At 41.7% G+C, this 1,111,875-nt stretch overlaps 6 protein-coding genes and 2 long non-coding RNA genes across 60 annotated transcripts in view; 5 read left to right on the top strand and 3 right to left on the bottom strand.

Annotated features, from left to right (window-relative positions):
• Positions 1–13,173: 13,173 nt before the first annotated feature.
• On the bottom strand, positions 13,174–56,159 carry LOC129025061 (uncharacterized). Its single transcript, XR_008497163.1, has 3 exons — positions 55,593–56,159; positions 17,436–17,562; positions 13,174–15,603 (listed from the first exon to the last, which is right to left on the bottom strand). It is a non-coding gene; the product is annotated as an uncharacterized LOC129025061 (long non-coding RNA).
• Positions 56,160–158,351: 102,192 nt separating this feature from the next.
• AFF3 (ALF transcription elongation factor 3) lies at positions 158,352–737,430 on the top strand. 11 transcript variants are annotated; one of them, XM_063649227.1, is made up of 25 exons: positions 158,352–158,576; positions 158,800–158,879; positions 159,865–159,984; positions 261,292–261,366; positions 263,937–264,057; positions 265,400–265,712; positions 265,842–266,227; positions 439,465–439,512; positions 527,319–527,399; positions 535,496–535,532; positions 550,830–550,881; positions 607,829–607,880; positions 630,781–630,818; positions 678,802–678,988; positions 686,126–687,220; positions 693,151–693,275; positions 697,426–697,627; positions 701,977–702,101; positions 711,466–711,529; positions 714,789–714,925; positions 720,010–720,081; positions 721,437–721,530; positions 725,693–725,742; positions 725,891–726,114; positions 730,058–737,430. In XM_063649227.1, exons 1-25 carry the CDS (start codon positions 158,361–158,363, stop codon positions 730,177–730,179), a joined length of 4,116 nt encoding a protein of 1,371 aa, XP_063505297.1. In that variant the 5' UTR covers positions 158,352–158,360; the 3' UTR covers positions 730,180–737,430. The 11 variants fall into 11 exon arrangements, with proteins under 11 accessions (XP_063505297.1, XP_063505298.1, XP_063505296.1 ...); XM_063649228.1 differs by having other exon boundaries at positions 630,778–630,818; positions 725,939–726,114; XM_063649226.1 differs by having other exon boundaries at positions 630,778–630,818.
• Positions 737,431–797,663: 60,233 nt separating this feature from the next.
• On the top strand, positions 797,664–887,162 carry REV1 (REV1 DNA directed polymerase). Of its 16 annotated transcripts, none has more exons than XM_054476668.2 (24): positions 797,670–797,878; positions 822,742–822,805; positions 825,107–825,233; positions 838,335–838,503; positions 845,383–845,535; positions 848,546–849,255; positions 851,969–852,076; positions 853,456–853,572; positions 857,982–858,090; positions 863,042–863,149; positions 863,661–863,789; positions 866,278–866,432; positions 869,013–869,132; positions 875,027–875,247; positions 877,088–877,260; positions 879,856–879,958; positions 881,500–881,665; positions 881,884–882,080; positions 882,982–883,215; positions 883,824–883,944; positions 884,535–884,752; positions 884,841–884,997; positions 885,298–885,400; positions 886,292–887,162. In XM_054476668.2, the coding sequence occupies exons 2-24, from the start codon at positions 822,752–822,754 to the stop codon at positions 886,401–886,403; spliced, it is 3,864 nt and encodes a 1,287-aa protein (XP_054332643.1). In that variant the 5' UTR covers positions 797,670–797,878; positions 822,742–822,751; the 3' UTR covers positions 886,404–887,162. The 16 variants fall into 16 exon arrangements, with proteins under 16 accessions (XP_054332645.1, XP_054332643.1, XP_054332647.1 ...); XM_063649138.1 differs by having other exon boundaries at positions 797,676–797,878; positions 857,985–858,090; XM_063649136.1 differs by lacking the exon at positions 797,670–797,878 and adding an exon at positions 807,218–807,331.
• A 644-nt stretch (positions 887,163–887,806) lies between these two features.
• EIF5B (eukaryotic translation initiation factor 5B) lies at positions 887,807–951,294 on the bottom strand. Of its 2 annotated transcripts, none has more exons than XM_054476677.2 (24): positions 949,808–951,294; positions 927,049–927,174; positions 926,861–926,945; positions 925,590–926,262; positions 923,544–923,761; positions 922,985–923,135; positions 918,800–918,898; positions 917,910–917,999; positions 915,686–915,760; positions 910,766–911,055; positions 908,273–908,380; positions 907,971–908,081; positions 905,156–905,223; positions 904,461–904,602; positions 897,798–897,929; positions 897,247–897,429; positions 896,946–897,107; positions 894,512–894,643; positions 893,201–893,332; positions 893,014–893,090; positions 892,716–892,880; positions 890,716–890,854; positions 888,679–888,840; positions 887,807–888,280 (listed from the first exon to the last, which is right to left on the bottom strand). In XM_054476677.2, the coding sequence occupies exons 1-24, from the start codon at positions 949,840–949,842 to the stop codon at positions 888,173–888,175; spliced, it is 3,663 nt and encodes a 1,220-aa protein (XP_054332652.1). In that variant the 5' UTR covers positions 949,843–951,294; the 3' UTR covers positions 887,807–888,172. The 2 variants fall into 2 exon arrangements, with proteins under 2 accessions (XP_054332652.1, XP_054332653.1); XM_054476678.2 differs by having other exon boundaries at positions 910,766–911,052.
• Positions 951,023–968,877, top strand: LOC129030885 (thioredoxin domain-containing protein 9). The gene is made up of 5 exons (XM_054476742.2): positions 951,023–951,173; positions 954,166–954,386; positions 959,728–959,846; positions 965,705–965,959; positions 968,102–968,877. The coding sequence occupies exons 2-5, from the start codon at positions 954,198–954,200 to the stop codon at positions 968,217–968,219; spliced, it is 681 nt and encodes a 226-aa protein (XP_054332717.1). The 5' UTR covers positions 951,023–951,173; positions 954,166–954,197; the 3' UTR covers positions 968,220–968,877.
• Positions 962,060–993,970, bottom strand: LOC129030888 (uncharacterized). 2 transcript variants are annotated; one of them, XR_008500793.2, is made up of 6 exons: positions 993,783–993,970; positions 984,412–984,470; positions 981,222–981,312; positions 967,757–967,874; positions 965,886–965,963; positions 962,060–965,405 (listed from the first exon to the last, which is right to left on the bottom strand). It is a non-coding gene; the product is annotated as an uncharacterized LOC129030888 (long non-coding RNA). The 2 variants fall into 2 exon arrangements; XR_008500792.2 differs by having other exon boundaries at positions 965,703–965,963; positions 993,783–993,942.
• On the top strand, positions 993,938–1,034,015 carry LOC129030866 (E3 SUMO-protein ligase RanBP2-like). Of its 3 annotated transcripts, XM_054476655.2 has the most exons (20): positions 993,938–994,131; positions 995,915–995,982; positions 997,561–997,672; positions 998,109–998,261; positions 1,002,321–1,002,551; positions 1,002,898–1,003,043; positions 1,007,298–1,007,490; positions 1,013,509–1,013,596; positions 1,015,700–1,015,909; positions 1,018,020–1,018,201; positions 1,018,286–1,018,461; positions 1,018,629–1,018,752; positions 1,019,751–1,019,912; positions 1,020,179–1,020,316; positions 1,020,577–1,020,723; positions 1,021,663–1,021,842; positions 1,021,937–1,022,020; positions 1,025,196–1,025,331; positions 1,028,891–1,028,985; positions 1,030,033–1,034,015. In XM_054476655.2, the coding sequence occupies exons 1-20, from the start codon at positions 994,060–994,062 to the stop codon at positions 1,033,384–1,033,386; spliced, it is 6,051 nt and encodes a 2,016-aa protein (XP_054332630.1). In that variant the 5' UTR covers positions 993,938–994,059; the 3' UTR covers positions 1,033,387–1,034,015. The 3 variants fall into 3 exon arrangements, with proteins under 3 accessions (XP_054332630.1, XP_054332631.1, XP_054332632.1); XM_054476656.2 differs by lacking the exon at positions 1,021,663–1,021,842 and having other exon boundaries at positions 993,977–994,131; XM_054476657.2 differs by lacking the exons at positions 1,028,891–1,028,985; positions 1,030,033–1,034,015 and adding an exon at positions 1,026,727–1,026,891 and having other exon boundaries at positions 993,977–994,131.
• LOC129030871 (DNA-binding protein RFX8-like) overlaps positions 1,033,885–1,111,875 on the top strand; it is a 103,048-nt gene continuing 25,057 nt past the window's right edge. For 11 of the 24 annotated variants that reach the window (XM_054476690.2, XM_063649150.1, XM_063649154.1 and 8 more), the window contains exons 1-13: positions 1,033,885–1,034,017; positions 1,042,450–1,042,556; positions 1,043,020–1,043,184; positions 1,043,841–1,043,945; positions 1,044,927–1,045,089; positions 1,045,550–1,045,650; positions 1,045,744–1,045,821; positions 1,046,427–1,046,564; positions 1,047,605–1,047,726; positions 1,068,088–1,068,211; positions 1,082,199–1,082,260; positions 1,083,944–1,084,030; positions 1,105,473–1,105,536. In XM_054476690.2, coding sequence (XP_054332665.1) covers positions 1,033,921–1,034,017; positions 1,042,450–1,042,556; positions 1,043,020–1,043,184; positions 1,043,841–1,043,945; positions 1,044,927–1,045,089; positions 1,045,550–1,045,650; positions 1,045,744–1,045,821; positions 1,046,427–1,046,564; positions 1,047,605–1,047,726; positions 1,068,088–1,068,211; positions 1,082,199–1,082,260; positions 1,083,944–1,084,030; positions 1,105,473–1,105,536 — 1,413 coding nt within the window. In that variant the 5' untranslated portion in view covers positions 1,033,885–1,033,920. Of the gene's footprint in view, positions 1,034,018–1,036,461; positions 1,036,967–1,042,436; positions 1,042,557–1,043,019; positions 1,043,185–1,043,840; positions 1,043,946–1,044,926; positions 1,045,090–1,045,549; positions 1,045,651–1,045,743; positions 1,045,822–1,046,426; positions 1,046,565–1,047,604; positions 1,047,727–1,059,452; positions 1,060,989–1,067,134; positions 1,067,313–1,067,445; positions 1,067,987–1,068,087; positions 1,068,212–1,082,198; positions 1,082,261–1,083,943; positions 1,084,031–1,105,472; positions 1,105,537–1,111,875 lie in introns of those variants that run through there. The other 13 variants (XM_054476692.2, XM_054476687.2, XM_054476686.2 and 10 more) reach the window with 13 other exon arrangements.

Raw genomic sequence — 1,111,875 nt, 5'->3', positions numbered from 1 at the left:
ATGCTTGTGGAAGGAAGGAGGGAGGGAAGAAGGAAGGGAAAGAGGGAGGCAGGAGGGAGGGGAGGAAGGAAGGGCAGATTCTAGTAGAGACCTTCTCTCACTCAGTGGTTCGATGCCACAGCCCACCATAAGGCTGTGCACACCCAATGTCTCGCTGGCTGCTCATAGCTCAAGGGGCACTTGGGGGTGCTCCGGCCTGGGCACCAGAAGCTCTGCCGGGGCTGCATCTGATTCACATAACTGCAGCCACTGCCCTTAACCTTCCTCAATCACCTTTGCCGAAGTCAGGATTCCAGTCGGGTCCCGTTCCTCCCTTGCTTCCCTCCCTGCCAAGGTTTGCCATGGGGGCCTCTGAGGGGGTGGAGGCCTGCACCCCGCTATCAGGGAGCTCGCAAAAGTGAGTTTCCATCTGCCGAAGACCACCATGCACCCCTCGGTCCGAAAAATGCGACTGACTGACATGACTGTAGAGCCTGGAGGTGCTGCACACTTGGTGGGGGAGGGGGAGAGAACCCCTTTCTAGAAGGTCTGGGCTCTCCCTGGAGACTCTGATAAGGGTCTTAGGAAGTGGGGTCTGTCCTGTGCTAGCTGCTGTTTCCAAGACAGTCTCAGGAGCAGCAGGATTGACTATGGTTTGGGTGCCAGCAAGAGCAAGGAGGGCTCAGCATTTGGGGATTCCTAGCAAAAGAGGGGTGCAGCAAAGCGGCTCTGGGGCATGATTGGTGAGGAAGCAGTACTCACTCAAGGGAGATCATCCTGGCATTTTCCAGCTGCAGATTGACCTCAGGAGAAATGGCATTTTCGGTGGATGCTGCAGCTGGCTTTATCAGAGTCTGTCCTGCCAGCCAGATTAACAGCTGGGCTGCTTTCTTCTCTTTTCAGTCCAGGCTGATTTTGACTGTCACAGAGAAAAGTGTTCAAGAAGATGTTGAAGAAATATTCACCCTGACTGCAAATCCCCACACACAGGAGTATTTGTTCTATTTACTTTGTACCTCCTATAATAACAAGGACAGCCTTCTTCTCATGGTTGTCATGCAAATGCCTGTAGAATAAATGGATGCATGCAAGAATGAATGAGTTATATGTTTTAAATAACGTTTTGGTTTTTAAAAAAATGTGCTAAATGTTTTAGGTATGTTAACTTCTTATGCCAACCTTATGAACACATCATAGGACAGTCTATTGTTATCCTCATTTTACAGATAAGGAAATTGAGGCTTTGAGGCATTAAGGTGCTTGCACAAGGTTGCAGCAAGTGTGGAATTGGGACCAGAAGACAGACAAGACAGGTTGGTCCGACTCCAGAACCTGCAGGCTGCGATGATACTGCTCAAGAGTGACACTGCTCCCTCAGAAGCCTGTGCCACCTCCTGTATTTCAGTTGTTTATTATTTTACTTTTTTATTATACTCCAGGTTCCTCAAATGCAAGGGGACCCTGTCCTAATTCATCCTCCCAGTGTCTTGCACAGAGCTCTGCTTGTAGTCTTTCATGGCTACTTGATGATTCAATGAATAAAGAAGAAAGAGAGGGACAGAAGAGAAGGAGAGGATGGAAGGAAGGAAAGGAGGGAGGGAAGGAAGGAGGGAGCTGTCATTTTGGTCAAATTTCCTTCATAAGGACAAGAGATGGGTAAGGCGAGCCCTTGTCTTTTGCGCCACCTGCTGGACATCTTGCAGTACTGCAGAGGACTGGAGTGCCCGGGTATGAGCTGCGAGCAGGATTTCCCTGCTTTCCAAAGATTTGGGATACATCAGCGACATTGACAAGGCTTGGCTGACATCCCAGGACGAATGACTTCAAGACGACAAACCATAGACCATATCATTGTGAAGCAGGACCACCCTAGATGTCTCTCCACTGTCACATGCCCTAGGCAGAGTTGGACGTCCCTCTGTCAAAGAGGCCAGTTGGAAGATCCTGTTGTCAACCAGCTCCATTTCCCCGTTGACCTACACAGCGACACTTCTTCATCTCTGCTTGATCTTCAGGTGACCCTGTGTCACACACTCTAGCTTTAAGTTTCTCTGTGCTCAGGCCTCTTTCTTGAGTGGCTAATACTTTAAAATATTTTATATATTTAAAGATACTGGAGACCTTCACTTAAAGGAGCCCTGGAATGAGTCCTTTTATGAAGCCAAGGACCTTTTCACAAAGCCAAAGGATTTATCTTTATTATACATTTAAAAGATTTTTTTTTACAAAATCCTGGACACAGCTGTACAAATAGTAAAAGAGGATGAACTCATTATCTTTTACTGATCATGGTGAAACCAAAATCACCTAGTTTCACGGTCATGTGGAAGGTTTCTCCTTGAGTCTGTAAGAGTGACAGCAGGTCAGAGAACGGATTAAGGGTCTGGGGAAATGAACTCTTAGGCAAACTTGCTTACTAGATACAAACCCAGTATAGTGCTCTGTCCTTCCCAACAATGGTGACAGCGGCCGCAGCTCCTTCCTCAAAAAGCATGTTTTCATGCTGCTTCCTCCATTTACAAGGAAGTATCAGTGGTTACCACGCCAAAGGAGAGCGGCTTTGTAACGTAGCATTGGAAGCCTGAGTCCTGTGTCTGCCCCTTTGTTAGGTGCTGTAAGGTGAAGACCGTAGGATTTGAGTCATATCTAGTTTCAGATTTTGTCCCCAGCCCTCACTAGGTGTGGTTCAGTTAACCTCAGCTCACTAAACTTCACTTTCCTCACCTGTGAAATGGGATAACAAACTCTATCTGCCAGGGTTATTGTGAGGATAGATAAATTCATGTAAACATAGTAAGCTCCAAAGAAATGGTAGCTGTTATTATCCCGAGTAGAGATGGGTAAGGCCTCTAGTAATCTATATCTTCATTCTCTCCTTCCTTCTAGGAATACGCTCAGCTTACAAACTGCAGTTCCATTGGCCAACACGATAGAAGGAAGTTATTGGGTGAAACCTCAGGAAATGCTATTGAAGGGGAAGCTTATGCTTCTGACAGTTGGCCTCTGAGCTTTCCTTCTTCTTTCTTTTCCCTGCCTGGGACTCAGGAGTCAGAGAGGAGCTGAAGCAGATGTCATGACCATGATGTAGGGTTGTGGAGAAATGCCATGTTTTAGGACTGGTGAAGCAGAAGACAGAGTTGGGGTCTCTCATGACATCGTGGGGCCTCTCTAGCAGCCCTGGACCACCTGCTTCTGAGAAATTTCAGATTACGTAAGAGAAAGACACCCCTACCTAGTTGAAGCCCCCGTGACTCGGCATATGTTGGTAGGAGCTACATGCGGTTCCTCACCTGCTCACACATATTAGTGGGCAGCTTTAAGGAGAGACCTTGTCACACTCTGGCCCTCGCTGTCTTTATGAAATGCGGCCATGACTTTGATAACCCCAGGGGCCCTCCCAGCTCTCACATGACAGCCCCCCATTTCCCCCTCCTGAGTCTGGGGGTGACTCAGTGCAGAGTTTCCTTGGTCTCATCTGTCTCTCTCTCTCCTTTCTCTATGATGCAGCAGCCTGGCTGGGGCCTAGAAGGCTTCAGATCACCTGTTGCTGCCCCTCCAATGCGGCCCGAAGGGGTCGCTCTCAGCCCACCTTCAGAGCTAGAGGGTCCTTGTGGGCAGCAGGCTTGGAGGACATTGTCCCTGCACGCTCAGTCCCACCCTTCCCGGTCCAAGCCGCCTGTTTCCTCTCCTCCTCAGTGGAATGAAAGCAAAACTTCCAGCAAAAGACAACAATTGGAGAATTGCTTAAATGACGAAGAAACAGCAGTCACAGCCCAATGTCCATCAAGTGGCTACATTTGGAATTGGCCACATGGGGTCACTGCACCCTCAGGAATGGAGGGACTTCGGCAGGGTGCCTCTGTCTCTGAAGCATGGACTGGAGAAAGCTGCTGCCTGTGGAAGGGATGGGAGATGCTCCTTTTCTGCAAAGTTGAGTTGCCTGGAACATGCTAAGTCCCTCCCCACAGCCAGGAGGGAAGGCGCTTAGTGTAAGGCCTTGAACCAGAGAACAGTCTTCCAAAATATTACTCTTACCGTGATTTTCATTGTTATTATAGGATTTTGGAATTCCTATGTACTCTTTTTGTTGTTGTCCACAGCTGATGAAATCTATAGATCCTCTCTGTAAAAAGGTGTGAATATCAAATGCAATAAATCCAGGTCCTGGATGGTGAGTGAGTTTCTGGCTCTGTCTGCTGGGTGCATGATGCCAGGTAGTGTGGTAGAGTCAAAGGACTGTCCTGCAGGCCCCAGACCTGGGTTTAAATCTTTGCTGGCTAGGTGACCTTGGGCAAAGTGCTTCACTTCTTGGAGCCTTGAAAACCTTATTTATAGAATGAGAATTCTAATATCTACCTTGGTTTGGAGTTAATGTATATGGAGCACTTATCAGTGCCAGGCACATAGTGATCAATTAGTAAATGACCATGCTCTTCTCAGGTTAGGGAGCCCAGGAAGAGGAGAGGCTGGGGAGAAGGTGCTGAGCTCAGCTATGTGTTTAGATGTAAGTTCTCAGTGGCCTGGGAAAGGCAGGTGCAGGTGGAGCTGGCTGTGAGCTCAGGAAACCTGAGGCTGCCACCTAGGGTGAGATACAGCTGCAGGTGTGGGCATCAGCAGGTAACTGAAGCCACTATAAGTGATATACACCAGTGCCTCTCAAGCCTTCACACACTCAGAAGCATCTGGGTTCACTGAAACACAGATTGCTGGGACACCCAATCCTGAATACTGTGTGGTTGTAACCAGTTCTTTTAAGATGCACAACACAAGACCTGGACTCACTGCTGTCTGATGCCTGGTCTAAAGCCAAGGGGGAACTTCAGAATTTCCATTTGGTTTGGAATTGTGCCTTAGGAAGCATCTGGCACTGCCAAGCCCTGTACCATCACCTTGTTTGTTGCTTTATTATTGTTTGGTTTGTTTTTGTTTGTTTGTTTCTTTGTTTGAGACGGAGGCTTGCTCTGTCTCCCAGGCTGGAGTGCAGTGGCACGATCTCAGCTCACTGCAACCTCTGCCTCCTGGGTTCAAGCGATTCTCCTGTCTGAGCCTCCCAAGTAGCTGGGACTACAGGCACGCACCACCACGCCCAGCTAATTTTTCTATTTTTAGTAAAGATGGGGTTTCACCATGTTGCCCGGGCTTGTCCCGAACTCTTGACCCCAAGTGATCCGCCCACCTCTGCCTCCCAAAGTGCTGGGATTACAGGTGTGAGCCGCCACGCCCGGCCTCATTGCTTTATTTTTGCCTCCAAAATATTTCATTTGACCAATCCCTGGCTTTGAAACACTTGAAGATTATGGGTTTAAACAGTGGTTCTCAAAGCTCATTCCTGAGACCAGCCATGTTTGCATTGCTTGGGAACTTGCCAGACATGCAGTCTTGGGCACCAATCCCAGATCTGCTAAATGAGAAGCTCTGTGGTGGGGACCAGCCAGCTGGGTTCTAACAAACCTGCAGCAGCCACACATGTGCTTGAGAGTCAGAAAAGCACTGCTCTAGAGGAAGGGTGGCTTGTGGCCATGCCTCAGCCATTCTCCTGTTGGTGGAGTCTGCCTCCAGCACCTCAGTGTTCCTGACCCCTACCTTTCCTGCTGCCCCTCATCAGACTCCAGGTGCTACTTGCTCATTCCTCCATCCCCTGCTCTGGCATCTAGCAGTGGGTAGCAATGAGTTCATCAGGTGTGCCGACTTTTACTGGTGGTGTAAGGGGAGTAATAACGTCCCATCCCAGATTCACCTGCAAAAAAAAAAAAAAAATGCATGCATTCTTAAGAACCTTAAAAAAGATAAAGTACCATAAGGATGGATGTAGATGTGGGGATATTCTGTACAAGGATGGATGTAGATGTGGAGATAGTACGTGGCCTTTGGACACCCCTCAGATGGCTAATGCACAGACCGCCATTGGTGGAGCCATCATAATGGCAGTCCTAATAATGATGATGACGAGGACAGCCACAGCATCTGACATCTGTGGGCTCCTCACTGCAAGCCCGTGGGCTCCACAACTATTATCCCATTTTACAGAGGAGGGAAAGCAGACTCGAGGAGCTTAGGTGACCCTGCTGCCATTCACACATCTGAGGACTGGGGGAGCAGGCTTTCCACCCCAGCCAGAGTTACCCCTGCCCTACACCAATGCTGTCCCCAGCTCTCTGTCCCCCAGACCCCGTGGGGTGTCTCTGAAGAGACAATGCTAGCAGGAAGACAGCTTATTTGGAAGACATTTTCTTTAGGCCAACCAAATCTATGCACCTTACATTATCTGGGCACATCTGTGGAAAGAGCATCCTCCAGGAGGATGCCTCCAGGATCGTGAGCATGGAGCCAGGAGTGGGAGGGGCAGGAGCGCTGTGCCCACAGGTGAACGATGGACCGTGAATGTCAAGTTCAAACTTCAGATGAGAAGGCGCTCCTCTCCTGGGGTGACAAAGGAGGGGAAATTCCTTCCTTCTGATCCATGAGAAGAGAGAAAAGGGCCCCACCCCCAGCACCCTGTATACAGTAGGTGCTCAGGAAATACAAATTGAACCCGTGACTGCTCATCCACCCAGGGCCGCCAGGTCTAGATTACTGGTTTGGTTTTTCCGGGAGTCGTGTTTTCTAAGGACTCTGTTTTCTCTTGCCTTGAAAATGTGCCTATTTTTAGCGTTGATTCGTGCAGGCTGCAGCATGAATCACCTAAAATGCCCTGCTAGAAAGAGCTGGGATTAGAGAGCAGGTAGTTGAATTGGACTCAGCATCCCTGCATGAATGCAGGACCCTGAAGACCCTGGCATCTGGAAGGTGCAGGGCAGGAGGAATGCCCATGCCTTGTAGAGGGACGGCTCTGGACCTCCTGGGTATCTGACCCTCCTGTGTGTATTTAGCCCAGAAAAAGCAGGTTTTCACACAGTTCTTCAATCTGATGAAATTCCACCTTCAAAAGGCTCTAAATCCAAAGGCTAAAATGCAATAAAAGAAAATAAGATGCAAGCCACGGGAGTGACTTTTTTAGTTTAATTGGGAGCCTTCCTGGCTCACTCCTCATTCTCCTTGCTCCAAATTTCCCCAGCTTCTCTGGCCAGGGTCCCAACCACACTATAAAACTACCAATGACACCACCCAGGGTGCCAGGGACAGCTCTGGGCCCTTTGCATGTGCTGCCTCCAAGGTGGGCACTGGCCTGGCCCCACTGCATAGATGGGGACACAGGCACAAAGAGACAAGTTGGCCTGCACAGGGTTGTACAGGGGGTGGTGGCACAGTTAAGGATCTGAGCCAGAAAATCAATGCCACTTATCGGTCTCTCTCATTGGCACGGGCCCTTCTTTTCCTTATCGCTCCCTGGCACCCACCTGGGAGGAGCTGTGGTGGCCAATCTTCTGTGTCAACTTGACTGGGCCACAGGGTGCCCAGATGTTTAGGCAGACATGATTCCAGGTGTTTCTGTGAGGTTGTTTTTGCATGAGATTTACATTTAAATCAATAGACAGAGTAAAGCAGATGGCCCTCCCTAATGTGAGGTGAGGGGATTCCAATCAACTGAGAGCCCAGTAGAACAAAAAGGCTGAGGAAGAGGGTGCCTCTCCTACCTGACTGCCTTCATTTGAATGGGGACATCAGCATTTCCTGGTTCTCCAATAAATTTCCATCTCTGGACTCTAACTGGAACATCAGGCCTGTGGATTTGGGCCTTGCCAGCCTCCACAATTGTGAGAGCCAATTCCCTAGAATAACTATCTTTCTGTGAATACAGATACACACTTTCTATTGGTTCTGTTTTTCCAGGGAACTCTCATCTAGGAGCTTTTCAATTCTATGCTTTTTGCAGCCCCAGGACACTTAGCGAAGCACCAAAGCCATGGAGCGGACAACAAAGGTCTTCTGAACCCAGAGGACCCCCTGCCCAGCGGACCCTCAGCCCTGAGAAGAGCATTTCCTCCTCCCTGTCCTCAGGAAGGGCTGTGGGAGGAAGTGCAGGCCCAGGAGTTGGGCAGGGTGCTGGGTGAGCGAGGTCAGGACTGGAGGTCAGGAGCGATTGGAGGCCGGTGATGGACCAGTGGGAGCAGAGGGGATGTCATCCTGCGGCCCCCAAGCAGAGGTCAGAATTCAGCCTCCCCGTCAGATGCCGCCCCGACACTGGGGGCACCAGCAGAGACCAGGTGGGGGCCAGGGGTGGCAGCCAACCCTAGTGTCTCAAGGGGGGCCCCAGGGCATAGCAGACTCGCTGCAACATCTGTTTCTTATCACTTAGTCAGAAAACAACATATTAACTCAGAAAATAACAATGAAGCGCCTCCTTTGCCCAGGCTCTGTGACGGGCCCCGGGTACAGGAAAGTGAGCAAAGCCTGGGCCTGCCCTCAAGGGAAGACAGAAACAGCATCGCCGCCAATATTAATATTAGCACCTTCCATGGTGCTCAGCACGCCACGCACTGTTCCTGGTATTATTCTAGCCCCATGTACAGTCGCCCCCTTATCCATGGGAGAAAAGTTCCAAGACCCCCACTGGATGCCTGAAACTGAGGTAGTACCAAATCCTGTAACACTGCTTTTTCCTAAATGTACATACCTAGGATAAAGTTCAATTTATAAATTAGGCAGAGAAAGAGATTAACAACTAATAATAATAATAAAATAAAACAATTCTAACGATATACTCTAATACAGTTATGTGAACGTGGCCTCTTTCTTTCTCAGAATATCTGATCAGAATATCTGCACTCCCCCTTCCTGCGATCAGCGAGATGGTGAAACGCAGGCATAATGAGACAAACTGAGGGAGTGGACAGAACAAGAGTCTAACATGCTGCTTGGAACGGCAGCAATGAAAAACTTACGAATTGCTTATTTCTGAAAATTTCCATTTCATATTTTTGAACCACCATTGATGACTGCTAACGGACACTGTGGAAAATGAAGCCATGGACAAGAGAGGCTACTGTATCACATTAATTCATTTCATCTTCCCAGCAGCCCCGTGGAGGAGGTACTATTACCCCATTTTATATATGAGGAAACTGAGGCACAGAGAGGTTAAGTGATTGGCCTAAGGTCACACAGCTCTCAAGGGCCAGAGCTAGGGTGTGTACCCAAGTAGTCTGGCTCTACTTAATGATAAAAAATTATAACACAATACTAAAGTGCAACCCTAAGGTGTGCAGCAGGCACAGTGGATGAACAGATGGGGCATTCTGTGTGGATGGGCAGTTATGGACCAAACGTTTGTGCCCCCCAGAGTCTCATGTTGAAGGCTTAACCCCACAGTGTAATGGCTTTGTACTGGGAGGTGGGTCTTTGGGAGGTAATTGAGGCATGAGGGTGGAGCCCCCATAAAAGACATTGGAGTCGTTATAAATGTGACCCCCGACAGCTCTCTCGCCCTCTTTCCACCATGTGAGGACACATGAGAAGCTGACAGAGTGCCATCGCCAGAGCCTGACCATGTGGCCCCTGACCTGAGACTTCCAGCCTCCAGAACTGTGAGCATCAGTGTTTGTGTTGAAGCCTCTCAGTCTATGGTAATTTGTTATTGCAGCCCCAGCTGACCAAGACGCTAAGGACTTCACCGAAGGGGAGAGGCCAGGCAGGGTCCTGAGGCCACAGAGTCCTGATTCAAAGCAGAGGCAAGAACTTCACGTTGGAGAGCGAGCCCAAGGCCGGGAGGCTGAGGGGAAATTGGGAGAAGTCAGGAAGGCTGGGTTGTAGGAAGCTAGCCATGGCCACTTGGATCCAGAGGGTCCCTCTACAGAGAGGAGAAAGGCCAAGAGTCACACCAAGGTACCACACAGCCACCTGACATGGCACATCTGGCCAGGCAGGGGCTGCAAGAGCCGCCCATCTGGGCAGGGAGCCATCATTCAGGACTGACATTGTTCACAACGGAGCTTGTGGTGGTGATGAAAAGAGGGCTAACCTTGAGTTGGTTTTCTTCTCATTTTAAATTCTCTATAGACAATGCACCTCCTGCCTCCTGCGTTCAGGCCAGCCACTCCCACCACCATTGGTTAAAAAATAATAAGGCTGGGTGCGGTGGCTCACGCCTGTAATCCCAGCACTCTGGGAGGCCGAGATGGGCAGATCACAAGGTCAGGAGATCAAGACCATCCTGGCTAACATGGTGAAACCCCATCTCTACTAAAAAAATATAGGCATGGTGGCAGGCACCTGTGGTCCCAGCTACTCAGGAGGCTGAGGCAGGAGAATGGCGTGAACCCTGGAGGCGGAGCTTGCAGTGAGCCGAGATCATGCCACTGCACTCCAGCCTCGGCGACAGAGCAAGACTCCATCTCAAAAAAAGAAGAAGAAGAGGAACCTTTGGAACAGCCGGGTCATCCGGGCAGAGTGTTTGGTTTGGTCGCTGCTTTTTTGGGTGTTTGTTTTTTGTTCATTTAAGCCTGGATTCCTTAGCATATATAAGGTAACACTCCCTTAAGACAACTTAAATACAATGTCAGCCACACATGCAAGCCACATGGGTAATCTAGTAGCCATATTTTTTAAAAGTGAAGAGAAACAGATGAAACCAATTTTAATATTACTTTATTTCACTTAATATATTAAATATCTAAAAATTAGCATTTCAACATGTAATCCATAGAAAAACTATTCATGAGCTATTTTCCTTTGTTTTGTCTTTGAAATCTGGTGTGGGTTTTCAACTCGTCATCCACCTCCGCTCGACTGTCCACCCCTCCAGCGCCCAACAGCTTTGTGCAGCAAGTGGCCTGGGACAGGACAGCACAGCCCGGCGCCTCTAAAATGAGCCCAAATCAAGCTGTGGCCACTCAGACCACATCAGTCACTTTGAGTTTTTGGTCTGCTTGTTTTTGTCATCCAATACGACCTTCACCGAGTCAGCAGGCATGTGCCAATGAGCCCTAAATATTAAGAACACATTGACATGATTCCCAGGGTAGCAACATCTCCTTACTTGAAAAGCATAACCCAAACGCAGGCCTTTCAAAGGTGGAGTAGCCGATGCTGAGAGAAGAGCTGCTTCCTCCGCTTTCATCAGCACCACAATCAAAAGGCAAGAGAGGCTGCAGCTGAAGGGAGGGGAGGGATGTGGTCAAGACCAGGAGTGATCAGCTGGGACCTCTGCACCCAGCATTCAGTGTGGACATGGGTCTCTCTGCTTTCCTGTTCTCTTTGGCTCCACTGTTCATTTTTAAAGCCATGCTGCATCATGTCGGTAAAGGAACTGGTCCTAAGGTCAGCCTAGGGAAAAGCATGTTAATAGATCCTCCAGACCTCAGGTTCTAAAGAACGGAGCAGCATTTTCCTAAGATGCCTCAGGAGCCACCTAAGCCACTGGGGGGGAAAGCCTGCCAAGTCTTCTTCAGGGCCAGGAGCAAGGTTTCACCACCCAGGCCCCTCCACCCTGGCCCAGGGACTCCCATTCTATGGAGCTGGGGCTCTGCTGAGCACAGCTCTCCCCTGGGCTGGAGCGCCCGTCTGGCAGCCTGCTCTGGCTCAGGAGGAGACGAGCCTGGGGGGTCATCCATGAAAACTCCACACTGCCTCCTGGGCACTCGGTTCTTTCTTCTGACCCCCAAAACATATATACACAGGACTCTTCTACTTTTAGAAGGGCTTTGATAATCCCTGCAAGGAGAGACCGGGTTACAGAAAGCACAAAAGTGGTCAATTTGCAAAGGTTCCCAAACCTTGGCAAGTTCTTCTAGTTCCTGACTTCTACCTGGGATGACAGATGGCAATTTGACAGGACCCAGGGACGGATTTTTGAAATGAAATGTTGCATACTACAGAAAAGCCCTGTGAATATAATCCCACCTTTGGCCTCATTGTTGACTCTATCAAATCCTAACATGTTTATGGATTTGATTCATATTTACTTTTAAGATGTGAACAATTATAGGTAGTATGATATAATAAAGTATAATAAAAATAATAGGTTTGTGAGTGCTAGTGTATCCTTCCCCCAGTGTCTGTGTATGTGCACACATGCACACACAGGCACATGCATTCATGTGCACGTGTGCGCGCGCACACACACACACACACACACACAGGCAGTGAGTGAGCCCTCAGATCCAGCCTCTAGCCTGGGAAACTCCTCATTCTGTACAGGCTATAGAGATCACTGACCATGGAGCTTGTTTGAGGAACTAAAGACGTAAAAAGGAATATAAGCCAGTGGAGTGCAGTGGCTCACACCTGTAATCCCAGCACTTTGGGAGGCCAAGGTGGGTGGATTGCCTGAGCTCAGGAGTTTGAGACCAGCCTGGGCAACACGGTGAAACCCCATCTCTACTAAAATACAAAAAATTAGCCAAACATGGCGGTGCGCACCTCTAATCCCAGCTATTCAGGAGGCTGAGACAGAAGAATCGCTTGAACCCGGGAGGTGGAGGTTGCAGTGAGCCGAGATCGCGCCACTGCACTCCAGCCTGGGTGACAGAGCAAGACTCCATCTCAGGAAAGAAAAAAAAAAGGAATCTAAGCCGTTTACTTTATCCTTAAACTTGGCTACAAGCTTTGTGCTATTTGTCTGCTGTTCCTCAGTAAAAAAGTGAAAATCACCTTAACCAAGCACGTGTTCTTACTCACCCCAGTCCTCAAACACTGGCCAACCTTCCACAGTGTCATATATATATATATCCTGTAACTTGTGGTTAGGCCCAGCTTTATCGGTAATTAACATTGTATAACTGTGCCTCAATTTACAGGTCTATCCTCTTTCCAGTGAACATTTAGGTTCTCTCCTTTTCCTGAACTAAACAAAGCTACAATTATTAACATTGTTTACGGCCAGGCACACTGGCTCACACCTGTAATCCCAACACTTTGGGAGGCCGAGGCAGGAGGATCACTTGAGGTCAGGAGTTTGAGACCAGCCTGACCAACGTGTAGACATGACCATGTCTCTATTGAAAATACAAAAATTAGCCAGGTGTGGTGGTGCGCACCTGTAATCCCAGCTACTAGGGAGGCTGCGGCAGGAGAATTGCTTGAACCTGGGAGGCAGAGGTTGCAGTGAGCCATGATGGTGCCACTGCACTCCAGCCTGGGTAACAGAGCAAGACTTCATCTCAAAAAACAAACAAACAAAAAACATTGTTAACCAGTGCTGTTGTGAAACACTTTTGATTTCAGGTGATCTGATGTAATTGAAAGGTGTCTCACTGTGGTTTTTATTTGCCTTCTGATTCTAGCACAGCTGAGGATTTTTTTTTTTTTTTTTTTTTTGACAGAGTCTCACTCTGTCACCCAGGCTGGAGTGCAGGGGTGCGATGGTGGCTCACTGCAGCCTCAACCTTCTGGGCTTAGATGATCTTCCCACCTCAGCCTCCTGAGTAGCTGGAACTCCAGGCACATGCCACCATACCCAGCTAAGTTTTTATAGAGATGGGGTTCTGCCATGTTTCCCATGCCAGTCTCAAACACCTGGGCTCAAGTGATCCTCTTGCCTTGGCCTCCCAAAGTGCTGGGATTACAGAGGTGAGCCACTGCGCCCAGCCACAGCTGAGGATCCTTTCATAGGCCATTGATCATCCTGCTTTCTTCTATGAATTGCCTGTCATGCCTTTGGTATGGACAGTTGTTTAACGTAGGAGTGTCATGCCTGACATGGTAAAGGAAAGGTCCAGTATCTTCCAATGGGAATGTCTTCCCAGCAGAATGACCCCAACGAAGGAGGCATTTGGTAAAGGCATGGATCACCCCAAGAGCCAGAGGATTTGTTCAGTCAGCACCTGAGCCTCCTCTTGCAGGTGTTCTAACAGAATGGGGCCAAATGTTGACTTCAGTTGCAGCGATCCCTCTGCACAGTCCCTTTTAGGAACCTAAAACCTTTGCAGGTGAAAATGACGTGTTTTCAAAGTGAACACACGCATCACCAGGTTGCACTGATGGAAAACTATTTCTATTCACTTTCTGTGGCAGCCAAGACAAATTACACAAAATGTTGACGTAAAACAACGGAAGTGTATTATCTCACAACTGTGGAAGCCAGAAGTCCAAAATCAAGGTACTGGCAGGGGCGTGCGCCCTCTAGAAACAGCGCGGGGAAGCTGCTCTTACCCCTTCCAGCTTCTGGTGGTTGTCGGCCTTCCTTGACTTGTGGCTGTGATGGTCCGATCTCTGCCTCCGTCTTCACAGGACCTTCTCCTCTGTGTGTCTCGTATAAGACACTTGCCATTGTGAGATTTTTATGAAGGGAGTGTGTGTGTGTGTGTGTGTGTGTGTGAGAGAGAGAGAGAGAGAGAGAAAGAGGCTGAAGGAGGCTGAAGGAAGGGCCAGTATTTTAAGCCATCCATGATCTTTTCACTGCTCTGCTGTGTGACCTGGGCCCGTTAGTTCACCTCTCTGAACCTCCTCTCCACCCTATGAACTGGAGCCAGTGACCGCCAGCTCTTGGAGTCAGGAGCATTGATGTGGGTGTGAAAGCACCTGGCATGTGGTCATTACTCAACACATAACTTTGAACTTTGCTCTTTTAAAGGAAAGATGCTTACAATCTTGAGGGAAGATAAGATTCAGTGCTTAAAATGATAGCAAACATTTCCATGTGTCCGAAGCTCTTCCCAGCACATTACACGTATTCATTCACTTTATCCTCTTCATGACTCTATGAGACAGGCATCATGACCCTCCTCATTTTGCATATGGGGAAACTGAGGCCCAAGTTCACAGAGCTGGTGCATGTTAGGCTGTCTCTCGGGAGAAGGAATGTGCTAAGGGAGGAGAAAGAAGCTCAGTGTGGACTTGAGGACTCAAAGAAAGAGAATTGCTCGATTGGAGAAATGCAGGAAGAAATTCAGGAAGGCTTCAGGACCTTGGTGACCACTGACATTCATAGAGATGGATGTGAAGTGAAAGCCTTTGAGGTCCCTGTCCATGGACAGAGGAATCTGCTCTTCGCAGCAGTTTCTACTCTCACACCTCCCTCACCTTCACTGGCCTTTCCAGAGCTTCAGGGAAGCAACCCTGATCCCTGACCCCCTCCAACAGGGAGGAGGTGATTCAGCCAGGCCAGATGTCAGAGCCCAAATGTCCTTTCCCAAGGATAATAACTGTGGTTATTGTCCAAACTGAGACACTTTGGTGGGGTGGGAGTTGTAACCATTAAGTCAGGATAAGAGGTGTCATCCGCGACTATCTCAGCAAACGAGGTCAGAGAGTCACCTTGTCACTTTAGCAGCAGCTGCCTGAACCTATAGAACATAAACTGCAGTTCAACAGGCCCCTCCTGGACAGACAATGTGTTCAAGAGGAGTTTCGGGATAGTGGGGATCCCTGGTAAATGTGGCCCCAACCAAATAGAATTGGGTGACAAGACAGCCTGGAGAAATCCTGTGCAGGGGCAGCAGGGAGAGGCAAAGGCACCCGCCTGCCCAGACATGCCTTCTTAACACAGCCTGCACCTCCCTCTGTGTTTTAGAGATAACAAAAGGCCAAAGGCAAAGATCTGAGCAGATGCCTCAAAGAAGATATATAGATGGCAAATGAGCAGATGAAAAGGTATTCCACATCATATGTCATCAGAGAAATGCAAATTAAAACAACAATGAGACACAGTTACTGGATACTACACACCTATCAGAATGGCCCAAATCCAGGGCACAGATAGCAGCAAATGCGATGAGGACGTGGAGCAATAGGAACTCTCATTCATTGCTGTTGGGAAGCAAAATAGGCAAACTGTGAAAAACAGCTTGATGGTTTCCTTCAAAACTAAACATCCCCTTACCACACAATCCAGCAATCATGCTCCTTGGTATTTGTGCAGATGAACCGAAAACTAATGTCTGCACAGAAACCTGGGCACACATGTTTATAGCAGCTGTGTTTATCATTGCCAAAACTTGGAAGTAATCAAGATGTCCTTCAGTAGGTGAAGGGATAAATAAACTGATACATCCCGGCCGGGCATGGTGGCTCACACCTGTAATCCCAGCCCTTTGGGAGGCCGAGGTGGGCAAATCACTTGAGGTCAGTTTGAGAGGCCAAGGCGGGCGAATCACTTGAGGTCAGGAGTTCGAGACCAGCCTGGCCAACATGATGAAATCCCATCTCTACTAAAAATACAAAAATTAGCCAGGCGTGTTGATGGGCACCTGTAATCCCAGCTACTCAGGAGGCTGAGGCAGGAGAATAGCTTGAGCCCGGAAGGCGGTAGTTGCAGTGAGCTGAGATCCCGCCACTGCACTCCAGCCTGGGCGACAGACTGAGACTGCATCAAAGTAAATAAATAAATAAATAAGGATATATCCAGACAATGGAATATTATTCAACACTAAAAACAACTGAGGTACCAAGCTCTGAAGTGAAATGGAGGAAATGTAAATGCTTCCAATTATGTGGCATTATGGGAAGGACAAAACAATGCAGACAGTAAAAAGATCAGTGGTTGCCTGGGATTGGAGGAAAGGACAGATGAACAGCAGGAGCATGGGGGATTTTAGGGCAGGCAAACTGTTCTGTTAAAATGGTGGACGCATGTCATTACCTGCTCTCCACACCCATAGAATGTACAACACCAAGAATGAACCCTAATGCTAACACTGAGCTTTGGGTGATGATGATGTACCCATGGGGGTTCATCAGTTGTCACAAATGGATAACCGATGGGGGATGTGAGTAGATGGGGAGGCTGTGCATGTGCTCGGGCAGGGGGGACGTGGGAAACCTCTGTACTTTCCTCTCAATTTTGCTGGAAACTAACACTTCTCTAAAAAAAAAAAAACTATTTTTTTTAAACTACCATCTTAAACAAAAAAAAGAGGCCCCAGGTAAAAGACCTCAACCCATAACTTTCCACTGAGAAGGGACTTTCTCACTGGTGGAAGGAGGACACACCGGGTCATTATTTGAGTAATCCAGGCAGGAGACCCTGCCTGGATTGAGTAATCCAGGCATCTGCTTCAGCCATGAGACCGCCTCAGGTGAAAATAGCTTTGCGGTTGTTTTTCTTCTTTACACCCGATGGGTCTTTGGGGGTTTGTGGCATACCCCACGTAACAATGAACTCTCAGTTCCCCTTTCTCATTCTCCCCAGGGAGCCTAGGTGCCCTGCAGGGAGAGTGGCCACCTGTACCAGGTGTGAGAGGAGCCGCACCCGGACCCAGGCCCTGCATCCTCATCCTGCCTCTGCATCCAGCATCCCTGCAGGAGGCCCTGCCTGCAGAAGGGCTGAAAAGTAGGCTTGCTGTGAAAGTGCTTGTATGTCCCTGAGGGGAGAAGCAAGTCACAGTCAGGGCACTGGTTCCTGTCATCCGGTGCAACACAAAGCAGGCGCCAGGACATGGGGTGCAGACGGGAGCACAGAGAGGGTGGGTGCTACTGGGGTGCACAGGCAGCTTGAGGAGGATGGAGATGGCAAACTTCCCTTCATCATTCCAGGGCCACATTTAGGGCTGGAGGACTAGCAGGTCCCCAAAGCCTCCAGTGCTTCTGGAGGCCAGTGGTGAGCAGTGTCCAAGGACCCCACAGCCACCACTGAGGCCCACCTACTCATCCCTCAGCTGGGTGTCCACTGGCAGCCACACTTCAGGTCTCCAGGACGTGGAGTTTGGGCTTCTCTCCCAAGCGGAAGTTATCCAAGTGCCCTCGGCATCCCACGGATTTGCTTTGTCTCTGAGGGAAGAATTAAGGAGTGTTAGTATGATATCAGAAAATTGCTAATTATGGTGAAGAGCTAACACGGCGATCTGGGAACTTGTGGAACTCTAGTTAGTGATGACAGAAGAGGAAAATATTTTACTGTTTTGTGCTGCACCCAGGTTCTCAGGAGGTGGCAAGAGACGAGACTTGGCGCTGTGCCATGCTCGGAGCCTCTGGTCCTAGAGACGCTGCTTTCCCCATGGGAGTTCGGAGCAGAGGCAATCAGCTGGGAAGCTCAGGATGGAGTGAGGAAGGAGAGCGACTTGGGGTGCTTGGGTTGCAGAGATCTAACGCCCCAAGAGAGACTGGCTGTGGCCTGTGCCCACCCCAAACTCACACACACTGTTGTGCTCACACACGTGTACACACTTACACACATTTCAACACTCACACCCCCAAGCTCACGCACCACACTCACACGCCTTAGTCACACACGCATACACACATTAACACACGTACACACTCACATTTGCACATCCACACACAGTTATGCACCACAGACGCTCCCAAGTTCACACACCACTATCACACACACACAATCACTCATATACACACTCTCACACATGGACACACCGACACACTCTCCATTACACACCTGCCCTCTCTCACACACACGCACAAACACACACACTTCAAGCCGAATTAGAGCTCTTTTTTTGGTCCCACAAAGAAAACGGTAACCTCAGCATCTTGGTCTCAACGAGAACTGGGTGCATGATCCCATCCAACCACAAGGGGGAAAATGAGGAGATGGGTTCTCCATGTCCTCAGACACTGGAGAACAAAAGTATATGCCAGATCTAACGGGCATCACACATGAACAGGAGGGATTGAAACAGAAAAGGGGTTCCTCCTGATGCGTGGCATTGACAGAGCCCAGTTCTGCCTCATGCCAAGCACCACCTCACCCCTTGATGAAGGAAAATGGTTGCATGTCTTGTTTCCTGGCCCCCATCTCTGTCTTGGTACAGAGTAAAGACTTGAGCCTCCCTTCTAAAGACCGGAGTCCCGCTGAGCTGACCCGCCAGCTGACAGATGAAGCCATGCCATCTGCTGACCAAGTTCCCCAAGACCCCTTGAGACTCAGTTTCTGAAGAGGGTCTGCTGGGAATTTCCTGTCTCCATGCTCTGCCCAGCTGTTGGGACACCTGCAGCCTCTGTGGAGCCTCTTGGCCTGACAGCGGGGCTGGATGACTGGCTACCTCTTGACTGTGCCAGCACCTCTACTGCCATGTTCTGCCTGGGGGACTGGAGTTCCTTCTAGCCCTGGCAGAGGGGACTACCCCTAGGATCTTTCCCACCCCACAGCTGGAGTCCTCCCAGTCTACAGGGGTCAGCCCATATGACCAGCAGGCTCCTAAAACATGAAGGCCTTTCATTTAGAGAGCTCAGTGAAGGATATGACCAGAGAAATGAGCATCAAGGCTGAGATGAGGGAGCCACACTGGGATACAGCCTAAATTAGTTTTGACCCCCCTCTGCAAATCCTTCCTTGTTCCTTCCCTCAGTTAACCAAAAACCCAATAGCAGTTCAGTTCAATTCAGAACACTGAGCCAGGTACTGTATAAATGCCTGGAACCAGCAGTGAGTAAAAGACTAAAAAACATGGCCTTTGCCCTGTGGGATTTGTAGTCTATGGGGAAGATGGATATTAAACAAGTGTGAAAGTATGAAAAACCTACGTGTGTGTGGGTGGGTGTATCAGAGCTCTATAGAAGCACATACAAAATGGAGAAATTATCTTAGTCTAGTGGCTCAGGAAAGAGCCTCCTAGGAAAATGGCATTTAATATGAAACCCAAAGTACGTAACAGTGCTTGGCCAGAGAAACAGGGTGTGTAGCTTAAAGATGGTCACAAGATTAAAGACACACATTAAAGGTCACACATTCTTTGCTCCTCCATTCTCTGCAAGAGTCAAATTCCTAGTCCTCTTCCCCTGGACTCTGGGCTGGCCCTAGCCTTGCATGTAGAATGAAGTAAAAGTGACTTTCTGGGTCTTCTGAGGCTGAGTCATGAGAAGCCTTGAGCTTCTGCTCAGACCTTTCAGAAAACATGCCCGGGGGAAACCAGAGGCTGTGTAAGGAGTACAGCTATCCGAGACCACCATGCTGCGAGGAAGCCCAAGCTAGCCTCGTGGAAAGGCAGCATGGAGAGAGAGATACCCAACTGGTCCCCTGTTTTTCCTGCCACCCCAGCAGAGCCCAGGCAAATGAGTAAGGAAGGCTTTGATGGTTCCAACCCCAGCCACCCTCTGACTATAACTGCGGGAGAAACCCTGAGTGGGAACCACCTATATAAGCCCAGTCAACCAACAGAATTGTGAGAAATAATAGTAAGTTATGCTTTAAACCACTGAGTTTTAGAATAATTTGTTCTACCGCTATAGATAACTGAATAAAGGAGTGGAAAAGAATTCCAAGTGGAGGAACAGCATGTACAAAGGCCAAGACTGCACCCTCAGACCTCCTTCAGAGAATATGACTTTTAAACCATCTTAGAACCAGCTCCTCAGGACCAGCTGCAGTACCTCATCCTCGGGCATAGGACAGAGAGATTTTTTTTTTTTTTTGAGACGGAGTCTCGCTCTGTCACCCAAGGTGGAGTGCAGTGATGCGATCTTGGCTCACTGCAACCTCCACCTCCCAGGTTCAAGAAATTCCCGTCTCAGCCTCCCAAGTCGCTGGGACTACTGGTGCATGCCACCATGCCTGGCTAATTTTTTTTTTTTTTGTATTTTTAGTAGAGACAGCATTTCACCTTTCCTAAAACGTGAAGGTATTTCTTTTAGAGAGCTCAAGGAAGGATATGACCAGACAAATGACCAGCAAGGCTGTGATGAGGGAGCCACCCTGGGATACAGCCTAAATTAGTTTTGATCCCCCTGCAAATCCTTCCTTGTTCCTTCCCTCAGTTAACTGAAAACCCAATAGCAATTCAGTTCAAGCTAGCCTCATGGAAAGGCAGCGTGGAGAGAGGGATACCCAACCAGTTCCCTGCTGTTCCTGCCACCCTAGCAGAACCCAGGCGAGTGAGTAAGGAAGCCTTTAATGGTTCCAGCCCCAGCCACTCTCTGACTGTAACTGTGTGAGAAGCCCTGAGTGGGAACTACCTTTATCCAGTTATCTGTAGTGGTGTAACAAATCATTCTAAAACTCAGTGGTTTAAAGCAATAATTTATTATTATTTCTCACAATTCTGTTGGTTGCCTGGGCTTATATAGGTGGTTCCCACTCAGGGCTTCTTACACAGTTACAGTCAGATGTCGGCCAGGCAGTTCTCGAACTCCTGACCTCAAATGATCTGGCTGCCTCGGCCTCCCAATGTGGTGGGATTACAGGCATGATCCACCATGCCCGCCTCAGAGAGAGACTTTTAATCCATCCACAGATGAACTGGGGAGAGGAATGATTTATCAACGTTTTGAAACTGTATTTAAGTTAGTTTGGAGATGGGTGCATTAAATTTCTCCTGGGGACAGGACCTATCGTATTTAGAAAGCACCTGAGAACACTTTAGGAACCAGGGATTCACAATCATGTTTTCTGAGCTGGCCATGATTATGCTGGGGAACTAACAACACAAGCATGTAGCTGGATACAATGTAGATTCCTCAAAAGAAGAACCAAGGGAGATCATAAGATTCGAGTTAAGAAATAGAGATTTCCTACTTACTCTGTGCTGATTTAGTTCATAAAAATAAGCATCTCCTCCTTGAGGTCTAAGAATGTGTGGGGCTGGGAAACATTTGGTAAGACTGTGAGGAAAAGAACTGAAAACAAAAGTTCAGAAAGAGTTGACAGAGCACAGGGCCTGCTGGGCTCTCCTTGCATCTAGGTGGTCCCTGGGCCCTCGCGGGTGAAGGGCCCTGGCCCCGCTGGACCCTGTCCAAGGCTGAAGGTGTGAGGTTGGGGTCTCCCAGGCCTCCTCAGAGCAGATGAATGAAGGTGGGGACAGAGGGCAGGACAGACCCTGTCCAGATAGGAATGTTCTGTCCCTGGGGCACCGGCGCCTGCATCTCTCTGCGTGTTTAGACCGCCTCTGCCTCCAGGTGGCACTCTGGGGCCACATCCTGCTTCTCCCGCTTTGAAACAGCCAGGCCACCCCCTCCGGCCTTCAGCCAGTGTCTTCCAGAGAGCCCAAGCCAGGCCTGTCCTTTGGGGGTGAGGAAACCCGACACAGTGCTTTCCAGAAGTGGGGGAGACAGTAGCATAGCCTCCTGCCTCCTCCGGGTCTTGGCATCTGGGTTTCTCTATTCCTGAAGAAACAGAATTCACAATTTACCCTCTTCAGCCCGTGAAACTGGAGTGTTTGTGGGAGGGCCAGGCCAGCACAGCTTTTTCTGTCTTCACCCCATCTGATATTCCAGCGTCCAGTGAAGGCTGTCTCCAGAGCCTGGGTGTGCAGGAGGCCGCCTGGAGGGATTTCCCCACTCTTGTTCCCCTCCACCGCCACCTCACGTTCTTTCCATGAGGCCTCATTCGCCTGTTCCTGGAGGTCTGAGCACACATCACCCACCTCAGACAGCTGCCTCATCTCCTGGGCAGCCCACACCACATTAGGCAGGAGGTGGCTGACCGTGCATCCCCAGCGCAGCCCGACGGAGGGAATTTGAGTGCATGAAGCAAGGGGACAGCTGTTCTTGCTCTGTGGGGAGTCCCTTTTCAGCTAGCACCCAGTCAGCAAATGACTCTTCTCTACAAAGAGACAGAGGATGAACCTCCTCTCTAGTTTTGGCAGCAGAGGCTGTGAGATCCACAGCAAGAGTCCAGAGCTGTGCAGGCTGCAAGGGGCACCAGATCAGGGATTCCGAACGGAGGAAGGTACTTTCCAGAGAGTACTGCAGGGGATCAAGCCTTCTCCACAGTCCCGCCAATAAAACCCCTGGGGCTCAGCCTAAACCCGATCCTAGAAATGACATCCCAACACAAGCTTTGCAAGATAAGTAAAATCTAGAGAGGAGGAAAGGCAGACCCACGCAACGAGAAATACAGGTGGTCTGGACCAGCTCAGGACAGACACAGCACCTTTTCCACGTGCAGTGAATGATGCTCTCATGTTTGCTGGTGTGAGGAATTGAACATTAATATCAGAAGCATTCTGTGTTACCTACAGCTGACTTTATGTTATGTTGAAGTCAACTGGATGACAAACTGTCTTTTGTCTTCATTCTAGAGCAAAGACACTAACTATTCCTTCCATTGTCTTTAGGGACACTCACGTTAATTAAAACTCTTCTGGGGTTCGTCATGAATATAGTTCTATTTCAAGCGCCCAGAGGACCCAAATGAAGCAACTTCCACACTTATGGAGCACTGCTCTGAGAAGCCACGTTCCTGCCTGGTTCTCCATGGCTATAAGCATATAGCAGAAAATGCATAGAAACACCCTGTCTCAGCCTGATTTCCCCTAAAGTACATCCCGAGACAAGGGCTGATGGGATTGACATTTATCCAGGGATGCAATCCCCAAGAGTAGGAGTGAGGGGTAGGAGAGAGGGCAGGGAGGAGAGGCATTATGGAATTGGGCACCACAACGGGTCATAGATGCTCTCAAGAATCTTCTGAACCTGCCAATTGAGAAACCAGGGAGCACATTGACTCCCCGCTCATGCCTCCCAGGTCAAGGGGCTCCTCCCAGGGTATGAACTCTGCTGCATTCCCAGGTGACAGGGATGTGAAGCAGTTTCAGGTGCCCCACACCTGGGCATCACAGGGAGGTCCTGAGGCAGGGTACTGTCGGTTCTTCACTCCGGGGTGAAGCTGATTGCCACCAGATGGGACCTGGTTCCTGCCCCAGTGGTGAGGCTGCAGAAGCTGGGTTGAGTTACAAGAGATGTCATCCACACAAGCACGGACCACCATGGGGAACGGGTCAGTGTTTAGACCACAATTCTCCATAGAAAGAGTGTTATGAATAAACAATGACTAGTGTAGCTTGTAGTCAAGTCCACAAACAACTTGAGACCCCTTCTGAGTAAACTGCCCTGGGAAAAACATCAAGGCTCTTGCGTTGAAAGTCAACAGAAAAGGAATCATCTGGAGTAGAATAGTATGTTTAATGTTCATTGTGGATGCTGGTGCTTGAGGAAAGCAGGCTTCCTTGGAGAAATGGAATGAGGTCGTTAGAGACAGCGCTGAGACTGAAAGGTGCTTCTGGGTCTCTTCCAGAGCTTTAGAAATGGAAGGCCCGGGAGCATCATTGCATTGACCTCCCCAGAAAAACACGGGCGTGTGCTTTTCCTCAATACGCTTTGATCACCAACACCACATCCACATTGTTTGCCCCTGAGTTTGGTTAGTATTTAGCTCCCAAACAGAAGGAAGAGAGGGATGGAAAATGGACAGAGAGTTTCCTGGAGAAACTCCTTTGAGTTGCAAGAGAATGAGAAGGAGGAAGAGATTAGAGAATAAAGATGGGCTTGTGTGAGGGAGGATGCCTGCTGGATGCCTGTGCGATGAACTAGCTCTGCACATCACTCACTGGTCACTAAAGACAAGAGGGCCATGGTGGAGGATGGGAGGTGCATGGCACAGACTGGCTCCTCTCAGAAGGATGGGCGGAGTAAGGAGGAAGCCAGCCATCAGGAGTTGGTAGGAGGGGACACCGTTGACCCCAGGAACTGGGTTGCTGCTGATGATGGGGCTAGCACGGCGCAGGGCCGAGGACCAGGGCAGCAATTGTTTGTGTGAATGGAAAACATGTATTTCTTAGGAAGGTGGTGCAGCCCTTGGGAACTCCAGTGGCTAGTTTGCATTTTTTAAAATGTTATGCTAATAATATGTCACTGCCACGGAGAAAAGTCTCTGGTCTTCCGTGGAGTCCAGATTCTATCCCTGAACTGTTCTTACAGGTAAAGATTTATATAAAATGCTCAGAGGAGGCTGTAATAGATTTCGAGACATATTTCATAATATTTTCTAGCATGCCACTTGATGTCACAGGCAGATTTATGAAAAGGCAGTATTTATTATACAATATTCATGTTTTATTAAATCTGATTACATTGCAGGAAAGACAGAGTAGTGACGGCAGCCTCCAGGCTGAGCTGGGGCTGAGTCCCCCGCCCCTACCTGACGCCAGGATGAGGACCCAGACATCGCATTGTGGGCTCTCAGCTCTGTCAGTGTCTCCCTCAGATAACCCGGGTGGAGAGAGGAGGGCATCCCTTGCCTCTTCTAACTCTCACTCTGTAGGAAAAGAACCGTGCTTGCCCGTCTTCCCACCTGGGCAGGCAGGCGGTAGCCTGAGCAGAGTATTGATAACACATGGGGAGACAGAGGACCTCTCTCTTACCTGCGGGAGAAAAGAGCCTGGCTGGCTATCCAGCCTGCAGCCTGAAGCTTCTCTAAGGAGCCACACAGTGCAGAATTTATCCCTGGGGCCCAGCGCTCCCAGCTCCCCAGCCAACCTGCCCTCCTTGGAAACCCGAGAAGATTCACTTAAAACAGGCCTCCCTGGGCTAAGAATCAAATTGGCCTGGCTCCCCTCTGATCTCCGGGAGTGTGAGCAGGGGGTCCCAGCAGCTGGAGTAACTCGACCCCTGCAAAACCGAGGTTCTTTTCTTTTCCTGGACAAGATTTATGCAGCAGGGTTTAGTCTTTAACGCAGATAGACATTCCCAGGAGAGGCCCTGAACTCCCGTGTACCACAGCCCCTCAGTCCCTGCAAGCTAACTGGAAGATGGGCTTTTAGATAAAGCTGGGTTGATACCCAAGGAAAAGAGAATTTGTATGAGATTGAGGAATCGCTTTGCACAACCTGATGGACCATGCTGACCCTTGGAGGGGAGGAAAACAAGGGGCTTTGTCAGCTGTGACAGTGTGAAGGAGTCAAGGCTTAGGCTCCGGAGATAAGAAAAAACAGATTTGAGCCCCGGCTACCTTGTGTACTGCTTGTGTGACCTTTGGCACCAACACTCTCTGTCTCAGTTTTCTTACCTGTATAACAAGGAGGGTAACAACCTAGTAGGGTTGCTGTGAAATAATGAATATTAAGCACTTCCCTGGCACAGAGAAAGAAGTCAATAACGGTTAGCCATTATTGAGAGGTCATTTAGTTAATTCATTTAAAGCCACAGAGCCAATGGCTTTGCTGTTGTTTGATACAGGTCATTACTGACCAGTGGACAGTGTTCCCATACAGAGGGGTGTCGCCGAGGAAATGATGGGGGAACAGAGAAGCAGGCCCTGGCTGTGATCAGTCCCCACCCAATGCTAGGTCCACACTGGCCAATGCTTGAGGGCTAAGGATGTTAGAGTTAGGAGGGGGTGCTAAGTGACGTGAAATAATGAAACATCTTGTGCACAAAGCATCCCTGTGTGTCTGGGGGCTGCAGACATTTGCCTCCCATGGGTGCACCTCTGCACTTCTCCACCGCGGGACCTAAGAACATGCTCAGGCTGCAGTGAATGCCCTTTTATTTACCTGGCGATGTCAGCTCCAGACAGCCTGGGCCTGGCTGCTGATCTGAATCCTAATCAGCTCCTCACGTCTCCCTCTCTTTAAGGACCCTGGGATGCTAATCACATCCCCAGGGAGGGGCTGCCGCTCTGCGAGCATCTGCAGTGGATGCAGGGCGGGCCTCATTCAGCCTTTAGGCAGTGGCCAGGGAGAAAAAGGATTTTTTAACTTTGCTGACAGTTTCAATTAAAAAACAAAACAGAATAAATACTTGTGTCTGTTGGCCATACTGCAGTGACATTTGTATTTTTTAAACAATTATTCAAAATTACTTTCTGTACAACCTCCATTTTAGTTTGTCTTTAAAGTTGCCCTTGTCTTTTGATGTGTAACTCAGTGCCCCCAAGAAATTGTGACAACAGCCCTACACCTCACTCTAGGTTTCCCATACACACTCTCAGGGGTTGTATTGGAGGAACTCCTTTTCTATACAGATACCCCAAGAAAGGACCAGGACTGTTATAAGAAGGGTTTTAATGTCCTTGGAATTGAATCCAGCCCTTCTTTCATTGAGTGTATATGTGCTACGGCACAGCTGGGTGGAAGAGGCCCTGCCCTCAGGGGCTTCCACTCAAAGTGAGATGCTAGATGGCTTCAGCCTTTCCTGCTGCCTGGAGCCCTGCTGGTCAGCTCTCCCTGTTGGACACCCACCCCCTTCCCCAGCAGGTAGTGTTGGAGTGCATCGTAAGAAAGGAGGTGACACATCTAGGGAGGAGGTTGTGGGAGGGGAGGCCCATGGCTCCATGACGCTCATGCCCCCAGTGGATGTCTGCCCTGCACTGCACCTGTCACCCGGCCCCGGGGAGATGGTAGATAATGACTGCAGGGACTCCTGGGGAGGTCTCCCTTCCCACCACTACATTTATTCCATCAGAGTTTCGTTTTGTTTTGTTTTTTTGTTTTGTGTCTGTGTGTGGGGGTGTTTTTTTCGCCTAAGTCTAATTAAGTCTAATTGGTGCAGTCATTATGTCAGAGTGAATGTTATTATTTTAGTCAAAAGCAGTAAACTAGAAAAAACAGTCTGTACGACAGCTTTCCTCTCTGTCTCAAGGCTAAGGATTTTAGGAGAGGCCCAACAAGACCTGACCGTTTACAGTTGTCATCAACTCAGATCTTCCACGCCCCCAGAGAACAAATAGAAAACGGACCTGTTGAGTTTTGCCTCCCATAATCTTAAGTGAAGCTATGAAGTTTCGCATATCTAGACTACGTCTACCTAGAGAGGGAAGATAGCGCTGCATTCCTTTCCTCCTAGGAGTTGCTTGTCTACCCAGTGGGATTCCTCACCATCGAGTGCTGAACGCAGTAACGGGAGGGCAGTAAGCGTTTGTTGAATGAATGAATGAAATATTCAGCATCTATGTGTGTGACACACTATACCATGTTAGTGCTGCACAAAGCAAATGAAACACAAGCCTCACCTTTGGTAAGCTCATGTCCTTCTCACCACCTGCTGGCTGCTGGGTTACATGAGAAAACATACAGAAAGGAATTTGTGTTTATACTTCCACCCAGCAAAATGCATATCTGATTACAGAAAAATCAGAAATGTCTGTGGATAGAGTGCGGGGTTTTATCACGTCATCAAAGTAAACCATGTTTTGCAAAATTGCCACAAAACTGTGCATGTTCTCATGGCCCTAATTTAGGATATGTTCCTTAAACAAAGAACATCTTTGTTTGATTCCATTTGTTTTGAAGCCTATATTCTACAGATACATTCTTTCCCAGTATGATACGAAAATGTAAGAATGCTAAGTGGAAAAGTTAGATCATTTTGTCAGATGCATAGATTTTCCAATTGGCAATTATATAGAAGACTAAAACATGGTTAAGTGTAATCAATATGCATTCAGTCTAATTATCATCTAATAGTTTGGGACCTTGTGCTTTGAGTATCATCTCCCTAAGGTGTTTGTTTGTGTGCTTATTTGAAATCTGTCAGTAAAGACAAGTATTTCCTACAGGACGCACAACACCGCTCTCCATGGATGGTTCTTGGAAGGTTTCCTGAGAAGTGACGGAAATGTCACAGAAAAGCCATGGTGATTTTGAGCTGAAATCACTAACTCTGCCCTTGCTTATTATATTGTGTAATAATTAGAAATAATTCTAGAAAGGCTGAAGCCATCTAGAATCTTGCCCTAACAGTTCTCTTACACCTGAGAACTGTTGTCCACGGCATAGGTTTATCTGAGAAGGACTTTGAAAATGATCTATTGCATTCATTTGCTAAGGCTGCCTTTACAAAGTACCACAAACTGAGCAACATAAACTACAGAGAGGTGTTCTCTTACAGCTCTGCAGGCTGGAAGCCCGAGACCAAGGCATCAGCAGGTGTCCTTCTGAGGGCTGTGATGGAGAATCTGCTCCAGGCCCTTCTCTTTGGCTTGTAGGTAGCAGTCTTCATGTTCACACGGCATTCCCTCTGTATGTGGGTCTGTGTCCAAATTTCCCCTTTGTATAAAGTCATACGGATTAGGGGCCCATCCTAATCCAGTGTGATCTCAATAGGCCTATTTCCAAATGTGGTCACATTCTGAGGTACAGGGGTTAGGACTTCAATCTGTGAATTTTGGGGGCCACACTTCAATTCATAACAGCTGTGGCAATAGCTGACTCTGATACATTGAGAGACTGAGGAAGGCCTCTCGTTCTCCCCCCACTCCTCTCCTCCCTGCCCCTCCGGGCTCTTTCCCTATCCTTCACCCACCAATTTCTGAAAACCCTTAGAGACTTGTCCCTTTGCATCTTAAAGTTGGCTTGGTCTCCTGGGATCTCACCCAGATTGCAGTTACGCCCAGGAGAGGCAGCGATAAGCCGTTTCCAGTGAGCTCCCGACCATCGTGGCTCTTAACCTCCATGTGTTAAGGTGTGTCCACACCTTTACTGCCAGGTCCATCTTTCTGACTGGAAGGCTCGCAGCATGCAAGAAAGCCATGGGGCACACTCAGTGGGATGGAGCAAGGGGTGGGAGATAGGTCTGGAAAGATCCAAAGGCAAAAACCAAAGGCAGCAATATCAGAGCAAGAGAAATCGAGTGGACCTGGGTTTGAGTCTTGGCTCTGTTACTTCTGGCTGGGTGACTTGGACAAGTCACCTGACCTCCCCGTCTGCTTGATGTGCTTATCGTCATACCTACCTGCAGGTAAGGCCACAAAATGCCCAGGAAATACGTTATGGTGGTTCTAATATCCTCGACGACTTCATCATTCTCCCTGGGCCCAGCCCCGACTGGCAGTAAAGGCGTAAGCTCTGCAATGCCTCAGAAGACTCTGCGGCTGTGAACATGCCTTTGCCACAAAAGCTGCTCTTACAGTGAGAACAGGGCCTGGAGCCCCCAGCTCCCCAGGCTCCTGACCCGTGGTTGAGTTCTGCATGCACAGCTAGGGCTGCACAGCTTCCTGAGCAGCGGGAAGGCTGTGGGCAGGAAGGGGAAATGAGAGTGGCCAAGGCTGTGCACACCTGGGCTGGATCAATGGCCACATTGTAGAGCCAGCCCTCTGGGACGGCCTGCCATGCCCGGATCTATAGCTGTGTTAGTCATCGCCTCGCCAGGCCTTCGTTTGTTTTTCAAAGTTTTGTTAGTGTGACTTGCACCTCCAGTAACTCATCTTTAACTGCTCTCCCTCCTATCTGACCCAGTTCGCACACCATTCATCTTTTCTTCTTCCTATTACATTTGATTTTCTTTACACTCTCCGTCTCAGTCTTGCTCTCTCTCTCTTTCTCTTTAATTTTCTTCAGTCAACTAGAGATGGGGAAGCAGACCACCTGGGATGAAGGAGAGAAAGTGCTGAAGGGGAAAAGGCCACCTAGCTACATTCAGCTGGGAAAGTCTGTTTAGCTGACTTTGAGGTCTGCTAGCTCTCGGGCACTCGTCCTAGCAGACATGAGCAGCACCTTCCATTGCTAAGCGTATCATTTACCTAAATTCCACTTACCTGCAGCCTGAGCCCATTTCAACTGGAGAAGTCCTTAAGAAGGTTGCCTTGCCCAACCACACGTTGCAGATGAGAAAACCAGGACTCTGGGAAACTTACAAATTAGTTGTTCAAATACACATAACCAATTGCAACTCTTGATTCGAGGATCTAAATAAACTTTGCCACATAGACTTCCCCATACCTTCGTTTGTTTGTTCACGTGGGAAATTTGTCTCTTAGAGCCTCTATGAAATATCACTTTGAATGCCCACATGTTTACAAATTTCATAAATAACACCTCCAGATAGCCATTGAATGGAAATGTGTTTCAGCCTACACTAAGATGGGCCCTGCCTTTTTCTTCTGATGACATGGTGCAAAGTTATGCAAAATTCCAAACCTTACAAGAATGTACGTAATCTCATTTCTAGGGACATGCTGCCAAAAATTGGTGCATAATTCTCTGTCTTCTTTTTTCACACTGATACTAACCCTCTTACTGCTGCTGTTCATTACTTTGGATGCGGACTCATACCACCAATGCTGTTCGGAGCTTGCGTGTTTCACTTTACATGTCAGTAGGGACCTGAAGGTCTAACCCATTCTTAAGATGTGTGCGGTATTTCATCGTTCAGTTGTACCAACATTTATTTAATCTTCCTCTTCAGAGTTCATTTGGGTTACTTTTACGTTTTTAATACTTTAAAGTCTTTAAACAAAGCCCCAAGGAACATTCTTGAGGCTTTAGAGGCTTAAATGTTAGAAGTAGAAATACAGAGTTAAAAGATTAGAACTTTAAACATTTCAGTAGATATTGCTAGGTTGCAAGCCAAGAAGGTGTACTGATTTACACTTGCACCAACAATATACCTGGGTGCCCATTTACTTCCTATACCCTCACCAATGCTGAACTTCATCAGCCCATTTTTACGTTGGTCAATTTGATAAATGGAACAATATGTCATTGCAGTTTAATGAGCACATCTTGATTAGCCCTCATTTCCTCTTCCTGGCCAGTCACTGCTTCTTGACTCTTCTCACGCCTTAATGCACATATACATGGGAAGTATCCACACATTTTTAGTCGATGTTTTAGTTAGCAAAACATAGCCAGAAGGCAATAAGTGGCAAATTCACACCCTAAAGTTCAGAGTGGAGAGAAAGTGACTTTCAGACAAGCGGTACCATCATGTGCCTCTATTAGCCCAGCTACGTGTCTGTAACCATATTCAAAACTCATAACCAAGACATTTTCTGGCTGCCTTGATACAACAGGGATGATATTAACTGGATGAGAGCACTGAAGAACAATTCTGTTTCACAAGCAGGTGTCTTCTCCAACCAATCAGGCAGCCACCTCTACAATCACTCCAAGGGTGATGCCTCATATCAAGTAAAATTTGCAGGACCAACAGTGAGAAATGAACCTCGGCCCTGCTGGCCTGCACCACCTCAGTCTTTAATCATTTTCCACTCTGGCCTGTTGAGCTATTTCTCGTCGCATCATGGGGCATATGCTGGCTGGTCTCCAATAGACCTCACGTATGGCAGGTGCCGATGGCCATGAGAAGGAAGTTGCTGGGTGGATAGGTTCTGACTCCACCCTGGATCTGATTGGCTCTCATGTTCATGGGGGTCCACTCTGTTTGGATTCCCCAGACAACTTGACCTGCGCTTCCTCCCACCCTTTCTATTTTAACCTCATCTAATGATACCTGGAAATGAGCCAGTTCCAGAACTGGCAAGAAACCTGACTTGTCCAGGTGGCCACAAGACCACCCCAAAGCCAGCTTGGACCTCTGCCCCTGAGTGGAGCTGCTCATAAAACATGTTCTGTGTTTCTCCTCTCAGACACGTATTTCTGAAATTAATATGTCACCACCTTCACTGGGGTCACTGCCTGATGGAGGGCAAGGCTATGTATACTCATGTACCTGGCAATGATATCTGATTTATTTTTTTAAGAAAAATGCTCACATTTGTAGCACTACATATGTTTCTTTAATTTCCCTAGATTAGTTTTTGAGTACCATGTTGCTTTCACAGTACTCGGCCTAAACACAATTAAGCCTACTTTAAGATTCACACTTCAAGAGTGTGAATAACATAACTCATTCAACCCCACTTATAAAAAGAGGAAACATGCGAGGCTCGTTAGGATTTCTTAGGTATTCATTTAAAAATTAATTACCAGTATTTTTATATCCCATCAGAACCTTCCCAGCTCTCTTTAGGAGACATTCCTAAAATCAGTTCTTTATTATTACTTTTGAGCACATTTGCTCCATGACACCGTCTATGAAAAGAAAAATTCTTTTCCTTGAATATTCAAACCTGCAGAATATTGTGGACTAAAGTATGAATGAAAACTTGTTGAGGGTTGTGATGAGTGAGAGAGATTCTGTTGCAAAGGGCCCAGAAGATGATTAAGAAGTAAGGAAATGAAATAGTTAAAAGACACTGGAATAATTCAGCCTGGGGAAAACCCCAGTAAGTAACTTAGGGGGGAAAAAAGCTCATTAAGTTCTCTCCATCATAAAATTATTTATGCCACTTTTTTTTTTCTTTGTAGAGACAGGGATGATGCCCAAGCTGGTCTCAAGCTCCTGGCCTCAATCCTCCTTTCTTAGCCTCCCAAAGTGCTGAGATTACAGATGTGAGCCACCATGCCTGGCCACATATTCATGCTAATCCTAGAGAATACAATTTTAGAGGAAAGACAAAAGAAAATCACTCATAAGCCCACCATCTAAAGAAAACGTTGTTGACATTTTTATTAATTTCCAGGCACTTTCTGTACACACATTATTTTTACATTATGGTGATCAGATTATATATGTGACTAACAGTCATCTCATTGTACATTGATACAGATTCCCAAAATAGTTTGTTTCATGATCCTGGCTGCTGCTGCCCTCCTCAAACCCTGTTTATTTATTTGTTTATTCAACAAATACTTATGGAATCTCTCATTAAGGGCCAGGTCCTGAGAGGACTGGAGTGACCCAGACAGAAAGGAATCAGCTCTGATGGAATACACATTCTTGGTGAAGGAAATACAATCAATGAATAAACAAGTGTTAAGTGTGATGGGAAGCTACTGGAAATTTGTAAGCAGGGAGTAGCGTCATCTGCTTTACATGTTTTAAAAGGTTTCCTTCTGTGTGGAGGGTGGATTGCAGGGGGAGGAGAGCAGCAGCAAGGAGGGCAGGTGGGAGGCTGCTGCGTTCCTGGAGACCAGAAAGATGGCGGTGTATTAGTCTGTTTTCACGCTGCTGATAAAGACGTACCCGAGACTGGGCAATTTACAAAAGAAAGAGGTTTAACTGGACTCACAGTTCCACTTGTCTGGGGAGGCCTCACAATTATGGCAGAAGGCAAGTAGGAGCAAGCCACATCCTACATAGATGGGGACAGGCAAAAAGAGAATGAGAGCCAGGCAAGACGGGTTTCCCCTTATCCAACCATCAGATCTCGTGAGACTTACTACCACCAGAACAGTTTGGGGAAAACCACCCCCATGATTCAATTATCTCCCATTGGGTCCCTCCCACAACACGTGGAAATTATGGGAGTAAAATTCAAGATGAGATTTGGGTGGGGACTCAGAGCCAAACAGTATCAGGCAGTTTGGCTGGAAGGGATGGAGGGAGGTGGAGAGGAGAGGAATGGACAGCAGTGGGGGCCGCAGACTTGCTGATATGTGCTATGGATATGAAACAGATATAAGGAAAAAGGAGGAATCTAGGATGGCTGCCAGGATTCTAGCTTGAATGACTGGCTAAATGAGGGAGATACAGGTTTGAGGTGAAATGGAGAGCCCTGCTGTGGGTGGGCGAGATGCCCATCCAGGAGGACACGTCAAGCTTGCAGTTGGATAAGTGCCTCTGGAGTCCAGAGCCAAAGTCATCTAATGGAGACTTGTTGACACATGGCAGCATTTAAAGCTGTGGAACTGGAGGAGACCTTGGGGAGAGGGTGTGAATGGAGAAGAGGAAGGCCCTGACTTTTAAAAGCTGAGCAGAGGAAAAGGAGCAACATGGCCTATACCCCAACCACATGCTCCCTGCCCGCCATCACGTCCCTGGGATATGTGAAATAAGAGATAGGCTCTTCTCAATAAATTAGGCCATTTTTATAAAGGAATATGTAGTATTCTATAACCTCTTAAAACTGTGGAAGTCAAAGCAGCATTCTGCAATTTTGATTTAAAAGATGACAAGCTGTGTATTGACAATCCAATATTTAAATCACATAATAAAATATATTTAAATTATTTTATAAGTCCACATTATAAAAACTTTTATTTTCCAAAACTTTTATTTATTTATTTTTACACAGTTCTGTGTATATTTTAAAATTTCCTTTGGAACTTACTTCTTGACCAATGGATTATTTAGAAGTGTGTTGTTTAATTTACAAGTGTTTAGAGATTTTCCTGACTTCCTTACCTTACTGAGTTCTGGTTTGATTTTATTATCGTCAGAGAACATAATCTGTATGATTTGAATCCTTTTACTTTTTTCTTTCTTTCTTTTTTTTTTTTTTTTTTGAGTTGGAGTCTAGCTCTGTCGCCAGGCTGGAGTGCAGTGGCATGATCTTGGCTCACTGCAACCTCCACCTCCCATGTTCAAGCGATCCTCCTGCCTCAGCCTCCTGAGTAGCCAGGACTACAGGCGCGCACCACCACGCCCAGCTAATTTTTTGTATTTTTAGTAGAGATGGGATTTCACCATATTGGCCAGGATGGTCTCGATCTCTTGACCTTTTGATCCACCCACCTCGGCCTCCCAAAGTGCTGGGATTACAGGTGTGAGCCACTGCACCTGGCCAAATCTCTTTAAATTTTTAAGGTTTGTTTTATGGTCCAGGATAGTGTATGTTTTCAGAACGCCCTTGAAAAAAATTGATATTCTGTTGTTGTGGGGTGGAATGTTCTATTTGTATCAATTAGATCCTATTGGCTAATTGCATTGTTTAGATCTTCTCTCTTCTAGCTAATTTTCTTTCTGGAAATTCTATCAGTTGCTGAGAGGAAGCTGATGAAATATCCAACTACAACTGTGGAATTGTTTATTTTTCCTTTCAGTTTTATTAGTTTTGCTTCATGGATTTTGAGGCTCCGTTACTTGGTGTGCACACATTTAGGATTGTTATTTTTCCTAGTGGATTGATTCTTTTATTATTATGTAACATCCCTGTTTGTCCCAAGTAATTTTCTTTGCTTTGAGATCCACTTAATCATATATTAATACAGCTACCTCTGTTTTTGTATTATTGCTTGCATCTATGTTTTTCTATACTTTTGCTTTCAATGTACCCGTCATTGAATTTGAAATAATTTATTAAAAGCAACATATAGTTGAGACACGTTTTTTAATCTACTAAACCAATCTCTGCCTTTTAATTAGTATATTTAGACTGCTTACATGTAAGGTAATTATTGATATGTTAGAGCTTAAGCCTGCCATTTTATTTTCTGTTTCTTGTAACTTTCCTATGATTCTCATTTCTGTTTCTTTTTTGTACCTATAGATTACTTACACAAGTTTTAGAATTCCATCTTGCTGTGTTTATAATGTGTTTGAGTGTATCTCTTTGAATAGCCTGTTCAGTGGTTGCTCTGGGTATTATAGTGAACCTATGTGACTTATTGCTGTCTACTACTATCAACATTTTACCACTGCAAGTGGCATGTGAAAACCTTACTGCCATTGAGGCCCCTTTACCTTCCCCTCATTGACTCAAGTGAGAACTGGTCTTGTAATTTTTATTCCCTCAATCAAATATGATTGATGACACCCATAAGGAATAGGATAGCCTATTGTATATACCCATATATGTTCTCTTTCCATTGTATTTGCTTCCTGATGCTCAAGATTCTTTCTTTCATCATTACCCTTCTTTTTGAAAACTTGCTCTAGCCATTCTCTGAAATTAGGTCTGTTAACTGCACAATCTTTTGGTGTCCTGTCATCTGACAACAGGTTTATTTACTATTTATTCCTGAAGGATAGTTTTGCCAGATGTAGAATTTGTGGCTGGCAGGTATTTTTTTTTCCTTTCAGAGCTTGAAAAATGTGTCACTTTCTTCTGGTCTCCAGGGTTTCAGAGGAACAGAAATCCACTGTCACGCAAACTGGTGTTTCCCCATAGGTAATGTGTCATTATCATCTGGCTGCTTTTATGAATTCTTTTTGGTCTTTATGTTTTCAGAACTTTAATATGATGTGTCTTGGCATGGATTATTTTGGCTGTATCCTGTTTGGGATTTGCTCAACTTCTTGAATTTGTAGGTTTATGTGTTTTTGCCAAATTTGAGAAGTTTTCAGCCATTCTTTCTTTGAATTCTCTTTCAGTCACAGAATCCTCTGGGACCCTGATGTTACAAATGTTGGATTTTTTTGTTGTTATTTTCACAAAGGTCCCTGAAGCTCTGTTCTTTTGTTTTTCAGTTTATTTTCTCTCTGTTGTTCAGATTGGGTGAAGCCTACGAGTCCTTCCTCAAGTTTATCAGTTCTAGCCTCACTCAACTCCACTGTACTATTGAGCCCATGGAATAGCTTTAAAATTTTTCAGTTATTGGATTTTTCAGTTCTATAATTTCTGATTGTTTCTTTTTTATACCTTCTATTTATTTTCTGAGATTTTAATTTTTCCATTTGTGTCAACAGAATTTGTAATTCATTGTTAAAGCAGTTTTACAGTGACTACTTTTAAATACTTGTTAAATACTTTCAACATCTGATTCGTGTCAGTATTGGCATCCATTGATGGTCTTTTTTCTTTCAAGTTGTGATTTTCCTGATTCTTGGTACAATGGGTAACTTTTTACATTATATCCTGAACAGCCTGGCTATTATGTTTGGAGATTATCTTTTTAGGTTTTGTTTGCATGCTAGTTTTGTGAGCTGTGGGTGCAATGCTAATTTCATTTTCACAGCCTTTGTGGTACTACTTTGGCCTTCCTGGTTTTTCTGGAGCTGCTGAGGCTCCCACTGGACCCTCCTGGTGCTACCTGAGGGGACATGAAGAATTTCCCTAGGCTGGTGCCTCTAAAGGTGGAAAGGGACCCTTCTATGCCTTGGAAATAAAGAGCGCTTCCTGGGCAGGATCCCTCTTGCTGGGGCCCCCCTGCCACCCATGTCTCTGGGTGGGAGAGAGGAATCTCACATCCATGGAGACTAGAAGACAGAGAAGACGGAGCTTCCCATGGCAAAACCCCCCTTGCCAGTACTGCCAAGCTTCTGGTGTCTCTCAGTAGAGGAGAAAGGTCTCAAGCCTGCAGAAAAGGAGAATACTTCCCTTGTAGATTTTTGCCAGTGGATCTCACGACCCATCCCTCTTGGCATTGTCCAGGGAACTCTTGTTTCTTCCAGCAGAGGAATGAGCCTTCCTGGGCCACTTCCTATTGCAAATTTGGTGTTGGGAATCACAGATGTGAGTCTCTTTCTTCAAGTGGGTGGAAGGTTGTACACACAGCATAGCCATGCTGCCATGGTATTCCTCCACTCCTTAGTTTCCAATCAGTTCACCTTCCTCTTTCCACCTTTCAGGGCACTCCTTTGGTTGCCTTTTACATTAAAGAGAAATTCTTTGGGACTTAGGGCCAGGCAAACAATTCTTAGGCTTGACACCAAAAGCACAATTCAATTGATAATTTGGACCTCATCAAAATTAAAAACTCCTCTATGAAAAATTCTATGAAGAAGATATAAAGGCAAGCTACAGACAGGGAGGAAATATTTCCAAGCCACATATCCAATGAAGGGGGTAGTATCTTAAAACTCAATAGAATCAAGAGAATGAGAAGACAAGCCACAGAATGGGAACAACATTTGCAAGAGACACATCTGATAAAGGACTGTTATCAAAAACATGCAAAGAACTCCTAAAACTCAACAGCGAAAAAACACACAACTCAATTTAAAAATGGGCAAAAGGCCCAAACAGACACCTAACCAAAGGAAATATTCAGATGGCGAATAAGCATATGACAAGATGTTCCACAAAGGTACATATTACATAATTCAATTTATGTAATTTAATTGAAGTAAAAATTATAGAAGTGGAAAACAGATGAGTGGTTGCCAGAGACTAGGGACAGACAGGAGTCTGGGGAAGGAAGTGTGTGGCTATAAAACATCAACAGGGGGATCCCAGTGGTGAGTGAACTGTTCTGTATTTTGACTGTGGTGGTGTGCATAAACACACACACCCTTACATATGTGATAAAATTGAGTAGAATACACACATGCACTCACGTGCATGCACACAGGCACACACACACACACACACAAGTACCAGTAAAACTGGAGCAATCTAAAATCAGTGGATTTTTATCAATGTGAATATTCTGGTTATGGTATTGTGCTGTAGTATTGCAAAACATTACCACAGGAGAAAACTGGATAAAGGTGTCTCTGTGTTATTCTGAACTTGAATCTATAACTATTTCAAAATTTTTAAATTGCTTTAAAAACAATCAGTGGGTAATTTACTTCTTTGGGTGAACTGAAGCTGGGGTGTGTGTGTGCAGGTGCACATGTATGCAACAGAGAACAGAGCCTCAGGTTTAGTATTTGTGATTTTGGGGTCCCATGGGGTTAACTGGCAACTCATTTGTTAGCCTCAACCCTTCCTGGATTCTGGAGAATGAGGACACTTAGAGGAAGTCCTCTTTGTCACTCCTCCCCTGCCAAACACTACTGATTCCGACATTTCACACAGCTATCTGCATCAATTCTAAAAAACGAGACGTGGTCTAGGTGAGGCTTTTCCTGTCAATAGCACTTTTCTGTTGTTCTTTGATTTGATTTCTGTTGTTCTTGCTTTTTAATGGGAAAAATGGCTACACTGTGGTAGAAAATTAAATAGTTTATGAGTTTCAATACTCGTTAATAGATGTTAAGTGCTGTGACTTATTAAAATGCTAATAATTCTTCAGCATGTAAAAATTAAGCATAAAACCTCTAACATGATCAACTTAATTGTGTGTGGTACTGATGCAGAAGGATGGTAACGGGGAATGCAGAGTGAAATCTTTATATTGTGTATTTGTAACAAAAAAGAGCTTGGCCAAAGCATTATCTGAAGAGAAACTTAATTAGACCATTGGAAACACAACAGAAAACATCGAGTCAGTAATTGTGAGCAGGAGTCCAAATTCTCCAGGCTCCTAAAGGAAATCTGTGATGTCTTTTGCTTCCTATGTGGATAACCTGGCATCCTCCCAGGGCTGATTTTTTTTTTAAACTTAGTATCAGATTATGGTATAAACATTTCTCCAAGTCAATAAAACTCTTAATACACATAATTTGAGTGCCTTTATAATACTTAATGGAGTAGATGTATCATTTTCTTCTTAACCATTAGATATGTAGGCTTTCTTATTTTGTTTTTTGTATTCATGGTGTTTATTATGTTCTTATGTGATAGTCCCAGGAGAAATACCAGATGAGAAAGAATGAACATCTTGATGTAATATGATGTATTTTTGTCTAGATTTTTTTTCCAAAGGTGTTGTGTAAATTTATATCCCTTAGGAGAGAGTTTACCCCAGGAAAGCCTTTCCAGAATCTAATGGTGTATGCTTAAAGAGAAACATGTGCTAATTCAGTAACAGGAATGTGATATCCCATAGTTCTTTTAATTTGCTTTTTCTTGTTTGTTAGGTGGGTAAAACTTTTGCCCTGTGCATCTGTTAACAATTTAAAGTCGTTTTTGAAAATTGTTTGTGTCCTTTAAGTAATACCTATGAATGATTTCATCTATTTTATTGACTCTAAAATTCCATTGAGGAGCCAAAATGTAATTTACTTTATCCTTTTTCTGCTTTTGGATACGGGTTGTTTATGAATTCCACTATTATAAATAGACTCTTGTATTCATGCAGTGGATTTTAAAAGGGTGGCTTTTGTGTGTCAGTCACTGTTCTTATAGCAGTGAACCGATTAGACAGAGGGACTGCCCTCAAGGAGTTCACACTCCCCTGTAGGCAGAAGAAACAGACCCTAAACAGAGAAGCACATGCTATGTCAGCAGGAGCTGTGAAGCTCCTAGCAGTGCTGTGAAGAAAAATAAACAGGCTAAGGGGAATCAAGGGTGGTGGGGAGGTGGAGTCCAAGCTATTTTACGGAGAGTATTTAGAGAGGGTCTGATTTATAGGAGACTAGAAAGATATAGGGGAGCAAGCCAGCAGATATCTGGGGAGAAAGTACTTTAGTCCGAGGATATAGACAGTGCAAAGGCCCTGAGGCAGATATTAGAGAAAGGACATGAGGCCCACGGGCTGGTATGCAGCAGGTTAGGATGAGGTCAGAGACATGGAAAGGATCCGATTTGACTGTAAGCAGATAGAAAGCCATCTTGGGGCTTAAGGCATGGAAGTGGTTGATACCAATGACGTGGCTTTTTGTAAAAGCCTCCTCTGGCTGCTGTGTAGGGAAAGATGATAGAGGGGCACAGGAGAAGCAGAGCCCAGTGAGGCCACTGCAGTATTCCTGGTGAGGTTATGCTGGAGGTGGTGAAAAATGGTTGGATTCTAGACATAGTTTGAAGAATTGGCCGATGGGTTGATTGTGACATGTGAGAGAAAAAGAGAAGCCAAGGATAACTCAAAATTTTTTTGGCTTAAAGTACTACCATGTAGAAGTAGAAAATGGCACGTTGGCTCCAGAACTCTATTTTTGGATATAGGAATTTTGAGACAATCCTTGAGCCAAGGGCAGATGTGAAGTGGGCAGTTGGTGGGAGCCTGCCACTCCTGTAAGAGGCCTGGGTTGCAAATCCAAACCCAGTGGTCACAAGCAACTGAAAGTCATAGTACGTCCTAGGGAGCGGGTTCAGAGGGAGGAAGAGCTGAGAGCTGAGAACCATGCCCTGGGCACTCCATCAACCTCCATGTAGGACTGATGAAGAGGAAGCAGGCTAGGAAGCAGCACTAAGGTAGGAGGAGAGCCAAGAGATGTGGTGCCCAGGAAGCCAGGTGAACAAAACTGTTCCAAGGAAGAGATGGTGCGTTGGAGGAGGGCTGCAAACCGAGCATGTGGCTAAGCATGGGGACCTTGACAGAAGCTCACGTAGATGCAAATGAAGGTCAGGTTGGAGTGAACTGAAAAGAGATTGGAAGAAAAAGTGGAGATGGAGACTACAGACCACCATTTCGAGGAGTTTTACCATAAAGAAGAGCTGACAAATGGGGCTGTAGTTCACAGGGAATGAATAACAAGAGGGTTTCTCTTCCTTTTTTGTAAATTGGGAGATATTTCATCATGTCTGCTTGCTCCTGTAGAGAGGGAAGAAATTATGATTTGAGAAAAAGAGGGGACAATTGCTGGTGTGAAGCCCTTGAATAGGCAAGAGGGGACAGGACCAATGCTCAAGTGGAAGTGTGGGCTACAGTAGGCATATGATCAATTCCTCCATGGTAAGCAAGAACAGGCAGAGTACCTAGGTCTAGATTTAGGTGAGTTCCTAGATTTGTTGGTGGAAGCTTGCAGAAATTCTTTTCTGATTGCTTCTGTCTTTTCACTGGAATAAGAAGCAAGTTCATTGGCTGAGAGGATGGTTGGAGGCAAGGAGGGTGAAAATAGCTGTCAAGGAGAGCAGAGCAGACACGTGAATGGATGAGGGGAGTTCAGGAGTGCTCAGGCACCACTTGAAACAAGTGGGCAGGATTTTTCATTCAGACCTGCTGGCTGGCTGTGTGGTTATAGTCAGCCCCATTCAGCTACTCAGTTGCAGGTGTGAAGAGGGTTAGGTTTCATCATGATTGGGGATTTGTAGGCAAGCGTAGTGCAGGGAAAGAGGGCCAGAAATTCTAAGGGATAAGCACAAGAATGATGGATCCCACTGGAATCTAAACCTGGACAAAAAGGAGGCTAAAATCTAAAGGATCTACTACGATGTTCTTCATGAACATAGCTTCTTTCATATTCCCATCTTTAGACAAAAGAGTGACAGCAATACCTATAGAAGCACAAATGTACAGTGCTAAAAGTCTAACAGAGATAAGTTGAAAAGTTAACTGCCTTATTAATTAGCTCCTAGTTAACTTCTTACTAACTTGATTCAGCCAAGTCTGAACTTTGCTAAGGCATCTTCTAGGAATAATGCATTTAAAAAGGAGGGTAATAAAACTCTGGCTTGGGGAAAGAAGAAGATACATTTTCTCATCAAGCTGCCTAACTAACATGGTGGCCTGGGCCTCACTCAGCCTATAAACTGGATCCAGGAGAGATTCTGTTATGCACTTAACGAGGTTTTTAGGTACCACTGGCAGCTGCTTGAGTGATGAGCTGTCAGGTGGTGTAAATGACATTCTTACTCAACCTCCAATCCCTTCAGTGAACAAATAGCAAAGCTCCTGCCCTCATGTAGCTTATAGTCTAGTGGGGAAGGAGGCAATAACAGAATTGAGAAGTAAGATACAAGGCAAGTAAGAGGATAGAGTGCTTTAGGGGTTGGGGTTGGGGATTACACTGTAAATGGAGTAGTCATGGACAGCCTCACTTTGAAAGTGACACTTATATAAATATCTGAAGAAAGTAAAGGGGTGAGCCTGTGAATATCTAGGGAAGAGTATTCCAGGCAGAAGGAACAGCAAATGCAAAGGGAGGAGTGTCCCTGGTGTGTTTAAGGAGACCACTGAAACCGGAGCAGGTGGAGAGGTGGAGCTCTCCTCTGGTCTGTGTGATGAGGATAAAGTTGGAGGTGAGGGAAGAAGCAGAGAGAGCTGCAAGGTGATCCCTGCAGTCACCCAGGTGAGAGGCTATGGGGACGTGGTCAGTGGGGGATGCCATCATGGACCTTCACTCTCAGTTCTCATTCTACCTTTGCAGACCCCCTCAGGGAAGAGACCTATAGGACTTTGAGACAAGGAAAGTCTAAATAATTGAGGAAGTTTGACAAGGCCTCCCTTGAGAACTAACTTGGAGAACAAGAAAACAACAACAACAACAACAACAACAGCAAAGAGTTTCTGGGTTCCAGGCAGGAAGGAAGTCAATAACCATAGTCCAAGAATGGGAGAACTTGGTTGGATTTCTTGATACTTGCAACTTCCCCATATTTATTAGCTTGGCACCCTCAGTGCATTTGTGGTGATTAGCAATAACAATGAAATGCCTCACAGAGATAGGAAGAGATCGGGAAGTCAAGCAAATGGAAACTTTCTTTGCAGCCAGGCTGGAATGGAAAATAACTCACAAGGAACTGGGACCATGGTGACAACTCTGGAAGGCTCTGATGCAATGGGGTGGGGAAGGTGCTTACTGTTGATGACAACTTTCTAGAGGCCTCTGAGCTATCCGAAAGTGATAGAAAACAAGGACGTTGTTTAATGCTTTTCCTGAAAGATGACTATCTCCAAGAGGCCACATAATATCACCTAGCCATCTCCATCTTCAGAGAAGTGCCACCAGCATCTGAATTAACACCTGTTGCATTTTGTGTTGGACTGCAAAATGATGGGAATTTAATTTCATCACACTTTTGCTCATTCCTTAGCTCATATTTTGGATCAAATGGTTCAGGGAGTTCACCTCACTCAAGAAAAGTTTCTAGATGACCCAACCACAATCTAGTTGCTTAGAAGAAGAAAAGACTCAGCCGCAGGTATCAACTCAATGGAGTTTTTGACTTTTACCTCCAACAGTGTTCACTCTTAAAGGTGACTTGATTCTCTTAAGAGCTTCCCAGTCAAGAAGAAATAGAAATATCTAAATAGACTAATAACAAGAAGAGAGACTGAGTTATTAATCAAAAAGCTACCCACTGAGAAATATCCAAGTCCAAACTCTTACTGGTGAATTCTACTGAACACTTGAAGAAAAATGAATGCCAATTCTTTAAAAACTTTTCCAAAAGACAGGAAAGGAGGGAACACTTCTCAACTCATACTGTGAGGCCAGTATAACCCTAATACTAAAGCCAGACAAAGACATGACAAGATAAAAAGCTACAGACCAATATCTCTTATGAATACAGATGCAAAAATTCTCGCAAAATACTAGCAAACTGAATCCAGCAACATGTAAAAAGGATTATAAACCATGATCAAGTAGTGTTGTATTAGTTGGTGTTCTCCAGAGAAACAGGGTCAATAGGATGTGTATATATACATCTGTATGTATACGTAAAAAGATATTTATTATAAGGAATTAACTCAGGTGGTTCTGGAGGCCGAGAAGCCCAGACCCAGGAAAGCTAATGGGATAGATCCAATTTGAGTCTTAGTCCAGATGTCCCAGCTCAAAGACAGTGAGGCAGAAGAGAGAATTCTCTGCTGGGCATGGTGCCTCGCACCTGTAATTCAAGCACTTTGGGAGGCTGAGGCAAGTGGGTCACTTGAGGCCAGGAGTTCAAGACCAGATTGGCCAACATGGTGAAGCCCTGTCTTTACTGAAAATACAAACATTAGCCGGGCATGGTGGTGTATGCCTGTAATCCCAGCTACTCAGGAGGCTGAGGCACAAAAATCACTTGAACCCAGGAGGTGAAAGTTGCAGTGAGCCAAGATTGCGCCACTGCACTCCAGCCTGTGCAACAGAGCAAGACTCTGTCTCAAAAAAAAGAAAGAGAGAATTCCCTCTTACTCAGCCTTTTGTTCTATTTAGGCCTTCAGCAGATTGGATGAGGCCCCCCACCGTGGGGAGGGCCATCTGCTTTAAGGAGAGGAGCCTCTGGTCAAGATTACAACTACAAGTGGCCCCATTAAAGATAGTGATGTGATTACTCCCAGCAGGTTCACAGATCCATGCAAGTTACCCTGGGTTCTTGTGGGAAACCGCTCCTTTCAGACCACATCCCTTTGTCACAGGGTTGTCCTTAAAGATCCACAAGCAAACAGCTACCTTTCAATTGAATTTGGGGAAACCAAAATGCCTCCCCAGCCTCAAATGAGTCCCCTAATCCCTTATTCAAAGAACTTTAGCAAATAAGATCAAAGTTTTGTTTCCCGTAACTAACAAAATGTCCCCACGAGAGACATTTACACTTTGGTAATGAATAAAGTTATACCCATTTCATGCTATACATGGATGAAAATGGAGAGAGGTTGGGTATCTCTGAGGACCTAAAGATAATCTAGGAAGCAAAGGGTGATGAAAAGGAACAATTTTTGATTCTCAGTGTTGGCTTTGTCCCCTCTAATAGCCAATCAAAAATAAAGGAAGATCCCTTATCCTTGGATAAAGCTTTTCAGTTGATAATGCATGTGCATGATCTCATTTGGTCTTTATAAGTAGCTCATAGAAGTAAACATGAACGTGATTCCCATTTTCAGGGAAAGAAAGTGGAACATAAATATAATGATCACCCAAGGCCAGTCTGCTATTAAACAGTAGAGCTAGGACCTAAGCCCAGGTCTCTAAATTCCAAATCATGGATTCTTTCAACTACCCTGATGTGGAAGGACTTTGTCTACTTTTTCCCAGATAGAGGTTTTAAATCACAGCTGGTACCCTTTAATATGAGACAACGATTCTTTAAAAAATAATTTTCAAGGAGTTTCTTAGATCAACTGAAAACTGAGGAGAAGAAGAGTGACAAGCACTCCTTTTATAAATTCATCATTAGAATGCTTAAGTTGATCTCTTGCCCCAAAAGACTGCACCCTATAGAGGACGTGTAAATTGCTACGCCATGAGCCTGTGTTTGAGAATTTGCTGTTTTAATTCAGGCCCTTGATGCAGCAATTGGGTTCTGACAAATGAATTAAGGAGAGTTTCAGAACTGGCCTTTGCTGGAGGGAGGAGGGGTTTGATTGAATTACTCTAAATCCTAGGAGACATGCTAATGATATTAGCATTTGTGCTGCTCGGAGTCAACAGGAATCTGCCTTACCCAAGAGTACCTGTGTTGGTGGCCTGAAAGTGGGTCAGAGATTTTTTTTTAAGATAAACATTCTTCTATTTCCATATTAAACACTATGTAGGTCATTGTGTACCAAAGGGCTCAGTTGATGTTGAAGCTGAAAGAATCAGAATTGTACATCTTTCTGCTACACAGGGTTGTGGTGGCTGAGCAAGTGGCTGTTTTTGATGCAGTAGGTGGGGTGCAGTGGAGATGAATGGGAAAAGAGAGGAAGGAAGAGCATGCCAGCCTCAGATCTTCTCTCTGAGAATCAGAGACCTTGGAAGGTAAAGCAGGACAAGCATGGGGTCTCCAAGGCAGGGCACTTTGATAAAAAAGAAACCTTCAACCCTCATGAGCAAACATGAACTGCACCCCCAGATCACAGGAGGCCTTGGTCACCCCTCTGTCCTTCTCCTCTGGCTAGCTAGGGGACCAGGAGCAGGCCTGCCTTGAGTCTGATGAGGTGTGCATTGAGTTGGGGGTGCAGCTGAGGCAGGAACTGCACATTGTTCAATCAGTTAATTAGCAATGAGATTTGGAATCTTTGCACCTTCTGTATCTTGTAGCCCTGACACAAAACCTGGGGTGCCCCACCCTGTTTAGGACTCTGGCACTGAGGACACCAGATGGGATTGAAGGATCACCTCCACCCTTGCTATTTAGGTTTTCTATGATATTGGGGTTTCTTGCCTGCTTCTATTAAAACACTCCAGTTAGAGAAAAGCCTTTCTGGGAAACAAAGAGAGGTGTGTCATCGTATTTTTATTGAGACATCTGGGGATGCCTTGAAACATACACCTTAAAGGAGTCATACTTCCAAGGCCTGAAAAAGAACAAGTATGTGAAGTGACCTTGACTATGCAACTTCTTTTCCCTGATCTCAATTTCTTTGTCAACTGATGAACTGTTGAACTCAACAAGGATATTTGGGCTTGCTGATATAATGACTGGAGGATCCCTTGAGGACACTATTCTGCTTATACTGCTTATACTGCTGATATACGACTGCAGTAAGGACTCTGCATCCCAGCAGGGCTGCTGATGCCCTGGCCACAGGGAGTGGGCTTTTCTAACACCAATTCCTAAAGAAGACCTTAGTTCACTACACCTGGTTTACCTTTCACCAATGGGACCAAGACCCAGCTCTCAAAGTGAATGTGTCTAACACTTGTGAGCAGCTCTTGGGGCAGAGCTGGCGTGGACACATCTGAGGGACCATCCCGGCTCCAGAGCTTCCTGCAAGGTTGGCTGAGGCCTTCGCTGGGCATCACAGCCCAACTTCTCACCCTCCCAATCCCACCTCCTTCTCCAGTGTTGATCCTGAGAGCCCAGAGGAACTCCAATGGTGGAGATGGGATTGGGGATCAGGCAAAAAGGAAGAGGTTGGACTGGATGACCACTGAGGTGTCCTAAGGCTGTGATGCTAAGTCTGTGTTCACAACCCCAAGGGGTCTGGGCTGCTAACTAATACGACAAATTCCTAAGCCCTGCCTTCGCCAGCTCCACTGACCTGCATTTTTAGCAAGCTCCAGGGCCATTCACCCAACCACTAAGTGAGAGCAGCTGCCTTAGAAGGGAATCCTTATGGTCTTGACTCCAGTATAGCTACAAGGCAGGTCAGTTCTTTGTTAATATTTTAATTTTATTTTTAAATTGTTATTTATTTATTTTCTTGAGTCTCGGTTACGAGACTGGCTAATCTTTGTATTTTTGATGGAGACAGGGTTTCACCATGTTGTCCAGGCTGGTCTTAAACTCCTGGCCTCAAGCAATCCACCTGCCTCGGCCTCCCAAAGTGCTGGGATTACAGGCATGAACCATCATTCCTGGCTGTGAAAGTTCTGAGTCATCTGAGGTCAGTGTGGAATTTGGCTGATGGTCTTCTGGGCGTAAGGAAGAGGGCTGGGGGCACTGGGGAGCTGTATCTTTCACAGAAGAAACTGTCATTTAAAGGAATATCAGCACCCACTGCCACCTCTTCTTGGTCCAGCACACTGTCCTCACTTCTCAGAGTGAAGTGACCTCCATGTTTGAATGGTTTTGCTATTCATGTTTCCTGCAAGGTATGTTACTCCAAACAGATTTTTCTGGAGAGGTAATTTACATAGGTTATATCGAAAAATACAAGGGTCAGAGATTATTTGCAACTTTCAAGTGCAATTATCCAAGGATGTTGATACTCATCCAAAAAAAGAGAAAAACCTCTAATCGGCTATTAAATATTTATAGGTCATTTTATTATTAATTTATTTCGGCAGGAACTCAGGAAAGCACCCACATTTTATAGCTGACCTAATCATTCAGAGCTAACCCTGGCCACACAAAATGAGCATGAATCATATCATGAAATTCTGCAGCAAAAAAACTCAAATCTCAGCTTTACAGTTTTCTTAATTACCATTTGAGCTGGCTTCCAGCTTTGCACCCAAACACACTTTCTCTCTGGTCAGTCCTTGCTTCAACAAGACCGTAGCTAGGGCAGCATGCTGCAGAGACAGGCATGAGGCTTTGCACACAGAGCTCCAGCACTGGGTAGCCCTGTGGCCTGGGCAAGCTACTTGACCTTTCTGAGCCTCACCTTCCTCATCTCTAAAATAGGGCCACTAAACTCCTTCCTTTGCAGGTTTCTTGTAGGGCTTAGATGAGACGGAGTATCCTAGCACATAAGACGGGCTGAAGCACCTATCCAGCGGGACTGGACGTGCCTGAGTGCACAGTAAACAGTCAGATACATCCTCCTGCTCACAGTTTTAGGCAGAATTAAATAAATGCCCAGAGCTGGGGCAATGGCAGAGGAGAGGCTGTGAGGGTCCTCACTGCCTAGTCAGTGAAGGAGAAACAGCAAATGACAGGACAAGGAGACAAGGCTAAGCACCAAATGAGCAGCAAAGATAAATACTCCAGAATTATTACTGCAGAAGCACATGATCTGGAAGGCCCAGAATGGCTTTCTAGAGCAGCGGCTCTCAACCTCGGCCGCACAGTAGCATCCTCTGAGCAACCTAAACAAGGTGCCAAGACCTGAGTCCTGCTCTCAGTGACTCTGATGGAATCTCTCTGGGGTAGAGCCCAGGCATTTGTGTTTCTGGAAGTCTCTCGCTTATTCTAGCGTGTAGCCGGGTGGGATCTGCTGCACTAGAGGAACGTGACCTGAAAACAGCACTTACTTACTCCAACATCTAAACAGCACTTGGCCATTTCCAAGCACTTTCACCTGCATGGCTCAGGAGACCCAGACTGGTGGGGGAAGGGGAGGAGTTTGGACCAAGGCCTGGAGGGCTATGTGACAGTGATGTTTCCCTTCCAGAGAATTCTGGGTCTATTCCTCGGGTTCTGTGGTCACAAAGCTATCAAAGTCACCATTTCACTTCTACCTTAGAGAGAAAAAATAGTTGTCCCTTAAAACAGGTAAATAGTCTTCAACAGTGGGTGGAAATAGCTCCAAGTCTTTGCAGCTCATACCATTTGAGGTGCTCCCTCAAGCAAAGGATACAGAATTACAAATACAAAAACCTTAAGCTTCATTAGCTTTAGGCTAGATCAACCCCTGAGAGGGGGGTCACACGCACTTCGCCCCTCACCAGGTTAGATAATATGCCCGAGGTCCCATGGCCAGTAGTGGGTAGGACTGGCATTGGAGTCCAGGTCTGACTCTGCAACCTCTTCATGGCTACTGGGAACCCCAGTATCAGTCCTATCAGATTCACTAAAATGTTTTTATTTGAATACTGATCCCACAGTGGAAGTTAAACTTGTCTGAGCCCTGACCAACTCTTCGTCTCCATCTGTAGGCACTGTCCCATAAGTGCTTCTCAGGAAGGGGCCAGGAAAAACTCTACCGCCAAGGCCCACCCTTGCACAGCAGCCCCCAGGCAAAGTGCCAAGGACTACAAGGGGAAACCTCTAGTGTGGCTCCAGCCAAAGGAAGGACGTTTATGGGCTGGCCCTGCCAGAACATTTTCTGGGATTTAAAAACAGAGCTGGAACTAAGTCCTTTTAGGGAGGCAGGAAGCCAGTGCAGGAGTTGCTGCTGGCAGAAGAGAGCCTGGGGCCACGAGGAGCCCGCCTGGGGCTGGCAGAGAGTGAGAGAGAGAAGCCCAGCGATGGGATGGGGTAGGGGAAGAGCCAAGGGGCCACCGCCATCCTGGGAACACAGGCCAACCCCAGTGGTGGGGAGCAGAATAATCAGTGTCCAGCCACCTCCACTCAGCCTGTTGGCCTTAAATGTCCTTTCATCCTTGCAGAGGGGAGGTACCTGCTCAGAGTTCATGGATCAGGGTTCACCTGACAGCTCACACTTCCACACCCTTACCCTGACTTTAGACAAGGTTGTTTGTCTCTTTTGGCCCAGGTTTTTCATCTGAAAAATGAGGAGATAATTATAGCTTCCTTGCATGGTGGTTGCGATGACCAGAGAGGAAGTATGCAACAGATTAGGCATGGATTAAGGCCTCAGTGAACCACAGCTATGCTTGCGACACTAGCTTTTTAGAACATTTTATTTATTTTGAATGAATGAGGAGTATCATTGCTTACTCTCACAGTGAAATAGACACAGAGAACTTCAGGGCGGAAATGGGGACCTTGAGACTCCCAGAATCACTGCAGCCTCTAGAATTTAGGGGCCTGCAGATGGTCAGTGGTGGAGAAAGCCTGATGGATTGGCTGGCCTCAGAACTCCAGAGAGCCCATGGTTGAGGGTGACTCTGTTAACTGAAGGCCTGCCTACTGGCAGCCTCCAGTTTGGATTTTAGTGACAGCCCATGAGCCTCAGGCTAGGATCGCTGGCTACAGTGGGCTTGGTCAGAATGCATGGCTCCCATGCTAAGCCACAGTAGACAAGTCATGGTGAGGCTTATGGGACCTTTTCTGCTCTTAAAAGGAGAGGATTCTTTCTGGCATCTCGTTATAGGCTGTACTGATGAGAGGTGCCGGAGTGAGCCGGGTGGGCTGGTGTCCAGACCTGGCTCTGCTGTCCGCCAAGTGTGTGACCTGGAGATGGCATTTCCCCCTGCTGAGGTCCAAGAGGCCTCATTAGCCAAATGGAGGTGTGGCCTGGGTGACCTCCAAGCTGCTCATGCACTTTATTGCACCTATTGCAATAGTCCATGAAAATACATCTAATAAACTAACTTTGGCTCTATTATCAAGCAATAAATACAGTCAACGAATAAATGAATCAATCAACCAGGCATGAAAAGAGGACCCATTAAGGGCTTAGTGTGGTTCTAAACACTTGGGGGCATTCAAGAAAACTTTGCTGACAGTTAACTCTCAGCCTCTCAAGAACCTACAGTACAGCTGGCATCCAATGTCCCACCCACTGCAGTGTCCTCTCCCAATTCTATCACCCATGTCTTTGTTTGAAACTCTCCCGTGCACACTGATCTTGGTCTCTAAATGCCATTTCCATATATAAGAAGTCTGGGCTGCTTGGAGAAATGGCTGATTCCGGGACTGGGACAGGAAAGAACAAGATTGACCTGGATCATCTTGTAATGCCAGAAAGTAAGGAAGTACTCAAAGAATGCTGGGGACATGTTCAAAGGACTCAGGAGACAGAAGCCAGCTTGAAAGGGCTCCCACTGACCAAACACGGGACAATTTAGAGCATCTAAACAAATCATGCCAATAATATATTTTAAGCCATTAAAATAATAAGATTCCTCAAGTCCATGCCTGCATAAATACATAGCCACCACTGGGAAAGCAGTCATGTGTGGTCTGTGCATCACTCTCAGCTGTGGAAGATGGGCCTTGGGCCTGGAACATTTTCTTATGGGAAGATAAAGAGCCTGCATAGCCTGTGCTGGGCTTATCACCTGGGAGGGGATATCGTTCCCTGTTACAAATTGCATGTACACTGCTGTGTTCTGCTTCAGTGTGTGATCTGATGGCTGTCAGATATATCCCCAGCTTTTCGCATTTCAGACCCTACGTGGGGAAGATTTGGGGTCCATGAAGCAGGTTGTGTGTGATCACACTGCCTACATCACCTGTGGAGTGGACCCACCAGCCATGGGGTCCAGTGCAATGCAAGGGGCTAGATCTTGTGTGCACGCTGCTTCTCCCCTGGCTGCAAGTCATCACTGGGCCACTCGAGCCAGGTGTGCATGTTGTCTTTTCCCAAAGACCTCAAATCCTGTCTGGTGTCTTCCCTGGGTGACACTTAGCTACTTTTTAACATCGGCCATATGCACATTATATTCTTTCTTGCAGCCCAGCCTGATGACCTACTGAACAGGGAAATACCCTCAGATAGACAGCAGAGGGAAAGCTCTTTCTTACAGTCAATCACCAACAATGGGACAAGCTGACATCAGGCACTGATACATTGAGAAGGATAATATCAACATGAATTCCTGAATTTGGTCATTATATAATGCTATGGCAGATACTTAAGGTGGTCCTCATGATCCCACCACCTGGTATTCTTTTTTGAGATGGAATCTCACTGTGTCACCCAGCCTGGAGTGCAGAGGCATGATGTCGGCTCACTGCAACTTCCGTCTCCTGGGCTCAAGCCTTCCAAGTAGCTGGGATTACAGGCACCCACCATCACGCCTGGCTAATTTTTGTATTTTTAGTAGAGATGGGGTTTCACCATGTTTGCCAGGCTGGTCTCAGACTCCTGGCCTCAAGTGATCTGCCAGCCTCAGCCTTCCAAAGTGCTGGGATTACAGGCATGAGCCACTGCACCTAGCCCATCTCGTGTTCTTGACTTGTGTGACACCCTTCCCTTGAGAAGGGGCAAGACCTATGACTTTTTTCTAACCAATAGATTATGGCAAAAGTAACTAGAGGTCTGCAGTTATGTGCACATCATTACATGATTGTGTTACGTAAGATTGTAGCCGCTTCCTGCTGGCGTCTCTCACTTTCTTGGTGGTTTTGAAGAGTCAAGCTTCCATGCTGTGGGTTATCTGTGATGGGAGGCACTGAGGGTGTCCTCTAGGAGCTGAAAGCAGCTTCCAGCAGAGATACCACAAGGAGCTGAAGCCCTCAGTCCTACAGCTGCAAGGACTGAACTCTGCTAAGACAGGCAGATTCTTCCCCAAGCAAGCCTTAGATGAGACCATAACCCTGACCCACCCTTGATTACAGCATTGTGCAACCCTATACAAAGAACCCAGCTAAGCCATACCCAGGCTACGGGATAATCCCACTGAAACTAAGGGATAATAAATGAGTGTTGTCTTGAGCTGCTAGGTTTGTGGTAATCTTTAATGCAGTAATGGAAAATGAGAGTGAATGTGTTCTGTAACAGAATGTCCTCACTTATGGAAGATGCATCCTGAAGTATGTAGGGAATCATCATACCTACAACTTTGAAAAGGCTCAGCAAAAAATAAATAAAATAACATAAAACTATATATGTTCACAGAGAGAGAGAGATAGAGCCTATGTGGCAAAATGTGAACATTCTGTGAATCCACATAAAGGATATATAAGAGTAATTACTGTAGTTTTTCTATGAGTTTGAAATTTTTCTAAGTAACAAGCTCACTCCTGTAATCGCAGAACTTTGGGAGGCTGAGGCAGGCGGATCGCCTGAGGTCAGGAGTTTGAGACCAGCCTAGATGGTATGGTGAAACCCTGTCTCTACTAAAAATACAAAAGTTAGCTGGGCATGGTGGTGGGCGCCTGTGATCCCAGCTACTCGGAAAGCTGAGGCATGAGAATCACTTGAACCCAGGAGGCGGAGTTTGCAGTGAGCCGAGGTTGTGCCATTGCACTCCAGCCTGGGCAACAGAGTGAGACTCCATCTCAAAAGAAAAGAAAAGTAAAAAGAAAAGCTCTGCCCCAATCACATGACAACCTATTGTCCTGAACACCATCACATTCTCAGACCAGTCCATATTCCACTGTGTTGGAAAGAGCAGACAGTGAGGAATCCATAATTTCTGATTTTTGATGTCTTCCCAACTACACTCTCCTCCAGCCTGACCTTGGGAATAACTGACACAATCATCATCTCGTTTGTTGACATTTTGTATGTATTGTTGTTTCTTTTGGTTTTGAAAACACGTACCTTTGATTTTATCATTTCCTACCTTTTCTTGCAAGTAAGAGGTAAATTAATCTTATGCCTGATATCCTGTGTTTTGGCATTTTGAACTTGAGCTTGCACTTGATTGTCCATGCTACTACTCATTTGTGTTTAAGGGTTGTGGGTTGGAAAGTTCATGTGAGGCACTTTAGTGAAACTAGGGCACCCCATTATTTGCAGTGTCCCCAAGAGAAGGAAGCATGACTTCAACATTTTTAAATGCACAATTCCTGTAAAAAGTCAGTTGGGTTTTGGAAGAAATGGTCTATTTGATGTGATGGCTCATGATTGTGGTGAAGGTTTAGATCACATATTGGCTCAGGTGCCCCAGGGGACTTGCTCTGAATGGTCCCCAGACCCTAATCAGATATTATGCAAATTTTGCTCTTGAAGACTTGGTCTGAGCAAAGATTTTTTGAGTAAGATTGCAAAAGCATAGGCAACAAAAGCAACGATAGACAAATGGGGTAACATCAAGCTAAAAATCTTCTGCACAACAAAGGAAGAAGCAGTCAAGAGAGTGAAGCAACAACCCACGGAATGGGAGAAAATATTTGCAAACTACCCGTCCTACAAGGGGTTAATCGCCAGAATATGTAAGGAACTGAAACAATTCAATAGCAAAAATATAATAAAAATAATCAGATTTTAAAATGAGCAAATGACCTGAAAAGACATTCCTCAAAAGAAGATATACAAGTGGCCAAGAGGCATATGAAAAAATGCTCAACATCACTAATCATTAGGGAAATGCAAATCAAAACCACAATGAGATATCATCTCACCTCCGTTAAAATGGCTACTATCAAAAGACAAAAAAATAACAGATGCTGGTGAAGATGTGAAGAACGGGCAATGTTTGCGCACTGTTGATGGATGAAATGAACATTTGCGCACCCACTGTGGATAACAGTATGAAGGTTCCTCAAAAACCTAAAAATAGAACTACCATATGATTCAGTAATCCCTCTGCTGGGTAGATATCCAAAGAAAAGGCAATCAGTATGTTGAAGAGATACCTGCACTTCCACGTTCATTGTAACACTGTTCACAATAGCCAAGATATGGAATCAACCTGTGTTCATCAATAGTTGAATGAATAAAGGAAATACAGTATGTTTATACAATAGAGTACTATTCAGCCACAAAAGAAGAATGAAATCCTGTCATTTGCAGCAGCATAGATGGAACTGAAGGTAATTATGGTAATTGAAATAAGCCAGGCACAGAAAGACAAATATAGCATGTTGTCACTCATATGTGCAAGCTAGAAAAAGTTGACCTCATGGAGGTAGAGAGTAGAATGATAGTTATTAGGGGCTGGAAGGGTACAGGGTAGAAGGGGATGAAGAGAGGTTGGTTAATGAATACAAACATACAGTTAGATAGAAGGAATATGTTCTAGGGTTCAATAGCACAGTAGGGTGACTACAGTTAACAATGACATATTGTATATTTCAAAATAGCTAGAAGAGAAGATTTGGAATGTTCCCAACACAAAGAACTGATACATGTTTGAGGTCTTGGATATCCCAATTACCTTGACTTAATACGCATTGCATGCATGTATCGAAATATTACATATAGTCCGTAAATATGTACAACTATTACTTATCAGTCTAAAAACAGATGACAGCTAAGGAAGAAGGGCCTCCAGAGAGCCCGATGGGCCAGGACTGTGTGAGTAAATGAGCTTCCTGAGATTACCTGAGCCTTGGTGTGTTCATCTGCGAGTAGGCCTCTTTCCTGAAGACAGAATAGAGACTGAAGGGTCTGTGCTGCTCCAGGTGATGCAGACAGACCCCGGCGGGGCAGTGCTGGACACTCTCCCCCCACTCTCTGCTGTGCACCATGCTGACTTAGCCACAGGTCTGTCCCCAGGACACTGGGCCCTTGGGAGTCTCTGAGAAGCAGTCATTGGTCTTTCAGCTCATTATGAGCCAATGGCTGGTGTGCTTGTCTCGCGGAAATAATTCCTTTATTCCCAATGCTCCAGTTTTCTGATAGCTTAACCACATGGATGGGTGTTCCTTTCTTTTCCTGGACAGACGATGGCATCGTAGCACTTCCTTAGCATACAAAGCACCCGCAACATCTTCCCTTGTTTGATTGAATCAGACATGCTGGAAGAGTCTGCGGTTTAGGGTTTTGCTTCGAGTTCTGGATGAAACAGATGAATGCCATAATCCCTATTTTTCCTAAAAGGGAGACATGAAAATCTTGCGTTTATACTAAAAAGTGTTTCCATCTCATTGAAATTCAGGCTTGAACTATCCACCCTGAACACGTCCAGAAGCCCTTTCTCTAATTCTGGAAGCAGTGATCTCGGGAGAGAAGTTTTCCATCTGTCTCCTTATGATGCTAAGCTGTTAGTGCAGTTCATTATTTATTACATCTCCTGCTTTATGTTAAGCCATGATTTTCTTTTTTACCATATATTAAGAATTCAGTCGGGTTGGTATAAAAATAGGGTTGTTATCCGTGTCTCCAGACTGACTTTTTGAACAGCATATTTTTTGGGGTAGGGGAGATGGTTATAATCATTCCCAAACTACTTTCATTCTTATCCAATACTTAATATTGACTCTGGCTATTCACAATAATACTGCTTCTTAACAGACATGTGTGTGGCTGGAGTGGCCATAAAGAGATACGTCTTCCGAGGCCCTGCATGTGTCTGTAGGGCTGGAGGACATTTGCTCCCAGCGGCAGAGAGATGACATGGGAGAATGTCAGCATATCAAGGCACAGCATCTCACAGTCACAGCAAATCCACAGTCTCTGAATAGGCAGTTTGTGGCATGTGCTTTTAAAATACAAACTAACAGACACCACAACTGGCATTCCAAACATCTCCTGGTCCTCCAGGGCAGATGGTGCCAAGGCAATGATGTATTTATCAGAGCTAAGCTCCCCAGGCTCATGTGGGGAAGGGAGCCGGGCTTTGGACTCTTAACTCCCTCTTTGCCATCAGGGTTCAGCTCCCCCTTTTCAGCCCTGGGCCGTCTGCGGCTAATGCGCAGAGGGAATCCTGGCCTACCAGCCTGCAGGGACATAGCTGAGTGCACCGCCATGGGGCAGGAAGGCAGTCCTGCACAAGACAGCCCCACGAGGGACAGAAGGAGGAAGGCACTGACACCATGGCCCCCTCTTTCCCCCAGTCCAGTCGTTATTGTCAACTCTCTTCTTGGTAACCCCTGGCCCCTCATGTCCTGCTAACAGAGGCTCAGGGGTGGTGAAGTTGCCTCAAAGGGTGGTTATTTTTTTGGAACAGAATCAGATCATTTTCCATCCAGCATCTTGTTTGTAGAAATATCCTATTAGACACAGAAAGGAAAAGATCAGTATCTTTTACACCATAATTAAAATATCACTTTTCTCAATGAAACATTATCTAGATTATCCCACAAAACAGCATTGCTTACAACAGTGACTATAAATGTGAGGCTGCCAGCTAGAACACTATAGAAAATGTTAGTTACTGCACCATCTCCCACAGTTGTTCTTTTGATGTGTTGGCTTGGAATAAACAGACTTATCTTTCCTGTCATACAACACTGTCCTTCATTTAATGGAGATGTTATTAAGATAAAATCTCTATTCAATTCCATATTGCACCATATTAACACACACAATTAGTAATGCTTTATCAGTTATGAAGAAAGATGATGACTGCTTTTAAGCTAAATTACCTTTATCATGGTAGCACATGAAAGAAGCGACAAATATTTATCCGAGTGTATGTTAATTCTTATTTAATTTTAATGCTGCTTTTATCAACCAAATTAACCAATGAATTTTATTAAAGGGAATGTTATTATAGAAAAGAGCTTCCAATACTCTCTTCCATCTGTTTTTATTTATATAATTTTGATGGTTTCTTTTTCTCTTTCATTTCATTTCTAATTAAGAGGAACACGTGGAAAATTGAACATTTGGGCTTAATTTTAACAGAATTTGGAATAATTAGAAGCGTGTTCTTGTTAATATAAAGATTGTGAGTGTTGGGATTGCAGGGCTTACATCTGTGCATTTAAACCCCCTCCCATAAGGCATCTTGCTCAGTAAATCTCAAGGGGTGATTGGGGCATTGTAACATGGAAAAATAATCTCACCTTAGTGATTTTACACTTAGGAAGCCAAGCAATTCCTTTTTACAGTTTTAGAAATGCAAGTAGAATGTGACAGCAAGATGCATCTTACAATTCAGGTTGGAGCATTCTCCTCAGCAGTATATAAACCTTGCTTCCCTTGGCCCTGGAATCACACAGGAACTTGTAATGTGTGATTCTCATTGTGGATGGCACATACAGAAGGGAGAGACTGAAATCAAGGAAAGCTCTCCTCCTTGGATTATGACTTTTTTTGACTTAAACTTTCTTGACCTTTTTTTTTCTCCCAAGGTGAGATATCAAGTATAGTAGCAATGTCATTGGGAATTCATACACCCTCAGGTAACAATCTGCAATCAGAAGGGACATACTTATTCTATCTTAGGGCATGTTCAAATTCGCTAGTTTTGAATTATGCTAGTTTTGTTTTTTTGTTGAATTACGCTAGTTTTGTTTTTTTGTTTTTGAGACAGGGTCTCACTCTGTCACCCAGGCTGGAATGCAGTGGCACAATCACGGCTCACTGGAGCCTTGACCTCCCAGGCACAAGCCCTCCTCCTGCCTCAGCCCCTTGACTAACTGGGACTACAGGCATGCAGCCATCATGCCTGGCTAATTTTTAAATTGTTTATAGACTTGGAGTCCCACTATGTTGCCCAGGCTGGTCTAGAACTCCTGGTCTCAAGTGATCCTCCCCCATCAGCCTCCCAAAGTGCTGCAATTACAGGTGTGAGTTATGACGCCCCAGCCTGTGCTAGGTTTCTTATTTGCTCTCTGGAAACCTTCAGGGAGCCAGAACTTATTCCCACCTTTCATTACTTTTAGGAAGGAAACCACAGTGACTGCGCAACTTGAGAGATGCCTCTAGGTGCAGTCAATGAGCCCTGAAGGCCCTTGGCAATGCTGTGGCACAGCTGGTGTCCCCGCAGCCACTTCACATGTGCCCCACTCTCCAAACATAGAGGCAGCCCAGTTTTGGCTGTCTCAGACACCTCTTCACATCGATCTGATGGCAAGTGTGCAAAACATAAAGACACCATCCCGTGAGCTTGACAGGCCCTCACATCGGCCCAAGCTGACCAGATCTCACACTAAAGATCACTTCCTTCTGTAAGAGCCATGCTCATGAAGATTGTGGTGAAAGTGCATTGTGGTTTAGTTAACAGTGAAAGGAGTGGTTTGCATTTCCTAGCATCCATATTTCATGTGCTACGGTTGAAAGCTGCAGAGCAGGACACCTGGAGCCTCCCAGTCTTCATGCTGACACTTACTTGATGCGTGACCTTGAGCAAGTCACTGGTCTCTCTAAGCCTCAGTTCCTTGTCTGTAAAATGGAGCGAATACCTGTTTAATCTATAAAGTGCAATAAATCACACAAATTCTCCTCACACTCAGGATCTTTTAAAGCGAGCAAAAAAACACAAAATTGTTTTTAAATAGTTGAAAACATGACACAGTGCAAACTATCATTATCATTATGTTTTTAATTGAAATCTGAGTCATTTTTTATTTCTTCTAAGCCAAAAAAATCTGAACACTTTACTGAAAAATGGATTGGAAAATGTCTGTGGCTGGCTGATAGGAAACCACTTTCAATTCCAGAAATACCAAAAATGGCATCTCTGAAAATCTAGCTCTGGTTTGGATGCGAAGGGCATTTATAATCTTATAAACCTGAAAACGGCCAAGGGGTGTTTTATCAAGTTGGAAACACTAGTTTGAATTTAGTCCGTATGTGTCAATCTTCAAGTTGCAACTTGCTAGTCATACTGGTAGTGTCATTATTACCGTTGAGCTATGATAACCATCTGAAAGCTGGGTTAGAATGGACAGGCTTACAAAATTTTATAGCAGCTCTAAATGACAATCTAATGCATCCAAAGCCTCTCCATCCCCTACTTAAACCAGCACTTCACAGCTATGGAAGACTCATAAAATTCCGAGCCTGGCAATTTATACTTAATCTCTGTAAAGAGCATGTGTTCAGGGCAGCCCCATACTCTGTGAGATGGCATTTGAGTACCAACACCTCTGCTATATAAAACACCTTATCAGTAGTAAATATATTAATTTGACCCCAAGGGAGAGAAGGTGAGAGCAAATCAGCCGCAGCAAGCCATTTACATTCTTTATTTCTGCAGATGAATTCTCCATCTATTTTCATCTTGTAATCAGGCACTTGCCAAATACACAAGAATTTCATTTTCTATCTCCACAGCATATGTGTCTCCTTACTTTGATATGTCCTGTTTTTAGGAAGTAGAGATGTTTTAAAATTATATTTCAAACAGGAAAAAAATCAGTCTCCATATAATTAGTGAATGTAACCAGATTATTTGCAATCAACATATACTTAATGCCTTATTACCCTAATGGAAGTTATTGTAAGTGATGATAAAATTGGCAGAAATAAGTTATGCTAAGTGATGATAAAATTGGTATTATTAAGTGATGAAAACCTTTTACCTTCCGCTGTTTTTTTTTCCCCATCTCTAATCTACCCAAATTCATCTTTAATGAGAGAACCTGGAGGACGCATTTATGGCACTTAGGCCAACAAGGAAAACACAGCAGTTTTTACCCACAGCCAGAACACATTTGCCAACCTCCAACCTCAGAGGGCAGAGGCAAGATGGACAGTTGGAAAAGCTCTCAACCTATTATTTGTAAGCTTTATATGTTCTTGCCCCTTAGTGCATTCCTCTTTGTTCCTAATCTGTGGTTTTCCTCTTGACCTGTGACTCCCAGTCTTAGTGTCAGAGAAGAAATCAGAAACAAAATGATTATTCTGAAGGCAGAAGAAAAACAAATAGAAAGGTATCTGCTGGGCAGGTGCGGTGGCTCACACCTGTAATCTTAGCACTTTGGGAAACCGAGGTGAGCAGATCACTTGAGGTCAGGAGTTCGAGACCAGCCTGGCGAACATGGCGAAACCCTGTCTCTACTAAAAATACAAAAAATTAGCTGGGCATGGTGCCATGCACCTGTAATCCCAGCTACTCGGGAGGCTGAGGTATGGGAATCCCTGGAACCTGGGAGGCGGAGGTTGCAGCGAGCCAAGATCGTGCCACTGCACTCCAGCCTGGGGGATACAGCAAGACTCTGTCTCCAAAAAAGTAAAATAAAAGAAAGAAAAAGAAAGAAAGGTATGCGCCATGTAAACGAGAGAGGCCTTTGGAGCTGGGAGGGTGGGCTTCTTAGCCTCGGTGCTAGGAATTAGGAATGGGTAACAACTGAAAAATCACTCTCTTTGGCAGGTAGCAGGTCACCCGCTCGCACTTGACTGATACTTGTGGGACACCTTGGCTTTCTTTAGGAACACGTCTTTGATAACCTGAAGGAGAAAAAATAAATAAACATGGATTTCTAAGTTGGCTATAACTGACTCCAGCTTTCCTGCTAAAAGCTCTAATGATATCTTCATGTCAGTGTGAGTGAGGTTGATGAAGCAGATGGGAACCTGTTTTCAGGGGTGAATGAATGGCAAATCACTGGAGAAGCACATGGTTGGCCTGCAGTTCCTAGGTCATAATGCTCTCGAAAGAAACAAAGTCGTGTATTTCCATTCCTTTCCCCCCCAGCCCCACCCCCAAGATATAAGCTCTGTGCAGATGGGCACTTTGGCTTGTCCATTCAACCACTTTCTCCTCAGCACCTAGGACAGGGCCTGAAGGAGCTCCGCACATACTTGGATGAGGACACACGTGATGATGACCATCACCCAGGTTTGAAAAGAGGAACTGAAGGAATTAATGATCCCTTACTTCCAAACCTTCTCATCTTTCCAGAACCTCCCTTTCTGCCTCAGTTTCCTCTCTCTTTCCAGAGGCTGGATTTGGAAGCCCTGGGTCATTTTGATTCTTCCTCCACTGCTCACCATATTCCATTCATTGGCAAATCATGTCCTTTCTGATCTACAGTGTCCTTTGGATTCCTTCTTCCAGGGACAGGACTGGACCCTCTTGCCTAGGCAGCTACCGCAGCCTCCTCTCTGGTCTCCCTGCCTCTAAAGTACATCTTACAGGTCGGTCTTCCTCAAGGACATCTGTGGTCATTGTCTGTATGCTCAGGAGTTTGCAGAAGCTTCCCATTGTCCCAGGCATGAAGTGCAGTTGCCTTGTGCAGGCATGTAAGGCCCCCAGGATGGAGCCCAAAGTCACTTTTTGGCCTTGCCCTCTCTGGATACATGACATTTTAATAGGGCTTCTTTGATGCTGGGTACATTTTGATGTGGCTGTTTTAAAATATAGGTTTTAGTATTGTTCCAATATGGTGAGGCCTAGAGATCAGGAGATGACAGCCATTGAAAAGACAGTTTGTTTCTCACAGGTCCCGAGAGGTGAGGACAGGCCATACCATGCAGGGCCACATGGGAAGCACCAGAGGCTATCAGGAGGTAGAGAGAATGAGGGGGAAACATGGGTGAGAGGCTTTATTGTGGCTTCTGCAGGAAGGAAAGGACAAGGCAGGGTAGGCAGGCTTAGGATTGGCTGGTCTGAATAATTTCAGCGGGCTCTGGGGTGTAGATGCCTTCCTGGGTTGTCTGGTACTTGGCCTTGGGTGATTACAGCCTACTGGCATAGTAAAGGCAAATCACTTACTATCTCTAGGATTTGGCCAGCCCTGGAAGGGGCAGTCTCTCCAGAGTCAAGCAGGGCCCCAAGATGTCAAAGCACCAGGAAATATGGACAAGAAAAAGCATGATTAATACAATGGTCTTAAAAACCCCTCGAATTACTAGACTGTTAAATAACTCCTAAAATAGTCTCACCCCATCCCTGGGCTTCCCCAACTCTAAGGCTCAGTCCAATGCAGATGCTCCCCACACTCCTACCTCCAGCTCCAGATTCACCCTTAATTTTCTGGAAAATGCTCAACAATGATAGGAAATTAGACTTGAGCTTTTCACATTTGCTCTCTGGGGAACTGCTGATCCTTACATTTAGATGTACCCCACGCCTCAGTCTCAGCACGGATGGCCACTTCCGTGTCGGAAAGCCTGTTGTGGTCCATTTCCTTTACAATTGGCTATTAAGAATCCAAACCAGTCATCTGTTCAGCTAGGCATTTGCCATTTGCCAATTCATAACGCTTAAAATAGTCATCTCAAACTATTTTGTTAATTTTTAATAGGCTCTGTCTGTGCAACTGGATGCTGATTCCTGAGAGCGGCCCCTCTGCTCAGCCTCCCAATTATTTAAGAACTTGGCCAAGCCCCTAAAGACTTTTTTCCATCTCATAGACTTTTATTCCGGCTTTAGGATAACATAAATTCCACCTGATTACTCACTTCCCTGTTTTGTCCACACTTAGTCATTAATCAGTTTTATTAAAAATGGTGGCTGACTCAACTTGCCATTATATGTAAAAGCAGTTAACCGTCAGTATTTGTTTGAGAAGGACTCTCTTTTGAAAATCATTTTATTTCATATTTCTTCCCAGAAAACACATGTGGGTAGTGAACACAGAGATGAGAATAGGAGACTATCATTTCTTATATATTTCTCAATATCTTTCTTTAAAAGAAATATGTTATTACCTTCTTAATCTATTGAGAATTATTTACTGTATTGTAGTAACTTTGAAAAACACTATATATATGCAACAGGTTAAGAATACTTATTAAAAACTATAATTAAGGTCTTTCCCCTAATCTGACAATAAATGAAATAGTAGGTGTAAAAAAAAATGCTTTTATAATTAAATTTTTCTCCTCCAAATTTCTTTTGTGCTGGAGGATTCAGAAAAAAAAAAGCTCTCAAGGAATAATTTTGTTGTCTGCTATTCATTATGGTAGTGTTTTTAGTACTCTACATTTTCGATCTATGCCTAAATGCATATATAAAAATAAAGGACATCCAACTTTGAGTGGTTAATTGCACGTGAAGTAGTGAATCCCATAGGACACAATCATTTGCAAAACTTGTAGGATCAGCTAATGCCCGTTAGTGAAGATGATTAACATGGAGCCGAGCTTGCCTGAGTGGGTGATAATACAACTTTGGACACTGTGCTAGCTAAATATTTTTATGTAGATTTTCTCATTCAATCTTTAGAATATGCTTAGGAGGCAGATACTCTGATGTTTTCCATTTGGCCAATGAGAAAACTGAGCAGAGGCTTAAGGAGCCGGGTCCCTGACTCTGCCTTGGGTTCAGGCTGCTCTCCGCTGGGCCACCTCCCTTACCACACCGAGGGCCCGTGTATTGATCCATTCTTTCACTGCTGCAAAGAAATACCTGAGACTGGGTAATTTATAAAGAAAAGAGGTTTAAGTGGCTCACCATTCTGCAGCCTGTACAGGAAGCATGGTGGCATCTGCTCAGCTTCTGCGGAGGCCTCAGGAAACTTACAATCATGGCAGAAGGCAAAGGGAAGCCAGCAATTCACATGGCCAGAGCAGGAGGAAGAGGGAGGAAGGAGGTACCACACACTTTTAAATGACCAGCCCTCATGAGAACTCGCTATCATGATGACAGCACCAAGCGGGGGATGGTGTTAAATCATGAGAAACCGCCCCCATGATCCAATCACCGCCCACCAGGCCCCACCTCCACACTAGAGATTACATTTCAACATGCGATTTGGGTGGGGACACAGATCCAAACCTTATCAGCCGGCCACCACTTTTCTCACAGTGGCCGGCTCGCCATCACAATATGCTCTTGAAGAAAATAAAATGATCACACATGCCCTGGAGATTTGAGGACTATGTCTTGGCGACCATTTGGGCCAGGAACTGCTGAACTTCGACTGTCTTTATGGAGACTGTAAGCTTCACGGGGGCAAGATCCGTGTGAACCTCGCTTCCATTAGTCCCTCCAAACCCCATCCCAGTGCCGGGCCCATGGCAGAGCCCTGCTAAGGACAATCTCATGGACAGAGCTCCTGCCTAGGAGGTCACTTGGGGAGTCAAGTGCCTGGTTTGGACTCTTGCCTCTGCTCTTTGCTGTGTGACATTAGGCAAGTCACCTCACCTCTTCGAGTCTCAGCTTTCTCATCTCTAAATATGAAGATGAAATCTGCTTCCTGGGGTGGTTGTGAAAACAAGTGAGAAAATTATTGTGAAAGTGTTTTGTAAACTGTAATTAATATAAATATAAGCAATTAACCAAGATCCAGTTGCCTTGCAAGGCACTGATGGTGAGGCCCAGGGACCTCCAGCCGCTTGCTCTCCAGGCAGCCTAGCCATCCCAGGGACCCCAATGCCTGAGTCCATATTGGGCAGGTTCCCTTGGAATGCTGAGAATAAAGGTGAATATACTTGGTCATGCCACAGGAACTTCAGGTCAAAACCCCATACAGCTGAGTTCCTCTGCTGGCCCTGCTCCAAGGTGGAAGAAGGGTGATCTCTGATACTCACCGTCATTCACTGTGTGCTGGCCATGTCCCATCACCAATGAGGCGAGCAGAGTGGCCTCGTTCACAGAGGGGAGAGGCTGAGACTGCAGCCTGGAGGGCGGGCACAGGCCCCTGCGAAGGGCAGAAGCCACGGCAGGCTGCCTTCCAGGGCTGCCATCCAACTCCAGAGCCCCCAACCGACCACGGGGGTGCACTGACAAGTTCTCGTCTGAGAACCTGAGGAGTTTTGAGGCTAGGATCTGTCTATCCCGCTCACTGGGGCCCAGTCCCCTCTGGGAGATAGTGCCACAGAAACTGCTGGCTCACTAAAAATTAAACCTTCCTCCAGCTAAGTCCAGGGCACAGACTGAAAGGACCACCCTTCACTGACTGCTTGTGAGGAGGCGTGACTGTGCCTGGCCAGGCCCTGAGTTGCTGAGCCTCTTGAGGGGTGGGTGACGGCAAATGGGGGTGCCCCAGGCAGAGCAGGGAGGACGAGAGGGAGAAGGGCTGTGCTCTACCGAGGGCAGGTTTGCAAGGAAAAGGTTCTAGTTTCTGTTTTTTATTAAGGTGAGATACATGTAAGATGAAGCATTTAAAATTATACAGCACAACTCAGGAGCATTTAGTGTCTCCCCAGAGGCACGCAGCCATCACCCTTTCCAGTCTTAAAACATGTCCATCACCGCTAAAGGAGAGCCTGTGGGGATTTTGCAGCTGTCACCCCAACCACCTCCTCCAGGTAAGTCCTCAGGGTGCCTCGTGCTGCCTCTGCATAAACGGATTTCAGAGGGAGAGCCTGGGGGAGTCCACATCTGACTCTTCCTTGGGACAGGCGACACAGGAGCTGAAGGCAGGTGGGACCCGCACCTAAAGTCAGTCTGGGGGTGGCAGGAGTCAGCAGGAGACCACTGAAAAGGGGGAGCTGGTGAAGCCACCTTTACCTTACAGGACAGCCTCTCCAGAGCTCTCCAAGGACAGAGAGGCCCCAGCTGACCTCTAGGTTATATAAGCCATTAGTGTGTCTAAAAGGCAGCTTCCCAAGCTCAGCACAGAAATTTCTAGTACATAAAATGCCTTCCTCCGACCTGTACCCATTGTGCCTTGCATTCCAGAAGCAACTGTGCTTCAGACAGCTGCTGTAAATTGTCCATGAAGCAAGGCTGTTCTCCTATTGGCTCTGTGATCATCTCCAAGGCAGCTTCCCATCTCTCACTGTTTCTGCCTTGGGCTGATAATGGTGCAAAGCAGGCGAGGAACGGAGAGGGCGGGGAAGAGGGGTCCGAGCTTCCTGCTGGCCTTCTGGGCAGCAGCCTCCCAGGAGCAGGCGGCGTCCAGCTTCCTGGAGCCACAGCCAGGCCCAGGCATGAGCTCTGCCCCTCCCCCAGGTTGCTGCTCCCCACACCCCAACCTCTTCTCTTGTCTGGAGTCAGAGCGACATTTTTTATTTCCCTCTGGTTCATTTCTGGTATTTCTTAGTTGTTTTACCGAAAAGCCACTTTGAAGAACATCTCTATTCTTTAAAGCAAGGTGTACCTATGTACTCCTGAGCTAAGATTTTATTTTATTGAGGATTTCCTTATATTGTGATTATTTAATGGACAATCTGCCCTGCTGGGAATGGCAGCAAATAAAACTATTGACAGGAAAAAAAAGATGCACTTTCTGAGACACACTTGGCAAAGCAAATCCAGCTTCTTACAAGAAAAGAATGTAATGAATTTTTCTCTATTTTTAGTCACACATAAATCCCTTTAATAGGTTTGAGCTCAAAACTCCATATTTGTCTTGGCCTGAAGTTCAATTTACAGGGTAAGTTTAAAGGACAGTGTGCTTGTCCGACTCTGCGCATCAAGTCTCCCCAAGCGGGCAGAGAGGCCTGCAGGATCCAGGGTGTCACGGCCACCCTGCAGCTGGGGCCCTCAGACATGTCCGGGGATAGAAAGGAAAGGGCCTTCTCTCGGCTTTTCTGGGAGGAGATCAGATGGGGATAAAATGCCCACCATGGGCCTGGGAACAGCAGTTATGATATCCCAGTCCCGACAGATGAGAGGGAACAATTTTGAAGTCCACCCTTAGGGAATTTAAATGAAGGCCCCAGTGGGAACGGAGTGGGATCACTACACTGAAATGAAAGATGGAGAAAAAGAAAAGCATTGCAGCAGCTGGGAGCAGTGGCTCACGCTTGTAATCCCAGTACTTTGGGAAGCCGAGGTGGGTGGATCACCTGAGGTTGGGAGTTTGAGACTAGCCTGACCAACATGGAGAAACCCCATTTCTACTAAAAATACAAAATCAGCTGGGGGTGGTGGCGCACACCTGTAATCCCAGCTACTCAGGAGGCTGAGGCAGGAGACTCGCTTGAATCCGAGAGGAGGAGGTTGCGGTGAGCCAAGATCACACCTTTGCACTCCAGCCTGGGCAACAAGAGCAAAACTCCATCTCAAAAAAAAAAAAAAGAAAAAGAAAAGTGTTGTAGCCTAGGGTCACTGTAAGACTCTAAGCCTCCCTGTTGGACAACTTAATTTTTTTTAGGTCTTAACACAGACAGAGAGCCTTTGCCCTGCACAAGGGATACGGCCAGGATTATGGTAGAGGGAGGCAGGCCCAGCATTGGCAATGAGAGGTGACTAAGTAGACAACATTAACAAGAGAGATCAAAGCCATGGCCAAACCAAAAGTTGCACAAGGGCCACGCCATGTCACCAGCCCCGTGGGAAGGCAGAGGCATTGGAGACTGCTGACAGTGAACAAGAAAGGGTGGTGTCTTGACTTCAGAGGCAAAGGACCCCAAAGGACCACATGGGACTAACCTGGGAGCCCTGCCAGGAAGCCAGAAGGACGTTGTGGGGTGGGGGAAAGAGGGTTTAGGGAGTCGTAAGCAAAGCAACTAGCAGACCCATACCTCCTTGACCACAGCCTCAGGTTGCCATGATTTGGGAGTCCCAACCCATATATGTTTACATCAGGGCAACACACTTGAGATGAAAGAAAAACACTGTAGCTCACGTTGCCTGTAGTCCGGAGATCGCCTCTGTTCTTACCACATGCCATGATTAGTGAAAAAAACAGGGCTTAGAGCTTCTGGGATCAGGGAGGGGCTGGCATCACTAGCCAGGGGTGTACCCACGGCTCACCTCCTTCAACATCTGCCCAAACCGGCTGCCATATGAGCAGCCAAGACGCACTGCATCCCTGCAGAACAGCCCATCCTTTCCATGCCCCCTCCTCCTTCCAACTCCCCTAGGAGTCAAACCAGGTGATAGCCCCATATGCCTGGCAAACTGCCTTTGTATGAGGCTCTGTGCTGCTTGAAGCACTTGAACATGCTTTCACTCTGTCCCCATCAGCCCTCAGTGAGACAAGCAAGGCAGGGAGGTGCATCATAGCTTAGTCATTGAGAGACTAAGCCACAAAGAGGCTCCGCCACTGCTCAGGGTCAAAAGCCCTGCACTAGAACCCAAGTCTCTCCACTCCAGTTCTGATGGATGCGCCATGGCCCCCCACAACCCATGGGATATCAACATCTTGCTGGGGTGATTTTTAAAGTATTCCTTTGAAATGCACATGGCATAGACATACATAACTCATTTTTTAAATCTACATAATCTTAAAAATTACAACATACAGAGAATAGCCTCCTTGAGACTGCCAGCATTGACAGCACAAAGCAATAGAGAATTGGAAATCAATCTGTTTTCCAGGTCAAAATCCTTTAGTATAAGCTCTCCTTAAAGCCTTTTAAAAGCACCTTTACTGCCTTCAAGTTCTTTGAATGTCTTTTGCCTTCTTACCGCCTTTTGTGTGTGTGGTAAGAACACTTAACATAAGCTCTACCCTCTTAATGTTCAAGTGCACAGAACTGCATAATTAACTAGAGGCACTGTGTTGCGCAGCAGAGCTCTGGAACTTGTTCTCTGCACTTTAAGCATAAACAGCACCACCTGAGCCCCTTCAATGTGGTCACCAGGTGTGTCTGTTATTCCAGTCATAGCTGGGAACCTGCACAGTGCCTGGCCCCTGGGTGTTTACTGGGGAGGCAACAGAGTGCACGCCTATTGTCCTGGTCTCATTTTTCAGAACTTCTGATGGAGAGACATAGGGTTTGAGATTTTTCTGACTAAATCATAGTAAGAAATCTACTCCAAACTTTACATTCTAAACTTGCATAGTTTGAATAACAATGGGATCTTAGTTCCTCTATGTCTATGCCCAGGTTCATTCCCCACAGTGCAGAAATCGAACCCCAGCCGTTCTCCCTACAGTGGTGGAGGAACCAAATCTACCAAATGTTCCTTCTGTCTCAGGAAACAGAAGGACCAAGCCAATCTAAATCTCATTTTTTAAGAGAATTATGTTTTGAAAGGAGGAGATTTATGCAAGTTTTCTGTTTAATTCAGAGCTACAGGGAAATCTAGATTGATCACAAAAGTAGTTTCCACCCTTCCCTGTGGCATTGGAAACAGCACGTGCTGCACATGCCGTTGTGGAGGTCTGACCATCAGCAAATGCACTCAGTCATTGAAAGAACAAGACAAAACCCCCACACTACTGAGCACCTCATTTTGATTTTTACTCCCAAGGCCAAGTGTTAAATAGAGCTCCTCTGCCTTGGTGAATGAAGACATTATCTGTGATTTACAAGGGGTAGCTGGCTCAGCAGACACATTTACATGTGCTAATAACTGCAAATCAGGCAGCAACTTCCCCATATATAAAATGATAACTGACAAATAAGCCAAACTAAACAACAACATCAACAGCAAAAAAGCTCTAAAGGAACAACAACAATAACAAAAAATCTTGAAAACAGGATTTCTTCCTCCATACTTTTCCTCCATACTTCTGCCTCAGCTCCAGGGTGAGCTCTTCTTGGAAGGACTTTGCATTGGTTGCTGTCTGCTTGCTCCCCACCCAGATCACTTCTCTCCCCTCCTCTGCTCTGTTCTGTGTGTGCCCCAGTAGTAGGCTGCCCTCTGCAAAATGCATTGTGCTGGCAGGACTTCTGGATGAGTTCAGCCAATGAGAGAGGCTGGCAAGAGATTGGAAGGCATGAAGAAAAAGAGGGAATTTCTTCTTCCTTCTTCCATATTTTGGGGCCAGGCCTCTAATTGTAACCAGGTCCACAACTCTGCCTCCTAGCTCCAACAGGACTGTTTCCTTTTCTTGTCCCTTAGCCCCAGGAGAAGCAATTGAGAAGGAACAAGGACCCATTCTTAGGCGCCTACTAGGCCTGTCCCTCCCAACTCCCTATCATACATGGAAATAAAGGAAAGTCTTGAGTTCCTTCAAGGGAAACTCTAGGAACCTAGCTAGCCCTGAGAAAGTAAATGAGCAACTTGGTAAGCAAGAAGGTGATAGCAGCTTAAAACAATAGCCAATGGAAGTTAAAAATCACAAGATGTTTGGTTCCCTGTGGAAACTAAAGATAACATCTTAACGTATGTCCCTGAGTTGTTCCTCAGAAACCCCACCCTCACCAAATGAATCTGCTGGCCTATAGACCTCAGATAAGAGGAAACTGCGGACTAAACTCTGACCACCGTTGTTTGTTCTAAATTTCTTCCTGAGGGGCCTGGAGGAAGTGACGCCCACAGGCCACACCCAACATTCTTTTCTGCTGACTCCAAGTCTCTAGACAAAGCTTCTCTTCCTTAGCCAATTGCAAATCAGAAAATGTTTGAATCCACCTATGATGTGTAAGGCCTTCCCCACCTTCAAGATATCCCACCTTTTTAGGCCAAACCAATGTGTAACCTGCATGCATTGATTTACGATTTTGCCCGTAACTTCTGCTTTCCTGAAATCTACCCCTGCCTTTAAAAACTTGCTTGCAAGCCATCAGGGAGGTCAAGTCTTAAGCGTGATCTGCCCAGTTCTCCTTGCTTGGCACCCTTCTTTCTCCTACTGCAAAACTGCAGTGTGAATGTTTGGTCTTACTGCACCAGGTGAGCAGACTCCGGGTCGGTCCAGTAACACAGTGGAGTGCTGAGACCATGTGGACCTGGTGTCTGTTCCCAATTTTCAAGAGACGTCCAAAACACTGGGTTTTTATTTTTAAATGTCCAGAACTAATCCAAAAATAGAAAAACACTGAGTAAACCAAATGCAATATGTCAAGAGACCAGAGGCTGCCAACTTCCCATTGCTGGCTTCCACTATAGACCTAAAGGCCAAGCAAGAGTTAGCCAGGTAGAGAGGTCAGTGTGTGTGTGTGTGTGTGTGTGTTAGTGTACACACACATATGTGAGTGTGTGTGGTGGGGGCTGGGGATAGGTACTTCAGTGGAAAGAGAATTCCTGGTAAAAAGAACAGCATGAGCAAACACTGCAAACAAAGTCAGAGCTGGCAGGTTGAGAAAAGAAGAGGAATTTTATTGGCTGAGGAACGGGACATGAAGGAGACATGGTCGTGGAGAGGCTGAGTGGGCAAGCAGGGCTGGTAGAGAAGGGCTTGCTGGGCCAGTGTGGGAGGCACTGCTGATTGCACTACCCCTGGCCATACTTCTTCACAACTGGAACCTAAGTTATTTAATTAGGAAGCAGCAAGTCACTGAGAGGAGGTGAGGCCCCTCCCCACTCCAAGATCTAAGCCAATCATGGTAATATCCCATGACCACTCCGGGGACTGGTTTCACACTGAAAAGAATGCAATGCTGTGCTTGCAGAGAAGACAATGGGGAAAACAGCTTTCTACAGAGGTTTTCCTGATGACTAAGAGTGGCACAGGAACAAAGGTCCCCTCCCTACCTTTTGCCTTTATTCCCCTGTGGGTATATTCTGGCTACGTCTTGGGATCAAAAGAAAAACCAACCTCAGAAGAAGAATCAATGTGCTGGAAGGCAGAGTGGCCAGATGCAGAGAATTTCGTCCATGATGGGATCCTTGGGCTGAAGAATTAAGTGGTTCTGAAGCTTCTCTTCCTTGGACTTCTTGTTCTGTGAGGTATGAAATTTTCTTATTGTTGACCCATTATGAGTTCTGTTGTCTGATAATTACTGCAGGAAATGTATGGAATAATCACCACTGGTTAGGAAGTTTGCACTTTATCCCGAGGGCACTGGGAAGCCATTGAAAAGCTTTAAGGACAGAAGTGTCCTAAATCTGAAGGATCACTCCCACTGTGGTGAAATAGAGGGACACTGACAGGCAAAATAAGAGTTGGGGAGGAAAATGTATCTTTTATTTTGTCCTAGAAACTCAGTTCCCTGAGGAAACTCTTCCTTAATCTGTCACAGCACCTTTCGTATGGTTGGCCCTTATGTTTGTTCAGTGACTGAGATGAATTGCTGAGTGGTCATCCCTTCCCTTACCGCCGAAATAGCTGGAGGTCTGCCTCCAGCTGGGTCAGTAGAAAATATCCACAGGTTTCCTTAACAAGAATTGCCAATTAACTTTTTTCTTTTCTTTTCTTCCTTCCTTTTTTATCTTTTCCTTCTTTTATTTTATTTTTATTTTTATTTTTTTGCAAAAAGTATTTCTATTGCCAGAACCAGCTCTGTAATCAATTGACAGAGCATAGTGCAAAATGAATACATGAAGCCCCTTGTCCAAAAAGAAGGAAAAAAGTGCCATTAAAGGTACTAAAATACAGCCAAGTGTGGTGGCTCACCACCACACCAAGCTGTAATCCCTGCACTTTGGGAGGCCAAGGTGGGAGCATCACTTGAGGTCAGGAGTTCGAGACCAGCCTGGCCAACATGCTGAAACCCCGTCTCTACTAAAAATACAAAAATTAGCCAGCCATGGTGGCATGCACCTGTAATTCCAGCTACTCAGGAGGCTGAGGCAGGAGAATCACTTGAACCCAGGAGGCGGAGGTTACAGAGAGCCGAGATTGTACCACTGCACTCCAGCCTGGGTGACAGTGAGACTTTGTCTCAAAAAAAGAAAAAGGTAGTAAAATAAAAAGGTTTTCACTTCCCTACGTACATTTCCTCTGTTCACACGCATGTTCCATTGCCACATTGGACTTGACTTGAAAAACACAAGTTCAAAGAACTATTAAGAATTTAAAGCTGGTGGGCCAGGCGAGGTGGCTGACGCCTGTAGTCCCAGCACTTTGGGAGGCTGAGGAGGGCAGATCACGAGGTCAGGAGATCAAGACCATCCTGGCTAACACAGTGAAACCCTGTCTCTACTAAAAAAAAATACGAAAAAATTAGCCGGGCGTGGTGGCAGGCGCCTGTAGTCCCAGCTACTTGGGAGGCTGAGGCAGGAGAATGGCATGAACCCAGGAGGCGGAGCTTGCAGTGAGCCGTGATCACGCCACTGCACTCCAGCCTGGCTGACAGAGCAAGACTCTGGCTCAAAAAAAAAAAAAAAAAAAAGGAATTTAAAGCTGGTGAGAGCAGAGCGTCAAATATCCAGCCTGGGACGCTTCCAAGAGTGGGGCCCCATGGGCCTGGGCAGGTTTTGCATCCATGAAGCCAGTCCTGCCTGGAGCCAAGAGCTTCAAGCTGTGAGGTACATGGGCAACAAGCAGGTGGGTAGGGCAGAGGGGCACGCAGGGCTGGGTTTCTAGGATGCTAACTGCATTCCAGTTATTGATCCGTGGGCTTTATAATTATGACTTACTGGAATGTCTGTTTTTAATACACTTCTTTCTATCTATATTATATTTTCCCATTATAAAAATGCAAACGAATGATAAAGATAAACTCATCATCATGGGTTTAACGAATTTTCTAAATTTTCCTCTCCTGGGATCTTTTTCTCTGTTTTCATGATTGTTTTGGGTGTTTCTACCTTGTCATTCATTTCCTTCAAATGTCCCAAGAGTAATCCAGATGCACAGGTTCCAGGTTGCACACTTCTTTATGATCCTGCGGCACAGTAAATAAACCCAGAACAGAGTTCAGGGACAAATTAAAGGGTTAACCTTTTCCAAAAGTATTGACAGAGATGAAAAAATTGTTTCACACATCAGAAAGAACAACTGACTCTCTTCAGTGCACAAATGATGTCCACTCCCCTGTCTCATGGCTGAAAAAAGCCTTCGTGTTTGTTCCATACAGGCCTTGTTCTTCTACAAAGGACCGGACTAACCTCTGTCTCCAAGAGTAGCAGGCTCCACACCCTGCAGGTCACCCAGTGTACCTTCTCCACCTGCCGTGACAGCACTGCTACTCCTGCTCATGTGTCTCCAGGAGGAAAGGGGCTCTAGTCTCATTCAATGAGGTGGGCTGTGCCCTCCTTGCCCTGCTCACCAAGTTATTAAATGGTAATTTTAAATGAGGGGCTGGGATACAGCAGAGGCTTCCTATCAAGTGATCCATGTACAAAATACAATACTTACCTATAATAGTTTATCAATATATGTCATCCTTTCTAAAACAAACATTCTTTTTTTACTTTAACCTTTCAGGAATTAAGACATGCCTTGCAATCAATGACATCGTATGTCTTTTGTCAACAGTCCTGGGCAGGCACTGACTTCTAAAATACCAGCATCAAAACCATGCAGAATAGAGATCAGCTGCTGGGACTAAACTCTCCAAGGTCAGAGTGGAGTGCTGTTTAAACTCCTGGGAGCTAAATGGTTACCAGGACATGGTAGGGAGATGGTATTTAGATGGTAAGCCAGGCATACTTAGCAACATTCTCAAAGCAGGAGCCACAAGTGGTCTGGCTGTACAGAAAGAACATTAGCTGAAGAGCCCAGCACCAGTGCTTTTAGGGCCTTCTTCAGAAAATGCTGCATCACCAGTGAGTTTGATGGTCTTACAGCACAGAGCATAACATTGGGCAGGAAAATGTCACCTTCTCTGAATCACGCAGTGCCTCAGGAAAGTCAGACTGGATGCAAAGAAGTTTTAGCAATGCCTGAAAGGATTAATTTCACTTATATTTTCATTTTTACAGAATTATAAGAGTGCTATGTGATAAAGATCTATGTCCAGTTAGGACGGCTATTATTTTAAAATGGTAAATTGTAAGTACTGGCAAGGGTGTGGGGAGAGGGAGACCGCCTGCACTGTGGGTGGGAATGTAAAATGGGGCAGCCAGTGTGGAAAACAGTAGGGAAGTTCCTCAGAAAATGAAATATAGAATTACATGATCCAGCAATTCCACTTCTGGCTATATATCAAAGTAACTGAAGGCAAGGATTCAAACAGATATTTGCACACGCATGCTCGTAGCGGTATTATTCACACTAGCCAGAAGCAGCCTGAGTGCCCATCCATGGATGAATGGACAACAAAATGTGCGTATACACAACGGAATATTATTATTCTGCCTTAAAATGGAAGGAAGCACTGACACGGGCTACAATGTGGATAAGCCTTGAAGACATTATGCTAAACAAAATAAGCAACTCACAAAAGGACCACTACTGTATGATTCCACTTACATGAGGTACCTGGAATAGTCAAATCCATAGAGACGCAAAATAGAGTAGTGGGTAATAGGGGCTCAGAGGAGGAGTTACTGGGGAATTGTTTAATGGGTACAGAATTTCAGTTTGAAGAGACGGAAAAGTTCTAGAGATAAAGTGTGATGGTTGCATAACAATGTAAATGTACTTAATGCCACTTAACTCTGCACTTAGAAAATGGTTGGAGGTCGGGTGTAGTGACTCATGCTTGTAATCCCAGCACTTTGGGAGGCCAACGTGGGAGGATTGCTTGAGCCCAGGAGCTTGACAGCAACCCTGGCAACACAGTGAGACCCTGTCTCTACAAAAATAAATTTTTTAAAATTAGCCAGGCATGGTGGTGTGTGTTTGTGGTCCCAACTACTTAAGAGGCTGAGGTGGGGAGGAACAGTTGAGCCTGGGAGTTCAAAGCTATCGTGAGCCATGATCACACCATTGCATGCCAGCCTGGGTGACAGAGAGACCCCCTCCCTCCCAAAAAAAGGTTGGAATGGTGAATTTTATGGATATGTAGCTCCAGTTTAACAAATCTATCTTATTAAACCTATATTAGCTCTATTACTAAGTATAAAATTATCATTAAAGTGATAAGAAAGCATTTTGCTACATTTAATTTACAGCATTTTTTTTCCTTGGTGGTAACTAAATTATGGTGCATCTTTCAGACATTGACATCCTAGATTTGTGAAATATGGCCATATGCCTTCTTTCACCCTCTCCCTCTGTATAAAAAAGGTCCACGTGAGAGTTTCAGCTTTGGAAAGGGAAACTTGTGCCCTGCAACTTCACTTCTGATCAATTATAGGATTTACTTCACACCCAGCACAAATCTAAGAGCTGGGATTAGAGACCTAATTCCCAACCTCAGTGAGTATATGGCTTCTTGGTCAGGTAAAAATAATGCAAAATGCTTAGGGGTGGAATTGTAAGTTCTGGGCCAGGAATCTGAAGAGGAATATTCTAGTCTAAACTGCACCTGGCAAGTCACCTTGCTTCTCTGGGCCTCATCTGCAAAATGAGATGTTTAAATTAAACTTCTGAGGCCCCTTAACACTTTTCTGCATCCATAAAGATAATTAGACAACGTATAATCAAAGTGAAGCATCAATAAATAGAGCAGAGACAGTGCTTATGTGCCCACAAAATGTGTCCCTTTTCCTCCTGGGCCGATAACTTCACTACATTACAGTGCCTCTGGCAGAGAGGCAGGGCCAGCTAGCTGAGTTCTGGCCAAAAGAACATGGTGAGAAATTACACCTGCCACCCTCAGACCTGGCCTCTGGAACATTCCAAGGAGATCCTCCACTCTCCATCCTTCTTTGGTACTGTAGGAGGTCATGGGTTGAAGATGCTTCTGCCACAATGGAAGGGACTTGGTTCCAGTGCCCAACCCATGTGGACCGTGACATGAGCAAGAATTACATTGTCATTCCTTTAAGCCACTCAGATTTTGTTTGTTTGTTTTTAATAACTAGCATACCCTGAATGAAACAAAAAGCAAAGTATGAGTTTAATAAGAGTTCTGGTCATGCGTGGTGGCTCATGTCTGTAATCCCAGCATTTTGGGAGGCCGAGGTGGGTGGACCACCTGAGGTCAGGAGTTCAAGACCAGCCTGGGCAACATGATGAAACCCTGTCTCCACTAGAAAATACAAAAAATTAGCCAGCTATGGTGGCACGTGCCTGTAGTCCCAGCTACTCATGAGGCTGAGGCAGGAGAATCGCTTGAACCCCGTAGGCAGAGGTTGCAGTGAGCCTGGATCTCACCAATGCACTCCAGCCTGGGCAAAAGAGCATGACTCTGTCTCAAAAAATAAAAAATAAAAATAAGAGTTCTTCAGATGTAGGAAAGGTCAGAGGGGAGGTCATTGACACAAGTCCTAAAGGTACAAACAAAATGGAAAAGGGAGATGTTCGGCCCTGGCAGAAGCAGAAACACTCAGAATGTGGATATTTGGCTTTGGTTTGTTCTGAGAGCTGGAGACGAATGTTTGATGTTATAATCCACCTCCATGCCCAACTCCCTTTGCCCACCTGTCCCCACACATATCCAGAGATTCTCCATCATCCAACAGTATCACTGGAAAAATCTTCAAAATGACTCTGGATGGATCCAGTAATGTGGAAACAAAATATGCCTGACCATAAAGAAGCCAAGGCACTGTGGAGCCTGAGTAGATGAACCGTGTGTGTGCTGAGCATTCCCGCGAGATCCCCTGAGATCCACCTTCAATAATAGAAGCCAGCAAACCCAAACCAAGAAGAGGAGTGAAGTAGCAACTGGACAGGGGTGGACGAAATCCCAAAGGTGGAGCTTGCTAGGGTCCTCCCAGGCAGGAGGCCAGGATGAACTCTAAGACCTCCACTGTGCAGGTAAAAGGCAGCATGGGGGCTATCAAGGAGGAGCCCCCTCCAGAAGTCCTTCAGGGAAGACCCACCAGCCCCAAGCTGCATCACTGCATTTCATCACAGAACACCAGGGGAGGTGTGGGGAGGGAGGATGGAGACAAGGGAGAAAAGCAGGTTGGGAGAGGGAAAGAGGTGGGGAGGAAGGAAGACAGGAATGAAGGGAGGAAAGAAGGACGGAGGGCAGGTTGGGGGGCAGGCTATAAGAATTGACATAACTTCGAGGGAAGCTTGCTAAGGATCTTAAATAAAAGGCAAAACCTTCCTAAATGGTTCAGGACCAAATATCCAAGAGGTCCGTTGACCCCTTCTCCATGACCAATTGATCTCCTTACATAAATAAGAAGGGTCAACATTTAGCCAGAAAGCAAAACAAGGGTTGTTTCATTTACCTACATCCAAGCCTCTGAATTCCTGCAGCTTCCAGGAGGGATTTCAGCCATTTAAACAAGACTTTGCAAGCACTTTATTGTAACTGCAAACTCAGAGACAAAGATGAGAATTATGCACGTGTGAACAATGATTGCCCTTGGTCAGGAGAGGAAAATGGGATGGGGCAGTAGATTGGAGCCAGGCTGGGGGACAAGGATGGCAAACAGATCTCAAGTGGGCAAGTGGGCTCCCACCCCAGGGCCTTTGAACTTGCTGTCCTCTGCCTCGAAGGCTCTACCCCTGGATGTTTGCAGGGCTGGTTCCCTCACTTCGATCAGTTCTCTATTCAAATACCATCCCTCAGAAGGCCGTTTTTGACTCCCATTAGCAAAATGACTCCCCAGGAAACTTCATCTCCTTAACCTGCTTTAGTTTTTCTTCATGATGTTATTTTCCCTATCTGACGCCCAGTTGTATACCTGCTTGTCTATCTCCTATGAGGGCACATGCTTTTCTGTGTTTTCTGCTTTGTCCTTAGGGCCCAGAAGGGTGCTTGGAGCATAGGAGCCACAAATAGTTACTTGCTGAGCAATCTTCCTTGCTAACTCACGCTTGTAGCTAGTGGCCATTTGGATGGCTGCTTTGAGAAAGATTTGGGAGAATCAGAATGTGGTCATCAATGACCGACATCCTCCTCAGCCCTTGGGAGGCAGAGCTACACTGTCTGGTAGGCTGGCAACACTGCTGCCTGGTAGAGAGGTTGAAATGGTACTGAACTGGGGCTTCACTAATATGGTAGCCAATGAGTTAGCACTACAGGTGTAGAGGTGAGAGGAGTATCATAATGAAAATGTGGCAGGGTAAGCAATTTCCCCGGGCAAGGTATACAGCTTCTGGCAGAATGGTGCTGATGTGGGATAAGCCTGGAGCTGGGAGACTGCTGTGGGAAGCAGCCCAGGTCTGGGGTGGTGAGGCCCTAGGCAGAGAGAGTGCTTTGAGCAGGCTGCACTGGATGGTGAGCCTTGTTTGAGATCTCACCCCTCAGGAGGCAGGGCTTGTTTGAGATATTGCCCAGGGTTAAAGGAAGGACAACTGAGATGAGGAGGGACCAATCTGTCCACTGCCACCACCCCCACCCCCACCTCAGCATCCCAGTATCCTCGCATTACCCACAGCTGTCGCCTCCTTCCCAGTTCAAAGCAGAGTTGAGAAGAGTCCATGAAAGAAGAGTCAGCAGTGAATAAGTAAGCCCACAAGTTAGTATGTCATTAGGCAATATCCTTTAAACGCTCTTTAAATTTGGACCTGTGACACAATTTCTCTTGATTCATGAAGCAAAACTTGACAGAAAGGAAACCTCCCTCCCCTTTTAAGCTTGAGGAGTCTGCCAGGCCAGACAACACCCGAAATCTTCTCCATCATATTTTTAATCATAAGTTGATTGTGAGCTCTTAAGCAATGTCCTCAGTGCCATGCCAGGGCCCAGCATAATAGTGCTGGCTTCCCAGATCTGAAACACCTTCCAACTCTCTCCCTCTCGTCTCTCTCCCGCTCTCTCTCTCTCCAAAGCAAATAAATGAGCATCGCTGAGCATCTTGGATCTGCATCACCCAATTTCTGGGATAGAACACAGAATGGATAGGCACATCTTTATTTCTCCCTACAATATGTATTCTTGTGTAATAATCTCCCTCCCATTTCCTAGAGTCTCTTCCAGCCAAATGATGACAAACATGATACAAACACCACTTGCAGAAGAGATGGTCTTTTATTAGTTCTTAGAAAGGGCTTCATTCCCTTCCAGGCTTGTCTTTGTAACTGGGAGCCGGCTGATGGTTGGGAGTAAAGCAAATAGATTAGAAGAGTAAACACCAGGTTTCGGAAAGATGATTATGCTTATAACGGTAAAATAATTATAAGCAGGAACCTCAAAGCAGACTTGAGTTTGCCCCCAGGAAGAACTGTACTATTAGAGTTTTATGATAGATTAAGATTGGGGTTTCAAACGGTTTAATTGCACCTCTTTTGAAGTGCTACCACTTGATTTCTAGAGATAGGGAGAAAATAATATTTAGTTTCATATTTATAATTTTTTTTTCTGAGGAGCTGTTTGGGTTTCAGAACTGATTTCTCATGCAGAGGAGATATGGAAATGTCAGGAAATTATTCAGAGTTCCATTTTAGCAATCACCACTTGGGATGATTTAGTCTGCTGCAGAAACTGGAGTTTCTGGTTCTGGTACATAGGTTCTTTTTATGCAAATAGAATTCTACACAAATGACTCCAAATCCCAGGTTATTCATTTCTCAATTATCATTCATTTTAAGCAAGAATTGAGTTTGAAAGTATCCCCATTACCGGCTATCTGTACAATTTGTCCCACCTGCATACTGCCTTTCTGACCAAGTGACTTAGTTGATGCCACTTGAAATTAGCAGCCATTAGGGCTTATTTCCGCAAATCTACATGCCTCAGCCCAGATATTGCAGATCATTAGTGAGCCCAAATGGGGGCGTAGGGAACGAGCACCCGCCAGCACTTGTCACTTCATTTTGACTGCTGCCTGGTCTGATAAAATGGAACCAGCCAGCAAGAGGGACTTTTCTCCCACCCAGGACGATTGAACTGTTGCATAAAATGAGATAGCGCATGGAGTGGAGACAGTATGATCTCTCTAGAGAGACTGGCATTAATGTGCGTCTCCCAAGTCACTCAAGTGGAGGGAAAGATTCCAGCAGATGGCAGGAGGCCAAGTGACAAAGAAAGCCAAGGGCACAATGGAAAAGACGCTCTGAGGCCGCACTGGGGAGAGGTGAGAGACACGGACAATGGCCCAATTACTGCGAAGAAATCAAAGGCGCACTGGCTGTGCACCAGGCACTGAATTTTCAAGTGACTCAAAGAATGGAAAGGCTAACCCGGTGTGCGTTTGTCTGACGGATGCAAGGTGGTGCTTGAGGGTGTCTGGGCCTTTACAGTGTGTCCTCGCCAGATAAGATCCTCTTTTAGGCCTGCCCAGGGACAGCTACGGTGCAAGGGGAGTTCCTGAAAGGTTAGAGAGGTCAGACCTCCTGGAAGGAAGAGTCCCCACAGCCCAGAAAATTTTTCATCCTCCCTAGAGGCCTTTCCCTTCGTGGGGGCCTCTCTCTCCACCCAGCTGTGCCTACGTCCCCCCACCTGCAGTGGCTTTAAAAGCCTGGGGATCCCCTTAGCCACCTCGTCCCTCTATTAAACAACAAAGCAAAATCATCCCAGGACGCCTGGGAAGAAAGCCACTGCTTAATGAAAAGCAAATGAGGGCCATTATAAACTAGAGTATTAGTTGTTGCCAGAGACAAAATATAAGAACTGCCCCGTGATGTTTTTGTTGCCAAAACAAAGTAAATCAGTGAGAGTCCATAGAGATATATTTGTTCCTTCTAAATGGCACACCTTTTTGGATGACCAACCATTCTGGTTTGCCTGGATGCTCCCTGTGTTAGTACAGAAAATCCCAAGAGAAACCTGCAGTCTCGGGGAAAACAGGGCAGTCGGTCACGCTGCTTTTAGCTAATATCAGGGTAGCTGATTTAGGGTACAGTAAGATAAATGACTCAGTATTTTCAGACCTGGGTAACAAAAATCAAACAGAAGATTCACTCTCTTTGCTTTATCTACACACATAAAAGTATTATGACAAATTCCACATGACTCAGTTTAGCAGGTAGACCCCAAAGTCTCTGGAGCCACACTAGCTGGACCGGGATCCCTGGCTCTACCACCCACCAACTGGATTAACTTTGGCAAGTTAGCTCTCAACTCCTCTGTGCCTCAGTTTCCTTCTCTGTGAAGTGGGGATGCTAATAGAATATGTCTCAGAGGGTTGTTTCAGAATTAAATGAACTGATAGGAGTGAGAGGTTTTTCTGTTACTTAGTTATCATCATCATTATTGCTGTTATTATCATTTCTCTTTTCATAAACTCCAAATTACCACCGGGTATAGCAAAAGTTAAAATAAATGTAACCCCTGAGTACAAATTAAGCCTCCTGTCACTACTTAACTGCTGTAATTCCTATGTCATTAAACATTGTCTTCTTCGAGACCTAAAAATGTGATTTTTTTTTCCTTCTTGACTCTGTACTGGCCTGGAACCTTCCCACGGCCCTGGCTGCAGCTGCTCCATCCTACTCAGGGAAAGGCACCCATTCGCTTCCTAACACCTCCGCTGCCAAAATTTTCTTCTGAACCTGTAGTTCAAAATCCTGAGCCCTGCTGTCTTCTTTGCTTTTTTTTTTTTTTTTGAGACAGAGTTTCGCTCTTGTTACCCAGGCTGGAGTGCAGTGGTGTGATCTCGGCTCACTGCAACTGCCACCTCCTGGGTTCAAGCAATTCTCCTGCCTCAGCCTCCCAAGTACCTGGGATTACAGGTGAGCATCATCATGCCTGGCTAGTTTTTTTTGTTTGTTTGTTTGTTTGTTTTTGTTTTTGTTTTTGTATTTTTAGTAGAAATGGGGTTTCACCATGTTGGTCAGGCTGGTCTCGAACTCCTGACCTCAAATGATTCACCCACCTCGGCCTCCCAAACTGCTAGGATTACTGGCTGCCCTGCTGTCTTCTGTCTCTACCTTGGGGCACTAACTGCCCCGACACACATACATACACACACACACAAACACACACCACACACACACACTGTTGTGCACCATTCCTGGTGGTCCATGGACTCCAGTTCACCCCTAGAGAGTGTGCCAGAATGTTTTCACCATTTCCACATGGATTCAAAGTTGGGCCTTTCCCTAATGAACCTTTAAGAAAGGGATTAAAAAAGACACTTATAAAAGACATTTATATGTGATTCTCTTCACTGTCACATTACAGACATCAGTTATGTAAAAGGCTATGTCAAATCTCAAAACTCTTGTGTACGTGCTGGTCCTTTGATATATTCAACAAATAATTAAAATCGCACCCTTTGTCTCTAGGACTGCACACAAGATGCCTCCCGACATGTTGTTTCGTGTATTGAGGAACCTCTGTGTGCAAGGCACGGCATTAGGAGCTGTGAAACTGTCTAGCCTTGGAGTATGTGTGTGTCTGGTTGGAGGCAGCTCCAATGTGAACTATTTGAGGTTAAGCAGAGGTCAAGAAATTTTGACCAGGAGTGGAGGGAATAGAGGCTGACCTGGCTCCAAAAGTGCAATTGGTGGTCAGGCACTGTGGCTGAGTGGGGACAATGGTTCTGATATGTGAAGTTATTAGTTCTAGGTGACCAGCTAGGCAGCTAGGACCAGAGAGGCTGAGTCCTGGTTCCTGGAGATTCATCCACTGCCTGTGGAAGAGATTCGGGATGCTGGAGCCATGGAGCTGGAGACAGAGATGGTGAGAGTATAATAGCCAGGTGGGCTGGATCTCAGGGAAGGACACCGTTGTTGAGGGAAACTGAGGAAAGAGAAGACCACAAGAAGCCTCAGGTGGGATGGGAGGTAGAAGATGCTGCAGGTGGGGAGGTATTCCTGGGATTCTGCGAATCCTTGTCTGATTGGAAGGACAGGAGACATAGAGGGGGCTCAAGGGCGTTTGTGGCTCTGACCCCCAACTACCTTATCTCGGGCCCAAGCATTGCCATGTGGGAACTGAAAATTATTAATGGGGGTTGAAACCATTCATCCATGTATCACTAAGGGTCCTGGCTGGACACAGAGAGCACCACAAACTGGGTAGTTGGATGATTTAATAAAGAAGCTATTTACAAAGGTACAGGCAGAGTTTAGGGAAATCAGCAGAAGCATTAGAAACAGTCATTACCACCTTGAGGTAATGGACTGGAGCCTGGAGAGAGAAGGGCTGCCTGATGGATGCCATGGCCTTCCTGGAGGGAGGCAACCAGCCCAAGACCATCCGTATGCAGGGAGCTGGCAGAATCAATCCCTCCACCTCACTCTCTCCCCACCCTCTAACCAGAAGGCAGAGGGCAGGGACGTCTGTTAGTGTGGTCCACACAGGCTAGCCTCCCCAGACAAGGGAACTAGCCAGCCAACTTCACCCTTCTGCCCCTTAGAGTCCTTTCTTTTATTCAGGAAATAATTGATATCTCCAACCAAGAGACACACGTCCCCTCAGCTACTGTATTAGGGTTAATTTGGTCATACTCTCTCCTGAAACCTCATACATTATCCATGACTTGTACTCTTCATGAGGGGGAGAAAACAGGAGGAACCACAATTCATTATCAGACACACAGATGCTACAGTCCCCTCTTCTGTACTAGGTCAAGGTCTGAGCCGATGACATCGCTTCCTTCTTTCACCTTTCCCTCTGCCACCACCTTGGACAGACAGATAGGGTGACTCAGCCATTTTTTTTTTTTTTTTTTTGAGACGGAGTCTTGCTCTGTCACCCAGGCTGGAGCGCAGTGGCCGATCTAGGCTCACTGCAAGCTCCGCCTCCTGGGTTCACGCCATTCTCCTGCCTCAGCCTCCCGAGCAGCTGGGACTACAGGCACCCGCCACCACGCCCGGCTAATTTTTTGTATTTTTAGTAGAGATCTGGTTTCACCGTGTTAGCCTGGATGGTCTCGATCTCCTGACCTTGTGACCTGCCCATCTCAGCCTCCCAAAGTGCTGGGAATACAGGCTTGAGCCACTGTGCCTGGCCGACTCAGATCTTTATTCCTGCAAAATCTCGGTCCTCAGTGGTCTTGCCTTCATCAAGTTGCCAAAGTTTTTTATTTGTCCAGGATTTCTGGCAAGTGAGTGCTAAAAGGCACCCTAGGGAACCCCCTGGTTAGGAACATAGTTCTTCCTTCCTCCATGCTGTAGTGGTCACCCATCTCCCCTTTGGTAATCAGATCAATCTGTGGATTTACTTCAATAATTATAGCGTAATCAGAACCATCACTGTAATCACTGTTACCCTCTGGTTAAGATTGTGATCTTGTTATTCTCCAGGAGCCATCTGGCTATTTCAACAGGTAATTGAAGCAGAGATGTGACTGGAGTCTCTGCTCTTGCTTATATCAGGTCTTTGATAGCAGCACTCATCTTTGCAAATTCCCAGGAACATGGCACATCTTTGGTTTACTTTCTTAATGATGGGTGCTGGGGAAATTCCAGAGACTTCTACTTGACTCTTCCTACTGTAGTAGTCTTCACTCCATGTCCAGGAACCAATGTTAAGATTGGACCAGTTACTAAGTATATCTATTGCCATTGTAATTCTGATAGTGGGGAAATTAACCACAGGATGGGTTCCCAGTCTCACTAGACCTTCTGTGACATAGTCTAGGGCAAAGACTTTATCTATCACTTATTTCAAAATGTCTCTACTGTGATGTGTGGCCCACAGCTGCTGCAAAATAGGTGAGTCCCAAAGTTGGGAAGGTTTTTGGCTTTCCCCAGGAAAGAACTTATGGATAAGCAGGTGATGTTGAACAGTACTGCTCTTCTGGGAGCAGAGCTACCTCATAGGCAATATATCCAGAGTGGTAAGGAGGGCTTTTGGCAAATCTACTTATACTCATGTAAACTCACTTACAATTATATACAAATTAAGGGGTGGGCCAATGCAAATTAAGGGGCAGGTTATTTAGAACGTTCTAGGAAGCGGGCAGTAAGTAACTTCCGGGTTGTTGCCATGGAAAGGGGTGGTAACTTTTGGGTCATTGCGATGGCATCTGTATAAACTGTCATGGCGCTGGTGGGAGTGTCTTATGTTAATGAGCGTAAGAGCAGCTAGGGATCACTTTCATCGCCACCTGCTGGTTTCTGCCGGTTTTTCACTTTATCCCATCTGGACCAGATTCTGTGTCAGTCAGCAGGGTTGTGACCAGAAAACAAGTCCTGCCAGTCTCTTAACCTTACAGTGGCTACTGGTTCTCCAGGGATTAGCACAAGTTCAGAGCCAGGGTCTAATAACGCCTGGAAAGTCTGGGTACCTCGGGACACAGTCTTGAAAAATGGCCTCAGGTCTCTCTGGGGAGGTTTGGAAGAGTCTTCACAGGATACTGTACCTCTGTGTACATAGTGCTGTATCCTTCTTCAAAAGAACCCAGTCACCCCTTCAATTAAGAAGTTCTTGGCCTGCAATCCCAGCACTTTGGGAGGCCAGGTGGATGGATCACTTGAGACCAGGAGTTTGAGACCAGCCTGGCCAACACGGTGAAACCTCATCTCTACTAAAAATACAACAATTAGCCAAGCGTGGTGGCACATGCCTGTAATCCCAGCTACCTGGGAGGCTGAGGCAGGAGAATCTCTTGAACCCGGGAGGTGGAAGTTGCAGTGAGCCAAGATCGAGCCACTGCACTCCAGCCTTGGCGAGAGAGCGAGACTCTGTTTCAAAAAAAAAAAAAAAAAAAAGATGCCCTTGAGCTACAAAATGGCTTGTGTCTTAGAATTGCATAAGAGACCTTGAATTCCCACTATGGCAACTCAAGTTAGGCTTCTATTAATCAGACCTCGAATTTTTGTACCTCCATAGATCAAGCAGCAACTTCTATTTCATTCTCAGGGACCCCAGGGACCCAGCTCTTTTTATACTCACATTAAAGCATTCTGATAACAGCCTTCTGTTGTTTATTGTGATATTTAAACCTGCCTTGTCCCTGAAGGTTAAACAGAATCACCTGGATTCAAAAATGTCAAGTCTCCATTTAGATAAGAAAATTCAATAAATTGCCACACCTACAAATATCTCCAACCTTCAGAAGACACCACCTCAGAGCTGCTGTTCAATAACTTTCAATAACTGCCCTGGGCAGTTGTAGCACAAGGCCCACTGCCAGCTCCCTTGTTGCCTCGAGGCCCTAAAGAGAGTTCGTTCCATTGCAGCCCTCATGCAGGGGCGCAAGGCCTGCTCTGGGAGGTGATATGCCATACCCTCAAAAGAGTTTCAGAACTTTGCTGAGTTTTGCTGAAATTCTCAAGGATTGCAGGCCCCACTTCTTTTCCAGTGCACTTCTTATGACCTGGTGATTCTTAGGCACACCAAAGCTTTCAAAGCATTACGAGGGGAGTTCAGCCTCGTTGACTATAGGCCACCATTTGAGTCCAGACCTCCATGAATCCTAACCAACTACTAATGCCACCGTCAAGTGCACAGACCAGTATTTTATTTTATTAATTAATTTTTTTTGAGACAGAGTCTCGCTCTGTTGCCCAGGCTGGAGTGCAGGGGCTTGATCCCAGCTCACTGCAACTTCCGCCTCCCGGGTTCAAGTGATTCTCCTGCCTCAGCCTCACGAGTAGCTGGGATTACAGGTGTATGAGACCACACCAGACTAATTTTCATATTTTTAGTAGAGACGGGGTTTCGCCATGTTGGCCAGGCTGATCTCAAACTTCTGACCTCAGGTGATCTGCCTGCCTCGGCCTCCTAAACTGCTGGGATTATAGGCGTGAGCCACAGCACCTGGCCTAGACCAGTATTTTAAATCCCAAACCCTGAGCAAGTACATCTATATTAATTAATTTGTCCCAATCTTGTTTTAGATTTTTCTTCCTTGGCTTTATGTCCAGAGAATTCACTTCCATAGATGCTTCCTAGACCCTTGCTGATAAAACTCAGCAAAGTTCTGAGACCCTGTAAGCGTGTGGGTTATCCCCTCACAGAGTAGTCCTGACACATCTCCATCCGGCTGGCAATGAGATGGAGCTCTCTTTAGGGCCCAGAGGCAGTGAGGGTGGTGGCAGTGAGTCTTCTGCTACAACTGCCAAGTGCAGTTACTGAAAGGCTGGAGGGAAGGTGTTTGGGGAAGGTTAAGTGTCTGCTTTCTGCCTCAAGGGATTAAGGGGGATTTGGTAATTCAAAACTCTCCTCTATTGTCTGCCCAAATGTCCCCATTTCATTTCTTAGGGTGCATCTTATTCTCTACAGTGTCCTAATGCAGTGACATAAGAAAACTTAGCGTAAGAGACCTAGTAGGGTTGAGCAATTAATGGATGTAGCAACACTGCAGTTGTTATAACCACACCCTGGCCTTGGTCTGTAGCTCCCCTACAGCTATACGATGTAAGGGACTCATTCAGTGCTTCCATAGAGGTTTTCTGATTGTCCAAGAATTCTGGGTTTTCTTTTGTCTTTTCCCTATGTTAACTCCGTTGGGCTATCAAAAGCAGTCATCTGAACCCACATCATTTATAATGACTATTATGCCTGCACTGGGTTGGATTAATGTCCCTTCAAAACTCATGTTTACCGGCCGGGAGCGGTGGCTAACGCCTGTAATCCCAGCACTTTGGGAGGCCAAGTTGGGCGGATCACGAGGTCAAGAGATTGAGACCATCCTGGCTAACACAGTGAAACCCCGTCTCTACTAAAAATACAAAAATATTAGCTGGGCGTGGTGGTGGGCACCTGTAGTCCCAGCTACTCGGGAGGCTGAGGCAGGAGAATGGCGTGAACCCAGGAGGCGGAGCTTGTAGTGAGCTGAGATGGCTCCACTGCACTCCAGCCTGGGCGACAGAGTGAGACTCTGTTTCAAAAAACAAAAAATAAAAAATAACTCATGTCTACCTAGAACCTGTACATGGAACCTTATTTGGAAATAGGGTCTTTGCAGATATTACTAAGTTAAGAGGAGGTCATAGAGATTTAGGAGGGCCTTGAATCCAATATGACCAGTGTCCTTATAAAAAGACGGACATCTGGATTCAGACATACAGGGAAAAAGACCAGAAGCAGATTGAAGTGATGCCTCTATAAGCCAAAAAACACCATGGATTTCTGACAGCCACCAGAAGCTAGAAGGGACAAAGAAGCATTCTTCCTGGAGCCTTTGGAGGGAGCACAGTTCCACTGCCATCTTGACTTTGGACTCCCAGCCTCCAGAACTCTGAGAGAATACATTTCTGTTGTTTTAAGCCACCTAGTTTGTAATACTAGAAACTAATACATTGTCATGACAGCTGATTGTCACAGCCACCCATCTCCTAGTACTTGTCCTGCCTCTCCCTCCACCCCCAGACACACACACTTCAGCCTATGCTGCCATGGGAAATCATTGAGTGGTGTTGCTGTGTTCGCCCCCACTCCCCCAGTCCAGATCTAATACTACTCAGGGCCTGGGAATCTTCTGTCATTGTTTGCACCCACCCATCTGATCATGCACACAGAAATTTGAGAACCATTGGCTTAAACCTTAAGGTGCTTAGGTAGGAGCTCTTTATGGTAGATCTTACTGGAATGAGCCTCCAATGGTAGAATAAGATAGGATAGCAGTCTTTTGGAAAAGACCTCCTAAGCAACTCATCAATTTTGGTGATTTTTAGAATATAAATTGTTTTGGAATATGAGGACCTAAAATCCCAACTACACCTCTACTGATTGGGTAGCCTTGGGCAGGCTATATAATATCCATGTCTTAGTTTCTCTGGAACTCTTACATGTTATTATTCTTACTTCTCCCCTTTCTGCCTCCAGAGTTCTTCCATTCACAGGCATAGGGTAATAAGGTGTAGGGAGGGGCTCAGATCACTTGGTCAAGGAGGGCTACTGTGTCCTTGGGGGCTAGTCATCAGTAGTTGAGTTATCCCATCACTTGCTGCTCCATGGGCCAGGAGGCAAAAGCAGGCAAGGTGTGCTAGCCCTGGGAGCTTCCCTGATGTCCTTTTACCTCTTTACCTGCTTTCTATCCTTTCACTTCATTTTCTCTGTATTTTTCTCTTTTCACATTGGACTTGCATTTTCTCTTCCTCCTGTTGCTGCCTACCCACACACTTTTGACACTCTGGCCTTTCTCTCCATTCTGATAGTTTTAAACACTCTCCTGTCCATCCTGGATCACAAGCCCCTGGATGCCATGCCCCCAGTTAATACCCTATACTTTTTCCCTTCCTCGGCTTTTAAAGCCACATTTTTTCAAGATGCTGAATCCTACTGCATATCCAGCTCAACTACTATTGAAAGAAAAGTCAGGATCCATTACTTTTTCCACCCAGAGTTCAGACACATCAGCATTTCCTAGCTTTGACCACTTTCTTTTTCTTTTTTCTTTCTTTTTTTTTTTTTTTGAGACAGTCTCTTATTCCGTTGCCCAGGCTGGAGTGCAGTGGCTCGATCTCGGTTCACTGCAACCTCTGCCTCCTGGGTTCAAGTGATTCTCCTGCCTCAGCCTCCTGAGTAGCTGGGACTACAGGCATGCACCACCATGCCCAGCTAATTTTTGTATTTTTAATAGAGACTGGGTTTCACCATGTTGGCCAGGCTGGTCTCGAACTCCTGAACTCGGGTGATCTGCCTGCCTCGGTCTCCCAAAGTGCTGGGATTACAGGCATGAGCCACTGTTCATGCCCACACCCTGGTGTTTGCCCTCCAATCCCATCCTGAGAGAATGCTGGTCTGAGAACACCAGGCTCAGAGAATCATCTTCTTGTCTGTCCTGTGGGTCACGATCTCGAGGTTTCACCAGGCGCCCTAAGAGGATGAAGTATCTTGGCTCTGTTGAAGCCTGGACACAAGAATGTCCTTGAGAAAGCATTTCTGAAATCTCTATTACTGGAATGTGGATTAAAAAGGCTTGCTGGGGTGAGCTGCTAAATCTTTACAAATGTTTAGGATAAAGTACAAATGAGAAAAATATGTTCAACTAGGCTTTTTGTTTCTAATGAGAGTGTTCTTAATTCTCTTCTACTGAAAATAGAAGTGTTGTGATCCAGCAGAATGACCGCAGGCCAGATTCTGGGGCCATTGTCCTCAAGGGCTATGCTCTTGTTGCTTTCCAACTCTGTCTTGCTTCCTCTTTCTTTCTCTCTCTTTCTCAGTCTCTCCCCCACTTCTCACGACAAGGAAAGCCAATATTTTGCTTTTATTTAACAACAGTCTATTGACTATGAGTCACAAACACATTCTTCTGGGCCACTGGCAATCATTTTAGATGGCGCTAGGTATTTTGGTGGACTAAGGTTTTACTGATTAGGACAGCTAAAAAGAAACTGGCATACAGTGGCAGTTAAGAATTGGCAAACTTTACTGGCAACAAAAAATTGCAGAGGAAACTGAACATCGGTGATTTTATAGAATTTTTAAGTAAAATTATTATGAAAGTATAATATACATTTAGAAAATTATACAAATCATATGTGTATAACTCTAAGTTTTCACTAAATGCATACATATATGATGATCACCCAGATCATGAAACAACTCTGCCAGCACCTCAGATTCTCTCTATGTGCCCTCTTTCATCACTACCATTATCCCCAAAGGTGACTGCTGTCAAGTCCTCTACCATCATCAGTTTTGCCTAGAATTATAAGTATGCACTCTCTTGTGAATGGGTTCTCTTAGGCAAAATTCTGTTTTTGACATTTATTTGCATTATTGCATGTAGCAGTAATACATTCATTGCTATTGATCTAGGGCAGGGACCGGCAGACTACAGCCCACCATGGCCTAGTGTTGTATGAGTCGCAAACTAACAATGGCATTTATTTTGTAAAGGATTGCAAAAAAATTAAGAATATGCAACAGAGGCAATCTGTTGTCTGCAAAACTTAAGATGTTTATTATCTGGCTCTTGACAAAAATTCTGCTGATCCCTACTGTAGAGTATTCTGTTGTAGGACTATACCACAATTTATTGATTCATTCCACTGCTGAAGAATGTTTGGGTTGTTTTTCGTTTCAGCGTCCATCAGTAATGCTGCTATAAATATTCTTGCATGTGCATTTTGGATATGTGTGTACACATTTCTGTTGGGGATATACCCAGGGGCATAAGTTATGCAGATATTTAGCATTAGTAGATTTTACTGCCAAAGAGTTGTATAAATTTACACACTCATCAATAGTGATTGGGAGTTCCAGTTGTTCCACATCTTTATCAACACTTGGTATTGTCTGTCTTTTTTATTTTAATCATTTTGGTGTATATGCAGTAGTATCTCCTTGTGATTTTGGTTTGTATTCATCTGATGCCTCATGATGTGAAACACTTTCATATTAATATTGAATATTTGTCTTCCCTTTGTGATATAGCTGCTTGCATGTCTTGTCCAAGGTTTGTCTGCATTTTCTTCATTTATTGGTATAATTTCTTTATCAAATTCTCTGTTAGATATGAATTGCAAATACTTTGTTCTATTCAATGATTTGCACCTTAACTCCCTAGCATTCTGTTCTTTTGAGGAACAGAAATTCTTAATTTTAACATAGTCTAATTTATCAATTTTCCTTTATAGTCAATGCTTTTTGTATCCTATTTAATAAGTCTTTGCTTAACCCTGTGTCACAAAGATATTCTCCAATGTTTTCTTCTGGAAGTTTTATGGTTTACCCTTCACAGGTAGATTTGCAATTCACCTGCAATTGGTATCTTTGTATGGTGTGACATAGATGTCAAGATTTTTGTCCCTTATGGGTATCCAATTGGCCCAGCACTGCCTTTGGAAAAAATGTCCCCACTGTGCTGCAGTGTCACCCTTGTCATAAATCAGTGACAACATACATGCCAGTGTGTTTCTGGACTCTATTGTTTCCATAGAAATTACACTGTGGGTATGGCCAGGCACAGTGGCTCACACCTGTAATCCCAGCACTTTAGGAGGCCAAGGTGGGAGATCACTTGAGGCCAGGAGTTCGAGACCAGCCTGGCCAACATGGCAAAACCCTGTCTCTACTAAGAATACAAAAATTAGCTGGGCGCAGGGGTGGACGGCTGTGGCCCCTGTGGACGCTTGAGCCCAGGAGGTGGAGGTTGCAGTAAGCCGTGATCACGCCACTGCACTCCAGCCTGTGTAACAGAGCAAGACCCTGTCTCAAAAATAAATAAATAAATAAGAAATTACTCTGTGGTTAGATAAGATCTTCATCTTTCTTCTTATTCTTCAAGGTTGTCTTGACTCTTCTTGGCCCTTTGCATTCCCGTATAAACTTACTGAATCAATAGGTCAACTTGAGGAGAAATGAGATTTTTATAGGATAAAAAATAAATATGGTATATCCTCCATTTATTTAGGTCTCCTTTAATTTCTCTGTGTACTATCTTGTAATTTTTCAGTGCAGAAGAATTACACAACTTTCATTAAGTTTATTCCTAGTTATATGATGTTTGTTGATTTTTTTAAAATTGTATCTTATTAAATATTTATTTTGTGATTGTTCCTCATATGTAGAAATACAATTACTTGCTGTATGTTGACTCTGTTTTCAGTGTTCTCACTACATTTATTATTAATTCTGAGTGTTTGTGGAATCTTTCCTACATAAACAATCATGCTGCTGTGAAGAATAACAGTTTTATTATTTCCTGTCAATTCTTGTAATTTTTTTCTAACCTTCTTGTACTGGCCATATTATACAGTATAATAGTGAACAGAAGCAGTGAGAGTGAGGCCAGGCACGGTGGCTCATCCCTCTAATCCCGGCACTTTGGGAGGCCAAGGTGACTGGATGACTTGAGGTCAGGAGTTCGAGACCAGCCTGGCCAACATGGTGAAACCCCGTCTCTACTGAAAAATACAAAATTTAGCTAGGTGTGGTGGCGGGTACCTGTAATCCCAGCTACTCGGGAGGCTGAGGCAGGAGAATCGCTTGAACCTGGGAGGCAGAGGTTGCAGTGAGCCAAGATCGCACCACTGCACTCCAGCCTGAGCGACAGAGACTCTGTCTCAAAAAAAAAAAAAAAAAAAAAAGAAGCAGTGAGAGTGAACACCTTTGTTTCATGCCTAATCACAGGGATAAAAGCTTTCACTAGCTTTTCTATCATGTTTCTATAAGAAACATTTTACTTAATGTTTCTTATAGACTATTTGTAAATATTTTGTCATTCTAAGGGCGTTCCCTTTTATTTCTAGTTTGCTGACTGTTTTTTAAAGTAAATAAATGTCTTGAATTTAATCAAATGCTTTTTATAAATCTGTTGAAATAATATGATTTTTCACATCTATTGTGAAATTACATCCATAACATGAATTACATTGAACTATTTTTTCAAATGTTACACTAACATTGCATTACTGAAAAAAACCAATTCCTTGTGATATGTTATACTCTTCATAAATTGCAGGATACAGTTTGTTAATATTTTCTTTAGGATTTTGCATCAGAAGAGAGATTAGCTGACTTTTTTTTGTATTGTCTTCTTGTGTCTGGTTTTGCTATCAAGAATATGCTGGGTTTATAGAACATGTTGGAAAGTATTTTCTTTTCATCTGTTCCCTAAAAGAGTTTGTGTAAGAATGGTATTATTTCTTCCTTAATGTTCAGAAGAATTCACCAGTGACTACATCTAGGTCAAAAGACATCTTTGCAGAAAAACTGTATTTAAATTTATTAACAGGTTTATTGAAACGAATTGACAGATGAGAATGCACACATACCTAAAGTAAATAATTTGATGAGTTTCAACATGTGTATACACCCATGAGACCATTACCAATCATCACAATCAAGATGATGGAAATCTCCAGCATTCCCACAAGACTGCTTGTGCTCCTTTGTGGTACCTCCCCCTGCCCTCCCTGTGCGTCATCCCTCAGCTTGATAGCACTTTCTATTATTTGCCTTTTCTTTAAATTTAATAGAGGTGAAATCGTAAGTCTATTCATTTTGTCAGTCTTCTTTCACTCAGCATAACTATTTTGAGATTCATTTGCATCACGCTGTGTATCGATAATTCTTTTTTATTTTTTTTTAGCTGGACGATACTTCCACTGTATGGACACACTGCAATTCATTTAACCAATCACCTCTTGATGTGTGTTAGTTTCCCATTTGAGGCTATTACAAATAAGGCTGCTAAAAAGATTTGCATACAATCTTGGCGTGGACATACGTTTTCTTTTCTTGTCTAGTCTATCTAGGAGTAGAATGGCTAGGCCATATGGTAGGTATGTGTTTAACTTTCTAAAAATCTGCCAAACTGTTTTTCAAAATAGTTGTGCCATTTACATTCCCACCAGCAATGTATGAGAATCGCAGTTGCTCCACATCCTCTCCAACACTTGGTACGTTTGGACATTTTAATCTTAGACATTCTAATCTATGTGTAGTGATATCTCATGGTGGTTTTAATTTGCATTTCTCATATTAATAGTATTGTGCATCTTTCATGTGTTTACTTGGCATCTGTGTATCATCTTGGTTGAAGTGTCAGTTCAAATCTTTGCCCGTTTTATATTGGGTTGTTTGTTTTCTTATTACTAAGTTTTAAGAGTTCTTTATATATTCCAGATTCAGGTCTTTAATGAGAAATAGGACTTGCAAATATTTTTTCCCAGTCTGTGGTTCACTTTTCATTGTCTTAAAAATATATTTTGAAAAATGAAACTTTTCAGCTTTGATGATGTACAATTTATCCATTTTTTGGTGTGTATCCTGATTTTGATATTGTATCTAATATGATACCTAACCTAAGTTCATGAATATCTTTATTTTGTTTTCCTCTAGAAATGTATGGTTTTAGGTTTTACATGTAGGTGTATGATTCATTTTGTGTTAATTTAGTTTGGCAGTTTCTTACAGAACTAAACATGTCACTGTCTTACAGCCCAGAAATTGCATGCTTGGGCATTTATCGCAGAGAAATGAAAACGTACGTCCACACAAAAATCTGTACAGAAGTGTTTGCAGCAGCTTTATTAGTAATAGTCAAAAAATGGAAACAACCCAAGTGTCCTCCAACAGGTAAGGTTTAAACAAACTGTGGTTCATCTATTCCATAGGATTCTATGGAACAATACATAGGAGTGAAGCATTAATAATGGTTCATTATTATTCTGTGCAACAACTTGGACAGATCTCCAGAAAATTATGCTGAGTGAGAAAATCCAATCTCTGTTTAATTCCGTTTATACAATTTTATTAAAATGATAAAATTATGGAGTAAAAGAAAGTAGTTGATGCCAAGGATTGGAGATGAAGCAGGAGATAGTAGTAAAAAGGAGGTGGCTCTCGATATGTGAAGGTAGTATAAGGGCTCTTTGCAACTGAACTGTTCTGTATTTGGCTTATGGTAGTGGTCACAGAAATTCACACATGTATAAAGAACTAAATACACACACACACACAACACACACACACACACGAGGGCTTGTAAAACTTATGAAATTTGAATAAGGTCAGTGGATTCTAGCAATGGAAATTTCCCAGCTATAAAATAAACTAGTTAAGCTACTTCAGTAAAAATCTTGATAATATGGACAAGAATGGGGGCAATAGAGTGAGAAAAAAAGCAACGTATGTAACACACATACTGTACAATAAAAGATAGTAACCTGGAAACTAATGTTCAGCAAAAATCACAGGAAAGCCATTTGACTAGATGTTCATCAGTTTTATTAATCTCAAAGAACCAGTTGTTTCATTGATATTTCTTTATTGTTTTGTTTTCTACTGTATGAATTTCTGATTTGATCTTTATTATTTTCTTTCTTACTGCTTACTTTAGGTTTCATTAGCTCCTCTTATTTTAGCTTTTTAATGTTTGGTCTTTGATTTGAATTTTTTTCTTTTCTAGAATAGGCATTTAGTGCTATAAATTTCCTTTTAAATATAATTTTAGCTGCATCTCATAGATTTTGATAGGTTGTGTTTTCATTTTCATTCAGTGCAAAATACTTTCTAATTTCCTTTTTGATTGTCTTTCTTAGATCCATAGGTTATTTAGAAGTCTGTTATCTAGTGTCAAAATATCTGAGGATTTTCTATGGATTTTTGTCATTTACTTCTGATTTAATGCCATTGTAGACAGCAGTGACTTTGTATGACTTGATCCCTTTTTAAATTATTGAGAATAGTTTTATGGCCCAAAATAGGGCCTGTTTTGGTCTATTTCTAAGTGCACCCAAAATATGGTCTGTTTTGGTCTATTTCTATGTGCTGTTATAGAGTGGAGTGTTCTATAAATGTCAATTATTTCAGGTACATTGATAGGGTTGATCATCTTCTTTATCCACTGATTCTCTGTATACTTGTTCTCTCAGTCATGGAGACATGGATGGTGAAATCTATCATAATTGTGAATTTCTCTATTTCTCCTCACAGTTCCTCACATTTTTGATTCATATATTTTGAAGACCTGTTTTAGATATATAAATGTTAGAATTGTATGTTTTCTTGATGAATTGATTTTTTATTATTATAGACGACCCTCTTTGTCCTTTTCCGAGGAAATTGACTTCACCTGATACTAATATACCCATTCAAGCTTTCTTTTGATTGGTGATACTGTGGTACTTCTTTTTCCATTCTTTTACTTTTAACCTATTTGTGTCTTTACATTTCTCTTACATTTCTTCTAGGCAGCATATACTTGGGTCTTGATTTTTTTATCCCATCTGTGAATCTGTGCCTTTAAAATTGAGGTAGTGGATCATTTCATGTGCTTTTTGATACAATTGGTTTCATTCCATCATCTTGCTATTTATTTTCTATTTGTTCACCTATTGTGTGTTCTCTTTCCTTCTTTCTCTGTCTTCTTTTGGATTAATTGAGTGTATTTTGTGATTTAATTTTATCTCTTTTATTGTTAGCTATAACTGTTTTGTTATTTTAATGGTCACTTTAGGATTTATGGTATACACATTTTACCTATCATAATCTATCTTCAAATGGTATTATAAGGCACTATACATATAGTTTAATAACATTACAATAGATTATATCCATTTATCCCCTCCTGGCCTTTGTGCTATTGCTGCCATGCCTTTTTCTTCTATATGCAGGTGTCCCCACTTATCTGTGGTTTTGCTTTCCACAGTTTCCATTACCCATGGTCAACCATGGTCCAAAAATGTTAAATGGAAAATTCTAGAAATAAACGGTTTATATATTTTAAATTGTATGCTTTTCTGAGTAGCAAGATGAAATCTCACACCGTCCTGCTCTGTCCCACCCAGGACATAAATCATCCCTTTGTCCAGTGTATCCATGCTGTATATGCTACCCAGCCATTAGTCACTTAGTAGACGTCTTTGTTATCAGCTTGACTGTCATGGAGTCATAGTGCTTGTGTTCGGGTCACTCTTATTTAATTTAATAATTCCCCCAAAGAACAAGAGTGGTGATGATGGCAATTCAGATATGGCAAGGAAGCTGTAAAGTGCTTCCTTTAAGTGAAGCGGTTAAAGTTATTGACAATCAGGAAAGAAAAAATGGCACGCTGAGGTTGCTAAGGCCTACAGTAAGAATGAATCTTCTGTCCATGAAATTGCAAAGAAGGAAAAAGGAATTTGTTTACAATATATTTAGGATTCAGTACTATCTGTGGTTTTGGAAAGTCACTGGGGGTCTTGACATATCACTCATGAATAAGGAGAGGATTATTGCATATTATAAACCTCAAAGTACATTATTATTTTTCTTTTACCCAGAAATTACCTTTGCAGAAATTCAAATAATAAGAAAAAGTTTTGTTTTTACCCATGTAATTGCCATTACTGCTGTTCCCTATTCCATTGTGTGGATTCAGGTTACCATCTTGTATCATTTTCCTTCAGCTTGAAGAATTTCCTTTTACATTTATTGAAGTGCAAGTTTGATTGTGACAAATTCCTCCAGCTTTTGTATGCCTGAAAATGTCTTCATTTTTGCTGAGTAAAGAATTCGTTGACAGATTTTTTTCTTTCAGTACTTTAAATATTTTGCTCCACTGTCTTCTAATTGGCATTGTTTCCATCAAGAGATCTGCTGGAATCTTCCTGTGTGCATAATTTGTCTTTTTCATCTGAAGCTTTTATAATTTTTTTCTTTTACTGGTTTTAAGCACTTGTATTATGACATGACTAATTTACAAATCGTCATTTGGTTTCATTGCTGCTGTTGTTCAGAGATTGTTAGCATTTTCCCCAGAGCTTACGGTTTTTATTTGTGAGTGAGTTAATCTAATACAGGCTCCTCCACCATTGCTGAAAACAGAGCCTCTTATCACTCATTTCAAAATATGTTCTAATTTTCATTCTGATTTCTTCTTTGACCCATGATTTGTTTAGAAATGTATTACGTAATTTCCAAGCATTTGGGGATTTGCTGGTTATATTTTATCACTGATTTATGGCCTAACTTCACTTTTAGGTAAGATGATCTGAATGATTTCACTGCTTGTGTTATGAACCACAATATGTTCAACTTAGGTAAATATGCAATGTAGATTTGAAAACACTGCATTTTGGGGTGGAGTTTTCTATATGTCAGGTCAAATTTCTTAGTCATGTTGTGCAAGTCAAGTCTCTTATGCCCTTACTGAATTTTTTTTTACCTTGTTCTGTCAGTTAATTAGAAATTCAGCTAAAATGTTCCAGTAAGGTTGTGGATTGGTTTATTTCTTTCAGTTTTGCTTTATATAGTTTGTAACCATGTAATTAAGTAAATACATATGCTTCTTGAGGCTTGAACCTTTTCATTATTAAAAAAGCCTCTCGTTAACTCTGGAGATGTTTCTTGCCTTAAAGTCTGCCTTGTCAGTTGACTAGTAGTCGGTAGATTAGTACAGCTGTATCAGCTTTCTTCTCCTTAGTGTTTGCAAGATACAGTTCACTTTATCGTTTGTCAGCCTTTCTATTTTGTCATTTGTTTAGCTGTGTCTCTTGTTAGCCATATATAATTGGGTTTGGGTTTTGTTTTGTTTTTTTTTCATCTAGCCTAAGTCTTTGTATTTTTTTTTTTTTTTTTCCTGAGATGGAGTTTCACTCTTGTTGCCCAGGCTGGAGTGGAATGGCACGATCTCAGCTTACTGCAACCTCTACCTCCCAGGTTCAAGTGATTCTCCTGCCTCAGCCTCCTGAGTAGCTGGGATTACAGGCACGTGCCACCACACCCAGCTAATTTTTGTATTTTTAGTAAAGATGGGGTTTTGCCATGTTGGCCAGCGTGGCCTCAAACTCCTGACCTCAGGTGATCTGCCCACCTCAGCCTCCCAAAGTGCTGGGATTACAGGTGTGAGCCACCACGCCTGGCCAAGTGGCCAAGTCTTTGTATTTTAAATAGGCCATTTTGTCTTAATGTAATCAGTAATTTGTTTGGGTAGCTGCCATTCTCCCTGTTATGTACACCTTTTATCTAGCCTTTAAAAAAAACTTCTTTTACATAACTAAAAATATATTATTATTCTACAATTTTTATGTATTTGCTTTTAGTTATTTTTTTATGATTTTTTAAATGGCTACCCTAGAGACTACCACCTGTGCTTTTTACTTTTTAAGGTTCAATATAAATTAGTTCTCTTACCAGTTCCCAGGCTAGGACTCTTAACTCTATTCCTTTTCTGCTTTTTGTGATATGCTTGTCGTGAACTTTAAATGTGCATACATTTTAAGATACATAAGTTGTTGTTCTTCTTCTTAATGTATTATTCATCTGTGCATGTGTGTCTCTCCTTTATTCTCCATTCACTTTTGTACTTCAGTCTGGGATCATTTTCCTCCTGCCTTAAAAGCCCAATTTAGTGTTTCTTGTGTGGGTACCCACGGTGATACATTCTCAGTGTTTATTCAAAAGTATTTTTATTTTTTCTTAATTTTAAAAAAGCATCCCTTTGAATATAAATTCCTAGTTTGGCTATCACTTCTTTTCAATGCCTAAAGACATCTTTCCATTGTCTTCAGGTGTCTGAAGTTTCTGTTGGGAAGTCAGCTGTTAGCCTTATCATTTGTTACTCATTTGAACGTGCTGCTCTGTCTTTTTTTTTTTTCTGCTTTTAAGATTTTTCTGTCTCTAAGATTCTTCATTTTACTATGATGTACCTAGGTATGTGGGGGTTTTTTTCCATCTTTGTTTATAATGTTTTAGGGTAAGAGTGATCCTTGAAGCTGTGGTGTCATGTCTTTCATCAGTTCTGGAAAACTCTCAGGTATTATCTTTTTAAATATTATTTCTGTATCCCAATCAATCTATCTCCTCCTGAAATTCTAGGTACATATTTTTAGACTTTTTCATTCTAATCCATTTCATTCTAATCCATATGTTGTTAACATTTTAAAAATATTTCCTGTTCTTTTTTTAATCTTTGTGTCAATGTGTAAATTTTCTGCTGACTTGCAAATATACTAGTCCTCTCCTTAGCTGTTTTCCATCTGTTGTGTTCATTAGGTCTTAATTTTAGTTGTATTTTTAATTTCTAGAATTTTCATAATACTTTAATATATTAGAGTTTTCTGTTGAAATTCTTTATCTTGGCTGGGTGCAGTGGCTCATGCCTGTAATCCCAACACTTTGGGAGGCCAAGGCAGGTAGATCACCTGAGGTCAGGAGGTCAAGACCAGCCTGGCCAACAAGGTGAAACCTCATCTCTACTAAAAATATAAAAATTAGCTGGGCATGGTGGTGCACGCCCGTAATCCCAGCTACTTGGGAGGCTGAGGCAGAAGAATCACTTGAACCTGGGAGGTGGAGGTTGCAATGAGCTGAGATCGCACCGCTGCACTCCAGCCTGGTGACAGAGCAAAACTCCATCTCAAAAAACAACAACAACAAAAAAGAAATCCTTTCTCTTGCCATCTTCTTTCAAAAAAAGGATATATGAATATCTGTGTCTAATAACTGAAATATCTTGATCATTTTTGGGTCTATTTTTACTGCCTGTTTCTATTAACTTTGTGTCATATATACCTGATACTTTAATTAAATGGCAAATATTATACGCAAAAATTGAAAAGTCTGAGAATGATTTATCTTCTTTCAGAGAGAATTAATCCTATTCTCTGCCAGACAGCTCAAATATGGGCAGTTTACTTAAATCCCTGGTTCAAAGCTATGTTGCAGCCTTTGTAAGACTGAATCTGTCTCTCATTCAAACCTACATTTAGTATATATACCCAAGACTCTAAACACAGATCTAGGGTGTTTACTAGAGCTTGGAAAGACTAGACTCCAATTTTTGTCTCCCCAGCTATGTAAGGCCACTAAAACCTCTGTTTTATTTTCCAGCTGTTTTGTCAGAGATTTCTGAGCCTTTTGCATTGCAAAAATTAAGAATCTCCAAATGTCTCAATGCAGAAACTAGTGTGGCATATTAGGCCCACTTTTATGAAATTCACTTCTCTTTGAATGCTTGGCCCTTCAGGTCTTGACTGCCTTGGCAACCCTAAGTTCCTGTTTGTCTTTCCACTCCTATTTGAGATTATTAAAAGTTCTTCAGACTTATCTGATTCTTGGCATCCTTTTTTTTTTCCCCCCCAGTTTAACCTTACTGTCTTTGGATCAGGAATCAGCAAATGTCCTAAGAGGATGAGTAGAATAAAAATGACTGAGTTCTCCTCAATGAACTTCCCTTTTCTCTAGGAGTTTGGCCCCTAAAATCCTGGCATCTATCCCAGCATCTCTCCAATGCCTTCAAACAAGCTTATCTTGTTTTTTCTCCAGCTTTTCTACTTGCTTTCAGCTGAAGCATTAGTCTACTGCAAGTCATTCCATCATAGCTTAAAGAGAAATACTCTGATGGATTTTAATAAAAACAAGTTGAATTATGAGCTCCTAATGTCAAAGATAGCATTTTTGTTTTTACCATAGTGGTTCACACTTGCTAATATGAGTATTCATGAGTGTTTTCATAATAATGTTTTCTGATGTACTCACAGTGATAAAATAACTAATGGTCGTGTGGATAGTAACAACAGTGGATTCTAGGAAAGGATAAAGTTCTGAGAGAAACCTCCCATTATTTCCACCTTTGTTTTTAGCCATTTGTACAGACAGTTTGCTCTGCGTCCATTTTCTTATGTGACAATATGTTAGAATAGAGAATCAAAGAGACTTGTGCGTTTCTGGCTTTGGTGTTTCCAATACTTAGTTTTGTTTTTTTTTTTTGACAGAGTTTCACTCTTGTTGCCCAGGCTGGCATGCACCATTATGCCTGGCTAATTTTTGTATTTTTAGTGGAGACGGGGTTTCACCATGTTGGACAGGCTGATCTCGAACTCCTGACCTTAGGTAATCTGACTGTCTCTGCCTCCCAAAGTGCTGGGATTACTGGCATGAGCCACCATGCCCAACCCAAAACTTAGTTCTTTAGAAGAACTTAGAGAATTTAAGAACTCCACAACATTTTTGAGAAAAATGGAGTAGAGAGAGTAGAGTTCTCCCCACTCCAAGACAAGAAAATAGCTTCCCTGAGTTGGTGGTGGGTGATAGGAAGAGAGCATACCTAGAGACAGTCATGATGGAGCAGATGCTGTGGATGTCTGCCCCATCCCCTGGCCCTCCAGACCTACCTTACAGTTGCCAGTCTGACTTCCAACTGCCACTACCTGGACCTCTTTGACTGAGAGTTTTCAATGGCCTCCAAATCCCACTTTGCCTTTGTCTATGGCAGACTGGAAGTAGAGAATTAATGCCTGTAGCAAGCAGCCTTCAACTGATAAGAGTTGGTTGAAATACTCAATATGAATACTCCAGCCCTCCACCCCTGAGCTGAGCTGTGTGTTCTACACTGGTTCCCAGGTCATTTCCCCAGAAGGTTAAGCTCCAGTTGGCCACAGTGTTTAATAGTACCCACTTTGGGCTGCTTTCTTTTCCCTGTCTCTCTCCCCAACTCTCCTACTGGTATGTCCGTTACCTCCCAAAGAAGCCATTTACCCTGGAATCCTTGTCTCAGAGTCCACTTCTGGAGCAACCCAAACTAAGACTTCTGGCTTGGACTAGCGCAGATATGCCAGGACCTGGCTCCCAGAGAGCAACCAGAGGAGACAAAGAGACTCCAGAGATGAAATGCTGGGGATGCATGAGGGCTTTGGGCTGTGTGGGTCATGGTCAGCCTTCCAGAGCGCCCTGTGACTGTTTGTTGAAGGGGTGATAAATTTAAAAGAATCCTTTACAGTACTGAGTGGTCTGTTTCCTATTTGGGTGGGTACTAATAAGATAGCATCTTGGAAATAAGTGGAAAAACACCAGCTACAAACCAGCACTTTTCTTTGAAAGCAGAGCCTGTACTAAGATTTTTATCAGGATGATGCGTTCTGCTTCCTTTGTCATTATTTGTCCCATATTAACCAGCAGAATGTTCAAAAAGAGGGAAATTACCCTGAATGTATAGAACCAAGTAGATTTTGATCATTATTCTACATGGCATTCATTTCAGATCTTCTGATAGACTTACAGAAGGAATCAGAAGTTAACTTTTTTTTCTTAATCCGTTGAAAGTATGATACAACAGGGAGAGATTTTCAACTTAATTCCTTTTTGAAACTTTCATTTTGCTCATTAGACCTTGTAAATCAGGTGATATTATGAAACTGGTGGTTAAGTTAAGGCTTAAAATCTTAAATTTTATTTTATTTAATTTTTTTTGAGATGGAGTCTTGATCTGTCAGCCAGGCTGGAGTGCAGTGGTGCAATCTTGGCTCACTGCAAGCTCCGCCTCCTGGTTCACACCATTCTCCTGCCTCAGCCTCCAGAGTAGCTGGGACTACAGGCGCCCGCCACCACGCCCGGCTAATTTTTTGTATTTTTAGTAGAGACGGGGTTTCACCGTGTTAGCCAGGATGGTCTCAATCTCCTGACCTCATGATCCGCCTGCCTTGGCCTCCCAAAGTGCTGGGATTACAGGGGTGAGCCACTGTGCCCGGCCTAAAATCTTAAATTTTAAACATGTCTTCATGCTTTAAAATGCCAGAAAGCATTTCTAGTGATCAAAATGCCCATCACTCCTAGTTAACTCAGTAAATTCACTCAGGTAATATAGATCACACTTTTCTGTATGTGTGTATGTGTATACAAATATATCCACCCCGCAACAGAAGTCCAATTTACCCTTGGTTCTGTTTCTACTCTCTTTTCAATAGAAGGGAAATCTTCTGCTTCCTTTAGAAGGGAAACTATAGGAGATTACATTAGCCTAGTAGTCATTATCCAAATCACCACAGTTATGAGGTAATGTAGCAAGGGCAACTTATAAAATGAGAAGGTCCATAACAAATTGACCACCTGTAAAGTTTGTTCCCATTCAGACCTCCCTCTCCACTTAACATCAGTCTACTGAGTCAACAAATCCACATGTTTTAAGTCTGTATAAGAGGTATTTTTGTTTGTCCCTCCTGATCCAATTTCTCCCTTTCTGTTTTTTTTGAGATGGAATCTCACTCTGTCACCCAGGCTGGAATGCAGTGGCATGATCTTGGCTCACTGCAACCTCCGCCTCCTGGGTTCAAGCAATTCTCCTGCCTCAGCCTCCTGAGTAGTTGGTATTACAGGCACCCACCACCATGCCCAGCTAATTTTTGTATTTTTAGTAGAGACAGGGTCTCGCCATGTTGGCCAGGCTGCTCTTGAACTCCTGACCTCAAGTGATCCACCTGCCTCGGCCTCCCAAAGTGTTGGGATTACAGGCATGAGCCACTGCACCCAGCCCAATTTCTCCCTTTCTACCCAACTTTTTGTCCTGGGAAGCTGAACTTTATCAGTGTAATCAAGGGACTCCTCTACTCTCTGGAATCCATTAGGTCTTGGCCAGTGGGAGTCAGTGGCAGGAGACCAGAAGACGGGAAGAGAGTGAAACCAGGGCAATTGCTCTCTCAGCTCCCTCTCAGCTGGGTTACTACGAATGACTGTGACTTAAGTCACAGCTCCTTTGAGGCAGCTCTCCCCTCTGGCTACAGCTCTCTGCGTCACAGGTAGGTAGGGGGAGGGGGGTGGTAATGGCTTCCTGCTGATGCTAACCCAGATATCCTTCAGCATCCTTTGTTTGTTTCCCCCAACCCTGCCCAACAACATTTTGTAAGTTTTCTTTATTAAACTCTCCTGAATTATGCAGTCTGGGTGAGCATGCCATCTATTTCTTGCAGGACCCAGGGCTGGTACAGTTTGCCCCACCTTGTTTGTCAGACAGTAGCACAAGGCCACACAATACAATGAAAGGGCAATGCAAGTGAATTGTGCAGTGAAATAACACCTCTTTCAAAAGATGGTGGGATTTCATGAAGGAGACAAAAGTGGTGTTGGAGAATTGTACAAATCACATGTAAAACTATTAATCTGTTTAGTTTGGCAATTTCTCCAGTTATAAATGGAAAGGAAAACCAATGCTTAGGCACTGCAAAAGAAAGTGATTTTAATGCCAAAGGATTAAGAGAGGCATCAGGGAAATATATGAATCCCTTGCATCTATTATTTTTTTTTAAATAAAACAGACACTTTCCTTATGCTTGTGATGTAACACTCTGTGTGAAGTAAAGGATGTCCTGATGAGCTACCCTACTCTTTTGTCAGGAATGTTAAACCCAAAAGCCACCCAAATACCACTCAGTTTGTTCCTTTTCTATCTTATGAATTAGCACATACATAATTATAATTATAATGTACATTTTAATAAATGTAAGATAACTTACTTTCATAATTTTCACTCTATTTTTCAAGATAAAGTCACAATTAAACCTATTATTCCTTTATTGAATGTCAAATTTTGGTCCTGCTTTAAGTGGATTTAAGTGGTGTTTTCCCAGGACCAGTTATCTTTGGCTAACGAGACCTTCTGAACATCCCTGGAGAAGCCACAGAAGGCCACCTTGGGAGAGGCTGTTCCTTCCAAGATTTCTGAGGGCCTTCCTTCTGAGTTGGGATTTGGCCTCCAGAATCACACAACCTGCAGTTCAGGATCCAGCTCCATCCCCTGCTACCTCTTTGGCCTAGCAAACTGTCATTGAGGTATTCTTTGAAACACTCAGCAAGATGGCCGAATAGGAACAGCTCCAGTCTATAGCCCTCAGCGTGAGCAACACAGAAGACAGGTGATTTCTGCATTTCCAAATGAGGTACCAGGATCATCTCACTGGGGAGTGTTGGAAAGTGGGTACAAGACAGTGGGTGCAGCACACCGACTGTGAGCTGAAGCAGGGCGAGGCATCACTTCACCCAGGAAGTGCAAGGGGTCAGGGAATTCCCTTTCCTAGTCAAAGAAAGGGGTGACAGATGGCACCTGGAAAACCGGGTCACTCCCACCCTAATACTGCGCTTTTCCAATGGTCTTAGCAAATGGCACACCAGGAGATTATATCCCACGCCTGGTTCAGAGGGTCCTACACCCACGGACCCCACTCATTGCTAGCACAGCAGTCTGAGATCAAGCTGCAAGGTGGCAGCAAGGCTGGGGGAGGGGCGCCCACCATTGCCGAGGCTTGAGTAGGTAAACAAAGTGGCCAGGAAGCTCGAACTGGGTGGAGACCACTGCAGCTCAAGGAGGCCTGCCTGCCTCTGTAGACTCCACCTCTGGGGGCAGGACACAGCCAAACAAAAGGCAGCAGAATCCTCTGCAGACTTAAATGTCCCTGTCTGACAGCTTTGAAGAGAGTAGTGGTTCTCCCAGCACGCAGCTGGAGATCTGAGAACAGACAGACTGCCTCCTCAAGGGGGTCCCTGATCCCTGAGTAGCCTAACTGGAAGGCACCCCCCAGTAGGGGCAGAATGACACCTCACACGGCCAGGTACTCCTCTGAGACAAAACTTCCAGAGGAACAATCAGGCAGCAGCATTTGCTATTCACCAATATCCGCTGTTCTGCAGCCTCCGCTGCTGATACCCAGGCAAAGGGGGTCTGGAGTGGACCTCCAGCAAACTCCAACAGACCTGCAGCTGAGGGTCCTGACTGTTAGAAGGAAAACTAACAAACAGAAAGGACATCCACACCAAAACCCCATCTGTACGTCACCATCATCAAAGACCAAAGGTAGATAAAACCACAAAGATGGGGAAAAAAACAGAGCAGAAAAACTGGAAATTCTAAAAATCAGAGTGCCTCTCCTCCTCCAAAGGAACGCAGCTCCTCACCAGCAATGGAACAAAGCTGGACAGAGAATGACTTTGACGAGCTGAGAGAAGAAGGCTTCAGACAATCAAACTACTCCAAGCTAAAGGAGGAAGTTTGAACCCATGGCAAAGAAGTTAAAAACCTTGAAAAAAAATTAGACGAATGGCTAACTAGAATAACAAATGCAGAGAAGTCCTTAAAGGATCTGATGGAGCTGAAAACCAAGGCACGAGAACTAAGTGATGAATGCACAAGCTTCAGTAGCCGATTCAAACAACTGGAAGAAAGGGTATCAGTGATGGAAGATCAAATGAATGAAATGAAGCGAGAAGAGAAGTTTAGAGAAAAAAGAATAAAAAGAAATGAATAAAGCCTTCAAGAAATATGGGACTATGTGAAAAGACCAAATCTACATCTGATTGGTGTACCTGAAAGTGATGGGGAGAATGGAACCAAGTTGGAAAACACTCTGCAGGATATTACCCAGGATAACTTCCCCAATCTAGCAAGGCAGGCCAACATTCAAATTCAGGAAATACAGAGAATGCCACAAAGATACTCCTTGAGAAGAGCAACTCCAAGACACATAAATGTTAGATTCACCAAAGTTGAAATGAAGGAAAAAATGTTAAGGGCAGCCAGAGAGAAAGGTCGGGTTGCCCACAAAGGGAAGCCCATCAGACTAACAGCTGATCTCTCAGCAGAAATTCTACAAGCCAGAAGAGAGTGGGGGCCAATATTCAACATTCTTAAATAAAAGAATTTTCAACCCAGAATTTCATATCCAGTCAAACTAAGCTTCTAAGTGAAGGAGAAATAAAATACTTTACAGACAAGCAAATGCTGAGAGATTTTGTCACCACCAGGCCTGCCCTAAAAGAGCTCCTGAAGGAAGCACTAAACATGGAAAGGAACAACCGGTACCAGCTACTGCAAAAACATGCCAAATTGTAAAGACCATCGAGGCTAGGAAGAAACTGCATCAACTAACGAGCAAAATAACCAGCTAACCAGCTAACATCATAATGACAGGATCAAATTCACACATAACAATATTAACCTTAAATGTAAATGGGCTAAATGCTCCAATTAAAAGACACAGACTGGCAAATTGGATAAAGAGTCAAGACCCATCAGTGTGCTGTATTCAGGACACCCATCTCACGTGCAGAGACACACATAGACTCAAAATAAAGGGATGGAGGAAGATCTACCAAGCAAATGGAAAACAAAAAAAGGCAGGGGTTTTAATTGTAGTCTCTGATAAAACAGACTTTAAACCAACAAAGATCAAAAGAGACAAAGAAGGCCATTACATAATGGTAAAGGGATTAATTCAACAAGAAGAGCTAACTATCTTAAATATATATGCACCCAATACAGGAGCACCCAGATTCATAAAGCAAGTCCTTAGAGATCTACAAAGAGACTTAGACTCCCACACAATAATAATGTGAGACTTTAACATCCCACTGTCAACAGTAGACAGATCAATGAGATAGAAAGTTAACAAGGATATCCAGGAATTGAATTCAGCTCTGCACCAAGCAGACCTGACAGACATCTACAGAACTCTCCACCCCAAATCAATAGAATATACATTCTTCTCAGCACCACACCACACTTATTCCAAAATCGACCACATAGTTGGAAGTAAAGCTCTCCTCAGCAAATGTAAAAGAACAGAAATTATAACAAACTGTCTCTCAGACCACAGTGCAATCAAACTAGAACTCAGGATTAAGAAACTCACTCAAAACCGTTCAACTACATGGAAACTGAACAGTCTGCTCCTGAATGACTACTGGGTACATAACGAAATGAAGGCAGAAATAAAGATGTTCTTTGAAACCAACGAGACAAAGACACTACCTACCAGAATCTCTGGGACACATTCAAAGCAGTGTGTAGAGGGAAATTTATAGCACTAAATGCCCACAAGAGAAAGCAGGAAAGATCTAAAATTGACACCCTAACATCACAATTAAAAGAACTAGAGAAGCAAGAGCAAACACATTCAAAAGCTAGCAGAAGGCAAGAAATAACTAAGATCAGAGCAGAACTGAAGGAAATAGAGACACAAAAAACCCTTCAAAAAATCAATGAATCCAGGAGCTGGTTTTTTGAAAAGATCAACAAAATTGATAGACCACTACCAAGACTAATAAAGAAAAGAGAGAAGAATCAAATAGAGGCAATAAAAAATGATAAAGAGGATATCACCACCAATCCCACAGAAATACAAACTACCATCAGAGAATACTATAAACACCTCTATGCAAATAAACTAGAAAATTTAGAAGAAATGGATAAATTCCTCGATACATACACCCTCCCAAGATTAAACCAGGAAGAAGTTGAATCTCTGAATAGACCAATAACAGGCTCTGAAATTGAGGCAATAATCAATAGCTTACCAACCAAAAAAAGTCCAGGACCAGGTGGATTCACAGCTGAATTCTACCAGAGGTACAAGGAGGAGCTGGTACCATTCCTTCTGAAACTATTCCAATCAATAGAAAAAGAGGGAATCCTCCCTAACTCATTTTATGAGGCCAGCATCATCCTGATACCAAAGCCTGGCAGAAACACAACAAAAAAAGAGAATTTTAGACCAATATCCCTGATGGACATCGATGCAAAAATCCTCAATAAAATACTGGCAAACCAAATCAGCAGCACATCAAAAAGCTTATCCACCATGATCAAGTGGGCTTCATCCTTGGGATGCAAGGCTGGTTCAACATACATAAATCAATAAACATAATCCAGCATATAAACAGAACCAAAGACAAAAACCACATGATTATCTCAATAGATGCAGAAAAGGCCTTTGACAAAATTCAACAACCCTTCATGCTAAAAACTCTCAATAAGTTAGGTATTGATGGGACGTAGTTCAAAATAATGAGAGCTATCTATGACAAACCCACAGCCAATATCATACTGAATGGGCAAAAACTGGAAGCATTCCCTTTGAAAACTGGCACAAGACAGGGATGCCCTCTCTCACCACTCCTATTCAACATAGTGTTGGAAGTTCTGGACAGGGCAATCAGGCAGGAAAAGGAAATAAAGGGTTTTCAATTAGGAAAAGAGGAAGTCAAATTGTCCCTGTTTGCAGATTACATGATTGTATATCTAGAAAACCCCATCATCTCAGCCCCAAATCTCCTTAAGCTGATAGGGAACTTCAGCAAAGTCTCAGCGTACAAAATCAATGTGCAAAAATCGCAAGCATTCTTATACACCAGTAACAGACAAACAGCCAAATCATGAGTGAACTCCCGTTCACAATTGCTTCAAAGAGAATAAAATATCTAGGAATCCAACTTACAAGGGATGTGAAGGACCTCTTCAAGGAGAACTACAAACCAATGCTCAATGAAATGAAAGAGGATACAAACAAATGGAAGAACATTCCATGTTCATGGGTAGGAAGAATCAATATCGTGAAAATGGCCATACTACCCAAGGTAATTTATAGATTCAATGCCACCTCCATCAAGCTACCAGTGACTTTCTTCACAGAATTGGAAAAAAACTATTTTAAAGTTCATATGGAACCAAAATAGCCCACATTGCCAAGTCAATCCTAAGCCAAAAGAACAAAGCTGGAGGCATCATGTTACCTGACTTCAAACTATACTACAAGGCTACAGTAACCAAAAAAGCATGGTACTCGTACCAAAACAGAGATATAGACCAATGGAACTGAACAGAGCCCTCAGAAATAATGCCGCATATCTACAACCATCTGATCTTTGACAAACCTGACAAAAACAAGCAATGGGGAAAGGATTCCCTATTTAATAAATGGTGCTGGGAAAACTGGCTAGCCATATGTAGAAAGCTGAAAATGGATCCCTTCCTTACACCTTACACAAAAATTAATTCAAGATGGATTAAAGACTTAAATGTTGGACCTAAAACCATAAAAACCCTAGAAGAAAACCTAGGCAATACCATTCAAGACATAGGCATGGGCAAGGACTTCATGTCTAAAACACCAAAAGCAATGGCGACAAAAGCCAAAATTGACAAACGGGATCTAATTAAACTAAAAAGCTTCTGCACAGCAAAAGAAACTACCATCAGAGTGAACAGGCAGCCTACAGAATGGGAGAAAATTTTTGCAATCTACTCATCTGACAAAGAGCTAACATCCAGAATCTACAATGAAATCAAACAAATTTACAAGAAAAAACAAACAACCCCATCAAAAAGTGGGCAAAGGATATGAACAGACACTTCTCAAAAGAAGACATTTATGCAGCCAAAAGACACATGAAAAAATGCTCATCATCACTGGCAATCAGAGAAATGCAAATAAAAACCACAATGAGATACCATCTCACACCAGTTAGAATGGCGATCATCAAAAAGTCAGGAAACAACAGGTGCTGGAGAGGATGTGGAGAAATAAGAACACTTTTACACTGTTGGTGGGACTGTAAACTAGTTCAACCATTGTGGAAGTCAGTGTGGCAATTCCTCAGGGATCTAGAACTAGAAATACCATTTGACCCAGCAATCCCATTACTGGGTATATACCCAAAGGATTATAAATCATGCTGCTATAAAGACACATGCACACGTATGTTTATTGTGGCACTATTTACAATAGCAAAGACTTGGAACCAACACAAATGTCCAACAATGATAGACTGGATTAAGAAAATGTGGCACATATATGCCATGGAACACTATGCAGTCATAAAAAATGATGAGTTCATGTCTTTTGTAGGGACATGGATGAAGCTGGAAACCATAATTTTCAGCAAACTATCGCAAGGATAAAGAAACAAACAGCGCATGTTCTCACTCGTAGGTGGGAATTGAACAATGAGAACACATGGACACAGGAAGGGGAACATCACACACCGAGGCCTGTTGTGGGGTGGGGGGAGGGGGGAGGGATAGCATTAGGAGATATACCTAATGTTAAATGAGGAGTTAATGGGTGCAGCACACCAACATGGCACATGTATACATATGTAACAAACCTGCACATTGTGCACATGTACCCTAAAACTTAAAGTATAAAAAAAAAAAAAAAAGAAACACTCAGCCCAGGTTTCAGGCATGTGGTAAACACTCAGCTTGCATTAGCTCCTACCAGAATTACTAGAATTATTGTAGTTGTGCCATTAGTAGTTCTACTTAACACGTGACTCTGTTCAACATAGTATCCATTTTACTAAGCTTCAACCCTTAAATATTGCTTGGTTTTTACCAGTTTCAGAATGATTAGATTTAGAGAATAAAAGATGAATGGGACTAAAACAGGATCTCTATCTTAAAGAAAGTTATACACAATTCAAATAGAAATATCAAAACAAGAAAAGTAGCAAGAAATATCATCAAAGAGAAGTCTTTAAAAATCAGAAAAGGCAAATAAACTAATTAAGACAATCAAAGTAAATGGGAAAATTTCTTTTCTAAAGGGCAAATACCAGGTAAAACATAAACTCTAAGTAAGTGTCTAGACTCCTAACATATAAATAAAAATGATAAAGAAATATTAAAATTTAAAGAATAAAGACTCTTGGGAAAATGCTAAACATAAAGGAAGCAGGGTTTATGGTATTTCTATTCAAACAAGTTCAAATTCAATGTAAAATACATTACAGTTATAAGGAGAAATTGAATCATTTTATAAGTTGGTTAATCAATATCAAAAGTAAAATTAGCAGGAACATTCCTGTGCCCAAATACATAGCATCAAAAGACAGAAAGCAAAAATTGTAAGACAAAAAGTACTTAACAAACCCCAAAGGAAGGGCTACAGTAACAAAGATGTATCAGCCAATGGCATATTGAGTTTGAAAATAATACCAAACTCTTAACTTCTGTTGTTTAGAACTGAGTTTCCCAAACAATAAGCACTCTTGTGCCAGAGGATCACCTGAGTCCTTAGGTCATCTACAGAGCTTACAGCTGCTGAAAACTTCAGGTTGGCCACCTGAAGGTTGAGCAGCTTTTTCTGAGACTCCTTAATGACAGCCTAAGCTGACTGGAGTCTGACCACATGGCCCACAGTATGTCAGAGACAGAATACAAGGAGCTACTCCCGGCTCTCTCCACTGGACTGCATACATTGAGCACAGGCCAGGAAGTGTCTACCGCCTGGGCATCTGATTCCACAGCCACCCAAAGAGATCTGCAGGGGCCCCTCACGGAGCAGGTAAATTCATTGAGGGGTGCCCAAGGAGCAAGTTACACAGCAGCGATGAGGCTGGGCATCAGGGACAGTGAGCAGAAACACGTCCAGGTCTCAGTCCTAAAACTCTATCATTTTATACTTTGGAAATTTTTGTCCAAAAGTTTGCTAGGAGCAGAGCAATCCTCCTAGCAATGCATGCACAAACTGCAAATGAAGGCTTCATTACTTTTTTTTTTTTTTTGAGACAGAGTCACGCTCTGTTACCCAGGCTAGAGTGCAGTGGCGCGATGTCAGCTCACTGCAACCTCAGCCTCCTGGGTTCAAGCAATTCTCCCATCTCAATCTCCCAAGTACTATTTTAAAACATTGATATGTAGCTTAGTTCAGTACAAAATCCATTCACAGTTCACAATTTCTTTCTTTCCTTTTTTTTGAAATACAGGGTCTCACTGTATTTGTACTCAAGCTGGAGTACATTGGTCTAATCACGGCTCACTGCAGCTTTAACCTCCTGGGTTCAAGGGATCCTCCCACCACAGCCTCCCAAGTAGCTGGAAATACAGGCATGCACCACCACACCCGGCAAATTTTTTAACTTCTTGTAGTGACAAAACCTCACCATGTTGCCCAGGCTGGCCTTGAACTCCCGGGCTCAAGTGATCCTCCAGTCTTGGCCTCCCAAAGTGCTGGGATTACAGGAGTGAGCCACAGTGCCTGGCCCACAATTTATTTCAACAATGCATTTTTCAAGAAAAGTAAAGAAACACTGTTAGATTCTTTAAACATAATTGTAACTTGTAACATTTTGAATGGTTATGTATAAGTTTATATTTTTCTGACCTATTTGTGTAAACAGAGTTTGTCAATGGTAAAGAAATATTTGAAGAAATTATTCTTAAAAAGTCTTGCCTAGGAATTGTATGCAGCCTATCACAAGAGAATTAAAAATAATGTTTATGAAAATTTGGCATTCATTTTAAAATATTATTTCCTAAAATAATATTTCAAATACATAAGGCCAACCAATAAAAATGAGACACACACCCCCCAAATATTGGCTAACATTGTGATTTGAAAGCCATGTACCTGTTTAAAGCTCAGTAAGCCATTTAAAATTTATTCTGGTGATGTAATATAGCTAACCCTACATGGTGTCAACTTAATGATTTTTTTTTTTTGCCTCCTGACATGCTTCAATACCGTGTATGAGGCCTTATCACTATCCTGTTCCTGTGCTTTCAGTATCTCATTTGTATGCAAATTCTCGTGTATGCAACTTATTCTTTGGTAAATGCTACCAGCAGATTGAGTGTCTCTGTAATTATGTTCCATCCCTGTCGGCCCTATTTGTGTCTTATTATATCACTGCTGCAGTCCGTGCTTCATGTTCCAGTCATGAATTACATACAGAGTGGCCCAGGCAGCAATTTTTCTTACTGGTGATGGGCTGCTCCACATCTCTCCCCTGAATGCATTCCCCACTTACACGATGTCTTTCTAAAATGCATGTGTGTGACTTGTGCCTCCTTTCCTTTTGTTTCTTTTTTTAATCTACTTTGAAAAAAATTTCTTTAAGAGTAGGAGTTGCAGCCTCTAACTTCTGGGCTCAAGCTATCCTCTTGCCTCAACCTCCTGAGTAGCTGGGACAACAAGCCTATGCCACCACGCTTGCCTAATTTTTAATTTTTTATAGAGATAGGGTCCCACTATGTTACCCAGGCTGGGCTTGAAGTCCTGGCTTCAAGCAGTCCTCCACTTCAGCCTCCCAGACCACTGAGATTACAGGCATGAGCCACTGTGCCCGGCCTTAATCTATTTTTAAAACTAGATGTCATTTGTTTCTAATAGGGATACGTTGTTCAACTAACTTAGCCTCTTCTCATTTTCTCCCCCATTTGATTTATGTGATTCTAACATATGAGGTAAAATCACTTTATATACACGCGTATGTTTTGGGTTGTTTATAGCAAGGCTGAGTAATCTAATGAAAATTTCATGTGGGACAGCCATGCCAGGAATGAACATTATGCATATAGATTTACATACAAATATAAACACAATGTGTACACCTGTCTTTACACATACATACAAGTGTATGTGAATGAAATGTGTGTATGTGTGTGTGTGTGTAGGGAGAGAGCGAAAGTGAGAGAGAGACAGAGACTGCATGCTCTGGAGCAGTCATGCCTGTATTTGAACCCTAAATCTATTATTTATTTATTTTTCTTTTTTGGAGATGGAGTCTAGCTCTGTCGCCCAGGCTGGAGTGCAGTGGCGCGATCTCAGCTCACTGCAACCTCCACCTCCCAGACTCAAGCAATTCTCCTGCCTTAGCCTCCCCAGTAGCTGGGATTGTGGGCACACGCCATCACACCTGGCTAATTTTGTATTTTAGTAGAGACGGTGAAACCATGTTGGCCAGGCTGGTCTCAAACCCCTGACCTCAGTGATCCCCCTGCCTTGGACTCCCAAAGTGCTGGGATTACAGAAATGAGCCACCACGCCCGGCCCCTAAATCTATTATTAATGATCTGTTTGACCTTGGGCAATTTCTTAAACATCTGTGCCTCATTTTCCTCATTGGTAAAATGAGGCTAAGATTAAATACATTTGTGTAATCATGAAGATTAAATACACTAATGCATAGAAGTGCTTCTCAGTGCATAGTAAGCTTCAATAAATGATAGCTTTTTTATTATCACATAGGATAAACAAGAGATATAAATATACACAGAACAGGCATTGATTAGATTCAATCCCCTGTTCACTCAGCCAAAATTCGTGGTACCTGCTGAGGGCAGCCACCCTGTCAGCTGTGACATGGGAGCCCGCAGGGTCAGTGAAGATGAAGTTGGCCTCTGATGAGCATTCACGACCCTTATCCCTCCTTGCCCATTTCTGTACCCAACCTAGCACCACGACAGAATGGGCCACCAACACCCAGCCTGGTTGGGAATTATGATAAATGGCCCCAGTCAGTTCTAACCAGTCCTCCCTCACCCACTACCACCTTAGCTGTCCCTTTGCTCAATGGGGATTCCCATACACGTCTCCGTCCCCTCCCAGCCTCACGAAGAGACTCACATAGGCCCTCTGTGTCCTTGCCATCCTCATGCCCATAGAGTGCAGGCTGTGTGGGCCTGTTTCCGGGGTCCTGGAGGACAGGACAGGGTGTGTTTCCTATGGTCTCATTCCCAATCACAGGGCATGCTTCGACTGCAAGATGCACTTCTTCCCTCCAGGAAAGCCAAAGGAACTTTGCATGGTAAACAGGGAAATGGCCCAGGGGAGCTACAGGCATAGACACAGCCCTTCCTGGGGGTGGTGGTGAAGTCCCGGCTTTCTCCTGCTGGAGAAGTGGGGCCTGCTTGGTGCACAGCATTCCTGCCTCCAACCTGCGTGGACACGGCATGGCCCAGAACCCTCCCACCATCCTTTAACATCACGCCTCACTCTGCTGGCTCTCCAGGCTGTCTGGGCATCCAAGAGACCAGGACCAAAGGCTCATCCTGTGTCAGGACTGTGACAAGTCTTCCAGGCCTTTCTAGAAGAAAGCTACACTAGGAAAGGAGAAGAGTCCAGATACACCTAGACGCATCACTTCTGTAAAAAGCTTTGCAGTTTATGACCTGCTTTGGCAGCAACCGTGCCCCTGTGGGAGGATGGGTATTGACTGGGCTTTCCATGTTACAGCTGAGGAAACTGAAGGTCCAGGATGTTACAACTTGCTCAAGGTCGCACAGTGACTATTTGACTGAATTGACACTCAAGCTTGTTTTCCCCCACTGCAGTCTAGTAAACATTTCATTCATTTATTCACTCAACAAATATTTATTGAGATCCTACTATGTGCAACAGGTCTTGCAGAGACAGGCATGGGCAGGGCCAGTACCACCTCGACTTCACAGCCTCCAGTCCCAGGCGGAAGACACACAAGTGACTAATTGATTATAATTAAGTGTGGTGGGTGTTGCAGCAGGAGAAGTACATTTATTAACCATCGTGCTAGATGTTCTGCCAGAGGCTGGAAATAATTTTAAATGAATGAATATTGTGACCAGTCCAGCCTCCAGGGACCTGTTGCTGCTCTCACTGGATGTCTGCCTTCAGCGTGTCTAGCTGCTGGCCATGGCAGGGATGTCTGCATGGAGCAGATGGTGGCAGGCAGGCTCCTCTGAGTCTTCCCAGGCAGCTCAGGGGCAGTGAGGACCTCATACAAATGCACAGTGGCCAGACACAGCCCAGAGAGGTTGGTTGGAGTTTGGGGGGCAGCAGGGGATAAGTGGAGGACAACGTGGATGTGGTGTGGCTAGAGATGTCCACACCTAAACAGCTCGCAGAAAGTGCATTCTCAGCACTTCTGTTTCAATTGTAAACTAAAAAATTAACTTTTTTTTTAGAGACAGAGTCTTGCTCTGTCACCCAGTCTGGAGTGCGGTGGTGTCATCATAGCTCTCTGCAGCATCAACCTCCCCAGCTCAAGTGATGATCCTCCCACCTCAGCTTCCTGAGTAGCGGGTACTATGGGTGTGTGCAACCATGCCCAGCTGATTTTTTACTTTTTGTAGAAACAGGGTCTCACTATGTTGCCTAGGTTGGTCTCAAACTTCTGGGCTCAAGCCATCCTTCCACCTCAGCCTCCAGAGTAATTGGGACTACAGGTGCATGCCACCATGCCTGGCTTTTTTTTTTTTTTTTTTTTTTTTTTTGAGACGGAGTCTCGCTCTGTCACCCTGGCTGGAGTGCAGCAGCGCAATCTTGGCTCACTGCAACCTCCGCCTCCCAGGCTCCAGTGGTTCTTCTGCCTCAGCTTCCCGAGTAGCTGGGATTACAGGTGTGCGCCACCATGCCCGGTTAATTTTTGTATTTTTAGGAGAGATAGGGTTTCACCTTGTTGGTCAGGTTCACCATGTTGGCCAGGCTGATCTCGAACTCCTGACCTCAAGCAATCTGCCTACATCAGCCTCCCAAAGTGCTGAGGTTACAGGCATGAGCCACCACGTCTAACCACCTAGCTATTTTTTTTTTAATTTTTAATTTTTTTGTGCAGACAAGGTCTCACTATGTTGCCTAGACTGGTCTCAGACTCCTGGCCTCAAGCAATCCTCCTGCCTCAGCCTCCCAAAGCACTGGGATTACAGGCATGAGCCACCAATCCTGGCCAACTTTTTAATTAAAATGAAGACATTCTGCCTTAGAAGTAGTAGTTCTCCTTGGTATGAAATTTATAAATTTTACAAGCAGTTTACAGAATAGTGAGGTAAACAAACAGAATAACCATCATGATAATCTCCACCACTTACTGAATACTTATGACATCCTGCACACACTATGCTGTTTAATTTATACAGTCCCTCTGTGAGTGGGTACTGTACACATGAGGAAGCTGAACCTAACATGCCCAAGGTACCCTTGCTAGTAAATGATAGAGGCCGAACCAAAACCCAGGTCTTTCTGGAGGCAGAGCCCACCCTCCTGACCATCAAATTGCCCATAGTGTCATCTAACACGAAGGCAATGGCTTCAGCCCGCACAGGTGAGGAATTCTGCTTTGAGAGGAGCAGGATGGAAGGGTTTTAATATCCATGGGGATCTGCCAGATAGCCAATGGAAGTGAAGGCACCCTGAAAGAGGAAATAGCATGTGCAAAGCTGTGACATAAAGCAGCCTGAAAGTTCAAGAAACCATGAGTGGTGGTGGGATTGTTGGGTGGTGAGGAAGGAAGTGGTATCAAGGATGGCAAGAGATGGTGTTGGGGAGTGGGCAGAGGCCACTGAATCCAACATCTCGCCTGCCCAGCCATGGAGCCTTGGGATTTTCCTGTGGGTGACAGGGAGCCATTGAAGGGTTTAAGGACTGGTTGTGGGGTGAGGGGAGTGTACTGTCATCATTTTTGTAGTCTTTTGCAGAGAAAATTTGGAGGCAGTTTGGAAAACACTCTAGAGCCTGACATGTGAGAGATGAGTTAGGAGGTCACGTGTCCCCACTTTTCTAATTTTGTATCTTCTTCAGCAAAAAAGTCTTTGCCGCCTATTCTGAGCAGATGTATGATTATTCACAAATGATATACAATACAACTGTATTCACACATTGCATGCCTTGAAACATACACAAAATGTAAACACTAAAAACATGACGTAAAAATAGATGTAAGTCTGGGAACTCAATGGAGGTGGTGGCTGCACAACATTGTGAGTGTACTCAATGCCACAGGATTCCCCATCTTAAAATGGCTCATTTTATGGTATGTGAGTCTTAATTAAATACAAAAACCAGACAAGTGTTGGTAGATAGACATTCAAGTCCTTTCTTCTCATCCTTCAGTGAACGGTCTGGTGTGCCCTGGCTGCATGTACCCCTTGGGGATTAGGTCACTGATGAGAGGCGATGGAGGGAGGGTGTGGCTGCGGAGATGGGGATGGGAAGAAGGATCTGAGGAGTGACTGAAGAGGTAGAATGGGCAGGGCTTGGTGATGGAAGGTTGAAGAGTATTCAGGAAAGAGAAGAACGCGGGAAGCCTCCCCATTTCTGGTTTGGGTATAGGACAAAGAAACGTTTTCCCCTTGCCAGGGACATGAGGCAGCCAATACTGGGATAATTTCCCAGGGCTTGGGATAGGATTGGGTGAGGAAGTTTCTAGGTATCCAGTCTCAGGATAAGGACGGGCCTGTTTGGATGAGGATAATGGAGGGTCAAACCTGAAGAAGCCAGATTAGCAGAGGCAAAGCGAGAGGTCAGAAGGTGGTAAACTCAGAAGGGGGTACAGACCTGAGGAGCAAGCTGGGACCAGGCAGGAGGGAATTCACAGGCCACGTGGTAAGCAATGAGTGGGGCAGAGGACAGAGCAGGGTTTCATTGGGCCAGTCCGATGGGAGGTGCTGGGGGATGTTCCGGGAGAACAGCAGAAACTTGTGATGCTATGGATGTGGGCTTGGCAAGTTGCATCTGGAGCTGGGAAGAGGCCACCCATGGAAAACAGGAACCACGAGGCGGAGAGTGGAGCTTGCAGGAGGGCAAAAATTAAGAGCAAAGAATGGAAGCCTGCCAGTGTGAGAGACCACCTGACAAAAACCGGGAGAGTACGGAGTCATGGTGGCCCAGGCAGAAGTTCTGGGAGGAAAGAAATGGTCAACACTACAGGGAAGTCAAACACTGCCAGTGGAAACAAATAGGACAGGAACTGAAAAAGCACCCATTAATGAATCCCTGGTGTCATTAGTGAAAATAATTCCAGGCATGAATGGGGAGAGGGAATGGGGAGAGGGATGGACTTCAGGCAGGAAGTCCAGCACCCGTGGGTTGACTGAATGTGAGATGTGGAGTAACACCCATCATGTAGGTCATGTAGAGCAGCCTTGGGACATCTGATTCCTTGCCTAAGACTCTTCTTTCCTGGTGTAGCTTTGTTCTAGAAAGGTCTGGAAGACTTGTCACAGTTCTGACGCGATGAGCCTTTGGTCCTGATCTCTTGGATGCCCAGACAGCCTGGGAAACCAGCAGAGCTTTGGACAAGTTAAGCAGCCCATTGAAATCAACATTCCTGATAATTGTATATCTAAGAGATTCCAAAATGTTCGTGGGATTCTTTTATGGAGTCCGCATAGGGTTAGAAAGCACAGGAGTCAAAGAGGCCTTCTCCCTTGGCCTCCATGGCCACCATCCTCTGCTTTTGTCAGTTGGTCCCCCCAGAGTAGAGTCCAGGTTCCTGCTTCCAGCCTTCTGGTAGACCAGGCCCTGCCACAAGTGAGAGTTGGCCGGTTGGGTATCTGGTTTAGTCACTCGCCTCCACACTTTCACATCCTCTATCAACACCTGCACACTTGGGTTGTGACCACACATGCTCTTCCTGTTTGTACAGAAAGTGCCATTCAGAAAGCTCACCAGCGAGAAGAGAGCTCCACGCTCAGCCTCAGAAGAAAGACGTTCAACGACTTACGGGGGAGAGAAATAAAAGAACGGGAGCTGAGAGGTAAGATCAAATTGGAGGGTGTGTGGGCCCTCTGGGATGCCTTGCATGGAAGAGAAGTAGCCCCGACTTTGTGTCCTGAAGGGTGGCACTCCAAGTAGCTGTGCCCATGCTCCGCTGGTCAGGGCAGTGGGGAACATTCTTGGTCAGCCTCACCGAGATGGTCCAGGCCCTGGTGAACAGCCAGAGGGATTGAGAAGGAAGAGATGGGATGTGACCAAAGTTGGTCACTGAAGCCGTGAGTGTGTGTATGTGTGCGTGTGCGTGTGTGTGTGTGAGTGTGGCGGAGGATGCACATAAAGAAGACATAACCTGGGTGTGAACATGCTCACACACACATTTATGATGCTAGCTGGGGCCTTATGAAAAGTGTGTCTTAACCTCATGTTGCTCATTAGCTATAACCTCAAAAATAGAAACCATGACATGGCCACAGACTGGATCCCAGTCAATGGCCCCAGTGAGTGAGCTTGCAAGGAGAGATCATGGGCAGTTCCACCTAAGGCCATCGTCACTTCTGCAGAAATGACTTGGAATAATGACCTCCTCACTGTTAGGGGCTAACAGCACTATATTTGCATTCCTTGGATGGAACATTTTATATGTGTGTATTTGTGTGTGTGTGTATGTGCATGCACACATCATGTATTTATACACATTACATTGTGTGTATGTGTGTTTATGTGTGTATATATATGTACACACACATGATATAATGCAATATACACAGTGACCAGATTTTTGAAACCAAAGAGAACTAATAGCAAGACAAAGGGGTTTTTTTCCTAATATGTGATTTCCTTGCTATTCAAGTCTCACGTATATAAAAATGAAATAATGTCTACACATGCATTTCATAATTCCTTTTATTCAAAGAGGGGATCACTCAGGTAGCTAAAGGTCAAGTGTTTACAATAACAAAGTGGTGGTAAACTCATTCTTTGAATGTTGATCGTGCAAACTAAATAATCCATCAAAAAATGTTGTCTCTGCCATTATTAAAAGCATGTGTTCCTTGGTGCAAAATTTAAGAATGTTCTAACTACAAGAGCCCCTTCCTTTACCTAGGGCTATCCCATCTCATTGTTAAAGTGAAGTGATTACAGTGAAAGTAATACAGACATTTAATATTCTTAGTTTTGGTTGTGTTTCTGTCAACTGCTATTCCCTTGTTCTAGGCGTAACTGCACTTCGTGTTTAGTGGTGTTATGCATATTTATATTTGATTTGCATTTAGAAAATAGAAAAATATATACATTGCTTATTTTCCAGATTTCAAGGTTTAAATTCCCACTGTAACATGATGGTTTTGGGCAAGTCACTACACATCTCTGCATCAGAGTTCCCACATCTGTAACACAGGTACAATAGTAGATAGTAATCCCTTCCTCTTAAGAATTAAATAAGCTAATACACGCAAAGTACTTAGACAAGTGCCTGGAACATTGAAAGGGCTCAGTAAGTATTAGCAGCTGTTATCATTGTCATCATCATCATCATTATCATCATCACTATCTTTTGTACAATTAAGCCATCAAACTTGAAGGGACATGGTAAGAATTTGGGAAAGGTGAAAGGTGGGAGACGGTGTGTGTAAAATGGGTTTGGGAGGTGACACTTAAGGCCAGAGCAGTGACATTACAGTCCTTACACTGCAGCTACAGACAAGTAGTGAGCAGGAAAGAGGAACAGCACAGAACACCCCTCCCTATGAGGCCTGCTTGTGAGAGGAACATGTTCTGGAGCTCTGTGGGCTCGATCACATGTACTCATACACATCTTGTACAGCAAACCAGGAAATAGGCACATGGAACGGTGACATCCAAACGATAGTATATAACATGCGTTCAGCGCCTCTCAGGTGTGAGACATGGTGCTCGGCATTTTACACACATTTTGTTATTGTATCTGAGCCATTGCAATTATGCTTATTTTAGAGGAGAGACTGGTAGGTAGCTTAAGAGTGCAGAGCAGGGAAATAGCAGCGTTGGGATCTGACCATCTCCAGATTCTGTGTCCCAATCCCCCACCCATCACACCCAGAATACAAAGCAAGTAGTAAGCAATTAGTAACAAAACGTGACCAGTGAGGACGTCCAGTTTCAGAGAGTTTAAGAAACAAGTTCAAAGTCACAGAGAAAGCTGAAGGCATGGTGAGGAGCTGGATGCTGGTTTCCAAATTCCAACCATTTTTTCTACACCACTACTCAGAGGAAGGACCTGATGTCTTGCCTATCAAGGTTGACAGCTATGGACCCTTCCATAAATAACTTTTATCTTCTGCACTTCCACGTCTTTTTCTGTGAAGTGGGTGTAATGTCCTGTCCTACAGAGTTCACAGGGTTTTATAAGGGCTCAGTGAGTCTACATATGTAAAATGCTGTTATATTATTTCCGAGTCATGTAAGGAAAACGTGTTGAAATCCACCTTCGGTAAAGGCAAGTTAAATGGAAATGAAAAGTATAAATAATGTTGGTTCTTAATGACATGTCATTAGGTATGATTTAACTTGTTCTTTCAAATGACCCATTTGCACCCTCTGGAGCTGATGTTCCATAATTTGTGCAACCATTTCCATATATGAAAATTTAGTTGATTTCTGGTTTTTGAATATTACAAGTTAAATTGCAATGACTGTTTTAGAAATCCTTTAGTGCAATCATCCTATCTGTTCTTTTAGTATTTCCAAGTCTGACAAACAAGTCATATCTCATTTCTGCTTTCATTTGCCTTTTTTTGGTTATTAGTGAGTTGATTCTCAATGTTTTAAAACATAGCTTTGCCAAAAACTAAAAACATTATTCTTCATCCAGAAAATAGCCAAAAATACATGCTCCTTTCAAAGTGAAATGGCACCATTGTTCTCATCATTAAAATACAAGCAGGTGTTTGTGTACAAATATAAACCTATTAAAAAGCATCTTGCACAGATATTCCTCTTTATAGTTTTTATCTGTGTTAAAAATAGGGGGTTATAATGAATACAAGAAAACTAGACTCCTGCAATAACTAATAAACATGACAATTTGATTTATTGATGTTCCTCCCCTATATCCTGTTGACAGATTTTTCTTTATGGAAAAATTACCATGGTTTAAATCTCTATCATATGGCACTTAATTCAATCGGCAATATGTTACCAATTAGATCCTGCTTAAACTACCATCAGCCAGCAGACCAGGGGACATATTAAATAGAATGACAATCAGATAACTAGTAAAATGCTTTGTGGCAGCTTTCTCAGGACCAAGGAACAATGTGGAGACCATGGATAATGAAGAGAGCAAGGGCAAATAGGGCTTTTACTTTTCCCCATCCTGAAAATTGAAATTGTTTCAAGTTCTCCTAAAAGCATGCAAAGAGTTTGTGTTTGAGTGGTGGTTGTATAAGTTGATATTCACCACTTCCTTTCCGCCCTTCATCCTCTTGCCCCTTTGATGATAAATTGGCAAACAGAAAGGCATTCTACCCCCAAATCCTCTCTAATGTGATGATGCATAACTTCAACTCAGTTGTTGTGTCCCATTTGGTGGTGTCTTTTTTTTTGAGACAGAGTCTTGCTCTGTCACCCAGGCTGGAGTGCAGTGCCATGATCTCGGCTCACTGAAACCTCTGCCTCCTGGGTTCAAGTGATTTTCCTGCTTCAGCCACCTGAGGAGCTGGGATTACAGGTGCCCACCATCACACCTGGCTAATTTTCGTATTTTTAGTAGAGATGGGGTTTCACCATATTGGCCAGGCTGGTCTCGAACTCCTGACCTCAGGTGATGCGCCCCCCCCCTCCCCTTGGCCTCCCAAACTGCTGGGATTACAGGCATGAACCACTGCGCCCGGTATCTTTTAAGATTTCACCTTTCTCCCAAGCCCTGGATGATGACCACAGTAAAGAGAAATCTTTTTAAGTGGTATGAGCTCCCTTTTTCTATTTTCCTCTTGGAGTCTGGTTGTATCAGACAGTGCTCCTGTTGCAAAAGACAGAAACCGAATCAGGCTATGCTGAACAAAATGTCAATCTAGCAGAACAATATTGGGGGCTGACTGACTTAAAATAGAGCAGCAAGCAAAGGTAAGAACACCATTAAGAACCACAGGAATGGAAACGTGGCAACAGTCTGGGCCACATTATGTGGCTGCCACAGTGACAGATATGACCTCAATTGTCCCCATATTGAGATGTCACTTATTTAAAATCCCAGAAAGAGGGGAGAGAGTGATGACCCCTGTTTAGATCACATGCCTGCCCCTTGAGGAAAGGTAGACCCTCCATTAGACTTCCGGCCTATCTCCCACATCTATGCATATTGAGGCATCCCCAGAAGGAAGACTGCGGTGGTAACAGGAAGGGAAGATAGTTGGTGGTGACAGCAAAAAAATCACAAATGTCTTCCACACAGTCATTGCACGGTGAGCTCTGAGTGGAGGCTGACTTGTTATCATGGGCAATCTAACCGTTGGTGGGTTTGTGTGCAGAGATAGGCATACAAAAGGGAGAACTGGCAGATGGCCACCTCATGCTTCCTGCATCCTCATTCTGATTGCTTTGCTTTCACAGCTGGGAGTGGAGTATGAAGACCAAGGAATTTTCTTAAAGACCTGAGCAGTTATCTGGAACTCCTCACAAAAGCACAGTAATGGGTATTATTTCCCAGCTCCTACTTTACTCTGGGCATAGATGTTATGGACATCTTCTGAGTCCCACAACACACCTGCAAGGCAGATATGGTAACACTCCTTTCACCAATGGAGAACGGAGGCTCAAAGAGGCTAGTCTGCCCAGCTCTGAAATCTTCCATGCCAGCTCCCTTAGGGCGATCCTGAGTCTAGGCTGCACAGGCAGTTCATGTGGTTGTATTTGAATAAAATCCCTTTCCTCCAGGATGCCAGTGTGTGTGTGTGTGTGTGTGTGTGTGTGTGTGTGTATGCACATGTGCACATGCACACATGCACACACCAGGCACACATAACCAGGAAGAGTACTGAGGGGAAAGTTAGGGGCTCAGAGGAAAAATATCCCATGTGTTACAACTTTGCCTGGGCTGTCCCTGTTTCTAAATACCATGGCAATATTTTTTGAAGCAAAGATCAAAGGACATATGGTCTGACTCATGGGTTAACAAAGGGAAAAATCTTTGAAATTGGGAATATCTGGGACATTCTGAGATGTGTGGCTACAGTCATTCCCAGAGCACCTGGAAATCATGAAGTTCTTTGGGAAACACCATGAAATCCTGTCATATTAAATCCCATCCTCCAAACTAGGAACGATTTTACTAGCAGAGATTAGGACAGCCTTATACATCGGTTATATAACTTCATACATGTGGGATCCCACGTGGTGAAAATAATAAAGGTGTTGCAATCTGTTTGTATCAGCAGTAAAATAATTCAAAATAATAGAATTCTTTATATATAAATAGATTCCTTATGGCAAAAAGAAAAAGGCCAGTAAGAAAATGCAATGGGGAAATGGGATGCAATTCATAAAAGGCATCAAAATTTAAATACCTAGAAAAGAAATTAAGAGGAAACACCACAAGACCTATATAAAAAGAATCTATAAAATCTACTTAGTGATGTAAAACACACATAAATGGAAACATATACCACGTAGAAAACTCAATATCAACTCTCAGGAAACCAATTTTTATTTTAAAAGATTAAATTAAAATTTCAATGCATTTGGGGAGGGAGAGGACTTGATAAAATTCAAATGTCAAATTTCAAATTAATTTTAGATAAGAATAACCAGGATACTTTTGAAAAAAAGATGAGAAAAACAGGAAGTGTGGTACTTGTTTTGTCAGATACAAAAGCTTCAGTGGTCACATAGCTCCAAATGGATAAACAGATCAATGGGGGAGAAGGGAAAGTGTGAAAGTGCACACACACTCCCACATGTGCCCATTTAGAATATGGGAAAAGCCCCTTTTCAAATCAGTAATTTCAAGAATGAGGACAGTCATAGTGAGAATTGTCAGTCTTCATTTGACTTGATTCTTCAGCTGATTTGACACATTCACTCCTTCCTTCTGGAAACCTTTCTCCTCTGCCTCCCAGATCATCATTGTCTTCCTCTCTTCCTACCTCACTGGCCTCGCCTTCTCGGCCTCCCTTTTGGGTGCCTTCTCCACCTCTCCCACATCTCCGGGTGGTGAAGCGCCCCAGTCCCCTGATGGCCCTGCTTTATCTGCATTCGCGCCCAGATGATCTGGTCTACTGTGACCACTGAAATACCAACGATGCCCAGACTTACATCTCCCAGCCCTGACTTCTTTCCCGACTACAGACCCAGCTCTCCCACAACACTCAGTCTCTCCTTTTGAATGTGTGTTCAACCTTACGTCTTAACATGTCCGAAGCAGAGTTGCTAATTTCTCTAACTCCAGCCCTGTTCCTCCCACAGTTTTCTCACATCCCCACAAAGCCCCTTCATTCTTCCAGTGTCAGCCTAGGATCTTGAAGCCATCCTTCACTTCTTTCCTTCACAACCCGTGGCTAATCCATCAGCAAATCCCATCTGTGTGTTCTTTGAAATCACCCAGAATTGAATTGCTTCTTAGCACTTTAGCTTCTACCTCCCTGGTCCTGGATCCTATGGTCTCTCCCCTGCTCTCCAAAGTAATCTTCTTTCCACACTCTCCCTCCTTCACACTGTTCTTAGCGCAGAGCCGGAGGAATTCTTATAACACTTAAGTCAAAATATATGACTGCTCAGAACTCTCCTGTGGGTCCCTACTTCACTGTTCCAGTTGTCCTTTGCTGCATAACCAACTACCCTAAACCATGGTGGCTCAAAACAACCTTCTGCATTTGCTCAAGATGTCATGGGTCATGAATCTGGGTCTTTGGTTGTCTGGGCTGGCTGAGCAGGAGGATCCCCTTCCACTCACATGTCTGGTGCCTTGGAGCTCCTTGGGCGCTCTCTCTCCTCATGTGGCATCTCATTCTCCCGGGCTCTCCCTGTGCCTTGGGCTTCTCACTGAATGGCCATCTTTTGGTGGTTGCACTTTTCACATTGTGATTGGTTTCTAAGAGGCAGGAAGCAGAAGCTGCCATCGCAGTTAAGAGTTGCTCCTAAAATACACAGCAGCCTTTATGCCATCTTCTATTGACCAAAGCAGTCACCAGGCCTGCTCAGACTCAACGAGGTTGAGGGATAGGTTCCACCTCCTGAGGGAGGCATGACAATGTCACATTGCAAAAGAGCTCACACGCACTGCTGTGGCCACCTTTGGGAAATACAATCCACTACCCTCACCCAGTGCAAAATCCAAGGTCTTCACTGTGACCTATCAGGGGCTACATGATCTGGTTCCTGTCACCCCTCTGAACCCTTCTAGCGCCCTCTCCCTTATTTGTGGTACTGCTCCAGTAGAGTGGTCTCTTCATCATTTCTTGAACACTCCTATGTCATGGCCTAGCACCTTGGAGCTCTTCCCCAGATGCATAGGTCACCTCTCACTCCCTTTAGGTCTCAGCCCAATGCCACCATTTCAGAGAGAGCTTCCCTGACCACCTTGTATAAAACAGCCAGCCTCTCCCTGTTCACTGCATTTAGCTGCATTTACCATATATATTTAGTTGCCATTATCTGCTGTTTCCATTAGAATGAAAGTTCCTTCTTGTATCCCAAGGACCTAGAACAATGCCTGCTCATATGGGTCTTAGATAAACTGCTTGCTGAATAAATGAATGATTGGATAACTTTTCAGTAAATGATATTGAGACGCTGTCTAACTGCTATGGGTGGTGGAGAGGAGAGTAAAAACTAGATGCAAACCTAGTGTATTAAATCAAAATAAATTCTAAAAGGATCGTCATGTGAGATAATAAAGCTGTAAAATTGCTAGGGAAAAATTCAGGTAAAGATTAAATGATCTTGGGATGAGAAAGTTTTTTGTAAGCCTGACACCAAATAAATAAAGTATAAATGAAAATAAAGATAGCTTTGACTCTGTCGAAAATGCCACAAAAACATAACAAGATGAACGGCAAACCTGGAAAAATACTTCAATATATAATGACAGCTTACTATCCTTCATATATAAGGAGCTCTGTCAAATAAATTCAGAAAAAAATACAGATGCCTAATAAGAAGTTGGGAAGAAAAATTTTACTTTATTAGTAAATCAAAGCTACACATTGAAACACAATAATATTGATGAAATTTTAATGCTAGTATTAGTGTTGGAAAATGCATATTTTTATACAAGGCTTATATGAATACATGTTGGTACAAACTTTCCTGTGGGTAATCCCCTGTAGTAGCTGTCAAAAGCCTTAAAAACTAGATATTTCTCCTGATGGGTGTATGTGCAAAGATATTTATCATAATGTGTTTCATCATAGCAAAAATGTGGAAACAAGCTACATTTCCAAAGATAGAGAGTGGCTTGAGCAAATTGTACCATATTAGTCCAGTGAAATACTATGCAGTCATGTAAAATCCTGATAGATATTTCTTTTGAAATATAAAGATGGCCCCTTTATATTATTATTTTATTTTATTTATTTATTTTTTTGAGACAGAGTCTTGCTCTGTCACCCAGGCTGGAGTGCAGTGGCGCGATCTCAGCTCACTACAAGCTCCGCCTCCCAGGTGCGTGCCATTCTCCTGCCTCAGCCTCCCCAGAAGCTGGGACTACAGGCGCACGCCACCACTCCTGGGTAATTTTTGTGTATGTTTAGTAGAGACAGGGTTTCACCGTGTTAGCCAGGATGGTCTCGATCTCCTGACCTCGTGATCTGGCCACCTCAGCCTTCCAAAGTGCTGGGATTACAGGCATGAGCCACCGTGCCCGGCCTATTTTATTAAGTGAAATAAAGTTGGATAAAAAGTAGTACATGAGAGCCAGGCACAGTGGCATGTGCCTGTAATTCCTGCTGCTGGGGAGGCTGAGAAAGGAAGATTGCTTGAGTCCAGGAGTTCCAGGCTGTAGGTCACTATGATCATGCCTGTGAGTGGCCACTGCACTCCAGCCTGAACTACACTGTGAAACCCTGCCACTAAAAGAAAAAAAAAAAGTAGTATGTATAGTATTACTGCACTCTGGTTAAAAAACAAACAACGAAACATACATACTAGGAGATACATTTTCAAACATTAAAGTGAATATTTCCAGTGATGGAATTGTGGATGAGTGCAGGGTTTTTTTTTTCTTATTGTTTTTACTTCTCATATTTTATTTTATTTTTTAGAGACAGGGTCTGGCTCTGTCACCCAGGCTGGAGTGCAGTGATGATCACAGTTCACTGCAGCCTCCAACTCCTGGGCTCAAGTGATCCTCCCGCCTCAACCTCCTAAAGTGCTGAGATTACAGGTGTGAGCCACCACACCCACACAGCAATGTAGTATTTTAAAATATGACAGCCAGGTATGGTACTGCATGCCTGTAATCCCAGCTATGGGAGGCTGACTTGGAAGGATCACTTGAGCCCCAAGAGTTCGAGGCTGCCGTGAGCTGATCACACCTCTCCACTCCAGCCTGCAAGACAAAGCGAAACCCCGTATCTAAAAAAAACAAAAACAAAAACAGAACATTGAGAAAACCTAACCCATTGACCTAATTTCTTCTTTCAAATTTGAAAAGGCCAGCATCATTGAATTTTTAAAAATTTTTAATAATATATTTTACTTAATCCAAAACAAGAAAAAATATTATCATTTCAATGTGTAATCAATATAAAAACAGGAAATGAGATATTTAACATTTTTTTGAGTACTAAGTCTTCAAATTAGATTAGCCATGATTCAAATGCTCAGCAGTCACATGTGGTTAGTGGTTACCATAGTGGACAGCGAGGGTCTGGTTATTCACTTGGCATTAGTGTATGTATACTGCCTCGATACTTCACTTAATTTTCAACTAAAGCTGAGGATGAAGAGGAAAAAAGATACCGCACCCTTTCTTTTTCAAGAAACCTTTCTAAATTTCTCTAGTCTTTTTCTTTTTTCTCTCTTCATTAAGTTATTATATCTTACTGATCTTTCTCTTGATTAAGCAGAAAAAAGACAACTACATTCTTTGTCTTTTTAGTAGTGTTGGCTTTGTTTTGTTGTTTCTGGAGTTATTTTCTGATTGACAAAAATGTGTATATTTATGGCACATAGCACGATGCTTTGATATAGGTATACATTGTGGGATGGCTAAATCAAGCCATTTAACATATGTATTCATATGTATTACTTGTCATTTACTTATTTTGTGTGTGTTGTGAGGATACTTAGAATCTACTGTCTAAGCAATTTTCAAGTATATAACACATTGTTATTAAGGATAGTCACCATGCTGTAAAATGGATCTCCTGAACTTCTTCCTCCTGTCTAACTGAGGCATCCTTCAATTTCAACAGCAGAATCCTAGGTACAACCTGTGGGTTTAGATGGGGAACCAATTCTCCAAGATGTGGAACTAAGAATGTTCTGCCAAAGGAGGTGGAGTGTGTGGTGGGCTGGTCCTCCCTCGGAGCTGGGAGCAATGTACCTCTCAAGGCAGGCGCTCCATCCCACCCTGACTCCTTTATGTCCTGGCTGAGTGAGGGTGAGCCAGTTACCTGTTCTGTAAAAGGGGATGGCAGATTCAATGAGCAAAGATATGAACGCTTCTTAGAACAAGGTCTAGGATATAGTGGGTGCTCAACAAACATTAGCTTTTAACATTACTATTATCTTCTAATGCCATGTATGACACACAGATGGAACTTTAAAAATGTTTATCCACACCTGTAATCCCAGCACTTTAGGAAGCTGAGGCAGGTGGATAACTTGAGGTCAGGAGTTCAAGACCAGCCTAGCCAACATGGTGAAACCCCATCTCTACTAAAAATACAAAAATTAGCCGGGTGTGGTGGTACATGCCTATAATCCCAGCTCCTCAGGAGGCTGAGGCAGGAGAATCACTTGAACCCGGGAGGCAGAGGTTGCAGTGAGCCAAGACTGCACCACTGCACTCCAGCCTGGGCAACAGAGCAAGACTCTGTCTCTAAAAATAAAAAATTAAAAAATTAAAAAAAGTTTATTCATTCTTTCACTGATTCATCCCTAGATCCCTGGGGTGTGTGGTAGTCTTTGGTGGCAACACTGCTTTATATCAACATTTGACTCATATATATAATGGAGAGGGTGCTGCAGAAGTTCTTTAATTCTTGAGAAACCTATATTAAAAGGCAGCCTTTCCCGGGAAAACTGCACTCACGTCATATCATTAATACTAACTTGAAAATCATACTCATTCAAGTAGCTTAAGGGATGAGAAAGTACTGTGGAGAAACTAAACCAACACTTTCTCAGTTTGGTTAAACCAATAATAAACTTTGTCCCCAGGTGTAAATTTCCCAGGATTAGTAAGCTGCCCTGTTCTTAAGCAGTGGCTGGAATGTTGAGTGCATCTTTTTTGTTGTTTTTTTAAGTAGGGTGTTTATAATCTGGGGCTAAAGAAACGTGGAGCTGAAAATATTGCTATGGAGTTTCTGACCATTAATTTTATGAGTCTATTATTCAATATTTATTGTTGTCTGGCCTGCAATTATATTTTTGTACTTTAAGAGATGCTTGACAATCTTTGTTTAGAAATGAAGAGTGAGTGGTTAACCTTCTGGCCTAGCAGGTGCCCTCTGTCATCTCAGTTGAGAAGCCTGCGGTACTGCTAGTGTCTCTGTCTCTGTGGGGCTGTCTCTGTGGGGCTGTCCCGGAGGTAGCTCATGCCCCAGGGACCTGCGATGGCAGCCCAGTGATCTCATCAACCCACACTGCAGCCAGTGATTTTGCTCACAAACCTCCTAAAAGAACTACAGGAAACTCCATACTCTGAAGCTTCCTGGAAATCAGTATTTGAAACTGCCCCTTTGGTGCCCAGGGGCTTTTATTTCTTAGGCAACGCACTGCTATAAGATTTGGGCAGGCAGTGATGTGCCTGTGGGCACACAGCTGAGCCCGTGGATGGAGACTAAAATCCAGCCTACACTCCACTTGCTCAGAGAATGGGAAACCTGTTTTCTAATTCTCACAAATGCACTGGCATCTCGTCGAGCCCTGTGTCCATGGGGTGCACTCTTCAGAGTGGGTGTCTCTTACTTTTGTGCAGAGGACAGGCCCAGGTGAGGCGAGTATCTGGTCTGGCAGAAACCTGGGGTGCAGAAACGTGGAGCTGGCATGGAGCCTTGCCTGCAGAGCATTCTCGGGCACATCAGTTTTTGGAAGGATGACATCTGCAAGCTATGAACCTAGCCATAGGTTGCACTAACACTGAATGTATTCATGAACTTCTGGAAACTTCATGCAACCTACCTGAGTTTGGAGACTCCTATCTCAATCATTCTGCTTTACGTGCCACACGCTGTCAACTGACAGGGAGCTACTGAAAGTGTGACATACACAATATGCCTCCCTTAGGACAGGGATTCCCACTGGCAGCACTTGGCCATGGCATGCCTCCTTTTCATGCACAATATGAATTGTATGAGGCAGGACTACATAGAGGCCAAGTGTAAAGGCTTCATCGAGTGTTAGACCTGGACTGAAATCCCCATTGTGCCTCCTACTATAAAATATTATTAATCATCATTCATTGTGTGCCTCTTACATGCCAGGCACTAGAAGCTATGTGACCATGAGCAAATTACTTTTCTCTTTGAGTCTCAATTTACTCTTCAGTTAAAATGGGGACAGTAATGGAACTCTCATCTGGGTTGTTGTGAGGATTTATTGAAGCTGTATCCAATTCATTTAGAGTGCCAGGAACATGCTAAGCACTCAGTAAAAATTAGCTGTTTTTATTATATAGACACTGGATCTGCATCAGCTTTAATGTGCCAATTACCTGAAGAACAAGTGAATTAGACGTATTGGGAAGAGGGTTAATTCCTCAGGCTGGTGGGGCATTTTGTGAAGCACAATAGTAATTTTCTAAATGGCTCTGAGTAACCTATAAAAAAGCATGCATGTAACACAGGCCCCATTGGTTTCCTAGAGAGTAAATTGCCCAGCAGAATGACCTGACCATTACTTGCTTGTAAAGCAAACTGTTTTATACATGAATATGTACACACACACACACACACACACACACACACACACACACACACAGTTATAGGACATTTGCCAGGGAAACTACTAAACTGATGTTTTTGCCTAAATATCCAATCGCTTTTGTTTTGTAGAAAGTTTCACACATTTGATTTAGACCTTACGATCAGCCATTGTTTACATCGGGAAGCATCAATCCAGAGTAACTGGCAAGCAGGTACACATTCAAGTGATACAGTGATATCTCTGCTGCAGTTTCCTATGATTCGAGGGGAAAAGTCATTTGGGATTTTTGTTCCAGAATCTCATCAAAATAGATATTTTAGTTACGTTAAGTGGTTGCTGCTGCTAAGCCAGTCAATGGTGACAATGTTGATGAAACCAGGGGAATTGAGAAGGTAGCCAGGCCTATGAGCTGTGGGCCTGTGTTGTGTCCAGAGACAGATGCTCTGCAGCCGCCTGACCGTTGGCCCTGACCTCTGACCCCACTCCCTCCCTCTGTACTCCAGGACACAGAAATGTGTCCACAGGAAGGATATACAAATTAAATATCTCCGTGCTGAGACCTTAGAGGTCATCTATTCTAACCATCCTCTCCCTTCCCAGCACACTTAGATATGTAGTCAACAACTCTTTAACTACTTCTGGCAATGAAACCTTTTGACAGGGCCATTCCTTTTTCATAGAGTTCTAATTACTTGAAAGTCCTTTATTTCAAACTGAAGTCAGCCTCTTTGTAATTTCTACCCTTGTGTCCCATTTCACCTTCTGGTGTCACAGTGGATCGATCTAAGGCTATGGGGTTGACTTAGGCATGCAGGTCGTAATTCTCCGCATTCAAAGCCTCCTTGGGGCCAAATAACAATCACCAACATTTATTAATCTCCAGTGGCATGAGTTTGAAGAGGCAGACTCTGGGAAAGTCATTGCTTGACCTCTGAAATTAACTTCCTTGAGTAGGTCACTCTGGTCTTCCTTAACCAACCACAGAAAAAATCAGAGGCCTCTGGAGACGTTTCCTCATGAGGCTGGGCTAGAGGAAAGAGAGAGAACTAGGGGTGGTATTATCCATACCTGTTTTAAAGAAGCCTCTGTTACAGGAAAGGGGTCCCGATCCAGACTCCAAGAGAGGGTTCTTAGATCTCACGCAAGAAAGAATTCAGGACGAGTCCATAAAGTCAAGTGAAAACAAGTTTATTGAAAACAAGTTTATTAAAAACATGAAGGAATAAAAGAATGGCTACTCCATAGACAGAGCAGCCCCGAGGGCTGCTGGTTGCCCATTTTTATGGTTATTTCTTGATGATACGCTAAATAAGGGGTGGATTATTCGTGTCTCCCATTTTTAGACGATATAGAGTAACTTTCTGACATTGCCATGGCATTTGTAAACTGTCATGGCGCTGGTGGAAGTGTAGCAGTGAGGACGACCAGAGGTCACTCTCATGGCCGTCTTGGTTTTGGTGGGATTTAGCTGGCTTCTTTACTGCAATCTGTTTTATCAGCAAGGTCTTTAGGACCTGTATATTGTGCTGACCTCCCATCTCAACCTGTGACTTAGAACGCCTTAAATGTCTGGGAATGCAGCCCAGTAGATTTCAGCCTCATTTTACCCAGCTCCTATTCAAGATGGAGTTGCTCTGGTTCACACACCTCTGACACCTCCAGCTTAGAAAGGGAGCTAGCCAGATAGGGTTGAAGATCTACCTGCTCTGTGAAGAACTGTTTTCTGACGAATGCCAACTCCTGCAGGCAGTGTCTGCCATCCTGGGAGCTCTCCAGGCCTCTGGGTAACTCATCAGTCTCTGGGCAGGGACCTCCTTGGGCTACTCTTCTCAGGGGTTGTTTATTCAAACATTCAGAGCATTTGTGCAGCAGTGGCATGGAAGAGCAATTGAACCTGAGAGGTCAGGCAAGACAGGATCAGAGGTCAGGGAGTCCACAGGAAGTGCTCGCAAGGAACCAGAAGACCCCGTTTCCCCACCCCAGGCTAGTTCTGACTCCGACACCAAGCAGCCTTGTGACCCTGGGCAAATGTCCTCAACCTTTCTGAACCTTGTGTTCCTTACCTATGAAAGGGGAATGACCTTCACCCTGACCCACACCACAGCAGAAATGTTAGAATCAGATGAGACAATGGAGGTACATGACAATGAGGGCCAGTTGACATGGGAGGGAGCAAGTGACAGAGGGAGGGAGCAGGACTGAACATCCAGATTAAAATGAGACAAATGCAGTCTGTAATCCTGGATTTTCTAAACAGCTGAGTCATGGGCACTAAACACCTAGGGGAGCCTCAGTCATTTTTTCTCTGACTGGATGAACTGTGATTGCAGAGTTACCTCCTAGAGATGATGGAATGATGCCTCTCGGAGGGCCACCACCAGGGACCTCCCAGAGAGGATGGAATGATGCACATAATAGTGCCACCACCCGGAACTGCCAATAATATTTCTGTAACCTCAGAGCGCAGCCGACAGCTCATTGAAGCAAATTTATATGCATCAGCACTGTTTCCATCTTAGACTTTAAACAAGTTTAATTAATAATACCCTCCTTTCCCAGTGTGTCAACACAACTCCACCTTTTCATTTTGAAAGAACTTAAATAAATATAGAAATAAAATATTCAATTATTGGAAACAGAAATGAGAAAATATAATTGATTTGAGAGGCTTTTGCTACAAAAATTCCCTGGGGCCACTGACTACATTTTATTAAAAAATATCACACTCTTATATTTCTACATTTCTTATGTAATAATTTTGAGTTTCTCAGGGGGGAAATAGTATTATTGAAAGAAAAATAATTATGACAAGTATTAAAGATTAGTGAGCCAGATTCCCCTGGTGTGCAACCAACATCCTGGGAGTAAGTTAAGTGCCTTAGAAAGCGATGTGAACTCTTGTCATTGAGTAAATTACTGCTTCGATGCACTAACAAGGACCCTAGTGGGTTGGAAGAGTTAATTCAGCTTCCCAGAGCACCAAGCCTAATCCCCGTGCAGCATTTGTGCTCTGTGAGAATCTGGATCTGTGTGCATCCACATCTATTTCTGTCTTCTAAGAATGGGCACTTCTTCAGAATACAGCCCATATCTTTACAATTATCCTTGGCAGCTGGCCCGGCCCCATGCTCCTGAGAGCCCAGTAAACACTCCTCTGGCTTCTCGAACAGAACATGCTTTGCCACTGATCAATGCCTAAATTGTCCTGATCGTGTTTCTCTGCCTCCGTGCTAAACCAGTGTCACAACTTCCTGACAAACAGCAACACCTTGATGAGGAGAAAATCCAGCCATTTCCCCGGCATTCCCAGCACATCTCATTCACCTCACGCAATAAGCACAGGATGGGTGTGAGAAGTTGGCCATGCTCTATTTATTCAGTTATCTAATAGGTAGCATTTTCTTCTCTTTTTTTGGTTGCTCAAAGTAATTAGATCCCATACATCAAATACAAAAGCCCAGGCCATTCCTGATCAGTTAAGAACAGAATGTCATGGCACCCTGGTCCCAAGTGTGTGCACAGAGCATTTCTTGAGCAATTCATCAGCATCCTGAATGTGGCCTACCATGCCTGTGTAGACCTGGCCCCTGCCTACCTCCCCAGGCTCACGCGGAGCCTGTCACCCACCCCCTGCTGTGCTCCAGCCAGCTGGATCTGTCTTCCTTCCACTTGGAATCTCCACACTATTTCCTCAGCTGGGAACACCTCCTCTCCTTCCCTGGCTGGCTCTTCCTCCAGAGCTCTTCCTGGTGAGCTCCCCAGGTGACCACCCCCTTCACAGCATGCCTCATCCTTCCATAGTTTTCACAATTACAGATTTTTTTTTTTTAACCAAAATAATACCTCCATCTGCAACTACTCAATGTTGGAAAGCAACAGCCCCTGGCCCTTCTCTTCACCTCCAATACCATTGCCCAGGGTGAACTTCTTTTCATGCATTCATTAAGCAGGTATTCCCGGCACCCAACTATTCTAGGCTCTAGGGATACAACGTTGAACAAATGAGACAGGCATGGGCCCCACTCTGCGAGCTTGTTTCCATTTTTCCATTCTCTATTCTTCTGGTCTTGCCTTCACATAGACAACATGCTTACACCTCTATTTTTTTTATTTGTCAATAATAGATGATATTTACAGACTCCACAATACGAAAGTTGAGGATATAGCTCCATAATACCATCCCTCTCCTCCCAGAATCTTGGACATTCCCAGGGTCTGACATTTGTATTTTTATCTTTGTTCTTCTTGTGTTTATTGTTGTAATGTAAGGTGTTATGCTAAATCTCCATTTCTCGTTTTATCGACTTTCAATAATATGTCTTTATTTCCCACTTTAAAAGATAAAGTTATTGATGCCCCTCTCCTCTTCTCCACGTTCTATCCCCACCATTCATGTCCCCTTTCCAGATACATGTTTACCTTTTGTTTTTGTGTTGAAATTGCAACCAAGTTGCTATGATTCTGTCATTGACGGATGAAGTCATGTATTAGGAATGTGTTCTTTTTAATATGTCTAAGGTCATGACCCCTGGGCTGATCAAGGTTCCCAGAATCATGATTCAGTGGAATTTCTCTCTGTCTTTATGCTCTAATTTTGCCACATTTTAGTTTGCTTCATATATGAATTATGACCTTATTATACATTCAGGTTTATTATACATTCATCCACCTGATTTTCAGAATTTCCAACTGATGTTGTTTTCTTGCATTAGTTGCCCTTGATTAATTTTCCCCAAGTCATTTTTTTAAGTCCCCCTTTTCCTGAAGACCTGATCCACCCCCCCATCTCCCCCTTTCTGCTCCATCTGTACTGGCTGCCCTCTATGTCAGCAATGCAATTGCCATGTTGTAAATTTCTTCTAACTGCTATCAGGGGTCTGGATTGGAACCACAATTTGCTGGAGCCCACAATTTCCTACTTCAGTCTTGTTTTTCTGGAATATGTCTATAATACCCTTTAAAAAAGGATGTATAAAAAATAAACTTTCTGAGATCTTTCTTTCTGAAAATACCATTATTCTGCCTTCACACTTGATTGATATCTGGCTGGGTATAAAAGCCTTTAGATGTTTGTTTTTATCCTTGGTACTCTGACACATCAAAGCTGTGCCTAGGCAAGCTTTCTTTTCACTAATTGTTCTGTGCACTCAGGAAACCCTTTAAAGTCTGAAGAATTTTGTCCTTCAGCTTTGGAAATTTTTTCTTTAAGTATTTCTTCGATAATTTTTTTCAACCCAGCCTTGTATGTTAAACCTCCTAGACTCATCTTCAAGGATCTCTCTCATAGTTTTCAATTCCTTTGTCTTTCTCTCCCTACATTCTGAGAGAGGAAAGAGAGTTCTTGGGCTTATTTTCCAAGTATTTTAAATTTTAAAAATGTAATTAGTCCTGTTTTTAAACCTATGAACACTCTCTTTTGTTCTTTGTTTCTTTTTCTTAGCATTTTGTTCTGATTTTAAGAGTGTAATATTTTCTCCCAAATCCCCTGGCATATTAATTAGAGCACTTTTAATGTTGTCTTCTGTTCCTCAGTTGTCATTTTTTTCAGGGGGGAAGGCATTCTTGTTTCTTCTTCTTTCATGCTTCCATTCTCTTTATATGCCTGGTGGTTCCTTGGCTTTGCATTTCTATCTAAGGGAGTGGCATTAAGTGACTGTGTTTCACGTGCTTACTGTTAGCAGGTCTATGTTTTGGCTCTGACCTCTCTCCTTTAGAACTGTGAGTAGCATGGGGTGGGGCATGTCTGCTAGGATACTTTGCTTTAGGGTAGGATGATGATGAGCTATGCTCTCCTGGAGATTTCTAAGTGTCGAAATGAGGAGGCCTTTATTCTACACTATTCAACACTATCGATGCCATTTTACAAATACAAAACGGAAGCACAGAGACATGATTACAGAGCTACAAGTAATGAAGCCAAAATTTGAACTGGAGTATGCCCGATGAACACATATATTCTCATTCTACAAACCCAACACATTTCAATGTAAAGTGAGAAATGGTGTTATATGAATCATTAGCTCTATTTTTTGTTAATATCGACATCCATATGCCTTGACGGTCATGTCACCAGGAGCACACCAGCACTCTGCATCCTTCCACCTATGTAACAAGACATTGTTTGTTCCTCTTAAACAATTTATCAACCCTCTGCTATTAAAGAAAATGAAATAATTAAGCTTCGCTTACAGTCAGAAGGCATCTAAGCAGAATTAGCAGTTTCAGAGGAACTACATTCTACAAAAATTGAGGGAATAATTTATCCCTGGGTTGGCCAAGCCAAATGGTAGACATTTTCGCATTATTTTAGTGGATGTTAGTAAAGCCATATTCCTCCTAATTCTAAGGTTTTCTTCTCATTCTGAAGGTCATGGCTACTTCACTTTTTTACATCCATTTTTGAACAACTGTTGACAACAGATACAGATTTCATTAGAAAATTACTCATAAAAATTCAAAAATAAGCATTTATTGATCATCTACCAAATTAAACATTCGTTTCTTAACTCAGTGTTTTCCACACCTTCCTGAGAGGTGGTAATAGATGTTCCATGAAAAATGCATTCCAAGGTCAAATTAGTTTGATCCACATTGGGTTAAATGAAGTTAAATAGTTTTCTTTGTGGCGGATATTCTCAGAGTCTTTCATTGCCAGTATGCATTGTGAATCTCTAAAGATTTAAAATTTGAAAAATGTACATTTTGGGAAATGCTCATTTTAGAAAACTCACATTTTGAGAAACATTGACTTCATTTATCAAAGAGCCATTTTGCTTTCCTCTCTTCTCTAGAGGCATACTTGTTCTCAATTACACGCACCTGGGCCATGACTCTCAGGCATGTCGTTTTCCAATTCAGGGTCTCATATGTTCAGTTTTTACAACTTTGGGTTGGACAAACTTATTATTATAGTCTTCACTCTCTGCCTCTCTGCTATGACCATCTCTTAATTTGCCCTGCACATCCTTGAGTGATGCTTTATTTTAATGCTTTTGTTTCTGCATCTACAAAATGTTGACACAATAACACATAGGTTTTAGCAAGAAATTAAATAAAGTGACAGCCTAGCTATTACAGGAAGGTGATAATAAATAAATTTGAAATAAAGTTTCTGATTTTGGATGGTTCTCTCATGATCATCTCAATCTTTAGTAAATAATACCCCATTGTGCTAAATGACAAAATTAAAAGATGAGCTCTAGGAAAGTCAAAGAATGCACCAATAAAAAAGATTGTAGAATGATGTAAGTTGTGTCAATATGGAGAAGGGCAACTTTAGACAGTAACACTTGTCATGATGTACCAGTCTCTTAAACATTAATTTCCCCAACTTGTGGCAAAATAGCATATGCTTGTTATTAATTTGACTGACACCTCCTCCTCCATCCACCATCTTTTTTTATCAATGGTACCACTGCCCACCTAACTGCCTGAACAAGAACTTGAAGGTCATCCTCACCCCAGGTGCCTTTGCATATGCTTTCTTTGATTTGAACCCATCCCCTCTCCACTGGCCAAGCTCATCCTTTAAGATTCAGCTGAAAAGCTTGGCCAGCTCAGACACTGTCAAAATCAATTTATTTACCTAGAAAGCATTCATTGAGCACTTCGTGTGCCAGGTATTATTGCCTGGCAGTGTACAGAGCTAGTTTATTGAGAATTTCACTTCCATATCTTCACTGTGGGAAGCCACTGCTTTAGCCTATATAACCACTGCTCCTTTATTGCCACTGTCTTTGTGAAGCAGGATATTCCCATCCCTGGCCAGACTCCTCTCCAAAGCTACACTGTCAAGCCGTCCCTCTGAAGTCAAACCACTTCTCTCCGATGTTCAACTACAGCCTCCGAAGCCCAGCTGCTTCTCCTCTCTCTGCCAGCTGAGCCTGAGGTTTTTATGGGCACTGGATGGTGGGCAGGGTGGGCCATGGGTGGTTTTGGAAAAGGCAACATTCAAGCAGGAAAACAGGGCTGTCAGTTCTCACTTTGGGCTGTGGTATCAGGCTTTTCAGCTTGAGAGTGGGGCCCTCACCAGAGACCTGCGCTCCCAGAATTTCTTTGCCTCCTGTCCCTATCATTTGTAATAAATATTTCAGACCTTTTCACCTTCACACCTAAACCTTGACATTAACAGTCCCTGAATCTATTTCTATCCTTACTTAGACTTTGGTGAGACTAGGATAAAAGGCAAAGGTGGCCAGGCATGGTGACTCATGCCTATAATCCCAGCTACTCATGGAGACTGAGGCAGGAGGTTCGCTTGAGGCCAGAAGTTTGAGACCAGCCTGAGCAACATAGGGAGACTCCCATCTCTAACAAAATTTAAAGGAAATATTAGCCAGGTATGGTGGCATGGAGGCATGGAGGATCGCTTGAGCCCAAGAGTTCAAGGCTACAGTGAGCTATGATCACATCACTGCACTCCAGCCTGGGTGATGGAGCTAGGCCCAATCTCTTAAAAAAAAAAAATGGCTAAGGTGGAGTGAAGGGACTCTTCAATCTCATAACAATTTTCTGAAGCTACATTTTAATTGCCTCAAAAAATTAAGGGGAGAATTTCTTCCCTTCCTCAGATACGTTAAGAATAACCAAAACTGTTTGGGTAAATGTGGATCTCAGCCTTTTGGCTACAGGCTTTTGGTTGGATAAGTATTCACAAGGCAGAGGGTGGGGGCGGGGGTGCAGAAGCAAAATAAAAAAGAAAACCTTTCCTAAAAAGGCAAGGCAACCAGACCACTAAGTAACTTACCAATTTTTTTTCTTATTTTAATTTCATTTTGCCTCCATAAAAGATACTCAAATACAATGATTTCTGTGGGAAGCCTCAGACTGAGCTGTTAGAATCCTTAATGGGGGTAAATTTTGTGACCACGGTTTCATGCTGAACGTGTCCAGTCAGAGATCCTGTGGAAATACATATTCTAGCTGGGCCTGGAAGGCTGATTTTTCACAGGCATACACTGGCAGGTGTGTCACCTTCCATTTTGTCAATTGTAAGCCTCTCTAAGAAGCTACTTTTCAAGACCTGATAATGCTTCTCGTATAGACTATGTATTAAACATCATCACTTATGTGACTAGATGATATCCCTTTGCTGCCAGACTTTTCTCCCCCTATTGTGATGAGTTGGTTTTGATGTTGCTAACCTGTTTGCTTTAATTTGGTCCTCAGGCTCTATCCCCACCAGGATAGTCTTTAGAAGCATAATCTACTCCATTCTAACAGAGCGATTCTGTTAATAACTATAGACCTAGTCACTTGTTAGACATTCCTTCAAAAACTTCACAGTGGCTTCCTCCATAATGCACTGAAGGTCTGCATTTCTCAGGCAAGTATTCTATGTGGGGGAGCACACAGACTCCGGGAATGGCTGACATGAACACTGTTGCTGGCTTGAGGCCTCAGATTAAATAGTTTGCCCCCTGTAAACCACACTTTCTTCCCTGTAAAACAGGGATAATGACAGTGCCTACCTCATTTGGTTGCTATGTGAATCAAATGAGAGAATGTGTGCACATTGCCTGACACTTTATTAACACTCAATACTTGTTAGCAACTATTAAGCCATAATCAACTATTGTTGAACTCTTTCATTGTTTTGCAAAGTCGGCCAAGAATAACGTACCATTGTTTGCTGCTTGTATTGACTTTTCACAGGGCTTTGACTCTGGGGTCAAGACCAGGTTAGGAATTAAGCAGCATGAGGCCAATGAAGACTCCTAGTTACTGATGTTTAAATGAGCATGCTTTCAAATGCCCAACAGTGGGAATTAGCAGGAATGGTCTCCTGAAGAGTGGATAATCTCTAGACATGTAAAACAGGGACAAGTGGCTTAAAGTAGGGCTGTAACAACAAAGCCCCTGAGGGTAATCGTAGGGACTTTACTACTGCACTTTTGGCCTTACCTGTGGGTAAAGAGGGAGCTAGTAAAGGCATTAAGACAACTGGAGCAATTGGAGAAACTGAGACACGTACGTAGGGGTCTCACACATCTCTGCATGAAGGTATGCATTAAGACTATGTGTATAGAAAGCCAGAATTAGAGCTAGGTGTGGTGGCTTACGCCTGTAATCCCAGCACTTTGGGGGACTGAGGTGTGCGGATCACCTGAGGTCAGGGATTCAAGACCACCCTGGCCAACATGGTGAAACCCTGTCTCTGCTAAAAATACAAAAATTAGCTGGGTGTGGTGGCACATGCCTGTAATCCCAGCTACTCGGAAGGCAGGAGATTCACTTGAACCTAGGAGGTGGAGGCTGCAGTGAGCCGGGATCACTGTACTCCAGCCTGGGCGACAGAGCAAGACTCTGTCTCAAAAAAAAAAAAAAAAAAAGTCAGAATTTTCCTTAGTTGGAATTTGTTATTGATCCAAGAATGCAAGGAAGTATTCCAAAGGGCTGAGTTCTACAGCATAAACAGTGCTAAGATTTGGCTATAGAAAAGTTATGAAGCAGGTATTCCCAGGGGCCAAAAATGATGACCTAAGAGTTCCTTCCTGAAATACAATGACCAGAAACAAAAATCCCATAATTATAACCATTTTCAATCTAAAATACTTATCCTTGGTAAATGTTACACTTAAATGGCTCATATCAAATAAGAATAGATGCCATTTGATGAGTGCTTACACTAGATGCTGACACTGCAATATACCTTTGCAATGTTATTTCATTGATTTATCAACAATGGAGCTATAATCATCAGCTCCCTTTACCAGTCAGGGAAGTGGTAATTAGAAAGTTTAAGTAAGTTGACTAAAATTGCACTGCTTCTAGGAGCATAACAGAGATTAGAACCAGATTTGCTCACTCTAAATCTTGTGCTCTTAGCCCATTCACAGGATAGTTTGCAGCCATCCTGTGAAAGTCAGTGGAAGAGCAAGTTACTCAAATCCCAATAAAACTTTATTTGGATAAATTTGCATATAAATGCAATATATGCATTTATTTAGTTCATCTAAAAGAAGTTTTCAAATAATTAGGATATAAGGGCATTAGGGATCTAACAATTGAGTAAAGAATTACAGCACCCTGCTCCAGAAAAGATAGAAATCAAAGGAAGTAAATGTGGTGTTTAGGATCACTTTTCCCCGGGTGGCCTTCCCTGGTTTTGGAGGCGGTGGAAGAGAGGCAAACTATGCTCTTGACAGTCTTCTGGAGCTCAGGTGGCAATGAAGTGAGGGTCCAACCAGGAAAACTAGAGTACAGTGAATCTCTATCATTTGGGTTGGAATACTGAAAGCATACACCAGAAGAAATGAGGTCTTGAAAGTACACATGTCCCTAAAGGGACTGCAATATATTTTAAAATCCCTGAACTTGTGAAATTATGTAAAGATAGTCTTGAATTGCTAATGCCCCCAAGTACTTGGCAGAATTGGACATGCTCTCTGGAGAAAAATAATATCACCCTAGGTCTCAAATGTTTTTGCGTATTATTATTTTTCAAATACAATGTTGATCACATAATTCGAAATAACTAGCTACAAGGAGATTAATGAAATGTCAGCAGAAACAACAGATAGGAGAAACAGACACCTATAGGCTCCACATAAAAGAGTCAGTAGAACCAAACTTTAAAACTGTGCTTACAATCTCCAAAAGGCAAAAAGATAAGGTTGAGAATTTGGCAGAGGCCTAGAAACAATAAAAAATAACCAAGTGGAAATTCTAGAATCAAAAAATCGTGATACCCCAAATTAAGAACTCAGTGGATGGGTTTAACAAGAGATGACATAACGCGGAAGAAGAAACTAGTTGACTGGAAGACACATTAGAATAAAATATTCAGAAAGCTTTCAAAAGACAAAAATGTAAAATTTCACAAGAGAAAGTAAAAGATAGAAAGACAGCTAAAAATTCTAACATGCATAAAATTGAAGTATCAGAAGAAGAGGAAAGAGAATGAATGGGCCAAAATAAATAATTAAAGAGATAATGGCTAAGAACTTCCCAAACTGATGAGGCTATCAAACTTAGATAAGAAGCCCTATGAATTCCAAATAGGATGAATAAAATGAAATCCACACCTAGGCACATTATGGTAAAACTGCTGATAATCAAAGACAAAAAGAAAATCTTAAAAGCAGACAGAGGAAAAAGGGGTTTTATTTTCATTGGAACAACAATAAAGTTGACAGCACTCAAAGTACTTAAGGAAAAGAACTGTTAATCTGTCATTTTAAACCTGGCAAAAATACTCTTCAATTATAAATGTAAAATTGATATTTCCAGACTGAAAGAAAAAAAGAAAAATTGATGTTCCCTTACTAAAAGAAACAGAGAATTGTTCACCAGTGGAAACATAGGAAATATTGGTATTCTTTAAGGAGAAGAAAAATTATCCTAAATGGAAGATCAGAGATGCAGGAATGAATGAAGGGCAAGCGAAATGCTAATGAAAATTAACTATATAAAATAATAATGTCTTTGGGGGTTTAATATATAGAAAATTAAATACATGACAACAATGATACACAAGTATGGAGAAGAGTAAATGGATTTAAAGAGTTCTAAGGTCCTTGAATTTTCCTGGAAGAAAATAAAAATAACAATAAATATTGGACTTTGATAAGTCAAGAATTCATGTTTTACTTTCAAGTTCAACAGTAAAGAATAGTAAAAAAAGCCATGTATGTTCCAAGGTAATAGAGAAGGAACATAGGATAATAAAAGTATACTCAAATAATCCAAATGAGGACAGCACAAAACTAGACAAAGGAACAGAACAATCAGAACAAATAGCTCCTTGCAAATGGTAGACTTACAGCCCAATATAAACATAATTACATTAACTGTAAATAGATTAATTTCTTTAATTAAAAGGCAAAGTTTGTCAGGCTGAGTTAAAAAAAGCAAACAGAGCTATATGTTGTTTACAAATGACACATATAAAACATAAGGATACAGAAAGACAAAAAGTAGAAGTATGGAAAGATACTTTTCCTACAAACATAAACCCAAGGAAAGCTGATGCAGTTATATCTGTATAAGACATGTAGATTTTTAAGGCAAAAATCATCATTAGAGATTAGGAGAGACCACTCATCATTGTAACAGGGCCAATTCAACAGGATGGTGTAATTATTCTAAATCTTAGGCACATAATAGCATGATTTCAAATATGTAAAGAAAAACTTGAAAAAAATTATAAGAAGAAATTTTAAAAACCTTCAATTATAGAGGAAAATGTTGACCAACATTTCATAGGAACAACAATAAAACTGACAGCACTCAAAGTACTTAAGGAAAAGAACCGTTTATCTGTCATTTTAAACCTGGCAAAAATACCCTTCAATTATAAACATAAAATTGATATTTCCAGACTGAAAGAAACAAAAGAAAAGTTGATGTTCCCACACTAGAAGACACAGAGAATTTTTCACCAGTGGAAACATAGGAAATACTGGTATTCTGACAAACCTCTTAGATAAGATAGACATAATACATCAGACATCATATCAGTAAGAATGGAAAGATCTGAAAAAAATGAGCTGAAAATATAACGGATGAACAAATAAGGAATACCATATCAACAATAGCAGAATACACTTTTTTTTATTTTTATTTTTTGAGACAGAGTCTCCCTCTGTCACCCAGGCTGGAGTACAGTGCATGATCTCAACCCACTGGAGCCTCCATCTCCTGGGTTCAAGAGATTCTCCTGCCTCAGCCTCCCAAGTACCTAGTAGCTGAAATTACAGGTGCCTATCACCATGCCCAGCTATTTTTTCTATTTTTAGTAGAAACGAGGTTTCACCATGTTGGCCAAACTGGTCTGGAACTCCTGACCTCAAAGTCATCCGCCCGCCTCAGCCTCCCAAAATGCTGGGATCACAGGTGTGAGCCACCACTCCTGGCTGGTATACACATATTTTTAAGCATGCATGGAAAACTTACAAAATTAGCTACAGGTGGGATCACAGAGCAAATCTCAACAAGTCTTAAAGTTTCCAAATGATAGATGAGAGTCTGCTCTGTGATTACAATGCAATTGAGCTATGAGCCAATTTCAGGAAGATCACCAGGAAATCCCACATGTTAATTTTGTACAACCATTTCCTCCTCCTCTCAGTTTCCCTAAGATTCATCTTGATCATCACCTTGCATAACAAACAAAAGTCTTTTTGAGGACTCTCTCATAGAAAGGGGAGAAAAAAATTGAAATACATACCTATAATTTGACATTTCCACCCCAATCACGTACTTACTGCTGTGCATGGCTTGAATTGTCTTCCTGTGTGTATATTATCAATACGATCAGGAACTAAAAGAAGCTTTTCATTTTGGAATGAACTCAACACGGGGGCTTGCATGATGTTATGAGTTCAGTGCTGAGCTCTCAATGTACTGCTCAACTAGTCCTTGTGACTCCAGGCTCCAGGGAGCCAGCACCCACCCATTCTGTTAGTGAAAGGATGCCTGATGGTGCAAAAATGCAGGGCTGGCCAGGCGCAGTGGCTCACGCCCGTAATCCCAACACTTTGGGAGGCCAAGGCGGGAGGATCACTTGAGGTCAGGAGTTTGAGACTGGCCTGGCCAACATGGTGAAACCCTGTCTCTACTAAAAATATCAAAATTAGCCAGGCTTGGTGGCAGGCCTCTGTAATCCCAGCTACTCGGGAGGCTGAGGCAGGAGAATCCCTTGAACTCGGGAGGCAGAGGTTGCAGTGAGCTGAGATCACACCACTGCACTCTAGCCTGGGTGGCAGAGCGAGACTCTGTCTCAGAAAAACACAGTGCAGGGCTGGCTTCATGAGCCTGTGACCTGTGCAGTCACACAGGGCCGTACCCTTAGAAGGGTGCTATCTTTGTCTAAAGCTCTGCTGTCAACATGTTGAATTCTTAATAATTGATGAACAAGGCACTTCACATTTTTACTGTGCTCTGGGCCAGCTCTGTGCAGAGGGAAGGGGTTTCCAGACTTGCTGGATTTTACAACTAAGAAAAGAAAAACCCCTGGGCTGAATCCTCTGTGAAATACTTTCTCTGGCTTCTCAGAAGACATTTCCTTTTTTCAACTCTCAGTTGTCTCCCTGGGTTTGGCAGCTGGGTGTTCACTAGCTGCTTTACTGAATCTCTGATCTTGGTTTCCTGCTTACTTGAAAATGTTTTTACAACATCAATACAGGCCTCTTCCCCATCTGGCCCCAATCTCTTGCCCTGGCCTTGGCTCCTTTTCCCTCTGCCTTCATTCTGCTTCTTCCTTCAACCCCCATTTGACCTACTGACTTCTACAACCCCCCACCTCAAGGCAACACTTTGACCACATAGAACCTTCTCTGCTAGGGGAACATGGCATGCTTCTTCTGGCCTCTGTGCTCTATTCTGTGGTTTTCCCTCTGCCTGGAATGCTCTTCCATCACTGCCACCTCACTCTCACTTTGACTTTCATTCCGTTAGACCCAACCCAATATTAGGGGCTGTATTAAGCCTTTTAGGAGTGCCTTGGTCATCATCCACTTTCTTTTGTTCCTTTAGCTCCACAGACATGCTTCTGTCATAGCAGGTAATACGTTACAGTACACGGCGTTTGTTCTATTCCATTCTCCCCTATTCACTTAGTCTTGATAATTCAGTTCTTGACTTGGAATGCAAATCAGTCGTTCTTTCTGGAAAGATCTCCCTGAGTACCTGCACTTCTCTCATCACAGCACTAAGCATATTAAAACATCATTGTATATGGCCTGTTTCATGAGACCATATCTGTTTCACTTTGGTAATAACCTCAGTACCTAGCATAGTTCTAAGCACCTAACTGAGTCAAGAAGTATTTGTTCAATTCAAGGATGAGTAAGTGCATTAAGATGTGTGTGCATTATCTTCTAGACAGTGGGCTTTTGGCCTTTCAAACTTCTCTTTCTCGTCTTCTTTCTTAGCTCACTGCTTGGCATGTAATAGGTGTTCAATAGTGTTTGTTCAGTAAATCGATATCTGAAATGACTTATGTGATCATTGAGATTATCCTCTTGAGGCCTGACCCCAAGATCCTGGTTTGGGAATGTATCCCCAATGACTTCAGCCCTGACTTGAGGTTGCATTCTTCAAGGGAAGATGACAGAGATGACAGCATGGGGATTTAGGCTGACACTCACTCAAGTCCAAGAGGATGAATTTCCCTTTATGTTGTAATAAACCTCATATTGTTGTCTAGAGAGTGACAGAAAGCAATGCTAAATTCATAAAATTGTAACTGTCTGTGCCAAGTATATGGAATTATAATAAGCATCACAGGTAAGTAGGAGCTTTGGAAAAACATTGGGAGCCATCCCCGGAAAGAGTTGCTCTCATTATTGATAGTGGTGGAGCACGGCAGGCCCTCGGGCCTGTAGCTCTAATCAGAGCCCCTTCCTTCACTCACTTTCCTCCTCTCACGACCTTAGGCTCCTGCTTTCTACTTCCCATTGTGCAGCTTCTTTTTTTCTTCCATTGGAGACAGGGTCTCACTCTTTCACCCAGGATGGAGTACAGCAGTGCGATCACAGCTCACTGCAGCCTTGACTTTCTGAGCTCAAGTGATCCTCCCACTTCAGCCTCTTGAGTAGCTGGGACTACAAGTGTATGCCACCATGGCCAGCTAATTCTTTATTTTTTGTAGGGACAGGGTCTCACCATGTCGCCCAGGCTTGTCTTGAACTCCTGGCTTAAGTGATCCTCCAGCCTCAGCCTCTCAAAGTACTGGGATTACGGCATGAGCCACCATGCCTGGCCCAGCCTCTTCCTTGAGAACTAGCAGAGAGGTATCTTTCTTTTCCAGGGGTTTCCTGCCTCCTATTATCTTGTAGTGGGCATTTTCCTTCTTGTGGCCAGCTCTAGCTTCTTTATGAAGCTCCCTTCTTCCAAGAAACCAACTACAAATTAGAAGAAGGTGGGGTTTCTCTCATCTCCATGGCCGTGTGCTCCTCTTAAGAGACTGACTCCCCCTCTCTGTATGGTATTCCACTGAGCAAAGACTTCTTTCTACTAAAGTGCTGAGGAAATACTTGAGCCCGTAAGTCTCAATATATGGAGGACCAATAGAAGGAATTCAGCAAAGCTGAGCTCTAATTGCATGCTTACTGCGAGCCTGTGATATGTTAAGAAGGTACAGGGAAATCAATTTAGGATCCATAAACGTAAGGAAGAATGTTGTTCCAGCTAGAGCTGAGCCCTTGAAAAGTAAAACAGGGAGGCTCTTCAGAGAGTGCACTCCTCATCACTGGAAACATTCATGTGGAGACTGCCCATAGCAGGGTTGATATGGAGGGAACTGCTGCAATGGGTAGGAGGTTAGCTAGAGAGAGACTTGATGGCTTCTCCTAACTTTCAAGCTTCTGCGATCTTATTATAGGGTTCTAACCCTGTAATGCAGTTTATATTTCAACATACTATACTTAATTAGTTGTTTTCCTAAACTTCTTCTGAAGTAAATCAGCTTCATACAGTGATAATTAGTTTATTGGTAGAAACAATGACACTCTGAAACATGCATATTTTTGTGTATGTGGCAAGGACACAAGAAAGGCTGACTATTATTATTCCTACACTGTTTTTCGTAAATGCCATCTGTTAGTATCCCTGTGAGGATGTCACAGCAACTTAACCAGCTTAACAAATAACATGAAAATAAAGAAACAATTAATAATGTGGAATATTCAAAAAATGCTGGAGCCAGATTAATCAGTCTTCAGACAGTTGAGCATGAGTTTCTTATTAATTAACTTGCTTACAACTGGAGTGAACTCAGAAGTCAAGATTACACGTAAGGAAGTAATCATAGGTTTTTGTAAATCACACTTAATTCTTTGGCAGTGCTGCCCCCATTGGGGCATATAGGCTGGGATATCTGGTAGACCTGACTACACATGACAATGTGCGGGCCACATTTAAAGGACTGTGACTTCTCTAATGGGTTAGCTGCAATATTCAAAACACTGCTAGAGTGGCTTAGCCACATAGGGTCTTATTTTGTTCCTAAAAGTCCAGATCTAGGTAGGATGGTCCAAAGATGGTAGGGTTATATGAAGCAGTCATCAAGGACCTAGCCTCCTTTTAACTTCGGACCTGCCAACTTTAGTCTGTGGCTTTTGCTCCTAAAATCCATGACGGCTTCTCCACCTTTCTGGACAGGAAGAAGAAAGTGACCTAGAGGAAGGGGTGGTGTCTACTGCAGGGAAGCAAAACATTCTGAGAAATCCTGACTGACATAAACAGGTGTCTTATTGGCCAGAACTGAGTCATATGCCCAGTTCTTGCAATAAAAGAGACTGGAAAATACAGTTATATGAGCTGGGCTTGTGACTTCCCCAAATCAGACTCAGGTTTTGCTATCAAGGACAAGTGCAGATGGATGTTGGGTGGGCAGCCAGACGTGTCTGCTGCATGAACTTGTTTATCTTAAGCTCCTGAAGAGGTGAACTCTGCTCTCTGTTTCTTCTTGTTTGGGACTTGGGGACCCCCAGCAGGACTCTGAGCAGTGGGAGATACCTGTACCTGAAGGACCTTGTGGGGATCTTCTGCTGCCCTTTCCCCACCAATGTTTTACCCATTAAGATGCAATTTTGGAATGTCACCATTTTCAGACTGTAAGCCATAATTGCTGCATTTGCAGCTTCGGTTTCCTCCGAGGGCTGCACGGGGACTACCAATCCATGCTTGAATACTCTCTGGTGCCCCAGAGAAAAGAGCCTGACACCCACAGTTGTGTTGTGACTTCTTCCCCATGCTTCCCCCAGACCTAAGCTAAGTGTCCTCTTCCTGAACACGTTCCTCTTGCCGTCTGCTAATACTTCACAGATAGCACAGCACTCCTGTTTGAAGCAGACCAACACCTTGAGATTTGTTTAAGCCAAGAAGGAGGTCCTACCTTTAAACAAGAAAAGGTTTATGACTCTCTTGACATACTCCAGGGATTCCTGTCTGACAGTGCTCAGGAAGAACAACTGAAAAAAACAGAACTCTAACATTTCAGAACTGTCAGAGACAAAAACTGACAGAGACAAAGAACACCCAATCCAGCCTTCTCATGTTGCAAAGGAAGACGTTGAGTCTAGAGACAAGGAGCGCCTCACTCCAGGCGCGGTTATGGCAGAACTCAAGGGGCAAAACTGGGTGGGAGGAGAATTGCAGAGAGGGGTAGAGGGCTCTCTCTCGCCTTCCGACTGGGACTGTATTACTTTCATTATTTCAGTGCCTGTGAGCATGAGAATGCGCCAATGCTATAGATAATTAAGGAAAAAGTTGTGGGAGGTGGAGTATGGTATCACAGCTACCAGTAATACCATACCAATTCCCGATCTGCCATGCTTGGGTTTATGACACTTACCTGTTCCTTAGCATAGTCACCTGCAAAATAAAAACAATGGCAACATACCTCATGTGCTTTTGGGAGGACTAAGTGGAGTTGATACTTTAGAACAGCACCCAGCTGATAGTAACATAGACATGTTTGCTAATGATAAGATTAGTTATGTCCTATTCTCAACAGGTTCAGAGTCCTTGAAACTTGCATGAATGGCCAGGGCACATCTTGAAGTAGCATGACAAAGAACCTGTGGGGATATTAAGATTTAAGTCAGGATGATTGGTTCTTGTTACCAGCATCAAAGGATCTTCTCATATCACAAAATAATGAGATTATCCCCCAACATAGGTCAGCATGGCATAAAATACATGATCTGTGATGGGAGATGCTTTTCTGATCCGCTTTTATGAAAAGTAAATGTCCGTCCTGCCTGCATTTTCAACTTTAGTATGTGTGCCTGCCTTTTTCTTTTTAAAATGTGGTAAGCTTCACCCACCAGCCTTTAGTACCGGCTGTATAAGGAGCAACTAACACCAAGACATACATGCTTATGTCCCATCCACTTTATTTTAAAGCACTCTTCAATTTGTCAGTACCTTAATTCTCTAAGCAGTGTTATAGTGGCTGACCACTTTTGAAATTATTTTTGTTTTGTTTGGTACTTGAAGGGCATGAAAAACTTCCCTCCACTTCCTTCCGCTCTCCCAGGGCTTATTTTCCCCTCTCTTTTCTCTGCCCTGCTTGCCCTCTGACCCTGCCGAGCTCTGCTGTTTCCACAGACTTCTGAATCTAATTAATGTCATAGTGACTATATAAGTGAATTATGTAGGCAGGAGGATGCGGGAAACTTTGGGGAAGGTGCATTCCTTAGGGAAAAACCTGGTTTTGTTAAAAAAAAAAAAGAAAGAAATGCACATTCCCAGGAACATTCATTCCTGGGGGTAGAATATCAGTGAAGCATAAAACCTCAGCAACTACTTACATTCAATAAATATCTGTTGTCTGATGAGCAGACGGAACCCTAGGAGCATCTCTTTTGACATCTGGGCAATAATCAGCTATTATGGAAGCTGGCTGCAGGGACAGATAGTCCAAATATGTTGTCTTCTAAAACAGGTCTCAGCCCTCGACTTGGGTATTGGCCCCCTTTCTACCCTCCCTCCTTTTCCCAGCCAGTTCACAACCATTTGCAGGGAGTATGTCCTTAGATGATCTCTGAAATGACCCTGGCTTCCAGGGCCCCAGAAAGGTCTCCAACTCCCTAGGACAGCGGACAGCCTTGGGGGAGGGGCACGAGTACTGAAGTTCTTCGCCAGAGGATACTGTCAGAGAACCCAAGGCGGAGATGGTCCCTATGCCCCATGTTTCCATGGAAACATAGGAGGAGTGATGACAGCCAGCACAGCCACACCATCTGCTCGGGACCTGGTGAATGACGAAAAAAATACAGAAAGAAAGGCACCTCGAATCCTAGGTTAGAACCACTCAGAGGTACCTGTGGAGAGAGAGGGAAAGGCCTGAAGACACAAGAACTCCTGAGTGGATCTAAAATCTATGCTGTCCTGGAGCTCAACATATTAGCATGTAATTTGCAAGGAGAAAGCCTAGAGGGTTTATCCCGCAATCCCTGGATACAGTTACAAACACCCAAGAAGCCTCTGGAAGGAGAAGCAGATGGAGTCATGCGTCTGCAGCGTTGCTGGAACAGGAAAGAATGGTGTCCTTAGGGACAAAGCTGGAGGAGATGCTGTAGGGGCTGAAGCAGCTTGATGATGCTCCTATCACCTTCCAGCAGTACCACCTGCAGAGCCAGCTTTTGGCCAGATGTATTTTTCTAGGGGAATGGTGGGATTACAAAGAGAGAAAAAAAATCCCACTTGGTTACAAAAACGACCTCTAAGTTGCAGCTGAGTCTTCAGAATAAGGCATGAATTAAAGCCATGCAAGGCTTCTCTTCTATCAAATAATATCTGAAGGAGGATCTTAGATGCCATAGGTTTGCTTCTGGGTTTATTTAAGAGGCTTCCAGCACTAGGTTGGCAGAATGTGAGTAGGGCCCCAGGCTGAGCAGGATTCATTTGTTAGTCCCTTTCTTTGGTACATTTAGTCTACACCAACCAACCAACCTGACCCGGGAAGCCAAGCAGCTCCTCTCATTTAGCAGCTTCCCCCAGCAGCCCTCCCCTTAGCTGGGTGGTTTGATTCAGTTCCCAGGAGTGTTGCTTGCATCCATGTGGGGAGAAAAGACCCTCAGGTCACAAGCACTATAGGATGAGCAAAAGCTAAGCAGCTTCATAGAAAACATCACTCTAAAATTTTTATTTTTAGAGAGTCTCTTTCTCTTTTACATAAAAAACTTCCCTTTTAGTTCTGACATTCTAATCCCCAAAAGTCCAAACCCTTTTTTTGCTTTGTATTAAGGAGTTAAAATTTTGACAACTAGATTAAGTGCTCGTTTCGGTTTGCATACCCAGAGGCTGGAGGATAATAGGAACATCTTCATAAACCAGATAAATAATAAAGATCTCCCATAAAGTCTCTCACTAACTGTTCTACATTTTACTTGTAAAAATTATTTTGGATTTATCTCCATGACAGCTTAGTAAAAAACAGGATCTGCAACTATTATTTGGGTTTCCTCAAAAGCCCTCATTCTCCAAGACACTATTACATGAAAACATAACACTGGAAATAATCAATCCAACTATCCCCATGTTAGAGGCCCCAAACAGAAAATCATGGCTATTCCTAAAGAAACATTTTTAAATACCCACCTTGCAATTGCTTTAGGTGCACACACTCTCATATATAAAACACAAGGCACCAGAGTTTAAATTCAAATGTAAATCTGCCCGTTACTACATGGCTTTTTGGGAGAGGCCTTTCATGAGTAAACCCCTCAACCAGCTCTATACCATCCCAGGGCCTTCCCTCTTTCCTTTTCTGGGATCATCTATTTATCTTCAGCCTCCATGGTGAGGGCAAATCTGTATCTGAGCTCCAAGCCCAGCATGGGACTCGCAGTAAACACGGTTATGTTTGTCCTTCAGCGGCCCTCCTTTGTATAAACAGATGTGGTGGGAAGGGAAGGAAAGCCAGATCCCGGTGAGGGCCGGGAGGTCTCCTTTCTGAAGAAGCTTCCCAGCTGCAGCCAGGAGCACGGGAACAGGACACATTTCTTGTTCAGGCCTCAGAACTTGCAGTTCTTCCAGACAGGGGCTGTTCCTGCTCCCTCCTCCACCCTCCACCCCCAGCCTTTGTTCCTGGGAATGCTGTCTCAATGTCTCGATCTCACTTTCGCCAAAGCAAACATTTCCAACAAGGCGTATGCTAAGGGGATATTAGAAAGACAGATTTTCTTTTTTTTTTCCTTTTTCCAAATACACTGTGCATTAGGATTTGGGCAGCCAGCCCTTCACACCTGTACTTTTTCCTATATTCATATTCTCTTATGTTTTTACCTAACCTTCTTGCTACCTTCAGCTGAGAGGGGTTTTTGAGGGCTGAGAGTTATCAGCTTGTAAAATAACAATTCCATTTTCTCAGACTATGTTGATGCCAACTCTGTCTTAATTTAGCGTTTTACATTTTGCACATTAGTTATGGATGCTAATGAAGAAAGGATTGATTCAGAGCTGGGGGAAGAAGGGAGCCAGGCTGAGCATTCTGAAATCCGATCTCAAATAGGAAAGAAGTCTCATTGGCCTTTTGGTCTTCTACGTGTGTCCTGAATTGAGTTTGTTAATCCTCATTCGGAGGTGGTGAGGTGAGAGGATGACTCTTCGGCTTGATGTTGGAGGGATCCCGTCACTTGCACCCAGGGTTTACATTTCTGGCAGCCCCAGTCAGCGGTTCCTGCCCAGAAAAAGGAACAAAGGGGAGAGTGCTGGAAGGGACTCCCTTTTGGCGGGGAGTGCGAGGTTTGGTTCGCGTGGTGAGGCACAACTGCAGGGCTCTGAGCCGCTCTCTAGGAATGCTGGGGAATCCCTGGTGAGAATCCGGAGCTGTGGCCAAGAGGTCAGGAGAGTCAGGGGGCCTTGGAGGGGCTTCCGGTTCTAGGCCAGCTGTGGAGAAGCAGAGGTAGGGCCCTGATGGAGACATGCGCTTCGCAGCATGTCTAAAAAAGTAAGCCAGGGGGAAGAGCTGTCTTTACAATGAGGGAGATTATTATTACTCTTTAGGAGCCACGATGATACTCTTATCACCCTTCTAGCTGATCACCTGCCTTCCCAGACCGGAGACGGGCGGCAAGTTTGAAGTCGACACCCGGAAGCCAGTTTGTCCCCCTTCCCCGTAAGAAATAAAAAGAAAGGAGGTTGGTTTCCAGGGCTGGCCAGCTAGAGGGTGGGTGGGACCACCACTGGAGGCCAAACCGCAACGGAGAGCAGGTCCGGGTGGAAGAGGTTTCCTCCGCGCCGCCGCTTTATTTCGCTGAACTTGCGGGCTCCAGAGACCTTAAACGGTTTGTGTGGGGCGCTGCTGCAGGCGGCACAGCTCACTCTCCCCGCGCCTGGGCGGCCGGGGAATTTCCCCGCACCCACCCGGGTCCGCCGCCCGCGGGAGCGCCCAGCAGGGTCAAGTGGATTCTGGGGCGCGGGAGAAGTGCGTGCAGCCCGGGCAAGGCCGGGCGCGGCCGGACGCGGGCGGGCGGCCGAGGGAAGCGGCAGGGCCGGGCACGGCTCCGCATCCCCCCGCACTCGGCGCCGCCGCCTCGCCGCTCTCTCCCGTTTGCAGTGCCGCCCCGGGCACCCCCGGGCTGCTGAGGAGCGGGCGGGCCGTAAGAGCTGCGAAACAGGGGCGGCGGGGCGGCGCGGCCTGCGAGCGCCGCGGGACCCCGAGGAGCGGCGCGGGGAGTGCAGGGGCGCGCGGGGCGGGCGCGGCGCGGGGCTCACGGTGCGCGCGCGCCTCGGCCTCGCCCGCGCACACGCGCCTCCCGGAGGAGAAAGAGGCGGGCGGGCGGGCGCAGAGCACCGCGGTGGCGGCAGCGGCGGCGGCGGCTGCAGCAGCGGGCCGGGCCGCCGCGAGGGAGGGGAGGAGGGGCGGGCGCAGGGCCGGGGGCGGGGGGCGGCGGCGGCGCGGCGAGCTCGCCGCTCTCTCTTGAGTGTGCCTGCGCGCAAGCCGGGGAGCGGGTGAGTGCGCCGGCCGCTGCAGCCAGCCCGGCCGGCCCGGAGTCGGGGGCGGGGGGCGTCGGGAGCCCCGACCTGGGGGCGGGCGGTGGGCGGGCGGCGGCCGCTCTGGCGCTGCTGGGATGCACCTTGAGCGGCGCCTTTCGTTGCAGCGCGCGGGCGGCCCGAGCCTCGGCGGCGGCGGTAGCGGCGGCGGCGGCGGCGCTGACACCTCCCACCATGGACAGCTTCGACTTAGCCCTGCTCCAGGAATGGGACCTCGAGTCACTGTGGTAAGTCCCCGTGCCGGCCGCTTCGGGCGGGCAGGAGCGGCGAGGGGCGGCCGCGGCGGCCCGCGCGTCCTCACCTGGGCTGGGGGCTCCGGGCGGCCGGCCGCCGTGGGGGTGGGGTGGGTCGGGGGCGCCTGCCTCGCCAGCCCTTTCCTGCCTCCCCGGGTGGGATGCGTGGCCGCCTGCCCGTCTGTTTCCCCCTCTCCCGTTCCCTTCCCTCGCGGCGGCCCGCCCCAACCCAGGGGCTGGTGATCTAGGTAGCCAGGGGCAGAGCGCAGCCGTGGGGAGGAAAAGAAGCGATTTGAAGACTGTGTCACTAATGCCTGGGGATCCACCCGTCGGCCCCCTGCTCCTCTCACTTCCTTTCCCTCCGACTGCGCCCCCTCCCTCCTCTGGCTGGCACCAGCGACCCCCTGGAGTTGGTGCTGCTGCGAAGTGCCCTTAGAGGATGCTCCAGCCTCCCCGCCTGCGCCCGGTCTCGGCTGCATCCTTTCTGTCTCTCCCACCCACTTCCACCGAGATGGAAAAGTGAACACCCAGGGCAGGAAACGAGTGTTTCTCCGTGCCGGTATTCCAGAGGCCTTAGCCCAGGGAGACTCCTTTCCTCGGGGTTCACAATTCCTCTGGGCCCTTTCTTCACACCTCGTCACAGTTGCACTCCTCCTCCCCACCCCACCCGGACGCCCCGGGTATCCCTTTATGCCACGCTCACAGCTCGAAGCCCGGGGGGCACTCCAGGTTCCGTTTCTCGGGGATCTCACACTGGGGAGCTGCTGTAGGTAAATCGCCGCTGAAAGCAGTTTAATTCCAGTTGCGGGTGTCTTAAAAATCCCATTGGCTGCTTTAGTATCTGTCTTATTCCCCCTTCGTTCTCTGTCCCCCCCAACCCCCCACTATCTCTTAAATGTTTCCAACCAGCACTATTCAGGTGGTAAAATTACTGCCTGCATATTCCTGGAGGAACTTGTGTTATGTTTAATATTTACGGGGATGAACATCTGCTGGAACAAGCATATTAACTGCACTCTGTTCTACCTCTGGTAATCGCTTATTGTAGAGCTGAGCTTTTTTTTTTCCTTTTGCTTTAATTCAGTAAAGAGTTCACATGTGTCTAAAACTGCAAGTGGTGTGCACATGAATATGCAATGTACGATTTTCAAGCTAAACTGCTTTATGATTTATAACTCATATAGATGATATGTGGATCTCTGTGTATTTTCTGTGATTTAGGTTTCCAGTGACTTTTATTTTCCTAAAGACAGGTGTAACAAAATAAACTGGACACAAAGCTAGCACATTATCGAACGGTTTCTTATAAAAGAGCCTATGATGAGTAAGTACAGCTTGCTCTGCATAATGTTGGTGCCTGTAAAACACACAAGGACCGGCCCTAACGTAATAAAACTTTTACATATTGCACTGGAAACTTCAAAGAGCCAGGGCAGAAAGAATATGAAACATGTTATGACTCTGTAAAAGTTGCTAATTACTGTGTTGCTGCTCCTGGGGTTATTTCAGCCTTTCATTTACAGATACCTATTATTTTATAGGTTTACATTTAGAAGTGTTGGTTTCTGGCGCAAATTCACTAGCTTTCCAGATAGCAACTGTACTTTTAAAATGCTGTTTGCTTTTAAAAGGCAGTTTTTCAGTCAAAGGGAAGAACTTACTGTTTCGGCATATTTTTATGCTGCTTGTCTGCTTGCTGACTCAAAGTGAACCCCCTTATGACTTTTATAAGTAATATTTTGAGATTATCAGCGTAATCTGTGGGGTCTTCCTGCACAGAGCCTGAGCTCTGTTTCCTTTTGCATCCTTAGTTCCCAGCTGAATTACCCGGGAGCAGCGTCACAGAATAAATATCTGTTGAATTGACTTGAAATTTACATTAGCAGTACATTTATTACTTTTAAAAAAGCAAAAAATTACACGTTTTTTAAAGAGTTGATGTACGTGCAATCACATTTTAATCAGTGCATCGAGTTTTGGCTTATGAAGGCATGTAGACTTTCTTGATCACAGTATAGTAGGACAGTTTGGCTTGACCGGGAGGGTTTCTAGTTTTGCAGATGTAGAATTACATTTTACAAAAGCTTATATGTTTCTGATAAGTTAAAGAAAAACCAAACTTGAGTATGCATTTCTAATATGTTTAGACATTTTCTCACAGATGAATTTTTGGATGCTATGTTCTCAGTTTTATGGTTTACGTAAATTTTTAAGTTTATGGTTACTTTTAAGCTTATAGATGGTTCAAAATAACTAATATTTGAGAACTTTCTGTGTGTCCAGTATTTTCATATCCATTGTTTTCTTATTTGAATCTCTTAATCCTGGACAAGGTAAGTGGTAGTAGTTCCATTTTATAGATGAGGAAATTACTTTACTGAGGTCATAAAACAGATGACAGCAGACTTTTTAAAACTAACATTTGCTGAACACTTATTATTTATCAGACACTGTTCTGGGTACATTACATGTTTTAGCTCTTTTAATTATAAAGCAAGTACTGTTATTAGTTCCATTTTACAGATAGGAAAATTGAAGATGGGGAGATAGGGTAACCTGCCCAGAGTCACATATCTAAAAATGGGGCAGCTATATTTCAACCAGAAATTAGCTTCAAAGCCCAATGATCTGACTTCAAATCCAGTCAGACAATTGCCATTTTCTAGAGTACTTCAAATGTCTCTCAGTTTATAAGGACAGCTCTGAAATTAATTACAAAACAAAATCCCCATGGACTGGAAGTTAAGGTCTTGCTAAAATATCAGAGAGTTAGAGCCCTAAATGGTATTAAAATTAAAAATTTGAAAATAAAATACCATAGTTAGGAAAGTATACCTGTTAATTATGAATTATTGTATTAGAGCAATATACATTTTAAAGACCATTGAAAACTTCTTCCTTTGATTCATCATAGAAAAACTTTTTTGAAGGGGGAAGGAGGAGGTACAGATTAATGGCAAAAGAGAATCTTACTTTAATCCCTAAGAACTTTTTCTAATTGATGGACATCATTTTCCAATTGAACAAATTGGAATTTATTAGTTGTGACTGTGGCTTTGAATCTGAGCTACTTTATTCTTGCAGTCACCGAAAGTGTCCTCAAATGACTGTATAGAAAATATAAAGGGAAAAGCTCAGTTCTGTTGAATATAATCAATATACACAATCAATTGATAATTCAAGAACTACCTCCTTTGCCTTCTTGCACACACTTCCTCCCGCTCAGAAACATCCATACTTATTCTTCAGGATGGGTTTTTTGAGCCTGAATTATCCAGCTGGCTGTTTCAACTTTTTCAGCCATACCTTAAAGTTGAAAAGGATAGCCCTAATTTCCACCTCTAATTCCACTTCCAATTTCTGGTTTGAAGCAAGACTGAAGAACTTGGAAAAAGGTGAAGGTGTTCATTCAGCACTTGACACTGTAGCTTTGTTCTGTAGAGTCTTGAAGAGTTGGGCATTCCGTGAGTTTACAGGGGCAGATAGGCAGAGGCACAAGGCTGCCCCCTCCACTCCCTGGTCTTCCTTCTGTGGTCCACCAGCTTTTGATTAGATGCTAGACATATAAGCCGTTCCTCAGGGCCTTTAAAATAATGACCATCCCTTTTAACAAGCTAAATGTTGCTTTCATTTAATTCATTTAACAAATATTTATTGATCATCTCTTAAGTAGAAGACCTTGTGCTGGTTTCTGTGGGGGATGCAAGGATGAGTAAGGCGTAGGTTGTACATATTAGTGTTATTGTCTAGTGAGGAAATTAAGAACACACATGAAAAAGGAAGTTTTCAACACGGGTGATTCAGAAAAGAGACCATATTTGGGACTTGGGTGGAGGATGGAAAGAGGAAAAATTGAGTTAAAAAAAAAAAAGAAGACTTCCATGAAATAGGTGGCCTTTGAACTAAGTCTTGGAAGACAGATGGTGTGGGTGGGGGTATTGAGAGTACATGGAGGCATCTTGGGCAAAGAAAACTTGAACAAGGGCTTTCATGGTGTCTCTGAAAGATCCTTTTATGCATCATGGTGGAATTACCTATACTGCCTATTTTAAAGATGCAGAACTTTGTAGTCATGAGGTAGTTTCAGTGAATGAGAAAAGTTTTCCAAAATGAACTTGTATTTCATCTTCCTTAAATGTTAACACATTTTAATCATCGGACAGAAAGTCTATCAACATACAATAGTATAATAAATATTCTGTTCTTCCCTACCACTCACCCCATTCCTCCATAGCTTCATATAAGCCAGAATCCACACACTTTTGTTCAGATAGGCATTATTCTTTATATTCCTGTAAGTTGGAGCCTTTGAAGTTATAATACATGGATCATTTCATACTCATCAACCTGTTCAATTCAATAAGCATTCACAGAGTATTAGACAGAGGAGAGGTACCCTCAGGGCAGTGACTTTCAAATGCTTCAGACTATGACCCCCAGTAACAAATACACATTTAATACTGCCACCCACCACCCCTTGCACATGCATACAAGTAAGTGAAACAAGAGCATCATGAAATAACGCTTATTACTATATGTGATACACTTGGATATTTCCTATCCTCTTTCTTTCTCTTTTTTCTTTTTTTTTTTTTAATTTCCCACTCATAGGCTGAAACCTACAGTTTAGGAAACCCTGCTGTACAGGATGCAAAGGGGAGTGTGTTTTTTGGGAACTTAATAGGAGAATAAGCCATACCCATAAATACCTGCAATCCAAGGCTGACACTGCCTGCTTGAGGGGGCACGGGCACATCCCATTGAAAGTAAGATATTCATGGTGGGGTGGCATTTGAAATGGGTCCTGGAGTAGAATTTCAGGAGGAAATGGAAAGGAGGAAAACCACGTGGTGGGAAGACTGTGAATAGAAACATGGAGGGAATAAAGTGTGGATCTTGTTTGGTGAAGGTAGACTCACACAGGCAGGGAGGGATGCAGAGGCACTAGCAGTTTAGTCTCCCTAAAGATACTGCCCAATAGTGCCCGCTGATGCTTTTGCTTGTCTTCAAATCAGCTGCCAGGGGACATGTGCAGGCCAGTGGGTGGCTTCCTTCAGGCCTTTTTAGACTTCCCTTCATAGTGCCAGAAAATGCTACAGATCACTGATCTTGACCTTCTGGTGCCTCTACCCTTTCCTCCAGCTGCAGTAAAGCAAACATTTTAAGGCCTATTCCTATCCTTTTGGTCAGTCCTTATGGGTCAAAGCAGAGTACAAAGAAAGGGCAGAAGGAGAGTGCACCTGTCTGAGCCCCAGGTGTCCTGGAGCTGATTGGTAGAGAGCAGCTCTGCAGAGCTGCGTGTACTCACACTGGCCAAAGGTCACTGTGTAGTTGACTGCATGGCTCTCATTGGCCCTCATCATGCGCCTGAAGGGGCCTCGGCAGGTACGAGGAGGCAAAGGCTTCTCAGAAGAGTGGCTTCCAGGGCTAGGGCTGTGGGCAGCAGTGGGGAAGGGGCTGCTCGTCAGCCTGGAGGAGGCAGGGGGCCTAGATGGGAAGCAGTGGAGTGTTGCATCCGCTGTGGAGGAGCTCAGCCCTTGTGTGGGGTGTGTTTTGGAGAAAGCTGGGTGGAGAGACTGGTTAGTTCAGGGCGCCGAGAACTTGGGGACTCCAGCTGGGCTGGGGCCCCAGAGGATACCAGGGAGGAGGAACCCAGGGAGGGTGCACCTTAATGTGCAGATGGGTTTTTAACCAAATATCTCTTGATGACAATGAAGATGAGTATTGTGTGTGGGGAAATGATTCCTTCCTGTGTTCCAGATTCTCTTTTGTGAAAATGTAGGAGGGTTTTAAAATGCTAAGAACCTATTTTGGGAGAATGTCCTTGTTAACCACAATGGGTCTAATCAATGACACTTGAGCAACTTGAACGAAGGCCTTTGGCTTAATACAGATTAATAGGCAAATTAAGAAAAAAGAAAACCTCTCAATATAGGATGCAAGAATTTGTGTGTAAGTGGAATTTTTAACCTGAAATAGATTTGCCTGTTTGATTTTTTTTTTATTTTAATTTTTGGGAATAAAGCCTTGGTGGCAAAATCGAGGCCCCATAAAAGACGATTTTAATATCATTTAATGGTAACATAATTTTTTTGTTGTTGTTTTATTTCAAAGTGAAATCCATAAAACTTATTTTCAATGTTGGCTGTTCCCTTTTGTCTTGGAATTTAATTGAGGTTTCTGAATTCAGCTGGCTCCAACCTTGCTTTCTGTTTGGCCCTGGGCAGCTCATGATTTTTCTCATTTCCTATTCTCAGTCTTGGTTTAATCACTTATAAAATGACAGCACTTAGACTGGCCTACCTCATAAGGTTGTGATGTTAAGTAATAAAAGTGTCAATTGCTCTGAATGCCACATGTAGCTCTTCTATACCCTTTGCTTTCTTAAAAATGTCTCTTTTTCATAAACAAGGAAGAATATAGAAAGGCCACATGAGGTCAGATTCAGCAGTCCATGTGGTGCAGCGTTCTGTCCCTGGCAACAGGACCCTGGGACGGTTTTGAGTAGAGGTTGGTAGCTTTTCTTAGTCGTGCATCATAGTCCAGCAGACAAATATGCTCTTACTTAACGGTTGTACTACTCACATATGTAGATCTATTAACCATTACATAATCTTTTATGTTTCACTGAGAATGTATTGCATTACCAACCATTACATCAAATGACTTCATTTGGCACTGTGGGTCTCATTAAATTATGTCAGGCTAATCATAATTTAGTTTCACTGGAAACAAAATACACAGTGTTTATATCAGAGCAAGGGGACACCACCCAATCCAAGAAACTAAATGGGTTGAATCTAAGGAAACTACCACCCGGGATATGATAGGGGCCTCAAGTGTTTGAAGGCATTTAGCTGGGAAGTGGGAATAGAGTTGTTCTGGGTTGCTCAAGGGCACGAGTAAGATCAGTGGGTGTGAGAGCATTTAACAGTGATGTGATGTGGGCTGTCTCAAAGGGTAACAATTACCTGACTTTGTAGAAAGACATTCCTGGGTAGGCAGAGCGGCAGCAATAGGCTATCTCCGAGATTCCTTCCAGCTTCAAAATTCTATGATCATTCCCCTCACAGGGTAGCAGGAATCAAAGAGTGCAGAAGTCATTAATTGTATTCACTTGTGTATTTTCCCTCTGCAATTTCCCCACTCACCTGTGGAGAAAGGCATAGAGGGTACTTCTTCACATAATTTCTTCCCAGGAGGCTCATTGTTAGCGGAGGTAAACAAAAATGACTGTAATTTGGAGACCACTTTAACATAGCAACTCCATTTAGAGAGTTATGTGCTTAACTTGATACTGGAAATAATTTTATTTTTCCTTTTATATGGGCAGGAAATTAGTTTCGAAAATCCCCTAGAGGACCATGATGTGAGTCTGTTGGTCTTAAATTTTTCTTCTCATGTCTGTACTGTTTACCTGCGTTATGAAGTGACAGAACAGAATTTCAGTCAGTGTTCATTGACATGTTAATTAGTTACCTGGCAGTTTAGATAGAAAGAGGCTTTAGTGGATCACCACCAGTTCTAGGAAATAATCTATTTTTGTTTTAAAATTTCAAAATATATTTGTTTTCACGTAGAATGCTTGTAGAAGAAGAAAAGACCCAGGGTGTAGAAAATTGTTTCGAGAGCATAGGTCAGTATGCTTAGCTGTCACTCGGGGAATGCTTCTCAAACTTCCATGTGCGTCCAAATAATCTAGAAGGCTTGTTAAAATACACATTCTAATATAATAGAAGCAGGAGTCGACATTTCTAACTGGCTCCCAAGTAATAGTTTTGGTCCACAGACCAAACTTTGACTTGTAAGGACTAAATGGACAAAAATTTCCTTTGAAAAGAAGCCCTTTCAAAATTTGCATTTGCTTCTCCCTGTTTTGGGGACAACTTTGTGTAATAACAGTACAGTTCCATAAAGCTTGACGGTTGCGTTTAGATGCAGTATTTATTTTATTTTTGTGATTCTTTCTAATACAATTCTGATGAGTGAGGGGGTGGTTAATTGTATTCTAGTGGAGGTATGGTGGGAAGTAAACATAAAAACCTAAGTAAACACAATTTGTAATAAATAGGCTAATCACTTTTTATAGCCTCTCAGTTCTTATCATTCCTTCAAAGCCCAGGACCTTCTGTTGTATCGGGCTCGAATGCTGAGAGTAACTGGATAGTCTTACAGACACTTTTGGATTGTGGAGAATCTCTTCAGTAACCCCTGTAGTTGCCCAGGATTCAGACCAAATGTCCCCATTCTCTCCTAGCCATTCTCTCTTTGGGAGGGCTGGGGTTGGGGGGATAGGAGTGTTGGGGGTGGGGTCAGCTATTTGCAGAATTATTGCACTACCCCATGGCCATAGCTGCAAATTGCAACTTTCCTAGTGTCCTACGAGAAATCACAATTGAAGACTCTATGTGGAACCCATAGTAGGTTTCAGATACTTCACTTGGGGACCTTGCATCCCCGCTTGGCTAACCACCTTCTTTCTGCGCCATTATCGGAGTACCCTGAGTCCATTAGTTGGCCAAACTCAGCTGCAGTTTCCGTGTGTAATTTCCAGTTCTATTTCATTAGAATGTTTGCATATAGGATGGATGATGCAAGGAAATATTGCACAATTGACTTTGCATGTTCTGTGATACTGACAGGAAGTTTATTGACTTTATCTTTCTAAGGAGGGTGTGTGCATGCACATAAGCACATGAGTGCACATACACACATTTTCATTCTCTGAAGTAGGCATTGAAGACTGCTACTGACAAGAGAAACCCAGATTGGATTTAAACAATGGGGGGTATTTCAGATTTGGAAAAGAAAGGTGAATTTTCATGAATAGTAGGGCAAATTTAAATCTTGCAGTCTTGAGACACGTGAACTGGTGGATGAAGTTCTTGCAATAGTGTTTAGCATTATTTGGGGCCATAGTTGGTATCTATACTCCTGGTAGCCGTGATACTGCCTTAATATGTCGTAGTCCATTATGTGGTCTGACTAATTGTGTTTAACCATTTCTTGTAATATGCAACATTACTTTCCACTGTTCTAGCTCTTCCTTCAGATTGTGGGGGAGGAGAGAGGAAAACAGTTGCCCTCAAGCCTGAAGGTAGGTCAGGCCCATAGTAAGATAAGCAAGTATTTGATTATTGCTTCAGTACTAGTGTCATCAAATTAATACAGTTTCTTCTACATTTAAGAAAATACAGTTTACTGACTATCAATAAATAGTACAAATAACAAGTGATTCAGACAACCCGCCCCACACCACACACCAAAAAAAAAAAGACTGTCAGACTCAGAGGTTTACTCTGTTGGGTCCCAAGAAGCAACATTCAGGAGTTCCTTAAGAACAGAAAAAGCTACTGATGATGGTCAGGTAGGTTCTGACCTTTAAATGCATTGTTTGGGCTTTCGCCCTGGGACCCTGCCTTGGTTGAGAAGATAGGTTGCCCACATGGCCCACTTGCTTCTTGTCCCACCAATCATATTCCATGGCAGGGAGGCTTCTGGTGTCCTTTTTCAGAACTGCTGAGGTAGAAACTGCAGTTGGAGGCCGAGGACTTTATCTCAGGTTGTGAAGTAGGTATGTTCACTGGCCATAGACTCTGTAGTTCACTAAAATAGAAGCTCAGAGCATCCTGGGAAGAAGCAGGTAGACTTTCCTTGCCAGGCCTTCTCAGTGTCCTAAGGATTCAAATGTTTACATCCTTCCACTTTCTGAAACATCCTGCCAGGTCCCTCTTCTGTTAAGGAGTGCAGGGGTCCCCAGCCCCTGGGCTGTGGATCAGTATTGGTCCAGGGCCTGTTAGGAACTGGGCTGCACAGCGGGAGGTGAGTAGACGGTGAGCAAGAGAAGCTTCATCTGTATTTACAGCTGCTCCCCATTGCTCACATTAGTGTCTGATCTCTGCCTCCTGTCAGATTAGCACTGGCATTAGATTCTCACAGAAGCATGAACCCTATTGTGAACCAAGCATGCGTGGGATCTAGGTTTCTCCTTATGAGAATCTAATGCCTGATGATCTGTAACTGTCTCCCATCACCCCCAGATGGGACTCTCTAGTTGCAGGAAAACAAACTCAGGGCTCCCACTGATTCTACATTATGGTGAGTTGTATAATTCTTTTATTATAGATTACAATGTGATAATAGAAATAAAGTCTACAATAAATGTAATGCACTTGAACCATCCTGAAACCATCCCTCCACCCCTGGTCCATGGAAAAAAAGTCTTCTACAAAACTGGTCCCTGGTGCCAAAGAGGTTGAGGACCACTGCTGTTGTGGGAGTAGAAATGAGGATTCACCTGAAAGGAGGATACAGCTCTAGCAACCCTTTGATCAAAATATATGAGCTGTCTGTCATCTCAAGGAAATAGATGGCAACATCAGAAATGGGAAGACCACACTACTCCAACTCACATCTATGTCTGTGTGCAGTAGTCCCTCTGTTTTGATGGATAATCAAATGGTCTCACGTTTTTACCATGGTGTGCCACCTGTGGCCCTAGCTGTATGACTGTCTAGGATGAAGCCCTTAACCTTGTCTGGACTCAGGTTACAGTGATGCGGATAAAGTCCATTCTGCCTGAGCACCAGTGATCATCAGGTGCGGTGGGATATTGTAGAGCCCAGGACAGAGTTTGACTTGGAGCCTGCTGAGTTTTTCACAGAAGCATGTCTACGTGCAGGAGAGGACAGCTCAGTGGGTACCACCAGGACTCTCTTATTTGCGTTCCTTTCATTGAAGGTAGTTCCTTCCCCAGAACATGGCATAGCTGCTTTTGAGAACCAATCCTTGTAAGTGACTTCCTTTAATTTTTTTCAATAAGTAGAGTTTAATTTTTTAATATGAACAGAACACCTGAGAAAATTCTTTGGAGTCTGAAAGGAAGTAGGGTATATTGGTTTCTAATAGTTAGGTAAATAATTAGTTACATAAATTGATTTCTTTTCCTTACTTTTATTCCTCAGCAGGACAAAAGTAATATTTTAGACCAGGTATGGTGGTACAGGCTGATCATGCCTATAATCCCAGCATTTTGGGAGGCCGAGGAAGGAGGATGGCTTGAGCCTAGGAGTTTGAGACCAGCCTGGGCAACATAGGGAGGAGACCCCATCTCTACAGAAATATTAGCTGGCCATCGTGGTGCATGCCTGTGGTTCCAGCTACTTGGGAGGGTGATGTGGGAGGATTCCTTGAGCCTGGAAGGTCAAGGCAGCTATGAGCCATGATTGCACCACTGCACTCCAGTCCGGGTGGCAGAGAGAGACCTTGTCTCAGAAAGAAAAAAAAGGTAATGTTTTAGAGCCCTAAAATATATAATAATGTAATGCAGTCTGTCTACAGTATAGAGGGCTTGAAGCTGCTCTTTGTAACTTTCTTCCTCTGGATTTCTAGGTTTCTGGGTTGAGATGAGCATCCTTTTATTGAGCCAGACACAGAACTGAAGAGACCACATTTCTAGCCCTTGATATGTTTATATTTTAGCCTAGTAATAAGAACAGATTGTTTCATTAGTCTAAGTAGACTTTTTACCTGTCCAAAATCCTGTGGAGTATATACAGGGGTACCCTACCCAGCATGGTGTTTCAGGGACAATTTCCTAGAGAAAGTGACATCTGATTGCAGTCTTAAAGGAAGGATAAGAGTTAGCCAGGCTGGGAGTGGGGTGGGGATATGGCAGGTACGATAATGTAAGGAAAGGCAAAGAGGTGAAAATTAGCAAGTTGTGAACAGTAGCAGTGACCAGTGCAGGTCAGTTTCAGGTCCCTGGCATTCAGGTCGGGAATGGCAGGATGGGAGGTTGGGCAGCGGAGCTGGGAGCAGCCCTCGGAGGGCCTTGCATGGCTTTCCAAGGAGCTTGAACATTTTCCAGTAGGTGATGGCCTGCATGAGGGCTTTAAGCAGGGGAGCAAAATGGTCACATTGGCATTTTATTATTATTTCTAGAAGGCGCTGTACGTGGATGAGTCTGGTGGCTGTGGGAGGCCATGTCTGAAGGTCAGGAGGTCAGTGAGGAGTGAGGGCTGACTGGCCTGGGCCGGTGAGGATGGAGAGGAAGAGAGGGAGTAGAGAGTTGTTGGGGGCATGACACAGGCAGTATTCACTCATTTTGTGGGTAGAAGGGGATGAGGGTGCTTTGAGGCTATCTAGCTTGTGTGATGAGGTAGGGAAAGTAGGAGGAAGAGCGAGTTGAGTGGGGAAAGAGGAACTCTTTGGATTTAAATGTATTGCATTTAAATGCCCGTGGACCATGAGGATAAAATTGCCTGTAGGAAGTTTACTGAAGATCCTGACATTTAGGGAAAAGGTCAGTATGGAAATAAGTGGGCATTATCAGCATACAGGTGCTGGTGAAAGCCTTGAGATTGGACAAGATTGTCTAGGGTGGAGGAGGAGAGAATGAGAAGTAGGCTGCAGGCACCACGGTGTAGTGGGGAGGGAAAGCAGCCGGTGAAGAGGGTTGAAAAGGAAAGATCAGCCAGGGTGAGGCCAAGAGCCAGTGGGGTCCGTGGCCAGCTGCTTTTTGGAGTTGGCAGTGGGGGTGAAAGAATGGATGGGAGGTGGGAGGGCGGCTATGCGTGTTCCCACTCTTGAGGGGAAAGATGGGCAAACTGATGGAGGAAGGCCTCAGAGGAGATGTGGGCAGGCCAGGCCCAGAATCAGAGGAAGAACGCGAGGGTGGAATCTGTGTAGATACTTTGGAATAAACCTTGTGGGTAGGGGCGATGTTTAACAAAATACCTATGAGAAATGGAAGTTTCACAGAATGGAACTACAAAGAAGAGGGTAATATGAAACATCAGATTGTAAAGGGAAACTAGTAGGTTCTTCCTAGTTATTTTTGAATATATAACTTAAAAGTCTGCATAAGCCCCTTTGGCATACATCTATGTCATACTATCTGTAATTTAAAGTAATTTTGATTGAGAAGTAATTTGGTGAAGGTACATAGCCAGGAAAAATTAGTGAGCTTGTCTAATTGTGGGCTGTTTTAAATGGATTTTTAAAAACTATTTTCAAATAGAGAAGACAGGAGTCCCATGATGTTGTCCTAACATTTGATGGCAGATTTTCCTTGGAAAGGCACCTAGGCCAGCTGGCCTCAGGGTGTTGTGTTTCTTACACATAAGAAGTGTCCTGAGCCCTTCGCAGGTATATATTATCTCTTTTAATCTCCATTACCTGTAGGGTGGATTCTACTATTCCCCATTTTATAGAGAAGGAAACAAAGGCACAGGGTAACTTGCCCAAGGTCCCATAGTTAGTAAGGCAGAGCTGGGAATTTAATGCAGGTAGCCTGGCTCCAGAGCCCCTACATGTCACCACCATCCTGTAATATGTATCTCTTAATGACAGAATCAGAGGGCATGAGTACCGAGGTCCCATGTGACCTTAAAGTATATGTGATATAGGCTGGGCGTGGTGGCTCATGCCTGTAATCCCAGCACTTTGGGAGGCTGAGGTGGGTGGATCACCTGAGGTCAGGAGTTCCAGACCAGCCTGGCCAATGTGGTGAAACCCTGTCTCTACTAAAAATACAAAAATAAGCCAGGCATGGTGGTGGATGCCTGTAATCCCAGCTCCTCGGGATGCTGAGGCAGGAGAATCACTTGAACCTGGGAGGCAGAGGTTGCAGTGAGCCTAGATCGCGCCATTGTACTCCAGCCTGGGTGTCACAGCGAGACTCCGTCTCAAAAACAAACAAATATATATATACACACACACACACACGTAAATGGTCTCCAGCAGGTATAGTGAGGTATATATGGAAAAACATCTTGAGATTTATTTTGAACTTTGAAACTCAGAATGAATAGTATATTGTGTTCAAGCTATTACAGATTTTAGACTAGTGGAATTCTAATTAAACAGGCTTCACTGTGCATGGATTGTCTGTAGTTCACTGTCATTAAGTCCTGCTCTTTTTGTTAGTATTGAAAATGTTAAAAATACACTGCCTATATATTTTCTCGTAATTAGTTGTATGTTCCATAAAACCTCTAATTTGACAAATTTTATGGATGAAGAAAATGGTAACAACTGTTTGCCACATCTGGTCAAATCTACCATAACACCTAAATGTAACTTTATTAATAACAATAATGATGGTACAGCAATACAATTTATAAAACTACCTCATGAAAGTCATCTGAAATTGTAAGGTGATTTTTTTTTTTCATGTAGATCATTTTGCTGTTTCTTCTTAGAAATGGAACTACAAATGGTGTACAAATGGTCTGTACAAAGTCAGACCATCTCTTCTAGTTGAATGACTAATTCTAGAAAGAAGCATTGCTTCAGTGACCTGGAAAGAGTAAACAGGCTTAATTTATATCACGAGATAGTTGGGTAAAGTAAAAATTATAAATTCTTAGCTTAAGGGATTGGGACATATTGAAACAGGTGACAAAAATAACTTTAAATGTCTTTTTAAAAAATCTTAGAGAATAGGACGTTAAATAACGTTAGTTATTTTTGAATATTTTAAGTTAGGTTAAAAAAAAAATCCACTTGGCTGGCAAAATTCCAGAAAGGCACGAATTAATGTTGGGAAGGGCAAAGGGTTCAGAGCCATCCAGCAATGGGTTCAGATTCTGACATGCCATTTACTAGCTGTGCCATCTTTAGTAACTCAGCATCTCTGAGCTTCAGGTTCCTTATATATAAATGAGATAATACTGCCACTGATTTGTTATGGGGATTAAATTAGATAATGTTCTTTTATGCTATCATAGATCTCTGCCTTACAGTGTGTGGTTTTCTTTTTACTGGAATTTATTATCTCGTGAATTTTTATGGCAAAAAAGGGGGACTGATGAAGAAAGTCAGTGAAATGTTTCCATCCAAAGGGCTAAAGTTTTCATGTGATAGGTTTAAAATATTAGGGAAATTGTCTTTGAAAGTGTTTGCCTTCACCATGTAGAGAGTGAGGTATACTTATATGTCTTGATTCTTTAATTAATAATTCGACTTTGCTTGCCACTTAAAAATTAGAATCAAATTCTGAATGGAGAGTAAAGCCCACATATATATTGGAAGGGAACCAGGCAATAAACTATCTGATTTACAGAAAACAAAGTGTTTCATGAATGCTTTCTTTAACCCAAGCTTTACTTGTAACTTGAGCCAGGTTTTAATTTTTGAAAAAATTTAAATGGCAAAAATGTGTGAACCTACAGATAAATAGGGAGTGATAATCAACTGTTGAGGCCAATGAGTGAACATGTATTTGATGTGGCCCTGAGATAGAGGCTGTGAAAGGAGTTTCCTGGAACTTATCAGGAGCCCCCAGAGCATAGATTCACACTTTTTTTTTTTTTTTTTTTTTAGGAGTTCATAAGTATATTTAATGAAATTGGTGGTTTTAGGAAGTCAACTTTAGTTTTGCTTTGTTTGCATGTTTACTAATTTTTTTATTTTGATATTTGTCTTTTTTTAAATTTTACAGTAGTCATTGAAAGTTATGTTTCTTTGCTTACTTCATTTTTTCCCTCTAATTATTCAAGACTGGAACAAAAGTATAAATATTATTTATTTCTTTTTTTAATTTTTTTTATTTATTATTATTAGTATTATTATACTTTAGGTTTTATGGTACATGTGCGCAATGTGCAGGTAAGTTACATATGTATACATGTGCCATGCTGGTGCGCTGCACCCACTAACTCGTCATCTAGCATTAGGTATATCTCCCAGTGCTATCCCTCCCCCCTCCCCCCACCCCACAACAGTCCCCAAAGTGTGATGTTCCCCTTCCTGTGTCTATGTGTTCTCATTGTTCAATTCCCACCTATGAGTGAGAATATGCGGTGTTTGGTTTTTTGTTCTTGCGATAGTTTACTGAGAATGATGATTTCCAGTTTCATCCATGTCCCTACAAAGGACATGAACTCATCATTTTTTATGGCTGCATAGTATTCCATGGTGTATATGTGCCACATTTTCTTAATCCAGTCTATCATTGTTGGACATTTGGGTTGGTTCCAAGTCTTTGCTACTGTGAATAATGCCGCAATAAACATACGTGTGCATGTGTCTTTACAGCAGCATGATTTATAGTCCTTTGGGTATATACCCAGTAATGGGATGGCTGGGTCAAATGGAATTTCTAGTTCTGGATCCCTGAGGAATCGCCACACTGACTTCCACAAGGGTTGAACTTGTTTACCCACCAACAGTGTAAAAGTGTTCCTATTTCTCCACATCCTCTCCAGCACCTGTTGTTTCCTGACTTTTTAATGATTGCCATTCTAACTGGTGTGAGATGGTATCTCATTGTGGTTTTGATTTGCATTTCTCTGATGGCCAGTGATGGTGAGCATTTTTTCATGTGTTTTTTGGCTGCATAAATGTCTTCTTTTGAGAAGTGTCTGTTCATGTCCTTTGCCCACTTTTTGATGGGGTTGTTTTTTTCTTGTAAATTTGTTGGAGTTCATTGTAGATTCTGGATATTAGCCCTTTGTCAGATGAGTAGGTTGCGAAAATTTTCTCCCATTTTGTAGGTTGCCTGTTCACTCTGATGGTAGTTTCTTTTGCTGTGCAGAAGCTCTTTAGTGTAATTAGATCCCATTTGTCAATTTTGGCTTTTGTTGCCATTGCTTTAGACATGAAGTGTTTTAGACATGAAGTCCTTGCCCATGCCTATGTCTTGAATGGTAATGCCTAGGTTTTCTTCTAGGGTTTTTATGGTTTTAGGTCTAACATTTAAGTCTTTAATCCATCTTGAATTGATTTTTGTATAAGGTGTAAGGAAGGGATCCAGTTTCAGCTTTCTCCATATGGCTAGCCAGTTTTCCCAGCACCATTTATTAAATAGGGAATCCTTTCCCCATTTCTTGTTTTTCTCAGGTTTGTCAAAGATCAGATAGTTGTAGATATGTGGCATTATTTCTGACGGCTCTGTTCTGTTCCATTGATCTATATCTCTGTTTTGGTACCAGTACCATGCTGTTTTGGTTACTGTAGCCTTGTAGTATAGTTTGAAGTCAGGTAGTGTGATGCCTCCAGCTTTGTTCTTTTGGCTTAGGATTGACTTGGCGATGTGGGCTCTTTTTTGGTTCCATATGAACTTTAAAGTAGTTTTTTCCAATTCTGTGAAGAAAGTCATTGGTAGCTTGATGGGGATGGCATTGAATCTGTAAATTACCTTGGGAAGGATGTCCGTTTTCACGATATTGATTCTTCCTACCCATGAGCATGGAATGTTCTTCCATTTGTTTGTATCCTCTTTTATTTCCTTGAGCATTGGTTTGTAGTTCTCCTTGAAGAGGTCCTTCACATCCCTTGTAAGTTGGATTCCTAGGTATTTTATTCTCTTTGAAGCAATTGTGAATGGGAGTTCACTCATGATTTGGCTCTCTGTTTGTCTGTTATTGATGTATAAGAATGCTTGTGATTTTTGTACATTGATTTTGTATCCTGAGACTTTGCTGAAGTTGCTTATCAGCTTAAGGAGATTTTGGGCTGAGACAGTGGGGTTTTCTAGATATACAATCATGTCATCTGCAAACAGGGACAATTTGACTTCCTCTTTTCCTAATTGAATACCCTTTATTTCCTTCTCTTGCCTAATTGCCCTGGCCAGAACTTCCAACACTATGTTGAATAGAAGTGGTGAGAGAGGGCATCCCTGTCTTGTGCCAGTTTTCAAAGGGAATGCTTCCAGTTTTTGCCCATTCAGTATGATATTGGCTGTGGGTTTGTCATAGATAGCTCTTATTATTTTGAGATATGTCCCATCAATACCTAATTTATTGAGAGTTTTTAGCATGAAGGGTTGTTGAATTTTGTCAAAGGCCTTTTCTGCATCTATTGAGATAATCATGTGGTTTTTGTCTTTGCTTCTGTTTATATGCTGGATTACATTTATTGATTTGCGTATATTGAACCAGCCTTGCATCCCAGGGATGAAGCCCACTTGATCATGGTGGATAAGCTTTTTGATGTGCTGCTGGATTCTGTTTGCCAGTATTTTATTGAGGATTTTTGCATCAATGTTCATCAAGGATATTGGGCTAAAATTCTCTTTTTTTGTTGTGTCTCTGCCAGGCTTTGGTATCAGGATGATGCTGGCCTCATAAAATGAGTTAGGGAGGATTCCCTCTTTTTCTGTTGATTGGAATAGTTTCAGAAGGAATGGTACCAGTTCCTCTTTGTACCTCTGGTAGAATTCGGCTGTGAACCCATCTGGTCCTGGACTTTTTTTGGTTGGTAAGCTATTGATTATTGCCACAATTTCAGCTCCTGTTATTGGTCTATTCAGAGATTCAACTTCTTCCTGGTTTAGTCTTGGGAGGGTGTATGTGTTGAGGAATTTATCTGTTTCTTCTAGATTTTCTAGTTTCTTTGCATAGAGGTGTTTGTAGTATTCTCTGATGGTAGTTTGTATTTCTGTGGGATCGGTGGTGATATCCCCTTTATCATTTTTTATTGCATCTATTTGATTCTTCTCTCTTTTTTTCTTTATTAATCTTGCTAGCGGTCTATCAATTTTGTTGATCCTTTCAAAAAACCAGCTCCTGGATTCATTAATTTTTTGAAGGGTTTTTTGTGTCTCTATTTCCTTTAGTTCTGCTCTGATTTTAGTTATTTCTTGCCTTCTGCTAGCTTTTGAATGTGTTTGCTCTTGCTTTTCTAGTTCTTTTAATTGTGATGTTAGGGTGTCAATTTTGGATCTTTCCTGCTTTCTCTTGTGGGCATTTAGTGCTATAAATTTCCCTCTACACACTGCTTTGAATGCATCCCAGAGATTCTGGTATGTTGTTTCTTGGTTCTCGTTGGTTTCAAAGAACATCTTTATTTCTGCCTTCATTTCGTTATGTACCCAGTAGTCATTCAGGAGCAGGTTGTTCAGTTTCCATGTAGTTGAGCGGTTTTGAGTGAGATTCTTAATCCTGAGTTCTAGCTTGATTGCACTCTGATCTGAGAGATAGTTTGTTATAATTTCTGTTCTTTTACATTTATTGAGGAGAGCTTTACTTCCAAGTATGTGGTCAATTTTGGAATAGGTGTGGTGTGGTGCTGAAAAAAATGTATATTCTGTTGATTTGGGGTGGAGAGTTCTGTAGATGTCTATTAGGTCCGCTTGGTGCAGAGCTGAGTTCAATTCCTGGGTATCCTTGTTGACTTTCTGTCTTGTTGATCTGTCTAATGTTGACAGTGGGGTGTTAAAGTCTCCCATTATTAATGTGTGGGAGTTTAAGTCTCTTTGTAGGTCACTCAGGACTTACTTTATGAATCTGGGTGCTCCTGTATTGGGTGCATATATATTTAGGATAGTTAGCTCTTCTTGTTGAATTGATCCCTTTACCATTATGTAATGGCCTTCTTTGTCTCTTTTGATCTTTGTTGGTTTAAAGTCTGTTTTATCAGAGACTAGGACTGCAACCCCTGCCTTTTTTTGTTTTCCATTTGCTTGGTAGATCTTCCTCCATGCTTTTATTTTGAGCCTATGTGTGTCTCTGCACGTGAGATGGGTTTCCTGAATACAGCACACCGATGGGTCTTGACTCTTTATCCAATTTGCCAGTCTGTGTCTTTTAATTGGAGCATTTAGTCCGTTTACATTTAAAGTTAATATTGTTGTGTGTGAATTTGATCCTGTCATTATGATGTTAGCTGGTTATTTTGCTCGTTAGTTGATGCAGTCTCTTCCTAGTCTCGATGGTCTTTACATTTTGGCATGATTTTGCAGTGGCTGGTACTGGTTGTGCCTTTCCATGTTTAGCGCTTCCTTCAGGAGCTCTTTTAGGGCAGGCCTGGTGGTGACAAAATCTCTCAGCATTTGCTTGTCTGTAAAGTATTTTATTTCTCCTTCACTTATGAAGCTTAGTTTGGCTGGATATGAAATTCTGGGTTGAAAATTCTTTTCTTTAAGAATGTTGAATATTGTCCCCCACTCTCTTCTGGCTTGTAGGGTTTCTGCCGAGAGATCTGCTGTTAGTCTGATGGGCTTCCCTTTGATGGTAACCCGACCTTTCTCTCTGGCTGCCCTTAACATTTTTTCCTTCATTTCAACTTTGGTGAATCTGACAATTATGTGTCTTGGAGTTGCTCTTCTCGAGGAGTATCTTTGTGGTGTTCTCTGTATTTCCTGAATCTGAATGTTGGCCTGCCTTGCTAGATTGGGGAAGTTCTCCTGGATAATATCCTGCAGAGTGTTTTCCAACTTGTTTCCATTCTCCCCGTCACTTTCAGGTACACCAATCAGACGTAGATTTGGTCTTTTCACATAGTCCCACATTTCTTGGAGGCTTTGCTTGTTTCTTTTTATTTTTTTTTCTCTAAACTTCCCTTCTCGCTTCTTTTCATTCATTTCATCTTCCAGGGCTGATACCCTTTCTTCCATTTGATCGCATCGGCTCCTGAGGCTTCTGCATTCTTCACGTAGTACTCGAGCCTTGCTTTTCAGCTCCATCAGCTCCTTTAAGCACTTCTCTGTATTGGTTATTCTAGTTATACATTCTTCTAAATTTTTTTCAAAGTTTTCAACTTCCTTTGCCTTTGGTTTGAATATCCTCCCGTAGCTCAGAGTAATTTGATCGTCTGAAGCCTTCTTCTCTCAGCTCGTCAAAGTCATTCTCCATCCAGCTTCGTTCCGTTGCTGGTGAGGAACTGCGTTCCTTTGGAGGAGGAGAGGTACTCTGCTTTTTAGAGTTTCCAGTTTTTCTGCTCTGTTTTTTCCCCATCTTTGTGGTGTTATGTACTTTTGGTCTTTGATGATGGTGATGTACAGATGGGTTTTTGATGTGGATGTCCTTTCTGTTAGTTTTCCTTCTAACAGACAGGACCCTCAGCTGCAGGTCTGTTGGAGTACCTGGCCGGCCGTGTGAGGTGTCAGTCTGCCCCTGCTGGGGGGTGCCTCCCAGTTAGGCTGCTCGGGGGTCAGGGGTCAGGGACCCACTTGAGGCAGTCTGCCCGTTCTCAGATCTTCAGCTGCGTGCTGGGAGAACCACTGCTCTCCTCAAAGCTGTCAGACAGGGACATTTAAGTCTGCAGAGGTTACTGCTGTCTTTTTTTTTGTCTGTGCCCTGCCCCCAGAGGTGGAGCCTACAGAGGCAGGCAGGCCTCCTTGAGCTGTGGTGGGCTCCACCCAGTTCGAGCTTCCTGGCTGCTTTGTTTACCTAAGTAAGCCTGGGCAATGGCGGGCGCCCCTCCCCCAGCCTCGCTGCCGACTTGCTGTTTGATCTCAGACGGCTGTGCTAGCAATCAGCGAGACTCCGTGGGCGTAGGACCCTCTGAGCCAGGTGCGGGCTATAATCTCCTGGGGCACCGTTTCCTAATCCCGTCGGAAAAGCGCAGTATTCGGGTGGGAGTGATCCGATTTTCCAGGTGCCGTCTGTCACTCCTTTCTTTGACTAGGAAAGGGAATTCCCTGACCCCTTGCGCTTCCCGAGTGAGGCAATGCCTTGCCCCTGCTTTGGCTGGCGCACGGTGCACTCACCCACTGACCTGCGCCCACTGTCTGGCACTCCCTAGTGAGATGAATACGGTACCTCAGATGGAAATGCAGAAATCACCCGTCTTCTGCGTCGCTCACGCTGGGAGCTGTAGACCGGAGCTGTTCCTATTCGTCCATCTTGGCTCCTCCTCGAGGTTCACACTTTATACCTCGTGACATTTAGAGCAGGCAGGGTCTGTATTCAGGCCTGCAGAAAAATAAATGTAATGCTTTTTTGAAATGTATAACAATGCTTCTTTCTATTTGTGTTTGGTTTATATTACCTAAGAAGCATGTTCTGTATTATTAGGATAGATACCACTTCTGTGTTTATTCTAATGAAAATGAAGAAGGAAACAGTCCCCACCAATATTGTGAAGTACTTAATGGTATTTAAAATCTCTACGAGACTAGGCCAAAGTAAAAATATAAATGAAATAAATGGAAATGTAGCCATTACTTTCCAGTTTATGTGAGTATCACGATGCAATATTTGGAACTGATTGCAACTGCTGTAAAGTACTTTGAGGAAACCCATTAGAAGAGAATTAAAACTTGAGCAGATTAGCTGATCTCTAATGGCCCTAGGAGAAGATCTTGTGTTGCTTCAAAATCTTTTCTGATTCTCATCACTCAACCTTCTTGGCTATGTAAACAAAGGAAGCTTTCCTTTTGTTTTCCAGACGTTTGAAAAACAAAATTTTCCAGAGCTGCGCATCTGCCAGGAAATGTTTCTTTTAACCCGATATCATAGATAGTTTTAAAAGCTAAAGTAAACTCTGGATTTTAGGTTTCTGTATCCCAGGTTGAGAGTGATAAAGCTAAAAGAGGAAGCTTTTTAGGTGCTAGTGATTATTTAGTGATGGTAACATGGATCGCTGATATTTTTACTTTCTTTTTTGTATATTGATTTTGTATCCTGTGACCTCGCTGAGTGTATTCATGAGTTCTAATAGTCCTGTGTGTATTTCTTAGGATTTTATATATATACACATGATCATGTCATCTGTGAATAGAGATAGTTTTGCTTTTTCCTTTCCAATCTGGTTGCTTTTAATTTTTTTTTCTTGCCCGATTGGCCTGGCTAGGACCTCCAGGAGAATGTTGAATAGTAGTGGAGTGAGTAGACATCTTTGGTTTGTTTCTCATTTTGAAAGGAAAGCTTTGTCGTTCACTATTGAGTATGATATTATCTGTTGTTTTTTCATAGATGCTCTTTATCAGGTTAAGGAAGTTTCCTTCTGTTCCTAGTTTGTTGAGTGTTTTTAAGCATAAAAGGATGTGTGATTTTTGTCAAAGGCTTTTCCACATCTATTGAGATGGTCATATGGGTTTTAATCTATTAATATACTTTAATACATTGACTGATTTTTATATGTTGAACCAACCTTGCATTCCTGGACTATGTCACTTGGTTATGGTATATAATCCTTTTATATATCACTGGATTTGTTTTGCTAGTATTTTGTTGAATGACTTCCGTTTTCAGAAACATAGTTGTCCATTTTCTTCTTTGATAATGAAAGTTCATGAACACTTGAGATAAAAATAAAGGAATATGACTTTCTCAGGACTTGCCCATGGAAACATGAAAACACTGTTTCTGCATATTCTCTGAATGATAGTCCTGTAAGTAAGAATAATCAAATCTCAAAAGAGATTTGAGTACTTGAGTACTCAAGTTCAGAAAGTTTTATGTAATGATTTTCTAAATAATTTTAACTTGACACCTGCTTAAGAAATTCTCACATAATGTAGTTTCTTATATGACACATTTAGATTTTAGGTCCTGACCTTGTGCAAGTCATTCAATTTTTTTTAGCTTAGTCCTCTAATGAGTAAACAGGATTATAAGGAAGAAGTAAAATATGGTGTGAATATGCTCATAAGATGTTACATGATGGGAAGATATAATTATTTATATAAGTATGTAAGTATAATTATTTAGCACAGGGGTCACAAATTCAAATACCTTCGGGGCCAAGTAGACCAAATAAATGTCTGAAACAGGATCACAGTTGGATGTGTTGGGGCTTGTGGTCCATTTGAAGCTCTGCTACCTTGCTTCAATAAGTTCAGATGACAAGCAAAACAAGCAAAATACAGTAAACAACACACACCCACACCTGTACTTTCTTGGCCAGACATCATACATCTGTCTCTATAGAATCCCTCATTCAGGGGGTCACTGATGAAGTGTAAGGCCCTAGGGTTGAGCTTCAGCTCCACTGTAGGGTAGGTTTTTACCTTCTTCAAAGCTTCATTTTCTCATTTGTAAAATGCAGATAATGTGTGTCTTGCCTAACTCTAAGGGCTGTTGTGAGAGGTTTAAATGGCATAACAGATAGAAATGATTCGAACTATTAAGTCCTTTATAAATGTGTGGAATGTTGTTTTTCTGTATAAATCTTAGCTTTTCTATTATCTCAACAAAGGTGTTTTTCTTGTTAAGAAGGATTAGTAGCCAGGCATTGGACAACTCCAGAAGACCAGCTAGAAACATCTTTTTTTCAATAGTAGAATAACCTTGGTAATAGATTCAAGCCCATTTAATATACTTCCTGGACTTGAATTGTTACCTGGATCACCCCACTGTCATTCCAGCAAAAAGATCCATGATATGTTCTTCTCACCATTAGGTTCTCTTAGATATGGGAATTCTTTTTTTCTTTTCTCTCTCTCTTTTTTTTTTTTTTTTTTTGAGATGGAGTCTCAGTCTGTCGCCAGGCTGGAGTTTAGTGGCGTGATCTTGGCTCACTGCAACCTCTGCCTCCCAGGTTCAAGTGATTCTCCTGCCTCAGCCTCCCGAGTAGCTGGGATTACAGGCATGTGCCACCACACCCAGCTAATTTTTGTATTTTTAGTAGAAACTGGGTTTCACCTTGTTGGCCAGGATGGTCTCAATCTCCTGACCTCATTATCTGCCCACTTTGGCCTCCCAAAGTGCTGGGATTACAGGCGTGAGCCACGGTGCCCTGCCAGATATGGGAATTGTTATGACACTACAGCAGTATGCATCATAATTCTTACAAACCAGATACATTATCTCTGAGGGCTTTCTGTGGTTTCCCTAACATATAAACAGAAAGTCAGAACTTGTTGTATCTTGGTATACTAGAATTTGAAAGAGTTTGATTTCTACAGTTTTCTGACCACAGTAAATCTAGTGTTGACATCTTGATGCCTTTGTGGGAGGTTCCTTTGGAGCAAGATGTAACTCAGCATCTGCACAAGATCTGCCAAGTAGCCCTGCCACAGCAGTGCCTGGCTCAGCTTACTAGTTACCCTCAATCAGTGGGCACAGTCATAGAAACCCACGAGTCACAAGTTTATTGAGCTCCTTCTATGCATAACACACCATGCTGGCTTGGGGACAGTGAAAAAGTAATGTGGCCCCTGCTCTGAAGAAGCATGGAGTCTGTGTGGAGAGAAACCAGTATCCATGAAATAGCTATAGAGTCTGGACTCTTGGACTGTTAGATCTGTCTGGAAGGAACCTTAGAGATCATCTTTGCAGCCCACCTCCCTCAATGTACAGCAGAGAAACGGATGCCTATAACTAAATGCTTATTTCTGTGGTGTAGTCCAGGGCTTATCAAATTTAGCTGCTTCCCAGAATCAGCTGGGGATCCAGAGTGCCTGGGGTAGGGAACCAGGTATTTATTTTGGAGTTCATAAGTCCTACAGTTTGCTTATTAGATTTGGGAATGGTAACAGGCTGAGAGTGGTTTTGGAATCTAGGATTTTGGGAGCTCAGTGAAAGACCAAGAAAGAGCCTCAGGGAGGAGATGATGTTGCATAAAGGGCAGGTAAGATCGAGGGAGACTGGAGCCTTTGGGGACAGGGGTGCAGTTAGGTGAGCATATGGAATTGGGAACTTGTGTGGCTGAGATGATGAGGAAGATGATTTACGTCACGTGACTCTCTTGGACAGCAAGGGGCTGTAGGAGATTTTGTACATTTGCTTTGAAAAAGAGCTGTGAGTATATTTCTGCTAAAGACATTTTGATAGTCAGTTTGACTTTTTTTTAGTTTTAAGAAAGTATGTAATTGCATCACAATTAATTCTTCAATCCCAAATTGATTATATTCGATAAAGCGTGATTTTTTTCTTTAGTTTATCATCAAGTCATAGTCTGTTCACTGCCATCTCAAAATAGTTCTGAGACAGACACTGATAATTTTGTATACTCAGTTTCCGAATTTCTTGGTAATAAAGTAATTTATATGCAATATGCTAATATATTTGGATAAAGAGGTGTACTATGGACAACCAATGAAAACACTTAACATCTATAAGCTATTCTTTTTGAAAATAATTTTACTCTCAAAGTGAATTCTCTTTATGGAACTTTTGATATTATAAAGATACACAAAATTGGACAATCTAGATAAATCCTTCATAATAAATTTTATTTCTCCAATGTGTATAATAAGACATCAAACAGAATTCCCCTTTTATGAAAAAACTATTTTATACCTATGCATATTTTATGGTTGTGTTCATTTTCTTTTTCTAAGAAATTTAATTCTATGATTTAACTTATTTTTAAACTTGATGCATAATATGTGCACATTTTTATGGGGTACGTATAATATTTTGTTACATGCATACGACGTGTAATGATCAAGTCTGGTTGTGTTCATTTCACTGTCGAACTGTCAAACACAAGCAGTGCTTTTTGGTACTGTTACATTTCTCCTTGTTGTGTGGGTTGGTTGAAGGCAGGAACCTTAATGATTAAGAACACAGACTGTGAACCAGATAGTCTGAGTTCTGATCCCCTGCTCTGCCACCTGCTAGCTGTGGATAGCTCTATTTTGTCTATTGTGAATAGTGGAAAAGAAAGAATAATACCTACCTCAAAGGATTGATGTGAGGATTAAATGAGTTAATATGTGTAAAGTGTTTAGTACAGTGCCCGACACATAGTTAAGTGCACAATGTGTTTAGCTATGATTACTTTTTAAGTTGTTATTAATTGTACCTGGCATATGACCTGACACATAGCATGTGGTCACCGAGTGTTTATTGACTAAATGAGGGACTGTACCAATTACTGTAAAGTTTTGTTAAATAGAATACTTTTTTTTCCTAAGCTGTTTCCATCCTGTATATGCCCAAAGGCATCAACAATTTATAGTAGAATAGTTTAATCAATGAGAGAGAATATTTGGTCAAAAAGATCGGTGTGGTCACGTGGAATAGCTAATGGCACTGTGGGCAAGGGAGCATTTTTGATGAAGTCATAGAACTTTGTGGCTTTCACTGGGAATCTCGAGCCTGAGCCAGAACCCAGACCGTCTGATTCCAGGCTGAGACAAGGGCAGCACTTTGTTCAGTGGCTGGTCCCTGGGGCTGGCTCACTCCGTACTCCCTTCTCTCCCTCTCTGCCTCTCCTTCCACCACCCCCTCCATTCTTCCTCCCTTAGCCTTGTAAAGCCGAGGATCCTTAACCTGGAGGTCAGGGAATCCCTCTCATCGTCTCTGCATTTCTGTTCCTTTCTTTCATTTTTGTCTTTCCTGAGAAGAGAGCCTACAGCTTTCATCAGACTCCCAAAGGCAGCCGTGACCCCGCTTCCGTGAGGGTGGAAGCGGCTCTGGCAGCAGCCGTTTTCCATTATGAGCAGACGCTGAGGTGGAGCTCAGAGAACTGTAAGAACTCTATTCTTTTGTGAGTGTTTCTAGCAGCAGAGGAAACGGTGGGAACGAAGAGGGTAGCTTGGCAAAGCCGTTGTGCCAGGCAGAAGTGCGGTGATTGTGAAGACACTGTGGAGTCCCTTCTTGACTGCCTGGACCAGCAGGGCCTTGCAGTGACCCGGCCAGGTCATAAGCACAATGCAGGCCATGGTTTGGAAGGTACTCCAGGAAAACCTCAGTGCCTGTAGGGTGTTCTCTTGTCTGTCATTTCCTCATGGCACAGTGGAGTCAGGTAGCTTAGATTTGCCTTAACTGCAAACTAGCTGATTGACATAGACTTTCTCGTAGCGAGGCACAACTGCTAAATGAAAAATACCATTGTTCTTTGCTTAAAATAAAATTAAGGGGACAATGTTGTATATAAATACTTAGGAATTCAAATGCATTATTTTAAGAGCCGTTTTATTTCATTTTATTTTATTTTATCTTTTTTTTGAGACGGAGTTTTGCTCTTGTTGCCCAGGCTGGAGTGCAGTGGCACAATCTGGCACGATCTTGGCTCACCACAGCCTCTGCCTCCCGGGTTCAAGTGATTCTCCTGCCTTAGCCTCCTGAGTAGCTGGGATTATAGGGATGCATCACCATGCCCAGCTAATTTTGTATTTTTAGTAGAGATGGGGTTTTTCCATGTTGGTCAGGCTGGTCTTGAACTTCCAACCGCAGGTTATCTGCCTGCCTTGGCCTCCCAAAGTTCTAGAATTACAGGCATGAGCCACCAAGCCCAGCCAAGAACCATTTGATAAGAATGCATATCACACTATGTCCCAAGGGCTTTTCAAGTATTAATTGGAATTTGAGTTGTCTAGGTCACTACTTCGTGACAAAATCATGACTAAATAGCTTCACATATCCCTTTTATAGCTGTAGTGTAAGTCCTTGATTTTTTCCCCTCCATTATGCAATATTCAAATTTATCACACAACAGCTTTAACATAACTGATGGCAGTGCACTTTTTGTTGCTGAGGCAGGATGAAGGACTTTTTAATGTAGTCTGGCTAGACACCAAGAGTGCAGAAGTGATCCATCTTCCCCTGGCAGCTAGGTGGAAGACAGTCCATGTTGGGACATTTACTTAAGCATGGCCAGACAGGAGGGCTTTATCAGGATAACATTCGTTTGCCAAGTATGTGTGATAAAGCCAGAGTTAGACTTTGGGAATTTGGACCTTGTCTATATTTAGCATCCAGAAACCACTATGGGGCTGTCATTGGTTAGGTGTTTCCAGTCCCAGTTCTTGCTGCAGTTAGATATTTGTTCTGAAGTTTGTCCATTCATTCATTCATTTGTTCGTATTTCAACATATCTCACTTTTTCCTGACACTGTTTACTTACAGGACATTTTTAGAACTATCTGAATTATTTTTGATGAGAAAATCTCATGATGAGAAATTAAAATTAAGAAAAACTAGAAATGCTTATGTAATTTGGCAAATCCTCTTAAAAAGCTTTTCAAGAAACCAGATATTAAAAAAATCCCTAAATCAAGGGAAGAACTATCAATATGAATTTTTCTTTAAAGGAATTTAAAAAACACACAAGAACTTTCTGTGAGATTACATCTCAATTTTATCCCTAAGAGACATAATTCCTCTACAGAGGCTGCCTACTGAGAACTATTGATCAACCAGAGGCCAAATGTGAGTTTACTTCTGACCATGCCACTCACTGGAATCTGATTTTTTTATTTTCATATCTATGAAGTGAGGATGGGGACACTATCCTATGTAACTCATGGGGTTGTGTGAGAATTAAATGAATTCTCACAGCTAACCTATGACAGTACCTTACAGTCAACCCTCAATAAATCAGAAGAGTTTTCCCCCAATGATTCTGTGTGTCAGAAAGTGTGAAGGGTGAATCAGAGTTAATTTTAGAGGCCCTGTGATCTAATCCACGTTCTCCCTATTCTTTTGTCTGTGAATATAGAACATAGGTGGGTCAGAGGCCAAATGGTTCCTAAGCCAGATGATGAGGGGGTGCAGGTCAGGGGACATTCAGGAAGGCTGGATGCAGGGTGGAGGCTCAACAGAAGGTCTTCTTTTGGAGGAAGTGCATGGGTGAGTAGGTGGTCACTGACGTGATGGCGATTTTCTCACTTGCCCAGCTCTGCTTGGCTTGGCTGCCCAGAGGCATCCTCTTCAGTCTCCAAATCTGAGTGAAGGAGAGAGAGGTGCTTTTAAAAAGAATTGACTTGTAGTTTGGAAACTCCTTCCTGGTTAGAGAAAATGGGCCTCTGTATGAAGACTTTTTCTTTTTTAAAATATTTGTATAAATGTATGGAGTACACGTGTAATTTTGTAACTTGCATAGATTGCATAGTGGTGAAGTCAGGGATTTTAGGGTTTCCATCACCTGAGTGACAGACATTGTACCCAGTGAGTAATTTCTAACCCTTGTCGTCCTACTTCCTGAGGACAGTGACTTGATTCCACTTGTGGACTGTGGGCTTGACTTACCTTGTGGATGGCTCCAGCCCCCAGCAGGAAACTTAGGAGCATCAGATCTTGGTGTTGCTGTGGCTTTCTGCCTGTGGTTCAGGCTGCATTGCTGGTTTCCTAACCTTGCTTTTCCTTGACCTCTGTGTGTATCCCAGATCTCTAGTGTGATCTGACTTCGTAGCCTCTTCCTTGATCCTGATTGCCAGCTACTGGGTACAACTTAGTCTGCTCCTAGCCCAATAAAGACCCCACCTCTGGTTCCAACCTTTTCCTGGCTGTCATCCTAGGTTTCCACCTTCTTGAGAGCCATCTTTTTTAGAGAAGTACAGAGTTCACTATCCAGGTCCTTTGGCAGCATCCTGGCCGGGGGTGGGGGCAACATACAGATCATTTCCCTCAAGGAAAACATTGAGGCACACTGGTTAGTGCTTGGTTCATGCCTGTGTTTTTTCTTTTTCTGGAGTCTTGCCTTAATTTTTTTTTTTTTTTTTTGCTAATATACAGACTGTTCTATCCTCCCTCCCTCCCTTTAGAAGAGATGGTAGGTTTCATTTTGCCTCTTGTCTCCAGGTTTCAGGAAAAAGAAAATGATTTATAAGAGAGGTGACAAATCTGCATAGAGTTTTTGTTTGTTTGTTTTTAGTTTCAGCTAAGGCCCCAGATAAAAATGTGAAGAAAAAGAAAATCTTCAAGATGAACTATATTAACGTTTTAATTAAAAGTAATATTTTTTGACAGAGCTAAACAAAATTATAATAAACATCTAACTACTAATAATAGCATCTTTACCTATATTCTCTCTAGTCCTCACAATAACCTAATGCAGCAGACATAGTGCCTCTATTGAACATGCAAGGAAACCAAGGCTAGTTAGGTTTCAGCCTGAATTTGACATCCGACCTGACGTCATTCTACCATGTCATTCTGATTTGCAGCAAAGCAGGTGTTCACTCTGGCTCTGGCTATTCTAAAGGATAGTACTGTTCTCTTAAAAAACTGTAAATTCTGGTTCTTATTCTTGGTTGGTTTGCAGTGTCTGAGCTAGGCCACTGGGGTGCTGCTGTGTGATGAACTCTGCTGAAGTGGTAGTGGCAAGAGTCACAGTGAAATGCATAGTAAGTTAAGAGCAAGGAAAATAAGATCAGGAGGTTCTGTCTTCATGGCCAGGCACTTGAGGAACATCAGATGTCAAGGAGGCTGAGTTACTCTTCTTTTTGTGTGGTGAGTCTGTTGACCCAGAACGCAGATATAGCATCTGCGGCATCAGACCTTTCGTGTACCCTGAGAAAAATAAGCTTCAGACCAAGGAGCAAACACTGATACAGGAATCTGGTGTTCGCTCGGGAATCTGGGCCATTAGGACAAATTTAAATTATGTCTGCAAGTGGTTATGAGCTGGGGAAGCGTGAGTTCTGTTGGGGGGCCACAAGAAAGTACAGTTCATGATATTGCTTCATATTTCTAGATTCCTAGAAAATGTATTTTAGATTCATTTCTGGGAGCTAAGCAGGAACTGTGTATACCAGTTGAATTCAGCCCATACTGATTGTGCACCTGTGGTTAAATAAGGTGCAGCAGGCAAGAGAGAGAAGCATGTTTAGACAGCGTCGCCCTCAAGGAGTTTGTAACCTAGTTGAGAATCTTGAAATCTGTTTTCTAGTTTGCTAGTTTCTAGTTACTTTAATTAATTAATTTTAGATTCAGGATACTACTGTGTAAGTAAAACTTAATTACATTTGACATGATACAGTTGGCCCTCCATATCTGCAGTTTCCACATCTGTGGATTCAACCAAACTTGGATTGAAAATATTCAGCAAAAGGCCAGGCGCTGTGGCTCACGCCTGTAATCCCAGCACTTTGGGAGGCCGAGGCAGGCGGCTTACGAGGTCAGGAGATCGAGACCATCCTGGCTAACACGGTGAAACCCCGTCTCTACTAAAAACACAAAAAAATTAGCTGGGCATGGTGGTGAGCACCTGTAGTCGAAGCTACTCTGGAGGCTGAGGCAGGAGAATGGCGTGAACCTGGGAGGCGGAGCTTGCAGTGAACCAAGATCATGCCACTGCACTCCATCCAGCCTGGGCGACAGAGCGAGACTCTGTCTCAAAAAAAAAAAAAAAAAGAAAAAGAAAATATTCAGCAAAAGAGCCCCAATAAAAAATACGACAATAAAAAATAATACAAATAAATAAACTATAGTATAACAGCTATTTACATAGCATTTACATTGTATTAAGTATTATAAGTAATCTATAGAGATGCTTTCAGGTATATGGGAGCGTGTGCTTAGATTATATTGAAATACTATGCCATTTTATATCAGGGACTTTAGCATCCTAGGATTTTGGTATCCTCAGAGGTCCTAGAACCAATCCCTTGAGGATACCAAGGGACGGCTGTATAATTCCTCATTTGACTTTTTAGTTCTTTCATTTAGGGATGTTTACAAGTCCGTTTAACTCAGTTCATTCCACAGCTGAATGAGTCTGTTCTCTGTGCCATAATTTACAACACTGATTATATTAAAAACAAGACCTGATGCTCTTGGCCAGGAGCATAGAGCCCTCTGAGACATTGTATGTGCTTGGGTCAAATCCAAGTCCTACATAGATATTCCTGCAGAGAGAATTCTCTGAAAGGATTGAAATAATGATCACAAAGGTCACTTCCAACTCTAAATCTATGATTTTGGTTCAAAAAAATAAATAAATAAAAACAAGCCCTGTAAAAGCTGTAAGTTTAGGGTAGTAAAAACTCTCCTTAGTATTTTGGATGAAATTCGTAGACCTTGAGAAACCTGTATATTCGCTTACAGTATCTTCTGCATTTCCGCAGAAGCTGAATTCACCAGGTTTCAAAATTTCAATCTTTGGTAATGTGGTACCTGGGCTGAGCCTGTGAACGGATGTTATCATATGAACTGAAGCTCTTTGAGCCAGTCTAGCTTGGCATGAATTTGCTGGCCAGTCTGTGCTACTTTCTAGTTGGAATGTGCAAAATATGCATAGTTTACTAATTGAAATATTCATTTTAAGGAAAATTTGCGAAGGGAACTGGCTTAGGGCAGGAAGAATGCTTCTGAAGGAGTGAGTTGTCGACAGTACTAGCAAGATATGAGAAATTTAGAGAACTGGATTAGAAAGTCAGCAAAATTCACCCATTAACTGGTGTCCAAGGGCATTCCTTGAACCCTTCTTTGTCCTTTTTTCTTTTTTTTCTTTCCCTCTTGGATAAAATTAGAGGCTTGGCTTAAATGGCCTCTAGTTTTATCCAGCCTTAAAAACTCTATGATGCTGAGTGGTTTCCAGATAAATAAACCATCACTTGGTTAGTTTCTGTTAATGGAACAGATACTTGGTAGTGGAAATAGTAGAGAAAGAGAATTTGGGTATTAGTTAGATTTCCCCCCTCCACTTCCCCAAACTCCTGGATTGGATTAGATCAGGAAAGAGGAAGTAACAGATAGTGTAGTTTCCCATTGCTGCTATAACAAATTACCATAAATTTAGCAGCTTAAAACAGCACACATTTATTATCTTAGAGTGCTGAAAATCAGAAGTCCACAGTGGGTTTCCCTGGGCTAACATGAAGGTGTTGGCAGGCCTGTGCTCCTTCTGGAGGATCTAGGGGAGAATCTGTTTCCTTGCTATTTCCAGCTTCTAGAGGAGCTCCACATTCTGACTCATGGCCCCATCCTCCATCTTCAAAGCCAACAACCTCCTCACTCTGGCCCTCACTTGTCTAACCTTCCTGCTCCCTCTTTTGCTTAGAAGGACCTTAGCGACTACATTGGGCCTGATCTTATTATTTTTAAAATTAATTTTAATTGTTTTATTTTCGTTTGAGACAGAGTCTCACTGTTGCCCAGGCTGGAGTGCAATGGTATGATCTCGGCTCATTGCAACCTCTGCCTCCTGGGTTCTAGCAATTCTCCTGCCACAACCCCCTGAGTAGCTGGGATTACAGGTGCCCGCCACCTGTACAGGCTACGTTTTGAATTTTTAGTAGAAACAGGGTTTCACCGTGTTCGCCAGGCTGGTCTCCAGCTCCTGGCCTCAAGTGATCCACCTGCCTTGGCCTTCCAAAGTGCTAGGATTACAGGTGTGAGCCACTGTGCCTGGCCAGGCCTGATCTTTAACTTATATCTGCACAGTCTCTTAAATCATAGAAGGGAACACATTCAGAGGTTCCAGGCATTAGGAGGTGGGCATCTTTGAGGGAGCCATTCTTCTACTTACTGCACATACATAACGTTGATAGCATTACAGAGCTGGGACACCACACTTCCCTCTCTGGAAATAAATATTTCCAGCAGATTAAATCATTTTTATCATTAATGAGAGACTTTCAGCTTTACTGTTCTGGTCCCTTGTACCACAGCAGGGAATTTATTAAAAGGAAAAAGGGGAGAAAATGGGAAAAGAACTACATGTTGGGGAGGCAGTTTTATCAACTCAAATGGAATCAACCTCAGTGTCCTCAGAAGCAGAGTGTGCTGTTTACTTGGACTCAGTGGTGCAGAGGAAAAGGCAAATGGGTTCCCAGGGCTGGAGCCGTAGGTGTTTTGAGACCTGTCTCTTAGGCAACTTGGTGAGGTGTTAGGTTTTACATTTTGAGAGTTCACCTGCAGTGGCCACATTGCCTTCCATGTTGAGGTGATGTGTATTTACTTTCAGGTATCAAGGCTTTTTCAAAGCCCTGGGAAGTTGTCACATCCTCTGTGGGGAAGAAATTCCTGCACACAGTCTGAATGTGATACTGACTGTCTTTAGAGTTCTCTGCAGCAGAAGCCCTACTCTTATTATCTCAAGGGTGACATTTTAATTGTCACTGCATTAGATAAGAAGATATCTCGGTTTGTAGTTAGACATAATTGAGGATAAGGCAGAATTCAGGAGAAGCAGTCAGTGGCACTTGAGTCACGTCTTTTTCACCATGAACACCAGCTGCTCTGCATCCATACCCTGATTTGACGTAGACATTCATGTCATCAGAGGAAACTCATTTAGTTCCTGAGACATTTACATGTCTGCAGCCCATGTTTGTATTCTAATTTGCTTTGCATGCTAACCTGTCCACAAACCAGATTTAACACTACCTGGAACGGCAGAGAGACACTGGCCAGGGTCTTAAAGGAGAATCTGAGCTGCCTTTGGGTGTGGCTGTGTATAAGTAGCCGGGTCACACCAAGCTCCATCCTACGGGCCCCAAAGCATTTGGACAGCACCATGCCTCCAAAGGCACAAAACATCTCATCGAGGGTGGGAACTATGGAGAAACAAGCAGTGCAAACAACTGAAATATAATATTCTGTGTTTGCCATCACTTGAGACATCATCAGATACATGCATTCTGGGAATGTGGCCAGAACCTATCAGAAAAAGTAAAAGCTGGAAACATAAAATACAGAATTTGAGATTTTCCCTAATTATAGTGGAATTTCCATAATTATTTCCCTAATAAACAATTTTTTTTTGGCCACTGTTGTTGCCGTTTCTAGAAATGGGATTATTCTGGTCTGACAGTTTCTAGGAAATATAAGTACTTATTCTCCAAGCTCTTGTCTGGTGCTGCTCTGTGGAAGGGCATTCTTTAGTGAAGAATCTTAATAGGATGTTCTGAGAAAGAGAAGCACACAGCCTGGACGATAATTTGTTGCACTTTCTGCATATTGTTTTTCTTTAATTCTCAGGGCTTTAATATAAAGAAATGCCCCCTCACTAGAGGGGGCAAAATGATTGCCCCAAACACGAGCTGTGGTTCTTGAAGACGTGTTTGCTAAATGAAGACACTGATCATGGCGTTTCTTAAGAGAGTTTTAGAAGAGGTGGATTGGGGAGTCAGGGATGTTGGCCCTGGTTTACCTGGGGGCCTTGAATTTTAACTTAGTTCATGGTCTGCTTCTGTTTGCCCATGGTCCCCCTAAATGGGTCTTCTGCAAACTTATCCCATCACCCACCTACAAACATGAGAAGTTAGCTCAGGTCCTTCTTGTGAAAGCTATAATACTCTTTGGAGCAGAGAGCTCCTGTCTTTTCTTTCTAGAGTGGTTGTATTTATACTCATTGTCATCTAAGTACATGCTCTGTTTGCTAGAAGGAATTAAGATCCTGTAATGGTCCTTTTAACATTTAAATTAGGATACTTTTACCTCTGCAGGCTTCCTGCCTCCTCTCCACCAGTGCTCAAAGGTGGACTTTCATTGACCTCCAAGTGGCAGTGACTGTTTCCAACATCCCTTAATTCTCCAGAGTCAGAGTTTGTGTTATTGGCATAAATTAAGGTCAATTAGCCCTCGGCTGGGGCTTTGTCCATTATCTCTAACTGGGTGTTGAGTCTTAGGAAGGACCTGCACATCCTCACCTTGGATGCAATTGAAAGCACTTTGCCTATTGTGTACCCTCTAATTTAGAATTCAGAGACAAACTGGGCTTTAACTTTTCACCAAGTAAAATGAGATAAAAGCCCTTGTTAAACCAAAGAATTCTGTAAACAAAGTGCTGGGATATGTTGACATTTTTAAAGAAACTAATCTATTAACAAACCATTTTTTAAGTTACCTTATTGCTTCATGCTGTATGGATCAACTGTAAAATCATAGTGTTCAGCACAGTATAAATATACGTAAGTGCAATCATATTATCATGATTATTAACATAGCTGCTCTCTTAGAGGACTGCTCTTGGTAGGCGAGAGGTCAGGGTTGGACATGCAGGCAGGGAAATAGTGGGCCAGCTCCCTTTGGGAGAACACAGAGAGTGGCAAGAACAAGAGGGTACTGAGGAGTACTTTGGACAGGTGGAGGAGGAACAGAGCAGGAGGAGGGAGGGCCAGGAGGCAGAAAAGTCCAGGAGCTCAGGAAGTGGGAAATTCCAAGGAGTGAGGGGTCAGCAGAGTAAAACGCAGCAAAGTCATTGAGCTCCGTTAGATTGGGAGACAGTGTAGCGGGCAGCCTTGCCTGAGACACCTGACAGATGCACACAAGGAAACCAAGGCTTGCAGCGATTCAGCATTGGGTCCGTGGCTGGGTTACAACAAGGGACTGGGGATGGTGGTCGTTCTGCAGTTTTCTACTCAGCCTCCTTCTGACTTGTGAGAGATTAGTTCCTCTGATATGACTGTGTTTATAGTACCCTATTATACAGATCACGTGTTCTTGTTTTTTGTAATTTAACAATTTCTCATTTCATTAGTCTCTTATTCAGGTCCGTAAAGTCATGGATGAAGTAAAATGTTGCATTTTGCACATTAGGTTCCTTATTTACAATTTTAAACTCAGGTGCAACACAAAATTTTCACAGGCAAAGAATAAACAGGATTCCTATGAAGAGGTCTTCTGAAAAGCCCTTGACAGCAACCTTTGAATTATAGACAGCGACAATTATTCTTTTAATTTTTAACTTCTATGATATATGAACTTGCCTTTATTTGAGAAAGAGTTTAGTGTCTTAGTTATGTGGTGCTCTGTGTTTCATTTTATTTGACCAAATAACACATTTTGTTGAATTTCAGGGTAGACCGAGAAAATGCATGGCATGTGTATTAATTTGATGAAGCTGCCCTATAAAGTCCCGAAGCCTGGACAGGCTCAACAGCAGGTGTGTGTCACCTCGCAGTCCTGGAGGCTGGAAGGCTGAGAGGAAGGTGGTGGCGAGGCTGTTTCCCTCTGAGGGTGGTGAGGGAGAATCCCTTCATGCCTCTCCGGCTTCTGGTGGATGCTGGCGATCTTTGGCGTTCCTTGGCTTGTGGATGTATCACCCGACACCTTCATGTTCGCTGGGCGTTCTGCCTGTGTGCATGCCTGTGTCCACGTGTCCTCATGAAAAGGGGGACACCCTTTCCATGAGGACACCAGTCACACAGGCTTGTGGTGCCCACCCTACTCCAGAGTGGCCTCCTCTTAACTAGGTCTGCAACAACCTCATTTTCAAATAAAGTCACATTCTGAAGCATTGGAGATTAGGATCTCAGCATCCGAATATTGTGGGGTCTGCAGGGACACAATTCAACCTGTAACAGCATGTTAGACTACAGCATGGGAAGATCCTCTGAGGCTGAAGTTAGGGAACCTGTCCTCAACATTCACACTCACAGTGTTAGCCTTTATCTTATTCTCCATCGAAAAAAGACATTGCAGTGAACAATGTCTCAGTCCAACAATAACTTCTTCGTATTTTAATCAACGAGTGAACTAGCCAAGTCATTTAATATGGAACAGAAATAGGAAACAAAAGAACTCAGTTAAGGTAAAAGAGATGGCAGGAAAGAGGGAAATGAAGGTGAAAAGGCAAAGATAAAGTACAAACGAGAAGAAACAGCAATGAGGTTATTTGGGAAACAGGTTGACCCAACAGGTCAATGTTTGTGATATGGTGGATTCCTAGCATTCATGGCATTAATCCTGCACTTAATATACAAGAGGAACAAGGGTGCAGCTGTTGGTGTGACTGCAGAGATGTTTCCGTTTGTTGTGAGCACCTCCCTTCTTGGTCTGAAATGGGCACTTTCTCTGGGGTTGCAGGCTTTACCAGTAGGACAGACAGCTCATGGTATGGCCTGGCCAGCAAGCCTGCCCCAGCCCAACTCAGGATCAGCTCTCCATGGGTCCAGCTCCAGGTGTGCAGCATGTACCCTTAAAGGCCAAGGATTCATTTAAAGCAGTGATCCCCAACCTCTTTGGCACCACGGACCGGTTTCGTGGAAGACAGTTGTTCCATGGACGAGGAGGTGAGGGTGGGGATGGTTTCAGGATGAAACTGTACCACCCCATATCCTCAGGCATTAGTTAGATTTTCATAAAGAGCGCACAACCCAGATTCCTTGCATGCACAGTTCACAATAGGGTTTACTCTCCTATGAGAATCTAATGCCGCTGTTGATCTGACAGGAGGTGGAGCTCAGGCTCGCTCACCCTCCACTCACCTCCTGCTGTGTGGCCCAGTTCCTAACAGGCCATGGACTGTTATGGCCTGGGGGTTGGGGACCCCTGATTTAGAGGACAGTCTGGGCATGGGCTGGACATGGGGAGAAGAAATGTCTCGTTCCGTGGTTAAAGTGCAGGTGATTTTACCAGCCACCACATCTCCTAGAGTAGAAATCTCCAGTTTTCGGAGATGCTTTCATTGTTTGTAGTTAGTAGCAGTTGTCAGAAGGCATAAAAATACATGATAAATGCTATTTAGTTGAGCAAGGTGGGTTTACAGGCTGTGCTACCTGTAGATAACCACGTATGCTGTACAGTAGGTGCCTTGAATAGATATCCCTTGAGACCCTGAAGTGGATGTCTTTGTTGGAAAAAGACAGTTGATTCACAGAGGAGAAACAAGCCACAGTCAAGGTTTTGTAAAGAAAGTAGCAGCCCCTTTATGTCATCATTTGGTATTTACGGTTTTGCTCAAAGAATTTTTAGGGGTACACCTTCTAGCTCCCGTTAATCCCCATGCCAACAATTTAAAGGTGCTAACCTTTAAAAGAAGACACTAATACGGAGCCAGCTCATTTGTGCAGCTTCAGGCAGGAGCCAGAGCGTGGTGGTTTCTTTCTACAGACCAGGGGCCTCACAGAACCACACTTCCTCTCTCCCAGCATGTTTCAGGGGTAAAGTGGATGCTTGCTTTGTGTGTTTTTCACACCTAAGTCCGTGTTCGTCAAGTATGGCATCATGGAGTCATCTCAGTCACAGATGGTCTACTGTATATTTCACAATTCATGTTTTATACGCTGTTCGCATAAAAAGCTCAGAAATTGGAGACTTGAACCCCTCCTGTTGCTTTTATACTTTCGTGTAAAAGGTACCTCGGATTTTTTCTAGTATTAGACATTTTTGTTTTAAAAATTTTTCTCTATTGTATATGATGACATTTCCAGAATTAAAAGCTTTTGCATACATTCTATTTCTTCTTAGAAACAGGTCATATACTGTTAGACCCTGGTTGACAAGAAGAAATTTAGCATTAAATTGCAGTGTGTTTCAAGTCAAATGTTTTAATGCCACGACTTCTGAAACGTAGAGTAATTTTAAACAAATATTTGAGTGTCTACACTGTGCTGGATAAGTATTTAGCTACAGTATTATTCTGTCACGTCCTTTTATATATTACAAAATGTTCGTTCCTATCAGCAATTTTAATACTGAAAACCAGAAACAATATATCTTACTATAAGAAAAATCTCATTTATTAAAATTAAAAATTATCACACAAGTTCACTAGAGATGGCAATTTGCAATACCAAAAAGGCTTTCGTGTAAAAAATGTCTTCAGGGAGTAGATCTTTTAGGTGTTAAAGATAATTACTTCATTCAGCAAATCTTGGTTGAGCATCTACCATGAGCTGACACTTGTAATTATGTGACAGAAATGAGCGTAGAGAAATGGAAGGGAAGAGAGAATCTTCAGGAGCCATGGCCAGTTAGGATCAGTTGGAAATGAAGCTAATGCCTTCCTAAAATTATCATGTACTGTTAAGAAAACTAAGTGTTTTAATGGAAAAAAAATTATCATGTATGAAACGGTGTGCAAATATAACTGATGATTAGAATTCAACTTATAACTTTCTAAGAGCATGTCTGTAGAATAAACTATGAACATCGTATAATAATTCAGGGGAATCACAGTGTGAAAGTAAATGAAAGGCTGTGATTGTATCCCAGTCATGAACAGGAAAATTGACCTGGAGCATAAACATGACTGCTCCAAAAAGTGTTGTATCTTCTAAAAATGCTCAGATTTCTACTTCTAACAATTATAGCAACGATGGTTTCACATCTGTTAGTCAGACGGTTTTAATCTGCAAAAGGTTAAATGTTTGACAGTTACTTGTTCTCACATGCAGATTAGCTGCTTGGAGTTTAACCTTTAGATGTGCTTACGCAACCACGTTTTACAATTTTTTTTGTATAAAACCACCCAAACAGAAACAGTCTAATAACTTGCAACTAGGAATACAGAAATCCAGGAGACACTTTTTTCACTTGATACAAATTACTCCAGTTACCTTCCCTCTTCCTTTCTGTCTGGGAGTATCTTAACACTCACCGTAATATGTAGAAGCAACTTCACAATTAAAGAACTGAAGCCATTTGTGGAGATATAAATGTCAGGACAGGATGATTCTTCCACTTCAATGCCTTGCAGGATTTTAAAGGAGTGAGTGTAACTGCGTGATACCGAGGAGAAGAGACATGGGATCTTTTATCTTTACCTGAGAATGGGGAGACATGTATGAATTTTAAACTTTGTCGAGTGAGGAGTTTATATCTGGAGCTTCTGATTATTATAAAAGAGCAAAAAATCATAGGCTTTCTATTACTGCATTCAACTTTTAAATGCATGTTGATGATACATTAATTTTAAGGCATTATTCACATAGGTAAGGCATTTGATTCAACTGATTCAAATTATATTGTATCAAATTTCTTTCTGATTTTGTGTTGCTTGAAGAACAAGACGGGATTAAAAAACAGGCAAGAAAATAGGAGATGGCTAAACATTAACTCTATGTAAGCCATTCTATCCTCATTTTTAATCAGTGAATGCTCTTAAGCTTGATCATATATTGCAGAAAACATTTTTTAAAGGGACTATGACTGTTTTCTAGGTAGAGGCATCATACTAGGTATTTTATGTGTTATTTAAATATCTCCACGACTCATTTAGGCAAAAACTATCATGTTTCCTATTTTACAAATGAATTCATAGGCTAAAAATGTCTATTGGTGGTTCCCAACATTGGACTGCTAGCAACTCATGAGAAAAAAATGGACATTCCTGGACCCCCCTCTGGAGGGTAAGATTTTGAAGTTCTGGGGTATAGATCTGAGTATCTTTAGAGTTAAGTAGTTTCCCCAGTTGATTCTAATAAACACCTTGATTTGGAAGTCACACTTGGTTGGAAGAGCCACTCAGTATCACACAGTTAAAAAAAATGATAGAAATCCATCCATGTTCCTGCAAAGGGCATGATCTTGTTCTTTTAGTGGCCTGTTGGAGGGTGGAGGTTGGGAGAAGGGAGAGGATAAAAAAAAAATTAACTAGAGAGTACTAGGCTTAACACCTGGGTAACAAGATAATCTGTTCAACACACCCGCATGATACAAGTTTACCTGTATAACAAACCTGCACATGTACCCCTGAACTTCAAATAAAACTTAAAAAATAAAAGGTTTGGTTACCATCTAAGGAGAAAAAAACACCCAAAGTGATAGAACTGAGGTTGGGACTCAGTTCTGTGTGACTCTCCATCTCATAATCTGGAAGTGACTGTCATGGGGACCTTGAAAATCACCCTCAAATCTTAACAGTTGAAAGAATCCTAGCGTTTTATCTTGTCCATCATCTTTACTAATGTGGGATTTCCCTCCCAGCATCCTTGATGGTGGGCCTCGGAGTCCCAGCTGGAAGTAGTTCGGAGGAGATGAGCCTCTGAGTGTTCCTTGCTATGGATGAGGCAGTCCTAATTATTAGCAAGCTCTGCTCTACTCTGAGTACGTGTGTTCCTGCTGACCACTTACTAGTTTTGCCCTCTGGAGCTATCTAGAATAAGTCAAGTCCTTTTTTACGCATGACAGCCTTTGGGCTATTTAAAGAAACTCATCCTCTTCCAACTGAGGCTTTCCTACTTTAGGATAATTGTGTTAGGTGCCAAGTTCAAATCTCCCTTCACCCTCTTGAAAGAGAAATCCCAACACAGCCTCAACAAACAGGTATGATCAACCACAAAATCTTCCTAGCTCATCAGAAGCTATGGCTGTTTCTCCCAGTGGCAGATTGTTTCTTAGCCTCCCTGGATCTCCTAGTTAATTTCCTTTGTTTTCTGTATTTCTTAGCACCCTGTATCAAAATTAGGACACTTGCTCCCTGTTTATAACACACATTTAAATTTTGTTTATCAAAAAGATCACTCATGGTTCAGGTCAAAGCTATGAAGAAGACAGGAACTTAGAGCATTAAGAGAGAAGTTAGTCGTGCTGAAGTGGGCTGGCGTCTCAATTCCACGTAGCTTGTGATCTTGTGGCCTTCGGCAGTACAACAAGGCCAGCCTTTACAGAAGAACAAACTGTTCCTGAACAGTTCCTCCACTGTATTAAAAGCAAACATATTTTTTCTCCTATATTGAACCCTTCAGCCTTTTGTGTTTAAACTATTTCTCATCTTGTTTGAACTATTTTTTCTGGAACAAACATTTATTGTAGGCAGTGTAAATAACAGCTGGCACTCTGTTTGTGTTGACTTTTGTATGTCTCTTCTGGGCCATTATTTAGTTAGCAGAGAGTTTGGAGACCCAAATTCATGTCTCCACCTTGTTACCAGTTTAGAGCTTAGACAAGTCTTTTAATTTTCTAGGCCATAGTTCTCTTGTGAAATAGGGATAATAAGTACCCTTGCCTTACCTCATGGAGAGGGATGATCAAAATATGGGCTACTGAGAGTCTTAAGATATCTACAAGGTCAGGAGATCGAGACCATCCTAGCTAACATGGTGAAACCCTGTCTCTACTAAAAATACAAAAAAAAAATAGCCGGGCGTGGCAACAGGCGCCTATAGTCCCAGCTACTCAGGAGGCTGAGGCAGGAGAATGGCATGAACCCAGGAGGCAGAGGTTGCAGTGAGCCGAGATCGCGCCACTGCACTCCAGCCTGGGTGACAGAGCGAGACTCCATCTCAAAAAAAAAAAAAAAAAAAAAAACTGTGAGATTGGTCACGTCAATGATTATAAAAGCTGCAATGTATATAAGGGGCTTCATTATACTATTCTCTCTATTATACTATTTGGCTATAAGGGGCTTCATTATACTATTCTCTGTCTATTATACTATTTGGAAATTTCAATATTAAAAATACTTTTTAACTCTTAAAAAAAAAAAAAAGATATCTAGAAAAATGTGCTACGGAAAACAACATCATGCTAGTGTGCATTATTAATTGCCATTATTATTAATGCCACTATTGGCGTATCGTTGGAATTTAGACTCTTCTTCAAGCATGCTTTTAGCTAAAATTTTTGTTGTTGTTGTTGCTGTTTAGACAGGGTGGAGTTATAAAAAATATTTACCAGAAAATTCTGACCTTTCAGGGAACAGACTGATCACTCAGAAAGGATTCTTTTAATTTACTTCAGATGCACTTTGAGAGGGGCACATGTGTGCACACATGTGTACACTCACATCTGTATGCTTGGTCCATTTGTTCTCAGGAAGGAAACAGGTAAGAGGCACTTTCCCTTGTAGATTATCGTGCTCCTTCCTTTGGCTGTAGATTGGACTGGAAAAAATAAGCTTTCTAAGTCCTGGGACGAAAGGGGTTTAGGATTATCTGTCTGTCTTTTGAACTACACCCTCCCCCTACTTTTTTTTTTTTTAACTATGTGGAAGCATGAACAGATCTTAAAGTGTGCTAGGTAAGGGGGAATGAATTATGGGTAAGATGGTTTAGATGAAGATACAAGTCCACGAATTGCAGTTCACATCATCATGAGTGCATTTCCTTCAGGGCATAACCCTGGAGTTGAAGATATGAATCAAGTGACATTTTCTGCAGGTTGTGTTTGTAGAAGCTCTCAGACTTTTGTCACGTTCTCCAAATATCTGTCCCTCCTGTTGTCCTCTCTAAAATGTTAGTACAGTATTGCACAGTTCTCTAGTTTTCCTTGCAGAGGGGCTGCATAGGGTAATTAACAGATTACTAGCAAATGCTTTGAAAATCAAAAGGTCCTTCAGAAATAATCAGCATTGTTTGGTTCTCCTTTTGAATGAGTAGAAAGGATATCTAATTTCTTCAAAGCAATATAACTAAGATGGAAGAGAGTGTTTCTCTTGCAGTGATACTAACTACTGTGTTCTGATGCACTACTTAGGTTGTATTATCATGCCGTTATTACAAGTGAAGAAATAAATGGGACCTCACTGGGTCTGCCAGAACCTCACTGCTGCAGAGCATTACAAACACATTAAAGTGTAATTGACATCTAGTAGCTGTATGTCTACAATGTGCCAATTAGAATATTTAGCTTTGCAATAAAAGAGGAGTTAATAAAACACATTTAAGAAATGGAAAATAAAATTAGAAGTGGCATTTTGGCCCTTATTCAAGTGGCAGGAAACAGAAGAGGATGTGGAAACAAAGCTCAGTTCAGTTCCCTGTGTCTTCATTCGTCACTGGTTCGTTCATTACCAAATATCTATAGATATTCAGATACCACCCCTTCCTCCAAAGTATTCTACTCTCCGTTTGATTCAGTACTATTTTATAGCTTAATGTCATATGGAAGTTTTAGAATTCAACTCCAAAGTAAACAGTAAAATGAGTTAAAATTACAGTTCATTGATTTCTTGCTGGCTTTTTAATTTATTTGTAAGACAAATTGCATAGAGTTTCTACTTTCTTCCCCTCAAAACTCACAACCCCAAAAATATCTGGCAGGGGGAGGGGGCTTTTATTTTAACCACGAGTGAACTACTGTTTAGCAACATTGACTACAAATGTGCTTCTTGGGAATTTCACCACTATATAATTGCCTTCTTCATTTCTTTTCTTGCTTAACTAGTGTATATAATCACTGATTTATAAGTGTGAGCTGTAATAATGTCAGCTGTCTGCTGGCATGATTGGAGAACTTATTATGAAATGAAGTTAATTTTATATCTTCTTTTCTTGGAAACTCTTTTATACTTAATTTTAAGCAGATAAGTGACATAAAAGACCAAACTACTTGAAGATAATGCATTTAGAAATTGCTGATTGATGAGCTTATGCTTATCTAATTTTGTTTTAAAAAGATTCTAATATATCTTTTGAGAATAGATTTTTGAGTGGAAGAACAAAACTAGTGTAGGTGGATAAGATACCAGCAAAAGAAAAATGGAAGGGTTGTGTTTCCCTCTGTCCCAAAATTATTTCAATGTTACTCCTAGAATTCATGTTTTAGTCATGGTTGTCAGTTGTGGAAAATATTATTTAGTTTAATAGTTTTACTTAAAATAAATGTTTGTGTTTTAAGCAAAACAGTTTATGTTGTAAAAGGGTAACAGCTACATTTTATGCATCTCTTTTTGCTGGATTTTCTTTTAGAGATAATGATCTTTAGGGCTGTTTTCTATAAATATGCATATCGTACTTGTGTTTCTGTTTAAATGCATGCATAAGAAGCACTGAATTTGATTAACTTTATTAACAATAAATAATGAAGTGTACTCTTTTATGTTAACCCTTATTTTATTGTGTATCAGCCTTTAGACATTTGGCTATCTAGACAAGCAGTCATTTATATCCTTTTAAAAATATTTATTGCTCTTTTGACTAATTGCTTTTTATATGACTTAAAGCCTTTTGCATTGATACCATTTGTTAAAACACAGCCAGAAGAAGGCAGAGCAGCCTCGTTTTTCAAAAATTTAGTGTCATTTTTATAGACAAATAACACTTGTAAATGATGGATAATAGCTAGCAGGATGCTGCGTGGTATAAAATGTGCATGAATTATATTTTCTGGGAGTTAGAAGGTTAACTTGTCTATGAACTAATTGAAAAGCTTTATGGTAAATGCAAAGTGCTGTGTGCACATTATCGGCATGACTTAAACCAGCAGAAAAAGGGATTTTCCTTCCCTTGGGTATTATTCATTATCTCCTCCCCTTTTCTGGCTAGCTGATGTATATGGAGAGTATCTAATCATAATGAATCTATAGAATTTATAAAAAAGAGAACAGCGTAGATGCTTTTCACAATGAGTTGGCAGTTAATACGTTGCATATTAGAAATGGGATGGAGGTGAGTGCAGGCATTGAAATTATCACTGCATGATGATGTATTTTTGTATTTACATAGGCCATGTTTATCAGGATGACTGTGGTTTCTGACCCTGGGAAAACAAATGGTGAGAGATAGACTTGGTTTCTTCTGCAACTTGCAATGCAGAGGTAACAGGAATTTATCACAAGCTTTTTGTTGAGGAAGGCTAACTCACATGTCTCTCTTCCTACACTGGGCAGTTGTGTTAAGTTGAAAACACACCATCTTAATTTAGTAGCAATTCAAATATTCAGTCAGGAATATTAATATGTTAATGAGAACTTCAGAAATTTTACTTATGCGAAAGACTTTTCTTGCCCATTGAAGACATGGCTGTAGGCATCCATCCAGATTATGTGGGAGGAGGTAGGTTTAGTGTCATATTGATACTCTCTCCACCCCCTCCAGCTACTCTTTCTCATTGAGTGAATGCTGGGGAGAAAAGGAGTAGAGGAGGGGTAGGTGATGGTAAGAAATAGAAGGGATTTCTCACTGGGTCTGGTCATATGCTGGCTTTGTGTTTTCTGGGCCTTGTTGCAATTTAACATCTCTTTTCTTTATCATTGTTGTTTATCAGTTTTATGACAATCACCTAGATTGAATTTCTTTTCTTTTTTCTTTTTTTTTTCGAGACAGAGTTTTGTTCTTGTTGCCCAGGCTGGAGTGCAATGGCACGATCTTGGCTCACTGCACCCTCCACCTCCCGGGTTCAAGTGATTCTCCTGCCTCAGCCTCCCGAGTAGCTGGGATTACAGGTGCATGCCACCATGCCTGGCTAATTTTGTATTTTTAGTAGAGATGGGGTTTCTCCATGTTGGTCAGGATGGTCTCGAACTCCCGACCTCAGGTGATCCACGTGACTCAGCCTCCCAAAGTTCTGGGATTAAAGGCATGAGCCACCGCGCCCAGCCTGAATTTCTTTTCATTTACCCTGATTAGTATATCTGTGGATTTATGTCTTTTAACACTCCTGGAAACATCTCAGTTATCATCTCCTTAAATATTCCCTTTCTTCCTTCCTTTCTATTCTTTTCTTCTAGGTCTCCGATGAGACATATTTTGGACCTTCTCCTTGTATTCTCCATCTAGGTTAACATTTCTTTATATTTTTCATTTCCTTGTCTTACTGTATTGCCTTTTAGGTAACTTCTTCATTTCTTCCTTCCAATTCACTAATTCTATTTTTAGCTTTGACTAAATGCTGTATAATCTGCTAGAAAATTTTTTTATTTCAATAATTACAGTTTTTATTTTAAAAAGTTTTAGTTGGTTCTTTTAAAATCTTCCTTGTCATTTAAAAAATTGTGGTAAAATACACATAACATAAAATTCACCATCTTCACTATTTTTAAGTGTACACAGTTCAGTTAATATTAAGTACATTCACATTGTTATGCAGCCAATCTCCACAGCTCTTTTCAGTTTGCAAAGCTGAAACTGCCTGGTCATTTTTTTTTTTTTTTTTTGAGATGGAGTTTCGCTCGTTGTTGCCCAGGCTGGAATGCAGTGGCGCGATCTTGGCTTACTGAAACCTCCGCCTCCCAGGTTCAAGTGATTCTCCTGCCTCAGCCTCCCGAGTACCTGGGATTACAGGCAGGTGCCACCATGCCTGGCTAATATTTGTATTTTTAGTAGAGACGGGGTTTCACGATGTTGGCCAGGCTGGTCTCGAACTCCTGGCCTCAGGTGATCCACCCGCCTCGGCCTCCCAAAGTGGGGGGATTACGGGCGTGAGCCACTGCACCCAGCCCTGCCTGGTCATTTTTGATAGTCACTTGTTGCTTATTTATTTTTGTGATTTTGTCTTTTACTTTAGCCTTTCATACGTAGTTATTTTGTAGTCAGTATTTGGTAACTGAAGCATCTGAAGTCCTTGGTACTTTGCATCTTTTCTTTCTCTCACTCCTGATGTTGTTTCGTTTCCCTGTCTGTTTAGTAAACCTTAATTGCTAGCTCATAATTGGTTGATCCTAATTGTAGAAAAAGTCTTGGGGCCTAAGTCAAGGATGCTTTTCTCAGAGTATTTGCTTTTGCTTTTGCCAGTAGTCATAGGGTACTGCTGTCCTGCGGGGGTACTGCGGTCCTGAGACAATTCCATTGCCTTCCAGATGCTGCCATGTAACCCCGGAATTTTAGTTTAGTTCCCCCACCCAGCTGCAGAGTTGAGGCCCAGCCTCCCAGAGATCACGTGAGATCACCACATGCCCTCACAGGACCGTTCCCGTTTTCTGAGGCTCACTGCCCAGGGATTTTTGGTGGTTACTATTTGTTCTTTCTCCTTTTTGCCCCTGTAGACTTTTTTTTTTCATTTCCTCTGAATCCAACAAAACAGTAATAATTGTTTTTCATTCATTCATTACTGGTAGACAGTAAAACAACAAGAGTATTAGTCTGCCATACTTCTGGAAGCTTGAGCTGGTTTTAAAGGGCCTTCCACATGGGCACTCCGTGTGCTCCTCTGCTGGGCCCCTCCAACTGCAGCCACCTTGCTCTGGCAGCCTTGCCTTCCCCTGCTCCCACATTGCTCACAGCTTCTGATTTTATGAAGTCTGCCTCATCCAGACCCTGCTGGGTCCATCTGACCCCTTGGAAGAAATCTCTTGGGCAGGATGACCTTGGTCGACATCCCCATCGTAAATTCTACATCTGGCTTCCCAAATTAAGGTGCCTTTCCTCCACTTCAGAGGGAGAATGGGGTGCAGGTCCTTCCCAGTGCAATTTTAGCTAGCCTCTATCTTTTAGCTGTGTACCAGCTGCCAGTCCAGCAGGCCTCCAAAAGTCTACGGAAATTATATCAAGTGCTGTGCATTTCTGCTTTGAAGCCTCTGTTAGTGGACATGAGAGTAGGCACCCCACCCCCACTGTGCTACTCAACTCTTTGGTGATGGTGGAGGGGATCACAACATAGCTCTTTTTTTCCCCCTCAAAGAAAAACAAAATTCTCTGTTGACTTCTGTTTCTCACTCAGAGTAGGTCTCTGAGTTAATGTGTTATGACACATTAACTTTGAAAAGCTCCTTTGGAGAGCCTGGCACCTCACTTTGAAAATTTATGTCTGTCATTGCTTGGAAACTTACTTGAAACTTCCAGTTTAATACCTGCCCATACAAACATACGCAGCATGTATTGCCTCCATCATGGGATAGTTTTTTCTCCTTTCTCTGACTCCTGTTGTTTGTTAAACATCATCTAGAATGGAATGGACTTCCCTCTTTCCATGCTGGCCAGTTGTTTTACTTTTTTGTCACCTTGGAGATAGTCCTTCTTACCCCCTGTGATTCTGAGACATAAAGATGATCAGGAAGCCATGACAGCTACCGCAGAGTCACCAACAATAGGGAAGGGCTGTACACTATCACTTGGCATGTTGTTTTATTTTTGTTAATGCCATACGGATTAACCATCATTAAAAATAAGGTTATATCTATATAGTTACTCCCCATTAAGGAGATGGAGCTTAACTCCTCATTCCTACAGCATGGGCTGCACTTTGGGACTTAGCTTCAAACATCACACTAGGGCAAGGAGAGAAAGTAACTTAGAGGTGGAGAAACCTGGCAAACAGTTTCTCATCCTGGTGATCAGTTCACATCGACTACGTCACACCTTTACAGGATGTGGTGAGAAGGACGTTTCATCTCGGTGACCTGAAAAACCCATAATCTGGGTCTAGTGATGAGTGAGAAAAGCATCAGTCAAACGCACATTGAGGGATATTTTACCAAATGCCTGACAGTGTTCCTCGAGACCATCAACGTCATCGAAAACAAGGGAAGTCAGAGCAAAGTGTCACTGACCAGGCCAGGCAAAGGAGCCATGAGCTCCAAACGTAATGGGATGGGATCCTGGGGCAGAAAAGGACATTAAGGGGAAAAGAGTTGTGAAATCCAAAGAAAGTGTAGCGTGTAGTTAATAGTATCATACCAGTGTTGCCTCCTTCATTGTGACAGATGTACATAGTAATGTCAATGGTAACAACAGAATAAACCAAGTGAGGGGTATACAGGGGGTGAGGGGTATACAAGGGTTCTCTGCACTATCTTTGTAAAGTTTCTGTACCCCTAAATCTAAAACTATTGTAGAATTCTATTTAAGTAGAATTTTAAAATATTTTTTAAATAAAAATAAATATTTAAATCATTTATCTAATAGCTCAGAGAGCTGATATATATCTATAGTGTTATCTGTATTTCAGCAACACCTGTGACTATCTTTCAGAAGGGATGAGAAATTGTGCTGGAAAAGGTAGCCCGGTTAAGCAGGCGGCGCTTAGCACAGTGGTTAAGGCATAGCCTTTGGAGGCAAAATGACTGGGTTTCAAGTCCTATTTTGTTCCTCCTAGCTTTGTGACCTTAGGCAAGTTGACATTCCTGTGCCTCAGTATCTCTTCCTGTCAGATGATCACCCTGTGTTGAGTGACTAATGAGGTAACACATGTAAAGCTTATCTGGCATGGGCTACACCTCTGTTGTAGCACCAGGACTTTCACTGTATTTTTCCAACTTCTTCAAGTGACTATAAAGGTGACAAGTTTGTGGATAACACAAAGCTGAGCAAGCTCCTATGAAATTACCTGTTCTCGGATGCTGGGGTTGAACCAAAGGAGGATGGAGGGTGTGTTTCCCTCATGGGTTGGGAGTGACCCCTTGACGTGTGTGTGTGGGATCCCTTGGGTGTTCTCTAACTGCACGAGTGGATCAGAAGGATACACTTAGTCATAGGCATTTTGTGTTTGTTGTTACACAGAACGTTATCTGTGATCTTAAACACACGCATCATGACTGACAATATCAAAGCCTGTTCTTTGGATCCTGCTATGTTTCGTGCCAGATACATTTTCATTGTCCTCTTTCAAAGGCACTTGTAGAGTCTCTCTGCCAGATCCTGGAAGTGGTCATCTTCCACTCCTGGCAGTTAGCTTCTTGGCTGACTCTTTGTCCAGATGGAGCACTGATGTGGCCTCTGAATGAAAATTAGACCTCTTTTTCCCATTATGCCTTTGCTAACTTGCCTTGGATTTGGAAGAAATGAGGACATACCATTTTCTTTAAAACAACAACAACACCGGCTATATTCAGATATAATTCACATACCATACACCTCATCTATATAAAGTGTACAATTCAATGGCTTTAGTATATTTACAGAGTTGTGCAGCCATCACTATAATTTTAGAATATCTTCACGACCCTACTAGTAAACTCCCACTAGTGGTGTATGAGGGTTCCAGTTTCTCCACAGCCTCACTAAGACTTTTTAACTATGTGTCTTTTTGATATAGGCATCCCAATGCTACATGTGTGGTGGTGTCTCATTGTGGTTTTGATTTGCATTTCCTTAAAGACTAAAGATGTTGAGCACCTTTTCCTGTGCTTATTTGCCATTTGTTTATCTTCTTTAGAGAAATGACTATTGAGATCCATTGCTTTTTTTATTTTTTTATTTTTTTTTGAGACGGAGTCTCACTTCTCTTGCCCAGGCTGGAATGCAGTGGCATGATCTTGGTTCACTGTAGCCTCTGCCTCCCAGGTTCAAGCTATTCTCCTGCCTCAGCCTCCCAAGTAGCTGAGATTACAGGCACCCACCACCAAGCCTGGCTAATTTTTGTATTTTTAATAGAGATGGGGTTTCACCATGTTGGCCAAGCTGGTCTTGAACTCCTGACCTCAAGTGATCCACCTCCTTTGGCCTCCCAAAGTGCTGGGATTACGTGCATAAGCCATTGCACCTGGCCAAGATAGTTTGCTCATTTTAAAATAGGTTTTCTTTTTATTATTGAGTTGTAAGAATTCAGTGTATATTTTAGGTACAAGTCCCTTATCAGATACATGATTTACAGATATTTTCTCCCATTCTGTGTGTATCTTTCCAATTTTTTGATAATGGTTTTAGTTTTGATGAAAACTTTTTTATACTTGTACTTTTGGTGTCATATCTAAGAAGGTTTTGCTAATCAAGGCCTATATTTTCTAAGAGTTTTATAGTTTTAGCTCTTACATTTAGGTTCATGATCTATTTTGAGTTAATTTTTGTTCATACTACAAGGAAAGGATCTCTTGCATTCATGCTAAGTGGTATGTAATTTTGATAGAGGCTATACAATGTGTATACATGGCTAGCCATCCAAAAAAAAGAAAGACTTCGGATACTGAGTCCCTAATGAGCTGCCCTGGCCAGAAGCATTGCACCTGTGTTGCTGTTTCATCATTCAAAATTGCTAATTAAAGGTCAGCTATCCACTTAACCAACAATGTTTATACATTTTTTTTCTAGAATGTGTGTAAATATTATTTTTGCTTTTTTCATGGTGGCCTTTTATTTTTAACTGCGTCTCAAAAACTAGTTTGGAGCACCTTCAGTAAGAAAATACACGTAGCATGGTATGTCTGAAAGAGCTTGAACTTAGAGTGCAGAAGACCTGTGGTAAGTGCTGTACCTGCCATTTACTAGTTATGTCCCTTGGGCAAGTGCTTCCTCTGAGCCTCAATTTCCAGCAAAATTCTTGAGAGGAATCCATGAAATCATGTTTATAAAATGCCTGGTATGCTATTTCTTGGCATATCTTAGTTACTCAGTAAATGGTTACTGTTTTTGTGGTTGATACTAAAACTGTAGCTATCACTCATTTTTCTCCTGTGTGGTCCCTTTTATGATGCCCCTATTTGAATATGCCTTGGGTCAGTCCTTTTCTCAGAAAGTTAATGTCATTTTATTTTCTAGCTGGGGTGATTTACTCAAGCTATTTGAGAGTTGCAGTCTCCTAAGTTTTCAGAGTGTGTTCCCAAGGGAACCATGAAGGATAATAGTTTATCTTGATTCCAGGAAAGACAGTTGCTGAGGGATTCATGGAATACATGTTTGCATTTCTTTCCAGAGCAGTTCACAAATTATGTTCGTTATAAATGCCAGTTGCTTCTTTGCCAGAGAAGAAACTTCTTTGGAGTATTCCAGATTTCTAGTGAAGACAAAGATTTCTTTGTCAAGATGAGGAAGACTTTACAAGATTGTGGGGAGGTAGCATTGAGTTTAAACCAGTAGCAAGAGATTGGTGAGAAAAAAAGATGTGATGTTCTGAAAAGGAAGGACAAACTGCACCAATAGAGAGTCACAGATACCATGTTGTTGTGGAGGGGTTGAGGGAGTTAATAACACTGATAGTAATACTGGTAATGATAATTGGTCTTGAGCATTTATCGTGTGATCTGTGTAAATGCTATGTGCTTTAATCATGCATTTAGTATTGAATAGGCGCAGAGATTCCAGTGAGTAGAGCTGAGAGTTAAAGAGATTGGATAACTTATCCTGTGGTCATATAACTAGTAAGTGGCAGGCCCAGGATATGAATCCAGTGTGGCTAGGGTTTTTTTTTGGTTTTTTTTTTGAGACAGAGTCTTTCTCTGTTGCCCAGGCTGGAGTGCAGTGGCATGATCTCAGCTCACTGCAACCTCTGCCTCCCGAGTTCCAGTGATTCTCCTGCCTCAGCCTCCTGAGTAGCTGGGATTACAGGTGCCCGCCACCATGCCTGGCTAATTTTTGTATTTTTGGTAGAGACGGAGTTTCGCCGTGTTGGCCACGCTGGTCTCGAACTCCTGATCTCAGGTGATCCGCCCGTCTTGGCTTCCCAAAGTTCTGGGATTACAGGCATGAGCCACCATGCCTGGCCCAGTGTGGCTAACGTTTTCAACCGAAATAGTTTTCTCTTTTTCTTGAGTGTGTGGAAGACCTGAGAGCCCATGAACCCTATGGAGTGCTTTACCATTTCTTCAGCTTTACCTATCGAACCAGCTGTTCAAAAAACCAGACACTTTTCAGAGTAAAGAGGCCTCTATTCGTATTTACCCCAGGGCAGACAGTATATACCAGAGTGCCCCAGGTGAACCAGAAAGTGTGGTTGCCTGTATATAAGAGTTTTAAAACAATACTATTTGGAGCACTCCCCACAAAAAAGGACATAGCCTTATTTAGAACAGATGGTATAGAGTAAACAAATGACATGGGGAAAACAGAACTGCTCAACTTCTATTTTGATTTTATCATCTTTATCAGGAAAAATGATCTTTAAGTTGGAAAGGGTAGAATAAACATGGTTAGGAGATATTAAAACCCAAGATAGAAGAGATAATGAGAATGACTAAAAAATGCCTTTACGCCTCGTGGACACGGAAGAAACTTGCAGATGTGATTGTGGAACCACTTTAGATAATATTTTGTGAATCAAGGAGAATAGGATGCCAGAAGATTGTAAATGATTTTGACAAACATGTCCCAGCTTTCAAGGGGGAAAGCATGGTTTAGAAACTACAGATGGGTGAGCTTAAGTCAGTTTCTGAGGAATTCTAGAAGCAATATTAAGCAGACATTTGTGAACATATAATAAGGCAGCAGTGAGTAATGGGAGACAGAAAGGATGCTCTAAGAACAAGTCTTTCTCTTGTTTAGAAGGGATCATTCGTCTGGTGCATGAAGGGAATGCCAGATAGAGAGTGAATATTGATTTCAGCCAGCCACTTTGAGAGTCTCTGGTGTCACAGACAAGATGGAGAAATGTGACTAGCGTGATAATACAGTTTGATGAGTTTATATTTGCTGCTATAACTGTTGTGTGTGTGTGTGTGTGTGTGTGTGTGTGTGTGTGATTTTTTTTTTTTTCCTAAGTGACAGGGTCTTACTCTGTTGCCCAGGCTACAGTGCATGATCATAGCTCATTGTAACCTTGATGTCCTGGCCTCAAGGACTCTGAAAACTCCTCTGACTCTGAAAGCTCCGGGATTACAGGTGTGAGCCACTGTGCTGGGCCCACAACCATTTTAAAACTGGGTGATGAACGGATTGATCAACTAATGAAATGGCTTCTGGGGCAAAATGGCCTGTTGCTTGTTTTTATAAATAAAGTTTTATTGGAACACAGTTGTGCCCATTTGTTTATTATGTATTGTTTAAGGCTGCTTTCGTGCTACAGTAGCAGAGCTGAGCAGTTGCTTTAGAGACCATTTGGCCCGCAAAGCCTATAATATTTGCTTTATGGCTCTTTAACAGACAAAGTTTGCTGACCTCTGGCCTAGACAGAACACTGGTTCTCAGCCTGCTGTACATTAGAATCACCTAAAGCATTCTTACTAATGCCCAAGCATCTTTCCTCCTCAGCCCCTCCAACTAAATCAGAATCAGAGGATGAGCCTGGCATTTTTCTTTCTTTTCTTTTTTTTTTTTTTCTTTTTTTTTTTTTTTTTTAAGATTTCTAGGTGATTGTAATGTGAAGTTGGAGCTGGAGACCACTGGCCAGGAGGGAGGGTGCTAGTGGGGAGTGCAGCTAGGGCGTGTGTGCCATCTCCTGTTTCCTATGAGGGTTAATGATGTACTGTGCAATCCGGTCTCTGGATGACACAGAGGGAGAGGTGGACATGGTTCTTTAGATGACAGGGTAAGAACTGCAAAATTTCTGGCCCTAAGGTAACAAGATGATGTTGGTATAGTAAAAAACATAAAGGCCTTCCCTATGTACTAAAAGTCTCTTGCAGAAGTGTCAGGTGGTGATTTGGCCACACCCAGTGAAATGCACGTGAAAATGAGTTAAGGGTTAACTGCAGACTCAATATGAGCCAACAAACAGTATATGATAACTAGGAAACCCAAAACGAGATAAAACCAACAATAACAACGAAGGCAATCTCAGCCTACATTGACATAATTACAGTGAAAGCAAGGATAAAATTTCTACTGTATCTGCTCAGGTCAAATCACACCTGTTGGAGAAACACTCTTTGTGGGTGGGAATGCAGCTGGTTCAGCTTTGGAGTCACCTGGGGTAGTGCTTCCCAAGAGGCTGACCTCCACTGCCCTTAGAGCAGAGTGAGGTGCCACAGGGAGCAGTGCAGTCTTGTCTCTAAGAGGTGTACAAGCAGATCAGGTGGCCATTTGGTAGGGGTTAGAAATGAAAGCTCATCTTTGGGGATTGTATTAGGATTTTCCAGGGAAATAGAACCAATAGGATGGATGGAAAACAATACATGTAAAGCCTTAGGATAAGGAATTGGCTCATGTGATTATGGAGGTGGACAAGTTCCAAGATCTGCAGAATGACTCAGCATGCTGGAGATGCAGGAGAGCCAGTGGTGTGAGTTCCAGTTCAAAGGTTGGCAGACTTAAGACCTAGGAAAACCCAGTGTTTCGAGTCCAAAGACAGGGAAAAACTGATGTCGCAGCTCAAGGCAGTCAAGCAGAAAGAGATTCCCCCTTATTCTAGGAGGGTCTGCCTTTTGATTCTGTTCTGGCTTTCAGCCGATTGTCTGGGGCCTACCCATGTTAGGGAGGGCAACCTGCTTTACTCAGATTGAAATGTTACTTCTATCCAGAAACAGCCAGAATAATGTTTGACTAAATGCCTGGCACCCCATGGCCCAACCAAGATGACACATAAAATCCGCTGTCACAGTGATCATCTAATGCAACTTCCTCATTCTGTGGATGAGAAAACAGAGTCTCAGAGGATGTAACTTTCCCAAGGTGCCCCCACTTGGTCAGTGGCCAAGGTAGCTCTTGGATTATTAGGTCTCCTCACTCCACAGCCCTGTGTTCTTTCTGCCACACTGTTCAGCAGGTATAGAGGTTGTGTAAATGACCTCTGTGGCCCTCTCCAGCCCTCAGGATTAGACTGACTGTTAAATGGAAGAAGTCATTCCTCAGAAGGAGAGGCCTTAACCAGGATGGAGAACTGCAGCCATTGGGAGTGTGGTGCTCGATTTTGAAGAGACCATTGCCTAGATACAGAGGAGGTCAATGTAAAGCCAAGTGATGTCCGTTGTCTTATGTACTTGGATTGTGAGCTCTTCCTTTTATACACAAACACTCTTCAGGCCCCTTCAGAGCCCCAAATACTACTTAATCCTTTAATGCTGTTGCTGTCAAGAGGATGAGGAAGAGGGATGTCAGGCAGATTTCATGCTGGCGTGAATAATTAAGTGAGTGCAGGGCCACCATCTGAAGCTCCATGGGGGAGTTCCCTTTGTACTCTCTGCATATGGCCTCCTCTTCTTGAATCAGCAGATGATTCAGCCAGAAAGATGAAGACAGTCAAAGGGACTCTTTTTCAGGGATATGGCTCATCATAATAGGCTGTGCCCCCACCCCATGTCAAAGACGATTCTAGGTGCTTCTTATACATTATCTGTCTTGGTCTAAAAGACGGCTATGAAAGGCAAGCTACACATTATTATCCCCATTCCATAAATGAGAAGACTGAGCTCTGGATGTGTTTTCTTCATGCTGGAGGAAAATTATATTAATTGACAGGTAGGTCCAGGTTTCTAATGTAATTTCCCCGTGTGTTTTCACAGTCTTGGCACTGAGCTAAAACATCTCATTTTAGGAACCAAAAATACAGTTATTAGAAGACCACTCTGAGTCAACTCTCGGGTACTGTCAAACGGCAGAATTTGAAATTCCACAGTGGCTAACACGCTGACACCCAACACAGTTCAAGTGTTGTATAAATAAAGTCAACAGGCTGACTTTTGAGTAAAACATAATTTTTCAACTGCTGCCAAGAGGAAGATAATTGATGATAAAAGGTAAACATAAATGACTTTTTGATTACCTGTTGTTTTAGATTACCTCAGCTTGTCTTCATCATTACTGCAAAGACTTCAAAGCTATGCAAAGTAAACTCTCAGGATCAATTTCCCCCTCTCCACTTCCCCTCTTGTCACATTTCCCCACACCTTTTAACAGAAGCCCTGCTCTTGGGGAAGTCAGGAATTAGTTGCTTCACTTTCTAATTATTACAAGTATGTTAAACAAATCACTGATAAGAGCCTCACATGTTGCACGTGCGCATGCTCGAGCTCGTACTGGGGAAGGCGGCTGGAGGAAGTGTGAGCAGGTGCAGCGCCTTGTCCTGCCCTGCCCCTGCAGGAGTCCTCATTAGTGAATGGACTGAGAGTGGCCTGGGCAGTGTTCTATCTGGACATACAGATACATTATTTTTAAGCTTTAAAACAGTATGATTTGGGAAATGGACCCACCAAGTTGAATCACAATCTCTAAACCCAGGAGCATTTCCTGGGTTCCTCTGGAGCAGTTCCTCTGTCTGGGTAAGGGAGGACTGGAGACAGACCCTGTACATAGAGTGGGGACAAGGAGTATAGGTGGTGTGAAAGTTTGCTGTTAACACGGGACTGTTAATGGATCCATTCTAAGCCAGGGTAGTTCTAGAAGGCAGGATATGGTCAGCTCCAGGTAGGTCCCAAGCATACTGGGTCATGGCCCTGGGTCCCAAGTATACCGGGTCATTGTCCTTCCCTAAATCCATGTTGTGGAAGGGATGGGATGGGGGACGAGGTAGAAGATCTGGAGCTACTTCTGCCTTTTTCTTCGTAACTTTGCAATGTAAGTTTTGTGGATTTTCAGAAACACAAATAGAAATCTTAATAGTATTCTTTATCCTATTAAATGAGTTTTAATGCTGCAATTTTAAAATGAATTGAGTGACATGGCTGCTCATCCCTAGATTAAGGTTCTTTGGTAAAACAAATTTAATTCATGCATGAACTACAAAATGAACATGAAAACAGCACACCAGTGAGGGAAGGAAATGAAGACTTCACACAGCAAGCTCAGGTCTGTTGTCTGTTTCCTTCTGCCCCCCCACCCTCTGCAGTCCTCCTCCCCAGCCTGTGATGAACATCCCGAGGCCCTTTGAAAATCCATTTGTGTTTTTTGTTGAATGCATCTCAGGTCTTGAAGACTCACAGCCTAGAGAAGTATTGATTGCATTTAAGGGTCCATTACTTAGGTAAACCAAATAATGTAACTGATCTTGGCTTTAATTGATCAAATCTCTCCCACAGTGTTGGAAAGGTTGTAATCTAATTACTCTGGTTCCTGGTTTCTAAGGTGAAGGTTACATTTTGCTGAAACTTAGCCTGCTTCAGTAACCTCCCTTTATCTGGGCTGTCTGTTCTTGAAACACACACACACACACAGTGTATGTTGTGCATCTGTGAACACACAGAGGCGGACACTTACAAGTCATCTGTCCATGTAGAGACCCCCTGAGTTTTAATTTAAACTCTATATTACCAGTAGATAAGAAATGTGAGCCCTGCTAGTTTTTTTCATCTTAACTTTTTACAGCTTGGGAAAGGGGGACTAGCAAGATGCTCCTGTCTAATCAGGTTCAATACCAGCCTCTCTTGTTTCTCCTAACAAGCTTGGCCTCATCCTAATTCTTTCCTTTTCTGGAGACAGAAGATCTATTTTCAGCCTCAGAACATTGAAAGAGCAGTATGTTTGAAGACTGAGTTGAAAGCTGCTGAGCTGCTGATTTAGCTGCAGATCGGCTCCCCCCTTAACTAGTTCTTCATGGAAGCCCCTCGACATCTTCCTGGGAGCCGTTGCGTGGGCTCAGCTCGTATTCTCCGGTTCTCTTTCAAAATACCTTTTTACCTCCCTTATTAGGGCTGGTCTACCCCAGGGGTTACTTCCAGGGCTGGGGTGGGAGTGGGTGCACATTTAAACAAAGGGGCTTGATGTCTGCCCTAACCAGCAGGATAACCACATTTAAAGAAGACTACCTGAATGACTATTTGAGGTGGAAGAAACGGGCTTTGCCATGGGGAGAAATCAGGACTCTTGTAAATAACTTCCCCAGCATTTCTAAAAATGACACAGGTTGCTGGAAAGCTTTGTGTCAGTCACAAGGATTAGCGGAGAGCATGTTGGGCAGTTTCTCTGTCTGGGCAGGAGAGGATGGGAGACAGGGAGCCTGGAATGTGGCATTCTTCTGGCAGGTCTTCTTTCCGCGGGACTGTTCCCTTGTTGGCTGTTACCCCACATTAGTCAATAGCAGCATCCCCAGAAGAGGTTGTCAGCATCAGCTGCTGCATGGAAATTGGTGCATCAGTCAAGCCCATCTGCATCTGCAGGGGCAGCGTGGAAATGTGGAAATGTGAAGCAGGGGCTGCTGGGAGATGAGGGGTAATAATCTGCCCTTTAGGGTGCTTGGGGATTTCTCTCGGTCAGATAAAATCCTACATGCACTGATGTTTACTTTCCTTTAAGAAAGTGTGTTTTTGCACACTGGTGTACAGTACTGTGTAGTGGACCTTATAGTAAGGATCTTAAAATTGAAACACACTCTGCAGTTACATCTTTTCTAGACAACAAGTACAGGAACTCTCACCTAAGCTGGCAAGATGCATGAGTCTTTATACAAGAAACATCTTGGCTGCTCTATGGCATGGATTCTTTCTGGGATCTAAAAACAAGAATATTCGATCCAGGAGTCTTGAACTGCAAGATGGCAGTGAGCTATGATCGTGCCACTGCACTCTAGCATGGGTGACAGAGCAAGACCCTATCCCAAAAATAAAAAATAAGTTAAATAAAACATAAGAATGTTTATGTGACAGTGTGAAGAATGTGCTTCATGGGATTGTTGTGACTAAATATTTTGAGAGACAACCATGAAGCCATTGGCAAGCGTAACTGCCTTTTTTTTCCCCCCCGAGATGAAGTCTTGCTCTGTCACCCAGGCTAGAGTGCAGTGGTGTGATCTCGGCTCACCCCTGGTTCAAGCAGTTCTCTCGTCTCAGCCTCCTAAGTAGCTGAGACTACAGGCGCATGCCATCACGCCTGGCTAATTTTTATATTTTTAGTAGAGACAGGGTTTCACCATGTTGGCCAGGCTGGTCTTGAACTCCTGACCTCGTGGTTTGTCTACCTCAGCCTCTCAAAGTGCTGGGATTACAGGCGTGAGCCACTGCGCCTGGCCGAGTAACTGCCAATTTAATGGGTTTAACATTTATGCTAGAAAGCTTACATTCAGAATAGGGCAGTAATGTTTCTTGAAGTTTGGGGTGTAAGATGTTGTATGAGGAGTACTCCTAGTTTGGCCTCCTGCTCTGCCCATTGGATTATTTATATTTTCCCAACTGTGATTTTTTAAAATTTCAAGTATATAGAAAAGTTGAAAAAATGGTGTCATGGAGACGGGAGAATACTCGTCACCCACATTCACTAGCCATTCTGCCACATTTTCTTGATAGCTCTCACTTTGTTTTCTGAACATTTAAAAGACTCTTTCAGGTCACTACAGTTAATCCCTAAACACTTCTAGTGTAACTCAGGAAATTTTAACCTGAATATAATAATATCTAGTGCACAGTTTATATTCAAATTTCCTTAATTGTCTTAGTAATTTTTCTTATGGCCATTATTTTCTAAAGTCCGAAATCTAGCCAGAGATCACACATTATGTTTAGTTGTCACACCTCATTAGCCTCATTTTGAATCTATAATAGTCTTCCAGCTTTTTCAAAGTCTTTTGTGACATGTAGCATCTTGAAAAGTCCAGGCTAGGTCTTGTGGAATGTCCCCCAGTCCCAATTGTTTCCTCCTACAAGATGTGAGAATATCCCATCAGGACAGAGTGGCCTTCCCCTGTGGCACCACAGGAAGTACACGGTGTCAGACTATCCCTTTGGTGGTGATGTGTGGTCACATGAATGAGGCAGTGGCCACCAGATTTCTCTGTGCTATAAGGTTCTTTCTTCCTTTTGTGATTAAGGAGCCTGTGGGGTGATCTTTTGAGACCAGGTGAATATCCCATTCCCCCCAGTCTTTCCCAGAATGATCTTTGCCTGAATTGGTTATTGCATTGGTAGTTACTGTGCCTCAATATTTGAGAAAAACAAAAGGCAGTTGTACTTTGGAAGCCAGAGAAATGACTTCAGAGAGGAAAAAAGCCATGTCTTTTTTATTTTAAAAAACCGAATTTGCTTTTTATATATTAAGGTGGGATTTTTAAATTTGTGAGTGCGACTGTCAGTAGGATTTGTTAAAGTAGGATTTGAAATTTGTGAGCATGAACATCAATAAAGAAATCCCGTGTTAATTTTGGTTATAGATTTTTAAAGATTGTACTCATACATTTCTACATTTTGCGCACCGTATATTAAGATTTGCATTAAAAATTTCTAGAGCTGAATTCTTGTTACTGGTAATTATTGCAGTATTTGGAACAAAAACAGGAAATGCTCTGAACTCACGAGTGAAAGATTTCCATGTGGATATCTCTTTGTAGAAATATCACCCAAGGAATTTATGAAACACTGAAAGAATCTGTTGTATTTTGTAAGCAGTACTCATTTGAGAAATTGCTCTTGATAAATGGGTTTCACTAATTAAATCATACACTTCCATAGTACATTACATATAAAACTAGACTAGGAAATAAATATAATTAAAGTAAACATGCCCTTCTAATTAGTAATTGTTTCTGCCATTTTAAGCAAATTTCAGAGTCACAGAGAGCTGCTCCACTATAAACCTAATAATGAAGCTTGTGATAACAGGTGTAAATTAACACAATGGAAAACATTTACACTGTAACATGCTAAATTAAAAATGACATTAGCAAGTCCCATTTTCGAATTCTCTATAATTAACATTTGTTCAATCCAGAGATGAGTAAGTGCAGTACAATGGTAAATGTCTTTATTTATAGCTTAGGATATTTGTCACGGCATTATCTTTCTTACATTGTAAACAACAGGGATGCATTCCTTCTTAAAATATGTCATGTTTAAGTAATCTTAGACAGTTCTGACAAAGGATGAGACGTGATATTTACTGGTGCCATTATTGTGGGTAATCTGCAGGTATGCCACCAGAACAGCTTTGGTTGGGCGTAGAGCTTGACATGAAATATCGAGAGTGGGTTGAGTATGGAGATACGCAGGTACAACGGCAGTAATATCCACGACATGATAAAATATTAGGATTCCCTCGAGTGTTCCCCTCATTGCACATATGTGCTTCTAAGTGCCTTGAATCAGTGTTTGTTTCTGCAAATAAATATCTTAAAGGCTTTCTTTTATGGCACTAGTTAATACAAGCTAGAAAGCAGAGAACAGAGGAAACAGCTTTGTAGCATAATTTGTCACAGAGGACATGATGTTTTACTCCTTACAGAGAATTTCATCAGTATACTAATGGTTGAATAAAGAACTTAAGCATTACTGCATTGCCTCAACGTTGGCTTAGAGCTAATCGCTGACTTTTTTTAACTCAAGATTTTAATCACTCCAACTGTATCTTGTTTAAAAAAATTGTTGAGAATGTGTACTACAGATTATTTTTTGAGTAATTAAAAATGTTTTCAAGTTGTATTCAGATTGTTTGGAGTTTATCCTCGCGGTGTAGGATGGTAATGTATAAGGACGGGGTCTGTGTTGTGCCTTTGAGAATTGTAAGACTCAGCATTTACCGAGTTCTGGAACTCACTGTCTCCTTGGGGAGATAGAAAAGTAAATCAGTAATTGTATTCACCTCTGTCATCACTATGAAAGAGCCAAGGAACAAAGGGAAGGACTATATAAATAATGGAATAATGTAGGAGTGACAAATATTATAAGAGTTCAGTGTTTTAAATAAAGTACACTGGGCACATGTTAAAGGAAAATTGACTTGTCCACGTAGCATGTGGCTCAGCACTGCTCAAAAGCGCTTTCAGCGATGGTGGAGAGGCCCTAGATCTGAGCTATCCAGCATGGGTGCCACTGGCTCCACATGGCCGTCAGGACCAAGAAACTGAGCTTATCATTTAACTTAATTTTAATTAATTTACATTTAAATGCCATATGTGGTTAGTGGCTGTTATAGTGGAAAGTGTAGATCTGTATTTTTAAAGTCTTACTCTTAAAATCATTATTTCAAGATTTTTTTTTTGGCTGTTAAGAGGAGCCATAGATTTGTTTTCACTCTGAGAAATTCTATTCTGAAATAGTTTCAAATCCACTGAGTTTAGACGGTTGAACTTTCTTTGTCAAGACGGATTCCTGCCCTCACTTTTTACACAGCCATTGGACAAGAGGGATGGTACCTGATCAAGATGCCTGGCTGAGAGTGTGTGGGAGTCTGGTTGGAGCCCAGATTTTATATATTTATATGTTTCATTTAGCTTTGACCAAAAAGTGAACATTAAAACTGAGTCATGGCAATTAAAACTAACAGATAGGTTATCTAAAATAAATCTTGATCTGACTCACATTGGTTGAACATGATGTGACTTTTTTACTCCTTAGAAGCACCTTGTGAGATAAATAGAATCCTTCCCTCGCATTTTATAGATGGGAAACCAGAAGCACCAGGAGATGAAGTGAGGGAACTCAGCAGTGGTAGGACCTAAACTGCAGCCCAGTCTGACATTGCCAGTCAAAACCTAGTTTTCCAATGAGGACTGCTTTCGTGTCCCTTCGTCTCCTCTTTTTCCCACAGCCTCACATCTACCACTTATTGACTATGTACTTGAGAGGCATCGTAGGTTAATGGTTTAAGAACATGGACTCTGGTACCAGACTTCTAGGTTTGAATCCTGATGTTACCGCTGACCAGCTGTGGGGCTGGACACATTACTGGGCCTCTCTTGTGCCTCATTCTGTTTGTGTGTGTAGCACTATAGAGTAGGTATAGGATAATGTAAACATTAGCTGTTATCAGGATCATTGTCTGCACCAGCTAAGTACATGCCTTACATTATTAATTCTGTTATTCCTGTTTTACAGGTCAAGAAAGGTTTTCTTTTGAAGGTTGAGTTACTTGCCTTAGATCATGTGATCAGCAAGTGGTAGACCATTCTTGGAACTCAGGAGTGCGTGCTGTTGACCCTTGAACAGCTCTGGGGTTAGAGGTGCCAACCCTCAGGCAGTCAAAAATTCACATATAACTTTTGACTTCCCAAAGGCTCAACTATGTTCAGCTTAATGTTGACTGGAACCCTTACTGATAACATAAACAGTTGATTAACATGTATTTTGTATGTTACATGTATTATATGTACTGTTAATATATGATAGATATTATTCTTACAATAAAGTAAGCTAGAGAAAAGAAAATGTTATTAAGAAAACCATAAGCAAGAGAAAATATGTTTACTATTCATTAAGTGGAAGTGGATCATCATAAAGGTCTTCATTCTTTCCGTCTTCCTGTGGAGTATACTGGCTGAGGAGGAAGAGGAAGGGTTGGGTTTGCTGTCTCAGGACTGACAGAGGTGGGAAAGGTGGAGGGAGGGGAAAGGGAGGCAGGAGAGGCAGGCACATTTGCTGTAACTTTTATCCAAAAAAAAAAAAAACGTACATATAAGTGGACCCGTGCAGTTTTTAAAATACATGTTGTTGAAGGATCAACTGTATTTTTGAAAGCCCTCACTTAAAATAATAAATATTCATTGGTAGCCTTAAAGGGGAAGACATAAAGCAGTTCTTAGCAGAGTGTCTGACATAGGGTGAGAATTCAGTCACGGCAGCTGCTGTTCTTATTAAGAAGTACATTTATCTGCAGTTGCTTGGCTGTTTTCTGTGCCTCTTAGAGGCAGAACAAGAATACAAGAGTGCTGGTGAACATGCAACTGTTGCTGGCGGGTAGTAACTGCGGCACTCAGCTGCTCCCTAGCTCAGTAGTCTTCTGACAACTAGCTCAGTAGTCTTCTGAGTGACCTCACCGTCTTCTCTACCACTGGCCACTTGATAAGGAAAACAGCCGGATCGTCACCCTCCTCCCCTTCCCCACCTCTGTTTCCATGGCCAGTCCCCCTCCCCTTCCTTTTGTTTCTCTTCCTGACCAGCCACAGCCCTGAGCTTTACCAGGGAGGGTGGTTGGGCTGAGGAGGTGCTTTGGAGCCTCTGTTTGAAAGATTGAAAAAGATGCTGTGGGCTGAGGCTCTTCTTCCCAAAGCAGATTGCCGTCTTGTCCACATCCCCCCTAGCTTGTTCCCATCTCTGTCTTCACGTCTGCTTGACGAGGTGGTCTGACTTGCTGGACAGCGAGGCTGCTGTGGAGTATCCCGCATGTTTAGAAATAGTACTGTCCATTTAGAGGCCCCATCAGACATCCCCCATGTTTGATGGGGCCTCTAAATGGACAGTACTGTTACAGTTTTCTTTGGCACATCCATAGATTATTTTAAGGACTATAAACCTATTAATTACTCCAAAGTAAATCTCAGAGGTTAACCTGGGGCCGTTGATATGTTTAGTGTTTTGAAGGCCCAGTCGAGTGCCAGGTCGATCATTATTGGCAAGTGAACCAGCAAGCATCTGTCTAGCCCACGAAGGAAAGAAGTGAGACAGTATGCCTTTCTATATATTGCCCAGGGAAATTCATTTTATTTTTAGCTGTTGGCTACTGCAGTGGGACAGGAAAGTCAACTTAGGTGTTGAGAATGAAAAACAGCTTGAAAAAAAAAGACATTGAGGTTCATTGCACTCTATGACTTGGGTAGACAGATGGAAGGGGGTTGTGAGACGGAGCTGTTCTGAATACGTTCAGTGTTTTCATTTAGAGATGCAGAGGTTTTCTCTTTATTTGTATCTTAGTGGACAGTGACAGATGGAAACAGAAAGAGCCACTTCCATCAAAATACACAGCTGTGCATGAATGCACGGGGTGAGCTGTTTTCCACGAGAGGGGATCCTGCTCGGTGCCAAGAGGGTAGAATGGAGGATGCGGGTCCTGCCCTTCAGGCACCCCTGGTGTAACTGAGAACCCTGCCATCCTGAAGTAGGGTAAGGTGCAGAAGAGGTCAGGACAGCCGCGTAGCACACTCATCACTCCTCCATGTGTTCATTCCTGGCCCCGTGGCCAGATCGGCTGGGAAGGAAACTGCCGCGGTGAGCTCTAATTACCAGAGATGGAGACGCTCAGGTGCAAGCTGCCTAATTACAAAAGCCCAGAACACACACGCTCTCAGGGGGCCCACCAGGGTTAAAGAGACTGAAAAAATAATTTTGGCTGCAAATTTAAATGAGGATGAACACCACGAGGAGCTTCATATGCAGAAATGAAGTCCTGGCTTTCTTAAAAAAATAAAAACAATGCCTCAACAACTACAACAGAAACCCTTTGGGTTTATTATTTCAAGCCAGGTCATGCTAGTTTCACAAGAGTTTGTGAAAATGGATGCACATGAATAGAGCCTTTTAAAAACTCATGATTAAAGAGAAAGATTTCACAGTTGATAGTTTGGTAGATGGCAGTCATAAAAACAATTGCTCTTTGTTGTATGTATTGGTTAAAAAAAGTTTTATTTTCTAATGTCCTGCATTATGAAACTTTTTTTTTAAATGCAGCTATTTTTTCCTTCATCTATGTTCAATTTCTTTGAAGATAAAAATTTCAAGTGCAGTGAAACTATTTTCATCTTTTTTGATATTACAGTCTCCCCATGTATGGAACTCATTTTGCATGGCCTCAGACCAAATATTTCCAAGTCCCGTCCTTATATATAGCAAAGCCATGTATTTTGCTCATGCCTTCAAGCCTGGGAGTAACACAGTTTTGCTGTCAGAAGAAGATGGTTGCTGAGGCAAGTGGGAACAGGCATCCCGCACCGTGCCATCCCACCTGCCCTTCCCGACTGGAGCTGAGGCCACAGGGTTTTTCACCGCCAAATTGATATGCTTTTGAAGGAAGCATCTGGTTCTTTGGCAGCTCCATAGGAGTAATCTTGGTGGTTGGAGAGTTTCTCCTGCATCTATCACATAGTCTAGTTATTGAAAGGGTTCCTGGCATTTTCACGTCCCAGTTTCTGGGCATAGGAATGTGAAAAAGCTGAAGTCTGTTTGCACTTGCAGAGCCTCTTTGAAATTTGTCAGGCTAAAAAAAAAATTCTCTGTGTTTAAAAAAAAAAAATTCTTCTGGGTTGTGTCTTACCTGCATCCATGGATGATTTTTCAACTATTTAAGTTTCATACTCATATATCTGGTATTTATGCCGAGAAAAACATCAGTACGAATTATAGACAAGTGGTCTTTAAAAATATTCACTAAGAAAGCTAAAATAATATTTTAACGTTTTCTTAGTTTAAGAATTGCAAAATTCAGCAGTATTTATTAAGTGACTCTGATGTTCTAGGCAGTTAGGTGCCATAGCAGGGACCATGTTAGAAACTTCATGAAGTTCCTCATTCTCAAACCTCAGAGAGCTTTCCCAGCCTAGGTCATTAGCATTTCCATATGACATGTCTTGACTTAATAATTTATTCATGTTTGATATGTTCAACTAACTTTGATTACTTAATCATAATTAAGTATGCAGCTGCCAAATTTTTTTTTCTGTGTTTCTTGGCTATTTGTCTACTTGTTTCTCAATCATTAGCACCCAGTGGGTAGGCTGCCATGTCTGTAACTTGCTTTATCCACCTTCTAGCACAGCATTCATCTGTGTAACAAATGCTTGTGGTGGACCTATTGTGTGCCAGACACAGTTCTAGACCCTGTAGTGGAAGCAAACTACTTTCTTATTGGAGCTTATATATTTGTGGTCTGGATAATCAGAAAAAAACAATATGTTTCAGATTGGAATATACTTATGCTCTAGAGAAAATGAAGTGAGTGCGGGGAGCATAATGGTGATTGCAGGTGAAAGGCAGCACTCGTTGGGGCGGCTGCGGAGGGCCCTCTGTAGGGTGACATTTGACCTGAGATCGGAGAGTTAACTACTACACGGAGGTTTCAGGAGAAAGCCTTTCAAACAAAGAAAACAGCAGGGACAAGGGCCTTTCTCTTAGCTTGTTCAAGCGACAAAGAACAAAGGAAGAAGGCCAGTGTGGCAGGGCAGAATGAGTGATGGTGGGGCCGGGCCAGGGGCTGGAGGGGTTGGGATGGTGTGGGGGTGGTAGAGATGGGCTCAGAGAGCCTTGGAGGCGATGTGAGGGGTTGGATAAACGTTTATAGTAAATGCATAGGGAAGCCATGTAGGGTTTAAAGCCGGGGGAAATATGATTTTATTAATGCTGCAGGTTTATTCAATAAATACCATTGTGATAGTAGTATTGAAAGTCTGCATGTAATTACGTGTAATAATAGCCTGTGTACTTGTGATGATGCAAATAGCCCTTCTATATGTTTGGTTGAAAGCTAAAAGAAATGTTTTGTGCAAAATGAGTCAATGAATTATATCTCCCTATGTTTCTAACAGTTTAATATTCATCATTTGGAGAAGATATTTGCAGTTTTATCTATGTGTGGGCATAAATTGTTCCTCCGAGTAGGGCATGCCAATTTTAGCTCAGGTCTCCTCTTAATTTTGACTGTATATCCCTTGTGGCTACATGTCAAAATATGACATATCAGCATTAGGCCAACCTGGATTTAATGACTAGGAAACTGTGGAATTTATATGATTTGGGGGCACGTGGGGACTTTTCTAATACCAATTCCAAGGATAAGTGGCATGGAGGTTATTTGATTAATTGGACAAGCATAAACTCTAGCTGAGCTTCCTGCCTGTCATCTGAACACAAAACATTGAAGATTAGGCGACTTAGCACTCCAGAATTAAAATCATGATATTTCTTTTCCTGTTAACAGACTATTTTGCTTAGCATTACACTGTCTTTTAGGCAAGCATTCACTGGGCCCCTGCATGTGTAATCTTTACTTATGAGTGATGAAATTTCCAAGGTATATGTTGAAAACACTGTGCTCCCTGAAGTCCAGCTATGGTTGAAGCCATGCCTTTGCAATAAGGGCCATTTAGTAGCTTCCGTGTGAACCCGTCTATCACTTTAGTAGAGCTGGAGAGTGTCATATGCTCACAAGGCTCTTACTGAACTCCTTTGCTGAGATTTTTTTGTGTAGAGCCATCAGTCACACACAACTCTCATCCTTGTGAGGTTATTCATTTGTGCATAGGCTTTGGCTCTGCATTGACTTGCTTGGGAAGACCCAGAGACCTGGATCATGGCTTAACTTTCACAGTGATGAAACAGAGGCAGTAACCTGATGATGGCTTGACTGTGAGCCCCAGTGCCACCTGACCCACCGGGATGATACGCCCTGTGGCCTCCTTGGAGGGTGCAGCCAAGTGGGGCTGTCTCCTCTAAAAGAGATCTGTCCTCTCGCTGCTCAGCGTGACTTTCCAGCCAGTCTAAAACAACGCTGCCTCCCCAAACCCTGAAGCTATGTTTTCTAACACTGCTTTCACTTGTGATGGTCTATGAGAAAATCTTTGAAAGAAATAGCAAGCCTGTCGGTAGCAGGGGAGCAAAGCAGGTGTGCCAGAGCCCTGGTTCTGCCTTGCTCTCATAGACAGGCGACCTGACATCAGCCCTGGTCGCTCCTTCAACATCCTGCTCTCATCAGGGATTCATGGTGGTCCTCTGATGTAACTGATAAAACCAGGACATTTTCGTTTCTCTTATTGCTCATGATTAGAAAAGGGATTCATGATCTTGTTTTCCCTCTGCCTCTTAACTGAGAAGAGGGTGGTCTCCAGGAACATTTGGAATGTTTGAAACTCAATGATGTCTGTTGGCCAAATTAGTAAAATAATTGCATCTCAGCTGTTTGGAACTCTTTCCTGGAGCAAAGTAGTGCTGCAGTTATTGGGTTGGAGGTCTTTCTTTGTGTGGAACACTGTATAGGGACTCAGGAGAGATGGAATTCCAGATAATGTGTCACATTTTCTTTCATGAAGGAGAATGCAGTCTAACAGGGTAGGTTGTAAGCAATAATCGTCATATTACTTAATAACACTGGTAAAGGAGGGGAGGCTTCTTGTGAAAGAGCGTGGAGGGTCGTGAAAAGGGGGCAAAGGTATGGGTCATTTAGGTTGATGAAATTCCAGTGAGGAAGCATGGCACATACAGTTACTGGGTTTGCAGTCGTCCTTAATGCTGAGGCAGATGATTGCAAGGCTGGAGGTAGTGAATCTGCATTGGAAATTTATAAGAAAGAATGATTAGGATGAAAACACAATTTGACAAACATTTATCCACTGAGGCTAGTCATTGAGCTCTGTGCTGGGGACAGCAAAGAGGAGTTCCTGTCCTAGAGAGAACAATGGAAAATTAGTCTGTACTGAGTGTGAGCACAAGGTGCCTGGAACAAGGAGGAAGCAACAGGCAGTCACCTCAGGGACTGTTTCCAAGAGGAGGGGACCTTTCACCAGAGCCAGCCAGTAAGTGGGATGTGGTGGGGAGAAGAGGAAGTTCAAGCAAAGTTAAAAAGTGAGCGAAGGCATATGGATGTAAAGGAACATGACCCATTAGGGAGCCAGCCCGGACATCAAGAATATGGACCCATGCAGAAGAGTAACGGGTAGAGCTAATAAGGGAGACAGGCTAGGTCATTGGCCATGGGGGAGGGCTTTTTTTTTTTTTTTTTTTTTTTTTTAGAGAGGCGTTCTCGTGCAGTGGTGCCATTGTAGCTCACTGCAGCCTTGACTCCTGGGCTCAAGTGATCTTCTTGCCTCAGCCTCGCAAGTAGCAGACACTAGAGGCACAAGCCACCACACCTGGCTAGTTTTTTAATTTTTGTAAAGATGGGGTCTCACTGTGTTGCCCAGGTTGATCTCGACCTCCTAGGCTCAAGCAATCCTCCTGTCTAGGTCTCCTAAAGCCCTGAGTCTATAGGCCAGAGCCACTGTGCCCTGCCCAAGGGGACCTTTTATGTTATGCCAAAAGTTCTGGACATCAGGTCTGGTAGAAAACACTTGAAGGACTGTGAATTCGATAGGATAGCTATTGGGGAAGCCATTGTAGATTTTTGAGGATGAAAGAGACATAGTGAAGGTGGTATTTCACTTAACTACAAAAATTTTAGACACGGCTGACCTTTTTCTCATTATAAAAGTAAAACAATTAATTTCAGAAAAATTCAAAAGTAGGAAAACTATAAAGAAGAAAATAGGCTGGGCACGGTGGGTCACACCTATAATCTCAGCACTTTGGGAGGCCAAGGCAGGTGGATCACCTGATGTCAGGAGTTCAAGGCCAGCCTGGCCAACATGGTGAAACCCCGTCTCTACTAAAAATACAAAAAATTAGCTGGGCGTGGTCGTGGGCGCCTGTAATCCCAGCTACTTGGGAGGCTGAGGCAGGAGAATCGCTTGAACCCGGAGGCAGAGGTTGCAGTGAGCCGAGATAGCGCCGTTGCACTCCAGCCTGGGCAACAAGAGCAAGGCTCTGTCTAAAAAAAAAAAAAAGAAGAAGAAAATAAATATGCTGCATAGTCCCATGACCCTTAGATACTAATTAAATTATTTAAATGCTTCGTTATGTGGCAGACTTTTTGTGCATGTATGTGTCACGGGTAACATCATGGGAGATTTTGGACTCGTGCCCAGCCTCTGTCCCCTCAACTGCAAGCCACATGATGTCTTTTACCCACCCTCTCCTGTGTTTATAAAATATATGAGAAATAAAATCAAAGCTCTCTTTGTGTTATTAGCTCACGAAATGGTTGAGATTGTTTACTCTTTGTCTTTCTGTAAAACACTTTTTGATCTGAGCAGCCTTTCTCTTTTTTATAAATGAGCCTTTTTTTTTTTTTTAATTTGCGGAAAATATAAGACAACTTGATTGTTGCTGGAAGGCTGGAATCCCAAAGAGAATGGGCTTGGGGTCCAGGTGGCTCATGTGGTTTTAATCTGCAGGAGTAAGACCAGACAGCGACTTTAGCCCTTAGAGTGGTGGGGAAGCGGGCGGGACTTAGATGTGCCAGCCCAGCCGAGGTGTCCTTGGGCGCCTCCTGCAGATCCTTCTGTCTTAGACTTCATTGCAGGGGACTGATGGCTGCAGTGTCTTCACCCTCTCCTCTTCCCTTAACGGCTTGATGAGGACTTCCCAGGTGCAAAGAAATAAAGCCTAGAGTTTTCTAATTTGAAATAATAAGTGACCTTGAAAATTTTTCTTTTACCCATCATCATTTCAGAGTCTGCAGAGATCCAAATCCAATAATTCCAAAACAAAACTAAAAACACAAAAACACTCAAGGTTGAAGTTGAGACTACTGTCCTTGACCTTCTCACTGATACATATATATACACACACACATATATATTTATATATTATATATATTTATATGTAAATAGATATATATTAATCTTTATATATCTTATATATTACATATTTTTATATAATATATAAAAAGAAATATATATTATATTTAATAAAATATATATTTTATATATTAATATAAATATACATTTATTTTATATATTTATATATAAATATATAAAATATATAAAACATAAATATATATTTATATATAAATATATAAAATATATAAAACATAAATATATATTTATATATAAATAAATATATATATAAAATAAATATGTATATATAAAATAAATATACCCCCCATACATGTATGTATAAAATATGTGTATTCCTATTTCGGCCTTTCACACATGTTCAGATCATACCCTGTATAGTTTTGAATCTTACATTTTCACTAGTATTTTAAACATTTATTATTAAATACCATATTTTTCTTGAAAACACATTTGTAAACTACATTACATAAATATACCATAACTTGTTTATTCTTCCATTGGACATTGAGATTTTTTTCTTCTAATATTTTGGCTGTTACATGAACATGTGCTGTGGTGAACATTCTTGTGCCAAAATCATTGCACACGTTGCTGTTAATTTTCTTAGTAACAGTTTTTAACAATAGAATTACTGATTAGAGGACGTGAGCTTTCAGAACGCTTTTGGTATGTTGCCAAGTTTCCCTTCAGAAGGATTTTACCTGTTTGGCTGTCACCAGGAGTGCATGAGACCTCCTGCCACTCTGCACAGCTGTCTGTAGGTTATTGAGGGTTACACTTTTTAGTTCTTTGCCTATTTGGTAGGTAAAAATGGTATTTTCTTATTTGTTTTTGTTTTTTTCTTTTCTTTTTTTTTTTTTGTTTGGAGTAGGCTGCTGCTTTTGTACTTGTTTGACTACTTTATCTCCCTCTTCACCCCCACCTCATGACTTACTATGCATGTCCCAACTCATTTCTCTGATTTTCAACCATTTTCATTTGTAAGAGCTCTTTATATATATCATGAGACTACTGCCCCTTCTCTTATATGTCACATATCTTTTTCCTAGTTTATCTTTAATTTTGTAACTTTGTGGTAGTTACAGATGCATAGAAGTGTATATGATTGCATGATCAAATATGTCCATTTTTTTTACATGCTCTCTCATTGCTTTAATGATTAGGAAATGCCAGCCCCTGCCTTTTCTTCTTGTTTTTTAATGCTTTATTTAAAAATAATTATTCTTTAATTTATTGGAATTCATTTTTTTAAATACCAGGTAGGAATAAAATGTATTTTTTCCCAAATATTTTACCTGTTATTCTAAAATCTAAAAGTAAGTTGATTGAAGCACCCAGTTTTCTTCATGGATTTGTAATTATATGAAGTTAGGTTTTAGAAAAGTTGGTAGGATACTAATGGGTGCTAGGGTAACGCGTGGGCAATGCTAGGATTATTAAGTAGAAGGACCTGGGGTGGCTGGGAAAGGGCTGGCACATTGTGAGCAGGGTAGTGCCATTGTGTTAGTGGGGAAATTCATGAGGGAGACTGTTGCCAGGAAAGACTTTAAGAAAGTTTTTTTCTTTTTTTTTAGCACTGTATTTTTCAGAGCTTGGCACACATTTTTGGTTTTGATTAGAACCATATCAATTTTCTCTCTCAGTGAGTTGAACAACCTTTTAAGCCAAGAGGTAGATTAAGGGATTCAAGGGACAGAGGAGAAATCTGGGCTTTTCAAGGCCATATTCCTTGAAGTAGCCTCATTGCTTCCACCACCCCCAATTCAAAGAATGCTTCTTTACTTGCAGTGTACCTTTGTAACAGACTTTATGGTTAACAGATAACTTTCATATCTGCTAGTTTGCTTGGTTCTTTCAGCAACCCAGTGTAAAAGGCATGCACTGCCTTACTATGTCCCCGTTTTTAAAGATTTGGAAACTTAAACCCAAAGATGTTAAGTGCTTAAGATCACATACGTCCTATATATTCTCTTGTTCTTTCATTGAACAGATAGATACTCATCGAGGGTTCACAGTTTTGCAAACACTGCTAGGTACTGAGGATATATAGATGAAAAGAAGGTTTTTGCTCTTCAAGTGCTTAAGTAAACTAAAAGGCAGAGCTGGAACTAAAGCCCATATCGTGGACTCCAAGTAATGCTCTTTCTGCTACACCATACTTTGTGGTGTCTGCTCCCATATGCTTCTCGGCTAAGGCTGATCAAAAAAGTTAGTAGGTTGCTTCAGCTATAAGAATTTGATGGTCATCCTTAGTTCACTGAAGAGTCATCATAGTCTGCAGCAATCATTTTTGTTCATCATTGGGATGTCTGCATACTCCTGTTGAGTAAATGTGATCTATTCACCCTTGGAAGCTCCTTGCACACCAACAGTATTCTTGGATAGGGAAAAGTGTTGTCTAATTCAATGACGATTTCTTTAGCATAATAAAAGGCTCCATGTAGGATGCTAATACTTGAGTGAAATATGCTTCATAAACAGCCTTGTTTTGACAGAGCTGGTGTAAAGTGAGGTTATGTCTTGGCCTGAGTGTCTTCAAAGCATGTGCCACTTTGTGCATCTGTGTGATTCCACAGGTGCCCAGAGACTAAAATTTAAATGGAGGCAGTTGATTGTAGCCATAGCAGAGAGATCCATGGTTGGCACACAGGTGTATTGTTTATGGTGTGGTGGTGTGAAGTGGTGTGCTGCCTCCTTGATGGCCTTGAGGATACAGGGAGCTGAAGTCTGGGGACATGAGGATCCCCAGGGGAATGGACACTGGGACAAAGATTTGACTCCTTTCCTAGGTCAGACTTCATATTTTACAACCAGGCCCTACAGTACTCATCCATTAAAACAAAGGAAAATTTACATGAGGCAGTTAATGTGAATGACATTGAATACTTCATGCATGTGAACTTGAGTGACCTTGATGGAACCGGGGGAACTTAGGTGATCATTAGATCTTGTGTATTATGTTGCTTTCTACCTTGGTATTCCATGTAGACCTTTCTGGGGCTCTTTTTATAGGCACTAGATCAAAAGCCAGGCATCTGTATTTCTTGGTTGTTATGTAAAGTGTAATTTAGAATCACTCAAAATCCTTGTTTTAAAGAGAAATGTTTTCTTCATTGATATTCTGATATAAATGTGCCAGCATTATCATCTGTCTAGAAAGCTTAGTTTTTGCAGACTAAAAAAAAAGGGAAAATTAGGTTTTTGTGGACTTTCATTGTGTTGGAAGAAGCTAGTCCTTCTAATGAGTTTTTAAAATTCTGAAATGAAAAGAGATTGGTGTATTTGAAAACTGAGGATTGGAATCAAGTCTATTCAACTGATTTTTATCCTTTAGGTTTAATTTCTATATTTAATTTTATTTTTGCATTTAAGTCTATATTTATGTTAATTCTGTTTACAGGCATGTTAATACTTCGGCATTTTATTTCTATTTCATCCTATATGATTCAGTGTACTTTTATGTGTTGCAATAAAATAATTGTTTCTACATGTGTTTTCTGATTGACAAGTTGAATAAAGAGATTGATTTTCTTTGGCATAAAACTAAGTATAGAGTCATGCGGGAAAGCCTTTGGAAAACAAATAGAGCAATCCTTTTGTCAATGCTAATATGTCAGTTTTTAAGCTACTTTCATGACTGGGGTGATAACCAATCTTAGAACAAGCATTTGCTATTGATTTGCCAGTCTAAAGTAACAAGTTACTGCTTCAGTTCTTATTGAGAATTAAATCAAAATAATTCTGTGCCCTATATAATATGTATTGTGAGAATTCGCCTGCATGATTTATGTACTGTCGTGTAGCAGTGGATAAATGTTGAAGAATCATATGACTTTAGATAGAGGTTGAAAGTTATTACTGCATAATTTTATTATATAGTAAATTTTAATTTGATATACACAAAAACTGTTGCAGAGGTTCTTATAAAGTTATGTGAAACATTGTATTATAAGAATTTGCATCTTTTTTATTAATCCTGATGAATTCTTAGCCCATATGGCTTTTATTGTCCAATAAAAACAGCAAGTGGAAAATGCTGATTTGTTAACAAAACATAGACCATTTTGCAAATCAGAATTATCATTCAAAGCTAATATTAGAAATAAAAATTCTATATTGTTTCCTCTTCCCAAAATTAAAATGTTAAGTTACAATTAGGTACTACTCTGTGTTTCATAGAAATGTCAGATAGCATTGTTTTGCATATTTTTAATTTATCTCCAGAATTTACCATCTAGTAAATGGTTTGAGTTAATTTCGGAGAGTTGCAAGTAACTCAGATGTTTCATATAGAAGTAATGATTCACGTATCCCACATTTGTGTTTATGAGTATATGTGTGCATATAAGCTTATCATAGCTCAGATACTTAAAATAAATCCACAGTTAATCTCAAATATTTCTCTTTTAATGCTTCATCTTACCTTAAGTTTTAGGGCCATATAATTTAATTTTTTTTAATAATGAGGTTTATTTCTTGCTAACCCTGTATGTTTGTAATGTGTTGATGGGGGTGAAGGCTCTTTGCAACACTGGCCTCACTCAGGGACCCAAGCAAAGGGAAACTCCATCTCCGTGCTTACACATTTGTCAAGGAAGGAAATATGGGTATGGCATATGCAAGGATATGACGTACTTGCTCCCAAACTAGTTTCCAACAGTTGTGTACAAAATTGTATGTGGAAATTGGCAAGCTGATTCCAAAACATGTATGAAAAGTATAGAGGATAAGGCATAACAAGCCAATCTTGAAAAAGAATAAGGTTGTTGGACTTACTCTACTGACATCAAGACTTAAATCTATAGTGATTATTACTTACTATTTATGGTAATTACTCATTACTTATAATAAATAATTTTTCTTATTACTTATAGTAAATAGGTAGATAAGCAAGCTATAAATTTATAGTAATTAAGACACACAGTGTTGATGCAGGGATAGGCAAATATGCACATGGAATTGAAAAGTCAGTCCAGGAACAGAACCAAGCATATATGAAGACATGAATTTTGACAAAAATTGGCACCGCAGAGCAGTGGGAAAATAATGATCTGTTTAACTGTTAGTAGGTCAGTTGGATCACCATGTGAAAAAAATTGTACTGGATCTCTTCATTACATCAAAATTAAATTCATATTTTCTTTTTCTGAACTGAAGTTGGTTTGTATACAGTGTGAGGTACACAATTCATTGAGTTGGTTATAACTTTGTGAACTTTGACAGAACTTAGATCAATGATCAAGTTTAACAGAGCACAGCTAGAATCCCAGAATCTCTCTTGGGCATACTTTTTTTTTTTTTTTGAGACAGAGTCTCACTCTGTCGCCCAGGCTGGAGTGCAGTGGCACAGTCTTGGCTCACTGCAGCCTCCGCCTCCTGGGTTCAAGTGATTTTCCTGCCTCAGCCTCCTGAGTAGCTGGGACTACAGGTGCCCGCCACCACACCTGGCTAATTTGTTTTGTATTTTTAGTAGAGACAGGGTTTCACCATGTTGGCTGGGATGGTCTTGATCTTCTGACCTCATGATCTGCCCGCCTTGTCCCACCCAAAGTGCTGGGATTACAGGCATGAGCCACCACACCTGGCCTCTCTCAGGCATAATTCTAATCATTACCCTTTCCCTTTTCTCTAGAGGTCACTATATGCTGAATCCCAAGACTATAAATTTACTTGTTTGGTACATTATAGACACAGAGTTATATAGTAGGTATTCTTCTCTGTATTGCTTCTTTCAATATAAATACTTTCAATATGTAACACTCAATATTATGTTTGTGAGATTGATGTTGTTGCATATAGCTGTAATTCTTAAAGAGTGCCGTGCTATGCTTCACTTCCTTAAGGTTGGAATATCTACATAATTATTTGGAATTCTTCCACATGGGTGATTCAGCTATTCCCCATTTATTTATTTACCGTGTGGACTCATGGATATTTGTTTTATACTTCAAGTGATAAGCCAATACTACTTTATTGTGTTGCTTAAATTACTCTAGCTTTAGCCACTGGAAACTCTTTCAATTGCCTCCTGTAACCCTTTGATACATAACCATTATTGTGTTGTTGTTGTGAGCATTTTCTTGCTTTCTGCACTACAAGGTGCCTCAGGCCTATTTTGTATATTTTTTGCCCCAGTCCTAGAATCAGCCATTTTTCCAAGTAGCCCTGGTTCTATTAGAAATGAAGATCAGGATGCTAGGTGTACTCATTGCTACTGGGTATAGGGTCACTCAGCTGACAGGGCAAGGAAATATATGTGTGTATACTGATCTCTCTGTGTGTATGTGTACATTTCTATATGTAACCCTCTATATCTACAGTAAGCTAATACATATGCTACTGAGTTCATCCTAATGTCTCCAGCTCTAATCCATTTATCACATGGATCATTCTAACTTCCTTCCCTTGCATATGTGTAATCCCACCCACTTCAACACTGAGAAATCTTGGTTCCATTATTCACCATCTATTTACTTACATCTTTAATTCCAGTATGCATGTATAGCAGTTTCAGCATTATCATCCTGTACTTCCATTGGGAAACAGCTTTATCAACTAGAGTATGATATTTATATGAAGTTCCTTTTGTCTTTTTCTTACAGACTCCACATATTTCTAAAGTTATTATTTGGGTCAGCATTTTATTTCCTCATACTGTTAAGTGAGGTTTTAAAAAATACATTTAAAATGCGTATATATTATCTCATTCTGCTTTTCTTCCTGGGATTTCCCTAAACTCCTGAATGAGATTTAAGGTTTACTCTTTCTGTTTATAAAGTTCTATGAATTTTGACCAATGCTTAATTTCTTGTATTCATCATTACAGTATCATACAGAATAGTTTCACTGCCCTAAAACGTCTCCTGTACTCTACATTCAACCTTCTCTACCTTCCTGTCCCCAACCTGAAAACTACTCTATATTTTGCTTTTCTCAGCATGTCATATAATTGGAATCATCCAATATGTAGCTTTATAGGCTGGCCTTTTTCATTTAACAATATGCATTTAAGATTCATCTATGTATTTTTGTGACTTGATACCTCATTTCTTTTCATTGTTGAATAATATTCCATTATGGATGTACCACCAATGGTTCATCTATTGAAGTGCATCTTGATTGCTTTCAGATTTTGGTGATTATGAATAAATCTCTATAAACATTTGCGTGTAGATTTTTGTATGGATGTACATTTTCAGATTAATTGGGTAGATATCTAGGAGCATGATTGCTGGATTGCATGGTGGGACTATGTTTAGTTACTAAGAAATTGCCAAACTATCTTCCTAAGCAGCCATATCAAGCTGCTTATATTCCAGCCAGCTCTGCATCTTTCCCAAAGTTGTACATTAGCTTTTTGGATTTTAGCCATCACAATCGGTGTGTAGCAGTATCTCGTTGTTTTATTTTGCAACTTCCTAATGACAAATCGTATTGTAAAATTGAGGTAAACTTCTAGAATACTGTCATTTTGCTATTGATAGCTAGTGAGGAAAATTACATGGTGTTTTATCTGAAATATTAATGAAATGTGTCAACATGTATAATTGTGAAACAATTTTTAAGGCTCAAATCTACTTTTAAAAAATTGTGGTAAAATATATATAACAAGAAGTTTATCATCTTATTATTATTATTATTATTTTGAGACTGTCTTGTTCTCTTGCCCAGGATGGCATGCAGTGGCATGATCTCAGCTCACTGCAGCCTCGACCACTCAGGCTCAGGTGATCTTCCCACCTCAGCCTACTGAGTAGCTGGGACTACAGGCACATACCACCATGCCTGGCTAATTATTCTGTATTTTTAGTAGAGTCAGGGTTTTGCCATGTTGCTCAGGCTGGTCTCAAACTCCCAGGCTCAAGCAGTTGGTCTCCCAACTGCCTTGGTCTCCTACCTGCCTTGGTCTCCCAAAGTACTCAGATTACAGGCATGAGCCACTGTGCCCAACCAGTTATTTTTTATTTTATTTTATTTTTTTTGAGACAGAGTCTTGCTCTGTCGCCCAGGCTGGAGTGCAGTGGCGCAATCTTGGCTCACTGCAAGCTCCGCCTCCCAGGCTCACGCCATTCTCCTGTCTCAGCCTCCCAAGTAGCTGGGACTACAGGTGCCTGCCACCATGCCCGGCTAATTTTTTGTATTTTTAGTAGAGACAGGGTTTCACCGTGTTAGCCAGGATGGTCTCGATCTCCTGATCTTGTGATCCATCAGTCTCGGCCTCCCAAAGTGCTGGGATTACAGGCGTGAGCGACTGCGCCCGGCCCAATCAGTTATTTTTAAGTATATAGTTCAGTAGCATTAAATATGTTCATATTGTTGTGCAACCAATCTCTTTTCATTTTGCAAAACTGAAATTATATCTGTTAAACAACAAATGTTGTTTTCCCACTCCCTGCATCCCCTAGTGGCCTTCCTTCTACTTTCTGTCTCAATGAATTTGACTACACTAGGTCCTCTTGTAAATGGAATCACACAGCATTTATCTCTTTGTGACTGGCTTATTTCACTCAGCATAATATCCTGAAGGCCCATCTGTGTTGTATGCATTAGTTTGCTAGGGATGCCCTCACAAAATGCCACCGACTGGGTGGCTTAGACAGCAGAAACTTACCTTCTCACCGTTCTGGAGGCTGGAATTCCATGATCAAGGTGGTGGCCAGTTTTCTCTGAGGCCTCTGTCTCTGGCTGCAGATGGCCTCCTGCTGCCTTTTCATGTGGCCTTTCTTCTCTGCCCAAGCATCCCTATTGCCCCTCTATGTCTGTCTCAGTTTCCTCCTCTTGTAAGGACACCAGTCAGATTGGGTTAGGGCCCACCATAATAACCCAATTTTAACTTAATCACCTCTTTAGGGACCCTGTCTCCAAATACAGTAGATACTGGGGGTTAGGGCTTCAACATACGGCTTTTGGGGGGACATAGTTCAGCCTGTCACATTGACCACATATTAGGATTTTCTTTCTCCTTAAGGTTGAATAATATTCCATTGTATGAGCGTGCACACTTTAAAAATCTGTTCATCCATTGATAAACGCTTGAGTTGTTTCCCCCTCTTGGTTATTGTGCATTATGCTGCTGTGAATGTGGGTGTGTAGTTTTCTCTCCAAGACCCCGCTCTCAGTTCTTTTGGATATATACCCAGAAGTAGGATTATTGAATCATATTATAATTCTACTTTTAATTTTTTGAAGAACCTCCCATACTATTTTGCACAGTAGTTGTGCCCACTTTGTATTTCCACCAGCAGTGCTCAAGGGTTTCTTTGCAGTATCTCCACATCCTCACCAATGCTTGTTATTTTCTGTTTTTTCAGAGTAGCCATCCTAATAGGTATAAAGAATAATAAATGTTTAATATAAAACGTTCAAAAATAGTAAGAACAGAAAATGGAAAAATAAAATTTTATTTCTTCTGTGTCTCAAGAATAGCCACTGTTAACATCTTAGTGGTCTTTTAGATTTTATTTTATGGATATATTCATATATATATATATATATATATATATGCACACAAATATCCATTTATATAATGTAAACATTTTATATTGTTATATGATTTTTCCCATTTAACATTATATTATGAGCCTTTCCTGTGTCATTAAATATTATTGAGGTCCATGAGTATTAATAGCTACATAATGATTTAATTATTTTCTGATTATTACATGTTAGGTTTCTTCTAGTTTGCCCCTCTTATATACAATTCTCTGATGGAAATGCATGCACATAAATCTGAGCATTTCTGACAGTTTTCTTTGGTCAGATTCCTAGGAGGAGATTATCGAGGTAAAGTGTTCTTTTTAAAGGTTCTGAAAATGTTCTACAAAATACAAAATTGTTTTTAGGAAGTTTCTTCTGATTTACTCTTCCTCCAGCTGCCTGGGAGACACCGCTGTCACCTAATACCACTGTCACTGGTATTGAATATTACCTTTCCAACTAATTGAAAAAAACTGTTTCAACTTTGCAGGTAAAAATGGTTTCACCTTGATTTGGTTTGTATTTCCCTGATGATTAATGAGGATATGCAGTTTTCAGATATTTATAATTCTTTTGTGAATTTAATGTGCCTGCTAAAATAATTCACATGGATAGTAAATGGACAGTGAATTTGCAGAATTACCAATGTTTTTATAGTAAAGTAATGAGATACTATTAGTTAACAACCTTTAATGTTTAAGAAAATATAATATGCTTAACATTAAGAAATGGTGTTACATTTATTAATGATGATTTCCTTGCTGTGTAAGACTGGTAAATACTAGTCCGAAAAAACTGCTTAAAATGTAAATATTTGGGAACAGGGAACACATTTTTATCTAAAGTTCTAATTTTATTACATACTAACTTGGGAAGAAATAATAACTCATGTTTATCAAACAGCAAAGTTTGACAAGATAGGAGTAAAGGATATAGTTTTATGCAAAAACTGAGAAGAGTACTGATGAAATTTTAAAGGTAGGAGAGATGTTGTTAGGGGGATGAATAAGGAAGAGGAATAGACGGTTAGCAAATCTGTAGCCAGGAGAGTAGAATTCAGACTTCCTGGAAGGCCTTGGCAGTTCAGTAAATTGTTATCTATCTATAAATTAAAAAGTTCTAGAAGCCTTGGTACCCAAGTTCAGTCTGGAGGTCCTATATCTCTTGGAAGGAGACAAGTTGAGTTTATAAAGAGAAGCCCCCAGACCTGGTGTCAGAAGACCTGCTATCTTCTGAGGTATCCTGGGGAATAATGCAGCTTATTTATCAGAGACCCCCATGATTCTGGAGCAGATGCAAATTAGGTGCTATCAGAATAGATACAGTGAGCTTGTTTTTGTTTTTTGCCTGCCTGAGTACAGAGGAATTACTTTGAGACTTGGAATGTCCTTAGTCAACCTGGAGTTTGGTTGGGATTAAAGCCTATAGGATAGGTTTGTGGAAACATTGGTCTAGTTCACTTTTTTCTCTCTTTATTTTTATTTTTCCATAGGTTATTGGGGTACAGGTGGTGTTTGGTTACATGAGTAAGTTCTTTAGTGGTGATTTGTGAGATTTTGTGCACTCATCACCTGAGCAGTATACACAGTACCCTATTTGTAGTCTTATCCCTTGCCACCCTCCCACCCTTCCCCCCGAGTCCCCAAAGTCTATTATATCATTCTTATGCCTTTTTGTCCTCATAGCTTAGCTTCCACGTATCAGTGAGAACGTATGGTGTTTGATTTTCCATTCCTAAGTTACTTCACTTAGAACAATAATCCCCAGTCTTATCCAGGTCACTGCAAATGTTGTTAATTCATTCCTTTTTAAGGCTGAGTAGTGTTCCATTATATATATATATATATTTATATATATAAAATATATAATATATAGTTATATATATAAATATATATATTTATATATATATCAATCACAGTTTCTTTATCCACTTGTTGATTGATGGGCACATTTGGGTTGGTTCCACGATTTTGCAGTTGTGAATTGTGCTGCTATAAACATGCATGTGCAAGTATCTTTTTCGTATAATTACTTCTTTTCCTCTGGGTAGATACCCAGTAGTGGGATTGCTGGATCAAATAGTAGTTCTACTTTTAGTTATTTAAGGAATCTCCACACTGTTTTCCATAGTGGCTGTACCAGTTTACATTCCCACCAGCAGCGTAGAAGTGTTCCCTGATCACCACATCCACGCCAACATCTACTGTTTTTTGATTTTTTGATTATGGCCATTCTTGTGGGAGTAAGATAGCATCACACTGTGGTTTTGATTTGCATTTCCCTGATCATTAGTGATGTTGAACATTTTTTCATATGTTTGTTGGCCATTTATATATCTTCTTTTGAGAATTGTCTATTCATGTCCTTAGCCCACTATTTTATGGGATTGTTTGTTTTTTTCTTACTGATTTGTTTGAGTTTGTTGTAGATTCTGGATATTAATCCTTTTGTCAGATGTATAGATTGTGAAGATTTTCTCTCACTCTGTGGGTTGTCTGTTTACTCTGCCGACTGTTCCTTTTGCTGTGCAAAAGCTCTTTGGTTTAATTAAGTCCCAGATATTTATCGTTGTTTTTATTACATTTGCTTTTGGGTTCTTGTTCATGAAATCCTTGCCTAAGCCAATGTCTAGAAGGGTTTTTCCAATGTTATCTTCTAGAATTTTTATAGTTTCAGGTCTTAGATTTAAGTCCTTAATCCATCTTGAGTTGATTTTTGTATAAGGCGAGAGATGAGGATCCAGTTTCATTCTCCTACATCTGGCTAGCCAGTTATCCCAGCACCACTTGTTGAAAAGGGGGTCTTTTCTGCATTTTATGTTTTTGTTTGCTTTGTCAAAGATCAGTTGGCTGTAAGTATTTGGGTTTATTTCTGGGTTCTCTATTCTGTTCCATTGGTCTATGTGCCTATTTTTATACCAGTACCATGCTGTTTTGGTGACTGTGGCCTTATAGTATAGTTTGAAATCAGGTAGTGTGATGCGTCCAGATTTGTTCTTTTTGCTTAGTCTTGCCTTGGCTCTGTGGGCTCTTTTTTGGTTCCATATGAATTTTAGAATTTTTTTTCCAATTCTGTGAAGAATGATGGTGGTATTTTGATGGGGATTGCGTTGAATTTGTAGATTGCTTTTGGCAGTGTGGTCATTTTCACAATATTGATGCTACCCATCCATGAGCATGGGATGTGTTTCCATTTGTTTGTGTCATCGATGATTTCTTTCAGCAGTGTTTTGTAGTTTTCCTTGTAGAGGTCTTTAGCCGCCTTGGTTAGGTATGTTCCTAAGTATTTTACTTTTTTTTGCAGCTATTGTAAAAGAGGTTGAGTTCCTGATTTGACTGTCTGCTTGGTTGCTGTTGGTGTACAGGAGAGCTACTGAATGGTCTAGTTCATTTTTGAGGAGTAAGGAAGGAAGGGGTTGGTTAGGAAGGAAGGAGAATGAAGAAAATAGGCCTAGCCTGGTAGGGAGAGCCAGGATCCTGGTATAGTGTAGCACATAATCCTGTGCTGTATTTGATAGTTACTACCTTAATTTTGCATTTTTCATGTTTATAGATAGTTTAAAGGGAAGGAACAAATTAAAACTTACATTGTCGATATTTTTAAAATGTAATGCTTTGTATTTAAAAAGTAGTATGTGCAGTAAAACCCCCAACTAAAGCAGAATATAAATTCTTCCCCACTCCTCACCACTCTATCCTTCACCTCAAGATAACTATTTTAAAATTTTCATGTGTCTATAAATGCACACACATTTTATGTACAAGAGATTATATAATCCATGCTTTTCTACAAATTATTCTTTTCACTTAATATTTGTATCTTGGATATTCCCCATATCTATACATTTAAATCCACTCCATTCAATGCAATGACTACAGTTTTCTATTGTATGAAGTGCTGTAATTTGCTAACCAGACTCCTAAGAATGGATATTTCATTGGTTTTACAATTATTTTTGTTTTATAATAATAATAATTATTATTATTTTTGAGACGGAGTTTCGCTCTTGTTGCCCAGGCTGGAGTGCAGTGGCGTGATCTTGGCTCACCGCAACCTCCGCCTCCCAGGTTCAGGCAATTCTCCTGCCTCAGACTGCCGAGTAGCTGGGATGACAGGCATTTTGCCACCATGCCCAGCTAACTTTGTATTTTTTTGTTAGTAGAGATGGGGTTTCTCCATGTTGGTGAGGCTGATCTCGAACTCCCAACCTCAGGTGATCTGCCCGCCTCGGCCTCCCAAAGTGCTGGGACTACAAGCATGAGCCACTGCACCCGGCCTGTTTTATAATATAAATAATTCTGTAATGAAATTCTAAATATGAAAGGTATATTCCTAAATATGCTATTGCTGGTTCAAAGTCAGTGTTTAATGACAGCCTACCCAGGCTACCTGTCTGAGATGGAGAAATAGTGTTTCTTTCTGAATGGTGGCTATGTTAGTCGTCTTTCATTTAGGTATTAATGATATTTTACCTTGGCAGAGCACTTTAGCATTGCCAACCACTGATCACAATGTATGGATTGATTTCTTAACCCTGCTTGAGATGAGGGTCTAAGGCACAGAGTCCTGACTTGTCTCTGCTTGGACCTTAGCTGAATCTTCTCATTTCTGGCACAATGTTAGTATCTTTGAAGGTAGAGGGAGCTCCTTGGAAACTATGGGTTCAGTGATAGGAAGTATTCTTCTTGTTTAATGGGAGGCCTTGCTGTTTCTCCCTCTTCTGTAATTCTAAGATGACCTGGAATCGTTTGCTTCTTGTTCAAGACATCTTCAAGTTTAGCAATTTTCTAGTATGTTTCCCAGAAAATATGTAGTATCTTCTGTTAATGCATATATAATTTTAATTCCAAAAGGACAATGTGACACTTCTATGTTTGTTTGTGCCAGTCATAAACAAAATTTGGTAAAAGCTAGCTTGATCAACTCCTTGAGGCTGCTGCTTCCAGAATGTACCTGAAGCAGCTTTATGTATTATATAGTATGCTCTTTACTGTCCGGGAAGACCAGACAAATCTCACGTATTGTTTATCCTTACTGGCTTAGTGAAGGGAGGGCTTCAGTGAGAAGGAACACCAGATATTTATTCCTCCATCCATTCAACAAATGGTAATTGAGTGCTTAAGGGGAGCCAGGCATTGTTCTCAGCTAAGCTGAGAGGTGTGTTCTCTGAAGTCCAGTGGATGGAGACCCCAGAGGGCCCAGACAGCTGGGAAACCCAGATGGAGGCCCACAGAATGGAGGCCTGCTAACTCGGCAGAGGACTAATTGATGTTGAGTTGGCAGAGATCAAGGATGGGGAGAAATGTGAGGTGTCTCCCCCTATCTCTTCCTGTGTATACAACTAAATGCCGAACCCCACCTACCCTAGCTTGTCTTTTGTTCTCTGCAGTGTTTCGAGGAAGAAGAGCCTTCTTCATGGGCTCTCTTCACATTAATAAATTTATCTCCATATCACAGAGCTAGCTGTCTGTATTGCCTGTGGCATTGGACTTGCTGTGTTGTATGTGGGTGTATATGGGAAACATAAAAAGAGACAGGGCCGGGTGCAGTGGCTCATGCCTGTAATCTTAGCACTTTGGGAGGCCAAGGCAGATGGATCACTTGTGGTCAGGAGTTCAAGACCAGCCTGGCTAACATGGCAAAACCCCATCTCTACTAAAAATAAAAAAATTGGCCAGGCATGGTGGCGCATGCCTGTAATCCCAGCTACTTGGGAGGCTGAGACATGAGAATCTCTCGAACCTGGAAGGCGGAGGTCGCAGTGAGCCAAGATCACACCACTGCACTCCAGCCTGGGTGATAGAGTGAGACTCTGTCTCCCTCTAGAAAAAAGTGGGGAAGGGAGGAAAAGATAAAAAGGGAAACATTTTAAGGTAAGAGGAAACAAACACATTGTTAGAGTAGACTTCATGTCCTCTTTGCAACATTTCTTAAAGATTTGTGATAATTATCATGCTTAGGCAGCCCCATGATATATAACATTCCTAATGTTCTAGGGAATCAAGTAAAATATTTGTATGATAGATTAGGTGTCTAACTGAAATTGGAAACTTGTGAGTGATGCCACAGCTATAGGAAGACCCCTTGGTTTTCTGACATTGTTATACGGATATTTAGAATTAATCGTCTTTAGTGTCACTAGCACAGAATGAATTATAGAACTGTGGAATTCAAATAATTCATAATTCTTAATGTCTTCCCTCTGAGTCAAGCTTAATTGACTACAGAGTTTTCACCAAAGGAAGTTACAGAAATGTCCTCCGCAGTACCTGTGTGGAAGTTGTGGTCACAGACATTTTTTGTCCTGTGTAGCTGGTACTTTGTGTATAATGAGCAGTAAATAATATTTTTTAAATTGAAAAGCATAAACTTTTTGGAACTTAAATTGTTTTTAATATCCACAATTTCCATGCAACTTAGAATCCCGATTCTAATACTTATTGTGTGACTTTTGCAAACTGTTTAAATTTTCTAAGCCCCACTTTATTCATTGATGAAAGGCCTTTATCTATAAAATGAGCATAATAATGTTCATGGCACAGATCTTGTATCATTTTTAGATTTATATGCTTTTATTAAAAGTTTGTGTTTTGTATAAATAAGGAGGTTTGTTGAGGGGGTAAATAAAATAAAAAATATAAACTTTCTTTACAAGCTTTCCAGCACCAGGCAGGTGCTCAATATTACTGTTATTATGATTCCCACTATTACTAAATTCTGTAACCATAAATAAAATGTAGGACTCAGGATCTGAATGGGGTTTAGTTCTGTGTGTTCAAATGGTGATATGCACACAGCCTAAATTTTGAAAAGGAAGGAAAAAGCATGAAACATTCATTTACCACATATTTTTAATGTATCTTATACTATTTTATTCAGTGCCCACTCTGTGCCAGTGTGTAAACAGGAGAACCAGATTGCGTGTTTCAGGAAACCAGGAGTTAAAGTGCCAGGCACTCTTCTATGTGCTGAGGATACAGTTTGATAGAAACTAGATGTAGACTTTCTTCTTATGGTACGGTTTAATAAAGGATTCAGATAATTAGCATAAGAAGTGCCATTATCAGGGAGAGTGGAGGGTTCTACGTAGGACTTACATAGGGCCCCGGGATTTGGTGAGGGGAATCTGAGAATGTTCCCAAGAGGGAAAAATCACTAAAGTGAGACCTTCAGGATCAGGAGGAAGAGGGCAGGTGGACAGCAGAGGTGTTCAAGGCACAGGAAGGAGCCATAACATAGAAACTGGGAAGACTGGGAGCTGACCTTGAGCAGATGAGCAGGGGCTGGGTCCTGCAAAGCCGTGGCTACCAGACTGGGACTCTATCCTGAGGGCAGGGCAGTGGCATAACCAAACTGCTCTTTTTTAAAGAAACACCACCCTGGCTTGATGGGGGAGGAGCGATTGGGCTGGGGTAGGAGCGATTGGGCTGGGATAGGAAGAATAGCCAGGAGATTTATTTTAGGAGGCTCTGCAGGGGGCTGGAAGGGAGCCTATGGTGGCCTGGGCCAAGGAGTTGGCAGTGCAGAAGGCGAGAGTTGGACAAGTATGAGCAGTCTTCAGGCAGTAGAGTTGACACATCTAGAGGGGGTTGACTGGATATGGGGGGTATGGGAAATCACACAGTCCAGATGATGCCCAGGTTTCTGACTCAGGCAACTAGGTGGGTAGTGCTGCAGTCTGCTGACACAGGCAACAAGTGGAGGCTGGGGTTGGGGTCGGCATGGTGGTGAGCTAAGTCTGGACATGCAGGCTGTCTGTGAGAAACCTGACTTGAGAAGGCCCCATAGGGAGTTGGATAATTGGTAGCTGAGAAGAGAGATTTGAGTGAGTCTTGGAGACTTGTACAACATCAACATAAAGATGGCACCTGAAGGCAAGGAATGAATGACATCTCCCATAAAGACTGTCACTTGAGAAGAGACCAGGTTTTGCACAGAGCCTGGAGTGTCACAGGAGGGGAAAAATGAAGCAAACTGAGGAGCAGCCAGAGAGGCAAGAGGGAGACCATGATCTCATGGTACCAGAGGGCCAGGGAAGGAGGCCTCTGAAGGGCAGTGCTAGCCAAGGGGAGGTAGGGGAGTGAAAAGCATCCACGGATTGCCCCATGAGGAAGTTGAAGCCTGGCTGTGAACAGGAGAACCAGATTGCATGTTTAGGGAAACCAGGAATTGGAGAGAGACAGCAAGTGTAGACAGCTTTGCAGAAAACTGTAGCTGATAAGAGAAGGTGTAATGGCAAGAAAGACGGTCAGGGAGGGCTTATCATTCTCTTTTTCTAAATATGGAGGGGCCTTGACTAGGTTTATTTGCTGATTCAAAAAAGCCAATTGAGACCAAGAGCAAACACAAGAAAGTGGCATCTATGGGAAGGTGGGGTTGGGGGGATAGGCCTCAGAGCCCAGGTGGGAGACTTAGCCTGTGGAGGAGAAAGGGCTCCCCCCAGAGAGGAGGAAAAGGTGTGAAGACTGAGGTGAGGGAAGGTTGGAGGAGGGAAATTGAGGCACATCTGACCACTGGTGACTGATGAACCGAGCCCCTGGTCTCACACCCCGATCCTGCTTTTGTGGTGACCACAGGGGCTGCTCTGTGTTCTCTTCCAGATTCTGATATTTTTATTGTCTTATTTCTCTCTTCTCTGTCCTCTTGACCCACTGAGACTTCTAGCTAAGCTGACAAACTGCCTGTGCCAAAACAGATCATTCTCCCTTCACACAGGGTGTCCTTCCCTCTCAGGTACATTAGTGAGTTTATTCTGTTGGTTTCCACCTGTGTTGTCTCCGTGGAGAACCGTGATGGTTGGCCTGTCAGGGTGATTAGCTATCATGAGGCATTTGGGGGCCATGCATCTCCTTTTAATTCTTCCTTTTTGAAAAGTCGGTTCTATTTATCTTCTTTCTAGCCTAGGGCTTGTTCTCTACCTCACAGGTAAGTTGATTCAGTTCAATGGATAGCAGTAGTTCAAGGTGACTCTTAGTCCTTTTCAGAAACCCCATTTCAACCACAGCCTATCTCCTTAGTAGTCCTGGGAGAAAAAGAAGTCGAGTTGGATTCGGGAAGAGCATGAGCCATTTTTTAAGGCTAATGTTGAGGGTCTCTGGGCTTTCTGGGTCCATGAGACTGACCAACCTGAAGTATGGGGATTGGATGAGAGGACTCAGACACCCTTCTCCCTTCTGACTTCAGGCACCAGCCCATGACCCTGAGTGGCCACAGCAAGGATTGCAGGGAAGGGCATCACGGTTAAAACATACGCATGTTATAAAATATGACTCATTGTGTAGATAACTTTTAAAATTCCTAGGAGCTGAAGTTCAGAAACTGGTGCTGTAAAGTGAAAATGAAATTTAACTGAGCATTTGGTGGAGGAAAAATAATTTATTGGCTCTCCCATGAAAAGCCCTGGGAGTCAGCATCCTTCTCATCGCAGACACCTGTGATTGATGACGGCCCTGTGCTGCTGCCGGGACGGGTGCCCTTTGAAATAGCATAGTAGGGACTTTGCAAGTGGGTCTCATTTGGTTAAGTTACTGCCTTTGTGAGGCTCTGCTGCATCTTTATATTCTACCAAGGAGAAGATGGTAAATCAGAGTAATTGCTTCATCCCAAGGCACTTTTATATTGTAAAGGAAAAAGGTCCTGTTAAGAAACTCAAATTAACTTCTGCTGTTTATACTATATAGAAAGACTCTGAAAGCTGCTTGTCATACAGCCTGACAGTTTATTTATCATGGAACAATTCCATTAGAGCCTGACACTTGTTCTCATGGCACCAAGACTTAGGATCCCTCAGGAAAAGCATTTAACCCTTGGAAATGCAAAGCTGTCATTTATCTGTCATCTCTCTAAAACCCACTGGAGTATATTTACGAGAGAGATTTGAAACAGTCATTGTTCCCCTGAACTAGAAATGGAGTTGGGACTCAGTAAATGATCAGTGAAAAACTGATGAGTGTCCAGTACCAGTTTGCAGCAACTCAATTGTGCTGGCTCTGTCATAAAATGAACTTACCGTGGCATTCTGTATTTCTTAAGGAATTCAGTATGCAGAATTCACACTTAAAAATCGGTAAAATGGGGGAGTCAGTTTACCTTACAGCTTCTGAAATCTTGTTTGAAAAAAGTAGGGACTAGAGTATTAGTTCACTGCTAGTGCTGTGTCATTTGAATTGCATATTCCGTTATATTTTATAGGTTTTAGAAGAATTCTTAAAATTAGCATATATATATATATATATATATATATCAACCAAGGAGGCTTAGCAGATCTTGGAAGAATGAACTGAAACAGTCATGATCTGTAAATTAATACCCTTTTGCCTAGCATTTACTAACAAAGGATGAAGGTACCATTTGTCAAAGCTTGTCAGTGAGCAGTTCCCCAGGGAGGCAGGGGAGCAGAGTCTAAGAATTTGGTCTCTGGTGCCAGACTGCCTGGCTTCACATCTAAGTGTGTCGCTTACTGGTTATGGGACTTGGACAAGTTAGTTAACCTCAGAGCCTCTTATTTCTTCATTGTAAATAGGGATAATGCCTCTTGGGGTTTTAAATGCAGTAATTCATGTAAAGTCCATGTAGAGTAGTTGTTACTAGCAACATTTAACATGGGCCAGATGGGCCTGGGAGGGTGACATAGACCCAGAAAATTATTTGGGATGACTGTGGTTTAAACTTGTCTATGGGTCTTTGTGACTTTGTGACTCCCTTAAATGTCATAGTTTCTCAATAGATATAGTACAGAAGTGGTTATGGCACAGACCACCCTCAGTCTCATTCCTGTTCTGGTAGAACAGGTCAGCATAGCTAAAGTAGAGATCTAGGAATGCTCCCAGAAAATATTTTCAAGATTGAATTAAGATTGAGATAACCTTTACTTGTTTGTGGTCAGAGACAAACAAGTAAAAGGGGACCGATATTTTTGAGGAGTCCATGGTAGAAATAATACACAGTGGGTGAAAGGAGTGCTGGTGAGCCAATGTTGTAGTGCTGTTGGGGGAAAGTAGAGTGAACATTCATGAGAACTGAAATTACTTGGCTCATAAGGAAAATCCAGTATAAGTGAGCAGGGGCATAGTCATGTTCTTTAGGATTTAAGAATTTGTTATATGCATTGTTGACTATTTCTCACTCCTCAACAGATTTTTAACCACTAGCACCTTCACTACCTCTTTCACCACCACCAACACCATTACCACCACCACCAGCATCGTCATCATCATCACCACCACCACCATCACTACTGTCACCACCATTATCATCACAACTACCACCATTACCGTTACCACCACTACCACCATCATCACCACCATCAACATCACTACTATCATAACAATCACCACCATATCATCACCACCACCACCACCATCACCATCAGTACCACCAGCACCATCACCACCTTCATCACCACCACCATCACCACCACCACTGTCAACATCACTACCATCACCATTATCATCACCATCACCACCACTACCACCACCATCACTATTACTATCACTAACATGTTCACCACCAATACTATCACCATCGCTACCACCATCACCACCACTACCGCCACCACCACCATCACCACCAGTACCATCACCACTTTCATCACCAACACCATTACCACCACCATCACCATCTCCACCACCACCATCACCACCACTGCTATCACCACCACCACCATCACCACCGCTACCATCACCATTATCACAACCACCACCACCACCATCACCATCACCATCACTATCACTACCACTACCACTAACACCGCCATCACCACCACCACCATCACCACCACCACCATCACCATCGCTCCCATCACCATTATCACAACCACCACCACCACCATCACCACCACTACCACTGCCACCACCACCATCACCACCACTACCATCACCATTATCACAACCACCACCATCACCATCACCATCACTATCACTACCACTAACATGTTCACCACCACTGTCAGCATCGCTGCCACCACCACCATCACCACCACTACCACTGCCACCATCACCACCACTGTCAGCATCGCTGCCACCACCACCATCACCACCACTACCATCACCACCACCACCATCACCACCGCTACCATCACCACCACCACCATCACCACCACTGCCATCACCACCACCACCATCACCACCGCTACCATCACCATTATCACAACCACCACCATCACCATCACCATCACTATCACTACCACTACCACTAACACCGCCATCACCACCACCACCATCACCACCACCACCATCACCATCGCTCCCATCACCATTATCACAACCACCACCATCACCATCACCATCACTATCACTACCACTAACATGTTCACCACCACTGTCAGCATCGCTGCCACCACCACCATCACCACCACTACCACTGCCACCACCACCACCACCACCACCATCACCATCACCATCACCATCACTACCACTGCCATCACCACCACCACCATCACCACCACCACCATCACCATCGCTCCCATCACCATTATCACAACCACCACCACCACCATCACCATCACTATCATCACCACCATATCACAATCATCACCATCACCACCATCACCACCACCACCACCACCACCACCATCACCATCACCATCACTACCACTGCCATCACCACCACCACCACCACCATCACCACCATCACCATCGCTCCCATCACCATTATCACAACCACCACCACCATCACCACCACTACCACTGCCACCACCACCACCATCACCACCGCTACCATCACCATTATCACAACCACCACCATCACCATCACCATCACTATCACTACCACTAACATGTTCACCACCACTGTCAGCATCGCTGCCACCACCACCACCACCACCACCACTACCACTGCCACCATCACCACCACTGTCAGCATCGCTGCCACCACCACCACCACGACCACCACTACCACTGCCACCATCACCACCACTGTCAGCATCGCTGCCACCACCACCACCACCACCACTACCACTGCCACCATCACCACCACCACCACCATCACCACCACTACCACTACCACTGCCATCACCACCACCACCATCACCATCGCTCCCATCACCATTATCACAACCACCACCACCACCATCACCACCACTACCACTGCCACCATCACCACCACTACCATCACCATTATCACAACCACCACCATCACCATCACCATCACTATCACTACCACTAACATGTTCACCACCACTGTCAGCATCGCTGCCACCACCACCATCACCACCACTACCACTGCCACCACCACCACCACCACCACCACCACCATCACCATCACCACCACTACCACTGCCATCACCACCACCACCATCACCACCACCACCATCACCATCGCTCCCATCACCATTATCACAACCACCACCACCATCACCACCACTACCACTGCCACCATCACCACCACCACCATCACCATCACCATCACCATCACTACCACTGCCATCACCACCACCACCATCACCACCACCACCATCACCACCGCTACCATCACCATTATCACAACCACCACCATCACCATCACCATCACTATCACTACCACTAACATGTTCACCACCACTGTCAGCATCGCTGCCACCACCACCATCACCACCACTACCACTGCCACCATCACCACCACTGTCAGCATCGCTGCCACCACCACCACCACCACCACTACCACTGCCACCATCACCACCACTGTCAGCATCGCTGCCACCACCACCACCACCACCACTACCACTGCCACCATCACCACCACTGTCAGCATCGCTGCCACCACCACCACCACCACCACTACCACTGCCACCATCACCACCATCACCACCATCACCATCACCATCACCATCACTACCACTGCCATCACCACCACCACCATCACCATCGCTCCCATCACCATTATCACAACCACCACCACCACCATCACCACCACTACCACTGCCATCACCACCACCACCACCATCACCACCACCACCATCACCACCACCACCATCACCATCACTATCATCACCACCATATCACAATCATCACCATCACCACCATCACCACTACCACCAACACCTTCAGCGCCACTACTGTCACCATTGCTACCACCATCACCACCACCATCACCATTGCTACCACCACCACCATCACTACCACTACCACCATCACCATCACTATCATCACCACCATATCACAATCATCACCATCACCACCACCACCAACACCATCACTATCATCACCACCATATCACAGTCATCACCATCACCACCATCACCACCACCACCAACACCTTCAGCGCCACTACTGTCACCATTGCTACCACAACCACCATCATCACCATCACCACCACCACCACCACCACCATCATAACCATCATCACCATCGCTACCACCAGCACTACTGCCAGTACTTCTGCTGCCACTATCACCGCCACCAGCACTATCACCACCATCGCACCTATAGCATCACAACCACAACAACTCAGAGCTTCAAAAGACTCCAGTTGGGAGATTCTTGCCTTTTTACCACGTTCTACCTTCAGCCTCACCTTCTCTATCTGAGTTGCCTCTGTCCCATGCTCACTCTCTTTCTGCCTTTCAGTCCACCAGCTATGTCTATAGATTAAGAAGGGAATTTGCAAGTACACTTCAACAACCTTGCTTTACTCTAATTTAAAAAACAATTTTTAATTTTTATCATTTGCTTTATAAATAACAAGAGATGTTAATTAGTTTGACTCATTAAATTTAAAACAATTGTTATAATTTTGGAGTGTTTGATTAAATTTCCTTAATTATACACAGTGCTTACGCTGCTGCTCTGGAGAGCAGGGGAGTTTCTGGGGAATGTTCTTCTCTCCTCCTTATGCCTTTTCTTCTTCCTCCTCACCCTCATGGCTCCAGGTCCATGCCCAGGGAGCATGTTAGCATGTTGTCAGGTCTCAAAGTATCTGAAAAGATCTTCTTCTCTGTGGCCAGGCTGCTTAGAGGCAGCCTGATGTAAACTGTAAAAAGGGGGAGAGTGTTTCTCTGTTTTCTCTGCAACCACTCTTCATGCATTTGCTCCAAACCAAATCTGCTCTTAGGAAGGGATCAAACAAACCTATTTAGAGTGAGGTAGCAATGATAGGTTAGCAGTGGGTAAACCACATAAATGAAACTTTAAATGAGGAATTCCACCTTGTTAAAGAAGTAAGGTAGGCCAGGCACAGTGGCTCACGCCTGTAATTCCAGCACTTTGGGAGGCCAAGGCAGGCGGATCATGAGGTCAGGAGATCGAGACCATCCTGGCTAACGCGCTAAAACCCTGTCTCTACTAAATATACAAAAAAAAAAAAAAAAAATTAGCTGGCTGGGTGTGGTGGCACGTGCCTGTAGTCCCAGCTACTCGGGAGGCTGAGGCAAAAGAATCACTTGAATCTGGGACACGGAGGTTGCAGTGAGCTGAGATCACCCTACTGCACTCCATCCTGGGCAACAGAGTGAGACTCCGTCTAAAAAAAAAAAAAAAAAGAAGAAGAAAAAAAAAAGGAAGCAAGGTGGTATGGAGAGAGTAACATAACCACCTCTGAATATACTCCCAAAGGCCACTTACTAGTAATCCATGTATTTTGTACCTCTAAGCCCTTCTTCCTTTTCATCTCCTTAACCTTCCCTTTTCTCAAGGGCTGATGAGAAGACTTTTGTCTTCTCATCAGCAGGATGGCTCAATCACGACCCTGTCTCCCCAGTATCTGACACAGTGGTATTCAGAAAATGCTTTTGGACAAAAGTGAATTGTGTTTTTGTTATTTGAAAAGGACTGTATTTTAAAAACATGCAAAACATGATAACTTTTTCCAAAAGATAGGTGAGAAGTGGTTCATTCTCTTCTCCTTGAATTCACTTATTTCTTAGACCCCCTACAACCCTGGAGACACATCAGTAGTTTGGATAGTTTTTTAAAAATAAGAATAAAACACTAGTCAAGGAATACAACTGGCTTCATATACCCTTGCCTAAAAGTCTCCTCCATGGGAAATGCAGTTTGCTTGAGTGCTCCAAGCAAACTGCATTTCATCAGATTTCATCAGGCTGCATGTGGATGAGTGCAGTGAGGAGGAGGTCATCCCCCCTGGCTGGCTGGGTCTGCTGAACCAACCTGTGGCTCAGCCAGAGGGCAGGCTGTCCTGGCCCCAGCACCTTTCTCACCAGTAGGGCAGCCTAGGGAGAGATTCGAACAGGCTAATGAATGGGTAGCATTTGATAAAAATAGTGACATCAGTAGCCCTCACTGGGCAACTTTAGAATCTTATCATTTTTTCTTTTTATATTCACTCCTCCATCTTCCATTCCACAATTCTAGGTTACATAGGTCTGCTTTGTGTGTGAGCTGTGGAAAGAGACTGATTTCTATCCTTTGTCAATTGGGGGCTGTAAAAAATTATAACAGCTGAGACTTTATTCCAGAATTTTCCTCATGGTTCTCTCTGTCTGACTGGGAAATAGCTTGCCTTATTTCATTTATTCCTGTGTTGCCTCTGTGGGGCTCATGTTAACTACTTCTCACTGCTGGGCTTGTAGACATCAGGGTTTAAGAGGTGCCACTGCTTCTTGGCTCTAGGATAGCTCCTGTTCTCTGGGCAGAGCTGAGTAAGGTACTTTGGACATTGCTGTTCCTTTTACACAGTGTGTCTTTATGACATTGTTTTGATGATCAAACTCTTATCCTAAGTTTCTTGATCTTTAAAAAAGTTAACCTAGTCATAATATTCACCATCACTGTCTTTCTCCAAGGGGCATTGTGAGGATAATTAAGGGACATATAGGTGAAATGTTTTGAGCTCAGTGGAAGAGAAAAGCCATCGGGCTCATAGATGTTACTTTTATTTAGTTTCATGCTGTTACCGTATGATCAAGAATAGATGAATTTTGGAAATGATGACAGTTTCGTGTTTAGACGTCTGTTTCTACTTAACCACCATAATTGGCCTTGGCTGGAGCTCTACAAGATACCGCAATTTATAGACAAATAATAAGTTTTTAAACAAATAATAAGTTTTAAAACAATTTAAAACAATTTAAAAGACAATAAGTTTTAAAACAATTTAAAACAAATAAGTGAGAAATGATCAAAAATGTTTTTACTACATTTTTTATTTCCTATTTTTTTTAAATTCTAAAAATAAATAGGCCCTTTAAAAGGAGTTGATTAAAAAGGTTTATTTTCTGGGAATGTTATGCATCTACAGCAAATAATAAATAATATTGAAGCAGTTGGCTACCTCCACTTTCATGCAAAATAAATAAATACATTTGGTGACATACATTTGAGGAATGTGATTTTTGTAACTTTTATGGAAATAGGAACAACTTTACAGATGATAGAAATTTTTACCATCTGCTAGTAACAAAGAAACATAACTCATAACGTGCGACACATTTTGAGTTTAATGTATGTGTTGGCATGCCGGGAATTGGAATTCTCTTAGACCTAAGTCAGCCATCCCAGGGGAAGCTGACCTGACTTTCAGCTTGTCAGGGGAAAGCTTTCTTTGCTTTTAAAGCATGATCTTCACATTGCTCAAATGGCAGGGGGACGAAGAGGGCTAAGCTTTCATGGCAAGAGATGAAGAGAAAGGCACTCTGCAGGCTGGTGAGCACCGACACGATTTTCACTTGTAATTAGTGGAATGAGGGCTCACTGTCGAGAAGCTACTGTCTTTATGAGTCAAAACATTTAGTATTGGTGGAAAGGTGAGAGTTCAGACACTTAGGGAGATACAGGGGGTGGGAAGCCCAGCCTTTCTCTTACAGTGACATCTGCTTTAAGCAAGTGACATTTTAGCTCCCTAGCCATGAAATGACATGTGGTGGGGGGCTTGTGCTTCTAGTTAAAGAGAGGGAAAGGGTGGGTTAGTTTTTAGAAGCAGCTCAGTGGAGGCTACAGAGCTACCCACCAAGGAAGGAGGAGAGAAACCAAAGGGAAGGCATTGCCTTTCTTTTTGAGTTTCCTTTCCTCTCCTTTGAAGAAGTGGGGACGTTGCCATTTTGAGTCATTCTGGCTTCATCTTATGGTGTGGAAGCATGGCACGAGCATGATGGCGGGCCCCTGAAAAGATGGCTAGTGGATTTCTATTAGTAGATTATGAGTAAGTGGTCCTGAGGGTGTTCACTCCTTCTTGGTATTAGGAGCTGTAGGCTGGTTATGCGGGTAGAACTTCATTAGTGGATTTTATCTAGCAATCTGGATGCTTTAGAAAGCATCTTGGAGTGCTTTGGGATATCTTTCAGCTTAAAGGGGTTGGGGGATGAGGCAGGTTTAGTTAAAGAGGAGCATCTTTTCTCTCACCTCAAACATTTTCAGAGTAGGACGTGACTCATAACTCCCAGACCCTGGAAATGTATTGGGTCTGATATCTGCCTAATTAATTTTGGTTTTTATCCTATTGCCTTTGTCTTAAACATTTAAGCCACACTGAAAAATAAGTGGAGTTTATGAATCTGTTTTCATGGCTGCATCTACTGTTGTCCCTTCCTTTGTTCAGCTTGCCTCCCGTTCTGACCCTCTGGGATCCTGGATCCTTTCCCCTTGGCTTCTGGAAAATATGCTGACAGACTCATGCACGCTAAGATACTCAAGGCTAATCAGGTTTAAAGCGTTTCTGCTTCTTGTGGTGTTTATATTTCTTGCAGGGGTGAAGACATCTTAAACCAGAGGAATGACTCTCTAGTTGTGGAATTTCAGTCATCAGCCAGCAGATGCAGGAGGTATTATTTTGGGCATGGGGGCCTTCTGAGAAGCCCAGAAATCATTCTCAATGACCACCTGCCTGCTCCATCTTACATAAGCCCACTTTGTGCATCACACCGGTCTTGTGTGTCTGGTTGGGTTGACCTGACTGAGGGCAGCAAGCATGTGTGTGGGAGTCCCTGCTATGTATGGGAAAAGGGGAGAGTTATGATGCATGCTCTGCAAGCTTTTTTTTCTTTTGAGATGGAGTCTCGCTCTGTTGCCCAGGCTGGAGTGCAGTGGTGCAATCTCAGGTCACTGCAAGCTCTGCCTCCCGGGTTCACACCATTCTCCTGCCTCAGCCTCCCAAGTAGCTGTGACTACAGGTGCCCACCACCGTGCCTGGCTAATTTTTTGTATTTTTAGTAGAAATGGGGTTTCACCGTGTTAGCCAGGATGGTCTTGATCTCCTGACCTCGTGATCCACCCATCTCGGCCTCCCAAAGTGCTGGGATTACAGGCGTGAGCCACAGAGCCCGGCCGCTTTTTGTTTTCTAACTGCAGGTGTCAATATTGTTCCAAAAGCTAGAAGTTCATAATGAAACTAGAATTCTCCTATTGATTAAAGACTACTTCATATCCATCCGCAGTGTGGGTCATATGTCCTCAGAGCAGTCTCCATTTGAAATCCATGGAATGTTTGTGAAAGCTGGGATTTCATATTACAAATGTCCACAAGCAGGGCAGGACCATCATACCCTCTACTGGGAACTGGAAGTCTGGTTCTGTGAATAAGAGTGTCTTTCCCATCTCCTGCTTTCCTTAGGCTGGTCACTGTCACCACAGCCACCCCAGAGAGTTCTTAGTGATCAGTGATCGTGATGTTAGTGCTGTGAGCCTCTCAGTTGGTAGAAGATTTTAGAGGCTGTAGTCCCCGTTATATGAAGGTCACTGGTTGGACTCCCAAATCTAATAACTGTGGGTAATATACTAAGGATGAATTAAAATGCTAATAGGCTCCATGTTCTGGATATCTTTACATTCCCTAATCTTAAATTTAAATTAAATGCCTTAGATGCTGCAGCAGCCTTGCCAAAAGCATGTCTAGGATCGCATCACCCCTTAGACGGCAAATTTAAAGTGTACCCCAGCCACACGGGCAGAGCTAGGATAAGCAATATTTATTTTACAATAATTTGTGTGTCCCCCTACAGCTACATGATACATATACTTTCTGTTTTACTAAAGATAGTTATTTAGCTTTTAAAAATGACAATTTTTATAAGTTCCTTTGAACCCACAGATCCTTTTATTATTAACAATATTTTATTAGCAATATGTTGGATTTTGTGGCACCTAAAGCTACTCCAAAGCCATTTTATAGATTACCTTCACATTTAAGCCTTATAACAGTGCCATGAAATGCCCGTGCTTTGTAATGAAGTCATTAAGGCGTAGAGAGACCAAGTGGCTTTTCCATCCCCATGTTGCTGATTTGGGGAGAACCACATTTTGCAGGTGAGTGTCCCGACTCCCAGCTCAGCATCTGCGCACTAGACCAAGTGGGAGCTGGTAGCAGAATGATGGCCAGGTCACTGAACCCACCTGCTTCTGCTGGGAAAGGAGGACAGAGCTCATCTTAAGGGCTCTGTAAGCTCTTTTTGATTGGTGGTGTTGATTCTGTTGTCTACACGGAGGCCAGATTTCTTTATCCAGGGAGCCAGAAAAACAAGTGCATTTCCTTCCTTCAGTAAACAGGTCACTTCCTCATCACTAGTTGAATTAGTCTCTTTGTTTTCTCCTTATTAGGGGGAAGGAACACTTTATTTCTTCCTCATTTCTTCCAGTTGTCTGGTGCCTGGCCACTTCATAATTGTATTTTGAGAGAATAGATATTAATTTTCTTCAACAAAAGGCCAAGTTCCTTGATGACACAACATAATTGAATTTCCGTTCTCTCCCCTCATTGCCTGCACCCCTTCCTCCTGGCTCATTTTTCATAGTTAGGAGGAGTGATAGTGTCAAATATATCAGAAGGAAGAATTGATTCAGTAGTCGTTTGACGACTTGACTGATTAACAGAGATCAGAAGAAGGCTCATAACTGTGAAAACCACTGCAGCATGGAGTTTTAACAGCTCTTTAGGGAGCTAGTTAATGAAAGAATCACTATAGAAACACAGCCATGCAAAAAGGGAAAAAAAAAAAAAAAAAAGAACAGGAGCATTCCCATATAACACTCAGAAGCCCTGTCATAGAGAAAATATGCTCATAATTTCTATTTACACATCACTGTAATTACCGTCTGCCTTAAGATTACTTTCAGTCTTCTCCTGTCAAAGTTGCTTAGACAGTTCCTCTTTCACGTACCAGGAAGAGAAACCTAGTACTGGTTGGAACTGGTCCTAAGGATTCTTTTTCCCCCGAAGAATGTAATTGTTAGACACCCCAGCACACTGCCTGATGACTCTGGCTTTTGTCTCATCCGTGTTCTTGTTATCATCACCATTTGTCCACGAACCAGACTTCTGCACTCACACAAGTGTTACATTGGGCTTTACAGTTTAATTTGTGTGTGTGGTTGTTCTCTCTTCTTTTTCCTGATGCAGTGTCTATGAACCGGATAGAAATGCATTACGGAGGAAGGAACGAGAAAGAAGAAATCAAGAAACTCAACAGGATGACGGCACGTTTAATTCTAGTTACTCTCTCTTCAGTGAGCCCTACAAGGTAGATGGTTTTCAGTTGTTCATCTCTACCTCTCACTTGTTCCTCTCACTCCTTGTGATGGTGGCCTTGACTAAAAGAATTGGCCGACCACACTTGACTGCATCTTGTCTGTTCAGCCCAGGGAAGACAGCTTAGCCACCAAGTACGGGGTCTTCCCCCAGAAATTGAGGTGTGTGGTTCACATGGCTTTACTGGCTACTCCCTCAGTAACCTGCAACTTTTGTTTCCTATTGAGATCTGCTTGCTGTGATTTTTATCAATAATACAGACTTCATCTCTGTGTTGACATATCAAGGTCAATCCCATTTGTTATGTTTTCTCAGATCGTAGGAAACAAACACTATTAGAAGGAGGTTGTGTTACATATTTGTCGTACATGGATCATGCTAGGATTAGAGTACCTGTTAGGGCTAATGAGAAAGAAAGTCTAAGATTGTTTCTCATTTTTACCAAAGGCCAGAAATATAACCTTGCTTCCAAAATGAAATGTCGTCCCAGATTTCACAAATACCTAGGCGGCGTGGAGCTCTGGGTCATTCCAGCTTCCTGCACATTTAGCCCCATGTTCCTTTAAGCTTCACATTGACATCTCTTGCCTGTCACTCTGGGTTTCTGGCAAGAATGATATTTAGACTAATCCCGAGCCAAATCTGAATTTTCAAGTAAAGCTTCTAACGGGGCTACAATTACAGGACAATCCAATCATAGGAAGACTTAATCCAGTTCATTTTTTAAAGTTGCAATAGTTAATTTTCCTGATTTCCAGGTAATCTGTTTTAGCTGCAACACACACAATACCAAGGATAGATCCCCCTGCTCCTTTTTATTTTTTGAGACAGAGTCTCCTTCTGTCGCCCAGGCTGGAGTGCAGTGGCGTGATCTTGGCTCACTGCAACCTCTGCCTCCCAGGTTCAAGTGATTCTCCTACCTCAGCCTCCTGAGTAGCTGGGACTACAGCAGCCCGACACCACACCCTGCTAATTTTTGTATTTTTATTAGAGACAGGGTTTTGCCGTGTTGGTCAGGCTGGTCTCAAACTCCTGACCTCAGGTGTTCCGCCCACCTCGGCCTCCCAAAGTGCTGGGATTCCAGGCATGAGCCACCGCGCCCGGCCAGATAGATCCCTTTTTATGCACCCCAAGGCCATTACAGGCTTCCTGTTCTGGTGCATCCCCAAGTGCTGACAGACATCTTCAGAGACGATAAGGATTTTGATTTCATCTCTCAAATCTCATTCCGCGTGTGACAACCCTGGCTCTGTGATTTTTAAGGGCACCTGTCGATTATCTCCGGTGTTTCTGTTGTCTCTAACAATAGCATGGATGTGTTTTTCTTTCTCCAGACTAACAAGGGGGATGAACTCTCCAACCGGATCCAGAACACTTTAGGCAATTATGATGAAATGAAAGACTTTTTAACTGATAGATCCAATCAGAGTCATCTCGTTGGAGTTCCCAAACCTGGGGTTCCTCAGACTCCTGTGAACAAGATCGATGAACATTTTGTTGCAGATTCAAGAGCCCAGACCCAGCCCTCATCTATCTGTAGCACTACAACTTCCACACCAGCAGCTGTCCCCGTGCAGCAGAGTAAGAGAGGCACTATGGGCTGGCAGAAGGCTGGGCACCCACCCTCCGACGGCCAACAGAGAGCAAGTAAGCACAGGCACAGGTTGCTTGATTTGCACAAATCTGCTAAAACCCAGAGAACTATAATGAAAAAAGAAAATCCCCATATATCGACCCCCTCATCCTTATCTTCCTCTTCTTCTTCTTCCAACTCAGCACAGCAGGGCTCTCTCAGGACCTTGCTTGGAGATGGTGTTGGCAGACAGCAGCCGCGGGCCAAACAAGTGTGCAATGTGGAGGTGGGCCTTCAGACCCAGGAGAGGCCACCTGCCATGGCGGCCAAGCACAGCAGCAGCGGACACTGTGTTCAGAACTTTCCTCCATCCCTAGCTTCAAAACCCAGCCTGGTCCAGCAGAAACCGACCGCGTACGTGCGGCCAATGGACGGCCAAGATCAGGCCCCTGATGAGTCTCCTAAGCTGAAGTCGTCTTCGGAAACTAGCGTGCACTGCACATCATACAGGGGAGTCCCTGCCAGCAAGCCGGAGCCTGCCAGAGCCAAGGCCAAGCTCTCCAAGTTCAGCATCCCCAAGCAGGGGGAGGTGAGTCTTTATCAGCACCATTCACGTGCAACTGCGTAGTTACAAGTGACAATTTGACCCTTGTGAATTCAGTTTCCATGTTTCTTTTTTTTTTCAGTGATGTGGTTGATTTCATGTGGTAGGATTTGTGGCAGTCACTAAAAGGGGAGGCAGACTTAAATAATGATTTCTTAAAATCTCAAATTTATTATAATTTGAATTTTTAGAGTTCCAGCAAATGCAGTTGTGTGTGTATGTATTAATGAGGAAAGGAATGTCCACTTCAGTATAGTTTGAGGATTTTCTTCTGAACAGCTAGTGTTCACTGAGGTGTAAATAAAATTAAGAAATAAGTGAATAAGTGATTCAGAAGTAAGAAAAGCACTTAAAAGCTATAATTTCAGTGTCTGTTTACCTATTTAAGGTAAATTTTTATGTAAAAGAGTTCCAAAACTCTTTTAACATTTTTGTGTTTTGAAATATTTTAACACAAACTTTACCAAATAAACCTCATAATAGTTTTTAAATTAATTGTTTAAATTATTCAACTTTGAATATGGTGAATTATTCAAATGTTTTGGAAATCCCGTCCTGTCTCAGACCATATTCCAAATTGATGATGGTTGTGAAGAGTACATGAAGAAAAAAATATGACCATGTATACATATTTTTTGCTGTGATATTGTATACTAACTAAAATTAAATGTGAGTTCTAGAACATTATACTTAGGAAATGTTCAGTTTTTTCTCTTTTTAACATATTCTTTAAAGACCGAGTAACAGTGTGGCCAGAATATTCTTTGTATCTTAATTTGATTTAATAACCAAATGGAAGCAATGATTTGACATTTGTTGTTGCATTTTTGACAAGGCTGAGCTTAAACATTTCTGAACTATCATCTCAGAGATCACCACGGACTGATAGGGAGATCAACATATCACCCTTAGAAAAGACCTCTTTTTTAATCTATGAGATGTTTACACTGGTTTTGTAGAGAAAATTAAGTGACAGGTATACTGTAACTTTTTTTGATTACACGTTTATGATAGAGTCTAGAAAATGTTCACTAGGAATTAATGGAAGCAAAATGTAATTTCTATAGGCATTTATGTTTTTAAAAATTTGTAGGAGACACACATAGATACCACCTTACAAAACTGAATTCATCAGGCTGTTTGATTCGTCATCATCAAATGACTGGTAGCAGCAAATAAATTCCGGTGTATCCTTGAGCAGTGGTGACTGACTTTTACAACCACCAGGAACCCCTTCATTATTTCAATCTCAATTGACTTCTTGTTAAAATGGTTTTTATCTACCAGAGAAACTTCAGATTTATTAGGTAATAATTTACATGTTTGTTTATTTTGGAATTCAGTGAGTTCATAAAACTCTAGTTAAAACAAAAAAGATGAACTTTTGATTGCCAGTAAAGCCTTAAGCAGATAACTGCAGTTTTTATGAGGCTTTTGGGTATGTCATTAATAACCTGGACACTTTCAGGATGCCCTTTGAGGACTCAGATTGGAAAGAACATGCTGTGTATGGTGTCTGGTTAGCAGAGAGAGAGGGGGATGCCTCAGACAGAGACTCATGCTGAGAGAAATCAGAGCTTTCTATGGGAAGTGTTCCATTTCCCCTATATGTAGTGCATTGAACAAGTGAGCCTGCCCTCTTCCTAACATTTTGTCCTGAATATTTCAAAAAGGCCAATCATGCTTTGATAGAGAAGAGATAAGAGGTGTTTGTAGAAGAAAGTTAAAAATTGGTGGGTGGGTCCTTTTTTTTTTTTGGTGAAGTGGGGGTGCAGTGTTTATCATAGTTAAAAGCACTGCATATTAGGAGAAATATTGTAATTTGAATCTTATAACACTTGTCTGTTTAATCAGTCCACTCCCACAATAAAAACATGACTAAATTTCACAGTCAGCAGCCAAGTAGTAAGTTACTTCTACCCTTCAAACTCAGAGATCTTTGTTGACAGTATTCCAAGAGAAGATTCAGACATACCCTTTTGCAGGTACATTGTTCAATATTTATAGGCTATTCTAATAAAATCCACAATCAGGCCAGGCACAGTGGCTCATTCCTGTAATCCCAGTACTTTGGGAGGCTGAGGTGGGAGGATTGCTTGAGGCCAGAGTTCAAGACCAGCCTGGGCAACATAGTGAGATCCCATCTCTACAAAAAATAAATAAAAATATAAAATTCACAATCATAACAGAGAAGCTGAAGAATTTTATCAACCAGATTTTACTCTTGAGGGAATAAATATTTTTATTTTTTGAAAGAGGTAAAACAATTTAATGTGACAATTTCAAAAATATTCATGCCAATATTTTTAAAAATAAAGATACTGCTGGTATGAAAATGTCCTCTCAGTAGTACAGACATTGATTTCCAGTGAGGTAGAGAAGGGTTTTTTAGGGAAATTTCCAAAGAAAATGACCTGTAAGGTTATTACTTGACTATGGTTTTTCAGGATGTTAGCTACAGAGCAAGACTTATCACAGTGTGAAGAATTTGGGGGCTGGAAGGGTTAGGTAAAAATGGCATAAAAACAAGGAGGGCCATGCAAAAATAGCTGTTTGGCATCGTATAGGTGCATTCCTCATAAGAAAATCAGATTAATAACTAGGTGCAATGCAATGAGAGAATTTTTTTTAAATGTAAGATGTAATCTCTGCCTCCAAGAAATTTACATTAACTGAATAAATTAGACTCCAGCACATAGCTTTTAATTTGCAGTTTCTCTCATTTACAGTCCAAATTAAGTTTAAAATTGGCCTTTTAGCCCTAGGAAAATTCCCTCACCTTCATCACCCTTGTAGTAGAAAAACAATTCTGTATTATTTTTTAAAAATTTGGAAATTTTGAATCCCTTTTGCCTGGTTTTACACTTCATAAACTCTTCATTCTTTCCCTTACAACATCTGCACCCTACCTGCTGCTATGGCAAATTATTTGCAATAATTCCTGAGTCTTCAATAATAGGTAATTAGTGCAGAAAAATCCAGTGCAATTTGATGTGGAAGTTAAAGACCTCAAGAGAATTCCTTAACTCGTACACCTGCTTCTTGGCTGGCTTTTTCTGACTCAGTTTTGTGTTTAATGAAAAACATATTTTTGTTGTTGTAGCTGAGTCTTTTATTCTGAACACCACTCCTCATTAAGTGAGCCTCCCTGGGAGTGCCCCTTGGAAAGGTGTCTACGGTTGGGTGAGAGACCAGGGACTAACGAATAGCCAAAGCATGCCCTCTAGAATGTTCTAGGGCACAGCACACTGAATTTTATTTCTGGCTGAAGTGAATTATTTTTTGTTCACACACACCACACAAATTAATATTTTGTGCTCAGCATGTAATTCCAGATTCAAACATTGGGGACTGTTAACCTAGAGAGGCAGATACAGTTTTGTGGGACCTCAAATTTGCAGTCTTGGGGATCTTCTTTAGGAATGAAGGAATAGAAAATATCTCACCCTTGCCATTATTTCAAAGACATGTAACTGTGTTAACACAGTACTACCCCCACCCCCGCCCCCGACCCCCAACTCCCCAGGGCCTTAGAGACGCTGAAGCTTAAGCATCATTAACTTCATAGTGTATCTGTCTTTGGCTCATGGAATAATATAAAATCATTACTAAGGTGATCATTTTAGATTTGAAAAAAGTTATATTAGCCTAAACTTGGTAGAATTTAAAAATACGTGTGTGTACGTTAGGTGATGGGGGCAGGGCACAAAATAGGACAGTGGTGTGAAAAACCTAACATGCAGAGCCCTTGAGACAACACAGGAGTGTCCTGGGCCTTTTGCAGTTGGTGGTTTGACAAGTTACAGCTTCAGCAGTATATTCCAAAACCTACACATTATAGTTTTCTGTTTGCAATTTAATAAGTAGTGATAATTTGCAACTGCTGTTGCAGAGGGCTCCAGTGGCTGGGAACAGAATTCATTTGATAAGCCAGGGAAGCAAAGGAAGCCAGGAGCTGGTGCCCATAGGTTAGTCAGTGGTAAGGAAAGAGACACCTGAATTTGAATATCAATCAATAGACTGTGGTATCCTAGATGTTTTCGTAGTGGTTGATAATTCGTCTATAAGAACAGAGAAACCATTTATGGTTGATCAGAATTTTATTTGTTAAAATAAGTAATTAAATAGTCTAAGATGTATTGATTAATCATAGAATTTTCATGAAGGGCATTTTAAAATTACCATTTATGCCATGAAAAAGCATAGAAAGATGAAGCACTGTGATTCCATAAAATAGCTTCCTAGAAAAGCAATTAACTGATTTTTTCTAAAGTTCACAGAAGATAAATGATGTAGGCTTCCTATTTCCTGTCACTCTTGGTTACCTTTGTATGAAAATGGATTTCTTCCAAATTAAAGTCGGCACCAGCCTGTCGGGCAAAAAAGGCATCTGTAAAGCAATGTGTACATTACATATTCATGCCAGTCGAATTTCTTAATTACATTTGAGATGTATAATGTTTTCAAATTGAAGTATGCTATCTGATTGCTCCTGGAAGAAATGAGGGTATGTGGCAAGCCTGGAGACTCAGTTTCCCCACCTGTCATGGTGTCATCTTTCTCATCACCCTCGCTCACCCATGGCAGTCGGAGGCCACGTCCCGCATGACAGCGTGGCATAGCAACAGCACGGATGGTTATGCTCTGCGCTTCCTCCTGTCTGCTCGATGGGCAGCTTCTGTCCTCTTAGAACATGGAGCGCCTGTACTGCGTCCCAAACCTTGATCTCAGATGCTGGAGGGAAGCCCTTGGTTTCTGTAGTTTAGATGGGTCGTTCCGAAGGTTGTAATGAAGACTGGCAAGTGGAAATATTTCCACATTTTCCAGTCCTTTTATGTTCGGCCAATGGGGTCTTAAAAGGTAAGGCACTTGGGCCGGGCGCGGTGGCTCACGCCTGCAATCCCTGCACTTTGGGAGGCCGAGGTGGGTGGATCACAAGGTCAGGAGATGGAGACCATCCTGGCCAACATGGTAAAACCTCATGTCTACTAAAAATACAAAAATTAGCTGGGCGTGGTGGCGCATGCCTGTAATCCCAGCTACTCAGGAGGCTGAGGCAGGAGAATTGCCTGAACTCGGGATGCAGAAATTGCAGTGAGACGAGATTGCGCCACTGCAGTCCAGTCTGGGCGACAGAGTGAGAGTCCGTCTCAAAAACACCAAAAACCAAAAAAACAAAACAGAAAAAAAGGTAAGGCATTTAACATGAAAAAACTTCAGTTTCAATTTCTATAGTCTTGTGATGAGAAATGTGAAGAAAGTGTGTTAAAATGTATCGTGTGTGTGAAGGTGCTAGAGACTTTTTGCTTTCTCTTTCCTCTCTGGGCTCCTTCAGACTTATATCATTAAGCTAAGTTTTCTAGCCTTAAGGGTGGGAAACTACCACTGACCAGGAAGTGTGGAGGGCGGGACCTGGAGGGAGATTATTAGCAAGCCCACTTTATTTTCCGTACTTTCTCAGTTCTCGTAAAGCTTTCTCCCCTGGAATGCGTCTGAACAGATTACAGGGCTGCTTTCCCTTCAGCTGTAGCCTCCGGGGCCTGAGCTCCGCACCTGGGGCTGCTCAAGAACCCCTGGGCCTCTGCGTTTGGAGTCAGTTGAAAGTGACGTGTGATCCTGCGTTTATTCCACCCAGAAAGGAGGTGTCACTCTTCCAGTTTCGTGAGAAAAGCTTGTGTCTTTCATCCTTTCTTTGGTCAGAAATCTTGTGCACTCTTTCAGATATAGAGGGAAGAGGTAGAATGCTGTGGAATGGGTGCAGCTATGGAGACCAGCAAGAACTGGGCCTGCCACCTGTCAGCCGTGTGACGGGGAGCAAGTGGTTTAATTCCTCAGAGCCTCAGTTTCCTTATGTGTGAGATGGAGAACATGATAATGATACCTGCTTGGCAGAGTTATTGCAGCAGCAGGGAGTGAATGAGACGTATGTAATGTGCTTAGCACAGTGACAATATAGTAAGCATTTGGCAAATATTGGCTACATTTCTGTTATTTAAACACCTTTGAAACGAAAGCAAACAAAATAGAAAAGCGAGTATATTGTTGAGAGTGATTTTATGTTTGTGTATGTGTGTGTGTGCGTGCTAGAGAGATGAAATTCTGCAATTTCCTTTGTATTAGAAATAACTGAAATCTTGAAAACCAAGATTATCCTGGATTAATATCACAAATCCTGAGTAGCGAGCGTAATTCTTCCTTATATGATGCCCCCTCCTGAGATTTTATTTTCAAGTCTGAGATCATCTTTTCTCTTTTTTTCTGTGTATTTGTTTTTTCTGAGCTATTATTATCTATAGTGGAACCTATCACATAGAGCTTTATTCCCACTTAAATGAAATACTAAATCAACAAGATTTGAGCTGAGGACAAGTATTAAAATGTTCACATAGTAAGCATTTAGAATGACTTGTTGAGACAGATCTGTTTGAAGCCACAGTGTATTAAATAGTGTGTTTAATTGGGCTGAGCAGTAGAATCACTTATCTCCACATGATTAACCAGCATTAGTAATACATTTACAGTAGATGAAAATGGAGTCTCCCTGGTGCTGTTTGCAGATCCTGTTCCATAGCTACTCATGTGGCAAGCACCAGTTGACCATGCCTGGACACTCCTGTTGCTGTTCTGACCAAAGGGTGGGCTGTGGGACCAAGAGATGCCTCCAGAAGTGATACTGACTGGGACCCCTCTCTCTGCTGTAATTGGCCCGGTTCTAGAGCAGAGCGAAGAGTGTGGGTTCTAGAGCTGGAATGTCTGAGTTTCTTCACTCCATTTGCTGGCCAGATGGCCTGGTGCCTCAGTTGCTTCATCTGTGACAGAATCATGGTAGAACTTCGTGATAGCATTTTTATGGCTGTTAGATGAGTTAGTACTACAGTGCTTAGCACAGTGGCTGGCACATAGTAAGCCCTCAGAAACAATTCACACTCATAATAATTCCCGTAGTTATTTATAGTGGCTCTATTTGCTTCGCATTTACCTGCTCATGTGTCCAACCCCGGATGAGTTGACAGCTCTGAATGTAGAAATTGAAGAGAGGTGGATGAATTTCACTAGATTATAAGTTCCACAAAACCAGGGATTTTTGTTCATTTCGTTCCATTTTCACGGTACTGCTTACTGAAGCATCTCTAATGGTTCCTGGCACATAGTTTGTGCTCAATAGATGCTTATTGGATGAGTTAATTAATATAAGGATATGGATGAAAGAAGGTGCTCCCCACCAATCCTGGGCCTCCCCATGTTGGGGCCTCCGTAATCCCTGCCAGACCTTTATGGGAAGAGAGGAGCCAAACACTTCCAACATATAATTTATAGCTGCTGTTACAAAGCGAAATGGAAACCGTATTTACTGATGTATGTAAACACAGCACATAGAAAATAAATCATAGAGCTAGATGCTGGCCTCAGAAACAAACGCTTAACAGGCAGTGCTCTGAGTGGGACGCTATGTTCTCTGCCTCTTTTTCCTTGTTCTCCTTTGTTTGATTTTCATGAGCAGAAGTCCTTCCCCGGGGGTAGTGTGTGCGGGTGTGCTGTGCGTGTGCTCCCACAGATGGTCGTGTTCTCTGGCCACAAGATGATGTGGGAATGAGGAGGGTGATGAGGGGAACAAAGCAATATAGGAGAGAGCCCACATTTCCAGCGTCTCTGCCACATGAACTAGGTTTTAATGTACGAAAGGCCTAAAATATGCAGAGTTCTTAGAAACACCCGTTGGCTCCATGGGGTGCTATTTCCCAGAATGTCTCTCAGCCTTTTTCTCTGCATGCCATTTAGTACTTTACCAATCCTGTTTCTGTCACGATTCCTCATTCAGTTATTCATGGGAATGCTGCATTGTTTCATAATTTAGGTGAACATAAGCCGTGTGTGTCTCCTGAGCTCTGTGTATTTGTTATCTGACAGACATAACCTTCAGGAATAGCATCTGTGTCCATACAGGCCTTGGCATGTCTTTAATACACACTAAACGGTTGACCCCTTATGTGTGTAACAAAAGGATTAACAGCAGGAAATAGGAAAATATATGCATTCAGCTATTTCTCTCTATAAGCCCTGACAAAAGGTATAGACAGGCCCTCTGCCCACCTTCCCCCCATTCTTGGATGTCTCCATCAGTGATGAAGGCCTCCTCCATCCCCAGAGGGATGCTCGATGCTCTCTGTGGCATCCCTGCTGAGGCTCATGCTACTACACTGAAACCCCCCAGCAGAAGGGGATGGTGCCCTCCTGGGGTGCCCTTTTCATCTTTGGGCAGCTCTGACCCTTATGCTGATGGACAAATCAACCCTTCTATAACTTAATGCTTCTTAGCTTTGGTCATGCCCCTGGGATTTCTTAATTGCTGGTGATTTCATTTTCATCCATCTTTGATGACTGATTCGTACCTACTAGGTCCTTACTGTGTCCCTCAGGACAGTCTCTCACACAGGGTCATGCCGCCCTTTACCAGACAGACCTGAAAGTCAGAGGAGCCTTCCTGTGTCACCATAGCCTACCTAAATTCCTGTTAGAATTTGGATTTTTAACCCTTTGGCAGTTGACAGTAAGTGGTACGGAGAGAGGAAAAAGCAGAGCAAGGGAAAGAGGGCTGGGGATGCTTATGGGGGTGGAGGGTGGGAGCTGGGTGCAGCATCGAGAGGGTGGCTGGGCCACTGCACTGAGACATTGAGATGTGAGCAGGAGAACAGTGAGGCTGGGACGTGGTAGAGTTAGCCAGGAAGACATGGCAGGGAGAAGGCACATGCCAGGTGGAGTGGGATGGAGAGCTGGAGCGAAGGCTGAGTGGGAATGTGCCTCCTCGCCCGGGGTGGCAACAAGACAGCATGCTGCAGCGGTGTGCATGGAGTGGGAGAAGTGGCAGGGGAGGCCATGTCTTGCAAGGCCTGCCAAGTCTCAGTAAGGACCGTGGCTTTACTGTGAAAATTGGGAGCCATTGAAGGGTTTGGAGCAGAGGAGTGTCATGATCTGACGTAGATACGAAAATGATCGGTTTGACTGTTGCACTGAGAATGAGACGTAATGGGTCAGGGGAGAAGTGGAACATGGCTTGGCAGGTTATTGTGCTAATCTAGGGGAGGTGATAGTTGCTGGGACCATGGGGACAGCAAAGATGGTAAGATTGAATTCTCTATATATTTTGAAGGAGAGCCATTAAGATTGGCTGACAGCTTGGATGACAGAGAGAGGAACTGAGGACAGATATTTGATCTGAGCAAATGAAAGAAAGAAGTCACTATCAACTGAGATGAGAAAAACTATGTGTGAGGCAGGTTTTGGGGGCAAGAGCAAGAGTTTACTTACTCACTTGGGCTGATTGAGTTTGAGTTGTCTCTTAGACATCCAAGTGGAGGTAACCCACAAGTCTGGAGTTTGGAGAACGAAATCTATATCTGGGCTGGAGGTGTAGATTTGGGAGTTGTGAGCATACACGTGGCATCTAATGCCTTGAGCCTGGATGTCGTAACGCAGGGAGTGAGGGCAGGTGACGAGGGCTGAGCTGTGGTGTATCCCTACCTAAAGGGGTCAGTCTGATGAGAAGGAACCAGCAAAAAATAGAAGAAGGGATCAGTAGGTAGGAAGAAAACATAGAGTATAGCATCGGGAAGCCATGAGGAAAGGGGGTCTCAAGAAGGGAAGAGAGTTATTACCAGTGTCATCTCTGCTGTGTTAGGCTTAGTAACATGGAGGTCAGCATTTCCCTTGATGAGAGTTTTTGGGGCCAACGTCTACTTGGGTTTGAGAGAGAAGCAAGAAGAGGAATTAGAGACATTACATAGTCTTTCTGGAAGTTTTGCTGCAAAGGACAGCAAAGATTTTCTAAGTAACAGGTCTTCGTTGTAAAAATTTAGATAACATTAAGAACATAAAGAAGGGCTGGGCGCGGTGGCTCACGCCCGTAATCCCAGCACTTTGGGAGGCTGAGGCGGGCGGATCACGAGGTCAGGAGATCGAGACCATCCTGGCTAACATGGCAAAACCCCGTCTCTACTAAAAATACAAAAAAAAAAAAAAAAAAAATTAGCTGGGTGTGGTGGCAGGTGCCTGTAGTCCCAGCTACTCATGAGCCGAGATCGCCCCACTGCATTCCAGCCTGGGCGACGGAGTGAGACTCCGTCTGAAAACAACAACAACAACAACTACAACAAAAACATAAGGAAGAAAAAAATCACCTGTGGTTCTATAATCTGGAAATAATCACAGTTAATGTTTTGGTTAAAGAGCAGCTCCTTCTGGTCTTTTTTTCTGTACTTTATCTTTCTGATTAAATTGGGATTAAAGCTATTATATTTGGTTATTATCTAATTTATTTTCCTTACTTATTGTAACCACTTTCCCACGTCGTTAATACAGTTTTTGGCAACATTCAGTGTGTGGTCTTTAGTGGTTCAGCATCTCATTTATTTGGACAACTTCAGTGATTTTATCCTATAATTTATTTGTATAATCCTTTTGTTGGTTATCTAAGCTATTTTAGGTTTTTTCAGTATTACAAATTATTCTGCAATGAGTGACCAAGTAAATTTTGTATATATATGTGATTTGTTCCTAAGAAAAATTCTTAGACATCCAACTTATAATTCCAAAATGAGCAAACAATTCTCATATATAAACCTTTGTGCATTTTTTGTTCATATCCTTTACCCATTTTTCTGTTGAAGTGTTTATATGTATTTTTTCTCACTGAGTTAAAAGAGTTGTTTAAATATTAAGAAAATCAATCTTTCCTAATTACATTGTAAACAGTTTTTCCAGTTTGTTGATTCCTTTGCTGTTAGTGGACAAATTAAATTTTGTATCTCTCTCTCTTCCTTTGTTAGTATGGTTACAAAGACTGTTACCAAAGATTAGAGTTAAATCTAACATAGGACACTATAAAAGAAATAGATGGGCCGGGCGCGGTGGCTCACGCCTGTAATCCCAGCACTTTGGGAGGCCGAGGTGGGTGGATCATGAGATCAGGAGATTGAGACCATCCTGGCTAACATGGTGAAACCCCATCTCTACTAAAAGTACAAAAAATTTGCCAGGCATGGTGGCAGGCGCCTGTAGTCCCAGCTACTCGGGAAGCTGAGGCAGGAGAATGGCATGAACCCGGGAGGCGGGGCTTGCAGTGAACAGAGATCGCGCTACTGCACTCTAGCCTGGGTGACAGAGCGAGACTCTGTCTCAAAAAAAAAAAAAAAAAAAAAAAAAGAAATAGATGAAAAGTTATCTATCTGGAATTTGTTTTGACATAAGATGAGGCTTTAGTTATTTAATTTTAAGTAGTCAAATCCCAGCATAATTGACTTATTAGTCCATCCTTTTTTTATAATTTCAGCAAGAAAAATACGCTTTCTTTTTATGGAATTATAGCCTTAGGTAGGAGTAACCTATGAAGACAATTTCTTGTGAAACTGGAAATCTTAAGTTAAAATGCTCTGTCCTTCCTTCAAGACCTAGTGCAAGTCTTACCTCTTCCACCACCTGCTCCAGCCACCAAAGTGCCCCTTCCTTTCTTCTCAATTCCTATAGTGTCCACATGTGTTAAATTACCATACATTATGATTTATTTTTATTTGGTGTCATCTGATCTCACATTTCCTGAAGACAGTTCCCTTCTTATTTGTCTTTGGGCTATCATCTTCTAGGATGGGGTCCTATTAGAGCTGGTACTCCAGCTCTAATAATTTTGTCCCTGATGTCTGGACTTGAGTTTCTGTACCTCAAACATAGGGTGAACCCTACTTTCACTGGTTCAAATGATGTTGGGCAGATCAGTGACAAAAATAAAGAATAGCACTAGAATGAGGCTCAAGCATTGCATATAATCTGACCCAGGCTTGATCTCCATCCACTTATCAGACCTCTTGCCATTTCCTTAAACCATCATTTTCTTTCATACCTTTCTGTCTTTGTGTATGCCTGGAGTAATATCCTTTTCTAGTTTTCCCACCAGATTATTCCTTCAAGGCCTGTTCCTCTTATTAAAAAATGATAATAATCTTTGGAAATTGGTCATTGGGATATTTGCATTCCATCTTATTTTTGATATTTTTCTGTCTAATTTCTAATTGTTTATATTGACAGGTTACATGCTCATTTAGATAATTTGGATAATGAAGAAAAATGAAGTTTAAAAATCAACTCAAATCCCACTATCTGGAAAAAAACTAACAAACATGAATTGAGCTTCATTTCAGATGACAGTGTCTCACTTTTTTACCTCTCTCTTTCTGTTTCTTTGGTTTCATCGAATTTGGAGCCTCTCTTGAGCTTTGATGTCTTTTAAGATGCCCACTCTGTTTGCTCTTATAGGTCATTCGTTCTATTTGAGTCCCTAAAGAATTATTGGGATTTCTGAAGCTTAACCAAAACATGTCTCATTATGCATTTCCTGAAACATGGAGTGTTCTTTCAGTCTGCGTATCAGTTTGTTCTAGCTCAGGGAATTTTTTTAAAAAAAGATTAAGTTTGGCTGGGAGCAGTGGCTCACTCCTGTAATCCCAGCACTTTGGGAGGCTGAGGCGGGCGGATCACCTGAGGTCAGGAGTTCAAGACCAGCCTGGCCAACATGGTGAAACCCCATCTCTACTAAAAATACAAAAATTAGCACGGCATGGTGGTGGGTGCCTGTAATCCCCACTGCTCAGGAGGCTGAGGCAGGAGAATTGCTTGAACCCAGGAGGTGGAGGTTGCAATGAGCCAAGATGGCACCATTGCACTCCAGCCTGGGCAGCAAGATGAAAACTCTGTCTCAAAAAAAAAAAAAAAAAAAGATTACGTGTTTGTACACATTATTTGCACAAACTTTTTGATTTGTCCCTTGCTGAAACTATCCTTATGCTTAATCATTTTTGTCTTTCTTTCATATCTATTAGTTTCTCTCTAATTGCTTTGATCTGTATTTTTAGCTACATTCACTCTTATTTTCCTAAGCCTTTCTTGTATTTTAAAGTGTCCATTTTGTTTCCAACTCTCTCTAGTTTTTGTATATTATTTTTATCTTTAGTTTTTGTATATTAGTTTTATCTTTAGTTTTTAGTTTTCTAATTTTTAAAATTAGTTCTAGCATGTGGTTATATAATTTTGTTTTTAAACTTATGCCCCCCAATGAGTACTTAAATTATTCTTTTCTGAGAATTTACAAGATTTTAATTATAATCTCTATTTTGTTATTTATGATTAATTTATTGTCATAATTAAAGGTGTTATTTTTCATGAAAAAGTTAGAAATTAAACTTTTCTTTGCTTATACTATTCAATTTTGGTTCTTTCTTTTAAGGGGGCATTTTTCAGAACCAAAAATCCCTAGAAAAAGAAGCACCTCTGTTATATATTAATTAGAGCATGGGGCTGTTTCATGGGATAGATTCCAAATAACAGTGGCTTAAATACAAGACAAGAGCTTATTTTTCTATCATTGTCAAACTGAGGCAGTGTGCTGGTTCTGCTCTGTGACATTGGACTCCCTTTATTCTGTTGCTCTGCCACCTACAGGAGTGTTAGTCTTATCCACATGATCAAAGATGGTCCATATTCCCTTCCAGCCATCAGGAAGAAGGAACAGAAAGGGGAGGGCATATCCTGCCCGTAGAGGTGCAGTCTGGAAGAGCAGGAACCACTTTTTCTCACACCCTACTGGCCAGAGATCACCTGGCTATAGCTTTCGTCTGGGACATGAGGTCTTTAAGCTGGGTCACCATGTGTCCAGACTAGACATTGGGGAGAAACAAACAACCCCTGCCTTACAGTTGTCATTACTTTATATCAGTGGTTATTTAAGGGTTTATCTCACTTATGACTTTCTGAGCCCTTCAGAGGAAGGAATCATTTTCTCCATCCTCATTTTCTTAACACCTGAGCCCAAGATCTAATAGGTGTTTAGTAGTTAGTTGTGGAATTGCTTTTCAGTTAAAATGACAGTCTAATTTTTTTAATTTCTGAAAGAGTGGGGTCTATAAACTCCCAAGTGTTTTAGAACATTCTAGAAATTTTTGATAAATACAGAAAGGCTCCCTATTATCTTATTCTGGTTTGATAATTGTGCCCCAAATCAGTGATAGCTACAAAGTGTATAAATTTGATTGAAGTAACTGTAAATATAGCTAGTAATATAGGCTCTCCTTACTTGATATGAAAACGTCTTTGGATAAAAAAGTGGATTCCTATCTAAATTCATGAGTTCTCTTATGACATTTGGGTTAAGCCTGAAATGGATTAATCTTTTTCTGATAAAGTTTCATAAGCTGTGATTTCTCTGGTGACCACATTTAATTAGATATTAAATAAACTGCTTATCTTTATGCCAACAGATTTTATGACTGCATTTTTTTTTCTGAGCTGTATTTCCTAGATTAAATAGCTAGCAGAAGTAAAAAAAATAAATAAAATTTTAAGTAAACCATTCTTTCCTTAGATTAGAAATTAAAGGATGCCTACTTTTTAAATAAAAAATAAATGTTTAAGCTTAAATTTAAAGGACGGAGATAGGGAAGATACTCTAAATGTATACATTCTAGTGAAAATAAATTCACTTTTCCAAGTTCCTTTTTTTTAATCTTTGAAATTGGCTATGCTTCTTGTAAGTGGAAAAGTTCCATTTAATCTGTCGAGACTGAAACTTTTTATGATAAGGTTTTTTGGGTTTTTTTGTTTGTTTGTTTTTTTTTTTGAGAAAAAATCTTGCTCTGTTGCCCAGGCTGTAGTGCAGTGTCGCAATCTCGGCTCCCTGCAACCTCTGCCTCCCGGGTTCAAGCAATTCTCCTGCCTCAGCCTCCTGAGTAGCCAGGGTTACAGGTATGCGCCACCATGCCTGGCTAATTTTTGTATTTTTAGTAGACACGGGGTTTCACCATGTTGGCCAGGCTGCTCTCGAACTCCTGACCTCAAATTATCCGCCCACCTTTGCCTCCCAAAGTGCTGGGATTACAGGCATGAGCCCCTGCGCCCGGCCCATTTTGTGATAAGGTTCTGAAGGTTTTAGTTAAAAACAGTTTTCTTTTTCTTCATCTCCTTTTTTAAAAAATGCTATACATCAGAGTAAGATTCTCCAACTTCAAATTATGACATTCTGACTCAGCTTTTTTCCCTCTAAGTCTGGCAACAGAGAGGAGACACTTGCAGGTCTTATGAATGTTGAACAGCAAGGATTAATTTAATTTGCTGTTTTATCGAGAGGAACACGGCAGAGATGGATCGGGATACACCAATGACCTTCTGCACAGATTACAAGAGAGTTTCTGAGTTTCCTGCAGTGCTAAGACCCAAACATGGAAAGAAGATCAACAATTGTCAGAATCTTGAAGAGCGTTAAGTGTGTGAAAGGCTTGACTCTTCTGTCTCCCTAGAGCCAGGGAAATTTTCAGAAGAGATCTGGCCCTCCAGAAATTTCTTTAGTCTCATCAAGTTTGAAGTGAAATTATTTTCACCCTTCTCTGTTAATCCCTTCTCTCCGTTGGATAAACCTCAGGTGGAGACTGGGTAGGGGCAGGTGAGCAGCGTGGTGTCTTTGGGAGAACATGATGGCTCCACTGGTAAAGATAAAGGTTGGTGAAGGTTGGATGCAGCGGGGCCTCATTTGAGCCTGTGGTTCTGGTACACACCACAGATTGGTATCTTTGGGGGCCATGGTGGTTCAACATCTAAACTGTGGTCTCCTTTTTCCAGCTACTCCTTGGGCATTTTCATTTTCTTGGTTTCAACTCAGGTTGACCATAACAATAAATACCATGTTCTTGCTGAAATTCGACATCCTGGAATCGTCTTGGATTCTTTTTCTGTATCCATACCATATCCACACCTTGTTGATTGCTCTTCTCAAAGGTCTCTCGTATTCTTCCAAATTTTACTGCTACCTTCCTATTTAAATATTTCACTTTCATGCCGGCTTTCCTAACTTCTGAGTGTCCACTGATTCAATTTCTCTTTCATAAACCCTGAGTAGCATTATCTGGTGAATCCTCCTAAAGATCCAGTTTCACCTCTTTCTTCCTCACCTCAAAAAAATTGGCAAGCTCCCAATCCTTGCAGGACGTAGAACAATTTATGGACGAACGTCAGTTATTTAAAGATATTTTAATTTCATAATATAAAAAATTTTTAGTTGCATGAAAATGATTAAGATGCTAAATTTTATGCTGTGTGTGTACACACAGCATAAAATTTACCATCTTGACTATTTAAAGTGAACAATTAGATCGTGTTAAGTCTGTTCACATTGTTGTGCAACAAAACTTCATAATTCTTGGGTTTACAAAATTCTTGGTTTTACAAAAGAGACTTGTAAATCCTATTACATTTAATGCAGGATTGTAAATATATATACTAAAGTGTTTAAGGACTTCATACTGGTCACTGAATGCATTATATTCAATTAAGTAGTGGCCAGTGGAAACCTCCTTGAACTCCGATGTGAGTGGGCTACTCCCTCATCCTTTTCCTGGATGTCTCCTCTATGAGTAAGGACTGTGCCTCACTCATGTAAGGCCCTTGATAATGTATGTTGAGTGGCTTCGTGAGCTGATAAGATCATTGTTGATCTAGAATACAGCTTTTCTTGACCACTCTTACAAGAATACAGGCTAATTCCCATGATACTCTGATGAAACACAACTCAACTACATCAAGAAAAAATAGCTAATATTGTTAGCACTCTCCTATCATAGCAATTAAAAATAAAAAGATAACGTGGGAAAGCAGCAAAATGCTTTTCTAATATCTGATAATGATCTTACTTTCAAGTGAATTATCTGATTTTATTTGCATCCTCAAATGCCTTAGAAACAAGTAAAATGAAAGAGAATATCATATTTTGAATTAATTTTCAACCTTTTTTCATAGAATTAAAAATACAATTTTGATGAAAATTCACAGATGGACCTCTCAGAGTCCTTTTCAGACTTGAGCCCATGATTCACTCTTTCTTTTTTTAAAAAAATCATTGTTGAACTAGTTGCAAATGAGACTAGCTGTAAGGCTTTGGTCAATTCTCTTAATTGCTCTGGCCTTCAGGTGTATTTAATTAGATCCTATTCTATTCCAAACATATTTTGATTCCTTTATACTATATACTGATGACAAATATTAAAAATATAATATTTAATTGTTGGGCTCAGCACTGTATTCTGTTCTGGATAATGTAAACACAGATCTAGGACTGCAGTATTAAAGAATGTTGTATGTCCATAAAGCTGATGGATTAACTTTTTATTTTATATGTTGAAATGTGGGTATCCTGGATTCTGGATTCTTTTGTCCTGTGTGTTTTCCTGGAAGGACTTTATTCAGATGGCTTCCTCTGTGGGCTCTATGATTACAGTGTGTATCTTTAGTCCTGACCTTCCTTGTAAGCTGAGGAACCATATTTCTAACTGCTATCTTGATTTGCCTATGTGGATATTTTTGCAACATTCCATACTTAAAATGACCAGCACTGACCATACTACCTTTTCTGTAGAGCAGGCTTCTCCTCTGTAATTCTGTTAGTTACAGGAGAGTCTTCCGCCTGGCTTCTAAGCTAGAACCTTTGAAGTTGTTCTTTGGTTTGCTTCCATCATTCTGTATCTAATCCATTGTGAATTCCTTTTAATTTTATCCTAGAAAGTCTCTTGAGTGGGCTCTCTCACTTCCGCGTTTAATCACCACCTGGCTTCTTGCCATTAATCTCTTCTAAACTTAGTTCAACCTCCATATCACTACCAGACATAGACTGCTAAATAAATATTTTTCTGTAGTAAGGAAAAGGAAAAAATAAATCAGATCATGTTACATTCATGCTCCAATAGCTCCTTTTGTCCTCTCTTTCCTAGAGCAGTGTTCAGTGTCCCCCGTGTGTTCTGCAGAACCCAGTGCTGAGGGATGTCAGGAGTTCTGCAAAAATGGTGTCCAAGTTAAACTGATTTCTTTCCTGCCACGCTTATCAGCCCCCTCGAGACCAAATATATGTTATTAATCTCTGAAAGGAGATTGTAGGAGGCAGCATTTCCCAAATGTACTTGGCCACAAAATGGTTTTTTGTTTTTGCTTTTGCAAAGCAACCCATAGAATTAGTATTCTGGGAAACTTATGCTAGAAAACACTAACCTAGAAGAGAAAAAGCTGGAGTTGTGGGTCCAGCATATAGGACCCTTTACATCAACTCATCCCTCCAGCTTTAATCTCAGGATGCTGTGCCAGGTACACTATACTTTAGCTACTCAGAGCTTGACTGTCGTCCCCCTAACATGCTATGCACTTTGCAGGCCTCCATGCTTTTAGCGTGAATTTCTCCATTCCAGAAATATGCATCTACTCACCCTGACCTGATGAAGTCAAGCTGGCACTAAATCTTCTTTATCATCGCCTCCAAGAAGGCTTTTCTACTCCTCATGGAATGAGTTGCTTTCTATGTTCCTTCATAGCACTTCTCCCCCTGCCTTCACTCCCTGGCTTCTCTGTTGTCTACCATCTATCTATCATCCTTCGTCCCTTTGTTCCTTCTTTCCTTCCTCCCATCCATTCATCCATCCATCATATTATATTTTCAGTCGGCTCACATAGCTGCCTCTTTTATTGTTCTGCATGCTCCTGGAGGGCTGGCACTCTCTCTTATTCATCTTTATATCCTTGGCACTGAGTACAGTGCTTAACATGCAGGTGCTTCATAAATTAATGTTGAATTAAATAAAAAAGCTTTAAAAATCACAGAGCAGTTCTTTTTCATAACAGGTTCATAGTGTTTTATAAGCAAGCATTATCTGAGGCTGGAGATTGAGAAAATAATACACTTTATTTCTTACATTCTGTCAGAGTTCTGCCTGGACATTAACTTCTTAAACAGCATAGAATACATTTTTAAAACATATGGGCATTGGAAGAGTAGGCTCACAGGTGAACCTTCCTTTGGGGTAGCAGATGATAGGTAGGAGAGTGTACACACTGTTAAGAATGAATGGGAATCTTAAATCTTGTAATTTCATTAAGGATGCAGAACTAGTTTTTTCAAATTGTGGCTACAGAAAAAGTGCTTGAAAACAAATGCCCCCAGCCAGGCATAAGGGGAAGTCCAGGTAGCACTGCTTATTTCAGCTAAAGTTCAGAGTAAATACAATTGAATGAGCTGTGGCACTGCCCTGGGCCCCCAGCTAGATCTCAGACTGGCATTACAGCAGGGTCTGTGGATGGATCTAAACTAACATTAGCTTAATGCACCAGCCCGGAGTATAGGTTCTGATTTCTGCAGTCATTGCAGTTGAGAGCTGAACACTCATCTGTGGAGTGCTTCATTGTACTAGGTACACATTGTCTATGACTTTCGCTTATAAACGAGGACCCCAAATTGATGAATGGAAAGACTGTGGATAAAGTTCTCCGTACCCCTGTCTTTTAGGTTTAATGGTTTAAACACTAATGACTTCAGCCTTTGCAACAATATTGAAATAGATGAACAAACCCAAAGGGTGAGGTCAGAGAGACCCTCCTTTTAGGGGAAAGAAAGTCTCTTTATGCCTTTGACCCCTGGTTCATGCATTGATGGTCACCAATTGAGAAGTGCAGCTGGGAAGCTACTTAAAGCAAAGTGTGTGTGATTATGTTTGTAACGATTGGCCTTTTCATTCACCAAAGACCTAACTAGGATGAAAGAGCCTGTAGAGCACCCTGCATGTTTTATCACCACCCTCGTCATTAACAACCACCACTTGTTTCCTAAGTTTACTTCTCTAGGCCCTCTAATGCCTTCATAGTTACTCCACAGCATAATTTCAACTTGGAAAAGTGCAATTCTGAATGAAAAACTCCACTATTTAAACTCCCAGTCAACCCTACTGAAATGTCATTTTAATTCAGGGTCTTAGAACATACTAGATCATCTTGAGTAGGTATTATCTTCCTTTTCTACTTTTGTATCAACTTATTTACATCTATGGATTTCTGTATGAATTATTGTTCTTCAGGTAAAACAGTATAATAAGTCATTTTAAAAATGCACTTAGAACCACATTTGACTGCAAATTACAGGTTTAAAACAGCTTCTTTGCTTTGAATATAGTACTAATAATGCAGTTCACAACAGAAAATTATGTAGCATTTGCACCTTTGGGGAGGAAAATCAGTTTAAAGTATTAAATAAGGGACTCTCTTAGAACATTGTGCTACTTAAGGTTCAGCATTTGGCCAGTTTATTCATTTAAAAAGTGAAACTTATGACTTGATAAAAATGGCTAATAAGGACACTGCTATTACAGTGTCATAAAGGTGTGTAAACACAGGATGGATTTTGCCGCTTGAAGAGGTTGTGGCTAAAAGTGGTGAGTAAGCGCTATGGTTGACACTGAAAATCAGAAAACACAGTGCATGTCCTACCTTATTATTATTTGAGATGGAGTCTCGCTCTGTCACCCAGGCTGGAGTGCAGTGTCATGACCCCAGCTCACGGCAAGCTCCGCCTCCTGGGTTCACGCCATTCTCCTGCTTCAGCATCCTGAATAGCTGGGACTATAGGCACCCACCACCACGCCCGGCTAATTTTTTTGTATTTTTAGTAGAGACGGGGTTTCACCGTGTTAGCCAGGATGGTCTCGATCTCCTGACCTCGTGATCCGCCCACCTCGGCCTCCCAAAGTGCTGGGATTACAGGCGTGAGCCACTGCGCCTGGCCCACCTTTTTATTTTTTTTCTTCTTATGAAAGTACGATTTCTATATAGAAAAGTAATCCTAAGTATACAACTTGAAGAATTTTTACAAACTGCACACACCTGTATAACCATCACTCAAATGAAGAAATGGAGTATGACCAGACCTGAAGAAGCTCTCCTGTGCCCCTCCTTGTGATGACCCTCCCCACCCAAGGGTGGCCACTGTCCTGACTTCTAATGATACAATTACTTTTGCTCATTTTTGTGCTGTATATTATTGGCCTTTTTGCGTAGCATTTTGTTTGTGAGGTTCATGCATGTTGTTGTGTGAATTTTAAATTGTTCTTTCTCATGGTAGTGGAGTGGTTCCATTAATTTATCCTTACCTCTCACTTTTTGCTGTAATTTTATCATTTCATTAATTTTATTTCTCTGATTTAACTCCACACCAATTTACCTTTAAAAAGGTCAAATGCGATTCCTTTTACTGCATGTGCCATGCAGCCTTTTAAAACATGGATAAATGAGGCAGCAATAAATTTAGCAAATTTTATGAGTAAAAGAAATGGGTAGCACATTTTCATTATTCAAAGGAGGTCATGTTCATAGCAGTCCATTGCAATTTTGAATATGTAAAAAGAAAGTGAATTTGGTAGAATGCCAAAATAAATTTAGTTGCAAGATGATGACAGAAATATAGTTGTACTTAGGTTTGGACATTGCCTTATACTTTATTATTGACTGGATATTTTTAAGGGAATATTTTAAAGCAGAAAAAGTAAATTTGGTTTGGTTATCCAGTACACAATTTCCAATATGCAAATGCCTCACATCTGTATATTTGTTTTGCTGCAGACATAACCAGGAAGAGTTTAGTGATGAAATCTGTTCTTAATTACGAGAGCAGCTGTTAGAGTGGTAGCCATTTTTTTTCCTCCTGATGTGAAGTTGCCCGATTTACTCATTTTTGCCTGCATTTTTCAGGCTTGCTAGTGCAGAAAGGGGCCGCTTTGTGAGAGGTTGCAATTTGTTTTCTGTCTGAGAGCCAGTGCAAATGGACTAAATCTACACAGCAGGGTGGTTTTATCTGTCCTCCTCACCCACTGTAAGCTGTCCTACCTCAGCGCAGCACCAGAGACCTATAAAACCACCCAACAAATGAGGGGGCTGTTAAGTGTTCTGGCAAGAATTTCAGGCAACAAGCAGTTCCTGTGAATTAACTAGATCCTTGTGATGGGTTTGGGGGGTTGGCGGGGTGGGCAGACTTGGACCATATAGAACTGGAACAGATGATATTAATACACTATTTTGTCTTTAGATTTGTAGATTTTTAATATGCATCTTTCCATTTCTATTCCATTATTTTTATGTTCATAGAGCTGTAGCATGTTTTTGATCCTATAGGTTACCCAAACAAAGCAAAAACACATTTAGATGATCTTTCAGGTTAGTTCTTAAGCAACCTTAATACTTGGTCCAGGCTGCCATAGAAGGGGACTGTATTTATTTCCTCTCAATATGTTTCCTAGCATACTAAAGTAAGGACTTTGCATAAAACTGAAAATGGAAGCTGAGTGAAGGTGATCTCTTTCACCGTTATAATTTTCTACTCAGGACTGGATTTAAAAGCTTCATGGATTCCTTTCCTGTAGAGAAGTCAATGAACTGTTTCATTGGAAGCAATTGATACCTACATATCAATCTTGGATACATTGTGTATTTCTTCACTCTCCATGTTATGTTCAGCTCTAGCCACAATTGCCTTAACACTTGAAGTTTCACATTTTAAATTTTAATTTACACTATGTTGTGAAATTAAAAAATAAAAGCCTAAAACAAATGCAAAAACAAAGCTTATTCTTACAATCTGGGGGGAAACCCTTCTATATTTTGTTTCATTTTATGTAAAAGATCTTTTTATTTAAAAGAGCTTTTTTATTTTATTTTTTGTCTTATGTAAAAGACATGTCTCATTCTTGAAAACCAGCGTTTTATAAAAGCTTTCTGAAGTTGATTTTTTTTCCAAAATGAGTGAAATTAAAACTAATGTTATTTATATTAATTTTTCTGCTCTGCTGGCACTTTTTGGAGCTCTGTAGTATGATTGCAAAACTCTAAACCTTCTGAAAACTGCTTCCCTGACAGCATTATCCTCTTTCTTCTTTTAATTAAACTCAGACCAATGCAGAACAATTACCTGAGTAACTCAGTCCGTTAAAGCCTCTTTACACAGAGAATTCAGGGAAGAGTGAATTTTTCTCACCTAGATTGCCCAGATCATTATGTTTTTTGCCTTCCGGCGTTTCTGAAGTCAGTAGATAAAAGGAGACTGGTCCTGTTGCCCTTGAGGTTCTCCCCTCAGATGGTAAACAACAGCAGACCCTTGAAGGTCAAGTCGCTGCCTGGTTAGCAGAGATGTTGTCAAGTATTTGATATTATTCCAGGCTATATTAATAACAATAATGATAAAAGTAATCACAAAGACATTGACAAATAATTCACAAGTAATGCACACAGAAAAAGAATTGAATCATCTTGGATTAACAAAAAAAAAAAAAACAGAGATAGGATCAAGATCTATTGGGGAACAGCCTTTATCTGAAGGATTGGTATGTTGTAAACCATTCAGAGCAGGACGGAGCAAATGGGCTAGATGAAGAGTAGGCTTCAGTCAGCTCTGCCACCTCTGCCATTGGATAGCTGGTAGCTGATGACTTGACGAGGCCATCCTCTTCAAGGAAAACTTTGAATTAATCACATACTTGTACCAGGTTCTTCTGATTAAGCAGAAGTTAGATTTCATTTAATACATTTCTAATCTCTTACAGTTGAGTTCCAATCAGCCACAGACACGTGGATAGTTCTTTAAGGGGCTGAGACTTTTGTCTTTATTAAACTATGTATGGATTATACTCTGTATGCCTGATTATGTACTTGAAGTATGAATGAGTACTTACAAATTGTGACTAAGATTACATCCTGTTCCTCAGGGGGGTTACCCGTATATGGCAATTACCTGGGTCATTATAGGTGAGCGAACCTAAGTCATAAAGCATAATGTTCTGTTTCCTCCACTGTTGAACTTTCCCATCTTTAATTTGGAATTATTTTTCTGTTCTGATTTTCTGTATTTTTTTAAAATCATAATTCCTTCCTTGATTGCCTGGTTTTTAGTTTCATTATGAGTTAAATACTCCATATTTAAAGTTTTCTGCAAATGTCTAGTCGATTCGGTATCCTGGGTCCATAGCATGAGGGGAGTTGGAAACTCAGACCTCGAGAGTCATAAGGAATGTTTCCAGTAGTGAGCATGCCAGAATGAAACTTGGAAATTCAGGTAACTTAGTGTCTGTGGTTGCCTAAGCTCCTAAGCTGGATTGCATTTTTCTGTTATGTTTATGTTCTTTTGGTTTGGTCACTGTATTAGTTTGTTTTCATGGTACTGATAAAGAAATACCCAAGACTGGGCAATTTCCAAAAACAAGGAGGTTTAATAGACTTACAGGTCCGCATGGCTGGGGAGGCCTCACAATCATGGTGGAAGGCAAGGCAAGAAGGAGCAAGTCACATCTTACGTGGATGGCAGCAGGCAAAGAGAGAGCTTGTGCAGGGAATCTCCCATTTTTAAAACCATCAGATCTTGTGAGACCCATGCACTATCACGAGAATGGCATGGGAAAGACCTGCCCTCATAATTCAGTCATCTCCCACCTGGTCTGTCCCACAACACATGGAAATTATGGAATCTACAAGATGAGATTTGGGTGGGGACACAGCCAAACCATATCAGTCACCTTGGAAGGCCAAACTGAACTCCAGAAGGTGGTAGATTCGTCCCACCCACCTTCGCTTGCTTGTGTGTGTCTTCTCCAGGCTGAGGAAGAGCCCTGTGCAGGAATAGCAGCTTTGAGGCATTGCCAGGTCCTGGCACTATGAATGGCAAAAAAGCAACAGAAGGTACTGGCTTCTTTTGTCTTCCCACAGTTGACAATTCAGGGCTCTCTTTTTTAAAAAAGATTCTAGTAGTTAACAGTCCATGGACAAGAACATAACATGCATCTGATTATTGTAAGTGGAGTAATTCTCAATGGCATTTTGAAGTTCATGTGAGAAACACTAAGTTCCTATTCGTTTGAATTTTTAAAAACATGATCTCAAATTCAAAGGCAGTTGACAAACTGGGAAAACATTTGCAGACAGTTTGTTAATATCCTTAAGATATAAAGTACTCTTATATATCAATTAGAAAAAGCCCCAGTGCTCTAAAAACAATAGGGAAAGGTCCTGAGCAGACAATTCACAAAAGAAGATTCCAGATATTCAAAAACATGTAGGAAAATGAATATGAAGACATGCAAATAAAAATATCATTGTCATAATGTGTTATCTAGCAAACTGGCAAAACTTGAAATCCTTCACTTGAAAAAGTGAAGGATTTGGAACCAAGATTCTAATCTAAACTTCTAGTATCCTTCTAGAAGTTTAAATAGTTGTTAACTTTATGAAGAGCAATTTGGAATATGAGTGAAGACAATTAAAAGATTGAGTACATGAATATGTATCATAGTTTCATTAAGCACTTCAAGGAATTGGAAAAAATCACTATGCCCTATTGTGATATTAAAACATGATTTTGGGCCGGGCACGGTGGCTTATGCCTGTAATCCCAGCACTTTGGGAGGCCGAGGCGGGCGGATCACCTGAGGTTGGGAGTTCGAGACCAGCCTGCCCAACATGGAGAAACCCCATCCCTACTAAAAATACAAAATTAGCTGAGCATGGTGGCGCATGCCTGTAATCCCAGCTACTTGGGAGGCTGAGGCAGGAGAATCGCTTGAACCCAGGAGGTGGAGGTTGCAGTGAGCCGAGATTGCGCCATTGCACTCCAGCCTGGGCAACAAGAGTGAAACTCCGTCTCAAACAAAACAAAACAAAAAACCACATAGTTCTGAAGAGGAGTTAATGTCATAAGAAAATTTTCATATGTTAACTGAAAAACAAGTATAAACAATATAGAGAGGATGATCCCAATTTTATAAATCCGCAGTCTGTTACTAGAGCTTATCTTGATTGGTGGCATTATGAGCTATTCATTTCTTTTTGCTCTTTTCCAGTTGTTACAATGAACCTGAATTACTTTTATAATCAGAAGTAACTCATATACTTTAAAAATAACTCTGTGACTTAAAGGTGCCTTAGATGAACTACAAGAGCATGTTGTACCAACAGATATTTTGGTTAAGTACAATATAGTGACTGAAAGGCATGTATTTTTAAGAGAATTAACCTGGATAAAAGAAAATTGATACAGATAATAACTGCCCAGGGAGCACTAAATAAGAAGAAAATACCTGGCTCTCCGCTTAAGGCCAAGAAACCTGGCATTAATGGAATCAGGAAAAGAAAAGCAGTTGCCACAAATCAAATCCTTTCATAGGGTGTATCTGTCTGCTATTCCTTTGACATCTGAAAATTGCCACATATTGGGAAAGAGAAATCATTGCTTTTCTTCATGTCCCTCCAGTACAGTTGTTTCTGAGCTGCACTGTCTCTAACTGCCAGCTCATGTATGCTCCTGCCAGAGAGTCATTCTGTCTGCACTTAGAGGAAAGAAAACATGGACTCCTTGACACCACGTCTCTGAGGACTTATCTTGTGTCTTCCATCCTGGCACAAGAACCAAGTGTACCAGACAGCCTTTGAGGCTGAAATGAGATCGAGGAACAGCAGGGGAAAGGCAAATAGCACATTTGTTTCCACAACGGATGTTACTACAATGAATATGAAACTCAGAATTTTCTGTTAAGTCAAGCAATAGCTGAGGTTGAATAGCATGCTCTGACAATAATGGTGCTATAAACCCAAGGACATTGTTATGAGTTTACACATTTTAAAAAAAATGGCTGGAAACTTAGATTTAATTAAGGGCACACAATTATGGCAAGAGGTGTGTAGCTGAAAACCATAAGAGAGTGAGAAATACAGGCAGTAAGATTCTCAGAGCCATGTTTGTGTATCTACATTGCCTGTACTTTATGGAATTCTGGTTCTTGGTGATATTTGGAGTTCAGATAGTGGATTTGTAGTGGGAAAGAGGATTTTGAATATAGAGATAGTAGAACTAGGGAATGATTTTTTAAAAATAAAAGGTAAAGAACAGAATAGGCCGGGTGCAGTGGCTCATGCCTGTAATCCCAGTGCTTTGGGAGGCCCAAGAGGGGGAATTGCTTGAGGCCAGGAGTTTGAGACAGCCTGGCCAACATAAAGAGACCCCATCTCTACAAAAGTTAAAATTAAAAAATCAGCTGGTCGTGGTGGTGCATGTCTGTAATCCCAGCAACTCAGAAGGCTGAAACAGGAGGATCACTTGACGCCAGGATTTCAAGGTTGCAGTGAGCTGTGATTACACCACTGCACTCCAGCCTGGGTGACAGAGCAAGACCCTGTCTCTAACTTAAAAGAAAAAAGAGATAAAGAATTAAAAAAAATTTCTAAAGGTGGGAAGCTGTTTATTCTCCTTTTCATGGAATCTGAATAGTCCTTTCTCATGGTTTATGAGACTTCTCTTTGAATCTAAATATTCTCAGCCTCAGAGCCAAAGCTGTTCTGAGCTTTGGATCAGCCTTCTTACCCCTTTTCTTCAAAAGCCCATCTCACAGGCTGCCTGTCACTAAGATGAGCTAGTTCTTAGGCACTGATTTTTCCCTTGGGAAAAAAAGCAGTGGAGTTCAGTATAAATCTTTGCTGTAAACCACACTGTATAACACACTGCAGGGTCTTTGTGCGATACAAGAACAACTTAGTCCCGGTCCTCATCTTTTGAGGATACTAGGGAGGCAAGCAAATATATCTATTAATACAATATGCCCTATTTATATACTTCCAGATCTTCAACAGACTATTCTATTCCGTCATTGCATTGATCTCTTCAGTTGGAGAGCCCATGTAGTCAGTCCTTCCACCACCTGCCTTTGATCCTGTTAGTTGTTGTCTTAGTTTATGTGGGCTGCTGTAACAAAAATACCATACGCTGAGTATGTGTGATGTGTAAACAATAAACATTTATTTCTCTCAGTTCTAGAGGCAGAGAAGCCCAAGATCAAGGTGGTGGCAGGTTCGTTATCTGGTGAGGGCCTGCCCCCATAGATAACATCTTATTGCTGTATCCTCACGTGGTGGGAGGGCAAGGCAGTTCTCTGGGGTCTCTTTTATAAGGGCACTATTCTCAGCTGGCTCTGCCCTTATGATCTAGTCATGTTCCAAAGGCCCCCCCTCTTGATATCATAACCTTGGGGGTTATGATATTCAACATGAGAATTTTGTGGGGACACAGAAAGTGAGATTATAGTGGTTGTTCATCTCTTCCCTGCCATGCCATGTACACACGTGGCGCCTTGGGTTTGTCTGAGGGGAGAATGATGTTCCCGTTATCCCGATGGTGTCCAGCTTTTGTATTTGTAACATCAGCTGCTGGGCCTGTCTTAGAAGTTGCTAATAACTTCTACTTTTATACTACTCTCATTGATGCATTGGGTTTTTTTATTGACCAATAAATAATTTAGGCATTGGCAATGTTAAGACCATAATATAAACCTTTTCTAAGTAATTTTTCCATATTGAGCTTATTAGCATCTTTTGGTATCTGCTGGGTTTTTAGCTTTACAACAGGCACTCACATATCAACATGTTTATCCTATTTAGATTTGTAGTTCCTGTGAGTCAGAGTTCTGTGAGCAGTCTTAACTTATAAAGCATGTTCAGACATGCTTTTCAGATGATTTTGTTTCATTTTAAAAGGGGAAATGGCATTAACCTAATAGGAATTCTCCTCCTGAACCTCAGGCAGCAGACGATACAGCTCTCTTTGAACTTTACTGCCCAGCTGAACGTTCTCTGCATTTAGATCTTCAGGAGTTTTACAGACTAGTGTGGAGTGGACATGTAAGGACAAGAGGAAGAGGCAGGTTTCAGCTGAGCTCTTCTCCTCCTTAGAGCAGGACAGTGTTGGGATGGGCTGATTGTGAGTATGGAGTTCTTTCTGGAGGAGCTCCAGCAGGAGCTGGGCAAATACTGGGAGCTTTGACTAAGGGGCATGCATTGCAGATAAGGTTTGACCAGAGGTTTTCCAGGATCCCTGAACAACTCAGCACCTCTAAGCCTGTGAGGACACAACAGGTGAGATGAAGGGGGAGTTGAACTTCCAGCTCCTTATGTGTCCCCTAGGGTTCCCCTTTTGAGTCCACGCAAAGGCTCTTGATCCCAATCTGAAGGTCTAACGCTATGGATATCTCCTCCATTTCTAAGTTGGGACAGGGTTGTCCAGCAAAAAGAAAAGCAAAGACTGGTCCAATCTTAGAGACGTTTGTTTTGGAAGCAGAGCTGGGCTATTAGCTTTCCTCAAGAAGGAAAAAGGAGTGCTACAAAGTTAAATACTGATTAAAAAAAAATTGGCATTCACACAATTTCTACTACCACACATGAGACCTCTTTTTGTTTTACTCAAAAACTTAGGCTCTCTGAGAGATTGGTGGAGGCTGCGGTACAGTGAGGGAGCAGAGTTCTCTGCCACATTGGAAATCAGCCTCAGACAGGAGCAGGCCTTGAGTTCCCTATGGTGGTGGAGGCGAGCTGAGAGATGTTGAGGCAGTGAGAGCGATTGATAGACTGCTACGCAGCATTGGAGAGATGACTCTCTAGATGTCCTGGGCTGGCATTCTAGCTTCTGACATGCCAGTCAAACCCATAGATTCACACGTCTGAAGGGACCATCAGTGGTAAGATTTATCCTCCTGACTTCAGACAAAGCCACATCCAAGCCATCTCAGGCATTTAAGGATCTATCCTATTTTTGAAGTCTCCAAAAAGGATCCCTTGGTCTCTCAGTTTAATGTCATAAACTATGTAAGTCAGGAAATTTAACTTTAGAGCAAGCTCAGATTCTTCATATGGTTCAAAGACCGTTTTCTTTGGCAATCATCCTCTCTCTGAGTACCCTTCATGTATTTGAAAACCAATACTAAATTGGCTTTCAGCTGTCTCTTCTCCCCAGGTGGAATAATTTCAGTTCTAGTCACTTGAATTCAGAAGAAAAAGCATGCTAGTAAAATTCAAATCAAATAAATATAAGCCTTTTTTAGGAAAAAAAAAAAAACAGGAACAAAAAGAAATGGTTTTTCTCCTGAAAATGTCAAATCTGAAGTTCAGGCTACCTGAAATGAAATTAAAGGTTTTATATTAAATTTTTATTACTGCAGAATTAATCAGTTGCTGCCCATTCCTGTTTTAGTGGGGGCTGGCGTTTGCTTTTCCTAGTAGGCCTTGTGGATTTCCTTTGTGAATTTAAAAGCAATTATGTGAGTTGAAGAGATTTAGGGGCTATTGAGAGAAACAGGATTCTTTAGTAAGGATTCCTTACCTTTGCCAAAACCTCAGCTTTATCTGGAACAGAACTTATTAATCTTTTGGAAGAGTTATAGATCCAGTTGAAAATCTGATAAATGCTACGAACCTTTTTCCTAGGAACATATGTATGTATATCTACGGGAACTATGCCATACAATTTCATTGAGTCCTTGGGCCTCAGCTTCTAATCTCAAAACCTAAAATAGGATGCGTTTTAATCAGAGATGAAAGTGACACATTTTACATAAAACTCTTAATTGATGACCAGAAAGAAAAAAAGTGAAATTTTTCTTTTGTAAAGGGGTAGCGTAAAAGAGATTCCTGTTAAAGTACAGTTCTCTGTGACTTAATTGGAAATTTAATTTAATTTAAATTGAAAATACTTTTTCATTTCTGAAGTATTCCCACCAGAAATCCTTAATATCTAATAGAATTTAATTTTGAATAAGAATTGGAGTTAACTCCTCCTTGCAATGCTGTGAGCATTGTAGAAAAAACCTGGGCAGGCACTAGGAAAATGAGCTCTTCTGGTGGTTCTGCCACTGGCTGGTTGTGGGGACCTGGGTACATCTGTCACCTTCTTGGGCCTTCTTAATTAGGAAATGCTGCTTTCAGAATCTGTTTCTTAGTTTCATTTTTTGTGTGTGTGGGTTTTCTCTTTCTTTTCTTTTTTTTTTTTTTTCATTTTAATTTTCTATCTCCATGGCTGTGCCTTTCCAGAATTAAATGAAATGTTTCTTGATGCAGACTGTTATAATCTGGTAGGGTGGTTTGGCAAAAAAAAAAAAAAAAGGGTGTGGGGGAGGGAAAAGGTAATGAGTGAGATGTTGGCAAAAAGGGCTGTGTCCACAATTGCTCATCAAAGCTCATGTGTTACTCACCCCATCTCAGCTGCTGAGCTCCAAACACTGGTGCAGTAAAATAAAAATGAAAATGCCTCCTGCCTCCTACTGCTTCTTCCTACATACACCTTAAGGAAACAAGATCCAGATTTTCTAAACAATTTTCTTCATTTTACTTTATTTTGATTGGCGAAATGTCATAGGAAATGACTTGTCAGTGTATCAAGTTTACATATGTATTTTCATGACCATACATAGAATGTTGGCACCCATAGATTTGAAATCAGACTTTCTTGCTGTCTTCATTAGTATTTCATAAGCAGGTATATCCTTTCCAAGTAAAATTGTTCAGTCTAGATAGTGAGATAATTTTGATAGATTGTTGGGTTTACTCTGCTTTGTATGATAATTCAAAATATCTAATTCTACCCCAATTCATTAGGGTTAAAAATGAGAGGTCAGTGATTCATTGGGTCTGGGTGGATTCCAGCTTCATGTCAACCGTGTATCCCTCACTTGCCCAATGTCTGTCAAGAGAAAAGACCCAGTGAGCTTTGGTGAAACACAAAATCAAGTTGACCTTGGCCTAACAGTAAGTTAATATGATTGCCAGGGTATGAATGCATTCCAGTTCAGCAGGCTTCTAGGATGGCGCACATAATCCTGATATTTCAAGTGGAAAATCTTAATATTCCCTTAGTGATTGAGCTACAGGTTTCAGGAAGTCCATTATTAACTACCACTGCCTTGAATTGAAACCTGATGGTGTTTTCTTCCTTTCACGACGCCACGGAGCTGCACTGCCATACCTTTCCCAGACCATCATTCACTCTGGTAGAGTTTGTCACACATGTCACAATTTGGGAAGGCAGTGTACATTCTCCATGGGCACCAGTGGGTGCACTGGGAGAAAGGACTCCAACAGATCTCATTAATTAGCCTTTTATTTCTGCCGTGGATGACAAATGTCAGCTTTTGCATTTGTTCTATACACAACTGCTGAACTAAATCTCCACACTTGGAAGAGACCCTTCACTGTTGCGGGAACAGTAGTGAAAAATCATTTCCATTTTCCATTGGTCAGAGAGACAAAAGGTTGTCAGACTGGGTAGAGACAGGTTTGAGATAAATGCCGCAGCACCCTGGTAGTAAAGGAGAGAGGGTTATCTGTGCATCACTGCAGCAATTACTCATGCTTTTAGTGGTGTGCCTTTCATCACTGCAATTAGCTTCTTGTCTGCGAGTGTTTGGATACAGAGTCTGTGGTTGTCATGCAGTCAGTGTCAGAATCGCTCAACACTGTGCTCACTTTTGTGCTTGAGTACACTTATTGATGAGCACACAGGTGTTAAATTAGATTGGTTTCAATCCATTGTATGAAGTCACCAGGCACCAACTAAGCCTCTTCTTGCTGAGGTTTCCGAAGTCTAGGTTACAGGAAAATGAGGAATAATCAGTTTCAATCAAATAGGAATTATTATAAAGATTCACTTAATTAAAAAAAATGATCACATTTCACTTAGGGGGAAAATAAAACAAGCCTTGGTAGAAAATAGACATTTAGAGAAGATGTCTACATTTTACATGACAACGCATTTGACTTTCATTTACCTCCGTTATATTAACATAATTTGTACATATTCAACATCTAAAGTCCCTTACCTTTACAGCTCAGAAAATCACAGGTGAAATTGTTCTTCAGAAGTTATGTTTAAATGCAAATTAGAAAGGCAGTTTCAGAAATTCATGAGCATTTCCGCTGCTTGGGGCGTCTCGGGTGCTCTGGCTCCTGGCTCAAGGCAGGACTCTTATTACTGAAATGGCTCATTAATGCCTGCGTTCCACAAGAAGAACCCTCCCCGGGCACCCCTGCCCCAGAGCGGGCCACAACAAAGGGACAGCGAACAAGCAGGCCCACTAATTAAAACAATAGCTGCAGAGACAAAATGTGCCTAAAAGACCTGTACCTGGAGCAATTATTTTCCATTAAACTGCTCATTAAAAAAAAAAAAAAAGGAAAAAAAACTGAAGATGGTATTTACCTAAAAAGGGGAAAACATTGAAAATTAGAATCAGGCAACTGGAGCTTATGCAGTATGGTTTTGTATACCCAAGATGAAATGGTGATTGGCAGGTATCAAACTTTGAAGGAATTTGAGTCCGATTTTAAGTGACTTTTACCCCTATGTGCACAAAACGGAATAAACCATAACCATCTGTCAGGGGTAATCTGAATCTATGGGTAAAAAATGTTCGGGAAATACTCTGAATTGACTTAGGTGGTGGGAAAGTGGAGCCAGTAGAACGACTTGCTTATCTGTTCTCTTTTCCCACCTTGCTTAAAATAATGTCAACACAATAGAAGTCCTGAGGTCTCTGTTTTCCCTCCGTATATCAAAGCTTAACAAAGAAGTCCTTTGCTAGGGAACAGGTGGAATGCTTTTTAGCTGCATCTGTGCCTTGATAAGGAGGCATAGACCAGAGTCAGAGAAGTAAGTGCGACTGGAGAACAGGAAGAAAAAGAAGAGCAACTTTCTCTACAGTGAGCACTCAGTGGAGAACAGCTGGGGGTCATGGGAATCTAAGCCTTAGAAATGACACAAGGTAAACCAGGGAAAACAATTACAGGTATCATGTATTGTTTTCAGGTTTATTTCTGATCAGATCAAGTATATCAAAAAGCCTACTATTATGCCCAGTAAAATCAGTAGAGGAGAAAAGCTTGCATGCCCATCTGTTCCTAACCATTTATAGGTGTTGAGGTGCCTCTTATGCTGGTGCCAGGTTTAACAAAGGAATAAAAAAAAGCAATGCAGCATACCTTTTGAGCAGAAGTGGCTGCAGAGCTGGAGCCAAGAGGCACCTCTCACCTCTGGGAGTTGGGCGAGGAGTTGGGAACATATCTTTGCCTCCTTCCTGTTCCTTCCTTGACCATGCTTAAAGTCCCTGACCACTCTACAGTCGCTCTCCATTCTTTGTAGACTTACAGATTCTTCATATCACTTAGCACCGTCTGCAATTATCTTATTCATTTGCTGACTTATTGCCTGCTTCCTTAACAAATTAAGGGCTGTGTCTGTCTTGTTTATTGCTATATCCTTGGCACCTAAAAATGCCTAGCATACTCTAAAGGCCCAATAACTGTGTGTCAGATGAATGAACTAATGAAGTAAAATACTATCTGTGATGAAAAGCAAAGCAATATGGACATTCCATGAAACTCTGTGTGTGATGTCACTCTTTGTCTTTTTCTAAACTTTCCCTTCTTCCCCTATGATTCCCTAAAATCACCCCTGTGGAGACCAGGGAGGGAAGAAGGACTTGCCTGAAACCTGCCTGAATCAAGAGTTAACCAACTGTAGCAGCTGTGAATGTAAAGAATTCTCTTGGACTTGCTTCTGTCCAAATGTTTCTGCTGGATAGATCTTTGGGTCTTCCTGTGACCTCTGAGATCTCAGGGTAGACACATGGATGACTGGGAAGCCAGCCTGTGTCTTCTGAGGCACTTCTTTTGATTTCTGTAGTAGACTATCAGTGACCCCAGCACCAGGATTTGGAATACATTTGTGTGATGCCTAATCTTATAGTCCCCTGCTTTTGGTCCCTAGTGGATTTCTTGGAACCACTAGCCATCTGGCAGATGGTCAGCTGGCCCTACATGAGATTTCTGTGACACTGGGAAGGACTCTGGCTTGATGTGGGTCCGTGTCAGTTGTTTCACCTGTTAATGGATTTAGCCTTCTTTTATTTTTAAAACAGACACATCAAGCTGTTTTGGTTTCCTGTTCATGATTTAGACAGTGGACATCAGTTCAAATTTTTCTTTTTTCTGCCATAAAGCTTTCTTAACCAGGCATCAGGATATGTTTCCAGATCAGTCATACTGAGCTGAAGCCTCTAACTAATGCATTGACTCTTGTCGCTCATTTTTTTTTGTTTGGCTCTGGGCCTGACTCCCCAGTGGAGGGCTCGATGGTGAGTCATTATTTAAACCAAAATGCCCTTCAGATTATATTTTATGATCATATTACCCTTCTTAGAGTTTAAAATACAAAATGGATCAAAACTACATGCTCAGTCAACAGTGGACTGCACAGTGTGAATTACGCAAAATAAATTTAAAATGTAGACACAGACATACACACGGAGCTGCAAACGGGGAGATATGACATTTACATTTAGGAGTAGTGGGTTGTGGGTTGTGGCTTTGGGATGACTTGGAAATAATTTTGGCTGGAGAGAAAAGGTTATATTGTAGAGAATATGCGAGTCAGCCAGAAAAGTTTGGATATTTTCCTGGCCATAGTGGGAACTATAATCATTTTAGGGAATGGGATGAGATGTGGTAGAAATTAAGTTTTAGGAAGATTATTCTGTGGGTAGCAGAATGGATCGAAGAGGGAAAATTGGAAATGTGTGAATTAGGCAACTGTTGCAGGAAGCAAGTCCTGGCGGACGGAGACCTGGGCAGAAAGAATGAGGAAAGAGGAACTGGACGGGCAAGAATGGGCTTGTGAGACATATCAGAGGAAAACCCTAGGACCTGGAGATTCACCATCCCACCGAGGTGAAGGGAGAACAAATTGGAGAGGATTTAGATGTTGTGGCTTAATGAAAAGAGTTATTTAGAGTCGGGGTTGGTAGGAGAATTGATATGCCAATACTTTAGGTGTTTATAAAGATTTAAAAACCATTCCATTATTCCAGCCACCCTCTGGATCAGGCAGGAAAGACATTTCAACGCTTATATTATAGACGTAGACACTTAGGAAACTTAGGGAGTGCAAGGCTTGTGAGCGTGGAGAAGCCAGGTTGACGGTCGAGGATCTCAAGCAGTGAGTGCTGAGGAAGCATGGGAGGTAGAGCAGAGCTGTGTGAGACGCGCCTCCCCCATGTCTTCATCCCCGCAGTGGTTCAGGCTCTTCAGGAAGGAGACGTAGAGAAGAAAGAGCAGGAGGCTGAGAACTCTACCTCAAAGCCCCTGCGTCACTAGGGGCAACGGTAGACCCCAATAGGAAAGGGAGGAGAAGGAGGGTTAGAGGCTTGGACGTGCAGGAAGGGGAGCATGTCCGGAAGGAGTGGGGCAGAGGGAAACTGTCCCATGCCTGGAGAGGCTATGAGGAAGGCTCGTTTCTGTGGTGAAGGGAAGCTTGTTGTTGACTTTTATGCAAGCAATAAAAATAGTTTAATAAAGAATTTGAGCCAGCTCATGAAGGATGTCAAAGTGTGTGGGTGGGTGATGATGAAATAGAGATTTTGATTCTAAACCAAACTTAGTAATGAAGAAAGGAAAGGGGAGGTGAGGGAGGGAGATGTTTTCTAGAAAAGCAGCAGCACTAATCAGTGGCTGTTTCAAGCTGTAGAAGATCTGTGATTGTTTGAAAGCAGAAGGGGAGAAAGAATGGTCAGGGGAGAGGGTCAGGATGATGATCTGGAAAGAGAAGAAATGTGTCTGGGTCACAGGTGGAGAAGATGGGGACACCTCTCCCTTCAGGATGGTACGCCGACAACCCCAGTCTGTTGTTAGCTATCGAGTAAATGCCCTAAAGAAAAACTAGAGAGCACAACTTTTTGCATCTGTGCTTTTTGCCATTTTCTTCCTTTATCCCTTATCAGAAAATGTCTTTACCTCTCACAGAGCAGATCGCCATTCGTCTGCTATTATGCGATATGCTGTTTCTTCTCCTGCAGCGTTCGGAGAGCAGCACAGAGAACTGCTATGAGACTGAGACAGAGAATGTCTGCAAGAGGAGAACATTATACAAATGTGGGACACTTTTCTGATAATTCTATGTAAAATTTCATAAGTTCTAATTATAAAAGATACTAAATGGATATTCAGACTTAGAAATATTAAAAATTATTTGTATTAGTAGGTGTTAATTTTAAAATTTGTGTCTAGATTTGGCCGGGCATAGTGGCTCACACCTGTAATCCCAGCACTTCAGGAGGCCAAGGTGGGTGGATCACTTGAGATCAGGAGGTAGAGACTAGCCTGGCCAACATGGTGAAACCCCATCTCTACTAAAACAACAACAACAACAACAACAACAACAACAACAATACCCGGGTGGGGTGGCAGGCACCTGTAATCCAAGCTACTAGGGAGGCTGAGGCAGGAGAATCTTTTGAGCATGGGAGGCAGAGGTTGCATTGAGCTGAGATTGTGCCATTGCACTCCAGCCCGGTCAACAAGAGTGAAACTCTGTCTCAAAAAATAAGTAAATAAATAAATAAATGAAAATAAGATAAAATTTGTGTCTAAATGATCTGGTAGATATGGTGCAGATTTTCAGGTTAATAACTTTCCATTAATAAGAAATAATCTGTCTTCATAGACAAAGGAGTTTACTCCATCCCATATATGAGAGGAGTTGTCCAAACATGGATCTTCATACCAGTGAGTACATTTTGTTCAAAGTGAACTGAGGTCACTAGTCACCCAAAGAGAACATGAAGTTATGTGTCACCTCTGAGGGTAGAAATGGAGTGACGCTGTGGCCTGACACCCATGGGGAATCGTGAACAAGAGAGGCGGAATGTGTGCTGGGGCAGTGCACCGCTGTCTTCTCCTCTCCCTTATACCCAAGCAACGGAGAGAAAGAAGCCAGAAAACTGCTCCCACACTCCATTGCTTCTTCTTGGATCTTATGAGGACAGCAGGAGTGTGGGGCAGAAGTCAGTTTGTTCCGCCTTTGTTCCGCCCGACTCCAGGGCCTGCTGTGCTCTTTCTGCAGCCACACACCCTCTTGCTGCTTTTTCATCTCATCTCACTTAGGACCCTGGAGCCTGTGGTTCTCTTTCTTTGCAGTGGCACATGGCTAAATTTTGGCACATAATGAAGAAGATGTCTCTTCAGTTGCTTAAGAAGTGGGGAGCAAAGAGAGGTAGAGGGAGGTGAAGCTTATAAAGGGAAAGGCAGGAGGAGGGTTGCCAATGCACCTTCTAGCCAGAAGCTGTCGTGGCTGCCCATGCCTTTTATGACAAACCAAACTTACCATGGGCCATTTGTCTCCTGTGGCTCCCTTTGTGTTTTTCCCGTTTCTCGTCTATGTTGATTGCACTCCTGCTCCTTGTTTCTTGATGTTCCTGCATGCTAAATTATTTCAGGGCAGTGAAAGCCATCTCAACTCCAAGTTGTACCAAAGCAGAAATGTCAACTAAATTATCTTTAATGAAATCATTTTCTTTTTTAATCATAGAGTCAACCAAAGTGGAGAAAAAAAAGATTTGCTTTAATTGCAGCCACTTGGAACACCCAGCCTGGGGTTAAACATCCTTTCATCTTGCATGATTGTGACAGACAGAGTAGACATCCTTAACTCAGTAGATGCTTATGGTTTGGGGATAATTGCAATTGGGTTAGGGAAGCAAAATGAAGAAAATACATGGTTGAGAGGAAGATAGAATCCACTTAAGGGCATAAGTATGTTTTAAAAATGGAAGGAAATGAAGTCAGTTGCTGACCAAGTTGAGCAAGTGGGAGGCACTAAAGCATGAGGCCAGAAGAACAGGATGGCACCAAGACAAAGGTCATGTAGGCATAGAGGAGGGACTAGTTCATTCTTACTGAGAGGAGCTGGGAAGGGGCTTCTCAGCTGAGTGGGCCTTGAGAGGAGGATGAGGGAACTCAGGGGACAAGGCAAAGATGGATGTGTGTAGGTGCATGTTTTTGTGTTCAGGGAACACAAAATGATCTACTGTTGCTGAGAAGATTTGGGGCTTTGTTCTTTAGAACATGGTGAGACATTAAAGCAGAATGGTATGTTGCAGGCTGTGTTGAAAGTGAGACAATCCTGTGGCTGTGTGAGGGATGGATTGTGTTATAAAAGATGGCAGTCAGGGAGACCAGCTAGGAAATTGTTGCAAGAGTGTAGGCACACACGGGTGACCTTGAGCTAAGGTGGTGGCATTGGTTCTGGAAAGAAAGTGGGTGTGTGAGAGTCATTTCAGAAGTAGAATACAAATAACTTGGTAATTAATTAAATGTGGAGGGTAAGGTGGGTGAGGTGCCTGAAATGGCTTCAAGTTTCTTTGCTGTTTAAGGATATGGTGGTACTGTATAAGCAAGGGTGTGCTTTTTTCTCTGGTGAACAAAGGGCTCTGCTTGTTGTGTTTGCCAGTTTCCATGGCGTAAATGCCCTCACCAAAGCCCATTTCAGCCTGCCCCCAGGATGGTGCCACTGAATGTGGAGGTAGGAAGAGATGGACACAGTTCACAAGCTGGTTTGAGCCAGTTCCAGCACACCCCTGTGTCTGGTAGGTTATGGAGAAAGATGCCAATCCAGTTTTGAATGGTTCAAATTTAATGCAACAGTGGAATGTCCATAGGAAAGAGTCAAGCAGGCATTGGAAACCTAGAACTGGCACTCAGGAGAAAGGACCAGGCAAGATGTGAAGCTGGAAGTCATCAGCATTAAAGTGCTTGGGGGCGGGGGGTGGGCAAGAGAGGCAGAGAAATTGGGAGAGGAAGGCGGGGAGGGAGTCAGGATTTACAGAGGTGGGCTGAAAATGGAACCTTGGGGTATACCTATGTGCCTGTGTATAAAGGTAAGAGACAGGGAAAAACACAGAAGTGAAGGACTGAGGGAAAGAGAGCAATGGAAGGGCTGGGGTGAGAATTGTGAGAAGGCAGAATTGCAGTATGGAAGACAGCAGAGTCCAAGAATCACAGTGATGGCATCAGGACATAGGATGTTTTGACTTCCAACTTATGAATATAAACATTTTAATCAGAACTGGCTCAGCATGAATTAATTTTCATGAAGTTCCTGAGGGAACATCATTAAGCCAATTTAATTCCTTCCCATAATCAATTTTCCATAGAGTGCTATTAATCTGTTTCCAATTTCTTCCCATTTTCATATGTATCTTAATGAAATTATTTAAATCAGAATCAATTATTTTCCTCATAAATATTATGAAAAAGATTTTATTTATCAATGACTTAAAAATATCTCTATTGAATTTTACTGATTATATCCTCTGTCATTCTTCATTTTCTTTTAAAACCATCTTTTCTGGGTTTAGTTTCCCTAGGTTATTATTATTATTTTTTGTCCATGAATAACAGATGACCCTTTAGGCAGTATTTCATCTGTGTAAATTGTAATCTTTGGCCATTATAGCCATGTGAGTTTTACTTTATCTTTAAATACAAACCTATTAAGTCCATCTAATTTAGTTGCTTTTTACCTGACAGGCTACTTGAGCACTGGGCATTAGGAAACTAGGTGGGAATCCTGATGGAGAAAGATGGATGTGGTTTGGAAAACTCAATATAAATTTATTAATAAAAGTCTATATCAAAATCTGGTATTGGAAGAAAATAATTTCATTGTCTATTATAATAATTTTAATATCTTGGATTTTTCATAGTGTTTTAAAGTAAACAAAAATGCGAAATTATTTGCTAGTCAAAATAAAAATCTCATGTATAGTGTATTTCTGCTCATCATGAGGCATTTGTGTTAATATATAGTCAAAGAACAAACCACCATGTCTAATTAGCTAGTTTTGGCAGAAATATGACTAGTAGGTTCGAAAGATCACACTGGACCACAAAACAAACGAAAGAATGTACGTCGTCTTGAGAGCTCACCCCACTTCTAACGGGTCACCTGTGGGTGGTGCCGTTTCAGTGGTGAATTTCTCATAGCCTGTAGGCTGGGCCTTGGGCTCAGAAGGCTAGTTTTGCCACCAAACTCTTAAGAGTGGACTCACATAAACTAAACTAATACGACAAACATGTGAAACCAGAATGTCAATTTATTCATTTAAACAGGAAAAGGACTAAAAAGCTTTGGAAAGAATATAGGATTGTGATCTTGGCGGGCTTAGAGGAAAAAAGCAAAGGCAGACGTGTGTACAACCATAAATTTCAGCTATTGTTCTCAGTTTTCCGATACAAGTTTAATGTGGATTTCTAAATATTTTCATTTATCTACTGTGCGCTCCAGGAGAAAGAGCAGGACTGGAATAATTGAAGTCCAATGAATACAATTCCGTATTTCTCCCTCCATGGTGCAGATGCCTTACCAACAGGGTATTAGTAATAGATTTGACTAAGGCTTCTTTTCCCCTGGAAGTAGTTGGGATGGATGCTGTGCACTTTCTTTGTTTCTTTGTTAGCATGGTTTCTTCAGCCACCCTTCTGAGCCACATGTCCTTTCTTTGAATAGGTGGGTTCTGTCAGCTTATAATCTAGTCTTATATGTCTAACAATCATAGTGATCATAGTGATTTTTTTTTTAATTTGTGTATTTCGTCTTCTGTTCATTTTGCGTGGTTTATAAAGTTGAAATCTCAGAGAACAATCTCAAATCCTAGTTTTGGGGAGTCTTACCTGTGAGTATCAACAACCGCGATACTGTCAGTCTTCTATAACATAACATTGCTTAAACATTGATGGCTGAGTTGAATTACAGTCAGCATCCACAGGTGCTTTAATTTTTGAGATCATTGTAGAGTCACATGCAGTTGTAAGAAAAAACACAAGGAGATTGTGTACCCTTCACCCATTTTCCTCCAGTGCTAACATCTTACAACACAATCATGAGCATATTGACAACACAGTCAGGATACAGAAGAGTTTCATGACCACAAAGATCTCTTACGTTGCCCTTGTGTCCTAGGAATAAATCCTAAATAAATCATGGTGCATAATTCTTTTTGTACATTGCTAGATTTAATTTGCTAATATTTTGTGGAGAATTTTTGCATGTAATACTTTAGATGTTCCTCATTCTGATGTAGGCATTTAGTACTGTAAATTTCCCTCTCAGCATTACTTTAGCTGCATGCTACATATTTTGATGTGTTGTATTTTTATATTTATTACATTCTATGGATTTTTAAATATACCTTTTGAGATGTTGTCTTTGAACCATTCAGTATTTAGAAATGAATGTTTAATTTTCAAGTATCTGGAGATTGTTCTGTTGTCTTTGTGTTATTGATTTCTAGTTTGATTTTGTTATGATCTAGAGAACATGCTCTGTGATTTTAGTTCTTTCAAATTTGTAGAATTTTGTTCTGTAGCACAGAATATGCTCTATCATGATGAACATTCGTTGCATGAACACTTGAAAAATGTGTATTCTGCTGTTGAGTAGAGTTTTAAAATATATGTCAATTATATCTTGTTGGTTGATTGTGGTGTACATTTCTTCTATATCCTTGCTGATTTTCTGTCTAGTAGTTCTAACTATTACTGAAAGTAGGGTATTTAAGTCCCCCGCTATAATTATGGATTTATCTGTTTCTCCTTTCAGCTCTATCAATTTTTGAGGCCCTGTTGTTTGGTGCATATACTTTTAGGATTGTTACACCTTCCTAGTCAATTGATTGTTTTATGATCATGTCACATTCTTCTTTGTCTTTAGTATTTTACTTTGCTCTTAAGTTTACTTTATCTGATATTAATATAGCCATTTCTGCCTTTTTTTATTTTTGTATGGTATATCTTTTTCTCTCCTTTTATTTTCAATCTACATATGAAGTTGTATGTGAAATCAGTTTCTAATAGACAGCATATTATTAGATCATGTTATTTTATCCACTCTGACAATCTCTGTCTTTTATTTGGTTAAGACTATTTACTTTTAAGGTAATTATTGATATATTTGGGCTAAGTCTTTTATTGTTTTTCTGACTCCTTCTCATTCTTCTGTTCCTATTTTCTTAATTGTCTGTGGGTTATTTGAACACTTAAAAAATGGTTCTGTGTTGATTTGTTTTCAGTGATTTTTGTTTTTTGGGGTTTTTTTGTTTGTTTTTTAGTACATCTGTTTGTATACTTTTCTTAGTGGTATCTCTAGGTATGATAATACACATAAAAAACGTATCACAGCCAGTATCAGTGTTTTACCACTTTGAATGAGTGTTAAACCTTGTGTAGAATGTAGAAACCTGACTGCCATTTGGGTATCTTTATCCTTTCCTCTCTTTAAATGTAATTGTCTTAAGTATTCCCTGTATACACATTGTGTACCACATCAGATGCTGCAATAATTTTTGCTTCAACCATGAATTTTACCCATTCTGATGTTCTTTTTCTTTCCTAAGTTTCAAACTTGGTTCTGTTTTTCTTTTCTGTTTAGAGAACTTTCTTTAGCCGTTTATTAAGGGTAGATTTGCTAGTACAGATGCTCTTTTCTTTCATTTAGGAATGTCTTTATTTACCCTTTCATTTTTTAGGAATATTGCTACCAAATATAGAATTCAGTTGATAGTTCTTTTCTTTCAGTATTTGACAAATGCCAAGGACATTTTTTCTGGCCACCATGGTTTCAGACAAAAAATCTACTATCATATGAATTGTTACTCCCCTACGGGTAATGCACCTTTTCTCTTTGGCTGCTTTTAAGGTTTTTTCTTCATCTTTAGGTCTTAGAAGTTGAATTATGATGTGTGTTGTTGTGGATTTGGTTGGGTTTGTTTATCCTATTTGGATTTTGTCAATCTGTGAGTTTATTTCTTTCACCAAATTTGAGAAATTTTCAGCCATTATTATTATTATTATTATTATTATTTGAATACTCTTTCATCCATACTTTCCTCTTCCCTTTTGGAACTCTAATGATTAAAAAAGAAGTTAAATATCAGTGTAGATGTTGCTAATATTTTTAAAAAAAGGAAAAGACAAATGAGATGTTTTTTTTCTCTACTGTTTAGATTGAGTAAATTCTGTTGATATGTCTTCAGGTTCACTGATTCTGTCCTCTGTCATCTCCACTTTACTGTTGAGCCCATCTAGTCAGTTTTTATTTCTGTTATAGTATTTTTTAATTATACAGTTTCAATATTGTTCATTTTTATAGCTTCTCTTTCAGCTGAGATTTTGGTTTTATTTGTTTCAAGATAGTTTATAGTTCATTGTTGAAGTATTTTTTTGATGACAGCTTTAAAGTTCTTATATCATCATTTTAACACTGATCATCTCAGTGTTGGCATCATCTAATTGTGTTTTCCCATTCAGGTTGTGATTTTCCTGGTTCTTGGTATGATAGGTGATTTTTTATCATCTCCTGACATTCTGGCTATTATTTTGAGTCTCCATTTTAACATTTAGCACACAGGCTACTTTTGTGGACTGTGGTTGTAGGGATGACTTAACATTCAGAGCCTTTGTAGTGCTACTTTGGTCTGCTTGGTTTATCTTGTGCTGCTGGTGCAGCTGCTTGAGGAGGAGGAGGAGGGAGTTTTTTTCGGGCTGGGTTCCCTACTGCATTATGTGGAGCAATGGAGTATGTAGCCTATAAGAAGGAAATGGATGAATAGTGCTTCATGGGCTGGGTGCTTTTCATGGTGAGATTCCCTTTTCTGGTGTGCCCAGCTGCCTCATGTTTCTGAGGCCTGGTAGGGAAGGAGAACCCTTCCTGGGCTGGGCGATCCCCCTTGCGTGGTGGTCTGAGTTGGGGAGGAGAATCTGAGGCCTAAGGAGGTAGGAGAGTGCTTCATCTGGCCACATTTTTTCAGTGGGGTGATTGATCTGTCCGCCTTGCAGGTTCTGCCCCTCTTGGTTTTGTTGGTGAGACTCTTTCAATTTGCAGAAGGAATGCACTTACCAGGACTGCCTTCTGTTGCTGTATATAGGCTGTGGGTTGGGAAATGCCAGGTCCTGGTTGCCTTCTTCTATTGGCAGGGCAGCGTCTCTGACCAGTTTGCCTTACTCTTTTCACCTTTCACATGGAACCTTTGGCTGCCCCTTGTTGAATTTTCAGGGTTTATCATTGTGCTTAGCAGGGAGGAGCAGGAAGAAATTTTCCAGACAAGAAGTCAGTCCAAAATACTTTTGAGACCCAGTTTGTGTAGGACTGTGGAAAACTCAGAGACAGATAATCTCTAAAACCTGTGTGCGTCAAGTGGACCAGCCAGTTGGGAACAAAGAGCTAAGGAAAATGGCAAAAGTGAAACCGCAGATGTCTCAAGGCAAAATATGATTAATTGCCAAGTGAGTGATATGGGCAAGAAACACCGGGGCCCCCGAGGGAGGAAAGATCAATGCATCTTCCAGCCTAACTTGAGCAATTAATAACCACAGTTTTTCAGCAGTTGTGATGCCCAAAGCATATGATCTTCACATGAAAGAGGCCTCTAGCTGGTAGAACGGAACAGAAAGCTGGAGATTAGCATCTTAAAACAAGACACCTTCCCCAAGTTGTCTTTTCCCTGCTTCACCATATGCTGGGGGAGTGGGAGGCAAGGTGGGGAGATGTTAGTGGGAGAAGAGTGATGGGAAGAACTCTGTGAGAATGAATGGCTTTTAAAATGCTGACACATGATGACTGAAGCTCCACAGGCAGTAGGACTGAAAGGCTGAAAGGGTATCTGGCTGGCTCAGTGTGAGTTCCAGTTTTGAGAAAACAGGTAGCAACTCCACCCTGTGGAAGGGCATTGCCTATGGGGAGCCAGGAGCACAGGGCTGCGTGAAAGTAGGTCACAGGTTTGGCAGCTACATCAGGGCAGCTCAGAAGGAACCGCACGTCATGGTGGTTGGCAAGTGTGGAGGCTGGGTCCTGATTAGCATATCACAGTGCTCTAGGAGTCCTGGAAGGCCCTCCTCTTCTATGTGCACTGCTGCTGACATCCAGGCCATTTTGGAACCTGCAAATGTCTCTTCCCCAGATGCAGCAAGCCCCAGGCTGAATTTGGAGGACCCATGTCCTAGCTAGCATGTAAGCAAGCACAAAGGATAGAACAGGAGAGGGAGGCAAAGAAGAAAGAGCAGAGAACGGAGAGAGCAAGCTTGACTTCTTAACGAAAGGTTGTAATATGAAGCAAAACACTTGTTAGAAGAGAAAGTGTTTGGGGGTTGTCATAAGGAGAGCAGCATTTAGCATATTGTTGATAAAGCATAGCATCTCAGCAGGATACCTCTGAGTTAGTCCATATGGTGCTAGTCATTCTCTCAGTAAACATAGAAAATAATTGTAAATAGTAATATTAAATGAAGTATCAGAATGACTACAGTACTTTTTTTTTAACGGTTAAGAATGTGTGACATTATTTATGACCAGAAAGTTCAGGTTGAGTCTAAAAATCACAGTAGAGGCTAACCCGTATTATTATTATTTAAACACAATTAAACATTTAAAGATGAGTTCTGGGGGAGTGACTACTCAGATGTTAACCCTAGTGCCCATCAAAGAAGGATTTTTAAAAGATACATTTTCACATTTCATTTGTTGTAAAATCTTGACTGTGCTACTCTATTAATATCATGAATAATCTTAAGTAGCAGGTAAGCAAATAAAATACATAATTGTATTTTGGCTTATTCTGTGTAAGTTTACAAATCTGTTTACCTTATTCAACAACAAAATATTTATTGATCAGCACACTCTGTGCCAGTTGCTGTTTTAGACACTGGAAATGTAACAGTAAACAACACACATACAAATCCCTGTCCTTGGTTATTCTGTTTAGGATACTGTTAAAATATCTGTGGTCCTTTGCTTAGGTGCAGATGTGATTGGTTGACGCAGGGGGAAGCCATAGGCTATGCTGGGTGTAGAGAGGAAGCTAACACGGGGTTAAAATGGGGAACATATTGTGAACATGGATTTAGCAAGAGTGGGCTGTGTTTACAAGCAGGTAGAAAGGGGAGAAACACGTGACTGATTTTTGGAGGAAAAATGCCAATAATCGCATATATATATATGCTATACACTATTTTTTAAAATGTAAGTTCATGTTTCCATTCAACTCGGCAATCTTTGAGCGCTTGCAATGTGCTGGACTAAAAGGATTATGTGTAACAGAGGGATTGTGAGGAAGACTTTTTTTGTGCTTCATTTTCCTAACTGTGATGAGAACATTATATTAATGTGATAAAAATTTTTTAAGTATAAATATGCCTTGGAAATATGTGTTAGGTGTGCTAATCTTCCTTTTCTTGTCAAGCCCTATTTTCCAGCCAAAACTAGACTATTTTTGATGTTTTTTCAGCCCCATACATTTTGTTTTATCTTTGTCCTATTCTTGATAATGTTCTTTTTTTTTTTTTTTTTTGGCAGAGTCTTGCTACAAAAAATACGAAAATTAGCTGGGCATGGATGGTGGCGCTCAAGACCCTATCTCTAATACAAACAACAACAAAAGCAATATTTTATTAGGATTCAAACTACTTAGGGCTTAGCCTTTTGACAGAAAGTAAGCTGATTAAATTGCTACCTCCTTTTTCTTCCCTAAGAGCATTTGGTCTTTGCCTGCTCAGCATCTACTCTTGCTCTCCTCTCCTTTATTTATTAGAGGCAGGGTCTCGCTCTGTCACCGAGACTGGAGTGCAGTGGTGTGATCACAGCTCGCTGCAGCCTCATACTCCTGGGCTCAATCGATCCTCCCACCTCAGCCTCCCAAGTAGCTGTGACCCACGCCTGGCTCATTTTTGTATTTTTTATAGAGATGGGCCCCCCCTATGTTGCCCAGGCTGGTCTCGAACTCCTGGGCCCAAGTGATCCTCCTGCCTCAACCTCCCAAAGTACTGGGATTACAGGTATGAACCACCGCACCCGGCCTTGATAATGTTCTTATTCCTTACCCTCCCCTCAAAAATCCTCTGGCTCCCAAAATCCTATCTGTTTCTCAGAAAGGTCCTCTAGTGAAACATGGTCTTTTCCACCCATAGGTCATAGTACTGTGTGTTTCCTCAGGCCTGTTTTGTGTTTATGACTTGCTTATTTTCAACCTCCCCTTCCCCTGTCCCCCATTTAGATTGCAGACTCCCTAAGGACAGAAGCTGTTTCTTATCGTTGCCTACATTTCCCACCACGGTGCTTAGCATAGGATTGTCCACCTGGAAGTTGCTCAGTAAATATTTATTGAATTGTGTCGCATTGTATCCTCCCTTTTTTTTTTTTTTTTCGAGACAGAGTCTTGCTCTGTCACCCAGGCTGGAGTGCAGTGACACGATCTCGGCTCCTTCACCTCCCAGGTTCAAGCGATTCTCCTGCCTCAGCCTCTCAAGTAGCTGAAATTACAGGTGTGTGCCACCATGTCCAGCTAATTTTTGTATTTTTAGTAGAGATGGGGTTTCATCATGTTGGCCAGGCTAGTCTCGAACTCCCGACCTCAAGTGATCTGCCCACTTCAGCTTCCCAAAGTGCTGGAATTACAGGCGTGAGCCACTGTTGCCCTGCCTGTATCCCCCAGTTTTTTGAGGTAACTAAGTTCCATCAATTTTTCCAGGCTTTGCATCTGTGGTTTCCCATCAACATTTCTGAAGCCTGTCTTTCTGTTTGGTCTTGTTTGGATCGTGTCCCTCTTGTAGGTGTGTCTAAAACTTAAAACAGTGTTCTCATTGGGGCAGGATGCATCACAATGACCAGTTTCCTCATTCTAGGGATAAAACTACCCAGGAGTTTGAAAACCATCCCATTTTAATTACTGTGGCAAAGTGAGGTCTACCAAGAATTCTTCAAGCATCTAAAAAGCGTGTCACACTGACCTCAGCCCCAGTGACTAAGTGTGACTGGGCCAGGCCTGCTGCCTGCTTTAGAAGTCCTGGCCTGCCATCCAGAGACCCCCTGCTCCCCTGCCTCAGATGCTGAGGGTTCCATAGGCAGAACAAGACCAAGCCTTTGTTTCCACACATTCAGTGAACTCCCCTCTGAAAAAGACTTAATGTGCAGACTTCTGTCTTCTACAGACCTTCGCAGCCTGACAGTGCTTTATTGTCTGTCACAGACAGCACTAGTGAAAGATCTTTCTAACCTGGATGGGCCAGTTGGTCCTTTTAAAACTTCATGCCATCTTTGGAGACTGTGCTGCCTCGTGAGTGCTCTGTAGGCCAACACCAAAGGGCTGGTGTCTTTGTGACTGCACCGTGTTGTTTTGATTCTGTAAAGAAATACAATGACTCCCTTCTGTGTTCTGTTTTCTCCCCCTTCCACAGCCCACACACATACATAAATGAATTTTCTAATTTGACAGGCTGTGGAGGTAAATTTAAGTGAAATATCATGCTGGATTATTGTCTTTAGATTTTAATTGATTTCTGCATGCAACCCTAAGGTGTTGAGCATTACTTCCTTTCCAGTAAGAGTGACAAATTGTTTAACAATAACAGGGGAATGACCTCCCAGATTTTCAGGGGTCTACGTTGAATTGAATAAGGTATCTAATTGGTCTCTACCTAAAAATGCGCGCACACACACACACACACACACAGCCTGTGAATGTGAGGGTGTCTTTGCAGTTCATGCAGTTACAGACCCCTTTCAGATTTCACAGGCAACAGAATGTATGTTATCTTCATAGCCCAAGGCTTTAGCACAGGGCCTGGGATTTATTAAGCACCACTCTCAGCTGTTTCTGCCGAATCTTCCATAAATTTTAATTTTTGTGGGTAGATGCTTATATTATTTTGTTTTATTCTTAACCTATTTTACATTGTGATTCTTATGGCATAGAACTCACATTGCCTCTTCAGTCACGGCAGCAACAGTGGTGAATTTCCATATAGTATCAATGACTTCCTTATTTCATTTTCTGTTCCTCTCTCAGAAACTCCTTGCCAGATTTGCCTAGTGCCGCACTCCAGGTATAAAAAATTGCCTCTTGCTCAGTTATGCTGAAATGTTCTGTCATGAATAGAGATGGATGATGAACACACATGTCTCTGGAATTTCTTTAGTGGTATAATTTTGAGTTGTCAAAATTTGGCATATTTAAGGAATGTTGCCAAATTATTTAAATTTATTTTAATGTAAAAACAAGGCTTTGCAGGTGAGGGATAACATTTTTAGTCATTTGAAATCAGGTCCTTAAACCATAACTTGCTTGTAAAAACTGGATGTTAGGCTTTGTGTCAGTCAGCTTATGCTAAGTTATGCTTCGGTAACAAACAGCACCCCCCCCCCCCCCACTGACTTCAGTGGCTTTTGATATCAGGGTTTATATTACATGTCCATCACAGTTCCATTTCAGCTCTGCTTCAGGAAATATTCATTCTGGGACTCAGACTTTTCCCCCACGTCAATAAAAGAGGGGCCCAGTGCTTGCTAATAGTGTCTTCCTCCTTTGTCCCCAGTTCCTCACCCTGTAGCTCTTCTCTCATAGACACATATCAGTTGGTTCTTTCCTTAATTTAATGTCCCTGTAGTATTATTGTCGCTTGTGCCAGGGGTATCTTTGGACTAAAACAATATATTTTTAAAGCATCTTTTGCAGCCAAAAAAAAAAAAAGACTAAATGAGGAGGAAAATGAAATACAATTGGATTTTTGAAGGCTGTTCTCCACACACAGTTCTCTGTTTTTCTGCTTTTATTTTGCCTTTCTGATGCCTGTACATGATAATTTTACCTACTAAAGTCATGTTCATTTTCCAGTGGTTAAAACATTTGTCAGTATAAAAATATATCCTATTCTCCTCTCACCTCCAGCAGCAGTGTAAAGAAGTTTATGTTTACAACTGCCTCTATGTAGAGAATTCTCAGTACTCTCTGAATATGCTAGAAAAAGGCCAAAAGGAGAGATTTTTGTACCCTTTTAAAAACATTATGCTTCCCATAAGACACTGGAATGATTTCATGGAACAGTGTCCTGCTTCCTTAAATGATGAAGAAACAAACTTGTATAAAAAATTTGGCCTGATAATTGTCCATAAAAATATCTTCTGTCACTCTTTCTGCAGAATGTTATTTTTGCCTTAACATTAAATTTTTCTTCAATATTAAACTGTGCTCAGATTTGGCTATAGAAGAATTAGACATTTTCAGCTGGAGCAAAAGTCAATCCTGTGGACACCAGAAATATGACAAATATAGCAGAGTCCTAAGCACCTTAAAATTCATCTTTTTTTGTATATAACACACATATTTGAATTTATGGCAGTACTTCTTATTAAGATGTTAAACAATCATAAGAATTTTTTGAGGTAATTCTCACTCAAAACATCTTGAGTTCACAGTAGTAAAGCGTCACAGAAGAAACTTAACAGTTTTCTATAAATTTAATTGCTGCCTTGGAATAATTATGTCTAGAGGACAGAATACTCTATGTATTTTATTATCCATCAGTTTCTTTTTAATAGGAGTGCTGTGCTTTGTACAAGTCAATTATTTTTGATAGTTTCTGTAATTAATGTTTAATTATATTTTATTATCCTCATTTAACTACATCACCTTGGTGATAATTGAAGCATTTCTAAACACTATACTTCCCTACAGTGTTTTGTATGTTATATAATTACCTTGGTAACGTTTCCACAAAGTTTCAGGATTTGTGTTATGTGTAAGTCGCCATTTATTGCAAAAATATATAAAATCTATCTTCTCTATACTTTTAAATCAGAATAGCTCTAAAATGTGACCAAAGATAGAAAAACCCAAACAATGCCTTCTGTGTATAATTATCAGAATGGCGAATTGTTAATTAAGTGGGGTTTTTTTTGTACCATGCATTTTTATATCCCTGCATTTAGATAATGCTAAAGGTGTACAAAAACACATCACTGACCCTCTGTTGGTAGTACTTATTCTTTGAGGTTTCTTATTTGTGTCCGGTAGTGGTAAAGGATCCATATCACTCCATTCACACATAGACAAAAAGTCCCTGGAATAAGTATACAAGGCAACTTAGGCCATGGCCTTGTCCAGCAATCAAACCTACCAGATACAGGCTCTCTGTGCTTACTCAGCATTTGCTATGTCTCCCAAGTCACTCACTCAGGTGCATGGGTGAGAGCTGAGTCTCTCCCTCTTTGGACCATTGATCAAAGGAACATGCCAGAGAAGCCTAGCAATGTGGAGGTCAAGGCAGGGGAAGCCCAGCTTCCTGCTTGGGTTCTTCCCACACCGTCCCTCACCGTCTCCCATGTGTCCAGCCCACTGATTTGGTTCTACAATTCTTGCCATTCCTCACTTCACCTCTCATTTTCACGTAATTTTCTTACCTATTTTTAGAAACTGTTATTTTTCTCTTCTTCTATATAAATCAGAGCCCCAGAATGGGTATTACAATATAACTTTCTTAGTTCCTTGGTAAGCCACTTCAGTACAGGATGAAAAAATAAATTTTGAGGAATTTGAGAAGTTATAGCTATTACTGATACACAATCTTCTAAGACTTGTAGTTTGGACATAGAAGTGATTTGGATTAAAATTAATCACAGATCACTTTTATTTAAATGGCACATCTTCTTCTAGGTATTTTCAAGTTACATTTATGGTCTTCTTTTAAAAAGAAAGGAAGGGAAATGCACATTTGTGAGTGTTGGGGTGAGTCTGTCCTAGACGCTTTCTCAAATGTGTCTTGTATGCCACACTCATTCCAAAGAACTTGTGAATTAAGGTGTATTGTCTCCATTTTTTTTCCAGTGGAGGAAAGTCTAAAGACATTAGAGATGCCCAATCTAGAGTCTTAGAGGTGCCAGGAGACACAGGTAGCACTGAATGTTCGTCCCAGTCCCCCATCCCCAAATTGCACAGCTTGTGAATGTGAGGATACCTTTGGAATTCTAAAATCTTAGAACCCTTTTCAGGCCTGAGGCATGTATATGATCTCTGTATTCCCAGGCCTTAGTGTGGGGCCTCGTGTTTGCTGAGCACCAGCTGGTGTTTGACGTTCCCAGTAAAGACTAGCACTTGGTGCTTAGTGGACCCCAGGCACCATGGAGCACTTTCCATGTATCATCTTATCACTTAAATCTTCTTACTCAGCGGAGTAAGTACGGCACTGTAATTACCTCCATTTTACAAGTAAGGAAACTGAAACACAGGATGATTCAACAACTCACCTGTGGTCACATAGTAAGTTCGAGAGGCAGGATTTGCACCCAGGCTGCCTGCCCTCCACACTCACATTCCTGACCAGGAGGGTGCAGGTGCCCTGCCTGAGTGAGTCAGTCCTTTGAATAAGGAGCAGAAGGACCCTTGTAAAGGAAAACATGACACATGAGACATGTGAGAGGGCTTCTGCAGGCTCAACCTTTTCGTCATAAATAGTATCGTTCAGATGAATTTTTAGTATAATTTTATATAAGTTATTTCTATTTTGATGTATTCATCTTTCTAATAAAGCCTAGAAATAGTAACACACAGGACTGGCAGTCATGGAAGGGAGAAAGGCAAGTCATGGGAGGTCAGCCAAGGCAGGGCGCTTTCATGGTGGGGGCAGTGGGACAGAGAGGGCTGCAAGAGGGTTTAGGAGCTTGGAAAGTGGATTAGTCCATTTTTGCATTGCTGTAAAGAAATGCCTGAGACTGGGTAAAGAAAAGAGGTTTAATTGGCTCACAGTTCTACAGGCTGTACAGGAAGCATAATGGCTTCTGGGGAGGCCTCAAGAAACTTACCATCATGGTGGAAGGCAAAGGGGAAGCTGACATGTCTTACATGGTCAGAGCAGGAGGAAGGGGTTTGGAGGAGGTGCTACACGCTTTTAGATAACCAGATCTTGCAATAACTCACTCACTGTCACAAGAACAGCAGCAAAGGGCAAATGCGCCCCCATGGTCCAGTCACCTCCCACCAGGCCCCACCTCCAACATTAGGAATTATAATTCGACGTGAGACTTGGTTGGGGACACAGATCCAAACCATACTAGAAAACAAAGGCCTTTCTGAAATAAAGGGAGAGTAACCAAACCTGTACCTCTTGCTCTCTAAGCAAGGCAGCTTAGCGCTTCTTTTTATGTCCTCCAAGCTGTTATTCTCAGAGATTTCAGTCAGTTCCAGGGTTGCAAAGACAAAAGTTATTGTAATGGGAGGCCAAGGCAGGCAGATCACCTGAGGCCAGCCTGGCCAACGTGGCAAAACCCTGTCTCTACTAAAAATATGAAAATTAGCCAGGCGTGGTGGCACACACCTGTAATCCCAGCTACTCGGGAGGCTGAGGCAGGAGAATTGCTTGAACCTGGGAGGCGGAGGTTGCAGTGAGCTGAGATTGCACCATTGCACTCCAGCCTGGGGGACAAGAGTGAAACTCCATCTCAAAATAAATAAATGAAAAGGTATTATAATATGACAGTACTTACTAATAAACTGACCATTTGTAAAACTGGTCCCTACTCAAACATCCCTCTTTCCTAACCTGCAGTCTCTTGTACCCTTCCATTCTACTTGTCCTTCGCTAATAGACTGTTGTAAACATCTTTCAAGAAACTGCATGTACAATGCAATTTGGAAATATGCAGTGTAAATCTTACAAAAATACGGGATTTCATGATGTCAGTGAAAGTGATGTTGGAGACCTGCTCGCATCGCAGGCAAAGCCACTGGCAAAAGAGCATTTGGCAGGGTTAGGCAAGTTAGTAATTAAAGAGAAAATCGAGTGGATGATGGCATAGGAGGAATCTTAAAAAAAGAGAAGCTCTTGCAAGAATTGCAGAAACCGTAAGTTATTTTTGCAAAAATGATCCTCTTTATGAATACAAAATCAGAAATATATTTTCAAGGGAAACCACATAATTTTTGTCAGAAAAATTATTTTGAAAAATAATTATGACTTGATTCCTTCTTTGCTTAAGGGTGAATGTATAGTTTCAATTAGAACATTCAAAAATGTTAAGCTATAAAATAAATTTTTCTTAGTCTTTAGACTAAATAAAAGCTTATTTCACTATTGAGTATAGAACTATGACGTCTATTTTCAGTGGATTCATATTATGCAGCCCCTTGTGGACACCAAATTAGATAAAGGGACATATGTGTATGTGTGTGCACACAGGCACGTGTGTTTGGATGTAGACATGTAGTCTCATTATCTTAATTTTTTTCAACTTCAGTTTTCTGTCTACAAATTGGATTTTATTTGTCATAGACAGGAAGTACGTTTTCAGCTTCTTAAGAGTTTGTCACAGTAAGGCAAGAAACATAAATAATACACAGTTTAAAATTCACATATTGATATGAGCCTGATTGTAATTATGTATAGTAGGTGTTTATGAAATATTTGCTAAATGGATGCATAAATTTTCAATCTATGAATTTGGAATGGTTAAATCTGTCCTTATTTTGAGGTTGTAAGATAAAATGATTTCATGGATATGACAATTTAGTGAAAGAGAAGAAAAATCCCTCTAAATTTTCATTCAGTCATATGATCTTCATTATTGGTAGTAGCAATGAATTATTGTGATCATTGATTCAGGAAACAAACATGACCCAGGCTCTGGTATACAGAATACAGTGACGTTATATGCCTTTCACCAGAGAAAGTTCAGATTCAACCCATATATTTTTATTCTTCCTCTCCTAGAACCTCTACCATATATTCACCCACATACTTACTCTTCTTTAACTTATTTCTCCCTTATTTTTTGACAGGTTAAAGTAAAATAAAACAAAAACCAGAATCCCAACCACACAGCCAGAAATACTTGGCTAAGGAAAAGAGTATAGAAACAATCCATTTAAGCTTACTATTATGTTACATTTAATGCTTCTGCACAATTAATTGTATAATTATTTGTCCAAACTGAGTTGATGCAGTGGCACATGTACGTAAGATTTAGCTAAAGTCACTTTGTTAGTAGTGTGTTGTTGCCTGTCTCTTATAAATCAAATAGCTAGTGTCAGAGATTGGATGTTTTAGAATTCCTTTGTTGTGGCTAGGGAAAATAGAAGAGTAGAAGTGATTTCAGTACCTGGACATCATTTCATGGTTATTGTGTGATGATGTGAAAAGACATTTTATTCCATTATTTGATATTTGAAATATTTATAAGAGTTATGAGTATTTAGAACATTCATATACCAAATGGAATCTACATATTTCCCTAAAGTTTATATTTTCTTCTGCCTTTAGAGCAAGAGTCCCCAACCCCTGGGCCGTGGACCGCTACTAGTCAGTGGCCTGTTAGTAACTGGGCAGCACAGTAGGAGGTGAGTAGCTGGCAAGTGAGCAAAGCTTCATCTCTGTGAAGCTCCCCATTGCTGGCATTACTGCCTGAGCTCACATTAGCAGCAGTATTAGATTCTTATAGAAGCATGAACCCTATTGTGAATTGCACATGTGAGGGATCTAGATTTCTCCTTATGAGAATCTAATGCCTGATGATCTGCCACTGTCTCCCATCAACCCCAGATTGGACCATCTAGTTGCAACAAAACAAGCTCTGGGCTCCCACTGATTCTACATTATGGTGAGTTGTATAATTATTTCATTATATATTACAATGTAATAATAATAGAAATAAGGTACATAATAAATGTTATGCACTTGAATCATCCCCAAACCATCCTCCCCTCTGCTCTGCAGTTTGTGGAAAAATTGTCTTCCACATAATTGGTCCGTACTGCCAAAAAGATTCGGGACTGCTGCATTAGGTGAACTAAAAAGAAACAAATATTTTACTTAAGGAGATAGAAATAGTTAAAACAGTTTAGATATATGAATGCTAGAAACAATAAAATATCCTAACTGGATGTGTGAAGTACTTTTATATGCGAGTATTTCACTTAATTCTTGACAGCCCCATTGGGTTGGTTGTATTATTTTTCCATTTCACAGATGAGGAATCCAAAGCCTAAGTTACTTGCTTAAGGTCACCCTTGAAAGTGGCAGAGCTAGGATTTAAATCTCGAGGTGTTCTGACCCCCAAATCCATGGATTTACCCCTTGTGCCCTGGTATAACCTCCTAACTGAAATAAACACTATGCCAAATATTGTCAGCTTAAACAAAGGCCCTCTGTTACGTATTTACCTTTATTTTTCCCAAATGAAATTTACTTTGGAGGAGGTAAATTGAGGATACTTCGGAGGTTTTCACGCATTTGTTTCCCACTATTCATATTGCTGTAATTGGGAAGATTGGATCTTCTTGTGAGCTCATGATACAGAAGACAGTTGGGGGTTTTTAGTCTGATTTCTTTTTTCTTTTATTTTTGTGTTATGAGACTGGTTTTAATTCTACATGGACTGGTGGTTTGGGATGAGAGGAGGATGCACACACTGCTTGTCCTGCTCTGGCCTTGCAGGCTGTCTGGAGAAGTTTTGTTCTTTTTGAGAATTAAGCAAGGGGGTTGATTTGGGGATAGCAGAGAATCTGCAAAAAGCTGATTTAAGTTAGAGCACCTTACGTGGAGGCGCTTGCTGCCCTCTTTTCTCATTCATCATCCTTCCTCCTTTGAGTTTCTCTGTTCCAAATGAAACACAATAGAATAAAACATCAAAGAAAATTATTCATGCTATTTGCATATAAAGCCAACCAGGGCCCTCAGACTGTGCTGCAGATATTAAAACGTGTAATGGGGCAGGGAGATGGAACCCGAGGCACTATGAGCAGTTGTTGCAGGATGTGTTGATGGTAGGAGTCTTCAAGACTTGGAGCTTCATAAAGGGGTGAGTTATGCAGGAACTGAGCACTGCAGATGGGGAGCAGTCAGGCCATCTTGGGAAAAAGGTGGACACAGGCAGTCACGACAGGCAGTGAACCTCAGCCACAGACCAGAGAGCTCCGAGTCCCACCCTAGATGGTGAACTGTACAGCAGCCTCTCATCAGCACAGACCCGCGTGGGAGAGAGGAGTCAGCCAGCCTGAAGGAGGCTCCCCTAAGTTATGGAGGACTGGAGAAGCAACTTGGTTTTATTGCTTTTAAATACAATTGTCACAACCTTCTTGGCTTAAAAGCATTCAGTGACTCACTCTGGACTGCCAAATCTGGATTCCTGATCTCGGCGGCAGGATGCTCTGTGCTGAGTCCATGTTTTCTTCTGATTCATCCCTTCAACCCCAGCCCTTCATTTATTCCAGCGCTGAGAAAAAGAAATGTCTCAGTGTTGCCCATGGCCCCCGTGCCATGCTTTCCATCTCTCTTGAGCTGGTGTCCAGCCCTCTTATCCCCACACACCAGAATCCTGTGCATTCCCCAAGCCAGTCCTGAATGCCTCCCTCTGATCTCCCTGGTCAGATGCCACCTCCACTTCCTGTGATGTATTCACTCAGTGTGCCTGTGGATTTTCTTTTTCTTTCTTTCTTTTCTTTTCTTTCTTTTCTTTCCTTCTTTCTTTTTCCTGTCTGTCTGTCTGTCTTTCTTTCTGCCTTTGGAGGGAGTCTCGCTCTGTCTCCCAGGCTGGAGTGCAATGGCATGACCTTGGGTTGCTGCAACCTCTGCCTCCCAGGTTCAAGTGATTCTCCTGCCTGAGCCTCTGGAGTAGCTGGGATTACAGGCGCCTGCAACCACAGTCGGCTAATTTTTTTGTATTTTTAGTAGAGACGGGGTTTTATCATGTTGGCCAGACTGGTCTCGAACTCCTGACCTCAAGTGATCTGCCCACCACAGCCTCCCAAAGTGCTAGGATTACAGGCGTGAGCCACTGCACCCAGCTGGATGTTCACTTTCTGACTTTATATCCCGTGTATTTGTTTTTTTTTTAAATGGATATTAACAAGGTGATTTATCAATCAAATCATACAAAATTTCTTCTTTTTTTTTCAGAATTACAGGAGTTTTATTTATTTATTTATTTATTATTATACTTTAAGTTTTAGGGTACATGTGCACAATGTGCAGGTTAGTTACATATGTATACATGTGCCATGCTGGTGTGCGCTGCACCCACTAACTCGTCATCTAGCATTAGGTATATCTCCCAATGCTATCCCTCCCCCCTCCCCCCACCCCACAACAGTCCCCAGAGTGTGATGTTCCCCTTCCTGTGTCTGTGTGTTCTCATTGTTCAATTCCCACCTATGAGTGAGAATATGCGGTGTTTGGTTTTTTGTCCTTGCAATAGTTTACTGAGAATGATGATTTCCAATTTCATCCATGTCCCTACAAAGGACATGAACTCTGTATATTTGTTTAGATGTGTTATGCGCCTTTATATTCAGTTACAGCACTTAATACAGAGCTTTGGACATAATAGATATTGAATAAATATTTACCTAATGAACGACTGAATCAAATAATATATCTGCTTGCAGGAGATGATCAACATGTTGCCAAGTAGAAGCCCATAAGTGACACATTTTAACAAGATCATTTTGTCTAGAGTGGAGGGCAAGGCCCTTTGAGTGACACACAAGTGAAAGACATAGTCACTGCCTTAATGGTTTGTAATTAGTTTGTTAGTTATTTGTATATAATTGCGGATGCAGAGATGTCTGAGATACTCCAGTCTCCTAAGTAGGTTAAGTGTGACTTATCCTACACAACAACTCTTGGTACTGTTGTTTCCTCCAACAGACCATTTTATATGTATAGTAAAAAACGTAAACTTTGGCCTAATTCCTATTTATTATTGATTTCAAATTAGGGTACCCCAAGTTAATTTGCTTTCCTGTATTTTGGTAACTGTCAGTCTGCTAGGGAAGCTCCATGTCTGAGTTTGGGGGTATGGGTAAATTCTGCAGACAGTGGGGTGTCCTGAACCCTCCGGCAGAAGTCAGAGCCTGCTTGTGTTCCATCCCCATCTTTTTTTTTTTTTTAGATGGCGTCTCACTCTGTCAACCAGGCTGGAGTGCAGTGGTGTGATCGCGGCTCACTGCAACCCCCACCTCCCAGGTTCAAGCAATTCTCCTGCCTCAGCCTCCCAAGTAGCTGGGATAACAGGCGCCCACCCATGCCCGGCTTGTTTTTGTATTTTTAGTAGAGATGGGGTTTACGCCATGTTGGCCAAGCTGGTTTCAAACTCCTGACCTCAAATGACCCGCCTGCCTCAGCCTCCCAAAGTGCTGGGATTACAGGCATGAGCCACCACACCCTGTCCCATCCGCATCTTTTTACCACTCTGTTGCTGCCTATGTGGTCTCTTTATAATCTGCCTCTTTGGGATAAGGGCTGTGTCTGGTAGAACCCAGGGGAGGACTGCATAAAAGATACATGTTTCTTGAATTTACTTTCCTATGAAATGTTTAGAAAATTGTTGAAATAGTTAGCCAAGGAATTTCTATTTGTCAAAATTTAGTTAACTGGCTTTGCACATACATAATCATTGATACTAATCATTCAACAGTTATATTTAGAGCATCATCCAGACTTCTGCTGGGTGTGCTGGATCTGTCACATCCTTCACAGGTTTTCTGATAAGTGCGGAGTGGCTGGGAGGGCTTTTATTGGCAGCCTTTGTTTTTAAACCCCAAGCATCTTCCATGAGCTTGGCTTACTTTCAGGGAGTATGGCTCCTATATCAATTATCTATCTCAGAGTTTAGAGCTGAGCCATCTATAACAATACTGGTAGACGAGGTTATAAAGTCCACAAGAAGCTGTTTGAAGGAAGAGTTGTTTACATAACCTGGATCACATACGGTTTCTCCAGTGAGGGTGAGGCTGATGGAGAGTTTCTCATTTTTCCCTGCTAGATAGCAGGAGGTAAAAATTGAGCAAGTAGAAAGCAGGAACTGTTGCTAACTGCCTTCCTGTTCATTGTCTTCATGAAAAGAAGAAAAGGGGCCAAACCTGATGACTCCCAGAGTGAGAGCTGCTGGGATGCCTGGGTGGGCAGTCTGCCCTCATAGGTGAGAAAGTGTGATGGGAACTGGGAGACCCAGGGAGGCTCTTTGACCTCAGCTCTTCACCCCATCAGCAGAAATAGGAGGTTCATATTTGCCATGAGTCTTCAAGGAAAGTGTAAAAACTTATTTCAGAGTCCCATTAGGCTACTGGCTTTACCTGGTCAAAGATCTGTTTTGCTGCTAGTTTTGCTAATTCTGTGTGTAAAGAAGACTTAAGCATCTGTTTGCTAACGTGGTCTTCCCACAACCAGCTAAAGGCTGTTTTGTGATTGATTGCCGGTTCCTGTGTGCTTGGTTTGCATCTCTCCACCAGCCTTATCATCCTCCATGAGTTACCTCTACACATGTGCTCATGTCTAAGGGCCAGGTCTCCCCAAGAGCAGGGTGCAGATTGTGCCTTTGTTACTTCAGCACTAACAGTGCCTACGTGCATAGGTGTCCAATGAGTGGGGAGTACTTAAATGGATGAATTCTACTCAAAGACTCACGTGAAGTCCTTATGACTGCATTTTCTCTACGTCTGTTTTTTTAAAAAATCCAATAATCAGCTTCTTATGGTTCATATCTTTTCTCTCAAGTGTAAGACAATAGATATTTTAGATTTTGGTTATTATGTTTTGCTGGAAAAAGAAAACTCTTTCTGGACATAGGTCCTGTTGACCCTTTACTATATGTCACTCTGGCTAGAGGTGAGCCCCCTGGCAGCTCTGTCACCCGATGCCTTGTCTTATCCTTCTTGTACCTTCCCCAAGCACGGTTCGTAGCATGTGCGTGCATGGTTCATAGTGTGTGAGTACTAAGGAATTAAAAAAACAAATAGTAGTAGAGCAGGTTGACTCTTCTTTATTTTTTTATTTTTTTATTTTTTATTTTATTTATTTTTTTTTTTTATTCTTTTTATTATTATTATTATTATTATTATTATTATTATTATACTTTAGGCTCTATGGTACATGTGCGCAACGTGCAGGTAAGTTACATATGTATACATGTGCCATGCTGGTGCGCTGCACCCACCAACTCGTCATCTAGCATTAGGTATATCTCCCAATGCTATCCCTCCCCCCTCCCCCCACCCCACAACAGTCCCCGAAGTGTGATGTTCCCCTTCCTGTGACCATGTGTTCTCATTGTTCAATTCCCACCTATGAGTGAGAATATGCGGTGTTTGGTTTTTTGTCCTTGCGATAGTTTACTGAGAATGATGATTTCCAATTTCATCCATGTCCCTACAAAGGACATGAACTCATCATTTTTTATGGCTGCATAGTATTCCATGGTGTATATGTGCCACATTTTCTTAATCCAGTCTATCATTGTTGGACATTTGGGTTGGTTCCAAGTCTTTGCTATTGTGAATAATGCTGCAATAAACATACATGTGCATGTGTTTGGGTATATACCCAGTAATGGGATGGCTGGGTCAAATGGAATTTCTAGTTCTAGATCCCTGAGGAATCGCCACACTGACTTCCACAAGGGTTGAACTAGTTTACAGTCCCACCAACAGTGTAAAAGTGTTCCTATTTCTCCACATCCTCTCCAGCACCTGTTGTTTCCTGACTTTTTAATGATTGCCATTCTAACTGGTGTGAGATGGTATCTCATTGTGGTTTTGATTTGCATTTCTCTGATGGCCAGTGATGGTAAGCATTTTTTCATGTGTTTTTTGGCTGCATAAATGTCTTCTTTTGAGAAGTGTCTGTTCATGTCCTACAGTAACCAAAACAGCATGGTACTGGTACCAAAACAGAGATATAGATCAATGGAACAGAACAGAGCCGTCAGAAATAATGCCACATATCTACAACTATCTGATCTTTGACAAACCTGAGAAAAACAAGAAATGGGGAAAGGATTCCCGATTTAATAAATGGTGCTGGGAAAACTGGCTAGCCATATGTAGAAAGCTGAAACTGGATCCCTTCCTTACACCTTATACAAAAATTAATTCAAGATGGATTAAAGACTTAAATGTTAGACCTAAAACCATAAAAACCCTAGAAGAAAACCTAGGCATTACCATTCAAGACATAGGCATGGGCAAGGACTTCATGTCTAAAACACCAAAAGCAATGGCAACAAAAGCCAAAATTGACAAATGGGATCTAATTAAACTAAAGAGCTTCTGCACAGCAAAGGAAACTACCATCAGAGTGAACAGGCAACCTACAAAATGGGAGAAAATTTTTGCAACCTACTCATCTGACAAAGGACTAATATCCAGAATCTACAATGAACTCCAACAAATTTACAAGAAAAAAACAAACAACCCCATCAAAAAGTGGGCGAAGGACATGAACAGACTCTTCTTTAAAAATAAACATATTGACCTGCATAGAAGGTGAGGCTGACCCTCCCCATTCTCCATTTGTCACTGGATTCCCAGCAGAGTGTGTGAATTCAGTGGAATGGGAAGCATTGACCAACCTCTGTGTTTCTGAAGAAGTGAGAGCTTTTTAGGTGAGCAGATAATATATTTAAATAGCTCTAATTTTACAGTGAAAAACACCCACAGTGTGACAACATGGAAAGAATATAATCAACTTCAACCCAATATACTCAACTCCAATCCCAATTTTGGCAGATAGAACAAAAAGTCAATACATATTATCTGACATTAAACAGAGCTATGGAAGACAGAAGTAGGTGAGGTGGATAGGCCATACTTGGTCGGATCCAGATGAACAACCAGACAAAAATAGGAGTAGAGCCAGGCACAGTGCTTCATGCCTGTAATCCCAGCACTTTGGGAAGCGGAGGCAGGAGGATGGCTTGAGCCCAGGGGTTCAAGACCAGCCTGGGTAATTTAGGGAGACCCTTTCTCTACAAAAATATGAAATCACTACCTAGGCATGGTGGTGTATGCCTATAGTCCCAGCTACTTGGGAGACTGAGGTAGGAGGATTACTTGAGCCCAGGAGGTCGAGGCTGCAGTGAGCCGTGGTGGTGCTACTGTGATCCAGCCTGGGCAAAACCCTGTATCAAAAAAAAAAAAAAAATGGAATACAGACTTCAGTGGGAAAAATTATCAACTAGTCTCAGTTTTAACTGAAATATTCGTCTGAGAGAAACATGCAATACAAGAGGGAAATTACCGGAAGACTCCACTAAACTCATCAGCTCCATTGTTAGACAGGAGACCAAGAACATTGAGTGGAGGCTTAATAGAAAGCCAGTGAGAAATTACGATTCCACTTTTTTAACCAAGTAGAATTCACTAGAAATAGATCAACAGGTAGTAAACAATTTATTCAGTGCAGTGGATCTATGAAAGGAAAGAAAGAGTCTTTGTTAAAATAGGGAAAAACTCATTCGCTTGATAAAGTCATAGTTTTCAGAGGAAAAGAGCTAGGATTTGGGAAGAAGGCAGTGTCACATTTTCTTTTACTGATCAAAGAATCACTGTCCATGTAATAACACCACTTAGATGTATCATCCCTGAAGTCTTCTAAAGTTGGTTCTGTGGCTAGCGCATTCCTAGTGCATTTCCTGATGGGTAAATAATAGTAACAAAATCAAAAGATTAGGGATGTCATCATCTGTTTGGTATTTGTCATGAAGCTATTGGAGGGTACCCAGGACTGCAGACACTGTCCAGCATGGTCATGCGTGTTCATGCACCCTCGCATGGGACCAGCTTAGGGTTTTGGAGTAAGGGGGTGGGTTGCATCAGTTTATCCTGCCTGGTGCTCTCTGCAGCTGTAGATCCTGGGGGCTGTTGCTCTTCTACACTGGTGTGGACTATGACCCATGACCATGGGGTTGATCCTTTTGAACTGTGGTACTGGGCAAACCTCGAACAGGAATGGTGTTTTAGTGAGCTTTCATATGGCCATTGATCTGAAAGCAGCCTGGGTCTTATTCAGGACAGCTGCTTTTGAAGTGGTAGTGCTGCTGAAAAATGGTTTTCTCTAATGCAGAAGGGGAAGAAGGGGTTTCTTCTTCCCCCTCAGCCCAAGTCTTATACTTGGAGGGAGACGGCATCCATATTGCTCTTCAGGGAAGGAAAATACATTGGGATTAAGGCACAGATAAAGGTGTCACTGAGCCAGCTTTGAGGCCAGGTGGGTGGAGAGGGTGGGGTTCAGGCAGCTGTGCTCCTTCTCTGATGGGAATCCCGTGGCTCTAGAGAGGAGGAAGACTTGGTTGCAGTCAAGGGCAACTTGGGAAACTTTCCTTGACTTCTCCCTTTCCCCACAATCAAAGCTCCTCTCTGAGCCATGAGCACCACCCTCTAACATTCTATCTGACCTATTCCTGCCCCAGGACCTTTCTACTTGCTCTTCCTTCTGCTGAGAATGTTCTTCCCCAAGCCCTTCACAGGCCATTCCCTGTGCCGCGACCCACCCCCCCGCCCCGCCCCCCACTTAATTCATAATCTTAGTTTAAATATAACCTTTACAGAGAGGCTTTTTCTGGTCACCATGTCTAAAATAGCTCCCAGCAGTCACTCACTAGCACATCATCCTTATTTTCTGAAGTTGTCTTGTTCCTTCATTTTCTTTATTATTTTTCTTGTCCACCCTCCAACTTGCTCTGCCCCATGCCATCTGGAATATAGACTTGTGAACGTAGCCCTTGGAGACTGTCTACCACTTAGTAGGTGTGTAACAGACATCTGTTAAATGGATGCACTACATGTATCTTACTGTTCATACAGCAGTTACCACTACTTCCCGAGTGTGTCCTCCAGCAGATCGTCATTTGCTTGAGGGCATGAGTTGTGTCTCATCCATCTTCGCATCTTCAACACTTGGCTCATAAGTAGGCACTCAGTAAGTGCTGAACGATTCACTAGAGAAAGGGTTGACTGTGGCTGCCTGGGAGATAATCTTTCAATGATTGATTGGTTGATCTCAACAGGCTGCTTACACTTATATATATGTTGTATCTGTGTGTTCAGTGTATACTCATTCAGTTAGGAATTGCAGTTGTCTGTGAATGACCTGAAAATCAATGGTTTTAACAAAATGATATTTGTGTTTTCTTTCACATACCATGAAGTACAGAGGTAGGCACTGCAGGGGTGGAGCAGAGGCTCCGTGATGTCATCAGCACCCCAGATTCATTCTTTTTCTTTATCATGTCATCCTTAGTGTGTGACTTCTATTCTCAAAATTGCTTCACTGTCACAAGATACTGTGGCTCCAGCCATCATGTCTCTATTCCTTATAGGAAGGAGGAAGAAGGAGGAAGGACAGAAGAGGTGTTTTAGCTAAGTCCCCACTTAGGAAGCTTTGTCAGCAGCCCCCAGATAGAGCTTCTTTGATCTCATTGAACAGAATTTAGTCACATGTGTAGTCACAGTGGAAATTAGGAAATGTAGTTTTTAAGCTGGTTACATTGCCTCATCCAACAAAATTCAGGGGCTGTTAGTCATGAAGAATGGAAGAATGGATCATCGTGGTATGCAGCTGTCAGACTCTGCCACCATATGTACTTAAGGTAATATAAAACTTCAGTAGATTTACTATGGTGTGCTAGGCTGCTCTAATAAGTGCAGTAAATAACAGTAGCATGGTACATCATTAAACTGCCCATGAGACCGTTCAGTTTTTCTTTCAGGTGAAGCCTTTCGTAGCAGCAAGAGCTGCCCAATCTTCTAAAGAATCCCTGCTGTCCTGTGAGTTCAGAGTGGTGCTGAGATCATTGTTTTCTTTTTCCCTCTCTGACTGTATGCCAGAGAAACTCCCCTATGGTCACCGTCTGTGGCCTGGAGACGGGCCCTTGGTCAGACCCACCTTCTTGGCAGGGGTTAGTTGTTCCTGGTGTGCTCTCAGCAAGAGCTCACGTTCCCTGCTCAGGGCTTCAGAAGCACAGCCTGTGCTGCCTGGGAATGCTCTTGCTCTACCACGGTGTCTTTAGCCTCCATCAGCCTTTTCTGATTTACTCTCCAGTGGTCCCAGAGTGCTGCACCAGACAGGTGGGAGCCAGGAGCAGGTGGCCACGAAACAAAGACAGGTGGGGGTATGACAAACAGAAAAAATTCACGAGCTGGAATTGCCTCCCGGTTCTAGTTCTGGTTTTGGTTTTCGACACTGTTGTTACAGGAAAGGGGTCCCGATCCAGACGCCAAGAGAGGGTTGTTGGATCTCATGCAAGAAAGAATTCAGGGTGAGTCCATAAGTGCAAGGCTAAAGCAAGTTTATTAAGAAAGTAAAGGGGTTTTTACTTTCTATGGAAAGTCTGCTATTCCATAGACAGAGCAGCCCCGAGGGCTGCTGGTTGCCCATTTTTATAGTTATTTCTTGATGATACACTAAACAACGGGTGGATTATTCATGCCTCCCCTTATTAGACCATGTAGGGTAACTTCCTGACGTTGCCATGGCATCTGTAAACTGTCATGGTGCTGGTGGGAGTGTAGCAGTGAGGACGACCAGAGGTTACTCTCGTCACCATCTTGGTTTTGGTGGGATTTGGCTGGCTTCTTTACTGCAGCCTGTTTTAGCAGCAAGGTCTTTGTGACCTGTATCTTGTGCTGACCCCATCTCATCCTGTGACTTAGAATGCCTAACAATCTGGGAATGCAGCCCAGTAGGTTTCAGCCTCATTTTACCCAGCTCCTATTCAAGATGGAGTTACTCTGATTCAGATGCCTCTGACACTGTGAGGATAAAATGGAGAACTGGAATATTCTATCCATTTCAGAGAAGTCTTATTCTCATGGCTTAATTTGTGTAAAGTACTTTATAATCCCAGAAGAAAGCCCATCTAGCAGATTAAGTGTACCAGCATACATAGACCCTGTGCACACTCACACACACACATCTAGAAACCCTGGAGCATCAGGTATCCTGGCTTCAGATTATAGCATGAGGCATTTGCCACATTAGACATATGCATTTGGTAGTGGAAGTTACTGAAAAATCTAAGATCTTAGTATTTATTGAGGAATTTTGTTTCCCCAAAATTAACTTTTAAATCACTATAGCATAACACATCTAACTATCATCTAAAGCTATATAGGCCCCACCAGAACAATACACCCATCATTGAGAGCAAGACTTAAATATAAAGCTTTTATGTACTCTTAAAACTTTAAAATTATCCCAGCACAAAACTGACAGTAGAGCAGAGTGGTTCGTATTAGTGCTATAAACAGATAATGAGAGAAATACAGATTGCGTTTTTTACATTTAAAGTGTTCCACTAATCCAGCAGAAGTAGTCAGAATATCAGATGCTTCAGGAAGCTTCGTTTTAGCAAATCGCTATATACATTCCTGTATGGAGTTCAGAGCAAGACAACTAGTAGTTTCTATTTCAGTATATCATAGCCTTTCTAAAGCTGCAGTATGGAAGTTGAATTTTTCATCTTGGGTGATTCATTTCAATTTGTTGCAAATATTTAAATGTTCCTTAAATACAGTGTCAATCGAAACTGAAATGAGCTATTCTGTAGGAGAGGAGTTTAGGTGTTCTTTAAGAGCGTAAAGAGGGAGACTCACCAGGGCCCTTTTCTCTCCTGCATCAGAGAACTTAGTTATGTTTATGTGATTAACTGAGTTAAGTGTGAAAACCTTTGCCCCATGGTGTCATCAGGAAGGTTAAATGTTACCCAAGTTTATCTTAATTAAACATTTATATTTATTTTCTAATAAAAAGCAAATGACCAGGTATGCATTAAGTAACTTCTCTTGGCATTCTGCCAGTGGATTTATGGAACAAAGATGAAACAGGATAGTCCTTCTAGGGCCACGCAGAAAAAGTTGATCAAGCAGAAATCTTGTTTGTGATATTGATTTCTCACACTTCCTTTCTTTCTTAGCCATAAAATAATAAAATAACATTTGTATTAGATTAATAGGATATGTCAGACCGAGAGAGAGAGAGAGCAACAGTGCTTCCTTTGAGTGTCATGTTGGCACTCAAAAACTTTCAAATTTTGGAGCATTTCAGATTTTCGGATTTGGAATGCTCAAGCCATATAAGAGCAAGTAATGACCTGGTTGGAAAGGCTGAGAAAGGAAAAAGGTAATTCTATAGGTGTATACGGAGGAGCTGCATGTATAAAGGCCATAGAATCACTCTGTCTCTGACAAGTGTATATTATATATATGGAGAGCGAGAGAAAGACACTAAGACTCATATTAAAGAATTGGTTCACATAATTGTGGGGACTGGCAAGTCGCAAATCTGCAGGGATGGCCAGCAGGCTAGACACCCAGGGTAGAGTTGATGTTGCAGTCTTATCCAAAGGCTGTCTGATGGCAGAATTCCCTCTTCCCTGAGGACCTCAGTCTTTTTCTCTTAAAGCCTCCAACTAATTGGATGAGGCCCACCCACATTACGCAGAGTAATCTGCTTTACTCAAAGCCTACTGATTTTGATGTCAATCTAATCTAAAAAATGCCTTCACAGAAATGACTAGATTGGTATTTGACCAAATGTCTGGGTACTGTGACCTAGCTAGGTTGACGTATAAAGCTAACCATTACATCATCATCATCATCATCGACTGTGTGTCATGTCCTATTTTGAGCACCTGACATGTATTAACTCAGTGGATCCTTACCACAACCATGTCAGGTACACACTCTTTCTATATGCATTCTATGGATGATAGGTTTGCAGTCAGAGGAGTCAAATAACATGCCCACAGTTTCCATAGCTAGTCTAACTTGGTTGTGCGCATGTCCGTATTGCCTATAAATTTTCCTTGAATACATGGCTGATTTTATTCTTCATTGGTAGGTGCTCAGTAATTGTTCACTGAGTGAATGGTAGTTACTGTTTTTTGAGCAGTTACTACGTGTTAGGACTGGATTAAGCACCCTAATCTTGAAAAGTATCTAAAGAGTAGGTATTTTAACTGATGGAAAGCTGAGGCTCTGAGAAGCCACTAACCTAAGCAAGGTCATGGAGCTCTGAATGATGGAGCCAGGATCCACATTCTTCATCTCTTTGTGATTGTGAGATGCCTATGAAAATTTACCAGTATTAAAAGAATCAAGGCAACATTAAAGAATAGGTGACTCTGGAAATACATCAACGACTGGTTACTTGGTTTTTATAACCTTTTCCTTAAATCCAGGGATTGTGCATTCTGAATGTTCCAGGACATTCTTCCCAATTATAACCACCCTCTCTTAACACTCTCATGTTCGACCAGTTGTCACTAGACATACCATCCTTAAACAAAGTCTGTTATTCTGTTACTGTTTTTACATCTTCTCTGTTAAAAATCCTTCAATTCAGGGCCGGGCGCAGTGGCTCATGCCCGTAATCCCAGCACTTGGGGAGGCCGAGGCGGGTGGATCACAAGGTCAGGAGTTCGAGACCACCCTGGTCAATATGGTAAAACCCCGTCTCTACAAAAAAAACAAAAATTAGCCGGGCGTGGTAGCAGGCGCCTGTAGTCCCAGCTACTCGGGAGGCTGAGGCGGGAGAATCGCTTGAACCTGGGAGGCGTAGGTTGCAGTGAGCTGAGATCGCGCCACTGCACTCCAGCCTGGGCAACAGAGCGAGACTCTGTCTTAAAAAGAAAAAAATCCTTCAATTCATTTAAATTCTATGGCGTTTATATGTATAGCTCCTCCATATCCTCCTAAATGTCTTTGTGAATGACGTTTTTCCTTCTCTCTCAGCCTTTCAGACCAGGACATCACTGGCTCTTATCCAGGTTGAGCATCCCAAATCTGAAAATCCAAAATCCAGAATGCTCCAAAATTCAACTTTCTGAGCACTGACGTGGCGCTCAAAGGAAATGCTTATTGGAACATTTTGGATTTCAAATTTATGGATTTGGGATGCTCAACCGGTATTCTATAATGCAAATATTCAAAAAAAAAATCCAAAATCCAAAATGCTTCCAGTCCCAGCATTTTCAGATGGACCTGTTACTGTCCATCAAGAAATAGATCCTACCCTGCTTCTCTTTTCCTGAACATAAATCATCATTTCAGAATGTTATTTTCTGGGCTTTTGGACCCGTGAAAAAACCATAGCTGTCTTGGGATTAGACCTGAGAGGCTGAGAGCTGTGCTTACTGAGGTGTCCTGAGTTGACACTGCTCATGAAAAGTGCCACAGTTAAATCCACCTTGGGCTGGTGTCTCAGCTGAGGGGGAAAAAATGCATGACAATAGTTACTGAAGGAAGAACCCTTTCCTGATGAAGGTCGTTAGAACTCTCAAGTGTGTTTGCCTTTTTAGCAAGCGTGTTTACACTTCGGAAATCCAGTCATTTCTCCCCACGAGCCCGAGTCTGCAGACAAAATGAATGCACCCTCCTGCTTTTTCCTTCCTGGGGTCTTCTGAGTTTGAAGTTGGATTTTGTCCCATTAGTTTTGGGTAATTTATCCTACAGGTTAGAAGATGAAGTTACAGCCTGTAAACTGTGTAAGTACACAGCCTCAAATGGCATTTCCTCCCGTCCTTGTCAGCGCGTATGGGAATTTGACAGAAAACAAGAACGCCTTTCCTGTCTAATCCTCCTGGTTGCTTCTTGGACATCTCCATGAAACTCAGCTGGCTCCCTTGTCCCTTTCATTTCTGGGTGGTCTGATTAGGGTAAAACCCATCATCAAAGCAGGCCAGGTGCTGATACTCAGCACACGAAGCTGTCAGGAAGTGATCCTTCGGATTTCCTGGGGATTCCTGCCCACATAGCCCCACCAGGCTGTAACAGCTCCTGTGCCTCAGATGGGGGATTAGCTGAGACCGTGTGGCTAGTGATTGCTAATCTTTCCGTACCAGCCAACTGAGATCCTCTAATTAATACCCAGCTCGTAAATACCCAAATCTGTTTCCCCAAAGGCTGTAGTTCCTGAGGGTTAGATTAGCCAGTTAGTATGGGTGATTTTCCTCTTCTGATTTTAGAATACAAATAATGGAGATTTTTTTTAAAGATTTATGTTTGAATTTATATTCTTACTTCCTACCTCCTTCTGCTTTTATTCAGTGATTCATCATGAAACTCCCTTAACTGAGGATGAGTAACTGGGTTGCTTACTGGGAAGACCTTTTATTTGAAGTTGTATTGTTTCACGTAGATGGTCTCAATTCCTTCTTCCGTGTCACTGGGGACTCTGATGTCTTACTCTCCTAGTTCCTTTAAGAGGAATGGAAAAAATTGAAGTGTATTCAAATTGTGAGGGGATGCCCAGGTGATGCTCAACAACCACAGCTTCTCCTGAGGGCAGACCCTGCCAAAATAGAAAAGTGGCACTAGAGTATTCAGGTAGATAATATCCCTTTGATACGGTCTATTTATGGGGTCCTAGAAACACTGATGGTGGAGCCAAGGTCTCAGGAAGTTGTCAGTCATCATATGGAACGTAAGATTGTCACAGTCCATCATCAGGGGATGGCCCACCATCTCTGCACACTTTGGAATGTTTCAGTCCCCTTCTTCCTAAATTGTACATGCTACTGTAGTGAGAATCTGTCTTCTCAGTAAGGTTCATGGTAGTTTGTTCTTAGTACTTCCTTATTTCAAAGAAGATCCTTAAAGAAAATGCCTGCTCCCCTCTCCCTCAAAAGAGTTATAAAGTGCTCATGAAATATTTGTAGAATGGCTGAATGAGAATAATGACTATAGGTAAATTGTTTGGCTAAGCGCAGTAAGAAGGGGTTCTTCCAAAAGTGACATGGCCAGTGTCCCATAGGCAAAGGTCAGCCATAACAAATAGGTGATATTTCATGTTGCAGTGGTGGCCACCAGGTAGCTGCCCCGCCCTGGATACCATTTTGCCAGGGGTTCTGATTGGTCTTTGTGGCTCTGGAGATTGCCACATGTGCAAGAGAAGGCAGTAGACATTTGCCATCCCTGTGCTAATGCAAAACATTAGATGACCTCCCATGTTCAGACATGAATGTGCTGGGAGTTTAGGAGGCTCATAAACACACATCTTTTCTTTCTCTCCTGAATTCAAAACTAGTTGAGAAATAAAGCATACATGACAGTCAAATGTAGGTCAATGTCCCAGCTGATAAAGCGGATCAGAGAAGGTGGCCTTCAGTCTGTGTTTCTTCTCCCTGGAATTAAGCATCCCAGTCCCATTGGTCTCCGGTGATGCTTAGCAGCCACAGCTTCTCCTGAGGGCAGACCCTGCTAGCTAAGTTTTCTGCATGGCAGGAGAGCAGCACAGATTCACTCTCTCCTTGGGAAGATCCAGAAGGACCTAGCTGAGCCGTGTGCACCCATTCTCCTCCCCGACAGAAGCACTAATAGAAGACGGCCCTCCTGCCCAGGGGGTTGTGAGTGAGAGGCTGAGCGAGGGTGGAAGGACCCCTTCCCAGTGGCTTCTGAGGGGGCGGGGTTCTTCCCCTCTGGGTGATTTTCTCATTGTAGTTAGAGGTTTTGTGGGATATTCCCTTTCCTTAACCTGCTCCTGTGGTTCCTGAGAGGTGATTTGCTTTACTTGTCATTGGCTGCTTGTGAGATGCTTAAGAACATGTGTGCAGCACCATGGAGGCCCTGGAGGTTTGTCTGTTGTTTTAGGGAATTCCCTTTATAGCTCTATACATGCAGGGCCAGAGGGAAGGTCTTCTGCTTGGAAACTTTTTAAGTAGAACTTTATGAAAACTCACAGAACACGTTCATTCACCCTCCACGCATGAAAATGCCCATTTGCCTGGTCAGTGTTCAGTGTGAAACCATTGAACTAAACATGTCAAACCACAGGACTAAAGGAGACCTGACACTTCATCTGGATACCCCTGTCTAGATTCTCCCCCACCAGGCACGTGGCAGAAAGTAGCGACCCGAGTCCCCGTCCAAGCCCACCTCTGCTGCTGAGATTCGGGCAAGGCTTTCTGTTGCTCACCTGCTGTGTTGTACTGCAGGTTCCTTTCAGTTCCTGGTGCTGTTGTTCTACACCATTCTAGAGAAATGACTGGCTGCCCTAGAAATGCTGGCGCTACCTCCAAAGCCTGTAATGCATGGTGGACATTATGCAGCGATAGCCACGGGAACCCAGGGATGGTCGTGCTGCTCAGTTGGGGTTGGTACTGGAGTTGAAGCTTGTCTTCCATCCCTCCCTTTTTAACTACCTCCGGACACCATTAATTATTTGTTCTACCAGATGTCAAGTCTCGTGTTTGAAAGAGTCTTTCACACATGCACACGTATGTTTATTGCAGCACTATTCACAATAGCAAAGACTTAGAACCAACCCAAATGCCCATCAATGATAGATTGGATAAAGAAAATGTGGCACATATACACCAGGGAATACTATGCAGCCATAAAAAAGGATGAGTTCATGTCCTTTGCAGGGACGTGGATGAAGCTGGAAACCATCATTCTCAGCAAACTATCACAAGAACGGAAAACCAAACACTGCATGTTCTCACTCATAAGTGGGAGTTGAACAATGAGAACACATGGACACAGGAAGGGGAACATCACACCCTGTCTGTCAGGGCCTGTCGGGGGGTGGGGGGCAAAGTGAGGGATAACATTAGGAGAAATACCTAAAGCATGCAGGGCTTAAAACCTGGAAGATGGGTTGGTGGGTGCAGCAAACCACCATGGCACACGTATACCTATGTAACAAACCTGCATGTTTTGCACATGTATCCCAGAACTTAAAAAAAAAAAGAGTCTTTATAATTCTTAAGCTAAATACTATGCCTCAAGTTTAAGCCCCTTGCTTTCTTGATGAGTTCTCAAAGGAACTTTTCCCAAGTAATCCCCAAGTCTTTGATTTTCAGAATGTTGCATTTGTCTGAAAGAGATCTCAAAGAATTCGAAGACAGATAAATTAAATTTTTATTTAAAAAAAAAAAAGATCTCAGGTGAAACTCATCACTAATAGCACAGGGCTCAGCCTTTCTGCACCACCTTTTTCGTTCCATTATGCTCCTTTCTGGAAACATCAATCTGTTTTAATTATGCACATATATATTTATTATCTGAAAACTGAATCCAGTTTGCCTTTCTCTGAAATTACTTTGTTGCAGTGCAGCTTCTAGGAGCATATTTAACATCAATTAAAAAAACACATTATTGAAACTGTACATTATGATCAGGAATAGAACAAGAAGATCTGTGTAGCACAACAAAAAAGTTAATTGGAAACTATGATTAATGGAGAAGTCTACGGGGTCATGTGGAAACTGTTTACCTTGCCACCTGTCTGTAGTCATTAAAACTCTTGAAAATGAATTTCCTTATCCTAAGACTGTGGAACTGATGTTGAGGAGCATTTTGCACATGCCAGACACAGATGAATTCAAGACACAGTCCCTACGCTCCGGGTTTCTACAGTTTAGCTGGACAGATAGAGATGAACAAAATTGCAGTGGAGTGTGTAAGGTGCCATAGAGTGTGCAAGGCCCAGCGCCCTCCCTGAGCGAAGGAAGTCAGCACTGGTTGGCTGGATCTTGGCCAACCTTGCTGTGGGGAAGTGGTCGATGTAGTGTGGGGAAGGCCATTTGCACTGATGGCCCCTGTGGAGCGGAACATTCTCATGGCTGTGTCTGTTACCCAAATAACTAGAGGATGCTCTGTGTGCAAATCTTGTTTTCTTTAATCAGCATAAAATCTGGAGTGAGGAGAAATAGCTTCTGAAATGCCCTTTCTCAAAGAAGGATGAGCAGAATGAGCCATACCATCTATACCAGGAGTGTCCAGTTTTTTGGCTTACCTGGGCCACATTGGAAGAAGAATTGTCTTGGGCCACACATAAATTAACACTAACAATAGCTGATGAGCTTAAAAAAATCACACAAAAAAATCTCATAATGTTTTAAGGAAGTTTATAAATTTGTATTGGGCCGTATTCAAAGCTGTCCTGGGCTGCATGCATCCATGGGCTGCGATTTGGACAAGCTTGATCTATACCATCATATATGTGATCACAGTGCTGTATTAAGGAAGGTAAATGCACCAGCATTTGCAGTTAAAAAGGCTGTGCCATTTAACGTTTTGTTTTTCAGGATTCCTGTGGGCAGACTAGGGCACATAACAAACCTTACAATGCAGATTACTTTCACTTGTAGGATGTTGGATTTTGGGGGTTTGTTGAGACAGAGTCTTACTCTGTCACCCAGACTGGAGTGCAGTGGCGCCATTTTGGCTCACTGCAACCTCTGCCTCCCGAGTTCAAGTGATTCTTGTGCCTCAGCCTCTTGAGTAGCTGGGATTACAGGAACCCGCCACCATGGCTGGCTAATTTTTGTATTTTCAGTAGAGACTGGGTTCTATCATGCTGGCCAGGCTGGTCTCAAACTCCCAACCTCAGGTGATCCACACGCCTCAGCTTCCCAAAGTGCTGGGATTACAGGCGTGAGCCACTGCACCTGGCCTATAGTATGTTTATATATGTCAGCTAACTGCAAAGGAATTGTAGTGATCTCTAAACAGTACCCTATCAGTAACTGTTGTTTTAAGTAGTTAATGAAAAAAATAAAGAATCCATCAGTGTTCTTCCAACACCTCAACACCAGGGCCCTTCTGGGTTTATACCCACAAAGGTCCAGTCTGTTTCTAGCCATATCGATCAATAATACCTTTTTTCTGCCTAAATAAAAGATCTGTGTATTGTGCAAAAGAAATTGCTGTTTTTGCTGTTGCTTTTAATGGCAATGCTGCAGTTACTTTTGCACCAGCCTAATTCTTTGGCTTTCCTGCAGAGAGAGCAGCTCACTTTTCTTGACATCTCCAGGGAGTGGTGTGAGTTCAATAACTGCTCCATGAATGGATGACTCTTAAGTCCTGACCCATCCCACCTGGGGCATAAACTAACCAAAGTAATGAGATGGGAAGGAGGTCCTTACATTTATTTCATCATTTTGCTGATTTTTGTCACAAATCCAACTGATTCTAGAGTCATGATAATCCATGGTTATTTAATGTCTTAAACCTATGAACCGTCTACAAGATTACAGAGTTGAAAAAGGCAAAGACTGGGTCTGTGAATTTCAATTCTAAACCTTAAGCTGGTGGTTGTCGGAACTTCAGTATGTAAGTGCTTAGACAAGTTACTGAGTTGCTCCCAGATGTGCTGTGAGAGCCATTATAAGTGTGACTTTAAAAAAATATGTACATCTCTCAGATCTCATTAGAGCCTCATAGAAATGGAACATGTCCTTGAAAACCATGGATTGGAAAATGCATACATTTTGAGCTAGTGTTTGGGGACTAGCTCTCTGGGTCCCAGTGGTAAACTTAGCCCATTAATGGTTGATGCTTTAAAGAAATATAAAAGCCCCTAGGCTAGTCTCTTCTTCCCTCCCCCCATCTGTATCGCAGGTACCAATCTTCATCAAAGCTTTTGAACCCAAGTCTCAGATTGCCTTTGATCAGAAGCCTGGTTTGTCCCACAGTGCAGAAATGTAGGAACTGTGTGAGAGAAAGAGAAAGAGGGAGAGAGGGAGGGAAGAAAGAGGAGAGAGAGAAAAAGAAAGGGAGGAGGAGCAGGAGAGAGAGTCCTGTCTCGCCTACTACAGAATTTTCTTCTCTCCTCTCAAAACAAGTTCCTTACACATTCGGCTGACCACATGGTACACGTGGCTGGTGTCAGGGTTCTGTCTGAACTCTGTGATTGAGGAGACCAACCTGCAGGAGCCACTTTGAAGATGCCTGCTACTGACAGTGCAGGCTCCCATGAGGCAGGCATTTCAGGGCTACCTTGTCCTTGGAATTCACATTTCTTGGAGCCCTGGAAGGGGACCAGCTGTTCAGCTTTGCCTGTCTTGTGAACAGGTTGCAATCCTTACGAAAGGAAGTATGACTTTTTGCTTCATTCTACAAAGTCTTCTTTTATAGTTTCTTGGCTGGAAGGCACAGGATTTGGATAAATTGAGTTTATCCTGTAGACCTCATCTACACAGTAAATACTCTCTTAGCCCAGAATCAGTGTTTTCTTTAAGTTTAGAGAGATGCTTGTGTACAGTTCTGTGGCAGTCTCCATCTCATCCTGAAAACACTATCTATTTTAATATCCCAAGACTGTCTGCTTTCCTGAGTTTGTAACACATGAAGAAGTCAGATACTGATTTAAAAAAAAAAAAAAAAGCTAAAAACTCAAAATGTATGATGGTGCATTTACCCCCAGTTCTCTTTCACTGAACATGTCAAACTGTATTTTAATGTCATGCTCATTTTCAGATATTTGTTGGCATTCTAGCCTCTTCAGTTGTTCAGAAATGCCATTTTAAAGCTATTTTGGTTGTAAAATGCTGTACCCAAAACACATTTGCTTTAAAATTTCTCAATTGCCTTGTACTTTATTGCACTGTGAACTTGGAGTCTAAATCAAGTGAAGGCAAGGCAACGTGATGTCAGAGTGTGCTTTGTCTAAGAGGACATTTTTTGGTAAAAAGATATGTGTTGAATAAGGTTGTTTATTCAGATTATTAATATGGGAAGTCCAGGGTAACAAGAAACTAGATTCATTAATAAATAAAAATAAATAAGCACATCAATATAAAATTAAAATGAAGAAGAATTATACAGTTACTGATGAAAGGGATGATTAGGTTCTTTCTGTTGCTAGAGCTGAGTTGCTCCACAGGTTTTATTAATTTTGATTAAGTAACGTAATGAGTCTGAATTTTCTCACCCTTGCTGAGCCTTTTTTGTTTGTTTGTTTTTGAGATGGAGTTTCGCTCTTGTTGCCCAGGCTGGAGTGCAATGGTGCAATCTTGGCACACCACAACCTCTGCCTCCTGGGTTCAAGCGATTCTCCTGCCTCAGCCTCCCGAGTAGCTGGGATTACAGGCGTGTGCCACCATGCTTGGCTAATGTTGTATTTTTAGTAGAGACAGGGTTTCTCCATGTTGGTCAGGCTGGTCTCAAATTCCCAACTTCAGCTTGCTGAGTTTTTACTTTCATTTACCCATGCCATTTCTTAAATAATAGTCCAAAATGTATTAAACTGATGTCAATTATTCTTGTTTTACTTCTTTAAAAGTTGACTTTAATCTACAGCATTTCCTTCTAGACCTGAAAGTGTGGCTCCTGTGGTGTTTCTGTGATGTGTGAGTCGCACACTGCTGTGTAGTGTTTGTGCAGTCAGAGTTGTTATCATCAAAGGCTGCTGCCACTTCAAGAGAGTGGGTCTGAGCTCACCCTGGACTAATTTGACAGGTCCCTTAGAGTTGAGATTATAAAATTCTTCATTCAAGTGAACTGAGGTTGGGGTGGTCTCAAGACACAGCCATGGTGTTACCTTACCCAGCACGTGGCCAAGACCAGCCTTGGGAGCTGCATCTTGTTTTCTGGTTCCTTTCTGTGTTTCCTGTTGACAAATGAGCACAACTGGCCTTATTTACTGAAGTGATATGATAAAAAGAGGAACATAACTTAGTTTACACAGATACAGTTACTGAGCTTTCGAAGGAGGAGTCTTTCATCCATAGCAGCTTTCAAGCTCCACCTGACACTGGAAAACAAAGTTTACTAGAACAACAACTTGTTCTAGTTACAGAAATGTAATTAGGTGAGTATGTGCTGTGAAGATGACCTGGAAATACCAGCTTTCCCTTGTAGTTGTCTGTGAGGACAAAGAGCTTGTATTCAAGGAACAAGTTCAATCTTCCTTGAACTTGTATTCAAGGAAGAATCCCTGGCTTAATGTTTTATATATTTTAAAAACTTACATAATGCCGTTTACCTGCTGCGTTGAGGTTTTCATGAAGTTATTTAGTCTTAAACTTTAATTTCTCTTCCCATATTAGTACATTTGCCCCACAATAGCTATGTAGACTCTGAAGCATGAAACAGCCTCTGTATTAGTCTCTTGTCATGCTTCTGATAAAGACATACCTGAGACTGGGCAGTTTACAAACGAAAGAGGTTTAATTGGACTTACGGTTCCACGTGGCTAGGGAGGCCTCACAATCATGGCGGCAGGCAGGGAGGAGCAAGTCACATCTTAGGTGGATGGCAGCAGGCAAAGAGAGAGCTTGTGCAGGGGAACTCCCATTTTTAAAACCGTCAGATCTCGTGAGACCCATTCACTATCATGAGAACAGCACGGGAAGCACCTGTCCCTGTGATTCAGTCATCTCCCACCGGGTCCCTCCCACCACATGTGGGAATTATGGGAGCTACAAGATGAGATTTGGGTGGGGACACAAAACCACCCAAACCATATCAGTCTCCCACGTGCTCTGTGGCCTCTCAGTATGTACATTCATGGTTCTCTGATTAGGACACTTAGTATTTAAAAAAAATTTTTTTTAACTTTTATTTTAAGTTCAGGGGTACATGGGCAAGTTTGTTACTCAGGTAAAATTACATCTTAAGGGTCTGTTGTACAGACTATTCCATCACCCCGGTGTTAAGCCTAGTAATCATTAGTTATTTTTTCTGATCCCCTCCCTCCTTCTGCCCTCCACCCTCTGAAAGGCCCCAGTGTGTGTTGTTTCCTTCTACGTGTCCATGTGTTCTCATCATTTAGTTCCCACTTGTAAGTTAGAACATGTGGTAGTTGGTCTTCTGTTCCTGAATTCATTTGCCAAGGATAATGGCCTCCAGCTCCATTCATGTTCCTGCACAGGGCATGATCTCATTCTTTTTTGTGGCTGCATAGTATCCCATGGTGTATATGTGCCACATTTTCTTTATCAAGTCTATCATTGATGGTCATTTAGGATGATTCCATGTCTTTGCTATTGTGAATGGTGCTGCAATGCACGTATGTGTGCATGACACTTAGTACTTTTAAGAGTACCCTGGAGAGGCCCTGTGGCTGGATTGTTTCTGACTCACTTAGAAACCTTTGGAAAATTGTTTAATTGCTCATCTCCTAAGCTTTTGACTTGAAGCAAGCTTTGGCTTGTGCAAGTAGGGGCATGATGAGAAGTAGGGATATCCGTAGTGCAGTTTTCACATCCTTTCCTTCAAGGAGGCAGGAGTCCAGGCTCTCAACAATTCTAGGACCACCCTACACATAGCTTATGCCCTGGGCCTGTGTGAGATTGCCGGTCTCAGTTGGAGGTGCAGTAGAAGTAGACCAGGATTGGCATCACTTCGCTGTGATGCTGCACTTCAGATTTTTCAGAGATTTACATTTGGGAGCAAAATCCTGATTGTGTTTACTTAAAAAATTATGTTTTTTTAAAAAAAGTTTTAATCTGTTAATATAAGCAGAGGAAAGAAATCAGGCTTCCAGAAAGAGGTCAACAGAAGCCTTGTTAAGCATATATTGTATTTTTTAAGAGGTTGTTGAATCATGACAGTACAGACCATACTTAATCCTCTGTAACCCCCCAGGCAGGGCAGGCTTGCCCCTTGCACCGGGTCCTATGCTTCTGAAGCACTTTGCATGTTCCACAGAACCATTAGACTCATATTCAGAGTATGAAGCAGAAATCACACTTAGTCAAAATTGTCCTTGAGGCTCCCTAAATCTCTCACAAAAAACAGATAATCCATATTCTAATTTACCTGGTCCTGTATGTATGTATGTGTAATGTGTATGTATAAATTAATAATGCATGAAGTAGGTGGTTTGAGTTTGGAGGCTTTGTTGTACGAAAAATTTGTATCTTTAAACAGTAGCATCCAGCTCAGTGCAGAGAAATGAGAATCATAAAGAACCAGTGCCTGACTGTAGGAGGTAACAGGCCCCGGGCTTCCACTCCAGTGTACTCAGGTGTGCATGCTTACTGGGGAGAAGGGCAGGTGGGAGCAATGGCACTGCTTAAATTTCTTTTGTGCTGTTGCACCCCTGTATGTGCACTTTGCACTTGCAGTCTCACTAGCCCTCTCGCTTTCCTTTCAGGTGTATATATTTAGATTCTGGTATCATACTCATTGGTTTATGCTACAGCTGTAACCCCATGCCTGAGAGTTGCATGAGTACTGAAGACTGCAAATTATTGATTTTTGTATCCTCAATTCCTTGAATAGTTGAATTGGGGCTCAATACATGTTTGCTAAATGATGATTTCATTTAACTGTGAGCAGCCTTTGCAGATATTAATCAAAATGCCTGCAAAGTCTACACAGTTGCCAGGGACATCAGCTTATATCCCAACATTATTGGTTCCTGATCCATAGTTGTGAGACCTTGGTTGATTCCCTGATAGTACAGCAACTCCCTGGGAATGGAAGCTCAGCTTGTTGGCTTTAGAACAACATAAGCAGTTTCATTGAACATTCACTGAATGTCTCCTCTGTGCTGAGCCCATGTCAGGGACTGGGTCTTCAATCATGTTCTTGTATGCAGCATCCTTACCCTCTACCTGCACTTGACTTCTGAACAGCATGCTCTGCCCAGACAGCCTCAGTGACGGCCAGGACTTGACCCCTGGGGAAGCATGTAAAGACATATTTCCGTGGTGGCAGAAGGCTGAGAGTTCAGCATACTGTCTGTCTTCACTTTTGAGTTGCCCTTTCATCTGCCTAAGACTCATGGCAGAGCACTCATTTCACACACTTTCACTGAGTACCGACTATGTGCCAGGCTCTGTGCCATGTGCTGAAAGTACAAAGACTTTAATATGTAGTCCTTGACCTCAGAGAGCTCAAGAGTAATTGACAGAAATTCCTAGATCGTGATCTGTGATGATGAGAATCATTCCTTAGAAGGGCTTGCATATAAACATATTTATATACTTATTTTGTAGGAAAATATCCTTAGCAAACTTGAAAAAATAAGGATTGATCATCCATGTCAAGCCTGACATAAATTTTAATAAATCAGTGTGAGCAAAAGGAAAAAAAATGTATAATAATAATAAAATAAAACCATAGTCGTTTACACTTCATGCTATAGTTCTAAAATAAAAATTCTCTTTTGGGGCTGGTGTAGCTCACACCTGTAATCCCAGCACTTTGGGAGTCTGAGGCAGGAGGATTGCTTGAGCCCAGGAGTTCGAGACCATCCTAGGCAACATAGTAAGACCCTGTCTCTACAAAGAAATGTAAAAAATTAGCTGAGCATGATGTCACGCACCTGTGGTCCTAGCTATTCAGGTGGCTGAGGTGGAAGGACTGCTTGAGCCCAGGAGGTCAAGGCTGCAGTGAGCCATGATCAAGCCGTGTCACTCCAGCCTGGGTGACAGAGTGAGACCCTGTCTCAAAAAAAAAAAAAAAATTAATAAATCCTTTTTGGTGTGTATGGACACAGGAAAATTAAGTTGGTGAAATAGCATTTTGGGTTCTATATGTCATTTTAATAATTCCTAAATCTGCAGCATAGCACGTGATAGATTGACCTCATGATGTTGGTTTTTCCAGATCGATGTTGAATTCATTGCAATAAGCAAAGGTAAAATGAAGTTTGAGTTTATAAGTAATGTGACAGACTGGAGAATGGTGCTGGTAATTAGAAGCAGGATTTCTACTCCTTAACCCTCCTCCTCATGACAGCCCTCTTCCGTACTCCAGACTTAAATGAAAAGATTGAGAATACAATTATTATTTGGTAACCACTAACTGCATACAAGGTGCTATGCTAAGCACCATGGAAAGAATTCTGAGAGGACTAGAGAGGAACTTAGAGCCTACTACATATATTTCAGACATGAATTGTAAGTAGGAGCTATAATAAAGATGCTAATCGTAATATGGGTAGCAGGGTTCATTTCTTTGGGGACTCTAGGAAAACAACTCAAAGGAGCTGATGTACAGGTGGAAACTTGAAGGATATTTAAGATTTGTGTTGGATGAAGGGAGAGGATATACATTGTTGTCTTTGTGTATATGTTTTTTGTTTATTTGTTTTCCAAAATAATTTAATCCCCCACAACAGGGATCATATCTTTTGGGAAATTCTCTGAATCCCTCAGTCCAATGTGGAACACCGAATGTTGTTCAGTGAGACTTGGAAAGGACAGGGCAGGTGAGCTCAAGGGAGGAATGTTACAGTAAACATGGGAATAGCTTAAGTTGGAGAAATGTCTGATGCCTCTTCGAGGGTCATATCTAGAAGGCTGATTCATAGGAAGGTTTGCTCCCAGTAGACTGCATTAAGTCATCTGCTCAGATTCTCTCTTGTCCATTCTGTACTCAGAAAGCAGAGATATTCCTTAAAGTGAGATTTTCCTATCTTTTATAGGTAGGTATTGATTTTTTTCTTTATCTTTGTTTAATTTTAATTGTAATAATTATAAAATTAAAAGTGCATTATGCACCGTGACTGTCTAGAGGCAGCAAACATTTAATGTTTGGAGCACGCATATTGCGGTAGGCCATAACATGTTCTCTTTTCTTTTTTTGCCTCTTTAAATGTCAGAAACCAAGGATGCAGAAATTTTCTATTTTGGGAATTTTTTTCATAAAGAAGAATTGAATTTTTATTGGAAAAGAATGAACAATATGTTCGTTTGCCATTTTGAACAACCGTTGTTGCTTTGTGCTGTATTTCTTTTGAGTGAATTCATTGGACCTCACTCTACATCCAGCTAGACTTCAGAGGATCCTCGTCATCTTTCGTTGGTCCTTCTGCATAAATACAAGTTTACTCTTAAGTTTATAGAACTTGCAGTTGTGGCTCTTGAGAGTACTTGGGTAGAATGTGAACGAAATAAAATACTTGCTGATTCTTTAGTCCAGAGCCTATTTCTTTCGAGCTACTTGGTATGCTTTTCAACATCAAAAGCTAATATATAGAAATTAACAGTCTGTACTGTGGTAAGCATCACAAATGTGATTCAGACCTTATCAACACTGTGTGAACAAAATCTTGTAGCTCTCTAAGGAGCCATTCAACTTTGAGCAGTATGGTCTGAATAGATCCAGGTTAAAGAGAACCCCAATTCTGCCTTGTCTTCAGATTTCCTCGGTGTATCTTATCTAGAATGGAGCTCAGTACTGCTGTGCTTCCTGTGGTGTGAGGAAGAGTTAGCTTAAAACATAATGAATTCGGCATGGTGGTTTTCAGTTCTTCCAAAGGTGGTATAGGGCAGAAATTACGATTCTTTTTTAAAGTTTGTAAAATCAGAAACATTTATAAGGTTGCTACTCCGGGTGCTGCACTAGGAATGAATGGCATATGCATGAGTGTAGTATACTACATTCGAGAAGCATTTTAGGGACACACAGCAGCCTTCCCTGGCTGAGAGCTCCAGAAGGCTGGGTAGAAAATAGATGTAGACTACTGTTGGCAGAGGAGTGGCCAGAGGCCTGGAACCATGAGGTTTATTTTAGCCCCAGAGGTAGAAAAGAATCTAGGCACGAAGGAAAAAACACTTCTCAAGTTTTTACTTGAGAAGATCTTATAATGGTTCTTTTAGTTCTTGAAAACGGTATTACTTTCTTTGAGGTATAATTTGCATGCAGTGAAATGTTCAGTTACTAAATTTACCTTTCAGTCAGTTGTGATGAATGCATATCAAGACATAGAACATATCCATCACCCCTAAAAGCTCCCCCATGCCACTTTCCAGTCACTGTCCCGGCCCCCAGAAGCAGGCTTTGCTCTGGTTACTGTCACCATAGGTTGTCCTTTACTTAACTAGAATTTTGTAGGAATGGGGTCATACAGTATGTGCCTTAAGTTTCTGGCTGCTTTTTATCCAGCACAGTACTAATATTTTGGAGATTCATCAATATCATTGTCTGCATCATTAATTCTTTTTATCATTGCTGAATAGTAATCTTCTATATAAATAAACTGCAGTTGGCTGATCCCTTGATGGAGATCCAGACTATTTCTAGTTTGGGGTGATTATGAATAAAATGAATGTGGATATTGTAATATAGGAATTTCTGTAGATACATGGCTTGATTTCTTTTGTATAAACCCCTGGGAGTGAAAGTGCTGGGTTATGGAGTAGATTTGTGTTTAACTTTTAAAGAAACTCCCAAAGAGTTTTCCAAAGGGATTATGCCATCTTACATACTTAGTCAGCAGTTTTTTAGAGTTCCAGTTACTCCATATCGTTACTCCATATCCTCATCAACAGTTGGTGTTGTTAGTCTTTTTCATTTATTCATTCTAGTGAGTGAGTGTTGGTATCTCATTGTGGCTTTAATTTGTATTTCCTACATAGGAAAGATGTTGAATACTTTTTCATGCGCTTATTGGCCATTTGCTATCTTCACTTGTGAAGGGTTTCTTCAAATCTTTTGCCTATCTTTTATAGTGTTGTTGCTAATTTTTATTGTTGAGTACCAGAGTGCTTTTTATATTCTGGATCCAAGTCATTTGTCAGATATACATATTGCAAATATTTTCTCTCATTCCGTGGCTTACCTGTTTATTCTTTTGATGGTACTCTTTGATGAACAGATATTTTTAATTGTGATGAAGTCCAATTTTTCTTTCACATTTATTCCTTTCTGTGTTCTAAGAAGGGTCTCTTTCATTCTAATAACTCTTTTTAAAGTTTTTTATTTTGAAATAATTTCAAAATTATAGGAAGTTGCAAAGATAGTACATTGAGTGCCTGCGTACACTTCATTCAGCTATGCTTGATGTTAACATCTTACATGACCATGGTACAGTTATTAAAACCAAGAAATGAACATTACAGTAGATTAAGTAAACTACAGACTTTGTTTGGATTTCACCAATTTTCCCCATAATGTCCTGTTTCATTCCAGCATCCAGCATGGGATACTACATTGCATTTAGTTGTGATAACTCCTCAGTTTCCTCCAATCTGTTGTAGTTCCTCAGTCTTCCCTTATCTTTTATAGCCTTGACACTTTTGAAGACTACTCTAAGAATTTTGTAGAATAACCATCAATATGTGTTTATCTGAAATTCTTCTCATGTTGAGACTGCAGTTGTGAGTTACTAGGAAGAATGAATGTTACAGAGTTGGCATTCTTATTGTTTCTAATAACATTTTTTAGCTTTGATGTTTAGGTCTGTGACTGTTTCAAGTTGTATTTTTATGTGTTTTCTTTTGAGAAAAGTCTGCTGAGATTTTGACTTGGATGGTATTGAATCTTTAGATCAATTTGGGAAGAATTGACATCTGAGCACTGTTGAGTCTTCCAATTCATGCATGTGTGGTATATCCCTCCATTTGTGTATTCACTCAGTAATGTTTTAGAGTTTTTAGTATAAAAAGCTGGCTTGTCTTTTGTTAAATTTATCCCCAAGTATGTATTTGATGTTTTTCATACTTTTGTAAAAAACATTTTTAACAATTTTTATTGCTAATAGATTGACTTTGTATTCTGAAACATCGCTAAATTCATTTATCAGATCTAGTAGTTTTCTTGTAGATTTATTCAGATTTTTTACATACACATGATGAATAATAGAATTTCACTTCTTCCTTTCCAATCTGTATACCTTTTTTTCTCTTGCTTATCTGATTGTACAGGCTGGGACCTCCAATACAATGTTGAATGAAGATAGTGAGAGTGGACTTTTTTTGTCTTCCCAACCCAAAGGAGAAACATTTAAAATTTCACTGTCAAGTGCCCTTAGCTATACATTTTTTCTAGATGTGCATTAAAGGCTAAGAAAATGCTGTTCCTTGTTTGCTGCAAGTTTTTAGGATAAATGGGTGTAGTAACACAACTGCACAACTGGGTTATGTTAAATACGTAAATAGATGTGTCAGTGCTTTCCCTGAGTCTACTGAAATGATCATGAATTTTCCTATTTATGTGTTAATATATTGGACTACACTGATTTCAAACCTTTAATTCCTGAAATAAACTCTAGTTGATTGCGGCGTATTTTTTTAAAATATATTTCTAGATGATAATGTTTTGTTAAAGATTTTTGCATCTGTGCTCGTGAGGGATTTTGGTTGGTAATTTTCTTATAATGTCTTTGGTTTTGGTACTAGGATTATAATAACTTCATAGGATGAGTTGGGAAGTGTTCTCTCCTTCATTTTCTAAAACACTGTGTGGGATTGGTATTATTTTCTTTATTCATTTTTTGGAAAAACTTACCAGTGGAGACATTTAGTCCTAGAGTTTTCTTTTGGGAAGTTGTTTAATTTCAAATTCAATTTCTTAAACAGATGTAGAGTTATTTAGATTTTTTGTGTCTTTCTGTATCCTTTTTGGTAAGTTGTATTTTTCAAGGAATTTCTCTATTTCATCTAAGTTGTTGAATATACTGGCATAATGCTGTTCACAACATTCCCTCATACTTTTAATTTTTGCATAATCTGTAGTCATATTCACTGTTTTATTCTTGATATTGGTAACTTTGATTTTCTCTCTTTTTAAAAATCTTCATCAGTGTTGCCAAATGGTCATCCATTTTATTAGGCTTTTTAGAGAACTGACTTCTGGCTTTGTTAATTTTTTTTTTATTTTTCAGTTGTTTCATTTATTTCCTGTTATTTGTATTATTTTTCTTGTACATACTTTTGGTTTAACTTGGGGAACTGTATTGCTTTTAACTTTTGTCTTAAAGGAACTACCAGTTGGTTAGGAAGGGGACAAAAGAGATTATTTAGTATGAAATACTTTTTAAATAATGAAGACTTTTTAATAAAAAATATTGTAGGTAAGTTGAACTTAATATCAGTTTTCTAAAAACGAACAGAATTCACCTATTCAACATAAAATAATCTGAACAGTCATGGCTTCTCTGCTCTTAATGGCAGCTGCCTGGAGGATTGGGTTAGTTCATAGAAGGAGCCATCCCGTATTTGACAACCCATTCTAGAATTGGCAAACTAACACCTCCAGAAATATATAGATAAGAGGGCATAAAACAGATTTCTTCACATAATTAAATTCATCTGAAATGTGAAAATTATACATCTAGTTTTAATTGATGTGTTCAACCGTGGGCGTTGATGTGGGAAATATGGTAATTACACTTAAGAGATAAACATTAATAGTTTTATGCTCATGGATCATCCATAAAAGAAGAATTAGGTGCCCCAAATGTTTTTCATCCATGTCTTTTATGAAGGAAAACGTTGCGGTGGAGGGAGATGATTCTGTACTACTTCCGGGGGGAATTAATGATTATTGTCTATATTCATAAAAATGAGACAGTAACCTAAGATGTACCATAAAGCAGTAACAATAATGATTAGAATTGGTATTAACTCCTGCTTTTTAAAGGAGGATAGCCAGGCATTTCATGCCCCTGATGAAAATCACCTTTTCTGTGGGGAGATGGGGGAATATAGTGGTTTTGTGCAAAAATGCTTTTGAATGACAAAGACTCTAAGACACCCAAGTTTGGTCTTCATGCAAAACTTTTTCTACTGAATTTTGTTGGTGCTATTCATTTGTATAACAACCTTTGAAAATGAGATTAAAACCTATGAAAGGTTTGCATTTGGAGAGGCTGCTTCTACTGGGTTTTGGTTTCAGGTAATTACTAGTACTCACTCTTCATACTTCACTTAATTACCACTTTTGTGAGGTAGCCTTTAGGTTAGCACTGACTGTAACAGTCATTGAATACCTATTTGCGTTAGGTCTATCTCACCTCATAAATATTTGTTGTCAGAATGAATGAATAAAGGAATGCAAAGTTGTTAATGAATTAAAGGTTAGAGCAATTAGTATTACAAACACTGTCGGGAGAACAGACGTTCTCCTTATGGAAGGCAGGACCTGAACATGGTAAGTGGTGACTTGATCTGTTACTCTGCCTTCTGGAGTGCTGCAGAACTAGGAATAGGGTAATGAACATGTTTTTTAGGAGAGTTTTTAAGAACATAGACGGTGATGTGAATTAGTCTAATTTAAGGTATTTCAAATTATTTTAAATGGCCCAAGATATACGCAGAATGTTTCAAACTTGGATTGATTACCCTTTCCTTATTGTCTAAAGCAAGATGGTGTTTCAGAAAACTTTTCTTTATGACTTCTGAGTTACCATTCTCATAATCAGAAGATATACATCAATACAAAGGGCAAGCCAGGGGAAAAAATGCACCATATTTTGTAGCTGCAACCAGTAAATATTTTTAAATAATAAGAGAGAGTTTCTTGGTTGAAGGAATAGTGAATTATTTATTCCCCTTAGAAAACTACACTAAAAGAAAAAAGCAAGGTTTTTTCTTTTACCTTATTTTCTATCAGAATTGATTGTGCACTAGCATATTACCATTCAGGCCTGTAAGAATTTGTAAAGATGTTTTTTCTCTTCCTAGGATTTTTATTTCTGTAATATTTTTATATAATGGCCATGTAATAAATACCCAACAAAATTTTTTTGTGCGCTGTTTGCGGGGCAGATGATGCAGTTTCCTTGTTGAATAGCAAACTATTCTCCATCATTTACTTTTCTTACTAGGTAATGCTGTATCCTGTGTAGAAATGTAAATTAGTTGTGTAGAATTCTGGCTACTGTTAATGAGATAGATACCCGCTGCTATCACTATTATCAGAATATCATAAATTCTCGTACCTTTGGGTCTTTTTTAATATAGAAAAATCTGGCAGCCTGTTCAGTAATCTGTTACATCATCACTAAATTATTGTCATTCTATGATATGATGTATGATTATATGATAAGCTCTTTAGGGGTTGTTCACCTTCCCTGATGAGCCTAGAATCTAAACTCTTAGAGGGAGACAAGGTGAGCACACGAGAAACAAGGGCAGAACTCACACAAAAAGGGGTAGAATCCACACTCCCTGTTATAAGTGTTAGTGTGAGTATGCAGAGTCTCTTCTATTGGTGGCTCCTGGATCCACTCGCCGACCTCCCTTAGTGCCAGGAAAGTCCACTGTAGGAACCACATCAGGATCTCCTGCCCTCTGGCTTCTGGGTGGGTTCAGCCAATGAGGAGTATCAAGAGACCAGAGGGAGGCAGAAGAGTGAGGTCTTCTCCTCTTCCCCAGACACCCTGTTAGTAGCCTCAGGGCTCTGGCCCTTCAGGCCAAAGGGTGGTCACTACCCTTCTGTTTCTAACCTCAGACAGAGTCGTACCATATCCCTGTAATGGGGTAGGCAAATAGTCCCTTCATTAAACCCTTATCTGCCAGGACCCAGCTCGCCCCATTTGTCAGGACCCTGCCTGTACAGTGGTCTCAGTCATCATAGCAAGTGTATGAGGGGAGTTTGAGTCTGTTGTGGAAGTTGGGGTGGAACAGTGTGAGCAAGACCGGAGACGCACAGAAAGTGCAAATATTCTGAGAGATCTCTGGCAATCCTAGCTCACCAAGGAGATGCCAAGGAATCCCCGCCCTTAAGCATCAGGCCCTCATCTTTGCAGGTGTCTTTGCCTTGTGGCCTCATGATGATGAGATTCAGTCACAGCCTTCCCCTGTTGTGAAGTTTGAGACAATCAGAATTGATGACCTAGGGAGGCTGCTGCACCTGAAGAAGCGGCTCCTAATTCTGCCTGGGAAGTGTTACCATGATATGTGTTCTCAGGACATGATTGGAGACTGTGATTTTCAAGAACCAGGGTGCCACTGGCCTGCTGGTTCTTGACTGTGGTTGTACTGTGCTTGCATACTGCAGGCTGTTGGAGAACCTGTTGGAAGATCTTGCTCTGAGCTTTCTCCAAAAGGATGGACACTTTTAGGCCTCTCTCCATCTTTGCCAGTCTTTCTCTGTCTCTGCCTCTCATCCTAAGTTCAATTTTTCACCCTATATTAGATGTCTTGTCTGCCAAGTCCTGTTTTAGGTGTTGTGGACATGGCAGGAGGCGAGGCATGTAGATCCCCTGACCTCCCAGGGCTCAAGTTCTGATGAGGGAGAATAAAATACATGTAACTTCATAAATAAGTGATAGACTTTTAGACAGTAGTAAATGCTGTGCAAAAACTAAAACAGGGTGAGGGATGAAGTGATAGTCCAGGCAGGATGGGAGGGATTACAGATGGGGAGTTTAAGAAAATGTCTGAAGAAGTAATGCCAAGGCCTCGCAGAAGGGAAGAGTGTCCCAGGCGGAGAGCCTTTCTTTTAACTGAGCTCTCGTGTAGGGCCACCCCACTTTGAAACGCTGAATTTTGATTTGTTATGGGGTTTTTCCCAGTTTTATCGCCACGGGCTACAGTAACACCTTAAGGTGAACTTGAGAAAAGATCCATCTAGTTCAGATTGTCTCTTTAGGTTCCTTTGATAAGTAGCAGTTCCTGGGGTTTGCTTTGTCTTTCAGAAACTTTACATTTTTGAAGAATAAAAGCCAGCATTTCAGACTCTTCTTCAGTTTAAGTCTGTTTAATATTTTATCAAGATTCAAGTTTTATATTTTTTGCAGGAATCCCCAGGAGAGATGCTGGTTCTTCTCAATTCAATGCCATAATTAAAAATTTGAAAAAGATATTTAAATCCCAAAAAGTGCATAGACTAATACAGTAAACACCTGGGTGTATACGTCCCAGAAATAGCAAATTCATTTCAGTTATTTTTTTATGAAAGAAGTAAAAGAAATAGGACTGGCTACATAATTCATGGGGCCCAGTGCAAAATGAAAATGTAGGATTAGTTAATTTAATAATTAAAAAATTATTAAGAATTTCAAGGCATCAGGCAGTGACTTAAACCAATCTCAAGGCCCTGTGTGACTGTCCAGATTGTGCCTGCCTCGGGCAGCCCTGGCTCCAAAGGGATTTGAACTCCCCTCCCTGGCTTTTGCTTTTTACTCTCATTCTCAGTTCCTTCTTCCCCACTGCAGAGACCATTAGTATGATGAAACTGAATAGGTATCTAGGCCAGGTTTGTATGGCTTTTATTACATTTGTATGTTTATATAAATAACATGTAGTGATGTTTCCTGTATGTGTCTTAAATTACGTAAGTGGTACCATGCTGTCTGTGACATTGTCTAACTTGCCTTTTGATCCCTATTGATATCCCTATTGATCCATGTGGCTGTTTTTTTTTTAATGTTAACTGCTGTTAGATGATAATATGTAATGTTTTAATCTGTTCCATTATCGAGAGCCTTTTTAAAATCTTTTTATGTCAATCTAATTTTAAGACATAAGAATTTCGTACTTAAAAGCTACAAGAAGAGTCAAAGAATTCCCTTACGCCTTTCATTCAGATTCCCTAAACATGAACACTGCACCACGTTGCTTTGCCCTGCCCTACCCTGCCTGATCTGCCCCTTTCTGTATATGTATGTATAACACATGTATTACACATCTACAGAGAGTAAGTTGCAGGCATGATGTTTATTTTATTTTAATTAATTAATTAATTGATGTATTTATTTTTTGAGATGGAATCTCGCCCTGTCACCCAGGCTGGAGTGCAGTGGTGCAATCTCGGCTCCTGGGTTCAAGTGATTCTCCTGCCTCAGCCTCCTGAGTAGCTGGGATTACAGGCGCGTGCCACCACCACGCCCAGCTAATTTTTTTTTTTTGTATTTTTAGTAGAGATGGGGTTTCACCATGTTGGCCAGGCTGGTTTCAAACTCGACCTTGTGATCCGCCCGCCTCGGCCTCCCAAAGTGCTGGGATTACGGGCATGAGCCACTGCACATGGCCAGCGTGATGTTTATTAACAAATACTTCAGTGTGTATTTCCCAGAAAGCAAGAATATCCTCTTACATATCCATAATATAATGATCAAAATCCAGAAGCTAACATGAATCCAATGCTATAATCAACAGACCTTATTTGAGTTTCTCACATTGTCCTAATGATGGCTCTTTCTGCTTCCTGGTCCAGGATCCACTTCAAGCTCATGCATTTTCCATTTAGTTCACATGTCTCTTTAGGCTCCTTTAATAGGTAGCAGTTCCTGGGGCTTGCTTTGTCCTTTACAAACTTTACATTTTTGAAGAATAAAAGCCAGCATTTCAGACTTTTCTTCAGTTTAGGTTTGTTTAATATTTTATCATGATTAGATTCAAGTTTTACATTTTTTTGCAGGAATACCCAGGAGAGATGCTGGTCCGGCTCAGTTCATTGCACATCATGTCCAGAGGCAGGTGACATTGATTTGTCCCATTACTGGTGATGTGAATGCCATCACTTGGTTAAGAGGGTATCTGCCAAGTTTCTCCACTGAAGTTATTAATAAGTATCTTTTTGAGACCGTGTGGACATCTTTTCATCAAGCTCTCAGACGCTACTTTTAGCATTCGTTGGTGATATCTACCAAGCAATTAATACAGTGGTGCTTGCCAAATGGTGATTTTCTAGAAATGCATCATTATTTCTACATTTATTACTTGGCATTCCTCTATAAGGAAGACCTTTCTCTTCTGCCTTATTTATATTTAATCAGTATGAACTCATGGATTTTTATTTTATTCAATAGGTTGTGATTGATTATTCACATTTTTTTGTCAAATTATCCAAGATTTGGTCAATGGGATCCCCTTCAAGTTGGCTTGTTTTCATTTGACACATCCCCATCATTCCTCATTATTTCTTTTTCCAGTATAGCAAGATGTTCTAGAATCGTTTCATCATTCCAAAACCCTGACCTAGAATCAGCCAGTTTTCAAGAGAGCCCTGGTTCCTTTGATTGCGGACATCATGGTATTTAGCAACCAAGATCTGGATACCACATGTGCTCATTACTACTAAAGTGTTGTGTCTTCTAGGCTCATTCATTGGACAGAACTAGACTGTATATGTATTTCATGTGCATATATACATATACATACGTATATCTGTCCGCATCTACTTCAGTATCAATCATCTATTATCTGTCTACCAATCTATCTAATAGAAACTAGGGGTCATATTGATATCTCCAATTCCAGTCCAGTTTCACAGGGTTTATTCTAGTGTTCTCCCTTCTGCATTTATAACTCCCTTCTCTGACTATAAGAAACCTTATTCCCACTGTCCACAATATACTTACTTATTTGGTCAATATCAGAATACACAAAAAAGTGGATTCAAAATTGCTAACATTGTGAAAATCAAGGCTGCTATCTAGAATTCAATATTTGTTTAATATAATTCTTTATATAAAGTTTCCTGCTGTATGTAGGTACAGTAGGGGTTATAGCTGAATAAGACACTGTCTTTGTCATTAAATTACTTCCTTCTCTTCTTTCTTTTCCCCTCTGAACTGAAGGGGTGAAATTGAATTGGTTTTGTCCCAGTGTTTATCAGACACAGTAAAGGGCTTGTGAGTCCAGGCTCTGATGGAGTGTGGGGTTAGTGGGGAACAGTGTGTTGGGGTGCAAATGGAGGTTTTTCCTTTCTCTTGTCTATTTTGGTCCTACTTAGTGTTTGTCTCTGTAAAGAGGACAGCCCTTCACGTGCATCTCTGAAATCTCTTTAAGGACATTTCTGGGTTAGCTATTGCCGTGTAACAAAGCACTGCAAAATTAAGTGGCTTAAAGTAGCTATAACAATTTATTTTCCTCATGGATATGCAATTTTGGCAGGGCAAAAATCAATCCCTAATAGAGAAACAGTAAGCTAAGAATTTGTTTCCCTATGTTATCAATTGGGTATGTATGACCCTGTGAGATTTTGCCTCATTAAATTTATGGTTTCCTGATTGAATATGTAGCTCTCTATCTCTTTCATATCCTGGTGATTTCTGATCTCAAGGGCCCATTTGGTGAGAAATACAACTATGTTTATTCGGGTTAAAAATATGACCTTTTGAAATCACTGCATGATTGGAAGCTACTCTAATGGAGAAAAATCTTCATAATCACTGGTGAAGAGAAATTATTTATTGGGTTTTAATGGGGACATACAGCATAATTGTAAATTTGAGGACATGTTATAACAAGTTATGTGGTATTTGGAAGCACATATGCCCAAAGTGTGACTTTTGGCTAGTTTTTACCAATGCAAATTACCAAGTGGCATTTATGGACTATGTTTGTCATCAAGCATAAAACTTTAGCTGAATGTAAAACAATTGATTGTTAGTTTCTGGGCAAATATTTTCCCATGGGTCAAGGTGGATTTTTGCCGTAAGCCTCTAATAATGCTAGGTTCTTATGTTAATAAATAGGACAGTCTTCCTTTTATAGGTTAATCTCTTGTAGAAATCAGGACTCACTATTCCTTAGTTGTGTGAATGTAGCCTTGTTCTCCTTTGGGCTAAAGAGCAATATATTACTCCCATTGATCTCTGAATTACTTCCACATGCCAAGGAATCCTGTTTCTGAGGCTTGGTGAGCTGGCTGTAGCTGGATTCTGTTCCTCTCTTTCATTTGGCACTTTCTCCTGCCAGCTATTATTTTGTGCTTGTAAATTCTGCCACTCTTAACAAGACAGTCCTGATGAATCACCAGGGAGGTTAACCTTTACCACCTACAGCTTTTAAAATGTTAAATTGCTTTGCAGATACTCAGCTCTTCTTGAAACTTCACATTATGGCATAACAACACAGAGTTCTGTAACACCTGGCACAGGTAGTGGGTTTTGTCTCTGTGGTGCACATGTTTTTGATACAAGTCTTTCCTTGCAGCCCCTGGGCTGCCATTCGTTTACCACTGAGCCTTCTTTCAGGGAGATGATGGCAGCTGCTGCTGAGAGCAGCTTAATTTTTCAAAGGACCATTTTGCAAATAATACATAATACCTGCATTTACAGTCTGCATTTCTGTGCAGTTCAAGTGTTGATCAGTAAAGTTCGGTATGAGTCCTAGGGCACTGGAAACCCCAAATGACTACTGAACCTTCCTACTTGGAATTTTTCCATGTCAAAGGGGTCAGAACCTGCGACAGCAGCCAGACTCACATCCTTTGCACTGCCTGTCCATCAGCATAAAAAGTGCATTTTCTTTTTTTTTTTTTTTTTTTTTCCAGAGATGAAGTCTCACTCTGTTGCCCAGGCTGGAGTGCAGTGGCACAATCTCGGCCCACTGCAACCTCCACCTTCTGGGTTCAAGTGATTCTCCTGCCTCAGCCTCCTGAGTAGCTGGGATTACAGGCATGTGCCACCATACCCGGCTAATCATGCAAAATCATGAAGACCCATAGTGCCACATTTCCTACAAAACAGGTCAATCGACTGTCAAAAGGAAAGCATCAGACAACTAACAGAATAGATGGACTAAGATGCTCCGCCCCAGGAAGCCCACACCCTAGCAGCTCTGACTCAGACACTGCACTGGGTTATTATACGCCATGTGTGCGCAAATCAGAAGCATTTTTTATGCCTTCCTTAGCATTTATGTAAAAGCTTTCTTTTAAGATTCTTCAGTTAAACTTCACCAAATGTCAGAGTGACCTTGGATAGGAGGGAAGGCATTGTAGAGTCTTAATTTCCTATGTGGAGAAGTGTCTAATGTTAGCTCTAATTATGTGATTTGTCCAGCCAAACAGCAAAGCTGGTCAAGCTCCCGAAATGATCACATTTATCTTAGCCTTCCAAACTACAATGCTATTCTTATGTCCTTCTTTAGAAAAGAATGTAAAGTGACTTGTTAAAATTCATGCAATTATTACATTGTAAGTAAAAGTAGCCTGTAGACAGGCTTTGAGCTTCCTAGCAGCTGAAGTTAAAAGAGAAACTCGAAGGGCTTTGAGAGTCATATTGTCCTTAAGTATCAACTTAGCAACTTAGAGAAGCACAGTTTTCCTTACACTTTGGTCCAAGACATGTTATTCCTCTTTGCACTATTACACAGTGATGCAGAAGGCAAGATTGTTTATGGCATCCTTGTAATAATTAGCAGTTTTCATCTAGAAGTTCCTGATGCATACCTTTGCACATGCGGTGATCAAAATGAAGTACAGTAGCAGTGGAGGAAGAACATATTTGTATCCTCTATCTAGATCTTTCCTTAATGTTTTATGATATCCAAATGCTACTACATAATATAGTATATTAAATTATTAATCAAGTCTAGTTTTGAAAAATCTGCTTGGAAATGAAAACAAATGAGCAATAAAAATGTTAACTACCAATGCTTAGTGAATAAATAATGGGAGAATTGTTTTCTGTTATTGTCTAAACAGAAGTATGCTTATTCTCAAATCAGGCATTAAGAGTGCTTTTCTCCTGAATGGTCATTTTAATAAAATTAATATTTAGTGAATAGTCTCTGAGGCAGGGGATAGCATTGTAGTAATGCTCTTTTCAATCCAAATCAGTACATTTTATATTTCAAAGTTCATTTCAGATTGAACATACTGCTGCTATACATAAAAAGGTTATTTATTTATTTATTTATTAGCTCTTTTTAACTTTATTACCTCTGTAAAGACCCTACCTCCAAATAATGTCACATTGTGAGGAACTGGGGTTAGGACTTCAACACATGAACTTTTGGAAGAATATAATTCAGTCCATAACACTGTATTTATCCACTTGATTTCATAGGTACTTCACAACTGCATAAAGATAGGGAAAAAACTCAACACATTCTGAAGTAGAAAGCTGATCATATTGTCATTGTGTTAAAATATTGGGCATAATTTACGTGAAAGTTGAGAAGCAATTTCAAAATGAATCTCCTTTCTTTGCAAGGAATGCCACATTCTTGGTTTTCACTGTGCAGCTGACATGGCCTATACCGAGGCCCAAAAGAACTTCTCCACTCTGTGGAGAAACGCTTTTTCTTTTTTCTTTTTTTTTTTTATTATTATTATACTTAAAGTTTTAGGGTACATGTGCACAACGTGCAGGTTTGTTACATATGTATACATGTCCCATGTTGGTGTGCTGCACCCATTAACTCGTCATTTAGCATTAGGTAGATCTCCTAATGCTATCCCTCCCCACTCCCCCCACCCCACAACAGTCCCCGGTGTGTGATGTTCCCCTTCCTGTGTCCATGTGTTCTCATTGTTCAATTCCCACCTATGAGTGAGAACATGCGGTGTTTGGTTTTCTGTCCTTGAAATAGTTCACTGAGAATGATGGTTTCCAGCTTCATCCATGTCCCTACAAAGGACATGAACTCATCATTTTTTATGGCTGCATAGTATTCCATGGTGTATATGTGCTACATTTTCTTAATCCAGTCTATTGTTGTTGGACATTGGGTTGGTTCCAAGTCTTTGCTATTGTGAATAGTGCTGCAGTAAACATACGTGTGCGTGTGTCTTTATAGCAGCATGATTTATAATCCTTTGGGTATATACCGAGTAATGGGTTGGCTGGGTCAAATGGTCTTTCTAGTTCTAGATCCCTGAGGAATCGGCACACTGACTTCCACAATGGTTGAACTAGTTTACAGTCCCACCAACAGTGTAAAAGTGTTCCTATTTCTCCACATCCTCTCCAGCACCTGTTGTTTCCTGACTTTTTAATGATCGCCGTTCTAACTGGTGTGAGATGGTATCTCATTGTGGTTTTGATTTGCGTTTCTCTGATGGCCAGTGATGATTAGCATTTTTTCATGTGTCTTTTGGCTGCATAAATGTCTTCTTTTGAGAAGTGTCTGTTCATATCCTTTGCCCACTTTTTGATGGGGTTCTTTGTTTTTTTCTTGTAAATTTGCTTGAGTTCATTGTAGATTCTGGATATTAGCCCTTTGTCAGATGAGTAGGTTGCAAAAATTTTCTCCCATTCTGTAGGTTGCCTGTTCACTCTGATGGTGGTTTCTTTTGCTGTGCAGAAGCTCTTTAGTTTAATTAGATCCCATTTGTCAATTTTGGCTTTTGTTGCCATTGCTTTTGGTGTTTTAGACATGAAGTCCTTGCCCATGCCTGTGTCCTGAATGGTATTGCCTAGGTTTTCTTCTAGGGTTTTTATGGTTTTAGGTCTAACATGTAAGTCTTTAATCCATCTTAAATTAATTTTTTTATAAGGTGTAAGGAAGGGATCCAGTTTCAGCTTTCTACATATGGCTAGCCAGTTTTCCCAGCACCATTTATTAAATAGGGAATCCTTTCCCCACCTATTCCAAAAAAAGGTTATTTTTATACATCTCTTGATCAATGATATGAGTGAAAAGTTGAAAACTATGTTCAGTGGCAAATAGGTGACGAGTTATTGGTTTAGACCAATAGGCAGGAGGTGACATAGCCAAAACAGATTAAAATTTATGAAATAGGAGAAAGTTGGGCAAGCATAAGCCACCTGAATGGAAACAAGCATCAGGTAGACAGTTTTGTTAAAGACCAGATAATTTGTACACATCACATGGTCATAGACCAGTACTTATTCACTCAAATCAAGACTGACAGTAAAGGATCAAGATTCTGTTTGCTTGGAAGGGGAGAATCAGAAGGTAGACTCTAGTGGGACAAGAAGGATACAGTGAACCCAAGAATGAATGTGGTTAGTAAACATAGTATTTGTTTTATATTAAGAGTAGCATTCCAGCCAGGCACGGTGGCTCACACCTGTAATCAAGAGACTGAGGTGGGAGGATCACTTGAACCTGGGAGGCGGAGGTTGCAGTAAGCTGAGATAGCGCCATTGCACTCCAGCCTGGGTGACAGGGTGAGACCCTATCTAAAAAAAACAAAACAACAGCAAGAAAAAAACCAGAATTCCTCAACAATTCAGAATCATTTATTAAAAGACCAAAGGCAATGTTAGCTACTTTGAATGAGAAAAAAAAAAAGAATAGTAAAAGCTCCACAGCAGACAAGGGAGGTAATTCCAAGTCTGAGTGCATGATTCACGGTGAAGCATTAAGAAAGCGTGGGTTATTTAACCTGAAGAGAAGAATAGGCTTTTCTAAACTGGTGTCTAAGGAATAATATTTTGGTAATACTCAAAGTACTTCACTTTAATCTTGCACATGGAATGACTGAGTTTTGCATGAACTTGTTAATTATATAAAATAATAAAATTACACACAGTGAACAGAATTGGCACAGTGTTAGGCAACTTACAGGTTTTACATAATTTTAACATCTTTTTATCAATGACATGATAAACACATGAGTGGCTTCAGATTGTGAAGACGAAGGGTTGTAACTTTCCACCTCCATTAGGATAAAAAGAGGCCCCGCTTACAAAAGGAGAAATAGCCGTGAGTGTTGCTATAATTAAATTGCTTGTCATTAAGGGGTTGAGGGAGGTTGATTTTAAAGACTATGGCTCATTCAGTAATTGCCTGGCATGTAGTACGCGTATAGACTTGCAGTACATTAACAGGTGAGAGTGCCTGGCACAGTATTAGCACCTGAGAGCTCTTCAGTTGTCAGTAAAAGCTCTTCAATGGTGTACCAGTATGGGCTGCAACAGAGAAACAGAAACAGTAGGCGATATATGGATGTGTACATAGATTGTGTGTGTGTGTGTGTGTGTGTGTGTAATATGGATAGGTAGGTTGATTGATTGATTGCAAGGTGTTGGCTTATACGAATATGGGGCTAGCAGGCAAGTCCAAAAGCCGTGGACAGGCCATCAGGAAGAGCAGTATAGAAACATGTGGTCCGGAGCTGAAGCTGAAGTCCACCAGTAGAATTTCTTCTTCTTCAGGGAAGCCTCATTTCTGCCCTTAGGACCTTTTAACTGATTGAATCAGGCCCACCCAGGTTGTCTAGGATGCTCTTCCTTAAAGTCAACTGATGATAGACTTTTTTTTATTATGTTATCGACTTTCATCTTATCTACGAAATACCTTCACAGCAACACCTGGATTGAATAACCTTTCTGTTTGATTGAATGACTGGGGACTGAGGCCTTGCCTCATTGACACAAACAACTGACCGTCCCAGATAGATAGGGGTAGGGTTACATTGCTGGCTGACACATAGGTCCGAAAGCACCCACTTGGTAGTTGAGAAGTCCTGAATCTGAAGCCCAGCTCTGCCACATCCTCACTCTGTGGCCAGGCGTGTTTCTTAACCTCTTTGCTTCGCTTTCCTCCTACATAAAATGGGGTTAATAGTGCTGGCTTCATGGGGCTCTTAAGACAATCAAGTGAATATCTGGCATGATAAAAGTAAACAGTCAAAGGTTTGGTACATTTTAAGATTTAAGATTCAATTTAGAGAGTTTTATCTTCACATTATTTGGAATGGCGTCCAGAAGTGTAAGAATGCCTAAAAATCAGCTGGCTGGAGTAGTAGGAATAGGTCAGAGTATTTTGGTGTTGGGACCTATGAAAGTTTCTTTTCTTTTATGTTTTCAGCCATGCATTAGTCAGGCCTGAATTTAATATTCTTTTATTGTGCAGAGCAAAGATTATCAGCGTATTTATCAAACACAGGGAATTAAAAAAAAAACATTGAATGAGAATGATTCTCTGATGGCGGTGGAGGGCGTGATACATGATAACATCTGTATGAATACCAAATGGAGTCATTAGGATCTGCTGCTGCTGGTATGAGTACCAACTGAATTCCTAATGACGGGACTCTTAAAATAATGTATTGCTTAGGATGTGAAGAAGTGGAGTGCTTAATTTTTCAGTTGGTTTATTGCAGCCCTTAACAAGCATGGCTGCTAGTAAGTAGACAGTTAAATTAAACTCGTGAATATCTGTTATAGTCTTTGAAATATAAAATTCAAACAAAAGCCTTATATTTGTACCAATACGCGGAAATGCAGGAAGCTAGGAATAAACACGGGAGAGCAAAGGGAACAAACAATAAGCCAGTGTGGTTCCTCCTTGGCATTTTACAATAACCGGCATCTGAAACAACAAGAGAAGAAACTGTAGCTGATGATATAGTCTTAATTTTTGAGCAAGAGGAAGGGAGGGCAGAGTATTTGGACTGAGAATTTGAGGCAGGCTCATGGGTGATCATCCTTGGCCTTCTGTGTTGATGGTCACCATGACCAGGATAGCTCTTATGCAAGTTCTTGTTGGAAGCCTTTCCCCAAACAGGCAGGGTTAGGCTAGCAAGAACCTGAGCAGGCATCTCCAAGGCAACTCTGTGAAGACGTGGGCTCCACGGAGGGCAAGAGCAGCAAGTTCCTCCAGAACAGACGTGTGCCATCAGATTCCCACAAAGTTGTGAGCAGCCAGAACACAACCCTTGATGCCGCCATGGGTAGCATGGTTTCTGGGCTGTCTCAGCATTGGGGCAGAGGTGGTAGATAGAGCAGGAGGAGGAAAAGCTGGAGTGACAGCCACAGAGGAGAAGGCCACAAAGTCTGGCATGAGGAGGAAGAAGCCAGTGGTGGGAGCAGCAGTGGGGAGATTGGAGGAAAGGGGAGTCAGGATGATGGGGCCACTGGGCACCTAGGCACCATCCTGGAGCAGCCCAGCACTGCTGTGGGGAGGGCTGCAAGCACCAGCAATATGGGAAGGGCTCGAACTCTAGACCTAAGGGGCCCTGAAAAAGAGGACCCACCTATGTTAGTTTTGCAGAGAGAATCTTGAAGGAGACAGGCTATGGAACGGGCCATACTCATTCGGGATTATCTTCCCCTCTCCCAATGGGAAAGGAGGGACTCCTGGGTTGTCCTGGGGAAGCGGCAAAGGGAAGGTTGATTATTGAAGAAACAAACAAAATGAAAAACACACAAGCTTTCAATAGTGCCCTCCCTGAAAAGCATATTAATAAAAAGAAAGCCCCCTTTAAATAAATAACTGTACAAGGAACTAAATCAGAGTATTCAAGTTTCAGATTTCAGAGTCTGATATTGTTATATCAACTAGTGTTTGTCTAACAAGATACTGAGAGGAAAGGGTGTAAATACATTAATTCAAAATCAGACAAAAAGGGCCCCAAGGCAGAGTGTATTTTTGGATAGGACTTTTTTTTTTATCCGAACTCTAAATTTAACCAAGTGGAATTCATTTGTAAGTACCGTCCTATTCAACCGTTAGAAATGAAGGATTTGCCATTTAACGGGAGGATGTGCATTTTATTTTAAAGATAGAACATGAGGTCCTTGCATAGCTACTCTCCAGGGGCGTGGACCCTGTTTTGCATTGTGTATTGGGCACAGAGGAGACACAGATTTATCTCAGACCTGACAGGCCCAGCATTTATACATGGAGATCAAGGCTTGGGGAAATCGTAGCTTCCATTTCCAGCTGAGCGTCAGATGCTAAAGCTATCAGAAATGACATATCCAGTTTCCAGTTTCATACTCATGAGCCCAGGAAGGCAGAACAAGTGAGGAAGAAAAGGGAAGAGTTTTCAGATGAATGATAAAATTAATGAAGATATATAAAACAATTGCCTTAAACTTGGCAAATTTAAGCAGGAATGAGATGTTATTAAATTCTTTCTTCATTTAGAAAAGGGCTCTCTACTGGGAATGTCTTAAAAGGATGTCAGATAGAGAAGACAGATAGAATAGAGAAGATAGATAGAGTGGACTTCCTGTAATGTATTTAGGAAGAAGGTTCGTAATTGGCAGCATCAGCAGGTGTTAGCAATGATAAAACAGCATTTTCCATTCAAATGGATGTGACTCAAGACAGAAGCCTATAGGGTGTCCGGTAACATTAAGATACCCCAGACCTGAGAGATAAGTCACCTAGGAGACAAATACAAATATATTGCAAACTATAACAGAAATTTTCACCATCTAGTTTTTAAAAATCTCATTAAATTCATATCTGATTTTATTTATCTTAAACTTGATGATGTTATCTATGTGATTGAAGTCTGTAAATAGGTTATTATTGATATTCCAATTTCTTGAACTCTAATTTTAAAGAAGAGATAATCTGGTATATAAAGCAACTACTACTTTTTAAAATGTTTGATCAGTGCCAATCATTTTATAATTGTCTTAAATGCAAGATACATACCTATTTCATTGTTTTGAATATTCACTTATTATTTGTTCCTGTACTCAACAAATATTTATAGAGTGTTCACTGCTGCCAAGCACTTTTCCAGATGCTGGGGATAAAGCAGAAGAGAGTTTGTTACCGTATATCATTGATTAAAAGATACACATTTCTCACATTTTAATAGCTCTGAAATTGGACTGTGTCTTACAATCTATTACATGTCATAATTTGGTTGGCAGTTTTTCTCTCTAAATGGCACACAACGCGGTAGTGTCTTATACTGGTAGCATCTAAGAATCCTTGAAATAGGGTGTAATGGTACAATTACATAATAATATTATACATATATGCTGGTGTACCTAAGCAACTATTTACTTATTCATATTTATTCAGAAAATTGAGATTATTCTTCCGTGAAACTCATTGTTATGCCTCTGGAGGAGAAATGGCTTCAATATAGAATGCTCTTTGTGTCCTTGGTAGTTGTAAATTGAGAGTAAAAGAGAAAGAAAAATTTGAATTAGTAGATAAAATGGGATTCACAAGAATATAAACTCTAAACTTTCCTATATTTCTTCCATCATTATGCATGGGAGGCCTTTCAGACAGCTTAATCATCTCAGTGTTTGCATTATGTAGGATGTTGGCAGTGTGTAATGTGATCCACACATCTTACTGTTTTTTCTTTGTGTTTTATTCTTCGTTAAAATCAATTTAATTACTTTATAATACTGCTTTAAGTAAATCCAATTATGAAAGTCTGGATTACTCAAGAAGGTTAAATTTGGAGGTGATTCTTCCCTTTGAACATACAATTACCATAGAATTTGCTCAAATGGGACATTTAAAATCAACTTTGATTCACAAAAATTGAGTTTGCATGCTACTTTAAAAGAATGTCTGTCATGTAAAATGAGGTACCCCTGCATTGATGAGGTACACCTGCATTGAGTTGAGATGACAGTTAAATTCCGCTGAATATGCCCAAGCATGTAGTGAGTACGCGGTGTGTGTTTGTGTATTTATACATTTAAAACGTCCAGAAGAGTTGCACACTGGAAATCAGAGTTTATCCCTCATTGGTTTTAAACAAATGCTTAGTTTGTCCATAAAAAAGAACTATTTCCTTCATTGTATATGTATAACAAGTCAATACTAATTGTAGCATGTGACTTCCAGACTTTAAGAATTTACAGGGCTATAAATTATTTATGCCATTTATTAAAGTTTATACTGTTTTAAAGTCCATGGGCCTACAGTTTAAGCAGTCATAAGCAAATATACTTCCAAATATGTCAAACATCTATACTTGATGAACAGTATTCACCCGCACACAAGGGTTCTGTGGGAGCATCCAGGAGGGACCTCTGCCTCTAAGTAGGAGAAAATTACATCCAAGCAGAGACGCAAAGGAGGCACAGAGGGAAAAACGTTTTCAAAGCCTCGAAGTGTGGGTGAGAGTGGAAAGAGGCCGGAACGTGGAGTTGTGACAGGAGCTGAAAGAGATGACTGTGGGCCCAGTCATGAAATGCCTTCTTAGCTGTGACAAGCAGTTGGCCTTCTGTTCTGGGGGCACAGCTATCAAAGTGTCTCAAGCAGGGAGCAACATGATCAGACTGGTGTTTTAGAAACATCGCTGTGACTGCAGCAAGGGAAACCACTGGAGAAAGAACAGATGCAGGGAGGTGACTGCAACAATTTGATAAGAATGAGTGGAAGCATGAGCTAGACTCATTACTGCAGCAATGGAGAGGAGTCTCCAGAGAAGATGGCTCTTCAGAAAGACTGGAGGATGCGTTGGTTGGGGGTGGAATGAGGAGGGAGGAGAGGCTGAGCCCCAGATTCCCAGTTTGGCCAGTGGAAAGGGTGGAGTTGCCAGCCATTCTCTGAAATAGTGAACACCTGAAGAGTAGCAGGCTGGGGTCACGATAATGAGTTTCTTATAAGTGGAGGTGTCCCTTCGGCTGTGAAGAGAGAGGAGGGCAATGGTTTAGTAATTGCCAGCAGTGTTGGAAGAACCCACTTGACAGCGGGAGGAACACAGATTGCTGCACAGCCCAAGCACCCAGACAAAGCTGCAGTGATGTTTAGATTTTCTGTAGCCAAACTAAATAATCCACATGTAGAGGAGATCCATGGTAGAGAAAGAGCAGGCTCAAAATATGCAGACATAATGCCTTGGGGAGGTATTTTCAGGGATCCCAGGACACCTCAGAAGAATTGAGGGGTAGAAGAGAGAGAGGAGACATCCCATCAAAGATAACCTCACCTTATTTCTTTAGTGTCATGATATCAGAGAGACTTTTTGCAATGCGTTCATAGCCAGATTGCATGCATGCACACACATGCATATGCAGGCATGCACACATGCATGTACACACACAGTCTGTTTCTTCAAAAGACATGGAGCAACCTGCTGTTAGAGGGCACCTGCATTTTTACGAGCCTGTGGCTAATCCTGCACTTGCGGCTCTTTAGGAGAAGGAGGAAAATGAGTAGCATTGTTCACTCTGTGGACTCTTTCTAGCAACCTGCCGTCACGGAATTGAGCCAGACCTATTTTGCGGAGATCATCAAACCTGCCAGACAGCCTTTCGTCATGGGCATTTCCCCCTTTGACTGTACCCATGGCTACCACTCTATTCTTGCCCAGAGTAGCTCTAGCAGCTGCTAGAACCACATTGCCAACATCCTGTGACCTTCAGAGAATCCCAGGCCTGGTCTGGCCACCCAGACACTTCCAGTCAGTAAATGCCATTGTATCCAGGGCCCACTGTGTCCTGCTGGGCACTGCACCAGCCCGCAGGAGATACAGCCCTTTTAGCTGCCTCACCAAATGCTGAGTGGGCTTTCCTCCAATGGGACCCTGAAAAACGTCGTCGCTCTGGGCAGGGGTCTTTGAAGGCGGCAATGGTCCAGTGGTCTGTGTGAAGGCAAGAATTAAAATAAGGAGCCTCTGAATGAGCCCTGGGTGGTCACTGAGAAGGGGAGTGGGGGTGGGCCCGAGTCTTAGAGCTACATATTTGGATTGGAAATGTTTTAAAGCTTGAGAGCCCTCTTAGAGGTGACCCAAACCAAATTTCTGATCTTTAACAGTCTCTGCATCCTGAAAGCTGTGCGTTCCCCTGGGGTATGGTAATTTAAGTGAAGTCTTTATTGGGCTGAAATTACAGTATCAACTCATGTACTTTCATCATCATCACTTTGTTTCATCACGAGATGGTAATACTGTCTCCATACAACTGCAGTAAAACCTTGCCAGTATAATTTCTCATGGTAAGTTATAGCCTCTTCACAGGGTTCCCACGTTTCCTACATTTGAATTAAAATTCTTCTCAAGCCTTAATATCCTATTACAGCCACGATGTTGTGAGCTCTCCATGGCCTTGCATTGAAATCTTTATGGGATTGTTGCAGTGCAGTTAAGTGGTTATTGGTGCAGCATGGTTTAACAATAAAGCCCTAAAAAGCCACTTCAGAGTGCACACCATCCTGATTTTCTAAGTCTAAATAGTTCTGCCATTTCCAGACGTGCCTTCAAAATATCCAGACATGTGTCTACCTTGGAGACCCTAGCAGTTACTTTCTAATAAGGCAGAAACAAATGTTATTTCCTTTGCCTTTCTATTTCATTAGGACTTGACTTGTGGCCCCTCTGTTTCTTGGCCATGTGGCTCAGACTTTGACCTGGCCCCAAGGATTATGTAGGGCAGGAGAAAAAGAATGTTTCTATGTGGGTAGCTACTATTAAAACTACTAAAATGTGAAGCCAATTGTGTGGCTTTCAGGTAGCAGAATTGTCTGTTCTTTTTTCCTTCAAATCCTTATGTCAGCAATACTTCTTTCATGATAACATTTATTTATCAAAGTTTATGCTACTTTGACTTTTTATAAAATACCAGTGAAGATAAATGGATCGATTGACCCCAGGAGCAGTTTATTTATCCCTTTAGTCACACTTCAGTGGCAAAATCAATACTCTTCTGAAATATCTGATATTACAGTGATTCCAGTAAATAGTGACATTCCTGAGCTATGTGCGAGGGGAACTGAAATTTATTATCAACTTAGATTTTTTAGTACCTGTATTGATTTTCCTGGAGACGCTTGTGAATTTTTATTTATCTGTAGCTGAGCAAGTGACCTTTGTTTCAGAAAACTGTAGTTTAAACTTGCCAGCATTAGGAGAGTTGGAAGAACTTGTGTATATTTGTGAATGTGGCGTGAAAGTAGGAAGAGGTATTTTTTCAGAAGTAGGCATTTTTGTTTTCTTATCTATTCAGTATTTTGCATTCCATTTGTGTTGCCAAAATCCAGACATGTCAAATCCACAGGTACTTACTAAAGACAATCTGTGTGCCCAGCCCTGTGAAAATGGCTGTAGCAGAAATATGGCATTTGCAGTGGTCTTGGTTTAGAAGGTGAGATTAGCATAAGCAGAGGTTTGGAGGAAGAGTGGGAGCAAGGAGTGGAGGACAGGAAACAGGAAGGAGACTGGGCTGCTGGTGGGAAGGAGGCAGGACGGGCCCTGTGAGGGCAGAGCAAAGTGGGAGGCATCATTGGCCAAAGTGAGAGCCCCAGGCAGTGGAGTCTTTGATGTCAGGCCTGAAGGCAGTGGGGACTGTCTTAGAATTTTACGCTGAGATGAAAATGTATGACTGAAAAATTGGTCTGGTGGCAGGAGGTGATCAGAGTGGGTGGCCGCAGGAGGCTTCCTGGGGAATGGGCTTCCTCAGTATCCAGGTGCAGCAGGCGGGCCAGAGGCGACCCATGGCAGCCCCCAGTGTCAACATGAGCAAGTGCAGGACTGTGGACAAGACTGTGATGCCATGCCCGGGGCAGAGAAGATGATGGAAAAAGAGAAGTTGCCCCAGATCCAGTGGCTCACAGAAGCACTCTTCCTGAGGAAGAGCTTTGTTCTTGAAGTTTGCACTGACAGCTTCTCCTAGGCGATGGGCTTGGAGAGCTGTGGTCAGCATCAAGAGCTAGCCTGGCAGCAGGGCAAGGATGTGGCTGTGAGAGGGCATCGTGGTACCCACTCTCTCTCGGTGCCTCAGTGTCCTGGTGGAGGACCTGGCCTCTATGACTGGAGTGATGGTAAAGTGAGCTGATCCCATATGGCGTTTGACATTGTGCTACACACGGGGTGGGTGCCCAGTAAATGGGAGTGGTTATTATTTTGAAGATCCTTTAGGGAAAAAATGTCCATTCTTTAAGAAGCTAAAGCAGAAATGAAGGGAATGAGCACTCAGGCATCTTCCACTCCGCAAACATTTTTGTTAATAACAGAAAGGAAGAGAAACAGCCACATTTTTTCTGCGGTTCTCGTATAACTTTGTCATGTACTTGGTGGAAATTACAGAGGGTGCTAGACTTTGAAAAGCCTTAAGACTTGTCAACCCAGCTTATCAGATGAGGTCTCCAGTACTTTTCAGAAGGTAATCACTTGAGAGGCTTTGTTTCTTCTTATCAATTCACAATTAATATGTTTTTATTAAACTGGCAGATTATAATTTTGCATTAGGGTTCTCGGGCTCTTAAGTGCATAAAATTCATTTGCCTACATCTTTTTTTTCAACTACATATTTCGATTCAGTGTTTATTGGCATTTGCTAACTACATATTCATTACCTTACTGGTCAAATGAAACAATATATGTGTGTCTCACTCCTAAAGGATCTTATCAGAAAGGACTGTCAAATGATGATGGAAGACGGTAAGTGAATGAGGACTAACAGGAGTGGTCTAGACAGTGAGCTCTCCAGAACTGGAAGGAAGTTAGAACCGGGCACTAAAATCCTCAGCAGAGGCCTTGCAAGGTGAGATAAGAAGCCGGGCTTTGAAGAGGTGGTCAGGTGTGGGCAGTGGGAGGTCAGTGTGAGGAGAGATGACCAACATGAGCAGAGAGACCTGAGTGGGTCTGAGCAGGTCTCCACCAAAGGATAAGCAGACCTGGCCAAAGAGACATTTTGAGTAAGTCTGAGGGGGCCTGATTGCCACAGTCCGTGTGACTCTATTTCACTCCTACAATTCTATGAAAATAGGCTGGAATGATATTTTAGGGGGAGAGAATGGGAGCAGGGGGGTGTTTTATTTTCAGATTAATTGCACGTGACTGAAAATGAAATTTCAAAGTATGTATGCTTACCGTCCAATTTGTCTTATACTTGTTGCTGAATAAAAAGTCCTGAAATACAGTTTAAATATTGGTCTTTGTTATCCCAAAATAGCAATCATAATTATGGTAAATTAGTTGAATTCACCTTTCATTTATTTTGTAGTAAATATCTATTTCACTTAACTTTAGTAGATAAAGTAACCAACTATTATTCAGCTTTTTAAAAAGCCTTCACAATACAATTTAAAAAAATAATATATAGTAACTAATAAAAGTAAACCATTTCTTTAAAATTCATGGGGTGTACTTGCAAAACAGTTCATGTACACCTGGGAAGATGGAGAGAGAACTATTAAATAAGAATGCACAGGGCTGGGCGCAGTGGCTCACGTCTGTAATCCCAGCACTTTGGGAGGCTGAGGCGGGCAGATCACGAGGTCAGGAGATCAAGACCATCCTGGCTAACACGGTGAAACCCTGTCTCTACTAAAAATACAAAAATTTAGCTGGGCATGGTGGTGTGTGCCTGTAGTCCCATAGTGGGGAGGCTGAGGGAGGAGAATCGCTTGAACCTGGGAAGCAGAGGTCACAGTTAGCTGAGATTGTGCCATGGCACTCCAGCCTGGGTGACAGAGCAAGACTCCGTCTCAAAAGAAAAAAAAATGCATTTTGACGGGGAAGTAAATGATCAAATGAAACATCTTGACTAGAAATTTAGAGTTGGTTCACTTAAATCTGCTTCACTTCAGATGGAAACTTGTGACAGGTTCTTGGGTGACGGTTCATGCAAAAGGCATCAGGCACTGACCCGGGAAGATACTCCAAGAACCAGAGACTCCTGCAGAAGTGGCAGGAGTGGTCTTATGGACAGGTGGCTGCAGCATGGGAGTGGGTCAGGATGGCTTTCTATATGTCTGGAATTTGGGGATCACAGGGGAATCTTTAGATGGGGAAGCTTCAGAGGTACCTGATAGTAGTAGGAAGCTCCTCAATGCAGAATGTTTGGTTCATTCCATAGTACACAGTTTCATACAAATTTACAAGGTCATATAAATGTCCTACTTATTATACAACCAACTTAGGCCTCCCTAGTTATTTATCCAGAAACCTAAGGTGGACACAGTTTTCTTGAGTTTTCTATTGCCAGTTTCTCCATTGAAATTTAGGGGAAAAAAGAAAAAATGAGACAGCTTTTTTTTTTTTTTTGAGGAGTCTCGCTCTGTCACTCAGACTGGGGTGCAATGGTGCAATCTCGCCTCACTGCAATCTCCGCCTCCTGGGTTCAAGCAATTCTCCTGCCTCAGCCTCCCAAGTAGCTGGGACTACAGGCGTGTGCCACCATGCCTGGCTAATTTTTGTATTTTTAGTAGAGATGGGGTTTCACCATGTTGGCCAGGCTGGTCTCAAACTCCTGACCTCAGGTGATCCACCCACCTCAGCCTCCAAGAGTGCTGAGATTCCAGGCGTGAGCCACCACGCCCATCCAAGACAGCTTTTTATAACTGTAGAAGCAGCTATGGAGAATGTGCAAATATGGTTTATTCCCTTCTTCAATTCAGTACTTTAAATCACTCCCACCGAGTCCCTGCTGTGTGCTCTGTCTGTTCTGTCAGCAGGGATGGAGAGCATAGCCCGGACGCTCACTGTGGCTGGCACAGTGGTGAGGGGCTTTGCAGTGTCAGAGGTCAGCCTTTATGAGGGGTAAGATCCTCTCTGCCATGAGCCTGGTGGCCTCTTTATAAAACTGACTTCAGAAGGTTATGTAAATGGATGCAGTTCAATAATATATAAGGGAAGGCTCTGATCCTTATTCCACAAGAATATCTCTGCACTTCAGCGTATCTAAATTTCAGCATGTCATCTTTTTAAAATCAAAGACACGCTTCTACTCAATGTTTCTGAAATGCGGTTCAACTTAAAAAACACTTTAAAAGTGTTTACATTATTTTTACATGAATTCTCTTCCAAAGTATGGGAAACACCTTGTTGGTGCGATTGGACACAGGCATTGTCTTTGCAGAGTGTAATTTGGCAGTATCTATACAATTTGAAAGTGTGAGCCCTTCGAGCTTGATGTTCCGTGCTAAGAACATATCCAGCAGAAATAGCCTTGCTCATGCACCAACTCATATACAGAAAAACTGTCAACAACCCCAGTGCTTTCTTATACAGAAGAAGTTCAGTAAATCGTGGTGTAATCATGGTGTGGTTTCTCATGTGTCAGTTACACAAAATGGAGCCAACCTATGTGTGCTGGCAATGAAAGGGGCTCGAGAAATGCTGAATGAAAGGCAGCTGCCACACCGGTACATAGCGTGGTTCCATTTTTATTTTTAAATAATGGCACACAAAGCTATTAGTAATTGGTTAATTTTGGATACAGACTGAAGCAGAAGTAAAGAGGGACTTACATTTTTAAGTCTATGTGCTTTTGTACTGTGTGATGTTTCTAAAAGCATATACCTATGTATTATGTAATTTAAGCATTTTAAAAATATTTTCCTGGCTGGGTGCAGTGGCTCACACCTGTAATCCCAACACTTTAGGAGGCCGAGGTAGGCGGATCATGAGGTCAGGAGATGGAGACCATCCTGGCTAACACGGTAAAACCTCATCTTTACTAAAAATACAAAAAAAAAAAAAAATTAGCCGGGTATAGTGGCGGGCGCCTGTAGTCCCAGCTACTCGGGAGGCTGAGGCAGGAGAATGGCGTGAACCCGGGAGGCAGAGCTTGCAGTGAGCCAAGATCATGCCACTGCACTCCAGCCTAGGTGACAGAGTGAGACTCTGTCTCAAAAAAAAAAAAAAAAAAAAAAAATTCCTGACTGATCAGAAAAAACGTCAAACAACCAGAATGCTGATGAAGTACCAGACACTGCTTCTGGTTCCTTCCTTTTTTCCCTCCCTCCCTCCGTTTCTTCCCTTCCTCCTCTCCTCCCTTCCCTCAACATTCAACCCACCACAACCATATTTAGTATTATCTTATGTGTCCTTCTAGAGTTTTCTTTAAGCAGATGCACATGTAGCCATAACTATTATCTTTATTTTCCCTCTTTTTTTTTTTTTTTCAAAAAAAGTCATCCAGGCACCATATCAATGTGTATTTTTCTGCTTAATGTGTATTTTTCTGCGCTTTGTGAGGAACATCCTGTTTAACCCATTTATGCCTAGTGTTCCATTACTGGTTCCATTATTGCTAAGCTTGTGGGAGTTATTTATATCCTGCTACTCAAGGTCATTGCAAAGGTGTGATTTTGCACAAAAAGAGAAATTTGCAACCTCTGGCATAAATGGGTTAATTTCCACAACCACTCCATGAGAGAAGGCTGGTTATTAGCCCCAGTTTACAGATAAGAAGATTATGGTTCAGATACATGGAGCTTCAAAACTTAGAAAGTGGCAGAACAGGATGTAAACTCAAGTAGTCTGAACCCAAATTCTCAGTTTCTGAGTCCCTTAAATACTGATAGATAAAAATTTCAAATAGAATTTAAGGATAATGATAAAGGTATTTGGAAGTTTCTGTGTCTAGCCCCTCTCAATTTATGAAAATCAAATAGTGTTAGTTGATGTTCTTCTCTAGTTTATAAAATCATCGGTGAGCATTATTGGGCTGCCGTAACAAAATGCCATAGACTGTAGAGTTAAACAAGGGGAACTTATTTTCCCCGAATTCTGGAGGCTGTAAAGCTCAGGATCAGGGCCGGGCAGGGTTCAGTGTTCGGTGAGAGCCCTGTCCTGACTTGCAGACAGCCACCTTTGTGCTGTGTCTCTGATGTCTCTTCTTACAAGGACACTCATCACAAGGGCTCCGCCTTCCTGATCTCATCCAACCCGAATTACTTCCCAAAGGCCCGATCTCCAAATCCCATCACACTGGGGTTAGGGCTTCAACTTGTGAATTTTGAGGAAAAATGTGCATTGAGTCCACAGTGCTGTCTAAATAGAGACTGTCAGTCTCCCAGTCAGTCATATGTATTAAATGCTTGCTCTGTGTAGCACACTCTGTGAAATACTTCAGATATATTCATATATTCAGATATATTCCTGTTGTGGAAGGTGCTGAGAAGGTGTGACCATTGTCACATCCTGAGCAGAAGGCCCCAGCACCAGGGAGCAGGCATGCCCTGCCATGGGTAACAAAAACAGTTACATGGATTTTTTTTGGCAAAGCTGTTAATGGTCATGGTTCACCCTGTGATGTCTTCTTCATGGGCACAGAATGATTTGTGGGAGTGCCAGGGAGGTGAGAATTAAGCAACCACGTTCCCTTCCTTGCCTACCCTTGGAACAGCTTCTCCTTGGTCACTGGCATTGGTCACCCCCCAAGTCCACACCTTCCCTCCATGCTGTTCTAGGATGGAAGGACCCAGAGTTGAATGCTGGTCCCCACCACGAGCTGGGAAGTAATCTTAGAATTATTCTCCACAATTATATTGATCTCCCAAGATTCCCTCTGGTGCTCAGGATGTTGGTGTGCGTAGAGGCCATAACACTCTGTGGGAGCAGTCAGGTCCTGCAGCGCTACAGAGATCGGACGCTGTCTTGAGCAGGAAGCAGAGCCCCTGAGCCATTCTCAGCAGTGGGCCTGCTCTGAAGGGACCTCTGGAACTGCCGTCCAGGGCAGGTGTTGCTGGGGAGGGAATGAGAGTAGAAGGAGTTGGAATTTGAGAGCAGGTCGATGCAGGCAGGGCCCTTTGAAGACCTCCGAAACAGTAGGCCTGCTTTCTTTCAGAGGCCCCACCCCATCCTGGGAGACAGATTAAAATAGACTCACATCCCATATTAAATACAACAGTTTAAAAAATCCTTTAAACTTTCTAAAGAGCTTTTATAATTTTGCTTTTGGAGTTATCTATGAGTAATTCATTTAATTTATAGTTGGCTTCTCAGTAATCATTAGGCAAACTCAAGATTTCTTAGAATGTGGGAAAAAATCTAAGCTACTTATTATTTTCAAGTGTAATGAATTTTGTAATGAAAACTAAATGTAACAATGAATAAAAATGGCCTAATATGTTTTTAGGCATTTAATTAAACATTATTAATTTTAACATTATTGCTTTCTCTTTTTATTTTGGAGCCCATATATTTTCCTTCTAAAGGTCTGAAACATTTGTGCGGGACCTTCAAAAGCTGGTGGGCTTTGGCCAGGTGCGGTGGCTCACACCTGTAATCCCAGCACTTTGGGAGGCCGAGGTGGGTGGATCACGAGATCAGGAGATTGAGACCATCCTGGCTAATACGGTGAAACTCTGTCTCTACTAAAAATACAAAAAATTAGCCGGACATGGTGGCGGGCGCCTGTAGTCCCAGCTACTCCAGAGACTGAGGCAGGAGAATGGCATGAACCTGGGAGGCAGAGCTTGCAGTGAGCCGAGATGGTGCCACTGCACTCCAGCCTGAGCAACAGAACGAGACTCCGTCTCAAAAAAAAAAAAAAAAAAAAAAAGCTGGTGGGCTTTAAGTCCAGGGCCTGAGAGAGAAAATGGAGACAATCCTGGCTCTACCAACTATGAGCTGTGGGACCCTGGGAAAAGCGCTTCCACACACCGAACCTCCGTGTCTTCATCTCTACAGTAAGGTAGTAGCGCTTCGCACAGTGAGGTTGTGTCTGCTTGCTTGGTGTTGGGTGAAACATCCATCTGCAGCTGTCCTCCATTTGTCACAGGACCAAAGTGGAAAGCTCAGTCACCCACCTACCCGCACCTGCAGCAGGGGTAAGAGAAGTCTGTCTTCCCCAGCTTCAGCATCCTGCTGGGCTGGGCAGACTCTGGCTGCCTCTGCTGGAGGCTGTGATGCTCACCTGCCTGCTACTTGTTCCCTCCTGTGCTAATCATGTCTTTTTATTCTGCGTTTTTGAAGCTTTGACATCTTAGGGCCTCACTGACCCTGAAAGGCTAGCTAATTCCCAGAGACAGCAAAAGACTGGCCTGCTGCTGTGAACACACCTTTCACCCACAAACAACTGCTCCAAAGCCCATACCCCACCTCCTTTTCTGGGCTCTCACACTCTGGGCCCCTGTCTCCTGCCCTAATCAATCCAGGACACGTACCAGATAACTCAGGACAGCCTCTGTGCTCCAGATCCCGCTGAAGTTATTCCAAATAGCCAATCCTAAACCTGCTTACTCAAATCCTTGTCTGTTCCCTCCCATGGAAAACAATAAAGGCTCTTGCCCACGTTGTCTCTCCCTGGCTCCCTCTACCTCCCAACTGCCCTTGGTGCTTCCCTGTGTGACCCCCACCCTGTGTGGCGCGTCCCCTCCATTGGGAACTGTGAGTAACAAACCATCATTTCAGTGGCAGTTATCTCCTGATCTATTGGCCTCACCACGTGTGAATAATTAAATCTGCATTTCAAAATACCTCCCACCCCTCAGTTTGGCTGTCAGAAGACACCAGCCTGGGGAAGGCAGGCCCCAGTGAGCAAGGAAATGAACTCCCAGTCCATGCGGTCCCCGTGGTGGTGGCAGGGAGGGTGCAACTGACAGGCTGTGGATCTGTACCTGATAGGCCAGGGGCATGCAGAGGTCACTGTGCCCAGACAGAAGTGGTGCACGTCAAAGCCTGCCCCCAACACCCCCGCCGTCCTGCCCTTTGAAGGACAGGGGCACGGAGGGGTAGTTAGTGTGCAGCGTGTGAGAGAGTGCTGGTTGGGAGAAAGTGCAGAACTCAGAGAGGTTACCTGCTTCTTCCTCCTGCTCCAGGGCTCCTGCCCACTCTGACCTCTGAGCATTCAGTGTGCTCGGTCAAGCCTCGGGACTGTCCAGGCAAGGCTTGTTTTGTTTTTGTCATAATTGAAAATGAGCTGGGAATGCATGTATCTCAATCATTTGTTAGAAGTATTTTTAATTGCATTTCTAATGAATGTTCAGTTGGAGTGAATACCAAAACTAAAGGATTAGAAGCAAAGTATTTGAATGTATAGAGCTAGGCATGAGAACCCAGAATGTACACCTAATGACAGATCCTGTGTGTTCCCTGAATTGTGTACAAATCAAAACCCTTCACCTGTCCTGCCATTTCCCTTGCTGCTGCCTCATTGGGTGGAAGTGGCCACCTGTAGTTTTCCAGAAAATTCCCAGAGCACCGCTGGCTGAGTTGGTGTCCCGTTACCACTCCAGGCGTACGCTGGTACATGTACCAAACTCACACAGAATGTCTGGGGCACTCGGGGGAGAACACTGTGGGAACAAAAAGACCAAACAGAGAGCCCTCCTATTTCAGAACTCGCCTGTGCACACGCAAAAGGACACCTGTGTTTTCTGGTGGATGAGGCAGGGGCGGATTTACCATTAAAGAAGGCTAACTTTCAGGCTGGATGCAGTGGCTCATGCCTGTAATCCCAACACTTTGGGAGGCTGAGGCAGGTGGATCACCTGAGGTCGGGAGTTCGAGACCAGCCTGGCCAACATGGAGAAACCCCATCTCTACTAAAAATAAAAAAAATTAGCTGGGTGTGGTGGCACACACCTATAATCCCAGCTACTCGGGAGGCTGAGGCAGGAGAATTGCTTGAACCCTGGAGGCAGAGGTTGCAGTGAGCTGAGATCATGCCAGTTCACTCTAACCTGGGCAACAGAGTGAGACTCTGTCTCCAAAAAACAGCCTAAGTTTCAGGGCTCCTGGGTTGAGTGGTCCTCTTCTAAGGCCCTCTACTTAATTTCAAACCCATAATTTTGCTTTTTTCTTTAAAGATAGCATTATAGCCTTTAAGGGCCCAGAAAACCTGCCTCTGCCCCTGGGAAGGGGTTATGCGGGTGCTTTGTGATGTTTTTACTCCTTCCATATAAATCTGTCATAGTGAGAACACATGTTGGAGATGGCATGTGTCAACATGATTCAAAAACAATGGCACCGGTACCTCTGCTAATAAATATATTTCAAATAGATTATTCATAACACCTTAAAAGGACTTGGATTGAAACATATTGCCTTTCTTTACAAGATTCAGATCTGTTAGAAATCTGTGTGGAGTCAGTCCCCATGGCACACGCCTGTAGTTCAGCGGCTCGGGAGACTGACTGAAGGATTGCTCAGTCCCAGGAGTTTGAGGCTGCAGTGAGCTATGATCTCGCCTGTGAATAGCCACTGTACTCCAGCCTGGACAGCACAGTGAGACCACATCTATAAAACTAAAAAAAAAATCTGTCTAGAATATGAGAAAAAGAAAGAATTGATAAATCAGTGCTTTTATTTCTAGGCAACATGTCTGTCTTCCTCCTAGGTTTTAAGCCTAAAAATAAATTTTTAAAGGTTTAAAGCATACAGCTGCATCATTATTTTTATGGCGGTCAAATTAATTCTTCCATCCACCACTTGAAGCCAATGGAGATTGACGGTCCTGTTTTCTTACTTTAATGATGTAAACCTCATTGAAAATGAAGATTCTGGAGGATAAAAAATGGTGCTGTGACTGCTATTGATTAAGTGTCTTGTTGGCTTCATTGTTCATCACTCCTTGGCCTCTTGGGCAGAAGGAGGCCCAAGAATAACATCGCTGACATTTCCTTGAAAAGATGCAGTGCTTGACAAACACAGCTGCATGCTTAAAAAAAAAAAAAGATACAGTTTTGATGCACATGCTTTAGTCTTTTTAGGACAAGTGATTGATTACGTAAAAGAAAGAGTTCTTAAAGTCACATCGAGTTAAATGTCCATCTGACATACTTAAGAATAAAAGTCATTGTAAGATGGTGAGTTTCAAAAACTGCATGACTTACACAATTTTTAAAAATAAATTGATGAAATAGGGAGAAATAAAGGAAAAGATAATACACAGTAGAGTAATTGTAACATTTAAATGGAATAAACATTTCTAGTATTGTAGCTGTGAAATCCTGAATGTGTTCAAAATGTAGTTTCCAGTGGTGCAGAAAATGAAATGCTATTTTTAAATGGCAAAGTTCAAATATTATATATGTATACTGAAGCTCCTGTTTAATTGACAATTTTTATTCATTTGAAGTTGTAAGTTTGTCCTTGATATCTATGCTTTATAGATGAGCTCTCTTTAATTTATTCCAATACCTTCATCATTTGCTCTCTTCATTTGTTCTCATATTACAGTGAAGTTTTACAATGTTTTATTTTTCGAGTTGTGCCTTTCCATCCAAGTATTTTATTGGGAATATACTTTTCATCTCTTTCTTGGGGATTATGAAAAGTATTGTAAATATTAGGCTCATTACTAAGACATTTGATGCAAATTTTTGACTATGACAGCGTTTCTGAAGTTATTAATATAACGCTTGCTGATTTTGATTACAAATAGTGAGTGCAGAGGGCTAGTTCTCAGAATCATGGATGTCCATGGATATTTAGTGTAGCATTTAGGGACGTGCCCGTTTGGAGTTGGGTGGCCCTGGATGGAAGCCTGTCTCTTCCCTACACAGCTGAATGATCTGGAGCAATTACCTACCTTACTAAGCCTTGTTTGCTTACCTGTGAACAGAGGGTGGTAATACCTGTCCCATAGGGATGCCATAAAGGATTAAATTAGACAATGTATGGAAAGAGTTAAGCACGATGCCTTTTGCAATAAGAACTCAATAGTTGATATCTACTAGCATAGTTTAATGATAAGTATAGCAATAATAAATATTTATTTAATGCTAACCATGTTTCAAATATTGTGTTATGAACCATGATTTTTTTAAAAAAAAGAGTAACTCCTGACATTGAAGAGCTTATATTTCCTGGTAAACAGCGCAGATATTTAAGTGATAATTACAATATAATGTGATAACTACATTCCTAGTAATACTATGCTATTTTGTGAGCAGGGATAATGTGTTGCTTTAAAAAGATAATCAGCTTCATAAACTAGATTCTAAATTAACAAGCACAGTGCTAACACTCCCCTGACTGAACAGTTATACAAAAGGCTAAGGGTCTTAGAATTTATTGTCTTTCTTGCTGAAAGATGATTCTAATAACAATAAGGTTTTCCCCCTCCTATAATTTTGTGTTTCCAAAAACAAATGGTGAGGAAACAATAGAGTAGTTTTACCCTTTCTGGACTCAGGGACAGGGTCTCTGATTTGGTCTCTGATTTGGACAGCTGCTATTTGCCTTAGACCTTTTAGGTTGTGTTTCTAAAGACTGAGGCTACACTGAACATGACAGAGAGGGTTCAGGTGAACACATTAGCTCATCTGTCTTCCATCAGCACACCTGCTGCTTTAGGGAACCCAGCCCCCAACAGAGGGCAGAACCATTTCTCTTTCAAGCATGGACTACAGATAAATTCAGCTAGGCGAGCTAGTTCAGCCTTCTCATTAAGGGAAGTTAAGAGAGAAGTGATGCCATTTTAACAATTAGGAGTAACTGGACATTTCGTTAAGGGAGATGCATTACTTCCTATAGCACTAGGTATGAGTGGAAGTCAATGCATTTTAAACATGATTTTCCTAAATTGAAGTCTTTAAAAAATAAAACTTTAAGAAAGTATCCCAAATAAATATGGTAAAAATTTTCACAAATACTGCTCTTTGGCCATTCAAGAAATCTTCAAATGAAATATGATGATGGAATTTTTTCTGCAGCAGTTATTCTGATGTAATATACATCTGCCTTATTTTTTCCATCACTAATTTTTTTCAGTTTGGGTAATAAAACTTGTTCATGAAGCATGGTATATAGACCATTTTTAAATGGCCCTACTCCAGCGGACTTGAAGTTAAAGTCCAAAACGCAATGAGGAGTTTTCCTAATGGCAAATGTGCATCTTTTACATTTTTGTAGCAGGGAGGGGGAGGCAGTAGAGGACGGTGGATGATTTTAGCTCTGCTCTCAGGCCTGACATCATGGAAATGTGTCCAAACTGCTTTAGGAGGCTCTCTGACCTTGCGCGTATCTCCTTGATTCCTGGAAAAAAAAAAAAATTGTAATGACTCCCGTGAGTACGTTGTAATTTACTGTCAGCATCTTGGGGCATGTGTATGTTGGGACAGGCTAAGGCCAGTCCATTTAAAAACAAGGTTCCCCCGCAGGAGCTGGCCAGGGACAAAGTAAGTGCTCCACCAACTTTAAAATGTGTGCATGGAACATGGTGATCAGACCTCGCTAGCATGGTCAAGTAAGGTCAGGTAAACCTTTCTGAGGTAGGAAAGGTGTAATCTAACTGGACAAAATGTGATCAGCGTTAGGTATGAGGCAGAGGGTACATACAAGGTATATTTGTTTTGTTTTGTTTTAAATTATTATTATTATTATACTTTAGGTTTTATGGTACATGTGCGAAATGTGCAGGTAAGTTACATATGTATACATGTGCCATGCTGGTGCGCTGCACCCACTAACTCGTCATCTAGCATTAGGTATATCTCCCAATGCTATCCCTCCCCCCTCCCCCCACCCCACAACAGTCCCCAAAGTGTGATGTTCCCCTTCCTGTGTCCATGTGTTCTCATTGTTCAATTCCCACCTATGAGTGAGAATATGCGGTGTTTGGTTTTTTGTTCTTGCGATAGTTTACTGAGAATGATGATTTCCAATTTCATCCATGTCCCTACAAAGGACATGAACTCATCATTTTTTATGGCTGCATAGTATTCCATGGTGTATATGTGCCACATTTTCTTAATCCAGTCTATCATTGTTGGACATTTGGGTTGGTTCCAAGTCTTCGCTATTGTGAATAATGCCGCAATAAACATATGTGTGCATGTGTCTTTATAGCAGCATGATTTATAGTCCTTTGGGTATATACCCAGTAATGGGATGGCTGGGTCGAATGGAATTTCTAGTTCTAGATCCCTAAGGAATTGCCACACTGACTTCCACAAGGGTTGGACTAGTTTACAGTCCCACCAACAGTGTAAAAGTGTTCCTATTTCTCCACATCCTCTCCAGCACCTGTTGTTTCCTGACTTTTTAATGATTGCCATTCTAACTGGTGTGAGATGGTATCTCATTGTGGTTTTGATTTGCATTTCTCTGATGGCCAGTGATGGTGAGCATTTTTTCATGTGTTTTTTGGCTGCATAAATGTCTTCTTTTGAGAAGTGTCTGTTCATGTCCTTTGCCCACTTTTTGATGGGGTTGTTTGTTTTTTTCTTGTAAATTTGTTGGAGTTCATTGTAGATTCTGGATATTAGCCCTTTGTCAGATGAGTAGGTTGCGAAAATTTTCTCCCATTTTGTAGGTTGCCTGTTCACTCTGATGGTAGTTTCTTTTGCTGTGCAGAAGCTCTTTAGTTTAATTAGATCCAATTTGTCAATTTTGGCTTTTGTTGCCATTGCTTTTGGTGTTTTAGACATGAAGTCCTTGCCCATGCCTATGCCCTGAATGGTAATGCCTAGGTTTTCTTCTAGGATTTTTATGGTTTTAGGTCTAACATTTAAGTCTTTAATCCATCTTGAATTGATTTTTGTATAAGGTGTAAGGAAGGGATCCAGTTTCAGCTTTCTACATATGGCTAGCCAGTTTTCCCAGCACCATTTATTAAATAGGGAATCCTTTCCCCATTTCTTGTTTTTCTCAGGTTTGTCAAAGATCAGATCGCTGTAGATATGTGGCATTATTTCTGACGGCTCTGTTCTGTTCCATTGATCTATATCTCTGTTTTGGCACCAGTACCATGCTGTTTTGGTTACTGTAGCCTTGTAGTATAGTTTGAAGTCAGGTAGCGTGATGCCTCCAGCTTTGTTCTTTTGGCTTAGGATTGACTTGGCGATGCGGGCTCTTTTTTGGTTCCATATGAACTTTAAAGTAGTTTTTTCCAATTCCGTGAAGAAAGTCATTGGTAGCTTGATGGGGATGGCATTGAATCTGTAAATTACCTTGGGAAGGATGTCCATTTTCACGATATTGATTCTTCCTACCCATGAGCATGGAATGTTCTTCCATTTGTTTGTATCCTCTTTTATTTCCTTGAGCAGTGGTTTGTAGTTCTCCTTGAAGAGGTCCTTCACATCCCTTGTAAGTTGGATTCCTAGGTATTTTATTCTCTTTGAAGCAATTGTGAATGGGAGTTCACTCATGTTTTGGCTGTTTGTCTGTTATTGATGTATAAGAATGCTTGTGATTTTTGTATATTGATTTTGTATCCTGAGGCTTTGCTGAAGTTGCTTATCAGCTTAAGGAGATTTTGGGCTGAGACAATGGGGTTTTCTAGATATACAATCATGTCATCTGCGAACAAGGACAATTTGACTTCCTCTTTTCCTAATTGAATACCCTTGATTTCCTTCTCCTGCCTAATTGCCCTGGCCAGAACTTCCAACACTATGTTGAATAGAAGTGGTGACAGAGGGCATCCCTGTCTTGTGCCAGTTTTCAAAGGGAATGCTTCCAGTTTTTGCCCATTCAGTATGATATTGGCTGTGGGTTTGTCATAGATAGCTCTTATTATTTTGAGATACGTCCCATCAATACCTAATTTATTGAGAGTTTTTAGCATGAAGGGTTGTTGAATTTTGTCAAAGGCCTTTTCTGCATCTATTGAGATAATCATGTGGTTTTTGTCTTTGGTTCTGTTTATATGCTGGATTACATTTATTGATTTGCGTATATTGAACCAGCCTTGCATCCCAGGGATGAAGCCCACTTGATCATGGTGGATAAGCTTTTTGATGTGCTGCTGGATTCTGTTTGCCAGTATTTTATTGAGGATTTTTGCATCAATGTTCATCAAGGATATTGGTCTAAAATTCTCTTTTTTTGTTGTGTCTCTGCCAGGCTTTGGTATCAGGATGATGCTGGCCTCATAAAATGAGTTAGGGAGGATTCCCTCTTTTTCTATTGATTGGAATAGTTTCAGAAGGAATGGTACCAGTTCCTCCTTGTACCTCTGGTAGAATTCGGCTGTGAACCCATCTGGTCCTGGACTTTTTTTGGTTGGTAAGCTATTGATTATTGCCACAATTTCAGCTCCTGTTGTTGGTCTATTCAGCGATTCAACTTCTTCCTGGTTTAGTCTTGGGAGGGTGTATGTGTTGAGGAATTTATCCATTTCTTCTAGATTTTCTAGTTTATTTGCGTAGAGGTGTTTGTAGTATTCTCTGATGGTAGTTTCATACGAGGTATATTTGAAAGAGATTTTTAAGTGCATTTTGGGGCATCAAGAAGGAGGGGCACACTTGATTCAGGACTTGTTTCTGTTTCTACCAATCAATCATTAAATGTAAACTGAATCAATAAACTTTCACTGTCTGCGTGTTCCTTGTTCCAGTACCCCCTGTCATATCTCCAGACAGTAGGTGATGAAACTAGTTGGTAACAGGTAAGCCTCTCTTATGGGTTAATGTAGTAAGAGAAGGTAGGTGGAGAAGCTCTATCGCATGATAGATTCCAAAACCAATCCTGTACATATGATCTGCCCCAAAACTGAGCTCTGCCCTCCGAATGACCTTGTTCCAGTGGCCCAAGTGGCTGAGCTTCTGTGCCAACCAAGAGTATGATGGAGTGAACGCACAGACCCACTACAGACAAGTTCATGGAACCCCAAGGATTCAGTATCTTTTACAACCTCTAAAACTTACAAGGGGCTGTGGATGGAATTGTCAAGACTTAAAAAAGACCCTGTACCCTCTCCTTGAAACTCCCATCCCTGAAATCAGCAATTCCTGGGCACAAATATAGATTTAGGGGCCTAGAGTATCTCTGAGACTCATGATTCCCTGATTGAAAGTAGGAACAAGAAAATAATTTTTAAATGATTACATTTTTGTTTTAGTCTTTACTCTGGGTAAGGTGTGATGTTACATGAAGGCTGTGTGCATGTGAGTACCAGACACAATTCCTGCTCTCAGGGAAACATGGATAAGACTTAAACAAGTGAAATGTTAAATAGCCCCGTGAGACAGGAAGGAATGCATATCAAGCAAGACAGTGTGGTCATTGGGTTTTGAGGAGGAAAATGAGGGAAAGGCCTTTGTGTGTGAGGTAGGGTAAAGTGGAAGAATTTGAATCACAGTTTGAAAGGCATTGCAGGTGGGATGGATGAGCAGATGTTCCCAATAGGAATGCCTGTAGGCTGTTAAGAAGAAAATGCCCAAATGAGCCAGATGAGAAGGCTGAGGGCAGGGCTGCTTTTGGCTCTGAGGACTACAGATTTATCCTCTAGGTGATGAGGGGCTATTAACGGCTGGTAAGTCTGGAGAACCGAACAGTGGAAGCTCTATTTTAAGATTCATGTGGCAGTAGAGGATAGAGGTGTTTGGAAGGGGTGGGCAGTTGACAGGCTATACGAGAGACATTTCTGGCTTAAGAACACAAAAAATGTGGGAATACAAATGGATTGTTCCAGTGAATCCCCCAGGTAGAGGGAGAGGCTGGGATTGGAGGATGGTAGAAGTGAATATGGTGAACCCAGCCACCCCCTCACCAGAATGGGTCTCCTCTGGAAGCTGGCTAATGTGGTCTTCACAGTGAAAATTGATGGATGAGTGGTATAGACATATTCTCCTTTAATTAAACATCTAACTTTGAAAATCTTGATTAATAAGCAGGCCGGGCGCAGTGGCTCATGCCTGTAATTCCAGCACTTTGGGAGGCCAAGGCTGGCAGATCACTTGAGGCCAGGAGTTTGAGACTAGCCTGGCCAACATGGTGAAACCCCATCTCTACCAAAAAAATACAAAAATTAGCCAGGTGTGGTGTTATGTGCCTGTAGTCCCAACTACTGGGGAGGCTGGGGCAAGAGAATTTCTTTAACCCCATAAGCAGAGGTTGCAGTGAGCCGAGATCATGCCACTGCACTCCAGCCTGGACGACAGGGTGAGACTCTGTCTCAAAAATAAATACATACATACATAAGCAAATAAGCATGGTGACTATAGTTAATAGTAATGTATATTTCAAAATTGCTAAGCAGATTTTAAATGTTCAGGCCATACAATGAAAATATGTGAGGTGATGGATGTGTTAAATAGCTTGATTTAATCATTCCATAATGTATAAATCTATCAAAACACCACATTGTAACCCCATAAATACATATACTTTTTGTCAGTTAAAAATAAATAATCAAAAAATAAATAGTTATTTGCTTTTCAAAAATAGTTGTCTGCTCAAGAAGGAATTACAATCAAATTACTTTATGGACCAATCTGTCCTAATGTAGTTACAACATGATGTCTGTACCTTTAGTATCACACAGTGGGTAAAATGAGGCAGTATTTACCATGACTGCACACAAATTTCCTCTCTTCATTTGACCTGTTAAATGTGCATGATTAATGGTTGGCGACTTCATGGAATAATCAAGCAGAGTTCTGTCTGCTTAATAAACAAGGCTCCTGAAATAGAGAATAAAGTCTGTACCATTTTTAATTTGATAAAATTGTGTTCACAATAATGCTTCCTTTCTTCCTGAAATGTATAATAATAATTCTACCTAGTCTTGTTTTTATTTTCACGTATCCCTAAAGTTAAATTTTAGTTCCTTGCTGACTCAGTAGAAGGCTCTCTGTTGATTTTAGATTTAGGATGTTTCAGTTGGGAAAGGAAGAGAAGCCACCCTGAGGGCGAGAATGAGGAAATGATAAAAGAAAGATCATGTTATTTTCCTTCTCTCCATGAAATCATGGCTTGCCAAAAGAAAAAAGACCTTTGAGAAATGTAGTAGTTCTCCAAATGAAATTGAAGGGTCACTCCAAAGATTAATGACTCTGAGATGTTAATTCAGAAGAGAATTTATTTTTAAAGGCTAAGATTTATTCTGGGCCAGAGATTCTGAGTTCAGCTGGGACACTAATGAAGCGTGTATTTTATTTTTTAGAGTTTTTAGTGGTACTGTCAGTCATTTAGCATGGGGCTTATTCGCAAGAATTTTAGGTCTGGTTAAAAGTCTGTACATTCGAACTGTGAGAACCTTCTTTAATGGGAATTTTTTTCAGAAAACCTTTAGGGGGTAGCTTATTTCTTTTATACTTGAAAGGTTTTATACATGAGAGTTCTGTGTTTTTATGAAGATATCATATTGGTGTGAATTCATATTAATTATTAACATATTGCAAAGGTTAAAATGCACATATTTCACAGCAAGGCACCATCCCTTCCCTGGGTTGTATGTTGTTTTTCCTGCCTGGGGTCAAATATAAAACAATTTATTGATATCCTAGCCAGTTCTCTTCCTAAACTGTGGATGAGGCTTCAATTCCACTTTAAAATACATCTGTCATTGTTCAACACTTCTTCAGAGTTAAATATCTGTACAGAATAATACCTTGTTTTCCTTTGTTAGAAGTAACGTTCACTTCATCGCTTTAACTGCACCGGGCCCTATCAACACAGGACATTGGTTTCTTCCTCACTAATTAGTGTTGTTCTTACATCATAAACCAATTGATGTGCCCATCAAAATGTGCATTATTGGGAAATTGATAGGGCCATGGCTTGGGCCCAGACTGCAGTTTCTTTATGTGGGCAACTGTCATGACGACAGCCTTGAGCCTTGCATTGAGTTCAGTTCTGTCACATTAAAAAGAAAATTCTCCATTAAAAATAACTGAGTAAGTAAACTGGGACAGGATGGCCAGTGGATTATGCAGTCTTTACCATGAGCTCCTGTGTGTCATGATATGCTCTTTCATCAGCCAGACCTTCCAAGAGAGGTGCCCCCTCTCTAGAGGAGAGCCTGCACTGGGCACTGCTGTGAGGGATGAGTGCTTCCCAAATGCAGCAGTCCTCATGAACCAGGCAGACTTTGAGGATGTGCTTCAGCCAGGGCTGCAGCGGGTCTGTAGCCACTGCAGGACCCCGCAGGCTTCTGTGCAGTGCTGTCACTAGCCTGCTTCTTTCACAGCTGGATAGTTTCTGCCCTCCCTCTGGGATATTTCTGCAACATTTGACCTCATAAAAATATAGTGTCTTTAGAATGCCTAGATTGGTTAACGATAATTTATTTGGCAGAGTGGGGCTTTTGAAACCCCCTTGTGCAGATTAATGGCTGTTCCTTGGACATCAGGCAAACCTCAACAGTGCAGTTACTTGTGTCTTCATTTTATATACGTTCACCCACACAGAGCTGGGAGCTGAGCTCTCTCACATAAGCAGGGACAGCCAAAGAATGCGAAGAATGATTTATGGGTTGCAGTGAGAGAGGGTGGGGAGAGTGAGGGGGGGAGAGAGAGAGAGAGAGAGAGACAGGCAAATGAGGACCAATCATGCCAAAATGAGACATGATTTGCTGCTATTTTCCTTTCCCAGCGTGTTTTTCCTGGGTGCCTCCCCAGCAGAGCTGTTCAGTCACTTCTGTTGTGTGTGTTCATGCATAAATTCAGGTCAAGTACAAAACCCTGATTTCTCTATTCATCATAGGAACGGGTAATGTTCTTATCAATACATAACAAGAAATTGCAACTAATTTGGCTCATGACCTTCTTCTTTTATCATTAATGGTGGAACTGGTGTTTGCTTAGCCATTAATGCATTCAGTTCAGTAAACTAAAGCTGTTTGAAATTTTCGCTAATCCTTTTCCATTGAGGGTTTCCCTGGACCAAAGCACTTCTGAATAAAACAAAAAAGTGAATGCATGCACAGGTTTCTCAGATTTTCCGGATCAAACATCATTTACAGGGCATACCGTTTTAAAATGCGATTTTTTTTTCTTTTCAAATCACCAATCCCATAGTACTGGAGAATGAATGAACTGTTTACTGAAAATATGAATTGCATGAACTTACCCCATAAAGTGTTCAAGTACTGAGGGCTTTTTTTCAATGAAAAAATGAAACGATATATAGAATAAAAGTAGAAAAAATGGTTTAACACCTAGCTTTTTTTTTTTGAAAAGATGCTTTTCAAATGAATCCGTCTTTGCTATTTAATTTACATTTTGAGGGCTCATTAGGATGATGAATGATGAGGCAGGAGAATAAAATATATTTCCTGAACAAAAGACAATCTCTGTAGCCTAATAACATTTTATGCCAGCACTTACATTTGTCAGAAGTGGATGCTATTTATCCCTATGATTATTTAAAAATCATTTTTATTGTCCTTTGTGCTGTGTCCTCTTCTGGGAATTTTAATTCAGAGTTTGACACCTACTTATTAACTTCCATGAAGTATAGAGTACAAAGGCCTATACTCTATAAAGAATTCTAAATAGCCGTGTTTATATTGCCTGCAGCTGTACACAAATTAGCTCAGTTTGGATTTGTTTCTATCAGAAATAGAAAGCCTGTTGGAATAGCGGGTAGCCTCTGCTTCCTCCGTGAAGAAAGTGCTCTCTGCTGTCTGCCCCCATCTGAACCAAGCGGCACTTGCGGGGTAGACAGAAGGGGAATTTTCCTAATTATGATACAGCCCTTATGCATAAATACATTACTTCCATTTCCTTTGCCTCTTCCAACTGCTCGTCCCAAACAGCACTCCGTCATCTGTCGCCACATACAGATGCCCGTTCTTTCCTCTCTGATCTCCTTGCCCAGCCTACACTCCAACTCCCACACCCTCACTATTATTCCAGATTGCTTCTTCCTGAGCCATCTGTCTCCCTGGCTGTGGATTTTCCCAGCTACTCAGTGGGCTAGATTTTTTTCCAGGGTGGGTAGCACCTTTTGGAAATTGAGTGGGAGTCCTGGTTGCCAGATGACATGCAGGCCAGGGGTCCCAGTGTGAGGGATTCTCTACGCTATGGCATAGCCCACAGCACCAGCCCACGCTGCCCATCCCAAGGCCGCCTGTCAAGCCTTGATTTCCACCCACCACCTCAGAATGCCAAAGAACTTTACTTGTGATTCATCCTAGAGGTTTTATAAAAGGTCAGGTGTCTGTTTGGTCTTTCCCGAGGGGAAAAACAGCTCTGCCGGTGAATCAGAGGCCTCAGGGTGAGCCATATCCTGGGGAGATGCCTCAGCCAGCCCCAGAACACAGTTGCGCTCTCCAGGGGCACGTGACACAAAACCAGGCAGTGTGTGTCTTGCTTCATTAGCTTTAATAACATGTACAAATGTTTCGTCGTCATTTCACTCCTGTTCCAGGCTCATGCCTGCTTGCTTCAGGTGATCATATGGTTTTTAGCAGGCTGGAAATAAAACAGCCACCCACAAGAATTCAAAGATGAATCCTTGGAAAGTAAAATCTTTACTCCTATTTTAAATCTGTCTTATCAAACGATCCTTGCTGCTAATACTTCAAATCGATATTCTACAGGGAATCCAGCTTTGACTTATTGGTCTGGCTTCATTAGCAATTAAATGAACATGTAACCATCTGACCACCTTTATTGTTATTTTAGATAATATTAAAAAGTGATGCTCTGTTTGGTTTTTAACTTTTTATATTTTAATGGAAGTTACAGTGATAGGTGATACTCATACCTGTTAAAAGAGTTTGTAGCTACTTTATCTGTTCCCATGGATGTTAATAGTAATCAAAAAGGACATAAAATACTCAAGAAAGTTGTGGACATTAGGACTAGGGTTTCTGTATTTAGGTCGCAGAGCACAGATATGGTCCTTGGGCATGTTGGCAAGATGTGATGTTTTGTGAACTTGGCCATGTTGAAATGATGACTAATTTATTTTGCTGCCTTTGGCAAAATACACAAGAGTATAAGGACCATTTGTTTATACCCTGTTGACTTGGAGCAAACTATCCAAAAACTCCAAATCATCTTGACAGAGAACCTCTTTTCATTCTCCTACCCACGAGGTGATAGAGAAATTCTAAAAAGGTTGCTTGCTGTACCTCAAGGAAATAGAAGAAATACTGATACACACGCTGTAGTTTTTAATGTAGTGCTTCATTAATATTATTAATATCGTTGTTATACACGTTTATGGAGCTACTAGGAAGTTGATGAGCACAGCTCAGAAGATACAAACATGGTCCCTGTTCACAGTCAGAATTTAAATAAGCTGGAAGATGGATGTGATACTATGGATGGTATAAACATAAAAGTTCAGGGAAAGGAAATGATTTCAAGAAAGGAATTCCATGAATCTGCAGAACTCATTATGAACTGTGTAGGGACGTCACTGACTTTTTTCAAAAGCATAAATAATAGGTATCTTTGTTAAAGAATACAATCTGGAAAACAGTTTTAGAACTGTGTGCTTTATGTTTCCTTCACCATGATCAGCTCTGGAATTTTTTTCAACCCTATGAGTTATCACTTCAGTGCTTCTTACCCGCAGATTCCTGGGCTGCCCATGAGTATAGACTTGATGCACATAAAAAAATTCTGACATCTTCTCTCTGAAGTTACCTAATTTTGTGGCCTTAGGGTTATCTAGTTGTTTTTTTTTTTTCTAACTTCTGTCTACGTTTTGTTTAGATATTTGAAAGACAGTCCATGGACTTCAGGAATCCAAAGTGAATCCAAAGGGCTATTGTTTAAATCTCTGTGAAGTTTATTGGCCAGAATGCTCTAAAACAGAAAGTCTAAACCAGGTTTTGTTGGCAGGCATTGGAAATCCCCTAGCCAACCCTCCTTTTACTTTTACTTGGGAGACTTCATTATTTCCAAATCAAGACTTTGGTGATAGTTTTCATAGGGAATTGATGGAAATGTCTTACCTCTTCCTACATTTACATTTACCATTTACTATGTTTTTATTTTATGAATTCAGTAGATGCATACCCCCAGAGAGCATGAGACTTGGAAGAAATACAAGTCAGTGCCTCCGGCAGAAACCTGAAATTTTTTTCCCTTAATTTTTATTAAAATCTACTTGTTATAAAGTAACATATTAAAGGGAGAAATCATGAGACTTTGAGTTAATTTGGAAGGCTCTGGGTGTTTAAAAATCCATCATGAACTCTTAGTGTGTCCCAATAAGTAGATGATTACAGGTTGAAAATTTTCCCTGACCTTAAAGTACAAAAAAGTCTGATTAAGTCTAATCACGCAGGGAAGAGCGTTCCATTACAAGAACTGTTTCTCCCCAAAGTTGTAATTTAGCCACTTAACATTCAACCAAAAGAATTTTATTCCAAGGTCAAATTGACCTGCCTGGATTTTTCTTCACAACTCAAAGCTCACGGATGACCTAGAGAATATTGCCATCGAGATTAGGCAACCTTCCTCTTTCTGCTTCTTGTTTTCTCCTAGTGCTTACCACAAATTTGCATTTTATTGGATGTCTATTTTTTTTCAACATAGGACTTAACTGTTAGGTGTTTTTGCAATATTTAATGATTACTAATCAAGGTAAGCTGACTGATAGTATCATGTCTGTGGAACTGGGGAGCAATGTTGAGGGTGTGATGTAATAATAGAGGGATTTGATTTGATGTGTTCATCCAACATGCATTTTTTTAGTGCCTTCAGTACTTTTTACTACTCTCTCTCCAGCACCTAGAATAGCATCTGGCCCACAGTGGGACTTAGTAATACTTATATTATGAATGAATAGTGCACGTTTTTGTGAATTACTTTGTTTTGGAATGGAAAAAAATTAACACCTAGAGTCTAGATGATAGTGTCTAGTCTCTATTTAGCAACCTTCGTACTAGTAACAAACAAGCGGTATATATTTTTCTAAACAAAGTAGTATATTATACTCATAAAATAGTTTCATGTTTTCGTTTAATCTTTTCATTGCATTCCAAAAAATAATCATCCTGGCTTCATGTGTTTTGTGAACATGCTCTGAACTTCTGACTACAGAATGATGGTCTTTAATAAAGTGCCAGTGACAGTCTCATCATAAAGGAGGTTCCCTGTCTGTGCTGCTATCAGTTGTAATGGCTTTTACCACCCATGGGCTTCACAGCCTCTTTCTTCATGCTTCCAATCATTTTCAGTTTCATTTCTCATAGTGGTGATTCCAATTGTTAGCATTTTCCCAAGTCCCCATCACAGTAGGTGGTGGACATCTGTACCTGAAGGCCCCCTGGCATCCCAAATGCGTGCCCCAAACTGAGCTCATCTTCCTCCTGCCCTGCATACCGATTACATCTCCACCTCAATCCCCCATCTCAATGGCTTCACTGTTTGACAAGTCATTCATCCAACCCAGAAACTGAGAGGGCATCTTCAGCATTTCCATGCTGGCCACCATGTCCAGCTGATTCCCATGATTGTCCTTAAGGAATGTTTCCCAAGAATGGCGGGAGACAGGAATTTCCTGAGAATGTGTGTATTCCTCATTGTCCTGGAAATGTTGTTAGGTTAGACCTTCTTATTTTCCTCTCTCCCTCAGCGTTAGCAGCCTCCACCCACTCTACCAACCTGCCCTTATGTCCAGCACCACTCCAATTCAGTTTCTACTCTTTTGCCACTATAAAATCCAACTCGACTTTAGGCAGTTTTCCTTCTTAAAACCTTTCAATATGAATGAGAGCCCATGGATGACTTAGCTGAAAAGCTGGAGGAAATACGTTCCAGGTTGAGAAAGAGCACGTGCAGAGGCCTTGGGGCAGGAGATGTCTTTATATTTTAGGGAAACTGAGGGAAGATCCATGTTACTAGAGCTTCATGAGCCAAGAGAAAGTATTTTGGCATGAGGGTGGGGAGACACTAGATCGTATAGGACCACTTAGGCTATGTTAAGAATTTTGGTTTTTATTCTACTGGCCATGGAAAGCCGTTGGAGAATCTCAAGCAGGGGAATGACATGATCTGATTCCTCTTTTACAGAGACTCCTCTGGATTCTATGTAAAGAGTGGAGTTGAGCGAGAATGGAAAGTGGGACACAGGCCAGGGGAGAGGTGATGGTACCTTAGGATACAGTGACAGCACTGGAGATGGATCGGGGTATCGTAGATGTGTGATATCTTTTGGAGGCAGAATTGTCCTGACTAACTGATGAAGTGAATGTGAGAGGGACAGATTTGGGGGTTTATAAGGTGGATGTTCCCTGAGGCGAGAAGGATGGAAAAAGAAGTTTAGCAGCAAAGATCAGGAGTTCAGCTTTAGACATTTTGAGATTTCTGTGAGATATCCAAATGGTTGTATCAGCTAGGTGGTTGGATAAACGCACCTGGAGGTCAGCCAGCAAATCTGGGCTGGAGATACACATTCAGGACTCAGCTTAGAAATACAAATGATCTTCAAAGCCACCGGGATTCATAGCATGTCCTAGGGAATGAGCATGGAGTGAGAAGTGGAGGAGGCCCAGGACTGGGTTCTTTGTAACCCCTAGGGATCTTAAGTGATTGGAGAGGAGCTGGCAGAGGAGAGTGAGAATCAGGGAAAAACTGGAAGTCGCCAGTGCCATAGAAGCCTGGGGAATAGTCACTGAAGGAGGAGGGAGGGGCCCACTCTGTCATGTGCTGCTTAGAGTGACATGGAAGGGAAAGATGGAAAAGCCTGTTGGATTCAGCAGCGTGCAGATCATGAATGGCCTTCGCAGGGACGGCTTTTGTGGAGCAATGGAATGAAAGCCAGACTGGGGCTGTTTGGAGGGTAAATGTCAAAGTGCATGCCTGGGAGGCCATATTGAGCCAGGCTGCATGTGGGTTTCTCTGTATAATTCCTGAGCTCACCGGCCTTCCAGAACTAGTCCTTTTTAGAATTAGAAACTTTCTCTAATTTATCCACTCATTCACATATTGTCATTCAATCAACATATCTATATTGAGTACTTGCCATGCCTAGTACCCCTGGTGGAGGAAGAGTTTGAATGCCCACTGCCAGATCCTGGGGACATCTGTTCATTCATTCAGCTAACAGATATCTAGTGCGTGCCTACAATGTTCCAAGCACAAGTGGTAGCAACCAAAAATGCAGGTCTCTACCCAGATGGAGAATAAGCTGTTGGAGGAAGATAGATAGCTGTAAATAAAGCAGTTTTGGGCAGTGATAATATTATTTGAAAGATAAATAAAATAGAAGTGGTTATAAAGAGTAACAAAAGTGGAAGTGAGGGGACTCCTTTAAATAGGAGGATCAGGAAAGGCCTCTGAGGTGATGATACAGGCAGCCCTGGAGGAGGAGAGCCTGGAGAGTGGTCAGGACTAGGGAGCACCCAGAGCCACAGGCCTCGGGGGCAGATCGGGGCCCACTTGAGGGTCAGAGACAAGGGCCCAAAGGCTGCAGTGCTCTGAGCTGGACAAGGAGATGGTACAGGATGAGGCCAAACAGATAAGCAGGGAGCAAATTGCCTGGGGAGCACTGTCATTAATAAGTGACACAAGAAACTCAAAAGAATGTCTTGTCCTTTTTTCAAATGACATTTTAAAACTTTCTATTTTGATTATTTTATGATTTCAAACTTACAGAAAAGTTACAAGCGTAATACAAATAATTCCTATGTACGCTTTGTTCAGATTCCACAATTTTAAACATTTTACCATATTTACTTCTTTTTCTCTGTGTCTCACTCTAATGTTTTTTTCCTAATCATTTTCGAGTAACTTGCAGACATCATGCCCCTTTACTGCTAAATATTTCAATGTATTTCCTAAGAAGAAGGACAAGCTCTTACATAAACACAGACAATCATTCAGATTCAGGAAATTTAACTTTGATGTAATACTATTATATAATCCACAGAATATATTCACATTTCACCAGTTTTCTTAATGAAGATTCTTGTAGCTCTTCCCATGCCCCAACCTTCTGCCCTGTGATCCAGAATCATGCATTTCAGTAAGTTATGTTTCTTTAGTCACAAAAAAAATTGTTTTAAAAAAATCACACAAGTTTTTATTTTACTTCCTAATATATCCACATTTGCTTTAATTTTTAAAAATTCAACCTAGTATCATTAGGAAAAAATAACCCCCCAAATCAGTTTCCTGTCTTGTTGACTAAAGGGACAGATATCTTTGTTCAGAGTCTGTCCGTTTCTGAAAACCATGTTGAACCAAAGAGAACTGACATTGCACATCAGGTTCAGGGACCAGGCAATTTCTGTTCTGTCTCTTGCTGTCACAATATTTTGAGAACACAGACACACAAAAGGACATGAATATAAACATCCACCTTTTTCCTCCAGTGTTTTTGAGTGGCAGCCCCTAAGAAGACATGCTCTGAAGTCTGCAGAAGTGGGCTAGGTAATGTTCTCAGGCCACATCAGGGGAAATTACAGTGAGTAGAGTTTTGTTTTGTTTTGTTTTGTTTTTGAGATGGAGTCTAGCTCTGTCGCCCAGGCTGGAGTGCAGTGGCGCGGTCTCAACTCACTGCAAGCTCCACCTCCTGGGTTCATGCCATTCTCCTGCCTCAGCCTCCCGAGTAGCTGGGACTACAGGCATCTGCCACCACACCCAGCTAATTTTTTTTCTATTTTTAGTAGAGATGGGGTTTCATCTTGTTATCCAGGATGGTCTCGATCTCTTGACCTCGTGATCTGCCCACCTCAGCCTCCCAAAGTACTGAGATTACAGGCGTGAGCTACCGTGCCCGGCCGAGCTTCTTAAACAGAAGTCTAGTTGTTTTGGCATTTGAAAGAGTCTCTGACCTGTTAGTGTCTCTAGCAATCTCAGGAAAATAACCAGGAATGTTCTCAGTGGAGATAATTGATAAATGCAGTGGAGATAGCTCATAAATGCTCTTTAAAAAAAAAAAACAACACTAAGATGGTGATTTTTGTCACACCTGGATTAAACAAGAGCCTCAAATGATGCCTGATCTCCTTAATAGCCAGTCTTTAGATGGCATCTCCATAGGCCAGCTTTGTTCCTCATTGTTTACGTGATTTATTCCAGTTAGTCCTCACCACATCACTGCGGGATATGTACTGCGAATCCTCTCCATTTTACAGATGAGAGTACTGAGGCATGCAGAGGTGAAGGAGTCTACCTAAGGCAGTGATTTTCCAGGTAGAGTCTTTGAAAGCCCAGTGATGCCTACGATGCATACCCAAGATCAAAACTATCTTCATAATAATACAAAAATGTTTTTTGTCTTTTTTCACTGTGTTGATGATACACTAGATAGATGTAAAAACAATGGATGACAGTACTGCAGGCACCTTAGCAGGAATAAAAGCGGTGCCACCAAACGCTATTAGCAGGCATTTTATTCTTTTCTGCCACGAACACCCAGTTTTTAAAAAATGCTAGTTTCACTTAAGAATGTCCTTGATGAAGTAACAAACGTTACCAATTTTATTAAATCTCAACAGTGGAGTATGTGCTTTCTAATACTCTGTAAATATGAAATATGTGCAAGGCGCTTCTGCCTGTTCAAGTAGGATAGTTGTCTTGAGAAAAGCTACTTTTGTTCACGAAACACTATTTCACTTTAAAGAATGGGTGAGAGACAGACTATGATTTTCAAACTTGAGTATTTGACAGACATTTTCTCAGAAATGAAGGGAGTGAACTTGTCACTTCAAGGAAAACAACTGACAGTGTTTGTTGTTAATGATAAAATTTGAGCTTTTAAGCAAAAATTAGAAGCTTAGAAAACTTGTATCTGCCACCAGGAGTTTGACAACTACTTTAACTTAAATACTTAAAGAATTTTTTTGATGAGATCAGTGGTAATGTTAATGAATGTGGGCTTTTTAAATGTCATATAATGAAAGATGTTATATTGGAAAATCAGTACAACTCAGTGAACCAAGATTTTCTAAATGACCGATGCATGATGTTAAAAAATTATTCATGTGTAAAAGATTCTTTTAGAACTCAAGATAGACTGATAAATTTTATTTTATTTTTGTAAGAAACATTTTTGCATAGCACTTCATTGGGGACTATGCGGGTTGAAGAGGTATTTCTTTTCTGAAGGATATTTTTAAAATGAGACCTAGGTTTTCTCCCTGGGTTGGAGGGATCGTTCTCAGGCAGGGACAACACTGTGCTTGCCTGTCTGTGTGTATAGATCCCATTCACTCTGTGGTGATCTTTCTCAGTGCTTGTCTCCACATCGTTTGAAACAGAAATGCTTCCCCCAAACTCCCAAAATGTGGTATTTAGACAAATAGGTTTGGATTCAGAGGCAAAAGCACATATATGGATCAAGTTCTTAAGGCATTTCTATGGTGATCACTAATTAGAGATGTTCTTGCCATGTGCCGCTTTCCCTTTTTTTTGAGATGGAGTCTCGCTCTGTTGCCCAGGCTGGAGAGTGCAGTGGCGCAATCTCGGCTCACTGCAACCTCCACCTCCCGGGTTCATGCCATTCTCCTGCCTCAGCCTCCCGAGTAGCTGGGACTACAGGCACCCACCACCACGACTGGCTAATTTTTTGTATTTTTAGTAGAGATGGGGTTTTACCATGTTACCAGGATGGTCTCCATCTCCTGGCCTCATGATCCACCCACCTCGGCCTCCCAAAGTGCTGGGATTACAGGCGTGAGCCACCGCGCCTGGCCTACTTTTCCCTTTTTATATTTATTTTAGATTTGGGAGGGCGGGATGCATGTACAAATTTGTTACATAGATGTATTGTGTGATGCTGAGGGCTTTGTCATGTATTGTGTGGATTGCAACTAAACCCATCACCCAGGTAGGGAACATAGCACCCGACAGGTAGTTTTTGGACCCTTTTCCCCCTCCATTCCTCCCGTGTTTTGGAGTCTCCAGTGTCTAAGACCAGTAGATTTTAATGTGACAGAGTTTTTAAAGTTCATTGTTATGATTTCAGGGTTCACATTACAACTTTTATCATTTATTTCTCAAAATATATTTTCCATGTGTAGTAACAATGTTCACAATACGGCCTTTGATTAGTTGTTGATTAAGAGTCAGCCTTGAAGAAACATCTGCAAAATAAGCCAGTTTTATGAGCCTTTCCTTAGGTGAACAGTAATTTTAATCACCTTATCTGGGTTTTTAATCTGTTTTCGCGATGGATCATAGAGAATTCATTGAGGTGAGAAATAGAACCAAGCATAGTTCTGTGATATAAATAAATATTTAATAGAAATAATGATAGCTCATATTTACTTGGTTAGATGAGCACTCAGTAGGTGCCAGGCACTTTGCTGTCCATCTGAGACCAATTGAGTATCCCTTACCCAAAATGCTTGGGACCAGAAGTGTTTCTGACTTTACATATTTTTTGAATTTTGGAATATTTGCATAGACATAATGAGATATCTTGGGGATGGTTCCTGAGTCTATACATGAAATTCATTTATGTTTCATATATACCTGTACGCATAGTCTGAAGGTAATTTATACAATATTTTAATAGTTTTGTGCACAAAACAAAGTTTGTGTTAATGCTTGTGTGTAGAATTTTCACCTTGTGTGTCATGTTGGTGTTCAAATAGTTTCAGATTTTGGAGCATTTTGGATTTCAGATTTTCAGATTAGGGATGTGCAATCCGTAGTTACAAAATGCCTATGAGGAGAATAATCTTATATTGCCTATTTTCTAGGAGAACAAACTGAGATACAAAGAGGCTTGAACTCAGGCAGCCCAGTTCCAGAGTCCACATTTTAAATGACATGTTTTGGTATTTAAATCAATTTGAGGGACCACAGAGTGGCTTCTTGGTGTAGTTGATAAATTGTCAAATTCTGTTTCTTATGGTTGCTATTTTTTTCCAACAAAAAGCTATATTGTCTGCACTTTTTCCACAGCTTCAGGGAGAAGGGTCCAAAGTGGTTACAAAGTGCCTTCAATTTTTTTCTCAGGGGAACTTGTCCAGCCTGCCAGGGGGCCTGCTGGCCTGCAGAGGATGGTCAGGTGGGCACCCATCTTCTCCATGAGTTTTACCTCCTTATCTAGGAAGTAGCTCTCCAGGAGATCACAGGGATGGGGTCTGCATGGGTAGATCCAGCAGGGCTGGTGCAGGTTCTTCTCAGAGCTAGGATGCTCAGGGTACAACCCCGCTTGTCTCAGCTAGTTTCACACATGATGGAAGAGGGCAGGCATGACCTTGCCCTCTCCTCCACCTGCTGTGGGGAAGGGGCCCACGTGGCTGCAGAGTCAGGGTAGAAATCTAGGTCCAAAGGGTGATGGGTGTAGGAAGTTGATGCAGGTTGTCCAGATAGCCAACTACAGCCTCAACCTCAGAGGAGTAATTCTGTCACGTCTAGGGGCTTATGGCTGATCAGTGGCAAGGTGCTAACTGCAGACTGCACTGTTTGCTGCTCCTGACACCAGAGCAGAGCCAAGAAGATGGTGCAGAGGCTAAGGCTGGGGCAGAGGTTGGAGGGGGAATCAGAATCTGCCAGGCTGTGTTCAGTTCAGACACTGGTGTTGAGGTAAGAGACTGACCTGCAAGACCAGAAAGCACACAGTCTAATTCATTTTCATAGAAACTTACTAATGGGGTCCCTGCAGATGTTGAGGAAACGCAGGTGCACAGCCCTGGCAGGCGTCACCTCTGCTAGGTCCTTTGTGTCTGGTTCAGTGCAGGTTTCCCATTGTCTAGCCCATCTATCACTGAACATAAAATTTTCCTATTCTTTCTGGGCTTTCAGGAACAGCATGAAAATCGCTCCCAGAGAAGAGCAGGATTTTGAGTGCATCCACCAGTGATCAAAATTTTAAGAATATGTGACTTTTCCCCCTGAATCTCCCACAGAACCCTTTGGAACAAGGTTATGTAGTTATACTGTGGTTTTGGTGGCTGTCTGGCACATCACTTGGGTGCCCAGGGGGACCCCAGGGTAAGCTGTGCTGCTGCCCTCATGTCCCTTGAAAGGATGCACAATAGTGGCTGTACTGGGCTGGAGATAAATGGGCATGTTTGAGTAATTATTTTTCAACATTACTTATCAGTCAAAGTCCTGTGAAGTCCCCAAACTTCATAATTTCCAAGATTGTATTAGTGGCATTTTAAATGATGGGGTTCTATGCAGTAGCGAGCCTATCAAATCATCTTCGATTCCCTCCTCTCTTCCCACCCCCACCCTCCAGCTCTACAGCTGACACATGGGCATAGAAGGTGCTGAGTAAATGTTTATTGAGTGAATGCCTTCTTTTTATGGAAGGCCTTTGCTGAGATTTAAGAAGTACTGTAATATTATCAGCAGCAAAGTCTTTACAGATAAATGCTGTTGGGTATTTTCTGGGAAGATTGCAAATCCCGTCCATTTCTTATAGTTTACTGCTTCCTGGGGACCCGCTTTTCTTGGTGTCAGATTTTTTTGGTGAAAGCCCTAAGCTGACTGGGTGCAGTAGGTATGGCAGGTGCCACCTGGAAGTCCAGAACTAGGAACTTATATTAAAAATAGGACTCTTTGCTGGGCACGGTGGCTCACACCTATAATCCTAGCACTTTGGGAGGCAGAGGCAGAGGGATCACTTGAGGCCAGGAGTTCGAGACCAGCCAGGGCAACAAAGCGAGACCATCTCTACAAAAAATAAAAATGTTAGCCATGCACAGTGGTGCACATCAGTAGTCCCAGCTACTCAGGAGGCTGAGGCCAGAGGATTGCTTGAGCCCACAAGGTTGAGTCTGCAGTGAGCCGTGATCAAACCACTGCACTCCAGCCTGGGTGACAGAGCGAGACCCTATCTCTAAAACAGAAAATAATAGGACTGTTGGGCCTTGGCATAGCTCCTTTTCTTCTATGCACAAAGAGATAGCTTCATACAAAAGAGAACACAGTGACCACCCAGAGAATAGTAACCTTATCCTCTTTGCCTCTTTGATATTGTTCAGAGGATCATAGATGATACTGGTTAAAATGCTCAAAAAGCCTCTGGATCATCCAAGACAGACTCACAGTTCTTGGTCCTCTTCCTCCAGGCTTCATTGTCTTACTGCTTCCATGTTAAAGCACCCAGACCCTTGTCCAGAACTTTTATAGCAAGATAAAAGATCCCTTCCCTGAGCCACTTCCTCCTGCTTTGGGACACATCTTCCCTCAGGGCACAACCTGTCAGACACTCGCTTGCCTGGCCTGCTGTCTCCCCGCCCGGCCTGATGTTGGATTTCAGTAGGTTGCAGCTAATGTTGAATATATTTCAGATGCTGTACCCTCTCTGTGAACTATGAAGACATGATTAGCAGATACAATTAGCTACTTTAGGATTAAAAAAAAAAATCAAAAGATCTAGATTTTAGTTATTGCCCTGTTGGTTATTACTACATTGGCTTCTGCAATAGTTTATTTCTAAAGCAGGAAGAGAGTGGAAAATGGGTAGACCTGAGAATACAGGATTTCTTTTTTCTTCTGAAGGAAAGAAACCCAGCACTCTTTCAAAAGCTGCGAAAGCATTCTCATGATCTGGTAGATCCCATCTGTGCGTTTTTCAGTGACATACTTCAAGTACACGAGCTGCCGTCAAAGGACCTAAAAAAAAAAAAAAAAATAGGAAAGAAAGAGAGTCGTGGGTGTTAATGAGAGGGGCCCAGCTTGACAGCTGTGGGGGAACGCTAGTCTCTCCCTCCACGTGCCCGCCTCGCCCAGGGGCGTGATTAGCCTGCTCACACTTCCTGGAGGAAGTCTGGAGTAATGAAATGTCACCCAGAGTCTGGAATGCCCCAGTGGATGCGTCACTGTGTAGCCAGAGAGGTTATCCTTGCTCTGACCCCAGCACTGTCCTCTGGAAACCACAGGGAAATGGATGGAAGAGATGGTGAGCCCCTCCACTCTGCTTTCACTCCCGGGGATTGGGGGGATATGGAGGGAAAGAACAAGACATTAATAAGGAACATACGAACACCTGCAGTTCTCACTTATCAAATGACTTTCTCTCAAGGCTTTTGGAGAAAGAGGGCTGCCAGCTATCTTTTTTTTTTTTTTTTTTTTTTAGAAATACAGGCCTTGGGGAGACTGTGTGGTGGATTTCTTGACTGCTGGAGGTTTCTCTTACTCCTTTGATACTAGGAAGTTATTCCTTGTCACTTAGTTTCCCAGCAGAATGACCTGAAAACTCATCTGCCGTAATACAAGCTGAAACTCCTGGTTTCTCCTCAGCCTGTCCTCCTGTCAGTTCCATTCAGGGGAGAGCCACCTTATCTCAAACCCACTGGGATAATTCCCAGTCAATGTCAACCCCATTTGTGAGTGACTGTGACCATCAGAATTCTTCCTGAAGAAGGATCCTTCGAAATACTCTTCATCATGTTAGGGAAGTTATGTTGCTAACTTTAATTTTCTCACCTTTTGTCTTCAAGTATTGGGCTTTGTTAAGTGAGTAGTGGGAGAAGAATGGCTACACATTATGTTGAATGTTTTTGGTGTTTGTTAAGGTATTGAAACTCAGCATCTAGTGTACTCATAGAATCCCCTTTCTTGTGAGGCAGGGCCCACCTATAGAAGCTGAAAATGCCAGTGCTTGATTTTTTTTATTTTTTATTTGTATTTTATTTATTATTATTATTATTATTATTTTTTTTATTTTTTTTTTTGCTCTGCTGCCCAGGCTGGAGTGCAGTGGTGTGATCTCAGCTCACTACAACCTGCACCTCCCCAGTTCAAGTGATTCTCCTGCCTCAGCCTCCCAAGTAGCTGGGATTACAGGTGCGTGCCACCACACCCAGCTAATTTTGTATTTTTAGTAGATACAGGGTTTCACCATGTTGGCCAGGCTGGTCTCGAACTCCTGACCTCAGGTGATCCGCCTGCCTCAGCCTCCCAAAGTGCTGGAATTACAAGCGTGAGCCACCACACCCGACTGCTAGTGCTTGATTTTTTATCCTGCCTTGAAGCCAGGACTTAGAGCCATGACCCAGCGTGACCCAGACTCCGCCAGTCTGATTCAGCCTCACCAGACTTTCTTGTGGAGGCTGGTGATACAGAGACCTGGGGAATGCTTGGAATCCCTTCCAGTGAGGAGGGTGATGATGGTGGCAGTTTCTTCTGGTTTCCAGGCTGCTGTTTTCCTGTAGCACCATCCAGTGTCCCTTGATAGTGATGTGAGCTCATGGTTTGCTGCAGAGGTGTCGTCCCAGACCAGCTCTGCAGTGCATGGCTGGGCATGTTTTCTGATGATGAGGTCTTCAAGCCTATTTTTTCAGGTCTCCTGGAGAGTCTATGGGAAACCCAGTATTCTCTTAAAAATACCATTCATTTCAATTTAAATTTGCCAATGTTGGCTTTGGCTGCTTTCTGCTGAACACCATGTGGAGTTGGTTAGCATCTCTCTTGAAATGTGGAAGAACTGAAAAAGAGAGGTACATAGTGTAACTCACAGATGATTGTAAACCTCTCTGAGATGGGGAGCTTAAGATGCATGCATTCCATTTCCAACCAGTCTAAGACTGAAATTTCAACTTTTGCCTTACTCTCTTCAGCAACCATGTGTGAATTGTCTCCCGAAGGTAGCCCTGTTTATTTCTGGAAAGCTTGAGTATTGGGAAAGTTTTCCTTAACTGGCAATCGGGCTGCCTAGCACAATGGCTGACACATAGTAGGAGCTTAACATATTTGTTGAATGAATGCTTGAACTATAATGTCCATCATTGCCTCTCATTTTATCCATAATAGCCTTATAGAATAACTTCAATCTCTTGTCCACATCATAACCCTTTAAAAATGTGAGCCTTTATGTCCTTGAGTTCTCACACCCACAGAGTAAACGCTGTCAGTGACTTCCTGTATTCCTCTTCTTTGAACACCTTCCTAATGGATGACATCTGGAGCCCAGCACAGTGCACTGCCTTTGGTCTGTAAACAGGGTTGTCTCCTTCGTTTTACATTATTAATCAAGTAATTTTTCATCAACTTGCTTCTTTGATGGCTCCCAACTATAACTTCTAAGTTTTAGACACACAGGGCTGCTAAGCTGCCACTCATATGTTCTTGGAGTTTCATCATTGGACCTACATGTAATACCCATTTATCTCTATTACATTTCATTTTGCTGGGTTGGTCCATCCAGCTTACTGAGATCTTTCTGAATCTGATTCTGTCGTCAAACATGGCGAACTCTGTGTGGCTCACCCAAGCAATTTGACAGCCAGGACCTTCCATGCTCATGTAAATTATTCTTTGGCTTGTTATTTCACTACTCTCTGTCTCTAGAGCCTATTGCTCATGGGCCAAAGCTGCCTGCTGTTTTCCTTGAAGGCTTCAAAGAGTCCACTCAAAGAAGCTGTCTCATTTCCACTGGCTAAGATCGTCCAACTGTTGTTTTCCCCCACACCTGATGGCTGGGCCATGGCAATGGAAGCTGTGCCATTGTGCCCTTAGAGGATTTTGTCCACCCACCCAGCTTATGTTCATTTCCATTCAGCATCTCACCCGACCGTTGCTTAACTGTCTGGTTTCCATCCAACCACCACATGTTCTCGGCAGTGTGGGCTCAGCAAATACACTGAGTGTTGCAGTGTTGTGAGATTGGCTCTGTTTCAGAATCTCTTTCCTTTCTATTCAGTGCTAAAGGAAGTTCTAGGGGACACTGATTAAAATGCCTCAGGAGCAACATGCAACATTCATGTCACCTCTCAGTCTCCAACTGTCAAGAAAGCATGACTTTGCCCTTTTGTTTGATTTGGAGTTTTGTGAGGTCTTCATGATGCTGAACTCTGCCTATCACACTCCCAAAGAACATATTACCTAGCCCTTACTATTTCATGCCCAGTGAACATATTGGACTGTGAAGCAGAATTCAGGCAAAGCTTTCAGTTCTGTTTCCCTGATGAAGCCCTTTGGTTACTTGCATTGTTCCCTGGCATTGGCTGATGTGTTAAACTTCAGCTTCTCATTGCTCGTTGTTGGTTTGTCAGGTACCAGTCGCAGCAGAGTGTTTCTAGTGTCTGGAATATGAGCATGTTTCAGAGCAGTTGTGGGCAGGCAGCCCTTGAATGGCTGGTCGTGAGGCCTTTTCATGACAATGGTAGCCTGTTAACTTGAGAGACTCTCCCAAAGGACTAGATGGATAGTTCTCCCAGCCTACAAGTCTATTTTTGTGTTTTTAAAAATAATTGTATAAAATAGATTGAACACAAGAGAGCCACCCTGGGGCTCTACTGCAGGCACATTGGAGACATTGTTGGTTCAGTCATTTTTGCCACTCCTGGCTTCCTCATCAAGGAAAAGAGTAGGTGGTACATGTAGGGACTTTTATCAGCAGATAAACTTAGCAGGGACCCAGAATGGAGGTCCACCAGTGGGATCAGACACCTTTGGTAAAGGTGACAGGCCCAGAGAATAGACCTTGAGCTTATTCCCCATCTGTTTTTTGCCTGTGTTATGCAGCCATCATCAGGTTCCTTGGATCACATAAGCACGGGAAAGCTAGATAAGCTGCAATTCTGCAAGACCACAGTGGGTGAGATTAGTAAGTAGCTCATCTAATCAGATGTTGCCAGTAGTGGTGAATTATTGCTCGGGACTCTGTGGCAGTGATGGACTTTCTTGACTTCCTTTTGGAGGATTCTGTGGAATGGAGGCACCAAGTAGATGGTTGATGTCTGCTTCTGTTTCCTGATATTCTGATGGCTTAGAAGGTCCTCATGTTATCTGTCTTTTGTCCCTTCTTTATCATTTCCAACGTGGAGCGTTTGCTCCACCATTGCGAAAGAAATGACATCTTTGTGGCATATGCATTTCAAATGAAAATTGAGCATGAACCTGTCATGTTCTTTCATCTGCTGTATCCATCCTAATCTGGCCCAGGGCTGCTCAGTTAGGTGCTAACCACCAGCTGACTCATGCAATCTTGCCACACTTAGCCCAATAACTTCTGGATATACCCTGTTTAAGAAGGGTCTGCCGTGTGGGTAAATTAGTCTCCATTAAATAATATTGATTGTATCTTGGGGTCAGAGCATCACATATACTATATCAACAGCTGATTTTTTGAAGTGTTCTCTATAAGATTGCATGTAAAAATTATAAATCAGTTAGAGAAATCCAAATTTTTTCCAGTGTCTCTAAGTCATATTTATTTAAGATACTTTGTATAGTGGCTGAAGAGTTAGGGTTGGGATTATACAAACTCTTCTCTGAAACCTTTTTTTCCTTAAAGAGGAGACAAATAGAATAGTCTAACTCTTGATATTTGTGTGGTTTAAATCAGTCATCATCTGACTTCATAGCCCAAAAGAAAATATACTTACACTGAAATAGTTATCTTTATTGCCCAAAAGCATTACTTTTACTCTGAAATAGTTATCCTTTTAGCACAAGATAAATTTTTACATTTTCCCCATTACATAGACAATGCAGAAGCTGTTGGCAAACGATAGAAACATCCACCTGTAAAAAAGCTTACGCTTTTCTTCTCAACCTCTGTTATTACTTGCAAAAATCAATGGCCATAAGGAATGAGTAGTAGAGTCTTTATTGAGCAAGGTGGGCAGCTGTCTAGAAGGATGAATTAGTTTTTAATTTCTGTGCTGCCCTTGCCTTTGCAGGAAACACATCCACTGAGATACTTGATTGAGTGTTTCATCTAAAACTTATTTATTTTAATAAAAAATCTTTATAATATTAGTTTGCCAAGGTAGCATCATTAGATTATAGGAGGTGGTTGGAGTAGAGAGTAGTGTGGAATGACCAAAGGGGTCTTTTTAATTGCCATTGTAACTACTTAATAAAAGAGGGACAGGAAGAGGAAACCTTTTGGTGTCTGGCACTAGATTTTAATTTAGAAGAGAAAATTGAGGAAGTTTAACCACAACCTCATTCGGTCCACTTTGTGATGACTTTGCCTTTGGCAGGCTGACACATCAAATAAGTTTCAAAGGTCCCTTTTATGTTTGTAAAATATTGTTTTACACTGGTTCTTACACAGGATGAAGAGCATAAAGGAACAAGCTAGGAATGTGGAAATTCCCTTTCCTCAGTAATTTGGGCCAACATCAGGACCACACTGTGGGGCACTGGGCCAGACCTAGTGATGTGGGGCATTATCTGTAAATGCACCTGAAAAATTAGACAAGGCTGTGAAAATGGAATTTTAGTGATCTAGGGTTTAAGAAAAGTCCTCTCGGCTGGAGTAAGGCATATAGGTAGGTCATATGATTGTTTCTGAAACATGAAACTCAGAACCCAAAAAGTTCAGCAGATTTTGGCCCCAGTAAGTAGAAAACACCCCCGACATTATCTGTGGATGAAACAGTGTGCTGCAGAGGACAGTCCCTGGCCGGAAGCTGGACCATTCCAGTGAGTTCAGCAAAACCAGAGAACTCTAACACTTGTTTTGACAGATTTAAGAGAAAATGCAGTAAAATTCAGCTTTTAGGAAAAAAATAGAAAGTATAGAAATTAAAAGAAAACCTGGAAACTTTAAAATCATTTATCATTAGCTACCCAGGATCACAATGATGAGGTCTTGGGGAAGGATGGGGGAAGTGTGGGGGAAGACTTCAAAAACTAATCAGTGAAGAAAAGCAGTTTGGCTGATGTGGAGACTAAAAACATCTTTCTAAATCTGCAACAGTTCCCTGGTTGAAGAGAGCAGGGAATCCTAAAAAAGGTGGCAGATGGGGAGTGTAAACAAGAAAATAGGCCATAAAAGAATTTTTGAGCAACTTGCAAAAATTCTTTAAAAATAGTGATAAACAAATATATAGTAAAACTATAAAGAAAAGCAAAAGAATGACAAAAACACCAATTAGGATGGTGAAGGGGGTTTGATGAGATAATTGAAGAGCACAGTGGCTCTGGACATTTATTGTTATAACTTTGTACCTTACGCTGTTTGGGTACACAAATATTTATTTTACTGTTATTCTCTACAAGGTACATATACATTAATTATGTCCATTCTTTTGTTATGTATGATGCGTTTCAAGATAAGACACTTAAGAAAACAAAAAGAGGAAGTGGTTAAGTACAGAGCAGCTCAACCAAAGCTTTATAACAGTGCCAAGAATACACTCCAGAATTTCAGAAGAATGATAACAACTTTCAAATCTTGGCCTCTTCTAGTGCATGAGACGTTATTTAACCATTTATTTTAAGTGTATAACCCATCTTATACACAGGTCTGTGCAGTGGGTTATTACCCTCATTTATGCAGTTGGGGAAACTGAAACACAGAGAGTGACCAGGGTCAAATCCAGGTAGTTGGCTCTAAAGCCCTTGTTCTTGGCCACTTCTCTACTCCTCATATCATACCATAGAAAGAGCCTACATATAAGTTTGCCTGAGTTCGTGCATAGAAAGGATCAACATATCTTTTGAATTGGCAATGCTGGAAGCTGCACATGAAACAGAATCAGTGGCAACATCAATTTTGGAGCTGTTGACCAAAACCCATCATTTAACTGGCAACATTGCTGAAAATCTGGTCTGTTACCAGTATGATTTCTTTCCATAAGAAACCAAAGAATTTGGATTTGTGAATCACTTCCGTCTGAAGCCCTCTGATTCTCTCCACAAAGAATCACTAAATTCAAAGGGGGAGCTGTTGGTTAAGGGTACAAACTTTCAGTTATAAGATGGATACATTCTGGGGACCTAGAGTACAGCATGGTGACTATTCATAATACTGCACTGCTTACTTGAAATTTGATGAGAGAGCAGATTTTAAGTGTCTTAACTGTACATGTATACAGACGCACAGAACATGATAACTATGGGTAGTGACAGACGTGTTAATTTTATTGTGATAATCTTTACACAATATATACATATGTCAGGTGATCACGTTGTATACCTTGAATTATATACACAACTTTTATCTGTCAATTTAATATTTTTTTTTTTTGAGATGGAGTTTTACTCTTGTTGCCCAGGCTAGACAATGATGTGATCTCAGCTAACTGTAACCTCTGCCTCCCGGGTTCAAGCCATTCTCGTACCTCAGCCTCCTGAGTAGCTAGGATTACGGGTGCGCACCACCATGCCTGGCTAATTTTTTTTTTTTTTTTTTTTGAGACAGTCTCGCTCTGTCACCCAGGCTGGAGTGCCGTGGCACCATCTCACCTCACTGCAACCTCCGCCTCCCAGGTTCATGCCATTCTCCTGCCTCAGCCTCCCAAGTAGCTGGGGCTACAGGCGCCCGCCACCACCCCTGGCTAGTTTTTTTGTATTTTTAGTAGAGATGGGGTTTCACCATGTTAGCCAGGATGGTCTCAATCTCCTGACCTCGTGATCTGCCCGCCTCGGCCTCCCAAAGTGCTGGGATTACAGGCGTGAGCACCATGCCCAGCTGCTAATTTTTGTATTTTTAGTAGAGACAGGATTTCACCATGTTGACCAGGCTGGTCTAGAACTCCTGACCTCAGGTGATCCTCCTGCCTCAGCCTCCCAAAGTGCTGAGATTTCAGGTGTAAGCCACTGTGCCCAGCCGCAATTAAATATTTTAATATAAAAAATTGTTAATAAATTTAAAAAGTTAAAAGTGCAAGGACAACACTTTGAGGAACGGAGAGTGTGGTTTCTATATGGAAAATACCTGACTAACCCAAGTATCACATTTTTGAGAGAATATATGCATTTCTTAGTAAAGAAGAACCATTGAAATAACTTATTTAAGTTATCCTTTTTTTGCGGGGGGGCAACCATGAGCTTTATTGGCTGAAAGTTCTAGGAGCCTGGTCTGCTAGGACTGGGTGTTCCTGGCTGATCACCCCCAGGCCTAAGCTCCCGGTTTCGTCCTGCCCTTCTGTAGCATGTTGTGGGTTACAACCAACTGATCAAATATGATTTTTCCTGGTGCTTGCTCAGAATTTTGCAACTTCTTCTCTTGTTCAAACAAAGGCTTTGAAAATATTCTGTACCAAGAGTACTTTTTTAAAAAATTGAGCTTTCATGTGATGAAAAATGAAGAGAAGAAAATGTGTTGAAGTAGACAGAAAATGAACACATAGAAAACAAAAATTAGGAATAAACAAATGCATTTCTAGATGATGGTGGATAATCATCGAAATCCTCTAGGATTAGGTATTGGCTTGGGATCTGGTTAGTTAGCATATTCATAAATCAGGGTTTCGCAAACCTGGTTGTAATATAAGAATTTCCTAGGGAGCTGGTTAAAAATGTAAAATCTTGGATCCCACCCCAGGGATTCTGACTCAGTAGGTCTGGAGTGGGCCCAGCAATTGGTAATTTTAACAGCAGTTCTAAATGCTTGTGCCGCCGGTGGTTCCCGGACCACTCTCAAAAGAAAAAGAAATTCCATACTAAAAAGGATGTGGTTCTAGAAGGCAGGGTACAGAGTGGCATGTCTGCAGATAGCTCCAGCTATTCTGAAGAGTAGTGCACCAGAGTGCTGAGGATAACTCACAGGAAAATCTTGAAAGACTGAGTGGGCAGCAAGGAGAAACACTAGCTTTGATGTGGGCAAGTGTAAAATAATTCTATTAGAGGAAAGCCATCCAAACTCAATTTAGCACTGTGCTTATGACAGGAGAAGCAGAGCTGCTTTATTTTGGCAGTTCTTCCAAAATGTGATTTAACCCAGCCATATTCATAGAGAATAAAGTTCCACGTTAATAAAGCAGGTGTATCAGTCAGCTATTACTGAAGATCAAACCACCCCAAAATTCTGGGGCTTAGAACAACATTTGTTTTCTTTTATATTTAACTTTTAAGTTCAGGAGTACAAGTGCAGGTTTGTTCCACAGGCAAACTTGTGTCATGGGGGTTTGTTGTACAGATTATTTCATCACCCAGGTATTAAGCCTGTACCCTTTAGTTATTTTTCTTGATCCTCTCCCTCCTCCCACCCTCCACCCTCCAAACGTCCCCAGTGACTGTTTTTCCCTCTATGTGTCCATGTGCTCTCATCCCACTTATAAGTGAGAACATGTGGTATTTGGTTTTCTGTTCCTGTGTTAGTTTGCTAAGGATAATGGCCTCCAGTCCTATCCATGTCCCTGCAAAGAACATGATCTCGTTCTTTATTGTGGCTGCATTTTTTTTCTTAAGACAAGGTCTCACTCTGTTGCCCGGGCTGGAGTGCAGTGGTGAGATCATGGCTCACTGCAGCCTCGACCTCCTGGGCTTAGGCAGTCCTCCCACCTCAGTCCCCGGAGTAGCTAGAATTACAGGTGCATGCCACCATGCCCAGCTAATTTTTTGTTTTGTTTTGTTTTTTTGGTCGAAACAGGGTTTTGCCACGTTGCTCAGGCTGGTCTCGAACTCCTGGGCTCAAGCAATCCGCCCCCCTCAGCCTTCCAAAGTGCTGGGATTACAGGCATGAGCCACCATGCCCTGCCAAAACAGCAATTATTTATTCACTTTGCTTCTGTCGTGGGCCTGCCAGCCCAGGCTGGAACTGGTTGGGCCCAGCTCCATGTCGAAGGTTGAATTCAGATCTGATCTGCAAGTCAGTCCTCCTTCAACCATATGCTACCTGGGGCATGTCCTTTTCATGATGATGGTGGGAGTTCAGGCTGGTGAGCCCTGCTGAGCAAGCACATTTTAAGCCTCAGCTGCTGTCATGTCCAGTTCATCCCACTGGTCAAAGCAAGTTAGTTGACCAACCAAACTCAAGGGGTAGGGGGGGATATTCCATCCACAGTGGGAGGAGGGGAGTGAACTATTCTCTGAACAGGAATCCAGTATAATGTAGTAAACCAGCTATTTTTCTTTAGTTTATGTCAGGGGAAAAAAGTCATTAATGAGATCTTGAATTCCATGGGTTTAAGGTCAATTTGAGGAGAAGGACTTCCCTAACTTAAAGGTAGTCAAGGAAAAATGTGACAATGGAGACACAAAGTACTTTGGAAGAATATAAAAGAGAATGATTAATTATTTTTAGGACCAAGGTTGAATTGAGTAGGGTTGAAGGATGAGTGGGATCCTTCACCATCAGACACAGGAAGTTGATCTGCTGCAAGCTGGGATTTGTGTGTGTATGAGCTCAAATGTTACATCCTATATCTTAATGTTTATTACACCTAAAAAGCACAACATATATTCACTTTATTTTTCTAATGAACTCTTGACAGAATGACTTGGAAAAACCTCTCAGTTCTTGGACGTAAAGCAAATACAGTGAAATAAACAGCCCTGTAGTTAAACATCTGAGAATGCAATGATTGTGTTAAACATTTTCTAAAAACTAAATCATACAGAATCATTTGATAATCAGCATAATTATTTTAGGATTAAAAATTATTCAGTCTTATAAACAAACTGTGACAATTGATCACAATTAATGCAAATAAGTAGGGTGCAGGATTATGTTCTGATTCTCTCTGTTGTGCCTGTAAATGAGTGGCACAATTATAGGAACAGTTTGCAAATGAGCTCTCAAACATAGATACCAATTATGATTATTTATTTATTTAGAGTGAAAGATGATCAGTTTCACAGTTGTTTCTCTGTGAGAAAATAAATATTCATTTGAGCAATCTTCTTGAAACTTATGTACCTATGCAAATAGTTTAGTAAAAAGTGAAGATAAAAATTAGAACACTATTTGTCTCTGTGGTTCTTTCTAGGAAAGGACTGAGGAACTTCATGAGTAGTACTCTATAAAAGCAGAACTCATTCATTTCTAACAGTAATTTCAATGCCAGAGGAAGGGAGAAAGTTTAATAGTTCTCTCCTATATGCCCCATGTCAGCCGAGTCATCATTTTAGAGAGTTTTCTAAAATCCTACCTTTCTTCCAAACTGACTATCTCCAAAATCCTTTGAGAGATATGAATAACATTGACATACTTATATATAATTTAATACCCAAATAATCAGAAGTCTCATGTTCCTGGGTTTAAATGGGGTCTCTGGAGTTCAACATTTTCTGAAATGCTTGGCCATCCACTTAAGAAAGGATTAGGTGCCAGAAGGTTTTTTGTAAGCTGATGGTTTGAAACTTAAAACGTAATTTATCTAAGAAATAATGGTATGAATAGTAGTTATTTAGTTCCAGAATAGTCCATAAGAATCAATTTATCTCACTCTCAAGCTAAACTAATACTAATGTAATGCTTCAATGTTATCTGTACTCTTTTTAAAACTTTTGCCCCTGTTTTGTTCCTTTTTTTTGGAGGCATAATTATGTGTAATAAAATTCACCAATTTTAAATGGACAATTCAATGAATTTGATAACTTCAGTATCTGGATGATCTCACTATTGGCATCTGTTGTCTCTCCCCATGTGAGTTCATATTTTCCTGGTTCTTTGTATGCCTAGTAATCTTGGATTATATCTTGGACGTTTTGAATATTGTGTAATAAAATTCTGGTTCTTGTTTAAATCATATTGTTAACATCTTATATTAGTATTGTATATTTATTACAACAAAGGAACAAATATTGGTACATTATTATTAACTAAAGTCAATATTTTATTCAGATTTGCTTAGTTTTTACCTAATGTCTTTCTTATTCTAGAATTTCATCTAGGATACCACACATTTCGTTGTCATATCTTCTTAGACTTCTATAGACTGTGACAGTTTTTCAGACTTCCCTTATTTTTGATGACCTTGAGTTTTAAGGAATATTGGTCTGACATTTATAGACTACCCCTCAATTTGGGTTTGTGTGATGTTTTTCTTATGTTTAGACTGGGATTATGAGTTTTAGGGAGGAAGACCACGTAGGCAAAGTGCCAGTCTAATCATATCATATCAGGTCTACATACTATCAGTATGACTTAGCACAGTTGACATTGACCTTAATCACTTGGCAGAGGCAGTGTTTGCCAGGTTTCTCCACTCCAGAATTATCCTTTTTCCCTCCTTCCATGCTATACTCTTTGGAAAGAAGTCACTATTGGCAGCTCAGACTTAAGGACTGGGGAGTTACACTCCACCTTCTTGAGGCCAGAGTAGCTACGTAAATTATTTTAATTCTTATGCACAAGATATTTATCCTATCCTATTTATTTATTTGGGCATTCATTTATATCAATATGGGATCATGAAAATTTTTTTAATACTTCACCTTATAATCCAATGCTACTTTGTTTAATTCTTTTCTTGTTCTAGCTTTAGCCATTAGAAGTTCTTTGTATTGGCTATCTGTCCTTTTGACATACTCCATCAAGGTATTTTTTTTGCTCTCATTTTATTGAGGTGATGGTCTTCTTAGTGAGCTCTAAGAGTTGTAAAGTCTGGTTACAAACCTTCTGCCAAATATATGTTTTGCAAATATTTTCTTCCAGACTGTGTATTCTGTTAATTTTTTTGTAACAGCTTTATAAGACATAACTCACACATCATACCATTCGCTAATTCAAAGTGTACAATTCAGTGTTTTTACTGTATTCAGACTTATGCAACCATCACCACAATCAATTTTCAAACATTTCCATCACACCCAAAAGAAACCCTTTACCCTTTATCTCTTCATTTTTTTACAGTTTTTTGAAGAGGAAGTTTTTAATTTTGATGATTTTTTTGTAGTTTGTGTTTTTGTGTCTTATTTAGGAAATATTTTCGTAACCCCAAAATCATTAAGATTTTCACCCATGTTTACTCTTCTAGAAATTTTGTATTTTGGCTCTTATATTTAGGTCTGAGATCCAGTTTGAGATGATTTAATTATGTGCTATGGGGCAAGGTTCAAGGTTCATCTATTTGCATATGGATAGCCAGTTGTTCTAGAACCATTTTTTAAAACATTACCTTTTCCTCACTGAGTTACCTTTTGACAAATCATTTTCATCAAAAATAAATGGATCATTATATGCAGATCTATTTCTTAACCTTCATTTCAAGTTTTTGATAATATTGCAAAATGCCTTTCATATTTCCAGTTATAATACTCTAAACCTTAGCATCTTTGTTTTCAAGACTTCCTGATGAGTGGAGAAGAGGCCAAGCTCTACCTACAGCCAAGGATTGCAAAAATAAAATGCCACTCTAGACCAGGGATTTACCAAGCACCCCAAATTAGAGAACAGAAGGCAGAAGTGATGGGAGGTTGTGAGCTGTAATTAATAACTATGTGTTTAGTGGATTTGTTTACATGGATTTTTCTGTAATAAATTTGTCACTTCACAACTGCTTATCACACTGATTTATTTTACTCACATGGTTGTTTATTCGCTTTGTTTTATTTATAACTTTTGGCTGCATGAGATTTAAAGGGTTGCTAAAGACAGACAAGATTGCTAATCAATGAAGAGATAAGATCATTAGGCAAAAGCAACAGACAGAGGAATGCCAAGTGAAAGTTTTGGTAAAGTGTTTCATAAGACCAAATAAAGTTCTGCAGTGAGACCATTGCATGAGGCCATGCGCATGAATAACGCTCATCTATTCCTTCTTTTTTTTTTCACTATTGATAGTGTTACATTTATAACTTCATTTATATCTCTACATTTAGAGAACTTAAGTGTTTGGCAGATATTCCTACTGCCTGACTTCCCTCAGGTCCGTTCTAAACTAATCATCACCTTTAAATATTATTTGTAATTTTGAAAAGTCTTCTTACGATCCAGATACAAAAGAAACTTTAGCATTTAAAATGCATGCACCAGACACTGATCATTTGATGTAATATTTTTATATGTGAATTAATACTGCTATCAGTAATCACGTATTGAGTTCCTACTGTATCCACAAGCTACTAATGTGAAGCTAGTAAGTTGAATGAAACTACTTTTTAAATTCATTTGAAACACCAAGGATTTCCATTATAAATTTGTAATTCTCTGGGCCTTCATAAATTTTGTAATTTAAAAAATTACAATGTTTTGCAGAGATGGGATCTTGCTATGTTGCCCACGTGGTCTCAATCTTGGCCTCAAACCGTCCTTCCACTTCAGCCTCCCAAAGCGTTGGGTTTACAGATATGAGCCACCGCATCTGGCCAAATTTTGTAATTTTTACCAAACATTGGTATTGGCTTATGAGTTTTGAACAATGAAGCAACCCATGGACTTCAGATTACTTTTGTGTCTCACATATTGAAATATTTATCACAAACTCTTCACTCAATTTGCTGAATACACGTCTCTGCAGTGCTGGCCAGACAGTCTTAGGTGCAATTGGCCTATCCTCAGATAAATGCTGGAAAGTTTACTCAGACAGAAACCCTGCTGCTGTAATTGCAATAATTACTTACCTGGAGGTAGGTGCTTTTTGTTATGCAGTAGGGCATATCATCTGTTGAAGACCGTGTAGCTGATGGTTTTGTAAAGGTCATTTTGAAAGTCAGGCTGAACTTTTGGGTCTCTGGCCTATTGTGGGGAGCAGGTAAATTTTTCTGATCTTAATCTTCTAAAACTATGCTGATGGTGTTAACTCACTCAGTTTCTTCCATTTGCTCCTGGTTTTCCCAACTCTTTGACTCTCTGTCTTCTGCCTCTGCAGTAATTTTTCTTTAGACATCTAATTCTGTTGTTTAGAGCAAGCTTGTCCAACCCATGGCCTACAGGCTGCATGCGACCCAGGGCAGCTTTGAATGCAGCCCAACACAAATTTGTAAACTTTCTTAAAATCTTATGAGATATTTTTGTGATTTTTATTTTTTTTTGTAGCTCATCCGCTATCGTTAGTGTTAATGTATTTTATGTGTGGCCCAAGACAATTCTTATTCCAATGTGGCCCAGGGAAGCCAAAAGATTGGACACCACTGGTTTAGAGTTTAGTTTAAAACACTTCTCCAAGATTCTCTTTTTGATGAGACAAGGGAACTAATTCTACTCTCAAATATATATTGCTCATTTTTTAACCTTGAGAAGTCAACACAAACATCTGAACACTGAATTGTTGCGTATAATAGCAGTTAAGAGCACAGACGTGGCTCACACAATTGTTTGGACTGTGGCTCTGCCACATGTTACCTGTATGACCTTGAGGAAATTTCGCATCTAGAAAATGTAGATAATAACAGCATCAACTTTATAAATTTGTGGTGATTAAATGATATAATGACTATAAAGCACTTAGCAGAGTGCCTGGAAAATTACGATACTCGATGAGATTAGCAGTTATTACTGAGACAGTGAGATCAGGATGGAGAAATCAATAAACCTAAAACAAGATGTGCTCAACAATTTATATAGAGTCATCTGCACATTCCTTTTTCTTGAACAGGTGACTTTTAATCTTCCTTACTATCTTATTTCTACTTCGGAAAGGGTGAAACAAAAATTATGCTCCAGGTATAATTCAAGTAACTGTAAACACCAAGGAATTCAACGGAAAGAAAAGGTACTCAAATGGGAAAAAGAAACATGTTTTAGAAACCATTGGGTTGAAGTAGAAATTGCAAGCAGGGCGATTATTTTTTTAACCTGCTGTAGGGCCATATGGTTGCTGAATGTGTTGATGCTGGTTTTAAGATTCTTGAGTATTTTAAACTTGACATGTTATTTTTTTAATGATTTCAAACATCATTTCTTTCAGAGCCTTTTCCCAATGTTGCTGTAATATTGAGCAGATGGCTCAGAAGCATTTCCATTTGCATTTTGCAATACTGCCATGTTATTTGCAAAATTTCTTTTCAAAAACCTGTGATGTTTTTTTCTCTACCTTTTCAAAATGGCTGCGATAAAGCTATCAATAGGTTCTTCCAAGAGTCTTGGGGATGTGGTAGAAATTGAGATTGCATATTGCTTCTTCATTTGAAATTTACGTTGTTGTATTTTTGTCTTTTACACCTATTATGATTAATATAGTCTCTCATCTTAGGACTTCCATCCAAAGGACTAAAAGTCCTCATTATACCTTGTGATATGAGGGAAGTTTCATGCTGAAAGGAATCGTAATGATCAGACCAGCCTTTTTACGTCACACTATTTACTTTGTTTGCAAGTACTTGTCACTATCTAAAATTGTTGTGTTTGTTTTTTGCCTGCTCCCCCGTAGAATGTGCAAGCTCCCTGAGAGGTAGGCCCTACGGGTTTTGCTCGCTATGGTATCCCTGGTACTGGCACAGCATTGGTGCCCAGCAGTTATCTGTGAATGAATGAATGAGCACATGAATTTATTAATCAGTGACTTTCTAGAAACTAGAATTCTTGCACAAGCAGATTATGAGCTCCCTGGACGTCATTTCTCTATCTAGTCTTCTGACTTTTCTTTTACTCAGGCATGTTTTCAGGAGGGTTTTTCCGGGAGTGTTCTCCTGATAGTCTTCATTTCCTTGGGTTTTTTGTTTTGCTTTGTTTTTCTAAAAACCGACTGTGTGGATATTAAATAGACAGTCTCTCAGGAGGTTTTTTTCTCTTCTTTGGGGGCACAGTGGGATTAGTGCCAACATGAAAGCATTTTCTTGCTTAACAGATTGAAAGCAGGAAGCAGGAGAGGCTGTATTGATCAGAGCTGACTCTAGGACTTTCCTTTTAAAGGCACATGATCATGAAAAATAAGCCCCCCAATCTCTCTATTAAGATTCTTTTATTTTTTTCTTTTTAAATGAGGACTGCTGGGGTGCCTGCTTGGCTCAGAGGGCGGTTAATGTAGCAGGCCACACAGTGGCTGACTGCTGGGTTACCGGTTCATATGTGTTAGAGTTTACCCTTGATCATTGCTGTCCTGCCCATGACCTGCATTAAAGGTCTCTGTGACTTCAGGCTAGGACTAGTCTTAGAGTTGTTCTGTCTTAGGCCTGCACCGATGGGGGGAAGAAAACGTTAATATTGAAGGTTACATTATGCTATATCTAGAAAAGGACCATTGGCTCTAATTATTGTGAAGTGTTGGCAGGTTGTCAATGGAGTAACAAATTGTATCTATCAGCTCAGAGGTACAGTGGGAGGTGAAGACATACTTTTATTGCTACAATTATGTGTCTAGAAAGCATTTTCGGCTTCACCGAGTGGGTCTTTATAGATATTAGAGTTTCTGTGAAAGGGGGAAGAAGCTTCTTCTCTGCTGAATGAAAACTTTGATTTTTCTAAAGCCAGAATTACAAAAGGATCTAAAAAGTGAGAGTCTTTGTATTATGGGTTTATGTTTCCTACCTCTGAGCCTCAATTTTGCCACTGGCAAGCCCATGAGAAGCCTCAAACAGTGCTTGGAGTATGAGACAAAGTGCTATAGAAGGCAAACTCCAGCCCAGAGGCGGAAAGGGAAAATGTAAAATTTTTTCTCCACTGGCCTTCACAATACACAATATATTTTTAATAAAACATCAATGCAGGGAAGACTTGAGAAACCAGAAAGAGAACATAAAAGCCATTAGCTAGAGTTTAATTATTACTAACACAGTTGGATGAGTCAAGCCCAGCAAAGTTACAGAATGTCATGGACTCCCAGTATTTGCTACCTCACTTTGGAAAATCTTGCCTGTCTTGTAAGAAGCATTATTTATGATGTATTTTCTAAGGCAAGGCTCTGCCTGATAGGGTTAAATGTCTAATAAATGCTGCCTAAATGTAGTATTTTCCTCAATAATGAGCTTAACCCTTTGTTTGCTGCAACCTGTAGCTGTGTGAACCCTTCTCTCTGAGCAAATGAATCTTAATTATCATTATAAACAGTTCTTCTCATTATGTTTTTATGGATGGCATCTTTTATAGCTTGCTAATTATAAGCATACAGAACTGAATGCTTGAAGTTAAATAACATAAACAGGGTTGTAATAGATTTTCATGTTGAATACTTTATTGATTTATCATTAATTATAATCTCTCAAATCCCTACCCAGTTAATCCATTTAATTTGTTAGCTACTATAATGACTTTTATTTCATAATTTTAGATTGGTACTTTTAGAATAAATAATCTTTGTATTCTCTGTATGGATTTTCTTAACAAAGAAGTCGTAGACTTACTACTACACTAACCCAGAAAATACAGAAATTTACCATTCAACATTTTATTAATAAAATTGTTGGAAATGACCAGAATTATAGTCTTAAAGTTAGAATCTTACATTTTAGAAGTGTAGGTTAATAAGTAACTTCCACTCAGTCATTTAACTTCCGATTGAACATGAAATCAATCATACTTACTTTCTTTGTAGATTATTCTAACTGTGAAAAAGAACTTTTGGGAAGCTGGAATCGTCCCTGGACTTTCCCCCATTAGTTCAAACTCCTGTGTCTGGAATGACCCAGAATGAGTGTGAACCCTGTCCCATAAATAACAATGTCCTTTAAAAACATGGGGCGTTCAGTGTGGTCCATTTGATTCTCCTTCCCGTGACACTTTCTTTAGCCGTTCCTCAAATGCTGAGACCCTTCGTCGGTCTTGCCATTCTCCCTAGACTCTGGAGCTTTCAGCTTAGCGACAAAGGTAAACATTAAACACACAATTATGACTCAGAGTAATGAAGTTCTCATAGTGGAAGGAAAAAAATACTACAGGTTTATAAGTAGGAAGAGGGGAGGAGGCTAACAGCCTGGGGCTTATACTGTGTTTTGGTTGTCAGATAGCATGCTTATTTAACAGACAGATTACAAGCATAAAGCCCCATCCCACAGTCCCATACCCTTACCCTGGTCTAACTTTTCCCCATAACATTCCATAGTCTACTATACTGTATAATTTATTTATTATTTTACTGCCTCATCTCATTACCATATAAACTCCATGAAGACAGGAATTTTTGTCTGTCTGATTCACTTATGAATCCCTAGCATATAGGACATGCCGGACACATAGTAAGCACAATAAAGTATTTGTTGAACAATACTCCTTAGGCATGGCTGTTCAATTAGCTACCAGTCCGTCCAGCTATATGAGCAACCAATTCCTCATTTCCTTCTACCCACTGGGAAATCAATCTTGCAGAAATCTAAACACATTATATTTAAAAACCAGAGGAGAATGGTAGAGATAACATCATCTGGTTCTTGTGAACTCTTGCTGCCTCCTAGTAATCATTGCTTTCTTTTCTAAATATGAAAATACTTTCTATGTAATTCTAAAATAAAATAATCGTATTTATATACTGATCAGCTGTTGTGTAGTAGGCACCTTGTAAATGCTTTATATGTGTTGCCTCATTTGTAGCCCTCACATTTGGTAGGTACTGTTACTGTCTCGGTTCTACAAATGAAAAACATATGATCTAGAGAAATCAGATGACGCCTCCACCGCGGGGACACATGTAACTAATGGCAGAATTGGGTTTGCAAAGGTCCATGTTCCTGCCTACTGTGCCACACAGCGTCTGGTGATTTTGGGGACCCAGCAACAAATTAGTCTGCAATTTGAGGATCCTATCTTAGGGAAGAGCTAGGACGTTTGCTTTTTCCGGCTGTGGTTTCTTTTAGAGAGTTGTTCTGTGACTGTATCTGCCAGTCCCTCCAGTGCTGTTTTCCCTGGAGCTGCCATGTAAAGTGGTTAAAACATTCTCTTACTATTGCCATCTAACTGGGGTGAGTCCTCTCTTAATTTGTTCTGCTTGTAACTTTGAGGATGGTTTATGGTGTGCAGGCAGAAGTGAAGTAGAAGTAGAATCATGCTTTTCTCTGTCATCCATTGATTTTGTACCATTTCACACTACACCATTTACCTAAGCAGTAGCCAGCCTTTTCTTACATTCACTCTTTAGACTACCTTGCAGATTTTCCAAGTCCCCCAGTTGGTTGCATGTTACATTAAATAGTCTGTATCATTTACTCCTTTACTACTGCTAGGTTTCCGAGTGTCCTCTTTTTTTAGCCTAATGAAAGTAGTTTCTAAAAACCATCTACTTTCCCAGTGCTAGAAATCAAGTCCATAATTAAGCATATTATTCCTTAGCATGATTATGTTGGAGAGGAGATTTGAGAGATACTGAATGATTTTTTTATTTTGTTTTTCTGTAAGCCTTTAAGTCATGGCGTTAGATAGAAAATAACCATGACAATTTTTCATTTACACTTATTGACTTAATTTGACTGCTGTTATGGGTGTTTATCACAAAATGATCATTTTTTTGTTAGATTGTTCCAACATCATCTTGGATGTCTTTTAGTTGGATTACAAGCCTTTTTAATTAATTTATTTTATATTCAGTAAACACAAACTTTTCTCCATTGGAAAGATAAATTCTTGGTGCAGAAATTTGCCTTATGATCAATTCTATACTCTAATATTCTCTTGAGAGAAGCCAAAGGTTGTGAAGCCAAAAAGTGGCCTAAGCACATGGTTTTCTTTGCAGCTTTTCCCTCTACTTGGAGGATCTCACACATGGTGTTAGGTGGCGTTGAAGCAGGAATGTCTGCATTCTGTCCAAATAGAATCGTGCCAGAATAATCTCAGCATATTTTACATGTGATGTCTTTTTTTATATTTTTATTTTATTTATTTATTTTATTTTTATTTTTATTTTTTTGAGGCAGAGTCTGGCTCTGTCACTCAGGCTGGAGTGCAGTGGCATGACCTTGGCTCACAGTAACCTCTGCCTCCCAAGTTCAAGCGATTCTCCCACCTCAGCCTCCCAAGTAGCTGGGATTACCGGCACACACCACCATGCCCCGCTAATTTTAGTAGAGACAGGGTCTAGAACTCCTGACCTCAGGTGATCCCCCCACGTCGGCCTCCCAAAGTGCTAGGATTACAGGCATGAGCCACCGCACCCGGCCTCTGATGTCTATTTCTTATTGACCCTTTTGTTTTGTACAACTGTTTTTTCTCCCTTTGGATTACAATACCATGGAATTTTATAATACTAATGTGGGCGTCAAGATACAGAGAGATTGTCTTCACCTTGGGTCCCACCCAGAGGCTTTGGAATGAGGATAGAAAGCAGTTCTGAAGCTCCCTTCCCTTCTGAGTTGCTGAGCAGGATCACCCGGGGCTAACTTTATCTGGTGATGTTTTACGTGAAAATTCAGTGGTCAGCAGTCACTGCTGAGACGTTCTGAAGCCAGCTCTGAAAAAGGAGAGGGGACACATGTGAGGATTAATATCTGAGTTCAGCCCCAGATACCCCAAGTTCTACAAGCAGAAGGACTCACTCTGCCTTTTACGGGGACACAGACCTTGTTTTTCAAGGATCTGAACATTTTATGGGAGTAGAAGGGAAAAGATAAAATAGATTGCCACTGTAATAGCTCTTTTCATATCCTGCAAATATCTTCCAAGACTAACAGTAAAGCAACACCAGTAGAATAAAGAATGAAAATGCACCCACCTCAGCCTCCCAAAGTGCTGGGATTACAGGCATGAACCAAAAGTCAGGAATTCGAAACCAGCCTGGCCAACATGGTGAAACCCTGTTTCTCCTGAAAATACAAAAATTTGCTGGGCGTGGTGGCAGGTGCCTGTAATCCCAGCTACTCTGGAGGCTGAGGCGGGAGAATTGCTGGAACCCAGGAGGCGGAGGTTGCAGTGAGCCAAGATAGCGCCATTGCACTCCAGCCTGGCCAATGAGCGAAACTCTGTCTCAAAAAGAATGAAAATGCTATAAATATTCATAAGTTTAAAAAAAGAAAAAATCTTTAAATAGGGTGTTGTAGGTAGATCAATTTAAAAATATAAAACTTGGAGTACTGAAAAATTCCTCAGCAGCCAACAAAAAAAAAGTGCCAGTTTCTCACTCATGTTTTCCAGTGCTACCTGCTCCCACCTCTCAGATAAGCCTTCTCTCCTGTGCTCTGGCTGATTTTAGCTGGATTTATTTATTCAGCATTTATTTCTAGCATATTGCCTCAGAGAGCATACATAGAAATGGCTGGTGTTGAGTATGCAGAATGAGCTCTGTTCTGAGGGTCGGGAAGAGCTGAGACCCCGTGGGGAAGGTCAGATGATAATGGAGAGAAAGATCCATAAAGAATGTGACATAGCAAGGGTGATTTGTGAGTCTGCTCTTTTAGCAAAATGCTTAAATAAAATTAATAGAATGTGCCAAATAGAATATCGTCAAATACGCAGCAGCACTTTTGCCATTTACAGAGGTCATTTCCATTCATGGCTAAAAGGGAATTGATTATCCATCTTACTGTGGGACACAAATTAGAGTGGTGCTAAGTAGGATCTTTAAATGGTTAGTTTCTTCAGCCACATTAGATTACTCTGTTTGTCTTGCAAGCTTTTGTGTTCAGAATTTCATGATTAGAAAACTGACTATAAGTGATAATCAGATGTGTTTTCGTGTACATTTCCTGCCATCCCTTAAAAAAAGAATATTAGATCATATAAATGGAATTGTATAAAGATTCAGGAAAATGTTCGGCCAGGCGCAGTGGCTCACGCCTGTAATCCCAGCACTTTGGGAGGCCAAGGCGGGCAGATCACCTGAGGTCAGGAGTTCGAGACCAAGCTGGCCAACATGGTGAAACCTCGTCTCTACTAAAAATACAAAAATTAACCAGGCATGGTGGTGGGTGCCTATAATCCCAGCTATTCGGGAGGCTGGGGCAGGAGAATCACTTGAACCCGGAAGGTGGAGGTTGCAGTGAGCCAAGATCAGCCTGTTGCACTCCAGCCTGGGCAACAAGAGCCAAACTCCGTCTCAAAAGTAAATAAATAGGCTAGGTACAGTGGCTCACGCCTGTAATCCCAGCACTCTGGGAGGCTGAGGCAGGTGGATCACGAGGTCAGGAGATCGAGACCATCCTGGCTAACACGGTGAAACCCCGTCTCTACTAAAAATACAAAAAATTAACTGAGCGTGGTGGCGGGCACCTGTAGTCCCAGCTACTTGGGAGGCTGAGGCAGGAGAATGGTGTGAACCCAGGAGGTGGAGCTTGCAGTGAGCCGAGATCACACCACTTAACTCCAGCCTAGGCAACAGAGCAAGACTCTGTCTCAAAATAAGAAATTAATTAATTAATTAATTTAATTTAATTAAAATAAAGATTCAGGAAAATGTTCAAGAGGAAATGGTACATTTGCAAAATCTCACTGAAGTTTGCCTGTAATGTGAAGATTAAATGACTTCAGCATTCTCACTCCTTCCTGAACCTGTGTGATCTTCTTCTTGGTAAAATTAATGACTGTAGGGTTTTATGTGAAAGAACACAGAAATCTTAAAGTATTCTTATCAATGTCAAGTTGCAAGTGGGAAGCCCTGTAACATGGTTTCTTCACCCAATGTTGACAGAGCAGTGTGGAAGACAACCCCAGTAGACAGTACTGAGGCACTTTTTTGAGACATGACCCCATGGATAAGCACTCAATATCAATTAGTCATCAGGATATGAAATCACTGTCTCTGCTTCTCATCTCCCATCTCTTCATGCCATCAATAGGTTCTTGACATCGTCAGCACACTGACAGACCACTTAACTTTCTGAAAACCAAATATGCTTTTAGCTACACGCTCTGATTCAGATCGCTAATTTCTGTTCATAAAAATAATAACATAATTGAAACACCTTGTCCTATTGCTAAATATCTGACAGAAAATTATTAGCTCTTTAACAATATTGTCTGCTAATAGAAGACTGATACTTACTCTCTAATTTACAGGTACCAATGTGGGAATTAGGGAAGTCAAATGACTTGCTAATGGCTTCTGTACTTAATGGATATAAGCCTAATTTTAATGAAGTAAATAAATGTTGATGTTCTAAGAATTTAGAACATTGGAGGTTTGCTGCTGTTGCAGTAGTTTTTGGATAAAGCAAAGACATTTCTTTGTAATGTAGATAACCGGCGTTATTCTTATAAAGTTTAGGACTTTCATTTTGTAAATAGTCTTTTTTTTTTTTTTTTTTAGTGTATTGGCCATTAATTTATTCATTCAACAAATATAATCAAATGCTGCTCTGTTGTACTGAGTTCTCTGCTAGGAACTGGTCAGAAACACGTAAATGAGAGGCAGCACATCCACTGGAAAATCTACCAGTACAAGCAAATGGTACCCATGAACATTTTCTCATGTTCTTCTTTTCAGTGCAGTGTAAAATGTTTTAATACAGTAAAATCATTGTAAAAAGTAAGCCAGCCATGCTGGCTCATGCCTGTAATCCCAGCACTTTGGGAGGCCGAGGTGGACAGATCACCTGAGGTCAGGAATTTGAGACCAGCCTGGCCAACATGGTGAAACATCATCTCGACTAAAAATACAAAAATTAGGGTGTGGTGATGCATGCCTGTAATCCCAACTGCTCAGGAGGCTGAGGCAGGAGAATCACTTGAACCTGGGAGGCAGAGGTTGCAGTGAGCTGAGATGGCGCTACTGTGCTCTAGCCTTGGAGACAGAGCAAGACTCTGTCTCAAAAAAAAAAAAAAAAAAAAGAAAAAATAGTTCTCATATTGGTGGGGAATGGGGAGAAATTACGCATTGGTTACAGGGTTTTACTTTGAAACAGTGGAAATATTTCAGAACCAAATAGAGGTGATTGTGGTTTACAACATTGTGAATGTACTAAAAGCCCCTGAATTGTTTACTTTAAAATAGTAGATTTTATGTTACTTGAATTTTGCCTCAATAATTTTTTTAAAATTAATGTAGTTTGTGGTTTGCTCCTCTTCGTATACTGATTTGGCTTTATATCATATACTAGAATTGGGAGGTATCTGAGAAGTCTAGCTCAGTCCCTTTCAGGTCTTTTTTTGTATCTTTCAGTAAAACTCAGAAGTTTTTTATTTTCCTTTTTTTTGTTTGGTCTTTTTGGTTGTTGTTGTTCTTGTTTTTGAGATGGAGTTTCACTGTGTCATCCAGGCTGGAGTGCAGTGGTGCACTCTTGGCTCACTGCAACCTCCACCTCCCAGGTTCAAGCGATTCTCCTGCCTCAGCCTCCAGAGTAGCTGAGACTACAGACACCATCACGCCTGGCTAACTCTGAAGTTTTAAAAACAGATCTCAAACATTTCTTGTTGCGGTTATCCTTATTTATTTTTCTTAAATTATGGATGGGATTTTTAAATATTTTTAAATTGTTTACTGCTACACAGAAGAGCTATTGAGATTTGACTGTTTAGTTTATATTCAACTAATATAATTATTAACTTGATTTAAAAATAACAGTGAGTTTCAGTTTTTCTGGATTTATGATAAACACTCTGTAAGCTGATATAAATACAGTTGACTTATTTTCCCTTGATGATACAATACATTAAAAGGACTCTAAAATTGAGTATTGAAGCTGAGCTTTTGTATCCTTTGTCTGTTAGGAAAAATAGGGATGGATTAAATACTTCTAACTATAATAATTATATTTCTCTTCCTTTTTCCTAGCATATCTCATTTTGATGCTCTGTTAAAGCCCTGGCTGTTTGTGTATTTTTCCTCTACATTTTCCTCATCTACATATATAGATGATGGTGGAGACAGGAGGATCAGAGGAGGCTCAGAGGCAGCTGGGCTTCTAGCTTGGGGATTGGGAGCAGAGTGAAGCCCCTGACAGGGGATGGTACAGGTTAGGTGTGAGACAGGCTGAATTTGGGAGAGAACTAGCTGTCTGCCTCTGTTCACAGGTGGCCCTATCGTTAAAGATAAGGCAGGAGACATAGTTGTAGGGATGGGCTTCCCGTGGAATTATGATGGTCCCTGCATTTGAGCTCAGATTCTCACCAATGGTTTTGTGGTATTGGCAGCATACCTAACTTTTTGTATGTCAGGTTTTTGATAAATCAAGAACAGATTGATTTAAAAATATTTCTGCAGGAGTGTTTAAGAGTGTACATGGGATACGCAATTTCTAAATGCTTGAGGGTCTTTTGAGTGCTTGAAGATAAACAAAGGCATTGTGACTTGAAAGTACTAGTATTTTAGAATGCAAGTTCCGCCTGAAATGTGTGTGATAAAGAGTTAAACTGTTTTCAAAAATGAGGACTTGTGCAGCCCATCTCTGCAATGAAATACCATTTCCCACTGATTTGATCACACTCTTTTTCCTTAAGCCCTGCTTCTCCCCATATTCTGTGCTTGGCATGGTAATTAGGGACTTCCACCATCAGGGATGAGATGCTCCTGGCTATTCCCCGAGCTACACTTACCCACAGCATAGTTCTGTACATTTCTTGGCAGTGTGTGGCATGTATATTTAAATGGTAGGATTTAGGGAAATCACATGCTAGACAGTGCTATAGAGGAGGAGAATCAGCTGGGGTTGCTAGCTCTTAATTGAAGTTTAGTTGGAGGTTCAATGAGGTGAGACTGTTATGACAGATTTCAAAATGTAATGATAGGAAAATGAGGTAGGTTCATCAAAGTTGGAGTAAATACGGAGCAACAGCTCAGCAACTCAGCATGAAACAACAGCTACAAACCCTCAAAAAATACAGAGTAATTAAAATGTGCATTGTGCAGCCCTCCTTCTCAGTGGGTACCTTTCCAAGGAAAGCAATAACTTTATTGTGAAAAATATAAACACGAATTTGGAGATGTAAATTACATGCATATTTTAATCTTGTTCATAAACATGGAAAGTTTTTAAAATGTAAATATAATCAAAGTAAGCACACGACTGCAGCTGAAACCAGGTTTGAGAAAGACCTCAAGAAGGTAAACGTCCCCCAGATCCCCCAACCCCAACCCTACCTATCTACCTACGCTTTCTGTATATTTGGAAAAGATAAGGTGGAATTCCATCCTCCTACTTCTAAGGACACAAACCCTTACCCCTTATTTTTTAATGTCACAGAAGGGATAGTAGATTTGACTTTTTCTCTCTACTTCCCCTCTCCTCTCTTCCCCCTTTGGTCTACACGTGTGGTGTTGGAGATTAGCTAGTGAGAGGCAATGATCAAGCGTTGAGTAATTTGCCACGTGGAAAGGAGGAGGAAATTTACCACAATACTATCTGCATTCTTTTATTTTCATACTGTGAGCATGCAAGTTACCTCAGCATGAGCCAACTCTAGGGACTGAGCTGCGGGAGACAGCATGAGATAGTAGAGAACTCAATGAGCTTGTGTTGAAATGTGAGTGGATTCTGCCTCAACTGTACCTTGCTGCCAGAATGATTTTTGGACAGAGCCCTTCACTTCTCTGAGCCACGGCATCTCCATCTGTTAAAGTCATTGACTTGGGCTGAAAGGAGCTCCAAAGTTCTTTCCCATTCAGATTTTCTACAATACTGTGGCCCATGGATTCACTCCAATCTAAATGGGGTCCTGGAGATTCAAACCAATGTGGTACTCTTCTTGAGTCCCCAGAACATTTCTCAGTGTTCTGAAAAGACTCAAGAGGTTCCTCTGCCAAAGACTGTCCATGCTGTAATTTAAGGCCAGGACTTACTGAGACTGTTGTTAGAAGTCCCTCATCCTGGCCTCACTTCTGCCGCCTCCTTAGCTTTACAAAGGGCCTTCCTAGTAGGGAATGACCTGATGTCTGTCCAGACCCTCAAGGCTTCTGGTTGGAGCTGCCTTAGAGATGACTTAGTGTAAAGATCCTACATCTATGTCTCCAGTGATGAGAGAAGTATCTAATAGGGCATCTATCCTGCATTTCTCTCTCAGTGCATTTCCTTATCAGAGTAGAATAGTTGAAATGTATAGGATTATAAGGGAGACAGTTATAAAAGCAACCTGTCATTTATATAAACTACATCAGAGGAAGTTAAAGTGTGGTATTCAGGGAAGCTTAGCTTTAAGGAATCAAACCTGAAGTTTAATTTTAAGAGTATTTTTAGTATGCTGTTATATCTGGGTGATTCCACCAGGAGGACCTGAGGTCAAGTTTTTCTTGATTAATTGTTTTGTGGTAGAAAACAGAAAGCACATTGAGAATTCAGCATTTGCCCTGCCAGCATGTTACGCAGTAGGAAATGGTTGGGACTTAGAAGTAGGATAAGAGACATGATTAATGATATTCTTTAGGTTTGACAGTACATTTTCTAATTCAGACCACTCATTCCCACCATGAACACCAAAGGAAATCCTTCCAAGTGACCATCAAGCCCCCTGGCCCGACTGAGACTCTCCTGTATAACCTTTGTGATGGTCGCCTCAGGCTTCCCTGGAAAAGGATCAGGTTCCAAAAGAGCTCTCTGATCCAGTTTTATCAGAGTGTCAGAATGGTGACGTTTCCAGAGCAGTCCCGGGGTAAGGAATTGGGAATGGGAGTGAAAGCTTGTAATAAGTGTGTGGCCAACTGAAGCTTTTGGGAGAACACAAGGAAGGATGAGTATAGGAAAGGGTGTGAAGTATTAGTGAAAGCATTGGTGTCATGATATTGAACACTATTTTTCTTGGCTTATAAGGATAGATATGCATGTTGTCTTCATGCACTACTAGTAGCAGTGGCTGTGCCTTGCACATTTTGTTGTTGATCTTTTAATGATGAGACTAGAATGAAGCAAAAAGATAACATTCTTGTTTTAATGAAAATTCACCGAATAATCCACAAGAAAATAAACCTCACCTAAAAGTTCCCAGATGATTGTATCAAAGACCTATACAAAAGAGCTAAAACTGTCTGTAAAACTCTTGAAAGAAAACAGACATAAAGGGAAATTTTCATGGCTTGAATTTAGCAATGGTTTCTTAGATATGATACTCAAAAGCTCAAACAGCAGAAGAAAAAACGGGTAAATTGGACTTCATCAAAATTAAAGTTTTGTGCATCCATGAACACTACCAAGAGCGTGAAAAAACAACCCATAGAATGGAACAAAATATTTGTAAATCATATACCTGCTAAGGGTCTTCTGATATCCAGAATATACAAAGAACTCCTATAACAAAACAATAAAAAGACAACCCAATTACAACATGGGCAAAGTACTTGAATAAACATTTCTCCAAAGAAGATAAACAAATGTTCAGTAAACACAAGATACTCAGCATCATTAGTCATTAAGAAAATGCAGATCTGGTGGCTCACGCCTGTAATCCCAGCACTTTGGGAGGCCGAGGCGGGCAGATCACAAGGTCAGGAGTTCAAGACCAGCCTGGCTAACATAGTGAAACCCCAACTCTACTAAAAATACAAAAATTAGCCGGGCATGGTGGCACACGCCTGTAGTTTCAGCTACTCGGGAGACTGAGGCCAGAGAATCACTTGAACCTGGGAGGCAGAGGTTGCTATGAGCCAAGATCGCGCCACTGCACTCCAGCCTGGGTGACAGAGCGAGGCTCTGTCTCAGAAAAAAAGAAAGAAAGAAAAAAAAGAAAATGCAGATCAAAGCCACAATGAGACATCATTTCTTATCCACTAGGATAGCTGTTATAAAGTAGAATAAAATAGCAAGTATTGGTGAAAATGTGGAGAAATCAGAACCCTCATACATTGATGGTGGGAATGTAAAATGGTACAGCCACTGTGGAAAACAATTTAACACTTCCTCAAAAAGTTAAAACAGGCCAGGCACGGTGGCTCATGCCTCCCAGCACTTTGGGAGGCCGAGGCGAGGGGATCACCTGAAGTCAGGAGTTTGAGACCAGCCTGGCCAAGATGGTGAAACCCCATCTCTACTAAAAATACAGAAATTAGCTGGGCATGGTATGGGAGCCTGTAATCCCAGCTACTCGAGAGGCTGAGGCAGAAGAATTGCCTGAACCCAGGAGGTAGAGGTTGCAGTGATCCAAGGTCACGCCGTTGCACTCCAGCCTGGGCAACAAGAGCGAAACTCGGTCTCAAAAAAAAAAAAAGTTAAAACAGAGATTACCATATGGTAACTCTGTGTGGCCTTGGGCAAGTTGTGTAAACTTTCTGGGCCTCAGGTGGGAGACTTGGATAAATCCCCTAATTCTGGGTAGGAGAAGGTCTCGATCATGTGTGGGACCTTTTCAAGCCTCACATATCTTCCTTCAGCCTGGCGCCTTACTCGAGTGAAGGGTAGAGTGTTTCAAAGGAAATGCTCTACCCCAGGACAAGGAATGAGCTGGCAGACACAGGGCATGGAGAGTGTGTGGCACAGTCACTGGTAGAGCCTTCGTAATATTTTTTAAAGTCCTAATGCTGATTCTGATGAGCCTCATGCCCCTCAGAACTGCGGGAAGTAAACTCATTCATTTATTCATACACCTACCACCAGCCAATAGTTATTGGGTGTGCCCCATGCTGTGTGGAGCACGGTGCTGGAAGACAGGGAGCCCTGGAATCCAGGGAGCTGATGTTTTAGAGGGAGGAGATATTACTGGAGACTTCACTATTGAATTGCAGTCATGGTGAGGGCTCTGAAGAAGTGGAGGCTGCTGGGGGCAAGCACTCTAGGGTCAGGGTGGCTGCTCGGAGGAAGCTGTGGATAAGTTGCCGTTCGAAGGATGACTTAACTAGGAATTAACTAGGAAATTAATTCCTAGGAATTAATTTAGGAAATTAACTTGAAAAACCAGGAAAGGTGCAGATAGCATTCCTGGTAGAGAGAGAACAGTGAGGAGGAAGGGAGAGTGGCCTTGGAGAAGAGACTGTGGAGAAAAGCCTCATTCCAGGATGTCACAGTGACATCTACTCTCAGGTTGACATCCTTGAATTGTAGGACCAAGAGAAGTGATCTCCCTGAGACCACAGGTAGGCACTTTCACCAGCGTCCACTGCTTTTGTGTCCCCACAAACCCACATCCTGCACTCTTGGCTGTGTAGCCAGCAGGACCCACGCAGTATCTCTGGAACTTAAAATGCTCTCCAGAGTCGGCTGTGACCTGAAGCCACTGCACCTCGGAGCATCTGCACAGCACAGGGCAGCGTGAGTGACAGAACAAGTGACTCGAGCGTGACGCCCCACATGCCAGTCCAACATCCAGAGGATGTTTCTTTTTTTGGTCTTTCAGTTTTCTGCCTATCAAACCAGTAAACCAAGGCTCTGAGGATGGTGGAACTACCAGACTTTTACTTAAGCCGTAGCAAGCATTGTGGTACTTGGTAGGCCCACGGCATGTATTTGGTGGATAAATTGGATCCATTGTTGTAGCGGAGGCCACAGTTTCCGCATGTTAATGGCACCCAAGGTGGATGGAGCTCATACCTGCAGGTCACGTTCTGTATCCCTAGGAGCCCCTCCCCCCACCCCCCGCCTAAAGTGGGGTGGTTGGAGGGGCCACAGTTGAGCCTCTGGGGTGCGTGTGTGGTGCTCCAGCCAGAGAAGGGGGAGCAGCAGCCACAATGGGAGCCGGCTGTTAGGGAAAGGAGCCTGTCTGCCAGTCCCAGGTCAGGCATCCCCTCAACCTGTAACTCGCTGAATTTTTTTGTTGGCGGGGGGGGGCACTAATTTTGGAACCTTGCATGTCTTCTGTGTGGTCATCAATCTATTCCATCAGGCTTAATTTTTTTTCCTTTGCTTTCAGGAGAGTAGATCTGGAGAAACCAACAGCTGTGTTGAAGAAATAATCCGGGTAAGATTATTCTTTAAACAGTCTTATCAATCTGTGGGACATAGACTCTAAATAGAAAGGAAACCTGCGGCTCCATGGTAAAGGAGCCCATAGTGTGTTGTTTGACATTTACCTTTTCTGAGAGTAGTCACATAAGTTTTTGAAACAACACTTCTGTTAGCAATCTAGGAGCTGCACCCCCTCTGGGCACCTCTGCACAGGCTGAGGTGACACCCTATTAAAGTGATCAGCTGGAAGACAGAAGAACAGAATTTAGATGAAAAATACACTGGTGCGCACATGTGGATGCCCCATTTATCACCTTGCTATTTAAAAGCATCCTTTAATAGTCTGTACTTTTTTTGAGTCAGGCAGGGGTTGCCTGGTTATTTTTCCTGTAAACTTAATTGGAATCAGAAGCACTTGACAAAGAGGTAATATTCAGGATCTGGAACTGTTATTTCTCTATTGTTTCACATGTTATTTTCCCTGTCACCCTCTGTGAGCCCGTCCTTTTCATCACCATTGTGTCTAGTGTGAGTTCCCTCCCTGAACCAGTTTCGTGCCCAGATTGACTTAGGTTGGGCTGTTCCACCACATCAGTGTTTTCCCAAATATTCAGACATATAATCAGGATGTCGTCATCAACCCATATTTTTTCTTCACTCATATTTTTTCAGGGGAGTTGCCTAATAATTTATAGTTCTCAAAAAGCTGATACTACACTGGGCAAAACACCAAGACAAATTAGGCCAGATGGTATGAATTTTACTGTAAAAAAAAAAAACACTTTATTTTAATTTAATATCGTCCTTTCTTTTGGACATCCTACACACTTTTTTTTTGAATTGCTAGTGAATTACAGTAATACAATTACTTGGGTTAAAATTTTACATTAACAATGATTTTAAAAAGCCAGATGTTTTTCTTTCTGGAAAGCATTATTTCATAAATAAATCTAAGTCTCAAGTTGACCAGAATAACTAATTGAGGTGTGATTTGTTGAATTCATAATGATTTTTTTTCTGGCAGAGGTTTATAGAGAAAGCAGTTGTCAAAACAGGCAGCTTCATTTCTGGTATTTAAGTATATGTTAAATAAAATACATAGTATATTTTATATCTATATTGTCTCTATTCTGGGGCTTTGTTTCCAATTAAAGAACAATCAACATAAGATGCTGATATAACTTTTCCCTATTTTTCTCTTTCAACATACTTTCATGTTTGCAGTTCACATATTCCATTTTTAAGCAACCTTCCTTTGATTGGTTATGGTGTTTATGTCCGCAACACACACCAATCCCCTCTTTGGTTTCCCTAAGTAGAAAAATCCTACCTTCTTATTCTCTCTTGGCCCTTCTGAGGATGTGGAAGAAATCCATCCTTTGACCTTCCTATTCTGTTCTCCATACAAGGCTTGAAGTTTGAATAAAGACTTGACTAATTCACACACCAAAAGGACAGAGTTTAGCTAAAGCAAAATTCAATTTGAATAAAACTGAGTGTCACAATCAAGAGCTCATTCAGCTTTATAGTTATTGTTTTCTAAAGAGAGCTGATGAGAGCCTCATGCCCCCTCGCCCCAGTCCTCCCCTCCCTCCCACCACCAGTGCTGCACCTGTGCCACAACCCTCTTCGGATGAGGCCTGAAACAAAGGGAGAACATGGACCCACCGGATCGCAGATTTGTGTCCATATGCAAGGCTGAAGTCTGCATGTGTGTGCAAGAGGGCAGTGGAGATGGTGTCTGGATTAGGAGGCAGCTGAGCTCCAAATTCCACTCTTCCTAACCCATGAGCAGCAGTCAGGAGGGGAGGTGGGATGGACGAGGAGGAAAGAGAGATGATGGTGGCACTAGTTGAGCCTGGAGCTTTTTACTCTCTCTCCCTACTTGTCAGCCTAAGGTGTTAGTAGTAGTAGTTGGTATTTGGGGAGCTCCTAGGGGATCGCGTTAGTGTTCCCAGTGTTTCCTGGAATGACTTTCTGTCTATGCCTGCATCACTGACATTAGTCATGCTCCTAGGGGATCGCGTTAGTGTTCCCAGTGTTTCCTGGAATGGCTTTCTGTCTATGCCTGCATCACTGACATTAGTCATTGTCCAAGATCCTCTACCCCTCTTCACCTCCAAACACAAGCACAGGACTCTTGGTTACCACCCATAGTATTTGTTGTGTATCTGTCACACACCAGGCTTCCTCCAAAATTGTGGCTCCAAGGAGAGGGAAAGCCAGAATGGTTGATGAGTAGGTAGATAAAGCTAAGCAGGAGAGGCAGACGGAGCTAGGTCGTAGATCCTATAAGATGCGGATCAGCTGAGCATTTGAGCAGAGTGATGTGATCACATTAGCAGTTTAAATGCACCACTCTGGCTGCTATGGAGAGGGATCCACGGGGAAAAGGAGAAGCAAGAGGGAGTGGGAGGCTGTTGCAGGAGTCCAGACCGGAGATGCTTGGTGGTGCGCTCACGGCCATGGGAAACATTAGGGGAGATCCTGGTTTGCGGGAAGGGCGGAAATCATAAATTCATTTTTAGACATGGTGAGTTTGACGTGCCTTTGGGACATTCAAGTAAACACAGAGAATATAGAACAACATATTGGAGGTCAGGAGGTCAGAGCAGAGGTCTGAGGTGTTAGACCAACATTTTGGATTAATTAGCATGCCATTGGTAATAACACTGTAGAAATAGGTGAATTTTTCTGGAGAGAGACTAGAGACCGAGGAACAGTGAGAATCTAAATTCTGACTTTTAGAGACTAAAGGAAGGAATAGCAGCTGGTAAGTGGAAGTGAGAGAGAGTGACAAGAAAAGTGGAGGGAAAATTATGACAGTGAAAAGTCACGGAATCCAAGGAATGAGATTCAAGCTCAATGGTGTTCAGAGTTTCTGAGCGGACGAGAAAGATGAGGATCTAAAACCACACAATGGATTAGACCACAGAAACGTTGCTGGTGCCCTTTTTGTGGAGTAGAGGGGGCAGAAGCCAAACTCGAGAAAACAGAAAATGCAGTCAATGAATTTGGAGACTTCTTGGGAGGAAAGGCTGTAACTTCCCTTCAGCTCCCTTTCCAATTGCAATACGTCCCTCATACAATAACAGCCACCAAGTGATGACGAGCTGATGTTGACTGAGCACGCATTATGTGTGAGGCACAGTTCTAAGCTGTGATTTAACCCTCACAGCTGCCTCATGAGGTAGGCATTGGTAACATTCCCATTTTACAGTTGAGGAAACTGAAGTGAGGAGAAGTTAAACACAACTTGCCCAAGGTCACACAGCTAGCAAGTGGTAGAGCTGGGATTCTAATGAAGACGCCTTGCACAGCAACCTCTCTTAACTATTGTGCTGACTTACTAGATGAAGACGTCCCCCTGGCTCATTAACGAAACCACTCAGGCAATTCATTGTGAATGGGAGGTTTCCTGTTTCTACCTGTTTATGATTCCGAAGTGCCAGATCATGCATTTATACACTTAAATTCAGAGGTTTTATAGCCAGTGTTATCAACCTCATCTTTAACTTCTTCCTCTTTCCTCCTTATTTTTGCTGAGGTGACTGTTTTCAAGTCATTTGAATATTACATTGTGTTCTAACATATAATTATTTTTTATCCTTACTCAGAGAGTTTTATTCCTGGGACCTAATAAATCTGTGTGTTATTGCAAAATTCTCTTAACTGAGGGAGAAATTAAAACAGAGTTCTGTGAGGATGGGCGATCAGGGCTAGAAGGCTTCATGGCTGACATATGTTTGTAACAGGCAGTTTTCTAAGTTACACTCTATTTTATCCTTAAAGGTTCCAGTGCTGTAACACTTAGGTGCTTTTCATAGCATTATCCATTAACGTAGAATGGCATTAACATTTGTTCAGCAAATAAAATTGGTTTACAACTTAATGGGTGAGGGTGCTGGGCTGGAATCTAGGATGTACAGTTTTTATGCAAGACACTTTACATGGCATTTGTTGAAGACACTCATAACATAGAGTGCCTTTGTAATAAGAGACCAGTGTTTGAGATTCTGTTTTGGACTTAAGGAATGAATTTAGACACAATTTCAGTGCAACATCTGAGCAGATTACTTTCTTGGTTCTCGTCATCTTTAGCCACTAATTTAATTCCAGTGTGCTGCAAAATATTCTTAGGGAATATTTACATAGAGTTGCATTTCTGTTTATCTGAAGGGGGTAAGTAGTACTTGTTTAAATTTTGGAGACCTCAGCCAGTTTCCTGACATTATAGTGGAACAAACTTGAGGCAAATAAAGGGAACTCATTTTCTCCTTGGTTTTCCAGAAACTCAGGAGCATCCTGGATGGGATGATTTCCAGTTGTGGTCCTGGGAGATCTGTGAGTTGAGGGCATTGACTTGGGAAATGCACATCATGATAGCCCCTCACATGTACAGACCCCAGATAGTGGGACAAGAGAAGCCTTGTGTTCACAAATATCAATCAAATGAAAACATACTCGCCATTCTATGCCTACCGGAAGGTAGAGAACAAAGAGATAACTTGTTTTCAGTGACCTATTTGGGTCATTTGTAGAGCTGGACCTAGGTCAAATCTTCCCTGCTTCAGACCAGGCAGGCTTTTTTTTCTAGCTCATACTGTTTCCTTTATAAGTTATTTTATTTGTTTCCAAGAGCAAAGATTTCATCATTAGTGATGAAATGAAGCCCCCCAATGGCAAAATCAATCCAGATATAACTCTAGAGGTGCGCCATTAATATATCCCATTACTTGCTGTAGCAAAATAAACTCAAAACAAAAGTCAGCCCGATGAGGGGCTAGAGAAATTCACTGAGAAAAACCTACAATAAGTCTAGCCAAGATAAGTTAGTTGACTTGGTAGTCTTGTGTTTTCTTTTTGCATTTAGCCATCTGAATGGTTAGGGACAGAAATACCACACTTTTATATCTCATTTTCTATCTGTGAGATTAATTGTTCGTAAATGCTCTTATGCTAATCCTTTGGGGTGAAACCGAAAGCCCTTCCTAAATGGCTCCACTTCTACCTGCTAAGGGCACCCTGGTGCCTGCAAACTATGGCCAACAGCTTGCCACTATGTTGCAGGGCCTTGTGACTACAGTCTATGGACTTGGCAGTGACTCTGGAGGTGTTCATTTTCTAGCAGAGGTGGGACAAGAGACCACCTTAATTCAGAATCTGTTCTGAGCCCAGAGGCTTTGGGGTGATGGATAAAGGAACACTGGAAGTCCAGAAGCTCCTGTTGAGAATGAACAGCTTTGCCCTTTGATATTTACCCATTTCATTTTGATGCACGTCGTTCAAAATCACGAAGTCGTTTGCAGAACCATATGCCTAGAAGATGAAGGGCATGTTAGCAGCCCAAGCATCTAAAAGTCTGTGAGATTATAACTTCTGCCCTAACAGTAAAAAGTGGGTTCTGATACCGCAGTCAATATCTTTTCATGGGGCATTTGTCAATATTTTACTGCGAAGGTTTCATAGTTTCTTGGAGATACTTGGAGAACTTCAGCACTACACTAGAGGACCGAGGCAAGTATGTCAAATAGAAGTAGATGTACTCAGTACGTTCGAACACCTGCCACATGCAGAAGGCACTGAGCAGGTGGGATTAGTGAGTTAGAGGAGGAATGCTGGGGAGAAAACAAATAGAGGTGTGCTTCTTTCAACAGCAGTATGTCCTTGAAAGGTGGTTTGCAGAGAGTCCAGCCCCAGCAACACTAAACAAGAGGGTAGAAGGGTGGGATTGGAGCTGAGAGATAACAACCTTACTGGCCTTGTATGTGTGTGGGCCATTGGACTACACACTGTCATTCATGTAGTCCGTTCGCATTTCATAACATCTTTACAGTTTTTTCTTCTTTAGATTTTAGTGAGCATTTTCAAAAAATAAGGGCTTAAATGGGAATCACATAGAACAATAAATGCAAATTCTTATCTTTATCCATGAATGAGGTTTTCGATTGCAGTGTTTTTTAATTGTACAGAGTTGAAAAGGTTAATACATGTCAAATCATAGTATCTATCAGTACCTTCAAATGTGTAAATTCCCCAAACACTTAACTTATTTTCAATCTGGGTTTCATTTGAGTGTTCTTCTCCAACAGTGAAATGCTAGTGTTCAGTACTAGCCAGGTAACCTGGTTTATGTCATTTGTTAACTTTATTTAAGAGAACCAATGCAATTTTATTTTTTCTTTCTTGTTCCCATACTTAATATCACCATACGCATGCATCAGACTTTGAAAACTTACTGGAGATGGGAACTGAAGATGACTTTTATAGTTATTATATTTTAAGGCATTTAAAAGGATTTTTAGAATGCTAATTAAGAAGCATACAGCAGATGCTCAAATAACATCATTTCATTCAACTTTGTTTTGTTATAAGGTTGATGAGAAAAAAACCCAATTCCCATCCAGGGCCACCATGTGTGGAGCCTGTACATTGTCCCCAAGTCTGTGTGGGTTTTCTCTGAGACTCCAGTTTCCTCTCACATCCCAAAGATGTGCCCTTTAGGTTTACTGGCATGCCTTCACAGTCCTAGTGTCAGTGAGTGTGGGTGTGTGTGAGCGTGCCTTGCCACGGGTTGGCTGGCGTCCTGACCAGGGCTGGCGCCTGCCTTTCTCTAACCACCCGCCCCACTGAACTAGGATAAGTGGCCTGAAAATGAATGAATGAATAGAAATGATTCTAACATACAAATCATCAAGTCTACAATAGTCATACAGATGCACAACAATAAACAGCGTGGTTTGAAAGCACTAGGTGAGCAGGCCATGTTGTGATTGTCTTTGTTTTATTTTGTTTTTGTTTTTTTGAGACAGAGTCTCACTCTGTCACCCAGGCTGGTATACAGTGGCACAATCTCAGCCTCCTGGGTTCAAGCAATTCTCCTGCCTCAGCCTCCCGAGTAGCTGGGTTACAGTCACCCACCACCACACCCAGCTAATTTTTGTATTTTAATAGAGAAGGGTTTTCACCATGTTGGCCAGGCTGTTCTCGAACTCCTGACCTCAGGTGATCCACCTGTCTCGGCCTCCCAAAGTGCTGGGATTACAGGCATGAGTCACCGCGCCTGGCCCGTGATTATCTTTAAACTTTGTGGCAGGAGGAGGTGCTCCTTACAATTTTTGCTTTGCAGACATTTATTCCTTGATGGAAACCACCACCACTGCAACTGCAGTCACTCATTGATTCACCAAGAATGGTGTAAGTAATTATCTTACTTGGTTTTTTATTTTTTTATTTTTATTTTTATTTTTTTTTTACTTTAAGCTCTGGGATACATGTGCAGAATGTGCAGGTTTGTTACATAGGTATACATGTACCATGTTGGTTTGCTGCACCAGTCAACCGGTCATCTAGGTTTTGAGCCCTGCATGCATTAGGTATTTGTCCTAATGCTCTCCCTCCCCTTTCCCTCCACCCCCGGACAGGCCCTGGTGTGTGATGTTCCCCTGCTTGTGTCCATGTGTTCTCATCGTTCAACTCCCACTTATGAGTGAGAACATGCGGTGTTTGGTTTTCTGTTCCTGTGTTAGTTTGCTGAGAATGATGGCTTCGTCTATGTCCCTGCAAAGGACATGAACTCATCCTTTTTTATGGCTGCATAGTATTCCATGGTGTATATATGCCACATTTTCTTTATCCAGTCTATCATTGATGAGCATTTGGATTGGTTCCAAGTCTTTGCTATTGTAAATAGTGCTGCAGTAAACATACTTGTGCATGTGTCCTTATAGTAGAGTGATTTATAATCCTTTGAGTATATACCCTGTAATGGGATTGCTGGGTCAAATGGTATTTCTGGTTCTAGATCCTTGAGGAATCGCCACAGTGTCTTCCACAATGGTTGAAATAATTTATACTCCCAGCAACAGTGTAAAAGCATTCCTCTTTCTCCACAGCCTTGCCAGCATCTGTTTCCTGATTTTTTAATGATCTCCATTCTAACTGGTGTGAGATGGTATCACATTGTAGTTTTGATTTGCATTTCTCTAATGACCCGTGATGATGAGCTTTTTTTCATATGTTTGTTGGCCGCATAAATGTCTTCTTTTGAGAAGTGTCTGTTCATATCCTTTGCCCACTTTTTGATGGGGTTTTTTTTTTTCTTGTAAATATGTTTCAGTTCCTTGTAGATTCTGGGCAGATGGGTAGCTTGCAAAAATTTTCTCCCATTTTGTAGGTTGCCTGTTCACTCTGATGATAGTTTCTTTTGCTGTGCAGAAGCTCTTTAGTTTAATTAGATCCCATTTGTCAATTTTGGCTTTTGTTACAATTGCTTTTGGTGTTTTAGTCATGAAGTCTTTGCCCATGCCTATGTCCTGAATGGTATTTTTCTTACTTGTTTTATTAATCTTTCTTTAATGTATGCATAGCTCACATTTTTTCAGTGTTTAACATTAAAAGTGTTTGGACCTTATGGAGAAGTTTGGTGATGTTTTTGTGATCAGAAATGTGCTGTAGGAACTTAACTCTTGTTTCTATCAAAATTAGCCTATGGTAAAACTGGTTTTATTATATAGCATTTCACTTAGAAGCCTCAGTTTCAAAGACCCTATTGATGACATTAAGTGAGGACTTACTGTAGAGACACCAAAATATCTGCTGAAGTGATATTAGTACTTAAAATATGAAGTCAAATAAGATTCTACTTAAAGTATTTTTGGAGTGTGAATGTGTGTACGTGTGTCATGTGTGTGTGTAATTCTTGTGCCATAAAATCCCTAGCATGAAGGGCTCTGTAAACTTCAGCTCTACCCAACATTTTTAACTTTTCACTCTGGCCTAGGAATTCCATCAGGCAGCTGGTGCTTGCAAACAGGTCCTCGAGTATAAGCCAACAAAGACCTTTCAGTCCCATTACTGCCTCCATCAAATTCCCTAAGGGTACTACAGTGTTTCTCCCCAAAAGCCTTGCTGGTTTCAGCCTGTGGCTGAGATCGTTATACTGAGTCATGGCCCCCTTTGGAAGTGGGTCCATCATGTGGCGGTCTCTGCTAGCTCGCTACACGCTCATGCTTGCTGCCTTGCTTGTCCACTCTCTGGTCTGCACTGCTCCTGAGTCGCTCCAGGACTGACAGGATGGAGTCCAGGCTGCTTCTCTCCAGCAGCCAGTGCTGGAGGCCTGGATCGCAGACCCCTGCAGGCAGCCAGCTGGTTGCGACCTCTGCTTTATGCTGCATCTCACTGCCAGGGCAGGATCACGGTAACCAAACTGTGCTCTCTTCCTTGAAGGGTGACTTATTCCTCGCTGGAGCTCACCATCAATGCGATGTTCACCAGCATTACTGACTTGGAGGGTATCCTTCAGTCATTTTACCATTGACTTTATCAACCCTCTCAGGAACCTTTAAGACACTTTTCTCCCAATTGCTCCTAAATGAAATTCTAATACCACAGAGATACTGCATGTCTGTTTGTATATGGTATGTGAGTCTGTGCTTTATACACAGAGTAAGGTTTTCTCATCTCCAAGAACCAATTTTGTAAGGTGCCCGTTGGGAATGCTTGGCTTAGACCATCCCTGCTTGCTGCACACCTGTGACACCAGCACCTCCTTGTCACTCTCCTCGTCACCTTCCGCAGACGCTTCACCTTCTCTGTCCCCAAAGAGATGGATGCCATCCAGTGAGCACCCCTGGGCCAGTGGCATCAGACAGTCACTGTGCCAGGCTCTGTTCTCGGCGCTGGGGGTACAGGGGTGAGTGAAACAGGCACTACTGAAGCCCGCACAGGAGCGAGCACCTCCTCTCTCTGCCCTCTTCTAACCTCTGTCTCTCTGCTAGCATCTCATTCTCGGTAAACACATACAGATTCTTTCCATCATATGTGTGTGTGTGTGTACATATATATATGTATATGCATATATATATGTATGTGTGTGTGTATATATGTGTGTGTGTATGTATGTGTGTGTGTGTGTATATATATATATCTTCAGTGCTACATTGCTTGCAGCTCTTTCTTCCTTCCTAACTAGACTCTCCAGACCAAAGGCTCTCTGCGTCTTCACTTTCATTTCCCCTTCAACCAACTGCCATCTCTCCCACCACCTTCCTTCCTGAAATGGCTTTTACTGAGGTCACCCCCCAGGCTTGCTTATCAGAAGTACAGAGAGCATTTCCCCATGTGATCTCTGGCAGGCATTTGATGTTGCTGACTGCAGGATCCATGTGAAAATGCTCACGCCCTTGGTGCCTCTGTCACACCCTCCTGGGTTCACCCACTTTGTGGTCCTTTCTCCTGGGTCTCCTCCGTGGACCTGTCTTCCTGTAAGTCCCCCTTGATGTTGGTGTTCCTCAGGGTCCCGTCCTGACTCTTCTCTTCTCACATGCTGTACTTCCATGGTGACTGGTAACATCTCTGTGGGGATGGGTCTCAAGTGTGTCTCAAACCCAGCTCTGTTTCCTGAAATTCCTGTCACCTGCCCAGTGGCCACCAGATTGCTCCACTTAGATGTGTCAGGGACACCTGCACCTTAACTCATCTCACACCTCTGCTGGCTTCTCCTGCAGCTTGGATTATCTTCATTCCCTGGCTGTCCGTGCTGTTGGGTTCTTCTGCCTCACACTCACCATGTTCAGTTCCTCACCAAGCCTGTCAGCTCTGTCTCCCTCCAGTGGGTCCACTTCTCTTCACCTCCAGCTATCTCCTTGTTCATCCACCATCCTTTTCCTGCATGACTCCAGAGACCTGCTTGCCAGCCCTCTGCCTCCCACCAGTCTCCACGATGGAGGCAGAATCCATTTTCCAAAGCATAGGTTTGCTGGAAACCTGTTCATGGCTCTCCCCTGGGTTCGGGATAGAGTCAGGCCAGAGACCCCCAGATGTGGTTTGCAGAGTCGCACATGCTGTGGCCGTGCATGTGCTTCCAGACTCATCTTTCACCACGTTGCCCCTCACGCTCCATGCTGCACTTCTGCAGGCGTAACCACTGCTCTCACCATCACCTCTGGGCACAACTCATGCTCTTCCCCACCCCTGGCACATGCTCTGCCTACCCCTGACCGTAGCTGACCGGCTCCTGCATATCTTCCAAGCCTCACTAGAGACATCACTCCAACCAGGAAGCCTTTGTGATTCCCAAAGTCTGAGTTAGACGTTCCTCTTCCATGTCTGCCAGTTACCCTTTATTCTTACTGCAACACTTAATATGTAATGGTCTTTCTTATTTTCTCCTGGGCTGTTGTTATCTACCTCCAGGGGTGAGCACGATGACCGGCACATAGTTGATGTTTAATAACAAGTGAATAAATGGCCAGGCGGGGTGGCTCACGCCTGTAATCCCAGCACTTTGGGAGGCCGAGGCAGGTGGATCACCTGTGGTCAGGAGATCGAGACCAGCTTGGCCAACATGGTGAAACCCCGTCACTACTAAAAATACAAAAATTTTCTGGGCATGGTGGCGGGTGACTGTAATCCCAGCTACTCAGGAGGCTGAGGCAGGAGAATCACCTGAACCTGGGAGGCAGAGGTTGTAGTAAGCCGAAATCGCACCACTGCACTGCAGCCTGGGTAAGAGAGTGAGACTCCATCGCAAAAAATTAAAAAAAAAATTTTAAGTGAATAAATGGATGAAGAATAATGAATGAATGATTTTGATCTCTTGCTCTTCACCCTTTTGTCCTTCTAGTCCTGAGGCAAATGGTTCAAGGTACCATCCCCTAAAACATCAGCTCTCCAAGGACTGCCAAGACTGTTGTGCTACCTGGAAGCATTAGAACACATTGTACAATTGGCACAAATGCAAGAGAGAAGAAAATTCACACGCTAACCCCTGAGGGCTAGAAACAGGAGGGAGTGCAGCAGCTCCTGCTAAAGTGTGTGTCAGAAAACTCAGACCTTTTGTATCTGCCACTTTTATCCTGAGTATCTTTCATGAGACTGAGCCTTTCATTTTGATAGGTAATGAATTTTTACAAGTTGAAATCAAGCTAATACATTTGCAGGGATAATTTGGTTAATTACCATGTTGCTGCTGGTAGAATCAAGGGCTGGAAGTCAAAACTGTTTCCACTGCTAATATGCTCTGTGTAAAGCAGTTCTTGGAACAATTAAAACACATCTATCCAAAGTGATCAACTCGAGACATACATTTTAAATTTGTATTTATTATCATGAAAATCACATACAGTGTCCTCTGTTATTTTTTCAAATTAAGGGTTGTGAAATTACACTGATTTGCTGCAAATTACTATTGTACACACACAGATCTTAGAAAATAATTTCTAAGGTAGAAAATGATCATTTGAGGATGAAAGCAATATAAGCCTTGAAAAATTAGAACATCTATCTAGATAATAGTCATATATTTTAAATAAGACGTAATTACCTTCTTATAGTCTTGTAATTGTTTAGTTTATTATAACCTTAAAAACCTCAGAAACCTAATTTCTCCTTTGCCATTGCATTTATCCATCGTTTTATACATTCTGATAAATCTGATGTGTGGATATGCCATTCTTTGTTTTTATGCTCATTGGATTCAGTGGAATGTAAGTAGTGGGAAAATGCAGGGTTGGAACTCAGACATTTCCAGAACTCTTCCAGCATGCTCCCATGTTTATTTGCATGTTATTTTGTTCTGATTTTGGAAGCAGTCCACACAGCCCATAATTTCAGAATCGCTAACCCACCGCTGGGGTTCTTTAGCCTCCTAAATTAACTGTTTTTTGAACATGAGCCATTATTTCATTGGCCCAGAACTCCATTCCTGGGCCCACTTGTACCTCAGAAATTCTAGAAAAGTGCCGTGTGCAGCACCTCTGCACTCTAGAGACCCTCCCTCTGCCAGCACTACGTTCCTAAGCAGCTTCAGTTTCTGATGACAGCTCAGGGTAGGTGGACCTCTTCATGTGTCTCCAGATACTAGGTTTAAAAGGAATTATCACATGCTAGCACTAGCCGATATATTTTATTTGTCATAGCTCTCATACACACACTAATAAGGTACACCTATCTATGCAAGTGTGTGTCTTTCTCTCTCCCCCGGATTCCTTAGAAAGTTATAAAAGTTATATCCTACGGGCAGTTCATTCTTTATTATTGCAGTTTTTTGTTAGTAAGTTTTTTAGTGCCTTTTTGATTGTGATTTCAAACAATTAGAGATCTGTGGTTCTGTGGAATTAAAAATATTAGGATTTTGGGCTGGGCGCGGTGGCTCACGCCTGTAATCCCAGCACTTTGGGAGGCTAAGGCAGGTGGATCACCTGTGGTTGGGAGTTTAAGACCAGCCTGACCAACATGGAGAAACTCTGTCTCTACTAAACATACAAAATTAGCTGGGCATGGTGGTATATGCCAGTAATCCCAGCTACTCGGGAGGCTGAGGCAGGAGAATCACTTGAACCCTGGATGTGGAGGTTGCAGTGAGCCGAGATCGTACCACTGCACTCCAGCCTGGGCAACAAGAGTGAAACTCCATCTCAAAAAAAAAAAAGTATTTTATATTCTTTTTTAATAATTTTAATCTTATTTTAGATTGTGGGGTACATGGCATGTTTGTTACATGGGTATATTGCATGATGCTGAGTTTTGGGGTACAAGTGATCCCCTCATCTAGGTAGTGAGCCCGGGTATATCCGATCAGTGGTTTTTCAGCCCCTGCCGTTTGGTAGTCCCCAGTGTCTATCGCTTCCATCCTGATGTCTCTGTGTAGTCAGTGTCTAGCTCCTACTTATGAGTGAGAACCTGGTATTTTATTTTCTGTTCCTGCATTAATTCACTTAGGATAATGGCCTCCAGCTCCATCCATGTTGCCGCAAAGGACAGAATTTCATTCTTTTGTGTGGCTGCGTAGTATTTCATGGTGTACATATGCCACGTTTTCTTTCTCCAGTCCACTGTTGGAGGGCATGGAGATTGATTCCAGGTCTTTGCTACTGTGAATAGCACTGCAAAGAACATATGACTACTCATTTTTTAAGTATCTTTCTATGAACAGTAATTACATTTCTGAAACCTAGTTAAAATCATATGATCAGCATGCTTATTATACACTTACAATGTATTAATTTAAAGCTATTCCTCAAGTGGTTGTAAATATCTTTTCAATAGTCTCAAATATAGATTTATTTCTACATGTAAAGTACATATTATTTTTTAAAATCACCCTGGGATTCTATGCTAATTACCTTAACATTATCAGAATACTTATTTCTGCACATTTATTAATACTTTCTGAATCATTGTAGCTTTCTCTTCTCTGGCAGTAACTTGTGACCTAATGGTATTTTTGGTCAGTTCTTTGAACATGTTTTTGAATGCAGTTTAACAGTGCATGCTTGGGGCGGGCAGGGGGGTTGGGGAAGGATAGGCTTTTAAAAATAGTACCTTTAAAGTTAGCTAAAAATGTTTGTAAACACTTATTAAAAAAAGATCAACTCCCCAAGACCTACCTAGGCTGCAGCTCTGGAAACCAGATTACAGATTGAGAGCCTGGTGAGTCAAAGCCTGGGCTTTCAGTATGGAGCCATTTGAAAACTTTGTTACAGATAACCAGAGGGAAAGCATGAAAGGGAGAAGAAAACCCAGCGCAGTGCAGTGAAGAGGAGGATACTGCCCAGAAAAATGAGGTGCAGCAAGTTCTGTCCAGACAGTGAGATAAAAACCTCCTGTCTGGTCTACAAAATAAGCGTTTATCATTCTGACTTTTTAACTTACAGTTTCCTTGTTTTCCTGCTGAAGTCGCCAGGAGCCCCTTCACGCACACCCCGACCCCGAACTCTGGAAAAAGGCAAGAAATAAAAACAGAGCTCTTTTGGAGGTTGGCTAGTTATCGTATGGATGAGGAGCCCACTGTGATGGGAATAAAGCCCCGGGAACAGCAGCAGATTCCTAGCATGTTTCAAACTGTGTGGATGCGGGGAGGGGTCATGGCAGCGGAGCCATCTAGAAAGATTGTCAGCAGCCCTTGGATAGTGGAAATGATTAATCACTTAAGCACAAAAGAACACAAAGAGAGATTTGTTAAGAATAAGCAGGGGACAGAGTGTCAGCTCCAGGGGTGATGGGCTCATCTGTTTAATAATGTACTTTCAAAGTGTGTGTGCCACATCAAAAGCAAAGCACGTGCAACTGGAGGAAAATGAAATGAAAAGGCAGTGGCTAAAATATTTGATGAATGTAAAAGAAATGCTGAGAAAATGAGATCAGCAATAAATTTGGTTTGGCAATTTTTTTTAATGTGTGCCTCCACCCCCATCCCCAGTGTCTTAGCATCACTGGGAAAACTCATCTTCCCACAAAAGATGTGTCTTGGACCTCTTATCCCCAAAAATGATGAAGGGCCCATCAAGTCAGTATTGTGTGATGACCGCCTTTCTTTAAGGCGCAAGGATATGAAGCATCTTGTGACGTCATCTTGTCTTACAGAGAAGGAAGCTGAGATGCAGAGAGGTTAACACAGCGAGTAAGAGATGGAGCTTAAACTCAGGCCTCCCAGAGCCCAGCTCACATTCCTAAAATCACAGAGTAATTTTTTTAAATATCAATATTTCCAAAATGTAAGAAGGAATAAATTCTTCTTGTGGGGACACAAGACTTGTGTTTATACCACCTCTTTCTCACAGCCTTGGGGAAATGAAAGGTTGTGCCCTGGCTGCCTTTGTTTCTTCATTGGTGAGAAGCTGCAGATTGCTTGTGAGGAGTTAGACTGAGGCTCTCAAATGCCTGTTGTGTGACACGAGGGGCCCTAGTGAGCTTAGAAATAGTCATGTGCCGCATAACAGCGTTTTGGTCATCACGAGGTCATAGCACAAGGCATTACTCACTGCCTGTGGTGATGTTGGTGTCGGCAAACCTACTGTGCTTCCAGTCGGATAAAAGCCCAGCACATACAGGTATGTCCAGTACAGAACAGTTGAGAATGACAAGGAGCGATTGTGTCACTGGTTTATGTATTGACTATACCAAGCTGGTCCAATCTGTGGGCTGCATGCAGCCCAGGATGGCTTTGAATGTGGCCCAACAAAAATTCGTAAACTTTTTTAAAACATGAGATTTATGCACAGACCTTTTTTTTTTTTTTTTTTTTTTAGCTCATCAGCTATTGTTAGTGTTAGTGTATTTTATATGTGACCCAAGACAATTGTTCTTCTTCCAGTATACCCAGGGAATCCAAAAGGTTGGATACCCCTGGACTATACTATAATTTTTATTGTTATTTTAGAGCATATTCTTTCTGCTTATATATTAAAAAGTTACCTGTAAAACAGCCTCAGGCAGGTCCTTCCAGAGGTGTTCCAGAAGAAGGCATTGTTGTCCTAGGAGATGACAACTCCATGCATGTGATTGCCCTTGAAGACCTTCCAGTGGGAAAAGAGGTGGGGGAGACCAGATGCAGTGGCTCAAGCCTGTAATTGCAGCACTTTGGGAGGCCAAGACGGGCAGATCACTTGACATCAGGAGCTGGAGACCAGCCTGGCCAACATGAGGAAACGCCATCTCTACTAAACATACAAAAATTAGACAGGCATGGTGGCTTGCGCCTGTAATCCCAGCTACTCAGGAGGCTGAGGCAGGAGAATCGCTTGAACCCGGGAGGCAGAGGTTGCAGTGAGCCAAGATTGCGCCACTGGACTCCAGTCTGGGGGACAGAGTGAGACTCTATCCAAAAAAAAAAAAAAAGAAAAAGATGTGGAGGAGAAGACAGTGATATTGATGATCCTGACCCTGTGTGGGCCTAGGCTAATATGTATGTTTGTGACTTAATTTTGACAAAAAAGTTTTAAAAGTAAGAAAAAAATTTAAAAATCTTAAAAATAGGAAAAAGCTTACAGAAGAGGATATAAAGAAACTTTTTTGTATAGTTGTACAATGTGTTTGTGTTTTAAGTGTTATTACAAAAGAGTCAAAAAGTTAAGAAACTTTAAAAGTTTATAAAGTCAAAATGGTGCAGCAAGCTAAGGTTAACTTATTATTGAAGAAAGAAAAATATTTTTATGAATTTAGTGTAGCTTAAGTGCATAGTGTTTATAAAGTCTACAGTAGTGTACGGTAATGTCCTAGGCCTTCATATTCACTCAGCACTCACTCACTGACTCACCCAGAGCAACTTCCAGTCCTGCAAACTCCATTCATGGAAAAAGCCCTATGCAGATGGACCATTTTCAACCTTTTATGCTATATTTTTACTGCACCTTTTCTGTGTTTCGCTATGTTCAGATACACAACATACTTACCCTTGTGTTACAGGGGTGTTACAGTTGCCTACAGTATTGAGTACAGTAACATGCTGCACAGTTTTGTAGGCTAGGAGCAATAGGCCATACCATATAGGCTAGGTGTGTAGCAGGCTGTGCCATCCAGGTTTGTGTAAGTGCACTCTATGATGCTTGCACAATGACAAATTCACCCAACAACACATTTCTCAGAATGAATCCCTGTTGTCAAGTGATGCATGACTGTGCCTTTGATAGTTCCTTACAAATTGATCTTGAGTGTGTATTCATGTGTAACCTAGTTACTGAATAATGCGTCTCGAAATGTTGGATTCTTTTTGCATCCGCCTGTACTGTGCTGCCTTCCATGGAGCTCTATGATGACTGGCACCTCCTGGTGGAGGCATCCTTCCCATATTACCCCCAGTAAAAGCAACAACAGGCAAGGCTGTCCTCTTCCCCAGGAGGGGGAAGGTAAAGATGGAGAGTCAGGAGAAACCAAGAGTTTCCAGGTGGCAGAAGCTCCAGCTCCCCTGACCACACAGTGTGGGTTTTCACCAGAGCTTGAGCCTTAGCATCAGCCACTCCTACGTTCAGCAACAGCTTTGGTGTTTACTGGCTGGGTGACGCTGACCCAATATAGATGTCAATAGAGTGTACATTTTGCAGGGAAAAAAGCTACTGTTCTCATCTATTATTTCATATGCTTGTTACATCTATTGCTGAATAAATTTGTGAATACACACATCTTAGTGAATCAACATATCTATTAAAATGTTTTCATTCATCAAATGTGGTTGTGGAGGTAAACCAATTTTGTAAATCTGAGATTGAAGGAAACACTTTATTTTGGGACTAATGACTGTTAGCTGCTATTATTCGTGTTAAAATAACTGAATATTTCCAGATTCATTAGCGACGAGGTTTACTTAAAAGAAATCTCAACCTATAAAATCTATTTGTAGAATATTTGTGAGATTGTATTTAATGCTAAGAAACAATTGCTTTGCTAAAGGATTCTTGGCTATAGGAAAGAATTAATCTAGCATTAATAGTAAAATTCCCTGAAGAATCTAGATATTTGTTTACAGTTTCTTTACAACTTAGCATTAATTTGAAAACCAAAAGTGTTGGAAATAACTTTGGATTTAATTGAAAAGCAATAAAATATACTGACAAAGCTTCCTTGGAATAAAAATGAAATCCAGTGGGATGTCATAAATCATTCTACAAAAATACAGTTTTTGTTCAACTTTTTAGGTGTATATGCCAGGTAAATTGGCTGCAGACATAATAAATGCATACTACACCCCCTGGTGGAACATTCATTTGATAGGTAGTTGATAGCTTTTTATCTCTTTAAATACAATGTGCTTATTTAAATGTCTTTGCCTTCTTAGTTGATTGTCAGTTTATGTTCATTTATGCCAACTTATACCTGTAAGTTGTGTTTATAAGTATGTATATATGGCTATACTAAGTATGCCCAATGATGAATTAGATTACCCAGGCAAAGTAATTTTTATAATACATGTTCTAGTATACTATATTTCTAAAAATTTATTTTGAGAATTCACAAAGAATTTAAGATCATGTAGATCATGTATACCTCCTAACTTCTAGCAGTATTTTCACATAGAAATAAACTTGGTAGATTGCTTGAACCAGCTATCTCATTTATTGACAAATGACTAAACCCTCCTACTTAAATATAAGTGCTTTCTACATAAAGACGTATCCAACTAGGAGAGCAATGTGAAACTCAAAAATTTACTTGGACTTGAAAGGACTGTGAATTAAAATAGTGGGAGTTGCCAAAGAGATAGGCTCAGAAAATCCCCAGACTTTACATAGACCTTTAAACAAAGACACAGGAGGGGAAATTGATTGACATTCATTTACCAAGGGTGAAGGATTGTTGGTTTCTTTTCAACATTGTATTTTTCATTGAGGTACAGTTTTAATTTGATTAGAATGAGATTCCCTACATTTCTGTCAGGAAATGATTTTGTAGCACCCACCTAATAGTCTCAATAAGTACTTTAATGATTTGAGTATCTCTTATCTGAAATGCTTGGGACTGTGTTTCAGATTTTGGATTTTGGAATATTTGCATTATACCAGTTGAACATCCCAAATCTGAAATCCTAAATGCTACAATAAACATTTCCTTTGAGCATCACGTTGGTGCTCAAAAAGTTTCAGATTTTGGAGTATTTCAGATTTTGGATTTTGAAATTTGGAATTTGGGACACTCAACCTGTATTGGGTATATTACTTTTAAATTATATTCAGTCCCTTGAGTTATTACTATAAAAAGCCAGTTATTTCTAGGGTCCAGAAACGAGTCAGAGATGGAATTTTGCGTATGTCTTCATAAGAAGGCAAAGGCATCTAAAATTATAAACTTTGTCTTTTACTTCTGATAAGAAGTCACTTTTGAGTGAATTTAGAGTTTATAATGATACTGTGATTACTTGAAACTGAAGGATTGGACATGCATATTCAATGTAGTAAATACAGTAATAAGTTTTCTGACTCATTTTCTTCTCCGACCATGGAAGCTGCAACATGTGCTTGACCCAGGCTAGTTGTTTAGCTCAGAGATTAAAGATTGCACACAACTTGGTAAAGTGCTGATAAAACAGCAACAGGCTGGGCACCGTGGCATGCACCTGTAGTCCCAGCTACTTGGGAGGCTTAGGTGGAAAGATTGCTTGAACCTAGGAGTTCAAAGCCAGTCTGAGCAACATAGTAAGACCCCATCTCTAAAAACAAAACAAAATAAAAACTCAGCAATATTTCAACTCAGAGCTAGAGGCAGTAATCTGGAAGGAGCAGTAATGCCCCTCTTACAACAGGGAAAAGAGCCAAAGAAACAAAAAACGCCTTTGAGAAATCTGAAATAGCCTGGAAAACAACAATCTGAAATATGAAGAGAGATAGACGTGTCAGGAAGAAGCAGGACTTGCACATTTGCTTACATGGGGGACACCACACAAGACCGTATGAGCCAGGAAAAAGATCTGGCTAGAAACTTTAAACAAATTCCTAAAGGCTGAACGTGGGCTCACAGGAGAGGGTGGCAGACCCGGGGAGGTTTGTACTTTCTTGTAGGCTTCTCCTCTGCCAGGTGCCCCAAGGGAAGACCTGGGAGAACCTCGAGAAGCCTCTCCTGTGGTCTTGACTGAGGAAGTTGAACAGTAGCCACTGCAGAACCTCTAGCTGAACCCATGTCCTTCATCTCTCCTACTGACTAGAACATTAATCTTCAGGAAGGATACAGAACTGCAGCCTGAGGGCACTGGTGGATCCCCCTAGAGAAGGGGAAGAAGAATGGCAACCACCAGCAATATTCAACTCAGAATCATCTTCCCTGTCATTCCTAAGAAACAAATGCCCTAATCTACAGGAGGAAGGGCAACCAAAATGTATCCTGAGGTTCCTGGTGGAAACTCACTGTACCCAGAGGAGGAGAAAAGAAGAACACAAAAAACTCTACCCATGGGGAAGGGGCAGGAATGTGCACTACCTAACATTACAGTATATCTGGAGAAAGGTCAGGAACACTTGTGAAGGACACACCACCAAGACTGTTGTTCAGAGTGCCTACCTGAGGCTGAGGCTTAATCAGAACATCAGATACCATCTTCTCTCCTACAGTCTCCAACCACCACACTAACAAGCTTTGAGAAGAATAACAGTGGAATACAACTTGGAGAACCATGCAAAGGGAGACCCAAAGCCAAGGAAGGACACTCGTAGCCAAGCAGAGAGCAGTCTTCACAAACATCTAGACTCCTGACCACATTAACAGAAACCTCCACACTGAAGAACTAACACAGGAGGAGGGCATCCTCATCTCCAAGCATGCAATGTGCTTACCTCAGAATCCACTGTCCTAGATGACATGTTTGGCTTTCAACAAAAAATTACAAGACTTACAAAACAGCAAGAAATAACAGTCTGAAGGGACAAAGCAGTCATCAGAAGTAGAATTAGATTTGACACAGATGTTAGAACTCTCAGACAAAGAATTTAAATGGCTACAATCAATATGGTAATGGCTCTTATGGAGAAGGTAAACAGCAGGCAAGATTGTATAGGCCAGGTCACCAAAGAGATGGAAACGACAAGAGAGAGCCAAATGAAAAAATTTAAAAAATGGAAAACAGAGATAAAGAGTGCATTTAATGAGTTCATCAATAGACTGGACACCATCAAACAATCAGTGAGCATGAAGATAAGTCAGCCAAAGTTACCCAAACTGAAATGCAATGAGATTTAAAAAAAAAAAAAAAAAAAAAAAGAACAGATCATCCAAGACCTATTGGATAATATCAAATGGTAACATTCATGTAATTGGAATCACAGAGGGGAAAATAGAGACAGCAGGGCAGAAGAAATAAGGGCCAAGAATTTTCCAAAATTAGTGACAGACACCAAACCGCATACCCCAGAAGCTCAAACTCAAGAGGATACCTTGCAAGATAAATATCCATACACACACACACACACACACACACATACACACACACACACACACAGAGAGAGAGAGAGAGCAGGAACCAGGATAAGAAATACAGCGGACTTCTTGTCAGAAACTAACAAGCAAGAAAACAGTGGAGGGACATCTTTAACATGCTGAAAGAGGGGAAAAAAAAAAAACCTCTCAACCCAGAATTCTATGCACAGCAAAAATATGCTTCAGACGTTAAGGAGAAATACTTTCTCAAACAAAAACTGAGGGAATTAATTGCTAGCGGACATACTCTACAAGTAATGTTGGAGGCAATTTTTTAGGCAGAAGGAATATGATATAGTCAGAAAGTCAGATCTACACAAAGAAAATAAGAGCATCAGAAATTGAATAAGTAAAAGTAAAACAGCAGCAGCAGCATGGAGTAAGTGCCAAAGGCAGGAGCCAGGACTTGTGCTGAATTCCTCTATTTGCTCATTAAAATGCAATCATTACATATTGTTTAATGAGTATGGAGTTTCAGTTTGGGAAGATGGAGAAGTTCTACAGATGGATGGTGGTGCTGGTTGTACAACAATGTGAACATGCTTAAACTGAACTGTACACCTAGAAATGGTTACAGTGGTAAAATTTTGTTATATTTTGCTGTAATAAAAAACGCAACTGATACATCCAAGGAATAAGACTGAACAATTCGTGATCATAAAGCAGCTCTATTTTTCTTCTCATTGTCTCTCTAGACCTTTTTTTGTGGGCTACTTCCTCCCCTGCCCCTGTATGAAATCTCATAGCTTCCATGGTGTTTCTAGACATTGTTATATAATAAAAAAGTTTTCCAGTCACTTCTGAGTGACAAAAATATGTCATTTTAATACAAAAATCAGCCAGGCGGGGTGGTACACGCCTGTAATCTCAGTTACTCGGGAGGCTAAGGCATAAGAATCACTTGAACCTGGGAGACAGAGGTTGCAGTGAGCCGAGATCATGCCACTGCACTCCAGCCTGGGTGACAGAGTGAGACTCCATCTCAAAAAAAAAAAAAAAAGTGTAGTTAAAATGCCAAATCATATGGCATAGTCAAAGCTCTAAACTTCAAGTTTTTCCTTCCTCCACCTTGGGCCTTCTTCAGGCTGTAATCCTGGGAAGGGTGGAGGGACATGGTTGCCCCTTCTGTCTTCCACTGCCTTGTATTTCTCCTTCTTTTATTTTTTAGCTGGGGCCCTGGCTCCTCCAGGAGCCAGAGCTAGTGTGATAAAAGAGTGGTAAGGGGCTGGAAAAATCTTACTTGGCTATTCTTGTGAGCTGGCATTGGAGATTGGAGGGTTCTTTCTCTTGTGGGATATTTTCGTGGTTCCAGAAAGATTTTCCCCATGTGAATGTCAAGCTGTAGCTCCCTTGATGAAGGTAGTGCCTCCCTTTCAATCTTCCGCGGGACCTGCCCTTCCTTCCCTATGCGTGCTCCAACTCAGCTCCTGCATGCAGTAGTATATTTTGTCTCTCTGTAGGTGGGAGTGCACTTCACATCCAGTATACCCTTCTGTGCTGTATCTCAGGCCATTCGGTTGCCTCTCCCCTGTGGGCTTTTTCAGGCTTCGGTTAGGTATCCCCAAGCCCCCAGAACAAATATAAAGTCCTTTGAGGGTGGTGGTGATGGTGGTGGTTTGTGTGATTAGAAGCTCTTTTACTTAGGCTGGAGGTGAGAAAAAAATATCTGTCATCCCCTTACCGACTACAGATAGGGGAAGAGAAATGCCACATACTACAGCAACTTTCCCCCAAGAAAGTTTCTTTCTTGGCCTCTTCAGCTTCAACCCTTGTAGACCCACAGGTGGGTATTGAGCTGAAGGTCATAACAGTCTTCTTGGACCCCTCCATTGCAAGGTTGGCCCTGCCTGGGTACACCCCTTCTTTGAGTACCCCTTCTTTGGCATCTATTATTTGCTCCTAGTCAGAAAACACAGACAGAATGGGTTTCATTAGAACAGCTTGTTCAGCAGCACTCAACTTAGTAGGGTCAGCAGCCATGTGTTTAGCTGGAAGATGCACTTTATAGAAGATGAACTGTTTTATTCTATGTGACTGTGATCTTTGCTACTGTAGTGGCTACCATCTAGGTTACAAATAAAGCAGAGTTGTTGAGGAAGCCTGGGGAGATTCTTCCCAAAATTCCCTCTATGTGAAGCTGACCTCTTAGATACAGAGAAGGCTCTAACCAGGTAGAAGTAGGTGTGTTTGTTCTCCTTTAATCTCCTCACACTCTCAGCTTCCTTGTTTCTTTTTCATATTTTTTATTTGCCTTTTTATGTGCACGTGGTCTCAGACAAGGTGCACAGACCTCACTGAAATAATGAGCCAACATGAGCATGAGGATCGTAGTACACAGGCCTTGTTATGTACTCCAGGTCAGGTTTCATAACTTCGGTAGGATCAGCCTGAGGACAAAGTGAATTCTTATTAAGAACTAGTCCTCTTTTAATTTAGTAAATGTTTCTTATCCTAGGCTTCCCAGTACTACTACTTAAAGAGCTGTTTTGGAAACATGCTGTTAGCTTTTGAATAAAACTGGTATAAAAATCTATTACACAAATGGTGTTTTCGTTTAGAATGAGAACATGGCAGTGTGATTGAGCTGTAGGTGGAACTGGTGCCGTCTCATCTTTAGAAAAGCCTCGTGTGAGCAACTCCACAGCCTCCCCTGCTCAACGCCCCTCCAACCTCTGCCTGCAACCCTGTCATGTGTACCTGCTGATGTCCTTGAAAAAGTTGTTTAAAGCATGTTATCACACAGCGTGAAAATGTTCCAGAAGGGAAGCACAGACTTGTAAAACTATGTTGGTATTTCCTGATTATCTTTTTTTTTGGAGGTCAAGCCCTTCATTTTGACACTTAATGAATAAAATGCCTGCACTGCGAGAAATAGGGTAATGAATTATAAAAAGACATAATCAGCAATGACTAAATAATTAAGAGAATTGATATGCAGAGTCATCTGGGAATGCATTAATAATAACACGATTTGTTCCATATGCTAAAGAATTCTGTTTTTAGAAAATCAGTCATCACACATGCTCCATGGCAAAAAGAAAAAAAATTAATGTTGACTAATAGGAACTGTAATTAGATGTTCTGCTTTTAAACAGCTGAATAAAAGATGAAATCATATAGAAAGTATATTTAGATACAAGTCAGAAAGTAAACCGATTATTATTCATAGTGCTGTTAATAGGAACTACAATTTATGCATCTAGTGGGAATTGTGTTAGGCAGTTAAGAAAGGGAGTCACACTCGACTTCCCTTTATGCATTTACATTTATGCATTTTCCTCTATGATACCAACGACCGTATCTGTCATCAGTGTGACTGTCAGAGTCATGGACGATGGCATGTACATGAGAATTTGGGGATTCTGGGGAAAGTTTTTTTTTTTTAACATAAGTAATTTTTTTATTTTGTTCTTTTTTTATTATTATTATTATACTTCAAGTTTTAGGGTACATGTGCACAATGTGCAGGTTAGTTACCTATGTATACATGTGCCATGCTGGTGTGCTGCACCCATTAACTCGTCATTTAGCATTAGGTATATCTCCTAATGCTACTTTCCCCCCTCCCCCCACCCCACAACACTCTGGGGAAAGTCTTATCTCCAGAGGCTGCTGCATCAGGTACCACTCAGCACGTGTGTCCTCCGTGCCTTTGTGGGGCATTACCAGCAGGTGATCATGACTTTTCAGCCTCTGCTAGTGTTTCACCTTCAGAGGTTTCGTCAGAGGGTATTGGAAGGAAGACAGTGATCTTACTTCAGAAGTAACATCTTACTTGTAGAGGCCACTGTGGGTGGCTTCTAGAAGCTGACCACTTCTGGAAAGGAAAGGAAAAAATGGAGAGGGAGACAATGTAGGGCCTGATTTGCTGGCTGGCAGGCTCTGGATGTCTGAACCTGGTCATCAGGATTGGCCACCTTACACTAATCATCAGGGCATCTCTTTGCATTGGGCACAAGAATCATTGCCCACACCCCCTTAAGGTAAGACATCAGGACAAACTGTGAGATTGTGCTTAGAATGAGCACATTTCTGGCCTTGGATTCTCTATTGAAACAATGCAGCTTTATGGAGACTAGAATAATGCTCATTGGCTTACATGACTGAAATATTTTAATGAAAGTTCTCAACTTCTCTCATTATCTGTGTTCAGGTACATAGCTACCACTGTCCACACAAGGCCAAGGCCATCGTACAGCTGCATTCTTTTATTCATACAAAGAAAATATGCAGACATAAAGCATGTGACTTATTTTAACTGTGTGCGTGAAGTGCCCACATTGCCACGTTGCTCCGCATCCAAATGGTGACTCAACCTGTAGAAATTCTTTCTGTCCTTTCGTTCTCTTGTCTCTCATGGATCAGGGATAAGACTGAATTAATGGAGGGAGAATCTGGTGCCTCAGCTCTGCAAGGGGCATACTTTATGCACTTTATTGAGTTTCTGAACAACCTCACATCTGTTTTCCTTTCATGAAATAGGAGCAGGATCTCTTCTTTTGGCAACATATGTCAATATGACACCTACTGTAAAGGTTTTTGCAGTATGGGGAGGACAAAGAGCACCAGACCAGAAACCCACATGCCTCGGTTTGAATATGCTGTTTTCTGTCCTTAAGGAAAAAAAAAAACCCTCTGTGCCTCAGTTTACTCATCTGTTATTCAGAGATAATAATAGTTTCCTTACTTGTCTTGCAAAGTAGCTGAAAGGGTTCTAACCAAGAGGATGAATGTCAAAGTGCTTTGCAAACTACAGGGTTGGTTTTGGTTGTTAATATTTTACATACTTACCACTTGCCTGACAGCATAAAGTTCTGAAGGCAATAGATGATCTTACATAAGGTCCTGAGTTGTACCCATAGAATGAATGACCTTTCATTGCTCTCAATAGATAAATAATTACAGCCAGACACACACAAGGTAGGCAGAAAAGCACGTCCCTCCCATGTCCTAATCCCCAGACCATGTGAATATGTTAAGTAACATGGCAAGAGGGAATTAAAGATGCTAATCATCCACCTTGAGTTGGGGAGATTATCCTGGATTATCTGGATGGGTACAATGTAATCATAAAGGCCCTTAGATGTCGGGGAGGAAGACAGAGGAAAGAGAATTCCAGAGATGAGAGCATCAGAAAGACTTGTCCAGTGTTGCTGGCTTTGAAGATGGAAAAAGGGGCCACAAACCAAAGAATGTGATGGCCCTGAGAAATTGCAAGGAGCAAGAACAGAGTTCCCCCTAGAGCCTCCAGAACAGAACGTGGTCTTGCCAGCACCTTGGTTTTCATGCATTTTAAACTTTTAGCGGTCAAACTCTAAGATCATGTATCTGTGTTGTTTTCAGCCACTAAGTTTGAGGTGATTTGTTAAGCTGAGATGGAAAGCCAACACACACACACACACACACACACACACACACACACACTCTCACACACTTGAACTAAAGTGGATAGACAAGATTTTTCAGATACTATTTTAAAAGGCCCTAAAGCCAAGACTAATGTGTGACCACAATTACCTGGAGGATTTAAGAACCTAATGCTTCTGCGGGTGGCTCGTTTGCCCAGGTATTTGTACTAATCCTCTGCTTTGCTGTAGCTTGATTTCCTGGCTTAAGTAAGCAATAGGTTTATTGCTCTGTGCCCTGTGGGCATTCCATAAATACTTGTTGACTGCCTGACACAGTAAGTGTTGTAATTGTCTCTCAGATGGGGGAACAGGTGATGAGGTTAAAGCGGCCAGGTAAGACAAGGGACTTCTCTGGGGTTGCATAGCAACCAGGAGGATGCTGAGCTGACATCAAGTTGTCTTTGCCTGTAATTGTCTGCCCTTTCCATAACCACAGCATTCCATTTCATGTTATCCATCTTTTTGCTCATTTCAGTTAGGCTGTGAGGTACCAGTATTGATTCAAGCCCCCAAGGATCCTGAGTAAAAATCACTGGTCCATCAGCATATCAGGAAGACTTTGAAATTCCTGAGTGCATGATGTTGATTTTGTACCTATTTATTGAGCACTTACTGTAGTCCAGTGCAGGTGTTGAAGATAGTACTGTGAATAAGACAGATTCCTTTTCCCAAAGATTTTGTAAAACAAAGTGACCTTTCCCTTACCCACAAGTTGTCCATCAGTATTTACTGGAGGTCTCCGAATAAAATGCTCTATTCAGCAGAAAACAGTTTTTTTAAAACTATTTCTTATAAAAATATAATACCTGGCCCTGTACCAAAGGAGTTAGTGAACAACGAGTAAGAAGCTTGCAAAAAATCATGGAAGCGTGCAAGTTAACAAATGTGCACATAAATACGGCGCAGTGGGATGTGGGACTCATCAGGAAAGTGGTTTCTTGTTTTTTATTTGTTTTATTGCTTCTTTGGAGGAAATAGCTTTCCTCCTTACTTGTGCTCCATGGGCACTAAATGGCAGCAATCCCAGAACATCCCCTACAGCTGGAAATTAGTGACAGCCAATGGAGGCAAAGGTGTGTGGTGGCTCTGAGGACAGACAGGCTTAGTGTTAAATTCCAGCTTTCCAGTTCACTAGCTGAGAGACACTGGGTAATCGCCTAATCCCATTGAATCTATTTTCTGCTTCTATTGAATGGGCTTTCATAGAAGGATGAAATGAGCTAATGTATGTATGACCCCCAGCAGGGTGCAAACCTGTGCCCCTTCCCCACTGCCAGAGGCGCAGGCTGCAGTAGGAGCGCCGGCCCCCCGCGTTGAGGGCTTGCCCCGTAAACCCTGAGAGCTGGGTGCCTCTGTAGCCGCTCCTTGTTCTTCTCTTCTTCTCAGCTCTGCTGTCACTTTCCTTTTCTATTGAACCTTCGCTCCCGTGTCCAAGGATATGTCTTGGAACCTCAAAGGCTTTCTGCCTTCCAGAAACTTCTTTCATATTCTAAAGAAAAATTTTTAAAGTCAAGGAACACTAATACTGCACTTCGACTTCATTCTCTGCTTTCCCTTGAAAAGACATAAGAGTGCACCTTCCTCTCTAGGTATGTGAATTCCAGTGCTTTGATTCATATCCATTGCTACCTGTTAAATTCTCCTGCCCAGGGAATGAACTCCTGTGCTTAAAAAGGAAACAAAACCTCCTCCCTTTTCTGTAGCCGCTGCCTCACTGAGTAGTCATTAAGTAAATTCAGTGTTTTAATGCACTAACAAAAACACATGATTGTTTAACAGTGTATTATGGAAAATGGTAGCATTAATAGTCTCTGTGGAGTTCTAGTTGGGGGAAAGTACATTATAGCATTGCCAAGGCAGGGGGCTGCTTCTCTATGTGAAAATAAGTTACTGACATTGTACATCATTTTTATATCTTGTTGCCAGGCAACATAAGAATGCAGTTATTGCAGTTGTGTCTACTTTCTTGGTTTTTTTTTCTTTTGTTTTTTAAAAAGCCACTTCTTAATTCTGTTAAATTAGCCTTGTTATTGATTCTGCGGCCTTTCCTGAGTGTATTGATTGAGGTTCATCCATTAGCTCAGAGGAGGAGGAGAGGCAGGTTTGTGTTTATAGCTAGAACACATGCATTAGTTGTAATCACTAGTTTTCTTGTTCATCACTCTGTGTTTTCATACAGAGACAAATAGAGTTCTGGTACCTTGGCATGTGATAGCCAAAGAACTACAGTAAGAACAACAGAGTGTGCTGGTGAATCCAATGAATAATGACACTTATTTTCTAGAGTAAGCTTACTGTCATTGATGGTCCTGGGATCCCAGAATATTTCTTTGTATACCTTTTCCTAAAGTATGGCTCTCTTGATTCTGCCTTGTTCACTTGTTCTTGTTCTTGTTTCCTGCCATTGTGTTACATCAGTTTCCATACGCACTGTCACTTAAGAAAACCTTGAGAGTGCTGTTTAGGAAAGGTGGTAAGAGTGAGGAATGGGAATTTTAAATTCTAATCAAACAGAGTTCTTCTGGCCTCTCTTTAACCCACTCTTCTAAGGTTCCCAGAGCCTCGTACTAAGGCGTAGCTATTTTGGTTGCCTCCCCTTCACTGCATTGGAGAGGGAGGGATTCCTACCCTATGGTAATGGGGATGGCTGAACACACAGCCCCTGACAATGAACAGATGAGATGGACAGGCACTTATTAATTACATATACTCACAGCCTGGGAAGGGGCTCAGGGGCACGCAGGGGTTGTATTCAGGAACAGAGTGAGCCAGCGGGGACTGCCTGAGGCCAGCTTTGTAGTAACAAAAGGGTAGGTTGACCCCCGGTTCTCACAGTAGGATGTGATTGGCTTGTTTGAATAATTCCACAGGCTGGCAGGGAGCTAAACCCACCACTCAGTGATAAGCAGGAACTGTGCCTGGTCCCCTTGCTAAAGAGGGTGTTTGGCTCAAGACTTTATCCATGGGGGCGGTGTGGGGAGAACTTGCGGTTAGGCCAATTGAAGCCTTCCTTGTTTTACCAGATGTCAAGGCAGCAAGTAATATTGACTCTTAATTTCAGGACTAAGATCACAGCATCAGGTGACTAGATTGGTTCTTTTGACCTCAGAGTGAAAAACCAGGACCACGGAGTAGAATTTATGAATTGAGACTCAATATCAAAAAGACCTTTCCACCAGTTGAGATATCAGAAAGCCAAATGGTCAATTAGGGGATGTGACAGTTCTCCATCCCAGGAAGAACAGAAACTGGGTACGTTGGTAGGAATTCATGCATAAGGTATGTGGTGAGTCCAGGGTCCTTTCCAAACTCCAGATTCTGTCATCTTATTAGACTTCAGGAGCCGACAGACCATGCAGCAACCCACCCACCACTCCATTTTCTCTGCCTTGTCCTACACACCATCCTCTTCCACCCAGAACCCTGTTTCCTCATTTATGAGGTGACAACCAGCTAATCTGATGAGCCAAAAGTGCATTCATGGGTGACAGGTTCAATTCATGAACATGTAAACAGCAACTTTCTCTCGGTATCTGTTGATGAATGCAAGGGGTAGCCCTGGTGGTGCCAGTAACACCACACAAGCAACACAGGGAATGTGGGGGGTTGGGCTGAGAAGAATGCCATGCTTCCCAGTTCTGCACAAGCCTCAGCTGAGCTTTGAGCTCTTAAACCCCTGAGGTCATGATCAACTCCTGATAAACCAGGAAGTTTCCATGTGCCACATTCCAGGAGTATGTCTCTTTCTTCAGAAATGATGAAAGTCTGTTGGAACAAAACCAAAACACACAAATGTATTTTACTGTGGATTCTCAGTGGTATTCATGTAAATATTCAGCATTCAACATGGAGCGCTTACTGTTGGCCATACACTGTGCTGGGCTCCAGTCATCTTCCCAACAAAGATGCATTAAGAACAAAGCTGGTAAATTTTTTATCTTGAATGAGGGTTGGGGGGGTGGAGACAGGTATATGAAGAGGGGATGGGACTCCTGTGACTAGTAGGTCTGCTAGTCCAGGTTCTGCAGAATCAGGGTTCTTCTAAGTTACTTGCTCTGTCATATCAAGTTCAACTGGGATTTCCCCCCATCAAGTCTGGAGTGGTTACCCAGAGGAAACAAATAGGGAGCCAGGTTCCTGGTGCACCGCATTGAATTTGTTCAGGGGTCCCCATCCTCCTCCATGCTCCTGGGGTCCTGGTACACACTCCCGTCACAGAGCTGAGCATTTGCAGTGTTAGGCTTGTTTACGTGTCTGCCCTTTTCCTGGAACATGGACTCCATGAGAGTAGGGGCTATTTCCCGCTCTGTGTTGCATATCCCATACCCCACATGCTGCTTCACATATAGTAGACAGAAGCTCAATAAATGTTGATGGGAGTAATTAATTAATGAATTGAACATTAACCTACTGCAGATGAATTCACAAGATGATTAGTGCTAGAGCAGTCTGCTGAAATTGGACTACCCTAGAAACCAAGTTGATCGGATCTGACAAATGCAGACCTTATTTATCATGGCTGATGCAATGCACAATATGAGGGTTTAGCCTGTGGTTTACTATAACTGTTCTGCTCTTTTTTTTTTCTGTCATCTCTGTGGGACACATTCTTTTATTTTGCATTTGCGTTTCTTATTTTGTCCAATAATAAGTTGTCATTTGAGAATGATCTTTGTGAACATTTCCAGGTTAAACTGTTCAGTTTTGAAAGATGTGCTGGTTACATGTGATGTGAAGAGACAAAAACATCCTGTTCCATGAAAAGAGCAGGCAAATGTTCCTTCATCGTGTGTGTGTGTGTGTGTGTGTGTGTGTGTGTGTGTGTAAGACTCCTGCAGGCAAATGTTTCCTGCGCTAAGCATTTCCTCTCCTGGAACTCACATTCAAAAGAAGAAATAGACATATACATAATTATGAGGCAATAGGATAAGTGTTATGTTATTAATGATTAAATATGTACAAAGTGTTACAGGCAGGTCTGAAAAGAAGTAGGGATTTTCCTGCACAGAGCATACTCGGCTGTGGTGTTGATTGTGGTCAGAAAATCAATAATTGACTGCTGGTTTACATGATGAGGATTATTTCCTCAGGCAACAAATTGTAATGATTTATTATTAGATTTTTTTTTAGTTTTGAAAGCCATTACTGTCCATATTCTCTTTGTGTTTTATTTATTGGCTCATGTGTTTGTCTGAACAACACAAGGCCAGAGAACACATCTGATTTGTCATTTTATCCCCAGCATCAAGCACACTTGAATTATTATCATAATACCACCAATGTAACACACTTCTCACTTTTCGAAAATGTTTCTTCTTTAAGTTGAACTTAAACGAAGAGAGGGATGTTTCTTATTATCAAGCAGGTATATAGTCAACATTTATTTTTTTAAGTAACATTATGCCTTTGAAACCAAGCATGAGATTCAGATATACCATTTCCTGGATTTACCAAAACATCAGCTGGGTGATGACTTTTGTACTAGTCATCACTGCTCATTATTTGCTGTCAATTACACTAAGAAAACTTTTTAAAATACATATATTTTATTTTAATAGCTTTTAGGGTACAAGTGGTTTTTGGTTTCAAGATGCATCGTGTAGTGATGGAGTCTGATATCTTAGTGCACTTGTCATCCAAGTAGTGTACATTGTACCCAACGTGTTGTTTTTTATCCCTTGCCCGCATTTCATCTTTCCCTCTTCTGAGTCACCAAAGTCCATTTTACCACTCTGTATACCTTTGCCTTTCCATAGCTTACCTCCACTTCTAAATGAGAATATAGGGTATTTGGTTTTCCATTCCTGAGCCACTTCACTTAGAATAATGGCCCCCAGCTCCATCCACATTGCTACAAAAGACATTATTTCATTCTTTTTCATGGTTAAGTAGCATCCTGTGGTGTATATATCACATTTTCTTTATCCACTCATCAGTTGATGAGCACTTAGATTGGTTCCATATATTTGCAATTGTGAATTGTGCTGCGATAAACATGTGTGCTGATGTCTTTTTAACGTAATGACTTATTTTCCTTTGGATAGATACCCTGTAGTGGGATTACTGGATTGAACAGTTGATCTACTTTTAGTTCTTCGAGAAATCACCATACTGTTTTCCATACAGGTGGTACTAATTTACATTCTCACTAGCAGTGTATAAGTGTTCCCTTTTCACCACATCCACACTAACATTTATTGTTTTTTGACTTTTTAATAACAACCATTCTGGCTGTGGTAAGTTGGTATCTCTTGTGGTTGTAATTTGCATTTCCCTGATGATTAGTGATGTTGAACATTTTTTCATACTTTTTTTGGCCATTTGTGTATCTTTTGAAAAATGTCTATTCATGTCATTTGCCTATGGTTTGATGGGATTATTTGGCTTTTCTTGCTGACTTGTTTGAGTTGTTTGTAGATTCTAGAAATTAGTTCTTTGTCACATAAATAGTTTGCAAACATTAGTCTCATTCTGTGGGTTGTCTGTTTGCTCTGATGATTATTTCTTTTGCTGTGCAGAAGCTTCTCAGTTAATTAGGTCTCATTTATTTTTTGTTTGTTTGTTTTTGTTGCATTTGCTTTTGGGTTCTTAGTCATAAATTCTTTGCCTAGGCCAGTATCCAGAAGTGTTTTTCCTAGGTTTTCTTCTAGATTTTTTTCTGGTTTCAGCTCTTAGATTTAAGTGTTTGATCCATCTTGAGTTGATTTTTGTAGATGGTTAGAGATAAGAATCCAATTTCATTCCTCTACATGTGGCTGTCCAGTTTTCTTAGCACCATTTATTGAATAGGGTGTCCTTTTTCCAATTTATGTTTTTGTGTGCTTTGTCAAAGATCAGTTGGTTGTATTTGGCTTTATTTCTGGGTTCTTTATTCTATTCCATTGGTCTGTGTATCTACATTTATACCAGTACCATGCTGTTTTGGTTACTATAACCTTATAGTATAGTTTGAAGTCATGTCATGTGATGCCTCTGGCTTTGTTCTTTTTGCTTAGGATTGCTTTGGCTTTTTAGGCTCTTTTTTGGCTGCTTATGAATATTGGGATTTTTTTATTTTTCTGTGAAAATGATGTTGGTATTTTGAAAAGAATTGCATTGAATCTGTAGATTGCTTTGAGCCACATGGTCATTTTTATAATGTTGATTCTTCCAATCCATGAGCATGGGATGTATTTCCATTTCTTTGTGTCATCTTTTTTTTTGTATTATTATTATTATACTTTAAGTTTTAGGGTACATGTGCACAACGTGCAGGTAAATCATGCTGCTATGAAGGCACATACACACGTATGTTTATTGCGGCACTATTCACAATAGCAAAGACTTGGAACCATCCTGAATGTCCAACAATGATAGACTGGATTAAGAAAATGTGGCACATATACACCTTGGAATACTATGCAGCCATAAAAAATGATGAGTTCATGTCCTTTGTAGGGACATGGATGAAGCTGGAAACCATCATTCTCAGCAAACTATTGCAAGGACAAAAAACCAAACACCGCCTGTTCTCACTCATAGGTGGGAATTGAACAATGAGCACACATGAACACAGGAAGGGGAACATCACACACCAGGGACTGTTGCGGGGAGGGGGGAGGGATAGCACTGGGAGATATACCTAATGCTAAATGACGAGTTGATGGGTGCAGCACACCAACATGGCACATGTATACATATGTAACAAACCTGCACATTGTGCACATGTACCCTAAAACTTAAAGTATAATATTATTTCTTTCAGTAGTGTTTTGTAGCTCCCCTTATAGAGATCTTTCACTTCCTATCCCTGAAGAACATAAGTGCAAAAATCCTCAGTGAAATACTACCAAACAGAATCCAATAGCACATCAAAAAGATAATTCACCATGATCACTAGGGATGCAGGGATGGTTCATCATATGCAAATCAATAAATGTGATACATCACATACACAATTATAAACAAAAACCATATGATCTTCTCAATAGAAACAGAAAAAGCATGTGATAAAATCCAGCAACACTTTATCATATAAACCCTCAACAAACTAGGCATAGAAGGAACATACCTCAAAATAATAAAAGCCACATATGACAAACCCACACATACTGAATGGGGAAAAGTTGAAAGCGTTCCCCCTAAGAACTGGAATAAGACAAGGATACCCACTTTCACCACTTCTATTCAGGATAGCGCTGGAAGTCTAGCTGGGGCAGTCAAGCAAGAGAAGGAACTAAAGGGCATTCAAACTGGAAAAGAGGAAGTCAGACTATCTCTTTTTGCTGGTAATATGATTGTATACCTAGAAAACCCTAAACACTCCACCAAAAGACTTCTAGATTTGATAAATGAATTCAGTAAAGTCTTAGGTTACAAAATTCATGTACACAAATCAGTAGCACTGCTATACACCAACAGTGACCAAGCTGAAAGTCAAATCAAGAACTCAGTCCCTTTTACAATAGCTGCAAAAAAAAAAACCAAAAACCAAAAAACAAAAAAACACCACAAACTCTAGGAAAATACTTTTTATTTTTTAGAGACAGAGTCTCACTTTATTGGCCAGGCTGGAGTGCAGTGGCATGATCATAGCTCACTGCCACCTCAAACTACTGGGCTCAAGTGACCCTCTTGCCTCAGCCTCCTGAGTAGCTAGGACTACAGGCGCACACCACTGCACCTGGCTAAGTTTTTAAAATTTTTTGTAGAGACAGGGTCTCACCATCTTGCCCAGGCAGGTCTCAAACTCCTGGGCTCAAACAGTCCTCCCGCCTCAGCCTCCCAAAGTGCTGGGATTACAGGCACTGCGACCAGCCAAGAAAACTTTTAATGTAAGTGGGAATAGGTTAAAAATGCAGTCAGACCTCATGATCACTTGAAGAGAGCTGCCTTTTTGTCTCCATTTCCTACATCCAGATGCTGAGCTCTTGAAGGTTTCTAATATTCTCATAAGATAAAAATCCATTAAAAAAGTTTAAGGTATTCAACATGTCATGTTAAATAACTGGCTTACTGGATTTTAAATTGTGTTTTTAGTTAAAATGACTTTTAGAAGGCCTAAGTAGTGAGCTTTGAAAGTGTGTCTCCCATACTTGCATTATTCATTTAAAAGAAATAATTTCCATAACTTTTTAAACTTGGTAATCACGTTTTAATTATGTAATTACACATTCTAATTATACAGTTAAATCCGATTACAGTAATTATGTAATTATATGATAATTGATACATAATATACATGTAAAAACCTGCATATGCATGCATTTAACAAAGGAAATAGTTCTATTGGGAGGTGCTTATGGGAAGAGTGGCAAAAGGGTTGACTTACAGAAAATAATGGAACTTGGCTGATTAATGACTTGAAATAATAGAGACCCCACATACAATTATATATAAGTAACTCATGCTATAGAATTTGTTTTTACAATTTCCGCTTTTCTGGACAAAGGTAAATACATGAGCTCAGGAGCTGGGATTCAGGGACATAATTAAGAATGAGAGGTCATAAAAGTAGATGTCAAGCTAGTGACATGGTGAAAACTTTTTAGCAGAGCAGCCTCCTGCATCCAGATTGTCTCGAAGGACATGGGAAGTACAAGTTCTGTGCTTCAGTAGTGGGAACTTGAGACTCCCTTCAGAGTGGGGAAGTATCTGCTCAGGACAGTCTCCTGCTTGGTCTGTGAGTTACCTTGCTTAGAGGTCCACCCCTGCCTTTCCAATCAGTAGTGCCATTGGCTTCGCTTTGTTGACTCTGTAAATATTACAATCACCAAAATCTGTTGAAGCACTGAATACCAGGTTAATGAAAGCATGAGAAAATATTTTGTAGTGCATTTGGACTAAGATTAGAGAAGAAAGTTAACCTATGAAATTACAAGAAGAAATTGAAGCTGACATACTTCGAAATTTCTGATAAATTTCTCCAAATTATTTAGCTGATGTTGATGAAAGAAACCTTGCTGGGAGCTTACAGAAAGTATTACATGTACGAAGTCTAAATTGCATGGAATTAGGAAGAAATAGGAAACATCATTTTTGCGTTTCTTTATTGAGATATAATTGACATATAAACTGCAAATATTTAGAAAGATGATTCGGTAAGCTTTCACATTGGTATATACCGGTGAAAATATCACATATGTATAATTATATGTAAGTAACTCACGCTATAGAATTTGCATTATTATTGTTTTGTAAGGTAATGAATGTATCCATCATTGTCAAATTCATTCTCAGACCCCCTTGTAATTGATCCCTCCTGCCCTTCTCCACACACCCCACTCATCCCCAGGCCACCACTGCTCTGCTTTCTGTCACTATGGGTGAGTCTGTATTTTCCTAGAGTTTTATATATGTGGAATCATACAGCATGTACTTTCTTTTTTGGCTTCCATCACTCTGTGTAATTATCCTGAAATTTATCCATGTTGTTGCATGTATCAGTTGTTCATTACTTTTCGTTGCTGAGCCATCTTCCATTGTACGGACATAACAAAATTTGTTTATCCCTTAACCTGTCAGAGGACGTTTGGGTTGTATCCATTTGGGGGCAGTTATACGTAAAGCTATTACAAATATTTGTGCACATGTTTATAACACACAAAATGTCTTCGTGCTTTCTCATCTTTGGGGTCAATACCTAGGAGTGGAATGTTTGGATCAAATAATAGGAGTGTGTTTAACATTTTCTTAAAAACCCACTAAACTGTTCTCCAAAGTGCTTATATCATTTTACATCTCTACCAGCAATGGAGGAGAGTTCTTGTTTCTCCACATCCTTGCCAACACTTGATCTTTTTAATCCTAAACATTCTAATAGGTATGTAGTGGTATCTCATTGTGGTTTTAATGTGCATTGCCTTCATGACTAGTTGTATTGAGCATCTTTTCATACACTTATTTTCCATCCATATATCTTCTGTGGTGATGTGTTCAAAACTTTGGCCTTTTTTACTAGGTTGTTTTGTTCTCATTGTTGATTTTTGAAAATTCTTTTTTATATGTTCTAGATTCAAGTCATTTACATACTTTGCAAATATCTTCTCTAAGTATGGGGCTTGTCTTTAGAGATTGTAAAGACATGTCTTTCAAGCTTTTTTTAAAAATTAATTTCTATGAAGTTCTGTTTTACATTTTTTAATTTATGGTTCTTGTTTTTGGAGTTGTGACTAAGAAATCTTGGTATAATCTAAAGTCACAATGGATTTTTTTCTATGTTAGATTCAGAACATTTTGCAGTTTTAGACTTTACATTTGGGTTTAAGATTCATTGTGAAGTGTGGATGGAAATTCAACTTTTGCACATGAGTATCCAGTTATTCCAGTACCATTTGTTGAAATACTGTCCTTTCTCCACTGAACTGCCTTTGCACTTTTGCTGAAAATCAGTTGTTCGTAGATATGTGGTATATTTCTGGATTCTCTGTTTGGTTCTTGTCAGTCCTTACACTGGTATCACACTGTCTTGGTCACTATAGCTGTATGATTTTCTATCAAATAGTATAATCTTTCAATTTTATTGTTGTTTTGGTTATTTTAACACCTTTTCTGTGTAAATTTTAGAACCAACTTGTCAATTTCCACACAAATAAAAAGCCTATTAGGATTTTTATTATGATTGCATTGAATCTACAAATGAATTTAGAAAGAATTGGCATCTTAACAATATCGATTCTTCCAAATCATGAACATGGTATCTCTCTCTATTTGCTTTTCATCAATTGTTAAGGGTCTTTTTTTCTTTTATTATTTATTCAAATATATTTTCTACCCTCCCCCTTCTCCTTTAGGGAACTCCAATTTTATGTGAGACCACACATGTAGTCATTCCACAGTTCACTTATATTCTTTTTTTCTCTTTTTACTATTTTTTCTCTCTGTGTTTCATTTTATGTGGTTTGTATTATTATGCCTTGAAGCTCACTAGTGCTTCTTTTATTATCTCTGTTCTACCATTAGAGATTTATATCTCTTTAATTTCTCTCTGCAGTGTTTTATAGTTTTTAATATACAGGACTTGAACATCTTTTGTCAGATTTATTCCTAAGTATGTTTTATTTTTGATACTAGTATACATGGCATTTATTTTTAAATTTCAGGTTATATTTACTAGTTGCTGGCATATAGATATGTAATTTATATTTGTTTACTGATCTTGTATCCTGCAACTTTGTGAAACTAACTTATTAATTTTAGTAGCTTTTTTTGTAGATTTCATTACATTTTCTACCTAGACCATGGTGTCATAGTGTTGTTCAAGCTACATTGGTTAGAAAAGTCTGACTAATTTCCTTCCTACATATTCTATCAATTACTAAGGGCAGGATACTGAAATGTCTGACTATAATTAAGGGACTCTCTATTTCTCCTTGAAGTTGTATTCGTTTTTGCTTCTTGTATTTTGAAGCTCTGTTGTTAGGCACATAAGCATTTAGATTTTTATGTCGTATTGATTGGTCGGTTTGATGTTGTGATATAAACTTCGTTATCCCTGGCTGCATTGAGATCTACCTTAATATTAATATAGCCAATTCAGCTTTCTTTTGATTAATGTTAGCATGTAATATATATTTCTATCATTTTATTTTAATCTATTTGGTTTTTCTTATACTTACAGTATATTTCTTATGAACAGCATATAATTGGTTCTTGATCTTTTAATGCAGTCTGCTCATTTCTGTCTTTTAACTGGGATTTTATAGTATTTACATATATTATTTATTTATTATTTATCCGATTGGATAAATAAAAACGGGTTGGAAAATAGACAATCCTAACCATATCAATAATTACATTCAATGTAATTCAATGCAATTAACATTGAATGCAATTATTCAATGTAATTGAATAATTATTGCCCTTTCCTCTTGTCCTGTCTTCTTTTGCATTGAGTTATTTTTTTGTTTTCATTTAATCTCATTTGTTGTCTTATTAGCTATTACTCTTTGCTTTGTTATTTTAGTGGTTGCTTTAGGAGTTATAGTAGACATCTTTAGCTTACTGTCAAGTAATATTTTACCACTTCATGTTCAGTGTATGAACTTTGCAATTCTTCGTTACTCCTTCCCCAGCCACCTTTTTCCTATTGTTGTCAAACATTTTACTTGTATATGTTATCAACTCCAAAAATATTATTATTTTTTCTTAACTAATCAATTATATTTTAAACATATTCAAATTCTAAAATATGTTTAATAGACTTACCATTTTTCAGTTCTCTTTATTGCTTTGAGTATATTTATATTTCTGTTTGTTAGCACTTTCCTTCTGCCTCAAGGGCTTCCTTTAACATTTTCCATAGTGCGGACCTGCTGGTTATGAACTTTTCCAGCTGTTGCATATCTGAAAATGTCTGTATTTTACCTTAGTTTTTGACAGATATTTTTGTCATATATGTATTTTGGAGTTATTTATTTTCTTTCCACGTTTTGAAGATGTTGCTCCACTGTCTTCTTACTTGCATTGTTTCCAACAGTAAATCTGTTGTAATCCTAATCTCTGTTTCATCTTTCTCTGGCTGTTTTAAATGTTTTTCTTTTACCACTGGTTTTGAGCAATTTGATTATACTTTGTCCTTTTGTAGCTTTCTTCATGTTTTCTGTACCTATCATAACTGAGTTTCTTACATATGTAAATTTATGTTTTTTATCAAATGTTAAGGTTTTGTTCCTTCATTATTTATTTAAATATATTTTCTACCCTCCCCTTTCTCCTTTAGGGACTCCAATTTTATGTACATTAGATCACACATGAAGTCGTTCTGCAGTTTACTTGTGCTCTTTTTTCTCTCTGTGTTTCATTTTGTGTAGTTTCTGTTGTTATGTCTTCAAGCTCACTAATGGTTTCTTTTACAATCTCTATTCTACCATTAATTGCATTCAATGTATATTTTCATTTCATATAGTTTTCATCTCTAGAAGCTCAGTTTGGGTCTTTGGTATATCTTCTATGTCTCTACTTAACTTTTTGGACATACATATTACGAATAGTAACTGTTTAATATCTTTGTCCAATAAGTCTGACATCTGTGGCTATTCTGGGTTGTCTTATTTTTTTCTCACTATGGGTTGCGTTTCTTGCTTCTTTGCATGTATGGTAATCTGTCTGTCTGGTAATCTTCGGTTGGACCCAGACAGAGTTTTGCTTTTTTGTATTTCTACAGATCTCCCTGTGCTTTGTTCTGGGATGTAGTTAAGTTACTTGGAAATAGTTTGATTGTTTTGGGTTTTGTCTCCACAGTTTGTTAGGTGAGAAAGAGCATCGTTTAGTCTATGACTAATTATTGCCTAGTACTGAGGCAAGATTCTTTTGAGTGCTCTATCCAATGCCCTGTTAATTATAAGGTTTTACAGTCTGGCTGGTGAGCACAATTTCTGTTCCTGGCCTTGTAAGCACCTGGTATTTTTTTCTGTAATCCTTTCAGATGATTCTTTCCCTAGCCTCAGGTTATTTTTTCATGTACTTTGTGCCACTCAGGACTCTGCTGAATATTCAGGGAAGACCTGCTGATCTTCAAGATTCTCTCTGTACAGCAATCTCCGCTCTTGTGTCCTGAGCAGCAAACTCAAGTCAACTTGTTCTCCCCAGACTCTCACCTCAGTGTGTTCACTGGGCTTTCTCAGGGTTTCCCCTCCCTGTGCTATAGCCCAGAAGCTCTTAGTGCAGTAAGCTGGGGCAGTCATACAGCTTGCCTCATCAGTTTTTCATTTCCTGGGAATTAAGTTGTTGGTTGCTTGATGTCTAGTGCTTGAAAATCTTTGCTTCATGCATTTGTTCCAAATAAGAAACTTTTTGAGTTAAAATATATTTTATTATAAAGCAAAACAAATTTATGACACAATGTAATAAATTGAAGAGTTTTGTATTAAGTAATGTATTTGTTAGCACAGTGTATTCATATGTCGGTTGCAGTGGGTGCTACAGTGGGATACTAAATATAGTTTAGTGGGAAGATTGCAGGTGGTTTGCCAACTTGACCCTCACCAGACTTTGGAAGGTTTGTTTAGATCATAAAATACCAAAAACCTTCATACTGAGATCTTTACATTTTAAAATTCTGGTTCTCTGAATAGGTTTTGATTGCGGGTGAGTTTAAGAGGAATAAATGGGGTGATTAGGTGTTAAGAGGCCTTTGGGCTTCTTTAGCTCTGAAGGCTGCTGTTAAACAAGAATATAGATATTAAACAATCTTCTAAATTGCCCCTGTTCCTTATCCTTTATCCAATTTTTCACAAATATTTGTTCTGGATTAATTTTTCTGAAACAGATTTCTTGATTTTTCTCTCACTTTCTCAAAAACCTAGTCTAGAAGAGGAGGCAACGTGCAAATAAATTAATAGAATAGCATGAGGCGCAAGCCAAATCAGGTACAAAGCACCGTGTAGACCTAGAGGAAGATAATGTTTCAACCACCTGGAGGGCAGAAGAGGAGTTTACTAGATGAACAGGAGAGGAGAGGTGCTACATGTAAGAAATATAGCACTGTAGAGGCATTCAAGCTAAAGGAATGAAGGTGGGAGGGAAATGAGGAGGGGAAGTAATGAGAGCCTAGAAGCCTAGCCGAGGAGTTTAGCAGTGACCGAAGTGCTAGTTTTCCTGTGATCATCCTGGTTTATGCTCATTATCCCCACACCTTTTTCTTGGATAAATTTAAGGTCTGCAAGTGCTGTTTTGTTATGGGAGTATATTGTGTAGTGGTAAAATCTGGGCGTTTAGTGTATCCACCATCTGAATAATGTAGATTATGCCCATTAGTAATTTCGCATCCCTCACTGCCCTCCCACCTGCCCCCCAACCACTGCCCGTCTGAGTCCCCAGTGTCTGTCATTCCACATACTGTGTCCATGTATGCACATTATTTAGTTCCCACTTATAAGTGAGACTATCAGTATTTGGCTTTCTGTATTGTTTCACTTAAGATAATGGCCTCCAGTGCAGCCAGGGATGTTGCTGCAAAAGACATGATTTCATTCTTTTTCATGGCTGAGTAGTATTCCATGGTGTGTGTGTGTTTATATGCACACTACTTTATCCAGTCATCCATTGATGGGCACTTAGGTTGATTCCATATCATTGCTATTGTGAATCACCAGCACTTCTTCTGATTAGCATTTTAGCACTTCAGAAATATACCAGTATAGACAGTAAATTATATAGTCAGCATGGAAGGGTTTTAAGCTGGAGAGTGATATCATCAGGTTCGTACTTTTGAGTGATTACTCTAGTTCTTCTTATGAAGTAATAAATGGCAAAGAATTTGCCCTCCTGCTATAAACAACTAGAAAACTACACAAAATGTATGAAATCACTGTTTTCAGACATTGGAAAACAGTCAGTACAGCATCATGATCCCATGAAGGGAAATAAATTAGGTGACTACTGTAGTCATCTCAGATTTATATTCAGAGCTGCTTTCTAGACTGTAGTGAAGAGAAAGAGCTTTAAACAGAACTAGAAATCTCACTGAATTGAGGGAAAATAGACTATGAAAAGGCCTAGGCAGCTGGAATTTGCAAGACAGAATACTAAAGTGGAGATACTCAGAGGAAGAGTTCCAGAAATCTACATAGGGGACCCCTTGAGTCTTTAGCTGAATACTAATCCTTGCATACATAATATGAAATTCCACAAGGCTATGCAAATAAAAATTGCCATGGAGCTACTAGATGAACAATCTCCAGAACTCACATACAGCAAAGATACACTTAAATTCTCACAAGCCTTAATGGAAAGACCCCGTTAACAACCCAGAGCATTAAGTAGAGAAACTAGCTATGTCTTAGTAATACATCTAAAGTATTTCTAGAATAAAGGGATTGGCTACACCGTAACACAATTTAAAAATAAGCTTTGATACACAAGTAACCTAATTTCTCGACAAAACAAACTTCATCAATCTCTGAAGAAAGAAAAGGAAAACATTTACCAACATCCAAAATGTTAAGCATCCATTCCAAAATTGTAAGAAAAAGAAGCAGCAAATGTGACCCATAGCAAAAGGAAAATAGACCATGTTCTGGGTATAAAACAAATCTCAATAAATTAGAAGGACTGAAATACAGAATATGTTTTCTGGCCAAAACAAAATTAATTTAGAAATAAAAGGCATCTGGAAAATCCCCCATATGGAGAAATGAAACAACATATTTCTAAATCCATGTGTCAAAGAAGAAATCATCAGAGAAATTAGAACAAATATTGACCCTAATGAAGATGTATATGTAAAATGTAGTTAGAGCAGTTCTTCAAGAAAATCTTATAGCTTTAAATGTTCATAACAGAAAAAGAAGAAAGGTTGAACATCAGGTTCCTTGAGTTTCCACCTTAAGAATCTCAAGTACAAACAGTAAATTCAACCCGAAGGAATTAGAAGGAAGAAATAATAAAGATAGGAGCAGAACTCATTAAAAATAGAAAATGGACAAAGATACAGAAAATTTATGAAATCTAAAGCTGCTTCTTTGAGAAGATCAATAAAATTAATAAAGTTCTAAGTGGGCTAAACAACAGAAAAGAGAAAACATGAATGATTAATATGAGCAATGAAAGAGAGGACATCACCACAGATATTACAAACATTAAAAGAATAAATAAGGGGCTGCTGTTAACAACTTTATGCCAATAGATTCAACAACTTAGAGGAAATGTACAAATTTATTTAAAGATAAAAATGACCAAATCTACCCCAGAAAAAAATAGAATCTGCGTATTCCTATCTGTGTTAATGAAATTGAATTTATAATTCCCCCAAATTCCATGTGTGTTAGTCTGTTTTGTGTTGCTGTAAAGGAATGCCCGAGACTGGGAAATTTACAAAGAAAAGATATTTGTTTGGGCTCAGGGTTCTGCAGGCTGTTTAAGAAGGACAGTGCTAGCATTCACTTCTGGCGAGGCCTCATGAAGCTTATAGTCAGGATGGAAGGCGAAGGGGGAGCAGGCGTGTCACATTGAGAGGGAGCTGGAGAAAAAGGAAGTGCCATGATTCTTTTTTTAACATCCAGTTCTTGCGGGAACTAATAAAGTTAGAAACTCACTCATTACCATGGGGAGGGCACCAGGCCATTCATGAGAGATCTGCCCTCATGACCCAAATACCTCTCGATGGGCCCCACCTCCAACACTGGGGGTCATCGCATTTGAACATGAGATTTGAAGGGGACAAATATCCAAACCATATCACTGTGATCAGATGATGTCACTCAAATGTTACCGGTTGAGGAAGAAATATTAACCATGTACAAAATTATTCAGAAAACAAAGGAGGAGGAAACATGTCCCAGATATGTTTTTCATGAGGCTAACTTTAGCCTGATATCAACCTTTCACAAAACTTAGCTAGTTAAATTCAGAAATATATAATAAGTAAAGTATTCCAGGAATGCCAAGAAGGTTTAACATACAAAAATCAGTCAGTATAATTTTCTATATTAGCAGAATAAAGGATAAAATTATATGAATATTTCAATTGGTGCAGAAAAAACATTTGGCAAAATTTAAGATATATTTAACTCTGAACAAACTAGGAGTATATGGAAACTTCCTCAGCTTGATAAAGGGTATCCACAAAAAGCCTGTAGTAGCTTAACTAATGATAAAGGAACAAATTGCTTTCCTCCTAAGATACTAAGGCAGAGATATACTCTTGCCAATTTCATTTTGTTTGGGTTTTTGTTGTTTTGTTTGTTTTTGTTTTGTTTTGTTTTTTAAGACAGAGTCTCACTCTGTCACTCAGGCAGGTTGGAGTGCAGCAGCTCAGTCACAGCTCACTGTAACCTCAATCTCCTGGGCTCAAGAGATCCTCCCACCTCAGCCTTCCAAGTAGCTGGGACTACACGCGTGCACTGCTGGTGCGCCCAGCTAATTTTTTTATGTTTTGTAGAGGCGGAGTCTTGTTACCCAGGCTGGTCTCGAACTCCTGGCTTCAAGTGATCCTCTAGCCTCGATCCCAGAGTTCTGTGTAATAGTGTCTAGAAAAAGACTCACATATGCTGTCCATTCTCATTATTCATGGTATTATGTTTTACAAAGTCATACTGAATTAGCAAATACTGAACCTAGGGAAAATGCAAAGTTAAGTTCCTATGAGCCTTCGATCACACATCAGCCAATCAATACATAACCTTGTTGTCTGTGTATTTCTGTTTAAAGACACCTTATTTAACATGTATTGTTGATTCACTAACACTGAACTCACAGCCAACAGCACTATAACCCATGCCCAGATGAAGCATATCTGATGCACTTATTTCCTCCATAAGGGACATCACAACTTTTTTGCACTTGGGATCACTAGACAGCACTGAGCACGATGCCTGGGGTCCATTTTAAACAGAAAAATTACAAAAATAAAAAAAGAAAAACACAAAATTGCAAAAAATATGGCACTAAATATACCACAAAAAGGACAGTCATTTACAGTATGAGAGCTGAAACAAGAAGACAGCGTGTCACCTTTTTCAGCCTTGGCTGGAAACACGCACATTGGGCCAGTCACGGTTTTCACCATTCTGTGCATGTCCATGAATGACCAGGAAAGCACTGTGAGTATGAAATTTGGGGCATCAGTAAATTTAATGAGGGGGCAGATTCAGAAATAAAGAATCCGTGAATAATGAAGGTTGACTGTACAGTCAGCTCTCTGTATTTGTGGGTTCCACATTCACAGATTAAATCAACCGCAGATCAAAAACATTCAGGGGCTGGGGAAAGAATGGTGCATCCGTACTGAACAGGTACAGACTCTTTTTCTTGTCATTATTCCCCAAACAGTGCAATAGAGCAACTATCTACATGGTATTTACATGACATTAGGTGTTGTAAGTAACCTAGAGATTATTTATTAAAGTATACAGGAGAATTACATGGAAATACACCATTGTATATCATTTTATATAAGCATCCATAGATTTTGGTATCCACAGGGGTCCTAGAACCAATCCCCCAAGGATAGCGACAGACAACTGTATGTTGCCAACTAATTTTCAACATATTTCCATCTTGAATAAAGAAAAAAAAAGAGGAACCTCAACCCTTACTCTCCTATCCCCATGCCAACATGATCACTGAAGTGCTTGCAGTCTGTATAGCCTAGTTCTGCATCGCCAGGTCTAGAACATCACCTGTCTAGAATCAGATGGAATATACTCTTTGTGCCTGATTTCTTTTACTTATCAAACTGTTTTTGAGATTTACTCATGTTTTGTGTACTCAGTTCATTCTTTCTGTTGCTGAGAAGCATTCCATTCGATGGGTATGTCATAATTTCTTTATCCATTGTTTATTTGCTATGGATATTTTGAGTTTTCGGTTTGGGTTGTTGTACATAAAGCTATGCCATGTGCAAGTTTTTGTGTGGACGCGCGTTGTCATTTATCTTGAGTAAATACCCAGAGTACAATCACCGTACATTTATCAGAGTTGTAGATTGTTGTATATTTATCAGGGTTTCTTTGCCTTAGGACTATGGACATTTTAGGTCAGATAATTTTTGGTTGTGGGACTGTCCTATGCACTGTAGGATGTTTAGCAGTACCCCTGGCATCTACCCACTTGATGCCAGTAGCACCTGCTCTGTTATGACAACCAAAAATATCTCCAGACATTGCCCCTGTTTCAAACCTGCTATAAAATTCAGTTACTACTTAATGGATATTGATAATAAAATTGTAAAAGCAAACTCCTCCATAAAGGAAACATCTTATCCTCAAATGCATGAATACAGCTCAGGGTTCCTTTGCAAGGAGAAGAAAATCTTAGATCTTTCATTCATTCACTAGGAGGTTCTCTGTAGTGTATTTCATTCAAAAATTACAAAGCCTTAGGCCCATTGTGTGTAGATGTTGAAAGCATGTGGTAGTTTTATTAATAAATTTTGAGTTGTTTTGTTGTGGGTGCTGCTGTCAGGCACTAGTTACCACGTTAGCCCAGTTCCTAGTTGATGTCCTTATAGCACTTACTGTATGGGCTTTTCAGCCAGTTCAAGACTCTGCTGTTACTGTCACATTTCTTTTCTTATCTGTGCTGTATACACATTTTTGGATAAGAAACGTTAGCTTGCACTATTTTCTAAAGCAGGTTGGTAAATGCTTGAGTAGTCATTTCGTTGCAAGAATTTATCACAGGCAAGAGTTTCACATGGGAACTCAGTATGTATTTTCTGATGAGCAATCACTTTGCATTTATTTTTGCAGGAGCTGCCATCAACAATCTAATTTTAGGTATCATCACCAGGGTCCATGCATGTGTAGTTTTTACTGGATCTACATTCCTTTCATTGTTGAAATTAGTTGAATGATTCTGTAATTTGCTTAAAATGCAAAGAAGATCATTTTGTAGCCACCTTTTAATTTGCAGAGCTTGCGCTTACGCCACTGATGTTTATTTTTCCTGAAAGCCTTTAAAAAGTGTGAGAAGGACTCAGTTAGGTCTGTAACTTCCCATGGAAGCAGCCTCCAAATCCTCGAGCAATATCATTCTCAGCCTCTCCTGACATGACCTGTTCTTGGTGTGATTGTCAGCAGTTCCAAAATGAAAGTCTCTCCTGAGGCCGGAGGCAGGAAGAAGCTGGGCTGCCATCCATGCAGGTTAATCCCAGGGGGGATGCAGGGAGGCCTGGTGGAAGTTCTGGGAGAGGGCAGCCATACTGTCATTCTGGTTCCATTTTCATGATTTCTAGACTGTCTAGAAAAGAAGGCAGAACCATTGGCCTGAATCCTCAACTACTTTTTTTTTGTTTGTTTGTTTGTTTTTTGTTTTTTTGGTGACAGGGCCTCACTCTGTTATCTACTCTGAAGTGCAGTGGCACAGTTAGCTCACTGCAGCCTCAAACTCTTGAACTCAAGCAATCCTCCCACCCCAGCCTCCCAAGTAGCTATAACTACAGGCATGTGCCACCTTTCCCAGCTACATGCACTGCCATGCCCAGATAATTTTTTTGTAGAGACAGGTCTCACTGTATTGCCCAGGATGATCTCGAGCTCCTGGCCTCAAGCAGTCCTCCCAACTTGGCCTCCCAAAGAGTTGGAATTACAGGCATGGCACTGCACCTGGCCAACAACTTCTTATTAAAATTATGAATGCCAAGCTTTGTACGAAGCATTTCATATGCAGTCATGCATGGTATAACAATATGGATACGTTCTGAGAAATGTGTCGTTAGGCCATTTCATTGTTTTGTGAACATCACACTTCACAAACTAAGATGGTATAGCCTACTATACACTCAGGCTATATGGTATGGTCTGTTGCTCCTAGGCCAGAAACCTGCACAGCATGTTACTGTACTGAATGCTATAGGCAATTGTACCACAATGATAACTATATATGTATCTAAACACAGAAAAGGTAGAGTAAAAATACAGCATAGAAGATTTTTTTAAAATGGTATACTTGCATAGGACCCTTACCATGAAAGGAGTTTACAGGACTGGAAGTTGCTCTGGGTGAGTCAGTGAGTGAGTGCTGAGTGAACGTGAAGGCCCAGGACATTATCGTACACTACTGTACACTGTGAACTTAGACTATACTAAATTTATTTTTAAAAAACTTCTATTTCTTCAGTAACAAATTAACCTTAGCCTATTCTTACTGTAACCTTTTTACTTTATAAATTTTTAAAGTTGTGTAACTTTTTGACTCTTTTGTAATAACACTTAGCTTAAGCACAAACACATTGTACAACTATTCAAAAATAGTTTCTTTACATCCTTATTCTGTAAGCTTTTTTCATTAAAAATGCTTTTCTTTTTAATTTGTTTGGGCTAAAATCAAAGGCACAGCACAGTAGTGTAGGCCTGCGCAGGGTCAGGATCATCGACATCACAGCCCTCCACCTCTACATCTTGTCCCGCTGAGAGGTCTTCAGGGGCGGTAACATGCACAGAGCTGTCCTCTCCTCTGATAGCAGTGCCTTCTTTTGGATACCTCATGAGGAACTGCTTGAAGCTGTTTTACAGTTAACTTTTTTTTTAATAAGTAGAAGGAGTACGCTCTAAAATAATAAAAGTATAGTGTAATGTAGTAAATACATAAACCTGTGACATCGTTGTTTATTATCATTATGAAGTAGTATGTACTGTACATAATCTTGTATGTGCCATACTTTTATATGACTGGCATCGCATTAGGTTTATTTATGCCAGCATCACCACAGACGTGAGTAATGTGTTAACACTGTGACATTACAATGGCTACAACGTCACTAGGTGATAGGACATCAGCTCCATTATAATCTTACAGGACTGCCCTCATATATGCAGTCTGTCATTAACCAAAATGTCACCAAGTAGTGCACAACTCTGCATTATCTAATTTCATATATGTCGTCTAGTTCTGAGAAGTATCATAACAACTTTAGGAGGCGTTTGCTGATAAGGAAGCAGACTCCAAGGATGGCCAGCCCCAGATCTCAGAGCTAGCATACTGTTGAGCAAACCCAAAGCCGAGCCTCTCAGCAAACTCCAGGCTCCAGGGTTGTTGTTTGTCTGTTTGTTTGTTTGTTTGTTTTCTTTTCCCTGCTCAGCCAAAACTGTCTTCATCCAAATTTGAAACCCATCCTAACCTAAGGTCTCTAGTCAGAAGTACGTAGACTTTCAGACCAGCAGCCCCAGCTCAGACCTCTGCAGGATGTACATCACTGGGAATTCATGATTAAGTGGCTAAATGATTTGTTTCTAAAACAGAGATGTATGCTGTCCGTGGCAAGGGGTGGGAGCTGGGCAAGAGCTGGGCAGGGGGCACATCACCTTAAAGCCTCATGCACCAAAGAGCCAAACCATGAGGCTTTCTCAGAAAGCAAAATACAGCGCTCACACTGCAGGGGTGGCGGCGCAGGTGTGGAACCCTGTCTTGATGCCTAACATGGGGGTCATAGCTATCCGAAGGCAGGCTCCAGAGAACACCTTGAACGTCTCTGCTTGTTTTCTCCCGTCTATGCCTCAGCCTGGCGGTCACTGGCCTCTGATTTAAAGAGTCGAGTTTGCGGGTGGTTTGCTAATTATGACCCAACGAGCACTTCTGGCTTCGGTTGGAGTGAGTAGGGTGTGAGCCAGCACACAGCCGTGGCCTCCCGCTGCCATCTGTGATTTAGAGCAAAATCTTTGAGAGAAGTATAACTGCCTGAATTACTGCTCTTTTATATGTTTTTAAATGAGAATGTGAAGGCCAAGGGCATTTTTGCCCATTTAATACTATTAAATCCATCATTAAATCTCTCACTGAACACTGGCTGATTTTAATGTTGCCCTCAAGTACCGATCCTAGTGCTTGACTGTGTTAATATTGTTGTATATATAGATACAATAAATAATGCTTAGCTAAGATGGTATGAGAAGCATTGCTGCATGTATCAATAAAAATAGTCGTACTAATGAGACCAAGTGTCAGGAACAGATGGTGTGGTGGGAATTCAGCCATTGCAGCTAAAGTTTGGGAAAGGACAAAACTCCATGGCACATTGAATCCATCACTAAAACCAGCCCGAATCCTTTAAATATTTTACAGCATGCTGGCATAAAAGGATTAGTTTGAAGTTATAGTTTTGTTTTTTTTTTACTATGCAACTTTATAGCACTACGGCATAAAACCCACAAATGTTTTTCAGTATCTGTTCTATTTACTGGCCCCCACACCCCTGATTTCTGGGCAGAGCCACAATTATCAGCCTTACGCTTACTGCGTTACGCTGCCATACTTGCATTATTACCATATAAGAACAAGAAGCAAAAGGTGGAAAATCTTGATTTTTTTAAACATTTGTTGTTTTAAAGGTGAATTTTATTTTATCTGAACATTCAATTTCTACCTTTTGCTTTATGGCTGTGTTAATCTTTAATCATTGCAATAGTCACAACTGACACTAACGGATGTACACGGAGCTAGTGTGTGCGGACTGATGGTGGCTTTAGTGCCGATATCTCATGGAGCCTCACATTGGCCTCATGAGTCAAATACCGTTATCAATCTCCAGTCCCCATTTACAGATGAGGAAACTGAGCCTGAGGGATTAAACAACTTTCCCAAGAGTACAGAGAAGAAATGGCAGTCAGAATAAAAAGCCCAAACCCTTCATCTCCCTACCGTCCTTTTGCAGAAAGCACCCGTAATTGTGCAAGATTTGAGAGTCCGCACTCAATGAATGGCCACGGGGCATCAGGCAGAGACTGTGTCAGTGGGGCACAGGCACTAAGTGAACTCAAGTTCTTCTTAAAGCACTTTGGGAGATCAAGGCAGGCAGATCACTTGAGGTCAGGAGTTCAAGACCAGCCTGGCCAACATGGTGAAATCCCATCTGTACTAAAAATACAAAAAATTAGCCAGGCATGGTGACACGTGCCTGTAATCCCAGCTACTCGGGAGGCTGAGGCAGGAGAATCGCTTGAACCTGGGAGGCTGAGGTTGCAGTGAGCTGAGATTGCGCCATTGCACCTCAGCCTGGGCAACAGGGCATGACTCTGTCTAAAAATAAAAATTAAAAAATCACTTAAAGGTTCATGCTGATTCAAATTCTCAGAATTTCTTGAGTGTATGTGAAAAGTAGGAAGTTTTCTGAAGAGTTCTAAACTCTTCCACATATTCAGTGGAAGGAGACAGCAGAAAAGCCTTTTATCTACAACAGTTTTTAGAACTTTTAAGTAAAAGAAACCTGAGGGGAAATAAAAATGTCCTCCTTTTATTGCCCATGTAGAACCTCTGATGAGACTGCATTGTAAAAAGAGAAGAGGAATAAGGAGAGAGTAAAGTTTTATTATTTCTAAGCTAATCTTCCTGTCTCTGGTAGTTGTAACCTTTACAGGTAATTTTTGGAGATTTGGATATAATTTTTGAACTAGTGCTGTCTTTATAAAGGCAGGTGGAATTCACTTCTGTGCTATTACTTTAAATTTGGAAATGGCCATTTAATGTGAGTGTGGCACTAAGGTAGTAACATAGATTTTCATTTGTCGTGGACTGCATGACTGTAATTCTCGATTTCACTAGCTTTCTGTTGTAGAGGTCCACATAGATTAGAACCTGGAGTGGCTTTGCCAGAGTTCGATTAGGAGCAGATGCCAATTCAGGCTGACCTGCAGTAACTGGAACTCACTCTCTTGCTCTTTCCACATCTGCATCCTCTCCTGGCTGCTGGGACACAAGCAGGGATATGAATGAGGATAAGTGACTAAAACCTCAGAGGGCACAACATCGCTGCTGTATGCAAACACTCAGCAACATGCAGTGGTTTAAAAACAACAGTCAGGATAATTGCAGAGCAGGAGTTAAGGAGTGAGGAAACACGCCAGCCAAGGTAGCAAAAACATATTTGCAAAGAGGAAGCTGAACACAACCTCCTGATCAGGTTATCATGAGTTTTTAAACTCTAGTAACTTAAAAGGTACTCACCTCAAGATCAGCCTATAGAGATCACCTAAAAGGTATGGACTGAATGATAGGACAATACAGTTACATTTGGTATATACTTATTAATACTTCAGATCCTAAAATAAAAAGTGGCTAAGAGAAAGGAAGTCCACATTATTCAGTAGAATAAAATTGCTCTTGCAGTGAAATGCCTGGTAGAGCTTGTTCTCTCAACTGCCGATAGCCTAAGATTTTAAAGTTGAGAAACAGAATGTCTTAATACTGCACAAAGCTTTATGCCATTCCAATGTCATACTAGCATGTAATGTGAACTTGCATAATTTACTGACCTATGCACTTTTATTTGCCATCCGGTCACCCTTTGCTCTGAGCTTGTTTCAGGCCTCTAGAGGGACTAACTCCCAGGCCTTGTATCTTTCATCTCCTTTCTGTGTTGTGCAGCACAGTCCCTTTGTGAGACTGCCTGTGCTGTATCATATTTAGAGCCTGCAGAGGTTTGGCAGGATATTACTACACTGAAATATACACACATGCCCCGCAACAACCCAAAGAATGCCTCCAGACCATCCACGAGGGTGCTGAAAATGGCAGACCCATGGAGACTCACCCAAATCTTGTTTCTAGATGGGAAACTATCTGAGAGGACAAAGTTCTGGTAACTGGGCTATCTGGGCTTGGTTCTGATTGACAGATGCTGTATCCAGATTCCCTGAGGGGCTTTGGGGCTTAACCCCCCTGCTAATCACTTATGCTAGAGCCGCTGGCAAGGGGAATGCAGACTGGCTTCTCAGCAAGGCATCTGCAGAGGTTATCTTAGTGTTTTCTTTGAATACTTTTCAGAAACACTTGGGTGTGCTTAACAAGTAAGTTTTTGATCAAAGAGAGTTAATGCAGCTTCAAAAAGTACTTGCAACGGGCAATATATAATTGATAAAATACAATATCTGTGTTTAGCACATAGTAGGTGCTGAAAGGGTTTGTTGATTTACCGCTTGAGTCAGGTATAGGAGACCCTCTTGAATCACTTTCCCTTTGCAGGGGGGCCCTGTCATGTACCAGAGCAAGAATAAAATATTTTAGAAAAATGGCTGGATATATACCTTCAGTATGGTCTCTTGACCATTCTTTCATTTTCTGGAAGTTTCTGCAAATGACAGTTTCCACATCACAAATTTTAGAAAGACAGCTCTGGATTCCAGAAAAGCAGTCAGGCTAAATGATTTGCTACAGATGATTTGAGCAAAGATGTTGTGTGGTTGTTAAAAGAACACGTATTTCGTCAGTGGCCAGCATGGCTTAGTCCTTAGGACAGTGTGAGACAGAAGTGAATCCTCTCCTGTACCGTGTATTCCTCTGCTCTCAGGCCATCTTTCTTTTCATGAGAGAGGCCAGAGTTCCTGAGATGGATGAGTTCCCTCACACTGCAGCACAGCCACTGGCACCCAAATGCAGTATTTACATTTACACCCTCTTGTTTGCATTGTCTACCCAGCGTCCCCAGACACTGACAATGCGTGAGCCCCTTGGGATAGGCAGGCTCTAGAAGAGGAGGTGGTGTGCAACAGCTTTTCAGAATCTCCGCAGTTGGAACCCCTCAAGTTTGGAGGAAGATGTTAAAGGGGACTTGAGAGGTAGGGGTTGGCAGTGCATGGCAATTGTCAAACTTTGGGATAGAGCAAAAGCTTTATTACCATTTCAAAGTTGGGTAAATAATGAAGCTTTCTCATTTACTTCTCTGCTCATTGTCTGTTTTCCTTCTGTCAATAATGGATTTTATCTGCCACTATCCTCTGCCAAAGATATGCCAAGAAAAGATAAGGCCAGCCTGGGCACCAGGTACCAAGCAGCCATTCACTGTCTTTAATCCCTCATAAAATTCTCAGAAGCCCTAGGAACTTTTCTAAAACAGCAAGGAAAGACAGACTTTTTGGATGTTTAAAACTATTTGTTTGGAAAATATTTGTGCTTAAGAAAACAGATCCTCTACACACTCATGTGCCAAAATAAGAATTTGTGTCTTGTTTGCTTCTGGATGTCTAAATGCCATTAGTTTAAAATACTTTGTTGTTGTTGTGGGTTTTAGAACACTAATGTTACCTGCAGAAGTCTTGTTTCTGAGTTTGCCGTGAACACTGCATTTGTACGTGTGTTGAGATGGAGGTGTTCATCCACAAACCTAATTACCAGTCAAAATGGTCAAATATCAGAAGAGAGGCCTGAGCCTTTGATGTTAAACTCAAAGTAAAGCATAGAAGGAATTGAGCAAATGCTTTTTGACTGGCTCTCTTGAGAACCAGTGTTGCAGGTCAAAGTTGACAAAGTTTCAGGAGCAGTTTCAGATGGAAAAGCTTTTTGCCACGGAAAAGCTTTGCAGGGCCATGGCAGGCCCCTCTTCCTATGGCGGCAGCACAGCTCAGGCAGTGTGTCCTGCAAATGTTCACTGGGGACTTTGTACCATCTTTTAAAATTTTAACTCTGACCTTGCACCTTTTGAGTTCTGTTCCTTCTACTCTCTCTCATGCTGGCAGAATTAGTGCCTTAAAAAAATACCATCATAAAAAGGGAATCCTGCTTCTTTATTTGATAATGTTCACTAGCATTTACAGATGTTTGGGCCAAAGGGCTTTTGGTAGTGTCTACATTTAAGCCTTTCAGGTGCACTCTGTTAACAGTTATTACAATGTGGGGACCCCAACTCCAAAAGAAAACTGTCTTCATGCCCAAGGGGAAATGGAAAATCAAAACATAGGCCTGAATGTAAAGAAGATCTGTAAAGAAGAAAAAGAAAAAACACTTTCAGGTTTCTGAAGCAATCGTTTTTAGTGTGTGTGTTCATTTATTGGAACTGAAGTCCCCCAGATAATAAAGTTCTGTATATGCTTGAATGTCACACAGGTTAGCAGTATTCACCCCAGCATTTCCCTCACCTCATATAATTCCCAATTTATAGAAAACAGAATTATAAGATATTTTTTCTCTTTATTTGGATTTCTGTTAAGTTTAAATCACTCTTTCTAATATTTTGCTATACTTGGTTAATCTAGTAACAAATGCAAATGCCCTTTTGGTATAATATTTCTTAATCCACTTCTTGGTTTCTTCTTTTATTTCATTCATTCATTCATTTATTCATCGAACAAATGTGTTTGGTGCCTCTACTGTGTGCCAGCATCGTCTTCTAGACCCCAAAACGAGCCAGCAAACGTTTTCTGGAAAGGACCAAATGGTCAACATTTTAGGCTTTGAGGGCCATCCAGTCTCTGATGTGACAACTCAGTTATGCTTTTGTAGCACAGAAGCACCCATGGATAACAGCAGTGAGTGAAGTGGTGTGGCTGTGTTCCAGTAAAACATCGTTTAAAATAATGCGGCAGGCCAGTTTGGCCTGGCAGCCATTGTTTTGCTGACCCAACCCTAAGATATAGCAATGAACAAACAGAGAAGGTTTCCTATTCTCACGATGTTTACATGTTAGCAAGGGGAGATAAGAAACAGATAAACCAATAAATATATAAATGTTAGGCAGTGATAAGTGCTAAGAAGAAAAATAAGGCAAGGTGAGGGAATAGAGAATGACTGGGCTGGTATTATTTAAGATAGGGCAGACGGGGAAGCCCTCTCTGCTGAAGTCGTGGTTGAGCAGAGATCTATCAAGTAGAGGAGGGAGTGGCATTGCTGACATGGAGAAGGGTGGACAGGCCAAGGGAACAGCAGGCGCAAAGGTCCTGAGGCAGGAACCTGTTTGGTTTGTTTGGAGAAAATCAGTGTAACTAAAGTAGAGTAAGTAAGGGGAGAATGATGAGAACTGAGTCATGGACGGAACCAGGGCCAGATCCAAGAACCTTGGGTTTCATTCTCCATAAGACAAGAATCCATTGGAAGTTTTTCAGCAGAAGACTGACATGATCTGTTTTGTGTTTTAAATGATCCCTCTGGCTGCTACAGGGAGAAGAGGCTTGTCAGGGAACAAGGGTGGAAGCAAGAGACCTCAGGAAAAGTCAAATGAGAGATGACAGTGGTGTATACTAAGGTGGGCGGCCTTGGAGGTCACAAACGACTAGATCCAGGATACATTTTGAGGGTTGGGCTATCAGGATTCACTAATGTATTGCATGCTCAGGGTGAAAGAAAGAGAGAAGTCAAGATGAGTCCAGGGTTTGGATCTGAACAGCTGGAAGAATGAAGTTGCCATTCACTAAGATGGGGAAGATGATGGAAAAAGCAGGTTTGTGGTGGAACTCAAGAGCTGAGTTTTAAATGTGTACACTTAGGGTTCTATTCAGATATCAGAGTGGAGGTAGCTAGGAAGCAGTTATAGGCGAAAGGTGTAGTTTGGCAGGGTAAACATGGCCGGGATGAGATCATCCAGAACATAAATATATCTGGAAAAGGGAAGTGATTGTAGAGCCAAACCCTGGGTTACACAGTCATATAAAAATCAGGAAGGTGAGAAGGATCTTACAAAGGAACCTGGGAAGGAGAAGCTAAGAGTAGATGTTTTGATGGCCAGGAGAAAGTGATCTATCTAGGAGAGAATTATTTACTCAAACAGAGCGCTGAGAGGTTCAGTAGGCAGGAAACTGAGAATCAGCCCCAGGAATGCCAGACCAGCGTCAGCTTGAAGCACAGACTGGAATCAGGACAGGGAGTTTAGACAGAGAGCTTTGCTATAAAGAGGAGCAGAGAAATGGGATAGTTGCTCTAGTCTGCTGTGAGGTCAAGGGAGAGTGTTTGGAGATGGGAGATAAGTCCTGCTCTTCCTACAGTGATCAGAATGACTCATAGAAAAGGATTATGAACAGATGCTCATTAAACACTTTAGTGGTCCCTCAGATGCTGGGATTCTAGTTTTGAATGAGATGTGTTCTTTATCTTTTCTTATAATGATGCTGCGGCTATCTTTTCAGTGTAACTATAACACTCTCTCTGTGCATGTGACTATTTAGACCACAAATGAGAAGACCTGAATCCAGGTCCTGGCTCTGCCATTTGCCAATGTTGTATCCTCGGAGAAGTTTCTGAGCTTTTGTTTCTTTACTTGTCCAATGAAGACTAATAATAATAACTGTGTGCTCAGAAACAGAAAATCAAATACCACATGTTCTTATTTACAAGTAGAAGCTAATCAATGGGTACACATGGACATACAAAGTGGAATAATAGACCGTGAAAGGTGGGAGGGGAGTGAGGGCTGAAAAACTACCTACCGGGTACAGTGTTTACGCTTCGGGTGATGGGTTCACTAAAAGCCCAGACTTCACCACTACGCAGTATATGCATGTAAGAAACCTGGACTTGTACCCTCTAAATACACAAAAATACATAACTGACTAATAATAATAACTGTGTGGTCACTTACCTAGGGTTTTTTGTTTGTGAAAATTCCCTGAAAAATGTGAAACACCACACTGGTATTTAATATTATGAGCATATTTATCATCTTACTGTTGTTTTAAGAATTTATTTCTTAGGGATTTATGCCAAGAATTCAAAGTGGATTTTATATATTGAAATTAATATAACATACTCTAACTATAAATAAATGATCACAGCCACATGGCCATCTCAATAGGTACGGAAAAAGCATTTGCCAAAATCCCAACACCCGTCCATGATAAAAACACCCAACAAACCAGGAACAGAGGCAGCCCTCCTCCAGCTAGAACAGATATCCATGGAAAACCCAAAGCTAACATCATGCTTAATGATAAAAGAGCAAATGCTTTCCCCCTAAGATCAGGAGCTAGACAAGAGTGTCTGCTCACTACTTCCAGTCAGTGTTATCCTAGAAGTACTAGCCAGAGCAGTTAGGCTAGAAAAGAAAAGGCATCCAAATTAGAAAGGAAGAAGTAAAACTATCTCTAATTCATAGATAACATTATCTTCCATATAGAAAACCCTAAAGAGCCAACCCTGCCACACACACACACACACACACAATTATAGGTAATAAACAAGTTTGGCAAAGTTGCAGAATATAATATCAATATACAAAAATCAGTTTTATTTCTATACACTAGCAATGAGCAATCAAAAAAATGAAATTAAGGAAATTTCATTTACAATAGCATCCAAAGAATAAAACACTTAGCAGTAAAGGTAACCAAGAAAGTGCAATACTTGTACACTGAACACTATAAAACATTGTTGAAAGAAATTAAAATTTAAAAAGTAGAAAAATGTTCTGTGCTCATGGATGGAAAGACGACTTAATATTGTTAAGATAGATTGGCAGACCGATGACATAGATCACATTGATATTCACATGAAAGAGCATCTGGAGATGGGAGTGGGGAGACACAGGCTGCCAAGCGTTGTCCCATCCAGTTATGGTGGGAATTGGGTGGCATCCTGCTGGTGTGCTTATGCATGAATACATCTATTGCTTTCTATGCGTGCTGTTAATCCCCTCTGTTTCTGCCTGTCTGAGGCACCTTGTGTCATCCCTTCCTTGTATCAATTGTACATTCCTTCATGTTTTGAACAAATAGTTTTGAGCTTCACCCAGTGCCAGGTACTGTGTAAACTGCTGGGGAAAGCCACAGACCTGAAGGAGGTAAGAGATGAGAAGGAGAAGGAAGAGGAGACCAGAGGAAGAAGGAGAAGAAGGGCGTTCTGGGCAGACAGAGCTCCAGGCAGGATCCAGAAGGGATGCGACATGCAGGGGTCACTCTGGCTTCGGTGCTTCAGAGACTGCTCTGCCTTCTGGCTCTCAGGCCTGGAACAAACCAACTGAAACCTGTCTTTATTGCACAGTCAGACCTGGAGGAGCCCAGCCATATGGACATGCACACTTCCCATTTGAACTGACTCTGCTGGAACTAATTTTTGCAGGTTTTTTTTTTTTTTTTTTTTTTTTGCTTTTGCTTTTTTTAAGTACCTCAGGGCCTGCTTCAGTAATGCTGTGCAAACTGAGCCTGCGCTCCCAGGGCCAGGGTGTACAGGACACAGCCTGTGGCGCATCTGCCCTGTGGGACCACCAGGCGCTGGTAGAAGGCAGCCAACTTGTCTGTGTGCATGAAGACACGGCCTACAGGTAACTTGTCTGGCCAAGACCAGCTCTTCAGAGCGTTTTCATAGAGGCAGAAAGCAAAGGAACCAGGTAGAAAGCCTGCCAGATGTTGGAGGTGAAGAGCTAGCAATCCTTACCTGAGATATTTGAAAGAGTTATGAATGAAGAGCCTTGTACATAACATCTATTAGAGAAGCTTACCAGAGCAGGCAGATGGGAATGCTTAACCCAACCCAAGTAAGGACACAAGTATCCAGTGCGGTGTACTTCTTTGAGAAAAACCCAAAGACCACTCCCCATGACTCAGCATCTGAGCCCTGGGATGCAGCAGCATTCAGTCTGCAGATGCCCAGGGTCTAGGGACTCAGGACTCTGAACATGCACCCTTCAGCGTTGCGCCAGCCACTGTGGTATCAACTGGCTTAAAGCCCAGCAGGAAGGGCCTCGAGTCAAGTAGGATCAAGCAAACATTGTGGAAAAATGGAAGGTTTCCTCTGTGCACAAAGAACTGTGGTCTCCTAGTGGCACTCTCCCAGGATGCTCCTGGGAAGGAATCAGGTAAATGAGAGGACCTGGGTAGAAACTTATTGTGGAGACTTACATGTAGGAAGTTCTCAGAAGATGCTCACACCCTGCCTGCTTTGTGTGGCACTGGCTACTGCCACTCACAGCGGGCTCTGACTTTGCTCAATTCCAAGCATCACTGCCCGTCCCTCATTTGGAATTTGCCAGACATAATTGAGGGACTGTTGTGCGTTTGCATATGCGTATTTGTAGATTCCTATCTCCCCAACTGCCGTGTAAGCTTCTTTAGAGCAGGGTCCATGCTTCCAATTTTCTGTGCCCCTTGACGTGCTCGGCCCAGTGTCCCACACAAACTCTTTATCAACTCATGTAGACAGTGATCTGGTGCCGATGGTGATCTGATTTTCTACCTTATACAGGGCTGCTATCAGATGCCTCAGAGCCGAGCCCTTACAAATTTTGGCTGGAGTCTACCATTGAGCCCCAGATGGAGCTATTTGTTGTGCAGACAGGAATAATAAAAGATGATTTTAGCAGTTTTTTGTGGTTGTACCAACAGCCCTTCATCTGAGAGCCTGGAGCCCACTGCCGGAATGGTGGAAATAACTTGCTTCCTCATGCCAGTTCCCTCTCCATTGTAATTAGGAAGTTGGCTTGTTTGAAATATAATTTCACAGGTGCAGGATTCATCCTCGACAGGTGATTATGTTTTGATTTTTATCGTCACTTATAAAATAGAGTGGGGAAAGAATTCAGACCATAAAGCATATTCCACTCCAAATGAGATATTAGTGTTAAAAATTCTTCAATGTTGCTAAATATTTACCCAATACAGGGTTTCTACCTTCTGCCAACCTGAAGCATTTTCTTGGCAAATGTGCCTCATCTGGAACTTTGGAAGTCTTTCTGCATTGCTCCTCTAACTACAGAAATACAACCATCTGTCTGTGCTAGGTAAACAAACTGACCCCTACTCTTCTGTGGTTTTTTAAACCTTTGTTTTAATTTCTTGAAATTTGCCCAAAATAATTTTGACTCTGCTGCTGGTTCTTTGTTAGGAGCCAAAGAGACACAATTATAAGGCACTCCAGGAACATCGAGTGAATTCCTTTTTTCCCCCGTGTGCTATTTGAAACCCCTTTGAGAGTTGTATTTTAAAAGTTCCCCACACTTTCCTTCCTCCTGAGAGATAGTCATGCATTTTCACATGTCTCCTACTGTTGTATTATTTTATCGTTCTACTGTAGAAGCTTGGTATTTTTAAAGCATCGGGTTTGTTTTAAAGTTTATATTTGCCCAGAACTAAACTAGTGTTCTACCACAACTAGGTCAGTGGGTATTGACTTGTTTCCTTCTATGTGCTAGTTGCTAGATTCATTTTAAAAAAGAAGTATTCATGTTTCAGGGTATTTTTAGTGCATTCAAGGAACTACTGTCCTTTGAAATAGTCATCTTGAAAATCTAAATACTCATTCTAATGATGTTGTCATCTTTCAAGAATTCCTATAATGGCTTTCTTCTTGAGAGCAAGAAGGATGAGCCGTGAGGAATGGCATCCTGACTTGGGTTTTTTTTTCCAACTTTTATTTTAAGTTCTGGGGTACATGTGCAGGATTTGCAAGTTTATAACATAGTTAAATGTGTGCCATGGTGGTTTGCTGCACCTATCAGCCCATCACCCTGATTTTTCCCCTCCTCCTACCTCCTCCTGCCCTCTGACAGGCCCCAGTGTGTGTCTTTCCCACAAGTGTCCATGTGTTCTCATCATTTAGCTCCCACTTGTAAGTGAGAATATGCAGTATTTGGTTTTCTGTTCCCGTGTTAGTTTGCTAAGGATAAGGCCTCAAGCTCCATCCAGGTCCCTACAAAGGACATGATCTCATTCTTTTTTACGGCTGCATAGTATTCCATGGTGTATATGTACCACATTTTCTTTATTCAGTCTATCATTGATGGGCATTTAGGTTGATCCCATGTCTTTCCTATTGCTAATAGTGCTGCAATAGAACAATTTCTATTCCTTTGGGTAATACCCAGTAATGGGATTGCTGTGTCAAATGGTATTTCTGCTTCTAGGTCTTTGAGGAATTGCTGCACTGTCTTCTACGATGGTTGAATTTACACTCCCACCAACAGTGTAAAAGCGTTCCTTCTTCTCCACAACATTGCCAGCATGTTGTTTTTTGATTTTTTAATAATAGCCATTCTGACTGGTGTGAGATGATATCTCATTGTGGTTTTGATTTGCATTTCTCTAATGATCAATGATGTTGAGCTTTTTTCATGTGTTTGTTGGCTGCATGTATGTCTTTTGAGAAATGTCTGTTCATGTTCTTTGCCCACTTTTTCATAGAGTGGTGTATTTTTTTCTTGTAAATTTGTTTAAATTCTTTATAGATGCTGGATGTTAAACCTTTGTCAGAGGCATAGATTTCAAAAATTTTCTCCCATTCTGTAGGTTGTCTGTTTACTCTCTTGGTAGTTTCTTTTGCTGTACAGAAGCTTTTTAGTTTAATTAGATCCCCTTTGTCAATTTTTGCTTTTGTTGCGATTGCTTTTAGCATCTTTGTCATGAAATTTTTGCTCATGCCTATGTCCTGAATGGTATTGCCCAGGTCTTTTTCTAGAGCTTTTTTAGTTTTGGGTTTTACATTTAAGTCTTTAATCCATCTTGAGTTGATTTTTTGTATATGGTATAAGGAAGGGGTCCAGTTTCAGTTTTCTGCATATCACTAGTCAGTTCTCTCAGCACCATTTATTAAATAGGGAATCCTTTCTCCATTGCTTGTTTTTGTCAGGTTTGTCAAAGATCAGATGATTGTAGGTGTGTGGTCTTATTTCTGGGTTCCCTATTCTGTTCCATTGGTCTGTATGTCTGTTCTTGTACCAGTACCATGCTCTTTTGGTTACTGTAGCCTTGTATTATAGTTTGAAGTTGGGTGGTGTGATGCCTCCAGCTTTATTCTTTTTGCTTAGGATTAGGATTGCCTTGGCTATTTGGGCTCTTTTTTGGTTCCATATGAATTTTAAAATAGTTTTTTCTAATTCTGTGAAGAATGTCAATGGTAGTTTAATGGGAATAGCATTGAATCTATAAATTGCTTTGGGCAGTGTGGCCATTTTCATGATATTGATTCTTCCTGTTCATGAGCATGGAATGTTTTTCCATTTGTTTGTGTCATCTCTGCTTTCTTTGAGCAGTGGTTTGTAGTTCTTCTTGAAGAGGTCCTTCACTTCCCCTGTTAGCTATATTCCTAGGTATTTTATTCTCTTTGTGGCAGTTGTGAATGGGAATGGGAATTCTTTCATGATTTGGCTCTCAGCTTGCCTGTTGTTGGTGTATAGGAATCCTTGTGATTTCTGCATATTGATTTTATATCCTGAGACTTTGCTGAAGTTGCTTATCAGCTTAAGAAGCTTTTGGGCTGAGACGATGGGGTTTTCTAGATACAGGATCATGTCATCTGCAAACAAAGATAATTTGACTTCCTCTTTTCCTATTTGAATACCCTTTAATTCTTTCTCCTGCCTGATTGCCCTGGCCAGAAATTCCAATACTATGTTGAATAGGACTGACTTTTGATCAGTTTTGATCCAGAACTGCTCTCACTAGCTTAATCAGCCACTTCAGTTAAGGCTTGGCCCTGAGTGACTTTTGTCTCTTTGTTAATTCATATCCACTCTTAACTCTGAGATTCCCCACCCCTATCACACCAACCTCCACCCCCACCACCCCAACCCCAACCCCAGGAATTGACGTAGCACAGTTTCCAAAGAAGAATTCCCAAAACGTTTGAGCACTCCAAGCATTTTAGTAATAAAAGACTCATCTGCCTAGATGACAGCTTTGTAGCAACAAAAAAAATTATATGAATTTATGTTACAGCAAGTAGTTTAAGAGTCAGCCTCATTGTCTTATCCTACCTCACAAGTCAAGTAAGCATTTGCTCATTTTGTAATTCTTTAATGAGCACCTGGCTAAGCTTGACGCTGGGGAAGGAGCAGTGAACTAAACAGAGGGGGGTCCCTGCCCTCAGAAACTTAGCTGTGGTCTCAATCAGTGGACTGACTGCTATCAACTGTTAACACTGTAGACATTCAGAGAAAGGAACTTAAGAAAAGGAGGCAGTGAGCAGGTGTTTCCTGAACAGTGTGAGTCTTCTTGAAGGAAGATGTGATAGAAGGGTAGGATGTGGATGGGGAAGTGACAACAGGTGAGCAGAGCCTGCAGGTGAGAGTCTCAGAGCCTCCTTCCTGTGAGCGGGAGTGGGAACCTGGCCGGTCTGAACCCAGGCTCCCATGAGGAATAGTGGGAAGCATGTCAGACACTCATTGGCCAGGCAGGCCTGAGACAAGGCTGAGAACTTGGATCTAGTCTAACAAGGAGCCACAAACCCTCTCAGGCAGGAAAGGCATTTGGGGAAGATTAATCTGGTGTCAGGATTGACAGCCTTTCCCTTAGCTGCAGTCGCCCCTTCTTTGTGTTCAACTTCATTTAATGATAGATGGTTCTAGAATTAGCCAGAGACTAGGACCTTAACTTCCCAGGGTTGGGAAGCAATTTGAGAATTAAGTCATGGTTGTTTAACTCTGAAATAAAAGTGGTGCTAGGCTTAGCCATATCACTTCAGGCTGGTCAGAATAATTTTTCTTTTAATTGCCACCATGTCTTCCTGAGGAGATACAGAAGAAACAACAAATGCTAGAAAAAGGAAGGGGCAAGTCTGGAAACATTAAGATCTTGGTCATATATTGATACGAGAATTCCAGAGCAAATACTTTCTGTTTCTCTCCCTGAGAAGAGCTGAACGTAGCCAGGCAATTTCTGTGTAAAGTTCAGGGAGAATCCTGACATGTGTTTGTGTGTACATTGTTCTTGAGGCAGGGTGGAATGGGTTGCATCTAATTCACTCCCTTCTTTTGGCAGACACTTAGACTATCACAGTTCTTCTCACAGGACTCACCGATGGGAAGCCAGAGGCCCCACAGACCAAGCACACGGCCTGGTCAGAACAAAGCTCCCTGTTTGCCTTCCCTGCCTCTCAGGCCCCTGCCACCTCGACCAGGGCTCATCGTCACTCTTTTCTTCCTCTTCTCTCCTTCCCTATTTTGTCCCACTTCTTGTTTATTCTTCCTCTTCTCTCCTTTCCTATTTTGTCCCACTTCTTGTTTTCTGAGGCGGAGGATGGGAAAGGGGACCAGAGTTGAGTATGAGACGAGAGAACCAAGAAGGCAGGAATACTGCATGTCGACTGCATTCACACTTAAGAAATCCTGCCGAAGCTCATTGTTCTTCATTAAATGACATATTTATGGTTTCCAATACAGTAACTTCTCAGAAAACCCCAATTAGCTATTCTTAGCGCTGTTTTGAAGACTGAAGGAACATAGAAGGACACAGTGGCCCATGCCCTGCATTCTAGCTGTATCACAAGTGACTGAGAGGCCTTGGGCAGCTCACAGAACTTCTTGGGGCCGGGTGTCCTCATCAGAAAATTTAGAAATATGTCACTTCCTGGGGTTTTCTTCACCTCCAGATTCCACGGTTCCCTGTGGCTCTGAGACCAGAGTCCATGTCTCCTCATTCCGAGTTCCACTTCTTTATACCATGTTATTCTTTTGTCTCTGAGAGCTTTGAAATATTGGGGGAATCATAAAGTCTTAAAACATAAATATTATATAAACAAGGTGACCTTTAAAATGCTTTTGTTGGAACTTTGCATCTCTAGAATGTGTTACTGTATCCATTTGTGCCAGCCTTCTTCCTATTCAGAAACTGCTCTTGTCAGGACACCAGGGCTGAGACATCTTCCCTGGCATGCTGTTGAGTCTGAATTGCTCTGGTTTTTTTTTTTTTTTCCTTCATTTTTTAAGTTCTGGGATACATATGCGGGATATGCAGGTTTACTACATAGGTAACATGTGCCTCGGTGGTTTGCTGCACAAATCAACCCATCACCCAGGTATTAAGCCCAGTATCCATTAGCTATTCTTCCTGATGATCCCCCATGGCAGGCCTCAGTGTGTGTTGTTCCCCACCACCCATGTGTCCATGTGTTCTCATTGTTCAGCTCCCACTTATAAGTGAAAACATGCAGTGTTTGGTTTTTTGTTCTTGCATTAGTTTGCTGAGGAGAACAGCTTCCAGTTCTATCCATGCCCCTGCAAAGGACATGATCTTGTTCCTTTTTATGGTTGCATAGTATTCTGTGGTATATATGTACACATTTTCTTTGCCCAGTCTACCACTGATGGGCCTTTGGGTTGATCTCATGTCTTTGCTATTGTGAATAGTGCTGCATGAATTGCTCTTTTTTTTAAAAGTGCCCATAAGCCAGGTGCTCATCACCTGTTCCATTTTCATCACTGACCATGCCAGAGCACACGCTATCTCCCTCCTCCACCTGCACAGTCAGGCTCCATTCTCACTGTCAGAAGAGCCACACTTAGGTGGGTTCTGACACTTCCTCCAAAACCTGCTGTGCCTTCTCTGCACGCACTTTGCCCTAAGTCAGAAAGCTCTTTCTCTTCTCAGTACCACTATTCTACTCATAGTCTGCAGGACATAAATAAGGACCAAGTATCCATGATTTTTTTTTCAACTTTAGAAGATATAGTTTGTGTATCAAAATACTAACCCATTTCAACTGGGCAGTTCAGTGATATGTAGTAAATTTAGTAAATTTACAGTTATACAGTCATCGTCATAATATAGTTTTAGAACATTTCACCACCCTAATAAGATTCCTTATGCCCACTCTGTGTGTGTGTGTGTGTGCACGTGCGCGTGTGTAGTCAGCCCTCCATATCTGCTGTGGGTTCCACATTGGTGAATTCAACCAACTACAAATCAAAACTGTTTGGGGGGAAAAATCCACAAAGTTCCAAAAGGCAAAACTGTAATTTGCCATGCTGAGTACTATGTTGAATCCAATAGAATGAAGTGATGTGGAGGCATCATATTGGGGTATAAGTAATCTAGAGAAAATTTAAAGGATATAGAAGGATGTCCATAGCTATATGCAAATACTCCACCATTTTATATCAGGGACTTGAGCACCCATGAATTTTAGTATCTGAGAGGGGTCCTGGAACCAATCCCACATGGATACCACAGGACAGCTGTACATCGCTCTTGATACTGTTGTTTTTTGTTCTATTTTGTTTCCTATTTATGAATAGCCTGAGCACAGGAATCACATATTTGGCTTCTTCTTTATCTCCTTTGGTGGCAAATGCCTTGCTGAGTCCATAGGAAATAATCAAACACACACACACTCGCTCACACTCGCACACTCACATTTGCACACACTCGCACACTCACACTTGCACACACTCGCACAGTCACACTCGCACACACACTCACACTCGCACACTCACATGCACACTCACACTCACATTCAGTCACACTGACACACTCACACTCGCACATTCACTCACACTCACACACTCACACTCTCACACTCACACTCACAAATTCACAATGACACGTACCCTTGAACACACACTCACAGTCACAAACACACACAGACACACATTCACAGTCACTCACACAAACACACTTGCACTCATTCACACACCTAATGGTTCAACAACTGGAACCTTACTGCCCTGGCCAATTTAGGTTTTTGTTACAAATATTTCTAGAAATAAACTTTCTTTGGTTCAACATTAGAAAAGTTTGCTGCTAGGCAGTAAAACTTGCCTGCCACATACTTTGATGACTATGTTCAATACTTTTCAGTGGTAAAATTATATCACTCACTCTTTCTTCTCAAGAGTTCTTTTTTTCTTCCAAGTTTTCTTGTTCATTTTTACATTAGGAATTACTTCCATATATGCATGTATGGAAAATATATTTATGTGACACCCAGCTGGCAAGATACGTCACTGATTTCCTAGATACCCAGAGCACTCCTTAACCACCAATATGAAAAATGTAGATTCTGATAGAAAAATGGACAAAGGATATGAATTAGCATTTCACAAATAGAAAGTGACTATGTCTAATAAATATAGTACACTAATAATTAGAGATGAGATTAAAACAATAGAATATTTTTGCTATAAGATTGGCAATCATGTAAAAAATAATTTTTAAAAAGAATATTAGTAAAAGTATTTAGAACCAGGGACTCTCATATACTATTGGAGGAGATATAAATTGATAGACCATTTCAGGGAAACCATTTGACAATATATTAAAATTTTAAATATTTATGCCATTTGACCTAGAAGTTCTATTCAAGGAATTAATCCTACACAAGAAATACAGAACTGTGAAGAGATACATGTACAAAGATTTTTGCCAAAGCATGATTTTTAGTAATGAAAAAATGACAAAAACTCAATTCTCTATCTTTTGATCAAATAAACTATGGCACCTCTAAGCAGTGAGATACTATGCAGCCTTTAAAAAATAAGATATGTTTTGGGAGGTATGGAGCAAGATGGCTGAACAGAAAGCTTCACCAGTCAACACCCCCCACCCCACCATGGGAACACCAAATTTAACAACTATCTACACACAAAAAAAGTACCTTCGTAAGAACCAAAAATCAGATGAGCACTCACAGTATTTGGTTTTAACTTCATATCACTGAAAGAGGCACTGAAGAGGGTAGGAAAGACAGTCTGGAATCACCAATGCCTCTCTTCCACCATCCCCCCACAGCAGCCACATGGCACAGAGAAGTCTGTGCATTTGGGAGAGGGCGAGTGCAGTGACTGTGCGACTTTGCATTGAACTCAGTGCTGCCCTGTTACAGTGGAAAGTAAAACTGGGCTGAACTCAGCTGATGCCTGCCCACAGAGGGAGCATTTAGATGAGCTCTAGCCAGAGAGGAATTCCCCATGCGAGCAGTAGGAACTTGAGTTTCTTCAAGCCTCACCACCAACATCCTGTGGGCTCTGAGGCCCTACATAAACTTCAAAGGCAGTCTAGGCTACAGGCTCTGTAATTCCTAGACGAGTCCTAGTGCTGAGCTGGACTCAGAGCCAATGGATTTGGGGGCTGCGTGACTTACTAAGACACCATTCAGGGAAGCTAAGGGAGTAGTTACACTACCCCTCCTCCAAACCCAAGCAACAAAGCTCACAGCTTCAAAAGAGACCCCTTCTTCTGCTTAAGGACAGGAGGGGCAAAAGTAAAGAGGGCTTTGTCTTGCATCTTGGTTATCAGCTCAGCCACAGAGAGATAGGGCAGCAGTCAGAGCTGTGAGGCCCCATTTTCAGGCCCTACCTCTCAGAAAACATTTCTAGACAGACACCCTGGGCCAGAAGGAGACACTGCCTTGAAGGGAAGGACCAAGTCCTGGCAGGATCCATCTCTTGCTGACTTAAAGAGCCCTTGGTCCCTGAATAACCAGCAGTGATACCCAGGTCATATGCCATGGGCCTTGGTGAGACTCTGAGACTGCTGGCTTCAGGTGAGACCCACCACATTCCCAGCTGTAGTGGCTACAGTGAGAGACTCCTTCTGCTTAGAAAAGCAGAAGGAAAAGTAAAAGGGACTTGGTCTTGCACCTTAGATACCAGCTTGGCCACAGCAGGGTAGAGCACTAAGCAGGCTCTTGGTGTCCCTGATTCCAGGCCTTGGCTCTTGGATACCATCTCTGGACCTTCCCTGGGCCAGAGGGGAGTCCACTGCCCTGAAGGGTGAGTCCCAGGCCAGGCAGCACTCACCACAAGTTGATTGAGGGGCCTTTGGGCATTAAGTTAACATTGGCAGTGGCCTGGCAGTAATCCCTGTGGGCCGGTCGTGGTGGCCTTGGGATGAGGCTCTTCTGCCTGTGGAAAGTAGAGGGGACCACGGGAAGGACTGTGTCTTATAGTTTGAGTGCCAGCTCAGCCAGAGTAGAATAGAACACCATGTAGATTTCTAAGGTTTTTAACTTCAGTCCCCGGCTCCTAGACAGCATCTCTGGACCCAGCTGGGGGAACTCGCCGCCCTGAAGGGAAAGACACAAACCCAGCTAGCTTCACCATCTGCGGATCATAGAGCCCTAGGGCCTTGAGCAAATACAGGCCGTAGCCAGGGAGTGGCCCTTGGGTAAGACTTAGTGTTGTGCTGCCTTCAGGTGTGACCCAGCACAGTCCCAGTCATGGTAGCCACAGGGGTGCTTATGTCACCCCACCCCCAGCCCCAGGCTGCTCAGCACAGAGAGAAAAAGAGACTCCATTTGTTTGGGAGAAAGTAAGGGAAGAGAACGAGAGTTTCTGTCTGGTATTCCAGAGAATTCTTCCTGATCTTATCCGAGACCACTAAGGCAGTACTTCTTTGAGTCTGCATGAACTACAATGTTACTGGACTTGGGGTGCCCCCTAATGCAGATAGTGTCAATCACAACAGCCAAGTCATTTCAAATACCTGGAAAGCTTTCCCAAGAAGGACAGCTACAAACAAGCCCAGACTGCAAAGACTACAATAAGGACCTAATTATTCAGTGCCCAAACACCGATGACATCTTCAAGCATCAACATCATCCAGGAAAACAGCCTCACCAAAATGAACTAGATAAGGCTTAAGGTGTCAGGGACTAATTCTGGAGAAACAGAGGTATGTGACAGAGAATTCAAAATGGCTGTTCTGAGGAAACTCAAAAAAATTCAAGATAACACAGAGAAGGAATTCAGAATTCTATCAGATAAATTTAACAAAGAGATTGAAATAATTAAACAGAATCAAGCAGAAATTCTGGAGTTGAAAAATGCAGCTGACATACTGAAGAATGCATCAGAGTCTCTTAATAGCTGAACAGATCAAGCAGGAGAATGAATTAGTGAGCTTGAAGACAGGCTGTTTGAAAATGTATGATCAGCAAAGACAAAAGAAAAAAAGAATAAAAAACAATGAGGCACAGGTATAAGATGTAAAAAATAGCCTCTAAAGGGCAAGTCTAAGAATTGTTGGCCTTAAAGAGGAGGCAGAGAGAGAGAGATAGGGAGAAAGTGTATTCAAAGGAATAATAACAGAACTTCCCAAACCTGGAGAAAGGTATCAGTATCCAAGGACAAGAAGGTTAGAGACCACCAAGGAGATTTAACTCAAAGAAGACTACCTCAAGAAATTTAATAATCAAACTCCCAAAAGTCAAGGATAAATACAAAATCCTAAAAGCAACAAGAGAAAAGAAACAAGTAACATACTATGGTGCTCCAATACTTCTGGCAGCAGACTATTCAGCGGAAACCTTGCAGGCCAGGAGAGAGTGGCATAGCCTATTTAAAGTGCTAAAGGAAAAAACTTTTACCCTAGAATAGTGTATCTGGTGAAAATATCCTTCAAACAGGAAGGAGAAATTAAGACTTTCCAAGACAAACAAAAGCTGAGGAATTTCATCAACACCAGACCTGTCCTACAAGAAATGCTGAAGGGAGATATTTAATCTGAAAGAAAAAGACATTAATGAGCAAGAAGAAATCAACTGAAGGCATAAAACTCACTGGTAACAGTAAGTACACAGAAAAACAGAATATTATAACACTATAACTATGGTATGTAAACTATTCTTAGGTAGAAAGACTAAAAGATGAACCAATCCAAAATAATAACTACAAAAAAGAAGACACATTTGTATGTTGTGTTGGGAAAGACGCTCAGTGAAAAAGAGTATATCACCAAACAGTATGACCTCATTAAATATACATATGTTAATATAATCCCCATCTTAGTGCATGTATATAAAAATCAGATAAGTACCCAGTGCTTAACACTGTTCACCATTGACATTATCTGCAGGTGTTAGGATCCTGGGGGGTTTCACTCTCCTGCATTTGCTCTTTTTTTGCAATGTTTAACGTTTTAACCAGAAGCATATGTTATTTATGTAAGCAGAAAATATTATGGAAATACTTTTTCAATTAAATTAAAAACTAAAATGAAATCATGTGTCCCAAACCCACCAGGGATCACATATGAAATTAAGAACTTCATTGAGTGAGGAATAGAGACTGAAAATATTGAGACGCAACAATGAAGTCATGAAAAAGAATAGAGAGCAGAAGTTGCCCTGAGCCCTGCGTGTGGCTCCACCAAAGTCAGAGGAAGTGCTCCAGGCTGGGGATTCCCAGAGACATCCCACTCTGCTTGTGATCCCAAATGTCTCCAAGATAAGCTAACTCACCCTTTTTTTTTTTTTTTTTTTTTTTTTTTTTGAGACAGAGTCTCACTGTGTCACCCGGGCTGGAGTGCAGTGATGCAATCTCAGCTCACTGCAAGCTCCGCCTCCCGGGTTCACGCCATTCTCCTGCCTCAGACTCCCAAGTAGCTGAGACTACAGGTGCCCGCCACCGTGCCTGGCTAATTTTTTGTATTTTTAGTAGAGATGGGGTTTCATCGTGGTCTCGATCTCCTGACCTCGTGATCCGCCCGCCTCGGCCTCCCAAAGTGCTGAGATTACAGGCGTGAGCCACCATTCCTGGCCGCATCTCACCATTTTACTGATGGTGATGGCCAGTTTACGGATGCACAGTTTTAATGGTTACTATCTTACATTACATTATGCCAAATTATGCTGCTTTGGGTTACAGCATGTGATGTTACATTGTGTCATTATACATGTTTACTGTCTACCTCATTTTACCAGAATGTAGCCACCTGGAACGGTGCTTAGCACAAAACACCTATGGAATGTTTATTGACAGAAATTGTTAGGAAGTTTATTAAAACCAAAATCTCCCCTGTAGCTTTAAACCACACATAATGTCTTTTCCACAAGCCAGCCCCTCAAATGTCTGACACAGAATCCATGCCCTTCTCATGCTTCTTCTTTGCCAAAATGCTAATTAGACCCGTCAGACCCATGCAGCAACTGTTCGAATATAGATCTGTTGCGTTTACATGTATTTGTTCATTGTTTATTGCTTCTCTCCTCTCATGGTGCTTACACCTCCTGAGAGCAGGGGTCATGTCTGTTGTATTCTGCTTTGTTTCCCAAGACCTAGAGTAGCCCGAGTGTTTAAATGTGTGTTTGGTTGAACGCATGCCTGAGTGTACAGGTGCACTAATAGAAACTGAACTGATTGGCTCTATTAAGTCTCAGACTGTTCAGCATGATTGTTAGACCTCTTTTCAAAACAGGGAACTGCGTCTGTATTGTCAGTGAACATCAAGGGATAAAAACATTGGTCTGAAATTTGTAGATTGCCTATTTGCCCTTGAGTACTAAGAACCTTCCTTCTCACCTTCTCATAGAGACTCTTGCAAGATCATGTTGGCTCCCTCTTTAAAGACACATTTAGCAAGTGAGTTCAGGTTCTCACCTTCTTTAGCCGTTATTAATTTAATGTCTTCCTCTTTTATCTGTATTTGTTTGCTCCCATAGAATATCTTTTCCCAATGGATAAGCACTTTATCAGGCTATACTAATTCAGTCTTCTAGAAAACTCTGTTTTCTTCAAATAAAAGCGGTTGTCATCCTGTTTATATTTTGGTCCTAACTTCTCTTTTCTTGAAGATCTATGAACTTTTGGGGGGGAATGTTTTAATATTTTCCTTCTTATTCTTAAGGATAGTTTAACTTTATTTCTGAAAAAGGAGAAGGAAAAGAAAAAGAAAAGATGGTTTTTCCAAGGCTAACCAGCTTTCCTCCAGCCTCTGGATTTGACGTTCAATATCTGGAGCATGTTAGTAGACATTTTCTGTTTCCTATAAAGTCATTCTGCCTTTCACATTCATCCTTAAGACCCAGAGACATCCCTGCTGGCCTAGGGCAATGCCATTCAGTGATTTATAAATCACCTCTCAAAACTGAGAAAAATACTTCCGTAAAGTTAGTAGAAGCCTGCTCATTTGGAAGTGATTTAGCTGGGAAACATTTGAAAGGGAGAAAGGCATGTTCCTTCGGCAGGATTGGCCTAACCTTCCCTCTGGTAAACCAGAAGTCCCACCCGACCAGGGACTTTGATCCTGGCCCCAGTAGTTTCCAGGGTTTATTGTTGCCCAGGCTTGTCACCTTGCTCAGCCACCTGCCTGGACAGTAATCACTGCCCTGTCATCATAGCCAGGTAACCTCCCCCTACACTCCCAGCTTGCCCAACGCCTCCTATACTACCCAAGCTGGTGCCTGCAAGGGTAGTCTATAGCATGAGGGCAAAGCTTCTAATCTGTAGAGCCCCAAACTAGAAAGAGGATGCATGCTGATTTCTAGTAACTATCCCTTTGAAGAAAAATTCCAGACCCTGAGATAGCATTCTTCCTTCCCTTTATGGACATGCTGCTTTAGTGGCGAAGGGAGTTAAGGAAGCAAATTATTGTTTAATAAGCACATTTTTATTAAGCCTTCTATTTGACTATGAATAATTAACCAGTTAAATATTAAATAATTAAAGAGTAAAATAGGTTAAAAAACAAATTCATAAACGTCTTCTATATTCATCCTCTTTCCTCACCAGGTCGAATCCAGAAGCTGCCAACACTAGTTATAAAGGTAGTAATACAGCAATAATTATTTTTTATGTGCACCTACTATGTGCCAGCTATTATGGTAGGTTCTTTGTATATTTATCACTAACCACTCAGGTAATCCGCAAGATAGAATGATTAATACCAATTTACAGATAAGGACACTAATAATCAGAAAAGTAAATTTGCCCGAGGTCATTCTGCTGGTTTATGGCAAGGCCAAAATTGTACAAGGTTTCCCAGATGTTGATTCCAAGCCTGATCTCTTCTACCCTCTGCTTCTCTGCAATTGCCATAGTGGTTTTATTGAATGCACATTTCCAAATTGTCTGTGGAAAGGGGTTCAGGAATGGGTTGTGTGGAAAACATGGCCAAGAATGTAATTTTCACCCCCTTCTCCTTCCAGCCTCCACAGTCTTCCAGTCTGTCCCAAATAATGCCATCTTTTCCGTTAAGTATATATGAAAGAGTGGTTTGACTGTTGCAAACCACAGTTAGTTCAACGATCATCTATTTATCTGTTAGGAAGGCTCACTTTTGGGTGTTTGTGCTACCACTAAAAAGTATTATGTGAGTCAGAAATAAAGTGTCAGTGGCATAGTTAGTAACGTGCATTTTCTCCTGAGCCGATCAGAAATTTGGCTCACTTTTTATAAACCTTGAGTTAACATGATTTGACGTGATTTGGCTCAGAAACGACACAGTGATGTGTCAGCCCCAGATTCAGAATTTGGGAAATTCTCTCAGTGCCCCTCAAATGTTTTAATTTTTTTTTTTTTTGCTTGTCAAAGAAAGCATTTTTAAAATTTAAAATTAGACCAATTATTGCTTCTCATCATGAGCACGAGATTTGAACGAGTGCCAGAAACTAGCAGGTGTCTGTATATTGCAGCAGGGTGAAGTTGGAGTCACCTGGGTTTAACAAGAGTCACTCAGTCCATGCAGCTGTATACTCAGCAGCAAAACCATCTTCCTAAAATTCTGAAAACCCAATCTAAATGTTACTACTTTGAATATTTTAACGCAATGCTCAGTTCTGAAAAACAATCTCCAAGTTAAAGAATGAGAATCATATTATTTTTTAAACACAAGTAATAAAATGAACATTGAAAGCCAGGTGGATCGAAGAATACATTTTTTTAATGTTTCATTTTTATTGTTCAAAAAAGTTTCAAGTAAAGAAATAGAATGTACTTGACACAGAGAGACAATAAGACAGGTGACTCTCATCCTCTGCCCCAAAAGAAAGCTGGAGAAATGCAAAACGAGAACAAGAATTCTCCAGAAAGGTCCAAAATTAAGGGATCTAGCATGAAACAAACTTTTAAGGTGAAGACTGTATCTTGACTTTTCTCGATGTTCTAATCCTCTCTGTGGAGAGTTCAGTTTCCAGGGAAGCTGAAGTCAAGGAGGTGAAAGGTGGGGTCTCCAGTGGCATGGAATTGACTTCCTTGCAATAAGGAGTGCTTTTGACGATACAAAGGAGGTAAAGAAAGGCCAGATGACCTGTGGCCTCTGCTTTTAGATAAGTGGGAATCTGCAGACCAAGGAGCAAGTGTGATGCACAGGTCTGAGTTACCCTCAGCGTTTCCAGTTTGAAGGGCTACTTTAGTATTTGTCAGTCTGCAAAACCTGAACTGAAAGCTGCCTCTCAAACTGATTCTATTGATTGTTACCCCATTTTATCCCTTGATGATTAACCTCATCACAGGCAGGGGCAGAGTTCAGAAGCTCAGGCACTGCAATGAAGTAGATTAATCAGCATCCCATTCTGAGATCCTGTCATCCAGTGCGTTGGTATAAGACCAGAAAACACGTGTACAGCTCCCAGGAATCCCCTTCTCAGGCCTATTTCAGTTCAAACTGGACATATTGCTAGGTTTTCAGATTTAAGAAACAAGATTTTGCTGTGATTTTTGTTAACCCTCTTTTTTGCAGTCTTTTTGGTTATTTGCTGATTTGTATCTGTGTTTGAATCAGTTGCGATTTTGGTTTCTGGCATTTTAGCAGCCTATGCTATACTATGAGAAATAGATATTTTTTAAAGACACTTTTTTCATCAGCTACCATTTTCCTAAAAGTTTTCAATCAGTAGTATTTCCATCAAAATGCTAATTATTATTGTTGTTGGTGTTGTTGTTGTTGTTGTTGTGATTAAAGACAGGGTCTCCCTCTGTCACCTAGGCTGGAGTGCAGTGGTGCAATCATAGCTCACGGAAATCTAGAACTCCTAGGTTCAAGTGATCCTCCCACTGCAACCTCCCAAAGTGCTGGGATTACAGGTGTGAGCTACTGTTCCTGGCCTGTTACTATTAATTGATATGAATGCATTATATTTATTACTTTTCAAACTATACGGGTTTTTTGTTTGTTTGTTTTTTACTGTAGAGTTGGTAAAATAAGGTTGTTTGTGAATTTTTGTTGATTTAGAGGCCAACTTAAAGGTTTTAAGTGTGACTTACTAATTCTGAGCCTTCAAGCCTGACCCTGGAATCTGTGTTTAAAGGGGAATGTTGGGTCTTTGCCCACAAATGCTAGGAATGGATTGACAGGCCGAATGCACTCTGCAGTCCCATTAGGGAAGGAATATGTTTCTCCCACTTGATCTTACTCCAGGGCTACTGCCTGGTGTCCCAGGTACGGGCCCGTAGGGGTGTTTTCCTCTTCACCAGGTACAGTGGCGTTAGCTGCCAGCATTTAGATGAAATGCAGTGTTGTAAAAATTACCATGTCTGTTGTTGGCAGCACTTATCTGATAAGAGTGTCATAACACGAATAATATGTGTGAAAGAACTGAAAAGCTGAATGATTATTCTGATACAGAAACTGAAAATGAAATCACGCTCTGATCAGCAGCCACTGCCACACATAAACATCAACGTGAGCATCTTGCATTTTTATTCCCGAGTCACAGAATTCATCCCGTGTCTTGTTTAGAAAACAGTAAGTTTCTGAGCACAAAGAATTCTGGAGTTAACTGCGGTCATCTGCCAGGCAGATCCTTCAATCCTGGCAACAGTCACATATGCTTGGTGAGACCAGTGTAATTTCTTGCTACCATAATTTCTCAGGCAAGAAAAGAGACTTACAGAGAGGCTCCATGAATTCCTATTATTCTGACCATTGTGCTAGGCCTTTGAGGAATTATAAGAGCATTATTAAACATGATTCCTTCCCTCAAAGAGTTTGTAATCTAGTAGGGATTTTAAAAATATTCTGATAGTGGTAACACACGACAAGAAAGCTCACAGCACTGAGTAGCATGTAGTTGCTAAATAAGTGGCATTGGCCGAGCGTGGTGGCTGACACCTGTAATCCCAGCACTTTGGGAGGCCAAGGCAGGTGGATCGTCTGAGGTCAGGAGTTTGAGACCAGCCTGGCCAATGTGGTGAAACCCCGTCTCTACTAAGAAATACAAAAATTAGCTGGGCATGGTAGCATGTGCCTGTAGTCCCAGGAACTCAGGAGGCTGAGGCGGAAGAATCACTTGAACCCGGGAGGCAGAGGTTTGCAGTGAGCTGAGATCATGCCATTGCACTCTAGCCTGGGCGACAGAGCGAGACTCCATCTGAAAAAAAAAAAAAAGTGGCATTGATTATGTATAAGTGGAGGGTAGAGAGGGCTCGCTCAGGGTAGCGCAGGTCACCTTCACAGACAGGCCAGGGTGAGAAAGAATGCAGAGGTAAGTGAGATGGAATAACGTGAAAGGAAAAGTGAAACAAGGTAGGGGCAGGAAAGCCTGGGGTAGGACAGGAAGTAAGACATCAGGCTTGGGGAAGACAGTGTATAGAAAAGCAGCAGGCGGTAATGCCACAGTGGTCCTTGATGGTGCCATGTGGCAGAGCATCTTGAACAATTGGACCGGGGTCACTGGAAACTTTGGAGCAAAGGTGACATAGTAGCTGTTCGAGATGGAACACTTCTGTGGCAGCGACAGACAAGGGAGAGAGACTAGGAAAAGTGTTTTTCTCCTCACTTGTTTTTAATAGGGAAATTAAAACATGGTTTAAGTTTTTTCTAGTTGAACCTATTTGTAAACTAAATAGACTTTGCAGATCTTCATAGCTGCACACTCTGAACTCGAAGATTTAACTTCAGGCTAAAATTCTATTTTTGTTTCTTCTCTTCTTTGGTAACAAAGAGCTGCTATGTGAGGTGGGGATGCCTGAGGCCTCCTATCACTTGTCCTAAAACAGGCAGGGGTAGCTGGCATCAGAAAAGTGGTCAGCTACATGGAGGGTATCGTGCAGATTGAGCATGTGAAAGTCTATGTACCATCAGGGTGTGGGTTCTTGGAGACTGACGTCAGTCTTGCTGTAGAGTAGAGTAGACGTGAAAATGGAAACTGGCCCGTGTACCCATGACCTCCTAAAAATTGGGATATGGAGGATAGAGAAAACGTTAGACAGTTATGAAGAGCAATATTCTATACCCTTATTTAACCATCTATTCTTTCATTTTAGGAGAAAAGTGAGTATGTTTACTATAAAGAGTCTTGGCATTATAAGCCTTTACAAGGAATAACAAGTCACCTGAATGTATCCCTTGAGTAACTAGACATCTGTGTAGGGAGAAGGGACTGGCAATGCTGTGTTGAGGCAGATGTGTGGATTCTCAGTTCCATCACTTGGAGTATCTAAAAGGCTAAGGAGTGGGACATGGCAGCATGCACCTATGGTTCCAGCTACTCGAGAGGCCAAGGGAGGAGGATCATATGAGCCCCGGAGTTTGAGGCCAGCCTGGGCAACTTAGTGAGACTTTATCTCAAAAAAAAAAAAAAAAGGCAGGTGACTAAGAAACCCAAGGCAAAACTGAGGACCTCTCAAGGTTAGGGGAATAGGGTGCAGCCTTATTCCTGAGGGACAAGAAAATGAAGAAGGAGAGAAGGCAGACAGAGCAAAGAAAGGGCAAAGGAGTTTATGAGATCCGAAGGTCGCCAGCTAGACTTTGGAGTAAGTGGCTTTAAACATTACATTTCTCTTCCTGTCTTACATATGGTCTGGGAAGTGGTTAAAGGATGGCCAAAGTAGGTCAATAGAGGCAGAGCAGCAATGAAAGGGTGGTTGGGGGTGAAGTCAGGAACACAGGCAGGAGTGAGGACCATGGCTGCAGTGATGTGGGATCAGTGTTCTTGTAATGAAATAGCATTCTTTCTCAGTGATAAAATAATGTGGAGCAAGCTAAATGCAATTTTATCAGGAATGATAAATTTTACCTTTGCTTATATTTTAAATCATTACCAGAAATGAGGTGCAAACGAAATACATTTTTATCAAATCGTATTATCCCACTGACTGCTATTATTTTGTCAGAAATCTGTTTCTATGAAAAAACTTAGGGACATTTTCTCCAATAAAAAGTACAGATCAGACTTAGGAATCATAATAATCTCTTTAAATATCTTTCTGTGTTAGTAATACATAGTTTGCATTAATAATCCTAGCTTAATTACAGGCTACATTTGCATGATACTTATTCTTTTATTTAAAAAACTCTTTCCCATATATTCTCTCATCTCAGATTCCCAACAACTAAAGCTCAGAGTGAAGTTATATTTCTCATTTTAGAGACAATTCAGAAACTCAGCCTGATATTAATCAGTGCTGTCTTTTATTGAATGCTTAAATGGGACGGGAACTATGCTAGTTTCTTTATATATATATGTATGTATGATCTCATTTAATCTTTATGACTAAACCATGGGATAGTTATATCCCCATTTCCTCTGGTTGTAAGGTACCACAAAGTGAGATCTGATTGATCGTAAAGTCCACAGCTTGAAATCACGGTAGTTTACTGAGCATGTGACTGACCTAAGCTCAGGAGGCTAGCAAGTGATAGAAGAGGAAATCAGGATAGTCTATTCGCCCTTGATTCTCCCATGCAATTCTAGTGTGAAATTTTAATGTAATGGATAATCAATCTTATAAAAGCATTGCACCTCATAAATTACATTTTATTTTGTATATATATTACATATTTTGTATTTGCATTACATCACAAATGTATTAAAATCCATAGAAATAATTCTTATGTTTTTGGAAATTCTTACAGACCTGAATGCTTTAAGTAACCATATTTTCTTTACTATTCCTTCATGTAGCTAGTAGAATTCGTTAGATGGAAAAATCACACGGAAATACTTAGCTATAATTAAAGCAAAATTAGCAAGCAAGTTTGCATTGAAATGTGGATGTTCAGTTCAATTCAACAAGTTTATATAGAGCACTTACTATGTAAGATGTTCCAGTCTCCACAAAGATAAGTAGATAATATCCCTCTCAGAGGAAATTTATATTCCTTCTTTAGGCGATTATGTTTAGTAAATCCAAATGCTCTTGAAAGGGATTATTAGAATTCCAATTTGGGGATTATGCCTAGTAAAACTGAATGCTCTTAAAAGAGATTATTAGGGTTCCTAAGTATTGCTTTTATTTTACATTGGAGAAAGAGCATTCAAAGAGAGATAAATGGTTGGGTGTAGATTGAAGTACATATTCATAAAACTATAACACAAAACAGAATGTAAGAGAAAAAGAAATAAGTGCTTTGGAGGAGCATGAGCAGAGAACTGTCCTATTATATTGGCATAGAAGGGAAATCTGCAAAAGCCTCAAGACACAAATGATGTTTGAGATGAGCCTTAATGGATAAAGAGAGACCCAGAGACATATGAGGAAGGGCATTCACACACTAAGGGGATGGTGTAAGTAAAAGCAGAGGCTAGTTTTTCTTGTAGGTAGAGTATTTGTAGAGCAATAAAAAGGCATGAAGCTGAAGACTGGGACCTTATTGTAGAAGGTCTTGAGTACTAGGGTGAGGTTTCTGAGGGAAATGCAGTAGAGTGGAAAACAAATACTGGACTGGGAGTAAAGAGTTATCTGGCCAAACCTAGGAACTGAGTGACCTTGGACTAATCAGTTTATCTTTTTGAGCTTTAACTTCCTTGCTGTACTATGGAGATGGCAATTGTTGCGTTAAAGGTTGGGCATAAGTGACAAAATGTATGGGGAAGTATTTTGAAAACTAAAACTTAATAGGAGGCGTCATCATCTTCAGCGTCACCATCGCCATCATCATCATCATTGTGATGTGATGATGCATATGAAGTTTTTTTTTTTTTTTGAGATGGCGTCTCGCTCTGTCACCCAACCTGGAGTGCAGTGGCGCGATTTCGGCTCACTGCAACCTCCGCCTCCCAGGTTCAAGCGATTCTTCTGCCTCAGCTGCCCGAATAGCTGGGATTACAGGCGCGCGCCATCACGCCTGGCTAATTTCATATTTTTAGTAGAAACAGGGTTTCACTATGTTAGCCAGGCTGGTCTCCCAACTCCTAACTTCAGGTGATCCTCCCGCCTTGGCCTCCCATAGTGCTGGGATTACAGGCATGAGCCACTGTGCCCGGCTGCATATGAAGATTTTTAGAGCAGTGAAGTTTTTCTGAATTACGAAAATTCAGTTTGCAGCAGTCTGGAGGGTGGACTGCTAACAGAAGACAGAGAACCAATCAGGATGCTATAAGAGTACTTCAGGTTAAAGATAATGAAGGTGTGATTAGGATGGCAGTTCAGGTAACAGAAAGGAGAGAAAGGTAGACACACTGCAGAGATTCAGTGCTGAACGTTCAATTCAGTATTTGTTCAGAAATGAAGTGAGCACCCATTCTGCTCCAGGCTCAGTATTAGGTGCTGGGCCACCAGATAAAAAATACACAGCCTTGAGGGGTTCATCACAGGTTAGAGGGGAGGCACAGATGTATAAACAAGCAACCACAAGAGAGGAGACAAGTGTTCTAAAAGAGACCTGTATGTGGGAAATGTGGCACAAAGGAAGGCTGAGTCAACGGTGGCTTGGTTTGGCCAAAGAAGACTTCATAGCAAAGGAGGAAATGGAGCTGGGTCTTGACGGATGAGTAAACAACCCAGCAAACAATAGGAGGTTGGGAGGTGCTACCAGCATGTGGAAAGCATGGTATATTCAGGGGATCTGAGCTTGGGAGGCTGGAGTTAGGAGTTGGCTAGAACGTACAAAGTCTTGGATCCACTTAGAGGTAGCCCAGGATATGGTAAGTCCAGCTGCTGGGTGAACTTCAGCAAATCACTTAACCTTTTAGTGATTTAGTTTCCTCATCTATAAAATAAGAAAATAATAAAGCCTACCTTTCAGGGTGGGTATGAGAATTAAGTAAATCACGTAAAGCGTTTAAAATCATGCATAATATATTTTAAATGCTTAATAAATGAGAATTATTGTTGTTATTATGAGAGAGGGAGTGAAAGAGAAGGAATCTGGGATAACTCTAGGTATGCTAACTTGAAGAGTTAATAGATGTTGCTGCCATTAACCAGGATATAAAATACAAGAAGAAGAAAAGTTTGTGTGGTGTGTAAGTTTAGCTTTAAACATGGTGAGTTTGAATCGCTCATGAGCGCCCAGGTTGAGAGGCTCGGTAGACATCTAGAGTGGGCATGTTAGACCTGGATGTGCTTTTAGGCATCACCAGCATACTAGATGGTTTTTAAAGCCACAGTAGCAAGATCAGCCAGGGAAAGAATAGTGAGAGGAAGGCTGAACACAAAACACCCAAGGAACAGTGAGAGAAAAGAAGTTTCAGCAAAAAAGGATGAGCGTGAGATCTCCGAGAGTGGAGCTGGGCCAGGAGGACAGCGTGGGAGCCACGGGGGAGAGAGTAAGGAGGAGATGAGCATTCAAGGAAATCCAATGACCTTGACAACAGAAGGAGTTACGTAAGGGCTGCTTCTATTGAAAGTGGTTGCTAAGGTCTTGGAAATGTGAAGGGGAGTCATGAGTTCACAGGTATTCGTTTCATTAATCTTAAGCTTACACACACACATGCACAATATTATATGGACTCTTATGTGTATCATCTGCAACAAAAAATCTGAAGTCAAAAATAGAAATGGTAGGTGAGGATGTCAAAACAGCAAGTATAAAGACTTCTTTGAGAATGTTAGCTATCAAGAGAAATAGAGAAATGAAGATCAGCTGGAGGAGGAATACAGTGTCAGGAAGGGCTGAGGCCTGAGATCATTTGTCAGTCTTGGGGGAAAAAAGCCAGTGGAGAAGGAAAGATTGATGTTAAAGCAATACCAGTGGGATACTCATAGAACTAGATCCCCAAGGACAGAGAAACAGACAGACAGAGGGCGCAGGCAGGCATTAGCTTGGAACTCATGCCTCTTGCAGTCAGACCAGAAGGAAGGCAACGGGGTCAGACATGAACACCCACAGGTCTGTCCTTGGGAAATATTTACACTTAAGAGTCTTTGTTTATTCAGTGCCATAAGAGGCAGGGTCACCTGTTGTGAGAAAGCAGGGACCAAAGTGAGGCTCAAGAAAAATCACCAATGTGGAAAGAATGTCTGAGGAACTTCAGAAAAAGGAACAGACTAGGAATGAATTCAAGGACTGCCCAAGCCACATGGCCCAAGCCACCACCAGATTGCCCAATTGCCTTTAAAAACCAATAGAAAGACATGAAGGTAGGGAGGGCAGGAGGCGATATTGGAGGGAGCCATTAGGCTGATTTAAAGGGGTGGAGTGGACAGAGAAAGATGCAGCTCATCTTTAGTGCATCTTTAGTGAGGGTCCAAAACCACCTGGCAAGAGCTTCAAAGGAGATGGGGTATTTGCATGAGGACAGCAAGCTAAGAGAATGTGTCATCTGCCTTCTGTGGAAATTGCTTTTGAGGTTGGGTGGTTATTGGATGGATGAATAGGTGAGTTGGAGGGAAGGAAGAAAAAAAGAAATGGAAAGATTGATTACAAGCATAGCTGGAATTAGAGAAAAAAGACTGATAATAGACACAGCCAGAGCCAATACCCTAACTTTCAAATTCAGTAGATGCTGAATTGAGCACTTCGTGTACATAAGACACAGTCACAGTGCCTGCCAACGGTGAGTTTTCAGGAAATGTTCATGCAGGGAATGAGTGGGTGCTCAGGGATGGACCCTGATTAAGGTACAAAGATCAGGAGAACAGTTTCCACCCTTAAGAATCACAGCTTAGTGGTATCTCAAAGTTTGTCTGCTATTCCACTCTTGGATAAACCGTGTATTAAACAGATTTGAACCTGAAAGTGTCAGTTGTAAGAAGCTGTTGGTCTAGGAAGTGTTCTTTTGAAAGGACTGTTACTCATTTTTTATGGACTTTTCATTTTATTTATTCTTGAGTTGCTGAAGGACACACTGAAATAATAGTTTATCTTTTTGGATTTTAGCTATAGTCAGAGACAAATTGCACAAATGTGAGGCATTCTGATACACAGACGGAGTCTGTATGCAAAGTTAACATAGACATACCGGGGTGGTATGTGTAAGTCTGATGTTTAATCATGAGTAATTAGTTTGTGCTTTGCAATGTTGGCCCCTGAGGATCATACGGTGTAAATTGTGTAAGCAAAAGAGTGATTGCAAAGGAAGCTACTGAGTGGCTGATTAGCAGTGGGATGGACTCAGGGACACATCAGACAGTCAACAAAAGAGGAAAAGGACAATTGGTTTAATAGTTTGTAATTGATGAGTAATATCTCTACAGAAGATTTGAGGCCACTTATAGCAAAAACACATATCCTCTCCAGTACTGAAAATGGAAGAGGAAAATCAGAAACCTTGCAGAGGAGAGATGGCCCTATGGGAGAGCCAAGGTGTAGAAAACCCACTTGTGTCTTCCTGGCTTTCTTAATCGGGTAGCAACACTCTGGGTAAGAGCTGACCAGGTCCTAGACAAGGTGGCCCAACTCTGAGAATGACAAATAGTTCCTTGACTCCATGGACAGAGATGCCACTGTGGATACAAACTTGACAGTCCTGCTTATCAGCCTCCTCAAAGGGAGACCAAGCCACCAGCAGGGCAGAGATGCGGGGAGAGAGGGACATTTTAAAGGGTCACTGGATCCGCCTTTGCTTTCCTGGGGGAGCGTTGGTAACAGCAGAATGGAGAAGGGACACCTGGAATGCATATGTGCCTAACCCACCTACTGCCTGTGTCACGTGTCGTGGTGTGGGAGAGATTATATGGGGTCAGTAAATCCTTCCCGCATGGCTTTGAACACACTCACCCTCCCACGGCTTCCTGTGTGGATTCTGCACTATCTGAAGTGCTGGGGGAGGTGAATGACCCAAGAAAAGAAGGCGCCCAACCATTCCCAAGAGCTCTTTCATTCCAAAAGCCTGGCAGAATCGCTTTTCAACACCCACCTGCCAAAGGGAGGTAAGGAAATGTCCTCACCTCAAGAGAGAATTTCTCACTTTTCTGAAAATGGATCGACCACTGCTTCTGTGCTTGCTTAGATTTGGAAATGCAGGCAAATCAAGAAATAGGGTTCGGCTGGGCGCAGTGGCTTATGCCTGTAATCCCAGCACTTTGGGAGCCCAAGGTAGGCGCGTCACCCGAGGTCAGGAGTTTGAGACCAGCCTGGCCAACATGGTGAAACCCCATCTCTACTGAAAATACAAAAATTAGCCAGGCGTAGTGGCAGGCACCTGTAATCCCAGCTATACAGGAGGCTGAGGCAGGAGAATCACTTGAACCTGGGAGGCGGAGGTTGCAGTGAGCCAGATCGCTCCACTGCACTCCAGCCTGAGCAACAGAGTGAGACTCCATCTCAAAAAAATAATAAGAATAATAATAATAATAGGGTTCAGATCCAATTCGTAAATGCCAAGTTGGCGTCCTGGTCATCAGAAATCAATGTAATTCTGTAATCATTTATTGATTGGAACTCTCTTCCAGAGATGAAACTGAAGGTGAATACCGGAAGTGAATAAAACAACCCCTCTCTCCCTTTCCCAAGGCTTAGAGAAAGTGTGTCAAAAAGTGTATGAGAAATTATTCCATGTTAAGCTCATGTTGTGTTCTTAATACTGTGTTATAAGAAATGACACCATTCTATCTCTGTATTTCATAGGCGTGATTTGTTTTTTCACTCTCCGTGAATGACATTTTATGAAGACCAAAGTGATGTGTGGGCCTTATTGAGAACTGATACTTTATTTCTAATTGTATAAATAACTCCTCTAATAAAGATCCAGAAAGTTAAAAGTACCTTATGCATTTCTTTGGAGACACCCTGTGAATTTTGTGGGATCAAGTCCGAGTCCCCTTCATGTGGCATTTTCCAAAGAACTTTTGCTACTAGATTGTCCCTTTACTCAGGACCTTAAATGAAGTGAAAATAGGACAGCCTTGCAAACCTTTTTAAGGTATAAAGGGAGCATGGGGAGAGCCAAGGAGTCAAGAATTGGTAAAATTAGGAAATGAAATCATAAAAGTGGATTTCACATCTTTTTTTAAAATTCTTTCAGCCTTTGTACATTTCTTTCTTACCCCTTCCCTGCCTTATGAAGGCCCGCTTGTACAGCTGCTTTACATACTGCTGATTTTAAATACTGTCTGTATCACAATATTGTTTGTTTTTGTCCCGTCCTTTAGGAGATGACCTGGCTTCCACCACTTTCTGCTATTCAAGCCCCTGGCAAAGTGGAACCAACCAAATTTCCATTTCCAAATAAGGTGAGATCTTGCATCCCTCAGGTGGAATATGTTTCACTCATGCAGGCTTTTCTAGTGGGCAGTGGGCTTACCCGTGATTGTCTTTTCTCCTGTAAATATTCCTGCCAGAGGCACGTGAATCTGATCCTTAACAATTTGCAAGCACATACGTATTCATTTATGAAAGGGGGAGAATCAAGCCTCCAATCTTACTTACCTACACTTCTCTGCAAAATGTGATACTACTGTAATTATCATTTTATCTAAAAAACATTCGTGAAGTTGAAATGCATCTTATAATCATTTTAAACATTCAATGTGATGTATAAAATTGTATGTCCTGGATTTTTCTGAAAAGCTATTATTAAATTAATGATGTATCTTAAAATCAATGTCTTAGTATTGAAGACATGTGGTATTTAATTTCCCTGAATATCTTTTTTAAAGCATAAGATATTTTCTAGGACTTAAAAAAAGATATCTGTATTTTCTAAGAAAAAGCACACCAAAAAATTGGCCACAAAATAAATGACTATATACATGAGTCTAATAGGCTTTCTTTGATTTGAATAACTGACAATACTACATACTCCTTATGAAGGATCAAATTATATGAATGGGAAGAGACCAAAATCTCAACATCCCTGGCACTCCAAGCCAGAGATTATTTCCCTACCCAGAAATTACTATCAAGAGTTTATGTGCCATTTCATTTTCCCTGTGCATTATATATAGAAAATATATATATATGGAAAAATATATATTTTTTTCCAATTGCTAAGTTGTATAGTACTAAGAGCATTTTTTCCAAAAGTTGATTTTTTTCAACAATATGTATCATTACTAAATATCAATATCACAGCTTTCTGGTCAGGCATGATGGCTCATTCCTGTAATCCCAGCACTTTGGGAGGCCAAAGCAGGTGGCTCAGTTGAGGTCAGGAGTTCAAGACCAGCCTGGCCAACATGGTGAAACCCAATCTCTACTAAAAATACAAAATTAACCAGGCATGGTGGTGCATGCATGTAATCCCAGATACTCGAGAGGATGACTCAGGAGAATCACTTGAACCTGAGAGGTGGAGCTTGCAGTAAGCTGAGATTGTGCCACTGCACTCCAGCCTGGGTGTTAGATGGAGACTCTGTTTCAAAAACAAACAAAACAAAAAAGTAAATAAACATCAATATCACCACTTTCTAAGGTGAATTATTGAAAGAATTGTTCATTGCTGCTATCACAAAGATAAATTCCATTCTAAGAGTTGATTTTTCTTATAATAAAATGTATTTGAAGACCTTTTCAAGTGAATATATAGAGATTTTCTTCATTCTTCAAAACAGCAGCAAAATATTTTGTATGAATTTGCCATAATTTAATCGAATTCCTTTCAGTGGACACTGAGATTATGTATGGCTTGTTATTATTACAAACACTGTTAGATCAAATGCCTCTTTGAATGCCTCTAATAAGGTTACCTTGAGTAGGAATTGTGGTTCTGGGCATCAGAAGCCACAGTTACTTTGGATTGTGTTTCAAGAGTACTTTTGGCCAGGCGTGTTGGCCCAAAACTGTAATCCTAGCATTTTGGGCGGCCAAGGCAGGAGGATTGCTTGAGGTCTGCAGTTCAAGACCAGCTTGGGCAACATGGTGAGACCCCATCTCAACAAAAATATGAAAAAATTAGCCAGGCATGGTGGCACACCTGTAGTCCCAGCTACTTGGGAAGCTGAGGTGGCAGGAGGATCACTGAAGCCCAGGAGATCGAGGCTACAGTGAGCTATGATCATGCCACTGCACTCTAGCCTGGGTGACAGAGCAAGACCCTGTCTCAAAAAAAAAAAAGACAAAAAAAAGTACTTTTTACATATCTTTGCCAATGATTATTATCATCTGGGTTTTTATCAGTGTGTCTGTATGATGAATGAAAAGTTGATATCTTGTTTTCATTTGCATTTTCCCAGTTACTTCTAAGCTTGAGCATTGACTGTTTTTCCTTTGCAAATTGCCTGTTCATTACTCATTGCCACTTTTTAAAAGCTAATTTGTAGGAACTCCTTAACTCTTATTCATTTATCTATTATATATGATGCAACTACTTTCTTGCAAACCTTTTATATGTGCCTTTTACGCCAGCAAAGTGTTTAATTTTTATGTCAGAGAAAAAAGATCTTTCCTGCTCCAATATTCTAACAGTGTCCTCTATTTTATTCTAATTCTTTTATACTTTGTTTTAGTTGTGGATGTTACGATGTAGGATTCTAGTTTTCTTCTTTTCAATGGTCAGTAAGTTATTATAATACTATCAGTGTAATAGCCCATTCCCCCCGTCACTGGTTTGAAATACCCTATGTCAATAGTTGAGCTTCTCATAAATACATGGATTTGTCTCCAGACTCTCTATTCTGTTTTTCAACATGTTTATCTAATTCTTTCGCAAGAACTCATTGTTTAAATCAGAGGTCAAGAAGCTTTTTCAGTGAAGCATCAGATAGTAAATAGTTAAGGCTTTGTAGGCAACACCTCAGTGAATGAAATGTGGCATCTCATTGGTGGAATTGACATCAGAACCAATGTGAAGTTCCCAGGCTTCTAGCCCTTTCATTCAGTACAGGGGAATTTAGCTGAACAGTTTATTCAGTGTGTACTTCCAGTGGCATCCTGCCATCCTTAGAATAAAATGGACAATGCTTACAATCTTTGCACATAATCTAGCCAAAATAATCCAGACCCAAAATAGAATCATAGACATTTTTGTTATGTGTAGGTATCATGGTATAAGTACAACTTTTGATATAATTGGGCACATACCAAAGCATAGTTTATTACGACTTTTCCAAGAATATTGTACCAGTTTGTTCTGTTTTGTTTCATGTAGATGCTTAAGTGCAAGTAATGACTTGACTTCTGAGGTAAAATTGAGACTTTAAATCATTAGTACAAAAATTTCATTTTTTAGCTCTATTGAGGTGTAATTGACAAATAAAAATTGTATGTACTTAAGGTAAACAACTTGATGTTTTGATATTGTGAAATAATCACCGCAATCAAGCTAATTAATATATCAACAACTTCACATAGTTACCATTTTCTTTTCTCTTTGTGGTGATGAGAACATTACCTTCTAATAAATTTCTAAAGATCTACCCTCATTGTTAACTATAGTCACATTTCTGATACATCATATATTATTCATACACACACATATGTGTACACACACACACAGCACAGACATTGTACTGCGTGAACTAAGCCAGACACAGAAAGCCAAGTACTAGATGTCATTACCTATATGTAGAATCTAAAATCGACACACAGAAGCAGTGAGGAGAATGGTGGTTGCCAGGGGCTGGCAGCTAACACTTTTGCTTATTTTTCTTCAATGAATGGGTGTTACAGAGCCATCCTTGGGTCAAGAAAGTAATAATGGTAGCCTTTCTCCTGTGAGACTTGTTTTCAAATTGTTTACTTTAAATATGTACGGTTTGTGTTATTGTCACTTATACTTTTTTTTAAAAAAGTCATTGTTGAAAAAATAATTACTGTAATGGAAGTATGACACAGTGTAGCAAAAACATTAGAGTCAAGAAGGTTTCAAAGCGCAGGGTAACCCTTGAGTTTACCTGTGCAGAGCCTCGAAGGAAGAATGAAGTTTGTCAGGCAGGAAGCAGAAAGCAGCAAGATGAGCATTCCAGGGGGAGGGGATCAGAACAGGATACACAGCTGGAAGTATTGGGAGTGGCAGTCACCACATCACTTTCAGCCTTGGGTTCTAATGATTTGTACACGTCACCTCCACCGCTAACTTGCTGGACTCACTTCTGTAACGCTTAAAAAGCCTAGTAGAGAATCTTGCAGGCCTACTAGAGTGCTCCCAGAGGAGGACAATACCAATGCACAGGTGGAACTAGACCTCCCCAGGCACCTACCTACAGAAGACATTTGCAAGGGGAGAGAAGGCTGGTGAGACAGAAGCTATACATATGTGGGTATCTGGATGGGGTGGCAGGAGACACAAAAGTGGAAAGGACTTCAGTGTGTGGTCCCTTTGGAGAAAGAAACTTTGGTCTCCCTCTGTTCTGGACCCAGCCTTGCTCTGGCTCCATGAAGAATGAAAAAGCTGCATAGCCTGTGGGGCCCCTGGGGTTTTGCAGCTGGCTGGGAAGAACAGTCCTCCTTCAAAAGCAGCAGCCCCAGGACCTGAGGTTTGCCAGCAGACACCTTATCAGGGTGTCTGATAAGAGGACCTAAAATGTGGGAGTGGCCTGGTAAGGTAGCTGACCCCTCCACAAGCAGGCTGGCCAAATGCCAGTAAGAATGATAATGGGACATTATTTGTACCCACAAAGTGGCACAGTTTAGAACACTGGGGTTATAGCCAATTACTTTTGCACTAACAGTTGTTGTTTCAATGTACCACCAAGAAAACATCAGCTAGCAACATGAGAGTATATATTAGGGACAAAGTCTTTGATTTTATTCTTGCCTCTCCTACGGAAGACTTCCACAGAGATTTTTTTTATACCAATTATTTCAACCATTTTGAAGTCTCTCTTCACTCCCTATCACATAAAACAGAAATAATAATGGTTATTAATCACACAGGTGTTTTAGTTAAAATTTAAAGTTTACTATCTATGAGATACATGATCTTATGGTTTGTTATCCTAATTCAGGTCATCTGTAAGCTCATCTCTGGTTCTCTGCTTGTGATCAACAATCATCCTGTGGGTTTTAGGACATACCAAGAAATTAACAATTTTAGCTAGGCATGGCGGCGCGTGCCTGTAGTACCAGCTACGAAGGCAGGAGGATCGCTTGAGCCTAGGAGTTTGAGGCTGCAGTGAGCCATGATCATGCCACTGCACTCCAGACTGGGTAACAGAGTGAGGCCCTGTCTCTAAAAAATAAATAAGATAGGCCGGGCGCATTGGCTCATGCCTGTAATCCCAGCACTTTGAGAGGCCGAGGCAGGTGGATCACTTGAGGCCAGGAGTTTGAGACCAGCCTGGCCAACATGGCGAAACCCCATCTCTACTAAAAATACAAAAAGTTAGCAGGGCCTGGTGGCAAGTGCCTGTAACCCCAGTTACTCGGGATGCTGAGGCAAAAGAATTGCTTGAACCTGGGAGGCGGAGGCTGCAGTGAGCTGAGATCGTGCCATTGCACTCCAGACTAGACAACAAGAGCAAAACTCCATCTCTAAATAAATAAATAAGTAAATAAAATAATTCTATTTTGTGTTAACAGTCAGAAAAAAATCTGTTCTTTTTTTCTTTCTTTTTTAAAAAAAAAAAAAAAAAAAAGCTCAATGCTGGAAACTATGTCAGTTACCATTCTTGTCCATTTGATGGTGTGTGAGTATTTCCCCTCCCTAGTACAGATGCCACCAAATGGCCCAGATCTACAGACAGCAGAGTTAACTAAATGGGACTCAAAGTATTTTTCACGTGCCAAAGCTAAAACTAACTTATGTCCAGATATAAACTCTTAAATTCCCTTGAAGAGAAGGAAAACATACCAATCTACATGGGGGATTTAATTGTGGATGTCTTCTTAGTGACAGCATCTATCCAAAATAGGCCAAAATCATTCTTACAGATGATATTTTAGTCCATTTCAGGAACAATATTTCATCTTCATATAATCATTTCCAAAAACTGAATCTCAGGGTGAGAGTTGAGCTTGTTCTTTTTCTTCAGATGAATAGCTCATTATTACCATAATTGAAAGAGGTTTATTAGGCATCTGCATATGACTCAGGCTGTTTAATAGAATGGGAATCCCTTCCCGTCTCAGTTTTCCTACCCAACCTCTGCCCACCAGACTGGCTCGTTTTATACTGTTTCAGTAGAATTTCTTTTTAAAGCAGACATCAGTACTTGGATTTGAATATAACACAAGTCACATCAAATGACACCCTTTACCCCATAACAACCTATACTCGTGGAACAAAATTCTAGTAAAATACATTAAGCCATGTAATAGAAGTTCATTCAATTTCAATGGATTTTTGTTCCATGTGCCAAAATTTTAAAGGAGTTTTGCTGGATTTTATGTCCTGCTACTTTTTTTTTTTTACATTCCTATTCACGCATTCTTTTGTAAGTCTTTCATATTTAAATTTTTTTTATTTTAATAGCTTTTAGGGTACAAGTGGTTTTTGGTTACATGGATAAATTATGTAGTGGTGAAGTCTGAGAGTTTAGTGTACCCATCACTTGAGTAGTGTACATTGTACCCAGTATATAGTTTTTTTATCTCATGTCCCACTCCTATCCTCCCACTTCTGAGTCTCCATAGTTCATCATATCACTCTATGTGCCTTTGCATACCCATAGCTTAACTCCCACTTATAAGAACATATGGTATGTGGTTTATTTTCTATTAAATGAGAATTTTGCAAAGAAGGAGGATGTAAGTCCTCAAAACAGATTTTAACATTTTGTTTTAATGCAAGTAAAATCAAATTCAATCTCTATTTACCTGAGCAATAACTAAACTTAAAATACTATGTAGTACTGGCTTTATTCCATTGCAGATAAGTAGATACCATACTAATCTTTTTATCCACCATCATGAGATTGACAACAGTTGTTTAATAGAGTGTTACTGGTGGGATGATTGCCAAACCCATCTACAGGAAATGGGTGGCAGTAAAGGTGCATTCAAAGAAAAGTTAGATTAAAAGTCAATATGATAATAGGTCAGTGGCATGAGTATAAGAACCCAAACCGTAAGTATCAGGGAGGAAAACATAGGTTTAAATCTTCATGACCTTGGATTTGGCAATGGATTCTTAGTGATGACACCAAAAGCATGAGCAACAAAAGAAAAATTAGGTAAACTAAACTTTATTAAAAATTTTTAGAATTTTAAATTTAGAAAATTTAGAACTTTTGTGCATCAAAGAACATTATTGATAAAATGAAAAGACAATTGACAGGATGGGAGAAAATACTGAAAATCATAAATCTGGTAACAGTCTAGTATCCAAACTATATCAAGAACTCATTCAACTCAACGACAAAAAGACAAACCAATTAAAAAATGGCAAAGGACTTGAATAGATATTTCTCCAAAGATGTACAAATGGCCAACAAACACATGAAAAGATGCTCAACATCATTAGTTATTAGGGAAATACAAATCAAAACTGCAATGAGATACCACTTCATACACACAAGGATAGCTATAATTTTTTAATGGAAAATAACAAGCATTGGCAAGAATGTAGATAAATTGGAACCCTCAAACATTGTTGGATTGCAAAATGGTTTCACTGCTGTGGAAAATCGTTTGGCAGTTCCTTAAAAAGTTTAACATAGAGTCATATAACCCAGAAATTCTGCTCCTAAGTATATACACAAAAGGATTGAAAACATGGACTCGAACTAGTGTACATACCTGCGTATTCATGGCAGTACTATTTACAATATCCAAAAGGTAGAAACAGCCCAAATACCCATTAACAGATAAATGGATAAACACATTGTTGTATATCCATGTGACGCAATATTATTCAGCCATAAAAAGAATGAAGTACTGATGCGTGCTACAGAGTGGATGAACCTCAAAAACATTATGTTAAGTAAAAGGAGCCAGTCACAAAGGTCACATATTGTATGATTCCATTTATATGAAATATCCAGACTAGATAAATCCAAGAGACAGATGGAAATTGGTGGTTGTGAGGGGCTGGGGCATTGGGAAGGCAGGGGTATGGGAGACCCTGCTTAATGGGTAAGGGATTTGACTTCAGAGTGATGGAAATATTTTGTAACTAGATAGAGGTAGTGGTTGCACAACCTTATGAAAGTACCAAATGCCACTGAATTGTTCACTTTAAAATGGTTAATTTTAATGTTATGTGAACTTCACCTCAATAAACAAAACAGAAAGTCATTAATACAAAAGAAAAATGATTGTGAAGTATATTCCCAGAACTGCTTAACATGTACATGTCCACCTTCATGTACATGTTTCTCATTAAAGTAGCTGATAGAGATTGAGAGCAATGAATTGGTTCTGAATGACCAGTTTTAAACATGATCTCATGTTTAACTTGGGTTTTGAAAGTCAAAATAAGAAAATTAATTGATATTTCTTGTTCTTTCAGGACTCTCAGCTTGTATCCTCTGGACACAATAATCCAAGTAAGAAAGACTTCACTCTGGAGTTTCATCTGGGGAGCAGGGGGCAGGGGCAGAGGGCAGAGGGGGAAGGAGGATGAGCACGCATTGGACAGTAGGTTTCAAGGAAATTCACTAAAAAACTGGGGAAAGGGGCCATTTGTTCAAGTGCTGCCCAAATGAATGATAAGATTTATGATGACCTTGAGTGTGCATATTCAAGGAAAGGAAGGCCAAAACAGAAAATGGTGAATTTCAAATCCATCCCAAGAGAAAGGAACTTCATGCTTTATTATGGCTGTTCCTAGTATATGTGGAGGGAGAAAAAAACTTAAAAGGCACATAATTGGTTGTCTAAATTAAAGGAAAATGAGTGGGCAAAGAAAATCAATCAGTAGACCTTAAGATAATTAACCTTAGAATCCATGAAGAAAAGTCACAACCGGCTGGGTATATGTACTGTGCCCTCTTCCAGAAATAGACAGACTCAACTATCTAAGAAGCAGTTTCCTTATTAAATTGGTGGCTATTAAAACACATGGGCTTTTTTGTCAAAGAGAGGATGCTATCATTCCATGAAGTAGTGTTTTAATTCTCTTCTTTGGCACTGCTAATTGGTATTAACGTTGTCTTGAGCATTAAAAATGCATAAGTTACCCTGCTCGTGTCCTAAAAGCACACTCACAAAGACTGGGCTTTGTTAGTTTCATGACCAGCCAGCAAGCTAAGAGCACCCGTTGCCAATTACAAAGCTGCATTTGAAGACTGAACATCCTCTGAGCTGTAGATCTGTCTGTGGAACTGAGGCTCAACCACTGGGCATCTGTGAGGCAAATGGGCTGGAGAGAAAAGATGTCCTGGCAAATGCATTGGGAAGCAGCAGAATTTTCATGCACAGCTAGAGAAAGGCCAGTGGAGGGGGTGATGGCACAGTGGTGCGGAGGCAATATCACTTAATTATCCCACCCTCTGTTGGGATTTGCTGTAGGCACAGGCACCAGCGATGAGGCAAAATGCCAAAAGACATGAAATCTGAAGAAAATGATGAATTTAATCCTAAGAAAAGAGATCAGAAGAAATGCTTGGTTAAGTCCACGTCATGGTATACAGACGTCAGCATCGTACACCACAGACTAGAATGTCTTGAAGAGTTGCCCTTGCTTTCCTCCCTGTGTCTCACCATTGAATTTAAATGTTCAGGGTGAAGGGAGGATCCCATAGATGCATAAATACAACTTCTGCCAGCTTGGCATTTTTGACAGAAGAGCAAAGGAAATTCTTGTTGAGTGTCTATTCTGTGCTAGCGTCCTGACTTACAGTATTTCACTTAATCTTTATAATAGCTGCATGAGCTGCATGATCTCAGTTTTCACATGAAGAAGATGAGTTTCTGAGGCTAATAACTAGTCACTTTTTAGTCACCTGGCTAAAAAAAATGACAGCTAGAATTTGAATTCAGAGCTCTCTGCCCCAAAGACACAAGCTTTTCATCCCACTCTGTTGATTCCCAGAAAGCTGCTGCTGTCACTTCACCGTGAGATTGAATTATTGTCCAAGGACTGTCTGCTGTGATTTCTGTGTGCATCTGGCATATTTTTATGGCATGCTGTAATATTCACTGCAATTTAGATTCTATGAAAATGGACCCTTCTTCTACGGGACATGATGTGGCACTATCCCTGTGTGGTATAAAACCCTCTGGCATTTCATTGTCCAGGAAAAGTTTTTGATTAGCTTTTTCTTTTCTAGGAGTAAGGGGATTTTTTTAAAATTTCATTTTCTTGAGACAAGGTCTTGCTCTGTTGCCCAGGCTAGAGTACAGTGACACAATTATAGCTCACTGTAACCTTGAATTCCTGGGTTCAAGCAATCCCCCCACGTTAGCTTCCCAAGTAGCCAGGACGGCAGGCACATGCCACTTTTTAAAATTTTTCTTAGAGACAGCATTTCACTATGTTGCACAGGCTGGTCTTGAACTCCTGGCCTCAAGCGGTCCTCTTGCTTTGGCCTCCAAAAGTGCTGAGATTATAGATGTGAGCCACCACACCTGGCCTTTTTTCATTTTTAAATAAATCTTTCTCCAAAACCCCAGCACGTGTGGACAAAAATAATATTCCTATTAAGTCTGAGAATTCTCTGCAATTTACAGCACATTTGAAACTTTAGGAGAACTGACCCCACCAGCATTTCCCTTGCTGTTTTTGTATATGGTTTGGAATCATGATTCCAGTAAACATGTAAGAAATAGAGAAATACTGAGCTTCAGAGAAACCAAAAACAAAATATCTGTGTGGATTTATTACTAACTCATTATTTTAGGCCAGTGCTTTTATTCTCTTTGAAGTGAGAAAGACTGTATTATAGATACTAAAGGAAAGATTGTATAAACAGAAAATGACTTGCAATACAAATCTTTTAAAAGGTAGATCATTCACTGAATTACTGATCAATTGAACTTGATATTATAAAATGGAAGCTTATTAAGCATTGAGATACTTGAATATTAACATGGATGATTTATGTCTACATTTTTAAAAATTATGAGAACATCCTGTTCAGTTGAGAGACTGCACTTAAGCAATTCTTCGCCTTCCTTCAGAATCCCCACCTAATAGCCATGAAGCTGTAGAAATGGAAGTAAATCCAAAATAGCACCAAAACCAGGAAGAAGTGCCATCAGCAAACCAGAAATTTAGTTGTGTTTCTGGAAAGCCTAAAGTAATAAAACCCTACTGAAAAATACTCTTCAACAGGGAAAGTCGTGACACAGCAAAGGAAGAATCAGACAGGAACAAGTTTTAGTGGTGGTGGGAACAGCCCCCAGGAGCCCCAGGAAAGACCACATTTCCACTGGACCCCAAGAGAGAACAAGTGCGAATGGCTTGCAGTGATGGGAACACCTGGCCATCCTTCAACCATTACCCCTCCACCCCCATCTTCATGGATTCCCACACAGAGCTTTCAGGATGATTTTTTTCTCAAAAACCCCCAAAAACAAAAAGTACAGTAATATTTGCTAAAAAAAAAAAAAAAAAATGAACAGTTCACTCCTCATTGAGGACTAATACCAAAGAGAGAAACAGAATAGATTCTAAGATAGTACCAGACCTTAAAAATAGATGACATGGAGTAATGGCAGAAGAGTCAACTATTTCTCAAGGGAAATAAAAATTCTATACACCTAAAGTACAGTGCTTTATATTTTTCTTAGAGGAGTGGGTGGAGGAAGGGCTTGGGCTTACAGCTTGCCTGGAGGCTTCTCTTCTCTTGAGCCCTAAATGAATCCTTCACGTCAACATACCCTGCCCACTTACAAAGAGCCATAAATCAGATCTTCCCTACAAAGGATAGGTGTGTTAGAAAAATTGATCAGAATACTGATACAGGAAAGCCACGCCAACTACCTTTGTTAACCAATTTTTTATTTAAAAATATGAATATATAACCAGTGATGCCAAAAAGAAAGACTAGTCCCAAAGGAAATCTAGGAAATCTAATTCAAGGAAAAGAAAAAAAGTTCCAAGTATAATTGCAGTCCTTAGAAAGATTTGAAATTATTTGTGTTAAATAAAAAGAGAACAGATTGGTATGAAAAAGAGGTAATTACAGAACACATGAACACTTGAGAATTAAAAATATGATTGACAAAATCAATAGGAGGGATGATAATAGCTGAAGTCTGAAACCTTGAATATAAAGTTGAAAACTTTTTTTTTTCTGAGTATAAAGCAAAACACAGATGGAAAATATGAAAGGGATTGAAGATACACAGCCAGTCAAGGTGGCATGGTCAAAATCCAGCTAATAGTGATACTAGAAAAAGAAAATGGGGAGGAATGAATAATAACAGAAATAGAGCACTAAGGGAAATGAGCGACTTACAATCAGAAAAGAAACACTTAACAAAAAAAGGAAACGAGACCATGAGCAAGAGCAAGAACAAACAGGACAGCAGAGAATCAGACTCCTAATTCAGAAACTGGGGTTATCAAGCCTAGAATATAAAATTAGAGCCCTTATGTTAATTTCTGGAAATAAAAGAGAGGATTGGAAATGTGGTAAAGAGCAAGAAAACTTGGAGGGGTGTTAAACAGAACTTCTAGGAATAAAATAATATAATAGGAATTAGAATTTCCATGGGCAGATGTAACAACACATTAGACATAGCTGAGAAAGAATTAATGAATTGGAAAGTTGAATTTAAGAAATTATCTAGAATGCAGCCTAGAGAGACAGAAATGGAAAACAGGAAATTAGTTAAGAGACATGGAGATAAAGTGGGAAAGTCTAACATACATCTAACTGGAATTTCAGAAAGGGAAAGGGAAACGAGACAGTACTGAAGAAGATGATTGATGGCTGGGAATTTTCCAGACTTGAAAGACATTAATCCACAGAGTCAAGAAACCCAGTGAATACCAAGGATAAATGAAAAAAAAAAAAAAAGTCCACACTACACACATTATAGCTAAAGTGCACATAAAAATTAAAATACCCTTTAATATCTTCAACAACTCAACCAACTTACACCTGACTTCACAACAGCATCAGTGGGAGCCTGCAGAGAAGCTGAAGCATCACTGAGTTGAGAAAAAATAACCATTAGCTTAGGATTGTGTATCTTGCAAAAAAAAATTTAATGAATCAAGACATTTTCAGACAAAAGCTGGGAAAGTATGCCACCAGTAAATCCTCGCAAAAGAAATTTTAAAAGACATACTTTGTTCAGAAGGAATGTGAGGTGCGAGAAAGATTAAATGCAGTGAAAGTAAATATGGGGAAAATTTAAACAATGTCGATTGCATGCACCAATAATAATATATTATTAAGTAATCAAAATAAATACAATTGGAATCCACAAAACAATAGCATAAAATAAGATGAGGAGAATTTGGAATTAAAATCTTCTAAGTTCCTGTAATTATTTCGGAGAAGGATAAAAATTGTAACTTTGGGCTTTGATAAATTAAGTAAATATTTGCAATTTGTAGGGTACCCACTAAACTATACAAAAAGGTATTTAATAACCTACAAACCAAATGTGGAGAACATCTTACAAACCAAGTTAAAAATAGAATATGAATATTATTAGTTAATCCAAAAGAATTAAAGAAGAGAAAATGAAACAGAGTATATGGAAAAATATAGTAGCATAAATTAAATCAGTAATTTAAAGGCCGGGCGTGGTGGCTCACGCCTGTAATCTCAACAGTTTGGGAGACCAAGGTGGGCAGATCACTTGAGGCCAGGAGTTCAAGACAAGCCTGGCCAACATGGTGAAACCCCATCTCTACTAAAAATACAAAAATTAGCCGGGCATGGTGGCTTGTGCCTATAGTCCTAGCTACTCAGGAGGCTGAGGCAGGAGAATCACTTGAACCCAGGAGGCGGAGGTTGCAGTGAGCCGAGATTGCGCCGCTGCGCTCCAGCCTGGGCAACAGAGCGAGACTCCGTCTCAAAAAAAAAAAAAAAAATCAGTAATTTAAACGAATGGATTAGATGCAATGATTTAATAACAAATATTGACCAAATGGATTAAAAAAATAAAACTCTAGCTCTATGCTATTTACAATGACACATTTAGAAATTAAAGATTCAGAAAATTTGAAAGGAAAAAGTTTAGAAAAATATATGCCAGCCAAATACTGATGATAAAAAAGGATGATATATTTATTCTGATACCAGAAAAATAAACTTTAAGCAAAAAGCATTACTACAGTTAAAAAGGGTCACTACCCAAGGAAAGATACAACTTACCATATGGACAAAATAATTTGATGTATGTAAATTCCAAATAGCATAGCTTCAAATTTTTAAAAGTAAAAGTCACAAATTACAAGGAGAAATGTATTATCTTAATGGAAGATGTAAACGTAAATTCGTAACTGTTATATAATGCAAACAGAAAAATTAGTAAGGATACATAAGATTTGAACAACACAATGAGCAAGAGTACATTACCCAACAGCTGCAGAATATGCATTATTTTCAAGCAGACAGGGAACAGTTACAAAAATTGACAGCTACTGGATGATAAAGCAAGTTTCAACAGATTTTAAAAGATAAATATTATATTTACCATGGTCTCCAACCACAATATGATTAAATTAGAAATTGATAATGAAAATATGACTAGGAGGGAAAACACATGTTTAGAAATTAAGAATCACTTTAGATATTAGTAGATATTTGGGACTGAAAGGTAATAGAAATACCTAATATTAAAACTGGAGGAAGAAACTAAATTAGAGGGAAAGTTGCAGCTTTACATCTAAAATACTCATACTAGAAACCGGGTGCAGTGGCTCACGCCTGTAATCCCAGCACTTTAGGAGGCTGAGGTGGGCGGATCAATTGAGGTCAGGAATTCGAGACCAGCCTGGCCAACGTGGTGAAACCCCATCTCTACTAAAAATACAAAATTTAGCTGGGTGTGGTGGCAGGCGCCTGTAGTCCCAGCTACTTGGGAGACCGAGGCAGGAGAATCGCTTGAGCCTGGGAGGTGGAGGTTGCAGTGAGCCGAGATCTCACCACTGCACTCCAGCCTGGATGACAGAGTGAGACTCTGTCTCTAAATAAGTAAGGAAATGACTCATACTAGCAAACAAAAAATTAATGAACTAAGCATCCATCTTAAGAGCTGAAAGAAGAGAAAATAAACCCAAAACAAATGGAAAAGAGATTTACAAAAAAAAAGACAAAAGCAGAAATTAATAAAATGGCAGAGATAAAATTTTAAATGTCAATGGAGCCAAAAGTTTATTCAATGAAGATATAACACAGTTGACAAACTTTGCAGAGAGATTGATCAGGACAAAAAGACAAAAGGCACAAATAAATAATATTAGGAATCAAAAAGGGAACAAACTGTGATGCAGATCAAGAACAAAAATATGTTATAAGCAAAATTATACCAAAATTTTTTCAAAACTAGATGAAATGACTATGATTAAAATGATTCTTCAGGTATTATATGTATATGTTTTATATGAAATTTACATATAAATATAACCTGAATAATACTATAGCCATTTTAACAATTGGCCCAGTAATTTTTAAAAGATCATTCCACACGCACAATTTCAAGGCTAGACATTTTTACCTAGAATTCTACCAAACTCACAGGAAGGGGTAATTCCAAACCTACACCCTTCGTCAGAGAATTAGAAAAAGCCAGCAGTTCTCAACTCATTCTATCAAGGCAGTATAACCTTGATATCAAAACTTGACAAACCAATACAAGAAAAAGAATTTACAGGTATCATTCACGATCATAAATGTAAAAATTCTAGGTCAAATATTTGTAAATTCCATCCAGCAAAGTACAAAATATATTTTAAAGTATAAGTCATAATTAAGAAACTGTATTTATTTTAGGAATTCAAAATAGGATCTTTTTTTTTTTTTTTTTTTTTTTGAGACAGAGTCTCGCTCTGTCGCCCAGGCTGGAGTGCAGTGGCGTGATCTTGGCTCACTGCAAGCTCCGCCTCCCGGGTTCACGCCATTCTCCTGCCTCAGCCTCCCGAGTAGCTGGGACTACAGGCGCCCCCCACCACACCCGGCTAATTTTTTTATATTTTTAGTAGAGACGGGGTTTCACTGTATTAGCCAGGATGGTCTTGATCTCCTGGCCTCATGATCCGCCCACCTCAGCCTCCCAAAGAGCTGGGATTACAGGCGCGAGCCACCATGCCCAGCCTGGATCCTTTTTATAATATTAACATGATTAATTATATTAAAATATTAAAGGAGAAAAATATGATTGTTTCAATAAATTAAGAAAAAGCATTTGATAAAATTCACTATACATGATTTACAGGAAAAATAGCAAATCAGGAATAGAAGCCCACTTCATTAACACAGTAACAGTATCTGCCAAAAACACTCGAAACAAGCATCCTATTTAGTGTTGAAACATTTGCAGCATTCCCCTCAAGATGAGGAACAAGACATGAGTTCCACTTTTATGCAACATTATACTGGAAATCCTTGGTCGAGGCAATAAACTAAGAAAAAAAAGTATCTGTTAGAAAGGAGAAAAACATTCATTTTCTCAACTTATATTGTCTATGTAGAAAACTCAAAAGAATCTACAGATGATTAGGATTAATAAGAAAATTTAGCAAGATTGCTGTATACACAATTAATTTCATTTCCCTACACTAACAACTGAAAATTATAGTTTAAAACAACTTTTAATATTAGTATAAAAATATAACTTACTAAGCAATAACCCTGTCAAAAGATGTGTTAAGACCTCTGTGGAGAAAATAACAAACTATTGAAATACGTTAAGGAATATCAAAATAAATGGAGATGCCTAATACCAAGTACATGAATTGGAAGATGCAATGTTGTAAAGATACAAGTTCTCTTCAGATATCTATAGATTTAATACAGCTCCAATCAAATTTCCAACTTTTGGGTATGTGGAAATTGACAAACTGATGATACTCAAATTTGTACAACAGATCAAAGGGCTAAGAATAGCCAAGATGTTCCTGAAGAGCAAGGTTGGAGCTTTTCCTTATGAATATTTTTAAATATGTGTTAAAGCTAAGTAATGAGGGCAGTAATAGACAAACTGAGCAATGAAAGCGCATGAGTAGAGACCCAGAAGTAGATCCACAGGTGTAAGAAAACTGGACTCATGGCAGAGATGATGATGTAGATTAATAGAGAAAGAATGGACTTCAAGTACCATAATAACTGGTTATTTCTAGGGAGAAAAACGAAACTAACTCCTACCCCACACCATATACAAAAACCAATCCAGGTATTTTTTAAAAATCAGTAAAAGTATATACTTTTAGAAGACAGTATAAAACATTTTTCTGATGTTTTTCTTAAATCACAAAAAGTGTCAAATAAAGAAAATTATCTATAAATTTGAGTACATTAAAATTAAGAACTTAACATTATCCAAAGATAATAGAAAAAATAAAAAGGCTAACACTGGGAAAAGTTTTATTGTTGTTGTTGTTGTTTTGGTTTTTTTTTTTGAGACGGAGTCTCGCTCTGTCGCCCAGGCTGGAGTGCGGTGGCGCAATCTTGGCTCACTGCAACCTCCGGCTCCCAGGTTCAAGCAATTCTCCTGCCTCAGCCTTTCTAGTAGCTGGGACTGCAAGGCGCCCACCACCACGCCCGGCTAATTTTTTGTATTTTTAGTAGAGACAGGGTTTCACCATGTTAGCCAGGATGGTCTCGATCTCCTGACCTCATGATCCGCCCGCCTCGGCCTCCCAAAGTGCTGGGATTAGAGGCATGAACCACCGCGCCCGGCCAAGTTTTATATATATATTGAAAAGTTATACACACACACACACACACACACGTGACTATATGTATGACTCTTATTGAGACAATAAAATGTTCCTATGAATAAGAAATTAATACTATAAAATAATTTTTAAGAAATGACACAGAAGAGCAAGTACAAAATATTTACCTCATTAGTGCTCAGAGAAATGCAGACACCACAACAAAATTTTATTCTACATTATTAAATTAGAAAAAACTTTAAAACCTTGATCATAACAAGTGTTGGTATGGATGTGAATCAGTTTGAAGTCTCATATATTGTCTGGGGAGTGTTAATTTGGAAATCAGTTTTGGATTCCCTGCTAAAGTTGGCCATATGGAAGTCTTAAGGCCCAGAACTCCTAACATGTGCATGAGGAAGGGTGTTCATGAATGTTTGCAGTTCTATTGTTCATGATGGCAAAAATCTAAATGTCCATCAGGAGAAGAACAAATAAGAAACTGGTGTATCTATACAATGAAGTATTGCACAGCAGTGAGGATGAACAGTCTGTAGCTACATGCAGTGTGATGGCTAAATCTAAAATTCCTAACACAGCATGATAGAAGTGAGTCTCAGAAGAATGCCTAGGTATGACTAAAGTCCTATGAAGTTTAGAAACAACAATGACCAAAAAAGAGTTAATTTATTAATACATACATAGGTGGTTAAAAAGAAAAAAAAACTCTCCAGAAAACAAAGAGAATGATTAACACATAATTCTTTTTTTTTTTTTTTTTTGAGACGGAGTCTCGCTCTGTCGCCCAGGCTGGAGTGCAGTGGCACAATCTCGGCTCACTGCAAGCTCCACCTCCCTGGTTCATGCCATTCTCCTGCCTCAGCCTCCCGAGTAGCTAGGACTACAGGCGCACACCACCACGCCTGGCTAATTTTTTTGTATTTTTAGTAGAGACGGGGTTTCACCGTGTTAGCCAGAATGGTCTCAATCTCCTGACCTCGTGATCCGCCTGCCTCAGCCTCCCAAAGTGCTGGGATTACAGGAGTAAGCCACCACTCCCAGCCACAATTCTTTTACCAATAGCTGGTGGGAAGGGTGGGAAGAGATGGGAGCCAGTGAAGGCACTTTTGATGATGTTCCATCCCTGGCCTGGAAGGTGTTTTCACAGTTCATTCATTTTAATGCTTTGAAAGTGTCTATATACATTTCATGTAAATATACATTTTATGTTCACTAAATACGTGCTCTATTTAACAGTATTTTAGGGAGAACATAACCTTCACTTGAGACAAACCTGTGACGTGGTAGAACATAACAATGAGAATTCATTTGACATAAATGTCGGTAACATTTGCATTCATTCCACCTTAGTGACATTCCCTCCTGTTCAGGTCTATTCAAGCTGCTTTGTTCTTTAGTGACTAATATTTATATTGTCACAATATTGCAAATTCTCATTATTGGTTTATAATTTTTTACTTGACCTATAGGCAAGACCAAAAATTAAATTATTAACTAAATTAATATTAAGGAGGATGACTCAATAATTACTGAACAGAGTACGAATATTTTAAATCTTGGTGATATAAAAGGAAAGACATGAGTGGGGAGGTGGGAGGGAAGGATAGATGGGTGAGTTTCCTCATTTTACATGGTATAAAAGAAAAGATACTGTCGGAAGGTGATTAATCAAGAGAAATAAGATTAAATATATTTAAAGTTACAAATGCCCACTAGAGGCACTAAAAGTAATAACAGAACTAATAAAAATTATAAGGGAGGGGAGAATATTAAATACCTTGCCTCTTGTCTTTCATATGAGAAATCATTAGGCACCGTCTAAAGTTAGTACATCTAGAAATAAAAACGCATTGGCTGGGCACGGTAGCTTACACCTGTAATCCCAGCGCTTTGGGAAGCCAAGGAGGTTGGATTACTTGAGGCCAGGAGTTCGAGAGCAGCCTGGCCAACATGGTGAAACCCCGTCTCTACTAAAAATATAAAAATTAGCCGGGTGTGGTGGCATGCAGCTGTAATCTCAGCTACTCAGGAGGCTGAGGCAGGAGAATCATTTGAGATTACCCAGGAGGCAGAGATTGCAGTAAGCCAGGATCACACCACTGCACTCCTGTCTGGGCAACAGAGTGGGACTCCATCTCAAGAAAAGAAAAACACATCACTTAGACTAATCATTGAAGGGCTAACAGAATTTAAAATAAAAGCAAGCAAAGTCATTACCTTTTCTTTTCTGTTCATTTTTTTAAAACCATAAACATGGATTGCTTTTAATACAACTGTGTAGAAATGTTGCAGTATATGGCCGGGCACGGTGGCTCACACCTGTAATCTCAGCACTTTGGGACGCTAAGGCAGGCAGATCACAAGGTCAGGAGTTGGAGACCAGCCTGGCCAATATGGTGAAACCTCGTCTCTACTAAAAATAAAAACATTAGCCGGGCATGGTGGCAGGCACCTGTTGTCCCAGCTACTCAGGAGGCTGAGGCAGGAGAATCGCTTTGAACCCAGGAGGCAGAGGTTGCAGTGAAGAGAGTGCACCACTGCACTCCAGCCTGGGTGACAGAGTGAGACCCTGTCTCAAAAAAAAAAAAAAGAAAAGAAAAAAAAGGTTGCAGTATAGCAAAACTTCCCTCTGCAGAATTCAGTTTAATGCAGGATTATTTTGATTTCCTTTTCAAAAAACATATTTAGTCCCTATATGACACTATTGATGGAAAGTAAGATACTCCAGCAGTGCAGTCCATTTAAATGTTTAAAGAGCATGAATTCCACATTATTTATCTTTATGCTCACAAGAGCAACCAACATAGAAGTCCTCTGTACATTGAGTTAAAAAGGTAACTGTTATAATTTTTTAAGTGACCTATGTGAGTCAGCAAGCTGTTTCATACCTCAAACTGTATATTTCATCTCACTGTCGAGGGTACCTTAAGCATCTTTTCCCACTGCAGCATGGGATTCTGTATTAGTGACAGGGCATCAGAACAGAAGACACATACTGAGCACCGAGTGTATGTTAGGCAATGTTGAAGGCCCAGCCAGACAAATATGGACTGTCAAATTGAAAGTGTATAATACAAATAGATACATAGATTTTACATATATTTACATATATACATATACATTTGCATATATAGTTCTTTCCGTGGCTCATTTCTTCCCCCTCTTCCTCTCTGTAATTGTATTTCCACATGTAAAATGGCTTCACTGCACCCAGCTTATTAATGACCAATGCAGGTTCCCTCCCAAAGAGACCAGTGTGAAACATTGGTCCATCATGAAATATCCGTCATGAAAACGGCTGACACAAACAGGAGGACCCTGGACAGCTCTCTTTGGATGGTGGGGTAGGTTGGGGGGCGGGGTGGGAAACATCTCCTGTGCACCCAACTAAAAAAAAAAAAAAAAAAAAAAAAAAAAATCGCACTAATGTTCTAGAATGTTCCATTACATTCATCATTTTCCTTTGGGTCCTAATAAAGAGACCATAATTTTCCCTTGGGTCCTAATAAAGAGACCATAATTCTCAATGGTGTATGCACTTAAACATTTCAAGTTAACTTCAGAAATTTCATCACCTAAAATTTCAAGATGTTGGGGGAAGCTTTGTGCTTTATTCTTTCTGAAGGACAAAAATAGTTTTAATCCCATCTCATTCCTGACCAGCTTACTTTTCCCCCAAGAAAGACAAATTCATTATCAGCACTGAAGTTGCTGAGAACACTCCCTCTCAGACTGTTCACCATGTCCTGTTTGGCCCCACTATATCCTTCCTATTTGCCAGAACGTATTCTGTTTGCCCTGTTGCCACAACGTAAGTGCTGCTAAGAGCAAAGATAATCAGCTGCGTGTCTGTCCCCATTGCTGAAGACTCGGGCAGCATTATTGGTCAAGGCAAAACATATTTCTTCAAACATCCAAACAATGCCTTCATTTTTATTTTCAATTTCCTGTTTTCTGACATAAATTGTTTGGGAATTTTACCATTGCCTGCTGCTTCCAAGCCTGCTGTTTTACATTCTTTAAGATGGAATGTGGTGACTACTGGAGGCTAGAGACTGGGGAATGTAACCAGTTTCACCAAATTAAAGGAGGTTGGGGGAAAGGATCCATATATTTGAGAAAAAATATACTTCCATTTAGTTTTGTCTTATATAATGCAGGTGTTATAACTCCCTATTTTAGGATTACAAGAGGGATTGTGGTTGGTCCATGGAAAAAATGTTTCTGCAAAGTACTAAATTATTTTCCAGCACTGAAGCCAGTTGAACAGGGCTTACTTGCCTCCTAAATGAGTGCACCACAGACCTTGCCTGGAAGACAAAAGTAAATATACAAGAATGAGCTTTAAAGCAAGTTTATTAATTTGCTACTTTAGCCTTTATTCCAACATAGTTTTATATGTATTGAGGCCCTGCGTAATCGATGTTTGTTATCAAGGCAGTTAAAATAGATTTTGTGGCTTTTTTGTTTTTCCCCCTCATCTGACCAGTTTTCAGCCAAAGTCCCTCATAGCTGTTCTGGCACTGGATAAATATCTGAGATAGATGTATGAACTGTAGAAACTGTGTCTTCTTTTTCTCACAACTGTTTATTCCTATAAGAAAAAGAGAAGGTCCTATAAAGTTTGCTTTTGAGTTCAGTTTGGGCAATACCTTTGGGATATGTTCGTTATGTAATTTAGCGAGTCATTCCTGGGACTAGGTGACCACAAGCTAATGTTGACAGCTGACAAAAGGGGTATGGTACAATGTGTCAGCCTAAGGACCTGAGCAGTAGACCAAGGGATTCTACAGATCTCCAGGCCTGACTTGAAAGAGCACAGCAAACCAAGTTACTACCACAGTCCTATTTCTTGCAACTCACAGCCTTCTCTGGGGTGTATTGGCTCTGCACAACCATCAAGAAACACACGATCCCACAACTCTCAGTTATCAGTGACTTCTTCCATCTCCAAGCCTCAAGGAAATACAAAGAAACTCCTTACAAAATGAGGATGCATGGTTGAAACCACCAATTGATTAAGGATTAGGAATTACATTAAGCCTACTGCAAACTACAAGAAATGAACTGGTTCCAAGCTCCCCCAACTACATACAACTCGTTAATTCCTCAGTGATCACAGCCCACAGAAGCATTTCCTTAACTAGCCTTTCAGATGGTCAGAAAGGATTTCTGGTTTACATCTCATTCTGCTTTAAGCTTGGGGCCCCAAAACCTGCCACCAGGGCTTTCCATGGTATATAAAATAGGGGGATCTTGGGACCTACAGTACAACCTCAGTGTTCGGTAAAAATTCTCTCCTCCTGGCCGGACATGGTGGTTCATGCCTGTAATTCCAACACTTTGAGGGGCCGAGGCGGACAGATCACTTGAGGTCAGGAGTTCGAGACCAGCCTGGCCAACATGGTGAAACCCTGTCTCTACAAAAAATACAAAAATTAGCCAGGTGTGGTGCCAGGCGCCTATAGTCCCAGCTACTCGGGAGGCTGAGACTGGAGAATTGCTTGAACCCGGGAGGTGGAGGTTGCAGTGAGCCGAGATTGTGCCACTGCACTCCAGCCTGGGCGACAGAGTGAGACTCTGCCTCAAAAAAAAAAAAAAAAAAAAAAATTCTTTCCTCCAAGTTCTGAACAGCCTGACCTGGTTTGGCTTGTGTTAGCAGAAGCAATCAAAGTTCAAAGTGCCTTGGATATAGAATGCTAATGGATTTATTTCCTGAAATTTTCTGTAAAGTGAAGTGGAAGGAAACAGGTTCCATCTGTAAGATATTCATCTTCTGGCGAAGTCTCCACTCCAAGCCTCTGGTTGTTTGCAAATAGCTCCTCAGTACCTACTCACAGATTTGTGCCTGGGCAATTGCATTGCAGAAAAGAAATTATTTTGCAAATGCGGTTCTCAGACAATAAAAGATGTTTTAAAATCCTCCTGCTGCACATTTTGAAAGATTGTTAATAGGAGCATGGAAATATATTTAATCTCTCTTAAATCTTAAAGACTGTAAGACTCATATGTCGGTATTTTTTTCTGCTTCCTTTTTAAGAGAAAGGTGATGCAGAGCCAGAGAGCCCAGACAATGGCACATCGAATACATCGTAAGTCTCTTTCATTTTTCTATCAGAGATGCCTGTTCTTAAATATGCCTCATAAAATGAGATAGTGCAAGTATCTTGTAATAGTAATAATGATGATGGAAGGAAGCCCATGGTTCTCTTTTCTCATGATAATGTCTTTCTAAATGCTTTGGGTGCAGATGCATTTTGAGGTCTTTTTTATGCTTTAGCAGAGTAAGAGGAATCTTGAAAAATGCAAATGCTTCTCTTTATGAAGTAGAAATGTAATGAGATTTGAGCATGTATGCTGGGGGGATTTGGTTGGAGACTTTCAGCATTGTCTTAAGAATTGCAGAACTTTTCACACTTAAACTGGGAGGTATGCTGTCCCACACAGCTGTGCAGTTACAAGGTCATTTCAGAAGCTTGCCGTCTGCAACCTCACCTTGGAATTATGTGAAAAGTACAATTATTGATATCTCTGGAATGTCAAGAGTTTATTTTTTTGAATTAACAAAAGCAGTTTTAAAAACATAAGAAAAGGCCCTTATAAAACATGTGCTCCTCACTCTGTGTTTTGTCTGTTTCTTCTCAATATTCAAGGAATCCAAATATATTTTTACTGATTAATTTGATGCCAAATTGATATACCAACATTTAAATTAAAAAATTCATGAGCTAACAAGTGACTTTATTTTAGCTCCATAAGAGTCAGTAACAGGTTTGCTCCTTAAAAATCTTTATTTTTATCACTTATGAGCAGTGGCATGTGTTTTCTTATTATAAGATAGGCTTTGTGAATTTATCTGTATGGGGATCAGGATTTTAAAAAACAGCATTTTTTAAGTGCTGTTGATTGGAAATCAGTTTGTGGTAAAATATTGAGTGTCTTATTTTGTCCAAAATCTGTTTCTTGGTCTAGAAAGATCCTTTGGCTTGAATAGGAGAGCTATGTATTTCATCAGAGATACGATTATATGTTTGTCTTTCTTAAGATACTTCCCTAAAAGTTTAAATAGTTCCATTGTCCTGCTTTCAGATGATATAATGAATATGACTGGTCTTAAATTGTTAAAATATTATTAATTTTTAATTTTTTGTGTTGTAAAATATAATGGGAAAGTCTTTTGATGCCATCTGGAGGCATTCTAGAGAACTGAAAAGGGTAGAATCATTGAAAATTCAGTTCTTTTGAGTAACAGTAGAAACTGCATAAAAATTCATGCAACCAGAATGTAAGCTATTTGGGGGAAGTTGTATTTTTTAATAAATTATTTTATAAAAGTTTTAATCATAGAAACAATTTTTTCTAATTCTTAATAAGGAAATTATTTTAAAGACTGACAAAAAATATACAAAGTATGTTGGAAAGTGACTAGCATCCTACATTTAATTTTACATAGTTAAAAATCACATTCAGTAGGCACCCATTTGGTTAAAGCAGTTGGATGTGCTTTTAAAGTTCTCCTTCCCTTACATATTTCTAAAAAGTCCATTCCCGGCCAGGCTCAGTGGCTCACACTTGTAATCCCAACACTTTGGGAGGCCGAGGCAGGCGGATCACTTGAGACCAGGAATTTGAGACCAGCCTGGCCAACATGGCAAAACCTCGTCTCTACTAAAAATACAAAAATTAGCTGGATGTGGTGGCACACACCTGTAATCCCAGCTACTTGGGAGGCTGAGGCACAAGAATAGCTTAAACCCAAGATCATGCCACTGTGCTCCAGCCTGGGTGACGAAGTAAGACTGTCTCAAAAATAATGAATAAAAAAATAAAAAGTTTATTCCCTAAAAGCACTGGTTTGCTTTACTCTGTACCTTATTTCTTATAACATCTATGAAAATAGGTAAGTTGGCCGGGCACAGTGGCTCACACCTGTAATCCCAGCACTTTGGGGGGCCAAGGGGGGGGCGGATCATGAGGTCAGGAGTTCGAGACTGGCCTGACCAACATGCTGAAACCCCATCTCTACTAAAAACACAAAAAAAATTAGCTGGGAGTGGTGGCGCGCACCTGTAATCTCAGCTACTCAGGAGGCTGAGTCAGGAGAATCACTTGAACCCGGGAGGTGGAGGTTGCAGTGAGCAGAGATCGCACCACTGCACTCCAGCCTGGGCAACAGAGGGAGATTCCATCTCAAAAAAGAAAAAGAAAAAAAAATAGGTAAATTGTCTGAGGAATTACTTTTAAACCCTCTGGAAATATAAAAACAATGGGAGCTTGAAGCATCACCCCATATTCCTGCCTCTTTGAGCAAAACAGTTTCTTAGGCACCTGCCTCTTAAACTAGAAATAACAGGTTTCCAGCATCTCTCCTAAGAATGGAGAATTCTGAACTTGAAACCGCTCAAGAGACCTCTAACAGAGGTTCTGTTATAGTTGGGTATGAGGTACAGTACGTTACAGATAAAGAGTGAGATTCAGGATGCCTTTGATTTGTGTAGTATTTTACATTCTTATGTGCAGCATCTATCTGAGCTTTTTTAGGTAGGTAGGATAGAAACAATATCCCCATATTATGAATAAGGAATCTGAGGATCAGAAAGGTCACTCCAGGCCAGGTGCGGTGTCTCACACTCATAATCCCAGCACTTTGGGAGGCCCAGGTGGGTGATCACCTGAAGTCAGAAGTTTGAAACCAGCCTGGCCAACATGGCGAAACCCCATCTCTATTAAAAATACAAAAATTAGCTGAGTGTGGTGGCATGCGCCTGTAATCCCAGCTACTGGGGAGGCTGAGGCAGGAGAATTGCTTGAACCTGGGAGGCGAAGGTTGCAGTGAGCCAAGATTGCACCACTGCACTCCAGCCTGGGCAACAGCATGAGACTCTGTCTCAAAAAAAAAAAAAAAAAAAAGAAAAGAAAAAGAAAAAAAGAAAGGTCATTCCACTGAAGTGAGGAGTTAGAGCATAAACCTTCTGATTTTTGCCCATTTTCTATACCAAGAGGGGGTGTGGGTCTCAAGAGACAAACTAAAGCATGCGTCACAATCAAGTAGGAAAACTGGGAGCAGAGGATTTATTAAGCGGTAAGCATACTGGTTTGGTAGGGCCACCAGGGCAAAGTACCAGCAAGTAAGTGGCGAAAGTAACAGAAATTTATTTTCTCATGGTTCTGGAGGCTGGAAGTCCCAGTCAGGGCGTCAGCAGGGTTGGTTGCTTCTGGGAGATGTAAAGAGAGGAGTTATCCCCCGCCTCTCTCCTTCACTTGTAGGTGACCGTCTCCTCCCGACGTGTCCTCACGTCGTCGTCTGTCTGTGCATGTCTATCTCTGTGTCTGTTTATATAGTCAGCAGTCATATTGGATTAGGGCCCACCCTAATGACCTCATTTTCACTTGATTACCTCTGTAAAGACCCTGTCTCTAAATAAAGTCACATTCTGAGGCACTGGAAGTTAGGATTTCAACATATAAATTTTGGGAAGAAATAGTTTGGCCTGTAACATTAAGGGGCAGAGTAATCAGAGTGATTCAGAAGTCAGGTAAACAGAACCAGGGGTACACAGATTTCTGAAAATGGGAAAAGGGGAGACAGTCTAAGTAAAACATGAAACATAATAGGCTCCATGGCAGCTGCAGGAGTGGAGCAGAGCGAAGAAAACAGGGCTAGCAAGCATGGGGCACTGGGAAAGATGCCTCTCTCATATTCATGGTGTGGTGGAACCAGTGTGGCTTCAGTAAGGCCTATACATCCCTCTGTTTGTATAACTCTATGACCCTGGGTCACTAAAGCCATTATATGGGCTTAAATTGTAATACAAGGTTGGGAGTCTACAAACAGAAGAGCTTATTTCCTAAGGAAGCATCTTTCTTCATGGCCTCCTTTAAAAACAGGAGATCGATCATGATTGGTTTCAGATGGTCAATGCTTGGCAGCATGACACAGTCTGGACAACACCTGAGTAATCCTTCAATATATATTATTTAGTGATCCTATGAGCATTCAGGGCAATGAAAGGAGTGATTTAATCTTAACATGTACGCACACACAAAAGCACAACTTAAAATGTCTGTGACAGACTTCCAGTTATATTAATGATGGCAGAACTTATCTTAGACTAACTCTGTTGCAGATAGCTGCTACAAACTCTGGACAAAATACTTTTGTTAAAAAAAAACTATTCGTAGTCTAACTAAAAGAAGACAGAGAATGTAGGAAATTTGATCCTTGAAAGAGGGTCATTTGATCCTTGAAAGAGTGAGAACTACATTTATATAGCTTCTCCCATGAGGACATGCCCCAGTCCACAAAGAACAATTAGAACTCAAGGAGAAAGCCACAGCTGCAATGGCTTGAGGTGTCAGGGGATAGAGTTTAGGGCTGCCAGAGTGGCTGGGAATTGAGTAAGTCACAGAAAGAAAAGAGCCATAAAGAAGAGAGCCCTCCATTCTGTATATAAATTTCCATCAATCCTTGAATAACCCCTAAACTGCATATGTGTGGGGAATATGCCAATGAGCGTAGTGGAAAACAATAACTAGAAAGCCAAAAATGCTGAGCAGAGATTTCAGCTGCTGCCTACCACCTACAGCTACTGCCTACAAAGTTCAGAATCTGAATCCCACCCAAGTTAGAGGGGCTTGGTAAATGCCTCAGATTTTCTATTGAAACCCCAGAAGGGGGGTGTGCTTTCAGAATAAAGGAGTCACCATAACATTAAGGGCAAAACCAAAACAGATCCTTCCTAACAAAGTATAACACTAAGTATCCAAAAGCCCAAGCTAATCAGCTAGAGATTTTATTGCCTGATAGAACAAAAAACAATCAACACTGTTTAAAAAAAGAGAGTTTGGAATCTCTAAAACAAAATTTACAGTGTTCGTTATCTAACCAAAACTTAAAGGACATATGAGTGGGAAAATGTGACCCATAATCAAGAGAAAAAATAGCCACTGTAATAGATCCTGAGGTGACCTAGATATTAGAATTTTCAGACAAGAATTATAAAGCAACTACTATGATATGTCCAAGGATGTAAAGGAAAACATAGTCATCATGACTGAAAAGAAGGAGAATCTCAGCAGGATAATGGAAACCAATAAGAATAACCAAATGAAAACTCTGGAACTGAAAAATGTAACATTTGAAATAAATGAAGCATGGAAATGAAAAAATAATCAGTAAACTTAAACTCATATCAGTAAGAATTGTTCAATGTGAAAAACAGAATAAAGATTAAAAAACAATCAACAGAGCCTCAGTGAATTGTAGGATAATATCAAGTAGTCTGATATACGTGCATTGTGGTGCCAGGAGGAGAGGAGAGACAAAATAGACCTGAAAAAATATCTGAAGGAATAATAGCTGAAAACTTCCCAAATTGGATGAAAACATTAATTTATAGATTCAAGAAGCTCAGCAAGCTGCAAGCAAGATAAACACAAATAAAACTACACCATGGAACATTATGGAAAACTAAACAGAAAAAGAAAATCTTTAAGACAGCCAGAGAAAAATAATATACACAGGGGAACACAGATACAATTAACTGAAGAATTCTCATCACAAATATGTAATACAGTGCAAAGGCATCTTTAAGGTGCTGAAAGACAAAAAGAGAAAAAGAAGAACTGTCAAGCCAGAATTCTTTTTTTTTTTCTTTTTTTTTTTTTGAGACAGAGTCTCACTCTGTCCCCAGGCTGGAGTGTAGTGGTGTTATCTCAGCTCACTGCAACCTCTGCCTCCCAGGTTCAAGCAATTGTCCTGCCTCAGCCTCCTGAGTAGCTGGGACTACAGGTGCGTGCCACCACGCCCAGCTAATTTTTGTATTTTTAGTAGAGACAGGATTTCACCATGTTGGCCAGGATGATCTCAATCTCCTGATCTCATGATCCGCCCACCTTGGCCTCCCAAAGTGCTGGGGTTACAGGCATGAGCCACTGCACCCAACCCAGAATTCTAAATAAGCAAAAATATCCTTCAGAATTTACAGTAAAATAAAGACATGTTGGGATGTATAAAATATGAGAGAATTCATTTCCAGTAGGCCTACACTACAATAAATTGACAAAGAAAATTTGTCAGGCCACAGGGTAATAATATGAGATGGAAGCTCAAACCTACAAGAAGAAAATATTTATAGGAAACAATAAATATATGGGTAAATCTTTTTTAAATTAATGTAAGAATCAAAATATTATTTTTTGGGATTTGTGATGTATGCAGATGTAAAATATATAACAAAATAGCACAAACAATAAGGGAAGGCAAGTGGAATTTTACACAACTGCAAAGTTTTTACATTTTATGTGAAGTGATATGACATTAAATCTAAGTAGACTGGGGATGAGATAAAGATGTGTGGTATAATACCCAGAGAAACCACTAAAAACAAATATCCAAAAGCAGCAGAGCTAAGAAGTCATTGTAGGAATTAAAATAAAATACTAAAAAATGGATTAACATAAAAGATGGCAGGAAAGAAAGACCAGAAATGAAAAACAGAAGGTATCAATAGAAAACAAATTGAAAAATAGTAAACCTGAACCCAGTCATATTAGTAACTGCGTTAAATACAAATGGACTGTCATAGTCCATTTAGTGTTGCTATTACAGAATACCTGAGCCTGGATGGTTTATGAAGAAAAGAGGCATCCTTAGCTCGCAGTTCTGCAGGCTGTATGAGAAGCAGGGCACCAGTATCTGCTTGGCTTCTGGTGAGGACTTCTATGCTGCATCAAAACATGATAGAGAAGGGCAAAGGGGAAATGGGCAGGTGCGAAGAGGGAAACCTAAGAGATGGTCTGGCTTTATAACAACCTACTCTTCCAGGAACTCTTCCATCTCCTCTAGAGCTAATTTGTTATCTCAAGAGTGAGAACTCACTCACCTTCAGGGAGGACATTAATCTGTTTGTGAGGCGTCCACGCCCATGACCCAAACACCACCCTCTGGGCCCCAGCTCCCAATACCACCACACTGGGGATCAAATTCCAACATGAGATTTGATGGGGACAGACAAACCATATCCAAACTATAGCATGGACTGAAAAAACTCCAATTAAAAGGAAAGGATTATCAGATCAGCTACAAAATTAAGACTGCCTGCTGTCTACATGATAACGTACTTTATTTATTTATTTATTTATTTTTGAGATGGAGTCTCGCTCTGTCACCCAGGCTGGAGTGCAGTGGTGTGATCTCAGCTCACTGCAAGCTCCGCCTCCCGGGTTCACGCCATTCTCCTGCCTCAGCCTCCCAAGTAGCTGGGACTACAGGCACCCGCCACCACACCCGTCTAATTTTTTGAATTTTTAGTAGAGATGGGGTTTCACCATGGTCTCCATCTCCTGACCTTGTGATCCACCCACCTCGGCCTCCCAAAGTGCTGGGATTAAGGCGTGAGCCACCACGCGGGGCCAATACGTGCTTTAAATAAAACACAAGTAGGTTGAAGCCATAAGACAGAAAAGATAAACTATGTAAATAATAAGCATAAGAAAGTTGATGTGACCATATTAATGCTACCACATAGACTTCAAGACAAAGAGTATAAGATGCAAAAAAGGACATTTTATAATACTCAAAAGGTCACTGGTAAATTCTCTGAAAACTTTAAGATATATTTATATCAATGGAACACCAACAAATGAACTAACACTCTTGTACAAACTTTCAGAAAATAAAGGGAGAAGGAAAACTACCCAATTTATTGTATAAGGTCAATACAACCCTGATACCAAAACCTGACATAAACTGGATAAGAAAAGAAAAATATCATACGATATCCTGTCAATGTCTGCACAAACACTGATGCAAAAATTCTTCACAACATATTAGCATATCTGATTCAGTGATGGCTGAAAATAATGTAATTCACTATGACTAAGCAGGATTTATCACAGGAATGCATGGTTGGTTTACCATTAGAAAATCACTTAATGTATTCGACTATACGAATAGAATAAGGGAGAAAAACCACATGGTCATCTAAATAGATGCAGAAAAAGCTTCTGGCAAAAGGGAACATCCATTCATGATTTAAAAAGAAAAAAAAAACACTCCCAGCCAACTAGGACTAGAAGGAAACTTATTTATTCTAATGATGGCCATCAGAAAAAGAAAAAAAAAAAGGCCGGGCGTGGTGGCTCACGCCTGTAATCCCAGCACTTTGGGAGGCCAAGGTGGGTGGATCATGAGGTCAGGAGATCAAGACCATCCTGGCTTAACACGGTGAAACTCCGTCTCTACTGAAAATACAAAAAATTAGCCAGGTGTGGTGGTGGGCACCTGTAGTCCCAGCTACTAGGGAGGCTGAGGCAAGAGCATGGCATGAACCTGGGAGGCGGAGCTTGCAGTGAGCTGAGATCACGCCACTGCACTCCAGCCTGGCCAACAGAGTGAGACTCCTTCTCAAAAAAAAAAAAACTGAAAAACCTACTGCTAACTTCATATTCAATAGTGAATTTCCAAGCACTTCCTCCTAAGATCAGGATACAGCAATGTTATCTACCCTTATCACCTCTATTCAACGTTGTCCTGGAGGTTTTGGTCAGGCGGTAAGGCAAGGAAAGGAAGTAGTAGACATAAAGATTGAAAATAATTACTGTTTATGGACAAAGTCCTAAGAATCTAAGGACTACTACTAAACAACTGCTAGAATCAGTAAGTAAACTTGTAAAGGTCAATAACCAAAAATCTATTGTGTTTCCATTTATCAACAATAAACAATTGGAAAATGAGATTTAAAAAGCAATTCCATTTAAACTGACATAAAAAACATAAAAACTGAATAAATGTAGCCAAAGACGTGTAAGACTTGTATAATGAAAATTACAAAACATTTATGAGAGAAATTTAAAACCTAACTAAATGGAGAGATGTTCATGAATTGGAAAACTTGATAGTGTTGACATCTCGATTTTTCTTATCCTGATCTATAGATTCAACACAATCTTGATCAAAAGGCCTGCAGGACATTTTTATAGAAAATGGTTTTACAGATTCTAAAATCTTTATAGAAAACCAAAAGAGGTAGCCAAAACAATCTTGAAGAACAACAAAGTTGGAGGCCTTACGGTACCTGACTTCAAGACTTACTGTAAAACTAAAGTAATTTAAGACAGTGTGGCACTGATACAAGGGCAGACAAATAAATCAATGGAAAAAATAGTCTAGAAATGGATCCACACGGATATGGTCAATTGATTTTCCTCAGGCACCAAAGCAGTCCAGTGGGGAAAGCCGGGTCTTTTCAACAAATGATGCCAGAGCAACTTCTCAGGGGAAAAATGAATCTCATACCACACACAATTGAGATGGAGCATAGATCTCAATATAAATGCTAAAACAACAAAGTTTCTAGAGGAAAACAGAAGACAGTATCTTTACAACTAGGAACAGACAGAGATGTCTTACAGAGGTCGCAAAACCACACAACATGAAAGAAAATTCTAATGGATTGGACTTCATCAAAATTTAAAGATAACTGCTCATCAAAATGAAAAGTCAAGCTACAAACCGGGAGAATATATTCGCAATACATGTATCTGACAAATAATTTGTATCTAGAATATATAAGATATTCTGACAATTCAATGACAAAATTGTAAATTTCTTAAATGGACAAAAGCTTTGAACAGACAAAAGAAGATACACAAATTGGCCAATAAGCAGATGAAAGGGTGCTTTTCACTAATAACGTTTATTTTAGGGAAATACAAATTAAGCCACAATGAGATACCACTATACACCCACTAGAATGGCTCAAATTAAAAAGACCGATAACACTAAATCATGGTAAGCGTATGGAGCAATTTAAACTCTCATGCATTGCTAGTAGGAGTGTAAAATGGCCTAACAATTTTTGAAAACTTTGTTTCTTATAAATAAACACACACTTATTGCATGATCTAGCCATTGCATTTGTAGGCATTAGTACAGGAAAAATGAAAAACATATTCATTAAAAAGATTGGTGCAAGAATATTCATAGCTACTTGATTCATAACAGTGCAAAACTGAACCCCAATGTCCATCAACTTGTGAATAAACAGTTGTGGTATATTCATACAATGGAATATCTCTAATCAAATAGCAACAAACTGCTCACGCCATAGCATGGATCAATCACAGAAGCTTATGTTAAATGAAAGAAGCCAGACACATAAGAGTGTATACTGTAAAATTTGCTTTATATGAAGTTCAAGAAAACAGGCAACAGGGGTTGCTGTGAGAGGCTGGGGATTGATTGGGAGTTGCCATGATGGGATATATATATATGTATATACGCATATATATATATATATATATTTTTTTTTTTTTTTTGAGACAGAGTCTCACTCTGTTGCCCAGGCTAGAGTGCAGTGGCGTGATTTCAGCTCACTGCAGCCTCCGCCTCCTGGGTTCAAACGATTCTCCGCCTCAGCCCCCGCAAGTAGCTGAGCTTACAGGTGAGCACCACAATGCCCAGATAATTTTTGTATTTTTAGTAGAGATGGGGTTTCACCATGTTGGCCAGGCTGGTCTCGAACTCCTGATCTAGTGATCCGCCCACCTTGGCCTCCCAAAGTGCTGGAATTACAGACATGAGCCACCACACCCAGCCTATGTATTTATATATGTATAATATATATATAAATAGTTATGTGACAGCTTTTTTACCTGATAATAATTAACCTGTTTTGAACACTTACCTTAACAAGGTACAACTCTTGGCACTTGACATGTTTTATCCCCTCTAACCCTTACAGCAATCCAGTAAAACTCCCGTTTTACCAGTAGAAAGAGGCGAATTAATGTCCCTGCATTTATTAACTTAAAGTGGCAAAGCCAAGATTTGAACCCAAGATTCAGATCCTAGAAGCCAAGCTCTTAACCACTGTCCCATTCTTCTACTATCCCAGAGCTCTTATATTGTTTCTCTAGAGACAATAACCATCTCAAGAAGATCAAGTAATTGAAATAATGCCTGAAAAGCAGTAGGTCAACATCCTGCTAGACTGTTGCCTGTACTAGAAAAATTCTAGGAATAATGAGCAGATGAAGATTTCCAAGATTCTGTGAAGGCCACAATTTGGCAGGATCACTGTGCTTGCTCAATCCACATTTACCACCACTGAAAATCCACTCTCAAGTCAAGGGTCAATTACACAGGCTTGTAGACAGATCCCAAGAGCATACCCTTCTACATTTGTAGATAACCCTCAATTGTACAAAATAACTATAGCCTTAAAGAATAAATGAAGATTTGAGGCTGGGCGCAGTGGCTCACACCTGTAATCCCAGCACTTTGGGAGGCCGAGGCAGGCGGATCACGAGGTCAGGAGATCAAGACCATCCTGGCTAACATGGTGAAACCCCGTCTCTACTAAAAATACAAAAAAAATAGCCGGGCATAGTGGCATGTGCCTGTAGTCCCAGCTACTTGGGAGGCTGAGGCAGAAGAACGGCGTGAACCCGGGAGGCAGAGCTTGCAGTGAGCCAAAATCACACCACTGCACTCCAGCCTGGGTGACACAGAGAGACTCCATCTCAAAAAAAAAAAAAAAAGATTTGAAATGACCTACATAAATCAGAAATAGGATTAAACACAGAGTGTTGAACTCCTCGGAGAAAAAAATAAACAAAATGAGGCAGAAGGAAAATGATTCAGCCAGGTGTACAGTAGAAGACTTGGAAACTATTATAAGCTCAGACCACATTATAAGTCTTATAACTATTATAAGCTCAGACCCATGAAATGTTCCTTCTTCAAAAATTAATATATTCGTTGGAATTAATATATGGAAAGTGCCTGTTTCCTAATAGGCACTAAATAAATCATTGTTCCTCCTGTTATAACAATATTCATAACTTATAAAAGCTATAAAACAGCCTCATGTCTGCAGTTGGTACTGATCAGAGCTTTACTAGAATTTTTCTCTTCTTTTTTAAAAATAAAAAGTGGAAAACTAAGAATATGTTAAGGATGGTAAAAACAAAAATTAATAGAAAGTTTTAAAAGATCTCATGAAGCTAGAGCTGAGGAGGAGAAAGACTGAGTGGTCTACTCCAGAGATGCCAGCCACAGTGAGCTCTTCTCCAAGGGCAGGACCTTCTTCGAGAGTAGGACCATCAGCAAGAAGCGTGTGGCTTTACCTCTCCCCAGAGTGAAGGATGCAGGTCCTGCAGGAGGCTGAAGAATTCACCTCCACCACTGACTTCTATTTCAAAATGTCTTGGAAGATGTGAGCACCACAGATTGGTGGAGGAGGTCTGGATGATGCCCAAAGGCTCTTTCCAGGTACATAATGTGCAACTTGGAGTCATATATAAACACGCAAAGTGCAACATGTTCATGGCAGTGTCCCTGCATTGATATAGTATTCATTAAACATTTTTCATTAGCTCATTGTAGCACTATCTTAGAAAACATTAAATGTGGAGGGAAAAAATACAGAGGAACAATTGTGTGCTAAACATATAAAGAAATCTATCATTTATGCAAGTGCATTTAACAATAAGGTTACACAGACTGATCATAGAGTAGTGTCTGGAAGTTGAGAGCTCAAAGTTGATTTGAGAATTGTTACCAAAAGATTTTTTTTTTTCCGGAGAAACTTGAAACCTTCCTGATACTTATTTTGGCTCTAGCAATACATGTCTAAAATGATGAACTGTGGCTGATCTTTTAGTCTGTGAGGTGTCTGTCCACAGAGACCTCCTTTTTGTATCTGTTTAAGTGATTTGCCACAATCGTTTCGGCTAAGAAAATGAAAAACCTAGCATACAGCCTTTGTCTAGAGAAAGTTGGCCAGGTCCTGTTTCTCCAACTATTGGATACCAAGAATAAAAAATAAAATAGGAAGGGCCTCTTCAAGTTCCTCAGACCCCACCTCATTAGTTAGAATCACAAATTAGACTGGAGGCCTGCAAAGGGGCATGGCATATTCAATGAATAAGGAAGGAAGACTTTGACCAGCCTTCTCCTACCAAGGTGTCAGCTTTGGGCTGGGGAGAGTTACTGAAGGAGAAGAGGTGAGGAGGAAAGGTCAGTTTCACCTGAGAGGGCGATTAGGCGTTGTTGTTGTATTTGTTTTGCTCTCAGAATAAAACACTAAAACATAGGAATGTCTGTTGGAAATGATACCTCATAGAAAAAGACTGCAAACCCCATTTTCTGTGTTCTGGCACCACATTGGAAGGTCTGGGGTCCCAGAGGTCGTAAAAGAGAGTTTATAAAATTAGGGAGTCTGGCTGGGTATGGTGGCTCACCCCTGTAATCCCAGCACTTTGGGAGGCTGAGGTGGGCAGATCACCTGAGGTCAGGAGTTCAAGACCAGCCTCACCAACATGGTGAAACCCCGTCTCTACTAAAAATACAAGAAAATTAGCCTGGCATGGTAGCGGGTGCCTGTAATCCCAGCTGCTCAGGAGGCTGAGGCAAGAGAATCGCTTGAACCTGGGAGGCAGAGGCTGCAGTGAGCTGAGATCATGCCATTGCACTCTAGCCAGAGCAACAGAACAAGACTCCATTTAGAAAAAAAAAAAAAGGGGGAGTCTATATTCCCCTGTCTCCTGTTTAATTGCCCAGGGCCCACCCTTTGTCTTCTACACCCAGGCTCCTTCCAAATGTACCTTTCCTTAGGGGGTTATCTAGGTCAAGGTTCCTCAAATATTTTTTAATTTAATTTTTAAAAATTTTAATTGTCTGTAATCCTAGCACTTTGTGAGGCCGAGGCAGGCTGATCATGAGGTCAGGAGATTGAGACCAACCTGGCCAACAGGGTGAAACGCCATCTCTACTAAAAATACAAAAATTAGCTGAGCGTGGTGGCGCGTGCCTGTAATGCCAGCTACTCGGGAGGCTGAGGCAGGAGAATCGCTTGAACCAGGGAGTCAGAGGTTGCAGTGAGCCGAGATTGTGCCACTGTGCTGCAGCCTAGAAACAGAGCAAGACTGTCTCAAAAAAAATAAATAAATAACTCTGGCAAAATACACATAACATAAAATTTACCATCTTAACCATTTTCAAGTGTGCAGCTCAGTGACATCAAGGATTTATACATTTACATGTTGAGCGGCCGTCACCACCCTCTCCTTAGAACTCTTTTTTTTATCTTCCCAAACTGAAACTCTGTACCCATTAAATAATAACTCCCTGTTCCCTGCTCCTCCCCATTTCTGGTAATCACCGTTGCTGTCTCTTTACATTTGACTGCTCTGGGGACCTCATATAAGTGGAATCATACAGTATTTGTCCTTGTGTGTCTGGCTTATTTTCCAAACTGTAATATCCACAGGATTCATCCATGTTGCAGCATGTGTCAGAATTTTCTTCCTTTTTAAGGCTGAATAATATTCCATTATATGTACAGACCGCATTTTGTTTATCCATTTATCTGTCAGTGGACACTTGGGTTGGCTCCACCTTTTGGCCATTGTGAATAAGGCTGCTAGGAACATGGGTTTACATTATCTCTTTGAGCCCCTGTTCTTAAGTCTTTTGGCTATATACCCACCTCAAAACTTTATAACCTACACAGTCAGAAGTACATTTTATACCATATCCTTTCTGAATGTGTGTACTGAAGCAAAAGTGTCGCAAACATCACCTACCATTACTCTGACATTTTCTATTCTTCATATTTTTAAATGCAGGTCACAATTGCACATGTTCACTTTTGTCAGCCCCTGTTCACAAAACACAATAGAGGTTACTGACCAACTTCTGAGATGCTTTGTGCCAAAGGAGTGAGGAAGGAGAAGGAAATGACGTGCACTGGGCCCTGCCATGTTTCTAGCCCTGGCCTAGTCACTTTGTGTAAATGATCTCTGAAAGGTGGGCTCATCTTTCCTCAATTTACAGATGAGGAAACTGAGGCTGAAAGAGCTCAGCCAGTGAGTGTCTCCCTACACAGGCCCTTCCTCTGGTGCACGCTGCCAAGAGGCAGCTAGAATATATGGCTCCCTGAAGTATTCCCCTTGGAGAAACCGAGAGCGTTCCAGTAGGACCTAGGAAAGTTTTAACCCAAAGAACTGACAACCCAGAATATTTTAGGACCCATTCACAGGTTCAACAAGTAGGCATTTGGAATATATGTCATGGGAGAAGGGAAGTTTTCAGTGACTTCAGTTAGACCACATAAGCAATGGTTTACTTCAGTTGTGATTAAGGTGGGGAACAGTCTCTGGAAGCGAGTTTGGCCCTTTTGCAATGAGCTCTTCAGTCCACAGATACATGAGTTAAGGAACTTCAGCTACTCTATACTCACCGTGGCTTTAACAGATGCCAACGTTTTTCTGAGGAGTCGCCTGGGCTGTGGGAGAGGGTGGCTCGTATTACCGTATTTATTTACTGCAGCAAGCAATCAATAAATATTGCCTGACATTAACAGACTGCCTGTGCTTCCTCCCAATGTTATCTTTAATGAATCCTCATGCTCTTGTGTTGAACTGTTCCTAGGATTGAGAACATATTACTTATTCAATAAGCAAGTACAGTATGAATAAATGAAGGAATGCAGGATACTACAAAGGATGGTTGGAACACATGCATTCGCTGTGCATCTTCTTTCAAAATACCATCAGCTGGATTTGTTCTCCCTCTTCCTTGGATTCTAGTTGAGATGTAAAACCTCCTAAATGCCGAGCTTGCATATTTGCACACTGAAGCCCTCCCACCTTCTACCCCTAGATCACAGGTTCTCTTTGCACCCACATGCCTCTAATGCTGACCCTTTCTCAGGCAGCCTGGGACCATGAAGATACTTCGCATGCCTTAGATGCCTATTTTGTACCAGGCAGTCTACTGGACGTGTTGTCTCATTTAATCCTCATAACGATCCAATGAGATGTATTATTACATTATTACATCTCGTATTACAGAAGAGAAAAACGAGGTCTCAGAGAAGTGAGTTGGCTCCTGGAGGGGTTTGCAGTCATGAGCCGCAGAGCCAAGATTCCGACTGGGTCTGCCTGCTCCAGAACCTCTTGGAGACACCGCACGCGGCCTGGCACAGAGGGCACATGAAATGGGAGAGATGTTAAGGAAGAAACCCCATTTCTGAAGAAAGGGCTGGTATTTCCCTAAAAGCCCTTAATATCTGCCCTCCCTCCCTACTGTCAAGAGAATTGCATCTTGAGGCTGTGAGGAGGCTGGGGAGGAACGACAGGAGGAAGCCTGGCTCCTGTCGCTGAGTGAGCCTGGTATTTCTGTGCAGTGATGGGGGCCTTGGAAACCGCAGGGGCTGCAGTCTGGGATTCATCTGACATTCCGAGTAGCTGGCAGAAGTCAAGTGACAGCTTCCCAGCCTCGTCCCACCTGCTCACCTCAGAGGGCCTTCTGCTGTTGGCAGAGTGTATTTTAGTAAAGCTGTGCTCACATGATCCTGCCAAAGCATGTAAAATATGTTAGCCTCTGCCTCCAAGGTTCTACTGCAGAGAATTCCACCCCCGCTTTTAACTTCTTAAATGACTGAAATATCCAAAGGGACAGGGAATGTGGAGATAATGGGCAGGTGACCAAACTTTCACATTCAGGCAGGCACTCACCTTTTTATGTCAAAAAAGGCTATTCTTGCTTTAAAAATAAGGATTCCATGGGATTTCAAGGATTTAGTTAGAATACTACAGGTGTTGGTATATCATGATTAAGAGGTAACAAATACTGAATACTGGCCAGGCACAGTGCCTCACACCTGTAATACCAACACTTTGGAAGGCTGATCACTGGAGGTCAGGAGTTCGAGACCAACCTGACCAACGTGGTGAAACCCCATCTCTACTAAAAAATGCAAAAATTAGTCAGGCATGGTAGCGCATGCCTGTAATCCCAGCTGCTTGGGAAGAAGCTGAGGCATGATAATCCCTTGAACCACGGAGGCAGAGGTTGCAATCACCCGAGATGGCAACACTGCACTCCAGCCTGGACAATAGAGTGAGACTCTGTCTCAAAAAAAGAAACAAAAAACAAATACTGAATACTGTGTGCCAGGCTCTGTATTAAATGCTTTATAAAAATAAGGGTAATAGTGTAACAATTCTGCAGGAACAATAAGTGTAAACTGAAACATAGGATCACCCTATAGATGAATCAGCTCTTTGAATCTTAATAGCAACTCAGAAAGGAGACAATATTAGAATCTCCCATTGTATAGATAAGAAACCAAGGCAAAGAGAGTTCACCCAGGTAGGCAGCATGGCCAAGCCAGGATTTTACCCCAGAGGCGTTTGACTCGAAAGCACTTGTTTTCCTCACTGCTTCAGACTACAGACACCTGAGCTGCATTAAAAACATGGATAAACAAATGAAGTTCAAAGTGGTTTCCAGATGGCTGGAAACCCAGTGATTTGGGACTATTTCATTTGAAAATCTGCTTAACAGTAAAGCTAGACGATTGAGTTCGATTAATTGGCTTTGGGGGTAGGGATGAGAAAGAGTGTCATTTATTTGCTTGTGGAGTTTCTGGGAGTAAATAGAATAATAAGTAGGGTGAAACAAGAATAACCAATAGTTGCATAGAACTGATAACCATATAGCTTCACTTCTTGGAACGGTAGTATCATGCTAATTTCACACAACCTTGGAAGTTGTATCCTCTGAAAATAAAGAGAAGTTTCTTTTTAATGGGTAAATACATAAAATATTGCTATTTATAATTTTTTTAAAATACCCGTTTGACTGCAAGAGAAAAATCTTTTCTCTCATGACCCAGTTATCAAAGTGGAGACGTTTTCTGACTTTGTGAGTTTTATCTTTCTGTTGATAGTTTGGGCAATATCATGTGATCTTCACCCCCAAAACTTAACTGAGCATTTACTGTGTTCTTGGCACTGTTCTGAGTGCTTGACTCATACTCTTACGGCTCTCTGGGGTGGTTATCCCCATTTTCAGATAAGGAATATGTGTGCAGAAAGGTTAGAAAACTGGACCCGCCTCACACAGCTAGTTTGTGACAGAGCTAGGATTTGAACCCAGTTTGACTCCTGAACTCATACTTTTTTTAAAAAAAGAGATCTCCCTACTTGCCTGGGCTGGCCTTGAACTCCTGGGCTTAAGTGATCCTCCCTGCTCAGCCTCCTGAGTAGCTGGGATCACAAACAGGTGCTAGAGCACCTGACTCTGCACCCACCTAGAGCCCATACTTTTACTCACACCTCTGTGTGATTATTTTCTTTCTCCTTCTGGTACTTTCTCCCTTTACCCCCTTCTGTTTCTCTTCCTTCTTCACCTATCTTGTATTATTCTATGAGTTGAATTAAGAATTTAAAGTCCAGTTTAAGAATTTAAAGTACAGCCTCCATTTCAGCTATTAAACTTCAAAATATTTCCAAAATACTGAATATCAATGCGTCTCTAAATAAGAGAACGGCATTTTGGAATTATGTGTCACCCTCCTGGGTTTCTTTAGATGTTCAGAAATACACCTGAATTAATAATTAATATAATTAAGATCTTCATCTTATCTTTATGTGTCAGAAGCATATCAATATTTTTATCTGCCCTTTCAAAATGCCCAAGAAGTGATCATTTTATTACATTTCAACATTCATGTGAATTCTATTGGGTTTTCTAATAATCACTATTACTAATCATGCTAAATTGCCCCAAAGTGAGCACTGAGGAGAGAAAACTATATCAGTGCCTTTGAAAGTACTAAATTTGGTGTTCAGATTTTGAAGGAAAAAATTAAAACTGGAGTATTTGCATTGTTCTGTTACTGAGCTAAGGTCCCATGTTGCCTGGGGGACCAATTTTGCAAGCTCTGGCCTGGCGTGACACTGAGTGAGACCTGAAACCTGGGATGGACTTCTTTAGTATAAGGATGTGACATGCTCTGTGGAGCATTTAGTACAACTTACTGGGTCAAAAATAAACTAAAATGATGTAATCAAGAACATTACATCTAGACAAAAAGCGTTCAAAAGGATAGGAGTGGAAATTTCTCCTCTTCCAGGAGTTGTAAATGGATGCCTTTGTTTTTTTTAAATCCCTTCCATTGAACCTCCAAAGTAGTGTTGCCAGATAAAATATAAGATGCCCAGTTAAATTTGAATTTCAGATAAACGGTAATTTTTTACAATATGTATGTCCCATGCAATACTTGAAAATAATTTGTAGTGTAAATGTGTCTCATGCAATATTTGGGACATACTTACGCTAAAAATTTGTTGTTTACCTGAAATTCAGATTTAACTAGGCATCCTGTATTTTCATTTGCTAATTCTAACAACTCTACCAAACATCATATAGACTGTAGTCCAGTCCACCAACCGGACTTTAAATTCTTAATTCAATTCATAGAATAATACAAGATAGGTGAAGAAGGAAGAGAAACAGAAGGAGGTAAAGGGAGAAAGTACCAGAAGGAGAAAGAAAATAAGAATGAATTCTGGCAATCTGCCAACCAAAATAACTAAATTTTGCAAGAAAGAAATCCTAAAACTGAGGTCATAGGATGGAAAAAGTCTGCTTCACAGACTCTTCAGCCTGAAGATTGGCCAAAAAAGAAAAAAAAAAAAAAAGGCAGGCATCCTATTAACATCTAAATACCAAAGCTCTTCCAGGAATGGAAAGATTTGGAATGTGAAGATTCTTAGCTTTGGAACTTTGTTAAAATACCACAACTTGTTTATTAATTGCAAGGGGGATTTTTTTTTCAGCGAGATACTTTGGTAATTCAATATCAAAGAAGGCTACCTAACTTCAGTTTATGTTACTAAGATGCGTTTGAAACTTCGTGGATAACCTTTTGTTTGTTTGCCTCGTGCTGAAATGCAAAAAAATTATCTGATACTTGATACAAAGAGGAATTTACCTCTGTTTAAAAATCACACATTTCTCCCATGAAGCATGAAGATGGCTTTTTTAATTTAAAAATATTAACTGACAGCTTCAAGATTGATTTTTTTTTCTTTAATCTCTAACGAGACAAATTACTAAAAGCAAGAAGCCTCTTCCTTTAATCTTGGACACATCACAGATGTGACACTGTTCTGTAGGAGATGGCTTTTTAACTGTGGATGGGGAAGAATAACCTTTGGAATTTTAGGATGTTGTTACAGGCAAGTTTACTAGTTTTTGACTTGCTAAGCCACAACTGGAGCCAGCCTTCGTCGGGGTAAGAATATTTTCATTTTACTATTATATCTTCAGTATTTCAAGAGTAGGATTATTACATTCTGGGGAATATGGCCTTTGAGGCTTGTGCTGTCTGCTGAATATGCAAATGTGAATGTCCTATAAAAGAGGAGAGGAACTGACAGTTTCTGTCTGTGCCGTAAACTTTAAAGAGTCCAACAGATGATATGTTGGGGCTGCTGGAGCAGGAATTGGATCACACCATCATTTTAGATAAAAGAAGAATTTGTATTTCTTTGAGAGGCATTTAGAGGGCTGGGCTTACAGCTTCCCTCAAAGCCAAACAGCTATGTGGGAGACTCTCATTTCTGTAGTTGTTTGATGATGTTACTGCTGCTTTAAAACAAAAAATCGGCCGAATGGTGCAAGGAATTTTCTCACCAAATTAATTATGGATCTGCCTAATAATTTTTTTTCGAATTAGTGAAATATGAACCATTATTGCTTTTTCTATAGTCCTTCCTCCATTCTGTGTCTTACTGTTTCTTTAATAAGGTGCATTGTGTGGTTAGTTCAGATAACAATGAAATTTCGTATACTTTACATTAAAGATACTGCAAAAACTTCCAAAGCCAGGCTCTTTCCAGAGGGCCAGAGATGGGGTAACCCCACAAGCCTGGCTGCCTGGGGAAATCCACTGAGAAGCCACAGGGAACCATCAGCCCACCAGTGACAGCCTGGATAAAAGCAGGTGCTGTTTTAATAGGAGAAAAGTATAAAGTTAACTGTCAGGTGATCTGAATGACAGAGGACCAATTGGTATGGTAAAGTCAAGTACGCTATCCAGATAGTTTATTTTTCCAATCCATTCCCCTGACTATGGTTTATAACCAAGGTGTGCATCAAAGCACTTGCAGAGCTTTTTAAAAATATTAATACCTGTAATCTGGAGAGTCTGGGTCTACCAATACCTGCCTTGTGATTGTAATATACATACATGGTTGAACATCACAGCTCAAGAGGTCCCAAACCTGGTTTAACCCTCTAAATCACTGAAGAAACTTTAAAATACTGCTTCCTGGGCCCCCTCTACCAGGGATTCTGCTTAAGTGTGGCTGGGTTGGGGCCTGGGAAGCTGTATTTTTGAAAGTTTCTTAATCGATGTTGATGTTTGGTCAGATTTGGAAACCACCATTGCCCCAACAGAATCACATTAATTTCAGCAACCCAAAGGGCGTTTTTTTTTTTTTTTTGGTTTTTTTTTTTTTGAGGCACAGTTTCACTCTGGTCGCCCAGGCTGGAGTGCAATGGCACGATCTCGGCTCACTGCAACCTCCGCCTCCTGGGTTCAAGTGATTCTCCTGCCTCAGCCTCCTGAGTAACTGGGATTACAGGTGCCCGTCACCATGCCCGGCTAATTTTTGTATTTTTAGTAGAGACAGGGTTTCACCATGTTGGCCAGGCTGGTCTCGAACTCGTGACCACAGGTGATCCACCCGCCTTGGCCTCCCAAAGTGCTGGGAATGCAGACGTGAGCCATCATGCCCAGGCAACCCAGAGGTTTTTTAATGCAAAAGAAAAATAAGCTAGTCAGCTGTGTAGTGCATTTGGAGGAGCATCCTAAATTTCTATTTTTTTCACCTTAAACTTATTTCTAGCTTGATTCATGCCTGCTTCTCTCCCATCTCAGCAAGAAATTCCTGATCCTTTTCTCTCCTGGTGCCGTTGACCTCATTCTTCCTCTCCCCCTCCCCTCCCGGCCCCTCTCTTGTTGTTTTCTTAATTTTTCTTCCTACTTACGCTTATAACATGTCCATATTTTCCCAAACAATACAAACAGAGGCAAATCCATCAACCATTGTGACTACTGAGCACTCTCTCCCTTCCCATCCTTTAACTTCTCACCAGCCCTTCCTCCCTCACAGCAGGTTCCCAGCATTTGTTCTTTGTGGGCCTCCATGGTTTAGTTGCCACTGGGCCGAGCCTCTGATGTCTTCTTAGTCTTTAACTTCCTTGACCTCTTCGCAGCATGGAACCCCATTGACAAGGCCTTCTTCGAACCGTCTATTCTTTGTTGCCATCCTACTATATCCTCTTGATATTCCTACCAGGGTTCAGCCTTTGGTCTGTTTTGGTTTTTTTTCTCTACATTCTTCTCATGGTGATCTCATGTATTCCTATAGCTTCAATTTTCATCTCTGTCCAGATGCCTCCCAGATCGAGATCTCTAACTCTGATGTCTTCCTGGAGCTCTTAGCCAATCTTTCTGCTAAGAGTTTTTGACATCTGAGGTCTGAGCCTTAATGAATGGTTATATTCTTATTCCTGTAAGGTACATCGCTGGGCATGAATGAGGGTGTGTTATATGTGGTACCTTCAGGCCTGGGGCCTGTGCCAATAGAGTATTACTGGATATAGGAATGGCTCTGATACCTCAAGGTCACACTAGAAGTTGAAGGATTTCAGGGCTCACATATTTTAGACTCAAACTTCTAGAACACTATTCTGACCCAACTGAGCTCTTGAAGATAGTTTTCACAGCACTACTGTCCTTGATTGACCTCCTAAGGGATCTGTCTCTCTTGAGAATAGGCCTCAACTCTAATTTCCATGGGCCCAAGACCAAGAGTGGGCAAGGGGAGCCTAGCCTGCACCTGGCCACCTGATGTTGGCCATTACCAGGGTGCCAGGAGCTGAGGTGGCACATGTTAGTGTCTACAAGTGCCATGTCGGTAGGTGCTAGGTCTTCCAGGAGGCTCAGCCACTGATGACTTTAAGGCATACAGGTCTCCAGCATGGCTGCAGGAAAACTAAGAGAACTTGTTTCTAGTAGATCTGCCCTTAAAAAATAGCTAAAGGAAGTTCTTCACCAGAAAGAAAATGGTAACAGCACAAAGCTAAGATGTGCAGAGCAGGGAGAACAGGATGAGTAAAAATAGAAGTAAACATACTAGACTGTTCTTTATCTCATGAGCTTCTTTCATCATATGAAAGAAATGGTGATGCGGAAGTTACAATGACATCTGATGGTGCTGATCAGTGCATGTGGAAGAAATACTTAAGATAATTGTATTTTAAAACTGGAGGGGATACAGAGATCTAAATGGAGGTAAGGTTTCTACACTTTACTGGAAGTGGTAAAACATTGACACCAGTAAGCTGTGATAAGTTACCTATGTGTATGGCAATACTTAGAACAACCTAAGGAAACTGTGTACAAAGCAGTGTACTCAGAAACGTTATAAGTAAATCAAAATGCAACTCTAAGAAATGTTCAAGGCCAGTTGCAGTGACTCATGCCCGTAATCCCAGTGCTCTGGGAGGCCAAGGCAAAAGGATTGCTTGATTGGGAGGCCGAGGCGGGCTGATCACGAGGTCAGGAGATCAAGACTGTCCTGGCTAACACGGTGAAACCCCATCTCTGCTAAAAATACAAAAAATTAGCCGGGCACAGTGGTGGGCACCTGTAGTCCCAGCTACTCGGGAGGCTGAGGCAGGAGAATGGCATGAACCCGGGGGGGCGGAGCTTGCAGTGAGCCGAGATTGCGCCACTGCACTCCAGTCTGGGCGACAGAGCGAGACTCCATCTCAAAAAAAAAAAGGATTGCTTGAGGCCAGATGTTTGAGGATGTAGTGAGCTATGATCATGCCACTGCACTCCAGCCTAGGTGACAGAGTGAGACTCTGTCTCTAAACAAAAAGAAAAAAGAAGAAAAATGTTCAACTAACCCACATGAAGGCAAGAAAAGAAAAAAAAAAGAGAAATGAGAAACAAAAGGAATAAAATAGTAAACGAAGAAAATGGCAGACTTCAATCCTAACATGTCAATAATTACTTTTAATGTAAATGGTCTAAATATATCAATTAAAAGACAGAGATTGGTGGAGTGGAACGTTTTCAATGAATGGTGTTGAAACAATCAGACATTCATAGGCTGGAATAAAATGAACTTCAATCCAAACTTCACATTGTATCCAAAAATTAACTCAAAATGCATTCGAACTTCTAGAAAAAAACTGTGATAGAATAATGCCCCCCACCATATCATTCACATGCTCATCCCCAAAACCTGTGATTATGTTACCTTACATGGCAGAAGGAACTTTGCAGAGCCAGTGACAGATTTAGAAATGCTGCTGGCTTTGAAGATGGAAAAAGGGGCCATGAGTCCAGAAAGGCAGGCTGCCTCTAGAAACTGGAAAAAACAGGGAAATGGATTCTCTCCTAGAGGCCTCGGAAGGAACACAGCCCTGCATCATCTTAATGTTAGCCCAGTGATACTGATTTTGGACTTCTCACCTGCAGAATGGTAAATATACTTGTGGTGTTTTAAGCTACCAAATTTGCGTAATTTCTTATAGCAGCAATAGGAAACTAATATGAAAACATAAGAAAATATCTTTGGGACCTGGAAATGGACAAAGAGTTCTCTGACTTGACACAAAAAGCTTGATCCATAAAAGGAAAAATTGGTAAATTGGACTTCATCAATATTAAAAACCTTTTGCTCTGTGAAAGACCTACTAAGAGGATGTCAAGAGAAATTATGGCCTAGGAGAAAGTATTTGTAAACCACATATTCAACAAAGGACTTGTATCTGGAATATATAAAGAACTCCCAGACCTTAGCATTAAAGAAACCATCCAATTACAACAATGGATGAAAGACATACACAGACATTTCATTGAAGTGAATATACAGATGGCAAATAAGCACATGAAAAGATACTGAACTTCATTAGCCATTAGAAAATACAACTTAAGGCCAGTCGCGGTGGCTCACACCTGTAATCCCAGCACTTCAGGAGGCTGAGGTGGGCAGATCACTTGAGTCAGGGGTTGGAGACCAGCCTGGCCAACATAGTGAAACCCTGCCTCTACTAAAAATACAAAAATTAGCGGGGCATGGTGGCCCACACCTGTAATCCCAGCTACTCGGGAGGCTGAGGCAGGAGAATCACTTGAACCTGGGAGGCGGAGGTTGCGGTGAGCTGGGATGGCGCCACTGTACTCCAGCTGAGTGACAGAGTGAGACTGTCTCAAAAAAAAAAAAAAGAAAAGAAAAGAAAATGCATATTAAAACCACAATGAGATGAAATACCACTACATACCTACCAGAGTGTCTAAAAAATGATAACACCAAACACTGGCAAGGATGTAGAGTAACTGGCTCACTGACATATTGCTGTTGAAAATGTAAAATGGTATAGGCACTCCAGAAAATAATTTGGTAGTTCCTTTTATAGCTTAAAATGGACCCAGCAGTTGCACTCCTGGGCATATATCCCAGAGAAATAAAAATATATTTTCACACAGCAACTTGTATGTGAAGGTTCATAGCAGCTTTATTTGCAATAGCCAAAAACCAGAAACTACCTAAAAGTCCATTGAATGCTACCCAGCAGTAAAAGGAATGAACTGTTAATACATACAACTTGGATGGATCTCAGGGAATTTATGCTGAGTGGAAAAAAAGCCAATTTCAAAAGGATAGATACTTCACATTCCACGTATATAACCTTTGTGAAATAGCATAATTATAGAGATGGAGAACAGATTAGTGGTTACCTGTAGTTAGGGTTGGGGTTGAGGGGTGGCTATACAGGGCTAACATGAAAGACGTTTTGTGGTGATGGTGCAGTTAGGTACTTTGATTGTGGTAGACTGTTACGTATAGCTACACGTGTGATAAAATGACATATAGCTACGTGCACACACACACACAAAGGAGTGCATGCATAACTGTTGAAATCCGAATAAGCTCTGTGGATTGTTCTAATGTCAGTTTCCTGGTTTCGACATTTTACTACAGTTACGCGTGACACTAACCTTGGCAGAGGCTGGGTGAAGAGTGTTCAGGACTTCCCAGTACATTTTGTGACACCTTCATGTGAATCTATAAATATTTAAAATTTTAAGTTTTTGGAAACATACTCATCATTCTCAAAGAAGCAGCTTTCTATTTTTGTGTATTTTCTTCTAGTCTTAATCTGTCTAATAAACAGCATACCTGGTGAGAATACTAACAGAATACTCCAGTGTGCCAGTGACTTCAGGCCTCTAGCAGGAAGTCATGAGGCACTGAAGAGACGTTCTTTTCTTTTTCTTCCTGGGCATTAGCAGGCCCTTGCTTTTTCTGTGTGCACGACCACACCTCACTTTGGTGTGCCATTTGTCATTTGTAGCCTAAGCTAAAAATGCATGGGAGTGAGTGTTACCAGTCTATCCTGCTGCCACCTTGCGCACACACCCACATCCACACCCACACGTCCTCACTTTGCCATCTAACCCAGTGTGCCAGCTTGCTGTTCCGGCCACTGTGGCATTCTAAATCCTATGGAGTCCAGCATGCCTAGTACTCTGGTCCTGGACATGCTGTCAGTCAGGGCCACACTGTCCCTTTCAGTATGAGTGTGGAGTGTTCCCCGGGAATTTACGAAGTGTGAAAGCATTGGGCCTCCTCAGTCCCCGAGTACACATGACCATCTCACGCTCACTCCGAGGAGGTCAGGCAGGAGACCAAGGCCGGCCCCAGTGGACCTCACAACAGACAGACATTGTCTTTGGCCCTTTCTGTTCCTCCTTCTGTGCTTCCTCCTTCCCCCGTCCCCATCCTCTGCCAACAGGCAACAGTTTGTCCTTCTGCAGCACAATTGCAAGTCTGTCTTCTGGACGTTGTTCTGAGCTCTGGAACTTCCCAGCTCCTAATCCTTAATTCCGCCAGACAGGCTTCTCTGCCATGTGTTCTGTTCCCTCAGGACACTTTCAGGTAAACAGAGCTGACAAACCAATTTGTACTGTGGATTTAATAAGAGATATAAACCAAAATGTGGGTGGCTTTTAAGAATGTAATTTGTAAATCCGTACCTTTATCTTCCTGCCATTTATATCTTAACTGAAGATTTTGATGAATGCCTTTACCTCAAATAAACAAGGTAATGTGAATGTGGGAATTTTGAGCACCAAAGAGAAGCCAACAAAACGAACGCTTTGGCCAGGCACGGTGGCTCATGCCTGTAATCCCAGCACTGTAGGAGGCCGAGGCAGGTGGATCACAAGGCCAGGAGTTCAAGACCAGCCTGGCCAAGATGGTGAAACCCTGTCTCTATCAAAAATACAAAAATGAGCCGGGCATGGTGGCACATGCCTATAATCCCAGCTATTTGGGAGGCTGAGGCAGGAGAATCGCATGAACCCGGCAGGCGGAGGTTGCAGTGAGCTGAGATCGCACCACTGCACTCCAGCCTGGGCGACAAAGCGAGACTTCGTCTCAAAAAAAAGGAGGCTTTGAAGCAAGTTGCAGCAGCTGGATGTTCTCCCACAGACTCATTCTTACCTTGCAGGCAGAGTAGATACTGTCCAAAACATCATGAATGTTGTGTGCAAAATCCACTTTCTTCCATGCTAAATGAGGAGCAGGAACCCTTGGTGGAAATCCAATTCCACAAGATGGGGATGACCCTAAATTCAGGAAGTTTCCCATGTTAACACATGGAAGCCCATAGATACCACAGAATGCGAATGGTTAGAATCATGTTTATCCCTCGATTCCGTTTCAGCAGTTGCCCACAAATAATTGATACACAGAAACCATTATGGTTCTGAACAGAAGGAAAGCATTGTGGTGACCTCAAAGAGTGAGGCAGAGATCGGCACTGCTGTAGATGAAATTGCCCATGCCCTACGCCCATAATCCTGTTTTGCGCTTGTGTGTGTGGATTGAGGGGCAGGGAGAAGAGTTCTCCCATAAACCTGGGACACAAGCTGAAGGAAGCCTGTGCCACTGCCCACTTCTGTGGGCACTACCATCTGAGATACAAATTCAGTCTCAGTTTCAATTCTCCCAGAAGTTACTTTATCCCTAGAAGTTCACTTGATGATTAATGCAGGTTTAGGAAAATATCATTAACTACAACAGAAGATGAGAGAATTGTTCTCCCCACTTTTAGTAGGCCAGGCGATAGGTCCTGTCACATCAAGGATTTTGATGTTGTTATTAAATGAGTGTTATTTAGGTGAACCACCTGGTCCCTCTTCTTACATTTTCATGTCCTGCCCGTGACCCAGTGGCCCAGGAAATTGAACTGACCCCAGTGATCAAAAGGTGCCCATCAGAAACCAGCAAAAGCCACGGGTGAAGGGATGGAAGGTGGCAGGCAGCTGGAGAGGCACAGCTTCGAACACCTGAGCAGAGGCTTCTTTGCATTCATAGGAAAATCCAGTGGTTTTTCAGCTAGACACTCATGTGAAACCTTTATATTATATAACTGTTATCCCAAAATGATTGCATCATTTAAATGTCTCATCCACAGAAACCACATGTGTGGTTGCTCAGGTATGCAGCTTTGTAAGGAACTGGCATTCTGAGTTGGTGAAGGGATTAGAGTTTTTTAAATCCCTGTTTACCAAAGTTTGTTATATATTTTACTAAAGCCATACACTTCTTACATTGATGTGCTCCCTTTACTGTTTTTGTTCTATTTAAATGTAAATATTAACATCAAAATAAAGCTAGAACGGGTAATCATATTTTTATAGAATCTAGTACAAACTAAAAATAACATTTTGGTTATATTTATGTTTCTTTTGATTAACTAATACAATAAAAAGTTACCACCTAGTTAAAAATACAAGGTTTCTCTAAGGTACAATAATAAAACTAAGCTTATGCCTAAAATATTCTCACTGGGTGCCTATGAATCCACGACTATTAGCACTGTGGAGCAATTTCTCCTTGCAGAAGAGTGCTAACTCTATCCATTAAAGCCTTGGAAATTGCTGGTAAATATGTAAAAAATCAAGTGCTAAAATGGATAGCAATTATTGGCAGGACCTAAACTGATACAAAAGTTTTCCACTGTCTCAATATCAAAAGCCCAAGAATGCCAGATTCCCAAAGTGAGTCAAAGTGCTTGGATTGCTTTGCACAAACATGGTTAGCCAGAATCAACACCCTGGGAGTGGAGCTTGAGGTGGAATTTCCAAATCCTGCAAATGTTATGGCTACAGCCCCCCAGCACCCCGATGCTGGACAGCCTGAGGCATGAGTCATAGGCAGACTCTTGGCCAGTCAGCACTCTGCAGATACCAGCTTGGCCCTAATACTCACTCATTAGTGGTGCTGGAAGATATGGAGCTATCCTGTGGGTGGAGAAATGAACTTTAAAAAACACAAATAAGCTACTAAAACAGTACTCCAAAGGCAAGTGTGAGAGATGCCTATCTAGAGATTATTGTTGCATAGATTAGATTAGGGTTTTCATGCTGGTGGGGAGTTCAGAGATGGGCTAGCTCTTGAAACTTTGGGTTAGGTTCAGGAACAACATAGTGCTCTGCCGTGGCCCAATTCTACAGATGATACACACTTGGAATTATATTTTGAACAGCTGGTAATACACAGAAAATTTTTAAAGGGAAAAAAACAAACATAGAGCGTCATAAATGAGACCTTATGATGCAGGCATGCATATATTGGCAGCATGCAAATTCACAAAGTCAGGTATTTGTTCACTACCTTACCTTGTGTTCATAAAACAATGTTTGTGAAAGCACTTCCAATTCTGTTATATCATGTTGTCTTCAGCAATAGCCTGTGAAGAAGATAGAGCTGGTTTTATTATCCTCATTGTAAAGAAAGCACAAGGAAGTTATGGCTGAGGAGTTAACACCAGAACTTGGGCTAGAACGCAGATCCACTGATTCTCAGCTCTTCACACCTGGCAGAGATGTCAGACCCTAAAAGGTGTTCTCAGAACCTGGGTCCTTACCAGGATCTATTTTCCTCTTATTCTGATCCCAAGGGCCTTTCTGCAAGAGCAGAATGTCTTGCCTATTTAAATAAAGAATTACTGTCAACAGGAGAGGTATGTCCAGAAACCTAATTTAGTATTTTACAAATTGCTCTTCCTCACTATATTTGCTCTGTAGTCCTGAAACTTGCATTTTTTTCTCTGAAAAAACTCTGGACTCTTCACAGTTGCTCTTTGGGTTGGAAAGTCCTTTTCAAAGTAAGATATCCACAATCTCAACCATACATACACACCCTCCCAATCCCCCACACCCAGGACAGTGATGGGCAGAAGTTGGGCAGAATTTGGTCAGGAAAGCCGTCTCGCCCCACCTGCCATGCTGCCCAGCTGAATGGCTGGCAGGACTCCACATGGCATTTAGGATTCTCAAATCTGCAGGAAGCTGACTGGAACTCTTATAGAACACGCCCTCGCCAGCTTTCCCCTACTTCTTCTAGTCTCTGCTTATCAAGAGCTGGGTGTACTTTTTGCCCTGGACTGAAATTCCGAGGTGGGAAGAGAAGTTGGATTAAGAGACTTGATGCCTTCAAAACGTTCAGGGTATGACAAGGGCCTCACTCCCTTAGAAAGAAATGGGTGGTAGAAGAGGAAAGCAAAGGGAACTGCAAGGCTGGCAGGTCCCTGCCTATAGCCGTCAAGAATTTCATCAGGCCAGGCATGGTGTTTCACATCTGTAACCTCAGTGCTTTGGGACACCAAGGTAGCAGGATCACTTGAAGCCAGGAGTTGGTGACCAACCTGGGCAATGTAGCAAGACTCCATCTCTACAAAAAAGTTTTAAAATTAGCTGGGCATGGTGGCGCATGCCTGTAGTCCTAGCTACAGTAGGCTATGGCGGTAGGATCGCTTTAGCCCAGGAGTTTGAGGCTGCAGTGAGCCATGATTGCGCCACTGCACTCCAGCCTAGGCAACAAAGACCCTGACTCAAAGAAAAAAAAAAAGAGAATTTCATTATTACATAGTTAGAAAGCACATGCTGTGCTATAAGATGTGGCAGAGCTTGTTAGTCCATGTTCTGGGCTTCCAGAGACCATGTCCAATACAGAAGGAAGAAAGAGCAATACAAGTATAATAATAAGTTTGACCTGATTCTCTTCTCTTCGTAGAAAACCACATGGGTGCAGATATAACTGTGTAGGATGCTGATGCACACCCTGGATTAGACCTTTTGCAAATATTAAATGCAGAGTTTGAGTAATAGAAGTGTTAGATAAACCTACTTAAAATTGCACACTCTTTGGCTGAGATGCAATGATTTCTGCTCCCTGTGTGTAAATCACCTGAGCCTTGATGCTCTTACGTGCCATGAAGTTGGTGCAAAGAGTTGGAGTGGAATGAAGCTCTATGTTAATGAAACTTTTTATAGTTCTTCCAAGCAGCAAAGATTTTATGGGATATTATGTCAAACTGACTTCTCAGGCAATTCATTTGAGAATTTTATCTGCACCCCTCATGAAAAAAAAAAACAATCAATTTTGTCTGAATGGGTTTGGACAGCTAACTGTTGTCTGAGGCTGTCAGGCTGTGAGGAGTGAATGTCATTCTTGGGAAAGGGATGACTAATGTTCAGTTAAAGAGCCCTGTTGGGGTGGTTGTGGCTTTGTTTTTTGGGTTTTTTTTTTCTTTTTTTTCATTTTTTCCAGTAAGTAATCTTTTCGCAGATTCTAGAGGGCTCTCTGGCTAGGGGAAACGACCCTGTGATTGATCATCTTTGTTTTCACAGATATTTTATTGCAGTCTCTTCATCACCTCAATCATCTTAGAGCATTAAAGTGCTTGTAAGTGCCCACGAATTCTCAGAATTACACATTACAAATGAAATCCCATCGCTTACCAATAAAAAAGTAGAAATGGAGTACTGTGTTGTGCATTTGAGAAATCTTCTGCTTATTAAGGTTGTTGGAATTGAACGTGTTCATTTATAACAGAGCAAAATAGGGAAGCTCTCTGTCCTGTGTGGCAGCCCTGACTGTGGTGGCTGTGGGCATGCACGTAAAATCAGAGCTTTTACAGGAAGAGGCATTTCCCAGATTTTTTTTCCCCTGCAGTTTAAGGGCACGCTTCCAGGCTATTTCAAGAGACCTGACTGAAAAGAATACGTGTGTGCCCATAGATGTAGGAGCCAGCAGTACATCCCCTGGTTGTTGGGAAGCTAATGAATTAAATGAATCAAGCTGTCAGCAATGAAGGCCTTGAGTATATGAGGGTCCCACCCTGGGACACTCACCCAGTGAAGAACTGAGTGTGGGGCCAGAAACATCCAAGATACGAAGGACAGGCCCAGCCGGGGCCACTGGTGCTGTCCAGTCCAGGAACCACCAGGCACACGCGGCTGTCAGACACTTGAAATGTGGAGTCTGAGCTGAGGTAGGCTTAAGTATGAAATATACAGATGATTGTGAACACTTTGTACCAAAATAATGTAAGCAGTATCATAAGTAATTTTCATATGTTTAAATGGCAGTATTTGGACAGCATATTGGATTGAGTGAAATATATTATTAAAATTTACTAATTATATTATTAAAATTAATAATTAAATCATTATTAAAATTAACTGCAGGCACGGTGGCTCACACCTGTAATCCCAGCACTCTGGGAGGCCAATATGGGTGGATCACGTGGTCAGGAGTCTGAGACCAGCCCAACCAACATAGTGAAACCCTGTCTCTACTGATAATACAAAAATTAGCCAGGCGTGTGGCACGCGCCTGTAATCCCAGCTACTCAGGAGGCTGAGTCAGGAGAGTCGCTTGAACCCAGGAGGCTGCAGTTTCAGTGAGCCGAGAACATACCGCTGTACTCTAGCCTGAGCGACAGAGCAAGACTCCGTCTCAAAAAAAAAAAAAAATCATTGGTTTTTTGTTTGTTTGTTTGTTTGTTTTTGGCTTTTTTAACATATCTCCTAGAAAATTTAAAACTACGTAGGCAACTCACATATTTCCGTTAGCGAACGTTGTTCTAGAGAATGATTCAGCATGTGGGGTGGACAGGGAAAGGACTTACAGAGAGCAATGCAAAAAAGGTCACACTGATTAGTAGGCGTCCATGTTCTTAAAAGCCCTCAGCCACCCTGGCTTCTCCCTGGCGTCTGGGTGGCCTCAGCACACACCCAGCACCCTCACTCATGTCTAGGGCACCCAGCTTCCTCTGCCTGCCACTGTGGCGTACTGCTCATAGCTCACACCAAATGTGCCCCTGTCTTTACACCTGTTGTCTGGCTAGTGGGTCAAGAGTGCCCAGTGGGTCTTCCCTTCAGTCAGAATTTGACCTTAATGTGCATAAAATCCTTTCAACGTCTAAAACACCTATCTCTAATGTATTGACTAGAAAGTTCTAACAAAGGATTAAGGAATGAGGCCAGACACGGTGGCTCACGCTTGTAATTCCAGTACTTTGGAAGGCCAAGGCAGGCAGATCACCTGAGAGCAAGAGTTCGAGACCAGCTTGGCCACTACTAAAAATACAAAAATTAGCCGAGTGTCGTGGTGCACGCCTGTAATCCCAGCTACTCGGGAGGCTGAGGCAGGAGGATCACTTGAACCCGGGAGGCAGAGGTTGCAGTGAGCCGAGATGGCACCACTGCACTGCACCCTGGGTGACAGAGTGAGACTGTCTCAAAAAAAAAAAAAAAAAAAGTATTAAGGAATGAGAAATGTGGATTTCTACAGTGAAAAGGCTAGATTTTAGATAAGATACCTTAACATTGGAAATAATGATGCAGTGGGAAATAAAAGAAGTGTTTGGGGTGTTTTTTTTATTTACAAACCTAAGAGTATGAATAAGGAACCAAAACCTACTGGCTTTCACTTTTATTCCTTAAAAAAGATTTTAATGACATTATTTTTTGGTAATAAGGGAAAGATAGAAGGAAGTATTAGAATCATTGGATAAAAAGAATCATGCCTGGGAGCATGCAATAGCCATTTCCCTGCTCTTAAGGAACCGGCCATAAATCTAAGACTTACAAATTGCAATATCCAGGAGGCCATTTCTATATTAATACTCATCAACTCTTTCATTTTTCTTTGGCTGAAATCATCTTGACTTCTCAAAAAATTATGCATTTTTCTTTAATAGAAAAAAATTTTAAATTTCTATAAATGGTGATACTAGATTAAAAATCCTAATAGTATATAAACTATTTCCATATGAAAATTAGATTTGGGCATATCCAGTTTTTTGTAGTATCCAGGAGTAGAAAGAAAGTTTATTTCCAAGAATCTGACTAAACATACACAAGAAAAAATAAGATTTTTCTTGCACAGTCACATTTAAAATTACCCATTTTGGGCGATAATTTTAATGTTACTATTAGTTAATGCTGACTTTGATTCCAGTTTATAATGGAATTTGCATCACAACTTTTTAAAATCCCACTTCTCCTTATTCATCAGCCAGTTCTTTTTTCTGTATCTTCACAGTAGTCTCTTAATTTCCATTTGGTTTGTTGGGAATCTGTCCATTTGTTGAGTTCCTGCCCTGTTAATTCTATGCAATGCCCTGGAAATAACAAAATGAATATGGGATTATGGATTGGTGACTGCAGCAGTTTGACCTGCAGAGGGTGAGGCTGGAGTGAGAATGGTCACTTCAATAGAAGGTGACAGGAGCTGTGATAGAGGTACCTGTTCAGATAGTCTCAGAGCCCTACAGAGCCACCTGTCCCAGGAAGGCACTTGGGCCTTCAGGAAGTTGGTACAGCTTAAGACTAAGTCACCTCCTTCTGCATTAGGCTAGTGCCTGATAACCTGGCTCTCTGGAGTATACAGAGGAGTTTAATGCATCATCTCAGTCCAGAAGTCTGGTGAAGGAAGATCTGCCAGGGCTCAGTCCAAGACAACATATCCTCCATAGGGTTCAGAGAAGAGGGAAGGTCGGGGAAGTCAGAAATGTCTGGTGGACTTCTAGAGGAGTGATACTTGGGATGGACTCTCAAAGGTCTGTAGGATTTGAATTGGCAGAGGAAGGAAGCCAGGCATTGCAGGTGGGAGCCCAGCATGCAGCACCATGGGATGAGGCTCACTGCTCCCTCCCCACTCCCCTCCTAACCTTCTTCGAGGCCCTTCATCAGCCTGTCCTTTGCAATCACTCGCCTGTCTGAAGCATAGCCCCTACCTCCTGCCCCCATATGCTGTGACATCTTCCCAACTCTTGCCGCCGTTAATAAGATGAGAGAGTGAGAATGAGGAACGTGCTGCTGAAGAAGGGGGAGAGTAGAATCCACTCTCCTGTCTCCCTGTCCACAGGGGCCACCATGTCCATGGAGAGCTCAACAAGGGCCAAATCAGAGTTAGCAACTGGGGCTTTCCTGGGCCTTGGGACTGAGTCCTGCAGGAGGAAGAGTTAAGAGTCCTCTCTGGATTTGGGCAGGAGGAGGCCTCAGTCCACAAAGGCAGGGTGTGGGCCAGGGCTGCAGAGGCAGCCACACCCGCCCTGGCTTTGAGCAAAGCTCTTCTGACCTCGCCACACCCACGGGCTCCGCTGCCAGCTCCAGAGGCTGAGCACCAGTCGCTACTTGAAACAGCTGCCTCCAAGAAGGGGGAGAAGGCTGTTCAGAAGTGTACATAAAGCCTTCCATACTTCAGACCATCCTAAATTACAAGAATTTAGTCCTTTCCTGGGCTCTCGCCACTAATTAAATATGCTTGTGAACAAGACCTCTGTTAGAATGAATTTCCACCTTCTATCTAAGAGCCCTACTATTGCGGGAGCTTTTTCCTGGAGTTCATCTTCCTCCTAACCTAATCCTATGATCATGGGCTCTGCAGGGCTCATCCCATTACCCCACACCCTGTCACTGACAGCAGGCGAGCAGTTGACTCAAGAGACATCAGAGTGACACTTGGCATTTTTGCAACTCTGTCCCCACAGGAAGGATAAGTGATACCACTTTACTTAAGACTCTTTTGAAGAAAAGGTTGGGTTGCCAAAAACAAGAGCAAAAGTTGATAAACTGCTGGTCTTGATAATCACTAAAGCCTCTTCACCTCTAAAAAATTCTCTAGGTTGTTTTGAGGATTATGAGGCAGCAGTTGGTCTGGTGCACAAGCTCATTAATAGTGCGAGTCCTTTGTGGCCTTAAGTGAAGGCAGCTCTAAGAAAGCAAGGAAATGCTCCAGTTTGGACACCAAGTGGGGACAAGGGCACAATAGCATCAGCAACACTGAATGCTCCAAAATAACACTGTGTCCCAAACCGCAGGCTGCAGGAGTTCAGGAGCAACATGCATTTTTAGCAGAACTTTATTATGGAGCCCTCAGTGAACAAATGAGACTCTAAGTATCCCCTTGAACCTTTTCCTCCACACGGGTGGAATGAGCAGTGACTGAGCACAGCCTGGTTTGGGTCCAGCTGTGCTGAGTCCAGCAGCCTCAGATTTTTCTGGAACAGGGAATGCATTGTGGATAGGAGGTGAGGAAGTCCCGGCTAATATCATTTTGGTGAGAGAGAAGAGGAGACAAGGCCAGAAATGTCAACAGTTGCTTGACAACTGGGCCCTAGACATGAGGGCAAATGAGAAATGGGTCCCTCCAACATGCATTCCTTACTTCCTTTGTCACGGCCTGGACATTCAAACATAAACACACCCAGCATGCCTGGCACTGCCCACCATGCCTTTATCCATCCCCATCTCCTTCCTCCTGACCTCTCTGCTTCTGCCTTTCCCACCAAGAAAACAGAAAGAAGGGATCTCCACTATGCCTGAGTATAAACTCTTCAAAATACACATTAGATTTTCTTTTTTTGAAAAAAAAAAAATTCCTACCTTGGGTTAGTATACTTTTAACCAAAATATATTTGTGAAAAGTCTAATTTTTTCTGGGAAAAGCTCTGGCTAAAAAGTCATACATGGATTCTAACAGCAGTACATGTTCACTCATTCTTGCAACTTTTATTTCATAAGCAGCCACACAACCGATCGAAGCCCTGGGATTCTCAGCACTTTCCAATTGAGCCCTTCCTGCTACTGGTCTGATTCCATAATAGACAAATCTGCCCAACCATTCCTTTGTTTTTAAAGTTAATAGACAATGAACTTTAAAGATTGTGGTTATTGGCCAAGCGTGGTGGCTCACGCCTATAATCCCAGCACTTTGGGAGGCCGAGGCGGGCGGATCACGAGGTCAGGAGATCGAGACCATCCTGGCTAACACGGTGAAACCCCGTCTCTACTAAAAATACAAAAAATTAGCCGGCCGTGGTGGCGGGCACCTGTAGTTCCAGCTACTTGGAAGACTGAGGCAGGAGAATGGTGTGAACCCAGGAGGCGGAGCTTGCAGTGAGCCAAGACCGCGCCACTGCACTGTAGCCTGGGTGACAGAGCGAGACTCCGTTTCAAAAAAAAAAAAAAGAAATGATTGGAATAAATAAATAGGGCAAATCAATCTCCCATACAACAGAATTCCAAATAACCTAAGCATTATAGATAATGCCCCTCAAGGAGAGGGAACATCACTGCCCCCTTCTGAAATGCCAGTTGTGCTTAGTGGCCTCCGTGTCCTGTCTAGAAAGGGAGTACAAAGAGTAACTTTACAGCAGAGGAATCAACAAATGCAACCTCAGCCGCATTCTCAGTGATAAGTCATGTTGATAGGATGTGATGCAAATGGTCCTTTACTTCTGGGGGTCTTCTTCCTAAAAACCTATCACCTCCATCTAATCATGAGAAAAACATCAGACAACCCAAACTGTGGGACATTCTACAAAATACATGGCCAAGACTCCTCAAAACAGTCAAGGTTATCAAAAACAAAGCAAGTCTGAGAAACTGTCCCAGCTAAGTGAACCCTAAGGCGACATGATGACTAAATGTAACATTCTGTCCTAGATGACATCATCTGGGACAGGGAAGGAACAGTAGCTAATCGAAATAAAGCATGGGGCTGGGCGTGGTGGCCACGTCTATAATTCCAGCACTTTGGGAGGCCGAGGTGGGTGGATGGCTTGAGCCCTGGAGTTCAAGACCAGCCTGGCCAACATGGTGAAACCCCATCTCTACTAAAATCACAAAAATTAGCTGCATGTGGTGGCGGGCACCTGTAGTCCCAGCTACTCAGGAAGCTGAAGCAGGAGAATAGCTTGAACCTGGGAGGCGGAGGTCACAGTAAGCTGAGATCACGCCGCTGCACTCCAGCCTGGGTGACAGCAAGACTCCATTTCAAATGGACTTACGTTATCATAGCAATATAGGTGTATTCATTGTGACAAATGTATCATTCTGCTGTAAGATCCTAAGGACAAGGAAAACTGGACACTGAGTATTCGAGAACCCTCTGTGTTCTCTTGGTAACTTTTCCATAAATCTAAAACTACTATAAAAGCATATTTAGAAATAACAACAACTGACTGGCCACCAGCCTGATTCTCCCTTTAAGCCCCATACTTTCCTCCCTGCTTATGAGACCCTCGCTTGGGAAGGTTCATCAGCCTCTTTATTCCACAGGCCAGTGAGAGCCCACCTCTCCTCTAGCTCCCGTCTCCTAGAGTTCTGGGAGCTCAGCCTCATGGCTTGAAGAGTGTCCTCGCTGAGTTCTTAGAACACTCCCTCTGTTCTCCTCGACTTGAAGCTCCCACTCACTCCCGTTACCCACCTGGTTCATTTGATAAAACTGGCTCTCCTTCTCCCGCATCTGGCCCCTGCCATACTGGGACATTTCTCTTCTTGTCTTGGTGTCCTGGTAGTGTTTCCCTAGCCTGACACTACCCAAGTCAAATAAATAATTGTGAAGTGCCTATTTCTGGATATTTATTTACTATTAAAAATGGCTGCATGGGTGACAATGATCAAAGTGCCTCAGAAGCCAGGAATACATTTGTGGTAGGAACACATCTCTTGGCCACATAGGAAATTGCATTCCTAGATCCTTCTCTTTGTTCTGAGTTTAATGTTACATACTCATTGCACTCAGGAAACTGTTTAAAAGACCCTGGGACAGTTTGTTGCCTGGATAAGAAAATTCAGTGAGCCTGAGTTCCCTTCCAGACTGGAGCTCCCTAAGGGAGGAACCATTTCTTATTCATCATTGGTTTTCTATTGGCTGGCAACATGCCTGGCACATAAAGGCAATCAATGAAATATGACTTAAATAATTGATTACCACTGCCACAATGATAGAGGTTGCTGATGTGCTGTTATTACAGAATAGGGTAGGTTCCCAGCTGTAGAGGGCCCTTTAGGGACCATGCTGCCTGGAGTGGATCAGGCAGTCTCATCTCTGCTTCCGTCAGGCCATCACCAGGGTTCTCAGTCAGGAATGCCTGCTGCTGTCTATATTTGCCATGCAATAAGATTAGATGAAGGAAAAATGGCCCATTTGGGGGCTACCACTGTACCTTAAAAATTCTACCATTAATGTCACTCCCTCAGGATCTTTGTTGCTGTTGGGGTTTTGTTTGTTTGTATTTTTTGCAATTACAGGTCAATAGTGCTTGGGAACCTGTTAGAAGGAGTCAAATCTTACCAACTCTTCAATATGCAATATGGCTGGCTCACAACGAATCCCCAGGGTATGGGACTGAGAAGAGAAACATTTTAGCAAGTAGGCAGGAAAGGAGACCCATTCCAGACCATAAGAATAGCTCCAGTTCCTTGGTCAGAGAGGAATAGTCTACATGGGGGTATGAGTCCTGGAGAGGGAGTGTGCACCTAAAGTGGTGGGGGTTTTCAAAGGTAAACTCAAATTCCTTCACAGTGTTATTTGGTGTTGGCCCTGAAATCAGTTGATTTTCTGTCATTTTAATTGAAACTGTGGATCAGGACTCTTGACTCATCTAAAATAGGAAAGTCAGAAAGTCTGCGTTGGACTGGGATCCTGTCTGCTTTCTTTTATAGACGGAGTCTCGCTCTGTCTCCCAGGCTGGAGTGCAGTTGCGCAATCTCGGCTCATAGCAACCTCCACCTCCTGGGTTCATGCCATTCTTCTGCCTCAGCCTCCTGAGTAGCTGGGACCACAGGCACCCGCCACCAAGCCCGGCTAATTTTTTTTGTATTTTTAGTGGAGACGGGGTTTCACTGTGTTAGCCAGGATGGTCTTGATCTCCTGACCTCATGATCTGCCCGCCTCCACCTCCCACGGCCTGCTGGGATTACAGGCGTGAGCCACCACGCCCGGCCTGGATCCTATCTGTTTTTATCCCTACTCTCCTGTCCTCCATCAGTGAATAGACCCACTTTAGCAGTATGGACACCATGACTTCCAGGATAGTAACTAAATAGATCGTTGTTTTCCTGGTTATTTTCTTAAGCACTAAGCAGAAGCAACACTATTCTGTAGTCTGATCCTATTTCAGAAGTGTACATTCCCACTTAGAGTTTTTCACATGAATTTTTTTTCTTGCACTTAAGATTCGTTTCTTCCAGCTGAAAGAGAAATAGATGAATATGTTTAAAAGGTTAGGAAGGCAACAAAGGACTTGATTCTGCAGTTTTACTCTTTTTTTACATAAACTCGAAATATACCTGATATAAAACCATGACAAAATGCTGAACCTTCTTAAGGAGTGGCCTTGACTGGTCCTGGTGACACTGCTTCCAACCCAGTAAATGCACCCCTCCTCTGCAATGGATGTGGCAAGGCTTAATTTACATGGATTATTTGACACATTCTGTGTCACCATGAGTTGAACAACTCCCAGTAGAATGTAATTGGTGTATAGAGAGGCATGTTGGCAGGGTAATCAGGTTTCTCATTGCACAAGCCAGTTGTATGTACCTGACAATGGATTTAGAACACTCAATATACTTGGCCTAATTTTCAACTCTATTTTTAAAAAAGAAAGAAGGCCAGGGGTGGTGGCTCAGGCTTGTAATCCCAGCACTTTGGGAGTCTGAGGCAGGCAGATCACTTGAGGTCAGTAGTTCGAGACCAGCCTGGCCACACCATGGTGAAAACTGGTCTCTACTAAAATGACAAAAATTAGCGAGGCGTGGTTGCGGGCATCTGTAATCCCAGCTACTTGGGAGGCTGAAGTATGAGAATCGCTTGAACACGGGAGGCGGAGGTTGTGGCGAGCCAAGATAGCACCACTGCACCTCAGCCTGGGCAATAAAGCAAGACTCAGTCTCCAAAAAAAAAAAAAGAAAGAAAAAGTCCTGGTATATAGTGAGTTTTTTTGAGATTAGAGTTATTTGATTTCTATATTCAAACCACCTGGATTCATTTTATAATGAAAAATTCTGGAAGTATCAGAGATAACATGCAAAGTGCTACAAAAGTGGTAGTATTAAAGCTGAATTCATGGGCTGGGCACAGTGGCTCAGGCCTGTAATCCCAGCACTTTGGGAGGCCGAGGTGGGAGGATCACTGGAAGCCAGGAGGTTGAGGCTACAGCGAGCTGTGATCACACCACTGCACTCCAGCCTGGATGACAAAGTGAGATCCTGTCTCAAAAAAAAAAAAAAAAAAAAAATGAATTCACAGAAATGCCTTAGTGTGAGGATCATCTACCAATCTCCAGCCAATAAATAGCTCATAGGATGCTTTTTCTTTAATATGGAACATTGAAGTCTTTTTCTCCTCTTCACGTTTATACGATCTGCTTATGATGTTTGTGGCAGAGAGGATTAGTGGATTAGTGTGAAAGCCTCCATCTAGTCACAAGCAGCTGAAGGTTCTGGGAGCACGTTTTCCAGGAACTGGATGGCTACAGAGGAGGCGGGATGGCTGCACCTCTGTAATACCCAGGTACAATGTGGTCCCCACTGCAATCACAGGAGCCACATGGTCATCTTGGTCCACACAGCATAGGATAAGGTTGTTAAAATTCCATGATGAGTTTTAAATGACCCCATGGCTGTCCTGAACAAGGAGGCAGATGGCTTTTTTCCTCAAGACATTTGGGGAAGGAGAGACTAAATGAGCTTAGGTGGAGAAAGCTTTAAGTTATGAATCTTAGGCCTTAATTCTCAGAGCTGTTGACTTCCAACATAAAGCGGGTCATTCTCCCCCTACAGTCCATGCCGATAGAGCCTGTAGAGTGGACTGTGTCCCACACATGACTATAAATTTGGAAGGACACTGGGGAACTTGTAGGAGATACAGAAGAGAACTACAGACTGAAGAATAAACCTACAAGGAAAAATAAAAGGGCCAGGATTGTCTGACAAGGAAAGAAGATGGTCATCTGTGCTCCCATAGTATTTATCACCTCACTGGCTTTCTTTTCTGCTTCTGCTCCCAATAAACAGTGAGACACTTGAAAAGGAAGACTTCTTCAGTTTTATATCTCTGGCACCTAGAATGTGCTCATTGGAGGTGGTCGAGAAATTAAGAAGTTTATCTTCTCGCCTTCTGCTAGCTTTTGAATGTGTTTGCTCTTGCTTTTCTAGTTCTTTTAATTGTGATGTTAGGGTGTCAATTTTGGATCTTTCCTGCTTTCTCTTGTGGGCATTTAGTGCTATAAATTTCCCTCTACACACTGCTTTGAATGCATCCCAGAGATTCTGGTATGTTGTGTCTTGGTTCTCGTTGGTTTCAAAGAACATCTTTATTTCTGCCTTCATTTCGTTATGTACCCAGTAGTCATTCAGGAGCAGGTTGTTCAGTTTCCACGTAGTTGAGCGGTTTTGAGTGAGATTCAAGAAATAACTAAAATCAGAGCAGAACTGAAGGAAATAGAGACACAAAAAACCCTTCAAAAAATAAATGAATCCAGGAGCTGGTTTTTTGAAAGGATCAACAAAATTGATAGACCGCTAGCAAGATTAATAAAGAAAAAAAGAGAGAAGAATCAAATAGATGCAATAAAAAATGATAAAGGGGATATCACCATCGATCCCACAGAAATACAAACTACCATCAGAGAATATTACAAACACCTCTACGCAAATAAACTAGAAAATCTAGAAGAAATGGATAAATTCCTCAACACATACACCCTCCCAAGACTAAACCAAGAAGAAGTTCAATCTCTGAATAGACCAATAACAGGAGCTGAAATTATGGCAATAATCAATAGCTTACCAACCAAAAAAAGTCCAGGACCAGATGGGTTCACAGCCGAATTCTACCAGAGGTACAAGGAGGAGCTGGTACCATTCCTTCTGAAACTATTCCAATCAATAGAAAAAGAGGGAATCCTCCCTAACTCATTTTATGAGGCCAGCATCATCCTGATACCAAAGCCTGGCAGAGACACAACAAAAAAAGAGAATTTTAGACCAATATCCTTGATGAACATTGATGCAAAAATCCTCAATAAAATACTGGCAAACAGAATCCAGCAGCACATCAAAAAGCTTATCCACCATGATCAAGTGGGCTTCATCCCTGGGATGCAAGGCTGGTTCAATATACGCAAATCAATAAATGTAATCCAGCATATAAACAGAACCAAAGACAAAAACCACATGATTATCTCAATAGATGCAGAAAAGGCCTTTGACAAAATTCAACAACCCTTCATGCTAAAAACTCTCAATAAATTAGGAATTGATGGGACGTATCTCAAAATAATAAGAGCTATTTATGACAAACCCACAGCCAATATCATACTGAATGGGCAAAAACTGGAAGCATTCCCTTTGAAAACTGGCACAAGACAGGGATGCCCTCTCTCGCCACTTCTATTCAACATAGTGTTGGAAGTTCTGGCCAGGGCAATTAGGCAGGAGAAGGAAATCAAGGGTATTCAATTAGGAAAAGAGGAAGTCAAATTGTCCCTGTTTGCAGATGACATGATAGTATATCTAGAAAACCCCATTGTCTCAGCCCAAAATCTCCTTAAGCTGATAAGCAACTTCAGCAAAGTCTCAGGATACAAAATCAATGTGCAAAAATCACAAGCATTCTTATACATCAATAACAGACAAACAGAGAGCCAAATCATGAGTGAACTCCCATTCACAATTGCTTCAAAGAGAATAAAATACCTACGAATCCAACTTACAAGGGATGTGAAAGACCTCTTCAAGGAGAACTACAAACCACTGCTCAAGGAAATAAAAGAGGATACAAACAAATGGAAGAACATTCCATGCTCATGGGTAGGAAGAATCAATATCATGAAAATGGCCATCCTTCCCAAGGTAATTTACAGATTCAATGCCATCCCCATCAAGCTACCAATGACTTTCTTCACAGAATTGGAAAAAACTACTTTAAAGTTCATATGGAACCAAAAAAGAGCCCGCATGGCCAAGTCAATCCTAAGCCAAAAGAACAAAGCTGGAGGCATCATGCTACCTGACTTCAAACTATACTACAAGGCTACAGTAACCAAAACAGCATGGTACTGGTACCAAAACAGAGATATAGATCAATGGAACAGAACAGAGCCGTCAGAAATAATGCCACATATCTACAACCATCTGATCTTTGACAAACCTGAGAAAAACAAGAAATGGGGAAAGGATTCCCTATTTAATAAATGGTGCTGGGAAAACTGGCTAGCCATATGGAGAAAGCTGAAACTGGATCCCTTCCTTACACCTTATACAAAAATCAATTCAAGATGGATTAAAGACTTAAATGTTAGACCTAAAACCATAAAAACCCTAGAAGAAAACCTAGGCAATACCATTCAGGACATAGGCATGGGCAAGGACTTCGTGTCTAAAACACCAAAAGCAATGGCAACAAAAGCCAAAATTGACAAATGGGATCTAATTAAACTAAAGAGCTTCTGCACAGCAAAGGAAACTACCATCAGAGTGAACAGGCAACCTACAAAATGGGAGAAAATTTTCGCAACCTACTCATCTGACAAAGGGCTAATATCCAGAATCTACAATGAACTCCAACAAATTTACAAGAAAAAAACAAACAACCCCATCAAAAAGTGGGCGAAGGACATGAACAGACACTTCTCAAAAGAAGACATTTATGCAGCCAAAAGACACATGAAAAAATGCTCACCATCACTGGCCATCAGAGAAATGCAAATCAAAACCACAATGAGATGCCATCTCACACCAGTTAGAATGGCGATCATTAAAAAGTCAGGAAACAACAGGTGCTGGAGAGGATGTGGAGAAATAGGAACACTTTTACACTGTTGGTGGGACTGTAAACTAGTTCAACCCTTGTGGAAGTCAGTGTGGCGATTCCTCAGGGATCTAGAACTAGAAATTCCATTCGACCCAGTCATCCCATTACTGGGTATATACCCAAAGGACTATAAATCATGCTGCTATAAAGACACATGCACACGTATGTTTATTGCCGCATTATTCACAATAGCAAAGACTTGGAACCAACCCAAATGTCCAACAATGATAGACTGGATTAAGAAAATGTGGCACATATACACCATGGAATACTATGCAGCCATAAGAAATGATGAGTTCATGTCCTTTGTAGGGACATGGATGAAATTGGAAATCATCATTCTCAGTAAACTATCGCAAGAACAAAAAACCAAACACCGCATATTCTCACTCATAGGTGGGAATTGAACAATGAGAACACATGGACACAGGAAGGGGAACATCACACTTCGGGGACTGTTGTGGGTTGCGGGGAGGGGGGAGGGATAACATTGGGAGATATACCTAATGCTAGATGACGAGTTGGTGGGTGCAGTGCACCAGCATGGCACATGTATACATATGTAACTTACCTGCACATTGGGCACATGTACCATAAAACCTAAAGTATAATAATAATAATAATAATAATAATAATAATAATAATAAAAAAAAAAGAAAAAGAGAAAATCCACCAAAATGATGACATGGTAGGCATTTCAAAAGAAGAATCTGACAATTAAAAATTGAAGGAATGTTGGTGATGTCCAGGTATTTTTGGAAGAATATTCTTCACTGTAACTGTGCTGGGGAAGTTAGGAAATGCTAGAAAAACTGAAAGATATCTAACAACTGTTTATCACTACTACTGCTACTACTACTATTTTGGTTAGCACATAGTTGCATTTATTACATACATTTTGTTAAGTAGAAGATTAAATATATACTTACATTTAATCTCAATTTTTAATGTAATGAAACCCCTTTTCCACATTCAAAAAAAAAAAAAAAAGAAGTTTGTCTTCTCTGTTAGAGAAAGTAAATGGCTATAATCCCAGCACTTTGGGAGGCTGAGGCAGGTGGATCACTTGAGCCCAGGAGTTTGAGACCAGCCTGGGCAACATAACAAAACCTCTCGTCCCTACAAAAATTAGCCAGGCATGGTGGGCCACTTATAGTTCCAGCTACTTGGGGGGCTGAGGCGGGAGGATCACTTGAGCCTGGGAGGTCAAGGCTGCAGTGAGCTGTGATATCACACCACTGCACTCCAGCCTGGGCAACAGAGTGAGACTCTGTCTCAAAAAAAAAAAGAAAGAAAAAGAAAAGGAAAAATGGACTTAAATCGTAGCATAGTTGCTGTCACGAGATGGAATGGGTAATAAAATGCCAGTTAGAATACTGAATATTTATTAATTACTACATACCAGACACTGTATAAAATGTTTTCTACATTTTCTACAACATTCCTAGGAGGTAAACACTCTCGTTTTTCCATTTTACAGATGGGGAAACAGAAGGCAGAGCAACTTTAAGTTCTTTGCATAAGGACACAACTAGCATGAGGTGTACAGCATCTGGATAGAAATCAATAAACCAGGCTTTCTGACTGCAGAGTTCATGCTCTTAATTACTATACACATCAGTCAGTTTGATCTGGAGAAGAGAAACCACTCTAGGTATTTCAAGTAGAAAGACACTTAACATAGGGAATTAGTGCCTTCCAAACCCATCAGGAGGGCCAGGGAAGGGGGATCAACAGGAAATCAGTCATCAGTTCAGAGAGTCATTTCAAGAAATCAATAAATGCAAGAATAACAGAAAACTGCTAACAATAATCTCAGATGTCTCCAGCACCTGCAGGCATTATTCACAGAAGGGTTCCTGGAAGCCACTCACAGAACCTCCTATCTGCCATCTGCTGAAGCTTCTGCACCTGCTTCACTCTCCTGGGAGCAATAAAGGCTTCTGTTAATCTTTGATTTTCCAAGCCCCATTCAGGTGCCTCTCACTGGCAACATTTAACCAAAAACCCTATCGGCAGGGATTCTGGGGAAATGTAGTTCCCAGGCCTCCAGCCCCTGTGATAGAAAGGAGTGCTTCAAAGGGGAGATGATGCCAAGTTGCCACTAGACAGAAAACCCAGCACACTATCCTATGCAGTCTTGACAAAAGTGTGGGGACTTCTCCAGGGAGCTTGAAAGATGTGGCATTCATAAAATTTTCTGTTTCCTCCCCAAGGCTGAAGAACCAGCTGGGAATCTCAGATTCCCCAGCGCTGCCTTGTGGTTTCTGAAAACAACCACTGAAGAATTCTAAAATGCCTCGTGGTAATTCCTTAGTAATGATGGGCTTATGCCTTATCCTAGGCATTGAGGAAACACACCCCTTACCTTCAAGCATTCTTATTCCAATGGAAGATGGGGGGAGAGTGAAGCCAGATAAGTTAGAAAATTCTAACATAATGCATTAGCTATGTACAAATTAGTCACTTAGATAAGAAGTGACTAATTCTGTCCTATAGATTGGAGATGACTTTAATAGGAAGGTGATAGTTCAGTTAGAATTAAGGCAGTGGCCAGGTGTGGTGGCTCACACCTGTAATCCCAGCAGTTTGGGAGGCCAAGGAGGGCAGATCACCTGAGGTCAGGAGTTCAAGACCAGCCTGGCCAACATGGCAAAACCCTGTCTCTACTAAAAATACAAAAACCAGCCAGGTGTGGTGGCAGGCACCTGTAGTCCCAACTACTCGGGAGGCTGAGGTAGGGAGCATTGCTTGAACCCAGGAGGCAGAGGTTGCAGTGAGCCGAGATGCGCCATTGTACTCCAGCCTGGATGACAGAACAAGACTCTGTCTCAAAAAAAAAAAAAAAAAAAGAAGGCAGTGGTTCTCAACCCTGGCTGGATGGAAGATTCACTTGGGATGTTCATGTCTTAGTTTATTCAGGCTGCTGTAAAAAAAAAAAAAATACCTCAGGCTAAAGTAACAAAATAAACTGGGAAGCTTCTGAATGACAGAAATTTATTCCTCACAGTTCTGGGGGCCGGGAAGTCCAAGATCAAGGAACCAGGTTTGGTGTCTGTTGAGAAACTGCTTTCTGGTTCATCAATGGCACCTACGAGCTGGGTCCTCATGTGTTGGAAAGGACACAAAGTGGAAAGAGCTCTTTGAGGTCTCTCTTACAGGGGCACTAATCCCATTCATGAAAGCTCTGCCCTCATGAGCTAATCACCTTCCAAAGGCCCCATCTCTGAATACTATCACATTTAAGGTTAGGTTTCAATATGTGAATTTTGAGGGTACATGAAACATTCAGACCATAGCAGCTTGTCAGAAGTACTCATGCCCATGGCCAATCCAAGACCAATTAAATCAGAATCCCTGGGGGTAAGGCCCATAGACCAGTATCTTTGAAAACATCCCAGGTAATGCTAAACCCATTACTGAAAACTCCTATGAAGCTTTACAGTTTAGAGGGCTTTCACCTTTATTGTCTCGTTTGAATCTCAACTATCATCCCGTTATATTAACGAACAAACTAAAACTTAAGAGTGTGGGACTTGATCCAAGGTGCAGAGCTATTCATGACCTTCAGCTCTTATGACTCAGTCCAGCTCTATGTGATATAGTGGGTCCCAAACTTTGCTGTGAATCAGAATATCTGGGGCTGAGGCCCATGAATCAGCTCCCTAGGGAGCTTAAAAAAAAAACAAAAAAAAAAACTAGATGCCCAGATTGCACCCCAAACCTATCCCATCAGAATATGGGGTTGGAGTGGAGCCGGGCATCAGTAATTTTTAAAGATTCCCAAGTGATTCCAATGTGCAATAAAGTTTGGAAACCACTGTGTTATGCCATCCTCAGGTAATGTGTGAACGTTGGTATAGCTTAAAGTGCACGAATTTGCTAATTAGGAGATTATGCTTGGTTCTCTTTTCTAATTCTAACAGTTTATCTGTTCAAATCTCTTAATTAGGGACTCTTTTAGCAATTAACTTGTCAATAACAGCAGCCATAAAAATGCAAAAACTGATGTTTCCAACCAAAGAACAAATCTTAACCTGATGTGTGTTATGACCCTTACAGACTCAATGCATTCTTATTGTCAAAAGTTATTAAATAAGCAAACCATTAGTTAGCAAACAGAATAGGCAGCTAACTTACTTATTTACTGATTATCAATATTCAACATCAGATTTGAGCCAAATAAATACATACATATCTCGTTTTCCCTCTGGTTGGGTGCAAATCCCCCTTCAAAGAGGTTTAAGTAATGTCCACCATCGAATCTGCACAGCCACAGAAACTTTATGTTCCCAGTCAGAATCCTCTGACCTGTCCTCTGCTGTCTGCCCGGGAAAGGATCATGTTCTTTCACACACTGTAGTTGCATTCATTTAGCCTTAGAAACTCAATTTTTTAATACTGAGAACATCGAGCTCAGAAACTAATTTTCTAGAAGTCCTTAAAACAGACAAAGACAGGATTTAAACCCATCTTCAGGGAGAAAGCACTCCGGGTTAAAGTGCTCTTTCTAAAGCCTCAGTTTTTTTGTAGAAATGATAGAGTATATCCAGCCCTCTTCCCCTGTAATTCTTTTAGGAGGAAGCAATTTTAAAGTCTAATATATTTGGAGAATGCTACTTCATAACTGTGGCCTACATTGCCCTAAGTGGAAAAGATGGAGCATTTTTATATTTTCACAATCACACAAACCGTGTGTGGCACTTACATATTTCTAGGTGGAAAGCATCATGGGTTGTTCAGGGAACTGCTGCTGCTCCCAGTAAACAGTGAGACACTTGAAAAGGAAGATTTCTCCAGTTTTATATCTCTAGCACCTAGAATGTGCTGAGTAGTATCAGATCATCTCATTCTCCAGCAGTCTTCCTGGACATTCTACCCATTGGTAAAGGCACAGAACCAAGGAATTCAGACCAATAAGAGGATATATAGTGGTTGTTTTATCCAACTCTCACTTCGGAGATGTGGAAACAATATCTAGGGCAAGTGGGTGATTTGCCTAAGTTCACAGAGCTAGTTAGGGACAGAATTCAGACTCTAATGCTGGCTAGCCTCCAAGCTGCCATTTCAAAACTTATTTCACCACACCAGACTCTGTACCACTGACTGTTTCTTCTTATGACTGTTGATTTCCATTTTCCTTTTATTTCTGCTTATTTTCTATTACTATAGACATGCTTACTGTTGGGAAAGACAGTTGACTGATTGAGATTTTGAAGACACACATCATCCAGCATCTCACCAGGATTTGGCAGGTTTCCCAAATGAGACTGGCTTTTGTGCGGGTCTTCCAGGGTAGGAGATGAGATGCCGTCCCCCAGGGAAGATGGGCCTGCAGAGAAGGTGGCAAGTGGATTCAGCATGTCAGTGGAGAAAGGGACCATCAGAAGTTGCTGTCCCTAACTAAAAATAAGGTCATAAACATAAGCGAGACAGTGCACCTTCACCCCAGGTTCAACATGGCAGAGTTACAGGATCATGGATGATTTCACTGACAATCAGAACAGGTCCTGGGAGGGAGGGAGTCCAGGAAGGAGATATGTATGAGCAAATACCACCTTGCTATGGACCAAAATTGCTTCAAAAGATGTAGAGATCCCTGGGTTTTAAAACATCAGAGTTAGAAGCACTTAGGTCAAGTACAGCACCCCTTCATCTTGTTCCTGATTTCTCCATTTGCCTCCAGATTAAGTGACTTCATCTGTGCCTTGGATGCACTAAATTGCCAACCCCTAGAGTGAGCCCATGCTAGCCTTCCCTGTTCCCAGTTAGTGGGGATGGCATGAGCTAAGTTCTTCCAAACAAATGCCGAGAAGAAGGTGGTTACTTGTTAATGAAAATAACCGCAGGCAGATGGTAGCACTGACCCTGACAAAGCAGTAGACTTCAGAAAGAGTGAAATGAGTTGTATAACTTTCCCTCCTGTGTTCCAAGCAGTGGAGATGATGGCTTGGGGAATACCTGCAGAGAGGTGCACTTGCATAATGAATAGGCTCTCAGGCAATGCTAATTGTTAGAATAGATATTTGCATATATGAATATGTTTAATGGAGATTCATAAACATTTGTCTTTGGCTTTAAATCTCACGTAGGTGGAGATAGTAGCAGCACCAGCTATAGAAACAAATCTGAAAATCAAACAGCCCAATTAAAACTCAGATTTTTTTAAAAACCATTAAAACAAAGCAAAATGAAATGCCTTTAAAGGACTAAAGGATTCCCATCTGCTAAGGGCCCCAAATGACAACTAATTCAGGGAAAATCCTATTAATTAAAAACCACTACTCTGTGAAATGGCTGCCATTACATTTGCAGGTAGTTAATGTGCCCGTTTGCAATACGTGTGGAAGATAGAGATGAGCTTTGGAAGCAGTTGGCCATCTGTTAAGTGTAGGCTGCTATTTCTGCTTCCCAAGAAATTTTAGGCCTCAAAAATGCAGGCGCCAGCTACAACATAAATTTATCACTTGCTCAATTAAGAAAATAATACACACAGGGAAGTTATGGTAATCAAATGTTAAAATTGCAAAGGTTGTATTGAATTACTCCCTTTTCTGAAAAGTACTGAGTTTACCTTCAAATGACACAGTTGGGTTCTGCAAAAGTTATATCTGCCAGAGCTTCACAATTTGAAGGCATTTAAAAATAGGTAAAATGACAATGCTGATTTGAATGTCATGTGTGAGGGGAACCACCCCTGGGAGACAGTACACCTTTTGTGGATAGGTGCCTGCCACACAGTGGACACAGAAGTAATTGAATGAGTCAACAATTGGGGGTTTGGCCAGGCGTGGTAGCCGGCGTCTATAGTCCCAGATACATGGGAGGCTGAGGTGGGACAATTGCTTGAGCCTAGGAGTTCGAGGCTGCAGTGAGCTATGATTGGGCCACTGCACTCTAGCCTAGATGACAGAGCAAGACCCCGTCTCTAAAACAAAACAAAACAACAATTGGGTGTTTGGATGCTGGTTCCGCTGGTGGTGATGAGGCATGTTTCCATTCATCTTTCCCTTTCAGAAAGAAAAAGGTCCTCCAGGGTAGTGCTCGGCAAACTGCAAATGGGCCTGTTTATCTTTGGCTCCCTCTTTAGAGTTCTGAATGAAAGTCCCATTGCGTCCTTTCCTCTACGGAGCTCCTGCAAGGCCCGCTCTCCCTGCATGAAAGCGTGAGCGAGTGCAGCTGGGGGCTCATAACCCTTCGACTCCTTGTCTGCATGTCAGGAAGGGTGTTACAACATGCCCAACAATCACTGTAAGGACAAGTTCCCAAGTAAAAATGGGTGGAATCTCAATCACTTAATCGCACATTAAAAAAAAATCTTGCTTCTGTCCTTAAAGTGTCACAGTTCTCATGTAGCTGGTTCAGACTCTACTGTAAAGTCACCATGAGGTGCTAAGATGGAGCGTCCCTGACAGTAGTTTGATAACTCTTCAAGTGTTAAGGCCATGAAAGTCCAGGTCTGTCCACACTTCGGGCTGCACCTTTGCTCTGTTCTCAATTCAAAAAGTTCAATTTTTTTTTTTTTTTTTTTTTTTTTTGAGACAGGGTCTTTTGCCCAGGCTGGAGTGCAGTGGTACAACCTCGGCTCACTGTAGCCTCAACCTCCAGGGCTCAGGTGATCCTCCTACCTCAGCCTCCCTAGTAGCTGGGTTTACAGGTCCATACCACCATGCCTGTCCAATTTTTATATTTTTTTTTATAGAGATGGGATTTTGCCATATTGCCCGGGCTGGTCTCGAACTCTTGGGCTCAATGATCCGCCAGCCTTGGCCTCCCAAAATGCTGGGATTACAGGAGCAAGCCACCGCGTGCAGCCAAAAAGTTCAATTTTAGTACCTATTTTATTTCAACTTCCCCATTGTCATGTGGCAGCACCCCCTTGGCTCCTCGTGGAGGGACTCCTGGCCTCGTGGCCACCCACTGGCTCCCAGGGCGGACCTGCCCGTGCACTGGGACTGATAGGCGTGTTTACTGTCCTGTCGACATAAAGCCACTCAGACCAGCTGACAGTAGTTACAGGCCAAAATATATTCCCCTCCACCATCTCTCGGGAACATGACCCTTTCTTTTCAAAATGGCCTGAAAGTAGAGCAAATGGCTCTGTTTTAAGGCATCATTACAAAGACATCTCAAAGTCTCTCAGCTTGTTTATCCACATGAGTTTCTTAAATGCTCTGAGGCCCACTTCCCTCCTAGGGAAAAGGGAATATTGGTAAAAATGAGCATTGGTAAAAATGAGCATTGATTGGAGGCTCCCTGGCATAAGGTCCCGCGCTTAGCACTATCCAAGGATTGTGGAATAAGTTCTCCGGGAAGCCCTCTGAGGCAGGTCCCAGGGCCCTGGGCTAGACGAAAGGCAGAGCTAGCATTCATCCTGGGCAGTGTGACCCTGAAGTCCCTGCTCTGACCACCATGGTCCACAGCCCCCTATAGCACCCACCTCCCACCTCGGAGGAGTTGCTGCAGGGATTGACAAAGTAACATCTAGAAAGTACTTAGCTGGTCTGGCACGGACGGACATCCCTTAAACAATGAGAGCTGCTGCTGTGAGTTGAGGGCTTCATCCCCTGGGAGGGATCTGAAGGGCTATGAAGGGGAAGGGCTAAGGGAACGTGAAAGGGGTGGCCCTGGTTGGGGGCCCCATCAGCTGGGGTAGGGCCTGGAGGAACCCAGGAGTAGGGGTGTAGCCAGGGTGCTGTGGATGGATGCACAGGCCCTGTGCTTCCATGCAGATGGCCAGTCCTTCCGTGCAGATGACTTAGCCCTCAGGAGCCCCTTAGAGCAGCAGGGTCTTTGCCTTCCCTTTAAAAAAAAAAACAGTAGAAGATCTCCACCCCTGCCCAGTAGCCTAATCAGCACTTAATTTGCATCTTCCTTTTACTCTTGGTTGAACACTTTTGTTTGTTTGTTTATTGTTTGATATACCTATGCCCATCTGTTTCCTTGTGGAAACAGACAAATGATAAAAACGTTCCCCAGGGTTTGGGAGTGGGCTGGACCCATGACCACCACGGTGCCATTTGTGTGTCTGGTGAAGGCGGCCATGCCTGCTGTCTGCTGGCCGTACACCAAGTACAGACAGTTCCTATGATCCTGTGGGTGTCACGGGTTTTCTCTTCTCCTAACCATGTTTCATTGTTCAGCTATGAACTTCAGCCCCTCCTTAGGCTCTCTAAGAGGCCACTGGGATATGTTCAGCATTCAACATGGAGTTGTTTGTGAATGTTAAACCGGACTTGAAGATGCAGTGGTCACAGACAAGAACAAGTGCCGTTTGCTAGGGAGTTGAGCCAAGGGCCTGCTCGTGACCATCAGAATAAAGCAGAGGGTTCCTGCTCTCAGACCGCGGGGAGCCTGGGTCTCCTCGGGGTGTGCCTCTGTGCCTGTCCGGGCAGGGATGCGGCGTGGCCATGGTCGTCTGTCCCAGGTCTGTGATTTCATGTTTTGGGAATAGCACCACCCAGGATTGCTCTGCGAATGTTGTATAAGCTGTGTGAGTTTGTGTTTCCATGACCACTTTCTCATATTTCGAGATATTCTGAAGTTTAGTTAGATTTGAACTTCTCTTGAAGTCTCTCTTGAAGGCAGTGTTGTTTTTAGAACCCAGCCAGAAACACAATAAATTCATTTTTTTAATATAAGAGAGGTAAAGTCAGTGACAGAGTGATGATTATTCACAAAGCAAGGTTGATCTCTGACTGCTTTTCTTCTGGAAATGATGATGAGATAGATGAGTCTCATTATAGAAGCACAAATGCTCAGCCCCAGAGGTGCACCTCACACGAGATTGTGGTGCAAGGGGCTCTGAGATTCAAACAGATGCGTGTTTATGTGTGGACGCATTTAGCACATGTTTGAAATAAACAAAAGTAAGCTGCATTCCCTACCTTGAAAGAGAGCCTCACACAGCAGCGTTTTGACTGTTGTGGTGACTTTCAGCCATGCCAGGCTCATGTGGTGACTGAGTTGCACGGCTAGTATGCAGCCAACCTAAGCTCCCTCACTTCGGACCATGTTAGGCTTTCCTGCTCTGGGGGATGATTGGCCTTCAATCCACGCACAGTATTGTCCATTTAAATATTAAATTTCCCAGCCACACAGCTTCCATCTGACAGCAAGGGGGTTGTTAACCATGATTATGTGAGTTCTTCCCACTCTTTCCACCGCCACCAGCAGGACCACCCACCCTTTAAAGACCCAGTGCTTGCTGGGGAGTTCTAGAGATTAAACCACACTGCAGTGGTGGTTTACCCAAAAGAGGGCGTGGGAGTGGAGGCAAGGAACTGTCCCCTTCTCTGGTCTTTTTCATTAGGAAGAAATCTGTGCCTTTGGGTAGGAAAATGGTCTTGGGGAAGGGGCCTCAGCCCAGCCAGCAAACTGGCGTTGTGCTCTGTGCCGCACTGTGTTGGTCACTGGGGACTCAAGGACAAAGGAAACACAGCCCACTTCCCTAGGCTACTCCCAAATAGTGCTCTAATAAATCACCAAGAGGTCTCTTCTCTTTGAAGCCAAGCGTGTGTGAAGGAAATGAATGGTATGCCAGAGGTGCAGAGGAATTGGGGGTGCCGCTTTACAGCCTCTGCTGACATGTTCATTTGTTCACTTGTGGTTTAAATAATACAAGAATGACACCTCTCGGCACTGGGAGATGAGCAGGAGCCTGTGAGGAAGCAGATTTGGTTCCCTGATGGCAAGGCCTTAAATAGTACCCTAAAAACTACTTAGAAGTTTCTCCGTTGTGTTCTCTAAAACAAATAGAAGGGTTTTTCTCCTTGACGAAACTGGGGAGCATATTTATTTTGTAGACTCACAACGGAATCTAAAGCAGGATTCGACCTTAGGATTGCCCTCTATAACACGTCACTGCACAAATAGGGAAATGGGGTCAGGGTGCATGAAGCGACTCACCCCACGTGCATAGACAGATGGGGCAGAGCCTGGGCCATGCCTTATCCTGCCAGTTCTTTACCCCCCAGTTTGCCCCAAAAGTGACTGAAATGACTTCTACGAATGTTCAGAGGCATGTATCAGTGATAGGCCTACAACCAGCTTTTAAAGGACACTAGGTACATTTTAGGGGACAGCCTTTGGAAGCTGGCTTCAATGAGGCCTTTGAGCACAAGGGCTCAGCGGGCTTCACACTGATGTATGGAGCCCCAGGGTCCCTCAGAAGTGGGCTCTCCCCTGCTCCCTCAGAGCGTGTCTGCGTGGAGAGCACGCTTTTATACAGTGCACTTCTGAGTAAGATTTCTTTTGAAATGAATTAATCTGAAAACTACTATAAAGAAAAATTTAGCCATGCTGAAAAGAATATAGTGTTATCCTAACAAATAACAGAGTCTGAAGTTGTGTTTCTTTTTTTCACTTTTAACCTCATGCTTCCCTGCTGTCTCCTCAGGATGAATGGGGGGACCTGGGTGGGCTGGGGAATCACCTTCACAGGCTTTTCAGAAAGCACCCTCCTGCTTGGTTTTCCCCACTAGGTAGGATCTTGGGGACAACATCTTTTCCAGCTCTTTGACTGATGGATGGCCTAAGAAGCTTTGCTCACAACTCAAGTTTATGGCTTTATGGCTCTTGTTCTCATCTCTCTTTACCATGAAAGCCCCTGGGGCAGGCAGGGAGACACAGCCCAGCACTGGGAGCTTGGAAAACACTAAACAAGTAATTGTGGAATGCAAACTGCCCAGGGGAAAAGCCCTTATGTATTTGAGAGAAAAAAAAAAAGCATCTTCTTTTTTATTGCTATTTTCGGGTACGTGTGATATTTTGATACAGGTATTCAATGTGTAATGATCAAATCAGGGTAACTAGGATATTCGTCACCTCAAATATTTATCTTTTCTTCCTGTTGGGAACATTCCAATTCTTCTCTCCTAGCTATTTTGAAATATACAATACGTTATTGTTAAGTATTATTTCCCTACTAATACAGCATCTTCTGAAAGCTGCCCATCTTAGCTGATGACTGTTGTGAGGGTTAATTTTTATGATAGGACTGTCTGCTATTTCCTAAGTGCACCGGAGGAAAAGTGCATAAGAAGGAAAGAAAAAAAATAGGAACTCAAATAGACTTATTTCCGAAATGTTGCTCTAATAGCAACATTAAGGTGATATTTTGGTGCTGAATTATTCTGAATCCACTATCTGTACCTCTTTGTACCTCTTTGTTCCTTCTTTCAGAATGCTGGAAGATGACCTTAAGCTAAGCAGTGATGAAGAGGAGAATGAACAGGTAAGATTCTCTTTTATGTCACCATCCTTTGGAGGTGACACTGATAACAGTTACCTGGTGGACTGTGCTGGGTGTTAACCAAGCTGAATGGTGGCACTCCAGGCTGCTGGTCTTTCGTCTGCTAAGTGTCAGCTTCTGTGCAGTTGGGTCAGTATATTAAAATAGCTTGCCCATAATTTCCCTTAAGCCTTGAATTCTGTAATTTTTATGGTGTTGAGACCAGCGATGGGTATTACAAGGAAGCTGACTAAGATCAGGCTTCCCTCAGAAGTAGACAGAGCCTTTTTTTTTTTTTCTTTTTTATTTATGTGTGTGTGTGTGTGTGTGTGTGTGTGTGTGTGAAGCTAACTGGCCTTCTGGAGATCAAACATATGACCTTAACCTCATCAGCATGCAACAGGCAATCTGTAACATTAAATATTGAGAAGTCTTATACAGATATTATTAACATTGAGAAGGAGCAAATGTAGAGGTGAGCCAAAATGATGAATAAAAAGTAATCATGCTCGGTGTAGGCTGTTTGTCTTAAATGATAAATGTGCTTGAAATATTCTCCCCTGGTGTTGATTTATCAGCTCGAGACATCAGTTAGGGGGTTATAAATACTTTTCTGATCAGTTAGTTAAGGTGAAAAAATATACACTTAACATTCATCACTTTCACTTCTGCATTTCAAGAAATGTTTGTATTTCAAAGCAAGTTTAAAAACACTAAAGACAGATTTTCCTACACTTCTGTTTTCTTTTTCTCATCCCCTATGTTGTATTTTGTCAAGTTTAGATACATGTGATGGGTAGAAAGACAATTCAGAGAGGCTTTTTTTAATAAGTCATTTTTGTATGCAATACAAAATACTAATGCTATTCTATTGGTTTTGGAATAGTGAATTAATAGGTATCATGAAATGCTATGCAGATGATTTGCTGTCTAGACATGCAAATACAAAATAACTTACAGAGAGAACAGGCAGAGGTTAAATAAAAGTCAAAGGAGAATTTCGAGGAAGAGTATCTGAGCAGAGCATAGCTATGAGGTCACAAAAGGGGTTACTCATCTCATGGGAGAAACTGAGGCACCGAAAAGGGAGAAGAGCTTGAGGAGTCTGGAAACCAGATTGGCAGGTGGAGAATACCCAGTGGAAGAAGGTTAACTGGGCAAAGAAGGCCACTCGGGCTTTGAGTGTTTTAGAGATCTGTTGATTTGTTTCCAGGGCAGCCGGATATCTGCCACACAGCAATCTTAGCAGAAATGTAGAATGGCTTCATTCCTAGTTTTGGCTTCTTATCTACATGATGATAAGCAAATGATTTCATCTCTTTGTGTTTTTTCCCCTTAAGTGGCCTGGATACATAGATTATGGATTAAATCATATCAAACATGTAAATTGTGTATGCTTTTTATTAGAAAAAGGGTTCACAGACTATTTCAATCTGCAAACCTTTTTAAATTTGGAAATAATTTCCTGAGCTATTTCCAGAAAGTATTTCCAATGAAAACTCAATTTTAATAAACATTACTAATGATGTACTATACATGTTCTCTAAGGCAGTAAGAGCTTTTAGTTGACTCATTTTGCTTTTTAAGCTACCCCCTTCCATTCTGTACTCATTGATAATATTGTGTTATGAATGTACAGGTCAGATCCTTTATTCTTGCATTTAATTCCTATGTGAATATACCTTCCTATTTTTGCAACGAAAGGAACTGACAGCATGAATAATTTTTATACATTAATCCCTTTTTCCTAATTAAGACTCCAGACAGTGGTTTTGCATATGATAGTTTAAGTTATTGCTTCAACAGTAATTGCATTAAGTTGTCCTGCTTTGGCCTATAATTATACCCGGTCTAATCACAAAATTGTAATTCCCATACTTTTAAACAAGACTAATGATATGGTTTTTTTTTTCTCTTCAAGACCAAACTATGCTTTATCCCTGAAACAGCATAGCCTGTGCATGAGTACACACACACAGACACACACACACACACACACACACACTCATTTCCTGGCATTCTGAGATAATTGAACATTTAACGTAAATGATTTTTCTAGATGTAATCAGAGTTTGCACCTTAAACCCAAAATATTTTAAAAATCCCTTGCCTCAATAAACATAGTACAGTGTATGAAAATCCTTAACCTTTTCTGACATTACATCTGGCTGTCTTTGTGAATATTGGTTCAACCAGCCCATGTGCCACTGTAATAAAGAGGTGTCTACAAGAGCTTCAAGTTGCTATACCTGCCTGCCCTTCCTCAGATCGCCTCAGACTCTGTGCTTTTGAACACTCCTATCTGAGGTTTCCTTTTCTCCCCATTGCCTTTGTGATCCTGCAGGTCAAAAGACAGTCTAGTTTAGTGGTTAAGAGCACAGTAGCCCCACTTCAAGGATTCAAATCCCCGCTCTGCTACTTAGTTTTGCAACCTTGGGCCAGCCTCTGAACTGTTCTCTGCTTCAGTGTCTCTGTTTGTAAAATTGGAATTAATGCTAGATCCCCAAGCCTGCCACTTCATTGAAACTTGAGGTCACCCATCATCTTCATGTCACCAGATCCAATAGGCATATTTTGTGTGTGTACAGAGTTTCACTCTTGTCGCCCAGGCTGGAGTGCAGTGGCACGATCTTGGCTCACTGCAACCTCTGCCTCCCAGGTTCAAGTGATTCTGCTGCCTCAGCCTCCTAAGTAGCTGGGATTACAGACACCTGCCACCACACCCGGCTAATTTTTGTATTTTCAGTAGAGACGGGGTTTCACCATGTTGGCCAGAGTGGTCTCAAAATTCTGACCTCAAGTGATCCACCCACCTCAGCCTCCCGAAGTGCTGGGATTACAGGCGTGAGCCACTGTGCCCAGCCTGTTTGTATATGATTTATAAAAATGGTATGTCTTTAAAAATGATTATATATATATATGATATAACCAATATCCAGATGAAAATACAGACATGACCAACCTCCCAGGTGCCCCCATGCTCCCACCAGTCACCACTCTGCAGAAGAATAACCACTTTCCTGTTTTCTAACACTACAGTGTAATTTTGCTTATTTTTGCACTTTGTATCAATGGAATTATTCGGCATGTACTCTTTTGTGGCTTGCTTCTTTCGTTCAACATTGTTTATGAGATTCACCCATGTTGTTACCTGTAATTGAATTTTGTTCATTTTCATTGCTGTATCCTATTTCATTATGTGTGTATGCCATAATTTACTTATTCATTCCACTGCTAATGGGCATGTGGATATTTTGGCAGGCGTCGGGAGTAGAATAGTGTGCTCTTATCAGCTTCCTTGTACAGGTCTTTTCATCCTTGTACAGGTCTTTTGTTGAGCACATGGGAACATTTTTGTTGGATCTATGCCCAGAAGTATAAATGCTGAGCAGTAGGGTATGTGCATGTTCAACTTTAGTAAATTATCTCAAACCATTTTCCAAAATGGTTGTACCAGTCGACACTCCCACCAGCAGTGTAAGAGAATTTCAGTTGCTCTGCATCCTCACCACACATTTGTCTTTTTAATGTTCATGAGGGATATTGGCTGGAAGTTTTCTGTTTTGTACTGTCTTTGGCTAGTTTTGGTATCAGGGTAATACTGACCTTATAAAATGAATTGAGAAGGGTCCTCTGCCCTTTTCTCAAAAAGATTATGCTTTTAAAAAATGATGTTAGGTCGGGCATAGTGGCTCAGGCCTGTAATCCCAGCACTTTGGGAGGCCGAGGCAGGTGGATCTTGAGGTCAGGAGATTAAGACCAGCCTGACCAACATGATGAAACCCCTTCTCTACTAAAAATACAAAAATTAGCCAGGCATGGTGCATGTGCCTGTAATCCTAGCTACTTGGGACGCTGAGGCAAGAGAATCGCTTGAACCTGGGAGGCGGAGGTTGCAGTGAGCCAAAATTGTGCCACTGCACTCCAGCCTGGGTGACAGAGTGAGATTCCTTCTCAAAAAAAAAAAAAAAAAAAAAAAGATGTTAATTATTTAGCAGAATTCTCTAGTAAAACCATATGGGCCTGGAGATTTTTAAACTTAAAAATTCTATTTCCTAGCTGGGCGTGGTGGCTCATGCCTGTAATCCCAGCACTTTGGGAGGCTGAGGAGAGCAGATCATGAGGTCAGGAGTTTGAGACCAGCCTGGCCAACATGGTGAAAACCAGTCTCTACTAAAAATACAAAAATTAGTTGGGCGTGGTGGTGCGCGCATGTGATCCCAGCTACTCAGGAGGCTGAGACACGAGTATTGCTTGAACCCAAGAGGCTGAGATTGCCATGAGCTATGGATCAAGCCACTGCACTCCAGCCCGGGTGACAGCATGACTCCATCTCAGGGGGAGAAAAAAAAAAAAAAAAAAATTTCTTTTTTGGGAGACGGACTCTCACTCTGTTACTCAGGCTGGAGTGCAGTGGCGCAATCTTGGCTCACTGCAAGCTCTGCCTCCTGGGTTCATGCCATTCTCCTGCCTCAGCTTCCCGAGTAGCTGGGACTACAGGCGCCCACCACCATGCCTGGCTAATTTTTTATATTTTTTAGTAGAGACAGGGTTTCACCATGTTAGCCAGGATAGTCTCGATCTCCTGACCTCATGGTCTACCTGCCTCGGCCTCCCAAAGTGCTGGGATTACAGGCGTGAGCCACCACGCCCAGCCAAAATAAAATTTTTAATAGTTATAGAGCTACTCAGATTATCTAATAGTCATAGGGCTATTAGAGTATCTGTTTCATACTGGGTATAAGTGGTACTGTGTTCTTCAATAATAAGTCTATCCGTGTGACTTAAGTTGTCATGTTTATGTGGATAAGGTTGTTTATAGTATTCCTTTATTATCCTTTTGATGACTGCAAGATCTATAGTGTCAGCCCCTGTTTCATTACTGATACTCATCATTTGTCTTCTTTCTTTTTTATATTAGTCTTGGTAGAGGTTTATTAACTGTATTGATCTTTTGAAAGAACTAGCTTGTTTCATTAATATTACCTATTTGGTTTTTCTGTTTCAGTTTCACTGATTTCTTATCTTTATTTCCCTCCTCCTGCTTGCTTTGGGTACATTTTTGCCCTTTTTCTAGTTTCTTGAGGGAGATTAGATTATTGATTTGAGATTCGTTCTTTTTTATGATATAATAAGTATTTAGTGCTATACATTTGACTCTCAGCAATGCTATAAACTTTATCCCACAAATATTGATGTGTTGTAGTTCATCATCATTCAGTTCAATAAGACTTCTTTGACTCATGGATTATTTAGAAAGGTGTTGTTTAATTTTTAAGTGCTCAGAGATCGCCCTTAATCTTAACTTTTATTGGTTTCTAGTTTGGTTCCTTTATGGTCAGAGAACATAGTCTGTATGACTTCAATTCTTATACATTTGTTGAGGATTTTTTATGACCCAAGATATGGTTTGTATTGGTATATGTTTTATAGGCACTTAAAAGAATGTGTATTCTGCTGTTGTTGGGTAGGGTGTTCTATTAATATCAATTAATCTTATTTGATGTTCTTTTGTATCTTTTCTAGACTTTCTGTCTCATTGCTCTATCTAATGTTGAGAGAGAGGTGTTGAAATCTCTGGCTATCATTGTGGATTTGTTTATTTCTTCTTTCTATTCGATCAGGTTGTTTTCACATATTTCACAGCTCTGTTAGTTGGTGTGTGTACGTTTAGGATTGCTATATTTTGTTAGATTGACCCTTCTATCATTATGTAATGTCCCACTCTGTCTCTGGTCATTTTCTTTGCTCTGAGGTCTACTTTTTCTGATAACAGCATAGCTACTCCTGCTTTCTTTTGATTAATGCTTTCATAATGTAACTTTTTTCCGTTCTTTTACTTTCAGCCTACCAATATTGTTAAATTTGAAATGAGTTTCTTACATACAGCATATATTAATAGTTGTCATATTTTTAATCATTTTGCCAATTTCTGTCTTTTAATTGATACATTTAGACAATTTACATTTAATGTAATTATTGATTTGTTAAAGCTTAAGTCTACCACTCTGTTTTTTGTTTAGTTTCTTCCTGGTTTTTATTTTCTTTTTCCTGCCTTTCTGTGTATTCCTTAAACCTTTTGAATTCTACTTTGATTTGTCTGTAACATTTTTGTGTGTATCTCTTTGTACAGCTTTTTAGTGGCTATTCTAGGCATTACACTATATATACGTAACTTATAACAGTTCACTGGTACTGTCATTTTGCATGCTTTCTCCCTTAATATCCTATAATTGCCTTTATTACAGAATGAATAATAATAGATAATACAAATGTAGTCTTCTGTCTTCCCAACTTCATAAGTAAACAACCTGAATTTCACTGTGTATCTTATTTATCTTTATTTCCCTACCTCATACCATGGCTGACTGGCTTCTAGCAGAGAAACCTAAACTTCTCAATACCACATCTGCACCACTGCTTCCATCTTCACTCATCCTCCCCGTGTCCTCCTGTTGCGAGAGGACACTGCCCTGCTCCTATCCAAAGTTCATCCATTTCCTCAGAGCTACAGAGACTTGTTCTTTTGATCTCATTATGCCCCCATCTCTTTACCAGAAATGCTCCTCATTGGGCCCCCAATGACCTCTCTAGAGCCAATTATACTGGGCTTTTTTCAGTCCCCTGTCTTACTAGAAGGCTTACAGCATTGAACACTATTCATCACCCACTTCTCTGTAGGAGTCTAACACCACACTCTCCTGGTTTGGGTCCTGCCCCTCCGGCTTCTCTTCTCAGGCTCTTGTGCTGACTCTGATTTTCTGCCCAATGTTGGAAACTTTCCGTGTTTATTCCTGACTTTTCTTCTCCATGTCTGCTCTCTGGGTGATCTCATCCATTCCTATGACCTTCAGTTTTTATATACTGACAGTTTCTAAAGTTATATCCTCAGCTCAGAACTCTCTTCTGAACCACAAACCTACTTTACTTTTCCACTTGGATGTCTCACGGACATTTCAGATTCAGTCTGTGCCCAGTTGGACTTCTGGCCTTTGCCACCGCTCTACCCAGACACACAAACATGTTCCTCTTGTTATTGTTCCCGTTTCCAAAACTAGCACTGCCAGATGCCCAGCTGTTCCAGCCTAGAAACTTCAGACTCATCCTTGATGATTCCCTGTTCCTCACTCAGATAGTCACTTCATCTCTAAGTCCTATAAACTCAGCCTCCAAAATTAAATATTGGTCCATCTACCTCTTTCCATTCCCAGCTAGTCAAAATCAGTCTGGTATAAACTATTGTATTTCTGTTTCCTGCCCTCTGTAATACAACCTCCCCACAGTGATCTTTTAAAAATCAGAGCAAGTAATTCCTTGGTCTAAAATCTTAAATAGGTTTCCCATCCCACCTGGGATCAAATTCGGAGTCCTCAGCATGGCCAACACTACCCTGCCCCATCTGGCTTTGTCCATGTCTCATCTTCACACTGAGCTCATTTGCAGCCTGGCCCTTCTCCCAGCTCCTGCAGGAAGCTGAGCTCAGCTGCCTTAGGGCCTCCATAGGCCTCTGCTCCCTCATTTTTGCCTTGCTAACACCTACTCATGTTGGAGGTGCAGCATAACTTTCACTTCCTCAGGGAGACCTCCCTCTTATCTAATCAACTCCCAGTTAGTCCTTCTCACAGTATCCTTCATCTTTTTACCTAAATCTCATCGTAATTTTAGTTATATGTTATGTTTACTTTTTCTAAGATCTGTCTACACCAGCTAAACTGGAAGTTTCCTGAGGGCAGGGACTGTGTCTGGCACAGCAGAACTGCTAAATATTTGTTGAATGAATGGATGGATAAATGCATAGTGATGCATTCAATTGAGAGTATTTCCCACTGTCCATTGTACAATATCAAAGATGACGTTTGCTCTGCCTTTGTTCCTTTTCCTGAACTCTCTGATTTTTCAAATGAGTTCTATCCAAACGTCAAAAGTATTGACAGAGATGACAAAAACATAAGGCCCAATATCTTAAATTGGCTATAGATTAATACACAAATAACCTATTTGAGAAAAAAAGCACTTATCCAATCTCCATGGAAATGTCTATAGCCCCTTCTTAAAGATGCTTACATCAAGCTATATTGAAGCTACAAGTTTTCATAAGTTATCTCAAACAGAAGCCTTCAAAACCAAGAGACTGAGTTTCTCCACAGCCTTCCCTTTCAAGAATAACCAAATTTTGGCTGTAGCCTCTAGTGCTGGGGTTGTGACCAGGTTTCCTTAGAAAGTTTACAAACATAAATGAAATGGAAGCATAGCCTTATGGTTGCACCTATGATTTTCACACTGGATGAGGTTCCAACTGGAAATAGCACAAAAGATCTGAGAATCAGTTTTCTTATTTATCTGAGTAAAGGAAAGATATGTGATATCTGGAGTAATTTGTTTGATCTCCTTTCTGTAACTGTTGGTTTTAACAATTCCAAAGACCAATGTTTTTGTGAAACAATGTGAAGGAATTGGAAGGCTTAAGACACTAAGTATAAAAAAAAATTTAATAGATTAGGAAGGGAGTGATTAATTATATTGCATGTCTTCCCATTTGGCAAAAAGATGAGCTCTGCCTCTCAAGTCAGGATAAGCTTGGGAGGTTGGACACAAGCAAATATGTAGATGGCATTACTATAGCTAAGGCATGAGGAGAGGGACACATGATTAAGACTTTCAGCAAGGAACAGCCGAGATAGTGTCAACTGCAGACAAGTGTTTCGGAGATGACAAATACATAGCTTAGGGAAAGGAAGGGACCAGGGATCTAAATTGAACGGTTATGTACACGCCTGCAGCTTCCAGTAATTACGTTATCCAAACATATTGGGCAGTCTTTTTATTTTAACTCTGTTGCCGCATTTTTCTCTTTAAATGAGCATGGTTTATCCACTTTAACTGACTGTTTTAATTTTACAGGCAACAATCATTGGATCTAATCTGTAGAGGGAAATTTCCCCATTGGCGTTAATTTACTTCTTGCACAATGAAAAGTTGCCCTTTAATCCCCAATCAATATTTGGAGAGCATGCAATTAATTTAATAGATATCTAGATCATTAACATAAATCTGCAAATTAAAGAGCCAATTATTTTCTTATTTATAATGCATAGAATAATAATTGTGTCTCTTAGAAATAATCTAAAGCCTCACTTCATCAAGATATCAAGATTGTAGGTGAGGTTGCTCTGAGCACAAAATGCAGTTCTTATTGCTGTTTCCTTTGGTTTCCTATGGAGCAGCACAAGAAACATTCCCATCTCAATTCTGTGCTCTTTACCATAGAGATTACTGGATGACTCACATCAGTTTTGGGTGTACTGTTAAAAGCAGATTGCCAATTGTAATGGAAGCTTTTCATTTTTTCCCTTGTTTCTTTTTAATATGACAATTGCATAACACAAAGCAGAGCTTTTAAAATGTCTGAAAGCATTGACAGTACATGTCAATCAGTAACTAAATGAATTAGCTGAATGATATGCAGACATGGAATAAAAACATAGGAGGTTTCTGCAGCCCAGCTCTACTTCCTTGGGTGCATTTTTCTTCTCAGGATCAGCTTGGTTGATCCTGAAGCTCTTGGCCTGTGAAAATTTATTACCCACAGAGTCAATCTGCATTCAGGCAGCCAAGTCTGAATAAATAGAGTCATTGTGCTTGTCTGGGATTTGTGGCCAGGGTTCATCCAGTCAGCGTGACATTCATATCCCAGGAGATTCATAAAAGCCAACACCCTGGTATGTGCTCTTGAATCCTGCCAAAATTGTGCAGAATTATATAAACAGGAGTTGAAGCAGTAATCGGAACCAGGTTTGAGGGGCAAGGCTCCAAAATCAAGTTTCTCCTACATTAGAAATGAACTGTATTGTCAATGTTGTTTGTAGGCAAACAAGAGCTAGACAGTTTTTGCAAAAAACTGAGCATAGTCTCAAATACCTACTAAGTACCAAACATCATGTAAGATGCTGGCTTGTTGGTCTTAATGAATTACACATCAGTAATATTCATTATGATAACTTAATCACAGATATTTTAAGTAAGTTTTCAATGCCAGGAAATCCCTTGCCCCAATGGACCATACAAAAAGTATATATTAAATATATTAACCCTCATAGCAACATAGAAAAAAAGAATACTGTATGTTCGTTTTTCTTTTTAGTCTTGCATTTTATGTTGTACCTGAGCTAAATACCCAATCTGTTCCTAATAACTAATTGGTTTCTATTAATATGGAAACAGAACAATAACTCTAATTGAAAACTGCCTATCAGACCTTTTTCACATCCGTATATGAAGTAATCATATGTTTGAACCTCCCGTCATAATCAGTGAAACTCAAATGTTCAGCAGAAGGGTTGGTTGGTTTGTTTAACCATCCTAAAGCTTTTAGTTAAGTAATTGCCTTTTTTTTGTTTTTTTTTTTGTTTTTTTTTTTTGAGACAGAGTCTTGTTCTGTCGCCAGGCTGAAGTTCAGTGGCGCAATCTTGGCCCACTGCAACCTCCGGCTCCCAGGTTCAAGCGATTCTCCTGCCTCGGCCTCCTGAGTAGTTGGGACTACAAGTGTGTGCCACCATGCCCAGCTATTTTTTGCATTTTTAGTAGAGACGGGGTTTCACTGCATTGGCCAGGATGGTCTCAAACTCCTGACCTCAGGTGATCCCCCTGCCTTGGCCTTCCAAAGTGTTAGCATTACAGGCATGAGCCAGCGAGCCTGGCCAGTAATTGTATTTTATAAATAAAATTTCACTGTCACCAGAAGCAAACACAAAATTATTTTATTTTATCATGCCACTCTTTATAAACATTTGCAAAAAGCACAAGCATAGGTAGAAATACACAAACATGTAATTGCCTTTTTTTCATGTTAATGGACTATAATTTCCAAAATTGAAATGGTCAGCCAACTTAAATATCACTGAGCACAGAGACTCACAACCCTGTTTCCTAAAATATTTTCTCATCGAATCTCCTCGGAGACTCAATGGAGATTTATGTAGATTTAGTTGTGTCCAACCAGCCTGGGCCATGGGATATGCCTAATTTCAGCCTGAGGACCCTAAATGGAAATCTGGAAAATGAGAAAATTATATAAAAACCAAAACATGATCCATCAAATTTGGGCAAACATACAATTAACACAAAAACGGGAAACCATTGCCTTTGTTATGTTGAAGAATTCATAAAAGGATCTGCATTTTTTAAAGTAAGCCAAGTTTTTGTTAATGGTGGATATCAATACCACCAACACAGACTCTCCATTCAGGAGCCAGGAGAGGGGCTGGGCATCATTAGTTGATAGGCACGCTTTTCTCAAACACAGCTGCCAGCAGGGTTGCTGGTTGGCAGAAGAAGTGGAATTCTCCCTCCAGGGGACATTCCTGTTTAACTCAGAGGAATAGCCCTTTGTCCCATGACTTCAATGGTTTTTTTCTTCAGTAGCTTTTTAGGAAGTGAAACCCTACAAGAGATATTGTTCCTTGGAGTATACGCTATCCCTCATATCCAGGCATGGGCAGTGTCGTATAGTAAAGGGTTTACCGACAGTTCCTCAGGTGTTTTGTCCAGATATACAGTTGTAAAGTTGAGTTTTTGTTTTTCTTTTTCCAAAGCTTCTCCAGGTAGGGCTGGTTATCTCACAAGCCCAGCTTTTCTCAGGAGACTCTCTTAGCCTGTTGTTTCTACATGGAGAAAAATCATGTGTGATCATTCAAGGTCCCTTGGCACTTCCCAATTCCATCCCCACCAGATCTGCAGCCAAAAGGTTGTGTTAATTAAAACAAGACCATCTTTAAGAAGCAGACCAGATAGTGGCTAGAATGTTAGGCCCCCAGACATGGTCATCTGCACGCTAAAAAACCCTGCACGCAAGGATTCCAGTAGAGAGATCTGATTCTCTGGAGAGATCTGATTCACATTATTTCTCTGAGTACCTCTTCTTTCAACCTGGATTTGTTCTTAAAAGTTCAAGGCATTTCAAAGAAGACTGTGTGATTATTATACATTACATGCGAAAGCACTTTCACATATAAATCATAAAGCACTGTTCACTTGAGAGGTGAAAATCCTGATAACAATAACAACACACTCAGAACTGGTTCAGCTTTCTCTTATATAATTGGTTTGCAAAGTGCAATTGGAAGAATCTTTCCTAATCATTACAAACCTGTTTTTACCTTCAAATATTGCTATTTTGCCTGAGTAAAAAAGGTTTAAATGAAACATAAAGCCAGACTTAGATTTAAGTTCTTCAAGCCCAGATTGCATTTTTAACAAAAATACCAAAACATTTTATGTTATTTTCATCTGGTCTTTCTACAAAAACAAAGTAACATTTGTATTTCACAATTTAGGCGCTAGTTGCTTTCATAATACTCAAGCACCTGCCAAGGCCAGTGGAAAGTGGACAGGACTGTACCAAAGCATCATATTGCGATAGCATAAGGACTTTTTAAAGGTCCAAAATGTATTTGGCAAACTCAACAAAGTAGGAAATGACTAATCCCAGTATCCACCTGCTGAGCCAAAGATGAAAGCCATTAATGGATGTCGCCATCTTTGCCTTGCTCAGGGTCTGGCCTGCATTGAAATTGCCCTGTGAGATGAGTTCCAGGAACATGTGAATGACCCAAGCCCAGACGAGCAGGCCGCAGAGTCATGATGGAACCTGCAGTACTTATGGAACCTGCAGTACTTAGTGCTTTCATCTGGTGGAGGGATTGGACCTAGAAGCAGCGGTTTCTGCGCACACAGGTCTTTTTGTGCTAGGAAACTTGATCCATTGCCCAAGCAGAACCTAAATAGTCTAGGCTGTGATGAGGAGCTACATCAGTATCACCTTTATGCAAAGCTTCATTGTGTGCATACGATCGCCTCATAGTCCAATCACTCTGACATGTCATCTCTTCTGCATTAAATCCCACCAAGGCTGGAACTATCTGGAAAGACAAGTCAACTGGCACTTTTAGAACTTAGCAGTTATTACTGGTGATTTACTTTCTATTTTTTCCCCTAAAATTGTATGTCACAGACCTCTAGAAAAGACCTGCCCATTCTAGTGAGATCTGGAAGCCAAGGCAGCTGTCCAGAAGGTAAATCACTTCCTCACTTTGACCAGCATCACCATCTGCACTCCACATTTAAACTTCCATTCCTAAGAACCAGGAGTTTAAATGCATATACTACCTGCATTGTATCTCCTGGCAGCTTAGCCAGCATTGGGTCTGATGGCTACTCTTGTTTGTTTGCTGTCACTTTGAAATTGTAGCTAGACAGGCACATGTATGCATGTGTGCACATCCGGAAGGCACAATTGCCTTGCCAAAACTCAGTCCCAGAAACCATGTTTCAGCCACCTGATTCTGAGAACAGGCAGCTGAGCTTGGATCTTCCACCAGCATCCAACAGCACCAGTAGGTATGCCCGCTCTGCCAGGTGAATCTTCAGCGGTGTTTGCTCCTACCCAGACCTAACCCAGACAGCTACTTCCTTTACATAGTTCTGTCATGGTGAGCCCTGAAGGTAAAAAGAATTCTTCCCCAGAATATTTTGACAAGGGCCAAGATCAACAATAAGGATATAACCCTCTTGAGAAGACAAATTAGTCTCAGAAACCTGAAATCCTCCCATCTCCTTTGCCAACACTTATCTAAGAGGTGACTCCTATTATTCCCCTTCACTGGCATCCCCACATAAAGGTTTCCCCCAGTGTCTGTTAGCATCCACCCAGTATCCCAGCAGTCCTCTTCTCACTGAAACTGCCACAATTCAGAATTCACCTAGTCCCCTTTGCTTTCCACCTCCAGCCACAGGGGTCCATGCTGAGGCCAAGGCAGAATGTGGCTGCTCTGTGGAGCCCTCACTGGCCTGGTTCCTTTACTCACTGGCTCTGAGACCACCGGCAAGTTAATCTTCTGAACCTGTGTTTCAATATCTTAAATGCACTGGACAACAATATTAAAGTAGATTAATATGAAATATTTTCTATGAATATAAATAAACATTAGTATAAAATTATGAAAACAAGTCTGGCTAACGTGGTGAAACCCCGTCTCTACTAAAAAAACAACTACAAAAATTAGCCCGGCGTGGTAGCAGGCACCTGTACTCCCAGCTACTCAGGAGACTGAGGCTGAGTCGCCCCGAGAATCTGGCTTAGGGCTAGATATCACCCACCCCACATCATGGCGAACACTAATAACCTCACACATGGTCATGGTCTTCTTGCCATCATCGTCCCACTTCAGAGTGACCTCTTACCACCCCCCATCAGCCATGTGTCCCACAGCCCTCCTCCAGGCATCCTTCAGGGCCCCTCTCACCCATAGTGTTGCTTTCATGGTGTTCAGAATGTCCTGCCCTACAGGGTGCCATGTGTCTTCTGTGCCCTCCATAGAGCCTTAACCTGGACAGGGGCAGTCCCTGCAGCATCCTCTCACGTTGTCCTCACACCTTTCTCTTCTTGCTCCTGACTGATAGCAGCTGCCTACATTTTCATGTGTGATGGCAAAAGCTTCCAGAGCCTAGAAGAGCCACGTGCTTTGGAGCAGGGAGAACCAGGAAGTGGATGTCACACGTGGGTGTATCTCTAGCGAGTGAAATGTCCTAGAAATACTCAACAAAAATGAGTATGCCTCTCTCAGTCCTCTCAGATTTGACTTGCCAAATTAGAGCCTTCCCTGACAATTTGGCCTCACGTAAGGCCCCCAGATCACTCTGTTGATAATAGAATCCACCTTATGAGATAATGTTGCCTGTGCAAACTTCATCTGGTGTGGTCAACCCTAATCAGCATTTTTCTCAGGATATACTAGGTGCTCAATAAATGTTTTTTATTGTCTATCAAATTTCTAGTAGACATAAACAAACCTAAGCAATGTGGGGAAGCAGAAGATAGTCAAATATTTTTCAAAGAGGAAATTGTGTCCAAGTATTTAAATAAAGCAAATAGGGAAATAATACACAGATATGAAAAAAATGTATTTCCACAAACCTCTTAGATTGGAGATCGTGGCAAATAGTAGTATTTGTCATCCTGAGATTACCTGCTCACATGTTGTAAGTGTTGTGGGTTGAGAGAGAGCTCTTTTAGGTGGAGGGAAAATGAGCTAGGATCTCTGCCATCAATGTTCTTGTAAGGAACTTCGGAAGCCAAAACTAAAATTGTCATGAGGCAGACGGCATACTCCCCAAAAATGACTAGAATCCAGGGTTACCTCATGTTACAGACTAGGAGTGCATGGAGAGGAGCTTGAGAATTTTTACAAAAGAGTTAACACTTAACACGAAGGGTGAGCTAGACCTCAGAGTGTCTGCAGTGAACAGAGGGAGGAGCCGATAGACAGAGAGCCAGAAAATCACACAAGCATCCGTTGGACTCAACATTAGGAATTGGAAGGATTCGTCCTCTGCTGATCCCGTTCAGCTCTGTGCTTTCGTTATTGGCATGCTCCTCAGGCCCTGAGGTCTGCCTTCTTATCATGATCTTATTTAACAGGGTTTATAAGCAGCAAGTCATATTTGCACAGAGCAGTCCTTATTAGAGCGACTGTACAGCCCTGTGTGCCCAGAACAGCCAGATTTTCTCGTTTTGTCTCTGACTGCAGTCTGGTTAGCATCCCCTTTCACTCTCAAATTTTTTCTTATTTGGATGATAAATTATATCATCCCTGACTCTGCCTGACCCCTGTAGAGAATGGGATGAGGTCAAAGTCGACTGAACAAAATGCTTCCTAGGCAGCATTTATTTCTAGGAATCCGAAAATGCAAAAGACTCATTATTGCTGAGGAAAAAATAGAGAGGAGTAAGAATTTTTCCTTTGCCTTGCAAATATTACGAAACAGGTTGAAAAATACTAAATGGAAGCCCACAACATAAAAAGTTAAGAGACCCATTAGCTAGGACTAAAGTGAAAAACAATGGCATAAAAGTTAAGATAATGAAACATAAAATTGCTTATAGATGTGGAAGGAAATTAAACCGTGAAATAAATTAATAAGAACAAGTCTGAACTTGAAAAAGAACAGCAAAAAAGTAAGGCTTTACAAATAGAACTATAAAAATATGTGATTGGGTCTAAATTTTACAGTGTGCTTCAGTAACAGCAAAACACAAACTAAGATTGGCTGCAACGGCGTTTATTCAAGTATTTGAATATGGATACAATGTCCTATCACAGGTGCAACAAGCTGATTAAAATCCCTGTGCAGAGATACCTCCTTTATTGTCAGCAGAATAAATCTGATACTGTTGATAGCAAAAATGGAGGTTACTGACATCCATAATGAAAACACAAAGATATATCCCAACCAGTTGAAACCTAAATCTTTTTCTCTTAGAACAGTAGCAAAATGTAGATCCAGAAACCTCAATCCATTTTTTATGACTGTTATTGATGTTTCTTACTTAATTGGCATTTAATAACTTCAGTCTCATGTATCCAGCTAGCTACTCAGAGTCTCCACTGAAACATCTTGTAGGCAACTTTAACTTCACACACCCAACACTCAATTCTGCCTTTGCCCCCTGCTCTTATGCCCCCAGTTTAATCCACTTAACAAGTGGATCTCCATCCATACCAGATGCCCAAGCCAGAAACCTGGACCTCACACCTGATGTCTCTCCCTGGCCTGCCACATCTAATCAGTCACCTGTTCCCTCAATCAGACCTTCACAGTGTAACACAAGCTCTTTCCATCTTCACTACTACCATGCTTTTCTCTTGCCCACATCACTGCAATAACCTCAAACTTTGTCCCTTCCTACCCAATTCCATTCATCATACAGAAGCCAGCAAGATGTTTGAAAAATCTTATTGCCTCATTCGCTACTATTTTTTTAAATTATATAATAGATTCACAGGACGTTGCAAAGAACATATAAGCAAGCCCCATGCATGCTTCACCCAGCTTCCCCTAATGTAAACCCTTCGATGACTTTCTATTGTCCTGTGGTTAATACCTAAAATACTTCACTTGATGTCTAAAACCCTTGGGATTGGCCTCATCTTGCTCTGCTGCTGTCCCCTACCACTTGCTGAACTGCAGCACAGTGACATCTTATAGTTCTTCAGCTGAGCCAGGATCTAGGCCAGCTCCTGGCCTTTGCTGCCAAACTAGAGCTTCCCTGCCTAGAGCACTCCCCTTGCCACCCACCCCCATTTCTCTGATCTGATCATTTTTCTTTATCCTTTAAGCCTCAGCTTTGTTATTTCTTACTTAGTACGCCTTCCTTGACACTCATTCCAAACAAGGTTTCCTTCATTAGTTAGTTTCAGAGCACCCTGTCCTCTTCAGCCATGCCCCTTGGAATGTAGACTGCTGTGTGTGTGTGTGCGTGTGTAGCTTTTCATGTCTGCCCCACCTCTAGACACTAAGCACAATATGGCAAGGGCTTTGTCTGTTGTGACTGCCACCTAAGCCAAGTCCACTGCTTGCACATAGTAGGTACTTCAGACTGAATTACAAACCTCTCCAGGCGTAAATTCTGTTTCTATCAAGTAAGAAATGAGATCATTCTGAGAGCCCTCTGAATTTCAGCCTCTCCCTTTGTCTTCCTCCCCACTCCAGGATCCATGAACTTGTTCAGTGCTTGACCCAATTACAATAATTTAATTATTGTAATTGTAATTGTAATAATTTAATTATTCATTTAATTTCCTCTTTGATTTCCCTTCAATAACAGAATGTGACTTGTAATTCATTTAGCATACATTGAAACCTGAATATCTACCGATTGTGTTCTCAAGCAACAAGCTTGCTATAATAAAGACAGAGAAAATATGTCATCTCTTGAGGAGAACCTGAAAATGGCAATTTCTGGCAGAAAAAAAAAGAACATGTTTTGTCTCATAGACTGGAGCTTAGAATCATTCATAATGAATAATGAACTCAGGAAAGATCAATGACGTGTTCTCTTAACCCTCTCAACCTATTTTGCTGAGAACCGAATAAAAGGCAAGTTGCAAGGAAAAGATGATGTGAGATTTAGGAAGAGAAAAATATAGTTACTGTAATGTATAACTCTTGAAGGAATGAAATTGGGCAATTCATCTAGTTTACTATGAATACTTTTTCAAGTTTCAATCATGAGTCACCTAATTTTTTCTTTGCCATTTAATTCCAATATTTATTCGTTTTATTATTTTCCAATAGTAAAATAAAATAGTGTGCAAAAGCTGAAGGTTTTGTTAAAGAGAGGAGTCAGTAAAAACATCTGGGTGGTCTTTACTCTGGTATATGACATACAATTAATATAATGCCATAAAGGGTTTTTTCCTCAAATTATTTAAAACATCTGACATATACTCCTGTTCTTTCATAATAGATGATGAGTTTTTGTAAAATTTTTAATGATGTAGAATAACTGCAAATTAAATAGCACAATGAAAATTAGTCATTAAAAAATAGCAGAGCAGGCCGGGCGCAGTGGCGCACACCTGTAACCCCAGCACTTTGGGAGGCTGAGGCAGGCAGATCACTTGAGGTCAGGAATTCAAGACGAGCCTGACTAACACAGTGAAACCCCGTCTCTACTAAATACAAAAAAATAAGCTGGGTGTGGTGGCGCATGCCTGTAATCCCAGCTACTCTGGAGGTTGAGGCAGTAGAATCGCTTGAACCAGGGAGGCGGAGGTTGCAGTGAGCTGAGACCTCATCATCATCACTGCACTCCAGCCTGGGCAACAAGAACGAAACAACATCAAAAAAAAAAAAAAAAAAAACGGTGCAGGCAATTGATGGTGCCAAGTACCATGGTGTTGCATGCTTGGTAGCATACATCATGTGACAGATTGGAAGAGTGAAGAATCACCAGAGAACACTGCTTAGTGCCTGGTAGGCTGCCCTGTCTCTCGGCCCAGAAGGACCTTTTGTTCCCAGCATTACACCAGTCTGCTAAAGGAAAGCAGCCCTTGCTCTAAGCTTCCAACTCAGCTTGTATTGGAAGACAGGGCTAACATCGGTCCTGTAGTGTTGCCAACAGGTGCCGCCACTGGGATGCCTCAATTCCTAGGTACTCCAGTGGTGGCCAGACAGCAGTGTTTCTTGCTTTTTGTTTGTTTGTTTTCCTTTCGCTTTTGAAATCATTTTCTGACAAGCTGTACATCAACAAGCACTGTTTCCATATCACAGAAGTCAGCAGGAATTGTTTGGAGGCGGGAGAGAAAAGAGTCAATAGCCTTTTACAATATTGACAGCCTTGGTCTATTTCCATGGCTAGGGGGAAATTCAGATGCCATGTTGAAGGTTTCTATTGAACTTTTAGTCACACCTCTTACAATTTCTGTTATTCCAGGAAGAGCCAGTCTCTGATTACTCCTGCTGAGATGATGTTAAGAGACAATACTAATAATACATTCCACCTTTCTTTGGGGCAGTTCAAAAATACTTCTTGTATATTCAGCCAAACAGTCAGGAGTAGGGAGTTAAATTCATTTCAAGTATCGCGGCCTAAAGCGAAAGCTATCTTGCTGAGTGAGAGAGAAACTCTCCAGGAGACAAACCTGCCAGCAGTGATGCCACCTGTTGCCTGCTGGGTGCGTTTTATCAGCATGCTCTGGGCTGGCTCCCTGGAAGAGCACAGGAGAAGGACTGAGGGGAGAGGGAAGCACCCATCCCTGGAGGTGTCTGCTTGGGCTCCTCAGGCTCCAGTCCTGTTCCCCTGCCTCTCGCTGCTCCCTCAGCTCTCCTTATCAAGGTCAGTAGATCTGTATTCTTTTATATGTTGAGGTAATCCTATGACAGTGGAATACCAGGACATGGGGTCTTCATTCAGAATCTAGGGAATGAGGAGGGGACAGCAACCCCTTGGATTGTCCATAGTAGCCTGGACACGGACTGACTGTCTTTCAGCACCCTATTCAGAGAAGGAAAGGGTGGTTTGGAAACTAAGCCAGAGGTTGAAGGCCAGACGCAAGGTCCATAGCAAATGAATGGCAAAACCTGTCCCAGAATGTCGGACTCTCCAACCCCGGCTCAACACACTGAATGGTTTTCCTAATTCAGTATTGTTACATTACTTATGGAAGTTGTCTCGGTTCCTCTTATGTTTGCCAGGCCCTGGAGCTCATGTTCCCTACAGCCCTTCTTTCTGTTCTCCTTTCATTCCTACTCTGCCGCAGTGTTTCTCTGCAGGCACCCTTTGTCCTTTTAAGGGGACAATTCTTCATTGTACAAGGGACCTTCCTGCTCTTTGAAGGGCTTTGGTATCCCTGGCCCCAGACACTAACTGCCATTATTGATCCCCCTCATGAATGTAATGCACAGAAACACCCTTATCAATTCCAGACACCCAGGGTTTGGGAGTCATGGGTGCCCCGGTTGAGAGCTGCTGCCAGAGGCTGGGACAGGCCCCTGCTGTGCCGTCTAGCCCAGTACTACCAATGCCTCCTCTCTCCTGACCACATCCCTCCTTGTCTTTAAAATTATGCTCAGATTTCAGCGAGAAGGCTTCCCTGACTGATTCATTCCTCTAACATTTACTCAGCAGATATGTGTTGACACCTGCTCACAGTTCTAGGCACCATTTGAGGAGCGGCTGCCCATCCCTGCGCCTTCCTGCCACTGCCCTGCCTTCATCTTTCATGTCCATGTTATTCTAAAAGTGTACCGAGGTCATCCAGCTCCTACCTTAGGAAGGAGCTTTTCTGGGATGATGACTGCTTCTACTTTTATTTTTATCCCAAGATGTGGAACTGTCACCAAGGGTGTATTTTATTTCCATAACAGGGAAAATGGTTCTGAGGTGTCATTTTTTTCTAACCTGAAGATTCTATTTTTCCTGATATCTAAATGTGATGGGGGATCAGCATGAGAAGTATTGTGAGGTCCTTGGTCAACAGTAAACATAGGCCAGACATGGTGGCTCACACCTGTAATCCCAACACTTTGAGGGGCAGAGGCGGGTGGATCATTTGAGGTCAGGAGTTCGAGACCAGCTTGGCCAATATGGTGAGACCCTGTCTCTACTAAAAATACAAAAATAGCTGGGTGTGGTGGCATACACCTGTAATCTCAGCTACTTGGGAGGCTGAGGCAGGAGAATCGCTTGAACCTGGGAGGCAGAGGTTGCAGTGAGCTGAGATCACGCCACTACACTCCAGCCTGGGTGACAGAGAGAGACTCTGTCTCAGGAAAAGAACAAACAAAAAAAACAGTAAACATGACCTGTGTATCATGCAAAGAGGAAAGGACCATTGCACACTCCTTGTTTCCCAGGCTGAGTAGGCCTGTTCTACTGACCTCCCAATCATGACTTCTGAGACAGAGAGCATCGTGTGCCATCTGTCTTCCTTGGCTTCATTGGGCCCAGAGATAGAAGGCAAATGGGTGAAAAATAGAATAGCCAGAGAAAAGGAAAGCAAGTACAAAACTTGGGAGAACCTGATGGAGAAATGGAGACCTTTTTTTTTTTTTTGAGACAGACTTTTGCTGTTGTTGCCCAGGCTGGAGTGCAATGGCGCCATCTCAGCTCACTGCAACCTCCGCCCCCCAAGTTCAAGCAATTCTCCTGCCTTGGCCTCCCTAGTAGCTGGGATTACAGGCATGCGCCACCATGCCCATCTAATTCTGCATTTTTAGTAGAGACGGGGTTTCTCCCTGTTGGTCAGGCTGGTCTCGAACTCCCAACCTCAGGTGATCCACCTGCCTGGGCCTCCCAGAGTGCTGGGATTACAGGCATGAGCCACCATGCCCAGCCAAAATAGAGCCTTTTTATGATTTTTTTCTTTTAGTTTTTTATTATGGGAAATTTCAGCACACACACACACACACACACACACACACACACAATTAATTTTAGTGAAGAAAAAAACAAAAAACAAATCAATACATTTTCAATACAAAATGAAAGTTTTGTTCATTTCATGTAGGGAAATGGCCAGAATAATATAAGAACCTGCCCTGTGCTCATCACCTAACGTCAGCAGTTCTCAACCCAAGGCCATCTTGTCTTTTGTATGTTCCCACCCACTCTGCCCTTCCCCCACTGTATTTTTTTAATTTTTTTATTTTATTTATTTATTTATTTTTGAGATGGAGTTTTGTTCTTGTTGCCCAGGCTGGAGTGCAGTGGCATGATCTTGGCTCACTGCAACCTCCGCCTTCCGGTTTCAAGCGATTTTCTTGCCTCAGCCTCCTGAGTAGCTGGGACTATAGGCACATGCCACCACACCCAGCTAATTTTTGTATTTTTAGTAGAGACAGGATTTCACCATGGTGGCCAGGCTGGTCTTGAACTCCTGACCTCAGGTGATCCACCTGCCTCGGCCTCCCAAAGTGCTGGGATTACAGGCGTCAGCCACCGCACCCAGCCCTCCCACTGTATTATCTTAAAGCAAATCCCAACAGCAGATAATTGTATCCATTAACATTTCGATGCGGATTTTAAAAACCATTGTCATAATATCATTAACTATGCCTAAAACAAATCAATAATCCCTTGAGATTTCTAGTGGCATTCCATATTCCAGCTGTGGAAACTTTCAATCTGAAATCCAAGTGAAAAATTACACCTTCATTGGGAAAGAAGCTACAAAGAAACCAAAACAGACCTTTTTGTTTTCTTATAGGAAAGGACAATAAAGCAATGGGAAAGTGATTTCAGAGAAGTAGCTCTGGTCTTTGCCAATTTCCAGAGGCCTGTCCAAGCTTACCTGGGTGCAGTCCTTTGCACCCCCCCAAACTCACTCCCTAGTTGCAGGTGTGCATTGCCGGGCTTCAGTTAACTCTCCGTGAAGGTTCATTTCATCACACACATTTCACATTTTACAACAGTGCTCTCTACTACATTGCTAGTCGTTTAAAATTTGGCCACATGGCAAAAATGTGTGTAATGCAGGGGTCTTTTTTTTAAGTGTTGATTGAGCACATAATTCAAAAGTCAGAATATTAAATAAACATCTCTGCCCTTTCTTTCTTCCAGCAGGCAGCTCAGAGAACAGCTCTCCGCGCTGTGTCTGACAGGTACATTTTGTCATTTTTATGAACTATAAATTGCTTTATGAAACATTGAGCCCTATTTATTGTGGCATATAATTCATAATCGGATTTTGTCCCTAAAGTATCTGTGAACTGGGATGTTAAACATTTTGCATGCTTGGATTTGTCATACATGTGTGGAGTTTATCACTGCAAAAATCGCCTTGCTGTATTTCATAGCAAGTATGAAGAATCCCTTGTTGTGCAATGAAACAAGAGACAAGAAACTTAGAGAGAAAGGCCTGAATGGTGCGGTAAATTCTGAACTTTGGAACTGGCTGAGATCTAAGCTCATTTTTCAGCAATAAGTACTTCATTTATTTTGAGATGTTTTCTTCAGACTTTTTCCATATCATTTCACCGGGAGCTAGCTATCTTTTGATAAGATTCTCTCTCTTGAAATATTTTATGCACATAACCCAACAACTCACGGTCCCACGTGCTTGACTTTTTACTCCTTGCTTTGGCTTCTTTCTCCTGGCACGTGTTACTGAATGAGATGTGTAAACCTCATCAAGAAACTCACACAGGCTGTATTTTATATCCTGCTTTGTCTGAAAGGCTGTAGACAGATAGCTGAATGCGGGTATGTAAAGTCACTTTCTAGAATAGACCAGACCCTTGGTTTGGTTTGGTTGGTTTTGGTTTTTGTTTTTTCACTTACTAAGATTGGAGAGAGAGAGAGTGTGTGTGTGTGTGCACACGTGTGCATGTTTTGAGGAACTGTCAGGAGGTAAAGATGAAATCCCTGTGTGTCTCCACAGCATTAGAAGCAGCAGAAGGAGCTGTGCCCTTGGCTGACTGGCTGGCAGGCACCTCCACATTGTCTAGCTAACCTTCACCACCCTGCCTTCCTTCCCAGTTCCTTTTTCATGGAATGAGCCATGATTGACTGTATAAACCAGCTTAGCTCGGTGCTTCCTCCAAAGTAAAACCTGTCGCTTAGGCGAATTATCTGGTGTGCATGAGTGAAAAGCATTTTCTGTGTGGTGGCAGACTGAGCGTGAGTATTTTTATTTCAATTACAAAACCTTCCCCATGACAACCACACAAGCCTGTGTGTCCTGAGTGGCTGGCACATGATCTTCTGGAATTGCTTTTGGGATTTTCACAAAAGCTGATGACTGCTCTGCTTCTGAATGTGTCAGTAGGCGGAGGAAAGAGTCTAGATCAAAACACATTTAGAATATAACATAGTCATTTCTTTCCTATACATATTTCTTTTCTGCCTTTGGCTTTTCTTCTTAAGTAAGCAATTCCTTCAACAAAGTGCACTGAGACACAAGGGAAAGCCCTCAAAGTTTACAAAACTTTGTCATTGTTAACGAGTACAAGATTTCTTTTGGAGATGATGATGTTGTAAAAATAGATTATGGTGATGGTTGCACAACCTTGTAAGTATACCAGACTACTGAATTGTATGCTTTAAATGGGTGAACTTTATGGAATGTAAATTATATTTTAGTAAAGCTACACATATAAATACAAAATGTCATTATGACCTTTAGTAGAATGAATCAAAACCTATTTTAGGAAAATAAGGATTCATTTTGAAGACATGATCGCAAATACAAAGGCAATTCATCAGAAACTAGGACTGTTACATTCAAAGATTTCTTCCCAAAACATGTACGACTTTGTCCTAAAGAGAAAATGTCCGTGGATTTTAATGATGAACAATGTCATTTCCTTTAAGTTTTTTCTGATATTTTCACAAAAAATCCCTTGTCAAGCCCATTCCCCACCCAAAAACAGAGGTTTTCATTGTCACCAGTCTTCTTACAAATTTCTTTATCCTCAAATATAATAGGGCATTTCCCTTACTTTACTGTAGCACTTTTTCTATTCAGAATTGGTCATTTCAAAGTGACGAGTTGACTTTGTCTGCTATTCTAGCAATGCAGTTGTGTAAAGCTACCTTCTCTGTGCTTTTTCTTTTTTCTTTCTTTCTTTTTTTTTCTTCAACTTGTATTTTAAGTTCAGGGGCACATGTGCAGGATATGCAGGTTTGTTACATGGGTAAACCTGTGCAGTGGTGGTTTGCTGCACCCATCAACCCATCACCTAGGTATTAAGCCCAGCATCTATTAGCTGTTCTTCTTGATGTTCTCCCTCCCCTGACACCTCACCAGCAGGCCCCAGTGTGTGTTTCCCCCTCATGGGTCTCATCATTCAGCTCCCACTTACAAGTGAGAACATTTGCTGTTTGTTTTTCTGTTCCTGCATTGGTTTGCTGAGGATAATGGCTCCATCCATGTCTCTGCAAAGGACATGATCTTGTTCCTTTTTATGGCTGTATAGTATCTCATGGCATATGTGTACCATATTTTCTTTACCCAGTCTATCGTTAGTGGGCATTTGGGTTGATTCCATGTCTTTGCTACTATGAACAGTGCTGCAGTGAACATACACGTGCATATGTCTTTATAATGGAATGATTTATATTCATTCGGGTATGTACCCATTAATGGGATTGCTGGATCAAATGGTATCTCTGCCCCTAGGTCTTTGAGGAATCACCACAATGTCTTCCACAATGATTGAACTAATTTACACTCCCACCAACAGTGTACAAGCATTCATTTTTCTCCACAGGCTCTCCAGCATCTGTTGTTTTTTGACTTTTCAATAACAGCCATTCTTTTTCTGTTGTCTATTCTCTACTGATTCAGGGCCACAGAAATAATCCCCATAAGTTATAAGCATTTGTAACCATTTCAAGTTGGAAATTAAAACCCTTCTTCAAAATAATGATTTTAAAACACCTACTGAATTAATTGCTTTCATATTTTCTGGTTTTTAAGTAGAGAATAACTTATCTAGTGACAGATGTCATTTTCTATCACATTACTTATCCTTTTGAATAAACCAATATTTTCTAGAAAAATGACCCGAGTGCCTCAAGTCAGACCACTGTATGACTTGCTTAATGTTCTGTCTGCCAGAGAAACCTCAGGGTGGGAAAGGAATTGAGTAAAGATCTCCCCAGGTCCTGAATATCCCAAAGTGGGGTTCTAGGCCCAATATCTCTGGCTACTTGGAGCCTGGTATTAGCCTATTATACATTCATTTACACAAACCATCCTAGTTTCCTAAACTTTTTGCTTTCAGCCTGTTATCACCTCTTTATATAAAATTTCATAATGATTAGGTCGTGCCTTCATCTTTGTTCTTGGGGGAGAAGCACTTTTTAGACCTCAAAAGGTGCTTCATGAGTTCTATAATTCTGGGACGGGACAGAAAAGCCCACACTGGCTCTGGCCATGCACACTGGTTCCTCATGGAGGACCATGTCTATGACACACTCTGGGTCTCATCCTCCTTCAGAACCTCAGTGTCCTGCAAGTTTGCTCATCCGTGGGCTCATTTCACTTCCACTGAGCCTCAACCTTGAGTGTCCGGTGAACACAAGGACATTTAGATGAGGCCGGAGCTATTTTGTTCCAAGATGTACAAATCGATGATGAAACAGGATTTCATTGACTTGGGTTTGATGGAAGGACATGAGTTTACACTGTAGGAAGCCAATTTTTGTTATCTGTTTCCCTATAAGGAAGCCCGACTTTGAAGCCTTGAGATCTGACCTGATGAGACCAGTTATAAGAAAAAGAAAGGGGTGTGTTTCCCTTTCCCTTCCTAAGGGTGGGTAGAAGTCTCATCCCTCTGGGTTGTTGGAGGTTAGAGAATGTCCAGATGTCTTTGGAAAGTCAGTCTTGTCTTTCCATTTCTCCAGTCTCCTGGTTTATTTTCTAAATTGGCATTTCAGCACAAATCCAATATCTGACAGTTCAGACTGTAGGCTTTAAAGTTAAGAGAATCTTCTGTAATCAATACACAATCTTAATAAATTAAAACTGTGATAATTCCGTTACGTAAATTTTAAAAATCAACTGTGATCATCCCCAAAAAACCTTTTCCCTTGCTTGGTTTTGCCTGACCAATGGACTTAATTTATGGTTTCAACCCAAATAGGCAAAATGTACTTCAGGTTGAAACTGAATCACCATGGCAAGCAGAAGGGGAGTTTGGGCTTCAGCCCCACTCGCTTGCGCCTCGCACCCAGCAGTGACGGGAAGGGGTGTGTGAGAGTGGGACGGTGCGTTGTCTGTTCTTTTCTACTCCGGACAGTAGAATATTTTATCTATTCTATACCACTGAGAGTCAACTGGCCTACCAGAGGCCCATTTATGTCCCCCAAAAATGAAAAAAGCAGACAAACAGGGCAGGAAGAGATGGCAAAATTCTTTTTCTTTTCTGGTTTTGTTTGTTTGTTTGTTTGTTTTTTGAGACGGGGTCTCACTCTGTCACCCAGGCTGGAGTGCAGTGGTGTGATCACAGCTCACTGCAGCCTCGACCTCCCAGGCTCAAGCCATCTCAGCCCTCCCCATGCCCTGCCCAGTGCCATGGTAGCCACCATGCCTGGCTAATCTTTGGACTTTTCATAGAGGGGGGGGCTTCACCACGTTGCCCAGGCAGGTCTCGAACTTCTGGGCTCGAGTGATCTGCCTGCCTTGGCCTCCCAAAGTGCTGGGATTACAGGTGTGAGCCACCGCACTTGGCCTGGCAAAGTTCTTGACAAAGTAAAGAAGCCAATTGCAAGAAAATCTCAGTTTGCAAAGGGACACAATTCGTCTCACTTATTTGCTGCTTATTGTGTGCCTCTCATGTGTTTTTTCTTCTTATGGGTCAGTGTATTTGATGCTGGTTAGTAGAGACAAAGAAGAGGGACAAACAGGATAAAGGTGGATCTTTGGTGTGGACCCTCTGCACTGCGAAAGATGCCACATCACCGCCAATGTGGAAAATATGCAAAGTGCTGTTAGGAAGAAGGAAGGATATGTGTGCAGCATATGAAGTACCTTGAATACGATTAACTTCCCTTCATGAGTAGTAAATAGTAGATAACTCTGATCAAAAAAGGGATTCATGTGATTTATCAAGCTGAGCAACTGTGCGTCTGCAGAGAAGCTGGAGGTCAATCTTGAAATCTAGGGCAAGAGGAGCACTAGGCAATTGCCAGGACTAAGAAGTTAATCATACCCTTGGACTGCTTCCATCTGTCTCAGAGCGACAGCGCTGCTCTCAGCGAGCAGGCATGCTTTATAGCAGCAGATCAGGAATTAATATTTTCTGTGAAACCTCAAGCATCATTTGCAGTAACTTGGGTTTTATAAAAATGGAACATAATTTTATACGAATAAGTCACATTTAGCTAGAAATATGAGAGGCGGCAAAAAATTATGCTTGACTTAAAAAAAAGAGAGAGGAACGAGCAAAAAAGCCAACATGAAAACAGTTGTTGAAGCGATGGCACTTGGAGGGCACAGATAGCCATGTGGTTAAATTGTGCATATAATCATCTTCTGAAATGTCAGCCTGCGACTCCAGCAACGGCTACATTTTTATAGCCTTGGAGATGCATCACCAGACTGTAACCTGTCTGCCCATCTGGCAGTATCTCAGGCTCAAGATCCATTTATATTGAAATCCAAACAACTGCCATTGATTTATTCATTTATTTCACAAATATTTACTGAACGCATCCAGCATGCTCTGTGGGGTGCTGTGCTGGGGCTGGGGGTGCCAGGATGAGAAGCAGCCGTGTGGCTGTGCTCTTGGCTTCACCAGCCAGACAAGTGTTGCCTTTGCGAGGAGAAAGGACTCAAGGCTTACACATTTGCTGCCCTCAGTTTTGCCCTTTCTCGAATAAATCTCACACATCCAATCTCCTTGTTGCCCATTAGGGAGTATATAATGAAATTAAGTAAATGAGGAATTGCCTAGAACTAACGGAGTTTCACCTCCACGTAGGTAGAAGAATGTGAAATGGTCTGTGTCCAGAAGCCAGATCAGAAATGGCCCATAGCAAGGTGGGGAGGGCAGTGAGTACCCGCCTGGCAGCGTGGGGGGTTGGATTCAGCTTCATTTTCCTGACCCCTTGTCAAGTGGACCAGCTCCAGCCAGACAAAGGAAGTGTGCTGGAGTGGCCATCAGCACAGAAGTGTACCTTTCTGGGTAATGTGTCACCCAGTCCCCTGGCCATGTGAGAGGACAGGCACAGTTGCCACACAATACTAATAGTTGGTCTCTTCTTTAAGGGTCAAAAAAAAAGGAGGTGGAGCACTTTTAAGAAAGTGTTAAGGTTCCATGAAGATGTTAAGGTGGCGTGCTGGCAGGTGCACATCAACCCTGCCCTGAGGCCCTCAGCAGCCTTCGGTCTCCCCAGAGCAAGACGGCTCCTTATAGAGAAGTCTTTTAGGGCTGGGCGCAGTGGCTCACACCTGTAATCCCAGCACTTTGGGAGGCTGAGGCGGGTGGATCACAAGGTCAGGAGTTCAAGACCAGCATGATCAATATGGTGAAACCCCATCTCTACTAAAAATTCAAAAATTAGCCGGGCATGATGGCATGCACCTGTAATCCCAGCTACTCAGGAGCCTGAGACAAGAGAATCGCTTGAACCCAGGAGGCAGGGGTTGCAGTGAGCCGAGATTGCACCATTGTACTCCAGCCTGGGTGACACAGCAAGACTCTGTCTCAAAAAGAAAAAAGAAGTCTTTTAAGTATGCCATATGAATAAAAACTTTTTAAAAATCCATTCCCTCAAGCGTTTATCCCTTGTGTTATACTCTTTTAGTTATTTTTAAATGTACAATTAAGTTGTGAATAAAAACTTTGAGAGCTTTAGAGTTTAGAATCACTATCACATTTACTGTCTCATTTTATGATCCTCACAACAACCCTGAAAGATAGATGGGACCCATTTTACAGATGAGAAAACTGAGCCTCGAACAGGTGATGTGACTCACCCAGGGCCACAAGTGGCAGAGCCAGGACTAGATCCCAGGTCCCCGGACTCCTGGTCAGTATGATTCTCTTGCCTCCCATCATGCACCAATAGAGCAGCTTGGCTGGGGTCAGAGATAGGAGGTTTGGGCCACGTTTTGCATCGTAACAATATTTCTGGCTTGGTAACCTTTTTATCTCTAGTACCTAGCACAGTACCTGGCAATTAGGAGACACCGTAAGTCATTTGATAAATGAATGGATGAACTAGACCAATGCTTTGTGGTTAAAATAATGGCAACTTTGGGCTTAAAAGAGAAAATAATTCTTTGCAACTGTGGCTATCCATCCTTGCAACAGATGCCTCAGGAATCACAGGTAGATGATGAGGGGCTCATCGCTTAATGGCTCAAAGAGGTGTTCATGCCTGCTTGTATGGATGTTATAGAATCCACAAACACACAGGGGGAAGAAATGGAAAAATGAGAAAAAAACTCAGTCCAAAAGTAGGCAAGAAAGTCTCAGAAAAAAAAAAGATCAAAACCACTCAGTATAATTAAATTAGAGTGGAATTAGATTAGAAGTCAGTAACAAAAGAGAACTATATGATGCTATCGAGAAGTCTCTTGTAGTGAGTGGGGATTGGGCCAGACAGCCTCTGGCTCCTCCCTCCCTCTCCTACCCCTCATTTTTGTGCTTCGTACTGTTGACAGGACTTAAAGTGTGCTGTCTTCACCAACTATTCATACTTACGTTTTTCATTTGTACTTCTTCATTCATTTAGTGAATATTTACAGTACTGAATCCCTAAAACGGTAGGGATTCTGCTGGTCTCTATAGAAGAGACAAAAATTCATTACCCAAGGATTCCACTCACAGGGAATCTGCAGTGTGGTAGAGGACATGTAGGCTTGTGTATAAATACTGAGTATACTACAACGCCGACATACACGTAAGTAGTCATAGATCTCCTTAGAACAGTTGCGTGTCCGGTAGTGTACTGAGCATCTCACATACCTTACTTCATTTAATCCTCGCGACGACTCTCTTGGTGAGGAAGGAAGAATGCAATGTGAGGGCCTTAAAGAGATATTTTCCATGAAACTCCATTTCATTTCATTTCATTTCGTGTTCTTTTTTGTTTTTGTTTTTGTTTTGAGAGAGTCTCGCTCTGTCGCCCAGGCTGGAGTACAGTGGTGTGATCTCAGTTCACTGCAACCTCCACCTCCTGGGTTCAAATGATTCTCATGCCTCAGCCTTCCGAGTAGCTGGAATTACAGGCATAAGCCTCCACACCTAGCTGATTTTTGTATTTTTAGTAGAGATGGGGTTTCACCGTATTGGCCAGGCTGGTCTCCAACTCCTGACCTCAGGTGATCCACCCACCCCAGCCTCCCAAAGTGCTGAAATTACAGGCGTGAGCCACCACACCTGGCCTCATTTCGTGTTCTAAAGTACTCTCCCTAAAATCCTAGTGAGTCTTGCTTTCCAAACTCAGGTAATTCACCCCCAGTCTGCAAAGCCACAGAGTGGTCTGTGCGGCTCCAGAGTTGGTGCTTTTAGCTACTTCAGTAGCAGCCCTCTGCATCGGACTATGAAGAAATCAGTGTCACTGGAGGGACACAGGTACAACATTACCCTACTCTCTGACAGGGGAAGGAAGGGGGGAGGACACATATGAGGTGTCATGTGGAGGACAGGAAGCATCGGGTGACCCAGTAGTGGAGAAGGGAGGAGAACACAGAAGGAATGGCCTGGGCAAGGCCAGGCTGCAGGGTGGACAGGGAGTGGCAGACCTCCCCTCTGTGGCTGTGGGCATCTGAGTAGAAAGTGTCTGAAGCCAGCTCTAGACAGCTGCCAGTGCAAGAACGCGTGGGAGGGTCTTAGCAGTGCGTCCCTCAAGCATGGAGTCAAGCCTCATCTTCCACAGAAACCTTAAATAGCCAACTGCCCCAGCGCCCACAGCTCCTGTTCCATCAGCACCTCATGTAATTCCTGGCATAGGCCAGCTTACAGTCTCTGCCTCCTTTATTTATGTCTGGTCTTAACTACTGAGAGCAGGAACCACATCTTGACTATTAGTAGTACTTTATACAAAATGACTGCTCAATCATGACTTATTGAATGCAGTAAGACCAAGAATGCAAATTATGCCACTCATTTATGCTGTCATGATTAAGGAGACAAGAAAGCAAAAGAAAAAACCCTCTGGCCCAGCTTTCCCTACTCTCTCCTCTTTTTACAAGATATCATGAAGGAAGCACAAGAGTTTGAGTCTTTGAACTTAGTCTGGAATTTACTTTGAGCAAAGCATTTACACATCCAAGTCTCAGCTTTCTCAGTTGCAGAAGCAGGATGCTACTAATGCCCTCCTTGTTAGGTTTATGTACAGATTAAAAGAGGTGATGAATAGAAAAGGCGCTTCCTTTCTCCCCCCATATGATAGCAATTACCTCATCGCACCACCAAGAAAAGTCACACGTGAGGTATCATAAGATGTTCTTTGATTTAAGTCCTACCAAGAGGCTTAAAAACCAAGAAAAGAAAATAACAGAGTATGGGTTTAATGTCTGAAGCAATTCATAACTAGTAGTATGGGGCATGTTTTTACACTGATATTATAGAAAAACAAATATCAACAAATCCTAAGAAATATCCCTTCTATTACTCATGCCATCCCTATTTTGAAATATGTTTTAGTAGAGCCTGCTCTCTCCTAAAAGCCAAACTGTGGGTCTTTGGGTCCCAGGTGAGGCTCCTGCATGCCTCCGAGGAGGCTACCACCTGTCTCTGCCACATTGTCTTTCTACTTTACTCACGGAAAAAAGTCATCCTGGGCTGGGCACGGTGGCTCACACCTGTAATCCCAGCACTTTAGGATTCCCCTCACTCGAGGCCAGGAGTTCAAGACCAGCCTGGCTAACATGGTGAAACCCTACCTCTACTAAAAAAAAAATACAAAAATTAGCTGGGTGTGGTGGCACACCCCTGTAATCACAGCTACTCGAGAGGCTGAGGCAAGAGAATCGCTTGAACCCAGGAAACAGGTTGCAGTGAGCCGAGATTGCACCATTGCACTCCAACCTGGGTGAAAGTGAGATTCCGTCTCAAAAAAAAAAAAATTTAATTAAAAAAATAAATACATAAAAAAGTCACCGTGGGTCATTTCCTGACACCTTTCCAGCTAATCTCTAAAGAATTGGTCTCATTTTATAATTTCAAAGTAAATAATACTTATTATTTCAAAAGCAAACAGTAATGTTCGATAACGTGGGGGAGCCCTGACAGAGAACTGTCGGGGGCAGTGTGAAGAGAGAGAAGTGCCAGCTGAGTCTCCATGCAGCCCTCTCCTCTCTAACAGGCCCAGCAAGTACCATCTATATTCACAAAAGTGTAGCCTCTTGGCCTCACTGCTCCAACAGAGAGGCCACAGAGGTGTCCCTCACAGCCCTTTGGTGGCTGTTAGCTCAATCCACTGCATTAACGTGAACAAACGCAGGCTGTTGGGTCTAAAAATCAGCTTTTAAAAGCCCCTCTAGTACTAATTTCCACAATAAAACAGAATGGCTCCAGAGAAGCCATTGAGTTCTATCAGGTACATAATACACATTTTAAAAGGTCCCAAACATGTATTTTACACAATAGAAGAAGAGAGCAGGCCGAGGATACAGTCTTTTGAGTAAATAAATAACGAGTTGTATAAAGCCACTAATTGCCCTTTAAGATGGTTTAGTGGCCAGGGATTCCTGAGGACTAATACAGACTTGCTGCCTGTTGTCTGGCAAGGAGGCCACAGCCCAAGGCGCCTCTGGGTGGAATTCAGTTTTAACCCGTTCAGTCAATGTTCACAATTCCCACGAGCCTGCAGGAACACATGGGGTGACTTGATCTGGGGCACAGTTAGAAGAGTTTTGATCTCTTTCAGAAAGAATAATAGCGGTCTAGGCTGCACAACAACATACATGTACTTAATGCCAGCTAACTGGACACCCGTGGCCAATTTGATGTTATGTGTATGTTTCCAAAATTAAAAACAGGAAAAACAGGCGGCGGGGGGGGAAGAGCGAACATCCTGCAGATGCCAGTTTCCCAGGTTCTCCCAGATGCCCCCTTTCTCATAGGCCTGGGGTGGGAATCCCATGTTCTCTTTCCTGGGTTTGAGGTGCTGGAGTTTTAGCCTGGACATCCCTCCTTTCCTTCTCTGCTAATGGAGAAGACTTCCTGCAAGTTACTCAGATCTTCTGTGGGCAGGGGGCCAGCTGGGCACAGCCCCACCCACAGCCCCTCCCCTGCTCCTTAGCCAGGTGTCTGTGACCACGGAAGAGAAAAACTAACCCGCACCACCAGAGTCCCCCACCTGCACCACCGGAGTCCCCCAGCCTCACTGCAGTCTGCGAACACTGAAAAGGGCCAAAGGGAACCAGACTCTCCCTGGAGGCAGTGAAAAGACAACTGGTTCTGGCCGGTGGCTCACGCTTGTAATCCCAGCACTTTGGGAGGCCGAGGCGGGCATATCACCTAAGGTCAGGAGTTTGAGACCAGCCTGGCCAACATAGTAAAACTTCGTCTCTACTAAAAATACAAAAATTAGTCGGGTGTGGTGGTGTGCACCTGCAGGAGGCTGAGGTAGGTGCTTGAACCTGGAAGACGGAGGTTGCAGTGAGCCAAGAGCATGTCACTGCACTACAGCCTGGGCAACAGAGCAAGACTCCATCTCAAAAAAAAAAAAATACTGGTTCTGGCCCATTGTCATCCCACTTTGTGCTCCCTCTCTTCTGAACTTATCCTCAGACTAAGTATATTAAGTTACCAGGGGTAAAATACTGAAATCACTAAGCTATAAATTATTTTTACTTGAGTCTTTGTCACTAGGTCATACTCCTTTTGAATGCCAATGTAGCTGTCCCTTCTAGACCAAGGACAACATAACACTGTGTGTCTAATGCTTAATGGTTCATTTAACTTGTATTTAAATTTATATCCAAAAAAATTTTAAGTATCCAGTACACATGACATCTCATATTTGGAATTAAGAGAGAGAAGACTTAATTAGCATAGTTTTCAGTGTTTGTCACTGCTATCTACCCTACTTCTTGTTTTAAAATATCTATTGCTGAAGTAGAAGTACACCTGTTCCTTCTTGAATGTACTTAGATTAAATTAAGCACTTGCTGTCTGCATGGAATGTGTTGGTTGGTGATTGGTTAATTGGTGGTCGGTTCTGTTAGAATGTTTACACTGATGCCAAGTGAAGGTACACCTGGTAGTCCCCCCTTTTTAATTTTGCATATGTCGTCACCATTCTCATTGAGCCAGATCTGACCTTAAAAGCAATCCAAATGCAACAAATGGTCTATGTGACAGGGAGAAAAAAAGATTCAAAGAAGATGCATTTCAGTGCCGGTATTTGTTTCTGAACACAGGTGCCGCCGTCTTCATCACTCATGCCTGTGCCTGCAGTGGGCGGAGGCCGTGCTGCAGAAGCATCTGTGATGAGTGGGTGGTTTTAAAGCCAATAGATAGACTGAGGTGTTTTGCTTTGTTTTGCTTTGTTTAAAACCAAACTACTTAACTACTTTTCATGGGAGTTAAAGTCATGATATCAAATCTGTTTTGTTTTGTTCTGTTTTTCATCTCCTTTTAGTGAAGAAAACTGGCCAAAGCCCATGGAGTCTGTTCTCTCTGGTTTTAAGAGCCCTTCAGGCCAGCACCCCCTACCCACTCCCGTCCTCTCCATTTCCCCCCTTTTCCCACCCCTGGAACAGTCCCACCCTGACCATTCCGGTCTCCAGCCTGGGACTCCCAGAGCCAGCTGGAGCACGCCACCCTGCAGCTGCTCACTCTGGGCACAGGGCCTGCCCTCGCCTCCGCTCACAGGCTGCCGCCCCGTGACCTGCTCCCAGAGGTAGCCCCGGGCCAGCCTTGGCTGCATTGGGCTGGCTGGCCTTTGATGACTGCATTTTGGAGCCTGATAAGCTCCCCTGTGGCTGTGGAAAGGTTAATGTGCTCCCTGTTCACTGGGGCGGCCTGACCTTCTGACTCCATCCAACTCCCTTTCCTGTGCGGGCTCCCGGCTGTGGCTGGCTGGCCCACTGCCGCGTCATGTCCTCCCGCTGGCCCTCAGAATGCAGCATCAGACCCCAGCCATCTGCATGCCTGTTATTTGGGGACAGCCATTCGATCTGCCAAATTCTGAACAGACTTCCTGTATGTAATTGTCCGTGGCCTTGGTTTTGAATTGTCACACTGCCTTCTACCCCATTGCCCCTCTCATCCCGAGAGGCAGCATTTACTCAGTGTGACAGTGCTCATTAATTTCAGGTCAGTTCCATTAAAATGTTGAAGTGAACCAACTGCTTGTGAAGGGTAAGTCCATGGCCCCTTTTTCCATTTCACAGACAAAGTAAGCCTGCTCGCTGGTCCCAATCCAGCCAATTGGACAGGGCCTCGGTGAAGCCCAGCCCAGGCCAAGAGTCTGAAGCGCTCGCAGCTCCCCACGTGGCCTCCCTGTGGCCCTGTTCACCCTGTTCCCAGCCAGTGAGTCAGGGAGCCACATTAGGCCACAGTTCCTCATCTTACTTTGGAGACAGAAACCCCTATTCAGCCTGGCTAATGCTGGTGCTAAGAAGCCAAGAAAAATAACCATGGACCCAATGCAAGCGCAGCAAATTAAGGTGTAGTCATCTGAGGGACTACGTGAAGGAGGTCCAGGTTCTCTTTGAATCATGGCCCCAGCCACTAAGCTATTTAATGGAATTACAGAAGGACTGTGGTCATGGCCTTCGCTGCTGTTGGAAGATTCCCACCAAGCCAGATGATAACCTGCCCCTCTCTGACAAAGGCATGTGGTCCTGGCAGATGTGGGGGGCGGATGTGACCTCGTAGTCTCTCAGGGTTGCATGCTTGCTGCCCCAGGCCTTGTGCTGGGGGCTTGCTGCCATCATCCCATTTCATCCCCAGACAGCCCAGGGGGCAAATGTCAGTATCCTTGTTTTACACATGGGGAAACTGAAGCCTAGAGAGATGGAGCCACTTGCCCAAGGTTAATGAACACAGTAGAGGGTAGAGCCAGGTTTAGGGGTGGCAGTGTGGCCTTTGGCAGGGAGGACCTGGCAGATGGAGCTAGATGCCTGAGAGATCCCTCTTCCATCAACCTGAGTGCCCTTGAAATAGAACAAAATTGGCCAGGTGTGGTAGCTCACACCTGTAATCCCTGTACTTTGGAAGCCCAAGGTGGGAGGATTGCTTGAGCCTAGGAGTTTGAGACCAGCCTGGGTGCCATGGCAAGACCTCATCTCTGCAGAAACACACACACACACACACACATTAGCATGGTGGCACACACCTGTAGTCTCAGCTACTTGGGAGGCTGAGGTGGAAGCATTGCTTGAGCCCAGGAGGCAGAGGTTACAGTGAGCCATGACTGTGCTACTGCACTCCAGCCTGAGTGACGCAGTGAGACCCTGTGTCATATATATATATGATATGTGTATATGTATGGTATGTATATATGATATATCATATACATAGAGATGTGTATATATCATATACATAGAGATGTATATATATCATATACATAGATATATGTGTATATATCATATACATAGAGGTATGTATATATATCATATATATAGATATGTGTATATATCATATACATGGAGATGTGTATATATCACATACATAGAGATGTGTATATATCATATACATAGATATGATGTATATATATCATATCATATAGAGATATATATCATATACATGATATACAGCAACCATATATATATGTGTGTGTGTGTGTGTGTGTGTATATATATATATATGACAGAATCCAGCTCTGCCTCGAGTCTTGCTCACAGCACAAGTCAGAGCACTGCACGTGGGGCCAGGGGCTGCTCTGTTCTCCTGCCCAGATGGCTGGATTCTGCTGGGGGCTGCTTGCAAGAACACACCTCGTCTAGTTCTGTTCTATCCAAGGAAGTGGATCTGGGGACTTCAGCCATCCTTCTGTGTTCTGCACTTAAAAATAGAAGATGACAAAAAAAACTTGAAAAGTGCAATGGTTGTGTTTAGACATATAATGAAGGAGGGGAGTGCCAAGCCAACATTATTTCCTAAGACATATTTCTTGAAGCTTTTCCCCTTCATTCCAACTGACTGGAGAACTATTACCTATTCACTAACATTTGAAAATGAAGGACAGATTTTGCTCCCTTCTCTACACCAACTTTGTATGCCACGGGTTTTTAAAATGTGAATGCTGCCCATATATTGTTGCTCTGGGCACTGGCCTTCAGTCATCCTAACTCCCTTGCCTCAATGAGGAAGTGAAACTCCAGGGCTGTGGAGACCATGCAGATTCCCTGAATAATCAGAAGGGCTCACCAGTGATTTCCTGGGTCCCCTTCAAGCCTTGGCTCTGCCAAGCCACAGCTTAGCTCTGCCACAGCCTCATGTGACTACAGACAGTCACAGAGGTTTCGTTCTCCCTCACCTGTGCATGCACATTGTCTTGTCTGTTTTCTCTTGCTGTAAAGGGATACCTGAGACTGGGTGATTTAGAAAGAAAAGATGTGGCCTGGCGCAGTGGCTCACGCCTGTAATCCCAGCACTTTGGAAGGCCAAAGCGGGTGAATCACCTGAGGTCAGAAGCCAGCCTGGCCAACATGGTGAAACCCTGTCTCTACAAAAATTAGCTGGGCATGGTGGCACATGCCTGTAATCCCAGCTACTTGGGAGGTTGAGGCAGGAGAATCACTTGAACCCAGGAGGCATAGGAGGCAGTGAGCTGAGATCATGCCACTGCACTCCAGCCTGGGTTACAGAGCAAGACTCCATCTCAAAAAAAAAAAAAAAGAAGAAAAGAGGTTTATTTGGCTCGCAGTTCTGCAGGCTGTACAGGAAATGGGGCACTGACATCAGCTTGGCTTCTGGTGAGGGCTTCTGTGCTGCATCAAAACATGGTAGAGAAGGTCAAAGGAGAAGTGGGCAGGTGCAAAGAGGGGCCAGGCAGTGGGGAACCACTCGCTTTGTAAGAACCCACCCTCATGGACTAATACATTCCGTGAGAGCTAATCCCATCTTGCCAGGATGAGAACTCACTCACTTCTGGGAGGACGGCACCGAGCCTTTCATGAGGGATCCACCACGGGCATGACCCAAACACCTCCCACCAGGCCCAAAACCACACAGTGAGGATCAAAATCCAATGCTGGCTTTGTTGGGGGACAGAAAAACCATATCCAAACTATAGCACACATGCTGGCCCTTCTCCCTGGAGCTGTTTTCCTTTCCCGGTTCCTTTTCTTTCCTCCCCTCCAGCTTACCTGGCCACCTTCTACCCATACGTTAGGCTACAGCTTAAACACCCTATCCCCCAGCAGGCCCTCCCGGCATTGCCATCGTCCATACAGCACCCTCTGCTTGCCTTTTGATGACCCTCATCACTGCTGTGCTGAGACACCTCATTTCCTGCCTTCCACGGACAGCAAACCGCAGCTTGTGCCTGTCACATCTCGGCATGTGTATGGTGCCTGATGCACCCCTGACTATTGACTGACTGACTTTATTTCTCTGAGTCTTTTTTCCCATCTGTCAAGTAAAGAGAGTAATAGTCACCCATCCACCTCTCAGCACTGCTGTCAAGCCTTAGCAGATGATTTTGGGGAAAGAGGCGTGTAAAACAAAAAGCTGATTCCAAATAACCCATGTCTCTAGGTAGTACAGTTGCACTAAAAAAACAAAAAGCAACATGATTTGCCATTAGCCTTGACAAGTGATAAAGGATAAAGTCAAACACTCCGTTACCTCCTTCACCTTCAACTCTTCACCTCCATGTTTAGGGTGTCTGGTGACTTCTTTCAAATGGTGACTGATGTGATAAGGTGTACAATAGTAATGCTGGTAAATATTCTCATAGACAAGGAATTACTGAAGTTACCATTACAATCAAAATCATTTTAATTATGTGAGACTTCAACTAATTTAAAATCCTGTTTCCACAGGAGCCTCCTTGAGCTTCTAAAACTGTCTCTACTTTGCTTACCTGGAGATAGTCTGGGAAATTTTCTTCTACCTTTCGGTGAGCAACTAGAGGAATTCAAGTAGACAGGCAGCTGGGTAGATGATAGGCAGGAGCTGGGCCCCTAAGAAGGCTATTCTGCTCTCCAACGAAGCCTGGCGCTCTGGTCTTCCAAACCCCAGCCCCAGGGAGCTCAGAAGGCCCCAGTGGCACCACTCCCCATGCGATGCCCTGGACGGACCATAGCTGCCGTCACCCCAGCTTGCGCCCGTGCCCCTGTATAATTACAGGTCGTGCCTCCTTCACTCTTAGAAGTGTCCTGGTTTAAACCACAATGAGATATCGTAGTTTCTCAAACTGAAACTCAGTACCCCTTATCACACCCATTAGGGTGGCTACTTAAAATAAGAATTAAGAAGTGTTGAGGCCAGGCACGGTGGCTCACTTCTGTAATCCCAGCACTTTGGGAGGCCGAAGCAGGCAGATCACCTGAGGCCAGGAGTTCAAGACCAGCCAGGCCAACACGGTGAAACCTCTTCTCTACAAAAATACAAAAATTAGCCTGGCATGATGGTGGGTGCCTGTAATCCCAGCTACTCGGGAGGCTAAGGCAGGAGAATTGCTTGAACCCGGGCGGTGGAGGCTGCAGTGAGCTGAGATCATGCCATTGCACTCCAGCCTGGGTGACAGAGCGAGACTCTGTCTTTAAAAAAAAAAAAAAAAAAAAAAAAAAAGTGTTGGCAAGGTTGTGGGTAAATTGAAACCCTTATGCGTTTTTTATGGGAGCTAAAATGGTGCAGACACCGTGGAAAACAGTATGGCAGTTCCTCAAAAGATTAAAAATAAAATTACCACATCATCGAGCAATTCCACTTTTGGGTATTACCCAAAAGAATTGAAAGCAGAGACTTGAACAGATGTCTGGACACCCTGTCCACAGCAGCATTATTCACAATAGCCGAAAGGTAGAAGCAATCTCAGTGTCCATCAGCAGATGACCGGATAAACAAAACTGGCATATCCATACACTGGAATATCATTCAGCATTACAAAAAAAGGAGATTCTAACACAATGCTGCAACACAGATGAATCTTGAGGACATTGTGCTAAATGATAGAAGACGGCCACAAAAGGACAGATATTGTACGATTCCACTTATATGCAGTATCTGGAGTAGCCCAGTTCATAGAGACAAGAGGTAGAATAGTTGTTGCGAGAGCTTGGGGTGATGGAAGATGGGAGTTGCCGTTTAAGGGGTATTGAGTTTCAGTTTGGGAAAATGAAAAGGGTTCTGGAGATGGGTGTTGGTGATGGTTGTACAGCAGTGTGAATGTACTTTAACACTACTGAACTGAACACTTAAAAATAGTTAAAATGGTTATTTTTATATTGTATGTATTTTACTATAAGTAACCTCTTGATAGGCAGATGGGGATAAATTTAAAGGACATTGTCTGGATTGGGTGTCATGACAGGTGGCAGTTCACACAAGAATCAGGCCACCTATGGAGAGAAGTCCAGCTTAACCCTTTCATTGACCTGGGGCTGGGGTTCTTTGGGAAAGAAGAGCACATGCATTTCTGGAGAGCTAGTCCTGAGACTTTGGCGGCCGAGGGAAAGGATGACACATCTAGGCATTCCCAGGAGCCAGGCCCTCCCTGAACCCCCCTCCATGTTCTGCTCTGCCTGCCTCCCTGCAGCAACTCACAGTGCTTCCCTGTCTTCAGCCTTAGCTGGTAGCTGCTTCCTTCTGAAATGCCCTCCTCTGTCTCAGCTCCACTGACCCTATGGAAACCCCGTGTTCTCTACCACGTCACTTCCTCCACAAGGTGAGCCCAGAACACGCCTGGTGATATGGTTTGGCTCTGTGTCACCACCCAAATCTCATCTCAAATTGTCATCTGCACATGTCAAGAGAGAGACCTGGTGGGAGGTGATTGGATTATGGGAGTGGTTTCTCCCATGCTGTTCTTGTGAGTGAGTTCTCACTCGAGGTGATGGTTTTAAAAGTATGGCACTTTCTCTTTGCTCACTCTCTCCTGCCACCATGTAAGACATGCCTTGCTTCCCCTTCACCTTCCACCATGATTTTAAGTGTCCTGAGGCCTCCCCAGCCATGTGAAACTGTGAGTCAATTAAATCTGTTTCTTTATAAATTACTTATTCTCAGGTAGTTTCTTTATAGCAGTGTGAAAATGAACTCATACACCTGGCGTCTCTCTTTCCACCAAGGCAGGGGCCACTTTGCTGTACCCCAACCGTGTGAAAGCACCCCTGCGGATTCTCCCTGGGACTGCAGTCCTTCCCACTCTGGCCTAATCTCTATTTTTGTTGTAAATTTATTGAGGAAGCAGTAAAGACTGTATCCTAGTTATGTCTTTAATGCTGAGTCAGGTGTTCAGTAGCTATTGTAGACTGATGTTTTTTAACACCACTGCCATCACTGTGGTTAGTATTTAACATTTCCGTGTTAACCTCCCCCTTTGCAAGCTTCATGCAGCGCATCCCCGTGATGCTTCCAGTGTTATCTTTACCTCTGGCCATGAGCTTTCCGATGAAGAGCATCTCCTGGAAGTCTTGATGCTAAAACCTTGGAAAAGGCAAAGCTCCTAAAAGAAATGTGGGTCTTCCTGAGCTCACCCTTCCATGATGTTAGTGTTTCTGAGGTGTGGGGACACTTGCCCCCATAGGCAGCCCTCAGAAGGGGGTCTATAGTGAAACATGGTACTTGTCACCAGCTTATCTATCTCAGCACCTGTTATGAACTAAATGTTCACGTTCCCTTAAAATTCACACAATGAATCCCTAATCCACAATGTGATAGTATTAGGAGGTGGTGCCTTTGGTGGGGGTGATTAGATTTCGGTGAGGTCATAAGGGTAGGATCCCATCATGGGATTAGAGCCCTTATAAGAAGAATAAGAGGGACCAGCCCACTCACAAAAGAGAGGTCATGTGAGCACATGGCAAGAAGATGGCCATCTGTACACTGGGACGAGGAGCCTCCCCATGAGACCAAATCCACTGGCACCTTGATCTTGGATTTGCAGATTTCAGAATTGTGAGAAATAAATGTCTGTTGTTTAAACCTCCCAGTCTATGGTATTTTGTTATAGCCAGCCCGAACTAACCGAGACACCATCCTACCTGCCTGTTCTAACAAAGGGAAGCTGCACTCAGCATAGTCGGAGGGTCTACGTAATTGGGTCTACAGAGGAATTGCATCATCTCTGATTGCTTTGAGCAGTGTTTTGTAGTTCTCATTGTAGAGGTCCTTCACCTCCCTGGTTAGCTGTACTCCTAGGTATTTTGTTATTCTTGTGACAATTGTGAATGAGATTGTATTCCTGATGTGGCTCTCGGCTCAGCTATTGTTGGTATATAGGAATGCTAGTGATTTTTGTATGTCGAGTTTGTATCCTGAGACTTCACTGACAAAAGTCACTCAGGGCCAAGCCTTAACTGAAATGGCTGATTAACCTAGCGAGAGCAGTACTGGGTCAAAACTGATCAAAAGTCAGTCATATTCAACAAAGTACTGGAAGTTCTGGCCAGAGCAGTCAGGCAAGAGAAATAAAGGGGCCGGGTGCAGTGGCTCACACTTGTAATCCCAGCACTTTGGGAGGCCGAGGTGGGTGGATCACTTGAGGTCAAGAGTTTGAGACCAGCCTGGCCAACATGGTGAAACCCCATCTCTACTAAAAATACAAAAATTAGGCTGGGGATGGTAGCTCACACCTGTAGTCCCAGCACTTTGGGAGGCTGAGGCAGGTAGATCACCTGAGGTCAGGAGTTTGAGACCAGCCTGGCCAACATGGTGAAACCTCGTCTCTACTAAAAATAACAAAAATTAACTGGGCATGGTAGCACGTGCATGTAATCCCAGCTAGTCGGGAGGCTGAGGCAGGAGGATCGCTTGAACACGGGAGGCAGAGGTTGCAGCGAGCCAAGATTGTGCCATTGCACTCCAGCCTAGGCGACAGAACAAGACTCTGTCTCAAAAAAAAGAAAAAAAAATTAGTCAGGCATGGTGGCATGCGCCTGTAATCCCAGCTACTCAGGAGGCTGAGGCAAGAGAATCTCTGGAACCCAGGAGGCGGCAGTTGCAGTGAGCCAAGATCACGCCATTGCACTCCAGCATAGGTGACAGAGTGAGACTCTATCTCAAGAAAAAAGAAAGAAAGAAAGGGTATTCAAATAGGAAGAGAGGAAGTCAAATTATCTTTCTTTGTAGATGACATGATCCTGTATCTAGAAAACCCCCATTGTCTCAGTTCAAAAGCTTCTTAAGCTGATAAGCAACTTCAGCAAAGTCTCAGGATACAAAATCAATGTGCAAAAATCACTAGCATTCCTGTGCACCAACAATAGGCAAGCAGAGAGCCAAATCATGAACTCCCATTCACAATTGTCACAAAAAGAATAAAATGCCTAGGAATACAGCTAACAAGGGAAGTGAAGGACCTCTTCAAAGAGAACTACAAACCACTGCCCATGGAAATCAGAGAGGACACAAATGAAAAAACATTTTATGCTCTTGGATAGGAAGAATCAATGTCATGAAAATGGCCATACTGCCTAAAGTAAATTACAGATTCAGTGTTATTCCCATTAAACTACCATTGACATTCTTCACAGAATTAGAAATAAACTATTTTAAAGTTCATATGAAACCAAAAAAGAGCTCTAGTAGCCAAGGCAATTCTAAGCAAAAAGAACAAAAAGCTGGAGTCATCGTACTACCCAACTTCAAACTATACTACAGTGCTATGGTAACCAAAACAGCATGGTACTGGTACAAAAACAGACACGTAGACCAATAGAACAGAATAGAGAGCCCAGAAAAAAGGCCACACACCTATAACCATCTGATCTTTGACAAAAGAAGCAATGGGGAAAGGATTCCCTATTTAATAAATAATGCTGGGAAAACTGGGTAGCCATATGCAGAAGATTGAAATTGGACCCCTTCCTTATACCATATACAAAAATCAACTCGAGATAGATTAAAGACTTAAGTATAAAACGCCAAAACTATAAAAACCCTGGAAGACAACCTAGGCAATATTCTGGTCATATGAATGGGCAAAGATTTCATGACAAAGATGCCAAAAGCAATTGCAATAAAAGCAAAAATTGACAAATGGGATCCAATTCAACTAAAGAGCTTCTGCACAGCAAAAGAAAACATCAACAGAGTAAACAGACAGCCTTCATAATGGGAGAACATTTTTGCAAACTATGCATCTGACAAAGCTCTAATATCCAGCATTTCTAAGGAACTTAAAGAAATTTACAAGAAAAAAAACAACCCTATTAAAAAGTAGGCAAAGGACGTGATCCGACACTTTTCAAAAGAAGACATACATGCAGCCAACAAGCATATGAAAAAAAGCTCAACATCACTGATCATTAGAGAAATGCAAATCAAAACCACACTGAGATACCATCTCACACCAATAAGAATGGCTATTATTTAAAAGTCCAAAAAAATAACAGATGTTAGCGAGGTTGTGGAGAAAAAGGAAGGTTATACACTGTTGGTGGGAGTGTAAATTTTATTTCAGCCATTGTGGAAGACACTGGTGATTCCTCGAAGACCTAAAAACAGAACTGTTCAACCCAGCAATTCCATTACTGGATATATACCCAAAGGAATATAAATCATATTATAAGACACATGTATGCATATATTCATTGCAGCACTATTCACAATAGCAGAGACATGGAATCAACCTAAATGCCCATCAGTGGTGGACTGGATAAAGAAAATATGGTACATATACACCATGGAATACCATGCTACTATGCGGCCATAAAAAAGAACAAATCATGTTCCTTGCAGGAATATGGATGTAGCAGGAATCCATTATCCTTAGCAAACGAACACAGGAAAGGAAACCAACTACCGTATGTTCTCACTTACAAGTGAAAACTAAATGATGAAAACACATGGACACATAGAGGAGAACAACAGACACTGGGGCCTGTCAGATGATGGAGGGTGGGAGGAGGGAGATAATCAGAAACAATAACTAATGGGTAATAGGCTTAACACCTGGGTGACAAAATAATCTGCACATCAAACCCGGTGACATAAGTTTACCTATATAACAAACCTGCACATGTACCCCTGAACTTAAAGGTGAAAGAAAGGAAAGGAAAGGAGAGGAGAAGAGAGGGGAGGGGAGGGCAGGGCAGGGAGAAGGGAGGGAGGGAGGGAGGAAGGGAGGGAGGGAGGAAGGAAGGAAGGGAGGGAGGAAGGGAGGGAGGGAGGGAGGAAGGGAGGGAGGAAAGAGAGGAAGGAAGGAAGGGAGGAAAGAGAGGAAGGAAGGAAGGGAGGAAAGAGAGATGAGGGAAGGAAGGAAGGAAGGAAGGCAGGGAGGGAGGGAGGGAGGAAGGCTTTCTAAAGGAATTTTCTACCTTTTATGTAGTATAAAAATAAAACTGGCAACAACAAACATGAGCTTGGGAAATGGACTCTAGGTTTGCAGATACTGTGTTCTTTCAGTAAAACACCACAAAGAGAGCTTGTCTTTATTAAATTCCAACATTTCTACCAAGCTGGTTCTGTTGAATAAAATAACATCTTCTAATGTTCTAGTGTCCAAAAGCAGCAGCTTCAGATGGGTGGCACTCCGGCTAGCTCGGATGAACTGAAGACCCTTCAGTAACTGCGTTCTCTATACCTGAACTGGAACGCAACTGGGACATTTCTTTTTATAGAGATTCTAATCTTTTCATGTGGCCACTTGAGAATTTTAAATTAGCTGGAAGGTGTTTCAGTCACCAAGATGTAAACAGGTTTTATTTCACTGGAAAAGTGGTTACATAAAGCTTGCCTTTCATCCCCTTCAACTAATTCAAAAGCTCTAAAGAGAAATATTTTAACCCTGAATTTTGCAACTTTGAAATAGGCTCATATGATATTTTATCAGTGTTTTACTTTTATCTTCTGACTGTTCTTCCATTACAACTGTTGTATTACATTGCTTTTTAAATAGCTTTGGCAACCTGAAATATGAATTCCCAGGCCCTCAAACTTTCCTTCTGTGATTAATTATAATTAATCCGCTCGCTTGTCATTTCATCTAGTATCCTGTCATACAACCCAGAAGACACTTTGCAAAATTTCAAGCAGGAAATCTCCTGCACATGGTTTAATGTTGATGCTGTTTTCAGGTGTCATTTATCTTCCTTAAGTAATCCATACATAACCCCTCCAAGAAAGCCCTCTCTGTGCTCAGCACCAGACATGCTCAGCACCACACATCTTTACATTGGATGGATAAGAAAGATTGCAAACCTAAGGTTGCCAGATTTAGCAAATAAAAATTCGGGAACAATGAATAATTCTGTAGTCTGAATGTGTCCCTAATATTGCATATTTTTCATTGTTTGTCTGAAATTCAAATTTCACGGGGTGCCCTGTATTTTGCCTGGCAACCCTACACAAACGATATTTTGATTGAAAGACCATTAAGAAAAAAGTATTCTCTAAAAGTATTTGATCTTTCTTGGAAATTGCATAAGAAAATGTCAGGATCTTGAAAGACCATCTATATACATACAGTGGATGCAACTTCAGTCAAAATTCTATCTCGCCCTTCAAGAAAGCTTCCTTGAAAATGAATTTCCTCTCTTTCCAAACAGTAGAATAAGCATCTCACTTCCAGCAGGAGCTGTGCACAACCGTTCCTCCAGATTTTCCACGAGAGACTGTATCTTGTGTGTGTCGAGTGTGTGTGGTGCTTGCTGCAAGCGCTGGACCTGTTTGGAAATCAGTAGGGTGGAGCCGTGTGCAGGTCAGAGGCATCCGGCGGAGCTCCCACTTGCTGCCCTCCCGCCTTCGTCTCCGGAGGGCAGGCACGAGACTGCCACTTTCTCTGAAGCATGGCTGGCAGCCTCAGCACCCGGCTGGCCTTTGGGTGCTATTTCTAATTTGTACTTTTGCTGAGTTACTTGTGCCAAGGACTGTCTGCTTTGATAAAGTGGAAGCTTTTTCTTGCTGCCACTAAGGAGAATTCCTGACCTATGTCCACGTCTGTGACGAGGCTAAGGAGATTTTTCTATTGCCCTCTAATAACAGGAGGCAACGGGCCAGGGCCTCACCTCCTTGCAAGTGGCATTGGACTGCCAGACTCTCATTAATAGGGCTGCGTGTGGGTGACACTTTCCTTCAAGCTCTGTTTTTAAGCACCATTACTCCCTTGGATATCACATCCTATTAATTATTCATTGACTGACTTTTTTCCAACAGTAGCTAATGAGGTGAGTTACACAATGGCAATGGTAGTAAATATTATAATATAAAAGCAATTACTGAAGTGGTAGTTTTAATTCAAAATTATTTTAATTACATGGGACTCCAGCTTATTTAAAATTCTATCTCCATAGAGCTTTCTGTAAGCTTCCCAAACTGTCACCTCCTTGGTTACCTGGAGATAGTCTGGGAAATTTTCTTCCACCTTTCTACTAGCAAGCACCTAGGGGAATTCAAGCAGATAGGTAGCTGGGTAGATGATTGGCAGGAACTGAACGCCTTCAGAAGGCAACAATCCCCAGAATCTTGGAGGTAGCTGTGGCTTGGGCATTTTCTTTTAGAGGAAGACAAAGGTAGAAGAAGCAACCTGGTGGCTCCAGGCAGGAGCAGTGAACTGTACAGCCTCCCAGGGCCCTGTACGCAGATGGCCTCTTACTTAAATGCTGTGTGGTTGGCATCTTGAAATCCTTAATAACTTTATCTTTGAATTCGTGTTTTTTAAGTGAAGTCCAATGGGACGATGGAGCATCTGCCTGGGCTCACAGCCTTGGCTCCCATGGGTCCCTCTCTGCTGCCAGCTGCAGCCTGCTGCCCTGGCCCCACCTGGCCTTGCCTGCTCCACCCTACACAGTAACTCCTGCTATCCAGCACCCCAGGAGGGTATGGGCGCATGCCAGGTCAGGACAGGGCTCACAGGCCCAAACATGGCACCCGCGTTTTGCCCCAAGCTGACAGCACAAGAGCACATGCAGTGGGTGGCTGGGCAGGGGGACGAGCCTCTCCCTGACCCTAACCCAGAGGCCTCATGTGTCCCAGTTCAAAGGTTGCAGTCCCCATGGGGATTGTCTTCTCTCCCATGTCAGTTGGGTCCATGAGACACAGAGATACCTGGCTCGACCTCACTCACCCCAGCCAGGGCATCACACACCCATCCTGGGCTGGCAAAGGTGGGGAGCTCCTTGCAAGTGCTAAATTGCAGGGCGAGCCTCCAGATACCTGTGGGATCCTGCACTCACCGCATGAGTATTCCAGTGCCCAGAAAGCATGACATTAAGTAGCAAATTAAAATGCCTTGACCAACTGAGAGACCATAGAAGAAAGGAGGAACCTTTGTATTTTGAGTGCCTAGGATGGCACTTTTATCTTGCTCTTTGAACAAGGGGCTCTCATTTGCATTTTGCACTGCAAATGATGTGGCAGGTCCTGGCTCCAGGAATGGGGAAGCTGATCATTGCCCTTATTTGGCATTAGGAAAGGCCTATCTTGTAAGTTTAAAAAAAAAAAAAAGAAAGGAACCAGAGATCAACAAAAAAAATTGGAGGTCCCAGATGCATTTTGCTCCTTGGAGTTAACTGAGGCACGTGCTACCAGGCGTGCTCTGAAGTCTGACTAAATACCTTCCTCCTGTCCTCTCTCCCTTCGACCACCAAAAGTCTCCTGGGAACTCTCTCACTCATCTTTTCTGCAGTGGTAAAAAGCAAGGCTACCTTTGTTCGAAGCAGAGTCATTCTGATCAAAGACATGAACCAGAGCTTCCACCGGGAGCTCCCTGTCGGCAAGGACTATCTCCAGTACATGTCTGAGTCGTCCTGCCTGTGCCCATGCCCAGCCAGGGCCTGACTCTGCATCCACTGACCCCGTGGTCTGAGTTCAATGACAGAACGGGCTGCAGCCCAGCAGGCCTGCCTTGTCCTCCAGCACTGATGCACAGGTCATTCAGACCCTGCTGGGAGGACTCCATCCAATCAGGCTGGGCTGGGCTGAGAGTTTTATTGGCCTGTTCTGTGATGTGGTGATTCTTTTCCTTTTAGTGGGCAGCTCATTTCTGGGAGCGAGATTGCTCACATTCTCTGTGATGGTGGAGCTGGGAGTCGCAGAACTCAGACTTATTGGCACCATACTCAGGAATAATAAAGCAAATAAAATTATATTGACCACATTCTAGTTTATTTCATTCCCCCTTCTTTTTCTTACCACCCCCTCTCTGCCTTCTCTCTCTTTGCTCAGCCTGCCCATAAAACAACCTTTCTATTTTCAGCAAACCTTAAAGAAACAAAGGCCTGGCTTTGACATTCCTTCCCTTGAATAAAATGTGTTCGTGGTAATTTGCCTCTCATGGGTTGGGCTCATTCTCAGCGTCTGCACGTGGGAGCCATTTTCGATCAGGACCACCTCCCTGAGAGTCCTCCGGGGGCACAGCCTCTGCAGTGCATTCAGAATGAGTTGCCATGATTGGAGGAGAACGCACCACCCTCAACTCATTTTCCCTCCACTCCAGCAGTGACTGTACCAAAGTGGGGTGGAGACCCCTGGTCCTGTATTGTTCTCAGCACGTCCTAGTTGGTGTAGTCTTATTTAAATTACATAGATTTGCTCATAGAATTTCAGCTTCACACCCTATAGGAAACCAGGCAATCCCAGTCTGTTTTTTCAGCTCTCTTCCTTATCACCCACATATCTAAATAGAAGGGCTGCCTGGTGCTGGATGCTATAAAATTGAAGGAAGGATAAATGGTTCCTCCCTGTGGCCTGCATCTATTTCAGCTTCCCCTACACAACCCGCCCTGCAAATCCCAGCCTCCTGTTATTCCACCCGCTTTGCCTGGAGCTTGCCCCCTTCTCTCTTTTCCTAGCAAATCCTACTCAGTGTTTCAGGCCCCACTTCCTCCAAGAATTCCTGCCTGGAAACTCTACTCCTTGTTCTTCCCCCTGGCCTCTCAAATCTTAGAACTAAGAATTAGGACTAGGAATTGTATGGCCGCATTGAGCACTTGACATACACTGTTTTCTCTTGAACATTATTCTAGGTCCTCCAACTATAAGGACATGACTAACCTTGTGCCTTCTGCCCCCACCACACTCAGAACAGTACCAGGCACATATGGTTGCAGAGCAACAGTGACAGGCAAGGAGCACTGACCATTCTTCATGGCAGAAAAATCCTCACCCACCTAAACCTGAAATCCAAAATGCTCTGGGTGGACGTGGTCGCAGGCAGATCCCTCGAAGCCAGTTTATACACAGCAAGATAAGAAATCTCTACCCACAGCACAACATAGCAGACTTAGTTATGATGAGAATTACCTAGACTCCTAGAGGTAGCAAAGCCAGGAATTTGGCACATGCTCAGCTGTTACGCAGCAATGCTGTGTGCAAATTTAGGGAGGAAACCCCAGGCAGCTTGTTATAGTCAACTGAAGATTAGCAGGAGTGAATCAGCTGTGACTCTGGCTCCAGGGTTCTCTGGTCTTTTCTTGGCCTTGCCATTGCTCATCAGCCTAAATGGGAGGAACAGAAATAATTAAAATAGAAATTAACACAGCTTCTAGTTGGAAATTCAGGTTAGGCATCTCTAGGGATAGTAATTTAAAAAACGGTGTGTTAATCTATTTGCATTGCTGTAAAGGAATACCTGAGGCCGGGTAATTTATAAAGAAAAGAGATTTATTTGGCTCATGGTTCTGCAGGCAGTACTGGAAGCATGGCACCAGCATCTGTGTCTGGTGAGGCCTCAGAAAGCTTTCACTCATGGTGGAAGGCGAAGGGGAAGCAGGTGTGTCACATGACAAGAAGAGGGAGAAGAGGAGGAGGTACCAGGCTCCTATAAACAGCCAGCTCTTGCATAAACTAATAAAGTGAGAACTCACTCATTACCTGGGGGAGGGCACCAAGCCATTCATGAGCAGTCCTCCCCCATGACCCGAACACCTCCCACTAGGCCCACCTCCAACAATGCAGATCAGATTTCACCATGTGATTTGGACAGGACAAATATCCAAAGTTTCAGAGGGTCTTTGGGGTTTTTTGTTTTTGGAGACAGGTCCTCACTGTGTCACTCAGGCTGGAATGCAGTAGTACAATCATAGCTCAGTGAAACCTCTAACTCCTTTGGCTCAAGTGATCCTGCCACCTCAGCCTCCGAGTAGTTAGGACTACAGGTGTGCACCACCATCCCTGGCAAATTTTTTTGGTTTTGCAGAAACAGGGGTCTCACTATGTTGCCCATTCTGATCTCGAACTCCTGGCCTCAAGTGATCCTCCCACCCTGGCCTCCCAAAGTGCTGGGAATACAGGTGTGAGTCACCACACCTGGCCTGCTTTTTCTTTTTAATTAAGTATACATTTATCGAAGGGTATTAGAAGTGACAGGGACCGCAGAAATCATCTAGTCCAAGCCCATCTGTTCATAGATGGAGAGACTGAGACCCACAGTGGGGTTATCAGCACAGCTGTGACTAGAGCCCTGGTGTGCAGGTTCCTAGGCCCAATGCCTCTCTCCCAGAGTCTCAGTTGGGATGACCCACCAAGCCAGCCCTGTGGTCTGGAGCAGATGTCTAGCTAATCTGGTTTGTCTGGAATACCCAGGATCTCATTACTGGAGCAGGCCTTCTGCATGAGGGAGACACCATTGATTGCCTGCTCAGCAGTTATCCATCAGTTCCTCACAGAGAACCCGTTTGGGTCACTCTACTCTGAGTGGCCAGTGTCTTCAGGGGAGGTTGGTCGTCCTCCATCGTAAGGGGTGACTGTTAATTGGCCTAAGCTAGTGTTTGTTGCCTTACTACCCTTGCTGTGGAACTGGTTTAGTCATGGGCATGTGGTGTCATTCAAGCCAGTGAGGGGTGATCTACTTAGTAAGGGACACAGGGCAGTAATATCCCTTTCTCTGGACACTGTCATCTGTATGTGAGAACCGCAGCAGCCGTCAGAGGAGTGAGGCGAATCCACCTAAAGACAAGCCAAGGGTGGCAGTGAGGAAAGACAGACAGAGCCCAAGTCCTTGGTGAGGCCCCTGAGCCTCAGAATTACCCAATCCCAGGCACGCCCCTCGTTAGGGGCTTCTGATGGCGAGACGTGCATGTTCTTACTGTGTTTTCCCTCATTTTAATTGTGGTCCCTGTTCCCTGTCACCAGACACAGTCTATCAGCTGTGCTCTGTGATGCAGCCTTTGAAAAGGATGAACAGCACTCCCTGCAGAAACACCTGAGTAGTATTTTACACATTTGCCCTGAGAGTCCTCACCCAAGTAACAAACCCAGCTTGGTTTATGACAGCTAACAAGATCACAGCTTGAGCTGATACGGCCACAAGCCTGTGTCTCAGATGCTGTAATTTGGTTTCCATAAAAATCTTTTTCGCTCATCATCCTTAAGTCTTGTATTCCTTGGTGAGATGCAAATTAAACACCACATGCTGCTGACATTCAGAGCTCACTTTATTTGCTTTAAACACAGGAGAGAAACGGAATTGGTTTGTTCAGACAGAAATTGGGTTAGAAAGAGGGTTTTCAGGAGCCAAACATGATTCCAGACTAAGATCTGGGCACTGCCATCACTCTGGGTCCTTCCAGTCTCTCTTGGGAGCTTCCTTTGACCTTGTTCAAAATCAGAGCTGTCTGGGCCGGGCATGGTGGCTCACACGCGTGATCCGAGCATTTTGGGAGGCCAAGCTGGGAGGACTGTTTGAGGCCAGAAGTTCTAGACAACCCTGGCCAACATAGCAAGCGCCTGTCTCTGAATGAATGAATGAATGAATGAGTGAGTGAATGAATGAATGAATGAATAAATAAATCGATCAGAGCTATCTGTAGCTTTGCACTGAAGCAGCCAGGTTTATGGAAACAAAAGAGGAGACTTCTGAAAGGTTGTGTTGGAAAACTCACTTGCTGTGCAATCTTGTACATGCCACTTCCCTTTTCTGGGGAGTCAGACTAGCTGATCTCTTCAGTTCCTTCCTGAGAAAACATTTATAATTCTGCAAAATGACCAGATGGGTAATGTGAGTTAATAATGCAGGTAACCTGGAAGAATTCTTACTGGTTAGGCTACCATGTTGGAAGAAGCATTACAGTTACTTAAAATTAAAGAATAATATTAACTGTTACTTGAGCACTTGCTATGTGCTAGGCACTATGTTAAGAATGTTATGAGGCTGGGTGCGGTGGCTCACACCTGTGATCCCAGCACTTTGGGAGACCAAGGCAGGCAGATCACCTAAGGTCAGGAGTTTGAGACCAGCCTGGCCAACATGGCAAAACTCCATCTCTACTAAAAATACAAAAATTAGCTGGATATGATGGCAGGTGCCTGTAATCCCAGCTACTCAGGAAGCTGAGGCAGGAGAATTGTTTGAAGCCAGGAGGCGGAGTTTGCAGTGAGCCAAGATAGCACCACTGCACTCCAGCCTGGGTGACAGAGCAAGACTCTGTCTCAAAAAAAATAAAAAAAGAATGTTATGAGCATTTTCTCATCTAACCCACCTAGCAACACTATGAGGTTGTCACTTTTGTTACCCTTTTAATGTCAATGAGGTAGCCAAGGCTCAGAGAGGGTAAGTAACTTCCCAAAGGTCATATAGCCAGCGAGCAGTCAGTAAAACGTCCACCTGGGTCTGTCTGACTCTGCACCATCCTGCCTCACAGGGCAAAATGACCTAATGTGTCCAACTGGGGCCAGAAGGCTGGTAATTTATCCCCACTGGTTGGGGAAGTTTCACTCCTGAGAGAACATAGGGTAGTATTAGGAGCCTGAGATCTGGGCTTCAGCCTCTCTCCTCCACTAACCTGATGTGCAGCCTAGAGTGAGTCACTGGACCCCTCTGCTCTGCCTTCTGTAGACATAACTGTAGCTGACTTTTCTACTCCTTTGGTTTGTTGTGAGGCTCAGAGGTGGGACTTGAAAAGAAAATCCCTTGAAAACAGTTAAAAGAATCCTATACGTTTAAACATCTGTTACTATTAAGCGGAGTCAAGTAAGGACAAGTGACAAAAGAAAAATATAGGTTACCTGAACTACTGCAAAATTAGAAATGTTTGTGTTGTAGCAAATGATACCATCAAGGAAGTAAAAACAGAAACCACAGACAGAGAGAAAGTACTTTCACAATGTATATCAGATAAACAACGTGTATCCAGAATATATAAAAAATTACTATAACCCAATTATAAGTTTTTAAAAGGGCCAAAGGATTTGAATACACATTCTCCAAAGAAACTATGCAAATGGCTAACAAGCACATGAAAAGACACTCAACATCATTTTCTTCTGGGGAAATCAAAATCAAAACCACAGTGAGACACCACTTCACACCCACTATGATGGGCAGAATCAAAAAGATGGACAGTAACAGTTGCCGGCAAGCATGTGGAGAAGTTAGAACTCCATGCACTCCTGGTGGGAATGCAAAGTGGTACAACTGCTTTGGAAAATAGTCTTGCAGTTCTCAAAAGATTAAACTTGGAGTTAGCAAAGGACCCAGCAATTCCTCTTTTATGTATATATCCAAGAGAAATGAAAACATACGTTCACACGAAACTTAGATATGAATGCACATACTGGCATTATCCATAGTAGCCCAAAATGGAAACAATCCAACGTCCATCAGCTAATGAAAGGATAAACAAAATGTGGTATATTCATGCAATGGAATATTATTCAACCAGGAAAAGCAGCGAAGGGCTGATATATGCTACAGTATAGATGACCCTTGAAAACATTACGCTAAGTGAAAGAAGCAGTCACAAAAGACCACATACTTACATCATTCCGTGTCTATGAAATGTCTAGAATAGGCAAATTTATAGCTGCAAGAAGGAGATTAGTGCTTGCTTAGGGCTGGGGGCAAGGGGAGCTTGGAGTGGGAGAAATGGGAATTGACTGCTGATGGGTACACAGTTTTTTTTTGTTTGTTTGTTTGTTTTGAGACAGAGTCTCACTCTGTTGCCCAGGCTAGAGTGCAGTGGCATGATCTCGGCTCACTGCAACCTCCACCTCCCAGGTTCAAGCGATTCTCCTGTCTCAGCCTCCCGAGTAGCTGGGACTACAGGTGTGCACCACCACACCCGGCTAATTTTTTTATATTTTTAATAGAGATGGGGTTTCACCATATTGGTCAGGCTGGTCTCAAACTCCTGATCTCAGGTGATCCACCTGCCTCAGCCTCCCAAAGTGCTGTTTTCTTTTAAGGAGGATAAATGAGGATAAAAAATGTTTTAAAATTAGATCATGGTGATAGTTGTATAATCCTATGAAGATTATAAAATACATTGAATTATATACTTTAAATGGGTGGTATGTAAATTTTATCTTAATAAAGCTGTTTTGTTTTTTTTTTAAAGTCAAAGAGCTCTGGTACAGTGTTACTGCCATATGGATTATGGAGTTTCCATGAGGATAGCAGTTTGAGGCCGCACTACCCAAAAGGCCTCCTCGAACTGAAAATATATATGAATAAATGGAAGGACTATTATAAATAAGTACATGGGTGGCAGGATCTCTAATGGGTTATGTTGCCTTAAAACGCTCCCATTGCTTGGGGTAAAAGAGGTGTTCCTCACAGTAGAGCCTCTCTCTTCCAGGTTTGAGGTAGAAAGCAGATGGGTTTACAGAGGTGCCCTCAACATGATTTCACCTCTATAAGCAGTCCCTGAGGACAGGGCTAGAAAGAAGCTCAGAGTATCAGGCAATTCTTGTAGCCCAGAATCTCCCAGCATTTCCCCATAGACCTGGTGCCTGAAAAGCCATCGAGTGGGAGCTTCCCTGCCCGTATCCAGCAGCTGCAGTGGCAGGGAGAGCACACAGAGGAAGTCGGAAGCAAATGGAAGCTGTGTCCTGCAAGCAGGTCAGATGAAACACTGCTGAGGTTATTCGCTTATCTGGGGCAGCCTGCTCACTCTTGGCAGCTGGAGGGCAATGGCCCCCAACCCCTGGCATGGCCATCCCACCCGCCAGCCAGCCAGCTCAGCCTCCAAAGAGGCAGCGCCTCCCATCCCATGTACCCTGGCTCCCACACACCCACCAGATGGCTGTCACTCCATCCACGCTTTCAGCTCCCTCTGCCAGGGAACGAGTTGTCCAAGTGGATGTTCTCAGCTTTCTCATGGCTGGGCCCAGGCCACATGGCAGCTCCCATCCCAGTTGTCAAAGAAGGATGTTGAATTCCCTGCTTGAGGTTCTCTCTGGGCCAAGAAGGGCTTTTCAACTCAGTGTCTCTAGTGGTACCACCCGCCTGAAAGCGGGGAGGCGAGTTGTCTCACCAGAAGGCAGCTGCCGCTTGTCACAGTCTCTCAAACAGTGCCCAGGACAGGCGGGAAATGCAGCTGCAAACTGGTCTTGCCAAGCTGTGTGGTGCAGAGGGGACCTGGCCAAGCCAACACAGGGCTCTCAGAGAAGCCTTTTACAGTGGACAAGCCTGGCATCCTCCAGGGCCCTCCGCCATCTGGACTCCCAGCCTAATTCATGTTCGTACATAAAAAGATCCGCAGCCATTTCCATGCTGCCCAGTGACATGTACAGATCTCCAAGAACATTTCCGTCTGAAGGACAGGCTAGAGGGCTCTGCCCCATTCAAAGCCCTGGGTCCAGAGAAGACGGCTGTATGGAAACTGTTCTTTGATGGACTTTTAGTATTAAATAAATATATTATTACATTATAGTCTGAAAAACTATCAGTAAGCCCGGAAATATTTGGGAACCAATGAATGTCTGTACATTATTGTATTTTTTCTTTATTTGTGAAATGCCTTTCTCTTTGGTGGGGCCACACGTGGGTCTTTATTCGACTGAAAGTAAAACTTGGTTCCCAATATGACCCAGAGCTCCAAGCAATAGCTTTTTTGTCTTTGTTCATCTACAAGAGAACATTCTTCACCCATCTGAAAAAGAAAAGCTGATAAATCCAAAAGCAGGGCTGAACCCTGAACAAAAGAAATTGTATTTCTTAGCAAATGTCAGTAGTCAGGTAGTGATGCTATAAACTCAGGAATTCCAAACTAAGAAATGTTTCGAGTGTTAGAACAGATTCCCCAAGCCACGGCGCCCCTCTAAGCAAGAGAGCAGAGGATCCGGCAGCTGGTTAAGAACTAATGGCTTTTTGTCATCTATGACATTTTATGGAAGTAACTAGGACCCCACAAGGTGACATCTGTGCTCTCTGGTATCTCAAATTGGGGATCAAGCCTTGGTTCTCAACACTCTTCTTAAATTGGAAGTTGGGCCTCAGCACCTCACTCCCTGATATGTCTGTGTAAATGGCCTAATGGGCTGGTCAGGAGGATCTTTGAATTCTTTGGTTTGTAACTGAAAGAGTTCCAGATGCTACAATAGCATCAGCAGTGAAATATGAGACTTAATTTATGTCCAAGTTTATGGACCTCCTATATTACTGAGTTTCTCCTCTGCTAAATGTGGCAGGTTCTGTTGACTTTTATTGTTCCCTAAGGCCAATAGAAGGTTTCAGGGCCCTTTGGGATATCACAGTGGTGCATAAGTCTTCTTTATGGCCTAATCCCTTCCCCAGGCCATTCCCTATTCCCATCCCACTCCTGGTTCAGAGTTAATGAGCTGTGCTGCCTGTCCCTCCTCTCACCTTTTCCAAATCAGCTCAAAACAGCTCTAAGTTTCCTGCCCCAGGCTGAAGCTGCTGACCACTGAGGTTTCCACATGTGCTAAGCTATTATACATTCCCATCTTGTTTATTTTTGGACCAAAGTGTAATGTTTATCCCACTGAAATGTCATCAGGTATTGAAAAGCATTCTTCTAAATGACTATTTGATCAAACAAGACTTAAAAACTACTTCAATGATCTATTTAGAAAGTAAGGAAAATAAAAACAGAACATGATAAGGATGATCGCCTGCAACCATGGGTATACTCAGAGGCAGGATGATAGTTGCAAAGGCTGCTATTATTAAGGAAGAGTAAACATAGCTAAAACAAGCATTCAACTCAAGAAGTTTGTAAAAGTATTATAAATAAACATGAAAATGTAGCAGCAAATCCAGAAAATACTAGAGTTATTATGGTATATCAATCAAAAGCTGTTTCTTTGAAAATAGAAAAATTTGGCAAATATAATGAAGAAACAAGAAGAGGAAAAATTTAAAAAGAAATAATATAATAGATACCATGCTTTTATTATAAGAGAATATTATATAACTTTTGTGGTAATAAAACTGAAAATATAAATTAAATAGGATCTTCTGGGGAAAAAAAATTTAAAACTTGACAAAAGAATTAATGGCCAATAACCAAATAATAAATTGTGAAAGATATCAAAGAATTGCCATTCTAAAAGGTTCTGAGATTAGATGGTTTTATTAGTGACAAATTATTTTAAACTTTCAAAGAACAGATAACTTTCATATTACTCAACATTTCCCAGAACACTATGAAAAGGTAAAACACTATCCAATTTATTCTTTTAAGCTAAAACCATCATGATACACAAAAATCTCCAAAATGTAAAATATGTAAATGTAAATATTAAGTTCTCCTGTGAATATCAACCCCCTAAACTCCTAAATAAAATGCTAGCAAGCTAAATTCAGTAATACATGAATAGTCATTTTCCACAATCACATATACTTGAAAATTGTGTCATGCATTTTACTGGTGAAAAGAAAATGAAAATTTTGAAAATATAGAAAGTTCAAAAACCATTTAATCCACATAATTCCACCATCCAAAAATATCCACAGTTAACAGTTGAATATCCTTCCAGCATTTTTTTCCTCTGTGTGTATATTTTTACATAACTGTGACCATGCTGCTTTGTAGCCCACACGCTGGCAGGGAAAGACCACACACTTACACCCTGTGAGTTTAGATGAGGTCCTCGGCTTATTTAGCCAAGGTCACGGGAATGACTGAGGCAGAGGTGCTCCCACAGAGCTGGAACAGGTGTGCCGTGCACTGGCTCAGATCCCAGGTGCCCCAGGAGGCTCTAACTCAATCTTGAGCAAAACCCAGCATCAGCAAAACCCTATCCTCTCCCAGGGAAAAAGCAAAGTCAACACTTAGATATTCCAATCCATTTGTCTGTCCCCAGCTAACTGGAATCCTGGAAAGCCCATTACCTCACAAATATATTGAGAGAATGTTTCACTATGAACATAACATTTAAAGCACTCAACTTTCTATCCTTAACATTTTTACAGCCTCATTTCATTTGAGTCATTTTTCTCACGAGGCTGTGTACATTCTTGGTAACATGTCCTTTTCAGGTTTGGTATACACCCTTGTAAAATCTGAGCTTAACTCTCATAATAGCAGTTTTTAAATGAGTGAATTAGTGCCTAATTTGACTAGGTGATAAAATGGGCAGGAACTATAGCAGAGACTTTTGTAATTGTTTCATTCATCAGCTTTTGAGATAATTAACCAGAGCTGGAGGTTGGAAGTATTGAGAGAGGGTTCCTTTCTACTTGCTAAATACCAAGTGGGTGGTTGCCTGTTCTGGGACAAGATGTTAATGCACTTTTTCCTCTTCCTTCTGCTAAGTACAGCTAAACTCCATGGATGTTACATATAAAACAAACATAACAAGGCTGAAAGGCGGGGAGAAGGCAAATCATCTTGGGCCTTCGGGCCTGAGGAAAAGACATGGTGGTGACTTCCCCGGGTTTCCTTTTTTCCTTGTATAGGGCAGAGTGGATGCTGGCGAAGCTGGCAACCTCGCAGCAGGCACAGACAGAAGCCACAGGAAAGCCAGTTCTCTGTAGTGAAAGGGTCAGGAAATGCATATCCTAGCAAGAATAATTTTTTTTTTTTTTGAGATGATATCTCACTCTGTCGCCCAGGCTGGAGTGCAGTAACGCAACCTCAGCTCACTGCAACCTCTGCCTTTCGCGTTCAAGCGATTCTCCTGCCTCAGCCTCCCAAGTAGCTGGGATTACAGGCGCACGCCACCACACCCAGCTAACTTTTGTATTTTTAGTAGAGACGGGGTTTTACCATGTTGGCCAGGCTGGTCTGGAACTTCTGATCTCGAGTGATCCACCCGCCTCGGCCTCCCCAGTGTGTTGGGATTACAGGCGTGAGCCACCGTGGAAAACTTGTAGACAATAACCACCCTATTCCAGACAAACACCATGGGGAAAAAAAAAAAAACTGTGGCCCCCATCTCCATCAGCAAAGCCTGAGTGGGGAGCTTAAACTTCCACCTTTGCACAACTGTAAGGAGAGAACCCTCCCTTCCCCTGCCAATATGGCATTAGTGGAGGCCTGCACAAACAAGCAATAATTTTTAAAAATCAAAGTATTATATACCAAAAATGTTGAGAATACAATAGAAAATCACTCATCATACCAAGAACCTGGAAAATCTCAACTTGAATGAGAAAAGACAATCCACAGATAGTAATACTGAGACCAACACAAATGTTGTAATTATCTGACAAGCATTTTAAAGCAGCCATCATAAAATGCTTCAATAAGCAATGAAAAACAAGCTTGAGACAACTGAAAAAGTAGGGGATCTCACCACAGTAATAAAGAAAATACAAGGAAAAGGCAAATAGAAATTTTAGAACTGAAAAATTCAATAACCAAAATTTGAAAAACTCAATGGATGAGCTCAACTGCAGAATGAAGAGAACAGAGGGAAGAATTACTGAACTTGAAGATGGAACAGGAGAAATTGCCTGATAGGAACAACAGAGAATAAACAGACTTGGGGATAGGGAAGGACAGAGCCCCGGGGACCTGCAGGACTGTAAGAAAAGATCTTACATGGGTGTCATCAGAGTTCCAGAAGGACAAGAGAAAGAGTGAGGGTGGAAATTATCCAGAAAGTATTCAAACTCATAATGGCTTTAAAAATGCCAAATTTTACAAAAGACATAAACCTACAGACTCAAGAAGGTAACAAATCCCACACAAGAAGAGCTCAAAGAAATCCCCGCCCAGACTCATCAGAGTCAAATTTTGAAGACAAAAGACAAATTTGAAAGTCCTGGAAGCAGTGTCCCACAGAAATGGACATTTACATCCACATAAAAACCTATACAGAAATATTCATATCAGCCTTATTCTTAACAGTCCAAAACTGGAAGCAGCCAGAATGTCCCTCATTGGGTGAATGGTTAAAAAACAGAGGAACCTTTAAAGGTCCATACCAGGGAATCCTACCCGACAATAAAAAGAAACAAGCTATGGATATATTAAAAATCGTGGATGGCTCTCATGACATTGTGTCGACTGAGAAAAGGCCCATCTCAAAAGGATACTTACTATGAATAAATTATATCCCAATAATTAAGTTTAAAAAAGAACACATAACTGTGTGATTCTGTTTTTGCATTCTCAAAATGACAGCATTTTAGAGACGGAAAACAGATGAGTGGTCACCAGAGATTAGGAATGGTAGAGGGCAGAGGTCAGCGTGAATGATCCTAAAAGGGTGTCATGAGGGAGATCTTTATGGTGATGGGATGGTTCTATATTTTAATTGTGGTGGTGGTTACATGAATCTATGTCAAGCGGGTCTGTGTGAAGAGACCACCAACAGGCTTTGTGTGACTAATTTGAAAACAAGGCTGGTAGGCAGTGGAAAGTTACCGTCAAAGTGGTTATCTGTTGTCAGCAGAGGAGGGGTCACAAGGTGCATGATGGGGAGATGATGGGACTCATTGTCCAGAAGAAGAATGTCACGAGGTCGATCAATCAGTCAGTTGGGGCAGGGCAGGAACAAGTCATCATGGAATGTTGTAAGGTTGGTCAGTCAGTTAAGACAGGACCTGGCTGTTTCTTTTTTGTAGTTTTCGATTGCCTCAGGCCATCTAGATGTATACGTGCAGGCTTGGGCTCAGAGGCCTGACAGTCTATACATGTGATAAAATTACAAGGAATGGCACAAGGACAGTTGTGCCATTGTCAGTTTTCTGGTTTTGATATTGTACTATAGTTACATAAGATTTAACCTTGGGAGTAACTGGGTGAGGAGTACATGAACAATCTCTGTACTATTTTTCTTGAAACTTCCAGTGAATCTATATTTATTTCAAAATAGAATTTTTTAAATAAGTGGACTGATTCATCAATCAACAAGTGGATAAAGAAAATGTGGTGTATATATATACCATGGAATACTATTCAGTCATGAAAAGGAATGAATTAATGGCATTCGCAGCAACCTGAATGGGTCTGGAGATTATTGTTCTAAGTGAAGTGACTCAGGAATGGAAAATCAAACGTCGTATGTTCTCACTCCTAAGTGGCAGCTAAGCTATGAGGATGCAAAGGCATAAGAATGATACAGTGGACTTTGGGGATTCGGGGGAAAGTGGACTTTGGGGATTCGGGGGAAAGGTGGGAGGGGAGTGAGGGATCAAAGACTACAAATTGGGCTCAGTGTATACTGCTAGGGTGATGGGTGCACCAAAATCCCATAAATCACTGCTAAAGAACTTATTCATGTAACCAAATGCCACCTGTTCCCCCCCAAAACCTATGGAAATAAAAAATTTAAAAAAAAAAAATCCTAAGGTTAAAAAAATAAAGAAAAAAATACAAAATGGTGTTTGGTAACTGCTCTGTCTATGGAGTAGCCATTCTTTTATTCCTTTACTTTATGAACTTGCTTTCACTTTAAGAAAAAAAAGGTGGGCTGAGGAAGTGAGAGTATTTGGTTCACCCCTTGTTTGTCCCTGGCCCTGCTAGTCTAAATTCCTGAGTGGGTAAAACTTCTCCTGGTTGTGGTCTCTATATTTTTCTATTTTATATTGAGCCATCTCAAAACGTGTAATAATGGGACATAGATCAGAGGTCTCAGAATGGTGCCCCACAGGCCTCTTCTTACCCACATGTGTTTTCTTTACCAAATGTGTTTCATTGCTAAAATACAATGAAACTTTTCATTGTTAAAACTTTTCAAATTAGTTACCAGCATTTTAAAATCAGGAGATTTGATATAAACATAAGGATTTGGGGCTTCATGTGAAAAAAAATCAAAAGGTTTGGTAATAATGAGCTCTTGTTTCCAGGTACAGAGATAGGCTGGCCTGGAGAAGCAGCATTCGACCTAGTGGGATTCTCCAGTTTGGTTGCTTCCCCCCGACTGGGGATCTGAGGCTACTGCCATTTACAATGTTACACATTTGTTTTGCTTATACCTGAACACTTCACTCATGGATGCTACTTGCATGGCCCCCGTGGGTTCTCAGTTTTCAACCTGATACGTATGTAAATGATAGCATTCTAAAGTTACCAGTTTTAAGAACTCCTACATATTCCCAAGGGAACAGAACAAACTACATTGCATGGATAAATTAGATGATTCCAATCCTTAACGTGGTAAGGGTTGCAATAGAGAAGTGGGCAGTATGCTAGAGGGACTTGGGGGAGGAAACATCATTGATGCCTGGGGGAGCTGGGAAAACCTTTACAGAGTAGGGAAACACATAGCCACTCAGTCCTGCAGAAGGAGTAGGAGGTAACACTAACTCAAAGGAAAAAGAGAGAAAGGACTTTCTGGCACAGAAAATAGCATATGCAAGGGCACCCTGCTCGAAACAGACCCAGCCTGTCCAGACACTGAGAAATGTATTATTGCCAAGGTTTAGGGATAGACCCATTGAGGTGAAGCTGGAAATCTGATTGAGACCAGATCCTGAAGAGCTTCAAAGGCCAAGTTTTATAGAGAAATCATTCTTGGAAGTGTTGCAGAACAAACAATTACATTTCAGGATAGAAGCAACAGTCCTGCCAGTTGGGTTTTTTTTGGACGACAATTCTTAGCAATAGCAAACCTCCTCAACCCCGCATTTACCATTTTTACTTATCATGTGGTATGGTTTTAGATGAATTAATATCAATAGTGATGCTATTAATAAAGGAATACTGTTGCCAGGACACTGGTTACGGTTTGGATATCAAGCGTGTGTTCTCACAGAGTGTTGAATGAAGAGGAGCAAACATTATTATTCAGTCAATCCCAGTGGAGTGCCCACAGCAAGTGTGGTGCGATGTGGGCACCACAGCTGTCCACACAGCACCAACCAGGCAGAGAGCCTCTCTCTAAGTTACTTGTCAGTTAAAAGTGTGTGGACAATTTTGGATATGTATTCAGGCCCCACAATACACTTGGCAGGCAGGAGCACCCTTGACTATGAGATCCAAGACTTTGTCATTTTGGTTCCAGGTTTTTGTTTTTTTTTTTTGAGATGAAGTCTCACATTGTCGCCCGGGCTGGAGTGCAATGGCACAATCTCAGCTCACTGTAACCTCCGCCTCCCAGGTTCAAGCAATTCTCCTGCCTCAGCCTCCCGAGTTGCTGAGATTATAGGCGCCCACCACCACACCCAGCTAATTTTTTGTATTTTTAGTACAGATGAGGTTTTACTATGTTGGCCGGGCTGGTCTCAAACTCTTGACCTTGTGATCTGCCTGCCTCGGCCTCCCAAAGTGCTGGGATTACAGGCGTGAGCCACTGCACCCAGCCTCCAGGTCTTTTCTTTTACGATCTGCGTTCAGACTTAGCCAAGGCCAGATTCCAAAAGGAAGGTGTCATCACAGCCATAGGAAGAAACACACCAAGCAGATCATTTAGAGAAAACTGGACCTCTCTCAAAGGTGTATTTGGCTCTGACCACTCACAAAACCAGCCAAACATTTCATGAAATCAAAATGCAAAAAGTAAACAAACCATCCAAGAGGGAACTGTGCTTAAATTATAGCAGATGAAACTTAGAGTACATTTTAAGAAATATTCTCAGAAAGGAAGAAGTCTGTCTTAAAGGTTACTGAAGTACTCTTTTTTTTTTTTTTTTTTTTGTGAGACGGAGTCTTGCTCTGTCTCCCAGGCTGGAGTGCGGTGGCGCGATCTCAGCTCACTGCAAGCTCCACCTCCCGGGTTCACGCCATTCTCCTGCCTCAGCCTCCTGAGTAGCTGGGCCTACAGGCGCCCGCCACCACACCCAGCTAACTTTTTGTATTTTTAGTAGAGACGGGGTTTCACCGTGTTAGCCGGGATGGTCTTGATCTCCTGACTTCGTGATCCTCCCGCCTTGGCCTCCCAAAGTGCTGGGATTACAGGCGTGAGCCACCGCGCCCGGCCTGAAGTACTCTTAAATATTTTTTAATTGGAAAAGTGACATTATAACCTTTTCGAAAGATTCAATCTCTTTTTTTAAAAAAAACTCATTAACCCAGTGATGAATTTTTTCTTTTTACTTTTTCATTTAGTAATCACACATGAATACCTATTATGTGCCAGGCACTGTGCTGAGCTTTGGTGACACACAGACTTTTATTACATGATCTCAGTAATGTTTTATGGCTGCTGTCAAATGGCACCATGTTCGTGAGATGGCACTGGGTCCAAGAACTTGGTAGGTAGCATGCTAAAAATTGTCCAAGCTTGTGTCATCATGTCAACCAATCCGTGTTATCATTTCAGGAAAAAATCCACTATAATATATATATTTTTTTACAGGGCCTTGCTGTCACCCAAACTGGGGTGCAGTGGCACAATCATGGTTTACTGCAGCCTTGACCTCCCAGGCTCAAGTAATCCTCTTGAGTAGCTGGGACCACAGGCACATGCTAGCACACCCAGCAAATTTGTTTTTTGGGGTTTTTTTGGTAGAGACAGGGTCTCACTATGCTGCCCAGGCTTAAGTTAATTTTTTTAAGCATCTTTGGTATGTAAACATGACAACCAATTGGCACACTAAAATTTTCAGTTTGCAATTTTAAATATATAAAGCCTAGGCTGGATGCAGTGGCTCATACCTGTAATCCCAGCACTTTGGGAGGCTGAGGTGGAAGGATCGCTTGAAGCCAGGAGCTCAAGACTAGCCTAGACAACATAGAAAGATCCTGTCTTTATTAAAAAACACAAAAATTAGCCAGGTATGGTGGTACATGCCTGTAGTTCCAACTACTTGGGAGGCTGAGGAGGGACAATTGCTTGAGCCCAGGAGTTCGAGGCTGCAGTGAGCTATGATCACTACTGCACTCCAGCCTGGGCAACAACAAATTCTATAGACGTATGTATATGTGTGTGTTTGTGGCTTAGCTGAGTCCATCCTTTCACTAGCACTCGTGTGCAGGGAATGCCATTCCTGGCTTCCTCATCTTGGCTCTGCCACCCTCACTGCTGTAGCTGCCCCACGATGGGTAAAGCAGCTGCAAGCACCCATGGTGGGAGCAATCACTACACTGAGGCCAGAATGGTCAGCTGACCCCCAAGGCCCCATGCAAGGATGGATTAGAGGAGCTGCCTTCGTGGAAGTGGGGAGAGTGATCTTGATCCCACAACTGGAGCTACCAGCGCCCTTCCAGGAAAGTCTGCCCCCATCTTTGCTATGATTGTTTCTAGATATTATACATACTCTACCGGGACCATTGAAACATGAATATATTTAATCCAGACATCGTAAATTTCACAACCCTTACAAGTATGAAGAAAAACCTAAACTCTTGGCTCTCTCAGCTGTTTTAGAAACAAATCAAAGGCCAGTAAAACTGTCATTTTAAGTGAATTTCGTAATTTAAGAAAGGAAAACATTAAAGTATAAGGTTTTTCTGCCAATATAATTCAGATCGGAGATGCTGCCTCCTTGGGCTAGTGTGCCTCATCACTTCAGGACCACAGCCATTAAAGGCAGGCAGCATGGTAGCTGTTGAATGGGCGCTTTTCCAGAAATTAAGGTGCCGCTTTTCAAAAGACAGTCACTTTGTGGTGCAAGCCACAAGGAATCCCACACACCTTGCTGCCTCTGCTGTACACACAAAGCCCAGAGCACACAGAACCAGCATCGCATGTTTTTTGTTGAGTGAAAGCAGATAGAATGTACTGATTGGTTTTCTATGATGTCCAATGGCTTTGATCACCAATCAGAATGTTCTTTAGTCATCTTCATTTGCTAATCTTTGGCAGATGTCACTCCAGAGGGTGACAGAGAAACACATATCTTTCCTCCACATCTATGTCCCCCAACCCCATCCTTCTAACAAGGAAGCTTTTGAGCCATGTGTTGTTTTGCTTTTTTGTTTATTTTTGTGTGTTTCCCCCCAGTGTTTTGGGTGTTTTGGGACCTACCAAAAAACGATTTTTTTAAGTTAAGGGGCACATGTGCAGGATGTGCAGGTTTGTTCCATAGGTGAACATGTGTCATGGGGGTTTGTTGTACAGATTATTTCATCACTCAGGTATTAAGCCTGTACCCATTAGTTATTTTTCCTGACCGTCTGCCTCTTCCCATCCTCCACCCTCTGATAGGCCCCAGTGTGTGTGGTTCCCTTCTCAGTGTCCATGTGTTCTCATCATTTAGCTCCCACTTATAAGTGAGAACACGTGGTGTTTGGTTTTCTCTTCCTGCGTTAGTTTGGTAAGGATAATGGCCTCCAGCTCCATCCATGTCCCTGCAAAGGACATAATCTTTTTTTTTTAATGGTTGCATTGTATTTCATGGTATGTGTGTACCACATTTTCTTTATCTAGTCTGTCATTGATGGGCATTTGAGTTAATTCTGTGTTTTTGCTATTGTGAATAGTGTTGCAGTGAACATACGTGTGCATGTGTCTTTATGATAGAATGATCTATATTCCTTTAGGTATATACCCAGTAATGGGATTGCTGGATTGAGTGATATTTCTATCTTTAGGTCTTTGAGGAATCGCCACACTGTCTTCCACAATGGTTGAACTAATTTACACTTCTACCAGCAGTGTATAAGGGTTCCTTTTTCTCCACAACCTCGCCAACACCTATCCAGCAGTGTATAAGGGTTCCTTTTGCTCCACAACCTCGCCAACACCTATTATTTTTGGACTTTTACATAATAGCCAATCTGACTGGTGTGAGATGGTATCTCAGTGTGGTTTTGATTTGCATTTCTCTGATGAGCAGTGATATTGTGCTTTTTTCCATATGCTTTTTGGCCACATGTATGTCTTCTTTTGAAAAGTGTTTGTTCATGTCCTTTTTCCACTTTTTAATGGGATTGTTTTTTCTTGTAAATTTGTTTAAGTTCTTTATAAACGCTGGATATTAGAGCTTTGTCGAATGCATAGTTTGCAAAAATTTTCTCCCATTCTGTAGGTTGTCTGTTTACTCTATTGATAGTTTCTTTTGCTGTGCAGAAGCTCTTTAGTTTAATTAGATGTCCTTTGTCAATTTTTGCTTTTGTTGCAATTGCTTTTGATGTCTTTGTCATGAAATCTTTGCCCATTCATATGTCCTGAGTGGTATTGCCTAGGTTGTCTTCCAAGGGTTTTATAGTTTTAGTTTGTAAATTTAAGTCTTTAATCTATCTTGAGTTGATTTTTGTATATGGTGTAAAGAAGGGGTCCAGTTTCAATTTTCTGCATATGGCTAGCCAGTTCTCCCAGCACTGTTTATTAAATAGGGAATCCTTTCCCCATTGCTTGTTTCTGTCAAGTTCTACAAACTATTAACGTGGATCCCAGATGTTCATGTTCAGTCAGAATTCAATCGTCTTTTTTTTATGATTCCATTGATAGTAACCATCTCAATTCAGCCAACAGGAAAGACAGATTTTTGTTCATAAGGAAGGAAAGAAATATTACAGCCCCTGAGCTCTAACTGTCCCTTGCCGTACTCTGTCTTAAGATCCAGGATTCCTCACTCAATTCTAGACACAAATAACAGGCTGGAAAAGAAATCGCTGCAGCTCAGGCAAGGCATGAACGTGCAGATGTTGTCTGATGCTGAAGAATTTTGTCAGACAATCAGTATGGACCGTGACATTGGTGGAAGAAATGAAAACCCCACTAGGGAAAGTTATGTTCAAACTCTGGTTCCCCTAACCCTGCCATTCCAAGAGGTGCTTTTATTTTTAGATCTCCTGCAAGATAGTTTCTTGTCTGGTGATTTTTATAGAAACAAAGCTCCAATGAGTATTACCTCCATCCCCACCCCCATACCCAGGATTTATGAAGGTCATCTTTGGGCAAAGCACATATCAAAGATTTAAGGGATGGGTGAAAGGAGTCCTTTACCATGTCCAGGCTGCTTCGCACTTGAGACCGTAAAACCCCCACAAGCTCCCTGGCCCCTGGCCTTCACTAATGCTTGGTCCTATAGAAGCACTGGGTCACAGTTGGAAGCAGTTTTCTGACTCAACATACAAGAGTGACCGGCATTTTTGGTATTTAGAGCTTGACCTCAAAGGAACACATTATGGTGTGTTTCAATTTTGTTAATAAAGGACTTTGAAGATGTTAAATATTATGTGAGTACTGAAATTTTCTTTTTTGCTCAAACACTTTCTGGGTGGATGTGTGCTATTTGAATTTTTATGGTTAATTAATTACTATTGGAAAGCATCAGTCAATTTTTCTTGTTATCTTTGAGTATGTAATGACTTTCTGGCAAATTTCAGCATGGATATAAACATCAAGTGTAAATGTGAAATGCAGTTCCTATAAGCCACAGCACTGGGATTGAATTTTAAAGTCCAGAATATACAAAAGTGTGTCAGTGAGGGATCTTCAGTTCTCTAGGAAAGGGCTCAAAGGAAGGTTACAATTTATAACAACATCCCAGCACCTGTAATCACTACAGCACTCAACTACAGGTGGGAAAAGGGAGGAAGCAAGACATGAACTTGGACAGTCCCTTGGTCTCTGGAACCTTCCAGCAGGCCATGAAAGCTCAGAGCAGAATGCCGTGCCCTTCCTGACAACCCTCTGCCTAATACCTGCCATCATGCTGCATTTTCCTCTGGGGCAAAAATAAAGCAGTCATTTTCACGCTTTGCAAAATAGTTTAAGCTTTTTGGATTTCCTTGCATTTTTGTAGATGATTGGATTTGGGGATGCATTTGAAAAGCCATTCTCAGAACAGCAGCAAAATAGAAACAGCCATTTGGATGTTACACCACCTTCCCTTCCAAAATGGCCACACGAATAACCAGTGCCGACTACCAAGGGGCACCAACTTCACTCCCGATTTTATTTCTGTATATGAGTTGCTTTAACCTTTAGGATGACTTTGACCTCGACGCCTGCTCTTTGAGTTCCAGGTCATGGTTGACAGATGTGTAGGCTGCGTGCCTCCTCCCTCTTTGGGGTGCATGACAGCTTGGTGGTGTTTTCCTGTTTGCTCACTTGGCTTTCCTTCCCTCTCCTTCCCGGGGGCCTCGCGGGCTGGCAGCGCCGTGGTCCAGCAGCCCAACTGCAGAACCTCGGTGCCTTCCAGCAAGGGCAGCAGCAGCAGCAGCAGCAGCGGCAGCAGCAGCTCCTCCAGCGACTCAGAGAGCAGCTCCGGATCTGACTCGGAGACCGAGAGCAGCTCCAGCGAAAGTGAGGGCAGCAAGCCCCCCCACTTCTCCAGCCCCGAGGTAAGCGCTGCCTGGCTCAGGCCTCTCCTCTGCCCACTTCTGTCTCTATGAGAATAGCAAGTCTGGACATTGTCACTGTCACACTGCTGCAGGTCTCCTCCCTCCTGCAGACCCCAAGCCAGGTGCTGGACAGGAGGAGGCTGTGGGCTTCGGGCTCCACATTTTCCCCACGCTGTTCCCTCTTCACGGTCTCCTAATTACACAGCTTCCTTTGAAGTACAGAAACATCAACTTTCATTGCCCCCAAATTCTCTCTTGACTTCCAGAAATTTCCAAGTATGCTATAAACATCACTGACAGGAAATAACCTATGGCTCAGGTCGCCCTCGGGGTCAGCCAGGGCAGTCGCTGGACAGAGCCCCTCACCGCCTGGGAAGTGTGACCACCCGTAAATCACAGGGAAGGGGGTTTTATGGATTGGACATGGTCAGATTCTTACCTTTTTGCAGTTTGTCACGGATCAAAAGAAGAAGGGCTATAAATATTAATAAAACCTTCTTAACTGTGTTTTCTTTGTGAAAATAGAAAAAGAAAAATTAGCATCACCCTACAAAAAATGATGAAACCTTTTATAGCTGTGATGAATATCTATGTGGAAGATTTAGGTGCCTCCTATAAAAACATTAGAAGGTACCAATAAAAACCATTGCTGTTTCTACTTTAAAGTAGAAAGGGGAAAATTAAATAGTAATTCAGAGCATGAAGATTCTTGGGAGAGGGCTGAGAGAAACTTTCCCAGGCTGCAGAGCTCTAAGGGTAGACTCTCATTTCTAAACAAGAAATAAAATAGAGTTTCTTCTTGAGTGTGTAAACATTTGACATGACTAATGATTGTCAGGTTTAATTTTTTACTTACAACCCTCTGTACCATTTGGGGGGGCCGTATTCCTAAATAGGCTCTGAAATGGAACTAAACCCACTTCTACAAACCATTGCAGTGGGAAGGGAGCACCTTAATGGGTCCAATCAGCACCCCTGTGTCCAGCTTTTATAGCGGTGCCTTAGATCTTATCACACCTGAAAGCAGTGGTGTTTCCATCTCAGGTTCACGGAGTGGCTCTTCAGTTCCTTCAGGTTTTTCCCCTCCCTACTTCTTTCAGGAGGCTGAGGCTTTTTGCAGGAGCACTGTGAAATCAGGGAGATTTTGTTTCCCCACACTCCTCATTTTCTCCTCAGCACCTTTCTGCCCTGGCTCAGGACTCTCCATTCATCCTGAACCAAGCTGTCCCTCCACGCTCTCCTTCCCATGAGGTTCAGTCTCTGCCTCTCCATCTGTCCATCTATATCTGTCCATCTATTTATTTCTGTATAAGGGGAAGGCTCTTAGCAACATTAACCTATGAAAGCCTTATGGTAACATAACCCTGGATTTTCCCAGAAACTAAATTATTATTCCTTCAGCATAATATCATTTACTCATTCATTCATTCATTTACTCATTCAGAATTCGTTCAACAAATATTTACTGAGCATCAGTCACACAGTACTTGGCCCTGGAATACACAATTATATGACAAAAAATGTCCCTATCTTCATAGAGCTGACATTCTAATGGAGATAATTCAAAATGAAAAAAATACAGGAGTTAAAGTAGAAGAGTTAAGCAGGCTTCTTTAAAGCCTGCTTTATGCTATACTTTGTGGAGAAATTCTGGGATATTTAGTTATAAGAAATAACTGTGTCCCAGGGACAGTGCAAGGACAGGGCAGGCAGTGAGGATATCCAAAAACTGTTTGTGGCTGTGAAGATCACCCATCCAGGCTCCTCCTTGTGGCTTTGCAGGTTAAATTCATGAATGTTCAGTCTTATTTTCATCCTGAAATGTAGGTCCTAGAGCTCCCTTGTTGGCTGAAACCTCGTTTAAGACCAGTACAGTTGGCCGGGCGCAGTGGCCCATGCCTGTAATCCCAGCACTTTGGGAGGCCGAGACAGGTGGATCATGAGGTCAGGAGTTCGAGACCAGCCTGACCAACATGGTGAAGCCATGTGTCTACTAAAAATACAAAAATTAGCTGGGTGTGGTGGTGGGCGCCTGTAATCCCAGCTCCTCAGGAGCCTGAGGCAGGAGAATCGCTTGAACCCTGGAGGCGGAGGTTGCAGTGAGCCAAGATCACACCACTGCACTCCAGCCTGGGTGACAGAGCGAGAGTCCGTCTCAAAGAAAAAGAAAGAAAAAAAAAGAGCAGTACAGTTATAAAGTGCTTTAAGCAAATGCTTTCTAAATGTCACTGAGATAATTACAAAGACTTGAACTCTTGGGTGATGAAAGGAGGCTCTTGTCATTTCTTCCAGCAGCTCTCAGAGGCCCCTCGCTAAGGAGAGGGGGCAAGAGCCTCCTAAAGGAGTCAGTCCTAAAAGTTTAAGTCACCTGAGGCCATGTGCGGTTTTGGATTCCTGGCTTCCCTACCCAGAGGACTGCAGAAGCAGCAGGTGATGTGTTAGCCACGCTGAATGTTCGTTCTTTCTGCAGGAAAGAAATGTATTTGTTGGAATAAAAGTAAAGTTCTTTTAACATTTTTCCTAAGGATAATACAGACACACACACCCTTTAGAAAGAAAATGAGTTTGCACACTGCAAATGGCAAAGGCGGGAAGTAACATCACCCTGCATGTCCTCCGCAGCTGTGCCGCCTGGTCTGGCGGAGCTGGCCCAGGTCACCTTACAGAGAGCAGTGAGACTCCTTTTCCTGAACCCCACATGACAGTCAGGCTCTTCATAGCCGTGCACCTCACATTCCGCTGCTCAGACCAGTTTGTGCTGCTTTGAAGCAGAACGCCTCTGTTCCTCACTCCTCTGCTGTAACATCCTGCTATGGGCGTAGGAGGCGCCCTGCATTCTCCCCACCATGTCCCAGCACTCAGAAAACCCACTGGGCTCAGCTGAATTGCGTAGGAGATGTTCTTTCTGGCTGTGTGTGTTGAAAGCCAATTTGTTTCACGTAAATCACTGTAGTATGGTAATGCCATGTTCCCGCGTAGCATGGAGGGGCCCTCTCTATGGCAGGATGTGGGCTTCATTGGTCTCATACTGCTTTTTCTCACCGGAGTCTAATCTGCTTTCCGGGCACTGTACAGCCTCTTAGACCAGAGCTTTGCAGGAGAAGTTGCCTTTCCACTCAGCTAACACGTTGACCCCACACACGGAACTCCCTGGGCCTTTGTTGTACAATAAATATTACGTGGGGAAAAAAAGAAAAAAAAAAAGCCTGGATACATAATGTTGAAGAGATCTGGGACAAAATACGTTTATCCCACCTCTTTACCTACAGAATCATCACCCAGCCCTTACTATTGCTCAGGTATACTGTGTTTTCCATTCTGGCATTTCCCAGATTGATCTGACTCTGGAAACCCTCCTTCATGGGATAGATGAGCTAAAAGCACATTTTGGAAAATGCTGCCCTAGATCGTTCTTAAAAATCAGCAGAAATGTGATTCAAGTTGCTCGCTGATTCAACAAGCTTCTCATTTATTAGGTGCCTACGAGGTCCATGGCAGCGGGTACTTGAAGGATTTAGATGAAGCAGGGACCAGAGTGCATGATGGAGAGCTAGGGCGTGAGTCAGAGGGAAGATCAATTAGGGAGGAGAGTCATGGCTGAAAATATAAAGCAGCGAGCCAGCAAACAAACCAGAACCTTGGGCAGAAACCCCGGATGGACGGCTCAGGGGGCGGACTGTGGCCAGCTGCATGCCAGTGGCCTGGCGTCTGCAGCCTGAGGTTCCCCTCCTCACTGCCACTAAACTCTGTATCCTTGCGGCTTCCTTGGCCACAATTGCCTCATTTCCAGAATGGCAGATATTCCTGCTCTGCCTAATCTGTAAGGTTGTCGGGGGGAAAAATGATGATGATAAAGGAATAAATGGTACAATTTGAGTGACAGCTCATTGTGAGTTGTTCTTATTAGGAGGAGAGACATGGCAATCTGCCTCCCTGACCTAGTATAGATGCTGCAAGGGATACTAAAGAAACAGAGACCTGGCCCTCACCTGAAAGAAGCATTTGGCTTTTTTGAAGACACAAGACATATATATACATGAAACAAATACGAACATCAAAAGACAACGCAATTGAGTATAACAGAGGGCAACAAGTACTGTTTGGAGTATTCTTGGTGTTTGCTCCAAAATTCAAATCTAATTCTGTCATTTTAGGCTGAAGACTGACATTTCTCAAAGGAATGTGGTCCCTCTTTCACGAGGCTATGCCAAACAGTGGGAGACACAGTGATGCAGCAGTGGAGACAATTGGTCTTTAAACCTAGATGAGTACAAAGTTAGTCTCGGTAGAACCCGGTAGCTGTGCAGCTCTGGGTATGTCCCTTAGCCTCTCTGAGCCTCATCTACAAGTTAGGGGTGATAACCTTTCTTATCTGTAAAGATTAAGTGAGATAATACACATGAAGTGGGAGTTAAACTGTAGGTATTCTGACAATGAAAGATGATTGCAAGATAATGGACGCCCTTAAACACCCCCCTTAGAAATTTGGATTTTGTTTGAGAGGCAATAGGAGGTTATTGTAGATCCTTGAGAAATAAAAAAGTGTGATTTAGTGATGTGTTGAAAGTGGGTACTTCAAACTGATTTCTTCAGCTGTGAAGTGCAGAAAAAATGACCCTAAAGCGTACCAAGCAGTGGGCCTATACTAAATGTATTAAATTCTGCCTTTCTGTTAATGCTCCTGCTAGGAAGTTTCAGTGTGAATTTTCCTATGTGCAGCTGTGTTTTGGCTACAAACAGACTTCTCTCACATATGAGATGTGGGCTATAGAAGGCTCCAGATGGTAGCAGTGAGGGAGAACTAGTGTGAAACGCAGTGGCGGGGCCAGCGTGAGGGGTGTGTTCTGCCATGTGTGTGTGTGCCCTCTCCCAATATGTGCACCCTTTCTGCAAGAGGCCCCTCCAGCATCCATTCATATTTACTGTGTCCCATTTGTCTAGGGAAGCTGAGGCACAGGCGAAGGCACTGACTTGATGGGGTCAAGAGAAATGGGGGTTGGGAGAGACAAAATTAGAAGCCATTTATTTTTGCCACCAAATTAGCTTTCAGGCACTCTCAGCTAATCTCAGGGGAGGTGAGGGATCCCCCTTGGCTGAGAAGCTGTTCCGTGTCCCACTGTCCTGCTTTCTTTGACCATGGGAGGGCATCTACCACTGCCACATGCACTGGGCATGTTCCATAGGTTTCCTGTGTTCCCTTTCTCTGGAGAAGCCAAATAAAGCAAGGTCATGATTTATGTAGAACTCAGAGGTACAAAAACGGTCTGTCTTTCTACTCATTTGCATATTTCTCTAGAGCCCCTGGTTCTGTTGGTGGCCATGGAAACAAGCAAAGAAAAAAGTCACGTCAAAGACCAGAATGGGGGTCCCCCCTTCCCCACCTGCACTCCAGGATGGGCTTCTGCATCCTCATAGCCCAGAGAAGAGGCCTTCATCCTTATTCTGGCCTTCACTGAAATTTTCTTGCTTCTCCAAGTCATTAGACACCCTGTGCCAGTCTGCCCCGAAGGGCAGTTGGTCCCATCTGGTTTGGGGCAACCAGCAAGATGTCCATGGTCCCTGTCATAGCTCTGGTTGCCTGATCCCCCCACTCTGTGGCCATTTCCTCTTGGCCCCAGCCCCCTCTGGCCCATCAGAGGTTTCTCATTTCCCTGAGCTGTGCCCCAGACTCAGCCAGGGCCCCTGCATCTATGATACAGCCCTCTTATTCCCCCTCTGAAATCCTCAGTGCCTGGAGTGAGGCCAAGAGCCCTGAGTTCTGCTCTTAATACAGGCCTCACTGTTGAAAAACAAACCTTGATACTTCAAAGGAACCTTTTCAAATTTTATTATTTAAATGTATTATTTTTAATTAAAATTTTATTAAATTTTGTTATTTATATTTATTATGTTAAACCATTTTTTCTCTGGCAACAGACTCAATTTTCTCTAGACTTGAACTGATCAAGCTTGAAGTATGGAGCTAAGCAGTGTCTTCTTACTCTAGCCTGGTATCTGGTCTCCCCTGAAAAAATGGATGCCATGAATTCGAAAGGTGGAAGGCCATAGGGAAGAAAAAACACATCACCTTAGCCAAAATGCTTTCCCCATTTCACTTAGAGTCACAAATTGAAAATACTCTGGCTAAAATTCTATTCTTCTCAATACACCTGTTTTCTCTTAATTATCATAATGCTGGATAAATTGACTTTTTAGACATCAGTATTTACTCCCTGTAAAATTATTGGATTGGTCCTTAATTTTTTTTTTCTTCTGAGACATAGATTCTTAGAGACACAACTGAAAAGTACAGACCTGTTCTAGGAACAAAATGCATCTACACATTTCCCATCCATTTCAGGGCATTCCCTAGCCATCCCCACACCCTCAACTGCAGAGCCAACCTGTGGGGCCACAGTTCAAAACCAATGACTTTCATGAGTTGCTCTAAGTTAGCAAACCTGCTTGCAGGGAAGTGTTCCATCTCACCTCCATGTCTGAAATATTTCTAGCAAAGTGTGATGGAAGCAGGTTGAGGATAGACTGACCCAGTCAGGCTGCCAAAGATGCACAAATCCCTCTGAAATAGTTCTGTATGCAAAACAAGCCATCTTCCCAGGGTCATTGTTCCTACTACCAAATTACTACAGCCTACCTGCCTTCAACACATAAATCATGTGTTAATTGTTTGGGATTGTAGGTTCCACTTAGTCCCCTCTTCAGATCTCCCCAAAGTTTTAAGTCTCACCAAAAAAACAAGTGACTTATGCTCAGGGCCTCTAAACTATTCTGTAAGTTTTGGGGAATTTCAAGTTTACATATGTATGTATAATTATTAAAAAAAATTATACTAACACTCAAAAGTACTAGGAAATGGGTTCTAATGAGGCACAATGCTTTCCTTATTTTTCCAAAGAGACTTAAGTGGTACAAGGACGTTTAGTGCCACGGCCCGGTAAGGACAGCATCATCCAGGCATCCTGAGTGCCACATGGGGCTGCGACACAGACTTCATGCTTCCATTTTCCTTTTGCTTCCAGCTCATTCGTTTTCTGCTCATACACTTAGAGGAGTAAGTCAAGTTAAAAACAGCCAGGCCCCTTTTAAGTGAGCCTGTAATGAAAAATGTTTTGTTTGTCACCGGTTTTCTGCTTTCAGGCTGAACCGGCATCCTCTAACAAGTGGCAGCTGGATAAATGGCTAAACAAAGTTAATCCCCACAAGCCTCCTATTCTGATCCAAAATGAAAGCCACGGGCCAGAGAGCAATCAGTACTACAACCCGGTGAAAGAGGACGTCCAGGACTGTGGGAAAGTCCCCGACGTTTGCCAGCCCAGCCTGAGAGAGAAGGAGATCAAGAGCACTTGTAAGGAGGAGCAGAGGCCAAGGACAGCGAACAAGGCCCCTGGGAGTAAAGGCGTGAAGCAGAAGTCCCCGCCCGCGGCCGTGGCCGTGGCGGTGAGCGCAGCCGCCCCGCCACCCCCAGTGCCCTGTGCGCCCGTGGAGAACGCGCCCGCGCCTGCCCGGAGGTCCGCGGGCAAGAAGCCCACCAGGCGTACCGAGAGGACCTCAGCTGGGGACGGCGCCAACTGCCACCGGCCCGAGGAGCCCGCGGCCGCGGACGCGCTGGGGACAAGCGTGGTGGTCCCCCCGGAGCCCACCAAAACCAGGCCCTGTGGCAACAACAGAGGGAGCCACCGTAAGGAGCTGCGCTCCTCCGTGACCTGCGAGAAGCGCCGCACACGGGGGCTGAGCAGGATCGTCCCCAAATCCAAGGAGTTCATTGAGACAGAGTCATCATCTTCTTCCTCCTCCTCGGACTCCGACCTGGAGTCCGAGCAGGAGGAGTACCCTCTGTCCAAAGCACAGACCGTGGCTGCCTCTGCCTCCTCCGGGAATGATCAGAGGCTGAAGGAGGCCACTGCCAACGGGGGCAATGGTCCCAGGGCCCCTGTAGGCTCCATCAACGCCAGGACCACCAGTGACATCGCCAAGGAGCTGGAGGAGCAGTTCTACACACTGGTCCCCTTTGGCCGGAATGAACTTCTCTCCCCTCTAAAGGACAGTGACGAGATCAGGTCTCTCTGGGTCAAAATCGACCTGACCCTCCTGTCCAGGATCCCAGAACACCTGCCCCAGGAGCCAGGGGTATTGAGCGCCCCTGCCAACAAGGACTCTGAGAGCGCACCGCCCAGCCACACTTCGGACACACCTGCAGAAAAGGCTCTGCCAAAATCCAAGAGGAAACGCAAGGTAGGCCTGGGGCTGACTGGGGTGCCGGGGGCGTGGAGGGGAAGGGGCTGTCTCTTAACTTGTGGGTACTTGGGTAGAGCACCCATAGGCTGCTGTTTGGGACAGTAGGCTGCCGCAGGAGTTTTGTGTGTCCTTACCTAACACACACTTCTAGGGTACTTTCTATATCCAGACACTGTTGTAAGCACTTAACATCTAACTTAGTCCTTAGAACTGCTCAGTGAGGGAAGTACCATTATTATCCCTTTTTTTTTTTTTTTTTTTTTTTTTTTTTTTGAGAGGGAGTCTTGGTCTGTCGCCCAAGCAGGACTACGATGGCACAATCTCGGCTCACTGCAACCTCTGCCTCCCAGGTTCAGGCAATTCTCCTACCTCAGCCTCCCAAGTATCTGGGATTACAGGCGTCCACCACCATGCCCAGCTAATTTTTTTGTATTTTTAGTAAACACAGGGTATCACCATGTTGGCTGGGCTGGTCTGGAACTCCTGCCCTCAAGTGATCTGCCTGCCTCAGCCTCCCAAAGTGCTGGGATTACAGGCATGAGCCACCACGCCCGGCCTATTATCCCTATTTTATAGTTATAGGTAATTAAGCCTTGTCCCACTGCATGTCAAAATAGGAAATATTTATCAAGTGTGTGCACACACAGCTGGATGCAGGGCCTGTGAGAAAGCTAAACACATGAGAACCCCCACTCTTTGCTGGGAGGAATGGGGTGACATTGATGGTGGGATCACTCATTGACCCAAGAGGCCAGTGGCTTCATGAAGTGTTCAAGGTTGTGGCAGGTGAAAATGAATACGGCAGACCCTGATGCAGCATCAGAACCAGCAGCTGTTGCTTCCGTTAGCATTGATCAGGGAGGGCTTCATGGTGGAGGGGGCCCTGAAAACAGGGCTCTGTAGAGGAGGGATATTTGAATACGTCCAGGGTCAGGAATGGAAGCGGTGAGTCCAGGGAGTGAGAAGGGCAGCAAAAGCAAGGACAGGGAGAGCTGGGGGGCATCTCTGGCAGCAGACACTGAACGTGTAGCCCATTTCAAAGGTTTTTGTGCAGGAGAATACCTTAATCATCCATTAAAGCCAATTTTGAGGATTTTTAACCTCTCCTGTTACTGTATCTTCAAAAGTAATTTTTATCACAGTGAAAAATACAATGGGTGACAGACCAAGATTGCAATATGCATGGATGGCTCCAAATTTAGGACAAAGTTTTCAATAACAACAGCTCACAGGTATATAGGTCTCCATGACAGATGCTGCTCTAGGCACTTTATACATGTTAAATCATTTCATCCTTATAACTTTATGAGGCAAATATTATTGTCATACCCATTTTACAGAGAGGGAACAGAGGCTCAGAGAGCCTAAAGCAACTTGCCCAAGGTTACATAGGTCCTAAGGGGCTGAGCCAGGAATTAACCCAGGCTGTCTGGCTTCAGAGCATCACATAAGAAATCAGTCTGAGGTTTGTATATTTTCCAGTTTTCTGAAGGCAGTCTAGTCTATCAATAGAAAAGTTAGACTGGATACATATGTTTCACAGCTATTTCGAATCCGTGATTGAGAAGGGGACTAAGGAGTACAGATTGTTACCTTGTCCTGGCCACGATGAATATATTTCTTGCTTTGTAAGTGCACATGGAGAAGGCACTCAGTCTCCTTTTTATGACAATCATCTTTGTAACCTAAGGGCACCTATGACCAGAGAAATTCATTCTAAAGTACCAGGCCAGGTACGGTGGCTCACGCCTCTAATCCTAGCACTTTGGGAGGCTGAGATGGGCGGATTGCCTGAGCTCAGGAGTTCAAGACCAGCCTGGACAACATGGTAAAATCCCATCTCTACTAAAATACAAAAAATTAGCCAGACATGATGGTGCACACCTGTAGTCCCAGCTACTCAGGTGGCTGAGACAGGAGAATCACTTGAACCTGGGAGGCGGAGGTTGCAGTGAGCCAAGATCATGCCACTGCACTCTAGCCTAGGCAACAGAGCAAGACTCCATCTCAAAGAAATAAATAAAATAAAAAATAAAGTACCAAAGGATGTGTTTCTTCACATAATATTAATAACATTAAGTAATTTATCCCTATAAAGTAGAATTTGAAGCCCTTGCAAGAAAGTTCATGAAAAGAAATATCTTCAAGGGGCAGCTTTTTGCTTTTCCTTGGTATGGATGCAAAGAAAAAAAAAATTTTCTTTTTTTTTGAGACGGAGTTTCGCTCTTGTTGCCCAGGCTGGAGTACAGTGATGCTCCACCATCTTGGCTCACCACAACCTCTGCCTCCTGGGTTCAAGTGATTCTCCTGCCTCAGCCTCCCGAGTAGCTCGGATTACAGGCATGTGCCACCATGCCTGGCTAATTTTGTATTTTTAGTAGAGATGGGGTTTCACCATGTTGGTCAGGCTGGTCTCAAACTCCCAACCTCAGGTGATCCGCCTGCCTCGGCCTCCTAAAGTGCTGGGATTACAGGCGTGAGCCACTGCACGTGGCCAGCAAAGATAATTTTATAAAGAGACCCCAACATAGTTTCCACCCAGCACTGGCCATTATTAGCTGGCAGTGGGCGCCCTTAGTTGGTCCCCATTGCCCTGAGAGTGCTCACATATAATGGAAAGTGTGTGGATTTTCACACCAAAGTGTCCTGACCTCAAATCCCGTCTTTACCATTTACCTCCTGCAGGGCCAGCTTTTCATGGGCCCCATGCATGGGACCATACTGGTGTGCATCACCCAGGGCCCCTTGGAATTGAATGCTTGTGGCTGCCATCTTAAAATTTTTCCTGTAATCTTTGAATTTGTGATGCTGCAAATTGATGGTACATATGCAGGGGCATATGGAGCTTTGACTCACTGTGTTCCCACCTCCTGCCTGTTTCTGCAGGGCAGGTTCTGCCTGCATTTCTGCCTCCTGGCACCCTGGGCCCTAGGCAGCCTCCCACTTCCTGTCTTAGTCCAGGGACCGTCGCTGCCCTTGCCCCAAGAAGGGGCCTAGGTGCAGGCAGAGGAAGGACCTTTCCTGTCCCTCATCCAGGTAGTAAGACATTCCAAAGAGGGTCTTGCAATCCCCTGGGGGTTGCCCATTTGCTGTGGGTTGTTGGGGAAATGCCTGACGACTCGGGCACCACAGGTAGGGCCTCTGATTGGCAGAAGGGGAAGGCCCACACTGGCGGGCTGCACACATATGCCTCGTCCAAGGGCAGACAGGGCCCTTGAGAGGCTACACTCACCCCCCCAGGTATCCCCATGCCCAAAGAAGTACAATGTGTATAGCAAATACTGTAGACACCTCCATGACAGAGACTGTGAAAGAAAGGAAAATGTTTTCTATTTGAGGGCTTTATAACATCACTCTTTTCCTGCCTTTTGAACAAGGGGCCCAGCATTTTCATTTTGCACTAGACCCAGAAAGTTATGTATGGTCCTTGGCCTCCTCGGTGACCTTAATCAGGTGACCTTACTTTCTCTGAACATCAGTTTCTCCATCTAGAAAATGCTGACATCGGGGCCGGCCATGGTGGCTCACGCCTATAATCACAGCACTTTGGGAGGCCAAGGTGGGCGGATCACGAGGTCAAGAGATCGAGACCATCCTGGCCAACATGGTGAAACCCTGTCTCTACTAAAAATACAAAAATAGCCGGATGTGGTGGCGCGTGCCTGTAATCCCAGCGACTCGGGAGGCTGAGGCAGGAGAATCGCTTGAACCCTGGAGGCGGAGGTTGCACTGAGCTGAGATCAGGCCGTTGCACTCCAGCCTGCCAATAAAGCGAGACTCCGTCTCAAAAAACAAAAAAAATGCTGACATCTTTGCAGGGGTGTTGTCAGATTCACACAATATGTTCAAACAATGCAAGTCAGTAATACTTGGCAGCTCATTTTCTTCCCTACCTGCTATTCCTCCTGTTTTTCTCTACACACCCTGTCTTCCTTACTACTTGCTGGTGCTCAGTCTTTGTTGAGTGTAGGGATCAATCAGTCAATTAATCATCTGGGAATGAGTGTGGCTATTACCTCTGGGATGGATGGCTAACTGAATAGGCTGATGGAAATATACACATATGAAATATGCAGAGATAGACATTGGTAATATATAGACAGACTGGAAATACATAAAGCCGTCCAGGCATACAGAGTTTACTAGAGAGATGTGCAGAAAGACATACATAAAATTCCGTAATATTCTGTGTTTAAATAGTTGTATTACTTATGGCCATTTTTATTTTAACTTAAGAAACTTCATTTACACTAAGCCTGACACCTGGCTGCACTCATAAAATCTAAAGAATCATTAAACACAGACACAAGAGAAGTGGAAGGACATTTTTATAGTGCTCTTTACTTGGTATTCTGGGCATTAGTACCCCAGTACTGGGTGCTGGAGATGGGACCCCATAGACCTGGCTGTCAAACTTGTGGAGTCTCGCCCTGCTGGAGCCCTGGAGCTAAGGACTAAGAACTCGGAGCTTTGGTTTGGGCCCTCCATGGGGGTACTATTACAGTGTGAGCATCTGGGAGCCCCTGTGGCAGAGGCTGTGTGGCAAAATCCCAGCCAGAGCAAGAAGGTCAGAGTCTTTCTCTCTTTGGTGTTGGCACTTGTCTCCTGGAAAATAATGCAGACAGCCCTGAGGATACCATACTAGGTTCCTGTTATCTCATGGAAAATGGTACTTTCTGAATATATTTGTGTTGCACCTTAAAAAGTTAAACACAGGCTGGCCTGATAGCTGATGCCTGTAATCCCAGCACTTTGGGAGGCCAAGGTGGGAGGATCGCTTGAGCCCAGGAGTTTGAGATCAGCCTGAGCAACATGGCAAAGCCCCGTCTCTACAAAAAATACAAAAAATTAGCCAGGCGTGGTGGCACACACTTGCATTCCCAGCTACTTGGAAGGCTGAGGTGGGAGGATCACCTGAGCCTGGGAGGTCGAGGCTGCAGTGAGCCATGATCACACCACTGCACTCCAGCCTGGGTGACAGAGCAAGACTCTGTCTCTAGATAAATAAATAAAATTAAACCCAATCATGGCAACAAGGATCCAATCAAAGTACTGTTTTAGAAAAAGGTACTTTATGGATTCTAAGATGTCATGGGATAGTAACTGAAAACTAGAATTAAGGCACCAAGAGATAATAGCTTCTGCTTGCAGTTCACAAAAGGCAATTTTTTTTTTTTTTTTTTTTTGAGACGGAGTCTCACTCTGTCACCAGGCTGGAGTACAGTGGTGTGATCTCGACTCACTGCAATCTCTGCCTCCCAGGTTCAAGCGATTCTCCTGCCTCAGCCTCCCAAGTAGCTGGGACTACAGGTGCGCACCACCACACCTGGCTAATTTTTTGTATTTTAGTAGAGATGGGGTTTCACCATGTTGGCTAGGATGGTGTCAATCTCCTGACCTCGTGATTCGCCTGCCTTGGCCTCCCAAAGTGCTGGGATTACAGGCATGAGCCACCGTGCCTGGCCAAGGCAAGAATTTTTAAAACAGAAAAGTCCAGGCTTGCCATTGCCCTTATGGCATGAATCCCAGAGAACACACACTTGCTGTACTTTATTCTGATACCAAGAAATGCCAAGGTGAGTGCCGCTGGAGCTGCAGTGGGAACTCAGACCAGTTGGAGGGCTAAATCCTAAGCCGGTTGATGGCAGAGCAGCTTTCAGAATTCAAAATGTTGAATCATGGCATCGTGCCTCGCCTCTCCATCAGCTGTCAATTGTAAAACTGACAGATTTCATCCTTGCTTGTTGAGGAGCTAATGGAGAAGCTATTAGCTCCTCCCAACAGGGGCACAGCTGCTCAGGCTGCGCTTCGGGGAAGCCAGGTGAGTGGGGCTCCCAGGAGGCCTTGTTCTGTGGAAGTCGGTGCCTGGGAACTCATAATACCTCTTGAAATCCAGTGCTGATTGACTTTAGTTTATTCCCATACAGTGTGACAACGAAGACGACTACAGGGAGATCAAGAAGTCCCAGGGAGAAAAAGACAGCTCTTCAAGACTGGCCACCTCCACCAGTAATACTTTGTCTACAAACCACTGCAACATGAACATCAACAGGTACGTGCATTCCCTCCAAAGTGGAAGTGAGCTGGAGAGATCTCTGGGTCTGAAAGCCACCTGGTATGTTGGAGGAGGGTCAGGCTTTTTGAGGATTACTCTGGTCAAGGTCTGCAGACTTGCTTCCCTCCTTTAACCCAAGTCTTATCATTATGGCTACACATGTGCCACACATTATAGCTCCAGATACTCATGCAAGGTACTTCTCCATAACCAAAGACCAGATACTAGTTACATACAGCTCTGCACTCCCCAAGACATGCCCTTCCCCCAAAAAAACTTAATAACTAAATTTCTAATCAATATTTTAATGGTAACCGCTAAACTCATAAGAACACTCATAAGAACACTAAGCTTATTACGCAGACGAAGAAATACACACTTCAAGCAGAATCTCCATGTGCGGCACCTAAAGCAATTAATTGGATATAGACTAAAATTGTGGCCTTAGAAGGGTCCGTGCTCCCAAGGTTAAATGGCCACTCACACATTCCTCTCAAGAGGTTCCAGATGGACCCACCCAGCACTGACTACCCTCTGTGATGAATGGCTTACAAGCAAGGCAAGATCCCAGGTATTTATTAGAAACGAGTAGCTTATCATCAGTCATAGAAGCTCTTTCCATTTTGAAATACCACAGCATGGAAACCACTTTTCCTCTCTAAGACACTCCTCACCCTCCCTGACCGTATAGATAGAGTTTTAAAGAGAGATGAATGTCTCGGCACAACACATAAAAATGTAAACTGAAAGGTTAGGAAAAGATGTAGAGCAGTGCTAAAACTTGGCGAGGAAACTGGCGGGCGAGGGTGCACACACACAGGCCCACTGCAGCGCCGGAATCACCTTGAAAGGCGAGGGCTCCTGTGGGTCTGAGCGGGAGGGAGGGCTGCCCCTGCATGCTGCCCACTCCTCGGTCCTCTATGCAGGGTGGATGCCAGCCCAAAATATTGGGAAAGGGGAAATGGGGAAAATGAAGTCCCCAAATATTTTTAAATGTGTGATATCCTTTAGTGCTTGTTAATGCACTAAATAACCTTTCTAGCTGATCTGGTGGCTTCCAGAATTTCTAAGCAGTGAGGAATATAAACTGTATGTATGCACAACTGCAATATGATATGAAAATAGCTGTGATTTGGCCGGGTGCGGTGGCTCACACCTGTAATCCCAGCACTTTGGGAGGCTGAGGAGGGCAGATCACAAGGTCAGGAGTTCAAGACCAGCCTGGCCAGTATGGTGAAACCCCGTATCTACTAAAAATATAAAAAAATTAGCTGGGTGTGGTGGCATGCTCCTGTAGTCCCAGCTACTTGGGAGGCTGAGGCCGGAAAATCGCTCAAACCCGGGAGGCGGAGGTTGCAGGGAGCCCAGATTGCGCCATGGCACTCCAGCCTGGGCAACAGAGAGGCTCCATCTCAAAAAAGAAAAGAAAAAGAAAAAAAGAAAATAGCTGTGATTTATACCGGTGACACAGTCACAAGTGTTGTACTACTGCTCCTGCTAAACCATGACTCTGGTTTCATACCTTTACTCATAGTTGAAGGAAATGTTCTGTTACAGTGAGAGGTTAGTGAAAATGAAGAGGTCACTTCTCCATTCAAGTTATTGGACCCCAGGTTAAAAAACTCTTGCTCTAGAGACTTAGCCTGGCAGAGCCTCCTAGTTCTGATGGTTTTGTTGCTGTTAAGTGGTGACACAATGCATATAAAATGCTTAGAGTACAGCCTGGGAAAGGTGGTCTGTGTACCTCTGGAATTGTGATTACTACTATCAAGTTTTACCAGTGCTGTACAGCAGTCCCAGAGAAGGGGATTGCCCATTTCAAAGAAGAGCTCCAAAGAAAGTTTCTTTGGTCAACTTGAATATATATATAGACTTGCAGTGATGAAAAACAGGCAATCATGATATCCATGATAATATTTAATGTCACAGTTTTGTTTTCCGTGCACTGTAAAAATCATAAAGTATGTCAAATAATAGAGACTGAGGAAAAGGTCTTTCTTCACTCACATTTCGAGAAACAATTATAATCAGGCTGTTCACATTATCTTCAACATCAGCATCTTAACCATCTCTAGATGAGCAACTTTTGATACTCCCAAAGCACTTTTGCGTGACACAGCCTCTATGTTGTTAGACACACAGTGCTTTTGGAACAGTGCTTTTCACCAGAAATTCTATCCCCACATGTATCCATTTGCATAACATTCAGAACCTTGGTTTTGTCATTTGTTCTAGAGGTCTGTGTTTGTAATTTCTCCACTGTGACCACCAGCTAAGGAAATTGCTTTTCGAAGTGACTTTAGTGGCTTGTTTGCGGTGATAACCAACACGTGCAATTAAGAGATCCCAACCCCAAGAATAATGAATAAATCTTTGTTAGATGGCTTTACCATTTTTTAACTGACTCTACCAGGTGACCTCTATAAGTATCCTAAATTAGCGATGACTGAGTTTATTTCAAACTAATCTGTCTTCCCCAAACAATACTTTAAGTAATAGAGCCCTAACAATATAATATACATTGCAAACTCAGATATAAGTGAATCCCTCTTCACTGATGGTTGATTTTGGAGAACGTTATATTCAAGCACAGACAGTAGTTTTGAAGGTAAAATAAGGAGTTAGGAATCAGAAACTGTAACTTCTACTCACCATATTTATTTATTTATTTATTTTGGAGACGGAGTCTTATTCTGTCACCTGGGCTGGAGTGCAGTGGTGCAATCTCGCTTCACTGCAACATCCACTTCCCACAGGTGATTCTGCTGCCTCAGTCTCCTGAGTAGCTGGGATTACAGGCATGCGCCACCACACCCGGCTAATTTTTGTGTTTTTAGCAGAGACAGGGTTTCACCATGTTGGCCAGGCTGGTCTCGAACTCCCAACCTCAAGTGATCTGCCCATCTTGGCCTCCCAAAGTGCTGGGATTACAGGCATGAGCCACCATACCCGGCCTCCTACTCACTGTTTTTATATTCTAGGTTTAATCTGATCAATCCCTGGTTAAGCCATAAACTCAGATATTAAGAATTGGCTTCACATATTGCAGGTTGTTCTCTGGTTTTATTATTTTCTATATTATATTTAGTACAAGCTCAGATGAGATAGCAAAAGTCTTTTTAGAAATGTAGAATACAGACTGGGCGCGGTGGCTCACGCCTATAATCCCAGCACTTTGGGAGGCCGAGGCGGGTGGATCACCTGAGGTTAGAAGTTCAAGACCAGCCTGGCTGACATGGTGAAACCTCGTCTCTACTAAAAATACAAAAAGTAGCCGGATGTAGTGGCAGGCACCTGTAATCCCAGCTACTTGGGAGTCCTCGGGAGGCTGAGGCAGAGGCAGGAAAATCACTTGAACCCAGGAGGCAGAGGCTGCAGTGAGCCAAGATTGTGCCATTGCACTCCAGCCTGGGTGACAAGAGCAAAACTCCATCTCAAAAAAATAAAAAATAAAAAGAAGTGTAGAATTTGGCTGGGCACGATGGCTCATGTCTGTAATCCCAGCACTTTGGGAGGCCGAGGCACCTTGAGTCCAGGAGTCCAAGACCAGCTTGGGCAACATGGTGAAACCCCATCTCTACAAAAAATATGAAAAATTAGCCAGGTGTGGTGATGCATACCTGTAGTCCCTGCTACTCAGGAGGCTGAGGTGGGAGGATTGCCTGAGCCCAGGTGGTTAGGGCTACAGTGAGCCAAGATCCCGCCGCTGCTCTCCAGCCTGGACAGCAGAGCCAGATCCTGTCTCAAAAAAAGACACAAATGTAGAATTCATTTATTGTTGTTGATTGACTTTCCCACTGCTTGCTCCTTATGCTTGTTAGGAAAACAGTAAGTTGTTTGTTGGGTATTTTGAGATCCTTGGATAAAGGACTTGGAAAATGAAAGTGTTATTAGTCCTAGTCGTGTACTTTGGTTGCTGGCTCCAGAATTACTACTCATCCTGATGGGAAGAGAAAAGAAACAGTGAGTGATATTTGCTTATTGTTTGTTATGATCCTAATGCCATTAACTTGTTTCCTGGTATAATAATTCCCAATAAGCTTCTCCTACCAACAGGTCCCAGTTGGGTGGTTTGGGTCATATGAAAACATTTACCTTTCCCTGTGCTGACTCTGTAACATTCCATTACTGTAATTTCCTTTTTCAGTGTGGCAATACCAATAAATAAAAATGAAAAAATGCTTCGGTCGCCCATCTCACCCCTCTCCGATGCATCTAAACACAAATACACCAGCGAGGACTTAACTTCTTCCAACCGACCTAATGGCAACAGTTTGTTTACTTCAGCCTCTTCCGGCAAAAAGCCTAAGGCCGACAGCCAGCTGCAGCCTCACGGCGGAGACCTCACGGTTTGTTGATGCTCTTCCTTTTCCAATTAAAACCAAAATGAAATTGAGCACCCCCAAGCTCTGTCTCTAACCTAGCACAGTCTAAACACATGCTTGAGGTCCCTTGAGAATTCCTAAATGCCTCCCGCTTCTAGGAAGACCCAGCAGAGGACAGCCCCCTTCACTCTCCCAACAGAGAGCGGGGAAGAAGAACCCTGAGGGAGAGTTCTAACCCTCTGTTGCTTAGGCAGGATTTTATTTTTCCTTCTGAAAAGAAAAGACCTCAAAGTAATACCATCCCGGGACAAAGTAAATTAGGAGTTTGAACCAACCAATCTTTCTATTGGGAAAAATTTCTTACCCCAGGGCAGAGTTAAATCTGGGATTGAAACCCCACACTGAAAGCTACAGGGCCCCCACTCTGCCATTATTGGCCAGTGTCGCAGCCGCAGTGGGGGACCCCCACCACCACCCCTTTTCCAGCGATCTCGGGTGATTCCAGCACGCCCCAGGGGAAGAGCAGGGGACTTGGGTTCACAATCTGACCTCACCTCTTAGCTACAGTGTGATCTTGGGCCAGTTGCTTAATCTCTCTGCTCCTGTTTCTTTACCTGCAAAATGGTAGTGATAAGATTTAAAAGAGATAATATTATGAAAAGACCCCGACCGGGCATGGTGGCTCATGCCTGTAATCCCAGCACTTTGGGAGGCTGCAGCGGGTGGATCACTTGAGGTCAGGAGTTCACGACCAGCCTCACCAACATGGTGAAACCCCATCTCTACTGAAAATACAAAAATTAGCCTGGCGTGGTGGCAGACGCCTGTAGTCCCAGCTACTCTGGAGGCTGAGTTAGTGGAATTGCTTGAACCTGGGAGGCGGAGGTTGCAGTGAGCTGAGATCTCGCCACTGCACTCCAGCCTGGGCGACAGAGCAAGACTCTGTCTCAAAAAAAAAAAAAAACTCCAACACCTAGGGATGCCTATGCAACTAACATTACATGTTAGTTCCTCTTCACTGCCGTGCCAGCCTCTAACAGCCAGTGGCCCTGGACCACTCATCCTTTCAGGAACATTAGTTACTTCCAAACCCTCCCCTGTGGTAGTCACTGTGCCTATCAAAACCAGCTGGGTGGCCAGGCGTGGTGGCCCATGCCTGTAATCTCAGCTATTCAGGAGGCTGAAGCAGGAGAATCGCTTGAACCTGGGAGGTGAAGGTAACAGTGAGCCGAGATCATAGCACTACACTCCAGCCTGGGTGACAGAGCGAGACTCTGTCTCAAAAAAAAAAAAAAAAAAAGAAAGAAAGAAAGAACAGGACTCTGCAAAGAAAGATGAGAAAGATGAGGGAGGGAGCAGTGTGTAACACTTTATCCCATGAATTAAAGATTACTAAAGTTGCTGGAAGTTCCCACGAGAGCCTAAATCTTACAGCATCCTCAGGAAATGAACCTTTTTTGTGCACCCTCACTTGGGAGCAGTGGTCTTTAGTTCTAGACTGAAAGAATTGGGGAAGACCTATATTAGAAAAACATGGAACAAAAAGCCACCAACTCAAGTTTTTTTATTTCCCTCTATATCCTTATATCATGAGCAGCTACGATACGCAGAGAACTATAAACCAATTGTAGATTTTATTTAGTTATTTTTCACCAAACAGGAGCTCATTCAGTAAGTACTTATTACATGCTGGGCACTGTGCTGAGCACCAGAGATGCAATAACAATCCAGCGGATTCCATTTGTGCCCACATGAAGCTTACAGTTAGCTGGGGAGAGAGCCTTATACAGGGGATCACACACATCCGTGATTCACCACCAACGGTTTCAGTGCTAAAAAGGGAACTCACAAAGAACTAGGAGCTCTTATAACAAAGCAGCTTGAATTAGTCCTAGGAGTGGTAAACTTTCTGCGAAACAGGTTTTTTGGTTTTTTTTGAGACGGAGTCTCGCTCTGTCACCCAGACTGGAGTGCAGTGGCGCAACCTCAGCTCACTGCAAGCTCCACCTCCTGAGGTCACACCATTCTCCTGCCTCAGCCTCCCAAGTAGCTGGGACTACAGGCGCGGGCCACCACGCCCAGGGCTAATTTTTTGTATTTTTTTAGTAGAGACGGGTTTTCACCGTGTTAGCCAGGATGGTCTCGATCTCCTGACCTCATGATCCACCCACCTCAGCCTCCCAAAGTGCTGGAATTACAGGCATGAGCCACCGTGCCTGGCCTCTGCGAAGCAGGTTTTGACATTTTGGACTGAGTAATTACTTGTGGTGGGGCTGTCCTGTGCAACGTAGAACATTTGGCAGCATCCCTGGCCTCCACCCAATAGATGCTATGAGCACCCACTCGCAGTGGTGACAACTAAAAATGTCTCCAGGCATTGTCAACTTGCCCCCAGTTGAGAACTGCTGCTGTAAAGAGTCAGATAAATAATTTAAGCGTTTATGGGCTGCACGGTTTCCATCCCAGCTACTCAACTCTGCTGTTGTAGCAGGAAAGCAGACAGTAGATAAATACATAGGCAGGATTAGTTTCCAATAAAACTTTATTTACAAAAAGGGCCAGGGTTGACTCCCTGGCCGTAGATGGCTGACCCCTGATGCGAGATCTCTAAAAGGCAAGTCGCCATATAGTAAGAGGCAAAGAGCATTACAGGCAGAGGAAGCAGCAAGTGCAGAGGTCCCAAGAAAGAACTGGACACAAGCCCATAAATCTGGGGAACAGAGGCCACAGGCAAAGAATGGCTGAGGGGCCACTTGGCTGGGATCGCTCCTTTTACCAAGAGCAAGCAGAGGCCACTGGAGGAGTTTAAGAACAATTTTAAAATGTTGACATCTGAGCTTCCTGGCCTTCTATGACGGTAGACTCTAACCCTTACAGTGCTACATGTAAAAGCAGTCCATATTTAAAGAAGCATTTGTATACACTCAATTTAATTACTTCAGAGAAACCATTTGCATTTCCTAACCACCAACATTGTTTTATGATCCATGTGTTTAGCACACAATAGGTGCCATGTAAATGTTTGTACCCCAAGTAATGTGACTTTTAAAACTTCTCCACAGACTAATGTGTTCCATATATATATATACATATATATTTGAGATGGAGTTTTGTTCTTGTTGTCCAGGCTGGAGTGCAATGGTGCAGTCTTGGCTCACTGCAACCTCCACCTCCCAGGTTAAAACGATTCTCCTGCCTCAGCCTCCCAAGTAGCTGGGATTACAGGCACCTGCCACCATGCCTGGCTAAATTTTGTATTTTTAGTAGAGACAGGGTTTTGCCATGTTGGCCAGGCTGGTCTTGAACTCCTGACCTCAGGTGATCTGCCTGCCTTGGCCTCCCAAAGTGCTGGGATTACAGGTGTGAGCCACCATGCCTGGCCTAGAATTTATTTATTTTTTTTTTATTTTATTTATTTTTTTATTTTTTTTTTGAGACGGAGTCTCACTCTTGTTGCCCAGGCTGGAGTGCAATGGCATGGTCTCGACTCACCGCAACCTCTGCCTCCCGAGTTCAAGTGATTCTCCCGTCTCAGCCTCCCGAGTAGCTGGGATTACAGGCATGTGCCACCACGTCTGGCTAATTTTGTATTTTTAGTAGAGATGAAGTTTCACCATGTTGGTCAGTCTGGTCTCGAACTCCCGACCTCAGGTGATCCGCCTGCCTCGGCCTCCCAAAGTGCTGGGATTACAGGTGTGAGCTACCGTGCCCGGCCGAATTTATTTTTTAAGTAATTCCTAGTGATTCCTGTTGACTCCTTCTGGTCTTCACAGGCAGCCCAACGAGAACCAGCAAACCTGTGAGATGAATGACTGGTTGACTGTTGAGATGAGTGAATGGTTCTGAAAGCGTGGTTCCAGGATCGCGGGTGATTACAGCATCCGCCTCACTGGGAACTAGATGGAAAGGCAGATTCTAGGTCCCCACCCCAGCCCTGCTGAATCCCAGACTCTCAGGGTGGGGCCCGGCAATCTGTGTTTTCACCAGCCCCCTGGAGGATGCTGATGAAAACTGAACTGGCCAGTCTTCAGTCTAGTAGGCTGGGAAAAGTAGGCGTCTAAACCCTAACCCCTGGCATCCACCACAGTCGGCAAGTTGCTGAACCCAAGCCTGTTTCTGGATCTGTGAGAGTGGGTGTCGTGACTTCCCTTTTGATAGTGTCATGAGAATGACAGTTGAGAATACAGGTAGAAGCCCTCGGCAGATACCTAGAATGCATGTATTTCTTTATTGAGACAAAATCCCATCAGTTCTAATACAGCGCACAAAGATGTTCTGTAGAGCCAAAGATATTCTATGTATGTATGATGTGATGGGCTGCTCGCTTCACCAGGTGGCCAATTTCTCAAAGACATGTGTTGTTTGTTGTTTAGAAAGCAGCTCACAACAATTCCGAAAACATTCCCCTCCACAAGTCACGACCGCAGACGGAGCCGTGGTCTCCAGGCTCCAACGGCCACAGGGACTGCAAGAGGCAGAAACTTGTCTTCGATGATATGTAAGTTCAGACTCTTTTAAATGTGGTGAGGGGCAAGACAGAACAGAAGCTGCTCGGGTGGAAGGGGCGTGGGCACCTTGGTGTGGCCACCTTCAGCTACAGTGCGGCCTTTTTTTCCCCTGGGACTTGGTCATTTAAATGTCCCCCTTGAATGGAATTGGAGCCTTAATTTTGAGGGCACGCTTGAGTCCTGGTGGGGTTTTTGGGTAGACAGAATAATCAGTGCCAATGGGGTTGGATCCAGGACATCAAAAAACAAAGGCAAATAGCATTAATGAGTCTTATACTTCTAAGCGCTTGTACTTGGGCTGTTGGCAGTTTTATGCTACTAGAAAGAGAAGCATTGTTGTTTTTGTAAATTATAATAGTCAATGAATAATAGTGATTTACTCCTGAAAGCTTTTTTCCTCCAACTGCTATATTCTTTATAATAGTATAAATGATTCTTATATAGGGAAAAAAATGCCATCATCCTTCACCCAATTCTAGCACTTTCAGTTTCACCCAAGTATAACTTCCATTCCCAGCATCATTTTAAAAGGAGGAAAAACAAGAAGAGAAGATGAATAAAAACAACATCCTGGAATGCTCTCAAGAGGCTGAAAATGACAAATGAGAAATGATAAAATGATGCTGAAAATTATTTCGGCTCATAGGGAAAATGTATGTGTCAAGGACAAGCCTGGAAGGCAGAAGATACTCAGTTTGAATCCTGTTTTCAGCTTTAGCAGTCCTACGGGCGTCAAATACCTGGCCGGGTGAGGCAGGAAAAATTCAGCCCTGGGGTGGAGCAGCAGCAGAAATAGGCGCTCCTGCCCTGCCCTCTGAGGGCTTCCAGTCCAGCTGAGGAGCAGACTACAAACCACTAACCCCACTGGACGTTGGAAAATAAAATGGCTCTACATGTCCGAGAGTCCCAGTGACAAATGCCACAGCTCCCTCAGCAGGGCCCTCCTAGGATCCATTAAATGCTGTCTCCTAAGGGGTGTCACGTGGAGCACAGAAAGCACCATGCAGGGGTGGCTACTCCAGCCTCATCATCCTTCCCGCTCCTCCATTCCCTAACTGCCACCCGGAGTCTCGGCATGATCTGTTTATTCACCTCTGTACACTTCCCTGGGAAATTTAAAATACTAAGTTGTAGTCTTCAAGTACCACATGGACTCCCGTAAGCTAATTAGAGCACAGGGTTTTGGGGGCGAAAGCCAAATCCACATTTGTTGTTTGTTTTGTTAAATGAGCACATTCCAAGGTAACTGGGTTTAGGGAAGCTTGAGGGCAGCCCAGGAGGGCGTGTCTGTTTCTACTCTTCCTGCGGTGGCAGCTGCGTCCCACCCCACGCACACTCCTGGCCCTCACCACCCCCCTTCCTCTCACTGTCTGCATCACCTTTGCCAGGCAGTCGGGAGGCAGGTGGTGATTAATCCCCAGGGAGGGTACGGAGTGGGAGTATAGTCAGGTGGCCAACTACATTTATAATTAGGGTTCAGTGATATAAATTTTTCATGTGAACTTCAGCCATTTGTAAAAAGAAGAGATTAGAATTGTATATAAGGATAACATAGAAATTTGCATTTGGAAGTCATAACCCAACAACATGATCAAACAGAGGGAGCATTAGACCCTGAGGTACTCACACCACCGCATACTTGCAGTGAGTGGTTTTGAGAGCATGGTATATACACACAAAATACAAACACATATGTCATATTAAAATGCAAGGAATTTCCCAGTGTATGAACCAGAAAGCTAGGTCAGAAACAGCAACAACTAAATGATTGTACTTTGATCTACAGGTACTTGGACTTTTTTTTTTTTTTTTTTTTTTTTTGAGACAGGGTCTTGCCCTGTCACCCAGGCTAGAGTGCAGTGGTATGAACATGGCTCAGTGCAGCCTCAAACTCCTGGGCTTACGCTATCTTCCTGCCTCAGCCTCCTGAGTAGCTGGGTCTACAGGTGCATGCCACCACACCCAGTTAATTTTTTTTTTTTTTTTTTTTTTTTGTAGAAAAAGTGTCTCACAGCTGAGTGCGGTGGCTCACACCTGTAATCCCAGCACTTTGGGAGACTGGGGCAGGTGAATTACTAGGTCAGGAGTTCAAGACCAGCCTGGCCAAGATGGTGAAATCTTGTCTCTACTAAAAATACAACAATTAGCCAGGCGTGGTGGCAGGTGCCTGTAATCCCAGCTACTCCGGAGGCTGAGGCAGAGAATTTGCTTGAACCTGCGAGGTGGAGATTGCAGTAAGCTGAGGTCGTGCTACCACACTCCAGCCTAGGGAACAGTGAGACTCTGTCTCAAAAAAAAAAAAAAAATAGTGTCTCACTATGTTGTCCAGGCTGGTCTCGAACTCCTGGCCTCAAACAACCCTCCCACCCCAGCCTCCCAAAGTGCAGGATTATAGGCGTGAGCCACCATGGCTGGCAGCCCTTGGACTTTTTATAACAGGAAATGTTTCTCAATCTGCTATGGTTGAAACTAATATAATTTTGTCACTATCGGTGTCAACAAAGAGGCTGTTATCATTTGTTCTTCCCATTAGCAATATGTATAATTTTCCTGGCTGACAGCTACAATGAAACTGTTTCTCCTTTTATGGATATAGATATAATAGAATAAAAAAAACTGTTACATATCCATCATATGGAGAGATAGATGTCGCATTCCAATTGCCATGTGTCCCGACTGAAATCCATAACAGTAAAATAAACATGCAACTGAAACAGCCACTCAACCATCGAACTAAGAAAGTTGTGGAAAGATTCTTCAAGCTTGAAAAGCAAAAATAGGCCAGGCGCGGTGGCTCATGCCTGTAATCCCAGCACTTGGAGGGGGCTAAGGTGGGTGGATCACCTGAGGTCAGGAGTTTGAGACGAGCCTGGCCAACAGGGTGAAACCCCATCTCTACTAAAAATACAAAAAAAAAAAAAAAATTAGCCAGGCACCTGTAATCCCAGCTACTCAGGAGGCTGAGGCAGGAGAATCACTTGAACCCAGGAAGCGGAGGTTGCAGTGAGCCGAGATCATGCCATTGCACTCCAATCTGGGCAACAAGAGTGAAACTCCATCTCAAAGAAAAAAAAAGCAAAAATAGGCATCGTCTCTTCCTTTAAGCGGTAAAAATAAGCAACCTTCAAGAGATCACTGGGCTAGAATGTCACCTAAAATTGTGCAAAACGTCTCTCAGGTTCCTTTTGGTACATATGGAGCACTTACTAAGTGCCAAGTACAGGCACAAGAGCTGAAGTATAATGATTAATTAATTCTCAGTTCTTCAGGGGAGAGAGAAGCACATGATGACCTCTCCAGGAAGGTTTCCTAGGATTAGACCTCAGCCCTGTCACCTTCCTTGACTTCTCTTCACCGGGGGTGAAGAGTGAACTTTAGCCATTTGTAAAAACAAGCAGTGAAATGACCAAAGAGAGGCCACCAGTGGAAGAAAAGAAAAGACTGGATAATTAGCCCTGGAGTGATTTCGAGTTGATGGAAATCCAGTTACAGTGATCCAAAAAGTAACAGATGCCACACTGTCATTTAATTTTTAAAGCTGCATCATGCAGCTTTTTTAAGAAAAGTAAACTCATCTCTTTGTATTATAAATACTTGTTAATGGTTGAATAAACATGGGATTCAGACAACAGCTGAAGCCAGTAGGCTCTCAATAACAAGTGTTGAATGAACCCAGCTGAATTATAAATTACATTTCCAGGGAAGAGTGCCTGCAGTTTTTTTTTCTATGACTATAAGGAATCTACACGCAGGTGAATGTAAATTCATGGGTTTCCAAGCCCCTTTTCCTAGGTTACTTACCAAAAAATTAGACGGGCGTGGTAGCATGCGCCTGTAATCCCTATAATGCCTGTAGCAGACACCAGTTAGTTCCTTTGGGATACAGACAGAACTGAGCAGAATAACATTTATTTTTAAAAATGTGATCCAGGTCAGCCTGTCCTTTGTATGTTGTGGGCTCATATTGGTGGCAGTGTGACCTCACCTCCTCTCCTGACATTTAGCAAATGCACAACATTCACTACTTGACAGCCACAGTATTAGGGTGACACTAGTGTGATTATCAAACTTTTGTTTAAAAAACAGATCTGTAAGAATTTATGTCAATGAATGACAGCACTTGATTCAACTTGAGGCCTAGAAACTGATCTTATTAGTGCAAAGCCATGAGCTGTAAGTTACTTGGTGTCATAATTAGTGACAGGGGAATTCTTGGCTGGGGAAAACTGAGAGAGAACAACTGTGTCATGAAGGCCTCAGTACAGAAGTCCTGGACAGAGCTAAGTGGTGGTGAGATGCTTGGCTGGAAAACCACCTCCTCCATCCTGCCCGCCGTTCTGCTGTGCTAGGGAGCCAGAGAACCCCAGGTGCCAGGGCTGCCTGCCGCTCCCTGGAGGAAGTGCTGGCTGCTGCCTGTATGTCACATGGAAAAGTCAGTCACAATCAGCACATTCAGCCAAACCACCAAACTTCCCTTCTGTCCCCATGGTGCCCATAACAGGAGCCCGGCTACCTGAACCTCCCGACAGTGAGGAAAGACTGACTATGGACGCCAGGCGCTGACGGCCATGGCATGTGAAATGTGGCCGGGAGGAAGGAAGAGGGACTTGACATTTGTAATGTACTTAGCACAGCAGTCTCAGAGCTAAAGGATTTTAATTTTATAGAGGATGGGAAGACTCCCATATTATAAAAGGTTGAATCCCTAGCAGCATGATTTAGTCAAAGGACACCAATTAAGATCCTTGAGTAGGCGAAATTGCAGCTGGGAAGGCGCTCCCCCACCAGGGGCTTGCAGTGGGCATGCTCTCTTGAGGGTCTCCTCTCTCCTAGTCCTTTCAAAGCAGGATCCTACCTTTTTGTTTTCCTGATTAATCATTAAGCCTTTATTGGTCTTCATATGGAGTTTCTCCCATTATGAAATCCCTGTCTCAAGGCCAGGAGCTTCTTTTGTTCTAACCAAAACAGAGTGAGAGAGTAAGAGTGAGTGAGAGAGAGAGAAAGAAATGAAGTAGGATTTGCAAAGGGGTGGGGGGTGGGGTGCGGAGACAAGGACATTCAGATCTCCTGGATTGAAATCTCAGCTGTCCAATCATCTTTAGGGTTTTGTAAGATTATTTTAAATGTCACACTCAGAGAAAAACAACCATCAGATTGATAATTTCCCATTTCAACAGAAAGTTACTTTTGATTCAACACCCAAACCTGCCCCACTTAGCCTGAGTGTCCTGCAGAGCAAACCCTGCCTTCTGTGGCCGGCTGAGAGGGAAGCAGTCCTGTGGCTTGAAGAAACAGTGAATGACTGCTTGTGCCTGGGAGAAGCCCGATCCCAGGGACTCTGAGCCCCCGCCAACATCAAAGTTGTGGAAATAAAAGCTGTGTTTGAATCCTTGCTAAGCAAATGCAATCTACCTGCATCTGTGAGGAAGTGCCTGTAAAGCCCGTGCCAGCATCCTGGAGTGGCTGACTCTGAAGTGCCCTCATCCATAGTCATCACTGACTCTGTGTATTAAAAATAATTACTTAACTTCTTATGCATTCTCCTCAAAGCTTGGGACATATTAACACCTCTGGGGCTTATCAGATGACAAGCTGACATATCGGATAGCAGATGATGAATTCATTTGGTATGCAGTTGCCTATTTGTCTGATTTGGATTTCAGCTTCCCTAAGAAAATCATCCAATTTCTGCCGCGCCGAGGAACTTGTTGTTCAAACACATTGAGCTCTCATCCCTGCCAGTTTTCACAAAACAGGCTGGCTCTACCGAGGGCGGCATTTCACAGAGGTAGGAATTACAGAAAAGAGTCTGCCAGGCTCTCCGTGGGAGACCATTCAACTCTATCCCGGCCACAAAGGAGAACAAAAAGCAAGGTTGCTTTAATATTCCCGTGCCAGAAGAAATATGGGGGTAGCTCAAAACCCTGATGCTGCTGAGAACCAAGGCTGTGTGTTTCTAGGTGGGGGTGGTGGGAGGGGGAAGAGAAGAAAAGAAAACATTCTATTTGGATCAAGTGCTCAGAATGCTTTTGTTGGAGAGAGCTCTCATAATGAAGATGCATGCGGCTAAGCTCTGGCTTTCAGATCACTCAAGCCCCGTTTCTGAAGAGCCCAAGATTCACAGTTAGTTCCATTTATGGTGTTTAATTAAACTTTTATTAGGTTTGCTCATGTGTCATCATAAAATACCATCACTGTGGAAAACAATGGGAAGAATTTTATTACACAAATGAAAAACAAAAACTAGGTTTTCCATGTTAAAAAAAAATAGAACATTAGATGGAAAATCTATTTGAACACTCAGATAAGATCTCATTTTAGTACCTTTGCTGTATTATATTCTATAACTGTCACAATGGTGACAGCAATTTTACTTTTCCTACTGACTTGTGTATTGCTGTCAGAAGGGATGCCTTTGTGATTCGTGGCAAGGCTGGACACTGGGTGACATCCCATTGGTCCCGCTGGCTTTATAATGATCTGCTCTGGAAGTACAGCACTAGAAATCACCCGAAAGGAGAAAATGGGCCAATCATCAGGCAATCTTCAGTGACTCATTATAGTGAGCCCTCCATTCTATGCAAAGATGAGAGTTCTAACAAATGTGTTCATAAGTGGCCTCCAGATGGTACCTATGCTATTAGCATCTCAGGTTACTGCTCTGATTATAGCTGCTCTGATACGGTCAGAAAATTAGGTGTGTTACTTACCCACATGCGCTATGGTGAGAGTCTGTGACTCAGCCTCCATATCAGGATTTAAAAATATGCCCCTATGCTACAGATGAAAACAGTATTGATTAAGGAGCTTGTATTAGGAATTGTGAGCCACTGCCATCCATAAGGTTAACTTAGAAGGCTAGTGGAAACTAAGATGCCATAGCTTATTACCAAGATAATCCTTTAATGAAATGCATTTGAAGTAGTGATCTGTTAGTGACAAAACAGGGCAAGAAAAAAAAAATGACCTAACTTATATACTAGAGTATAGAACAGATAATGATGTGGAGAATTTCAAGTTGCCATGGAGACACTCTCTGGCTCATTGGATGCGATGCTGCACCCCATCGGAAGGCACCACTCTTTTCTAAGCTCAAAATGAATTCAGTGCCATTCATTCAAGGGAGACCTGCTTACCTTCTACCGTGTGCCAAAAACTACAGGGTGGGGAAGATCAAAGAAGTCTACAGCATGGTCCTTACTAAAAACGTACCAGCGACCAAGTTGCACACATGCCCAGTACAGCTCAGAAGATAATGAAATACCAAGTGTAGTAAACAAGAAGTGCTGTGTGAGCTCAGGAAGGACAGAGGTGAACATGGACCAAGGTTACTCGGAACGCCTTACGGCAGGAGAAATTGAGGGGCAGGCAGCATTCGGCTCCTAGAAGGCACTCAGTGAATGAAGAGAGGAGAGTGTTCCAGGTGGGAGAAGTGATGAGCAGAGCTCCTCGGACCAGGATGCCACGTTATCAAGACAATGAGGAGCCACCTCTGACTTTGGTCAAGGGCCTTCGTGAATAAGCAATATGGTTAAGTGGGTTAGGCAAGATTATTGGGAATCTGAACTGAGATTTGATCTCATAGACCCTGGAGATTGATTTTAGGTCTGTGAGCAGGATGGTGATGTGATGAAAGCCATGTAATCCCAGCACTTTGGGAGGCCAAGGCAGGTGGATCACTTCACCTCAGGAGTTCAAGACCAGCCTTTGCAACATGGCGAAACCCCGTCTCCACTAAAAATACAAAAAGTTAGCCAGGCATAGTGGCACACGCCTGTGGTCCCAGCTACCTGGGAGGCTGTAGTGGGAGGGTCGCTTAATCCCAGGTGGTTGATGCTGCAGTATGAGTGGTTGTACCACTGCCCTCCAGCCTAGGCGACAGAGTGAGAACCTTTCTCAAAAACAACAACAAAAATAACATCAATTACCAGAGTTGGAACCAAAGACCAGACAATATGTAGACATTCTGACAATATGTGTCAATATGTGGACAAAGAAGGAAAACTCACCAAGGCAACAACAAAGCCATTTGTATGGAGAAAGCATGGGCACCCAGGAGGTGCAAGAGAGAAAATGGAGTGGCAGGAGCAGGGCCTTCCTAGGAAGGAGACCTCAGGCCTCACCCTCAGTGAAAGACCCACCACAATGAATGGACGGCTCCAGCCCTCGGTGGGGGGCATGGGGATGGGGTGAGGAGCAATTTTGACCCCAAAACTATGCTGTGATTCTGGTTTGTTTGATTAAAATGCAATGTCATGGTCACAGAAAAGCATTGTCACACATTGCTTTTCTAAGCGTTTTGACCTCTTTGGATACATGAACGCTCTGACTACTTAATATTACAATAAGGTAAAAGACCCATTAGGATCTGAAATAAGGCAGTTCAAAATAAGCATGTAATCATTGGCTAAACAGTCCATGATTAATATCACTACTTCCATCGAATCTCCCATTCAGAGAGTCCTGGCTTATATTTGATATTCATGAATAGGTCAAATTTATTGATTATATAAAGTTTATGCTGCTGGTGCCTAAAAATGTCATTTTTTTAATCTATCGGGCTAAACACTTAAAGGTACTGTCTAATGAGTACCTTAGTGTAACTGGGCCTCATTACACACACTCAAATCGGTCTCTGGATGAGTTACCTTCATCTCCCGGCAGAGTCACCGCTGGCCAGGGTTATTGCTTTAATAATCCACATGTCTGCTGTTAATGTTTACCAGCTAGCTAATCAGAACTCTAGAGAATACATGGCATGTTTGCATTGTTACAAGGTAGACATCATTTTACAATTAACTTCATTACAACTGGAATGTAATCATCCAACATTACCTCTTTTTATTTTTCACTGTGAGGCTTTAAGATAATTCAATATGTATACATAAAACTCTAGGTACTAGATATGCATATAAATGACACTTATTTTCATAAGGATACATAAATATACTCACCCATATATAGCCATACAATTATTATGAGGTATATTTACAATCTTTACATTAAAAGGGGATTGTTTTATGTAAATATTGCATAAAATAAGATTTCTCGCTTTTTTTTTAACCATACAGTAAAAAATATATTCACAAATCAGGCATTAGGGGGCCATGTTAAAGCCACTGTAAATAGAGACTACTGGCGTATGTTGAGTGTGTTTCAAATTGCTAACTTAAGAGAAAATTTATTGTGGTATTTAACATATAGGCAGTAATTTGGAAAGGCAAAAAACACACTTAATTCCGCATTAGGCAGAGTTTTTAAATTGTGCCTTAAGTTTGAGTGAAAGGAAGGAATATTTTAAAAAGACGTTGCACTTAAACCATAATGACGTTTAATATCATTCTCTTCTTGTAGGCCTCGCAGTGCCGATTATTTTATGCAAGAAGCTAAACGAATGAAGCATAAAGCAGATGCAATGGTGAGACCCTTTTCTTTACAGATACGTTCTTCCAAATTATGTGTGTACTGCAGCTTCATCACTGAGACAATACAGCTAGGGTAATTATAAAATCTATTACAAGGATGGCTGGGTCTGTTAAATGGAGAAATGTTTATATAATCAAGTGTTCATAGCCCAATAAATTATGACTTCAGCCAATAATGCCTGACTGGGAAAAAGCCCTAGATAAATGAATATTTTTCAATTTAGTCCTAAGGTTTGAATAGTAACTAGAGCCAGTGGAGACAGTGGGCAGTAGTATTTTTTTTTTTTCCTTTAAAAAGTAAAATCTAGATTTGCATTTTTCTCTTGTTAGCCTGACAAACACTTGGCTTGGTCCCAGGATCAAATCTCTTTTCAAAAACACTTGTGTTCTTCACATGGATCTGCCAAAATGAATGCTTTCTCTGAAACTGTACAACACAGAAACTATTATCTGCACATAAGACTCTAAAGTCACCGTGATTTGATGTTTTCAAAGAATAACTTTTCTTGCTTGGATAATCTCCTGTTTTGGAAAGCTTGAAGCTCTCAGGCAAGAGATGGAAAACTTTGTTTGCTTTTCTAAAAGAGATCATATGGTTGTTCCATCTTAAATGAATGAAGTCCAAAGGGATGGCTTCCCACCTAGTAATTTCAGTTTTAGTCTCCTCCAGTGTTCATAACTGAGATTGAGGCAGGGTGCTGTAAATGAAGAAGGCATTTCCGGTGACCTTCAGAATACTGAAGATGTTTAAACAGTAACAGTACCCCTCTTCCAATGCTACCAGTGTCACTTATTAAACACTTATTTACGTGAAGACCACTGCCTAGGTACACTGGGATACAGGAGGAATAACCCCTACGTATCAGAAAATAGAGAAGGGCAGTGGAAGGTACAGCTCTTGTCCACACGATCTGAGTCTGATGGACAGTTCTGGTCATCTGGAGAAGCTGATGCATGGCCACTGTTGGAGAAGAGCATCAGATTTTTGAGAAAGATATTTTCTGCCTGAATCCAGCATCTAAAGTTTACAGCATTATTCATTCATTGTCGTCTTGCCCAACCCTATCTTTCCTGTTGATGATTTCCCAAGAGGAGACACTCTGCTCCAGTCAAGCTGGTCCCCTACTGACCTCTAAGCACACCTTGCTCCTGCCAGCCAGCAGGCCTTTGCGCCTGCAGAGATTCACTCTCACACACTCTCACGGGCACGCTCACACCCTCAGCATCCTCCCCAAATCTAGCCAAACCCTACCATTCCTTCCCGGCATCATATTCGGTCTCCTCCCTGTGACCTTCCCAGCCTCTCCGCAGCCCCATCACTAGCTCACTTTCCTCCATCTCGTTTGCACTGAATGCCTCATTTTGTATTTTCTTGGGTAATCACAGACCGCTTTGCACTTTGAACTATCTTGTAGGTGTACATTTTCTCTCTCCAAGTCTATTATATGTTCCTGGAAAGAGCTTTTGCTTGTGGAGTGCACATACCACAGAATTGGGTGCTTTAGGAAATATTAATACTCAATGAAATGACTTCATCTGAAAGTGTTATCAAGAAATATTGCATTATAGGCCAGGCACGGTGGCTCGCACCTGTAATCCCAGCACTTTGGGATGCTAAGGCAGGCAGATCATTTGAGGTCAGGAGTTCGAGACCAGCCTGGCCAACATGGTGAAACCCCGTTGCTACTAAAAATACAAAAAAAAAAAAAAAATGAGCCAGGTGTGGTGGTGCACACCTGTAATCCCAGCTACTTGGGAGGCTGAGGTAGAAGACTTGCTTGAACCCAGGAGGCAGAAATTGCAATGAGCCAAGATCACGCCACTACACTCCAGCCTGGGTGACAGAGTGAGACCCTGTCTCCAAAAAAAAAAAAGAAAAAAGAAATGTTGCATTATAGCCTGCACTACCTTTATAAGCAGTTTAAAATTTTGACTTGCTAATGAGAGGAAGTTTTGCTCTGCATTTCTGTTTTTGAAGCTATCATTACTAATGAAGTTTTTTTTGTATTTTTAGTGGCAAGACTTGGAATAGTATTTGAGTATTATGTCATTCTGTTTTAATTGATGAATGAATCATTTGAAAATTGGGGAGATTCTGCAATCCAGAGTTAGAATATGTAATTACCTACAAAGAGTAGTAAGGTATGGAACCAGGAACTTGATGCATAAGTTTAGATTTATGAGATCTTGAGAATATAAAGCTGATTTGTGGCTGCCCTCGCTGATGTGGGGAAAGAATAACACAAATTTCGACAGCTACAGATAATCCCATAGAAACGTGTTTTGTTTTGCTTTTAGAGACAGCGTCTTGCTCTGTTGTCCAGGCTGGAGCACAGTGGGGTGATCATAGCTCACTGCAACCTCAAACTTCCAGGCTCAAGTGATCCTCCTGCCTCACCTTCCCAAAACACTGGGATTACAGGCATGAGCCACCATGCCCATCCAAAAATCATTTTTATTAATAATTTTCAACTTTTTGTCCCATTTTAGCAAAGCTGAAATAGCTCCTTGAGGGTTATCTCCTCTCCTTTCCCCTACTCACTCTCACTCTTAAGTGAGGTTCTAAATATTAACAACAACAAAAAAAAAAAACAATTGAGGCCAGGTGTGGCGGCTTATGCCTGTAATTCCAGCTACTTGGGAGGCTGAGGCAGGAGAATCACTTGAACCTAGGAGGCAGAGGTTGCAATGAGCCCAGATTGCACCACTGCACTCCAATCTGGGCTACAGAGGGAGACTCCATCTCAAAAATAAAAAAAAATTGAGAAGAGGAAGGCATGGAGATATAAGTGCCACAAATAATGTAAAAGATAATAACCAAGGCCTGGAACCATCCAAGTTGGGGATGTACCAAAAGAAGTATGAAAACTCTTATATGGGACCAGACCTACCAACTTTGATGCATATTTAGCATAGCATGGAGAAACAAGGAATGAAGTCGCCAAACCATTAGGGGTTAGAAAGAGGGAAACAGAAATCAGAGCAGCCATGCAGTTCTGAGCTCTGTTGATTGACAGCTGTCACATAGGTTTGATACAATTCTGTATGTAACTGTTTGCTCACTTGCTCCAAGCCAGTAGCAGTTTGAGAAAATAACTAGAAAAAGAAGTATTCTATTTCTTCTCTCAGCTTCATTCACAGGATTTTAGAAGGCAGAGTTGGGTTTCTCAAATAAAGTGTATAAACTACATGACAATGCCATTTAAAAAAAACTATTGTTTAGGAAGACACTGTATTAACTCTATTGATCAGGTGGAAAAGTTTGGAAAGGCTTTGAACTATGCTGAAGCAGCATTGTCGTTTATCGAGTGTGGAAATGCAATGGAACAAGGCCCCATGGAATCCAAATCTCCTTATACGATGTATTCAGAAACAGTAGAGCTCATCAGGTAAGCACTGTGTTTTCTTGCTGGATGAGGGGAGGAGGTGAGGAGTGTGTGGAAGCACTATGGATACAGAGAAAAGAATGTCAGCCTGCACCATCCCCCACCAGGAACCAGTGTTCTTCCCCCCAAAATAAGAGGGTAAGGTTGTGCAAGGTGCCTTGGCACACCCTGCCCCCTCTGTCCTCCATGAGCAAGGGGGGCAGCTGCTATAGCCCCCAATTGCCGAGGGAGGAGGCTGAGTCTGAGTGGGCTATGACGTGCCTGCTCCTTTCAGCTAGGAAGTGGCAGATTTTGAGCCTATGTCAGCCCTAGACTGCTTTAAAAAAAAAAAAAATCTGGTTCAGGTTAGTATCATCTAAATCTTACCTCCATCAGTAAATACTTCTGGAGTATTTAATGAAAGAACATTCAGGGGGATTTTATGAAAGGAGAAGCCATCTTATACTGTCTGGTCTAAAAACTGGACATGGGCACCATCCCCCAACCTGGGTTAAGACCTGTGAGCAGACGTGTCAAGGCATTCGATGGGAAACGTTTGTCCTCCATGATGGAGACCTGGAAAGGCACCTCCGTCACATCTCTGTAATCAACAGTTAAGGGAATTTCATCCATTAGCCCTACTGAGAACCTTCATAGTATGGTTTATGTTTTCAGCCAGTTTAACTGCTTGACATAATGTCTAATATCCATAATGAGAAATAATTCTTCCTAAAACTAACTTTTAAAGGTTTTTCTGATTCTGGGGTTCTGTGCAATCGAAGCTTAGACATTTTCCACCATGTCCCAACATTCTGCATGGAAGATTTCTAATCATCTTAGGATGTGATCTTTTTGGTCTACATTGGCCCAAAGATGCTACTTGGTGTTTTACACACCACTCTCCCTCAGTAAATAGTTTCTAGCCTTTGAAACTGTCATGCTGACATCAGAGAACACATCACCTCCATAAAGCAGTTTTCAAGAATGTTTTAAAGTCAACACTGCCCATTTTTCTTAATAAAGTATTTCTACTAAATCAATATATTGGCGAATCCTTTATACTGTCTTTTTATATGGCACATTACTTTCAGCAGTGATGAAATGAAAGCAGCAAGTAAAAAGACTGGTAAAAATTACTCTAAGAGATCCTAGATCCATACATTCCTTCCTCAGAACAAGGTCCAGCCTCAGATGTTTATAGGCAGGTGGGGAGGAAAGTGGGAGAAGCTGGACAGGGACAAAGCTGGAAGATGCCCTAAAGTCTGAGTACCTTGAGCACAGGGAGTTTTTTGGGTTTTGTCTGATTTGCTCATTGGGGAATCCTCGGCCCCTAGAATATTTTCTGGCACATAGTATGTGCTTAATAAACAATTGAGGAATCAATGAATAAGGAAGCCATAGGGCCTGCTGTGAACTGGAGCATCATGACCTGCTTAAAAGCATTCACACTTGAAAATTCAAACAAGCAAGCCCAAACAAACAAAAAACCATGCCAGCCAGATATACCATCAAAGAGAGGGTACTGGGGTACCACACCCACTGTGCCCATTGACGGAAGTAATCGTTCACAGGTAGAGAACACTGTCTGCCTTGTAGATATTTCAGAATGAATAGAATCACGCAAAATACAGAGAAAACGAAGACAAAAAGACAAATTTGGCTCTTTTTCTTTCTTTTTTCTTTTTTTTTTTTTTTTTTTTTTTTTTTTTTTTTTTTTTTTTGACTAAATTTCGCTCTTAGTGCCCAGGCTAGAGTGCAATGGCACAATCACAGCTCACCACAACCTCTGCCTCCCGGGTTCAAGTGATTCTCCTGCCTCACCTTCCCCAGTAGCTGGGATTACAGGCATGCACCACCACATCCAGCTAATTTTGTATTTTTAGTAGAGATGGGGTTTCTCCATGTTGGTCAGGATGGTCTTGAACTCCTGACCTCAGGTGATCCGCCCGCCTCGGCCTCCCAAGATGCTGAGATTACAAGCGTGAGCCACCACACCGGGCCGGCTCTTTTTTCAAGCTACATTAGAAAACAGTATTAATTGACCAGGTGTGGTGGCTCACGCCTGTAATCCCAGCACTTTGGGAGGCCAAGGCGGGCAGATCATAAGGTCAGGAGATTGAGACCATCCTAGCTAACAGTGAAACCCCGTCTCTACTAAAAATACAAAAAATTAGCCAAGCGTGGTGGTGGGCACCTGTAGTTCCAGCTACTCGGGAGGCTGAGGCAGGAGAATGGCATGAACCCGGGAGGTGGAGCTTGCAGTGAGCCGAGATCGCACCACTGCACTCCAGCCTGGGCAACAGAGCGAGACACCGTCTCAAAAAAAGAAAAAAAAGAAAAGAAAACAGCATTAATTACATCCGCACATTGCCCACCCTGCCTGACCCTCCTCTCCCCTACTGAGACACTGAAGGGCCTGGAGCGCTGGCAAGGGGTTCTCACCACCAAGGTGACCTAGCCCAGGATGTACACTTTGTCCCTACAGGCAGGAGAATTCCTTTCTCCACCAGGGAACTCCAGATGGCCAAATGGGCGTGAGTCAGTGGAGCACTGCCACCACACGAGCTCAGCCTGGTGACCCTCTCCTCCCACCCTCCAACTCTCTGCAGGCAGCACCATCAGGGACGAGCTGAAGCCCCAGTGGCACCAGATCAACCACGCAGACTAAAATAGTATCAGAAAGGCTCTGAAAATTAAATCATAATTGGAACCACAGCCCCCAAGGTAGGCTAGGGCCTTCCTGCTAGACCTAAACAGAGTGGCTGGATTTAAAATAGGACTCAGAGTCTCCTAACTTAATGGTCAAAATGTCCAGGATACCCTAGGAACGAACTCTTCATACCAAGAACTAGGACAATCACCACTGGCATGAAAAAAGATGATCAGAAGACCTCATTGCAAAGATGAATCAGTTGCTGGAATTATCTGACAAGGATTTTTAGAGGAGCCATTGTAAAAATGCTTCAATAATCACAGTTATCACTCAACAAACAAAAAACAGAAAATCTTTTCAAAGAAATGGAAGTTATTTTAAAAAGAACTAAATGTAAATTGTGAAACTGTAGAATTTGATAATATGAACCCCAAAAATGGACTCAGTAGTAGAGTGGAGATGACAGGAGAGAGTCAATGAACTTGAGGACAAAAAATATAATTTACCCAATCTGAGCAGTAAAGAAGAAATAGACTGAAAAAATTAAATGAATACAGCCTCAAGCACAATAAGAAAAGATCCAACATTTGTGTCATGGAAGTCTCAGAGGAGAGGAATAGAGAGTGGGACTGAGAGAGTATTTGAAGAAATAATGGCTGAAACTTGCCAAATTTGTCAAAAGACATAAACCTACAGATTTAAGAAGCAGAGAAAAACCCAAATAAGATAAACCCAAAGAAATGCATGCAAAAACACACCATGATTACATTTCCAAAAACTAAAGGCCAAATATCATGAAAGCAGCCAGGGAGAAATGATAATTATCTGTAGGGGAGAATCAATTCGAATGACAGCAGGCTTCTCTGAAAGTATGCAGGCTGGGAGGGAGTGGCCTGACAGTTTCCAAGGGTTGAAAGAAGGTACTATCAAGCCATGAATTCTAGAGTCAGTGAAACTATTCTTCAAGAATGAAGGGAAATAAAGATATCCTCAGATTTAGGAAAAGTACAAGTATTTATCTCTAAAAGACCCACCCTTAAAGACTGGCTAAAAGAAGTTTCTCAAACAGAAAGAAAATGACAAAAGAAGGAATATGGAACCATTGGGAAAGAAGGAAGAACAGACACATAGATATATATACAATAAACTACTCTCCTTATGAGTTTATAAACCAGGTTTGAGGATTGAAACAAAAACTATACCAGCAGGCCAGGCACAGTGGCTCACATCTGTAATCACAGCACTTTGGGACGCCAAGCTGGGAGGATAGCTTGAGGCCAGGAGTTTGAAACCAGCCCAGACAACATAGTAAGACCCCACTGCTAGAAAACAAAAAAATAAAAAATAAAAAATTACACCACCATCTGATACTCAAGACAATGCTATTTTTAAGTGGAAGGTAAAGGTATCTAAATTGAAGTAAGACTTCCATACTTCCATACTATCCAAAGTGATAAAATGTTAATACCAATAAATTACATGTATATTGTAAAACCCAGAGCAACCACTGTAAAAATTATGCAAAGAGATAACACTCAAAAATGCTACAAGTCTGCATGTTGAGGAGATAGTGCGATGATAACAGTATGTTTCTTGAGCAATTTACAAGCCAGCCAGCTATCCCAAGAGCTTTACAAACACTATCTTAGTTAATTCTTACCACAATGTTATGTGATTGGCAGTATTAGTCTTATTTTATAGATAAGGAAATGGAGGCTTAAAGATGTTAATACATTTGTCTAAGCTCTTACAACTTATAAGTTGCTAAGCTGAGATCTGAACCTAGGACAATCTGATCATTACACATATTGCCTCAGCTCTCTCAAAGAGTCTACATATGTAATTTGGTATGTTACTGGGAGAAAGCAATGGCCACAGTCCCCTTGGTTCAGAAAAATAAATGGAATTAAGTGCAGTCCATAAAAGCCTCTGGTTTCTCGTAGCATCTGTCTGTAGAAGCAAATAGAGATTAAAAATGTACTCAGGACACTTATGTAGCTGTCGAAGTAAACTTACATAACAAAGAGGGGTAAATCTAAGCATTCCTCTGCATACCCAGGATGGAAATTCTTCTGGAGGTAAGCACAGAAGGATAGAACTTCACCTCCATCTGTCAGACACTCAGCCATAAATCGAAATTTGGAAAAATGGACATGTTACCATATACATGAATAGTTCTTGAACTGGTATCACTCCCAACAATCTGTAGCATTTGAACTTGTATTGTTAAAGAGCAGAAAGTAGCTGTTCTAGTCATCACAGTAATGTAACACTTGGGAAAATGGAGCAGCACCAGCTAGCTTTTGAGAAAGAATTATCAGCAAGTACTACGAAAAGCTAAGGATCAGGCAGGGAGAACTACCATCATAGAAGTTCTGTTAATAAAAAAGCTTGTTTTACTATTTCTTTGCTTTTTATGTTTTTTATTTATACCTCCTCCCCCCCTTTTTCTAAGGTATGCTATGAGACTAAAAACCCACTCAGGACCCAATGCCACACCAGAAGACAAACAACTGGCTGCATTATGGTGAGTGCCCATCTCCGCTTAGAATAGCAGCCCCAGCCTCGCATGCCGTCATTGGCAAACCAGGTGCTGAAATGCGTAGTGTTTGCCCAATGCCTTCTAACATACAAAGCCCCAGAGCAGTTCTAATGACCAGGGAAAGTCCAGACCATTTTTTGCTGCCGTACTATACATGATCTGAATTCACAGTGATTGAAAATCGACAGGCCTCCCAAAGTGCTGGGATTACAGGCGTGAGCCACCGTGCCCGGCCTAATTTTTGTATTTTTAGTAGAGATGGTGTTTCACCATGTTGGTCAGGCTGGTCTTGAACTCCTGACCTCAAGTGATCTGCCCGCCTCAGCCTCCCAGAGTGCTGGGATTACAGGCGTGAGCCATCGCGCCCGGCGCAGCCATTTACTTTGAAAATGATGCCACAGAAAAAAGGGAACGATCGGGTAACCTATAGTTCCTTTACCTGTCAGCCCTTCCTTACTCATTAGTAGGTGGAAGGCAGAGAATGTTGATAGAATACATGTCTACCAAGCAGCGAAATAAAGACAGTTGAATTAAAAAATAATAATAACAGCAACAGACACAAAAAAGGTCTCAAACTGTGACCTGTCCTGGGTTTGGTTTGCTAGGAGGAGATGTTGCCATTGTACCCAGAATGTTGGTATTCTGGATGTCAGCATCAGATCCGAGTTAGCAAATAACTGAGTGAATAGCTCCAAGGAAGAGAAGTTGAGTCTCAGAAACGCCTTTTGTGCCCCTTTCAAACTTTAAGTCCCATATTGGAATAATGCACTAAATGACAATTATATTATTATATAAGATAGAATACTGATATATAAATAAGTATACAAAATATTATAGGAAATAATAAAATGATGGCACCTATTCCCAGCATAGTGTTTTTGTTGTTTATAAAGTACATTCATGTTTGTGACTTTAGTGGAGCTGATTATAGTTCAGTAAAATCAGGTGGCAGTGCCGTCCTTTCCGCAGAGCGGGGCTCGCCCGCGAAGCAGTGAAGGCTGCGTGCTAGAGCTACCTCGCGCCTCTCGTGGAGAGACAGTGCCCTCTCGTGGTGGAAGAAGGAAGCGGCCAGCCCCTGTGACCCAACAGAGTGATTCAGCTAATGCTGTAAAATTATCTAGTGATAAATGTATTTATGGAATACCTTCTTGGAATTTTGAATTCTATTTTTGGACAAAAGGTGTTCCCTCACAGACATTATATGCACATATAGAAAGATTTCCTATATAGAAACAAGGTATAGTTATTGAGTGCCTTAGAACAACAACAAAAATGTTTAAGTCTTGTTTGCGCAGGGCGCACTCAGCCGCTTCTGGGCCTGTTTGTCTTTTCGCCTGCAGTTACCGATGCCTGGCTCTCCTGTACTGGCGGATGTTTCGACTCAAAAGGGACCACGCTGTAAAGTATTCAAAAGCACTAATCGACTATTTCAAGGTACTGTCTAGTGAATGAGCAGAATTGTTCTTTAATTTCACTTGTCTCCCTGTCAAATTTGTGAAGCACCTGGTAGAATCCATTGCTTTGGGGCTAATGCAGGTCACCTCTGGTCCCCAAGGTAACCCCATTTATGCCACATTTGTGGCTTTCAGAGCTCAGGATGGGCCTTTGAGAGTCCATCTAATGTATCTCCCTGCCTTCTTGTCCAAGTATTTTTATTTTTTTTATTTTTATTTTTTGTATTATTGGAGACAGAGTTTCATTCTTTGTTGCCCAGGCTGCAGTGCAATGGCGCGATCTTGGCTCACTGCAACCTCCGCCTCCCTGGGTTCAAGCGGTTCTCCTGCCTCAGCCTCCCGAGTAGCTGAGATTACAGGCGCATGCCATCACGCCTGGCTAATTTTGTATTTTTAGTAGAGACAGGGTTTCACCATGTTGGTCAGGCTGGCCTCAAACTCCTGACCTCAGGTGATTTGCCCGCCTCCGCCTCCCAAAGTGCTGGGAATACAGGTGTGAGCCACCACGCCCCAGCCTTGTCCAAGTATTTTTATGGCTTCAAGAGAAAGAAGATCCAGTTACTCGTTCCAGTGTCCTAGGAAATTCATCTTTATAGCTAACATAAATTCCTCGTGCTCACTTAGAGCTTCTTTTCCTTAGAAGTAACCCCTTAGAGCCATTCCCTCTTAGCTAGTCTCTAGTAGCTAATTTAATTTTTAATAGAGGCGTTATTTAAAATGGTAAGAGATGGCTTGTTAGAACTCAGAAGCAGTGGATAGCCATGTGTAGCTATAGGGATAAAATCTCAAACCATGCCACCTTTTACTTATCTCAGGGAATGAAATTATTTTCACTGGGAGAATAAATTTTTAAAAGCCTTCGCTGATGTGCTGTTGTGAGGTCGACCTTACATTAATAATTCATTTGAGATTTCTGGGCCTCTTCTCTGTTTATCTATAGAAACTGGAAATTATGCCGTCTCTATCTCCAACAGCCCTTTGTCAGATACACAACCATCATTTGAGATCTGTTCATGCCCAACCTTCTCTAGAGGTGATCTCTAATGGCCAGGCTGTGCTGGGGGTTCCTGGGGTATGTTCAGCACACTGCCTTCTAATTGTGCATGTAGAGTAGCCAGGTGCTAGGCCATGGACATCACTTTCTCAGCCCATTGACCGTCCTGTGTCATCAGGACAAGAACCAGCACTGAGCCTTCCCTTTCCTTCAGGTGCCTAAAGTCAACATCAATAGTGTTCAAAAATCCAGAACGTAGGAGCTACTACTAAAGAGAATTATTACAGTCAAGGAAAATGCTTGAATAAAGAAGGAAGCTGAATTCTGTAAGCCGCCAGGGGCTACAACAAACTTTTAAGGGGTACAAGTTCTTAATATTCTCTGCAGCCCACAAATACATACAGAATGGGTAGAAAACACGCCGGGCGTGGGGGCAGGCACCTGTAATTCTAGCTACTAGGGAGACTGAAGCACGAGAATCGCTTGAACCCGGCAGGCAGAGGTTGCAGTGAGTCGAGATGGCGCCACCGCACTCCAGCCTGGGTGACAGAGTGAGACTTTGTCTCAAAAAAAAAAAAGAAAACACAACCAGAAAATCAATCAGAGTTGCTCCTCAAGGAATTAATGTCATTTACCCTTCATCAAAAGCCATTTTTAAAATTTTTTTAATTAATCAACAACAAATTGCATGTACTTATGTATAATGTGATGTTTTGATATATTTATACATTGTGGAATGATTAAATCAAGCTAATTAACATATCCATCACCTCGCATACTTACCGTTTTTGTGATGGGAACATTTAAAATCGATTCTTTTAGAGATTTTCAAGTATACTATACATCATTATTAATTGTAGTCATCATCCCGTACAATAGATCTCCAGAACTTATTCCTGATAACTGAAACTTGGATACAAAGTTTCAAGGACTTTTTTTTTTTCTTTTCTGTCCTGTTGTCCAGGCTAGAGTACAGTCGGAGCTCACTGGTACAGTGATACAGTCAGAGCTCACTGCAGCTCTGAATTCCCGGGCTCAAGCAGTCCTCCCACCTCAGCCTTCCAAGTCGCTGAGACCACAGATACACGCCACCACACCCAGCTCATTTTTTCATTTTTTTGTAGACATAGCAGTCTCCTTGCATTGTCCAGGCTCTTCTCGAACTCCTGTCCTCCAGCGAGTATACCGCCTTGGCCTCCCAAAGTGCTAGGATTACCAGTGTGAGCCACGCACCCAGCCTCAAGGGCTATTTAAATGCTACTTTGAGTTCAGAGACCATGAAATCTTTAGGTACCCAAGACAATTTGGCTATATGTGTTTTATCAGTACAGAGCTATCTCTAAAAAGAAAGAACTTTGTTCCTGCTGGTATTTCTTGGGCGTGGGGCTTAGTGGTAGAGGAAGAGAACTCAAGACTTCTTTTTTTTTTTTTTTTTTTTTTTGAGACGGAGTCTCACTTCGTCACCCAGGCTGGAGTGCAGTGGCGCGATCTTGGCTCACCCTAACCTCCACCTCCCGGGTTCAAGCGATTCTGTCTCAGCCCCCCAAGTAGTTGGGATTACAGGCGTGTACCACCACACCCGGCTAATTTTTTGTATCTTTACTAGAGATGGGGTTTCACCATGTCATCCAGGCTGGTCTCAAACTCCTGACTTCAGGTGATCCACCCACCTCAGCCTCTCAAAGTGCTGGGATTACAGGTGTGAGACCCTGCCTTCTTCCTCCATTCAGCAGCCTTTACTGGACTGTTTCTGCAACCCCCAAGCCTTTCTCCCCTTCTGCCATTAGTGTTCTTATATCCGGAACATCCATTCTATAGATCACGTTCTCAGAACCACAGGATGAAACAGAAACAAAGTGATCAGTCCAGTAGCACCAGCTTGAGAAAGGTGTCAGTAACATTGTGTCAGGAAAGGGAGGATAAGCTCCCCTATTCAAGAAGGTTTCCTAATTCTCCTCATGAAAATAATTGTATTTCCTGAGACAGGCAAATGTGGCATGGTTTGCAATGTTGTTCTTACATTTACATCTTGCCATTGTAGCACCTCAGAGTTCTGACAGGCCATTTCTTGCCGTTTTAATAACACCCGCACTAAAACCAGAAAAATCAGTCACCACTCTATACAGTTCTTTCTAACCAAAAGAAACATGTTGTCTCTGGAGAACCAGGCTGAGGCTGTTTTCTTGTCTCTGGAAGGGGAAAACTCCCATCAGCATCACAAAGACCACTTTCTCCCTTAACAGTCCTATGAAGGCATGATTGGGTTCTCAGAGAGGAAATCTAACTGCATTGAGCAACTTCCCTAACTAGAGGCAAAACTTTTAAATATCTGATGCAAGCACCTGGCTTGTGCAACAGAACTTCCTAAACCAGAATATTCAGATAAACCAGAATGTTTGAACATCCTGTCTGTTATGGAAATATATTTTAATCAATTCTTTTAGGAATATGTAACAGCAACTTCCTTTAAGAAGAAATACTTTTAAACTTCCTAAGTTAAAACAATATAATCTGATGTCATGTATTTTCAGGCACTAAGTAAATGTATGTCGACTGTTTCTGCAAATATGTCCTACTTTTAAATATAAAGTATTGTATATAAGGGGAGATATGAGGGTGTTCCTGCTCTTTTTTCCTTTTAAGAAAAATTAATTTACAATGAAAAAATAAGGCTGCTTCAAGATTTAACAGACCCTTGGGATTATGACTTAATGTGGTACCTAAAATTTGTACATAAAAACCCAGGCTGTGGGTGAAGCCCTTCACTTACCTCACTGAGGGCTGATTCAGGCACCTTGTACATGCAAAATAACTTCTAAATCAGAATATTCAGATAAACTAGAACTTTTGAGTATCCTGTCTGCTAGGGAAATACATTTAAATATATTCTCTTAGGAATATTCAAGAGCAACTCTCTTTAAGAGAAATACTGTTAAACTTCCGAAGTCCAGGCAGCTGTCCCGACTCGCTTCCAGAAAGGGAACAGAGAACTGTGATGGAGACTTCCCAGGTCCAGTTTCTCTGAAGGTGCCTTTTTCCTGCAGTGTCTGCCTTTGCTTCTCTCTGCAGTCACCTGAAAATACGTTCATGTCACCTGTTTCACCTCACGCAGATGGCACTCACTGTCAGTGTTTTTATTTTCTTGCAGAACTCATCTAAAGCTGCCCAAGCCCCATCCCCATGGGGGGCCAGTGGAAAGTAAGTTCGCTTTTCCAAAGTCAGTGCCGTAAGCCAGACAATGCATGGTGCTGGGTCACTGCGCTTTGCTTTCTCTTCCTCAAGGGGCTGCCCTGCCTCGCTTGCTCCCGACCTCGCCACTCTGGTTTTTCTACCTCTCCCCTTCCAGGAGCACTGGAACCCCATCCCCCATGTCTCCCAACCCCTCTCCCGCCAGCTCCGTGGGGTCTCAGGGCAGCCTCTCCAACACCAGCGCCCTGTCCCCGTCGACCATCGTCAGCATCCCACAGCGCATCCACCAGATGGCGGCCAACCACGTCAGCATCACCAACAGCATCCTGCACAGCTACGACTACTGGGAGATGGCCGACAACCTGGCCAAGGAAAACCGAGGTGAGTGCACACCCCACGGGGAACCAGGGGCCCACCCAATCAGGGCAGCAGTGGGCGAGTTTCCGTGGCCTCTCGAAGGAGAAATAGGAGGAGTTGTCGCCAATGGTGCCCTCGCCCCCACGGCAGGGCTTCCAATGCCTTTGTCTCCCTCTATTCTTAGTGGAAAATGGTATGAGACAGACCAAGGTGCAGGTATAGATATGCACACCTACACTTTTCCCTTTAGCCCGAGGGCTTCTCGAAGGTAGGAACTGCATTGTATTCAAGTTTGTGTTCCTAAGACCTAGCCCAGTGCCTAGAACACAGGTGGAGCTCTGAAACACTGAGTGAATGAATGAATGAATGAATGAATGAGTGAATGAGAATGTTACTAACTCTGAGTGCCAGCTGCTTACAGTTGAAAAGAGCATTTTATGTGTAGCAGTAAGCTGTATTTCTTTTTGAATAACATTTGTTTTTACTGATTATAAAAGTAATGTAAGGCGGGGCACAGTGGCTCACGCCTGTAATCCCAACATTTTGGGAGGCTGAGGCAGGCAGATCACCTGAGGTCAGGAGTCCAAGACCAGCCTGGCCAACATGGCGAAACCCCATCTCTACTAAGAATACACAAAATTAGCCAGACATGGTGGTGCACGCCTGTAACCCCAGCTACTTGGGAGGCTGAGGCAGGAGAAAGGCTTGAAACCAGGAGGCAGGAAAATGGCTTGAACCCTGGAGGCAGAGGTTGCAGTGAGCCAAGATCATGCCATTGCACTCCAGCCTGGGCAACAGAGCAAGACTCTGTCTCAAAAAAAAAAAAAAAAAGCCAGGCACGGTGGCTCACACCAGTAATCCCAGCTCTTTGGGAAGCTGAGGTGGGCGGATCACGAGGTCAGGAGATGGAGACCATTCTGGCTAACACAGTGAAACCCCATCTCTACTAAAAATACAAAAATATTAGCTGGGCGTGGTGGCGGGCACCTGTAGTCCCAGCTACTCAGGAGGCTGAGGCAGGAGAATGACCTGAACCCGGGAGGCGGAGCTTGCAGTGAGCCGAGATCGCGCCACTGCACTCCAGCCTGGGCGACAGAGCGAGACTCCGTCTCAAAAAAAAAAAAAAAAAAAAAGTAATGTACACTTACCGTGGCTACGTTTGTAAAGCACATAAAACTTCAGATAAAACAACTTTTAAATCATCAATAATCTTTTTTTTTTTTTTTTTTTGAGACGGAGTCTCGCTCTGTCGCCCAGGCTGGAGTGCAATGGCGCCATCTCAGCTCACTGCAAGCTCCGCCTCCCGGGTTCAAGCGATTCTTCTGCCTCAGCCTCCTGAGTAGCTGGGATACTCACACAGTTGTATATCCTTTCTTCATTTGACATTATATCAGGCATTTTCTCATGTCACTACCTAGTTCAAAAACACCCTTTATGGTGGTTCTATAATAATATCCTAGTACATTGATTATACAGTCACAAAGTATCTTGATTTCTCAAACCATTCCCCTGTTGTTAGACATTTAAGTTCCTTCCAATTTTTTTCCACTGTGACAAATAATGTTGGGATAAATATCCCCACATAAGTCATTGTTCATATTTCTGGTTACTTTGTTTTTCTTTTTTTTTTTCTTTTTGGTTTGAGACAGAATCTTGCTCTGTTGCCAGGCTGGAGTGCAATGGCGCTATCTCAGCTCACTGCAACCTCCGTCTCCTGGGTTCAAGCGATTCTCCTGCCTCAGCCTCCCGAGTAGCTGTGACTACAAGCATGTGCCACCATGCCCAGCTAATTTTTTTGTATTTTTGGTAGAGGCAGGGTTGCACCATGTTGGCCAGGATGATCTCAATCTCTTGACCTCGTGATCTGCCTGCCTCGGCCTCCCAAAGTACTGGGATTACAGGCGTGAGCCACCATGCCCAGCCATATTTCTGATTATTTTCTTAGGAGGGAGTTGTGGAATAAAATTTGGGGGTCAATAGGTATAGATTCTCTTAAGATATATATTGTTCTATATATCGACATTTGCTGTTAACTCTTCTCCTGAAAGATTATACTAATTTACTATTGTCCCTGCAGCAGCAGGTAAGAGTGCAAATCTGAGTTCACTTTCAGGCCGTGAAATGCAAACTATGTTCTCATGATAGCATGGGAGCATGATAGCTCCAAAGCCAAGAGCAAGATGTTCAGGATGAGATAAGGAATGTATGGCAGAGTGCATGAGATTGTAAATAAAACCACATAGTACATAACATGCAGCCCAGAGAAAGTCCAGTGAGAATGCCATGGGGGTCAGAAGCCACCAGGAGGAGCTTGCTAGAGGAGCTGGCATGGAACCATGTAATAGGGCTTTGAAAAGCACTTAGATTTTAGGAGGCTGAGGTGAGCGGATCGCCAGAGGTCAGGAGTTCGAGACCAGCCTGGCCAACATGGAGAAACCCCGTCTCTACTGAAAATACAAACATTAGCCGGGTGTGGTGGTGCTCGCCTATAATCCCGGCTACTCAGGAGGCTGAGGCAGGCGAATCGCTTGAACCTGGGAGGCAGGCGGGGGTTGCAGACAGCCAAGATCGCGCCATTGCACTCCAGCCTGGGTGACAGAGCGAGACTCCATCTCAAGGAAAAAAAAAAGAAAAGAAAAGCGCTTAGCAGTTTAGTGACTGAAATAGGTAGGGTGGGTGTCACCAGTGGACAAAACAGAAAGGACAAATGTATAGAAATACACATGTCGAGTTTGGGAGACTGAGCAGGCCAAGATCCAGATGGCACTGCCAGCTGCCTGCTAGATGTCTCCTACGAGAGGGCTCAGTGCCAAGTGTCCAGTGCAGACTTGGCATTGTTCCCCTACCCCTACCTGCTCCTCCTCCTCTGTTCTGCCCCTGGATCCCTGCCCTGGCCAACCTCCCAGCCACCTCCCCATCCCTGCCCCAGCAAGTCTTCATTCGGCGTGTATGTGAGGACCTTTGAGACACTTCCCCCAGATACTTACTCCCAAGAAGTGTATTCAGTGACCAGCCATGACAGTAGAGTAGCCCATATGAATGTGTTTTCCTCTATCAGCCACTAAACTGTGATTTTTGAGACAGCAGAGCCCACAGGATTCATCCCGCTATCATCCCCTACGCCCCTGCACCTAGCAGAGTGCCTTGGTACATCATAAATATTTGTTTGTTTTTGAGGCGGAGTCTTGCTCTGTGGCCCAGGCTGGAGTGCAGTGGCACAATCTCAGCTCACTGCAACCTCCACCTCCCTGGTTCAAGCGATTCTCCCACCTCAGCCTCCAGAGTAGCTGGGATTAGAGGCGTGCACCACCACACCTGGCTAATGTTCGTTTGTATCTTTAGTAGAGACAGGGTTTTGCCATGTTGGCCTGACTGGTCGCGATCTCCTGACCTCAAGCTATCTACCCGCTTCGGCCTCCTAAAGTGCCGGAATTCCAGGTGTGAGCCACCGTGCCTGGCCACATCATAAACGTTTGGTGAAAGGGCAAATCTAGGGAATGTTCAAAAGCTAGAAGGTGACTTCAGTCCAGATGTCTCATAGCCCATCTCTGATTTGCCCCTAGGAGCCTGGAGCCTCACCCCTTGGACTCACTCCAGGGGCTCAGCACATGCCAGAATTGAGTACAGGGTGAGGGACGACAGAGCCACGTTCTCATTCAGGAGTGGGAAGCATTACTGGACTAGGAGAATGCAGCTGGAGGATATGGATTTTCTTTGCTATTTGGCTAAGCAAATACTATTCATTTGAGTTAGAAATGGCAGATATCATGTATTTATTTATTTGGATATGGGATGAGTTCCCCACCCTTGGATTTTATTTTGTTCAAAGGAATCCTAAAGTTACATGATGGAACAGAGAATCCTTGATTGATAGAGAGACCATGAATGGAATTTTTTGTTACATCAGTTGCTCAGGATAGCACACCTAGCATGTGTGGCATTCTTAACAACTCTTTCTGTCCCCTAGAATTCTTCAACGACCTGGATCTGCTCATGGGGCCAGTCACCCTGCACAGCAGCATGGAGCACCTGGTCCAGTACTCCCAACAGGGCCTGCACTGGCTGCGGAACAGCGCCCACCTGTCATAGGGACCTCACCCTGGAGCCAGATTGGGCTCTGGTCTCCACAGATGGCTCAACATTTTTGGACACTGTGCTACTGAAATTCCCAGTCACAGCATTTATCAGACTGCGGTGAACATTTCCTCAGCATTGAACAATGATCTTTTGCAGGGCATGTGTGTTTGTATGTGTGGGTATATAAGAAGCCGCCTGTGTATGTGTGTAAGATCCACAGCTCTTCAGAACACACCTTCTTTGTCTAGTTTCCATAATCCCAGGCTAGACAAAGTGATCAGAGGTTTCTGATTAGAGGAAGTACACACACACACACACACCGTACTCACACACAATCACAGACACACACTTTCTATTCCAGTGCTAAACCATGACTTCTTAGAAAATTCAACCAAAATCTCATGGGTTAGTTAACCAGGTGCAATACAGCACACCAAAAGCTTGACTGCCAGTGAAGCTGGACCTGCTCTTATACTGTTGATTACTTTCAGTATTAATATACTATTCCCCAATTATTTTTTGATTGGTATGTATTAATGGGTAATTGAATAATGAAAATAAGCCAGATATTTTTGTGCCGGAAGTTTACTAGATTGCATGTTACCAAATACCCTGCTCTTCCTCTAATTCCCTTCCCCCATCTGACTTTATTATCAACTAAATGCATTCCAGGCAAACAGATGGACACTCACAGCCCTTCCCAGCCCCACCTCCAAGTAGTACGCAAATGGCACTGAGATTTAGCAAAAACTCGGCGTCTTTGAAAGTTAACAGACACTAAAGCAGCAGCGCCTGTGTGTTGGAGCTCAGTTAGGAGTTGAAGTTTTCTGCACCTGTGATAACAAGCCCACCAGCCACATGTATTTCTTCTTCCTGCCACTGTGACTCGGTGGCTGTAGAGCCACATGGCATTTGTCAGCCAATCTGTTTCAAGTCTTTTCTTTCCACCAATAGCTTTCTTACGATTTTCTTGGCTAAATGAGGCCATTACCTAGAATGTCCCTTCAGTAGGAGCCTGAATCCTTTGCTTACCAGGCTGAGAGCTATTTGCCATGATAATGCTGATTCTCTCACTCCTCATGCAGAATGTGCACCTGCAGCCCTTTGACGCGTTTTGATTTGGGGGCGATTTTTCAGGCTTTGATTAGCAGGCTGCTTGCAATGCAGAAGATCACAGTTCCTTTCTGGCGCAGCAGCAACCAGAGCCTCTTCCTGTGTCCTGTGTGTCTGGTATGTTTACACCTTGCTCTGAGTTTTTCTCTTGTTTTCTTTTTTTAATTAAGTTTACATTTTAGTTTCTTTGACATCTTGTTTACAGTTTTTGTCTGATGTTTTTTCTTTTATAGTGTCTTATGCCCTAGATTTAGCCATCTTGTTAAATATATTTGGATATGAAATCTTGACGAAAAGAAAATAACTCCTGAAAAAGAGGGTCTATCTTGCCACACTTTAAAAACAAAAATAATGTCCTTGAGGCCTCTTACTTGATAAAGTTGCACCAGGACGGTCTGAGAAAGGCAGGCAGTGTAATATGTGGAGCAATCCATTTTTTCAAGGTGATGACGGCACAAAATACTTAGACTAGATGCTGATCTATAAACATTCACTGATGTTCTTACAGGTTGGATTGCACTGTTAACATTTTTGTCAGCCTGGTCCGTAGGTGGGAAGTAAGATCATTGTAATTCCTTAGCTCTGAGCACTGATTCAAAATTGTGTAAATGACTGAACAACTTAGATGATTTGAAAGTAATTGAAAATAAGAAGGGCTTATGGAATTTGCATTTGGCTTTGGCCTTCAAGCATTTGGAAATATTAAGAGAATTTCCATTTTACATGTCTCCAACTGGGGTGCTTCTTACAACCCTTTCACTTTTTTTTGAGAGAAGTTTCGCTCTGTTGCCCAGGCTGGAGTGCAGTGGCATGATCTCGGCTCACTGCATCCTCTGCCTCCTGGGTTCAAGTGATTCCCCTGCCTCAGCCTCCCAAGTAGCTGGGATTACAGGCATACACCACCATGCCCAGCTAATTTTTGTATTTTTAGTAGAGACTGGGTTTCGCCATTTGGCCAGGCTGGTCTCAAACTCCTGACCTCAGGTGATCTACCCGCCTCCACCTCCCAAAGTGTTGTGATTACAGGCGTGAGCCACCACACCCAGCCCTTTCACTAATTTTTGACAGAGTTCACAATCCCATCGTATGTCAGAAACTTGAACCTAACTTAAGAAATTTCGAGTCATTTTTTTGGAGGACTGAGACTTTGTTCTACTTACTCTTGAAGAATCCTGATGAAATATTCAGACACATAAAGGGATGGCCCTGGAGGTCTGTCCTGCATCCCTGGAGAGTTTCTCTGGTCCTGCCCACCTTGAAAGTTGCAGACTTTGTTGTGACATCTATGTGATGAGCTTCCCTGTGAAGCCCCATTTGACAGGTGGGCCAGCAGTGTTTTATCAGCACTCTGATGGCCCACGTTTCCCAGGAAAACTTCTTGAAACTTGCCCTTGTGGGCAGTGGTCAGAGCATGTAGTTCTTATGACTGTCTCTCGTTTCATCTGTGGAGCACGTGTGGAGCACGTTGGTACAGCAGTTTCTGTGGGGTTTGGCATAGGTGATTTTGGTTAGTAACCATCCTCCAATTGTTGCTTGTGAAAGTCATTCATAACTTGTTCCTTTTACTTAGTTTTGTTGTTGCTGCTGTTGTTGTTGGTTTGGTTTGGTTTGGTTTTGAGACCGGGTCTGGCTCTGTGGCCCAAACTGGAATGCGGTGGTGCGATCATGGCTCCCTGCAGCCTCAAACTCCTGGGCTCAAGCAGTCCTCCTGCCTCAGCCTCCCAAGCAGCTGGGAAGTTAGGCACATGCCACCACACCCGGCTAATTTTTTCTTTATTTTTTTTGTAGAGATGGGGTCTCACTATGTTGCCCAGGCTGGTCTCAAACTCCTGGGCTCAAGCGATCCTCTGGCCTCGGCCTCCCAAAGTGCATGAGCCACCATGCCTGGCCTGTTTAGTTTTGTTTCAAGTTGAAATACCTTTCTTGTGTTTTCTGATTAGAAAAGTAATACCTACTCATTGTAAAAACTCAAACAGTGCAGAAATGTAGAAGGTAGAAAGTGTAAGTCCCTGGTTGTCCCTTCTGCCTGAGACAACCACTGCTCACAGTTTGATGTATATCCTTCCAGAGACTCTCAAATTTAAGCAAATAATTTTTATTACCACGTCTTTTTATTTGAAGACGTACATTTGCCTCCAAAGTTCAACACAAGTTCAACTGACCATATCCTTCCATGACCTGAATAGATGCTATCCTTTATCACGAGGTTCAATTGCCTTTGAAAGAGAGTAGCCCAGGTGTATTCCTGATCAAAATTTGGCATTTTTGATGATACTACTCTACACAGATCAGACTCACGTGCAGAATCGTGCCTGAAGAGAGAGGTTTGGTTAAGACAGAGATTTCTGGAAACATTCAAATTGCAAATGGAAACTTGAAACCCATAATCTAATGAGGAATGTGTACTGGAAAAATAATCTGAAGAGTTGACAAATTGTGTACTAGATTGAACACATGGAATGCAATGCAATGAGACTTTCTGCACTAAAATTTATCCTCATATGTACAACAATGATGTGTGTATTATATAACAGTGATGTGTACATTTCTGACACCCCATACATAATATACACAGTTTGTATAAATGCATACATTTAAAAATATATATGTACAATACAGCTAACATAAAACTGTAGTACGCCTGAAGGATATTACTAGTGCCTAATATTGAGTATGAGTCACTGCGTGTTCGCATCAACTTGGAAGTGCAGTAATTGTTATAAAATTAATCAGTGCAGCCAATATTATTTATGAATCACATCTTTGAAACTGTGCAGTAGCATATACATATATATTTTTAAATAACATTTTTCACAGTTTTCCAGAGTTACTGTTGAAATCTGCATCACCAAAAAAAAAAGCAAGATTTTTTTAACAACATAGACACTCTTCAGACCCAGTAATCTGCGTGTGATTTCCTATTTGTAGGTTCCCAAGAGACTTTAGCAGTCACCAGCCTTAATGCATGTACAGGATATTATTGTGACTTAATTTATCTGCAGTTTTTAATCCATGTGAAATTGGAATTTATAAACGGACTTGGATTAAATATGTCTGCCTTTCTAAGGTTGCAAATGTTACATTAAATGATTTATGTTGTAAATGAGAAAAGTTGAGTTGTACGTAAAAGACATCCACCAATTTCTGTGAATATTTTTACAAGGAAACTTGAGAATCAAAATACGTTCAAGTCAGTTGTTCTGGCTCCCAGTTTATAATCTCTCTAAAAGCAATATTTTTGTTTCATAAATGGCTTAAATGTAGCTCCCACAGATTATCAGTATGAAGTCTGACATTTTTCATGGAAAAAAAGTATGTTTTTCTTCATTATAACTATAGTTTACTATTTGTCTTTGCTATTTCCTGATACATGCACATACGCACACACGTGCACGCTCCCGGTGTCCCAGTGAGGGCTCAACAGGAAGCTTGAGAAGGTCATCTCAATGCCCACAGGGTTCCTGTTCAACCAGTAGCACTGGGATGCCACTTTGCTTGTCATTCTTTAGTGTCACAAGTTACTTCCCTGACTTGTGTGCAGTCAGGGAACTGCACACAACTGAAACCAACATGGTGGAATCATGTTTGCAATATTTGGTTGAGTAAAATAAGATAATTTTGAACTAAAGAAGACGGAGGTATTAGACCAGTGGCTTGACATGAAGCATCCCCTATGCGGGAGGGTAAGTTTGTTAACCTCGTTTTTAGCCTTATCTCCAACCCTTTTCCTTATCCTCCTCCCCAAACTAAAGAAAGCAGAAACAGCAACAAAAACAAAACCATCCCTTCACCCGATCCAGCCCATGTCCTTAGATTCAAATATCCTTTGTCTTTGTCCCATCATACAATCTGACACAATTCACTTGTGTCTAGAGAGAAAAATGCAGAAAGGGTTTGTTTGCAGATGGGCAGTTCAGTTGAGTCCTCATTAACCAAGCAGAGGGGTGCAGAAGAAGCCTGACTCAGGGTCACCATGGAGAACTCCTCATCCCAAAGATGGGTGGGACAGGGACTTGGCTTTGCTTCACCAACCACTGAGCTTGATACTCTTTCAGAGGTGGTTTGTGCTAAGAAACACCCAGCAGTCTTTCAAGAACGTTCTCTTCTGCAGCTTTGCCTGCTACACAGCTGAAGTCTGTCCCTATAAGAATTATATTTTTAAAAAGCAACACATTTTCAAAGAAACCCAGATCAAGTGGAATCTTGAAAGTTTTTTTAATGAAAGGGGAAAAACAACCTGACCACATAAACTGCACTTCCAACCATTGGGAACCAGAGTTTATGTCCTCGTTTTCCCGTTCTCAGAAGAGCACAGTTTTTCAATATTACAACTTCCTGGCAAATAGCACAAGAAATGTTCAGACTTGAGATTTGTTTTCCCTTTGTCCAGCTTATTCTGTATATGTCACCAAAAGGGTTAACTTGTTTGCTTGGCATGAGGAAAATTATAAACTCCATTCTCAAACTAATTACATCTGACCACGGTTTTGGTTTTTATTATTTTAATTGGCACTCCGAGGCAGCAGGGGGTAAATTTTGGGTTGGCTGCAAGGGGATTTAGGTTCACAGCTCTTACTCACAGTAATGGGAATCAAGGGATTAAATCTCTGTGTGTTACTTTGAAAATCCACCTCTTACAGCCAATTTTATAGACATTGATCTGAGGGTTGAATTCAGGGCACTAATTGCCAGTCAATACAAGGGTCAGCATTTGTGTTGAAGCTTCAGGGGTATTGATGTAGCCTGAAAAGCTGAATCAGGGACTTGGGTTTTGTTTTTTTTTCTTTTGTTTTTTTAATCAATTTTTAAAATAGGAAAGCTCATCCAGAAATACTTGGATCTAGACATAATATAACGTAGCACCAATGTTTAGGATTTTTAGAGTGCTGTTGGGTAGTTAAAATAATGTCAATGTTCTAGTTTCCTTATCATTGCTTTTTCAATTTTCCATAAAACAAAACTGAATTTCCCCCAGTATTCAGGATCCCTTTATTTCTAAGATGCCCATAGGAGCAAAAAGAAAATACTCAGCAGTGAGGAATGTGCATTACTTCACTAAGCAGCATTCCATCCACAGGAGCCAAGGGTATCTGACTTTTCAAAGAACATTCTTGGAGTCTTCCATCTTACCTTCATCTGTAGCATGAGTGATCACAAAGCCCAAAGGATGGCCATGTAGCTGAGATGTCTGTAATTCTAAGCATGTGTTACACAGATCTTTACTTACAGACACTTCCATATCATCACCAGCCATCTCTGAGGCCTCTTTAAGTGGTGACATAGCAGCATTGACACTTTTGAGTAATTTGCAAACTGATTATTAATCCCTTGAAGTTCCCAGGGCTTCACACACATACACACACACACACACACACACGTCCTCCTCTGTGGGCTGGGTTGATCTTTTGTTCCTTTAGAGTTTTTTCCTTGTAAGTTCTATAAGTCGGATTTCATTTCCTGACTGTTAATAGAACAGTTGTTAGCAACAGTGGAGGCTTTAAGGAAATAGAGCTCCAGTGTAAGAATGCACTCATGTTGGGGCCACGCAGTTGGAACAGTAGCTGGAGTGCCCAAGCACCCTCTTCCTTTGCCCTGCTACACCGGGTCTTTGAATAAAACTCCTCTCTGTGCCTCAGTTTTCTCTGTGTGAAGTGTAACTCAACATGTCAATCACCTTACTGAGCGACTGTGAGGAGCGACAGATTTGGGCAAGCTTTTTGAGATACCCAAGTGTCACACTTGACAGGGTTTTAAACATTACTGTAGGAACAGAGGCAAAGGAAATATATTATGTCTGCAGGCACCAAGGTGCAGACATGTACAATGTGGGAGATGGAATTTTCTCCTAGGGTCTAGATTGGACTAGGATCTAGCAGACCAAGAGGGTGACAGCAGGGTAGCCATACCCACCCCCATGAGATGGGGACACCAGAGAGGGAGCTCCTTCACCTTTGTGGCTACCACTTTGAGTCCTTCCTGGCTGCAGGCAGAGTTCTAACAGACCAAGGCGGGCAGGGCAGCAGGGCTACCTAGTACTCCACTGTGGGTGGTACACCCCATCCTCCTCCTCATCATACCCTAGTTTTAAGAAATCAGAGGGTCCGGGCGCTGTGGCTCATTCCTGTAATCCGTGCACTTTGGGATGCCGAGGTGGGCGGATCACCTGAGGTCAGGAGTTTGAGACCAGCCTGGCCAACATGATGAAACCCTGTCTCTATTAAAAATGCAAAAAATTAGCCAAGTGTGGTGGTGGGCACCTGTAATCCCAGCTACTTGGGAGGCTGAGGCGGAAGAATCACTTGAACCCAGGAGGCAGAGGTTGCAGTGAGCTGAACTTGTGCCACTGCACTCCAACCTGGGCAACAAGAGCAAAACTCCATCCTCCCCCTCAAAAAAGGAAAAAAAAGCAGGGGCTATCCAGATGGGAAGGGGAAGAAGCAACATGGAGTCCAAGCTTCCAATGGCTGCCATCTTCCATGAGAAAATAGCATGTGTACTGCACACCATGCTACAAGCGTCACCAGAGGCCTGTGGCACAGTCAGGCTTCCTGTGCCCCCATGGTGAGTTCTCTTCATGTGGCTCTTGTGCCTCTGATGGTAATTTTTGTTAGGGGATGGAAGTAGGAGGCAGAGGACAGCTGCTCAGGGAGGTTCGTCTCTGAGAAAGGAGATCTGTCATAAGGGACTTAGGTATGTCATCCATGAGCTTCGGGAAAGAAAGAGGAAACCTCTCTTGAGAAAATGGGTGTTTTTTTTTTCCTCTAGGGGGTTAGGTGGTTGCATCAACATAGCTATTTAATTGTAGGAGAAACTTTAGTGGCTGTACCAGTAGAGAGGAAAATCAACATATGATCTCATTGATCTTTGTGATGGCCAATGACTGGACATTCTAGCCCCAAACATGCAGACAAAGACTAGAAATCCGACCAGTGATCTGGATGTTGCATACCACTAGGGTCAAAGCCCTAAATGGTGCATTGAAATTTTTAGCTGTTATATTTTTTAGGCACAGGGCCAGTGTGTCTGCCTTGCATCAGTAAATCAGTGCTTTGAGCTTAACCAAAGTAATCATGACATACTGAAGAGTCCCTTCTTTTCATACTCACTGGAAATCCCTTTCCTAACCTTTCTCCAGTTAAAAAAATAAAAAATAAAAATAAATAAAAGGAACCATGGCTGGAGATGATGAAAGGTTCAGCCTGATTTATGCCTAACTTAATACTAATGTCGTCGTCACAGGAGCACGAGACCTTGTCCAGTGCAAGCAAATTCCAAGTAGTTGGCTAAAAACTTCTAGAGTGGCAACAAAAAAAATTTTTTTTGGTTTTTTTTTTGAGAGAGAGTCTCATTCTGTCACTCAGGCTAGGGTGCAGTCGCACAATCTCAGCTCACTGCAACCTCCCCCTCCCGGGTTCAAGCAATTCTCCTGCCTCAGCCTCCCAAGTAGCTGGGATTACAGGCGCCTGCCACCACATCCGGCTAATTTTTGTATTTTTAGTAGAGATGGGGTTTCACCATGTTGGCCAGGCTGGTCTCAAACTCCTGACCTCAGGTGATCTGCCCGCCTCTGCCTCCCAAAGTGCTGGAATTACAGGCGTGAGCCACCGCACCCAGCCTGGCAACACAATATTTATTAGCAGGAGGAAATACACCAGGTGGACACTTGGACTTCACCCTTTCTCAGGCAGGGTGCTAAGGAACAGATACTCCTGTTACAGTGTAATAGTCTCTTGCTTACACAATTCTGTAAACATCTGAAGGCCCTCGCATGAAGTCTGCCCCAGTCAGTGAAGGAATTTAAAATTCCACCTTTTTTTATGCTGTGTGTGTCATCTTGGAGGTTTATTCATGGAGCTAGCAACTCTGCTTCAGTGTTCTGATATCAAAGGCCTAGTGTGTCACATCAAACACCGTTTCAAATTCTGCGTTTTGGTCTTGAGAAAGCTGTCAGCAACTTGGGAGCCAGCTTATCTCCCTCGAGAATTTTCCAGGTATCCAGCTTTGGCAGTCACGAAAACAAATTATAAGATCTTCATCTTCTTATAGGCATCGATCTTAGGATGGTTTCAAGAATTGAAGAGGATTTTAAGTAGGACAATTCTGTATAGTAATTTATGTCGTGAAAATGTACATATTGTAGCATTGATGAAAATGCTGTTTATTAGGTCCAATACCATTTTCATATCTCTTCTAGTTATTCTCTATTAAAGTAGATCAAGTTCATTTTGTTATGTGATACTCATTTGGGGCTTCTTCTTAGTGCATTTGAATGTGATTGTGGAGAAAGTCCAGAACCTGTGTTGATAGTCACTATTTTAATCCAAGTAGCCGTAATGGCTCCGTTAAGCAGCAACATTACAAACACTACTGCTGAGAAAGTTGTAGGCTCCTATCTGTGTCTCTGAGTATGTAGGAAAAAAAAAGTTAATCCAAGCAATTCATTAAAGACCAGAGGCTTTAGTAAGAATCACTTCTTCCAGCATTTCTTCTCAAAATCTGTGAATACTTCTTGCAAGGAAACTTTATTTTTTTTTACTCCAAAACATTATATATGATAAAAATTTATTTCAAGCATTCATATAAATAGACTGGAAAGTACATGCATCAAAATATTTCACTGTTTGGAAGATTGGTGTTTTCTTTTGTGCTTGTCTCTGTTTTCCAAATTTTCTGCAATGAGCTTGTGATTCTTCTGAAATTAGAAATTGTAAAAACCAGGCTGAGGCAGAAGAATTGCTTGAACCTGGAAGTTGGAGGTTGCAGTGAGCCGAGATTGCGCCACTGCACTTCAGCCTGGGCAACAGAGCGAGACTCCGTCTCAGAAAAAAAAAAAAAAAAAAGAAATTCTAAAAGCCAGGCTGAGGCAGAAGAATTGCTTGAACCTGGAAGGTGGAGGTAGCAGTGAGCCAAGATCGCACCACTGCACTTCAGCCTGGGCAACAGAACGAGACTCCGTCTCAAAAAAAAAAAAAGAAAAAGAAATTCTAAAAACCTACAATAAATGTTGTTTTCTTCACGAAAGCACATCTACACATAACTATGAGGACACTGTGCATAGTTCTAGTGTAGTAATGTGCAAAAATAATTTGCAGTCTGCGGTGAGGTTGCAAAGTGTATCAGCTGAAACAGCGACTTTTTAAGTCTTCCTAGGAAGTTTAAGTGTATCCCTCCCCCTAAGCAGGCCAAATCTCTTATTCCTGTTTAGGAATCCCATCTCCCAGTCTGCTTCTAAGATATCTGCACACCCGGAACCTAAAATCTTCACTTTGGGGGTTACCCATATCTGCATGAGGCAGTGCAAATGTTAAACCCCCTTTCTCTCTCTCTCTGTCGTGTCCCCACAGTTGCATTTATCATATTGCAAAGAAAACTCCACATTCAAATCATGAATAATTTAATAGTGAATTATTTTGGCACAATCTTAGGAAGGAGTGGAGAACACGTCTAATATTAAGAATTTGTCTAGAAGGATCTTGTATTTTGTCTGAGTCTAAAATGTACAAGTGCAAAGATGATGGAGTCTTTGAACACTTACTTTACTGTTTGGAGATTTTGTTGTTTCTATAAATTCACCTGAAACTCATGCAGCGCAGTTCCTGGGATGGGGAAACATCTTACTGTACCGTAACAGAATGAGCCTTAAGGATTTGTAAGCATAGGCACTTTTATATTTAAAGGGAAATATTAATTCATCAGTGAAATTACTTTTTTAATGTCTCAATAAACCCTGAAATCAACATCACTCTGTCTCTGAAACATCCTAGTGTCTCTTCCTTAAACTTCTTTCCAAGTAAAACGTTGTCCTTTCACATGTGTTACGTTTTGTCTTAAATATAATCAACTAGTCATAAAAAAAACTACCTTTTCCCCTACAAAAGTATGGATCCACCGACCTACTAAAATGGGCGACATCACTGTAAAGAAAGGAGCAGCAGCCAGGGGCAGTGGCTCATGCCAGTAAACCCAGCACTTTGGGAGGCTGAGGCAGGCAGCTCGCTTGAGCCTAGGAGTTCAAGATTAGCCTGGGGAATATGGCGAAACTCCGACTCTACAAGAAATACAAAAATTGGCCGGGCGCGGTGGCTCACACCTGTAATCCCAACACTTTGGGAGCTGAGGCGGGCAGATTACGAGTTCAGGAGATGGAGACCATGTTGGCCAACATGGTAAAACCCCGTCTCTACTAAAATACAAAAAATTAGCCGGGTGTGGTGGTGCATGCGTGTAGTTCCAGCTACTTGGGAGCCAGCTACTCGGGAGGCTGAGGCAGGAGAATCGCTTGAACACGGGAGGCAGAGGTTGCAGTGAGCTGAGATCGCGCCATTGCACTCCAGCCTGGTGACAGAGCAAGACTCTGTCTCAAAAAAAAAAAAAAGAAAGAAAGAAATACAAGAATTAGCCAGGCGTGGTGGCACATCCCTGTGGTCCCAGCTACTCTACTAGGGAGGCTGAGGTAGGAGGATCACTTGAGCCCAGGAGTTCGAGGCTGCAGTGAGCTATTATCACAGCACTGCACTCCAGCCTGGGCAACAGAGTGAGACCCTGTTTCAAAAAAGAAAAAATAAAGGTGCACCAATCTGAGAATACCCTTGGAAGGAAATGTTAAGTAAGTGTCATGTTAGAGTAAAAAAGAAACAACCTGTAACAGAGCCTGGAATATTCTTGCTAAAGGGGGTTTTTTGCTTTTATGGTTTTTTTTATTTTGTGACATAATTCAAATAACCAGCAGACAAACATTTAAAATATTCAATGCTAAACCCCAACATAAGCCATTTTTAGTTCACTACATTTCTTTCCCCTTTTCTTCTTTGAAATTTATTTTAAATCAAGTAATACAATATTGCTTAAAAAAAAGTACACAATATAAGTAGATAAGAGTTCCCCTTTATCCCCATACAGTTCGCCCCAAAGAGAGCCACACTTGTCTTGAGCTCCTGGCCGCAAGTGATCCTCCGCCTCAGCTTCCCAAAGTGCTGGGATTGCAGGTGTGAGCCACAGCACCCACTCTTGTCAATTAGATATATCTGTCCATATTCATTTACATGTCTCTGTGTGTGTGTGTGTATGTGTGTGTATTTAACACAAATAGATTCACATTATACATGCTGTTTTGTGTTCTGAAACTTGCTTTTATCATTTAGTAGGAAATCTGGGACATTGTTCAGTATCAGTACAGAAAGATCTACCTCATTGCTTGGGACCTCTGCTCAGTATTTCTGTAGTACAATTCATCTTGGTTTATTTAACATTCCCTATTGATGGATATTTAAGTTGACTCATTACATTTTTGAAAATTGATATATAATTCGCAAAGCATAAAATGTATCTTTTACAGTGTAAAGTCCAGTGGTTTTTAGTGTATTCACAAGATTATGCAACCATCACCACTGTCTAATTCCAGAACTTTTTTTTTTTTTTTTTTGAGATGGAGTTTCACTTTTGTTGCCCAATCTGGAGTGCAGTGGTGTGGTCTTGGCTCACTGCAACCTCCGCCTCCCAGGGTTCAAGCAATTCTCCTGTCTTAGCCTCCCGAGTAGCTGGGATTACAGGCGCCCACGATCACGCCTGGCTAATTTTTGTATTTTTAGTAGAGACGGGATTTCACCATGTTGGCCAGGCTGGTCTTGAACCCCTGAACTCAGGTGATCCACCCACCTTGGCCACCCAAAGTACTGGGATTACAGGTGTGACCCACTGCACCCAGCCTCCACAACATTTTTATCACCCCAGATAGAAACGCTGGACCCATTAGCAGTCATTCCCCAATCTCCTCTCCCAACAACCCCTGACAACCACGAACCTAGTTTCCATCTCTATGGATTTGCCCATTCTGGACATTTCATATAGGTGGAATTATACAACATGTCGCCTTTTGTGTCTGACTTCTTTCACTTATCACAGTGTTTCCAAGGTTCATCCATATTGTAGCATGTTATCAGCACTTCATTTTTATTTACAGCTGAATATCTCCTTGCATGGAGAGAAACACATTGTTTTTATCTATTCATCAGTTGATGGGCATTGGGTTATTTCCACCTTTTTTGGCTACTATGAATAATGCCAGTATGAACATTCATAGCACAAGTGTTTGTGTGAAGATATGTTTTGAATTCTCTTCAGTATATACCTAGGTGTGGAATGGCTGGGTCATGGCTACCTGTATGTTTAGCCTTTTGGGAAACTGCCAACGCATTTTCCACAAGAGCAGCACCATTGTATATTCCCACCAATGAGGAATGGGGTTTTCCATTTCTTCATATCCTTGTCAACACTTGTTATTGTCCATCTTTTCTTATTCTAACTATCCTAGTAAGTGTGATGTAATATTGCATAGCAGTCCTGCTTTGCATTTCCCTAATACTAGGATGTTGAGCATCCTTTTATATACTTATTGGCCATTTTATATCTTCCTTGGAGAAATGTTTATGCAAATCCTTTGCCCATTTTAAAATTAGGTTATTTGTCTTTTTATTGTTAAGTTGTAAGGGTTTTTTATATGTTCTGAATGCTAGATCCCTATCAGATATATGATTTGCAAATATTTTCTCAAATTCTGTGAGTTATCTCTTCACCTTCTTGATACTGCCTTTGGTTGTGCAAAAGTTTTTCATTTTGATGAAGTCTATCACCCCAGATAGAAATGCTGGACCTATTAGCAGTCATTCCCCAATCTCCCCTCCCCACAACCCCTGGCAACCACGAACCTAGTTTCCATCTCTATGGATTTGCCCATTCTGGACATTTCATATAGGTGGAATTATACAACATGTTGCCTTTTGTGTCTGACTTTTTTCACTTATCACAATGTTTCCAAGGTTCCATTGTGTCCATTTAAAATTTTGTCTCAGGCTTTCATGTCATATATAAGAAGGCTTTGTTCAACTCAAGGTCATGAAGATTTGCTCTTATATCCTCTTCAAGGACTTTTGAAGTTTTAGCTGTAGTATTTAGATCTGTGATTCATTTTAAGTTAATTTTTGTGTATGGTGTGAGGTAGGGGTGCAGCTTCATTCTTTTGCATGTGGATATCCAGCTGTCTCAGCACCATTTATTAAAAAGAGTATTCTCTCCCCACCCCCCATTGAATTTTCTTGGCACCCGTGTCCATAATTAATTGGCCACACACATGAGGGCTTATTTCTGGACTCTCATTTCTATATCCATCCTTATGGCAGCACCACACCATCTTGATTACTGTAACTTTGCAGTAATATCTGAAATCAGGAAATGTGAGTCTTCCAAATTTTTCTTCTTTTGCAAGATTATTTTGGGCTGAATGTGTCTTTTTAAATTGACTATCCATTGCATATCATATTTCTTATAAATGAACTTGTTCCAAACAGGGGACTATCTGTTCCAGTTTAAAAAAAAAAAAAAATACTACATGCCTTAGTAGCATGGCTTACAGGACTGTATGAAAAGTACCAAATGAATTCATGAGCCTTATACTGCCAGCCAAGTTCTTGAGCATTCTCAGTCTCTGTTCTCCAAGAGACAAGGCCCATATGAGGGTTATTGGGCTGGTGTCCAGCTGCTCCCTGCCCACCAAGCTGCAGTGTTTTATATATGTAATATGTCTCCCCAAGCCATGGTGACCTGGGGGCAAATAGAAGCACAAAGCTGTTCCGGCAATTTTTATGACTGCAAACTCCAGCAGCTTCCCCCTGCCCCCTGTCCCTGGTCCTTTACCCCTAGCTCCGGCCCTGCTGCACCCTGCATGGATTTGTTGCTTTGTACACTCTGTCCCACCCAAAGGCACTGCCAGGAGTGGGTCTGACAGGTCATCAGAAGCAAAGGGCTGTGGCCACCTCTTCACTGCTTCCCTGCCCAGCATTCCTTCAGTGACTTCCAACTCTAGCCCAAAGTGTAGGGAGGGAGATTTTTCCTTCACTGGCTTGGATGTGCCTGGGACTGGGGTCCTAGCCTGGTGCTGACTCTGTCTTAGGGTGTCCTTAACGTGTCTCTGGAAGAAAACTGTCTTCCTCCTGCCTCCTCCACTCTCATCACAGGGATCTCTCACCTGTGGTTCCCCAGACAGACAGAAGTATGCCAACTTGTATAGGCTGAGCATGTCCCCACAATTCACAGGCAGAAGTCCTGGCCCCCAGTGCCTCAGAATGTGACTGCATTTAGAGATAGGGGCTTTAAAGATGTCATTAAGTTAAAATGAGGCTGTTAGGGTGAGCCCTAATCCACTCTACCTGCTGTCCTTATAAGGAGATATGGACACACAGACAGCCACCAGGGGTGCACAGCACCAAGGAGCCAGTCCTGGAACAGATCCCTCCCTCACAGCCCTCAGAGGGGGCCAACTCTGCCAGCAACTTGATCTTGGACTTCCAGCCTCCAGAACTGTGAGACAGTCTATTTCTGTTGTTTAAGCCCCAGGTCTGTGGAATTTTGTTAGGGCAGCCTGAGCAAACAAATATCCAGCTCCTCCTCAGCATCTGGGCATCCTATGGGACCCCCCAGCTTCTCTCTGCTGAGGCCTCCACATCTCTCCAGGACACATCTTGGGCAGGACTGGAGGCTGGGCTCTAAATCAAGCTTAGACCAGCTCTCTCTTGCATGTGGCCCCACCTGATACACAGAAGGACATATATTTGACCCAAGCATGACGGGGGCACTGGTTACCTCCCAAACACGTCCCTTCTCTGCTGCCACAGGCAGCTTTGACTCCCACACCTGTGAGTGTGAGAAATTATCCCGCTCCCCAAGCTGCAGAAGCACAGGCCAAACTTTCTCTTCAGCCCTTCTCATTAGATGTGCTGGAACACAGGGAGCAAGGCTGAGACTCAGAACACAGCACCTCTTCCTGTGTGTAGTCCTAGCCCTTCCTGTGGCCTCTTCAGCATCCTCTCCAGGCCTGAAGCAAGTCATCTCAACTTGGGTTCTGAAGCACAGTTCTCTGCTATCTGCACTCCCTGCGTGGTAGGCCTCACCTCACTGTGGGACATGTGAGTGGTTGACATCTACTGTCTTGGGGACTCCTCAGAAAACAGAGTCCTACGTGAACCTCCCATTAAACTAGAATTAAGACCTGTGTGTCTTCAAGTGAGGCCTAATGACACCGTGGGGTTTGTCTCTCTTTGCAGTGCCCAGCAAAGTGACCACTCTTCAGGCAGAGGACAGGGCCAGCTGGTGGGAACAGAAACTGATGCAGCCACTGTGGAAAACAGCTTGGCAGCTCCTCAAACAGTGAAACCCAGGTTACCATATAACCCAGCAATTCCACTCCTAGGTATATACTCAAGAGAACTGAAAGTATATATTCGCATAAAAATGTGTACATGAATTTTCATAGCAGTGTCATTCATAATAGTCAAAAAAAAGAAAACAGCCCATCAACTGATAAATCAATAAACAAAGTGGATATGCCCATACAGGAGAACAAAAAAGGAATATTGATACATGCTACAACATGCAAGAACCTTGAAAACATTGTGCTAAGTACAAGAAGCCAGACACAAAAGGCCACATGTTGTAAGATTCCATTCATATGAAATGTCCAGAATGGGCAAATTCAGAGAGTCAGGAAGTGGATTGGTGGTTGCCAGAGGTCGGGGAAGGAGAATGGGGAGTGACTGCTGATGGAGACAAGGTTTCTTTTTAGGGTGATGAAAATATTCTAGAATGAGTAGTGGGATGGTTGCATAACCTTGTGAATATACTAAAAATCACTGAACCCTATACATTTTTTTTTTTGAGACGGAGTTTCGCTCTTCTTGCCCAGGCTGGAGTGTAATGGCACAATCACGGCTCACTGCAACCTCAGCCTTCTGGGTTCAAGTGATTCTCCTGCCTCAGGCTCCCGAGTAGCTGGGATTACAGGCATTCACCATCATGCCTAGCTAATTTTGCTAATTTTGTATTTTTAGTAGAGATGGGGTTTCTCCATGTTGGTCAGGCTGGCCTCGAACTCCCAACCTCAGGTGATCCACCCACCTCAGACACCCAAAGTGCTGGGATTATAGGCATGAGCCACTGCACCTGGCTTTTTTTTTTTGAGACAGAGTCTTGTTTTGTCTGCCCAGGCTGGAGTGCAGTGGTGCGATCTTGGCTCACTGCAACCTCTGCCTCCTGGGTTCAAGTGATTCTACCATCTCAGCCTCCTGAGTAGCTGGGACTACAGGCATGTGCCACCATGCCCAGCTAATTTTTGTATTTTTAGTGGAGATAGGGTTTCACCATGTTGGTCAGGCTGGTCTCAAACTCCTGACCTCAAGTGATCCACCCTCCTTGGCCTCCCAAAGTGCTGGGATTACAGGCTTGAGCCACCGTGCCTGGCCAGGCTGGTCTTGAACTCCTGACCTCAGGTGATCCACCTGCCTCAGTCTTCCAAAGTGCTGGGATTAAAGACGTGAGCCACCGCACCTGGCCTTGCTGTGGAACTCTAATTCAGGAGTATTTTCCTCAGAAGTTGGAAGAGATTGCTCCAGTTTCTTCTTGCATTCAGTACATCCTTGTAGTAATACAGTCTCACCTCTCCCCACTCCCCTGACCGCTGAAGCATTTGGGGTTTTCTCTTTATCCCTCATGTCTGAAATGTCACCATGCTGTAGCTTGCCCATGATTCTGCTCAGCCATTCCCAGGCATTTTCACTCTGGGGCTGTCACCTGCCCTTGCCCTGGGAGCCCATCTTCCATGATTGCTCTGAGCACACTCTCTCTTCTGGTCCCTCTGTCTTGTCTTCTGAAGCTCTGTTAGATGCATGTTGGGAACTATAGGGTCTATCTTCGAATTCTCTTAACCATTTTCTGTACTCCCCATCTCCTTGTCCATTTTTGCTATTCTAAGAGCATCCTGTGGCTCAGCCTTTCAATTTATTCTATAATCTCCAATGCTTCTGCCCATTTACAGAGATTTTTATTTCAATCATCAAATTTTTCATTTCCAAGATCTCTAAAACATTCCTTTTTATGGGTGCAATATCATTTTACTTCTCTCTGAGGATTCTAATTATGTATATGCCAAATCCTTGTTTGGGTTCCTCTATTAACGCTGCTTCTTTTCCATTTGTTGGGATTGATGCCTCTCTCTTATGGCTTTTCTCAAATGTTGAGGGGTTATTGGTGTGAGCTCAACTCTGGCATTCGGTTTGCAGCCTCTCCACCAATGCTCTTTCTATAGCCTGCATTTCACCTCCTGGACAGAAAGAGCATGCCATGCCTCCTGGGCATTGCTGGGGCCCCAGCGACCTCTCCATCCCAACCATCTGAACCCTCTGCTGTGGATACTAGGGGCTCACATCATGCTGCCTGCTTCCTGGCCTGAGGATGGAGAGGTGGCTGCTCCTTTAGGGATCCTCCACGAGCATGAGCAGCCCATCCTTTAGGGTTTTTTTTTCTTTTTGTGCCTTTTCTTTTTTTATTTTTTATTTATTTTTTTTTAAGAAACAGGGTCTCATTCTTTTTGCTCAGGCTGGAATGCAGTGGTTTGATCATAGCTCACCATAGCCTTGAACTCCTGAGCCTCCTGAATAGCTGGGACTACAGGTGTCCCTCCACTGTGGCCAGCTAATTTTTTAATTTTTTATTTGTAGAGACAGTGTCTCCCCATGTTGCCTAGGCTGGCCTCAAATTCCTGGCCTCAAGTGATCCTCCCACCTTGGCCTCCCTAAGTGCTGGGATTACAGGCATGAGCCACTGTAGCTGGCCCTTATATTTTTCATTCTGCATAGCCTCTGGACTGTGATTTCCTTCTTGACGATGATCCCAGGCTTCTTCCATCTCTCAGAGGTGCCTCAAAGCTCCTGGACCTTTTAAGACACCCTTTCTTGATTTTTAGTGAAATCGTGGATTTTATCATTATTATTATTATCTCTCTATAGCTGTCTTGATCCTCTCTCTGCTTTAAAAACATCGGCCAAGCATGATGGCTCCCGGCTGTAATCCCAGCATTTTGGGAGGCCGAGGTGGGCAGGTCACCTGAAGTCAGGAGTTCGGGACCAGCCTGGCAAACATGGTGAGACCCCATCTCTACTAAAAATACAAAAGAAATTAGCTAGGCATCGTGTCACGTGCGTGTAATCCCAGCTACATGGGAGGCTGAGGCAGGAGAACTGCTTGAACCCAAGAGGCGGAGGTTGCAGTGAGCTGATATCACACCACTGCACTCCAGCCTGGGAGAGCAAGGCTCTGTCTCAAAAAATAAAATAAATCAAATTTTAATGTTTGCCAGTGGCAGGAGAATTTCCATGTAAGCCTCAGACCTGACGCAGCTCAGACTTTCCCATGGGGTGTTCTGCATGCTGGTGGGTAAGTTCCTTCTTCTTCTTTTTTTCTTTTTTCTTTTTTTTTTTTTTTTTTTTTTTTGGCTCACTGCAACCTCTGACCCCGGGTTTAAGTGATTCTCCTGTCCCAACCTCTCAAGTAGCTGGGACCACAGGCGTGTACCACTATGCCCAGCTAATTCTTGTATTTTTAGTAGAGACAGGGTCTCATCATATTGGTCAGGCTGGTGTTGAACTCTTGACCTCAAGTGATGTGCCCACCTCAGCCTCCCAAAGTGCTGGGATTACAGGCGTGAGCCACTGTGTCTGGCCCCATCTAACTTGCTTTCTGAGAGTGCCTTGGCCATCTGCGCACCTCACTGAGGCTGCAGCCCTGCTGGCTGCCACCCTACTTGGCTCCAGCTCTGGCTACTCTGGCCTTCCTGCTTCACTTTGCTGTTCATTCCTGCTGGCTGTTTTGCCATGTCTCTGCTCAGTACATCCAGTGGGACCCTGGGGAGGTCTCTCCTCCCTGTGAGCTGTTTTTGGCCTTTGTTGTCTCAGCCACAGCCGTGAGTCTAGTGCGAGGTGGATTTTTGGCAGGCACTCCTAATTTAGCCTTTAAAAATATCCCTGTGAGGCAGAAATATTTTCTCTATCAGATATCACGTTGAAACCATTTCTACTCTGGCCTTGAAACAGGTGCACTCAGAAGTCAGGCCAGATGGTTCTGACACACTGCAGGTCAACACAGTACATCCTATGCTGGGTATGAACCAGGAACCTAGTCCAGGAACAAGGGCAGAAGCCGCCTTTTTTTTTTCTTTTTTTTTTGAGACGGAGTCTCACTCTGTCTCCCAGACTGGAGTGCGATAGCTCAACCTCAGCTCACTGCAACATCTGCCTCCCTGGTTCAAGTGATTCTCCTGCCTCAGCCTCCCGTGTAGCTGGGATTACATGCTTGTGCCACCAAGCATGGCTAATTTTTGTATTTTTAGTACAGTGTTTCACCATGTTGGCCAGGCTGGTCTGGAACTCCTGACCTCAGGCAATCCGCCCACCATGCCTGGCCAGAAGCCACTTATTTTTTTATTTATTATTAATTATTATTATTTTTATTTTTTGAGACAGAGTCTCGCTCTGTCACCCAGGCTGGATTGCAGTGGCACAGTCTCGGCTCACTGCAAGCTCCGCCTCCCGGGTTCACGCCATTCTCCTGTCTCAGCCTCCCAAGTAGCTGGGACTACAGGCACACACCACCATGCCCAGCTAATTTTTTGTATTTTTAGTAGAGACGGGTTTTCACCATGTTAGCCAGGATGGTCTCCATCTCCTGACCTCGTGATCTGCCCCCCTGGGCCTCCTGAAGTGCTGGGATTACAGGTGTAAGCCGCCGCGCCCGGCCAGAAGCCACTTATTAATGAGGGGACACATGAGCCAGAGCAGCACAAGGAGGGTGGACTGAGCCACCTGGGCTGAGATGTGGCTCCTGATTCAGGACAGCCCAGAGTCCAGAGCCTGGGGCGCATGGCATCAGCCATGGGCAGGAAAAGGCTGAGGGATGAGGAGCAGGTAAAAGGGCGCAGTCCTCTCCCTCGGACCCATTCTCAATAAGCCTGCTGACCAGAGAGGGGCAGTTCCACATTTAGTCATTGTGCCGTTAAGAAAGCAGCCATTGGCTGCTGTGGTGGCTCACGCCTGGAATCCCAGCACTTTGTGAGGCCGAGGTGGGCGGATCACCTGAGGCCAGGAGTTCCAGACCAGCCTGGCCAACATGGTGAAACCCCTGTCTCTACTAAAAATACAACAATTAGCCAGGCATGGTGGCGGGCGCCTGTAATCCCAGCTACTCAGGAGGCACGCAGGAGAATCGCTTCAACCTAGGAGGCATAGATTGCCGTGAGCCAAGATCACACCATCACACCACAGCACTCCAGCTTGGGCAACAGAGTGAAACTCCATCTCAAAAAAAAAAAAAAAGAAAAAGAAAAAAAAAAAAAAGCTATTTAGCCTGAAACATTTCAAATGTCTTCAAGTGGTACATGGAGACATCGACGTTGGTGGCTGATGTCATCACAATGCACTGAGGGTTTTTTGTGCTAAATAAGGCAAGACCCACGGCAGGGAGCCAGGGCACTGAGTGGACAGGTGGATGCCTGAGCCTGGCCGCCAGAGCATGGGACCAGCCCCTTGGGGAGGCGAAGGCAGCAACAGCCAGTATGTGGTTCATGAAGTTCCAGGAAGACTGCTGCCCCTCCCTCGGGGACCAAAAACTCCTGGAGGTCCACCTCCAGACTCCTCTTTGTAAAAGCCCACATTCCTGGTTCACACACGAGTCCCTGGCACCTCCATGACATCCCATCACTCTGTCTTCTTTTTGATTGACAGGAGGAGACCACTGCCCCAGCACTTGCCCCCCAACAAGCCATTAACCTCTAGTTGTTTGGCTGGAAAATGGGACCTTGATCCCAGAGAGAGCTGACTTTGTGTGAATACTCCTGGTCTGTCCTCCTCATGCAGGCAGCGCTGGGATCGAAGTGGAGACCCCCGCAGTGGGTGAACATCGCAGCATCCCTGGGAGGGTTCAGCATGTTTATCCTGGGCTGAAGGTTGTAATTATGATTTAGGGGAATGCCGCTTTATAATGACTTTTTCTTCACTTCATGTAAATTAAGTTCCTAGTGTGCGTGGGAATGCACGTGTCTCTATTCCTAAGGGGGGTTGGAGAATTCATTAGTTACTGTCTGGGAAGTGTTCTGCAAATAAAAAGCTCTCCAGAAATGCGAGGTATTATTATTAGGTGCCTTCAATTTGTAAGTCATCTTGAATGGGTTGTTTTGTTTTATTCTGTTTTGTTTTGGTGTAAAAAAGATAGCTTCAAACCCTGTATTCAGCAATGGCCAGTACACATATCAAAGAAAACATGGAAGACGCAAATGCGTATTTCAATGGTTCTGAAGTATTCACTCCAAGAAGGGTTTAGGAAGCGCTGACAATTCCAGCCGAGGACTCTGACGCCCAGGGGATGGTGCCGCTAAATAACACCTGTGACCTTGAAAAGTGCATTAACTTCTCTGGGCTGTGGTCTCCACATCAGGAAGGTCAAGCTGTTGGGCTCAATGACCCCTACAATCCCTTCTGCACTGGCATTTCATGTAATATTGCACACAGGCCTGCCATTGACTGAGCCCTTGCAACACGCAGGGCAGGAAGCTAGAGCTCCCTATCTGGTGTGAGGTTGGCTTACACATGGCGAAACTGGAACCGTGCGACTTCTTCACAGTCACACAGCTGAGGGCGGCAGGGATGGTGCTCAGCCTCTCTCCTTCACTCCACTCATGGAGCTTCCAAATGGTCCAGAACACGATGAAGAAATCACTGAGTAAAGCAGGGACAGGTTCTCATTCTGTTCTCCTCGATAGCCACATAACCCAACCTCAGACTGGCCAGGAAAAATGAGGACTGTTAGAGGTTTCTGTGGATTCTCTTCCCTCTGCCACCTCTTTGTGGTCCCAGCCTCTGCCTCTTTCTCTACAGCTCAGGGTAATAAGGGAGAGACCTGTTGACCATGGTGCACACCTGAGCCCTAGAGGGGAAGAAGAAGGGAGGGAGGAGAAAGGAAATGAGGGAGGCAGAGAGGGAGGGAAGGAAGAAAGAGAGAAGAGGCAGGGAGGGAGGGAGGAAGGGAAACACAGTTGAATGACGTCTTTAGATCTGCCTGATTTCTTTTAATTCACATGGATTCATTAAGATGGGGAGGAGGGAGCCATCATCCATGCTAAGATGAATGTCTGTCAGATGTCAGGAAAATAATTTCCTACCTTCAGGGAGGCCCCTTCCTTCCGGTTGAATGATCCCGACAGTCTGACAGATTCTGACAGGGCACACAGGCTGAATCTGTGCCCACCAATCCTTTCCCACTGGATTGCTGCTTCATATCTTTCTATGAAAGACTCATTCTGAAAATGGACAGGTTTGGCCGGAGAATCTCCAAATAGTTGGTGACTTGAAAATTCTGCATCTTGACCAGGCGTGGTGGCTCACACCTGTAATCCCAGCACTTTGGGAGGCCAAGGCAGGTGGATCACAAGGTCAGGAGTTCAAGACCAGCCTGGCCAATATGGTGAAACCCTGTCTCTACTGAAAATACAAAAATCAGCCGGGCGTAGTGGCGCGCGCCTGTAGTCCCAGCTACTTGGGAGGCTGAAGCAGAAGACTTGCTTGAACCTGGAAGGTGGAGGTTGCAGTGAGCCAAGACCATGCCACTGCACTCCAGCCTGGGCAATAGAGGGAGACTCCATCTCAAAAAAAAAAAAAGAAAAAAAGAAAACAAGAAAGAAAATTCTACATCTGAGGTCAACAATTAGGCAGTAGAAGAGGTAGTTGCTGAGTGAACAGAAAGTAAGATGCAGGGAGGCTCTGAACAGGAAGAGGAACTGACAGGAGTACAGACTCACAGATGCAGGCTTTTGCATAAGGATTGGTGATCCAGGGTCCTAGACTTTGGGAAGCCCCATGAGCCAGCTTGACCTCCAAAACCAATGTGAAGGACTGTGGTGTGCTGTGCAGAGTCCTGCTCTCTGTTGAATGAATGAATGAATGAATTAATTAATTAATTAATTAATGAAGTGACTTTGTTGATATTTCCTGCCTTCTGCATTCTTAATATCTAGAAAAACAGTGGGTTTTTCTTTTTACCTGTTTGTTGATTTATGGGACATGCACAAAGAAAGAAAACTTTTGAACAGGCTGCATTTCCTCTTAACATTGGAAGAAGGAAATTTACATGAGACAGAGGTGCAATAATTGGGCGTTGGTATATTCATGATGCAAGGGGGTCCTGATCAGCACATTAGGTCAAAAGGCATCTTCTTCAGCTTCCTGAGGCCCGATGTATTTTTTTTCCTGTCCAAATCTTTAAGACTTTATTTTTCAGAGCAGTTTTAGGTTCCCAACACAATTAAGAGGAAAGTGCAAAGATATCCCATATATCCTCTGCCCCCACACATGACTAGCCTCCCCCATTATCAAAGTCCCTCCCCAGAGTGGTCCATTTGTTACAACTGATGAACCTACATTGATACATTATCATTACCCAGAGTCCATAGTTGATATCAGGGTTCATTCTTGGTGTTGTCCATTCTGTGGGTTTGGACAAATGTATACTGACATGTATCTACCATCACATGTATCAGAGTTTCCTCACTGCTCTAAAAATCCTCTGTGCTCCGCCTGTTCATCTTTCCACCTAACCCCTCAGCCTAATGATATTTTGCACATACTGCGAAATTACTGGGTGTTCAATTAAGAGTACATATGAATTGGCTTTCAGAGCAACGTTTGACAAGGAAAGGGCTAGATGTTTCCCTTGGCAACACTCATGCACTCCACCTGCAGACTCGGGTAAAGAGAATTACAAACCCTCATGGGCAGAATCTGGCACTGCAACTCTAATACATGCATTTGCCTCTTTGCTTTCATTTGTACCAATCTAAAATGGATTACTTGGCCAGGTGCAGTGGCTCATGCCTGTAATCCCAGCACTTTGGGAGGCTGAGGTGGGTAGATCACTTGAGGTCAGGAGTTTAAGACCAGCCTGGCCAACGTGGGAGAACCCCAGCTCTACTACAAACACAAAAATCAGCCAGGTGTGGTGACGCATGCCTGTCATTCCAACTACTTGGGAGGCTGAGGCATGAGAATCACTTGAACCCAGGAGGCAGAGATTGCAGTGAGCCGAGATTGAGCCACTGCACTCCAGCCTGGGTGACGGAGTGAGACTCTGTCTCAAAAAAAAAAAAAAAATTAAAATGCATTACTTGAATATGTATTTTAGACTTAAATTATTTAGTACCTAATGCAGCATTTCACCTCTAAAAGGGTCATTAGACAGGTCAAGGAATATTTTTTGTTTTTATCTTTTCCCAGGTTACTATATTAGACCCCCCTGTGATTTGAATGTGTCCCCTAGAGTTCATGTGTTGGAAACTTAATATGCAACAATGTTGGGAGGTGAGGCTTAATAAGAGGTGAATGGATTAGTGTTGTTAACTTGGGGGCGGGTTAGTTATCTTGAGGGAGCCAGATGTTATAAAAAGGGAGGGCCGGGCGCAGTGGCTCACGCCTATAATCCCAGCACTTTGGGAGGCTGCAGCAGGTGGATCACCTGAGGTGAGGAGTTCCGGACCAGCCTGGCCAACATGGTGAAACCCTGTCTCCACCAAAAATACAAAAAGTTAGCTAGGTGTGGTGGCACATGCCTGTAATCCCAGCTACTTGGGAGGCTGAGGCAGGAGAATAGCTTGAACCCAGGTGGCGGAGGCTGCAGTGAACCAAGATCGTGCCACTGCACACCAACCTGGGTGACAGAGCGAGACTCCGTCTCAAAAAAAAAAAAAAAAAGATGATGTTATAAAAGGGAGTCTGACCCTCATGCTTTGTCTCCCGCCCTCCCTTGCCCGTCTTTCTATCCACCATGGTATAAGGCAGCAAGAAGGCTGTCACCAGATATGGCCCCTCTATCTTGGACTTCTCAGCCTCCAGAACAGTGAACCAAATAAATTTATACTGTTTATAAATTACCCAGTCAGTGGTATTTTGTTATAGCAACACAAAACAGACTAAGACAGCCCCTTTGCCTATCAGGGTTACATATGCCTGTTCACAAAGCTATAATTGTGCCTTTCACAATTTATAACTTTTATTAACATTTTTTTTTCGAGATGGAGACTCATTCTTGTTGCCTAGGCTAGAGTGCAGTGGTGCGATCTTGGCTCACTGCAACCGCTGCCTCCTGGGTTCAAGCGATTCTCCTGCCTCAGCCTACCGAGTAGCTGGGACAACAGGTGAGTGCCACCATGTCCAGCTAATTTTTATATTTTTAGTAGAGACAGGGTTTCACCATGCTAGCCAGGCTGGTCTCAAACTCCTGACCGCGCGATCCACCCACCTCGGCCTCCCAAAGTGCTGAGATTACAAGCGTGAGCCACCGCACCCAGCCTGAAAACCTTAACAATGATTGGAAACCAAACCTATTATTAAGGATCTTACTGGTTTTTATATATGCATAGGAGGTGTGTGATCACTCCCACACCATCGGTCTCAGCTTTTAAAGAAAGAAAATAGGCCGGGCGCGGTGGCCCACACCTGTAATCCCAGCACTTTGGGAGGCTGAGGTGGGCAGATGATGAGGTCAGGAGTTCGAGACCAGCCTGACCAACATGGTGAAACCCTGTCTCTACTAAAAATACAAAAAGTAGCTGGGTGTGGTGGCACATGCCTGCAATCCCAGCTATTCAAGAAACTGAGGCAGGAGAATCGCTTGAATATGGGAGGCGGAGGTTGCAGTGAACCGAGATCACACCACTGCACTCCAGCCTGGGCGACAGAGCGAGACTCCATCTCTAAATAAATAAATAAATGAAAATAAGATGCCAGACATACCTCTTAACCCGAAATATCTTCCTCTTCAACCAGGTGCCTAAAATAGAGAGTCATACATTTGCATGTTTAAGTTTGTCTACCTCCAGAGCTACTAATTAAAAGCACTTGAGGAATTACTAGCTGACACCTTAATGGAGTGTATTAGTTTTCTATTGCTTTGTGATGAATTACTAGAAATTTAATGGTTTAAAACAACACCCTTTTATTATCTCACAGTTCTACGGGTCAGAATTTCAGGCAGACTCTACTGGCTCTACTGGGTTATCTACTCAGGGGCTGAAATCAGGGTGTCGGCTTGGCTGGGCTCTCATCTGGGTGCTGTGGGAAAGAACACACTTCCAAGTTCTTTGGGGGTTGCTGGCAGAATTCAGTTTCATGCAGCGATAGGGCTGAGGTCCATTTCCTTGCTGGCTGTTGGTGAAGGGTCACTGTCAGCAACTGTGGCTTCTCTCTGGTCCTTGACTGTGGTCCCTCTATCTTCAAAGCCAGCAAGGACACATCAAATCCTTCTCATGCTTTGAATCTCTCTGACCTCCTCATCTGCCACCAGCCAGAGAGAACTCTGCTTTTAAAAAGGACGTGATTAAGTTAGGCCCACTTGGATAATCTCCCTTTTGATTAACTGTAAGCCAAATGATTATTAGCCTTAATTACATCTTCAAAATCTCTTTTGCCAGTAGTAACACAACATAATCACGGGCGGATAATCTCATTAAAGTCACAGGCCCAGGGATTAAGGTGGAAAATCTTGGGGAGCCAATTCAGAATTCTGCCTACCACATGGGAACTGGCTAAGAGCAAAGCAGAAACCAGGACAGAGGAGGAGTGTTGGCTGGGGAGGATAGAGGAGTTCTGACTGTTCCAATTCACACTAGACATTGAGTGTGCACTGGCTCATTATGCACAACCTTCCCATTCATGTATCCTAAGCCTCATCAATATTACCTCGCTGTGGCACCCAAGGACCATCAAACCTCTGGAAGTCATCTGCACAGGGTGATAGAGTCATCTTTATTCAACTTCACTGTGGCATGTAACTGTGGGTAAGTCATAAAACCTCTCACAAGATGGATACAACAGTGACAATACACCCCCAAAGGGAGCTGTTATGTATGGGTATGAGTCATCTGAGAACGCCCAGCAGAACCCCTTTCCCCCTTCTCTAAGAGTTCATTCTTTCTTCCTCAACAAGACGGCACACCTTTCATCTTGTGTGTGCAATGGGGTCCTGCTTGAAAGGCAGGACGCCTGTGCTTGAGAACATCACAAAACTTAACTTCAGTTTACTTCAAACTGGAGTAAGCCATAAAGAGGATTGTAATGCAAAAGTTAAGAGCTTAATGGGAAGAGGCTTCAGGTGTAATTCAGTCAATGATTTGGCTTCATTTATTGGCAGTTCTCTCTGACAGAGCAGGAGCACCGTCATCTTGGACAAACACCACCATTTTAAATTCCAGCTCCCTTTCTAGCCTCATCCATTTCAAGGAAATTACTTCTTTTTTTTTTTTTTTTTTTGGAGATGGAGTCTGGCTCAGTCGCCCAGGCTGGAGTGCAGCAGCGCGATCTCAGCTCACTGCAAGCTCCGCCTCCTGGGTTCACGCCATTCTCCTGCCTCAGTCTTCCCAGTAGCTGGGACTACAGGCGCCCACCACCACGCCCGACTAATTTTTTGTACTTTTAGTAGAGACGGGTTTTCACCGTGTTAGCCAGGATGGTCTCTATCTCCTGACCTCGTGATCTGCCCATCTCAGCCTCCCAAAGTGTTGGGATTACAGGTGTGAGCCACTGCGCCCGGCCTTTTTTTTTTTTTTTTTTTTTTTTTTTTTTGACGGAGCCTCTCTGTCACCAGGCTGGAGTGCAGTAGTGGCTGGATCTTGGCTCACTGCAACCTCCGCCTCCTGGGTTCAAGCGATTCTCTTTCCTCAGCCTCCCGAGCAGCTGGGACTACAGGCACATGCCACCATGCCCAGCTAATTTTTGTATTTTTAGTAGAGACAGGGTTTCACCATGTTGGCCAGGATGGTCTCGCTCTCTTGACCTCATGATCTGCTTGCCTCGGCCTCCCAAAGTGCTGGGATTACAGGCGTGAGCCACCACGCCCAGCCAGAAATTACTTCTCTTCTACCTACAAGCAGCCAGAAAGAGCAGGTAGTAAAACACAGATAAGACAGCTTGGGCACAGAGGGAGGTGGGAAGAAAGTCTCTTGGTAACTGCCAAACTTCACCCTCATACAATGGGCCCCAGTAAAACTTAGTGGGCCTTAATAAGCACATTCCTTTCCCTTCAGGTGCACTAAGATATAGGGAAGCTAAAAGCAGACTCAGGGGATACGCCTGCAGCTGCAGAAAGATGTACGGGAACAGACATGCAATTCTGCCTCCCAGATAAGCACAACAAAAAGACACAGAAGCAGTCCAAGCCTCTAATAAACTCTCCCACCCTGAATCCTTAAAAATTCTTAATCTGTAAGAGGGTGCGGCTCCTAACCCAACTTGGTCAGAAGTCCCTCCCAGGTTTGTTTTTTGAAATAAACCTGTTGACTGTCAAGCCACCTTCGTGTTTCTCTCTCCTTCCTTTAATTCTTACACTCACCTCTGTCTTCCTTCATGTGTTGGCTTTTTTGCTGACATGGCTTTCCTCATCATGACAATATGGCTTCCAGTGGCAACTGGTACTCCTTGTTTACACCAAGAAGGAGAAAGCAAGCAGGTCCAAATCATGGAACAGAAGTCCTGGCTTCAAGTTGGTTGGCCACTTCTTTGCTGTGGCCATGGGAACCGCCATTGTCTGGTGACTTAGGCCTGTGTTATTCAAGCCAATCACTGTGGCAAGGGGATGGAACTAACCTGGTTGGCTTAGACTAGTCAGGACCTAGGCCTAGGGCTGGGGTTGGGGTCAGTTCCCCACACAAGATGGCTGCTACAAAATAGGGCAAGGAGATCATGGATGCTGGAGCAGCAATTTAAATGGCACTGCTAATTCTACCCACCAGTATGTATGGTGAGCCAATGAGTGGCCACTCTAGAGTGAGCGTGGTACAGAGACCAGTGTCTGCTCTCCTCCCAGTCAGTCTCAGTACCTGTGGGCTGCTGGTGGCATGAGCGTCTCCCCACCTTGAGTGCAATTCCAGTGTTTAAACATTTTTCATGCAACACAGATGCTAAACATAAGCTCCCAACTTCACATATCATCCCAACTGAAGGATGAACAATCTGCACCCAAGCTGGAGGAAACCTGGTTGGGTGTAGCACATGGCAAGCAGGTGTGACTTTCACCACCCAGCACCTTCCTAAGGGATTTTAAGGGTATTTGACTACATACAATTTTTTCAATCCACACTTTTTAAAATATATTAATGGCTGGGCACAGTGGCTCACTCCTGTAATCCCAGCACTTCAGGAGGCCGAGGCAGGTGGATCACTTGAGATCAGAAGTTCAAGATCAGCCTGACCAACATGGTGAAGCCCTGTCTCTACAAAAAATACAAAAATTAGCCAGGCATAGTGGTGGGCACCTGTAATCCCAGCTACTCAGGAGGCTGAGGCAGGAGAATCACTTGAACCCAGGAGGCAGAGGTTGCAGTAAGCTGAGATCACTCCACTGCATTCCAACCTGGGTGACAGAGCAAGACTCTATCTCAAAAAAATAAAAAATTTAAAAATAAAATAAAATATGTTAATCCTCTCCTCTGCAAAAAAGATGCAAGTCCACTCTTCCCCTACTTGGACCCAAATGCTACACTGTCCAAAAGATTCTTCTAAAGCGTCATCTGTTCTTGCCACCCGTCCCCAAACTCAGTCTTCTCTAACTGTTTAAAATCCTTCAATAGCTCTCTATTTCCTTTAGAATAGGGTTTCTCAACCTCAGCAGTATTGACATTTTGGGCCACATACAGGGCTGGATTTGTGGGCATGCAACTCACACAGTCCCACAGGGCCAGGTGCACAGAAGGGCCCTCTTCCTGGTTTCCTGCTCTGTTTCACTGTCTTGACATTCTTAATAATCTTAACTTTAAACATGTGTTTTGTGGCCAGGCACAATGACTCACACCTGTAATCTCAGCACTCTGGGAGGCTGATGGGGGAGGATCACCTGAGGTCAGGAGTTAGAGACCAGCCTGGCCAACATGGCGAAACCTGGTCTCTACTAAAAATACAAAAATTAGCAGAGTGTGGTGGTGCACACCTGTAGTCCCAGCTACTTGGGAGGCTGAGGCAGAAGAATCACCTGAACCCGGGAGGTGGAGGTTACAGTGAGCCAAGATCATGCCACGGCACTCCAGCCTGGCGACAGAACACTCTGTCTCAAAAAAAATAAATAAACTTGTGTTTTGTAAGTTAAATCCAATGGGACAATGCAGTGTGCCCATGAGCAGAGCAGATACTGCAGTGTGCCCATGAGCAGAGCAGAAACAGCAGTATGCACGCCATGGCCATTGCTGCCCCATTTGCAATATAATGTTCCCAGTGCCCCACAGCACAGAGTTCGGGTGGACCCATGGTGCATGGAAGTTCTGTGAAAATCAGAGCAAGTACAAAATAAGTGTGTTGAGTTTGCAGTTGAGTAAACAGGGTCCCTAATAGCCCCAAGATGCTTTCCAACCACAACCTGCTTTGAATGCAGAAAGCAGGCAATGGCTACTAAGAAATGCAAATGACCAAGAAACTCTAACATACTCTTTCTTACTAATGTTACTTTCCTGAACTTGCCAACTACTTATGCTGAAAATGATGTTACAGAAGAAGGGTTTAATTTAGCAAATAAAAATACAGGATACCTGTTAAATTTGAATCTCAGATAAACAGCAAATAATTTTTTAGTATAAATATGTCCCAAAATATATAATGGCACATATTTATAATACATTTTTATTTACCGTTTACCTAAAATCCAAATTAAACTAAGAATCCTATATTTTATCAGGTAACCCTACATAGAAGGAAAGGGAAACTCTGTTCCTTTTCCTTTCAGCCTTTCCTCCCTCATTACTAAGCAGAAGGTAGAGAGGATTGGTGGAATGTGCCAATATGAAGAAGTGAAATAAAAACAGGTGGCTGAGTTTTGTGCACCATTTCTACTGTTCTGGTAAGAACAAAATACATATGCATGTACGAACTATGACATACAAATAGCTTAATTTTGATGATTCTGCGGATGATTAAATATTCTTATGTTTGCAATTTAAAACTGGCATTGAGTGATAAAAAGGTAAATGGTAAAATTCATGCTCATAGTTTAAATTTTTAAATTTTTATGTATTTAGAATAACATTAAATAGCAAATAAAAAACACTGTGACAAATAAAAAGAGACCATGGAAAAAAGGGAAAAAAAAATCTTTAGGTTTTAATACTTTTTAAAAAATGTTAGAGACAGGATCTTGCTCCATTACTCAGACTGAAGTGCAGTGGTGTGATCATAGCTCACTGCAGCCTCGAATGATCCCCCTGCCTCAGCTTCCTGAGTAGCTGGGACTATAGGCATGTAAAAATTACCATGCTGGCTAATTTGTAAATTTTTTGTAGAGACAGGATCTTGCTATGTCGCCCAGGCTGTCTTCAAGAGATCCTCCTGCCTCCCAAAGCACTGGGATTATGGATATGATCCACCATGTTGGCCTTATATTTTAATACTTTTTTTTTTTTTTTTGAGATGGGAGTCTCACTCTGTCGCCCAGGCTGGAGTGCAGTGGTACAATCTTGCCTCACTGCAACCTCCGCCTCCTGGGTTCAAGCAATTCTCCTGCCTCAGCCACCCAAGTAGCTGGGATTACAGGCACCTGCCACCACACCTGGCTAATTTTTGTATTTTTAGTAGAGACGGGGTTTCACCATGTTGGCCAGGCTGGTCTCGAACTCCTGACCTCAGGTGATCCGCCTGCCTCGGCCTCCCAAAGTGCTGGGATTACAGGCGTGAGCCACCGTGCCCAGCCTTTAATGCTTTTAAAGGCACCTTTTTCCTGCTTCTTGAACAAGGGGTCCCATAATTTCACTTTGCACTGGACCTTGCAAATTATGTAGCCAGCCCTGGGAGTGAGGTGGGGAGTGGGGATATCCTGTGCATTGGAGGATGTTTACTGACCTTAACTTCTTGATCATTAGATGCCAGCAGCAACCTGTCTCCACGATGTCACAATGAAAACTGTCTCCAGACATTGCCAAATGTCTCCTGGGGGCAAAATTACCCCACATTGAGAACCACTGCTTTAGAAGAAAATCCAAACTCTTTGATACATATGACCCTTAGTGACCTGGCCCTTGCCTGTCTTAACCCACTCACTTCTTGCCATGGAGGGCTCCCATTATGCTGAGCCTACTTGGGGATTCTTGAACAAGCCACACTTGAATGACCCCATGCCTTGGTGTACCCTCTTCCCACTCCCTAGACCACTTTTCTCCAATTTCACTCAGCCGATTCCTTACCAGCTTTCAAAACTCACTCTGGATCGGGTGTGGTGGCTTACGGCTGTAATCCCAGCACTTTGGGAGGCCAAATCGAGCGTATCACCTGAGGTCAGGAGTTCGACACCAGCTTGGCCAACATGGCAAGACTCTGTCTCTTCTAAAAATACAAAAATTAGCTGGGCATGGTGGTGGGTGCCTATAATCCCAGCTACTCGGGAGGCTGAGGCAGGAGAAGGGCGTGAACCCGGGAGGCGGAGCTTGCAGTGAGCCGAGATTGCGCCACTGCACTCCAGCCTGGGCAAAAGAGCGAGACCCTCTCTCAAAAAAAAAAAAAAAAAAAAGAAGGAGAAAAGAAGGAAGGGAAGGAGGAGAAGAATTAGGTAGCGTATACAGAACATCAGCAGAATCAATAAGGAATTAAATAGTTCCCCTTCTGCTAGAATAATACTTTTTGAGGTATTTGCCAGTTGTTTTCCCACATTTTTAAACTTATCACCTGTCCTCACCTTAGAATTTAAGCACTCTCAATATTCTGTGCTCATCGTCTCAAGAGAAAGATGTGTCCGGCTAAAAGAGAGGGAAACCCAAAAGCCAAAACCACAGGGAAGGGGAGAGGATTTTAGGGCACAGCCCTAAAATTAACAAGAGTAGGAGTGTAGGCTTTCAGGAGAGTGGTTGCCTCACTGGAGGCTAGAGGGTGATCCCAGGCTGGCTGAGGGAAGTGTGGCTGAGGATATGGTATGAGTGTTGACTTACACGGGTTCCAGGGAGGGCCCAGGAACTGACTCCAGGTCAGAGCCCTACAGACAGTGCAACCCCTAGACACGTGTGTGGGAGCCAAGAGCAGAAAGTGGCCATGCCCTCCTCCCTAACAGAGCCCACGAAGGCAGCAAACCCAGAGAGGAAAAGCGTAGAGGTGCCTGGGCCTCGGGAGGACATGGATGTGGACCGGCAGCCAGCATGGATGACAGCAGGATCAGCCTGCATAGATGGACACTGTCAGGACACTGAAGTGCCCGGGTCCCATGAAGACCCTCAAATTTAGACAAAACTGAGGGAAAGCAAGTTGACTGAGGCAGAATTTTTGTCACTCACGGGCAAAGGAGGCTCAAAACAAAAATTAGCTAGGATCTTGTTTCAGCTACTATGACAGAGACTCAAAACTAACAATGGCTTCATCAGGAAAGAAGTTGATTCCTCAGTGGTTCACACCTGTAATCCAGCACTTTGGGAGGCCGAGGCGGGCAGATTATCTGAGGTCAGGAGTTCGAGACCAGCTTGGCCAACATGGTATAACCCCGTCTCTACTAAAATACAAAAATTAGCTGGGCATGGTGTTGTGCGCCTGTAGTCCCAGCTACTCTGGAGGCTGAGGCAGGAGAATTGTTTGAACCCAGGAGGTGGAGGTTGCAGTGAGCCGAGATCGTGCCACTGTACTCCAGCTTGGGAGACAGAGAGAGACTCTGTCTCAAAAAAAAAAAAAAAAAAAAATGTGAGCAAGGATGTGGAGAAACTAGATCACTCATGCATTGTTGGTGGGAATGTTAAACAGTACGGCCTCTCTGGAAAACTGGCAGTTTCTTATAAAACTAAACATGCAACTACCATATGACCCAGCAATTATATTCTTGGGCATTTATTTAAGATAAACGAAAACTTATGTTTGTGCAAAAACATGTACATGCATCCTCATATCAATTTTTCTTCATTAGAGCCAAGAACTGAAAACAGCCTAGATGCCCTTCAGTGGGTGAATGGGTAGAGGTGGAATATGACTCAGCAATAAAAAGGAACAAAATATTTGATACATGCTACAACTGGATGAATCTCCAGAGAAGTAAGCTGAGTGAAAAAGGCCAATCTCAAAAGGTTACACACTGTAGGATTTCATTTATATAGCATTTTTGAAATGATGCAATTTTAGAAATGGAGAATGGATTGTTGACTGCCAGACGTTAGAAGTTTGGGGAAAAGGGGTAGGAGAGAGGTGGATGGGTTTATCCAGGAACAACAAAGGGGATCCTTGTGATAATGGAACTGTTCTACATCTTGACTGCAGTGGTGAATACACAAACCTACACCCACCTATGAAATCGTATAGAACTAAGTACACACACCCACAGAAATGAATATAAGTAAAACTATGGATATCTGAACAAGATGGGTAGATTGTATCAATGTCACTATCTTTGTGAAATTGTATTATAATTGCAAGATGTTGCAATTGGAGGAAACAAAGTAAAGAATACATGAGATTTATCCGTATTATTTCTCAGAATTGCATGTGAATTCACACATAAAATTTAATTTTAAAAAATCAAATGCATTTTACTCAATTGGGATTACTTAAAATACAGCAGATGGGTGACAACCTCTTGGAATTATAACACAGGACCTTCCTGCTAAAATAAAATGGTAACATTATTACTGCAATAATTTTGTTTTGATTTTAAAAGTAAAAATAATAAAGAAAATAAACTGGACCTTGATTCAATCTTGCAAATAGCAAAAGAGACACCAAAGAGACTTTGGTGTCAGACTAATGAGCACATTTAGATAGTGTTCTAGGTTAACACCTGTTGTTGGCATTTCTAGTGCCCTTTCCACCATTTTTGTTGGACAGATATGGAATGTAAACTCAAAAAACGTGGCTTACAAATTACCATATTGCCTGAACTTCAACATTTGGCCGAACATTTTGAAGAGGCTTCAGATACCCAAAAGGAAAACAAACACACAAACAAAGCACATCATGTAACAATTAAAGCAATTATTTCTATCCTCCTCTACCTCAAGAGACAGTAAAAACTTTCCCTTTGACAAAAACACTTACTTGTACAGTCCTCCCTTGATATCCGAGGGTGACTGGTTCCAGGACCCGCTGCAGACACCAAAATCCACAGATGCTCAAGTCTCTAAAATAAAATGGTGTACTACTTGCATATAACCTATACAAATTCTCCCCCATACTTTAAATCATGTCCAGATTACTTATAATACCTAATACAATGTTGTTATACTGCATTATTTTTAAATTTGTATTATTTTTTATTTTTGTATTATTGTTTTTCATTTTTTTCCAAATATTTTTTATCTGAGGTTGGTTACATCCATGGATGTGTCATCCACAGATACAGAGGGCCAACTGCACTTAACAAAGGGGAGAGCACTAGGAAAAGTAACCCATCTTAACTAAAATGAAACAGAATTAATGCCTCTTCCCTGTTATTCTAAATAGGAATAATGAAGGGACTCTGGGCAATATTATAGTGCCCAATTTCTCCTTCAAATCATTAAGGAGGATTATCTTTAATAGTAGAGGGAGAAATCAAATCTTTCTGATAGGTACAGGTGCTACTCTGTCTACTATAAATTCTACCATGATTGCTACCCATCTTCCTTAAAGTCACTAAACTATTCTGGAATTTCAAAACAGCCCTCAAACACTTCCCATTATGCAACCTGTGACTGTAATTCTTGGCCCCTTCACTAGTCAGCATGCATTTCTTCTCTGTGACACCACACAAGTACATTGCATTGGGAGGGATCTTTTTTTTTTTTTTTTTTCCAGACGGAGTCTTGCTCTGTTGCCCAGGCTGGAGTGCAGTGGCGCAATCTAAGCTCACTGCAAGCTCCGCCTCCCGGGTTCATGCCATTCTCCTGCCTCAGCCTCCTGAGTAGCTGGGACTACAGGCGTCCGCCACTGCGCCCAGCTAATTTTTTTTGTATTTTTAGTAGAGACGGGGTTTCATCCTGTTAGCCAGGATGGTCTAGATCTCCTGACCTCATGATCCACCTGCCTCGGCCTCCCAAAGTGCTGGGATTACAGGCGTGAACCACAGCGCCCGGCCAGGAGGGATCTTTTATGTGAACGGAACTGCCAACTCAAATGTTCTTCAGATGGCCTATTTCTAAAAGCACCTAAAAACTCTCCCAGGCATGATCCTTTAATAATGCAGTTTATATGGCACTTTGTTTGTCCTTGTACGTTTAACCCAATGTCTATTTGAGGAATTATGTAAGGTGCTTGATTCTCTCTGGGACAAGAGTTCTGATAAGGGAAGCCTTCTGGGGACCAAGCCCATCAAAGCAGAAACCGACTTTTCTAAACCTTTACCTGTTCTTGCTCAATACCCTTTAAAGCCCGAAGCTAAGAAAGCATTAAGGACCATGATGGAAGATTTTATAAACAGGGACTCATTCATTATTCCTTGCACCAGCCCTTGTAATACTCCAGTGTTGCTCTGTAAAAAGCCTCATAGGCATAGATATTGATTGGTGCAAGACCAGAGGGCCATAAATAAGATCGTGATTCCTCTTTTCCCAGTGGTCCTTAATTCTAATTCTATTTTGTCTTCAATACTACCTGAAGCCACTCACTTCACTGTGATAGGCTTACGTTTTTTAGCATCCCATTAGATCTAGGCAGCCAATATTTATTTCCCTTCTCATGGGAAAATCAACAATATACTGTACCTGGACTGTTTTGCCTCAGGGATTTGCTGAAGATCCTCTCTTATTTCTCTCAGGTTCTTAACTGGGACCACAAGGATTTGAGATTTCCTTGTGAGTCTATTCTAATATAATATGTAGATGATCTTTTACTATGTTCAAAAAATGAGCAAAATTTGAAGACTGATTTTGTGTATTTATTAAAGACCTTCGTTCAGAAGAGACATAAAGCCTTCAAAGAGAAATTAAAATTCTGCTACAACAATAGCAACAACAAAATGTTCATTATTTAGGGCACACACCATCACAAGAAGGCAAATCTCTCACTGCATAAAAATTACAAATTATTCAGTTTTCCCAAACCAACTATTACAAAGCAACTTTGAGGGTTCCTAGGATGACTATTTATTATGGGTGATGGGTGCCAACCTCTTCTGCCATTGCTACCCCTTTCTGTGAATTAAGTCCTTAGATCCTGAACCTCTTACCCTAGGAAGATTCATATAATAAGACTTCTGAAACCTAAAAAAGTCTCTGCAACTATCCCCAAACCTGGGGTCACCTTTTTATCATAAACCCTTTTCCTATTTTGTTACTAAAAGTCTAAACACTAGGAATACTAACTCAATTACCTGACAACCATCAGAGGCCCTTTGCTTATTTCAGTCTTCCCATTAGATCCAGTAGCTAAGACATAGTCACCTTGTCTAAGAACTATAGCAGCACCAGCATATTTATGGAAGCCTCAGGTGGCTCAGTTCTAGTTTCTCCATGAAACTTAACGGTTTCCCATGTATATACTCCTTTATTAATGGAAAATAGTCAGCATTTCTCAGCTAGCTGCCTGACATCCTATCAAATGCTATGCTTTCACCTTCAAACATCGCTGTCACTGCAACACTCTAAACCTAGCCACTCCCCTTCCTTTACCTGAAGGAGAACTTCACAATTAAGTCCATCTTACAGATTTACCTGAGTCTTATACAGATTTGTTACCAATTCCCCAGATATCCCTGATGTAATTTTTTTTTTTTTTTGAGATGGAGTCTCGCTCTGTCACCCAGGCTGGAGTGAAGTGGCACGATCTCGGCTCACAGCAACCTCCACCTCCCAGGTTCAAGCAATTCTCCCTGCCTCAGCCTCCTCAGTAGCTAGGATTACAGGCACCCGCCACCACGCCTGGCTAATTTTTATATCTGTAGTAGAGACAGGGTTTTGCCATGTTGACCAGGCTGGTCTTGAACTCCTGACCTCAGGTGATCCGCCTGCCTCGGCCTCCCAAAGTGCTGGGATTACAGGCGTGAGCCACTGCACCCGGCCATCTGATGTAATTTTATTCATTGACGGTTTCTTTTTAAAAATAGAAACTTAGGGCTGAGCCCTAAATTTATGACCTTCCACTTTTATTATAGTTATTTCCCTGCTTATAGAATGCAAGGATCCCAAATCTCATGGTAGTGCTTTAGCTGACCACTGGGCCAAAAAAGGCAACATTAGCCAAACATAATTGTTCCTGTAATAACACAGAAGAGGCCTTGGAGAATTCAAAAAGGCTATTATTGACAGTCAGAGACAAGCTCCTGGTTTGGAAAGAAGCAAATGGAAAAAATTAGGATGCTCATTGAATACAGATAATATTTGGCATTTGCAGAATGATCTTCCAGTAGTGCCAAAAAATGAAAAATGGAATTTAGTAAAGATGCTTCATGATATTACAAGTAATAGCAGAAATAAATTGGCAACAATATTAGACTAACATAAGCGGGCTAAATTTAGAGGTATTGCTGAGGATGTTTCCAGAACATCTCCTACCTTCCAGTGACACAATCCTGGCAAAACTGTAAAGATCAGACATGGACAGAAACCAAACCTCGAGGGCCCTTTGAACACTCCAGATGGACTTTCTATAAATGCCTCCTGCACTGGGTTATGAATATGTTCTGGTTATTGTCTATTTATTCTCAGAGCAGGTTGAATTTTCTCCTTGCCAGAGAGCTACGCCTCTAAGAAAAAAAAAAAATCTTGCTTTTGTTTTTCCAACTTGGGAAATTCCCACTTATTTCTCTAGGGAGAAGGACATTCTTTTTATTAGTACTATTAATACTCTGTAAAGTTTTGTCTTTTACTCAAAAACGCATTATCCGTAATCCTTAGGGAAAAAATAGAACTAATGGAATTCTAAAATAAAATTAGCAAAGCACTCAGGAACTCTTAATTCCCATAGTCTGAAGTGTTACCATTAGATTTAATGTCTATAAAATGAACCCCCTCTGAAAACCCACAGATTATCTCTTTATGAATTAATAACAGATTGCCCCATGTATTTGGGAATTTCACCTCCAATCTTATATTCTACCTTAATTGTCTCCCCTAAAATTTATGCTCGAGTTCTAACCCCTGATACCTGTGAATATGACCTTATTTGGAAATAGTATCTTGGTAGATGCAATCAAGATTAAGTTACAATGGATCACAGTAGGCCCTAATCCAATTACAAGGTGTCCTCGTGCTTTTTTTTTTTTTTTTTTTTTTTTTTGAGATAGGGTCTTACTCTGTTGCCCAGGCTGGAGTGCAGTGGTGTGATCTCAACTCACTGCAGCCTCAGCCTCCTGGGCTTAAGCAACCCTCCTGCCTCAGCCTCCGAAGTAGCTGAGACTACAGGTGCACACTGACACGCCCAGCTAATTTTTGTACTTTTTGGTAGAGACAAGGCTTTGCCATGTTACCTAGGCTGGTCCCAAACTCCTGGGCTCAAGCTATCTGCCAACCTTGGCCTCCCAAAGTGATGGGATTACAGGCATGAGCCCGGCCAACGGACATCTTTTTAAGAAGAGAGAAATTTGGGCTGGGCGTGGTGGCTCATGCCTGTAATCCTAGCTCTTTGGGAGGCTGAGGCGGGCAGATTGCCTGAGCTCAGGAGTTTGAGACCAGACCAGGCAACATGGCAAAACCCCGTCTCCACTAAAAATACAAAAAATTAGCAGGGCATGGTGATGTGTGACTGTAATCCCAGCTACTAGGGAGGCTGAGGCGAGAGATTCGCTTGAACCCGGGAGGCAGAGGTTGCAGTGAGCCAAGATCGCACCACTGCACTCCAGCCTGGGTGACAGAGCAAGACTCTGTCTCAAAAAAAAAAAAAAAAGAGAGAGAGAGAAATTTGGATATAGAGACACACACAGAAAGAAGGCCATGTGGTGATGGAGGCAGAGATTGGAGTGATGGTTCTACAAGCCAAGGAAACCCAAGGGTTGCCAACAATCACCAAAAGTTAGGGAGAGGAAGGATTCTTCCCTAGAGCCTTCAGAGGGAGAATGGCTCTTCAACACATTGATTTCAGGCTTCCGGCCTCCAGAACTGTATTCTGTTGTTTTAAGCCATCCAGTTTGTGGAACTCTGTTTTGGTAGTCCTAGGAAGCTAACACATTATCTTTCTACAGGCAGATATGATTAATTACTTCATCAACAAGCAAAAGGTGCATTTCCAAACCACCCTCTGAACAACCTCTATATAATCTGCAACATGGAGGTTTAGTCTTCTGGAAAAGACACTAGAGAAAGACTGCCCTTGAACCACAATGAAAGGACCTTACCAGGTACTATTAACAAATAACACAGGAGTAAAACGCCAAAGTAATGGTCCTCTGATTCACATTTCCCAGTTCAAAAGATACACATCTTGGCCAGGTGCAGTGGCTCACACCTGTAATCCCAGCGCTTTGGGAGTCCAAGGCAGGCAGATCACGAGGTCAGGAGATCCAGACTATCCTGGCTAACACTGTGAAACCCCGTCTCTGCTAAAAGTACAAAAATTAGCCAGGTGTGGCGGCACGTGCCTGTAGTTCCAGCTACTAGGGAGGCTGAGGCAGGAGAATCCCTTGAGCCCAGGAGGCGGAGATTGCAGTGAGCTGAGATTGAGCCACTGTACTCCAGCCTGGGCAACAGAGCGAGGCTCCGTCTCAAAAAAAAAATGCACATCTCTTCCTCCTGACTACTAAACATCCATTTCATCTGAAGCCTTAAAGTGAAGATTCTTAGGAATTCTCTAGAAGTTGTCAACTTCAGAAATGGACAGCACTGACCCCAGGTTATGGAACAAATAATGAAGCTCCAAAATGGACAGCTTCTCCTGAAGATGAGGGAACAAGATGCATTTTCAGATTCGTCATCAATTTTCTGATTTCCCTTAACAATACAATGTTGTCTAATGTACCACTTCAACACCTTCTAGAACACTAATATAATGCCTCTTATTTTCATCCTAATATTTCTTTTTCTTTTTTTCGCACGCCACCACGCCCAGCTAAGTTTTGTATTATTAGTAGAGACGGGGTTTCACTATGTTGGCCAGGCTGGTCTTGAACTCCTGACCTTTTGATCTGCCCACCTCAGCCTCCCAAAGTGCTGGGATTACAGGTGTGAGCCACTGCGCCTGACCCATCCTGATATTTCTGACCATTGTGATCTTCTTGTATTCCTTAATAAAAAGCAAAACTCTCATATGTTTTTCCCAGATCACAGCTGTGGCTCTGAAGCCAATGGATTGCTGAATCTGTAATCCCCTAACTGACCCTGTGGACAAAAATATAACAGCTGTTCCTTTAAATACTTTAGAATGAAAATTCCCTTTTACAGAACTCTTCTGGTACTGGAGTTTTCCTCAAGTCATTAATCCCAACCTCTAATCTTGCAAAAAATTAATCTTCACTTTATATCAATGAAATGTTTCTACTGAGATCATCACAAACCTATCAGCAAAGTCTAGTCAATAGGTAATAAGCACTAATGTTGGGCTATCCTGATCATGATAGTTTGTTCTCTTCAGAGATACTTCAGCCTGCCTTGCAGGAACTGTTTAATTCCACTCAAGGGATTTGTTAATCTCGAGGGAATTCAGTCTGTGTTGCACTAAGGATACTACTCCTTAAATGGACATCAGGTGTCCTCACACTCACTGATCTGTGTATTCAGAGCAATTGTCAGAGATTTCCAAATATTTAAAACTATCATCCTTCTATTGGATCCTATATCCTTGTGAAGGATATCCAGAAGCCTCCAAAATGAAGCAAACGCAAATTATTTGGGGGAACTTTCAGGAGCAATACCTCATTTCCTCTTCATGTATACTCTGCAAGCTGTGATTCCTATAATAGGAATAATACAATTAGAAAAGTGGTTTGAGGCTGGGCATGGTGCCTCACGCCTGTAATCCCAGCACTTTGGGAGGCTGAGGTAGGAGGATCGCTTGAGCCAAGGAGTTCAAGACCAGCCTGAACAACATAGCGAGATCCTGGTTGGGCGCAGTAGCTCATGCTTGTAATCCCAGCACTTTGGGAGGCTGAGGCAGGCAGATCACCTGAGGTCAGGAGTTCAAGACCTGCCTGGACAACTTGGCGAAACTCCATCTCTACTAAAAAATACAAAAATTAGCCAGGTGTGGTTGCGCGTGCCTGTAATCCCAGCTACTCAAGAGGCTGAGGCACGAGAATTGCTTGAACTCAGGAGGCGGAGGTTGCAGTGAGCCGAAATCATGCCACTGCACTCCAGCCTGGGCAACAGAGCCAGACTTTGTCTCAGGGGGAAAAAAAAAAAAGTGAGATCCTATCTCTACCAAAAAAAAAAGAATTAAAATTAGCTGGGTGTAGTGGCAAACACCTACAGTCCCAGCTACTCAGGAGGCTGAGGTGGGAGGAAGAGAGAGAACCTAGGAGTTTGAGGTTACTGTAGGCCATGATCATGCCACTGTACTCCAGCCTAGACAACAGGGAGACCCTGTCTCTAAAAAAAAAAAAAAAAAAAAAAGGGGGGGGGCTTGAAATTTGTCCCTGACTTTAGCAGAAGTTGTAAACGACACTACTCCTGCTCTTGGAGCCAAACGAACTAATCTAAGCTCATTAGCTAGAGTTGTCATGAACAATTGTACAGCCCTTGATTTTCTCTTAGCCAGCCAAGCAGGAGTTTGTAACACAGCAAACACTTCAGCTGCACCTATATAAATACTTCTGGGTAAATAGAACAGTAAATGACTAAGCTAAAAGAAAAAGCCATCTGGCTCTCTCAGATGGATTATGGGACATGGTTTCATTGCCTGGGTTTCATAATATAGGCCCTTGGCCTCAAACCATAATGTAAAAACTAATTGTCATTTTGCTTCTGATAATGGCCTGTGGTGCATTTGGCTGATGGATCCTGTCCAGAGTCTTAAATGCTTCTGTGCAGCCATTGTCTCATCAGAGGTTTAGCCACTCATCCTACAACAGAAGGTAAAGGAAAGATTAACCCTAGATCAATCAGAGGCTACATTCAACAAGCAATCTTCTGAACTTAATCAACAATATCTTGGCAATGATGAAAATCTGGATATAATCATTAATGTCCTGTGGTCTGACTTTGTCTGCCGTTGGCCAAAAGGGAAATAAAAGGAATAAAAAAAGAAAAAACAAGGCAGCCCCTGACACTCAGAAGCGAGTCTGACTCTCCCAACTAGGCATATTAATCTCCTATTAGATAGGTATAAACAATCTCACAGAATCCCAGTCTCAGACAAAGCCATTATGAGATCATCAGAAAATGAGAAAAAGCAAGTCCACTTCCTAATTTGATCTAAGCACAGGCAAAACAAGGTCACTCTCCCAATCACAAAATACCAAACACCCCCTTTTCCCACCCCAATGAGTGGCTGTTGCTTCTTTACCAATTATAACTTTATCCTAGTTCTAAACTCTCCCTATAGATAAGATGTATTGGCCAGGTGCAGTGGCCTATGCCTGTAATCCCAGCCCTTTGGGAGGCCGAGGCGGGCAGATCATGAGGTCAGGAGATCAAGACCATCCTGGCCAACATAGTGAAACCCCATCTCGACTAAAAATACAAATATTAGAAGGGCATGGTGGCATGTGCCTGTAATCCCAGCTACTCGGGAGGCTGAGGCAGGAGAATTGCTTGAACCTGGGAGTCGGAGGTTGCAGTGAGCCGAGATCACACCACTGCATTCCAGCCTGGTGACAGAGCGAGACTCCGTCTCAAAATAACAACAACAACAAAAAAGATTTATTAAGACATGAAATCATAGAATCACCTCTGCTTTCTGGCAACATCCAATCTAGAGCATACCGCACTTCCTTGGGCCTTTTCTCAGATCACTCAACCAAAGCCAAGTCACATAATAGGTTATTTTTTATTTTATTTTATTATTTTTTTGAGATGGAGTCTCGCTCTGTCACCCAGGCTGGAGACGAGTGGCATGATCCCAGCTCACTGTAACCTTAGCCTCCTGGGTTCAAACGATTCTCCTGCCTCAGTCTCCCAAGTAGCTGGGACTACAGGTGTGCACCACCACGCCCGACTAATTTTTTTTTGTATTTTTAGTAGAGATGGGGTTTCGCCACGTTGGCCAAGCTGGTCTGGAACTCCTGACCTTAGATGATCCACCCACCTTAGCCTCCCAAAATGCTGAGATTACAGGCATGAGCCACCACACCCGGCCAAGTCACATAATAGGTTCTTTGTCACGCCCTTTGTCTGAGACACCCATGAGTCCCCATGGCGTGTGTTCCCCCTCACTGCAATGAATAATAAACCCAACTTCTTCAACTACCAGTGTGTTCCTGGTGGTCTCTGACTGACAGGCATCGACAAAACCATCCTAGGGAGAGTTCACAACAAAGATGATGCTTGCTCCCTCCTCTCCCTCTCCCTCTCCCTCTCCCTCTCCCTCTCCCTCTCCCCCTCCCCCTCCCCCTCCCCCTCCCCCTCCCCCCCCTCCTTTCTTTGGTCTCCCTCTCCTTCTTTCTTCGATCTCCCTCTGTTACCGAAGCTGGACTGTACTGCCGTGATCTCAGCTCGCTGCAACCTCCCTGCCTTGGGCTCCTGTGATTCTCCTGCCTCGGCCTGCCGAGTGCCTGGGATTGCAGGCACGCTCCGCCACACCTGACTGGTTTTTGTATTTTTGGTGGTGACGGGGTTTCGCCGTGTTGACTGGGCTGGTCTCCAGCTCCTGGCCTCCAGTGATCTGCCCGCCTCAGCCTCCCGAGGTGCTGGGATTGCAGACGGAGTCTCCCTCACTCAATGCTCAATGTTGCCCAGGCTGGAGCGCAGTGGCGTGATCTCGGCTGGCTACAACCTCCACCTCCCAGCCGCCTGCCTTGGCCTCCCAAAGTGCTAAGATTACAGCCTCTGCCCTGCCGCCACCCCGTCTAGGAAGTGAGGAGCGTCTCTGCTTGGCCGCCCATCGTCTGGGATGTGAGGAGCCCCTCTGCCCCACCGCCCCGTCTGGGAAGTGAGGAGCGCCTCTGCCCAGCCGCCACCCCGTCTGGGAGGTGAGGAGCGCCTCTGCCCGGCCGCCGCCCCGTCTGGGAGGAAGTGAGGAGTGCCTCTGCCCGGCCGCCCCTTCTGGGAAGTGAGGAGCACCTCTACCTGGTTGCCCCGTCTGGGAAGCGAGGAGCGCCTCTGCCCAGCCACCCCTTCTGGGAAGTGAGGAGCACCTCTGCCCGGCCGCCCCGTCTCGGAAGTGAGGAGCGCCTCTGCCCGGCCGACACCCCGTCTGGGAGGAAGTGAGGAGCGCCTCTGCCCGGCTGCCCCGTCTGGGAAGTGAGGAGCGCCTCTACCTGGCCGCCCCGTCTAGGAGGTTAGGAGCGCCTCTGCCCGGCCGCCCCGTCTGGGAGGTGAGGAGCACCTCTGCCCGGTGGCCCTGTCTGGGAGGTGAGGAGCGCCTCTGCCTGGCCGCCACCCCATCTGGGAGGAAGTGAGGAGCGCCTCTTCCCGGCCGCCCCGTCTGGGAGGTGAGGAGCGTCTCTGCCCGGCCGCCCCTTCTGGGAAGTGAGGAACGCCTCTGCCCGGCCGCCCCGTCTGGGAGGAGAAATTCTTCTGCCTTGGGAGGCTGTTGATCTATGGCCTTGCCCCCAGCCCCGTGCTCTCTGAAACATGTGCTGTGTCAACTCAGGGTTAAATGGATTAAGGGCGGTGCAAGATGTGCTTTGTTAAACAGATGCTTGAAGGCAGCATGCTCATTAAGAGTTATCACCACTCCCTAATCTCAAGTACCCAGGGACACAAACACTGAGGAAGGCCACAGGGACCTCTGCCTAGGAAAACCAGAGACCTTTGTTCATGTGTTTATCTGCTGACCTTCTCTCCACTGTTATCCTATGACCCTGCCATATCCCCCTCTCCGAGAAACACCCAAGAATGATCAATAAATACTTAAAAAAAAAAAAAGTTCAAAGAAATAAAGGAAGTCATACTTAAGGAGGTAAAGTAAGGCCATAAATGGATGAATGGATAAAGAAAATGTGGTATAGATACAAAATGGAATACTATACAGCGGCGGTCCCCAACTTTTTGTCACCAGGAACGGGTTTCATGGAAGACAATTTTTCCATGGACAGCAGTGGGGGTGGGGATGGTTTTGGGATGAAACTGTTCCACCTCAGATCATCAGGCATTAGTTAGATTCTCACAAGGAGTGTGCAACCTAGATCCCTTACATGCGCAGTTCACAATAGGGTGCACGCTCTTACGAGAATCTAATGCCACTGCTGATCTGACAGGAGGTGGAGCTCAGGCAGTAATGCTCACTCACCCACCGCTCACCTCCTGCTGTGCGGCTAGGACTGGTACCAGTCTGTGGTAACAGGCTATGGGCCCATACAGGTCTGCGGCCCAAGGGTTGGGGACTCCTACTATACGGCCTTTAAAAAGAAAAAAATTCTGTCATTCATGGCAACCTGGGTGGAATTGGAGGACATTATGCTAAGTGAACTAAGCCAGGCAAAGAAAGACAAATACTGTATGATCTTACTTTATAAGTGGAATCTAAACAAGCTGACTTTATAGAAACAGAGAGTAGAATGGTGGGAGGAGGAAGGATGGAGAAAGGGGAGATGTTGATCAGAGTCCAAAGTTTTAGTTAGACTGGAGAAATAAGTTTTGGTGATTTATTACACTGTATGGTGACCACAGTTAATAATAATCTACTGTATAATTCAAAATTGCTAAAAGAATAAAATTTTAATGATATCACCCAAAAATTGGTTGATAAGTGGATTGATATGTTATTAGCTTAATTAAACCTGTCTACCATACATAAATCAAATCTTTCTACATACATAGACCAAAACATCACATTGTACTCCATAAATATACACAATTATTATTTGTCAACTAAAAAAAGAAAGAAAAAAGTAAAAGAAGGCCTAATAACAATGTCTCATCAAATAGAGACTAATAATAAGGAAATAATAAGCTGCTCTAAAAGATAGTTTCTTTTGTTTGCTTTGTTTTCCTATGGATGGGCTGCATTTTTCTGGCTTTTTGAGGGTTAAATTTTTGTTGTTGAAAACTAGAAATTTTAAATAATATATTGTAGCATCTCTAAATACTGATCCTCCCCATCTTGGGGCTTGTTATGGTTGGCTTATTTCCTTATTTATTTGTCTGGACTGTTTCTATGATGTCTGTTTCCCTTGCAGTATATAGCCTCTGATGTTGCTCCTCAGGGTATGCACATAGTTACCCTGATCCCCTCCCATGGGCATTTACACCGTCATTCTAGCCCCTTCCGCTAGGATGCAATGGATTTAGCCAGGCTCTCTTTGACTGTCTCTCTCTGATCTCCCTGTTAAGTGTCTGGCTGGTCTGTCCCTACTGGTATCAAATCCAACTATTAGCCTCTATTAATTGCTAGCTGACTGTTCTATTTATTTTGACAATCAACTGTGGGTTACCTTTCTTCACAGTCTGATCCAATTACGTTTGATCTCTTTGCAGGGGTACTACTTCCCAACCCAAGCATTGTTGAGGTATGATTGACAAATAAAAATTATATATACTTAAGGAATGTAACATGATGTTTTGATACACACATACATTGTAGAATGATTGCCACAATTAAGCTAACTAACATATCGATCACCTCTCTCTCAACTAGTTACTGTTGTATGTGTGTGTTAAGAACACATGAGATCTATTCACAGCAAATTTCAAGTATACAGTATATTAACTGTAGTTACCATGCTGTACATTAGATCTCCCAAACTTATTCACCTTGTAACTGAAAATTTGCACCCCTTGTCCAACGTCTCCCTTCTTCCCCTACTCCCCTCACCCCCAGCCCCTCATCACCACCATTCTACTCTCTGTCAAACTCACAGAAGGGGTAGTTTTGAGGCAAGTTTTTGAGGCTTGCTCTGATCCCAGAAGGGCTCTTGTTAGCTGCTGCTGTCCATGGTTCTCTATTCAACTTCTAACTGGTCTATTGTTTCCATTTTTGTTTTCATGATGTTTCCTCTTAATTGTGAAGCAGTGGCTTTTTGAAAGCTCGTTGGCTGTATGTGGCAAAAGTTCCACTTGTGGGAATCCATCTTAAGGATATAATGCAAAATGTGATAAAAGTTTTATGTAAAAAAATTTTCCATGTTGTTTTATACAACAAAAATTTTAAATTTTTTATACAAAAAAAAAAACCAAAGATGATGCTTTAGGAAGAATCATCTGGAAGTAACGTGTGGGGTTCTGGGTAATTGGGAAACAACTGTGCTTACCTCAGAGTAAAGAGATGAGGGATTGTGCCAAGACGGTAGTTATGGGAATAAAGATGGCGGCATTTTGGAAGAAAACACATTTTGTAAGAACTAGTAGGAACTAAATAATTATCATGAATTCATTCACACAAGCAACGCATACCAGGTGCAGGGACATAGCGCTGAACAAGACAACTGAGTCCTTCTTTGAAAGGAGCTCATATTCCCACGAGGGAAGACAATGACAAAGACCACTTGTGCATGTGTAAGAGGAGACAGCAGATAGGGATGGTGGTGTGATGGAGAGTGAACCAAGGGGTGGTGGCAGCAACTTCAGACAGAATGGTGGGGGAAGATGGCTTTGCTGCAGTGAGCTGTGAGCATTATTTGAACACAGTTCAAACAGTTGGTTACATTTGATTGGCCAAAACTTGGTGATTGGCATAAGTGTAGGCTATTGTCTGTTCACACTTCCACTTGTTAGAGTTCACCATCTACAGAGAAATCTTTAAGCCAAACTTAAAATATGTAAGGAAGCAGCTTTAGGCTAAATTTGATTTAACAGGCATAAGCCACTGTCCCCGGCCTAACAGACTTTCTGAGCAGTGATGTCCTGGTCCCAGCTTCTCCCGGTCAGTCAAGCACATGGCCACGCACCTTCTGATTTCCAGCTTCCAAACTTTTGTACCCATTTCCTCTCCTCTCCCAGTCCCCTTTCCTTGTGTATTTAAGTCCCTTTTATTAAAAAGAAATTTACAGTCATTTTTATATTTGAAAATGGCCAGAGAAACTAATGTGTGTTCAATCAAGAGTTTAACAGGAAGTCACCTGGTTTGATTTTTTTTTTAATTAACAAATGATTATTTTCATAGTTAGGTTAGTTAATTGGTCCTTTATAACACTTACATTAGATGTTCCAGAGTCTGTGCTTTCTGGCCAAGATAGATCAATAATCTATGTAAGTGATTATTACACTTAGGAGGAGAGGCTTAGAAATATACCCTTAACCACCGTGAGAGACATGAGGATCAAGTTCCTGGGTTAAAAGTAAGTGCACTTCCTCAAATTTAATGTCCTAAATGATGCTGTATATCTTGTTTTTCAACTGTCTTTTAAATTTTCTATTTTTCCTTTTAGTATACACATTTTCCTCAATAGACTGACTTAGATGAGGGCTTTTAGAGATTCTGTCTATAACTGGAATCCAACACACTAGGAAAGCCCAAGGGGAAAATAATCTTAAAGTTATACACCAAATCAGCAGCAGAGCGGAACATAAAGCCCAGGGACTTTCGCTGTTCACTCTGTCAATAACAACTCTGGAGACCTGTAGGGACATCGAATTTTATTGGAAGATTTCTCTTTTGTGGGTGTTCTAATTATGAATATTGAAGGGGAAAAATACACACGATGTGAAAATGATGACTTATACTCATGGTATTCAAATATAAATAACACTTTAAATGGAGATGCAGTCCTGCTGTAGAAAGAGCACTCAACAGGAAGGCAGGAACCAGGCTTCTCGTTCTGACGTTGTAACTAATGAGCTGTTTTAATTTTGGACAAATAATTTAACTTCTCTGGACCTCAAAGTCTTGGTCTGAAAATGAAAGTGTTATAGTACATAATATATTCTCTAGCTTCAAAATTGTATGAAAACCTTCATTTTAAAGATTTTGAAACTAAAGGTGAGTTGAAATGATTGTATCATGTAGTCTTGAAATATTAAAAATAATACAATTCATTTACTATAACTTTAAAAAGATAAAATGGTTACAGAAATATATTCAATTTAGGAAAGACAGCCCAGATGTGGTGGCTCACGCCTGTAATCCCAGCACTTTGGGTGGCCAAGGTGGGCGGATCACCTGAGGTCAGGAGATTGAGACCAGTCTGGCCATCATGATTGTTATAAAGTTTCAGTGCTGCAAAAGAAATAGCACTCGAATATAAAATTTTCTTTTTAATTCTCAGCAAGGCAAGGTACTTCTATAGAAGGGTGCACCCTTAAAGATGGAGCAACGGTGAGCACACACTTGAACAAGGGAGGGAAGGGGTTCTTATCCCTGACGTACTTGGCCCCTGCTGCTGTGTCGTTCTCCTATTGGCTAGGGTTAGACCGCACAGGCTAAACTAATTCCGATTGGCTAATTTAAAGAGAGTGATGGGGTAAGTGGTTTGGCAGGAAAAATGGTTATGACAGAGCAGGTAATCAGAATGAGTCAGGGTGGAGCAGGTGATTGAAATGAGTCACAGTGGAGCAGGTAATTGAAAAAGGTTGCTTTATGAGGAAGTTAAGTTTAAAAGTAGAAGGTAAAGAATTTAACATACTGACATATTGAGTCTTTGGAAACAAATTTAGAACTCATGTCTAACAACTCCTCCCCTGGTATTTCCTTACAGCTTTCATTTCAAACTTGTTTTAACATGTCTTGGCTTAGTTGTTCTGCTTGATTTTCCAAAAGAAGCAGCTTCTCTGGATAAGGTGGAGGATAGTTAAGGGAGGTTTCAGTAAGTACCATTTTTATGAGCCTCTGTATCAACCTATGGATGCATGGTATGACACAGCACCTGACAAGAATAAGTACACCCATTATGGCTGTGAGGGAAGTAAGAATTTACTGAACCACTTTTCTAGCCATCCTGTAAAGGGGTCATTTACCCCTGAGTTGCTGGCTAACTCATTGGACGGAGCAGTCAGACTTTGCAATGCCTTTGTTATACTTCCATTAGGGGTGGTGTTGTTTGGGATGAAGGTTCAACATTGAGTTTTAATCGTGATGCAAACTCCTCCTCTTTCTGCTAATATCATGTCTAAGGCTATCCTATTTTCCTAAGCCATCTGGCTAGTAGCCCCTAATTGTTCAGCTATTCCTTTAACAGCATCTCTAGTGTGATTAATAAATCACTGTTGGTTGTAGTACATGTAATTTATCCAATCTACACTTTTATTAAATGTCACCTACCAAAATATTGACTTAAATCCTGCAGCTATTTGACTTTGGGTTTTAAATTGATCTGGTATTCCCGGTGGGACTCCAATTGCATCTAAATAGGCGTGAGAGTCAAAAGATCCATAACGGTCTTCTCTTGCTTTACGATGTCTTATTTTTCCTTCCTCTGGTTGATGAAATGCCAGGGTGAAAGGGATAGCCAATTGGACTAAAGCGCAAGTGCCACTCCAGTTATTTGGCAGAGTGTCCAGTAAAGGTCCACCACAATACCACCATACATCCTCTTGGGATGAACAAGGGCTGACTGATTGATAAGCTCTTGAAAATTCTTAAGCTCACTGCATCCCTTCAGGTCTCCAAGGAACGCTAAGTTTCCTCCCTGTCATGAGAGACATGAACTTAGGGTTGGGAGACAGAAGCTGGATGGCCCTCAGGGGCTGACCGGCAGGGTGCTGGACTTTGGGATATAGCAGAGAGAGAGCTTGGCACGACTTACTACTCCAGGCTGTAGAATCCTGGAAAAGAGCTACTGTGCAGCCCACGCCTGGTTGACTGGAAGACCACCTTAGTGGAAAGGGGACAATCTGGGCCTCTGGCCTGCTGTGTGCACAAGCATAACAATTGCTTTTGTTTAACGTGAGGACAGAATATTTGATCCATTCCAACCAGGCATTTGCATGTTGGTATCCTGTCTTAATTGCCAAAGTTTATTTTAATTCTTTAACTTCTATGATCCTCTAGTAAGATGAATGCATGGTTTAGGAAATTACAAAAACTGGTTGGGGCAGTCCATCTTTGCTCTTTAGTGGTCCACAGAACATTGGATGAACTAGGGCATAAAAGCTCTATACCGGGGGGCAAGACTCCTGGTTGACATGGGGGTCTTTATCAAAATCTCCCCGGATTAAATGGTCCCAATTTACTAAGGCCCAGTCTGAGGAGAGTCAGGAGGGACAGAGGTAATTTTCTTTTCTTTTTTTTTTTTTTTTTTTGAGACGGAGTCTCGCTCTGTCATCCAGGCTGGAGTGCAGTGGCGTGATCTCGGCTCACTGCAAGCTCCACCTCCCGGGTTCACACCATTCTCCTGCCTCAGCCTCCTGAGTAGCTGGGACTACAGGCAACCACCACCATGCCCGGCTAGTTTCTTTTGGTATTTTTAGTAGAGATGGGGTTTCACCGTGTTAGCCAGGATGGCTATGATCTTCTGATCTCGTGATCTGCCCTCCTTGGCCTCCCAAAGTGCTGGGATTACAGGCGTGAGCCACCGCACCCGGCCGGACAGAGGTACTTTTCTGAAGTCAAGAGCTGTCTTTGACTTGGCAAGCCCCCACAGGGTATAACAAGGCAAGCATTAAATGCAATAGTTTGAGGCGAAATTAACTTGGTTATGTTAATAACTAGATGGTCAGCAATAGAGCTAGGAAAGAAGAAAGAGTAATAGAATAGATGAAAGAGTTAAATTTTTCTTAGCTTTAGTTTGGTAGTGTTTTCCCCTGGGACCATGGCCTACGACTCTGTAGGGGACGGTGCTTTCTTGACTCAGGTGTAATGAGTCCATCCCTTTTCTGCTGTACAAACAGCAAGCAGTCTTGGTGGTTAGCAGCACAAGGTAGGGTCCTTCCCAGGCTGGCTTGAGTTTTCCTTCTTTCCACCCTTTGATTAGAACGTGATCTTCAGGCTGGTGCTGGTTTACCAGAAATTCTAGGGGTGGTACCTGTGCTAAAAGACTTTTAGTTTGGAGGGAAAGGAAAGTGGAAGATAAACCAAGTATATAATTTCTAAGAAATTGATCTTTTGTTTTAAATGTGGAGACATCAGCAGTGGACTTTATAGTTCCTGGTGCCTTTTTACTGAGAAATTTCCTTTATCACCTATTTTTATTAGTTTTTAGACCAAAGAAAGCCAAACACCATTTGATATTTGACAATACTTCCTGTATGATTTTATACTAGATAAACTAAATTTCACCTTTATATTAGTGTTTATTAATGTTAAACTCAATTTTAATAAAACCTTGTAGACATATTTATCTAATTTTAACATCTGACCATAAGGTAAGATTTTTCTAGACTCTTTTAACCTTTTATAATTTTTGTTAAAGAGCAGGTTGGTGCTTTAAGAAAAACCCGTTGTGCTTTTAATGTCCAATTCACAGAAAAACTGGATGATACCCTTATAACTTTAGCCAATATGTTTACACACAGAATTTCCTTTACGGTTAATGTTTTAAACTTGCTTAAAACTTTCAAAACAATTTTTTAACCTTTTAATGTAGGTAAAAATCCATGTCCTTATTCCTCCTTATAATCTTTTTACCAAAAGTATATTTTACTTTCCTTATACACCTTGCACATAAACTGTTTCTTCAATAGTTTTACATTCAGGATACCTAAATACATTTAAATTATACAACATTTCTTGCATAAATCCCCTTTTATAACACACATTTTTTTTTTCACGACTTCCACAGACAATTCTTCGACATGCCTCAATTTTGTCTTGTTGCAAACATCTCTTTCTTTAAACGGCCAGTTAATTTATTTTAGGACAATAATTTACCATATAGCATTCTTTTAACATAAATTCTCCATTCCCCCCCCCCTTTTTCTTTTCCAAAGATGACAACCATTCTTTTCCAAAGCAAACTTCCTTCACGTCTGTGGACTAGACTGCCTAAGGCCACAAGATTAGAAGTTAGGATAATACATGTTACACTGTTAACTTTTAGCAAACTTTACTTTTTTGAAAACCTTGTAAGTTTGGGATTTCAATTATCCTTTGCATTAATAAGACCTTGTTTAGTCCAAATTAACTTAGAATTGGTATAGATGGTTCCTTCCTGGTTCTGTAAGTACCTTAAGGCTTGGCTGAGTGCAAACAGCTCTCACATTTGAGCAGACCAATTATTAGGCAATTTTCCTAACTTTGCTTTTACAAGAGTTTCCCTATTAATTACTGAATACCCATTGTGTCTTTTTCCCTCAGTCACTTGGGAGGAACCATCTATCCCCCTGTCCTGAAGGGAGTTCCTCCTAGGTCTGGTTGGACCTTTGTATGGTAATTAAGATTTAGATCCCCTGTTAGGAAACCTGCTAAGGGAATTATCAGTGGTTAATGTTAAATCATCTTTTTCTAACAGAATAGCCCCGTACTTTAAGATTTTTGAGTTAGTAAGCTACCTTTTTGCTTTTTTTTTTTTTGACTTAGGATACTTCTGAACTGGTGAGGTGTGCTTACAATAAGGTTTCCTCTAAAAGTTATTTTTCTACTTTCATCTGCTATCAAAGCAGTTGCTGCTACAGATTGCATGCATTTGGGCCATCCGTGGGTTACTAACGATTTCTGATAGGAAGGCTATGGGGTTATCAGTTGCCTCAGTGCTTTTGGGCTATGCCCTTATTAACACTGACAACAAAGTGGTATTGGAGTGTTATAGTGTCACCGAGAAGACATTCGATTATGAATTACAGGTTTTGAATTTACCCTGGCGTTTAAAGGAATAGGGTACATTGTTTTCTCTTTACTACTTCTATCTGTCTCTTTCTCTCTCTGACTTTCTGTCTCTCTCTCTGACTCCCTCTTTGTCTCTTCCTCTCTCTCTGACTCCCTCTTTATCTGTCTCTTCCTCTCTCTCTCTGCTCTCTTTTTCTCTCTTTTTCCTCTCTCTCGCTCTCTCTTTCTCTCTTTTTCCTCTCTCTCGCTCTCTCTTTCCTCTCTGCTGGTCTTTCCCTGCCTCTGCCAGCTGCTTATGCTGCTATTCTCCCCTCTCCTTCCCCTTCCATCCTGGAGACTGAAAGTTCCTCTGAGGAGGCGGCAACATTAGACGGGGGGAAACAGAGGAGCGAGCAGCCCCTGAATTGACTAAAAAGGGGCTCCTTTTAGTCATGTTTAGGTCCCACCTCCAAATTTGTCAAGGGCTCCTGGTGGGACTCAAGATAAAAGAGACAGAGCCCCTGATCCCCCTATTCTTCCTCAAAAGTCATGAGTGGAAGGGCTTCTTTCTCCTTAGTTCAGGACATCCTTTCTTGAAGTGGCCTGTTCTTCCACATCTACAGCACCTATCTTGTCCTTCCTCCCTCTTGGTTCTGGGATTCTTTTTTGTTTGTTTGTTTGTTTGTTTGTTTTAATTTATGAAGTATTTATTGATGATTCTTGGGTGTTTCTCGGAGAGGGGGATATGGGAGGGTCACAGGATAATAGTGGAGAGAAGGTCAGGAGATAAACACATGAACAAAGGTCTCTGGTTTTCCTAGGCAGAGGACCCTGCGGCCTTCTGCAGTGTTTGTGCCCCTGGGTACTGGAGATTAGGGAGTGGTGATGACTCTTAAAGAGCATGCTGCCTTCAAGCATCTGTTTAACAAAGTACATCTTGCACCGCCCTTAATCCATTTAACCCTGAGTTGACACAGCATATGTTTCAGAGAGCATGGGGCTGGGGGAAAGGCCATAGATCAACAGCATCCCAAGGCAGAAGAATTTCTCCTAGTCAGAACAAAATGGAGTCTCCTATGCCCACCCCTTTCTACACAAACACAGCAACAATCTGATCTCTCCTTCCTTTCCCCACACTTCCCCCCCCTTCCTTTCAACAAAACCGCCATCGTCCTCATGGCCCGCTCCCGATGGTCGCTGTCTCTTCGGAGCTGTTGGGTACACCTCCCAGACAGGGCGGCCGGGCAGAGGCGCTCCTCGCTTCCCAGACGGGGCCGCCCGGGCAGAGGCGCTCCTCACTTCCCAGACGGGGCCGCCCGGGCAGAGGCGCTCCTCTCCTCCCAGACGGGGCGGCCGGGCAGAGGCGCTCCTCGCCTCCCAGATGGGGCCGCCCGGGCAGAGGCGCTCCTCACTTCCTCCCAGACCGGGTGGCAGCCGGGCAGAGGCGCTCCTCACCTCCCAGACGGGGCGGCCGGGCAGAGGCGCTCCTCACTTCCCAGAGGGGGCGGCCGGGCAGAGGCGCTCCTCACTTCCCAGACCGGGCGGCCGGGCAGAGGCGCTCCTCACTTCCCAGACGGGGCGGCCGGGCAGAGACGCTCCTCACTTCCTCCCAGATGGGGTGGCGGCCAGGCAGAGGCGCTCCTCACCTCCCAGACAGGGCGGCCGGGCAGAGGCGCTCCTCACTTCCCAGACTGGGCGGCCGGGCAGAGGCGCTCCTCACTTCCCAGACTGGGCGGCCGGGCAGAGGCGCTCCTCACCTCCTAGACGGGGTGGCCAGGCAGAGGCGCTCCTCACTTCCCAGACGGTGTGGCGGCTGGGCAGAGGCGCTCCTCCCTTCCCAGATGGGGCAGCCAGGCAGAGGCGCTCCTCACTTCCTCCCAGACGGGGTGGCGGCCAGGCAGAGGCGCTCCTCACTTCCCAGAGGGGGCGGCCGGGCAGAGGTGCTCCTCACTTCCTCCCAGACGGGGTGGCGGCTGGGCAGAGGCACTCCTCACCTCCCAGACAGGGCCACCGGGCAGAGGTGCTCCTCACCTCCCAGACGGGGCGGCCGGGCAGAGGCGCTCCTAACCTCCTAGACGGAGCGGCCAGGTAGAGGCGCTCCTCACTTCCCAGACGGGGGCAGCCGGGCAGAGGCGCTCCTCACTTCCTCCCAGACGGGGTGGCGGCCGGGCAGAGGCGCTCCTCACTTCCCAGACGGGGTGGCCGGGCAGAGGCGCTCCTCCCTTCCCAGACGGAGTGGCCAGGCAGAGGCGCTCCTCACCTCCCAGAGTGGGCGGCCAGGCAGAGGCGCTCCTCACTTCCCAGAGTGGGCGGCCGGGCAGAGGCGCTCCTCACTTCCCATAGGGGGTGGCAGCCAGGCAGAGGCGCTCCTCACTTCCCAGATTGGGCAGCTGGGCAGAGGTGCTCCTCACTTCCTCCCAGACGGGGTGGCGGCCAGGCAGAGGCGCTCCTCACCTCCCAGACGGGGCGGCCGGGCAGAGGCGCTCCTCACCTCGGTTCTGGGATTCTTTAACCCTTCTCCCCCATACTCTTTAGGGGGCCTGGTAGACGAGAACCTTGGTCCTCCAGATGGAGGCTGGGATCTTTTAAAAGAGGGTTCGGACCCTTTATAGTTTCTGGCTCCCTGGAAACTGTCTAGAAGTACCTGGGTTTGGAGCCATCTGTTGGAAGGTGGAAACATATGTTTTACCTTTTGTTTCTGTTTTTCTTCGTCCCTTTTCACGTATACTTTCTGAGCTTCCCTGAGAAGCTCACTTAGGGGAGGATCTTCCCAATTGTCTATCTTTTGTAACTCTTGAAATGTCTGGCCAACTTTTAGTGACAAATTGGAGTTTCAACATTACTTGCCCAAGGGGATCATCCAATTGAGGCCTGCATATTGCCTCATTTGCTCCCTCAGTCTGTCTAGGAATTTCATAGGCCATTCATCCTTTTCCTGTTGTATATCAAATGCTTTAGAAAGATTTTGGGTTCGGGGTACTGATTCCCAAATTCCTTTTATTATTATCTCCCTTAGGTCCTGCATATTTTCCTGGTGATCTGTGTTGTTATTGTCCCACCAGGGGTCTTGGGTGGGGAATTTCTGGTCCGTGGTAGAAATGTTTTCACTGGGAGGGTGCTCATGTTCCCACACTACCATAGCAGCCCCATGAATCATACTTTCTTCCCCTGAAAACAGGATGCCCAAGATGGATATTAACTCGACCCAAGTGTACAACTGAGGTCCTAAAAATTGGTCAATTTGGTCTGCCACTCCATAAGGGTTATCTAGTAGCGGTTTAAGCTCCTTTTTAAAATTCCAGACTTCTGATCTGGTTAAGGGAGCATTTACAAAGCCAATGGCGCCCCCTCCTTGTGGTACCTCTTTCAAAGGGAAGAGGGTCAGGGCTGACCTCTTAGGTATGGAGGGAAATGGGAAATTCTGAATATCTTTTTTACACAGTTCTACTTCATGCTGGAGTCCTTTTAGAAAGGGGTATTTAGGTTGGGAAGGAACAGGCTGAGATGGGATGGTAATTCCCAAGTGTCAGGGTCATAAGGAGGAGGGATAACGTGAGTAGAGGGGGAATTTGGAATGGGATCTGAGGCAGCAGTGGCTGTCTGAGGGGAAAGCCTGGGGACAATGAATGGGGGAGATAGTCTCAGGGATCCCATGCGCTAGAGTCTTTAGGCATGAGACCTGGCTCCTCTGACTTTTCATTTTGAGGTGCCAGATTGGGTTCCTCCCTATTTGTTTTTAAGGGAAAAGGAGGGCAAGTCCTTGCCTCCAACAAAGCGCATAGCCTAGTTCTTCTTGAGACACTGGACTTTTATCATTAACATATCAGATTAGAAGCTGACACGTTACATCCTCATTCAACCCAAACTTTGGCCAGAAGATTGAGGGTCTGAGGATGGGTCCCTGAGTCCCAATAAAACAGCAATATTTTATCATTTGTTGCTTTTTCCTATGTTTCATCCTTTCATTATCTTTCCAGTGTTTTAGCATGAGACCTAGGGTGCTATCTGGGGGGATATCTTTGTTACCATCTTTATTCCCCTTGCTCCCTGTCTTGCTTGGGGTATTTCCCATCTTGATGGTTTTGGGGTAAGGTTCAAGGTTCAATTTCCCTTACTGGAAATTTCTCACCTTTTAGGGTGAGGCTCAATTTCCCCCACTGGAAATTTCTTGCCTTTTGGTGTGAGGCTCAATTTCCCCCACTGGAAATTTCTTGCCTTTTGGGGTGAGGCTCCCCCCACTGAAAATTTCTTGCCTTTTGAGGTGAGGCTCAATTTCCCCAATGGAAATTTCTTGTCTTTTGGGGTGAGGCTCAATTTACCTCACTGGAAATTTCTTGCCTTTTGGGGTGAGGTTCAGTTTACCCCACTGGAAATGTCTTGCCTTTTGGGGTGAGGCTCAATTTCCCCACTGGAAATTTCTTACCTTTTATACTACTGGAGATTTGTGTGAAGTTAAATCCCCCCAATGGGGTTGTCTTGCCTCTTTTTTAACCTCTAAGCCAACCCGACCAAGGATTACTTCACCCCCCACACCTCCCGAAGCTTTCTTACCTTGGTCCCGACCACCAAGGAAATACTTTACCGGCTCCTGCGGCTTCTCCTTCCTTGGGCTGTGCACAGAGTTGTCACTACAGTATGTGAGGATCCTTTAAGCTATGTTGCTGGCCAGTTTTGTTTTTTCTCTTTCCCCCCACATTGCTGAGAGCTGCGTTATTCCTCGCACTGGGTGGGTTCTGATTTCTCATCCCTGAGGCCACCACAAGGGGCGGGGCGCATGCCTCCTCACGAGAGAGAACCAGAGACCATCCCAGGAGAGGAATGTAATCACGGGCGAGCCTCCAAAGTGTTATATATAAAGTTTCAGTGCCTCAAAAGAAATAGCACTCGAATATAAAATTTTCTTTTTAATTCTCAGTAAGGCAAGGTACTTCTATAGAAGGGTGCACCCTTAGAGATGGAGCAATGGTGAGCGCACACTTGGACAAGGGAGGGGAAGGGGTTCTTATCCCTGACGCATGTGGCCCCTGTTGCTGTGTCATTCCCCTATTGGCTAGGGTTAGACCACACAGGCTAAACTAATTCCGATTGGCTAATTTAAAGAGAGTGATGGGGTGACTGCTTTGGTGGGAAAAATGGTTATGACAGAGCAGGTAATCAGAATGAGTTGGGGTGGAGCAGCTGATTGAAATGAATCAGGATGGAACAGGTTGCTTTATGAGGAAGTTAAGTTTAAAAGTAGAAGGTAAGGAATTGAACATACTGACATATTGATTCTTTGAAAAGACATTCAGAACTCATATCTAACAATGATGAAACCCCATCTCTACTAAAAATACAAAAATTAGCTGTGCTTGTTGGTGCGTGTCTGTAATCCCAGCTACCTGGGAGGCTGAGGCAGGAGAATCACTGAACCCTGGGAGGTGGAGGCTGCAGTGAGCCGAGATCATGCCACTCACTCCAGCCTAGACCACAGAGCAAGACTTCATCTCAAAAAAAAAAAAAAAAAAAGAAAAAGAAAGAAAGAGAAAGAAAAAAACAATAGAGAAGACTTTTGTTTCTGGTCTTTTAAGAAAAATAATATGAAGAAGCCAGAATAAAGATAAGAGAATTATAAAAGACAAGCAGAATTAATCATGATATATGAGTTTAATCAGGAAAATATTTTAAAAATTAAGAGGCTCAATATTGCAAGCAGTATTCATAATCACAGGCTTTTTAACCATATACACAAACATAAAATATTATTACACAGGGAAAAAGAAGGGTTCAAAGTACAAAAGAGAAAAAGACGGACTAGATTTTGAAAAGACAATTTCATTACTCACAGAGGGAGAGTGTAGAGAATTGCCAAAATGAAGAGTCACATCTAGGAACAATAGCTGATATCCAGGAGGCTAAGTTAAAGGGTGCTGATAGTAGAAATGATTAACAGGCAGAATGCATTTCAGCCAAGCAGAGCGCCAAGCCCAGATATTATTGTCTCAGGAGTATTCAGCAAATAAACAGAGATATAGGTGAAACTTGAAAGATTTCAAAATAGGAAGAAGCATATTTACTTGAAGGGAAAAATAAATGATAAACAAAACAACACAGAAAGACCAAATCAGAGTCTACAATTTAGAAATGAAACACCTATTGTGGGAAAATGACCAGCAAAAAAGCTTTGGGAAAGTCACTGGAATTTTATAGAAGCACCATTTGGTCTCATTTTTAGACACAAACTAGTCACACATAACCAAACTTTGGGCACTTCTTGGGATCATCGCTGTGATTATGAGGGAAAGCCAGTGGCTGGGCGGTCCTGCGCACATCGATTCTTAGTAAGGATTATTTGCAAATTCCCACATGGGAAATTAATTTCAAATGCTGAGTCAGAGGCGGAAGTTGTCCAATTTAAGAGTCAGCAAGAGGTAGGAAAGTGGCCCATCAGAGTCACATCTAGGAACAATAGCTGATGTCCAGGAGGCTGAGACTCTGCTTGGCTGCTTTTTAAGGAGAAATTATAGTTTATCCCAGTTAGTATGGGAGGTTCTTTGAAGAATGCCAACTAATAAATGCAGAAGGAATTATGGAATTAGGAAAACATCCTTTGCAACCCACTAGATATAGTTTGGATGTGTGTCCCCTCCAAAACTCATGTTGAAATTTGATCCCTAATGCTGGAGATGGGGCCTAGTGGGAAGTGCTTGGGTCATGCAGGCAGATCCTTAGTGAACAGTTTGGTGGCTTAGTGCCGTCCTGAAAGTAATGAATGAGTTCTTGCTCTATTAGTTTTTGAGAGAGCTGATTGCTGAAAAGAGCCTGGGACCTTACTCTCCCTTGCTTCCTCTCTTGGAATGACATGCTGGTTCCCCTTTGCCTTCTGCCATAACTGGAAGCTGCCTGAGGTTCTCACCAAAAGCAGACACCAGAGCCATGCTTCTTGTACAGCCTGCAGACCTGTAAGCCAAATAAACTTCTTTTCTTTTCTTTTTGAGATGGAGTTTCGCTTTTGTTGCCCAGGCTGGAATGCAATGGCACGATCTTGGCTCACTACAACCTCCGCCTCCCAGATTCAAGCGATTCTCCTGCCTCAGCCTCCCTAGTAGCTGGGATTACAGGCGTCCGCCACCATGCCCAGCTAATTTTTGTATTTATAGTAGAGACGGGGTTTCACCATATTGGCCAGGCTGGTCTCAAACTCCTGACCCCAAGTGATCCACACGCCTCGGCCTCCCAAAGTGCTGGGATTACAGGCATGAGCCACCGTGCCCAGCCTTCCTCTTTTCTTTACAAATTAACCAGACTCAGGTATTCCTTTACAGTAATCAAAATAGACTGAGACATCAATAAAATGGTTTATTCAGGCCAGAATCATTAATAGATGCTGAAACCATATGGTGAAAGATTGCTGAAGAGGATATTCACTTGGTAAAAAAAATTACCACTCTAGAGCCACCGCACCTGGCCTGGCCCTACCTATTTAATAAGCAAAACTGTTAGATATAGCTTTTGGCAAAACTCTTAGGGATGCTGGGAAAAAACTACTGAGGTACTAAGGATGCCATGAACAGAGAATGTTTGGGAACCTCTGTCCCAGGACCACTACTATATTAGAATGGAGTATACTGAATGATGTTCATCCTTCTGACCTGGAGCCATCAAGATAGTATTCCGGCTCACTGCCCCTTCCCAACACGACTCCAGTCTTTATTCTTGATGATTTTGGTATACACAGAGATGATCCTTCTCTCACTCTGGCCCCTCATATCCTTGAACTTCTCTCTTCCATGACTTTGTCCTCCCTTGTATCTCAGCCACTAACTCCCTCTGCAATCTTGTCATTGCCACATGTAATGTAATGTTAATACCTGACTCCAAAGAGCCTTTCAAGCAACCTCCATGCCTGCCCTTCAGCCCCCATCCATTGATATCATCTTTCAGCAACCTCCACCTACCCCTGGCATGTGCTCTTTCCCCTTCAGCTTAAGTTCCACAATCAATCATTATGATTCCCCGCTTGCCTACACCCTCAACTTCCTTGCCCTCTTCTTGTTTCATTATATTGCTTTACAGACCCCCTACCCTGGTGAAATCTAGCCCCCTGCTTTCTCTAGGCTGCACCTGTACACCTGGACTATTGCAAGACCCCGTGACCACCTCTCAAACCCATTCTCCATGCCATCAGTCAGAGAGACTTTCAAAACTCACTTTATTGCTTAAAACCTTTCAAGGGTTCATTGCATCCTCACCATACAGTCAAAATGCAGTAAGATACTTTATAGGGCCTGATATGGTTTGACCCTGTGTCCCCACCCAAATCTCATCTTAAATTGTAATCCTCATGTCGAGGGAGGGACCTGTAATCCCCCCCAACCATGCATGTCAAAGGAGGGAGGTGATTGGAACATGGAGGCGGTTTTCCCCATGCTGTTCTTGTGATAATGAGTGAGTTCTCACTAGATCTGATGGTTTTATAAGGGGATCTTCCTCCTTTGCTTTCTTTTCTCTCTCCCACCACCTTGTGAAGAAGGTGCCTGCTTCCCCTTCTGCCATGATTGTAAGTATCTTGAGGCCCCCCCAGCCATGTGGAACTGTGAGTCAATTAAACCTCAGTCCTTTATAAATTACTGAGACTCAGGGAAGTTCTTTACAGCAGCGTGAGAACAGACTAACACCGGGCCCTTCATGCGCTGGACCCTACTTGCCTCTTTTCAACATGGACCCTTCCCCACAGCCCACACCACTCTGCACTTTGCACTCTGCAGTTTCTAGAATGTTCCCTGTTCTCCCTCCTTTCTCTGACTTTGCACATCTCGCTCCCTCTGGAAATGGCATTTCCTAACCAACTGGGCTAGTCTCTCAGACCTTACTGAGATGTCACATTTTTAGGAAGCCTCCCTGACACCTGTCCTGTGTGCTTCACAGATTGCCCTCAAGTAACAGCCCTGAGCCTGTACTGCAGGTACCTGTTTACTTGTTTGCCTCCTTCACTACACTGGGAGCTTTTTGGGGGCAGGCAATGTATTTTGTCCGCTGTTGACTCTACAGGGTCTGGCACAGGGACAGGTATATAGAATGTACACCATAACTAATTGTTGAATCATCCTAAAATTTGTGAACAGTGTTGCTTAAATACACATATATACACCTGTCCATGTATGTTTGAGAGTTCAGTCATACTGTCAAACATGATGGTATGTTTGAAAGGGTTCAGTCTTGGTGAACCAATTCCACTTCCAACTTCCTAAGTTTCTGTGGGTGTGAGATCATTCTCCCTTATTATTTCATCTTTCAGCATAATGCACTGAATCCTTATTACAATCAGCACACTCTTTCCTATGGAGTAAATCACATGTTATTGTGCTACATCAGCCAAGAGACTTGAGTACAAACCTCTGTTTTTAATAGTTTCATGCTGTTTGTTTTTGGTATTTGAGAGACTAGATGTAAATGTTTCCAAGGAAAGTTTACTGCCAGATACAGAGGTGAAAGGACAGAAGTCATGTCCTTATCCATGGCTGTCCCTCCAAAGGTCACTGGTTGGCACTTTCATAGGCCTCTTGAGATGACAGTAATGAAATGAATTTTAATGAGGTTCAGAAAACAGAAATAAGGTACAGTGCCCCAAATCACTGGGGGGTCCAGCGTGGCCATCTCTAGACCCCCAGAGTGGCCCAAAGTTCAGCCTGACTCCCCTTACATGAGAAAGATAATCCTATGAGAATAAATATAAATAGATAAATGGGTGAATAAATGTAGGTGCATGAAATTGAAACAAGAGAACTTCATTATGTGATGGCATAAAACAGAATATTCTAGAATGGACAAAAATAAAACTTTGGACTGGGTGAGGTGGCTCATGCCTGTAATCTTAGTGCTTTGGAACACCTAGGTGGGAGGTTCGCTTGGGACCAGGAGTTTGAGGTTACACTGAGCTATGATCTTGCCACTGCACTCCAGCCTGGACAACAGAGAAAGACCCTGTCACAAGGACGCTAGAATTTGTCCATAAATACATTTTTATTTATGTATTCCCCATCTCTCTTTTTATCCTATTTTATGTAGACAGCAACGTGATTTTTTCCCCTCCTTTACGGAGGCTGCCTACTAGTTTGCAGTTAATACCATTTTACTGTATTCTATAAAGGTACTGCCAAGGTCAGTTGGTTCAAGGTTTGTGTTTCTTCCTTGAGAAAAATACAGAAAGAAGAAAAAAAAAAAAGATCTTCGGTTTGAATACGAGAGTGGAAAATTGAAATACAATCGTGCAGGAATGCTGCCATTTAGACATTTAAAAAAAGCAAAACAACAACAACCAAAACAAAACAAAAAAAAAACACTCACCCATAACAAGGGGTTACCACTGTTTTTCTGTAGCATCTCAGCAGATGACCTCCTGCTGTTGCAGTCGGCAACTGGTTGTGAGTCTGTTGAAATTATGGGCAGGCGCGGTGGCTCACGCCTGTAATCCTAGCACTTTAGGAGGCCAAGGCTGGTGGATTACCTGAGATCAGGAGTTCCAGACCAGCCTGGCCAACATGGTGAAACCCCCTCTCTACTAAAAATACAAAAATTAGCCAGGCATGGTGGCGCATGCCTGTAATCCCAGCTACTCGGGAGGCTGAGGCGGGAGAATCACTTGAACCCCGCAGGCAGAGGTTACAGTGAGCAGAGATCGCGCCATTGCACTCCAGCCTGGGCAAAAGAGCAAAACTCCGTCTCAAAAAACAGAAAAGAAAAAAAAGCAATTGCGCCATTTGTTTTAAATTATGACGTCTTTGAAAAGTATGCAATCTAAATTCGTTGGATTAGCGATGAGAATACTGAAGTTGAAGTGCATTTATAGAAGTCTATAAAATGGCAAAAACCGAAAGGGAAAGAAATGAGCTATTTGAGTATTCTGTCTTGCTAGTAAACAAGTTCCAATCAGTTTTCAAAAGAATACTGATTGTTTCCTAAGTACCTGCAAACTCCGAAGCATTTTAGGCAAGGGAATGAGGGGGAAAAAGTATCTTCATGTTTGTGCATTACAACAATAAAGACTATTATGTAACAATGTGGCGTCTTCAAAGCGACCCTGCCAAGAGGGAGAAAGTGGTCCTTATGGACGGACTGTTTTCTGCTAGAAGGCCCTCAATTAGAATTGTACTTACGCATACATAATATAGGATATTATTTTTATATTCGTAGAAAATTGCTTTCTCGGGTAACTCCAGTGCTGTACATGGGATGGGATACCGGCCCTCCGTCTACAAATACTCAGGTTCAATGCTGCGCGGGCACTCAAAGGACAAAAGATAGTGTCTGTGCCCTGCGGGAGCTGGCCACGAATCCCGAAAACGCCGTGGCGCAGGGCTCCTTCTCGCGAACCTGCGTGGGCCATGGTTCTCGGTTGCTCCCGACATAGGAAAATGTCAGTTCATGTGTGTCCCTTTCTCCACTAGATGTCACTGTAAATCAATTGCTTAAGGAGGGAACCCGGGTGTTTGGCGCATCTTCACACAGTACCGGGGTTTGAAGCCCGGTCAGTGCCTGCACTTGTGTCCTTCCCCACTGGGGAGCCCCAAGGCGGGGCAGGCGCGGGGACTCGCTGTGAACGGATCGGCGCGCTGTCCGAATGGCAACCGAGGCGCCGCGACCCGGGCAACGAAATGCGGGGGTGACCGGGGCAGGGCGGGCGGGCGGCGCAGTGCGAGGGCGGGCCCGCGCCGCGCTCCCCTCTGCCCAGCTAGCGAGACGGTCACGTGCCGCCCAGGCGCTGCCCCCTGCGGGCGGCTGCAGAACAAGACGGCGGGGCCGGGGAGGGGATGAACACCGAGGCCGACGCCGGGCGCCGCGGTGCCACGCCCGAGGCTGGGGTCGCCCCGGCCCGGGAGGAGCAGAGCGCGTGCGCCGCGCGGCTGTGAGCGCCAGCGGGCCTGCGGAGGGGGCGTGGGCGGGGCCGGGGAGCGCGCGCGGGACGCTAGGGGGCGTGGCTGCGGCGCGCGCGCTAACCGGAGGGGGAGGGGCGGAGAGCCACCGCGGAGCGCGCGCGGGGTTGGTTGCCGCGAGCGTGGATCACGGCGCTGCTCGGCGGTGGGGCTGACTTCCCCCGGCCCTCCTCCCTGGTCCTTGGCGAGGGCACTAGCGGCGGCGGGGCCGGGGTCCGCAAGGCCGGAGGAGGCGGCCGGGCCCGGGCATGGTGGTCTGGGGCAACGCGGAAGGTGAGCGACCCCCGGGCCGGCGGCGGGGTGGGGGAGGGGCGGGACCGGACACGCGTCGCCCGGAGGCGCCGCAGACCCGCCCGGCAGCGGCCAGAGCGCGGCCGGCCTGAGATGGCGCGGGGGAGGGGTGCGTCGCCCCGGCCCCAGCCCGCGGCCTGGGCTGTCCGCGGCGCCCTCCCCTCGCGCCCGCAGCCGCCGGGTTATGTAATGTGTGACCTCCCCTCCCCTTCCGTCATGGCGCGTCCGGCCCCGCGCCGCCGCCGGCCCCATGGCCGCCCCGCGCCGACCCCTGGCGCAGTGGCCTTTCCCTCCGCGCCCCCCGCATCCCGCCGGCCCGGTCAGACCGCGCCGCAAACTCCTTCCTCCTGCGCCAGCGCCTCGGCCGGCCATTCAGTTGCGCGCCATTCATTCACGCGCGCGTTCGGGCGTTCGTTCCACAAGCGTTTGTAGAATGTCGAGCCGGCCGAGCCGCCGCTCCCACCCGCACTCCAGCCACAGCGTTTCCCCGCACCCCGCCTTCGACGTCCCCGGTGCATCCCGGAACCGGTCGGAATGTCCGAAGGCGGTTGTTGCTCCCTTGTTTTTCCTTGCCGCTTGTCCGTTCGCTAAATACGCTGGGCGCCGTTCCCCAACTGTCCTTCCGAGCGCCCCTTGCCCACTTCTATACTGTTTCAGTGATGCCGCTCTGGGCGCACCGAGCCGCGCTGTGTTTCGCTGCTCTTCCTACCTATTCCCAGTTTCTAAAGAAATAATCTCACATAACACTTCTTAATGTACTCATCCGTAAAATAAATTGCAGATAATATACGTCTGCTAATTCTCTTTATCTCCACGTCTTCTCACGCCATGTACTAAGTAGAAATGGTTTCATTTAGGTGAAAATAATGCAGACTAGCACATAGCATAACAAGGGCTTGTAACTATTAAGGACTTTATGTAACAGTCCGTAATTCTGTGTATCTGTCTGGTCTTTCTGGACTTGGCACTTTAGTCTCCGAGAATAAGCCATTTCCTGTTTAGGTAGGGTAGGACCAACCATAACCTTGGTTCTTTCTATGGAGTGCTGTATGTAGCAAATCAGCCTGTGGGAACCATCTATCTGTCCACCAGCCTTTCACACATATCCTTGGGTTTGCCCGTGCAAGCACCAGTGCTGCGTATTGTTCCCTGCCTTCCTGTATTGGACACTTAAGAGCTCACCTAAAGTTCCTCTTCCAGGAATCATTCTCCAGTATACAAGGCTCTCTTCCATTCAATTCTTAGGCTGTTTGCGCCTTTTCCTGTGTTATGATTATCTTTTTAGCCCTGTCTTCTCTTATTTTGTAGGACCTTTGAGGTTAGAGTCTGTACCAAACTCCTATCTTTTGTTGTAGAACCTTAACCGCTATTTTATGGTAAACCGTACATATTTAATTCTTTTTGTAAAGATGGGAATTGCTCTTTTAGGATTAATTTCTAGGTCTCAAGTAGAACATAATTTTTAAAAAATAATGTGCTTGAATATATAAAATCACTACATTTCCAATTTCCCACTCCCAACTTCAAAACTCTGATTCTACATAAGAGAATTAAAGAAACGTTGTCCTCACCAGCAACAAACTAGTCATTTTTCATAAGAAGTTGCAGTGACTACATATAATATGTATTTGAAAGCACTTTCTTTGATAGCTGCTGTAGTGGAAAGACAGGAACTTCACAGTTACATGGAGGTTAGATTTCTGGCCCTGCAAATTGTTAGCTGGTGACTGTGGACAAGTTAAGTTACTAGTATCTCTGATTTTTTCTCGTTTGCAGAATGAAGATACCATTTCCCACCTTGGGTAGCTGAGGATTAAATCAGTTCTTAAACGTGAGACATCTAGTGACACCATGGTACTCAGGAGGTGCTCAGTAAATACATATTCCCTTTGGTATACCTGTTTATTGCAGTTCACAATCTAGAATGAGCCAGGATGTGCTAGAGACAAAGCATGAGAGGAAAGGTAATCAGAAGAGGTGACAGGTACCTCTCGTCTCCAAATAAATGAGCAACTCCTACACTAAAGGGCATTGTGGCTCTTTCTGCTTTTCAAGAATGTATGGGCGTGTATATGTGGCGTATTACTAATCATAGGGTATATTAAACAGAACATTTAAAAATGAAAAGTTTTTTTTCTGTTACTGTAATAGCACCAACTGAAGCGTTAACATGGACCTTAAAAAATAATCTTATGTTTTTCCAAAGGCAAGTCAGGAGACGAGACGGGAAAAGGGATATTAACAAGGCTCTTTAGAGGCAATTAGGTTGCAGGCTCTTCTGTTAGCATCTACTTATAAACAGTACATGAATCCTAGTCTAAGTTCCATTGTCTCTTGGTTGGACTGTTGCTATAGTGCCTTTACTGGTTTCTTTATTTCTCTTGCTCCCTGACTGTTCCCTAGGGATTCACCTTGACAACCAAAGGGATCTTTTTAAAAATGTAAATCAGATTGTCACTTTCTTGCTTAGTGTCCTCCAAAAGCTTCCTGTTAACACTTATATTTGAATCTTATTCGCTTAGCACGTCCCATCAGGGCATAGCATGATTTGGCAGCTGCCAGCTTCTAACGTTACCTCTTACTAGGTGACTGACTTTCAGCAACCTACCCCAGTCCCATAGTCATTTTGTCGGTTCTTGAACAAAGTGTTTCTTCCTTAGGATGTTATACTTACTATTCTTTTAGCTGGACCACCCCTTCCTCTAGTGGTCAGGGCTCTTCATGTCTTGTGTTTCTGCTCAAATGTCATCGCCTCAGGCCTTTTCTAATTCTAAAATAGGAACCAACCCCTTCCTTTATAATCTTTTATTGTTTATTCTCTTTTTCTCCATAGCATTTATTACTAGGTGAAGATAAACTGGTTTTTTTTTTTTTCCACGTATTTAGTTATTTCCCCCCTTAGACTTGTTTGCTGCCAGCCCTCTTCTCAACGAGAGAGCAGAGGCCTTGTCTCACTTGTACACAGCTTTATCCCCAGTGCTTAGAACTGTGCCTGGTACATAGTAGGCTGTCAGTAAAACTTGTTGAGTAAGTGAATAGTATAGTTGATTTAAATATTTGTTCTGGAATCAGACAGCTTGGGTCAGAATTCTCTGGCTCCTACCATTTACTGATTGAGACTGTGGGCAAGTTAATAACTTGGTGGTGCCTCAGTTCTGCTCATCTGTAGGATGACTGTAATAATACCTACCTCACAGGATTATGGTGAGTAATAATTGAGTTAATATATGTAAAGTGCTTAGAACAGGGTAATTTTTTTTTTTTTTTTTTTTTTTTTTGAGACAGAGTCTCGCTCTGTCGCCCACGCTGGAGTGCAGTGGCACCATCTCGGCTCACTGCAAGCTCCACCTCCCGGGTTCACACCATTCTCCTGCCTCAGCCTCCCGAGCAGCTGGGACTGCAGGCGCCCGCCACCACACCCGGCTAATTTTTTGTATTTTTAGTAGAGACGGGGTTTCACCTTGTTAGCCAGGATGGTCTCGATCTCCTGACCTCGTGATCCACCGGCCTCGGCCTCCCAAAGTGCTGGGATTACAGGCGTGAGCCACCGCGCCCGGCCCAGAGCAGGATAATTTTAAACCTTCTAAGAACTATTTGAAATTAGCTTGTTCACTTAGGATTTTGTATTTTGGCATGAGATAAAGGTGGATTCATTGAATTTTTTTCTTTTTTAAAATTTTTTGACACAGGGTCTTGCTCTGTTGCCCAAGCTGGAATGCAGTGGTGTGATCATGGCTCACTGCAGCCTCAACCTCCTGGGCTCAAGCCAGCCTCCTGCCTCAGGCGCTCGAGTAGCTGGCACTACAGGCATGTGCCACCATGCCTGGCTAGTTTTTTAATGTTTTGTAAAGATGGGGTCCTACTGTGTTGCCCAGGCTGGTCTCAAACTCTTGGGCTACAGTGATCCTCCTGCCTCATCCTCCCAAAATGGTGGGATTACAAGTGTGAGCCACTGTGTCTGGCTAAATTTTATATTTATTACTTTGGTGCTGAATTTTTGTTAGCTACCAAAATTATAGTTATGGAACGCCTTTAAAAAATACATTTTGTGCTGTTGAGAATGGTGACTGGTGTTTGGTTTTAATGTGTAAGTCAGGTTTTTTATTCTTCAATCTGTAGAAGATGCTAAGAGTGATTATCTCAACAACTGCCCACCAGAGTGGCTTTTATAGAGTTCCCTTTGAAGTTCAGCTGGAGATCTGATTGTGGTGATGAAAGGACTTGCTAGAGGCTTCCTGTCTTCAGACAGGAAAGTCCTTGAAGATCCAGTTGAAATACGAGTCTTATAGTATTTGGGAAGGAAATTTTTATCATCTTTAGTTGTGTTCAGTTTCTCCCTTCTTTCACTGGGTTTTTCCCCTCAAATTATATTTGGTTATTAATTGGAACTTAAAGTAACCCAGCTGTGCTTTGTATCTTTCTGTTCTTTTCATAATATGATGTTTTTCTTTAGCAGATACAGAAATAGGAGAAGAAAGAATTGATGGAGACAGTGACTTTGTAATAATAGATACTTTCAGCTAATACAACTTGAATTATTCTCATAAACTAAGATTCTGCCTGTGGTAATTGAACTTGCATAATACCAGTTATTTTAAATTTACTTGTCCTTAGTAAAATGCTTCTTTGTAGGATTGTTATTTCATTTCTCAGTCTGAACTTTAACAAGTAATAGGATCCTAAACCCTAGGCCTAAATTTTTTTTTTTAAAAGTCAAAGGGCTGCTGCTTTGTGTAACATTTCTTCCAAAATTTAATAATTGTGAGTTATTATTTACTGTGTGCTAGGCTCTTTCCTAGGTGCAGTGTCTTAATTAATATCTACAGCTACCATATAAGGTTGGCACCATTATAAAGAAACAGATTTAGAGAGGTGTTGTTACTTGGCTGGTTACACAAGAAAGGAGGCAAGATTTCAGGCTAGTTCCCGAGGTCGTAACCAGTCTGCTGTGGGGCACCTTAAAAATGACGAGGTTTTTGTTTGGAAGCTTGCCGTTAAATTTATCACATTATTTGTGAGTGTGTGTTCTTAACTATTGGCAGCTTCATCATTATTTATGGCTAATTTTTTGGTTTTGTTTTTTTTTTTTAGATTTAACTACTACTACTACACTTAAGTGCCTGTCTGTATTATAAGTGTGAAATGTTTTAATAGGTTGATGACTTGCATCGTAATTAATGTTTTTCTCATTATATTTAAAAGTCATTAAAAATAAGTCAAAGAATCGTGTCTCGGTGCTTCAGCTTTGTAAATAGTTTGAAAAGGTTTTGCATATAATACATTAGATTTAAGAAAACATAAATGACAAGTTTGCTTAAGGCTAAATTGGAGATATCAAGTAAATATTTAGTAAAAGTTACTAGTGATGTGTTTCTGCTGATTATGGGGCAATTTTTTTTTAAAACTTCTATCTTAGGTTCTGGGGTACATGTGAATGTTTGTTATATAGATAAACTAGTGTCATGGGGGTTTGTTGTACAGATTGTTTCATCACTCAGGTATTAAGCCTGATACACAGTAGTTACTTTTTCTGCTTGTTTCCCTCCTCCCACCCTCCACGCTCAAGTAGACTCAGTGTCTGTTGCTCCCTTCTTTGCGTTCATGAGTTCTCATCATTTGGCTGCCACTTGCAAGTGAGAACATGTGGTGTTTGGTGTTCTGTTCGTGTGTTAGTTTGCTAAGGATAATAGCCTACATAAGCAGATCTTTACCTGGATCTCCTTAGTAAGGAGGAACACATAGGTGGGATGTTTTCACATAAATTTTAATGGTTTCTGACATTTCCTTGCAAGGCTTTTTTAATTTGTAAGAATATCTAAATTATGAGTTATTGGCTTCTCAACACCTGAGAATATCAGGGGTAGAAAGAATCTTACAGATTCCATAGGCAATGCCATTATATCTTACTGGAGGAAAGTGAGACCTCAAGAGTCATTTGCCTGCTAAAGAGGAGAAATAAGACGAGAGCCTCGGTTTTCCCCCCAAGGCCATTTTTTCCCCCTGCTTACACTAAACTGTTCCCTGCATTACTGAGGGAAAGACCAGCAACACTTAGTATCTCATATTCAAGAGGGTGGAAAATAAAACGATATGTTCTTGTAAAATTATGATTTAAAGTCTTGATTTTATCATTGGAACATAATAGAAAAAAATTTTGTTCTCTATTATAATGCAGTTGAAAATGATACTTTCTCATATAGGCAGGAGACTGCCTTATCCACATAGGATGCTTTGAGAAACCTTTTAAAGACTAGTCGGGTCCCATGGCTTTGTGCTTCAATTAAAATATTAGGTAGTGATGGGCAAAAAAAGTTGGTTGTGATGTGAGTAGTTCGTATTCAAACTCATATCCGATTAAGCAAAGTGTTGCTTACTGACCTCAGTCATTCCTGATCATACCCAAGGCTAAAATGAACTTTTTGGAGGTTTAGTCACAAAATAATGGCTGCATCTTACATTCTCTGAGCTCTATCATTTCTACATTTGCTATTTCTAGGAATGGACTTAATGCATTTTTATCTTTTAGGCACTGGTCTGGATTATGTAGTTGAAACTATTTAGATTTTTTGCTCTTTTAAATGGTTTTCATTAAGGTCTGTGTTTTACTCATAATAAATTCAATTTCTTGATGACTCCTTAGCTGTTTATTTTAAGCCTTTTTTTTTTTTTTTAAAGCAGTTTAACCTGGACAGTTCTGAACTTTACAAATATTTTAACAATTTCTTCTTCAATATTTTAAGGAGTTTAACAAAAAAATTTTTTTTTTTTTTGAAATGGAGTTTTGCTCCTGTCGCCCAGGCTGGAGTGCTATGGCATGATCTTGGCTCACTGCAACCTCCTCCTCCTGGGTTCAAGCAATTGTCCTGCCTCAGCCTCCCAAGTGGTTGAGATTACAGGCACCTGCCACCACGCCCAGCTCAGTTTTGTATTTTTAGTAGAGATGGGGTTTCACCATGTTGGCCAGGCTGGTCTCGAACTCCTGACCTCAGGCGATCCTGTCTGCCTTGGCCTCCCAAAGTGTAAATTTTTTAATACAGATTTTTTTCCCATGATAATTTTCTCTGTGTCATTCCAATTTTAGTGTATGTGCAGCCGAAGCAAACACAACGTTTTGTATCTTAAAGAGTGCTTTTACCTAACTTTTTTCTCATTTGATTCTCTTAAGAGTCCTGGGAAGAGAAGTAAGGCAGCATATTCCTATTTTATAGCTGTAGTGTAATTTGGGCACCCGTTACCCAGAGTTAGATAAGGCATCTTAAGTTAAGGGTACAGTCTGCAAGACTCTCCTTACTTCGTATATTAGCTACAAACTCTAGGACTTGCAGGTTATCCACACTCTGACCAACTGGCTACAACTTTCGGAGTTCCCAATACACCTCACGTTTGATAATTTGGTAGAATGATTCACAGACCTCAGGAAAGTGCTGTTCTTGGAATTACAGTTAGGATACAAATCAGGACCAGCCAATTAAAGAGACACATAGAACAAGATCTGGGAGGGTCCCAAACATGGAGCTTCCATGTCCTCAGGACGTGTCATCCTTCCAGTACAGCAGTGAATGATTGCCGGCCAGGAAACCTCACTTACTCTACAGCATCTGGAGTTTTTATGGGAGTTTTATTACATAGGTATGATTGAACTCAGTCCCTGGTCCCCTTCTCCCTGGAGGTCAAGTTGTCAGGCTGATGTCAGGTTGCTCAAAGCCCCAACCCACTATTCACATGGCTGGCATTTCCAGCATGGCCAGGCCCCATCCTGAAACTAGGGGCCTACTGGGAGTCACCCTGTTAATAGAAACTCAGTTGTGGGCCAAGGAGGACCCATTATGGATTCATGGATAACAAAGACACTCCTATCAGTTGGGAGACTCCAAGAGTAGAGTTTTCCAGGAATCAGACAATGGCCAGTCAGATTTTTTTGTTTTTGTGTTTTTAGGGACAGGGTCTCACTGTGTCACAGTGGTGCTATCATAGCTCACTGTAGCCTCCAGCTTTCAGGCCAAAGTGATCCTCCTGCCTCAGCCTCCCCAGTAGCTAGGACTATAGGCACGCACCACCGCACCTGGCTAATTTAAATTTTTTGTGTGTGTGTGTAGGGATCTCCCCATGTTGCCCAGGCTGGTTTCAGACTCCTGGCCTCAAGTGATCCTCCTGCCTTGGCCTCCCAGAGTGCTGGTATACAGGCATGAGCCACTGTGCCTGGGCCTCAAATTCTTTATTACACAGTGCTGGCTAAAGAAGTGAGAACAGACACTTGTTCAGTTTATGACAGCTAAAACTAGTAGTAGTGATAGTAACCCAGTTACCTCTGTTGTATTAAAAATTGGAACAGGTTGCATTTGAATATGTATAGAAGGATTGCCTTCTGTTGAGAATTACTACATAACATTTTCTTTTATTGATACAATATAATTTAAAACTTGGGTTATTCACTTGAGTTTAGTTAAATGTTTTAATTACATAAATTTTGTAGCTTGGGTTATAAACTGTATACTTGATACTTTAAAGCTTAATAATTGGCTGTAAAAAGTCTGAATTTTGGTATTGCTCTTGAACTTGTACTTTTAGATGTACGTAATTATTCGTTAGTTATTTGGAAGAAGAAATTATGAAGTGAGATTTTTATGGGTAGGGTGGAGGCATTGATAATCTATTTGTGTTAGGGTTGTAAAATGTTTCAGTAACTTAATTGCTGTTTTGAATTTTAGCACTTGAGTCAAAGTTACTAACACTTCAAGTTTACTGTGTTGGAGGTTAATATTCTTTTGCATATTGTTTATGCCTAGTCTTATTTCAGATGGTCACTTGAAGATTATATTGAATTATCTTGGAACTCACTGTTTCTCAGAGATTATAGTGTGCTAAATTGTTACATTGAATAAGACTTCTGGTGTCTTGAAGAATGTAGCATGTTGTAGTGTTTTGTTTTTGTTTTTTTGAAAGTATATAATTTTAAATATATGATATTCTTGGTATAAGCAAGGGAAAATTCCAGAAGCAGTGACAACTTCTGCTCCCTTTATGTTTACTTGGAATTACATTTAATAGAAGCATTTGTGAGAAAACGGATTTGTGAATGCTGGAACTGATAGCAGGTCCAGAAAAGAAGAGTTTGACTATATTTTTGAATTGCAGTTGCTCTGAGGGATTTGCTTTTAGTTATGTGTCATTGTTTATGCCAGTTACCTTGTGAGTTCAGAGATCTAATGACTTGTATGGGTGGAATGCACAAGGTGAGGACTTCTGCTAAGATTTATAGGTTATGGTGTAGGCTAGGCTCAGGAGCCAGAAACTCTCCCACCCAATTTACACTTGCTTAAAACTTACAAAGTAAGGTTTAAACTTCTTAGTATGATATATTCAAGGCCTTCTGTTATATTTCTCCAGCTACCTTAGTTTGTCTACCTCTACATCTGGCCATGTTCCTACATACTGGTAAGTTCTAGAATGTTGTCCTAAACATCTTTTTGTATTTTTTATGAGGCAGGGTCTTGCTCTATAGTGTAGGCCTGAGTGCAGTGACGTGGTAATGGCTCGCTGCAGTCTTAACCTCCCAGGCTCAAGCAGTTCTCCCATCCCAGTCTCCCAAGTAGCTGTGACCACGAGTGTGCACCACCATGACTGGCTAATTAAAAACAAATTTTTTGTGGAGACAAGGGTCTCACTTCATTGCCCAGGCTGGTCTCGAATTCCTGGGCTTGAGCAGTCCTCCTGCCTTAACCCCGCAAAGTGCTGAGATACAGGTGTGAGCCACTGCACTCGGCCCTTTTATGTTTTTGATTATGAATTTTTCTGCTCCTGAAATCTTTGCCTTCATGTCACCCCTTCCCACCTACCTTCTTTCCGGTAAAATCCTACTGATTGTTCTTAGTTCAGATCTACCTCTCAGTGATGCTTTCTTGGGTGTCTTCTCGAACATGAGATTTATGGCTGTTTTCTCTGTGCATTTATTGCATTCCATTAGTGCCTATAATGCAGGACCTTGTATTATTATTATTATTTTTACTTTTTTGGTCTTGTTCTGTCTCCCAGGCCAAGTGCAGTGGTTCACTGCAGCCTTGACCTTCCAGGCTCAAGCAGTCCTCCCACCTCAGCCTCCTGACTACAGGTGTGTGCCACCATGCCTGGCTCTTTTTATTATTTTTATTTTTTTTGTAGAGATGAGGTCTTGCTATGTTGCTCAGGCTGGTCTCACGCAAGAGATCTTTCCTGCCTTGGCCTCCAAAAATGCTGGGATTACAGATCTCATATTATAGTTATATGCAAATCTCTGATAACCTTGGATTGTGGTTTATTCTCATTTTACTCACCTTGAAAACTATAGATTGTAGTAAATGCTAAGTGAATGGAGAAAAACCATTAGCTCAGACGTGGAATTTGGGGTAAGGGGAAGTGGAGGGGCAGGACAGGAGAGATTTTGTCACCCGTAATCTTTTTTTTTTTTTTTTTTTTTTTTTGAGACAGTCTTGCTCTGTCACCGAGGCTGGAGTGCAGTGGCGTGATTTCGGCTGACTGCAGCCTCCGACTCCCTGGTTCAAGCAGTTCTCCTGCCTCAGCCCCCAAGTAGCTGGGACTACAGGGGAGTGCCACCACACCCGGCTAATTTTTTTATTTTTAGTAGAGACGGGATTTCACCATGTTGGCCAGTGTGGTCTCGATCTCCTGACCTCGTGATCCGCCCGCCTCGGTCTCCTAAAGTGCTGGGATTACAGGTATGAGCAACCGCGCCCAGCCTGTCACCTGCAATCTAATTAAAACCTTCACCTGGTGAATTGCATTACTCCTGATGTGAAATTCATTCTACTTAGGACACGTTGTAGCATCATTCTCTCTACTGTATATAACCTTTCCTGTTACCACTGAACTGTCCTTTTCTCTTTTATCACCACTATAGATATATTTTTAGGTATAGGCAAAACCAGTGGTTCTCAAAGTGTGTGCCGCAGTCCAGCAGCATCAACATTACCTGGGAACTTTTTAGAAATGCAAATTTCTAGCCCTGCCCTAGACTCACTGAATCAGAAACGTTGTTGGGGCCCACCCAGCATCTTGTGTTTTAACAGGCGCTGCGCTAGTGATTCTGATGCATGCTCACACATGAGAATTACTGCTTTAGATACATTTCCCTCTTCATTGATATTATTTCCTTTATTCTTCAGCTAAGTTCTGTTCCTGTTACTAGCTCTTTTACTGTAGCCTTTGGAATCCCTGATTTATTGCAACCTTGAACTTTTCTACAGATAATCATTTGGCTTTCCTGTGAGATTATACCATTTCTCCTTAGTGGAGATCAGTGGCTTCTTCCTCCTTCCTCTAGACTCTTAATTTTTATCATGTCATCTCCAGAACATTCTTTTGTGTTCCTTCGTAGCTTGATCCTGCTTATGGACATGCTGACTTTGAGATGTGTAGAACATCCTAGTGGAGATGCTTAATAAATGCATTTGGGCCACGTGGTTTGGAACACAGGAAAGCAGGAAAATTGAGGGGAAGGTGTTTGGAAAGTGGGTGATTTGGCTGCACTCTGGAAAACTAGAGAAGGCAGTTCTCTTTGGTACTTTCAATTTTTTATTTTTTTGAGACAGAGTCTCAGTGTTGGCCAGTGCAGTGGTGATGCACTCAGTGCCACTCAGTACCACTCAGAACTCTCAGTTCACTACTACCTCCACCTCCCGGGTTTAAGTGATCCTCCTGCCTCAGCCTCCCGAGTAGCTGGGACTACAGGTGTGCACCACCACGCTCGGCTAATTTTTGTATTTTTATAAAGATGGGATTTTGCCATTTTGGCCAGGCTGGTCTCGAACTCCTGACCTTAGGTGATCCACCTGCCTTGGCCTTCCAAAGTCTTGGGATTACAGGTGTGAGCCACTGTGCCTAGCCTCCTAGGTACTTTATTAAAACAGTGTCTCTACTTCTTTCCCTTTCTATGGAAATCTGTAATTGAAGGGAAGAAAAGCATTATTCGTTCTTTCAGGAAGCCCCCTTCAGTTTGTATTAACTATTGATTTTGTTAAATCAAGCATTTTTTTTGGTAGTTATGAATAACAAGAAGAATAAGAAAACTCTTTGTTATAGTGAATTGTTTGGGATAGATGCTTTCCTTTTAATCAGATCAGCCTCAAACTGGGACATACAATAAATGTTTGTTATACATTTGCAGGTTTAATATATCCAAATATTTTTTATACAGTACATCTTATTGTTTGTCTCTCTCTTTATCTTTAATTTATGTAGATACTGAATCAAAATCATATTAAAATGCTCAGATGGACTTATGCATTAGGGTACAGGCTAAGCTGCTGTAACAGGGACTTCAGAATACAATGGGACAAACAATATTTAAGTTTTTCTTTCTCCTGTAATAGTCCAGAGGTAGATAGGCAGTCCGTAGTGGGTGAGCACCTCAGTGTTTTAGGGGTTCCACATTTCTCTGTGTGCTTAGCCATTCCATAGGGTATTGTCCTTATTCCCGTGGTTGAAGCTGGGTTACCTCACAACTGCATCCCAGAAAAAGAAGTAAACAGCTTTCTTTAGGAATATGGCTCATATTTTTGTACACATCACTCTGCTCATACCTCCTTGGCCAGAACCTAGTCACATGGCCACCCCTTATTTTTAGAGGAGTCTGGGAAATGTAGTCTCTGGTTGCCCACTCTGCCTCCTGCTAAGAGGAGTGGGAGAAGTGTTCCATTACTAAAAGTAAGAAAGAAAAATGAATACTGGAGGACAGTGCCGTTTTGCCATCGTGGAGTTGGGGGTCCCAAGACCACCCTCACTTATGAGATCAACTGCAAGTTTGGGCATCCACACCATCCTTAGGTTAAATAATTGGCTAGAAGGGTTCAAAGGACTCCTGAAAGGGCTTTTACTTATGGTTGGATTTATTACAGTGAAAAGATACAGAATAAAATCAGCCAAGGGAAGAGGTGCATGGGGCACACAGAAGAGTCCGCTTACGAAACTTCCAGTTATCCTCTGCCAGCGAAGTTGTGGACAGTGCCAACTTCTGGCACTGATGTGTGTGACACTACTCGTGGAGATTGCCAATCAGGGAAGCTCACCCAAGCCTTGGTGTCCAGTATTTGTACTGGGACTTGGTCACTTAGATATGATTGACTGTTGGCATGGTTGACCTTTAGTTTTCAGCCCTTCAGGAGGTTGATAATACATGGCTCAAAGCCCTTCACCGTAAATCACAGTGCGAAACTATCTGGAGTGGCTCAAAGCCCCTAGGTAAACAAAAGCACTTAACAGGGTGGACATTATTATTATTATTATTTTTTTGACAGAGTCTTGCTCTGTCACCCAGCCTGGAGTGCAATGGTGCAATCTGGGCTCACTGCAACCTCCGCCTCCCGGGTTCAAGCAATTCTCCTGCCTCAGCTTCCTGAGTAGCTGGGATTACAGGCTTGTGCCACCATGCCCGGCTAATTTTTGTATTTTTAATAGAGACGGGGTTTCACCATGTTGGCCAGGCTGGTCTCGAACTCCTGACCTTGTGATCTGCCCGCCTTGGCCTCCTAAAGTGTTGGGATTACAGGCGTGAGTCACTGCTCCCATAAGGTGGACGTTCTAAGGGCTTAGAGGTTACCTCCCAGTCTCATCTTGGACCACGTGAGGTGGGGGAAAGAAAGGATTACCTCCCAGGAACCAAGGGCAAAGGCCAAATCTCTGTTTGGGTTAGGATTCTTACTGCACAGCCACATCTGTGGATAGGCACATCTTGTTTTTTGGCAAGCATAGAAAAAGTTACATAAAGTTGCATAGTATGTATGTGTTTGTTGAAAGCATTTTTAAAACTAGATGTGTAGAATCATATACATTTATTTGTTTATTTATTTTCATTTATTTATTTTTTTTGAGACGAACTGTCACTCTGTCGCCCAGGCTGGAGTGCAGTGGCATGATCTCAGCTTGCTGCAGCCTCCGCCTCTTAGGTTCAAGCAGTTCTCTGCCTCAGCTTCCGGAGTAGCTGGGATTATAGGCTCCCACCACCACTCCTGACTAATTTTTGTATTTTTTAGTAGAGATGGGGTTTCACCATGTTGGCCAGGCTGGTCTTGAACTCCTGACCTTGTGAACCACCCGCCTCGGCCTCCCAAAGTGCTGGGATTACAGGCATGAGCCACCATGCCCGGCCTATTTTTTTTTTTTTTGAGACAGAGTGTTGCTTTGTCACTCAGGCTGTAGTACAGTGGTGCAGTCTCAGCTCACTGCAATCTCTGCCTCCTGGGTTCAAGAGTAGAATCATGTACATTTAAAAAATTGCAAAAGATTCTAGAATTTGTCAGGTCTGTAAAAAGTAAAAGTAGATGTACCTCTTCAAAGACTTTCCTCCCCATCTGATTAGAAATAAATAGTAACTTCTCTTAGAAGCAAAATTTATTCAAAGACCTGTGCTCCTAAATATTTGCCCTGGCATGCTTATACTGGTCCAAGCAAGCATTAGGTCATATCCTGTTCTCTTCCTTATTTAAAAGTGTTTTTATCTTTCTCAGCATTCCACAAGTTACTTCCTCCTTCCTTTGTTCTCCTCTACCTTTGCCTCTTTTAAAAAGTTCTAAGTTGCTAGCCAGTCGGAACAAATATAGAATGTGAGGTTCTGTTCCAGCCAATGGAAACCGGACACAGCAGTAGGGTGGACGCATCAGGTTATAAATGACCCTGTCTCTTTTGTTCGTTGTACTCTCCTGGCAAAACTGCTGGCGAGTGTACCTTTTCTGCAGGAAATAAAAATGGCCTTACTAAATAAATTAAATTTATGTTCAAGTGTTGTTTCTTTATGGCACCAGGGAACAAGCATTTCAAACAGGTCCAACTCTTTCCACATACGGAAGAACTAAAATATGACTGATTATGACTTGCTTAAGTTCAGAGAACCGGTTAGCAACAAAGTTGATGTTGTCTTTGGATCTCTACTTCTTTTTTTTTTTTTTCTTTTTTGAAATGGAGTATCACTCTGTCGCCCAGGCTGGAGTGTAGTGGCGCAATCTCGGCTCATTTCAGCCTCCGCCTACCGCGTTCAAGTGATTGTCGTGCCTCAGCCTCCCAAGTAGCTGGGATTACAGGTTCCTGCTACCATGCCCGGCTGATTTTTTTCTTTTTAATGGAGACAGGGTTTCACCATGTTGGTCAGGCTGGTCTCAAACTTCTGATCTCATGTGATTCGCCTGCCTCAGCCTCCCAAAGTGCTGGGATTACAGGCGTGAGCCACTGCGCCCGACTTCTGCTTATCAATATGGACTAGTTGGGGTCTAGATGGAGCTTAATTGTAGGACCTGTTTTCTTCCTTAGTTTTGTTATATATATGGCTCTATTATGATCCAGACTGTTCCTAGATTACCTGGTGAAGAAGCATCTGTTTTGTTGAATTGTGTTAGGTTACTTCAGTTCAATAGGAGTGTTCTTAACTTTTTAGCAGTTCATATTGATACCATTATTATTTTTCCATTGAAGATTTGGGAACATAATTTTGTAGAAGATGAGTATGATTTTGGACCACAAGCCAGCAGTGCAGCCTTATAGAACTTTTTAGCTTCTCTATCCTAGAAGTCAACTATTGTGTGCAAAATAAATAGTACTTGGCTGACTTACTCTATGGATGAGTTGTAAAGATAAATGGTAGTTGTAAAGGGGTCTTGGAAAACTAAGGACACTTCAGAAGTGAAAGATATTAGTAGTAATGTGTTTAAATGTAAATAAATTAAATTTGAATGTTAAAAATTAAAGGAACGCTAAAAGGAAGGAAATATAAAGTGTCAGTTAATAGGTGAATTTTTTTAGGTGATGGGAATGTGGGTAATTCTTTCCTTTTCTGTTTTCTGTATTTTCCAATTTTCTGCAATAAACACGAATTGCTTTTATAAATAGAGCAAGAAAAACTATTTTTGAAAAGGAACACCTAGGAGGATTGCATACTGTACTTAGCATTAGAAAGCAGTGTATAAACACAAGTCAGTGATGAGGGAATAATAGAGAATGTCCCAAGAAAAGATGGAAAGATCATACTGACTTCAAGAAAAGGCTTATGTACCAAAACGTGTAATTTTTTCTGTGGAGAGTGCTGTGTGCTACTTCGATAGATTGAAGTTCTTTGAATTCTGTGTTTATCAAGATAGTATCTCATCTGGTACAGAAATTGTTTTATCGCAGCAGAAAAAATTAGCAACAGGAAAATGTTTCAGTATGCTGAAGGTGTAAAAAAACCACATAAAGTGGCAAAAATGGGTTTTATTAGGTTAGGAATAAAGCCTGATCTAAATATCTTAGACTTGTATATTTTTAAAAGATGTCTTAAATACATGAAAGACACGCAGCACTATACTTAGAATGTGAACTGTTGGCTTGGTTTAGAATCAGTCGCTAAAAGCAAGTACAGGTTTCCAGAGCCAGTACTTGTACTTCTGGGAAATTGTGCCCTTCACCTAGGTGTCTGAATTTTTTTCTTTTTTCTTTTTTCTTTTTTTTTTTTTTTTTTTTTTTGAGACAGTCTCGCTCTGTCGCCCGGGCTGGAGTGCAGTGGCACGATCTTGGCTCACTGCAACCTCTGCCTCCTGGGTTCAAGTGATTCTCCTGCCTCAGCCTCCTGAGTAGCTGGGACTACAGGCATGCGCCACCACGCCCAGCTAATTTTTTTTTGTATTTTTGGAGACGGGGTTTCACCACGTTGGTCAGGCTGGTCTCAAACTCCTGACCTCAAATGATCTGCCCACCTCAGCCTCCCAAAGTACTGGGATTACAGGCATGAGCCACCAGGCCTGGCCTTTTGTTTTGTTTTATATACCTTGGTGAGAGTCCCTTCAAGATCAAAACCTGACTAGTTTGTGGGATGTGCTTGTCTGTAGTGCCTGTACAACTTCAGCAATTGTTTGAAAACTGTAGCCGTAGACAATGATGGTCTCTAAGGTTGAATCAAAACAAAATCCACAAACAGCTGTATTTTTATATCTAAATGTTACATAAAAAGCTGTTTCTGGTGTTAAAACTTTTACGATTAAAGGACAGAATAAGAGCACATTGGAGCAGACTGTTAACCAAAGTTTTTTTAGGGCATGCGTGCTAGCACTTTATATACTTAGTCACTCATAAAGGCAATACCTGGTTCTTGTAAATTCTACAGATGGCCTCCCACTACCGCCAATTCAACGTAAAAAACAAACAAAACATCCAGGTACTGCTGTACAGATTTCTTGAAGTAGCCTTTTTCCCAGCTTTGCACCCCACCTGAAGATCCTGTCCACTGCAGATTGCAGGTGCCTATGCAGTGTTTCCAGCTTCAGAAGTACTTTTTTAAAAAACTCTTTTCTTCTTAATTGTGGTATGATACATATAAAAGTTTACCATTTTAACTGTTCAGTCACATTAAGTACATTCACATTGTTTTGCAACCATCACCACCATCCATCTCCAGAACTCTTCACCTTGCCTGAGACTCTACCTGTTAAACAGTAACTCCACCCGCAACCACCATTCCGCTTTCTGTCTCTGAATTTAACTACTTTAAATACTTCATATAGGTAGAATCATACAGTATTTGTCCTTTTGTGAATGGTTTATTTCACTTACCATAATGCCTTCAAGGTTCATGCAAGTTGTAGCACGCTTTGGAATTTCCTTTTAAGGCTGAATAGTATTTCATTGTATGTGTATACCACATTTTGTTTACCCATTCATCTGTGGATGGACATTTGGGTTGCTTCCACCTTTTGGCTATTGTGAATAATGCTTATTAACATGAATGTACAAATAAATATCTTTGTGTCCCAGGTTTCAGTTCCTTTGGATATATACTCACAAGTGGAATTACATGATAATTCTATTTCTGATTTTTTGAGTAACTGCCATACTGTTTTTCATATCAGCTGCACCATTTTATGTTCCCACCAACAGGGCTTGGGGGCCCAATTTCTTCCTATCCTTATCAACACTTGTTTTTTTTTTTTTTTTTTTTTAATAGTAGCTATCCTGCTGGGTGTGAGGTGGTATCTCATTGTGGTTTCTATTTGCATTTCCATAGTGATTAATGACACTGAACATTTTTTTGTGTGCTTATTGGCCATTTGTCTATCTTCTTTAGAAAAGTGTCTGTTCAGATCCTTTTTTTATTTCTTAGTGACGTTGTGTGTTTATTGTTTCAGTTTATGGTAGGAGTTCTTTATATTGGTAAGTGTATGAACCCCTTATCAGGTATGATTTGCAGATATTTTCTCCCATTCTGTGGATTGCCTTTTCACCCTTTTTTGCTCTGTGATTCACAGAAGTTTTAAATTTTGATGTAGTTCAGTTTATCTATTTTTTTCTTTTGTTGCATTTTCCCCAAAAAGTCATTGCAAAATCCAGTGTCATGAAGCTTATATGTTTTCTCCTAAGAGTCTGATAGTTTTAGCTCTTATATTTATGTTTTTCGTACACTTTGAGTTTTTTTTTAACATGATGTAAAGGTCCAACTTCTTTTGCATGTGATATCCAGTTTTCCTATCACCATTTGTTGAAAAGATTGTCCTTTCCTCATTGAATGGTCATGAAGAGGTTCTTTTAAACATAGATGACCCTGGGTTGGATCATACCTTAAGCCATTTATTAACCAGTTCCTTAGTTGTCAATAAATGCCTTAGCAGAGAATTGACAGCTAAGTAAGATAAAGAGGCACTGAAAACAAAGAGGCGTTGAGTAAAGATATGGCAGGGCACCAAAGGCAAATTCTGTTTCAACCTTGCCTAGATAAGGGGTGGCCACAGGCTGCTTTCTTTGCATTTGTGTCACATTCATGAATTATGTTATGCTACTATAATGTGCACATTCATTCATTGCATATTCTTTGCATGTCAATTCTTACTTCATTCAGTAAATATTTCTTAGATAATATTACATAAAGATAGGATAAACCTCTTTGGAATGCTTGTTCCCGGGTGCTGTAAAGAAGTAGCACTTGAACATTAATTTCCTCAGCAAGGCCATTTTTATACTTTGTGCAGAAAGGGTACACTCGCCAGCAGTTTTGCTGTGAGAGTACACCGAACAAAGGAGACAGGGTCATTTATAACCTGATGCGTCCACCCTACTGCTGTGTCCAGTTTCCATTGGCTGGAACGGGACCTCACATTCAGTATTTGTTCCGATTGGCTAGCAACTTAGAACTTTTTAAAAGAGGCAAAGGCAGAGGAGAACAAAGGAAGGAGGAAGTAACTTGTGGAATGTAGAGAAAGGTAAAAACACCTTCAAATAAGGAAGAGGAACAGGCTATGACCTAATGCTTGCTTGGACCAGTATAAGCTTGCCAGGGCAAATATTTAGGCTAAATTGTGGGAGCTAAGAACATAAAGTACATTGATTTCTTTATTACAGCTAGCAGATGTTTAAGAATGTTAGCACAGGTCTTTGAATAAATTTTGCTTCTAAGAGAAGTTACTATTTATTCCTAATTACACGGGGAGGAAAGTCTTTGAAGAGGAACCTCTACTGTTTACAAATGTATACATTTATATATGACTGTATTAATAAAGACTGATTAAAAGCCACTCAAAATGAGTTTCATTAGTTAATCAACAGACTTCAGAGTTACAGATATGTAACCATCAGATTAACACAGAACATTTGAACATTTTGTGGATATGTAGTGGAAGTTTTTCTAGTGTGTGATGAACTGTTTAGAACCTTGTAATGTTAGTAATTCTTTTGTAAATAGATGAAATATCTTTTTTTTTTTTTTTTTTGAGATGGAGTCTTGCTCTGTTGCCCTGGCTGGAGTACAGTGGCCCGATCTCGGCTCACTGCAAGCTCCGTCTCCCGGGTTCACGCCATTCTCCTGCCTCGGCCTCCCAAGTAGCTGGGACTACAGGTGCCTGCCACCACGCCCGGCTAATTTTTTGTATTTTTAGTAGAGACAGTGTTTCGCCATTTTAGCCAGGATGGTCTCGATCTCCTGACCTCGTGATCTGCCCGCGTCGGTCCCCCAAAGTGCTAGGAAATACCATTTTTACATGAAAATGAATGTTCCTGGTGATAAACATAATTCTCGGGGTAGATAGTAAAATCTACCAATAACTATAGTAAAAAGAAAGCAGAATAAAGTTTAGAATGAACTGATAGTAGTGTATTCCAGCAAAAGATAAACAAACATTAGGAAAAATGCATGCATAAGTAATCTTGTTATATTTTTAAACAAGCATGTCCTTAATGAGACCGTTAATAGAGTTTTGAACATCCCTATTGAGAGAATGGAAAGAGGAAGTCTTTTGTGTAGGCATTCCGGATCGCTGGGCTCCTCATAGACAGAGCTGCTCTCCCATTTGCCTTAACCTTACCTCACCTGGCTAGTTGTTACTGCATGTTAGCGCTGGGGACTGGACATGGCTGTATTGACAGCCTGTAATTTAGTTGGTCTTTATAATTTGATTACTTGAGTTTTAGCTTGTAGGTGAGTTTTAGCTTGTGAACCTTTTGAGGGTTGGGAGATTTCCACATGTGACTGTGTTACAGTCACATATGGAAACAGAAAAGAACCAAGAAATTTTGTACTTAGTTTTTAGTTCATTACTCTTAGTTACCAGTCTTTTTCAAGTTGTTGTGCTTTTTCTTCAAGAACAATCTTGTTCAGACCCTAAACCTGAAACTTACGGGGGAAAAAAAAGCATGGCTGCTAAAATTGAAGGTGGGTTTAGAGACTGGAACCTTGCTTGCTTGCTTGCTGTTTTTACCCCCAACTTTTTTCTTCTCCCCACCATATCCACCCTTCATCCAGTCATGGCCCCACAAAGATTCTGCAGTCAAACTTTCTTGTTTTATACGTGAAGAAATGTTAGGCTCAGTGCTGTTGGACCCACTCCAGATCACATTGTTAGGCAGTCGTAGGATTGGGATTTGAGTCCATATCTAGTCTACTGTTATCATTATGTTATAGACCATGGATAACTGACTTAAAATAACGATGTTCTCTGTGTTATAGTTTTCAAAGGGTTTCCACATATGTAGTCTCACTCGATTTTCACTCTGTAGATTGGCAGAGTAGATTACTATAACAGTAGTTAATGTTTATTGAAAGTGTACCCTAAATGTTAAGGATAAGGGTACTTTTGCATTCGTGTATTCACTCTTCATCTGTTTTTTAAACTAATTTTTTGAAACACAGTAATTGGCTGCCCTGTTAAAGTTACCGGCTAAGGAGAGATTGGCAGGTTATTTTAGGTTGTGAAACACAGTTTCAGAAACTGTTATCACATTCCTCAAGGTCATCAAGTTATGTGGAATTAAATTGGGAGCCTGGCTGCAAGAGTTCCTCTGAAAACTAGAAGGCAATTTTTGTTTACAAGTCTAGCTTGATAATTGGATGGTTTGTCAATACAGGGCAGTCACTTCTTAGTGAGTAGGTTTAGTCGAGAGGACACATTGTAATTCAGGAGGTTGCTTGGAACAGGATAAAAACAGAGGGAGTGTGTTATTTCTGAAGGATGTTTTTCTGTCAAGTGGTGGTATCCTGATTAAATGCCCCCTCCTCCATTCTAGGGAAAGTCCTATTTAAAGAAGCAAATCAGTCATCTTAGTGTGGAGAACTTTTCCCTGGATGTGATTACAGAGGAATTGGCGGAGTCTCTTTTTCGAAGATCCCTGCTGATTAGCAGAAACAGCCACTATGCCCGGCTAATTTTTCTTTTTTTTCTTTTTTTTTGAGATGGAGTTTCACTCTTGTTGTCCAGGCTGGAGTCCAATGGTGCAATCTCAGCTCACCGCAACCTCCGCCTCCCGGGTTCAAGCGATTCTCCTGCCTCAGCCTTCCGAGTAGCTGGGATTACAGGCATGTGCCACCATACCCGGCTAATTTTTTATTTTTAGTAGAGACAGGGTTTCTCCACGTTGGTCAGGCTGGTCTCAAACTCCCCACCTCACGTGATCTGCCCACCTCGGCCTCCCAAAGTGCTGGGATTATAGGCGTGAACCATCGCGCCCAGCAATCTTTCGTATTTTTAATAGAGACGGGGTTTCACCATGTTGACCAGACTGGTCTCCAACTCCTGACTTCAGGTGATCCACCCACCTCGGCCTCCAAAAGTGCTAGAATTATAGGCGTGAGCCACCACGCCTGGCCCATGGTCACCTTAATCGGTTTTCAGAGATTGAAATAATGAATACAATTTCTACAAAGTTTGGTCTGTCTACTTGCAATTTTTTGTTACTCATAGGGCTCTGATACCAACCGTGGCAGTCTGTGTCCTTGGAAGACCCTTGGACTCTACGTTTTCTCTCCTAGCACTGTTTGTCAGAAACTTTGCCCAGTCTCCCAGCCATTCTTCTAGGATTGCCAAATGTTCTCAGAGGGAAAAGTAATCTGGTTTGGGGAAGAGAGGTGGGGTGGCAGATCTCTGAAGATTTTTGTCCTCTTTGGAATGTTGGCTAGTAATTTTTGACTATTTGATTTCTGGATCAATAGGAGTTTGTTGTTCATGAGTCAAGTTATTGGAAATGACGAAGCTAAAATTTTCAGTCCTTCATTCTTTCCTTTTCCTTTTAAAGTTTTAAACATTTGTCTGGAATAGTTTTGTTACTTTGGAATTGCGGGAAAGAACCCTTAATACCTGTTTTTTTTTTTTATTATTTTTGTTTTTGTAGTACAACTGTGTTTCATGCTTCTAGCCTCATTAAACCGTCATTAAGGAATTTTCTTATTGGCCTTGTGCAGTAGGTATACAACAGACGTTACACAACTGGAGCTCTTAAATGATTGGGCCACCAAATGTATTAAAATACACTTTACTCCTTTATTTAACAGTTTAATAGCTGCGTTTAATTATCGGGGTATGTGTTTTTAGTGTATAATGGCCAGAACTCCCAAACGCTTTACTTGTTCCAGCAGGTGTATGGATTCAGTTTACATGTAGTCCAGAGCTGTGTGTTAATGTATCTCCTAGATTTCCTTTAAGGGCTGAAGTCTGTTGGGACTGGACAAAGTGAGCCTCTTGAAAACAGAAGAAATATTTAACAGAGCATGTGGTACTTCTGAGACTTGATAATGAGCACATTGGGTATTCATGCTCCTCCTACCTTCATCAGACTTAAAAAAAAAAAAACTCTCCTCAGGGTTAATCAGTTTACCGCCTTTTCTTAGAGCACCTTGCACATGCCCCTAAAACATTTTTATTATCTTGTCTCTCTGTTGGGACTTAACCTTTTGACAGCGTGTCTTTTAGGCATCTTTTAAGGGTGACAGTAAAAATTCAAATAGTTATAAATGTCAACAAAGAAAAACTAAATCCTGCAGTATACTAAGAATAAAAATATTCATAAGAAAATATCTGCTGCCCAGGCATGGTGGCTCATGTCTGTAATCCTAGCACTTTGGGAGGCATAGGCGGACAGCTCACCTGAGGTCAGAGGTTCCAGACCAGCCTGGCCAACATGGTGAAACCCCATCTCTACTAAAAATACAAAAATTAGCCAGGCGTGGTGGCAGGCGCCTGTAATCCCAGCTACTTGGGAGGCTGAGGCAGGAGAATCACTTGAACCCAGGAGGCGGAGGTGGTTGTGAGCCGAGATCGTGCCACTGCACTTCAGCCTGGGTGACAGAGCAAGACTTTGTCTCAGAAAAAAGAGGCCAGGCGCAGTGGCTCACGCCTGTAATCTCAGCACTTTGGGAGGCAGAGGTGGGCGGATCACGAGGTCAGGAAATGGAGACCATCCTGGCTAACACGTGAAACCCTGTCTCTACTAAAAATACAAAAAAAAAAAAAAAATACCCAGGCGTGGTGGCGGGCACCTGTAGTCCCAGCTACTCGGGAGTCTGAGGCAGGAGAATGGCGTGAACCCGGGAGGCGGAACTTGCAGTGAGTCGAGATTGTGCCACTGCACTCCAGCCTGGGCGACAGAGTGAGACTCTGTCTCAAAAAATAATAATAAATAAATAAAAAGAAAGAAAGAAATTATCTGCTAATGTATGTGGGGTAAAGTGTCATGCATGGTTTAAGGTGTTGTTAAGTAAAAAATTCTCATAGATCATATCAGAGCTGATTTGACGTGGATAATATATAAGGCTTCATATGGTAACCATTTGATATACATGTATATAGTTACTAGAAGAAGATTATCTTAATAGAAGTTATATTAATTTTGTTAAGAATAAATGTAGTCATAGCCCAAAATGTAGCGGTTTGTGTTAGAAGGCTTTGACTTTACAAGGGATTTCATTTAGCCTCTTTTTGTGAATTACATATTTTGCTAGCCACTGAGCCAGCTGCCACTTACTGTGAGCCATCATTTGGTCATCCTGGTGGTTTTATAGTATAGTTAGTTAAGTAAGTGTTGCCTTAAGGAGAATGACAGATTTACTATTATAGTTTATTATCAATGATAATCTTTTCTGCATCATTTTTAATTGACTTCTTCTAGGGCTTTGGCAGAATATGTGAATCAGGCTATGACTGAACTCTTACGTGTCCAGTATGTAATAGCAAAGACAGAGTTTAAAAGCCACACTATAGGACAACTCATGAAGGGAAATGTTTTGTTAGATTATCTTATATAATGGTAACAAGTAAGCATGGCCATGTTAGTTGGATTTGGTGTTTTATGTAAGTGAATGTTAGGATTGATGCTCAGGAATGCATAAAGATATTTTTCTATTGAATTTTAAATTTAACAGTTACAATTTAAACATATCTGTAGGAGGGTGTTTTATAGACAAATTTCACTTGTAAAGCTGGAGAATGGAGAACTTCAGAAAAAGTTTACTTAATATTGTATTCTTGGCTTTCATCAGTTGGACATTTGAATTTCTCATTTTCTTGATATTGAAATAAAATATCATTTAGGAATACATTATGTTATAAAATTGACATTTTTTTTTCTCCCCAATACAGAAGCTCTACCATGAGGCGAGGTGGATGGAGGAAGCGAGCTGAAAATGATGGCTGGGAAACATGGGTGTGTTTTAAAAGAGTAAAAATAATTATATCGAACTGTCTAGTTATTTTTCATTCTTCTATTATAATGTGGTTTAAGTTGTTTTCTAAATTGTAAATTACTTTAAACACCAAATCTTTGAGTTTTCACAATGTATTGGAAGCCTTATGATGTTTATAAACTTTATCCCCTAAACTTTACTCTCAGGAATTTTACCCTGAGGAAATAAATACGCCTAGTGCACAATAATTTACTATATGATTATTTTATTGCAGCATTGCTAATAATACTGAAAAACAGGAAAACACATAAATATCCAATAATAAGGGATTGGTCAAATAAGTTATCTGTGTATAGTGGAGCACTGTACAGTCATTATTCAGCTTTATATATCTTAACCTGGAAGGATAACCTTGACTAAAACAGTGTGTTACAAAGAAATATTTTGTATGATTATATTTTTGTAAAACCTCTATGCTCTGAGTTATGGAAATAAGCTTTGAAAACAACACCCCAAAGTTTTAATGAATAGGATTATACCAGTTTTAATTTTCTTCCCTATATTTCCTGTATTTTCTGAAAAGAAACTTCATAGTGAGCATATAATATTTTAATAATCAGCAAAAATAATGCAGTCATTTCCATTTTGGGAAAAAAAAATCATGTACTTCTAGCCACCTACAGCTTTGATTTAAAGACCTAATAATTGAAATCAAGCTTAATTATAACAAAATTCAGGAAAAGTATAGTTGAATCCCTAGATCTGTCAAGATGTTTAGCAAAAAAATTATTTTTTAATATTTATTGTGAGGTGGATGTTATCTAATGAAAGTTAATGTTACTATCAAATAGATTGATTAGATCCAGAATTTAGCCACTGGAGCATTCATCCTATTCTTTTCCATGTGTAGGGAGGACTACACTGGTTTATCCAGTTGCCTCATTTTTACTTGAAATAATTCATTTTAAGCCCTCTGTATATGGGAGATAGTGGAAGCCAGTCTAAAATATGCTCTGAGGCTGGGCATGGTGGCTCACACCTGTAATCCCAGCAGTTTGGGAGGCTCAGGCAGGTGGATCACCTGAGGTCAGGAGTTGGAAACCATCCTGGCCAACATGGTGAAATCCTGTCTCTATTAAAAATACAAAAATTAGCTGGGCATGGTGGTGAGCACATATAATCCCAGCTACTTGGGAACTGAGGCAGGAGAATTGCTTGAACCTGGGAGGCGGAGTTTGCAGTGAGCTGAGATCGCGCCACTGCACTCCAGCCTGGGCCACAACAGCAAGACCCTGTCAAAAAAATAAAATATACTCTGAGGCCACTTGTCACACTTGTATTTGGTTTAAACTTTGGTGTAGCTTGCTCAATTACGTACATAAGAACTATATTTTGTGATATTATTACTGTTTTTTGAGATGCAGTTTTGCTCCTGTTGTCCAGGCTGGAGTGCAACAGCATGATCTCAGCTCGTTTGCAACCTCCACCTTCTGGGTTCAAGCGATTCTCCTACCTCAGCCTCCCGAGTAGCTGGGATTACAGGCATGCACCACCATGCCCGGATAATTTTGTATTTTTAGTAGAGACGGGGTTTCACCATGTTGGTCAGGCTGATCTCGAACTCCCGACCTCAGGTGATCTGCCCACCTCGGCCTCCCAAAGTGCTGGGATCACAGGCGTGAGCCACTGTGCCCAGCCAGTATTATTATTATTGACTTAGCTTTTTTAAGAAAGTAACTTTTATAATCATAAGAATGTAATAAAATTAAAACTTGAGTTGATAGAGGGAAAATTCTTCTTTCACCTACCTGTTTTATTTATTTATATTTATTTATTATTATTTTTTTTTGAGATGGAGTCTTGCTCTGTCACCCAGGCTGGAGTGCAGTGGCGCCATCTCAGCTCACTGCAATCTCCACCTCCTGGGTTCAGGCAATTCTTCTGCCTCAGACTCCCGAGTAGCTGGAATTACAGGCGCTTGGCACTGCACCTGGCTAATTTTTGTATTTTTAGTAGAGACGGGGTTTCACTATGTTGGCCAAGCTGGTCTCAAACTATTGATCTCAGGTGATCTGCCTGCCTCACCTTCCCAAAGTGCTGGGATTACAGGTGTGAGCCACTGTGCCCGGCCCAACTTTCCTGTTTTATTTATTGCCTTGCCTTATGGTTTATGTTTATGAGGTCATCATTATGTTCTGGTCACTAGCACAGAATAAGGTCCATTTATTTATTTAGTTTTTAAAATATAATTTTTATTTTTTTCAAAAAAGGGGGGAGAAAATGTAACCTTTGTAATTGGTTTACCTTTTCTTTAATTCTAGGGTGGGTATATGGCTGCCAAGGTCCAGAAATTGGAGGAACAGTTTCGTTCAGATGCTGCTATGCAGAAGGATGGGACTTCATCTACAATTTTTAGTGGAGTTGCCATCTATGTTAATGGATACACAGGTTGAGTACTTTTTACTTAACCCTATTTTGGCATGTATTTTTATTAGGATTGAGAATGATTTGTTTTAAAATTCTATTTTTACTCATTTATTATAGACAAATGATTGTAAGATGAGAAGAAATAAATCATCTGCTTAGATACTTCTTTTTCCTTTCCATGTTGCTTTTACCTGCCATTGTCTTTAGCTTTTATCAAAGTACATAGTTTCAAAAAGTCACATGAGGTTTAAAATGAAAAATGGGAAATTACCGCACATGGTTAGTAGGACTTGTAAACTGTGAGCTTCACTGTAGGTCCATTTCATTGGTAAATCTCTAGATGTCATTATCCATAGGTCCTTTAGGGTGGGGTGTTGTGTGGGTGTGTGTCAGTGTCAGATTTCCTAGAGAAGAATCTTTTACTCTCTCGTCTGGAGAAGAGTGTAAACTGCCAGCATTTGGGTCGCTGAGCAGGGAAGGAAAGGACCTGAATTCTCACAGTTTAGGAAGTAAAATTTCACTTAGTCTCTCTATTCATTTTTTCATTCCTACCTCCTCCCCACCAGCTGTGCCTGTTGTCATTGAGTCCGGTATCTGGAAGGGGTAGTGTAGTCTTTATTCTTGGTGAAAGGAAAGAAATGTGCAAATTCTTATTTGCCTGTGGCACAGTTTCAAGGATGAATTTATCCACACATCCACTTTTGAAGTTGCCTGTGTGTTTATTTCATGACTTTCTCTTTGTTTTACTGGTAACGAGCAGCTTCTTTCCAAGCTTCCATATGGCCAGCTTCAGTTTTAGCTTTCTCTGAACTGTAAAGTCAGTTAGCACTTGTCTGTTAGTTACCAGGTTTTCTGCCTGAATTTTTCTCTATTTTCTTGGGGATTCTTCTCCTTATTATCATTTCATTGTATTTTTTGAAGTGAATGGCTGTAAATATTTGTGTCAGTCTGTTACATATTCCCCTGTCCCCTTCTCAACTGGCTGATACCTGCTATCTTTCAGGTCTCCATGCCTCGCTTTCCCTTGATAGTTTGACTGTCTTCATACTGGTTTAGGTGACTTCTTGTGCTCTTCTGGAGCTACGGCTCCCTGAATGAATCTGCATCTTAGAATTCTTTAGACCTTTCCTTAGTTGTCTGTTTACTGGACAAGAGCTGGAGCTACATTTGATCACTGTGTCCTTGGTGCCTCTACAGTGACTGGACACAATCATTCAGGACATACTGGTTGAATTGGAGTTAAGTATTAATTAACTGGTACATTTATCTGGTTTAGTAAGAGAAGAGTGTGTTGCTTGTAATTAAGTGTTTTATTAGGCATCATTGATGATGAGTTTAGTCCAAGAAAGTCATCTCAAAATAAATGCTGGTACAGCATTGGGAAGTTCACATGCAGAAAGCTTGTAACTTTTCTGTGTAGGAAGGTATCCTGATAAATTCAAGCTCTGTGGTGGACTTCCTGAGATGCTCTATGAAAAATTAAAAACATTAATGAAAACAGATAGGCATTGCTTCTTACATTAGCCAGTCATGGAAGTCTCCAGTTCAAGAGAGCACCCTTATTCACATAGGAGGAAGAAAAAGAGATTCTTTGTGTGAGGGAAGAAAAATGAATATTGCAGTAATCACTTTTTTGATTGAGAATCTGGAATTCTAAATCTGCTTTTATCACTAATTTTTGTGTGACTGTAAAACATTTTCTGTTTGGATCTATTATTATCTCTATCCTTTTCTGCAGGATAGAGATGATAGTATTTTTGCTCTTGTTATTAAAATTTCATTATAACTGTACAAATAAAGTTCCATTATGCTGAATTTCACAGAGATATCCAAACTGTGGTGCTGTAAAATAACTTTATTTTTAAAAAAATTCAGTTTTAGTGAATACTTCACAACTTTATAGATAAAACAGCATTAACAATTAGCAAGTAAAAATAACTCTTTAGATGCAGTAAGACAAGTAGGAGGTGCTATTTTGTTTTTGATTTAAAAAAATAAGCTTTCTTTCACAGTCTTGAGGAGTACTGGTCAGCTATTTTGTAAAATGCCTATATATATATATAGGTATCATCTTTCTTCTCCATTAGCATGTAAGCACCAAAGCTACAGATTTTGTCAGTTTTGCTCATTGCTATTGTGAAAGAAAGTTCTCAGGCCGGACACGGTGGCTCACGCCTATAATCCCAACACTTTGGGAGGCCGAGGCGGGCAGATCACAAGGTCAAGAGATCAAGACCATCCTGGCCAACGTGGTGAAACCCTGTCTCTACTAAAAATACAAAAATTAGCTGGGCGTGGTGACGTGCGCCTGTAGTCCCAGCTACTCAGGAGGCTGAGGCAGGAGAATCAATTCAACCCGGGAGGCGGAGGTTGAAGTGAGCCGAGATCGCGCCACTGCACTCCAGCCTGGCGATAGAGTGAAAAAAAGAAAATAGAAAGTTCTCTGAAAAGGAATTTGAAGGAAAGAGACTTCATTCCAGTGAACAGTTTGCAAACCTGGGAGATGCAGCTTTCACTGTAAAAGAAGCTGTGGTCCCTTCTTGTTGATTCTTAACCATGCTCCCCACAAACTTAATAATCCAAGTGTTCTTGATTCCTTTAAAGCTTCCAGTTCAGCCATTTGAGCCTCTCATGATTTCGTAGTCCCTATCCCTTCCAACCCAGTTAACATTGAACTTGAACTTGGAGAGAAGACCCTCTAATAGTTTACCTGTCAACCTGTTCTTCCCTGTCAACCTATTCTTCCCTTCACCTGGCCCCAAAAATGTTTTTTGCTTGTTAAGATTGACTTCTTTGTCTTCTATCCTTTTTGTTTGTTTTGTTTGTTTCTTTGTTTTGAGATAGGGTCTCCCTCTGTCACCCAGGCTGTAGTGCTGTGGCACTATCACGGCTCACTGCAGCTTCAACATCCCAGTTCAAGCCATCCTCTCTCCTCAGGCTCCCAAGTAGCTAGGACCTCAAGTGTGTACTACCATGCCCAGCTAATTTTTTAATTTTTTGTAGAGATGAGGTCTTGCTGTGTTTCCCAGGCTGATCTGAAACTGCTAGGCTCAAGCGATTCTTCTGCCTCAGCCTCCCAAAGTGTGGAGATTACATGTATGGGCCACCATGCCTGGCCTATCCATTTTTTAAATTAAATTTTTTTTTAGATTATTGTAGATTCACATGCAGTTGTAAGACATAGCACATAGTGATACTGTGAACCCTTTACCCAGTTTCCCCAAATGGTAATATGTAATAAACTTGCAAACAGTGTCACAACTGGGAAATTGATACCGATACAGTTAATATACAGAACATTTCCACACTACAAAGATCTTCCTTTTTTTTCCACCCAGGCGGGAGTGCAGTGGCGCGATCTCGGCTCACTGCAAGCTCTGCCTCCCGGGTTCACGCCATTCTCCTGCCTCAGCCTCCCGAGTAGCTGGGACTACAGTTGGCCACCGCCACGCCCGGCTAATTTTTTGTATTTTTAGTAGAGACGGGATTTCACTGTGTTAGCCAGGATGGTCTCGATCTCCTGACCTCGTGATCCGCCCACCTCGGCCTCCCAAAGTGCTGGGATTACAGATGTGAGTCACTGTGCCCGGCCTCCACACTACAAAGATCTTTCATGTTACTCTTTTATAGTCACACCCACTTCTGTTCTCCGCCTTTCCTTAACTCCTGGCAACCACTAATCTGGTCTCCATTTTTATAATTTTGTCATTTCAAGAATGTTAAAAAAACATACAGCATATAACCTTTTGGGGCTGGCTTTTTTCACTGAGCATAAATTATCTGTCAGGTCATCAAAATTGTTGCCTTTTTATTGTTCAGTTATATTTCATAGTGTGGATGTACCAGTTTGTTAACCTTTCATCTGTTAGGGACATCTGAGTTATTTCTTGGTAGGCTATGAACATATGTGTATGAGTTTTTGTATGAGTATAAGAGTACAGTTGTTGGTTCCCGTAATAGTTACATCTTTAGTTTTTGTACGAAACTGCCAAACTGTTACCCAAAGTGGTTGTACTATTTTATACTCCCACTAGCCTTGTATGAGGAATCAACTTTCTTTGCATCCTTGCCAGCATTCAGTGGTTTTCATTTTATCCATTTTAATAGATGGTGTTGTATCTCTTTGTGATTTTAATTTGCATTTGCCTGGTGGCTAATAATGTTGAACATTCTTTCATGTGTTTATTTCTCATCTTTACATCATCATTGGTGAAACATTTGTTCATGTTTTTTTCCCCATTTTCTAATTAGATTTAGTTTTTTTTACTGTTTAGTTTTGAGATTTCATTATATATTCTAGAGACTACTGCTTTGTCATAAAAGTGGTTTGCAGGTATTTTCTCCCAGTCTGTAGTTTTTCATCCTCTTGAAATGGTCTTTTGCAGAACAACGTTTTTAATTTTGATGAGATCTGATATGTCGATCTTTCCTTTTATGGATTGTGCTTGCAAGTCTAGGAACTTGTCACTTTGGTGCTAGATCCCAAATGTTTTCTTCTATATTTTTAAATTTTATAGTTTTATGTTTTACATTGAAGTTAATGTTTCATTTTGAGGTTTTAAAATTTTTTTTTTTTTAAGTTTGTGGATTTCCAGTTGTTCCAGCACAGTCAGTTGGGCATATTTTGGTGGATCTGTTTCTGGGTTCTCTGTTCTCTTCCATTGATGTTTGTGTCTGTTCCTTCACCAATACCACACTATATCAAATATTGTACCTATGTGGTAAGCCTTGATATCAGGTAGAGTGATTGCTTTCACTTGTTTCTTCTTTGTCAAGATAGTTCTGGCTATTCTAGGACCTATGCCTCTCTCTCTCTTTTTTTTTTTTCTTGAGACAGGGTCTCACTTTGTCACCCAGGCTGGAGTACAGTGGTATGATCTCATCTTACCGCACCCTCTGCCTCCCTGGCTCAAGCGATTCTTGTGCCTCAGCTACCTGAGTAGCTGGAATTACAGGCACATGCCATGATGCCCAGCTCATTTTTTGTGTGTGTTTTTAGTAGAGATGAGGTTTCGCCATGTTGGCCAGGCTGGTCTCGAACTCCTGACCTCAGGTGATTTGCCTGCCTCGGCCTCCCAGAGTGCTGGGATTACAGGTGTGAGCCAGTGCACCTGACCTATATAAATGTTAAAATAAGTCATTTATCCACAAAATACCTTGCTGGGATTTTGATAGGAATTACATTAAACCTGTACATCAGTTCGGGGAGAATTGACATCTTTACTATGTTGAGTTTTCTAGTTTACAGACCTTATATCCCATTTTATTTTACTTTAGTTGATTGGACAAATATATTTTGGATGCTGCTTGTGGGTTAGGAACTGTGTTTGAAAAGAGATAGCAGTTGATGGAGAATGTGGATTTTGTGGTGAAAAAGTAATCTCTGAGCCTTAGACATGAACAGAGGAGGGTGAGTGCCAACACAGAAGAGAGGAAACAATTGCCTTTGGGAGTGGGAGCGAATACTTCATAAAGGAATTGAAATGTTTAGCTTGGTCTTAGATAAACAGGCATTTTCCAAATGAAAATGGAGAAAGACATTCTAGTCCTAATTCTGACCTACGTTTTCAACCTCATGTTCTTAAATTTTGCTCAACAAGATTACCCTGATATTCTAGATGTGTCTTTTTACTTTTACAGTTCTGTGTTTCTGTTTGTTCTATTGCCTCTGAGGAAAAACTCCTTCCCTCCTCACTTCTGTGAACTGGAGGTATATTCATTCATTAAGATCCAGATAAAGTTAGGTTTTGCCTCCTTCCCTGTCTAAGCCAGTCCATAGTAGTAGTATTTTATATAGAGAGATATATAATTCATAGCATTATTGCTAGAAACATTTATTTTGACACCTGGGTTTTGTCTTGTGTTGTTAGGTCTTAATTCTATATTAAGTTCTTTGGCGTTAGGAAGCCTATTTTATGTGTAGTAATCCCTTGCCAAACATGGATTAGAGATAACACCTCAGGGCCTTAAATTTGCTATTCCTTCTGCTTCCTCAGGTCTTCATCATTCAGATCTCTGCTCAAATGTTACATTTTTACAGAGACCTTCCCTGACTTCGCCTATCTAAAACAGGTGTACTTTGCCCTCCAGTCACTCTCTAACCCCTTATCCAACTTCCAGTTCATTGCATTTATTTGCACCTAAAATGGTATTACTTGCATGACTTATTTTTGTCTCCTCAGTGGAATACAAGTGCTATCACGGGGCACAGACTTGAGTCTTGTTCATTGCCATATCTCCGGTGCCTAGAACCTTGCCTGGCACATTGTAGATATACCCAATAAGTATTAGTTGAATGAATAAATAACAGGTTTTGTATTTGTACATCAGAATGTTAAAATATTTTCACTCAGATGCTAAGTCAAGTCAGTCTTAAGGAATGGGCCACATTTGAGGCCTGCATTGTAATCTGGGAGATAGGCTCTGGGCATGTTTATTTTTGTGAAAGCTGCCCAGGGGGAGTCAGTGCTTCAGACTTAGTGGACACTGGTTGCATTTCAGTGGTGTGAGATTGGGACAGTTCATATGGAAAGAGGTGTTCAGGTTGTTTTCTACTTCCTTTAGTACGTGGGTAAAAGACCAGGTCTATTGATTTTGGCACTGCTGAAGTTTGTGAAAAAGCAGGTGGAGGGGGGCCGGACAAGTACTTTAGCACAATTCACAAAATGAAACAAGGGGGAATATGCAAGTGTAACAGACTTGTATTTCAAATAGGGATTTGTTTGAAAGCTGACAGCTTACATTGATGTTTTCCAAACATACAAATGTGGTGTTTTAGGAGAGGATTCTCTTTAATGTTGACAAGTCTAATTTTTTGGAAATAAATGCCTCCCAAATATTATTTTGTATCGATATATAATGTCTCCCCTTCCATTTCCTGTGAGACTCTGATCTTGTAGATAAGAGATGGAGGAATTGAACCTCTGAGATAGAAGACTTACCATATTAATTTATGCCACCTCCTGTAATTTTGCTAGTACCTGATGTGAAATTTGCACCTAGTTGGTACTCAAAAATTTGTTCCCTAAGCATTTAAAACTTTTCTTCAGTTTTTGTTTGGTTGAGTGTATCCGTGGCTTTTAGTTGATTGTGGTGACTTTGTTGGTAAGTCCGAGGTAGTTAGGGGTGAGAAGAGTCAAGACAGTAGTATCGCTGCTGCAGAAACTGAGGGACAGGAGCCCAAAGACAGAAGGGTATGCACAGTAAGTTTTCTCTGTTTCCTCATCAATAAGTTATCTTTTCTAATTCATAAGATTGTGAAACTCAAATGAAATAATGAAGATGTTGCCATGGTAGGAGCAAAGGAGGTATAAGCAGCCATTCACCTCACTTCTTTCTGTGATGTGTATAGCACAGCCAACAATTAATTAAGTTCTTTGGATATGCAGGATGAAATGGCGTATATAGTAAATGTTTTCTCAATAGAGATCTAGCTAGGAAAGCTTTTGTGCAAGATTTTAAAATTTTGTTTATAGAATTTGTTTTAACCAGATGAGCAAAACTTTCTATAAGCTGGGCCTACAGACGTGAAAGTGGTCTTCATATGGCTGTTTTGATGTTATATGGTGGCATTTGCTCTTGTGACATTTTACTTGTAGAGCTTTAGGTCTAAATGTGGGCTAAATTGTGGTCCTTGTATATGGCTTTTATTTTTACTGTGCTTTCAATTGTCTGTCACTATGTCTGGTTTTAGTTAAACCTCAAATTTAGTTGCATATAGAATGTTCTACAAAATGAAACTAATAGTAGGAGTATTGTGAAATTTTATTTATTTATTTATTTCAGATAAGCTCTGTTGCCCAGGCTAGAGTGCAGTGGACTGATCATAGCTCACTGCAGCCCCAAACTCCTGAGCTCAAGGAATCTTCCTGCCTCAGCCTCCTGAGTAGCTGGGACTAGAGGTGTGTGCCACCATACCTGACTAATTTTGGGGTTTTTTTTTTTTTTTTTGAGCTGGAGTTTCACTCTTGTTGCCCAGGCTGGAGTGCAATGGCAGGATCTCGGCTCACTGCAACCTCTGCCACCTGGGTTCCAGTGGTTCTCCTGCCTCAGCCTCCCAAGTACTAGAGTTACAGGCGCATGCCACCACATCCAGATAATTTTGTATTTTTAGTAGTGACGGGGTTTCTCCATGTTGGTCAGACTTGGTCTTGAACTCCGACCTCAGAGAATCCACCCGCTATGGCCTACCAAAGTGCTGGGATTACAGGTGTGACCCACCGTGCTCAGCCTTTTCTGTTTGTTTTTGTTTTTGTTTTTTTGTGGATTTTTTTTTTTAAAGACGGATCTTGCTGTGTTGCCTAGGTTGGTCTCAAACTCATGGCCTCAAATGATCCTCCTGCCTCAGCCTCCCAAATCTTTCAAATTACAAGCATGAACCAGGAGGTCGAGGTTACAGTGAGCTATGATAGAGCCATTGCAGTCTAGCCTGGGTGACAGAGCCAGACCCTGTCTCTAAATAAAAAATAAAAATGCAAAGAACAATGAAGAGAAAAGCACTCACTCTGACATTTCAAAACAGTGACATGGATTGTAAAAATTTGGAGGATAGAATTTCCCTGAATCTAGTTTTGTTTTGTTTTGATTTTTTTTTTTGAGACAGAGCCTCAAAAAAAAAAAAAAAAAAGATTGATGATTTAAAAGTTGTTTTATCTGAAGTTTTATGTGCTTTACAAATGTAGCCACGGTAAGTGTGCATTACTTTTTTTTTTTTTTTTTGAGATGGAGTCTCGCTCTGTCGCCCAGGCTGGAGTGCAGTGGCATGATCTTGGCTCACTGCAACCTCCGCCTCCCGGGTTCAAAGGATTCTCCTGCCTCAGCCTCCTGAGTAGCTGGGACTACAGGCACGTGTTACCACGCCCAGCTGATTTTTGTATTTTTAGTAAGGACGGGGTTTCATCATGTTGGCCAGGCTGGTCTCGAACTCCTGACCTTGTGATCCGCCTGCCTCGGCCTCCCACAGTGTTAGGATTACAAGTGTGAGCCGCCGTACCCGGCCTGTTTTGATTTTTTTATTTTCTGTTTATTCTTTGCCAGTACATCAAGGACATTCTTGAAGGAGTATATACTGAAGGGTGGGCAACAAGAGAAGGATTTGTAGGAGGGATTATGAATTGCAAAATTTAATGTTTTGTGTGAATAGAGAGCAGCTTTAGCTCTAGAGCTCCTTCTTGCTTCCTGGTTTGGGGTAAGAAATGGTAAAAATAATACTGATAATATTGTTAAGAGTTGACACATAATTCTTTTTTTTTTTTTTTTTTTTTTTTGAGACAGTCTTGCTCTGTTGCCAGGCTGGAGTGCAGTGGCACGATCTCGGCTCATTGCAACCTCCGCCTCCCAGGTTCAGGCGATTTTCCTGCCTCAGCCTCCCAAGTAGCTGGGACTACAGGCACGTGCCACCATGCCCAGCTAATTTTTGTATTTTTAGTAGAGATGGGGTTTCACCGTGTTGGCCAGGATGGTCTCGATCTCTTGATCTCGTAATCCCTCCGCCTTGGCCTCCCAGGCAGGGTGCTGGGAGGTGCTGGGATTACAGGTGTGAGCCACTGCACCTGGCCACATAATTTTTACTATATGCAAGATACTTTTCTCAGTAATTTATAATTTTTAGCTCTTAATTCCCACAGAAGTCCTTTGAGACACTTTTATTATCCCCAGTTTACATGTGAGGAAACTGAGGTTCTGAGAAGTTAAATAACTTGCCTGAAATCCACGTAACTAGCAAATGATGGAGCCAGGATTTGACCTTAGTCATTCCTGCTTTGGAGTCTGTCCTCTTAATACATTATATGGCATCTTTAACTTGTGAGTGAGTGAATAAGTGTTTTGAAATTTTAAGTATTTATACCACTTGTACTCCACTTTTGCTGGAGGGTGGATTCTAGGCAGGAGTCTGTGATGCATTGAGGATGTTAATGAATTTAGCAAATACTCACTGAGCACCTGCTTTATGTCAGGGATATGAAAGTGCTTGACAGACAAGGTTCCTGCCTTCAAAGAGCATATGTTCCACAGGGGAATCTGACAGTAAACAAGTAAACAAACAGACATGGTAATTTCAGATTATCAGTGCTATGGAGAAAGTTAACTGTTACAGTACATTGCAGAGATGGGTTCTGTAGGCAGTGTGTCACTCAGTGTTTAATGTCATATAGCTTTCATGATGTTGGATATTATCTCCCCTTTTTTTTTTTCTTTTTTCTTTTCCTTTTTTTTTTTTTTTTAGACAGGCTCTAGCTCTGTCAACCAGGCTGGAGTGCAGTGGTGCAATCTCAGCTTACTACAAATTCTGCCTCTCTGGCTCAAGGTGTCCACTTCAGACTTCCTAGTAGCTGGGACTACAGGCACACACCACCACACCTGGTTAATTTTCTTCCATATTTTGTAGGGACAGGGTCTCACTTTGTTGCCCAGGCTGGTCTTCAATTCCTGAGCTCAAGCAATCTGCCCGCCTTGGCTTCCCAAAGTGCTGGAATTACAGGTGTGAGCCACTGTGCTTGGCTCCCAATTTTTTTTCTAATTAACCCCACATCTGCTGAATTAAAGGAGAGTGTTAAATACAAAAATGAATTTATTATGCAAATCTGCAGTTATCGTGTATGTTCTTTTGGACTTGTAATAAGGGAGTATGTTCTAGTATTGAAGAAATAGAACCAGAGAGAAATACTGCTGTAAAAATTTAAAAAAAAAATTCAAAATAGGGTAGCTTCCAGCGACCATGCATGCCAAGAGTTAGCATGCCAGCCTGTTGGGCCTGACAAAGTGGTCCCTGGCTGCTGTCCATAGTGCACTATTGGCAGGTCTGTTTTTGTTGAAACTTTGGGCCACCATGTGCCAGCCTGTGTATATTGTCTTCTGTCTTTTTTTTCGTAGAGTCTAGGGCAGGATCCTGAGGTCATATACATTACTCGAAAGGAGTTCTAGTGTGATCATAGTTTATAATAATAGCAGTTTTCATATTGAGTGCCCTCTACATGCCAGACTAATTTCATTGTAACAGCTTTGTTTATGGAGAAAGAGGAGAAAGCCTAAAGAAGTTAAACAACTTCTCCAAAGTCACACAACTCAGGAGTGTGAAAGCTAAGATTAAACTCAGATCGGTCTTATTCCATAGTTTATGTGATCTTGCCTTTTAACTAGATTGGTTTTCATGCTTCACTTCACACTGAAGAATATGTAAGAGCTTTCAGAAGTGAACTTCAAAGAGCCCTCTTAACTTCATCGAGTAGAAGGGCAATGTATTTTCCAGTTCCAAATTTCTGGAGTAATTAGTTTTCAAAGAGCAGCTAGTAGACGGGTGAGTACTTTATGAGTATGTATATGGAAAGTTAATATGTTCTTTTTTATTCAGTAAAGGACAGCCATTTTCTATTTAAGTCATTACATAGAATTAGTTTAGGAAAGTTACAGATTAACTTGCAAATTAATTTTTTAGATTTCTGTGATTTCATTGGATTTGGTGCCCATATTAATGCATTCTAATGTAGCCTTTAATTTGATACTTCTCACTGTTATTTTATAAGATCAGCCAGGTTCTTTAATGTTAGAGAAAGAAACTGAACGGTAGATTCCTGACTGGCTAGCTGTTTAATTTCTACCGTTTCACATTAAATCACTCTGATGCTGTAGTTCAGTTTTTAACTTAACCTTAACCCTGAAAACTTCCATTATTAATTTTGAATTCATTTTGTTTAAAAGGATGCTTTTAAATCTCTTTGTATGACACTGCCCAGTTTGGTAGCTGCTAGTAACATGCATTAAGCACTTGAAATATGGCTATTCTAAATTGAGATGTGTTATAAATGTAAAATACCTACTGGATTCCAGAGATTTAAGAAGAAAAAAGAAAATAAATATCTCAGATTTTTTCTGTTGATTACATGTTGAAATAATATTTTGGATATATTGGGTTAAATAAAATTAATTTCACCTTTTCACTGTTTTTAATGAGGTTACTAGAAAATTTTTATTTATGTGACTTGCATCATATTTTCTACTGAATAGTGCTAATATTTGTAATCAGTAATGTCAAATTCTGTGCTGTAAAATTTAGACAAACCTGGTATGTCTGTATGTTCTGTTAGTTTTTTATCTTCTAGAAACTAAAGCTCACCTAATTATTGTCATAATGAAAATGTTTATTTAAATACTTGGACCTATATTGCTTGGGATTAAGCCTGGGATGAGCCACATGTGGAAACTCCCCCTGGGTACAGCTGTTGTTAGGGGAGGTGTGAGTTAGAGCATTCATTAGGATGATAGGTGAAAGAAAGAGAACAGTGATGATTAATGTGATGCTAGTAATGCAGGTCATAATATGACTTTAGTGAATCAGACATTTCTTCTTAGGGGGAAGCATAAGTCACATTGTATCTTTAAGATATTTTCTTAAAATATTTCCAATATTTAAGACATTTAAGATATTTTCTGTAGTTTTATTAAGAATAAATCATTTGAAACAAAATTGAAAAAAATTGGTGTTTCTTGGTTTGCAATCCTTTTTGTTTTGCTGGACTTTATTTTTTGGCCTTAATGAAATTTCATATTAGGGAACTGGATAATATTTAACTATTTGATTAAGCTTTAAGATATTTTCTTAAATAAAAATTATAAAGCTTTCTAGAAGTAAAATCTACTAATAAGCCCTACAGTAAGTCTCCTTTATAGTAAATATGAGTAACTATTACTTATCTGACTCCTCTTGTATACTCTGGAGGAGTTGAAGGATTAGTCTTTGTAAAATGATTCATAAATGGGTTTGTAGTTGTTAATTTTTAAAAACATAGTATCAAGGTCATATGCTAAGTATAGTAAAAAATGTAAAAATATTTGTTCTGTTATTAGTATTTGATTCATTACTTGAGGTCCCTATTTGCTCTGCTAGGCACTTCTTAGATGTTTTTGTATTAGTTGGCTGTCTGGCAGCCAGGGAAGGAGGATGTACTAAAGCAACATAGCTTTCTCACTTTGTGATTTACCTCCCAGCTTTGTTTACTCGCAACACAGCCAAGGAGAAGGTGAACCAATGACATTCTTAAAGTTGACCTATTTAAGGAGTTATTCGCTAGGGTTCTACTTTCTTACACATAAGACTCTTAATATATTTTAATATAAATTTTGCAGATCCTTCTGCTGAGGAATTGAGAAAACTAATGATGTTGCATGGAGGTCAATACCATGTATATTATTCCAGATCTAAAACAACACATATTATTGCCACAAATCTTCCCAATGCCAAAATTAAAGAATTAAAGGGGGAAAAAGTAATTCGACCAGAATGGATTGTGGAAAGGTAAGTTTAATTTATTAAATTTAATTAATAAGTTTTTAAAATTAGAATACTTTTTATTTATTTATTTTTTTGAGATAGGGTCTCGCTTTGTCGCCCAGGCTAGAGTGCAGTGGCATGATCATGGCTCACTGCAGCCTCAACCTCCCAGGCTCAAGCAGCCCTCCCATCTCAGCTTCCAGAGTAGCTGGGACTACAGGCATGCGCCACCACACCTGGCTGATTTTTTGTAAAGATGGGTTTCACCATGTTGCCCAGACTGGTCTCAAACTCAAGCAGTCCTCCAGCCTTGGCCTCCCAAAGTGCTGGGACTACAACCACTGTGCATGGCCTTTTTATTTCTTTTATAAAATTGTAACTAATGTATTGCCTCCTAATTGACAGGGTGAAAAATAATGTCTTAAACAACACTACCCTTTAAGCTCATGTTGATAATACTATTATAGCCTAGGATTTGGCATCCTAATAAAAGTAGCATGTTAATGTTTTTGCCAGGAATTAGGGGTGATGACTCAGGAAAGTGTCAGGAAGCAGTTATGGGAGAAGGTGGACCAAGCATGTTATTCAACAAATATATGTGCACCTCTTAAAGACTAGGCAGTGTTCTGTGTTCTTGGGAAATAACAATGAACAAAGCAAAGATCCCTTCATTACCTCATGGAGTTTATATTCTGTTGGGAGAGAAAGAATGAGTAATGTATGAGTAAATTATACCATGTTGTCTATCACATAGGTTTTTAGCATGATAATACATCAAGATAATGTGGAACTAGAGTGCTAGGAGTAGGGGAAAAGGAGGGAGTACAGTGGCAGTATTATTTACTGTTTTTTAATGATTATATTGTGGTTTCTCTGCTGTTGGTTTGGAAATGATAAGTTGTAAATCAGTGGTGGCCATTCATATTGACTTCCTAAGTTTAACTATGTTATCTGAAACCTTGGAGATGAGCCAAAACTTAAGAGGTTTATATTTTTAAATGACATGAGGTATACAATACATATGAGCAATTGCTGATTTATAAAAGATAGAAGTAAAATATTAAAATAATAATTTTATGTATGGATAGATTATAATCAGTATATGAGAGATTGCTTATCTTTTTAAGTCGGTTGCTGAATTTTTTTTCTAGTTCTTGCTTTTACTAATTATAACACCCTCCATTAACTGTTCCACAAATTAAGTATTAACTCAGTTCCTTTGTATAGTGTATTTAGCTGCATAAATTCACGGAGAAGCAGCATGGTGGAAAAGGCTGCGCCTGGGCTCTGGAGACATACTTGGCTTCACATCCAAACTCGGCAGTTCAGTATCCATATAACCTGGTATAATTTTAGAAACTTTATGTTTGGCCGGGCGTGGTGGCTCATGCCTGTAATCCCAGCACTTTGGGAGGCCTAGGCGGGCAGATACCAGCTTGGCCAACGTGGTGAAACCCCGTCTGTACTAAAAATACAATTAGCTGGGAGTGGTGGCTTGTGCCTGTAATCCCAGTTACTTGGGAGGCTGAGGCAGGAGCATCGCTTGAACCCAGGAGATGGGAGGCTCCAGTGAGCTGAGATGGCACCACTGCACTAGCCTGGGCAACAGAGAAAGACTCCGTCTCAGGAAAAAGAAAAAAAAAAAAACTTTATGCAGTCACTCAGAACCTTGTTTCCTCATTTGTGAAAGAAGGCTAATATCTGCCTGCTGTGGTTATGTGAGAAATAAAAATCATTTGTCCATACAACCTGGCACAGTGCCTAGCATGTTGTAGAGGTCTAATATATAAGAAGCTACTGTTACTATTTTATTTTTATTCTGTAACATTAGCAATTATTAGAAAATTCCAAAAATTCAAAAGTACATTACTATCTCTAGAAAGTCAAATATATTGCAGTAGCTCACGCCTGTAATCCCAGCACTTTGGGAGGCCAAGGCAGGCATATCACAAGGTCAAGAGATTGAGACCATCCTGGCCAACTTGGTGAAACCCTGTCTCTACTAAAAATACAAAATTAGCTGGGCATGGTGGCGCGCACCTGTAGTCCCAGCTACCCGGGAGGCTGAGGCAGGAGAATTGCTTGAACCTGGGAGGCAGAGGTTGCAGTGAGCCAAAGGTTACAATGATCTGAGATCGCGCCACTGCACTCCAGCCTGGTGACAAAGCGAGACTGTCTCAAAAAAAAAAAGGAAGTCAAATAAATAACATTTTACATATTAAGGATTTTTTAAACCTGGAGGGATAAAGTCAAAGGCTCATCCCTATAACATCCCACTGATTCCTTCCTTTGCACTGTGATCTTATGACCTAGCCACTGTCTATCAATGGTATTGATTAAAATGTATATTGATTAAAATGGCTTTTAGGTATGTGTCTCTTTAAAGGACTTGTTCTTAGTATATGAAGTTGGATCACTCAGAGTTGAGCTGTGTTATCACTAGAGCTAGAGTTTTTATCTGGGGGCAATAGTTAGGCTTTGGAGGGAATGGGGGATTTCTGTGGACAGGAGGAGAGTTGAGGGGAAAGGGATCTTGCTGGGGGGATTTGATTTACTTAGCAAATGGTGTTTTCCGGCCAGGTGCGATAGCTCACGCCTGTAATCCCACCACTTTGGGAGGCTGAGGTGGGTGGATCACGAGGTCAGGAGTTCAAGACCAGCCTGGCCAATATGGTGAAAGCCTGTCTCTACTAAAAATACAAAAATTAGCCAGGTATGATGTTGGGTGCCTGTAATCCCAGCTACTCGGGAGGCTGAGGCAGGAGAATTGCTTGAACCTGGGAGGTGGAGGTTGCAGTGAGCCGAGATCACGCCACTACACTCCAGCCTGGGTGGTAGAGCGAGACTCTGTCTCAAAAAAAAGATAAAGAAAAGAAAATGCTGTTTTCCATTACAGTTGGTTGTTTTGCATGTGTTCTTTTTGCCAAATGCACCTAGGGAGATAATAAGATAGAAAAAGCAACTTAGATAGATAGTTAAAATTCACTTTAATGGATTTTATCTTAGTCTGGACTGAGGTTTAATCATTTGTCTTTAAATAATTAAGAGTGACTTTGGACAGCATGATGATATATCCTATGGGCCTCATTTTGTATTTGAGGAGACAGGGCCAGTGGGGTTCACTGACTTGCCCAAGAACAGAGTAGGTTTTAGAGTCCAGGTGTTCTGAATCCTGTTTGTGTCCTCTTTTACCATTTAATTAAGCTTGTTATAGATGGCCCATGTGGAAATGGATCAGTGTTAGCATATGTCTTAAATGCCAGAAGCCCATTATGTCATTGTAACATGGAATCCTTTTGGTTAAATCATGGCACTGTTTTTATTCACACTCTAATCCCTGGTTGATCTCTTCTTAGCTGTGTTTTAATGAGATTTTATGATACTTAAAAATTTTAACATGTATTAGCTATTTAATAAATGATACATACTCTTCTGAATAATTAGTTTTTGTTTTTATTCAAGCAGTTTGAAAAGGAACTGCCACTTCTAAGTATGTGGGGTGTTGCTTTAATTTTAGTTCCCTGATGTCTGTATGTCAGTAGATCTGAGTTAATGTAGGCATGATTATAGGGCCCTGACTTTGAAGAGGCAAGGGAATCCTTTCATGAGGAGCCTGTGTACATTAAAGTATGAAATTATTTTACTAAAACCTTTGTTTTGTAAATCTCACACTTGTACGTAGTGTATTAAAAGTAATGGTTTAAAAAATTTTTGTCACAGTCTTTGTCTTGAGACAATTTTACATTGAAATTTGAAATGTGGAATAGATAAGAAGCTGCTATGACATACCCCACTGGCCCATCAAGCCTGAGGAGTGTTATGGAGCATAATTTAAAAATATTGTCCTAAGTTAACTACAGATTGTTCTTGTTTTTGTTGTTCTTGATTTTGTGTTGATCCTTGTAGATTGAGAACCTTGTAGCGTGGGTTTTTTATATTTGTATATCCTGTGATTACATGGTCACATAGAACTGTTGGGAATTGAGACAGAATGAATGATAATTTATTGTTCTGGTTCATGCCAGCTCAATGGGATCTACTAGTAGGACTTTCAGTTTATCTTTTCTTTCTAAACTCCCAAACCATTTACATTTGTCATGTGCTTACATATGAGTCAAAACTTTGGTTTCTAATTACATTCAGTGTAAATATTAGAGTGCTTATGCAATTCATTTAAATAAAAGTTGATTGCAATTTTGTCTCTCATGAGTTTTTTGCCATTCCTTGTGTTTTTTTTTTTTGTTCTGCCTAAACACAGAGGCTGTAGGACAAAGCAAGAGTAAGACTTCCCAAAATAGATGAATATTTCACTTGCTATGACTATGTTTTGATTCGTTGTATAGAATGTAAACTCTTTCATATATATATCAGAATATAGTTTCAATGTACATGAAAAAACTCAGTATATAAGGAAACCGTGTAATATTATCTTTTGGATAAAGATGGATTTTTTTATTATCCTCTCCTTTTGGATTTGAAAGAATAGTAGAAAATGTCAGTACAGTTCCTTTGCGCTTAGAACAAGAGGGGAAATTAGTAAATGTGAGAAATTCATCCCAGAGAGATTTTTAAAAAGGTCTTATACAAATATGCTTTCAGATAATGTTTCTGTCTGTATAGATAGATAAATGGGTAAGCAGGGGTAATTAGGAGTATACAACTGATAGATAGTGGTTTAGGCTTCAAATTATAACTGACATTACTTCACTAACATTACTGTAGTGCATTGGGTTTTAATTCTTTTTACTGAGTATCTCTGAGGATATCTGATTTGAGACTTGCAGTAAATTGGCTGTCTAATTTTGTAGCAGTCTCCATGGACTGACTTATGTAAGCCTAAGAATTCTGTGGGTGGCCACATGGCTCTTGTTAGGAGTTGGATAAGGCCTGACACCCTTGTATATGATCAGTGCTGACCATAGAGAGTACCTGTAGAGTCTGCATCACTCCAGCATGCTGTCAGTAGGGCAGGAAAAGCAAGAATGATAATAGGGCATTTTGTTCCCTGCACTTTGGTTTTACCTGAGATGTGCAGCTGGCACAGTGGGTGTGGTTTCACTCTCTACTTTTCTCTTAGTTACAGCTATCTATGATAAAGGATGGAAAGCTAAGGTTAGGATTTTATTTCAGGTATTAAGTAGCTGTACTTCTTTTGGCGGGGGAAGCAAGTGAGTTTGATATACATAATACCACAGAACAAAGATTTATAGTTAGGCAGTTGAGACCAACTATTAAAGGAAGAAAAGGGCTGGGCGCGGTGGCTCACGCCTGTAATCCCAGCACTTTGGGAGGCGGAGGCAGGTGGATCACGAGGTCGGGAGATCGAGACCATCCTGGCTAACATGGTGAAACCCCGTCTCTACTAAAAAATACAAAAAATTAGCCGGGCGTGGTGACAGGTGCCTGTAGTCCCAGCTACTCGGGAAGCTGAGGCAGGAGAATGGCATGAAGCTGAGATCGCGCCACTGCACTCCAGCCTGGGTGACAGAACGAGACTCCGTCTCAAAAAAAAGGAAGAAAAGTTGGTTTGAGGAAGAATAAAGTAAAAAATAGTCGAATTTTAGGGTTTCGATTCTAATATTTGAATGTAACCTGAAATTTTGAATGTATTTGAATGTATTTTGAATATAACCTGAATTTTGGTAAAACATTTAGCCTGGTCATAAATCCATTTGGTTACATGTCTTGCGACTAGTATAGTATGTTTTTTACCATCATAATTTAATAGTTATAGCATTTGATATAGTTTAAGGTACTTTAGGTAGAATTGTTAAATATATATTGACATAATTATGTAAATGACATAACTCTGTATCATATATAGTTCCATTTTTAGAATCCGTTAGTATGTTTTCCTGTATTCCAAGTTGTTGACTCAGTTATTTTAAATTAGTATTCTGTAAGCCAGTTCAGTCATTTCTTAAATGATTATTTTTTAAAAAGTTTTGTGAGGCACCATTTAAGAAAATGAAAATGTCAAGTCTTGGATTTATGAGACAATAAGAAACGTATTTTTATCATGTTATTTATCAGTTTTTTTCTAAATAACTAAAGGATGATTCCTTGGTATATATTTTAGATTTAAAATCCAGAGGTTGTTTTGAAATATTTTCTAATATTAAAGGAGCTTGTTTTGAAATTTGGATGATAGCATAAGTATATTGATTGGTTATTTTTAAATTTGAAGTGACATGATAATTTTAAAGGTGGAGTAGCCATATATAACTCAGTTTATTAGCAAGAAAATGTCAGTTTAAGATACGGCAATCAAATTAGTTTTAGTTCTGAAGTACAAAAGGAAGCAGACATTTGGGAACTTCAGTTACAGTGCTAGTACCACCTAGTGTTACAACACTGGTGTTCCCCTGGATTTGAGTGGTGATGTGTGATATGCTGTGAGGATGTACATGGTAGTTTTGGCCCTTGTAGAGTTCATATCTTCAAATGGCCTTAGCTCTTAACCATTCTTGTATACATAAAAATAGTATAAATTATTACTCTTGAAGTTGAGATTCTTTATTTTGTCCTATATTTTTATTTTACAGTTTCTGACATGAATTTGGAAATTGAGCATCCTTATTCAGTTTATTTATCCTGGAAAACCTTAATAGATGAGATTTTGATGAAGTCTTGATGATTCTCTGTTAACTGTTGACAGGGTGGTAAATACTAAAGTCATGAGGATTAAAATATTGACTAGTTCAGCTCTGTGCTTGCAGTTTTTCCCAACTCTAAGATCATATTGTATTAGGACCACTAAAACCGAGCAAGAAGGAATAAACTAGGAAAACAGATGACCTGTTGTTGGTGAAATACTGTATCTTTAAGGACATTGATTATTTTTCATGAAGCTCATTTGTCACCAAGTATAGAACTCTAAATTGGTGTTGCTTTTTGTTTCAGCATCAAAGCTGGACGACTTCTCTCCTACATTCCATATCAGCTGTACACCAAGCAGTCCAGTGTGCAGAAAGGTCTCAGCTTTAATCCTATATGCAGACCTGAGGATCCTCTGCCAGGTCCAAGCAATATAGCCAAACAGCTCAACAACAGGGTGTAAGTTTGTCTAGTTGGGGATTACTGCAAAGCTGGGTTTTTTTTTTTTGTTTTTTTTTTTAAGATGGAGTTTTGCTCTTGTTGCCGAGGCTGGAGTGCAATGGTATGATCTCGGTTCATTGCAACCTCTGCCTCCCAGGTTCAAGTGATTCTCCTGCCTCAGCCTCCCGAGTAGGTAGGCTTACAGGCGTGTGCCACCATGCCTGGCTAATTTTTGTATTTTTAGTAGAGACGGGGTTTCACCATCTTGGCCAGGCTGGTCTCGAACTCCTGACCTTGTGATCTACCTTCCTTGGCCTCCCGAAGTGCTGGGGTTACAGGCATGAGCCACCACGCCTGGCCACAAAGCTAGTTTTTAGCAGTGAGCATGGCCCCTGCTCTGTTACAGACAGACAGACAAGCAGATATGAAACCTGGCCATTCACTTATAATAAACATGTTGAAATATGTGTGTATGAGTGTCTTATCTAAAAATGAATTATTTTTATGATGATGATTTCATAAATGTAGGTAAGTTTTTACAATCATACTAGTTTCTCACCTTAAACTAGTGGATCTTAATTGTTAATAAATTTTTTCATGGATTTTCATGAAAGTAATTATTTCCTCACAAGTAATTTGCTGTATTGCTTTCTCAAAAACGGAACTAACTGCACCAGCTATATTTTTGTTGTGTTCCATGCATAGAAAGACAATGAAAATGTTAACATTTCTGGGTTATTTTTGAAAAATTCAAAATTCATAACATTCTAAATATGTAAATATATAAATGGAAGTTTAGTTGGTGACACTTGGTTATAGAATTGAGAGTGAATCTAGACTTTATTCCATGTGGCTGCTTTTTTTTTTTTTAATATTGGTTTAAGCTTTTAATTGCAACCCTGGATAAATTGGTTTCACAATTAATTGGTGGGTTGCCTTACCTTGTGTGTCAGGTGGTTCATTATGGTTAGCCTTCTCTTTATTTATTAAATTGCTTGCTTTGGGAGTTGGATATATTTTTTTTCGAAAAGACCAGGAGTCTAATTAATCTGAGAGGATCCAGTATCACTGCCTTCTGTAATTTTTGTTGTCATTTGTTAATTTAACTTGTACTCACAAACATATTCAAATATTTTTCATGTTTCCTATAGCTTTTAATTTTTTTATTGTGCTATCAAGGTATATAGCAAATAATACCAGAAAACCTTTTCACAGAATACATAGCTTTAGCTTTCTTTTTTTACCTACATTAATAAAAGTAGAAAATAGATATGTTTTTTCAAAATCTTCTTTGTGACACTTTTAGGAAGAAATTACCTATTAGATTTTACTTCTTAATACATTTATGCCATTGCCTTAAAAATGTATCTCTACCCGTGATATTTCCAGTACAGCTACTTTGCAAATGTCCATTTGTCTAGGCTGAGAAACTATAGTACAGGAAGAATGTATGTTAACAATGTATTTTCCTGCCAATATATGGCTTTCTATTGCATGTGTTGCTATAATGCATGTAAAGGGTCTGAATGTTTTTGACACAAAACTAGATGTAAGACTTTCTGCCGTACATCACTTTTGTTGTTTTCTGGGGTTTTTTGGGGGGGGGTATATTCAGTACATTTTGTACATTTCTTTGAAATGCTCGTCTGTGACTTCTTGCTCCCTTGCATTCTGTTTATCTCAAGAGGCTGACTTTCTCTGCATGTGACAAATTAGGTTTTCTTTTTTTCTTCTTTTAGTCATATCTACTTTGTCTTTTTCCCCTTCACTGGCATGATCATCTGTGAGCATGGCATCTACTGAGTTGCCTGTCACATTCCATGTGATGTTCAGCCAGAGCCTGAGCTAACCCAGAAATGGATTATCATCCAGCTTGTGGGACTTTTTTGTGTAGTGAGGCTTTCATTACTAATAAACCAAGTTGGTATTAGGATGAGGGGCTTTAGGTGGAACCTGATAATACTGTGGTAATTTCACCTGTGGCTTACTACTCTGTAGGGTAGCCCTTCATCTGGAGCCTGCGCTGTAATTGAATTAATGCTATGGACATTTGGACATTTCTAAGTAGAATGAATTACTGCTTTGTAATTCAGGTTTTTGTTTTTGTTACTTAGATGATTCTCCTGAATGCATTTCTAAACAAACGTCTAGAGGAGCCAAGATGTGACTTTAGCATAACATTTGTCATAGGTTCTGCATTTATAAAGCTGTCATCAGGAAACTTGGTCCAGATTGCTTTGTATCACCCTGGCATCTAAATATGCATTTCTTAGAAATGAAGTGCAATTTTCCTTGTCAGTAAGGCAAGCGTCCGTATTTTTCTAGGTGTAAATTTTACTGAATTACCCCCACACATTGACATGGCTTTACTTTTTGTCTATTTGTGCAACAATTAGCTCATTAATAGGTTAGTCAATATAGTCAGTTTTTTTCCTGCTGAAACCAACTGGTTTCGTATTGGATTTAATGTGTTGAATAGTACCTTTCATAAAAACTAAAACTAGGAATGAGAATTCAATTAAGGTTTTTAAATCCATTTTTATGAAAGTTATTTGTAGTATATTAATTCAGCAGATATTTATTGACCATGTAGTAAATGTCAAGCACTGTGCTTCAGAACTGGGTATTTAGAGCTTATAGATTCCAATTAATTTTTTATGGGAAAAATAACTGAAAAGTTTTTTGGGTTTTTTTTCAGCCATGAGAAATATTCTATTTTATTTCTTCTTTGGGACTATCTGAAGTGAAAATAAAAAACAAAAAACACCTAAAGGGCTGTTAATATTCTAGAATTTTTCTAGTTATCTTGCTGCTTTTGCAAAGAATGATCTTTCGTCAAATCAGAATATAAAGTTTGTGGTTTAATTTTCAGGGTTTTTTTTTTCATTGTCAATATTCAATATAAGAATTTTCTGTTCTTAAAGGGGGAAATACCAAACTGTGTACCACTAAGAAAATGATGAAATGAAAAAATTGTTTTAACCTAAAAGTCAGACATTATTAACTTAAAAATTTTTTCCTACTTTAGAAATCACATCGTTAAGAAGATTGAAACAGAAAATGAAGTCAAAGTCAATGGCATGAACAGTTGGAATGAAGAAGATGAAAATAATGATTTTAGTTTTGTGGATCTGGAGCAGACCTCTCCGGGAAGGAAACAGAATGGAATTCCGCATCCCAGAGGCAGCACTGCCATTTTTAATGGACACACTCCTAGCTCTAATGGTGCCTTAAAGACACAGGATTGCTTGGTGCCCATGGTCAACAGTGTTGCCAGCAGGCTTTCTCCAGCCTCTTCCCAGGAGGAGGATAAGGCTGAGAAGAGCAGCACTGATTTCAGAGACTGCACTCTGCAGCAGTTGCAGCAAAGCACCAGAAACACAGACGCTTTGCGGAATCCACACAGAACTAATTCTTTCTCATTATCACCTTTGCACAGTAACACTAAAATCAATGGTGCTCACCACTCCACTGTTCAGGGGCCTTCAAGCACAAAAAGCACTTCTTCAGTATCTACTTTTAGCAAGGCAGCACCTTCAGTGCCATCCAAACCTTCAGACTGCAATTTTATTTCAAACTTCTATTCTCATTCAAGACTGCATCACATATCAATGTGGAAGTGTGAATTGACTGAGTTTGTCAATACCCTACAGAGACAAAGTAATGGTATCTTTCCAGGAAGGGAAAAGTTAAAAAAAATGAAAACAGGCAGGTCTGCACTTGTTGTAACTGACACAGGTAGATACTTACTAAAATTGTTTTCTTAAGAAACAGTCATGCTTGATGATTTTGCTCTTATGCTATTATTGGTATTTCTGGTCAATATGAAGTTCTCATAATATAAAAGTCTCTAAGTATGTCAAGTCATGTAAGCTACAGTAAGCATAACATGATAGAAAGCTAATTTATTAAAATATTTTTAAAACAATTAGATATAATTGTGGCTGACTGAAAATTTTCAGAGAATTTAAACAGTAAGATGGTTGGGATTCTGAGCATTCGTTCCTCACGTAGACCTTATCAGTTGGTGAAGTTTTGAACTGTGTTAATATAACATCTATCCAGTGCTTAAACTCCTGTAAGAATGAAATTGGTTTGATAAGAGTAATTGTTAATTTCTAGAAGCTTGCATCATAATGATTTTTTAATTAATTTTGACATAGAGCTGTTATAATTAACAGTGGTAAACTTTCAGTGAGATTATTTCACATCTAAGTACATTGGTTCATTGTATTTTGTTTTTTAATACTTTTCTTGTCATCAAAAATAAATGCACACACAGTAGCAGACTGTCTTTCTGGGCCAGTCATTATAAATTAGTATCTGGTTTGAAATTTTAGTTCCTTTTACAGATTATAGGATTTTTTTATGGGGAGAGACCTCAGAGATTAATACTATAATTTATAGCTGTGGAAACAGGTATGGAGAGAAGCTCATGGTTCTGTCCTAGAAAGTGATAGAGACTCTATGTGGGGTGTTTTCTGTTATGTTTTATTGAGTTTGATGTATTCCTGTGTGGTTTTAGTCAAAAAATGCTTTTTAGTATTTATGAAATATTTCAGAATAATATAAATACTAGATTATCCTTACATCATGTCTTGGCCTTGTTACCTGAAGGTTATTTAATTCTTAATGCTTCGAAGAACTATGATTAATTAGTTCTATGAATGGGAATAAAATGAGAAATTTTGTTATTGTATGAAAGCATTTGGTAGATACTGGCTTATGCATTCTGTACTACTTGAATGTTTAAAAGTGTTATTTTGAGTTGTTTGCATTGTGTTTATATGATACTTTGAAAAATACTTTTATACAGCAGAATTGTGATTAAGATTATTTCATGAATCATTTCTTGAGATAATATAGAGGGTAGTAAGGAAGTATCTGGCTTTGGAGTTAGATAGTTTAGCATGAATCTAAATCCTTACTCTGCCACTCTTATGCTGCTGGACTATGGGCAAGTTAGTTCACCTCTCTGAGTCTTAGTTTTCTTTGTGAATAGAAGTGATAGATAGTCCACGATGTTTGCCTCATGGGGTTGTGAGCTTAAGAATACATGAGAGTCCACGATGTTTGCCTCATGGGGTTGTGAGCTTAAGAATACATGAGCAGGCTGGGCACAGTGGCTCATGCCTGTAATTCCCACACTTTGGGAGGCCGAGGCAGGAGGATTGCCTGAGCCCAGGAGTTCAAGACCAACCTGGGCAACACAGGGAGACCGTGTCTCTACCAAAAAGAAAAAAAAAAATTAGCTGTGCCTGGTGGCACGCACCTGCGGTCTCAGCTACTTGGGAGGCTGAAGCGGGAGGATTGTTTGAGCCCTAGGGGTTGAGGTTGCAGGTCGCACCACTGCACTCCAGACTGGGCAGCAGAGTGAGACCCTATCTCAAAAAAAAAAAAAAAAAAAAAGTGGGGAGAGAACTAGGTACATGCTATCGCAGTCACAGTTTGGTAAATGGAGTGGTCCAAAACTGTTAGGGGATATCTGTTTTTGGAAGCCTATTATAAAGACTGACCCTCAGTACTAATATTTTTAAGCCTGAGAAAAACTCCTTTATGAGATCAGAACTTTTTACAAGCCCAGGGTTCTTTTTCCAGGATTTGTGTATCTTAGAGGACCAGACGAACAGGCTAAGGGTGAGACTGATAATAGAGGAAAGCTCTGCTTGTGCCTGGATTAGGGTTAAAATGACCCTGATGAATCTGTGTAGCTCAGGATGATTAGAAGCTTTTGTCCTTAGGTGAGGACACTCACCTTTATCTCCTTAAATGTGGTATATGTCATTCAGCTCTGATCTTTAATAGTATTTAATGGCATAAGGATAAAAATGTACAGATTTACGTTTTATGGACTGTTTTTCAAGTACTTAGAACAGCAACATGGTAGTTTAAAGGCTCTGAAATCAGACTGCTTGAGACAGAATCACAGCTCAACCACTTAATAATAGGCTATGTGACTTAAACTTTTAGTCTACAAGATGGAGATGATACCATTACCTACCTCATAGTTGTGAGAATTTAAATAAATACATACATATAAACCTCTTAACGGCAGTGCCTGACACCTACCAAGCACTGGATAATAGTAGTCACTTTTATTGTTGTTATTTAGGCCAGGCGTGTTTGTAGATTACATGGAATAGTGATCATCAAAAAAAGTTTTACTTAGCTTCATGTAACTAAATGTATGCCAACACCTTTGTATTTTTATAAAATAATCAGCACAATGAAATAATTTTAAGATGCACTTTTTGACAAAGTAATTAGAGACTTAATTAAATTTGGCTTCTCTTGAGGTGATAGAAATAATCTGTTCTCAATTCTGGTTTTTTAAAAAGACTCCATTCTGGGTGTAAGCATGTTTTAAATATAATTTCTAAAATTAACTAGACCTGATGTTTTAAATAGTAAAAATTAGCTTGGGGTTTGAATGCTGTCTTTTTCCTTCTAGGAGATATGTCATTATTGAATTCTCCCAGACATCAGAGCTGTATAATGCATGTTGATATGGATTGCTTCTTTGTATCAGTGGGTATACGAAATAGACCAGATCTCAAAGGTCTGTATTCTTGCTTATGTTTTAAGAAAATTGATATATTGTTATAAATATATATTCAAAGAGATTACAAAATCTTTTTAAAAAAAATTCTGATTTTCCTTGGGAAAATTGGTTCTTCCAAATTTTCTATATTCGATTATCAAGGAAGGTATAGGGAAATTAGAATTTTTCTTTCTCCCTATAGAGATCTTCAGGGAAGAATATTCATCTTCAGCTGAAGGATATGTCATCGAAAACTAATGTAGGCAGGATCTGTATTGGGCATTTTCTAAATTTTTATCTGTATTTATTCCTTGTTAATGAATGGAAATTTTATGGTGGCTCTTGTCTTTGAGACTTGGGCCACTATGCTTTCTCTTGAGCAAATAACTTGATTAACTGTCCTGATGCCCATGAACATCCCAACTTTTTGATTGTAGGATAATTTTGCATTATTGAATATTGCTAAAATAAGTCATCTGGACAGTCTTTGTCTTAGTGAAATTGCAGATATTTGTGAACTAGTCAGTACTTTAAAAAGCATACATTCTGGGTTTTTCAGTGTTTACCTCTGTCTGAAAGAGATAACTTAGTGTTTTCTTCTGAGAATCAATTCTTCCCTTAAATAATAAATCACTATGGCACAGAAGTTGCTGTGTTAAAACCAGGACTTTATTTTTGTCATGGGTAGTAGTTCCTCAGCTCTGAAAGGAGTTTTTAGAATGTTAAATAATTGATTTTCATAGAGTAACTTTTTAATGCATTGTTGATTTTATTTTATGTCTTGGTCCTCAAAATAATGCATTAAGTAAATATATATTTATCCCTGCTATTGCTTTACAAATTTATAGTAATCTTGTAACTTAACACGCATACAAAAGGAAATGATACAGGAAAGTAAGTTTATACTAAAGCAAAAATTGAGGGGCTGTATGCTCATGTTTGATAATGTGGTAGGTCAGATTGTGATTCCTATGCATATGTATTTAGTTTCTGTTGCTGTAAAATTGAGAGATAAGTATAGATGTTAACTCTAGAAATACAAAAAAACATATATTTAGTTTTTCTTTCCCCACCACTTAAGTCTGAATCTAGACTCTTGAGTTGCCTGTTTTCTACAATACGAAATCAAACAAAAACCATGGAAGGCTGAGTTGACTGCTGCTTTCAGGTTGAATAAATGTATCAAAATGGTCACAAATAATTGGCTTTTCTGGAGGTGCTAAGAAACTTAAATGACATTTATATGGTGATTGATAATCTTTAAAGTATTAGCTTTAAGGATTAATGTCTAAAGCTAAAGAAAAAGCATGTTTTAAAAATCCTTTGAAAAATTTTTGCTTACATGTTGTTAACATTCCTGCACCACATACAGAAATAATTTAATATTTTCCTCACAGGAAAACCAGTGGCTGTTACAAGTAACAGAGGCACAGGAAGGGCACCTTTACGTCCTGGTGCTAATCCCCAGCTGGAGTGGCAGTATTACCAGAATAAAATCCTGAAAGGCAAAGCAGGTACAAATGAGCTCTCTTTGAAGTCTTAGTGCTCCTGTGGACGGCTTCTGGATTTTGCTATTGGCATGGTTGTTATAGAAATGAGAGCAGAGTTGTAGCCATTCGCTTTTTCATTCAGGGGTTTTAAGGATATCACTGTTAGGTTTTGTTGAATTGGAGGGTGATATTTTCCTGAAGTAGAGAGTGAAGAATATTTTACAAGATATGATTGATTTGCTTTGTATAAATTTAGATTGGGGATAAAAATCATGGGCAGAATTTAAAGAAGCCTCTGTGTATTGTGAGAGTTAATTACTGGTCATTTGGTTATTGTATCACAGTAAGAATGTTGAAGTTTGTGTTACTCAAGATTTGTATGAGGAAGTAGAATAACAAACAGTAGAACTTTTAATTTATTGGAATTAAAAGTAAACACCAGTAATCATTCTCCATATGCTTTAGTGAACCTATTTGTTATGAGAAGTAACCTTGTTGCCTCTCTTGACTTTTTAATTTTGGATATTAATAAGCAAAATCATAAGTTGTACTAGTCATAATACTTATTAAGATTTTCATGTGTCTATTACTTTTTTCCCCTGAGTAAATTCACTGAGAAATGTTTTCTTAGAAATTAAATTTTTTTTGATAACTGACTAGTTTTCTCATGGTTGTTTTGCAAAGCCAAAGGTAATTTTTTAAATTAGTTTCTCAGAAATATATTGCCCAGAAAGTAGTCAGAAGTTAGATATACAGTGAAATGGAAAGCATGCAGTTTATTTTTATTGCAATTATTTCAGTGCCCTTGTCAGTTATAAAACGTTGGGCTTGTCACAGTGACTCCAATGAAATTAAGGCAAAAGGAAAGCCAGCGAACATCTCTGAGGACCTTTTTTGGGATTATAGTCTTTTTGTCGGTTTTGATCATCTGTTTATGTGGTCTTAAGTATGAAATAACATAATTGTAGATACATATTTATGCTTTGTGTGTACATTTATTTCCAAGTTTTATAAAGGTTTTCTTGGTTTTTAAATCTTTTCAGAGATTTTTGAGATTCTAGAATTTTGTGTGTCATGAGTAGGTGTGGAGTAGCTGTTACTGAACTTGTTGAGATTTAGTTGTATTATGGTATAGGTAGTTTCTTAAGTATTGGTAGTATGGTTTTTGTGGTAGGTTGGTTTTTCTTTTTTGTATTTTCTATGTGCTATTAAACAGATGAAATCTTAAGTTCTAGAAAATAAGAAATAAATAGCTTAAGGAAGTACACAATACTTGTCATATATTAGGCATTTATGAAATACTAAAGAATGTCGAAAGAAGAAAAACCACCATGTATATACTTGGAGTAGCATCTTCAGTGCTCAGTCTCTCTGGTAGGTAGTCTTGTTACACATGTCCTTTTATCGGCAGCCTACATTTAAAATTTTGAGCTTGACAAGCTCAAATTCCTTAGGAGTAGCAGAGAGCTAGTCCTCTTTTGTCTTTTCTTCTGTTACAAACAATCTTACTATAAATGGTTTATTAACACAGTACTGTCATTGGTTACTTAATTGTCTTCGTCAGTTTAGTCACCTAATTTTTATAACAGTTTAATGACCTTCTATAATCACATCCCCTTCACATCTAAATGTGGGTGGTAAACCAGAAGGTAAATATTAGGAGAAATATTTAAATTTCACTTGCCATTGAAAACTGTCAAAAGGAGATTGTCCCGTCACTAGAAAAAGATGATACAACAGTTTGTATTTTATACTCTTTCTTTAACTTGATGTCATTTACTTTTATATCCTAAGCCTTTTCACGTATTAGGAGCTCACCAGAATATTTGCTACATATAAAATGAATAGATTATCCTTTATTATAAAGCTTGATTACAACTAAGCTTGTGCTCAGAACTTTTTTCAGTGCTTTTGTTCCTCTTTGCTTGTTATTCCATGATCTTTCTTTCTCTGGGTCATTATCAGACATGGCACCAAATATAAAAATATTGAGGATCAGTTTAGGAATTAGAATCTTTGGCTTCTGTGCACTAGCTTTGAAAAAAAAAAAAGATCAGTTCTAATGTTTGGCTTATATGTCTAGACAAAGTATTAGGACAAATAGCATCCTTAGTCCTTTTTGAAACTTTAGTTTCTTAGTTGTCATATCCAAAAACTCTTTAATTAGCCCAGTGCAACCAGGGTATCTCATCCATCCATGACTTCTTTTGGAGGCTGCTTCCTGAGCAGTACTCAGTAGTCACACTTCTCATTGATGATCTCATTGTTTGGAACAATTTATGCTCCAAATTCCATGGTTGGGGCCTTTTACCCCTTCCTGGATTTCCAGGATACAGATGTTTTCTATCCTATCGACAACTTCAGTTTTCATTCTAAAGAACAACAGTTTTAAAAATCGTATTAGTCATAGATTTATTCTCAGCGATTTCTTTTTCACAGACTTGGGTCCTGGCCTCTGATTTCTCCAACCGTTCCTCCACATTCTCCATGTGCCCGTCTAGTTTGTCAAGTTTTGATGAGCAGTTCTCTACTTTGCCCTCCAGTGAGGACAGTGTGTCCCTGCATTTCCCTGAATCTCACATGAAGCAACTCACTCCGCTCGTGGAGGGACCCACGCACTCTGCTGCACTGTGGAACAGGTCAGCCAGCCCAATGGAGAGGAACACGATGGTGCTGCCTCTCAGGCCAGGGCACTGGGGGCGCATGGACCACAGAGACTGTTCTCTCCTCAAGCATAAGTTTTCTGTTATTTTCAAGACAGTATCTTAGATAACTAGCCCTTCAGATACCAAAGTCAGGTAATTCTCCAACTTGTAAGGCATAACTCATGGTTACACCTTGGAAAGACGGTTGTGGCTGTTCAAGCTTCAGCACTCCTTTTTTTGGGGTCTAGTAGCACCCTCTGTTGAAGTGTGATACTGACGGTCCTGAAATTCTTGCAGTTTTTCAGCTTAGATGAATGGACAATTTATATTTAGCCTTTTAAAACCCTCCAGAAACACTGGGTAATCTGCTTGGGATTCTGTCTTTAATTTGTAATAGTATAGCTAGCATACGTTATTCATATGTCAGAAACTGTAGCTCACATTACACACTCTGCTGTTTTGAAGCAAGTAGGATTTGACCCCGCTGAGATGCCAGTCAGTTTGATTTGCATTTATGCTGTGTATATATGGTTGCCGAAATCCAGAAATGCTTGTGTGGGTTGCATAGTTAGATGAAAGATGCTGATGATTACTGGTCAAACCAGGAAGAGTTGTTTAAGCCCATGAAGCCAGAGACTTTGCCAGTTTTCCTGGAGGTGCATTAACGTGGCTGACTTTTCACAGAACAGTAAGTCTGAAATAAACAAAAGAGAAATGCTGGGTTTGTTAGTTATATATTGTTACAGTGCACTCAAAATAGATTTGTCTGGAATAGCTGAAGTGATATATTTTGGCTTTGTTTTACTAATGGTATTTTTGTTTATAATAGTAGAGATGTGGCTGAGATTGTGGTTTTAGAATGTGATTTTTTTTTTTTTTTTTTTTTACATCATACTCTTCCTGGAACCTAATAGTAGTATCCCAAGAGACCTATGATGAAGTTGTGTTTTAATTTATTTCTCAATTACTAGTGAAGCTAAAGGTGGCAAAGGAAGTAAAGTGGCATGCAGCCAGTAGGCTCTCCAGAGTGTGTGCTTTTGTTTTCTTGTGTGAAGTTGTACATTTGGTTTGGATATTAAGAGATGTTGGTAAGCCACACTAGGCTCCAGTTGTGTTCTCTAAAGCATCGATACTCTGATCACACTTGAATGTTTTTAATTGAACATGCATTATTAAACCAAAATACAATTACCTGTAGTGGGGGATAATGTGACGTGTGTACAAAAGAAAAAGCTTGAATTTAGGATGAAACCTCTTCATGGTTTGTGACCTACTAAATTATTGTTTGATCAGATAGATGGTAAGAATTTCATGTTTGTTGTACACGTTAATTAGCTTTAAGTTTTACAGATCTTTTAGGAAACAGCAAAGAATATTCAGAGAAATTTATATTTTTCATTAACTTTTCCCCGCTGCCGAGAGCTGTACAGTCCTTGTAAGGTTATAGGAGGGAGTTCATCTCCCTGATCACTTCTCATCCATGTCCACCTCCAGGGACTGTGTGTTATAGAATATTTTATATGTATCTTCTGGTGTATTTAAAAAAAAGAAAAAAAACCTCCCAGGACACTTTGAATTTATTATAAGTTTTTATCTGCTGATGAAGAATATAATGGAAGCGAACCATTTTAGAGTTTTCTTTTATTAGATAAGGAGATAATACCAATAGAGATAACTGTATTTGGAATTTACTAAACATTTTTATATGAAAGTAATGGAAAACAAATTTCTTGAAAAAGGGAAAATCAGTTTATAACATATAACCATTAATTTTTTTTATTTTTAAAGCAGATATACCAGATTCGTCATTGTGGGAGAATCCAGATTCTGCACAAGCAGATGGAAGTGATTCTGTTCTGTCAAGGGCTGAAATTGCATCTTGTAGTTATGAGGCCAGGTATGTAGAAGTTGTGTGTTATAGTTCTTAATGAATAATTTGGTTAATTATTTTTATATAATTTTTGGAACTATAATCTTTTGAAGTGGATTCAGACCTGCCAGTCAGGCCAGTGATTTAAACGTTACAGACATGTTATGGGGTTTTAGCCTTAATCATTTCATTTATGCCCCCCACAACCCACCACCAGTGCTAGATAACTTTAAACAAACAGCTTACTAGTTCCCTGATGAGAACCAATAGGTCATGTAGTAGGAACCAAAAGAAATTGGGGATCATCATTTTTACTGTCCTTTGAAGAGTGAAATAAAATAATTAGATTTTTTTTAATGGAAGAGGACTTTAATATTTATTTACTCTAATCTTTTGTTTTTATTGCTAAGAAAAATATCTTGTAATCCATACTTCCTGATGCTCAGTTTTTTTAGTGTTAAAACCCATTTGCCTATTCAATTATAAGTAAATAATTGAATTATTGGCATTCTTAATATCTCTTCACTTAAAAGTGGTAAGAGTGTTGTCGACTTGTTAGTACCAACTTTTTGTATAGGTCTTTATCTTATAGTGATCTGAAACCATAATTATAATTGACTGTTTCAGTATAGGAAGAAACACACACACACACACACACACACACACACACACACACACACACACACACATATTCCTTATAATTTAAAAAATCGTTTTCAAATAATTGGAATAGCTGTAAAAGTAGAAGGAGTAATAATTAAAAAGAGAAGTCTTCATTTTTTTTTCCCTGTTAACCAAACACAGACATTTTTACCTGTATAACACAGCAAGCCCTTACACATTGCTGGCAAGTGTTAAAGTATTCAATAATTTCAAAACAAAACGGAGTCTTAGATCAGTTACATCTTTTTTCTTTTTTTTTGAGATGGAGTCTCGCTCTGTTGCCCAGGCTGGAGTGCAGTGGCACCGTCTGGGCTCACTGCAAGCTCCACCTCCCAGGTTCACGCCATTCTCCTACCTCAGCCTTCCGAGTAGCTGGGACTACAGGCGCTTGCCACCACGCCTGGCTGATTTTTTTGTATTTTTTTAGTAGAGGCGGGGTTTCACCGTGTTAGCCAGGATGGCTTACTGACCTCGTGATCCACCCGCCTCAGCCTCCCAAAGTGCTGGGATTACAGGCGTGAGCCACTGCGCCTGGCCTAGTTACATCTTTTTAGTCTTGATTCAGAGTTGTGGCTATTCAGGCATCTAATCTGAAGAAAAAATATTTGAGCTCAGCATCGTCTAATCATAATAGTTTTTTTTTTAATTTGCTAATTATTTTATTTAAAGTATATTTAGGTTAAAAAGCATGAAGTTCAAACGTGCATGCTTATATTTTAAACTGTTTTCCATTCATGACATGCCAAACTTTTCCTCCCAGGCTAACTTTGCCTTTCTCATTAACAGAATTATGTTTTAATGGTTTTCATTGTCACTTGATGCTGTGGCCAAGGAATTGAAACTTACTTTAAATGATAATTAAGTCAAATACAAATACGTTTTGAATTGTTATACTGCTTTTTATTAGCACAGGCACTCTAGAGCTGAGTTTATGTTGTGCTCAGTAGGCTAGTCTCTTTTTCCCTACTAAGTTAATGAATGGTGGCCTGGACTTCAGATGGCTAGACAGTTATGTGCAGTATCTGGAGGGTGTGATGAAGCCCAGAGATATTCCCAGTCCTTGAATTTCGCTAGTTGGTAAAATGCAAGCTCCATTTACCCTTGCTAGGCTGCCTCTGCAGGGTCTCCCTTTATACCTTCATACCCAGTCACCACCAAGATGAATGCTGGCTGAGGAGCAGGGCTGCCTCCAGGTGAAAGTGTCACCAGCTCTGGTGGCTTTGGACTCCAGGAGCCACAATTGTGTGTGGGCACTAGGCTTCTGTTGGGTGTTACCCATGGTAAATATAAATTTACCTTTATAAATTTGGTCAAGCTTCATGCCTTGCAAAATAATTGGGGTGACTATATGAGGACAGAATACTATATAATGAGCCATTCAAGTGCCACTTAAGTGCAGATGTTTAAGAAGATGCATAAAGTGATGAAAATGAATTTAACTTGAAGAAAAAAAAATGATTTTTGTCCCTTGTGATTTTCTGTTTTCTAGAAGGCTATTCCTAGTGAAAGTTTCTAGAAAATAGTTTCTGGATACTTGTTTTGTGGCCATCCAACGGGTTATATTTTCCTTATCTGAGGAAAATTTTTTTAACATTTTGCATAAGAGAAATGTTTCTGAGTTTGGAGTGGGGACTAGATTGTGGGGATGATCTGCTCAGTTTTATGCACTGGTGAGTTTTCACTATACATAGCTTAATAATGGGGCCAGCAAAGGATAGAATGTGAATATGAAATGGTAGAAATACAAAGTAGAATGTGTATATGTGGGTCACAGTTTGCACTGCTGTTAGTAGTTGGCCTATACTTACAGCAGAGAGCAAACTTTGTATGGAATCAGTGAGAAGGTAGATTGTACATGAATAGGTAATGATACACAGATATCCTAGAATCACAGATCTTTAAAGTCAAATAATTTCTAAACCCCATTTTCATGTGCTTTTGTAAGGACCCACTACCTTTCTTACTTTATGGATGTATTTTAGTATGTAGAACGGACAGTGACAGTGGTTTGATGGCAATTTTTTTTCCCCCAGAGATGAAGTCTTGCTCTGTTGCCCAGGCTGGAGTGCAGTGGTGCTATCTCGGCTCACTGCAACCCCTGCCTCCCAGGTTGAAGCAGTTCTCCTGCCTCAGCCTCCCGAGTAGCTGGGATTACAGCTCCTGCCACCACGCCTGGCTAATTTTTGTATTTTTAGTAGAGATGGGGTTTCACCATATTGGCCAGGCTGGTCTTGAACTCCTGACCTCGTGACCCGCTCGCCTTGGCCTCCCAAAGTGCTGGGATTACAGGAGTGAGCCACCGCACCCGGCCAGCAATTTTTTAATATTGTTGAATCCAACACCAAATACAACTGTCTGAACAAAGCATATTGCCAGACAGAATATGTCCTCTGTGCTTTAAATGTAGGAATAAGCTGTTTTTGCAGCATACACTTAACAAAGTTTTGGTAAATTGTCCTGTATGGGATTTTAGTTGTAATAGATGAGTCACGGTAATGAAGAGACACTTTGGACTTTTTTGTAATTGTCTTTACTCATTTATTTTCTATGGAACAAAGCTCATTTCCCAGCCATCAACTCAAGGTATTTGGCTTCCCTTAGTATGGCAAACCTAAGGCAAACCAAAGGAAAAAGATTTTCCTTTTTTGTTTATAACTTCCTTATAGTGTCTAATGGCTCTTAAACAGTTTTCTCTGGGTACATTTTACATGAGTACATAAGTAGATGTACTATATTTTACTAAGTAATGTGCTTCGGAAAATTTTTGTGTAAATTAATGTTTTGAAAATGAAAATATTGTAAATATAAGAAAATGATATTTACAGGGATTATAAACACATTTTTTTTTTTTGAGATAGAATTTCGCTCTTGTTGCCCAGGCTGAGGTGCAATGGCACAATCTTGGCTCACTGCAACCTCCACCTCCCAGGTTCAAGCAATTATCCTGCCTCAGCCTGCTGAGTAGCTGGGATTACAGGAGTGTGCCACCATGCCCGGCTAATTTTTTTGTATTTTTATTAGAGACATGGTTTCACCATGTTGGCCAGGCTGGTCTCAAACTCCTGACCTCAGTTGATCCATCCACCTCGGCCTCCCAAAGTGCTGGGATTACAGATGTGTACCACCACGCCTGGACTATAAATGTATTTGGGTTTTTTTTTTTTTTTTTTTGAGATGGAGTTTCGCTCTTGTTGCCCAGGCTGGAGTGTAATGGCGCGATCTCGGCTCACTGCAACCTCCACCCTCCAGGTTCAAGTGATTCCCCTGCCTCAGCCTCCCGAGTAGCTGGGATTCCAGGCATGCGCCACCACTCCTGGCTAATTTTTAATTTTTAGTAGAGACGGGGTTTCTCCATGTTGGTCAGGGTGGTCTCGAACTCCCCCCCTCAGGTGATCTGCCTGCTTCGGCCTCCCAAAGTGCTGGGATTACAGGCATGAGCCACCGTGCCCAGCCTTATAAACACATTTTAAAAAAATGAGTTATCTTTAATTTGTAAACTCAGCTTTTACATGCTGAATCTATATATCTGGCATAATTATTACCTGAAGTTTACTCTTTTCAACACCAGACCTTTTTTCTGCTTTAATTGTTTCTGATAATGTTTCTAAACTATTTTATGTTTCTACATATATGTCTAAACTGTTAGGTATCTACTTTCTTTGTTAGTGGACAAAGCCTGTTGACCATAGGTCATCCTTTTCTAGGCGAGTGCAGGGTTGTCCCCATGGAGGTCATGGAGTTTGCTTTATTTGCCATCCTATACCCAGCACCTCGCTAAGTCCTCGACACATGAAGAATTGTTTTCTTTACAACTCTGTCATTTTCCTTCCTCTTAGGTATTTCTTATCTACTAGGGACTTAGTACTGAGACCATTTATAATATTACTATTTTTATAAACATAAAAATGCATGTGATTTTGCATCTACTGCTGAGTAACTTGGAGGACTGTTTCTTCTTGGCTCTCATGGTCTGGATGTTGGGAGGGTGCCAGAGGCCTATGAGTAATTGGCGACTGTTTGTATATACGTTTCTTAAAACAGGGCACATCTCCATGCTGTGTAGTAAATGTTTATTGAACAGATATATAGAATAACCATTATCCTATTATATAATATGTAATTTAGTGAAACATTGCTTTATTATTTTGCTTGTTTTTACTATAATTTTTTTCTTGATTCTTTACAGAGTGATAAAATAGGATTTTACTAATTATGTATAATTCCATAATTGTAGTTTTGTGGTGAATGCTCCAAATGTCAAAGGTAATGTGGGGCATTGAGACACACAGATTTAAAATTTACCATTTTCAATTAGGTCCCTCAAAGTTCTGGAACCCTGGCTCCTGCCCAGAGTGATGTCCTACCATGTACAATGCTGTTGGCATCTCAGCCACTGTGGAGCCACTTCAGGAGCATGGAATTGGTCAATTGGGAATTGGGTGGTAATAGGATGAGTACATTTTGTCTGTTTGTCACATAGCACTGTTTTGTGTAGTTCTTTTGTTTATATTCTTTGTCTTTGGGGGATGAACCCTGGTCAAACTGTGCCATGTATTAGGGGATGAAAACCTCTTTTTGACAGCATATTCCTGCTCTGTGGTGGTTGTGATATCACCAGCATATGGCATGCTGGCATCTCTGCAAAGGGGCCAGAGGTATGAGTTTTAGGAGAAAGCTTCAGATACAAGAGCCAAACCTGGTATTTTAATGACATAGTTGGCACATCTACATGTGTCATTTACACTATTCAGACAGTTGTGACTTTTGGGGGAAAACAAGGCTGTAAATTTTAATGCCTATCTTTAATCCCTAATGAGAATGGAGTTAAGTGGAAATTATAAATTAGTGGCATGGGGAGATATCAACATATTTGATAAATATTTGAGTTTAAAACTTCCTAGAATAACCTCCATTGTGTTTTCTTCTCTATCTAGGCAACTTGGCATTAAGAACGGAATGTTTTTTGGGCATGCTAAACAACTATGTCCTAATCTTCAAGCTGTTCCATACGATTTTCATGCATATAAGGAAGTCGCACGAACATTGTATGAAACATTGGCAAGGTACAGTGTATCAAACTGTCATTTTGTGTCTGTGTTTTCCTTCTTTTAGCTAATAGTAAAGATAGTTCAAGTTTTCTTTAGGATTCTCAGGATCACTTTTGTTAGAATTTTATCTCCCAGGAACCGCTCCTCAGCATCCCAGTTTGAGACCTTTCTTTGGGCAATTTCCAGGTAGCTCAATCTCAAAGGATAGTTTTGTATTGCCAAAATTGTTCATGTGCTTCCTTGGTTGATGTAAGATCTGATTATTCGCTTATATTACTTCTAGTCTGTGGTTCTGGTTTTCTTCCCATGGAGCCAGATAGATGAAGGATGGAATTTTTTAACCTGGTTATTCTCTTTTATTTCATTTTAATTATAGTTTTGTTCAAAATTAGAACTGATGGGTTGATAACAAGTGGAGACACTTTAAAACCTTTATCTTCTTAAAATCATTGGATATGCCAAAAGTTAGTTTTCATAAAAGTGGGTCTTTAGTAATAGTTTCAAAATGGTTGATGAGTTGGCTTGAGAAAAGGTGATTAATTGTAAAAATATTTAAAATTGTAGATGTATTTAAAAATATTTAAAAGTGTAGATATATTTCATATTAACTCAGAACTCAAATTTGTTAAAAGTATAACCAGCCTATGTATGCTGTAAACCAGGGGTCAGCATAGTTTTCTGAAGGGAGCCAGATAAAGTTTCTGTCACTCAACAGAAGTTCTCAGTTCTGCGTTGTGAATGGAAAGCAGCCACGGGGAATGTATATGAATGGGCTTGGTGTAGTTCCAGTAAAAATGCATTTACTGGATGTTAGGCCAAGGTTTGTCAACTCCTGGGCAGTATTAATGTTCCAGGAGATAGACTTCTTGCTTCTGTCTTCACCTCTGCCTCTTCCTTTTTATGCGTCAATTTGAACACCAGTATCTGCTAAGTACAGGTGACTGCTAGATGCTGCTAGTCTCAGAAAGGAATATCTAATCCTTGCCCTTGTGGGAGCTTGCTTTAGTAGGAGAGAGAGAAAATGTGAAGGAACTGATTGTTTCCTGGCGTCAGTATGTAGGAGTGAGTGCTGAATGCTAAACCACTTATTATAGCTATTCCATTAACACAAAGAGAACATACTAATTAACTTTCCATTTATAAGTTGGGTAACTAAATAAATAAATCCCAAATACAGGAATGTTGGTATTGTCAAGTGGAACGTGCTTTAAATCCTCTTCGAAAGGAGAAGTCAGTGGTAGCATCCAAACGAGGGCCAGATAGGGATGGGTGACTGAGGTCAGTACTGTGGTGCTCCTGTGTCCTGGGTATTGAAGCCCTAGAGTAAGCATCAGCCTGTGCCTGAGGTTACGAGGATGTGAGAGAGAGCTGTGACCTATACTCCTACACAGTCACATGCACACGGTCCTGGTAGAAGGCTGGAGACAGTTTCAGTGGCATGTTTCTATTCTTAGGGGAAAAATATCCACAGTAGTGTTCTTCTACCACCCTTGGGAAATCCTGTCTCGGCTTCATATTCTCCCTGCCTCAGGGCAACTTTCATGAAGCAAAATACCTCATACCAGATATACCCTTCTGTTCTTAAAAATGCACACTTTAAGCCTAAACAAAACATACTCATTTCTTTAATAGATTATTTCTTTAATAGAGATCTTAATCTGATTGTAACCTACCTACAGTAAGGTGTAGGTGAGAGATGAGGACCGCCCTCCTAGTATACATTACCAAGTGGATTATGAAAGACATAGTTTTGATCCTGAGGCCTCTTAGGTTTCCTCCCATTTCCAGTCCAGTTCTATTTTGTGATTTCTTAGTCCTTGTATTACCATGGGGGCCACATAGCAACTCTTGTCTTCCTTTTTCTTTTCTCTAATTAAAACAAATCCTTTTTGTGGATAGATCCTATGAGATGATTTTTTAAAAAGTATTTCCACATGCAGAGAGTGTAGATGCTATTCTCAGACAAGCAGTTGGGATGACTGGCCACTTTTTCCTTCTGTATTCTAGTCCTGCTACAGTGAGTGGAATTTAACTGTGATATTTTTGTTTTAGGAGAGCAGCAATTACTGATTTGTCTAGTTTTTCTGTTCCTTAAAGGATTCTCGTAAACCATTAGATTAAATGTTTTGACAGTTCAAATTCACCCACCGGTTTTCAACTCTTCAAAGGTTTATAGAAGTATTGTCAGTATAGAGAGACTGAAATAATAATTTATGCTGTATTTTTGTTTTTTTGTGTTTAAATTTTTTTTGTTGGTTATTTTACTCCTCAAACATTTTCCTATCCAATATGCTGTATTTTGGTAGTTAATAAGGAGAAAGAGAATACACTAATTAACTTTGCAGTTAAAAGTTGGGTGACTAAAATGGTACTTCAGCCAATTCATTTAAAATGCCTTGTGAGGAAACAGAAAAAAGAGAGGATAAGAAGAATATTTTGCAACATTGGGTCTACCAGATGGTGGCTGTGGCTGTGATTCGTTGCCTTTGCTCTGTGTTGATAGCTACACTCATAACATTGAAGCTGTCAGTTGTGATGAAGCGCTGGTAGACATTACCGAAATCCTTGCAGAGACCAAACTTACTCCTGATGAATTTGCAAATGCTGTTCGTATGGAAATCAAAGACCAGACGAAATGTACTGCCTCTGTTGGAATTGGTTAGTATCTAGCTTATCTTGTACTCAAAAGAGTTGCTTTGAGATTCTTGAATATCAGTTAATTTTATGGAGTTTTTGTTTTTATTAGCTTCCTCTCACTTGTAAACGGTTTTTAGCATTGCTTGCAATTGTGTGACACACGAGATAAGTGTTGGAAATATAAGTAAATGGTTGATAATCTTCGCAATAAATAAGTTAGAATATTTCTTACTTATTCTTAAAAAATTGGAAAGGTTTAATTCAACATTTGTAAACAGTTTTTTTTTTTTCCCCAAAAGTGAACGGAAACCGTATTTAAAGCTAGGTGGTGGTATGGGTTTAGAGTTGCGTGTTAAGTCTGAGTCTTGTTACTCTCTGCATTTCAGCCTCCCGGCACATGGAGCTATTCCTGTCTTCACTCAGTTCTAGAAGTCACCCTGACTCCAAGTGCTCTCAGTAATTTTCCAGTCTCTCCTCCATCTCCATCCATGCTGTCTTTAAACCTTGTACTTTGTTTCCGCAGCTGCTCCCAGCACTTACCCTGCTTTTGTTGATTCTTCCAGCCGTGTCCTCTGGAACTCTGTCTTTCATACTTAAGCTTCCCTGAGTCACCTCTTCCTTTCTTAACCCACTCATTACCTTCTGGCAAGATATCCCTTTTCTTGCCATTCTGTTACTAGAGCCAGTTTGTCCCTGCCATACTCAGTATACCACAGGCTTGGAAGGTAAAGTTAACTGTCTTAGCTTGGCATTGTCACTTTCAACCATTATTCCTCCATCTTCATCCAAAAACCCTTTTTCCTCCAAAGTTCCCTGTCTCCTTTCTACCCATGAAATTTACTGATGACTGAGTGGTGATGCAGAGAGGCTAATGCCATTGAAAGAAGAATTTGTTACTTCCATTTCCCGAGAGGAGGGGGCACACCGTGATACACAGGACTACTGGGGAAGCACCAGGGTGGTTAGGAGACAGAAGCTGAAGGAGTGGCAGACGGAAAGCCTAGGCTCCAGAACCTTTATTAGGGTTTTTTTCAGAAAGGCAAGGCAGGGCTGAGGAAACACTTTAGGAGTGGCTAGTTTGAGTAATTCTCGTGGGCTCTGGGCTATAGGGGTGGTCCCTAGTTGCCTGGTAACTGGCCCTGGGACAATTTAGGGCAGGAGGTGGTTAGGCTGTATATGACAAGTGTGCTTCCAAATAAGAGGTTTACTGTCTTTAGGAATTAGCCAGCCCTGGGAGGGCAGTCTCTCCCCAGCCAGCAGGATTTTTAAGATTTCAAAACACTATAAGATACAGAAAATAAAAAGTAGGATTAATACATGCCCAGCATTCCTACAGCTACTGGCTAGCCTACCTTTTACCCCCTGATGTTGGCCCACAGATGTTGGTAACATTTCAGTTAGGAATTCTATATTCCATTGTCAGGCACAGTTTTATTTTTTTGTTTTTAATTGTCCTTAATTTTCATTTATAAGTGATCGTATGAATCCATTCTTTTAAGTTCAAGCATATGTAATGCCAAAGTCCCACTTTATATTTCCACTCCTCAGTTCCTTTCCCCTCCTCTGAACTCACTACTTTCATCATTTTGGTGTGACTTCCCAGAACTTTCCCTCTTCATGAATCTCTGTATTTACTTTAGGAAAGTATATAGTTTTTAGATAAGTTTTCTATAAAACCAAGATATGTCCTCAATATAAATCTTCCCTTTGTCTGGAGATTTTAGTATTCACAGAGAAGCCCACCTAGCAGCTGAGCTCTGCAGATCCCTGCCCCTTCTCAGGGCTTAGTGCCCTTTTCCTCCGCTGCTTCTGTGGCCCCTGCCCACACCTACACCACGAACCTCACTGCCTGTCTCTGCGTTTTGAGGACTCTTCTACCCTCAGTTCCCGCTGCTTCTTTGGGCTTTCTGGTTTCCCCAGTCCAGTAGCACTCTTTTTATTGTCATTTCCCTACCTCTTCTGTCTCCTGTGGGTTGGGAACATGAACTACTCTTTGATCATGGCCTTCAATTCCTACAAACACCCACTCTGAAGATCAGGACTGCTGGTTGGGCGCGGTGGCTCATGCCTGTAATCCCAGCACTTTGGGAGGCTGAGGCGGGTGGATCATGAGGTCAGGAGATCGAGACCATCCTGGCTAACACGGTGAAACCCCGTCTGTAAAAATACAAAAAAATTAGCTGGGCATGGTGGCAGGCGCCTATAGTCCCAGCTACTCGGGAGGTTGAGGCAGGAGAATGGCTGGAGCCCAGGAGGCGGAGCTTGCAGTGAGCTGAGATCACGCCACTGCACTCCAGCCTGGGCGACAGAGTGAGCCTCCGTCTCAAAAAAAAAAAAAAAAAAAGATCAGGACTGCTTTCTCTATTGCTGCTTCTGGTTAGATGCTGAAATGGCACTTGTGTTAGAGCAAAGAGAAACCTCTGTCCAGGTACTCTGTTGGTTATAATCTAAATACTTCGCAAAATTCTACACCTTATTTGAAATAATCAAAATTTATTTTCATTGTTTTTAGAAACTTGATAACCTGTATAAAGAGATCTTTGTTGGGAAATTTAAAAAATAATTGTGACTATTTCTTGGATGACTTTTTTTTTTTAATAGGTTCTAATATTCTCCTGGCTAGAATGGCAACTAGAAAAGCAAAACCAGATGGGCAGTACCACCTAAAACCAGAAGAAGTAGATGATTTTATCAGAGGTCAGCTAGTTACTAATCTACCAGGTAAATACAAATATTTTAACAATACTTTTATTACAGGCATTATAAGTACTTTTCATATCTATAATATAGAACTGTGAGACCTCTTTTTGCCCAGACATGAATATTATAAAAATTTTTAAGTCTTACTGAGTGCCATGAAAAACAAAATTTGGAATTCTGCATTAAATATCCCCTCAAATGATTTGTCAGGACCTTAATGTTACATTTTTATTTTGCTTCTAATCAGTTTTACTTTAGGTATTTCTCTAGTAGCAAGATTCTAAGAAACAATGTTAAAAGGGAGGATGATGAAATTGACTTTCAGTCCTTTAAATAAATGATTATTGAAATAGTTTACTCCTGGGCCAAAGATAAAAGTTTTGAGCTTCGATTCTCCTATGTCATGCTGCAGGACTAGTGACAGTTTTCTGAGTTTATTAAACAAGTAGTTTTAAAAGTATAAATAGAATGTGTGTGAGCTGTATTAGGAAAAAGGAAACCTAAAGAAGGATTGTATTTTCAGTTAACTCCACTCATGGAAAAAAACCTTCCATCTTAACCTTTCTCACCTAAGGGGCAGGATGTTCAGTTATTTCATATTTTTGTGTAGTTACCTGTTTATTATAAAGTGCCTGTGTCAGCTTTGTAAAGTCTTCATCTTCATTTATAGTGAAAGTTTTAAAATTCATTTGTTAAAAGTAGATTTAGTGGCATTTTTAGATGCCTATTTTTAAGCCTAATAAAAGTATGTCCGAACTAACTTAGAAGTTTCTGTTAACAGGCCATAAATATTAGACGACAGAAATGGCATTTTATGGTAGGTTAGTTTTAAAGCTTCCTGACCCCCTTAGTATATAACTTAAAACGATGTATTAGTGTCAGAAATGTGTAATATGACATTTTTGATGGTTAGTTTCACATTTAATTTGAGAATATAAAATCAAACTAGCAAATTACTGTAGTAGACAACACAGTTTAAACATTTTTAATAAGAAATTTTACTGCAGTTTTATATAAGAAGGAACTGGTATATTTAAAGCTGCACGTAAAATTTGAGTTTTAAGTTTATTACACTAGCCATCTCTATTAGTTTTCTAGGGGTGCCGTAACAAAGTACCACAGACTGGGGTGCCTAAAAAACAGAAATGCGTTGTCTCACAGTTCTGGAGGCTGGAAGTTCAAGATCAAGGTGTCAGCAGGGTTGGCTCTCTCTGAAGCCTCTGCTTGGCTTGTAGGTGACCCTCCTCTCCGTGTGTCTTCACATGGCCTTCCCCATATGCATGTCTCCATCCTGGTCTCTTCTTGTGAGGATACTGGTCATGACCTTGTTTTATCTTAATTACCCTTTACAGATTCTGTGTCCAAATATGGTCACACTGTAGCCGGGCATGGTGACTCACACCTGTAATCCCAGCACTGTGGGAGGACGAGGCGGATGGATCATTTGAGGCCAGGAGTTCAAGACCAGCCTGGCCAACATGGTGAAACCCTGTCTCTACTAAAACTACAAAAAAAATTAGGCGGGGGTAGGTGGCACATGCCTGTAGTCCCAGCTGCTCGGGAGGCTGAAGGCACAAGAATTGCTTGAGCCCGAGAGGCAGAGGTTGCAGTGAGCCAGGATCGCACCATTGCACTCCACCATGGGTGACAGAGTGAGACTGTGTTGAAAAAAACAAAACAAAAACAAATACAGTCACATGGTGAAGTACTGGGGTCAGGAATTCAGCATATAAATTTGGGGAAGACACAGTTTAGTCCAAAACACCATCTTTAAATTGAACCCTTTTTGTAGTTTTCTTTGTGTTTTTGTTTGTTTTAATAGAAATAGGGACATTTTAGCTACTTGACCTAGTAATCCTACCATTCACCTTCATTTGCTTCCTGGCTGGAAAGACTTTATTTATTTTTTTTGAGATGGAGTCTCGCTCTGTCGCCCAGGCTAGAGTGCAGTGTGCGATCTCGGCTCACTGCAAGCTCCACCTTCCGGGTTCACGCCATTCTCCTGCCCAGCTACTGTAGTCCCGAGTAGCTGCGACTACAGGCACCCATCACACACCCGGCTCATTTTTTGTATTTTTAGTAGAGACGGAGTTTCACCTCAGTCTCAATCTCCTGACCTCGAGATCCGCCCGCCTTGGGCTCCCAAAGTGCTGGGATTACAGGCGTGAGCCACCGTGCCCAGTGAAAGACTTTATTTCTTCAAGGGCAAGTGTGAAGTTACGTGTCCTGGGCAAGCTGAGGCACAGCCTTGAATTTCCTAAGAGAGATTTGAAAAATAGGGCAGCAGAGCTGGCCTTCTCTTCTTCAGAGCCAGGTTCTGTATCGCTCACAGTGGTTCATGTGGTTTTCATAAAATCCCCAAATCCTTAACCTGACTGTTATAGAACATTTCAGGTCTATAAAATATCTACCTTCTCCACTGTTACTCCTGTCCTGAAGTGTGTTCCACAGATTATAAGCTGTTCCTTTTAAAAGGGGTTTCATATAGGAGAGGGAACCTTCTGTGGTGGAGGGCTTTGTACAGTGAAAGTCCTGGGAATTATTTTAGAAAAGAAACCTATTTATCTTTGTTAAAGACTAGTAATTTCTCAAAGATATTTGGTGATAAATATACAGTACCTATTTATATCTTGTGGAACATGCTTTGGAGGAACTTGGTTCTCTAATCAATAACCAGGAGAAATTCAGTGGTAACTTGCCCCATCTCCAACCTCTTTAGTCCCTTGTACCCATAAATGTTTAGTGACCACATATGTGCTGCGCACAGTAATAAACAATTAGAATAGCTACATAAGAAGGAAAAACACAATAATAAGTTTTTGCTTTAGGAGACTCCACAGAATAATAATTGTATATTACACTAATAAATACGTTTCTTAATATGATCTGGTTACCTAATGAAAGAAAGGATTGACCCCAACGACTGTTACAGTTTGAAGAACCATTTCTACTTTTTCTTTGGATCTTTGCAGGGCTTTTTACCCGTGCATGCACTCTTCAGTGAAGGGCCCTCTGCACCTCATTCAGCCTTTGCTAGGTTTGTGCATCCAGCATATGGATTCCATCTCTATCCCATTTTCAGAGAACCACCATGATCACGCAGGCGTTCATAAAGTCTGCAATAATACAGTAGCTACGTAGCCAAGTGAAGCTAGTACAATTTGAGTTAAAGTTAAATAAAACTACCAATTCAGTTCCTCGCTTGCCCTGGCCACATTGCAGGTGCTCAGTGGTCACATGGAGCAAGGTTCTCCTGTATTGGATAGCAGACGAGAACATTTCCATCACTGCAGAAAGTTCAGTTGAACAGCACTCCTGTAGATGGTGAAAACTTTATTCTTTGAAGTTTACTCCTCTGTGTCTGTATTGGATAGCCAAGTTCTGGATGCCAAGGAGGGGATGTTATTGGCCACTTTTAACCTAGGGTAATAGTTCCCCTTCAAGGACAGATGCCAAGTCTTTGTCCCAGTTGCTTGACCGGGAGCCTCCTTGACTCTCTCTTTGTTGAGATTTGGTTCTAAAGGAGCATATTTTCCTTCACCTTTTCCTTAATAGGTGGCTGCAGTCTTTGGGCCCGGAGCCCCCCTTACTTTGTCCATAGAGTTGCCATCTTTCCCTTATAAACACCTACTTAATTGACGTATTTAGTTAAAACTAGCAGCCCTCTTCAAGGTTTTGGTCCTGGCTCCAAGTTTAATTTTCCCACCCCCACTCAATAGGAGTTGGAGGTACACCACACCCCCTGCCTCCCTCCCCCACCTCCGGTTAAGGCCATTTCATTCCATCAGATGAGCCTGCATGGTGAAGAGCTGTGCTTCTTTCATAGAGGGATGTCCACTTAGATTAGATTGATTATGTTAACTTGGTGATGTTTAATGTAGCCTTTCCTTTGCACCTGTAGTGCATAATAATTTTGTTCTAGTATACTGAAGATACTCTAAAATTTGAAACTATGGGTTTCTCCCCATGCCCATCCACCCCAACACATGCACACACTAACACAACCCAGGATGATGATTGTCTCTTGCTAATGTTGCAAGTCCCTGAGAACAGATTAGTTCCCCAGAACTGTAAGGGAAAGGTCATGGTCAGATTAAGGGAGTGGGAAGTGAGGCAACAATGGGAGGGACAAAAAAGAGACAGAAAGTCTTCCCTGATGTTAAGAAGTCTTATGACAAAAAAGAAATACAAAAAGAGCAAATTGAAGAAAACAGCCTTTCCTAAAAGCAAATAGCTGTGCAAAGTGTCTACCTTTGACAAACCAAGTATGTAATTTGTCTATTCCTTTGTGTTTCTCCTCCCCATTCTGAAAAGCACTTAGGTTTCACTTAAAATTTTACCTTTTGGTGAATGGTACTTCTCTGGAGGATTTTTTTTTTTTTAAGTTGTTAACTTGGGGTCTTTGGTATTTACTTGCCCTTTGTTCTGGCTTGGACTTTAAAATGGCACAATTGTGAACCAGCACCCTTAACGCCTTCATCTCACTTCCATTAAGGAATAAAGTGTCTGGGTTTAAACTTTTCTGACCCACATTGATGAATTCCTAACCTTGTGTTGTATACTGGTTCCAGAGGTTTTCCTGGCAGAACTTGTACTAGATGGTTTTTCCTCCTACTGAAGACCACTCAAGAGGATAGGAGCTATGAACAGCAGTTAGCAGACTTCACTCTGAGCTCTCTTTTTTAAAGACAGGGTCTTGTTCTGTCACCTAGGGTGGAATGGAATGGCAGGTTCATAGCTCACTACAGCCTCGAACTCTTGGGCTCAAGGGATCTTTCCAACTCAGCCTCCCAAGTAGCTGGGACTACAGGAGCACACCACCACACCCAGCTAATTCTTTTTTCTATTTTATAGAGATGGTCTCCCTCAGTTGCCCATGTTGTCCTCAAACTCAGACTGTTGGCCTCCAGCAATCCTCCTGCCTTGGCCTCCCAAAGTATTGGGATTACAGGTGTGAGCCACCACACCCAGCCTGAGTTCTCTTTTGATAAGTTCCTACAGAAGACCAGAAACACAATGCTGTCTTTTCCTCATTGATGGAAAATTTTTACTTGATGGTGTGGAACCATTTTAATAAGCATTATAGTTTCCCTCGGTTACTCCAAACCTCTTTCCCAAATTGTGGACCTTTTTAAAGCATTTAGGGCAAATTGAAGAAAACCAAGACTCCAACTTAGAGCAACAGAATTAATCAGTATCCTTTAGGTGGGGCTCAAACCTTATATCTCGCAGAATAGGACATAGGGACTGCTGCCTGCTGGCCCAGCTGTAGGAGAGTTAATATCTCTTCAGAGAGATCATCCTTTTGATTAAAAAAAAGTCTGTCTTCTACCCCCCACCACCAGTTGGTTTGGTTAGGGTCCTTCATCCTCACGTCAGTGGTACGTGTGATAGCATGTAACATTTCTGGACTTGGGCCCATTTTGTGAATTCTTGTTCTGTTTTTCACTGAAGAAATGTGGCTGATACCATTGTGAGATTTGGTGATGACTGAAATCATAATAGATCCCTTACATTTCGTGAGTTGGCTAGTATGTCTGTAAGTCACACTATAGACTTGTTTAAATGACAGTTGATTTCTTAGTTGATTTTGTGACTACGATACATATCTTGGTATTATTCACTAATAAAGTGACATTTTTGATAACTTGAGTTATACATATTTTAAAAGCTTCTGGTTCATCTATATGTGGAGTCTGAATTGAGAAGTAGAGTCTAGAAATACACCTACTAGCATGATTTTGCACTAAAAAATTCTTCAGCCTGTGGATGCTTCAGTTATGTTGCCTAAAGACTTTAAAGATTATTTTAAACTAGTTGTTTTGTGCATAAATGGTGGGTATTTTGTGTTAATAAACTTGTTATTAGTAGCTTATTCTGCATACTTAAAGAACTATATATATTCCCTTTCCTAGGAGTTGGACATTCAATGGAATCTAAGTTGGCATCTTTAGGAATTAAAACTTGTGGAGACTTGCAGTATATGACCATGGCAAAACTCCAAAAAGAATTTGGTCCCAAAACAGGTCAGATGCTTTATAGGTTCTGCCGTGGCTTGGATGATAGACCAGTTCGAACTGAAAAGGAAAGAAAATCTGTTTCAGCTGAGATCAACTATGGAATAAGGTTTACCCAGGTACTGATCATTGAACAGATTTTACCATCTGTTGCTCTTTACATTTTTACATAGTCCTATCTCTCCAACTAAACCATAAGACCCTCGATGCTTGAAATTAAGTCTTAAAACTGTTGTATCCCCAGAGCCTCAAGAAGGCCTTTTAAGGCACTGTGTGGTAAAGGTGTAGCCCCAGATAAGACTGAGACTGAGGAAACTTAGCTCTTGGGGAAATATACGAAAAGATTATGCTTTGGAGGCCAGTTATTAGAGAACTTGAGATTATAATTATTCTAATTAACAGTGAAAAAATAAAAAAGATGAAAAAATATTTTTAATGTTGAAATACTTTTTAAGCTGTAGTTAAAATTAAGTTTCAGCAAACCCCTCCTTATGCAAGCTTTTGGAAAGCTGCAGCACAGATGGCTGAGTAGTTTCCATTTTCCTTCAGATTATGGATTTGGATATGTCTTTTTTTTTTTGAGATGGAGTCTCGCTTTGTTGCCCAGGGTGGAGTGCAGCGGCGCAGTCTCAGCTCATTGCAACCTCCGTTTCCCAGATTCAAGAGATTCTCCTGCCTCAGCCTCCCAAGTAGCTGGGATTACAGGCACCCACCACCACGCCCGGCTAATTTTTTGTATTTTTAGTAGAGACGTGGTTTCACCATGTTGGCCAGGCTGGTCTCAAACTCCTGACCTTGTGATCCGCCCGCCTCAGCCTCCCAAAGTGCTGGGATTACAGATGTGAGCCACTGCGCCCGGCTGGATATGTCTTGAATTTGTATGTACAAACAACACCATATCATAAGGATTTGAAATGTGATGAGTTAATTACCCTCTGTGCCTACACTGTGGACCTCAGGAGTTTGTTTTCTTAGGCATGGAGACAGATGATGTTTGTTTGGGCTATACTCACAGTGTTGGAACACACATTTGATTAGCAGAACTTATTAACATAATTACAAAAGAATTTTCAACAAGTCAGTGATGGCATAGAAAAGAAAGAAAGGGGCCCGACGTGGTGGCTCACACCTGTAATCCCAGCACTTTGGGAGGCTGAGGCGGGCCGATCACCTGAGGTCAGGAGTTGGAGACCAGCCTGGCCAACATGGTGAAACCCCGTCTCTACTAAAAATACAAAAAAATTAGCCAGACATGGTGGCAGGCGCCTGCAATCCCAGCTACTCGGGAGGCTGAGGCAGGAGAATTGCTTGAACCTGGGAGGCGGAGGTTGCAGTGAGCTGAGATCATGCTATTGCACTCCAGCCTGCGGGACAAGAGCGAGACTTTGTCTCAAAAAAAAAAAAAAAAAAAGAAAAGAAAGAAAGGAAAAATGTCTTTTAAAAGTACTCATTACTTTCACTTTGTTGGGAAGGTGGGTATTTTTATTTAATAGTTGAGGGTATACCAAACAGTTTTTGTTGTTGTAGTTTTACTTTTTTGAGATGGAGTCTCCCTCTGTCACCCAGGCTGGAATGCAGTGGCATGATCTCAGCTCACTGCAACCTCCGTCTCCTGGGTTCAAGCGATTCTCCTACCTCAGCCTCCTGAGTAGCTGGGATTACAGGCGCCCGCCACCACGCCAGGCTAATTTTTGCATTTTTAGTAGAGATGAGGTTTCACCACGTTGGCCAGGCTGGTCTCGAACTCCTGACCTCAGATGAATCCACCAACCTCGGCCTTTCAAAGTGCTGGGATTACAGGTGTGAGCCACCGCGCCTGGCCACATTTCTTTTTAATAGATGCTGAGCATGATAGTGAGTAACCAACATGTTTAATATTCAAAGTTAAAATACTTGAGCACAATTATTAGGTATATAGGAAAGTGGAATGGAAGTTTCTCCATGTTTGTCTTTCCATAGCCAAAAGAGGCAGAAGCTTTTCTTCTGAGTCTTTCAGAAGAAATTCAAAGAAGACTAGAAGCCACTGGCATGAAGGGTAAACGTCTGACTCTCAAAATCATGGTACGAAAGCCCGGGGCTCCTGTAGAAACTGCAAAATTTGGAGGCCATGGAATTTGTGATAACATTGCCAGGTAAGCTCACCTCAGAAATTATATTGGTAATTATATTTCGGTACAGGTTGTTGTAAGTAATAGAAAATGAAGCAAACCAAGGAGGAGCTTGAATAAAGGCCTGTAAACCCATGTTATCTGGTATTCTGTAGAAGCAGGCATCAGCCCAAGGCATTCAGCTTCGGTTAATGCGCTTGGTTTCAGCCAGGCCCACACAGAGGAGGTTGGTTTGACAGCATTCCTGACCTTGGCAGCCTTTGCTTGGCATCTTTGGGCTGTTAACTTTACTGCACGGACAGAAAGAGAGGGCAAGGCTGCAGACCAAAGGGACTGCTATAGTTTCGGGACTTGGTGAAACTTTTTTCCTGAGGAAAATTTCAGTGTAGTTCTTAAAAACAATGATACAGGCCAGGTGTGGTGGCTCATACCCGTAATCCCAGCACTTTGGGAGGCTGAGGCAGCTGGATCACTTGAGGCCAGGAGTTTGAGACCAGCCTGGCCAACATGGTGAAACTCCATTTCCACTAAAAGTACAAAAATTAGCCGGACATGGTGGCATTCACCTGTAGTCCCAGCTACTCAGGAGGCTGGGGCAGGAGGATTGCTTGAACCCAGGAGGCAGAGGTTGCAGTGAGCCGAGATCGTGCCAATGCACTCCAGCCTGGGCAACAGAGCGACATTCTGTCCCAAAAAAATGATACACAAAGGCAGACTATAGTAGCTAGAAAAATGATGGTGAAGGAGAGCAACTTCATTTACATAGGCGTATAAATTTAATTGGTAAGAAGATGAATGAATCACTGTAATGTCTGAAAACTGGTAAAAGCATTTAAAAACCCTGTTTTGGTTGGTTGTTTGTTTTTGTTTGTTTTGAGACAGAGTCTGGCTCTGTGTTTTTGTTTGTTTTGAGACAGAGTCTGGCTCTGTCACCCAGGCCTGAGGGCAGTGGCACGATCTCGGCTCATTGCAACTTCTACCTCCTGGGTTCAAGCAATCCTCCTGTCTCAGCCTCTTGGGTAGCTGGGATTATGGGGCATACCACCATGCCCAGCGAACTTTTGAATTTTCAGTAGAGACAGGGTTTCACTATGTTGGCAAGGCTGATCTTGAACTCCTGACTTCAAATGATCCGCCCACCTCAGCCTCCCGTAGTGTTGGGATTACAGGCATGAGCCAATGTGCCCGGCCTGAAACACTCGTTTTTTATGTCAGGGCCAACTACTTAATATTAAACTTCATGTAAGATTTGTGACCAATATGAAGATGCGTGGTTTTACATGTCATTTTATATTACAGTGTGTTTCATCTGTGAAACCAGAGTTTTGAGATTTTTGACACTGAAAGCTACTTATAATATGAAGTATAGTTTCATTAAAGATTAGCTCATGCCAACCATACATGGTGCATTCATGTATATGATGATATTGCTAAGTCGTGAGATGACTGCTCTTAAACAGAGAAACTCCCAAGTTACCATGAAAGCAGGAATTATAAATTAGACTACATAATTCATAAAATACATTTTTTATCAGTTGGTTATCTTGAATTATATTTACCTACCTAAGTGTTATGATACACATGTATCTCAAATAGTAAATAGTGGTCATTTATTTATTTACTTTAAAAACTTATTTATGTAGAGACAGGATCTTGCTCTGTTGCCCAGGCAGGCCTTGAACAATACTTTTGCCTTGGCCTCCCAGCGTTTTGGGATTACAGGTGTGAGCCACTGTGCCCAGCTTTTAGTGGTCATTTCTATAAGCAGATGAAGTAATGTGATTATCTTCTTAAACATTTCTGTGGGAAAATCCAATTCAATTTATAATAATTTTTTCTGGGAATATTTCTTGTTTAAAGGCCTGGAACTTTATTTGTTCATTATACATGGAAAGGATCATCCAAAACACGAAATAACTTACCTTTGGAAAGAGAACTGGTAGTAATTTGTTAATCTGTTACTGAGTTAGTAATTCTGTTTGCAATGGGACAGCCTGCTCATGCCAGAGAAGCTCAAAAGGCTCTGAAGGAAATGGTGGGTGAGGTCAGCACATCTTTGAGACCTAATAATGCTGATGGATCATTTGGTCCTCCTTCAAGAGTTCTTAAAGATCTAAGAATTGTTTATTGGCTGTACTGTAAACACAATGAAAGGAGAGTCAAGAAACAACATACAGAGAATTCATCTTTCTCTTCTGAATATTTGCTGTACCTCAGCATACATAATCTTGGAACCTAAAACTTCTCTTGGAATCAAGAACATTGTGTTTACCATTCATTTGTGCTTTAGCTGGAAAATATGTATTTATTTGTGCATGTGTTAGCTAAAATGTACCTTTTTCTAAATTTCTCAACTTATTTTTAGTCGACCCAGGTGTCCGTTACCGTTTTTAACTTAAAGTTCCAGTGTTCCATAATTTTTCTTTCCCCCTTCGTTGCCAATGTAACTAATTTGGTATTTCTGGCTTCCTTGAAGGGAGACTATGGCATTCACTTTTATAATCTTCTTTGTAACTGTTTACAACTTTTCTATAACTCTTTTAAACCATTCCATACTACTTTAGTACTAGTGAATACATATGGAATGAAGCTTTTGTTTTTTAATTCTATCACTTACAGGACTGTAACTCTTGACCAGGCAACAGATAATGCAAAAATAATTGGAAAGGCGATGCTAAACATGTTTCATACAATGAAACTAAATATATCAGATATGAGAGGGGTAAGTGTATAGTAACATTGTAAATTCTGACTTGATGTAATGTTTCTCTCATTTTTGAGGCTTGCTCTCAAAAGGGTTATTGCTGGTGTATAGGGACTTTATATGTAGGTCTTTAGCTGCTTTGTAATACAAGGAAAAGAGAAACAAAAATTCTTGACTTCCTCCATTTTGATCTCCTTCATTTTAGAATAATTTTCTTAGATTCTTACCGTACTTTTCCAAGGTACCCCCAATTAACCAGGGGATAATACACATGTCCTCCCTGCTGTTGTTTCCTAGAAGTAGATATGACTGTGAGGAATATGAATACATAAATTTTGTACTTTTAAGTTCCTTTTTAATCAGAAACATACTCTGCTGTCTGCCGTATGATGACCTAGAAGGTAGTGAAACCACAGGCACATCAAGATGCCTTTGAAACAGGCAAGAGGCATCAAAACATCAAAACCATAGATTTTTGTATGTTTTTTTTTTTTTTTTTTTTTTGAGACAGTTTTTGCCCTGTTGCCCAGGCTGGAGTGCAATGGCGTTATATCGGCTCACTGCAACTTCCGCCTCCTGGGTTCAAGCAATTCTCCTTCAGCTTCCCAAGTAGCTGGGGGTACAGGCACCCGCTACCACGCCTAGCTAATTTTTGTATTTTTGGTAGAGACGAGGTTTCACCATGTTGGCCAGGCTGGTCTCAAACTCCTGACCTCAGGTGATCCACCCGCCTCAGCCTCTCAAAGTGCTGGGATTATAGGCATGAGCCACTGCGTCTTGCCCCCATCTCTACTAAAAATACAAAAATCAGCCGGGTGTGGTGGTGCATGCCTCATAGTCCCAGCTACTCGGGAGGCTGAGGCAGGAGAATCACTTGAACCCAAGAGGCAGAGCTTGCATGAGCCAAGATCGTGCCACCGCACCCCAGCCTGAGTGACACAGTGAGGCTGTCTCAAAAAAAAAAAAAAAAGAACCTTTGTAGGTTTAGTTTTATGTGTGCATGTGTAAGTAAAGGGTTGTTCTGGCTTGATGTGGGCTTTGTTGAAGGATTAGTCACTAAGCCAGCCGTAATTGTAATTTCTCCCTGAAATACTGTTATAATGGCACTTTATGGAGGGGTCTGTGGAGTACCTGCTGTTCATCACTCCCACCAATATTTTTTGAGAAGTATTTCATTTAAAAAAGATAAAAATAGTGAAGTTTCCAAGTAGACTGTCCTCTCAATTTTTTTTTTATCCTAATTTAAAACCTTAGTTGACGAGAACATCAGTGGAATACAGTATTCCACTTGTTTGGATTTTCTGATTTTAAAGACCTTTTGGTACATTTTGGGAGAATTGGATACTCTGAAGTTTGAGATGAATGACCACTCACTAGCTAGTTTAGAAATTGTTTTTGTAATAAGTCATATAGAATGCTGTTTGAATACTTTCATTTACCTTTATTCTAGAAATGGGATCTAGGAGATAGTGAAAAGGATTTGCTGAGGATTTTGCTTAGCTGAATTCATATTTTCACTTTAGTCTTCCTAGAAGCATACTCTTTATTCTGGGTTCTAGGTTGGGATTCACGTGAATCAGTTGGTTCCAACTAATCTGAACCCTTCCACATGTCCCAGTCGCCCATCAGTTCAGTCAAGCCACTTTCCTGGTGGGTCGTACTCTGTCCGTGATGTCTTCCAAGTTCAGAAAGCTAAGAAATCCACAGAAGAGGAGCACAAAGAAGGTTGGTGGTCATCAGTGTGGTTCTTTTTTAGGTGCTGCTTATGTCCTTGGAAAGACGGCAGTTGGTTTTAAAATTGACATAGCTTTATGTGATTTTAAAAATTTATATTCTTCATTATGATGAATCAATAATGAAGTTTTTTTATTTGTAATGGACAGAGGATTAAAGGCCCTGCCCGATGATCTGAAGAGGCTATTTTATATATTTTCTCTTTGTAGTATTTCGGGCCGCTGTGGATCTGGAAATATCATCTGTTTCTAGAACTTGCACTTTCTTGCCACCTTTTCCTGCACATCTGCCAACCAGTCCTGATACTAACAAGGCTGAGTCTTCAGGGAAATGGAATGGTCTACATTCTCCTGTCAGTGTGCAGTCAAGACTTAACCTGAGTATAGAGGTCCCGTCACCTTCCCAGGTACATTTTTATAGTTCTAAATATAAGTACATTTTATACTCCTAAATATAAGTACAAAAATACAAGTTTACAAATGAAAATGGCATTTTTATTTCTTCATCCGTTTAACCAAGAAAGGGAGAACGGGCCACTTGTTTGGGTAGATCATGATGTTGGATTCTAAATAAGCAATAATTGGGTTGAGTGAAAGTGCTTTTGCAAAGATTGGCCACTCTTGCAAGTTGTAAAGCATAGCTGAAAGGCAGTCCTCCTGTGGACTGATACCCACAATTAGTTACTCCTGGCAAGATAAGATTGGTCCACCCAGTTGATGGGATTACATGTTTCCAAAGGGCCAGATGTGCATGGACAGGTGGAAGGAGGCCCTGGCTAAAGGAACAGTGGATTCTGTCCTGTAAGTTAGAGAAAATTCAGCTTCTAGAAACCCTTTCTTCCATTGTGCTGCTCTCAGAGTAGAATTGTTTGTATTTTTGGGCAGTCTCTCATCTGAAAGGTGAACTTTTGACTCAGGACTGTTACCTGTCCAGAATTTTAACATGTGCCTCAGGCCTTCACCCCTCCCCAGGGGTGGGATCTAATTTGAGCTTCACCAAGGCTATTCATATCTGTTGGCCCCAATTGCAGGACATTCTGTGAGCATATTTGGACTTACCTGGTCATGTGGTAGTGGCTGGTAGTGTATACACTTCTCTCCAGACTACACATATTACTTCAGGCTTCAATGACAAAAGGCCAAGACGTTCCAAAAATGTGCTGATTTGGAGGTGGCTTTCCTAGCTTGATGGTCTGTACCTTACATTGATTATCCAGTGTTCAAACAAATTTAAAGTGGCGTGTTAACTCCCAAACACCTCATCTCTGAGCATGCTTTAACTTCAAACTCATGTTTGGCATTTTATAGCTGGATCAGTCTGTTTTAGAAGCACTTCCACCTGATCTCCGGGAACAAGTAGAGCAAGTCTGTGCTGTCCAGCAAGCAGAGTCACATGGCGACAAAAAGAAAGAACCAGTAAATGGCTGTAATACAGGAATTTTGCCACAACCAGTTGGGACAGTCTTGTTGCAAATACCAGAACCTCAAGAATCGAACAGTGACACAGGAATAAATGTAATAGCCCTTCCAGCATTTTCACAGGTAAGTTAAATATGGGAACCCTCTGCTGTAGTTTCAATATTCTCACCCCCCTGCTCCAACTCAGGACCTGTCTCACTTCCCTTTCTCTTCTGTATCTGACACCACATCCACCGGGGAGGGGAGGGGAGGGAAGAGTGGGCTTGTCTCCATCTCCTGCATCTGCAGGATGTAGACTTACAGAGCAGCCTCCCGCTGAAGCAGCAGGGAAGAGACGGGGGAAGGCATGGTAAGACAGAAACACACTGATCTGGCGCAAACACATCAATGGCCACACTTGAATACAACAGAGTGGAGATGTATAATCATGCATGGGGGACAGTAACAACCTGAGTTCCTGTTTCAATGTTTTGCTTCCCGTTTTCTACTAGTGCATTTTGCCCAGGTTGTTCTGCTGTTGTAGTGGGTTTCTTTAAGTTAGTACTCCTAATTCCTTATTCTTGCTCTAACCATTTTGAAGATTTAATCAGCTTTGATATTGGGGAACTGTTAAGAATTCGTACAGATCAGAAAAGTGAGATTTGAAAACAAAATCTATTTTGTGAAAAAGATAAACCAGCTACCTTCTAGAATTAGTTCAGGTTTGACGTTGACCTTGTCTTTTCCACTAGGTGGACCCTGAGGTATTTGCTGCCCTTCCTGCTGAACTTCAAAGGGAGCTGAAAGCAGCGTATGATCAAAGACAAAGGCAGGACGAGAACAGCACTCACCAGCAGTCAGCCAGTGCATCTGGTGAGCCTTGGAAGTGGCATGTAACAAAAATGAAGACAAAGAGTAATGGAGTCACTGTTGTCTAATTATTGCAGTATATTATGGGCAAAGTCTAAGCTGTTGCATTAAGAGCTCTGCATATTGGGATAACATCTGAAGTATACAGTATGAGTAAATATCGTCATATTTCTAGTTGGATTTGTGTCTGTACTTTCAGGATTTAAACACACCACTTTTTACTTTTTAAAAAGTTGGAATAGGACATTACCACAAATGTCTTAAATACTTGTTCAGCTAGTTGTCCTTTGAGATGAATACATTAAAGGATGTTGGTTCAAAATGCATCACAAACATCAAACCCACATGTGTTACTACCCATCGTAGATGAGCAACATGCCAGAGGTCAAATTAGTAAGTGGCAAAGCAAAGAGAGAATTGGAGAGCCTGTACTTTGGGCCATTGCCATTCACTGCCTCTCACTTGGGGCAGGAGGGGAGGTGTAGGCTAGGGAGCCTGTTGTATTTGGGAGGAGAAAAGAGAACCCAACGTACTGTCATCCAGACTATCCGTACTGTCATTTTGTTGAGGATCTTATATCCATCTTCTCTTAGTGCCAAAGAATCCTTTACTTCATCTAAAGGCAGCGGTGAAAGAAAAGAAAAGAAACAAGAAGAAAAAAACCATCGGTTCCCCAAAAAGGATTCAGAGTCCTTTGAAAAACAGGCTGCTTAACAGTCCTGCAAAAACTCTGCCAGGGGCCTGTGGCAGTCCCCAGAAGTTAATTGATGGGTTTCTAAAACATGAAGGACCTCCTGCAGAGAAACCCCTGGTAATTCCTTAACTTTGACCTTTATGAGATCTTAATGTACCTGGATAATGTGTGAATATAGCAATTTTATCCTTTGTTTTCTTAACAGGAAGAACTCTCTGCTTCTACTTCAGGTGTGCCAGGCCTTTCTAGTTTGCAGTCTGACCCAGCTGGCTGTGTGAGACCTCCAGCACCCAATCTGGCTGGAGCTGTTGAATTCAATGATGTGAAGACCTTGCTCAGAGAATGGATAACTACAATTTCAGGTTGGCTTGGCCTGTGTTAGATGGCCTAAGGCTGAGATGTAGTCGTCTCATGATTTGAGAACATAAACAGACTAAACTGTGTAGATTTAACCCATTTCTCTAACTCTGATAAGCTTAAAGCAGCTACCCCCAAATCTTTTAAATTCTGGGACTTGCTTTGAAAAGTAACAAAGCCTATTCCTTTGATAGCTGTTAGCGGCATAGCTGTAGAAATGCAGTTTTCCTTTATCCATGCATCTCTCTGACTTTCTTCTTCAAAAAGATAGACTGGTCCTCATTTGAAGTTTTTCCCCTTCCTAGATCCAATGGAAGAAGACATTCTCCAAGTTGTGAAATACTGTACTGATCTAATAGAAGAAAAAGATTTGGAAAAACTGGATCTAGTTATAAAATACATGAAAAGGTAGTAACTCATCACTTTTATCAAATGGGAAAAAATGGCATGTCACAATGGCTAATTGAGGGTATACTGAGTTGTTTTAAACTTTCTGGGAAACTGTACTCATTAGGGTTAATGAGAAAGTGATATCCTTTATTTTGCCATGTTGACTAAGTAGTAAATAAGGTTCCAAGTATGTTGCCCTCAAGGTCTTACATGTGATTAAAAAACCATAGGAAGTGGGCTGGGCACAGTGGCTCACACCTGTACTTCACTTCGGGAGGCTGGGGTGGGTGGATCGTTTGAGACCAGCGTGGCCAAAATGGCATAACTCCATCTCTACTGAAAAATAAAAAAATAAATAATCTGGGGGTGGTGGTGCCCACCTGTGGTCCCAGTTACTTGGGAGGTGGAAGCTGCGGCAAGCCATGATTGCACCACTGCATGGCTCTAGCCTGATTGACAGCTTGTCTCAAAATAAAAATTAGTGTCCTAGGATTTTATTTTTTTTGAGATGAGTCTCACTCTGTCGCCCAGGCTGGAGTGCAGTGGCAGGATCTTGGCTTACTGCAGCCTCTGCCTCCTGGGTTCCAGTGATTCTCCTGCCTCAGCCTCCCAAGTAGCTGGGATTATAGGCATGTGCCACCACGCCCAGCTCATTTTTGTATTTTTTGTAGAGATGGAGTTTTACCATGTTGGCCAGGCTGGTCTCAAACTCCTGACCTCAGGTGATCCACCCTCCTCGGCCTCCCAAAGTGCTGGGATTACAGGCATGAGCCACCGCACCTGGCCAGGACTGTTTTTTTTTTTTTTTTTTTTTTTTTGCCAAAGTCAATTTTTATATGTAAAAAGGAATAGTTAGTCTTAAGGACCTTTCCTAATTCCTAATGACATTTCTTCTCTCCCTACCTTTAGGTTGATGCAGCAATCTGTGGAATCGGTTTGGAATATGGCATTTGACTTTATTCTTGACAATGTTCAGGTGGTTTTACAACAAACTTATGGAAGCACATTAAAAGTTACATAAATATTACCAGAGAGCCTGATGCTCTCCGATAGCTGTGCCATAAGTGCTTGTGAGGTATTTGCAAAGTGCATGATAGTAATGCTCGGAGTTTTTATAATTTTAAATTTCTTTTAAAGCAAGTGTTTTGTACATTTCTTTTCAAAAAGTGCCAAATTTGTCAGTATTGCATGTAAATAATTGTGTTAATTCTTTTACTGTAGCATAGATTCTATTTACAAAATGTTTGTTTATAAAGTTTTATGGATTTTTACAGTGAAGTGTTTACAGTTGTTTAATAAAGAACTGTATGTATATTTTGTACAGGCTTCTTTTTGTGAATCCTTAAAAACTCAATTCTAGGAAGCAACTACTGTTCATTATACTAAAAGGCTGAAAAACCTCCAGGCCAGACTGCTAAGCTCTGAAATTCCTGAGAGGTCTCAGACCGGGATTCTACTTGTTCCAAGAAAGGGTAAAGCTTCTAATCCATCTTATTCTTGTCTCCAAGCATGAACACAGGAGCATGTTAAGAAAATCTTTACTACTTCCATGCGGAGAAATCTACATATTTTGAATTAGAAACACCCTCACACCCACTTGAAGATTTTTTTCTTGGGAACATTATGTCCCATAGATCAGAGGTGGTGTTGTCTTTGCTTCTACTGTCCATTGAGGAAACTGATGATAAAAAAGAACGGTATAGATTTTCAAACGTATATAAAATATTTTTATGCTGTATGTTATGCCGTAACTTTAAAATAAAAATACAGTTTAAAATTCTGTGCTAGTGGATATTTGGAACTTTTTCCTCAAACACCCCACACTGACTTCAACAAAACCCTAAAACTAGCTACAGATTATTACTACGAATGAATCATTAAGTAAGTTAGTTGTGTCTGCAACAATTTAGAAGCACTAAGCCCAAATATCAGGAAATGTGTGTATGATGGAATTTTCTAGGACAAAACAGATCAAGATGATTAATGTATAAAAATCTCAATCTACTGTTACCAGGTGCTGGCATACAAGGTAGTGTGATTGATTGATAGTTTAGTTTGTAAGATAATTCTTGTCCTAGGAGGACAACTTGTGGGAGAGAAGCTACACTAACATGGAAGCCTAACAGAGCTTACTGATGGATGTCTGTTTTCTTTATTGGTAGTTTGGCTTGGAATTGTGATGACTGATATTACAATGGACTCGTGACTACACAAGCAGGAAAAAGCAGCCAGCTGTGCTTTTACACCACAGTTTCACACAAAGCAGATAAAGAAATATCAGAATGCCTAATTTTCTATTTTATAAAAGCCCTAAAGGCATATGGCAGAAGAATGCTGGAGAAATCACTGTGGGAAGAATATGCATAAATAAAGAAGTAGTTCTTACATCAAAAAAGTCCCAAGAATCACAAAATCTGCAGAAGCTTGGTTAATCAAATACTGCAGTACTGATTTAATCAGTATAAAATCGAAAGAGCTTTAGATCTGTAATAAAAATCCAAATTTGGGGAAGGGCAAACTTTAAAACAGCAGCCAAGTAGAGAAGGGTTGGGGAAGGGAGAGGTGAGTGAACAGGCACATTGGAACTGTGGGGACATGTAATTGACCACTGTCAAACCAGTGTAAGTTTCTTGGTTTCTCATGGAAAACATTTTATACACCTATTTTTCTTCCTTCCATACTTAAGTCCATCATTGTCCAGATACGTCTGTTCCATTTTTTGTCTGATTTTTGTTGGGATATTACAACACAGTATTGCATTTACTCCAGTTCCTGCTCCATGTGAAAAAATTAGATGATTTCAAATACTTTCTTCAGCTCCACAATAAGCTGCCAGTCACTCTTCTGCATTTCGTCTCTGAACCAGTCTTTGAGTGCATCAATGGACTGCCGGCTGATCTGCAATGCCCAAGGCACAAACAGGGTAAACAGAACATAACAAACATGTGCCAAAGAAAGCTGTGGCCCCAGATGCCCGCTCTCACTGTTCTAAAGCTTAAGCAGAAATAAAAAACAGGGCTTGCCTGCCTAAGGGAGTAGAATTCCAAAATCACATCCGGTTTGCATGTCAGACACAAGGGGACCTAAAAGTCCTAGCTTTCTCTGTTGGTGCTGCTTTCCTGATGGAGCAACTTCCTCAACAGACAAGGCCCAGCTAGAGGTCAAGCCCTAATGGGGGATCCAGTCCCATCAGATTCTACAATCAAACTGAAGCCCAAGGAGCCACTAGGTACAGGTGACCCAAGAAGAGTGATTCCCTGTTTCTTAAAGTGTTCCACTTTTGCTTAAATACTTACCTTACTAACAAGAATGTCTGTAGCTTCAAAATGTCTTCCAAACATTTTGGGCGACTCACCAGGGATAGGTTCTATTTTTACACAGACTTCTTGTCCTTTTTTTGCAACATCCACTTGTTTATGATTTATTTCAATACTTGTTACTATTCCGATGTCAACAAACTGTAAAATAAGAACAAATTAAAATGCATGCAGAAGAATTCATGCCAATCACAGGCGCCATGGCTGCATAGCTGAAGTTAAGAACTGGAGCAAAAGCCTATTTTAAAAGTCATGGCAGTGCGATCCTTTCATCACTTAAGGTCTCACCGTGTAACATTTTGGTAAACTAGGCTGGCACCACCAACACCCTATTTCCTTCATGATGGTTGTAAGAATGACAGGAGATAATGTGCTTTGCAAAACATTCCAAGTGCCCTGTTGACCAAATGTCATTTCCTATTTTTGCTCTACCATTTCACGTGACAGGTGCCGTAATAGGAGGGATCAGCAGGCACAAAAGGTCTGAGTCAGGAACGAGCTTGAATTGAAGTGGCTGATGGGAATGAAGTCAGAGTGAGGACCAATCCTGAAATTTTAAGAATGATGGCCTGTGAGCAGATGAGTGATGTGATCTCAGTTTGGGGCAAAAAACCCTGCCTCCTTTGTGGAGAAAAAGATTCAGGAGAGTAAGAGTGAAAACAGGGAGAGCTCTGGTTGGTTTAGGAGGCCAAAGCCACATAGAAAGTAACACAAATAAATGTCCAGGCTTAGTCTACTGAAATGGTAGAAAAGCAATGACAACTTGTAAGTGCCATTGCCCATTACAGGAACCAGGTTTGGGCCAGGGAAAGTACTAGATGAGCCTGGAACATCTCACTGAACCAGAAAGGAAGATGATGCTCAGACTGCTGTGTGACAAGGATACAGGAGCCAGTTGAGCTCCTACCAACCACACTAGAAAATCTGAGTATCAAAAGAATAAAGGTAATGGATTATATTTAAAAAAATATTAAAAAAAAAAAAACCCATTGAGTCTATGACTCAATAAAAAGGTCAGTGGGAAGATGTTCTTTGTAAGAAATGGGGGGGACAGGTATATCCACAATTTTGCAAACATCTACGTAATAGTTGACTTAGGCAACGCTTGCCAGTGGGTACTAAAGCCACTGGGATAAAGGCTGTTGAGAAACAGGATATCCATTAGGAACTCCAGGTACCAGACAGATTACAGAGTAATTACAAAGGGGCAAGTTTCTAATGGAGATGGTTGGCGTCTAGCACTTTCCCCAGGGAATCAGAGCATCAGCAGCAGTCAGACAGGCTGGGTCATGCAAGAGGCAGGCACACAGGGAAACTGCATGAGCGTCTTTCCAATAATTCTAACCTGTGTCTAGTCGGGAGGGAGAGAAACAGATAAATCCAAATGGAGGAGGAATTTGCAAAACAACCGGGACACTTCAAAAAGAATGGACGACTGTTCTTGACTGAGGCTCAGCCACAAAACAAGCCCCAGTGCAATGCAGCTTGCAGGGCACTGGGCCAGATTGGTGGGGAGAGTTACCAAGACATCTTTGGAATAACTGGTGAAATGTTGTTGAGGGCTGCAAATTATAGGATATTGTTGAAATATTACTAATTTTTCTTACGTATGCTGACAGAAAGGGAAGGTAAACATGAGTGTTCATTATACTAGTTTTTAAACTTTTCCACAGGCTTGAAACCTTTCAAAATAAAATAAAAAGCAATAATGTAAAGTGCCTTGGAGCCCCAATTAACTGAAGCACTGAGATCAGCACTGAGTCAACACTGACTATGGAGCACTGATATTTACCAATACTGAGGCACAACAGAAGGTGACAGGCTCTGCTTGTTTTAAAGTTACCACATTTTCTTCCTGAGGTAAAAACACTGAAACATTTGTTAAGAAGGTGGAGACCACACTAAATACACACTACAGTACTGTGAACTACAGGCACAAAGCTGTGTTGGTACGACTCTTGGACACTCATTTACTGCTTTAAGAAATGACCCATAAAATGTACAAGTAGAACTTACATTTTTGCTTGGGACACACATGGGTGTCCCCTGTTTCACCTGACCTGCTTCCACCGTCACCCCCATCACTATCGGATCTCGAGAATTAAAAATGTACTGAGGGAGGATTTTCATCTTGCAGGGAAATACTGCTATGTGCCTGAAAGGAAAAAAGAATTTTAAGCTTACAGAATCACTTAAACATAAAAAGAAAAACTGCAGCTGAACATCAGGCTTCTCCCATTAGAGGAAAGCAGCTTTCCCCAGTGGCCACAGGAGAGGGGCAGGCAGGGTGCTGCAGCCCAGGGCCACCCCATGCCCAGGGCGCTTCTTCCTTGTTAACCTCCTCCTTCCCATTCTGTTGCTTCCCAAGTCTTTGCTTTCTTCTCTTTTAAAGCCCTACCTCCAAAAGAAGCTGCATCACAGGAGCATTCTGTTCCTAGTCTAAAACACTGAGCTTGGCTGCTGAAGATGTCAGCCACAGTCTGGGGCTTAGAACCTAGGCAGTACCTGGTGACAGGTCTTCGTTTGGCACATGTGTAGGCTACTGGGGGATCACATAGGCATCAAATCGTATTATCACCCTCCTTTTCTCCACCACGTTCCCAAACCATTGATCCAAAAGGCCACTACATAATTACCCTGTTTATTGAGCACACGCTTAAAATGCTTTAAAAGTTTCCAGCAGTCTTCTTAGGTAGAATTCTTCTCACTTCAGATTTCATGATCTAAAGTGAGCATATACCAGTCTAAATCCTAATATTTACTAGTAAGCTCCATTTAAAAATGTATCCCAAACTACACCATCACTACTATCATCACTGTGGTCTGAATCACCTAGACCTCTTGCTTGGACTATGGGAGCCTCCTGACAGGCTCTTGCGACTGACTTCCTAACAACCCAAGGTCCACATAACAACCCAGTTAACCAGTCTGATTGTGAACACACAGCCTCGGCAATGCCTTCTTGCAAAACTCAGAGAAGCTCAATCCTTCCCATGGCCTGTAAGATCCCTGACAATACAGGTCCCGCCACCCTCTCTGACCTCATTTATCACTGTCCCCTCTGGTCACTCTGCCTCGCACTGCTGTTCTCTCTGGACACTCCCCATGTGCCTGTGTGGCTTACTCTGTCTGAAGAGATGAGATGCCTTCCCAAACCACATCATTAATCACAGTCCCTCCTCTCCTTATCTAGGCCCTTCCCTGCTTTATTTGGTTTTTCGGCACTTCTCAACATGTGTCAGTTGTCCCGCTATAAGAGCATGTCCCAGACCAGGCACAGTGGCTTACACCTATAATCCCAGCACTTTGGGAGGCAGAGGCAGGTGGATCACTTGAGCTCAGGAGTTCAAGACCAGCCTGGCCAACATGGCGAAACCCTATCTCTACCAAAAATACAAAAAATTAGCCAGGCATAGTGGTGCGAGCCTGTAGTCTCAACTACTTGGGAGGCCAAGGTGGGAGGATCACTTGAGCCCAGTAGGCAGAGGTTGGGGTGACCCATGATCATGCCACTGTACTACAGCATGGGTGACAGAACGAGACCCTGTCTCAAAGGGGAAGGAGGAGGGAGGCTGGCCTGGTTCTCTGCTGATGCCTCCTCTACCACTGCAGCAATGTAGGTACTGTGAGTACTTGGAAAGTTTGGTACAGGAATGGACTTCTCTCCCACAGAATCTCTTATTTCCCAGTTTTCCTCACTCAAGTTTTGTTACTTCCAATCTATATAATCCCAGATGAGCAAGATAAAGTCCCTAAATTTAATAACTACGAACCCATTAACAAGACCCAAGTCTGCCAAGATTATTAAACTGAAGTCACAGACAAGACTTGTTTGCATACTGCTGGAATGTCCCCAGTATGTTGGGTTTCTGGTTTGTAACACACCATTTCAGGATGCAGCCTCTGGTAGACGAGTAAATGCCATGATTTTGCTGTTTACAGCCCTTTCTGGAATTCAGTAATTCTCAGTCATGTTCATTAACGAAGACTCAAAGTAAATAAAAACAGTAACTTACTTAAATTCTTCTTGTTTCTGTTTCTTGTAGTCTTGTCTATATTTTGTAAAGGCATCAAATAAATGATAAATAATTTCTGCACTAAAAATTCTAACTCCTAAACTATCAGCCATTTCTTGTGCATCTCGTTCAATTCTCACATCGAAGGCCAAAATTACTGCATACCTAAAAGGTTAAAACACATCAAAGACCATTCAATGAAAAACAGAGTATGTCATAGAGGACAGTTTTTTAAGATAGGACAGTTTTAAGATAGGTAAGTAACATGAAAGCCTTCATAGCAGGAGAAATTACTTACTGAGGGTCATGTTCCAACATCACTGAAGCCTTCATAACATCTTTTTTATGCACTGGGCCAATGTTAATTCCTGCATACTGAAAAAATGGGAGTTTCCATGTTTATCTGTATGTATCAGGTAATGGCGATGGCACCAAAAACCACGACCAACCACCATTCACTTGTGGAGCGAGGTGTAATTACTTACGGGCACTTCTGATGTTTTCAGAAATTCCAGTAGAGCTTCCAAAGAACCCAGTGTAGATGCCTGGACATAGACTCCTTTTTCTTCTAATTTGATAGCATTTAGTGTCTGCTTTAACTCATGGATCAATTCATCCTTGAAAAGAAATCAGATTTGATAAGGTTGTCAACACACCTCTATCCTCAGCAGTCTAAAATTAAATTGTGTTTCTCTCTTTGGTTAAGTACTTATCTGCAAATATGAAACTAAGGCTTAGATAGAGCAAGGCATCACAGAACCTGTGCTGGAATGGAGGAGGAGATTTGGGGGCCATACCCTAACTGTATCTCGCTTCACCTTTGTCTTAGGTTTACTAACTTTGAAATATGTTTAATCTCCGCTCCACTTGGCAAATACAGTAGATGGGTGGGCAGAATTAAACAGTAGAGAAGAAAAATTTTTTAAAAGTTAAAAAAGCACCACATAAATGTGTTATGATAGCCCAAAAGTTCAGCTTGACTGTGCTAACTAGGAAATACCATAATCTCATGATCTCAGCAGCTCCTTCCTCCATCACTGCTTGTCTGGAAATGGAAGAAGAGATTTTTAACCAGAAATAAGTAAAACAAGTTTATCAATGCCATTGAAGGGACGTAAGTCCACTCCATACTCAGGACTGGCTGAAGAGACAGGCCTGCCCTGTTCTCTCACTGGCCCTGAGATAGCTTATTCCCAACAGCATGACTTGATGCTGCCTACATAATAAACATGGCCTCAGGACGCAAGAGCCACGTGCTGGGAACAGTTGTATTTTCTCTTTGGCAAGTGAACAAACTATGGCTCAAAGTCCACTTTTATGAAACTACAATGGACATTGGCCAAAAAGAATATACAATTTCTAGCTTTTTTTTTTTTTTTTTTTTTTTTTTTTAACACAGGGTCTTGCTGTCACCCAGGTTGGAGTGCAGTGGCACGATCTTGGCTCACTGCAGCCTCTGCCTCCCAGGTTCAAGTGATTCTCCTGCCTCAGCCTCCCAAGTAGCTGGGACTACAGGTGTGCATTCACCATGCCCAGCCGACTTCTAGCTTTTGACTCATTTTTTAATTTGAATAAAATGCATTATTTTTATAATTCTAGTACACATAAAAATTATACCAATTTCTATGATTGTACAAACTGAAGTAATTCAAAAGCATCAAGTTTGCTAAGAGGCCAAGAGATGGCAGGCTTCACAAAGACAAAGCCAGTTTTGGTCACCATCCTAGCATATGCAATGCTGACACATGCCAGAACTCAAATAGCTTTTGAGGAAAAAAAATTTTAAATGAACTTACTTTAAGAACAGGGATTTCATCTTCTTTATAAGCCACGAGGAGGGGTAAACCAGCCAATGTTTTCTCCAGGTCTTTTCCAAGAATCTTTACCCCCTGAGCTGCTTCTACTTCTTTATGCTTTTCATACTGGTTCTACAGAGATAAAAGCATTTATTACGAAATGTACTTTAAAAGTGGTTAGCAGTAGGAGATGATATAAGAGAATCTCATCATGATATTAGAGAGAGGTTTCTTAAACGACGCACAAAAAGCAATAATCACAAAATAAAAGACTGATAAATTTAACATTAAAATTAAGTATTTCCATTTCTCAAAATACTACAGGAAAAAAAAAAGTCACAAGAGTAGAAGATATTGTAAAACACACCAACTAATAAACCAGTATCCTGAATATATAAGTGCATATAAATCTGTAAGAAAGATAATGCAGAAGAAAAATGTACATTTCACGAAGGAGGAAATAAATGGCCAATAAACATTTTTAAATGACCAACCAGGGTAACAATTAGGCAAATACACACTGAAATGGCAATGAGCTACACACTTACCAGAATGGCAAAAAAATTTAAAATCTGACATCCAAGAACTGATGAAGATGTAAAACAATGAAACTAAAATATTGCAGTTGAGAATATAATTTGTTACACCCGCTGTAGACAAGTGTGACCTTCACTCCTAGGTATACATACCCTGGGAAACTGGCACAAACACATCAAGAGATATACACAAAAGTTCACAGCAGCAACATTGTTAGTAACAACAAAAATCAAAAACTGGGCCAGGTGCGGTGACTCACTTAGGGAGGCTGAGGTCAGGAGTTCGAGACTAGCCTGGCCAACATGGCAAAACCCCATCTCTACTAAAAATACAAAAATTAGCCAGGTGTGGTGGCATGCATCTGTAATCCCAGCCTGGATGACAGACTGAGACTCTGTCTCAAAATAAAATAAAATAAAATAAAATAAAATAAAATAAAATAAAATAAACATAAAAAACTGGAGATCACCTACATTTCCCATCAACAGAACAGATAGATATGTTGTGATATAGTCACACAATGGATTAGAAATCTTAAAATTATATACTTTTCTTTTTCCACTAAAGGAAGCCAGATACAGGCCAGGCATGGTGGCTCATGCCTATAATCCCAGCACTTTGGGGAGACCAAGGTGGGCGGATTGCTTGAGCCCAGGAGTTCAAGACCAGCCTGGGCAACATGACAAAGTCCCATCTGTAAACAAATTAGCCAGGTGTAGTGGTGCGTACCTATAGTCCCAGATATTCAGGAGGCCGAGGTGGGAGGATCACCTGAACCCCGGAGAGGTTGAGGCTGCAGTGAGCTATGACTGCACCACTGCACTCCAGCCTGGGCGACAGCTATAAAAAGAGCCAGCTATATATATATAAAGAGCCAGCTATAAAAGTACACACTGAGAATAACTCCATTTCTACATAAAGTCTACAGACACTTATAAGGGAAGTACTCTTAGACACAAAAACAAAGCAAAGCAAGGATATTTGTTACTGTCATAAAACGCAACCATGGTTAACTCTATGAAAGGTCAGGGGGTAGGAGGGGAAGGCGGGGGAGTTGATCAGGAAGAAGCACACAGGAAGCTTCTGGGTGCCAGCAGCGTTCTGATTCTCCATCTGGTTGCTTCTCAAAAATGTGTTAAACCTTTCTTCTATGTTTTGTGTACTTTTCAGGAGCAATGTTTTATTTCACAATTAAAAATGTTAATAAAAACTACAGCTGACCCTTGAACAAAATGGGCTTGAACTGCATATGTCCACTTATACTCAGATTTTCTTCCGCCTCTGCCACCAAACACAGCAAGGCCAACCCCTCTCCTTCTTCCCTCTCAGCTTACTCAACATGAAGATGAGAATGAGGACCATTATGATGATCCATTTCCACTTAACAAATAGTAAATCTATTTTCCTTATGATTTTCTTAATCACGTTTTCTTTTCTCTAGCTTGTTTTACTGTAAGAATGCAGTATGTAATATATAAAACATACAAAACATGTTAAACGACTGTTTATGTGATTGGTAAGGCTTCTGGTCAATGGTAGGCTATTAGGAGTTAAGTTTTTGGGGAGTCAAAAAATATATGTGGAATTTCAACTGGCCAGGGAGTCAGTGCTCCTAGCCCTCATGTTGTTCAAGAGTCAACCATAGTTAGCAGTGTAGAACCAAAACAATGTACTTTAGAATCTGGCAAAGGCCTAGTCTGGTAAGCAGGTACTTTCACACATCTCTACTCTGACAGACAGGCCTTCCTGTATGATGACATCTAAAATAAAAGGGAGAGCGAGGGATGTATGTGTTCTGTATTAAGTCAAACAGCTTTCAAAGTGAGGAAACAATCTCAGCAGAACTTCTAAACACTGTACAAGTCCCCACGTGTCAACGCTTCCCACCTCAGCGTACCTTCACTCGTAATTCCTTCATAGGAGGAGGTAACAGGAGGCCTCGAATCTGAGTTACAATGGGCCCTTCTACTCCAGGAACAATGATTGTATCTCCTTCCTTCAAACGCCCATTGATCAAGATGACATCTATAGTGGTGCCCATCCCCGGGAGAGCTTTAACCTAAAAGGCATTATTGCAAAGAGAAAGACATACATACAATGCACCATGTTCATTAAATCTAAAAGTAGTAAATATCCTCCACTCAAGGAACTTGCTATTTTTAAAAAAAAAAACAATAAACTGAACAGTTGATCATTACCTCCATCACCTGTGCTCTCAGCTCTTCACAGTGTGCAAGTCTCTTGCTCAACATGGTCTGAGTTAACTCGACAAGAAGGTAGATCAGACTTCCCATGCCATCACCAGTATGTGCAGAGGTAGGTACCAAAGACACAAAAGTGCGGGGATCTTTATTCTCATAAAACAAAGCAGCATTCAAACCCTAGGAGCAAAAATTATCCAAAACGCCAGGCTGTAAAGAAAACGTATCTGGAATAGGTGTGACTAACTAGAAGCCGGATGAGCAAATGGCTCATCAATTTGAAACTCCTCATAAACACTAATAATGATCATGTATATCCTATAAGCATTAACTGTATTACAGCAAAGTAGTTCTAAGTCAACTCAGTTTTCTAAATTAAAGTATTCAGACTGCAAAGAAAAAGGAGAAAAGGGAAGAAGAATTTAAAAAAAGTAATTGCTGTCAACAGAGGAAAAGAACCAACATTAATGAAAATGCTGACTTCATTATAAAGATAATATAATACATATTCTGAGATAGGCTCTTCAGAAGAAGGAAGGCCTTCTTACCTGCTGTGCAAATTCTACAATAATAGCCTTTGCTCGCTCCTCAAATTCATCTTTTGTATTCTTTTTCTGCTTCTTTAAAGTAGCAGCCACATCAGAGTCAGGACTCTTTTTCCAATCATATAACCTATCAATCTGAAAAAGTTTTTTCATGAGAAAGATCTCTAAAAAATTCAGAACATTCAAGAACTGTATTAATAGCTCCAGAAAATTCCTCATGTATGTCTCATATGTACAACAGTGTGACTTACTTACTCATACACTTTATTGTACCAAAAGCTCCTTTCAGACTGCTTATCGGCACCTGCTCTTAAATTAGAAACTGCTGTGGTGCCATGCTGCCCCTGTCAACCTCCATGAGTTCCTAAGTGGCTGCCATTTGTTTGCAAAAGATAATATCCTAGAATTATCCTAAGACTATTAATGTATATTGTTGGAATTCCAAAACAGTTTTTGTAACAAATCAATCAATCCCAGCAAGTACCATCACTATAAAATTATATGCCAAAAAATTAAAAAATATATATTTTCTAAGGGAACAGCCTATTTTAATTATTTTATTGCTCAAATTAGGGTTAAATCTGTTTTGTTAATGACAGAATCTATTTTCCCTCACTTTTCAACAAGAGAGATAAATGAGCACAGAAGAAATGAAAAATACTTGCTAGCCAAACAAACAATCAAAAGCATAATCTGTCTGGGGACTGAGTCTAGGGTAACAAAATAAAGAAGCAGACGAATCTGAATGCTACTAAGGAGACAAATCAGTAGGAAATGACAAAGATGTTAAAATTAGCATATGAGGTCCTTAGAATATTTATAAACATGCTCAACACCTTTAAAGGAAAAGCCTGAAGCTTGTAAAGCTAAATAATAAAAACATGTCTAGTAATTAGAAATGAACACTTTTAAACGCTTATATTAGGAAAGAATATCAATAAAACCAAAAGCTAATTCTTTGAAATAATCCAATTCCTGCACATTCTTTCAGAAAACAGAGGAGGAAACACTTCTCAACTCATCTTAGGAGGCCAACATTACTCTGATATGAAAACCAGATAAAAGACATTACAAGAAAACTACATACTCATATCACTCATGAACACAGACACAAAACAACAATGAAACATTACAAATCAAATTCTAGCAATATATCAAAAGGATAACAAATGACAACCAACTAGGGTTTATTTTAATAATGTAAAGTTGGTTTAACATTTTAAAAATTCAACAGTAATTATGTTGTTAACAGAATGAAGGAGAAAATCCACATGAACATCTCTAAATATGCAGGAAAAGAATTTGACAAAATCAACAACCATTCATGATTAAAGAAATAAAAACATAAAGCACTCTAAACCACCTAGAATAGAAGGCAACTTCCTCAAACTTAATAAAGGGCATTGACAAAAAAAAAGAAAAAAAACCCCTGCAGCTGACATCATACTTAAGGGTGAAAGACTGAGCACTTTCCCCTAATATCAGGAATAAGGAAAGGATGATGTCTACTGTCATTCCTTCTATTCAACATTATTTAGAAGGTCTAGTTAGTACAATAAAGAAGAAAAAGATGTAGAAAGCATATAGGTAAGGGGAAAAAAACATAACTGCATTTATAAGCAGATAACATAATAACATATATAGAAAAACTCACATTATTTACAAAAGAAGATACTGGGCCTAATCAGTGAATTTAACAAGGTCACAAGATACAAACAATGTAAATGTGACAAACAGCTGGAAATTTAAAAATTTTTCATGCTATTTACAATAGCATTAAACCATGAAATACTTAGGGATAAATTCAGAAAAATATGTCCAACATGTGGACAATAAAACTACAAGATATTGCCAAGAGAAAGTAAAGAAGGCCTGGCCAGGCATGGTGGCTCACGTCTTAAATCTTAGCACTTTGGGAGGCTGACGCGGGCAGATCGCTTCAGCCCAGGAGTTCGAGACCAGCCTGGGTAACACAGACCTTGTCTCTATTTAAAAAAGTAAATAAAATGAAAAATAATTTTAAAAAATGGTAAAGAGGACTAAGTAAATGTACAGAGATACCATGCTCACTGATCAAAAGATGCAATACTGCTAAAAGAGCCAATTCTCTCAAAATTTATCTACAGATTGAAACGCAATCCCAATCAAAATCCTAAAAGGCTTTTTGTGGAAACGAACAAGCTGACTGAAAACTTTATATTGAAATCCAAGGACCTAAAATAGCCAAAACAATATAAAGAAAAACTAAGTTGAAGGATTTACCACTACCAGCTTTCAAAACTTTACTATGAAGCTATAATGAGACAGGGTAGTAGTGGCATAAGAATGTATATAGAGCAATGGAACAAAAGATAAATTCTAGGAACAGACATATATGGTCAATTAATTATTGACAAAGATTCCAAACTAATTCCATGGAGAAAAAAATAATCTTTTCAGCAAAGAGTCTTTAAATAACAAAATATTTCTATGGAAAAAAAGTAAACCCTGACCTCACACTATATAAAAAAAAGATCACCGATCTCAATGTAAAAAAAGCTTCGACTATTAAACATCTGAAAACACCAGAGAAAAATTTAATGAACTTGGGATAGGAAAAGATTACTTACATAGCACACAAATCATAAAAAAGTTAATTGGGGCCAGGCACAGTGGCCCATGCCTGAAATCCCAGGGCTTTGGGAGGCCAAGGCTGGCGGATCACTTGATGTCAGGAGCTCAAGACCAGCCTGACCAACATGGTGAAACCCCGTCTCTACTAAAAACATAAATTAGCCAGGTGTGGTGGCATGCACCTGTAATTCCAGCTACTTGGGAGGCTGAGGAACAAGAATCACTTAAACCCAGGAGGCAGAGTTGCAGTGAGCTGAGATAATGCCACTGTACTCCAGCCTGGGTGACAGAGCAAGGCCCTGTCCCAAAAATAAATAAAATATAAAAATTAATTAGATTTCACCAAAATCAGAAATTTTTTCTCTTCAAAACACACTATTAAAAGGAGGCTGGGCGTGGTGGCTCACACCCGTAATCCCAGCACTTTGGGTGGCCAAAGCGGTGGATCACTTGAGGCCAGGAGTTTGAGACCATCCTGGCCATTTTTACTAAAACACACACCCCCCCCCCCCCAAAAAAAACAACCCTAACCAGGTGTGGTGGTGCATGCCTGTAATCCCAGCTACTTGTGGCTTAGGCACAAGAATCACTTGAGCCTGGGAGGCAGACGTTGTAGTTAACCAAGAGTGTGCCACACTGCACTCCAGCCTGGGCAACAGCAAGAGATGGTCTCCAAAACACACACACACACACACACACACACACACACACACACACACAGCAAGAGACAGTCTCCAACACACATACACACACGCAAAACAAAACAAAGAAAATGAAAAACCAAGTTCCAGACCATAAGAATACATCAGCAGTACATACAAGTGAAAAAGGAATTGTATATATAGAACCAGAAGTATGAAGAACTCTTAAAACTCAGCAATAAAACAATCTAATAAAGAACAAAGGATTTTGAACATATTTTTCAAAGAAACAGATATTGTCATCTCTCTAAGCATAAGTACATGAAAAGATGCATAAAGCCATTAGTCACTGTGGAAACAAACTAGACCACAATAATTTTGCACTCAACTACACACCTACTAGAATGCTGGAGGTAGGGAGAATATTTGCAAAGATATGCAGGAACTGGAATTCTCAACAGATAAATGGATAAAGTGCAGTATTATTCATATAATGGACTACTATTCAGCAATAAAGAGGAAAAACCTTTTATACATGCAATGACAACATGAATAAAGCATAACATGAGTAACAAAAAATGCCAAACTTAAAAAATTACATACTATATGATTCAATTTATATGAAATCATAAAACAGGCAAAACTAGTCCATATGACACAGAAAGATCAATACTAGCTTACATTTAGGGAGGGCAGCAGAATGACTGCAAAGTAACATGAGAGAACTTTTCTGGAAATATGGAGATGGTCCATGTTCTGAATGACAGTGGTTGTAAATTTGTCAAAACAAATTAAAATAAACACTTAGCATGGGGTGCATTTTCTTATACATGCATAACTCAGAGATACTGCAGGTTTGGTTTCAGACCACTGCAGTAAAGCTAGTACTACAATAAAGCAAGTCACACAATTTTTGGGGTTTCCTAGTAGTGCTTCTAAAAGAGATGCTTATACTATATTGTAGTCTATTAAGTGTGTGATAGCATTGTATCTCTTTTTAAAAAGCAATGTATACATCTTAATTTTAAAATTTTAGCATTGCTAAAAATGCTAATGAACACCTGAGTCTTCAACAAGTCATAATCTTTTTGCTGGTAGAGGGTCTTGCCTCAATGTTGATGGCTACTGACTGATCAGGATGGTAGCTGATAAAGGATGGGGTGGCTGTAGCAATTTCTTAAAAGAGACAGCAAAGAAGTCTGTCCCATCAATTAACTGATTCTTCCTTTTATGAAAGATTCATTGGCTGGACGCAGTCGCTCACGCCTGTAATCCCAGCACTCTGGCAGGCCGAGGCAGGCAGATCACCTGAGCTCGGAAGTTCAAGACCAACCTGACCAACATGGAGAAACCCCATCTCTACTAAAAATAAAAAATTAGCTGGGAGTGGTGGTGCATGCCTGTAATCCCAGCTACTCGGGAGGCTGAGGCAGGAGAATCGCTTGAACCTGGAAGGCGGAGGTTGCGATGAGCTGGGATTGCAGCACTGCACTCCAGCCTGGGCAACAAGAGTGAAACTCTGTCTCAAAAAGAAAAAGAAATTTATCTGTAGCATGCAACGCTGCTTACAGCATTTTACCCAGAATAGAGCTTCTTTCAAAATTGGAGTCAATCCTCTCAAATCCTGCCACTGCTTTATCAATTAAGTTGATTGCTATCCTAAATCCTTTTTTGTCATTTCAACAATGTTCACAATATCATCACCAGAAGAAGACTCCACCTCAAGAAACCACTTTCTTTGCCCACCCATAAGAAGCAGCTTCTCATCTGTTTAAGTTTTACTTAAGATTGCAGCAATTCAGTTACATCTTCTGGTTCCACTTCTAATTCCAGTTCTCTTGCTATTTTTCTACCACATCCACAGTGACTTCCTCTACTGAAATCTTGAACTCCTCAAAGTCATACATGAGAGTTGAAATCAGCTTCTTCCAAACTCCTATCAATGTTTATATTTTGTCCTCTTTAATGGATCATGAACGTTCTTCATAACATCTAGAAGGGTGAATCCTTTCCAAAAGGTTTTCAACTTTTGCCCAAATCCATCAGAGGAATCTCGATCTATGGCAGCTATAGCCGTATAAAATGTATTTCTTAAGTAACAATACTTGCAAGCTGAAAACACTCCTTGATCCGTGAGCTGCAGAATGGATGCTGCATTAGCAGGCATGAAAACAACATTAATCTCCTTGTGTGTCTCCATCAGAGCTTGGGTAATCAGGTGCACTGTTAACAAGCAGTAATATATTGAAAGTAATCTTTTTCTCTGAGCAGTTGGTCTCAACAATGGGCTTAAAATATTCAGCAAACCATGCTATGAATAGACGTGCTATCATCCAGGTTTTATATTTCCATTTATAAGGCACAGAATGGATTTGGCATAATTCTTAAGGGCCCTAGGATTTTCAGAATGGTCAATGAGCATTGGCTTCAACTTAAAGTCACCAACCACATTAGACCCTAACTAGAGAGTCAGCCCGACCTTTGAAGCTTTGAAGCCAGGCAGTGATTTCTCTCTAGCTATGAAAGTCCAAGATGGCATCTTTTGCCAATAGAAGGCTTTTTTATCTACATTGAAAATCTGCTGCTTAGTGTAGCCACCTTCATCAATCATCTCAGCTAGAGCTTCTGGATAACTTGCTGCAGCTTCTGTATCAGTACTTGCTGCTTCAACTTGTACTTTTAGATTACAGAAACAGCTTCTTTCCTTAAACCTCATGAACCAACCTCTACTGGTTTCAAACTTTTCTTCGACAGCTTCCTCACCTTCCTCAACTTTCACAGAATTGAAGAGAGGGCCTTGCTTTAGATTAGGCTTTGGCTTAAGGGAGTGTTGTGGCTGGACTGATATTGTATGTCTGACTCCTCCTTTCACTTGAACACTTACAGGTCATTGTAATGTTATTAATTGGCCTAATTTCAATACTGTCTCAGGAAACAGGCCCAAGGAGAGAGAAAGAGACAAGGGAACAGCTGGTTGCTGGAGCAGTCAGAACACACACAACATGTATTGACTAAGTGTGCCATCTTATAGGGGTGTGGTTTGTGGCACCCCAAATCAATCATAATAACAAAGATCATTTATCCCAGATAACCTAACAAATGTAATAATGAAAAAGTTTGAAATATTGCAAGTTAACAAAATGTGACAAGAAGTGAACACATGCTGTTGGAAAAATGGCACCAATAGACTTAATACTCTTGCTTGATGCAAGGCTGCTACAAACTTACAATTTGTATTTAAAAAAAAAAACTATACACAAATACATACACACACACACAATATCTGTGAAGCACAATACAGTGAAGCACAATAAAATGAGCTATGCTTGTAAGTTAATTATACTACTTTTTTTAATCACAAAAAATTAAGAAACATGTTTTCCTAGGTTAATTTTTCAGAAGGCGCACATACCTTATTGAGTGCAACAATGAAGGGACATTTTTTAGATTTGAGAAGGTTGATAGACTCAATTGTCTGGGGCTCCAAACCATGCATAATATCAACAACTAAAATGGCAATGTCACAAAGAGAGCTTCCTCTATTTCTCAGATTACTGTTGAAAGGAAGGAAAAGATCTATAAGTAGAAAATCTTGAAATTAATACTTTTCTTAAACTTTTAAACTTCTTTGTAAAACCCAAACAAAATAGAGTATATGTACTAAATTGTTCAAGTACTATTAGCCCTTAACTTGCCAAATGCTCATCTAACAATCACTTGAATTGACCTCAAGTGGAATGAGCTAGTTTTAGAACCAACTAATATTTCTAATAATTTTACTGACCAAGTTTTCTGTGTTAAAGAATATGGACAAGAGACAACAGCATAATATTCCACTTGTAATGGGTTTTACAGGAGATAGGCCTGGCATGTATTATCATGTTTTCTGCATTCCACATTAAGGGGGTGCTCTTTTAAAGCAGTTAAGACTTCCCTCTATAAAAAACAAGTATTCAAAGAAAACACTACTAAATCAATGAGGTACAAAGGAGGAGTGGTAGTTATAGAGATCAAATTACTACTCAAAGGTTAATGACTCCACTGAACTTTTAGACTTAATGGTTTCGAGTAGTTTGCTTGATAAGAAAAGACTCAAATTGGTCTTACCTGAAAGATTCATGCCCAGGAGTATCAATAATTAGCATTCCTGGAATCCGTACATTCTCTCTATCAAACTAGAAACAATGGGGAAAAGTACAAAGTTTAAGGAAGTCAGACATGAAAGCTTCTTTACAAAACAATCCTTTTGCCATAAAACTCTGAAAGTATCACTACTCCCTTTTCCATATGAATGGTTTTAGAAACAGTGAGTTAACCAGCAAAGTACAATTGTCAGTATTTTCATTAAAATCCAAAGGCATTTTAACCAAAAAAATAATTAAATGAGAAAATATCTCCCTTCTTAAGGTCTTAAACTATGACTGTAGTCCAAGTTTGAGCAGATTATTAAGTAAGTGGTGATACAAATCACAGGGCAGTCATCTGAAATAATCTATAGAAATCTGACATGCAAGAGGTGGTTCTCAGCATTGGGAAAATTTATCTGGTCCAATTTTAAAGCAATTCTGACTTCAAATATATCCCAAAAGTACATTTTAAAGTAAATTTACCACATTGATCAAAAGTGTTAAAGAGTAAATGCATACCCTGTTGTATTCAAATAATGTCATAAATGCTTGACTTTCTGGACAAAAGCACATAAATGAATGGAAATAACATTACAACAGATCTAATCTGGACATTCCCTTTTAGTCTAAAAAGTAACACTGACCAACTAATTTCACACACGCACACGCACACACACACACCCTTTTTGTATTAAGCTTATCTACATTTTCTTTTTGCTCATCTTCAAATGATCTTCCAAAATTTGGTATCCTGATCTACATCAAAATAATGCAACATAAAACATTTCAGATCCGCATTCTGGTGGTCATAAATCAATGTTCACTGAGCACCATAATTATTTCCACTTTAGTGTCTTATATACTAACAGTAAGTAATTACAATTGTCATATAAAGGTTATTCCAAGAACTTTAATACAGGCCTAATAATAATCTTGCTTCTTACGTTCTAAAATAACAATGAGAGTTTAAGTTCTGGCAACTGGTGGAATAAGGTGTTATGAACCCTCTCCTCTAGTGACTAAAACATAGAAATACTGTTTAAAATAGGATGAAAATAAATTATAAATTTGAAAAACTATAATTCAAGAAAACTGTTCTGAAATAAAAATTCAATACTACATATTATAATAGAACACCCCATAACTGGAAAACTCAGAAGCGACATCAAGATGTAAAACGATCATATGCCTTATAAAAAGATGAAATTCAGCTTATGATCAAACTTAACAGCAATACTTTATGGGAGAATAAATGGGACACAAGATACTTAAGGAATGAAAATGTCAACCAAGGATTTTATATGTGGCCAATGACTTTCCAGTATAAAGGCCACAAAATAACTCTTCAATATTCAAAAATTCAAGGAATGTTAATTCTTCTAATTCCCTCCTTAGGAATTGACTAGAAGACAAGCTTCATAAAACCCAGTCACAAAGAAACAAAACAAAAACTGGAGAGACAAACTCATAGACTCTTTTTACATGCAGAACTAAGACTAAATAAGGAATAAAAGGAGACATTAGCATATAATAACATATGCTCTGTTTGTTTTTCAACTTACTGCTTCTCAGTTCCAAAGCTACCACTTTCACCTGCTCTGTGATAATGAAACTGAGGAATTATTAACAAGGCCCAGTTCTCAGTCTGGGTAGTTTCTGTATTACATGAGCCTGGAACATCCTGCTATATCAGACAGCATGAATGCAACAAAAACTAGGACAACCAGAATTGTATGAGAAAGATTCAGGAGCCAACCGCTGGGCAAAGATGGGACTATCTCAGCACAATAATAACTGAAATGGACTAATCCACAGTAAATATGTTTAAATCCATGAGTTCATAATAATACAAAACAGAATCAGGCTGGGCACAGTGGCTCACATCTATAATCCCAGCACTTTGGGAGGCTGACATGGGAGTATCACTTGAGCACAGAAGTTCAAGACCAGCCTGGGCAACACAGGGAGATCCTGTCTCTATGAAGGGCAAAAAAAAGAAAAAAAAAAGAAAAATCATATTGGCCACTTTTTATTTTAAAAGCTGGTTAAAAGAAGGTAAAGGATCAGGCATTAATTCTGCCTTTCCTAAATAAGCCATCACTGAATAATCAAATAGCAGATTAGGTAACGTTTCTCTATAGAAGTAATCCAATAATGGCTGATGGAGTTAGAGTATCAACATTTTGCAACTCCTAACACATTAAAAGGTAGAGATTATCTTAAAAAGTTGTGGCTGGAGAAGAGATCTTTGATTGGAAAGCTACACCTGGAGGGCTTCTGAAGTAGCTTGCAAGGTTCTACTGCCCAACAAAGGTGACACTTAAAGGGTGGTGTGTATTATACTGATTCTTTAAGCTTTACATTTATCTTACTGTGTTACATTTAACATACATAAACTGAATACCTCCAAACAAGTAGAAAAATATGGGAGAAAAAGAAAAGAAATTGATTAGATTAGAAGGGAAAAAGAGTAGAGAAGGAAACAAAATTTTAAATTATGGAGATAAATGGTATCAGTGTTAAAGCATGGAGGCAAATGACAAACTAATTTTGGAATAGTGGCTGCCTCTGGGAGAGGGAGGGAAGGAAATGGAATGTGAGAGCTCCTATAATATGTAGTGTTTTATTCTTTAAAAAGAATGATCTAAAGCAAAATAGGCAAAATAGTACATGTTAATTCTGAATGGTGAGTATATGGAGCTGTTATACTAGTCTCTGTCCTTTTTGTATGTTTGAAATAGTTCATATCTTAATTTTTGTAAGAGATTAAAATATATGAAATACAATGTACTTACATTTTTAATCATCTTAGTCTGTTCATTAATAGCTTCAAGAGGAACATTGGTGGCCCCAATTTGTTGTGTGATACCACCTGCTTCACCATCTTGTACATGTGTGTGACGGAGCTATGAGAAGATAGCAAACACAGATTGGTATTTCAACATGGAAAAGACAGCAGCAAAAATAAGAAGAAATTAGCAACTTATTTATTGTAAGCAGAATTGCTTATATGTCCTACTGGTCTCTAAAGTTTTTTTTTATAAGGTACCATTCACTTATTTTCAAAGTTCTATCAATACATTTAATATTTTCTTACCTTATCTAGAATTTTTGTCTTCCCTGTGTCCACATGCCCAAGTACGCAGATAATAGGGGCTCTTAGCTTTTCTGTATTTACATTTTTACTATGTTCAAGTCGCCGTTTCTAGAAATAAAAAAAAAAAATCAAAAATTAAATATTATTTTAAATCCTCACTATCCTTATTTTCTATTTTGCCTTGGCAAAAGAATGCTACAACCTGCATCCAAGTTCTTTGTTGATTTGACTACACATAATTGGAATTTATAATGTGAACTTTACAATCGAATTCCCATCACAGCACCTTTGGACAAGGAAAAACCTGTTTAGATTTCACAGCAGCACTGCTGAATACGAATAGGAATATTGTAAAGTGTCATTTCAAAATTTTTGAATACTTTTGTACACAGTTACTTTAATGGAATATAATGACTAAAAAAGGAATCAATCTTCCCATCATACTGACTATACAGTGCAACCCTGAATTTGTGTGAGGATTTATATAAAAACAGGTGAACTTATACATTTTAAAAAATTCACTGGAACCTAAGAATTTTAAAGATTTTTAGAGGCAATTTATTTCACACTCTTATCCAATATACAAACGCTATAAAACCTTTCAAGGAGGAGACTGTTTATTTAAGCTTCAGCTTAAATAAGTATAACATGTCCTGACTTTCCAAGGCTCTACCACTTCCATGAACACCAGTAAGAGCAAGAAAGCTTTTCCTTGAACCACAACATGCTTCTCTGTCGCATTTACCTAAATGCTTTAGCTTTCTGAGGACCAAAAACACATGCCAGCAATAGGAGGTTTTTTTTTGAAATGACCTTTTAAATACAGTAAAGTTGGCATTCAAATTAGATAAACTTGAAGCAAAAACTATGAAGTAATGTCATTTACAAAACTATTTTTCATCTAAAAACCATTTCTGTAAGAACCCTTTACTTGCATTTCTAGTACTAGACACTAGATTTTTTGGTAGAAACTAAACTGAAAAACTTTTTAAAATACCAAAAGTGAGGTGCCAGGGATGAGCACAAAGTAGGACTTAATCACTAGCAAAGAGTAGTACCCGACAACCTCACAGTACATACAACTCAAATTCAAACATCATGACTTTATTTGATATGGCTGAAAACTGCCTCTCTCTCCCACACTTAGTGAAGTATTAAAAATTTTTGGAAAGCAATGAATTACAAACTGACTCAGAAATTCTAAGTATACTGAAGCAATGACAGGACAAGAATACAAACCCCATTCCACAATGGAGATTCTGACCCAGGAATGGAGTGAATTTCAGAAAATCATAATATGTAGCAAGATTTATGGATCCATGAAGTTTGTTATGGACTGAACATTTCCCCCAAATTCCTACCTTGAAGCCCTAACCCCTCATATGACTATATTGGGGGCTAGAGCCTTTATTTTTAAAAACATGAAGCTCATACACACTACCATTAACTGATCTAGGAAGCAGGATAATTGAGAAACTCTTCTGCTTTATACTTATTTTGTTTGTTAATCAGCAAGCACAGTACAGATATTCCATCACTCTCTCGAACATGGGTATATGGCAAGGGAGCTGGTGGGAGTAGGTGCTACGGGAAAAGACAGTCATAACTGAGGTGCCAGGTGGGGAAGAATGCTACAGGCATCTAGTAGGCAAAGGCCAAGATGTTGTTCGGTATCATACAAGGAAGAGAACAGTCCCTATCCCCAACAACAAAGAATTATCTGGCCCCCAAATTTTAATAGTGCCAGGGCTGAGAAACCCTAATTTAGAATAACAAATCCTCTTAGTCCTTTAAAAATTTAGACAATTTATCCATACCTAGACTTTACAGGAGAAAAAGCAAATGTTGATATATAGGTAGTAAAACAAAAAATTAAAAAATAATACACATAAAGGAAAGCTAAAATAGTTTTTAGCTTTAAAATAGTTTAATATCCTCAAGCAAACTAGATTTTAATGTATTATTTACATTAAGCTGACAGAACTAAAGAAAACTTTCTCTTGAAGCCTACTGAAATCTACTGCATTAAGTAGGAAAAATACAGAAAGTCTATCAGGTATTGGACTTTACTAAATAGAAGCCTCATCAACCCACCAGATTTATACAACTAAAGTGATCAGATGCCTCATGGTGACTAACCTAAATATGTGAGGCAAACACATAACTGATGTTTATAAGCAGAGGGCATATGCTCAGAATACCTCTGCATACTTATAAACTATCACTCAAAGAGTACATTAAAATTTGGAGAAAACAAGAAAAAAATGATGAAGTAGTCACACCATTCTATCTTAGGTAAGAGCGGGGTGGGGGGGTCCTTGGGTAAGACCAGTATCGAAGGCCAATAATATTTCAACATTACAAAAACTGAACGGTATTCTATTCTTGAGAATATATAAAGTGCTGTTCAAAGCCTTTAGTTGTAGAGTACTGTTTTAATCATCACAGAGGAGTGGGAAGAAAGAAAGTAGAGAGAAAGGGTAAAATAAATACCTCAATCCTCCGTTTTGCTTTGTCATAAGCCCTTTCTTCTTTAGTCCGATCGTCATCAGAGTCATATTCAGAATCTGAGCTCATTTCTTTACTTGGCTTTTTATCTAATGTCTTCCCTGAATCCTTCTCATCTGACACCTTTTCATCTTCCTCATCACCTTCACTGCCTTCACTTTCTCCCTCCTCTTCCTCCTCTTCTTCACTTTCTTCATCTTCCTCTTCCTCTTCTTCCTCCTCCTCCTCCTCTTCAGGGTTTTCTTTTACTTCTATATGAACTGTGTTTCCTTCTACTAGGAAAGCAAATATATTTTTAAATAAATAAACACTAATATGATAGATTTATATCAAGATAAGAGACTTTAAAGCAGGGGTGTCCAATCTTTTGGATTCCCTGAGCCACATTACAAGAAGAATTGTCTTGGGCCACACATAAAATACACTAACACACTAATACTAACAATAGCTGATCAGCTTAAAAATAAAAATCACAAAAAAAGTCTCACGTTTTAAGAAAGTTTACGAATTTGTGCTGGGCCACACTGAAAGCCATCCTGGGCTGCATGTGGCCCACAGGCTGCAGATTGGACAAGCCTGCTTTAAAGTAAGAGAAGGAGATAATGCCTGGACCAGAACTGTTTCAGATTTTTTTTAAATTTGGAATATTTGCATTCTATACTTACTTCATATTTTTTTTTAATTTGGAATATTTGCATCTGAAATCAGAAAAACCTGAGATATGAAATGCTCCAATGAGCATATCCTTTGAGCGTCACGTAGTGGTGCTCAAACTTGATTTTGGAGCATTTCAGATTTCAGATTTTTGAATTTCAGAGGCTCAACTTGTATTTAAGGCAGTAACATGGTGTTTTCATACATCATAAATGCAAGGTGTTTGTCTATATGCTAAAACGAAGTCTGTCACTTAACAGACTAAAGTTTAAGTCTGTCACTTAAAACCTTAAGGCAGTAATCCATACTGAAGTCAGCATTAGTAAGACAGAATCCATGGGAGAACAAAACTCAAGGAGGTGAGAACAGTCTTTAGTACCACTTTCCCCTTATGGTCATTTGTTGATTCGGGAGGAGGCAGATGAAAGGCTAAGCTGCATTGGGAGTCCAGACCTACCAGAATACTAAGAATTCAAGGGGGTGCAGTGAGCAGACATTGGGTTACACCCTTACTGTGGGGTAAAATCGTGAAGAGCTGTACCCTAGGAATAAGGATGAATAAGAAATAAACAGGATCTCCCCATTATTAGCAGATCACCTTCAGATCCTCTCGATTCTAAGTCTAGAATAAGATTATTCCATATTGCTAGTTCACTCAGGTACCTTGTGGAAGTAACATATAAATTAGCTCTGGAGAAAAGAAAACATCATCCTTGACCTCAAATTACTTCTCCAAGCAAAATATCCAGCACATATATAAAAATAGCAAGGCACATGAGAAAACAATTTACATGAGAAGAAGCAACATATAAAACACCAAAAGGATTTTAATAAAGTCATAAAATCAAAATTTTTAAATGACTGTGCTTCTAACATTCAGTCAGAAGCGAAAGACCAAGTTAAAATTTTAGAAGGTAAATTAAAACTATGAAAAAACAGTTAAATGGAAATACTAAAACTGAAAAATATAACAAAAGAAATTAAGAACTCAAAAGATGGATCTAACCTCAGAATAGAAAGAGCCAAGGAGAAAATCAGTGACCTAGAAGACAGTCAAGAGAAGCAATCCAGAACGAACCACAGAGACTCACTAGGTGGAAAATACAGAAAAGAAAATAGGAAACAATGATACAATAAGAGGGCCTATCAGAGACATCACTGGAATTCTGAGGGAGAAAATGACTCCTAACATAAAACTGATAAAAACATAAAACCATATATTAATAAAGCTCTACAAGTAGAATATATTTTTAAAAAGCCTATTCTGGGTATGTCATGATAAAACTGCTGAAAAGCAAAATCATATGAAAAATTTAGGCTGATACCTGACTTCTCAACAGGAACAATGAAAGCCAGGGCAAGGGAATAATAACTTCAAAGTGTTAAACTTCAACCAATAATTCCTCACTCAGTAAATATATAAAACTAAAGAATGAAGATGCAATAAAGATGTTTTTAGAAAGCAAAACAGAATGTCTTACTAACTGATCCATACTAAAAAAAAAAACTCTAAAGTGTTCTTCAGATAGGAAGAAATGATCTCAAATGGAAGGTAAAAGATGCAGGAAATGAAGCACAACAAAATGTTACAAATGTGGGTAAACTTATAAATAGTAAGTATTGACTATATAAAATATAAGCTAATTTGAGGTTTTAAATAGACAATGAAAAGAAATGAGAAAAATTATATCTTTTTTTTTTTTTTTTTTGAGATAGAGTCTCACTCTGTCGCCCAGGCTGGAATGCAGTGGTACAATCTCAGCTCGCTGCAACCTCCGCTTCCCGGGGTCAAGTGATTCTCGTGCCTCAGTCACCTGAGTAGTTAGGATTACAGGCACACGCCACCATGCCCAGCTAAATTTTCTAGCTTTAGTAGGCGGGGGGGTTTCGCCACATTGGCCAGGCTAGTCTCAAACTCCTGATCTCAAGTGATCTGCCCACCTCGGCTCCCAAAGTGCTGGGATTGCAGGTGTGAGCCGCCACGCCTGGCCGAGAGCAATGATATCTAAATAGAGTATTGGGTAAATGTCATTCAAGTACTCTAAAGCCCCTGCATTGTTAGAGGATAACATCAAACATTGTTAGTTCAAAGGCACTTGCTAAAAATTTTCTTAATCACTAAAAAGTTGTTTGAAAAGTACACAACTGCTAAGCTCATGAAAGGAGAAAAAAATAAAATTTTAAAAACCTATAACCCAAAAGATGATTAGAAAGGAGAGAAAAAGAACCAGGCAGAACAAAAAAGGACTTAGTAACATGAAATGTTTAAAATCAATATACTTCATTAATTATACCAAATGTTACATTTAATGAATGGGCTAAGTACTCTACGTAAAATATAAAGATTGACAAAGTGGATTGAAAAAATCTCAACTAGATCCTAGCTGTGATTTGTAAATGGTGTCCCCTCTAAAAATCATGTTTAAAACGTAATCCCCATTTTGCTGGTAGGAGGTAGCAGGGTGGTGGGGAAGGTTTCGGGGAGTGATTAAGTCACTCTCATAAATGGATTCATGCCCGCAGAAAAGTGCCTTCAAAGACAGTTTGCTCCTCTTGCCCTTCCCTCCCTTCCACCATGTCAAGACACAGCCATCCTTCCCTCTGGAGGATGCAGCACCAAGGTGCCATCTCGGAAGCGGAGAGCAGCCTTTACCAGACACCAATGCTGGTGCCTTGATCTTGGACTTCCCAGCCTCCAGAACTGTGAGAAATACATTTCTGTTCTTTAGTACTACCGAGTCTGTGGTATTTTGTTATAGCAGAACAAATGGACTAAGATAATGCTATTTACAGATACAAAAAGAGTCATAAAGATAGAAAATGATCATGTAAATCAAAGCTCGTGTACCTATATGAATTTTAGGTAGACTTATATCAAAAAGCATTGTTAGAAATATATATCAATGATAAAAGAGTCAATTCATTAGAAAGATACAAGATTGTGTTCACCTAATGACACAGCATAAAAATACATAAAGCAAAAATTAACAGAACTTGGGAGAAACAGACAATCTACAATCATGATGGGAGATTTTAAGACACTGGTCCCAGTAACAGAGAGAAAAAACAGATCAGAAAAAAAACAAAAGCAAAAACAAAAAAACCCTCAGAACGCTACAAAAGACTTGAACAAAATGATTAGCAAACTTGACCTAAATATAGAAAGCAATGCATCCAACTACTGCAGAATATAAATTCTTTCCAAATATGAAACACAATAACTGACCATACTAGGTTGTATAGCAATAATCAACATATTTCAAAGGATAGAATCATGTATGTTCTCTGATCACAATGAAGTAACAAAAGACAATTAGAAAATACCCATTTTTGTAAATTAAGAAATACACTAGGTGGGGTGTGGTGGCTCACACCTATAATCCCAGGACTTTGGGAGGCCAAGGCGGGCGGATCACCTGAGGTGGGGAATTTGAAACCAGCCTGACCAACATGGAGAAACCCCATCTCTACTAAAAATACAAAATTAGCTGGGCGTGGTGGCGCATGCCTGTAATCCCAGCTACTCCGGAGGCTGAGGCAAGAGAATGGCTTGAACCCAGGAGGCAGAGGTTGCTGTGAGCCGAGATTGCGCCATTGCACTCCAGCCTGGGGCAACAAAAAAAAAAAAAAAAAAGAAATACACTAAATAAATCTTGTAAAACTTAATACATCAAAATGAAAATGAGAAAATATCAACATATCGGAACTTATAGAATTTGACTAAAGCCATGCTTAAAGAAAAAGGTATAGCTTTAAAAACAAAGATGGGGGGAGGCTGAAAAAAATCAAAGAGCCAGATATCATTATCAGTAAGTTAGTAAAATTAACAGGAAATTAAATCTCAAAGTAGAGATTTCAGTAATAAAGAAGGGGAAACAATGACAAGAACGTTTACTTTCTATTCATACTTATCAGGAACTATAGTATTTATCTCATTACCTTTTAAGTTAACAGTGCTTTTTGTTGGTCAGCTTTAGTAACAACCCTATTTGTAACATCATCACTCTGAAAAAATGCATTCTAAACCTTAGGCAGCTATCTTACAAATAACATTCTGAGGAACCAGTCATTCATAAAATGAAGATCCACTTGAGGACTTAGAAACCATGGCAAAGGAGAGAACAAGAGACTTATCTCTATCCCCAGAAATGTTCATATGGCTTTCAGAATCGAAAGACTATTCATTTAAATATACATCATTCATTTCTAATAACCACTGGATTTATAAGCGTGTGCTTACGAGGTATTCACCTTTTTCTGTCTCCTCATCACTGGCCATAGCTTCCCAATCATCCAATCCAGCATCCTCAGTATCTTCTTCTTCTTCTGTAAGTAAAAATTTGCATTTAAGACACGAAAATTATTTAGAAATATGAAGGTCTTTTAGAAAAAAGTAAAAAATTACGCTCTGACATAAAAAAAGAATGTTTTAATTCTGTAAAAAATATGTATGCAGCTTTTTTTTTTTTTGAGACGGAGTCTTGCTCTGTCGCCCAGGCTGGAGTGCGGTGGTGCGATCTCGGCTCACTGCAAGCTCCGCCTCCCGGGTTCACGCCATTCTCCTGCCTCAGCCTCCCAAGTAGCTGGGACTACAGATGCCCGCCACCGTGCCCAGCTAATTTTTTGTATTTTTAGTAGAGACGGGGTTTCGCCGTGTTAGCCAGGATGGTCTCAATCTGCTGACCTCGTGATCCGCCCACCTCGGCCTCCCAAAGTGCTGGGATTACAGGCTTGAGCCACCGCACCCGGCCAGAACTATCTTTTTATATAGCTAGCATGTTATAATTTACTATTACTTAAGTGCTTCCATTTCCTACTACTGTCAACATATTAAACTTAACCAATTTTATATTCAAGCTAATTGTTTCATTAATTTAAATGTTTCTTTAGATCTTGAAAAAGCTACATGAATGTACTCAGTTCTTGAAAACAAATGAAATTTCATATATATCTTCTTTTTGATCATCCAACTCATACTTTATGCAAGGAATTTATTATTTTGCTTTTAACCTTTACAGGTATTTAAATATACTTAAATTCTGAAGTTGAAGGTACAAAACTACCACCATCACTCTGGGTCAATGCTGTGCTCATAACCCCAAAACAGCCAGAAAGCTAAAATTCTGAATATTATTTAGATATTAAAGACCTAATACTCTTCTTAACAAGAATGCTTTTCTTTACTGAAATCTAACCAGGCACAACTATTCTTAAATGAAAGTAAGATGAGGGGTAGGACATGTGGTACCTGCTTCCCTGAAATAATCATTATTTACTAACAAGCCTGGATAAGTTATCTTGAGGAGGAAATGAGACTCAGAAACAGGTACCCAAAACATCCATCTAAATTAGCAATTCTTTCTGGTGCTAAAAATACGATCTAAAATAGTGGACTGCTATTAAGCATATCAATCTAAATTTCTCTAATCTCATCATACCAGTCCTAGGCTGAGGTCTACCCAGGTGAGATGATCCTATTCGCTCATAAGAGAAGAGAGAAAAAGGAAGGAAAGGAACCATCAATAATATAATTCACCAATGTAAATCAGGCTTAGTATTCTCTAAAGGCTTTTCCCATTCCTGATCCTATCTTTAATCGCTGGGGATTCTCTTGAATACCAAACATACATTTAGGCAGCCCCAGCTCACCCATCAATATCTAGTCTTAAGACTTAGAACAATGTTTTTTTTTTTTTTAAACCAGAGATTTTTCCCCAACTCCTCAACACATACACAGATACCCCACAATGAGTAAGCTGAATTCTCTGATTATTGTAAATAGAAGCCGACCTTTAGGAAGGTCTAAAAATGCCAATTTTTATGGTTCTTAAAAAGTTCTAGTTAAAAATCCTTCCAATTTGCTTCTGAAGCATTAAATGAAGACCTTCAGATCTTTTTTTGAGCTTTCTGACTCATAAATAAAAGATCAGAGAAAATCCAAAACCTACTATCCTTTCTTCCTTTTTTTTTGAGACGGAGTCTTGCTCTGTCGCCCAGGCTGGAGAGCAATGGCACAACCTTGGCTCACTGCAATCTCCCTGCAACCTCCGCCTCCCAGGTTCAAGCAATTCTCCTGCCTCAGCCTCCCAAGTAGCTGGGATTACAGGCACCCGCCACCGCGCCCAGCTAATTTTTTGTATTTTTAGTAGAGATGGAATTTCACCGTGTTAGCCAGGATGGTCTTGATCTCCTGATCTCGTGATCCATCTGTCTCACCCTCCCAAAGTATATCCTTTCTACAAAACATTTTCTAACACTGCTGAAAAGAACACAACTGATTCAAATCTCACTTGGATACTTATTCAAAGTAGAAATGAAAAGAAATAGAAAAGAAAGAACGATGAAGAAAGAGGGCCATCCAGCCAGATACTTATTTGGTCCTCCCCAACTATTTATAATCACTAAGACAACTTATGACACATCAACACTATTTAATAAGAATTCACTAATTAAATAATCAGATAATACTACCCACCTGGTTCAACAGGAGGTGGTGTCTCTTCCTTTTCTGGTACTCCTTGTTCCATAACTTCTACAGCAGCACATAATTCCATTGATTCAGACACTGAAAAAGGGGCAGAAACCAAGATAATATTTTTTTTGGTGTATAATTTCTGTTAAGATACTCCATTAAGTACTGAATAAAAAACAGTAGTGTAAATCTATTTATTTTTTATTTTTTTGAGATGGAGTCTCACTCTGTCACCTAGGCTGGAGTGTAGTGGTACAATCTCAGCTCACTGCAACGTCCACCTCCCGGGTTCAAACAATTCTCCCTGCCTCAGCCTGCCAAGTAGCTGGGATTACAGGCGCCTGCCACTGTGACAGGCTAATTTTCTTATTTTCAGTAGAGGCAGGGTTTCATCATGTTGGCCAGGCTGGTCTTGGACTCCTGACCTCAGGTGATCCGCCCGCCTCAGCCTCCCAGCATGCTGGAATTACAGGCGTGAGCCACTGCACCCAGCCTGTGCAAACCTATTTCTTCAAGTTTAGAAAATGTTTAAATATAGTCATATGTTTTACAGGAAACTACTCTTTCTGCTCAATAAATAAAATACAAAAATCATAGAAGGCTAAGAAGGAAACCAAGAAAAGACAAGAGTGGTAGTTTTACTTCTCAGAGTTAACAACAGTTACAATATTCATAGGGTAGAACCCAGATTTTTCAAAGTAAAATACTTTTTCCATTAGCTTGTCATTTGAATCAAGTGAGAATAATGGCATTAATAAGAAATAAGTTTAGAAAATAAGTTTCAATATGCATTTCAGATTTTTTCCTTTCTTCTTTACAGACACTGTTTTGAAGATTGTGGGGGAAAGGCAAACAAAATATTTCCTAAATTAGAGGCTATTTTGTATACAAACCTTCTTTACTTTCCAGCTGCTGTGGTATTTTTTTCCTCTTTTTATCTTCATAAATTGGCCTCTTCTTTGGCAAAGAGTCTTTTGATGGCACTTCAACACCTGAGGGATAAAAATGAAAAACTTCAGGCTTATACTACTTGCATGTCAGCTGAGAAGTACCATTTAAAGGATAGCATTTCATTCACCACAGAGACACATACCCTAAAATATGAAAGGATATTCATGGAAAAACTTGTATCTTTTTCATATAAGGTATTTTAAAATTTATATACAGTAAAAATCCTTTTTTTACGTACAGTGAGTTTTGAGACGTGTTATCACCATCACAATGAAGATACAGAAAAGCTCCATCACTCCATCACCCTGTGCTGCTCCATGTCATCAAACCCTCCTTACCTTCTTAGCCTCTGGTAACCGCTGATCTGTTCTCCAACCAAAAGATTTGCTTTTTCTAAAATGTCACATAAATGGAATCTTACAGTCTGGCCTCTATCATCATAATGGATTTGAGAGTCACTCACTCTGCTGCACATGTCAATACTTCGTTTCTTTTTATTGTTGGGCAGCATTCCATTGTATGGATATATCACAGTTTGCTTATCCATTCAACAGCTGAAGGACATTTGAGTTGTTTCTGGTTTTTTGCAATTATGAATAAAGCAGGTATGAACATTTTCAGACAGGTTTCTGTGTGAACATTTCTCTTGGGCAAATATTTTGTAGTGTGAATGATGAAACATAAGGTAAATATGACCTTAATTTTTATAAAGACACTGCCAGTTGTTTTCCAAAGTGGCTATACTATCTTGCATTCCCACCAGTAATGCAGAAGAGTTTTGGCCAGGCGCGATGGCTCACGCCTGTAATCCCAGCACTTTGGGAAGCCGAGGTGGGTGGATCACCTGAGGTCAGGAGTCCGGGACCATCCTGGCCAACATGGTGAAACCCCATCTCTACTAAAAATACAAAAAATTATATTATATAAATATATATATATATTGTGGTGGTGGGTGCCTATAATCCCAGCTACTCAGGAGGCTGAGGCAGGAGAATCACTTGAACCTGGGAGGCAGAGGTTGCAGTGGGCTGAGATTGCGCCACTGCACTCCAGTCTGGACAAGAGCGAAACTCTCTCCCAAAAAAAGGAAAAAAAAAAAAAAAGAGCTTCAACTGCTCTGAAGGTGGTAAAGGTTTCTCTTTTTTTAGAACATTCTTTTCAGATGCATATAGCTTCCTGGTGAAAGTGTCTGTTGATACCTTTTGCCCATTTTTAAATGAACTTATTGGTTTTCTTATAGTTGAATTTTGAGAGGTCTTTATATATTTTGGATGTTAATTCTTTCTCTGATATCTGATTTGGAGGTACTGTCTTGGAATTCTCTTGACAGTGTCTTTTGCAGAGAAAAGTTCTGAACTGGTCTTTCTCAAAATGTATCTTTTTTCCTTTTATGGTTTAGAGTCCTATCTAAGCACTCTGCCTAACACAAGATATCCTCCTATGTTTTCCTCTGAAAGTATTATCGTATATTTTACATTTACATATGATACCCATTTGGGTCAATTTTTATATAGTGGGGATTAAAACTGGTTTTGGGTTTTTCTGCATACAGATGTCCAATTGTTCTAGTACCACTTGCTACAAATACTGTATTTTATCCAGTGAATTACCTTTCACCTATATACTAACCATGTATAGACTATTTATCTGTTTGTCTATCTTTCTGGCAATATCACACTGTATTAATTCCTATAGCTTTATACTAAGTCTTGAAATCAGGTATTCTAAGTTTGTTCTCCTTTTTCAAACATATTATGGCCATTCTAACTCTCTGGTCTCTTCATATCCATTTTAGAACTAGTTGATAGATAGCTACAAAATACCACGCTGTGATTTTGACTGGGATTGAACTGAATCTACAGATTACTGGATTACTGACCCAGTCTCTCACTATGGGCAGAAGCCTTAGAATAAAGACAACAGAAATTGTATACCATGGGATTTTGAATGAAGTCACTAATAAAGGAAAATGACTAAAAATGTTATCTCTAAAGTAGGAATGTATATGGATGTGTGTTGTGCATGTACTGAAGAATGGCTAGAATGGTAAAACCACAGCTATGACTGGTAAGACAAATACATTAAACAAACCAAAGAAAGAGGATAAAGCCAGCTGAGAATGCAGAGATCATCACTTTGATTAAAGTTTTCCTTGCCTAGCAGCCTACACCTACTAAGATGAAAAGCATGGGCCTGAGGGGAAACTGTAGGCTGGATTACCTGAAGGGTGGTCCCAATAACACCCTAGACTTAATCAACTGACTACTGCTCTAGTCTCGGACTCTCAAATAAGCTGCTGTACTTGGAATCAACACCAAGACTTGTATATGTTTAGACATTCCATTCACTTTGTGAACTGAGACATAACAATCAAGTTCTTGAAGAAGCTCTTTGCCTGAAATGAGTTTATTACAAATTATTGATAAAGTACTCGTGTGTGTGTGTGTGTGTGTGTGCGTGTGGGTATGCTTAGTAGTCACAGGCTAAAGGATGATTGAAAAGTTAACCTGCTGCACATTTCAGAGTAATTATATGAAAACACCTGCAGATGCCTACACTCTCTGAGTACATTGTTAGCTCAATGAATAAGTTGTACAATATTCTAGGTAATAAATGTGGTAAGCAGCTGTCTTTCAAACATATGATGAAACAACACTGTAGGATCTTTTAATGAGATGACTCACATGAGTGGGCTGTGGGGGGCGGGGACCTTGAATGTCAAGCTAAGGAATCTGGACTCTTATTAATAGACAATAGGGAACTAATAAGATGGTAAACATCGGACAACACTAGGAAGAGTAAGAGACCAGGGTCAGGGATGCCACTTGAGAGATCATCTCTTACAAGCCTATGCTAAAGACTGATGCTAAAAGTCCACCATTTTACACTGTAATTTCCATAACTACAAGTCTAACTGCTCCTTAAAACAGCATTTTTAAGACTGGCAAATTACTCTCTGCTTGGTCCCATCTCAATATCTTCATGGGTGCTTTTAGCCTCTCCAACAGTCACCAATGAATTCTGATGTATGAATGCTAACTATATTCAAGTTTGTACCTAATTTCATTTAAAATTTTACAAAAGCTATATTCTCCGTTAAGAATAAAACTTTCTAAAATCTAAGTACTGGGTTTCTTCACATCTAATGCTCCTAGCTGAACATATGTGTAAGAAAAAGTTGCACAGACCAGCTTAAATTTCAGCTCTGTGGCCTTGGGTAAGCTGTTTACACTCTGAACCACCATTTCTTCATCTATGTGATGGAAGTAAAAATAGTTATAAGATTTTTTATGAGGGAAAAATAGACAATGTCAAAGACATTGTAGCATCAGTTACACACTAAGCACACAATAAATGGTAGCTATTACTGTAATTATAGCATAAACCCCAAAATGACTGTAATATAAAAATCTAGGGACTATAGGAACACGAAATTTAAGAGAGATCCCAATATATTCTTCTCATTGGAGCAAAGACACTATTTTAAATCACCTTACCTTTCAAAAAGGTAATAAATTAAATGCCCAGTTGTGATCTCTAAACACTATTACCCTCTAAAAGGAACAAAAGCTCTTTGGATAAACAACCGATTCCAGGTCTCAGCCCATGCAAGATAAACCTGGGATATCTTGTTGCATCAGAAAATAAGGAAAGGGTTTAAAAAAAAAAATGGTCAGGAATACTTTTTCACCGTGGTCATGTGGGCAAACTAATATGCTGTCTGGAAATCACTGTATTTCTTTTTTATTTTTTGGGATTCACTTTAAAACACGCTAGGTTAAAAAGCAGATGGAGAGGTACAAAACAAGAATGTCAAATGGTCCTAATTGTTGAAGCTGGCTGATAGGTACACAGGGACTCATTCTATTATTATCACTATTCTTGTTTGTGGGAGGATAACTTATTTAGACATACTATCATTTACATATAAATTTTTATCCTCATGTAGATGTCAACTTCCTAAACAATGAAATGACATCATCTATTCCTTATGTTTTACTGAACTTTTTCACAGATTTTCATAGGAACTGTCCTGATGCAAATTCCGTTCTCCTTCTGAACATTAAGGGATATAACTGCATGTGCAGAGCCCTCTGACCATTCAGTTAATGAAGAGTACCACTCACCCTGAGCTTGTAGGAGTTTAAGAGTAGCTTCGGCTCTGGCTCTGGCTTCTCTCTGGGATTTAGTTAAAAGTTTCCCTTCTTTTTTCAAGCGTTCTTTTCTTTCTTTTTCTTTTTGCTTTTTCCTTTCTCTTTTTTCTTGTTCCAATCGTTCCTATAAAAGAGTACATGTCAGACAAAACCTGTATTCATTTAATGAACTATAAAATTCAAATGTAAACAATCCAAACTTCAAATAAATCTCTTGAGACACATGCAAAGTATTATGTTAGGAGATTCCAAATCAAAGTATTTTAAATGTTATACATGATTATTAATTAATATCACATCAGATTATTGGCAATGATACATAAGCAACTTATGTATCAAGCAATCTGTTCTTGAGAAAATAAAGATAAGATGTGCTGTACCTCTTCATCTTATTATTTGTATCGGAACAATAATATAACTGAATTACCATGCAACTATGAAATTCTCAGAATTAGAAGATTAAAGATATTTTACAGAGAATAGATTTTAAGTTAAACACAATATCAATGTTACCAACTTCATGAAAACATACCTCTTCTTTACGCTTGGCTTCTAATTCTTCAAGCCGTTTTATACGTTCTTCCTCTTCTCTCTTCTGTCTTTCTTCTTCCTCTTTAAGCTTAGCCAGAGCTTCTTGCATAGCTTTAACAGTGGCTTTGCTAGGTCCTTTTTTCTTCTCTTTCTCTTTTTCTTCCTTTTCTCCTTTCTTTTTCTTCTTATCTTTCTTCTTTTTGTCTCCTTCATTGTCATCTACCAAAAAGAATAAAGGCAAAGCATTGAAATGAAAAAACAATTCCCTGTGGTGATGACGAGCAAAACCCAACCAGAATTCAAGGACTATTAATAATGGGCCAAGGCTGATGCCAGCAGCAGGCTAAGTTCTACAGGCATCAAGGCATCCTGAGCACTTCGGTAACTAGAATAGCTCAGAATAACTCACAGATGGCCTCCTGAGAAGTCTGCAATGCTGGTGTTGGTCTCAGATGTCCTGAGGAATACAGTAAGACAGAAGGATACTGTCAGCAGCAAAAGGGCAATCCTGTACCTAATGTATCTCTTAATCCATGGTACCTGAGTGGCTGGTATCCAACAGATGCCTATATGAAGTTCTAACAATCAGAATGAACTAACACCCACGTAAGTTCTGTAGCTAATTTCACTTCTACAAGATGGAGTTAATGAGAATGATGTCCACTTTAGGGGGTATTAGTAGGATAAAATACAAAAATATAGGTAGTTATACTCCAAGAACTCTAAAGAATTAAAAGCTATGAAGGTACTTTCATGGTGTTCCTCCTCAAATATATCCAGATAATAAAAATGCTAGAATTTAAAAGAGTTGCTGGGCACGGTGGCTCACGCCTGTAATCCCAACACTTTGGGAGGCTGAGGTGCATGGATCACCTGAGGTCAGGAGTTCGAGACCAGCCTGGCGAACATGACGAAACCCCATCTCTACTAAAAATACAAAAATTAGACGGGCATGGTGGTGGGCTCCTGTAATCCCAGCTACTTGGGAGGCTGAGACAGGAGAATCACTCGAACCTGTAAAGAGGAGGTTGCAGTGAGCTGAGATTGTGTCACTGCACTCCAGCCTAGGCAACAAGAGTGAAATTCCATCTCAAAAAAAAAAAAGTTGTGTCAATTTTCCCATGAGAAGTTTTCCAGTCAAAAGAAAAACTACTGCTTTTGCTTGTTCGTTTGTTTTTTGAGACAGAGTCTCACTCTGTCGCCCAGGCTGGAATGCAGTGGTGCGATCTCCACTCACTGCAAGCTCTGCCTCCTGGGTTCACGCCATTCTCCTGCCTCAGCCTCCCGAGTAGCTGGGACTACAGGTGCCCGCCACCACGCCCGGCTAATCATTATATTTTTAGTAGAGATGGGGTTTCACCATGTTAGCCAGGATGGTCTCAATCTCCTGACCTCGTGATCCGCCTCAGCCTCCCAAAGTGCTGGGATTACAGGCGTGAGCCACCGTGCCCAGCCAAAAAACTACTGTTTTAAGAATATAGTATGGCCATGCAAACCATCTGATCTTTAGCTATTTTCATTCTAAATAAGAGGAAGAAATTAGCTAGAACTTTTATTTTATAATTGGTTGTTAAAAAAATGGCTCATTATTGCTTAAAAGACACTAATTTTAGCATGTTAAGTGAAGCAGAAAATATTAGCAACTTCATGAAAACATTTCTTTGTGAATTTCATAAATTGTACTAGGTTTTTAAAGACAGGAAAGAATTCAAATATTATCTGACACTGAGTTATCAGAAAGGAAGAATAAATTTTTCATTAAGTAACTTCTGTAGTCTTTATCAACAGCAAAAAAAGTTTTCATAATGAAATTCTATAAAAATTCCAGTCTGTACATAAGTAATCTGAAAGATATTTATACTATATATGTAAAGAATTAACAATGCAAATCAAGTCAAATACTTAGATGTAATTTTTTAGATGGCTCCTTACAATAAAGTGCCTTTATACCCATGGACAACTAACAAAATGACCTTGGGGCATAATGATTACAACTTATACTGTGAATCAAAAGCCTTTTGCTCTTTCCTCTAAAGTATTAACCAACCTTCTGCAGCTGTGGGAGTCTCTGCTTTCTCTTCAGAGGCAGGAATTACTCCAGTATCAAGAGTCACTTTGGATTTTACAGTTTCTTCTTCAGATTTCCTTTGAGATTCCTTTTGTTTACTCTGATCCTTTTTACCTGTTTCTAACTCTTCTTTTTCTTTCAGCTTCCGCAGTTTCGCTTTTTCTTCATCTCGCTTTTTTCTCTCACGCTCCTTCTTTTCTGCCTTCTTTTGGGCCACTGTCTTAATTTTGAAGGAAGAGTCATCATCTTCATTCCCACTTTCTATGTTAGGACCTGGCTTGTTTTTCTGATTTTTTTTCTGTCCTTTTCTAGATTGCAAAAATTCATCTGATTCATCGCCACTTTCACCAGAAGAATTTACTCTTGAACGCTCTTTAATTTTTTTACTGTTATCCTCATCCTCCTCTGACCCATCCCACTTCTTATTTGATTTTTGAGCTTTCCCTTTAGCTTTTTTAGGAAGTTTGTTAAAATCATCATCATCATCACTCCCAGAGTACATTTCCACTTTCGGTTTTGCAGTCTTTTTTGATTTTGAATCTTTATCTTCCAATTCTTCGCTATCATTATCATCAAAGCTCTGTTTTTTGCCCTTCTGTCCTTTCTTTTTTTTATCTTTTGAGGTGAATTCCTCTTCATTGTTTTCTGTTGGCTAAAAAATTTCCATTGTTAGAAAAAATTAACAGAATTATAATTGAGACCAGAGTCATGTGCTTCATTAAGTAAACATTTTTTAAAAATCTCAAAATGATTTCAAAATCTTTTTCAAAGTCTTTTTCACAGGAATATAAAATTCAAACAAGCAAGAGAGGTTGGCCTTGGCCTCAGACACATCTCGCATCATTATAAACTGCAGAATCCAGGGGCTCTTGAAACAGGCACTAGTCACCACCCATTTACTAACTTTACAAAGCCTAAGGGACAAGTTGAAAGAAGAAAAAATATCTGTGATTTTCCCATTACTCTGAGGCTTATCCAAATTCAAAGGATGAAAAAGAAACAACAGAGAAAACTGAAGGTGGAATGAGTGATTACATCATATCTCCAAATGTACCAATTTTATGAACAATCAAGATACCACAAAATACCTTTACATTCCTATTTTTCCCTTTGGCATCAGATTTCATAGAAGCTTTTAAATAACATATTGTACACTGCTCAAAAGTTTCCAAATGTAGCTCCCCAAACCAACATTAAGAAGCAAGAATAGAATACGAAATACGAATAGGTAACAAAGGTCTGTCTTTCACCTTCACTGCAACAGTTTCTCTGTCAGCTTTGATGCCTTGAGCTTCCAAAGACAATTCTTCCAGTTCTTTCAGGATATCATCTTCACTAGAAAAGGATTAAAATACATTGTGAAGCACTGGTATAGTTTTTATTAAGTGAATCCAGTACCAAAACAAATAAAAATCAAATATATTTAAAATATACTTACTCAAAGTCCTGCTTTTTTTTCTCTTTTTTCTTTTTCCCTTTTGACTTTTGAGGCTCCTGTTCTTTGGCAGCACCAGCTCCTTCTATTTCTGCAGCCAAGGCATCAAGATCAATGTCATCCTTGGTGCTTAAATGAAAACAAAAACGTCCTAAATGTTACTCAAAGCAAAATAATTATTCATTTACATAGATTTTATCATTTTAACCTTTTTCATGCATTAGCAGCACAATGAGAAAAATCACTTGGCAAGTTCTTTCATCATAACACAAGTTACATCTACTTATCAGCCTCCTTACATCTGCTTCAGTGAAGTTTCTGGATTACACTCAAATAAGGGAGAGATAATGAAAAGCTCCAGAAAAAAATCAGAGTAATCAAGAAAAGGAAATTAACTTTTGCAGATACCAAAGGTTTTTTGTGCATCTGAATGAAGTTATTTATAAAATGGAGAGATCTTAAAACATAAAACAAGTCTTATTTCTTGAGGATCAATAACAACACCTAAATATTTGGACCCCTGTGTATTTTTACTTGGAATAGCAGAAATTTCAGAGTTGGAAGGAAGTTTAGAGATCAGTCATGTAGCCTATTATCTCATTTTACCAATGGGAAAACTAAAATGCACAGGATTGAATGTCCTGAGAAAAACATAACCACACATTCAAATCTAAATGAATTAGGAATGATTCACTAAATAAAATACTTAACCAAAAATCCAGAACTAAACCTGCTTGCTCCTGGTTTCATTTCTGGATCCATCCAACAATGTCCTCACCTACCAACTTACTTGGAGTAAATCAAATTAAGTTCCAGCTAAAACGTACAGAAAATGAAGGCGGTCTAGTCTAAGATGTACAAGTAGCAAAGGCAGATGAATCCAAATGAATGGCACAGTAAGAAAACAACTCTCATGAAACGTGGCCTTTACAATGGATGCCTTGTAAAGAGATGCTTTAGTTCAGTAAAGAAAATTTCTTTTTTTTTTTTTTTCTTTTTTTGAGACGGACTCTCACTCTGTCGCCTAGGCTGGAGTGCAGTGGCATGATCTTGGCTCACTGCAACCTCCACCTCCCGGGTTCAAGCGATTCTCCTGCTTCAGCCTCCCGAGTAGCTCGGACTACAGGAGCCCGCCACCATGCCCGGTTAATTTTTTTTTTTTTTTTGTATTTTAAGTAGAGATGGGGTTTCACCATATTGGCCAGGCTGGTCTCGAACTCCTGACCTTGTGATCTGCCACCCTCGGCCTCCTAAAGTGCTGGGATTACAGGCGTGAGCCACCACTCCCGGCCCCAGTAAAGAAAATTTCTCAAGAGAAGTAACTTTCAACCATATTATAAATATAATTAAAAGATTATATGACAAGACGTTGAGGATATAGAATTTAGCCTTAAGGAGCTTAATAGGGAAGACAGCAAACCAGTAAACCACAAATTGCAAAATGTTAAATGCCTTGAAGTAAAAGAACTTAATGTTTTTATAAATAGTTGGCCAGAACTGAAATGTGCTCCTTTTCTTCCTATATTTTAGATAATCTGACACTGATCTGCTGCAGTGGTGGTGACTTCCTACAGTACCAAATCCAGAATGGGAAAGTCAGAGGCACCTTATTCTTAGCAAAAGGGGTACACATACCAGACACAGTAAGTACAAAAGCCTAAAGGCAACAAGGTGTGTTATGCCTCAAGAGGGCTCACAAAAGGCATCTGAACCACCCAAGAAATGTTTGAGTATTATGTATTTATTGACCCCACTCAAGATAGAGGGAACCAGAAACTAAGAGGGGAGCCAGGCAGTATATTTTTAGCAACAATATTTCCAGGTGATTGTGCACCAGATCTGAACACCGTCATTCTTGTTCCTTTATAGATGAAGTAACTACTAACTGAGGCACAGAGAATCTGCCCAGGATCACACGAGTCAGAGATACAGGACTTGAATCCAGGAAGTCTGATTCCATAGCCAGATGTCTTACTTCTGCTGACATAATCCAATTTGCATTTTAGGCCTGGATGCAGTGTCTCACACCTGTAATCCCAGCGCTTTGGGAGGCTGAGGCAGGCAGATCACTTGAGCCCAGGAATTCGAGACCTGCCTGGCCAACACTGTGAAACCCCGTCTCTAAAAAATATATAAAAATTAGCCAGGCATGGTGGTGCATGCCTCTTGTCCCAGCTACTTGGGAGGCTGCGGTGGGAAGATTACCTGAATCACCTGAGCCCAGGAGGTTAAGGCTGCAGTAAGCTAGAATTGTGCCACTGAGTAAAACCTTGTATATATATTAAAAAAAAAAAAAGCATTTTAGAATGCTACATCTGGTACGATGAGTGGCAGGGCTGAATCCTGACTAGTCAGGACGCAAGGAGACCAGTTAGGAAGCTTTTGTAGTAACTGTAATGAGAAACAATGAGCACCTGACTTGCACCAGTGGCAGGCAAGATGTAAATGAGTTAGATAAATATTAAGGGAATAGAATCAACAACACTTAAGTGGTCAACAGGATGAATATAGAAAGGAGTAAGGAAGAATCAAGGACAATTCTCAGGTCTCTTCAGGTAACAAGAACCTAAGTCTGCCCTAGCATCTCCCAGGAGTATCCCCAAAGGCATCTCTGGCAACATTTCACACTACAGCAGCTTCTGACAACTGCATGAGAAGAGAAGGCTGAAGTTTGGCATCTCATTTCCAAAAATTTATCTGCCCTCACCCAAACTATATTCACCTCATCAAAACAGCTTCAAGAATCTTCTTGTGATTAGCTATATTTCTGGAGAATTCATCAATAAACATCTCTAGGATAACAGAGTATAGGACTACATTTGTACGTCATTAAGTCTGAAAGGCTTTTTGTGACTAACAATATAAGATGAACAGTTTTTAATATGCTTATATTCAGGCATTGTGCTGACCAATGCCTAGACATAATATATACACTGTCACTGAATATTCACAACAATTACATAAAATTATTCTTAAAGATGGTAATTTTTTAAAGGCCACCCAGCTACAAAGTAACATACCAGGAATTCAAGCCCAAATTTTAACACCAGGTTCTACTGTCTTCCTAGAAAATGAGAAAGAATCTAGTTTATTACTTGCTTGAAAAATTCAAACATAGCTATGAAATTCCTACAGTTTACATAGAAAGGCAAAAGACTTAGCATAAGTCAACATAATACTGAAGAACAAAGCTGCAAGACTCATTACTCAATTTTAAGATGTATTATAAAATTACTATCAAGACAGTGTAGTACTGGTGAAAGAAGAGACACATAGATCAAGGCAACAGACCAGGCAGCCCAGAAATAGAGCTCTGAGGATACTAGTATTAAAATGAAAACACTAACCACAGACTGAAAGAGATATTTGCAAAGCACTACTAACTGAAAGACCTGTATCCCAAATACACAGAGAACTCTTAAAACTCAACAATAACAACCCAATTAAAATATGGGCAGTCACCTTGTCAAATTAGGGGCAGGAGGAGTAGATGAAAAATGTTCATCATCATTTGTCACTGGGGAAATGCAAATTAAAACAAAGAGATAGTGGTATATACCTATTAGAGTTGCTAAAATCCAAGAAACTGACAATACCAATTCCTGGTAAGAAAGCAAAATGGCTGATTCTGGGGCAGGGGCTGCACATAGACAAAATAAGCCTGGAGCACTGTGTAATGGTAGGAAGTAAGGAAATGATTTAAAAACAAAAAACAAACACACAAACAAGAAAATGCCAAAACACACAAAAAAACACACACACAATGTTGAGTCTATGACAAAGAGACACGAGCCAACTGAAAGAGCTCCCAATGGGCAATGGGAGCAACAAATTAATATGTTAATTAATTAGAAGAACAAATTAAATAACAATATTAAATTATAAGCTAAAGTATGAAATAATTCCATTAGTCATACTATTAGAGAGAAATGATTAAGTAAATAAATGGGGAAGAGACAAACGTGTGCAGAAGAAAGCTAAATATGCAGAATCCCATCCTCAAGGAGGTGGAACATAATTTTCCACTCCTAAACTATGAGCTGTGTACAGTGATTTCATTCCAAAGAGTACAATATAGAAAGGAGTAACATTATAATGTAGAAATCTGACAAACACAGCCTCAGCCAAGTGATCAACATCGACATCAGTGATATAATGAAATCTGAGAAACTATCACAGATAAGACAAACCTAAGGATAAATGATGACTAAATGTAATGTGGCATCCTGTATAGGACCCTGGAACAGATACAGGACAATAGAGAAAAACTAAAGAAATCTACACAAAGTATGCACTTTGCTTAATAATATTGATTTGTTGATTGAAACAACTGTACCATGCTAATACAGTAATAACAGAAGAAACTAGGTGTGGGGCATATGGAGACTCTGTATTATCTTCACAATCTAAAACTTCTACAAATTAAAGTTTATTTTTTAAAAACTGAGCAGAGAGGCTGGGTGCAGTGCCTCACGCCTGTAATCCCAGCACTTTGGAAGGCCAAGGCATGTGGATCATCTGAGGTCAGAAGTTCGAGACCAGTCTGGCCAACATGGTGAAACCCTGTCTCTACTAAAAATACAAAAATTAGCTGGACGTGGTGGCACATGCCTGTAATCCCAGCTACTTGGGAGACTGGGGAAGGAGAATTGCTTGAACCTGGGAGACGGAGGTTGCAGTGAGCTGAGATCACACCACTGCACTCCAGCCTGGGCGACAGAGCGAGACTCTGTCTCAAAAAAAAAAAAAAACCCAAAAAACAAACAAAAAAAACCCAAAAAAACTGAGGGAGAAAAAACAATCATATTACTTATAGTTATTCCAAAGAAAGTAACATACTTAAATCTAACAAAATATGTAAAGTACTTATATGTGGAAAATTACAAAATGCTTACGAAAGAAATCCAAGACTTGACTAAGTGAAGAGACATGCCATGTTCATGGGCTATAAGACTCAACACAGTAAAGATGACAATCAGCCCTAAAATGATATACACGTTTAATGCAATTCCAATAAAAATCTCAGCAAGATTTTTAGGACATAACCAATAGAGACAAGGTTATTCTAATATTTATATGAAAAAGCAAAGAAACTAGAATAGCTAAACCGATTTTGAAAAAAGACTAAAATGTGAGGAATCATACTACCAGATTTCAAGACTTAAGCAAAGCTCTTGGTACTGGCAAAGGAACAGACACAGATCAAGACAAGAAGAGAGAGAACCCAAAAACAGTCCCACAGAAGTGTAACCATTTAGGCCCAGGCGCAGTGACTCACGCCTGTAATCCCAACACTTTAGGAGGCCGAGGCAGGTGGATCACTTGAGGTCAGGAGTTCGAGACTGGCCTGGCCAACATGGTAAAACTCTGTCTCTACTAAAAAATACAAAAAGAAGCTGGGTGTGGTGGCGGGCGCCTGTAATCCCAGCTACTCATGAGGCTGAAGCAGGAGAATCCCTTGAACTCAGGAGGCTGAAGCAGGAGAATCCCTTGAACCCAGGAGGCAGAAGTTGCATGAGCTGAGATAGCACCACTGCACTCCGGCCTGGGTGACAGACAGAGACACTGTCTCAAAAAAAAAAAAAAAAAGTACAACCAATTAATTTTTGACAAAGGTGCAAAAGCAGAGGGTAGCCTCTTCAACAAACAGTGATAGAGCAAATGGACACCTATCACGAAAAATGAACCTCACCCTCAGTCCTTATCCAAGAGTGAACCCAAGATATATGATGTACTTAAAAAAATAAATAAAAGCATAAACTTTTAGGAAAAGAGTAAAATATCTTTCAGATCTAGCACTAAGCAAAGAGTTAAGAGTTAAGACTTGAAACTAAAAGCACAATCCAAAAGAAGTGGAACTCATCAAAAACTTTTGCTGTGAAAGACTATGTGAAGGGAATGAAGAACAAGCTACAAAATGGGAAAAAATATTTCCAAATCACAAGGATTAACAACTAGAATATACCCAAAACTCTCAAAACTCAACAGTAAAATAAATCCAAACAATCCAATTTAAAAATAGGCAAAAGGCATAAAAAGACATTCCACTGAAGATATACAGATGGCAAATAAATGTTCACATCATTAGCTATTTGGGACATGCAAATTAAAACCACAATGGGATATCACTACATACGAATCACTACATACCAATGAGAATGCCCTCCTCCCCCATAATAGTGATAATAACCAATACGAGTAAGGATAGAAAGGAACTGGAAAATTCATACACTGCTGGTAGAAATATAAAATGGCAATGCCACTCTGGAAAATAGTCTATCAGTTTCTTGCAAAACTAAAAACGTACTTAACCACATAACCCAGCAACTGCATTCTTGCACATTTATACCTAAATAACAAAAATTTATGTTCATGGAGAAATTTGTAGACAGAAGTTCATGGCAATTTTATTTTCAATAGCCAAAAACTGGAAACAACCCACATGTCCTTTAATAGGTGAATGGCTGAATAGACAGTGGTTCATTTCCATTCCATGAAATATTATTCATCAATAAAATGGAATGAACCATTGATACACGCAACAACTTCGATAGATCCCAAGAGAATTAGGCTGAGTAGAAAGAAGCCAACCTCAAAAGGTCACATACATACTTAATTGCATTAATACTACATTTTTGAAAGGACAAAACTTTAGAAACATACAAGACACTTGAGGTTAGAGACAGGTGAGGGGTTTGGGGGGGTGGGTAGGGAGTATAGGAAGGAGGTGGTTACAAATGTACAACATGAGGGATTTTTGCACTGATATTCTGCATCTTGACTGTGTAATGGATATACAAACCTACACATGTAATAATATTGTATAGAACTAAATATATAAACACACACACAAACACAAAGAGTATAAATGAAACTGGGCAAACCTGAATATAATCAGTGGATTGTATCAATGTCATTATCTGTGTAATGGCTGGGCACAGTGGCTCACGCCTGTAATCCCAGCACTTTGGGAAGCCGAGGTGGGTGGATTGCTTGAGCCCAGGAGTTCTAGATCAGACTGGGCAACATGGCGAAACCCCAACTCTACAAAAACTACAAAGAAATTAGCCAGGCAGGTCAGACGCGGTGGCTCACGCCTGTAATCCCAGCACTTTGGGAGGCCGAGGCTGGTGGATCACAAGATCAGGAGTTAGAGACCAGCCTGGCCAATATGGTGAAACCCTGTCTTTACTAAAAATACAAAAATTAGCCGGGTGTGGTGGTGTGTGCCTGTAGTCCCAGCTACTCAGGAGGCTGAGGCAGAAGAATCGCTTGAACCCGGGAGGTGGAGGATGCAGTGAGCTGAGATCACGCCACTGCACTCCAGGCTGGGCAACAGAGCAAGACTCCGTCTCAAAAAAAAAAAAAAAAAAAGAAGAAAAAATTAGCCAGGCATAGTGGCATGTGCCTGTACTTTCAGCTACTCCAATGCCTGGGGTGGGAGGATTGACAGCCCAGGAGAGGGAGGCTATGATGAGCCATGATTGTGCCACTGCACTCCAACTTGAACGACAGAGTGAGACCCTGTCTCAACTGCATATGAATCTATAATAATCTTGAAATAAAAGTTTAACTTTAAAAAAGACACTGTTAACAAAATAGGCCAGGCACAGTAGCTCACGCCTGTAATCTTAGCACTTTGGGAGGTGGGTGGATCACTTGAGGCCAGGAGTTTGAGACCACCCTGGCCAATATGGTGAAATCCTGTTTCTACTAAAAAATAGAAAAAAAATTAGCCAGGCATGGTGGCACATGCCTGTAATCCCAGCTACTCAGGAAGCTAAGGCACGAGCATCACTGTGCTCCAGCCTGAGCAACAGAGCAAAACTCTGTCAAAAAAAAAGACACAATTAGCAAAATGAAAAGGCAAGACAGGCTGGGCACGGTGGCTCACACCTGTAATCCCAGCACTTTGGGAGGCCAAAGTGGGCGGATCACCTGAGGTTGGGAGTTGGAGACCAGCCTGACCAACATGGCAAAACTCCATCTCTACTAAAAATACAAAATTAGCCAGGCACGGTGACGCATGCCTGTAATCCCAGCTACTCAGGAGGCTGAGGCAGGAGAATTGCTTGAACCCAGCAGGCGGAGGTTGCAGTGAGCTGAGATCATACCATTGCACTCCAGCCTGGGGAACAAGAGCAAAACTCCATCTCAAAAAAAATGAAGAAAAGAAAAGGCATGACAAAGAGTGAGAGAAAATATATGCAATACATATATCTCATAAAGGATTTGCCTATAAAGAAACAACACAATTTTTTAAATGGGAAAATGATTTGAACAGACACATAACCAATGAGATGAAAGACTGACAAACACATGACAAGGTGTTATCACTAATAAGGAAGCATAAATTAAAACTACAATAAAGGCAGGGTGTGGTGGCTCACACCTGTAATTCCAGCACTTTGGGAGGCTGAGGTGGGCGGATCACATGAGGTCAGGAGTTCAAGAGCAGCCTGGCCGACAAGGTGAAACCCCGTCTCTACTAAAAATACAAAAAAAGTAGCTGGGCATGGTGGCTCGTGCCTGTAATCCTAGGTACTCAGGAGGCTGACGCAAGAGAATTGCTTGAACCTGGGAAACAAAGGTTGCAGTGAGCCAAGATCACGCCACTGCACTCCAGCCTGGGTAACAGAGTGAGACTTCATCTCAAAAACAAACAAACAAACAAAAACAAACAAACAAAAACCACAATGATATGTCACTACACAGCCACTAGAAATCCTAAAATTAAAGATTGGTAATAATACCAAGTGTTGAGACAGGATATGGAGTAACTGGAGCACATACATCCCTAGAGGGAATGCAAAAATGGCACAGTCACTTGGGAAGAGAGTTTGACAGCTTCTTGTTAAATATACACTTAGCATACGACCCAGCAATCCCACTCCTAATCCCACTCCTAGGTATTTACCTAAGAGAAATGAAAATACATGTCCACACAAAGACTTATACTCAAATGTTCATTGCAGCTTTACTCAAAATCAGGAAAAGCTGGAAACAACCCAAATATCCATATACCAGATAATATATAAACAAATTGTCATATATCCAGACAATGGAATACTACTACTGGGTAACAAAAGGGAAGCACTAATGCTACAAGCACTAACATAAATGAATCTCAAAAGTATACTGTACTTAGTGAAACCCAGTCAGCCAAAAAAGACTACATCGTCTATCATTCTACTTATATGAATTTCTAGAAAAGGCAAAACTACAGTGACCAAAAATAAAACATGAAAACTACAGTGACTACTGGGCTCAAGTGATCCACCTGCCTTGGCCTCCCAAAGTGCTGGGATTACGGTGTGAGCCACCATGCCTGGCCCTTTTATCCATTTTCATAAGTTACAAAAATAAGAACAAATCTATAATCTTTTTCTAGTATCTTAATTTCTATTAAACACACTAATGTGGAGTTAAAATGATGTTTAATGAAGGAGTCTTTTAAAAACATTTTATTCTTTATTTCTTCATTCTCATCTCACCACTTAACAAAAATCAACTCAAAATGAATTAAACACTTAAATGTAAAATCCAAAAGTATGAAACTATTAGAAGAAAACAGGAGAGACGCTTCATGACATTGTTTGAGTAAGACCTCAAAAGCTCAAGCAACAAAAGCAAAAACTGACAAATACAGTAAAGGAAACAATCAACAGAGTGAAGAGACAGCCTACAGAACGGGAGAAAATATTCACAAACTATGCACCTAACAAGGGGTTAATATCCAGAATACATATGGAACTCAAAACAACAATGGCAAAAAAGCAAATAATCCAACTAAACAATGGGCAAAAGATCAGAATACACATTTCTCAAAGGAAGACATAAAAATGGGCACCAGGTATATGAAAAAAACATCAGGGAAATGCAAATCAAAACCACAATGAGATATCACCACACCTTAGACTAGCTTTTACAAAAAGACAAAAAATAATATGGTGAGAATATGGAGAAAGGAGAACTATTATACACTGTTGGTGGAAATGTAAATTAGTACAGCCATTAGAGATAACAGTATAGAAGTTCCTCAAAAAAACAGAACTATCATATAATCTAACAATTCCACCATTGGGTCTATATAGCCAAAGGAAATGAAATTGCTATGTTGAAGAATATTTACACTCCCACATTTACTGCAGCACTGTTTACAATAGCCAAGATATGGAGTCAAACTCAATGTCCATCAACAGATGAATGGATAAAGAAAATGTACGTCTACACAGTGTGAATACTATTCATCCATAAAAAAGAATGAAATCCTGTCATTTTGTGACAACACATATGAACTTGGATGTAATTATGTTAAGTGAAAGATGCCATATACGGAAAGACAAATACTGCATGATCTCATTCATATGTGGAATCAAAAAAAGTTGATTTCATAAAACTAGAGAGTAGAATAGTGGTTACCAGACGCTGGGAAGAGTAGGAAGGAGAGGGAATGAGGAGAGGTTGGTCAACAGGTACAAAGTTACAGTTAGGAGAATAAGTTCTGGTGTTCTACTTCACAGTAGGATGACTATAGTTAACAATAATGTATTATACTTCAAACAGCTAGAAAAGAGAATTTGGAATGTTCTTATCACAAAGAAATGACAAGTGTTTGACGTAATAGATATGCTAATCATCCTGATCTGATCATTACACAATGTATACAGATACCAAAATATCACATTGTACCCTATAAATATGTACAATTATTATGTGTCAAGAACAAAATACAACTTGTATTTTTCCGGTTGTATAAAAACAGTATTTCTTTATTGTGTGTGCAGGCATGTACTCAACTTTGGTGTTTGGCTTTTGGAATTAAATAAAAATCATATATAAAAATAAAAAGTAAGACAAGTACTTCATCTTGAGACCAATATAGTACAAAGCCTTTTAAAGACACATATTACAAAAAATTGTTCACTGCAAAGTAAAAGGAAAATTAACCTCATGTAAAAATCTCCTCTCAATTCCAAACTTAGCAAATTTCATTTGATAATGACAGGTATTTTTCACTGAAAACTTGTGTAATGAATGTAAAGTTAGACAAGAAACACAGGAAATTCAACTCCTTTCCAAATTATTCCACACTTGAAAATCTCCAAGATGTCTAAGACTCCTTTTTACCAACCTCTCTTCTCCAATGTCTCTTTACCCACTGCAGAGGTTTTAAAACCTGGCCCAAAATATCTCTTGACACTCTTTGAGAGGTGGAGGTCTATCTCCTTTAATGTGGGAGTTGTATGACTGCTTGCAAAATAGAAGGATGCAACTTTTGTTTCTAGGCCTAGGCCTTACCCTGGCAGCTTCCTGTCTCTTGGAATGCTCACTGCCAAGCTAATGGGGATGTCCAGGTCAGGAGGAGAGATCAAATAGAGATGCTCCCGCTGACAACTCCAGCTGATTAAGCCCAGTAAACCTCCAGAACCATGAAAGATAATCACAAGTTTTCTTGTTTTAAGCCACTGTTTGGGATGACTTCTTATGGTACAATAATAACCGAAGCACCTCCATATTTCTTCCTATTCCTAATCAATACCAGGGCCTGTAGTAATGGACAGCATGTTGGTAGAAGTGTAAAATCCAAACTACACCACTCCTTCCTCCGTCCCCATCCCCAAGTTGATGGACAAATTGTCCAAAACCTCAAAGTATTAAAGGAAGGATAAGTCACATATAACACTGTTGTTGCCCTTTTTCACTTACTTTGGCTTCTGCCCCTCCCCGCCAAAACTCTTAATAATAGTAAACAAGAAGAAGAGCATAAGAGGGAATCCTTCTCTTTATTCTTAACTCTATCTCAGCAGTAACAGCTGCAATAAGAGAAACTGGGAAATTCAGTCCCACCTTCTCTACAGGTTGCCTTCTGACATCTCATTTCCCCAGTCTTCATCTTCTTACCCAGAACATCCTTGATCATCAACAGTTACATATAAAAGAGGAAAAACAGGACAAAAGAAGGGAAAGCCCAGCAGTCATTGCTCCTCAGTGGCCCCCACCACTTATAACCACAAATCTCAACAGTTTTCACTCTCAACTCCCTTAATGAAGTTATGGCTCAAGTACTACAATCAATAAGCTGAGAACTAGCTATGTCTCAAAAGAAAACCCTCCCAGCTTACGATGTCCTTATGAAGTAATGACTCCTTTAAAAGGGATATGAAACCATACTGCTACTATATTATACAATGCAATGCAAAGGGTATGTGTATCTTATCACCTTCTACAAAATTCAACCTAACCCTTTATTTTCTAAATACCTGATACATTAATTTGATAAGAATACAAATCTTGTAGACCCCCCCGATACACATATCCTAAGTTCATATGTATTATAGATTCCAGTATGTCTTAACTATCAGATCAGTACAGCTTTCACAAACTGGATTAAGTGGGGAGGAACACAGAGTTGCAGGGATTTCAGAAGCTTCAAAATTCTCTCTAGCAACTTCTGTTTTACCTGTTTTAAATTTTAATTTGATAATAAAGACTTAAGATGAATACAGACAGCCACCTTATCACAGTATACTGTCATAGAACAGCAACCCAAGGTTTTGTTTACAACCCCTACCCCCCAAAATTGTTTCTGGTTGATGAAAAAGATCAGATGCACACTTAATAGGTAAATTAAACCTTTTTGTCAAGAGAAGAATCTGTCATATAAAGCTCAAAATCACTAGTTCAAATAAAAAAAAAGTATCAGAAGAATTGAGCTCTTGCTAGTTCAGGCATGCTGAACTCAAAAGAAATCCATTATAAGAAGCAATACATTCACAATGAAAATGGTCATTTAGATCCTACTACTCAAAGTATAGTTACAGGACAAGCAGCATCAGTATCATCACCTTATTGAAAATGCAAAATCTCAGGCCTGTTAAAAAAAAAACAAAAACACTGAAAAATGCAGAATCTCAGACCCCCACCCCAGATCTACTGAATCAAAATCTCCATTCTAACAAGATCCCCAGGTGAACAAAGTTTGAGAAGCCCTGATTTAGATTCAACAACGTGGCATCATCTTTCAAATCAATACTGCAGATTGGAACTTTACAAAATTTTATATTTGCTACTATTTGATATAAGACTATTTGGGGGCCTGGCACAGTGGCTCACGCCTGTAATCCCAACACTTTGGGAGGCCAAGGCAGGAACATCGCTTGAGTTCAGGAGTTCAAAACCAGCCTGGGCAATAAACCAAGACCTCATCTCTACTAAAAATCAAAAAAATTAGCTGGGTGTGGTGGCATGCGTCTGTAGTCCCAGATACTCAGGAGGCTGAGGTGGGAGGGTCACTTGAGCCCAGGAGATCAAACCCGCAGTGAGCTATGATCAGACCACTGCACTCCAGCCTGGGCGACAGGGTGGGATCCTGTCTCAATAAAATAAAATAATTAAAAAAAAAGAATATTTCGGGTTTCATAATTACAGAGATACAAGTTTATATTTAGGATTATGTCTGCAGATATATATAATAGTGATAAAAATTCAGATCCACATTCTCAATAAACACCTTAAGATACAACTTATATGGGCCGGGTGCAGTGGCTCACACCTGTAATCCCAGCACTTTGGGAGGCCGAGGCGGGTGGATCACAAGGTCAGGAGATTGAGACCATCCTGGCTAACGCGATGAAACCCCGTCTCTACTAAAAATACAAAAAATTATCTGGGCTTGGTGGCGGGTGCCTGTAGTCCCAGCTACTGGAGAGGCTGAGGCAGGAGAATGGCATCAACCCGGGAGGTGGAGCTTGCAGGGAACTGAGATTGCTCGAGACACCTTCTCAAAAAAAAAAAAAAAAAAGAGATACAACTTATGTTCTAAAATAACTGATCACACGGTAAGTGCTCAAAGCAAACTCAGTCTCTGTACTCCATAGAAGTTGACTCTGATCCTTAATCACTGTTAAAGGATTTTCCCCACCTAACTTGTATAGTGCCTGGCACTCTAATATTAATAAATCATTAATATAAAACACTAATAATTACTAATAAATTTTAACAAAAATTTTTTATGTAGACAACCACTCTCAAGACCAGATTTCTAAATAACCAATTTGGTGAACACCATCATTAGAATGGTCTGGCTGCACCTGTGTACAAAATTATTGGCAACACAGGAGCAACCGAAGATCTCAAATATTCCTCATGGTCACCCTTGGTACTCTAGAGACACAGAAACACACAGCGTACTCCCATTCCTTCCAATCTGCACGCTCTCTTGATGGCAAACTTAATTAGAAAAGGATTTTAAAGATGCCTAAACAATAACTTTAAGAGGCAAATGTGAAATCTCGAGGGTGGTACTCTCATACTCCATTTTCTCCCTTCAGCACTTCACTCTGTATTATCTGTGTATATGCCTATTTGCTACATTAAAATGTAACACCCTTTGAGAACAGAAAACACCGTTTTGTATTCCCAATTTACCGCATTTTTTTTTTTTTTGAGACAGGGTCTAGCTCTGTCACCCAGGCTGGAGTGCAGTGGCACAAACATGGCTCACTGCGGCCTTGACCTCCCAAGGCTCCAGCAATCCTCCCACCTCAGCCTCCTGAGTAGCTGAGACCACAGGCACACACCACTACAATCAGCTATTTTTTTTTAGTGGGTAGAGACGGGGTCTCCCCACGTTGCACGGGCTGGTCTTAAACTCCTGGCCTCAAGCAATCCTTCTGCTTCAGCCTCCCAAAGTGCTGGGATTACAGACATGATGAGCCACCGCACCCCGCCCACCTACCTATCTTATACAAGTGGCAACCTGAAAGGCATGTTAGACATTCTTTTTTTTTTTTTTTTTTGAGACAGTCTCACTCCATTGCCCAGGCTGGAGCGCAGTGGTGCAATCCTGGCTCACTGCAACCTCCACCTCCTGGGTTCAAGCAATTCTTGTGCCTCAGCCTCCCAAGCTGCTGGGATTACAGGCATGCACTACCACACCTGGCTAATTTTTTGTATTTTTAATAGAGACGGGGTTTCGCTATGTTGGCCAGGCTGGTCTCCAACTCCTACGCTCAACTGATCCACCCGTCACGGCCTCCCAAAGTTCTGCAATTACAGGCACGAGCCGTCACCATGCCCGGTCGCATGTTAGACGTTTCAAATAGGCACTAATAAATAAGGAAAAAGTCCTATTCTGGAATGGCAATCACAACTCTCATACAACAGGCAAGGCTAACCAGTTTCAACACAGCAGTTTAATAAAAAACACGTCTAACACTATAATAATTACTGTACTTTTGATCATAAAACTTCCAAATGGAATTTTCTGAAGCAATAAATTGAAACGCTAGTTTAAATGCCTCTGAAAAAGTACAATGACATTTCATTTATCTGACAACACAGACAAGGATTCCATTGTGTGTGAATTTTCCAAATGAATGAAACGTACCACTTTTAAAATTTATATTTAAGATATAAATGTTTCTTATAATACATTATATAATTTCTTGAAATATTTACAAATGTCTGAGGTTGTATCAAGATAATGGAGAAAAGAAAGGAGGGGGCAGAATACATATAAAATGAGATTTATGAATGAATTTGAACCTGGGTGATGTACACATGTTTGTTCATTAGACTATTCTACTTTTGTATGTGTTTGAAATTTTTCATTTAAGGAAATTCACACCACAGTAATCAAAACTGTGCCGGCTGGAGGCGGTGGCTCACATCTATAATCCCAGTACTTTGGAAAGCTGAAGCAGGTGGATCATTTGAGGTCAAGAGTTTGAGAACAGCCTGGCCAACATGGTGAGACCCTGTCTCTACTAAAAACACAAATATTAGCTGGGCCTGGTGGCGCACACCTAAAATCCCAGCTACTCCGGAGGCTGAGGCAGAAGAATCCCTTGAACCCAGGAGACAGAGGTTGCAGTGAGCAGAGATCACACCACTGTACTCCAGCCTGGGTGACAGAGTGAGACTTCGTCTGAAAAAAAAAAAAAAAAGAACCAGAAACAAAAACAACAACAACAACAACAACAAAAAACTGTGGTGGCAACACTGACACAGACATACAGACCAAAGAATTAAAATTTAAAGTCCAGAAATAAATCCATATATCTAGCATCTAATGATCTGACAAGGGTGCCAGAACCTTTCAATAGGGAGACAAATCTTCTCTTCAACAAATGGTATTAGGACAACTAGATATCTGTATATAAAAGAATGCAGGCCGGGTGCAGTGGCTCACGCCTGTAATCCCAGCACTTTGGGAGGCCGAGGCGGGCAGATAACGAGGTCAGGAGATGGAGACCCATCCTGGCTAACATGGTGAAACCCCGTCTCTACTAAAAATACAAAAAATTAGCCAGGCGTGGTAGCAGGTGCCTGTAGTCCCAGCTACTCGGGAGGCTGAGGCAGGAGAATGGCGTGAACCTGGGAGGTGGAGCTTGCAGTGAGCTGAGATTGCACCACTGCACTCCAGCCTGGGTGACAGAGCGAGACTCTGTCTCAAAAAAAAAAAAGAATGCAGAGGAACCCCTACATCATACCATATACAACAATTAATTCAAACTGGAACAAAGACCAAACTGCAAGAGATAAGGCAATAAAAGGTTTCTTTATTATTATTTTTTGAGATGGAGTCTCACTCTGTCACCCAGGCTGGAGTGCAGTGGTGCAATCTTGGCTCACTGCAACCTCCGCCTTCCAGGTTCAAGCAATTCTCCTGCCTCAGCCTCCCGAGTAGCTGGGACTACAGGCGCGTGCTACCACGCCCGACTAATTTTTGTATTTTTAGTAGAGACACGGTTTTGCCATGTTGGCCAGGCTGGTCTCAAACTCCTGACCTCAGGGTGATCCACCCGCCTCGGCCTCCCAAAGTGCTGGGATTACAGGCGTGAGCCACCGTGCCCGGCCAGCAATAAAACTCTTAAGAAAATATACAGGTAAATCTTCACGACCATGGATTTAGTAACAGATTCTCTTAGATACAACACCAAAATGCAAGCAACAACAACAACAAAAATAAACTGGACTTCAACAAAATTTAAAACTTTTGTGAAAAAGAAACTTTAAAAGACAGTGGAAAAAACAAACTACAGAAATCAGAGAAAGTATCTGCAAATCATATATCTGATAAGGATCCAGTATCCAGACTATATCAAGACCTCTTACAACCCAACAACAAAAATACAACCCAGGCTGGGTGTGGTGGCTCACACCTATAATCCCAGCACTTTGGGAAGCCAAGGCGGGTGGATCACCTGAGGTGAGGATTTCGAGACCAGCCTGGCCAACATGGTGAAACCGCATCTCTACTAAAAATACAAAAATTAGTCGGGCATGGTGGCACTGTAGTCCCAGCCACTTGGGAGGCTGAGGCATGAGAATCACTTGAATCTGGGAGGCGGAGGTTGCAGTGGGCCAATATCACGCCACTGCACTCCAGCCTGGCCAACAGAGTAAGACCTGGTCTCAAAAAAAAAAAAAGAAAGAAAGAAAGAAAGAAAAAAAGACAACCCAGGCCAGGCACAGTGGCTCACATCTGTAATCCCAACACTTTGAGAGGCTGAGATGGGAGGATCACTTGAGGCCAGGAGCTGAAGACCAGCCTAGGCAACAAAGCGAGACCCCATCTCTACAAAAAATTTTTAAAAATTAGCTGAGTACAGTGGTGTACACCTGCAGTCCTAGCTACTGGGGAGGCTGAGGAAGGAGGACTGCTTGAGTGCATGAGTTCAAGGTTACAGGGAGCGATGATCATACCATTGTCTAGCCAGTCTAGCCTGGGTGACAGAGTGAGATTCTGTCTCTCAACAGAAAGGAAGGAGAAAAGGAGACAAAAAGCTTACGATTTACCAAAAAAAAGGAGGGGGAGGAATGACATTAACAACAACAAAAATTCTGAGATACATGGGAAAAAGCCAAATCCTAAAGATTAAAATGAAGAAAATAATAATATTTTACTGTTACAGATTTAAATTAACCAACTAAATGGAGAGGCAAATCATATTACTTATTTGTTCACAAATATATTTCTAGCATCCAGAAAAATACCTGACATTCAAGTGCTTAAATCTCAATATATTTCTTGAACGGAATGATTCAACACCATAAAGATGTCAAGTGTCACAAATAATCTATAAACTTAATGGACTCCCAATTAAAATCAATCTCAACTGATATTTACCTTGGCAAGTATTACATTAAAAAAAAAAAAAGGAAAAATCTCAAATTGTTAAAATATCAAGAACATTAACATGCCCACAGATGTCTTCAGTTGCCTTTAAGTGATTCTCAAGCATTCTCAGGACCTGTAAGACATATATGAATGATGGTCAAACAGCCTGAGAAATGTCTCACAAATGCCTAAATCTAGTTTAGAAATCCCTAGGCCAGCAGTCCTCAAATTCATTCCCAAGATCTCTTTAGGGAGTCTAAACTATTTTAGGGGGTCAAAACTATTTTCAAAATAATACTAAGAGGATACTAGCCTTTTTCATTCTAATTTTCTCACAACTGTACAGGGGAGTTTTTCAGAAGCTAAATGATGTGTGATGATGCTGCAGATCAAATGCATAAGCAAATGTGAGGGTCTATCTTCTATTGAGTCATAATAGTGAAGATGTTTGCAAAAACGCTTAGCTCTTCTATTTTTGAAAATATGGTTATTTAATAATGTTATGTATAATAATGTAAGTTTATTTTTACTTTTAAATTAAATATTTGAAGAACTTTTCAGTTTTAGTTTGTAATACTTGTAACTGGTAGATATAACCCACATACACAAAAGCCTTTTGTGTTCCTTAGGAATTTAAGAGTGTAAAGGAGTCTAGGACCAGAGTTTGAGAATTGCTATTCTAACCTAACCACTGACACTCAGTTCCTCGGTAAAACAACACTCTGCCCACCTTATAGATCAACCGCAATACTGGAATAAACTTAGAAGCATAAAATAAAGCACAACTAATGAGCAAGTAACATTAAAAGTAGCTGAATGAGCTCCCCACAGGGACAGCATGGAAGGCTAGAGAGGTTACTATCAACAAAAATCTATAATCTGTTTTCTTATTAATTTATAGCAAACTAGGACTTCTTCCCCTACCACTTCCTAAAGCGTCAGGATAGGAACAGGCTAGACCAAAAGAATTCTGATCATGCATCTTTTTTTGATGTAATTTATGCAGACAAGAGTTTCATTAATTCAAATATATGCAAGTAAGAAATGAATTCCTTTATTAAACCTAGGCTATCTGTATTATATTTGTTTGATATGTGGATATGGAATCCTAGCCTTTGTCTCAACAAGTTTCCCGAGTCAACTGAAAAAGGTCAGGAAAACTTGCTGAACAAACACCATATCAAAATCTCATTCTTAGAATTACACAGACTGGGGCTGAGCGTGGTGGCTCACACCTGTAATCCCAGCCCTTTGGGAGGCCAGGGTGGGAGGATCACTTGAGGTCAGGAGTTTGAAACCAGCCAGCCAACATGGTGAAACCCTGTCCCTACTAAAAATACAAAAATTAGCCAGGCATGGTGTTGGGTGCCTGTCATCCCAGCTACTTGGGAGGCTGAGGCAGGAGAATCACTTGAGCCCACGAGGCCGGAGGTTGCAGTGAGCGGAGATCGCGCCACCGTACTCCACCCGGGGTGACAGAGCAAGACTCCATCTCAAAAAAAAAAAAAAAAAGAATTTCACAAACTGAAACAGAATTCTAGAACTTGGTCTTTAAGCAAAATTCTAGAATTCTAAAAATACACAGACAAGAATAAATATCTTGATCATTGACACATGCTATACAAATAAAATTAGGTAAGTTAAAATCTAATTTTAAATGAATACTGAGTGGCTAAGAAGTTAAAATAAGGATTAATTAAATATAAGAATTAAGGACAGTGAGTATTGTATGTTCTTTCCAAGAACTGAAAAGTGGCTCCATGCCTTCTCTTGATAACTAAATAAGCAGCTGTGCATTTCTCACCCAGTTCACACCTTGCCAGAAACATGCCTGACATAGTCAAGGAGGGGAGGTGGAATGACAGTAAAATCTTTAAAGTGTGGACCTTCACCCAGGAGAATAAAACTGGATCTCTATCTCATTTTACACAAACAAGAATACTAATCCTAAAACTGGACTTTCTCCCTCTAGATTTTCTTTCCAGTCTGTGTTTTTGTCCCATTTACAAATATGCAAAATATCCCTGAAGAAAGGAAAGAAATATTAAAATAAAGGGAAAAAGCTGACTCACAAAGCAGTAGAACTTCCCATTCCCCATCTCCCAATATCTCATGTAGAAGACCAAAATAAAAACCCAAGCAGTTCCGGTCAAAGGGGACTCTGCTAAAGCTCAGGAGTTCTTAGACACAATCTGAAAGCCATTCACAAAAAGGAGTCCATGAGGCATTTATACACACACACACTCACAAAATGTATCAGCTTCATATATTGGTATATGAGAAAATAAATGTTTAAAAATTATATTGCCACCACTTTCCCTTCAACATGAGCCAAAAACAAACAAACAAACCAAAACAACACCAACAACAAAAAAACACAGATTAGGTTGAGAGGGGAAAAAAAACAGCATTTCTTCTACACTACCAAACCAATCATTTAACAACAGGGTCTAGTGTGCAATTTAAACTTTACAGCATCCCTGAAAATCTTTATAAATCAATGAGACACTCACTTTTCCCTAAAAAGACACAGACAAGAATAAACATCTTGTCTCCCAATGACTTTTTTCTATTGTGAAAGAGCCTGGAAAGTAAAAAGTGTAAGTAGGGAAACATATAAGCCGGATCGCGCCTGTAGTCCTAGCTACGAGGGAGGCTGAGGTGGGAGGATCACTGGCCAGGAGTTCAAGACCCGACTGGGCAACATAGTGAGACTGCCCCTCCATCTCTAAAAAAACAAAAAACAAAAACACATATATATGTAATTTTAAATCTAAAGAACACATTTGTGTAATCCTAAACCAAACTAACGAATTGAAAAAAAAACTGTAATAAGACAATCAGGGAAATAAGAAAACTGACTGAATATTTGCTAATGTTTAAGAATCACTGTTAATATTTCTTACAGATATACTTGGTGGATTTACAGATGAAAAGCTACTGAGATTGGCTTTAAAATATCTAGTAGGTGGGGGCCAGGGGCGATGGATCACGCCTGTAATCCCAGCACTTTGGGAGGCCGAGGCGGGCGGACCACTTGAGGTCAGAGTTCGAGACCAGCCTGACCAACATGGAGTAACCCCGTCTCTACTAAAAATACACAATTAGCCGGATGTGGTGGCACATGCCTGTAATCTCAGCTACTCGGAGGCTGAGGCAGGAGAATCGCTTGAACCGGGGAGGTGGGGGCTGCAGTGAGCCGAGATCGCGCCATTGCCCTAAGTTTCTTGTTGCCTGGGCAACAAGAGGGAAACTCCGTCTCAAAAAAAAAAAAAAGGTATATATATATATCTCTCTCTCTCTCTCTCTCTAGTAGGTGGGATGAAACCAAATAGGTCATGTGCTAACGATGGTTGAAGGCAGGTAATTAACACACAAAAGTTCATTATTCTCAGTTCTCTATTTTCTAGAGACAGCTAAACATTTCTCTAGCAAGGAAAAAAGTACCCTATACATCAAAAATTCCTATCAAAAATACAGAAATTTGTGTTCCCTACATCACCCATAATCCTTATTTTTTCTCATTCATCTGGTTTAACAATAATTCAATTCTCCAAACCAATTAACTTCCTCCAATAGACCTAAAACTGAAATACAAGACTATCTTTGTTGTCTTTTAATTCTACTCATAAGCTAGTCAAACGCTAGGTGAGAAAACGATCCAGGTTTCCAATTTATAATTAGTAAACTTATTTTAACTTCAAGACAACATATCTGTTTTGAGTCAGACTGATGAACTAGCACTAGTTTTTTTAATTTACCTTACTCTCCGCCTCGTATTTAAGTTTGGTGGGTAGTGTACGAACGTGTAATGTAACAGATGTTGTTCACTCCCAGGAAGTCAACTCTTTCCATCATGAGTAACAGAACTCAATTGAATGTGACACACAGAAATGTCTCAAAAATCTCTAGGTAAGTAACTCGCATATACCCTTATCCTCCCTCCCCAAAGCATTTCAGGTGGTTAGAAAGGAGCGACCCCGGTTGGTTGGTTTCTTCTTCCCTTCCTTTCTTAGGGGAAGGCTAGAGAGCAAAGAAACGACCAAAAAACAGGCCGGAAAAAGGAAAGCGAAAAGCATGAGGGCTGGACAATCAGCCCTTAAATAAATGAAAACTGTATCCAAATCAGATTAAGTTGAGAGACAGCGAACTGCTAAACACCTCCCCATAACTCTAACGTACCTGAAACCGCCAAGTAGAGAAACCCGGCCGTACATCACATTCGAGCTCCCTTCCCTCCCAAGTACTCACAGGTACAAGAGGCATAAAAAGAACTTCCCCACCCTCGCCAAGAGTGGCGCGGAAAAAAACTCACACTGGCCTGGGCCACGCTGGCGAAGCCGCCTGACCCTCCCCGCGCGGCCAGGAACCCTCAAATGACTGCCCCGCTCCTCAGGCCGGGGAAGGGGTAGCCGGGAGAGCGAGGTTCGACTGGGAGGACCCGCCCGCCGTCGAGGCCCTACGTGCCCACCCGGCCCGGGGGCTTGGGCCCGCGCCGCACACTCTGGGCCCAGGCCTGGTACCCCGCGAGGCTCGTCACGAGCCCAGACCCCAGTCCGACCCCGCGCCCGGCGAGACCCGCACACCCCACTAAGCCAGGGCGGCCGCCGCCGTACGGACCCAAACCCTATCTACCTGTCTTCGCTCTTGTTTTTCTGTTTCTTCCCCATTGCTTGTCAATGGCGCTCGTGGCCCCAGCCCCTCTATTCGGTCTCTCACAGACCCACTGTCTCCCGGCTGACTTTGGTCTCCGCTCAGCTCCTTTTCCCCCGTGCTGCCGCCGCTCGCACCCGGCTCTCCACAGACCCGCGCACTGGAACAGCGTACATATGGTATGAGTTCTCAGTGCGCAAGCGCATCGTCCCGCCGCCTCGGCGTGAGGACGCAGGGCGCGGCTCATCGAGAGCTGCGCTTCGGGTAGAGCGTCTCCGGTTGACCAGCCGGCCAGGCAGGAGCCCGAGCGCCCCCTGCCCTCAAGCGTCCGCCACGAGCCGACGCCCCCGGGTTTTCCACGTTCTAGAACCCGGAGATGGACGATGAAGCTGTCAATTTCCCCACCGCACCCCTCTCCCAACCGGAAACGCACCCTTCGGTTCAGGAGTGGGCTTTGGGCTTCCCTTTATATCTTTGTATTCTCAGCCGCACGAAGTTCAGTAAAGAACCACAACGAACCAATAATGAGTCCTCTGGGATGTGCGAGAGAGATAAATCCAGGACAAAATAGGGACCTCTCAGTAACATCCGTGCATTATGCATTATGTACAGTCACTGGATAAAACATACAACAGAACACAGCCGATCAATTCCCTAACATAGGTCTTCGTCTTCACCCTCAAAGCGAGGGCGAGTTCTAAAAATTCCTGTATTTAGAAAAGTCAAGAGGGAACCTACAGGGGTGGTGGAAAATGTTCTATATCTGGATCTGGCCGGTGATATTTTGGGTTTTAACTATGCAAAAGTTAATTGTGCTGTATATGTTTATGCCTCGACTTTAGGAAAAATGTTAACAAAAGAAAACAAAGAAAACAACAACAACAAAAAAAATGTTCATTCAACACTAACAGAATGGAAACGCAGTTCAAGCGTCACGGCTGAGCGAGAGCACAGCTCTCTCATTTCCAGTCTGGCGCACTGGACCTTGAATACTGAAGCACGCTCCTGAGAAAGTCCGGCCACGCCAGCCTGCGCACTAAGAAACTGCAACTCCCACCATGCTTTGCGGCCTTCCAGTTCGGCCGTGTACCCGGAGGAAAGCGAGGGTTGGACACCTTGGGTTCCGGGCTGCCGGGCGGAAGGCGCACGCGCAGAACTGTTCGCCACCCGACCGCCCGCCCCTTCCTCTGGCCTCCAAGGTGATATCGCGCGAGGTTCGCAGCCAATAAAGAGGCGGATGTGACGGCCTGTTTGCGGCCGCCGGCGGCTACTGCAAGGCGAAAGCTGGGGTGGACGTGTCTTTTGAAACTGCTGCTCTTTCACTTCTTAGGCATCACCGAGAGCTCAGGTGAGGCAGAGGGTAGTGAGAAAAATCCGACCACCACGTCCGGGTGCTGGTGAACATTCTGCTGCTCCACATCCGGAGCGGAGGAGCGGCGCGGCCCCAGCACCGGTGTTGGTGTCCTGGCAGAGGCTTTTGCGCATGCGCACTAGGAGGCATCGAAGTTGGGGCCACCGGGACTGTGACGACTTCTGTTTCCCCGGGCGCAGGGAGTGGCCGGCATGCCATTGGGGAGGTACCTGGGGTTCAGTTAAGGACCAGGCCCCTTGATTGTTTTGGCAGATACCTGTAAGGGTGTCCAGGAAATGACTAGGGAATTTGAGGACGCGCTGTGTCCCGTCCCACCCTTCCAGCGGAGCTGTAAAAAGGAAGAATCAGAGGCTGTGGTTTGAAGAATGAAAAGCTAACGAGGGGTTGCATCGTCTCTTTACCCCGTTCTCAATGCTCTGACCACCAACACCTACACCCAGAATAGCTCTTCTTAATCGCATCTTTTTACAGTTATCCCATAATTAAATTCTGGGCTCATTCTATAAAGTTCCAGGGTAAGCATTCTCTGTGCTTATCCCTGGAGCACAGCTTCCAACGTGCAATTCAGTATCTTATTTTCTTCTTCCAACCCCCTCACTGAGGGTCACAGTCCTACTGACATTTTTCTTGGGCGGTAGGGAGCGTGAAAATCTTTGCTGTGTTTGAAATACAGCACCTTTCCAATTCTATAGCACTCACGAGGAGCTTACAATTTTTTTTTAGACTCAAATACTTTTGAAACTTAACAGTGTAGTAATTTGAACAGAAGTTAGGCACGTGTTCATCCGACGTTAAATACATGTTTATTGAGTACCTGCTGTGTTCTATGGAGATACAAAGATGAAATCAAGTATGCTTTTCAAATGCTTTTCCTGTAAAGAAAAAGGAATCAGAATTGAAGTTTGCAAGAATATTTCTCTTCAGCTCAACGTTTATAGAGGGCCTGTGTGGGTCAGGATCTGTGTCAGAAGCTGAGTGAATGAATTCACAGTTTGTTGTGAAATTTGGGGTGCTTCAGTATTATTTGCAAATGTATCATAGTTTATTGATATGCAACAGCCTCCTGCTTTGATAGGCAAATTATAAATCATTTCTGCAGTAATAACCCTGAAATACACATAAACTTGCCCTCTAATTGTTGGTATAAAATTTCTCGTACAAAATACTCCATTTCTTTTAAAAGAAGTAAAATTTTGGCCGGGCGCGGTGGCTCACGCCTGTTATCTCAGCACTTTGGGAGGCCGAGGCGGGCAGATCACGAGGTCAGGAGATCGTAGCCATCCTGGCTAACACGGTGAAACCCCGTCTCTACTAAAAACAAAAAGAAATTAGCCGGGCGTGGTGGCGGGCGCCTGTAGTCCCGGCTAAGCTGAGGCAGGAGAATGGCTTGAACCCAGGAGGCGGAGCTAGCAGTGAGCGGAGATCACGCCACTGCACTCCAGCCTGGGCGACAGAGCGAGACTCCGTCTCAAAAAAAAAAAGTAAAATTTTGTACTAATTGCTAGTACAAAATACTCCATTTCTTTTAAAATATGTAGTCATGTGCCACATAAGGACATTTCAGTTTTATGAGATTATAATACTGTATTTATTGTACCTTTTCTATGTTTAGATACACAAATGCCATTATGTTACAGTTGTCTGCAGTATGCAGTACAATAACATGCTGTACAGATTTGTAGCCTAGGAGTAATAGGCTGTATGTTATAGCCTAGGTGTGTAGCAGGCTGTACCATCTGGGTTTGTGTAAATAGTCTATAATGTTTGAAACAATATCAAAATCACCTAATGATGCATTTTTCAGAATGTATTCCCATTGTTTTGTGGGTTTTTGGGTTTTGGTTTTTGGTTTTTGAGACAGGGTCTGGCTCTGTCGCCCAGGGTGGAGTGCAAGTGGTGCGTTCTCAGCCCACTGCAACCTCCGCCTCCTGGGCTCAAGCTATCCTCCTCCCACCTCAGCCTCCCTAGTAGCCGGGACTACAGGCGCACACCACCGGTCCTGGCCAATTTTTCTATTTTTAGTAGAGACAGGGTTCCATCATATTTCCCAGGCTGGTCTCAAACTCCTGAACTCAAGTTATCTGCCCACCTTGGCCTCCCAAAGTGCTGGGATTACGGGCGTGAGCCATAGCGCCCAGCCTAGAATGTATTCCCATTGTTAAGTGATGCATGACTGTAATTGAAATAGGTCTTCCTTTCTAATCTGAATTAGTACTATTTTGAAACTCTGATTTTGCGCAGAGGAGTGATGATGGAAAAAAACCCAAAATTTAGAAAAGTATTTGGAGTGTTTTACATCACAGTTAACACTGTCAGTAAATGAAAACCAGTATTAATTTTTGTGACCTCATAGACTGTTTTGTTAGGTAATGGGAGAACAGGAATGGACATTAATGCTTAGGGAACACCAGGCACTCTTCTTTACATAAATGGTAATGAGACGTCTTAGGAGTTAAATGAAACTCATTTGGGCAGCAGCCATGAAAAAAATCTGTGTTTTGCTCAACTGTACTCTGTGTTTAAGTAAAGTTTAGTATATACATTTATGCATAAAACCTCAGTAGGTATACTTTCCTATTGTTCGCAGTTGTTTCTGATTTCTCCTTCCCATTGGTAAAGAACACTGATCGTCAGTATATATCACTAGGTATAACTTCACAACTCATTTCTCTGTGGTTTGGTGATGGTCTTAAAGACTTATCTTGGCTTTAGTATAGTAAAACATATACTAAATAAGAAGCACCCTAAATTTGCTATAAGCAGTTTTTGAGTGGTGTGACTAGAACCTATTGAGAATTAAATTTAAAAACACATAAAAATTGTTAAGCCCAACATCAAGTGCTTGGATGTCGTTAGAATACTCCAGAGAGTACACATTATACACTTGCCAGAATTTTTGAAAATGGTAGAGAAAAGCTTGCTTATTGTTTGCATTTTTTAAAATGTATTTTGTAAATCTTCTCCCCAGCACCCAGGCTGAACTCTGTACCATTTGGAAGAATGGAAGCTGATGCATCTGTTGACATGTTTTCCAAAGTCCTGGAGCATCAGCTGCTTCAGACTACCAAACTGGTGGAAGAACATTTGGATTCTGAAATTCAAAAACTGGATCAGATGGATGAGGATGAATTGGAACGCCTTAAAGAAAAGAGACTCCAGGCATTAAGGAAAGCTCAACAGCAGAAACAAGTAACCTCTCTGCCCTGCTTTCTGAAATTGCTATAACAGTATGCGCCTAACAACTTATATATACATGTGCTGTAGTAGTTACATTTCGTTCTTTGTGTTTAGGGTTTTTGGAATTCAGAATACCTATTACTGTTAAAAATTTGCCCAGAAAAAAATATGTTTTAAAGACACATTCAAAATTAGCCCAATCTCTATATTAATCCACAGTCGAGTAAAAGAAAGATCTGCCCAAGATCGTTTTTCTGAGCTTGGATTTGTTTGGTTGAATGGAGGGCTAGGGAGTCATTCGTTTCCATTTTGGGTAATATTAAAGCCGATTTAGCTATTTTCAAAGCAAACGAGATAAGACAGATGAGATAAGAGCAATTAAGTCAATTTATGTTGAAAAATTTATTTCAGGCATTTCCAATGAAATAATTATGTGGCTTATTCAAAAGAATGCATGCTTTGTAACAAAGGTGGCCACAGCTCTATCGTTGTTGCCTCTTAGAATGTTTGTGTAGAATAAATGCAGAGTTGTAAACTCTGATTGAAACCAATGGATTAAATTCTGTAAATTGAAATTTTTTTTTCTTCTTTTTGAGATGGAGTCTCGCTGTGACACCCTGGCTGGAGTACAGTGGTATCATCTTGACTCACTGCAACCTCTGCTTCCCGGGTTCAAGCAATTCTTCTGCCTCAGCCACCCGAGTAGCTGGGACTACAGGCACACACCACCACGCCTGGCTAAGTTTTGTATTTTTAGTAGAGATGGGGTTTTGCCATGTTGGCTAGGCTGCCCTTGAACTTCTGACCTCAAGTGATCCGCCCACCTTAGCCTGCCAAAGTGATGGGATTACAAGCGTGAGCCACCACACCTGGCCAAATTGAATTTTGATTAAAACATTTTTTCCATTGGGTTACATGGAAATACATTATCACCAACTCTCGTTCCTTTTCAGTTGACTGTGACTTAAACATGAGGCTTAACTTTTCTGAAGAAATAGGGAGTTTTGACCAGGCATGGTGGTTCACGTCTGTAATCCCAACACTTTGGGAGTCCAAGGTGGGCAGACAACCTGAGGTCGGGAGTTCAAGACCAGCCTGGCCAACATGGTGAAACCCTGTCTCTACAAAAAATACATAAATTAGCCAGGTGTGGTGGCGCACACCTGTAGTCCCAGCTACTCAGGAGGCTGAGGCAGGAGAATCTCTTGAACTCAGGAGGTGGAGGTTGCAGTGAGTCGAGAGTGCTACTGCACTCCAGCCTGGATGACAGAGCGAGACCCAGTTCCCCCACAAAAAAAGAGAAGGAGTTTTGTTTGTATTGCTGTAGCATCACTTTGATGTGTTTACACCCTCATGTTTAGAAGAGTTACTACAAAAGGAAATAATCTTTTATGAGTGAGTCCAAGTTTTTATATTTTGAGTTTTCTAAAATAGAGTACGTTATATGGTTTTTACCTGTACCCTATTTTAGAAAATAGACTTCTTTTCTTTTTCTTTCTTTTTTTTTTTTTTTGAGAGGGAGTCTTACTCTGTTGCCCATCCTGCCTTGACCTCTCAAGTAGCTGAGATTACAGGTGCCTGCCACCATGCCTAGCTAATTTTTGTATTTTAGTAGAGACGGGGTTTCATCATGTTGGTCAGGCTGGTCTCGAACTCTGAACTCAAATGATCCGCCTGCCTCGGCCTCCCAAAGTGCTGGGATTACAGGTGTGAGCCACCCCACGCCAAGCCCAATTGGCTCCTTTTCATAGTATAGGGCTGATAATTAGTATGCAAAGGACGGATTATTGGAATTTAAGGTAATATATGTTTAGGTTCTGCCACAAACTCATATTTCATAGTCACATTTAAGTACTAATTGCTAATATGCAACTAAAAATAATTATTTGTAACTAGGATATTTTTGTAGAGAGACTGAATTCACCTGATTTGCAGTGATGAACATACATTAAGTAATGTCTTAAAGGAACTTTTTGGCAGTTCAAAACTGGTCTGAATATTTATAATTAAAACCAACTAAGGCAGACTGGCTATAAGCCTTTTTTATTATTAATATATAAATCAATTTAAAATGAATTTGTCATCGAGTAATTCAGAGGGTCTTATTTTGGAACTTTCACTGCATTTTCGTAGGTCTTTTATTAAAATATTTTCTGGAAATAGGCAAGCAAGCTAGTGATTTGTGTAGATATGCTTTTTATAAGAGATTATGCAGTAATTAGATTATACAGTAATTTTGATTTTCTGATCTACGAGGGTATTGGGGAGATCATTGTATGCATTGACTTACACTCGGCACTTACTAGGCCTAGGTCAATTTATATTCTTCTGTCAGCCAAGCACCCTCCTACTGTTAACTAGAGCTGGCACACGTAGGTAGGGAGCAGAATAGAGGGATAAGGTAAGAAATAGGAGTTAAGCAGAGGCTTGGGTGACAGCCACTGAGAGCCAGGTGCTGCCCGGCTGCCATGCCTCAGGTAGGCCCATCCTGCTTGATTCTGTTCTGCAGATACCTTAGGAGCACACGCTGTCCAAAAGGGGCTATGCTAAGAGCACAGGGGTGTAGCAAATGTGTCAGCAGAGGCCCTGAGCATTGGTAGAGGTTTGGAATGGGCACATCCTCCCTCAAAGGAGCCAGGACAGGTTTGGGTCTTCAGCCTCTTGGTTAAATACCTGAGAATAAATAATGAAAAGAAATAGCAGCTTTTTTTTTTTTTTTTTTGAGATAGAGTCTTGCTCTGTTGCTCCGGCTGGAGTGCAGTGGCACATTCTCAGCTCACTGCAACCTCCAACTCCCAGAATCAAGCGATTCTTCTGCCTCAGCCTCCCAAGTAGCTGGGATTACGGACGCCTGCCACCATGCCCGGCTAATTTTTGTATTTTTAGTAGAGTTGGGATTTCGCCATGTTGGCCAGGCTGATCTTGAACTCCTGACCTCAGGTGATCCGCCCACCTCAGCCTCTCAAAGTGCTAGTATTACAGGCGTGAGCCACTGCGCCCGGCCTAGAAATAGCAGCTTTTTAAAATACAAATACTTTTTTTTTTGAGACAGAGTCTTGCTCTGTCACCCAGGCTGGAGTGCAGTGGTGTGATCTTGGCTCACTGCAACCTCCGCCTTCGGAGTTCAAGCAATTATTGTGCTGCAGCCCCCGAGGAGCCAGGATTACAGGTGTGTGCCAACACACCTGGCTAATTTTCATATTTTTTGTAGAGACAGGGTTTCGCCATGTTACCCAGGCTGTTCTCAAACTCCTGTCCTCAAGTGATCCACCTGCCTCAGCCTCCCAAAGTGCTGAGATTACAGGTGTGAGCCACTGCGCCCAGCCTAACAAATACTTTTTAAGGGCACATATCATTGGTAAGTTGTGAAAGCAGTCATGAAACGTCATATGTCATTGGGGAATTGTATTTGAGAGTTAAACTGTGTATAGAAATTTCACATAAGAAAATATCAGGGTCTCCTGCGAGTGTCAGCTCAATGTAAGTGGATGTGATTCTGACACCGCAGTCATTAATGTAGTCTGGGCCATGTTCACTGACGTCCAGAGGAGGAAGGGAGAAGGCCCTCCTGGCTCTTTGGTTGGACCCCTTCTGGAGGCTGGATTCAGACCTCTGTCACATTTTAAGAAGACATTGGTGAATTAGAGTGTGTTTAGTTGATATCCTGGAAGAGTAGGAACTCTAGAAATCTTTTCATATGAGAACAGTTAAAAGGAACTGGAAGTGTTCAATGTGGAGAAGGGAAAACTTAGGCAATATGTGATGTTTGAAGGGCCCACGTGGGAAAGAGATTAAAACTTTAATCTTTGTCCAAGCTGGAATCCACAGACCAGAATTACGGATATATTGCAGTTCAGTGTGAGATGACCTTTCTAACAATTAGTGCAGGTATAGAGGCTTTTTAAACATTTATAAGGTGGTTATCAAAAGCAGACAGGGCTCTTGAGCTTCAGAGCTGCAGTATCCTCCTTCTCTCCCCAAGACGAATTGGGTTTATCTCATAAGCATTATTTTTATTTTTATTTATTTTTGAGACAGAGTCTCACTCTGTTGGCCAGGCAGTAGCGTGATCCCAGCTCACTGCAACCTCTGCCTCCCGGGTTCAAGCAATTCTCCTGCCTCAGCCTCCCAAGTAGCTGGGATTACAGGTGGCTACCACCACGGCTAGGTAATTTCTTGTATTTTTTTTTTTTTTTTTTTAAGTAGAGACGGGGTTTCACCATGTTGGCCAGGCTAGTCTGGAACTCCTGACCTCAGGTGATCCAGCCGCCTCAGCCTCCCAAAGTGCTGGGATTACAGGCATGAGCTACTGCACCCAGCCTCATGAGCATTATTTTTAAAAGACTTGTAGTAACTTGGATCAAATGCTTCTGGTTTTAGTAGTTTAAGAGTACATGGATAGAGTTAAGTGGATATTTACATTCTGAGTCTCTCAAGTCTAAATTTTTATTTGGAAAGTTCTGAGAAAATAGATGTTTTAAGCTACAAAGACAGGTAATTGTCTTGAACCCAGGCCACGCTGTGGAGACATTAACTGTCCATAGACTAGTTTTGCATTGACAGTAGAAACAGGAAAGTAAATTGCTAAAAGAAATTCATTTTTCCTTCACTTCAGCCAGGCACAGTGGCTCATGTCTGTAACTCCAGCACTTTTGGAGGACAAGGTGGGAGGATTGCTTGAACCTAGGAGTTTGACACCAGCCTGGGCAATATAGTAAAACCCCGTCTCTACCAAAAAAAAAAAAAAAAAAAAAAAATGCCAGGCGTGGTGTGGCATGTGCCAGTGGTCCCAACTCCTTGGGAGACGATGTAGGAGGATCTCTTGAGCCCAGGAGGTTGAGGCTGCAGTGAGCTATGATCATGCCACCACACTCCATCCTGGGCAACTTTAGCAAGACCCATTCTCAAAAAAAACACACTTTTGGGCCGGGCACGGTGGCTCACACCTATAATCCCAGCACTTTGGGAAGCCGAGGCAGGCGGATCACAAGGTCAAGAGATCGAGACCATCCTGGCCAACATGGTGAAAACCCATCTCTACTAAAAATACAAAAAGTAGCTGGACATACTGGTGCCCGCCTGTAGTCCCAGCTACTTGGGAGGCTGAAGCAGGAGAATTGCTTGAACCCGGGAGTTGGAGGTTGCAGTGAGCCAAGATCGCGCTACTGCCCTCCGGCCTGGTGACAGAGCAAGACTCCGTCTCAAAAAAAAAACAAAACAAAACAAAAAACACTTTTTTTTTTTTTTAATTGACTTCATTACAAAATACGATGGTGATTTGGACACTTAAAATGTCAAGTGGTTCTGAAAGAGATATCTCACATGTGTAATGTTTTTCCTCTCTCCAAATTAGGAATGGCTTTCTAAAGGACATGGGGAATACAGAGAAATCCCTAGCGAAAGAGAATTTTTTCAAGAAGTCAAGGAGAGTGAAAATGTGGTTTGCCATTTCTACAGAGACTCCACATTCAGGTAACTTTGTTTCCATCTGTGACTTTTTCTAAAAAAACACAGTGAATTGTTTGGCTGGAGATATACTGGCTTACTAGAGAAATTAAGAAAACTAAAAGAAAAAACTTCCTAAGTTGTTTCATTGTATTCTATCATATGTTATTTAGTATTAAGTTAAGCAGGCAGGGGCCCAGTGACTCAAGCCTGCAATCTCAGCACTTTGGGAGGCCAAGGGCGGGGTGGATCACTTGAGGTCAGGAGTTCAAGACCAGCCTGGCCAACATGGCGAAACCCTGCCTCTACTGAAACTACAAAATTAGCCGGGTGTGGTGGCAGGCACCTGTAGTCCCAGCTACTGGGGAGGCTGAGGTGGGAGAATTGCTTGAACCCGGAAGACGGAGGTTGCAGTGAGTGGAGATCGCGACACTGCACTTCAGCTTGAGCGATAGAGTGAGACTCCATCTCAAAAAAAAAAGAAAAAAAAGTTGTTATTTTAAACAGTAACTTAAAGAACAGTTACATGCAAAAGTATAAATGAATATTACTGAAAGTCAATATTCCCATATAAATGGCTTATATTTTTGAATTGTATTTTCACTAGCTAACTAAAAACATCTTAGAAATGTACACTTAAACTTTTTATCACCACGACAGTAATTATTTCCCTCTAGTATTGTGATATAGCCACGATATTGGGAACAGGCAACAGCTGTTGAGAGTCAGTGTTCCTTCAGTTCCTCCTTGAAGGAACTAGCATCTGTGATGAGGAGATGGTGGCTTGGCTAAACCTTTCACCAGAGCAGAGTTGGGATTGCCAATCTTGGCTAGAAGGAGAAGTGATTTTTCTTAGACCACCCTAGGTCTCCAAATTTCTCTAAGGAGGCAGATCTCTTATAAAATGTTAATACCTCCTCAGAAGAGGTCATATCTTAAACCAAAGGATCCAAGCCTTTGTGGTTTTTTGTGCACAGATTTGATTAGTTGCCAACACTTAAAAATTGAGAGATAACTCCTTTTGAAAATATCCACATTTAGAATTTTTCTTTAAAAAATCAGAAAACTTGCTAATAGCATAGCTGGAACTGTAATGGCAGTCATCTGCTGACTGGCACCTGCCTACCCGGGACAGACAAGCACTATGCTCTAGAGATTCTGGCACTCACTGTGGTTTCAGCTCTGCTGTCTTTCTCATTTCTGTGGCCTTCTTGCCCCTTTGTCTTGATCTCACAACCCAACAGCTTCATTATTAGTTAACATCTTTCAAGAATTGATTGCCTGGCGTTCACTGACTAAGAGAATAAAAATGAAACAAAATATTGAGGTGGTGGAATCCCTTGTGAGGAACAGTGAGAGAAGGGATTAGGCAGGTAGAAAGGTATCAGAGAAACCTCTGCCCTTGTGGTACATAGCCATCTCCCATTGGCACACAGTCCTCAAGTTGCCAACCTCTGACAAATATGATGAGGTGATATATAAATATACTAGTATGTAAAATATTATTTGTCCACTTGTTTTTTTTTTTTTGTTTTTGAGACAGACTTTTACACTGTCACCCAGGCTAGAGTGCAATGGCAGGATCTTGGCTCACTCCAACCTCCACCTCCCGGGTTCAAGTGATTCTCCTGCCTCAGCCTCCCGAGTAGCCAGGGCTACAGGCACCCAGCACTACACCCGGCTAATTTTTGTATTTTTAGTAGAGATGGGGTTTCTCCAGATTGGCCAGGCTGGTCTCAAACTCCTGACCTCAGGTGATCCACCCACCTTGGCCTCCCAAAGTGTTGGGATTACAAGTATGAGCCACGGCACCCGGCCTCACTTGTTTTTTTTATGTCTTTCCCAATTGTTGGTTTTGTGAGGCAGCGCATTTGCCTGTATTGTGACCTACTGTTCTCTGGGATCATAGCCCTAAAGCAACTGCCTGACACATAGTAGATGGTCAATAAATACATTTGATGGTATATAAACAGTGCATCACCAGGAGTACTCACCTTCAAACAGAACTGAAAAATCAAAATCATCCAGTTAACTTCATATATTAGCAAAGTTCCTAGCACATAGTAGGCAGGATGCTTTCATGTATATTATCCCTAGAACATTCACAATAATCTTCAGAGGCACTTATTATTATTCCTGTATTTCATGTATAGAAGCCAAGATTTGGAGAAATTAAGTGACTCACCTAGTATCACTCAGATACTAAATGATAAAAAAAAAAAGAGAGATTTGAACCCATGTTTTAAGCCCATTGCTATTTTTTTAATTTTTAATTTTTGTGGGTAGTAGTAGGTAAATATGGGGTACATGAGATATTTTAACACAGACATGCAATGTTTAATAATCACATCAGGGTAAATGGAGTATCCATCACCTCAAGCTTTTATCCTTTGTGTTATAAACAATCTAATTATGCTCTTTTAGTTATTTTTAAACGTACATAAAGGCCTATAGCTATTTATACCGTGACTGTTGTTTTGGATTTTTAAAAACTGATTGACGGGTTGGGCGCCATGGCTCATGCCTGTAATCCCAGTACTTTGGGAGGCCGAGGCAGGTGGATCATGAGGTCAGGAGATCGAGGCCATCCTGGCCAACATGGTGAAAACCCATCTCTACTAAAATACAAAAAATTAGCCGGGCATGGTGGCATGTGCCTGTAGTCCCAGTTGCACAGGAGGCTGAGGCAGGGGAATTGCTTGAACCTGGGAGGTGGAGGTTGCATTGAGCCGAGATCGTGCCACTGCACTCCAGCCTGGCAACAGAGCAAGACTCTGTCTTGCTCTTTAAATACAAATTAAAATTAGCCAGGCATGGTGCGGGTGCCTGTAATCCTAGCTTCTCAGGAGGCTGAGACAGGAGAATTGCTTGAACCCAGGAGGTGGAGGTTATAGTGAGCAGAGGTCGTGTCACTGCACTCTAGCCTGGGCGACAGAGCGAGACTCCATCTCAAAAAAAAAAAAAAATACGTTCCTTACTGCAGTTAAAGTATGGAGTTGATTTATTTACAAATTTTCAGGAACATATTTCTCATATGAAGGTTGATTTATCATTTGTTTTGAGCTTTATTTAAAAACCATTTATTAATTTGTTCTCTCTTACCATTTTTCACTGAAATCTTGTTACTGAACTACATGAGTGACATATGAAAAGATATATCCAGGGAAAAAGTGATGAGGCACCAAGGTTACACATAACTTATGTTAGACCCAAACTTAGTTCAGGAAAAACTACATCAAATACACATAAAGCTTACTGGTAAAAATAACCATGAAGTATTTTGTGTGTTAGTCATCTAAAGAGGTAGTTCTCAAGCTTTATTTGAGCATAAGAACAGCTGTATGTTTCCCAACTCCACTGCCAGAGAATTTTGATTCATCTGGATATTTTAAAAGTTGACGGCAGGCTGGGTGTGGTAGCTCACACCTCTAATCCCAGCACTTTGGGAGGCTGAGGCGGGTGGATTGCTTGAGGTCAGCAATTCAAGACCAGCCTAGTCAACATGGTGAAACCCCATCACTACTAAAAATACAAAAATTAGCCGGGCATGGTGGCAGGTGCCTGTAATCCCAGCTACTTGGGAGCCTGAAGCAGGAGAATCGATTGAACCCAGGAGGCAGAGGTTACAGTGAGCTGAGATCGCGCCACTGCACTCCAGCCTGGGTGACAAGAGTGAGAGTCCAACTCAAAATAAATAAGTAAAAGTTGATCATAATGAACACCTGGGGTTAAGAATGACCGGTCTAAAAGATTGTTACAACAGTCTGTTTTAGAAACACTCGTGAATTGGCCAGTCGAAAATGAATTTTTTTTTTTTTTTTTTTTTTGGAAATGAAATTTTTTTTAATCATTTTAATTTTGAAGAAATAAACTTTAGAATTTTAGAGTCATAGAATTTTAGTGGTAGGAGGAAATTGACAGTTTAATCTAGTGGTTCTTAAAAAGTTTTATGGGTCTTAGATCCCTTTGAGAATCTAATAAAAGCTATGTTCTCTTTCCCAGAAAAATAAAATTTATGATATACTTTTGAAGAGTCCATAGATGCCCTGAAGCAAATTCACTGCCCTGTAGAGCAGTATTTTGCTTTGTTTTCAAACAGCTTTATTAGAATGTAATTTAATGCCATAAAATTCATCCATTTTAAATGCCCAATTTAATAAATTCTAGTCTATTTACAGAGGTGTCCAACTACCACCACAATCTAATTTTATAACATTTCCATCACCTTAAAAAAAATTTTAAGTCAATTTACAGATTTTTTGAGACAGAGTCTCACTCTGTCGCCTAGCCTGGAGTGCAGTGGTATAATCTTAGCTCACTGTAACTCCCACCTCCCAGGTTCAAGTGATTCTCGTGCCTCAGCCTTCTGTGTAGCTGGGGTTTCAGGTGCCCATCATGACGCCCAGCTAATTTTTATTATTTTTAGTAGAGATGGGGTTTCACCATATTGACCAGGCTGGTCTTGAACTCTTGGCCTCAAGTGATCTGCCCACCTCAGCCTCCCAAAGTGTTGGGATTACAGGCGTGAGCCACTGCATCAGGCCAGAAAATACATTTTAATGTAAAGAAGATGTCACTTTTTTGTTTGTTTTTTGTTTGTTGAGATGGAGTCTCACTGTGTTGCCCAGAAAATAAATTTTAATGTAAAGAAGATGTCACTTTTTTTGTTTGTTTTTTGTTTGTTTGTTGAGGTGGAGTCTCACTATGTTGCCCAGGTTGGAGTACAATGGCACAATTTCGGCTCACTGCAGCCTCCACCTCCCAGGTTCAAGTGATTCTCCTGCCTCAGCCTCCCAAGTAGCTGGGCCTACAGGCATGCACCACCACACCCAGCTAATTTTTGTATTTTTAGTAGAGACAGGGTTTCACCGTGTTGGCTAGGCTGGTCTCAAACTACTGACTTCAAGTGATCCGCCTGCCTCAGCCTCCCAAAGTGCCAAGATTACAGGAGTGAGCCACCGCACCTGGCCAAGAAAATCTCACTTCTGTTTCCATCTTCATTGGAAGATGGCTTAATAAAAGTTACTACTGGTGGGCTGGGTGCAGTGGCTCACGCCTGTAATCCCAGCACTTTGGGAGGCTGAGGCAGGCGGATCACGAAGTCAGGAGATGAAGACCATCCTGGCTAACACGGTGAAACCCCGTCTCTACTAAAAATACAAAAAATTAGCCGGGCGTGGTGGCAGGTGCCTGTAGTCCCAGCTACTCGGGAGGCTGAGGCAGGAGAATGGCATGAACCAGGGAGGTGGAGCTTGCAGTGAGCCGAGCTCATGCCACTGCACTCCAGCCTGGGTGACAGAGCAATACTCTACCTCCAAAAAAATAAAAAATAAAAAAGTTACTACTGGTATTTTTTAATTCCCTAGAAGCATAATGGCCACATTTATTTAAATATTATTAGTAACCCTTAGCCTTAATGTGCTTCTTACTGACAGTGTTGCATATTTAGGAGTAAGAAGTTTTTCCTCAGTAATGATGTTCAGTTTTTCTTCATGACTTCCAAATATGGCACCATGTGTGCACTTCTGATTCTTGTAAGTCTCTTCCGAGTTCTGTCAAGTTTCAGTTTGTTCCTCTTCAAGTTTCCTGTGTAAGAGATAGGACAACTTCCTTTATGACTTAAAGCATATATTTAATATTTTAAAAGAGAATATCATTAATGCAAATCTGACTTTCTAGAATCTTATAGGCCGTTTTCCCATCTCGTAATCAGGCAGCTAACCTCTGATCTGGAAGTGAGGTCATCTGACACAAGTTTAAATTGGCTGCCATGTTATGAGAGTCAACAGAAAAACTACATAATTAGATTTCCCTTAATGATATTTATTTTGAAAAAAGCGATCTGTGGTTTTAGCTTATAATTTTCAATGTGTGGTTACTTACAGGTGTAAAATACTAGACAGACATCTGGCGATATTGTCCAAGAAACACCTCGAGACCAAATTTTTGAAGCTGAATGTGGAAAAAGCACCTTTCCTTTGTGAGAGACTGCGTATCAAAGTCATTCCCACATTAGCACTGCTAAAAGATGGGAAAACACAAGATTATGTTGTTGGGTTTACTGACCTAGGAAATACAGATGACTTCACCACAGAAACTTTAGAATGGAGGCTCGGTTCTTCTGACATTCTTAATTACAGGTAACTTTTAACAAAAGAAGAGATTGATTTTAATTCGTATATAGTTGATATTTTTCCAAAAGATTTTTGTATTGTAACATTTATTTTATGAAATTAAGGCATTTCGGCTGAGATGTAGAAAGTTTCTCAAAGGAAAAGCATGTGTTTTGAAGTTTGTAATATTAGCGTGATTTTACAGCAAAATCAGATTTACAGATAAAACTGATTTAATAGGTAAAACTGAGTCTCAACGTACTCCTGACTATAAAAGTTTTCAGCTTAACGTATACTATTGACAATAATTTTGTATTAATCTGGAAACTTAAAATGGCAATCCAGTGTTGACTGTTCCCTAATTTAAGCCAGATTACTCAAATGGATTCTGACTTAAGTGATTCTCTTTGATAAAATAAAAATTAAAAGCAGACTCTTGCAAAGAAAGTTATATTTTAAAATACTAGATTTTTAACATAGATATTTCTGTTTTACTTATAGAGGCTGATGAATACAAAAAGGTTTCTATGCCTAGCTTACATTGCTTGCTATGAAGAACAGTTTTAGTTTGAAAACAATCTAAAATCCAACTTCCATTTCCTTGTCCACTTCTTCAGACAAATAATTTATCTAATTCCACAAATCAGAGCATATCATCTTGTCTTTTTTGCCTTTTCTTGATTTGCAAAAGTAACAGGTAAAATTGTGCAATTACCATTCCAGAGTCATGCTGCCTTTCAGGAAGTAGAAGGTTCTCTCACGTTTTTCTCTCTCCCCCATTTCCCTCCCGTCTTTTCTCTGACTGTCCTAGACGTGCCGAAATCATTCCTATGTTGTAGAAATTGGTTTCATTTTCTTAATATTAACATAAAATATTAATATGTATTAAATAAAGTTATATATTTTGAAGTAATTTTAAGCCTTAAACAAATTGCAGCCAGGTGGGGCACTTGTGTAATCTCAGAAGATTACAAACTTTGAGAGGCTGAGGTGGGAGAATCAGTTGAGGCCAGGAGTTTGAGACCAATTTGGGCAACATAGTGAGATGAGACCTTGTCTCTACAAAAAACTAGTAGAAACAACCCCCTGCAAACTAGTACAAAGAATCCTCATTGACCCTTTGCCCATATTACCCAATTTTAAACATTTTATATTTGTTTTATCATTGTCTTTATAGATACTATGAAGTATTTTGGGAACCATTTGAGTGGAAGTTGTGAATACAGTGTCCCTTTACTCCTAAAGACTTCCATATGTATTTTCTAAGAACAAGAACATTTTCTTATGTAGCAACAGTACAATTACTAAAACAGGAATTATTGTGTAATTTACTGTTCTTATTTCAAGTTTTCTCATTGTCCCAATATTGTCCTTCATACCAAAAATGCAGCACATTTAGTTATTACGTCTTTAGTTACCATTGTTCTTTGGTTCTTAAGACTGATGTTTTTGAAGAGTACAAACTGTTTATTTTGGAGAACATCTCCCAGTTTGGGTTTGTCTTATATTTCCTCAAGATTAGATTCAGATTATCGATTTTTGACAGGCATATTATGGAAGTGATGCATCATATCAGGAGGTGTGTGATGGTTTCTCTCATTTCCGGTGACAACCGAGCACTGTGTTAACCAAATGTTAATCCATAATTAATGATAAAAAGGAAAATAGGTCTGGTGCAGTGGCTCATACCTATAATCCCAGCACTTTGGGATGCCAAAGCAGGAGGATCGCTTGAGCCTAAGAGTTCAAGACCAGCCTGGGCAATGTAGTGAGATGTCATCACTGCAAAAAATGTAAAAATTAACTGAGCATGGTGGCACATACCTGTAGTCCCAGCCACTCGGGAGGCTGAGGTGGGAGGATCGCTTGAGCCCAGGAACTGGAGGTTGCAGTGAGCTGTGATCACACCACTGCACATCAGCCTGGGCCACAGAGTGAGACCCTGTCTCAAAAAGAAAGGAAAATAAAATTGATTTAAAACATTTAGTAGTATAAAATAAGGTTTAAGGCTATTAACCATCAATATAAGCATTATACCTCTTCCCTGACACCAGCATTTTAAAGAAATTTTATTCTATGTTACAGGAAGAAAACAAAAATAGATTTTTGTGCAGTTTAGTATACTAGTACTAAATCATAAAGAATAAAATGCTGGTTTTTTTTTTTTAGTGGAAATTTAATGGAGCCACCATTTCAGAACCAAAAGAAATTTGGAACAAACTTCACAAAGCTGGAAAAGAAAACTATCCGAGGAAAGAAATATGATTCAGACTCTGATGATGATTAGAGCTCAATAATTCTTTGTAAATTGTCTTTTTTTTCCTGCTTCAGATTTAAATGTGTTTTTAAAATTCTATTAATGTCTATACATTGGTCATCTAAATACTCATATTCTCGAGTTTTATACAGTTGTATCACATCGAAAGGTGTCTTTACTACTTTCTGTGTGGCCATCATGTTTAAGTTGAGGAAAACTCAGTTCTTAAATTATCTGGGAAGGGTCTGGGTTCTCTATTTTTGAGATTGACTTTATCACAATATGATTCTTACATCTTTATACCATTTACAATTGTGTTTTAGATCTACAGAGTTAGAAATTCAAAAACTATTCCAGGACTAATTCTTAATCGGCATTATTTATACAAGAGGTCAAGTAACATTTACTAGTGCAATACTGCACTTGTAAATGAATTATAAACACTCTTCTGGAATATATTTAAATAACCATTAAGGAACTGCTTATTTATTCTGGACACTGCATGTTGATGTTGAATCAACTGATGCCAGCAGAAAGCTATTTTGATTTGTGAACATACTGCCTTATTTAAAGGGTCCTGATTGCTTGTATTTTAAGACATTGATTAAAAAGAAACCAGGAAACACTTTTGAAATAACAGCATAAGGAACTTCACTGTCTCTGCTCAATAAAACACCTGTAACTGGAAGTTTAAGTTTATGTGGAAATTGTCATAAATGCATACACCCAACAAAAACATTTTTTCAAGAAAGTCTTCTAATCTTAGAATAGGGAGTCTGTGGCATTGGAGCCATGACCCCATTCCCTCTCTCCAGTTCCCAATCCTGGACTACAGTTTCTCCTCTGGAAGAGTAGATTATTAGCATGCCTCATTCCCTGAAGCTCTGTGTTGCAGAAACCGTTTTGCAAGCAAGAGTAGCCAAGAGGTTTGGTGCTCCTTCCTCCACCTAGTCCCCACTTACAGCACAGAAACTCTAACCCAGGAATATCAGACTGAGAATACTGGGCTTCAGTTGCTTTTGCCCCAGCTTACTCATAGGATGAAGGCTCTGTACTCGTACGTAGAGTGAAGGTTCCATGCAAGGAGATGCATTTGGAGGAGACCAGGAGTTATGTCACCCGTTTCCCCCTTGTAGACTGTGGGTATAACTCCTAGAAAAGCAGGCCACTGTCCCCACTCCTAGCTCTGGAGCAGCAGAACAGAGGTTCTGTCCAGTGGAAATGGCAAGTCATAAAAACAGCTCTGGGCCGGGCACGGTGGCTCACGCCTATAATCCCAGCACTTTGGGAGGCCGAGGTGGGTGAATCACAAGGTCAAGAGATCGAGACCATTCTCGCTAACTTGGTGAAACCCCGTCTCTACTAAAAATATTTAATAAAGGGACTGACTAGAATAGGATGAGGGAAGATGTTGAAGTGTAAGGGTGCCACCAAATACGTTGGATCTGGGGAGGGGAGCAATTAAGAGCATATTGACAGCTCCCTGATGGCAACAAGCAAAAGGGAATGCCAACAAGCTCAACAGAAAGAGCCTGGCACGGTGGCTCACACCTGTAATCCCAGCACTTTGGGAGGCCAAGGTGGGCAGATCACTTGAGGTTAGGAGTTCAAGACCAGCCTGGCCAATATGCTGAAACCCTGTCTCTACTAAAAATTTAAAAATTAGCCAGGCATCATGGCATGTGCCTGTAATTCCAGCTATTCAGGAGGCTGAATCGCTTGAACGCAAGAGGCAGAGGTTGTAGTGAGCCAAGATCACACCACTCCACCCCAGCCTGGGTGACGGAGTGAGACCCTGTCTCAAAAAAATAGAGGCAGCTGTTATTAGTCCTAGGGTTAGAACAAGCCTCAAAGATACTCTACAGGGGCCTGAATTTAACTGGATTAAACTGCGGCGACTTGTGCCCCAGAGCATTGTCAGAAACAATAGAGTGGCCAGGTGTGGTGGCTCATGCCAGCACTTTGGGACGCGGAGGCGGGAGGACCACTTGAAGCCAGGAGTACAAGACCAGCCTCAGCAACATAGTGAGACCCTGTCTCTATAAAAGTCAGGAAACAACAGGTGCTGGAGAGGATGTGGAGAAATAGGAACACTTTTACACTGTTGGTGGGACTGTAAACTAGTTCAACCCTTGTGGAAGTCAGTGTGGCGATTCCTCAGGGATCTAGAACTAGAAATTCCATTTGACCCAGCCATCCCATTACTGGGTATATACCCAAAGGACTATAAATCATGCTGCTATAAAGACACATGCACACGTATGTTTATTGCCGCATTATTCACAATAGCAAAGACTTGGAACCAACCCAAATGTCCAACAATGATAGACTGGATTAAGAAAATGTGGCACATATACACCATGGAATACTATGCAGCCATAAAAAATGATGAGTTTATGTCCTTTGTAGGGACATGGATGAAATTGGAAATCATCATTCTCAGTAAACTATCGCAAGAACAAAAAACCAAACACCGCATATTCTCACTCATAGGTGGGAATTGAACAATGAGAACACATGGACACAGGAAGGGGAACATCACACTTCGGGGACTGTTGTGGGTTGGGGGGAGAGGGGAGGGATAGCACTGGGAGATATACCTAATGCTAGATGACGAGTTGGTGGGTGCAGCGCACCAGCATGGCACATGTATACATATGTAACTTACTTGCACATTGGGCACATGTACCATAAAACCTAAAGTAAAAAAAAAAAAAAAAAAAAGGAAAAAAAATGAGTGGTTAGCTAGTAAATTAGTGGGTGCTAATAGTAGGATGTGATAACAAAAGAGGTTCTAACTAACTAGAACGTTTCCCAGAAGACCAGGAAAACGTAAAAGAGAGCCCTATCAAAACCACTGTCTTTGGGGCTAGAGGGAGTAGTCATGGTGACTGCACACACCCAAACTGTACTCTGAGGAGGGACATCAGAGCCTGCATACTTCAGAGTAAGTGGACTTAACTGAAATCATCCAGCCAAGAAACTAAACGAGAAGAAATGTGCTGGAGGGTAGGGGGTAGGGGCTGGAGGGAAATTAGCTGGAGGGTAGGGGGTAGGGGCTGGAGGGAAATTAGCTGGAGGGTAGGGGGTAGGGGTTGGAGGGAAATTAGTATCCAGAGCTGCTGTGACACAGTATCTAAAATATCCAGTCCTCAACAACAAATTACAAGACATACAGAAGAACAGGAAACTAATCCATACAAGGAGCAAAAAAGCAATCAAAGGAAACTGAGAGGGTCAACAGGTTGGAAGCAGATAAAAACTTCAAAGTATTATTATAAGTGTGTTCCAAAAAAACTAAAGGAAACTGCTGGAAGTATAAGGAAGGTATGCTTACAATATTCCATCAAACAGAGAATATCAACAAAGAAAGGAATTTAAAAGGGCCAAATCGGCCAGGCGCGGTGGCTCATGCCTGTAATCCCAGCACTTTGGGAGGCTGAGGCGGGCGGATCACGAGGTCAGGAGATTGAGACCATCCTGGCTAACATGGTGAAACCCCGTCTCTACTAAAAATACAAAAAATTAGCTGGGCGTGGTGGCGGGCGCCTGTAGTCCCACCTACTGGGGAGGCTGAGGAAGGAGAATGGCGTGAACCCGGGGAGGCGGAACTTGCAGTGAGCCGAGATTGCACCACTGCACTCCAGCCTGGGCAACAGCAAGACTCCATCTCAAATAAAATAAAAAAAAAAATTAAATAAAATAAATAAAATAAAATAAAATAAATAATAAAAAAATAAATAAAATAAGCCAAATAGAAATTCTAGAGTTCAAAAGTAAAGTAACTGTAATGAAAAATTCATTAGAGGAGCTCTACAGTAGATTGTGTTCACAGTAGAAAGAATCAGCAAATTATTGGAAGAAATGATGCCTGAAAATCAAATATTTGATGAAAACATTAATCCAAGAAGATCAACAAATTGTAAGATAACATAGAAAGATGCATACCAAAACTATAGTGAAAACAATGAAAGAAAAATAATCTTGAAAAAAAAAAAACTACTCATTGTGTATAAGAAAACCCATTGGCCCAATGCTGTGGCTCACTCCTGTAATCCCAGCGCTTTGGGAGCTTGAGGCAGGAGTGCTTGAGGCCAGGAGTTCAAAACCAGCCTGGGCAATATAGTGAGACCCCATCTCTACAAAAAAATTTTAAAAATTAGCCAGGTGTGGTGGCATCCACCTCATAAACTACTTGAGAGGCTGAGGCAGGAGGATCACTTGAGCTCAGGAGTTTGAGGCTACAATGAGCTGTGATTGCACCACTATACTGCAGCATGCGCAGCAGAACAAGACCGTGTCTTCTTTTTTTTTCATGTTTCAGTGTTCTTAAGTTAAAAAAAAAAAAATAATAAAATAAATGCAAAGCTTTATTTTAGGAGTCAGAGGACTTGATATTAAGTCTTAAGATTGTAATACTGCCCCTGCCAAGTTAATCTGCAGATTCAACAAATTCAAAAAAACAAAAACCCCCACTCCCAGATACCTTTTTGCAAAAATTGACAAGTTGATCTTAAAATTTACGTGGACCCAGAGTAGCCAAAATAATCTTGATAAATAACATATTTGGAGTACTCACACACTCGGATATCAAAACTTAGGGCAAAACTACAATTATAAGACAGGCCTAAAGATAAGCGAAATAAAAGTCCAGAAATAAACCCTTGTGTTTTATAGTCAATTGATGTTTGGCAAAAGTGCCAAGACAATTCAAATGGGAAAGAATAGTCTCTTCAACAAATGGTTTTGGGACAAGTTAATATTGACCCCTCCTTTTATGCGATATACAAAAGTTAAACTCGAAATGTAACAAACACTTAAATATAAGAATTAAAACTATAAAACTTAGAGAAAAATCTAAGGGTAAATCTTCACGACTTTGGGTTACACAAAGCCTTGTTGATGTGACAAGTCACAAAAGAAAAAACAGATGAACACCAAATATAAAAACACTTTTGCTGCAATTGATACCATCAGATTAGAATAACAACTCAGAATTGGAAAAATATTTGCAAATCATATATCTGATAAAATGTATCCAGAATGTGTAGAGAATTCTTTCAACCCAATAAAAATAATACAAATACCCAATTTTAAAAATGAGTAAAGGGGCCGGGCGCGGTGGCTCATGCCTGTAATTCCAGCACTTTGGGAGGCTGAGGCGGGCGGATCACGAGGTCAGGAGATCGAGACCATCCTGGCTAACACGGTGAAACCCCGTCTCTACTAAAACTACAAAAAAAAAAATTAGCTGGGTATGATGGCATGTGCCTGTAGTCCCAGCTACTCAGGAGACTGAGGCAGGAGAATGGCGTGAACCCAGGAGGCAGAGCTTGCAGTGAGCCAAGATCGCGCCACTGCACTCCAGCCTGGGTGACAGAGTGAGACTCCATCTCAAAAAAAAAAAAAAAAAAATTAACCAGGTGTGGTGGTGGGCGCCTGTAGTCCCAGCTACTAGGGAGGCTGAGGCAGGAGAATGGCGTGAACCCGGGAGGCGGAGCTTGCAGTGAGCTGAGATCATGCCACTGCACTCCAGCCTGGGCGACAGAGCGAGACTCCGTCTCAAAAAAAAAAAAAAAAAAAGAGTAAAGGATCTGTACATCTTCCCAAAAGAAATGGACAATTGGGCAGTAAGTACATGAAAAGAAGCTCAAATCATTAGCTATCAGGGAAATGTAAATCCAAACCACAATGACATCCCACTTTGCACCAGCCAGGATGATTATAATAAAAAAGGCAGACAACATGGTGAAACCCCGTCTCTACTAAAAATACAAAAATTAGCTGGGCGTGGTGGCACGCGCCTGTAGTACCAGCTACTCAGGAGGCTGAGATGGGAGAGTTGCATGAACCCAGGAGGCGGAGGTTGCAGTGAGCCAAGATCGCGCCACTGCACTCCAGCCTGGGTGACAGAGCGAGACTCCGTTTCAACAACAACAAAAAAGGTGTAGTATTTGCATATAACCTGCCACATATCTTCCTGTGCACTTTAAAACCTCTCCAGATTATGTATAATACCTAATACATTGTAAATGCTATATAAATAGTTGTTATACTGTATTGATTAGACAATAATGACAACAAAAAAAAGTCTGTACCTAATAGGTACAGACAAAGCCAGATATTTTTCTTTTCTGGACTATTTTCCATCTGCTGTTGGTTGAATTCACAGATGCAGAACCCAAGGATATGGAGGGCCAAAGAAGCATTTACAGAGGAAGGAGAGTGTAGATTCATGAAAACTAAGGAGGAGATTTGAAACAGGAAGGCTTGATTCACAGTTTTAAAGGCTGCAAAGGAGGTAAATTGAAAAAAAAGACTAAGAGGCCATGTGAAGGTCATCAACCATCATCAAGAGAGAAATTCCGCAGAGCAATCAGTGCAAAATCCATGTTTTCCTTACCAAAAACCAAAAACTTCATCACAATATGATATGAACTTACCCATATGAAGTCTTTCAGTGGCCCCAAAACAAATCATATATATTTAATGAATAGCCATTATTGAAAAAATATATACTAAAAAGTAACTACACTGGAAAACCCATGACGTATTGTTACTATTGTAATTGGGAGAGAAGTCAGATGTTAGAATATTTTAGGAATGAAATAGGTCAAAAGAAAGAAAAATGTGAAGGATATGAATAAACAGAGAAATGTAGGAGGGACAAAAGGACCCACTCTTTAAACTGTCAATGGCAGGCTCGAACTGTTTTTGCTTATGAGGACTTCAAGTCCCTGCAGAGGTCAGGGTGGCTTCTAACATTGTATGCTCACCTATATTTCATCAGGCTAACAATAATTTTGATGGCTGATCTGCTGAGAGAAGATTTTTTTTAAAGAGACAGGTCTTACTCTGTTGCCCAAGCTGGAGTGCAGTGGTGGTCATAGCTCACCATAACCTCAAACTCCCGGGCTTAAGTGATCCTTCTGCTTCCTGAGTATCTAGGACTACAGGCATGTACCACTGCACCCAGCACAAGACGGTCTTGATTACAGACATTTATTTAGGGATACAATGTAAAATAACTGACTTTGTATAACCCTATCACTATATATCACTATATTCTAAATGTCTAGGGAAAAGTAGGGGGAAAGACTGGATTAGGCCAGGCGTGATTACCAGTAATCTTAGCACTTTGGGAACCCAAGGTGGGAGGATTACTTGAGGCCGAGAGTTCAAGACCAACCTGGCCAACATAGCAAGACTCTGTCTCTATTTCAATTAAAAAATAGAAGAAGAAAAAAGACTTGGTTGGCAGTTTTGTTTGTTTTGTTGTTGTTTTTGTTTGTTTTTTTGAGACAGTTTTGCTCTTGTTGCCCAGGCTGGAGTGCAATGGTGCCATCTTGGCTCAGTGCAACCTCCGCCTCCTGGGTTGAAGCAATTCACCTGCCTCAGCCTCCTGAGTAGCTGTCATTACAGGCATGCGTCACCACACCCGGCTAATTTTGTGTTTTTAATAGAGATGGGGTTTCTCCATGTTGGTCAGGCTGGTCTCAAACTCCTGACCTCAGGTGATCCTCCTGCCTCGGCCTCCCAAAGTGCTGGGATTACAGGCATGAGCCACTGTGCCCAGCCTTGGTTGGCAGTTTTTACCATTAATTATACCATTATTTTTTCTGATTATGAAAGCAATAAGGCATACAGTGTCAATCATTAAGGAAATATGAAATATGTAAAATAAGAATGTTCTCTAGTCTCATCTCCACAGATAACTTCTTTCAAGATTTGATGCATTTTCTCCCAAATTTTTATTTTCTAGACATACACTAACATTTGTCTTTGTTAAAATGGGGTCACTGAGTACATTTTATTTTGCGACTTGTTTTTTTCCTATTTACCTGTACAGCCAGCACATTTTCTTATGTCATCATGGTAGTGCTGCCTCTCTCTTTAATTAATGCAAAGTGTTCTATTGTGCAGATGGTACATATGAAAATATTTCTTTTTTTTTTTGAGACGGAGTCTCGTTCTGTTGCCCAGGCTGTAGTGCAGTGGTGCGATTTCGGCTCACTGCAACCTCCACCTCCCGGGTTCAAGCAATTATCCTGCCTCAGCCTCCCCAGTAGCTGGGAGTACAAGCATGTACCATCGCTCCCAGCTAATTTTTCGTATTTTTAGTAGGGACGGGGTTTCACCATATTTGCCAAGCTGGTCTTGAACTCCTGACCTCAAGTGACTCACTCACCTCAGCCTCCCAAAGTGCCAAGTAAAATATTTTAGTGGGAAAATGTCCACAGAATAAGGGGTGTGGGCTTGGTCAGTGGAGAGTGGCTGAAGAGGTGAGAGGGAACCAAGGCTCTTCCTGCTATTTCTTTGCTAGTGCTGGCCCCTTTAGGGGCTTCCCTTCCCTCAGATATGACTGCCAGGGTCTTCCATCCCTACTTTCTGCCCCTTCTCTGAGGGGCCTGAGCCCCCTCAGCCTCCCAAGTTCATCCAAACAAACAAGTTATGGCCTTCATAAAACTGTCTGATTAAATGTGTATTATTATTATTTTTCCTTTTTTATTATACAGGATATAAATGCTTAACTCTTTTCATGTATTTTTAAGCCAACTGACAAATAATTTTGAGCTTGTCATTAGCATCCTTGGGCTAATGTAATAAAACTTTGTTACTTAAAACTATGGTTTTCTAAGTTTTAAATTGCATAGGAACAATAAGGATCTGATCATAAAGACAAAAATAAGGCTGGGCATGGTGGCTCATGCCTATAATCCCAGGGGATTGGAAGGCCAAGGACAGAGGATGGCTTGAGGCCAGGAGTTCAAGACCAGCCTGAGGGCTGGGTGTGGTGGTTCATGCCTGTAATCTCATCTTTGGGAGGTCAAAGCCCAGGAGTTCGAGACCAGCCTGGGCAACATAGTGAGACCCCTCCCCCACCACCATCTCTACAAAATATTTAAAAATTAACCGGGCATGGTGGCACGCACTTGTAATCCTAGTGAGTTGAGAGGCTGAGGTGGGAGGATCACTTGATCCCAGGAGTTTGTGTCTGCAGTGAGCTGTGATCACACCATTGCAAACCAGTCTGGGGGACAGAGAGAGACCCTGCCTCAAAAAAAAGGAGGCGGGGGGACCAGCCTGGGCCACATAGGAAGACCCCATCTCTACAAAAGATAAAAAAATTCTCCTGTGTCAGAAGACCAGTTGAAAAACAAAATTTAAACATTAGCCCAGTGTGGTGGCACACACCTGTAGTCCCAGCTACTGGGAGACTGAGATGGGAGGTTCACTGGAGCCCAGGAGTTTGAGGTTACAGTGAAGTATGATTGTGCCACTGCACTCCAGCCTGAACAACAGAGGGAGATCCTGTCTCTTAAAAAAAAAAAAGACACAAATACAACTAAAGCAGGGTGAATCTCATAAGTAAAGGGAAAAATTCTGATCAAGAAGACTGGAAACAGCTGGGACTAGCCTTTGCCTCTCAGGAAGGAGCGGAGAAAAGATTTTGGCAAATGATGGCCAAGAGGCAGCAGAACCCCTCCTGCAGTGGTTCATAAACGTGGCTGCGTTGCCCACTGCTGCCGTAAAAATTACCCCAACTTTGGTGGCTTAAAACAATGTAAATTTATTTTTTTTAATTTATTAATTTTTAGAGACAAGAGTCTCTAGCTCCTGGCCCCTTCCCTCTATCTTCAAAGGCAGCAAGAGCTGGCTCCATCTCTGTGAAACTGACTCTTCTGCCTCCATCTTCCACATTTAAGGGCCCACCTTGATAACTCAGGATATCCTATCTCTTTTAAGGTCAGATGATGAGGAGCCTTAATTTCATCTACTATCTGGAGTCTCCTCTGCCATGTAACTTACCATGTACATATTGTACATATTGTACTCCCTGTTCCAGGGAGTTGGCTGGGGCCTTCTTCCAAAGGTCATCATTCTGCCTACCCTACCTGGGGATCTTCAAAAAGTACCGCTGCCTGGGCTCTGCCCCAAGAGATTCTGATGTAATTGGCCTGGAGTGGGGCCTGGGCATCAAGATGCTGTTATGCTCCCCAAGTGATTCTAATGAGCAGCCATTGAAAACCACTGCTCTGGCTGGGAGTGGTGTCTCATGCCTGTAATCTCAGCTCTTTGCGAGGCCAAGGATCCAGCTACTTGCGAGGCTGAGGCAGAAGGATTACCTGAGCCCAGGAGTTGGAGGCTGCAGTGAGCTGCCGTGATTGGGCCACTGCATTCCAGCCTGGACAACAGAGTGAGACTCTGACTCAAAAAAAGAAAACCCCAAAATCTTCTGCTCCAAAGAGATCATACATTCTATTTCTACACATGTACCTGGCACTGCCATAGATGTGTTTATTCTGTACATCCCATTTAACCTTCCCAAAGACCTATTTATTTTAACAACTAACATTTACATGCCAGGCATTGTGATGAGTTAGTTGTGCTACTATCGTGATGATCTTTCACAAATATTTTATTTTGAGTAATCATCACAACAACCCTGTGAAGTAGGTACTGTTTTTATTCCCATTTTACAGACAACGAAGCCGACTCAGAAATTTGCCCGAGGAGGCTGGGTGCGGTGGCTCACGCCAGTAATCCCAGCACTTTAGGAGGCTGAGGCAGGTGGATCACCTGAGGTCAGGAGTTCAAACCAGCTTGACCAACATGGCGAAACCCTGTCTCTACTAAAAATACAAAAATTAGCTGGGCATGGTGGCGCATGCCTGTAATTTCGCTTCTCGGGAGGCTGAGGCAAGAGAATCGCTTGAACCTAGGAGGTAGAAGTTGCAGTGAGCCCATTCTGCCACTGCACTTCAGCCTGAGCAATAGTGTGAGACTCTGTCTCAAAAAAAAAAAGCAAAAAGAAAAAAGAAATGTGCCTGAGGCCATGAAGGTAAACCATGTTGGCCAGACTGGTCTCGAATTCCTGACCTCAGGTGATCCACCCGCCTCAGCCTCCCAAAGTGCTGGGATTACAGGCACGAGCCACCACGTCCAGCCTCTGGGTTTTTTGCTTTTTCTTTTCTTTTAATTGAAATAAGGTCTCACTCTGTCTCCTAGGCTGGAGTGCAGTGACCCAAAATTGTGGAATAATCTCACCATTATAAGCCTGTAAGAATGTCTCATTAGATTACTCTTTAATTTTTAAAATTGTTTTAATTTTTTTTTTTTTTTTTTGAGACAGGGTCTCACTGTCACCCAGACTGGAGTGAAGTGACATGATCTCGGCTCACTCCACCCTCGACCTGCCTGAGTTCAGGTGATCCTCCTGCCTCAGCTTCCTGAGTAGCTGGGATTACAGTCGTGTGCTGCCATACCCGGCTAATTTTTGTATTTTTAGTAAAGACAGGGTTTTGCCATGTTGGCCAGGCTGGTCTCAAACTCTATGGCTCAAGCAATCTGCCTGCCTCAGCCTCCCAAAGTGCTGGAAACCACCACCACCAGGCCTATTTTAAAGCTATTTTTAATTTTTTATTATTTGTACTTTTTAATTTTTTAAAATTTTTGTTTTAATGTTTTTAAATTTTTAAATCTTTATTCTATTTTGGCCAGGCACGGTGGCTCATGCCTGTAATCCCAGCACTTTGGGAGGCCGAGGTGGGCGGATAACAAGGTCAGGAGATCGAGACCATCCTGGCTAACACGGTGAAAACCCATCTCTACTAAAAATTAGCCAGGCGTGGTGGCGGGTGCCTGTAGTCCCAGCTACTCAGGAGGCTGAGGCAGGAGAATGGCGTGAACCCGGGAGGCGGAGCTTGCAGTGAGCCGAGATCGCGCCACCGCACTCCAGCCTGGGTGACAGAGCAAAACTCGATCTCAAAAAAAAGAAATTTATTTTATTTTAAAAATGTTTAAAAATTTAAATTTGTTAAAGGCCTTTCCAGTAGCATCACATTGTACTCATCCTCCTCTTGCTATTCTAATCTTCTCCCTCCCTACATATACACACACACACATACGTACACACACACGTACACACACACATGCATGTACAGCAACATTCCAGCCCATTGCCTCACAGATTGCTATGCACCAACAGGCCTAAAGTTAAAATAGTAATAGCAATGCAGTCACAAATATAAAATAATATAAAATTATTCTGCCACTAAGATCATGTTTTCTTGAGAAAAATATAACTTTTTAGAGCAAAAATATAGGGCAGCAACATGAAGGCTCATTTTAAGCTGTTACGCTGTGTAGAGTTGCACCTTCACATGGCCTGTGAAAATACCTATTTACTGAATTTGGATTGTAATCAATAATTACCAGCCTAGAAGACCTCTGAAAGTTTGATCATTTTCTTCCTTCTGGGCAGGCAAATCTTCCCTGCAGAGAGAGACTGTGAGCTGGAAGGGAGTTCCTTCTCTCAGTGCGTCCTCTGTGCCTGCTTTTCCCATGTGGGTTTTTGAGAGTTCAGAACTCCAGGAAGGATCATCCTATGCTGGAGATTTCCCCATGAATGTTTCCTTCTGCACAAAGAGCAAATCAGAGAGACCTTGGCCCCTCTGTTCCATCTATGGACCCCAGAGGCTTATCTGTCTTTTTATTCTGTTAGCCGAGACTGTTAGACATGTTGGCCTTAGTTCTTCCACAGCTTGCAGAGAAAATAAGACTGTTATAGAACCAATACTTATGGTTATGGGTTAATGCAGCATTGGCAAGACTGCCCATGAGGGCAAGCAAGAGATTTACCAGCTGGCAAAATACAAACAACTTAGTCTTTTGGCTTTCGGTTAACAAATATGACATCGCATTTGGCCCTATTACAGCTACAGTTAAGTGCACACACATTTCTTTTCTCCCATTATTCAATTTGCACATGCTCACAAATCCAAAAGTAATGACATACTTGCATTAAAAGTAATCTGAATTTTGATAAGTGTTGTAATGAACAGGAAAAATTATTCTATCATCTACAAATCTTTTCAAACTTGTATTTTCTTTGCAAGGTCCTTAAGTTTTGCCTAAGTCCAATATTTCTTATGCAGCAGAGACACAATCATTGCCAGCTGATCACCATACACTGAATTTTCATCCTCAATAAGCCCGAGTGTAAGATCCATGCCTCTGCTTCACACTCACCTGTCTTCAGTCAGTGCTCCTCCTTAGAGGTGGTGAGCCCACAGCGATTTATATAGAGTCCTGTTCTCTTGTTAAAAGTGTTGATCTCATCCTATTTTGGAGAGATTTATGACATCTCATAAATTATAATAATAATCATAATAATTATAAATACTTTGAATTTATATAGGTCCTTTTATTCAAGAATGTCCTGGCATTTTGCGAACATTAACCAATTCGTTTCTTGCCATACCTCAGAAGGCAGATCCTAGTTGTAGTTTAACTTTGACGCCTTCAGGTCCAACACTTGTTTTTATTCACATCAGTTTGTGGGAATGTGGGTTAGGTAAGAAAGCAAGGAAGGAAGAGAGAGAGAGAGTGAGAAGGAGAGAGAGAGTGACAAGGGGGAAGGGAGGAAGGGAGGAGGAAGGGAGGAAGGGAAGGAAGAAAAGGAAAAAGGAAGGAAGGAAGGGAGGGAGGGAATTGAACTTGGTGTGTCAGAAACTCATTATTGGTTTGTATTTCAGGTAAGCAGAACTCCTAGACCAGGGGTTGGCAGCTTTTTCTTACAGGCCCAGATAGGCTTTTGGGCTACGTGGTCTTTGTCATAATTACTCGCCTCTGCCATTGTAGCACCAGAGCAGTCATAGATAATATTTAAATGAATGGCCATGACTGTGTTCCAAAAACACTTTCTTTACTACACAGGTGGTGGCCCCTGTTCTGAACCACCGAGAGATACCAGTTCACATGTCCTCAGTTCAGCAATGTGGGGAGAGATGATTGGCTGGATGATGCTATTTTATAGACACCCAGGACCTACAGTGTGTTTCAAATGTCTACATCGATAAGTACTTTGAGAGGGTTCCTGTGAAGTTTCCAGGAAGGATTCTTTCCCAAGTTGTGGAAAGGGTGCATTTCATCACTGAAAGAGGGAGCCCCCTCCCTCACAACACCCTATGCCCCAGCTCAACTACACAGCTTGATTTTCCCCAAACACAGCACCATTCTTTGCACTAGGCCTTCCTACAGGCTCTTTCCTTTTTATCTAACCCCTCAGGGACAGGGGCTGTGTCTCATTTGTCTTTATAATACCAGCATGCAACACTCTGCCTGACACATATTAGACACTCAGTAAAACACATGGAATCAATGGCTTGCTTATTGGCTGACTGGTATACAGTCTGTCTCTTCTGCATCCTCTGCCTTAGCTCCCTCCCCACACCACAACTCAAACACAAGCTCCATAAGAACTGTGAATCTGGCTACTTCATTTATAAGACTGAGTCTTCAGTGCCCAGATAACAGCCTGGCACATTGTAAGTGTTCAGTAAATCTTTGTTGAATCAGTCAATGACTGAAGAATCCCTACAACCTCACCCAGCAAGATTTGGACTGGGTTTCCAATGCTGGGTCCCACGTTAGACGTGTGTTCCTTGTGTTTCAAGCAACATGTGGATATTTCTACCATAGCACCTACAGCACTTTGGTTTGTTGTTGTCTTGAGAACAAAAACAAAGGTTTTTTTTTTTTTTTTCCTGTATTCCTTATGGCACATAAAGGGTATTCAATACATGTTTACAGAATGAGTAAATGAATGATTTAAAGCGTATTTATGACTTTTTGGAAGTCACTCACTCTGCACACCCAGTGCAGACATTGAGGGTTAAGATTTTATTGTTCTCGGCCGGGCGCAGAGCCTCACACCTGTAATCCCAGCACTTTGGGAGACCGAGGCAGGTGGATCACTTGAGGTCAGGAGTTTGGACCAGCCTGGCCAACATGGTGAAACCTGATCTCTACTAAAAATACAAAAATTAGCCAGGCATGGTAGTGCACACCTGTAATCCCAGCTACTCGGGAGGCTGAGGCAGGAGAATCATTTGAACCAGGAGGGAGAGGTTGCAGTAAGCCAAGATCATGCCAGTGTACTCCAGCCTGGGCCACAGAGTGAGACTCCATCTAAAAAAAAAAAAAAAAGGATTTTGTTGTTCTCTACCTGTGTCTGAGATGGTGAGACCACAAGGCAGGGCACTGTGAGCAAGGATCCAGATTTGGACACTCAGGGAGTTCCTGAACTTTAACTCTGGGAGGGGAGTGTAAGAACACTGGGTTCCTCTCTGTTGTTGGCAGAGTTGAGGTAAAAAGAGAACTAATGCACCCATTAAAAACTCTATCCTGACCCCCAAAATGGAACTCGTCCATTTTATTTTTTACACCAAGCTCTAGCACATACCAACAATTAAAAGGTATTACAGTGTGGGGAAATCTGGGGATGCCCAGCCCTACCTACAAAAGCACGCTGTCATCAGCCCAGAGGGCCATGTTACCATCCTGGGAGGTTCTCCTGGGCAGCAGCCAGCATGTTGCCTGGCAATGGCTCCACAGAGACGATGCCCACCTGCGTCCTCAGGCTTGTTTAGTCCTTGCCAGCCCCTTTATGGATAACCTTCCTTTCAAAGACCTGGCATACACTCGCAAATACTTACCTCCCAGACAGAGGGAGGATCCCAGACAGTCAGTGTGGGAGTGGAGGAGGTACTGAAAAGAAAGCTAGGTCGGGCACGGTGTTTCAGCCCTGTAATCCCAGCACTTTGGGAGGCTGGGAGGGAGGATTTGCTGGAGGCCAGGAGTTCAAGACCAGCCTGGGCAAGATAGTGAGACCCTCCATCTCTACAAGAAATGAAAAAAAAAAAAAACAAAAACATAGCTGGGCATCATGGCTCACACCTGTAATCCCAGCACTTTGGGAGGCTGAGGTGGGCGGATCACTTGAGGTCAGGAGTTTGAGACCAGCCTGGGCAATATGGTGAAACCCCATAGATACTAAAAATACAAAAATTAGTGGGGCGTGGTGGCCACCTGTAATCCCAGCTGCTCAGGAGGCTGAGGCATGAGAATCGCTTGAACCTGGGTGGCAGAGGTTGCAGTGAGCTGAGAGCGAGATCGCCCCACTGCACTCCAGCCTTGTTGACAGAGTGAGACTCTGTCTTAAAAAAAAAAAAGAAAAAGGAAAAGAAAGAAGAAAAAGAAAGCTTGCTGCACCTGGACGTAGGTGGGACTAAACAGAAACAGCACAAGATATTCCTTACCAAACCCTCAGGGCCAGGTGAGCTGTGACTGCTGCACCCCAAGCCTGTTTTACTTCCCAAATGCAAGATCCTCTTCTCAGTTTGAGTTTGTGTCTCAAATGAATTCAGTCTTCTCTTACCTTTAGTCCAGGTTCTGCCTGGTACTTGTTTCAAGGAGCATAAATTAGTCACCAAAAGCCTGCAAAAGCAATACAGAACTTTAGAGAAAATTACCTTGCAGACACCAAAAAGAATCATTTCACACATCACAAAACCAGACTTCCTAAAAATCCTCTTTGTTCAGTGATCTCTTCAAAGTTTCAGAAAGTGTCTGCTCCACCCATATTATTTCTCCTCTGAAATATCTCCTAAATATCTTCCTCGTGGCCAGGCATGGTGGCTCACGCCTGTAATCCCAGTACTTTGGGAGGCTGAGGCAGGCAGATCACCTGAGGTCAGGAGTTCGAGACCAGACTGGCCAACATGGTGAAACCCTGTCTCTATTAAAAATACAAAAAATTAGCAAGGCATGGTGGTGCGCATCTGTTATCCCAGCTACTCGGGAGGCTGACACAGGACAATTGCTTGAACCCAGGAGGCAGAGGTTACAGTGAGCCAAGATTGCGCCACTGCACTCCAGCCGGGGTGATAGGAGTGAAACCCACTCCCCATCTCAAATAAATAAATAAACTCTTCCTCCTCATTCCCTCTGTCTGCTACCTCTTAACATTTCCTATTACTCCAGTATTGTAATAAATATTATAAGAAAAGACACTATTGCATACAGGTTGAAAATATTTATTGAGGATATCAGGATCTTTTGCAAATGTCATCTCTTTGAGTTCTCATTAATTCACCGGAATTGACAGCTGAGGAAAGTGGCTTCCTTGAGAATGGAGGAGCTCAGCTAGAAACCCAAGTCTAGGCTGACATCAAAGCTTCTCTTCCTGTGGGTACTGCCCCCGGCTGCATTCAGCTCTCAAGTTCTAGGTAATTCCTTTTAGGCAGGTGCTTCCTGGACTCTTGCTTCTTCAGTCTCCTGTCCCACATTCCAGCTGCCTTCAGTCCCAAGGGGAGCTATTGTCTCTGTTCCCAAAAATTTCTCTGAGAAATGGCTTCTCACGAACCCTGCCTCTCTATGATGACTTCCAACTCCTCACCTGCTGCACCTGGGTCCCCAACCCTAAGAATCCTAGAAGCTGAGGAGGGTGTTCTCCATCCAGCCCCTGGGATACTCCGCAGGCACATGACGGTCAGATTTATGTTTTAAAAAGTGTCCCGTGGCTGCTGATTGCATTGGAGGTGAGCCAGAGTGACTCGGGAGACTTCACAGAAGACCAGATGAGAGATGATGGTTGGACTAGAGTGATGGGGCTATGGCTTGGCTGTATCCCCACTGAAATCTCATCTCAAATTGTAGCTCCCATAATTCCCTTGTGTTGTGGGAGGGACACAGTGGGAGATAATTGAATCACGGAGGTGGTTTCCCCCATACTGTTCTCCTGCTGGTGAATAAGTCTCACGAGATCTGATGATTTTATAAGAAGAAACCCCGGCCAGGTGCGGTGGCTCATGCCTGTAATCCCAGCACTTTGGGAGGCCGAGGAGGGTGGATCATGAGGTCAGGAGATCGAGACCATCCTGGCTAACACCGTGAAACCCCGTCTCTACTAAAAATACGAAAAATTAGCCAGTTGTGGTGGTGGGCGCCTGTAGTCCCAGCTACTCAGGAGGCTGAGGCAGGAGAATGGCATGAACCTGGGAGGCTGAGCTTAGAGTGAGCTGAGATCATGCCACTGCACTCCAGCCTGGGCAACAGAGTGAGACTCTGTCTCAAAAAAAAAAGAAGAAGAAGAAACCTCTTTTGCTTGGCTTTCACTGTTCTCTTCTCTGCTGCCATGTGAGATGTAACTTTCACCTTCTGCCGTGATTATGAGGCCTCCCCAGCCACGTGGAACTGTGAGTCCATTAAATCTCTTTTTTTTGTAAATTGCTAAGTCTCGAGTATGTCTTATTTGTTTGTTTATTTATTTATTTTTGAGACAGAGTCTCACTGTCACCTAGGCTGGAGTACAGCGGTATGACCTTGGCTCACTGCAACTTGGGTTCAAGTGATTCTCCTGCCTCAGCCTCCCAAGTAGCTGGGATTACAGGTGCCTGCCACCTTGTCCGGCTATTTTTTTTTTTCATTCTAGTAGAGACAGCATTTCATCATGTTCGCCAGGCTGGTCTCGAACTCCTGACTTCAAGTGATCTGTCTGCCTTGGCCTCCCAAAGTGTTGGGATTACAGCCACCACACCTGGCCTTGGGTATGTCTTTATCAGCAGCATGAAAATGGACTAATACAGTAAATTGGTACCGGGAGTGGGACACTGCTGAAAAGATACCCGAAAATGTGGAAGCAACTTTGGAACTGGGTAACAGGCAGAGGTTGGAAGAGTTTGGAGGACTCAGAAGACAGGAAAATGTGGGAAAGTTGGGAATTCCCTATAGACATGTTGAATGGCTTTGACCAAAATGCTGATAATGATATGTACAATGAAATCCAGGCTGAGGTGGTCTCAGATACACATGAGGAACTTGGAAACTGGAGCAAAGGTGGTTCTTGCTATGTTTTAGCAAAGAGACTGGTGGCATTTTGCCCCTGCCCAAGAGATATGCAGAACTTTGAACTTGAGAGAGATGATTTAGGGTATATGTTAGAAGAAATTTCTAAGCAGCAAAGCATTCAAGGGGTGACTTGGGTTCTATTAAAGGCATTCGGTTTTATAAGGGAAGCAGAGAATAAAAGTTTGGAAAATTTGCAGCCTAACAATGCAATAGAGAAGAAAATTCCATTTTCTGAGGAGAAATTCAAGCCATCTGGAGAAATTTGCATAAGTAATAAGGAGCCGAATGTTAATCACCAAGACAATGGGCATGTCAGAGATCTTTGTGGCAGCTTCTTGCCATACAGGCCCAGAGGCCTAGAAGGCAAAAATTGCTTTGTGGGCCGGGCCCAGGGTCCCTCTGCTGTGTGCAGTCTAGGGACTTGGTGCCCTGTGTCCCAGCAACTCCAGCCATGACTAAAAGGGGCCAAGGTACACCTCAGGCCATGGCTTCAGAGGGTGCAAGACCCAAGCCTTGGCAGCTTCCACATGGTATTGAGCCTGCAGGTATACAGAAGTCAAGAATTGAGGTTGGGAACCTCTGCTTAGATTTCAGAGGATGTATGGAAATGCCTGGACGTCCAGGCAGAGGTTTGCTGCAGCAGTGGGGACCTCATGGAGAACCTCTGCTAGGGCAGTGAGGAAAATAAATGTGGGATGGGTGCCCCCCCACACAGAGTCCCCACTGGGGTGCTACCTAGTGGAACTCTGAGAAGAGAGCCACTGTCCTCCAGATCCCAGAATGGTAGATCCACTGACAGCTTGCACTGTGTACCTAGAAAAGCTGCAGACACTCAACACCAGCCTATGAAAGCAGCCAGGAGGGAGGCTGTACCCTGCAAAGCCACAGGGGAGAAGCTGCCCAAGACCATGGGCAACCACCTCTTTCATCAGCATGACCCGTATGTGAGATGTGGAGTCAAATATCATTTTGGAACTTTGAGATTTCACTGCCCTGCTGAATTTCAGACTTGCATGGGGCCTGTAGTCCCTTTGTTTTGGCCAATTTCTCCCATTTGGAATGGCTGTATTTACCCAATGCCTGTACCCCATTGTATCTAGGAAATAACTAACGTACTTTTGATTTTATAGGCTCATAGGCAGAAGGGACTTGCCTTGTCTCAGATGAGACATTAGACTGTGAACTTTTGAGTTAATGCTGAAATGAATTAAGACCTTAGGGGACTGTTGGGAAGGCATGATTCGTTTTGAAATATGAGGACATGAGATTTGGGAGGGGTAAGGAGTGGAATGATATGATTTGGCTGTGTCCCCACCAAAATCTCATCTCAAATTGTAGCTCGCATAATTCCCTTGTGTTGTGGGAGGGACCCAGTGGGAGACAATTGAATCATGGGGGCAGTTTCCGCCATACTGTTCTCATGGTAGTGTATAACTCTCATGAGATCTGATGATTTTATAAGAGGAAACCCCTTTCGCTTGGCTGTCACTCTTCTCTTGTCTGCTGCCATGTGAGACATGCCTTTCACCTTCCGCCATGATTGTGAGGCCTCCCCAGCCACGTGGAACCGTGAATCCATTAAACCTCTTTCTTTTGTAAATTGCTCAGTCTCAGGTATGTCTTTATCAGCAGCATGAAAGTGGCTAAGAGAAAAAGGAAAGATATTACAGATCTATTTTAGAGGTGAAATTGACAGGACTCAGTTTGGGACAAGATGCCAAGGATGAGAGCAAAGAAGAGGACATAAAGTGCCTGGGAGGATGGTACTAAGTCTGGAATGCTGAAGATGAAAGCACATTTACAAAAGAAGATGAAGTTCTAGGTTTGGTGGAGTGGCTCACATCTGTGGTTCTGACACTTTAGGAGGTCAAGGCAGTTCAAGACCAGCCTGGGCAATATAGCAAGATCCTGTCTCTATTTATGAAAAAGAAAAAGAAAGGATTATGTTTTAACTCCCATGTAGCAAACCTACACATGTACACCTCAATCTAAAAATGTTTTTAAAGACAAAAAATAACAAATGCTGGTGTAGACGTGGAGAAATGGAGCCCTTATACACTCTAGGTGAGTATATACACGAATCTAGCCATTATGGAAAACAGTATGGAGGTGCCTCAAAAAATTAAAAGTAGAAGTGGCATATGACCCAGAAATCTCACTGCTGGGTATGTATCCAAAGAAAATGAATATGTCAAAGGGAAATATGCACTCCCATGTTGACTGCAGCATTATTTATAATAGCCAAGACACAGAATCATATATATAATAGCCAAGACACAGAGCTCTTGGGGCTTGAGTGAACACTGGCAGTAGCCAAGTAGTACTCACTGTGGGCCTGGGGTGGTGGTGGCCACAGGGAGAGGTTCCTTCTGCTTGAGGAAAGGAGAGAGAAGAGTGGAAGGACTTTGTCTTGTGGCATGGGTGCCAGGTCAGCAGCAGTAGAATAGAGCACCAGATAGATTCCTAAGTTTTCCAACCCCAGGCCCTGACTTCCAGATGGGATGATATCTCTGGATATACTTGGAAACAGGGGGAATGAACTTCCCTGAAAGGAAGACTGTAAGCCTGACTGGATTCACGACCTGCTGACAGTAGAGCCTGTGGGCTGTGAGGAAACAACAATGGTAACCAGGCAGCAGTTCCCACAGGCCTTGGGTGAGACCCAGTGTTGTGCTAGCTTTGGGTCTGACCCAGTGCAGTCCCAGTGGTGGTGGCCACAGGGGTTCATATGTCACCCCTCCCCAAGGTCTAGTCAGCTCAGCATAGAGAGACTTTTGTTTCCCGTTTTAGTTAATCTATAATCTATAGAAACAATGTTTATTACTGGCTTGCTCTCAATAAGTATGTGAGTAAAACTCTGTTCGTGGCTCTCAGCTCTGAAGGCTGTCAGCCCCCTGATTCCCACTCCGCCAGGAGTGAGTGACATGACATATTTAAAGAGCTGAAAAGCAACGACAGCAACAACTACCACAACAAACCCGCTTTTATCCTAGAATAGTATATCCAGTGAAAAAATCCTTCAAACATGAAGGAGAAATAAAGACTTTCTCAAACAAACAAAAGCTGAGGAACTTCATCAACAATAGACCTGTCCTACAAGAAATGCTAAAGGGAGTTCTTCAATCTGAAAGAAAAGGACATTAATGAGCAATAAGAAATCATCTGAAGGTTAAAAAAAACACCTCATTGGTAATAGTAAGTGCACACATAAACACAGAATATGGTAACACTGTAATTGTTGTGTGTAAACTACTCATACCTTGAGTAGAAAGACTAAAAGATGAGGGCAGGGCACAGTGGCTCACGCCTGTAATCCCAGCACTTTGGGAGGCCAAGGCAGGTGGATCACGAGGTCAGGAGTTCGAGACCAGCCTGGCCAAGATGGTGAAACCCTGTCTCTACCAAAAATACAAAAATTAGCTGGGCGTGGAGGCACACGCCTGTAATCCCAGTTACTCAGGAGGCTGAGGTAGGAGAATCGCTTGAACCCAGGAGGCGGAGGTTGCAGTGAGCCAAGATCACGCCATTGCACTCCAGCCTGGGTGACAGGGGAAGACTCCATCTCAAAAAAAAAAAAAAAAAAAGACTAAAAGATGAACCTATCAAAAAATAACAACAGTTTTTCAAGACATAGACAATATAATAAGATAAAAACAGAGAAAACAAAATGTTAAAAAGTGGGGAGATGAAGGTAAAGTGTAGAATTTTTATTAGTTTTCTCTTTGCTTATTTGTTTTTACAGTGTTATGTTTTCATCAGTTTAAAATAGTAAATTATAAGATGATATTTGCAAGCCTTGTGGTAACTTCAAATAAAAAAACCTAAAACAGATACAGAAAAAATAAAAAGCAAGAAATTAAAACATACCAGCAGAGAAAATCACCTTCACAAGAAGGAAGGAAGGAAGGAGGGAAGGAGGGAGGGAGGGAGGGGAGGGGAGGAAGGAAGGAAGGTAGGTAGGTAGGAACGACTACAAAACCACCAGGAAACAAGTATCAAAATTGAAGTAGTTAAGTGCTTACTTTTCAGTAATAATATTGAATATAAATGGACTAAACTCTCCAATCAAAAGACACAGTGGCAGAATAGATTAAAAAAAAAAAAAAAAAGGCCCAACAACCTGTTGCCTACAAGAAACACACTTCACCTATAAAGACACACATAGATTGAAAATAAAGGGATTGGGAAAGGATACTTTATGCAAATGGAAGGCAAAAAAGAGCCAAAGTAACTATACTACATCATACCAAATAGATTTCAAGACAAAAACTATAAAAAATACAAAGAAGATCATTATATAATGAAAAAGGGTCCACTCATCAAGAGACTATAACAATTACAAATATATATGCATCCAATACTAGAGCACCCAGATATATAAAGCAAGGAGGGAGGGGAGGAGAGGAGAGAGGAGGGGAGGGGAGGGGAGGGAAGGGAAGGGAAGGGAAGCTACAGGTCAATATTCTTGATAAACGTTGATGCAAAAATCCTCAACATACTAGCAAGCAAATTCACCAATACATTAAAAAAGATCATTTATCATGACCAAGTGGGATTTATCCCAGGGATACAAGGATGGCTCAGTGTATGCAAAGCAATCAATGTAATACATCATATCAACAAAATAAAGGACAGAAATGATATGACTACTTCACTAGATGCTGGAAAAACATTTGATAATATTCAACATCTTGGCCAGGCACAGTGAGTGTCTTATGCCTGTAATCCCAGCACGTTGGGGGGCCAAGGTGAGAGAATCAGTTGAGGCCAACAGTTTGAAACCAGTCTGGTCAATATAGCAAGACTCCACCTCCACTAAAAATAAAAAATTAATCAAGTGTGGTGGCATGCCCCTGTAGTCCCAGCTACTCAGGAGGCTGAGATGGGAAAATCAATGTATTTTGTGATGAAAAGAAACTCTCAAAAAACTGCATATAGACAGAACATACTTCAACATAATAAAAACCATATATAACAGACCCACAGCTAATATCATACTCAATGGAGAAAAACTGAAAGCCTTTCCTCTAAGACCTGGAACAAGAGAAGGATACCCACTTTCACCGCTGTTATTCAGCAAGTACTGGGGAAGTCCTAGCTAGAGAAATTAGAGAAGAGAAAGAAATCAAGAAGAGAAAGAAACAAAGGGCATTCAAATTGGAAAGAAAGAAGTCAAATTATTCTTGTCTGCAGATGATATGATCTTATATTTCAAAAATCTAATGACCTGCTCCCCAAAAAAAACTATTAGAACTGAAAAACAAATTCAGTAAAATTGGAGGATACAAAATAAACATATAAAAATCAGTAGCATTTCTATATGCCAACAGCAAAAAATCTGAAAAATCAAGAAAGTAATCCTATTTACAGTAGCTGCAAATAAAATAAAATACCTAGGAATGAACTTAACCAAAAAGGTGAAAGACCTCTATAATGAAAACAATAAAATACTGATGAAAGAAATTGAAGAGGACACCAATAAATAGAAGAATATTCCATGTTTATGGATTGGAAAAATCAATATTTTTTAAATGTCCATACTACCCAAAGCAATCTACAGATTCAACGCAATCCCTATTAAATACCAATGACATTCTTCACAGAAATAGAAAAAATAATCCTAAAATTTATATGAAGCCACAAAAGACCCAGAATAGCCAAAGCTATCATGAGCAAAAAGAACACAACTGGAGGAATCACATTACCTGACTTCAAATTATACTACAGAGCTATAGCAATCGAACAGCATGGTACTGGCATAAAAACAGATGCATAGACCACTAGAACAGAATAGAGAACCCAGAAACAAATCCACACAGTACAGTGGACTCGTTACAACAATGGTGTCAAGAACATACATTGGGGAAAGGATGGTCTCTTCAATAAATGGTGCTAGGAAAACTGGATATCCATATGCAAAAGAATGAAACTAGACTTCTCTCTAACCATATACAAAAATCAAATCAAAATGGATTAAACACTTAAAATTAAGACCTCAAACTATGAAATTACTACAAGAAAATATTGGGAGAACTCTTCAGGACATTGGTCTGGGCAAAGATTTCCTGAGTAATACCTCAAAAGCACAGGCAAGCAAAGCAAAAATGGACAAATGGGATCACATTAAATTAAAAAGCTCCTGCACCCCAAAGGAAAAAAATCAACAAAGTGAAAGGACAGCCCACAGAAGGGGAGAAATTATCTGCAAACTATCTATCTGACAAGGGATTAATAAGCAAAACATAGGGCAGGCGAAGTAGCTCATGCCTGTAATCCCAGCACTTTAGGAGGCTGAGGTGGGTGGATCACCTGAGGTCAGGAGTTTGAGACCAGCCTGGCCACCATGGTGAAACTCCGTCTGTACTAAAAATACAAAAATTAGCTGGGTATGGTGGTGCGTGCCTGCTGTCACCCAAGCTGCAGTGCAGTGGCGTGGTCTAAGCTCACTGCAACCTCTGCCTCCCGGGTTCACGCGATTTTCCTGCCTCACCCTCCTGAGTAGCTGAGATTACAGGTGAACGCCACCATGCCCAACTAATTTTTGTATTTTCAGTAGAGACAAGGTTTCACCATGTTGGTCAGGCTGGTCTTGAACTCCTGACCTCAGGTGATCCGCCTGCCTCAGCCTCCCAAAGTGCTGGGATTACAGGCGTGAGCCACCACCCCCGACCCTCATTTCTTTTAATAGATATGAATTTAAAAATGTATGCTTTAGTATTCACACATGTCCGATGCAACGTATTTAACCAGTCATCTCCAGAAACGTTGTTCCAATTTAGACGTTCACCAAATTGGCCTGAGTGCTTTTTTCTTCCAATGCATTACGCACTTATAATTTAGAACAAGTGACCAAAACGCTTAAGAGCCCATCACGCAAATTGTTATCTGCTGGAAATCTACCTTAGGCTGTGGACGCTGGCGGCCGAAATCTGATCCGGGGTTGCCAAGACAACCTCAGAGCCCAGGGCGCTGCCAAGAGCCCTGCCGAGTGCAGCTCGAGCGCCGACGTCGCCAATGTGACGCACAGTGATGACGCAGCACGCAAGTTCGTCAGAATGGTCCTCCGGGGGCTAGGTCGCTGCGTCCCTGACTTCCAGGCGCTTTCCTCTTGGAAGTGGCGACTGCTGCGGGGCTGAGCGCTGGTCTCACGCGGCTCGGCAGCCAGGTTGGCGGCGCGATGAGGCGCAGCAAGGCCGACGTGGAGCGGTACATCGCCTCGGTGCAGGGCTCCGCCCCGTCGCCTAGAACGGTGAGTGGCTCTCGAAAAGACCGACGGCCTCGACCTGGCCGGGCGGCGGCCTGGCGCGGCTCAGGCGTCATGGCTCCCGACGGGCGCTACTCCCTGGCGCGCTCTGTTGAGGCGCCGGCCGGCTAGCGCAGTCCTGTGGGCGGCGTGGCGCTTGCAAGCGCAGGGAGAGTCCTTGGGGGACCGCGGTGGACGGGAGACCGTTGGCGCCGGCGCTTCCTCTTTCTCCCGGCTTGTTCCCGACGGTGCTGGCTCCCGACGGTGCTGGCTCCCCACGGTGCTGGCTCCCGACGGTGCAGGCTCCCGACGGTGCAGGCTCCCGACGGTGCTGGCTCCCGACGGTGCAGGCTCCCGACGGTGCAGGCTCCCGACGGTGCAGGCTCCCGACGGTGCTGGCTCCCGACGGTGCTGGCTCCCGACGGTGCTCGCTCCCGACGATGCTCGCTCGTGGGCCCGCCCTGGCCCAGGCTTTCTGGCCGATGGCGCGCCGCGTAGTACCGGCGCGGCCTAGTTCTCGGGGGCTTGGGCACCCGGGTGCTATATCGGCGGGTTTCTTCCCATCTCCTGGACATTTACTTTATATGCTGCGGCGGAGGTCGTACCTCTTTGGCCTGGAGGAACCCAGTGGGGACTGACGCAGCTCCCGGGTGAGCTTTGGCGGCTGTGCTTTTGCCCTTAAAAATATTCTTCGTCTGTAATCCGAGCACTTTGTGAGGCCGAGAGACCAGCCTGATCAATATGGTGAAAATCCGTCTGTATTAAAAATACAAAAATGAGCCGGGCGTGGTGGCAGGCACCTGTAGTCCCACCTACTCGGTAGGCTGAGACAGGAGAATTTCTTGAACCATGGAGGCAGAGGTTGTGGTGAGCAGAGATTGCGCCACTGCACTCCAGCCTGTGTGACAGAGCAAGACTACGTCTCCAAAAAAAAAAAAAAGGAAAAAAAATAATTCTTTCTCTAGTTTTTCTTTTTCCAGATGGCTTCTGTTTAGTTTTTCTATGTTCTGTTAAGTTGGTTTCTTATTCTGCAGCTGATTCCTACTTCTCAAAGGCTACTTGACAGCTCTTATTTTTATTTTTATTTTTTTAGAATAGGGTCTTGCTGTGTTGCCCAGGCTGGCATCAAATTTTTAGGCATAAATGATCCTCCTACCTCTGTTTCCTGAGTACTTAGGACTACAGGCAGGCACCTTTGACAGCTGTTAGTTGTTTTTTCTGCCCTTTACATCTATATACTTCTGAGTAACACACATATATACTTTTGTTATTCTTAATTCCCTTTCTCCCGTTTTAGACATTTTCTTTTCTTTTTTTTTTTTTGAGACGGAGTCTCGCTTTATCCCGCAGGCTGGAGTGCAGTGGCGCGATCTCGGCTCACTGCAAACTCTCCCTCCCGGGTTCACGCCATTCTCCTGTCCCAGCCTGTAGCTGGGATTACAGGCACCCGCCATTATGCCTGGCTAATTTTTGTATTTTTGTGGAGACGGGGTTTCACCATGTTAGCCAGGCTGGTCTCAAATTCCTGACCTCAGGTGATCCGCCCACTTCGGCCTCCCACAGTGCTGGGCTTACAGGCATGAACCACTGCACCCAGCTCTATTTTTTGTTTTGTGATAGGAAATTATAAAACATGGAATTATGCATTTGTCAGGCTTTAAAAAAAACTTTTAAGTGAATGAAAATGGCGTATTTGAACTTAAACTTAGGACAGGTTTTTACTGCTTTTGAAAAAATGTTGGAAAATATTTCTGTATGAAAAGTAAAACAACTTTTAATTTTTTTTTAGATGTCAATGAACGGATTCTATTTTGCAAAGCTGTATTATGAAGCTAAAGAATATGATCTTGCTAAAAAGTAAGTACAAACTGTAACATGTATTCGTTTTTTAAAAATCAATGCCTTTTCTCATTTTCTTCTTTGAAATAGGTAAAAATATGTTCTTAGTAGTTCTTCCTAAGTGTACTCTGGAATAAGGGATTTATCACTCAGACTGATGCTAAGGACCAGCCTAGATTCCATTGAGATTGAAACGGTAATTAGTGTTTTCTGCATGCTGCTGCTTGTTTATACCAAGGGCAAGAAATTGTTTGGCTTAAAACACTTTTTCTAAAAATTGTCTTCTGTTGGAGTAAAAGAGGACCATGCCTATATCTTAATTTGTTTTTGGTTAAATATCTGATACCTTAATCAGATGAAAAATAGCAATGAATAAAAAATTAAACTGTAAGTGTAAGGCGGGAGAATAGCTTGTATAAAAGATCTTTAATTGACACAGTATGTGATGCTCTAAGGCTCTATCCTAGGGGTAAGAAGCTTGGTGATTCTGATTTCCTGACTTGGAGTGGATTAAAGCAGGAAATTAAGAGGGAGGCAGGCTTTTTTTTTTTTTTTTTAAGGCAGTATCTGTCTCTCTTGCTCAGGTTGGAGTGCAGCAGCTGACTCCATCTTTGCTCACTGTAACCTCTGCCTTCTGGGCTCAAGAGATCTTCCCACCTCAGCGCCCCAAGTAGCTGGGGATACAGATGCGCACCACCACACCTGGCTAAGGTTTGCATTTTTTGGTAGAGACAGGTGTCACTATGTTGCCCAGGCTAGTCTTGAACTTCTGAGCACAGCAGTCTGCCTGCCTCGGCCTCCCATAGTGTTGGGACTACAGGTGTGTGTTACTGCTTCTGCTGGGAGGCAGGCTTTTAAAGGCATCCAAAGGAAGATGGAAATGCTGGTAAGAAAGGAAAATGGTGGTACATAAATTATGTAACTAGCAGCACTGTGACTGTTAACTCTTGTACCTTTTTACTGTGAGACTTTAATCCCTTAGTTTAGGTCTGGCCTAATTTCTCTGATTGTAATACTGTCAAGGAACCTAGAGGATATTTACTTATTTTAGTTGTTACTTGATTTGAGAAATGGAAATTTCCTGTATTTGGTACTGTAATTAGTAATTTTTCTTCTGTTCGATTTTAGCTGGATATAGTACTGTTAGAAATTACTTTCTTGCTTAAAGGGTAAATGTATTTCCCTTTGTTTGGGAAATTGTTGCTGTTTAGTATTTTGCATTATGACAACTTTAAAAATGTTTACTATAATCACTTCTAATTTATTTGCAAAACTGTTAGTGCTTTATTAAAATGTGATCAGGAAGAAAAAGCAATTTATATGTTCATTTCTTATGTGTGGATAACACTGGAGAAAAATTTGGTAAATGTGACATTTAATGGTAAAATGAGTATGTGGTCAACTCTATGTACGTGTTTTTAAATATTACCCATTTCTTTCTATGAATACTTTTGAGTTATCGCATAAATATTGGTAGTTTTGAGTAACAATATAAACAAGTTTAGTGGTTGCTTTGGTTTAAGATGTATTCTTCGGTTAGCATTTAAAAGTACAGTTGTAAGTTTAATTTACTTTTGTATTACTTTTAAAAAACAGATACATATGTACTTACATTAATGTGCAAGAGAGGGATCCCAAAGCTCATAGATTTCTGGGTCTTCTTTATGAATTGGAAGAAAACACAGACAAAGCCGTTGGATGTTACAGGGTAAGTTATAGGATCCAAATATAGCCTTTGCATAGCCAAACACATGATGCCCAGAGAAATTTATATAAGTAAGTCAAATATATTTTATGAATATCATAAAACAGGCATTGGTATCGTAGTACAATTACGTGACACAGCTTGGAACAGCTATAGAATTGTTTAACACCTATAAATTGTAAGTCTAACACGGTCAGAAATGGTGTTCTTTTGTGTTTTTTGCATTCAGATGACACAAATATAATTTTTATTTGATTCATTTCCAGAAAATTCCAAGACACTTTTATTTTAACACCTTTGAAGTAACATGTTTTCTCTAGAAGTAGAATTTTTTAAGGGTTGGAGTGATCATTTTTTAACCTTTATATATAAGTATATATACTCCTACATACATACATACAATTTATTTACTAATCTTTAATTTCTTTTCTGATATTAGCGTTCAGTGGAATTAAACCCAACACAAAAAGATCTTGTGTTGAAGATTGCAGAATTGCTTTGTAAAAATGATGTTACTGATGGAAGAGCAAAATACTGGGTTGAAAGAGCAGCTAAACTTTTCCCAGGAAGTCCTGCAGTTTATAAACTAAAGGTAAACAAACAAAACATAAAGGGAGAAAAGACATAACCATTTCTAATATTTGGAGTTTAAATTACTTTTCAATAGCAAACCTTAAGCCCAGGTGTTTGTGTTTCCTTTAAAATTTTTCTTTTAAAAAGTGTATTAAAACCTTTCTGAGCATCTACTGTCTTATTAGGCATAGTTATACTTTATAAGTGACATCTCATTTACCCTTCTGAAATAATTAATATTTTAGGGATTTTACAGTTTAGTAGCTGTAAACTAAGTAGAGCTAAGATTTACATTAAGTTCTGTCTGGTATCCAATTTTTGCTTCTTTAAGTGAAAATTACCTACAGGATGACAATTTAGGGATATTTTAAAGGAGAGTTTTCTAATAACTATTGTCTGAAAGTAGAAGGGATTGTATTTTGAGATAGTAAGGTTTTCAAGCAAAAGATAAAAGGTGGTTTCTCTAGTATATAAGACGTAATTACTAAAAATGGTAGGAAGTTCTTGCTAGTGTGTTGACTGGTCCTGATATTCTTTATAGAGTAAAATATAGTTTACTAAGTAACTGTTCTGGAGAAAATCTACACAAATATGTTTGGCAAACATTTAAAATGTATATTGTAATGTTTTATATATTAATGTATACTTTATTGTGTATGTACAATATTAAATTATAAATGTATATTTGCCTTTAGCCTCCTCCTACCCCCATTATATATGTTTCTGATAGAAATGTAAAAAATTTTAATTTTGAAATAATTATAGATTTTTTTGCACAGGAAGTTGCAAAGATTGTACAGAAAGATCCTATATGCTACTTCATTTTTCCCCAGTGCTTATACAGGTTGAGCATTTAAAATCCGAAATCCTAAATGCTCCAAAATCTGAAATTTTTTGAGCACTGACATGGTGCTCAAAGGAAATGCTCATTAGAAAATTTTGGATTTCAGATTTTCAGATTTGAGATGCTCTACCTGCTAAGTATCCTGCAAATATTCCAAAGTCTGAAAAAATTCAAAATCTGAAATACTTCTGGTCTCAAGCATTTTGGATAAGGGATACTCAACCTGTTTAACCCGACCAAAGCACAATATGAAAATCAGGAATTTTGACATTGGTACAATGTGTATGTATAGTTTTCTTTCATTTTATCACGTGTAGATTCATACCACCACTGCCGTCAAGATACAGAACTACTCTATTACCACAGAGATCTTCCTCATGCTGCCCCTTTTGTAGTCATGCTACTTACTTCTCTTCACTATGCCTGACCTCTGGCAACCATTAATCTGTTCTCCATCTTTATACTTTGGTGATTTCAAAATGTTATGTAAATGTCATCATGAAGTGTGTGACTTTTTTTTTTCTTTTTTCATTTTTTTTGAGACAGAGTCTTGCTCTGTTGCCCAGGTTGGAGTTCACTGGCGCAATCTCAGCTCACTGCCACCTCCACCTCCCAGGTTCAAGCGATTCTCCTGCCTCAGCCTTCCGGGTAGCTGGGACTACAGGCACATGTTACCATGTCCCACTTATTTTTGTATTTTTAGTAGAAACAGGGTTTCACCATGTTGGCCTGGCTGGTCTTGAACTCCTGACCTCACGTGATCTGCCCGCCCCAGCCTCCCAAAGTGCTAGGATTACAGGCGTGAGCCACCGCGCCCGGCCAAGCATGTGACCTTTTGAGGTTGGCTTGTTCAGTCAGCATAATACCATTTGTGATCCATATAAGTTTTGTATATCCATAGTTGGTTCCTTTACTTCTGAGTAGTATTTCATGGTCCACAATTTAACCATCCACTATTTTTTTTTTTTTTTGAGACAGTCTTGCTCTGTCGCCCATGCTGGAGTGCAGTGGTGCTATCTCGGCTCACTGCAACTTCTGCCTCCCGGGTTCTCAGGTGATCCACCCACTTCGGCCTCCCAAAGTGCTGGGATTACGGGTGTGAGCCACTGTGCCCAGCCTTAACCATTCACTTTTGAGGGGCATTTTGGTTATTTCTAGGTTTTGGCTATTGTTCATCTGCTATGAACAGTCATGTACAGATTTTTGAAGCTGAAAAAGCATTGAAAATGCTTCCAAAGATAAAAATTACTGATAAGTTTTTCTCCCCAGTAATAAGCAGCTGGATTTTAAATATTAGTCTAAAACGTGAGGTCTAATTGTGCAGATTTCTTTACTCTCTTAGGAGTTATGCCTCAAACATAATTCCCATATTGGGCGTGGCAATTCAGTTAATCTGGTGTCGGTAGTGTTAAAGAACATATGTAATGATAGGGGGATTCTTTTCTTGCAGTATAACAAGTTAGATACTTTGAAGCATTCTTTAAAGATTTTCTTTAATAACTTGAAGGCACTGTTACACCTTTCCTGTATCAGATTTTTTTTTTTTTTTTTGGAATTGAAATCCATGAGATTTATAACTGTCATGCAGAGTAATTCCATTTCTCCTAACATTTAAGGCTTGCTAAGGTAAACAGTTTCTGACGTTTGTTTAATGAATGAGAGTATTACTGTTGAGAAGGCTTTTTCTCTCAAGTATGAGATAGAACTTTTTAAAAGCACTCATAGTGGTTTTTAAAAAAATTTTTAACATAGAGTCAAAGACTAGGGCTTTTGCAATAGGGAGAGGCCAGGGTATCATCCGTCTCATCCAGAAGAGGAGAAATTGATAAAGGAGAGAGGGGAATGAAATACAGAGTACTAATGGGCGGCTTGGTCTTGAGAGTTGGGGAAAGACGAATTTAAGTAGGTAAGGTAAAATGGAATTTATGTGTGATAGCATCAAGTTTCTCAGTGAAGGATGAATCTAGGTTATAGGTTGAAAGTGAGGGTCAAAGGAAGGTATGGGGAAGCTGAGGAAATAGGAGGAGGTATGAAGTGTCAGGGAGTGGAGAAAGTGAGTCTGTTAGTACTAAAATGATATTTTGTTTTAGGCAGCACCAGTTTGGTGGTTGAGATAATGAAAATGAAATCAGTTAGCTTGGGGTTATGATTTCCCAAATCTAAGCACACAGAAACCAGTTGGGAGGGTTCTTCTGAGGAAAAGAGGGAATTAGTTGAAGGAATCTGTAAGCAAACAGTAATTATGGATATAAGGGATTATAGCATTTTTTGCCTGACAGAAGAAAGTGTGTGTATTTATATGTGTTTACAGGTGTTTAAAACTTGATGATGTTATTGTCTTGAAGGGAACTTGTCATGTGGTGGAGAAGTATATTTCTGAAAGTAAGGGTATGTAGGCCCTCAGTGAGGTGGAAGAATAAGAAGGGTGGTATGGTGGTTTCGGTGGTATGACCAAAATACAGATTTTGAAGACTTGTGTCAGTGGCAAGTGGATGTTTGAGGTTGGAGTGGAGGATAACATCACTGGAGATGAGGTGATTAAGGAACTGAGTAGTCAGCCTGGGCCACATGGCAAGACCCCATCTCTACAGAACGTTAAAAAAAAATTAGCCGGGCATGGTGGTGCATGCCTGTGCTCCTAGCTTCTTGAGAGGCTGATGGAAGAGCATCGCAAATGAGAAGTGAGTGGCCACAAACCCTACTTCCTCTCCTTGTATGTAAGTTCAGAGAGAAAAAGCCATCATGGTAGTGGGGGTTATCCTGAGATGATACTGTCTTCATTTAAGGTCAGGAGGTGATGACAGTACTTTGAGATGATGATGAAGGTAACAGAACAGTGGGAGGAGAGGGGATGCAGGATTGAGTCAGATTTAAGGAGATACAGAGCAAGCAGTTTGAAGATAAAGACCTTGTTGCTGAGGATTGACTGGGGAGGTCTAGGCTTCTGGTGGTGACTCAGTTGGACAGGGATGTGTGGCAATAGTCGTGGTAGTCTCTGAAGAGAGTGTGAGCTACTGCAGTAATCACAGATGCTTTTCTTCACATACAGTTCTTGAGGCTTAGTTTCTGGGTTGTAAGCAACTCTCAGAAGGGACGAATAAGGTATATAGGATGGTGTTTTTGGTGGCATCATCGTAAAACTAGACATAGTGGAATGGTGCTCTTTGGGAGCATGACTTGTTTAAAATTGCACAAGTGTTAATCTAATAATTTTTCTTTTTCCCCTCTAAATAGGAACAGCTTCTAGATTGTGAAGGTGAAGATGGATGGAATAAACTTTTTGACTTGATTCAGTCAGAACTTTATGTAAGACCTGATGATGTCCATGTGAATATCCGGCTAGTGGAGTTGTATCGCTCAAATAAAAGATTGAAGGATGCTGTGGCCCACTGCCATGAGGCAGGGAGGAACACAGCTTTGCGTTCAAGTTTAGAATGGAATTCGTGTGTTGTACAGACCCTTAAGGTAGATAAAAGCTATTGGGTCTTTACATTTCTATGTAGGCAATTAGCATACATCTTTTTGTACTAAAGCAGCAGTGCCCTGCTGGACTTAAATTTCTTTTATTTATGTAGAACAGTTATAAAATGAAATTTTTACCAGGGGATCAGTTAAATTTATAATGGGAAGATTGGGGAGATAACTATGATAAGTGTATATATTTTTGGTGTTTTCATTTTAAGGTTGATGTAAAAATCAATATAGTTTTACAAACGTGGTTGGAGTGAGAAAAGGAATTTGTAGGCATAAAATGGTTAATTTCTTAACATTTGATTAAGTTTTGTAACTTACTGTTAATTCCACAAAATAGGAATATCTGGAGTCTTTACAGTGTTTGGAGTCTGATAAAAGTGACTGGCGAGCAACCAATACAGACTTACTGCTGGCCTATGCTAATCTTATGCTTCTTACGCTTTCCACTAGAGACGTGCAGGAAAGTAGAGAATTACTGGAAAGGTACGTTGACTTTGAGGAGAATGTTTTAGTATAAATTGCAGTTTTTCTTTTTGCAGTAAGTTCATTGCTGTAAACTTCTTTACTGAATCATTATTTCTATAATGTACCTAAGAGTTATAGTTAATACAGTGAACCACTAGGAGGCAATCTTATTTTTCTTCTTTTATGGGGAAGTTCTAATTGGTTTTATGTGACTTTCCTTTTTAGAGAACTCTTATAGTTCAAGCTTGATTAAAATTAGCGTTATGGTTAAATACTCAGTTTTGTCATGGTCAAGCTTAAAATGAATGTTCTAACTGCATTTCATATTTTATTTTTTATAATAGTATAATCTTGAGTGAAAATTAAAGTTCATCTGTCATCAGATGGCTAGGTTCACATGTACTAGTATAAGCACTTAGCATCACTAGTATTTCAGAGAATACTGTTTTAGCTAAGAAACAAAAGAACTCAACTATGTGATTTACCTTTTTTCCTAAATTTTGATTTTGAAAACCAGTGTCTCCATTTTGAAAATAAATTCCATTGAACAAAAACATCACTTGGATTTGTATAAAGATGTTAGTTTAGAGCAGGGGTTGATTAGAGCTTGTGGGCCAAATATGGCCCCTGCCTAATTTTGTTAATATTTATTGGAATACAGCATGCCTCTGTTTATGTATTGTCTGTGGCTGCTTACATACTACAAGGTTGGAGTTGAGTGGTTGCAGCAGAGATTGTATGCCTGTAAAGCCAGATTAGTATTCTCCTCCTTTTTGTAGAAAAAGTTTACTGATTGCTAGTTTAGGCTGTCCATTTGTTTGGAAGTTAATTTATTTCCCCATCTGGTATAAGGAAAGAAGTTCATTTCACTGAGTGCAGGGAGTAGGTAATTTTCTTGAAAAAGTACATAGTGTCCTAAATTGGTAGGGTAAGAGCAGTATCTAAAAGAACTAACATAACTTTAAGATTATTTTAGAAAACATGTAGGATGTTTTATTTTGTATTCTTTGTATACTCAAATTTTTTGGTCCCAATTTACATTTTTCTTAAGGACTTCAAAGATCTTTGTATGTGGGTTCCTTTTTTTCTTTCTTTCTTTTTTTTTTTTTGAGATGGAGTCTTGCTCTGTCACCAGGCTGGAGTGCAGTGGCACGACCTTGGCTCACTGTAACCTCCGCCTCCTGGGTTCAGGCAATTCTCCTGCCTCAGCCTCCCGAGTAGCTGGGACCACAGGTGCACACCACCACGCCCAGCTAATTTTTGTATGTTTAGTAGAGACGGAGTTCAGGATGGTCTCAATCTCTTTTTTTTTTTTTTGAGACTGAGTCTTGCTCTCACCAGGCTGGCATGCAGTGGCGCAGTCTCAGCTCACTGCAACCTCTGCCTCCTGGGTTCAAGTGATTCTTTTGTCTCTGTCTCCTGAATAGGTGGGACTACAGGTGCCCACCGCCACACCTGTCTAATTTTTTTTTTTTTTTTTTTGAGACAGAGTCTCGCTCTGTCACCCAGGCTGGAGTACAGTGGCGCAATCTCGGCTCACTGCAAGCTCTGCCTCCCAGGTTCATGCCATTCTTCTGCCTCAGCCTCCTGAGTAGCTGGGACTACAGGCGCCCACCACCACGATCGGCTAATTTTTTTGTATTTTTAGTAGAGACGGAGTTTCACCGTGTTAGCCAGGATGATCTCGATCTCCTGACCTCATGATCTGCCCTCCTTGGCCTCCCAAAGTGTTGGGATTACAGGCATGAGCCACCATGCCCAGCCCACACCTGGCTAATTTTTGTATTTTTAGTAGGAACAGGGTTTCATCATGTTGGCCAGGATGGTCTCGATCTTTTTTTTTTTTTTTTTTTTTTTTTTGAGACGGAGTCTCGCTCTGTCGCCCAGGCTGGAGTGCAGTGGCGCCATCTTGGCTCACTGCAAGCTCTGTCTCCAGGGTTCACGCCATTCTCCTGCCTCAGCCTCTCAAGTAGCTGGGCCTACAGGTGCCCGCCACTACACCCAGCTAATTTTTTGTATTTTTAGTAGAGATGGGGTTTCACCTTGTTAGCCAGGATGGTCTTGATCTCCTGACCTTGTGATCCACCCGCCTTGGCCTCCCAAAGCGCTGGGATTACAGGCGTGAGCCACCGCGCCCAGCTGGTCTCGATCTCTTGACCTCTTGATCCGCCTACCTTGGCCTCCCAAAGTACTGGGAGGTCTCAATCTCTTGACCTCGTGATCCGCCTTCCTTGGCCTTCCAAAGTGCTGGGATTGCAGATCTGAGTCACTGCACCTGGCCGTATGTGGGTTATTTCTATCAGTGTTTATTACATTAGAAATTAAAAGAAATAAAAAATATGTAATCCATTAAAAATGTAATAAGCCCTATTGTGTGTTAATAATAATAGCTTTTTTTTTTTTTTTTTTGAGACAGAGTTTTGCTCTTGTTGCCCAGGCTAGAGTGCAACAGTGTGATCTCGGATCACTGCAACCTCTGCTTCGCAGGTTCAAGCGATTCTCCTGCCTCAGCCTCCCAAGTAGCTGGAATTACAGGTGCCCACCTCCACGCCTGGCTAATTTTTTGTATTTTTAGTAGAGATGGGGTTTCACCATGTTGGCTAGGCTGGTCTTGAACTCCTGACCTCAGGTGATCCACCCGCCTCAGCCTCCCAAAGTGCTGGAATTACATGTGTGAGCCACCGCACAGGGCCAATAATAGCATTTTTTATGAAAAATAATTATTTTCCAACAGCAAAAAACTAGTCAGAAAAGTGTCATTGTTTTTGCATTTTTGTAAATCTTTTTAATGTCTCGCTTAGTAGAACATAGCTAGGTTCTCATTTACTTCCTCTTTCAGTCTGTAAAACTATTACATGTCATGAAGCTTCTAGAAAACTCAGCTCAGCGGGGCATGGTGGCTCAGGCCTGTAATCCCAGCACTTTGGGAGGCCGAGGCAGATGGATCACAAAGTCAGGAGATCGAGACCATCCCAGCTAACACCGGTGAAACCTTGTCTCTACTAAAAATACAAAAAATTAGCCGGGCATGTTGGCACGCGCCTATAGTCCCAGCTACTCGGGAGGCTGAGGTAGAAGAATTGCTTGAACCTGGGAGTCAGAGGTTGCAGTAAGCGAAGATTGTGCCACTGCACTCCAACCTTGTGACAGAGCGAGATTCTGTCTCCAAAAACAAAAACAAAAACAAAAAAACTCAGCTCTACATACATGAGAGAATGAGTATGTAAAATATAAATTTTTTTTGGTATGATTGTGAAAGTAATTTTAACTTCATGGATCCCCTGAAGGGGTTTTTGAGCACCCTCAGAGATCTTTAGACCTCACTTGCTCTGGCTGCTTTATTGTAAGCCACTTTAAAATCATGCTTCACGTTTAAGTGTTTCCTTTTGGCTTTTACTTTTCTTCCAAAGTGAGGATTTGGAGAAACATTAGGATTTAGAAGAACTAATTTAGAATATAGATTACAAATAATAGGCCAGGCGTAGTGGCTTATGCCTGTAATCTCAGCACATTGGTAAGCTGAGGCGGGTGGATCATGAGGTGAGGAGTTCGAGACCAGCCTGGCCAACATAGTGAAACCCTGTCTCTACTAAAAATATAAAAAAAGTTTAGCGGGGCATGGTGGCAGGCACCTGTAATCCCAGCTACTCAGGTGGCTGAGTCAGGAGAATCACTTGAACCTAGGAGGTGGAGGTTGCAGTGAGCTTAGATGGTGCCATTGCACTCAAGCCCAGGCGATAGTGAGAGACTCCGTCTCAAAAAAAAAAAAAAAAAGGAAGACAATTTATTTAACGCTGTAATGATCTGTGTAGTAAAGAGAGCAATTACTGTATTGATACTCAAATACCTGTCAGTTATTTACTTCTAATTTGGAAATGGTATGTCTAATTTGAGAAATTACAACTGTTAATTAAATAATGAAATTATATGATCAGGAAGAAGCTACAAAATAGTCTCCCAATTTTCTCCTGGTTTATTTTGAAATGTGCACCTATAATCACTAATCTTATATTTATCTGTGATTGGAGGGCTGGAAATAACTGGGAATAAGACATCATTTGAGAGGTTAAGCATGAAGTATAGGAAGCATGCAGGATAAAAATAAGCATTAGATGATTCATAATTTATAACATGGGGAATAAGAATTATTAGAAGTTGAATGTGGAAGATGAAGCTTGAAATAAAATGTTTATTTTGTTCTGAATTAAATAAACCATGATTATTCACAGTGCAGTAAGTGTGTATTATCTGTTTGATATTTTCATATTACAGTTTTGGTAGTGCTCTTCAGTCTGTGAAATCTTCTTTGGGTGGAAATGATGAACTGTCAGCTACTTTCTTAGAAATGAAAGGACATTTCTACATGCATGCTGGTTCTCTGCTTTTGAAGATGGGTCAGCATAGTAATGTTCAATGGCGAGCTCTTTCTGAGCTGGCTGCATTGTGCTATCTCATAGCATTTCAGGTAAGTCTTCCACTTGTAGGAGCAATTGACATTTCACTGAGTCTTGATGTGTTTTAAATGAAGGTGTGCTCTGGTATGTAATGACAGGATGTGAACAAACCTGTGGAATTAAAGTTAAAATGAAATAGTCAATTTGATACAGTGGAAAATAACTAAGCATACACAGTACTGGTGAGGCTGGTGAAACAGGGATGTTGAGTGCACTCTTGTTGAAAGCCTCCATAGCCATGATTTGTTTGTAGACAGATTTGAAGAGTTTAATGTTTTTACTCTGCGATTTTTGGGAACATGATAAAGATGTAATCTCGTATTATGGGTAAAGCTTGATTCAAAAAGATGTGTTACTTGGACAAAATCCTAATAAGTAGATGTAGGGCAGTGGCTTTATAACCTATGATAGAAGAATATGATTGCAATTTAACATGTTAATTGAAAAACATGTATATAACATTTATGACTGTATTGTGTATATGTAACAGTATATCTATTAATCTTGAAAACATAAAACCTTTTCTTATTTTTTATTTTTTTATTTTTTTTGAGACCAAGTCTCTCTCTGTCGCCAGGCTGGAGTGCAGTGGCGTGATCTCGGCTCACTGCAACCTCCACCTCCTGGGTTCAAGTGATTCTCCTGCCTCAGCCTCCTGAGTAGCTGGGACTACAGGTCCGTGCTACCACGCCCAGCTAATTGTTTGTATTTTTAATAGAGACGGGGTTTCACCATGTTGGCCAGGATGGTTGCAATCTCTTGACCTCGTGATCTACCTGCCTTGGTCTCCCAAAGTGCTGGGATTACAGGCGCGAGCCACTGCGCCTGGCCTTTTTTGAGACGGAGTCTCGCTCTGTCGCCCAGGCTGGAGTGCAGTGGCACGATCTCGGCTCACTGCAGGCTCCGCCTCCCGAGTTCATGCCGTTTTCCTGCCTCAGCCTCCCGAGTAGCTGGGACTACAGGCACCCGCCACCATGCCTGGCTAATTTTTTTTTTGTTCTTTTAGTAGAGACGGAGTTTCACCGTGTTAGCCAGGATGGTCTCAATCTCCTGACCTAGTCATCCACCCGCCTCGGCCTCCCAAAGTGCTGGGATTACAGGCGTGAGCCACCACTCCCGGCCTTTTTTTTTTTTTTTTTTTAATGAGCTTGCATAACTTTTGAAAGGAAAAGAAATAAGCAGTCTTCCAAAAAAGCATTAAACCTGGCTTAGAAAAATGATTGTTAATTTTAGAGAAGGATTTTTTGCTTGGGGAGGGAAAAAAAGGATTCATTACTTTTAGAGAAGGCCCCTCCTTCTAATATAAATCTTTTTTTCTTTTTGAGACGGAGTTTTGCTCTCGTTGCCCAGGCTGGAGTGTAATGGCGCCATCTGGCTCACTGCAACCTCCACCTCCCAGGTTCAAGTGATTGTCCTGCTTCAGTCTCCCAAGTAGCTGGGATAACAGGCACGCGCCACCACCCCCGTCTAATTTTGTATTTTTAGTAGAGACGGGGTTTCTCCATGTTGGTCAGGCTGGTCTCGAACTCCTGACCTCAGGTGATCTGTGCGCCTCGGCCTCTCAAAGTGCTGGGATTACAGGCAGTGAGCCACCATGCCCTGCCTAATATAAATCTTTTTATTTTTATTTGAGACAGAGTCTCACTCTGTCACCAGGCTGGAGTGCAGTGGCGCAATCTCAGCTCACTGCAACCTGTGCCTCCTGGGTTCAAGTGATTCTCCTGCTTCAGCCTATCATGTATCTGGGATTACAGGCACACACCACCATGCCGGGCTAATTTTTTGTATTTTTTAGTAGAGACGGGGTTTCACCATGTTAGCCAGGATGGTCTCGATCTTCTGACCTCGTGATCCACCCGACTCGGCCTCTCAAAGTGCTGGGATTACAGGCATGAGCCACCGAGCCTGGCCTGTAAATCTTTTAAAAGCACCATTGATAGACAGTTCACATGTTAAGTACTAATATTTAAAATGCTCAGTAGAAACTTCTGTGTTCGTAAGGAATGGATTAGTGAAAATTAATGGATTTAGTGAGGTTCACTAGGTAATACAAACATTAAAAGTTTCTTATAGAAATTCTCGAGTAACTGATAGTTCTTATTTTTATTTATTTTATTTTTTTTGAGACGGAGTCTCACTCTGTCGCCCAGGCTGGAGCACGGTGGCACGACCTCGGCTCACTGCAAGCTCCGCCTACTGGGTTCACACCATTCTTCTACCTCAGCCTCCCGAGTAGCTGGGACTACAGGCACCCACCACCACGCCCGGCTAATTTTTTTGTATTTTCAGTAGAGATGGGGTTTCACCGTGTTAGCCAGGATGGTCTCAATCTCCTGACCTCATGATCCGCCCACCTTGGCCTCTCAAAGTGCTGGCATTACAGGCATGAGCTACCGCGCCCTGCCAATAGTTCTTATTTTTAATGGAAACTTTAAAATTTATCTGTCTGTGTGTCTATTAGAGTCTTGCTGTGTCACCCAGGCTGGAGTGCAGTTGCGTAATCGTAGCTCACTGTAACGCTGAACTGGGCTCGAGCTTCCCAGAGTTCTGGGATTATAGGTGTGAGCTACTGTGCACAGCCTAAAATTTTCTGATATGTAGTTTTGGGAGGCAGAGTCTCACTCTTGTTGCTCTGGCTGGAGTGCAGTGGCACGATCATAGCTCACTGTATCCTCGAACTCCTGGGCTCAAGCGATCCTCTCCTGCTTCAGCCTCAGCTCAGTAGCTGGGACTACAGGTGCCTGCCACCATGCCTGGCTACATTGTTAAATTTTTTGTAAAGACAAGGTCTTGCTATGTTTCCCAGGCTGGTTGGTCTTGAACTCCTGGCTTCAAGTGATCCTTCTGCCTTGCCCTCCCAAAGTGCTGGGATTACAGGTATGAGCCACCACACCTGACTGTGAACTTTTAATAATAAAAAGTTAGTTTCCCTCTTAATCCATTCACTCAGGTCTCCTTTCCTAGATGACAACTACTGTTAGGAGTTTCTTGGGTGTTCAGAAATATTTTTTGCATATGCAAATGTGCAATACATTCTTTCTCTGCTTTTAAAAAATATTGTGCCTCAATGTGGGTGTGCTTTACCTATTGCCAGATGCCTTGCTTTTCTAAATGTTTCTTCATTGTTCCACTTCAGCACAGAGATACCTACCTCAGTCTTTAACTACCACATATTTCTGTAGAATGAATATATAATAGAAACATCTTAGATGCTTGTATTTTATTTTATCAGTTTATTTTAAAGCTCAATGATCAAATGATTATAAGCATAAAATGTAGGTTATGTGCTGGCATTTGGGTATTTAAGAATTGGCTGACTTTTATGGCAAGATTTTCAGACTCTTAATCAGAGGAATACTGTGGTTCTAGTAAGTACATCTGCATTGCAGCTAGGTATTTAACAAAGTATCTTGAAACCTTTTAGTTAAGATGAGGAAATAGCCAGGCGCGGTGGCTCACGCCTATAATCCCAGCACTTTGGGAAGCTGAGGTGGGCGGATCACTTGAGGTCAGCAGTTCGAGACCATCCTGACCAACATGGTCAAACCCGATCTCTACTAAAAATATAAAAATTAGCCACACATGGTGGCGGGTGCCTGTAGTCCCAGCTACTTGAGGGGCCGAGACAGGAGAATTGCTTGAAACCAGGAGGTGGAGGTTGCAGTGAGCCAAGATATTGCCGCTGCAGCACTCCAGCCTGGCGACAGAGCTAGACTCCATCTCAAAAAAAAAAAAAAAGGAAATAGTGAATTGAGATGATTTGATTGAGTGGATTCACAACTAATTAACTGGTCACAAATTCAACTGTTGAATAATTTTGTAAAAGAGGCCGGGTTTATGAATTGAGGTCAGTTTGAAAACAAAAAGAATGATGTCAACATTTTGTTTATTTTGTGTGCTCTTTTCAACATATAGATGACAAACTTTGACATGATGTTTAGAAAACTTGTGAGTAAAAGGATAGCCGATACGAATATTTCTAAAATTCAAAATCAGAAGCTTTTAGGTTCATAAATCATATATTTTGAAAAATGAGCATGTTTGGAAAGAATTATATATACATGGTTTAAAATTCTGGTGGCTCTTAAGAATATGCTATGAAGACTCCTTTCTGTTCCCTAGTTATTTACTTTCTTCACTCCCAAAGAAACTAATGTTATTGCTTTCTTGTGTATTCTTCAGGAAATGTTGTATGCATCTCCAAGTAAACACACATACATCCCCCGTCTTTAAAAGAAGGAGGAAAACATTTGAAGATTGCATTTACTTTATTTCCATTAACTGTATCTTGGAGATATGTCCATGTCAGTATATATAAAGGGCATTCTCATTAGTTTGGATGCTTGCATATTATTCTATTGTGTGGATGTACTGTAGCTTTGGAGTTTTTAAAACCAGGGTCCTAAAACCAGGACATTAGCTTGCTTTTACTTTTTTTTTTTAATGCTACTTCAAGTAATTTAGCAATGATTAACTTGTGCCATGAATTCCTGAAAGAATTGCAGTATCAAAGTATATCTGTGCATTTATAATTTTTAGAGCTGCTGCCAAATATCTAACCCTAAAGAGGTTGTATCAAATTACATTTCCACCACCAATTAAGAAAGTGGTGATAGAATTAAAAGCCGATGCTCTAGTCACCCATATAGTTACTTTTGGCATGTTTCTAGTAAGTGGGCATTGCCTATGACTGGACATTTTCAGTGATGGACATTCATTACTTTTCAAGATAGCCCAGTGCAACTTTAGGTGGTTTGGCTCTTGGTACTTCCTTATATAGAATAAAAATATTCTTCAAGTCTTCTACCTGTTGGTCTTGTTTCTTCTTTTGATGATTGCTTTTATAAAATAATTTTAATATTTGAAGGCAGCTGTCATGTCTTCCCTTCACCATTCTATTGATCATGTTTTTTTGTTTTCACAGGTTATTACATTAGGATCTCTTTAATTTCCTGGTTGTCCCATTTATTCCAGTGCTATCCCATATTATCCATACTCTGAAAATGTGTTATCTACAATGTGGCATTTCCAAGTGTCATTTCACCTGTACTTTTTAAAGTAGGGTGTCATATCTACTCAGATAGGACAACATCTGCTGTTGTCCTATTTATGCAGGGTAGAAAAGTAATGTAATTAAATTTTCCATTTCTCTGAATATAACATGAATGTGCTTTTAGTAGAAACTAATTTCTCAGAACTGCTCCGTGTATGCTTTTTTTTTTTTTTTTTCTTTTTTTTGGAGATAGGGTCTCACTCTGTCTCCCAAGCTGGAGCACAGTGGCATGATCATGGCTCACTGCAGCCTTGATCTCCTGGATTTAAGTGATCCTCCTGCCTCAGCCTCCTGAGTAGCTGGGACCACAGGTGTGTGCCACCACGCCTGGCTAATTAAAAACAACTTTTTTTAGAGATAGGGTCTCACCGTGTTGTTCAGGCTGGTCTTGAACTCTGGGCTCAAGCGATCCCCCCACCTTGGCCTCCCAAAGTGCTGGGATTACAGGTGTGGGCCACCATGTCTGGCTGCTCTTTTTTTTTTTTTTTTTTTTTTTTGAGATGGAGTCTCACTCTTTCACCCAGGCTGAAGTGCAGTGGCACGGTCTTGGCTCACTACAACCTCTGCCTCCCAGGTTCAAGCTATCCTTGTGCCTCAGCCTCCCAAGTAGCTGGAATTAATAGATGTGTGCCACCACGCCTGGCTCTTCGTTTTTTTAAAATTATTTTTAGTAGAGACTGGGTTTCACCATGTTGGCCAGGCTGATGTCGAACTCCTGACCTCAAGTGATCAGCCCACCTTGGCCTCCCAGAGTGTTGGATTACAGGTGTGAGCCACCACGCCTGTACCTGGCCTGTCTTTCATAGGTTATATAAATTCCTTGGTTCCCAGTTTTTGCAGTCTTTTCCAATTCAGTTTAATTAATGGTTAACTGTTTATTCATTATCAAAAAAAGTACAGTGTAATAGATAAGACCATGTTACTATTAGAAGTATGGGTATCATCAAATTAAGATTTTTGATTCTAAAATTATTAGGTTCCAAGACCAAAGATTAAATTAATAAAAGGTGAAGCTGGACAAAATCTGCTGGGAATGTTGGCCTGTGACCGACTGAGCCAATCAGGTAATAGTAATATTAAACTAATTTGATTTAAAAAGAAAAAGGAATTTCTGTTAAGGCATGTCTTATGATAAAATCTTCATCTGTCCAGGAGATAATTTGTCAAAATTATTTTTTTGCCGTATCAGTTAAGAGCAATAGGTATGGAAGAGATGTGAAGAAATAGCACATTCTTTAAAAAAAATGAATATTTGATATTGTGTGTTCCTAGGTGGAGAGGATTTCTTAACTCTTTCTTTATCTGGCTGCTAGAGCCTCTGTCCTGAATATTTAGTCACTTCCTGAACTAAGTATAATTATTGATTTGCCAACCATTTAACACCAGCTGATTCTAAAAACACTGCTGTGGGGATATAAAGATGAAGAAGATATGGATCTGTCTTAAAGAGCTGAGAGCATAGTGAGGAAGATAGAAGATATATACTTACCTTGTATTAGGCTCTTGGAATTTGTGGATTTTTTCCCCCATTTTTGGCTTGGGATGAATCCTAAAGATCTGTTGCATATTACCTGTGATTTTGCTAAGATACAAACTTTAAGGTAGTTAGGTGGCCATTGAATCAAGCAGTGAACTGAAGAAACATAATGCTTTCTATAAGGAGCAGTTTTGATATAAAGTTGGATGAATTTTGTAAAGAGCACAAGATGTAATATTAAAGTTATTATAAGCTTTGGTATATAGTTAGGCTGTTGGCCAAAGCTCACATTGCTCTTTTATTCCATAGCCCACTTTTTTTGTGGGAGTTAGGCTTTCAATCCTTAAAGTGACTTTCTACTTTTTTCCTTTTCTCTTTTTCTTCTACCCTTGCAGGGCTCTCATAAGTGCCTTTGCATGGTGTCACAGTTAGATAAAAATTGCCTATATTTTTTTTATGTCTTTGATCTGGGCATCCCAAGGGTGCCTCTGTAAGTGTGCTGAGACACAACTGTGTAGTGGTAACCAAACCTAATTGCCCAGCAGAATTAACTCGAAGGAGGGTTTTTAAAAAAAGTTCAATTGAAATATAATTCGTATACCATACGCTTCACCCATTTAAAGTGTACAGTTCAGTGGGTTTTAGTATGTTCATAGAGTATTACCATTGTCACGACAATCAGTTTTAGAAGATTTTCATCACTCCATGAGGAATTCCGTACCTATTAGCAGTTACTCCCCATTTTACTCAAACCTCTCAGCCTTGGCAACCGCTAATCTGTTTCTGTAGGTTTGCCTATTCTGAACATTTCACATAAGTGGAATCATATAGTATGTGGTCTTTTGTGACTGGCTTCTTTCATTTAGCAAGGTTTTCAAGGGTCATCTGCGTTATAGCATGTATCAGTACTTTATCCGAGGACTATGATTTTTTGATTGCTTACTGTAAACCTATGGAATAAAAATCTCTGGCAAAGAGGCCTGGAAATAATTCTTTTTTTTTTTTTTCCTGAGACAGAGTCTCACTCTGTCGCCCAGGCTGGAGTGCAGTGGTGTGATCTTGGCTCACTGCAAGCTCTGCCTCCCGGGTTCACGCCGTTCTCCTCCCTCAGCCTCCCCAGTAGCTGGGACTACAGGCGCCCGCCACCATGGCTGGCTAATCTTTTTTTTTGTATTTTTAGTAGAGATGGAGTTTCACTGTGTTAGCCAGGATGGTCTCGATCTCCTGACCTCATTATCTGCCCAGCTTGGCCTCCCAAAGTGCTGGGATTACAGGCATGAGCCACCGTGCCCAGCCGGAAATAATTCTTAAAAGCTGTTTAAAGGAGGATTCTGATCAGCCAGATTTAGAAATCAGTGTATCAGATCAGAGAATAAGAGCTTGTCCCTGTTCTCCTATGGCCACTTAAATCCAGACCTTTTCATCTAAAATGCAAATATGTTTGGCATTTTTCATACACATTCCTGTCTTTTTTCCCCCTTCTGCTGTCTTCTGTAGATACTGAGAATATTAAACCTGTACTCTTTTCATTTTCTACATAAGCACCCGTTTTGTTGTCCAGCTGTATTTTTTGGGTTGGAGGGTTAGGTCTGCAATAATCATGTTATTTCCCCTTTGGGTATACAAATGAGACAATGTGAGCAAATACAATCTGTATTTTTAAAGTGATGGAAATAAATTTTTTTTTCAGGGCACATGTTGCTAAACTTAAGTCGTGGCAAGCAAGATTTTTTAAAAGAGGTTGTTGAAACTTTTGCCAACAAAAGCGGGCAGTCTGCATTATATGATGCTCTGTTTTCTAGTCAGTCACCTAAGGATACATCTTTTCTTGGTAGCGATGATATTGGAAACATTGATATACAAGAACCAGAGCTTGAAGATTTGGCTAGATATGATGTTGGTAAGTTATATGTTTCAGAGGAAACGGTCTGTGTCTTAATTCTTATAAATTGCCCATAATCTTATTACCCAGAAATAATGACTTAATATTTTTCTGTATTCCTTTCGTGTGTGGGTTGGGCTGGGGGGAGTTTGAATGTGGTGCTGTGGGGGTGGCATGTAGTTTTTGTTGTTGTTGTTGTTTTTGAGACCAAGTTTTGCTCTTGTCCTCCACGCTGGAGTTCAGTGTTGCAATCTCGGCTCACTGTAACCTCTGCCTCCCGGGTTCAAGTGATTGTGCTGCCTCAGTCTCCCAAGTAGCGGGATTACAAGTGCCCGCCACCACGCCCGGCTAATTTTTTGTATTTTTAGTAGAGACGGGGTTTCATCATGTTGGTCAGGCTGGTCTCAAACTCCTGACCTCAGGTGATCCACCTGCCTTGGCCTCCCAAAGTGCTGGGATTACAGGTGTGAGCCACCGCGTCCAGCCTTGTTGTATTTTGAGACAGGGTCTTGCTGTGTCACCTGGGCTGGAGTGTAGTGGCATGATCGTAGGTCACTGCTACCTTGAACTTCTGGGCTCAAGGGATTCTCTTGCCTCAGCCTCCTGAGTAGCTGGTACCATAGGCACATGCCACTCTGCCCAAATAATTTTGTTTTTTAATTGGTAGAGACAGGGTCTCCCTTTGTTGCCCAGGCTAGTCTCGAACTCCTAGCCCTAAGCCCCCCAAAGTGTTGGGATTGGGCCCGGCACAGTGGCTCATATCTGTAATCCCAGCACTTTGGGAGGCCGAGGCGGGCAGATCACCTGAGATCAGGAGTTCGAGACCATCCTGGCCAACATGGTGAAACCCCGTCTCTACTAAAAATACAAAAATTATCCGGGCGTGGTGGCATGTGCCTGTAGTCCCAGCTACTCGGGAGGCTGAGGCAGGAGAATAGCTTCAACCCGGGAGGTGGAGGTTGCAGTGAGCCAAGATCACACCGCTGCACTACAGCCTGGGCGACAGAGCGAGACTTCATCTCAAAAACAAAAAGTGTTGGAATTATAGGCATGAGCCACTGCATCTGGCCATATTTTTCATCTAAATGGTTGTTTATGTATGATTTATCTTGCTTCCTTCATGAATTCTCTCCCATAGTCTCTGTATTAAAACTATAAATATCACTTTTATTGGCAATATAATCTTTTTTATGAAGTAGTCATAATTTGCTTGCTACTTTCTGTTATTGGGCATCCAAGTTGTTTTCAACTTTTCCACTGTTAATAATCATACTCTGATAAAAACTTCAACAAAAAGTGTCTTCATTGCAAGTTATTTCCATAGAGATACCTAAAAACAGAATTACTGAGACAAAGGACATGAACATCTTTAAGTCTTGCAAATTGCCAAAATGACAGAAAGATTATACCTCTTTATGCTTCCGGAAGCACATAACCTTTTCTTTTCTTGTCTTTTCTTTTCTTTTCTTTTGAGACAGAGTCTCACTCTGTCGCCCAGGCTGGAGCGCAGTGGCGCAATCTCGGCTCACTGCAACTTCCGCCTGCCAGGTTCAAGCAATTGTCTTGCCTCAGCCTCCCAAGTAGCTGGGACTACAGGCACGTGACACCATGCTCGGCTAATTTTTTGTATTTTTAGTAGAGACGGAGTTTCACCATGCTGGCCAGGCTGGTCTCGAACTCCTGACTGTGCATATCCTTTTCAATATTGACTTTCTTATAGAAAAACAGATTTCTTTACTGTACTGATGGATTAATATAGTGATGTTCCATTGCTTTAATGACTTAAAGGAAAACCCATTGTTTTGGGGTTTCTTATTAGGTTAGGTATTCTTTATTTGGTTTTTGTCAGTTGATTTTGGTTTATTGAGTTCTAGTCAGTGTCATTTTTTAAGATGGACTTAAACATTCTTCATCACTACTATTTTTATTAAAATTTCTAGAAATAATCAAGTGAGAATGCATTAATAAGAACATGAGATTTTGCCTAACATAGAATTCTCTCCAGCTTTGATATAGAAAAGCAGTTATATAATTAAGATATATATAATGTGAATTGCTTATGTTGGCAAAACTAATGGCACAAAGAAAAATTTCAAACCCTTAAGCCAATTTTTAAATTTGATTTTAGGTGCTATTCGAGCACATAATGGTAGTCTTCAGCACCTTACTTGGCTTGGCTTACAGTGGAATTCATTGCCTGCTTTACCTGGAATCCGAAAATGGCTAAAACAGCTTTTCCATCATTTGCCCCAGGAAACCTCAAGGCTTGAAACAAATGCACCTGAATCAATATGTATTTTAGACCTTGAAGTAAGCAAAGATTTTAACAAATTAAATATTCTGAATTTTGTTTAATTTTTTTTTACTAACTTAACTTTTCCTTAAATAAAACAGGTATTTCTCCTTGGAGTAGTATATACCAGCCACTTACAATTAAAGGAGAAATGTAATTCTCACCACAGCTCCTATCAGCCGTTATGCCTGCCCCTTCCTGTGTGTAAACAGCTTTGTACAGAAAGACAAAAATCTTGGTGGGATGCGGTTTGTACTCTGATTCACAGAAAAGCAGTGTAAGTAGTAAAACAAAAATATTGCTGTCACTTAGTGCATAGGTTTTACCAGGGATTTAATCCTCATGTGAAGATTTAATTTGTCATGTGACCCATGAACATATATGTATGTAAGCGCTGAACTGTGTATTTAGAAAGCAATTTTAGTAAATTGAACTATTTTTTAGACTTGGAAACGCAGCAAAATTGAGACTTCTAGTTCAGCGTGAAATAAACACTCTAAGAGCCCAGGAAAAACATGGCCTTCAGCCTGCTCTGCTTGTACATTGGGCAAAATGCCTTCAGAAAATGGTGAGTTTTAAAGTATAAGCATTTTTAAAGAACATTACCTTAATTTTTTAGAATCATGAACTTTTCATTGAAAGTTTTTTTGTTCTGAAAACAGCAGCTTGGTCATATTATGACAGATGTGTTTTTTATTGCTGCAAAATAGTTAATGTAGTTAAATATAAGCACTTAGAGGAGCAGTACCTGGCACACAGTGAATGTTACATATTAGCTGAGCTGTTACTGTTATTCCTTAATAATTAAGTCCTGATAATTATTCAGCCTGAAAAATTAAAAAAAAATTAGCACAAGGCTTTGTAGGTAAGACCATTATAGATCTTTCTAAATATTTAAGGTGTGTTTTGTGTCACCATTAGGTGTAGATGGTCAGCCTTTTGAACAAACTGACACTACAGAAGAGGCAGGTTTCAGCTATCTAAAAATGGTAACTGTTAAAAAGTAGTTTGGATTGCTACGTTAGGGTGGTATCATTAGAAGCGTTTAAAAGTTGAGTGTAGAGGCTGGGTGCGGTGGCTCATGCCTGTAATCCCAGCATGTTAGGAGGCCGAGGTGGGCAGATCACAAGGTCAGGAGATCGAGATCATTCCTGGCTAACATGGTGAAACCCCGTCTCTACTAAAAATACAAAAAAAAAAAAAAAAAAAAAAATTAGCCAGGCGTGGTGGCAGGCGCCTGTAGTCCCAGCTACTTGGGAGGCTGAGGCAAGGGAATGGCGTGAACCCAGGAGGCGGAGCTTGCAGTGAGCCAAGATCACGCCACTGCACTCCAGCCTGGGCTACAGAGCGAGACTCTGTCTCAAAAAGAAAAAAAAGTCAGTGTAGAATGATCACTGGTATTAAAGTGGTTTAGTTATTACAGTATTTGGAAGCTGAACAAGTGACTATTGAGGTACCATTTGGTTTTGACTTGAAATTTGAGCCAGTTCTTACAACTTGTAAATGAACTTCAGATCTAATCATGCGTGTTCCTTAAAGTTGTGTGCTTTTAACTTTCTTTTTTAGGGCAGCGATCTTAATTCTTTTTATGATCAACGAGAATACATAGGGAGAAGTGTTCATTATTGGAAGAAAGTTTTGCCATTGTTGAAGATAATAAAAAAGAAGAACAGTATTCCTGAACCTATTGATCCTCTGTTTAAACATTTTCATAGTGTAGACATTCAGGTAATAGAGTTCCTTTATGAATTTATTGGAGATGGGAATTTCCAGTTTATAAACAAAGACATGCAGCTATAAACTGCTTAAATTAATTGCCTTGTTATTTAATGGTAATCTTGTTTTCTAAATTCACTAGCTCTCACAAATAAGATATGACAGAGAAGAGTAATGAGATGTTTGTCTCTTAAGATCACATAAAATCTTTGGAAAATCATTTGGGTTTTATATTCTGAGTATAAACAATTTGACTAAAAACTATTCTGTGTGTTTAGGCATCAGAAATTGTTGAATATGAAGAAGACGCACACATAACTTTTGCTATATTGGATGCAGTAAACGGAAATATAGAAGATGCTATGACTGCTTTTGAATCTATAAAAAGCGTTGTTTCTTATTGGAATCTCGCACTGGTAAGTAGATGTGGTACTTGAGCTACAAGTTTTATTTATTTATTTATTTATTTTTAAAAGATGGGGTTTCTCTGTTGGCCAGGCTAGAGTGCAGTGGCACAATGTTGGCTCACTGCAACCTCTGCTTCTCAGGCTCAAGCGATTCTTGTGCCTCAGCTCCCGAGTAGCTGGGATTACAGGCATGAGCCACGGTGCCTGGCCAAGCTAAAAGTTTTTTGTTTTAAAAACCTAATGATTTCATAAAAGCACTATTTGTATAGATTTTTCACAGGAAGGCAGAAGACATTGAAAATGATGCCCTGTCTCCTGAAGAACAAGAAGAATGCAAAAATTATCTGAGAAAGACCAAGGACTACCTAATAAAGATTTTAGATGACAGTGATTCAAATCTTTCAGTGGTCAAGAAAGTAAGTAGCAGGTTGTTGTATGTACGTTCTTACTGATAACCCACTGGTCAATGTTTTTGCGTTGGTCTTATATTTTGGTAATTTCAAAAATACTCAGTAATATGTTGTTACTAATGCACAGAAGGGATGTGTGTGTCTAAATGCTTATATTTGCTTGCTTTGTCTTAGGTTTGGTGTGTCTTTTTAAACTTGGGAATCTAGGTATATGCTCTTAAAAAGTACTTCTTGGGGAATTAGAAAAGATTTCTAAGATCAGACATTGATTTTGTTATCTTAGCAGTGTAATCAAAACAAATATAGCCTCAGGACTGATTCTTAATGAACTTTGCTGAAATTGAAAGTTGTTGCTGACATCTTAAGAGCATTTCTTCTCATCCTCATCAGCCATTATGAACGCCCTTGTTTTCTTGCTGTCAGCTGTTTGAGATTGTCATGATGATGTTAAATTATGTTCAGTCTTCTGAGTGTTTTGTTGATTAATTTGTGTTACTACTCTTTTATTAGGATTTATGTTGTCTGGTGTATTGTAGCATCTGTATTTCTGTCACCATTGAAAATCAGTTAGAAAACATCAGTAACTTATTTTGTTCACTTGGAAAAGCTTTCCAAGTTAACATTCCTCTACAGTTATCATGGTTAACAGAAGTAATAGAAAGAGCATGGACTTTAGAATCAGAAGATGTTAGATTGTACAACACTTTTCTGTGTTCATGAAGAAAAAAATTATAGAATAAAGACAAAAAAATAAAAATAATAATACAAAACAACAGAAAAACAAAGAAAAAAGATAATTAAAAAACATTTTCACGTGTATTATTATTTAAAGTGTAAAGTGCTTATTAAAGTGACAAAAATGTAAATAAGATAAAATATATCATTTTAGAGTTTTTACTTTTGGAATTTTTTGCAAACGAAAGCCCTTAATTAATGTCTTTTTAGTTGCCTGTGCCCCTGGAGTCTGTAAAAGAGATGCTTAATTCAGTCATGCAGGAACTCGAAGACTATAGTGAAGGAGGTCCTCTTTATAAAAATGGTTCTTTGCGAAATGTAGATTCAGAAATAAAACATTCTACACCATCTCCTACCAAATATTCACTATCACCAAGTAAAAGTTACAAGGTAAACAGGAAAGAATGGAATCATTTCATTGTGAAATTGTTTCTGTTCTAAGTGTTTTAAATGCTGTTTTGTTATTTTTATTTTTTTTTTTTAGTATTCTCCCAAAACACCACCTCAATGGGCAGAAGATCAGAATTCTTTACTGAAAATGATTTGCCAACAACTGAAGGCCATTAAGGTAAGTCACTTAATTTCTCTAGCTGTACTTTTTATTCCAAGATTCCTTCCCTGGCCACTCTCTCACTTTTTTTCTGAAGCTGGTCAAAATGTCCCCCTGCCATCCAAATAGTATGGCAAGGGGACATTTTGGTCTTTTTTTTTTTTTTTAAAGACAGGGTCTTCTTCTGTTGTGCAGGCTGGAGTACAGTGGTATGATCACAGCTTACTGTGGCTTCCACCTCCTAGCTCAAGAGAGCCTCTTGGCTCAGCCTGCCACGAAGCCAGGACTACAGACAGTCACACGCCACCAGGCCCAGCTAATTGTTGTATTTTTTGTAGAGACAGGATTTTGCCATGTTGCCCAGGGTGGCCTTGAACTCCTGGCTCAAACAGTCCTCCTGCTTCAGCCTCCCAAAGTGCTGGGATTGCAGGCGTGAGCCACTGTGCCCAGCCTACATACCTCGGTCTTGACACTTTACCATATTTTGTTTTGTTTTGTTTTGAGATGGAGTCTCACTCTGTTGCCCAGTCTGGAGTGCAATGGTGCGATCTTGGCTCACTGCAAGCTCCACCTCCCAGGTTCAAGCGACTCTCCTGCCTCAGCCTCCCGAGTAGCTGGGATTACAGGCACCCGCCACCACGCCCAGCTAATTTTTGTATTTTTAGTAGACACAGAGTTTCACCATGTTGGCCAGGCTGGTTTTGAACTTCTGACCTCAGGTGATCTGCCTGCTTTGGCCTCCCAAAGTGCTGGGATTACAGGTGTAAGCCACCACGCCCAACCCTTTACCATATTTTTGAAAGTACTTTATGTGTCTCTCTCGTCATCTTCCACAAAATTTGAGACCTTCAAAGGTAGAAACTGTTTTATTTAAAATATAAGAGTTCCTGGCACAGAGAAGTTTCCTGAGTGATCGAACTGCTACACTGTACTAATCATACTCTGGTCTATGAGTTCATTCCCAGATTAGCTGTGGATTACATGTGTTTCAAATGTATAGCTAGGAATTGAAAAGCGGTCTGAGCTTCAAAAAGTCCTACTATATTTTAATACTTCCATATGAATTTGACTTAATTATGTAAGGAAATAGTTATGTATATATATCTTATTTTAACAATAGGGTTCAAAGGAGCTTGACTTTTTTGGAATTGGAAATAAAAGTAGGTTCTTTCATGCTTATCAGGCAAGAACTAAATTACTCATACTGCTAAAGTTACATCAAAGATATGCTGATGTGTGGCGATTATTACAGTGTGATCAGCAGTATTTGCAACTTAAGAGAATACTATTTGGTGGGGAAGACATTTTTGAATTTGCACAAAAATTTTGAATGTTAATTCTGTGTAGTCGTGGCCTATGACAATTACATACAATTTTGACTTAACATACAGGTTTCAGGCTCCCAGCATTGTATTCTGTGGAAGTATAGTGGAGCACTAGTCCATGAGCTTGAAAAGCTTGGTACTAGTACTGACTCTGCCATTAATTAATGATCTTGGGCCAGTCACTTCCTTTGTGACTGTTTGGCGTCTTATCTTTAAAAACGAGAGAATTATTGAAGCCAGTTCTCATCACATTGAATGTTAAAAATTACAGTTACAGCAGTGATTGCAAATTCAAAGCTCTGGTGCGGATACCAACAGTGACCATAAAGTTTTCTAGGTGATTCCACTAGTTTCTTATTTCTTGGATGTGTATGTGTAGCATCTGGACTAGGCACTGTAGATGGATGAGTGGGGGAAATTTTATTTAGCTTGAAAATTGAGATGGTTTTGGACCTCATGGTTAGGTCTTTCTGGGAAATTTTTATTTGAAACACTTGTGGAAAAAGAAAGCCGACATGCTAGATCTGTCCCTGACCTCACTTGTTAGAAGTGGTCGGATTCCTGGGCTGATACAGAGAAGTTTGAAACTTTTCAAAATTTACCTGTTTTCTGATACCACTACAATTTCTTTGGAAAAACAATTTCCTGTTAAGTGTCTGTTTTGTAAGGGGACATTTTGTAGGTTCTAGGGTTGGGTATGGTGCTGTCATTTAGTTTTCTTCAGCAGAGATCAGGTAGCCACATAGCTACACTAGACGGCATTGTATCTATCTGCCGTCTTGTCAAGGCAGCAGAGTTGGGTTAAGAAACCATTTTTGGAGTCAGATCTGGTTCAAATTCCAGCTGTTATTCCCTGCATCCCTTTCTCTCATTTTAAGATAGGAGCTAATATTGTTTACCTAACAGTGTAGATAGTATAAGAATTAAGAGTTTAAGTGCGTTGGACATATCATTATATACATAATAAATTTCTCTGCAGCTGCTACTTTTTTCCCTTTCCTGGTGGAGCATTTGAACATCACCTTGAGAATGAGTTGTATTTTGTTTCAGCACGGGGTTAAGTGAAAAGCTAATTTGGGGAGGTGATTTGGAATGTCAGGTAGTCCAGATTGCAGTGTAGAAAGAACACACTGAAAGGATGGTCAGTGTAATGTTAGAGGACTGTGAAAGTTGGGGAAAGAAATTTAGTTTCTAGGTACTTGTTTTTTTGAGCAGGGAATTGTCTTGGCTGGAGGTGAACATCAGAAAGGTTAATGTAGGCAAGTGTAGAATGGAAATGAAGGTGTGATCATTTAGGAGGTTATTTGTTTAGGTGAGAGAGTTAATGAATTAGGTTTTGTATTAATGAATGAAAATGGGAGCAGATAAATTTTTAACAAATTAAGAATCATATTTTAAAATCAGCACCAGGTACCTAGAACTCATTGGCAAATAGAAACTTTCAAAAGATATAATCAGGTCCGGGCATGGTGGGTCACACCTATAATCCCAGCACTTTGGGAGGCTGAGGTTGTGGATCACTTGAGGTCAGGAGTTCAAGACTAGCCTGGCAAACATGGTGAAACCTCATCTCTACTATTATACAAAAAATTAGCCGGGCGTGCTGGCTGATGCCTGTAATCCCAGCTACTCGGGAGGCTGAGGTGGGAGAATTGCTTGAGCCCAGGAGGTGGAGGTTGCGGTGAGCCAAGATTGTGCCATTGCACTCCAGCCTGGACGACAGATCGAGACACCATCTCAAAAAAAAAAAAAAAAAAAAAAAAAAAAATCAGTTATTTAAATTTAAAAGAGTAAGCTTTCCCAGCACTGTTTCTGGCATGATATAATTAAATGTTTAAAATTATTTGATTTTTTTTTTCTTCCAATAGAAAGAAATGCAGGAGTTGAAACTAAATAGCAGTAACTCAGCATCCCTTCATCGTTGGCCCACAGAGAATTATGGACCAGACTCAGTGCCTGATGGATATCAGGGGTCACAGACATTTCATGGGGCTCCACTAACAGGTGAGCTGGCAAGTGGATAATTGCATATTTTAGTAAAACTACTTTACTTCCCTGTTTTAAGTAGATAACTTGTGAAATCACCTTATTTATATATGTTTGTTAATATACATGTCAACGTCTGTTTATATATTACTTCAAAAGCTGTATTTGGTGTTAACGGAGATTTTTATAACCCCAAGCAGAAAAAACGAGCTGTATGTGATCACATGTATATAAAGGCTTAAAGAACACTTAATCCACACCTCAGATGAGCTGAGATGAGATTATTCCTTAAATTGAAAAATGTTAATGAATAGAGTTATGCACTAAGAAATGCTTAATTAAGAACCTACACCTCTGGGGAATTATTTTGATGATAATGATGAGAGGCAGGACATTATATAGGAAATCTTACTTAATTTGAAATATTATGGTTATATAAAGAAAGAAAAGGAGTTTGGACCTGAATCATACTGGGTTTTTAAGTTCTGCTCTATCACTTACTATAATAGCTGTGTAAGTTAACCTGTCTGAAATGTGGAGATAATACTTGCCTTACATAATTACTATGAGCATTTGTGTATGTGCAGGTGGGCGTGGGTGTGTATCAGACATTTATTAGAGTATACAGTAAATAGTTAATGAACTAAGGTTACTAATAGTGTTTACTGTGGGTTGGCTATGTGCAAAAGTGCTTTGTGAATGTAATTTTATTTAATTACAGTAACTTAGAATGGCCGGTACCATTATTAATCCCTTTTTTATAAATAAAGAAATGGGATAAAGAAAGGTTAGGTAGCTTACTCATTATTATACAGCTAGTTATTGATAGAGCCAAGATTCACACTCCAGTGGTGTAACTCCAAAGCACTTGCCAGTATAATACATTGCTCCCAGGCAGCCAGAAATAACAAAATTGTTCCTTTTACATACGACAGACTTCTGAAATGGTAGTAGTAGTGCCCTTTTTTTTTTCTCTTTTTAGCCCAGGAAAGATTTAGAATCAAATCTAGTTTAGATTAGCACATTTGTGTGATGGTTCATATAGTTAAGGCAACCCCACTAGCCTTTTGTGATAGTATCTTCTCAACACAAGCAAAATAACAAAATCTTTGTGAAGTCAAGCTTATTAAATGTCATAGTCATAGATAAGTATATGAAATGTCTAACGTTCAAACCTTGTTTACTTAAAACCTTATACATCATATAGGTCCTTGTAAGAGGATAAACGAACTGGCTAGCCTTTTCTGGGGCTTTTTTAGTGATGTGTGCAGTCAGTTATTTGGTGCCTTGTGGGTCATGTTTCCATTTCTTCTGTGTACAGGCATAAAAGGCCTTCTGTTCTTATACAAGCATGTAAATACAACATTCCCATTGTCTCATTTTATTCTTGCAATGACCCTATGAAATGTGTAGAAGCAGCACATCCTCATTTTACAATTGAGAAATATGGAGACTCCAAATGGATTATTTACAGGTTCACAAAACAGCTTTGTGGCACTGAAAGGGCGAGAGCCAAGATCTCCTGATTTCTGTTCCTGTGTTCATAGATTCTTTTTCCTTAATAAAAGTAAACATATATCAAGATGGTCCTTGTTTTTTTTAAAGTAAGATGATTAAAATTAAAGATTAATGAGCTCATAGGAGATACTCAGAAGTACTGAACAGGGTGAAGAAAACTAAAAACTAACCACCTTATTAACATTTCTTATATTTGAGAGCATTTCCTTCTGGTTCTTTCTCTATACATATAGTATTTTTTATGAGATTGTTACCATGTTATTATGTTGCGTGTAAATGAGCTAGCCTGTTTTTTAAATGTTACTTTAGTTCTGAGCATTTTTAAACTTAAATGTTTTTTGAATATTAATGAGTTCATGGTATCCCATCACATGGAAGTACTGTAAATTCTGTTCCTTTATGTTGTTTCTGGTTTATGCCATTACAAATTCTAGGACACTGTCCTAGTTTTGTAGGGTATTCAAAATATTCAGTTTATGCTCTTACCACTAGTATCTGATAGTGCCATCTTCGCACTTTTGCTAATGCTGACTTACTAGTTTATAAAATCCTTTGCCAATTTGTAGGAACAAAAGTGATATCAATTTTTAAGGTTTTTTAATACTAGTCGTGCTCAACAATTCATGCAAATGGCTGTTGGTAGTTTTGCCATCTTCAACGTGGGTACCTTCCAGTTGTTTGGTTTCTTGGTAAAACTCACACACAACAGTTGGAGAAGAATTTGTATATCAACATGAATGTTAATGTGATTTTTTAAAAGCCAGCGAACACATTTGTGTTCCTTGTGAGATCCTTTGCATGAATTTGTCAGGTAATTTTTTTGACCTGAACATTCTCATAATAGCTTCAGTTTGCACAATGCAACCTCGTCATTTTGCGGATTTTCAAGGCTCACTTCGAAAACATGTTCCTTGAGGCCTATTATATTTCTTTCCTAAATTGTCTATTCATATGGTGCTTTTAAAAATTAGATTACTTTTAGTAGATTTATTAGAGCTCTTTAGTTTTTTTCCGCACAGTTTAGAGTCAGTAGTCAATTAAAGTCCCTACTTAAACTTCAGACTAAGATTTTTTTTTAAATTTAAAATTATATTTTTTCTTTTTGCTTTCATGTAGACAGACATCTTGCAAGACTTTAAGATTCTTGGGCCATTTCTGTCAGGTTGTTCTGTGTTCTGTGCCTGCTTCCTCCCCATAGTAATTTCAAAATAGCTATCCTCACCTCTGTTAGGTTTCCAAAATCAAACTTGGGCTTCTGGCTAGCCTTTTCTCGGTCTTGATTTTTCAGTGCTTTCCAGAGGCAATTGTTTGGAACCTCTTGGCACAGTTTCTGTTTCTTCTTCCATGTACAGGCATAAAAGGTCTTTTGGTTGTTTTCTGGTAAAACTATCATAAAACTGTTCAAGCAAATGACTATTGGTAGTTTTGCCGTTAACATGGGTGCCTTCTAGTCGTTTTGTTTCCTGGTAAAACACACAAAACAGAGGAGCAGATAGTTTGTACATCAGCATGAGTGTTGATGTGCTTTTTATTTTAAGCCAGGGAACACATTTTATGTTGTTGATGACATCCTTTCCATGAATTTGTCAGGTGATTTTTGAGCTGAACATTCTCAGTAATAGCTTTAGTTTACAAAATACAACCTAGTCTTTCTGCAGATTTTCTAGGCCCACTTCAAATGCATTGACCATCAGATGGCATCTTGGTTCCTTACGTCCTTTCTGTGACTGAATGTCCATAATTCCACATCATACTGATCTTTCTTAGAAAAGGCAACAGTTACTTTCTTCTTTATTCCTTTTTTAATGCTTGTGAGGTAGTTGTTGTTGTTGATCACAGTGATGCTATTCTCTTATTCTTCATGTCATATTTAGCAATTTTTTTCTAGTTTGTCATTTGATAATCTTGATTGGTGTATTTTGATGTACAGAAATTTAAAATTTATGTAGTTAAATCTTTCTTTAATTTCTATTGCTTTTGTATTTATAGCTCTTGCCTAGTCTTAACTGTAGTATAGACTTTAACAGTGTTTTCTTTCTTTTCTTTTTTTTTTTTTTAGTTGCAACTACTGGCCCTTCAGTATGTTATAGTCAGTCACCAGCATATAATTCCCGGTATCTTCTCAGACCAGCAGCTAATGTTACTCCCACAAAGGTAACAAAGGAATAATTTATACATTTATAATTATTTCCTTTTTAAATTGTTTAGGGTTCCTTCAAATAAATTCAAGAGAGCAGTAGTTCAGTATTAAAACTTTTATGTCCCTTAAAATGTAGATATTTTAAATTTATCTCCAAATACAGAAATTATACTTCTCAGTCACCTTATTTTTGTGTTACAATAAGTGTGAATATTTAGAATATTTTAAAAATGGGAGTGGTGGTGGTGGATCCTTCATCATTCTGTTTTAACAGAAATAGAACTGTAATGCCCTTGCTGACCCACTATGTGGTAAGTACTTTCAGGCCTGATACAGCTATATGTATAACAATTGATTGAAGACTCAATATTACAGTGGTAGTTGAATGTGACAGCTTTGAGGACAGAGTGTTGGGGTGCATTTAGACCCTTGCTCTTCTGCTTATTTTGACCACAGGCAAGTTTCTTAACCTCTCAATGCATCAGTTGCGTCATATGTAAAATGAGGATAATAATAATACCTTAATTCATAGGGTTTTTGGGGATATTAAAATGAGATAATAATGTAAAGTGCTTAGAACAGTGCCCAGCTGGCACATTAATAAATGCTCAATGAATGTTATCATCATCATCATCATCATCATTATTGTTAACATCATTTGATAAATTGTTTAGGAATGAAGAAGGTATTTATTTTACGACTTTAGCTGTAGATTTTAAGATGCTATAATTAATTTTCATTATATGCCAAGTATATATGCAAGTATCTTTGTAGTAATGTGGTTTTCTCTTAACCTACTTATGCCTAGCGCTCCATTATTGGAACACTAAGCTTATGGGAGTTATTTATATCCTACTGCTCAAGGTCATTGCGAAGGTCTGATTTTTCACACAGAAAATTTGCAGCCTCTGGCATAAACGGGTTAATGATGTGTACTACATCCCCTAATGAGATCTTCTTCACTTCATATTCATGTTTGAAGTTTGTGAGAATTGGTTTGCATTTAGTTATCTGTAGTTTTGTAGACAATCTACAAAATGTTTTAACTTTCTGTCTTTTAGGGCCCAGTCTATGGCATGAATAGGCTTCCACCCCAACAGCATATTTATGCCTATCCGCAACAGATGCACACACCGCCAGTGCAAAGCTCTTCTGCTTGTATGTTCTCTCAGGAGATGTATGGTCCTCCTGCATTGCGTTTTGAGTCTCCTGCAACAGGAATTCTATCGCCTAGGGGTGATGATTCCTTTAATTACAATGTTCAACAGACAAGCACAAATCCACCTTTGCGAGAACCAGGATATTTCACAAAACCTCCAATTGCAGCTCATGCTTCAAGATCTGCAGAATCTAAGGCTATAGAATTTGGGAAAACTAATTTTGTTCAGCCCATGCCGGGTGAAGGAATAAGGCCATCTTTGCCAACACCAGCACACACAACACAGCCAGCTCCTTTTAAATTTAACTCAAATTTCAAATCAAATGATGGTGACTTCACGTTTTCCTCACCACAGGTTGTGACACAGCCCCCTCCTGCAGCTTACAGTAACAGTGAAAGCCTTTTAGGTCTCCTGACTTCAGATAAACCCTTGCAAGGAGATGGCTATAGTGGACCCAAACCAATTCCTGGTGGTCAAACCATTGGGCCTCGAAATACATTCAATTTTGGAAGCAAAAATGTGTCTGGAATTTCATTTACAGAAAACATGGGGTCGAGTCAGCAAAAGAATTCTGGTTTTCGACGAAGTGATATGTTTGCTTTCCATGGTCCAGGGAAATCAGTATTTGGAACACCCACTTTAGAGACAGCAAACAAGAATCAGGAGACAGATGGAGGAAGTGCCCATGGGGATGATGATGATGATGATGACGGTCCTCACTTTGAGCCTGTAGTACCTCTTCCGGATAAGGTTGAAGTAAAAACTGGTGAGGAAGATGAAGAAGAATTCTTTTGCAACCGCGCGAAATTGTTTCGTTTTGATGTAGAATCCAAAGGATGGAAAGAACGTGGGATTGGCAATGTAAAAATACTGAGGCATAAAACATCTGGTAAAATTCGCCTTCTAATGAGACGAGAGCAAGTATTGAAAATCTGTGCAAATCATTACATCAGTCCAGATATGAAATTGACACCAAATGCTGGATCAGACAGATCTTTTGTATGGCATGCCCTTGATTATGCAGATGAGTTGCTAAAACCAGAACAACTTGCTATTAGGTTCAAAACTCCTGAGGAAGCAGCACTTTTTAAGTGCAAGTTTGAAGAAGCCCAGAGCATTTTAAAAGCCCCAGGAACAAATGTAGCCACAGCATCAAATCAGGCTGTCAGAATTGTAAAAGAACCCACAAGTCATGATAACAAGATAAGCAAGGCTCCAAAGAGGGGATTTGAAGGAATGTTCATCAGGAAAGGACAGTGGGACTGTAGTGTTTGCTGTGTACAAAATGAGAGTTCTTGCTTAAAATGTGTGGCTTGTGATGCCTCTAAACCAACTTATAAACCTATTGCAGAAGCTCCTTCAGCTTTCACATTGGGCTCAGAAATGAAGTTGCATGACTCTTCTGGAAGTCAGGTGGGAACAGGATTTAAAAGTAATTTCTCAGAAAAAGCTTTTAAGTTTGGCAATACAGAGCAAGGATTCAAATTTGGGCATGTGGATCAAGAAAATTCACCTTCATGTATGTTTCAGGGTTCTTCTAATACAGAATTTAAGTCAACCAAAGAAGGATTTTCCATCCCTGTGTCTGCTGATGGATTTAAGTTTGGCATTTCGGAACCAGGAAATCAAGAAAAGAAAAGTGAAAAGCCTCTTGGAAATGATACTGGCTTCCAGGCTCAGGATATTAGTAGCCAGAAGAATGGTCGTGTTGTGATTGTTGGCCAAACAAGTAGCACGTTTACATTTGCAGATCTTGCAAAATCAACTTCCAGAGAAGGATTTCAGTTTGGCAAAAAAGAGCCCAATTTCAAGGGATTTTCAGGTGCTGGAGAAAAATTATTCTCATCACAATGCGGTAAAATGGCCAATAAAGCAAACACTTCTGGTGATTTTGAGAAAGATGATGATGCCTATAAGACTGAGGACAGCGATGACATCCATTTTGAACCAGTAGTTCAAATGCCTGAAAAAGTAGAACTTGTAACAGGAGAAGAAGATGAAAAAGTTCTGTATTCACAGCGGGTAAAACTATTTAGATTTGATGCCGAGATAAGTCAGTGGAAAGAAAGGGGTTTGGGGAACTTAAAAATTCTCAAAAATGAGGTCAATGGCAAACTAAGAATGCTGATGCGAAGAGAACAAGTACTAAAAGTGTGTGCTAATCATTGGATAACGACTACAATGAACCTGAAGCCTCTCTCTGGATCAGATAGAGCATGGATCTGGTTAGCCATTGATTTCTCTGGTGGTGATGCCAAACTAGAGCAGTTGGCAGCAAAATTTAAAACACCAGAGCTGGCTGAAGAATTCAAGCAGAGATTTGAGGAATGCCAGCGGCTTCTGTTAGACGTACCACTTCAAACTCCCCATAAATTTGTAGATACTGGCAGAGCTGCCAAGTTAATACAGAGAGCTGAAGAAATGAAGAGTGGACTGAAAGATATCAAAACATTTTTGACAAATGATCAAACAAAAGTCACTGAGGAAGAGGATAAGGGTTCAGATACAGATGCAGCCAGTGCCTCAGACACAACAATAAAACCCAATCCTGAAAACACTGGGCCCACATTAGAATGGGATAACTACGATTTAAGGGAAGATGCTTTGGATGATAGTGTTAGTAGTAGGTCAGTACATGCTTCTGCATTGGCAGGTAGCCCTGTGAGAAAAAATCTTTTCCGCTCTGGTGAGTCAACAACAGGATTTAACTTGAATTTGAAATCTGCTTTGAGTCCATCTAAGTCTCCTGCCAAGTTGAATCAGAGTGGGACTTCAGTTGGCACTGATGAAGAATCTGATGTTACTCAAGAAGAAGAGAGAGATGGACAGTACTTTGAACCTGTTGTTCCTTTACCTGATCTAGTTGAAGTATCCAGTGGTGAGGAAAATGAACAAGTTGTTTTTAGTCACAGGGCAAAACTCTACAGATATGATAAAGATGTTGGTCAATGGAAAGAAAGGGGCATTGGTGATATAAAGATTTTACAGAATTATGATAATAAGCAAGTTCGTATAGTGATGAGAAGGGACCAAGTATTAAAACTTTGTGCCAATCACAGAATAACTCCAGGCATGACTTTGCAAAATATGAAAGGAACCGAAAGAGTATGGGTGTGGACTGCATGTGATTTTGCAGATGGAGAAAGAAAAGTAGAGCATTTAGCTGTTTGTTTTAAACTACAGGATGTTGCAGACTCGTTTAAGAAAATTTTTGAGGGGGGAGGGGGGAGGGATAGCATTGGGAGATATACCTAATGCTAGATGACGAGCTGGTGGGTGCAGTGCACCAGCATGGCACATGTATACATACGTAACTTACCTGCACATTGCACACATATACCATAAAAGCAAACGTATAATAATAATTTTTTTAAAAAGGGTAATTAAATTAGAATAAATAAGATAAGAATATGTTCTTTTTGGAAAGCTTAAAAAAATTTTTTTTTTGATGAAGCAAAAACAGCCTAGGAAAAAGATTCTTTGATAACACCTCATGTTTCTCGGTCAAGCACTCCCAGAGAGTCACCATGTGGCAAAATTGCTGTAGCTGTATTAGAAGAAACCACAAGAGAGAGGACAGATGTTATTCAGGGTGATGATGTAGCAGATGCAACTTCAGAAGTTGAAGTGTCTAGCACATCTGAAACAACAACAAAAGCAGTGGTTTCTCCTGGATTTAGTTTTAATGCACCTTTGAAAAGTAACAATAGTGAAACTAGTTCAGTATCCCAGAGTGGATCTGAAAGCAAAGTGGAACCTAACAAATGTGAACTGTCAAAGAACTCTGATATGGAACAGTCTTCAGATAGCAAAGTCAAAAATCTCTTTGTTTCCTTTCCAACGGAAGAATCTTCAATCAACTACACATTTAAAACACCAGAAAAGGGTAAGTACTTTGTTGTTAAGTTAAGCACAGTTTTTCTTTCAATGTTTAGCTTGATGCAGACTCTTTGTAGGATACTAATGTTGGGATATAAATGATGCTTTGTGAACACCCCCAAAATATTTGAGCAATTTTTTTTTCTCCCTTAATAAGTTCACGGTGATGTTTCAAAGAGCAAGAGAACTTAGTTTAAGACGTTTCAGTAACTGGAAGATACTTCTATCATGCTAGGGCAGAGCAAAAGAACTCAGTACAGTATACGGACTCATGCTTGAATCATGCGCATTAACGTGAGTCTTTTTTTAAAGTGTTCATTTTCATTTGTTCAGTTTCTTTTGTCACTCAGAAAACATGATATTGAGGCTGGGCACGGTGGCTCACTCCTAGAATGCCAGCACTTTGGGAGGTTGAGGTGGGCAGATCACTTGAGCTCAGGAGTTCGAGACCAGCCTGGCCAACATGGTGAAACCCTGTTTCTACTGAAAATACAAAAATGAGCTGGGCATGGTGGTGCATGCCTATAATTAGCAGCTACTCAGGAGGCTGAAGCAGGAGGATCGCTTGAGCATAGGAGATGGAGGTAGCAGGGAGCTGAAATCATGCCACTGCACTCCAGCCTGACTGAGTGACTGAGTGAGACTTTGTCTCCAAAAAAAAAAAAAAAGAACATGATATTGAGATGTTCTCATTTTATATGTTGTATGTCAGTCTTGCTCATTTATTAAATGAGCGAAGAATGAAACTACAGGGATAAATGAATATGTAAGACAATCAGATTGGTGGTATAAATTGAGGGATTCTGGCTTTTTATGTTTTAAAAGCATATTCATTTTGTTTCCCAAAATGTTAAAAAATATTCTTTATTTTCTAGGATTTAATTTTAGCCTTTTTAAATCTAATCCCATGGCCTTTTGGACTAGCACCCCTTCCTCACAGCCTGAGAGCAAAGGTATAGAACTAGCATTCTCAGTATGAGATAACAGCAGTTTTTAGCAGGTGGTAGCTCTTAGCAAAGTATTAATAACTGTGGCTGTATGAAATTAAGTACTTAGCACTACAACATGCATGTTAAAGAATGCCAGTTTAAGCAAAGTACCTTTTGACTGGTGGCATGACACCCTTGTTGGTTTGTTTTTTTAAAATGTACTGGGATGCTGATTTGTAATGTACTTCATTGCTCTGTTATTTCAGGTCTGCTCAGTGAAGACCTATGTTTTATCTAATGTTTATCTTTAGCCACTAACGTCTGCCAGTATTCAAATGTAGTGGCAACGGCATGTATACAATATGGAAGAGTGTCCCTGTAGGGCTGTTCTTTTGTGCATGGTTTAGAAAAATGTTGTATTTGAAAATGGACCCCATTTTTAACAGCCAGCATTCTACGGCTTGCATATTATATGTGTTGCACAGATCATTTTTAGAAGTGTGGCTACTAGAGTGGAAGAAGAAGTGGGATCTGTTGAAAGCCTTCAAGAACAGGTTAGGGAAGTGAAATCTCACCATTAGTGACCAGTAACACATCTTAGCCATGCCAAACAAGTACAATGATAAAGTAACAATCTCTGAATTTTCTTTTTTAAGTATACCGGTTTTATTACTAGCTAAGGTAGCTCTTAATCTTTTATTTTTAAAGATACAGTCTTTGAGAAATGTGAAGTGTTAACTTAAAAGTGGATGTATACTTGCGTATAGTTTCTGTGAGCTCTGGGTTAGAAATCCCTGACCTAAAAACGAATGTGCCTATACACTACTGTAGAACATAGAGCCTTATTCTGTTTTGAATCTGATAATGTCATTGTCCCAAGGGACCTTAGAAATGAAGACTTTAGACATGAGTAAACTGAGGCCAAGAGAGGCTATCTGATTTACCCAAGGTGTCTTTACTGAGTAATAGCAGAAGTGGAACAAGAATCTGTATCTTACGGTGTACTGTTATTTCTCCTAGCTAGGAAATGATACTAATTTTTTGTTTATAATGAAGGAGAGGGGCCCTCCCCCTCCCCCTCCCTCTCCCTTCTTTGGTCTCCCTCTCCTTCTTTTTTCGGTCTCCCTCTGTTGCCGAAGCTGGACTGTACTGCCGTGATCTTGGCTCGCTGCAACCTCCCTGCCTCAGGCTCCTGTGACTCTCCTGCCTCGGCCTGCCGAGTGCCTGGGATTGCAGGCGCGCACCGCCATGCCTGAATGGTTTTAGTATTTTTGGTGGAGACGGGGTTTCGCCGTGTTGACCGGGCTGGTCTCCAGCTCCTGGCCTCGAGTGATCTGCCTGCCTCGGCCTCCCGAGGTGCTGGGATTGCAGACGGAGTCTCGCTCACTCAATGCTCAGTGCTGCTCAGGCTGGAGTGCAGTGGCGTGATCTCGGCTTGCTACAACCTCCACCTACCAGCCTCCTGCCTTGGCCTCTTAAAGTGCTAAGGGTACAGCCTCTGCCCCGCCGCCACCCCGTCTAGGAAGTGAGGAGCGTCTGCTTGGCTGCCCATCGTCTGGGATGTGAGGAGCCCCTCTGACCGGCCGCCCCATCTGGGAAGTGAGGAGTGCCTCTGCCCAGCTGCCATCCCGTATAGGAAGTGAGGAACATCTCTACCCGGCCGCCCATCGTCTGGGATGTGAGGAGCGCCTCTGCCTAGTCGCCCAACGTCTGGGAAGTGAGGAGCGCCTCTGCCCGGCCGCCCTGTCTGGGAAGTAAGGAGCGCCTCTGCCCGGCCGCCCCGTCTGGGAGGTGAGGAGCACCTCTGCCCAGCCGCCACCCCATCTGGGAGGAAGTGAGGAGCACCTCTGCCCGGCCGCCCCGTCTGAGAGGTGAGGAGCGCCTCTGCCCGGCCCCCACCCGTCTGGGAGGAAGTGAGGAGCACCTCTGCCCGGCCGCCCCGTCTGGGAGGTGAGGAGTGCCTCTGCCCGGCCGCCCCCTCTGGGAAGTGAGGAGCGCTTCTGCCTGGCTGCCACCCCGTCTGGGAGGTGAGTAGCGCCTCTGCCCGGCCGCCCCCTCTGGGAAGTGAGGAGCGCCTCTGCCTGGCCGCCACCCCGTCTGGGAAGTGAGGAGCGCCTCTGCACGGCCGCCCTGTCTGGGAGGTGTACCCAACAGCTCCGAAGAGACAGCGACCATCGGGAGCGGGCCATGAGGACGATGGCAGTTTTGTTGAAAAGAAGGGGGGGAAGTGTGGGGAAAGGAAGGAGAGATCAGATTGTTGCTCTGTCTGTGTAGAAAGAGGTGGGCATAGGAGACTCCATTTTGTTCTGACTAGGAGAGATTCTTCTGCCTTGGGATGCTGTTGATCTATGGCCTTTCCCCCAGCCCCGTGCTCTCTGAAGCATGTGCTGTGTCAACTCAGGGTTAAATGGACTAAGGGCGGTGCAAGATGTGCTTTGTTAAACAGATGCTTGAAGGCAGCATGCTCTTTAAGAGTCATCACCACTCCCTAATCTCAAGTACCCAGGGACACAAACACTGCAGAAGGCCGCAGGGACCTCTGCCTAGGAAAACCAGAGACCTTTGTTCATGTGTTTATCTCCTGACCTTCTCTCCACTATTATCCTATGACCCTGCCATATCCCCCTCTCCAAGAAACACCCAAGAATCATCAATAAATACTTCATAAGAAAAAAAAAAAAGTAAGGTGGGAAGGGAGAAGAGAGTGAGTGGTAATCAGGCAGGATTTGATGAAAAAAAAAAAAATCCCACAGCAGGCATAAAATCCAATCTTAGGAAGCACTTAAATGAGAAGTTTTGGCACTTAATGAAGAAAACTGCAAAACTTATATAGGATGACTGTTATTTGAACTATCAGTTCTCAGATTGGTTTATAAATTCTAAGACAAATTCGTTAAAAATTGTAGAGTTTTTTTGGCTGGATCTTGAGAGAATTCTAAGTTTTAAGTAAAAAACTAGCAAGAGTAGCTAAATTTTTTGTAAATGAAAAAAGTGACATCCTACTGAAAGAGACACTAAAACTTATCACAGTTACAGTAATGTGGTAGAATTCTGATGCAAGAATGGTACAGATTAATGTAGCAGAAGAGAGTGATACTTCCGCATAACAACAAACAGGTGCCAGGCTCTCTTCTAAGCACTTTACATATCTCAATACACTTAATTCTCAAAACAACCCCCAAGTATATTAGCATCAACACTTTACAAGTGAGGACTCTGAGGCATAAATAGATGAAGGAACTCAAAGTCACAGACTCAGATTTCTTAAGAAACCTCAGGGTCACAGAACAAGTAACAGAGCAGAGCTGAAATTTTAATTCAGGGAGTCTCGTTCCAGATCTATTGTTTCATCAACTAAGCTATACCATCTCAGTAAAGTTTGAAACAGAAACCAATGAAGAAAGAAATTCCTTCTAAGGAATTAGGTTTTTATTTCACTCCACATAGCAAAATGTATTCTGGATGGGTTAAAAAATTTTGTGAAAAATAGTTTTTAAAAACCTGGAGTGAAGTACTTGATCTTTTTTTTAACTGACTTCTGGATACAAAAGACTTTTTCAAACTTTAGATACTAAATTTAGGCCAGGTGCAGTTGCTCACGCCTGTAATTGTAGCACTTTGGGAGGCCAAGGTGGGTGAGTCACTTGAGGCCAGGAGTTTGAGATCAGCCTGGCCAACACAGCGAAACCCTGTCTCTACAAAATATACAAAATTTAGCTGGGCATGGTGGCACACACACTCATGGTGACTGTAGTCCTAGCTACTCGGATGGCCGAGGCACGAGAATCACTTGAACCTGGAAGGTGGCAGTTGCAGTGAGCGGAGATTGTACCACTGCACCCCTACCTAAAGTATTTTGACAAATTACAAAGGAAAAGATTGATAGATTTAACTACTTGAAATTGATATGTCTGGTCTACCTCTGGAAGAAATTAATAGATTATAGGGTCTCTTAAAATGTAAAGAAGCAAGTTCCTCATGTAACTTGCTCTTATGAAGAAGCCCATATATAAATTTTAAATGGGTTTTTTAATGGATTTATAAGATCTTTATATATAAGCATACTAATTCTTTGTCATGTATAAATTTAAATTTTCAAATTTCATTACCATATTTTCATATGTAATATAAACTTACGTATAAAAATGTGACAGGATTTAAGGTAGAACCAGAGGTGCTGAAATGTTTATTAATGTTGATCACTTTTAAAAACACATATACCTATGCTCTATTAGGTTCTTCAGGATGCATCATTATAAAGATACTGAGTAATTTTTGGAGTTTGTTAATTTGGCTAGTTTTTTAGTGTTCATATCACTTGTAATAACTTGTATCGGTTTATTAAAAGATCTGAACACACAGGAGTCCTAGAGGGACAATAATTTGTAATTATTCAGATGTTTAGAAGTGTCTACCCTGCATAAGGAAAGTAGACTCTTGTATGCATGGCATTCGTTTTTGTTCCAAGACTCCCCTTAGGAATAATACTTGATTAAAATCAGAATTTCCCAAAGGGAGCCATTATTTATTACGCCTTGGCATAGCAATTCAGTTTTTACAGCTATTGACAGCAATTGGAACCAGAATGAGTAAAAATGAAGAGGGCCAGATAGAGACTAAGAGGATAAATATCTCTGATTTCTAGAGGAGCCTACCCAAATACTAAACAAGCACAGAATCTTCTTTCTATGGAAAAGAAAAGACCCTAGTGATACCTCAACCCTGTATGCATGTGTGCCAAGAAGTAGCAAACTCATAAATAAACATAGAAAAACATACTTTGGGAGGCCATAGCTTGAGGATTGCCTGAGGTCAGGAGTTCGAGACCAGTCTGGCCACATGGGGAAACCCCATCTCTCCTAAAAAATACAAAAAAAGTAGCTGGACATGGTGGTTGAGGCAGGAGAATTGCTTGAACCAGAGAGGTGGAGGTTGCAGTGAGCTGAGATCGCGCCACTGCACTCCAGCCTAGCGACAGAGCGAGACAACGTCTCAAAAAAAAATAGAACATAAGCCAGATTCTAGATTCCCAAGTCTTGTCTTCTGCCACTGAAACCACTAAATGGACAGACTATAAAATCAAAATTCAGATTGTAACAGTCAGCCACCAGTTGAGTCAAATAATTGACCATATGTAAATGAGAATTAGAAACAAAAGTGCGTTAGTCAAGGATCTGATCTGGGAAGCAAGAGCCGGGCATGGTGGCTCACACCTGTTATCCTAGCACTTTGGGAGACCTAGGCAGGCAGATTGCCTGAGCTCAGGAGTTTGAGACCAGCCTGGGCAACATGGCGAAACCCTGTCATCTACTAAAACTGCAAATATTAGTTAGCTGTAGTGGCACACACCTATAGTCCCAGCTACTTGGGAGGCGGAGGGAGGAGAATCGCTTGAACCCAGGAGACAGAGGTTACAGTGAGCTGAGGTTGCACCACTGCACTCCAGCCTGGGTGACAGAGCAAGACCCCATCTCAAAAAAAAGATTTCGCAAGCACGATCCAAAAGAGCATAAATGCCACACAAGACCCAGCAGAGGCCGGGCTCAGTGGCTCATGCCTGTAATTCCAACACTTTGAGAGGTTTGAGGCATGCGGATCACCTGAGGTCAATTCAAGACCAGCCTGGCCAACACGGTGAAACCCTGTCTCTACTAAAAATACAAAAATTAGCCGGTTGTGGTGACACATGCCTGTAATCCCAACTACCCCGGAGGCTGAGGCAGGAGAATCATTGGAACCCGGGAGGCGAAGGCTGCAGTGAGCCAAGATCGCGCCACTGCACTCCAGCCTGGCAACAGAGCGAGACTCTATCTTAAAAAAAAAAAACCACCAGAGAAGCCTGTGGAGGTGAGCCAAGGACACAAGAGGTCCAGGTCCACAGGAAAGCCACTGCCAGGCTTCACAGTCCTCTTGGTTAATGTCGTTTCTGTTTTACGCATAATATCTCAGTGGAACTTCCAAATATAAACTTTGCAAGGAAACATAAACAGTGTGCTAGCAATAAAACCACAATTAGATACCACCTCACATCAGTCAGGATGGCTACTATTAAAATGTCAAAAAAATAACAGGTGCTGGTAAGGTTGCAGAGAAAAAAGGAACACTTACACTTTTGGTGGGAGTGTAAATTAGTTCAGCCATTGTGGAAAACAGATCCCTCAAAGACCTAAAAACAGAAATACCATTTGACCCAGCAATCCCGTTACTGGGTATATACCCAAAGGAATGTAAGTCATTGTGTCATAAAGTCACATGTACGTGTATGTTCTCTGCAGCACTATTCATGATAGCAAAGACGTGGAATCAACCGAAGGGCCTGTCAGTGGTAGACTGGATAAAGAAAATTGGTATATATACACCATGGAATACTACACAGCCATAAAAAAATATGAGATTATGTCCTTTGCAGGGACATGTATGAAGCTGGAAGCCACTATCCTTAGCAAACTAATGCAGGAATGGAAAACTAAATACCACATGTTCTCATTTATAAGTGGGAGCTAAATGATGAGAACACATGGACACATACAGACGAGCAACAGACACTGGGGCCTAACAGAAGGTGGAGGGGTAGGAGGAGGGAGAGGATCAGAAAAATAAGTAATGGGTACCAGGCTTAGTACTTGGATGGCGAAATAATCTGTTCAACAAACCCCTGTGACACAAGTTTGCCCTACATAACAAACCTGCACATGTACCCCTGAACTTAAAAGTTAAAAAATTTTTTTAAAACACCATTTTGCTAGTAATTTTGCAGGCACATTTATGGGAAGAAAATAGAAGTTTTCCAGAAACAAAGGCAAAAACAGGATTTATAAGGAAGGAGAGAGAAAAAGAACTACATGCAATCTCGAAACTGAATCTCATTTACATATTTTGGTGGATAACCTAATTAGCTTGTGTGTGGCAAAAAAGTCTGATCATTCTGTCCTTCAGTAGGCCAACTAGGAATATCAAAGAAAATTCAGTTGGCTTTGGATTCTTCAGGAAATACTGAAAGTGTCACTGCAGAGTGTGAGAGACTAAATCTATGAATGTCTTCCAGTGTTCTTTCATTAACACCTTTACCTTATATTAGGTCAGGCCTGGAATATTTCTCTCATCAGAATTCTTCAGGTAGAGTTAGGTATCCAGGTTAAACTTTTTATCCTCTGTCCTTAAATTGTGTTTATTAAACGTTTTATCTATCCTTAAATTGTGGTTACATTTCAGAAGTTCGTTTTTGTTAATGAGTAGAATATTTAACCTTGGAGCTATTATATTGTTTATATTTAAAATTTTCTTCTCCTTTCATATGTTTCCGCCACCCTCCAATACTAAAAGTTACCCAAAATATGCTAATTTTATTACCTAATGCCAGTTAGGTATTCTGTTCAACTTGGGTAAATATTTTAAGCATCCGGAATGGACTCATGAATCTTAAGGTGGCTTGATGATGAAGTCTGACCTGTTGAATGCATAATAATATGCCAAAGTTAAATCCTTCTTTTATTGAAGAATCTTTTATTAGAATATGAAAAGCAGTCAGAGCAACTGGATGTGGAAAAAGAACGTGCTGATAATTTTGAGCATCATATTGAAGACCTTACAAGACAATTAAGAAATTCGACTTTGCAGGTAATTTTTTAATAAATCCAAAAATGAAAAGTATAACAGGTATATTTTAATCTCAATACTTTTTGCATAAAAAATTAAATATAGTCGGAAACAGAATTTATTCCCCCCCACTTCACCCTCCTTCCCACTTAGGAGAGAAGAATAAGACGAAACAGCTAGCAACTATCTTGCTTATTATTCTAATCTCAGTTCCCCTAGAGAATTGTTTGTTTGTTTGGGGGTTTGTTTGTTTTTCATTTCTGCTCTTTGCTCTGCCAGTGCAACCTGATCTCTTGTAAGGTTTACCATATTAGTATTTCAATGACAGATTTTAAAACTGATTCTTAATATTATTCTGTAGCATGGACTTAGAAATCTTCATTTGTCACACTATGCCAATATTCTCATTAATGTACCTGTTCATTCTTCCTCTGCTGTATATGTTTTCTGCATGTTTATAGTAATGAATCATGTGTCATTTCAGTGTGAAAAAATAAATTCTGATAATGAAGATCTCCTGGCTCGTATTGAGACACTACAGTCTAATGCCGAATTATTAGAAGTACAGATTTTAGAAGTCCAGAGAGCCAAAGCAATGATAGACAAAGAATTAGAAGCTGAAAAACTTCAGAAAGAAGAGAAGATAAAGGTAAAAACAATCCTGTGAGATTGATTCACATATATATGATGCATTTACCAAAATATTATTTAAATGAAGGGAAGACTTACTAAAGAGTAGCATTTATGAATACAGCAGAGTTCATTAATTCCTTAATACCAACCATAAATTTGAGAATCCATGCTGTGATTTGGGGGTGTATACATTTTAAACATTGAAATATTACCAAACTTTCTGTATTTTAGCATGTCAGATTTATTTTATTTATTTACTTATTTTTATTTTTTATTTTTTATTTATTTATTTATTTATTTTTTTTGAGACGGAGTCTCACTCTGTCGCCCAGGCTGGAGTGCAGTGGCGCAATCTCAGCTCACTGCAAGCTCCACCTCCCGGGTTCACACCATTCTCCTGCCTCAGCCTCCCGAGTAGCTGGGATTACAGGCAGTCACCACCATGCCCAGCTAATTTTTCGTGTGTGTTTTTAGTGGAGACGGGGTTTCACTGTGTTAGCCAGGATGGTCTCAATCTCCTGACCTTGTGATCCACCCGCCTCAGCCTCCCAAAGTGCTGGGATTACAGGTGTGAGACACCACGCCAGGCTGTCAGATTTATTTTAAAGCCCCTTAAAAATACCTTTTTAATGTTGGTTGGGTTGTGTGGGTTGTTTTTATTTTTAATTTCAGGAACATGCCACTACTGTAAATGAACTTGAAGAACTTCAGGTACAACTTCAAAAGGAAAAGAAACAGCTTCAGAAAACCATGCAAGAATTAGAGCTGGTTAAAAAGGTAAAATAAAACACTAGGATGAAAATTGATGTAATGTTCACATTGTTCTGTTTTGTTGTTCTATTTGTTCTGTTCTGTCTGCGATCTCACGCTGTGGCCCAGGCTGGAGTGCAGTGGCATGATCTCGGCTCACTGCAACCTCCGCCTCCCGAGTTCAAGCAATTCTTGTGCCTCAGCCTCCCAGGTAGCCGAGATTCCACGCATGCGTCACCACACCCGGCTAATTTTTTGTATTTTTGGTAGAGATGGAGTTTCACCAATTTGGTTAGGCTCGTCTGGAACTCCTGACCTCAAATGATCCACCCATCTCAGCCTCTCCGAGTGCTGGGATTACAGGTGTGAGCCACCGCACTCAGCCTGCATTGTTAAACTATTCTATACATGTTGAAAAGAAGTGTTTTAGAATGTTACTTGTGGTACTAAAATAATGCTTTATAAATTATTTGCTCAAAAAATTGAAAATTTAACTTAATTCTCTAAGTACCAGTCCTTTCAGAAGAATCTAGGCTCCTGATTTACAAGATTTTGGTTTGACATTTCATTTTGTATACATGATTGTTGTATGACACATAAGATTTAATTAATGTCAAAGCTTGAAATTTGTATTATACTTAAAACTTTGGCTGACTTTACTCCTTCAAAGATGAGGCTAAAAAGAAATGTACTATAAGAGCCACTTGACATATTAGTATTTTATAAATAAGAGCTCCGCAAGCTACAACTGTCAGTTGTAGTTAGTTATAATGAAATAAAATGAAACTAAGAAAGTTGGGTTAAACTACTAGAAAATATTTTGTGAAATTAAAAACTAGAAAATATCCAACTCCTCATTTCTTTGTTACAGTGTAAATGATTTCACTATTACAGAAAGGCACCCATTTATTGCTGTGGCATCATTTTAGCAATTTTACAAATGACAAAAAGAATTTACAAATGAACTGATCTACTATTGTGTAAATCTTCTACTTATAAAATGTGCAGGATGCCCAACAGACCACATTGATGAATATGGAAATAGCTGATTATGAACGTTTGATGAAAGAACTAAATCAAAAGTTAACTAATAAAAACAACAAGATAGAAGATTTGGAGCAAGAAATAAAAATTCAAAAACAGAAACAAGAAACCCTAGAAGAAGAAATAAGTGAGTTAAAGAAAATTCACTTTACCTTTTAATTATTTCATCATAACAACTTGATTTGGTGGGGGGCATTACTTGTTTATTTCACCAGTCTTTCACTGTCAGTCGGGTGTTTAACACAGTGATAAATGTTACTGGGGACCCAGAATGGGTGTAAAACTATTTGCCATTAAGATGTTTATAGTCCACATTTATTCACTTTAACATTTCTTAAGTACCTTGCTGTTTCCTGGTCTGGGTTAACTAAGATTGTCTATGGGTTGTAATTGTTACAGCCAGGAGATGGGTACAGTAGAGTTTATGGCACTGTTGTTACTACTGTCGCATATGTTTGAAGTATTCCATAATAAAAAGCTAAAACAGGCTTAAAGATAAGCCAATACAAAGAAGACATATTTGTGTATTTAAATTCACTGATAAAAATTGTTGCATCTTTTTCTACTGAAATTATTTCTTGTGCTAGCTTCATTACAGTCTTCAGTACAACAATATGAAGAGAAAAACACCAAAATCAAGCAATTGCTTGTGAAAGCCAAAAAGGAACTGGCAGATTCAAAGCAAGCAGTACGTTAATTTTTGTTTCGTATTTTAGTACTTGTTCATAATTTATTTATGAGTAACATTAAAAAAAATTTAACCAAGATTCTCATTCTGTAGGAAACTGATCACTTAATACTTCAAGCATCTTTAAAAGGTGAGGTGGAGGCAAGCCAGCAGCAAGTAGAAGTCTATAAAGTAAGGGTTTTACTTTTTAAGATTAAAAAAAGTTTTTTCATGTAGAAGTGAAGTACCATTTAGAGATTTTATTGATTATCCTATAAGGATATCTAGAAAGATTCCTCAACATTTTGAGGAAGTTACAACAATAAATCAAGTCTGGCATATAACTGGAGTATATTGGTTAGCTCAAGCTAGATTATTTTCACGTATTTGGAAATTCGTAGTATACTATAGAATAGTGCAAAATAAAATAAGCCTGCATTTGAACTTAATGATATTGCAGTCACAAGGAACAGTTTGTAAAATGATTTTATACGTTTGTTATGTTTGTGTATATTTTTATATATATAATGTCTTGAAGTATTTAAATATTGTATGTTAAATATGTAGTCTGGGATGTTCATTTTTTTGAATTGATGTTGGTTTAAGAAAAGATAGCTTAATGAGAAAATGTTCTACTTGTCTCTACTTTTTCAATAATAATACATAAAAATATTTCACTACTTAATTATGCCTTATATGTACTTATGTCTCAAACCTAAAGTTTGCATTTTAAGGAAAACCTCTTTAACTAGTGAAGATAGGATTTGCTAAAGCTAAATTTAAAGATTTACCCCGAGATTCAGCTGGCTGAAATAACATCAGAGAAGCACACAATCCACGAGCACCTGAAAACCTCTGCGGAACAGCACCAGCGTACGCTAAGTGCGTACCAGCAGAGAGTGACAGCACTACAGGAAGAGAGCCGTGCTGCCAAGGTGCGTTCTTCAGCCACAGCAAGCCACTGGGATTTTATTATCAGCTAGTCATTGGTTTACTCCAGGGCTGTGCTCTCCCTTTTTACTATTTTGCTGTTAAGAGCACTTATTAGATTAAGACCTGTTCAGTTAATCTGGGTCTAACCGCAATCCCATGCCAACCCTAATCGTAACTTGGATCACTTTTTTTGCCAAAAGGAAAAACATGATGTTTTTTCCATTTCAACCTTGTTTTGCAATTTATGTGTCACTTATTTATAAAGCTTTTTTTATTAGAAAAGTGTTACAGTTCTTAGGGCTAAATGATTATAAATAACATTTTAATAGCATGGCTGTGGGGGGCCTACTTTCTTGTCGTCATCCAAAACAGACACAGTGCAGTGGTTGTGTTAGATGCAGCTCTTATTTAAGCAATCATGGCAACGCTGTTGTGGGAGTTTACAGATCACTTCAAGAAAGTGGATGACCTAGAACTTAACACTTAACCACCCTGTTTTGAAAACTGAAGTTCAAATAACTTAATTTCTTTGAGTTAATTTTTCTCAAATTTATAAAAAGAGGAGATATCATAAGAGAAAATGTTTATAAAGTTCCAAAAGTACATAGTGTCACTATAAAATGTATGGTTAGTAAATTAATCTACCAGGGTAGAAGACATGGTAGAAATGGATCTCTTATCAGAAAATATATATTATTGAGAGGCCTTTAAAAAGTGTAAGACCTCCCAACATGAAGACCTGATAAATGTTGGAGGCAATGGATATCCTAATTACCCTGATTTGCTTATTACACATTGTATGCATCCATCAAAATATCACATGCACCCCATAAATATGTACAATTATGTATCAGTTAAAATTTTTTAAGTGTAAAGCCAACAGAAGTATGCTTTTTAGCAAGGTTAATCAAGAAACCAAAAAGAATGTCAGCTATCTTTCTCATTTTCAAAAACAGGTTTTTATCTCAATTTGTTAATCTCTGAAAGAAAATAGAAGGACCCTGTTACAATAGAAAACGTTTCTCTCTTTTAAATGTTACAGGCAGAACAAGCTACTATAACCTCTGAATTCGAGAGCTACAAAGTCCAAGTTCATAACGTTCTAAAACAACAGAAAAATAAATCTGTGTCTCAGGCTGAAACTGAGGGCGCTAAACAAGAAAGGTAAAGTCTAAATTAAATATGCAGAGTTTTCCTCCCACAATGCAGGTTCTTCACCAAGTAGATTGAAAATCCTATTATGATTTTTTTTTTTTTTTTTTTTGAGACAGAGTTTCGCTCTCGTTGCCCAAGCGGGAGTGCAGTGGTGCAATCTCAGCTCACTGCCACCTCCGCTTCCTGGGTTCAAGTGATTCTCCTGCTTCAGCCTCCTGAGTAGCTAGGATTACAGGCGTACACCATCATGCCCAGCTAATTTTTGTATTTTTATTAGAGACGGGGTTTCACCATGTTGGCCAGGCTGGTCTCAAACTCCTGACCTCAGATGATCCACCCGCCTCAGCCTCTCAGAGTGCTGGGATTACAGACGTGAGCCACAGCACCCAGCCTAAAATCCTATTATGATTTTTAACTGTGAAATTATGTATATTGTTACCAAAGAGAACAGAATTTCTTGGCTTCACTGTGTCTGCAAACAGTAACAGGGAAACTTCATTACAAAGGACACTGTTGCAAACTCTAAAATTAGATGTTAAAGTGCACAGTGAAGCCAGGATATGAGATAATAGGCTCACAGTTCAATCTTGTCTTAATAAGATCTTGTCATGGTAGAAAATACAAGCATTAAAATTACATTATGATTTGTTTTTCCAGTTTTGAAAATTTAGAAGTAAAAATTAAAATGCTAAGTGTACTTATTTGCCATTAATTTAGGTTAAACAGAAGTTGCTTTAAAATATTTCACTTATTTCAAAAATTTTAAATTTATTACTGAATTTTGGTCTAGAATTAAACTTTTCTTATTTATGACCATTTCAGTTCTATTTGAATGGTATATTGTTTATGCTGCTTTAAAACTAGCATACAGATCCTGTTTGTACTGGGAGTGAGAGAGAGATAGGGCATTCCATGGCATCTGTGTTGAGCGGTTCAGTATTCAAAGCAGTTTTACATCTGGCTCTTACTGTTCTAAACAAGACTAATTATTCTGAAATTTTTGTATGTTTATGTTTCTATTACTTTCATTTAGGAATCTATTAAATATAGAGACTGTAGATTGAGACATGGTATTTTCTTTCCAGTAGCTCATTAAATAAAGGGGAAATTAGATACTGATACATTTCATAAATATAAATGTCACCATTTTCAAGAGCCATTTTTGACCATGCCTAAATTTTGAGTTCACATTATATGAATGTAAATGTTTTGTGTTCCTTCTACTTTCTTATAATATACATTTTTAAAAAAGAGAAACTAATAGTGTATTGTACTCATTGTGGCAGAATCAGGATTTTAACTATTTCCACCTAGTGTTTTTTCCAAGTCTAAAAAGACCTGCTTTTCTTCAGGGATTATCTTTCACTGTAACTTGGTCTGACATACCATTCTTATAACAACAATTTAAGAACTGTGTGAGTGCGCCAGGCATGGCAGTTCACACCTGTAATCCCAGCACTTTGGGAATCCAAGGCTGGCGGATCACCTGAGGTCAGGAGTTCAAGACCAACCTGACCAACATGGTGAAATGCTGTCTCTACTAAAAATAAAAAATTAGCTGAGTGTGGTGGTGGGCGACTGTAGTCCTAGCTACTCAGGAGGATGAGGCAGGAGGATCACTTGAACCTGGGAGGCGGAAGTTGCAGTGAGCCGAGATTGCGCCACTGCACTCCAGCCTGGGCAACAGAGCCAGACTCCGTCTCAAAAAAAAAAGTAGTGTGAGGTTTTTTCTTTAACTGACATAGTCCTGTAACATAAAATAGGCTATTTTGATGCCCCTTTTTCAATATGAAATTCTAAATTTTGGAGAAATTTTTTGTAAATCTGTAGTGCCTAAGATTTTAAATCTGGCTATAGTATCTTTTGTATTATATTTAATCCTAGTCTTGAATTCTTCAGACTATTATATTTCCTTTAGAATCATCCAAGTGTATGGCATTGAAAGGTTAAACGGTTAAACTATATTTAAAACCACAAAATCAAATTCACCTTTTTCAAAAAATTTTAAAACTGTATTTCTGTTTTAGGGAACATCTGGAAATGCTGATTGACCAGCTAAAAATGAAATTACAAAATAGCCAAAATAACTTACAGGTTAATGTATCTGAACTTCAAACATTGCAATCTGAACATGATACACTTCTAGAAAGGCACAACAAGATGCTGCAGGAAACTGTCCAAAGAGGCGGAACTCTGGGAAAAGTGAGGCTGTTAGCAGCGCTAACGCTGTACCAGACAGCAATGTATTTCTTTGTTGAAACTTCTAATATGTTGATCCTTGAGATAAATGCAGATTAGAAAATAAAAAATAGACATTTCTAAAGGCTTGGTAACTTTGCTTTATGTACCTTAGAGCTTCGCCTTTTATGTTGCTTTTATATTTTGCATTTTTAAGAACAATTAATGTCTATCTGCTCATCCAGTGTTCTGTGTCTCCTATGGCCTTCTTGGCTAGGATGTTTCTCTAAGAAAACAAACAAAAACACAACTTTCCAACCCAGGTATCCAATCATAAGCATTTTTTTTTCTAGAAGAAAACACCCAAATAGTTGCTAACTGAAAAAGAATATGCAACTTATCTTTGCAATTCTGTCTTCAATTTGTCATATTTTGTTCATCACTATAATACTTTAAATAGACATTAGAAGTATTGGCAAAATAAATAGATTATTGTGAACAAGAAGTTTTCAACTCCTGTGATAAAGAAATTGGGTAGTAGGAGTATTAGGCTGAGGAAAAGAATTCTTCATTGAGCATCTTTTATCAAGGGTGTTAAGATAATTTTATCACAGATTTGCTTATATAATATATACCTAATCTTATGCTAATCTGAAAAATGAAAGCAGGTTTAGCTTTTTGTGGCTTCTGTCTGTTAACAGTGGAATTTGCATGTTAATCATGTAAACCAAAGTTTCAGGGAAGATGTACCAGTTTTCTAACTGCCTATTATCAGGGTTTACCATGAGATTATCTTATATATAGTGATGTTTGCTTGATATTCTCCAACACTTATTCTTTAGGAAAGTTATTGCAAATTACATTGCTAACACAAATAAAGTACTGTTGATTCCTCTAAAGCAATTCAGTCTTTCAGTAAGTGTTTTTTGAGCACCTACTATGTGCCAGTCAGTTTTCATAGCATTTTGAGGTATCTTTAGGAGTCTTTCCTCTTCTTCAGAAATATTAAAAACTAATGGTATTGTTACTGTCTGTGCCCAAGTATGAAGAAATAGCCTTCTCTTTATATAGTCTCCACTTTTAAAAAATGTTTTAATATTCATACTTTCTCTATAGCAGATTGTGAAAATGGTTCCAGAGGAATGTGATAATTAGGCTAACTAATGAATATCTGTATTACCCAGAGACTACAGTTAATATAAACACCTCTGTAACAACTGAGACAGAACAGTGAACTTCTGTCAGCACAATCATTCTGATTCCAGATGGGGGGTTTAAGCATTTAGCTTTCAAATTGGTAAATTCATAAATGTCAGTGATACTGCCTGAGAATAGACACTTTATCCTACCTCTAATTTTTATCCTGCTTAGACTATTTTTGTAACCTCCGATGGTTCTTCCTTCGCTTTCTTGGTGGTTATGGAATTATTCTGCCTTCACTATCCAGTTTGGTAACAACTACCCACATGTGGCTATTAAACACCGAAAATATGGCTAGCATAACAGAGGAACTGAATGTTTTATTTTAATTTAACTACACCAATTAGTTAGTTAATTAAATTATTTTGAGATGGAGTCTTGCTCTATCACCCAGGCTGGAGTGCAGTGGCAAGATCATGGCTCATTGCAGCCTCGACCTTCCAGGCTCAAACAATGCTCCCACTTCAGCCTCCTGAGTAGCCGGGACCACAGGTACACACCACCACACCCTATTATTTTTTTTATTTGTGGAGACTCGGTCTCACTGTGTTGTCCAGGCTGGTCTCAAATTCCTGGGCTTAAGCAATCCTCCCACCTCGGCCTTCCAAAGTGCTGGGATTACGGGTGTGAGCCATTATGGCTGGTTTAAGTTTAATTATAAATAGTTGCATGTGACTGGTGGTGAATGTATTGGACTGCGCAGGTTTTAGCCTTTATCGGTCTCAGCTTGAAAGCCTGGTAATAGATACATCAGAGTGCAGGCCAGGATTACTAGGACTGGAACCAGGAGAGTCTGCAAAGGGAGTGTAGTATTTTCCTAGTGATGCTGGAACAAATTACTACAAATTTCGTGGCTTAAAACAACACAAATTTCTTGTCTTACAGTTCTGGACGTCAGACATATCAGTTAGTCTTATGAGTCAGGCTAAAGTTAGGTGTTGGCAGGGCTGGCTCCTTTGGAGGGCGGGGGAGAATCCATTTCTTGCAGTTTCCAGAGGCTGCCTGCATTCTTCTGCTTATAGCCCCCTCCTCCATCTTCAAAGCCAGCCCTTAGCATCTTCAAAATCTCCCTTTCTCTCTGACCTCTGCTTCTGTCCTCACATCGCCTTCTCTGAGTCTGACCCTCCTGCCTCGCTCTGATAAGGACCCTTATGTTCACATTGGGTCTACTGGGCTAATCCAGTATCATCTCCCCATCTCAAGATCCTTAACTTAATCACAAAGTCTCTTTTGCCATGTAATGTAACAAATTCACAGGTTCTGGGTATTAGGCTGTAGACATTGTAGGGTAAGGGGACATTATTATTGTGCTTACCACCAAGGATAGCCAACTGTTCCCATCACATAAAATCTGGGCTAATGACCTCCCCCCTGGAAACAGACCTGGAGGTGGGCTCGAGCAAGAAGCCTCTCTGTGGGCACAGTTCCCATCTTCATGCTGAATCATCTTGGATTCGGCTCAAGATAGACGGAGCAGGGCCCAGACTCCTTAAGGAGAAGGCTGTTAGGGCCCAGCAGAGAGAGGATCTGGTCCCAGCCAAAGCACTGAGGTTGGGCACAGAGCTCCAGTTCTTGGGATGATAGCCTGGCTGCAGCCCTGGGGTGTGGGGGACTCACACTGAGGGAGTTGGGTGATGAGGTTGGGGTGTCTGTGAGCAGAAGCCTGCACATTATCTTCTGGACATCAGAGAGGTATTGACTGTTTTTTGAGCTGGGAAGTTATATAAACAGTGCAATGTTTAAAGAAGATTAAGCTGGCAGTTGTGTGCAAGTGGGGCCAGGTGGAGGGGAGTGGGAAACTGGTGAATAAATACAGGCAGGGAATGATTAGTTTCAGAGGAACAGTGGGAATACGGAGAGAAGAAAGTATGTGCAAGAAACATCCTGTCAAACAGAAAACACACCAAAAATACCACTGCTGAGCTAAATAAAAAAATGGCAGCAACATCTTAAATCATTTTGGAAAAAAATATTTTCAGTTTTTATTGGTTTATATACTCAAAGAATTTGTGTAATTGTAGAGTCTGTTAAATGGTGTTATTAATGCCTGCAGCTGTCACTGTACAAAATATATTTAACAGGTATATGCTGAAACCTTACAATACTCACCAAGTGTTAATCACTTATACTCACCATACTTAATCACTCAGTTATTTGAAAGAGCATAATGTCGCAGGTATTTGAATTAGCAAAGATATGAGGCTGAGGATTGCTCCTCCAGGAGAGCAACAGCTAGATATATTTTCAGCATAGAAAGTTTTGGCATTTACGGTCGAGCGTGGTGGCTCACGCCTGTAATCCCAGCACTTTGAAAGGCCAAGGTGGGTGGATCACCTGAGGTCAGGAGTTCAAGACCAGCCTGGCCAACATGGTGAAACCCCATCTCTACTAAAAATACAAAAATTAGTCAGGTGTGCTGACAGGTGCCTATAATCCCAGCTACTCAGGAGGCTGAGGCAGGAAAATCACTTGAACTCAGGAGGCAGAGGTCGCAGTGAGCCAAGATCATGCCACTGCACTCCAGCCTGGGTGACAGAGCAAGACTCCACCTCAAAAAAAAAAGAAAGTGTTGACATTTACTACCTTTCACCTTTATAAAAAATGAGCCGTGCTTTTTCTTACCAGATGGCCCCTCTCTCTGGGGCTTGTGTGCCATCTGGAATTTGTTTTGATAAATCCAAATACTAGGGCTATGTTATCTTCCCAGTTAAATATAACATTTAGTTAATTAGCCTGGCAACCTATGCATTTCTTTCACATGCTAAAAAAGATAGCACTGCATCTATACTGTGTTCTGGCTACTGGGGATAAACCACCAAAGAGAAATCAGTCTTTCTGGTTAATGACTCTACAACAACTTGGAAGGAGGAACCAGACGCAGACTGGAGTCCTTGAGGAGGCTTAGACTACTCTGGGGACTTGTGGGTGGCTGCATCCAGCAGGACAGGGGTTTGGATATGCTTAAGATCCCACATTATTCAATGTGCTCATGTCTCCAGACACCAAAAGATGTCCACAAGCCACTGGGCATGGCAGCTCACGCCTATAATCCCAGCGCTTTGGGAGGCTGAGGCAGGCGGATCGCTTGAGGCCAGGAGTTCGAGACCAGCCTGGCCAACATCTTGAAACTATGTCTCTACCAAAAATACAAAAATTAGCTGGGCCTGGTGGTGTGCATCTATAGTCCCAGCTACTCAGGAGGCTGAGGCACATGAATCACTTGAACCCAGGAGGTAGAGCTGCAGTGAGCTGTTGCTCTCACGCCATTGCACTCCAGCCTAGGCGACAGAGCAAGGCTCTGTCTCAAAAAAAAAAAAAAAAAAATACTCTCAAGCCTATTTTTTTCTTTTCTTTAGAAAATCCTAATTCTTAGAGTGACAGATACATTAATAAGTGAAATTATTTTACAAGCTTGTAACAAGAGCAGCAGCTCCTGTGCCAGTTTTCTACTCCCCATTCCCACTACAGGCAACACCAATTTCAATTAGTTCAGCTGTTTATTTTGATTTTTGCCTTCCTATTTTTAAATAACTTGCTTATGCTGCTATTTCTTTATTTTTCTACTTTAATACTACCCTTTGTCTTCCTTCTGCAGAAGAGAATAATTGGCTCTCATACACTACAATTTCCCTCCCAAAATAAATAAAATAAAAAATACTTTGGTCGATTGTTACCAGTATTTATATTACTATGACTGTGGAAATACTATTCAAAGCTTAGCCATGTGGTATACTATATAATTAACTACATTTTCTTTCTCATACCACACTTTTTTTCTTTTTTGCTTTCCTAAGATAATTTTTCTTTTTAGATTTTTATGTGCCAATTGCTAATTTATTTTCATTCTTATAACTCTCCTAAAATGTAAATTGCTTCTCCATACATTCAAACATAGGAGGTAATTTATCAATTTTTTTTTCTCCCTTGGGGCCACCCCTCCTGTAACCCTCTGTCCTCTTGTTTCAGACTGATTCTGCTATGGAAATACCAGGGGTTCCATCTAGGTCCTGCTGCTCACCGAACAGAACACCAATCACTGAGTGATTATTTCCAAGGAAGAAGGCTTTAACTGGGTGCTGCAGCCTAGGAGATGGGAGATCAGTCTCAAATCCACCTCCCTGATGGACTAAAATTAGGGGTTTACATAGCAGGGAAGAAAAGTAACAATGTGTAGGAAAACAGGAACTAGGGAAGGGTAAGGAAACAATTGTGATGAATGAGGGGTCTGGCATCTCATTGGCTGATGCAATGATCTGGTGAGTTGCAGTTCTTTGATACTGTTTTTTGAGAGGTCTGAGGGTCTTTTCCCAGGGAAGGAACTTAGATAAAACAAATACAAATTTCAAGCTTTAGCATCAGAAGGGTCAATTCCTATGTTTATCCGAAACAAAACAAACAAACAAAAAATCTGTCTATGGGACTATTGGGTCGGTTTCAATTCAATAGCACTCCAGGCCTGCAGGTCACTGTCACTGCAGGACAGCCCTAGCCTCCAGCATGGGCAATGCCTTCCCATGCCTGGACCCTGGGCCTGCCTCTGCTTCAAGCATTCCCTCATGTAGTGGAGTATATCTGTCCTTAAAAGAAAAATGGGGACAGGAAGGTAAAGTTTTTTGAGATTTTATTCTACCCTCACCCTAGACTGATGGTGGTTGCTTAGATGTAGAATTTTAGTTTGAAGCCATTTCCCCTAGAATTTGAAGATGTATAATCCTTGTCTTCTGGTGGTCACTGACAAGGAGTCTGACCCACTCTGATTCCCAGTCTTTCCCCAAGGCTTTGACTGTGTCTTTTTTTTTTTTTTTCTTTCTTTAACTTATTGGAAGCTGTTGAGATTTTCTGTGTCCTTGGTGTTCTGAGATTTCCTGTGACCCCTGAATTGTCATTCCTCCCTAGCTCTGGGTGCTTGGTGAACCCTCTCCATCTACAAACTCACATCCTTCCATTCCAGAAGTTGTCTCTTATGATGGTTTGCTTCATTTCTTTTCCCCACTTTTCTCCGTTTATTCATTCTTGAAGTCCCTTCCAGATATTGGACTATCTGAACTTATTGGCTGTTTGTTTATTTTTTTTTATTTTTTTGAGACAGGGTCACTCTGTCACCAGGCTGGAGTGCAGTGATGCAATCTCGTCTCACTGCAACTTCTGCCTCCTGAGCTTAAGTGATCCTCTGGCCTCAGCCTCCTGAGTAGCTGGGAAGATGGGCATGCGCCACCACAGCAGGCTAATTTTTGTATTTTTAGTAGAGATGGGGTTTTGCCATGTTGCCCAGGCTGGTCTTGAACACCTGAGCTCAAGCAATCTGCCCACCTTGGCCTCCTAAAGTGCTGGAATTATGGGCATTAGCGACCACACCTGGTCATTTGCTAATATTTTAAAAATCTTGTTTCATCCTTTTTTCTCGGTTATTGTTCTATGTTTGTGATATTTCCTGATGTTATTTTCTAATCCTTTTATTGACTTCTACATATCTGCTCTCACATTTTTAATTCCTAAGAGCCCTCTTGTCAAAAATTTTGTCTATAACCTCTTGTTCTTGTCTCATGGGTGCAATATCTATCCTTAGCTCTTTAAGGATGTTAATTCTATTGGTTTTTTTGTTTGTTTGTTTTTGCTCTTTGCCTATTTCTCTCCCCCTCACCAGCTTCCTTTTAATCTTTGTGGTTCATGTTAGAAGCATTTCTCAAATGTCTGGTGATCCTTGGCTATCCATTTGTCATTAAGAGTGGAAATTCTGTGAGGGTAGGTGAGGCTTATTGGTTGGTGCACTTCACTTACAGTTCTCTGGCTGGGCTGTTTCACTGGGAAATCCCCAAATGTAAATGGTAGGTGTTTTCTCTCAGGCAGGTTATTTCTCTTTTTTTTTTTTTTTTTTTTTTGAGACAGAATCTGGCTGTGTCACCCAGGCTGGAGTGCAGTGGTGCGATCTAGGCTCACTGCAACCTCTGCCTCCCGCGTTCAAGCGATTCTACTGCCTCAGCCTCTCAAGTAGCTGGATGACAATTATACACCACCACGCTCAGATAATTTTTTTGTATTTTTAGTGGAGACAGGGTTTCACCTTGTTGGCCAGGCCAGTCTCCAACTCCTGACCTCAAGTGATCTTCTCGCCTTGGTCTTCCAAAGTGCTGGGATTACAGGCATGAGCCACCAGGTCCAGACCTATTCCTGTTCTTCTTTTTTCTTTTTCTTTTCTTTTTTTTTTTTTTTTTTTGAGACAGTGTCTCACTCTGTCACCCAGGCTGGAGTGCAGTGGCGTGATCTCGGCTCACTGCAAGCTCCGCCTCCCGGGTTCATGCCATTCTCCTGCCTCAGCCTCCCAAGTAGCTGGGACTACAAGCGCCTGCCACCACGCCCGACTAATTTTTTATATTTTCAGTAGAGACGAGGCTTCACCATGTTAGCCAGGATGGTCTCGATCTCCTGACCTCGTGATCCGCCCACCTCAGCCCCCCAAAGTGCTGAGATTACAGGCATGAGCCGCCGCACCTGGCCTCCTGTTCTTCTTAAGGAAGATGGTTTTGTCAGTCTTTCACGGCTGCTATATAACAAGGTACCACGACTCGGGGGGGCTTAAGCAACAGTAGTCCACTTTCTCAAAGCTCTGCAGGCTGAAAGTCAGGTTATTTCTACAAGGGAGGAAGTTCCCTGTCTCCTCTTGGGAGATATTAGCCTGGCTGCCTGTGTTCTTGGAGTCAGATTGAAGAAGGGATGAGAGCTGTCACTCTCTCAAGTGTCACACTTAATCCCCTGTTTTCAGTATGGGAACACCCATTTCCCACTGTTCCTGCGGGGCTGGAATCCCTCTGGCCCTGCCTCTCCAGAGAGTGAACCTGGGGTCTTCTTCCCAGTGTGGCCTGGGGCAGTTGCCTGGTTGCTTAACCACAGAGGGGAAATTCAGGTGTAATGGATTCTGAGAGTGACTTTTAACCAATATACTTATTTTTAGTCTCACTTGGACCCCTACTTTTAAAGTCACCTAGTACCTCTAGTTCTTGAGTCTTTCTGACTTTCTGCTGTACAAACCAGCCTACTTCTGAATTTCTTCCTCTGCCAGTTTAGATTTTGGCTTTCTCAAGGGTGCTAAATCCATTAGCACAAACTCATGATTTCTAGGCTCCCAAATGTCATTGCTGTCATTTTCTATCTTGCTCTGTGTCCTTTCTTTCTTTCTTTTAAGTCTCATATCTGTTATTTGAGTGAAGCTTTTGGAGGGAATGGCGGTAAATACATAATTCCATCTACCATATTTAACTATATATCCCTCTAGAGGCCTTCCTAAGTGGATCAGAAGTCCTGGTAATGAGGAAAGGTCTTTAAACATGGATGTTGGATGACAAGAAAAGTCACCTTGGATGTGAGTGACTGAAGGATGGATGGCGGCCACATCACAGAGGCGGTCAGTCTTCAGAACTTATGGAGCATTCGCAATCCGTAGAGCACCGACTGGGCTGGAGCTGGGGGGATGGAGAGGAAGACTGAAATGGCATATGGAATGAGGACTGATTCCGGGCCAAATTTCTCCTTGTTACTAGTTTCTTAATGTCTTTGACTCCTAGTTTGTTGCAAATGGAGGAAGAAGAAAGAAATGTAACTTTCATCTTTTACCCCTTTTATTTTTTATATTTATTTATTTTTTTTTTTTGTGAGACAGAGTCTCACTCTGTTGCCCAGGCTGGAGTGCAATGGCATGATTTCGTCTCACTACAACCTCCACCTCCTGGGTTCAAGCGATTCTCCCTGCCTCAGCCTCCTAAGTAGCTGGGATTACAGGTGCGCACCATCACACTCAGCTAATTTTTGTATTTTTAGTAGTGATGGGGTTTCGCCATGTTTGGTCAGGCTGGTCTCGAACTCCTGACCTCAAGTGATCTGCTCACCTTGGCCTCCAAAAGTGCTGGGGTTACAGGCATGAGCCACCACGCCCGGCTCACCTCTTTTATTTATAACACCATGGGTTCATAAATGGGTGAGTGAGACATCTGTGTGTGTGTATAGGGGAAATTGTTTCTGTAACATTGCTTAGAAAGAATGTTGTGGTAGTTACTACCAAGGTACTGCCTTCACATTTTAACTACCAAGTTCATCACAACTCTTGATAAATACAACAAGGTCATATCAATTATTGATGTTTTCTTGGTTTGTGTGGTAGGTTTGAACACAGAGGCTCTCATCTGTATGATTATTCTACCAGGGAATGGGCCTCAGCTCCAGGTCACTTGGTGTCTATGGTAGAGTCATCAGGATTTTAAGAAAATAAACAAGGGGGCTGGGCATGGTGGCTCATGCCTGTAATCCCAGCACTTTGGGAGGCCGAGGTGGGCAGATCACAAGGGCAGGAGATCGAGACCATCCTGGCTAACATGGTGAAACCCCATCTCTACTAAAAATACAAAAAATTAGCCGGGCGTGGTGGCGGGGCGCCTGTAGTCCCAGCTACTTGGGAGGCTGAGGCAGGGGAATGGCATGAACCCGGGAGTTGGAGCTTGCAGTGAGCTGAGATTGTGCCACTGCACTCCAGCCTGGGTGACAGAGCAAGACTCTGTCTCAAAAAAAAAAGAAAAAAGAAAAAGAAAGAATGAAAATAAACAAGGGAGAAAAAAGCAAGAGAATAGAAAATGGATTTTTAAAACAGTATCAGGGGAAAACAGCAATGTTCATAGATAGCAGCTTCATTCATAATAGCTCAAAACTGGACACAACCCAAATGACCATCAACAGAAGACTAATGAATAACAAATTATGGTATATCTATACAATGGAATGCTATCTTGGATAAATGTCTATTCAAGTCCTTTGCCCATTTTTAAACTGGGCGGTTTGGTTTTTGTTGTTGTTAAGTCGGCAAATGTGTTTTTGATCTAGATTGAGAAATCCTTACCCGGAGACTCTGAAGCAGTTAGCAGCCACAGTAACGGCTGCATGACTGAACTCTGACTATGCCACAGCCTTCCAAGTAAATGTCGCTTAATACTCACAACAACCACACAGTTCCCCACAAAGGAAATGAATTTGGAGATGGCCAGCAGCTCCATGTCACACAGCAATGACACTGACATAAATGGCTCTTGAGGGCAAGGACTGGCAGGGCCTGGCTACAGATATGGGGACTCACGTTGAGGTGGCACTGCTCACCTGGAGCAGCACACTGGAGTCACCTGGGACCAGCCTCCTAGAAGTCCAGATGCGCCTGCCTGCCAGAAATTCTGAGCTCCGAGATTTTTCAAAACTCCTAAGTCCAGCGGTTTTCAGCAACGGCGGGCACATTAGCATGACCCCAGGGCCCTGAAAAAGCCGGTTGGCCCAGGCTGCCCTCGCCCAGACCAATTCATCAGAACCTCTTGGGGCGGGGCGGGGCTGGGAGGGGGAGCGGCAGCCGTGGTATCAATATTTTTGAAAACTGCCTGAATAACTCCAACGCCCAAGCAAGTCAAGGACCCCCACGGATTCAACACCGCGACCAGATTGGAAAAGGTGTAAGTTGGTGCTGCTTGTTCGCGTCCCTGTTTGATTGGTAAGCAGGTGGGAAGGGCGCTGGGTGCCAGCGGGAGGCGGCTCCAGCCTACACCGCAGGATGCAGGGCGGGGTCCGCACATCCTCGGCGGGGCGCGGGGGTTGGGGAGCTGTGGCCTCCCGTACTCGCCGCGCGCCTTCCGCGCCCCCGGGCTCGGGTCTGGAGGAGTGGGCTCCGGCCCCGCGCCCCCCGCCCCTTTCTAAAGTAAACACCGAGGAGCGGCGGTGGCAGGACCGGTGCAACCCAGCACCGCCCACGGCCGCCGCTCGCTGCCTGCCTCGGTGCTGCAGGTCCGGGGCCGAGCCATGGCGGAGGGGGTGCCTGCCTCGCCGTCCAGCGGCGGGGGTAGCCGGGGCCCACACAGCGGCGTCATCCAGTGGTGAGCTGCCAGGCGCCTGGGACGCTCGGATGGAGGAGGTGGGGCCGGGGAGGGGAAGCGTGGTTCCCGCTACGGCTGCCCTCGGGACGCCGGGTCAAAGCCGGGTGTGAGGAGCGGCCCCAGGCCCAGCGCTTTCTGATGCTCGCCCGCCGCAGGCGGAGGGGCCTCCCATGCACGCACACGCGTAAAAGCCCCGGGCCCGAATCGGCGATGGGGCCGGGCTTTCCATCTGTGGGTTCCCCGTTGTCACCCTTCCCGCGGAAAGCCATCGGGTCTGCCCCGCGGGGGCCCGTTGGTTGGACCCTGCTTCCATGTACATCCAAAAGCGCCTGAGCACTGGCCAGGGGAGGAAAAGCTTTCTCTCCCTAGATCCAGGATGGGATGTTTCCTAATTTAAAGCTAAGGAGTTTTTAGCTTTAGCAATGCATTCCACATTGTGAAATTCACTTCTAGCTATTTAAGTCGAAGCAGGAAAAAAGGGAAAGAAAAATATCCTCAGCCCCTGGGACCGAGAAACTCATGGGGTTGCAGATCTTCTTAAATAGGAAAATAATTGAAACCAGTTCTAGGACCTTTAGTTTTACAAGGTGAATAACTGTTATATAACAGAGTACATTTTTCTCTTTTTAAGTTTCAAAGAATATTTCTCAGGGAAGACTTTTGAAAAAGTCATGTGAGTGACACAAAAATGAAGGGCGTGTTTTGTGATTATAACCCTGGCAGGCCTAAACAGTTACCACTTTCCTCCAAAAGAACATTTTTGATATGTCTTATCTTCAATGAGAGAAAAAAAAATCAAATGAATAAATATTGAAGCACACAGCGTTTTTCAGTGTTACACAGCCGGGCTAGGTTTCTGCTACACCCACTGACCCAGGCCCCTCATGCATCCTTCTTAGAAAAAAGGACTCAGGATGCCTTTCAATGACTTCAGTTCACCATTTAGTGAATTAGAGTTTCCAGGGTTTAAATTATGCTCCAGAGACTTGAAAGAATGATGAGACTGATTAAAAAATACCTGAACATCCTCCTAAGGCCGTTTGTGAACTCACTTCAAATGGTAACCAGGGGGCCTATGATGGTCTAGACCAAGCTTGTCCAACCCTTGGTCTAAGGGCTGCATGAGGCCCAGGACAGCTTTGCATGAGTCCCAACACAGATTTGTAAACTTTCTTTTCCTTTTTTTTTTTTTTTGTGACAGAGTCTTGCTCTGTTGTCCAGTCTGGAGTGCAGTGGCATGATCTGGTTCACTGTGACCTCCGCCTCCTAAGTTCAAGTGATTCTCCTGCCTTATCCTTCCGTAGTAGCTGGGATTACAGGTCTGCGCCACCATGCCCTGCTAATTTTTGTATTTTTCTTAGAGACAAGGTTTCACCATGTTAGCCAGGCTGGTCTGGAAGTCCTGACCTGAAGTGATCCACCTGCCTCGGCCTCCCAAAGTGCTGGGATTACAGGTGTGAGCCACCACGCTGGGCCTTCATAAACTTTGTTAAAATATTATGAGCTTTTTTTTTTTTTTGGCTCATCAGCTATCATTAGTGTTAGTGTATTTTATATGTGACCCAAGACAATTTTTCTTACAGTGTAGCCCAGGAAAAGAGATTGGATGCCCCTGGTGTAGGCCATTTTAGCAGAGAGTCTGACTTATTCAAGTCCCATATTACAAGTTCCTATCCCTATAGGCCTCTCTTCAAGGTTGGGGGGTGGAGGCAATGGAAATAAGGGAGGGTTCACTGTTTCATTGGGGAAGGCTGTTCTTTAGACATCCAGTTGATGAGGTGGTATGTTTAACAGATCGTTGAGGCCGGGTGTGGTGGCTCGGGCCTGTAATCCCAGCACTTTGGGAGGCTGAGCCAGGTGGATCACTTGAGCTCAGGAGTTCGAGACCAGCCTGGCTAACACAGTGAAACCCTGGCTCTACTAAAAATACAAAAATTAGCTGGGTGTGGTGGCGGGCGCCTGTAAATCCCAGCTACTCTGAATGCTGAGGCAGGAGAATCGCTTGAACCTGGGAGGTGGAGGTTGTAGTGAACCAAGATTGTGCCACTCTGCTCCAGCGTGGGCAACAAGAGTGAAACTCCATCTCAAAACAAAATAAAAAACCCAAAACAGACGATTGGTACTAGTGGTTTTAACATCAACATCAAGAACAGCCTCTGGTATTGCAAAGTATCTCCAATGCTGGAGGAGCAGTGGTGGGTAGTGCAGAGCAAGGGGTCTGAACGCCCGGAGACATCTCCGTTAGCCAGTGTCTGAGTGAAAGACCAGGGAGGGGCCCAACTGTTGTCCTGTGGAGGAAACCTGCCATTTTCCACATTACTTCATTGTTTTGTCTTCTAATCAGTCACTTGTTAGGACCCCAACATGTGTTAGAGACATCAGTGCCATTGTCATCCACATTGGATAAATTCTCCCAGGAGAAAGGCCCCAGGAGAGCTTGGCCAAGTCTCAGGGGCCAGAGGTAATAGAAGCTTTCTGTTTCATGGACAGGAAAGACTGCAGAAATGGGGAGAGGTGGGGTTAAAGCTCTGGGGAGCACAAAGGAATGAAGAACAGTGATCTGACTTCCTTGCTGGAGTGCAGACCTAGCAGGTCTAACCCCTGGCTTCAGACCAGGCAAAACCTAAGCATTACCTAATCCCAATGCATGCTGAGCCCTGGCTGTAGACTACACAACTATCTCCCACATAGACTTTTACAAATTTCTGCAGACTCTGTTGAAATTTTAAAAATACAAATTTGTTTGGAAAGGTGTAGAATTTATGGTAGCTTTTGATCAGCCGGATCGAAAAGGTACTCTAGTTCCTAGTGTGGGGGGCTCATGACATTTTTCTTTGTTTTTTTTTTTGTTTGTTTGTTTTGAGATGGAGTCTCACTTTGTCTCCCAGGCTGGAGTGCAGTGGCACGATCTTGGCTCATTGCAACCTCTGCCTCCCGGGTTCAAGTGATTCTCCTACCTCAGCCTCCTGAGAAGCTGGGATTACAGGCACACACCACTGCGCCCAGCTAATTTTTGTATTTTTAGTAGAGATGGGGTTTTGCCATGTTAGCCAGGCTGGCCTTGAACTCCTGACCTCAGGTGATCTGCCCATCTCAGCCTCCCAAGGTGCTGGGATTACAGGCATGAGCCACTGTGCCCAGTTGCTCATGACATTTTTCTTTAAAGAGTACTCAGAGGCTGGGCGCGGTGGCTCACGCCTGTAATCCCAGCACTTTGGGAGTCTGAGGCAGGTGGATCACAAGATCAGGAGATCGAGACCATCCTGGCTAACATGGTGAAACCCCGTCTCTACTAAATATACAAAAAATTAGCCGGGCGAGGTGGCAGGCACCTGTAGTCCCAGCTACTCGGGAGGCTAAGGCAGGATAATGGCGTGAACTTGGGAGGCGGAGCTTGCATTAAGCCGTGATTGCGCCACTGCACTCCAGCCTGGGTGACAGAGTGAGACTCCATCTCAAAAAAAAAAAAAAAAAAACGAGTACTCAAAATGTGTGAACCACTGGCTAAGTATTTGTGCTCTGAAGTCAGTAATCATCAGATTGTTCATCACTCAAAGTGAGGAGAACATCATGAATGGTCTCAAAATCTTAATAATCCACCTTGTCTGATGGCAAGACCAGGAAAATAGTGTTATTATGAAGCTAAGCAAGGAATCTAGTGATCTGATTCACTCCAAATGTAGACAGGCTTTATTCCCAGGTGTATCACCAAAGGACATTTTGATGGCAGAGTATAAAACCCTTAACCAATGTCACCTGCCAGCAGTTCTGCCAGTCCCCATTCAGTCTCTCCTTGGAGCCCCAGGCAGTTGGAAGTCAGGCTCACCTACAGCAGGTGCTCTGTGCAGCCACTCTGCCAACATCAGCATCTTTCTTGCTTCCATTCCGGATTTTGATGGTAGACATAAAAATGATAATAATAAGAGCTTCTGTGTGCAAGCCAGGGTAGTGGGCACGTCATGTGCTTGTTTTCTGATCACAAATCTCTCAGGTGTCTCAGAGTCAGCATGGAAACCTGGGTCTTTGATGTTCAAAGCGCAGGGTAATAGTCACGATCATAATTTCCCATGTGTGTGGACACTGAAGGCTGAGGCAACTACTGGGTGACAAAGTCCACTTTCAAACCTTCTGCTTGTCCGGTTACTGTATGCTGACTGGCTGCCATTGGTCAGCCTCTGCGATTTGGCTTAGAATGTTGGGCAAATGACCACAGACACATGGTCAGAAACAGGATGAATCTCTTGGAACTGACAGGATCAAGGCAGCCACACAGGGCTCACATCCGAAGGCAGCCCTTTCTTTACATGTGTGGCATAGAAAGGACTCTTGGCCACAGACCTTTACTATTATTCTTATTAAGAGTATTATTTGGCCTTCCTCTTCCACTTAGGTAACAGGCAGGCTTGGTAGTATCATTTTGAAATTGGAGGACAGCAATTCATAGAGACTTAGAACAAATGAGCATCTGTCACAGGAAAGAACAATCAGCAAATGTGGAAAACTACAGTTCATTTTAAGGAGTTTGTATTTTTTACACTTCTTTTTTAAGGAGATAATTCCCTAACTAAATCTGGAGTAACTATGAATAAACAGAAGTGAGTTTGAATTCAATGCACATCACATTTTGCCTCAGTTTCCCGGATTTAGCCAACGTCTTTCTGTGATACTTCCAATATTGAGTTTTTCATATATCAACAAGTAGTGTCTTAACAAAAGAAATAGAAGGCAGGTGCAGTGGTTTGTGCCTGTAATCCCAGCACTTTGGAAGGCCAAGTGGGAGGATTGCTCGACGATGGGAGGTCAACACTAGCTTGGGCAACATAGTGAGACCCTGCCTCTACAAAATTTTTTTTAAGTATCTGGACATGGTCACACACCTGTAGTCCCAGCTATTCAGGGGGCTAAGGCAGAAGGATCCCTTGAGCCCAGGAGTTTAAGGATGCAGTGAGCTATGATTGCACCACTGCATTCCAGAGGGAGTCTCTCTCTCCCTCTCTCTCTCTCTCTCTCTCTGTCTACATACATACATACATATATATATACACACACACATATATATATACTGACTATATATATGAATCTGCCACTCCCCCATCCCACCATCCCATCAATAGATATCACCCTGTACTCAACCTCGAGCCAAATAATTGATGCAGTAGCAGCTGCATTTAAGCCATTGTGAAGTATCTGAAGTGTCAGGCTCCCACAATGATTTAGGGAAGCATCCCAGAAAAATCTACTTCCTTGATGCCTGTGCTGGGTTGAATAGCATCCTCCCAAAAAAAACTCATGTCCACCCGGAACCTCAGAATGTAACCTTATTTGGAAATAGGATCTTTGTAGATGTAATTGGTTAAGTTGAAGTCATCCTGAATTAGGATGGGCTCTAAATCCAGTCACTGGTATCTTGATAAGAAAATTCACAGTGCTACTAGCCACACACGGTGACTCACGCCTGTAATCCCAGCACTTTGGGAGGCTGAGGTGAGTGGATCGCTTGAGCCCAGGAGTTCAAGACCAGCCTGGCCAACATGGCAAAATCTGGTCTGTACTAAAAAAATACGAAAAAGAAAAACAATAAAATTCACAGAGATATGGACACACAGGGAGAAGGCTGTGTAAGACACAGGCAGGGACTGGAGTGAAGCCAAGGAACACTGAGGATTTCCAGAAATCAACAGAAACAAGGAGAAAAATATCAAGCAGGGTGTCCCTCAGAGCCTCTGGTTGGAACCGACCTTGCTGGCACTTGGATTTTTAAGCTTCCAGCTTCCAGAACTGTGAGAATACATTTCTGTTGTTTGAGGCCACTGGGCCTGTGGTAATTTGTTACCCCAAGGAAGCATTGCAGGGCCAGAGATTCCCCCATTCCTTATGTCCATGTGTCTTTTTTTCTGGGAAGCCAGTGGGGTTAACAATTGTGACTATGTCCTTTAGTGCCCAAGGAAAGTAAATTTGGGCCTAGTGTGCCTCATTCCAGAAGATCAGCTGTATACTGCCTATATACCCAACTAGAGCAAAATACTCATATTATGCTCTAAAAAAACAAATGCCAGGGAGATGTATTGTCTGTAAAGTCTCTGCTAAATAAATATTCCTCTTTGTTTAAGAGTTATACTGGCTTGCTTTGTGTATTTTTTTTAAAGAACGACAGTCTATCCCACTGGGAAAGGAAGGTCGTGGCTGGATGTCACTACGGACGCTCTCTGACCCAGGCCACCTTCACCACTCACCCCCACACTCACATACTGCTGCTGGAACAGGCACCTGGCTGTCCCCAGGGGCCGGGGGTGGTCTGTGAACCTCAGCCAGAGCCCTTCATTGGTAAGGAATACACTCTGTCCCCAGACCAGGAGCATTTGGGTAGTTGAAGGTCCCACTTTGAGCAGAGGTCACAGGCACCGCAGGTGCGTTCACAGGCACTGCTGCATTCTCTCTGTGCTGCTCTGGCTCTGTACCAATAGGGAAGAAAGCAGAGCCAAAGCACTCTGCCTCTCTTGGTGTGTCTTTGTGTCTTGCGTTTTACACCTCATTGCAATTCAAAGACTCCAAACATAATGGCCTGCCCTAACCACAGGGGTTTAAGAACCATGCAAGCAACTGCTTCAGAGGAACAGGGATCACAGAGGGAAGGATGTGAAAATGGGGCCTGGGAAGCCAGGTTGGCCTGCAGGGGTGATAGGATTTACCTGGGTATTGTTTTGTGTCTTATTCATAAAGTGGAATAAATAATTCTCCACTTTGTAGTTATGTAGCTCTTGGCTGTAACCTTTGTAAAGGTCTATGAAACAGCGTCTGCTGAAGTCCTAATTTGAACTTCTTTTTAGCATGCCAACCTGCCAGGAAACAAACAAAAACAGAAACACGTTATGCGCTTCTGATCTTCTAAAAGCCGCAGTCAATATACTTAACACTGGCCTAAGGACAAATGGGTACATAGTGATGCCAGTTGTGAGCCTTCGCAGGGATTCATCCAATAAATTATACATGTTTCATAAGTATGGAATCTCATACACATCTTGACCATTGATTTTGTCAAAATATTTTGCTCTAGAAAAACAAATGCCAATTTCCTCTTCTTTGTCCTCCTCTCCTCCAGGTTGGTCGACAACTTCTGCATTTGCAAAGGGTGCAGCCTCCCTCGCTGTCTCATGTATGAGATTTACGTGGAGACTTGTGGGCAAAACACTGAGAACCAAGTCAACCCAGCCACCTTTGGGAAGGTAAGTTGTTGAAGATTAAGAACGCTCTATTCACTGAGTGCAAAAAAGGGAAGCAAGTTATTGGAGGAAATGTTGCAATGTATTTGAGTCTAATGGATTTTCAGTGGGTATCTTTGGCTTCCTTCCCACCAGCTGGTCAACATCCTTCAGCTAATTGAAGAGCCGTCCTGTTAGCCACTTCCCTTTGTCCACACTTCATAGTGAGGGGCCGCGAAGGATGAGGAATGGGTAGCACCTAAGGGAATGTAATTATGGCAGCTCCAAGCACTCCTCAGGGAGCCAGATTTGCTGGGATGGTATTCCCTGCATAGAAGCACCAAGCTCTGAGAGCTGCTTTGGCACCACACAAGCTGAGAGCCACTTTGTGATATCGGACAACTGATGTTTCTCATAATTTGGTTGTGCTGAGAGAACTTATTGGCTCTTAAAAGATCTCCTCTGGAGATTAAGATCTTCTTTTTTTTTTCCAAGACAGAATTTCCCTCTTGTTGCCCAGGCTGCAACAATGGTGCAATCTTGGCTCACTGCAACCTCCACCTCCCAGGTTCAAATGAGCCTCCTGCCTCTTGCATCTGTATGTCCAGGAGTGACCTTGCAGTGTCAGGGAGTGCATGGCTGAGTGACATCAAGGGATGTGGCCAAACCATTATCCTCCCCACAGCAATCCTGTGGATTTCAATTGTACCTGCAAAACATCGAAATGATTAGATCCATTCTTCCAAACACAGTCTTCATCTTTGAAACTTCTGGTCATTTGTGGAAACTCTACGTTTCTGATAGTCACAGAATCTTCTAATATGGAGGCTGCTCACATATTTGAAACAACTGTTCACCTCTCCCTGTCTTCCCTTCACCTCCCTGCCCACCTGTTTTGTTATGACTTCAATTATTGATGTTTCTCTTAAAGGTGGCCCCAAGGGTGCAACCCACTGCCTCAGATGTGCTCAAAGGACAAGAGCACTTACCTTTTTTTGGCTACTATTGGCTTTTATTTTTCTGTATCTGTTCACTTTAAGCTTGTAGTCAACAGAAACAACCCTTAAGTATTTTTTTCTAAAGAGTTGAAACTAAGGTAAGCCTCCCAAAACAGTCTTGTAAACTGTAAAATATTAATACTCTATATAAATACAAAATGTTGTTCTTGTTATCAGACTGTTATCATCATGTAATTAACTATTTGGACCCAAGAGTAGTTATACTCTTATTCCTATTGTATTTTACCTCTTCAGTTTTTTGTGTTTTTTGTTTGTTTGTTTTTGTTTTTTGTTTTTTTGAGACAAAGTCTTGCTCTGTTGCCAGGCTGAAGTGCAGTGGCACAATCTTGGCTCACTTCAACCTCCGCCTCCTGAGTTCAAGCGATTCCCATGCCTCAGTCTCCCAAGTATCTGGGACTACAGGTGTGCACCACCACGCCCAGCTAATTTTTTGTATTTTTTTTAGTAGAGAGTGGGTTTCACTATGTTGGCCAGGATGGTCTCGATCCCCCGACCTCATGATCTGCCCGCCTTCCTATGTGCTGGGATTATAGGGGTGAGCCAGTGTGCCTGGCCACCTATTCAGTTTTGACCTGCAGTTCTATTTCTCACTATATTCTTGAATCATAGAATTCCCAACCTGCTTCATCTAGTCTTCCCTACCTGCTGAAGTGGCTATGTTTGAAAAGTGTGTCTTATCAAGTCATCCTGCTAGGTGACTCTAAGGCTTTCCCACTAGCTGGGAATTCCCCCAGCTGCTCTCATCCAGGTCATATTTTGCCATTTCATCACTCCAAATATTGGGAAACATCATCCAAGGCTGAGCTGAGTGCTGGGTATCCTGGCCCTGCAGCCTTTTCCCATCCAGCCATCTACTACCCTTATCAGAGGGAAGTGGGTGACTTTGGCTTGATGTGTTTTAGCTCCACGGGATTCCTACCTCCTTTTCTAACATAGCAAAAACTCTTTTTCATGAACTTTTAAAGATCTTTTTATAAGGCTGTTTCACCTTCATGGTAATTCCACTGCAAAGCATTAGAAAAAAAGTTAAAGGGACTCCAGTGTGTGACTACATGCAGCTAGGAAGCATTTTTTATCTCAGTACTCTCAGATTCCTCTAGAATTCCTCAAGATGCCAAGGTACTAACTTTCAGCTCTCATTGGAAATTTGCCTGAAAAATGGGCCACATCAGTTGAGCTGGTATTGGGAAGGGTCTCTGTGCTGCTGAATTTGTGACTAAATGGAGAAGGGAGGGGAAAGGAAAAGGATATGATCCCAAAGTATGTTTACAAGAGAAACAACCAAATCCGCAATTCTCACTTCCTCCCTCCTCCCCTGGGAATAGAGTCGGTTTCTCGCCAAGTTCCTGTGCAGATGTTGGAATGTTTCTTGCTCTTTGTGGCGGTACTGGGCATGTGATGGGTAAGGCTCATTCCGGGTACAAGTGATATTTTACATGGATTAGGGAATTTCCGGAAGGCTGACTTCCTCTTTTGAAATAACATTTGCTGATGTTTTTCTGATTATAAAAGGACTACATCCCTTTTGTAGGAAATGTGGAAATTAGAGGAGAATGTGTAAAAAGAAGAAAATGAATGCCAGCTATCACTTCCCTGTCCAGAGATACAGGCCCATGTGTGTAGTTCATTTGCAGATGTGCACACTCACTCATGCACACATATGGGACCGGCAGGAGCTGGAGAAGTAACCACATGGCGACTTCATCTTCCTGTTCTGTGTCTGAAGGTGTCCAGTGGCTGGTTCTTCCTCAGCTCCTGAGTGAGCATTTGAGCAATCAGCATGACCTTGCTGGAAACTCTTGGATGACACCAAGTTTTGTTGTCACTGTAACTACCCAACAATGTCATCAGTCTGATGCTTAGAGTACCCAGTCCCAGAAAATATCAAAACTCTGAACTCAGTTTAAAGTAGAGCTGTTTCCTCACCCCCTCCAGCTTGGTATCTTGCCACAGAGAACTAGGCCTGGGGCTTCTTCCCTCCCTCTGCCTCCTCCCACAGCTCACCAGGTGTGGCCTGACCCTTCTGGGAGGGAGAGAAGGAGGTAAGTGGCTGGACAGTACTTATTTCATGGCTGCAGGCTCTGGGGGCAGGCGGACCCTGTCTCCCGGTGGTAGTGTTCAGCATGCATCCCCAGGGACTGTCCCAGTGTGCATCCCCAGGCTTGGTGAAAGACCCTTTTCAGCGGTCACATGCTGCCTGCCCGGCAGGCTATCTGCCAGGGCTGCTGTGGCTGACTGCCTGACCAGGGGTCTCACAGGGCAGAGTCTGGGCTCTCCCACATGCCAGCTCTTCCATGGAGAGGACACAGCCATTCTCAGCCTGCACAGACGGTGGATGAGCCGGCTGAACCCACAGCTGCACCCATCTCTTCCACTCTCCTGCCAGAGCTGCTGGCCAGCCCTGCCCTCACTGCCCACCAGGAGTCTGAGGCTGCTCTTTGAGTGACTCAGGCCTGAGGGGGCCCACACCCCTCCCACACCAGGGAAGAGGGTGGTCTCGAAGCCGGAAAGCCCCTTATGTGTCCTATCCTCTCTACCTCATTGTGGGGGATTAGTGTTAAGGGCTTCTGTAGCATTCTATAACCACATTTCAGCTAAATGCTGGAAGACACAAGTCCCCTAGGGTATGTGTCTCACAATTCACTTTATGGCATGTTATCTGCTGTCTTTTTGCCTCATCCTGTCATACAGAGGCTGCAAGGCTGGATGGATTGAAAGATTGATGTGTGGATGGATGATGGACGGACAGATAATAATTAGACAAGAGGACCCCTGAGAAGACTTTCTTCTTCCTGATTTGATTTTTGTTTCCTCTTTGGGCCTTGAGTACTGCATGGCCTCTTTATTGCTTCCTTACCTCCTGGCCACACCTATTATAAAGACTCCTTTCGACAAACTCTTCTTCAGTTATTTTCACTTGAGTGTGCTGTTTCCTATTGGGACCCTAACTGATAAAAATAAATAGGTAGATAGACAGACACACAGGCAGACAGACAGATAGCCATCAGGTAACGTGGTAAAATTTTTAACAGCATCAAGCCTGGAATGGAACTTCTTAGATTGTAACCCTGGGTAAGATAACCATCTTGTTTCCACTTCATCGTATATAAAGTGAGGATATTAATAATAGTAATATTAATAATAGTATCTACTTCATGAGGTTCTTTTAAGAAATGAATGAGAAACAGATGTAAACGGAATAAAACAGTCCTGGGACGTGGAAAGCCCCCAAGAAATACTAACTTTTATCATTCTTTTTGCCTCAAATATCATAAGCATTTTCACATTAAGATATTTTCAAGTGCATCTTGTATAATAGCTGTGAAATATTTTGGGGGGTGTACCATAATTTATTTAACCATATCCCCCCCTTTTTTTTGAGGCAGAGTGTTGCTCTGTCACTTAGGCTGGAATACAGTGACATGATCTCAACTCACTGCAACCTCTGCCTCCTGGGCTCCAGCAAGCCTCTCACTTCAGCCTCCCAAGTAGCTGAGACTACACGTGTGCCACCACACCTGGCTAATTTTGTTTTGTTTTGTTTTGTTTGTAGAGACAGGGTTTTGCCAAGTTGCCCAGGCTGGTCTTGGACCCCTGGGCTTAGGCAATGCATCTGCGTCTTGGCCTCCCAAAGTGCTGGGGTTACAGGTGTGAGCCACCGCGCCCAGCCTAACCATATCCCTTATTGGAAATACAGGTTGTTTGTAATTTTCCTTTGTTTTAAACACCGTAAGTCCCCATCCATATCTGGTCATTTTTTTTAGGATAGATCCCCACATGTGGCCTGCTGAATTGCTTTTTGAAACCAACTATAAACAATTGCAGTCAGTTCCCATCCCTGATGATGATTCATGGTATTCTTACACAAATTCATAACATTCCTACCCCAGAAAACTTGCTGGGTAAAAATTAGAATTAGCTGTTTCTACTTGCATTTATTGGATTATAAGGTGAGGACTTTTGCATGCGCTTTGGTCATGTGTATGTTGTGTGTGTACATATTACCACCAGATCATTTTCTACTGGGGTGTATTTCCTATTGATTTGTTTGAGTTCTCTCTATGTTCAGGATATAATTTTTAACTTAATTATATTTTCTGCAAGTTATCCCAGTTGATTTTTTCATTTTAACTGTGTTGTGTTTGCTCTCTATATTAAAATGAAATCACAGGATAGTCTGGGGTTGGGGTGACTCAGTATTATCCAATGTACAGAGTGTTACTTTGCCAGACAATCAGGCACTTTACTTCTGCTTTTCTCTCCCAAACACCAGATTATTTCTCAGGGCTAGAATCTGAGCCTGCTGCATACTTTCTCATAATTTCTGTAGGTACTTAAGATGTGCATCTGGATTTTGCTTTGCAACTAAACATATAGGAAGGCTTTTCAATGATTTTCTTAAGTTAGAGGAGATGAAGTTGTCAGAATCTCTTGTTGACAACAGGAATTTCTAGCTTCTAATACTGCATTTAGATTTGGCTGACTTTTCCTTTTGTCTCCTGTCATTTTTCTTTTCTTTTCTTTTCTTTTTTTTTTTTTTGAGATGGAGTCTCACTCTGTTGCCCAGGCTGGGATGCAGTGGCATGATCTCGGCTCACTGCAAGCTCCACCTCCCGGGTTCATGCCATTCTCCAGCCTCCGGAGTAGCTGGGACTACAGGTGCCCACTGCCAGGCCCAGCAATTTTTTTTTGTATTTTAGTAGAGATGGGGTTTCACTGTGTCAGCCAGGATGGTCTCGATCTCCTGACCTCGTGATCCACCCGCCTCCGTCTCCCAAAGTGCTGGGATTACAGGCGTGAGCCACCGTGCCTGTCATCTCCTGTCATTTTTCTCCTGTACATTTTGGTTCTCCTTCCCTGAAAGACCCTCTGCATTTGGAGGCATGATCAAGGTGTTAATTGTGTCAAACTTGCCTACCCTGCTCTTTTTTCTTGCCTCCCCCTCATCCCAGCTTGTGTGGGCTTCCTGCAGGAAGAGGTAGGACCTGGAGTCAGAAAAGAGGAAAAATGGTTCAAATTTCCATCAAATCCCACTGCTTGGGAGCTAATTTAAAAAAAAAAAAAGAAAGAAAGAGGGATGCAACATGAAACCAAGCAGAAGCAAGGACTGAATGATTACGGACAGGGTGTAGAAAAAGAACAGAAGTAATTACTTGACAGCTCCAAACATCGTGGCTTCCCTGCTCTGTGTTTCGTAATTTCATGATAATCCAGGATTTCCACTCAACACGCATGTCGTGGATGCCACGCTTGTCATGAACCTCGCTGATTCGGAAACTAGACCAGACTTCTATTGGTCATAAGTGTAATGTCATGGCTCTCTAACAAAGTGCTGATAAACAAGATAGCATTCACTAATCAAACCCAGAAAGTGAAAACAAATTAGGCAAACAAATGGATAATAAAAAGTGAAAATGGGGTCTGGCTTCCAAGATGGCCGAATAGGAACAGCTCCTATCTGCAGCTGTCAGTGAGATCGACGCAGAATACAGGTGATTTCTGTATATCCAACTGAGGTTCCTGGTTCATCTTGTTGGGACTAGTTGGACAGTGGGTGCAGCCCTTGGAGGGTGAGCTGAAGCAGGGTGGGGTGTCACCTCACCTGGGAAGCTCAAGATGTTGGGGGATATCCTTTCCTAGCCAAGGGAAGACATGACAGACTGTACCTGGAAAAACATTTCACTCCTGCCCAAATACTGCACTTTTCCCAAGGTCTTAGCAACTGGCAGACCAGAAGATTCCCTCCTGTGCCTGGCTCAGTGGGTCCCACGCCCAAGGAGACTTGCTCCCTGCTAGTGCAGTAGTAGTCTGAGATCAACCTGCGAGGATGCAGCCAGGTGAGGGGTGGGGCAGGGCATTGGCCATTGCTGAGACTTGAGTTCATAAACAAAGCAGCTGGGAAGCTCGAACTGGATGGAGCCCACTGCAGTGCAACAAGCCCTACTGCCTCTGTGGACTCCACCTCTGTGGGCAGGGCATAGCTGAACAAAAGCAGCAGACAACTTCTGCAGACTTAAATGTCCCTGTCTGACAGCTCTGAAGACAGAGCCGTGGTTCTCCCAGCACAGCATTCAAGCTCTGAGAATGGACAGACTGCATCCTTAAGTGGGTTGCTGATCCCCACATAGCCTGACTGGGAGACATCTCCCAGGTGCATCCAACAGACACCCCATATGGTGGGTGCCCCTCTGGAACAAAGCTTCCAGAGGAAGGATCAGGCAGCAATATTTGCCATTCTGCAGCCTCTGCTGGTGATACCCTGGCAAACAGGGTCTGGAGTGGACCTCCAGCAAACTCCAACAGACCTGCAGCTGAGGGGCCTGACTGTTAGGAGGAAAACTAACAAACAGAGAGGAATAACATCAACATCAACAAAAAGGACATCCACACCGAAACCCCATCTGTAGGTCACCAACATCAAAGATCAAAGGTAGATAAAACCACAAAGATGGGGAGAAACCGGAGCAGAAAAGCTGAAAATTCTGAAAACCAAGCGCCTCTTCTCCTCCAAAGGATCACAGCTCCTCGCCAGCAACGGAACAAAACTGGACGGAGAATGACTTTGACGATTTGACAGAGATAGGCTTCATAAGGTCGGTAATAACAAACTTCTCCAAGCTAAAGGAGGATGTTTGAACCCATTGCAAGGAAGCTAAAAACCTTGAAAAAAGGTTAGATGAATGGCTAACTAGAATAAACAGTGTAGAGAAGGCCATAAGGGACCTGATGGAGCTGAAAACCATGGCACGAGAACTTTGTGATGCATGCACAAGCTTCAATAGCCAATTCAATCAAGTGGAAGAAAGGGTATCAATGATTGAAGATCAAATTAATGAAATAAAGTGAGAAGACAAGATTAGAGAAAAAAGAGTAACAAGAAATGAACAAAGCCTCCAAGAAATATGGGACTATGTGAAAAGACCAAATCTGCGTTGATTGATGTACCTGAAAGTGTCGGAGAGAATGGAACCAAGTTAGAAAACACTCTTCAGGATATTATCCAGGAGAACTTCTCCAACCTACCAAGGCAGGCCAACATTCAAATTCAGGAAATACAGAGAACACCACAAAGATATTTCTCAAAAAGAGCAACCCCAAGACACTTAATTGTCAGATTCACCAACGTTGAAATGAAGGAAAAATTGTTAAGGGCAGACAGAGAGAAAGGTCAATTTACCCACAAAGGGAAGCCCATCAGACTAACAGTGGATCTCTCAGCAGAAACCCTACAAGCCAGAAGAGAGTGGAGGCCAACATTAAACATTCTTAAAGGAAAGAATTTTCAACCCAGAATTTCATATCCAGCCAAACTCAGCTTCATAAGTGAAGAAGAAATAAAATCCTTCACAGACAAGCAAATGCTGAGAGATTTTGTCACCATGAGGCCTGCCTTAGAAGAGCTCCTGAAGGAAGCACTAAACTTGGAAACAAACAACCAGTACCAGTCACTGCAAAAACATGCCAAATTGTAAAGACCATCGATGTAGGAAGAAACTGCGTTAATTAATGGGCAAAATAACCAGCTAACATCATAATGATAGGATCAAATTCACACATAACAATATTAACCTTAAATGTAAATGGACTAAATGCCCCAATTAAAAGACACAGACTGGCAAGTTGGATAAAGAATCATTGCCCATCAGTGTGCTATATTCAGGAGACCCATCTCATGTGCAGAGACACACGTAGGCTCAAAATAAGGAGGTGGAGGAAGATCTACCAAGCAAATGCAAAGCAAAAAAAAGGAGGGGTTGCAATGCTTGCCTGTGAGAAAACAGACTTTAAACCAACAAAGATCAAAAGAGACAAGGAAGGCCATTACATAATGGTAAAGAGATCAATTCAACAAGAAGAGCTAACTATCCTAAATATATATGCACCCAATACAGGAGCACCCAGATTCATAAAGCAAGTCCTTAGAGACCTAGAAAGAGACTTAGACTCCCACACCGTAATAATGGGAGACTTTAACACCCCACTGTCAACTTTAGACAGATCAATGAGGTAGAAGGTTAACAAGGATATCCAGGACCTAAACTCAGCTCTGCACCAAACAGACCTAATAGACATCTACAGAACTCTCCAGCCCAAATCAACAGAATCACCACATCACACTTATTCCAAAATTGACCACATAATTGGAAGTAAAGCACTCCTCAGCAAATGTAAAAGAACAGAAATCACAACAAACTGTCTCTCAGACCACAGTGCAATCAAATTAGAACTCAGGAATAAGAAACTCACTCAAAACCGCACAACTACATGGAAACTGAACAACCTGCTCCTGAATGACTACTGGATAAATAACAAAATGAAGGCAGAAATAGAGATGTTCTTTTTGAAACCAGTGAGAACAAAGACACAATGTACCAGAATCTCTGGGACACATTTAAAGCAGCGTGTAGAGGGAAATTTATAGCACTAAATGCCCACAAGAGAAAGCAGGAAAGATCTAAAATCGACACTCTAACATCACAATTAAAAGAACTAGAGAAGCAAGAGCAAACAAATTCAAAAGCTAGCAGAAGGCAAGAAATATCTAAGATCAGAGCAGAATTGAAGGAGATAAGAGACACAAAAACCCTTCAAAAAAATCAGTGAATCCAGGAGCTGGTTTTTTGAAAAGATCAACAAAATTGATAGACCGCTAGCAAGACTAATAAAGAAGAAAAGAGAGAAGAATCAAATAGATGCAATAAACAATGATAAAGGGGATATCACCACTGATCCCACAGAAATACACACTACCATCAGAGAATAGTATAAACACCTCTATGCAAATAAACTAGAAAATCTAGAGGAAATGGATAAATTCCTGGACACCTACCCCCTCCCAAGACTAAACCAGGAAGAAGTTGAATCTCTGAATAATAGATTCTGAAATTGAGGCAATAATTAATAGTCTACCAATCAAAAAATGTGCAGAACCAGATGGATTCTACAGCCAAATTCTACCAGAGGTACAAAGAGGAGCTGGTACCATTCCTTCTGAAACTATTCCAATCAATAGAAAAAGGGAATCTTCCCTAACTCATTTTATCTGGCCATCATCATCCTGATACCAAAGCCTGGCAGAGACATAACAAAAAAAAAAAGAGAATTTTAGACCAATATCCCTGATGAACATCGATACGAAAATCTTCCATCAAATACTGGCAAACCGAATCCAGTAGCACATCAAAAAGCTTATCCACTATGATCAAGTCGGCTTCGTCCCTGGGCTGCAAGGCTGGTTCAACATACGCAAATCAATAAACATAACCCATCACATAAACAGAACCAATGACAAAAACCACATGATGATTATCTCAATAGATGCAGAAAAGGCCTTCAGCAAAATTCAACAGCCATTCATGCTAAAAACTCTCAATAAACTAGGCATTGATGGAACATATCTCAAAATAAGAAGAGCTATTTATGACAAACCCACAGCCAATATCATACTGAACGGGCAAAAAGTGGAAGCATTCCCTTTGAAAAGCAGCACAAGACAAGGATGCTCTCTCTCACCACTCCTATTCAACATGGTGTTGGAAGTTCTAGCTAGGACAATCAGGCAAGAGAAAGAAATAAAGGGTACTCAGTTAGGAAAAGAGGAAGTCAAATTATCCCTGTTTGCAGATGAGATGGTTGTATATTTAGAAAACCCCATCTTCTCAGCACAAAATCTCCTTAAGCTGATAAGCAACTTCAGCAAAGTCTCAGGATACAAAATCAATGTGCAAAAATTACAAGCATTCCTATACACCAATAACAGACAAACAGAGTGCCAAATCATGAGTGAACTCCCATTCACAATTGCTACAAAGAGAATAAAATACCTAGGAATACAACTTACAAGGGATGCGAAGGACCTCTTCAAGAACTACAAACCACTGCTCAATGAAATAAAAGAGGACACAAAGAAATGGAAGAACATTCCATGCTCATAGATAGGAAGAATCAATATCATGAAAATGCCATACAGCCCAAGGTAATTTATAGATTCAATGCCATCCCCATCAAGCTACCAATGCCTTTCTTCACAGAATTGAAAAAAACTACTTTAAAGTTCATATGGAACCAAAAAGGAGCCTGCATAGCCAAGATAATCCTAAGTCAAAAGAACAAAGCAGGAGGCATCACACTACCTGATGTCAAACTATGCTACAAGGCTACAGTAACCAAAACAGCATGGTACTGGTACCAAAACAGATATATAGACCAATGGACCAGAACAGAGGCCTCAGAAATAACACCACACATCTACAACCATCTGATCTTTGACAAACCTGACAAAAACAAGCAATGGAGAAAGGATTCCCTATTTAATAAATGGTGCTGGGAAAACTGGCTAACCATATGTAGAAAGCTGAAACTGGATCCCTTCCTTACAACTTATACAAAAATTAACTCAAGATGGATTAAAGACTTATATGTAAGACCTAAAATGATAAAAACCCTAGAAGAAAACCTAGGCAATACCATTCAGGACATAGGCATGGGCAAAGACTTCATGACTAAAACACCAAAAGCAATGGCAACAAAAGCCAAAATTGAGAAATGGGATCTAATTAAACTAAAGAGCTTCTGCACAGCAAAAGAAACTATCATCAGAGTGAACAAGCAATCTACAGAATGGGCGAAAATTTTTACAATCTACCCATCTGACAAAGGGCTAATATCCAGAATCTACAAATAACTTAAACAAATTTACAAGAAAAAAACAACCCCATCAAAAAGTGGGCAAAGGATATGAATAGACCCTTCTCAAAAGAAGACATTTATGCAGCCAACAGACATATGAAAAAATGCTCATCATCACTGGTTATCAGAAAAATGCAAATCAAACCACAATGAGATATCATCTTATGCTGGTTATAATGACAATCATTAAAAAGTCAGGAAACAACAGATGCTGGAGACGATGTGGAGAAATAGGAATGCTTTTACACTGTGGTATATTAGTTCAACCATTGTGGAAGACAGTGTGGTGCCGCCTCAAGGATCTAGAACTAGAAATACCATTTGACCCAGTGATCCCATTACTGGGTATATACCCAAAGGATTATAAATTATTCTACTATAAAGACACATGCACACATATGTTATTATAGCACTATTCACAATAGCAAAGACTTGGAACCAACCTAAATGTCCATCAATAATAGACTGGATTAAGAAAATGTGGCACATATACACCATGGAATACTATGCAGCCATAAAAAAGGATGAGTTCATGTCCTTTGCAGGGACATGGATGACGCTGGAAACCATCATTCTCAGCAAACTATCACAAGGACAGAAAACCAAACACTGCATGTTCTCACTCATAGGTGGGAATTGAACAATGAGAGCACATGAACACAGTGCGGGGAACATCACACACTGGGGCCTGTCGGGGGGTGGGGGACTGGGGCAGTGATAGCATTAGGAGAAATACCTAATGTAAATGATGAGATGATGGGTGCAGCAAACCAACATGGCACATGTATACATATGTAACAAACCTGCATGTTGTGCACATGTACCCTAGAACTTAAAGTATAATAATAATTTAAAAAGTGAAAATGACTATCACATTAGAAAAAGAGGAAAATGGTAAAATTATAGCATTCTCACAGGTTGGACTATGATGCCAACCTGTGAGCCCAATTATAACTATGGTTCATAATTCCCTGTTTCCAGAGAATTTTTTATGACAAGGGGAAATATCCGTGGCATAATGTTGAGGGAAGAAAGTAGAATGCAAAACTGCAGACATGCTAATTGTGTGATGCCAGGTATTAAATATGAAACCCAGAGAACACTTACACATATTGGGGCTTTGAAAAAAAGACTGGAGGAAATTACATTGAGGGTTTTTTGTTTTGTTTTGTTTTTGAGACCAAGTTTCACCCTTGTCACCTAGGCTAGAGTGCGATGCACTCTCAGCTCACTGCAACCTCTGCCTCCTGGGTTCACGCCCAGCTAATTTTTGTATTTTCAGTAGAGACGGGCTTTCACCATGTTGACCAGGCTGATCTCAAACTCCTGACCTCAGGTGATCTGTCCATTGTGGCCTCCCAAAGTGCTGGGATTACAGGCATGAGTCACCATGCCTGGCCAACATCGAGATTTAAATGGCATTTTCTCCAAGTGATATGTTTTCTTTTTTTCTCTCTTTTTTTTGAGACAGAGTCTTGCTCTGTCACCCAGGCTGGAGTGCAGTGGCATGATCTTGGCTCACTGCAACCTCCGCCTCCTTGGTTCCATTGATTCTCCTGCCTCAGCCTCCAGAGTAGCTGGGACTACAGGTGTGTGCCACCACACCTGGCTAAGTTTGTTTGTTTCTTCCTTTGTTTTGAGATGGAGTCTCGCTCTGTCACCAGGATGGAGTGCAGTTGTGCGATCTCCGCTCACTGCAACCTCCACCTCCCGGGTTCAGCCTCCCTAGTAGCTCCCTGCCTCAGCCTCCCTAGTAGCTGGGACTACAGGCACGCGTCACCATGCCCAGCTAATTTTTGCATTTTTAGCAGAGACGGGGTTTCACCATGTTGGCCAGGATGTTCTCAATCTCTTGACCTCATGATCCGCCTGCCTCAGCCTCCCAGAGTGCTGGGATTACAGGCGTGAGCCACCATGCCCAGCCTTTGTATTTGTAGTAGAGACCAGGTTGTAGAGACAGGGTTTCACCATGTTGGCCAGGCTGGTTTCAAACTCCTGACCTCAAGTGACTTGCCTGTCTCAGCCTCCCAGAGTGTTGGGATTACAGGCAGGAGCCACTGTGCCTGGCCTCCAAGTGGTATGTTTTCTTTTTGACACTTGTCTGATTTTTTTTCCCCAAAAATTTCATTTACATTTATTTTCTTTATTGTTACCTTATTACTTTATTATTATATTTATTTTCTTTATTGTTTGCTTATTAGAAAAGAGGAAAAGGAATGTCATTTAAATATTGTAAGACAAAAAATTGGAAGTTTGTTTCTAAGTTTTCAAGTTGCAACTTTAAACCTGGTTTATTCTTTTAGCTTGTGAGATTGGTTTTACTGGACCTTGGCACTTGGAGGCTGGGCACTAGAGGAAGCGCCAGGTAAGTTGAGAATTTTTGTTTTATTTCAAATGTTAAAAACAAGGATTTGGAAAATCACAAAATGAACGATAAAAAATGCAAAACAAAGCAAACTATAAATAACAACTCTTACCAAAGAGTGTCCACAATTCACATTAATTCCCAGTGCCTGAAATCATTCAGTTGATGCTAGAACCAAACACTGGCCTCTATTTTGTTAATATATGAAGGTTACAATATATTTTTATTGTTCTACAGTTAGGTAAGTGTCTCATTCTTGAAATATTTAAATAATTAACACACATCAAGTAATGCAACTGTCTCCCAGGCTGGAGTGCAATGGTGTGATCATTTCTCACTGCAGCCTCAAGTCCCTGGGCTCAAGCAGTCCTTCCACTTCAGCCTCCTGAGTAGCTAGGACTACAGGTGTGTCCCACCAGGCCTGGCTAGTTTTTGTGTTTTTTACAGACAAGGTTTTGCTAAATTGCCCAGGTGGGTCTCAAACTCCTGGGCTCAAGTGATCCTCCCACTTTGGCCTCCCAAAGCACTGGGATTACAGGTGTGAGCCACCATGTCCACCCTTGGAACTGTTTAATTACCCTTTGAACTAAAGTCTCTATGTTCACCAAATTAGCATATTTGAATTATATTCCAGAGGTGTGGTCCCGAGGCTATATTAATTTTCTTTTTTTTTGAGACGGAGTTTCACCCTTGTTGCCCAGGCTGGAGTGCAATGGCATGATCATGGCTCACTGCAACCTCTGCCTCCCAGGTTCAAGCGATTCTCCTGCCTCAGCCTCCCGAGTAGCTGGGATTACAGGTGCCTGCCACCACACCCGGCTAATTTTTTGTATTTTTAGTAGAGACGGGGTTTTACCATGTTGGCCAGGCTGGTCTCAAACTCCTGACCTCAGGTGATCCACCCACCTCAGCCTCCCAAAGAGCTGAGGTTACAGGTGTGAGCCACCGCGCCCGGCCCCAAGGTTGTATTTCTAATGTGAAAATAAATTCCAGCATTATTGGGTGCCTTGTGTCATAATTGTCACTCAATTATTATTGCTATTTGTTGCTTGTTTTAAATTGCGAGGGAAAATCAGTGAGAAGACATTGAAGCCAAATTAGGAAAGGGGGCTGCCACTCACCAAGGAATTGAAGACAGTGGAAGTGTTTGCCAAACCTAATACTGGGCAATAATTAACTTGAAAAAATTTTGTCTTAAGGCAGGACAAGCTGCTATAGCCCCCTGGGCTTAGCGGAGGAAGGTCTGGGCTACTGAGAAGGCTCTTGACTTCCCTACTGGGTTTCTGACAACTTCAGTGGAGGGAACCTTGGTGTCATTTTCCCTTCACCTGAAAAAGGTTAATGGGTGCTGGGGGTTGGGGAGGCAGTGGTTGAGGAGGCGGGGCAGGGCACAAGGAGGCTTTCCCTATCACATCTCTCTAAGATTAGCATGTCCTGCATCAGGCAAGCAGAGGAGAGCCTCCACAAACCTATTTCAAGGCTGATATGTGTGAAAGTGTATGAAGTTGCTTGTCTACATAACAGAGCTTGGTCAGACTGAAGGATTAGCTTTTCCAGAGAAATGCAGCCAATGATAAAACCTGGAGAAGAACTCCAAGTCTTCATTAGCTCACCTATTCTCTGCCTTCCATAAAGCATGTCAGTAGTTAGACAAAAATTTAAAGACAGCCTTTATTTTTCCAGGTATCATTATGATGGAATCTGTATCAAGAAAAGCTCTTTCTTCTATGCCCAGTATTGCTACCTGATAGGTGAAAAAAGGTATCACAGGTTAGTAACTATCATTTTGGTACTTTGGTCTTGGGTCACAAGCCTGGTGAATGTTAGAACCACTCAGGCCAAGTGTGGTGGCTCACGCCTGTAATCCCAGCACTTTGGGAGGCTGGGGTGGAAGAATCGCTTGAGTTGAGTTCAGTAGTTCAAGACTAGCCTGGGCAACATGGCAAAACTCCATCTCTACTAAAAAATACAAAAGTTAGCCAGGGATGGTGTTGTGCACCGGTAGTCTCAGCTACTCGAGAGGCTGAGGTGGGAGGATCACCTGAGCCTGACAAGGTCCAGGCTGCAGTGAGCCGTGATTGCGTCCCTGCATTCCAGCCTGGGTGACAGAGTGAGACCCTGTCTCAAAATAGTAATAATAATAATAAATTAATAAATAAAAGAACCATTCATATTTTAGTTGTATCTAACTGAATTTTTGGTTGTTCTGTCTTTAAGTCCTCCTTAAGGAAACACACATATCACATCAACATTTAACCAATGCCCCTTTGTCAGCCTCTGGCAATGTCATTGGCCAGAGAAGTGCATTTCTGCTTCATTTCCTTAAGACATTTCTCATTTTGACTGTCATCCAGTTGCCAAAGCCATTTTTCACCGAGTCTATCCTTCTCAACCTTTCTGCAAAAGTGGACACAATTGGGCACCTCTCTCAAAGCTTCCTTTAGCCCTCAGGACTGTGTCATCCAACACCCCCCACCCCAGCCCTGAATCCTCAGTCTCCTGCTCTTTCCATTCTCCAGTAAGCTTGGGCTTTCCCCGAGATCTCATCTTGATAATCGCCATTACTCTTCCTACCGTTTGGCCCCAGACATCTCATTCTTTTTTATCTTTCACCTGTGGCCTCCTGCAGGTGGATGACTCCTGAATCCTCACTGGTCCTGACCTTGCCCACATCCTAGGCATTCCTCCCTGGCTCTCTACTGGACATTTCCATTTAGATGACCCACTGGTACCTCACACTCAACATATGGAAATCTAAATTTAGCCTCTTCCTCCAAATTGTCTCTGCCCCTTGATTTTCTTAGTTCAATCTTGATACCAAGAGATAGAACCTATACAAAGTGTCACTCCAAAGCCACCCCTGACCCCCGTGGGTCACAAAGCCTTGTTAACCTTTCTCTTTAAGTTCTCCTGAACTCACTCTTTTTGGTAACCAATATCTCCTTTAATCCTTTGTCATCTTACACTGAAATTATTTTCAGTGATCCCATATGGCCTCCCCCTCCTCAGCCTCTCCCTGCTCTAAACACAGCTACCAGATGAATCCTCCTAAAATTCTACATTTGCTTTGTCTCTTTCCTGCTCAGAAACACGTAAGTGCTTGTTCTTACCTGCTGGATAAAGACCAACCCTAGGCTGGTGTTAGCCAAGTTCCTTCTGACTCCACTTTCCAACCATGTTACTTATTTCTCCCCAATACCAACCATAATTTAAGCCACACTCACGTTTCCCTGAACCTATCAAATGCAGTCCACCTTTGCTCCCACCATCCAACCTTCTATAGTGCCATTTCTTCTTGTCTCTGTCTAATGGGACCTTCCTGAATCCCGTCCGTACCTTCTGGACATACCTCAGAGATCACCTGCCCCATGGGACCATCCCCAACAATGCCAGGTACAGGAAAGCTCTTTCTTCCACTTCTTCATGCTGATCACTGTCCATCCATACAACCAGCATTCCTGCTATTTGAGCCTTCTTTGGCATAAAAAGATGATCATATATCCAAGTAGCCAAGGACAATATCAATTTCACTTGGAGCCCTGCATAATTATTAATTGTGCTCCTTTCACTCTCAAAGGTGTTCTAGTTTGAACAATAAATTAAAATGAATTATATGGTTACCTTTGGTATAAAGCATCCTGTGTATGAGGCAGCTGCTGTGGTAGAGAGATGAGGAGCCTCCAGTATAGGTAAGACAAGGACCCTTTTCTCTGATAGCTGAAGAGGGAGGCTAAGATGTCCATTTACTTTGATCCTCATATATAACATGACGAGTGTCAGAAAGGTAAAAAAGGTACCATAAGAACTCAAAGATGTGGAACACACATTTTAGATAGGTGACCATGAAGGGCCTACAAGGGCGTTGGGCTTTGAGTGAAGCAATGAAGAACAGATTAGAATTTTGACAGGTGGTGTCGGAGAAGGGGGCAGGAGTGCAGAGGACATCCAGGCTTAGGGGAGCAAAGATAAAGGTACATGAAGGCATGGGCTTCGTCCTGTACAGGCATGCATGGAGCTCTAGTAGAAGAAGATGAATCTGGAGGGAAAGTTCAGGGGGCCTAGATTACCAGGCTGGGCGGTGGGGGGTGTCCACAAGTCCTTTGGAGGCTTCCTTTGAGAAATAGGGTGGAATATCCACAAGGGCAGAAACCATGGAGCTTTGTTTGTTTCTGTTGTGCCGTGGTTTGAATGTTTGTGTCCTTCCAAAATTCACATTGAACCTGATCCCCGATGCAACAATATTAAGAGGTGGGGCCTTTCCAAGATGATTAGGCCATGAAGGCTCCACCCTCATGAATGGGATTAATAACCTTGTAAAAGAGGCTTCAGAGAGCTAGCTGGCCCTTTCGTCTCTTCTGCCATGTGAGGACACAGTGTTCATCTCTGTCATCCTTCTGCCTTCTGCCACATGAGGATGTAGCAACAAGGTACTATCTTAGAAGCAGAGAGCAAGAACTGGAGTTTGTTATGTTAAGTTAAATAAGCCAGACACAGAAAGACAAATATTGCATGTTCTCACTCATAGGAGAGAGCTAAAAGAAGTTTATCTTGTGGAGGCAAGGAGTAGAATAGTGGTTACCAGAGGCTGGAGACAATAGGGAGGAATGAAAGGTGGGTTAATGATTAATGGATATCAACATACAGTTAGATAGAAGGAATAAGTTCTAGTATTTGATAGCCTAGCAGGGTGACTATATATTGTGTATTTCAAAATATCTAGAAGATTTGAAATGTCCCAACACAAAGAAATAATAAGTGTTTAAGGTAATGGATATGCTAAACACCCTGATGCATGTATCACAATATCACATGTACCCCATAAATGTATACAATTAGTATGTTAAAAAAGAAGAAGAAGCAAAGAGCAAGCTTTTACCAGACACCAAATCTGCCTGCACCGTGATCTTGGACTTCCCAGCCTCCAGAACTGTGAGAGATAAATTTCTTTTGTTTATAAAGTACCCAGTCTAAGGTATTTTGTTACAGCTGCGGGAACAAGGACATATTCCCAGAGTGGGCACTGAAATAGCTATTGGAGAACTGAAAATTCAGCATTGGGGTTTAAGAAGAAGAGTTGGGAAAGGAGAGGGTGACGAGCCTGGAGATGGCCCCAGGGCTGCTGCCGTTGTTCAGATTTACGCTGGAATCAGACAGGAGGCAGGTCTGAGAGACCTCTTAGAGGCAGGGTCTTCAGGATCTGGCAGTTGGTCGAGTCAGTGTAGTAGAGGGGAGCAGAGAAGATTCAGTCAAGCCTGTCCCACCTAAACCTCAAACTCAACCTCAAATAAAGTCACTGTGTTCTGTGCCAAACCAGCTCTTCCTCTTACATCTCTTATTCATCTCTTAGTCACAGGGATGGGAAAGTGACATTGGCAAAAATAGAGAAGCTAGGAAAAGGAATAGCTATAATGAGAGATTTATTTTAGTGACTGTTAGAACATCCCTAGTGCAAAAGTGTCCTCTCACTTCCTGATCTGTAGGCTCCTGAAAGGCTGGGTGTAGATCCTGCATTCCATTTTGTGCCCCCCCCACCCCCACCCCCTGGCACCTAGCAGTCAGTTAACTAACAGACAATTTGGAGAGCCCTGCATGCTCCAGGAAAACAAGTAACTAGGCAGGCACTCGGCACTCAGAGGGGAGAGACCATTAGTGTCCCGGGGACTCTGTTTGTTTCCGATGTCACAGAGAGAGGGGCTAGGAGTGGCCTTTGTGGGGGAATCAAAATAGGCTTTATCATCGGTGAGGAAGAGGAGGACTGCTAGAGGACAAAGATAAAGGCAAGAGTGACATCGGCTGGTCATGAGATAAGCCCAGCAACAGGTGTTTTTCATGTACTCTATGCTCAGCATATACTTAATAATTGATCAACTTGGCAGGGAGCAGTGGCCCACACCTGTAATCCCAGCATTTTCGGAGGACAAGGTGAGTGGATCACGAGGTTAGGAGATTGAGACCAGCCTGGCCAACATACTGAAGCCCCATCTCTACCACAAATATAAAAATTAGCCAGGTGTGGTGGCGCGTGCCTGTAGTCCCAGCTACTTGGGAGACTGAGACAGGAGAATTGCTTGAACCCAGGAGGTGGAGGCTGCAATGAGCCGAGATCATGCCACTGCACTCCAGCCTGGGCGACAGAGTGAGACACCATCTCAAAAAGAATAACAAAAAACAAAAACAAACAAAAATAATAGATCAACTTTAAAGTCTTGGCCAACTAAGAGATTTTTTTTTTAAAGCGTTAAGATTTAAGGATAACTTCACTACCAATGCCACATTCAGGACACACTAAAAGTGTATTTTAGAAAGCAGAAGTATAAGAAATCGTACACTGTTGTTAATCAGCTGTACTGATGAAAAGTGTCTATTTTATTATATAAGGACCTGTGTGACAAATTCCTCATAAAAATTAGGTCTCAAAATAAATAAGTTTATCTCTCTGGTTTTCAGGTAATGAAAACTCTATAACTCATCTGCCATTTACTTATTTGTTCATTCATTTGAGTTCCTACAATAAGTCAGGCCTGTTCTAGCTACCAGTGATATAGCAGTGAACAAGATAAACAAGGTCTCTCCTTTTGTTAGCTTAGTTAGGAAAAAAGAATAAAAAAGGACAATAGACCAGGCATAGTGGCTCCTGCCTGTAATCCCAGTGCTTTGGGAGGCCAACATGGACAGATTGTTTGAGTTCAGGAGTTTGAGACCAGCCTGGGCAATAAAGCAAACCCCCATCTCTTCAAAAAATACAAAATTAAATATTTTGTATTTAATGTATATTTATACATAAATATTAGCTGGGCATGGTGGTGCACTTGTGGTCCCAGCTATTCAGGAAGCTGAGGTGGGAGAGTAACCTGAGCCCAGGAGGTCAAGGCTGCAGTGAGCTATGATAACGCCACTGAACTCCAGCCTGGGCTACAGAGCAAGACGCTGTCTCAGAAAAAAAAGGAATAATCTCGAGATGTGACCTGAAGACAATACAATGGAGTCATGGAGAGGCCTCCCTGAGACAACAGCATTTGAACAGAGTGCCAGTCAAGAAGCTAAGTGAAGATCTGGAACAAGCGTTCCAGGCAGAGGAAAGGGCTGTGCAAAAAAAGGCCTGAGGCAGAGATTAGTTCAAGGAGCAAGAAAGTCTGAGCGTGGACTTCAGTGGGTGAGCAGGAGGGTGGGAGGAGAGGAACCTGACCACAGAGGTGAGGTAGAGGTTAGAGAGACTAGGGAGAGGCTTTTGTGGCAGCCCTGGAAGAAACAGCCCATTGAGATGAATGACTTAAATAATTTTAATTCTCCCAAGAGGCAGCAGCACACTATGCAATACTACATGTGGATAAGAGCAGAGACTGGAGCAGACTGTCTGGCTCTACCGCTAGTAAGCTGTGTGATCTTAGGCAGGTCACTCAGTCTCTCTGGGTCTCAGTTTCCTCATCCATTAATTAAGGATAACAGTATCTATTTCATGGGACGGTTGTGAGATTACATTAATTAATACAGGGAAAATGCTTAGTGCAGCATCTGGCACACAGTAAACATTCAGTAGGGCTCCTAAGCATATTGATCTGTACTTTGATGTATTTATTTTATCATGTCTGCATGATTTTTTCATGGTATTCATGTATTATTTTTACTCTAGTTATTGTATTTTTCAGTTGCATAATTTCCACTTGATTCTTTTGTATGACTTATATGACTTTGCTGAGGTTTTCAATTTTTTCATTTGTTTCAAAAGAATTGACAATTATTTATTGGAGCATTTTTATAATGACTGCTTGAAAATCCTTGTCAGATAATTCAACATCTGATTCACCTCAGTCTTGGTATCAGTTGATTGTCTTCTCTCATTCAAATGGTGACTTACCTGGTCTTTGGGATTATGGGTGAGTTTCCATTGCATCCTGGGAATTTTGGTTATGTTAGGAGACTCTTGATCCTATGTAAATCTTCTGTTTTAGACAGAAGGCAGTCGCCCTGTTTAGGTTTAGTGTGTAGGTTCTGGCCTACTTTTATGGGCTGTGGGTCCAATGCCAGCTCAGTTTCCTGAGCCTGTGCATGATATTCTTGTCTGCTTCATTCTTCTGGCACTGCTGAGACTTCTGATTAATCCCTACTGGTGCCACCTGCAGGGGCTCAACCCACTTCCATGGACCACTTTCTGTGGAGAGTGGGGAGAGCCAGAGTGGCTGGGCCTGGGTCTCCTTATGCCCTTTGGTGTAAGGAGGGAGGCATCAGGCTCTGCCAATGTTGTCATGTGGGGAGCATGACCTGCCATTTCAGTGCTGCACATGTGGAATGGGCATTGAATTGACCCATGGCTTCACTACTATGCATGCAGGTGGACAGTAGTGACCCTATATACACATACCCAGAGCACTGGCAGGCAGGCTGATCCTGATCCTGCCTGCCTGCCAGTGCTCTGGGTGTGGGTGTATGGAGCATGCAGGTCAGTCTACCAGAACTCTGAAGCTGCTGCTGTGGGCAGATGGGTCACCAGTTCATGCCCTCGTTGTGGAAAGAGGGTTGCAGCCCCCTACTAGGTCTCCACTGGACTTCCCTTCCCTTTCCTAGTCCTTTGGCCAAAGTGCAGGCTTTTCTTGGGATTTTATGCCTACGCCTATTGACATAACAGACTGTGTTGCACATTTCTCCAGTGCTCAGTCCAGGGGTGTGTGGAAGACAAAAAGAAAACCCAGGGAACCCACCACATTGTCATTTCTCTACTCCTGTCATCTCTACCCAGTCTAACTTCTTCTTTCCAGCTTTCAGAGCTCTTCTATCCTTGTTTGTAGAATAATTTCCAAATATTTAGTTGTATTAGAGGCAGGAAAGGAAGGTGAATCTACACCACCTTGTTCCCTGTACATGATTTGTAATACAAACTACCACAGATGCTTTTTGAAAACAAACCATATATACATTAGGAACCAATATTACTAGTGAGTGGAATGCTTAATTATATGATTGTGCCTAATACTTCAAAATATGATCAGTCAAAATACGATGGTGGAGACTTCTGGTTGGGACAAGATGAACATATTTCTTCATGCCCCTCCACACTAAGCACAACTGTAAACCCTGGAAATAATGCAAGAGGCAACCAAAGGAAAACTCTGAAAGGTGGTGATAAGAGAGTGAGCTGGTTTGGGACCCAGGACTGTACAATCAGCACCGCAGCAGAGCATCTTGCATCCCCCACCCTGCACCCTGAAACCCAGACTCAATGTTTTCCAAGCCTGAAGTAGGAAGAGAAGGCAACCCAGGTAGATTCATTCTTCCTTCCTTGAGTTGCTCTAATAATATCAGGCAAAATAATTTTGGGGTTGGTTAATAGAGAAAATACTCTCCTTCCTTCCTGGGTCTGAGACACTCCTTTTCTACCAAGAGATACTGAGGGTGTGAGCTGATCTGCCTAGAGAGACCCAGCTTCAACAAGCCTCTTGGTCCAGGAAGCCTCTTTGTTCTGCAGCCTGACTGACACTCTTCCGCTCCCTAGAGGCTGCCAGGAGCATCAGTAGGAGGAGTACTTCCCTCATGGAGAGAAGTCCCAAAGTCTAGCCCGGGGAAACCCTTCTCCCTCCTCAGGTAGCACCAGCAGGAACCAGTGGGAGGCCCAGAGGCACCAGATAAACCAAGCAGGCTGAAACAACACCACAAAGGCTCTGAAAATTAAGCTTTTGAAAACAAAAAACAAAGGAAAAAAAAAAAAAACCCCTGGAAGTAGGCAGAAAAATAACACATTACCTATAACAGTGATTTGAATGGCAACACATTTATCATTGAAACCACCAAGAAAGCTAGAAGGAAGTGGCACAAAAGGTTTCAAGGGCTGAGATAAGAACTGTCAACCACAATTTCTACATCCAGCAAATTTATTTTCAGGAATGAAAGGGAAATGAAAATATTCCCAGGCAAAGAAAAACCAAAAGAATTTGCCACTAGCTGACTCACCCTTAGAGATCAGCTAAAGAAAGTTTTTCAAAGAGAAGGGAAATGGTAATAGAAGGAATGTTGGAGTATCAGAAGAGAAAAAACAATGGGAAGAGCAGAAATATGGGATACATACAATACACTGTCCTTTGCTTCACAAGTTCTATGAATCATGTTTGATGAAACAAAAATCAGGCCTCCATCTGGTACTTGAGACAATGATATTTAAAAGTGGGGAAGATAAAGAGGCCTAAATGGAAAAGAGATTTCCACACCTCACTCAAAGTGGTGAAACATTGCCAACAACAGACTGTGGTAAGTCACACGTGTCTATTGTAATACTCATGTGACCACTATGAGAACTATACCAAGAGATGCACTCAAAAATACTACAATTAAATCAAGATAGAGTCCTCAATGCTGTTTAGTCCTCAGAAAGGCAAGAAAAGAGAAATAGAAGAATAAGAACCAAAGGAAACAAATAGAAAACAAGTAATAAAATGGCAGACTTAAGTGCTAACATACCAAGAATTACCTTAAATGTAAATTATCTTATATAATCAGCCAAAAGACAAGACTGGCAGAGTGAATTTAAAAAGAAAAAAATGACTCAAGTATATACTGTTGCCAAGAAACTCACTTCAAATTCAGTGACATAGGCAGGTTGAAAGTAAATGGATGGAAAAGATGTAACTTGCAAACATTAATCCACGGATAGCAGGAGTGGCTATGTTCATATCTAATAAAGCAGACTTCAGAACAAAGAAAATTACTAGGGACAAAAAGGGACTGACTTAGTCCATTTTCTGTTGCTTATAACAGGATACCTGAAACTAGGTAATTTATAAGGAAAATGAATTTATTTCTTACAGTTATGAAGGCTGAGAAGTCTAAGTTCAAGGGGCCACATCCGGTGAGGGCCTTCTTGCTGACAGGGACCCTCTGCAGAGTCCCGAGGTGGCCCAGGACATCACATGGCAAGGGGGCTGAGTGTGCTGGCTCAGGTCTCTTCCTCTTTTACAAAGCCAACAGTCTCATTCCCATGATAACCCATTAATCCATGAATCCATGAATTCTTAAGGGCAGGGCCCTCAAGATCAAATCACCTATCTCTTAAAGGCCTCACCTCTCAATACTGCCACATTGAGGATTAAATTTCAACACAAGGGCTGGGTGTGGTGGCTCATGCCTGTAATCCCAGCACTTTGGGAGGCCGAGACGGGCAGATCACGACATCAGATCGAGACCATCCTGGCTAACCCGGTGAAACCCCTTCTCTACTAAAAATACAAAAACAAAATTAGCCAGGCGTGGTGGCGGGTGCCTGTAGTCCCAGCTACTCAGAAGGCTGAGGCAGGAGAATGGCGTGAACCTGGGAGCTAGAGCTTGCAGTGAGCCAAGATCGTGCCACTGCACTCCAGCCTGGGCGACAGAGCGAGACTCTGTCTCAAAAAAAAAAAAAATTCAACATGAGTTTCAGAGGGGACAAATATTCAAACCATAACTAGGACCTTATATAATGATGAAAGGATCAATCCCCCAGGAAGACATAACCATCCTAAATGTGTGCACACTGAACAATCAAACTGCCCTTTCTTTTTCTCTGAGCCGTACTTCAGTGAATTCTGGTTATTCTAGCAAATCTCACCACTGCGCTAGGGATCTCCAAGACCACCTCCACTTGCAGAGATCCAGTAGAAGGACTCACAGGACTTAGCATATAATCGTACGCATGGCTAAGATTTATGACAGTGACCCAGTAAAGATACCCAGGATCATGATGGAAAAAGAGGCAGAGTCTGGTGGAACCCTTGTGAGGCTTCCTGTGTGCTCTCCCCTCCCCCATGAGGGATCATACAAAGTTCACTCCTCCCCCAGCAATGAAATGCAGCAACATGTGTTTGAGGTTTCTTCCCAGGGAAGCCCATTAGAGACTCGGCACCTAGAGTTTTTATTGAAAGCTGGTCACATAAGCACCCTATGTCTAGCACATGCCAACATTATAGACTCCTAAAAGGAAAGCAGGTGTTCAGCATAAACCATATTCTTTGTACAGTCTAGGCACAGGGAGCCACTCTTATCAGTTAATGGTTGACTGGGAACACTCCAAGAGCCAAGTTCCCAGACCCTAGCCAAGGGCCAAACTTGGCAGCAGAGCTTTCTACAAGAGCAGTCTCAGGCCTGCAGTGTTATCTCTTTTCTGCACAGCTGCATAACCCTGTGGATATGCTTTAAATAAACATTGACTTGGACTCTTTAAATGGGTGAATTGTATGGTATATGAATTATCTCCCAATGAGATTGTTTTTTTAAATCCCAGCAAGATTTTCTCGTAGACATAGACAAGCCTCTTCTAAAAAGTTATATGGAAAAGCAAATTGCTCAAACAAACTTGACAAAAAGGAATAAAATGGGAGGTGAACACTCTCCCTTATATTAAGGCTCACCGTATAGCCACAGCAATCAGGATGGTGTGGTATTGATGGCGGCATGGACACACAGATCACTGGAACTGAGTGAAGGATACAGAAATAGATCCGCTCGGCTGTGCATGGTGGCTCACACCTGTAATCCTAGCATTTTGGGAGGCTAACAGGAGAATCACTTGAACCTGGGAGGTGGAGGTTGCAGTAAGCCGAGATTGTGTCATTGAACTCCAGCCTGGGTGACAAAAGTGAAACCCCATCTCAAAAAAAAAAAAAAATCTACTCAAATACGTTCCACTGATTTTTGTCAAGGGTACAAAATTAATTCAATGAAAGGGGCTGCTTTCAACAAATGGTGCTGGAACAATTAGAAAACCAGAGGCAAAAAAAAAAAAAAAAATGAACCTCAGTCTAATCTTCACAATGTATATGAAAATTAACTCAAAATGGATCGTAGACTTAAAGCATAATATTAAACTTTAAAAACCTTGGACAAAATCATTGGGACTTGCACACAAAAAGTTCTCAGACCAGACACCAGAAGTATGATCCATAAAAAGAAAATGTAAAGTTGGACCACATCAAAATCAAAACTTTTGCTCTCAGAAAGCCCATGTGAAGAGGAGGGAAAGACAAGCTACAAATGGGAGGAAAACATTTGCAAACCACATAACTGACCAAGGACTAGTATCTAGAATATAGAAAGAAGGCTCAAAACTCAACAGTAAAAGAAACAAACAATCCAATTAGAAAATGGGCAAAAACATAAACATATGTTAAAGCAATTGTAAATATGCACATGAAGGGACACTCAGTCCATTAGTCACTGTGGAAATACAAATTAAAACCACAAAGAGGCGGGGCATGGTGGCTCACACCTGTAATCCCAGCGCTTTGGGAGACTGAGGCAGGTGGATCACCTGAGGTCAGGAGTTCAAGACCAGCCTGACCAACACGGTGAAACCCTGTCTCTACTAAAAATACAAAAAATTAGCCAGGCATGGTGGCGGGTGCCTGTAATCCCAGCTAGTCAGGAGGCTGAGCCAAGAGAATCGCTTGAACCTAGGAGGCGGAGGTTGCAGTGAGCCTAGATTACGCCATTGCACTCCAGCCTGGCAACAAGAGTGAAACTCCGTCTCAAAAAGAAATAAATAAATAAAACATAAAACCACAATGAGATATCACTACTCACCTACAAGATTGACTAAAATAAAAAATAGTGACAGTACCCAATGCCAGCAGGGATGTAGAGAAGCTAGGTCACTCACACAATGGGAAGGTAAAATGGTCTAGCCACTCTGAAATACAGTTTGGCAGTTTCTCATTAAACCAAACATACAATTTACCATCCAAACCAGCAACTGCACCTTGGGCATTTATTCCAGAGGCGTGAGAACTTATAGCCACACAGAAGCTTGTATACAAACATTCATAGCAAGTTTATGTGTAATAGCCCAAAACTGGAATCAGCCTAGATGTCCTTCAATAGGTGACTGTAAATAAACTATGATCCATCCATAGTGTGGAACACTACTCAACAATAAAGAGGAATAAACTATTACTTGGAAGCAATCTAAGTGTCCATCAACTGATGAATGGATAAAGAAAATTTGGTACATATACACAGTGGAGTAGTATTCAGCTGTAAAATGGAATGAGATCCTGTCATTTGCAACAACATAAATAATGAATAAGATCTAATATTCACTAGCACAGCAGGTGACGATAGTCAATAATAATTTAATTGTATATTAAAAAATAAAAGTATAATGGTATTGTTTGTAACACAAAGGATAAATGCTTGATGTGATGGATACCCCATTTATCCCGATGTGATTATTACACATTGCCTATATCAAAATATCTCATGAACCCCATAAATATATACACCAACTATGTACACACAAAAATTGAAAATTAAAAAAAAAGAGGAACAAACTATTGACACACAACTTGAATGAATCTCTAGGGAATTTTGCCGAGTGGAAAAAACTCCAATCCCAAAAAATTATATAGCATGAGTCCATTTATAAAATATTTTGAAATGACGTAGGGGTGGGGAAAGCAAGAGAGGAATGTGGTTGTTTGTGGTGGTGGATACATGAACCTGCACAGGTGATACAATTGTCTAGAAATAAATATACACACAAATGAGTTGAAGTAAAACTTGGGAAATTTAAGATCAGCAGAGTGTATCAACGTCAGTATCTGGGTTGTGATATTATACCATAGTTTTTGCAAAATATAACCATTGGGGGAAGCTAAGCAGGGTGTAAAAGAGATCTCTCTGAATTATTTCTCTCCTTCCTTCCTTCTTTCTTTTCTTTTGTCTTCCTTTCTCTTTTTTTCCTTCTTTTCTTTTCTTTTTTTTGAAACATCTGTCACCCAGGCTGGAGTGTGGTGACATGGCATAATCACGGGTCACTACAGCCTTGGCCACTTAGGCTCAAGTGATCCTCCTGCCTCAGCCTCCCGAGTAGCTGAGATCACAGGCAGGCACCATCATACCTAGCTATTTTTTTGTTTTGTTTTTTTGTAGAGACAGGGTCTTGTTGTGTTGCCCACACTGGTCTTGAACTCCCGGCCTCAAGGGATCCTCCTGCCTCAGTCTCCCAAGTAGCTGGCGACAGTTGGGAGCCACTGCACTTGTCTAATTATTTTTATTTTTTTGTAGGAGATGGGTCTTACTATGTTGTCCAGGCTGGGCAACTGCTGGGCTCAAGGGATGCTCCTGCCTCAACCTCCCAAAGTGCTGAGATTACAGGCGTGAGCCACTGCACCCAGCCTGAATTATTTCTTACAACTGCATGTAAATCTACAATTATCTTCATAAGAATTTCAATTAAAAATAATAAATCAAGCAGAATCCTATAATTCAGGAAATGACATCATGACAGGCCCCATGAAGTACCCCACAGCCCTTTCCTGCCCATTTCTTGGGGGGTCCAAGGTCTCAGGGTTTCTTCCGCTGACGCCCATTCTCTCTTCTCACGGTTGGAGTGCGACTCCTTCCTTTCTTTCAAAGCACTCTCCTGGCATTTCCATCCGTGCACACAGTTGCTTTTCCTCTGGACACACAGGCATCATTGCCTTTAACAGAACCAGAGCAGGGCTCCTTAGCAGAGGGAGGTCAGAGGCCAACAGAGGACCAGAGTGCTGCCCACCTGGAGGTGGTCAGTCCCCACGGTGTGCAGCTGTGTGTGCACAGGGTGCGTTCTCACACAAGGCTTTTACGGATGTGATCTCTATTGTCTTTAAAACCCAGAAGCGAGCCCTCTAGCAAACCTACGATGAGTATATTGGTCTTTCCCCCAATGTTTTATGCCTGGGTGAAGCAGCCATTTCTCTATGTGTGCAGCAATTGCAGAGTGATTTGCAAAAACTGTCCTACTAATATTTGCCTAAGGGAGGAACTGGAATTTCATTTTGGTTGGGGGTGAGGGTGGTTAAAAAGAGCACGCCTTGCTGGGACCATCTTAGAGTAGAACATACAAGCTCTCCCAAATCAGTTCTCAGAGTCACCGAGCTGTGCGCAGGCTGTTCAAGGGCATCTGATTCATCTTTATCTCTTCTTTCTGGACCTTGTGTTAAGGAAAGAAATGGAAACACCAATAAGAGCATTGTCTTAGAGAGATTTGGCCATGAACCAGGATTGTAGCAAAGGGGCAACTTCTCTCACTACCACCAAGTACTCCAAAGAAGCATAGAATCTAATTAAAATAAATGTAGTCTCAAGATTAGCCCTTATCTCCTCCCTATTGTTTCCATATTGCCCCCTAAGCCCCGGAAGTTTAGGAATTCTGATTCCCAGGTCCCTGAACCTGCACATCCTGCTCCTCCCTCCACACCCATCTGCTGGGGAGGGGAGAAGAGGGTGCCCACAGATGCAGCAGGGGGGTCATGACAGAGCCGGGAACCAGGGCACTGGTGGTCCACTTAACTGGACACCTGGAGAGGTGGCTGAGCAGCAGGTGGGGGCATTCGTTTTCACTGGGGTGGGATGGGGATTGTGGTGAATCGTGCTGAAAAATGCAGAGGCAGCATTTGTCCTCACCAAGGAGAGACCAAGGTTTGATTTTTAAAACAAATGAACAGCTTGAGGCTATTTTTTTAAATGAAAATGACCATAAATGTGCAACGTGTGCCACACGAACAAGACCACTTCACAAAGTCCAGCACATTCCCCCTCCCTTCCTGCTCCCCTATCAGGGCAGAATGGCCTCCCCAGATTCCAATCCCGTTTAGTTGGCAACCAGATTGAGGTTTGGACCTGGGTATAATTGCTGACTCAGAAATTCATGGAAGAATCCAGGCCAAAGTATAAAATACTTTATTATTGTCTAGGGGAACAGGGGAGTGGAGAACGTGTGTGTGTATGTATGTGTACGTGTGTATATGTGCGTGTATTATATCACATCTGGAGAAACAGCTCTGTGTAATTAACCTTTATTCTCCACCTCTTAGGCAAAATCCCTGGGTTTTGTTTCAAGGATAAATTTGTTGTCATTTTCCAAACATGAATCCCCATTCTATGTCATGTAAAGTCTGCAATCAGCCATTGGGAGGCTCAGGTTCCCCTTGGGGATATGTGGAAACAGCCTCGCCCTCATCCCTCCCGAAACACACACACTTTCCTCTCTCACCACGTCAGCTTTTTCAACTCGGCTTATTAAAGGCCTTTAAAAAGCTTCTAAAACTGTGCCTTCAACACGCCGTGCCTTTGTTCTTCCACGCCTTTGTTCTTTTGCAAGCCATGAGCTCAGGGGCGCTGCCTGGCGGGCCTGAGACTGGGGAATGCAGGGCCGCGGGTCCACAGCGGCTGTGCAGACGGTGGAACAGAAGAGGGAGAGGTTCGTCTTCCAGGCTTCACCGCGCTGAGGGCGAGCGGGTTCACAGGGAGCCGGCGGCGGTGGTACCACAGCCTGGTGATGTCAGACACCAGTGGTTCTTTCAGAGGGGTCTCTCCAGCCCCAAGCAGGAGCCTGTTTTCCTTCTGTGTGTGCAGCCAAGGCCCCTGGAGGGGCTGAGAGTTGGGGCTGAGTCTTCCTGGGGCCAGGGCCCCCCACAAGGCCTCCGATGAACCCCAGAGGGCCTCCCTCTCAGGTACTAATAAGGTGTCCAAGTTGCAACCCGCTTTTTGGCCTTGTCCACCCTGTGGTTTTCAAGGCTGGTTAGAACTTGCTAATGCTAAAAAATATGTATTACCTGGTTGCTCTCTGGCAGATTAAAACACATGTGTGGAGAATAACAGCCTAGACTGCACCCTTCCTTGCTTGGGAAAGGTTTTAAAAGGAGGTACCGCTCTGAATACCTCTCACGTCGGGAACTGTATCATTTTATCGCTCTCTTGCCCATCTCCAACAGACAGACGCCCGTGCAATGCAACGTGTTATTTGCTGTCTGCCAGTGAAGCTTAACCCCCAGTGGCTGAGTTTTGCCTCAAGAAGGTGAACGTGGATGTGTTATACTTCCCTCACTTCCACATGTCTCCCCCTCGGTCATCATTTTGCAATTAAGGTGTTCATAAAATCGAATGGGTCAGGATACAGTTAAGTAATATAACAATAATGGCCCCAGTGCAGAAAACAACTAAACCCCAACACACACAAGACCAGATTTTAAAGGAAGATTGTTCTTGTTAATTTTCAGTTTCAAAAAATTGATATCTTACTTTTTGCTTCTTGTGTACATTTTTTTTGCCACACACGTGATTCCGTCTTAAAAGACAGAATCATAGAATAGGTAATATTCTACTCTGAAGTCAGAGGGAGGTCTCCAGCTCTGTGAATTCTGTTTGTCCTTCTTAATCTGCAAGTTGGGGATAATTCTTATCTACCTTCCTAACAGGTGTTCATGAGAACTAGGGTAAAACAAGTAAAACATTTAGGATGAGTAAGTGCTGAGTGTATTTTAATGATTAATATTATTAGTATAATCAAAATTATATTAGTTTTTCAAAATTATAATGACATATGTCTGAATGTGAATATATATATATTTACTATTTTAACATATGTAAAAATATTCATCAAGTCAAAGATATCTTCTCTTAATCAAAACCAAAATAATTACTTCATGTGCTTTGAGGAAGAGTTACGATGAGAGCCTTTAATGATTGGAAGATGAAGCGCCTTTGCTCTGAAATCTGACACAGAACAAGTATGGTACATGAATTAGGTTTTATTACATTTTTATCCTCTTACCTTTGTAATTGCTTCAAGTTGTTTCACCACTGGTTAGGGTGATTTGCGAGGGCAATTTATGATGCCAAAATGATGTCAATGAAAGTCTGGACTAATGATAAATGATGTCAAAACCTGAGAATGTAAATGCAAATTGTAGTTAGACTAAGAAAAGTTAATGCCAAAGAGCATATTAAGCTAACACTACATTTGAAAGACTTTATGGGAAAAAATTAAAGAAAGAAGATGAGTTATGTGCTATATAATTGTGTCTCAGTCCTCTCTATGCCTGACATTTTTTAGACAAATTGATCATAAAAATTAAAGTAAAACGTGGTTCTCAGTCTGTGACTTCACTGTACTGAGTAAAGTGGACAATTTGCTGGTGCCCAGAAGAAACCAGGCCCACCTCCATTGTCCCTGCATGAAGCCCAGAAGGAACCTTCAGACCATTGTGTAAGACCTGGGGGACCTCTGAGTCCCCGTGTTCCAGTGAGAGCTGGAAAAGGTCTTGGGGTGGGGGTCACCAAATCCCAATCCTTCCCTTTACAGGGTGCAAAATTGAGGCCCTGGCGCTTCATGTGACTTGCTTAAAGCAATATAGCCAGCTAGCTGCAGAGCTGAACTAGGAGGCCCGTTCCATTGTGCTGCAGGAATTCTCAGCCCTTCTCCCTCCCCAGTCTTCCCCATCTGGGCTCTTCTCCCTCCATCCCCAGCTGACCCTGCCCTTCCCTCCAGTGGTTATTAAATCCTAACATCTTAGGCCAGGTTTGGCCTGGGCCCTGAGGAGCAGTCACTAAGGGGGGCAGCTCCCAAGGAATGCAAATGACCTGAGGATGGACTCGCCTGGGAGTCACTCCTGTGTCACGGTCTGCCTTGTGCTCTGTTGTTTTTCTCTGACTCGATGATTTGGCATTGCTAAAGCATCACAGGCCTCGGAGAGCAAGTGGAGAAGATGCCTTTTGGACTGGAAGCCCTTTCTTCACAACAAGGCCAGCTCTGGATGTTGTGTGTGGTTTCCTTGGTGCTGTATTTTAGCAATGACTGTGCTTTTGATCACAGTCTGATAAATGTCCCAAAGGCCTGACTCAGAGCCACAGTCTGGAAATGATGCAGGGGGCAGTGAGCCCAAAGACACAAAGCTGTCCCGGTGGGCACGCAGGGCTTCTGCCTGAAACAGCCACCTCCCAGCCTGCTCTGGCCTCACGCTCCCTGCACCTGCTCTTGGGTGGTGGCCCCATATGGGGAACTGCACCCTGGTGGAGCACTGGTCTACCTCAACCTCCCTCTCTAGCCTAGTCCAGCCTTGCCTGCCAGATGAAAGCCCAGCAATGCCTGCATTGTTCACTCTTCTGAATCTGCCAGACTCTCAGGGTGCTGGTAACCTGAACTTAGACCCTCATGAATCCCCACTTGCTGGTCTCCAGCAACTCTGCTCACCTGCCTTGTAGCCCAACAATGTTATTGCCTCCTAATCCCCCTGTCACTTGAATATTTTTGTGGTTCTTTGTTTGCAGAAGCCTCAGAAACTAGGTGATTTTAGAAAATAAATATGATCTCATTAAACCTACATGATGACCCCTGTTGTGAGCCAGTCTCTTAAATTAGGACATTCCAGAGGTGGAAAGAGACAGCCTTGCCATTCGTTTGAACAAATGAATGTCTTTGTCCGGCCAGGTAGAAATGGGGACTTTTTCATAGATGACCCCATCTCTCCATGAGGTTGAAATATTTTCTCTTTCTCACCATTAGGTTGATGCATAAAGTCTCCCAATTAAATGCTAAAAATTAACATAGCTCTCCCAGTGAGGATTCCTGCTATACACAGACCCCTACAGGGCAGGCAGGTCACTTCAGGCTTCCCTATAAAGATGAGGAGGGTGATGCCACCTTCTTTTCAATTGCTGTTGAATTAAGCCCATATTCTGCATTGAACAGAGGCAGAAACTTGGGAGTATCATTTAGGAACTCAAAATAATTGAGAACATTACTCAGTCATAATGAGCATTACTCATTAGTCCAAAGCTCCCAGAGTCAGGGTGGAGGGAGAGGGATGAGTGATAAAGTTGAGAGTTTTCCTTGTCATTCCTTTAAGTCTGAAACCAGACATTCTAGCTTTGAAATATCTGTTTCTGAGTATCTATAGGAATGCCCCATGAGGATCAATGTCACCATTCAAAATTGTTTAATAAGCTATCCTTATATGGTGATGTGATGAACACCAACCAGATCAGGCTAACTGATCACAAATGCAGCTCTCCTGAGCTCATCAAGCTGCCAATTGACAGAGATGTGCACTGTTGGACTAACAAGAGAATAGGATGGCCCCCTGATGTACGTTTTCCTAGCACCCAACACTTCAGTTGTCATAACCCTCACTCAACATCTTTGTGATTAGTGATTATTTGTGTGACATTTTTCCTCCCCAATAGGCTATAACCTCTGTGAAAACAGACCTTGTCTCCCTGGATCACAGCTATATCCACCAAAGCCTGGCACAATGCCTGACATTCAGTAGACACTGATGAATGAATGAGAGATGGATTGATGATGGATGGATGGATGGTTGGTTGGATGGATGGATGGATGAATGGATGGATGGATGGAGCTCAGTGTATTCATATTGTGGTCTTGCATTCATTTTCCAAAGAAAACATATTAGGAGTAGCATGCTGACACAACATGGAATTGGGGAGAAATTGCCCTTCCTCCAATTTAGTTGAAGAAAGTCTCACAAGTAATTTTTAGACATCTCTAAAGAGTGATGACCATATTTTGCTGATTAAATTTCTTTTCTATTAGCCCTTTATTTAGTGAAATTTCACTTCTGATATTTTCTTCTGTCTTATTTCATTCTAGTCTTTATTCTAAGTTTGATTTATTATTTGTTGTTTTTGTTGCTATAATGTCCCAGAATCTGTGGCAATGGGCTGTTTATAAATTTTACCTGAAGAAACTGCATAATATTCACACCTACCCAAGATATCATTGAGATATGATGCATTCTCTTGGGCTGTCATAACAAAATACAACCGACTGGGTGGCTTAAGCAACAGAAATTTATTTTCTCACAGTTCTGGAGGCTAGAAGTCCAAGATCAAGGTACCCCAAAATTTGGTTTCTGGTGAGGGCTCTCTTCCTGGCTTGCAGTCAGCCACCTTCTTGCTGTGTCTTCACATGTTCTTGTCTTTGTTCACATGGAGAGAGAGAGAAAGAGAGCAAGTTCTCTGGTGTCTTCTTATAAGGACACCAGTCCTGGATTGGATTAAGGCCCTATTCTTATGACCTCATTTAACCTTAATTATCTCCTTAAAGATCTTATTTACAAATACAGTCACATAGAGGGCTAGGGCTTCAACATAGGAATTTGAGGAGAAGGCAACTCAGTCCATAACACATGACAAATGGAATTCCTAAGACACTCCAAATTCTTTGCCTTTGGCTCCTCTAGCATTGCCCATCACCCTATGTGCATGTGCAGGGCTTATCCATATACCCTTTCAGGTTGAACAGGTGCTGTGTCCTGCAGCCACTGGAAAGTCCACAGCAAAATTTCTATTTTGATAACAACTCTTATTAAAAGATGAAGAGTGCCTTTCTAGTGGGTTTGTGTCCAGACCCTGAATCTGTGTGCCCTGTTTTGAAATAAAACATTATGTGGAAACATTTATCAGATGGGTATCAAGCATTCTGCCCAGTTTTCTATGACTTGGTTTGGAGAGTGGACTGACCCAAACCTTCAGAAGAGAGCCCCTGGGGCTTTCAAGAGGCTGGGGAGGATGTAGAACCATCCTATCTGGAAGGAAAGCCATTTTCCTCTACCTCCCCTCTGACTCCCACCTCCTCCCAGGTCCTCCTTACCTGGATGACCATTGCCTGGCTTCCAGAAGCACAGCAAGAGGCTGCTGGCTTCCTCTTCTCTTTTTTATGTTCAGGTAGAGCTGAAACCATCAGGCATGAGGATGTGTGCTGACTTGGAGTGGACGGACCCACCGAAGTCATGTCTGCCCTTGGCTCAGCCATAACTCTGGGGCTGAGTGACAGGGAAGTGGGAGGAGACACCACCAACTCTGGCATCTTGAGAATGGACATTCCCTGGTGCAAGTGAACTGGGCTCACAGCTTATCGAATGCCCATGATTAAAGAAAAAATACACTGTACTGCATAGATAGGACCGAGTCTGTTCTCCATTATGTATAAACTTTTCCATTATCTTATATGAATCCAAGAGGCATGGTGAAATGAAATTTACATCTCTATTATTAATTACCAGTTTCTTTGTTCTGTAAAGGTGTTCTTCTACATCCATCAACTCAGAGGATGTTATCATTTCTGTATCGATTATTTAAAATGCACCAAAATAAAAAAGTAATAAGAATTCACGTTCATGATGATTTTTCTTTTCCCACAGGAGTGAATTCTACCCATGATGATATCATATTCTTGCTTCTGAAAGGAATAAACCTTTAAAAATAAATGCGTGGTTGTCCCAGTTACAGAAATGGATTTTTTAAAGCCCCAAGCTTGTGATCATTACCATTTGTGGATAGAAACATAGCAGAGGGTTTTTCAATAAAAGTTATACCCCTAAACAAATAACCTTGCTGCAAAAGAAACTTCGTGCTTCTGCTCAGAGACAGGTGTCTTGCTAAAATTACTTCTCTGTTTTCTGTTCCTTCACAGTGGAGATGCCATTGCCTTTGAAAAATCTACTAATTATAACAGCATTATCCAACAAGAAGCAACAGTGAGTGTTAATCAAATAGATTTACTATAATAGACCCAGATCTAGCAATACCAGTGATTGCTTAATTCAATCCAGCTGTTTTTCTGTGTGTAATGTTCTTACTCTAGGTAGCTCCTAACCATTCACCCATCTGACCATAAATGTTCAGTGCCCACCACTTTCCACATGCTGTGCCAAGACAGACATAGTCTCTGTCCTTAAGGAACCTACTGTTTGGCTGCACATTCCCTGCTTAACTGTGTTTCTTCAGCTAAAATTAAAAAGGATATATAGGCTGTTGGCAATAAATGTGTCTGAAGTGTCTCCCTATTACAGTTACAGCTCTGAATTAGGACACCAGAACTATGAATAACTAATGTATGACATCATGAGTTGATTTTATTTTAGTGGGCCAAAACGATATGATAGTACTTGGATACTGTCTTAGTGCGAGCTGCAAATTACCATTGACAGGATGGCTTCAACAACAAACATTTATTTCTCACAGTTCCAGAGGCTGGAAGTCCCAGGTGCCAGCATCGCCAGGTTACGGGAGGGTCCTCTTTCAGGCTGCAGATGACTCCTCATTGTGTCTCACGTGGTGAAAAGAGAGGGAGCAAGCACTAATCTCATTCATGAGAGCTCCACTTTTGTGACCTAATTACCTCCCAGAGGCCCCACCTCCAAATACTGTAATGTTGGGATTAGAGGTTTTTTGTTGTTGTTGTTGTTGTTGTTGTTTTGAGATGGAATCTCGTTCTGTTGCCCAGGCTGGTTCAAGCGATTCTCCTGCCTCAGCCTCCCAAGTAGTTGGGATTACAGGCGCCCGCAACCACGCTGGCTAATTTTCTTATTTTTCGTTGAGACAGGGTTTCACTAAGCTGGCCAGGCTGGTCTCAAACTCCTGACCCCAAGCGATCTGCCCCCCTCGGCCTCCCAAAATGCTGGGATTACAGGAGTGAGCCACCACGCTCAGCCAGGATTAGGGTTTTAACATATTACCTGGCGGGGGGCGGTGGGGATACCAACATTCTGACAATAACAGATACTGTCTTGTTGACAAGTGTCATTGAACAGATAACCATTTATAAACATGTTTAGTGACCAGCCCTCTTCAGGGCTGAATGGGTTGTGAAAGAAAAGCTAAAACCAAACAAAGTCCCTCTACTTAAGTAGGACACAGTTTTGTAGTTGGGAAGCTAAGATAGACGTGGAACAATGGGTACCAGGTCGAGTGGGCAGTGCAGGCCATGGGTGGTTTGGGAACTCCAAATTGGGGGTGGAGGAGAGGGGCTATGGGAGGCAAGAGTGATTAGAGAGGGCTGCACTCAAGAGTGCGGTTCCTACTGTTGTGACAAATTAGCACAAAGTCAGTGACTTAAAACAACACAAATTTGTTGTCATACAGCCCTGGAAGTCATAATTTCAACACCATTCTTACCAGACTAATATCAACGTGTTGGCAGAGCTGTGTTCCTTCTGGACATTCTAGGGAAGAATCCATTCCTTCCCTTTTCCAGCTTCTAGAGGTCACTCCCATTCCTTGGCTCATGGCCTGCGCCCCATCTTCAAAGCCAGCAAAGACAGGCCAGACCCTTCTCATGCTGCAGTCTGTCTGGCTCCCTGCAGCTGGGAAAGGTGGCCCTTTCTAAAGCACCTTTGTGATGACATGAGGCCACTTGGATAAGGCAGGAAACCCTCCCATCTCAAGGTCCTTAACCTTAATCACATCTGCAAGGTCCCTTTGCCATGCAAGGGAACATATTCATAGGTTCCAGGGATTAGGATGTGGACATTTTTGGGGTGGAGGGGCCTGATTCTGCCTGTCATATTATCCTTGAGCTAGTCCTGAAGGGGGTCACTGGCTCCTCACTTAGGAGGGTGTTCATTTTGAGGGTGTAGCCTGCATTGGAGCTGGGAGGTGATGACAAACGTGTGTGGAAGCCAGCGTGCATATGCTGGGGAGCAGCGCACTGGGCGAGGTGGGTGGAGAGGACCAGAGGGCACAGAGCTTGTCAATGCTAGGCAGAGAACTTGGATTTGACCCAGGAGACCATGGGGCACCATCGAGGCATCTTCAGAAGGGGAGTAACAGGATACATTTGCTTTGGGGGGTGATAATTCTGGGAACAGTGTCTTCAAGGATGCAGGAAGAAGCAAAGGCATTCAGGAGAATTGATGGGGTAATCCAGGGGAGGCAGATGGTGCCTGATGGAGCAGGTGATGGTGGGAAGGTGTCACACATCAGACTCCCAGGGGCTGACACCTAGTGCACGCTCACTAAAGAATGAGTAGATGAATGGTAGCATGTAACTCCAATGACATTTCTTGGGTCTATTGAAAATCTCAAACTGCATTTAATATACCTAAAGAATCCACGTAGAATTTCTCATTTTTTTCTTTGTCATTTTTTAGATATAGCTTTTGTTTATACATATTTGTCATTATGCAGTATTTATTTATTTATTTTATTTTTTAGAGACGAGGTCTTGCTCTTTTGCCCAGGCTGGAGAGCAGTGGCATGATCACAGCTCACTGGAGCCTCCAACTTCTGGGCTCAAGGCATCCTCTCACCTCAGCCTCCTGAGTAGCTAGGACTCCAGGCGTATGTCACCATGCCCAGACATGTTTTTTTTTTTGTTTTTTTTTTTAAATTTTTTGTAGAGACAGGCTCTTACTATGTTGCCCATATTGGTCATGAACTCCTGGCCCGAGGCAATCCTCCTGCCTCAGCCTCCAAAAGTTCTGGGATTACAAGCATGAGCCACCACACTCAACACAGTTATTGTTTAAAAGTTGGTGGATTTTTAAAGACTGATATATAATAGATGTATATATTTTCTGGATACACGTGATATTTTGATACATTTCTATACTGTGTAAAGATCAAATCAGTATAATTGGGATACTTATTGCCTTAAACAGGTATCTTTTCTTTATCTGGAGGCAGCCAAATGATTCTCATCTGGGTATTTGAAAATATCAAATAGATTTTTGTGAACAATAGTCACTCTACTAGATTGATCAAAGCCTAGGTCTCATTTCTTCTGACTGTCTGTTTGTACCCATTGATCAACTTCTCTCCATCCCCTTCTTTGCTTTGCCGAATTATTGTTTATGCACTGGAATTCCTCAGCATGCTTCCTGAATGCCTTCTGCTGTAGAGAATCTCCTGCAGGGATCCACACTTTAGTGGTCTGTACTCTACTTTTACTTTAGATTTCTGGTTGTTTATGTTGTAAAGGAAATATTTCAATTTATGATTTTAAAAATATTGTTTGTGAAAGAACAATTCTTTTCACAGTTTTTAATGAAAGGATTATGCCTATAAGTAATGTCTATGGAGGAAGAGACCTCAGGGAATTGACTTCAGGAAATCATGAATTTGCTCTTCATTATGTTGTGTAATAAAACACTTTTACATTTTCCTTGTAATTGTTTATTGAATATCTTAACAGTACATTGTCAGATGTTTTCTTCTGAACAGGTGAAACTGTGTTGTATATGCCATGGTGAAATGTAGAGATTTCTGTAGCATTCAACAAAGAACTGTCGGCCTAAAGCTGCAGTTCTCAGCATGGGCATGCAGAAGGCTCAGTAGGGAAGCTGGTTACACATCTAGAGTTCTTGTCTCATCAGATTCACTAGAGGCCTAGGAACATGGATCTCAAGGGCCCCAAGGGATTCTGATGTGTTTGAGAATGCTGCTTTGGGAATACCAGCAGTAACACCCAGAGAACATTGACATAACCAGGGTGTGAGTGCTCTGGAAAATATGGATGCAGTTGGGGTCTTGCATTATGAGAGGTTAGCCCAGAGTTAAAATTGAGGATTCCTCAGTTCTCTAACAGAACGCCTATGATCAGGCCAATGAGCTTCATGGAATAGCTCCATCCTTCAGTATGATCAACTTGAGCATCATCCATACCCACATACAAGAAAACCCATCTTCTTTTTTTTTTTCTGTTTCAAATTATTATTTATTTAATTATACTTTAAGTTATAGGGTACATGTGCACAACGTGCAGGTTTGTTACACAGGTATACATGTGCCATGTTGGTTTGCTGCACCCATCAACTCGTCATTTACATTAGGTATTTCTCCTAATGCTATCCCTTCCCCAGGCCCCAACCCCTGACAGGCCCCAGTGTGTGATGTTTCCCACCCTGTGTCCAAGCATTCTCATTGTTCAATTCCCACCTATGAGTGAGAACATGCAGTGTTTGGTTTTCTGTCCTTGTGATAGTTTCCTCAGAATGATGGTTTCCAGCTTCATCCATGTCACTACAAAGGACGTTAACTCATCCTTTTTATGGCTGCATAGTATTCCATGGTGTATATGTGCCACATTTTCTTTATCCAGTCTATCACTGATGGACATTTATGTTGGTTCCAAGTCTTTGCTGTTGTGAATAGTGCCGCAATAAACATACGTGTGCATGTGTCTTTATGGCAGCATGATTTATAATCCTTTGGGTATATACCCAGTAATGGGATCACTGGGTCAAATGGTATTTCTGGTTCTAGATCCTTGAGGCGGCACCACACTCTCTTTCACAATGGTTGAACTAGTTTATAGTCCACCAACAGTGTAAAAGCATTCCTATTTCTCCACATCCTCTCCAGCACCTGTTGTTTCCTGACTTTTTAATGATCACCATTCTAACTGGTGTGAGATGGTATCTCATTGTGGTTTTGATTTGCATTTCTCTGATGACCAGTGATGATGAGCATTTTTTCATGTGTCTGTTGGCTGCATAAATGTCAAGAAGACCCATCTTCTGATGACTCTGAATAAAGCCAATATTCTAAAGTGTGGTGTGAATGAGGCTTAGACAGCACCCAATAGAGAGACTCCTTTGAGCTGTCCCCTCTGTGTTCCTGCTTTATGTATTTATTTAGACATCTATACCCCTACATCATTCCAACAGTATTAATGGGGGAAGTTTTAACATGGCATCTTCATAATATTGTGTGCATAGTATGCATTTTCTCCAGGGAGAGGGTCAGTTGCTTTCATCAGATTCTTAAAGAGGTTCAGAATCACAACAGAGTTATGAAATACAGACTTTAGGGCACTGAGAGGACAGTTAAGCATGCTCTCTAAACTTCCGTGATCCCCAGTGCAGTACTGGTTGACACTGGGGCATCGGAGAGGAGGAAAACACAGTGGTGCCTGTTTTGAGTGTGTGCAGCACTGTGTGGGATGGTGGCTGAGCTCACTCCTCCTGTAAAGGGTGGGCACAGGTGGTTAGAGAAGCTGCCATGCCCTCACATGTCTTATAGACAGGAACCTACCAAAACCCACAGAAGCAATTCTATAAGTGAGTAGCTTAGTGAGGCTTAGGGTGCGTAAGGACTGGGCAGGCTAAGGATGGAATGCTGACCTTGGAACTATAGGGTCAGAGAGCGGGTCATGAGGTTTGAGAGAATGAAAAGTCACAGTCTGGCGTAGCAGGGTTGGCCGCTCAATTTTCAACTTGGAGGAATTCTTTCATCCTACTTTATTGTAAGTGAAATTATTTAAAAGCAGTCTATGACAACGCTGAAGAAATCATTTCAAATAAAATTGATACCCTTTATTCAGACCAGGAGGAGACCTCATGCCTCCCCATGCCCAGAGGGGACAGCAGCATGAGTGACACAGGGAGGCAGGGAGGAATGTTGCACTTGCTTTCCGCCATGCCACCTTTCTTCCTCCTTCCCATCCTGTAATTGGTTCTTTTTTTTCTTTTTTTTTTTTGAGATGGAGTTTTGCTCTTTCTCGCCCAGGCTAGAGTGCAGTGGTGTAATCTTGGCTCACTGCAACCTCCATTTCCTGGGCTCAAGCAATTCATCCACTTCAGCCTCCCGAATAGCTGGGATTACAAGTGTCCGCCACCACACCCAGCTAATTTTTGTATTTTTAGTAGAGACGGGGTTTCACCATGTTGGCTAGGCTGGTCTTGAACTACTGACTTCAAGTGATCCACTCACCTCAGCCTCCCAAAGTGCTGGGATTATAGGCATGAGCCACCACGCCTGGGCCTGTAATTGGCTCTTCTAAAGGAAAGTCCATGCTCCTCATTTTCCTTGTTTGCAATGGCCCTGAGATTTCTCATACAATGAACCATTGTTATGATATAGGCAGGATGACCCAAACAAGGTATGATTTCATTTCAAGGAGGAACAATTACATGGACAAGGGTTGTAGAAGTGTATTGTGATATTAAATAATTCATAGATAATAGTCTTATTGTACATTGCTATAGAGGATTTGTAAATGGATGATCCCAAGAGAGATACATTTGGTAATACATTAAATCCTATCCCTTCCCTGATGTCCATCGTTCATAGAATTATAGACAAAAACTAGCAGC

The sequence above is a fragment of the Pongo pygmaeus genome, chromosome 12, assembly GCF_028885625.2.
Source record: "Pongo pygmaeus isolate AG05252 chromosome 12, NHGRI_mPonPyg2-v2.0_pri, whole genome shotgun sequence".
In the NCBI taxonomy this organism is placed as follows: Eukaryota; Metazoa; Chordata; class Mammalia; order Primates; family Hominidae; genus Pongo; species Pongo pygmaeus.
Note: the sequence above shows the minus strand (reverse complement) of the source record. Positions and strands in the feature narration are given on the sequence as shown.

Excerpts from the sequence above, each read along its gene's own strand:
- EIF5B (XM_054476677.2), bottom strand. The coding sequence starts at position 949,842 with ATGGGGAAGAAACAGAAAAACAAGAGCGAAGACAG. Across the intron at positions 908,082-908,272 it reads AGACAAAAATTCTAGATAAG|CTCCGTCACACACATGTACA; the intron begins GTAAGAAAATAT and ends ATCTTCTCATAG. Across the intron at positions 897,430-897,797 it reads TTGTAGAATTTGCACAGCAG|GGTTTGAATGCTGCTTTGTT; the intron begins GTAAGAAGGCCT and ends TTTTGCTCCTAG.
- LOC129030866 (XM_054476655.2), top strand. The coding sequence starts at position 994,060 with ATGAGGCGCAGCAAGGCCGACGTGGAGCGGTACATCGCCTCGGTGCAG. Across the intron at positions 1,015,910-1,018,019 it reads TTTGGCTAGATATGATGTTG|GTGCTATTCGAGCACATAAT; the intron begins GTAAGTTATATG and ends ATTTGATTTTAG. Across the intron at positions 1,019,913-1,020,178 it reads TTCATAGTGTAGACATTCAG|GCATCAGAAATTGTTGAATA; the intron begins GTAATAGAGTTC and ends CTGTGTGTTTAG.
- AFF3 (XM_063649226.1), top strand. The coding sequence starts at position 158,361 with ATGACTCTTCGGCTTGATGTTGGAGGGATCCCGTCACTTGCACCCAGG. Across the intron at positions 607,881-630,777 it reads ATGAAGAGGAGAATGAACAG|CAGGCAGCTCAGAGAACAGC; the intron begins GTAAGATTCTCT and ends TCTTTCTTCCAG. Across the intron at positions 697,628-701,976 it reads CTCACGGCGGAGACCTCACG|AAAGCAGCTCACAACAATTC; the intron begins GTTTGTTGATGC and ends TTTGTTGTTTAG.
- LOC129030885 (XM_054476742.2), top strand. The coding sequence starts at position 954,198 with ATGGAAGCTGATGCATCTGTTGACATGTTTTCCAAAGTCCTGGAGCAT. Across the intron at positions 954,387-959,727 it reads AAGCTCAACAGCAGAAACAA|GAATGGCTTTCTAAAGGACA; the intron begins GTAACCTCTCTG and ends TCTCCAAATTAG. Across the intron at positions 959,847-965,704 it reads TACAGAGACTCCACATTCAG|GTGTAAAATACTAGACAGAC; the intron begins GTAACTTTGTTT and ends GGTTACTTACAG.
- REV1 (XM_054476668.2), top strand. The coding sequence starts at position 822,752 with ATGAGGCGAGGTGGATGGAGGAAGCGAGCTGAAAATGATGGCTGGGAA. Across the intron at positions 825,234-838,334 it reads CTATGTTAATGGATACACAG|ATCCTTCTGCTGAGGAATTG; the intron begins GTTGAGTACTTT and ends TAAATTTTGCAG. Across the intron at positions 885,401-886,291 it reads GTTATAAAATACATGAAAAG|GTTGATGCAGCAATCTGTGG; the intron begins GTAGTAACTCAT and ends CCCTACCTTTAG.